The sequence below is a fragment of the Triturus cristatus genome, chromosome 8 (genome assembly GCF_964204655.1).
Source record: "Triturus cristatus chromosome 8, aTriCri1.1, whole genome shotgun sequence".
Lineage (NCBI taxonomy): Eukaryota > Metazoa > Chordata > Amphibia > Caudata > Salamandridae > Triturus > Triturus cristatus.
In genome coordinates this window covers 70,865,484-71,989,628 of record NC_140591.1, presented here as the reverse complement: position 1 = coordinate 71,989,628, position 1,124,145 = coordinate 70,865,484, and the positions used below count along the sequence as shown (strand labels likewise).

General features: G+C 46.6%; 2 protein-coding genes, 1 long non-coding RNA gene and 1 pseudogene across 7 annotated transcripts; 1 reads left to right on the top strand and 3 right to left on the bottom strand.

Moving 5' to 3' along the window:
• Window positions 1-209,608: 209,608 nt before the first annotated feature.
• On the bottom strand, window positions 209,609-326,632 carry LOC146801355 (stefin-C-like). 2 transcript variants are annotated; one of them, XM_085621015.1, is made up of 4 exons: window positions 326,500-326,632; window positions 292,884-292,963; window positions 214,029-214,130; window positions 209,609-209,877 (listed from the first exon to the last, which is right to left on the bottom strand). In XM_085621015.1, exons 1-4 carry the CDS (start codon window positions 326,615-326,617, stop codon window positions 209,749-209,751), a joined length of 429 nt encoding a protein of 142 aa, XP_085477141.1. In that variant the 5' UTR covers window positions 326,618-326,632; the 3' UTR covers window positions 209,609-209,748. The 2 variants fall into 2 exon arrangements, with proteins under 2 accessions (XP_085477141.1, XP_085477142.1); XM_085621016.1 differs by lacking the exons at window positions 292,884-292,963; window positions 326,500-326,632 and adding an exon at window positions 241,873-242,265.
• LOC146801356 (uncharacterized) lies at window positions 320,515-321,428 on the bottom strand (annotated as a pseudogene).
• Window positions 326,633-343,170: 16,538 nt separating the features above from the next.
• Window positions 343,171-806,713, top strand: LOC146801354 (uncharacterized). 3 transcript variants are annotated; one of them, XR_014967620.1, is made up of 5 exons: window positions 343,185-343,225; window positions 343,340-343,365; window positions 343,459-343,485; window positions 343,575-343,625; window positions 343,816-343,944. It is a non-coding gene; the product is annotated as an uncharacterized LOC146801354 (long non-coding RNA). The 3 variants fall into 3 exon arrangements; XR_014967618.1 differs by lacking the exons at window positions 343,340-343,365; window positions 343,459-343,485; window positions 343,575-343,625; window positions 343,816-343,944 and adding exons at window positions 446,764-446,903; window positions 734,557-734,623; window positions 806,560-806,713 and having other exon boundaries at window positions 343,171-343,225; XR_014967619.1 differs by lacking the exons at window positions 343,340-343,365; window positions 343,459-343,485; window positions 343,575-343,625; window positions 343,816-343,944 and adding exons at window positions 446,764-446,903; window positions 806,560-806,713 and having other exon boundaries at window positions 343,171-343,225.
• On the bottom strand, window positions 462,516-1,068,842 carry CASR (calcium sensing receptor). 2 transcript variants are annotated; one of them, XM_085621014.1, is made up of 7 exons: window positions 1,068,390-1,068,842; window positions 620,348-620,794; window positions 596,032-596,338; window positions 576,604-577,485; window positions 494,965-495,195; window positions 480,071-480,194; window positions 462,516-467,927 (listed from the first exon to the last, which is right to left on the bottom strand). In XM_085621014.1, exons 2-7 carry the CDS (start codon window positions 620,557-620,559, stop codon window positions 466,510-466,512), a joined length of 3,174 nt encoding a protein of 1,057 aa, XP_085477140.1. In that variant the 5' UTR covers window positions 620,560-620,794; window positions 1,068,390-1,068,842; the 3' UTR covers window positions 462,516-466,509. The 2 variants fall into 2 exon arrangements, with proteins under 2 accessions (XP_085477140.1, XP_085477139.1); XM_085621013.1 differs by lacking the exon at window positions 1,068,390-1,068,842 and adding an exon at window positions 691,611-691,910.
• Window positions 1,068,843-1,124,145: the final 55,303 nt, after the last annotated feature.

Here is a 1,124,145-nt window from a genome sequence, read left to right as displayed (position 1 = left end):
GTGCCACAGCCATCAAGCAGGTATTGCTCAGCAGCTTGCTGTTTACCCATAATAACATACTCCTGTCTTCCTTCTGTTAAATCAGAATCATTGCTGCCATTAGCTGCACGGGGTGTGGCATAACTGATCACTCTCTTACCCCCAAGATGTTGAAGACAAAATTAGACAGAGCCCCGGCGAAAGCCGGGAGTGCACATGAGAATGATGGATGCCCAAACGTCGGCGATCCCACGTACAAGACGTTGGCAGCCACACTATCAAAGCACTCCCGACGGTTTTACAAAGTTCTAACTGCAGTTCTGGACATTCAATCCACTCTTGAACCGAAACTGGACTCCTTATGTATCGACGTGGGCCTCCTCCTGGAGGACCACAAAAAATTGAAGGACCGTGTTTAAAATTCAGAAGCTAGACTGGCTTCCCTACGACCAACTGTGGTGGATTCTGACACATGTATTTGTGCCGTGCAGGAAGAGGTGGAGTATTTGCGTGGCCGAATAGAGGACAGGAGAAATATTGTGCAAATCTAAGGCCTCCCTGAGTAGGCGTAGGGCCCGAACATGGAGCTGCCCCTTAGGGACTGATTTGTTAACATTATTCTACAGGGCAAACAATTCACTGTTGTCTCAGTTTTGCGGGCCCATAGGGTACCTGGAAGACCTCCTCGCCTGGGCGCCCCATGGTAGCACGTTTATTTAACTACAGGGACAAAGATCATATTCTGCAGGTAACAAGAGCCAGGGGTCCCTGGAACGTCGAGAACACCCAAGTACACATTTATCTGGACTACACCCTGGAAGTCCAGCGGTGCAGATCTTCCTTCCTGGAGGTGAAGAAATGCCTTTGTGATCACGGCATCAAGTTCCCTGCCGCTCTCCGGCTGATGAACAAAGGCCCCACCTCCTTATGTACAACACCAGCGGAAGCTTGGTCTTGGCTTGTGCACAGGGGCCTTGCACCCACCACTGGGGGCAAAACGGACCCCTCCACCTTATGGCAAGCACAGCAGCAATGCAAATCCTGTACCAGATGTCGACCACGGGGCCCCACTAAGGAGCAAGCAGCCAAGGAGAGGGCTTGCGTGGTGGAGGACATGGAGAAGCATGCATCAGTCCCCTGTCCTTCGGTCTCTGAGGCAGGGAGTCGGCACAATGACTCGCCGACAATGTCTAACTCACAGATTGGTGTAGTGCTGGGTGGCGGTCCATCTGTCATGCCACAGTCATCTGAGGACTTAATGTGACCTACTCCTTTTAGGTTTGGAGAGTACTTAAATGGGTGGGCATACCTCTGTATTATTAGGCATGTATTTTTCACTGCATCTGTAGCTGTGGTGCAGGCGGCGGGCTGTGGTTACTGTGCTGAGGGCCTGCCGCTGCCATTGAATATTGCCCCCAACCCCTCCACCAACAAAGAACCACTGGTAAAGACTATTGTTTGAAATTGTTAGTATTGCATTACAGTGGCAATGGCTGGCCGCCCGTTGGCGAACCTGCCGGGGAGCGGGAGTTGGGTGTTTAAGTTGTTATGTTTCAATTATTCACAAAGCAAACTTTTCTTTAATCTTAGGGGGTATATCACGTACTGTGTGTTTGGAGGGACTGGACAGTTGCATGCAAGGTGGGCTGGTATAGCTGGAAGGGCTACATTTGCTTAAAATGTAATGGCCTTTACAATAAATAAACAGGGCTCATCATTTCTGTTATTAACCTGGAACATCAGGGACTCGCAGGTTCTCCCAAGTGTTACAGAGTGTACCAATACCTCCGCAGACATAAGATCCATATTGCACTACTACAGGGGACACACCTCGCGTCGCAAACTCTAGAATCTTTGCGCAGGCACTTGAGAGGGACACTAGTAGGGACTACATATTCTAGTTACGCTAGAAGAGCGTTGATTTGCGTGACTCCTGGGATGCCAATAGAGCTTCTATACACTCAAATGGATCCTGAGGGCGGTTATGTAGTGTTGGAGGGCCTGCTAGATGGTATTTCCATCCAGGACAATGAGGGCATTGCGTCAGGAGTCAGAGTAGAGTGGGATGCATTCAAGGTCGTGCTCAGTGGCTAAATGATCTAAGTGGGTTATGGTGCTAGCCTTACCCTCCGCAGGGAGCTCAATAACATGGAAACTGAGATACGCCGGTACGAGCAGTTATCTCCTACCGACCAGTCGGTTGTGGCTCCCCTGGCCCAGGTCAGATTAACGCATAGGACAACCCTAGAGAAACTGGGTGCCCTTGTTTACAGGGAACACTTAGACTGTATGCTGAGGACCACAAGGCGGGCAGACTGCCTTGCATGACTGCTTCGGTCCGACTCCCCTAGGAACCTGATTACGGCCATTAGGGATGACATGGGATATATTGTAAAAAACAGGGGAGCATCAACACTGCTTTTTACTCATATTACGCTTCCTTGTACAGAGCTCTCCAAGGGGACAATCCAGCCGCGATACAGTCCTTTTAAGAGGGCATCCCTCGCCCCCATGTCCTGACCTCGCAGCGTGGTGAGCTAGATTCTCCCATTACCGAAGCAGAAATAACTGACACCATTAAGCAGATGGCTGGAGGCAGGGCTTCTGGAGCGGACAGTTGGCCCTTGGAATTTTATTCCTCTTTTAGTACGCGATAAGTCTCCTACTTACACAGTCTCCTCTCCCTTCGATAGGCAGTGCTGGTGGTCTTGCCTAAACCAGACAGGCACCTATTACTTCTAGGATCCTACCGACCACTATACCTTTTGAATTTAGATGATAAGATTCTCGGCAGGGTGTTGGCCAACAGATTTATTGAGGGGACACAAACGTTTGTGCATCACAACCAGAACGGCTTTATACCCGGTAGAAACACCTTCATAAACCTACGTAGACTTTTTATGATAATGGACTGGGCACAGGCAACGGGTGTACACCCCTGGGGCACAACACTCAAAATCAATAAGGCTTTTGACACTCTGGGATGGCGCTATTTGAAGGAGGTACTCATTAAGTTTGGCATGGGCCCCAAGTTCCTTAACTGGATCTCATCGTACAACTCACCAGTGGTGCAAGTGAAAACTGAATCTACAGTCTCTGATCCCTTCAACATAGAGCTGGGCACCCGCCACGGTTGCCCCTTGACTCTGATTATTTTTGCACTAGCAATGGAACCACTTGTTTGTGCACTTCGACAGCCGTCAACGAGCTGGGGGAAAAGGGAATACAATCAGTGGCATATAATATCACTGTATGCAGACGACGCACTGATATATTTACATGGAGACGCAGTGATACTCCCATACTTTATGGCATTGCAAGAGTGGTTCTGGAGTGTATCGGGTCTAAAAGTAAACTGGAATAAATCCCTACAATTCCCGATGACTTTACTAACTACTGAACAGAGGAGGATACTCTGGCCATGCACCTCTCGTGGTCCTGTGACTCCTTCAAATATTTGGGAATCCGGGTATACCACTCACCTATCCATCTGTTGAACGGCTATTTGGGCAGAGCAATGGCCAGCGCCAGGTCTTCCTTAACATTCTGGACTGATTTGCCACTTTCCCCGATGGGTTGCAGAGTCATCTCCAAGATGCTAGTCCTACCCAGGTTGTTATATTGTTTCGCCGTTTCTAATTGCTTTAATATGGGGTAATGGTAGAAGGTGGGTTTCCCTTCCAAAATTGTACGCTTCTCTGAAGGAGGGAGGCTTGGGGGGCCTCGAATTACGAATATTATCACATGGTTGCACAGTTGCAATGGCCAATGCGCTGGATAGCCAGCCAAAATGTGACAGAAGTGGGATGCTGGCCGACTACAATATGCCCAACTAAGATATTGGAATGGTTAATGAGCGCAGTGAGTACAATCCAGAGGAAGGTAGGGAATATCCTAATGACTATTGCCGTATCATGCTGGGTCACTTACCTACAAAGAAAATGACCCTTTCCCTCTCACGCCCCTGAACAACCCTCTAGGTGATGCCTGGTTGCATAGACCAGAGTTCTAGACCTGAGGCAACCATTTGGACCAACGCAGGCTTCACGTCCTGGGGCAACCTGTTCTCCGACAAGATTCTTTGCACATTCGAGAATTTGATGGATGATCATGGAATTCCACCGGGCTCCTTCTCTTGGATGCCTCTCGTACCCGACACTTACATACATTTTGGGGTTGTACACACAATGAACCCAAAACATCCAGACTCCTCCAAACCATACTTGTACATGGCACTGACCTTCACGCGATCATAGTGTTATACAATTCTATACGCAAGGACAAGGCGATTCCCCTTAACGCGCTCAGAACTTTCTGGGACAGTGAACTTTGGACTAAGTTTACTGATAAACAATGGGATCAATGTTTGGGAGTGCCAAGATGCGTTTCCTTGAGTGCTAGGCCTAAATATACCCAATTTAATTATCTCCATCATACATACCTCACACCTCATAGACTTGCCTGGATGGATCAAGGCTCCTCGGACACCTGCCCCCGCCGTCATGATCTGGGGCTAATTTTAACCATATGGTACGGTCATGCCCACGCTTGTCATCCTACTGGACTGCAAAAGCTGATACTTTATCCGAGGCCACAGGCTATACTGTACCGATAGACGGTCTGCCCTTTCTTTTGGGGATAACCTCCCCAAGTCCTTTGTAAATTGCAACCCCCATATCCATACATGTTCAGTTTAGTCTCAGAAAGAAAGAAGAAAGCTCATGTGTTAAGGAGGCTAGTTATTGATCTAGATTTCTGTGTGATACAGATGAAACAAACAACAAACCTTACGCCACTACGAACATGATAACCATTTGCAATGCAATAAGTCCTGCATTTGCAAGATTATGAGCTATTGGCATTCTACATGACAATGCCTTTTATTCATGTGTTTAAAAAACCTACAATAATAAAAGGCATTGCCATTTACAATACCAATAGGTCAAAGTTTTGAAAATGCAAGACCTATTGCATTGCAAATGCTTGTTGTTTAATATTATTTCTTCCAATAATAGGGGGTTTCTAAAAGACCTCTAGGTATGAAAGGGTAAACCCCTTAGATGGTTAATATTAAAATAAGAGAAAGCAGCGCGGTGCAACGTGTGATCTTGCTTCTGTAAGCATGGGTGCCAGGTTGCTCCAAGCAGGCAGGCACCAGAACCGATCTATCTCATTGCTAGCGGGTGGCATACTGTAATGTATGTTTAAGCATGTAATTGTATGGATATGGACTGATTTAGACGCTCACTGTTTTGATTCTGTTTGTGACTATGCGAGTCATTTTAGGATGGTGAAAGGGAACTGATGAACACTGATGCACCCTGTGATCTCATGCACATACAACCCTTAGAAAAGACGCATGCATGCATTATATTATTTCAAGTACTCCCGGGGGTCTTTTTTTCGAAAGCAATGTATTAGTCTACTAAGGAGTGCAAGTGCTGCCTAAGTGCCCGGAGGAGGCCCGGGCCATGCTCTCTCGAGCGGTGTCTGAAGGGAGAGACGCAGTGAAGTTTACCATCCGCTGTGGGCTGGATACCGCCGACGCATTTGGAAGGACGATTTCCACGTCAGTAGTCCTTCGATGCTACGCCTGTTTGCGTTCGACTAGTTTTTCCAGGGATGTCCAGTCCACACTTTTGGACATGCCCTTTGATGGCCGTCGCCTTTTCGGCGACTAGGCAGACAACACGCTAGAGTGCTTTAAGGCCTCTAGGGCTACAGCCAGGTCCTTGGGCCTCTCCACCATCCGCCCTGCACAGTCTGCCTTTTGCCCCTTTTGTGGCTATGGAAGAGGTGCCCGCTATGTCCCACCCAGAGCCACAGGCCGGTGCATGCTGTTCAGCCCCAGCGCAGCCGGGGACATGGGAACCATCGCCGTGGTTCTGGGGACCAGCGAGCAGGCCAGTCCACCACAGCCCCCTCTGCAGCAGCCTCCAAACCCTCCTAGTCCAACCTTTCAGGGCCACCAAACGCCAGTGGGTGGCAGGATCCGCCATCACCTCCCCCACTGGCTCACCATCACGTCGGACTGGTGGGTTTTGCAAATAGTCCGAAGGTGTTTCTCCCTCCCCTTCGACACTACCCCTCCATCCATGCCACCCCAGTACCATTGCATGTCAGAGGATCACCTGGCTCTTCTCCAACAGGAAGTTTTGACACTCTTGGCAAAGGGAGCCACTGAGCACCTTCATGCTCCAGAAGTAGGTTGTGGTTGCTATTCCCACTCCTTGCTCGTGCCAAAGAAGGGCAAAGGCCTGCGTCCTATCTTGGATCTCAGGAACGTCAACCGCTTCCTCCGGAAGGAGTAGTTTAAAATGTTTACGCTTGCTCAGGTCTTGTCTGCCCTCAAGACTGGATGGTAGCCTTGGTCTTGCAGGACGCCCATTTTCACATCCCCGTCCTGCCGGTCCACAGGCACTACCTACGGTTCACGGTAGGCCACGAGCATTTTCAGTTTACCAAGCTCCCCTTTGGCCTTACAAGTGCCCCTCGGGTGTTCATGAAAGTGATGGCGGTGGTCGCAGCTCATTTGCGCAGATCAGGGGTTCCAGTCTTCCCCTTTCTCGGCTACTGGCTGTTGAAGGCAGGCTCATCCCAGGCTGTTGTTTCCCACCTCCAGACTATGGCCGACCTCCTGCATTCGCTGGGGTTCTCCATCAACGTGCCGAAGTCACACCTGACAGCTCTCTCAGAAGCTCCTCTTCCTCAGAGCGGTTCTGAACACAATGCAGTTTCGGGTCTATCCTCCTGAACAGCGAGTTCGGGATATTCGGGCTATGATCTTTCAGCCTCTATCCTGGGTTTCGGTCAGGATGACCCTCAGGCTGCTGGGTCTGATGGATCATGCCAGATGTCATATGCGGGCTCTGCAGTGGCACCTGAAGTTCCAGTGGGCCCAACATCAAGGGAATCTGTCCGATTGCGTCCAGATCTCGGAGGGCACTGCACACCAATTGCAGTGGTGGCTTACGAACCAGGATTGGATTGAAGGCAGATCCCTCTCCCATCCTCAACCAGTGATCACAGTAGCGATCAATGCATCAATCCTGGGATGGGGGGCCACATGGGGGAAGCAGAGATCAGAGGCCTCTGTTCTCCGGCGGAGTCCGGGCTCCACATCAACCTTCTGGAGCTTCGGGCGATTCGTCTTGCACTCAAGGCATTCCTTCCCTCTGTACCTTGCACTCAAGGCATTCCTTCCCTCTGTACGGGGAAGAGTAGTGCAGGTGTTCACGGACCACACCACCGCCATGTGGTACTGCAACAAACAAGGCGGGGTGGGTTCGTTGACCCAATGTCAGGAGGCCCTCCACCACTGGATATGGCTGGAACACCAGGTTCTCTGAACGCCAGGGCAGATGAACTCAGCCGCAGATGCATGATGGATCACAAATGGCGTCTTCACTCGGAGATGGTGCATGGTCTCTTTCAGCAGTGGGGAGAGTCTTGGTTAGATCTATTCACCACTGAAGAGAACGACGCAATGTCAACAGTTCTGCGCATTGGAATTTTCAAGGCGGCATCGCTAGGCAACGCTTTTTGTCATGAGTGGAGTTGCGGTTGTGAGAAGGTGGCCTGATATATGCTGTCCAATAGTTCTAGTGGGCACCTTGTATCAGTCCAAACAACCCCTTATGGTGAATGGTTAAAGACAAGCTTTATTGAAAGCTATCCTAGTGGTAGCTATGGAGAGCAGCCTTCATGCTAAGTCTTGAAGGAATGTAAAGCAGCTTGGTTTACCAGTCTATATTCTCTTGAATGATCAAATGAAAGGACAACCACACCAGGTATATATTCAAAATATATGTATTTAGGATAAAACACACCCCTCTAGTCTCTTTATGAGACTGGAGTTCAAAGTACTTAATTCACAAGTTAGCAATCAACAGTAATAGCACAAATACACGTTTGGGCCCTAGGGGCGTACCAAACTATATACCAAAAAAGTGGTATAAGAACCACAACTGAACTAGACACAAGGCCTAGAGCCTGTAGAATTGCTGGCACCCCATGGAACCACCCAAGGTAGTGACACAGGGGACCCACGAGGACTGTATGCAGTGTGTGAACACAACCGCGGGTTCCCGTTATCTTCTATGGGCAATGTCGCGGTTGAAAATTTAAAGATTAGGGACACTTAGAATAGAGTCAGGACCAAACCCTTTTGGACTTGAGAAGTTCTAGGGCTAGCACCCACGGGAGCACTGGAGTACTCGAGTTACCTCACCCAGGGAAGCCTGGTGCATAGGTGTCTTTTGGTGTCGAGTCGAGTCGTCGATTGCAATGGAAACCTGCAAAGAACTGCTGCTGTCGTGAAGAGGAGAAGTGTCCGAAGAGATCCAAGCCTGGATCTAGGATGGAAGGAACCTGAAAGCAGAGGGGAGAGAGACCGAGGGCAGGATGGACCAATGCCCACAGATGTCGGGTGCTTCAGGTGAGTTGATGGGTGTCTTGACTCTTCAACCACGAGGTCCAGGAGGCATCGACGAAGTCCACAAGCCGGATTCGAGCTGTCCCACGAAGTCTGTCGAGTGCTGCTGTGTCGGCGACCAGATTGGACCCAACAAGCCTTGGCAACGGCAAGTCACAGGAATTCAGAGAAAGGACTGCGGTGCAGACCAGCAAGGTCTGAGGGACTCACCCAGCGAGGGTAAGTCAGGGCACATCTGGAGCAACCAGGAAAGTCCAAGTAGAAGAGGAGTTGCCTTCATGGAGACCTACTAGCCAACGGGCTAGTGATCGAGAAGGAGCCTCGAGCGGTCGCACCTGAAACTGGCCCACGGTTCACTCGGCGAGTGGAGGCCAGCAATCTTCGGTGCAGGAGGTGCTCAAGGCTGGGGCAACTCAGAGCCCAAAGCATAACTTCGAGGAAGCCCAGGAAGATAGTGTTGCTGCAAAGTTCACGGTGTCCAGGGGTCACGGTTCCACATCAACCACGATAGCCACGGGCCTCAGCTTTGCTGTGGACTCAGGGTAGCCTCGGGGAAGTCTGGAAATCAACCTCTGGGGATTCAGAGACTTCGGCGTCCGGCAGGAGCTTCAGAATTGCAGACCGGTCAGTTGCTTCTTTGGTGCCTGCCAAGCAGGGGAGTCACTCCTTGACCCCAAGGGAGATTTCTTCCGTCTTCTAGTCGAGATAGAAAGTCGAAGGTCCAGGATATATGTTGCAGAGTTTCGTCCAGGGTAATCTAAAGTCGCAAGGACTGGGTTCCCATACTTATACTAAGTTTGGGGGTTGGACATACTCTAGGGACCCACCTATCGGATGGTTTGGAAAGAGGGGTGGTTACACCCATTTCCTTTGTTCAGTTTTGCGCCAGAGCAGGGGCAGGTAGCCCCTGCAACCGGTTTGAACTGGACTATGCACAGGGACACCAAGTGTACCCCCAGTGCAGGACTTCAAAGCACCAGAGAGTGCTCCCGCCCAGCCCCAATACACTGCCTGTCTGGGGAGGTGGTTACACCACTTTTCGACAGGAAACCTATTGTCCAGGCCTCCCCTGCTGGAGTTTCGGTCAGCAGCAGGAGGCCAGACCCGTGTCTGTGGCAGAGGCATCCATTTTGTGATGCCAGGGCTGTAGAAAGTCCTACCGGGTTAGACCAGTGTGAACATGCCTCTCCCACTAGAAGGGTGGAATGCTACCCCTGCCGCCAGAACAGGCGGGGGGGGGGGTAGTATTCCAAGATGTTTGACACCAAACATGACATGTTTTGATGCAGCCATTCCAAAGTTAGCATTTACTGCGAGGTTATAATGCACTTAAGAGTATATGGTACGGCTGTATCACAGAACAGTCATAAGGAAGTATTTCCGAAAGCTGCAGAGGGGCTCAGCTCATGCTTGGGCAACCTCTCACACAAAACCAAGCACTCTGCCTTCAGGATTGTCAAGGCCTTCCATAGGAGTGGCTTATAGGTTTACATGTGTCTGTATATATAGATGGATATAGGCAGCCTATACCACTGTAAGAGGTGCAAGAACACCCTTACCGAGGCTGCAGTAGCAGACCTGTGGTGTCATTTTGGAGTGCTTCCCAGGGGTGGCATAATACATGCTTCAGCCCCTGGTAGACCTCTGAGGTACCTATGCCCTAGGTACATAGTATACCATATACTAGGGGCTTAGAAGGCACTCCAGAATTCAATTAGATATGTACCTAATGTACATGCAAACCATTTTAGAGAGGAAGCAGCTAGGCTGTGGTCCTGATTAGCAGGGCCACAGCCAGACTAAGGTCGAAAAACAGTGAAACACCAGCAAAAGGTGGGGGTACCCATGTGAAGCAAATCTTACTCTCCTACAGCGGTCTTCTATACCCCTTTTCTCCTATACCACTTCTGCCCAGAATGCTGAAGGAGATCAAGCACAACCGGGCCCAAGTCATTCTTGTGGCTACGGATTGGGCACGGAGAGTCTGTTATCCCGAACTGCTCAACATGGCCATCGATCCTCCGATCAGCTTGCCTCTTCGGGAGGATCTTCTGTCGCAGCAGCAGGGGACGGTCCTCCACCTGAACCTGTCCAGCCTCCACTTTCTTGCGTGGAGATTGAGCGACAGCAGTTGAGGTCGTTTGACCTGCCTCCCGAAGTCTGCGATGTTATCTTGGCAGCCAGGTGTCCCTCCACTAAGACGGTATATGCCTGCAGATGGAACACATTTGTGGCATGGTGCACAGCAAAGGCTGTGAATCCCCTTTCCACCACTCTTTCTGAGGTTCTCTTGTTCCTCCTTTCTTTGGCCCAGCAGCGCTCTGCTCTGGGCACTCTCAAAGGCTAAAACAAAAACACATGAGCTCCACACTGTGTGGAGGAGGGAACAAGAAGCACGGGGTTTTAGGAGCTAGCAGCCTCCAACTATGAATGTTTAACCACAAAAGAGCTGCTCCTAAAGTGATAACTACTATATGGTTTGAGTTATATTGTGAGTGGGGACATCTCACAAAAAGTAACGGACTGGTCTCACACACCACCTGGTGCCATGCTTCATCATTGACCAGTCCTCGCCCTCTAAAACCTTGGTTTGATAGAGGGCGGGCATATACCTGACGACAGGGATGCACTTCTAAACTAAGTGGGGGCCCGTGTATGAGTGAGTGAGATTAAAAATCATTATAGTTATCCTCATTGTGTTTTTTTATGTGAAAGGTAACTATATGATGTTTAAAAGCAGGTGACGGTATGTGGGGGAATTAGTGTCCCCGAACCGTTGTGTTTAGAGGTCGACATGTTTCTGCCGTCTTGGCCCAGGAGGGTCCAGGGCATTCATCAGGACCAAAATATGTAAATGGGGGCTCCGTTCTTACCAAAAGTGGCAAGAGTGTACCACTGTGTGGGCGTGATCACTGTCACACTCCACAATTGGATGGCTCCTAGATTCAAGCCTGTAAAAGAAAATGTAGGGAGAGAAAAAATATATAACAACAGACCGTAGTAGTGGTGAATAACTAAACTCAATACATGCACTGATCCAGTTTCTGTGTGAGTGACTACTCATGTGACATGTGCCACTCAATTTGTGTACATGATGGGGATGCAAAGATGAGAGCACGTGTCTCACTGTTCTTACCCTAAAAACCAAAGTTACTCGCCCCATGGGAGGAGGGGAGGGGTAACCCCTGTTTGTCATTACCTGTGGAAAACACATATAGATCACAGCTGGCGTGAGAATTATGGTTTTTCAAGTACAAACACACAGAACATTCATCCTCAATTGTGCTAATTGCCCCAAAGTACTTTCATTCAATCCGATCTCATTCACACCCTTACTGCCTCAAGGAAAGTTTCCTGCGTGGATCCTAGGCGACTGCTCCCGTTCCTCCCCGGTGTAGGACTGGGTGGAGAGCCGTTGGGCTTTTATAGTCTGCTCACTTAAGCAAATTGGTTTTAAGTGGTACTAAGTGAAATCAGGTGCGTGGTTTCCTGTGTCCCTGGAGGGGAAGCCTGATTCATCTATGGCCATACTGTGGACATGCTCAGTGTGAATAAACCCGGAGCACTACTTCCTGTGTCCTGAAGCGCGAGTGCCTGGTTTCAAAATGGTGGAGTTACGCACATGCTCAGATTAGAGAAGTGAAGCGCGTGACGGAAATCACTGAGGAAAAGTGCGCGGTGGTCCGTGCCCTACGCGACAGTGCCTAGTTTTAAATTGGCAAAAGTACACGCATGCTCTTGTGTGCTATTGGTGCGTGACTGCCAAGGCACCCGATGTGGAAACGGGTGGGCAGACAATTACCGTGATGCAAGGTGAAATTCTACCTAGATTTTTTAGCTGCCCAGAGGGGCGAGATTTTGCAGAAGGGGCAGAAGTACACGTGTGCTCTGTGTGTGACTGGTGCGTGACTGCGAAGCACCCGGTGTGAGAAAGGGTGAGCGGCTGATTGCCCAGAACAAAGGGGGGGTATTCTACCCAGAGTCTAGAGCTGCCCAGATGGGCGATGTTGTGCGTGTACTAGCGCGGGCAGTTTTCGGTTGGACTTGCTCTGATGCACTTGTGCAAACAGGTATTCCAAAGGAAGATCATAATAAGAGTGATAAGGGTAAGGATGTCAAATGTTGGGTGTTAGCGCTGAGTGTCTGCGCTATCATTTCTATTCGATGCGTTAAGCCTGGGTGAGAGACGGTTCCAGCTGGGGGAGGATGACTTTGGAGGGCATGTGGCCTATTAGCCTCACGACTTCGGCTTAGTTCATAAGCCAGCTAAGTGTGATAATTGCAGGTAGACTCAGCCCATTTTAAGTAAACTCATTTAAGACAGGGCACTGCATGTACCGATGGTTTCACAGTGTCGTGTGATGGTATGCCAGGTACACTCCGTCTATGTCTTAGTGTGAATTAATCTACTGGTGGTTGTTAGAGGTTTCAACGCCTCATTTGGAGCCACGGTATTTCATCGTTGAGCCCTTTGTCCCAGGTTCGTAAACGGAACACCCAGCGTTGTTCTCTTACATGTTTAGTAAGGTCAAACTTTTGTTTTTTCATTACTTCCAGAATGGTCCATTTCAGGTCTGTGTCTCTTTATGGGTTTTTTCAGTGAAATGACGAGTCAGTTTGGTGTTGGTCTTTTTACACCGAATCGTGCTCCGATGTTCATTGATACGCAATTTGATTTTCCTGGTGGTCATGCCAACATATTTGAGGTCGCATGGGCAGTTCAAGAGGTATACGACGTTCTCCGTGTTGCAATTACTGAATTCTCGCTGTTGCCAAGGGATCCCCGTTCCTATGTCTACCTCCTTGGTATTAGAAGTGAGTGCGCAGGATGTACAGTTCCCACAGGAGAAGTGGCCGATGGGCCGTGGTTGGCTCCACAGGGATTGTTGTTCCTCTTCTCCGGTCGATGGTCTCTTTGCGTGTACTAGTTTGTCGCGCAGACTCCTGTTCCTTCTAAAGGCAAATAAAGGTGGCTGCCACTGGTTTCCAGCGCTATTGAGGATGTGCCAGTTTTTTCTCACTATTATTTGTACTTTGTTTGAGATCGGAGTTTATGTCATAACGCATACTGGTCTTTTGGTGTCTCCTTTTGTTATATCCTCTAGTAGTGACTCTCTTGGATTGTTCCTGGCACATTTCCTTGCTCGTCTCACCATTTTTCTCGGGTAGTGGCGTTCTAGAAGTTTATTTTCCAGTTGTTCAGCCTGCTCCTCAAAGGTTGTTGTATTCAAGCAGTTCCGTCGGATTCGGAGGAACTGACCTACCGGGAGGTTTTGTCTCAGGGTCCTAGGATGGTAGCTCTCATAGAGAAGTAAACTGTTTTTATCTGTGGTTTTGTTATGAAACTTTGTTGTGAATCCTTCTAGGGTTACGGTAATGTCTAGATCCAGAAAAATCGTGTGTGTGAATCTGAGATTGGTGTCCTTGGAATTGACCCATTGGACAAATTCTGTTGCCTCTTCCTTGGTTCCGTGCCATACAATCAGCACATCATCAATAAAGCTTTTCCACACCTTAAGGTGTTTCAGGAATGGATTATTAGGATTGTAAATGTGGTCTTCCTCCAATTGTTGGACATAGAGACATGCCATGCTTGGGGCAAAAGTGCTGCCCATTGAAGTACCGGTAATCTGGTGGTAGATGGTGTTTTCGAATTCGAAAAAATTCTCAGTTAGTGCTAATTCAGCACATTCCTTCACAAAATGTTGGGGAGTGATGAAATTCCACTCCATGTTTAGGATAATTTGTTCCACCACTTCCAAGGTTCGTCTCTGTGGTATGCTTGTGTATAAGGCCTCTATGTCCATTGTTATGAGAAGGTTCTCTGTAGGATCTATTTCCAGATCTCGGAGAATGCAAAGGACATCCTTGGTGTCCCTAAGGTAGGAATGTGATTTTTTGTCACTATCGGTCTGAGGAACCAATCGCAAAACTGCGAAAGAGGTTCCAGAACTGATCCAATCCCGGATACGATGGGTCTTCCGGGTGGGGGGTCCGGTTCTAGTGGATCTTAGGGAGCGTGTAGAATCTAGGCATCCTAGGTTCCTCATTAATAAGGAAACCCGCCTCCTGTCTAGTAATCCAATCATTGGTGAGGGCCTCCTCTACTATATTTTTGATTCTCGTCATGAGGGATGTGGTTGGATCAATTCTGTGTATGGCGTAACTAACTGTGTCTGAGAGGAGTCTTTTACACTCTCCTGGTCCATAATCACAATTGCTCCCCCTTTATCCGCCTTTATCCGCGTGTTTTATCACAAGATCGTGGTTGTTCTTCGGAGACCCATCGTAACCGGGATTGCATCAGTTCTGGAACCTCTTTCGCAGTTTTGCGATTAGTTCCTCAGACCGATTGTGAAAAAATCACATTCCTACCTTAGGGACACCAAGGATGTCCTTTGCATTCTCCGAGATCTGGAAATAGATCCTACAGAGAACCTTCTCATAACAATGGACATAGAGGCCTTATACACAAGAATACCACAGAGACGAACCTTGGAAGTGGTGGAACAAATTATCCTAAACATGGAGTGGAATTTCATCACTCCCCAACATTTTGTGATGGAATGTGCTGAATTAGCACTAACTGAGAATTTTATCGAATTCGAAAACAGCATCTACCACCAGATTACCGGTACTTCGATGGGCAGCACTTTTGCCCCAAGCATGGCATGTCTCTATGTCCAACAATTTGAGGAAGACCACATTTACAATCCTAGTAATCCATTCCTGAAACACCTTAAGGTGTGGAAAAGCTTTATTGATGATGTGCTGATTGTATGGCACGGAACCAAGGAAGAGGCAACAGAATTTGTCCAATGGATCAATTCCAAGGACACCAATCTCAGATTCACACGCACGATTGATGTGAACCACGCAATTTTTCTGGATCTAGACATTACCGTAACCCTAGAAGGATTCACAACAAAGGTTCATAACAAAACCACAAATAAAAACAGTTTACTTCTCTATGAGAGCTACCATCCTAGGGCCCTGAGACAAAACCTCCCGGTAGGTCAGTTCCTCCGAATCCGACGGAACTGCTCGAATACAACAACCTTTGAGGAGCAGGCTGAGCAACTGGAAAATAAACTTCTAGAACGCCAGTACCCGAGAAAAATGGTGAGACAAGCAAGGAAACGTGCAAGGAACAATCCAAGAGAGTCACTACTAGAGGATATAACAAAAGGAGATACCAAAAGACCAGTATGCGTTATGACATACACTCCGATCTCAAACAAAGTACAAATAATTGTGAGAAAAACTGGCACATCCTCAATAGCGCTGGAAACCAGTGGCAGCCACCTTTATTTGCTTTTAGAAGGAACAGGAGTCTGCGCGACGAACTAGTACACGCAAAGAGACCATCGACCGGAGAAGAGGAACAACAAACCCTGTGGAGCCAACCAAGGCCCGTCGGCCACTTCTCCTGTGGGAACTGTACATCCTGTGCACTCACTTCTAATACCAAGGAGGTAGACATAGGAACGGGGATCCTTTGGCAACTGCGAGAATTCAGTAATTGCAACACGGAGAACGTCGTATACCTCTTGAACTGCCCATGCGACCTCAAATACGTTGGCATGACCACCAGGACAATCAAAGTGCGTATCAATGAACATCGGAGCACGATTCGGTGTAAAAAGACCAACACCAAACTGACTCGTCATTTCACTGAAAAAACCCATAAAGACACAGACCTGAAATGGACCATTCTGGAAGTAATGAAAAAACGAAAGTTTGAGCTTACTAAAGCCCTACATGTAAGAGAACAACGCTGGGTGTTCCGTTTACGAACCCGGGACAAAGGGCTCAACGATGAAATACCATGGCTCCAAATGGGGCGTTGAAACCTCTATCAGCCACCAGTAGATTAATTCACACTAAGACATAGACAGAGTGTACCTGGTATACCATCACACGACACTGTGAAACCATCGGTACATGCAGTGCCCTGTCTTAAATGAGTTTACTTAAAATGAACTGAGTCTACCTGGAATTATCACACTTAGCTGGCTTTTGAACTAAGCCGAAGTCGTGAGGCTAATAGGCCACATGCCCTCCAAAGTCATCCTCCCCCAGCTGGAACCGTCTCTCACCCAGGCTTAACGCATGAATAGAAATGATAGCGCAGACACTCAGCGCTAATACCCAACATTTGACATCCTTACCCTTCTCACCCTTATTATGATCTTCCTTTGGAATACCTGTTTGCACAAGTGTATCAGAGCAAGTCCAACCGAAAACTGCCCGCTAGTACACGCATAACATCGCCCATCTGGGCAGCTCTAGACTCTGGGTTGAATACCCCCCCTTTGTTCTGGGCAATCAGCCGCTCACCCGTTCACACACCGGGTGCTTCGCAGTCACGCACCAGTCACACACAGAGCAGACGTGTACTTCTGCCCCTTCTGCAAAATCTCGCCCCTCTGGGCAGCTAACATATCTAGGTAGAATTTCACCTTGCATCACGGTAATTGGCTGCCCACCTGTTTCCACATCGGGTGCCTTGGCAGTCACGCACCAATAGCACACAAGAGCATGCGTGTACTTTTGCCAATTTAAAACTAGGCACTGTCGCGTAGGGCACTGACCACCGCGCACTTTTCCTCAGTGATTTCCATCACGCGCTTCACTGCTCTAATGTGAGCATGTGCGTAACTTCACCATTTTGAAACCAGGCACTCGCGCTTCAGGACACAGGAAGTAGTGCTCCGGGTTTATTCACACTGAGCATGTGCACAGTGCGGCCATGGATGAATCAGGCTTCCCCTCCAGGGACACAGGAAACCACACACCTGATTTCAATTAGCACCACTTAAAACCAATTTGCTTAAGTGAGCAGACTATAAAAGCACAACGGCTCTCCACCCAGTCCTACACCGGGGAGGAACGGGAGCAGTTGCCTAGTATCCACGCAGGAAACTTTCCTTGAGGCAGTAAGGGTGTGAATGAGATCGGATTGAATGAAAGTACTTTGGGGCAATTAGCACAATTGAGGATGAATGTTCTGTGTGTTTGTACTTGAAAACCCATAATTCTCACGCCAGCTGTGATCTATATGTTTTTTCCACAGGTTCTGACAAACAGGGGTTTCCCCTCCCCTCCTCCCATGGGGCCAGTAGCTTTGGTTTTTAGGGTAAGAACAGTGAGACACGTGCTCTCATCTTTGAATCCCCATCATGTAAAAATTGTAAAATTGTAAATTGATACTTGTATAGCGCACTACTCACCCGCAAGGGTCTCAAGGCGCTTGTACGAATACCGCTGTGGAACCCATCCTGGCTTTCCCTGTGAGGCGTCCACTCCTGGGCACCCCCAAGGTGGAGGCCAGGCATCCTTAGCGTTGTGGGGGCCATTGTGGAGATTAAGCAAGCTATTGCCCAGAGTTGCAGAGTGGGACTCCATGATTGGAATAGGCACCGAGGCAAGAATTATCAGGTCCGTGGAATTTTTGAGCCCAAGACCCGCCGAGGCGGGGAATTGAACCATGGCCCCGGGCTAGAACTCCGCATCAGGGTCTGCCGCTCTAATCATTGAGCCACACTTCTCCACTTGAGCCACATTTCTCCACAAATTGAGTGGCACATGTCATATGAGTAGTCACTCACACAGAAACTGGATCAGTGCATGTATTGAGTTCAGTTATTCGCCACTACTACGGTCTGTTGTTATATATTTTTTCTCTCCCTACATTTTCTTTTACAGGCTTGAATCTAGGAGCCATCCAATTGTGGAGTGTGACAGTGATAACGCCCACACAGTGGTACACTCTTGCCACTTTTGGTAAGAACGGAGCCCCCATTTACATATTTAGGTCCTGATGAATGCCCTGGACCCTCCTGGGCCAAGACGGCAGAAACATGTCGACCTCTAAACACAACGGTTAGGGGACACTAATTCCCCCACATACCGTCACCTGCTTTTAAACATCATATAGTTACCCTTCACATTAAAAAACACAATGAGGATAACTATACTGATTTTTAATCTCACTCACTCATACACGGGCCCCCACTTAGTTTAGTAGTGCATCCCTGTCGTCAGGTGTATGCCCGCCCTCTATCAAACCAAGGTTTAAGAGGGCGATGACTGGTCAATGATGAAGCATGGCACCAGGTGGTGTGTGAGACCAGTCCGTTACTTTTTGTGAGATGTCCCCACTCACAATATAACTCAAACCTTATAGTGGTTATCACTTTAGGAGCAGCTCTTTTATGGTCAAACACTCTCAAAGGCTACCTCTTTGCCATTTCTGCCTTCCTTAGGCTTCCTGATCAGCCTTCTCTTTTCAAGTCCCCTGTTGTAAATAGATTCCTTAAGGGCATTACTCATCTCTTTCCTCCTGTTCCCTTCGTAATTAACCCTGGGCGTAGTTCGCGAAGTAGCGCTTCGCGTAGCTACGCAAAGTGCACTACGCGTAGCACTTTGCGAACTGCGTAGTACCCTGTTCGCACTGTGGAAGATGCCGTTTTCAATGATTGCACAGTGCGGACAAGCATCCGGCACTGTGCAATCATTGAAAATGGCATCTTGCACAGTGCGAGCTGTAGTTTTCTGCCGCTCGAGTAGATTTTTACTCAAGCGGCAGCTTTCTCAATGCGGACTGGTAGTTTGTCATCACGAGCGGTCGCGAGCATATGCGACCACTCGCAATGAGAAACCTGACCTCCCCGCGTTGAGAATCTCGCTGGATGGTTTATTTTCCACGCTCGCGATCGGAAACTTGATGTTGCTGATCGCGAACGAGGAAAAAGTCTCGCCAGGATGTCATTTTGCTTTCTCGCGGTCGCCAACTTGACGTTGAGGACCGCGAGCAAGCAAAAAATGACCGCTGCACTACGCTACGCGTGTTTGCACTGTGCTACGTGCAATTTACGTAGTGCGAAGTAGCGCAAACTTCGCAAACTACACGAGCGTAGCGTAGTGCTTTGCCCAGGGTTATTCGTAATGCCTCAGTTGGACTTGCACTTGGTGCTTACTTATCTTATGTGCGCTACCTTTGAGCCACTGCATAACTGCCCTCTCCGGCTTCTTGCTTTGAAAACTGCCTTTCTGCTGGCTATCACCTCTGCACATAGGGTGAGTGAGCTACAAGCTCTGTCTTCCAAGCCTCCTTTTCTGGCTGTCCATCCGAACAAGGTCATCCTTAGATTTAGACCTTCCTTTCTTCCCAAGGTGGTTACTTCTTTTCACATTGGCCAAACCATCCCTTTGCCCACCTTCTTTCCGCCTCCGCATCCTTCAGAAGAGGAAGAGAGACTCCACTGGCTGGAACCAAAATGTGCGCTTTCCTTCTACTTGGATTGCACAAGACAATTCCGGGTGGACTACCAGCTCTTTGTTGGTTATGTGGGTGCTAAGAAAGGTCTGGCCATGCACAAACGAACCATCTCCAAGTGGGTCGTTCTGTGCATTAAAGCCTGCTACTCTTTGGCAAAGAAGGATACTCCTGTGGGGCTGCACGCCCATTCCACCAGGGCGACGGCAGCTACTACTGCTTTGGGACGAAGAGTCCCGCTGAATGACATCTGTCAGGCAGCTACGTGGGCATCGCTGCACACGTACACCAAACACTACTGCCAGGACAGCCAAGTCCGGAGAGACGGCTTCTTTGGCCATTCTGTTCTCCAGGACTTTTTGGTGTGAACTTAGTTAGCAGACCCACCACCGAAGTTGGAATTGCTGGTATATCTATTCTAAGGTAAGAAATATATAACTGAATGTTTCTTTCAGAAGAACAAGTTACTTACCTTCGGTAACGATATATCTGTAATAAACATAGGTTAGGTATAGATTCCTTACCGCCCCACCCATCCTCCCCGTTCTGCGAACTGACTTCTAGGGTTAAGGTCATCCTTTCAGGGCCCTAGTTTTGTGCACCAGTGGTCAGTGTCTTGCATGGCTCTGCGCGTCTGGCATGGAAAGTAGTGTACAGAACTAACGTTAACGCGCGAGGGTGGTGTCTATGTAGCTACCGCGACGTCATCCCTGCAACCACGACACCGGCGACGAAAGCTGAGTCAACTGATGCCAGCTTCCGACGCGCAGGGGTACTGCTGACGAAAAACTTTCCGGGTCCAGTCTGATGCCTAGGGGAGCTTCTAAGGTAAGGAATCTATAACTAACCTATGTTTCTTACAGATATATCATTACAGAAGGTAACTTGTTCATTAATGCAGTTTTCATTCATATGAAAGTCAGGTTAGGGAAAAGTCGAAGAAATTCTGTTGTTCATTTATTTCAGGCATTGATCGTTTAGTCATTTGTAAATGCTAGTTAAGCAAAAAGGATTAGACGGTGATCAAAGTTCCCACAGCCTCCACAGTATAAATGGGTATAATCTACAGAGAGCCCTAAATCCGCTAGTACAGACCCAAGTGATTCTACACAAATATTGGTAAGTAGAGATACCAATATTGAGCCCTGTTGCACACCACAGGTAGAATGGAGCGGTTTAAAGAGAGACTGTAATCTTTAAACAGCACTGGATTCATCTAATTGTAGTATTATGTTACTGAGTCTTTTTTTTAATTATGTGAGGATTTATGGGCCACTGTTTAAAAGGGCAAGTATAGGTCTAAAAAGGTTAGACAGCAGCTGTCTCTGACCTCAAAAGATCTAAGGACATCATCTACCACTGTTTCTGTGTTGTGCTCCAACTGGAAACCTGAGTGGAATCTGTCAGTGAAGCTGTTTTCATTCAGATAGTTCTTGAGTTGGCGTGCATCACATCATAAAGAAACAATTGATGGACGGAATGCTGACAATGCACACATTCACCCAGAGTCACAAGGATCTGGGTTAAATCCATCATTCCTTTGCTCACCACACCACCCCAGTTTGGACCCGGCCATATGGAAATCAGTCTTGACCCTGTTCCTTGTGGGAACAGTCCAGCCCAAACTGCCAAGCCAGGTTCTCCCTGGACCGGAAACGGGACCGGTTTCAGGGCATCACCCTTCATCAGCCAGGCTAGCTTGAATCCAGTGGTGTAGTGAGCACGGGACCCACGTCTGGGCATACCCTTCCCACTTAGGGCGACATATGCAAAATAAACAATTGATGGACGGAATGATAGACAATGCAAACATTCACCCCCAGTCAAAAAGATCTGGGTTAAATCCATCATTCTTTTGCTCACCACTCCACCCCAGTTTGGATCCAGCCATATGCAAATCAGTCTTGACCCTGTTCCTTGTGGGAACAATCCAGCCCGAATTGCCAAGCCAGGTCCTCCCTGGACCGGAAACAAGCATCATGGGACCAGTTTCAGGGCGTCACCCTTCATCAGCCAGGCTAGCTTGAATCCAGTGGTGTAGTGAGCACGGGACCCACGTCTGGACATACCCTTCCCACTTAGGGCGACATATCCAAAAGAAACAATTGATGGACGGAATGCTGGCATCACATAATGCCATAAGTTTCAGGAGAAACAGAAGTTTTGTGATTTATCCAAACTTCTTCAGGTAGCTTAGGTCCATCGTTGCTTTTCAAGCAGTGATTTAACATGTCCAACTTTCTCAAAAGGTTTGGATTAGAAACACTTTTCAAAGATGAAGTGATAACTGATAACCTCAAGCCAGTTAGGTATTAGAGCTTGACTGATTTATGTGCCAGTTTTGGTGGTATTGAGTCATCTGCATAGCTGGAAAGTGTTGTTAGATGTACTATGTCATTGAGAGACTCCTCTGTAACTAGTTTAAAGTTAGACCATGAAGTATTGGATTGCTTAGTTAAACTTATCATAGGTATCAAATGTAGAGGAACCCAATTTCTATCATAAAATATTTTTAGGTAAATACTTTGCAAAACCACCTAATTTTGTCTGCTGTAAATTAGTCTTTCCTGTTGGAGTATATGATTCATCCAGCATTAGGAAGAACTTTCTCATCTTTTTTTTCCGCTACCAGCAGTTAACTTAAAATGTCTGATTTGGCCAGAATGGCTTTTTTCTTGTAGGCTGAAGAGATTTTCCTTGATTTTTTTTAGATGTAGCCTATAAGGTTCTTTTTTATTCTTAAAATTTGTAGAGTACCAGTTTGCAGATTTTTATGCATATGTAGGAGGTTAAAAGGGATCACACCAATAGACTTCTCAGAACTCATCAAAAGTCAGAGAATCTGGTCTTGCCATAAGAAGGGCTAGGGTACCTTCTTAGATATGTGTAAGTTCTCGAAAGAATTCATTAAAGTCATGGTAGTTTAGGAAAGATAGGTGGTTTGGTCAGATACGTTTGGGAGCCCAGAGGAGTCTGAAGTCTTCCAGAAATGGTGGCGTGCTCATTTCAAGTTGACTTGCTTATAGTCCACATATTTGTCCATTAGTGCAGTGGATGATAGTTAATATGTAGCTGTTTTGAGAGTGGACCTACTTACCAAACCTCACCTACAATACCTCTTTCTACCATATCAAACATACGACCCACCATACCTAACTTGCAATGCCCACTATTCCTAACCTACCTCCCCCTTTACCAGGTGCACATCATACTCCAGTCCTGTGGTGGCAGTTCTGTGAAAAAGGGGCAATTTATGTTTATGTTGAATTTGACAATATTTAAGAAGACATAAAAACTTCCTTTTAAAGATTGAAATAGTCTTTTGCACTAGAACGCAAACATCCACAAAACATCCCAGAAACCAACGGGCAACAAGCATAACATTTTGCAAGTATAACAAAAAAACACTGTTTACCTCAAATGATTAACCCTAAACAATTTAAAATACACTTCTATCAACTTCAGCTCTTAAAAATACAAACACAATTGTAACACTCTTCCACCCTCCTCTTTCTATGAACTTTACATTACTGTACAACCACGAGAATTGTGCTATTAAACTAAACAAATGTATACCCAAGTAATACTTAAAAATACAACTTAATTTGCTTTCCATTCTCTTTGAAAGTCTTGAAATTCCATTTTAATATTTATACTTTAGTTTTCTAAATACTTATATGTATGTTTAAACTTCATACATAGTGCACAAGTAAACCAGAAATATAACCCAAGACCTTTCTCTTTCAGCATTTTTTCAATACAGTTACTGCTTACCACATAAGTAACAAGGCAGAATATTGACATTTAAGTGCTTGTTTTTTAGGTTGAGCCTAGGCAGCGCTTGCGCTGTCTCTTAGAGGCCTGTTGTATACACTTGGTGTGCTTACAGCCCGTCCATTACCTTTGTATTCGTCCCTTTGATTGTCCCTTAAAAATGCTTACTTGCTAGGGGTGAATCTTCAGCTTTTTCCCTCCTTTTTGTGTTTTGATTACTCCCATGCAGCACCGTCCAAGTACTGGTATCTGCTTTGGTGCTTATGTGTTAGTTTTGTGAGACTATTGTTTTCTTTGTTTCCTGCTCGTGTTTGCCGTTGCCTGTTTTTTTGTGTTCCTTGTCCTTTACGCTGTAAAGCCAGCATGTGCTTGCGATTTGTATTATAAATGAACTGTTTCTTATTTTCAAAGCTGTGTGGGTCTGCGTTTGGATTTTAGTTAATTTTTTTTAAAAACCTGAGTTTGCTTTAGATCGGACTTTCATCCATGCACTTACATCTCAGTCTGCTACTTCCCTTGCAAATACACTGTCCCTAGCCAGGCAGTCGCGGCTTCGTATCACTACATCCTTTAACTTTAAATCCTACCTGGCCACTTCTGCTCTTAATCTCCTCCCCTTTCTCCCCGGGTGTAATCTATCACTGTCCCCAGGCAGGCAGCCACAGCTACGCATCAATACAGCTTGTCTGTACACATTCTTGAACTTGAAATCCAACATAGCCGCTTCTGCTCTTAATCCCCACATTTTGCTGCTGGGCAAAATCTATCACTGGCTCTCACGTAAGCCCGTCCCTCCGCTTCAGGGAGCAAACTATGTTATGATTTACATCACAGTCCCTCTCCGCCCCACATCCCTGTGTAGCAATAGAGGTTCGAACCACTGTGAGAATATAACTGTTTTCTTGAAATAGTGGACAGGTCTTAGGGTTGCAACCTTTTTCAAACAAAAATATTGGACCATTTATACATACATTGGTGTTCTGGATGGACTGTCTACTGATATTATAACAACAAGTTGTGTACAATTCTTCTCCATTTCATGTTTGAACAAGGGGAGGGACCAGCAAGCAAAACACCAATCGCAGCACAGACAGGGTGAGATAGTTTCAGCCTATAACGCAAAAAGCGATTCGATCACGTGCCATCCAAAAATGAAGATGCTTCGGCCATTTTGGTGACTGGAGAAGTCCCATAACCTCAAAATTAAGACGCAATTAAATGGCAGCGAAACATTGGTCATACTCTTAAACAAAAATGCACATATCGGTGTTGGTCTCCCACTCTTAAACAGGCATAGCAGTCTTAGTGCTCGGTGTGAAGATGGTGCAGTACTGCTCTGCTTTCCATCTCTTTGCACAAGTAAGAAAACCTTCCCGCTCCCCCGCTTGGAGTGCGTCGCACTGTTTAATGTCATTCGCGTAAAACCGTTACAGATAGGGGAGGCAATGTTTGGTACAGTTGCATCAAGATATTGTCAGAGAGGGGTTCTGGGTTACTCAAGGGTTCATAGGAATGCCTACTGTGCATGCTTGGCAGGACAAGGGGCGGTTTACCATGCTATGAAAAAAGAGCTGTTATGCACCCTGCAGTGGCCACGTTAAACCACTTTTTCTTTCCATGTCATGCTGCACAGCAGCTGTACTGCTGTACAACATGGCCATTGACAAAGCCAATATAAGCACTCACAATCAGCGAGACATATTGGCTTTGCCAATTCTTGTCTTTTTATGATACATCAAAATAAAACCATTTGTTGCAGGAACACAAACACATTGGAATTTACTTTCTTTGCAGTGACATGAATAATCCCTACACTTCTAAGCAAGGTGTATTTTATTTGAAATAATTTATTTTAACATTTTTAGGCTTAGCAAACAACTATTATTCAGTAGCATTTGTGTCTTGCTCACATTAATACAAACATTATTTTCTAGAATCAAAAAAAAAACAACTCACAATTCCTTGGATTTTTCCCACTCATACCAGCAGTCTTTTCTTTATTCAGTGTAACAGTCTTAACCTAAGATGTGCAGCAGAAAATAATTTTAGGGGATTCTAGAGTTTAGGAGACTTTGGTCATCCACCCTTAGCAGCAGCCTTTTTGACTCATTTAGGAGTGGGTACCACCAGGTTTCCAGGAGCAGAGACTCCTTGGCCCTTCTGTTGGACAGGTTTGACTGACGGCACATCTGCCATAGCGCCACTGGACATGTCGAAGGTCTGCCTTATTTTTGATGTCCTTACCCATTGCCACCCTATTTAGGGCAGTCCTGCCAACATAAAGGTCACCTGCTTGGGGCAGCCAGGAAAAAACTAGTGGATCCAAAACACGAAACTACAGAAATTACCCAAATGCACTAATAGATGCAGTGATAGAAAACTCGCAGCACATCAGGGGCAGGGCTATCGATTTCTGTTCTTCAATAATTAAATCCTGCACTGGAGTTTGTTATTTAAACGAAATAGGCTGCTTTCTCTGCCATCAGTGCATCTAACCACCGACTGCTGCACTGATTACTTTAGATATTTGTTGTAATCTTGGTATGTTCCGTGATTGGGTTCGTATAGACTTTCCACCGGCTAAGAGGAGGAATTATTCCAGATTTTCCGAGCCGGTCAAAATTGTAAGTGTAGGAAGAAATGTTGTCCACTTGGAAAATGGACAAACGTTGGGAATGGACAGAGTGGTCAATTACAAATCTCCACAAACGGGGGAAGGAGTAGCCGTATCCTCGTCTACTAACTTTGACCTTGTTCGCAGATTGACAAGAAACATCAGACGTCCTTCATGGCACAAAGACTATAGTATTACTTAAAATGCTTCTATTCTGATGTTTGACCCCATTGTTGGTGCAGCAATCACATGTTAATTCAGCTGCGTTTTTCTCAACATGTTCTTTTTGTTTCGTTGTTTTTCCCTGCCCAGGGAGATGTGTTGTAATCTTGGTATGTTCCAATAATACCCCTCCCCCCATATCCTTCCCATTTGGTACTCCCCTGCCATTGTCCGAACAGTCTATTGCTGCCTGTCTGGTGTACTCTGTGACTGGAAGGCATGGACTGTGTTGGTGGTGAATAAATAAGTCACACTCTTACCTGTGTAGTTGACTTTATAATAATATCCCTCTCATGCAGCCAGGGACTTCTAACAATAGCGGGTGGTGCTCTGTCATTGGGTAGAGGCCATGGTCTCCCGTGACCAGGTGGGCCAGTAGTCCGCCATCCATTCTCTAATTTGCTTCCTAAATGTTATGTTTAAAACTCTTTTTTCCCTGTCCCACCCTTCCTGCTTGTTTCCATTGGAATGTCTGCATCCAAGCCAAACCCAAAAACCACTTCCAACGAGACTGAGGCTTCCATGGAGGTGTTAAAACATAACATAACTGCCGGAAATGCTGCAGAGCTGAAAATGATACAAGTACTTGCTAATATCTTTAAAGAGTTAGACAATGTTACTTGTTCACTTGTCTTTACTTACATTTTCTATTTATTTCTAAATATTGCTTCTGCATGATGAGGAATTGCAAATGCATATTTCCAAAAATATTTAATAAAAATTTGAAAGTGCAGACATTACCTAATTGTGAGTCTGGCGGTCCGCGGACTGCCAGACTCGCGATGGCGCGGCTGTGGCAGCCCAGCCACCGCCGTACCCGCGGTCCAGCTGCCCAGTTACGACTGAGGCGGTCGGATGCTGCAGCTGCTGGAGAACTGCTGTTCCCTGGCAGTAGCGCTGCAGTCAGAGGCCGCAATATGCTTGGTAGGACCTCAGCGGTCCCGCCAAACATATTATGAATTTCCTCGCCACCAGGGTTTTCATGGTGGTGGAACCGCATGGAAATCCTGGCGGCCCCCTTGTGCCTCTGTGCCCTGTGTATGCACAAAAGAGGGCACAACATGTGCTCGCCTGTGTGCAGGCCCACCAGTTCCTGTATGCCATGAATGTTACAGTCCATGCCGAGCAGGAACCTTGAGAGGCATTTCCATAGAGGTGCCTATTTCAAAGGCACTGCCGCCTTTGAAAGAGGCACCGCAGCGGGAACCGCCACGCTGCCTGCCAGATTACAAACAACTTGTAATTAGGGCAAGTGGGCGGCAGCGACTCTTAGTGGTGCGGGGGTGTGGCGGTGGCGGGCCCCGCACTACCTAAAGTCGGATTCGGGCCCTAAGTGTGCCTTTATGTTTTGGTAGGGCTTGAGCTTGCATACCCATAGTAAATCATATTTTGCATAAAGTCACATAGATTTTCAGTTGTATTGCACTCATGCATAACTGTAAAATGAAAATTAAATGCCAATTATATTTATGAAGCTATTGATTGCCTGGAGACGTCTTGGGGCTGCCTGTACATATGTATGTGGAAAACAGATGACCCTTAGTTATGAAGGGGGGACTGTAAAGATCCAGGGCAACTATTGGCTGAACAGCCACGTTTTAGTGCTTTTCTAAATTGGTGTAGATTTGTCATTTCCTTAAGTTTGAAAAGTATTCCATAGTTTGCCGTGCAGATGACACAGCTTCTGCCTCCCCAGAGGGATTTCCTGAACTCCTGAGAGCCTGCATCACTGCCTCACTGCTAGTCCTGGTCATAAGACAAGTCTCTCTTTTGAGGGAGATGCTGTCTGATGGCCGAGGGGCAGATTTTGGAATCTGGAGAGGTGGACTGGGTTCCCTGTTTATTTATCTGACTTAATGCTGTGACCCTTGGAACATCACTCTATCACTAGTGAAAGAAAAGGATGAAAGTCAGAGAAACTACAGAGCACAATCTAGTGGGAGACGGCCTGATATTACCCCGATCAATGCAAAATAAATTGTTGCTTTTCAACTTGTGCAGATGCTCTGGCAGCAATGAATCAACTTTAAGTGAGATGAAATCTAACCTTATAGGGGGAGATTTAAATGCCAGAATTTCGAATAGAGCTTCATTCAGAATTTGTAGTGAAGCGCAAGAGAAGGCATGGAATATGCTTGAACCTGAGTTGCCAAATTAAAAAATATGGATGAGAGAAATGATGCTGCTTTCCAAGTTTTTAAATCTATGAGCGGCTGGTTATCCTCAATAGAAGCGCAAATGGGCCCTATCCAGGGTGTTTTAATCATATTGGGCATTTATCGCGATCCACAGCGGGTTATATATTAATCTCACACAACCTATGTAGTGATGTGGAGAGATTAATGGTAATCCCAACTGATATGATCGCGTTTTATTACAAAACTGATCAAGTGCAGGCTGGAGGAATTTAAGAAAAATAGGTTTATTAATCAGATCAAAAAGTCAGAGTGGTGTCGTCCCCATGTGACACTTAAATTCTCTTACACACTAGACACCCTCCTACTCACACCTCAACCATGCACAAACTAAAACACTGAACCCAATTATCTGTGACAATGTTTCATTTTATTACTGTAGAAATGATATAAAAATACTATTAGAACAATAGGAAATATTAAAACAATGATATTACAATTGAAAACGGGGCCTTGTCTTTTCTGGTATACGCCATGCTGTTCATACATCAATACATATAGATTAAAAGCACATTAAATCATACAAATCACATAAAAATATACTTATTCAAATCTGGCATGTGACATCCAAATTTACAGGTAATACAAAAAAACATGTAGTTGTTTTTTTGTTTTGCCTGTTTTTTTATTACCTGTAATTTTTTTTTTTTTAAATAAGCATGTTTGCGGGCGTTCTGTTACGTAGATTACCTGTGTCCCTGCGCGCCCACACCCTCCTGCCTCGCCTCCAAACAATAGTACTTTTTAGGTCTCGGCTCGAAGGCTGCGCTTGCGCAGTCTCGAACCGAGATTTAATGACTTGGAGAAGAGGGTCTTGAACCCGCCCCTCTTCTCCCCTGTTCTCCATTGGCTGGCCTCTTGAACGCTGGCCAGCCATTGGAGAAGAGGTCCGTCATTCCGATTAGGCCCCGTCCTTTTCGGATTCGGGGGCGTGTTTTTTTCAAGAAGTCTAATTATCTCCTCCAGCCAATGGCAAGAGGAGAGTAAAGGAAAACACGCCCCCGAATTCGAAACCGCCACTGCGTTTCTCCGAGGCATTTCTGCTCTGCCTCGGAGAAAGGCAGTGGTGTGCTTGCCTTTTGCTCTGCCTTGTTTGGGTTGTCACATTATCTCAGTACGGTCTTGAGGGTACGCCAGCACTGCCGCTTTAAGAACGGTCCTGTTTTACCTCTGCCGAAGTTTGGAAACCATGGGTGAAAATCGAGCTGCTTTAAAGTATGCCCTCAAATATCGTCCACGCTGAGAACTGTAAAACCACAGAGCGTACATGGGCACTGAACATAGTACAGGCTTTGGGCATCCTGGATTAATGGCGCCTAGAACCCCAATACACTAACCGCCTTCCCCTTCCTGCTCCCAGGCCCTCCTGGCAAACAGGGAAGGGGCGAGCGGTTATAGAGGAACCTGGGGCTTGTCGTCCTCCTCGCACTTGAAGACGTTCTGTGGCATCACGCCGTCGCTACCCATGGGACTACAGCTCCCAGCGTGCGCTCGGGCCAGTGCTACGCAGGCGCTCTGGTGTTCGAAGGAGCGCGTCTGTTATGCTGCTTCGGCGAGGATAAAAAAAAAAGAACAGCAACTGGAGGGAGCGCGAGGCACACGGCGCGGGAGCGGCCGGGGGTGCAAGTAATCTATGTGTGTCCGCGCAGCCTTTGTGCGCCGCAACAATGTAACAAAGCACTGCCCGGGCGCGCTTTGGAGCGGACGACAAGCCTGGCTTATACATGGCTTCTCCGCTCCCCCGAAGCGGGCATCCTTGGGCGCCGCTGCGCCGTCTCCACCGCTCCAGGGCTCCACCGCTCCAGGGGCTGCGCAGGCCGTGGCGGTAGGGGCGGGGACGGGGGGAGGCTCTCCGTGCATGGCTCCCAGAACTGCAGGAAGAAGAGCGTTGCTCACGGGAGGGAATTTTTTTTCTTCCCTGCCCGCCATCTTTTGAAGGTGAAAATGAGAGGAGGGAAGGAGGGGTAGTAGGAGGGCTCTAGCTGGGGAAGCTTTGTGAATGTATGAGCTGGGCACGGAAGGGGTGGCCATGGGATGCGGTTGCCAGGCGGGCGAGGGGGTACCCTTGAACGTGTGACGGGAAAGGGGGTGTGGGGCGTGATGGTTCCAGAGTGGAAGGGACATATATCTCCTAGTGGGTGTTACCAAGAGACCAAGAGACCAGGTCTTCGCTGTGATGCTCGGCTGTGGGGGGAGCTTCAACTACCTGGCACCCTTTTTAGGTTTCACGTGCCTTAAACACTGTTAAATGATTTATTGCTAATCTCGTCACAGGTGCTGGAAGGTTTGTGGAAGCCACTGTGTGTGTATGTGTGGCTCTGTGAGTGTGGCTCTGTGTATGTGGCTCTGTGTGTGTGGCTGTGTGTCTGGCTCTATGCGTGGTGGCTCTGTCTGTGTGTGGGTAACTGTGTGTGTAGGTGGCTCTGTGGGTGGCTCTATTTGTGTGTGGGTTGCTCTGTGTGTGTGGGTGGCTCTGTGTTTGGGTGGCTGTGTGTGTGTGGCTCTGTGTGTGAGTGCAAATGCAATAGGTCTCGCATTGGAGAGTGATTAAGCTATTAACATTGTAAATAACAATGCCGTTTCTTTAAATGTTTTAAAAACAAAAACAAGAATAATGTCATGAGCAAGACAACAGCTCTAACTTTAACAATGCCGAGACCATTGCATTGTAAATGCTTGTTTTTCGGAGTTTTAGCTGAACCAGATTTTTCCCTATCCACATAAAAGGTTTCCGAGATGCAAAGGATCTTTTGAAAAGATGTTGCAAGGGACGCCTTGTGGGGTCAGGCTCGGTATTGTCTGCCTAACAACAGCCTGCTAGAAGTGAACACTCGATCTGTGCTTTAAAAACGAGGCTGGCCAACCATCCAGGGTGCGCCTGCGGCTACAAGCAGGGCTGATGACTCAGTCCCTGCCGGTTGCTGAGAATTGCTGTGCCCCTCAGCACAGGAATGCAGTCATGACACCAAGACCGCACCCTTCGGGCACAGCCGAGTGGAGCTGAAGTCTGAGCCTTACTTGCAAATGTCTCAGTGCCACTTGAATTCTGCGACCCGGTAGGGCCAAATTATGTGGCGTAATATGGCACATTTTTCAGTGGCAGCTCTCCGCTAAGGCGGAGGAGCGTCACCCCACTGCTTTTTAGCAGTGAAATAAAAGGAAAATAAAAATGAGTTGCGTTATTATGATTTTATTTTGTACTACTGCGGCAGCTTTGCGGGGCTGCTCTGCTCACAGAGCATATGGTGAACTACAATGGCTCTGTCGGGGAGCAACAACTGCTTTGTTGGAAAGATCAAATCAATAGAAATATGGAAACTTGTTCTTGTTTAAAGAATCCAGTAACAATGTAAGTGAAACAAATCAATGCGCGCAACAAAGTAAAGACGAGTATCAGAACCCCAAAGAGAGAAAGACTCAAAAACACTTGCAAGGCGGAGGAGCCAAGATGGCGACCGGGACGGCAGCGTAGACTCCCGGCTCCGTGAACCTCCGCATCCCGCCCGGATATCCTGCCTGAGATCCTTAACCTGTGCTACGTGGTCGTGTTTCTGAGGGAGAGGGGCTCCCGACTGTGTGACTCCGAGGTTTCTAGCTGCGGTATCGCCGGAGAAAACTGCATCTGAACTTTGCGGCCCGTGCGGCCCTGGAGCCGGGACATCGAGTGGACGTTGTGGCCGGGTGGCAGTGCGACAACAGCGGCCGGTGGTGACTGGGTGGAGTCGGCCCACCGGAGCGGTGCCGAACTCGGCCTATATTTCGGCGTGGCCACTTCTACTGCCCAGCGTAGCGGACCGAGTGCATGACCGAGGGTGCAAATCTTAGATCTTCCGGTGACTGCCCCTGCCTTGCTGGTGAGCTGCCCGGCCGCCGTCCGTATCCTGCCCCGATCATCGCGGGCCGCCCCCGGATTTCTACGGCAGCTGGTCCGGGGTGGGGACGACTGTTGCCCGTGACCACGGATGGTTTTTTTTGCCTGCCCCCGGAACCCGGTCACCCGCGACGTGGACATCGCGACGCTTGTCCAGGGGTCCCGGCCCCGGTGAGGGTCGGGCATACTTGGCGGCCATCTTGGGGCGATGAAGCCTACCATCCTGTCCGCTGGGCCGCAGCGGGCCTGTGAGCGTACGACTTTTGGGAGTGTGGCGGCGAGATCACAGAGAGCTGCTCTGGGGTACGGCGACCTCCTCGAGGCTCTTGGTACTCTTCACTCCTCCTTGGTTCATGGTTTCGTGGTCTTGGGGAGTAAGCTCGATGGGGTGGCGTCGGAGTTGGGGCAGTGGCGGCCCGCCTGTCCGCACTAACACAGAGATTACCCACACTGCGCGCAGGAGGACGCTGTGGCGGCCACCCCTGAGGTTAGTACACAACTGGACGCTCCGGCCAGTACGCTACAGTGTGTTCGGCCTTCTGAGGGCCTGATCTGTCCCGGAGGCGTCGGACCTGAGTGGGATGTGGTGGCCTCATCCCGTACATGCCCTCCTGCGACCCAGGGACAACTCCATCAACTAATGTCTGTTTTGGCTGCTTCTGCCTTCCTGAACCTTGCATGCAGTGCAGATCCTGGGGCAGCACTGGGAAGCCTGTTTCTTCACGCGGCGGACTGTGTTGATGCTCAGAGACTTCCACCCCACCTGGGTGCGTCGCTTCTCGGTCGTTGTTGGACATTCCTCTGCCTAGGAACATTGGGTATGGTGCTGGGTCGAGGGGTCGACATGGGCAGAATTCCAAAGAGTGGTCAGGGATGAGGCTGGCCCCTGGGGGGTGATCGCCTAGTGGACGGGCGGGCTTAGGGGTGGCGTGCTCTCCTTACATGGCTACTGGCACAATAGGTGCATAATGCTCCCCATCTTGGTTTGAGAAGATTGTTTTTTGTGCTGTTCCTTGTTCACTTTAGGGGAACCTTACCGTGCGGGAGGGAGAAGCCGGGGGTCTGTTATGAAGGCCCTCCTCCAGTTTATAAATACTTTCTCCACCCCCCCGTCTGGTGGGGGTCCTTTCCTACTTCCTTTTCCCTATTCTTCTATATTTCGGGTCTGGTTCCAGGGCGACAGGCACACTGCTGGGGGGGGGGGCCGTACTCATCTGCAGAGGTGCAGGGTGGGGGGTTAGGGGAGGGGATTCTGTATTCTTTCATCTCTTTTTCCATGGCCTCCTTTTTCTTCTCTGATTCTTTTTGTTTTTCTTTTTCTGGGATCAGCGTGATACACCTCCTTTTGCTATGCCTCGTTGCCGTTCCATGTGTTCACAACTTCCGGGGTGTTCTTGGGGAGTTCTGGCGGGGGACTGCGGGCGCAACTGTATATTATGTTCTTCCCCATCCTGATGTTCTTGTGTTTGCGCCACTGACCTAATAGATTGCTGTAAATCGCTAACGTTCATTACTCCTCATATCCGTGATCGTTGTTTTAAATTGCTTGTCACCTGATCCTTCTGCCTTGTTTCATCATAAAATGAAAACCTCTTTCTCCTGGTGCCCTACTTACGCTGTTCACAGTATTAGCAGTATGATCTTGCTCCCCGAAGTGCTACCTGTGTTTATACTCGTTGTTATGGCTCTGATTGCTTAGCGGCCGGCCCTGGGGGGTTGTAGGCCCATACTTGTTCTTATTGAACTGTCAATAAAGGTTTTCAAAAAAAAAAAAAAAAAAACACTTGCAAGAGAATTCTTATTATTGTTATTGAATTTTTTAATATTTTCATCAAATAACATGATATACATATGCTCGGGCGGTCCAAATAAAACAACATACAAAAGTGACAAGTGTTTCAAGGTGACATGAGTGCTCAGTGCAAGTGACGGAGTGCGTATATACAATTGTGAACCTATGTATTTACCCAGGCTCTAAGGGACACTGGGTTACCCCATTGTGTTTACCTGCTCACAGAGCATGGCAGGGGAGGAGTGGTAGCACCTTCCTAAGTTGGCAATGACAATTTGGCCTGCCCAAGATTTCCCCCTTTCAGGCTGCATTACAGCCTGCGTGAAGAACATACCCAGGATCCCAGTCAGGGTCTGAGCGCCGAACCACGTCGCTCAGACCAATCACAATGCTGCTAAGGTAGCGTTGTGATTGGCTGACTGGGAGCCTGTTGTGCTTCCTGTTCAGGCAGAGCAAGGGACTACGGAGGAGAGGCACAGAGAGGAAGCGTCAAGAAGGTACATTTTTCCTTTTATTTTTTAATACCTGCTTCTCCCCGTGTCCTCCCCCCCTCCTCCCCCGCCGGCCTACCTCTGAACCGTGCCAGCAGCTGCTGTTCATGATAGTATTACTTCCTAAATCACCAGAGTAGTAGCAGTTTAACACTCAAATAAAGCTATAAGCAACCGAAAGGAGACAAGTTGATCTTCGCAAAGTTCCTTCCACTGGGTGGCAATTCGTGTTGCTGCCTTTTTAGTAACTTTTGATCCATTTCAGCTAGAAAGAAAAGTTTTTTTTGTGGTTAAAATCTGCAGTTTATGAAGAGGATGGATTATATGACAAATGCAGGAACTCCATAATTATGTAAGAAACGCAGTGGCTGTAAAATCGCATAATTCTAGTGGCCCTGTCTATATGTTTTGTGTAAAGTGCTGCAAGATCACCTTGCCGGCAGAAGCAGAGTCAAGGCGGATACTAGGACAGTTGCCCCGAGCCAGTATTCTTCAGTTAATGCCTTCGTCCTCATCATAATATCTTTATTCCTTTTATATACATAATAAACCATATAAGAGCAACACAATATTAATACATATTTTAAAAAGAAATAAGTTCAATTTATACTACAAAAAACAATCATTAAATTAATAGAAATCGAGTGAAATCACATCATCAAACGAGAAGATTCCAAAAACAAGACTGTAATGAACTAAATACTTGAATATAGCCTTAGAGCCCGACGTATCGGGCTCTACCGGCCATTAAAGGCCAACTCCAGCATTAAAGGCCCAAGCCGAAGGGGAGCGGTTCTTTAACGGCCGGTAGAGCCCGCTAGGAGGGCTCTAAGGCTATTAGAACATACCGCCCCTAGAGGGGGGGAATGTTTTAATTGGTAAAAACAAAGTCTTCTCAGAGGCCGAGGGGGTTTAAATCCCCTCGGGCTCCCGGAGGCCTTTGTTCAAAGCATCAGTTGTGAAAGGAAAACAACATTGGAATGTTGCCCTCTGGGCTTCTTCCGGTCAGTAGAAGCCCAGAGCACTCCATTGACTACAATGGAGTGCTCATCATTCCAATGCTCTAATATAGCCTTAAAGCCCGCCGTAGCGGGCTATACCGGCTATTAAAGGCCCGCTGCAGCGTTAAAGGCCCGAGCCGAAGTCGAGGGACATTAACAAAGCAGCGGGACTTTAATTGCCGGTATAGCCCTGCTACGAAGGGCTATAAGGCTATTAGAACATTCTGCCACTAGAGGGTAGAATGTTCTAATAAATAAAGCCTTCAGGGAGCGTGAGGGGGTTGAAATCCCCTCGGGCTCCCTGAAGCCTTTGTTCACAGCCAGAGCTGTGAACAAAGAAACATTGGAATGTTGGAGCTCCGGGCTTCTACCAGCCATTATAAGCCCGGAGCACTCCATTGTTTTCAATGGAGCTTCCAACATTTCAATGCTCTTAGACTCTGTTAATAGCTCTGGACTACCTTCCACTCCATGTTTTTTCAACTGACTGTGCCACGGCAGAAAAGGGCCAACCTTATGCAATTCATTTATTAGGGACATTTCTATCCCGAACTACTACCAGTGAGAAGCTGTACAGACAGTTATTGGCTTAGTGAAATCATGTTCCATATTGTGTACCATTAATTTCTGTCGTTTTAAAACATACCTTCCCTTGCTTGTTGACACTTGCAACTGCATGTAAAACCTTTAAGATGGTTTCCCTTTTAGGTTTCGCCATGCTCATTTGGAAGCACAGCTGTGAGAGAATGTTCAAAGAGTGCGCATTCCTTACTTGTTGACAGGAATGGTGGACTCAGGGTCAAGCAGAGTGCGTGAGGCAGGAAGTGCACAAACATAACCCAAATGACTTTACAGAAGTAAATAAGTCGGCTTGATGACTCCTACAACACGTAGGTTCTTCGCCAACTCATCGCCAAACAAATGTAGTGAGGAGGAAACAAATGTAGTGAGGAGGTCCACGCAGGTAGTAGTAATTCAGTAAGATTTATTCAAGTAGTTGACAAGTAGTATAGTTCTAAATAACAAGTATTTAAGTTCTGAAGGAGAGCCCCAACAGGAACTGCCTGTCTGCTGCTCAGCCCATGGCCAACTGTCACTTCACGTCTTTGAATCCCAACATTCCGAGGCATCATCAGACTTCAACATTCTAATGAGTCAGAGCACAGGCACTGGCTGAGCAGGGGTGGTAAAATGGTGAGCAGTCTATATATCGACTTTTTAATATCGAGGGACATAAATATCGAGTCAAAAATATCGAATGTACAAAATATCGAAATAGATAATATCGATGTGAAAAATATCGTTTTTTTTTACTTAAATGTCGATGTAAGTAATATCGTTAGTAATAATATCGACATGTGAAAATATCGTCATTGTGTGTTTAGTAAATATTTTGAAGTTGTTTGTATAAATAGTTAAAATGTATATAATATGAGAAATATTTATATTGTTTTAGGGGCGGGATGTTGGGTTATAGGGGATAAGGGTGGGGAGTGTTTTAAAAAAGTTAATTTATTTTTTTAATATATTGTAAAATTTAATTAGTAAATTTTATTTAAAATGTGAAATGTATATTTAATTTTAGGGGCGGGATGTTGGTTTATAGGGGATAAGGGTGGGAAGTGTTTTAAAAATGTTTATATATTGTTTAATTAAAAAAAAAAATTTAGAAATTGTAAATTAAATGTAGAATTTTAAAAATAATTTTAGGAGCGGGATGTTGGTTTATAGGGGATAAGGGTGGGAAGTGTATTAAAAATGTTTATATATTGTTTAAATTTTAAAAAAAATTATTTAGAAATTGTAAATTAAATTTAGAATTTTAGAAATAATTTTAGGAGCGGGATGTTGGTTTATAGGGGATAAGGGTGGGAAGTGTTTTAAAAATGTTTATATATTGTTTAATTTAAAAAAAAATTAATTGAGAAATTGTAAATTAAATGTAGAATTTTAAAAATAATTTTAGGAGCGGGATGTTGGTTTATAGGGGATAAGGGTGGGAAGTGTATTAAAAATGTTTATATATTGTTTACATTTTAAAAAAATTTATTTAGAAATTGTAAATTAAATTTAGAATTTTAGAAATAATTTTAGGAGCGGGATGTTGGTTTATAGGGGATAAGGGTGGGAAGTGTTTTAAAAATGTTTATATATTGTTTAATTTAAAAAAAAAATTAATTGAGAAATTGTAAATTAAATGTAGAATTTTAAAAATAATTTTAGGAGCGGGATGTTGGTTTATAGGGGATAAGGGTGGGAAGTGTATTAAAAATGTTTATATATTGTTTACATTTTAAAAAAATTTATTTAGAAATTGTAAATTAAATTTAGAATTTTACAAAAAATTTTAGGAGTGGGATGTTGGTTTATAGGGGATAAGGGTGGGAAGTGTTTTAAAAATGTTTATATATTGTTTTAATCTTTTTTAAATTAATTTAGAAATTGTAAATTAAATTTAGAATTTTAGAAAAAATTTTAGGAGCGGGATGTTGGTTTATAGGGGATAAGGGTGGGAAGTGTTTTAAAAATGTTTATATATTTGTTAATTTTTTATTAAAAATATGTATAAATTGTAAATTAAATTTCGAAATTTACTAATATATTTCGGAGCGGGATGTTGGTTGATAGGGGATAAGGGTGGGAAGTGTTTTAAAAATGTTTATATATTTGTTAATTTAAACAAAAAAAATAATTTGAAATTGTAAAATAAATTAAGATTTTTACTAATAATTTTAGGAGTGGGATGTTGGTTAATAGGGGATAAGGGTGGGAAGTGTTTTAAAAATTGTTTATATATTTGTTAATTTTTTAATAAAATAATTTAGAAATTGTAACTTTAATTTAGAATTTTACAAATAATTTTAGGAGCGGAATGTTGGGTTATAGGGGATAAGGGTGGGAAGTTAATTTAAAATGTTTATATATTTTTTAATTAAAAAAAAAAAAAAATTAGAAAATGTAAATATATTTTAGAATTTAACAAATCCCATAATTAAATATAGATTTCAGTCAGGATAGTAAATTAATTAAGTTCACTGTCCTGCACTTATCTTAATTAAATATAGACTGGAGTGGGAATAGTAAATTAATTAAGTTCATTGTCCAGCATTTACTGTAATTTTATATAGTTTGGAGTGAGAATAGTAAATTAATTTAGTTCAGTGTCCAGCACTTATCTTAATTAAATATAGATTGGAGTGGGAATAGTAAATAAATTAAGTTCACTGTCCAGCACCTACTCTAATGTAATATAGGTTGGAGTGAGAATAGTAAATTAATTAAGTTCAGTGTCCAGCACTTATCTTAATTAAATATAGACTGGAGTGGGAATAGTAAATGAATTCAGTTCAGTGTCCAGCACATACTCTAATTAAATATAGGTTGGAGTGAGAATAGTACATTTATTAAGTTCAGTGTCCAGCACTTATCTTAATTTAATATAGACTGGAGTGGGAATAGTAAATTATTTTAGTTCAGTGTCCAGCACCTACCCTAATTTAATATAGGTTGGAGTGAGAATAGTAAATTAATTAAGTTCAGTGTCCAGCACTTATCTTAATTAAATATAGACTGGAGTGGGAATAGTAAATTATTTAAATTCATTGTCCAGCACCTACTGTAATTTAATATAGTTTGGAGTGAGAATAGTAAATTAATTAAGTTCAGTGTCCAGCACTTATATTAATTAAATATAGATTGGAGTGGGAATAGTAAATTAATTCAGTTCAGTGTCCAGTACATACTATAATTAAATATAGGTTGGAGTGAGAATAGGAAATTAATTAAGTTCAGTGTCCAGCACTTATTTTAATTTAATATAGAATGAAGTGGGAATAGTAAATTAATTTAGTTCAGTGTCCAGCACCTACCCTAATTTAATATAGGTTGGAGTGAGAATAGTAAATTAATTAAGTTCAGTGTCCAGCAGTTTTGTTAATTAAATATAGAGTGGAGTGGGAATAGTAAATTAATTAAGTTCAGTATCCAGCACCTACTCTAATTTAATATAGGTTGGAGTGAGAATAGTAAATTAATTATGTTCAGTGTCCAGCACTTATCTTATTTAAATATAGACTAGAGTGGGAATAGTAAATTATTTAAGTTCAGTTTCCAGCATCTACCCTAATTAAATATAGATTGGACTGAGAATAGTAAATTAATTAAGTTCAGTGTCCAGCACTTATCTTAATTAAATATAGATTGGAGTGGGAATAGTAAATTAATTAAGTTCTGTGTCCAGCACATACTGTAATAAAATATAGGTTGGAGTGAGAATAGTAAATTAATTCAGTTCAGTGTCCAGCACTTATCTTAATTAAATATAGACTGGAGTGGGAATAGTTAATTAATTAAGTTCAGTGTCCAGCACCTACTCTAATGTAATATAGGTTGGAGTGAGAATAGTAAATTAATTAAGTTCAGTGTCCAGCAGTTATCTTAATTAAATATAGACTGGAGTGGGAATAGTAAATTAATTAAGTTCAGTGTCCAGCACCTACTCTAATTAAATATAGGTTGGAGTGAGAATAGTAAATTTATTAAGTTCAGTGTCCAGCACTTATCTTAATTTAATATAGACTGGAGTGGGAATAGTAAATTATTTTAGTTCAGTGTCCAGCACCTACCCTAATGTAATATAGGTTGGAGTGAGAATAGTAAATTAATTAAGTTCAGTGTCCAGCACTTATCTTAATTAAATATAGACTGGAGTGGGAATAGTAAATTAATTAAGTTCATTGTCCAGCACCTACTGTAATTTAATATAGTTTGGAGTGAGAATAGTAAATTAATTAAGTTCTGTGTCCAGCACATACTCTCATTAAATATAGGTTGGAGTGAGAATAGTAAATTAATTAAGTTCAGTGTCCAGCACTTATCTTATTTAAATATAGACTGGAGTGGGAATAGTTAATTAATTAAGTTCAGTGTCCAGCACCTACTCTAATGTAAAATAGGTTGGAGTGAGAATAGTAAATTAATTAAGTTTAGTGTCCAGCACTTATCTTAATTAAATATAGACTGGAGTGGGAATAGTAAATTAATTTAGTTCAGTGTCCAGCACATACTCTAATTAAATATAGGTTGGAGTGAGAATAGTTAATGTATTAAGTTCAGTGTCCAGCATTTATCTTTATTTAATATAGACTGGAGAGGGAATACTAAATTAATTTAGTTCAGTGTCCAGCACATACTCTAATTTAATATAGGTTGGAGTGAGAATAGTAAATTAATTAAGTTCAGTATGTAGTGGGAGTAGTATGTTAATTAAGTTTGGTAAATAGCAAATATTAGAATTAAATATAGAGTTGAATAGGAACAGTTAAATTAATTGGATTTAATTTACACAAAGGTGCCGATTACGATCCGGTAGAAAAAATCCCCGTGCGACTCGTATCCGGTCTTTTTACCGTACGAATCGTACAAGTTCCGTACGAACTGGCAATCACGATTCGCATGGTAAAAAGTCCATACGAACCGCATTTGGAATCATTCCCCACACGTCCTCGGGTCGGAAAATGTGTCCGACACGTCCTCGGACGATTTACCGTACAAACGTGAAAAGTCAAGTCAGACCGAGGAATCACGATCTCACCCGTGCGTCCGAACTCACAACCGTATGGTAAATACACCGTCCGCACCGAACTCCCATTGCAACCATGGAGATATGTGCCCGCATACGCGCCAAACACTCCCCCCAGCACCCATACGTTCGAGTCGTACTCCCCGTTAATGTACACCCCCCCCCTGTATGTACACCCGTGTACGTGTCGAACCCCCACCCGTGTATGTACACCCCAGTACGTTCGAGTCGTACCCCCACCCCTGTACGTGTCACACCCCCGTGTACCCACACCCCAGTACGTTCGAGTCGTACCCCCACCCCTGTACGTGTCGTACCACCGTGTACCCACACCCCAGTACGTTCGAGTCGTACCCCCACCCCTGTACGTGTCGTACCACCGTGTACCCACACCCCAGTACGTTCGAGTCGTACCCCCACCCCTGTACGTGTCATACCACCGTGTACCCACACCCCAGTACGTTCGAGTCGTACCCCCACCCCGGGACGTGTCGTACCCCCGTGTACCCACACCCCAGTACGTTCGAGTCGTACCCCCACCCCTGTACGTGTCGTACCACCGTGTACCCACACCCCAGTACGTTCGAGTCGTACCCCCACCCCTGTACGTGTCGTACCACTGTGTACCCACACCCCAGTACGTTCGAGTCGTACCCTCACCCCTGTACGTGTCGTACCACCGTGTACCCACACCCCAGTACGTTTGAGTCGTACCCCCACCCCTGTACGTGTCGTACCCCGTGTACCTACACCCCAGTACGTTCGAGTCGTACCCCCACCCCTGTACGTGTCGTACCACCGTGTACCCACACCCCAGTACGTTCGAGTCATACCCCCACCCCTGTACGTGTCGTACCACCGTCTAAGTACACCCCAGTACGTTTGAGTCGTACCCCCACCCCTGTACATGTCGTACCACCGTCTAAGTGCACCCTAGTATGTTCGGGTCGTACCCCCACCCCTGTACGTGTCGTACCCCCGTGTACCTACACCCCAGTACGTTCGAGTCGTACCCCCACCCCTGTACGTGTCGTACCACCGTGTACCCACACCCCAGTACGTTCGAGTCGTACCCCCACCCCTGTACGTGTCACACCCCCGTGTACCTACACCCCAGTACGTTCGAGTCGTACCCCCACCCCTGTACGTGTCGTACCACCGTCTAAGTACACCCCAGTACGTTCGAGTCCTACCCCCACCCCTGTACGTGTCGTACCCCCGTGTACCTACACCCCAGTACGTTCGAGTCGTACCCCCACCCCTGTACGTGTCGTACCACCGTGTACCCACACCCCAGTACGTTCAAGTCGTACCCCCACCCCTGTACGTGTCACACCCCCGTGTACCTACACCCCAGTACGTTCGAGTCGTACCCCCACCCCTGTACGTGTCGTACCACCGTGTACCCACACCCCAGTACGTTCGAGTCGTACCCTCACCCCTGTACGTGTCGTACCACCATGTACCCACACCCCAGTACGTTTGAGTCGTACCCCCACCCCTGTACGTGTCGTACCCCCGTGTACCTACACCCCAGTATGTTCGAGTCGTACCCCCACCCCTGTACGTGTCACACCCCCGTGTACCTACACCCCAGTACGTTTGAGTCGTACCCCCACCCCTGTACGTGTCGTACCACCATGTACCCACACCCCAGTACGTTCGAGTCGTACCCCCACCCCTGTACGTGTCGTACCACCGTGTACCCACACCCCAGTACGTTCGAGTCGTACCCCCACCCCTGTACGTGTCACACCCCCGTGTACCTACACCCCAGTACGTTCGAGTCGTACCCCCACCCCTGTACGTGTCATACCACCGTCTAAGTACACCCCAGTACGTTCGAGTCGTACCCCCACCCCTGTACGTGTCGTACCACCGTGTACCCACACCCCAGTACGTTCGAGTCGTACCCCCACCCCTGTACGTGTCGTACCACCGTGTACCCACACCCCAGTACGTTCGAGTCGTACCCCCACCCCTGTACGTGTCACACCCCCGTGTACCTACACCCCAGTACGTTCGAGTCGTACCCCCACCCCTGTACGTGTCGTACCACCGTCTAAGTACAACCCAGTACGTTCGAGTCGCACCCCCACCACAACCTCCTAAGTACGGAGCGCACCCCATGCCCCAACATCACAACCGCATGTACGAGTCGTGCCAAGCCACACACAAGGACAGCACCGTACAACCAAATGGCCCATCTACACACCGTACACACGCTCAAAACGCACGTACACAACCAGGACAAAACAAAACAACACAAGAATACACCATTCGAATGACACAAAGCCACAAAACATGTCCAACAACCACTAAAATAACACATTCACTGACCTGCAACTGCCAAAAACAAACAGAGGCCCTAAACACCACCACTCCTTATAACACACCCACCCAAACTTCAAACACAGCCACACCCACCAATGGACCAATAAAAAGGGCCCACACACACAAACCATGAGCCTTTGCAACAGACTCACTGCTGCCAGACACCACAGACAACTTACAGCACCTTACTACAAGCTTCACCACACATTACACTTGCACATCTCCACACAACCACCTTCACAAACACACCCTCATCACATTCACACACACACCTGCACAACCACACCCACACACCCACAACCATCCACACACCCCCCCCCCACCATCCACACACACCCCCCACCATCCACACCCACACCCCTCACCATGCCCACTACCAAGAATCCAAAGTTCAGTAACCGAGAGTTGGAGGTTCTTGTCGATGAAATCCTCAGAGTCGAGCCACAGCTCTTTGGAACATTGGTCAGAAACACCAGCATGGCAGCTAAAACAGCCATGTGGCAGACCATCGTCGATGCTGTGAATGCTGTTGCGGACACCAGAAGGACCAGGCAGGAATGCCAGAACAGGTGGTACGATCTGCGGAGGAGGGTCCGAGCCAAGAGGCAGGAGGAACACGACCAGGCCAACGCCACCGGAGGAGGGCCCTCCCGCAGACCCGTACACTACCAGCCCTGGGAGGAGAGGGTGATGGCCATACTGCCGGTGGAGGCAGTCGAAGGATTAGAAGGACTCCGAGACCCGGGTGAGTACACAAACAACGCACCTCACATGGGGGGAACGGCATCCACAACCAAAATCACTAACAGGCACGCAACCACCCCAAGCCATCGCATGACTCAACCACACTCCATGAGCACGCACATGCCACTGCTGCCACCATGCCCCATGCACCCAGCTGGACAATGTCAAGTCACAGGCCACAGAAGACACCAACACATGACACGGTAACCCGGATGGCGGGAGGCTGGGCCCCAAAAATCACATAGTGCAACTCAGAAGCAGAAGACAATGCCCTCTGCCCATATGGCCTAGGACTTGCCAGCAAATGGCGGACGCCTTGCATCAACACATGGGGGTGAAGGCACTGTTTTGCACATGACAGCAGCTAATGAACAGCCAACATTGTGAAAGAGTGGCAGCACACACCACCACAGCAGCAGCGCACAGACATACATCACACCCAATGGGTGCCTGGAGATCAGAAACAAACTCACATCAACAAGCCAAGGGCCACTCAAAGATCTGCTAACAGTGTGTGCTCAGGAAGCTGGGCTGAGGTGACAGAGGGTGACACACAGAGGGAGGGAGAGGGGGACACAGAGGGAGGGAGAGGGGGACAGAGAGGGAGGGAGACGGACAGAGGGAGGAGGCTGACACACGGAGGGAGGGAGAGGGGGACAGAGAGGGAGGGAGAGGGGGACAGAGAGGGAGGGAGACACAGGGAGACGGACAGAGGGAGGAGGCTGACACACGGAGGGAGGGAAAGGGGGACAGAGAGGGAGGGAGACGGACAGAGGGAGGAGGCTGACACACGGAGGGAGGGAGAGGGGGACAGAGAGGGAGGGAGAGGGGGACAGAGAGGGAGGGAGACACAGGGAGACGGACAGAGGGAGGAGGCTGACACACGGAGGGAGGGAAAGGGGGACAGAGAGGGAGGGAGACGGACAGAGGGAGGAGGCTGACACACGGAGGGAGGGAGAGGGGGATGGAGAGGGAGGGAGAGGGGGACAGAGAGGGAGGGAGAGGGGGACAGAGAGGGAGCGAGACACAGGGAGAGCAAATCAGCCGTGTGGCGTGTGCGAATGTCTGCTCGTCAGCAGGTAGACTGCGTGCATGTAGACAAGGGTGGCCAGTCCCAGAACCCCCCCTCTTCCCCATGGCAAAACACAGGGCCATGTCACAACCTGTTCACGAGCACAACGACAGCTACCTGGATCATATAAGTGTGTGGATCCACTCCATGTGCACATGTACAGTGCTACACGGAAGGCGCCAATGCATGGCTCGCCACACCTGCCCACTCCACTGCTGACTGCAGTCACACTTGACGCAGCAAGTAAGACCGTGCCACACATAGTTAAAGGGGCCAAAGTGGTGCCCAAGGGACACACCCATGCACAAGTGCACTGTGAGTGGAATGCAAGACAGATCCTAATTCCAAGAGGAAAAGTGCCAACTTTGAAACTGATGAAACATGGATGTTGCATGGACCAAAATTAACATTGTCTCTCTCACACACAGGTCAACGTCGTGGTTCACCCCCTAACACTGGGGGGGAAGACTCACAGGACCCGGATCTGCAGGAGCCCGATCCCACCGGCAGCGACCACTCTCACCACTCTGTGGACGACCCCGACCGACCTGGCCCCTCTGGTGTCCAACCACCTGCAGCACCTGCGTCAGGTACAACTGTGCCAACCACCACCCCCACTCCTGCCACATCCCAGGAGACACCCAGGATCCCTGCCCCAACACCACAATGCAGCCAGGCTGGCCAGGAGGGACACGGTGTCCCGGGCACCCAGGAGGAGGCAGGCGACAACGCCAATGCCACCCCTCAGGGGTCCCGGAGACCCGATGTACCCACAAGGGCAGGCCAGGTGCAAGTGGGCAGGGGTGGTGGGAGTGGAGGACGGCGGAGGCGCGAGCCTGACCAGTTGGCTGGGGAACCGGTATTTGCCCATGTCCGAAACATCATGGACACATACCGGCAGGACACCACGGGCATGGCCCAGGTTGTGTCCACCCTCAATGAGATCAAGGGGACCCTCGATGAGATAAAGACCCAGCAGGCCCAGCAACATGCCTGTCTACTGCGACACCAACGGAGGATGGAGGACAGACAGGCTGAGCAAGTGACGGCGTTCCAGGGGATTCACGATACACTCCGTCGGATGGCCGACAACATGGCCTACCCTCCCTGTGCCAGAAGGCGGAGAACATCACCACCCACAGGGAGGGATCAGGAGGAGGAGGAGGAAACATCCGATGGAGCATCCCAGACGTCGTCACGGCCTGCTGCTGAGGGTCCCCGCAGGAGGCCGGGTCGTCCATGGAAAGGACCGTGAGGGTCGGCGCTACATCACCATCTCCCAGGACACCTGGCCTGGCACCTGGCCCACTGGAGCAACAGCATCACAGCATCAAGAGACATTCTCTGCCACATGGCTCTGCTGGTCACTGGCTGACCAATGTTGACAAAGACTGTGGCATGGACTCTGAGGATTTCAAATGGCAAGGACACCAACTCCCCTACTGAACTTTGGATTCCAAACTCCCGGAAAGCCCCTCACTTTGTCCCCCCCCCCCCAATAATAAATCACACTATGAAGAGTAGATGCCTGCTGGTTGCATTATTACCTAACATGTGTCTTGTAAAGTCTAAACATGCCTGAGTCATCTTTTGTCTTCAACCATCCACACCCTGGGGCCTGAGTCTGGCACAGGACACATGGGTCACAGTGTATTAGGCAAGACAGACATGGAGCACCATACACACCCGTGATGGGCCCAACCAGCTGAGGGGTTGGCCGAACAACCGTGCTGACAGACACATTGAGTACAGCAACAGTCATGCGCAGAGGTCAGGGATCCAGTCCAGTGTCCTGGGGGGCACCCAGGTATGTGTAGACAGATGGCAGAACCATGTCCTGCAAGCTTGCAAGCTTGAGTCCGGTAGATGCAGAGAATGGGGTCCTGGACAACGTTGGATGCATGGGGATGGCACATGTCACAATACCCACACAGTCATGGACATCATGCACAATACAGAGTCTAATCCCAGACAAACACCGTGGCAACACACCAGCATTGACTGAGAAGAGGCACCTTGGAGGCATAGGGACACCTTTATTAGTCATGTTTTCGGGATTGCAGAGGCAACTTGAAGTACACATGAACACATCATGTGGAGTAACATGTGGGTCCAACACTGGCACCCCCCTTCTGCAGCACAAATGCGTGTTCGCCATGGAACTGGCACACAAGCGTCGGCTAACAGCTAAACACCCACAGCTGCTCACGGAGAGCCTGCCATACACCATAGATCCGCTGATGTGGAAGTCCCACACCATGTCAAGCCAATGCTAACCGTATGTGTCCGAGGGCAGTGTCACACACATTGATGCCATCATCACAATCCCCTATCCCATCACTGATGACTGTCAACCAGGCAGACCATCTATTCAGGTGTACACAGCTGCATGTCGTGTCCCATGGTGATGCTACATGGCTGCAGAGGAACCAAACATCGACAGGGGCAGTGTGCATACATCGTGAACAACTGCCACACCCAATACACCCCTGATGCATCCCTTACCCTATGGAGACTTCCAAACGTGTCCGTGCCTGTAACGCTGAGTCAGCCCACGATGTCATGTCCATGAGGAATAGCAGTGCCACAACAATGCAAGCAGCAGACGTCATGCGCAAGTACCTGGGGAAGAGAGACACACAAGAAGTCAGCCACAAAATGCACAGCCACTTGCATGTGCATTTACTCGACACATGTATGGATGACAACATGCTAGGTCACAATTATGACTGGGGAAATACAACCATCACTGCCACCATCACTCCAGTGACACACCCACACACACCTCTGACTCACGTGCCATACATGCAGGTGGACACACACATCACAACACATGCCACACGGGGACCAATGCGTGCACACTCAGACACTGGTACTCACCACTAAGCAAAGAAGTCGCGTATGAGCCGAGTCCGGATGTCCTCTTGCGGCTCCACATCCTCCACATCACTAGCCCCATTGCCAAGCCCTTCGTCCTCCACGGGTGGATGGTCCTCGTCATGTTGATTCAGGATGAGTGGCACAGCTCTTTCAACTGCCATGTTGTGCAGCATGCAGCAGACCATGAAGATCTTGCAGACCTTCGCCGGGGCATATGGGAGTGCGCCGCCGGTCTTGTGTAGGCACCTGAATCGGCTCTTCAGCAGGCCAAACGTCCTCTCGATCACTCGCCTTGTCCGGCCATGGGCGGTGTTGTAGCGGAGCTGGGCCGGCGTGATGGGGTTGCGGAGAGGTGTGAGCAGCCAAGGCATGTTGGGATAGCCAGCGTCCCCTACATGGGAAGCACATGGACATCGTTAGAAGTGGTGAAGCGGTCGTGCTGGTAGGTTATGCAAATTACAGGACAGACAGACTGTACCCACCAACAACACATGCCCGTTCGTTGCGCAGCTGCATCATCATTTCAGGCATCCTGCTACGCCTCATGATGTAGGCATCGTGTGCTGATCCTGGGAAACGAGCAGAGACATGTGAAATCACCATGTTGGCCTGACACACCACAAGGGCATTAATGGAGTGGTAGTGCTTTCGATTGCGGTACGCCACCTCCCGTGCGTGTGGTGGTACCAAAGCTACATGTGTCCCATCTATGGACCCAATGACATGGGGCATCCCTCCCAGGGCATAGAATCCACGCTTGACCGCAGTCATCTGTTCAGGGGTTGGGAACTTGATGAAGTCATCCAGGTGAATCAACATGGCCTCTAAGAAATCATGCAGCACACGGCAGAACATGCTCTGGGACATGCCACCAACATGAGCTATGGTATTTTGAAAGGCACCCGCGGCAAGAAAATGTAGGGCAGCCATTACCTTCAGCTGGGGTGTCAGTGCCGTAGGATACCTGTGCTGCGGTTGCAGGTGTGGTGCCAGTCTCGCCGTCAACTCCAGAATCAACGGTTGGGTGAAGCGGTAGAGCCGGATGCTGTCATTTTCCTGCATGGCAGCCAAGTCCGGAATTGGTCTGGCAAGAGGCGGCGCTCTGCAGTAATTTGGAAGTGACAAGGAAGAGTGAGTGCACTACGACAACAAATCATATGTACTGAGCACATGTTAATCTGTCAATACACATATGCTACATAGGGAGTCAGGTATGTGCTACATGCCCAGGACACGTATGGATGCAAGGTGACACTCCTACCAAGATCCAGCTACACACGGAGATTGAGAACCTCCCCATGCCACGCCATGGGAATAGCTGTGTCCCAGTGCAAGTGAACAGCCAGACGCAAGACAGGAGTGACATACGCCCACACATCAGCAGCAGTAGGATGCCGATTGCAGAGACTGGTAGCGGAACACTGGAGCCACAGGTCACATGACATTACACTAGGACAGCCCACACACCTTGCCATGAAGGTGCACATGTCATGACTCACCACACATTCCTTGTGAGGATGCTGACATGTCCTTGTCACGCTACTCCGTGTCCCATGCATACATGTGCACCTCACATCCGATACCACATGTGGCATGGTGTGCGGAACAGTGTGCAATGACAATCTACACACAGACACATGTTGGTTGCTGCAACGGCTGCAGCTTTTGAGGGTGCTCCTACTTCAACCTGATGGGAAGCCCCCACACATAAATGACATAGTCACATTGTGCACCGTGGGTAGTGACAAGTCAGGTGTGATAACCCCTGTACCGGGCATCAGGGGACACTTCCGTGTGTTGGTGTCCGTGCCATGCCAGTGACGCTCACCCCAAGTGTGCAGTACGACATGCACACATGTCAAAGGAGTCAAGGGCATGCCTGGCACACATTGCACCATCACACAGTACATCTGTACACATCTCATCATACATCTGGTGCCTTCTCGACTCAGGAGTAATGTTCCACATCACAGGCCATCACACCTGTGCCCCACACATGTAGTAATGCACAGACGATGCCTTGATGTCAATTAATGGACAAGTATGTCCATCCATGGACAAGTATGTCCATCCATGGACAAGTATGTCCATCCATGGACAAGTATGTCTGCCCTATCCCTACCTGTGTGCCGCCTGTCACCACTGTGATGTGTGAAAACTGCTGTACTGCTGCGAAGAGGGCCTGTGTACGTTCCCATATCACTATGGGAGTGCTGCCGTATGTGTACCCATCGTGATGGCGAGCGTACAGGCATGTGTACGGCCCGTACCACTACGAGTAGGCATACGCAAGAACACCCATAGTGGTACGGGCCGTACACACGCATGTACGCTCACTATCACTAGGGGTGTCCTCGCGTATGCGTACTCGTTGTGGTACGGGCCGTACACACGCATGTACGCTCACTATCACTACGAGTACGCATACGCGAGCAGACCCATACTGATAGTGAGCGTAGATGCGTGTGTACGGCCCGTACCACTACGAGTACGCATACGCGAGGACACCCATAATGATAGTGAACGTAGGCACGCGTGTAGGGGCCGTTGCAATGCATTTGGGGTGCCCTAGGGCCCCGAAACGCACCGTACCTGTGTGTGACGCTGAAAATTACATAGGGGACAAGTATTAAGGCCTACATGCATGCTGGTTGTCATGGAGACCAAGTTCAAATTTCGAAATTGTTCTGGAAGGTGCACAGCAGATGTCAGTTGGAATACTTCTACTTTGTTGCAATGTGTTTGTGGGGCTGACATCATGCAGGAGAATGAAACCGATAGAGAACCCACAGACTGCTAGGTTTGAAGGGATTGGAGGAAACATAGGATGCAAATGTGAGTGACCAATCACTCTGTACTCCTGTGCATGAGATGGGCCAGCAAGGCAGATATAAGGCAGCCAGGTCCCATGAGGGAGCACTTGCCTGCACATCTCTGTATTCCACGACCCAGCTGCTGCTACTGATTCCCTGGAACCATGTCAAGGGCTGTGGAGAGGTCACAGCCATTCACCCTGGAGGAGAACATGGCTTTGGTGGATGTGATCCTCCCACGGTACCCCATGCTGTATGGGCGACCAGGTTATCAGGTGAGTGCAGTGTCCACTGCCACAGACTGTGTCCCTTTTTTGTGACTGTGACTTCTGCCATTGTGTCCAGGTGTGACACACATGCTATGTACTGTAGGGGGGGTCTCAGGGGGGGGAATGCCTGATGTCTCCCAGCAGTGCCCTGAGACAGGAGGGGTGGGTGCAGAGTCCTCCCAGCAGTGCCCTGAGACAGGAGGGGTGGGTGCCTAACACTCCCAGCAGTGCCCTGAGACAGGAGGGGTGGGTGCAGAGTCCTCCCAGCAGTGCCCTGAGACAGGAGGGGTGGGGGCCTATCACTCCCAGCAGTGCCCTGAGACAGGAGGGGTGGGGGCAGAGTCCTCCCAGCAGTGCCCTGAGACAGGAGGGGTGGGGGCAGAGTCCTCCCAGCAGTGCCCTGAGACAGGAGGGGTGGGTGCCTATCACTCCCAGCAGTGCCCTGAGACAGGAGGGGTGGGGGCAGAGTCCTCCCAGCAGTGCCCTGAGACAGGAGGGGTGGGGGCCTATCACTCCCAGCAGTGCCCTGAGACAGGAGGGGTGATTGTGTCGTTGCCCTCATTCCACCTGTGTACTTTCAATGGCACGTACTGCTGTTGCCCTTCCCCAGAGGATCATGTCCCTATGACAAAGGTGCAATGCGCTGGATGCATACTAGGCCTTGTTGAAAACAGCGAATGTGTTCTAATCTGTGTCCCTGTGACATGTGCCAGGTGTATTGATGTAGTGTCACTTGTCCATCCTCACAGGTAGACGCCTCTGCCAAGGAGCAGATATGGCTGGACGCCGTCAGCGCCGTGAGGAGTGCGGAAGGTCGGAGGCGGCGCATGTCCCAGGTGAGGAAACGCTGGCAGGATATCCGATGCTGGACGCGGAGGATCGCACGGGTCCTGCTGGGGGACTCACCTGAGAGCCACAAGAACCGCGGCCGCCGCCGTCTCTCCCACATCCAGAAACGTGTGCTGGCGGTGGTCTTTCCTGACCTGGACAGGCGTCTACAGGACATGCAGCAGCCGGAAGGGGGTAGGTACATGTGTGTGTTTGTTGTGTTTCACCAGCATTTGTAAGTGCAATGTTCCATGGATACACTTCCAGGGTTTATGGTGCTGTGCTGATCCTATCCCCCACAGACTTGCTGTGCTCTCCTGCCTCCCTTCCCCTCCTTGCAATGTGTTCCCTGGTCTGTGTGTAGTCGCTCCATCACAAGGTCATGTAGCCTGACACCTTCTCCAAGTGTACAATGCCTGCAGCATAATGTGTGGGGGTGGTGTGTAACAGGATTTGGGACCTTACCTGTGCCCTGTACAGTTCTGGACTTGTGGGTTCCATGTCAGTTGGCACTAATGCTGAGTCCAGACATGGGAGTTAGTCTCTCAAGTGTGAGGCCTTACAGTACGCATGTCCTATGTGGTGGCCTGTGACATGATGTGCATGAGTGTGCGTTACGCATAGTGCAGGGATGTTAGCGTGTGTTGCAGTCATTCCCATTCAGGAGCATGGAGTTGTGTGGCCACTACTGTCCCCAGGGGCATCTTTTCCTAGGTATCATGTGTGTAATCCGAATATGTCGACAATCTCTGTGTCTACAGCATAGGTTGTGCTCTGTGCCATTGTCCCCTGGCACCATGTATATTGACGTGCGATGTATTACAAGTGTCCACTGTACAGCCTGACCTGATTTTCCAAGTACATACTCACGGTGCCCATTGCCTGTGTGTCTTGTAGCAATCATCTGATGATGCCCATTTGTACATGATTCTTTGGACAGGCTCACCTTGGGTATTTGGTGTGCAACCTTGATTTCTTGCATCCCATGTGTATTTCACCCAGACTAAGAGATGTACGTGCTTCCTGTGTCTCCATAGATTTGTCTCATGTAGGGGGTGGGTGGTGCGGGCATGGCCTACATGTCAAGACCTGTCATCTCCTTGCTAGGACTGGCCAGTGTGTGATGTTTGCCTGGACATACACTCAAGGTGCAGTGTGCCAGTCAGGGTGGGCATGTTATCAGTATTACCTATGCTGCATGTGCCTCTTGTTCCTGCCTATGGTCCCTGCTCATCCCTATTTGCTGCCACGCTGTGTGGTGCTGATGCAGTGCTGGATTGTCCCCAGGGCCTTGCTCCTCAGTCAAAATTCCATTTCATCTCATTTGCTAGTGTGTCATGCTCTCCATAGTTATTCCATGGCATGGTGGGTCAAAAAACTGTGTCTTGCATGCCCTACATATGTACCTTGTTTTGTAAATGTAACTCTTCCTTTGTATCAGGCTATGCACTGTAACCTACGTAGATTTGACTCATGTGACATATGTATTCAGGTGTATGATTAATTTCTGTCTCTTCACCCTGCCCACAGCATCGTCGGGGGACACGGAGGGAGACATGGACACAGACGGCGCGGAGGGACGGAGCACCAGTGCCAGCGGTGACATCGGGGATGGCACTTCGAGTGGGACTGAGGCGGTGGAGAGTGAACCCGGGAACCTGTCGACTGGCACAACAGAGTATGAAGCCGACGGGTCTGAGGAGGATCACTCCGAGTGGGCGGTGGCTGCACCACCATCTGACAGCAGCCCTACATCTGGCACCGCCCCCTCCATTGCCATCAGCCGCCTCCCACGTGCTCGTGTCCCTTCCCAGCGTGCCCGGTCCCCACATGTCTCCTTCCTGCCAGGCACCGCACCCCCTGCCCCTGTCTCCACTGCTGCCGCCAATGCTGAGTCTGTGGACATCCAGCGGCAGTTGCAGATTGGTCAGACTGCGATCCTTAATGTCCTCCATGGCCACAGCCAGGTCCTCAACAACATGGAGGCATACTTGGAGGGCATTCATTCATCGCAGGTTGACCAACGCAACTTGCTGAGGTCCATAGACTCCACACTGACTGCAGCAGTGGGTATCCTGCAGCGCTACGTCCCACCCCCTACCCCTGCTCCTTCCACAATTCCCACTCCCATGCCTGTCCCACATACACACAGACGTAAGCATGCACCCACCACAACAGACACGGGCACCACACCAGAAGGGAAGGTCCACCGCACACCTCCTGACACGCACACACAGGGTGCAGTAGGCACACCCACTGGGTCGGGGGGCAAACGTGTGACACGCAGCCAGAGTGGGAGTCCGCATTCCACCCAATCCACTCCCTCCAAATCCCCTCCCCTCAGCTCTCCTGGCCACATCTCCCCCAAAGACTCCTTTATGGCCGCTCTGTCCCTGAGCCCCACAGTGACGCCACCACGCAAGCGGTCAAGGAAGTCCTCAGTCAGGGTGCTTGAGTCCCCCCCCCTGTCCACATCCTCCCCCAGTGGCGCTGCGACCCATCCCTCTGACCCCCCCCTCCTTGGGGCCTGTGGTTCCTTTGGGTGCAGGGGAGTCCCTGGAGGACCTTGCCAAGGTGTGCAGTGAGATCCTAGAATCCACCTTTGGCCCTGCCCCACCCCTGTGGTGGAGTCCTCCATCCCTGCACCCAATTCGCCTACCCTTTGCCCTCCTGTCCCTGCGGTGCCTGTTCCTTCCCCCCCACATGATGCCCTCACCCCTGTGGAAGATGACGACTCGTAACTGTGCAGGCAAGCTAGGGGACACGCATCCCACTGTGTCCCCCATCCAGCTCGGACTCCTGGACTGTCCTATGGCCTTTGTTATGATGGGACTTACGTCATACTAGTTTTTTGCTCATGCTGAATAAAGCTATTTATTTTTTGCCCTTGGAACACTCCTGCATTGCTGGTATTGCTGTTGGTGGGGCTGCTACATGGTTGTGGGTGTTGGTCATGTGTTGGGTGTGTGGGAAATGTAGTGGTGTGCTGCTCATGGGGGGACCCTGGGATCAGTGTGCCTCACACGGTGTTAGCTACCTTTCTCCATTAATGTTAGCAGTTGCTGCATGTTGCAATTGTCCCAAGGTGTTTTCCTTTCTCTGTGTACCCTGACTTCTTCCCTGCAGGGTGTTCCCAATATTTAGTGCAGAGATGTGAGTACATTAACTGGGTGTGTGACGGACTCCTTCACCTTGGCACATGCATGCTGAGCCATTCTCCAGCTGCATCATTCGTGGCATCCTTGGTAGTCATTGTACTTGTGTATGTGGACTATTGACATGACTTCATGTGTACATGTTTTCTTTTTGGCCCTATGCATGCGTATACTTCCATCCTCGCACACATGTGGTACATGTACTGCAGGGTCTTTGTGCACCTGACTGACATTTGTGGGCATGGTATATGTGACTACTCCACCCTTTGCGTTCCATGGGCACTGCTGGGAGGACTCTGCACCCACCCCTCCTGTGTCAGGGCACTGCTGGGAGGACTCTGCACCCACCCCTCCTGTCTCAGGGCACTGCTGGAAGGACTCTGCACCCACCCCTCCTGTCTCAGGGCACTGCTGGGAGTGTTAGGCACCCACCCCTCCTGTGTCTGGGCACTGCTGGGAGGACTCTGCACCCACCCCTCCTGTCTCAGGGCACTGCTGGGAGTGTTAGGCACCCACCCCTCCTGTCTCAGGGCACTGCTGGGAGGACTCTGCACCCACCCCTCCTGTCTCATGGCACTGCTGGGAGTGTTAGGCACCCACCCCTCCTGTCTCAGGGCACTGCTGGGAGGACTCTGCACCCACCCCTCCTGTCTCAGGGCACTGCTGGGAGTGTTAGGCACCCACCCCTCCTGTGTCTGGGCACTGCTGGGAGGACTCTGCACCCACCCCTCCTGTGTGTGAGCACTGCTGGGAGGACTCTGCACCCACCCCTCCTGTGTCAGGGCACTGCTGGGAGGACTCTGCACCCACCCCTCCTGTCTCAGGGCACTGCTGGGAGGACTCTGCACCCACCCCTCCTGTGTCAGGGCACTGCTGGGAGGACTCTGCACCCACCCTTCCTGTGTCAGGGCACTGCTGGGAGGACTCTGCACACACCCCTCCTGTCTCAGGGCACTGCTGGGAGGACTCTGCACACACCCCTCCTGTCTCAGGGCACTGCTGGGAGGACTCTGCACCCACCTCTCCAATTTCACAATATGTACGCTCATGACATACACGGATGTGGGTACGCTCCATGCATTCGAGGTGGGGGTACGTGTTGTACTTACACTGTTGGGGTGGGGCTATGCTCCATGCATTCGAGGTGAGGGTACGTGTCTTACTTACACTGTTGGGGTGGGGGTACGCTCCATACGTACGCGGGTGTGGGTACGGGTCGTACTTACACTGTTGGGGTGGGGGTACGCTCCATACGTACGCGGGTGGGTACGGGTCGTACTTACACTGTTGGGGTGGGGGTACGCTCCATACGTATGCGGGTGGGTACGGGTCGTACTTACACTGTTGGGGTGGGGGTACGCTCCATACGTACGCGGGTGGGTATGTGTTGTACTTACACTGTTGGGGTGGGGCTACGCTCCATGCATTCGAGGTGAGGGTACGTGCCTTACTTACACTGTTGGGGTGGGGGTACGCTCCATACGTACGCGGGTGTGGGTACGGGTCGTACTTACACTGTTGGGGTGGGGGTACGCTCCATACGTACGCGGGTGGGTACGGGTCGTACTTACACTGTTTGGGTGGGGGTACGCTCCATACGTACGCGGGTGGGTACGGGTCGTACTTACACTGTTGGGGTGGAGGTACGCTCCATACGTACGCGGGTGTGGGTACGGGTCGTACTTACACTGTTGAGGTGGGGGTACGCTCCATACGTACGCGGGTGTGGGTACGGGTCGTACTTACACTGTTGGGGTGGGGGTACACTCCATACGTACGCGGGTGTGGGTACGGGTCGTACTTACACTGTTGGGGTGGGGGTACGCTCCATACGTACGCGGGTGTGGGTACGGGTCGTACTTACACTGTTGGGGTGGGGGTACGCTCCATACGTACGCGGGTGTGGGTACGGGTCGTACTTACACTGTTGGGGTGGGGGTACGCTCCATACGTACGCGGGTGGGTACGGGTCGTACTTACACTGTTGGGGTGGGGGTACGCTCCATACGTACGCGGGTGGGTACAGGTCGTACTTACACTGTTGGGGTGGGGGTACACTCCATGCATACGGGTGGGGGTAGGGTCCGTACATATCCGTCCCCACGCTATGTGATGCTTGTGCGGGCCGTACCCAGGCCTTTGCCACGTGGGTACGAGCCGTCCCGCCATTGTTGGGGCGACGTGGGTGTGGGCGTAGTTCGACTCGTACCCACGCTCTTCAGGCGTGGGTACGGGACGTACCTGTCTGGTTGTGTTGCCTGTTTGCGTCGTGACGGACTTCCGTTGTGGCGGTCGCTGGCTTAGCTGGACACGCCCCCACCCCCTCGTAGTGACCAGGGCATGGGAGTCAGGTATGTCCAGGGCATGTGTGCTGTGTGACTTTGGTGGGGGGTTTGTGGCCTGCCCTGGTCCTGCCACCCCCACCCCACCCCACTTTCCCCCCTCCCTTAGTTGTTCTGACCTTCTGCGGCGTCTGCGTTGGAACCTGTATAGGAGGTCGAGTGCTATGAGGGCCGGGATGACTCGTAGGTTCGGGTCCATGTCTGTCCGTCGCGTACTGGTCCTCCTTGTTCGCGTCGTCCTGTCGCGTACTGGTCCTCCTTGTTCGCGTCGTCCTGTCTGTCCGTCGCGTACTGGTCCTCCTTGTTCGCGTCGTCCTGTCTGTCCGTCGCGTACTGGTAGTCCTGGTTCGCGTCGTCCTGTTTTCCCGGCAGTTTTTGGCTGCCGGAAAATATTCACCGTGCGGGATGACGTCGGTGCGAATCGTAATTCCTGGTTCGTGAATGGCAGGCTGCGTGCGTCCCGACGTCAGGTCGGCGCTTTCCCGGTTCGCATTTGTATGTTTATTTTGTTCGGTCGGGGTTTTTTACGATTCGTACGGAAATGGTGTTCCCGTGCAAATCGTAATTCCATGTTTGTATTTTTGTACGACCGGGTACGCGTCGGACGGAGAATATGCTCCGTCCGACGGTTCGTACCCGGTTTTTACAGGATCGTAATTGGCGCCAAAATCTGTAGATTTTAGTTTTGGTTGGATAAAAGATAGAAGTTATATCAGAATGCAAATTCCAATTTTTTTTTTTAAATAGTAGAAAGGAAAATAAGATTTATTTTACAGTTGTTGGAATGTATATTCATTAGAGAGAAAATTTTGTTGATTATTACGCATATTCTAATAATTAAATCATTGAAATAAACATGTAATAAAATAATTAAGATTTAACATTTGTATTATAGTTATAATTTTTTTATAATGGATATATATTTGTTTAATGTATATTTTGGACATGAATATATGAACACACAAAATAATAAAAAATAAAAAAATCAGATTTATATAGCTGTATAATATTTATAAATTTATATTGTGTACTCTCAATTTTTTTAGACTTTATTAGAATTTATAAGAAATTGTATGTTTTGAAATATATGACTAATATATTTTAATTATTAATATTTATATTACATATTTAATATTGAAATTGTTTACATTTTAGAATATGTATTTTTTAAAATTTTATTTGGTATGTTGTAGATACAATATATTAGTTATATCATGTTCATCTATTTATTTTGGTAATATATACTGTTTTATTGATATATTAATAAAAATATTTTATTTATTATATTTATTTTTATACGTTAAATAATTTTCACATTGATAAAAAAAATAGGTATATTTGAGTATTTTAATCTAATGTTTTACTAATTTTTAAAGTAATGTGTAATGTTAAATAAATAGTTAGGGCATTTATTGGTATTTTTTTAGTTGTTATGTTTGTTTGGGTCTTTTATTTTGTAACCGCTCGCTGTTGTTTTGGGTTATTTAGGTCGAATCCAGGTAGCGGTCGGGAGCTGTTTCGCGTTTGAGAAGGTAAGAGTTATTTTCTTTATTATTAAATAGTTTTAAGTGTTTTGTGGAACTAGTAATGTTGTAATAAGTGTGTATTGATTGATGTTTTAGAAGTTAGGGTGTTAGTAATAGTTTGTATACGGTTTTATAATTTACGTTGTGTTCCGTGTTTGTGGCTTTGTTAGTGTTTTGTTATTTCGGTGTGTTAAAGTTTGATAGTATTTGAATAACGTTTGTAGTGATGTTTTTAGGTGCGTTTTGTTTGTTTGTGGGTGGGTGGGAATGTTTGTTTCTCTTTTGTAGGTTTTACGGAGAAGATATTTTCGTCGGTTTCAAACACCTTATTTTTTTTAAAGGAAGTGTGTATTAGTTGTGTTTACTAATGTTTATTTTACACTTCCTTTATTGTTCGGGTTTCCAGGAGCGGTTATTTACCTTTTTAATATTTTTCGGGATTTTTATGGTTAATGGATAGTCGTTTATTTCCGTAGACGTTGTTTTCGATAAACAGTTGTATTTTTACATTTTATTGGGATTTTTTTTTGGATACCTATGGATTTTGAACTACCTGGATTTATTTGGAAGGAATGTTATTATCCCATTGGAGCAACTACACAGGTAAGTTCATTTAAATATTTTTATTGTTGGTGGCCAAACCTTATATGTTTAATATTGTTGTTGTGTACTTGGTTTGTTTAATTATGTTGTCTAAATATATGTCCATATAATTGATTTATATATTTTAGACCACATAATTAAATATGTGATATCATAAAGTGGTTTATTTATGTTGTGATAGTTGTTTTAGTAGAATTGTGGGTTAATATTTAGGAAAGGGTTTAGAAGAGAGTTTGAGCTATTATATTTAAGTACTCAAGTCCTCTTGTGGATGGGTATAGCTGTACCTGTTGTTGTAGGTAATTATACATTTGAGTAGTTTGTCTAGACTGTTTTGGTTTTAATTGTAGGACAGATTGTTGCATTCTTAATTCTTGGAAACTTTGTTCCTTTTGTATGGCAATTAGGAGTTTTTGTAGTGTTGGAGTTGTTCTCCCAGTAGAAGTTAGGAATGCATTATGCCAGCCTTCGACGGCGTTGTTAGTTTTGGCTTGTTGGTTGAGTGTACTTACATATACATTCCACCAAGGTATTTGGAACTTGGGCTGACGTCTATGGCCTGATCTGTGTAGTCTTCCCCACCCAGGTATCCTCAAAATAATCTAAGAGGGGAGATAACTTTACTTCATTTTGTTTGTAGAATGGACTTTCTAATAAAAGATTGTAATGTTCTGCAACATCTGTAGTTGGTACATAAGCTAGGGCTGTTAGAAGTTTTATTTGATGTGCAAAACTTATGTTAGTGGCATATTCTACACTTAGTGAAGATTTTTGTAAATGTCTCCATATACATTGGTTTAGATGGAAGTAACATCCTTGGATAGCTGTATGGGGGTACAGTTTGAGAATGGAATTTATCATGGCTTGCTCAAAGTCTATGATAATTCTTTGAGGGTAAAAATCATTTGATTCTTGTTTTAGTTTTCCTAGCATTTCATTATATGTTGTGTTTTGTTTGTTAGGTAATAGTGCACAAATTAAAGGTATGGAAGTGTTGTGATATTGACCGTGTATTGTGTAAAGCTGGTAGAATGGTTTTGGGCATATTGTAAAGGTGCCATGCATCATCCATGTTTGGCATTGTTGCAGTTTAGTTATATTGTTTGCAGTAGCAAACATTATGATTCTTTTTTCTGTGCTTTTGTTATCAAAAAAAATAAAAGGTTCATTATTGTGGGTGATACTTAATTCTGGTGGAATGATGATCTCTTGAAAAGTTTTAGGGGATGGTATAGTTGTCGTGGTTGCTTTTTTGGTCCTAGCAATAGTTCTTTTTATAGAAGTAATTGATGGTAATTGGCCTCTTGCTTCTTTGGGCACTCTAGGTAATAGTTCTTTTAGGATTACACTTGTAGCAGTTTGTGAACCAGTGCTTAATTCTTTGATATTTTCAAGGGTTGATCTGACTTCTATTTCAGAGAGATTGGGTGGATGGTTATGCTCTCTTGTATATAGTACAGTTGTTTCTCTTGTTGTTGCTCGTCCGTAGCATTTGTTAGAATAATATTTAGTACACTTCCAGTTCACTTTTCGGTCCGTCTGCTTTTCTTGGGTGTATGTGTAACCCATGTAACACAATAGGAATTTTCCTTTCTGCGAAGTTATAAATTGGGCTTCTTCTGTCATCGTGATGTGTTAGAAATCTGGAAAAAATGTATATTAAAATATATGCAATAGTACTTTATATATTTTAATGAAAATAGCAAAAAAGCATTATTTTTATATATACTTACCAAGTGTTTTTGGTTGTATTTGAATGAAGATGTTGTTTGTAGACAAAATGCTGTTTAGTTGATGTAGTCTCTGAAAGTTAAAGAAAATATATTGTTGTGGTTGGTTTAGTTTTTTAAGTGGGGTGGTATTGCTGTTTGGTATAGACTATATTTTTTTTGTTGAAACGTATTTTATTGTTTTACAAATCAACAACTCAAAAAACATTCCCCCGCCTTCACCTGTCCCGGAAGTACCACACATTTATAATCAAGACCAATTATTCAGGAGAATGAACAACCTTCCCACCCAGTTCTCTACCCCCCCCACCACATGTCAATGTACCCCCGTCCCCTACCCCTCTTACTATGTGCCCCTCCTCCCTAATAAATAAGATGCAGTAGCCTAACCTCTCCCTAAGCAAACAGAGCCTACCCTCATGCCCAGTGGTATAGACTATAGGTGTTAATTTATACAGGTTTTTAAAAATTTAATAAAGAGAACATGGATTTGTTTAGGGGTTTAGAATGTTTTGGGGTTTGAGTAGGATTTAATTAATATTTTATAAAGTATTTTGATAGTATACTTACTTTTTAGTGAGTCTTTTCTGGCAATCTTCAATATTTTCTTTCGCTGTTTGGAGTAATATCTGTAGTGGAAACATAAAAAGATGGAATATATAAGTTAGTTATTTATTTGAGTAAAGATAAATTAGTGTTTTAGTTTAATTTGGCAGTTTAGTTAGAAAAGAATATTTACTTACGTTTTTAGAATAGTAGTAGGATGTAGGTTTCTTCTGTTTTGTAGAGTTTCTTCTTCGTTCAATGCTTTGGTTTAAGGCACAGTAGAAGACTTGTTTTAATTGGTTTATATAGTGGTTTCAAATTGTTTCTTGAATGTTATTGGTTGTTTTCTGTATGTGGCCTTTCTATTGGATTGTTTGAATTTTTTTTAGTTAATTGGTTTCCTTTTATGGAAAATGCTAAGTAAGAGTATATTTAGTTTTAAAGGAGGAGAGTTTTAAATCATTATATATAAAAAGATTGTTTATAATGTGTAGTAATTTTATTTAAATGTGTTCGAAATGCCAATGTGATAATTATTTCAGTGGTTTTTTATTATGTTGTTTAATATTGAGATCGCTATAAATGTTATGTTTATGTTTAAGTAGAATCTCATTTGAAAATGTATGTTTTGGGAAAATATTGTCTTTATGTTGTTGAAAGTATTGGTTTTATTAGTATTAGAATTGTCGATATATTTTAAAAAAACGATATTATTGATGTCTATATTTTGGTTATCGATATTTGTGACATGTGTCATATTTATTAACTCATGTCGATATTTAGTACTGCGATATTTATGTGTGCGATATTTGTGTGATCGATATAATTGTATTACGATATTGTAGTGTCGATATTAGTGTAGTTTTTTAAATAAGTATACAATGTCGATATTTTTGATGTCGATATATTTGATGCGATATTTGTGTAGTTCGATAATGTGTCTGTCGATAATATGTCAGAGATCCTGGTAAAATACCTTACAATATATTTGCAGGATACCACACATTGGCAATGGTAGGCTACACCAGTCTCAGGTTTCGAGGCATAGTACTGGCAAGCAAACACCTAAAAGCTGATGTGACAAATGCTTGCAAATTGTCAAACCACTGGCAATCCCTTGGAGTAGCATCCGAAACTATTCTTTTTTGTCCACCGTGCCACTCTAAATCGAGGGCCTGATTTAGGATTTAGCAGTTGGACTGAAGGCAGACAGGATGGTGGAGAACTTTCCTGCGTATTCCATAGTTTGCCGTGCAGATGAAAAAGCTTCTGCCTCCCCAAAGGGATTTCCTGAACTCCTGAGAGCCTGCATCACTGCCTCACTGGTAGTCCTGGTCATAAGACAAGTCTCTCTTTTGAGGGAGATGCTGTCTGATGGCCAAGGGGCACATTTTGGAATCTGGAGATTTGGACTTGAATCTCTGTTTATTAATCTGACCTAATGCTGTGACCCTTGGAACATCACTCTATCACTAGTGAAAGAAAAGGATGAAAGTCAGAGAAACTACAGAGCATCATCTAGTGGGAGACAGACTGATATTACCCAGATCAATGCGAAATAATGTGTTGCTTTTCAACTTGTGCAGATGCTCTGGCAGCAATTAATCAACTTTAAGTGAGATGAAATCTAATATTATAGTGGGAGATTTTAATGCCAGAATTTCGAATAGAGCTTCATTCAGAATTTGTAGTGAAGAGTAAGAGAAGGCATGGAATATTCTTGAACCTGAGTTGCCAAATTAAAAAAATGGATGAGAGAAATTATGCTGCTTTCCAAGTTTTTCGATCTATGAGCGGCTGGTTGTTTTTTTCTTTTCATTTTTTTTTTCTTTTTTTTTTGTCCTCATCTCACCATATAGCGCCTGCAAAGATGAGCAGTAAGCCATCCTTCGAACCTAAACTCCCCCAGGCTTCTGCTATTGCATTAGCTGTAGGCCTAACCAGGCCAGCTTCTTTGTGAAGCTTGGTGTAATCATAGGACCTGGGAGTACTGGATCAGTTTCAAATCTCTACCCCATATTACGAGTGGTGACCAAAGGTTGAGATCAGTATCATCCAAATGACCTAGATCTAATCGGGCCACACTGAATGAAGCTCTCAGCCAATTCTCGTAGAGTGGGGGTAATGAATCCTTCCACAGCTTACAAATCTCCCTTCGGGCGATAAGAATTAGGTACAAAATCAAGCCTTTTTGTGTTGCTGACATCTAGTTCAACAAGTCATTATTAATACCAAAAATTACTACGAAGGGGTTCAATTTGATCTTAACTTTGAAGATAGTGCTGAGTGCACATTCCACTTTCTGCCAGAAGTGCTTTAACCTCCCACATTAAAAAAAAAAATGTAAATCATCAAAGCCCATCGTTCTCAGAAGTTCCCATAGAAAGACCCAACAGACACGGTCGAAGGCCTTAGCCGCGTCAAATGCTGCGACAGCCAAGGGCTCCGACCTTATACTGCTGGATCGATGCTACCAATTAACTGCAAAGTCTGCTCGTGGATGAATCTACCTGGGATAAAGCCCTTTTGATCCTTATTTATCAAATAAGGAACTAACTTGACCAATCTCCCAGCCAATATGCTCATAAAGATCTTATAGTCAGCATTAAGCAGGGAGATTGGCCTATATGAGTCAGCTTTGTGGGGATCTTTCCCTGGTTTTAGAACAAGAACAATCGTAGCTTCCTTCCAGGAGTTCGGGACTCTACCCTCAGGGCTATATATAGAATTAAATAGTTCGGACATCCCTGGAACGAATTCATTCTGAAGGATTTTGTATACTTCACCCGGAAGGGCGTCAGTCCCCGCAGCTTTATTGTTCTTAACCTTGCTGATATATAATTTTATTTCAGACTCTGTTATAGGGGCATCAAGAGAAACTCGACTGCCTTCAGTTAAAACAGGTAATTTTTTAAGCTGCAACCACTTTTAGATGTTCTCTGAGTTTGGTGTAGACTCCTCTCTGTATAAATCTGTAAACAGGGAAACAAGACATCACTGCATGTCCCCCCCATTTACCTGAGATCCCTCCACTCTCGTCGATAATTAATTCGCTAATGTTGTTTTTAGCTCGGTCTGCCCTTGCCTTCCAAGCTAAAAGAGCCCCCGCCTTTTCGCCATATTCAAAATGTTGCATATTATGAACGGACCACTGTGCCTTAATCTTTGTCTCTAGTTTTCCTCTATATACCTGCCGTAAGTGTTCAAGATCTTTATGAACTTGTGTCAGTTTTTCAATAGAAAACGGGGGGTTATTTGCCCTTTCGTCCTCCAATTTACTTATCTCGTTTTCCAAGTTTTTAAAATCTAATACCTCTTCCCTATTTTTGAGCAAATCAAACTATGAAGCTGACCCCGTAGGTTTGCTTTAAAAGCATCCCAGACAAAATCCAAGGAGGTAGAACCTAAATTTAGAGCAAAATAATCCACTGTAGAGGCTTCAAGGGTTTTAATTATCTCAGCGTTGGAAAGCATTGCCCTTTTCAAAGTCCATCTAGAACTGAGAGTTTGCCTTCCCCTTCATATAAAACAAAAATGGGGGCATGATCAGAGAGAATAGTAGGTAAGATGGAGATATCAAGAACATTCTCCAAGGCATGCCTATCAGTTAAAATATAGTCAATTCTCGAAGAATGACCATACTTTTTGCTGAAAAAAGTAAAACCTGTTTTGTCTCCCTGCTTTGCCCTCCAAACATCGGCCAACCCCAGATCATGCATCATATTGATCATTGCTCGACGAATATTTGGGGTTCCGACATGGTGGCTATAATTAGACCTATCCCGAGTGGGATTAAAAAGGACATTAAAATCACCTCCGATAATTATCGGGGTGGTAGTTTCTGTTAATTTAACCTGTATCTTATAAATGAACGCCGGATCGTCGAGATTTGGGCCATAGAATGATACTATGGTTAGCTCCTTCCCACCTATTTCGATCTGTGCAATTATCTATCTACCAGACTGATCTGAAGAGACTGATTTAATGTTCCCTCTAGCCCCTTCACTAATTAAAATTGCCACCCCCTTATTATGAACTACTTGTTCGGATGAACAAGATATCTCAACCCAACGGTATTTACTAAAAATAGCCCTACATTCCAAGAAACTCAAATGTGTCTCTTGAAGGTGGCAGACCTGAGCTGTGGATTGTTCGAGATATTTCATAACCAATCTTTGCCTCCGTGGGCATCTAAGTCCATTAACATTCCACAAGATAAAGTTGATTTTTCTATTCATTATGATTACCCCTTACCATAGCTTTATTCGAACGTTCTAAGTACAGCTTAATTTTTAACAAATTTCTTTGAGATTGAGGATGTTTTTTTGATTTTCCCCCCATGCGTCCCCACCCGTGCTCCCCCATCCACCCACAACCCTACCCTGCCCCTGCAGCCCTGCCTTACTACCCCAGGAAACCCTCCCGTCTCCTCTGAGCATGAGCTCTATGGGCAAGGTCCCCCTGACACTGCCGAAAGGAAAAAACACAAATTAGACAAATGGTAACCTAAACCCCTCTAAGAAACCCAGCGAGACTAAATTAATAGTAATGGTAGTTGCTACATAGGGGCTCCTCCCTCTTTTTCACTCCTTATTTTTCCAATAAGATCATCCACTTCCTCGATCTGACGTAAGTTATACATGTGATTGTTCCACATTATTCGGAGGAGGGCCGGGAACCGTAGTGGAACCTTAACCCCAAGTGAGTTTAAAATTGTCATTCTTTTACCTAGCTCCCATTGTCTTGTGGCCGTAATATGGGATATATCGGACCTAATGGAGAAGGAAACTGGGCTAGAATATGAGTCGCACTTAACCAAACCTGCTTTCAACGCTAGGGATAGGACTTTCTCTTTTAATGTCTATGTAAGGAAGTTCACCAAAATTGTCCTTGGTTTTGACCTTGTAGGGTTCCTCCTATATGGGTCCCGGTGTACTTGCTGTATATCCTGAGACAGGTCAAGATCTGAGACATCTTTAAGAATTGTTCCCTTTAGGAGGGAGATCACAAAGTCTTTTATGTCACCACCCTCCAAATCCTCCGGGACATTCAGGATTTTTAGGTTATTCTTCCTAGCATGGTTTTCAAGACGTTCTATATTATCTTTTAAGTCCCTATTTTGATGGACTAGTTTGTCCATCTCCACAGTAGAGCTATGTAGCGCTTCCTTCATCTTAGGGATTTCCATTTCCAGAATGTCAGTCCTCTGAGAGACCTCTTCAATTTTTTGCGCTAATACCTCACATGAAGATTTAATTGCAGCTTGTTTTGTCTCAGAGATGGAGAATCTTCTGCCAATATCTTCTTTCAAAGCCAGTAGTGGATCGGCTAATGCCCCTACTCCCTCATTCTTAGATGGACCTATACTGGATATTTCCGGTGGATGAGGCAAATCAGCGGCTAGCATCAGTGGTGCCATTGCTAAATCAGACTTTGCTGTTACTTTAACAGTTCCTGGCGCAACCTCTTGAGTTTCACAATTGTCTGGACTGCCTTGAGTTTCTATGGCCGAGTATCTATTCAATAAGCTAACCGAGGGGTGTATGGCCACCTGTCGGTCACCCGCAATAAGCACTTCTTTCTCTCCCTCAGACAGGATCGAAGGTGAGACTTTCTCTTGGGGTAAAGAAGTGTTCATGGAGTGAGCAGTCTGTTTACTGGGAGACGCCATGGTAATTTTTTTTATTTAACTCCCTGTCCAAAGGGTTAGGTAACACTTTATAGAATTACTTTAAATATGGAGTCACTCTAACCTTGGACAGCGGGTCTTTCTTTGCCCTCCCTCTCCCTCTTCCACCCTCTGAGGGAATATCCTCTGTGGTCGCTTTTTTCTTGCCCTGCCTGGCAGAGACTCTAACTTCAAGAGCTGGAGGAGCGACACTGGTAGAGTCGACAGAGTCAGAATCTATAGCCAACTTTGCTGCCCTATTCCGCAGAGTGTACCTACAAATTGTAGTTGTAGTTGTAAAGCCCTGCTGGGTAATAGCGCTACAAGAAGCATTACGGGGGAGACCACGTCCCCTGTTATCCATACACTCTTGGAGCCCTGCCCTTGAAAGGGTGATTTAAGCCAATTCCTCTAGGGCAGCCCGGCCTACGTATGTCCTGCTCCCAGCCTCCAAAGCAGTCCAAACTATATTCTCCTCCACAAGGCTAGGTTCCAAAGCTTCGACCCCAAGGAGTAGGAATATACACTCTCCTACCTCACCTCGGTTCACCCAGTTCACCTGACCTCTCCAGCTCCCGCTTCTCCACTCGCCATAGCCGAAATCGCAGGTTCTGGCTCTGCCGGGAGAGACCCGGAACTGAAGACCGGAGACGCGCCGCCTCCACTCTCGTGCCGCACCAACAAACCGAAGCAGCGGGCGCTCCGGAGGCACCACACCTCCCGGAACATCGGACACCATCCGAGGTAAGGAAGGTCTAGAAGCAATAGGCAATAAATAATAGGAACCCCCACTTTAAGATAAGAAAGAAAAAACTCTGAGTATAAATATAAAACGGGGGGCGGAGGATAGAGGGAACCCCACTAATACTTAAATTAGGCAGAACATCTGTTAAATCCGCTGGATCCGGGCATAACAAGCCTCGCCAAATTCCACGAGGAGTCTAGCGGCGTGTGTCAGGGGGAGCTCAGTCGCGGCCGTTAGCTTCCGGCCGCCATGTTTCCCAGCGCACTGCTGGTTATTTTCAATAGAAGCGCAAATGGGCACTATCCTGGATGTTTTAATCATAATGGGCATTTATCGTGATCCACAGTGGGTTATATATTAATCTCATACAACCTATATAATAATGTGGACAGATTAAGGGCAATCCCAACTGATATGGTCCCGTTTTATTACAAAGCTGAAAATGTGCAGGCCTGGAGGAATTTAAGAGAAATAGGTTTATTAATCAGATCAAAAAAACAAAGTTGTGTCCCCCATGTGACACTTAAATTCCCTTACGCACTAGACACCCTCCTACTCACACCTCAACCATGCACAAACTAAAATACTGAACCGAATTATATGTGACAATGTTTCATTTTATTGCTGTAGAAAGAGATAGAAAAATACTATTAGAGCAAAAAGAAATATTAAAACAATGATATTACAATTGAAAACGGGGCCTTGTCTTTTCTGGTATAAGCCACCGAATTCTAATATGTGTGTGCATGCTGTTCATACATCAATACATATAGATTAAAAACACATTAAATCATACAAATCACATAAAAATATACTTATTCAAATCTGGCATGTGACCACCCAAATTTACAGGTGATACGAAAAACATGTAGTTGTTTTCTTGTTTTGCCTGTTTTTGTATTACCTGTAATTTTTTTTATTTTAAATAAGCATGTTTGCGGGCGCTCTGTACCGTAGATTACCCGGGCCCCTGCGCGCCCACCCTTCTGCCCTGTTACAAGGGCCTGGCTAAGGCTCGAACATCACAGCCGGCGCTGCTGGTTTCCTACGTGCAAAAGGTGAGAGGTCTGAGAAGGACAACAGGAGAGGGGGGTGTAGTGTTTGGCGTGCGCAAGGCGTTCTAGCCTTCCGCGCTGTCGAGCCGCGCTAGCGCTGACGCGTGACGTCAGGCGCTAGCGCATTTAAATAAAGGGGCGTGGCCTCGGCGCAGCAGTCGGAGCCGCGCGGGTGTAAACGAAAGATCGGCTCCCGTGTATTATTTAGCGCTTACGCGCAGGCATGCAGATTAGGCTATCTAACACATTACACTGGCGACGAGGGGTCTACTGAGCCCTGTTGTGCTATCTGGTGCCCCACAGGGACCACTGTTGGCCTCCCATGCATACTGGGCCTGTGTGTGTGCAGCCCCCCTCGTGGAGACCCGGCTGAGCCTACTGTGAGGCCTGTTGGGGGACACTGCAAGTGCCCTGGACGTCCATCCAGCCATCGGAGGTGACGCTGTGTGCGCCCTGGGGCCACAATCCACAGCCTGAAAGGAGCATGTCTCGCCCAGGTGGCGCCCCACCTTCCCCACGAAGTGCCTGACGACGACCGCGCCCTCTCACGGGCCAGGCCTACGCCGAGCGTGATCGCCTCAACCCTGAAGTGCCTGAGGAGTCCCGCGGATGCCGTCTGGAGGTAGGCGCGCTCACCGGTAGGTGCAGCAGCGCGAGGAGAGTCAGCGCGCAACGCCCGGAGGAGGTGCACGCCTAGTGGCGTCGACGCAAAGGAGAGGAAGCCTGCTTCCACCGCGTGCTGCGCACGTGCCAAGATGGCGTCGATCCCCGCCATTGAGCCGTTTGTCGTCGACGGTGCCCCGTCGTCCCTTGCCCCGCGCTGGAAGGATTGGACAGATCGCCTGCAATTTTACTTCGAGGGGGCTGGCATCGCGAGGGAAAGGCGCAGAGCACTGCTGCTCCACCTAGGAGGCAAGGACATCCACCGCATCTACAAAACTCTCGTGGAAGCCACGCCGAAGACGTACCACACGCTGCTGAACGCGCTTAACGCCCACTTTGAGCCCATGGCGAACAGAGACTATGAAAGGTTCATCTTCCGCCAGGCCAAACAAGAGGCGGACGAGTCCCTGGATGCGTTCCATGGCAGGCTGAAGGAGTTGGCCAGCACGTGTGGATTCCGCGACGAACAGGAAGAGATCCGAGGGCAGATCATACAGGGGTGTTACTCGTCTAAGCTTCGCGTCACGGTCCTCCAGGAAGAAGGAAAGCCCCTGGCGGACATCCTCACCCTCGGACGGTCGAAGCAGCTATCGCAAGCGAGAGCCTCGCATATGGAGGCAGCCCTACATCGCCCGGTGAAGACGGAGCAAGTGCAAGTGGCGGAAGCGGTGAACGTAGTGCGGCCGAAGGGGAGGCAAGCCGGAGGGAAACGGCAGCCGGAGGCAAAGAAGAAAGACTGCGGGTACTGTGGCGGACAACCCCACCGCATGCAAGACTGCCCGGCCCGAGGGAAGAAGTGCGGCGCCTGCGGGTGGATGAACCACTTTGCGGCGGTGTGCCAGTCCACTAGAGCCAAGAAGGAGGCGGCCCATGCGGTACGCGAAGAGGCAGACAGTGAAGATATGGACGACGACACCGAAGAGTACCCAGTCCATTATGTGTTTGCAATCCATCAACCACAGAAAAAGAAGCGCAGACTTCCGAAATGTCGCATCCTAATCCAACAACAAGAGGTAAAGGCGACAATTGACACCGGGGCCTCCATCGAGCTGATGGCCGCCAATGTCTACCACCAACTGCGGGCAAAACCCCCGCTGAGAGAGGCGAAGATTCAGGTGTTCGCATACGGCCAGAAGACGCCCATTCCCCTCATCGGATGCTTCAAAACAGAGCTACGACATGGCGAGAGGAGCATCAACACCACCGTCTATGTCACGGAAGAGGGCAGCGGGATGCTGCTGAGCGGGCAATCGGCCGAAGAATTAAGACTGATCTCGTTTGCCATGGCAGTCCTGGAGGAAGAACTGGACACCATTCTGGAAGAATTTGGAGAAGTCTTTAACGGCATTGGGTGCCTGAAAGGAAAGGAAGTATCCTTACACATCGACCCGTCGGTCCAGCCAGTGGCGTTGAGGCACCGGCGGATTGCTTTCCACCTGCGGCAGAAGGTCGAGGAGGAGCTGGAGGCCCTGGAGAAACAAGGCATCATCGAAAAGGTCAGTGGGCCAACCCCGTGGGTATCCCTGATCGTCATCGCCAGGAAGCCGAAGCAGCCAGGGCAAGTCCGCATCTGTGTGGACATGCGCCTCCCTAACGCCGCGGTCAAAAGAGAGCGACACCTGACGCCCACCATTGATGACATCTTGGGAGAGCTGAACGGGGCCCGGTGGTTTTCAAAGATGGATCTACGGTCAGGCTACCACCAGCTACCACTTCATCCAGACTCGAGGTATATCACCACATTTTCCACCCATGTGGGCCTCAGACGGTATCGGCGCCTAAACTTCGGCATCTCAAGTGCCGCCGAGGTATTCCAAAATACCATTAGAGAGGTGCTCAGCGGGCTCCCTGGTGTGCTCAACGTGAGCGACGACCTGCTCATATACGCGTCAACCATAGAGGAACACCACCAGAGGTTGAGAGGGGTTCTCAAGAGGATTCAGGAGTCAGGTTTGACCCTGCATCGGGAGAAGTGTCAGTTCCTGCAGAACAAGATCAGTTTCTTTGGGTATACTTTCTCGGACCAAGGGGTGGCCCCAGACCCGGACAAGGTGAAGGATGTCCAAGATGCCCCAGCTCCGACGAACATCTCGGAGGCCCGGAGTTTCCTGGGCATGGTCAATTTCTGCGCCCGCTTCATTCCGGACCTCTCCAACCTCACCAAACCCCTCAGAGAGCTGACCAAGTCGTCCACCACGTGGCAGTGGGGCCTGGAACAGGAGCAGGCATTCCAAGCGACGAAGGCGGCCCTGTCTGCGGACACTACCCTCTCATACTTCGACCCGGCAAAGCCCACCAACGTGGCGGTCGATGCGAGCCCGTTTGGGCTGGGAGCGGTCCTGACGCAACTCCAGGACAACGAGGAGTGGGCCCCCATCGCCTACGCCAGCCGGTCCCTGACCGAGACAGAGCAGCGGTACTCGCAAATCGAGCGAGAAGCAATCGCCATCCACTGGGCATGCCGGTATTTTCACGTCTACGTGTATGGACATCATTTCACAGTGACAACCGATCACAAGCCACTCATTCCCCTATTCCAAGGGTCATCCTCGAAACCGCCGCCCCGGATTGAAAAATGGATACTCCAACTCCAAGGGTACGACTACCGGGTGGAGTACAAACCAGGGGCCACTAACCCGGCGGACTATCTGTCACGACACCCACGGAAAGCAACGACGGAGGAGAAGGAGGAGGCCGAGGATACAGAGGAGTACGTCCGGTACGTGACAGAGCGGTCACAACCCCTCCCAATGAGCCTGGCCGCAATAATAGAGGCCTCGGAAGGTGATGAGTGCATGAGAGCCGCAGCCGAGGCTGTCAGATCGGGGGATTGGAGGACAATCCAAGCCTCGCTCAACAGACGGACACCCCAAGCCAAGCTGACACTGGAATCGTTCTTGAAAGTGAGAAGTGAGCTGTCCGTTGACGCCCAAGGATGTCTTCTGCGGGGTCCGAGGCTGGTCATGCCTGCCAGCCTCGCTCAACAGGCGGTGGACCTCGCCCACAGGGGACATCAAGGAGTGGTAAAGACAAAGGGCAGGCTCCGAGCCAAAGTATGGTTCCCAGGTATGGATGCGATGGTGGAACAGACGGTGAGAACCTGCACGTGGTGCCAAGCCGCAGGACAGCCGGAACGCCCTCACCCGGTGGCGACCGAGGACAATCCTCAGAGACCGTGGGAGTGCGTGAGTGCCGACTTCGGACATCTCCCCGATGGACGGTACGCGTTGGTCATTATCGATGATTTCACCAAATACCCAGAGGTCGAAATCGTGGGGAGCCAGACAGCCACTGAAGTGATCGCGAAGTTCGAAAAAACCATCGCCACTCATGGCATATTCGGGGTGGTCAAGACCGACAATGGACCGCCTTTCCAAGGGCAGGAATTCGCTGAGTATCTCAAGGGCTGGGGGATCCATCACCGCAAAATAACACCCCGGTGGCTCCAAGCCAATGGAGAGGTGGAGAGGTTTATGAGGACTCTCAACAAAACCATTCGCATCGCCATGGCTGACGGATCTCCACTGGAGAGAGCGATCTACAGCTTCCTGCGGGAATACCGGTTGACCCCCCATGTCACGACCGAGGCAGCGCCAGGACCAGCCACCATGGGGAGAATCGTGAGTGACACGATCCTACACCACCCTACTTGGGTTCCGGCGCAAGCCACCAGCGAAAAGACCTTAGCCAATCGGATGCGCTCGAATGACCACGCCAGCCGGCGAAGGGGAGCCAAGGAGTCCACGATACAACAACAAGATCGAGTGTACGTGAAGGACCGCTACCCAGGCAGCAAGTTCAGACTTCCTTTTGAACCCCAACCATGGATTGTCACCCGCCGGACAGGCACGATGGTGACCGCTCAAAGAGGTGCTGAAACGGTCACGCGAGATGTGTCCTTCTTCAAAAAAGTCCATCCAGGAACACCCTCACGTCTCGGGACCGAGCCCGAGGGGCCGGATCCCGACCAACCGAGCGAGGATCAGGAGGTGGAGGACGGTCGGAGCGAGGAGAGTGGCTCCCAGTCCATCCCCGCCACCCCGGGGGGTAACTCGCCTGGCAGCTCCCCAGTCCGGGTAGAGCCGAACACCCCGAGGCGCAGAACCCCCGAGGTGGCCCCTTCCCGAGGCGGCCCATCCCGCTACAACCTGAGGAAGAACCCGGCACCCTCATCCCAGCTGGCGGACTATATGGTGTAACCTGTAAGGACTGGCAGACTGGTAATAGATGCATCGTTGGTTTTTATGTTTTGCTTAAAGTTTTAGAAAAGGTTGGAAGGAGTGTAGTGTTCGGCGTGCGCGAGGCGTTCTAGCCTTCCGCGCTGTCGAGCCGCGCTAGCGCTGACGCGTGACGTCAGGCGCTAGCGCATTTAAATAAAGGGGCGTGGCCTCGGCGCAGCAGTCGGAGCCGCGCGGGTGTAAACGAAAGATCGGCTCCCGTGTATTATTTAGCGCTTACGCGCAGGCATGCAGATTAGGCTATCTAACACATTACAGGGGGGAAGCGCCGTGATTTCCACTCGAAAGGATAATTGGTGATTAAACCGATAATACCTCATTTCCACGCCTGAGTAAGAGGAACAGAACTACCACACATCAGCACAGAGAGACACACCCTGCTCCTCGCCTCCAAACAATAGTACTTTTTTTTCGGAGTTTTAGCTGAACCAGATGTTTCCCCATCCACATAAAAGGTATCCGAGATGCAAAGGATCTTTTGAAAAGATGTTGCAAGGGACGCCTTGTGGGGTCAGGCTCGGTATTGTCTGCCTAACAACAGCCTGCTAGAAGTGAACACTCGATCTGTGCTTTAAAAACGAGGCTGGCCAACCATCCAGGGTGCGCCTGCGGCTACAAGCAGGGCTGATGACTCAAGTCCTTGCCGGTTGCTGAGAATTGCTGTGCCCCTCAGCACAGGAATGCAGTCATGACACCAAGACCGCACCCTTCAGGCACAGCCGAGTGGAGCTGAAGTCTGAGCCTTACTTGCAAATGTCTCAGTGCCACTTGGATTCTGCGACCCGGTAGGGCCAAATTATGTGGCGTAATATGGCACATTTTTCAGTGGCAGCTCTCCGCTAAGGCGGAGGAGCGTCACCCCACTGCTTTTTAGCAGTGAAATAAAAGGAAAATAAAAATGAGTTGCGTTATTATGATTTTATTTTGTATTACTGCGGCAGCTTTGGGGGCTGCTCTGCTCACAGAGCATATAGTGAACTACAATGGCTCTGTCGGGGAGCAACAACTGCTTTGCTGGAAAGATCAAATCAATAGAAATATGGAAACTTGTTCTTGCTTAAAGAATCCAGTAACAATGTAAGTGAAACAAAGCAATGCGCGCAACAAAGTAAAGACGAGTATCAGAACCCCAAAGAGAGAAAGACTCAAAAACACTTGCAAGAGAATTCTTATTATTGTTATTGAATTTTTTAATATTTTCATCAAATAACATGATATACATATGCTCGGGCGGTCCAAATAAAACAACATACAAAAGTGACAAGTGTTTCAAGGTGACATGAGTGCTCAGTGCAAGTGACGGAGTGCGTATATACAATTGTGAACCTATGTAATTACCCAGGCTCTAAGGGACACTGGGTTACCCCATTGTGTTTACCTGCTCACAGAGCATGGCAGGGGAGGAGTGGTAGCACCTTCCTAAGTTGGCAATGACAGTTTGGCCTGCCCAAGATTTCCCCCTTTCAGGCTGCATTACAGCCTGCGTGAAGAACATACCCAGGATCCCAGTCAGGGTCTGAGCGCCGAACCACGTCGCTCAGACCAATCACAACGCTGCTAAGGTAGCGTTGTGACTGGCTGACTGGGAGCCTGTTGTGCTTCCTGTTCAGGCAGAGCAAGGGACTACGGAGGAGAGGCACAGAGAGGAAGCGTCAAGAAGGTACATTTTTCCTTTTATTTTTTAATACCTGCTTCTCCCCGTGTCCTCCGCCCCCTCCTCCCCCGCCGGCTTACCTCTGAACCGTGCCAGCAGCTGCTGTTCATGATAGTATTACTTCCTTAATCACCCCATTAGTAGCAGTTTAACACTCAAATAAAGCAATAAGCAACCAAAAGGAGACAAGTTGATCTTCGCAAAGTTCCTTCCACTGGGTGGCAATTCGTGTTGCTGCCTTTTTAGTAACTTTTGATCCATTTCAGCTAGAAAGAAAAGTTTTTTTGTGGTTAAAATCTGCAGTTTATGAAGATGATGGGTTGTGTGACTAATGCAGGAACTCCATAATTATGTAAAAAACGCAGTGGCTGTAAAATCGCATAATTCTAGTGGCCCTGTCTATATGTTTTGTGTAAAGTGCTGCAAGATCACCTTGCCGGCAGAAGCAGAGTCAAGGCGGATACTAGGACAGTTGCCCCGAGCCAGTATTCTTCAGTTAATGCCTTCGTCATCATCATAATATCTTTATTCCTTTTATATACATATTAAACCATAAAAGAGCAACCACAATATTAGTACATATTTTAAAAAGAAATAAGTTCAATTTATACTACAAGAAACAATCATTAAGTTAATAGAAATCGAGTGAAATCACATCATCAAACGAGAAGATTCCAAAAACAAGACTGTAATGAACTAAATACTTAAATATAGCCTTAGAGCCCGACCTATCGGGCTCTACCAGCCATTAAAGGCCAACTCCAGCATTAAAGGCCCAAGCCCAAGGGGAGCGGTCCTTTAACGGTCGGTAGGGCCCGCTAGGAGGGCTCTAAGGCTATTAGAACATTCCGCCCCTAGAGCGGAATGTGTTAATTGGTAAAAACAAAGGCTTCTCAGAGCCCGAGGGGGTTTAAATCCCCTCGGGCTCCGGGAGGCCTTTGTTCACAGCATCAGCTGTGAAAGGAAAACAACATTGGAATGTTGCCCTCTGGGTTTCTGCCGGCCAGTAGAAGCCCGGAGCACTCCATTGTAGTCAATAGTCATTCCAATTCTCTAATTAATCTTGGACTCTGTTAATAGCTCTGGACTACCTTCCACTCCATGTTTTTTCAACTGACTGTGCCACTGCAGAAAAGGGCCAATCTTATGCAAATCATTTATTAGGGACATTCCTATCCCGAACTACTACCAGTGAGAAGCTGTACAGACAGTTATTGGCTTAGTGAAATCATGTTCCATATTGTGTAACAGTGATTTCTGTCGTTTTACAACATACCTTCCCTTGCTTGTTGACACTTGCAACTGCATGTAAAACCTTTAAGTTGGTTTCCCTTTTAGGTTTCGCCTCTGCAAAACATGTTGTTTACATACAGTGGACTTACACAACACTCATAGGTAACTATTTGTTAGCTTCAGCGTCGCTCTCATTTGCTTCGTTCCTTTTTTGTGGCAGCATATCGGTGTCATGTCCTCTTCTTGGGTTTGACCCTGCCCTGGAGCATGGACCAAATACTTGTGTCCATCCTTTGCTCCCATTTTTGGACCTACTTTTTTCTTTGTGTTCAAGCACTCCATATGAGTGGTTGTGTTTTCAGTCTGTGTCTCATATTCCTGTCCGTGTAGCTTCTCTTCCTTCCCACTTGTCTCCTTCCATTTTGCTTCTCCCTCCTAACTCCCTACCCAGTACTCTACGCCATTGCATGGCTACACCACTGCACTCTACTCTGTGCCACTGCACTCTAAGGCGCTGTACTGAATGCCATTCTACAACACTCTGTCACTGCACTCTACACCACTGTACTCTACGCCATTCTGTTCTTCTCTGCTCCACTCTACTCTACACCACTGCACTCTACACAGCCCTACCCCGCACTATTCTAATCTTTGCCACTGCACTCTGCTCTGAACCACTGCACTCTGCACCACTGCACTCTATGCCACGGCACTGCATGCCATTACACTCTACTCTGCACTCCATACCAGTGCACCCTACGCAACTGCACTTTATGCCACGGCACCCTACACCACTGCACTCTATGCTGACACTCTCTACGCCACTGCAGTGTACTCTGCGCCACTCTGCTCTATACCACTGCACTCTAAACAGAGGGCCTGATTTAGGATTTAGCAGTTGGACTGAAGGCAGACAGGATGGCGGAGAACTTTCCTGCTTTTACTCTGCTCACCAAATTTAGAGATATCAATCAACCCAGTGGACATCTCTATACATTGGCAGGTACTGCCGTCATGACGGTTCCTCTCACTGTAGTAAATGTTTAACGGACGGCTATGTTAAACACAATGGCTGGCCGCCAAACTATTCCAATGTTTTTTATATTTTTAAATCAAACTCCTAAGTTTGATTTTGAAAAAAAAAAAAAACTAATGACCCAATATCTGTTCTCTCCCATGGTATAGGGGTATTTTTTTTTATTTTTACAGACAGTAAACAAAACAATCCATCTGAATGCTCACTCTTAAAATTGCGGATGGATTACTTCCATGACAACTACTCTGTTGGGCCATCGAAGGAGGTTTAACACTAGTAAAGTAACATTGTCTCCCATGGCCTAGAACTTGTGGTCCTCCTGACTGAAAATCAGGTAGATAGATCTTGAGTTTGGCGGACAGGGTACTCTGTCAACTTTGCAACAGAGTACTTGTCTGCTAACCTCTAAATCTTCCCCACCTAATGCAAATCACTACTGGCCCGAATCCTCATGGGAACAGTCCATCCGAACTTTGGTCACTTTTTACATTCATCCTGCAGCTCACTGCATTTTTAGTTGGGAAATTTAGGATTGCCCCCTTTCTTCCCACCAATTCACACTGACTAAACTCAGCCCTGGTAAATACATGAAATTTCGAACAAATTATACAAAATTATGATAAATACAAATGTGACATTGAGCACAATATTTGAGTTTGGAACGTACCATTATCCCAGTTTTTGGCCACAATGATGCATGTTGCACTACAAAAATAAGGCAAAGAAGTGCTAAAAACTACAGACGCTTGTGTTTTGTCCATTTGCATTGTTTCCGTGCTCCCAAGTAGGATTCAAACAGATATGAAATTACACAACGTGGTGAAATCTTGAGAATTTTGCTATAAAAGTGTACCATGAATTGCCAGAAATTACACAGGCACAGGCCTAATGAAATCCCTTAGCCGGGCACTTCAATGTTTGGCAGATAGCGCTAGCTTTCTGTTGCGAGAGCACTTGTCCTCAATATATCACAAAGAAGTACAAAGAAATACATGTAGAGAGTAGCCTTTTGCCAGCCCTCTTCAGTCGTTGGATTTCATGCGTTATTTTAGGTTGAGGCTAGGCAGTGCGCATGCGCTGTCTGCAAGACCTGCTGTAATCAATAGAACAACTTTTTTTCCCGCCTGCTGCTTACCATACGTTGACTGCAGATTAATTTTCTTTGCTGCCTCCTAACTGGTTACCGCAGCCAATACCTCACTTCCGTTGAAGGGTCAGGAGCATCGGCCAAGTACAGTTTCCTTACGCTGTCTGTTGTTTAGAAGAACTCTTTTTCTTCTGCTGCCCTTCCCTGTAGTACAAGTCCAGCTCATGTCTTCCGTGCCCCTGTTCATCGCTACCTAATCTCCCCATGCGGTGCCCTCCTCCACCACCACCTCTCTTCGCTGTTTCTTTTTTTCGGTGCTCCTATCGACATGCCTGCAGCTGCACACTGCACTCACTGGTTGGTTAAATGGCTCTCGAATCTGCTCGTTTTGCCAATTTCTTAATGTGCAATGCCGTGATCAAGCACATCGTTTACACAAATGTTTTCTGGAGAAGAGTCTTAATATTGTACGGGCCACGGCTCGCTAGTGACGTACTTGAAATATTAAAGGCGCAACAAAACACAGCTTCAATACCCCAGAGTATGTTACAGACAACCCTTATCCCCAAAGTAGAAGCATAATGTTTCTATACCGTGTTTGAACGTGCCTGTCAGTGCGCACCATCCGTTTTATATCCAACACACAAAAATGCCTGCGCTCCTATCATTTTGGGAGTTTCGACTTTCCCTTTCTAACTGCAGTGACCTTCCAGTGCTGCCATAGCTGAGGCATCGGTTGCTAGAGTAGCAGAAGAAGGCTTTGGTAGGCTGGAGGCTTTGGTAGGCTGGAGCCTTTGCTATCCGCCGTGGCCCCAGTGGCTGGGCTCATTACAGTACCTGACCATTGTTTTCTCCGCTGCTGAGCTTCTTCAAAATAAGCATTCCATGGTCTCGTTCATTCACAATGTTTTAATCTGGTTGCTTGGTTGTTTCGTAGGTGTGTGAATAAGAAGCAAGGGTTACAACTTAAAACCCTTCAGATGTGTTTGGGGTAGGCGGGGCTGCGAGTGATTGAATGCCACTGGATGGTGGGTGCACAGTTACCGCAGTAACATAAAGAACTCTTATATAAACCGCACAAAGAAGCCTAAATGGTCAATACCATATTTTCACATAAGAGTATGGAGCAGCGTGAGCTCGATGGCTGCCAGGATCTCATTAAGTGTGTTTGTGGGGTGGGGGAGGCAACACAGACCATTCCTCTCCATTTGTGCAGTTGGAGGATCCAGCTTTATTTCCCGAGGCCTAGAGAAGATCGCTTTTTCCCAATTAATTCAAGAGTTGCAGTCGATAACAAGCGGCGAGTCATTACTGTGCTATGGGAAGCGCAATAATAGCTCAAGAGAAGATGGGAACTGGAAATAAATCCTTGGGTAACCGCTGTGCTTTCGGTCTCGGTATTCCATGTCAGCCATGAAATCGCTGCCTACATTCTACATGGTTCACTTCACCTTGCTTTTCCTAAGAGTGTATAGTTTTTCTGTAGTTCACTACTGTGATGAATTATCATGTGTAACTGTAAATGTAATTTTGCTTGAATTTACATCTCTGTTTTGAAGTGGGCAACGCAGGCTTCGCTTGGTTTGACCTCAATGACAAATACGAAGTGAAGAACTTGAGAAAACAGCCGAATGCTCTGTTATAAAACATCAAAAGGGAAACAAGCAGCTAAATTAAATAACTATTTATATTTGTATTCCGAAGTGAGCCTGTTCACTCTGCCCCATAAACCGTGTTATTCCCATCCAAATGGAGGCATGCAGAGGACTCTTCTACGCACCCTCAGCAATATTTTAAGAGACAGAGGGACAGTGCAAGGAGAATCCTGGGTCCAAAATAAAAGATTCGGTCTGTCAAGCGGTCCCATACTGAATCGCTATAATCTACTGGAGCGGCCATGTTTACACTGTGTTTTGACTCTAAAAAAGCTTTCTCTCTCTTTGCTAAATTCTTCATGCAATGCGTACGTGCTGGATTATAATTTGTTCAGGGGATTTAGAATTCTCTCAAAGCAGACAGAAAGCGGGCTTTATTGTCATTTTTAACATACAGCGCTTCACTCGTTCATCGCTCAGTGCATCTCTCATGCGTCATGCAACATATGACTCTTGTACAGCACATACTTTGAACTGAGTTGCCTCCAACAACCTGGGCTCAGGTTGCAGGTGGGGGTTTAGGACGGTGCACAATTGAGAGCTATAAAGTTGATGTTGAAGGCAGTATGAGTTTCTCACTGTGTCTATCAGTAGGACAAAAAAGCTTGCAAACAACATGCACTTCCAGTCCTTGGCTTCTGTACCGAGTGATAGTCGCATATGTGGCATAGGATCCTATCATAACATGGCTAAAAGACAATGCCATTGACAAAACCAATAGTTCTCTCATTGGCGAGAGCTATTGGCTATGCCTTCTAACAAACAGGACCATTAGTTGCTGCTGCTAATGTGTGGCTTGCCACAAACTTTGTTTATATCCTCACTATGTCACAAAATTCAACAACACACCACATAATTAAACTCCACTACATACCGCTCCACAACACAAAATACCATTCCAAATAATTACACTCCATAACACACAATCCCACCCCACATAATTTCATTACACTCAACATTACAGAATTACTATCCACATAATTCCATAACATACCAATCACATACTCAACAGCACACATTTCCACACCACACAATTATACAACTAACTAATCTGATCCAACCCACATATAAGTCCACTACACAACACATGCATACACTCCATAACACATAGGTAAAAGGCATTGCCATTTAAAATGCCAGCAGATCTAACTCAAACAAATGCGAGACCTATTGCATTTCCAATGCTTGTCATGCTTTGCCATTGCTTGGATGGACTGTCTGTCAAAGCCACGGCATCCCTTAGGACGGCTGCATGTCCCATTTGTGGCCCATTAGATGCTGGTGATGTGACATAGTCGGACGTGTGTTAAACTGCAGATACAACATGGCATGCAGCTTGAAATTGAGCTGTGTGTTCTTTGATGTATTTAATTTACTGAGCCAATAATATTGTTATTGCGGATTTACTGCTTCACTATTGGATTCCTAAGGCACAGCCCTGCTCACTAATCACCCTCGAGTGTTCATTTGTTTTACACTGATCGCACGCGCACGCGGAGTTACAGCTTCCGGGCCACATAGTAAAGATGGCAGGCTTTTGAAAATATTTTAAAAAAAATACAGACCCTTCATCAGAAGGATCTGCCATGCGATATTTTATGTGTATGCACTTCGAGCTCGGCACTTTCAAAGCAAAGGCTGACTTCTGTCTCAATTTCATAACACGGCTCTTTGGGGGTAGAGGCAGCACTGCTCATGAGTTCTGGTCATAAAAGTGACTACTGCAGCTACTACTAGCAATGCTAATGTAAAACTATTATAAGCATGATTATTAGTAGAAGCAGTAGTAGCAGTAATAGCAGGAGGGGTAACATGCCCTGGTATTAACAGACCCTTCATGGGTGTATTTTTATTCCATGCTGCTAGCTGAAAGCAGCAAGGATACACAATTTGGAGAATCAAATCTAGTAAGGTGGCTATGTTTACGCAAATAGTGCACTGTTCTCACCACAGCACGCGCGTGCGCTTCTCATTAAGTGCTAAGATATGTGAGCGAGAAGTCTGAAGATGCTTCATTAGCACACACTTTCATTTAGCCGACAAAAATATTATGTCCTCCCATACCTAAACTGGCATATTATATCTGAACCACCGCACATAACTATCAAGCCCACCTACAATAGTTACCTACCATAGTTACTATAAGTAACCTACATACAATACACGCTTGCCATACGTGTTATCATATCTAACCTATCATAGCTCATCTACCTACTATACCTAACTATCATACTTTTTACCATGGTTAATAACCTACCTAATCAACCATACTTACCTTGCATAACTATCATAACTTACCTAACTACTGAAATATTGAACCCTCACTAGCTACTGCCCACTGACCATCTCTAACCTAACTACCCTTCCTTACCTGTCGGTCTGCTTTTAAACTGAGACGTTTTAATTCAGTTGTTTCTATCCTCAGTGTCTGTAGAAGGTGTTTTCAGGGGCACACAAGGGGGGCACAGAAAAACTGATGTGGCAACGCACAATGTGCAATTATGAGAATTCATCAATAAATTCAAGAAAAAAGAATGCAAAAGGTTTCCAAATCCGATGAAAAATACAAAGCAATTTTTATAGCATATATAACTGTATATGTGTGTGTGTTACATACATAGATCGGATGTGCTGTAGAAATCTGTAGCATTATTTTATTAATCTTGCACCTAATGTTTAATCTTTCATTTATTGTTGCTTTAGTGGGGTCATCGCCTCAATGCTGTTATGTCAGAAGGTCCTGTGTCTGATGATGTCAAAAAGTAATGTGATGTCACTTCCTGTGATGCCATCAGCGGCTGAACGTTTGGAGGATGTCACTTCCGCAACCCTGCTATTTTGGTGAATCAACCCAACGGTTATGTCTTTGTATCTATAGCAATCGCTCAGGGTACTTCAGCCCTTGTGTCTTACTCGAGGAACCTCTAGTAACAGTCCTTAGAGTCCAAAGAACTGATTGAAGAGCGTGGAGTGACCATCTGTCTCCATAGAAATGGCATGGCTCCTCCCAAATACAAAAAAACAAGGGTCAGATGAAAAAAACTTTGCGCTGATGCAAAAAAAAAAAAACTGCAAATCCATTTCAATTGCTGCTGCTGCTGCTTGGGTAATAGCTACCCCTCTAGCATAATTAGAATAAAAAGAGGAGAAAGTGTCTCCTCAACGTCTGTGATGCAATCTAGAATGAGGCGTGCTATTTAAGTGGGTCTCCTGAATCAAACAGATATCTATATGGTGCCTACTTAGATAGGAATGGACAAGTCTGGTCCTTCTACAGTCATTCAGCCCACGGATGTTCCAAGTTAAAAATATAAAGCTTGTCATGCCCACCCGATGGTTATGTACATGGTGAATGGGACAGGCTCGAGTAGTCACAAGAGTGTGGTAGGTACTATGTGTGTTTTTTTGGGGGGCATTGCCCTCCCCAGCAGCTCCCAACTGAGGCTGACTAGTGCATGACAGATGCCGTCAGTGCATGAATAAATACCCAGTGCTCTCCTGTCTAACTTCCCAACTACGATATTCCCGCCCCAGGGTTATTGTGATTTGACGCGTGCAATCCATAACTGAACATCAGGAGACCTTCTTGTTTCTGCTTTGTACCATGCTGGCAAGACCTACCCTCAATTTTGATTCTTGCTTCTGTTCTGTCCCAGTAAAAAGAAATGTGAGCAGTACATTTTGGCTCCAAATATTATGGTTAAACAAAGAACAAGGGTAGATAACAGAATTATTACATTCATATACAAGCACTTATAGATTGCACTCATAGGTGCAAAAGTTTTCAACAATAATTCCAGTGGTAACAATTGTAGCAAACATATCCCTTGGGTAGTATAGTCTTCACCTCCATGTCCTCAATTGAACTGAAAAATCTTGATGCGGACTTCAGTTAGAATACATTTTCTTCCATGGCAGGACCGGAGGCTCTGATTATCCTAGTTCAAAGCTCAGCCGTGACACCAGAAGCAACATCCACAATAGGTTTGCAATAAAACGTTTAAAATATTGAATGAGGGGACCAATCTGTGGCCCTGACAATGTCTTCTAACCTAGAACCTAATAAATAAGCTTTGGAAACCATAGCTTCTCTGCATGACTGTGCTCCAAATTTACTGACATTAATTCCAGTCTCTGACATGATCCATTTTGCCACCTGGAAAGCGTAGCTAAGGTCACTTGTTTGTAGGGTTTTTGTAAGGCAACTGACCCTTGCTGTCTGAGCAAAGCCTTCTGGAGCAATATTCATATGCTGTTAAACATTTCTCAATACACGACTTTGGATCACCCAGAAAGGCAGAGTACGATATGCATCTGGAATATAAAAAGAGACTCCATCTGGGGAGAATACTCTAGATCTCGAAGCTTCTTTGTGCAACAGTTTCTGAAGTTCTGAATCTATAAAACTCTGTTCTTTACAGTAACAACTCATCTGTGTGGGAATTCAGTGTTTTCTTGGGGGTTCCATAAAATTCCAGTTTTACCCATTGAATTGTATCTGAGACACATCCGTATTGTGTTATTTTCTCACGAACTGCACAGAAACAATCTATCTCTGCTCCCCAAACCCACTTTGAAGATAAGGATTATTTATACCTGCTGATCTGAATCCTCTGTTGGCCTGGATTCTCCATGGTAACCAAATTTGCCGTATATGCCATGGCCCTTCTGGTTGTGAAGAAGGTGCCTCACCTGGAGCTGTCATACCAGCATCCACGTTTCTGTGTCCCAAATCCTCTTTGGAGACCTTGAAAGTATTGGCGGCCCAGCGACTGTCCCCAGTTTCATCTGACATGACCAAAAAATCCAGGTAAAAAATGTTTTTGGAGGAGTAATTGCACGTCGTCCAGCGCCATAAAGGTATTAACGAATTTCCCTAAATCTTTCACGAAACCGTCTCTGGAAAGAAGACCTTCCGCTATCGTACCAGTCTCTGCCAAGACTAGGTCAATGAGTTCTGGGACAATCCTCATTAAGGTCGATTGATGTCTCTTGGCCCAGATGGCAAATAGCCTGCTGGGTCTATCCTACTCATGTCATGCCTGCCAAGTTCTGTTAATGCACTTCTTTGGGTTCTAGAACTATTTTTTGAGGAAGGTCATCGTATTTGGCTTAATGTCAAGCATTTCTGCTTCCTTCCGGGAAAGGGATGGCCTCGGACATTCCACCCAAAGGCAGTTGTGGACTTCTTTCTCAAAACTTTCATATAACTGTATTGAACATAATCTGTTACTGCAGAAGATGGGACCCATTTGACGATCTCGGGTGGATTATATCGCTTGGGTCGAAAGATAACAGGTTTTCTCCAGTTTCTGATCTAAATAATTACAGGGTCTGCATCGTGTGTTCTTCTTCATGCCTCTGGTAGAAGCTCTTGCAGCAGGTCCGATTAGCTAGAATTGTTAGAATCATCTCTTTTAACCCGGTTCCAGGGCAATGTAGCCATGGTTCTGCAAGTAGTTTTGTGATGGTTTTCCCATGGTCTCTGAATATGGCCTCTCATTGGACTTAGCTTTGGTCTTTTTAGGTCTCGCGCCTAGCGTTGCAGTGCGCAGCAGTGCTCGCACAGCGAGAGACCTCTTGTAGGGGGTTTCAAAACTGATGTAGGAATCGCACACGCTCGTGCGTGTGCTTTTCCTTTTGGGACACGCTATTGGCCTTTGCGTGCGTCTTTATAACAAAGACAGCACGTAATTGGCCAAAGGTGGGCGCATTGCTCCGCCCATGGCCTATTGGTGTCGGTTACCCGCAGGCCCGACATCTGTTTTCAATTATCGTGCACAGAGGCGTGCGTGAAAATAGGAAACAGATGTCTTGGTGTGGCGCGTGCGTGCACCACTCGTTTTTATATTTCCCCAACTCCACGTGTACGTGCGCACAAACCACAACTAATCAAGACTCGCTTTTAAAAATATTTAGGTACGCTTTTGCCACGTCGTCTCGCCACGTCTCTTCCTTCTTGTTATACTGGATAGGACGTATCCACTAGGCAGCGCTGCTTCAAAGGGGAGCCGCCCAGCGGGACGTCATCGCCGGAGGAAGAAGGAGCTGTGCCATGATCGGCGGTTGCAGGACGTCGCCTAGCAACCAGGATGCATCTATGAGGCACTGCTGCTACACCGGTTTCCCCTTCACCCCCGCACCTGAGAGTCCAGACTTCCTATTGTCATCATTCCACTCACGCGCCAGGTTTCAGCCTCCTCATCCCCTCACACCTCAGCCTCCTCACTCCCCTTCACACCCTCACACATCAGGGTACCGTTTCGTACTCCCCCCTCACACATCAGGTTTCATTTTCCTCAGCTGGTCACGCCCCAGACTTCAGCCCCTCTTCTCCCACTCACATGGCTGCTCGTGTACTCTCACTCCTCAGGTTTCAGATGGTTTCTTTCACTCTTGATTCTTCAGCCACGTCACTCCCATCTGCTCGCTCCATATCATGCCTCGGGGTACCGTTCCTCACACCTCAGAGCCCAGCCTCCTCGTGCGCCCTTACTTCTTCCGGCCGGCCCCCTCCCTCCTTTCACCGTTCGCATGTCGGGCAGCCGTCCCTACATTTCACAGCTGACAGCTTGTCTCTCTTGCACACAGACTGCCGTCAGCTGAGTGAGCTCTCGTATTCATCTCCATCATGGCATCTCACGCCAGGGCCTATCCTACAGATGAGAGCGTCCCTGATTGATGGGCTGTCTGCCACATCATGGTAGCCTGGCGTGAGAGTGGCCACTGGCACCGAGGCGACGAGAGAGACATCCATCCACCTATCATCTGGTAATGTGTCTACAGTGACACCGTCCTTATAACCCCAAGCCATGGCGTGGGGAAGACCGGAACCACAGACCCCGGAGTGAAGGCTGCTGAGGTACCTCCTTGGGGCGATTCCAGCCCCAGAGGGCCACACCCCTCTCTCTTCTCACCACAGACTGACATGGAATACCCTGTCCCCTGCCCTCGGTATCCCAAGGCAGGCGAAACCTCTCACCGCTGAGGATCATAGCAGTCATTCTTGTATAGTGAAAGATGAGCCAATACGTCTAGTCGCTTGGATGATGTCACGATCTATCCATCCGGTGGAAGGGGTGACCGTAGGTCTCATCCATATCGCTTATCAAGTGAATGTTGTCATAATAGGGCACAATAGGTCTCGTGTTATGAATGGTGTAAATAGGTCTCAAGGAGTCAATGATGTCACAATAGATCTCGTCCAGTGAATCGTGCTACTCTAATTTTCCTCTGCTGAGTAATGATGCACCAGATCGTAACATGAAATGACGTTGCAATATGTTTCATCCAAAGAACGATCCTTAATTAGGTCTCGACTGTTGAATGACGTCATAGCGGGTCTCATTCAGTGAATTATGTTAGAATTGATTTCATCTGGTGGATGACGTCACAGGAGGGCTCACCAGTAAACTGTATTAAAATATTTTTCGCCAAGTGAATGATGTCATAGCAGTTCTCATGAAGGTAACGTTTTCACAATAGAGATCACCCAGGGAATGACGTCTCATGAAGTGGATTATCTCACAACACATCTCATGCCACGCTAGCTCTCACCAAGTGAATGATGTCACTGGAGTTTTCAAGAGGTCAGTAATGTTCACAGTATGTCTCACCGACAAACGATGCCACGATAGGTTCATTCAGTGAATGGGTCCCAGCTAATGACTGATGTTAAAATAACTTTTTAAGAAGAGGTGTGGCGCAGCGGCCAGGGTGCCTGACTCCGGTCTACGGGGTTCAATCACGGTTCGATCCCCGGCGCCGGCGGCAGGTTAGGTTACGTAGTTTCTCCTACTGCAGGCACGACATGCTTTCCTGTAACATTCATACTTTCTAATCAGCCCGGGACATTGGCGGCTGCTTCTTTGCATAGGTCTCGCATTTACGATAGTTTGAGCTATTGGCATTGTACATGATAATGCCAATAGCTTAAACACTCACAAATGCGAGACCTATTGCATTGTAAATGCTTGTTTACCTTTCTCATCTGAGTTTGCCTGGGTTGAGGCTGATGATGTACAGGGTTGGACTTCTTGGCGCTGCACATAGCGCTTTCATTGGTTTAAGGGCTGCCGCCAGGGTCCTTTGACAGATCGCTGCACCAGGTTGTGAAGGGCCTCTGCCAGACCATCTTCTAAATAGTACTCTACAGAGTCCTCCTCCTGGAATTGCTCATATTCGTCTGTGTTGGGTAACCCTGACACAAACTGAATTCAGTTTTTTTCATAACAAGTAGAGAACATAAACTTTCACAGGTGCACTGTCAACACGTTTGCGGCAGATTCTGGGGGCAGATTTACCAACATTTTCCATGTGTGCGCATGACCAAATTAACGCAAACCAGCACAAAATGTTTTTTTATTATTTACTTTCCAGAGCACAACTTGTTTGGTGCTGGGAATTGCCTAAAAGTAATGAAAAGTAGCGTGGGGAACTACTTTGCATTACTTAGCATCAAGGTTGCGTTACATGGGCATTCCCATGCAACCATCCATGTTTTTTTGTCACAGAACCCTGTCTACCAAAAATGTGAGACAGGAATTTGCAATCAAAATTAATGCAATTTGAAAGCAGGAGTTAAAAGAGGAAATTTTCATTTCTCCTTTCTTTTTCAACTTTACATTAGTGTTGCACTGCACAGCACACGTACAAAGTAGGAAACGTTTAAAAAGTTGTCTAGGCATGATATTTTGTACTGGAGGAGAAGACTTCCAGTACAAAACCTATGCTAGACTCACCCACACACCATTGCACTATGGCGCAAAAGTGTGTGCCTGGCGCGCGGCAGAAGAATTCTGCGCTAGGGGAGGGGGAGTAGAGTGCCACGCCTTTGTAGATATGGCACCTTCCTGCTCCCTGCCTGTCACGCAACGCAGCACAGCACCTCCCTGCCTGTCACGCAACGCAGCACAGCATTTTTGTTGGTAAATCTGGCCCAGAGAGTTCCATGTTTTACCATGCAAGACCCCAAAAACATGCAGGCCCCAGTAAAATGGATCATACGTTTAGAAAATGTTTGATATTTATTTGGCCTCCAACCCTTCTTTCTCATTTCTGACCTCTGTGCAAACAAACTATTTGTAACATGCACTGCTGCAAAATTTACTTAAACTTTGCAGTTCGTTTTGCACTGATACAAGCTTTCCGTGTTCATACAATGGACAGTGTGTACGTGCGTGGCTTGCATACCTTACCTGGCATTGTGCCCTACAAGAATGCAGTTTGTGGTGTTTTTCTGTTCTCCTAGGAGGCCTCGAAATACGCATTTCTGATTTTACACATTGAACCACGTGTAGGTGCTCTATTTGGCCCACCTTGTGTTTGCTTCTTAATTCGTGCAGGAAGTGATGCTCGGTCAGACCACTAAGCGTCCTTAAACGGTATTCACCAATCAGGGCTCTTGTGCCGATACGTCACATCTTCTGCAAGACCATGGGGGCATCCATCATCTCGTCTCCCCTGCTTACGCAGGGAAGGCACGCCTGAGATACATAGGTTTATACAGTGGCATTAGATAAAGATGGAGACAGGTAGCCATTATTCCTCCCATGGATTGCCTGGGAGAAAGAAGATGCTCAAATAATAGAATTAGATAAGGAGGACCAGCAACGAGTCACAATTCACACCATGGAGTGCACAGTAGCATGAGACAAAGACTACCAGCAGCCATCATTCACACCCAGAGTGCCTAAGATAAAATGCTTAACATAATAGCATGAGATAAAGATGGCTGACAGGCTGCCACGATTCCTATCCTGGGGTGCCTGAGGTAAAATGTTTTGCAATAGAATTAGATACAGATAGCCTGCAATGAGTCATAATAAAAGGTTTTGGAGTTATCGCATCAAGAATGCTCACTTCTATTAAGGACACGGAGGCGAGTATTATGCTTCTCTTTTTTTTTACTGAATTTTGAACACCAGGCAATGAAAATAGTGCCCAATATTAAAACTACATTTCCCCTTAAAATATCTGTTACATCTCCAGCCTGTCCTCCAATCACTGTCGGCTCATTCCACCTGCCTCTTTCTTTGCAAAATCTGAAATTATCGGTCCATCAACTAAACTGTAACTTTTATGAACAGACTCTCTAGTTTAACTTTGTTCCGCTTTCTTCTTGTTGTGTGCAATCCTTAACTGAACTTCAGGAGACCTTCTTTTTTCAGCTTTGCTTCATGCTGTTAAGACCTAGGGTCTGATTTAGATTTTGGCGATAATGGTTCCGCCCTCGCTTTTTCAACGGTTTTACCGCGCGCCTACTTGGCGGTCCGCCCGCTCGATTTCGATGTTGGCGGGTCCATGAAGAAAAGACTGTTCGAGTGCTGTCGACTCCACCAGGAATTCCCTCCAGCATCAATGGTGCCATAGGCTAAAGGAGATGTTTTAGGGAGTCCAGCCGGGATTACCGCAGGCTAAATCACGATGAGCCTTTCTGGATGGACATCTTTGGAGGGGACACCTCCATACATGACTTGGCAGAATCCAAGGAAATGAGGTATAAACTTACCTTTTTTTCTTTTTTCCACTTCCGTTTCAACCATGAACCCCATTGTCCAGGTCCGTCCTCTGCTGCCACAACCTGACCACGACGCTAATCAACTCTGTTATCGCCTGGATCAAAGGTAAGTGTTTTACACGTCTTACTATGAATTGTGTGTTAACATTCCCTTTAACCTGGTGTATTTGTACACTGCCCTTACATGCAATTTTGCTCTTTTGTGTAATGGATCAGTGTTCATTTTACAACTAATTGTAAAATGAACAAACCAGTATTGACACATTTTTTTTTATTTGTGGTACATGGAGGTGTACATTCAATAGTGTGTGTATGTTGTATGTGTGCTATGCTATATGTACAAAAAGGGGCATGACATTATCTGCATATATTTTAACAACAAACTGCATATATGTACAGTGACACATTATAAAAGTGGTACTTATCAGTCTCCCATCCACCAGAGGCTCATTTCATTAGGAAACCGCCGCTAGGACAAGGACAGCACAGCCAGGAAATATAAATCGATGCAAACCCGCTGGCTTGACGGTGGCGGAGTACTCTTAGCCAGCAATGGAGTCTGCCGTATCGATGGAGGTGTGCCGCTTACTCGATGGTAAAATGCTTGTAGATGGGGGCAGTGGTTCATCCAGCCCACATCTAGATATGGGGCAAGATTCCGTCAACTCAATGGAGTGCTTGTCACCTCCGCCGCGGAAGGACAACGGGAGTTCCGCCAAGATCTAAACCTGGGCCTTAGTCTCCATTTTTATTCTTGCTTCTGTTCTGTCCCTGTAAAAAAAAGTAAGAAGTACCTTTTGACTCCAAATATCAAATTTAAACAACACCAAGGGCAGGTAACAGAATGATTACATTCATATACCGGCAATTACAGATTGCACTCATAAGTGCAAATTTTTTCAACAACGATACCAGTAGTAATAATTTTATCAAAAACATCTCCTGGGTGGGATTGTCGTCACTTCTATGTCCTTAAAATTACTGAATTGTTTTTTTTGTGGAAATCTTTTTATTAAATATTCCAACAGGGTCTGGTGGTACAGTGATTAGGCAACATTTACATCATGTTTATATTGACATTACAGTTATCCTCAAGTAGCAGAATTACACACCTTATAGATAGACATCATTGGTTGCTGATTCAAGGGCAATAATACCCACACTGATGCGAGTACCCCCCCGCCCTTGATCCCAACCCATAGTTCACAATCCTCTATATTGCATCCATTTTCCCCAAATTTCTTCCCATTTCTTAGGGCAGCCCCTACCCTGAAGCACCACCTTTTCAGCACTGCAACACCAATCCATATCTTCTTTCCACTTCCCCACTCTCAGCACCAACTGTGCCCCCATTCTCTTGCTATATCCCGTTTGGTAACAATGCCCGCTGTCATAAGCCAAATACTGGCGTATTTGGGCCATTTTTCCTCCCCCTTAATGCACAAGATGTGCCATTTCGCCTCACATGGGACCTCAGGTTGCAGGAGTTCTGACATGACCCTCGTCTCTCTTACCCAGAAGTGCTGAATCAATGGGCATGACCATAGTATATGAAAGAAGGTACCAACTGTCCCCCATCCCATTACACACTGTTCCGAATCACTGCACTCAATCCAGTTTAAGAGCACTCTAGACGTGTAGTACGTTTGTAGGACACACAATTTTATCAGTCTGAATCGAGCCCTAATCACTACCTCCCTTGGGCTCTGTGTCGCTTCAGCCCAGTCGTCCTCCTCCAGTGTCCCTAAATCATTGTCCCTAAGTGCCCCCAAGTGGTCAGGTGAGTTGTTCATTATTTTCCTATAAATCAGCGAGACTGCTTTATCTGGCATGGGGTCCATAACAATCTGTCTTCCAGCGGGAAATACTCCAACAGCTGTTCCCCCTTCGGGACATGCTTCTTTAGGGCATGTGTTGTAAGTATGTAAAGAATTCCTTATCGGACATTTTGAATTCTGCTTTTAAATCTTCAATGCTGATCACGTTGGCTCTCCTCCACACATCCCCCAGATATTCAATCCCTATGGGCCACCATTTGCAGAATCCCTTCAGTAAACCCACCTCACGCAGAAGGTCTGTGTCCCAAAGCAGGGTTCATTCGGTCAGCTTGTCCTCCCCCCCAAGAAATTGACTGGCTTCCCTCCATATTAGCAGTGGCACCTCTGTGTGCATGGGTAGTGTTCGTGTTGCACGCCTACAGTACATTGCCGCCACATTGCCTCCTCTTCCCATGTGGTATTGATCAGCTCTAAAAGCAGGCTCTTCTCTTTCTGCATATTCCCACCCATTAATAGTTATAAGCTGCGCAGCCCAATAATATTTCTTGATATCTGGAACCGCCAGTCCCCCCTCATATACGCTTCGATGTAGTTTACGCAGTGCAATTCTGGCCTGCCCTCTGTTCCACAGCAGAAGCCGTAGTTCCAAGTCAATTTGCCTGAAAAACCTAGGCAGCACTTTGCACGGGGTATTTTGCAGCACATAGAGTAGCCTCGGGATGTCATCATCTTAAATAAGGGCGCTCGCCCCATCAGTGTCAGTGGAAGCTTTCGCCAATGTTGAACATCCCTGCGTAACCTATCTAGCTGGGGGAGCAGATTGTCTTCCAGGAATCTGGTTGTCCCATTGGTAATAGTTATGCCTAAGTACTTGAAGGTATCCTTAATCACCAAGGAATGTGCGCCCTAACATTTTTGGGCCATATGGCAAGGTCGCTAACCGGTGTCAGGTCCTACTAGCTGCGCCTCCCCTACAGGTGTGCGCATGCGCAGCCGGGCCCGGTAATTACCCGGTCCACGCCGTGAACTTCATTTACCCACTAAAGGAGGGCCCTTACTCTGCGCCATCCGGTGACGTCATGAGTATGCGCGCGCGGGGTGGCTACCAGCCTAAGGAAAGCGTGACTCCCCAACCCGCGCCCCTTTGAAGCACCAGTTACCTTGCCCCTGAAGTTCTAGGAGGGGCCAATGGCCCCTCCCCCTGGGCGGGCACCTCCGTAGGATGATGCCCGCCCCCTCAGACCTTCAAATAGTTGCTCACCGGTCATGACCTTACCGCATGCCCCTCATACCTAATAAATACGACGACCTAAGGGAGAAAATTCTAAAGGACAACTACACTGACTAAAAACACAGGTCATGTACAACATCATAAAGCTACTAGGGAAAGAAAAGGCCTAAACACGACTGCAACAGTTTACACATAATCCAAAATCCATCGCTACCTAGGGAGAAAAAAGGGCTACAAAAAGCATAGTCAAAACATAACTGCACAATACCATATTGATCACTACAATGGGAGAAAAAGTCCTAACAGAGCAACCTCATCAGAAACTAACATTTCATGACAATTACCCGCGCCCAAATGCCCGCTAGTTGGGCTAACAACACATCAACCACGTACTCCAGGGATGGTGGGTGGGGAAAAGTTATCTGCCCCGAGCGCCGGGGCACGTCCTATGTGGGGGAGCGTCCAGGGAACAAGGGGGTCACCTGGGCGCTCCCCACCGCTTTATCCCCCCCCCAGTGGCCCGCCCCCCTCCCTTCCGACCCGGATGTCGATTAACGACATCCGGGTCATCCAGGCAGCCAATCGGCGGTAGGGCGCGCCCCCTAGTGACGCGCCCCATCACCGAGTAGTCCGGGGGGAGGTCGCCGCACAGCCATGCAGGCGGGGGGGCCAAAAGCCCCCCCTTTCCACATGGTCAGTGACTGGCTACCGCCCTCCCCCTATGACCACACCACCCCCGGACACAGCACCCAGACGTGGTATCTTTGGAAGGCGGGGGGTCGCGAAACCCCCCGGCCGTATTTATTAAGTACAAAAACAATAAATTTCAAATTTGCATGATAAACGGTTATACAAAATTCAGCAGGACATTAGATACATAATTGTCAACAGGTGTGAGTGTCTATCCTTAACAAAGACTCTAATACAAATTGTTTCCTAACCGAATCTAACATCCTCCTCTGCAATTTTGTATACTAACATTTTTGGGCCATATGGCAAGGTCGCTAACCGGTGTCAGGTCCTACTAGCTGCGCCTCCCCTACAGGTGTGCGCATGCGCAGCCGGGCCCGGTAATTACCCGGTCCACGCCGTGAACTTCATTTACCCACTAAAGGAGGGCCCTTACTCTGCGCCATCCGGTGACGTCATGAGTATGCGCGCGCGGGGTGGCTACCAGCCTAAGGAAAGCGTGACTCCCCAACCCGCGCCCCTTTGAAGCACCAGTTACCTTGCCCCTGAAGTTCTAGGAGGGGCCAATGGCCCCTCCCCCTGGGCGGGCACCTCCGTAGGATGATGCCCGCCCCCTCAGACCTTCAAATAGTTGCTCACCGGTCATGACCTTACCGCCACGGGCCAGCATTGTTAACCGACGATCTGGCCTCCCCCTCTACCCAGACATAAACCAGGAGCGCGCCTATTTTTTTAAAAACCCCTCCAACCAGGCCCAGACATTATTAGACCACAGGACATTAGCTGCCTCGGTCAAGTGCACCCCGTCCCTCAAGTAAAAATGCTCGCCCCAGATACACCCATGTGGAATCGTCTGCAACTGGGGGGTCCGAAATAATTTGTCCAACTGTGTGTTGACCCTCCGTACCGAGTGATTCAATGCCCTGACCGAGACCCCCCCTCGCCACTGCCACCGAGGAATAAGTTGCGACCAAACTACTGTGGAACCCGGGCAAGCCCTGGCCACCCACCCCGCAGTGGAAATGATCTCCTCAATGAGCACGCGCCTCCCCAATTTTGCCAAATCATTCTCCCCCAGGTGAAGTATCACCACTGACGGGGGGGGCCGCTGCTGAGCTAAGATTCCCTGGAAGAAACTCCGAAACTGGCTAAGGCATAAACCCCCCCTCCCGAAGAATGAGATATCCAACCCCTTTTGCGCTGCGCTCATCCTACGGTCGCCTGAAAGAAAAACATGTTCCGCGCGCCTAACATAAGAATGGCCCACAATCCAAGTCACCAGCTTCTTGTGTCCTCCGTGCTGTGCCGATGTCGACCGTTGTCGCCCGGTGACGAGTTCCTCCCCTGCGTGACAGGTTTGAGAAACTGTAAACAAAAGAAACATACAGGGCGTGAGCACCATCATGTCACAACATGTCAATTCGTACATAACTCTTGTAACGTTCAGACGACCATCTTCCCAGTGTCTTCACACTCTCCACTGAGAGACCCCTCGCCACTGCCTCGGTTGCTGCCCCAATCCTAAACGAATGGGTGCCAAATTCCTTTGGATCGAACCCTGCCAGACTGACCGTTAGCTCCAAAACTCGCTTAAACTGGTACCTAGTCAATGGTGTACCATCGGCGTGACACAGCAGTGTGTCCCCCGCCGTGCACTCCCGCTGCCTACAGAAAGCCTCCACGTGGGAAACCGGGCAGCAGGGGTTGGCCCGCGCCCGATGGAGCACTATGGTGTGACCCCGAGAGTCCTGATCGGTTTTTGATTTCTGAATTGTTATTCGCATAACGTCTTCCTTGATCTCAACCCCGGCCCACTGTAGTCCCCCCACTTTATCAGTTTTTGACCCAGCAACTAACTCCCCCACCCTCAAAGCCCCATAAAAGGCCAGGGAAAATGCCGCCTTGAACAAGATAACCTCCCACTGGGAGCTACAAACCGTTTGCAGTGCCCCCAATAAAGCCGTCAGCCGTGCCAATCCAATGGGCCTTCTCCTATCGCCCCGGTAACCCTGTACACGGCGCCAACCCCTCAATGCCTTGCGCACCAGAAATGTGTTAGTGGGATCCCGCATACCCCTACTCTGCGCAAAGAAGGAGATTGCCGCCCTATGTCTGTTCGCAGTCGCAACTGAGCGCCCTTCCTTGTGCATTGATTCTAGGTAAGCTGCGAAGCTGTCCTCCTGCGCCCACCTAGCCTCCCATTCCCGCCCCAAGAAAGCCCGATAAGACAAAAACGCCCCTTCGTAAGCTGTCTTGGTCCTGGGGGCTAAGCTAGCGACCACGAGGTCCTGTAATCTGGGGCACCAATCTGCCAGAGTACTGCCGGGAATTGCGCCGGCTGGGGATCTGCCGCCGGAAGGTGTTCCCTGAAAACCTGCATTTTAAAGCGAGAAAGGGAGTCAGCTGCATTATTGAGGACGCCAGGGACATGCTTGGCTCTGAAAATTACATTCCATTTTAAGCATTGCAACACAATCTCCTTCAGTAAGCGGAGTATGAATGGACAGCGTGCCCCCTGCTGATTTATGCATTCCACCACCGTCATGTTATCCGACCAGAACACCACGGATTGGTTGCGCAAGTGTTCCGGCCAGACCATCAACGCTACCCATATCGGAAAAAGCTCGAGAAAGCCAATATTGGTAGTCAGACCCTGTGTCCTCCATTCCGCTGGCCACCGCTGGGCGACCCACCTGGTACCCAAAATGGCGCCGAAGCCGGTACTCCCAGCAGCGTCCGTCCATAGGCCCAATTCCGCCGATGTGGAGGGAGGACCCGGCCACACTACTCTGCCATTAAAATCCTCCAGAAATGCCATCCAAATGAGCATATCCTGGCGAACCTCAGATGACAACCTCGTGTGGTGGTGTTTCTCCCGTAGTCCTCTCATTGCTTGGGCAATAGAGCGTGAAAAAGGGCGTGCCATTGGGATAACCCGAAGCGCAAAATTCAATTGCCCCACCACCTCCTGTAGCTGTTGCAGTGTAACCTTGTCTTTGCGTAGGCATTGCCGTAGGGCTGCTCTGAAGCTACCTACCTTAGCCCTGGGTAACCTGAAGCATCCCTCCACGGAATCAATTTCGATACCGAGGAATTCCAAACAGGTGGACGGGCCCACCGTCTTCCCCGGGGCTAGCGGGACACCAAAAGCCCGCATGAGCGCGCAAAATTCCTGCAACGCCCAAGCACACTCCTGAGATCCCGCCGCACCCAAGAAAAGGAAATCGTCCAGATAATGCATCACCTGCCGATGCCCCGTCACCTCCCTCATGACCCATTCCAAAAATGAGCTAAACGCCTCAAAGTACGCACATGAGATAGAACAGCCCATGGGCATACATTTGTCCATATAAAACTTGCCATCGAAAGTGAAACCTAAAAGATGATGGTCCAGAGGATGAACAGGGAGGAGGCGAAAGGCAGATTCTATGTCTGATTTTGCCATCAATGCCCCTGGCCCCAGTGCCCGCAATAAATCCACTGCCTGGTCGAATGATGCGTACTTAACGCTACAAATTCCCTCATCAATCGCATCATTCAGTGACGCACCTCTCGGAGCCGACAGGTTGTGGATCAATCTGAACTCACCCTTCTCTTTTTTGGGTACCACCCCTAGTGGAGAACACACAAAATCGGGGACAGGCACCTCCTGGAAAGGGCCAGCTATTCTACCCAGGGCCAGTTCCTTGCTAATCTTAGCAGCCACCACTGCGGGGTTATGTTGCACCGACAGTTGGTTCCTGCAATGCGTGCTACCTGTGTAGCCCCCTGCCGGGATCCTAAAACCGTGAGAAAAACCTTCTTGCAGTAGAGTGGCCGCTGTGTGATTCGGGTACCTATTCAACCAAGGAATCATTGCCAAAACATCTATAGGGGTTACGATATCCCGAATATCGGCCCTACACTGGCTTCCCCCTCCCCCTCTGGCTGTGGTTGCCCTGCTTGGACCTGCAAGATGACTCGGGGTGGGAGGGATGACCGCAGATCGAACATGCATGTCTGAATTTACAGGTGCCCGGGGCCCTCGTGCAGGTACGCTTATTAAAGTCCCAACACACCCCTTTTCTCTCAAACCCCCCCCCCCCCCTACCCCTACCCGGGACCTCACTCCCCTGAGCCGCCCGAAAGGGGTGCTGAGGTCTGGGGAAGTACCCCCTGCCCGCAGTGGCAGACTGTAGTGGGGCAGAGCTCCCAGAGAACTGCCTATGCCATGACACAGAGTCCACCTTATCCCATGCCAATGACGCGTCAAATTCCCTAGCTTTCCTGAAATTGACGTCATACTCCTTCCAGGCATCCCCCGGGTACTGCTCGCTCCACCCCACGATTCTACTCTGGTAGCAAGCCAATGCCGCCTGCACATTAGGAGGCCGCTCGGCCATGATGGTCGTGAACACTGCAAAAGCCCTAACCCAGTTGAGCAAAGATTCTTCAACCCTAAACCTAGCACACTGTGCCCTCCACTCACTTGGAAGCATCCACTCCTTTAGTGTCTTTGCCTGGTCCATCTCCCTGTGATCCAGTAGTAATGAAAAAATGTAAACATATTTCCCCGCCCAAATGCATTCCTTCGTTGCCTGGGACACATGTTGTGCCAAATTCTCAGACCTAGAGGGCAATGACCCATCGCCCAAGAGGGGCAGTGCCACCTCCTTACCCTTTTCCTGCGCCGCGACCGGTTGACCACCATCTGCCGTTGGTTGGGCGGGGCTGGAACCTGTAAGTGAAGAAGAAGGGGGAACCGCAGCTCTATCCGCTGCCGCTGCTGCTTTAATCTTTTCAACCAACTGTGCTGCTTCAGCTGCATGATCTGACGACGCTGGTAAAACCCCCCCCTTTTTTAGCCAAGGTAATAAAGCCGCTATCTGAGATGCCAATTCAGGCGGGACCGAGTCTGGGCTATCTGGTGGGACTACGGGCCCCCCGGGAGGCATAGCCGGTGGGGCTGGCCTGATAGGCGATGGAGAGACTGGTACCGGCAGACCCGGCACTGGGATCGGTAGTATGGGCGGGGGGGTAAGCCCCCCAGGAGGTGGCGGCGGCGGCATGGCAGGAGCCAATGTAACGGGTGTCGGGACAGGTACCAAGGGTACTGAATCAGAAACCACGGGTGTGATTGAAACCGGTACCACTGGGGCTGGGGCACTGCGCCTTCGCTTCTTAGCCTTGGATGACTTGGGCGGGCTAACAAAATCCCCCCTGGACAAGGGTGCCTTCCGCTGCCGCGCGGGCCTGCCTGCAGACGCTGGGGGGTCAGTAAACCTTTCGTTCAAGCGCGCTTCCAATTCATCCACTTTACTCAATCTCTTATTGATGCTATTCATCTCCTGCATCATGGCCTGCAACATGGCCTCCATCCTGGACCCACCTTCACTACCCACTGGCCCCGCCATGACTTGGGTGCACCGCCCTACACTAATATCCTAATACAGGTGTCAGTACGCTTATTACCTTCACTAGATGGAGGATCTACAGGGGGCTGTAAGCACCATGCAACCGTAACCGCAACGCCCCGGCTTATCCGGTTTGTCAGGGGTGAGTAAACTCTAACGTAGACCCACCCGGCGGCTACCAGAAGCAATGTAATGCGAGCCCCCCGCTCTCCTCTTACCGATCGAATCCTGCGTACTCCCAGCCGGAATTGAAGGTACCTGCGACCACCACCGCTGGCCACCACTCGGGGCTTACCACAAGAAATTACAGGGACGTAGTAATAGCACCTGAAATAGAAAATGTATTAAATCCCGGTAGTTATGAAAAGTTACACACGTATGTACGAGCTCCACCTTTCTCCACTGCCCAGTCCACTGGCCTTGGCTGTTGCCCCTTGCGCGTGTTTCAGCCCCTTACTCTTTCAATATTAATGTTTACAACGAGTACTTAAAACTGTGCTCAGTAACACACTTATTTGCACCGATAATCGACCAATCCTTGCGTTTGTTAGGCACGGGGAGATTAAGTGAGTTGCTCAGAATCTCCAGAGGTCCTGTCTTCAAGTCGAGGCTAGGTAAAACCACTTCAATATATGGCTGAACGGGGTCCTTGTCAAGTAATGCGTGTTAAACCTCCCCCATCAAACACGACACCAATATATTGTTGCTCTCTTTCAGTTTCTCTTTTTTTCTATTTCCGGCATTAAATACAGCATGTGAACACCAGAATCAGGCCTGTTGGCTAAGCGCATGCACGTTTAAACGAGGGTGTGTAATCTAACACTCACCCTTGTACTGACCGGCGGCATCAATCTATGCATAAATCCGAAACGCAAATTCAAAATAGAAACGTAACACACTCAGCGCACGATCGCAGGAGGGGCGTACCACCGCCTCCCAGTACCTGCTACCTTCCTTGCACGCTGCCGACGCCGGATCAGACGCTCGGTTCCCCTCTCGTGGGACGCGGACCACAGAATGCCTCCGTCGCTTCCGGATCGCGAAATCGTGTCCCAGGATCACACGATGCCTCCTAGCAGACCCCACGAGGCCGTCCGGCGGTTCTTCTTGCTCCCGAAGCCGCTGCCTGCCGTCCGACGCGAGCGCGAATCCTTCACTACGAAGCGAACCTGCAGATTAAAACAAAACAAGCGAAAAGTTATCTGCCCCGAGCGCCGGGGCACGTCCTATGTGGGGGAGCGTCCAGGGAACAAGGGGGTCACCTGGGCGCTCCCCACCGCTTTATCCCCCCCCAGTGACCCGCCCCCCTCCCTTCCGACCCGGATGTCGATTAACGACATCCGGGTCATCCAGGCAGCCAATCGGCGGTAGGGCGCGCCCCCTAGTGACGCGCCCCACCACCGAGTAGTCCGGGGGGAGGTCGCCGCACAGCCATGCAGGCGGGGGGGCCAAAAGCCCCCCCTTTCCATTCCACCTGCCTCTTTCTTTGCAAAATCTGAAATTATCGGTCCATCAACTAAACTGTAACTTTTATGAACAGACTCTCTAGTTTAACTTTGTTCCGCTTTCTTCTTGTTGTGTGCAATCCTTAACTGAACTTCAGGAGACCTTCTTTTTTCAGCTTTGCTTCATGCTGTTAAGACCTAGGGTCTGATTTAGATTTTGGCGATAATGGTTCCGCCCTCGCTTTTTCAACGGTTTTACCGCGCGCCTACTTGGCGGTCCGCCCGCTCGATTTCGATGTTGGCGGGTCCATGAAGAAAAGACTGTTCGAGTGCTGTCGACTCCACCAGGAATTCCCTCCAGCATCAATGGTGCCATAGGCTAAAGGAGATGTTTTAGGGAGTCCAGCCGGGATTACCGCAGGCTAAATCACGATGAGCCTTTCTGGATGGACATCTTTGGAGGGGACACCTCCATACATGACTTGGCAGAATCCAAGGAAATGAGGTATAAACTTACCTTTTTTTCTTTTTTCCACTTCCGTTTCAACCATGAACCCCATTGTCCAGGTCCGTCCTCTGCTGCCACAACCTGACCACGACGCTAATCAACTCTGTTATCGCCTGGATCAAAGGTAAGTGTTTTACACGTCTTACTATGAATTGTGTGTTAACATTCCCTTTAACCTGGTGTATTTGTACACTGCCCTTACATGCAATTTTGCTCTTTTGTGTAATGGATCAGTGTTCATTTTACAACTAATTGTAAAATGAACAAACCAGTATTGACACATTTTTTTTTATTTGTGGTACATGGAGGTGTACATTCAATAGTGTGTGTATGTTGTATGTGTGCTATGCTATATGTACAAAAAGGGGCATGACATTATCTGCATATATTTTAACAACAAACTGCATATATGTACAGTGACACATTATAAAAGTGGTACTTATCAGTCTCCCATCCACCAGAGGCTCATTTCATTAGGAAACCGCCGCTAGGACAAGGACAGCACAGCCAGGAAATATAAATCGATGCAAACCCGCTGGCTTGACGGTGGCGGAGTACTCTTAGCCAGCAATGGAGTCTGCCGTATCGATGGAGGTGTGCCGCTTACTCGATGGTAAAATGCTTGTAGATGGGGGCAGTGGTTCATCCAGCCCACATCTAGATATGGGGCAAGATTCCGTCAACTCAATGGAGTTCTTGTCACCTCCGCCGCGGAAGGACAACGGGAGTTCCGCCAAGATCTAAACCTGGGCCTTAGTCTCCATTTTTATTCTTGCTTCTGTTCTGTCCCTGTAAAAAAAAAGTGAGAAGTACCTTTTGACTCCAAATATCAAATTTAAACAACACCAAGGGCAGGTAACAGAATTATTACATTCATATACCGGCAATTACAGATTGCACTCATAAGTGCAAATTTTTTCAACAACGATACCAGTAGTAATAATTTTATCAAAAACATCTCCTGGGTGGGATTGTCGTCACCTCCATGTCCTTAAAATTACTGAATTGTTTTTTTTGTGGAAATCTTTTTATTAAATATTCCAACAGGGTCTGGTGGTACAGTGATTAGGCAACATTTACATCATGTTTATATTGACATTACAGTTATCCTCAAGTAGCAGAATTACACACCTTATAGATAGACATCATTGGTTGCTGATTCAAGGGCAATAATACCCACACTGATGCGAGTACCCCCCCGCCCTTGATCCCAACCCATAGTTCACAATCCTCTATATTGCATCCATTTTCCCCAAATTTCTTCCCATTTCTTAGGGCAGCCCCTACCCTGAAGCACCACCTTTTCAGCACTGCAACACCAATCCATATCTTCTTTCCACTTCCCCACTCTCAGCACCAACTGTGCCCCCATTCTCTTGCTATATCCCGTTTGGTAACAATGCCCGCTGTCATAAGCCAAATACTGGCGTATTTGGGCCATTTTTCCTCCCCCTTAATGCACAAGATGTGCCATTTCGCCTCACATGGGACCTCAGGTTGCAGGAGTTCTGACATGACCCTCGTCTCTCTTACCCAGAAGTGCTGAATCAATGGGCATGACCATAGTATATGAAAGAAGGTACCAACTGTCCCCCATCCCATTACACACTGTTCCGAATCACTGCACTCAATCCAGTTTAAGAGCACTCTAGACGTGTAGTACGTTTGTAGGACACACAATTTTATCAGTCTGAATCGAGCCCTAATCACTACCTCCCTTGGGCTCTGTGTCGCTTCAGCCCAGTCGTCCTCCTCCAGTGTCCCTAAATCATTGTCCCTAAGTGCCCCCAAGTGGTCAGGTGAGTTGTTCATTATTTTCCTATAAATCAGCGAGACTGCTTTATCTGGCATGGGGTCCATAACAATCTGTCTTCCAGCGGGAAATACTCCAACAGCTGTTCCCCCTTCGGGACATGCTTCTTTAGGGCATGTGTTGTAAGTATGTAAAGAATTCCTTATCGGACATTTTGAATTCTGCTTTTAAATCTTCAATGCTGATCACGTTGGCTCTCCTCCACACATCCCCCAGATATTCAATCCCTATGGGCCACCATTTGCAGAATCCCTTCAGTAAACCCACCTCACGCAGAAGGTCTGTGTCCCAAAGCAGGGTTCATTCGGTCAGCTTGTCCTCCCCCCCAAGAAATTGACTGGCTTCCCTCCATATTAGCAGTGGCACCTCTGTGTGCATGGGTAGTGTTCGTGTTGCACGCCTACAGTACATTGCCGCCACATTGCCTCCTCTTCCCATGTGGTATTGATCAGCTCTAAAAGCAGGCTCTTCTCTTTCTGCATATTCCCACCCATTAATAGTTATAAGCTGCGCAGCCCAATAATATTTCTTGATATCTGGAACCGCCAGTCCCCCCTCATATACGCTTCGATGTAGTTTACGCAGTGCAATTCTGGCCTGCCCTCTGTTCCACAGCAGAAGCCGTAGTTCCAAGTCAATTTGCCTGAAAAACCTAGGCAGCACTTTGCACGGGGTATTTTGCAGCACATAGAGTAGCCTCGGGATGTCATCATCTTAAATAAGGGCGCTCGCCCCATCAGTGTCAGTGGAAGCTTTCGCCAATGTTGAACATCCCTGCGTAACCTATCTAGCTGGGGGAGCAGATTGTCTTCCAGGAATCTGGTTGTCCCATTGGTAATAGTTATGCCTAAGTACTTGAAGGTATCCTTAATCACCAAGGAATGTGCGCACGTCGGCAGGCACAGGGTTGTGCCAGCCAGAACAAACAGTAGAGACTTATTCCAGTTTATTCTATATCCAGAGTACCTTCCAAACATTTGGGATATGTGAATGGTCCGATTTATGGACGACCTGGGGATGGAGACATACAGCAGTATAGCATCTGCATATAATAATATTTTTTCCACTCCTTTCCCCTCCCCACCAATTCCCTGGATTATAGGGTCTATCCTAACCCATGCCGCCAGGGGTTCCAACGCCAGAGCGAATAAACATGGGCGAGAGCGGGCACCCCTGTCTCGTGCCTTTATGAAGCTGAATAGTCCTGTAGGAAAATGGGTCTAGCCAATCATTAAAATCACCATCAACAATAATATTAGGATTGGTAATGGAGGATAGCTTTAGTTTAATACTATGCCAAAAGTCCTGATCAGACTTAACCGGCCCGTAAGTGTTGAAAAAAGTGACCTGTTTATTATAGACAATGGCGTTAAGTAATACTCATCGTCCACACGTATCACATTCAGTTGATAGAATTTACATTTTTAAAGATTTGTGACATAAAATGGCAACACCACCCTTTGGGTTAACAGCAGGGGAAAAGAACACCCCACCCACCCACTGACGTTTAAGTTTAAGTGAGTCAGCATTGTTACAATGAGTTTCCTGTAAAAAAGTGATCTGACAATAAAGTTTCGATAAATGTGAAAGTACCTTTTGAGGTTTAACAGCATGACCCAAACCGTGAACGTTCCACGAGACAACATTAAACATGTTGATGAAAATAGACAAGGATACGGAACGATGATGATGAACTGCAAAAACAACAATGGAAGCAAAAACCCACAGTTTGTCAAAAAATGAATAACATGAAGGTACTACCAGATGAATAAATAAGAAAAACAGATAGAAACTCATGTAATTATATAAGTATGAAGAGGAAGATACAAAAGGGAAAAGAGAAAGGAAAGGAGAAAAGAGAGAAATAGTGAATAAGAGAAGAGTAAGGAAGAGAAAAAATTTAAAAAATCAAAGGGACAGATCAAGGACATGAAGCCAGATCTGAAGTGAAGAGAAAAAGAAATAAGAACCAGGCATGTCAGCACCCAGAAGCAAGAACAACTACAGAGGAAAAGAATAGAAATAGAATGGGGAACATCAGGCCATATAAAGCATATTAAGGAACAAAATTGAAGAGTACAGCAGTAAACGAGAAGCCATGCAATTTCATCAATATAGTAATTTAAGGATATTGCACATTTGTGTCCATAGGAATCTTGGTGAGGGTTTGCAGAAACAGTTTTAGTTTAGTTGGATCTTCAAACAAGCGAGAGACACCTTCGTAGGTAATTTTGCAGAGCTAGGGATGTATTATGCCAAAGCGTATGTTCAGTGATCTCAGTTGAGGACGAAGAGCTAGGAATTCTTTACATCTAGCATGGGTTGCATTTGAAATAGCCTGAAAAATGTAAATGTCTTGACCAGACCATACAAGGCGACGCTTCTCTCTGGCATATTTTAAGACACGCATAAGATCGGTGAATTCCAAGAAAAGCATTATAATATCACTGGAAGATTGAGGTTGGGGATAACCTAAACGAGGTGCCCGCTGAATATTAAGAGGAGCAGAAGACTGTAGGTGGAGAAGATCAAGTAAGAATTTTTTCAAGAAGGAAAGAAGGTCAGGGCCTTAAACATTCTCTGGTAAACCATATAGGTGAAGATTTTCCTTCTATTGCAATTTTCAAGGTCCTCAGTGTGGAGCTTGAGCTTGTGAATTCTTTGTTCCAGCATGGGCATGTTAGTAGTAATCTCCTGTAGGTGGCCCACGCGTTGTTCCAATTCAAGCATTTTACCTTCGATAGTGATCCAGCAGTCTTCAATTTGATGTAGTTTTTCATTGGTGGAGCTTGTGAACGGTTTAAGGGCACGCATTTCTTCTGGATCGGAGATGGAGGATCATTTTTGGCTCTTTTTGGTTTATTACCTGGGAAAGATGCTTTAGCGAGATTGAGAGGGTCGCTGGCCATCTTAATGATGTGCGTTGATCGATGAAAGAGCTTTTTATTAGTAGATAGTCTGCCCATATAATGAATGACTGGTGAGAGGTAATAGATCAGAATTACGAAGGAGTTTATACTCTATGGTGCAGAAAAGGCAATGAATTATATGTGACAGGCACACGTCTACTTAGCAGGATGTGGAGCAGAGAGGTTATAATAGTTCCCACTGGCTTGCAATCATGCAAAGAAACAGGGAGCAGCGGACCTCCTTAGAGAACGTCCCACATGTTTTGTAAAATATATCCACATCCTTTCAGGTTTAGTCACATAGATGAGCGCGAGCACCAATGCCATAATGTCATTAAGCTCAACAATAGTGCACCAAATATATGAGCTAGGGGCATTAGGCTCAAAGCAGGCTTGAGATAAAGTCCCATGTTGAGAAGTACTCAGGTAAAAAAGGACGAGCCGTAAAGCCAGCAGAGGCAGCAGTAGTTCAGAGTGACCAGCACTGGGGCACAAGTGGAGAATATTGGAGAAGAAAAGCGAATGCATGCTCACCCAGGCATCATGAACATCACTGGATCTCAAAAGATCGATACAAGTGGCGCACTGACAAAATGGCGACCGCTCGGATGTAAAGCGAAATCTTCATCGCGGCTGTAACGCTAGAAGGATGAGACAATAAGGTTTCCTGGGAGCCCACACGAGCGCCGCACCGTTAAATAACAGGAGACCAGCAAAAAAGAGCGCTGGGCATGGTCTCGAAACGGCCGGAAATTGATTCAGAAGCTCCATGAGGAAATCGAGCTTAATGGTCTGCCGCCATCTTGTCTTGGCGCGTAAGCCACGCCCCATGCAGTGGGTGTTAAAGACAAAAATATATCGTAGTAAAATATGCCATAAGAGTCTTGCATCTAAATGTGACAGTTAATGGATATACTTCAAGGATATCTCAGCGTAACCAACTCTCTGTACTTTGATGAGGTCCTTGTAATTTCTGACACTAACCATACAAGAGATGAGTATCTTAAATATATTTATGTTCATCACAACTTCTCTCTATGAGATTGCTAATTACCTCAAAGTTTGTCACTAGGCCCTTTATGGAAGAAGAGTTATAATTTCTACTTGACTCATGTCCCAATGTAAAGTAATTAGTAAACAAAAATATTCTCTAATTCATTACTTGGCAACTCTCAGTATAATAACTCTGAATACCTTACTCGTAATTGTAACACACGGCTTGTGCATCATAGTTCTGGCTTAAGAATCATTCCTGTTCCATCACAGGATGACCTCAGGTACAAATAAGAATTTTACAGTCTTTAGAAAAATTCAAGTTAAACTTTCATGATTAGTTCAAATTTGTTTTTCTTACAAGAATCAGCTTTGAAAATAGTTCTCTATATTTCAAATGTCCTTCAAACGACTCCAAAGAAAAGCAGCAGTTCCTTCCAAGGAAGTCTTAAATCTGCATTATAAAGTCCAGGCTTCAGTAACATAGCACCACCATTTTCTATCAAAGATACAGTGGGCTACACAGGAAGTTAGATTTGGTAATCTAAGAGGTCATGGCATCTCCAAATTCTGAGGCAGTTCATGATCTTCTGGGAAATAGTTCATCGACGGGGGCTGTCCCGTAGCTCATTCTACATGCATGACAAGCCTGTCTCAAGACAGTGCTGACGCCTGGCAAGATCTTTCCTTCACATATCTTTGTTTAGAGTATTGCTTCCCCTGCAGTCACCAAGTTTTAAGTAGTAAGCCATGTCTCCAGCCATGCTTCTTGACAATGTACCTGTGAGAATGAGTAAGCTGTGCAAATGCATGCCTCGGATAATCACTCTGTGTATGACCGGCACTTCATCCTCGCTGACAGGTTTAGTAATAAACTTAGTGTTACATTTTAAAGAGCTCAAAGCCACACATCTTTCCTGGGGTTAATTTAATATTTGAGTGTTCGAATGTTTCTGCTGGTAGAACATTTCTTTAGCCCCAAAACATTTGGAAATTCAAACATTTAAAGTTTACAATTGAAGGTGTTCAACTTGTTAATATCTCTCTTTTACTTATTTTAAGTTTGACAATTGCAAGCCATTTGTCAGACAAATTGATAACCACGCTTGTGATGAATGGCTGGAGTGAAAGATATGTTAATGTCTTCTACATCTTGGATGTACCCTTCCACATTTTCATCCAGTTCTTCTTTTTTGCTGGAACGTGGCTCTCTTTCCTCTGGATCCTAAAATATTTACTGGTGGTAGAAGTTAGTAATCAACCTGAAGAAGAGTATACAGGTGAACATAATGCTTCCTCTTCCATAGCTTGTTGGATGTTGGTATCTGGTAGCGGTCATTAACATAGCTCCTAGCAAGCCCTCACTACTCTCATCGCAGCAGAGAGGTGGGTAGATCACTGGTTAGAGTCATTTGGTAGCGAAAAGTGTATCTGATTCAAGCACTGATTGTGTGAGTAATCATTGTACATTATAATGAATAGCCTGAGCTTTTAAGGAAAGACCAGGATAGTCCAAGCCTAAGTCTGGATGGGGTTTATATAGAAATCTACAAATGTAGGGCCTTATTTAGAGATTGGAGGACGGGTCACGTGATTCTCCACCACAAATGTCGCAGATATCCAGTGCACTATATTTCAAATGCTTTATAGCCTATAGCAGTGGTTCCCAAACAGTGCACTGTGGCTCCCTGGGGAGCCGTCAAACCTAGCCAGGGGAGCCGTGCACCAAGCACTTTAATGCATTTAATGTTGATGGGGTTGTTGGCTTCAGTTAAACTAATTAGACTTAAACTCTTGATGTCGATGATTTGTAAGTGACATGCCTAAAGTTGTAAACGTAGTGCTTAATTGATTACATGTCGAGGGAGATGACCTCCATATTTCACTGGATCACCACATTCCAACACTCCCAAAGTAAGAGGAAGATGCCTGATTTATTTTGTTATTCGTTAATAGTTGCATTTTTTTCCAAATGCATTTTACACCAATGCAAGTTATCAGAAAAGTACAGTTGTCCTGTCTATTAAACACACTAAGTATTATTAAATATTGACATTTGTACTTGATTCATAGCTACTACCAGTACACATTTATTTCAGAATACATACATTTCCAGACAGGCTTGCTCTCTCCTTGAGCACAGGGAAGTAAAACACGATATACGGCATAATGCCAACATTTAGAACCTAGCAAGGAGGGATGTTTAAAAAACAGTCAGAGGAATTTGTTTTCCTTGCATTGATTTGGAGGCAATTTTAGGGAGGAGACAGCAAAAATAAAGCTGTATGTGGTTTACAAAATCGTAAGTCACCCTGCTGAGACAGGTGTGTTGGCACGTATGACATGGGTAGAAAGGGAAATGCATGCAAAAATTCTTCAAGCACAGAAACACTTTGGCAATGGGGCCTACATGCATAGGGGTGCTCTCTAGCACTGTACATTGGATAAAAAAGTTTGAGAGGGTACTATAAAAAAGTTTAACTAGGAATATTTTATGAGAGGCGCTGCCTTATTAATACAAAACATCCTGCGTATAGGATTATAATACCTTCATCAGCTTCATCCCAATTATTTTCAGGGAGAAAAATGTAAGTACTCCCGAGGCTGGGCTTACATCCACCCCCAAAAAAAGTAAAAGTGGGGAGCCACCGGCAATGGCCAATGGGTCAAGGGAGCCGTGGGTCGAAAAAGTTTGGGAATCACTGGCCTATAGGGTGAGATATCGCTCACCTTTTGATGGAGGTTCTCATCTGCAAACTCTAAATAAGGCCGATAGTCCTAAACTTTGGTTCCCAATTATTTATGACCAGGTGATCAGATGCCAGCTACCACTTTTTAATTCCTTACCACTCACTTAGGGGTTCTGTGTTTTACTCTTTTCCAGAAAGGCAATTAGTCGATCCTTGTTATAGATCCATTTCCCGACTCATTCACCAATGCTATTGGTAGGGAAGAGTTTGCTAGGGTGCTTGCAGACCTGTGTTACGGAGAGAGATTTATTGTAAGATGTCCAATACAGGTATGGGCACAAGTGAAAAATACTTGAATTTGCATTTTTTCAAGGAAGGGGCAGTCCGCTTAGTTTTTATTAAACTTGCTCTAGCCTTTGAACTTGTTAACAGGCCTATGACCTGGGAGGGACATTGGAGTGAAAGATCACCTGATTGCACTAGGCCAAGGCATGCAGGTCATTTGAGGGCTACTGTTCCCTATGGCTTTTAAAGTAAATGCCCAGTATTCTTTTAAGGCTGACAAAATTGTGTGCCAAGGTTGCATACTGACGTCTTTTTTTCACCCTTCCTATAAATCATGTAGAGGCAGAAGTGAGAGCAGTGCTCAGTGACAAAAGACGTCTACCTCGGTAATTGCTCGTGGACAATTTTGTTTTACTATCACACATGGACAGGGCCATCCAGCACTTTATAGTCCATTATGTAAAACACGTGGAGCGCCTGCGCATAAAGAATAATTGTGCAAAATTACTATTAACGCTAGAAAAACAAGCGATTGATGATCTCCAAAACTCAGTCTGATGAGCGGCAAATCATTTTTGCATTTGGGGTGGAATTTGAACCGAATTGTCCTTGGTCTGCATTGGTGCCCGACAGGTAGTATTGTGTAGCGGAGACGAATGGGGACAGTTTCAGCTTTGCAAAACATCATGTTGGACATCATTGAGAGGTAATGTGAAGGCATAGAAAGCCAAGACCACGCCCACTGTAATGCATGGGGCTGACATTTATAGTTATGTCAATTCTGGACTAACACAGATAAAGAAAAATACAATTATAGCGAAATAGTTGGGTATTCTCCAGCGAGACCTTGGTTTCTCCATCCATCAGGAGATTTCCTTAACTTATAGAGAACAAATAAGAATAGAGTCTGAGTCAGCGTCATCATCTGTTAAGAAATTTGTACACAAATTGGTCGCACACTGCTCGTCACACCAGCAAGTTGCCCCAAAGGACTGTGGTAAATGAAGTGGCGACGGCGGGTACGCCTATGCCACGATGTGTAAAGAGAACAGTATGTGTTGCATTTAGCCATCCCTGGACACGTGTTTCGAGGTAGTTGCCTCTCGTCAGCAGGGAGTAGGACAGTGTAAAGGGGTGCCGTGTGGACTGCCAAAATGTAATTAAAAACAGGTCAAGTACCTCTCATGGCGTGCAGGTGCAGATCCAAGGCTCGTCAGCCCGTTAGCTCAAGGGAGCCGTAATAATTTGTACACAAATTGGTCGCACACTGCTCGTCACACCAGCAAGTTGCCCCAAAGGACTGTGGTAAATGAAGTGGCGACTGCGGGTACGCCTATGCCACGATGTGTAAAGAGAACAGTATGTGTTGCATTTAGCCATCCCTGGACACGTGTTTCGAGGTAGTTGCCTCTCGTCAGCAGGGAGTAGGACAGTGTAAAGGGGTGCCTGCTGACGAGAGGCAACTACCTCGAAACACGTGTCCAGGGATGGCTAACGCAACACATACTGTTCTTTTTACACATCGTGGCATAGGCGTACCCGCCGTCGTCACTACATTTACCACAGTCCTTTGGGGCAACTTGCTGGTGTGACGAGCAGTGTGCGACCAACTTTTGCATAATTTATTACGGCTCCCTTGAGCCAACGGGCTGACGAGCCTTGGATCTGCACCTGCGCGCCATGAGAGGTACTTGACCTGTTTTAATTACATTTTGGCAGTCCACACGGCACTCCTTCACACTGACCTGCTCCCTGCTGACGAGAGGCAACTACCTCGAAACACGTGTCCAGGGATGGCTAACGCAACACATACTGTTCTTTTTACACATCGTGGCATAGGCGTACCCGCCGTCGCCACTACATTTACCACAGTCCTTTGGGGCAACTTGCTGGTGTGACGAGCAGTGTGCGACCAACTTTTGCATAATTTATTACGACTCCCTTGAGCCAACGGGCTGACGAGCCTTGGATCTGCACCTGCGCGCCATTAGAGGTACTTGACCTGTTTTAATTACATTTTGGCAGTCCACACGGCACCCCTTCACACTGACCTGCTCCCTGCTGACGAGAGGCAACTACCTCGAAACACGTGTCCAGGGATGGCTAACGCAACACATACTGTTCTTTTTACACATCGTGGCATAGGCGTACCCGCCGTCGCCACTACATTTACCACAGTCCTTTGGGGCAACTTGCTGGTGTGACGAGCAGTGTGCGACCAACTTTTGCATAATTTATTACGGCTCCCTTGAGCCAACGGGCTGACGAGCCTTGGATCTGCACCTGCGCGCCATGAGAGGTACTTGACCTGTTTTAATTACATTTTGGCAGTCCACACGGCACCCCTTCACACTGACCTGCTCCCTGCTGACGAGAGGCAACTACCTCGAAACACGTGTCCAGGGATGGCTAACGCAACACATACTGTTCTTTTTACACATCGTGGCATAGGCGTACCCGCCGTCGCCACTACATTTACCACAGTCCTTTCGGGCAACTTGCTGGTGTGAAGAGCAGTGTGCGACCAACTTTTGCATAATTTATTACGGCTCCCTTGAGCCAACGGGCTGACGAGCCTTGGATCTGCACCTGCGCGCCATGAGAGGTACTTGACCTGTTTTAATTACATTTTGGCAGTCCACACGGCACTCCTTCACACTGACCTGCTCCCTGCTGACGAGAGGCAACTACCTCGAAACACGTGTCCAGGGATGGCTAACGCAACATATACTGTTCTTTTTACACATCGTGGCATAGGCGTACCCGCCGTCGCCACTACATTTACCACAGTCCTTTGGGGCAACTTGCTGGTGTGACGAGCAGTGTGCGACCAACTTTTGCATAATTTATTACGACTCCCTTGAGCCAACGGGCTGACGAGCCTTGGATCTGCACCTGCGCGCCATTAGAGGTACTTGACCTGTTTTAATTACATTTTGGCAGTCCACACGGCACCCCTTCACACTGACCTGCTCCCTGCTGACGAGAGGCAACTACCTCGAAACACGTGTCCAGGGATGGCTAACGCAACACATACTGTTCTTTTTACACATCGTGGCATAGGCGTACCCGCCGTCGCCACTACATTTACCACAGTCCTTTGGGGCAACTTGCTGGTGTGACGAGCAGTGTGCGACCAACTTTTGCATAATTTATTACGGCTCCCTTGAGCCAACGGGCTGACGAGCCTTGGATCTGCACCTGCGCGCCATGAGAGGTACTTGACCTGTTTTAATTACATTTTGGCAGTCCACACGGCACCCCTTCACACTGACCTGCTCCCTGCTGACGAGAGGCAACTACCTCGAAACACGTGTCCAGGGATGGCTAACGCAACACATACTGTTCTTTTTACACATCGTGGCATAGGCGTACCCGCCGTCGCCACTACATTTACCACAGTCCTTTGGGGCAACTTGCTGGTGTGACGAGCAGTGTGCGACCAACTTTTGCATAATTTTATTACGGCTCCCTTGAGCCAACGGGCTGACGAGCCTTGGATCTGCACCTGCGCGCCATGAGAGGTACTTGACCTGTTTTAATGACATTTTGGCAGTCCACACAGCACCCCTTCACACTGACCTGCTCCCTGCTGACGAGAGGCAACTACCTCGAAACACGTGTCCAGGGATGGCTAACGCAACACATACTGTTCTTTTTACACATCGTGGCATAGGCGTACCCGCCGTCGCCACTACATTTACCACAGTCCTTTGGGGCAACTTGCTGGTGTGACGAGCAGTGTGCGACCAACTTTTGCATAATTTATTACGGCTCCCTTGAGCCAACGGGCTAACGAGCCTTGGATCTGCACCTGCGCGCCATGAGAGGTACTTGACCTGTTTTAATTACATTTTGGCAGTCCACACGGCACCCCTTCACACTGACCTGCTCCCTGCTGACGAGAGGCAACTACCTCGAAACACGTGTCCAGGGATGGCTAACGCAACACATACTGTTCTTTTTACACATCGTGGCATAGGCGTACCCGCCGTCGCCACTACATTTACCACAGTCCTTTGGGGCAACTTGCTGGTGTGACGAGCAGTGTGCGACCAACTTTTGCATAATTTATTACGGCTCCCTTGAGCCAACGGGCTGACGAGCCTTGGATCTGCACCTGCGCGCCATGAGAGGTACTTGACCTGTTTTAATGACATTTTGGCAGTCCACACGGCACCCCTTCACACTGACCTGCTCCCTGCTGACGAGAGGCAACTACCTCGAAACACGTGTCCAGGGATGGCTAACGCAACACATACTGTTCTTTTTACACATCGTGGCATAGGCGTACCCGCCGTCGCCACTACATTTACCACAGTCCTTTGGGGCAACTTGCTGGTGTGACGAGCAGTGTGCGACCAACTTTTGCATAATTTATTACGGCTCCCTTGAGCCAACGGGCTGACGAGCCTTGGATCTGCACCTGCGCGCCATGAGAGGTACTTGACCTGTTTTAATTACATTTTGGCAGTCCACACGGCACCCCTTCACACTGACCTGCTCCCTGCTGACGAGAGGCAACTACCTCGAAACACGTGTCCAGGGATGGCTAACGCAACACATACTGTTCTTTTTACACATCGTGGCATAGGCGTACCCGCCGTCGCCACTACATTTACCACAGTCCTTTGGGGCAACTTGCTGGTGTGACGAGCAGTGTGCGACCAACTTTTGCATAATTTATTACGACTCCCTTGAGCCAACGGGCTGACGAGCCTTGGATCTGCACCTGCGCGCCATGAGAGGTACTTGACCTGTTTTAATTACATTTTGGCAGTCCACACGGCACCCCTTCACACTGACCTGCTCCCTGCTGACGAGAGGCAACTACCTCGAAACACGTGTCCAGGGATGGCTAACGCAACACATACTGTTCTTTTTACACATCGTGGCATAGGCGTACCCGCCGTCGCCACTACATTTACCACAGTCCTTTGGGGCAACTTGCTGGTGTGACGAGCAGTGTGCGACCAACTTTTGCATAATTTATTACGGCTCCCTTGAGCCAACGGGCTGACGAGCCTTGGATCTGCACCTGCGCGCCATGAGAGGTACTTGACCTGTTTTAATTACATTTTGGCAGTCCACACGGCACCCCTTCACACTGACCTGCTCCCTGCTGACGAGAGGCAACTACCTCGAAACACGTGTCCAGGGATGGCTAACGCAACACATACTGTTCTTTTTACACATCGTGGCATAGGCGTACCCGCCGTCGCCACTACATTTACCACAGTCCTTTGGGGCAACTTGCTGGTGTGACGAGCAGTGTGCGACCAACTTTTGCATAATCTGTTAAGAAATTGTCCTTCTGAGGGCCACAGGTTCAGCCCTGTCCCCGTCACCCTCCAGGTTGTATATGAGATCTCAGAACAGGTGCCTGGACAACAGGGACTCGCTTTCAAATCTACGCTGATGACACCCAGATACATCACATACAACAGGAAGCTCCCTGTAGGAAGCACTTAACGATAGTACCAGGTCTATGGAACGGTGAGTGCACCTTGTGATGAGAGGGCGAGTTTATTTCCTGAATACAACTACACAAAGTTTAGATGCATAAATGCATATGCGATTGGGTGATACAGGCTGTATTAAGTCGTAAACGGTCTCAATCATGTATATCTCTGGATGCCAAAAGTTTGTTTTGTTTGAATGGAGAAAAAAAGTGAAATCCTTGTGTTTGGCAGACATGATCAGAATTGTGTCCCCTTTGAATTGCCTCAGAGCATGGAAATCCCTCCCCAAGAGGCAAAAACCCAGAGTGATGTATTCAGCGTTAGCATGGCCTTCACAGTCCGAATCAAAGCGGTGGCCAAAGGCATACATTTCACACTATCCCTGTTTGAAAAAAAGATTTCCCTCACTCCCTTGCTGGGTTGAGGTGGAGTTTACAAGCTATATGGTAATGGCAGAGTGGGACTGCTGTAAGGTAGTGTACACAGGGCTCCAAAACACAGACTGAATCATGCGGCTGCTGCAGAATTCCACTGCCAAACTGGGCCTAAACCTTGGAAAGAGAGAACATGTAAAACCATCTCTTCTCTGGTTACTGGTGAAAGAGAATGAAGTTCACAAGGCCTGATGTACGTAGAAGTGCTCACAAAATACTGGTCACAATTTGCAACCAGTATTTTTGTGTCCAATGTTTTATTTAGCGAACTGTCTTTCAAGGAAAACAGGATGCATTTAATAAAAAAAAAGGTGAAAATATATTTTAAGAGTAGTCAGTGGTCGAGTTGAGCACTATGTACTCGTAAAAATATTCCTTTCCAACATTTACAAAAGAGAACGGGCCCCTTGAGTTGTCCTCCCCTTTTCTGAATGGTTGACCACCTTCCTTGAGGTCCAAAGTTCTTTGGACAGTACACAAAGATTACTGGAAAAAAGCCTGAAGTACATGCGAAGCTGGCGTCTCCCAGTACGTGCCAACTAGAAACCTCTGGTCTACCGTACCACCTCAGATCACCCACACCACTTTCAAGAGACCGAAACATGTAGGAAGATTATTGGGAGTGCAAGGTCAAAACTCTGGAGCCCACCAAATCTAACCTTAGTGAAGAACCCAAGTATCTGTGCTCCAGAAACCCCCAAAATGAAAATATCAGGAAGAGCATTTGCAACAACCTCAGATCTGGTGGCAGTGCGTGAGGGACCTTGGACAAGGCCCACACCACACCGTAGGTTGGACTCCCCCTGCACCACGCACATGGACTGTACTCCAAATGAAAAGCGCGCTGAAGCAGCCACGGAGCGACCGGCAGTGCTTTATGAGTTGTGGCAGATCTGATCTTGAGGGAGATGCTGATCCACATTGCAAGGATTTGTATTATTATTTGGGGTGGGTGACTACCCACCACAAGGAGTAATCACAACCTCTGTCAGGGTGAACCCTCCAGGTTACTAAAGTAACCCAAGCTCAACCCCTGGTTACCTCTGGCACAGAGCAGACAGGGGGAACTCTATTGTCAGCTTGAACTATAATGTTTTTTGTGTCCTCTAAGAAGCATTATTCAGAAAAAATGCGTCCTTTATGTACTTATTCAAAACATGTGCCCATCTTTTCTACGAGCTTTTGTACAATTGGAGGCCTCCTTAGATCTTAATTGTGTGGTTCAATTCAACCTCGTAGTGTACCCCTAATGCTATGGAGTTGTCCTCAGGGAATTGGTCCCAATAGGCCATCAAAAAGTGTTTTTGAAACTGCTCTGGTGGAGATGACTCATACGACTTTTGGCTTTATGTAGTGGTGGTGCCTTGTTCTGATCTCCATCACGGGTGTAGGTGTTGGCTGCGGGCTCTCTTCCTTGCATTGCACCTACATCATTTTTTGAGGCCAATGCGGACTGTTACCACTGAGGACCAATGAGAAAATGGTCTCACTGGACGATCATGTTAGTTCTGAAGGTCTACAGCCCACCTGACCCCACCTTCCCTCGAGCACAGCATTACGCAAGACTTCTCTTATGATACTGAGCGGCTCTGGCCTTGCACGCGGACAAGCCCACACTGCCACTCATGCTCCCATAGGGTCAGCCTGTGAGCACAGCATTACGCAAGACTTCTCTTATGATACTGAGCGGCTCTGGCCTCGCACGTGGACAAGCCCACACTGCCACTCATGCTCCCATAGCGTCAGCCTGTGAGCACAGCATTACGCAAGACTTCTCTTATGATACTGAGCGGCTCTGGCCTCGCACGTGGACAAGCCCACACTGCCACTCATGCTCCCATAGGGTCAGCCTGTGAGCACAGCATTACGCAAGACTTCTCTTATGATACTGAGCGGCTCTGGCCTCGCACGTGGACAAGCCCACACTGCCACTCATGCTCCCATAGGGTCAGCCTGTGAGCACAGAATTACCAAAGACTTCTCTTATGATACTGGGCGGCTCTGGCCTCGCACGTGGACAAGCCAACACTGCCACTCATGCTCCCATAGGGTCAGCCTGTGAGCACAGCATTACGCAAGACTTCTCTTATGATACTGAGTGGCTCTGGCCTCGCACATGGACAAGCCCACACTGCCACTCATGCTCCCATAGGGTCAGCCTGTGAGCACAGCATTACGCAAGACTTCTCTTATGATACTGAGCGGCTCTGGCCTCGCACGTGGACAAGCCCACACTGCCACTCATGCTCCCATAGGGTCAGCCTGTGAGCACAGCATTACGCAAGACTTCTCTTATGATACTGAGCGGCTCTGGCCTCGCACGTGGACAAGCCCACACTGCCACTCATGCTCCCATAGGGTCAGCCTGTGAGCACAGCATTATGCAAGACTTCTCTTATGATACTGAGCGGCTCTGGCCTCGCACGTGGACAAGCCCACACTTCCACTCATGCTCCCATAGGGTCAGCCTGTGAGCACAGCATTACAAAAGACTTCTCTTATGATACTGGGCGACTCTGGCCTCGCAGGTGGACAAGCCCACACTGCCACTCATGCTCCCATAGGGTCAGCCTGTGAGCACAGCATTACGCAAGACTTCTCTTATGATACTGAGCGGCTCTGGCCTCGCACGTGGACAAGCCCACACTGCCACTCATGCTCCCTTTAGGGTCGGCCTGTGAGCACAGCATTACGCAAGACTTCTCTTATGATACTGAGTGGCTCTGGCCTCGCACGTGGACAAGCCAACACTGCCACTCATGCTCCCATAGGGTCAGCCTGTGAGCACAGCATTACGCAAGACTTCTCTTATAATACTGAGCGGCTCTGGCCTCGCACTTGGACAAGCCCACACTGCCACTCATGCTCCCATAGGGTCAGCCTGTGAGCACAGCATTACGCAAGACTTCTCTTATGATACTGAGCGGCTCTGGCCTCGCATGTGGACAAGCCCACACTGCCACTCATGCTCCCATAGGGTCAGCCTGTGAGCACAGCATTACGCAAGACATCTCTTATGATACTGAGTGGCTCTGGCCGCGCACGTGAAAAAGCCCACACTGCCACTCATGCTCCCATAGGGTCAGCCTGTGAGCACAGCCTTACGCAAGACTTCTCTTATGATACTGAGCGGCTCTGGCCTCGCACGTGGACAAGCCCACACTGCCACTCATGCTCCCATAGGGTCAGCCTGTGAGCACAGCCTTACACAAGACTTCTCTTATGATACTGAGCGGCTCTGGCCTCGCACGTGGACAAGCCCACACTGCCACTCATGCTCCCATAGGGTCAGCCTGTGAGCACAGCATTACGCAAGACTTCTCTTATAATACTGAGCGGCTCTGGCCTCGCACTTGGACAAGCCCACACTGCCACTCATGCTCCCATAGGGTCAGCCTGTGAGCACAGCATTACGCAAGACTTCTCTTATGATACTGAGCGGCTCTGGCCTCGCATGTGGACAAGCCCACACTGCCACTCATGCTCCCATAGGGTCAGCCTGTGAGCACAGCATTACGCAAGACTTCTCTTATGATACTGAGCGGCTCTGGCCTCGCACGTGGACAAGCCCACACTGCCACTCATGCTCCCATAGGGTCAGCCTGTAAGCACAGCCTTACGCAAGACTTCTCTTATGATACTGAGCGGCTCTGGCCTCGCACGTGGACAAGCCCACACTGCCACTCATGCTCCCATAAGGTCAGCCTGTGAGCACAGCATTACGCAAGACTTCTCTTATGATACTGAGCGGCTCTGGCCTCGCACGTGGACAAGCCCACACTGCCACTCATGCTCCCATAGGGTCAGCCTGTGAGCACAGCCTTACGCAAGACTTCTCTTATGATACTGAGCGGCTCTGGCCTCGCACGTGGACAAGCCCACACTGCCACTCATGCTCCCATAAGGTCAGCCTGTGAGCACAGCATTACGCAAGACTTCTCTTATGATACTGAGCGGCTCTGGCCTCGCACGTGGACAAGCCCACACTGCCACTCATGCTCCCATAGGGCCAGCCTGTGAGCACAGCCTTACGCAAGACTTCTCTTATGATACTGAGCGGCTCTGGCCTCGCACGTGGACAAGCCCACACTGCCACTCATGCTCCCATAGGGTCAGCCTGTGAGCACAGCATTACGCAAGACTTCTCTTATGATACTGAGCAGCTCTGGCCTCGCACATGGACAAGCCCACACTGCCACTCATGCTCCCATAGGGTCAGCCTGTGAGCACAGCATTACACAAGACTTCTCTTATGATACTGAGCGGCTCTGGCCTCGCACGTGGACAAGCCCACACTGCCACTCATGCTCTCATAGGGTCATCCTGTGAGCACAGCCTTACGCAAGACTTCTCTTATGATACTGAGCGGCTCTGGCCTCGCACGTGGACAAGCCCACACTGCCACTCATGCTCCCATAGGGTCACATTACGCAAGTCTTCTCTTATGATACTGAGCGGCTCTGGCCTCGCACGTGGACAAGCCCACACTGCCGCTCATGCTCCCATAGGGTCAGCCTGTGAGCACAGCATTACGCAAGACTTCTCTTATGATACTGAGCGGCTCTGGCCTCGCATGTGGACAAGCCCACACTGCCACTCATGCTCCCATAGGGTCAGCCTGTAAGCACAGCCTTACGCAAGACTTCTCTTATGATACTGAGCGGCTCTGGCCTCGCACGTGGACAAGCCCACACTGCCACTCATGCTCCCATAAGGTCAGCCTGTGAGCACAGCATTACGCAAGACTTCTCTTATGATACTGAGCGGCTCTGGCCTCGCACGTGGACAAGCCCACACTGCCACTCATGCTCCCATAGGGTCAGCCTGTGAGCACAGCCTTACGCAAGACTTCTCTTATGATACTGAGCGGCTCTGGCCTCGCACGTGGACAAGCCCACACTGCCACTCATGCTCCCATAAGGTCAGCCTGTGAGCACAGCATTACGCAAGACTTCTCTTATGATACTGAGCGGCTCTGGCCTCGCACGTGGACAAGCCCACACTGCCACTCATGCTCCCATAGGGTCAGCCTGTGAGCACAGCCTTACGCAAGACTTCTCTTATGATACTGAGCGACTCTGGCCTCGCACGTGGACAAGCCCACACTGCCACTCATGCTCCCATAGGGTCAGCCTGTGAGCACAGCATTACGCAAGACTTCTCTTATGATACTGAGCAGCTCTGGCCTCGCACATGGACAAGCCCACACTGCCACTCATGCTCCCATAGGGTCAGCCTGTGAGCACAGCATTACACAAGACTTCTCTTATGATACTGAGCGGCTCTGGCCTCGCACGTGGACAAGCCCACACTGCCACTCATGCTCTCATAGGGTCATCCTGTGAGCACAGCCTTACGCAAGACTTCTCTTATGATACTGAGCGGCTCTGGCCTCGCACGTGGACAAGCCCACACTGCCACTCATGCTCCCATAGGGTCACATTACGCAAGTCTTCTCTTATGATACTGAGCGGCTCTGGCCTCGCACGTGGACAAGCCCACACTGCCGCTCATGCTCCCATAGGGTCAGCCTGTGAGCACAGCATTACGCAAGACTTCTCTTATGATACTGAGCGGCTCTGGCCTCGCATGTGGACAAGCCCACACTGCCACTCATGCTCCCATAGGGTCAGCCTGTGAGCACAGCATTACGCAAGACTTCTCTTATGATACTGAGCGGCTCTGGCCTCGCACGTGGACAAGCCAACACTGCCACTCATGCTCCCATAGGGTCAGCCTGTGAGCACAGCATTACGCAAGACTTCTCTTATGATACTGAGCGGCTCTGGCCTCGCACGTGGACAAGCCCACACTGCCGCTCATGCTCCCATAGGGTCAGCCTGTGAGCACAGCATTACGCAAGACTTCTCTTATGATACTGAGCGGCTCTGGCCTTGCACGTGGACAAGCCCACACTACCACTCATACTCCCATAGGGTCAGCCTGTGAGCACAGCATTACGCAAGACTTCTCTTATGATACTGAGCGGCTCTGGCCTCGCATGTGGACAAGCCCACACTGCCACTCATGCTCCCATAGGGTCAGCCTGTGAGCACAGCATTACGCAAGACTTCTCTTATGATACTGAGCGGCTCTGGCCTCGCACGTGGACAAGCCAACACTGCCACTCATGCTCCCATAGGGTCAGCCTGTGAGCACAGCATTACGCAAGACTTCTCTTATGATACTGAGCGGCTCTGGCCTCGCACGTGGACAAGCCCACACTGCCGCTCATGCTCCCATAGGGTCAGCCTGTGAGCACAGCATTACGCACGACTTCTCTTATGATACTGAGCGGCTCTGGCCTTGCACGTGGACAAGCCCACACTACCACTCATACTCCCATAGGGTCAGCCTGTGAGCACAGCATTACGCAAGACTTCTCTTATGATACTGAGCGGCTCTGGCCTCGCACGTGGACAAGCCCACACTGCCACTCATGCTCCCATAGGGTCAGACTGTGAGCACAGCATTACGCAAGACTTCTCTTATGATACTGAGCGGCTCAGGCCTCGCATGTGGACAAGCCAGCACTGCCACTCATGCTCCCATAGGGTCAGCCTGTGAGCACAGCATTACGAAAGACTTCTCTTATGATACTGAGCGGCTCTGGCCTCGCACGTGGACAAGCCCACACTGCCACTCATGCTCCAATAGGGTCAGCCTGTGGGAACCTATAGAAGTATCACAGTAGTCCGGACAGAGTCTTGATTGGAGACGCCACAGCCTAGGGCTTAGAGCCATCCGTTCTCCCTCTTCACCTTCCAACTGTCATCACCCCAGAACATTCTAAAGAGTCTTCAATCGGAAGGTTCCATTATCTACAGGGGAGGGGGGTGATGGAAGATACCACACAGCACTAACCCTAGCTCCTCATGGCCACCAAGGGGATATAACCTTCTGTCAATACCACTCAATTTGGATCCTAGAAGAGAAGTGTGTACTGGTGTACGCATGCGAGCTATCTACAGTGTACAACGTGGTGCATGGCGTACACGGAAGAGAAGGGCGATCCACACAAGGGATGTGCAATCCAGCAACCAGCCATGGATAAAGCACCACCATCAACACTCCAGCGTCTTCCTAAACAAGATGACGAGTTCACACCTGGCTGGCTCTAGGGCTGTGCGACCGCCCCAGGCGCTGGCTTTGGGTGGGGACATTGGTTTGCAAGTATATCATTGTTTGGAAGGCACCTGCTGCCACCCTCCTGGCCTCCAGCAATTTTCAGGCAACACTAAAAATGTCAAGATAACTCCAGTGATTAATGTTCTTCCTCAAGAGAGATGGGAGGCTGAGCGTGAATAGGGCTTCTGCAAATAACGTGTACCATACAGATCACAAAGTGCATATTATGTAATAGGTCAGTGTGTTGCTGCTTTTGTCTGAAATATCCTTCTGTTACTTGTAGTTTATAAGTTAAAATCCTAGCATAGAACAGTGAGCTGTTAACTGCCATCAAAGAGCTGCATGCAAATTAGAAGGTATAGATTAGAGCATTATGATTTTTTTACGTCTTTCATTATACTAATGTTGGAAAAAGGGTTCAATTGGATAGAAATCAATTATGAAAATTAGGGAGAACCCCCAGCCATGGCATTACGTTTTAAATTCTGAGTTTGTGCTTCTCCAGACCAAGCACTATTAAATATACTGCTTACCGGTATGGATGACAGGTGACTCCTACACCTTGTAGTCCTCTGACTTACATAACATTTCCTATACCCTGGTTTACACAGGCACGATTGATTGTCTCTTTGTAAAGTGTGTGTGATGTAAAGTGCTCCGACACCCTACACGGGTATGAGTGGTGCTATAAAACGAATTAAATGCTTCTGAGAGAGAGAGTGGTTATTGAGGGGACACTGTTAAAGGGTGGTAGTGAGGAAATCCGTGGAGCGCCAACAAACATTGTCGCACTGGGCGGCAACAGCGCTAAAGTCGGCCCTAAGTTCACACCTGGACTGGCAGGTCCTGGTCGCCTGGATATTATGAGGAATTCAGACGGATCTTAAAAAAGACACCTTACTGTTCCTTCATTTGTTTTTGATGTATGTAGTGCAGCGTGGCTTCATGGCGCTAGAGACAAAACAAGACGCTTTCAAAGGGAGCACGAGTCTGGCTGTTTCGTCAAAGCCGTGAGGGCAACGGCAGTCTTCATTTCACCTGGTCCCGGTCCCGGACGCACGGACAACCGACCTGCCATCAGTACAGCAAACCTGCCCAGAGCCCAACTACAATTCCCAGGTTCCCCAGAGCGGCGCAGCAGCTGACGTCAGTGGCAGGCGTCACCTGCCTACATCTTGGCTGCACGCCTCCCGCAGCGCGGGACGCTTTCAAAGGGAGCACGAGTCTGGCTGTTTCGTCAAAGCCGTGAGGGCAACGGCAGTCTTCATTTCACCTGGTCCCGGTCCCGGACGCACGGACAACCGACCTGCCATCAGTACAGCAAACCTGCCCAGAGCCCAACTACAATTCCCAGGTTCCCCAGAGCGGCGCAGCAGGTGACGTCAGTGGCAGGCGTCACCTGCCTACATCTTGGCTGCACGCCTCCCGCAGCGCGGGACGCTTTCAAAGGGAGCACGAGTCTGGCTGTTTCGTCAAAGCCGTGAGGGCATTGGCAGTCTTCATTTCACCTGGTCCCGGTCCCGGACGCACGGACAACCGACCTGCCATCAGTACAGCAAACCTGCCCAGAGCCCAACTACAATTCCCAGGTTCCCCAGAGCGGCGCAGCAGGTGACGTCAGTGGCAGGCGTCACCTGCCTACATCTTGGCTGCACGCCTCCCGCAGCGCGGGACGCTTTCAAAGGGAGCACAAGTCTGGCTGTTTCGTCAAAGCCGTGAGGGCAACGACAGTCTTCATTTCACCTGGTCCCGGTCCCGGACGCACGGACAACCGACCTGCCATCAGTACAGCAAACCTGCCCAGAGCCCAACTACAATTCCCAGGTTCCCCAGAGCGGCGCAGCAGGTGATGTCAGTGGCAGGCGTCACCTGCCTACATCTTGGCTGCACGCCTCCCGCAGCGCGGGACGCTTTCAAAGGGAGCACGAGTCTGGCTGTTTCGTCAAAGCCGTGAGGGCAACGGCAGTCTTCATTTCACCTGGTCCCGGTCCCGGACGCACGGACAACCGACCTGCCATCAGTACAGCAAACCTGCCCAGAGCCCAACTACAATTCCCAGGTTCCCCAGAGCGGCGCAGCAGGTGACGTCAGTGGCAGGCGTCACCTGCCTACATCTTGGCTGCACGCCTCCCGCAGCGCGGGACGCTTTCAAAGGGAGCACGAGTCTGGCTGTTTCGTCAAAGCCGTGAGGGCAACGGCAGTCTTCATTTCACCTGGTCCCGGTCCCGGACGCACGGACAACCGACCTGCCATCAGTACAGCAAACCTGCCCAGAGCCCAACTACAATTCCCAGGTTCCCCAGAGCGGCGCAGCAGGTGACGTCAGTGGCAGGCGTCACCTGCCTACATCTTGGCTGCACGCCTCCCGCAGCGCGGGACGCTTTCAAAGGGAGCACGAGTCTGGCTGTTTCGTCAAAGCCGTGAGGGCATTGGCAGTCTTCATTTCACCTGGTCCCGGTCCCGGACGCACGGACAACCGACCTGCCATCAGTACAGCAAACCTGCCCAGAGCCCAACTACAATTCCCAGGTTCCCCAGAGCGGCGCAGCAGGTGACGTCAGTGGCAGGCGTCACCTGCCTACATCTTGGCTGCACGCCTCCCGCAGCGCGGGACGCGCGCGGGCAGCGCCCGGGCGAAGCCCGGGCCAATGGCGGGCCCGTCCTTGCCCGTCTGTGCCCGTATGAGACCAGACCGGGCACTTCCTCGTGGACTCGCTGTATCGTCTCCCTTAGCTGCAACAGAGGATTCCTGAAGGTAAATTCTATTGTATCGAGTCAAATAACTCTGGAGTTCAAACCCGAAGTCTTGCATTGTAGCAATTAGTTTGAAAACGGGTAAATAAGTCGTTAATCTCTTCCGTCCCTGTCAACCAGCAAGTCCCCAAAGTATGGGTAAAAGGAAAGCATTGAGCAATGACTTACATGAGGGCAAGGACATTAAGAAGCCCAAAAAGCAAAATCAAACACTTTTAACGTACTTGACTGGGGCTATGGGGGCATTAGAGAAACAAATCTCCGCAGGGGAACAATCTCTAGCAGCAGAGTCACTGATAACTGGAGAACTCGGAGAGACGGTTGATCAAGCTGCACCAATTCAAGACTCTGCTTCTAATGTGGATAATGCCATCGGATCTCTAGCCAATGGCTGTATTCAACATAATGTATGTGATATTACAGTACATAGCAATCATGGAGATACAATCCCCCTACAAACAAATAGGAAAATAAAGATAGTTAGGAAACACTCTGTAAAGACAGGAAAGGGCACAAGAGTTATGGGTAAATCAAGTTTACATAGTGAAAGGGATAGTAAAGCATCGAGCAGTGACCATGTTAACCAACATAGTTCATCCATTCCCCATACCTCTACAATAACTGCTCCAAAAACTGCTACAACAGCAAACGCTAGAAAACAACATGCTAAGGGGATTGATTTAGAGACCATACTTCTATCTATAAAAAATTTAGACAGTTTTGTGAGAGGTGCTGTTGAGTCATTGGGTGATAGACTGCATCGGATAGAGTCTTTTGTGGACAAATTTCCAGTTAACACCGATAATAAGGCCATGCTACCCCTTAGTTCAAAGCCAGAACAAACTAATAGCAAGGCGGAAGACATTAGGAATATACGAAGACCTCAGTCTCAACTAGGCATCCCCAGTGCTACCACCAGTTATGAAATTAACAACCTCCCTAGTACATCTAAGACGCAACAAACCCATACTACCATTTGTAACTCAGCTGCCAACAAATTAACACCATACGCCTCTAAACAATCAAATGTAAAACCACCACTTCCCGTATGCCTGGACCTCCCACCAGCCTGCACTCCATACACAGTGATTCTGGCAAACGTACCTCAACTAGGGCAGCAGGACCAAGAGACTTGTGAATCTCTAAGAAACAAAGCACTTCACTGGTTGGGGGACAGAATGGGAGACACTAGAACTTTGTTTGAAGAGTTTAAGATGGTACGCAGGATAGGATGGATTGGTAGAACTAGGAAACCTTTTATTGGTGACTGCCTGGTATTGACCTTTCGCTCGCCCTGGCTAGTAAAAAAGATCCTGGGGAGAGCGAGTAGTAATATCTTTGAAACAGGGATTAACATTCTTCCCCTAGGATTTTTCTATAGACCCCCCCTTGATCTAGCGAACCGGGCGAACCCGGGACACTGTCAGATTAACTCCAACTTAAATTACAGTGTTCCAGTATACAACCGCTTCAACGCACTTACCTCATTAGAGGACCTGGATTGACTACCCCAAAAGATAACGAATGATTTAGTGGCTCCACCTGGAAACCCGGACCCTAGCCCGATTAATTCACCCCAAAGGGCGACATTGGAGCCAGAGTACCCTTTAGAAGATCGAGATAACAATCCGCATAGTTATGCGCAGAATAAATCAATTCCTGTAGAAATTCCCGCTATCTATACAAATAGAAAGGAACCTATGACTTTTGGCCTATCCGACCCAGTCCTATCAGGATTAGACGCCCAGCTATCATCAATACCCTGGAAAAAAGAAGGGCAGATTAACATCACTTTTTGGAACATAGCGGGCTTACAATCTAAACTTCAGAACGATTTCTTCCTCGATTTTATCAAGAATGTGGATATACTTTGTCTCCAAGAGACTTGGTCTCAAAAAGAAGTTCACATTGATGGTTTTAAAACCTTTCACACTCCAGCCTGTCCTTCCAGTCATGGTAGATGAAAGGGAGGATTATGTATATTTGTCTCCAATTTGGTAGTAGCGGAAAAAATCACGCTCGAAACATCAGACTTCTATTACCAAATCCTTACCTTTTCAATAGACAGGAAGGATGTTATAACGCTTGTGAACCTCTATAATAACATCCCTAAAGAGAAAGAGACCGAAGTAATAGATCAAATCAGACAAATAGTGCATAACATCCACACTCTTGCCTCAGGGAACTCCCAGATTGTTTGGGGAGGTGACTTTAATATTAATTTGTGTCCTAACAACAACAACCAATTATGTGGTCTGAGTGACGAGGAAAATAGTAATTTAACCCATTTCTCCCACAACATCCTGGGTAGAGCATTGAATGAGACCATATTTATGCTTGACCTGTCCTTCGCCAATGAAATGGTAACCCCCTCAATTCCCTTTTTACCAACATATAATGGGAGAGGTGCTGGATCGGTAATAGACTATATTCTGGTCTCAAACAATATTGCCGGTAGGGTAAAACAATTTATAAAGCACAAGATTGCTATTAGTGACCATTTTCCACAAACAATAACATTGACAGGCAAAAGCCTTACTTTGCATAATAAAAGCAATTTGGAAAAACATCAATACATCTGCGCTAACTTGGCCATTGACAGCATGAATGGTTATTCTTTGAAATGGGAACTTGCAGACCCTGATTCGGTTACATCCTCTGTAGTGGTTGGCGCACTAGACCATATTTTGACCACCTTAAATGAGAATTCATCTCCCTCGCTGGTTTTGGAAAGTTTTAAACATATCACGACAAAAATAAAAACCTGTTTGTTCAGAGAGGCAAAAAGGGGTGATCAAAAGAAATTTAGATGGTTTGATACTAACTGCACGAAAGCCTATCGTGCACTTAAAAAAGCAATCCATAATAAGGAAAGGGATAAACAAGCAGTCCAACAAGCAAGAAAATTATATAACCAGGCTATTAAGAATAGAAAAAAGACAATGAAAAATTCTTTATGGAATTATTTACATAGGGCTAGCATTCAAAAAGATAGTAAAGCATTTTGGAAGGTAATTAGATCACCATTCCTTCTACCTGATAATTCTCCCTCCGTAGAGGTTATGATAGATGAATCCCAATGGGTGAGCCATTTTTCAAAAATGTTGGGCTCCCAGGAGATGAATTCAACTATGAACAGCCCAATGCTCCCTCATTCCGATTTTACTGATGTTCACTCAATTGACATATCTTTTACATTAAAGGAAGTGTTGGTAGCATTGAATGAAAGTAAAGGCTCCAAGGCCCCTGGACCCGACGGGGTCCCAGTCGATATCTATAAACACAATACAGACCTGTGGGCGCCGTTATTAACACGTGTTCTTAATGCAACCTCTTCACAGGGCCTAATTAAAAGTTGGACTGAATCAATCATGGTCCCGATCTATAAGAAAGGCAACAGACAGGATCCTTCCTGCTACAGACCAATTTCACTTTTAGATTAATTAGGAAAAGTAGCAGGAAGGATACTTCTCACGAGGCTGCAAACATGGGCCGTTGAAAAGAACATACTTTATGACCTACAGTTTGGTTTCAGGGAAGGCCGAGGGACAATTGATCAGGGCCTTAACCTTGCTATCCTGATGGGTAAATACACGAAGGCGAGGAGAGGCAAATTACACCTAGCATTCGTGGATCTCTCCTCGGCCTTCGATTGCGTTTCTCACAGGAAATTATGGACTATTCTAAAAGAAATGCAGGTAGAGGAATCTTTAATTGATTTCTTGAAAGCTTTGTATAGTAACGCCTCAGCGCGCGTTCGTTTTGGTTTATTGGGTGAATGTACATCGCCATTTAGGGTATATAGAGGGGTAAGACAGGGGTGCGTCCTGGCTCCCTTTCTTTTTACTCTATATACCAATGGACTTGAGAAGGCATTACTGGAAGGAACCCAGGACGTCCCCCAAGTGCATCAAAATTCAGTCACCAGACGCATACCAGCATTGCTTTATGCGGATGATGCCGTTATTTTAGCGAGGACACCATTGGCTCTCCAGAAGACATTGGAGTCCTACAATAGATTTATGCAAGACATTGACCTAAAGATAAATGTCTCTAAGACTTACGTGATGAATTGTGGCAAGAGTAACAAAAAGGGAAAGGAGATATACCTAAACGGGAGCAAATTGGCATCTACTCCCACTTATTCATACTTGGGGATTTTAATAGATGATAAGGGCTCCTGGACCCAAGCAATTACATCAAGGAAACTCCTTTTTATGAGAGCTACTTCTGCCCTTGTTAATTTTTCACAAAAATTAGGAAAAAGAGCTCCTTTGGAATTAATCAAAATATATAATGCAAAATGCATAAGTGTAGTTATGTATGGGGCAGGGATCTGGGGCCACTGCAATGTTTCTGAATTACAGAAAGTGGAAAATGCATTTTTTAGATATTTATTGGCCGTTCCGGGATCTACATCTACCTATGTCTGCCATGCTGAGTTAGGAGTCCCTCACCTAACGGATATCATAAAAATCCAACCCGCGATCCTCTGGCACCGTATCTGGAAATCGGACACTAACTATTTTAATCAGCTAGTGCTTCAGGACGCTCTTAAGTTGGACCATTGCTTTGATATAGAATGGATCAGATATGTGAGGGACTTCATGAAAGACATTGGTAAACCTGAGTATTTTAGTAATCCACTTTCTATGTTAACCGTTCCAAGAAAGGATTTAAAGAAATGTTGTTTGAACCATATGGAGAGATTAAGGTTCACGAGTGAAGCCCCAAAACCGACTGTCACCCATAATCTTATGATTTTATCCTCATTTGGTATGCAATTTTATCTCCAAAATATTGAAAACGGATATGACAGATTTGTGCTTACTAGATTTCGGTTAAACATTTTCCATAGGCTGGTGACTTTTCCAACTGTTAATAACTGGTCAAAAAATCTTCCAACCTGCCCATGCGATTCTGTTTCCGTACAATCAACAATCCATGTCATCTTATTTTGTAGATTTTATAAAAATTTAAGAAAGCAATGGTTAATTCCAATTTTAAAAATCTGGGGCCATCGGCAATGTCGTCCAGCATATATGGCTCTCCAATGTCTTGATAATGAATGTATAAATCTAAACATTATCGTCTTCTTAAAAAAAATCATTAAATGTCGAAACAGTATAGTTTTAGACTCTCTCAATGCCTCGCACGCTTAAGCATAACCGAAGATGGAGAAAGATGTAAATTATAGATGTTAAGACGGAGTATTGCACCTATTAGTTACCAAACGTTGCTTTGGGTTTATCCCCCAATGCATCCTAATACTGCAGATGGGGGCTATTTCTCTTTTTCTCTGTTTTAACCTGAAAATGATATGTAATCTTGTTCTTTTTAAATATTGCCATTTTTGCACATATTCTAAATAGTATTGTTCATATGAGAATCTTTTTAATGTATAAGTACTGAAATATTTTATTGTTTTTGCTTTTATGGATTGAAATTAACTTTCCGAATAAAGCTTATTTTGATTTGATTTGATTTGACAAAACAAGAAAGTCATACCCTTGCCTAACCTAGAAAAAAACATGAAGATCTCTGACAAGTGTGCGAACCTAGGTGTGTTCGTGTTTTATATCTCGAGAGAAGTGAAGAATTGTTCATAAGATATTGCCCACAAGGCACGGTATGCTAATTGAAGGGCTGAGGCAGCAATATTTCTATCAAGAGCAGTGATGTATGTTGCAGCGGGCGCCTGGAGCTGGCACTCCCTCTTACATTCTCTCCCTTGGTACATTCCCCCAGGCAGGGTGACGCAACACACGGGGAGGCTTCAGACAGTCTGCGGTGGCTGGGTGTGGCAGCTATATGTGCTAGCGCCTCAGGGCTTTGAATGCAAATGTATGTGTCTGATATGCTAACTAGGGTGCGGCCACAAAGTGTTACAACGGAAAGAATTGCCTTGGGGTATGTGGGGTACGTGACTTTCTAGGCATCCTCCAGGATTCTGTCTTTTCTGCTTGCCCTGTGCATACAGTAACAGGCTAATGCATAGACTCCACCAGCTCATGGGAACAGGGCAGAGCTCTCCAGGACAGAGCTCTCCAGGACAGAGCCCTCCAGGGCAGAGTTTATGATGAGCAGAACATGGCTTTAGCGGTGACCTCCAGACGGTGCCTGTAGGTGGTGATGCTAGACTTCTAGAAGAAATGTGTTCAGATGATTAGAATGGATGGACTGACCTCAGAGAGTTTTGAAGCCCTTCGAAAGGGCTAACCATCGGTCAACAAAACAGAAGCCATGGTCAATAGACGAAGCAGGAGATGGGTCTGCTAGGAGTGGAATAAAGGGATCACAGGTGTCTTCTATGAACCAACCTATGCTTTATTGAACCATGGAAAGATCAACAACAGTGAGGCATCTGCAATGCAAAGCTATCTGTCATGTCCACGCGGCAGGAGGTTGCCCTCTGTCATCCGGCTCCTTATTTGTCGGAACCCATCTCATGGCCTTTCCTTTGGCCAGTGCTGCCTGTGCACATGCACATCTCCCACAGATATAGACCAGTCTGCACTGTCCAGGCATCAAACCTAGCACAGAGGCTGAAGGGCTGGGGAAAAGGCCAGTTAGAGAAGGATGTACCATCCATTGGAACTGAAGGGATAGACCCGCTGCTGAAGAACCCACCAACTCTTCGATTGAGAAATAAACACAGATTGACAAGCTGTTAGAAATGGGGGTCTCTAGTTGGCAATGGCTGGCCACTGTCCAAGTAGGGACCCTTCTTCCTAAGTCAGAGTAAGCAGCCTACACCCTTTGACAACCCCTGCTCAACCCTGTGGTAACGTAGCACGAGCAGCTAGGCTTATCTCAGAGGCAGTGTGTGAAGCATTTATGACCATACACAGTAATATAATGAGGAACACTACAAATGGACACCACTCTAGTTATGAAAAATAGGTATTTTTATATAGACTTAATCACAAGACCAATAACAGTAAAAATCCACAATACTATAAAAATATAATTACTTTAGAAATGCTGCAAAGAAAAATAGTTCAGGATGCACAAAATGATGCTTAGTTCAAGGCAGTGGTATCTGCGACCCTTTTACTCACAAAGTATCTGGTTCCTGGAGCAAAGCAACAAAAATGTCGCTAAGGAGTTGTAGCGATAAATTTCCTCACGCTAACCAGCGATGCGTTGAATCCTTACCGCAAGGGAGGATGATGCGCTGGGTTGCGGGCAGGACAAAGCGACAAACTTCTTCACGCTAAGCCGGTGATGCGATGAAATCCTTGCCGCGAAGGGAGGATGATGCACCGAGCCTGTTGCGTGTGCGATCTTGCTGCGATGACGGAAATGGCGCTCCGCGAGGGAGCGACAATCCGGATGCGATGAAAATGGCGAACGCTCTGCGTCCGCGCTGCGATGATCCTGTTGCGATGATGTGGGGTTAGCGAGCGCTTTGGGGCCCGCTAACAAGCGATGCGACGATCTTCGGATAGCGGGCGTTTTCAGGCCCGCTGACAGGAGCTGCGATGATTTTCAAATAGCGGGCGTTTTCAGACCCGCTGACAAATGATGCGATCTTCTTCGGGGATAGCGAGCACTCGGCGACAGTGGAGCGGCGATTTTCCTCACGCTCACCAGCTGCAGCGGCTCGCTAATGGGGGTTAGCGACGATTTTCAGCGCTCTCTTCTCAGCAGTAGAACTAGAGGCCCTGGGACTCACAGGAGCCTCACCTGCAGATAGTAATCCTCGCTGGGAGGAAACAGGAGGCTGATGGTGGAGTCTGATGTGCCTGAGACTCCAGCAGGAGGCTAGCTCTCTTCTAGCCCTTGGGTGATTGCTGTAGCAAAAATAAAAGTCCAATCAAAGTTCTTTTCCTCTTCTCTGAAGTCCAGTAGTAACAGCTGCAGGCCAGTCCCAGAAACAGCACACAAGCACAAGGACAGTCCTTCTCCTGCAGATTCTTGTAGTCACACGGACAGAGGTTCTTCTTGTTATCCAGGAGCAATACAAATTGTAGGGGTTTGTGCACAAATATTTATACCCCCAAAGTCTTTGTTCTTAGGGGTCCCAAGTCTCTGAACCCAGCCAGAACCAGTTCTGCCCAGCCCTGGGGCACTTTGTTGATCAGGCTGCATCCTTCCTTTCAGAAAGAGGGGGTCTGCCTCAGACGCACAGTGGGAGGTGGAGCCAGCATTCACCTTGCCAGGCACAGCCCTATTCAAGTGCAGGAGCTACCCCTCCCCTCACACCAAGGCAGGTCGCTCTATTCAACCCAGGTCTGACTCAGCCTGCCCTGTCCCTCTAAAACCAGACAGCCAATACACATAATAGCAGAGCAAACTGGAAGGCTTAGGCAAGAAAGTACCTATACTCTAAAAGTGGTAGTTTCAAACACAGAATATAAAAATAACCTTCACTAAAAGATGTATTTTAATATTCTGAGCTCAGGCATACTAAATTCGTTTTTCTACCATGTTCTGTGGGTCAGTTAGGACTATAGAATGTAATAGCCCAGACCTCCCATTCTGGCCTATGGAGAACAGGTAGCCTTACAGTAGTGAAAAACGAAATTGGGTGTAGTTCACTACTAGGACATGCTACACACATCAGGGCATGTCCTACCTTACACATACAATGCGCCCTATCATAAGGGGGTTTACAGGATGCCAAGGGAAGGTTTAGGGGCTGGGAAGTGGGTGCACTTCACAGCCAAGATGGCAGTTCTGGACTGCACGCAGACACTGCAGTGGCAGGTCTGAGACACACTTTACAAGCCGCTTCTGTGGGTGGCACAAACCAGTGCTGCAGGCCCACCAGCAGCATTCGGTTTACCAGCCCTGGGCACACACAGGCCACGCTACTAGGGACTAACAGGTAAACCAAATAAGCCAATCATGGATGTACCAATTCATATGTCATCTTTACAAAGGGAGCATTCGCGCTGTGGCACTGAATGGCAGTGGCACGGCGCCCAGAGCATCTATAATCAGCAAAAACAGAGGAGACACAGCGAAAAATGGAAGGGAGACTCGCGCCAATGGTGCCAGGTCTAACACACGTCCCCTCCAGCTGAAATGTGGGGAGAACTACCCATCCCCTGGGAAGTTCTCTTCACTAAGGCGGAAAAATCTGGACAGACCGTCAGCATTGGCGTGCTCTGTACCAGGGCGATGTTCCACCGTAAAGTTCATACCCTGTAGGGAAATGGACCACCTTAACAGCTTGGGATTCTCACCCCTCATCTGCATCAACCATCTGAGGGGCCTGTTGTCTGTCTGAACCTGGAAGTGAGTCCCAAACAGGTATGGTCTCAGCTTCTTCAGCGACCAGACCACAGCAAATGCCTCACGCTCAATTGTACTCCACCTCTGTTCCCGGGGAAGTAACCTCCTACTGATGAAGGCTACAGGTTGGTCTAGTCCCTCCTCATTCATCTGTGACAGAACAGCCCCCACCCCATGCTCTGAAGCGTCTGTCTGGACAATTAATCCCTTAGCAAAGTTGGGCGCCTGGAGTACAGGTGCTCTACACATGGCAGTCTTGAGGGCATCAAAAGCTTTCTGACAGGTGTCAGTCCAGTTCACAATCTTTGGCTGCTTCTTGGAAGTCAGCTCAGTCAAGGGGGCAACAATGTTGCCATACCCCTTGACAAACCTCCTGTAATAACCCGTGAGTCCTAAGAAGGCACTCACCTGGGTCTGGGTCCTTGGGGGCTCCCAAGCCAGGATGGTTTCAATCTTGGGCTATAGAGAGGCCACCTAGCCACTCCCTACCTGGTGTCCTAAGTACACCACCGAACCCTGCCCAATCTGGCACTTACTGGCCTTGATTGTGAGGCCTGCTCTGCGCAGTTCCATCAACACTTTCCAGAGGTGGTGTAAGTGGTCCTCCCATGAGGAACTAAAGACTGTAATGTCATCCAGGTAGGCGTCACTGAAATCCTCCAGCCCAGCCAACACCTGGTTGACCAACCTCTGAAAGGTGGCAGGGGCATTCTTCATTCCAAAGGGCATCACACGGAACTGGTAGTGCCTATCTGGGGTGGAGAATGCTGACCTCTCCTTTGCCCCATCAGTTAAGGCAATCTGCCAGTACCCAGACGTTAGATCAAACGTGCTGAGGTACCGGGCAGCCCCTAACCGATCTATGAGCTCATCAGCTCTGGGGATGGGGTGCGCGTCGGTCCTTGTGACCGAATTGAGACCTCGGTAGTCCACACAGAACCTAAGTTCTGGAGTGTCACCAGGCGCTGCAGCCTTTGGTACCAAGACCACGGGGCTGGACCAAGGGCTGCTAGAGGACTCAATCACCCCCAGGGCAAACATTTTGGAGACCTCCTCCTTAATGCAGGCTCTTACCCGGTCAGTCACTCTGTAAGCCTTGTGCTTGACAGGAGGACTGTCCCCGGTGTCTACCTCATGGACGCACCAATCAGTGACCCCGGGTACCAGGGAAAACAAATCTGGAAATTGCCCCAAGAGCTGGTGGCAATCTCTCTGCTGCTCTGGGGTCAGTGTGGTGGAGAGGACCACACCCTCCACTGACCCATCCTTCTCTCCTGCACACAGGAGGTCAGGAAGAGGCTCACTCTCCTCCTCCTTCCCTGCATCTGTGGCAAGAAGCATGCCCACTTCAGACCTCTCAAAGTGGGGCTTTAGGCGATTCTCATGCAGGACCCGCAGGGGGTTCCTGGGAGATTTAAAGTCCACTAAATAGGTAACCTGACTTTTTCTCTCCACCACCTCAAATGGGCCGGTCCACTTATCTTGGAGCGCACAAGGCTCCACTGGTGCCAGTACCCAAACCTTCTGTCCAGGTTGAAACTCGACCAGAGTGGCATTCTGGTCGTGCCAACGTTTCATCTCCTCCTGGCTGGCTTCCAGATTTGCCTCAGCAATTTTTCTGAAACGCCGAGTCTGGTTCCTGAAGGCCAGGACATAGCTAAATACGTCCTGGGGAGGTTTCCTGGGAGATTGCTCCCAGCCTTCCTTGACCAGACTCAGAGGCCCTCTTGCCGGATGGCCATAGAGTAGTTCAAAGGGACTGAACCCTAAGGACTTCTGTGGCACTTCACGGTATGCAAACAACAGGCATGGCAAGAGGACGTCCCACTTACGCCTCAGGGGCTCTTTTAGGCCCATGATCATGCCCTTCAAGGTCCGGTTGAACCTCTCAGCCAGACCGTTACCCTGGGGGTGGTTAGGAGTGGTGAACTTGTAAGTCACCCCACACTCCTTCCACAGAGACTTCATATACTGGGAGATGAAGTTGGTCCCCCTGTCGCTCACCACCTCTCTGGGGAACCCCACATGGGAGAAGATCCCCCATCAGTGCCCGTCCCACCACGGGGGCCGTCACTGTCCTGAGCTGGATGGCTTCAGGGTACCGGGTGGCATGGTCCACCAAGATCAGGATGTACCTGTTGCCCATGGCTGTCTTGGGGTCCAGAGGCCCCACAATGTCAATGCCCACTCGCTCGAATGGGGTACTCACAAGTGGAAAGGGCTGGAGTGGGTCTTTGATCTTCCCCCCACTCTTCCCACTTCCCTGGCAAGTCTCACAGGTCCTACAATACGTATCTGAACTCTTGCGCATCTGGGGCCATTAAAAGTGGGTGACCAGCCTCTCAAAGGTCTTGGTCTGCCCCAATGGAATGTTATGAGCCAACCCCAGTAGGAAGGCTCTGAAGCACTCCGCTACCACCAGCACACGGGCTGACCCCGGCTCAGCAGCCTTAGGCTCGTTATACAGGAGATTGTTCTCCCAATAAATCAGATGTGAACCGGACATATCACCTGCTGCCTGGGCTGCAGCCTGTTGCCGCATACCCTCAAGAGAAGGGCAAATTCTCTGCTGTTCACAAAATTCCTCCCTGGTGGGCCCCCCTTCCTGCTGCCACTGGGTCAGCTCAGGCAGGTCCCCCAGGTCGGTACTCGGCTCCCCGGTAGGCTCCAGGGCATCCTCCTCAGGGTCTGCTCCCTCCTGGGCTGTGGGAACCAAGGGGGCCGGCTGCCCGCGCCCCCTGCCCCTTCTCTCTAAGGCAGGGACCTGGGCCATACTCTCAGGCTCCAGGTCTTTCTCAACACCCTCTTTGGCCGCCATGGACCGAGTGGTAGCACATGCCCACTCAGGCAGACCCAACATTTGCAAGTGAGCTCTCCTCTCCACCGTAGCCCACGGTGAGTTCTCTAAATCATTGCCCAACAGACAGTCCACAGGCATGGCGGGCCTCACAGCCACCTGAAGAGTTCCTGAGACCCCCCCCCCCCACTCAAAGGGAACCTGAGCCACCTCACATTGGCTCTCTGTGTTGTCTGCAGACACTACTGGGTAGAATGCATGGGGCACAACCTACTCTTTGGACACCAACCGGGAGCTGACAGCAGTTACACTGGCTCCTGTGTGCCTCAGAGCCTCCACTCTATGGCCATTGATGGTTACCCACTGCCTGTATTTTTTTTAGTGTTATCAGGCAGTGCAGGCTTAGGAACCATTTCAAAGTCTCCTAGTGAGACAAGGGTCAATTCTACGGGATCCCACCCACCTTGGGCACCCATCTCCTCTTCCCCCAGGGCTACACTAGCAAGCTGGCGGGGCAGTGCACGGGGTGGTGCAGGAGTATCCCTTTGGGGACACTGGGGATCAAAGTACCTGTGGCCCACCTGGCCACACTTAAAACAAGTAGGGGGCCCCCTAGGAACAGGCCTACCTGTTGGGGGCATTGGCTTCTTATCTTGGGGAGGCTGGGACACCACTGCCTGGTTCCCTTGGGAATTATCTTGGGGCCCTCGGTGGAACTCCCTTGGTTTACCCCTGTCCCCCCCACCTCTCTGCTGGGGACCCTGCCCACCTTTGGTGAAGTCTCCCACTGGACCCTTGCGAACCCGGGTGCTCACCCAGCGGTCCGCCTCCTCAGCAAGCTTCCTAGGGTTAGTCAGCTTGCAATCTATCAGATGCTGGCGTAGCTCAGGAAAACAGTTACTAGAAAAATGCTCCCATGCAATCAGGTCACACAGTTGCTCAAAAGTTTCTACTTTGCTGCCTTTTACCCAGCGCTCCATTGCTCTGCCAAAAAAAGACACATATTCAACCCACGTGGTACCCTCTATCTTCTTGCAGGTTATATATCTCTGCCTGTACATTTCAGGGGTCAAACCATAGCGGGTAATCAAAGCTTCCTTCATGTGGGCATAAATCATCCTACTTTCTGGGGGTAGGTCCAACAAGGTATCCCTCCCCTCACTCACAAAGCGGCTCCACAACCCCGCTCCCCAATCCTTCTCAGGGACCCGGTGGGACACCATAGCTAATTCATAAGCGGCAAACCATTGCCCAATATCCTCACTTTTATGAAAATCCTTAATAACCTCTTTAGGGATATACACTCTACTCTCAGTATGCACTACTGGTATGCTGCCACCAGAGGGGGAGATCTCAATACTCTTGGCCTTAATCTCCAACTCCCTCAAAATTCTCTCATGTTCAAATTTCATCTTCATTATCTCAACTTCCAACTTCTTATTCTCTAGGTCTCTCTGACCATCCAATTTAAGCTTAGCCATCTCCATATTATGCCGCCTATCTCTCTCCCTGTCCTCCATCTCTTCTGGAGTCAGGCCCCTTGAGGACACACTAGTGCCCGGGCTGGAAACTGCTTTATCCCCTACCAAATCTACAATTTCGTCCCGCTGCTCTCCTGCATTCTCTCCCCCCTCCACAGGCTCTTCCACATTCTTAGGGGCATCCCTGGCTTCTAACCAGGCCTTCAGCGCCTTGTAATACTCTTCCCTTCTAGTGAGACCTGTGATAGGGACTGTGAAGCGTTTGCAAAAATATTTGAGCTGCTTGGCATTGTAGGTATCTAATTTCTCTTCTTCCCAGGAGAGATCTTCAGAGGCATTGGATCTGGGCTTGCCCATTGTGGCAATAACTGGCAATAGCGATCAAAAATATAATCAAAAATCTCAAAAACGTACGTGGTTATGTTATGGTCTGCACTCACTAGTAGTGTACACTATAATTACTGTATGCAATCATAAATGCAAGTCCAGATCCTCACCGCTGACCACCAAAGTTAGAAATGGGGGTCTCTAGTTGGCAATGGCTCGCCACTGTCCAATTAGGGACCCTTCTTCCTAAGTCAGAGTAAGCAGCATACACCCTTTGACAACCCCTGCTCAACCCTGTGGTAACGTAGCACGAGCAGCTAGGCTTATCTCAGAGGCAGTGTGTGAAGCATTTATGACCATACACAGTAATATAATGAGGAAGTTTGAATCTGCAACCTTACCAAATGTGTGCAACCTGCTGCTGGTCGGGGGTTGGCATCCGTGCTCTCCTGGTCTCTTTGATGTCCTGCTGTTCCTTCGCTGGGCTGCCGCGCTGAAATCTCCGCAACATAACGTCTTCTTGCGGCCTGGACAGCGGAGCGTACTACAGCTCCCAGCTGCCCTAGCGAACCGCGACGCTACCTGCGCGCCCGGAGGCGCTGAAAAGGACGCTGATCCCATGTGAGAGCGGGAAGTTTGAATCTGCAACCTTACCAAACGTGTGCAACCTGCTGCTGGTCGGGGGTTGGCATCCGTGCTCTCCTGGTCTCTTTGATGTCCTGCTGTTCCTTCGCTGGGCTGCCGCGCTGAAATCTCCGCAACATAACGTCTTCTTGCGGCCTGGACAGCGGAGCGTACTACAGCTCCCAGCTGCCCTAGCGAACCGCGACGCTACCTGCGCGCCCGGAGGCGCTGAAAAGGACGCTGATTTCCCACGTCGCGGGACGCGCGCGGGCGGTCGCCGGGAGAAGCCCGGGACAAGGGTGGGACCGTCTGTGGCCGTCCGGGGCCGGAAGAGGCCGGGCTGGGCCATCCCTCTTGGCTGTCACAAGTAAGATATATCACAAGCCTAGTCACGTATTGTGCTGTAAACACTATATTGTGAACCTTGTAATCTTAGTGTGCACAGTACGCGTACATTTGCACCTTCCCACTGCTTGTGCTCACATCTAAAGTATGCCTGCCACACCGCCTATACAGCCATCTAAAGGCAAGATCGCACTAGGGGGAGGACCACGGAAAGGGACTCTTGATCACTTTCTGGCCAAAGCTGTTTCTAAGTTGGACAACGAAATAGCGGACACGGAACGTCGTCTGTCCCATGGTCTACTTTCTGATAAACGTTCCTCTCTGGGTACCATTCAGTTGATTTCGTCTCCTTCACCTGTAATACATAATCTGGTAAATACTTCTGCTTCAACTAGTGACCCGGGCATTCCGCTACTTCCTCAGGATCTGCCGCCAACAGCAGATTCTCAGAGGGACTTAATTATCATTAATACAGGTGCGAAGACTTCCCCACACCTCGCTATGGAAGGGGTCCTACCGAATACGCCTCCTAAAACGAAACCAAGGCCTATTAGGAAAATGAATCCCTCTAAACAACCCAGACTCGTGGCAACTCTGAAAAGAAAGAGGGGCGGTGCAGGAACAACAGGTAGCTGTTCTAAAGCATCGAGGTTATTTCCCAGTTCTTCAAAATGCAATGATACTACGCTACCTGCTGCCCCTGACCCCAGTGACCGTCTATTCCAGAGACTCGAACAACTTGTGAAGTCACTTCTCCTACCTCTCTCTGAGAGAATAAAAAGGCTAGCTGAGCAACTAGACACTTTAACAGCTGTAACTTCCTCAAACGGTTCCTTACTGAAGGATCTGGTTATTTTTCAAACAACTGTTGACCAGAGGAAACAACCAGTTATGCCTCTTGGAAGAGATGTACCACTGTCTAATGATACAAACATTCAGCCTTCGGCCACTTTACCTGTCTCCGAAACTGTGCCCATTTCCTTAGAAGAGAGGGAAAAAGTAATCCCGCAAAACATACTGGAAGGGAAAAAGACCAGAACTTCCGGGGAGCTAAACTCACGACAGTCTTCTGACAGAATGGACGAACATATTGACTTACCACCCGAATCTGCCCCATATGTTATTATACTTACGGGTGTGCCAAAATTAAGTCCAGGAAAGAAGGAGGGGTTTGTGGAACTTAAAAATAAAGTAATATATTGGTTATGCAAGAATAGACCTCTGCCCTCAGATCTTAACGGCGAGATTCTATTTGTGCGAAGGCTGACCTGGCTTGGGTGTAGGCCCAAAGATATAGAGGGAGACATTGTGACTATACATTTTAAAGATCAGAAAGCAGTCACTTTTATAGCGGATTGGTTTCTAGAAAGAGGTGTGGAAGGAATATCTACACGTGTTTTGAGTTATTTTTACCCTCAATCCCTTCTCACTCTTCAAGGAAATAGTCTTATTCGTAGGCCGCCTAGATATACAAGAACAGTTCTAGCGCCCCAACACCCAAGATCTATTAATACTGTTCCTTCGATTCAACATCCTAGAAACCCTAGTCGCTGGAATGTTCCTCCTTCTTTTTCGCCCTTTCCAGACAGGCCTTTTCTTCACCAACACCAGCACATACAAAGCTTACCTCAATATTCAACCTGGCCTATACCAGTCACAAACCGTTTTGAGGCACTTACAGATCTAGAAGACCCTGATTGACAGATAGAACCTAGCCTGGAGTTTGACTCACGTGGACCTCCTAATTCGACTGTTAATACCCATGCTGCCACCTCTTACCCTGGAACAGATATCGTTAATACTTGTAATATGGGTATCCCAAATTGTGTGGCTCTTATTGATCAGCCACAAGTCAGTGGTGACAAATTATACCCTGCGACTATTCCTAATTGTGACTGTCCAACATTTTCCAGTTCCCCTCTCCCCCAAATTTAAAAAAAAACTAGAGCTAAAAATAAAATTGCACCTTTTATGAGGGAAACAGGGGATGCTGATAACATCATTTCATGGAACGTCGCAGGCCTCTCTAACAAAATATCACATCAACCGTGGCTAGATATAGTTACATGCTACAGCTTTATCTGTCTCCAGGAAACGTGGGCTATAGACGAACTCCATATCCCAGGATACCAGACCTTCCATGCTCCTGCACAATTAACCTCTCAGGGGAGAAATAAAGGAGGTTTGAGCATATATGTTTCAATAACGCAGGGCATAAAGGTATTGAGACACACATTCACTGAGCATTATCAGATTTTAAATATCAGATGGGGGCGGGAAAGATTTCTAACCCTCATAAATTTTTATAATAATATCCCCAGTAGCAATCTAGAAAGCCAGATAGATGATCTTATGTCGAGTATCAATGCTATTAAGTCCCAGAAAAAGGGTGAGCCGGTGTTGATCTGGTTGGGCGACTTTAATTGTACGATTTGCCCACATGTTTCCAATGGCATTTGCGGCCTTGGTAAACATAAGGACGACAACCCTACTCATTTTGTTCATTCAAAACTGGGCGATACTCTTAATTACATGCTTTTCCATTTTAATCTGTCTTTTATTAATGAACTTTGCACCCCAAATACCCCCTTTAAACCAACTTTTCACGGGCGGGGATGCAATTCGACCATTGATTTTACCCTTATATCTCCACCAAGTGAAGGATTGGTCACCGCCTGGGAAACACTTAACGTTTTCTTTAGTGATCACTACCCAATTGCTTTCAATCTTAAAATTAGAATGATCCAGGAGATCCCTGTAGTCACACCCAAATACCATCCCAATATAAATCTAGCCACTAAAAATGGCTATTCCATAAAATGGGATAGGGTCAACCCTGTTGATCTTCTACATACCTTATTGGAAATTAGCCTACCCGATATACTCGCCTGCCTAACAGAAACAGAGGAGTCATCAGTACTTTTGACTCCCTTCTTAAAAATCCAATCTGAATTAAAAAAATTATTAACTAGAGAGCGTCAACCTAACATTAAAATTGGCCAGGGCTGGTTTGATAAAAATTGCACCAAAGCTCTTCAAGACCTAAAAAGGGCCCTGCATGAAACCATCAAATCACCTGATGAGATCAGCAAAGCCAGAAAACAGTACTATTTGGCCATAAAAATCAGGAAGCAGACTCTAAAGAAAGAGGCTTGGTTGGCCTTAATTGAAGCGTCCAAATCCAGGGACAATACAGCTTTCTGGAAAGCGGTCAACGCTCCCTATTTACAGCAAAACCAGACAGATGTTATAGACATGGCTATAAACGGGGAAATTTGGGTAGATCACTTTAAAAATCTATATGATAAATCAGAAAACCTTAATTACGGTTACCCCCTGATTGACGGGGTTATCATTCAACCACCCACAATTCAACCGATTACATTCCCAATAGGGATTTCCTTCAACTGCATGGAGATTACTAAAGCAATTAAAGACAGTCCCTCAGGTAAAGCACCCGGCCCTGACGGCGTCCCGATGGATGTCTACAAGGCAGAAACTGATCTTTGGGCTCCCCTGTTAACGAATGTTTTAAACAATTTTAATCGTCATGGGCTCCCACCATCCTGGTCTGAAGCTATAGTCGTCCCTATTTTTAAAAAAGGAGACAGAAATGCCCCAACCTGCTACCGCCCAATTTCACTTTTAGATGCCTTAATGAAGGTAGCAGCAAGGGCAATTCTAAATAGAATTCAACTCTGGGCAGAGGAAAATAATGTATTATCCCATTTACAGTATGGCTTCAGTCCAGGAAAAGGGACTATAGAACAGAGTTTAAATTTGGCCTTAGTTTTATCAAAATACACGCAGGCAAAAAAGGGAAATCTTTTTGTTACATTTGTGGACCTGAGTTCCGCATTCGACTGCGTGAACCATGAACTACTATGGTCCATATTATCGGAAATGGGCTTAGATTCCAACATTCTAGCATTTATAAGAACTCTGTATCGTGATGCAGGCGCTAGAGTCCGTTACGGAAACAAAGGCGAGTGTTCTGATAAATTCCCTATCAAGAGAGGGGTACGACAGGGGTGCATTTTAGCCCCCCTTCTCTTTACCCTATATATAAACTCTATTGGCCAACACTTAATAGAATCACAGCATGATTACCCAAAAATTTTAGGAGCTCCGACCCCAATACTCCTTTATGCTGATGATGCCGCCATTATGTCTCGGAACAAGATAGGCCTTCAGAGGGCTGTCCTGAAGTTTGCAACTTACATGAACGAACGAGGGTTAAAAGTAAATATTGCAAAAACATACACGATGGCTTGTGGTCCGGGAATAAAGAAATTGCCCTGTCCAATCTTTTTAGATAACAGCAGAATCGAGACCACGGACAATTTCTCCTACCTAGGAATACATTTCGACAGGAGGGGAAATTGGCACACAGCAATAAATGCTAGAAATTTGGCCCTCATCCGAGCTATTGGCGCGCTAAAACAGTTTTCAGCTAAATTAGGTGGCAGACCAGTGAAAGAGCTGATCGTTCTTTACAAGGCTAAATGTATCTCCACTGCCACCTATGGAGCCGGTCTCTGGGGTATTGAAAATGCACAACTATTACAAAAAACCGAAAATCAATTTTTGTGCTACCTATTAGGAGTTTCAAAATCCACATCGACCTATTTTATACACATTGAATTGGGACTGCTGTATATTCTAGATATCATTAAAATTGCGCCTATACTCTTGTGGCATAAGATTTGGGTTACTCCGGAGACCAAATTAAACAGAGACTTGATTACTGACTGTCTCAACCTCGACGGACTAACCAACATAAAATGGCTCACATATGTAAAAAATATGATGATTGACCTTGGCCACCCTGAGTTTTTTATGAATCCTTCTACCATGGAATTGGTCTCTAGGAAGACCCTAAGAGAGCTGGCTTTAAACTATCTTATAACTAAAAGATGGAATTTGGAAAAAACAAAAAATACAGTTCTCAATTACCAAAAAATAACCATGCAAGAAGGCCTCCAAAACTACTTACTAACTCAGCCTTCTTGTTATGCCCGAATGCTTCTCACTCGCCTTAGATTTGGAAATTTTTATCGTATGATTGCTTTCCCTCTCTGCAACTCTTGGTCGAATGAACTCCCACCTTGCCCTTGTGATGATACCTCTGCCCAATCCAACATTCATTGTGTTCTTTTTTGTAAATTTTATCAGTTGCCCAGGGGGGCTTTTCTGAAACCAATTTTAAAGTCCTGGGGTATACGTACTTGTAGACTGGCTATGATTAGGTTATTACAGCTGGACAATGAATGTACTATTATCGCATTAACGAGTTTTTTAAAGCTGGCTGTTAAGTTTCGGAGCTCAATGTACTAATCTTAATTTGTTCTTCTTTGTAATTCGATAAACTTTTTCATTAACAGGGGACTATACCGATTGACTTTGATTATGCATAAACAAACCATTCTTAAACCTTTTTATTTGTATATATATGTATGAATATTTTGATGTACGCTTTTATGATTTTAAACCTCAAAATCGAATAAAGCTTTCTTGATTGATTGATTGATTGAATATAATGAGGAACACTACAAATGGACACCACTCAAGTAGTTATGAAAAATAGGTATTTTTATATAGACTTAATCACAAGACCAATAACAGTAAAAATCCACAATACTATAAAAATATAATTACTTTAGAAATGCTGCAAAGAAAAATAGTTCAGGATGCACAAAATGATGCTTAGTTCAAGGCAGTGGTCTCTGCGACCCTTTTACTCACAAAGTATCTGGTTCCTGGAGCAAAGCAACAAAAATGTCGCTAAGGAGTAGTAGCGATAAATTTCCTCACGCTAACCAGCGATGCGTTGAATCCTTACCGCAAGCGAGGATGATGCGCTGGGTTGCGGGCAGGACAAAGCGACAAATTTCTTCACGCTAAGCCGGTGATGCGATGAAATCCTTGCCGCGAAGGGAGGATGATGCACCGAGCCTGTTGCGTGTGCGATCTTGCTGCGATGACGGAAATGGCGCTCCGCAAGGGAGCGACGATCCGGATGCGATACGAGGAAAATGGCGAACGCTCTGCGTCCGCGCTGCGATGATCCTGTTGCGATGATGTGGGGTTAGCGAGCGCTTTGGGGCCCGCTAACAAGCGATGCGACGATCTTCGGATAGCGGGCGTTTTCAGGCCCGCTGACAGGAGCTGCGATGATTTTCAAATAGCGGGCGTTTTCAGGCCCGCTGACAGGAGCTGCGTCGATTTTCGGATAGCGGGCATTTTCAGACCCGCTGACAAATGATGCGATCTTCTTCGGGGATAGCGAGCACTCGGCGACAGTGGAGCGGCGATTTTCCTCACGCTCACCAGCTGCAGCGGCTCGCTAACGGGGGTTAGCGATGATTTTCAGCGCTCTCTTCTCAGCAGTAGAACTAGAGGCCCTGGGACTCACAGGAGCCTCACCTGCAGATAGTAATCCTCGCTGGGAGAAAACAGGAGGCTGATGGTGGAGTCTGATGTGCCTGAGACTCCAGCAGGAGGCTAGCTCTCTTCTAGCCCTTGGGTGATTGCTGTAGCAAAAATAAAAGTCCAATCAAAGTTCTTTTCCTCTTCTCTGAAGTCCAGTAGTAACAGCTGCAGGCCAGTCCCAAAAACAGCACACAAGCACAAGGACAGTCCTTCTCCTGCAGATTCTTGTAGTCACACGGACAGAGGTTGTAGGGGTTTGTGCACAAATATTTATACCCCCAAAGTCTTTGTTCTTAGGGGTCCCAAGTCTCTGAACCCAGCCAGAACCATTTCTGCCCAGACCTGGGGCACTTTGTTGATCAGGTTGCATCCTTCCTTTCAGAAAGAGGGGGTCTGCTTCAGACGCACAGTGGGAGGTGGAGCCAGCATTCACCTTGCCAGGCACAGCCCTATTCAAGTGCAGGAGCTACCCCTCCCCTCACACCAAGGCAGGTCGCTCTATTCAACCCAGGTCTGACTCAGCCTGCCCTGTCCCTCTAAAACCAGACAGCCAATACACATAATAGCAGAGCAAACTGGAAGGCTTAGGCAAGAAAGTACCTATACTCTAAAAGTGGTAGTTTCAAACACAGAATATAAAAATAACCTTCACTAAAAGATGTATTTTAATATTCTGAGCTCAGGCATACTAAATTCGTTTTTCTACCATGTTCTGTGGGTCAGTTAGGACTATAGAATGTAATAGCCCAGACCTCCCATTCTGGCCTATGGAGAACAGGTAGCCTTACAGTAGTGAAAAACGAAATTGGGTGTAGTTCACTACTAGGACATGCTACACACATCAGGGCATGTCCTACCTTACACATACAATGCGCCCTATCATAAGGGGGTTTACAGGATGCCAAGGGAAGGTTTAGGGGCTGGGAAGTGGGTGCACTTCACAGCCAAGATGGCATTTCTGGACTGCACGCAGACACTGCAGTGGCAGGTCTGAGACACACTTTACAAGCCGCTTCTGTGGGTGGCACAAACCAGTGCTGCAGGCTCACCAGCAGCATTCGGTTTACCAGCCCTGGGCACACACAGGCCACGCTACTAGGGACTAACAGGTAAACCAAATAAGCCAATCATGGATGTACCAATTCATATGTCATCTTTACAAAGGGAGCATTCGCGCTGTGGCACTGAATGGCAGTGGCACGGCGCCCAGAGCATCTATAACCAGCAAAAACAGAGAAGACACAGCGAAAAATGGAAGGGAGACTCGCGCCAATGGTGCCAGGTCTAACACAAGCAAACTACTTTTTTAGTCTTCCTTTGTAACTTAGCATCTTTTTAAGATGGTGGTTTGAACATGTTTTTCACTAACAGAAGAAAATGCCTTGCACACGTTTATTTTTGGTAGATACTCTTGTTCTGTAGTCTGCGCTGTTAGTTAAATTTTTTTTACATTCATTTTTTTTGCAACATTTTCTCTTTATACCCCAAAACAGAAGCGGAAAGTGTCATATTTCACTACATATAAAACAGCACAGCATCATGATTGATAAATTCATATTATTAGATAAAAAAATTAAATCATTCGTAGGTCCAATGACTGTGAAGTTCAGTATGTAAATTGCACCATGCAAAGAATACAGTAAACATTGATTCAATACTTCCAAAAGCACTGTAACTTTATTCATTAAATACTTCCAGGATGCAAATACCTATGGGAGACATTGTTTACATCAAATGCGCTACAATGCATTCCATTACAACGCGGTCGTTACAACGAACGTGTTGTTACATCGTAAACCTTTACATTGCAAGTCGTTACAATGACTTGCTGTAGGGGGCAGAGGGTGTTGGCTTCCCAATCCAACTCCTTCCCTGCTGTTGCACAAACTGGAGTAGGAATAGTAAATTATACTATTCCTAAATCCAGTGCGCCCCCTACAGCAAGTCATTGTAACGACTTGCGATGTAATGGTTCGCATTGTAACAACACGTTTGTTGTAACGACCGCGTTGTATAGAATACGTTGTAGCGCATTCGATGTAAAGACATATATTCAATACCTATATAGGAGCATTAATCAACAGGTAGAAGAACACCACCAGATGTAGCAAACTATTCAATCCGCTCGCCGTGCTGCTTAACTATATTCCCCCAGAGGTCCCGCTGGACCTTAATCACTTGGCAAGGGGCTGCAGATCCGTGTCCCCTTCTTTCTTGCTTTTTTGCCTTTCTGTGCACAAACTGGAGTAGGTATAGTAAATTATACTATTCCTAAATCCAGTGTGCCCCCTACAGCAAGTCGTTGTAACGACTTGCGATGTAATGGTTCGCATTGTAACAACACGTTCGTTGTAACAACCGCGTTGTATGTACTACGTTGTAGCGCATTCGATCTAAAGACATATATTCAATACCTATACAGGAGCATTAATCAACAGGTAGAAGAACACCACCAGATGTAGCAAACTATTCAATCCTCTCGCCCTGCTGCTTAACTATATTCCCCTAGAGGTCCCGCTGGACCGTGATCACTTGGCAAGGGGCTACAGATCCGTGTCCCCTTCTTTCTTGCTTTTTTGCCTTTCTGTGCATACAAAGGAGCTTTCCAATAGATTGCTAATATTCGGGACAGCCATTGATGAAAGGAAGGGGGATTTGGTTAAGCCAGACTGAGGCAATGCACAGCCTAAATACCATCATGGCAAAAAAACAAAAATGATTGGTCAACATGAGGGACCACCTCGGTATGTATACCCAACAGAATGAGTTGGAGAGTTAGAGTAATTTTCCCTTTAAGTCTGGTGTCACAAAATTTGGCAAACTCTTCCTTTAGCACATCTAAAGAGGGGTAAACGGCAAAAATATGGATCAAATTTGCCCCTGTGAAATTGACACAGTGGACAGCTTGAGCCCTTAATTCCCCCTCATCTTGCAATTTTCTCGTGAGTATAGTACAGCTGAAAGTAAGCATCTCTGGTGCAAAATTGGAAGCAAGATTGTGTCCATGTAGCACATCGAACTGGCGGCCCCTTCCAGCTCTAGTTGTTTCGTGGCTGTACACACAGAAAGAGGAAAGGGATCGGAGATTGGAGATACTGCCCAGATTCTGTAGATTCTGTGGCATGTGGAGATATTTTTGCCAGCAGACACAAGCACCGAGGCCGAGCTCCACTAGCATAGAGACCTGGAGTGCAGGGCCGGCGCTAGGCATGGGCAGTGTGGCCAGCTGCCCATGGCCTCGCACTCAACCTACCAGCATGGGGCCCGCACCAATCGTGTGTCCTGTTGTTTCCCTGCCGATCAAACTGAAAGAAAGGGGTCTCCTTGCAATTAGGGCCCTTCCCCGGGCTCTCAGGGATGGTGTCAGGAGGCCTAGGGTAGGGAGACACTTCCTCTTGTCCCAATTGCAAGGGGACCATTCAGAGACACTGCAGGACGCCCATTGTCCAGCACTTTAGTGCCCTCACAGTGTTAACTCTCAGCTCCTAAGCAATTCCCACACCTTCAGCCCCATAGGAGCAGTAAAAGAGGTGCTTGTAGGGGCTGAGAGGAGGAGCCCTGGCACAGAAGGGGTCTGTACAAAGCAGCTTCCTGAGCTGTGTCACTTACATAAAATAGAGGGGCCTCGCACATTCACTTTTGTCCCCGGCCCTGCAAATCTTAGAACCGGCCCTGCTGGAGTGCTTTTGTGAAAGTTGTAGTTGCTCTATGAACGGCATTCTGGGTGACGCAAGCGAGCACCCACACCCTCAGTCGGTGTTTGCTGCAGTGGAGTATGCCAGCGAAAGGGTCAAAATCGGTCAGGGACGGGCGGACACCGCGGTCTTGGGCAGACACGTTTATGGAACAATATAGGAGGGAAGATACTGGAAGATCATGCATTTGGAGACTCTGAGACCCGAGGGCATGGTACTGCACTTAAGGAAAATTACTACTCAATAGGATGCTCGGTGAGCCCTTCACAGCTCACCATGGCAATCACAACCTCTAATTGCTGAAATGTTTGCTGCTGCAACACCGGGAGGCGCGGGGACTCTGATCAAAGAGACAGGACTGACTCAACAAAGCCCGGCAGCAGAAGAAGGTATGGTGGTTGGTGGGTCCCGCTGATATGGTATCTCTGGAGACCTCTGCAGATAATATCAGAAAGTCCACTCAAAAAGCTACAGAACAGTGCCCTGAGGACGCTATGATCGGTGATACGGAGCACATAATGGGGCGGGGAAAAGCAGTCTATGATTCCTGCAGATAGGGTGGTTACAGCTTGCTCAGCAGTTGTGAGTATGTCAGAAGCTGCTGCAGGAAACACAGTCATAGTTTCAAGGGGGTCTACCGTTACTGGGTTACAATGCCTCCTTTCCAGTTATGATGTGAGCCATCCAGAAAAGGGCAATGGAAGTTTACAACTCGCCTTTGGCTCCCCTGAACATGGGGACAATTTTTCGTCCCTTACAGAATATTCAGACTTCTCTAACATTAGTGGCAGGGCATTAGAGGAGGATTCAGCCTCTTGGGTTTGATAGGCTAGTTTAGTAGCACTTCTTGTGAGACAGCCACAACTGCAAGATGCTGGAAATCACAGAAAAAGCATAAAGAGACGAGTCATATAGGGGGCCTGGAAGTGAGTTCGATATGAATGCTGCCCAAAAGCTGCAGTGGGATTACTCAGCAGGTGTATTCCGATTAAAGAAATGAGCTGAAGCCGCCCGGGGGCAAGACTGAGATATTAGCTGTGAGCAGTCCTGGATGCGCAGAGGAACTCTCGCTAACGTTTATCTTTAATTCTCTAAAACAATTTCAAGAAGAGACCTGCAGTGATGGCCAGTGGGCCTGCCTGGCCTGAAAAAAGTTAGGAAGGTTAACAAAACCTGTTCTGAAACACGGGACAGGATTACCTCTGTAGAGGAGCAAACAGCAAGTTTAGAACTTGAAGCTTGATCTCTAAAAGGCCAGAAGGAAGCACATGAATCTCAATTGGTGGATATAATAGGGATGATGGAAGACTTTGAAAATATGCAGCGGAGGAACAATTTGAGATTTCTTGGATTAGCAGAAACTGTTGAGGGGAGCGATATATGGGCCTTTATGCTTGGTTGCTTGAAAGGAGCTCTTTCTGATCTTTCTCAGTGTTTTTGGGATAAGGAACTGCAGCGGGTACATCAATTTCCATTAATGTTAAAAAAGCAACGGGATAACTAGGCAGAGAAATCTAGAGCAATATTGGTGTACTTTGGAAACACTCTTCTTCAATAAGCGATTTTTAAAAAGGCGCGACCAGACATTGCCATGATGGGCATAATTTTTTGTCCAGCCTGACGTTTGTCACGCCACAGTGGAGAGGAGGTGGGGTTTCAGGCAACTCTTTGAGCGCTTTCAGGATCTTGGGGGTGAAGTTTTTTTGATGAACCCTGCTCGCTTGAAGGTCACTATAAAAGAAAAGACTCAAACATTAATGTCTGAGATAAAAAGTCAAGAATATTTATATGTGATTTCTTTTGGAGTTCCCACAGGTCTTGAATCCAATTGGACTGATCTGGTAAACCTAATGATAGTGTATTATTGTCAATGTGTGCCTAATTTTTCAATAATGGAGATTTTGTCTCAAGGGGCTTACCTCTTTCTTCTTGTCTGTAATGATATGTGAAAGGCTCTTTTGTTTTGTCCGTTTCTCTTTTCTCCTTAATTTTCGTTGTTGTAGGGATTCTTTTGCTCTGAGCTGGCTGAGAGGTGTGGGTAGTGGGAGTGGTATTGGGTGGCATCACGCAGGTCATCACCGACCTGACTGCTCCATTGTGGTGGTAGAGGATGGGGGGTGGGGAGTTGGGGATTTTGGGGACTTGGGGGGTAGGAATTGGGGGTCAATACAAGCGGAAGGCAGTGATTGATAGTTTTTTTAGGCATTTAGGGCACGTTTTGTATATAATGGGGTATGTAAGGGTGTTGTTACGTAGTGAGGCCTCTCCCTTTAAGCTTATATTATGAGTAAGATATGAATAGCTACAGTGAACATCTGCGGGCTGAATGATCACCTCAAAAGAGATAGGGTGGCTGTAGATCAACAGATATTACAGGCCGATATACTATGCCTAAAAGATACACCTTTTGAAGGGGCAAGACAAAATATACTTGAATCTTTGGGGTTTCCGTTAGTTTGCTGAACGACTCAAGGGACAAGGACACAGGTGTTGCTATTATGGCACGGAGAAAGTTTTGCAGTTGTAAGTGATCCAGGGCGTATAATCAGGGTAGTTTGGTAATTGCAGAGTGTCATTAACGCAATGGGACTTTTACTCTGTGGTCCATCTGTGGGCCTCTTGTGGATGATCCTGCTGTCTTGGATTGGTTGAATAATGAGCTTGTGCTTCCGCTGATGCCAATAATTATGTGTGGGGAATTTAGCATACATTTAGGGGCAGAGGGTCTCCTAGAGAACGGTACCAAGCCTTATCTGGACCGGAAGCCGAAAAGTGTTCAGGTCCATGTGTAATCTGGAAAGGGATCACAGCCTAGTTAATGTTTGGGATGATAAAAATGTATTGGATCCAGGATTTACTTATATTCTGCATTACATAGGTCACATGCATGTTTTTCTATCTCCCACTGTCTTCTTCAGGACTGTAGAATAGAAAAATGTCCTAGTGTAATGTTAGATCTTGGGACCAGATGTACGACCATTCCAAATTGCGACTCTCAATTGAGCACTCGCAATTGAGCACAAATTGCAAATCGCAATATGCGAGTCGCAATTTGGAATGTACAACAGTGTCAGAGACACTGATTGCGAATCCCAATCATGAATATTAATGAGCCACTCGCAATTTGCGACCCCATTGGGAATGGCTGGCCCTCCCAGTGATGCTGGCCTGCTGGACTCAACAGACTTACATGCCTTGAACTGCTTGTCAATAAAGCAGTTTTTTTCTTTTTAAACGCTGCGCCTTTTCCTTGAAGGAAAATGGGCTGCATTTAAAAAAATATATATATGAAACTTTTTCTTGTCATTTTTTCAGGGCCAGTAGTGGTCCCTGAGACTGCCTGCCCTTAAAAAATATTTTTAAAGGCAGTCACAAAGGGGAAGACCCTTTCCCATTTGCGACTCCATTACCACCCACTTGAAGAGGGCAGTAAATTGTGAGTGTTTTGCGACCACAATTGTGGTTGCCAAACATTCATACATGGCTAGAGACTCGCTGTTAGGAAGGCAATGCCCTTTCCTAATAGCGAGTCACAACACACTATTTTGAGAGTCGCAATTTTTTGCGAGTGGCAAAATAGTGTTTTTACAAGGCCATATAGATTTTTGTGTGCGCAAACGGGTTGCAAACCCGTTTGCGCACGCAAAAACTGGTCATACATCTGGTGGTTTTGAAAATGCAAGTAAAAGGAACGGTTGGGAGTGTTTCGAATTGAACATTTGAAAGTGCTCTGCTCTTGGATGATGAATATGTAAGGCATATAAGTGAGTGGATTCAGATTTTTATGGAGGACAATGCAGGGAGTGTTTCCCAGGGGATTATAAAGGTTGCTTTTAAAGTTGGTATCCTTGGGGAGACCCTTCGGTTCAGCTTGAGTTGGCAAAAACAAAACACCAAGGAAAAAAAACTGCTTGATGGGTCTGGGGCCCTGACGGCTGTGGAATCAAATTTAATGTTGCTGTAATGAAATGGGAGGAGGTTAAGGGTGCGCAACAGGGTGTAGCAATCTCTAAGGCAGCAATTTCTAACGTCTCTGCAAACAAGGCTGTGGCTAAATATCTAGCCGGTAAGCTAAAGTTTGTATAGCGAGCGAGTGGGTCACTTACTTACAATTCGTACCAGACAAAAATTTACAGGGGGATATAAGGGAAGTGAGAGATCCTATGTGTGATATGGTATCAGACCCTGAGAGTACACTGCAGCCTTTCGAGGGTATACTGAAGATGTGGTGTTTGGAGAGGGGGATATGCTGCAATTTCTGGAGCATGTGTCTTTTAAGACTCTTAATGAGGACTGGAAGCAGAAAAAGCATTTGATAGGGTCTTCTGGCATCACCTTTAGTTATAGGAAAGATCAGTATAGGGACTGGGTATATTAATGTAGTGAGAGCTTTATATATAAGCCCTATGGCATGGATTTCACTGATGGGTGGACAATATGGAACAATTATGATATGACGCTGGACAAGGCAGGGTTGTCCCTGTTCCTCATTACTTTTTGCCCTATTTATTGATCCCTTAATTCAGAGGCTAGTTAATATCCCGGTAATACCGCCAATACGCTCTCATGGAGGGGGTACTAAAATTCTCACATATGCTGATGATGTAGCAGTAGTTACAACAAATCCAAGGGACGCTTTAAAAGAGATTGAAAGGGAGGACGGTCTTTTTGGTAGCTTCTCTGGATATTCATTGAACAAAGATAAGGCCCAGGTGGTTATTAACGGTAACTTGCGCTTGATCGGGTGGCCGACAGTGCAGTGAATTTAGGAGTAAGTATAGTAGCAGAGGTTGATAACATTGTTGAAAACAATTTAGATCCTTTAATTGGAAAGGCCACAAAAGAGTTTGTGAGGATGAATAATTTACATTTGTCTATTATAAGCAGGAGTAACAATGTCAAAATGATTTTTTTTACCTAAGGTGCTATATCTCTTCTGAGCCATTCCTCCGGAAGTGCGGAACCACTGGTTGAAAATAATTGAGGATATGGTCTCGAATTTGTTTTTTCTGTAGGCATATGCCACAACTAGAAGGGCACTTACATTCATGACGCTACCTCATGAGAGATGGGGATGGGCTGTCCAGAACTTTAAGTTGTACTATTGGGCGGCATCACCTCCACAGATGGCTATTCATCTTGGGAGGATGATGATGGAGGTTATATAGAAAACTATGGTTCTCCCTCCTCTTTTGAGTTACTATTGGGGGAAGATGCCCTGGTGACAAACAGAGTTTAGTCAATTTAAAAAAGCCAGTTCCAAGTCCCTCTAGGGTGCGTTTAAAATATGGACTGCGGTTCAGAATAAATTGGGGATTGGTTGATTGAATTGTTACACCCCGCTGCACAAAAACCTCATTCTTCCTGATATTTTTTGGGATCCTTATGTGAGTCGTTGGAAGGGCTAGGGTCCCAGAAGATTAGATAATTTTTTTTCTTATGAGGGCATTTTCTCTTTTGAGGAATTCATGGCAGCCTTTAATGTTAGCTAAAAGGATTTTTTTAAATATCTATAAATTAGGAATTTCTTAGGTAGGAAGGGTCATGTGTCTTTTTTAGTTTGGAACTGGTGGATATGGTAACGGGGGGATGACTTGCTCGATAGGGCGAATATATGGCTCTCAGAATAATCTTATGAAAGATGATTTAGAAAAACATTCTGAGAGGTGGCAAGAGAAATGACATGCTGTAAATTCACCATTTTTGGATTCTCTCAACCTCGCCCAATCTGTTCTTCTTTTAGCTGATTTATAAGCACTGCACTGTTAGTTCCAATGACACACATACCAAAACGCGATGTCCCTGCTTTATTATATGTTTGTAGGAGATGACACAAATTCTCCAGTGGAAGTTAAGATGTTTTCCTGTATCTCTAGCAGAATGAGATACGGCAAGTGTTTTATTATTTAAATCGTGTTTGTGTTGAAGTCGTTGAGAGGCAATTAACACCAGAGTTATCATGAATACTGCAGAGAAGGGTGAATGTTATTCAGCCCTGCAGGCCTGATATTCATCCTCAGAAGGAAGATAATTGTGCAAGTAGAGATGTGTGCAGGCTTGCGCACTAAGATGGAGTGCACTTATTAATTTACTGAGGCTGGCTTCCAGAGACAACACTCCAAGGTATGGGTTTAGATCATTCCAACTTGGTCTGGAGGAAGAGTACTCCAACATGCTCTCACTAGTGTAGGATTAATAGTGATAGATAGGAGTCATATTAGGAATAATTAACATAGTTGAATTGTTTGTGTTTTTCACCATTCTAATAATGCTTGTAACAATGATGTGTCTCACTGTCTAATCATCTCAGTTCGTGTTTTACTCACAAGGATTAGATCTTTTCACTAAACATTTGAAAATGTTTTATTGTTTCTTTTCTTTGTAACACTTTAGGCATGCAAAAATGACAAACAAAAGGGCTAAATCTGTTTCCACTAACTCCTTGGGAATCAGAGTGGTCATGTTCGAGGTTCCTAACAGCATTTACAACTCTGGAGTTTCAGGAGTTTAGATGCAGTACTGTGAACTAGCCTAACCAACATTTACTGAGGATGTGAGTAGACCCAATCTCTATATTGTGAAGTATTTGTTGACCTAACACACAGTCCTACTAAATTCATAGGAACCGTATTACACTACAGGTGTTACCCAGGAATCAATCTGTGCCTCACGGATAGCTCAACTAAATCCAGAACATTGGACTGTGGCACCCGGACTCACTGCTCATCTCCACTTAGACTTTGCTTGATGACACATTGATGCTACCTGAACCGCGGTGAGGTGGTGAAGCAAAGCGACCAATGAAGCACTTGACTATATGGATTTGTTGAGGATGAAACTAGGTGAAACAAATAAAAGGTCAGTAACCCAAGGAACCGTGCAAACAGTAAATGTAGGCAAATTCTTCCACTGGAATCCACATGAGCCATTCTTTCCAATGTTCCATCGCAATGCACATATCGAAGAATAGATCAATTACATTTTTCCATATAGTTATCCATCTTGAGGCGTTATGTAATAGATGTCTAGCTGATAATACCAATATTCAGACTAAATTCATTCAAAATCCTTGTGATGAACTGTGCACCTTGGTCAGGAAGGTCATGTGGAGGTCCATTTCCTTTCTGAAGTAATCTCATGGCCAATTTTGGAGCTGAAAGTAATTTGATAGGACGGATGATATGAGCAGCCTCATTAATTTAATGCAAGGCAACTAGCAAAATGATGAATGCTGGGACTTTGGTAGCTCTGCGATAAAGTCCATATAGAGTCTGGCTGGCTTGCCATATTTTCGGTGGAGGTTGCAACAAGTCTGTAGGTTTTGAAAGGCGAGGTTTGCTTTGGTTTGCTTTGGTTTTCAATGTTCTCTGTCTCTACTTAATATTAAGCTACAAACAAAATGTTGGTTAAGCACTTAATTTGTCTATTTGATGCTGTGGTGGCTGGCTGCCACCAGCTGTGCAAACCATTGGTTGAGTCTCTTTTTCAGCCAAATCACGCAAGGCTAGAGGTCCTCTGTTGTTGAGCCAGAATGGCCCGCTCCACGGGTTCCTGGACATACTCTGAACACCTCTATCTCAGCCAGAAGATTTTCCTCACAGGCTAAAACCGGTATGCCCAACACACGGACATTCGCGCTGGTACAGTGTAATTTTGGCTTCACCTTTACACGTCACAAATACATAACATAATCATGCACTTAGTACATGTTTTTTGTGTGGTCGAACGACATCAATGTAAATGTTGCACTTGACATCATTTTTAAAGTGCACTCACTATAAGATTAGAGAATGTATTCATACTGGGTGCCTTAACCGTAATAAATGATATATTCTTTAGGGACTTGATGAATAAACCATCCTTACCTATTAAACATGTGTTTACTCTAGAAACGATAAATATTTATACAGTGTGAGCATCAATGTTTCATATATTGTAATTGAAATGTAGTTCTTAGCCATACTTACACCTACATATACACAATGTTACTACATACCACATGTAGTATGAGTCTAATGTACTGACATTTTACATTCATTTGTGTTTAAATGTACACACGTATATTAAAGCTGCACTATTGATTTAATAGTTTAAATTGACTTGACTAGGCCTGTTTTCCATTCTGCATAAAATACTGTTTTCCCTTTTCCGACATACATGACTTTTCTTTGCAGGTGCAATACCCATGGTTTGTTGGTTAAGAATAGACACAACACTGTACTAGCGATAGAGAGAGAGAGACATAGAGAGACAGAGCATGAGAGGAAGACCTTGACTGAAGAACATGGAGAGCTAGAGCTTTAACTCCGTCAGTGCCACGCCCTTTCCCCGCCCTGTGCCGGGCGTTACATTAGTGGGTGGGGTTCATGACGAGATAGTCTCGTCATGGGCACAGCGCAACCGTGCTCCATGACAAGACTATCTCGTCATGGGCACTGAAGAGGTTAATTGAGGAGCCTTATTCAGCATGTTTGCGACATGGACGATGTTGTTCCCATGTCCAGTGTGGGACATTTCGTAATTGTTGCAGCTTACAACGTGAGAATGGAAAAGGACAATGGAACCTCTAACGATGCATACAGAGGGGTGTTGCTCGAGACTATTTTGTTATAACCTAATGTTCACACTGCCTGGTCTCAGAATGATCCCAGAACATTTTCAGAACCTTTCCAGACCCTCACCACACTTTCCCTTGGACTTTGCTTCTCCTTGATTCTTTGATAAGTGTGGCTTAGGCTAACACTTATTCCCCTGATACACGAATTCAGTTGACCGAGCTTCTGAATTGACTCTCAGGTGGTAAAGAAAAGCTTCATCGGAGGATAAATGGTAGGAGGGTTAACCCAGAGTGCTGGATCAGCGCCACACTTGACTGCCTCCCGACCCTAGAGCTCAATATTAAGACGCTACTCGCCACACAGTCCTTAAAGGCAGCATTATCTTTAAAGGTGTTCTTTGCCTTGCTGACATCACTCTCCAAAGTTGGGATCTTAGTACACACATCTGTCACCACCTGCTCAGTTTGAATTACCTTACTAGACAAGCTCCTTAGATTGTCTTCATGTAACTTCAAAGCTGCCTCATTGGTAACCGACTTGTGTGCCATCTCTTCTCGCAACCATCAAATGCTATCTGGGTCCTCTCCAAGCCTTAGACTTGTGTCTTTCCATTTCTTCTTTGCCGTTATTGGGTTCAACCAAAAGTGTGAGTGAGACTTTTATTCTCCAGCAAGATGCAATCCATAATCATTAAAGGCTGGCGTCCTGAACACACATAAATGCATAAAGACTTCTCTCCTCCTTGGTCATTGATGAGTGAAGGCCCTCCCCATTGGACAGACACAATGGATGTGGCATCCATTATACCCCCCCTTACAGCCCACACACCAGGGCCATCACCTCACTTACGTCAGTCAAACCTCCTGCAGGTGACTTAGGGTCAAGCGAAAGCAAACTGCATCGCCAATTCTTCTGCAGTGCCTGATCAAGAAGTGTCCTCCTCCACTCCCCTCAAGCTGCAAAAGTCCAGTGCACCCGGGGTTGGCCCTGGTAGTCCTGAGGCCTCTGGTTCTTTTCTGTAGGTTTGTTGCACTGTACACACACACAGCTTTCTTAGGTGGTGGGACAGGGCTAGAGATCCGCTGTTGTTGAGCCAGAATGAGCCCGCTCAATTGGTTCCTGGACATGCTCTGAATAACCCACTGGGTCTAGGAAGTCTGCGATCCCGGACCCACTTTCATAACAGCACAGGTAGCCTGAGGTTCAGTGAAAGGGGGACCAGCATGAGAGCACTAGACCTTCACAGCCATCTAGGCTTGCCGCCAGCAATGCTCCTCTGATGGCCTTCTTCTAAATACTACAGTGAATAGCTAAAGACACCCTTGATAGCGAGCAATTTGTTTAAGAGCTTTGATCTGAAAGCAAGGGGAGAGGAGTTGACCTAACGGCTAGGTCGGTCGACCTGGGAACTGGGTTCGAGTCTCGGCAATGACGCTGAACATCCTGTGATTCTGGGCAAAATCACTTAATCTCCGCGTGCCTAACAAAAATGAATGTGTCCTCATGTAATGTAACTGATGCTATGTAAAGCACTCTGATAACCGATTCCTGTCATGTTTGCGCTATATAAAACTCTGTAAAATAAATAAAAAAAGGATTAATGAAGAATGCATCGTTCAGTGCCGCACCAAAAGGGTATTTCTTTCTTTTTCAATTTAGAGATAGACAAAAGGACCTAATTTTCTAATAAAGTGCCTAAAAACATTGTGAACTCAAAGAATTTCTTTATTTGTTTGATGTTCAGTGGAGTAGAACACTCCATGACTGGCGGAACTTTAGATGGATCCGTATTTATGCTTTGATCTGAAAGTCTGAATTCTAAGTCTTTAATTGAGGATTCCTTTTAAACACATTTTAGCCTCTGTATATAATGAATGTCATTGAAGTTTGAAGCAGGCTTCTTGCATGTGGTTTTGATATTCTTGAAATGTATTTACAGAAACAAAATGTCACCCAGATAGATAATTAAAAAGGTGTGCAAAAGATCCTGCAATATACAACTGACCAGGTGTTGAAAGATGGTGGGTGCTTTGTAAAGACCAGAAGGCATAACAAGATAGTCAAAATACTCATGGTGAGTATGAAATGCCATCTTCCCCTCATCACCTTGTGTGCAGATGGATTATGGGCCCCTCTCAGATGTAATTTGGAGAAGATCTTGGCCATCTTTATTTAATGCAGCAGGTCTGACATTATTGGTAGTGGGTAAAGATTCCATGTCATAAATATATATAACTGTCTATAATTGATGCAAGGTGGATGCTCCTCATTGGGCATGGGCATCAAAAGACAGAGGCCTATTTTGGAAAAATTAAATGTTCGATAAACACCTTTTATGGATGTTCAGCTACTAAGCCCTGAGCACGGCATCTGACTTGACTTCTGACAGGAGGTCGAAGGCATAGTCATGTCGGCAGCTGTCTTGGTTTTCATGTGGAACATCAGGCAGATTCTCAGTATTGCCTAATCCTGGGCATTCCAGGGGTTAGGTATGAGACAAGCCCATGCGGCGGAAGAAGCTCCGACGAGTGAAGACTGTGCAGCTTGGTCACGGGTGTGTGATGCCATGGCAAAACTGCGGCATCTATAGGACTCTTGCACTATATGTCGCAGATATCTAGAGTGCAATCACCCTAAGGCTTCATGGTATTCTTGAAAATTTACTATATAGTAATACATAATAAACAACAAGCTTATGGTGTAAAGTTAATTAGGATATAACCAGGTTTTTAAGCCTTTTCTAAACCTAAAAAAGATCATACTCCTGTCCCTTCTTTGCAACGCACAGATGACATGTCTGGAATTCCATATACCTAGCTTGGGTGACCATCACCAGAGTTAGGAATTTCCAGCAAAACAAGCCTCCCCGCGTAAGAGAAGATGGATCACAGGTTATAACCGTAAGAGACATACAGCAATGTATTGAAGAGCTGCTGTGACCAACCTGCTTAGTACTTACTTTGGATCATGAATTATCATCTCACAGACAACTTTCCATTTATCTCGGGAGAAGGGGATCCTACTCAGACTGCTCACTTTGGGCCCGATTCACAGAACTAACTTAAGACAAAATCCTAAACTTACTACCATTTTGGTATTCACAGAAGGCACTTACTCATTTTGGTATTCACAGAAGGCACTTACTCATTTCGGTATTCACAGAAGTTAGGAGTCCTAACTTTAGGACTCCTAAATGCCATCTGTGAATACCGAAAGTCTTAAAATTAGGATTTTTCTCCGTTTAGTAGTAGTATAGTTAGGACTCCTAACTTTAGGACTCCTAAACTGAGAAAAATCCTAATTTTAAGGCTTTCGGTATTCACAGATGGCATTTAGGAGTCCTAAACTTAGGAGTCCTAAACTTAGGACTACTAAATTGAGAAAAATCCTAATTTTAAGACTTTCGGTATTCACAGAAGGCATTTAGGAGTCCTAAAGTTAGGAGTCCTAACTATACTACTACTAAACTGAGAAAAATCCTAATTTTAAGGCTTTCGGTATTCACAGAAGGCATTTAGGAGTCCTAAAGTTAGGAGTCCTAAACTTAGGACTACTAAATTGAGAAAAATCCTAATTTTAAGACTTTCGGTATTCACAGAAGGCATTTAGGAGTCCTAAAGTTAGGAGTCCTAACTATACTACTACTAAACTGAGAAAAATCCTAATTTTAAGACTTTCGGTATTCACAGAAGTCATTTAGGAGTCCTAAAGTTAGGACTCCTAACTTCTGTGAATACCGAAATGAGTAAGTGCCTTCTGTGAATACCAAAATGAGTAAGTGCCTTCTGTGAATACCAAAATGGTAGTAAGTTTAGGATTTTGTCTTAAGTTAGTTCTGTGAATCGGGCCCAAAGTCTTGCCAATCTTAGTCCCAGTTACTACAGACCTAGGACCTCATTACCATCTTGGCGGGCAGGGTTACTCCCTCTCAAATGTGACGGATATCCCTTCTGCCAAATTACAATTCCATTATATCCTATGAAGCTTGTAATACAATGGATGGAATACTCCTCATCTTTGTGACGGAGTATTCGATCCACCAAGAACGTAATCAGACCCCCTAGTTACCTATTCCAGGCTCTTTCAACATTTGGTTTCAGAAGAAGGTTGGATTGATGAAGCAATAGCCACTGTCTTCAACAAGGACTGGGGACAAGACCTAAAGAAGTGGTATTTAACCTGGAGTCTGCAGAACCCAAGGGGTCTGTGGCACCTACTCTGGGGAGTCACATCTGTTTACAAAGTTTCATTGTAGTAGCAGATTAGTCAAAAGCAAAATCTAAAATTGGAAGGAATGCTCTGTGAATTTGAAGGATTTCAAAACTGGAGGCCTAAAATGAAGTTGGTATGCTTAGCTTGCTTCACGGGAGCAGCGCATGTACAGCAAACACAATCTGGTATGGACGATTGGTGGCCTCTATTGAAGCCCCAGATTCACTGACTAAACAAGAGAATGCATTAGGAGCATAAAAGGACAAAGTGATATGCTGGTCTTTCAGAAATAAAACCAAATTTTGAAAAGCACCAACTTTCCCATTAAAAATAAATAAGTCATATTTTTGTATTTTTTTTGTTTGTGTATTAAATTAAATGTCTCATCATTTGTGCATATGTCTGATGTGTATTTCTTTCTGTATTTGTGTGTATTGTTTCAAAGTTCAAATCATAGAAATTGCTTAGGCCGGGGTCCCTGGCTTCCGGCAGTGATTCACTGGAGGGCCACTGAAAGCAAAAGGTTAGGAGTGGCTGGTCTCCACCTCTGTGACTCTTGTAAAGAAAATCTGTCTCTTACAGAACACTCATTAAAGTAAGGTGACACCTTTCATTGGCAGAGCCACTGAAAGATGGGGTACTTTGTTTGCAAAGGCTACTAGTTATGGGGAGCTAATAATTCTCGACATTGAATGGCAACTTGAAGTGGAACTAGTGACCCTGGGGGGCGGTAATGGACGACTAGCTAGCTAGTATTTGGGGTTTTGGGGTCCATACACTGTATATTCACCAGCTATACACTTCATGTTTAGCACACAGAAGAGTAGTGGCCTGCCACCTGCTACAGTGATGTGACTTCACCTCACCTGTTCATCAGCTCACTAATAGCCAAGCCTTGTGGGATTGCACTTCAACATCATATCTGGTACCCTACACTACACACTACCTGCACTGTCGGCACTGCTTCCGGTGAAGACTGCAAGTACATACAACACACACCATCAGCACACTTCACACACACGCCTGAACACAGTACTGTTTGTATAATTTGTATAGAGTACTTTGTGCAGTTTTCCTCCCACCACTCTCTCATTCCTGCTGGGGTTGGCATCTCCGGGCACCAGAATCACTATGGTGGCACCTCATCATTGCTGTACAGCTCTAAACGTGAGTTAGGGACCCACAGCGCTTCCTTGGTTCACTATTCCAAACAAAGGGCAGTCGATTAAGGATACTGCTATCGAAACATGCCACCACCTGAGCAGCATAGCAGCCCATGCTGCAGTACCTACCTGCCACCATTTCACTAAGCCTGAGTGGAGTTCACGGAAGTTTCACGAAGTGACAAATAAAATCCGCTACGATACGCTGAGTTCTGCGAGCAGCGGAATGCACTACGGTCATGCCGTTCGAAGTGATTTTGTGCGCCGGGTGTTTGTGCTGCACTCTAAAATAATCGGAAATGGCACCATGCACAGCCCAAAAGGGCACAGCTTCTTTTCTGCTGCTCGAGTACATTTTCTACTCGAGCGGCAGCTTTTTCAACGCAAACGGAAGGTTTCTCAACATGAGTGGTTGCGACCTGCTCCAACCACTTGCATTCAGAAATCCGACCGCCTGTGTTGAGAAATCTCGCCAGGAGGTTGATTTTCCTCAATCGCCAACTAGACCATCGCAAGTGAGGAAAAATCTTGCCTGCAGTTGGATTTTCCTCGGTCGCGCTGGTCAACATCAGGTTGAGCTGAGTTTTTGCGAACTCTGCTTCCTCTGCGGAGTGCAGAAAACTAACCCTGGGCGTAGTTGGTGTAGCAGGGCTACGCGGAGATCCACAGAGTTGGGAACAAACTCTGTGGAACTCCACTCCGCCACCCGCCTCCACTCCCTTATTAACAATGAATTCTACACGCGTAGTTTTCTCAAGGATCACCCTCAGACGGCAAGGAAGAGGAGGAGGGCAGCCCGGAGACGCCGCAGTACAGCTAAGTGTTTTTTAATTTACTTTTAATTAATGTAGAATAAATTGTTAATAGGGGGGTTGGAGCCAGGGGCTGGCCAAATCCACTCCGCTGCGGAGTGTGCGGAGATTTGCCCACTCCACGGAATGCGAAGTAGGCAAATCTCTGTTCACTCCGCGGGCGGAGCAGAGTTCACCGCCCGCCCTTACAGAAAACTCTGCAAACTCCACAAACAGAGTGAAGTTCACAGCCCAGGGTTACATTTCACCTCCAGGCGGAAGTCACATGTCTTTACTTATTACCATCATTCCAACATCTAAAGTGTTGTTTACGTCATAAGAACGAACCCTGCTTCAATGCAGGGTTGGAAAATACACATGCATGGCACCTTGTCTTGGTGCATTGTTTAAGGAGTGGCACAGTTGTGCAATTGATTTACCCCTTCCCACCAGGAACATTGAGAAGCACCTGTATTTTAGGTAAACCCAGAAGACATGGCTTTTCCCATCCAGTATTCTCTCTTCTTTTCTCACCTGCAAAGCTGTGGCTGTCGCGTGAGGTGCTCTTTTCGTTCCTTTTGTACATGTCTGCTGCATGGGTTTTCCTGCCCTGCTATGCAATGTCCTTCAACACCGGTCCTTCTGGGGTGTTAGCTGTGGAAGTGACTGTCAGAGCTCCGACTCCAAGCAACAGAGGAGATTGTAAGAAAGGAACGTGTGTCCCGGCCTAAGTGTGTGTCCAGGACTTGTTGGGGCCTTAGCCCTGTCTTAGCTCAAACAACAAGCATTGGCAATGCAATAGGCATCGTCTCTGAAAGGCATACGTGCATCTTTTAGCTCTGCCAAAGCTTGTTGCTGACGCTTTTCAGCACTTACAAACATACAAATAAAGCATACAAGAATTTTGAATATCAGCTGATGCCATTGGTAACTATCCTGTGGGGGAGTTTCCCACTTACCGCCTGCCCCACGCGCACGAGAGTACTTGATCCTCCCAGAGGGCTTAAGGTCACACCCCAGTGACGTAGGCCGACGTAGGCTCCACCGAACCGCTCCCAACACAAGGCACACTTTACGACATTACTTCACTCACTCGTGGATTATTATTTGATTTGTTTTTCTTTTTGGGGGATGGGGGGAGGGGAGAGGGAATTGCAGGGCACTGCAATGACTCCGTGACCCGCTATTCCAGTGACACCACGACTATTGTATTAACGAAGTCACGATGCTATAGCAACTGTTTCCTTCCTGAGCTCCCCGATGTAACCTTTGATGACTTCTTCCAACTGCACTGTGGCTTCCTGGGACCGCGCCTTCTAAAATTCAATAAAGAAAGTTTGATAAAAAAGGAAAAAAATAGGTTGTCACTGATGCTGAGCAGAAGCTCCAAAACAGAAAAAAAAGAAAACGCAAAAGACCGGTCCCGTATATATGTATGTATGTATAAGGGATGTGTAGAAGCAACCTTAATATTTCAGCGGGAAAAAGGAAGGGAGCTGAAAAAAGGATAATGTCTAAGACAGTGCAAAAATTGTTAAGAGGTGGGTTTTGAGATCGTTGATAAATCGTACCAGTGAGGTGTAATTTAAAGAAAATTCACTTTAGATGATATGCATTGTACCCTTCACAATCGAAGGCCCTTAATTTTCAGTTCTTCAAGAAAGCCTTGGGGACATGCCGATTCAAGGAGGCATTTCAGACTGATCCTGACCCCACTCAAAACAGGACTACACCACATGGAAAGATGTGCAGAAACCACACGTCACATCTGTAAAAGTCCAAATGTTTTTTAAAGTCTGCAGCTAAATCTACATCTGATCGTAATATTTCATTACTGTTTCTGTCTACAAATGAACTTCCTTTTGCACACGCCTCTGCATGGATACCTGTCAGATTTGAAGTATGACTTTTTGAGGACTTTAATAAAAGGCTACTCTATCTCCTACAGATGGTTGTCTATAAACTTACATCAATACTATTGGAATTTAACATTACATTTGATGTGCCCAAGGCTATTATCTAATGTTGTAACATGTTTTAAATTGCTACTACATTTAATCGAAAAAATTAAAATATTTTAACAGGATATATTTTTCCTTTTTTTTAAAAAGTGGAATAAACTTTTACACAGTTCCCTATACTTTACTATAGGGAGCTCTCTCCCCACCAGGTGTGCGAAACATCAAATATGGTGATAAAGTCACAGTTAGTATGACTTTACGGTCATATGACATTTGTACTGACTTCACCCGGGTTGAGGACATGTAAGTGTACACTTTTGAGTAACTATACACTCGTATATGGTGAACAGCCAAAAATAGTAGGGTTACTCAAAAGTGTAAGAGTAAATGTACTTGTAGTAAATCTACATGTGCTGATTTACCTTTGTGAATAGGGCCCTCAGTGTACACCATTCCACGTCAGCCCTGTAGCAGCACATAGTACTCTTTTAAAAGTCTTTCTGTGAGGGAGTGTGGCCAAGATGGTGGACGGGTAGGACGTGCTTCCTGGTCTCCCGGTTCCCCCCTGCCGATTGCGCCTTACCGCTCTCCCTTCTCCATACACAGCAAATGGTCTCCAGGGCTTGGTGACCCTGCAGAGACAGCCGGGCTTCTGCTGAAATCGTCTGAATGTGCCGGGACCCACTGCACTAGGCTTTGGGCGGAGTTTGCGTAATTTTACTCCACAGAACTCCGCAAGGTGCCGGGACAAAACTCAGCCACGCTCCGCGGAGTTCTGCCAGTGGCAGAGTCTGTTAATTCGCGCTCACGAGCGGCAGATTTGCCAATGACAGCAGTCTTGACCTGTTGTGAGCACCCGCATTGGGAAATCTTGCCAGGAGGCGGTCTGGCACGAAATTGTTTCTCACGAGCGCTTGCCAACTTAATGTTGCTGCGCCGCTCGAGAGAAAAATCTCTGCTCTGCGTCACTTCACTGAGTTTTTCAGAACTGTGTGCGCAGTGGGCAAAACTCAACGAACTCCGCCAGTGGAGTGAATTCTTCACCCACCCCCTACTCTAAACAAGACCTTGAACCCCCGGTGGAGATGACTCAGGTGGCTTCCAAATTGGCTGCGCCCGAGTCGTAGCAATATTAATGGGGGCTGCGCAGCTGCTACGCCTGTACCTGTGACAACCCCGGCCGGTGGAGTCCTCCCACCATCCATCCATGGCCGCCCTCAAGTGTTCATAGGAGGTTAGGGGCCTCTTTGATGCGGCTGGCCCCCATAGGGCGGGAGCAGAGCCAGGCCCTGCGGTCAGCTGGAGGAGAAGTTGAGGAGAGGCAGGAGGCCACGTGCATAGCCTTGAACTGTGCCCAACTGGATCTGGGCACCCAGGACGTGACTGAGGACCCCCGCAGCATAAGCCGCATGCAAGTAAGCTGTTAGCAGCGCTACGCCCCGGGGTTTGCATCGAATGCACCCGCGCTTTCCACATTACATGGTGCCTGGACCCCTTCACTTCCAAGAGGCCTGCTTAGCCCTGCGGTTGGGCTACACAATTGCCAGGACCCTCGTTCTTCCCAGGTGGGGGCCTCGGAGGCGTCCCTGAAGAGAAGAGACTGGATCCTGAGGGTAACCCGGGCCCATGGCATAGCCGGTGTTAGGGCTAACCCTCCCACTTCAGAGCGGAGTGAGCAACTTGACTGGGGGAGCCACCTTGAGCGAGCAAGCTCTGGAGGGCCAACACAGGGTGGCATAACAATACCGACGGCTCAGGGAACAGGGGGGACCACCCAGGCTGCTGGGACCTCGGCGAGAGAGTCCTTGGAGAGAGTGGCGACGGATACAGAGACTTGGTCCCGGCGGGGGTGGGGACAGGGTCTCTCGGTCCTGTGTGCCTCAGAGGTGCCCCCAGCACTAGCCATCCACCATCTTGAGGATGAAGCGCAGAGGTGCGTGACTCATCGCACACAGCAGCTGGAGAGACCACATCACCCCGGAGGAGCAGCAGCACCGAGAGGGTCATCACAGAGTGAGGAGAACAGGTAAGCAGGATCATCACAGCAAGACCCCTGTGGAGACTGCGATTGTTTCCACGTGGCCCTGACGGGGGGTAGGGTGAAGCACACAGGCGTGGACTGGGCAGGGTTCTCGCTCTGGGGAAGCCGAGGCCTATTAACCCCGACTTCTTCCACGTCTAAGATCTGCAGTCTAAGATCACAGCCTGCCAGCCCAGCTGCATTTCCTGCATTTCCTGCGCTGCCCCTGTGATTCTCAATCTTTGCACCAAATTCCTTGGGGTCCATGAGTGAACATGGGGGAGACATGGGCAAAGAGAGAGCACACCCTCAAACACATGCCAAGGACACCCACTGGGACGCCGTCAGGGGACAGAGCACTGACCCTGGCCCTGGAGGCCCTCTCGGATGCAGAGGCTCCTGCGACACGTTCCTTCCTAGAAGCCTTATTTGCCTCCGTCAGGGATGACCTACAGACAGCCAAGAAGGATCTGTCTCAGGACCAGAAGGAAGTAGAGCGGGAGCTGGTGGAGGTGGGAGACAGGGATTCTGCGTTGGAAGCTCATGAGTCTAGCCATGATGAAGAGATAGAACAGCTACGTCATCCACCTTAGGGAGCAGCATATTGAGCCGCAAGCACATGCGGAAGACCTGTTAAACAGGCCACAGCACAAAAACATCTGCCCCAACCAATGCAGAAGGCACGAATGTTGGAGGGTATGTCAAAGAAATCTTCCTACAGATACTGGGAACTGTGCCGGAGGGGGGTATACAGCCCGACAGAGCATACAGAGCAGGCCCCCAGCGACCCAGGAATTCTCACCCAGCTGACATAATGGACTGTGTACATGACTTTCAGCTTAAAGGAAGCATTCTTCTCAAAGCCAGAGAGCAACATCCCTTGCAATTTAAGGGGCACCACCTGATGCTTTATTAGGACCTGTTGAAACCTTGTATTGTATATTTATAATACGGAGAGAGTAGAGAGTTTTAGTAAGCGCTAAAATGTATTACCAAGAAGAGAAAAAGAAAAAGACGTTCTTTGGAAAAGTTAAAAAGTGGTTTAGCAAGGATAAAGAGGTTAAAACGAGAGAGGGTGAGTTGCTACCTCCAGCGAAAACACCTGCATCCTTCATGGCTGCGAAATATGGATTACATACCTGTATATGGTTGGAGAACTGGGTTAGGTATACTAAAGAAGATGGTGTTCTAGCATTTCCAGAACATGGTTCATTTAATTTGGCAGTGTTGAGAAATTTACGGGAAAAGATGTTATGCTTAGACCCGAAGCCGAGACCTACACAGTTCGAGGCTTTAGTGGAATGGGAAGAGGAAGTTCATGACCGAGAAAAGCAAAGGTCTGGAGGGTATTACAGGTACATGTTTGGGAGGAGACATGATCGTGAAACACATCATGATCGAATGAAAAGATGGCGAGATGCTAGTATGACAGAGGGATTATATCCAATGAGAACAGTTGAAGTTTCTGCTCCTTCGACAGAAAGAGTTTCTGAGTCAGATATGAGAAGATATGGAGAGTATGAGGATGAGGTCTTAAATGACATGATTTACAAGAGACCACCTCCATATAGACCAGAACCAGATGAGAGTACACCAGTTGTTTCTCCGATAAGAGATACAGTTGAGAAAGAAAAAATGACGCCTGAATCAAGAGGTAGTAGTTCTTTCAGGGAGAGAGAGAATCGAGGTAGTGAGGAAAATGCTAGAAAATTAGCAAAGACGACAACAGAACTGACTGAGAAAATTAGGGAGTTAACGAAGAATCTGGAAGCTGTTACGGTGCCTGTAACAATAGGTCCAGTTATGCCTGTGTTTGATAAACAGAGAGCAGGTGAGAAAGGACTGGTAATTCCATATATTGCAAATGAATCGACAAATTCAGTTGGTCCTTCAGGAGATACAGATAAAAGAACAGGGACAAGTGACCTGAGACAAACCAGACATGACACATGTAGTGAACTATTGGATGTTAGTGAACCTAGTTGTTCAGGGATGCCGATTTTAGAACCGCAGAAAAAAGTGGTTCCAGTGAGAAAAACTGCTGAAATAACAGTTGATGATTTGAATGATTGGATGAAGGTTCTTCAGAAAAAGGACAAGGATTCACAAGTTATTGATGTGGTTAAGTTACGTATAGAATTAGAAGAGCTTGTGACAGGAACAGTTCCAACAGAAATCCTGAAGAGTCATCATGATGGTGAGCTAATGTTCATGTGCAAGAGCATAACATGGAGAGCAAGAAATACGCATGATAGACTAAGAGCAATAGCAAATGAGCAAGGAGTTGACATTGATAGAGTAAAGGCTTTGCAGAAAACGTACAGGATGGATTTCACAGAGAAAGATATAGAAAATTTGAATACTTCTGGTAGAACAGGACAGATTAAAGAAATGGTGGCATTATTGCGAAGATGGGGTGATGTAGAAAAGTGGAAGGATAGGTGGTATAAGAAAAGAGAGGAATCTGAGGATAGAACAACTTATTCAGCATTTCCAGTGAGAGAAAAGGAAAAACCAGTGGAGAATTATCCTATGAGAGAAATACCTGGAGGAGGATATGTACATGTTCCATGGACCAGACAGGATATTTTATCATTTACGAATGATTTCCCTCGATTGAGAGAAAAGCCCGTCGAGTGGTATAGGCAGGTAGATAGGTTTGTGAAATTGTCAAAAGTGCTGTGGGTTGACCTGAATAGTCTGTTTGATATAATTGTTCCAGCAGACTTGTGGACTGAGTATAAAATAGTTGTGAGTTGGCCTACTGAGGAATATCCAAGAGATCCAAGAACAGGGGCACCAGATCCAGAAGTAATGAGGAAGTATGATCAGGTGATGGTATACCTGAAGAGTAAAGTTCCTCCAAAAGAGACAGACTGGGTTAAGATAGATCGAACACAACAGGAGGCAAAAGAATCAGTTCATGCTTTTTACGAAAGGCTGATACTGGCTTTTAAACAATTCAGTGGAGATGAACACCTAGGTGACAAGGATTTGAGTCACTTTGTATACAGATTTGTATATGGTCTTAGACCTGAAATTGGTGAGAGAATTCGTGAACACACAGTGGATTGGCAGAGTAAAAAGGTAGATGAGATCCTGAGACATGCAAAATACTTCAGTGATGAAATTGAAGCAAAACAAAGAAAGCTGAAAGAGAAAGCAATGTGGGCACAAGTGAAAGTTGCAGAAAGACAGGAAGCACAGTTGGTGGAACAGGCAAATAATCCAGGAAATAATGGAGGAAATAGACCGAGATTTGCAGGAAAAGGAAGGGGAAGTCTTGAGGAAGCCAAAAAGAAGTTCCCTTGTCACAACTGTGGCCAACTGGGACATTGGAGATCTGAATGTCCTAATCCACCATTAGTGAATAATGAGGGTAAATCCTTAAATCAACAGGTGCAGAATGATGGGAATAACCAGCAGCAACAACAGCAGAAAGTTGTGAGGCAGCAGAGTCAAGAGCCAAAACCGCCCTTACCGCAGAATAGAGGGGTACAAAAGTACAATCAGGACTCAGGATTCTTCAATGATGAGCAGGTAAACAAACCGAGACGTACTAACAAAGTACAGCAGTACTTGTTAAAGAGTGAAGGGAGTGAGTCTGAGGGTGATTATTGACGGTGCCGAGGAGAGGAAGAAGAGTGCATACTTGGTGCAACTCTAGAAATAGACCAGGCAGGACCATTTGTGGATGGGAAAATAAATGAGGAGAGTGTTACTTTTTTGGTAGACACGGGTGCGACAAGATCAACTGTCAGGTCAACAGATGTTAGAAATCTTCCTCTCTCGGATGAAGCAATCCAAGTAGTTGGTATAGCCAATACACAAATCAGAACACGTCTTACTGAACCAGTAAGAGTACAGATAGGGAAATTTTCAGACATGCACAGATTTATTGTCTGTGACACGAGTCCAGTGAACCTGTTAGGTAGGGACCTATTGTGTAAAATGAATTGCACAATTTTTTGTACACCAGATGGAATAGCTTTTGAGACACCAGATGATGATGTTTTCTACCGAATGACTCTAGAAAATAGAGAAAGTGAGTTAATTGGTGCATTTGCTGTGTTTAATCCAGAGGATTTGCCTCAAGTGCTGAGAGACACAGTGAAAAGAGCAGTTTGGGATTTTACAGGAGAGGATGTGGGATTGATGAATAATGTAGATCCAGTGAAAATTGCAGTGAAAGAGGGAATTACATATCCTAACATTCCTCAGTACAAAATGACACCAGAAATAATTGAAGGGATAACTCCTATAATTGAGAAAATGATTCAGCAAGGAGTCCTAAGAGAACTACTGAGTAGTCCGTGTAATTCACCGATAATGGGACTGAAAAAGCCTAATGGCAAGTTCAGGATTGTGCAAGACCTGAGAAAAGTTAATCAAATTGTGGTGGCATGTTGTCCCATTGTGCCAAATCCATCAGTGATTTTGTATCAAATTCCACATGATGCTGAGTGGTATACAGTGATTGATTTGTGTCATGCGTTCTTTTCAATTCCATTGCATCATGACAGCCAGCCGATTTTTGCATTTAGGTTTGGCCAGCGTATTTTAGCATGGTGTCGTATCCCACAGGGGTATACGGAGAGTCCTTCGATATTCAATCAGTTATTGAAAAAATCGTTGGAAAGTCTGATCATGCCTGAGAGCTCAGTGCTAGTACAATATATTGATGACCTACTTGTGGCAGTTACAAGATGAGGCAGGAGAGGAAGAGAAACAAGATTGGGTTAAGGCAGGATGTGCTCCAAGGGAAACAGACCATGTTTGGGTCTACAGAGATGGCAGACCAGTAATGCCAAACTCAATTTTGTCGTCAATGGCAAGGATGTATCATGGCCAGGGACATCTGGGGAGGGACGCGATGGTAAGGTCCTTTAAACAAACCTGGTACAATGCAAAGTTTAGGACAATTGCGGAGAGCATCTGTCAAAGGTGTTTGATTTGTCAGCAATTTAACACAGGGAAAAAGACAGTGGTAAGTCTAGGGACAATTGGCAGAGAAGGAGGTCCTTTTACAAGAAAGCAGATTGATTTCATTGAAATGCCCCAAGTGAACAGACTGAGGTATGTTCTAGTGGTAGTCTGTTTGTTTTCAAGGTGGGTGGAAGCTTACCCGACTAGAAGAAATGATGGATTAACAGTGGCAAAATTACTGTTGAGGGAATTGATTCCTAGGTACGGGTTTCCAGTTACAGTTGAGTCTGACAGAGGTAGACACTTTCAAAATGAACTTATTGGTTTGATTTGTGAAGCATTGAAAATACAGCAGAAGCTACATTGTGCATACCGACCAGAGGCTTCTGGTGTGGTTGAGCAGATCAATGGCACAATCAAGAATAGAATTGGAAAGATGTGTTTAGCCACTGGCATGAAATGGCCAGATGTGTTACCTCTAGTCCTGATGACAATGAGATCTACTCCAGATAGAACTACAGGTTTGAGCCCGCATGAAATAATTATGGGACGTGCAATGCGCCATGCATTCGTGCCTGTAAATAAATTGGTGGCAATAACTGATGACATGATTTTGGATTACTGTAAAGGCCTGGCTGACGCAGTTCATTCTGTGTTTCACCAGATTGGAGAAGAAGCTACCACACTTGAGAAGAAGCAAGCCCATGATCTGAGTCCAGGTGACTGGGTGAGGATTAAGGTGCACAGAAGAAGAAATTGCTTGATTCCAAGGTGGGGAAGGCCGAGACAAGTCATTCTGACTACAACGACTGCAGTAAAGTGTGCTGGAGTGAAGCACTGGGTACATGCAAGTCATACTCTGAGAGTTCCAAGCCCGAGAGAGGGAACTGGTGAAGAGTATTATGAAGAGTCAGATTCCAGTGATGGTGAAGATCCTGAAGATACGGAATCAGTGAGAAAAGAAGCAGAAAGAGCTTCAAGAGATTCACTGCGAGTATCAGAGGGAAAATCGAGTTCTGTTGCAGAGCCTGAAGTTTCAAGTAGCAGTGGAAGTAAAAGAAAAGAAAAGAGAAAACACACAGAACCCACTCCTGAATCAGAAGAGGAGGAGATTGAAGAACCACTTGAGATTATTCTTGAAGAAACAGGGTCAGAAGAAGATAGAGAGGGACAGATTGCGGAAGACTCCCGAGGAGGTGTAGGGAACATTGATGAGGAGCTAGGTGAAGGGACAAGTAGACAGCAAGAAGACTGCGTGTCGGAGACCCGAGGAGGGACAGAAGTAGGGAAGTCTCAAACAGTGGTGAAAAAATCTGTGGAGAAAAGAAAAGCTACTGGGAAACGGAAACAAGAGGCACTTGAAACAGATGTTGAAGATGAACAAACAGAAGGTCGAGTTCTGAGAAAGAGAACTTCGATTGGAGAGAAGAGTGTTAAAGAATTGAGGCCGAAAAAGGTTGTGAAAGGAGATCGTTGGCCTAACAACCGAGTGAAAAGGGTGAGATACAGAGTAATAAGAGCAAATTCATCAAAAGCTGAACAAGTGAATGAAGTATCAAGCCAAACTTCGAGAGCTGAAGAAGAAGAATCAAAGAAATCAAAAGAACCAGTAGAAATAAAAAGAGTTAAAAGACCCAACCAAAAGTACAGATCACCGGAATGGTCTTATGTGACACTGTCTGAAGAAGGAAAAGGAGAAACAGTGACTCGAGATAATCCGGAAGTGGTCTTGAGAAAAGTGGTTGAGGAAGATACTGGTGAAATTCTGAAAGTACTTTTGACTGACATTGGAGAAGAGTCGAGTACTGAGGATTCCGACGTTGGAGATCTGATACAGTTTGATGTTGAAGAAATTGAAGTGAAGAATGACAAGTATCCAAACTGAGTGAAAGAAGGATTCACTTGGATTAAGTGAATGAGAGATCATTTGAATAAACTGAAAGCTGAAGAATTGCTGAAGAATTGAAGAAGTTCAAACAGTAGTGGAGTAGTAGAAGCTAAACTAAAATGGCTAACATAGAGGAAAATAGAAATAGATGTGCCTTTTTTAAGAGGTGGTGCAGAATGTGCTGCTGTTGTACTGGATTATTAATGCTTCTATGGGGTGTTTTAATTTTATTAGTAACTTTTAAGGTTGAATTTGGAATGGACACAGAAAACATGACTAATATAGAGAGGAATTCACAAAAAGTAGTTCCAATTAGAAGTAGTAGTTACATACACAAAGATAGGTCAATTAATAATTTTTCTAGTAATGTTTTTTCTAAACTGTTATATGAATATGTGAAGACAATGGAAGTAAGGGATTGCTATGTCTGCATGCAATTACCTGCATCCGTCTCAGAGGGTGTTACTTATCACCATTTGCCAGCTACATATGGTATTTCTTGTAGTATTTTAAGTAGTGTTTTTTATTTGTTAGGGAAAATAGATTATAAGATGTCTAACAGAGATAGTATTTTTGGGCACTTGCCAATGAACAAAGAGCTGAATCCAGCTAAAGAAGCTAACACTTTTGGTGAGATTTTTATTGAAGAAAAAGGACTAACATTAGATTACATTTTTAAGAATAATTTAACTTGCAGTTTGAAAGGAGAGGAGAAAGCTTTCCTGGATATGGTTGAGGAAAGGAGAGTGAACATGCATGAGAAAGGGGGAAAATATGAAGTGAGTGAGACAATTTGGGACATTGAGATGGGAAAAGAGTTGAAGAATGGGGCTAGTCCAACTTTGGCTCTAGACGCACCGCAGAAGGGTAAACTTTGTATTACCAGAAGGAAATCCCAATATGATACATATTTTGTGGGAACTAGTGAGTGCCATGATACATACTTCATTGCGACAGGTTGGGGTTTCAGAGGTGGAGAAGATACGATTTTTCCAGGAGTGTACTATGTTTGTGGGAACAAGGCTTATTACAAGTTGCCTGACCATTGGTATGGCACGTGTTATGTGGGCCTGGTTTTTCCTAAGATTTTTCATACAGATAAAATAAGAGATGTAGAAGATATTAACTTACTAACACGTTTTAAGAGAGAAACTTGGTCTGAAATTGTGGGTGATATTTTTGGGGTTTTGATTCCAGCAGTGGGAATTTCTTTAAATGCTTATGGAATTCGGAAACTGTCCACAGTGGTTGATCGCTTATCGACAAATACCGCAGGAGGGTTTCTTTTGGTGAATACGGAATTAAGTGCCGTACGTGCCATGTCTATGCAAAATCGACTTGCCCTTGATATTCTATTGGCCAAGGAGGGTGGAGTCTGTGGAATATTGAAAGTTCAACATTGTTGCACTTACATTCCTGACGAAAGTAAAAACCTGAAGGTCTATATCAAAAATATTACTGATTTACATGAAGAATTAGTACCACTTGAAGCTGGGAGTTTGTGGACTAAAATAGCTAATAAAATGATAGCTGTTAAGGATTTTATTGCAAAAATAGGTAGTGCAATTATAGGTAGAATATTGTTTCCCTTGTCTTGTATAATTGTTGCTTTACTGATACTAACAGCCTCATGCATCAACCCAAAATCCAGTCGGTAAAATACCGATTCGGTAATAGCTCCCGGTATTAAGTAAAAAATACCCAATCCCAATGCATCAACCCAAAAGCAGAAATCGCTATTTAAGGAATCCTTAAATAGCGATTCTTTAAATAGGGATTCCTTAAATACCGATTCCTTAAATAGTGATTGCATTTAAGGAATCCCAAAGTGAGATTCCTTAAATGCAATGCATCAAAGTTAAAAAATTAGCGATTTCGCTAATAGGGGGAGCAAATTACCATGAAGATGAACTGCATGGTAATTTGCAAAAACTTTGAAAAATGCACTTTTGTGCATTTTTCAAAGTTTCATGTTGCGCACACACATGCCCTTAGAGCATGTGTGTGTGCAACATATGTGCACATATCATTTTCAGGGGTGCAACAGGGTGTCCTTTTGACACCCTGGCACCCTTGAAAGTGCTCCCGCTACGAATCGCTAATACAGACTGGCTTTACATTCATTCCTATGGGCCTCCAAGCCCATAGGAATGAATGGGTAGGTATTCCTTATTACCGATTCGGTATTACCGATTCGGTAATAAGGAATATTAAGGAATCGCTATTTGAATAGCGATTCCTACATGCATAGCCTTTTGCTATTCCTTATTAGCGAATCCTTATTTTTCGCTAATAAGGAATCGCTAATGCTAATGTTGATGCATATGCCCTTAAGATTGGTGTGTGTGTGTTGTAAAAACAGGAGAGGGAAAGAGAAATTGAAAAATGAAAAGGAAAATAAGAATTTGAAAACCAGAAGAGATTGAACTAGAAGAATTGAGGGAGAGTGTTTATTTAGAGACAAAGAGAGATGATGAAAGAGTGACTGGTGTTTAATGTTGTCTAAAGGGAAGAGACATTTCTGATTTCCTAAAATGGGACTAAATTTTCACTAATTTTTTTTTTGGGTTTATTTGGTGATAAAATCACCAAAGGGGGGATTGCTGGAGCAGAGTTTTCTTTTAGAAAATTCTGGGGCTTTTGAAGCTCTGGCATGTCTATGCGTTTTATTAATTTATTAATATTTAACAATTAATTATTTGTCTTGTGCAAGTGTGTTTTACTAATCAACCCGTTTGTCCTAACACAAGAGAAAGTTACATGAGGGTTAGCTTATTTGTGCTGTTTTTGTATTTACAATAACGTGCAAGTTTTCATGTTTAAACGTTGCTGTGTGCTATTTATTTTGAGCACAAAACGCTGTCTGAATTAATGCATTTATGTCGCAAAGCTAGATATATGCATACACATAAGGGTATTAGTGGGGTTAACACTGTTTAATCATTATGCTGTAGTAACGTTGTTTTTATTTCTTTTAATTGAGATGGTCTATTGTGGCCTATGGAGGCCTAATCCATGATGGCTAATTTTGAGAGCCTGGCCTCGAGTGAATATTTCTGTGATGTGGCAAGAGAGACCCCTGCTGGAAAAAGGTCGAAGACAACTGACCATGGTCCTTCTATGAAATTTTCCATGAGGACGGCAGCAGCTTTGGGTGTTCTCCAAGAAAAGTGAAGGTGTCCTTGGCAATCTCGAAAGACAAAGGAGCCTTAGAGGGAAACTCTGAACTGTGGCTCGATGGCCGAGGGAAACCGGATTAAATGTGTTACATGTTTTATTTTCTTGGTTCCTGTTCCGTAGTTCACGTCTTGTGACTTTTCCTGAGCGGAGATTTCCAGATGTAGCAATGTTACATTTCTTCCTTCTCGTTCTGCTCAGTGATACAGTTTATTCAGCCAACTTTATGTGTGTTTCTATTGTATTTTTCACTATAAAAACTGTTAGTTTAGGGAGGGCTCTCCCCACTCTTTTGGCCACCTTCACGCGTTGCTGAGGATTGATGCTGAGGACTCTGTCTTGACAGACTTTACCGAGAGACTGGTCCTGACCCGTTCTGACACTTAGTTAGAATAGGTAACTATGAGAAATGATTTATTCTGATTTATTTGACTAATTTTAGATAAAGCAATATAACTTTTAAACATGGTGTTGAATATTCTTTCTTGTCAATTATTGAGTACATTTTGATCATTGTTGTATAGATTGTATAGAGTATAATTAAGGATAACCATCATAATTAGGTCCTATCGTCCTAGATATAGATGCAGGGTTTTCTTCCCACAGGTCTTATGCTGGTAGAGTATTTGAGCGTATGTTAGTGAAATGGGCCCTAGCGTATGATGAATGTATGTGCGTGTAACTGTGAAATTACTCTATCCGTGGTAGTGGGTTTATTTTAGGTACCCTGATCTCTATCAATTTCATGCTACAAAAGAGAAGATATTTCTGCCCCGTGACTGCATATCTTCATGACCAGGGTGTATCATACTCCTGGGCCATCCATTGCGAATAATCTTCCAATGGGATGACAAGCTGCACCAGATCCTATCCCTAGTGGAGGCCTGTCGCACACCGCACATCCAAGAGCTGGCAGAAGGTGATCGAGTGACTAGCCCCCAGGGAAAGAGACTTCGGAATTGTCTTCAGTGGCAGAGGGTCAAGGTCAAGGGGGCTTCGAGGGGACTCCAACCGGATCCAGAGACCATCTCCCAGCAGCGCAAAACAGTGCTCGAGAGGATGTCCAGAGAAGCAGACTCTCCAGAGCAGACATGAATACCAAGCCTGCCTCAGAATGCAGTTGGTAGCATGGAGGGGTGGGGTGGGGATGAAGGGGGTCGGGACGCGTAGGTGAGACACTTGTACCACAGTACGGACCCCTTCACCCAATTTTCCAGAGAGACATTTCTGGTATCGACCAGGTTTCAGGTCTTCTAGGCATCATGACTTTGTTCTTATTTAGTGTTATTGTTTTCCAGGGGGGATACTCAAACCATATTGAGATGCACTACACTTTCAGCTCCGATAGATACAAAATAGCTGGGGATGGTCCAGCATCCAGCGAGGAGTGGGGGGAGCCATTTACTGAGAGGCCCTTAGCTTTCCTTTTCTACCCTTGTCCATGAAGGTGATTACCCTCAATGTAAAGGGGCTTAACAACCCTGTTAAGTGCCAGGCCATCCTGTCATACCTGAAGGGGATGGAGGCAGACATTTGTCTGCTGTGGGAGATGCACCTAGTACCCGCTGAGTGGCATCGTATGTGCTTCCACGCTTTCCCATGCCAGTTTTTCTTTTAAGGCCCTTCTAAGGCAATAGGAGTGGCCATATTTGTGTTTCAATCGTTTTGAGGCAAGGTGGACTCTAAGCTCGCTGATATCAAGGGGTGCCTCACACATTTACTCTGGGTACCTTATATGCCCCTAAAGAAGGTCAAGAGCAATTCTTGAGGCAGGGAGTGGCGGAGGTGATGTTCTCTCAGGACAGACTGGTACTTCTGGGGGGGACCTCAATTTAGTATTCAGCAATAATTTAGACCGCTTGGCACAGCGCTTTGGCCACACAGGGGCCCTTTCCAGGAAGGGGGCCCAATGGTTGCAGGAGAAAGGACTGTGGGACCTATGGTAAGCACAGCACCCCCAGACACAAGGTTATACATTTTACTCACACGCCTATAAACATATACACGCCTGGATCACTTTCTGGATATAAGGGTGCTCCAACTCCTAACCTCAGCTACAAAGATAGAACCGCGTTCGCTGTCAGACCATGCAGCGGTGACCCTCATGTTAGCTTTCCCCCGTGTGTTGCACTTCCCATGCAGGGAGACTGAGGGAAACTTTACTACATAGACCAGACGTACTGTCAAAACGTACCCAAGCGATCACAGACTACTTAGCTGTTAATGACACAGATGACACCTCGATCCCCACCTTATGGGAAGCATTGAAGGCAGTCATTAGGGGGGAACTATTAGCCATATCGGCAGCAGATAACAAACTCCGCCGTGACAAGAGGGACCATCTCCATAAACAAGTACAGGAGCTAGAATGCATACACAAATGCACAGGTGCCCTGAGGATTTGGCAGCAGCTAGAAGCGATGCGAGTGCAACTAGCAAGGCTAGACAATGACTACGCCGAATATGCATTAATACAGTTTGACATTCCTTTAACATAGGAGGGGATAGATGCTGGAGGCTTCTGGGTAACAGACTACGGGCACAACAGCAGGCCAAGGGTGTGGACTCCCTGGTGACTAAAAACAGCACGGCAGTCGTGGAGGATGGCCCCATAGCATCTACTTTTCAGGATTTTTATGAGGACTTTTACTCAGAGGGATCCCTAGCTTCAGAGACCCCAGCCCTATACCTCCGAGACGCACGCACACCATACCTCATGTCAGAGTAGGCTGATAGTCTGGACCATCCGATCAGGAATGCCAGTCACTTAAATCACTGAGACCCGATGGTTTCCCGGCTCTTTTCTATAAAACATTCTGCTCCATTCTCGCCCCAATCCTGACCTGACTCTTATTTGATAACGGGACCCGGTACAATTCCACCCTCTATGCTGGATGCCTCCATTTTGGTAATTCCTAAACCTGGGAAAGACAAACAGCAATGCGGTTCATATCGCCCGAAATCTCTCCTTAAGGTGGACATTAAACTGCTCACTAGCATTCTGGCCAAGCATCTCAGGCCCCTTATGACTGTTCTTATAGACCCAGACCAGGTGGGCTTTGTGCCCCACAGGCAATGCACTGACAATACCAAGCTTCTCCTCTATCTGATTGACTAGGCCCTTACTGAATTTCTCACCCGAAAGGGCTTTTCTTCAGCGCCATGATATCCATCCGGATGAATGTCACGCTTTATAAATAAATAAATAAAATAAATAAATAAAATAAGGCCCAATGCTCCCCCAAGGAAATTATGCTTCTGGCCATAGACACGGAGAAGGCATTTAACTGAGTCCACTGGCCCTACCTCGAGGCGACGCTGTCTCACATTGGCTTTGGCAACCAGTTCAGCTCTTGGGTCCTTAGCAATTATAGCCAACGATAGGCGATTGTTCAGGCGAAAGACCAGATCTTGTCTCCCTTCCCAATGCGCAGAGGTACGCATCAAGGGTGCCACTCTCTCCTCTATTATTTCCTTTATGTATAGAATCTTTTGCCCTTCCAGCCTTCCTGGCCGAGGTGGAGAACTTTGGCGCAGCGGCAGGCTTCCGTTTTAATATGTCAAAGTCCCAAGCCCTCAACCTCTTGGTCCCCCAGGCAATGGAGGAGTGGCTAGCTTGCCAATATCCTGTCCAATGGGCAACCACATCCATCCACTATTTGGTGGTCCAACTAGCCTCCATCATGAATGATGCTCAATTGCATAAGACGGGACCTGGCCCAATGGAGGCAGTGCAGACTATCCTGGCTGGGGCGTGGGGCTGCCCTCAAAATGGCTTTCCTCTCCTAGATTCTATTTCTATTTTAAACCCTACCAATAGAAATTGCATCAGGGATGATGACAAAACTGCAAGAGTAGGTGAATCAGTTTGTCTGGGCAGAAGGGCGACTTAGGATGCAACGGGATCAGGGTTACAGATCTCCAAGGGTGGGAGGTCTAGGTATTCCTAACCTCCTCCACTACTATCAAGCGGCCCAGCTTAGGTGTGAGATGGAGTGAACCAAAGAGGAATTGGAGAAGCATTGGTTGTTTATGGATCATGGGGTTGCAGGATTGCATTTGTGGAAAGTCTTGTTTCTGCGTACGACGTAGCGAATGTAGGGCTTATACTCCTCGCCGATCACTAAGCCATGTTCGAGGTGTGGGATCGGGTAGCGACCCGTTAGGGCCTGTCTTAGTTTCCCTCCCCATTAACGCCGATCCTCGACTAAGCCACAGAGAGTTTCAGTTGTTGCAGAGCGCCGGATGTCGCTCTATCGGTCACCTTTTTGACAAGGAGGGTTTTCTCCCCTTTGACCTGGTAAGGGAGGACTACTCTCTGCCAGAGTCTGAGAAAATGCATTATCTACAAGTTAGACACTGGCTCCACCATCCGACAATGTGCCAGGGTGCTCATTAGGTCCTGCCCACATTTGAGGGTTGGCTAGTCATGAAAACGTCCGATAAGCGCCTCATTACGGAACTGTATGGAACATTCAAACAAGCTAACCCCGACTAAGAATGCAAGACAAAGGCAGAGGCAACCAGAATTGGGGCACCAACTGGCACAGAAAGAGTGGGAGGAGATTCATCATAGGTCACACCAAGCAGCTCATAATACAGCTAGCATCGAGACCACCACTAAAATGACGAGATACTGGTGTCTTACACCTGCGCGCCTTCACAGAGGCAACCCTTCCACAAGCCACCCTACCTGTGACGGCTGCGATTCACAATGGGTCGCAAACTGAAACCTACATCATTAATATTTATGAGGTAGGTTGATTTGAGACCCACTACGAATCGCAAGTATGAAATAGATATGGAATAGCTATTTCCAAATAGCGATTCAGATGGATCCTGGCCTTTGTACATCCGGCCCTTGGTGTGCAAGAAGTAAGCTACCAGGAGGGAAGAAGCTACGAGGAAGCATAATGAGGGCATTCAGCCTAGTCAGCATCCCTTGATTTGCGCCCACATGCATCACTGCAGACCGTGCCCTGCTTGTCATCGTGCACGTTTGAGTGTAGAATGCTAGTGGCGCATCTCTGGATGGTCCAGTGTGTCTAGAAAAGTTTGAACCCCTGCCTGGTATTTGAAGATTTCCTTCAGGCTATCCCCTTCAAGTGTGTCTTGCTATACAGCTATTCTTCCAATGTTAGTTGTTAGTATCTGGATTTCTATTGATCTTTTATTGGCTGGAATGAGGAACTGTTCTTTGAGAAGTGTGGCTCAATGATTAGAGCGGCAGACCCTGATGCAGAGGTCTAGCCCGGGACCAGGGTTCAATTCCCCGCCTTGGTGGGTCTTGGGCTCAAAAATTCCACGGACCTGATAATTCTCGCCTCGGTGCCATTCCAATCGTGGAGTCCCACTCTGCAACTCTGGGCAATAGCTTGCTTAATCTCCACAACGGCCCCCACAACGCTAAGGATGCCTGGCCTCCACCTTGGGGGTGCCCAGGAGTGGACGCCTCACAGGGAAAGCCAGGATGGGTTCCACAGCGGTATTCGTACAAGCGCCTTGAGACCCTTGCGGGTGAGTAGTGCCCTATACAAGTATCAATTTACATTTTTCTTATAGACGTTGGGCTTCTGTTTCATTCGCTTAGTGTGAATGGAGCTGTTCCTTATCTTATGATAACCCCCGTCCCACATTTGTCAATCAGGAAATCATTTATGGCTGGACATTCAGTTAGACACTCACTCACAAAAAATTCTCATCCTGCCAAATGGTTGGCCCAAAACACAGTCAAACGATGACCATCCCTGGATGACCAGCGATGGCCCATGATCGTATTAGCAAAATGAAGCCTGGATATTCCTGACTGCTTTCTTTTTATGGGGCATAACACGTGGGATCCAAGTAAAAGGGTGTAGAACCTAGCCAGTGCCTAAAGTGATTGTAACCATCCACTTGTGCTCCCTCGCTTTTCTGGTCCTCTGCTCAAAGTCATCCTTGAAGGCCGTATCTCAAAGAATCGGGCAGGAGGTGTGCCTCCATTCGGAGAGAGCATATACAGTTTTGGTCTCTTGCCTTATGCTGTAGCCTATTGTAAATCCTTAATAATTCAACTTCTTCCATCCCTTAAGTACTCTCGAAATTGCATCCTAACTCAGCCCTGGGCCAAGCACTATCTTTATCGAGCCCTTTACATCACATAATATGTCCTGTGCTTTTGCTCCAACAAGGTTACTTTAATGGGGGAATGTAATGTGGGGACTGAAAACTCGCACGCTATACATTCAGGTCCCATCTGTCTCAGCAAGGACTTCCTTGTTGACCTGAATTTATTCTCCTGGCTTATTGAAGCTCCTCACTTCCAAAGCCACACATTAGACATGAACTTCCTGACATGCTCTCTAATATCTTCCTCTCATTTCTTGTATGACCTGATCACTTCTTCATTAAGTCCAGTGACCACTTGTAAAGCTCAGTGATTGTTTTGTTAGATATCGGTTTAAAGCTCTTATAAGAGGGCTTGCTAACACTGACTGGTTCAAAGCCTCCAAAAGTAGCACCATCAGCTCCTGTTCAGATGCAGTCAGGCTTGATTACACACACATCCTGGACAAGATGAGCCCAGACAAATGGAAATGGATCCTGTGTTGAGGAAAACATACATTATGGCTCATTCATGAGCTCCCTTCCTTGATATCTGAGACCAGCTGCTGAATGCTCCTGGCATTGGAAATGCTCACCAGCCACTTTCACTTTGTACAAGAATAAGTTGAAGATCTATGAGGCCAAGCGTAAAGACGCTTAGAACGTTTCTTATTCTGCCTCGACTCTTATGGCCAAGCCAACAACATCCAAGAAGAAGTCTTTCACAGGCTGGAAGAATTATCTGGAGCTGGATTTAATAAGAACGAGGTCCCTTTATCTCAATCTTTGTTCTACTGATTGGGCTTCCTTTTGATGGATTAAGAGAATACAATTACCCATTCCATCTTTCATTAAAAGTTGCACTAACACAACACCCAAGCCCTCTCCATTTCATCCTCCTCTTAATTCCTGCCCATTGGTCTGGTGCTGACTTTTTGTTTCCTACCTGCTGCCTGATCGGTCTGAGGGGACCGCAACGCTTGTCTGGTGCTCCTGTGTACACCCGGTCACCAGCCCTCACAACACAAGGAGACTACATATCCCAGCATTCCCACTGAGGCGCACCATTACTCCCGTCATGCAGAAGCGCCAGGAGGCGCTTCAAAAGCCAGCACTGGCTCCCGCAGCGCGGAACGCGTGTGGGCGTGCCCGGGCCGTGCCCAGGAAAAGCCCGGGCCAAGGGCAGGTCCGTCCGAGCCTGTCAGAGACAGACAGAGGCTGGGCTGGGCTGCATCTCTAAGACTTGGGACTTGAGGTATTCTTAGACCCTCTTAAAGACTTTGCTGTGCAGATTTTATGTTTTGTATGCTTACCTGTGCTGCAATTTGAAAATGAGTAAACGTAAATACATCGCAGGGCAGGGGGTGGTGGGGACTTTAGATGCATTCATACTGAGAGCCTTATCAGCATTGATTCATGAGATAGAATTAACAGAGCGTAGGTTGTCACTAGAGCCACTGTCGTCCCAATTCAGAAGGCTATATCGAATAAAAGCCAAATGAAAGAGTTTGAACTAAGTAATTGTTGGTTAGAGCAGCTGGGCAGTACTTAAATTCGCCTGGAAAGTTTAATTTTCCTTTGAGGGGTGGCAGGGCAGTGAATGGGAGCCTGAGGCCGAACAGACAGAGACTTCTTGCTGCTGCTGGGGCTGGCTGTTGAATGTTGGCTATTAGCTGCTCTTACCAACAATTACTTGGTTCAAACTCTTTCATTTGGCTTTTATTCGATATAGCCTTCTGAAGGCCCTGCCTCCCATTTTTGGAGCATCTAGGAACTACACCATGGGCCCGATTCACAGAACAAACTTAAGACAAAATCCTAAACTTAGTACCATTTTGGTATTCACAGAATGCACTTACTACTTCTGGTATTCACAGAATGAACTTACTACTTTTGCGATTCACAGAATAAACGTACTACTTTTGCTATTCACAGAATGGATTTAAGACTACTAACTTTACGTCCGCACTCGGGCCGGAAATTCCGGCCCGGAGGCGGAGCTTCCGGCCCAGAGGCGGAGCTTCCGGGCCGGAGGCGGGGCTTCCGGGCCGGAGGCGGAGCTTCCGGGCCGGAGGTGGGGATTCCGGCCAGTGGCGGAGATTTAAAATCTCCACCTCTGGGCCGGAAGCTCCGCCTCCGGCCCGGAAGCCCCGCCTCCGGGCCGGAAGCTCCGCCTTTGGGCCGGAAGCTCCGCCTCCGGGCCGGAAGCTCCGGCCCGAGTGCGGACGTAAAGTTAGTAGTCTTAAATCCATTCTGTGAATACCAAAAGTAGTAAGTTTATTCTGTGAATCGCAAAAGTAGTAAGTTCATTCTGTGAATACCAGAAGTAGTAAGTGCATTCTGTGAATACCTAAATGGTACTAAGTTTAGGATTTTGGCTTAAGTTTGTTCTGTGAATCGGGCCCCATAACTCTACAAGTAGTTTAAACTTTCAAACCAACTTGCTCACCATTGTCCTGAAGATGTACCCCAATAATTGGGTTTGAAACGCCGTCGACCACCTCACAACATGAATTCCTTATAACTTATAAAAATCAATTATGGAATTCAACTGTATTGTGGTCAATGCGATGTCTTTTTAACCACTATCACTATTTCACACCACGCTTTTTATTATGTGAGCACTCAAAAAAATTGAATTTGTTTAAATAAATATCTGTCATCTTTTTGACCTACATGACCGTTTACGTACTTTGTCTTTTGCTCCCTACGGAATTGACTTCACTTCTTAGAAAACAAGTGCCCCTTCTTGGGTCACCTTTTCTTTAGGACCTTTTAGGCCATACCTGAACCATTGTCCCCAGGTTCGCATATCGGGGTACCCTTGTCTCCTAAAACTCCAATTTGAATACTGACATGATTAGAGATCAGTCCCAGAATCAGCCCCTCAATCAAAGATCCTTGACTCCTGCACCCCCTTTACTTAACCAGCTGAGGCTACGGCAACAATCTGGGGCACTAAATCTTGGAAGAAATCCGGGCCCTAATCCTCCCACCACGGTATCTATAACAACAGAAGGAACTGCATTGATACATGGGGCGGGAGTACCTGCATCTACGCATACTTCGGGCTATAATCAGGGTAACCAAATTAATATGAATTTGAACTTAGATCTCCCACACAAAGCCACACCATATACAATAGTTTTGGCTAATGTTCCGCCTTTTTCCCATATTGATGGTGAGCACTGGTCTACTCAAAGGAATAATCGTTGCATTTATTGTCTGGTAGAACTGGGATGACTGATGCTCTGTTTTCCGAATTCGAAAAGGGCACGGCGAATATCTTGGCTTGGCAAATCATTTAAGTCCCTGGTAGGAGTCTGCGTGGTCTTAACTTTCAGATCACCCAGATTAGTACAGTCTATTCTCAATGTTGCAGGGACTCAGTTTATCTCCCCCCATAACATAAGTATATTGCCTTTACGGTACTTTTATCAACCGTGCGTATTTCCTCGTGGATTTCCGGGAATTAGCCCTGTGAGGGAACTACCCCTAAGGAACCATTGCCCCAGATACTCTATCCCAGTTAGAAATCGCTTCAGCATCCTTAGTACATTAGATGAACTAGACTGACTCACTCCCCCTCGAAGCCTCCCTCCAGAAAATAATTGTGGTGATGAGATTTATAAAGATAACAATCCTGTAGCCCAAGACCAACAAACCCTTTATACTATGGAGGCTCAGGACATGGCCCCTGTGTACTTAAGTACCGAGGCTACTGGTGAACTTAGAAATATTGCCATGATAGAACAGCTTCCAATCAGCAAAGATTGTGGACTAGTGAGTTTATCAGATACACCATCCCAACATGTTATCATAGAGAAAGTATGTTGTGAAATAGTATCATGGAATATTGCTGGTCTTTTGTCTAAACAGTCGAATCCCCTTTTTGGTGAATTCATAACGTCATTTAATATCTTGTGCTTGCAAGAATCGTGGACAAAGGAACCAATCCATATTAAGACATTCCGCACTCTGGCTATTGAAGGGCTTAGCGGTAGAGCAACAGAGGGACTTGGAACGTATATATCAAATAGGCTGGAAACGAAAAAGTTAGAGCTTATTACCGGGGAACCTTATTACCGACTAATGTTAATCCATGTTCATTGTAATTATTGCATACTACTGGTAAATACTTACAATAACATACCTCTGGCCTTAGTGAGAGATGTCTTAATGCAATTACATAACAACCTGCAGTCTGTATATAGGAAAAATTACAGAGACATGAACTTGTGGCGTTGTGCCAGAGGAAGGTATTGGCAATACCCATTTCCGCCATTCCCCTTTGGGGGATTTGTACAATAACTTGATTTTTAGTATGAATGTGGGCTTTGTTAACGAATTAATCAACAAACCTGTACCTATGCCCCATACTTTCAACGGTAGGGGTTGTCATACTACCATAGATTATATTCAAATAGCCACGCTCGTAGATTGAATTCATTTCATGTGAGTGATAATTCTCTGAGCGACCATTACCCACTGTGTCTCTCAGTTTTAACACCAGCTAACAAGCTACACAGGCAGGATGTAACAGACCAGGTTTTATCAGACATCACCATTAATGAGATAAATGGCTATAACCTGCGATGGTCGAAAATGGACCACGTCGCTATTACCAGAAAAGTGATATGCAAGTGTAGCTCAGCCATCGACTTGTGTTTGGATGATGCAGTAACTCCAGCTGGCATTCTTTCATCTTTTGAGTTAATATTTGAGGCAGTAAGAGATTCACTATTTGTTACAATGAAAAACAAAAAAAACCCTTGTGGGTGGTTTGATTCAAGGTGTTCTTGGGCTTACTCTAATTTGAAAAGGGAACTACACAAGATTCCCAAAAATGTCGAAAATATAAGGAGGGTAAGAGGGGAATATAGAGTGGCCCTCAGGGAACGAAAAGTCACAGTGAGTAATGAGGCTTGGGAATCCCTCCATGAAGCATCCTTAAGGGGTGATAGTTCGGCTTTTTGGAGGGTACTAAAAACACCCTTTCTGAATTCTAGGGAGGGGCCATCTGTAGAGCTCGCTATTGCCGAGAACCAGTGGATTGACTACTTCTCGAGGGTGTACAGTACTGATGGAAATGTTGTTACCTCCTTCACGAGTACACCTAGGGAAACTGTTATTAATCCTGAGACCTTGTATTCCAATCTTAGGTTTACATTGGAGGAGGTAACCCGTGCTCTTGCTGCGAGCTCAGGGGGGAAGGCCCCAGGCCCAGATGGGGTCCCCATAGATCTCTTTAAATTCAACACTGAACTATGGGGACCAATTATCACCCAGGTTTTAAATGCTAGTTGCCTCGCCCCCTTTCCAACTACATGGGTGGAATCTACCATCGTTCCAATTTTTAAAAAAGGGGGATCATCAGGACCCGAAGTGTTATAGACCGATTTCTTTGTTAGATGCTCTGACTAAAGTGGCCAGACGCATAATACTGGAACGTCTAAGTGAATGGGCAGAGGAAAACAACATTCTGGCCGATATACAATATGGCTTTCGGGCTGGACTGGGGACAATGGAGCAGAGTCTAAATTTATGTATTTTAGTGGGAAAGTACACGCGAGTGAAAAAAGGTAGATTGTTCTTAGCCTTTGTAGATCTCACTGCCAACTTCAATTCTGTGAGACATGAGGATCTGTGGGCTATCCTAGATCAGCTAGGGGTAGATACACAAATGATCCATTTCCTCAGATGCCTATATTGTGATGCTAAGGCGCGAATATGCTTTGGCACAGGTGGAGAACGCACTGCCCCATTCCCCATTAGGAAGGGGGTCAGGCAAGTTTGTGTCCTGGCCCCCTTCCTTTTTAATCTTTATATTAATGGTTTATGTGAGGCATTAATTAAGGACAATCACGACTTCCCACAAATAGCTGCACGCCCCATTCCTGCACTTCTTTACGCAGATGATGCAGTTTTAATGTCCCGCACGCAAGTAGGTCTACAATGGGTTTTAAATAGTTTTACTAAGTTTATGGGCCAACTGTATCTCAAGGTGAATATCTCTAAGACTTATATTATGAGATGTGGGCCCGGGAGTCATAGATGTAGGGACATGTTCCTGGAGGGCCAGAAAATAGAGCATACTATAAGCTTTGCATACCTAGGAATATTGTCCGATTGTAATAATTCCTGGACACGAGCCATTATGACAAAAAAACTTATAATGGCTAGATCAACGATGGCCCTCGCAAACTTTGCGAGGAAACTAGGGAGAAGACATGCATCTCTGCAGCTATGTATGGAGCGGCAGTATGGGGTTTTGCGGACACTCAATCGCTCCAAATGGTGGAGAACATTTTTTTTAGATATATCCTAGCTGTTCCCAGTAGCACGTCTGCATATATCTGTCACTCAGAGCTAGGTTTGCCATTTATCTCAGACCTGATAAAAATGGAGCCAATTCTCCTATGGCACAGAATATGGTCTAAACCTGAGACTAAGCTAAATCAGGATGTTTTAGCAGACAGGAATTAAAAAAACAGGGACTACTTCATCTGGACTCTATTAGACTAGCAACCAAGAGTTTAAAGCCTACCGTCCAGTATAATCAACTGACTTTATCCTCTTTTAGTATCCAGTCTTATCTACTGTTTGTACCTGGTGGCTATGACAGGTTCTTATTAACCCGTTTTAGATGTAATATTTTCCACAGGCTAGTGAGCTTCCCAGGTATGAATGATTGGTCGTGAACATTAGGACTGTGTCCGTGTGACACCTGCTCGGATCAATCGCCAATGCATGTTGTTTTATTCTGCAGGTTTTACAGTAGCCTGAGGAAAGCTTGTGCTGCAGCTCCTGGACGATGTACACAGAGCCTGGAGGTTAGGCATGTTTTTAAAAAAAGTATTTAGCCACAGGAAAACTATTACTTTGTAACCACGGAGACTATCATGATTGTTTGTATGACGAAACTTTAACATAACTATGTACTGTTTATAATATCTTATGGTTTTAACGAATGAAATGTTTATATGCACTTTTATGATTGTCTCAAAAAACAATCAAATAAAGTCTCTTTTGATTTGATTTGATTTCCTGCCCATTATTGCTCATCTATTGGGGAAAATTATGCATCAGCTAAAGTGTGGTTTGCCACTTGACTTGTTTCAAACTCCTTAATCAAAGTGGTAGGTCCCCTTGTTGCTAAACCCTCAACTTATCTTTGAGCCCCAATTGAATGGGGGAGTTGTTATTCCCCACTTAAGGAAGACTGGCTGGACCCAAGGCCAACCTTCTACCTTTAGAAAGATATTTCTTATTTCTGTAACTTCACAATAAGTCAAACATCACTTGGTAGATCAGTTGAGATCATGCCAGGAGGAACAGAGCCATCTTGTTGATGCCCAGCCCACTGAGACCATAGGAGGAGGTCCAGAACTGTCTTGTCGATATCCAGTCCACTGAGATCATACCTGGAGGACCAGAGCCATCTTGTTGATGCCCAGCCCACTAAGACCATGGGGGAGGTCCAGAACTATCTTGATGATATCCAGTCCACTGAGATCATACCAGGAGGAACAGAACAATCTTAGTGAAGTCCAGCCCACTGATGCCATAAGGAGGTCCAGAACTGTCTTGATGATATCCAGTCCACTAAGATCATACCTGGAGGACCAGAGCCATCTTGTTGATGCCCAGCCCACTGAGACCATAGGAGGGGGTCCAGAACTGTCTTGATGATATCCAGTCCACTGAGATCATACCTGGAGGACCAGAGCCATCTTGTTGATGCCCAGCCCACTGAGACCATAGGAGGAGGTCCAGAACTGTCTTGATGATATCCAGTCCACTGAGATCATACCAGGAGGAACAGAACAATCTTAGTGAAGTCCAGCCCACTGATACCATAAGGAGGTCCAGAACTGTCTTGATGATATCCAGTCCACTGAGATCATACCTGGAGGACCAGAGCCATCTTGTTGATGCCCAGCCCACTAAGACCATAGGGGGAGGTCCAGAACTGTCTTGATGATATCCAGTCCACTGAGATCATACCAGGAGGAACAGAACAATCTTAGTGAAGTCCAGCCCACTGATACCATAAGGAGGTCCAGAACTGTCTTGATGATATCCAGTCCACTAAGATCATACCTGGAGGACCAGAGCCATCTTGTTGATGCCCAGCCTACTGAGACCATAGGAGGAGGTCCAGAACTGTCTTGATGATATCCAGTCCACTTAGATCATACCTGGAGGACCAGAGCCATCTTGTTGATGCCCAGCCCACTGAGACCATAGGAGGAGGTCCAGAACTGTCTTGATGATATCCAGTCCACTGAGATCATACCTGGAGGACCAGAGCCATCTTGTTGATGCCCAGCCCACTGAGACCATAGGAGGAGGTCCAGAACTGTCTTGATGATATCCAGTCCACCGAGATCATACCTGGAGGACCAGAGCCATCTTGTTGATGCCCAGCCCACTGAGACCATAGGAGGAGGTCCAGAACTGTCTTGATGATATCCAGTCCACCGAGATCATACCTGGAGGACCAGAGCCATCTTGTTGATGCCCAGCCCACTGAGACCATAGGAGGAGGTCCAGAACTGTCTTGATGATATCCAGTCCACCGAGATCATACCTGGAGGACCAGAGCCATCTTGTTGATGCCCAGCCCACTGAGACCATAGGAGGAGGTCCAGAACTGTCTTGATGATATCCAGTCCACTGAGATCATACCTGGAGGACCAGAGCCATCTTGTTGATGCCTCATCCAGTTTCTGTTCACGTCACAGCACTGAATCAGTTCTCATGGTCCTCAATGACCTCAGTCTAGTTTTGGACCATGGCGGAGTCAGTTCCCTGATTCTCTTAGACTTTTCTGTAGCATTTGATGTTCTGGAACATGACCTTCTCTTAAACAGACTGTGGGAAATTCATCTGAAGGGCAACATTTAGTTTGTTTACATAATCTCATACATAGTATTTATTTTCCTCCATTAAAATCTGCACCGTTGAAAATAAAAGTGTTTATCATGACTCTGTCCATAGCTTTTCAAAAGTTATGTTGCTCCTCTGACCAGGCTCATTCACGCCTTTGAACTCATCTGTACGCAGGTGACGCGCAGATTCTCATAGATGGGCCGGTGGGGTCTGGGTGTCTCCTTTGCAGGCTATTTGATGGAGTACATGAGCAGTGATGAAGCACTGCCTAAATCTGAAGAACAATCTGGTTATAAATCTCAGCTTTGGTGTTAGAGATCAACCTGTACATTGTTTACAAAGCTGCCTTGTGTGGGGGGCAATGGTGTTGCTGTCATCATACTCCAGTGCAGTGGCATAGAGGCCCAGGAGCTATGGGGGGCCATTTGGCCCCCAATTATAGCTGTAGGTAGGGGGTACATTTTCCTTGATTACTTTAGGACACACGGCACTCTCTACACCACAGGTGGGACTCCATATGTAATGCCTGCTTTACCTATTCTATTCAACAGTGAGACTGGATAGGAGTGGAGCCTACGCCCTGTAGAGTATCTTGATTTCAGAACTGTTCTCCAGACCAACAGAGGACGTTGTGTGGACATTCTGGCAATCACAGCTGTCGTGAATTTTATGAAGAAGGATCTTCATCTGTTGTGGTGAGTCATGACATGCCTAGAGAGGCCCACAGACATTTAGCTCCTCCATAGTTTTGAATACTTGTGACTGGAACCCATGCAAACTTCATTCAACCACTCTTTACCGTAAGCCTCATGCTGGAGAAGTCCACAGCCAGTCTGTGACCCAACACATGCCATGTGGTCCAGGCCTTCACTAGGTGGCTATTGGGTTGGTGTTTTGAGAACAAAGTCTGCCTCCAGTGGCTTTAGGTTCTGACCTTCAGAGAAACTAGCCACCTTTTTTTATATAAACCACATTTTGTTGATTGTGTAGAGAAAAACCAACAGCCTCTCTTTCAGCGCATGCAGTCAAATACAGCACCTGTGAAAAATCCACCATCTTTGCAACATAATATTAATTCCAGCTGAGAATCGCCCCACCACTTGTCCAAAATTTTCTTGTGTTTGTGGGGCACCCCTGCACTACATAAAGGTTCCTCCAGTTTTGCGCACCAGTCCATTGCCTTGCACCAGGCCAATAACGAGGTCAGTGCAGCTGAGTTCCTGGCCCAAGCAATATCTCTTTTGGCAATCTGTGTTCCAGGTCCAACCAATGAATGGTCCACCCCTACGCCCTCCCAAATCCTCCAAAAAGTCAAGGAGAGCAACATATAGTGATGTGTCAATGGGTTGCTCCAAAACCTGTGCAAGCAAGGGAAAGGAAAATGGCCAGCAAGTAATTCTCGATCACATTGCAGGACCAGACCATTCGAAAGCAGCCAGTACCCTCCTCACTGCAGCAGAAACTGGCATGGGATGTGCAGAAATTTCATTTGAATCACACAAAGCCAGGAGGAGATCGCCAGCTCCCTCGGACCCATAAGGGCTTCCCTTGACTTGCTGTCTTCTAGAAGGCCCACTCATTTTTTGGAAATAGCCCTCACTGGGGTAAGCAGGTCTGGTGAATTGATGACTAAAGATTAATAAATTCAAGAAATGCCTCCATGCCCCAGGTGTCCCATCAATAGGTGGGTTACCAGATGGCTGAACTTGGGGATCACCCTAATGTAGTCCCCATAGGACTTCAGGGCATGGCGAAGCTCAAGGAACTTATAAACTTGGGAGTGGTGAAGACTGAAGTCCGCGTGCAGTTCCTGAAAGGACCACATATGTGATCCCTGCTGTACATCCCCCTGTTAGGTTGAACCTGGACAGCGCATGCTCTGTTCTGCGAGCCATGCTGTATTGGAGTATGGACTTGAAGCCCCACCCCCTCTCCGCCCATATTTTTCATTGGCTTGTGTCATTTTCCTTTGTAAATGCTGGCCTCTGATTCGTTAATAGGCTTGTTAGTCCCTCCTTAGTACCGCCTTGTCTTCATTGTAACCTCCCATGTGGACTGGACGTTTTACTTCTGTTTCACGGTATGTTTTTTTTTTTTTTTTTTTTTTTTTTTTTTTTTGAGTTCAAAATGTTTTATTAGATTTTCCATAAGAATGAACAAATACAGACAATACAGAAAAAATTTATCACAAGCGAAAATACCTATATAAAATAAAACATTTCTAAAAGCAGTTCTAAATACAATAGTTAAAGATGTATATATAATCAATTAGAAGGAGGGGAGATAAACTAAAAAGAAGGGCGGGGAGGGAGCCATGAAAAATTGCATTGTCAACTTATTAGGAAAAAGGAGCTACATTCATCATATAAGGCGTTAAATAGAATGACTGTAAAACGGTGAATCAAGTATACATATACAATTATAAAGATAAGTATACATCTATGGGTAACCAAAACGAGTGAAACAAATTAGAATTGTGATTGATCCCTTTCAGGGATAATTGAGCACCTCTTCTTGTAAAAATGACCCATGACCACCAAGCATGAACCGATAAAGACGAAATATCCTTCCAGCAAAATGTAATGGACTTTAAAGCAGCTGATATTAGGAAGTTAAACAGTTTACCTTCTAATTCAGTTAAGTTATGCGTAAGATCAACAGCTTTACATATTAATATTTTGTAAGAAATAACATCATGAATATGAAATATTTGTTGAATAATATCCCAAACATCAGACCAAAATTTAAAAATTAATGGACATTCAAAAAGCATATGTCGTAGTGAACCAGGGAGTAATTTACAATGCCAACAAATGTCGTCTTGCATCAGCTTAGCACGAAATAAACGCATTGGGGTCCATAAACAATTAAATAAAATATAAGAATTGGTTTGGTAAAGTGAAACAGGCAGCCATCCTGAAATACTATTAAGCCAAACAGTCGTCCATGTATCGTTGGACAAAGAAAGGGAAAGCTCATCATTCCAAAATGTTGAAATAATATTTAGATTGTTTCCTATAGAATTAGATAATTTTTTATATAGAATAGAGACAGTATGTGATGACGTAGAGATAGTTCGAATATATAGTGCTAAATCTGCTTTAACATTAAATGGAATACCATGAGGGAAGGAGTCTAAAATTGAATTACATAACGATTCATATTTAATAAAATCAGATTGAGGTAAATTAAATTTCATTTGTAAAGCTTCAAAAGAAATAAAAACATTGTCAAAATAGATATCTTTAAGATAAAAGATACCAGCTTTAATCCAAGCATTCCAAAAAGTAACATTTCTATTCAATTTAATCACATTACTATGCCACAATGACATATCTTCAGTATGAGTCATAGGGATCAAAAAGATTGAATCCAGGTCATTAAAAATGAGTTTAGTGGATTTAATAATAACCGATTTATGCACATATATTGACCTATTGGACATTGTTAGCAAGGTGGTCAATGGAAAAGGATCCACAAGAGACTGCTCTATATGAAACCATGTAGGTTGGTTCTTTAAAGAGGAAGGAGAAAACCATATGGAACTTTGTTTCAGTATAAATGCTTTGTGATATAGAAAAAAGTCAGGCAAACCAAATCCAGCATTGCATTTAGGTACTTTTAATTTTTTATAACCAATACGAGTTGATTTATTATTCCAGAGAAATTTGGAGAGAAGTCTATCAATGTTTTTATAGAATTGTAAAGGAAATTGAATAGGAATCATAGCAAGTGTATAAAATTTTTTAGGAGCAATAGTCATTTTGATGGAGTCCATTCTACCCCACCAAGAGAGGTGAAGTGAAGACCATTTAGACGTTTTATCTTTAATATAATTCAGAATAAAATTACTATTTAATGTTAATGTTGCTTTTACGGAGGACGCAAATAGAATCCCAAGATATTTTAATTTATCTTTTTGCCACACAATATCAGCCATGGGTAACATATCAGGAGTACAAAAAATGTTTAAAGGGAAGAATTCAGTTTTATTAATATTAAGTTTATAACCAGAAACCATGGAATATTTTGTAATAATTTCTAATAGGGCAGGCATTGAGGATAGAGGTTCACTAATAAATAACAGCACATCATCAGCATAGGCTAAAGCTTTGATATTAATCTCCTTAATCTGAATACCTTTGATATTAACACAATTTCTTATATGAGTAAGGAAAGGTTCAATTCCAATGAGAAATAAAAGTGGAGAGAGGGGACAACCTTGTCTTGTGCCTCTAAAAAGAGAAAACTGACTAGATACTTGACCATTAATAAATAAACGAGCAGTAGGGGCATAATACAGAGCAGAAATCATGCGTATAAACGAAGCACCAAAATTAAATGATAATAAGGTTTGAAATAAAAATTGCCAATGGATTTTGTCGAAAGCTTTCTCTGCATCTAAAGCCAAAATTCCTGCGGGGGAACTTAAAGTGGAACTCTGTTCAATAATGTGTAATAAGGTTCTTGTGTTATTTGTAGAATATCTATTCTTCATAAAACCAGATTGATCAAGATGTATAATAGAATCCAATATAGGGGACAGTCTAGAAGCAAGTATTTTAGCATACAATTTACAATCTTGATTAATTAAGGAAATAGGGCGATAATTTGAAACAAGAGTGGGGTCTTTATCTGGTTTAGGAAGTACAATAATTAAAGCATCAGTAAAGGAACCTGAGATCGTTCCTGAAGAACCAAAAAAAGTAAAAAGTTGAAATAAATAAGGCAAAAGTTGGGACTGGAACTCTTTATAAAACTCAGCTGGGATACCATCTGGGCCAGGGGATTTTTTTTTTTTTATGGATTTAATAGCAGCTAAAATTTCCTCAGTAGTAATGGGTAAATCTAGCTTAAGCCTGTCCGAGTGTGAGATTTTGGGCAAATCACATGTATCTAAAAAAGAGTCCAGTATGGAAGGATCATGAGGATCAGGTTTATTATATAAAGTAGAGTAAAAATCCAAAAATTCCTTAACAATATCATTATGAGATATTGCAATGTTACCATTAGGGCCATGAATTGAGGTAATTTGTGTTCTATCTTTTTTTATACGTAAATAATTAGCTAAAAGCTTCCCAGATCTGTTGGCATTAAAACGGAACTTAGCCTTAGAATTAGAAATTTGGATGCCCGCTCTAGTACTAAGGATTGAGTTAAATTCATATCGAAGCTTTTGTAGCTTGACTTTAAATTGAGGATCATTTGATGAAATAAAAAGCCTTTCAAATTTCGCAATTTGTTTTTCCAAACACCTGATACGTGCGTTGAATGTTTTATTTTCATAGGCCATAATTGAAATAGTTACACCCCTAATGTAAGCTTTAAAGGCGTCCCATCTATTGACCATGGAAGTGGAACCTTCAGGATTGAGTAAAAAATAGTCCTGAATAGCATTTAAGATTTTAGGCTTATTATGTTCATTAAGAACAATTCCAGTATTCATACGCCATCTAGTTTGGTTTGCAAAAGTTGAAGTTAAATTCAGAACAAAAGAAATCAAGGCATGATCTGAGATATCAATATTACCAATCTTAGGAGTCTTAACAGATTGGACTAATTGTGTGGAGACTAAAAAATAATCAATTCTAGAATGCGAATTATGTGGATTAGAGAAAAATGTAAAACATTTTCCTGTGGGAAAGTGCAAACGCCAAATGTCCACTAACTTGGTGTTATGAATAAATGACTTAAAAGCATGAAAAACCTTAGGAGGGCGAAATTTAGTACTAGATATTCTATCCAATAATGGGTCAGCAATAACATTAAAGTCACCTCCAACAATTAAAGGAACTTTACCCAACTTTAGAACCTCGGTGGTAATATTAGACCAAAAAAGAGGGTCATCCGCAGTAGGACCATAAACATTGAGCAAAAATATGACTGAATCATGAATTTTAATTTTAGCTATAATAAATCTTCCATCTGCATCCGAAATTTTGCTTAAGACTTGGCAATGCAATTTTTTCGCAACAAAAATAGCCACCCCATTTTTTTTACCAATTGCAGGTGATGAAACAATAGTATCTACCCATTTCTTTTTCATATAGTTTAAGATGTTGTCATCTATATGAGTCTCTTGAAGAAAACAAATATCTGCCTTACAACTACCTAAATAATCTAAGATTTTTGTACGCTTAACTGGATGACGTAAACCTTTAACATTTAGTGAAACAACTTTAATATTGTGGATATTAGCCATAATGAAGAGAGAAGGAAGAAAAAGTCAAGAAGAGGAGAAAAAGAAAAGAAGGAGAACAATAATGAGAGAAAATAGTAGCTCCAGAACAAGTAAAAGGAGGTGAAAAAATTTAAAAAAGGAGAAAACGACAAACAGGGTACAAAAATATCAAAGATGAGACGCACATACGCTCAACAAGCATGACCTAACCGTTGGAGCCCAATGTAGTAATGGTTCATTAACCTGTCAGAAAACAAAAAGGAAGTTAGCTATAATCAGGTATTAGAGTCATGAGTATCCATGGATTGCTGTGAACGTTGATCCAAAAACTGACGCAAGTCCTCAGGACGTTGAAAAGATTTTGACAGATTGTCTTTCCAGATACGCATTGTTGAAGGGTCAAAAAGACCATATTTGAATCTAAGACTTCGCAGTTGAGGCCGAAGAGTAGAAAATTCCTTGCGGATTGAGACTGTTTCCTTGGCAAAGTCTTGATGAATAAAAATTTTATTCCCATTGACCATTAAGGAAGGAATCTCTCGTGCTGCCTTTCGAATCAAAACCAAATGATGATGTCTGAGGACTTTGAAAATCATTTGACGAGGCTTGGTATGTTGAGGATTGCGATGTGAAGGGATTCTATGGGCCTTGTCAATCTCAAATTTTTCTGGAAATTTAATTTGTAGAAGCCCAGGAATCAAATTTTCCAAATACAACCTACAGTTGCCACTCTCCACATCCTCTGGTAAATTAAAAATGCGTAAATTGTATTGTCTGTTACGATTTTCCATCTCTAGGAGCCGGGTAGACAAAGGAGATATTTTAGCTACAAGAGGAGTGAAAGTCTCAAGCTTAGCCTTATTATCGTGTATTTTAATTGCATTATCAGATATTTTCATTGACATACTCGCCATTTCCTTTCGAACATTTTTAATCTCTGAGGCAATAGCATCTGTGTTAACACGAAGCGCTTGAATTACCTCCAAAATTAAGGATAATGAAGGTTCTGTTGATTCTACCGCTTTTGATTTAATTGGCGGAGGTGAAACCTGCTGCTTTCTTTTAGGATGAATATTTTTATTATCCATGTTGATTTGGTAGCAAAAGTAGGATAATAATAATAACAATAAAATAAAATATCAAAATTGCAAAAATAGCAGCAACAACGCAGAAAAAATGAAGGAAAAGAATACTGCAGCAGTAAGAATATCCTTATTAAAGCTGGTGCAGCAGCTATAACAGGCTATGGGAGTGGCTAGGCCCAAGCCAGGCCCTTTCCTGAATGCTTGCTCCGCCCCCTGACAGACAAAGCTGGGAATACCTGAAGGGAGAGCTGGAGGCAGAGGCTGGACACTGGAAAACGCCTCAAACAGCGCCCAAATTCAAGGAAAAGCTCAGCAATCGACAGGTAAGATGCTCAGCACTCAAGCGACCTCATTTGCGGTAAAAAACTGACAGGAATCGTCGTTTTTAATGAAAAACGGGCGGAAAAACGCCGGAGCTCTCTACACGGCGGCCATCTTGTTTCGCGCGCTCGCGCGTCTCCGTTTCACGGTATGTTTTAATTACAGTCTGTAAGCACTATTTTCTTTAACTAATTTGTCTTACTGCAGGCACCACATTCTTTCCTGCAAGGGCGCCTGCTTTGCTTGTATCCTTTAACCTACACTATTAATGAGTTTCTACTACTGTAAGCACGACATACTTTCCTGCAACATTTAGCCGCCATGAGCACTTTCATTTTCCAAGCAGCCCAGTACAATGGCAGCTTCTACTTTGAAGTGAAATAGGGCTCGCATTTACAAGAGTTTGAGCTATTGGCATTGTAAATGACAGTGCCTTTTATTTATGTGTTTAATGTCAAAACAGACAAATAAAAGGCATTGTCATTTACAATGCCAATAGCTTAAACTCTCACAAATGCTTATCTAGAGATGCAATAGGGTCTTACCCGGCAAATCCCTTTAGGCGTGTTCCAACCATCTACTCCTCCAGAGGGGGGGGTGTCTGAAAGGTGATTTCCTATCCTGCCCAGTACAGCGCAGCGCCAACCTGCACACCAAGAATACTACCCTGGACGTCTCTGGCAGGGAGAAAGAAACAGGCAACCCGTATAGCATACCCATGATGGTATCCTAACCCATGAATGCCACCTCGGTCCAGAAAGTTGTGTCTGCTCAACCCGCGTGGAGTCAGTTGTTCAGAACCCCGAGTTGCCCAGTAATATGGCTGCAGGCCAGCAGTCGCCATACCCCCATCAAACGTGGACTGAGCGCATTTCCCAGAGGCAATGCACAGGACCTCGTGAGCCCAAAGGTGAGACTGTGTTATGGCTTGGACCACAGTAAACCACTGAGTAGAGATCACATGCGGAAACTTTTGGTGGCCAAACAGAAAGCACAGCAGCAGCATCATCATCTTGAAAAGAGCCACCCCACCGAGGATACTGAGGGGGCAGCCAGGCCGCCCTACCGAGGATACTGAGGGGACAGCCAGGCCACCCTACCGAGGATACTGAGGGGGCAGCCAGGCCACCCTACCGAGGATACTGAGGGGGCAGCCAGGCCACCCTACCAAGGATACTGAGGGGGCACCCAGGCCACCCTACCGAGGATACTGAGGGGACAGCCAGGCCACCCTACCGAGGATACTGAGGGGGCAGCCAGGCCACCCTACCGAGGATACTGAGGGGGCACCCAGGCCACCCTACCGAGGATACTGAGGGGGCAGCCAGGCCACCCTACCGAGGATACTGAGGGGGCAGCCAGGCCACCCTACCGAGGATACTGAGGGGGCTGCCAGGCCACCCTACCGAGGATACTGAGGGGACAGCCAGTCCACCCTACCGAGAATACTGAGGGGGCAGCCAGGCCACCCTACCGAGGATACTGAGGGGACAGCCAGGCCACCCTACCGAGGATACTGAGGGGACAGCCAGGCCACCCTACCGAGGATGCTGAGGGGGGAACTACGCCCACTTCTCAAGGTTTTGGCTGCCAGGGGGGCAAGATTAAGGGAGCGGGCGAGGGCTGGGAGCGAGAGTAGCCCTCTTACGTGATGTAGTAGAGGGTACCCGGTGAAGGAGGCCCAACATGTCAAGGGGTCAGTGTAAGTTAGCAACAGAAGTAAAGAGAAAGGTGCTCCGCAAGGTGCAATATTCATCTGTCTAAATGTTAAAACATTTCCAAGGGGCATTGACCATATTCAGCCCGCAATGGTCAGGAGGTTGGGCGAGGAAGCTAGTCAGCACCTCCATCTACAAGGGGATTCAGTGGTGAGTGTGACTTGTCCCTCAAGTAGGCCTGAGTGAGTTCTTCTCGGATTTATTACGGTGCAGTCTGTGCACAGTGGCCCCGGCAGGACTGCCCCTCCCCTCCAGGTGTGTCCCTGTCATCCCGCTGAGATATAGGTGCCATTGTATCCATATCTGAGGTACCTAACAAATCCAGGAAGGTAGTGTGCCAAGTCTGTGGGATCAAGGAAGTCCCTGGACCGGCCATCCATCGTAATCCACATGCTGGCCGGCTCATGGAGTCCGTATTTAATGTCCCAATTTTTAAGCTGCAGGCAGAGAGCTGGAAACGCCATAAACTGTGAGCGCAGAGCTCGAAACACTGATAATCTGACCTTGAAGTTGGGTGGCGATGGCTTTCTCAGTGATCTTTCTAATGAAAGGCTGGTGGGTGAGGTCTCAGTAGAGGTAAGGTTGTCAGATCCAGTGCTGGATTACATTTAGACCACATACCAATTATAAAACACATATATATTTATATAAATATGTACATTTATATTGTGGCACAGGCACACAATAGTCAATGCCCCACACATCTATAGTGTACTGGCATGAATAAATATCAGATACAAAATGGTAGAATGCGTTAAACAAACCATTATTTGTAAAATACATTTCTCTGGTTAGCCGGGGCGGCTTAGTGGACTAATGCATCCACTGCCGGGACCTGTGTTCGACCTCATGCTTACAGGTTCAATTCCTGGTCCACTCATCCTTTCTAAGGTTGATCAAATGAATACCATTGAGGTGGATAACAATAAACATCTGTTCTTCAGCACCAAGAGGTTGAACGTGTGCATTACACATACACATGTTATGTTACGCCACTCCACTCCAGCAGCATCTTCACTGAGCCAGGCTTACTATAAAGCAACCAACACCCGCACATGTCTCCTTCTATGAGAGAATGATGCCTAAGGTGAAAGGTGATTCTCTACTGACTTTACTGCATTTCTGAATGAAGAGCTGGTAGAAGGGGAATGGGATGTACCTCACATACTGAAGAGAGAGGGTGAGTGTGGTGTCACATACTGAAGAGAGAGGGGGAGTGTGGTGTCACATACTGAAGAGAGAGGGGGAGTGTGGTGTCACATACTGAAGAGAGAGGGTGAGTGTGGTGTCACACACTGAAGAGAGAGGGTGAGTGTGGTGTCACATACTGAAGAGAGAGGGTGAGTGTGGTGTCACACACTGAAGAGAGAGGGTGAGTGTGGTGTCACACACTGACACTGAAGAGAGAGGGGGAGTGTGGTGTCACATACTGAAGAGAGAGGGGGAGTGTGGTGTCACATACTGAAGAGAGAGGGGGAGTGTGGTGTCACATACTGAAGAGAGAGGGTGAGTGTGGTGTCACACACTGAAGAGAGAGGGTGAGTGTGGTGTCACATACTGAAGAGAGAGGGTGAGTGTGGTGTCACACACTGAAGAGAGAGGGTGAGTGTGGTGTCACACACTGACACTGAAGAGAGAGGGTGAGTGTGGTGTCACATACTGAAGATAGAGGGTGAGTGTGGTGTCACACACTGACACTGAAGAGAGAGGGTGAGTGTGGTGTCACACACTGAAGCGAGAGGGTGAGTGTGGTGTCAGATACTGAAGAGAGAGGGTGAGTGTGGTGTCACACACTGACACTGAAGAGAGAGGGTGAGTGTGGTGTCACATACTGAAGAGAGAGGGTGAGTGTGGTGTCACACACTGACACTGAAGAGAGAGGGTGAGTGTGGTGTCACACACTGAAGAGAGAGGGTGAGTGTGGTGTCACACACTGACACTGAAGAGAGAGGGTAAGTGTGGTGTCACATACTGAAGAGAGAGGGTGAGTGTGGTGTCACACACTGAAGAGAGAGGGTGAGTGTGGTGTCACATACTGAAGAGAGAGGGTGAGTGTGGTGTCACACACTGAAGAGAGAGGGTGAGTGTGGTGTCACACACTGACACTGAAGAGAGAGGGGGTGTGTGGTGTCACATACTGAAGAGAGAGGGGGAGTGTGGTGTCACATACTGAAGAGAGAGGGGGAGTGTGGTGTCACATACTGAAGAGAGAGGGTGAGTGTGGTGTCACACACTGAAGAGAGTGGGTGAGTGTGGTGTCACATACTGAAGAGAGAGGGTGAGTGTGGTGTCACACACTGAAGAGAGAGGGTGAGTGTGGTGTCACACACTGACACTGAAGAGAGAGGGTGAGTGTGGTGTCACATACTGAAGATAGAGGGTGAGTGTGGTGTCACACACTGACACTGAAGAGAGAGGGTGAGTGTGGTGTCACACACTGAAGAGAGAGGGTGAGTGTGGTGTCACATACTGAAGAGAGAGGGTGAGTGTGGTGTCACACACTGACACTGAAGAGAGAGGGTGGGTGTGGTGTCACATACTGAAGAGAGAGGGTGAGTGTGGTGTCACACACTGACACTGAAGAGAGAGGGTGAGTGTGGTGTCACACACTGACACTGAAGAGAGAGGGTGAGTGTGGTGTCACACACTGAAGAGAGAGGGTGAGTGTGGTGTCACACACTGACACTGAAGAGAGAGGGTGAGTGTGGTGTCACATACTGAAGAGAGAGGGTGAGTGTGGTGTCACACACTGACACTGAAGAGAGAGGGTGAGTGTGGTGTCACACACTGACACTGAAGAGAGAGGGTGAGTGTGGTGTCACACACTGAAGAGAGAGGGTGAATGTGGTGTCACATACTGAAGAGAGAGGGTGAGTGTGGTGTCACACACTGAAGAGAGAAGGTGAGTGTGGTGTCACATACTGAAGAGAGAGGGTGAGTGTGGTGCGAGGGGAATGCCCATTTACCTGGGTTGTACCCCTCCCAAATGCTGATGGGGCATGTGTAAATGTAATGCCCGTCCACCTAGGATGTACCCCTCCCAGATGCTGATGAGAAATAGGGCGGGGCGCGGCAGAAGGGGAATGCCGAATCACCTGCTAAGTACCTCTTAATATATCTTGGAACCTCAAGGTCCTCTCCCACCCCCAACAAGCACCAACCCCAGGAGCAGTATTTACATTGTGCTTACCAGTATATTAAGACTCATTTACTTTCTTCCAGAAGACCTGTTTTTCTGGGCAAATCCATGTAATATAATAAAATACCCTCCTCCTCCCGCTGCACCCCCTAAAGCACATTAACAGGACGATGCCCAAACGTGCCAAACTGATGTCTAGGGGCCCGATTCACAGAAGTAACTTAAGACAAAATCCTAAGCTTACTGCCATTTTGGTATTCACAGAAGGCACTTACTCATTTCGGTATTCACAGAAGTTAGGAGTCCTAACTTTAGGACTCCTAAATGCCTTCTGTGAATACCGAAAGTCTTAAAGTATTTAGGAGTCCTGAAGTTAGGAGTCCTAACTTTACTACTCCTAAACTGAGAAAAATCCTAACTTTAAGACTTTCGGTATTCACAGAAGGCATTTAGGAGTCCTAAAGTTAGAAGTTCTAACTTCTGTGAATACCAAAATGAGTAAGTGCCTTCTGTGAATACCAAAATGAGTAAGTGCCTTCTGTGAATACCAAAATGGTAGTAAGTTTAGGATTTTGTCTTAAGTTAGTTCTGTGAATCGGGCCCACGGATATTGTACTTTTTGTAATATTTTGAAGTGGAACCAAGAAAATCCCACCCTCATGTCTGCCACCCTAGGGTGGCTCAATGCCACCCACCAGAACTAAAACTCCAAGTGATCCTTTCCTATTTTGACAACATAATGCATTAATAATTAGTGCTGTGCGTATCATGGATACTGGTTTATATTCTTCTTGAGAGAATGAGGCTCTACTAGTGTTGAAGCCGACATTTCTACCCCTTGGACAACATATTACCCGAGTGCGTGACTCCGGTGGCAGTAGCTACTAAATTCAGACCTGATATTCTGTATTCTTAGCATATTTGAGTAAAGGGCCACATCTCATCTGCACACTAGACATACCATACCATAGTTACATCCAGGACATGCCATCTCTTGAATTTCCACTACTTCCCACATAATGCCACCAGCCAACAATGGAGTTTTCTAATAGATTTTCTCCTTTCACCCCTTCTCCCTGTTTGCAACTTCCCATACCTGGATCACACCTGTAGTAGGAGGGTAGATTGACGCCATACCACCATGCAGGAGGGTAGATTGACGCCATCCCACCATGTATATATCTGGGAGTTTTAAGTGTAGACGTGACTTTAGATATGGAGAGCCAAGATCCTGCCAGCAGCGGCCCAGGTGTAAGGCTTTCTAAGGACCCATTCAACATTTGTAGCAAAGGACAGCATACACATTTCTGGAGGGTTTAAACACACTTTGTAGGATTTCAGACGTACACAATGCAGGGTTTCAGACACACAATAGGTTTTTCAAGTTTCTTCACAAAGTATCTATCAAAGAGTGTACTTTTTATTTAATATTTGAATTACAAACACAAAGTAAAAAACTAAAAATATTCCTTTGTCTTCAGAGTGTTGTGGATCACGAGGTATGTGAGTGTCATGCCAGATGGACTGAACAGAGATAATGATTCAGAAGGAGGTGATGGGGTCTTTCAGGGTCTTTGACGGCTGACAGCCCTTCAAGGCAGGTGCTGCATGCTCGTGAGGAAGTGATACAAAAATCTTCACATGTACACATTTTTTGTCACCAACATCAACCTGTAAGGTTAGAGAGAAAGGCGACATATGAAAAGATATTGAAGTGGTGACATGACGTACACTGTTTAAAGCATACTTACAGCAAGCAGTAGCTCTCTTCCACCTCCAGCAGCAAGTGCTGGTAATAGAGCATTCCCCTTTGAATCTAAGCCCCACAGAATGTACAGCTATGTTATATCACTAGGCTTACGTACCTGGACCTGCATTTTATCACTGGCTCTTGGAGAACCCCATTCTTCGTTCAAAGGTGGAAGATGTACATTGATCTCACTACAAGGTCAAGGATTTGACTAGTTCCATGCGCTGCTAGGCATGATACTCTCAGTGGCGTGGGACAGGTGGCTTGGATGAGACCTCCTGCCCAACAATTGCACACAGTTGAAATAGAACCCCTTCCCTCCCTCCAACCATCCTTTTCTAATGGCTTGAATGGGAAAAGGTCTATAATGGGGGACTTATTGTGGACAAGCCTGACCGCAACCACCATTCAGCCCATAGTCACTCTCAGTTTAGTAGCAACAAGAAACGTGGGGTTTGCCATGGGAGTGTCATGCACTTGTGTAACTAGACAACATTGCACAAAGTCCTGCTATGCAGCTATCCCTGGAGACAGGTACGCCAATGGCCTTGCTTCCCCAGTACCAAACAAGCATATATCACAGAGCTGATCTCTAATATCAGACCTCCTAACCATAAGCTAAATGGCAGATACATTTCAGTGGGGCCTAACCTATCCCATTGTAAGTAAAGCAGTGGAGGCCCTAAAAGCAAATTTAAAAGTGGCATGGTTGGAGCGCCCCTGTGGGTGGCACGCTAAGCACCTGCATATATTGGTCCTGTTGAGATGCTAGTCCTGTTACCAGCGGAAACAGCCCTGGGGCGCAGTTAATTTAGGCGTAGAAAAATCAGGCCTAAATAGTATGATTCATTCTATTACTGATGTCATCGGGTGTTCATCAATAAGGATATCAGGTAGGTAGCTGTAGACATGGGCATATTTGTTGATCTTCATTAAAAAATAAGAGAAAGGGAATTCAGTGAATGATTGGGATAAGGGGGTAGGAAGAGGTGGCAGGCACAATTGAAAGGGCGAGAGATAAAATGGCAGGCATTAGTCATCTCAAGATGGCGCTAGTTGCAGATGTTGTGGCAGTCTATACGTGTTCAGATCGTATTTGATGCAAGAGAGCTTTGGTTCATACGGGTTCTTTACAGATCTTTAAGACATAGTCTACTTTCAGATCACCATAGGAGGAAGAGAAGGTTAGGGGCATCCTAAAATCAGGTCTGAGGCCTTTCTATCTTCTGGGATCCAGAGAATGGGGTTGCCAAGGCATGACGTTGTTTTACTGTAGATAATCTGTCATCTACCCAAGTTGTTTACCTGAGAAAGCTAGTTTGTGTGCTCTGAGAAGTCTCAGTTGAGAGGAGGTATTCTTTCTCTTGGTCGTTACGTGGAAGCTTGCGTTTCGCCTGTTGTCCAGTTTGATACTCAGCATTTGTAGTGATTGTGTGCTGTGTCTGGAAGGTGTAGTGCCATGTTACATATCAGGTTTTATTGGAATCTGGGTAAATGAGCAGGAATTCTGTTTTATGAGTCTTTAGTTTCTGTTTCTTGTGATTTGAATTTATTTGAGGAAGTGTTTGAGGTGTAAAGCTGAGCTTATGCAGCCAATCCATATGTATGTCTGGATACCACCAAAGTACTGATTTTAGGTAATTGGCTTGTCCCTGATTGCCATGTTTAATTTACCTGCAGTCCCTAGTATATGGTAGAAAGGGTACCCCGAGGCTTTAAGTTAAAACTCACTAGTGGACTGCAGCCCCCAGTGTGCCATCCTGTACAGAGACAGTGCAAACAGAGCTACCGGCCTACCATTTGTAACCCCCTGTTGCCGTTTTAAACTGCAAATTTGCCCTCTCAAAATAACCACTTTTGACAGGTCAAAACCTTCCTTTTAAATATTTCTACTCTCTGTGTGCCTCCCTTGAGAGCCTGAGTAAACTTTAGAAGTGTATTCCTGTAGTGGATTGAGACTTAGAGGACTAAAGTAAGAAGGTAAAATCTTTGAGCTGGACCAACGTAGGGCCCGATTCACAGAACTAAACTAAGACAAAATCGTAAACTTACTACTTTTGGTATTCACAGAAGGCATTCAGTAGTAGTAAAGTTAGGATTTTGTCTTAAGTCTGTCTTAAGTCTGTCCTAAGTTTGTCTTAAGTTTGTCTTAAGTCTGTCTTAAGTCTGTCCTAAGTTTGTCTTACGTCTGTCTTAAGTCTGTTTTAAGTCTGTCTTAAGTCTGTCCTACTACTTTTGGTATTCACAGAAGGCATTTAGTAGTATTAAAGTTAGGATTTTGTCTTAAGTTTGACTTAAGACAGACTTAAGACAGACTTAAGACAAACTTAAGACAAACTTAAGACAAACTTAGGACAAACTTAGGACAGACTTAAGACAGACTTAAGACAGACTTAAGACAAACTTAAGACAGACTTAAGACAAAATCCTAACTTTACTTCTACTAAATGCCTTCTGTGAATAGCAAAAGTAGTAAGTTTAGGATTTTGTCTTAAGTTAGTTCCGTGAATTGGGCCCCTTGTTCGTGTATTCGACCCAAGTCCTGACTTGGTGAAAGTCAAATTGCGACTAGGTCCTGGTCTATTGCAACCTTTAACGATCATTGGCAATTTATGCTTCTCGACCTCTTTTCCTTATTTAAAACTTTCAAAATCCATATCTCCAGATTCCATGTTGAAATGTATCATCTTGATGTTGTATTTTTTATTAGGCTTTACTCTATTATTCAGTTTGAGATTTTTGTCTTGCATTTCAACTTTATGTCTGTTTTGGACCTGCATAGATACTTTACACATTGCCCTAACTTAAGTCTGTCTGCTCTGTGCCATGGCTGCCAGAGGGGTTATGCTCGGATCAATTTAGTGATTTTGAGGGTTCACCCTGACAAGGATTGTGAATGTTACTTGAGGTGGGTAGTCACCCACCCCAAATAATAATCTAATTTCTTACAGTAATACTTAAACCATTTTAGTATATTTTAAATACAAAATCATACTGGATCGCACTGGATTTGAGTGTTCCACATAAGACGGCATGTTCTACCATATCAAAAGCTGCAGAAAACTCTAGAACAATGAGGAGGCAATAATATCCATTGCCCATTATACGCAGCTCTTCATCTGCTTTTAACATAGGTTGCTACCATCCCCAGTCCCGAAACCTGATTGGTGGATTTTTAGGCATTGTCATGAAGCATCAGTTCGTTGTACAGTAAATAGTTTTTCTTGGAGAGTGCGCATGCTTTAAGTGGGAGCCAGTGAAGGTTGGTCAGCATAAGGTGATGCTGTCAAACTTCGAGTGAGGAAGCACTACCCCCTGGTGGGTTAAGGATAGAAAGGGAGTTCTTCATGAAGAGTTTGGCAATAGATATGAGGAAGGTCCATGTCTTCTGCTGGAATATATGTTTCATTGGGACACTGGCTGCATGAATTTGAGCTACTTTTAGCTGTAGGGTATTACCCCTGGTAAAGGTAATATATAGGGCTTTGTTGTATCAAGGTGAGAGAAGTCTGACATTGTATCGTAAGGCTGACAATAATTTTGGTGCTGATGCTTTCAAATAGCAGAAATGTCTTCAGAAGTCAAAAAAGTGAACATCTATTTGCCGCTAACCTAATTTTAGTTGCAAATGAGAGATGTAACACAACTCAAAAATGACATGCACCTTGAGATTGATCTGAGTTTGCAGCTGTAATCAGGGGCCATCAGCCTTCAGCTTAAATTTAAAACTCTTGTCTTCAATGACACAAGTTGATGGACTCAGGAGACATACTTTAGGAAGAATACAAAAGGAAGTGAAGTCTGCTGTATTACCCCTTACTGTGGGTGTCTAAGAGTAGCGCACAAGAGTCGTGCCAGAGTTTGAGCCTATCCACACAGGATAATTAGTGAAGAATGAACCTAAATGTACATCATTTACGTAGTCAATGGTTATCCTTATATATGGCCTGGACCCTTCCTCTGGGATCTACCATTGGCACGCCTTCTCTAGCTACAGCTGTTACACAGTCGCATCATCCCAATGTCACACATCGAACGGCTCTGTGTGCCATGCCCATTTCTCTGGTTTTACCTTCACAATATAATTTGCTCCAGCGACAGTTTGGCTGATGAAAGAGACGGCTTTAAAGGTGCAGAAATTCATCCCCAGCTTCTTCTGTACTTCAGCCTTGACCTAAAAGAAGAAATAAAGGGAAACGTTCCTTGTAATTGCTGACATCTCATTGCTTCTAGAACTCAATGACTCATTCAGGATTACAACAGCGCCTCAATAGGAAGCAGTGAACCGGCCTATGTTCAACTCCCTGGTAGCGCTCATCGGTCGGGGACAGAAACACAAAAATGTACTGTCTTCTCCGTCTGGTGGACCAGTGGCAGCAGTTTCCTTGTAAGAAGGAACCTGGTTGGCAGTCCTGCATGAAGAACTCTTGCAGCGAGTAGGAAAATTACCGAAAGGCGTCTAATGTTAATAAGCAGCTCCATGTAACTTTTGCATGGCTACTCTTACATTAACTGCGAGGAAAGAATTAAATGAATATTAAAGTAGCAGGTTTCATGCATAAATTAGTTTGCAGCCCACTCCCAGGCCAGGCCACCCTGACCAATGCACTGGGGCATCCGAAGAAGGACCTTGAGGTCTGCTAAACAATGACTGCTGGAGTCTCCATCAATATGCATCTCACCCCCAGGCCACCACGCATGCATCACATCACTAGTCATCCGACGTCAAGACAGCACTATGTCCTGCTCAGCCAGTTTACATAGATGGTTGAGCAGGACATGCGCTATCCAAATCTGAGCACTCATTCATGCCTCCGTTTTGGGAATGTTGGTGTGTCTTGGTGTAGAGTCTATTGTCAGGTGGGCACCACTTTCTAAGAATGTCGATGTTGCTATGTGTGAGCAGAGCTCCAAGCGGCGCTATTCACAGGTAACAATATATATGTTATCTAGAGTTCTCCTGGATTTGTATCTACCTAGGATTCATATGCAGCCCTCCTGAGAGGCTCGAAGGCTCTATGTGCAGCCTCTATACGGAGTGATGCTCAGAGCCCCACCACTCCACAAATGCGGTCCTTGTTTGGGTCTTACAATCAGGTGACTCGCCTGTACGGAGCATCCTGTTAAATGGCTGCAAGGTCTACTCTTAGATTTCACATCTCTACTAAAGTCTGCTAACTTTACATAGAATAATTCAAGCATGTGAATCTATTAAAGATACCAGTACGGGTGCAAAAGGCAATCGACATTTTTGTGTTTACTCCACAGCGTTTCATGCAGTCTCTTGACCACTGACTTCCTGGTATGCAGAATCCAGACCTCTTTGAATTCTTCTGAAGAGCCATGGCTTCCTCCAGCCCTGGGGAGGGTTAGGCCTGCTTGTCAGAGTATCAAAGTATTTTAATTTTTCATGCGTTCCCCTTCAGACTCTCTGAACTTAAGGCAAAACGTACGATCTCAAACACACAATTGGACTCCATTTTTGCCACATTTTCTTGGTGGAGAACGCACAGCCGCTTGCTCAGAACCTTTGTGGCAATTTTGTGGTATTGCTTTCAAATTTCACCAGTTGCCACGAGTCACAAATGGATTTCAGTGAAAATTGATTGACATCATCTTCTCCTTGACAACTGACCTACCACTACCCGCAAGAACGTAGTTTACAGGTGCGTGAAAGAAACAAGACACAAGGCTGGCCATGCACTGAACTCTTGTATGTGACGTCATGCTGATGTCACATCCAGGTCAAGGAACCTAAAAATGTGAACTGATACAATGACATTACAGATCCTTCTTTAAATGAACATGTGTACAGATATGCACATTTGCTCTGTTTTCACCCTCCAGTTTTTAGGTCGAGCCAAGCGGCAGCGCGCATGCGCTGCTTGCTCTGCGAGGCATGCTGTATTAGAGTATGCACTTGAAGCTCCGATTACTCTCCGCCCATATTTTTCATTGGCTTGTCCTTTGTAAATGCTGGCTTCTGATACGGTAATAGGCTTGTTAGTCCCTCCTTAGTACCGCCTTGTCTTCATTTGTAACCTCTCATGAGGACTGGCCCTTTTACTTCTGTTGTTTCACGGTATGTTTTAATTACAGTCTGTAAGCACTATTTTCTTTAACTAATTTGTCTTACTGCAGGCACCACATGCTTTCCTGCAACTATTTTGGAAACACAGCATGCTTTAATTCTAGCTGCTGCGCGCCTTTATTTGCAACTTGTTCCTTTTCATCAGCATTTTTTATAGATTTTATTTTTTTTACACCGGGGCACGCTAGCGCTTTAACTGTGGCGGCCACCTCCCTTCCGTTTTTTTAGCAGATTCATACAATAATGGCGACTGCACGTGCTTTCTTTTAAAATAAAATTAGCGCAACTACAGCTGAGCTTTATCTTTTGCAGCCGCGTGCTTTTGCTGCCTGTTAATAGTTTATAGAGAAAGCACTCTTCCTTAAAGCTAGACCTTCCCTGGGGAAAGCAGCACCCGATCCCCAAACATTTTTGGTTCTGTCAAGATCGGGCACCGCGCTCGCCTGGAAAGGGCTTGCAGTAAGGGTTAGGGTTAAGATATGTGCACCTCAAAAAACTTTGTTTTAAAAAAAAATATATTTGTTAAACAGCAGGCCCGCCATTCCTGCCATTTTTATTTTGCGCACCTCTCTCTCTCTCTCTCTTTCCAAACATCTGCCCCATGAACGCGCAATGCGACAACCCCCGGCATGGCCGAGTCAAGTCGATAAACTCACTGGCGGCTGGCTACCAATGTCGAAAGTTGTTGTTTTGAGGAAGGGATAGAGTTGCCTCCGGTATTAGAAAGGGAACACTCAGTGAGGTGAGTGCACTTGGAAGTCCTACAGTTGTTTGGCTTGCCAGTGCCTCTGAGCGGGAATGGAAGGCGCCTTGTACGCTGCATTCTTCCCATGCCATGTGCACTGCATTCTTCCCGCGCCATGTGCACTGCATTCTTCCCGCCACTTGCGCACTGCATTCTTACCGTGGCTTGTGCACTGCATTCTTCCAGCTCCTTGCGCACTGCATCCTTCCCACGCCTTGTGCACTGCATTCTTCTGAAGCATTGTGCGCTGCATTCTTCCCGCACCTTGTGCGCTGCATTCTTCCTGCGCCTTGTGCACTGCATTTTTCCAGCTCCTTGCGCACTGCATCCTACCCGCGCCTTGTGCACTGCATTCTTCCGACGCCTTGTGCGCTGCATTCTTCCCGCACCTTGTGCACTGCATTCTTCCCGCGCCTTGTGCGCTGCATTCTTCCCGCGCCATGTGCAGTGCATTCTTCCCGCCCCTTGCACACTGAATTCTTCCCGCGCCTTGTGCACTGCATTCTTCCAGCTCCTTGCACACTGCATCCTTCCCGCACCTTGTGCACTGCATTCTTCCGACGCCTTGTGCGCTGCATTCTTCCCGCACCTTGTGCGCTGCATTCTTCCTGCGCCTTGTGCACTGCATTTTTCCAGCTCCTTGCGCACTGCATCCTTCCTGCGCATTGTGCACTGCATTCTTCCGACGCCTTGTGCGCTGCATTCTTCCCGCACCTTGTGCACTGCATTCTTCCCGCGCCTTGTGCGCTGCATTCTTCCCGCGCCATGTGCACTGCATTCTTCCCGCCCCTTGCGCACTGCATTCTACCCGCACCTTGTGCGCTGCATACTTTCTGTGTCATATGCGCTGCATACTTCCCGCGTCATGGGCGCTGCATTCCTCCTGCGTCATGTGCACTGCATTCCTCCCACGCCATGTGCGCTGCATTCTTCACGAGCCTTGTGCGCTGCATTCTTCCCGCCCTGTGTGCGCTGCATTCTTCCCGCACCTTGTGCACTGCATTCCTCCCACGCCATGTGCGCTGCATTCTTCACGAGCCTTGTGCGCTGCATTCTTCCTGCCCTGTGTGCGCTGCATTCTTCCCGTGCCTTGTGCACGGCATTCTTCCCGCGCCTTCTGCGCTGCATTCTTCCCGCGCCTTGTGCACTGTATTCTTCCGACGCCTTGTGCTCTGAATTCTTCCCACACCTTGTGCGCTGAATTCTTTCCATTCCTTGTGCGCTGAATTCTTCCGACGCCTTGTGCACTGCATTCTTCCAACGCCTTGTGCACTGCATTCTTCCGACGCCTTTGCTCTGAATTCTTCCCACACCTTGTGCGCTGAATTCTTTCCATTCCTTGTGCGCTGCATTCTTCCGACGACTTGTGCACTGCATTCTTCCGACGCCTTGTGCTCTGCATTCTTCCCACACCTTGTGCGCTGAATTCTTCCCACGCCTTGTGCGCTGAATTCTTCCTGCGCCTTGTGCACTGCATTCTTCCGACACCTTGTGCTCTGAATTCTTCCCACACCTTGTGCGCTGAATTCTTCCCATTCCTTGTGCACTGCATTGTTCCGACGCCTTGTGCACTGCATTCTTCCGACGCCTTGTGCTCTGCATTCTTCTCACACTTTGTGCGCTGAATTCTTCCCATTCCTTGTGCGCTGAATTCTTCCCATTCCTTGTGCGCTGCATTCTTCCCGCGCCTTGCGCACTGCATTCTTCCGACGCCTTGTGCTCTGAATTCTTCCCACACCTTGTGCGCTGAATTCTTTCCATTCCTTGTGCGCTGAATTCTTCCGACGCCTTGTGCACTGCATTCTTACAACGCCTTGTGCACTGCATTCTTCCGACGCCTTTGCTCTGAATTCTTCCCACACCTTGTGCGCTGAATTCTTTCCATTCCTTGTGCGCGGCATTCTACCGACGCCTTGTGCACTGCATTCTTCCGACGCCTTGTGCTCTGCATTCTTCCCACACCTTGTGCGCTGAATTCTTCCCACACCTTGTGCTCTGAATTCTTCCCACACCTTGTGCGCTGAATTCTTCCCATTCCTTGTGTGCTGCATTCTTCCGACGCCTTGTGCACTGCATTCTTCCGACGCCTTGTGCACTGCATTCTTCCGACGCCTTGTGCTCTGCATTCTTCTCACACCTTGTGCGCTGAATTCTTCCCATTCCTTGTGCGCTGAATTCTTCCCGTTCCTTGTGCGCTGCATTCTTCCCGCGCCTTGTGCACTGCATTCTTCTGACGCCTTGTGCTCTGAATTCTTCCCACGCCTTGTGCGCTGAATTCTTCCCATTCCTTGTGCGCTGCATTCTTCCCGCGCCTTGTGCACTGCATTCTTCTAACGCCTTGTGCTCTGAATTCCTACCACACCTTGTGCGCTGAATTCTTCCCATTCCTTGTGCGCTGCATTCTTCCGACGCCTTGTGCACTGCATTCTTCCGACGCCTTGTGCTCTGAATTCTTCCCACACCTTGTGCGCTGAATTCTTCCCATTCCTTGTGCGCTGCATTCTTCCCGCGCCTTGTGCACTGCATTCTTCTGACGCCTTGTGCTCTGAATTCTTCCCACGCCTTGTGCGCTGAATTCTTCCCATTCCTTGTGCGCTGCATTCTTCCCGCGCCTTGTGCACTGCATTCTTCTAACGCCTTGTGCTCTGAATTCCTACCACACCTTGTGCGCTGAATTCTTCCCATTCCTTGTGCGCTGCATTCTTCCGACGCCTTGTGCACTGCATTCTTCCGACGCCTTGTGCGCTGAATTCTTCCCACACCTTGTGCGCTGAATTCTTCCCGTTCCTTGTGCGCTGCATTCTTCCGACGCCTTGTGCACTGCATTCTTCTGACGCCTTGTGCTCTGAATTCTTCCCACGCCTTGTGCGCTGAATTCTTCCCATTCCTTGTGCGCTGCATTCTTCCCACACCTTGTGCGCTGCATTCTTCCCATTCCTTGTGCGCTGCATTCTTCCGACGCCTTGTGCGCTGCATTCTTTCCGCGCCTTGTGCGCTGCATTCTTCCCGCTGCATCTTCTGTCTTCAGTGGTTTGCCTCAGGCTGGTCTAGAATGATCTTGGAAGGTGAATGAGCTCAGCAAATCAAAACACACAGACGGGGCTTAAAGCACAGTGTTTGTTCAGAGTGAAGAACTAAGAACAGAGAACTCTTGAAAGCAGCGAAACAAAGCGTGTCAGTCTGTTAGAGCAGAACAAGGAATGACACACACCGTGCATTCATTTTCATTAACACAACTTTGCAAAGGCGGACTTAAAGTTTTGCTCTTACTATTAAACGGAAAGGCTCACACATCCCAGCATGCACTGGGCTATTGGGTGAAAGTGCTGCACTAGGGCCCATTGGAAACCATGGAAATCGACTTTAAAACATGTTTCAATAAATAAATGTCCTTAAGTGTTCTGGAGTCACCCCTATTCCTGGAATTGATAAAAGCTCGGACAGGACTCACATTCAGCCTTCAGCAGAGGGGAACAAAGGCTTCGACCTTGTTTTGTCCAGCTGGAAGGCGCTCAGCATCTGCATGGAGCAGTGTTTACCTGCCTGATTGCATGTTTGGGAGGACCTTGTCCCAGGCTTTCTCATTGGAAGGATTTAACCCCTTAATAAATGACACTTTTGCAGCACTATAAGAGGCAAGACCATGCATTGGTCTTTTTTCTTAACGTAGAACCTGGTTCACGCATGGAGTGTATGGCACACCAGAAGTTTGGTTCCCTATGAGAGATGAGTTGCAGTGAGGGCAGTCCACTATCGCGGCCACTTCTGTACCTGTTCTGCTTTGAAAGGGAAACCTATAACACTGTTGCCCTTGCTGCCCCTGTCTGTACGTATCCTGTGTATGAGGGAAGCTTGCACTGCTGCTGTCTGTTCTATATTTGTTCTAGGCATCAGGGAAGTTTGCACTGCTGCTGTCTGTTCTATATTTGTTCTAGGCATCAGGGAAGTTTGCACTGCTGCTGTCTGTTCTGTATTTGTTCAAATGTATGAAGGAAGCTTGCACTGCTGCTGTCTGTTCTGCTTTTGTTCTATATACAAGGGAAGCTTGCACTGCTTCTATATACGAGGGAAGCTTGACCTGCTGCAGTCTGTTCTATATTTGTTTTATGTATGAGGGAAGCTTGCACTGCTGCTGTCTGTTCTGTATTTGTTCTATCAGGGAAGTTTGCACTGCTGTTGTCTGTTATGTATTTGTTCTATGTATGAGGGAAGTCTGCACTACTGCTGTCTGTTCTGTATTTGTTCTATGTATGAGGACGTTTGCACTGCTGCTGTCTGTTCTGTATTTGTTCTATGTACGAGGGAAGCTTGCACTGCTTCTGTGTACGAGGGAAGCTTGCTCTGCTGCAGTCTGTTCTGTATTTGTTCTATGTATGAGGAAGCTTGCACTGCTGCTGTCCGTTCTGTATTTGTTCTATGTATGAGGAAGCTTGCACTGCTGCTGTCTGTTCTGTATTTGTTCTATGTACGAGGGAAGCTTGCACTGCTTCTGTGTACGAGGGAAGCTTGACCTGCTGCAGTCTGTTCTATATTTGTTTTATGTATGAGGGAAGCTTGCACTGCTGCTGTCTGTTCTGTATTTGTTCTATCAGGGAAGTTTGCACTGCTGTTGTCTGTTATGTATTTGTTCTATGTATGAGGGAAGTTTGCACTACTGCTGTCTGTTCTGTATTTGTTCTATGTATGAGGACGTTTGCACTGCTGCTGTCTGTTCTGTATTTGTTCTATGTACGAGGGAAGCTTGCACTGCTTCTGTGTACGAGGGAAGCTTGCTCTGCTGCAGTCTGTTCTGTATTTGTTCTATGTATGAGGAAGCTTGCTCTGCTGCTGTCCGTTCTGTATTTGTTCTATGTATGAGGGAAGCTTGCACTGCTGCTTCCTGTGCTGCATATGATCAGTGTATGATTCCACTTCCACTGCTTTTGTCTGTTCTGCCTCTGCACTCCCTGAAGCGCTCCCCACCCCCACAACATTAAAAGTGCTTGGTGGTGCTTCTGCCTCTTCTAGGAACATCACCAAGCTGAAAAAGCCCTCAAAGGGCATTATGGGGAGCTCCGTCAGAGAGCAGTGAATATTGAATGAGCTGCTCCTGCAACTCATTTATTATTATTTTTTTTTGTGTGCAATATTTCTGTGGGTGTCTGAGTGCCCACCCGAGGCACCAACATGTTTAACTTTAGTTGGGGACCACGGGGAGAGCCATCTTCCCAGCCAGCAGGAGCCGGCATGGTTTTTCTTAAGTGGTACGGCGGTGCCCATCTGGGGCACCCACAACCACATTTCTGTTGGGTTTGGGGGGAGCCCAAGACCCCAGAAGCCCTACCTGGCTCCGCTTGTGGGAGCCCGCTACTTTTTTAATTACATGTGGGTGCCCCGGTGCCCAACCAGAGCACCCACAATACAGGCTACTGTGGAGCTGCGGGTGGGGGTCACCCATCACTAAATACCATTGTGTTCTTTGAGTCAAGCTCCTCAAACCACTTCAGATGACATGAGTAGAGCTCTCATTTAGGAGGTGCTGGCCAACATCTGTGTTCCTCTGCTAGAGGCGAGAGTGGGGGGTGTCATACAGACCAGGCACATCTGCTTCCTCAGCTCTTCATTAGGGAAGAAGCAAAAATGGCAAAACCTGGGTTTCCCTTATTTTTGCCTATGAGGAACTTTTCGTGATATGGACTCAGAAACCCCATTCCTAGCGCATCTCTAAAAATAGATATTTATAGATTCTTTCACCCTGGTCCAAGCTGATTTTCCAAAGATATTGTGGGCCCGATTCACAGAACTAACTTAAGACAAAATCCTAAACTTACTACCATTTTGGTATTCACAGAAGGCACCTACTCATTTTGGTATTCACAGAAGGCACTTACTCATTTCGGTATTCACAGAAGTTAGGAGTCCTAACTTTAGGACTCCTAAATGCCTTCTGTGAATACCGAAAGTCTTAAAATTAGGATTTTTCTCAGTTTAGTAGTAGTATAGTTAGGACTCCTAACTTTAGGACTCCTAAATGCCTTCTGTGAATACCGAAAGTCTTAAAATTTGGATTTTTCTCAATTTAGTAGTCCTAAGTTTAGGACTCCTAAGTTTAGGACTCCTAAATGCCTTCTGTGAATACCGAAAGCCTTAAAATTAGGATTTTTCTCAGTTTAGGAGTCCTAAGGTTAGGACTCCTAACTTTACAACTACTAAACTGAGAAAAATCCTAATTTTAAGGCTTTCGGTATTCACAGAAGGCATTTAGGAGTCCTAAACTTAGGACTACTAAATTGAGAAAAATCCTAATTTTAAGACTTTCGGTATTCACAGAAGGCATTTAGGAGTCCTAAAGTTAGGAGTCCTAAATTTAGGGCTACTAAATTGAGAAAAATCCTAATTTTAAGACTTTCGGTATTCACAGAAGGCATTTAGGAGTCCTAAAGTTAGGAGTCCTAACTATACTACTACTAAACTGAGAAAAATCCTAATTTTAAGACTTTCGGTATTCACAGAAGGCATTTAGGAGTCCTAAAGTTAGGACTACTAAATTTAGGACTACTAAATTGAGAAAAATCCTAATTTTAAGACTTTCGGTATTCACAGAAGGCATTTAGGAGTCCTAAAGTTAGGAGTCCTAACTATACTACTACTAAACTGAGAAAAATCCTAATTTTAAGACTTTCGGTATTCACAGAAGGCATTTAGGAGTCCTAAAGTTAGGAGTCCTAAATTTAGGACTACTAAATTGAGAAAAATCCTAATTTTAAGACTTTCGGTATTCACAGAAGGCATTTAGGAGTCAGTCAGTCAGTCAATTATCTTTATTCGATTATTAAAAATCATAAAAGAACGAGCAAAAGTACATGTCACCATTTCATCAGATCACAAATTTTTACAAACAATCATTATAAAAAAAAACACTAAATTTTACAATAAAATGTGCATAAATATTTAAAAAAGATAAAAAGAAGGGTTTATTAAGATACAAGCTCATTTAAGTGAATGAGTAAAGAGAGAATTCATTTTTCAGAGATAAAGTGCCTGTGCCTTGTACGATGCTTGTTTAAACGTGCTCCTGCAACTAGAAAACTAGCAACTGAAAAAGCTACTTTTGTGTTAGGAAGAAGTTGCAAAAACAGCAGGGCTGGTTTTACCTGAATGAAGCCCTGATTACGTAAAATAGGGAACAAATATCTTTTTCTAATCTCAATATAATGACCGCAAAACATAATAAAGTGCATTGTGTCCTGCGTTGAAAAATGATCGCAGTCACATGGTTCAGCATCATCAGGTCTAGCCCAGGTTCTAAAATCGCCCAGAATAAAATGAATTAAATCAAAACGAAATCTTGTTAGGAGAAAACGGTGGTAAGGGTTTGTAACCGACAAAAGGTATGGTTCCATTCCTGGGGCAGAGGAAAGCATACAGTGTTTCCTTACCATGATTTTTTTCAGCTCTGTTTCTTCCCTCTCCAGACAATATAAGTTTGACAGAGTGTTTTTGACTGATTTTAAGTCTTCATGGGTTATTCCATCTGGAGATGAGAAAAGCTCCGGACGACCTGCTAGGGTAAGCTGGGTTTTCACATGTCTTACCCATGGAATGTTAAGGGCTCTATCCAGGGCTAAACAATCTTTTAAAATGATATGATTTAGAGTAAGCTCCTGGTTGAGCCAAGTTTTTAACCAGCCAATCACTGGAGCTAATTTTAGGGTGTCAGATATGTAGCCCAAACCTAACTCTGTAGGCAGTGAAAAGATCGGAGTTGATTGGGGAACAGAAAGCAGAGATCTCAAAAATTTATTTTCTACGTTCTGTATTTTGGCAGAGCTAGTATATCCCCAAATAGCAGAGCCATAGTGGGCGACTGACAAACATTTTGCTTTATAAACTTTGATGATACTTTCCATGGGGCGGGCGCCCAGTTTTTTAGCAAAACCTAGCAGCCCTGCGGCCGCTCTAGCGACAGCGCTGCTTTTAACCAAAAGCTGGGGGCCCCAGGTGCCCTTTTCATCGAAGGTCACGCCTAGGTATGGAAAAGAGGGGACTCTCTTAACCTCCTTCCCTGCGCAATAAAATGTTAGCGACTTTCTTTTCCTACCTGCGGATCCAGCAATCATTACATGTGATTTTTCTGTGTTAATTTTCATGTCCAAAGATGACATGAAAACTCGAAAGGAAGTAAGAAGTTTGTTCAACGCAACTCCGGAGCGTGCTAAAAGAACAGCATCGTCCGCGTACAGGAGGACGGGTATCTTTGTCTCACCTGCACGCGGGATGTCACTATGGGATTTTGACATTACTGCCTCAAGGTCATTTATGTATAAAGTGAAGAGGAGGGGGGCGAGTATACACCCTTGCCTAACCCCCCTCTCTGACCTGAAATGACAAGTGCATCTTCCTTCCCTAGTGACTCTAACTGAGGTCATAAGGTCCTTGTGTAGCTCAGCTAGGTATTCAACCAAAGGGGGGTCAAGTCCCACAGCCAAAAGGATCCCCCACAGCTTCGACCTATTGACCAGGTCAAAAGCTGAGGAGAGATCCATAAAGGCCATGTACAATGAACCCCCCTTGGCGATTACATATTTATTTAGGATTAATTCTAGGTTTAGGCACTGGTCTAAAGTTCCTCTATTGGCTCTAAAGCCGTATTGTGCATTAGATAAAATACCCTTACTTTCTAAAATCAAGGTCAATCTACCTAAGAGGACTCTCCCTAAGATTTTAACGCTCGAGTCAATAAGAGAGATTGGCCTATAGCAGGCCGGGTCTGTCCTTTGTCCTTTCTTGAAGATTGGCACAATGGTCGAATTTGCCCAGCTAGAGGGGAAAATAAATTCCCTTGTAGCATTAAAAATGTTAGTTAAAATTTTTGAGCTAAGTTCAGGAGCGCTCTTAAAAATGTCTGCAGGGACCCCATCTGGCCCCGGTGCCTTTTTACAGAGTGTGTCTTTAATTGCTTGTTTCACCTCTTCCTGAGTAAAAGGTGAGATGTGAGTTAGCGATTTTAGGAGAGGAGTTTCACGTTCTATAGTGGTGTGAGTATAACTATAGATGTTACTAAAATGTGTCACCCACTGTTCATCTGGAATAATACAATCAGCTCTCTGATTATCTAATCCCACAAAATATGGGTGATTTATAACTGCCCAAAATTTAGCGCTATCTTTCTGTGTCTCGGGCAGTAATAAATCATTCCAGGCCTCGTCTTTTATCTCAGATTTCCTCTTCCTAATAGCTAGATTGTACTGTTTCCTCAGTAGCGCTATCAGCGCTCTGTCTCTAGGTTTAAGTTTTAGGGCCTTAAGAAGGGTTGAATGGGCCCTAGAACAGTTTGTGTCAAACCATTTAGGGCCCTTTATTTTATTAAGTTTTGCCTTTACAGTCAGGTCTAAGTTGACTTGATGGCAAATAACACCAAAGGCCTCGACCATAGTGACACTGGGGTTTGTATTATCTAGACAGATAGCAATTTCACCGGCGACTTTGGCCAGAGTTTCCTGTAGGAAAGTTATTGGGGTAACTTGTTCCCATTTGAGCCTCCGATTTTGATCTCTTAGCACAAGATCTGTCGCACACAATGTGTCCATCTTCCTAGTTCCCAAGACGCCTTGAGCTAAAACCTCTAAAATCACAGGGTTGTGATCACTAAAAACAGAAGTTTCTACCTTATAAGCATCTATTTCAGGTAGAAATCTTAAAGAAACAAAAATATAATCAATGATTGAGCCTGAATCGTTACCCACATATGTCGGTAACCTCAGATCATTTGAACAGGTACATGATTCATAAAGATTGAGGGTAGCCAAGAGCAATTCCAAAGCCTCTCCGCTAGGTGTGTGTTCAAAATGAGGCGAGGAGGAATACAAAGAAAATTTCTCAGCTTCCCTCTGACAACCCGCCAAGCAGGGATGAATATTAAAATCTCCCATGAGGATCACCTCATACCCGTGACAACTATTTTCGATATAAGTGGATAAGAGGTCCTCAAGGGATAACAAGTGCTCGTTTAAAAATTGACTGGTCGGGGAATTATAAAAGTTGACAAGTAAAATAGGGTTACATTTTGGTGAAGTCAATTCAACCACTAAACAGTTTTTAGATTTAGACTTAATATGCCTAGGTTTACCTTTGATGTCAAGTGAAATATATATAGCCAACCCGCCCCTTGCTCTTCCTGCTTTACTTGGGTCTGCAGGTACAAAGAAGTGAGCATAGCCATCTAAGGCCAAACAATCTAGCGTTACCCAAGTTTCCTGAAAAGCAAGAATATCATAGTTCCTGATTTTGTCCAACCAGATCTTATCTTTGAATTTGGTTCTAAGCCCAGCGATGTTCCAACTCATGATTTTGCAGATCCTGACGCTTGCAAAGGACTGTGCTGACGAACCAAAAGCAAGATGTGTTCCCTCTACGTCATTTTTGTGACTTGGCAAAAGTAAGTCATTTTGATCCATAGAAGATAGTGGCATAAAGCGGTTAAACAGTTCCAGAGGCTGGGTATCAGGGTTAAGCATAGAAGGATGATGGCGATGAACTGATGCGTTATTCCTTGAAACTTGTCCCCATCTGCAATACGAATCCCAATTAGTGTTCCACCCTGGGGCAGTAGTCCTTGGGATAGATACATTCTGTTGTTCCCCATAAAAGTATTTCAAAGTAAGGGGGACCACAGTACCTTGTCTTCGTTGGGGAGGAAGGATATTTGCAAGGATGTTAGGAAGAACGTGTTGATTTGAAAAGCTCACAGCCACACAGTCACCTTTAAGTTTTTTTGGCCGATTCCCCAGCCAGGGAACCCTAGTTGCTGATCTGATTGCATTTGCAAGATGATGCTGACCCCCGGGAGCTAACCGCATATTACTAGTTAGCCAATGTAGGGCTTTGCTACACAGTGAATTAGAGCTTTCCGCCAAGCCTCTTTCCAGCGGGGGGACATTTGCGAGCACTAAAACCACGGGTGTGGCTTCAACTATGAATTGCAGGGGATCCGTAGTAAAAGTATGGGCTTGTGCTTGTGTTTGCGCTGGGGGAATTTTAGCTGGAGGGTTTGGGTTTATTGGGGGACATGGTAGTATAGGGCCATCACTGATAGCAGACAAGGTTGATGGCGATAAGTTCTCCCTAAGTAATTCACTTCCTTCTCCAACCCCCAAAGCACTTCCGGTGACAACTCCCCTAGAATTATTGCGCAAACCAGTAACTAACGTAGTTATATTTTCAATGCCACTTGCAACTATATTTTGAGAAGCACCCAGCTTCTTAACCTCAGCTTGCAGTTTGTCAATCTTAGATAAGAGAGGTTTAACAATAATGCTGATTTTAGTCTCGATAAGATCTGCAATTTTATCAAGAAGAGCTTCTTCAAGAAGACAAGTAGGGTGATCCTCAGCATGAGTCACTTGTATGCGTTTTGGGGTGATAGCCTTCTTCCGCTTTGTCCCTGAGCGTAGACCACCCCGCTTAGGGGGAACCTTTGTACAATATTGCTTATGTCTGGCTACATGACCTAGAGGAGATTGGTCAAGAGCAGAGGCCTGAGTCTGTGTATCTTGATCAAAATCATTTTCACTGTGGATATCTGCATTGCCCTCAGCGGGCAAACCCTCATAGGCCGGGGTTACCTTATCCGGAGAACCAGGTATAATTTGGGACGAGATATCAACAAACGTGGTTGCACTATCAGCATTTTGCGTAATGGTTTCATCTGTCAGAGTAATATCAAATGTGGGTGGGGACAGACAAAGCAGATCAGGGGATTGGCTCAACCCCAAGGACTCCCTCCTTTGCATATTAATTTTCTGTACAGTCTGAACAAGATAATTATTAATCTTGTTTAGTTGGGCTCCACCAAGTTTTTTAGGCATAGCTTATAATAATGTAACGTATATTTCAAACAAACGTAAATACAACTATAAATTAAGTCTTGTATAGGCTCGCCTTACTTCAGTAGTGATGATAGAGATGGCTCGTATAGCGTTTCTGGCCCAGCCCCTGCCTCCTCCTGCCGATGAGGGCCGTAGGGGGCCCGCCCTTTGCCCGGGCTTAGCCCGGCACACGCCCGCACGCGTCCCGCGTAGCGGGCCTTGCGCTGATTTTATGCGCCTCCTGGCGCCGTTGGTACGTGCGTGCTGTGCGCCGCCGCAAGTGCTGCCGGGATTCGTAATCCCGTTGTGCGGCGACGCGGTATCTGGCTGGCAATGACTCTTGGCGGTGGCGGCACAACCGTCTGCTCGGTGCGGTCTCCTGTTGATGGCGGCGTTAAGGTGAGCGTTAAGGTGAGCTCGGTTCCCCCCGCTCCGCCGGCCTTGCGCTGATTTTATGCGCCTCCTGGCGCCGTTGGTACGTGCGTGCTGTGCGCCGCCGCAAGTGCTGCCGGGATTCGTAATCCCGTTGTGCGGCGACGCGGTATCTGGCTGGCAATGACTCTTGGCGGTGGCGGCACAACCGTCTGCTCGGTGCGGTCTCCTGTTGATGGCGGCGTTAAGGTGAGCGTTAAGGTGAGCTCGGTTCCCCCCGCTCCGCCGGCCTTGCGCTGATTTTATGCGCCTCCTGGCGCCGTTGGTACGTGCGTGCTGTGCGCCGCCGCAAGTGCTGCCGGGATTCGTAGTCCCGTTGTGCGGCGACGCGGTATCTGGCTGGCAATGACTCTTGGCGGTGGCGGCACAACCGTCTGCTCGGTGCGGTCTCCTGTTGATGGCGGCGTTAAGGTGAGCGTTAAGGTGAGCTCGGTTCCCCCTACCCTTATTTAGGCATTATCCATGCTAACCAAATACAGGCATGGCCACCTACATCCGTTCATCTACGTCACAACGAGTTCTTGGAAAACCAAACTCTTAGGGCCCGATTCACAGAACTAACTTAAGACAAAATCCTAAACTTACTACCATTTTCGTATTCACAGAAGGCACTTACTCATTTTGGTATTCACAGAAGACAGTTACTCACTTCGGTATTCACAGAAGTTAGGAGTCCTAACTTTAGGACTCCTAAATGCCTTCTGTGAATACCGAAAGTCTTAAAATTAGGATTTTTCCCAGTTTAGGAGTCCTAAAGTTAGGACTCCTAACTTTACTACTACTAAACTGAGAAAAATCCTAATTTTAAGGCTTTCGGTATTTACACAAGGCATTTAGGAGTCCTAAAGTTAGGAGTCCTAACTATACTACTACTAAACTGAGAAAAATCCTAATTTTAAGACTTTCGGTATTCACAGAAGGCATTTAGGAGTCCTAAAGTTAGGACTCCTAACTTCTGTGAATACCGAAATGAGTAAGTGCCTTCTGTGAATACCAAAAGGAGTAAGTGCCTTCTGTGAATACCAAAATGGTAGTAAGTTTAGGATTTTGTCTTAAGTTAGTTCTGTGAATCGGGCCCTGTGTCTTTATTCGCGGTGTGCACAGTTGTAAAAATTAATTTTGTCTTGTTCTATGGAAAACTTTGCATCTTCACAAAGACTGCGATGATATTTTGCTTTCATATATTTGTATGAAAATTGGCATTTTCTGCGACAATTTAAATGGGATCTACAGACTTATACAACACTAACAAAGTGGTCCTGCATACAATATACTTTGCAGAAAACAATCACTCATTACGAGTGTTAGACCTGTCAGCCCTTTGGGTGGTCCCTCCTCATCATTATTTATTTTGTCCCACTTTTGCCTCAAACCCTGTTTGAATTTTTCCTTTTTGGGAACCACCAGACTTTTTCGTGTTGCTGCAGATTCAGGGAGCCATTTTACCTACCCCTGAAACTTCTGTCTGAGGGCCTGGAGCACAAAATGGTGGCCACCTGTGACATCACCAGCATCCACGGGAACCTACCAGCACCTTCCAGAACATTCCAGAAGATTCCAGAACTCTGTGACCGTTGGAGGCGGTTTAGAATGTTGGGAGGTTAAGACAGAGTGTTGGCAGTTGGAGCTGGCAGTTGGCACCTGACTGGTGAAGAGAGAGGAGCACAACAGTGAAGGAGGAAGGAGTGAAGCAGCAGGGGTGGAAACTTGTGCCTGGAGTGGGGTCCATAAACCCACCCTTGATACTTGTCCCTACTGATGGATCCCAGCCTATAGCCCTGTGTGGGAAGAAGACAGAAGAAACGTATCCTAAGGACCTGGACAGCAGGAACAGGCCTTAGAACCAAGAAAGCAGCAAGATCCTGACCTGGAAACTGGTTTCCCTGGAGTCCGGCGTCGAGTAGCCTGAGACCTGGAGCCCGAGGTGGAGAAGCGGCGCTGACTGAAGTAGCAGACGTCGTACCCGGAGCCGCCTGAGGTCGTGAGAGGGCGCCGACGGAGGTCGTGAGGAATACCAGAGGTCGAGGAGGGAGTGAACCGAGGTCGAGCGAGCGGCGTCATCGGAGGAGTGAAGTCCGCCCTCCGGAGTCGTCGGAGACCGAGGTAGAGGAGCACCGGAGGTCGGGAGTGAGGATCGCACTCCGGAGTCGCCCGGAACCTGTGTGGAGGAGCACCGGAGGTCGGGGGTGAGGATCGCACCTCGGAGTCGCCGGAAGTCGACATCGAGGCCAGGCCGGCTGACGTCATCGGAGCCGAGAGCGCCATCGGACCGGAGCCGCCCGAAGTCGACATCGTGAAGAGACTGCCCGACGCCGTCGAATCGGAGGTCGAGATCGAACCGAGGCCACCGACATCGGACCGGAACCGCCTACCGGCGTCGACAAAGAACTGACATTGTGCCGAGGCCGCCGAGACCGAACCGGAACCGCCTCACGGCGTCGACACGACTCCAGCGGCGTCGGAACATCAGAAAAAGGGCAGTAAGTGGAGTAGAGGGCGCCTAAGGCCCTGTGGAGACCTGAGAGACTGCTCTAAGGGGCTAGGGAGGTGCTGAAACCAACCTGACTGTGCCTGGGGTGAACTGGGACTAACCTAGAGAGGTTGTGTGGAGAGAGAAAGCCAGGGCACTGGTATTCCCCCCTTTGATCTACCTCAGCTTAGGCCTCAGCCTTGTCCCAGCCAGGGAGTAGCCCCCCCCCCCTCAAGCCTTCCACAACCCTACAAGCTGTGCCTGGGCCAAATCAGCCCTTAAGAATTGAAGTGTCATCTGATTACATGAGTGTTGCTGTATACTTTTAATTATTTATTGGGGATACTGTATTTATTGAGTTTTTACCTATTTATTGCTGCACTATATTTATAGGTCCACAGGACTTGTTGGTGTACAATATTTATTGGTACAGTATTTATTGCCTCAAAGTATTTAATTGTCTGTATATATTGCACTTGTATTTATGCCCTGTTATTTATGATCACCCCTATTTATTTCATCAAACAGCCAATATTTATTTGACCTGCACTAATTGAAACTTGTATATTGTGATTGACCTATTTATTTTTCCAATCAGCAACTAAGAGAAAAAGATAAAGAAGAATATTTTCATAATTTTTACGGTGTAGAGTCGTTTTTGGAACGGATGCACGCATGGTTATTGTATGGGTATATTGTATGCTTAGCACTGCGCCTGTTTCCTGACCACTCGAGCCAAGCTACCACAGTGTGTCCGGAAGACCACCACCACCCCTTCTAGTGTGGGAGTGGTTTTCCAACATAAATTGGTGTTCAGTGGTGGGATAGAGCTGTGCCTACATATACTCAACAATAACTGTGGGTAGTCCATAGGCCTACACCGGGAGTTTTCTCACAGCGGCCTTCCTAATTGTGGGTTTTTGTTTTTTCCAAATTTACTCTGGTGGTGGGAGGAGGTATTATTAAAGGTACCCCCCTGCATTGTTACTGCACAAAACCTGTCCTCTAACCTGAGTGGGCGAGATGGAGTTTGTACTAGAAAATCTAGAAACGTACACTGTGGCCCAACTCAGGGAGTTTTGCCAGCGGGAGGGGGTGTACTGTCCCCCAGGAGCAAAGAAGGGTGCACTCCAAACCAGCTTAAGGGCTTGGGGGGAGGCACGCAGGGAAAGCAAGGCTGAGGAGGAAGACAGGGATGGAGAGCCTGACCCCAAGGGGGCTGAGATGTACCAACCTGAGGTGGGGAACCTGTCAGCAGGGCCCAGGACACTTTCTAGGAAGGGCAGCACTGTCTCTAGTGGGGGCTTATCCGAAGTGGAGTTAGCAGATCGGAGGGAGAAAAGACAGCTCACATGGGACTTAGCAAAGCTGGAGAAGGAGAAGGAGGAACAGAGGATGGCTCATGAGACGGAGAAACAGAAGATGGCTCATGAGATAAGACTGAAAGAGATAGAGCTTCAGATCTTAAGAATTGGGGCACCAACTGTTCCTAATGGTGGCAGCAAAGACCAAGAAATCACCAGGGAATCCAAACCTTACCTGCCAAAGGACATAGTAGCTAGCTATGGGGCGGGTGACGACATCGCCAAGTGGCTAGCAGCCTATGAGGTCTCGTTGAGGGCCCATGGGGTTCCAGTGAAGTATTGGGGAGGAGGATTGTATAGGTACATGCCTCCAGCTGGTAGGGATGCTTTATTGGCCCTCGAAGAGGATGAGCAGACCCACTACCCCACCATGAAACTGGCGCTCATCAGAAAGTTTGGACTAACACCTGAAAAGTACAGACAGAAGTTCAGGGGTAGTCACAAACTGGGCACACAGAATTGGGTGGACTTCCTGGACTATGCAAAGAAGGCACTGGAAGGTTGGATTCAGGGCAGTGAAGTAAGGAACTACGAGGAGCTGTTTGACCTAGTACTGAAGGAACACCTACTCGAGAAATGTTTCCCTGAACTGCGGCAACACCTGGTGGATAGCAAGCTGACCAGTCCCCGGAAGCTTGCTGAGGAGGCGGACATTTGGGCTAGTACCCGGGTGTCCACAAGGGGGACTGGAGGGGATACTCAAAAGGCCAGACAGGGCGCCCCCCAGAAGAAAGAGGGAGGGGAAAAGAAAAAGGAGTTCTCCAAAGGCCCCCAAAATAACTTCCAAGGGAAGGGAACAGGATTCACCTCTAAGGCTAACCCACCCAGAAACCCTAATCCTGGCCAGAGTCAGCAGCCAAGGGTTGTCCATTGCTACGAGTGCGGTGGCGTTGGACACTATAAAGGAGATCCGAAGTGTCAGAAACGATCACCCCCTCCCACTGGAGGAAAGCCCCCCGGAGTAGCTAGTGTAGTGCTCGGGGAGGAGATGCCCTTAACTAAGGGAAGGGAGTGGGCGGGTGTCACTCTAGTGTCCCTGGGAGAACGGGAGATGGTTCCTAAGATCCAGGTGCCCGCAAATACCGCAAAGTATGGGCAGTGGATCACCATCAACGGCCAAAGAGGGGAGGCTCTGAGAGACACAGGAGCCAGTATGACTATGGTGCGTAGCCAGCTGGTGTCTCCAGAGCAGGTAATTCCCGATGTACTCCACCCAGCCGCGATGGCTGACGGCAGAACAGGTCACTATCCCGTGGCCGAGGTTCCCTTTGAATGGGGGGGGTTGCAGGTTCACTTCGAGTTGCCGTAAGCCCTGCCGTGCCAGTCGATTGTCTGCTGGGCAATGACATGGAGCACAACGCTTGGAAGGAGGTGGAATACCGGACTCACACCGAGATGCTGGGTACACCTGACTGGGCCTGTGTTAGCACAAGGTCCGCGACTACCCGAAGAGGGAGTTCATTCCGGCTGGAGCCTGGAACAAAGGCCCAGCCAGCTGCCAGTCAAGGGAAGAACCGAGGACAGGAGGAGCCTGCCTCGGCGTCTCCACCCCGTAGGACGGATAGGCCACCGGAGGTGGTGGGCCAGGAGTCTGCGGAGGGGGACGTTACCAACCTGGAGGACTTACCCATCCCGGCCGAGTGGCACGTGGAGGGAGGCCCGTCCAGGGAGGAATTCTGCCAGGGCCAGAGGGAGTGCCCTACCCTTGAGGGGCTGAGGCGACAGGCCGAAGCCCAGGCAGCAGGGAACGTTGAAGGGAACTACAGTGTTTACTGGGAGGATGGCCTCCTCTACAGTGAACCCAAGGCACCCCTACATGGATCGTCACGAGCCTTGGTAGTTCCTCAACGTTATCGAGCCTTCCTTTTGGAGTTGGCTCACGAGATACCATTGGCAGGACACCTGGGGCAAGACAAGACCTTCGCCCGTCTTGTCCCACACTTTTATTGGCCTCAGATGAAAGTGACGTCCGATACCTACTGCCGGACATGTGTGTCTTGCCAAGCCAGTGGGAAAACAGGGGTGAAGCTGAAAGCTCCCCTGGAACCACTTCCTGTCGTTAGCACCCCCTTTGAAAGGGTGGGCATCGACATTGTGGGTCCATTAGATCCACCAACTACAGCTGGTCACAGGTTTATCCTGGTTCTGGTGGATCATGCCACACGGTACCCAGAGGCAATACCTCTGAGGACCATAACAGCACCTGTTGTGGCTAGGGCCCTGATGGGAATCTTTACCCGAGTGGGTTTTCCCAAGGAGGTTGTGTCCGACAGGGGGACCAACTTCATGTCAGCGTATATGCGGGCAATGTGGAAGGAGTGTGGAGTGACCTACCGGTTCACGACTCCTTACCACCCCCAGACAAATGGTCTGGTGGAAAGGTTTAACAAAACCTTAAAAGGCATGATCAGAAGTCTGCCTGAAAGCCTGCGGAGGAAATGGGACGTCCTCCTACCCTGTTTACTCTTTTCATACAGGGAAGTGCCACAGAAGGGAGTGGGCTTCAGCCCCTTCGAGCTTCTGTATGGGCACCCTGTACGTGGACCTCTTAACCTGGTGAGAGACGGATGGGAAAGAACTCCCAGAAAGCTCCCCCAGGATGTGGTGAGCTACATGCTGGCCTTCCGGAGCCAAATGGCTAAGTTGTGGAAGCAAGCTTCTGACAACTTGGAAGCCAGCCAAGCAGTGATGAAGGCGTGGTATGACCACAACGCTCACCCGGTGGAGTTGGAGCCTGGCCAGAAGGTGTGGGTGATCGAACCAGGAGAGCTTAGTGCCCTCCAGGATCGCTGGTCAGGACCCTTTGAGGTGTTGGAAAAGAAGGGTAAGGCTACCTACTTGGTGGACCTGAAGACCCCTCGTCAGCCCCTGCGGGTGCTGCATGCCAACCGCCTCAAACCCCACCACGAGAGGCCCGAAGTCATCTTGATGATGGTGACTGACGGAGGAGAGGACGTGGAAAGCGAGCCTCTCCCTGATCTGTTTGCGTCTCAAGAGAAGGATGGGTCGGTGGAGGGAGTGATTCTCTCCCCATCTCTAACTCCTGAACAGCAGGAGGACTGTCGCCAGGTCCTGGGGCAGTACTCCTCGTTGTTCTCCCTTGTCCCGGGTAGGACTCACCTGTGCGTCCATGACGTGGACACAGGAGACAGCCCACCTGTGAAGTCCAAGATCTACCGGATGTCAGACAAGGTGAAGGCCAGCATTCATAGTGAAGTCACTAAGATGCTGGAGCTAGGAGTGATTGAACCTTCTAGCAGCCCCTGGTCTAGTCCGGTGGTGTTAGTACCGAAAGCTGCACCACCGGGTGCCCAACCAGAACTGAGGTTCTGTGTGGACTACCGGGGACTGAATTCAGTGACAAAAACTGATGCTCATCCGATCCCTAGGGCGGATGAATTGATTGACCGGCTGGGAGCTGCCCAATATCTAAGTACCTTTGACCTTACTTCAGGGTACTGGCAGATCTCGTTGACTGATGGAGCAAGGGAAAGGTCAGCCTTCTCCACGCCCAATGGCCACTACCAGTTCTGTGTGATGCCCTTTGGGCTCAAGAACGCACCTGCCACGTTTCAGCGCCTGGTAAACCAGATCCTCACCGGAATGGAGAGTTTCTCTGCTGCTTATCTGGATGACATAGCCGTCTTCAGTAACAGCTGGGAGGATCACTTGCGTCACCTGCAAGCTGTTCTCCAGGCCCTGAGACAAGCTGGATTGACGATCAAGGCCAGCAAGTGCCAGATCGGGCAGGGGTCGGTAGTGTACCTTGGGCACTTGGTGGGTAGGGGAGCGGTGCAACCCCTCCAGGCGAAGATCGAGGCCATCATGGCCTGGGAACCCCCCAAGACACAGACTGAGGTCCGAGCATTTTTGGGCCTCACGGGATACTACCGCCGCTTCGTGAAGGGGTACGGTACCATCGTAGCCCCCCTCACGGAGCTCACGTCCAAGAAACAACCTCGACGGGTAGTCTGGACGGAGGCTTGTCAGCAAGCCTTTGAGAGATTGAAGAAAGCCATGTGCGAGGCCCCGGTCTTAAGGGCCCCAGACTTTTCCAAGGAGTTCATTGTCCAGACAGATGCATCAGAACATGGCATTGGGGCAGTGTTATCGCAACTCAACGAAGAGGGTCTGGATCAACCCGTGGTCTTCCTATCCCGGAGACTACTTCCCAGGGAACAGAAGTGGAGTGCAATAGAGCGTGAAGCCTTTGCAGTGGTATGGGCTCTGAAGAAGTTGCGGCCATACCTGTTTGGCTCGCACTTCCTAGTTCAGACCGACCACAGACCCCTTCGTTGGCTGATGCAAATGAAGGGGGAGAATCCCAAGTTGTTGAGGTGGTCTATTTCCCTACAGGGGATGGACTTTCAGGTGGAACATCGGCCTGGAGTGGACCACGCCAATGCAGACGGTCTCTCAAGGTATTTCCGCCTTAGTGATGAGAACTCCCAAGGGGTTGGGTAGCTCTCCCCACTTTCAGCTGGGGGGGACGCGTGTTAGACCTGTCAGCCCTTTGGGTGGTCCCTCCTCATCATTATTTATTTTGTCCCACTTTTGCCTCAAACCCTGTTTGAATTTTTCCTTTTTGGGAACCACCAGACTTTTTCGTGTTGCTGCAGATTCAGGGAGCCATTTTACCTACCCCTGAAACTTCTGTCTGAGGGCCTGGAGCACAAAATGGTGGCCACCTGTGACATCACCAGCATCCACGGGAACCTACCAGCACCTTCCAGAACATTCCAGAAGATTCCAGAACTCTGTGACCGTTGGAGGCGGTTTAGAATGTTGGGAGGTTAAGACAGAGTGTTGGCAGTTGGAGCTGGCAGTTGGCACCTGACTGGTGAAGAGAGAGGAGCACAACAGTGAAGGAGGAAGGAGTGAAGCAGCAGGGGTGGAAACTTGTGCCTGGAGTGGGGTCCATAAACCCACCCTTGATACTTGTCCCTACTGATGGATCCCAGCCTATAGCCCTGTGTGGGAAGAAGACAGAAGAAACTTATCCTAAGGACCTGGACAGCAGGAACAGGCCTTAGAACCAAGAAAGCAGCAAGATCCTGACCTGGAAACTGGTTTCCCTGGAGTCCGGCGTCGAGTAGCCTGAGACCTGGAGCCCGAGGTGGAGAAGCGGCGCTGACTGAAGTAGCAGACGTCGTACCCGGAGCCGCCTGAGGTCGTGAGAGGGCGCCGACGGAGGTCGTGAGGAATACCAGAGGTCGAGGAGGGAGTGAACCGAGGTCGAGCGAGCGGCGTCATCGGAGGAGTGAAGTCCGCCCTCCGGAGTCGTCGGAGACCGAGGTAGAGGAGCACCGGAGGTCGGGAGTGAGGATCGCACTCCGGAGTCGCCCGGAACCTGTGTGGAGGAGCACCGGAGGTCGGGGGTGAGGATCGCACCCCGGAGTCGCCGGAAGTCGACATCGAGGCCAGGCCGGCTGACGTCATCGGAGCCGAGAGCGCCATCGGACCGGAGCCGCCCGAAGTCGACATCGTGAAGAGACTGCCCGACGCCGTCGAATCGGAGGTCGAGATCGAACCGAGGCCACCGACATCGGACCGGAACCGCCTACCGGCGTCGACAAAGAACTGACATTGTGCCGAGGCCGCCGAGACCGAACCGGAACCGCCTCACGGCGTCGACACGACTCCAGCGGCGTCGGAACATCAGAAAAAGGGCAGTAAGTGGAGTAGAGGGCGCCTAAGGCCCTGTGGAGACCTGAGAGACTGCTCTAAGGGGCTAGGGAGGTGCTGAAACCAACCTGACTGTGCCTGGGGTGAACTGGGACTAACCTAGAGAGGTTGTGTGGAGAGAGAAAGCCAGGGCACTGGTATTCCCCCCTTTGATCTACCTCAGCTTAGGCCTCAGCCTTGTCCCAGCCAGGGAGTAGCCCCCCCCCCCCCTCAAGCCTTCCACAACCCTACAAGCTGTGCCTGGGCCAAATCAGCCCTTAAGAATTGAAGTGTCATCTGATTACATGAGTGTTGCTGTATACTTTTAATTATTTATTGGGGATACTGTATTTATTGAGTTTTTACCTATTTATTGCTGCACTATATTTATAGGTCCACAGGACTTGTTGGTGTACAATATTTATTGGTACAGTATTTATTGCCTCAAAGTATTTAATTGTCTGTATATATTGCACTTGTATTTATGCCCTGTTATTTATGATCACCCCTATTTATTTCATCAAACAGCCAATATTTATTTGACCTGCACTAATTGAAACTTGTATATTGTGATTGACCTATTTATTTTTCCAATCAGCAACTAAGAGAAAAAGATAAAGAAGAATATTTTCATAATTTTTACGGTGTAGAGTCGTTTTTGGAACGGATGCACGCATGGTTATTGTATGGGTATATTGTATGCTTAGCACTGCGCCTGTTTCCTGACCACTCGAGCCAAGCTACCACAGTGTGTTCGGGGAGTCCACCACCACCCTGCGGAGTGGGAGTGGGCTGTTTCCAACAACGAGAGACCTTGTTTTCCTGGTAGATCCAGTAACTGGAGTCAGCAGCCCCCTCGGGCAACGAAAGTGTGCGGTATTAACACTTACTGTATTCCCTTGTGCAGCAATGCCACAGTTTTACCAGGGACAAATTCTCTAGGTAATAAAAAAAGACATTGTGCTGATAAAAAAAGCCTCCAAGATCATCTGCGGCGTACCCCAGGGATCCTCCTTCAGCCCGACACTGTTCAACATTTACATGGCCCCGCTCGCACACGTCGCCCGACAACACGACCTTAACATAATCTCCTACGCCGACGACACTCAACTGATCCTCTCCCTCAGCAAGGACCCCATCACCGCCAAAGCCAACCTCCACGAAGGAATGAAGACCGTCGCCGACTGAATGAAGATCAGCCGTCTGAAGCTGAACTCGGACAAGATGGAGGTCCTCATCCTCGGCTCCAACCCTTCAGCCTGGGATGACTCCTGGTGGCCGAGAGCACTGCGGGCAGCCCAGACACCCACCGACCACGCACGCAACCTGGGAATCATCCTCGACTCAACGCTCTCAATGACCAAGCAAGTCAACGCCGTCTCCTCCTCCTGCTTCAACACCCTGCGCATGCTCCGCAAGATCTACAGATGGATCCCAACAGATACAAGAAGAACAGTTACCCAGGCCCTCGTCAGCAGCAGACTCGACTACGGAAACGCCCTCTACGCGGGAGCCCCGACCAAGCTCATCAAACGACTACAACGCATCCAAAACGCCTCGGCGCGACTGATCCTCGACGAACCACGACACGGCCACATCACCCCCCACTTGAGAAACCTGCACTGGCTCCCCGTCAACAAGAGGATATCCTTCAAGCTCCTCATCCACGCACACAAGGCACTCCACAAGACCGGCCCAGCCTACCTCAACAGACGTCTCTCCTTCTACATCCCTAACCGCCAGCTACGCTCCGCCGACCTCTCACTAGCCACCGTCCCGCGCATCTGAAGAATTACCACCGGCGGGAGATCCTTCTCCCACCTCCCCGACAAAACATGGAACACCCTCCCGCTGAGCCTACGACAGACCCAAGACCTGCTGACCTTCAGGAGAACACTCAAGACCTGGCTGTTCGATCAGTAGCGGCCCCCCCCCAGCGCCTTGAGACCCTCGCGGGTATGTAGTGCGCTTTACAAATGATTGATTGACTGATTGATAAAAGACTGACATTATGGGGTAACATGCAGTAATCGAGTCGATAAAAGACTGTCATTATGCGGTAATCGTGTCGATAAAAGACTGACATTATAGGGTAACATGTGGTAATTGTGTGGTTAAAAGACTGACATTATGGGGTAACATGCGGTAATCGTGCTGATAAAAGACTGACATTATGAGGTAACATGCGGTAATCGTGCCGATAAAAGACAGGTATTTTGGGGTAACATGCGGTAATCGTGCTGATAAAAGACTGTCATTATGGGGTAACATGCGGTAATCGTGCCGATAAAAGACTGACATTATGGGGTAACATGCGGTAATCCTGTCGATAAAAGACTGACAATATGAGGTAACATGCGGTAATTGTGTCGATAAAAGACTGACATTTTGAGGGAACATGCGGTAATCGTGCCGATAAAATACAGACATTTTGGGGTAACATGCAGTAATCGTGTTGATAAAAGTCTGACATTATGGGGTAACATGCGGTAATCGTGCTGATAAAAGACTGTCATTATGGGGTAATATGCAGTAATCGTGCGGATAAAAGACTGACATTATGAGGTAACATGCGGTAATCCTGTTGATAAAAGACTGACATTATGAGGTAACATGCGGTAATCGTGCGGACCACTGATGTGTACATCATTCATTGGTGATGAACTTGTGATCAGCCGATACCTCTTTATCGGTGGCTTGAAACGGGCCACTAATGTTCCACAGTGCACTACATGCTGCATAAAAAACCTCAGCCAAAGGCAAAACTGCAGATACAAGTCCTCCGTACATTTGCCAGCGGCACAGGAGAGCTCTGAACAAAGTAAACTTGCAGAGAAAAATGCTCTGCACATGTCCAGCCTGGCAGAGTCCAAGTAGACTTACAAGTATCTCACTCTCTGGCGAAAAGTGACCTCGCAATGAGCAGAGCAGAACACTGTCCAGGCGAAGGCGAGGCATCACTGAGGGTGAAAAGGAGAAACTGTGCAAAACTTTGCTTTAGAAAGAAAACTTTGCACACCCCTAGCTAGTATTCAATGAAATTAAACAAAGGGGAGAGGATGTGACGTAACAAACAGCTGCCGACTTGGAACAGAGAACCGGGTTCGAGTCTCGGCGTGGGCTCAACATCCTGTGATTCTGGGCAAATCACCTAATCTCCCCGCGCCTACAAACTATGAACGTGTCCTTGTGTGACGTAACTGATGCTCAAGTAAAGCGCTGCAATACCTTCGGGTCGAGTTCTCTATATATGAAATTGCACACAATAAAGAAGTGAAATAAAAGTCACTGTTTGGCGTTTTACCTGGTTACAGTAGGTTTGTATTTCAGGTGTAGCTTTCTGCTCGTCTGAGAACCCTCCTGGCATATGAAACATGGCTGCGAATCTCGTCTCGGGCGGCGGGCCGAAGAGGTGCGCGGAAGTAGAGCAGGGAAGGCGCAGCTAGGAGAGACGGCTGGAGGTGCTGGGGTGTGGAAGGCGCAGCTAGGAGAGACGGCTGGGTGCTGGGGTGTGGAAGGCGCAGCTCTTATATTCCTGGACCGAACCCTTCCCTGCGCATTCCGGGCCTGGCACTCTCCCGGGGAGCTGTCCCCTCACGTTCCGACCTGCTGTCTGCTTTCTGGTGTCACTGGCTCCACCAGACCCCCAGGCACAGACCCACCTTTCTCGAAGGATTCCATCCAGGGAGTCAACCGGATTAACCTTTCAAGGGAGAGGCGTTCTTGCTCAATTCTGCTTTCCTAGAGGTTAGAGTTGCAACATTTGCCCCCCCCCCCCCCCACCCCCTGGGCAGTGTATGTTGATCATCACAACCCCACCAGAGGCCAAAAACAGCATTAGTCAGAGCTCTGAACCAGAACAAAAATGTTGTGGTTGTCGGCTTCGCTCCAAGCACCCTCTGAATCTGAGGAGAAAGGATGGATGGGGCCCCTGTAAACCCACAGCCGCCATTTTAGCAAGATATCATGGTGTAACCGCCATCTCAGCAAGCATGACGAGCACGCATGCGCTCGGAAGCCTTTTTGTTGACATGAGTGAGACACAGAGTGGGGCTGTGAGTTTGGAGGGGCACCCCATGTTCACTCTCCCTTAAGCGAGCATGAGTACTTTCCCCTCGCTGGGCTGTAGAGGGCTGACCGTGACGCAGCGTCACCGATTCTAGCAAGCAGGATGGGCCTTCGTACTTGTTGCTTTCTAGCGAGAGGGCCAGACGACATCTCTCAGCTTTTTAATTTTGCCAGACGACAACCCTCTCACCCAACTGTAGGCTGAGATTGATACATTTCAAATTCCTACACCGTCTATACCGCACCCCCGCACAACTATTCAAAATGGGACTCACCGAAGATGCACGTTGTCCGATATTCGCATCATCCCAGGCCACCTTTATACATCTGGCAGGGGATGTGTGAGGGTGGCAGAATACTTGGAGGGTGTCCTTTCAACTATACAGGCCCTAACTGGCCACTACGTGCCCGCAACCCCCTGGTGTCCCTCCTGGGTTACGTCAAAAATGCCCTGGCTTGCGATCACCGACTCATCGCCATGCCAAACATCTTATCCGACTCCTGGATGGGAGTTTGGGGGGGACGGCCATGCTTATTTTATCTTGGCATGGCCTTTGATACTGTGTCTCATGCCATCTTCCTCAGACGGTTATCATCTCTGGGTCTGGAAGAAACATCCTTGACCTCTTTAACATCTTCTCTAAAGGATCACACTTTTCAAGCCTTTTCTGCAAAAGCTAGATCTGAAACGCTGGCCGTAACCTCTGGTGTCCCTCGGGGTTCTGTGCTAAGGCCTCTGCTATTATCTACGTCCGCCCTTTCGCAGACGTAGTGGAGTGTTGTAATTTGACCCTTTTTGCTTACCCAGATGATACCCAGAGCATCTTTTCTTTGTCATCTGCGAAAGGATCCTGGACCATTCTGATCTTAACCTAGGCTTGAGTCGGGTGGCCACTTGGATGAGTGCTTACTCTCTCAAGCTTAACGGCGATAAGATGGAGGTCATGGTCCTGGGCAAGCGCACACAACTCTGGGGCCCCCAACACATGCCGAAATCCTTAGGACCTCCTCCTAACCTGTCCCCCAAGGTTAAGAACTTAGGTTTTGTTCTCAATTAAAAACTATTGATTAAACCTCCGGTGACTAAGGTTACTTCCACCTGTTTCACTGTAGTGAATGATGTGGAAGACCATCTGGATGAGTCCCCAATCAGGCCAAAGGACCATGATTCAAGCCCTAATCTTGTCTAAGATTGGATTATGGTAATATTTTATATTCGGGAATAGACCAGGCTTCCATCAGGCGTCTGCACATGGTCCAGAATTCAGCGGCCAGACTGGTGCGTCGACTCCCTAAGCACCCTTCAGTCTCACATCTCTTCCTTGAGCTGCATTGGCTTACATTCGCCAAACAATTTCAATTTAAGGCCCTTTATGTTATGTTTAAGGCCAAAGCTAGAATAGGTCCACGCCTCTAGTAATACCATGTATCCCTACACGTACTTTGAAATATTGAAACCTGGCCCTTTGCACTGTTCCCAAATTTTATTTGGCCCAGATGGGAGGACGCACGTTTGCTCCATTGGGCCTGAGGCTGCGGAACTCCCTTCCCAAATCCCTTCGGGGCCGCACTTCTCTGCTCGCTTTTTGCGAAGGTCTGAGGACATGGCTATATTAAGTCGTCAATCTGTTTTTTTGCCATGTTTAGCGCCGGGGAACCCTTTTTGGGTAGCTGCGCGCTTTATAAGATTATAAAATAAATACATGCTCCTCCTACTAGCTAAGCGGAGTTTGGCTATACACTGGTGCCGGCGTCCTGCCCCCTCCACAACCACCTGGCTCAAGACACAATATATTGTCAGGACATTAACAACATTTTGGGAATTGATGCCCGTACAATCACGCCCCAAATATATTTGGGAACCGTTCCTCAATTACCTGCGCCACAGGGATTGCACCTTACATTTGTCCCCAGATACTAGCCCCAGAGATAGTCTACACCCCTGACTGCAATGAGGGATCCTGGGAACTCACCACAGCTGACACAGTAGTATGCCTGGCCACCTTGCTTTCATCCTCTCTGTCACCCTGGAGGGTTACATATATGATCCATGGAGGATGGACGCGGTCTGTTGTTGATGCTGGATTGGGCGAATGTGGAGGGGATATTCTCCCTGGTTGACATCGTATCATGAGCCTGTGTGACGCCGTGCTCCCCTACTGATCACTTCCCCCTTCCCTCCTTTCTCCCTCCCTTCATAACTGTCATCGTTGTATTGCGTTTGTTTAAAGCTAAATGTCAAAAAAACCATAGTGTAAACTTTTTGACTTGTGTGGCAGTCACCTGACTGGGCCCTTCGCCCATTCTTGTGGTACATGAATGGCACGTTTGTAAGCTTGACTACTGGCTTCCGTTTTGTGTGTTACAAAATCCAGTGGCACCTAAGATGGAGGGCAAGAGTCGAGACAGCCAATGTGAATTGGGAGACTCTTTCAGAAATTTTAGGAGAAGAGACAGTGGGTCGCTTTGAAGTCAGGGAGTGTCCCCAAGCCCCTCCCTGATCCCTTGTTCTCTGGGAGGCCCCAAGCCCCTCCCTGATCCCTTGTTCTCTGAGGAGGCCCCAAGCCCCTCCCTGATCCCTTGTTCGTTGGGGAGGCCCCAAGCCCCTCCCTGATCCTTTGTTCTCTGGGGAGGCCCCAAACCCCTCCCTGATCCTTTGTTCTCTTGTTCGCTGGGGAGGCCCCAAGCCCCTCCCTGATCCTTTGTTCTCTGGGGAGGCCCCAAGCCCCTCCCTGATCCTTTGTTCTCTGGGGAGGCCCCAAGCCCCTCCCTGATCCTTTGTTCTCTGGGGAGGCCCCAAGCCCCTCCCTGATCCTTTGTTCTCTGGGGAGGCCACTACCCACGGGTTAGCTGGGATCTGAGTGGGGCAGTTCGCATATCTTCTGCATATCTTATGTTGACCTTCTCCTGGGAGGAGACTCCCGCTCCGCCCCACCTCCCGGCTCAAACCCTGGACCAGTCTGCATGGAATTCAGAATCTTCAAAACAAGTCACAGAACTGAACTACTGGAATACAAAAAGTCTGTCTGCAACTTGGATATAACCATGGGACGAACACCTCCAGCCAGTGGGCCAAGATTTCCAGACCAGAAGCCTGGGATTCCACACAACTGCAGACTGGGAGAATCCTTAGAGCGCTAAGGTTGGGGTAACAACTTCCAACTCCTGTTGCCAGGTTTGGACCAGTAATGCAAGGAAACTCAACAAGACTGCAGGAGAAGCGGCCTGGACCCTTCTTCGAGGTCGAGCTAACCGGTTATTAGTAGCGGTGCTGGAGATGCTCTTGCACCAGGAAGAAACAGCTGTGAAGGCGAGGAGACGTAAGGGATCCCAGCTAGATGGGTTGACACCACCGGTAGGGTATTGGTAGAAATCTGCACCGCTCTGTCCTGGGTGAGGCTCAGAGTCCCAGACATGTCCCCGGCACAGGGAAGTGCACCGCCATCTCAACAGAATGAGATCTGAAGAACCATTAGTACACGCAAGCACATCAACTCGGTTGGAGCAGATCCAACACCCAACACTTGGTGGTCTTGCTGAATACACACCATCGGAGCGGCTTGCCCCCGCTAAGAGCGACACCCGCAAGCACACAGAGCCTCCAATAAGCCAAATGGACTCTGCCAAGCAGGTACAGTGACACTGAACCCAGGCAAGAGGGGGAGAATGGAAGGCTACTATTGGGCCTAATGAGTCACTGTAAAGAGAAATTAAGCAACTGGAGCTACTTCTATTGCCCAAAAGATTCCCCGCTACAAGGAAAAAAGGTCACAGACACGTTTTACTGCCTGAAAATATCCACATGAACATCGTGGGTACTTTTAATATTAGAACAACATTAGTACCTGTAAGAGTTTCCTTCTGTGAATTATGCCAGTGTTTTGCCAGTTCTGTGAATAGCAATCAAGCACTTTTCTTTTTATAAACCAAAGTAATGGCTGGACAATGATTTGTTAACTTCTGTTTGATACTTATGGATGTCTGAGTCTCTAGCGCCACATCACTTCCCTGAGTAAGTCTTGGACTGCTCGACTTCGCTACCGTGACAGTAGACTGCTAAAGGGGTGTCCTTGGTGATCAGTTTTGGGTAAAATAATAGGATTCAGCCCTAAGACACCAGGTGAAATGACACCGATTCCCATGGACTGAGCCCAGTAACGCCTGACGGCTCCGGGACTCCTGAAGAAGTAGTCCCACAAAAGTCTTCTAGGGGCAGGTGGAGGAGATCTTGGTGGTAAGGCACTTCAGCGTTATTACCTCGTCTTGCTTTCGCCCCGCATTTTAGATTCTGACTCCCACCCCAGCAAACATGACCATCATGCATGTGCGCCGAAGCCTTTTCCTTGACTTGCGTGAGACCCAGAGTGAGGCTCTGAGGTCGGAGGGGCACGCCAAGTGGAGTCTATTGAAGGCTTACCCAGGCAAGTCCTCAGGCCTCCAGGCAAGCCCATCTATCAAAAGTGGATTTACACAGGGAATCGGTTAAAGAGATGTGTTGCTCTCCCTAATGGAGACTGGCACAAGGACTCTAGCTGAGGACCGCCACACTGGAGAGTTCCTTTGCACTAAGGATATTTCTTAGTTTTTGCCTGTAAGACAAAGTCATTTCTCACCATAAGGTCTTGCATGAAACTGAGAAATTCCAGGACATGTCCTATGGACTATCTTGTATACAACTATGAATCTAATCCTGAATTAGCACATCAGGTCAGCCTTGTGCATGACGCAGATGTTGAACAGTGACTGATACCCTACAGAAGGAGAGTTCTCGTGGACGCGTTACTTGCATCACTGTTGTCTCCCGTAGGTATCAGTGCTAAACCTGGCCTGGTGGGATTTGGGTAACTGTAGATTTTCTGTATGGATGGGAAGACACCTTAATTCACTGTATGGGCAACCATTGTGCCCATGTGAAGCATGGGATTGATCAAGTAGGCGGATGTGTGTGCCCGATGTCTGCTTCGGCCTGAATGTTCTGGTGAGGATGGGTCACTTGGAGTTAGAGGTAGAATACCAAGGCAAAGGATGCTCTTGTGAGGCTGCCGCTGTCAGCACAGATAAGTGAAAAAAAAAGTATAATAAACGCGCTCTGCTACCCTGAGGTGTCTAGGTGCGCAAGCTTCCAAAACTGGGCACTACCAGGTATGAGGCCAAGGGATATAGGCTCTTAGAGATTAAAAAGCCATGTTTTTAGTTTTTTCCTAAAGCAGAGAAGGTGAGGAATAAAGGGAGGCTGTTCCAGAGACGGGAGGTGCTGCCAGTGAAACTTCTCCCGCCCCATTTTACTTTTTTTACTCTGGGAACAACGATATTACAAGCTGTTTCTGAGCGAAGGGATCGTGGTGGAAGATACCATTGAAACCACAGCTTAAAAACTTGTTGGGCCTTCTCCATGGAGAGCCCTGAAAGCAATGCATAGGGCCTTAAACTGTATACGCTTCTCAATAGGTAACCAATGGAGAAGCGGAAGGGCAGCTGAGACTGATTCTCATTTGGGTATGCCTAAAAACAGGCGAGCAGCTGAGTTCTGTAGGATCTGCAGCTTATTTAGACTTTTTTTTCTTACACTTACAAAACGAGCATTTGCGTAGTCAATCTTCGACAGTATCAAGGCAGAGACTACTGTTTTTTTCCGGACCTTGAATGAAAGGAAAGATTTTCCATCAGAGTTTTATCGTAAAAAAGGAGGCAGACGTGATAGTATTCACATGCCCTTTGAAGGTTAACTGGTTATCAAACATAACTCCAAGACTTTTTACCTTTGTGACTGGCGGCGGAATTGTCCAAGTTCAGGTGGCCACCAGACTTGGGACCAGAAGGAAGTGTCCTTCCCAAAGAGCATCACCTCAGTCTTGCCTGAGTTCAGCTTTAAGCAATTTAGGGCCATCCATTTTCCAATCTCTTGCATCCAGTTGTAAAAGCGCTTTGCAGTCTCTGAGATATTAGATGATACGGACATCACTAGTTGTGTGTCGTCTGCATAGGTAACTGCTGTGAACCCAAATGATCTAATTAGCTTGGCCAAAGGGGCCACGTAGACGTTAAAAAGAGTCGGACTTAGAGACGAACCCTGGGGGACGCCGCAGGGGAGAGAGAAGGGTGGGGATTTGAAATTATCAGCTGCAACTAGCTGCATTCTGTCTGACATAAATGATTTGACTAAAGCAAGGGCTTTATACTTTACCCCAATATCCTCCAGTCTCTTCAGCAGGATTTGGTGGTTTACGGTGTCAAATGCCGCTGAGAGATCCAGTAGGCCCAGCACTGCACTGCCCCCTACACCCAGTGTCCATCTAATCTGTTCTGAGGCACTTATAAAAGCCAATTCAGTGCTATGACGGTACCTAAATCTGAATTGGCAAGGATCTAAATGACTCTGGTCCTCGATGAAAGCTGTGATCTGTGAGTTAAGAGCTTTCTCAATTATTTTCACTGGAAGGGGCAATCTGGAAATATGACGATAATTCCCCAGATCTAGAGGATTTAGGTTGGCTTTTTTGATTAAAGGCAGAATATGCACTATCTTCCTGATGCTAGGGAATTTTCCTGACCTAACCCTAAGATTAAAAATATCTGTATGGTAGTCTGAGATAGTGCCAGCCACTATATGCATGGTTTGTGGTGGGCATGGATCCTGTGGAGAGCCTGGTTTAGTTTGCAGGAGGATGGTTTTAATTTGGTCCTGGGAAAGTTCAGTAAAAGAGGTTAAATGGGATTAACATTCGTAATTTTTTTTTTTGCAAATCTGTTTTTATTGCTTTTTTTCAAAAGGTATAGTGAATAAAGAATACATGGTTCGGCAGGATACATTACACACAGAAGTATATAAACACATGCGAGTCACTGATCCGTGTCTGGCCTAGCCAGCTAGACATCCCCACAGTCAAGAAATGTACCAATTGCAACCTGCCCGGGAGTCGGGTGCATGTGCCTCAGCAGTTCCAGTGTCGTCTCTTAAAGAGGGGCAGCAGCCACCACATACCAGCCCCTAGCCATACATGCCAGTGTGAGCCACCCAAGCAACTTAGACATTGAGAACAAATAAATCACAAACAGGTCAAAAAGAGAAACTCAGAACAGTGGCAGCTTGAATAGTTGTACACAGAGTGTTCCACCCCCCTTGTCTCACCCACGACCCCCCCCCCCCTCCTGTCATCCCCGGGACCGCCCCCCCCCAACCCCAAGAATGCCGTCGTCTCCCTGTGGCCGCAGGCGCCCCTATCTACGGGTCAGAAGCATCAGGGGCTATGCTATCTCATCTACGGGGCAGCGGATCGCACGCTGTCACCCGCGCAGGCAGTTCCAGCTATCCCCTCGTGGTCCGTGTGTCCCTCCCCGTCTAAACGCCGGAGCTCAGCATGTAGTTGATCCCAGCGGTCCGCCATAGGTTCCCTCCGCAGTCCCAGGGTCTCCTCCCTGCGGATGGCCGTCCCCTCCGCCCTAGCCCACGCCTGGAATGAGGAGCTCCATGCCCATGTGTGTGGTGAGTCGTGTGCCTTCCACCTCCTGGTAATGAGGCGCTTTGCAACTACGAGCCCCAGGTCCATGAATCGGGACGTGGTGTAAAATGTGCTCGGGCCAGTCAAATGGGATGGTGCGGCCCACACTCCCCTGCAGCAGCCTATTGACATCTCTCCAGTAGGCGCTCAACCCAGGGCAGCTCCACAGCATGTGCAAGAACCCCGCCCCCAGCTCGCCGCACCTCGGGCAGAGTGCGTCATTGCAGCGAAAGTACCTGTTAATCAATTCAGGTGTGAGGTAGGCCCTGTGTACTATGAACAGCTGGATTTGGTGGAACCGCATATTTCTGGGGACACGCACCGGGCCTTTAAGGACCCTCTCCCACTCCTTATCCGCGAATGGCCGCCCCAGGTCCCGCTCCCACTTGACGCGGAGTGGGCCCAGATCAACCGCCGTGTGCTCCCGCAACGAAGCCGCGAACCAGCGGACCAGGTGCCCGGCCCTCCCCATGACGTGCAGGTATTGCACGGTCAGATGCTGGCGGGGCTCCGTAGTCATGTTCCCCCATTTAGAGGTCAACCTCGCCAGGAGCGAGCGGTGTGTAATAAACCCGCCGAGCGGGAGCCCGTCCTCCGACACCAAGGTCTCATACGGTATTAGCTCTCCGTCCCTGTATAGGTCCCCCAGCGTGTGCATGTCAGCCTCCCGCCAGCCCGCCAGTGCAGGGGCCGCAAGTACCCCACCGCCTCCGGGGGAGCCCTCCAGGGGTATTGCCGGCGCGTATGGAACAACCGCGCGAGTGAGGTACAGAGCCCTCCGAAAGCACCTATGTGCCACAGCTAATAGGAGCGGCAGCGGCCCCGTGACCGCAGCTAGGGGGTGAAAGAGTCCGGTCACACGTTCCAGCGAGTAGGGCGCCTCCGTCGTGGCTGTGTCGTCCCTGCCTCTATCAGCCAACCATCGTGCTACCCATTGCAGCTGGGCGGCCAGGTAGTAGTGCTCAAAACAAGGAGCTGCCAGCCCACCCCTGTCCGTTGGCAGATACAGTTTTGCGAGCGCAAGCCTGTGCCTCGCGGTTCCCCAAACAAAATCTCACAACATCCTAGTGAGTGTACCGAAAAAGGCGGTGGGGACATAAGTCGGTAGGTTAACGAAGAAGTACAGGAGGTGGGGGAGTATGACCATTTTGGCGAATGCCACCCTGCCCGTGGTCGTCAGAGGGAGCGTGCTCCAAAAGCGCACCTGCGACCTGAGCGCCATAACCGCCCTTCCCAGGTTGCCATCAAATAAGTCAGTCGGGCCGCAGTATATTTGCAGCCCCAGGTACCGAAAGGTGCCCTCCCGCCATTGAACCGGCGTGCCGTTCAGGTGGTAGCCCGGGTCCTCCGTCCCTACGCTAAAAGCGTAGAGGCAAGATTTGCCTGCATTTACACGGAGCCCCAAGATGGTGGCAAAGGTCTGCAACAACTGGGCCAACTGTTCCGGGATGCGCCCCACATCCTTGACGTATACCAGCAGGTCATCGGCATAGAGCGACACCTGATGAACAGCATCTCCCAGCGGTATACCATCTCCCCGGGTCGTCCGCATGGCCACCGCCAGGGGCTCCATCGCCAGGGCGAACAGCATCGGGGAGAGAGGGCATCCCTGCCGGGTGCCCCGGCCCACCGGCACCGCCTCCGAGACATAGGGGCCCAGCCTGACACGGACCGTGGGGTTCCTGTAGAGCAGGTCGACCATCCTGAGGAATTCCCCGTCCAATCCGTACTGCAACAATACCGTGGACAAGTAGCCCCATTCCAGGCAATCGAACGCCTTCTCCAAATCAAGGAGAAGGCACCCCGCTTTGGGCCACCCGTGCACGGCCTCGCCGGCCACCCGGAAGTATCTCCGAAGGTTCAATGACGTGGACCTCGCAGGGACAAACCCGTTTTGGTCCGGATGTACCAGATGAGGGACCACTGGCGCCAGCCGGTCCGCCAGTGCCTTTGCTAGGATTTTGTAATCCACGTTGAGCATTGCCAGGGGTCGGTAGGAGCTCAGGGATGTGCGGTCACGATCCGGCTTAGGCAGGGAAGCCAGGAACACCTCCTGCATGGAGGGGGGAAGCGACCCGTCCTCTAGCGCCTTGTTGTAGAGCGCTCGCAGCAGTGGCACCAGAGACTCGCGGTATGCCTTGTAGTACTCCGCGGGTAGTCCGTCCGGCCCCGGCGTTTTTCCCGACCCCATGGACTGTATCGCCTCCCCGATTTCCTCCAGGGAGAGGGGCCCACTGAGCGCTGCGTTATGGTCTCTGGAGGCCACGGGTAAGTGGACGGAAGCCATAAACTCCCCAAGGAGGTGCCGGGGACCCGCCCCCTTGGCCGTGTACAGTCGCCTGTAGTGATCCATGAAGGCCCGGTGTATTTCACGCTGCGTGTACACCACCACCCCGTCTTCCGTGCGGATCGCCCCGACCGGGTCCCGACGATCCTCCTGGCGGATTAACCAGGCCAGCAGTCGGCCCGCCCTGTCCGCTCTAGCATGTGTTCTGGCTGTATGCTCCGCATAATTGTGGCAACGGAGCCGCTCCAGGAGCGCCGCGTGTTTCCCACGGAGATCCTCCAGGCTACGGGAATGCCTACCCCCTCCTTCACCCTCCCTCTCATACTGCAAGAGCTCGTCCTCAAGACGCGCCAGAGAGTCGGAAAGGGTCTTACGTATGTTCCACTGGGCCCCCAGGCAGTGCCCTCGAACGGCCACCTTATGGGCGTCCCATTCCACCAAGGCGCTACCTGCCTTCCCCTCATTGGCGTCAAAGTATTCCAGCACAGCCGTGCCAAGAGAGGAGCGGAACTCCGGGTCCTCCAACGCGCTCGGCTGAAGTCGCCAGGTAGGCACCGGCGGGCGATCCGCCACCCAGCCAATCCTAAACCACAAAGGGTTATGGTCGGAGTGCGTCCGCCCCAGGTACTCCGACTGCTCGATAAGCGGGAGCAGGGACCGGGAGCCCACAATCCTATCCAACCGTACGTGCAGGTCATGAACTGCTGAATGGTAAGAGTATACCCTGTCCTGTGGGTGCAGTATGCGCCACAAGTCCTGCAGTGACCAGTGCGTGAGCCAGTCTCCCAGTGCCCGGGCGCCGGACTCTGCCACCGTGGCGCGGAGGGGAGGAAAGGATCTATCTAACTGGACATCCAACACCAGGTTGAAATCTCCTCCTAACATCCAGGGGAGCCCAGCATAAGGATGCAGAAGCTGCGTCAAGTGCACTAAAAAGGAGGCCTGATCTATGTTAGGCGCATATAGCGAGCCCAGCAACATCTCCTGCCCATTCAGCTTCCCTCGCACTAGCGTGTATCTGCCTTCCCTATCCACCACCACCTCTTTGCAATCGAAGGGGACGCCTGCCCGCACCCAGATCAGCGTGCCCCGCGCGTGCGCCGAGTAAGCAGTGCCATAAGTCCGTCCCCTCCAACGCCTGGAGAGTCTGCCCAGCTCCGTCTGGGTCATATGCGTCTGCTGTAGGAGGGCAATCCCAATGGAATACCGCTGTAGGTAGGAAAAGATGGAGTACCGCTTGGACGGCGTGTGCATGCCCCGTATGTTCCAGGTAACAATGTTGGTGTGCGCCATTGCGTAGCCAGTCGAGCAAGCCGGGCCGGGGGCAAAGCGTCCGCGCCAGGGGAGGGAGGTGGGCCGCAGTCCGGGGGGAGCATGTTAATGCGCTGCCATACAAACAGTGTAACTACCATGAACAATTTAACAAATGGGGCGTATTCCCAACGGGGCATCCGTCCAAACTTCTGAGATGCTAAGTAAGATTAGGCTATGGCGGGGTGGTGCCTGATGGGGTTCGTGTGGGTGCAACTACGCGTTGGTACCTGTTCCCTTCCCCTGTCGCCGCTGATAGAAGGAGGGGCAGTATCATGGCAAGGACCAAACGGCCGCGCAGGCCCAGCGCAAGGCGCGACGGGGGGGGGGGGCCCGCAGCCGCGACATCCAGAGGGGCGCGCCGTATGCCACCCGCCCCCACAAGGCCAGCTGCTCCCAGCGCGAGTCCCTTTCCCCCCCCAAACGGGTCCTAGGGTCCCAGGGCCACCCAACGCGGCGCCACTGCAAGCACGCGGCCCCATGGGATTAACATTCGTTATTGATGGTTTGGGAGTCGTTATGATCATCCAAAGGATTAGAATAAAAAAGATTACAGACAGACTTAACTCTATCTTGAAAAAAGAAGGCCAGTGAAATACAAAAAGTTTGATCCATTCCCTGAAACCCCTTTTCGGGAGGTTTAGATCGCTGTTTGACAGTTACAAAAAGTTCTTTTGTAGAGTTTTTGGCTGCTTCTATCTTCTGAGTGAAGTATTTGGATTTTTCTTTAAAAATCAAATTTTTATAGGAGGCTAAAATAAGCTTATAACTAATTTTTCCTGAGTCCTCATAATGATGCCTCCATTTTCTTTCCTGCCTGCGACATGCCTTTTTAAGCAGTCTTAGGCTTTCTGTGAACCAAGGTTCAGAGGGGATGTCCCGGTTTCTCCTACGGGGTTTGATCGGTGCAATTGTATCTGCGGCGCTCTCCAGTCAACCCTAAGATAGGTTAGCTGCTTTGTCGGGATCAGTTTTTAAGCAAGGCCGTGTTTCTGATAAGATAGCTTCTAGTCTATCTCCTTTATCAGATGCCAGTTACGTGAGAGCCTTGCTGGATCCATTTTGTTCTGAGGTGTCTTCAAATAGGCTACATTAATATTAAACATAACTGCTCTATGATCCAACCATAGCAAGGGTAGGACTGTTGGTGTGGATAAGTGCGGGCAGTCAGAAAAGATCCCATCAAGAAGGGGACCTGCCTGATGCGTTAGTTCATTTACCTGTTGTTCCATCCCGAGACTAAGCAGCATGTCTGTGAGACATGCCGCGTCCGTGTTCACAGAGTTTTCTAGGTGCATATTAAAATCACCTAAGTGAATTTCCTATAGGGGCTCGGCCTCTGCCACGGAAGAACCTGGATCGCACAAGAGCTCGGATGGTGCACACGGTCCATCCTGAGCCACTAGTGGGTGATTCCACTGGGGTAGGTGACATGGGTGGGGAACCTCATGCAATGGATGCCTACAATATCCCAGTAATGACTACTATTATTTTAGATCAAGGGCCAGCATAATATCAGGAGTGGGGTCCATAATGCCAAGAATACTCAGAATGCCACAAAAAAGCTGTATTACATCAGTCTGGGCAAGCATGCCCACAGACCGGCAAGAGTGGCCTCCATTATACCAGTGCTGGTCCCAATAATGCCAGAGATGACGTTTGTAAGCTCAGAGGGGTCGAGAGGGGAGGCAATTTAAAAACCATAGATGGAGATGCAAAAGCAAATAATTTGCTGTATGATGTGTATTCGCGCGGGCTGATCAGTGCTGTTTTTTTATCTGCATTTTATTCATACATTTAAGTTGTTGTTGATAATGGATTTTTGTTTTGTGTTCTTTTGTGGTTCCATGTGCTACCGAACAAAGATCAATGATTGATTGATTGATTGATTGAATGGCAGCTATGCAAGGATGTGCCTTTAAAGCCTATATCCACCCATGCTGCCATTTATGAGATGAGCAATTGCCCTCAACATCTCTTGGCCATTGCATTTTAAAAGTGAGATGGAAGAACCTGCACTAATTTATTTTATTTTTAGGTCTTAGGAAGCCAAAAGATATCTTGTGTTCAACCCGTAGATTCGCCACTTTTAGACATTGGCTTTTTTGGGTCAGCTCTTCAGCCAGTGTGAATCACATCCTGAACGGCTTGAATAGAAATGTAGGAGATGCATTGCTTCCACATTAGAAGCAGCTGGCAGTGACTATTTGGTGAACCCAGAAGCCATCATATTGGGGATGCTCGTCCTTTTGTTTTCCCCTCATGGCTACTAGCCCCTTTACATAGTCCTAAATTGAAAAAGAGGTAACCCAGTCACCCAAGGACCTGGGCTAGACAATTAATAAACTATAAAATGGTCCCGCCGGGGGTAGTGTAGCCCTTGACTACCACAGCAATGGTGTTATATTAGGGAAAGAGGAAAAACTACATACATTAGTAAATTTCTGTTTAGTGCATTTATTTATACATTTCTCATTTATGAATGTATTGTTCAATTCCCACAGTCTAATGTAGTACTTATACAAGGTGTTCCTAAAAAGTGACGGTGGAGTGATGGTGATATATATATATATATAGTGAATAAAAAGTGCATTTGTGCTATGTACAGCATATATACATGTGACTGATAGGGACAGTAGAATGTTTTGAATTCCACATCCGTGAAACGAGTGTTGACATCCACCATCAACATTCTTTAAAACCAAGTACACATATGTTATCTGTCAACATGAGCATTTAGAGCGGGTCATCATCAGGACGAAAATTATCTAAAATGGAGACACCTAAAAGTAAGAAAGGCTTATATCAATATATTTAAAAACTGGAATGTTGATACATTTATAACCAGGTAGCATAGGGAATGTATTACGCACCAAAGGAGTGGGGCGACAATTCCCTCAATCAAAGGAATATGAGACAGTTTGTTTTGAACCAAGTTCCAAGTGGACATTGGCATGCTGAAACAGAATAATATATGTTTTATACAAATGAGTGGACCCTCGTGAGGAGTTCGTAATGATGGGTAATGTAAACCTATGCAACCTACCCCAGAATATATGGCATTGGGAGTCCCATATGCATGGAAGTGTCACACTGTTTCAAAGGACAACTTCAAAATGGAGTTTGCGCATCTCGAAATAAAGTAAAAGGAGCAGGCTCTTAGAAACTGAGCAGCCGGCGCACTCGGGTCATAAGGAACGGCATAACCCACAGCCTGCCCTCATTTGCAACAAGAAGCAGAAACCATGAATGAAATATGGAAAACAAAATTTGATAACATCCTAAATAGGAAGGAAACATATTTATAGTATCCAAGAACAATGAATGGTAAAACTAAATATATGCAATGGAGGTGAATATTTGGCCTTCAGTCCGCCCTTCCTCGTCCATTCTCTCCATCCCAACTCGCTGCATTTCATCACTCTTCTTAAATTAACATTTTTGCCATTCTCCAAAATTACAGATTGACTCCTCACTCCAGTGATTCGCCTTAGAGTAGACAGTTTGTGCACCTCCTTCCACACACCAGAAGAAAATTCCCTTCACTCCTCTTCCGATCTGAAGACTCAAATCTGTTGCTATGCCTCAGAGCATACTTAATTTGCTTACTTTGCACTATTTCAGAAAGCTGGACCGAGCCCACCTTAAGTTCCCCAACTCTGTTCCTCCACCGTGGAGCCCTCTAGATGCACAGCATCCTCCCTTTAGCAGAAGCAAAGGAAGCACCTCTGTAGCTGAGTGTGGCATGGTCCTATAGTGCCACAGGATCTTCTGAAAGTCCTCTTTCAAATATAACCCACTTTGTCCTGCCTACTGCACATATATTGTAAGGTGCACACACTCACTGAACATTCTGATGAACCTTTCCACTAGCCCATTCTCAGGAGGATAGTACAATGCTGTTTTGTAGTGCTTCACCCCCATGTTGGGGCAACAATCTCTTACACACCTATGAAACAGATTGTGGACCATCGTAAGTCATAATTTCTTCAGGGTAACCTTCTCTCCTGAACCTTTCTGCACAAACGTTCACCACATTCACCGTCTTCACTTCACTTACTCACCTCGGGCCAGCTGGAATAATAATCAGTAAGTACAAGAGAGTGGTTTCCATTGGTTCCTGAGAAACCAAAAAGGACCACAGATATCTATGATCACTCTCTGCCAAGCATTGTCAGGCAGGTTTACCGGGACCACTGAGGAGTGAGGTAGACGTATCTGAATATTTGCTGGAAGTTCACAAGAGTTATCCGACCTTCTGCTGTGCACCATAGCCTATAAGGGGGAAAAACAAAGAACATTAGAAAGAGAAGAAAGACTACAAGGAGGAACTGGTAGAGAAAGGAAAAAGCATTTGCAATGCAATAGGTCTCGCATTTTGAGAGTTAAGAGCTATTGGCGTTGTAAATGACAATGTCTTTTACCTATGTGTTTTGGTTTGGTGTAGTGGAAGCATGAACAGAGACACAGCTGCAGCACTGCCTAAAGGACTTAGGATGAGGAATTACCACTGGTACCAGAGAAGCAGCTGTAGCACTGTCTAGAGATCTTAGAAGGAGGAATTACCACTGTGAACAGAGACGCAGCTGCAGAACTGCCTAAAGGACTTAGAGTGAGGAATTACCACTGGTACCAGAGAAGCAGCTGTAGCACTGTCTAGAGATCTTAAATGTAAATGTAAATGTTTTTGTACTTGTATAGCGCACAGCTACCCGCAGTGGGTTTCCCGGCGCTTGTACGAATACCGCAAGGGAACCCTTCCTGGTTTTCCTTGTGAAGTGTCCACTCCTGGGCACCCCCATGGTGAAACCAGGCATCCCTCTCGCTGTGGGGGCCGTTGTGGAGACTAAGCAAGCTATTGCCCAGAGTTGCAGCGTGGGACCCATGATTAGAACAGGCACTGAGGCGAGAATATCCGGTCAGAGGAATTTATGAGCCCGAGACCCGCCGAGGCAGGAATCGAACCCTGGTCCCTGGCCAGAGCTCTGCATCGAGGTCTGCCTGTTCTAACCATTGAGCCACACTTCTCCACCTTAGAAGGAGGAATTACCACTGTGACCAGAGACACAGCTGCAGCACTGCCTAAAGGACTTAGAATGAGGAATTACCACTGGTACCAGAGAAGCAGCTGTAGCACTGTCTAGAGATCTTAGACGGAGGAATTACCACTGTGACCAGAGACACAGCTGCAGCACTGTCTAGAGGATTTAGAATGAGGAATTACCACTGGTACCAGAGAAGCAGCTGTAGCACTGTCTAGAGATCTTAGAAGGAGGAATTACCACTGTGACCGGAGACACAGCTGCAGCACTGCCTAAAGGACTTAGAATGAGGAATTACCACTGGTACCAGAGAAGCAGCAGTAGCACTGTCTAGAGATCTTAGAAGGAGGAATTACCACTGTGACCAGAGACACAGCTGCAGCACTGCCTAAAGGACTTAGAATGAGGAATTACCACTGGTACCAGAGAAGCAGCTGTAGCACTGTCTAGAGATCTTAGAAGGAGGAATTACCACTGTGACCAGAGACAGAGCTGCAGCACTGCCTAGAGGATTTAGAATAGGGGAGACACCGACGGGCCTGGAGAAGCAGCTATCAGCACTGTCTAGAGGGCTATATGTATAAGTGAAGCACAAGGAAAGATGCGACTCTTCATCGGAGAATGGACTAGCACTTGTTTAAAGAGCGATAACTGTAATATTACGCACCAATATATCTTTATAAAATAAACCCACACAGGTCAGATTCAGGCCCCAGATGCAACAGTTCCAGTGCAGACTTAATTCACATGACGTGGAATTGCCACAATCAAAGGAAATACTGGGAAACAACAACAGTTAGAAGACTCCAGATAACTATAGGAAACATAATCTAACCAACCCCGACAGCACTGTCTTCTGCGTCTGTATGCAAGTCCCCTCTAAGAAATGACAATGTAACTTTGTCTCCTTGGGTCTAGTCCTAGCAAAGGGTTGGATAGTCATGCAATGGATGCACAAAGTAAGCCCAGAGATAGATAAATGGAAAGCAGATATGAGTGAATGGACATTAGAAGAAGAAAAAAACATGTTACAAGTACGAACAGAGGAGACATTCACATAAGATCTCGTTGCAAGGTCCCAACTGCTGGGAAAGTGCTTGGAAACAGATGGAGACAGTAGCGCACAAACATAAAACCCCAAGGAGACAATCACGAGAAAATAACCAGGAACCCTGGAGAAAGGAAGCAAATACAACTCTAACGAAATGTTGTTGTCAAATACTGAAAAATATTAATAGGATGTGTTTACCTGTATTGTTGCATGAAACAAATGACTGATATGCAGAGCAGACTCCATAAATTGGAGGAATCCATCAAGATGAGAAAAGCACAAAAATTTGTGCGAGACAAGCTGGATTACGAAAGAGGCCAAATTTATACTTTCGCTAAGAAATTCGACACTTTACGGCGACAAAAAATGAACATGGGAGGAAAAGATCAAACCCAGAGTCATTCAGAATTGAGCAGTGTTCCCAGCTCAGAGCTCGATACTGATGGTGACGAAGGTCCCAGTGTACGAATTGGCCCTGCACCTACGATAATTGAGGAATTTGTTTTTTTAGAGCAGGAGAGGAGATTCAACCTCCGACCCAGACCATCAATTCAACACGCAAAACCACCAAGAGGAAAAGGCAGAGGCAAAAGAGGAGGAAAAGCGCCAAACAACATAGAGGGCGGATCGCTTCCCAAGAACAGGCCGAAATGAATTCAGAGGACAAAATCTCTATCATCAATTTGACGAATATCACTCTAACCGATAAGGAGCTAAATATTTTGAGGCTTGGTCTATCCTTTTGTCCCATAGAGGAGTTTGATTATGTCAAAACCAGGGTTGATACCTTCAAGTTTATTAGATCTTTGAAATTAAAGAAACATTTTGCCAACAACGATAACTTCAAACAACTCACAAAGACAGTGTTGAGATCGCTGTGTTGACAGCGCTGGGATGCCCATGGGTAGCCATGCGCTATATAAGAAAGTATTCATTCATTCATTCATCTGTAGAAAATAATGAGCTAGTGGTTGATGATATGAACTTGATGCTGGACATGTTTCATCTGCAAGAACATTCTGACTCTAGTGAATTGGAAAATTCTCAGAATAACACTAATCAAGCAACTCTCATTGCAGAAGAAGAAGGCATTAATATCATGAGTAATGATCCCACTCCATTCAGACCCACTTCTAGATTTACACCAATGTCAGGAAGAGACGCAATAGACATTTATAACGATCAAGTAATTAATGATCTTAAGCAATTATGTACGAATACACTATCATCGCATAAAAAAATTCCACAATATCAACAGGATTATTTTGCTTTGGTTAGCAAATTGTCTAAGAACTCAGATTGTATTGTCTGTAATGCTGACAAGGGGGGTAATGTAGTTTTGTGGGGTAAACAGCAATATCTTCAAGAGGCTTATAAGCAATTGAACAATCGGTTGAATTATGTAAAAATATCTGAGTCTGTATTGTTGCATAGTCATGAATTATTCAATATTAAATTAGCGGAATGGCATTTACAAGGTCTGTTAAAAGATGAGGAATTGGCATTTTTGAAAATCAGTAATCCGGTCACTCCTGTATTATATCTAATTCCCAAAATCCATAAGGACCAAATAAATCCTCCAGGGAGACCAATAGTTTCGGCTATTAACAGTGCTTTAGCCAACACTTCAAAATTTGTTGACTCCTTCTTGTGTCCTTTAGCTAAATGTGTTCCGTCTTATATACAAGATGCGGGAGATTTTTTGAAACAAGTCTATGATCTACCATGGGAGGAGGATTTTGTGATGGCTTCTATTGACGTAACAACTCTTTACACTAGCATTAAACATTCAGATGGGCTAAATGCAATAAGACACTTCTTGGGCAATAGACCTGTCAAGTTTTGGGCTCATACTCAAATGTTGATCGACATGACGGCCTTCTGCCTCAAGAATAACTATTTCCTTTTTAATGGTGAATTGTTTCATCAAATATGCGGTACAGCGATGGGAACCTGCTTCGCCCCCAGCTTTGCGAATCTGCATATGGGCTGGTGGGAGGAGCAGGTGGTCCAAAAGTTGTATCCTGATGAATGGCAAAACAATGTTATGCAATGGAGTAGATTCATTGATGATTTATTTGTGGTATGGAAAGGCTCAGAGGAGTCTTTAAATGATTTTATTATGAGATTACAAAACAACAATCTAAATTTAAAATTCACAAGTACAATCAGTAACTCCACCATCAACTTTCTAGATTTGTCCATTTTTATTAAAGATGGCAAACTTGAAACAGCCCTATACCGCAAACCAACAGCAGGAAACACTTTGTTGCACGCCAAAAGTTTTCATCCTGAGAACTTAATTAAAAGTATTCCCTATGGTGAGAGTCTGAGAACAATTCGCAACTGTAGTAACCAAGAGAGTTGTGATGAAGAACTTTTGAGACTACAGACTCGATTTAAAGCAAGAGGGTACTCAGAACATTGCATTAAAGCAGCAATGCTGAAAGCAAAAAAGAGATCGAGGGAAGAAATTCTTTTTAACAAAAGCAACACCAAAAAGAAAAAGGAAAATTCTAACAACAGTGAATGCAGAATGATAACCACCTACAATGCCCAACATAAAAAAGTGAGAAGCATCATGTCTAAACACTGGTATCTAGTACGAAGTGACCCAGTTCTGAGTAAAATTGTCCAAAAAAGACCACAGCTGACATTTAGACGAGCTACTAGTTTTCAAACAAATGCTTGTCAGCAATGTTTTAAAAACTCCCCCCATTAAAACGGCTGCAACCATGTGGTTATCAAAAAGAGAATGTTTTGTAAAATGCATGAAATGCAAAGCTTGTGTACATGGCATTAATACTGCCAAATACACAACCGGTTTGTCTGATAAGGAGTTTAAGATCAGAGGACACTATACATGCAAGACTGACCATGCTGTATATGTGTTACAATGCCCCTGTGGACTAAGATACGTGGGCAGCACGATCTTACCTGTTCACAAACGGGTACTCAAACACCTGAGAGCCATTAAAAATGGCAACAAAGCCTACCCAGTAGCTCGACATTTCGAGCGATACCACCAGAAAAACATTACTGGGCTGTCGTATTTTGTAATTGACTCTGTAAAATTCAGCATTAGAGGAGGGAATCGGGAGAAAAAATTGAGGAAAATGGAATCCTCATATATAATTAAACTAAATTGCAAAGTACCAGCAGGTTTGAATATGGAGGAGGATCTCCATACACATCTGTAGATTTCTTAGAGTATGCAAGCTTCTTCCCTTTATAGTTTTTAACCATTTCTGTTTTTATTTATGCATGCGGTTGCATGACATGAATATTATGTTAATTTAAAACAGATTGTTTTTTACACAGGGTGGAACACATTAGAAGGGTCATACAAATTGTTCGACTGCCAATTAACTACCTTTATTATTAAGCCCACTTGGGCTTTATATCAAATGTTACTTACAGTCTTTATCCGTTTTGCGAAACAAAGTTCATAACTTTGAATATTTGTGCATGGGTGGAGACATTAACTATAAAAAAATTCTTTTCTCGTTTTTTCTTGTGGCATTCACATGATAACAAGAATAAATCAAATAGTATAAACGAGGACAATATGATGTATAACCTGTTTAAAATGCATTGTTAATTAATTTGTATTTTTGTAAGCGGTTATATTAATGCATTTAAATTAGTTTTGTGAAGACTACGAGTCTGTCTTCTAACACACTATTGTGGTAGTTTCAATCATGTGACATGACCCTTCTGTGTTCAAAATGGTGATGAACTTTATTGTAGACTGTTGGTGAACAAGCCTGCAGGTCAGGCGAAACGCGTCCAGCAGCTGACGATTAAAATTGTGTTATCTAGCAAGTCACGGCGTCGTCATCCTTTCACTAGGGTGAATTGAACTTTTGGAGATATTAACGGATTTTGCCTGGTATATCCGTACGGACGACGCGCCCTTCGTTCAGGAGCAGCGGCAGTTGGAGCTAGGCATTCAAAAATGTGCTCATATATAGATATATATATCTACATACACACATATATACATACACATAGACATATATATATACACACATGTCTATACAGATATACATACACACGCATACACACGTCTATACAGATATACACACACACGTCTATACACAAATACACACATATGTATACACACACTTCTATACAGATATACACACACACGTCTATGCAGATACACACACACATACACATCACAAGGCTATGTTTAAATGACATTAGCTATGGCAGGACCTCCACCCTGAGCCCCAATGCCCTCCTCCCTACTGTCTGCCCTCTGCTGGGAGCATGCACCCAGCTCCTCTAGCGCTGCTTGAAAGAAACAACTACAGTGCTTAAATAGTGTCATACTTCCGAAGCGCTTGTGGAAAGAAGAGCAGTTTCATTTGACTGAGGCTCTGCAGGACGAATTGACTTTTGACACAAAAACCGGGACACAAAAAGTAAGAGAAGCGTCGGCATAGTCCACTGAAAACCGGGACTGGCCAGGAAAATCCGGGAGGTCCAATCCCCAACATACAACGTAAAGTAATGTTATATAAAATGGTTAGAAAAAAGGAAAAAACACATTGGCGTTAGACATCAATTGCACACAAATTGTACTTTTCATGCTGTTGTAAACTGCGGTAGTCTACACACAACACTGCTATTGTCTAGATAATGGGTTCACTGTAGCGTAGCCTAGGACGGTCTTCCATGCAAGGCTTTGCAAGCCACCCTCTTGTAACCTGTAAACGGGGTGGGAAGGAGGGTATGACCCATCGCGGAATCCTGCCCAGAGCTACGCACGGCTAGGCCAAACGGAGGAGGTTTTTAAATCCCTCCACCATTGACTGCTTGTTTTTTTGTTGACGAATTGCAAGATTAGAGTTACAAAGGGGGCAGGAGGAGCCTCTGGATGAGGATTTAAAACCAACAAAGACCAGATAAAACGGACACACGCCATGCACTGTAGTGTATTCCTGGTTTTAGGAATGTTGAGCGATATTGGGCAGTCACCATGGTGTCACTGTTGGCACCAACAGTCCAGGTTCCAGGCTCATGGGTGGTACGTAACTTGCCACCGGATTGACGGTGCTTGAGGACTACAGTTGCCCCTGGCAAGAGGCACCTTGGGGCGGCATGGCGCCGGGTGCTGGAGTGCTCGTTCCATCGCTCCCGGCGTGCCTGGGTGCCTTGGATGTTGTGGGGTGGAGGTCAGGGCCGGACTGGAAACAGCAACCAGCCCTGGCAGATCGCTGCTCAACCGGCCCTGGGAGCACGGGGAGTAGGGGTGCTAGGAAGAAGTGCCGCTCCCGCTTTTGTTACACGGGCCGATATTGCAGCACTGCTTCAAAACCGACCCCCAGGGACAAAACTCCCCCCCCCCGCGCCCGGCACAAAACCGGCCCCCACCCTCCAGCCCCCTGGGAAAATGCCCAGTGCACACCACGGCCAGTCCGGCCCTGGTGGAGGCACCCAACCCGGGCAGACGGGGATCAGGTCTCTCTGCGGCTCCTTGAACATTAAGGCCCAGGGAGCCTGCAGCGTCGCACAATGGCGTGTGCTCCGGTACTCGCAGATGAATGAGTTTAGATGGTGTTCAGGGTCCGCCTGTTCGGCCACGGCGATACGCAGAATTTTGTTCAGCATTCGCATGAACCTTTCCACATCCCCGTTGGCCTGGGGCCACTGTGGGGTAATTCGGTGGTGTTGGATTCCGCGTTGGTTGAGAAACTCAGCAAACTGTGCTCCATGGAACAGTGTCCATTGTCAGTCCGTATCTCGGCTGGGAACCCGGAGGTTGCAAATACCTTCTCGAGGATGGGCACCACATGAGTGAGGCTGTTGTGAGGATAGTTTCTACTATCGGATATTTAGAGTAGGCGTCCACCAGGACGAGCGTGATTTTCTCCCCAGGGAAGCTCCCGAAATCCATGCTCAGTCTTGACCAGGTATTGGTGCAGGGTTCATTCCGGCAGTCTGGTCATCTGGCAGGCGTGGCATCTCTGCACCAAGTCTTGGACCATTGCCTCTAGCTCTGGAAACCAGACTTTTTCCCTCATTCTAGACTTCATCTTGGTGGTGCCCTGATGTCCGCCATGAGCTAGCCGTGTTACTTGCTGCCTTAATGTCTGTGGGATCACGAGGCGAGAACCTCGCAGCAGGATTCCATCTTGAGTGGCCCTCAGTTCGCTCCTCACCCTACTCATCTTGGTCAGCTCTTCTTTGTCTCACGAAACCCAGGCGTTCGCTCGCTGGAGGAAATCCCTCCACGATCCCTTCTGGAAGGCCTGGGGAGTTCTTGCATAGACTGGGTCCTGCTTAATTGCCTTCTTGATACAATCGAGAGTCATCGCCTGCGGGCACGCAGCTAGAGAGATCATCTGAATGTGTTGTTCCGAACCCTCCGGGCTGTTGTGTTCTTCCAGTGGCATGGGGTGTCAGGATAGGAAATCAGCAGGGTTCCTAGCTCCTGGGCAGTAAATTACCTCCATCTGGTAGTGTTGAAGCTGGATGGCCCATCTTTTAATCCTCAGTGGCAGGTGAGGGGCTGACCATCTGAAGAGGGGAACCAGTGACTGGTGGTCGGTCACTACAGTGAAGGGCTGGCCACTCAGGTATAAATGGAAGTGATTACATGCCCACTTGGTGGCGAGGGCATCACGCCTGATCTGGGCGTATCTTGCTTCGGTCGGGGTCAGTGATTTGCTGGTGAATGAGAGGGCTGCCCATTGTCCAGGCTCCTGTTCTTGGGCCAGTACAGCTCCGAGCCCCACAATGCTGGTATCCACCAGTAGTTTAGTGCGCTTCTCGGGGTCGAAATATGCCAGACTGGCTTCACCTAGGAGGGCACCTTTGGTGCTTTGGAATGCCCTTTCTTCACTTTCCCCCCATATCAATTTAGCATCTGCCTTTGTAAGGGCTCGTAGCGGTTTGGCAAGGGTCGTGAGGTCCGGGATTAACCTCCCGCAGTAGATGGTCATCCCGAGGAAACTCCTGACTTCTGAAGGTGTGGTGGGGGCAAGCGCGCTTTGTATTGCATGTGACTCCTGGGGGTCCACTTGGATGCCTTCCTGGTTGAAGATGTACCTGTAGAACTCCAACGAGGGTTGGAAGAACGAACACTTGTCCCGGTGTAGCGTCACGCCATGTTTCCAGAGGCGTCGTAGGGTATTTTTTAGCTGCTTATGGTGGTCTGCTGTGGTGGCAGAGTGGGTTAAGATATCGTCGCTGACATTTAAGACCTTCGGGTATGGCAGAGAGCATCTCAGTATGGTATTCTGGAAGACTTTGGCCGCAGACGATATTCCAAAGTTCAGCCGCTTGTATCGTCAAAGCCCCAGGTGCGTGCTGAATGTCATGATGTATCTGCTCTCCTCCGCCAGGGGTAGTTGGTGATACCCGGCGTTGAGGTCCAGTTTGGGGAACCAGCAAGATCCATTGACATCTGCGATTATCTCGTCCATCGCTGGTGTGGTGTGTCGTTCATGCTTGATAGCGTGGGTGGGTGGGCATCCTCATATCTCTGCATAGCCGTATCGTTCCCGGCTGCTTGGCCTTCTCTACGATCACCATTGGGGACACCCATGGTGTCGGACCTGAGACTTTCTCAATTACTCCTTGTTGTTCTAGTTTTCCGAGCTCCTTTTCCACCAGGAGTCTCAGGTGAAATGAGATACGTTGGTGTCGTAGTGCCATGGGGGTGACTGTCTTGTCAATGTGCAGCTTGATGGGTGGGCATTCAAGGCGGCCTAGTCCCTGGAATAGTTCGAGAAACTGGTCCAGGATGTCGTCTACCTGGTGTGCTTGGATGCTCCTTGCGAAGGACACTGGTCCTAAGTGTTCGGCGGTGTAACTGCCAATGATGGTAACGGCCTCCCGGCCTATGATGTGAATCTTCGTCGTGACCTCCTGTCCTTCTGATCTTACTGGTACGGACATCCTCTCTTTGAGGGGCAGCGGGGACTGGCTTCCTTAGGTGAAGATTTTGGTCTGAGATGGTGTGAAAGGCGGTCTGAGCTGGAGGTGGTGGTACTGCTGGATGCCCATCACATTGACCGAGGTCCCTGTGTCGATGATTGCTTTGACTTCAGATCCGGCGATCTTGACTACACATGTTGGTTGGGGCCTCCTGCGGGGTTTGAGTTCTTGCGTGAAGGAGATGATGAAAGTTTCTTCCTCGTCAGGGAATGAGTCTTCCGGCCCCTGGTACAGTCAGCTTGAAACTTTTGGCTTCTTCTCGTTGCATTGGGTTTGTGATTGGCAGTTGGCGCACTGCCCTTGATGGCTGTCTTTGGCTTCTGGTGTCCTTTCCTCATTTCTTTTTCCTGCAGACTACCACAAAGTGGTTGGGGATCCCACTGTTGGCACATGTTCGGCCTTGCACAGGGCACTCATTTGCAGTGTGAGCATCACACTTCGCGTTGGATTTTTTGGGCTTTTTTTTTCTGTAAGTGTCGTTCTTTGCTTTTGTGTGGAGGACAACGGCTCGCTCTACCTTCAAGTTCACTGGTCTTTCTTGGGCCCTCGTGAGGGCTTGGTCCATCTCGCTGGCTTGTGCTGCTGACAATTCATGGGTTCCGGACAGTATTAGGATGTTCTCTACACTGATTTCCGGCTAGTGTAGAATGAGGTCCCGGAGCACTTTGTCCCGGCATCCTTGGATGATTTGGGCCCTGATCTCCTTCGGCTGGTCACCTTCCGTACAGGTACTGGCCAGCTCATGCAGACGGGCGTAGAATGGCCCGATGGACTCGCCTTCACGTTGACGCGCCAAAGTCCAGGTTATGCTGTGGGTCAAAGTGAGCATTGAGCGCTGTTACAGCAGCATCATTGTCTGTAGCGATGCCCGTGTTAGGTAGATGCTTGAATAACTTGAAAACTTCATCGCCGGCGTAGTGGAGAAATAATGACCTTTTTACGGCTCCGTCAGTCTCTCTTGTGGCGGCAAAATAGTTGTTTAGTCTATCGATGCAAATCTTCCACCGTGGAGACTCTGTCGCCAGGTCTTCTAGCTCGCTGAATGGCGGCAGTGCCCCTGTGAGGGCATGTTGTACTGGGACCCTCTGCTGGGGCTGGGCCTGGTTTTCGTCGGCCAAGTTGCTGCGTCTGTGGCCCTTCTTTGCTTGGTTCCCCTTGTCTGTTTCCTTTCTTTTGCTTCTGTAGGACCGGGGCTCACCAGGCCCTATGGGGGTAGCGTGGCGCGAGCAGGTAGGCAACCAAAGGCTTACGTGTAAAGTGACCATACAGCACACACATCCACTGAGACAGGAAACGCACGCAATAGTTGACACCACACCAGTAGGTTGAATAAAACCAATCAGTTTTATCTAGATCAACATTAGGATCAAAAGCATTTCATTAGAAATCGATTAGGCAGTTCATTAACACATCAAACATGGCATGGAATCATAGCAAATCCATAGCGCTTTAACTATGTCAGTTTAACCTAGCGCTGCACATAACAATTCAATAGCGCGTTAAAACATGGCATTTACCATAGCGCTGCACATAGCAATTCAATAGCGCTTTAAAACATTGCTTTTACCATAGCGCTGCACTTAGCAATTCAATAGCGCTTTAAAACATTACATTACAGCATAGGGCTACACATAGCACATCAATAGCGCTCCAAAACATGGCATCTCCACATAGTGTTGCACATAGCAAGGCAATAGCGCTTTAAAACATGGCATTTGACATAGGCACATTCAACATGGCTGGTCATTGAAGCACTACCTGATAACTCACTGGAACATTAAACATTGCATTCTCTTGGAGCATTAAACCTTGTCAGCTCTTGGAACATTAAACCTTGCAAGCTCTGAGAGCATTAAACATTGCGAGCTCTTGGAGCATTAAACATTGCAAGCTATGACAGCGCTTCCCAATACCAGGAATCCAAGCGCTACCTCTAGCCCTTTCTTGGAGCCTTCCTTGTGGGTATTAACCCTGGTCCCTTCTTCCCGTGTGGCACCTAGTGAAGGGGGCTGTGGCCAAGTTCAGTCCCACTCCGTGGCATTGGGGGCCTCACGATAGATCTCCCCGGAGGAGGGGCGTGCTCCGGGCCGCGTGGGCCTCCCGCCCTCCTCCTTCAACGGGCCCCTACTCACCGGGGATCTTGCGGGTTCCTCCGCCTCGATGACTGCTGCTGCACCCGGGGCTCTCCTCAGTGCACGGGGAGACCCCCAGGCAGCAGCACCTCTTCCTGGCGCCAGCCCCTGTCCTCGGGGCACGGACCGGCGGGGTGGGCTCCCGCTCCGGCTCCTCCTGGCGGTGCAACCTTCTTGCGGGGCTCTCCCTTCCCCCATGGGAGCCCCGCCGACAACCCGCAGCACGTCAGCGGTCTCCGGGTTCCTGGCTTCACCCGGGCCCCCTCCTGGGACCCGGGACTTTACGGGACGTCCATGACTTGGGGGAGGCGGGGTAGGCTCCCGTCCTCCTCCTGGGGTCTCCACCAGCGCGGGGTGGGCTCCCGCCTGGCGCCTCGGCAGCCGCGGCGCTTCCAGTACGAGGCGGGACTTCCTGGGGGGCGTGCCAGCCAGCACAAATCGCTGCGCGGCTCCCCTGACGTCACGGGGGAGCCCGCGCAGCCCTCCGGGTCCGACGGCGGGGATTCTTTCTCCTTTCCACGGCGGCAATATGCGGGGTGGGCACCCGCTTAGTTACACAGCATGCCGAGCGCCGCCATTACGCGGGGTGGGCACCCGCTTTCAAGACACAGTACCCAGGCGGCAGAAACACGGGGTGGGCTCCCGCTGTTTCAAGTCAGCAAAAGGACCGCGATAACGCGGGGTTTTCAAATAAACCAGTTCTCCTCTCCTCCCAGCGCTATGGGGGCCGTGGATTTAGCGCTTCCCAGGCGCTAGGTAGCAGGCAGCTGGGATTACCACACTCACCAGCAGAGCACAGTCCATTCCAGGGTAGCACCCACCGGATATAGCGCTCTCCTTCCACAGGCAGCTTGTATATAGCGCTCTCTCTCCGCAGGGACTGCAGTCAGGGTCCCACGAGGCGCTTGCTGGTTCCTGCTCCTTTGGTGGAGGGTGTCTTGAGGAGGGGTTGAGTTGGTGGCTGAAGACGGACTAATTAGTCTCTGCAGGTCGTCCCTGGGTTCTCCTCCCGCCGGGCCAGATCAGTGGGTTAGTTCAGGATCCCTCACTCAGCTTAAAAGGCAGCACCTAAGCCCTGTCACTTCCAGCGGCATAGGTCCCTGACTAAGTGTAGGAAGGTGGAATCTGACTATATGGTTGCCCCCACTTTTTTCCTGGTGTTTGAGTGGTTTTTGACTAGTCTGGCTGGGATCCTGCTATTCAGGACCCCAGCCTATCTGCTTACTCCCTAAAATGATTGGTGTGCATATTAGATGCACTTGTGATTGGATACTGTGGTACCTTGTTAGCCCCTAGTATATGGTACCTTAGGTACCTAGGGCATTGGTACTTCACAGGCCTACCAGGGGCTGCAGCATGTATTATGCCACCCCTGGGAAGCATTCTCAATCTGACACCACAGGCCTGCTACTGCAGCCTGTGTGAGGTAGTGTTAGCACTCCTCACTGAGGTATAGGTTTCTATATCTCACCATACACACACATATGAACCTATCAGTCACCCCTATGGTAGGCCCTATCAATCCCAAGGGCAGGGTGCGTGGTTTACTATGTGAGGGGGTGCTTCTGCCTGAGCAGGACCCCTCTGCAGCTGGCAGAGTCTATTCTCTGCTGCTGTTTGTGGATGCGGTTAAACCATATACTCTTAAGTGCATTATAACCTCCCGGTTAATGCTAACTTTGGAATGACTGCATCAAAACATGTCGTGTTTGGTGTCAAACGTTTTGGAATCATACCCCCACACCAGTAACTGGTGTGGGAGTATGATCCCACCCTACTAGAGGGGACGACATGTACCCACTGTACCAAACGGTAGAAATCTTCTAGAGCCCTGGCATCACAGAATGGATGCCACCATCACAGACACCGGGCTGCCCTCCTGCTGCTGACCGAAACTCGCAGTGGAGGGAGCTCAACAAAGGGTTTCCTGTCACAGGGAGGTGTCACAACCTTCCAGACAGGATTTAGTGTATTGGAGCTGGGTGGGTGCACTCTTAGAGTGCCTTTGAAGTCCTGCACTGGGGGAGCAGTAGGCTCCTCTGTGCATATGCCAGCTCAAACCGGTTCAGGGGCCTCTGCCCCTGTCCTGGCGCGAAAACTGGACAAAGGGAAGTGGGTGTAACCACCCCTACCCTGGCCCTCCTAGAGGAGTGGCCATAGAGCTAGTCCCTCCCATCTTTACAGTATAAGATACCAAATATTGCCAATGCAATTCAGATTACACCTGGACGACGCTCTACAAAGAAGAATCCGGTCCCTTCAACGTTCTACTACCTTTAGAAGACCGAAGGATCTCCCTTGGAGCCAAGGAGTGGCTCCCCTGCTTTGCAGGCACCTTAAGGACTGAACAATGGTTGCAAACTTTCCCGCTCCCGCCAGAGCCCGAAGTCCCTGCGTCCCCTGAAGTCGATTTCCTGACCTCTCTACGGCCATTTTGAGTCCCCAGCGAAGCTGTGGCGTCTGGACCCCACGAGTGACGAGGAACGACAATACCAGGGAACCGTGCACTGATTTCGAGTGCAAGCTCTGAACGACGAACTACAAACCTGTGCTTTGGACCACTTAATGTCCAAGTCCTGAGCAGGTACTGAACCAAAGATCAGCGGCCTACCCCGTCCCGAGTGACCGTGGGCTGTTGCTGAAGTTTTCCTGCAAAGGCGTCTTTGCGGTTGCTTGCCCGTTGGCTAGTAGCCCTCCTGAAGACATCCTCGACTATTCCAAGGGCTGGCCTGGTTGCTCTGGGCCTACCCTCACTTACCCTTGCTGGGTAAGTCTCTCGGACCTTGCTGGTCTGAGCTATCCACCATCATCACTCTCCCCGAGACTTGCAGTTGCCAAGGGTTGTTGGCTCCAATCTGAGTGCCGACACCGCCAACAGCTGCAGACGTTGTGGGACCCTCCAACTCCAGCTGCTGGTCATCATCGATCCCTCCTGGACGGCGTGGGCGAAGAGACAAAACACCATCAGCGACGAAAGCAACGCGACAGTTGTGGTCATCTATCCTGAAGGCCACCGGTCACTGGCAAGTGACTCTGAACTCTGTCCCCTCAATTTCCAGGTCGCCTGCAACTCCAATCCATCGTTGGAACCGAACGGACACCTCTCTCGACGACACAAGCAGCAAGAACACCTCGATTCCCATTGAAATCAGCATCGCGACCCGACACCAAAGGACACCTGTGCACCCGGACTCCCTGGGTGAGGTAACTCTGGCATTACGGTGCCCAAGTGTGCATTGGCTATCGAAATACTTACCCTGTAAGTTGTGTGCTTGTTGTCCACTCAGAAGTGCCCTAAAACTTTAAAATACAAATCGCGACATTTTTGCATTGAAGTCTATGAGAAACTCGCGTGCGTGTTTAGACACTGCACGCGTCCCCTGTGGGCTAGTTACTTACCTGAAAACACTACAGCAGTGAAGCCCCAGCGATTCCCAAGGACCTGGGCCTCTTCATTTTGCTTGTCGAATTTGTTATACCATTTACTTAGTATATGGTCTGGTACGCCCCTAGGGCTACAGTGATTTATGTGCTTAATTTGTTGAGAAATGTTGATCTTTTAAATGTTTACCTGGGACTAATCTCATAAAGAGATTAGTAGAGTATATTTAGTAATAAATACATATATATTTCATATATATACCTGTGTGGTGTCTTTTCATTTGGTAATTCAAGAGATTATAAGGTAAAACAAGCTGCTTTACATTCCTCAGAGACTTAGCCTGAAGGCTGCTCTCCACAGCTACCACTAGGATAGCTTTCTTTTAAAAGGTTGTCTTTAAACCTATCTACCAAGAGTCGAATTGGACTGGTGCAAGGTGGCCACTAGAACTAGTGACCAGCATATGCCAGGCCAACTTCTCACATTGGTGGGCAGCGTGTGGGATTACAGCTTGCCATTGTTTAACCAGAAAATCTCAATTTAAATTACTAACTGAAAACCACTTAAGGTACTCAAGGTACATATAAAGTCAAGCTAGTATCAATAAGTTCTACTGAACTTAGAGCTGTGTGTAAAGGGATAAGCACACCCTTGCTACAGCTCAAGCTAGGTTTAGTAGGCCACAACTAGTGTAGGTAGTACAACACTGCACAACACTAGTATGCCTCACCAGGATGGAGCCAGTGGGTCCATCCCAGCTCAGTACAAAGACCTGGCCTACACTGACCTGAAGGCCTTATGCTTTGAAAGAGGACTGAGGGTGGGCAGGAGTCCCTCATCACAGCACCTGATAGATCTGCTAGTAGCAGATGACCTGAAACAAGCTCTAGGAGCAAATGGGTCTGGATCAGGGGGTGGGTCAAACATAGTCTCTGGGTCTGATGATGAAAATCAAGACGACCTGGAGTCTGTGATTGAAGGGCCAGACTTAGAAGAGTCTGAAAGGAACAGAGGAATTCTCTCTAAGAGAACTGACAGAGTGGGAGAGAGGCCTAGGTCCCTCTCAAGGGAATCTGACCATTCATACCACTCTGGAAGAGAATCTGTCCCACAGAAGAACTCCAACTTTCCCAGGGAGACCTCTTCTGAGAGAAGGTACAAGTTGCTACAGTATGAGGAAGCTAGGCTTGCTCTCAGAGCCAAGCAACTGGCCTTAGATAGGGAAGCCTTCGAGCTCCAAAGAGCTTCAAAGAAGGAGGGGTTAGATACCCCTGGTGGCAGCAACAGTGTCCCTAGAAACAGAGATTATACTCCTGACCATAGGAACCTGTCCAAGGTTGTTCCTCCCTACCAGAGTGGGGATGATATCCACAAATGGATAACTGCTATGGAGAGGGCCTGTAAAGTTCAACAGGTCCCCCAGAAACAGTGGGCAGCAATCTTGTGGCTCTCCTTTTCAGATAAAGGTAGAGACAAGCTCCTCACTGTTAGAGAAGAGGATGCTAATGACTATGAATCCCTGAAGAGTGCTTTGATAGATGGGTTTGGCTTAACCACTGAACAGTACAGGTTGAAGTTCAGGGATACCCAGAAAGCACAGACTCAGGATTGGGAGGACTTTGTAGATTGTGCTACCAAGGCTCTGGAGGGTTGGATTGTTGGTAGTAGAGTCACTGACTTTAAGGGATTGTATAATTTGATTATGAGAGAGCAGATCCTTAATAATTGTCAAAACCAACTCTTACACCAGTACCTGGTGGACTCTGATCTGACCTCTCCCCAAGAATTGGGAAAGAAGGCAGACAAATGGGTCCGAACCAGGGTTAGGCCCAGGAACCAAGGTGGTGACCAGAAGAAAGATTCCACTAAGCCCAAAGAGAAAGGTGGGGATGACAAAACAGAAAAGTCCTCTGAAGGGCCCCAAAAACCAAGGGCCCGATTCACAGAACAAACTTAAGACTAAATCCTAAACTTAGTACCATTCTGGTATTCACAGAATGCACTTAGTACTTCTGGTATTCACAGAATGAACTTACTACTTTTGCTATTCACAGAATGAACTTAGTACTTTTGCTATTCACAGAATGGATTTACGACTCCTAAACTTACGTCCGCACTCGGGCCGGAAATTCCGGCCCGGAGGCGGAGCTTCCGGCCCGGAGGCGGAGCTTCCGGCCCGGAGGCGGGGCTTCCGGCCCGGAGGCGGGGCTTCTGCTGATGAGGGGGTTCCTCTGGGCAGGGGCCCAGAGGTGGGGATTCCAGCCGATTTAGCTATGGCTGAAATCTCCACCTCCGGGCCGGAAGCTCCGCCTCCGGCCCGGAAGCTCCGCCTCCGGCCCGGAAGCCCCGCCTCCGGAGCTCCGCCTCCGGGCCGGAATTTCCGGCCCGAGTGCGGACGTAAGTTTAGGAATCCATTCTGTGAATAGCAAAAGTACTAAGTTCATTCTGTGAATAGCAAAAGTAGTAAGTTCATTCTGTGAATACCAGAAGTACTAGGTGCATTCTGTGAATACCAGAATGGTACTAAGTTTAGGATTTAGTCTTAAGTTTGTTCTGTGAATCGGGCCCCAAGTTCTGGGGGTGGGTCCCAAAATCCTTCCTCTTCCAATAAGAAACCATATTGCCATGTGTGCAAGCAACCTGGACACTGGAAAACTGACTCTAGCTGTCCACAGAATGGCAATAAAGAGAATGTTCCTCCCAAAGCAGCTCCAACACCTCCTGTTACTACCAGTAGTAATCCCCCAGGTGGTGGGAGTGCACCCAAAAACTTAGTTGGGCTCTCTTGGGGAACACAGGTGGACTCTGGCCTAACCAGGTCCTCTACACCAGCAACTCTAGTCTGTGATGGTGGCATGGGGTTTGCCAACTTTACCATGAGTCCCAATATCTTGGGCAGGTACAGACAAGAGCCTATGATCAATGGTCAGAAGGCTGTGGCCTACAGGGACACAGGGGCTAGTGTCACCATGGTGACAAGGAGACTAGTGCCCCTAGAACAGCTTTTACCTGAGTTTAGCTACCAGGTGACCAACATTGATGGAATTAGGACAGACCATCCCATGGCAGTAGTAAATCTCAGCTGGGGAGGGGTCACTGGCCCAAAGAGAGTGGCAGTGTCCCCAACCTTGCCTGCAGATTGTTTACTGGGGAATGATCTAGAGATCTCAGCCTGGGCTGAGGTAGACCACAATGCCCATTTAAGAATGTTAGGCATCCCTGAGAGAGTGGATGAGACCCTGAGGGCCTCACCTCCACCCCAGGAGAAAGTAAGGGGAGTGAAGCCTGAAACTATGGATCACTCTACCCAAACAGAGAGCATAGGGGGAGAGGAACAGTCCTCCCCCCACCAGACCAAGGGTGAGGGTCAAGTTTCTAAGGGAACTGATCCTGCCCCTTGTGAAGTAACTGCCCCAGAAGTGGACAGGCCTGGCCTGGTCACCTCTCTGATGGCAGGGGATCCTTCCAAGGTGGTACCCAGTCTGGAGCAGGTATCCTGCCCCTCTCTACCCTGCCTCAGTCAGCCCAGGGCTGCAGAGGTCAGGGAGGTCAGTGGACCCTTAATGGGCCCCTGCCCAGAGGAACCCCCTCATCAGCAGATTAGGGACACCCAGCAGAGTAGTTCTAGCCAGGTGAAAATTCCTCTACAACCTGAGGGACCCCCCTTACCCCTAGGTATAGGCACCCCTCAAATGGATGTTGTTGAACACAGGGAAACCTGGGGCCTAGTTGCCCCAAACCTTCCAGTGCCCTCCACTATTCCAACCAAAGGGATCCAACCCCCAGCTGTAGGCAGCCAGAGGTTGACCCTTAGGGCCAGATATGACACAGTCATGGGCAGAAAGGCTTCCATAGTGGCCAGTGATCTGAGGAGGTTGAGACCAACCCAAATAGGGCCTCACTTCCAGACTCAGACACCCCACCAGCCCACCTCTGACCCAAAAACCAATACAGGTAATTTCCCTAGACTTTGGAGAAACTCTAGAACCCCTTGGGGTAGAATTTCCCAAGTGGACCATGAGACAGGGAGCAACCATGCTAGTGCAGGTTCTTCCTTATATGGCCACTCAGGAAATAAAGGCTTATCTGGACAAGGTTAGCCTTATCTCCTTTCGTTTGGGGGGGGGGGGTTATGTAGGAAGGTGGAATCTGACTATATGGTTGCCCCCACTTTTTTCCTGGTGTTTGAGTGGTTTTTGACTAGTCTGGCTGGGATCCTGCTATTCAGGACCCCAGCCTATCTGCTTACTCCCTAAAATGATTGGTGTGCATATTAGATGCACTTGTGATTGGATACTGTGGTACCTTGTGAGCCCCTAGTATATGGTACCTTAGGTACCTAGGGCATTGGTACTTCACAGGCCTACCAGGGGCTGCAGCATGTATTATGCCACCCCTGGGAAGCATTCTCAATCTGACACCACAGGCCTGCTACTGCAGCCTGTGTGAGGTAGTGTTAGCACTCCTCACTGAGGTATAGGTTTCTATATCTCACCATACACACACATATGAACCTATCAGTCACCCCTATGGTAGGCCCTATCAATCCCAAGGGCAGGGTGCGTGGTTTACTATGTGAGGGGGTGCTTCTGCCTGAGCAGGACCCCTCTGCAGCTGGCAGAGTCTATTCTCTGCTGCTGTTTGTGGATGCGGTTAAACCATATACTCTTAAGTGCATTATAACCTCCCGGTTAATGCTAACTTTGGAATGACTGCATCAAAACATGTCGTGTTTGGTGTCAAACGTTTTGGAATCATACCCCCACACCAGTAACTGGTGTGGGAGTATGATCCCACCCTACTAGAGGGGACGACATGTACCCACTGTACCAAACGGTAGAAATCTTCTAGAGCCCTGGCATCACAGAATGGATGCCACCATCACAGACACCGGGCTGCCCTCCTGCTGCTGACCGAAACTCGCAGTGGAGGGAGCTCAACAAAGGGTTTCCTGTCACAGGGAGGTGTCACAACCTTCCAGACAGGATTTAGTGTATTGGAGCTGGGTGGGTGCACTCTTAGAGTGCCTTTGAAGTCCTGCACTGGGGGAGCAGTAGGCTCCTCTGTGCATATGCCAGCTCAAACCGGTTCAGGGGCCTCTGCCCCTGTCCTGGCGCGAAAACTGGACAAAGGGAAGTGGGTGTAACCACCCCTACCCTGGCCCTCCTAGAGGAGTGGCCATAGAGCTAGTCCCTCCCATCTTTACAGTATAAGATACCAAATATTGCCAATGCAATTCAGATTACACCTGGACGACGCTCTACAAAGAAGAATCCGGTCCCTTCAACGTTCTACTACCTTTAGAAGACCGAAGGATCTCCCTTGGAGCCAAGGAGTGGCTCCCCTGCTTTGCAGGCACCTTAAGGACTGAACAATGGTTGCAAACTTTCCCGCTCCCGCCAGAGCCCGAAGTCCCTGCGTCCCCTGAAGTCGATTTCCTGACCTCTCTACGGCCATTTTGAGTCCCCAGCGAAGCTGTGGCGTCTGGACCCCACGAGTGACGAGGAACGACAATACCAGGGAACCGTGCACTGATTTCGAGTGCAAGCTCTGAACGACGAACTACAAACCTGTGCTTTGGACCACTTAATGTCCAAGTCCTGAGCAGGTACTGAACCAAAGATCAGCGGCCTACCCCGTCCCGAGTGACCGTGGGCTGTTGCTGAAGTTTTCCTGCAAAGGCGTCTTTGCGGTTGCTTGCCCGTTGGCTAGTAGCCCTCCTGAAGACATCCTCGACTATTCCAAGGGCTGGCCTGGTTGCTCTGGGCCTACCCTCACTTACCCTTGCTGGGTAAGTCTCTCGGACCTTGCTGGTCTGAGCTATCCACCATCATCACTCTCCCCGAGACTTGCAGTTGCCAAGGGTTGTTGGCTCCAATCTGAGTGCCGACACCGCCAACAGCTGCAGACGTTGTGGGACCCTCCAACTCCAGCTGCTGGTCATCATCGATCCCTCCTGGACGGCGTGGGCGAAGAGACAAAACACCATCAGCGACGAAAGCAACGCGACAGTTGTGGTCATCTATCCTGAAGGCCACCGGTCACTGGCAAGTGACTCTGAACTCTGTCCCCTCAATTTCCAGGTCGCCTGCAACTCCAATCCATCGTTGGAACCGAACGGACACCTCTCTCGACGACACAAGCAGCAAGAACACCTCGATTCCCATTGAAATCAGCATCGCGACCCGACACCAAAGGACACCTGTGCACCCGGACTCCCTGGGTGAGGTAACTCTGGCATTACGGTGCCCAAGTGTGCATTGGCTATCGAAATACTTACCCTGTAAGTTGTGTGCTTGTTGTCCACTCAGAAGTGCCCTAAAACTTTAAAATACAAATCGCGACATTTTTGCATTGAAGTCTATGAGAAACTCGCGTGCGTGTTTAGACACTGCACGCGTCCCCTGTGGGCTAGTTACTTACCTGAAAACACTACAGCAGTGAAGCCCCAGCGATTCCCAAGGCCCTGGGCCTCTTCATTTTGCTTGTCGAATTTGTTATACCATTTACTTAGTATATGGTCTGGTACGCCCCTAGGGCTACAGTGATTTATGTGCTTAATTTGTTGAGAAATGTTGATCTTTTAAATGTTTACCTGGGACTAATCTCATAAAGAGATTAGTAGAGTATATTTAGTAATAAATACATATATATTTCATATATATACCTGTGTGGTGTCTTTTCATTTGGTAATTCAAGAGATTATAAGGTAAAACAAGCTGCTTTACATTCCTCAGAGACTTAGCCTGAAGGCTGCTCTCCACAGCTACCACTAGGATAGCTTTCTTTTAAAAGGTTGTCTTTAAACCTATCTACCAAGAGTCGAATTGGACTGGTGCAAGGTGGCCACTAGAACTAGTGACCAGCATATGCCAGGCCAACTTCTCACATTGGTGGGCAGCGTGTGGGATTACAGCTTGCCATTGTTTAACCAGAAAATCTCAATTTAAATTACTAACTGAAAACCACTTAAGGTACTCAAGGTACATATAAAGTCAAGCTAGTATCAATAAGTTCTACTGAACTTAGAGCTGTGTGTAAAGGGATAAGCACACCCTTGCTACAGCTCAAGCTAGGTTTAGTAGGCCACAACTAGTGTAGGTAGTACAACACTGCACAACACTAGTATGCCTCACCAGGATGGAGCCAGTGGGTCCATCCCAGCTCAGTACAAAGACCTGGCCTACACTGACCTGAAGGCCTTATGCTTTGAAAGAGGACTGAGGGTGGGCAGGAGTCCCTCATCACAGCACCTGATAGATCTGCTAGTAGCAGATGACCTGAAACAAGCTCTAGGAGCAAATGGGTCTGGATCAGGGGGTGGGTCAAACATAGTCTCTGGGTCTGATGATGAAAATCAAGACGACCTGGAGTCTGTGATTGAAGGGCCAGACTTAGAAGAGTCTGAAAGGAACAGAGGAATTCTCTCTAAGAGAACTGACAGAGTGGGAGAGAGGCCTAGGTCCCTCTCAAGGGAATCTGACCATTCATACCACTCTGGAAGAGAATCTGTCCCACAGAAGAACTCCAACTTTCCCAGGGAGACCTCTTCTGAGAGAAGGTACAAGTTGCTACAGTATGAGGAAGCTAGGCTTGCTCTCAGAGCCAAGCAACTGGCCTTAGATAGGGAAGCCTTCGAGCTCCAAAGAGCTTCAAAGAAGGAGGGGTTAGATACCCCTGGTGGCAGCAACAGTGTCCCTAGAAACAGAGATTATACTCCTGACCATAGGAACCTGTCCAAGGTTGTTCCTCCCTACCAGAGTGGGGATGATATCCACAAATGGATAACTGCTATGGAGAGGGCCTGTAAAGTTCAACAGGTCCCCCAGAAACAGTGGGCAGCAATCTTGTGGCTCTCCTTTTCAGATAAAGGTAGAGACAAGCTCCTCACTGTTAGAGAAGAGGATGCTAATGACTATGAATCCCTGAAGAGTGCTTTGATAGATGGGTTTGGCTTAACCACTGAACAGTACAGGTTGAAGTTCAGGGATACCCAGAAAGCACAGACTCAGGATTGGGAGGACTTTGTAGATTGTGCTACCAAGGCTCTGGAGGGTTGGATTGTTGGTAGTAGAGTCACTGACTTTAAGGGATTGTATAATTTGATTATGAGAGAGCAGATCCTTAATAATTGTCAAAACCAACTCTTACACCAGTACCTGGTGGACTCTGATCTGACCTCTCCCCAAGAATTGGGAAAGAAGGCAGACAAATGGGTCCGAACCAGGGTTAGGCCCAGGAACCAAGGTGGTGACCAGAAGAAAGATTCAACTAAGCCCAAAGAGAAAGGTGGGGATGACAAAACAGAAAAGTCCTCTGAAGGGCCCCAAAAACCAAGGGCCCGATTCACAGAACAAACTTAAGACTAAATCCTAAACTTAGTACCATTCTGGTATTCACAGAATGCACTTAGTACTTCTGGTATTCACAGAATGAACTTACTACTTTTGCTATTCACAGAATGAACTTAGTACTTTTGCTATTCACAGAATGGATTTACGACTCCTAAACTTACGTCCGCACTCGGGCCGGAAATTCCGGCCCGGAGGCGGAGCTTCCGGCCCGGAGGCGGAGCTTCCGGCCCGGAGGCGGGGCTTCCGGCCCGGAGGCGGGGCTTCTGCTGATGAGGGGGTTCCTCTGGGCAGGGGCCCAGAGGTGGGGATTCCAGCCGATTTAGCTATGGCTGAAATCTCCACCTCCGGGCCGGAAGCTCCGCCTCCGGCCCGGAAGCTCCGCCTCCGGCCCGGAAGCCCCGCCTCCGGAGCTCCGCCTCCGGGCCGGAATTTCCGGCCCGAGTGCGGACGTAAGTTTAGGAATCCATTCTGTGAATAGCAAAAGTACTAAGTTCATTCTGTGAATAGCAAAAGTAGTAAGTTCATTCTGTGAATACCAGAAGTACTAGGTGCATTCTGTGAATACCAGAATGGTACTAAGTTTAGGATTTAGTCTTAAGTTTGTTCTGTGAATCGGGCCCCAAGTTCTGGGGGTGGGTCCCAAAATCCTTCCTCTTCCAATAAGAAACCATATTGCCATGTGTGCAAGCAACCTGGACACTGGAAAACTGACTCTAGCTGTCCACAGAATGGCAATAAAGAGAATGTTCCTCCCAAAGCAGCTCCAACACCTCCTGTTACTACCAGTAGTAATCCCCCAGGTGGTGGGAGTGCACCCAAAAACTTAGTTGGGCTCTCTTGGGGAACACAGGTGGACTCTGGCCTAACCAGGTCCTCTACACCAGCAACTCTAGTCTGTGATGGTGGCATGGGGTTTGCCAACTTTACCATGAGTCCCAATATCTTGGGCAGGTACAGACAAGAGCCTATGATCAATGGTCAGAAGGCTGTGGCCTACAGGGACACAGGGGCTAGTGTCACCATGGTGACAAGGAGACTAGTGCCCCTAGAACAGCTTTTACCTGAGTTTAGCTACCAGGTGACCAACATTGATGGAATTAGGACAGACCATCCCATGGCAGTAGTAAATCTCAGCTGGGGAGGGGTCACTGGCCCAAAGAGAGTGGCAGTGTCCCCAACCTTGCCTGCAGATTGTTTACTGGGGAATGATCTAGAGATCTCAGCCTGGGCTGAGGTAGACCACAATGCCCATTTAAGAATGTTAGGCATCCCTGAGAGAGTGGATGAGACCCTGAGGGCCTCACCTCCACCCCAGGAGAAAGTAAGGGGAGTGAAGCCTGAAACTATGGATCACTCTACCCAAACAGAGAGCATAGGGGGAGAGGAACAGTCCTCCCCCCACCAGACCAAGGGTGAGGGTCAAGTTTCTAAGGGAACTGATCCTGCCCCTTGTGAAGTAACTGCCCCAGAAGTGGACAGGCCTGGCCTGGTCACCTCTCTGATGGCAGGGGATCCTTCCAAGGTGGTACCCAGTCTGGAGCAGGTATCCTGCCCCTCTCTACCCTGCCTCAGTCAGCCCAGGGCTGCAGAGGTCAGGGAGGTCAGTGGACCCTTAATGGGCCCCTGCCCAGAGGAACCCCCTCATCAGCAGATTAGGGACACCCAGCAGAGTAGTTCTAGCCAGGTGAAAATTCCTCTACAACCTGAGGGACCCCCCTTACCCCTAGGTATAGGCACCCCTCAAATGGATGTTGTTGAACACAGGGAAACCTGGGGCCTAGTTGCCCCAAACCTTCCAGTGCCCTCCACTATTCCAACCAAAGGGATCCAACCCCCAGCTGTAGGCAGCCAGAGGTTGACCCTTAGGGCCAGATATGACACAGTCATGGGCAGAAAGGCTTCCATAGTGGCCAGTGATCTGAGGAGGTTGAGACCAACCCAAATAGGGCCTCACTTCCAGACTCAGACACCCCACCAGCCCACCTCTGACCCAAAAACCAATACAGGTAATTTCCCTAGACTTTGGAGAAACTCTAGAACCCCTTGGGGTAGAATTTCCCAAGTGGACCATGAGACAGGGAGCAACCATGCTAGTGCAGGTTCTTCCTTATATGGCCACTCAGGAAATAAAGGCTTATCTGGACAAGGTTAGCCTTATCTCCTTTCGTTTGGGGGGGGGGTTATGTAGGAAGGTGGAATCTGACTATATGGTTGCCCCCACTTTTTTCCTGGTGTTTGAGTGGTTTTTGACTAGTCTGGCTGGGATCCTGCTATTCAGGACCCCAGCCTATCTGCTTACTCCCTAAAATGATTGGTGTGCATATTAGATGCACTTGTGATTGGATACTGTGGTACCTTGTGAGCCCCTAGTATATGGTACCTTAGGTACCTAGGGCATTGGTACTTCACAGGCCTACCAGGGGCTGCAGCATGTATTATGCCACCCCTGGGAAGCATTCTCAATCTGACACCACAGGCCTGCTACTGCAGCCTGTGTGAGGTAGTGTTAGCACTCCTCACTGAGGTATAGGTTTCTATATCTCACCATACACACACATATGAACCTATCAGTCACCCCTATGGTAGGCCCTATCAATCCCAAGGGCAGGGTGCGTGGTTTACTATGTGAGGGGGTGCTTCTGCCTGAGCAGGACCCCTCTGCAGCTGGCAGAGTCTATTCTCTGCTGCTGTTTGTGGATGCGGTTAAACCATATACTCTTAAGTGCATTATAACCTCCCGGTTAATGCTAACTTTGGAATGACTGCATCAAAACATGTCGTGTTTGGTGTCAAACGTTTTGGAATCATACCCCCACACCAGTAACTGGTGTGGGAGTATGATCCCACCCTACTAGAGGGGACGACATGTACCCACTGTACCAAACGGTAGAAATCTTCTAGAGCCCTGGCATCACAGAATGGATGCCACCAGCACAGACACCGGGCTGCCCTCCTGCTGCTGACCTAAACTCGCAGTGGAGGGAGCTCAACAAAGGGTTTCCTGTCACAGGGAGGTGTCACAACCTTCCAGACAGGATTTAGTGTATTGGAGCTGGGTGGATGCACTCTTAGAGTGCCTTTGAAGTCCTGCACTGGGGGAGCAGTAGGCTCCTCTGTGTATATGCCAGCTCAAACCGGTTCAGGGGCCTCTGCCCCTGTCCTGGCGTGAAAACTGGACAAAGGGAAGTGGGTGTAACCACCCCTACCCTGGCCCTCCTAGAGGAGTGGCCATAGAGCTAGTCCCTCCCATCTTTACAGTATAAGATACCAAATATTGCCAATGCAATTCAGATTACACCTGGACGACGCTCTACGAAGAAGAATCCGGTCCCTTCAACGTTCTACTACCTTTAGAAGACCGAAGGATCTCCCTTGGAGCCAAGGAGTGGCTCCCCTGCTTTGCAGGCACCTTAAGGACTGAACAACGGTTGCAAACTTTCCCGCTCCCGCCGGAGCCCGAAGTCCCTGCGTCCCCTAAAGTCGATTTCCTGACCTCTCTACGGCCATTTTGAGTCCCCAGCGAAGCTGTGGCGTCTGGACCCCACGAGTGACGAGGAACGACAATACCAGGGAACCGTGCACTGATTTCGAGTGCAAGCCCTGAACGACGAACTACAAACCTGTGCTTTGGACCACTTAATGTCCAAGTCCTGAGCAGGTACTGAACCAAAGATCAGCGGCCTACCCCGTCCCGAGTGACCGTGGGCTGTTGCTGAAGTTTTCCTGCAAAGGCGTCTTTGCGGTTGCTTGCCCGTTGGCTAGTAGCCCTCCTGAAGACATCCTCGACTATTCCAAGGGCTGGCCTGGTTGCTCTGGGCCTACCCTCACTTACCCTTGCTGGGTAAGTCTCTCGGACCTTGCTGGTCTGAGCTGTCCACCATCTTCACTCTCCCCGAGACTTGCAGTTGCCAAGGTTTGTTGGCTCCAATCCGAGTGCCGACACCGCCAACAGCTGCAGACGTCGTGGGACCCTCCAACTCCAGCTGCTGGTCATCATCGATCCCTCCTGGACGGCGTGGGCGAAGAGACAAAACACCATCAGTGACGAAAGCGACGCGACAGTTGTGGTCATCTATCCTGAAGGCCACCGGTCACTGGAAAGTGACTCTGAACTCTGTCCCCTCAATTTCCAGGTCGCCTGCAACTCCAATCCATCGTTGGAACCGAACGGACACCTCTCTCGACGACACAAGCAGCAAGAACACCTCGATTCCCATTGAAATCAGCATCGCGACCCGACACCAAAGGACACCTGTGCACCCGGACTCCCTGGGTGAGGTAACTCTGGCATTACGGTGCCCAAGTGTGCATTGGCTATCGAAATACTTACCCTGTAAGTTGTGTGCTTGTTGTCCACTCAGAAGTGCCCTAAAACTTTAAAATACAAATCGCGACATTTTTGCATTGAAGTCTATGAGAAACTCGCGTGCGTGTTTAGACACTGCACGCGTCCCCTGTGGGCTAGTTACTTACCTGAAAACACTACAGCAGTGAAGCCCCAGCGATTCCCAAGGCCCTAGGCCTCTTCATTTTGCTTGTCGAATTTGTTATACCATTTACTTAGTATATGGTCTGGTACGCCCCTAGGGCTACAGTGATTTATGTGCTTAATTTGTTGAGAAATGTTGATCTTTTAAATGTTTACCTGGGACTAATCTCATAAAGAGATTAGTAGAGTATATTTAGTAATAAATACATATATATTTCATATATATACCTGTGTGGTGTCTTTTCATTTGGTAATTCAAGAGATTATAAGGTAAAACAAGCTGCTTTACATTCCTCAGAGACTTAGCCTGAAGGCTGCTCTCCACAGCTACCACTAGGATAGCTTTCTTTTAAAAGGTTGTCTTTAAACCTATCTACCAAGAGTCGAATTGGACTGGTGCAAGGTGGCCACTAGAACTAGTGACCAGCATATGCCAGGCCAACTTCTCACACTAAGCCCTACCGCCTAAAACTCCTGCGGAGGTTCCTCCAGGTCAGCATCGCCCCAAGTATAGTTTTCCCTCGCCCTGTGGACAGTAGAGGGGTGTAGGTAAGCTCAGGGCCCAACACACAGGCCCATGTGGCGGTAACCCCTGGCAGCAGGTCCCCTCTCTCTCAGGTCCACCCTCTGACTGAGCACATGGCAGCCCAGCTCCGCCCTTTATACGCCCCTCACCCCACCTTCCAGACAGTGCCAGAAGCTTCTAGAAGCGTCTGGGGAAACTGGGTCTAACTGGCCTCGGGGGAGGGGTAGAGCACCCTGGGTGCCAGGCTTCCCTCCAAAAGCTGGGGTTGCTGGGAAATAACCACTAGACTGTTAACCCAGCTCAGTCAAACGGCGCAACCACACAGCTATGGCATCCATTTTAAGTTACATGTTTAAAATGGGGAAACTCAGTCTGCGTACACCATCACACAGCTTCAATCTTCGCATTTATTTAACAGGCGATTTCCCTTAAAAGCGAAAAATTTCAGGGAAAAAGGGCCAAGTCCAACAGCTTCCCTGAACACTTGCCTCAGATTCTGTCTGTTAGTGCTCATGTGCTGCTGCAGTGACTGCAACGTGTGTTTGCACCTTCTTTCTTTGTTTTGTTCCTTCTTCTTCCCCACTCCCTCTGTGTTTATTCACTTCCTTGCCTTCACCTGCCCGCCTTAGCCAGTCGACTTGCTGGTTAACTGGAAGCAGCATGGACGTGTGTGCTCCGGCAGGTTATTTTTTCGGGGCTAGCATGAAGGGACGCCTTCCTCTGCGCACACGTGGCCCAGCTCGCACAGCGTCTTGCTGAGCGAGGCAGTCTCACTCACCACTTATCCAATGTTGGGACTTATTCCGCTGTACTCGCTGAGGCTCATGGGGATGCGCAATGCTGCCCTGAGTGCAAGCGTCAAAGTTGGGGCCTCCAAGTGCCACTCGCAGCGTTGATGGTGTGTCACTGGAGTGGTCGGCAACAGCGCGGAACTAGGCAGGCTGATGGGGCCCGAATCGCGACCCTCTTGTCGCCAGTGTGGTGATGTGACCTTAGTGGCCAGGCATTTCAATGGGGACTCAATAATTAAGCAGCATACACACTGGTGGCTGGGTCGGGAGTTGAACCACGTGCAGTTCCTCCCCTTTTATTTAACCCCGCAAGCCACGCCTGGCCCACGGATGACGTGTTATAAGCATCCGGTTCTGGCACCGGATAACAAGACCGCCAACCTGTTACTCTTCAGAGCACAAAATACACTTGACATTTACACGCTACTACAAAAAACACAAGTCACTTTAAAACAAAAGCGGGCTGGTGCTGCGATGTCGTGGCTGGAGGGGAGGAGCATTAAAGAAAATAGTGCTCACCGCCATATAAAGTAGACCATGTAACACCACTAGTAAAAGATCCAGTCGTTATGGGAGGTAACAAATGCAGATAAAGCGGTACCAAGGAGGGACTAACAAGCCTAATAACCACTCGGAATCCAGCGTTTACGAAGGACAATGACACAAGACAAATAAAAATATAGGCGGTGAGTTGGCGGGGCTTCAAAGCCATACTCCACCACTACATGCCTCACAGCAGCGCATGCACTGCCCAGGCTCGACCTAAAAAGAACAAGGAAGAGGCAAACAAACATAAAAAAAGACTCTAAAGGTCTCTGTCTATGGGTACAAAGGGAAAGAGATAGAGGAAGTGTAGGAGAGTATTATCTACTTCTTATGGTTACCCCCACTTTTTGCTGATGTTTCACTGTTTTTGGACATTAGTCTGGCTGGGGCCCTGCGATCCAGGACCCTAGCCTAGCTGCTTCCTCTCTAAATTGATTCCCTGTACCTTAGGTACACTCCAGATTGGATTCTGGGGTACACTTATAAGTCCCTAGTATATGGTATACTATATACCCAGGGCATAGGTACCCCAGAGGCCTACCAGGGGCTGCAGCATGTATTATGCCACCCCTGGGAAGCCTTCCAAAATGATACCACAGGACTGCTACTGCAGCCTGAGTGAGGTGGTGCACGCACCTCTTACTGAGATACAGGTTCACTATATCTCACCCTATCACTGCACCTATAAACCTATCAGTCACCCCTATGGCAGGCCCTCTCAATCCTGAAGGCAGGGTGCTTGGTTTTATGTGAGAGGGTGCCCATGCATGAGCAGAGCCCCTCTTCAGCCTTCAGAATCTATTCTCCAGGGGTGTCTGTGATGCAGCCTGACCATATACTCTTAAGTACATTATAACCTCGCGGTAAATGCTAACTTTGGGATGGCTGCACGGAAACATGTCGTGTTTGGTGTCAAACACCTTGGAATCATACACCCACACCAGTAACCGGTGTGGGAGTATGATCCCACCCTTCTAGAGGGAGAGACACGACAGCACCGGTATACCAGGTACCAGCTAACAGAGCCCTGGCATCACAAAATGGATGCTGCCAGCCACGGACACAAGTCTGACCTCCTGCTGCTGATCGAAACTCTGGCAGGGGAGGCCTGGACAATAGGTTTCCTGTCACAGGGAGGTGTTATCACCTCCCAGACAGGCCTTAGTGGATTGGGTCTAGGTGGGTGCACTCCAAGAGTGCCTTGAATTCTGCACTGGGGGCACATTTGGTGTCCCTGTGCATAGTCCAGCTCAAACCGGTTGCAGGGGGTACCAGCCCCTGCTCTGGCGTGAAACTGGACAAAGGAAATGGGTGTAGCCACCCCTCTTTCCAAACCCTCCCATAGGTGGTTCACCTGAGTTAGTCCAACCCCTTCCTTGGATATAAAGTAGGAACCCCTGGCAACAGGACTTTAGATATCCCTGGACGAAACTCTGAAACTGAATCCTGGAACTTCGATGATCTACACGATGTAAGATGACTGAAGAATCTCCCATGGAGTAAAGGAGTTACTCCCCTGGTTGGCTGGCACCAAAAACACGCAACAGTTCGGTTTGCATCTTTGGCAACACAGGAGGTGGGTTCTAATGGTCTCTGAGGTCGATCTGTGCGCTCAGCAACTCTGAGGCCTGTATCCCTTGTGGAGATCGTGCAACCCGAACCCCTGGACACCGCGACGATTTGCAGAAGCATCAGCTTTGAGGCGACCTCTGCAGCTGAGCTTTGGGTCACTTGTAGCCCTGACCCCGAGCAGCATTTGCGCTGAAGATTGCCTACCTACACTCCATGAGTGTTCCGTGAGCTGGCCCTTTGTGTTTTCTCTCGAGGTCCCTTCGCGGTTCCTGGTCCGTTGACTGGTGGGTCCCTGTGAAGGCAACTCTAACTTTAATTGGGCTTCCCTGGTTGCTCCAGATGTGTCCTGACTCTCCATCACTTGGGGAGTCCTCAGGACTTTGCTGGTCCGCACCGAAGCATCTTTCCTCTACCTGCATGGGTTGCCGTTGCCAAGGCTTGTTGTGTCCAATCCAGGCACTGATTCTGCAGCACTCGACATCCTTTGTGGGGCAGCTCAAATCCAGCTCCTGGTCATCGTCGACACCTCCTGGTCCTCGTGACTGAAGAGTCAAGCTTCCCCTCTTCGCACCAAAAGCACCCGACATCGGTGGGCATTCGTCTATCGTGCCCCTGGTCACTGGCTAGTGACCCAGACTCTGTCCCCTCTGCTTTCAGGTTCTTCACATCTTTGATCCAGGCTTGGGTCTCTTCGGACACTTCTTCTCTTGCCGGCAGCAGCACTTTTCAGCATCTTGCCATTGAAATCGACGAAGACGCCCGACACCATTTGACACCTATGCACCCGGCTTTCCTGGGTGAGGTAACACGCGTACTCCGGTGCTCCCATGGGTGTTGGCCCTAGAACCATCTAAGTCCAAAAGGGTTTGTTCCTAGTCCACCTCTAAGTGTCCTTAACCTCTAAAATTCCAACCGCGACTTTCCCTATAGAAGCTAACGGAGCTCACGTCTGTGTTCTCACACTGCACACGTCCCCCGTGGGCCTCCTGTGTCACTACCTTGGGTGGTTCCTTGGGGTCCCAGCGATTCTACAGGCTCTAGGCCTTGTGTCTAGTCAAGTCGTGGTTCTTATACCACTTTCTTAATATATGGTTTGGTTCGCCCCTAAGGCCTAATGTATATTGTGCTAATTTACTATGATATTTTAATTGTAACATATGTGCTTTGACCTCTAGCCTCATAAAGAGACTAGCAGGATGTGTTTAGTAATAAATGCATATATTTTATATATATATACTTGGTGTGGTTCTCCTTTCATTTGGTCATTCAAGATATTATAAACTGGTAAAACAAGCTGCTTTACATTCCTCCAAGACTTAGCCTGAAGGCTGCTCTCCATAGCTACCACTAAGATAGTTTTCAAATAAGGTTGTCTTTAACCTATCATCAATAAGGGGTTGTTTGGACTGGTGCAAGGTGCCCACTATCACTAGTGGACAACATATACCAGGCCAACTTCTCACAGAAAGAAGCTGAGGGTGCAACCAAGACCGACATGCAGCACCGATCCCAAGAAAGCACTGTCCGAGCTTTGAGATCCTGGTGGCGCGTTGCAAAGAGCCCGTGCATCCCCCTGTGCACCACTGAGATGACAAGAAGGATCCAACAGCGGTTGTGCCTAGTGAGGTCATGGTCCCACCACTGCCCATGAGGGGGGGGGGGGCTTGGCTTAGCAGGACATCACAGGTGTGTTTTGGTGTGGCATTGGAGTGAAGTAAAGGGGGTGTGGCAGGACTGATTGGAACTAAGGGCAGAAAGGGAACCTCAAAAAATGGAAATGAATAGAGGGAGGAAGGGGTGAGAGCCTAGCAACAACTTACAAAGGTAAATGCTGGAAAAGTGATTGTGGAAAACAAATGGAGTTGCAAACATTGTTAAACTCAAAACAAGGAGGTCTGGCATATAAAAGAGAAGCGAAAAATACAGAAACCCCTGACAGGAAAGAAAGAGATGGCTTCGGCCAAAAGGGGCAAAAATTGAGAAAAGGTCACTCTGGTTATACTGACGGGTAGTAAGAGGAAAAGTGGACAGTGTAGCAAGGGGAAGAGAATGAAAAGAATAAAAAAATACCTAAATATCAAGTAAAGAGAAAAGACAGAGTGGTATAGAGAAAGAGGTCAGAGAAAATTCTACTTTTTAAATCAATTTTTTTTTTCTGAACTTCCAGAGGTTAGCCAAGTGGCATTTGGACCGCGGAGGTCCGCCGTCCAATGGTGTAGGTGGAGTCACAGACAGACAGACAAGAGAAACCCGCTGTGGGAGTGCAGGTGGTTGGCACAGGTATCCTCCCTGGAGGGATTCAAGGAATTGGCATTTCGAGAATAGGCGATGTCTGGGGCGGAGACCAAATGAAACCATTTCAGGCGCTCCAAGCAGAATGCTGCATGCCGGCTTCCAGTTCTACTGCTATTTGCAACTCCGACACGCCCTACACTCTTACCAAGAAGCACTAGAGGACATTCTTGAATATAGCTCCTTAGAAAGCAGGCTTCTTATGGGCCCCTTAGGTAAGGGAGAGGTATCACAGATCTACAAGTCCCTCGTGGTGCACTCTCCCACATCACTGAACTCTTTGAAGGAAAAAATAGGAGGCCTAGGTGGGGGAATTGGACGAAGAGGATTGGAGAGACGCCTGTATGGCCCTTTGACGATGCCCGCTAGACTCTGCTTCATACACTTTAGTATTAGAACCAAGCATATATGCCACCTTTCCGAATGTGGAGGATGGGCATTATTAATTGTCCTACCTGCCACAGGTGTAAGGACCATATGGGGGAATTTATTTCATGTTGTCTGGAATGACCCGGTTATACAGGCCTATTGGACTGCCATTATTAATGTAATTTCTGCCATAGTAGGCATGCAAATCGAGGTGCATCCATGAATTGTACTACTTGGTATATGGGCGGGTCCAGAGGATTGTAGAGAGCATTGGTGGGTCTGGGCCTGTTAATTGCCAAGAGGGATATAGCCCGACGCTGGACCTCCCCCACAGCCCTCTTGATGGAGGCCTGGACACGAGAAATGGACCGATGCCTCAAGATTGAAGAAACGATTTACGAGGCAAGGGGGTGTCCCCGCAAATATGATAAAATCTGGAAAACATTTTGGAACTATTATGGATTGGGACCCTAGTTGAAGCCTGAAGCAACATGCCAGATACTCAGGTAGAACATATAGCAACTCAGAACTGGGATTATGGGGTGGATATGGACTAATATGGTAACGTACTAATAATGTGCAAAGCAATTGTTTTGTTATTAAGCTATAAACTGACAATAACATTTTATATAATAAACATTTATTTACACATACCTTGTCCTTGGTTCCGAAGGACCTGGAACTGGAGGTCTGAGTTGCAGGGGAGAAGCAGACACTGGAGTAAAATAATGACCCTAGGCAAAGGAAGAGTAAGAAAGGAGCATTCTTTTACTTTAAAAGGGAACATTACTGACACTAAAATAAACTGTGGAACTTTGATTTGTTTAAAATATGAAGAAAACAGCAACCGCTAAAGAAATCCATTGTGTTAAGAAGTATATATGTACAAGAACTGTCGCTAACTAACGCAAGCGCTAGTTAGCGGCAGTTTTCTTAACGCGGCCTATCACCAAAAGTTGCCGCCCTGTTAGCAATGTATTTACAATACTTCGCTACATGGCGATAGTTTCAAGTAGCTGCGATGAAAACTGCCGGTAACACTAGCGTGAAGGAGAATACAAATTCTGACGTTAGAGGCAAAAACTGACGAAAGGCTCCTTAGCGGCAAAAAACTCACTTTAGTCAGCCCAATGTGACTTTTTTTTGCCTCTAGAGGCAAAAATAGCCTACAAGTTCACCCCCAATGAAAAATAGGAAATAAAATCAATGCAATGCAGAATGGAGCAGCCAGGGCTAAGTGCAGCACAGATCAACACCCTCCTAAACCCCCCAACAGCCAGGATGACCAGCCAGAGTCCCATTGGCAGAGGAAATTCAGGGCTACATGTACAAAAAGAGGCATATCGCTGTGCCAAACCAGTAATGCATCACTTTTCATTGCGCTCTCCTTGCAACACCATGGCATCCAAAACCTTGAAAGCGCGAACTGTCCCCGGGCCCGGAAACCACGCTGGGTGTGCGTCTGGGACCCGAAGTGGGATGCGGAGGTGCTGTGGAGTCGCTGGGCCGTGGCGGTAGACATTGAGTTGCGGCAATCGCCCTCACCAGGTGGTGACATCTGGCAGGTCACATGGAGACACATTGCTGTGTGAGAAGACCGCCTGGTGCCCCTTGGAACTGTGAATGGGAGAGGCGCTCCTGCACACCAACGAAGGGAGGTCTGCATTGCATACCACAATCCACCACTACTCCGGGGTGCACGGAGGAGATCATCTATGGTGTGCCGTGCCTCTCTGCATCACAGGCCATATGATGTTGCGCTGGCCGGACACTGTGAAAGGTGAGGCCCCTGTACCAAACTTGTGTGGCGGGAGCGCTGCAACTTTGCACCTACGGGTGCCCTGTTTCCACACCTGCATCAAGAGGTTCCCAGCAGACTTGGCCGCGACTGCTGTATCCAGGCTTGTGAAATCCCACCTGGCTGAGGCTCCTGCTGGCTGACTCACAGATTTGGAGAGAGTGCAGTATTGAACCCCGGTGTCAATGTCCAGGTGAGGAGAAGGTGGGACGTGTAGCGGAGGAGGCCTGTGGGCGAGTTGGGCCCAGGCCTAGCGCCTGTGGGTGACGCACACCGTGCCCTGAGCAATCCCTGCACTGTGGCTGACCTACATCACCGAGGGCACCGCACAAGAATGGTGGGGGACTCCACTAACTCTCTCAATTCACTGAGAATGGCCATTGGTGGCAATGGATGCCAGGGGCACGGGGGGCCTGTTCTGGCCCAGGCCCTCTGGTATGCAGCTTGATCGGCTGTTATTCGCTGGGGAACACAGAATCTGGTTGCCACTGTTAGATCGGAAGAGGTATCCCAGTGCTGCTGCTGCCTTTCCTTTCCCCCTGTTAGTTTGCATTTGGGTGTACGGAGGACTAACCCTTAGTGGACTTCCTCTTTCCACAGTGCTGTGCCGTCTGGTTGCTGCTGCTGCGGTCCCTATCTGCTGCTGCTGGTTCCTCTGACACAGAGGTCAGGTGTTTGAGTCCCTCCTCCACCCGCAGTCTACTGCCTGCGCCTCACCCCTGGTCGTCCATTGGTAGAGCATCACTGCACTGCAGCTTGACTGCCCTCCTATCCCTCTCGTCTGCTGCTCCTGTTCATCTTTCTGCTCTTTTCCGTTGCTTTCATACCTTTTACTTTATTTGCTAATCTTTGCTGTGTTTAGCTTTGTTTTTCCTGTGCTTTTTTGCAGTTCCTTTGTCCCTATCCTCTCCCTCATTGCTGCTGTGATCACCTGTGCCCCGCCCCCCTCCAGTGTCCTTTCCTGTGTCTCCCACCTTACAGCTGTTCAGCCCCCCTGCAGCACTACTTAATGGCAGATGCTGTGCGGCCATGCGCAGCGGGCATGCCACTGGTGTGCCGAAGGGAAGCCAAAGGCAATCCCGTCTGTGTCCGTCCGGTCCTTTACCATGCCCAGCACCAGGGACCCTGCCTCTCAGACACTCCACCGCTACGACGCCAGCACCCTCTTCGCCCTCAACCCTGGACGCCACACCGCCTGCCATCTAGCATCACCGAAGAATACCCTTGCACCCTGCGCCTGTCGACACTGCAAACGCACCTTCTGCCACATCAGCACACCAGCGCCTGTTGCCACCCAGCCGACCAACAGTGCACCGGACTGGCTCAACTCCATCCTCCTCAATGTGCAGGCCCTCCACAAATACGCCACAGACATCTGGGACCTCCTCAATGACACCTCTTCAGACACCGCATTCTTCACGGAAACCTGGACCAACCTCTACTCCGGACTGGACATCGCCTTCCCTGACGGTTACTAAATCACCCGCAAGGACCTCCACGACCATCCAGGAGGAGGCACTGCCATCATCTACAAAAGCACACTCCGACTGAACACATACTCTAATGACCCAACGGTGACCATGGAACACCTCCACTTCCAGGTCCAGACAAACCCCAACACCATCCTCTGCGGCACCCTCATCTACAGGCCCCCCGGGCCATGGACCCCCATTCAACGATGCCATTGTAGACCTCATTGCACCTCAGGCTCTTCCATCCAGTGACTGCATCCTACTCGGAGACCTCAAGTTCTACCTGGAAAACCCCAGTGACCAGAACACCACTCCCCTCCTGGGGAACCTCGCCAACGTTGAACTACAGCCACACCACAGGACTCTCCTGGACAAGACCATCATTGTATACATTACATCTTCAACATGCCCACTGTAAACCACCACCATCATCGTCCCCCCCCCTCGCAGCTGGCTCAAGGCTACCGAAGAACTTCTCGTCAACTCCCTTAGCACCACGACTCTGCCAACGCTTACAGACAACAACACCGCAAGGCGCAACCTCCACCTATGGATCTCCAATTGCTTCAACACCCTGGCACCCCTCAAGAAAAGGTCAGGGAAACAATACTCCAAGAAGGCCATCTGGTTCACTCCCGCCCTACACTAGTCCAGACGCACCCGCAGATGTCTCGAGAAGTGATGGAGCAACACAGTCACCCTTGCACCATGGTGCAAGGGTGCCTGCGTTGTCACATGGTAGCCATTGTGTTCCAGCATAGAGGAAAAAGACAGGGGGGCTTATTCATAAGGCTCTTCTGACAGTTTCAACCTGCCAGAGCGTCATTGTCTTGACGTACTTGTAGCGTGATTCTTGCACCACGTTGCGCTGTATTTGCAAAGTGAAGTATCTAGGCATATGAGTGACCTTGTGGAGCCCTGTGCCACATTATACCTGCATCAGGTATGATGTATGCAGGGTGGGAGTTCCCACGCTACAAAGCCTCATAGGAGTCCATCAGATTTCACTGCAACAATTGTAGGATGTCACTGCGTCAGTACCTTACGCCTGCCTTATTGCAGGCGTAAGGGTGACGCAGTGCCACAGGGATAGGCTGACCCCATGCGTTGCTGGGGTTGCATCATGCTTGTGACACAACTGCAGCAATGCATGAATTTAGCACTGACAGATATGTCAGGATTCCATACATATCTGTCATTAATCGCGACATGGAGCACCATACAGTAAATGCAGCGCATTCATGGTGTCGCAAGAAGGGCATAGTGAAAAGTGTGCAACGCTGTTTTGTCGCAGCGATGCAACACTTTTCATGAATGAGGTCCAGGAATACGCCCTATCTTATTGATGGTACTCATTCCTGTCCTGTAGTTTTGTCGCAGGGCAGCGCAGTAACATTCCTTGCAGTGCTGTCCCGTACCAAAACCTTCTGAAATGAGGCCCCAAGTGTTTACACCATTTTAAAGACCAGCTATTTTCTGGTCTTAAAAAACTGCCTCTAACTGCAGTTAGAGGCAGTTTTTTTTTCACCATACAAGGAATTACTTGTAAATATCGTGAAGTGGGGTTAGCGGCAGTTTTTGGACGGGAACGCCTACCTTGCATCTAATTTTCGTTAACTCGCTAACAGAAGTGGTGATCTTAAAAATGCACGTTTTCACCAGAATACTGCCGCTAACTGAGGTTTGCGGCAACTTGTATATACGGCGATAAAAAAAAAAGCTGCCGTAACGTCAAAAAATTGATGCTATGGCGGCGTTAACTCCTTGTACATATGCCCCATTGTCTCCACTCTCTACATGAAGTCCCTATGTGTGACTTGTCATTTCAAGCACATGCCACCCTCCCCCTCACGCACCCCTCCATTTCCTGGTCCATGCCCAGCCACCAGAAATCTACACACGCCTTCCAGACAGGCTTCCATGTACCTCATGCAGAGGAACCATCAATTGACCAGACAGATCAACCAGTATCTACAGCGTGTCCCCTCTTCTCTTTATGCCACACCTCCCTGTATTCCTCCAGACTATGAAACCCACCCAACTGCCTTAACCATCTTTCGCACAGCCTTTCTCTCACCTTCACCAACCCCTCGCCTTTGGATGACTCCTCCCTCTTGGCAGCCAAGATCCTGCTAGGAGCCAATGGTCGTCCTCCTCAAGATTCGCACCCTTTCCTGGTGAGAGAGGTGGACAGTCAGCACGTACATTCTTCACGCCCAGCACACACCTGGTGTCAGATGGGTGTGCCTGTAACCTGTGCCGCCACTTGGCTATGGGTAGTTTGAGTTTGTCAGCATCCTTCATGGCAAGCAAGTTTGTTAATGGCATATGGTCCATTCTCCCCTCAAATGAGACACCCCAAATGTAGGTTCGGAAATGGGGTGAATCTGTCCCTGGCTAAAAAAACATACACCAAAGCTAAACGTTCACATTGCTTCCGGTCCCTTTCATCTCAATAATATTTGTTTCCGTTTCCGGGACATGCATCATTCATTTCACACCCAAAACGCGCCGTTGAGTGATTACAGCCCTGGCTCTTCTACAGAGGCGGCGACAGGCTGCTGGAAAGAGACAATTATTGTGCATAAAGGGCGGTGTTTGCGCCGGGTACCCTGGCTGCTGTGCTGGGCCTGTCCTTGGATGCTCCAATTAATGTGAGTACAAGACAGGACAAGCTGTCGATGTTAGTGTATTCTCACTCCTAAATGTATGCAGTGTAACACCCTCTAGGGAATATTGTTTGCAGGTTCCAAACACGATTATATCAATTTCTCGGGTAAAGGGACATATCTGGGATGTAAATCTGACTTTTCGCACTGTAGTCTCTGGGTTCATTTGTTCCTCCAGTCTGTAGAGGTTTCTACCCCCCCCCCCCCCCGGCCCCCCTTCAAGCCCGTAAGCAACAGAGGGTTTCTTTTTCAGAGATCCATCGAAGCATATAAGGAGTTTGCTTTTTTCTCCCACCATTTCCCTCAAATGTATTTTAACAGTTTTGCAACATGTATCATTTTTTCATGGGCGCAATCTCAATTACGACCATTCTGTGTTGCAGGTCACAAACTGCGATTTTTTGCGACTCGCAAAATGGAATGTACTAAAGTGTCTCAGACACATTTAGCAATTCCCAATGGGGTCGCCACTGACCTGCCTTTTCAATATTCATGAGGCAGGTCGCAATTTGAGACTCATTGTGTACGGCTACAATCACAGGGAGGGCAGCATGCTGGGGGCAGCAGACCACCAAGTCTGTGATTGCTTTTTAAATAAAGCAATGTTTTATTTTCAAATGGAGCCTGATTTCCTTAAAGCAAAATGAGATGCGTTTATTCTTTCCATATTTTAAGGGTAAGGAGTGGTCCGTGGGACCACTGCCTGCTCTTAAAAAATATTGTTGCCACCAATCACAAAGAGGAAGGGGTCCCCAGGCGACCTGTTCCTGTTTACGAGTGGCTTACCGCCAATTTGAAATTGGAGGCAACTGCAATTGTTTTGCGAATACATTTGCAGTCGCAAAACATTCATACATCCCCTGCACCTCGCTATTAGGAGGGGGCACCCTAGGCACGCCCCTTCCTAATAGCGACTCGCAAACCCGATTTCGCGAATCGGTAATAGGTTACCAACTCGCAAAATAGGATTTGCACATGCTGCAACTATTTTTAGTGGTCGTAAACGGCCCAATTTCCTGTTTGCGACCCCTAAAAACGGTTGTACATCTGGCCTCAAATGTACAACAGATTTTTGTGGTTTCCGACCTGAAAAATGCTTTTACTTATGTACAAAACACAAATTACGATTTGGTAACAGGTTACCGAATCGCATTTTGAGTTTGCAATTCGGTATTTGGAAGAGGCGTGTTTAGGGCTTCTAAATACCTAATCTGAATGGGATGTGTGAATGTTTTACGACCAAATTATGGTCACAAAACATTCATATTCTACTCACTCCTTGAAGAAGGCGGTAACCTATTCCCAAATGGGAAGGGATCCCCAAGAGTCCCCTTCCTCTTGGAGAATAGGAAACAAATACTTTTTAAGAGCAGACAGTGGTCCTACGGACCACTGCCCACTCTTAAAAGATGAAACTTCAAGGTTTCATTTTTTTGCGTTTTAAACAGATTCCATTTCCTTTTAAGGAAAACGGGCTGTGTTTTAAAAAAAAAAAAGATTGCTTTATTTAAAAGCAACCACAGACATGGGGGTCTGCTGACACCAGCGGGCCACCATTCCTGTGATGACTGCAATTCCCAATTGGTTGCAAATTGCGACGTACCTCATTCATTTTCATGAGGTAAGTGTATTTACGACCCACCAGGAATCACGAATTAAACTCAAAAGAGTTTCATACATTTGAAATAGCGATTTCCTACGTGCAGTTCGCAGGAAATTGCAATTGGGAAATCTCTATTTCAAGTCTTCGTACATGTACCCCTGAGGTACCTGAGGTTTTGAACACCATCTTGTTTCTTGCTTACCACCTTTTGATTTATTAAATAAATCTCTAATTGCTTGCTGAAAATGCCACTGTTACCTTGTTGTGCGGTGCCCGCATTGTCTCCAGAGTATGGTGCACTTTAATAAATGTTTCAAAAAATGAAAATATTTTGAGGCGTTCTGGTGACAGGAGACACCCTTATGGGACACAGTGGGGAGGAAGTTGCCCTGTCTGTGTTGTTGAGGTCGATTGTGGGTAAAGACTGTACCTCGGAAGCAAGATACACAATGACCCTTTTGCCCTTGTGACAAGACAGAGGAGCTCTTTGACCACAGGATGTAGGGCATGCCCCGCATGTGACATGCTTGTTGCATCATGATGAAGATGTTAGACCCAATTGGGCACACAACTTACCACAGATGGGAAGGGTAACGTAGTGTCGGACAGTGGAGGGACAGCGCTGACTGAAAGAAGCTCTCCCATAAGTAAAGAAACAAATGTGATTGAGAGAGAATGCTAAGCCACCTATAGTCGAGCCTGTGGTGCTTGAACAATTGTTCGAATGGGGGTGCTGCCCTCAATGTTACATCACCGAAGTCCTAGGGATTGTGAAAAATCCAAGCGTCACTCAAAGAACAAGTGTAGCAAATGAGCCACGCCCATTCAGCAGGACAGTGGTGAGGGTGTGGTATGTAGTCGGTGGTGCATTGTGGAGCTCACTGTCGCAAATATATTACTAAAGCATGGTGTGGTAGTGCGCCGTCATTTACAGACAGCACATTTTCCATTAAAATGTCCACAAAATTCACACTGCTGTGATAAAACTATACAATGCACAAATGCTGACATGTTTTCAGCAAATATTTACCATTTGCATATCAGCAAATAAAATGTTTGATTTGTTTTGATCCTATTAAACTTGTTACTTCAGCAGCACCCCACCCCACACCTTCCACCACCTAGGATTGTAGTAGATAGGATATAGTAGACCTGGCTCTGCATCTCCTGTTCATGGCCACCAAGCACACATCAGAACCAGCAGGAGCCTCTCACCTTGGTCAGCAGCTTTAGTGAAAGCTATATTTGCGCCAGTACCAAGGTGCAGAGTCGGGCTCCAGTGAGGCTTTGCAGCCATCCTCGGGATCTGAAAGACATAGGCTGTCCTGTGGTTGTTGGTGATTGCTGGTTTAACTTCAGACGGCTAAAGACAGTAAACCTTCTGCATAACCCAAGTAAATGCAGCCACCAAAAACACTCCCGTCTTCCATCCCTGCACTGTGCATTAGTTAAGCTGCTCATGATTTACCACAGTGCCATCTACACTTGATCTCCACGTAAGATACAATCAAAGCTCTCGAGAGTTAGATCCACGCAGGCAGACTCTTTTTGGCCTGTGACCATGTGAGAGCCACATTAATGTCCCTGCACTGACTGCCTAAAAAAGAAAGATCTCAGTTCAAGACTCTGTGTAGTACATTAGGCAATCCCTTCTCGCACAAATCACTCTCTCTCATTGGCCATGCTTCCCAACCAATTAGTCTGCAGACCTAAGATCAGAGTTCTTGCATCCGCTCTCTGTCTACGCAGTCAGAAACAGAAGACGTGGAGGCAGAACAGAGTCCTGGAGATTTAGGCCCATATGTGCGAAGCTATTTAGCATTTCTTAACGGACCAAATTGGCTATTTCCGGCTGCTGTATGAATGGCTGAGAGACGGGGCTTTGAATGGATGACTGAGTTTATATGGTTCTGAACTATGGGGGTTTTCTAATTTGAGAGAACTGGGCCGAGCAGAAAACAGGTTTTTACGAGGTATTGTGATGGTCCCCCAAAGCACACCCATAATCCCACTAAAATTGGATATGGGAAGAAAAGGAATAGAGGACATAGCGAGGCTACGCCCTCTTCTATATTGGAGACGGATTATGGTGACCCCAGAATTGAGCCATTATGCTGCGGCACTGACGGACGTTATTAAATTCGACCGTTTCCATACTATCCCATGGTTAAGGGAGCTCCGGGGACTCCTTATAAAAATGAATTTGAATCATCTATGGGATACCAAAGACGTAACCTGCTTTCCTACGAAGGCAAAGCTGAAAGACCTATATTGGGAAATGGTATATTTTACAATGTTTAGTGACGTCACAAGTACAAGCCTAACATCTCGCTTCTTGGACATAAAAATGTACCCTTCTTGCGAAATTTTTTGGGATATCATTGAAAAACCCTTTGATAGAAAACTCTATTTTCAATTTCGCATAGGTACACTCCCGGTGAATGCGTTTAAGAAGCACTGGTCCCCAGTATGGGATGAACATTGCCACCACTGTAAAGAACAAATTGAGCACATTTCCCATCTTTTGTTCTGTTGCCCATTGTATTCGTCCCCCAGACGCAAATGGTTAAAACCTGTGTGCTCTAGTTTGGGAACCCGTAGCCAATCCGCAGCCCTAAGGATACTTGAAACAGATTGTTCCATATTGCTTGTGGTTGGGGTAGCAAAATTTTTGGCCTGGTCATGGTCAATTCGTACTCGTTCACTTATGGCAATCGTATCGTAATGAAATTATGTATATTCTCAATCTTGCACTCTCCCGTATGAATTATTGTATTTTATTTATAGAAAAATCTATATTTTAAGAAATTTGACAAATTGAAGTACTTGTATTTTTATTATGTATTTACTCGACATTCCATGTTTAATATGTATTTTTATATATAGTATTTATTGTATTAGGGATAGGGGAATGCTTTTATGACAAATGTCGAATAAAGCTTTAAAACTGAAACTGATGACTGAGGGCATGCATGTGTGAGCCTACTCATCCTAAAACTGGTTTAAAGTATTCAACCACCTAATCATTCATCCTTGCACTCAGTCAAAAATGAATCCATACAGTCATTCACCAATGTGCTCATCCTTTCATCCACTCAATCACTGACTCATACATCCATCAATGCACTCATTCTTTCACCAATGCATTCATGACTGCCTTCAGTCAAGCAGGCAAGAAGGAGGCCTCGCCATAATCCATAAAGACCTCTTGGTCCTGCACTCTAGGTAAGACAGATACACTCAGCTCCATGGAGCTGCTAAAATGCTGTTCCCCAAATCTGCAGCTCAGACCGCCAGCTTCCATCTCATCTACAGACCTTCCTGGCAGAAAAAGGCCTGCATTGAAACCCTTAAATCTCCTCTTCACCTCATCCACACGACAGCCAAACAAACCCCATTGTATCTTGCATCTAAGAATTTGAATTTGGATGTGAACCGCTCGAAGCTGTGGCGACTTCTCCTTTCTATGGGGATGGACGAAGGACTTGCGCACTGTTTCGAATCCCTTCATGAGAACATGAAAGCCAGAATAAGGTTTGGGTCCAACAGTGAAGAATCCAATGAGATGAATATCCTCCGCGGTGTGAGGAAAGGCTGTGTGTTGGCACCCTTACTGTTTACTTTATATATTAACGAGCTCAGCCCCTATCTAACCACCATTGCCTCCGATGTCCCCAAGGTGAACGGTGCTTCACTTACTACCTTGCTATATGCTGACGACGCAGTGCTGATGGCTGGTGCTCCGAAAGATCTGCGTCTGTTGGTGTCCTCCTTTATATAATTTATGGTTGGTCTTGAATCTTGAAACAAACATATATTATGACTCATGGCTCTAACCATTGCCAGAAAGAACCAGCATGTTTTCGTATCTTGGGTTCATCTTTGATTCAGCTGGTTCTTAGGCACCTAACATCACACATCGTAGGCTGAAGCTATCCAGGGTAGTTGGGTTACTTTTTAGTCTACTTCAGCCCCCAGTGGGGAGGGGACTTTCACCACTTTTGAAGATCTATGTGCCTCAGTGGGTCCCTGTTGCAACATACGGGGTTGAGACATGGGGTCTCACCAATGCAAAGCCAATCAGAGGGAGGAAAACCACTTCTGTAGAAAAGTTCTCTCTGCCCCCTTATCCTCGTCCCATTTCACCTGCCACGGAGTTGGGATTGACCCATATGGGCGACTGGATCAGAGTTCGTCCCCTACTCCTGTGGCGATCTATCTGGAGATCTAGGAAGGTGGCCTTTAATGGAGACATCATTAAGGACTGTTTAGAATGTGTAAAGGGCCTTAGCATACCATGGTTAGCGTATGTAAAGAAAACCTTTCCAGAGATTATGCTGTCTCACGCTTTTATGGAGTCTTGCTCCAGCTGGAGTTTAAATAAACAGTATGTGGAAACACTGATACTGACTCATGCCCGATCTCACAGACTTTCCGTTGAAATGCTGGAGTCATCCGTCGCAGCCTATCTGCATCTGAGCCTAGACAGCGCCCCCACTCAAGATCTGTTCAGTGCACCTGGGCTTAGGGAAAGGTGCCTTTTATTTCGTTTAACCATTAAGTACTTACTCTGCTTTTTTTATTTTTATTATACATTTATAAAGCGCCTGGTTACACCAACGGTGTGTCCCACTGGCCCCTCAAAAAACACCTTGGCACTTGCCTTGGTCCTGTTAACGGCAGATCCGGGCAAACAATGTTACATTTTGCCTTTTTTGTGGATTTTATAAAAAATATACCAAACAATTTATAGTACCTTTTACAAGGTCTCAGAATTGAATGCAGTGCAGCCCAGCTTTAAATTTGCTACAGCAATTGACAGACATCGAGTCTTGCCTTTATGTTGGCTCTTTTTTGAGAGCCGTTGTGCGGTCGCAAAGAACGATGCGCTCTGAGTAATGTATTAAATTCAATGGCTTGATATGTTTTTTATTTGCACTTGACCTACTGTATGTTGCTGCATTTTTTATATGATTTACTATTTCACAGTATTTTAAATTGTACCTGAATATGCATCTTTTTGTATATTACGTTTTTTACTGAGACTGTACTTTCATGAATGCATCTTGCACCCAAATAAAGTATTTTTTTGATTCTGAATTGCACTACATCTTAGCTACCACTTAATTGCCTGAGATGTCCCTCTCCCATTTTAGGATTACAAAACTGAATCTTAAAAATATTTCTGATACCAAGTAGAAATGAATCCTTTACCTTCAATGGTTTTGTAAGATATGATTTGCTATGACTTTAATTTCTAGATTGGATGTGAATAATTTTTAGGTTTCGCCTGCAATGAGTTTATGTGCATGGTTGTGTGAATGTGTTGTGTGAATGGGTGAGTGTGTGGGTGAATGTGATGGGTAGATGAATGAGTGTGTACATGGCCTGCTGATAGATGAATGCCTGAGATACTGGGGGCATGAATGTTTGACTGAGGGCATGCATGTGTGAATCTAGTCATTTGTTCATCCTGCCATTGGTTTAAGTATTCACTCCCCTAATCATGCATGCTCACACTCAGTCAAAAATTAATCCATACAATCATTCAGCAATGTGCTCATCCATTCATCCACACAGTCACTCACTCATGCATCCATCAATGCACTAAATATTTCACCCAATCATTCATCACTGCTTTCACTCATCCAAGCAAGAAGACGGCCTCGCAGTCATCCATAAAGTCCTCTTGGTCCTGTACTCTAGGCAACAAAGCAACACTCAACTCCATGGAGCTGCTAAAATGCCATTCCCCAACTCTACAACTCACACCGCCAACAGACCGCCAACTTCCTTCTCATCTACAGACCCCCAGCAGAACAAGGACTGCATTAATGAATTTGCAGATATCCTCACAACTTCCTCCAAACAACATGCCCACACAATCCTCTTGGGTGACTTCAACCATCCAAACAGCACAAGTTCGGAAAACACAAAAGACACCATCTTCAATGCTCTACGTGGCCTAGCATATCACATATCCAACACACTGTAAAGGCCAAATCCACGACCTTATCTTCTGAAAATAACCAACAATCTAATGCAAACCACTCATATTCCTGCACTTGACCGACCACGTTGCCACCGTGAGCACCAAAGAGTAGAATAAATCTTCAGATCCTTCAAAGGCTTTTTCATAGTAAATCTAACCCTTGAACTCATCTTAACTCTACGTTCGATGTTCAACACCCTTTTAAACAACTTCAATATTTTAGGGACAACTATGTCAACATACTGCTCAGTAGATTCGTAGAGTGCTTCTTGTCACCCGTGAGGGTATCCAGGAGCTGGCAGGATTCAATTGATTAGCTGAATAACCAGGTCTTCAGGGACTATTGGAACTCTGGAAGAGATGGGGAGGTCCGTAGATGGCAAGGCAGCTCGTTCCATGTCTTTGCTGCTAGTTAAGAGAAGCAGCGACCTTCACATCTGCTACGTCGGATGCGGGAGTGAGGGTTAGTGAAAAAGATGCGGAGTGGAGGTGTCTGCTGGGCTGATGTAATTTCAGGCGGTGGTTCAAGTTGGTGTGTCCACAGTTGTGTGGGGCCTTGATTTCAAGAGTCAGGAGCTTGAACTGGCATCTTTTTTGTACAGGGAGCCAGAGGAGATTCCTTAGGTAGGGGATAATCTAAGTGCATCTAGGGAGATTCAGGACAAGTCTGGCTGCAGCGTTCTGTGTTGTCCGTAGTGGTCGGAGAAGGTGAGCTGCAATCCCTGCGCAGAGAATGTTACCATAGTCTAGTCGGCTGGAGATGAGTGCCGGGGTAATGATGCATCAGCTTTGGGGTAGCCATTTGAATATCTTATGAAGGTGTTCTGAGGGACACCAGGATGTGTCCAATTGCAAACTTTTGTTTCCAAAAATCAGTACTTCTGTCTTGTCCGTGTTGAGCTTTAGGTAGTTATTCTTCGTCCAGTTGGTGACGTCTGTCATGTAGTTGAGGAAGTTGGTCTTGGTGCTGATAGTGTTTTCGGAGTTGGAGAGGATTTGTGTGTCATTGGCTATGATGTTGAGTCCATGGATTTTGGCGATGCTGGCCAAAGGTGTCATGTAAGTGTTGAAGAGGGTGGGACTGAGAACGATCCTTAGGGTAATCTACAGGTGATTTCCCTGGGTTCGGAGTTGTAGGGGTGAAAAAAGATATTTTGTGTTCTTCGGGTGAGGAAAGAGGCAATTCATCTGAAAGCAGCTCATTGAATGCCTATGTTGTGCAGTCTTGTAATGAGTATGTGGTGGGAGACTGTATTGAAGGCTGCAGAGAGGTCTAGGAGGATCAGAGCTGCAGTCTGCTTGGTCAAGTAGGGCTTACATGTTGTTGGCAGCCAGGATGAGGGCTGTCTCGGTGCTGTGGTTGCTGCAGAATCCGGATTGGGAGGAGTCGAGTAGGAGGTTCCATTCAAGATGTGAGGAGGATTTTTGGTTGATGGCTTTTTCTAATACCTTGTCTGGGAATGGGAGCAGGGCGATCAGTCAGTAGTTGCCAAGTTTGCTGGGGTCTACCGATGGTTTCTTTAGTAGGGTGTAAACATGCTTGTTTCCAGACCTCTGGGAAGGTACCGATGGCAATTGAGGTGTAGAAAAAGTTGGTAAGTATGTGGCTGATCCGGGTTTGCCTTGGTTCAAGATGTTGAGGGCATAGGCCAGTTGGAGCCCTAGAGTGGACTGAGTTCATGATGGAGTCAGTGTCCTGTGGTGTGAGCTGGCTCCATTTGGTTAGTCAGATGTCTATGGTAGTAGTGGGATCATTGTATTGCTTGAAGAAGTCCGAGGCCTTGGGCTGGGGGCTGGAGTTTCTGTAGATGTTGGCGATCTTGTCATGGAAGAAGTTGGCAAGGTTGTCGCAGAACTCCTATGAGTGGGTCATGTTGTTTGGTACTGCTGAGGGGTTGGACAATTATTTGGGGATGTTGAAGAGTTCTTTGCCAGTTCAAACAAGAAGTACAAACTGAAGCCTTCAGCACCCTGGTACCCTAAAGACCTTGCTGACAATAAACAATCCATCTGTAGGCAGGAAAGGAAATGTAAGAGAAACAGAACTCCACATAACTTCATGATACTGAAGTCCCTCTGTACAGCACACAGACAACATATTATATCAGGCAAAGCAAAATATGATGCAAACACAAGGAGAGGATGGCCGGAGCACTGAAAAGTTTCAGACACTAACCTCCAGTCACAGATCTGGGTTGAATCCATCATTGTTCTCTAGCTCACTTCACCACCCACTTCAGACCCAGCCATATACAAATCAGTCTTGACCCTGTGCCTCATGGGAATAGTCCAGCCCGAACTGCCAAACCAGGATCCCTGGACCACAAACAAGCATCCTAGGACTGGTTGCGGGGTAACACCCCCCATCAGCCAGGCTAGCTTGAATCCAGTTGCAAAGTGAGCAAGGCATCCACGTCTGGGCATACCCTGACAACTTAGGGGGAACAAAGCAAACAGAAGGAGGTAATGGATGAAGCGCTGAAACTTTTCAGACACTCACCCCCAGTCACAGATCTGGGTTGCATCCATTATCGTGTTTAGCTCACTTCGCCACCCCAGTTCAGACACAGCCATATGTAAATCAGTCTGACTCTGTGCCTCATGGGAACAGTACAGCCCAAATTGCCAAGCCAGGTCCTCCCTGGACTGGAAGCAAGCATCTGGGGACCGGTTTCGGGGTAACACTCCTGATCAGCCAAGCTAGCATGAATCCAGTGGCAAAGTGAGCAAGGGACCCACGTCTAGGCATACCCTGCCAACTTATTGCTAACAAAGCAAACACAATAAGATGATGGATGGAGCACTCTAACTTTTCAGACACTCACCCCAGTCACAGATCTGGGTTGAATCCAGCATCACTCTTTAGCTCCCTTCAACACCCCAGTTCAGACCCTGCCAGATGCAAATCAATCTTGACTCTGTGCCTCATGGGAACAGTTCAGTCTGAACTGCCAAGCCAGGTCCTCCCTGGACCAGAAAAAAGCATCCTGGGACTGGTTTCGGGGTAACATCCCTAATCATCCAGGCTAGCATAAATCTAGTGGCAAAATGAGCAAGAGACCCAGGTGTGGGAATACCTTGCCAACTTAGGGCAAACAAAGCAAACACAAGGAGATGATGGATGGAGCGCTGAAACTTTTCAGGCACTCACCCCCAGTCACAGATCTGGGTTGAATCCATCATCATTCTTTAGCTCACTTTGCCACTGCAGGTCAGACCCAGGCATATGCAAATCAGTCCTGACCCAGTTCCTCATGGGAACAGTCCAGACCGAACTGCCAAGCCAGATCTTCTCTGGACCGTAAACAAGCATCTTGGGACCTGTTTCCGGGTAACATCCCTCATCAGCAAGGCTAGCTTAAACCCAGTGGCAAAGTGAGCAAGGGACCCATGTCTGGGCATACCCTGCCCACTTAGGGCAAACAAAACAAACACAAGGAGATGATGGATGGAGCGCTGAAACCTTTTAGACACTCACCCCCAGTCACAGGTCTGGGTTGAATCCATCATCATTCTTTACTTACTTCACCACCCGGGTTCAGACCCAACCATGTGCACATCAGTCCTGACCCTATGCCTCATGGGAACAGTCCAGCCCGCACTACCAAGCCAGGTCCTCCCTTGACCGGAAACTAGCATCATGGGAACGGTTTTGGGGTAAAACCCCTCATCAGCCAGGCTAGCTTGAATTCAGTGGCAAAGTGAGCAAGGGACCCATGTTTGGGTACACCATGCCAAATTAGGGCAAACAAAGCAAACACAAGGAGATGATGGACAGAGCGCTGAAACTTTTCAGACACTCACCCCCAGTCACAGATCTGGGTTGAATCCATCATCATTCTTTAGCTCACTTCGCCACCTGAGTTCAGACCCAGACATATGCAAATCAGTCTTGACGCTGTTCCTCATGGGAACAGTCCAGACCAAACTGCCAAGTCAGGTCTTCCCTGGACCGTAAACATGCATCGAGGGACTGGCTTCCCGGTAATTTCCCTCATCAGCAAATTTAGCTTGAATCCAGTGGCAAAGTGAGCAAGGGACCCATGTCTGGATATACCATGCCAAATTAGGGCAAACAAAGCAAACACAAGGAAATGATGGACGGAGCGCTGAAACTTTTCCAACACTCACCCCCAGTCACAGATCTGATTGAATCCATCATCGTTCTTTTTCTCACTTTGCCACCGCAGTTCAGACCCAGCCATATGCAAATCAGTCTTGACGCTGTTCCTCATGAGAACAGTCCAGCCCGAACTGCCATGCCTAGTCTTCCCTTGACCAAAAACAAGCATTCTGGGACCGGTTTCGGGATAACACCCCTCTTCAGCCAGGCTAACTTGAATCCAGTGGCAAAGTGAGCAAGGGAACCACGTTTGGGCATACCCTGCCAACTTAGGGCAAAGAAAGAAAACACTAGGAGATGATGGATGGAGCACTGAACCTTTTCAGACATCCACCCCCAGTCACAGATCTGGGTTGAATCCATCATCGTTTTTTAGCTCAATTCGCCACTGCAGTTCAGACCCAGTCATATGCAAATCTGTCTCGACCTTGTTCCTCATGGGAACAGTCCAGCCCAAACTGCCAAGCCAGGTCTTCCCTGGACCGGAAACAAGCATCCTGGAACCTGTTTCACCAGCCAGGCTAGCTTGAATTCAGTGGCAAAGTGAACAAGGACCAATGCCTGCTAACTTAGGGCAAACAAAGCAAACACTAGGAGATGATGGATGGAGCACTGAAACTTTTCAAACACTCACCCCCAGTCACAGATCTGGGTTGAATTCATCATCGTTCTTAAGCTCACTTCCCCACCAAAGTTCAGACCCCGCCATACGCAATCAGTCTTGACCCTGTTCCTCATTGGAACAGTCCAGCTCGAACTGCCAACAGCGATTCTTGAAACAAGCATCCTGGGACCGGTTTCAGGGTAACACCCTTCGTCAGCCAGGCTAGCTTAAATCCAGTGGCAAAGTGAGCAAAGGACCCACGTCTAGGCATACCCTGGCCACTTGGGGCGAACATATTAAGCACAAGGAGATGATGGATGGAGCACTAAAACATTTCAGACATTCATCCCCAGTAACAGATCTGCGTTGAATCCATCATCATTCTCTAGCTCACTTCGCCACCCTAGTACAGACCCAGCCATATGCAAATCCGTCTTTACTCTCTTCCTTATGGGAACAGTCCATCCCGAACTGCCACACCAGGTCTTCCCTGGACTGGAAACAAGCGTTCTGGCACCGGTTTAGGGGTAAGCAAAGTATGATACCAACACCACCAATAAAACCACCAATACAAGCAGAACACTTTTCAACCCTCTGTCAGCCCCACCTATTCCTAACAACAAAGAAAAGTGCAAAGCCATCAACCTCTTCTTTAGGGAAAAATACTGAAGATCTGGAAGCACATTAACAACACCAAGCCTGCTTGATCTCTTACACCCAACCCTTCCCATTGAATCCCAGAATGGTCAAGTCTTCAAACCCTATTTGTCATAGATCTCAACAACATGCTTAACTCCCTCAGAGCCACTTAATATGAAGATGACGTCTTACACTTGTCCTGCATCAAAGCTCTCTTTGGGGATGCTCTCTCACCCCTACGCACCTTTTTTAAAGCCACCCTCACACAAGGCATCCTTCCAGAAGCTCTCAAGACATGCCAGAAGAAACTTACTCTAGACCCTTGTGACTTTGCCAACTATTGGCCCATCACTCACCTACCATTTATTGGCAAGTTCATTGAAAAATCAGTCTGTTCACCTCCAAAATCACATAAAGGCTAAACATCTATTGAATGACTACCAATCTAACCTCAGATCACACTGCAGCATGGAGACGGCTACTTTATTCATTGTATGTGGTGCCCTCTTGACCACAGATGAAGATGACCCCTGTCTCTGGATATTGCTGCATTTGACTAGGGGTAGGCGGAGTTTGCAGTGCCCCTACACGGATTTCCGCGGAGTTGCAGAAAAACTCTGTGGAATTCTGCTCTGCCCTAAATTCGGCTCTCAAACATTCCTTCAGCTCCACACTACAACTGTGATCACACCCATACGTACCTGAACACTCCTCAGGGGTGACTGCTCACCAGCATGATCTCTGTGCCTCGGGGAGAGTGGCTTCTTGGCACTCATAACTAGATGCTACCCTATCGAAGAGGTAGTGTTAAGTCCTCTGCCACGTCTTGATGGGTCTCATCATGTCGTGCGATGTTCCGTCACTCTAGCTGGAATGTCGCTGGCTTGTGCACTTCTCCAGCAGAGCCTGAAACTGAGGCATTTCCCAGAGGAGAGATGCCCCAGGGAAAGCGGCGGCTTGTGATACCCCCTGGAGAGCTGGTAAGATTTGTTTTGCATTGTTGTGGAGGTGACTTAGGGCACTCACCTTCGAGCTGTCTCCAGGGCTGGAAGCATTGTGCTCTCACTGCCTGTGCCTTGGGTCTGTTGGTCTGTGTCCTGGACGCCAGGGTGGTGGAAGGGGCAGGCTGTAGAAAGGGCAGATTGTTGAAGTCACCTGTCATTCAATGCCTACCACCAATGCTGCACGCTGTCATGCTCTAAACGTCCTGTTTGTTGAGATGACAGAATGGAGGCTGGAAAATAAGCTTTACGTCCACTCGCCAATATTTATTTCTTTACTCTGTGTCAGGACTGGGGGTGGGCGGTATGGGCAAACTCCGCCACGCAGTAGAATCAGAGTTTTTTGCTGAACTCCGCGTTCCCAGCCTAGCACGGAGTTGGCAAAACTCCGTAAACTCCTATGGCGGAGCAGAGCAGAATTCACCGCCCACCCTTACATTTGACACAGTCGACCCTCTCACCCCAGTACGCTTGTTGGAGTCTTGAATAGGATTCACTGACAATGTCCTTTACTAGTTCTTCTATTTTTCCAACAAACACCAGTTTTCTCATATTGTCAGCTCCAAATCCAAAAGATCCCTATCACCTGTGAGTCTCCTAGGGTTCCTATACTGTTTCCTGTCATCTTCAACCTCTACATTGAGCCACTCGGTTCTCTACTCACAGATAGCAGCATCAAGATTCACCAATTTGCTCATGGTACGCAACTCTACATAGAAAGTCTCCTCTGCTTTAGACATTGAACACCTCAAACACTACCTGCAAAATCTTAAACATCTACAGCAACTTTGTACACCAACCCAACCTGAGAGAACTTCTAGTCTACTCACTACCAACCAAGATGGGCACTTGACCAAATGGACAACCCTCCCCAGAAACAACACAGCGGCAATCAGGCGCACCATCCACTCAGGGGCCCCAACGGACCCATACCTCCCCCACATCTACAACCTGGTAACATCACCAATCAACACCACCCTGACCCACATCATCAACACCTCCATCACGACCGCCAACTTCTTAGATGAATGGTAACTTGCAGAAATCAACGCCCTCCTCAAGAAGCCCATAGCTGACACGAATCAACTAAGCAGCTTCCAACCCATTTCCCTGTTCCACTATGCAGCCAAAGTGATAGAGAAGGCCATTAACAAGTAACTCACAACCCACCTCAAACTTCACCATCTTCTAGACAACACACAGTTAGGATTCAGAAAGAACCGCAGTGCCAAAACAGCACTCATCGCAGGCACCAACGACATTCGAAACATCCTGGATCCAGAAGAAAAAACAGCCTTTATGCTGCTTGACCTCTCCGCAGCCTTTGACACTGTCTCCCACAACACCCTCATCAAAAGACTATGTGAGATTGGCATACAAGGATATGCTGTAAAATGTATCTGTTCCATCCTCACTGGAAGAACCCAAAGTGTCAGGCTGCCACCCTTCACATCAGAGACCAAGAAAATGATATGCAGTGTCGCACAGAGATTGTCACTCAGCCCCACTCTTTTCAACATATATTCATGACCCAGCTCGCCAACATCATCCGATCACAAGACATCACCATTGTAGGACCTGGGGTCACCGGGCCCTAAAGGCGTAGCGTGACTCGAGCGGTTGGGCACCCGAAGGCTTACGTGTGAAGCAACCATACAGCACACACATCCCCTGAAGCAGGAAGCGCACACAATAACTGACACCACACAGTATGTTCACTTAAAAATCAATCAGGTTTATCTAGTTCAAATGCAATTCATGAGATTCTTACTGGCAGTATCAGTATACCTGCAAAAGCATTTCATTACACTTTAAATTGGCAACATCTGACTACAATAAAACGGCAGGTTCCCAAGCATTGCATTATACTTTAAATTGGCAACACCTGACTACAATAAAACGGCAGGTTCAAAAGCATTGCATTATACTTTAAATTGGCAATACCTGGACGCAGTGACCAAGACAAGGTTAAACACAGCGCAGCAACTAAACGGCCTTTAAAATCCGACATAGGGGCCTAGCGCTGCACACAGCAGGTCACTAGCGTTTAGCATCAGGCTGCCAGAACATGGCACTGCAATTAGCAGGGTGATAGTACCCGGGCCCGGGCTCCCAGAACGTAGCGCTGCACACAGCAGGTTGATAGTGCTTAGAGTCCGGCTGCAGGGACAGAGCACTGCAAATAGTAACTTGATAGCCCCGTGAGCCAGGCAGTTCGTGTGGCGTCGTAATTCCTTGGCGCTTTACAGGGGAGGGGGGCCCTTTTCACGCAGCGCGGTCCCTGGAAGGCAGTCCAGGGTCTAACAGTCTCGGGCAAGGTTAGGGGGCAGTGGAGACTTCACTGGGGATCTCCCCGGGGGAGGGACGTGCTCCGGGCCTCGGGGGGCCTCCCGCCCGCCTCCCCGGAGATTACCTGCGTCGGATGCCTTCTGCCTCACCAGCGGTGGAGTTCGCGATGCTCTCTGGCCTCCCGGCGATATCCGGGTCGAGGGCCTTTCTCCTGCGGGCTTCCCCCGCTGAACTGATTGGCGCGGGGAGTGGGGAACCAAGCGCAGGGCTCCCGGACGGGCCAGACGTGGCCGGGGAGCTCCGCAGTGTTCGCTGAAGACCTCCAGGGAGAGGCCCGCGCCCGCAGCCACCAATGGCAGTGCGGTCTGCGGGGGGGCGCGGCCTGATCGTCCAATGGCGCTACGGCGGGGGCGGCGTTTGGCAGTCCGCCCCCGTCAGGTGACCTGAGCGCCTGGCTTCAGGCCTACACGGCCTTCGCTTCTTCCCGGCGGCCTTCCCCGCAATATGACCACGATACCTCGGCGGCGATGGCAGCAGCGGGGCCCCGGGCTTCTCCGCGGGCCCCGGTGGCGATGGGGGCAGACTTCGTGGCCCCTGGCTGTAGCGGTGAGTGCGCCTCGAATCCCCACGGCAGGGGGGGGGCTGAAATTAAGGGGCGACTTCGGCGACCAGCGCCTGGCACAGGACTGACTAGGGGGATCCCAGGCAAGGTCGGGGAGCGCAGGGGTCACAGCGCTAGTACCTGGTTGATCCCCCAGCAGTCCAGCAGTAGTTCTCAGCTTGGAAGTTTCAGCGTTCCGTTTCAGCACTTAAATGCGGTATTACGTTTCGCAGTCTTGGTGGCGCAGTTGGTTCTCGCGCCCTTAAAAGTTCTGTTCCTTGGGGGGGGGGGGGGGGTGAGTTGGTGACTAGTTCCCTCCTAGTCAGGCTTGGCAGGTCATTCCGGGGTCTCCCGATCGCTGGGCCAGATCAGTGGGTAGTACAGGATCCCTCATTCACTTAAAGGGCAGTGCCTAAACCCTGTCACCTTCAGAGGCATAAGTCCCTGTCTAGGCCCTACCGCCTGAAACTCCTGCGTGGGTTCCCCAGGTCTGCTTTACCCCAACTAACTAGAAAAAGTTCCCTCCCTCTGTTAAGTAGCCCTAGGTCAGGTGACCACCTCCTAAGGCAGCAAAAGTAAAACCCCACCCTTCTTCTAGAAGGTTCCAGCACATTCCAGGAGCTTCCCCACTCTAGGTATAGGACAAAAAAGGCGGGCTGGTGTCGCAACATTGTTGTGGGGTCCCAGCCAGCTCCTGGCAGCTAGGGTGCTACTAGAAAGACCACTCCGCAGTAGCAGGGGCCTGTGGCAGCCATCTTAGGGGAAGGGAGCACCTGCACCTTAACACTGATTGGCAATGAAAAGGCACCCGGAGACCTAAGTCCAACACAAAAATGAGGGTGGAAAAAATGAGGCACGATCAAAAATACAGGGGGAGACCACCCTAGGGCTGACAGGTCTAACAACCATCATCTCCTACGTCGAAGACACCCAACTCATCCTTCCCCTGACGGACAATATAAACACCACCAGAACCAACTTCACCAACTACATGACCATTGTAGGAGACTGGATGTGAACCAACTGCATGAAGCTAAACTCTGACAAGATGGAAACACTGGTCTTTTGGGAACAAGATAGGATTCATCCATGGGATTTCTCCTGGTGGCCATTCGAGCTAGGATCAATACTCACACCCACAGACCACTCAAGAAGTCTAGGGATCATCATAGATGATAAGCTCAACATGACGGCTCAAGTCAAGGCAACCTTCTACTTTCACATCCTATGCATGTTGCGAAAGACCTTGGAATGGTTGCCTCAGAACACCAAATGGACTGTCATGCAAACACTCATCACCAGCAGGCTGAACTAGGGCAACACTCGCCACGCTGGAATCTCCCAACATCTCCTACACAGATTCCAGACCATGCAGAATGCAGCTGTAAGACTCATGCCGGACCTCCCATGTAGCACCCTCATCACACTGCACCTCATGAAGCTTCACTGATTCCCAAAGTCACAAGTGGAGCTAATTCAAACATTTCACACACGCATACAAAGCCCTACACAAAAAAGGATCACAATACCTGAACAGCTGCAGACATTTTCACTAACCCACCAGACACCTACACTCTGCCTCACTCTCACTCGCACACACTTCCCGCATCCGCAAAAGTAAAACTGGAGGTCGCTCATTCTCTTACAGTGCACCCAAGAAATGGAACTACCTTCCTCAGGGCACACACTTACACACCTTGTCAAAGTGACTGGATACCCTCTCATTTGATTAGTGCGCTATTCAGATCAACATAACATAACAAGACATAACTAAACTAAACATAACTAAACTAAAGAAAACTAAATTTAACTAAACTCAACTAAACACAACTAAACATAATTTCCAGCGCCTATCTGAAGCTCAAACCAACCAAAACAGATTTCCTGCTATTTTACTGGAACAGCAAACAATAAACAGTACAAACCTAGCTCATTGACATGAACCTTGATGGCTACAACCTCACATTTCACTAAATGCCAAGCCACTTGGAATCACCCTAAACACCAACCTCACCATCAAGGAGCACATTGCAAAAAAAGCAAAGACAGACTGGTACCAACTCTCTCTTCTGAAAAAAGTGAATTCAGAACTGCTGTTGAAGCATTAGAAATGATCCTGTTTACAAGAAATGGATAACACACATACAGGTTGCCACAGGCAGGCAGAAAATGCGCACAGAGTCACACATACAGTAAAACATTCTGTCAAACACCTACAGACAAACGCAGAATCTCTCAATCTTACAGACCATAGAAAATCCAAGCGCAGGGCTCCCGGACGGGCCAGACGTGGCCGGGGAGCTCCGCAGTGTTCGCTGAAGACCTCCAGGGAGAGGCCCGCGCCCGCAGCCGCCAATGGCAGTGCGGTCTGCGGGGGGGCGCGGCCTGATCGTCCAATGGCGCTACGGCGGGGGCGGCGTTTGGCAGTCCGCCCCCGTCAGGTGACCTGAGCGCCTGGCTTCAGGCCTACACGGCCTTCGCTTCTTCCCGGCGGCCTTCCCCGCAATATGACCACGATACCTCGGCGGCGATGGCAGCAGCGGGGCCCCGGGCTTCTCCGCGGGCCCCGGTGGCGATGGGGGCAGACTTCGTGGCCCCTGGCTGTAGCGGTGAGTGCGCCTCGAATCCCCACGGCAGGGGGGGGGGCTGAAATTAAGGGGCGACTTCGGCGACCAGCGCCTGGCACAGGACTGACTAGGGGGATCCCAGGCAAGGTCGGGGAGCGCAGGGGTCACAGCGCTAGTACCTGGTTGATCCCCCAGCAGTCCAGCAGTAGTTCTCAGCTTGGAAGTTTCAGCATTCCGTTTCAGCACTTAAATGCGGTATTACGTTTCGCAGTCTTGGTGGCGCAGTTGGTTCTCGCGCCCTTAAAAGTTCTGTTCCTTGGGGGGGGGGGGGGGGGGGGGGTGAGTTGGTGACTAGTTCCCTCCTAGTCAGGCTTGGCAGGTCATTCCGGGGTCTCCCGATCGCTGGGCCAGATCAGTGGGTAGTACAGGATCCCTCATTCACTTAAAGGGCAGTGCCTAAACCCTGTCACCTTCAGAGGCATAAGTCCCTGTCTAGGCCCTACCGCCTAAAACTCCTGCGTGGGTTCCCCAGGTCTGCTTTACCCCAACTAACTAGAAAAAGTTCCCTCCCTCTGTTAAGTAGCCCTAGGTCAGGTGACCACCTCCTAAGGCAGCAAAAGTAAAACCCCACCCTTCTTCTAGAAGGTTCCAGCACATTCCAGGAGCTTCCCCACTCTAGGTATAGGACAAAAAAGGCGGGCTGGTGTCGCAACATTGTTGTGGGGTCCCAGCCAGCTCCTGGCAGCTAGGGTGCTACTAGAAAGACCACTCCGCAGTAGCAGGGGCCTGTGGCAGCCATCTTAGGGGAAGGGAGCACCTGCACCTTAACACTGATTGGCAATGAAAAGGCACCCGGAGACCTAAGTCCAACACAAAAATGAGGGTGGAAAAAATGAGGCACGATCAAAAATACAGGGGGAGACCACCCTAGGGCTGACAGGTCTAACAACCATCATCTCCTACGTCGAAGACACCCAACTCATCCTTCCCCTGACGGACAATATAAACACCACCAGAACCAACTTCACCAACTACATGACCATTGTAGGAGACTGGATGTGAACCAACTGCATGAAGCTAAACTCTGACAAGATGGAAACACTGGTCTTTTGGGAACAAGATAGGATTCATCCATGGGATTTCTCCTGGTGGCCATTCGAGCTAGGATCAATACTCACACCCACAGACCACTCAAGAAGTCTAGGGATCATCATAGATGATAAGCTCAACATGACGGCTCAAGTCAAGGCAACCTTCTACTTTCACATCCTATGCATGTTGCGAAAGACCTTGGAATGGTTGCCTCAGAACACCAAATGGACTGTCATGCAAACACTCATCACCAGCAGGCTGAACTAGGGCAACACTCGCCACGCTGGAATCTCCCAACATCTCCTACACAGATTCCAGACCATGCAGAATGCAGCTGTAAGACTCATGCCGGACCTCCCATGTAGCACCCTCATCACACTGCACCTCATGAAGCTTCACTGATTCCCAAAGTCACAAGTGGAGCTAATTCAAACATTTCACACACGCATACAAAGCCCATACACAAAAAAGGATCACAATACCTGAACAGCTGCAGACATTTTCACTAACCCACCAGACACCTACACTCTGCCTCACTCTCACTCGCACACACTTCCCGCATCCGCAAAAGTAAAACTGGAGGTCGCTCATTCTCTTACAGTGCACCCAAGAAATGGAACTACCTTCCTCAGGGCACACACTTACACACCTTGTCAAAGTGACTGGATACCCTCTCATTTGATTAGTGCGCTATTCAGATCAACATAACATAACAAGACATAACTAAACTAAACATAACTAAACTAAAGAAAACTAAATTTAACTAAACTCAACTAAAGACAACTAAACATAATTTCCAGCGCCTATCTGAAGCTCAAACCAACCAAAACAGATTTCCTGCTATTTTACTGGAACAGCAAACAATAAACAGTACAAACCTAGCTCATTGACATGAACCTTGATGGCTACAACCTCACATTTCACTAAATGCCAAGCCACTTGGAATCACCCTAAACACCAACCTCACCATCAAGGAGCACATTGCAAAAAAAGCAAAGACAGACTGGTACCAACTCTCTCTTCTGAAAAAAGTGAATTCAGAACTGCTGTTGAAGCATTAGAAATGATCCTGTTTACAAGAAATGGATAACACACATACAGGTTGCCACAGGCAGGCAGAAAATGCGCACAGAGTCACACATACAGTAAAACATTCTGTCAAACACCTACAGACAAACGCAGAATCTCTCAATCTTACAGACCATAGAAAATTATTTCCAAGACACACACAAATACAATATGAAGGTGTTTAAAACTATAACCATGTGAACCATTTCCACATTAGCATAATGAGAATATGTCTATTTTACCAAACCCACAAAGTGCATAAATGCCAGGTGGACCCAAGCACTGCGTGACACCTTCAGCCAGCCTGTGGTTTTTAGCCAACTCCTTTTGCATTATTATACTTTATTGGCGTTTATATTTCCATTCCAGTGGCGACACCTAAAGCGCATTTGGTAAGGTCCTACAATGTGATATTTGTAGAGCCATTCATACCTGTGGGAAAGTTGTTAAACACTTGTCTTTGTAGCAGGTTTCTGTGTGCCCCTCTGAGTTCATAGTTGAGAAGATGCTGTTTGTTGCTTGGCCTCTAGTGGGCGTGCTGGCTGAGTTTCTATTTTCCTTATGGCTGAATGACATCAGAATGGTAAAATAATGTTGGCTAAAAAGTGAAGATTGGGTAAAGGTGCCACACATCACTCTGTGGCCCCTTAGCTGATAACCAAACAAAGTAATGTCTGTTTGCAAAGGTAAATGGCCAAACAGTAGAGAGAGGTTTTGATCTCACATAAGTGAACTAGAATGATTCATTCAACAAATAGACTTCAGACTCATAGGACCTGATTCACAAAGAGCCTCAGCAGTTGTGGTGGGATCCCCGCACCTGAGGTGGGCCTCTGCACTCATGGTGGGAATTCCGCACTAATAGTGGGATCTCCGCACTCATGGTGGGATCTCTGCAATCATGGAGAGAGCTCCGCACTTGTGGTGGTATCGCAGCACTCGTAGTAGGATCTCTGCACTTGTGGTGGGATAGGGACTTCTGCACTCATGGAGGGATCTCTGCACTCATGGCGGGATCTTCCCACTCTTGTGGTGGGACCTCCACACTCGTGGCAGGATCTCTGCACTCGTAGTAGGATCGCCACACTCGTGGTGGGACCTCTGCACTCATGGTGGGGTCTCCACACTCGTAGTATGATCGCCGCACTCACCGGGACCCTCTAGGCTCGTGGTGGGATCTCCACACTCGTGGTAGTATCTCCGCACTTGTGATGGAATCTCAGCATTCGTAGTAGGATCCCCGCACTTGTGGTGGGATGTGGGACTTCTGCACTCATAGAGGGATCTCTGCACTCTTGGCGGGATCTTCCCACTCTTGTGGTGGGACCTCCGCACTCGTGGTGGGATCTCCGCACTCGTGGTGGGACCTCCGCAGTCGTAGCAGGATCTCTGCACTTGTAGTTGGATCGCCGCACTCGTGGTGGGACCTCTGCACTCATTGTGGGATCTCCACACTCGAAGTAGGTTCGCCGCACTCATGGTGGGACCTCTGAACTTGTGGTGGGACTTCTGCACTCATGGAGGGATATCCACACTTGTGGCGGGAACTTCGCACTCTTGTGGTAGGAGCTCCACACTTGTGGTGGGACCTCTGCACTCGTGGTGGGATCTCTGAACTCATATTAGGATCTCTGCACTCATGGCAGGATCTCTGCACTCATGGTGGGATCTCTGCACTCATGGCAGGATCTACGCACTTCTGGAGGGATCTCTGCACTGCAGTTTCTCATTGCGGAGATCCTGCTATGAGTGCGGAGATCCTGCCACGACTGTGGAGCCGCTGCCACGAGTGCAGAGGCTCTTTGTAAATTGGGCCCTGTGTGTTTTCCCAGTTTCTCCTTATATTTTTGTAATCGTCTGAAGTCACCTTTTATGGTTATATTGTCAGTCAGTAGAGTGTGCCTGTTATTGTTAAATGTGTTGTATGTGTTTCCAAAGCCTGGTGGTGAGACTCCACTGAAGCCTGTCAGTGAGTAACCCCACCCCGAACTGTGGGTGACTGTGATTTGAGGGACCCTGTACTGGTCTGCATAAACCTATGGTTGAGGGGGACGCCACTGAGATCTGTAGCTGAGTCAGAACCCACTCATTCCTAGATTAATGAGATGCCACTGAAATATATGACAAAGCAAGAATCCACTGATGTATGTGGACTAGTGAAACTGCATTGCAATCTATGCATGAGGAAAGTAGAGTGAGTGAGCTCTGAATTATATGTGTGTGTGAGGCTCACTGTACTGTTCGGCTGAGTGACCTTGTGGATGAGTGAGACTCCACAGAAGTCCAAAGGCCAGCAGGCTCTTCACCTTGGTATATGTCACGAGGACACCTTTGTTCCAGTCCTGGGACGTTCAGCTGGAGACCCCCTTGTCAAGTGTGTTGGTTCAATGGAAGCACCCAGGACTGTTACTCCCAGAACACATTACACCATCAAACTAAAGCCCAGGACTGGAAGTATAGCGCCTAGAGGGCATGAATCTGCAAAGAAAGAGAGGCTACTGTTCACAGTTGGTAAAGATTCATGCTATCCTGTTGCTGTCCTGACACTCTTTTCTTGTGCCTGATCTCACGGCAAGTTTTCTAAGACATTCCTCTGGAAAGAAGAGATGACTGGTTCAGGTTGAAATAATAATTCATACACTAAAGGACGCATAAATACACAGGATACCCATTTTTCTAAAAAAAGGCAGCGCCAATAAAAATGTTGAACATACAGATATATCTTGGATTAACCAGCTGCAAAGTTGCGAACTAAGCGAATCGCAAGCTTTAAAATAAACAAGCATTAGCATAGCCAATAGGTCTCGCCTTTGGGACCTTATAAGTATTTAGTTATGCAGCACAATATCTTTGGTGCAACAACATCAACTGGTGCATAGCTAAACACTTATAAGGTCCCAAAGGTGGCAGAGAGAGGTAGAGAGAGAGTTAGAGAGAGAGAGGTAGAGAGAGAGGTAGAGAGAGAGAGGTAGAGAGAGAGAGGTAGAGAGAGAGAGAGGTAGAGATAGAGATAGAGAGGTATAGAGAGAGGTAGAGAGATAGAGGTAGAGAGATAGAGGTAGAGAGAGAGGTAGAGAGAGAGGTAGAGAGAGAGAGGTAGAAAGAGAGGTAGAGAGAGAGGTAGAGAGATGGTAGGGAGAGCGATGGTAGGGAGAGAGATGGTAGGGAGAGAGATAGAGAGAGAGGTAGAGAGAGGTAGAGAGGTAGAGAGAGGTAGAGAGGTAGAGGTAGAGAGAGAGGTAGAGAGAGGTAGAGAGAGAGGTAGAGAGATGGTAGGGAGAGCGATGGTAGGGAGAGAGATGGTAGGGAGAGAGATAGAGAGAGAGGTAGAGAGAGGTAGAGAGGTAGAGAGAGGTAGAGAGGTAGAGAGAGGTAGAGAGGTAGAGGTAGGTAGAGAGAGAGGTAGAGAGATGGTAGGGAGAGCGATGGTAGGGAGAGAGATGGTAGGGAGAGAGATAGAGAGAGAGGTAGAGAGAGGTAGAGAGAGAGGTAGAGAGAGAGAGGTAGCGAGAGGTAGAGAGAGAGGTAGAGAGAGAGGTAGAGAGATGGTAGGGAGAGAGGTAGAGAGAGAGGTAGAGAGAGAGGTAGAGAGATGGTAGGGAGAGAGGTAGAGAGAGAGGTAGAGAGAGAGGTAGAGAGATGGTAGGGAGAGCGATGGTAGGGAGAGAGATGGTAGGGAGAGAGATAGAGAGAGAGGTAGAGAGAGGTAGAGGTAGAGAGAGAGGTAGAGAGAGAGAGGTAGAGAGAGAGGTAGAGAGAGAGGTAGAGAGAGAGGTAGAGAGAGAGGTAGAGAGAGAGGTAGAGAGAGAGGTAGAGAGATGGTAGGGAGAGCGATGGTAGGGAGAGAGATGGTAGGGAGAGAGATAGAGAGAGAGGTAGAGAGAGGTAGAGAGGTAGAGGTAGAGAGAGAGGTAGAGAGAGAGGTAGAGAGAGGTAGAGAGAGAGGTAGAGAGATGGTAGGGAGAGAGATAGAGAGAGAGGTAGACTTAAAAGCTTGAAATGTGACTTGAGAGATGGCATCCTTGGTCCTGTGCAGCTGCATGTAAAGGTTGCTCATTCAGGGTGCACTAGTGAAGAGAGAGGACAGCTAGATGGGCAGAGAGGCTTTGATGACCACTGCATAGAGAAGGATGCGGAGGCTGGGATATCTGGTGAGATACACGTGGCTCAACAATGTGACAAGCTGGTTTTAAGGTGCATTGTGATAAGTGTCGTCTGAAATAGAAGATGGCTGTTTAACCACTGCGCACATTAGGGGCGAGGTGACATGGAGAATTGTGTAGGCATCCAGGCTTCACATGCGCAAAGCAATAGAGGCAGATTGCAAACCCCTCCAAGAGGAGCTCGCATGGAGAACCTAGGTGAACCAGAGTTTAGGTGTACGTGACGTGCGAGAAGACGTGAGAATCTCAGCATTTTATTAAGGAAGCAGAAATATTATAGAAGCATTCAAACACCGAAACAACTAGACATGGTTGAAAAAGCTACCAGTTGTTAGTGAAGAGGACAGCAACAGCAAAGAAACTTCATAAGAACCTGAGAACACATTTTTATACAATGCATACCCCAGATGGGATGCTCTGGGATAAGGGTGGATAGGCCTCTAGCTTAAGAGAATTGGGCCTGGGGGTTGCATAAGAGACACTTTTCTTTGCTTGGGGGACCGGGCGGAAAGTCAAACCGTGAATTCACAAACAATGTTTGGATACACAGGGGTAGACTGGGTTGTTGAGAACTTGATGACTTGTCTACTGTGTAATTTGGGGAAAGGAATGTTGTATTAATTATACAAATAAATGTGCATGTCAAATTGTGTGTATTTTATTGTTAAGTTTCCATGAAAGTAAATCCGGCCTGAGATCGCAACCTTTTCCCAAAAACAATAACGTGCGTCTCGGGCTATGATCCAATGATGGTTTTACGGAGGCCATCAGCCTGGCCTCTCCATAAGTCTTTCTCGCACTTACAACTGCTGTTGCTGTCTGACCTGCTCTTTTCAGCGCCATTAGGGCTCAGTGGCCGCCATTTTGCTGTAGAAGAAGGCAGTTTCCTTAACTAAAAGTCCCCTAAAGTTTACAGGCCTTGGATACACGAACAATTTAATTAGGTGGCATTTGCTACATTCGTTCTCCTGATAAGGGAATGAGTCATGACATAAAAAAATGTAGAATGCTGTTTCTGACCTGTGCCTTCACTCCCTGCTGGCTCGAGGCAGCTGGGAAGCGGCGGCAACTGCCGGTAAGAATGTGTGCAAGAAATCTGGTAAAGTGTAGAAATGTGGCACCGCGGCAGAACTGGCTGACCTATCTGATGGGTCACCACAGGCTCCGGAGACTGCAAATTGGACTACACTACCGAGACACACGTGGGGTCAGTGGCAGCGCCAGGCGTGAGGTCTGTAAACAGAGCTCCTGCTCTGTCCCCCTGTTTGCCTTAGTGCAGATTTGAAGGAAACCAGCAGAGATGCCATCAGTGCACTGCTGTGTGTAAAACAAAAGATAAACAAGCATTTGCAATGCAATAGGTCTCGCATTTATACGAGTTTGAGCTATTGGCATTGTAAATGACAATGCCTTTTATTTATGTTTTGAAAACCCACACATAAATAAAAGTCATTGCCATTTACAGTGCCAATAGCTCAAGCTCAAATGCTTGTTATGGTGAGTTCATGTTTACTATGCGAGCAAAATAGAGAGTAAAGCATTCTGCACTTGCATTTTTACATGTAAATGTGTGTGTAAGCAAAATGTAAAACGAAAGCTAGCAAAGGCATTGAATTAACTTTAGACGTTGTTTTAGAAAAAAAGAAAGGATTAAAAAAAAAAAGGAATCTGCAGTGAAAGGAAACAGCAATCCTACAATAAACTGAAAGTAAGCCTCCTAATTAAGATAGTTATCAGTGTTGCCGTGGCACCCTTTCAGCTGAATGTGTTTGAAAAGCGTTCACACCTTGGTTTCGGAAGAAGACCGAATGATGCGCCAAGAAGTCTGGAGTGGTGTGAAACGTTTGAATAGTTTGTAGATGTGTGAAGGGGGCAGAGGCTGTGGGCTACCACTGAGCGGGCACACCTCTGGGGGGGCAGAGGACTGCGGGCTGAACTAAGCGTGTACACCACTTGGGTAAGAGGGGCAGAGGGCTGCAGGCTGTCACGGTATTGCATGTGGAACACCACTGGAGAAGGAGGACTGCAGGCTGGCACTGAACGTGCATGCCACTGGGGGCCGAGGGTTGCGGGTAGCACTGAAAGTGCACACTGCTGGGGGCAATGGGCTGCAGGCTGGCACTGAGCGTGCACACTGCTGGGGGTGGAGGCGGAGAGGGCTGCGGGCTGCCAGTGAGCTTCCACGCTGCTGTGGGACAGCGGGCTGCAGGCTGGCACTGAACGTGCATGCCGCTGGGGGCAGAGCGTTGCGGACTGGCACTGAACGTGCACACTGCTGGGGGAGCAGGGGGGGTGGAGGGGCCGAGGGCTGCAGGCAGGCTTCTACCTTTGAGAGCATACCACACTGGATTCCGAGGTGAAGTGGGGGATAGTAGTGGGGAGGGGATCGGGGGTGTAAACAGTATAACATCAGAGGTGGTCGACAAGTTAATAGAGGGAGTCAGAGCCGAGTGTTGAGAAGCCGGGCTTGCCTCAGAGAGTCCGTGCACCAAATGAACATTGAAAATATTCGGCATGTAAATCACGCAAACGATGTCATGCAAATATTAAATAATAACTAGTAGGGGGAAAGGAAAGGCAAGAACTAACCCGACTCTGAAGTTCGACTGCAGGTATGGGAACAGGTGTTTGTTCCACACTTGAAGCTGCATCCCGAAAGGACATTGTTAATAAATGTTAATGAGGCGCCAACAGATGCTGAACACATTGATTTACTCCGATCTGGTCAAACAACTATTTTAAGAGGGGGAGCAGAAGATATTTATTGTTCATTATTTCTGTAACATTTGAGTGTGGTTAATGCTACTTACATAGTGCAGGCAGATTTGTTCCCTGGCGGTGGGGGGAGACCCCTGGGGCGGCGGGAGGCAGTCAGCCAGAGCAGCAAATGCAGCAGAGGAGGAGTGAGTACTGAAGAGGCGTTGCCACCTCATTAAGGGGAAGGTTGCGTGTGTGCTATCTGGGGGGCGAGCGAAGCAGGAGGGGTAAAGCAAACAGTGCTTTAAGGAGCACGCCACGGCCTGCAAAACTAAACAAGTACTTGGGAAGAGGAAATCTGAAAAGAGAAATCTAAACACAGTGCAATGAGTAAGCTAAAAAGAAAAAAGATAAACACATCTTCTCGGCCGCTGCCCATTTTTAATCAGACACTTCAAATGTATTGTATTAGAAATAGATAACGCAAGACAATTTCCCCCACTTTTCAAGAGCCACAGCCCCACAATGTGTCCGCTTCTTACACTTCAGTCCAGTTAATTTATCACAATCTATTGATGAATGTCAGCTTTAGTGGTGTCATGTTAAGAAATCGGGCTAAAGCACTTATTCGGTGTTTTAGCTCATAATTTCGAACAGAAAATTGGCAAAGCAGGTTTGAGGAGCAGCGAGGCGTAGGACCAGCGTGCCAGTGGCATGATGTACCTCATTTAGACAAACCTGTGTCCACAAGCAGGGGTCACCAGGGGTCACCCAGAGAAGTCCGCAGAGAGGCAGAGTCTGGATGCCTGAGGGGAACCAGAGACAAAGTAAACAAGCAAGAAGGGAGTGACTCCCCTGACACGCACACCCCACGCTTTCAAGCCTGCCATTCGCGAATTGGGCCCACACAGTATTATGGTCGGGGTCCAAGGCTGCATTAACCCCCAAGAGCAGGTTTGAAACTAGTATTTCTCGTCAAAGTCGAAACGCTACCTACTGCCACATTCAAATCATCATAATTGTCTGCTTCTACTTTTTTAAAGCACCCACCACCAGCCAGAAATATTTTGGCGCTGCGAGTACATGGCGCAGGTGAACTCAGATGGAGTGGACGGGCATGGCAGTTTATTTACCATGTTCAATATTATATATTAAAAATCACAAAGTCATCACTTGCTCTTTTGCTCTACGATTAATACATTTAAAATACATAACCCCATTTTGTTTCTGTGCCCAGCTGTGTGCTCTGTTGGTGTGCAATGGATGTTATGCTTTGCATCAGGGTACACAGTGCGCTCGAGTGTAACATGAGGTTTATTTCGGCATTTCTCTTGTCACAGGTACTCAGCAAGCGCTGCGCTTTTTCCATCACGATCTATACAAGTAAGATGGCAGCTATAGCACCTTGACACACAACTGGATGGAATGTGAGCTCTATAAAAACAACTATTAAATGAGTAATTATAGAAAAAGTATCGTTCGGTTTTGCGAAGGCTCGAGATGTTGTTTCACTCAAACCAAGCTCCATATACAAAGCCTCCGCATGTTCTAATTTAGAGCTCGGCAAACGCCATTTTATCAGAAGCAGCTCTAAGTCTAAGGTCAGTCCGGGCACTTTAATTGAGAGAGGATTGGTGGCGGTTTCACACACAGAGCAGCCCCAGCGCTTGTTTTATACCGAGGACCCTCCCAACTCTAGTTAGTGAACCCTTTCAAGAAAGTGGCAGAGCATGGGCAGGAAACGTGCAGAGGGCAGATATCAATCAATTAATCTAGATAAGAGCGGGTTGGACAAAGAGGGCTCGATCGGTCCCAGGGCAGCAAGAGGGCACCTAGATAGGGAAGTGGTGGAGTGAATGCGCAGTGTCCTGCAGTGGGCGCCGCGCTGAGTCTTAAAGTTAAAAAAAGCTGAATATTTCCAAAGACGGACGGATAGGGCTAATGTCTGCTCCTTCTCTCGCAGCACTCCCGGTTCTTCCCCCGCCCTCTCGTGCTCCGGGGTGAGGTTACAGGCGAAGTGCCTGGAACAAGTCTAGATTACGGGGGAAAGCAGCGGCGCCGGCAGTGCTGCTTAAAGTATGTGGAGCAGACATCGCGCTGAAAACATTGCTGGGAAAAGGGAGCACCTGAGAGAGGGCACAGCGCCAGTTGCTATTTTTAATGCAGCGCCGAACAAAAGAAATGCACGCCTCATAATATAAAGCTCACCATGCTGGGATGCAACAAATGTGAACAACAACAAGGCGAGGAGGGAGTGGAGGGGGCCACGCCCCCAACCACGACCGGCTCTTACATTTGTCGGCAGGGTCTGACGTGTGCGTCAGGGAGGGGTAAAAAAAAAAGACGTAGACAACAACAAGCAAGAAGGGGGTGGCAAATGGTGTGCACTTTGATGTCCTCAGTGGCCGCGCGGCTCACTGAGGACATCAAAGCAAGTGATCAGGCAGTGCTTTTCAGGCTGCCAAATGGTGCGCGCGCCCAGCACACATGCACTGTATTTGGCGGCCTGAAAAGCCACTGTTTGCACTTCCAAAACTCCCTTACTATAAGTCTCGCCAGAGCAGCGCTAAAGCGCTGTCTCAGCCGAGACCTAAAAAGGGGTGGGGGAAGTGGGGGTGGAAAGGGGGAGATGGAAGCATCGGTGCCCCGTGAGCATAGGAAGTAGAGCGGAGAGGAGTGTGGGCAGAGAGGAGGGGCTGGGGAGAGAAAGGGTACAGTGAGGTGAGAGGACGGAGGGAGGGAGCAAGAGATTGGAATGAAGGATGCCGAGGGAGGCGGGGCTGGCAGAGTGAAGCCAAAAGGAATGAGGAGCAGAGTGGGGGCCAATACATGCGCGAAAGTTTGGCGGTGTGGGTGCACACGCATCTATGCATCTACCAGGGGTGTGCCTGGAAGTATGTATTCATCCGTCCACCTTGTATGAATGGATGGATGAGGGCGAAGGTTAAATATGTGCTGTGAGTACCTTGAGGGGTGAGCATGCGGCTGGTGTCCGGGTGCAGCTGCGTGAGTAAACCCTAAAAGTGATTTGGCAGTTTGTGGGTGAGTGTGCGCCTTTGTACGCGTGTATGCTGACATTCTGAAGGTGTTGTGTGCATTATCATGCATTGAAAGTGCCAGCGGTGTACTCCTTCAAGCGTTGTGCGTGCGCCTCTGAATGGTGTGTGCATGCCTTGAAAGTGTCCTTGTGCTCACTGAACTGCTGTATGTGTGTTTAAATGCGCGGCCACGAGCTTTGGGCATAACATAACAGATGTATTTGTAAAGCGCACGTTCACCCCACAACGGGGTATCTTGGCGCTGAAATAACAGAGGTATATTGTTACCCAACTCAATGGTAACATAAGATGTGTGTTCTCGTCTAGAAATGTACATGTGTGCGCCTCGCAGGTGGGTGTTTGTCTGTGAGCCCAGAATGTGTGAGTTTTGTGCAGCAGGAAAGTATTGATGCAGCCTGAATAGCAATGTGTCTGTGCGTGCACATAGAAGCGTTTGCAAGTGGCAGCTGGGTGCGCATCTGCCTCTAGAATTCCGTCTATAGCCAACATGAAAAGCGACGAGGCGGCGGCATCGTCCTCACAGATCACTGCTAGAGGTCAAAACGTGAACACACATTAACCTTCCTATCTGACACAAACACGAATTATGCTGGTGTCTAGATGCTCTTCTTAGCTTCACTGCAAAGTTTAATACACAGCAAAACCCAACAAGTGCGCAACCCAACAAGTGCGCTCAAAGCATGTGGTAAATGGTAGCAGAGATGTCCCTGAAATCAGGTATAAGCCAGCGGCAAGGGAACCAGTAATTACAGTTGGACATGGTTAAAACCGACCTGGAGACTGAAACCCCTACACAAAACTGCAAACGCACCCCAAAAAAGACTTCGGTAGTAAAGTGAAACATTGTAGAGCCTGGAGTCGCCCATGTGGGAGCAGCTTGTTAGACTACTGGATTAATGGCTTCAGCTTTGTGGTCGCCGGCCAGAAGGAGCGTGGTATGCAAGGCAAATGGGCACCGCTCTGCCTACTAAGCATGGGAGGTGTGAATGATGATAGCAGCCCCTTTGAAGCTTGTTTACTGAGAGGTAATAAATGAAGATGCGCAGGAGGGAGGAGCAGAGAGGCGAGCCAGATGGTCGCTGCAGGGAAGGATGCCTGCTTTGATAAGTTTTCAAAGTGCTGCTGAAGGCTGGCAGTTCGCGCGTGCACGATCGTGTGAAGGCAAGCGCTAGGCCAGCTAGCAGCACTTTGAAAACTCACATACAAAATGTCTCTCCGAGTCAGCGCATGCGCTGGGCTCAGCGAGACCTAAAAATAAGGGAATGATTTAACGTGTGGCGTATTGTATTCTGTCACAAACGTGACGGTTATTCTATCAGTCTTATTACAATACAAGCGCATTAGAATGTAATGCACTTGTAATAAGGTGGACCCCATATCTGTCTTATTACTAGTGCATTATACTATAATGTACTTGTAATAAGGTGGACAGCATATCGGTCATGTTTGGAACAGAGTATTGGTCTGCTAGACTCTAAATGAAGCCCTACATCCATCATCAAGGCTGAGATTATGTCCTGGTTGTCACTTATACATTGTGCAATAATACCCATAAAAATAGCTCCACAATTATTGAGCTCAGTTATTCTTACCACACCTACGGACAGTCGGACAGAACTGGTTTGCCCAACATTAGACATAAGGCGGCAAGTGAGAGGGCACTAGAACCGGCAAAGGCGTGGGAAACCTTAGTGGTGCTCCTAAAGATCCCGGACAGTGACGAAATTCCCATGATTGCAACTCCTGAAGTAGCAGAATAGGCAGTCTACCCCCATGCTCTGCGGATCATGGAGGTCCTATGTGCAACATGCAGGGCGACCCAGCCTATATGGTGGAATAGTTATTAAAGTTTTATTCTTGGTACATTTGAGATTATACATACCTGATAGGTCTATACATCTTGTACCCGGTAATTGTGATACCCAGTGGGATATCTGACAGGAAGTGACGGATGTCCCGTCTGCAGTATTAAGAGTGCAGTGATGTCAATGGCACTCCACAGCAGACTGAACGTCTGCCAGCTCTAAACAAGGAACGTGAACTGACTCGGAGGTTTCAGCTGTTTCTCTAGACAGAACATGTTTGAATGTTAAAGGTGCAGAACTCCTGCCAAAAAAAAGAGTTTTCCCTGATAAGAATAAAACATGTTTAAGGAACAAACATGGGCACCTTACTTTGAGCTGTAAAATTCTAAAGTGGTAATCGTCCTTCCAGCATTGCAATATGAAGCTTTGTTTTCACTGACAAAACCACTCGAAAGTCTGCATTTAATTGACTGTCAAAACAAAATGATTGTTCGGTGTGGGTTGAGAATTGAAATGCAAAGTTTGTACATATATCGCAGGCTGTGCTACTTTCACAGTGGAGTTTAATGTTCGGGCTTCAACGAACAAGTTGTCTACCACAAATAGATGATTCCTCAGCTTACTGAATCGTCAGGCCTGAAAAACTGAAACTGCATGAATAATGTGACTTAGAGATGCAGATACCCAAAAAACAACCACCAACAAAACAATTCAATTCACATAAAAAAGAGAGACATGCGCAGAAACAAAATGCGTTTATTGTGAGCAGATTGCCCATTAAATGCAATAAAGGGCATGAATGGAAAATGCAAACAAGCATTGGCCACGCAGCCGCGGCCGCGAAAGTGAGGCGGCCACGGCCGCGAATGACAAAAGCATTAAAATAAACAAGCTTTGGCTACGAGGCCGCGAAAGTGACGCTGCCGTGAAAGTGATCGCGATTCCGATCGCGTGCTGCGAGCGCCGCGGAGGAAAGACACATGGCGCTGCGCGCGTGCACGCTCACGTGCACTCAAGCTTTAGGCCACAGGCAGCACTTTAAAAAAACGTATACATAATGTCTCGGCCAGACCAGCGCATGCGCTGGATCAGGCGAGACCTAAAAAAACAATAGTATATCAGACCCTGCGTCTCAGAAGCACCAAAATCACGGAATCTGTATGGCGCCATCATGCCATCCAACATTTCAACATATTTCCCGGGCTGTTGAAAGGTGTTAGTGCAGATTACAGAAAATGTATAAGCAGAGCAGCAGTATTCAAAGTAAACGACGGTCGGCGGGACAACACCTGCACCCTGTCAAATGCTGGACTGGTTTGGACTGGTTCTGAGTGTAAGCATCTGAAAGACAAACATTGGCAAATGCAAGGCAGTGCCAAAATAAGTCACATTTTCCTTTGATTAAGGATTGAACAATTGCACAATGTACTGGTGATAATTCAAGACTGCACTTGCATCTGAAGCACGTCCAACCCCGAGGTGGAAGGACCAGTGAGCAAAGTCATGTTGTTTGAGATGACGACTTTGAGGTTCATAGAGAGCCTGGCAGGCAGCACCCCCTCCCCCATCAGGCTAGATGCCCCTCAGCTTCCCTGGTGGGCGACCCCCTTGACGGGGATGTCTTCAGAGCACCCGTCGGTGAGGCGGTTACCTTGCAGGCAGCAGAGCTTGCAGAGTGGGTGCCATGTTTTTGGCCATGCTCATGAGACTTTTTAGTTTTTCAAAAAGCCACTAGCAAGGCGAGAGCAGGTTATGTACCCCCTAGAAAAAAATCTATATACTTCTAAAAAGTTCACAAGACCTACACACCACTGTCAAGAGCTACACAGCACTGGCGGTGCTTCAAGAAGCAAGAATCACACTACTGTGAGTCAGGACTACTTTCCACCATATTTACCAGAAAGCACATTAGGAGAGTGAGACAGACGTGTGGCCTGATGTGACTCCCCCCCTCTAAAAATGACTTAAAGTCTTCCTTTGTACTTGTGTTTGTATTCTTTACAGGTGGTGTTGCGTAAACTGAGTCTCTGGCTCAGTTCCACAAGGTTTGCTTTCCCACCTTCGGCTGACACGAGAGAACTTAGTTCAATGCACCAACAATGAATGTGAAAGACAGGTTATTGTAGCTCCGCAGGGCCCTGCCCAGGACATAAATCAGGTGCTGTCAATGGTTTGGGTTACTAAAAGGGAGAGGTGGTAAGCCAAACGATTGTTCATTAATGATTTACACTCTAGAAACGGAATATGTATTACGACATCTTTATTTTAAAATAGTTATTTTAAAATGCTGGGATCCAGTGCACATACTATTGGTAACCTCACAGAAGATTAAAAAAAGCCCCTAAGCTTTTTAATAACAGTGAATACAGGGAAAAAGGATAACATCGCAATTTATAGCCCTTAAACCCTCACTGTGGTATCTCTAAGCGCAGGTGGTGCGTATACCTGCACAACAGGGTTTTCTGTCTGATTGGGATGGCTTGTCAGCTATTTCGAGCTCAAGGCCAAGAGCTAGAAGATTGCATCTGTGTGAGAACACAATCCTGGCACCAGTTCGTGAAGGTGGAATGGAATACTTCGTAAAACCCCGGGAGTGTTGCCGTAGGCTCCTCCAGTAGAGATGGAATCTGGTGCTGTGTTCATCTGGCTCTGCGAAACGCACCTGTGACCGGGGTGACGTTTCTCTACTGTCAAGTGGTTAAGTCGCAGTCCTTCCATACTGTGTCTTTGCTAAGGTGAAATTTCCAACATTACCTTAGGAATGTCTTGACATACAGAATCAGTCAGTGCATCTATAGGTTTGAAACAGTTCCTTTAGCGTGCAGATTGACAAAAGTCGAGTGCTCACAGCTGGTCGCTCCTAAACTACGATGTCGCTTTTATGGTACTGCTTCTCTGTATTCCACATTGCTTGTTTAACAAATGGAAGATGTCGTGGATAGACGTTGTTGTGGTGCAACATGGGCGCCCAAGTCAGTAGAAAATCCAGTCTTTTAAAGTCTCCTAGGTCTCAGACAAAAAAACACGATCTTTGCAGGGACAAACGATTTTGTTGTTCTTAAAGTTAAAATACCTATTTTGGAATGTAGGTTGTAACAAGCTCTTTTTAATTTGGCAATACGCATAATCTTTCAAGTCCATTTTTCTGCCAAGTCACAATTTCAAAAAAATCTTTTTCATGAGAAAAAGTTAAAGTAAAGCAATACCACAGCATTTCCATTTGTTTTTGGACTGTTAACATGTAGGGATAATATGACCTGAATCATTGCTTAGAAACATATGTATGTATCTTGAAGCCGTAAGACTTTACATTAAAATCACATCCAGTCAATTTGAAAAGACCATTCTGAATGCAGTCAAATTGAAAATGCTATTCTGAATTGCTTCAGTTTAATTACTACCAGTAATGCTTTCTTTCCATTGCTCATATCCTTGGACACAAAGAGTTTCAACAAAATGTACAGTGTAATCGAGTCTGTGAATGTTATGTTTAATTAGATTTCCATGAAGTTTCTGTGTTTTCTGGGTGTTGGAAAAAGCAGATCTGTAGTAGGCGATCTCTGTGTATAGTCATAATCTAGTGAATAGTCCAGCCCATGTGCGTGGATCCCGGAGCAATAAAAATAATCTCTTAAGTTGTCAAGCCATGCAGACCTCCATCTACACTTAAGAGAGAATTTCAAAGACAGATAATGCAGCCTATATCCACAGGCTACACTGTCCAGTACTTCAACTAGAAAAATTCCACCAACAACCACCAACAGCACTGCCTGCCCAGCTTTTTCCACAGAGAAAAACCTGCCTCTTCCAGCAAAAGCCTCTGGAATGATAGAGAGGAAGGAATGGACAGACAAGCCCCATAGGCTGCCATTATGTGGCTCAGAACAGGATACTGTGCCTTTAAGAAAACTTTCCAGGACTTTTCCAGTATCCCAGAATGCACAGCAGGTCCCTTTTACTTTCAGTTCTTTTTTCCGGCTCCTGCTAGCAGGACCCTGGAGCATTGAGCTCTCCCTTTTCAAGGGTTTATTGGTGATTTTTGTCAAATTTTCAAGTGTTTTAGTGTTGGGAACTTCCTTCTGTGGTGTCAACATGCCTGGCTTGTTTGACAAGTGCCCAGAGTGCGATAGGAAGAAGGCTAAGTCAGACCCACACAGGGTGTGTATCGGCTGCCTTCCCCAGTCCCATGTGCCGGAAGAGTGTGAGATCTGCCACTCGTTCTCAGCCAGGACCCTGAGAGAAAGAATGAAGATCAGGCTCCAAGTCCTGGAGGACAGAAGGCTGAAGGCACAAGGTTGGTCAGGAGGGGCTGATTCTGCCCATGCTGAGGCCTCTGGGGGGCTCCCCAGGGGCAGGAAGACCGGCAAACGCCCCCATTCTCCACCGGCGTCGATGACGTCGACTAAGGCGACGAGAGGGATGACTACGGTCTGTTCACCTTCTCCCCAGGGCTCTGAGGAGAAGCGACGTCGACGTTCAACGTCGAGGGAGCTGACCAGGCTGCCGTCGACGACTTCGGCATCGTCTGCGTCGACGCCCTCAACTTCGCCGTCGAGTCATCGACGTCGAGATCAGGCCCGGCGCTCACCGTCGAGGGGAGGTCGCCTGTCGCCGTCGGCGAAGAGGAGACGGTCGCCGTCGAGGCATTCGCGTCGAGGCACTCGCCGTCGAGGCACTCGCCGTCGAGGCGGCGTTCCCCATCGAGGCGGCGCTTGCCGTCGAGGCGGCGTTCGCCGTCGAGGCACCCGCCGTCGAGGCACTCGCCGTCGAGGCGGCGTTCGCCATCGAGGCGGCGTTCGCCATCGAGGCACCCGCCGTCGAGGCACTCGCCGTCGAGGAGGCGATCGACGTCAAGGAGGCGATCGACGTCAAGGAGGCGATCGACGTCAAGGAGGCGATCGACGTCGAAGAGGGATTCATCGACGTCGAAGAGGCGCAGGGGGCGCCCGGACACCAGGAGTCCCTCGACGGAGTCCCCGGGCTCGGGGTACTCAGTGGTGTATACGCCGCCTCCTCCTCCGCCACCGCCACTGCCGCCACCACCACCACCACCACCGCCGCCTCCTCCTCCTCCTCCTCCTCCTCCTCCACCTCCTCCTCCTCCTGCTATTCCACCTCGCAGGCCTTCTGGCCCACCAGCGGTTCCGACACGATCGGTCTCGTTGCCCAGGTATCCGACGCCGCCGCAGGGAACTCCTAGGCCGCGGCGCCAGGGTAAGCCACCGTCGCCGGGCCCGGCGAGGCCGGCGGACAGACCGAAGCCACGGAGATCGCGCTCCATCTCCAGACGGAGAGGGAGATCGCAGAGCCGTGGGCGTTCGTCGTCAACATCGAGGCGACGCCACAGGAGGCGCAGATCCAGATCACACACTCGATCATCTGCCAGGGACTTCTCACCGATGCTGTCGGACTCGCCCGGGACGAGGGTGTAGCCGGTTGACGATCTGGTCTCCTTCCAGGAGGTACTACTGAGGGGTGCAGCCAAGTTGGGAATCACGGTGACGCTACCGACACCTACGACGTCCGTGATATTCGAGACGCTGCACAAGAAGCACCTGTCTCGCCCCCTGCTGCCTCTCGTGCCAGGACTGGTGGAGCTCGCTATGGAGTTGTTCCTCACTCCGGCAGTGATGAAATCCGCCCCCTCCCGGCTCATGAAGAAGTATCGGGCCCCGGACTCGGACCCGACCTTTTTGAGGATGGACCCTAAGCCGGATTCAGTCATTGTGACGGCGGCGAGGAAGCAGCATGCTACCACCCCTTCATCGACAGTTCTGCCCGACAAGGAGAGCCGATGGCTAGATTCGGCGGGCAGGAAGGTCTGTGGGACGGCTGCTACCACCATGAAGGCGGCAAGTGCCGTGGCTCTGTTGGGGCGTTACGAACGTGCCCTCTGGGAGTCTTTCCAGCAGTACGTTGAGCTGCTGCCTCGCGACAAGAAGGAAGACTTCTTGGAGACTTTGCGCGAGGGGATGCTGGTCTCAAACCAGGTTATCAGTGCAGCAGCGGATGCGTCTCTGCTGGCGGCGCATGGGTACTGTCATGGCGTCCACCAACGACGTCACGCGTGGTTTCGCCTTACCTCGCTCAAGCCGGAGGCTCAACATAGAGTGGCCAATCTGCCTTTCTCGGGGGAAACCCTGTTCGGCCAGCATGCGGATGACGAAATGGCTCGCATGAAGATGGAGGCAGAGACCCTGACGGCTGTCGGGTTGGAGAAGCCAGAAAAGAAGAAGCGCCCGTTCCAGAGACGGTTCGGGTCTGCGGGCAGAGGGCGTGGGCAGGCCTCGGGACAGCAGCAACACCAGCAGCAGCAGTTCCGTAAACCCTTCCAGAAACGCCAGAAGGGTAGAGGGGGCCAGCAGTCCGCTACTGCTACCAAGGGCCCGGCCGGGTCTCGGCCCTGAGCGTCTACTTCCCCTGCAACCGTTACCCACTCCAGTGTGGGGAAGCATTCAATTTTTTCCGGCAGAGTGGAGAAAAATTACTCCGGACAAGTGGGTGCTGAATATTGTTTGCAATGGATACAGTCTTCGGTTCATCAGGCCGCCTCCAGCGATTCTGCCGGTAAGCTCGCGGTATCAACTGCGAGAGCTCCAGGCGGAGGCAGACATCCTGTTACGGAAAAAGGCGGTGGAAGACGTACCTCTGTCTCAAAGGGGAAGAGGTCTGTACTCTCGTTTCTTCCTGGTTCGCAAGAAGGACAAGAACGAGATCAGGCCCATTCTGGATTTGCGGCAAGCAAACAAATGGATTCGCAGAGAGAAGTTTTGCATGCTGTCGTTGCATCAGATTTACCCTCAGCTGCAACGGGGAGACTGGCTCTGTGCCATAGACCTACAGGACGCGTACTTCCATGTGCCCATTGCACGGAAACACAGGAAGTTCCTGCGATTCCAAGTCGGCACCAATCATTATCAATACACAGTACTGCCATTCGGGCTAAAGTCTGCTCCCAGGACCTTCTCGAAGTGCATGGCAGTGGTAGCGGCGCACCTGCGAAGGAACAAGGTATTTGTCTACCCGTACCTGGACGACTGGTTGATCAAGGCCTCATCTTTTTCGGAAGCGCAGGCGCACTTCCGGAGGACGTGCGCTCTCTTGAACAAGCTGGGGTTACACGTCAACATGTCCAAATCTGTCCCGACTCCGGTGCAGTGCATACAGTACTTGGGGGCCTCCATCGACACACGGTCAGCAAGCGTGTCTCCTTCGGAGGAGAGACGGTTATCGCTCTTTCGGAAGGCTCAGGACCTCATGGCCGCTCCATCGGCGACAGTGAGGAAGGTGTCTTCGCTGCTGGGGTCGATGGCCTCCTGTATCTTCCTCACTCCGCACGCACGGCTGCACATGAGACCACTGCAGGAGTGCTTGGAGGATCAGTGGGATCAGGGAACAGGTTCTTGGGACGACAAGATACGGCTGTCTCTACATGCTCTGCAGTCTCTGAGATGGTGGTGTTCGGCGGAGAATCTCCTCAGGGGGTTCCCTTCTACAAGGACATTCCCGAGACGAGTATCGTGACGGATGCGTCTCTCCAAGGCGGGGGAGCGCACTCCGTAGACTTACAGATACAAGGAAAGTGGTCCCCGGTGGAGTCGACGTACCACATCAATTTCCTGGAACTCAGAGCCGTTTACTTGGCATTGAAGGCCTTCCATCCGTCCTTCCAGACCAACTCGTTGCTGATACAGACGGACAATACAACCACGATGTATTACCTCAACAAGCAAGGGGGGTCGAGATCGCGCACTCTGTCGCAGGAGGCGCAGGCGATCTGGCGCTGGCTTCTGGCCCGGGGACTGATGATCACGGCCACGCATCTGCCGGGGATGCAGAATGTTCAGGCGGACGCACTTAGCAGGCTGCTTCAGGAGAACCACGAATGGGTCATAAACGACGAGGTACTAGGAGAAGTCTTCGCAAGGTGGGGAACTCCAGACGTAGATCTGTTCGCCACCGCCGAAAACAGCAAATGCCGAGACTTCGCATCCACGTACTACCAGAAGGGGACGCTGGGGAATGCGCTATGGATCGACTGGTCGGACAGCTTTCTGTACGCTTTTCCACCCATTCCCCTGATTCCGGCGGTGCTCATCAAACTGTCCAAGTCCGGGGCGCGGATGATCCTGATTGCCCCGGAATTGCCCAGGCAGTGGTGGTTCACGGACCTGCTTCACCGGTCTCTCCTTCCTCACATGCGGCTGCCGTGCAGGCCGGACCTTCTCACGAAGTTCGGGGGGCGGATGGTGCATCCCAACCTCTCGTCTTTGAGTTTGGCGGCATGGCTCCTGAGATAGTGCAATATGGTTATTTGAATCTACCAGAAGATTGTATGGACATACTGAAGGAGGCTAAAATTCCTTCCACTAGGGCTTCCTATGCTTACAAGTGGAAGAGATTCTGCATCTGGTGCAAATCCAAGAACTTTGACCCGACGACCTGTAAGGAAGATGTCATCCTTCCATATCTTTTACATTTGGCGCAGTCTGGCCTTAATTTCCACTCCATTAAGGTTCATCTGGCTGCTTTGACTGCTTACAGGAAATGCCCTTCACAGACTTCCTTCTTTCAGATCCCTGTGGTCAAGGATTTTTTGGAAGGTTTGAAGAAGGTGTTCCCTCCTGTCAGACTTCCCTCACCTTCCTGGGAATTGAATGTGGTGCTGTCCAGATTGATGAAGGAGCCTTTTGAGCTTATTCACAAGGCTTCGTTGCAGCACCTGTCCTGGAAGGCGGCGTTCCTAGTGGCCATTACATCGGCCCGCAGGGTGAGTGAACTTCAGGCGTTGTATTGCCGAGAACCTTATACTGTATTTCATGCTGCTAAGGTTTTTATGCGTACTCACCCTAAATTTCTTCCTAAGGTTATATCTGATTTTCATGTCAACCAGACCATAACTTTACCTACGTTTTTTCAGAATCCTCCTTCTCCAGCGGAAAGGTCCCTACATTCCCTGGACGTTAGCAGGGTGTTGAAGTTTTATCTTGATAAGACCAAAGATATTCGTAGGTCAGACCAATTGTTTATCAATTATGGATCAGTCAGGACCGGTCTTGCTACCTCCAAACAGTCCATCTCTCGGTGGATTGTGTCCTGTATAAAGTTGTGTTACCAAAAGGCTAATAAGACCTTAGGGGATAAACCTAAGGCTCATTCCACCAGGGGCAAAGCTGCCACGACTGCTTTGCTGCGTAATGTTCCGATTGCAGAAATCTGCAAGGCGGCCACTTGGAAGTCGATCCATACCTTTGCTGCGCATTACTGTCTGGACGCGGATGCCAGGGCAGATGCTCAGGTTGGGCAGGCTTCGCTGCGAAATTTGTTTGCACAGTAGTGGTATTATTTTGTAATCTTCTCCACCGCCGTTTTTGTGTGGGGATGGGCTTGCCATTCTATTCACTAGATTATGACTATACACAGAGATCCCCTACTACAGAAGGAGTAGTTTCTTTTCTGTATCTCCAGTTCTGTAGTAGGGGTATCTCTGTTATAGTCATAAGCGCCCGCCCTCCTCCCCGGTGGAGAGATGAATGTTAATATAAGGAATGCTACAGGTCTGGCGTGCTACGCCTTCAAAAAGAACTGAAAGTAAAAGGGACCTGCTGTGCATTCTGGGATACTGTAAAAGTCCTGGAAAGTTTTCTTAAAGGCACAGTATCCTGTTCTGAGCCACATAATGGCAGCCTATGGGGCTTGTCTGTCCATTCCTTCCTCTCTATCATTCCAGAGGCTTTTGCTGGAAGAGGCAGGTTTTTCTCTGTGGAAAAAGCTGGACAGGCAGTGCTGTTGGTGGTTGTTGGTGGAATTTTTCTAGTTGAAGTACTGGACAGTGTAGCCTGTGGATATAGGCTGCATTATCTGTCTTTGAAATTCTCTCTTAAGTGTAGATGCAGGTCTGCATGGCTTGACAATTTAAGAGATTATTTTTATTGCTCCGGGGTCCACGCACATGGGCGGGACTATTCACTAGATTATGACTATAACAGAGATACCCCTACTGCAGAACTGGAGTTACAGAAAAGAAACTACTCCATGTGCTTGACACATCAGCACTATTAAATAACAGAACGTTCTCTGAAAGTTTTCTGTTTATGTATGTGCAAGGCCTTGCAGTGTTCCTATTGTGTTTAATGTGTATAATTGTACCTTTCTCATGATCTAATGCTTTTGTGAAGTTCATAATAACCTCAATTATGAAAACAATACATTTCTTTGTAATTTACAACATGAAAACATGAACCTTCATTTTCAGAGGTAGCAAATACAGACACATTAATCAGCAATTTGTTGTACAGCATCAAAGTCCCATAGACCTGAAAAGGACACAGGAATAATTACAAATTTCAACTTATATGCCAGTCAACCTAAGGAACCATAAGATGTCACAACTGCACACATTGTAATAATGTGATTCCAGGCAATACACTGTTGCACCCCAATACAGGAGCCCAAATAACATTGAGGCATACTAGTGATTGCAATACGGACAATGTGATATATTGTATAAAGTGCCCTTGTGGAAAAATATACATTGGGAAAACTGAACGTAAAATTAAAATACGATTGACAGAACACAAAAGCCGGATCAGAACCAAAATATCACCTCAGCCATAGAATCACACTGGATAGAGGCTAATCACACCATTTCTCAATTAAGATTTCAGATCATCGAAAAAGTTACATCTGCACAGGGTGTTGACGACAATAAGAAATTGCTTCAACATGAGATATACTGGATAAAAACATTACAGACCATGATTCCAAAGGGGTTGAATGACAGATTAGATATGGGTTGCTTTTTGTAGGTATGCGCATGATTACTAACCCTATTACCTTGATACTACATTTGAAGAGAATCATGCATGTCACTCATATTAACACGCTTATCAACACACTAGTTAGCACCACGAGGCATGACATTTATATTTTCTTTATTTAAACATTATGCCGTTCGGCGGAATAAGATTTTGAGCTTTGGTCTTTTTCACAGTTTACATAGTTGTGGAACATTGTGATTCACTTCGCATATGAGATGTGGTTTGATTAATGCGTGTATAATTGAATAACATATTTAAATCTGGGTAGAATGGGCTTCCATACATGGGAAGCATGGGCACGGAGTGGATTATTCAGGTATCAGCTTTGAGTTTCATACAAGATGATTGTGAAATAGTTCAATATAACTTTTTGTAACATTTGGTCCATTCTTTTTTACCACTTCGTGACATAACCGTTATGGCCACGGAACGCTGAATAGGTTAGACTCAACAATTACGAGTGAATCCTTGTGATTACATAGCCCCCAGTAGAGGTGTATAGCGGCTTTTGGTATTTCCTGTAACAATATGTGGACAACAGTAAATTGGATTTTCATACATTGATTTAAGTATTGTACCATACCATCATGGCGGTTGCAGTTTCACGCTTCTGCCCTGCGTTTAGGTATTCTTCTTCGGTGATGTTACCAGGGAATACAATGGTTTCTTTACAAGATACAAGATAATATTATCATTATATATATCATTTTCACATTATATGTGCACATTATCATTTTTTGATACTACTTGTTTTTGATTCGTTTGGGGTTACCATACCAATCCAACATGGCGCTTTTTTCATGCCGAGCATTAGTAATGGTCCGTCGTTTTTGTTAATACAACACGTCTAGAGGTATATTCTCGCGAGTTTGTCTACCTGAGCATACCGGTTCACTGAGGAGACTGCATACGGCCCGCTACGGCGAATTATAAGGTAAATGCCAGGCTACATTGTTCATAAGTGTTATTAGTACAGGATGATTTAGTTAATGACAGGGGTAGATTGGATCTCGCAGACGCTGATTGTATGGTCGTTTTTGTGTTACAGATAATACGTACATCGTGTCCAGCAAGGTAAGGTTGTTGACACGCACCATCTTGGTGTGCATTTGTAGTAGGCAGTGTTTTGGAATTACGTGTATGTTTATTCATTTTATCTTGTTACAGACTGAACCGTATTCCACATATTTTGAGGTAAGGCAGAATTAGTTTGAAAGTGCTGTAAGCCGACAGCTGGGTATGTGTCATACAGAGAGTGACTTTATTCATTCATTTCATTGTAGTCAGCGAAAAACATTGATTGGCACACCCCAGTAGGAGTAGTACAACATCAGGTATGCTATCTCGTCTTAACATCACATACAAGCACTATGGGTGAAGGATTTCAACATCTTACATACACTATGAGTCACCATTACGATTCAACACAGGATCCACATATTAAACAGAATTAATAATAGCTACTGTGAGCCCCCTTGGACTTCTATTAGAGTATATTCATTTATGTTCAATTTTTATTTTCAGATGTTTCCCCTGAAGAAGGAACAGCTTTCAGTTCCGAAATGCATTGGGCATTCATAATGAATATTGTATAATTATGTACAATTGATATTGCATCTCTTATTTGTTTTAATCAAATATACCTTGTTTTCTCATTCAACAAAATGAGACTGTGTATATATATAAAAAAAATTGCAAATGCATGTGCTGCATATCTTCCTAATGCAGAATTTAAATTCAACAGAAAAATGATGAATACATTGATTTATGTTTGAATATTATAAGGATCATTTTTGTGGATTCAACCACCAGTGAACAGTGCTCAGCTAATCCTAGCCTTTGAGCTTGTTATTAACTGTAATACACCCCGCAAGAGCTGGCCACTCTTGCTAGCTGTAGCACCAATTTTAATACAAGAATTCTATCAGAATTTAAATACTGGTGTGCACCCCCTACCCGATATAACTTTCAGTTAATTTTTTTAGGCAGCATATTGCTCTTCTCTAGTGCACAATTAGAATTGAGTCACATCCAGGTATTTATAGCGGGCCAGTGCAGTGCAAGTTTCTCGCAGTGGGGCATTATGGTGTTCAGTGGGGGAGAGAATGTGGCGCTATGGTCAGAGCTGCTGAAGCGGAACTGGTGAACCAGGTTCCTCCTTAATGACCAGGCTCCCAGACCACTCTCCTGAGGGAGCACATTCCTGTGCTACACCTTAGAAGGCGCCGCAAGATCTTAAAAGCCCTGCTGTCTTAGCACCAGCAGGTGGACCCTAGCGGTGGCAAGTGTAGGTTAACCTTGAAGGCCTGTCCACCACTATCCATGAAGTTCACCTCCAGTCTTGGGGACAGACCTATGAAGCAGCACACCATAGAGTGGCAGTGACTTTGTCACTGAGGTCAAAGGACCCTTGAGCAGGGTGGTTCTAGGGCAGTGTGACCGCACTGGGCCCTAACTCCAGGTGGGGGCATCGTGTTTGTAAGTATATTATGGTTTTAAAAGCACTTGCTGCCTCCTTCCTGGCCTCCAACATTTTTGGGCAACAATAAAAATGTATTGATAACTCCAGTGATTAATGTTCTTAGTAGAGAGAGATGGTGTTTTGTCTAGTGGAGACTCATGAAAAGGAATGCAGATCACAAAGTGCACATAATGTGAATAGGTCAGTTGGTTACTGATTTTGTCGGAGAGACCCTATTGTTACTTGCAGTTAATAAGTTAAAATCCTAACATAGAACAGTGAGCTATTACCTGTCATGTAAGAGCTGCATGCAAACTCCAAGGTATAAATTAGAGGGTTATGTTTTTTTCCCCAGTCTTCGATTATCCTAATGTTGCAAAAAAGGGTTAATTTGGGTAGAAATCAATTCTGATTATTAAAGAGAACCCCTAACCATGGTATTATGTTTTTAATTCTGAGTTTGTGTTTCTGCAGACCAATCACTATTAAACTATGCTGCCTACTAGTATGGGTGTCATGTGACTCCTACACCTTGTAATCCTTTGTCTTATGGAACATTCCCTACACAGTGATTTGCAGACATATGAATGATTGTCTCTGTGTAATATGTGTGATGTACAGTGCTCTGATACCCTACACTGGTATTAGTGGTGCTGTAAATTTTCTGATACTTTATTATTTTGAAAGTTTTACACATGCTAACAGTCTCTGCAAAGATTTTTCCTTATTAGTACTAGTGGAACATACATCTGCAGCAATGAGAAAGGTGACCAGTCAACCTTTGCAAAGGGCCCTCCACTTCACAGCAGCACAAGTCACATTTTTTAGTAACTTTTGATGTGTTTAAGCTATAAAACAATTTATTAGTTAAAATCGTCAGATTATGCAGCAGATGATGTATTATGTGGCAAATATGGCCAAGCCATAGTTATGTGGAAAACATTTGCAAACTAGGATATTTTGCCATTCATGTTTGAACTCTCTCTCTAGGCATCTTGAAGCTGGAAAACTCCTGCATCCATCCCAAACTGGGTTTCGCCCCTCTCAAGGGACTGAAACAGCCTTACTGTCGCGGAAGACTCTAGAAGGATTCTTGATGCAGGTGGTTCTCTAGCCGTGATATTGTTAGATCTCAGCGCGGCATTTGATACGGTTAATCATCGTATCCTAATTCATCGACCTAAAGATCTGGGTGTAACAGGAACAGCCCTGAATAGGCTGGGACTCTTTCCTTGAGGGTAGATCCTTCCAGGTCTTCGAGGGCGAGGCCATTTCAAGCCCTAGGCCCCTTTATTGTGGCGTGCCTCAGGGGTCGTCCCTGAGTCCCACTTTCTTTATGGTTTACATGGCTTCTCTTGCAGACATTGTTCTACCCTTTGGGGTGCATATAATTACATATGCAGACGACACTCAATTAGTGGTGGCATTTAACTACAAAAGCAGTTCCCCTACTTGTCTTGGTCCATGCCTCGAGGAGGTGATGAGGTGGATGTGCCATTCCCATCTAAAACTGAACGGTGATAAGACCGAGCTTATGTTGCTCGGTAATCCCTTCCCCCTCGAGGTTTCCTCTATCTGTCCAGCATGTATGGGCCCTGTGCCTGTCCCCAAATCCGAAATAAAGAGTTTTGGTTTCTGGCTTGATTCTGAGCTTAGTTTTAAAACCCAAGCAAGGAAAGTTGTTGCATCCTACTTCGGTATTCTAAGACTGCTGCGTAAAGTGTTGCCTTTGCTACCCCCTCAAGCAAGAAAGCTTGTGGTCCAGGCACTTGTCTTAACCCGCCTGGACTATGGCAACAGTCTTTATCTCGGTGCTCCCTGTGCGGTCTTTAAGAAACTTCAAATCATGCAAAATTGTGCCGCAAGGATTCTTGAGGGTGCTCCACGCCGCCAGTCAGCCAAAGCTGCACTTAGGTCTTTACATTGGCATTCTATTCAGGAAAGAGTCCACTTTAAAGCCCTCTGCACCACCCATAAGATACTAGGGGGTGTGGGACCGGCTATCAATTCTTCCTTTGTCCAGCCCTACCAAGCCAACAGGTGGTTACGTTCAAATGACCTCCACCTGGCGTCTGTTCCCAGAATCACGAGGTCCAGAAGTGGCGGCCGACTCTTCTCTTACAACACCGCTAAACTCTGGAACTCCTTGCCGCTTCAAAGACGTAAGGAGCCAGACCACACCGTTTTCCGCAGGAGGCTCAAAACCTGGCTTTTCCCTAATTGATTGCCACAGCTTAGTGCGGTTTCTGCCATAGCGCTGGGATGCCTTCGGGTAACCATGCGCTTTATAAATGCTATTTCATTTCATTTAATTTCAACTGCTCTTGTGGAAAAGGGAGAAGTGCTGATGACAGAAATCCCATGGCTGGGAGACACCTGGCTTGCGATTCTACTTTTAAGGATATTTGGGACATTCCGTGATTGGAAATGTATCCCACTTTGTGAATGTATTTTAATGTTAATAACACATATTTAACCTTAAATAAACATGTGTATCTATTGGTTAAATTAAATAATGTAATAAGCTGTAACCGGTTAGTGAAATGGGAAATGAATACCAAAAATTGGGATATTTTGCTCTTTCTGCCACACCTCTCACTCCGCCCACTGACCCAATCCATTGGTTATTCCCGCCCTCTGATTGTCCTCCCACAGTTCCCCTACTTTTTTTCCCCCACTTCAACCACTGCCTGGCACTAACATGCATTAGAGACAACTGTGGGCTTTTACCACTGGGTCTCTTAGAGAATGACACCTCAGGTCCATACACGGGGGCTAAACACAGCACGTTTCTGGGTTCTCCGCACAACGTGTTTGCTATTTGACACCAGACTTCTGCAGCTTGTGTTGAGGAAATTAAACATCCCCTTGTGCTTGTATAAAACATAGCTGCCAAGTGGCATTGGCACCATGTCATGTCCATTCGTAGCTTTTATCCAACAACACTTTACATGCTGGAATGTTTAACCCCTTACTTAGATGGTCACAACACAACTCCCAGAATGCAAGGCGCTGTTAGCTTAAAATCCATGCCTGGCAGGCGGTGTCACCCGTGACGATAGAGCCATTTGGAGGCAATGGTGAATCTGTAATTTAGCAGACGTGTCTATACTCTTAGTAGATTGTAAATACCGCCAGTGTTGACACACTGAGGTCTGAGGCCTCTGTTTGGTATGAAGTAAGGCCCAGTCTGGTGGTTCAGGTCAGTCCTTGTGAGGGAAGCTGCTGGACTTGTTTTTCCCATGCACTTTGAAAGTATTTTCACCTTGATGCAAGAAGAAAGTTGGATTGTTTTACAAAACATGCTTGATTTTTGCATATTTCTGGACTGGTAATTGCTTTATTTTGCACTTTGAAAGTATTTGTACTTTTTCTTTTGCTTTACCAACTACAGTTTGTATAGATTGTCATTAGGTACTTGCTGATAAGGTTTGTTTTTATTCTACATGCAGTGTTATTTATGGTGTTGCTTGCACTTGTCTGTAATACGTGTACCTTAAATCTTGTATTTAGCATTGTTTACACTACAGAAATGATGAATTAAAACAGACAAACATCTGCATCAATGTTCTGAAGCATCCAAACAGTTTTCTTCCTCAGCCTTGTTTGCCTGCCTGTTTTGCAGTGCCTACTAATAAAGACATTATGATTGAAATTGCTTCCTCAGTTCACGTTATTATCATGCACAACCCTTGACAGTCGCTAGTGTGTGGCTGCAGATAATTCACCAGTCTATTTCTCTTGACTTTCGCAGGATACTGAGTTATAGCTTGTGTACTTCTCATGTATATTGTCAGTCGAGTTTTTATGGAATTGCAGGTTTGGGTTGGTCTTTCAAAGTTTCAAGGTATTGTCAATTCTATTTCAGACCCTTCATAGTTGTTCTTTGTTCTTCAGCCACAGGCAGTTCCTGAGACAATAGGATCGCTCCTTGGCATTGTTCTGATTGCTGCCTCAGTTAAATAATCTGCTTTTGACAGTATTGTTACAAATGACATAGCTTGTATGTTAAGAGTGTTTCCCATTTTATCATTAGAACTTAGAGAAAGACAATACAGAGGCATTTCATTTAAATGTTGGAGGTTTCAAACCAAAATATTCTAGATTTCTGGGTGGTAGGGCAAAGTGGTAGATGGTGGGGCGCGTCGCCGGGGGAGGGGGCCCCCCGCCATGTGCTTTGCAGGGGGGCCCCCTCAAGTTTCGTTACGCCACTGGGTGTAAAGCTGGAGACACAGTAGGCTCTGGAGTCCCTGGATTGGGACTTAGGATACCAGCATTGCTGTACTTTTCCTGGGGTAGTTCTTCCACAGTAGGAAGAGACTGAGAGGTTCCATTATTAAGGCACTTTGGTGTCAAAAAGAGATCTGTTAAAGGGAATAGGACACATGATGCTTTTAATGTGAGTTAGGGACACTTTGTTGTCGGTCTTTGAATCATGCAGCGGAAGCAGGTTTACAGTCCATGTACCTTCTATCACAATGTTGGACTTGGCCCTCTCTGCAGAGTCATCACTAGACATTTTGCTTTTCACCTCCATTTTTTGCTGATCTCCCTTTTTTTTATTCGCTTTAGGGCTCTGTGCACTATACCACTGCTAACCGGTGATAAAGTGCATGTTCTCTGTCCTTAAAACATGGTACAATTGGCTTATAACCGTTTGACACATTTAAGTTACTTGTGAGCCCCCATGAAAGTGGCACTACTTGTGCCCAGGGCCTGTAAATTAAATGTGACTAGTGCTATAGTACTGTTATGAAACTTAATTAAGGGGGGTAGACCCTGGGCAGCCCAGAGGGCAGGGTTCAGTGCATTTAAATAGTTGGACATATACCTTTAACTATTACACATACTGGTAGTGAAAAACCCTTAAATTCATTTTAACTACTTCAAGGTGTACCTCTACTGTCGGATAATATTGGAGCTACCTTATTGCATTTAATAAGCTGTAATTTCCAAAGGGGAACATGTAAATAGTTTGTGTTTGGTGTCTTTATGATTGTAATGGAAAATCCTATCTTAGGGTAAAGTTGGATTTTAAATTACAATTTTGAAAATGACACTTTTTGAAAGTTGATATGAAAAAGGGGGTTGGGCCCCTAACATCAAGCTAGAATGGGCCTCCTTGAACTATGTAAACAAACAAAGTATACAGTTGCCAAATTTTGGTATGTTGACATGTTATATAACTATGTGTGTTTTTAGCCCATGTCTTTGAGAAAACATGAAGAAAAAAAAATCCCTATTAACAATCTGTGGTGTATGGAGCAATTGACCACCAAACCATTTGTGGTGTTCATTATGTCTCCAGGAGAACTCTAGGTCTCAGTAGAGTATCTATTTAACTACAAACTGTGTAGGTCTGTATGTCTAAAAGCTCCCAGTGTTGGTACCCATAGCATCAAACTCTAAAACTTCACCCAAAAGTGAAATATATGTAAGAGAAATGCAGAAAATGCATCTACAACTATTTCAAAGCAGTGTGCAGCATATGTATTCTCCCTCTCTTCCTATTAGGAACACATTTAGCAAAGAGATATGTGTGTGTGTGCCCTGAAATGACTTCCATCGCAATAGAAGCTACTTGCACCTGGTTAGTAAACAGATTCAATAAACATGATATTCAGAAGTCAAATGGGGAAGAACCTTTTATCAGTCAAGCACTTAGCAAATCTATGTTAAATTGCGCTCCCTATTTAACAAGGTGGAGGTAACACTAATATTACGCTGGATGGTCTGGACATCCAAATTTGAAAGCATAAAACTGGTCTTTTGTGTGTATAATCAGCAATGACTAAAAGTCCAGAAAATCCGACTGCCCTATCTTAGGCGCCAATGTTGCTAAAACTGAGTCTCTGGCTCAGTTCTACAAGGTTTGTTTTCACGCCCACGGGTGACACGAGTGAGCTTAGTACCATGCACTAGCACTGGAGGTGAAAGACAAGTTATTGTAGCCCCGAAGAACCTCACCCAATAATAAAAGAAGGTGTTGTCAATGCTTTTGGTTACTGACAGGAAGCACCCTCAAGTTCACCAGAAACGGAATATGCATTTCAAGATATTTTTTTTTAAATAGTACTTTTAAAATGCCAGAACCTAGTGCACATAATATTAGTAATATCACAGAAAGATAATAAAAAGTAGCTAAACTTTTCAATAACAATCACTCTTCCCCAAACCCCTCATGTATGGAAATCTACCCACGAAGTGCGCCCCTCCAATTGTGGGACAACAAACAAATGATGGACGGAATGCTGACAATGCAGACATTCTCCCCCAGTCAAGAGATCTGGGTTAAATCCATCTTTCTTTTTCCCACTACGCCACCCCAGTTTAGACATGGCCATATGCAAATCAGTCTTGACCCTGTGCCTCATGGGAACAGTCCAGCCCGAACTGCCAAGCCATGTCTTCCCTGGACCGGAATCAAGCATCCTAGGACCGGTTTCTGGCTATCAGCCGTCATCAGCCAGGATAGCTTGGCTCCAGTGGCGTAGTGAGCACGGGTCCCACGTCTGGGAATACCCATCCCACTTAGGGCGAAAAGCGTTACAACAAACAAATGATGGACGGAATGCTGACAATGCAGACATTCTCCCCCAGTCAAGAGATCTGGGTTAAATCCATCTTTCTTTTGCCCACTACGCCACCCCAGTTTAGACATGGCCATATGCAAATCAGTCTTGACCCTGTGCCTCATGGGAACAGTCCAGCCCGAACTGCCAAGCCATGTCTTCCCTGGACCGGAATCAAGCATCCTAGGACCGGTTTCTGGCTATCAGCCGTCATCAGCCAGGATAGCTTGACTCCAGTGGCGTAGTGAGCACGGGTCCCACGTCTGGGAATACCCATCCCACTTAGGGGGAAAAGCGTTACAACAAACAAATGATGGACGGAATGCTGACAATGCAGACATTCTCCCCCAGTCAAGAGATCTGGGTTAAATCCATCTTTCTTTTGCCCACTACGCCACCCCAGTTTAGACATGGCCATATGCAAATCAGTCTTGACCCTGTGCCTCATGGGAACAGTCCAGCCCGAACTGCCAAGCCATGTCTTCCCTGGACCGGAATCAAGCATCCTAGGACCTGTTTCTGGCTATCAGCCGTCATCAGCCAGGATAGCTTGGCTCCAGTGGCGTAGTGAGCACGGGTCCCACGTCTGGGAATACCCATCCCACTTAGGGCGAAAAACGTTACAACAAACAAATGATGGACGCAATGCTGACAATGCAGACATTCTCCCCCAGTCAAGAGATCTGGGTTAAATCCATTTTTCTTTTGCCCACTACGCCACCCCAGTTTAGACATGGCCATATGCAAATCAGTCTTGACCCTGTGCCTCATGGGAACAGTCCAGCCCGAACTGCCAAGCCATGTCTTCCCTGGACCGGAATCAAGCATCCTAGGACCGGTTTCTGGCTATCAGCCGTCATCAGCCAGGATAGCTTGACTCCAGTGGCGTAGTGAGCACGGGTCCCACGTCTGGGAATACCCATCCCACTTAGGGCGAAAAGCGTTACAACAAACAAATGATGGACGGAATGCTGACAATGCAAACATTCTCCCCCAGTCAAGAGATCTGGGTTAAATCCATCTTTCTTTTGCCCACTACGCCACCCCAGTTTAGACATGGCCATATGCAAATCAGTCTTGACCCTGTGCCTCATGGGAACAGTCCAGCCCGAACTGCCAAGCCATGTCTTCCCTGGACCGGAATCAAGCATCCTAGGACCGGTTTCTGGCTATCAGCCGTCATCAGCCAGGATAGCTTGACTCCAGTGGCGTAGTGAGCACGGGTCCCACGTCTGGGAATACCCATCCCACTTAGGGCGGAAAGCGTTACAACAAACAAATGATGGACGGAATGCTGACAATGCAGACATTCTCCCCCAGTCAAGAGATCTGGGTTAAATCCATCTTTCTTTTGCCCACTACGCCACCCCAGTTTAGACATGGCCATATGCAAATCAGTCTTGACCCTGTGCCTCATGGGAACAGTCCAGCCCGAACTGCCAAGCCATGTCTTCCCTGGACCGGAATCAAGCATCCTAGGACGGGTTTCTGGCTATCAGCCGTCATCAGCCAGGATAGCTTGACTCCAGTGGCGTAGTGAGCACGGGTCCCACGTCTGGGAATACCCATCCCACTTAGGGCGAAAAGCGTTACAACAAACAAATGATGGACGGAATGCTGACAATGCAGACATTCTCCCCCAGTCAAGAGATCTGGGTTAAATCCATCTTTCTTTTGCCCACTACGCCACCCCAGTTTAGACATGGCCATATGCAAATCAGTCTTGACCCTGTGCCTCATGGGAATAGTCCAGCCCAAACTGCCAAGCCATGTCTTCCCTGGACAGGAATCAAGCATCCTAGGACCGGTTTCTGGCTATCAGCCGTCATCAGCCAGGATAGCTTGACTCCAGTGGCGTAGTGAGCACGGGTCCCACGTCTGGGAATACCCATCCCACTTAAGGCGAAAAGCGTTACAACAAACAAATGATGGACGGAATGTTGACAATGCAGACATTCTCCCCCAGTCAAGAGATCTGGGTTAAATCCATCTTTCTTTTGCCCACTACGCCACCCCAGTTTAGACATGGCCATATGCAAATCAGTCTTGACCCTGTGCCTCATGGGAACAGTCCAGCCCGAACTGCCAAGCCATGTCTTCCCTGGACCGGAATCAAGCATCCTAGGACCGCTTTCTGGCTATCAGCCGTCATCAGCCAGGATAGCTTGACTCCAGTGGCGTAGTGAGCACGGGTCCCACGTCTGGGAATACCCATCCCACTTAGGGCGAAAAGCGTTACAACAAACAAATGATGGACGGAATGCTGACAATGCAGACATTCTCGACCAGGCAAGAGATCTGGGTTAAATCCATCTTTCTTTTGCCCACTACGCCACCCCAGTTTAGACATGGCCATATGCAAATCAGTCTTGACCCTGTGCCTCATGGGAACAGTCCAGCCCGAACTGCCAAGCCATGTCTTCCCTGGACCGGAATCAAGCATCCTAGGACCGGTTTCTGGCTATCAGCCGTCATCAGCCAGGATAGCTTGACTCCAGTGGCGTAGTGAGCACGGGTCCCACGTCTGGGAATACCCATCCCACTTAGGGCGAAAAGCGTTACAACAAACAAATGATGGACGGAATGCTGACAATGCAGACATTCTCCCCCAGTCAAGAGATCTGGGTTAAATCCATCTTTCTTTTGCCCACTACGCCACCCCAGTTTAGACATGGCCATATGCAAATCAGTCTTGACCCTGTGCCTCATGGGAACAGTCCAGCCCGAACTGCCAAGCCATGTCTTCTAAACTGGGGTGGCGTAGTGGGCAAAAGAAAGATGGATTTAACCCAGATCTCTTGACTGGACAAAGCTGCTGGTCCGGATGGGATCCCAGGTGATTTGCTACGCATCAATCCCGAGGAATGGGGAAAACTCATCTCTGCATTATTGAATGCCAGCCTCAGTGGGGCCGCCCTGCCGACCTCCTGGAAGGGAGCTGAGGTCGTTCCCATTTTTAAAAAAGGATGTCGTAACGACCCAGCTAATTATCGCCCAATAAGCCTGCTAGATACCTCACAAAAAGTGGCAGGAAAAGTGGTTCTGGCAAGGATATTACAATGGGTAGAGGAAAAGGGCATTCTTTCGGACTTTCAGGCTGGTTTTAGATCAGGCACGGGGACAATAGAGCAATCCTTTCGCCTCTTAATGTTATACTGGAAGGTGGTTTTACTGGGCAAAGGCAGCTTTTATTGATTTACGGACTGCCTTTGACCTAGTTCCCCGTAGCCAATTATGGAGTGTGCTCAGCGAACAGGGTATCCCACCTTATTTGTTGAGTTTGTTGATAAATCTCCATTCGGAAAATTTTGCCCAGATCAGGTGGGGAAACCAGGGTCAAAAAACACCCCGCATTCCAGTAAATAGAGGGGTACGCCAGGGCTGTGTTCTTGCCCCCACTCTGTTTTCTTTGTATGTCAACGGAGTGGTGGAGCATCTGCTACAACATCCTGCAGATGCACCAACCCTGGCTGGCAGAAGAATCCCTACCCTTCTATTTGCGGATGATACCCTCCTGATTTCTAAAACCCCGGTGGGTTTGCAGAGTCTATTAACCAACTTCAAGTCTTTCTGTGATGTGAGAGGGTTAGTTATTAATACAGCTAAGACCAAGTTTTTGGTCCTTTACCCCCCGAAAAGGTTGGCTAAACCTCCATCTTTGGACTCTATTCCCCTGGATAGAGTTACAGAATTTGATTATCTTGGTATCCGCCTCTGCGATTCCATGAGCTGGAAGTGCCACCACCAAAAAATGTTGCTGACCCATAAGAGGGTGGCAGGCGCCTTGCTTAAGGAACATCGTGCTTCATCATTGAAACCTATTGCTCCTGTCCTTGATATATATAGGGCAAGGGGGGTTAGCGCAGCTCTTTATGGGGCGGAACTCTGGGGCGTCCATAAGGTTGACCATCTGTCTCGCTCAGAAAACAAATTCCACAAAGATCTTATGGGGCTTCCATATAGTACCCCAACTCTTCCATTGCTTTTGGACCTGGGCACCCGACCAATTAGCGATCAGGCTAGGCTCCGCCCACTTCTTTTATGGGCGCGCATATGGAACTATCTAGCTATGCGGAGGGCCTTAATGAGGTGCTGAGGTTAACAGGCTGGTCCAAGATCTTTTGGCTGAGGGAGGTTAAGCGTCTCCTTGTTTGCCTTGGCCTTGGCGAGGCCTGGTCCAATAGAACTGCACCACCTAAGTCTGAGCTAAAAAAGATTTATTGGAGCTGGGTGGCGGGTACCAGAAGCAGTAATGCCAATCTGTGCAGGTCCACTCTGGATTTTCTTTTGGTTAAAGAAATTTATTTTTGTGAACCTTACCTGGATGTTATCTCTAATCGTAAAGACAGGGCCCTATATTTTCAATTTAGAATAGGTTTACTCCCTGTAGGAGAATTAACTTCCAGGTTGAAAGTCCCCCCTCAAACAAATTCCCTCTGTCCATTTTGTGATAAGCGGTCTGAGTCTGTCCCTCACTTCTTGTTTGAATGTCCCGCCTATGCAGCCCCCCGGAGTAGGTGGTTAAAACCGCTTTGTAGAGAACTTGGTACCAGACATTGCATAGAAGCCTTACGAATATTAAAAAATGATTCAAGGCCCCTCTTTGCTTGTGGTTTAGCCAAGTTCTTAGGCTGGGCTTGGCGTATTAGGTCATCTAGGCTTTTGCTTGTTGTTTAATCTGTTTTTTAAACTTCTGTTTTTAGCTAATTTATTGGTGTTAGTAGTAGGATGAACTGTCTAAATATTTTTCTTTGCACTGCTTCCCTTTTATCTTTTTATTGTATAAATGCTGTTGCTATGCTTTTTAAGATATATTTATATCGAAATAAAGCCTCTTTGACTGACTGACAATAACAGTGAAAAAAGTTACAAATCATAACATCACAATTGAAAGCCCCTAAAGCCTCTCTGTGCTATCTATAAGTGCTATGCTATGCTACTTCTAGCAGATGAATACATAATTAGCCTGAGTTTTGGAGGTGGTGCGAATACCTGGGCAACAGGGTTTGTTATCTGTTTGGAATAGTTTGTCAGCTATTTCGAACACAAAGCCGAGAGCTTGGAGATTGCGTATGTGTGATCACACAATCCGGGCACCAGTTTGTGAAGGCAGAATGGAATGCTTCACAGAGCCCCTGGGGGTCTTGCCGTTGGCTTCTTCAGTTAAGATGGAATCCGATGCTCATCAGGACCTGTGATCTGTGTCTGCAACCTGGGTGAAGTTAAAGGTGTTTGGTTCTTATCCTTTGTTTTTTCTTCCTTTCAAAGAGGAGAGGTATTGTAATTGTAATTGCATTTATATAGCGCTTACTACCCCTGACAAGGAGTCACGTTACTCCGGAACCCATAAAGGATTAGTGTTGAATTAGTATACTGAAATATGAAAGTGATTTAAGTGGTAGATAGGTTAGTCAATTATTTGGATTCGGAAGGATAGCGAAAGGATAGAAGAGGGAAAAAAGGTTTGTATTTATATAGCGCTTGTTACCCCTGATGGGGTGTTGAAGCGCTTTTTTGGTGAGTAGCACGCTACTCCGGAACCCATAAAGGACTGGGGTTGAAAATTAGTGAAATATGAAAGTAATTTGAGTGGTGGATATGTTATTCAGTTATTTGGATAGAGAAGGGTAGCGGTGGGATAGAAGAGGGAAAAGAGGTTTGCATTTTTATAGCGCTTGCTACCCCTGATAGGGTGTTGAAGCTCTTTATTGGCGAGTAGCACGCTAATCTGTAACCCATAAAGGATTAGTGTTGAAAATTAGTATAGTGAAATATGAAAGTAATTTGAGTGGTGGATATGTTTTTAAGTTATTTGGATAGAGAAGGATAAATACAAATGTAAATCCAGTATTTGTAAAGCGCAAACAGCTACCCGAAGGCATCCCGGCGCTGGGGGCCGTCTGGAAGATTAAGCAAGCTATTGCCCAGAGTCACATGGTGCTGGGCTGGCCTGTCGCCGGGGATCAAACCGTGAGCCCCAGATTCCCGCGTCAGTCGCCCTGGCCGCGGCGCCACACCTCTTCCCTCTAGGAGCTAGGGTAGCGAAGGGATGGAAGAGGGAAAAAGGTTTGCATTTATATAGTGCTTGCTACCTCTGTTGAGGTGTTGAAGCACTTTTTTGGCGAGCAGCGCGCCACTCCGGAACCCAAAAAGGATTAGTGGTGAATTAGTATAGGAAAATATGAAATTTGAGGAGTGAACATGTTAGTCTGTTATTTTGATTGAAAAGGATAGTGGAGGGATAGAAGAGTGAAGGATTTAGACTTTTTTTTGGAGGCCATAGCAGTAAGGAGAGGTTTTGGGATGAGTAAAAAGGGATGTGGAGGGGAAGAGTCAGGGGGAAGAGTTTAGAAAGGTTTGCTTTGGGGGATCGGTATAGTAAAAGAGGTATCAGATGATACAAGGAGGGGTAGAGATTGGGAGAGTCTAGAAAGGGTTATTTTGGGGATCATAGTAGTGGTATGGGGTTTGGGATAATGAGAGAGTGGATGTAGAGGACATATTAGTAGAGGTATAGGGTGAGAAATAGGGTAGTGCATTGGAAAGAGTAGTAGAAAGAAGTTTGGGATGAGTCAGAAAGTTGGGGTAGAAGATATATTGAGAGAAGTATAGGGTGAGAAATAGGATAGTGCATTGAGCATGCTGAATTGGAAGAAAGTGATAAATATATAGATCCATAAGTACATGGAAAGTATATGGATGCATTAAGGAGGTAGGTATATGTTGATTAAAGATATTGATGGAGGTATAGGATGAGCAATAGGGTAGTGCATTGGATATGCTTTTTTAGGAGAAAATTAATAAATATATAGATCCAAGTACATGGAAGGTATATAGATGCACAAAGGAAGTAAAAAGATGCATTAGATAAACTCTGGTTTTCAACTGTTATTGTACTTGAAAAATGTATTTGTATTTATTTTTTTAACATCATAATTATTCTACATGTTTGTACAAAGCAATACACATAAATAGGTACATATCTATACTAAAAATAAATGCTTATATACATAGGGATATGTAGTAAATTTATTTTTGGGTATGGTGCTTATGTGGGGAAGAGCCAATTCTTGAGTAGTTTTCTGAAGATAAGGTGGTTGTTGGTGGATCTTTTGTTGGGGGTAAGGAGTGCCATAGTTTGGCTGCTTGAACAGAGATTGATGTGCCACCCATGTTTTTTTTCTTGTATCTTGGGATTTTGAGCCGAGATGCCCCTTTAGAGCGGAGGGTCCTTTGTTGAATGTGTTTGGTGATTTTATTTCTGATGAAGAGCGGTCGCATTCCATGTATTGCTTTGTGGGTGATACAAAGCAGCTTGAACGTGGATCTTCTGGCAACCAGGGCTTTCAAGGCAGGTGAGATGTGGTCTCTCGGTTTGATATGCAAGAGTAGTCTGGCAGTCTAGATCTGAATCCATTGTAGTCTTTTCATGGTTGTTAAAGGTGATCCGTGGTAGAGGCTATTGGCGTAAGCAAGTTTGGACAGAACAAGGGAGATGGTAGCTTGAACCTTGTGTAGAAACCCCAAATGGGGGAAAATTCGTTGCAGTGTTGTTATAGTGACAAAGCTTGATCTTGCTAGATTGTCCACTTGGGTATTCATCGACAGCTTGGAGTCCATGGTCATTCTGAGGTTTCTTACTTCCTTTGATACTTTAGGCAGCAATCCCTGTTTATCAGGCCAGGTGGCAAGCGGGTAATAATGTTTCCAATCGCCACACCTTAGTATTTCCATTTTAGAAGCATTGAATTTGAGATGGCTCCAAGCCATCCACTGATCCACGGCTCTGAGACAACTGAAGATTGGAGAGTTTTCAATGTCTTGGGGCATTTTAGTTGAAAGAGTATTTGTGTGTCATCTGCATAGTTATAGCACGTGAGGTGAAATTGATTGATCAGAACCGGTAATGACTTCATGTAGATGTTGAACAGCATGGGCGAGATGATAGAGCCCTGAGGGACCCCTGCTTTTGTGGAGTACGGTTTGGAAGAGAAAGGTGGGGTATGGATGACATTAGTTCTGTTTCGAAGGTAGGACACGATCCAGTCTAGAGCAGTCCCCTCTATGCCGGCTCCATAGAGTCTGTTTCAGAGTGTCATGGTCAACCGTGTCAAAGGCAGCCGAGAGGTCCAAGAGGAGTAGCGCAGAAACCCCGTTGCAGTCTACTGTGTTCTTCAGGTCATCCCAGATGGCAAGGAGGGCAGATTCTGTGCCTCTTCCCGGGAGGAATCCTGTTTGGAAGTCTGAAAGTATGGCATTCTCTTCAATGAATTGTGACATATGGGCGAACGCTGCTCTTTCTATCAGTTTGCCCAGAAAAGGTCCATTTGTAAAGGGTCTGTAGTTGTCAGGGTTCAGCGGGTCCAAGTTTGTTTTGTTCAGTAAAGGGCATATGTATGACTTTTTTAGTTCTTCTGGAAATATTTCAGTAGTTAAGGAATTGTTGATGATTCTTCTTACTGGAGTGGCAGCAGAGGTTGTTAAAAGAATTGTCTTGAAAGTTTTCGGTGGACAAGGGCTGCCGGCAGGCCTGCTTGCTTTGACCAGGTCGATAAATTCATTGTGTGAGTTGTTTTAGAAGGAACGGGAAGGCTGGGTTAGAGTATTCATGGATTGCTGTTTAGTAAAAGGGTTAGTGCTGGTGCTTTGTCTCTGTTTAAAGTATGAGTCAAACATGTCTGCTTTGTCCGTGTAATGTTTTGCCAGCTTGTCCGTAAAATCTTGAGCACCAGGATGAGTTCTTTCTAGGCAATTTGGTTTATGAAATAAATTCATTGAGTATTTTATAGAATTCTTTATTTGCACATTTAGCATTTTGAAATCTGTCTGAATAGTACCTTTTCTTAGCTTTTTTTATAGCTGACTTATATAATCTGTTAATTTTCTGTAGGTGAAGTTTGTCTTGTTTGGCGTTTGTTTTGAGCCAGGTACGTTGCAGCTTTCTAATTTGTTGTTTTATGTCTTTTATCTCTATATTTCTCCAAGGAGCTTTTTTTCTTTTGTTCTGTGTCATGATTTTGAGTGGTATCAGGGTGTCAAAAGCTTCCTGTAGCCACTCATATAGTTTGTGAACAGAATTTATTGTTTCCAGATCTGTACTGGATGTTAGTTGTGTTTCTAAGTGTTCCAAATTGAGTTTGTTCCATGGTCGATAGGTGGATGCATGTAAGGCAGTTTTAGATGAGTCGCTTAGTGGTGGTCTGACCATGTGACTGGAGTTATAGTTTGAAAGGTATTTAGTTCGGTATTAACAAAAATGACATCTAGGATATGTCCAGCGATAAGTGTGAGTTTGTGGACATGTAACACACAACAAGAAGCTACCCTGGCTAAGTGTCTGATTCTTTAAAAAAGTAGAGGCACGCCATGTTCATTACCTATGTGCTATTGGGCATCTCAAAACATTGTAAGGACTGTACTCACACACCACCTGGTGTCATGCTTCATCATCATCGGCAGGCCTCTCTTTCTAAAAACCACGTTTGATAGAGAGCGGGCCTTCACCTGGAGACAGGGAGGCACTTCTATAACTAAGTGGGGGCCATTACTAAAGAAGTAAGTGAGTGAGATTAAAAATTGATGCAGAAACTACAAAGAAAAATGTTATTGCCTAGAGTCTGCTCAATATTAAAAATAATGAAGTGGACTATGGGGATTAGTGCCCCATCAGTGTCGCCAACATGTTTCTGCCATTGCGGCAAGGAGGGTCCATGGCATTCGTCAGGGTGTGAAAGAAATGGGCTCCTATCTAGTCTAGAGACTAAGATGAATCCACTAAAGTAGGTTGACATTTTTCAGACTCTACTATGAGATTTCGACAACCTGTAAAGATAAAGGTAAATCACAGTGTCAGTGACGGTTGAACTAGCACTGGAATGGAGAGAATCAGACTGTAAACATGCAAAAGATACATTGAGATGCATGTGGTGGTGGACACACGTGTCACTGCAATCGCGGTGCTCAGGAAAAACAGAAATTTTGAGACTAAATCTTACGCTTTAATAGGGGTAGGGATATTTCATGGGAAGGGAGGATTGGAGGGACCCCTGTAGTCACACTCTGAAGACCGGTTTGGAGGAGATCAAAGAAAATTGCAAATAAAAGTTCAAATAAATGCAAATTGTTAAGGGCTTTATCACAGTCATTCATACATACTGGTTAGGGAGAAAGGCTCCAGACTTTAAAATCATGCATTCACACAACCCCTTACTGCCTCAAGGTGCGTCCCTCGCACTGCTCCTACATTCTGTCCTTACTGCTTCCACGCTGGTGAATGGATGGAGCATAGAACTTGGTTTAAATAGGCATCTGCATTGTAAATTAAACAATTAAGGTCAAGGCGGGCTTCGCTCTAAATGAGAAATTAGCTACATCTGTATTGCATGCTTAATGATGCTGTAATGTCCACAGGCTTCCGCTGTCACGAAGCCTGCCTGACCGGCGTGTCACAGGTAGAGACACTGGTTTGTCACTCACAGCCGGTATAGATACGAGATGGCAGGTGGATGCGATCGTGCGCATTCACCTGTGCAAAGCCGTCAGCTGCGGTCTTGGTCCTACGCATGCGCAATTCAGAGACAGGGAGCCGGGCGCTGTGTGCACCTGCGATGTGTCGAATTGCAAATCCTGGTTCTGCGCATGCATAGTTCAAAGACAGGGAACCTGTCATTGTGTGCGCCTGCGTAGTGTGGATGAAATCATACCCCCAGTCAAATAATTTTTAATAAAGTTGCAGGGTGCATGATTCGATGGCACACTGAGGGGCGTGGTGCGGATGAAGTCATATCACCAGTAAGAGGATGTTTAATAAAATTGCAGGGTGCACAACTTGATGGCACACTTAAAGGACAATGCCCAATGTGATCTCTCTTATGGCCAAAGGACAGTGCAAGGAGTGCATTTATGGGGCCCTGGTGCAGTATGTGCTTGTGTCGTGTGGGGAATGTTAACTCTCTCCCCTGTCTACATTAGTGGTCACTAGACAAAACGAATATTGAACACGTGCAGCAGCGTGGTTATGGCTGCTACAGGTGTACAGAAAAATGCAGCAAACAAGAGGGGATGTGGGGGGCTGCAATCCAATACAGCTGATGGTAAAAGATTAAGTACAGTTTCATAATCTGCAGGGTGCAAATAAAACGCAGTCAGGATAGCTTCTTGTTGTGTGTTACATGTCACTTGGAGGCGAGCTTACCCTGACTGCCCCATAGCCTCTTGTTCCCTCCCCTTTTTGAAGATTAGGGTTATTGTGCGTACATGGGTTTGTAGACAATCTGATCCATGATCAGTGGGTTTGTCAAACCAAATATTGAGGTCACCCAGAATGCATAGGTTGGAGTATATTGTTATCAGGTTTGAAACTGTGTATATAAGCGTGTCTGAGAATGTCGCCTTGCTAGGTGGAGGTCTGTAAAAGAGCAGGAAGTTACAGGAGGAAGAGGGTGTAGGATTACATCTGGTGAGGAGAGCCTCACAATTCTTTATGGAGATGTTGTCAACTTTAGTGATATGTAATGTTTGCCAGAACAGCTATACCACCTCCTTTTTGGCCTATACTATTTTGGGTGATCGTTTGATAGCCTAGAGGAACGGCTTCATGCAGGATGGAGCCATATCATCTCCCAACCATGATTCAGTTATGAATAGTATGTCCGGTTTTGCATCGGTGAGAAAGTCATAGATGTGTTGTTTGTTTTTAGAGAGCGATCAATCATTATTAGTAGACAGTTTAGAGAATGTGCTTTGGGTATTGTTAGACCTGTCAGCCCTAGGGTGGTCTCCCCCTGTATTTTTCATCGTGCCTCATTTTTTCCACCCTCATTTTTGTGTTGGACTTAGGTCTCAGGGCGCCTTTTCATTGCCAATCAGTGTTAAGGTGCAGGTGCTCCCTTCCCCTAAGATGGCTGCCACAGGCCCCTGCTACTACGGAGTGGCCTTTCTAGTAGCACCCTAGCTGCCAGGAGCTGGCTGGGACCCCACAACAATGTTGCAACACCAGCCCGCCTTTTTTTGTCCTATACCTAGAGTGGGGAAGCTCCTGGAATGTGCTGGAACCTTCTAGAAGAAGGGTGGGGTTTTACTTTTGCCGCCTTAGGAGGTGGTGACCTGACCTAGGGCTACTTAACAGAGGGAGGGAACTTTTTCTAGTTAGTTGGGGTAAAGCAGACCTGGGGAACCCACGCAGGAGTTTTAGGCGGTAGGGCCTAGACAGGGACTTATGCCTCTGAAGGTGACAGGGTTTAGGCACTGCCCTTTAAGTGAGTGAGGGATCCTGTACTACCTACTGATCTGGCCCAGCGATCGGGAGACCCCGGAATGACCTGCCAAGCCTGACTAGGAGGGAACTAGTCACCAACTCACCCCCCCCCCCCCCCCAAGGAACAGAACTTTTAGGGGCGCGAGAACCAACTGCGCCACCAAGACTGCGAAACGTAATACCGCATTTAAGTGCTGAAACGGAACGCTGAAACTTCCAAGCTGAGAACTACTGCTGGACTGCTGGGGGATCAACCAGGTACTAGCGCCGTGACCCCTGCGCTCCCCGACCTTGCCTGGGATCCCCCTAGTCAGTCCTGTGCCAGGCGCTGGTCGCCGAAGTCGCCCCTTAATTTCAGCCCCCCCCCCCCCGCCGTGGGGATTCGAGGCGCACTCACCGCTACAGCCCGGGGCCACGAAGTCTGCCCCCATCGCCACCGGGGCCCGCGGAGAAGCCCGGGGCCCCGCTGCTGCCATCGCCGCCGAGGTATCGTGGTCATACTGCGGGGAAGGCCGCCGGGAAGAAGCAAAGGCCGCGTAGGCCTGAAGCCAGGCGCTCAGGTCACCTGACGGGGGCGGACTGTCAAACGCCGCCCCCGCCGTAGCGCCATTGGACGATCAGGCCGCGCCCCCCGCAGACCGCACTGCCATTGGCGGCTGCGGGCGCGGGCCTCTACCGCCGTGAGGAGATCCCTGGAGGCATCAGCGAACACTGCGGAGCTCCCCGGCCACGGCTGGCCCGTCCGGGAGCCCCGCGCTTGGTTCCCCACTCCCCGCGCCAATCAGTTCAGCGGGGGAAGCCCGCAGGAGAAAGGCCCTCGACCCGGATATCGCCGGGAGGCCAGAGAGCACCGCGAACTCCCCCGCTGGTGAGGCAGAAGGCATCCGACGCAGGTAATCTCCGGGGAGGCGGGCGGGAGGCCCCACGAGGCCCGGAGCACGCCCCTCCCCCGGGGAGATCCCCAGTGAAGTCTCCACTGCCCCCTAACCTTGCCCGAGACTGTTAGACCCTGGACTGCCTTCCAGGGACCGCGCTGCGTGAAAAGGCCCCCCTCCCCTGTAAAGCGCCAAGGAATTACGACGCCACACGAACTGCCTGGTTCACGGGGCTATCAAGTTACTATTTGCAGTGCTCTGTCCCTGCAGCCGGACTCTAAGCACTATCAACCTGCTGCCTGTCTCCTTCCAGCTGCCTACCTGCCACCTGCTGACGCCTCCAGCCCGGCGCCCCAGCCGCTGCAGGGCCGCCCGCCTCGATCGCCGATCCAGCCCGGCGCCCCAGCCGCCGCAGGGCCGCCCGACGCCGATTTTCGCGCCGGTTTTTGCCGCGACCCCGCCCCCACGCCTGCTGATAGGACCACGCGCTCCCCGCCTCCCAGCTGACCCGCCCTCCCGGCTCCCTTCTTATGACGCCCCCTCAGCGACCGCGCAGCGGACGCGCGCAGCGGGAGCACCGAATGAGCGCCGAAGGTGCGCCAAAGGTAAGCCCGTCTACGCCCGTCCGCGCCTGGACCGCGCCCAGTGCCAGGACCCCTGGCCCCCGCCGGACCTACGACGCCGCCACCCTCATCGCACTCAACGACGGACGAGTCCCGGGATGCTACCGTGCCACCCCGAGACGCACCCACGGACCCTTCAGCTGCCGCACCTGCAAGTTCACCTGCATCCGGACCCGCCCCACACCAGCACCCGCCAAGCCGAACACCAGCAGCAACCACCTCAAGTGCATCCTGCTCAACACCCGCTCAGTCCACAGACACGCCATCGAACTCTGGAACCTCATCGACACCACTGCTCCTGACGTTGCCTTCCTCACGGAGACCTGGATGAACGCCTCTTCAGCGCCCGACATCGCCATCGCCATCCCAGAGGGCTACAAGATCACCCGGAGGGACCGCACCGCCAACCAGAGAGGAGGAGGCATCGCCATCATCCACAGGAACACCATCCGCATCACGACCTACACCGACGACATCCTGACTACCGCCGAACACCTACACTTCCGGATCCACACCGACCCGAAGACCACCCTCAGAGGCACCCTGATCTACCGACCCCCGGGACCACGCACACAATTCAGCGAAGACATCGCCGACTTCGTCAGCCCGCATGCCCTCCCCTCCGCTGACTACATCCTCCTGGGGGACCTCAACTTCCACCTGGAGAACAACAACGACCACAACACCACCACCCTGCTCGACAACCTCGCCAACCTCGGACTCAAGCAACTGGTGACCGCCCCCACCCACCTCGCCGGACACACACTCGACGCTGTCTTCTCCTCCAGCAAAGACATCGCCTTCAGCCACGCCATAGGACTCCACTGGACGGACCACAGCTGCGTCCACTTCACCTTCAAAAGAACGACGACCCACCACCACCAGCAACCGGTCGCCCGCAGAAGCTGGAGCAAGATCACAGCCGACCAGCTCGCCGCTTCCCTGAGCCAGCACCCTCCCGCCAGCTCAGCGAACCCCAGCCAGGCCGCCGACAACCTCACGAAGTGGATCAGCAACTGCGCGGACGAACTCGCCCCACTGAGGACCCCGCCCAGCAGACCCGGCAGCAAGAAGGCCCCATGGTTCACCGACGAACTCAAGAGCTCCAAGAAGAACTGCCGAGCCCTCGAGAAAGCCTGGAGAAGGGAGCCAACCCCGGACAACATGACCACCCTCAAGCTTGCCACCCGGAAGCATCACCAACTGATCCGCGACACCAAGAAAACTGCATTCAAGGACCGGTTGGATAACAACGCACACAACAGCAAGGAACTCTTCAACATCGTGAAAGAGCTCTCCAACCCCAACGCCGGAAACAACGACACCACCCCATCGCAAGAACTCTGCAACTCCCTCGCCTCCTACTTCCACAACAAGATCGCGGACATACACAACAGCTTCAACACCCTACCGACGAACGCCACGTCCAACCCGACCGAACCACCGCCCCCCACCTCCACCCGCCGCGCCTGGACCCCGATCTGCACCGAAGAAACCGTCCGCATGATGAACTCCATCCACTCCGGATCTCCGACCGACCCCTGCCCTCACCACGTCTTCAACAAAGCCGACGCCGTCATCGCACCCCACCTGCGGGACATCATCAACACCTCCTTCACCACCGCCACCTTCCCTGAGAGCTGGAAGCATGCCGAACTCAGCGCTCTACTCAAGAAACCAACAGCGGACCCCACCGAACTCAAGAATTACCGCCCCATCTCGCTGCTCCCGTTCCCAGCCAAAGTCATCGAGAAGACCGTCAACAAGCAACTGGCCGCCTTCCTCGAGACGAACGGATCCCTCGACCCCTCACAGTCTGGCTTCCGAGCCAACCACAGCACCGAGACCGCCCTCATCGCTGCCACCGATGACATCCGAACCCTGATGGACAACGGAGAAACAGCGGCCCTCATCCTCCTAGACCTCTCCGCGGCCTTCGACACCGTCTGCCACCGCACCCTAGTGCAGCGCCTCCGCAACGTCGGAATCCAGGAGAAGGCACTGGAATGGATCATCTCCTTCCTTGACGGAAGAACACAGAGAGTCCGTCTACCACCGTACAAGTCAGAGGCCACCAAAGTCATCTGCGGCGTCCCTCAAGGATCCTCGCTGAGCCCAACCCTCTTCAACATCTACATGAGCCCCCTCACGGCCATCGCACGCCAACACAACCTCAACATCATCTCCTACGCCGACGATACCCAGCTGATCCTCTCCCTGACCAACGACCCTGCCGCCGCCAGAGCCAACCTTCACGAAGGAATGAAAGAGGTAGCCGAGTGGATGTCGACCAGCCGCCTGAAGCTGAACTCGGACAAGACGGAAGTCCTCATCCTGGGATCCTCGCCCTCCGCCTGGGACGACTCCTGGTGGCCCCCCGCCCTGGGCACCGCACCCAAACCGACAGACCACGCACGCAACCTGGGCTTCATCCTGGACTCCTCCCTCTCCATGACCAAGCAAGTCAACGCCGTCTCCTCGTCATGCTTCAACACCCTGCGCATGCTACGGAAGATCTTCCGGTGGATCCCCACCGAGACCAGGAAGAATGTCACCCAGGCACTCGTCACCAGCCGACTGGACTACGGCAACGCCCTCTACGCCGGAACCACCGCCAAGCTCCAGAAGAGACTCCAACGGATCCAGAACGCCTCAGCCAGACTCATCCTCGACATCCCACGACACAGCCACATCTCCGGACACCTAAGAGACCTGCACTGGCTCCCGGTCAACAAGAGAATCACCTTCCGTCTCCTCACCCACGCACACAAAGCTCTTCACGACCAAGGCCCAAGCTACCTCAACAACCGCATCAACTTCTACGCTCCCAAACGACACCTCCGATCAGCCAGCCACGCCCTCGCCGCCGTCCCCCGCATCCGAAGAACGACAACAGGAGGAAGATCCTTCTCCTACCAGGCCGCCAAGACCTGGAACTCCCTCCCGACCGACCTGCGCCTGACCCAGGACCACCTCGCCTTCAGGAAGAAGCTCAAGACCTGGCTGTTCGGGCAGTAGCAGCAGCCCCCCCCCCCCCCCCCCCCAGCGCCTTGAGACCCTCCGGGTGAGTAGAGCGCTCTATAAATGCCTATGATTGATTGATTGATTGAGTGTGCAGCGCTACGTTCTGGGAGCCCGGGCCCGGGTACTATCACCCTGCTAATTGCAGTGCCATGTTCTGGCAGCCTGACGCTAAACGCTAGTGACCTGCTGTGTGCAGCGCTAGGCCCCTATGTCGGATTTTAAACGCCGTTTTGTTGCTGCGCTGTGTTTAACCTTGTCTTGGTCACTGCGTTCAGGTATTGCCAATTTAAAGTATAATGCAATGCTTTTGAACCTGCCGTTTTATTGTAGTCAGGTGTTGCCAATTTAAAGTATAATGCCATGCTTTTGAACCTGCCGTTTTATTGTAGTCAGGTGTTGCCAATTTAAAGTATAATGCCATGCTTTTGAACCTGCCGTTTTATTGTAGTCAGATGTTGCCAATTTAAAGTATAATGCCATGCTTTTGAACCTGCCGTTTTATTGTAGTCAGATGTTGCCAATTTAAAGTGTAATGAAATGCTTTTGCATGTATACTGATACTGCCAGTAAGAATCTCATGAATTGCATTTGAACTAGATAAACCTGATTGATTTTTAAGTGAACATACTGTGTGGTGTCAGTTATTGCGTGCGCTTCCTGCTTCAGGGGATGTGTGTGCTGTATGGTTGCTTCACACGTAAGCCTTCGGGTGCCCAACCGCTCGAGTCACGCTACGCCTTTAGGGCCCGGTGACCCCAGGTCCTACATTGTTGGCGAGCGGTGGGATAAGGACCTGTGACCATACAGCACCCTCCAGTGAAGCGGAGGGCGCCGCAATTAGACGCCTTTTGTGGTTAAGCTCTTCAACTGTTGATTACTGCATTGAGTGAATTCCACTGTCCAGACTGAGGGGGTAGAATCCCAGTAGCCGGAAATTGTCCCCCACATCCTAGGATTTTTTTTTTTCTTCTTCCTTAGTATCTAGGTCCCCGCCTGTCACGATGGAGTTCCGGTTAGCTGACCTCGAGGGGTACACTGTGAGGCAACTGAGGGAATTCGGGCAGGAGATGGGGGTGCCTGGGGTGCGGAAGGACAAAGGACCGGAACTCCTCACCGCCTTAAGGGCATGGGTAGAAGCCCACCCAGAGGGAAGAGGGGATGAGGGACAGGAGGCGCAGGATGCCCCTCAAGAGGAGAGCGCGCAAGAGGTACTAGACCTGATCAATGGGGATGTGTCCGAAAATGGGCCACCAGGGAGACGTTCTGGGGCCAGCAGTAGGGCAGGGTCCAGGAGAAGCGCGTCTCCAGAGGAATATGAGGACAGGAGGGAGGAGAGGCGGTTGAAGTGGGAGCTAGCCAAGTTAGAGCAGGAAAGAGAAAACAAGAGATGGGCAATGGAAGAAAAGAAGCGGGCGCACGAGCTTCAGCTTAAAGAGTTGGAGCTGCGCGCTCTCCAGTTGAATGCGTCCAATAGGGACAATGGTGGCAGCGTACCAAAGACTCCCCAGGAGTCAAAATTCTATTTGCCCAAAGACGTGATGGCCAGTTACACGAGGGGGGATGACATCGCCAAGTGGCTGGAGGCATACGAGGTGGCCTTGACAGCCCATGGGGTACCTGAGAGTAGCTGGGGGGGGTGGCCTGTATCGCTACATACCTCCCGATGTCAGGGACACCCTTTTGTATTTAGAAACTGCAGATCGGGTCAGGTATGCCCCCATGAAGGAAGCCCTGCTTAAGAAATTTGGCCTCAACCCCGAGAGGTATCGGCAGAAGTTCCGTGGCAGCCATAAGCTGTCCACGCAAACGTGGGTGGATTTTTTTGATTACGCCCGTAAGGCGCTAGATGGTTGGGTGCGTGGCAGCGAAGCACAGGATTACGAGGGCTTGTACAATCTTTTTTTACGGGAGCACCTCTTGGATAAGTGCTTTCCGGAGCTGCGCCAACATCTGGTGGACCGCAAGATAACGGACCCCCGTGAGCTTGCGGAGGAGGCAGATATTTGGGTGAGCACCCGGGTGTCTCACAAGGGCCCCGGGGGAGATGGCTCGAAAGGCGGACAGGGTTTCCCCCAGAAGAGAGAGGGGGGAGATAAAAAGGTGGAGTTCTCAAAAGGCCCCCAAAATAAGTTTTGGAAAGGAGTAGGAACCCCACCCCCGTCCAATTCCCCAAAACCCACTTACCCTGACAGGAGTCAGCAGCCAAGGATTGTGAGGTGCTAGGAATGTGGGGAGATTGGACACTACAAGGGAGATCCCAAGTGTCGCAAGCGACCCCCAGCCCCAACGGGCGGGAAGAGCCCCGGGGTAAGTAGTGTAGCGCTTGGGGTGGAGCTGCCCTTAGATAGGGAAGGGGAGTGGACAGGCCTGGCCCTGGTTTCACTCGGGGATAGAGAGATGGTTCCCGTAGTGTCCCTACCCCCGAATACTGCTAAATACCAGTAGAAGGTGAGAATTAACGGGGAGGGGGTGGAGGCTCTGAGGGACACAGGGGCCAGCATGACCACTGTCGTGAGGCGGCTGGTGTCCCCAGAGCAAGTAATCCCAGAGGAGTTCCATCCGGCCGTATTGGCTGACGGCAGTGTGAGTCACTATCCAGTGGCTCAAGTTCCCTTTGAGTGGGGAGGAGTCAAAGGCCTGCTGAGAATTGCGGTGAGCCCTGCCTTGCCTGTGGGGTGTTTGCTAGGGAACGACCTGGAGCACACCGAGTGGAGAGAAGTAGAATTTCGAGCTCATACAGAGATGCTGGGGTTACCAGGGTGGACTTGCGTAAGCACGCGGTCCATGGCTGCCCGGCATGGAACTCACCCTGGGTTGGAGCCTGGAATCATGGCCCAACCCAAAGCCAAACATGGAAGGAAGAAGGTGGTGGAGGACATGCCCCGTGAGATGGATGGGGAGGCCGCAGAGGTGCTCCCGGAGTCCGCGGAGGTAGATGTCGTTCCTGTGGAGGACTTGCCGACCCTTGCTGACTGGCATGTGGAAGGAGGACCTACCCGGGAGGAGTTTTGTCAGGCACAAAGTGTCAAGGCCGTTGATTCTCCACAGAGGCAGAAGATGCTTATTCCCAATTCCTTCCTCTCAGAACACACTGCGTTTAGCAGCAGCTCTAAGCAGGGGGAAAGGGGAGTTGGACAGAGAAGAGAAAGACACTCGAGCTGGTCCTGAAATCCCTGGTCTTCTGTTTTTCTGTCTTCAGAGATTCTAATGCACATAAGGGGAAATAAGCATTCAAGTACACTCAACAGTTCAGCTCATTACATATCTAACATTTCTTAACTGTCCTACCAGGTATTGCTAGAGTGTAGGCTCCTCTTCTGTAATGAGGTCTCTTAGTTCCTACTGTTCTGGAACTGGAGCTTCCTAGCACACATGGAAGACACTACATTAGGATCACAACTCTACTTTCAACCTTTCCTCTAATAACTGAGAAAGGGACTTCTCCTACCTTACTGGTAGCTCGACCTATCACTTAGGTTTACTCATAAAGTTCGGAATATTTGTCTAATAAATTGAAGTTTCACATAAGTCTCTCTTCTCTGAAATCTGGAACAGTTCTCGTTGACTTAGTGAAGGTAAATGGCTTCAGGGAAGTACGCGCAAGAAGGATCAAGGAAGGATAGAGAGGAAGGAAAGGAGAAGGGAAGAACGCTAGGAAGGTAGGGTACAGTGGTTAACGCGCTACTCCAAAGTTGCAGTCTCCTTAGCGCTGTGGCAGAGCAAATTCTTGGCTTACTTGACTATGAAGATTCTTGGGCTCACCAACGCTGTACTCTTGGAACTCCTGGAAGGCTGGAACAACTGGCCTCTGAAGAGACGAATTATTAATATCCCAACTAAGGATTGGACACTAGAATACTAACCCTTGAATGGGAAAGAATTCCTTCTGAGAAATAATGTCTTTGAATAAGCGCCGCTTCCACTGAATTACTTGAAAGGAAGCGCGCTTCGATTGCGAACTTCTCTACCTCAGATTCAAATTGAAGTGCGCCGTTGAGCGCGCTCGCGAGCCGCTTCATTCCGAAGCGCCTTCAAGACTAGAACGTCTCTTCTGGGGCCTCTGATACTTCGCGGGCAACGCGGCGGCCATCTTGAAAGGGTCTTTTTCACCGGGTTAACATTAACCCAATAATTTACAGTAGCCGGTTTAATTACCACTCTACGTTTCTTGGGATAACACTGCCCTATGGTAAGGGCACTCACCAGGTTCCTGACAGTACCCCCTCTCAATGACCGATTCATCGGTCTAGGTTTGAGAGGATTTTGCAAATGAAAGCGTTGAATTAAGTGGGAAGCATGCACATTTAAGGCCGGTTCCCAAGATCTCTCTTCAGGTCCATACCCCTTCCAGTCCACCAAGTAATATAGTTTCCCTCGAATCCTTCTTGAGTCTAAGATTTCTTTGACTTCATACTCAGTGTGTCCTTTGATTCTCACTGCAGGGGGAGGGGTACCCTTGCGAAGATAGGGGACTGCTGGCTTAAGGAGGGAAACATGAAATACACGGTGAATCTTTAATTGTGAAGGCAACTTTAGCTTAACTGTCACTGGCCCTAACACCTGTTCTATAGAGAAGGGACCAATATACCGTGGTTGAAATTTTCTATTCCCCTTCAATCGCAGGTGTCGAGAGGATAACCACACTGAATCTCCTACCTGATACTGAGGGGCCTTCTTTCTGTGTTTATCTGCTTGTCGCTTATAACTCTCCTTAGCCTTTAGAATATTAGACTCTGCAGATTTGTGAGCTCGGGATAGTTCTTTCAAATACTGATCTGCTGCCGGAACCCCAAACTCTTCTCTACAACTGAAGGGATTTGGATGTCTTCCAAAATTGAGGTAAAATGGAGTAAATCCAGTGGAGACATTCTTCGCATTGTTGTGCGCGAATTCTGCCATCCACAGCAGGTCTGACCATTCACCATCCCGAGCCAAAAGGAACAGGCGTAGGTATTGTTCCAATTCTTGATTGACTCGTTCCGTTTGACCATCAGTCTCGGGATGATAACTGGTAGAATGCCTGACTTCTGTCCCTAATCCCAGCATGAAAGCCTTCCAGAATCGAGAGACAAACTGAGGACCCCTGTCAGAAATCAAGATCTTAGGCACCCCATGAATCTTAACTATGTGTTCACTGAAAAGTTTGGCTATTTCTCTAGCTGTGGGAACCCCTTTGATAGGAATGAAATGACTCATTTTAGTAAAGGTGTCCACTACTACTAAAACGGTATCATACCCCCTACTCACTGGAAGGTCTACGATTAAATCCAATGTGACTGTGTGCCAGGGTTCTGTGGGAGTAGGTAGGGGTTGTAAAAATCCTTGGGGTGCTTGCCTACTGGTTTTCCCTCGAGCACAGATGTGACAGGATTCCACATAGCGTTTCACATGAGCCTTCATATTCGGCCACCAGAAGTATCGCTGGACTAAGTCAAGTGTCTTGGCCATGCCTTTATGCCCCGCTAATGGTTGATCATGACAGTCTTTCAAAGCTTGTTCTTGGATTGCTTTGGTTGGCAAATATAACGCACCTCGATGGTAAGGCAAGGAGTTGACAATCTCTCGGTCTGTTTCTTGATCTGCCCATTCGGACATTTCCTCTGTAGTCATTTGTCTTCCAATTTCTTCCTTATAGTTCGTGAAACTAAGTGTGCATACAATCTTGGATTCAGGAATAATTGGGCGTGATTCCACTGGATGTTCTGAGGCCTCTGTTTGAATTCGAGACAGAGCGTCCGCCTTGCCATTCTTACTGCCTGGGCGATAAGTAATCACAAAATCAAAGTCGGCAAAGTAAAGGGACCAGCGTAGTTGACGAGGAGTCAAGGTTCTGGCTGATTTCAAAAACTGAAGGTTTTTATGATCGGTGAAAACTGTGACCTTATGCTGGGCTCCTAATAAATAATGCCTCCATTCCACAAACGCATCCTTTACAGCCAGCAGCTCTTTCTCCGCAATAGTGTAATTCTGCTCTGCTGCATTCAACTTTCTAGACCTGAAAGCTACTGGATGTAGTTGTCCCGTAGATCGGTGTCTCTGAGACAGGATTCCACCTATGGCTTGGTCTGAGGCATCCGCTTCTACAAAGAAAGGTTCAGAAGGATCTGCATGAAGGAGAATTGGGGCCGATGTAAAACTGGTCTTGAGATAGACAAAGGCCTGTTCCGCCTCTTCTGTCCATTGAAATTTTTCTCCCTTTTTTAACAATCTTGTGATGGGGAGAATCTTTTGAGAAAATCCTTGAATGAATCGACGATAGAAGTTGGCAAACCCCAAAAATCGCTGGACCTCCTTGACGTCTGTGGGAGATGGCCATTCGACCACAGCCTGCACCTTCCTGGTGTCCATGGTAATTCCGTCTGGTGACAGTACAAACCCCAAAAACTCAACAGTGCGAACACTGAACGCACACTTCTCTAGTTTCACATAGAGCTGATGTTGTCGAAGTCTTTCGAGGACCAACTTCACATGCCTCACATGTTCTTGTGGAGTCTTAGAAAAAATCAAAATGTCATCCAAATAGATCACCGCTACCTTATCCAACAAATCTCCCATGGCATCATTAATAAAATGTTGAAAGGCTGCGGGAGCATTGCACAGCCCGAAGGGCATCACCTGATATTCGAAGAGCCCGTACTTGGTTCTGAAGGCTGTCTTCCACTCGTGACCCTCCTTCATTCGAATAAGATGGTAAGCTCCCCGAAGATCTAGTTTCGTGAATATCTGAGCCTCTTTGATCTGATCCAAAAGGACGGAAATCAAAGGTAACGGATAGCGGTTTTTAATTGTTGCTTTGTTGATGGCTCGATAATCGATGCAAGTCCTCAAAGACCCTTCCTTCTTTGGAATGAAAAACAATGGTGAGGAGACCGGAGACTGGGATGGTCTAATGAACCCGTTAGCTAAGTAACGATCCAAATAATCTTTCAAATACAAGTTCTCGGCCTCCGTTAATGCATAAATCCGACTGCAGGGCAAAACGGCCCCAGGTTCAAGGTCAATGGCACAATCGTAAGAGCGATGGGGGGGCAATCGTTCCGCTTCACATTCACTGAACACATCTCCAAATTCCTTGTATTCCTCCGGAACAAGTATGGACTCGACCACCCCAATAGGATCTCCTGTGTAAGACAACAAGGTGGCTGTGGAAGGTTCTAGACTCTCTTCATCTGAGGAGAAACAATGTTCGGCACAAAACACAGAAGTCATCTCAACAGTCCGATTCTCCCAGTCAATTGTCGGGTTGTGTGTGGTGAGCCACGGGATACCCAGAATGATCTGAAACTGTGGGGCGTCAATCAAGTTAAACTGAAGATGTTCTCGATGTCCATTTGATTGGACCAATTCTAACAACTCAGTGTGATGGGTGATGGGACCCGATGAAAGATTGGTCCCATCTACAGCTCGAACCAACTCCTTCTTTTCCTTTAACCTCGCTTGGATTCCCATCCTCTTCGCATACTTGATGTCACAGAAGTTCCCCGTAGCTCCGGAATCAATCATGATGGCTACTCCTGTGATTTCTTGTTCACGGAACTTCAACGTCATCTGTAGGATCAAATGCGGTGCTTGAGTTTGAAGGGTGTTCATTATGCAATGAGATTCTGGAACCTTCTCTTCACATTTCGCCATCTGAGCGGCTCCTCCTACAGATGGTTTTGAGAGTTTCCCGACACAACAGGTTTAGGTCTCTTTGGGCACTCTTTCACAAAATGTCCTGCTGCTCCACAGTACATACATAACTTCTTTGCTCTCCTCGACTCTTTTTCCTCTTTACTTAAGGGACCCCTCACTGTTCCTATCTGCATTGGTTCACTCTCCGATGTGGATCCATTAGTTTTACTCCCTTCAACTCTAGGTCTGTCAAAACGTGAAAAATTCCATTTGATATCTCTAGACTTCCTTTCTCCTTTTCTCTCCGTACAGCGAAAGTCGATTTCTAACACTAAGTCTACTAATTCTGTAAAATCTGTAGGTCGGTTTGGAATTTGTGCAAGTGTATCCTTTATCTCATCCCGTAAGCCTCGATAAAACAGTGCAGCCCTCTTCTCAGGTGGCCAATTAGTTTCCATTAACAATTTGTTGAATTGCGTTAAGTACGTGAGGAGATCTTTGGATCCTTGACGCAGTTCCAAAAGTTCATTGTCAGTGGCCTGGGAAATTCTTCTCCTGTCAAAGATACGAAGAAACTCTGTCTTGAAGCGTTCAAAATCATATAAAAAAGGATCATCTCGGGAAACCAGAGGCATAGCCCAATTGGCGGCATCCCCACTAAGGTAAGACAAAATGAAAGCCACTCGGGATTGAGCATCTGGAAATAGGGTTGAGCGACACATGAAATGAAGGGAACATTGCGTGAGGAACAATTGGGCCTTTTGAGGATCCCCACTAAACCTTTCAGGTGGTGCTAAAGGAATAAGGGGTGAAACTGAATGAACAACTTGGGCCACTGTGCGAGGGTTAGTTTCTGGCAAGGAACCCTTTACATCTGCTACAGAAGGAGGAGAGTCTGAAGGCATCATCTCACTAACTCTTTGGGATAGCATCATTGTTTCCTGTCGTGAAGCTACCATTTCTTGTTTAAGACTCTTATTCTCTGCGCTAAGGTGTCCCACATCCCGCTGAATTCTCTCTAACATGTCCCCTAACGCCTTCAAACTAAAACCCTCTGCCATTCTGCCTGGGTGGAGTGAAATCGTGGGCACTTCAATCTGTCAAGGCCGTTGATTCTCCACAGAGGCAGAAGATGCTTATTCCCAATTCCTTCCTCTCAGAACACACTGCGTTTAGCAGCTGCTCTAAGCAGGGGGAAAGGGGAGTTGGACAGAGAAGAGAAAGACACTCGAGCTGGTCCTGAAATCCCTGGTCTTCTGTTTTTCTGTCTTCAGAGATTCTAATGCACATAAGGGGAAATAAGCATTCAAGTACACTCAACAGTTCAGCTCATTACATATCTAACATTTCTTAACTGTCCTACCAGGTATTGCTAGAGTGTAGGCTCCTCTTCTGTAATGAGGTCTCTTAGTTCCTACTGTTCTGGAACTGGAGCTTCCTAGCACACATGGAAGACACTACATTAGGATCACAACTCTACTTTCAACCTTTCCTCTAATAACTGAGAAAGGGACTTCTCCTACCTTACTGGTAGCTCGACCTATCACTTAGGTTTACTCATAAAGTTCGGAATATTTGTCTAATAAATTGAAGTTTCACATAAGTCTCTCTTCTCTGAAATCTGGAACAGTTCTCGTTGACTTAGTGAAGGTAAATGGCTTCAGGGAAGTACGCGCAAGAAGGATCAAGGAAGGATAGAGAGGAAGGAAAGGAGAAGGGAAGAACGCTAGGAAGGTAGGGTACAGTGGTTAACGCGCTACTCCAAAGTTGCAGTCTCCTTAGCGCTGTGGCAGAGCAAATTCTTGGCTTACTTGACTATGAAGATTCTTGGGCTCACCAACGCTGTACTCTTGGAACTCCTGGAAGGCTGGAACAACTGGCCTCTGAAGAGACGAATTATTAATATCCCAACTAAGGATTGGACACTAGAATACTAACCCTTGAATGGGAAAGAATTCCTTCTGAGAAATAATGTCTTTGAATAAGCGCCGCTTCCACTGAATTACTTGAAAGGAAGCGCGCTTCGATTGCGAACTTCTCTACCTCAGATTCAAATTGAAGTGCGCCGTTGAGCGCGCTCGCGAGCCGCTTCATTCCGAAGCGCCTTCAAGACTAGAACGTCTCTTCTGGGGCCTCTGATACTTCGCGGGCAACGCGGCGGCCATCTTGAAAGGGTCTTTTTCACCGGGTTAACATTAACCCAATAATTTACAGTAGCCGGTTTAATTACCACTCTACGTTTCTTGGGATAACACTGCCCTATGGTAAGGGCACTCACCAGGTTCCTGACACAAAGGACCTGCCCCACTCTTGAAGGCATGCGGCGGCAGGCCGAAGCCCAAGTGGCCAGTCAGGAACTGGGAGGTTATCATGTGTATTGGGAGGATGGTCTCCTATACAGTGAGCCCAGGGTGCCGGTACATGGATCTTCGAGGGCCATAGTGGTCCCCCAATGTTACCGGGCCTTCCTGCTGGAGTTAGCGCACGAGATACCCTTAGCCGGACATCTGGGCCAGGACAAAACCTTTGCACGGTTAGTCCCCCATTTTTATTGGCCCAGGATGAGGATTGCCTCGGACACCTTTTGTAAGACCTGCAAGTCTTGTCAGGCCAGTGGCAAGACTGGGACTAAGTTGAAGGTCCCGTTGGAACCGCTCCCCGTGGTCGGGACCCCTTTTGAGAGGGTCGGTATCGATATTGTTGGGCCCTTGGACCCTCCGACCGCAGCGGGACACCGGTTCATCTTGGTTTTGGTGGACCACGCCACAAGGTACCCAGAGGCTATTCCTCTGAGGACCATCACTGTACCGGTAGTGGCGCGGGCACTGTTGGGAATTTTTACCCGAGTGGGATTCCCCAAGGTCGTGGTGTCGGACAGGGGCACGAATTTCATGTCAGCCTACATGCAGGCCATGTGGAAGGAGTGTGGAGTGACCCATCGGTTCTCCACCCCTTACCACCCCGAGACTAACGGACTTGTAGAGCGCTTCAACAAGACGTTGAAAGGAATGATCCGGAGCCTGCCTGAGGGCTTGAGGCGTAAGTGGGACGTCCTCCTCCCTTGCCTGCTGTTCTCCTACCGTGAGGTGCCGCAGAAGGGAGTCGGGTTCAGCCCTTTTGAGCTGCTCTATGGCCATCCCGTTAGGGGGCCCCTCAGCCTAGTGAAGGAGGGGTGGGAGAAGACTTCGCAGAAGCTTCCCCGTGATATTGTCAGCTACATGCTGGCATTCCGCAGCCAGATGGCCAAGCTGTGGAAGGCGGCCTCAGAGAATCTAGAGGCTAGCCAGGCCGTCATGAAGGAGTGGTACGACCGCAACGCTCGGACGTTAGAGTTGGACGCTGGACAGAAGGTGTGGGTCATGGAACCTGGGGAGCTTTGTGCCCTCCGGGACCGGTGGACTGGTCCGTACGAAATTGTGGCGCGACGAGGCCAGTCCACCTACGTAGTGGACCTGAAGACCCCCCGTCAGCCCCATCGGGTGCTCCACGTCAAACGCCTGAAGCCGCACCATGAGCGATCGGAGCTTGCTCTCCTCATGGTGACGGATGGGAGCGAGGAGGAAGAGAGTGAAGCTCTTCCTGACCTTCTTGCGGTCCAAGAGAAGGATGGTTCGGTAGAAGGTGTAGTCCTCTCCCCATCCTTGACCCCAGAGCAACAGAGAGACTGTCGCCATGTCCTGGGACAGTTCGCCTCGTTGTTCTCTCTCACGCCTGGAATCACTCATCTGTGTACCCATGATGTGGACACAGGGGACAGCCCCCCGGTGAAGAACAAGTCTTACCGGCTCTCTGACCGAGTGAAGGATAGCATCCAGCGTGAGGTGGCAAAGATGCTGCAGCTGGGGGTGATAGAACCTTCCAGCAGCCCGTGGGCTAGTCCCGTGGTGTTGGTGCCGAAAGCGGCCCCACCGGGTACGACGCCAGAACTTCGGTTCTGTGTGGACTACCGGGGGTTGAACTCTGTCACGAAGACAGATGCTCACCCCATCCCACGTGCAGACGAGCTGGTGGACCGGCTGGGAGCAGCCCGGTACCTCAGCACCATTGACCTGACATCCGGATATTGGCAGATTGCCATGGCCAATGGAGCAAGGGAGAAAACAGCATTCTCCACCCCCGAGGGCCACTACCAGTTCCGAGTGATGCCCTTTGGGCTCAAAAATGCTCCGGCCACATTCCAGCGGTTAGTGAATCAGGTACTATCTGGCCTGGAGTCCTTCTCAGCGGCATACCTGGATGACATAGCTGTCTTCAGTAGCACCTGGGAGGACCATCTGCAACACCTCCAGGAGGTATTGCAGGCGCTGCAACGCGCTGGCTTAACCATTAAAGCCAGCAAGTGCCAGATTGGACAGGGATCTGTCGTGTACCTGGGACACCTGGTGGGCGGAGGTAAGGTGCAACCCCTCCAGGCCAAAATAGAGACCATCATGGCCTGGGAGCCCCCCAAGACCCAAACTGCGGTCCGAGCTTTCCTCGGCCTCACTGGGTATTACCGCCGGTTTGTCAAGGGATATGGCACCATCGTAGCCCCCTTGACAGAATTGACGTCCAAGAAACAACCTCGCAAGGTCATATGGACAGCTGCTTGCCAGGAGGCATTTGAAACGCTGAACAAGCGATGTGAACCGCTCCAGTACTCGCAACCTCAGATTTCAGTAAAGAGTTCATTGTACAGACGGACGCATAGGTGCGGTGCTCTCGCAGCTCAACACAGAAGGCCAAGATCAACCTGTGGCCTTCATCTCCAGAAGACTCCTCCCTCGGGAACAGCGATGGAGCACCATCGAGCGGGAAGCCTTCGCGGTGGTCTGGGCTCTGAAGAAGTTGAGGCCATACCTCTTTGGATCTCACTTCCTGATTCAGACGGACCACCGCCCCCTTCGCTGGCTCATGCAGATGAGAGGCGAAAACCCCAAGTTGCTGAGGTGGTCCATTTCCCTACAGGGGATGGACTTTCGGGTGGAACATCGGCCCGGAGTTGACCACGCCAATGCTGACGGTCTCTCCCGGTTTTTCCGCCTTAGCGATGAGAACTCCCTAGAGGTTGGGTAGCTCTCCCCTCTTTCGGCTGGGGGGGACGCGTGTTAGACCTGTCAGCCCTAGGGTGGTCTCCCCCTGTATTTTTCATCGTGCCTCATTTTTTCCACCCTCATTTTTGTGTTGGACTTAGGTCTCCGGGTGCCTTTTCATTGCCAATCAGTGTTAAGGTGCAGGTGCTCCCTTCCCCTAAGATGGCTGCCACAGGCCCCTGCTACTGCGGAGTGGCCTTTCTAGTAGCACCCTAGCTGCCAGGAGCTGGCTGGGACCCCACAACAATGTTTCAACACCAGCCCGCCTTTTTTTGTCCTATACCTAGAGTGGGGAAGCTCCTGGAATGTGCTGGAACCTTCTAGAAGAAGGGTGGGGTTTTACTTTTGCCGCCTTAGGAGGTGGTGACCTGACCTAGGGCTACTTAACAGAGGGAGGGAACTTTTTCTAGTTAGTTGGGGTAAAGCAGACCTGGGGAACCCACGCAGGAGTTTTAGGCGGTAGGGCCTAGACAGGGACTTATGCCTCTGAAGGTGACAGGGTTTAGGCACTGCCCTTTAAGTGAGTGAGGGATCCTGTACTACCCACTGATCTGGCCCAGCGATCGGGAGACCCCGGAATGACCTGCCAAGCCTGATTAGGAGGGAACTAGTCACCAACTCACCCCCCCCCCCCCAAGGAACAGAACTTTTAAGGGCGAGAGAACCAACTGCGCCACCAAGACTGCGAAACGTAATACCGCATTTAAGTGCTGAAACGGAACGCTGAAACTTCCAAGCTGAGAACTACTGCTGGACTGCTGGGGGATCAACCAGGTACTAGCGCTGTGACCCCTGCGCTCCCCGACCTTGCCTGGGATCTCCCTAGTCAGTCCTGTGCCAGGCGCTGGTCGCCGAAGTCGCCCCTTAATTTCAGCCCCCCCCCTGCCGTGGGGATTCGAGGCGCACTCACCGCTACAGCCCGGGGCCACGAAGTCTGCCCCCATCGCCACCGGGGCCCGCGGAGAAGCCCGGGGCCCCGCTGCTGCCATCGCCGCCGAGGTATCGTGGTCATATTGCGGGGAAGGCCGCCGGGAAGAAGCGAAGGCCGCGTAGGCCTGAAGCCAGGCGCTCAGGTCACCTGACGGGGGCGGACTGCCAAACGCCGCCCCCGCCGTAGCGCCATTGGACAATCAGGCCGCGCCCCCCGCAGACCGCACTGCCATTGGCGGCTGCGGGCGCGGGCCTCTACCGCCGTGAGGAGATCCCTGGAGGCATCAGCGAACACTGCGGAGCTCCCCGGCCACGTCTGGCCCGTCCGGGAGCCCCGCGCTTGGTTCCCCACTCCCCGTGCCAATCAGTTCAGCGGGGGAAGCCCGCAGGAGAAAGGCCCTCGACCCGGATATCGCCGGGAGGCCAGAGAGCACCACGAACTCCCCCGCTGGTGAGGCAGAAGGCATCCAACGCAGGTAATCTCCGGGGAGGCGGGCGGGAGGCCCCACGAGGCCCGGAGCACGCCCCTCCCCCGGGGAGATCCCCAGTGAAGTCTCCACTGCCCCCTAACCTTGCCCGAGACTGTTAGACCCTGGACTGCCTTCCAGGGACCGCACTGCGTGAAAAGGCCCCCCTCCCCTGTAAAGCGCCAAGGAATTACGACGCCACACGAACTGCCTGGTTCACGGGGCTATCAAGTTACTATTTGCAGTGCTCTGTCCCTGCAGCCGGACTCTAAGCACTATCAACCTGCTGTTTGCAGCGCTACGTTCTGGGAGCCCGGGCCCGGGTACTATCACCCTGCTAATTGCAGTGCCATGTTCTGGCAGCCTGACGCTAAACGCTAGTGACCTGCTGTGTGCAGCGCTAGGCCCCTATGTCGGATTTTAAACGCCGTTTAGTTGCTGCGCTGTGTTTAACCTTGTCTTGGTCACTGCGTTCAGGTATTGCCAATTTAAAGTATAATGCCATGCTTTTGAACCTGCCGTTTTATTGTAGTCAGGTGTTGCCAATTTAAAGTATAATGCAATGCTTTTGAACCTGCCGTTTTATTGTAGTCATGTGTTGCCAATTTAAAGTATAATGCCATGCTTTTGAACCTGCCGTTTTATTGTAGTCAGGTGTTGCCAATTTAAAGTATAATGCCATGCTTTTGAACCTGCCCTTTTTATTGTAGTCAGGTGTTGCCAATTTAAAGTATAATGCCATGCTTTTGAACCTGCCGTTTTATTGTAGTCAGGTGTTGCCAATTTAAAGTATAATGCCATGCTTTTGAACCTGCCGTTTTATTGTAGTCAGATGTTGCCAATTTAAAGTGTAATGAAATGCTTTTGCATGTATACTGATACTGCCAGTAAGAATCTCATGAATTGCATTTGAACTAGATAAACCTGATTGATTTTTAAGTGAACATACTGTGTGGTGTCAGTTATTGCGTGCGCTTCCTGCTTCAGGGGATGTGTGTGCTGTATGGTTGCTTCACACGTAAGCCTTCGGGTGCCCAACCGCTCGAGTCACGCTACGCCTTTAGGGCCCGGTGACCCCAGGTCCTACAGGTATAGTGAGACTTTGTTTTGTAGTATTGTGTGGGTTAGTAGCAGGTGTGTTTTAGTGCTGGCATTAGCTGTAGCAGAATAGCAATCGTGTAGCTGTTCTGTAATGTGGTCCTCGTCCAGCAGGCTAAGAAGGTATATTGATGGGTCTGCGTGCGTAAGTGGTGGAAACTGTGTTTAAGAGTGAGGTGGTGTGCTGTGTTTTTTTTGTGGTGTAACATTGTTGTGGAGAAGACATGGAGAAGTGGAGTTGTGAGGTGTGGTACTTTGCTTATATTGTTTGCTTGTGTTTAGGGCTGAAGGTGTATGAGTCAGGGGTGGTGGTGCAGCAGGTGGATCATGAAGTAAGGTTCTAACTTGTCCAATGGATGAGAGGTGGTTGGAAGAGAGTTGCTGTGTTGCTGTCTGTCTGTTAGGTGTGGTGGAAAAGAGAAAGTTTTACATTGGAGTTTATTCCTTTGTGTAGTTTGAAAGGTGGGTTTTGTGACGGTAAGTATTATGAGGTGTTGTGCTTGAGAGATTTTGTTGTGCTGGTGTGCCTGATATGTTTTATTTTTGAGGAGTAGTTAAAGGAGATGCTGATTTAATTGTTTCATGAGATGGATATGTTTGTATAGTATTGTTTGCGAGTGGAAGTTATAAAGTAGGGGGGTGGTGATGTGTTTATGAGTAGAGTGTATGATGTGTGTAAGAGGGAATGAAGTAGAGGTAAGAGTGTTTGTCTTAGACCGGTTTGTTGCAAGAGTTAAAATGTGTGGTGCCGTGCAGTGTATGTGTTATTATGGTAGAAGGAAGAGGAGGGTGTTGGTTGGACAAATGATGGAAGGCCAAGTATGGGTTTCTTTGTGATAAAAAGGGGTCTGTTAGGAGTAATTAGAGCAGGGAGTGTGTGTCTGGATGGAATGTAGTTAATTATGGTGTGCAATAGGGTTAGTGATGTGTGGATTGGTTCATGGTATTGGATAGAGTTTTGTACTGTTTGTAGGTGATGGTGGAAATGTGTGGTAGGTGGGATAGAAGGGTGTATAGATGTGGTTTATGTGGTTTAGCAGTGTATGCTACTACGTTGATTTGTGCATAGGGTTTGTTTGTAGTAAGTTTGTGGTGTACATTTGGTGTGAGTTATTTACTCTGTTTGTGGATGGTGAAGGTTGACTACTACTGAATGGGAAAATCGGCAGCATTTCTGGCCCTAGTCCCGACCAGTCTCGAACAGGCTCAAACAGGCAACTGCCCTTGTCATCTCCGCCCTTAGCCTTGACGCCTGGGCTGAGATGCCCTAAACCTTGGCCTTTTACAGCCCCAGTAGTCAGGTGACCCCGTCAGCCAATGGGAATTCTAGCCCTAACATTATCCAATCACAACACTAGCCCTAAAATCTAGAACCAATAGGAGACCAGGTTTATTTTTGGTAAAGAGAAGGGGCATGTGGTGTGCTGGCACTTGTACATGTATTGTATACAGGTATATGCTTTTTAGGTCTCGCCTACGCAGCGCGCATGCGCTGAGAAGGAGAGACCTTTAGTCATCGGCACAGCTTTACGGCGAGCGGCTGGCGCCATATGTTATCAATTATCACGGCGCCAGCCGCTCGCTCCCGCAAGTGAATCGCGCAGGCCCCCTCCTCAGTCCCCCTGCTGCCGCACAAGGCGCGCGCGCTTGGGCTTGTTTTTTGACAGATGCGGTGATTGTTTTCTAAAATCCAAGCATTTCTTTTTCTCAGCAAAGGGCAAATCATCCAAAAATGTGGTGTTGTGTGAGCAGCGAAATAAAGGCAGATGGGCAAAAAAAAAGTCATGCTAGAGATATAAGACAATACTTTGATTACATGCCCCTCGTGCTCTTATTTTTTTTTTTTTTATGTTTTTATTGGTTTTAACATGTTTTTAATCCCCCCCTCCCGACAAGTAGACAGTTTGTATTTTTACATCATACATTTTTATGTTTATCACATTTATATAACTATTATAGGAGATCTTACAGGAAAAATTCCAGAGAAAAAATAATAATAATAAAAAGAAAATGAAAAAGAAATCAATAAAAAATAGATGAATGAAAAGAAATAAGGCAAAGATAGCATATACATGTTACGGCATTGATAGTAAATCATATTTGTAAATCTCGCCAAAGTGTAAGTGGAGTCCAGATATTCATACCCCTTTCCCGTCGCCTTCTGTTTTTCCGTTTGTAAATAGCTATCTCGATGTTGTGCAACGCTAAGAGCCTTGCTAGCCATTGTTGAAAGGTAGGCGGTATCGGGTCTAGCCAGGCCGACGCTAAACATAGCCTCCAGACGGCCATGGCCACAAATACTAGGTCATAGCCATCCTCAAGTTTTTCTGTATCACCAACCCCAAGTACCATTGCCTCTGGAGGTAAAACAACCTTTCTATGAAGGACAGAGGTTAAAAACCTTTCTATGTTTTGTATAAGAGGCATTAGCACTGGGCAGGTGGCAAACATATGGATAGAATCTGCTTTAAAAAGATTATATCTGGGGCAACAAGTCCCATTGCCAGTTCCCCATTTTGCAATCTTATTCGGTGTATAGTAGAGACAGAAAAAGGTTTTCGTGCTCTTAATATACAAATTAGTGTAGCTGGCTCAAGATGGCGGAAATCACTTACAATCGAGATGCACATACTTTTTATAGATCTCCAGGGCTGGCGTGTGTCTCCTACAACAAATGTAATATGCTAATTGCGCAGTTCAGTTGATACAGCCTTGTCAAACAAATGGACATATAAGCACTTTGACGCCTCGTTAGAGGTAGTAAGCTGTATAAAATGCAATTGCAATACAATATAGGTGTGCAGGGACCTACTAGGTGGCATTGAGTCACGGCAGGGATGTATTTAACCCGTTATTGCTCGGACTCCATAGGGGAAGTTAATCCCTCCACAGCTGGGTCCTGTCTGGGCACTAGAGGGGCTTGGAGCTTCTTACCTCTTTAATGGCTCTGCTTAATTACTCAAGGACAGTCGGCCTATCACTTACAGTGTCAACTGTGCCCCATGAAGTTTGCGACATTGTTGTTTTTTTTTGTCTACGTTTTCTCCTTGCAGAGCACAAAAGGCTAGGAAATGATGCCGTGGATATATTTGTTCTGCATTATCCTTCGGCCGTGTTGTGACTCCTTGGTTTTCCCTTGTTGCATTGTGCGTTTTTTGCTAACTTTTTATGAGCACACAATACATGTTATGGTGTAACAGACGAGGGCCAAGAAACCAAAGGGCACACCTAAAAATGCAGTGCTCTTTGTGGGAGCGGGGTGCATCGTGCACACCTTAGGGTGGTAATAATGTGTGACATTGGCAAGGACGTGCTGTATGCACAATATCCCCTTTCTGCCCCCCCCCAATCACCCCAACAAGGAGCTATTCCAGCAACCCATTGAAAACAAGCATTTGCAATGCAATAGGTCTCGCATTTACGCAAGTTTAAGCTATTGGCATTGTAAATGGCAATGCCTTTTATTTATGTTTCAAAAAACAAATCATAAAAAAACTGTCATTGTCATTTACAATGCCAATAGCTCAAACTTACGTAAATGCGAGACCTACTACATTGCAAATGCTTGTTCTCGTTTGTTTTCTTTCTTGTAAAGAGGAGAAGTATGTGGTGTGCTGCCACTTGTGTATATATTGTTCACCGGTGTATGGTTCTCCTCCTTTGTTTTCTTCTTTGGAAAGAGAAGGGGTGTGTGGTGTGCTGCCACTTGTGTATATATTGTTCACCGGTGTATGGTTCTCCTCCTTTGTTTTCTTCTTTGGAAAGAGAAGGGGTATGTGGTGTGCTGCAATTTGTGAGTATATTGTTGAATGGTTCTTCTCCTTTGTTTCTTCCTTGTAACCAAAAGAGGTATGTCGCGTGCTGCAATTTGTGTCCATATTGTTTACAGGTTTATGGGTCTTCTCCTTTGTTTACATCCTTTTAAAGAGGGGAGGTATGTGGTGTGCTGCAACTTGTGCATGTATTGTCTACAGGTGTATGCTTATTCTCCTTTGTTTATTTTCTTGTAAAGAGGAGAGGAGAGATATGTTGTGTGTTGTTAAGGTGTATGGTTCTTCTCCTCTGTTTTCTTCTTTGTAAAGAGAAGAGGTGAACAGTGTGTTGCCACTTGTGTATATATTGTTTACAGGTGTATGGTTCTTCTCATTTGTTTCCTTCATTTTAAAGATGAGAGGTTCATGGTTTGCTGCCACATATGTATGTATTGTTTACAGGTGTATGTTTCTTCTCGATTGTTGTCTTCCTTTTAAAAAGGAGAGGTATGTGGTGTGCTGCCATTTGTGAATGTGTTTGTTACATGTGTATAGTTCATCTCATTTGTATGGTGTGTGGTGTGTCGCACATGTAGCGACAATGCTATTTTCAGAGGGCGTTCCTACCTTTTGCATGTCGATATGAGGGAATCACTTTGCCTTTGCGCCCACGCTATATTAGGGTTGCCGACCCAGAGACAAATTTGCCCTTAGGTGCGGCACTAAAAGTTCCCTACTAAAAGGTGGAGCACTCTTAGTGCGCCCCCTGAGGGAAGCCCTTTAGAAGGGATAAAGGGGGTTCCATGGACCCCCAGACACCCCCGTGAAGGCGAGCTCAGTCACTCACTGCACCCACCTACAAGAAGATCTATAACAACTCTTAAAAGTGCAGGTGGGTTGGCGCCTGCACAAAGAAACACTGGGCGGCTTTGAAGCAGCCGCTCCATAGTTCACTGAATGCGCTGACCCTAGGGCAGGGAAAGCTCCCGGCTGCCCTGGGGGCAGCGCATTCATTGTGATATAGTGCACTGTCCCTGTTTGTACTTGGCCTAGTGATAAGTAACACAGGCCCTGGACTCCACCTCTTCTGCTACTCTCTGCCTCCGAACCTCCAAAAAAGACATTCTTAGGATGACCTGCATGAAGGCTGCGACTCCTGGCCCCCACCTCTTCTCCCACTCTCTCTGCCTTAAGTTCTCAACTTTTGAGCATTCCCTCTCCCCACAGCCAAGCCCCAACATTCAACCGACCTCATCACAGGAACTGCACGTAGAGAGAAGGGGAATCAACCAATTCATAAAATGCATTTGATAATTAATTAGTTCATTCATTCATTACTCCATTCAACTGTTGTGCTTGCAGGTGCTACTTATACAGGAAAGGAGAGGTTCCCTACCGGACTCAGGCTTCTGAAAGATTGTTTAGGCAGGGGCAGTGTCAGCCCCCTGTGAAGACCTGACCATCACTGTTGTTTGTACACTCCAAGAACAAGAAGTGTAACTCCATACTTGAAGCATGTAGTAGGTTGGTTTGAAGGGAGGGGCAGGTTTCTCCTGAAGACCTCCTTGTGTAACACGCCGCTGTGTGACCCACCCAGAGAGGCTTCAGGAAATCCGATCAATACTTACCACTATGAGAAGGGTGATGGTGGAATGTGCTGTAGTGAAGGATAGATCAGGATCCACGTAGTAGATGAAGTATATTTATTAGAAGTAAGATGGTACAGGATAAGAGTACAATCATTAAGTAAAAGTAAAGGAAATAATAACTAATAAAAACCCCACCAGGAGCAGGATGGTGCCAGCTCAGCCCTAACTCTCAACTGACCCCAGGGAGTCAGCCAGCATTCTATTGCACCCTGTGGATGGCAGCATTCCACTGGGCTGAGCAGGAGAGAATGGGAAGAAGGATGAAGTGCAGACACCACACATGCTGTGATAGTTCACATAGTGACGTGGTACTTTACACCACACATATTTCAATCCAAGGAACGCTAGCGCTTATTATGACATAAACCAGTACATGTTTGTCAAAGCCACAATACTGTGCCAGCTAAAGATCTTGTGACAGAGAGGACGTGACAGGGCGTCACGTGAAGTGCGAACCTCGTGCCCTCCTGACATGAGTCATCATTAACCCTTCAATCCTAGCACCAGACCTTCCTCTGGGTGCTCTGCATCTCATCTGATGTCTTGGAGACCGCTCCCTGCGTTGCCATGGTTACAGACGTTTGTTTATGGCACCCTTTCCTCTTGCTGGCTGCCATTCGTTGCTCCCACGTGACTGGGCACTTCCTCCGCGTGGCCTCGCAGTCATCTGACTCGGCTGCTTCCGGTGCTCAGGGCGCGCGCCCGAGGGTGAAAGGTTGTTGTTGCATCATGGATGCTTCATGCTTGGATGCCCTCTGTTTCTACCTGCATGTTTTTTCACAGACCTTCCGCTTGATTTAGAGGATGGAGGTGAGGGGAGCCAGCCAATACAATGCTTATCCAGCGTCTGCACCCCCAGAAGTAGAAAGACTGTACATGCGGCCTCACTCTGAGGAGCGGTAACAGGAGAGCTGCCAGCAGGTGTTTGATGCCCTGTGTGCCCTCCTCTCCATGTCTCTGCAGCATTCAGGCCCTCTTTACAAGTACCCCAGGATGAGGTCTTTACCATGTGAAGTAAATACCTCCCGTTCTGAGTTTTCAGCAGGAAAATGAGGCATAACAAGCAGAATCAGATTTTAAATTCCATGTTTTGCCATTTTCTAAGCCTTTTCTCCTGATAAATTTAGCCTACTTTGACCTGCTGGACTTTATCAGCAGAAAACTGCGAGGCGTTATGCTACGTTGACTTTGTAAATAGCCAACGCAGCCCATGAACTGGGATCCCTTTCACGGGCCTCGGGAAACCGGCTGGACAAACTATTATTTGCTAGTTTATGTTTTTGTTGGTCTTCGGTTGTGTGCGGTTAATAGTGAGTTTGTTCTCTGAGATATTTGTTCTCTGAGATATTTTGTATCGGTTAGTTTGAAAGTAAAGCTGCTTCATCTTGGAAGGTGTTTTTGGATACTTGTGTGTATGGGTGGGTGTGTTCTCTCCAGTGTTTCCTAGAATTGCATCACAATCCATGTCTTATGTTGTGATGTTGTTCCTGAGTATGCAGGAAATGTTGCATGATAGATTCATCTGTGTGTTGCTAGTCTGTATGATTGTTTGGTGTGGTGTGTGCCAGTACCGTTGATGTAGCCACGCCTTGTACTCACAGCTTTTTAGGTGTTGTGCACTTGGAGATGGAGGGGTTCATCTAGCCTGTGCTGTATGACTACCACCATTCATGGGTGAGATTGGAACACTGGTGTTTGGTGTTGTCTGGTATAGCAACATCTTATATAATGAGAGCTACTGCCAGTGAATGGAAAACATCCTGGGCTACTACGGGCACTGTAGTTACCCCATCAGACTTGGTCATCAGGTCACTTTTCTTAAGGTGGCACACTTCAACTTCACATGCAATCCCTCCCTTGCATGTGCGCACACATATAAACACACACATGTGCTTGCGCACACACACACACACACACACAAACCCACACACTCTCTCTCGTGTAAAGACACAGACATAAACACACATATTCACATACACAGACTGGCTGAAACCTTTTTGGAAGACCGTTCCCAGCAGGTCTGGTTACCTCCCTTCTCCTCAACTGCTAGGAATGTGGCTACTGGTGTTCTTCAAGGTTCTACCTTGAGCCCACTACTTTTTAATATCTATCTGACACCCCTCATTTACTTGGCAGAGGAGTTGGGGCGAAAGTAATCGCCTATGCCGATGACACCCAGCTTTTATTCACCTGGAATGATGGGGACCTGTCTACTTTTCAAGCGCAGAACTGCCTCTCTTCTGTGTTTCAGTGGCTAGCACGCGCCCAATTGAAATGTAACGAGGATAAGTCTGAGGTCCTGCTATACGGCGCCTTTCCACCGGGCTTTTATGAAGATCTGTGGCCAAATGACTTTCCTCATCCAAAGTCCGTGGGTGCCTCTGCTAAGAACCTAGGAATATGGTTTGGCACCGATCTCCGTTTTACGGTTCAAATTAGGAAACTCACCGGTGCTGGCTTTGGTATACTTAAATCTCTTAGAAGATTTATTTCTCTTCTTCCTAGCCAAGCAAAGGAAACAGTTGCCCGGGCACTCATTCTTTCCCGCTTAGACTATGCCAATGCTCTCTATTGTGGCATTCCTGGGTACCTGTTGAGTAAATTGCAAATAATTCAAAATGCCACCGTTAGACTTCTTTTTAACATCTCTAGAAGGTCCAATGTGAGGAAGCATCTGCGTGATCTGCATTGGCTTCCTGTGGCGCAAAGAGTGCAATTTAAAGCTCTTATGGTGGCCCATAGAGCACTGCATGGTCTGGGTCCTGCTTATATTAGGAAGAGGTTCAGCTTCTATGTCCCCAACCGAGCCTTACGCTCAGCCTCCCAACGCCTGATGATCATTCCTCGTTTCCGCAGATCTCGGCTGGGAGGTCAGTCCATTTCAGTCAAAACAGCGTCGGTTTGGAATTCGCTCCCTCTGACTATTCGGAGCATTCAGGAGCCCGGCCGTTTTAAGAAACAACTCAAAACTTTTCTTTTTAATTAATCTACTCAAACTCCCCGTCTCTCAGGCTCTCTGTGAACTGCTCGCGCCAGGATACTCTTGAGTAATTGAGCGCGCTATAAAACCTTTTATAACATAACATATAACATAACAGACCTACATGAAAGAACGCACACCTCCGGCCCCACAGCATTCAATAACGTTTTTACCTGTCCTGTGTTCCTTTCTGGCTTTTTCTCCATCACTTGACCCCGACTGGGGTCCTCCACTCAACTCCAGTTGCCACAACTCGTTGGCTGGCAGGCCCTGCGGACATCATACCAGTGTGACTGACAGTGCCAGGTCTACAATACAGCTATCTACCGTGTGTAACTGGCCGGTAAGTGTGAGCGCAGCCCTGCCATTGTCCTTTCAGAGTGGACATACACAACTCTGCTGAGGGCCAAGATTTCAGGCCCCGGCTCTCTGACGACCTCAGACTGACAGTTTAACAAAGGTAGAGCTTAAATGTTGATGCAAGAGACATAAACCTACCAAAACTAGTGAATGCACAACTAGGAGAATGTACAAAGAGCAAACAGTAACACTCTTGGATCTTCACGGTGGCAGACGTGGAACCCACAGGTTAATCATACCATGCTTGGCGAGGGTATTTCATCATCCGATATGAATATAGGTCATTCTATTACAGGTCTGGCTCTTCCTTCCAGGCGTGTTGTTCTTCTTGTGTGTGTATGTGCTGTATGCAGAGTGTACAACAGTCCTCTAACACCTCTCAGAGTGTGTTTGCTACATGTGTTGTATTTGTGCTGTATGAGTGAGAGAATTGTGTGATGTTCTTCCTGCTGCATCCACCAGCACTTTACTGTTCTCTGCATTAGGCAAAGCTGCGCTGCTGCTCTCCATGCTGTATCTTTATTGTCTCTGAAGCTGTGTATATTACTTTCATTACACACAAGAGAATACAATTTGCATTGCCAATGCTTATTTTAATGTATGATGTGAATGAAAGAGTGAACCCCTACAAAATATATAAGCAGAGTTTACTTTTGGTTTTGTGTGAACTAAGCACATTTTGAAATACGTTAGAGGACTTTGTGACATTTTGAAACATACTTGACGAGTGCTCTCTGTCAAGTACTTCACGTAAAAAGAGCCGATGCGGACCGGAACGTACTCAGTAACTTTAGGTCCATTTCCCTACTGCCTACCCCGCAAAGATCCTGGAGAAGTTGACAAATCAATCAATCAATCAAGACATTTATAAAGCGCGCTACTCACCCGTGAGGGTCTCAAGGCGCTGGTGGGGGGGGGGGGTGGTTCTGGGGGGGGATGCTGCTACTGCTCGAACATCCAGGTCTTGATTAGCCTCCTGAAGGTAAGTAGGTCTTCGGTTCACCGTAGGAGGATGGGGAGGGTGTTCCAGGACTTGGTGGCGAGGTGGGAGAATGATCTGCCGCCAACATCTTCCTTCATCGAGGCAAATGGTCTGCTACACTCAGTCGGGCTTCTGCTCTGGATATACCACAGAGACTGACTTACTGAAAGTGTCAGAGTTCTTCGGCGAAATGGTGGATTACAGCTTCTCTGCATGGTGGTTTTGTTAGACCTGTCGGCAGCGTTTGACATGGTGGCACATTCCACCTTGTTGAATAGGCTAAGCCGACTTGGCTTTCAGGGCACAGTTCTGTCGTGGATCAGATCCTTTCTGAATGAGAGCTCCCAGGGGGTTTTTCTCCTCCCTTTCTCTTCCAATTCCAAATCCCTGGTCTGTGGGGTCCACCAGGGCTTTGCACTTAGCTCGTTACTGTTCAACCTCTACCTAGCGCCCTTGGCCACTCTTGTTGAATCCTGGGGAGTGAGGAAGTCTCCTACGCAGACTACACGCAGCTGCTATTCTCCTTCTGAGATCACTGAGCAGCGGCCTTTCTTAAATTTGAAGACTGTCTAACGGATATAGTGAAATAGATGGATTCCATTTTTTTAAAAACTAAATACAAATAAAACAGAGGTTATTTCCTTCATCCGGAAGGCTTCTCTCCCTGCTAGCCTCTTGTGGCTGGCCGAACTGAATCCACCTCCGGTTCCGGCCTCTTCTGCCAGAAATTTGGGGATCTTGTTTGATTCCGATCCTTCCTCTGCCTCCTAGATCACGCCATTGATCTGCTTCTCGAAGCTCAGGTCAGCCAGGAAGATGATAGACTTACTTCCAACTGAGACCTGCAAACCGTAATCCACGCTCTTGTGACATTCCACTTGGATTACGCTAATAGTCTTTTTTTGGGTCTACCTGCCTATCTAATCCACAGGCTTCAGATCATACAGTGGCAGCTAGGCTGAACCGGCTGGCCCCTCTCCGTCATCATATTTCACTGCATCTGAGGCAGCTTCATTGGCTTCCTGTAGCATAAAGGATCTAGTTCAAAGCCCTGACCCTGGCGTTCAGCGCACTCGCAGACAATGGCCCTCGTTACCTGAGAGATAGACTCGTTCGGTACCAATATGAGGGATCGCTGGGATCGAATCACCTCCAACTTATGAGCATACCCAGGTTTTCTAAAGTCCAACAGGGTGGTAGATCCTTCTCAGTTTAGACTGTGAAACTCTGGAGCACCTTACCTATCAGCCTCTGCACGGCCGAGCCCAAGCACCACTTCTAGAAAGAACTAAGAACCTGGCACTTTGATCAAAACTAGATTTGACAGTCCGGTCCTGTACTCGGTCTCTGCTTGGAGCGCGGGGACGCTTCTTCTAAAGCAGCGGAGTGCGGTACAAATTTCAGTGATTGAATGATGGTTGGCCAGTTCTGTCATTTTACTCAACATCACTTTGCATTCTGGGGCTTTGAACCCATACAGAAAATCTTAAGGCAAAAATACAAGCCCCAAAATGCAACATGATATTGACTGAAATGGAAAGAATGCTTAATATGTCATTAGGCTAACGAAATGCTAAATAAAATTTAATTCCTGACTTTCTGCCTTATTTTCTTGAAAGTTGAACCGCCCTATTAGTGAGTGGGCAGAGGTATTCTCTCCAAAGCAAACAGGAGTATCTCAGTGCTAAATGGCTAACATTAACACTCTTTAGGGAAAAAATGCCCAGAACAACGCGAGCAGCAAAGACACCAGGAATGAATAAAACAAGCATTGGCATAGCCAATAGGCCTTATAAGTGTTCAGCCAGAGCTATCAGCTTTGCCAATGTTTTTAAGCTGTGTTATAGAGCATTCTACATTTAAAGGACAACCCATGTGCCAATAGACAAGACGAAAGGCCGCATGTCTTTGTTGTAGGTGTTTATTTATTGCAGGCTTTACACAGATTTGAAAGGGAGTGGGCCTTTTGTTTGTTAGGGTTTATGTAGCTTGGAAAGGGAGCATGTCAGCGTATTGTTTTGTTTTGTTGATTGGTTTTTAGTTGGCGAAAAGAGACACACTGCCAGCATGCAAGCTGATTTTAAAGCCTCACAGCTTGATGTCTATTTTCTGGAAGTGAGATGGGTGCGAGAAGGAGGGAGGGGTGGCAGGAGAGGACTAAAAGGTTTTGAGCAGGCCCATTTGGCATTAGTAGTTAATTTTGTCCCCCCAAAACATGTCATAATGCTAAAAAGCCAAACAGGTTTACAGAAGAACTCTTCTAAAATGAGCAAGGCCTGCAAATTAATTTAAAGGACACAACATTGTCAGCAGGTTCAAGGTCTGAGACTTCATATCATGAGAACAGAATGACCCCACTTGTGAAGTTGCCCAAAGCTCCCTTGAAAGAAAACCTCTCTCCAGCACCCTGCAAAAAATGGGAAGGAGACCAGACCGCCTCCCACCAGGAACCACTGCTGTGAAACACGACAAGGATGCATCAGTGTTTCATGGGCGGGCTGCCTGCCCCATACTTACAGCACAACCCAGAAAGGGTTGAAACCTGTCAACCACCCACATGGACATACATGCTAATGGCACCTGCATACTGTGCCGCGCAGCCCCATACATCTCTCAGCTCCTATAATGCATATTTAGTGTACAAAATGTAAGGAAGATCTGCCTTATGTAAACCCCCCCTTATTAACTTGGCAAAGGCATTTTAAATCATATGCCCACAGATTAGCATAATGGACCACTCTGCCCTCTATCCATACTCAGGACTAAAACAGGCAGGCTTCCTTTCCACTTCAATGCGGCTTCAGATCCGAAGGGTTGCGTATCCGAGGTTTAGTCCTATAGACACAGCGCTCACACAAACAGAAGGGACATGATTCTAATTCAACCACCTCCCGGGTAAATCTTTTGCATTCCCTTGGGACAATCGCATTTAAATACAAGCATTTGCAATGCAATAGGTCTCGCACTTGTGCGCGTTTCAGCTATTGGCATAGTAAATGACAATGTTTTTTATTTGTGTTTAGAAAACCTGCAAGCGCAGCACTGCTTGCAGGTTTTTTAAACACATACCTAAAAGGCATTATCATTTACAATTCCAATATCTTAAACTCTCGCAAATGCGAGACGTATGTGGCACCCGCGCTTTAGCTGTACATATTGTAAACTAAAGTGCGAGTCCCACGATTGTCACGATTTTTTGAAAGTTTTTTGTTTTCTTTTTATGTTCCCTTTGTGTCCGCAAGAAAACTACAATGGTAAAACCTGACATCCGTTGTACTGGGCTTTTGGCAGTAGTCTCCGTTAATTCTCGACATTTCTCCTGTTCCTTCCGCGCTCCTTAGAGCTGGATGGCTAGCCTGTGTGTGCGTGTGCTGTAGGAGAGGATGCCCAGGGAAGTAATCAGAGACTGGAGGTGAGAAACGGAATACCTTGCAGGCCGTGCGCATCTTGCAGGTTAAAGTTATACCCTTCTGACAAAGTGTTGTGGAGACGTGGACAGACAATCGTGGACGTAAAAAGATGAACCCAATGACAACAAGCATTTGCAATGCAATAGGTCTCGCATTACAAAATTTTTCAGTTATTGGCGTTGCATTATTATCAGCAACGCTAATAGCTCAAACTTTTACTAATGCGAGACCTATTGCATTGCAAATGCTTGTTTTATTAAAAGTGAAACATGCAAAGTAAAACCACTACATAATTTCAACGCCAGGCAGGTGAGCTGAAAGTCAGAGTTGAATACAGCTAAAGGTGAGGGGAGGGTAGTATAGGGGACAAAGCACACACGCTCAAACATTTAGGGGCTTCCGAGTCCCACCCCTGATGGGTCAACAGGCAAAGACTGCAGTCAGTAATATTGCTAGAAGGAGCCAATACTTAAATAGAAATATCTGCAAACAATGTCGTAATATAACTTCTCCATCCATATACATATTTTTCAATCAACATTGATAATAATTTATTTTTTCAATTAAAAATATTTTACATAGCATGTCCTTTGTTTAGTCACAGTCCCTGCAAACCTGTTGGTGGTTGATACCTCACTTATATTTCTTGCAGCAGAAGCATCTTCACTTCACCTTCAAGATGTAAAATAAGTGTGCATGTAAGCATGGGGAGTTGCACCGACCTATTAATGTTTATAACAGCCGCTTAAGGCATATCTGACCTCAACGCAACTGGTGCTATGTAAATCGCTCTGATACCCGATACCTACGGGTCAAGTTTGCGCTATATAAAACTCCGTAAAATAAAATAAAAAATAAACAAAAAAATGACTCCAGGGAGAAACATCAGACACACACGTTTTCACAGACTTTGGCCAGTTTTTGCAGTTATGTAAGTAGGGTTACATAAGTTACTATTTGCTTGCATATGTCATTCATATATTCGAAATTTCCATTGCAAAACAACAGGCCCTAATTGTGTACTATCGAAAGAGCTTAAATTGCATCAGAAAGAAATCACTCACATCTCACAGGAAGTGACGCCACTGCATTCACTCATTGGTTGGCGAATCCCCAGAATATTCCTGATCAGCGCCATTAGCCCTGCTCACTACGAGAAACATCTTCACTTCACCTTCAAGATGTAAAATAAGTGTGCATGTAAGCGTGGGGAGTTGCACCGACCTCTTAATGTTAATAACAGCCGCATAAGGCATACCTGACCCCTACGCAACTGGTGCTATGTAAATCGCTCTGATACCCGATACCTTCGGGTCAAGTTCGTGCTATATAAAACTCTGTAAAATAAACAGATGACTCCTGGGAGAAACATCAGAGACACACGTTTCCACAGACTTTGACCAGTTTTTGCAGTTATGTAAGTAGGGTTACATAGGTTACTATTTGCTTGCATATGTCATTCATATATTCGAAATTTCCATTGCAAAACAACGGGCCCTAATTGTGTTCTAGCGAAAGAGCTTAAGTTGCGTCAGAAAGAAATCACTCACATCTCACAGGAAGTGACGCCACTGCAGTCACTCAATGGTTGGCGAATCCACAGAATATTCCCAATCAGCCCCATTAGCTCTGCTCACTGCGGCCCTCCGGACCCCAAAGAGCATCCGCTTCCCGTGCGTTGTTGACCCTACGGAGCGGGTGGTTGAGGGCTACAGTGAATACAACTGAAATAAAACATCGCAGGCAGGCACGCCCCCTTAACTTGACTTAAATGTGTGCTTGCAATTCGATACACTGAGAACAATCGGAAAGTGTCCTGGCTGCGTTCCACCAAGGAAACGTTCCGAAGGTAACAACAAGCTGTTCCACTGTGAAGCACGTTCACAGACCAGAATCGGCTCGTGCCCAGACCAGAATCGGCTCGTGCCCAGGTCTGTCTCCCTTGGGAGTAAACACGGCAACAATAGTCTCGATGGCGGCAGCGCTTCGCGCTGCAACGCCAGCGAGACCTAAAAATAGGCACGACGTGTAACAAGAAATCGAAAAAACATTCATCAAAGAATATAAAAAGATAAATGCATGCGAAAGAAACCCCTGGGTACGCATGCCGCTGGACCAATCTGGCATGGGTGCACGACCTGTGATCAAGGGGTGAGGGGCTGTTTTTCACAAAGTAAACACAGTATATTTCCTCATTTCCCAACTCTCCGAGGTGAAGTGTTGCAGCCACTGCTCACAAGCACCCATTTGAGTAAGGAGAGCGGGCTGCCCACCCCTGAGGTCACCACCGCAGCCTGCTCTCCTGCGCGCTGGGAAAAAGGGGGCCTGGAATCAGTGGGGGAGTCTGGGTGCGGTGCCACTAGCTCTGAATATCTGGCATTCCAAAGACCCTTTCAGCTGCCAGGGTATGAGAAGAGGCAGCTCGCGTGTCCTGCGGGGTATTAACATACAATCCACAGCATGGCCTGCGGGAGAAGGGCATAGGGGGGATTGGAGGGAAATCAGATAAATGGGGAGGAGCAGGGACACAGAGCAATCAATTGACGGGGTTGATCAAGCGATGAGGGAGGGGGCATAGGGCAATGTGGTGGATGGCACGGAAAGCGATCGACAGGAGGCAGGCAATCCGGGAACAGAGGTCGTTGGATGATGGGTGGCGATACAGTTTGCCACTCGCGTGTCCAAGTGTTAAACCACACAGGCTGACAGGGGGTCTGGGCTCCACCATAAAGGGACGAGGCAGGCCACAAGTGTAAAGAAACACGGTATATGTGGCGTTAAGACCAGACCTGCTGACTTAGAAATTGGGGAACCAGGTTTGAGTCTCGGCCTCGGCTCAACATCCTGTTATTCTGCGCAAATCACTTAAAGTCCCTGTGCCTAAGAAATAGAAATAAATTAATACGACCTTGTGCGTAACATAACTGGTGCTAATGTGGTGTGCAATGTAGTTTGTGCTCATGTAAAGCTCTCCAAACCCTTCGAGTCCATTTCGCGCTATACAAAGCTGCCGAAAATAAATACAATTTATATGGCACTGGACCTCTGGTCACAGGGAGAGCTCAAGGCCAACCTCTGCCACACCTGTTCATGGCACGAGCACCTGCCAACCGATAAAAGTCTCTAATTTTGCTGTCATGGTTTTGGACATAACTCCAGTGAGGCTATGGGGAGCCAAGGGTCTGCAGTCGGACACACACAGTACCACCGGAGATAAAAGGCGCAGTCAGCGCCACTCCGCAATTAATCAGCAGTCCGCAACAACACCAGCTGTGTGATCGCTGTACCTGCTCATTGGCTGCTAAGAAGAGAGGTGGCTATTTCAGAACAAGGAAACGTCCCGAAGGTAACAACAAGCTTTTCCACTGTGAAGCGCATTCACAGACCAGAATCGGCTCGTGCCCAGACCAGAATCGGCTCGTGCCCAGGTCTGTCTCCCTTGGGAGCAAACACGGCAACAATAGTAGTCTCGTTGGCGGCAGCGCTTCGCGCTGCAACGCCAGCGAGACCTAATAAATGACAAGGATGCACGCGCTCACATCGGAAGCGTAACCTTTTTAGTAAAAATACAAGAAGCAATAGCGGTCTGCTTAGAAGAATAACAGCACTCGGAGAAGTAGCGGGACTGGATATGACAGGGTGTGCAGTCAAGGAGCCCTGCGCACAACAAGGCGGAATAAGAGGTGCAGCTGAGAATGACACCTGCGTGACGAAAGCACGGGACGTGTTGCTCTCTGGCGACAGGTCATAGCGAAAGCTGAGTTTGGCTTCAGTAAGTTCAAGCTTGCCTTGGTTAGGAGCCCATTACCTGAAACCTCGTTCATAAAGTCACTGGTGTTTCAAGTGTGGCCTCAGACCTAGTCACTGGCTCGGTCAGACGGAGAAGCTGTCTGAATCCCAGGCCGCATATTGCCTATCAGAACAGTCAGCCACGGAGTAATGGGTCAGCATCTCTGGACTCGTACCGGTGGAGCACCCCACCTACAGAAGGCTGGCATGTTTAGCAACTAAACACAGTGCAACATGTGCTCTGGCACAGAAACTAAGGAGCTGACACGATCCCAAGTCTCCGTCCTGACCCGACAGCCAATAAAAAGTTGACCATGCTTCCGAGCCAATCCTCAACATGGCAAGCTTCCTTTAGCTAGTGAACGGCTGATAAGTTTGTCTGGCCAATTGTATGAGAGGTGTTCCCTCCCTCCACACACGGAATACCATAGGTTTGCGCATATTTGTCATCGCTAGTTGAATGTTATTTTTTCTGTGTGATTGAGTGGGACTTTCAGTTGGGTCACCACCCTAGTACTACGAGTTACTTAGGGGCATATCAACAACAACCGGCGATAATTATCGCTAAGCACACTTAGCGCTAGGATAATTATTGCCGGCTAGCGTGGATTTTTATTGCTGAGATAGCGTGCTATTAGCAACGCTTATCTCAATAGCGATAAAAATCCTCACGCTAACAGGCTAACGTGAGATTATCGCTGGAAACCCAGCGATAATCTCACGTTATCTTGTTGATAGGGACAGGCAAACTTAGCCACGATATCCTCCTTCCATAGGATATCATGGCTAAGTCAGAAAAATACCAGACGTAAAAAAGCAGCGTTAACCGCGGTTAGCGCTGCTTTTTTTGTCTCTAACAGGGTTAGCGATATTCTTGATAATAGGAGAAATGTCGCTTAGCGACATTTCTCCTATTATTTTACTCTGGAACGCCCCCTTTGCATCTCATTAGAGATGCAAGGGGAAGCGTAGAGTGAAAGGGTGCTAACATGCAAATTTGCGTGTTAGCACCCTGTTGTTGATAGGGCGCTAGTTTTATCTCTGCTTTTTTGGCTTTTAAAGCCAAAAACGCAGAGATAAAGCCCTTGTTGATATGCCCCTTGAAAAGTACAGAAAGAGAATTTTTGTTTCTATCTCTTTACTTTTGATGCAATCTCGGCACCTCCGCTGGTGCCGCGATTGTAGCTAAATGAAGCAAATAGAAAAAAAGGGCAGGCGCATGCTTTTTTGTTTACTTTTCTATTACAATGACGGCACCCGTGCTTAGGCTTTGAACATCTTAAGCTAAAGCGGGGGTGCCGCGTTTGCTGTAAAAGTAAAGATTTTTTCAATTTCTGTGCCGTCATTATAAAAGAAAAGTAAATACATTTTTTAAAAAAAGGTTGGCGCCAGCTTCCGGGATCGAAAGGAAAACAAGCATTGAAAGCCTGCGTCATCGCGATCGCTCTGAAAGCGAAAGTGATCACGATGATGCACGAGTTTTCAAAGTGCTGCTGAAGGCTAGCGGTTCGCGCATGCACGGTCGCGTGAACGCAAGCGCTAGGCCAGCCAGCAGCACTTTGAAATCTCACATACAAAATGTCTCTCCAGCCAGCGCATGCGCTGGGCTCAGCGAGACCTAAAAAACATGTGTCATCTGAGCGCCTGCGTGTGACCCGTCTTGACATGGTACAGCACACACAGGTGCTGCAACACAAGGGATGCCGGTGCTTCAGCACTTTACATCCTTGACCCACACCTTGCCCCTCAGCAAGAAATAGGAGCCTACTGCAGAGTTAAGGGTAGGACTGTTTTTAATTCCTCCTCTCCGGTCCCCCCTTTGATGCAGCAGTAAGGTCATACCGTAGATCGAGGCGAGGTGCGGCAGCAGGTGTTGTTTTGGGGTCCAGGGCACGGAGCTCGGAGGTGGTGTAGCTTCTGGTGGCGGAAGAACCAGAGTTCTTGGCACTAGGCGCGGTCTAGGTGCAGTTGGGCGCAGATGGGCTTGCCTTCGGCGTGCTGGCGGCGCACCCGCTGAGTGCATCTGCTGTTCCATCCCCACAGCTTGATACATGATGCAGCAGACAAGGGGAGGGGAAATGATGAAGCTTTTATCTCTCTTACATCACCTGACGTATATAAGAATGAAACAGAAAACAAAAGGCAACACAAAAGATTGAGAGGGAATAGCACTCAAAGGAAAAGGAGGAAGACAGAACAGTCAACTTGAGATGCTTAAAGAAATAGACTGTCCGCTTTAAAAGAAGAGATAGACAAAAAAGTGAAAGAGAGAAACAAAAAAGGTAGGGAAAGATAAATTAAAACGTAAGAGATGAGCAAAGGAAGGCAAGAATATCAACAGGACAAACAAGAAACATAGCTGCAGCAAGAAAAAGATGGAGATAGAGCTTAGCAGCACAGGAAAACCCTCATGACAATTACAGCCTTATGTCCGTACTTAATTTGTGCCAGTGTTTGCCAGTGCTCAGCACCGGCACTTATGTCTTAACATATTTATCACAGTCCAACACATGGTTGCGCTGTTTATCTACTTTTAAACATCAGCAAATGGTTTAACAATTCTAACCATATTAAAAAAAATAATAATAATGCCAGCCTGTCAAGGCCATTTTAACAGATGTGGGTGGGCAGAAATAATCCAAAATGCCACAATTGCAGGAATGTGATAGGAACATGTGTAGCATCGTCAGTGGCCTGTGGCAGCGCTGGCAGAGACAGGGGGAGGCGAAGGCCGCAGAGGCTCCATGAGAAAAGCACTAGGTGGACCCACCATGTACCCTGCCCGAGAGTGCACCTGGAGGATGTGACGCACCCTGCCTGCTGCTGATCCAAGGGACCCTGCTGCAGCAGGAGGAGGGTGGCAGGTGCGCAGCGATGCCGGCTTCAGTGAGCTACATTTAAAAAGCAGGATGAAAGGCGTGCTCATTGTGCAGCCAAGACGCTTGTGGTCGTATACATCTACATTTAAATTATGCATCCTCTAAAGTCGTTATCAAGACAGCCAGTGGCATTGCACCTCATTTTAAGTTACCTGTGAAGGTCACGGACATTAGGGGTGCAGCACAGTGTTTCAGGTTCAGGGGACCGCATTCGTTTCAAAGCATAGTTACTAGGGCCCTCACTTGCGGTTTTATACCATGATTCATTGTTTTCACCTTATGTTTGAATTATTGGTGTCTCCTGGGTTTCTGTTCATAGAGGAGCCAAAGTCAGTCAAACTGCCCCATTATAATCATAATGCAGGACGCAGAGAAAGCAGAGATCCATAACCTACCTACTTGCTGTGAGGGGAACGGCTCGCAGAGGTGCTGCGGGGCTGAATATCCACGGAGTAACACCGCCGTGAGGGAAACGGCCAGTTCAAACTCCATATCCCAGCATTCCCCTTGGCAGCGCACGCTGATGACGACGCTATTCAGCGCCGGTCTGCTTTAAATCCGAGCAGGCGCTCACGCAGCGCGGGACGCTCATTACAGGACGCAGAGAAAGCAGAGATCCATAACCTACCTACTTGCTGTGAGGGGAACGGCTCGCAGAGGTGCTGCGGGGCTGAATATCCACGGAGTAACACCGCCGTGAGGGAAACGGCCTGTTCAAACTCCATATCCCAGCATTCCCCTTGGCAGCGCACGCTGATGACGACGCTATTCAGCGCCGGTCTGCTTTAAATCCGAGCAGGCGCTCACGCAGCGCGGGACGCGCGCGGGCAGCGCCCGGGCGAAGCCCGGGCCAAGGGCGGGCCCGTCCTTGCCCGTCTGTGCCCGTGTGAGACCGGACTGGACCACCCATCGTGGTTTTTCCTTATATCCTTACATCTTCCCATCACGATCTTCCCTCAAGGATTGGTGCTCATCCGCAGGTAATTGCCATCCATTCCTGTAACACTAACTGATCCGAACTTTTTTGATTACATCTACCAGACTGTGGGCAAAATAAACGCCCTTAGATATAGTTGAATATCTCTCTTTATCATGGGCAAAAGGAAAGCATTGAGCTGCGAACCAACAGAGGGAATGGACACAAAGAAGCCAAAAAAGCAATCTCTACTAACATATTTGACCGGGGCAATGGGGGCAATTGAAAAACAAATCTCCTCAGTAGAACAATCATTAGCAGCGGGTACTCTGGTGAATGAAGAAGTCAGTGAGGGGGACGATCAACTCACTCTCATTAACCCCATTATTTCGACTGTGAGTACAGATATTGCAATACCAGTTAATGGGTGTGTCCAAAATATTACAAATGACATAATAGTACACAACAACAGCGATCAAAACTTAGTACAACAAGATAAGGGGAAAAACTTGACTAAGAAACAGTTAGGGAAACAAGGTAAAGGCACAAAAGTGGTTAGTCAATCTAGGCCACATAGAGGTAAGGACATTTTTGGCAAGAAAAAAACCCAAGACAGGGCTAAAAACTCAACACAACTTCCTGATACATCCCATATAGCAACAAATAACCCCATACAACAACATAATAAGGGGACTGAACCGGAATGTATCCTCTCTTCCATTAAAATTCTTGATGCTTTCGTTAGAGAAGCTGTTGAGGCGATCGGTTCTAGACTAGATCAGATTGAGTCCCAGGTCGCGAAACTTCTTTCGCGTAAAGAAGATACACCTATCTCATCCCCCAGCTTAAGGTCCACTAGTAACAGCGCGAATTACACCAGGAAATCTCGAACCTCTCATCCCCATATTGACGCACCTGTAGAGACTCCCACAACTGAAAGTACCAAACAGCTTAGGGTAACAAAGACACCACATAATACAGTCATGCCGTCTCACACAGTCTCTAATAGTCACTCCTCTTCTGCTATTAATCCAACATCTGTAAAGGCGTCTCATCCTTTACATCTTGATCTTCCTCCAGCATGTACTCCTTATACAGTGATTTTGGGCAATGTTCCCCATCTAGGCCTAAACGATCAGGAGAGCAACGAATCATTAAGGAACAAAGCACTACATTGGTTGGGAGACAGAGTGGGTGACACTAACATCCTGTTCGAAGAGTTCAAGATGATACGCAGAATAGGATGGATAGGAAGATCAAGGAAATCCTTTATGGGCGACTGCCTGATACTGACTTTTAGATCCCCCTGGTTAGTTAGAAAAATTTTGGGGTCCGCGCCAAAAAATATATTCGACAAAGGGATTAAGATTCTTCCCCTAGGCTTTTTCTATTGCCCTCCCTCCGAACAAATGAATTCGGTTCATCATCAATTTTCGTTGAACCAAAAATTTAACATCCCTGTCCGTAATCGTTTTGGTGTACTCACCTCTCTAGACGATCAAGATTGACTCTCCCTAAAGCCATTAAATAGAGCTAGGAGTCTAGCTGGGAACTCCGACATCTGCTTGCTTCCCCATCCTCGAAGGAGCTCTCCTGAGATTGAGATTGATTTAGTAGCAACAGTCGCTGACACCGAAAGGCAGCCACGGCATAAGTCAATGCAGGAGGATATACCCGCTATAGCTTGCAATAATAAAATCAACCTGAATCCTACTTTAGAGGAAACAGAGGCCCCAAGACTAGCTGACCTTCCACTTATAATATCTAGGAAAGAGGAAGGTTATATTAATATCACATACTGGAATATATGGGGCCTATACTCAAAAATTCACAACGACCTTTTCACTGATTTTGTTAAAAACTCGGACATTTTATGTCTGCAGGAGACTTGGTCGGTAAGCGCAATTAATATCAATGGCTTCAAAACTTTCCATATTCCAGCCTCTCCCTCCCCTTATGGAAGACCAAAGGGAGGCCTATGTATATACTTATCCAATCTTGTGGTACTAAAAAAAGTCAAACTAGAATGTTCAAATTCTTATTTTCAAATACTCACCCTCACATTAGATAGGAAAGACGTTTTAATACTCGTCAATTTTTACAACAACATCCCAAAAGAGAACGAACTTAAAGTTATTGATCACCTCAGACAAGCTGTTCATGACATTCAGCTGGTCAACTCAGGTGACGCCCAAATCATCTGGGGAGGGGATTTTAACGTTAAGTTGTGCCCCAAAAATAATAATAGGATTTGTGGTATGACTGACGAGGACAATTATAATCTTACACACTTTCCTCATAATATTTTGGGGGGTGCTCTGAATGAATCTCTATTTATGCTGAACCTGAGATTCGCAAATGAACTAGTGATCCCTCCAACTGCATTCTTACCCACTTATAATGGGAGAGGAACAGGCTCTGTAATAGATTTTATTCTTGCATCAAATAATCTCGAAAACAGGGTAAAGCAATTTACCACCCATAAGATCGCTATTAGCGACCACTTCCCACAGACCGTAGATATCATGAGGAAAAGTTCCAATTCCCTCACTAAACGCAAAACGAATATATTCCGTCACAATTGTCCCAATCTTGCTATTGATAGTCTGAATGGTTTCTCTTTAAAATGGGAACTAGTAGACCCAGAAACCATTACTTCTTCAGTGGTGACTAAGGCCCTACCCCATATAATGTCCTGCTTGGAAGAGAATACCCCTTCATCGACTATCATAGACAGTTTTATTTCCATTACAACTACTATAAAAAACACACTGATTGTAAACAAGAAAAATACAGACCCTAAGAAAACAAAATGGTTCGATAAAACCTGCACAAATGCCCATCGCACCCTAAAAAGAGCCATCCATAATAGGGACAAAGACGGACTAGCAGTCCAGCAAGCAAGGAAAAGTTACAATCAGGCTATCGCGACCAGGAAAAAGGTATTAAAAGAATCATTGTGGGAGGATCTACATAGGGCAAGCAACCAGAATGATATAAAAAAATTCTGGAAAGTAATTAGGTCCCCGTTTCTTTCAACGGATAATCAACCATCAATAGAAATAGCTATTGACGAGGCCCAATGGGTGAATCACTTCACAAGAATTTTTGGCGACTCAGAGTCGCGAAATAGTTTTGCCTCAAATTCACCACCGCAATATGAAGTTCCTATCCCCCTTACCACTGAGTTATCTTTCTCACTTGAGGAAGTCCTAATTGCACTAAATGAAAGTAAAGGCTCCAAGGCCCCTGGTCCTGACGGGGTCCCGGTAGACATCTATAAATATAACACAGATCTCTGGGCACCAATATTAACCCGCGTTCTCAATGCTACCTCCTCTCAGGGCCTCATTAACAGTTGGACGGAATCCATCATGGTCCCTATTTACAAAAAGGGCAATAGACAGGATCCTTCCTGCTACAGACCAATCTCACTCCTGGATTCACTAGGAAAAGTAGCAGGAAGGATCCTTCTGACGCGGCTGCAAACCTGGGCTGCAGACAAGAACATACTGTCTGACTTACAGTTCGGTTTCAGAGAAGGCCTGGGGACAATAGACCAGGGACTTAATCTAGCCATTCTGTTGGGCAAATACACGAGGGCGAAGAGAGGGAAACTATACCTTGCGTTTGTTGACCTCTCTTCAGCCTTCGATTGTGTTGCTCACGATAAACTGTGGCATATTTTAAAGGAAATGAAAGTAGAGGAACCTTTAATAGATTTTTTAAAAGTCCTCTACAGCAATGCCTCAGCGAGAGTTCGATACGGAAAAGCGGGAGAATGTACTTCGTCATTTAAAGTACTTAGAGGGGTTAGACAGGGGTGCGTCCTGGCCCCATTCCTTTTCACTCTTTATACAAACGGCCTTGAGAAGGCTTTACTGGATGGAACCCAGGACGTCCCCCAGGTTCAGCAAATCTCGACCCCTAGACGTATACCAGCATTATTGTATGCTGACGACGCTGTGATCCTAGCTAGGACCCCCATAGCTCTCCAGAAGGCATTAGTATTGTATAACAAATATATGCAAGGCATCGACTTAAATATCAATATTTCAAAAACTTTTGTGATGAACTGTGGCAATGGTAGCAAAAAGAGTAAAGATATCTACCTAAATGGGAATAAATTGGCCAGTACACCTACTTACTCTTACTTGGGAATACTTATAGATGATAAGGGCACATGGAACCAAGCAATCATACAAAGAAAACTCCTTTTTACGAGAGCCACCACTGCCCTTGTCAATTTTTCACAAAAACTGGGGAAAAGACCACCATCAGAACTGATCAAAATCTATAAAGCAAAATGTATAAGCGTGGCAACATACGGGGCAGGGATCTGGGGACATAGGAATGTATTTGAATTGCAGAAAGTGGAAAACGCATTTCTAAGATATCTATTAGCAGTTCCAGCTTCAACTTCCACTTTCGTTTGCCATGCTGAGCTGGGAGTCCCTTACATCACGGACATTATAAAAATTCAACCCGTAACTTTATGGCACCGTATTTGGAAGTCAGAAACAAACCACTTTAATCAATTGGTGCTTCAAGATGTTCTCAAACTGGACCACTGCCTCGAAATTAAATGGATTAAGTATGTGAAGGATTTTATGACAGACATTGGTAATCCCGATTATTTTAACAATCCCTTTTCCATGACAGCTATTGCAAGGAAAGACTTTAAGAAACGTTGTATGAATCATATGGAGAGTTTGAGACTAACCAATGAAGCCACAAAACTATCAGTGAGCCATAACCTAATGATATCTACTTCACTAGGCATGCAATTATATCTTCAAAACACAGATAAAAGTTATGATAGATTTGTGCTCACTCGCTTCCGTCTAAATGTTTTCCATAGGCTGGTGACTTTTCCAACTGTCAATAACTGGTCTAACGAACTTTTACCCTGTCCATGTGATTCCATTTCTGTGCAATCAACAATTCATGTCATTTTATTTTGTAAATTTTATGATGAACACAGAAAGAGATGGTTGAAACCAATTTTTAAACTTTGGGGAATTCGTCAATGTCGACCAGCATTTTTGGCCCTACAATGTCTTGATAACAACAGTATAAATTACAATGTTGCCGTCTTTTTAAAACATTTGATTAAACACAGAAATAGTATTGTTCTAGATTCTTTGTGAATAGAGCAAATTTTTAGAAGAATAGCAGACATCAGTTACCAAACGTTGTTTTGGATTTATCCCCCAATGCATCCTAAAAAAGCAGTAGGGGGCATACGTTTCTTCTATTTTGCCCTAAAAAACTGTTAACTCATTTTTAGCACCTTTGTATATATGGACTTTTAAAGTTGTTAATATTGTATTATATATTTGCTGGGTGGATTCTCTTTATCGCCTTCACATGATATATAAATGTTTCCCAGTTAGGTTCTAGGTGAACAGATGGACAAACAGTATTATTGATATAAAGACATAGCTCCAAACGTTGTTTTGGTTTTATCCCCCAACTGCATCCTAATAACGCAGTAGGGGGCGCACATTACATTGTTTTTGGTCTCCAGTTTCACAAAATTTTTAACCAATTTAATAACAGGGCAGATAAATTTGAAATAACGACTTGTATATTTTCGAGCTGTAAAGTTGCTTTCGCTTTTTCCAATTTTGTACCGATAATTTCCTTGCACTACATCTTGTACATATAGGATTTTATAAACCTTTTTATGTGTATATGTATTCAGTATGATATGTTATAATGTATACGCTTTTATGGATTGAAATCAACTTTCCGAATAAAGCTTATTTTTGATTTGATTTAATGCGTGTGTTTATATAGCGCTCCATGCAGCGCTTCAGCTGTTTCTAGGCGCTGTAAATAACAAGTATTATGGTTAGCCCGTTTTATGGTACTCAGTTTACTGGCCTCAGAAGGATGGGACGCTGAATTGGCCCTGCCAGGATTCATGGTCATATCCTGCAGGTCCTGGCATTTAACTTACAATGCCATCCAAGCTGATGGTTTGAAGGAAGGAAGCCAGGCTATTGCACAGTAAATGTGGCCAGAAACCATGGCTGGCCATGGAGAAGCAGTAAAAGGAGCTGAGATGTTTTTAAATAGAGCATTGAGATGTTTCCTGTACACCTTCTATAATACTGGAACATTTGCAGTCAGTCTTCAACGCTGACGGCAAACTTCAGTGTCTTCGGGGGTTTATTCACAAGCCCCTTGCGCCGCTGGTGTGTCACTTTTTTTGACGCACCGGCGGCGCAGTGTGCCTGCCCATATTTACAAGGCCACGTCAAGCCAACCTGCGTGGCTATTAATGGCCTTCTAAATATGCCCTCCTTTCACACATTACTCTGTGTGAAAGGGGTGGTCCATGGGTGTGGCTGTGGGTGTTCCTACGCAAAATCCATGGAACCTGACGCATCCTCAGATTTACAAGGTTTTGTAAACCTGGGAACGTGCCCGAATCCTGCGCCTCACCAGGTGAGGCCTAAGAGAGGCGCAACGAGAAGTACTGTCGTTTCTGCAGCACACAAAGAAAGAGGAAAACACCTCTTGTGATTGTTTTTGTGCAAGAAAGTGTCCCTTTCTGCACAAAAACAATCACCTGCACTTCGCAGACACCCTTGTACCATGGTGCAGAGGTGCCTGCATTGGCGCTTAGCAGCCCATTGTGCGCCTGCATAGGGGAAAAGGACAGAAATGCATAACTTGTAGATACGGCGCATTTGCGCCCTTTTCTTTTGACGCACAGCAGTGCAGCAGGAAGGCTTGCTGTGCTGCTGAGCATCAAAATACTGTAAATAAGGCCCTCTGTTTTCACAAGCTGTTCGTAGTTTGGGCGTTGATTATCTGTTCACCTTAGCACAAACTCAGAGTTGTGTTTTATGTCTTCCACTTTCCCCTAACTCTCCTGCAAGATTGTCCTACTGCATATTGAACCTCGAAATATGATGACGTAAGAGCATCTTGGACAAAAGTGTGAGAACCAAAATATTGAAAGGTAAGTGCATCTAGAGGAAGTATATATTTACTATTCCTAACTCCACATATATGTACCTTGAAGATATATATATTGTCAAAGTACATATATGTGGGATTAGATATTGAAAATCGATTCTTACCTTTCAATATTTCAGTTTTGATATTTTGTTCTTGATATTTCCATACCATGATATTCTCTCGTCAATATTTAGGTGGCTTTCCTCCTGCAAGTAGGAAGTGTGGGTATGTGGAAGAAGCAGTGTGGGGGGGTGTGCATGCCCTACCGTTCCTGTCACTAGCAAGCCACAACGTCTTAGGCTGCAGTCCGCCTCCATCTCTCCCAGCTTACCCTCATGTCCTCGAGCTGGGTCAGGATGCTAGTTCTAAGGTAAGAGGCAGTGGCGTCTTGAAACTTTAGGGGGCCCCTGTGAGAAGGTGGCCTGATATATGCTGTCCACTAGTTCTAGTGGGCCCTTGTATCAGTCCAAACAACCCCTTATGGTGAATTGGTTAAAGACAGCCTTTATTGAAAGCTATCCTCAGATCTGGTACAACTGCGCCCTATTTTGTATTGGCGCAGGATATGGACAACCCCTGTCCTTTCTCACTATGTAGATGGTTTTTTAGATATCATAAGGTCTGATGCTTTCCATAAAATAGAATGGTTAAAGGCACTCAGGACATCTCTGTTTAAACTTGGTTTGCGCTCACTTCGGGACGATCCGGCGAGAGCCAGCTTTCCATCTAAAAGCACTTTAAAGAATATTTATTGGGAGTCGGTTGCTCGACGGAACTGGAACAGCTTGAGTGCTGGTTCCATGACTGCAGACTTTATGGAGGTTAAGATGTATCCTTGTCTGGAACCATATTGGGATATCATAACAAGGCCCTTGGAAAGAAAGCTCCTTTTCCAACTGAGAGTAGGTGCACTTCCCCTCAAATCTTTGACATCTAAGTGGGAAGGGGGTTCTTGTGACGGATGTCCTGTATGTGGCACAGATAAGGAAACCATTGGACACTTTTTATTTGTCTGCAAGTCTTACGCGGTCCCAAGGTCGGGTTGTCACCGATGTGTAAAAATCTGGGAACAACCAGTGGCATCGTGGCCCTGCGTATAATACGTACTAATACTTTGCCATGGATTACAGTAGCCACTGCAAAATATTTAGGCTGGGCGTGGACAATTAGACAGAGACTGCTAGTCGTCTGATTATTCTCATGATTAGGGAGAGACTGCTAGTCTTTTGATTATTCTCTCTTATGTTTTTTAAATATTTTTTAACTATTTACCGCCTAAGAAAAACATGTCATAGGGTCATGTATAAGATATGTGTATGCTTTGTATCTATTGTTCTCAATTTAATTCTTTTTTAACCATGTATGAAATTGCTATTGTAAAATGTTTTTTTGCTTTTATGAATAATATTCGAATAAAGCATACTTTGACTGACTGACAGACTGACAAAGCTATCCTAGTGGTAGCTGTGGAGAGCAGGCTTCAGGCTAAGTCTTGAAGGAATGTAAAGCAGCTTGGTTTACCAGTCTATAATCTCTTGAATGATCAAATGAAAAGACAACCACACCAGGTATATATTTAAAATATATGTATTTAGGATAAAACACACCCCTCTAGTCTCTTTATGAGACTGGAGTTCGAAGTACTTAATTTACTAGTTAGCAATTAACAGTAATAGCACAAATACACGTTTGGGCCCTAGGGGCGTACCATACCATATCCCAAAAAAGTGGTATAAGAACCACGACTGAACTAGACACAAGGCCTAGAGCCTGTAGAATCGCTGGGACCCCAAGGAACCACACAAGGTAGTGACACAGGGGACCCACAGGGGCCGTGTGCAGTGTGTAAACACAACCGCGGGTTCCCGTTAGCTTCTATGGGCAATGTCGCGGTTGGAAATTTAAAGATGAGGGACACTTAGAATCGAGTCAGGACCAAACACTTTTGGACTTAGGAAATTCTAGGGCTAGCACCCACGGGAGCACCTGAGTACTCGCGTTACCTCACCCAGGGAAGCCGGGTGCATAGGTGTCTTTTGGTGTTGGGTTGCATCGTCGATTTCAATGGAAGCTGGCGAAGAACTGCTGCTGCCGTGAAGAGGGTAAGTGTCCGAAGAGATCCAAGCCTGGATCTAGGATGTAAGGACCCTGAAAGCAGAGGGGACAGAGTCTGGGTCACTTGCCAGTGACCAGGGGCACGATGGACCAATGCCCCCAGATGTCGGGTGCTTCAGGTGAGTTGACGGGTGTCTTGACTCTTCAGCCACGAGGTCCAGGAGGTGGCGACGAAGTCCACGAGCCAATTGGAGCTATCCCACGAGGTCTGTCGAGTGCTGCGGTGTCGGCAACCAGATTGGACCCATCAAGCCTTGGCAACGGCAAGTCTCGTGGAAAGAGAAGAAGGACGTCGGTGCAGACCAGCAAGGTCTGAGGGACTCACCCAGTGAGGGTAAGTTGGGGCACGTCTGGAGCAACCAGTAAAGCCCAATTAGAAAAGGAGTTGCCTTCGTGGGGACCTACTAGCCAACGGGCTAGCGATAGTGAAGGAGCCTCGAGCGGTCACACTTGAAACTGGCCCACGGGTCACTCGTGGAGTGGAGGCCAGCAATCTTCGGTGCAGGAGGTGCTCAAGGCTGGGGCTACTCAGAGCCCAAAGCACAACTTCGAGGAAGACCAAGAAGATAGTGTTGCTGCAAAAGTTCACGGTGTCCAGGGGTCACGGTTCCACGTCACCCACGATAGCCACGGGCCTCAGCTTTGCTGTGAACTCAGGGTAGCCTTGGGGAAGTCTGGAAATCCAGCTCTGGTGATGCAAAGACTTCGGCGTCCGGTGAGAGCTTCAGCAATGCCGACCAGTCAGTTGCTTCTTTGGTGCTTGCCAAGCAGGGGAGTCACTCCTTGATCCCAAGGGAGATTTCTTCCGTCTTCTAGTCGAAATAGAAAGTCAAAGGTCCAGGATATATGTTGCAGAGGTTCGTCCAGGGTGATCTAAAGTCGCAAGGACTGGATTCCCATACTTATACAAAGTTTGGGGGTTGGACATACTCTAGGGACCCACCTATGGGAGGGTTTGGAAGAAGGGGTGGTTACACCCATTTCCTTTTTCCAGTTTCGCGCCAGAGCAGGGGCAGGTAGCCCCTGCAACCGGTTTGAACTGGACTATGCACAGGGACACCAAGTGTGCCCCCAGTGCAGGACTTCAAAGCACCAGAGAGTGCTCCCGTCCAGCCCCAATACACATCTGCCTGTCTGGGGAGATGGTTACACCTCCCTGGGACAGGAAAGCTATTGTCCAGGCCTCCCTAGCCGGAGTTTCGGTCAGCAGCAGGAGGCCAGACCCGTGTCTGTGGCAGAGGCATCCATTTTGTGATGCCAAGGCTCAAGAAAGTCCTACCGGGCTAGACCAGTGTGAACATGTCTCTCCCTCTAGAAGTGTGGAATGCTACCCCTGCCGCCAGAACTGGCAGGGGGGGGGGGTAGTATTCCAAAGCGTTTGACACCAAACACAACATGTTTCCGTGCAGCCATCCCAAAGTTAGCATTTACCGCGAGGTTATAATGCACTTAAGAGTATATGGTCAGGCTGCACCACAAACAGCATCAGAGGAGGTACTCCGAACGCTGCAGATGGGCTCTGCTCATGCAGGGGCACCCTCTCATATAAAAACCAAGCTCTCTGCCTTCAGGATTGTTAAGGCCTGCCATAGGAGTGACTTATAAGTTTTATATATGTGTGCAATGAAAGTGATATAGGTAGCCTATACCACTGTAAGGGGTGCAAGCACCACCTTACCCAGGCTGCAGTATCAGACCTGTGGTGCCATTTTGGAGTGCTTCCCAGGGGTGGCGTAATACATGCTTCAGCCCCTGGTAGGCCTCTGAGGTACCTATGCCCTAGGTACATAGTATACCATATACTAGGGGCTTATAAGGCACTCCAGAATCCTATTAGATATGTACCTTATGTACATGCAAACCATTTTAGAGAGGAAGCAGCTAGGCTGTGGACCTGATTAGCAGGGCCACTGTCAGACTAAGGTAAAAAAAACTGTGAAACACCAGCAAAAAGTGGGGGTACCCATGTGAAGCAGATCCTACTCTCCTACAGCCCACCTGCATAGTAAATGGAGGGGCCTCCCAAGCTCCGGGCCCTGTCAGGGGCGCTAAAGCCTGGGGCCGTGGACAGTGACAGAGGGGACCCCTGGGACTCAGGGCCACCTGCACCGCGGGGACTGTGGGGGCCATTTTTATGCTACTGCTTGACCCCACTGTCACAGGTTTGCCCCCCAGTGGTTCCACTCAGCCGTTCATCCTTTTGAGGTTGATAAAATGAGTACCATTGAGACTTTGGATGCAGTACACATCTGCTACACTGCCCTAAGAAATGCCAGGAGAGCATCTGCTTTAAAATACACGTTAGGTTATATTTTAAGAGCAACAAGCCTTAGATTTCAGGGGGCATTCCTCTCAAAGTTCCAAAAATGAGGTATGGATGAAAAAACCGAACTAGCATGCAGTTCCTGCGACAGTTCGTTTATCAGAGCCAACGCAAGGACTGGGCCCACTCTAGAAGGATGAAGAAATAGTCTAGTTCCTTCCAAAAGGGTGGGCAGGTCTGCTATTGTAGCCACAATAACACTCCATGATGTTGGCACAATGGGCAGTCACCGAGCGTGGCCTACACATGGAGCAGTCTGTGCTAGGTGTATGAGAATGATCATGTGGTATGTAAGATTGTCTTATATGTCACTCTACAAGAGAATGAAGATAAGCACAATACATACTATAATGATAGACTCAAATTGAGGACAATACTGAGTCTTTCTTAAACAAAGCATCACTGGCAAGGTAGTTCACCTGGAGGGCACCAAAGCACCAACTAGCAGAAGGTATTCAAATGCCAAGGGTCTCGTCCAGTCTGGAGTTAACTGGTCGCCCTACTGCAAGGGAAGACAAAAGACCTCTTCGATGGCTTGCATTCGAAGAGAGTTAGAGACATCTTGGTTGTTGCTTGGTGACTTCAATCGCAGGATGTTCGTGAGTGCGCTGCAAGGAGGACTTCCATGTGTTGTGGGCAATTCTTCTCCTCTGAAACCATCTCAAGAGGAAAGCAACCCAGAAGCTTCCAACCTTTAGAAGGACTCCCAGGGGGTTCCTGGTTAATCAGGATCTAGGCAGGGTAAAACCACATGGGCAAGAAGGCAGAGGTCCAGGCAACTTGGGAAGATAGACTGTTTGGGTACTGACTGGACAGAGGGACTTTTCTAGGCTACCTCACATATCTTGTAGACTAGACCCAGGCACAGAAACTGAAGGGCATGAGGTAACTATGGGATCTACTATAAGTCTTTGATTTGAACCATAGTACTTATCAACAGCTGTAGCTGACACCAGAAAAGGGCCAATGACCTTATTTTGCATCCGCTCTTTCAAAGCAAGCAACTCATATATTTCTGATTCATCATGGTGAAAGAGGAAGTCATGATATGCCAGACGTATCCACCAGATTACCACACAACTTCTGTTGGTCCATCATAGACCATTGACCAGCTTCAGAAAGAACAAGAAATCCTTGCCATACAGATGATGGCTCTTCAGGTCAATTTTGTCATTGACCATAAATGGTGGAAGCACGGTTTATGGGCGAGCAGCAGCAGTGTCAGATCCATCCATCATGAGTGCACGAGAAGCAAGGGAGGGATACCTAAGGGGAATGCTGACAATGAGGACCGGTCCAGGGCGACAGACACAGAAGGGACAAGTGGCGGCTCCTCCACTAAGGCGGAGTAGCGTCGCCTCACTGCTTTTTAGCAGTGAAATAAAGGTAAAATAAAATGATAACTCAACGTTATTATCATTTTATTTGTTCGTGGTGTGGCAGCTTTGCGGAGCGGGGCTCCTCCAATGACAGAGGAGCAGGAGTGGTTTGCCCACTCCAAGTGCGCATGAATGTTTGGCTGGCCATCTTGGACCGACCATACATTCATGCTCACTTTGCATCTTCTCCAGCCGGGCTGCACTACAACCTGGGTGGACAACATTCCCAGGCTCCCATTCCCTGGCGGAGTGTCGCACCACGGCGCTCAGACCAATCACAATGCTGCATTGCAGCATTGCAGCATTGTGATTGGTCAGGGGAGCCTGGGTGCTTCCTGTTCCGTTCCCGACACCAGGAGAGATGTGGCATAAGGTAAGTACTTTTGTCTTTTTTATTTTAGACTCCCCCACCACTCCCCCTTCCCCCCGTCGCCGCTCCAGGTCTGTGCCGGCCACCACTGGTACCCACACTGAGTACACACAAGACAGTCAAGATAAGTCCTGCACACAAGGGGATGTAAGGCTGGTTGTACCCAGATCCCTGGTGGTAGGACTTTTGGAACCACCATGCATGGATCTTTGGGGGTTGTACAAACAAGACTCAGACTATCACTAAGTGCATTGGTTCTAACGATGAGCAGTACGAGTGATGGCTACAGCGGCATCGCGTTTTATGTGTCAAACTACAGGAGCAGCAGAGAAAACAAACCTTTTCATGACAGGGATTCCCATTGGTGAAGTTGTGCGTTCACAGACAGCGGGTCAGAGTACCTGGTTATTCTGGGTGCGGAGTGTGGGTTTTTCCCGAAGAGCAGGATGGAGAATGGTCTTCGCCTTCGTAGTGTAGTGAGTGAGAGCATCCAGAAAAGGAAAGCTTCTTGGTTGGATATTCTGGGGTTTGGTGGTTCAGGGCTTTGAAAGGGAGGCAGGCAATCCTTATGGTGCAGCGTGCCCCTGTCTCTGCTCTTGGAGACAAGCCATTCTGCACATGCACATCCTTGCCTGGTGATTGACATCTGCCAACAGGGTCGGCTCCTCCATTGGAGAGGAGGAGCGTCAACCCGCTTAAATGCGCCGAGATGAAAAATAAAATGGCAATTCATCATTAACTAGCGGCAGGACGAGGGCGAGGCCACTGCTGAATGACAGCAACAGGGACTGGGAGGAAGGTGAGTTGTTTTTGTCGGTCCGTCTTGCGACAGCTAGGCAGACATGCGCACTTTGAAACATCTAGCCCAGCTGTCATAAGACAGCTGGGTTAGAGCAACTGCAGGCCTCCATAGCACTGTGAAGAGCAGAGACAGGCCACTCCCTCCAATCAGGACGCTATTCTCATGCTGGTGAGAGCAGCGCCCTGATTCAAGAGAGTTTCCTGGTGGCCGGGCTGCAGCGCGAGGTCTGGTGCAGGAGGGCCAGTTGTCAGGTGAGTGTTTCTTTTAATATAGTTTAAGTTTATCTTTGCACGCACCAGCTTTGTTTGATTTTTTTTATTTTATCTGAGCGTGTGCGTGTACCCCTCTTCCCAATGATGCCAGCTGCCACTTTCAGCCAGTGCAGGTATTTCACCAAAACCCCAGTGCTATTCTCATGGACACAATGCCATCATCTGATCACTCTGCTCTGTTTCGCCTGCGGCGCCATCTTGCCTACAGCACTATGCATTCTGCAATTCTGAAACTTCACCTTCCACAGTGCAAAGTGCTGTCGCCAGGACTGGCTGAAGGTGTCACATGTGATATGTCGCCAGGAGCTAGGCACCCCTTCTAATCGATAAAGACATAACATTTGACTCTGGTGATGGCAACAGTGCAATGTGATTACATAACTTTGAGGGGAAAAAACTCCAGGCAGCAGTATGCTAATAAACAGTGATTTGTGACAGACATAAACTGCTGTAAAGCTAGCAAAAAAAATGAGAAAAGAAAACGTAGAGTTGCGTTAGTAACGTCATTGGTCACCGTCAAACATGGCTGCCAATAAGCCCCGAATCATTTGTGAATTCTTCACCAAGCCCTGGATTTTTACCTGAAAGTACTCTTCATTCTGTCTTTTTTTCTCATTATTCTTATAAAAGGGTAAACTCAAACCTCAGCCCCAGATTGCTGTTCTCTGCACAACCAGGAAAGACTGGGGGTGTCATGTGTGATATCACAAGACCATTTGCAGCTATTGGCTAATTAGTGCTCACGCTGTGGGCAGCCACTGCGATGCCCCGTCCCTCCATCCATTTTGCTTCTTGCGGGAGCAGAAGTGAACTGAGGGTACAATTGAGCTGAGCGAGGGGTTCTCTAGCCTCCGTGCACAGCGTCCCTTTGTATCCCTGGGCGTAACCATAGGAGCATAAGAATGTTTTGTTTGCCCCCAGAGCCCCCTTTCCTGATGCAAGTTGAACTCCATGCAACCAATTCACATGGCAAAGCGCTGTAAACATTCAAAGTGCTTTGCATGATAACCAGGGCCCCTTCCTTAAGGGGAAAAAGGGCTGCAGAGGTGAGCTCGCCACCGGAGTCCCTCTGCATTTCAAAGGGTACATTCATGTGAAAATGAACCTCAAAAAGCTGAATGACTGAGTTCACATGACACAAACATGTGTAAAGCTCGGGGCTGACAGGTCAAGCTTACAGTAGAAAGTAGTATCTTAAACACGTCACTGAATAAACATGCTAACAAAAACGTTTAGGCAGCTTGTAGGCTGATTTTGATTGTAAACTCTAAATTTATTGGCGAGTAGCACGTTACTCCGGAACCCATAAAGGATTATTGTTGAAAATTAGTGAAATATTAAAGTATTTTGAGTGGTGGATATATTTTTCATTTACTTGGATAGAGAAGGGTAGTGGAGGGATAGAATAGGGAAGAAGGTTTGCATTTATATAGTGCTTGCTACCTCTGATGAGGTGTTGAAGCGCTTTTTGGCGAGTAGCACACTACTCTGGAACCCATAAAGGATTAGTGGTGAATTAGTAAAGTGAAATATGAAATTTGAGAAGTGAACATGTTAGTCTGTTATTTTGATTGAAAAGGATAGTGGAGGGATAGACGAGTGAAGGATTTTGACTTTTTTTTGTGGGGGTCATAGCAGTAGGAAGAGGCGTTGGGATGAGTAAAACATGGTTGTTCATATTTGTTATGTCAATATATATATTCATAGTGCCATATTCACAGCCAACAGTTACAAGGTGCTTTGGACCTCGACTGCAGCATGCATTACCTATCTAACCGGGTCCCCCTGCACCGTCCTCAGACCGGGTTGTTTGAACAGTGCTCAATTCGACTTTTGGTGCACAGATATGGACAATAAAACATTCTAGATGTTATTCTTCCTGCTTGCACTAGAGGGCAGTGTTGTATCACATGAATCCCTCAAATGTGCTATCACTTTCGGTGTCCGTCCAAAGTGTAAAAGAACTTCAGGCTGCCTACCTGCCTAGTCGAGGGAACGCGAATCCTCCCTGCCGCCGCCGCAACAGCTGACTCTACGAGCGGCCGCAGTGTGCAGAGGGGAGAGGAGGAAACAACTACATTCCCCAGGCTCCTTCGCGGCGGAAGCCCGCCAACACCATCAACGCCAGCGCCTGGAGGCGCATATATTCTCGGTCCACCCCGGCAGAGCGGGTGTCTGTCCAAAGTGTAAAAGAACTTCAGGCTGCCTACCTGCCTAGTCGAGGGAACGCGAATCCTCCCTGCCGCCGCCGCAACAGCTGACTCTACGAGCGGCCGCAGTGTGCAGAGGGGAGAGGAGGAAACAACTACATTCCCCAGGCTCCTTCGCGGCGGAAGCCCGCCAACACCATCAACGCCAGCGCCTGGAGGCGCATATATTCTCGGTCCACCCCGGCAGAGCGGGTGTCCGTCCAAAGTGTAAAAGAACTTCAGGCTGCCTACCTGCCTAGTCGAGGGAACGCGAATCCTCCCTGCCGCCGCCGCAACAGCTGACTCTACGAGCGGCCGCAGTGTGCAGAGGGGAGAGGAGGAAACAACTACATTCCCCAGGCTCCTTCGCGGCGGAAGCCCGCCAACACCATCCACGCCAGCGCCTGGAGGCGCATATATTCTCGGTCCACCCCGGCAGAGCGGGTGTCCGTCCAAAGTGTAAAAGAACTTCAGGCTGCCTACCTGCCTAGTCGAGGGAACGCGAATCCTCCCTGCCGCCGCCGCAACAGCTGACTCTACGAGCGGCCGCAGTGTGCAGAGGGGAGAGGAGGAAACAACTACATTCCCCAGGCTCCTTCGCGACGGAACCCCGCCAACACCATCAACGCCAGCGCCTGGAGGCGCATATATTCTCGGTCCACCCCCGCGACGCGGGACGCGCGCGGACGCAGCCGGGCTAAGCCCGGGCAAAGGGCGGGCCCTCTTAGGCCCTCAGAGGCCTGAGGAGACTGGACTGGGCCAGGGACGCTGGTCGTTTTGCTGTGCATACATCGGACATCGTAAGCACACTATTGTTATTAGTTACTATTATTTGGACAGTTATTCAACAGTGTTATATGTAGATGTGGGCAAATTTGACATATACAACAGACATTGGTGTCCCCCATCCATCGATTTAAAAGGAATTCTATTGCTTAACCATTATTATTGTTATGGTAATTACTTAAACAGGCACAAAATTTTGTTATTATCCATTCGTGTTTAATTACCCAGATCATACTGATATGATGTCACGCGAAACTAGAAGTAGTAAAGCTGTGTCAGGTAGTTCTAAACTAACTGGAACCTTAGATGATTTTATAGTTCGTACAAATACATTAATAGACCAGGGTATTGTCCTTATGGAGAGGAGAGTCTCCCAAGATCTTGCCCTAGCTAAAAGGTCTTCTATGGGCCACATTGCTACAGCTCGCACCCCAATACGAACCCCTGAGAATATCCCAATCAATTCTAACATACTACATATTAATGCAGAGGTTCATGGTACTACCATGGCACTCTCTGATACTCAAGGTTGTAGTATTCCTGATTCACGGGATTTGGCAATTATAGAAAGCACCTCGCTAGCTCCTCAGTTAGAAAGCCAGATAGCTAACAATAATATCTCAAGAAAAGGGATAAGGGAGGGAGCAATCCCTAAAAAAAGCACAGGTAGGCGATTCAATAAAAAACATCCCGCTACCAAAATTACAAAGGCTGCAAAGACAGGAAAGTGCAAAGAAAATAATACATCTAATGTAAGAGCGACAAGGGAAAGCCAGGGCCAAGAACCTGGGAAAGGAGGGGTTGTCCCTAAGACATTACCTATGAACATTGTAGATGACAGTTTTTTAGACAACTCCCTAGCTGACATTCTTTCTGTTAATCTATCAGCTGACAGTATAGGTACAAATATAGGGAACGAAAATCTCCTTATACCGACCTTGTCAAAAATACTTAAGACTTTGCTCGTTCCTATAGAAGAAAGATTAGTTGGGATAGAAAAACTACTTATAGAACTGAGGAAAGAGAAAAAAGATGAATACACTAGCAAGCAAAAAATGGTAACTCAAGTACCAGCCCCTGTTAGCAATGTACAGGTATTAAAAAAACTTGATAATGACATAGAAAAGGAAAGGAATTCAGCCCTTAAGGTCCCTAACACCAATCCTATCATCATTGATGTAGGTGATAATAGTGCAAAGTCCATTATGACACGTGGAACAACAGTTAAAAAATCGGCTCCTAGTAGCACACCTACACACAATGACGACAACACGTATACAGAAAAGCACAGGAATATTAATTTACCTCCTGAAGCGTGTGATTATGTAGTCATTTTAACTGGGGTTCCGGAATTAGGCCAATCAGTCCTAGAACCGTATGAGGCGCTCAAAAACAAAGTGTCATATTGGCTGAATAATAATCATCCATTACCACCGACAATAAGAAGCAATATCTTAATGGTAGAGAGGGTCCCCTGGGTAGGTTATAATAGGAAAAAAATACAAGGGGACTGTGTGATTGTATCATTTGAAGACCCTCGGTCAGTAGGACATATCTGTTTGGGAGTCCCAAGGAATAACGGTTCATTGATTGTAGCAAGACCCCTGGCCTATTTTTATCCACCAACGGAACACCAAGATAATGCATGGAGCTGGTTAAGGGACACAAATCAAGATAGGGGTGGAATTGGGTGCGAATTATTTAGGAATTCAAATCCTAAAAGATGGGAAAGGGAGGGGGACGATGGTTGGACCATAATACAACGTAGGGCCGGGAGGCCCCAACATGCCAATTCACAGTATCACAGAGAATGGATGGGCCCACAGTACGCTCAACCCTTAATCTCTTGTTACAATAGGTTCAGCGGACTGGAGGCCATTGATTGACTCCCAGTACACGGGGAAGGACATAAATCTATACCCTGTCCATTCGCCCCACCCGTTATTTTACCCGCGCCTCCAACAAGTCCTCTTAGGACACCCGATTACCCAAATGGTTCATCTCAATTACCATCAACTGGTACACAGGGGGAATATACCATACCCCAAAAAAAACCCATGGAAGCTCTAGAATTAACACCCAAAGTGGAACAAACAAAGCACCAAGAGGCAAATGATCATAATAGTAATGGGTTAGGAATACCGATGAGATTAAGTAAATCCTCATCGGTTATTAGTTGCAACTCAAATCAAGGCCTTTTTATGGCCAAGATTATTTCATGGAACGTTGCAGGAGTGGGTTCAAAAATTAGTGATCCCGAATGGAACCTTTACATAAACTCCTTTGAAATATGTGTTCTACAAGAAACATGGGCTACGACACCTATGCATAGGGTTGGATATAGAACTTATCAGTTGGAAGCAGTTCCATCAGTAAGAGGCCGTGCATCAGGAGGGCTAATAATATGGGTTAGTGTGTCCATTAACATAGCCATACAGCAATTAAGAATTGATTCTCTAGATATACTTGGTTTGAAAATGGTTACCATCGATAATCGGATGATCCATCTCCTCAATGTATATAATCGACCATGCCCATCATACAAGGAGTCACCATGTATTGACAAATTAGAATCAATACTGGATACTCTGGACCCGGAAGCAAGCACGATTATATGTGGGGACATGAACTGCAACTTTGAACCCATTGTTGGAATGAATAATTTGTATGAGGACGAAGATAATGCTAATGGCATACCATCCTTATCTAGTAATGGGACAGTCGTAGGTACTACCCTAGCTTTCCAAATCACAAGGGTACTGGTAAGCCATGGACTGAGGGCATGCAATGGGCGTTTTCCTTCTGATAGTCCCAAGGCACCTACTTTCACGAGACGCCATTGCCAAAGTATAATCGATTATGTTATTATTTCCATGGACTTATGGGCATATACAAAAGATTTGATGGTCAAAGATAGATTTGATAGTGATCACAATTCCCTGGAAGTTAGTCTTGTAAAGAGCTTAATAATGGGACCGGAAGTTGAAGAGGGAGGACATCAACCAGTCCCAGATAATGTTATATTAAGCAATAATTGTCGGTCCGTTAAATGGGCATACATCCTGGGACATGAAGACCTAGTGGCAAATATTTACAATTGCCTTACTAATGTATTTGACACCTATAATCTCTCCGAAAGCGAACCCGGTCAATTTCTTAAATTACATAAAGAGTTCTTTAAAGAATTATTAGAACTTATGACTAGAAGACCAAAAAAAGGAACAGGTGCTGTGAAGCTGCAGCCTATAGGTAAACCATGGTTTAACAAAGAATGCCGAACAGCAAAATCAGCTTTGATAGATTCGGTCAAAACTAAAAATTCTATGGCAATTAAAGAAAGTAGAAAATCATACAACAAAGTGCTGGCCAATGCAAAGTGTTCATGGGACGAGGAATTGTGGTCCTGTATGCTGATGGCAGCTAAAATGAAGGACCAAAAGTTATTTTGGGAAACAGTGGCTAAGGGTAACCAAAGGGAGAAAGGCTCAAGAGAGGTATGTCTTGATGAAGCAACCTGGATAGACCATTTTACGAACCTGTATGCCGCCCAAGGGACTGATAATGCAGTGCAGGAAGATCTTGCCCTGTTGTCCGCAGAGGCTGAATCTACACATATAGTTTTTGATCTAGAGGAAACAGAATTAGCTATTAATTCTGTCAAATATGGGAAAGCTCCTGGGCTGGACAAAGTACCAGGTGACCTGTTCAAGCATGAACTAGATGTCTGGGTTCCTTACCTTAATCGTTTGTGCAACATTGTTGCGGCTGGGGAGACAATTCCGGACACATGGAACGGGGCGGAAATTATTACTATTTTTAAAAAGGGCGATAGAAGCAATCCTGCTAACTATCGTCCCATAAGTCTTTTAGATATTACCCAAAAAATTTATGCTAGGCATATATTAAACCGTATAAATACCTGGTTGGAAGAAGAACAAATTTTAACGAAATATCAAGCAGGTTTCAGAGTAAAAACAGGAACCACTGACCAAGTCCTAAGGCTCTGTTGTTTGTATTGGAAATATGTCGTTCTTCGCAAAGGTCACTTATATGTGGCATTCGTAGATCTACGGGCCGCATTTGACCTTATACCGCGAGAACTTTTGTGGGAATCATTGAAATCCCAGGGGATCCCGCTAGGCCTACTAAAATTGGTTATTGGATTACATATGGACAATTATGCTAAGGTGAGGTGGGGACCTACTGGGGAACTTACAAAAGCTATTCCTATAAAAAGAGGAGTATGCCAGGGGTGTGTACTGGCGCCAACCCTATTCTCCCTGTTTGTTAACGATATACCATCTTACATGGAGTGTAGTGACAACGACGCACCAAGATTAGGGGGCGAACGGGTTTCTTCCCTTTTGTTCGCAGACGACACCATTCTTATTTCCCAAACACCACGGGGCCTTCAAAATTTATTAAATAGATTCCAGTCGTATTGTTCCTTGAAGGGCCTAGAAATCAATACTAAAAAAACGAAATACATGGCACTGAGCCCACACAGGAATTTTAAGAAAAATTTAATGTTAAATGGACGGAAGCTTGAGTATGTGCAGAATTTTATATATTTAGGTGTCTCTATAGACTCTTCCTTAGCATGGAGACCGCAGCTAGAAAAGAATAAGATTATCTTCAAACAAAACTGTCTACCAATTCTTAAGAGACACAAAGAATGCTTGAATAAGGCTGTGACCCCTGCCTTAGAGATCTTTAAGTACAAAGTCCAACTAGCGGTATTATATGGGGCGGAATTATGGGGTCCTGCATGCAGAAATACATTTGAAAGCCTTGAGAACAAGTTTCTTAGGGGCTTGATAAAAATATCTACAAATACCCCATTAACATTTTTTGGATCTAAACCTGAAACGAACAGATCAACATGCAATATTAAGACCATTATTGCTGTGGGTTAGATTGTGGACGACTCCAGAATTACTTAATTACAAGAAAGGCCTGAAAGAAGTCATGGATCTCGATAGCTGTAACAAAGTTTATTGGTTCAAGCATGTAAGAAATTGGTTAGGCATGATCGGATTAGCCCATTTTTGGAATAATCCTGAGGCAATGAATCCGTGCTCCAAGAAAATTGTTAAACTATCCTTTTGGTCATATGTGAGTCATGAGTCAGTATACGCAAGAATTCATGGACCACTAACTGAAAACTTTTTATTGTTTAAGGATGTAGCATCCTTTGAACCATTTCTAGACGAGATCCACCCGCCTTTATCAAAAACCTTGTACCTAAAATTTAGATATGGTACTCTTAGAACGAAGGCCTTTGAAAAAAGCTGGACGAAATCAGGAAGTGATCTCTGTATTTCATGTACCCATGGTACTAAGGAAGATGATTTACACATACTTCTATTTTGCTCCAGCTACGTAATACCAAGGAAAAAGTGGATAGTACCACTTTGTCATAATATAGGTTCTAGATCCTACAAGGAGGCAGGCAGAATTTTAAAAACCGATACCAGCCAGGTGATAGTTTTTGGAGTTAGTAGATTTCTTCTCGCTGCTAACTTTATTAGAATAAAGTTGGGTCTACATTTTTAAAGAAAAAGGAAAATGAGGAAATACATCACTAGATATTTAAAAAAAAAAAAAAAAACATGATATCAAAACATTCAATTGTTGTTTTATTATCCAACTAGGAGCATGTGGTTGTTGCTTTTAATGAATTTTTTTATATAAAAATGTCCTAGCGGTTACCGATTTAATACTATTTTATAATTTTTAAATTATATTTATTATTAATTGTATTTTTAACTTTGTAAAATTTACGCCCGGGCGAAATGTGTTTGATAAAGATTCATGGAATTAGATATTGTGTACGCGGATGGATATATACGAATAGGTTAGCTTATTTGACCCTTTTTACTCTTTTCGTTTTTTGACCTAGCAAATGTTAAAATGTAAGAATAACAAATGTTTTTTTTGTTCTTTTATGATGCTAATGCGTCGAAATAAAGATTCAAATGAACAAATGAACAGCTATCACTTTCATAGTTCTCCTGGAGTCAGTGCCGGTCAACCTATACTGTATGCTGAGTGAGAAATCGCAACTCTGCAGTCTTGGAATTAACATAAGCACGAAATCCGAATTGTATTTATTCTTCTCTTCGCTTAATATGAAAACATAGTTCCACAGGCAGAAATCCCCCTTCTCCACTTCCCCTGAAAAATCCCAGTGTTGAGAATTTTTCCTGCTCACTGCACCATAAAGCCTACTTGGAAATAGATTAAAAACTCAGTGGGGCATATCACAAGGATTTATCTCTGAGTCATCGGCACTTTATCGCAGCCAAAGTGGCGATAGATTTACCTCCCCTTTCACAAGCTGGTGCTAACAGCCCACAGCACCAGTTTATCCGCGATAGCAGCCGCAAAAAACATCGCCACAGAGGAACACCGCAACTATCGCTAATGAGATGCAGAGTGGGCGTTCCCGTGCAAAAAGCCGCGACCACACCACACCTCAACATTCTTGACGACCAGACAGATCGGTGACAAAAACACAAAACAGTCGATAAGGCGCGTTAGCACCAGGAAATCTACACCTGCTCTGACCTGGTGTTTTGTGGTGTCGGACGGCAGCCAGCACCACAAAAGAGAGACCAGCCCAGGGCCACATCGCAAGGGCAACAGATGCCATGGAGCCACCCCTCATGCGGCCCGGACACCCAAGAGAGCCACAACACCCACCAACACCACCCCCCGGACCACCCCTCCCTGGCACCTCCCCAACAAAGACATGCCACATCAGCTACACAAAAACATGTACAAATTATTCTGCATGATGTCGCACAATCACAATAGTTGAAATGCATGTGTCATCACAGAAATGAGCATCACACATTCACTTTCGAAGAAACAAATAAAACTTTATTAACATGAACACCGAAATGAAATGAAGACACATGGCGGCTCCCCTCGGGACAGTCCGTAGGTCACAGCCTGCAAGAAAAAGAACACGATGAGAAGGTGTGTCCTGCGCACATCAAAGGACAGAGAGAGCGAAGGAGAGAGAGAGAGAGAGGAAGAGAGGGAGAGACAAACAGAGAGAAGAAGAGAGAGAGATAAGAAGTTAGAGAGTGAGGGAGAGAGAGAGAATAAGGGAGAGAGAGAGAGAGAGAGAGAGAAGAAGGGAGCGAGAGAGAGAGAGAGAGGGAGAGAGAGCAAGAGAGAGAGAGAAGAAGGGAGAGAGAGAGGGAGAGAGAGAGAGAGAGAAGGGAGAGAGAGGGGGAGAGAGAGAGAAAGAGAGAGAGAGAGAAGAAGGGAGAGAGAGAGAGAGGGAGAGAGAGGAAGAAAGAGAGAGAGGGAGGGAGAGAGAGAGAGAGAGAAGAAGAGAGAGAGAGAGAGGGAGAGAGAGAGAAGAGCACAGGGCTTGCCACCATGACACGTGGGCTCTGGGCGGGGTTCAGTCTCCATAGCCGGACATGGAAGTGAGTGATGCGTGTGTCCCAGCTGTAGTGTCCACGAGACCCAGTACAAAAAATGCAATGTAGCACCCTCTGACTGGCATCCCACAGGATGAGCATCATTGAAGCAAGGGTAATCACTGCCCCTACATTCATCCACACATGCGTACATGACTGATAAAAGACGCGACACAGCAGTGCGTCAATGGATGTTTATTGCACATCCAGTGCAGTTATGCAGATGGAGCGGTTCAGGGCAATGCACACCACACTACACAATATGGGCCCGTGGAGGGCCAGCCAGAGTCCATCCGGGGATGACAAGTCCTGCTGAAGGGAAGGGTACAGTCAGCAGCCTGGTCACTGTGTCATTGGTCATCAATCCGGAAGTGGCAGTCCATGTCGCTGTCCAAGGTGAGTGCACCGGAGTGTGTCGTGGGTCAGTGTAAGGTCATGAGGCCATGTGCGGGACCAAGCAGAAACAGGCCAGGTGGCAGTAAAAAATGCTAGTGCCTGGTCCTTCTGACCACAGTCCATCTGTGTCCTTTTCCCCGGGTGTGTGCCCTGCGCCACCTGTGGTTATTGCAGAACCGGCTGCCGCACTGTGTGCCACTGACACATCAGGGGCCTGAGTGGATCCGGCTGCCGCACTGGGTGGCACTGACACCCAGGGGGCGGGGATGTGGATGGTGTGGGGGCAGCAGCATTCATCTGCGCCGCGCCTTGTGGCGGCAATGCCATGGTGGAGGTCAGTAGGGCATGATAGATCCCAGCTACATTTCGATGATGTGCACCGGTGGCTGCCATCCTTTCCGCCTCCCTAGGCACCATGTCCTCCATGAGCCTCCGTATGTGTGCCAGCTCATGACTGGCATTGCTGGAGCCACTCTGAGCGGACAGGTGTTCTTCTCTCCACGTCATGACTCCAGCGATATCAGTCAGGGCTCGTTGGAGACCATGGGGCGGACATAGACACCCAAGGATGGCATCCAGTTTGGCAGCCATGATGCCGAAGCCCACCCGCACCTGCTCAGCCGTCTCCATCTGGCACTCCAGCACATGGCGTTGGAAGGCCATGTGTTGTTCTTGGAGGTCTTGGGAGGGTGCCGGGGCTGTGGGTGCCTCCTGCTGGGTGGTTTGGGTGGTGGGTGGGGTCTCATCGATGTAGGTGGGCTGCCCTGAGCCTGGAGGTGAGTGGCGGATGAGGTCAATGATGTCTTGGATGTCGATGCTGGCGTTGTCCTCCTCGTCATCCGTGAAGAGTGGCTGGCACTGCTCTGCAGGAGGTGTTGACGGGGCCTCTGTGATGTGAAAGGGAGATGGTGTATTACAATGTGTCCACATGTGTGTAGACGCATGGTACAGGTTGACGTTCAGACAGCATGGCATTGTACATTGTGACAGTCTGTAGATCTGGGCGATGATCCAGAGTCATTGTGGGTGTGCACTGTGCTCTGCTTGATTGTGCATGTGTGCCATCGTGGCCACCTCTACCCGTTCCCCCAGTACCTGGGGGTCACTCACCCTGTTGTGGTTGTGTTTTGTCCTGTCGAACAGTGTCCAGCCCCCCGACTCCAGCCACAGCCTCCATGCTGATGACTGTTGACACCAGCTCCTCCATGTCACCCAGCTCCACCTGTGGAGCTAAGCCCCCACCTCCAGTCTGCATTGTTGCCTTCTGGTTGGTGGAGAGTTTCTCCTTGGTCTTCCGCTTGATGTCATTCCATCGCCTCTTGACCTCGTCCATTGTCCTCTTGTGCTCTCCGACGGCATTCACCTTGTCGACGATGTCCCGCCATATTGCAGTTTTGGTGCCCAGTGACACGTTGGAAGTGATGAAGAGTTGTTGATGGTGTTCCATCACCTCCATGACTATGATCCTGTTCGCCTGTGGACTGAACTTTGTCTTCCTCGTCTTCTTGTCCTTGCCCTTCCCTGTCCCCGTGGTCCCAGGCTGGTCATCCGGGGTGCTTGTGGGGTTGCGCTCGTCCTCTGCGCCTGCTCCGGCTGCCTCCATGATGCTTGGGTGTAGGTCAGTTTGTGTGTGGGTGTTTTGTCTGCTTTTATGGGGATTTTTCCCTCCCACCAGGTGTGTGTTGCAGGCCTGGCGCTGCTTATCGCTGATTTCCACATCGCGCTTTGGCCCATCGCAGGTTTTTTGGTGTTGTGATTTGCAGTTGTGGTTCATGCAGGTAAGCGCAGTGGGGCAGGGCTGGGGTGAGGGGGTGGATGTGATAAACAAGGGAATAGTGAAAATTAAATAAATAAAACCACTTACCTTGCGCTCGCAGCATCACCGAGTCAAGGATGCGGTGGGCGTAAGGTAAGTGGTTTTATTAATTTGATTTTCACTATCCCGTCATTTGTCACTTCCAGACCCCCACCCCGCCCCACCACGCTTACCTGCACGAGCCACCACTGGTGGTTTGTGTTTTTATCTCCATCGAGGTGGTTTTATCGCAGACATTGTCCATGGTTTCGGCAGACTATCGCAAGCTACCGCCTTGTTGTGAATCCCACGTTGTCACAGGGTTATTTTCCTGGTATGGGCTGCGATATTGGAAGTTGCGTTACGTTACTCTTGCAGTAGTTATCACACGTTCTTGTGAATATACCCCAGTAAGTTTTAGAAGGGCAGAGACAATATTTAAACAAGGCCCATAGGTTTCACTTGGTGATGGTCTCCACACTGTGTCCGGCAAGTCCCAGATGAACAACCCTTTACACGCTCAACTCACTAGATAATTTGGTCACTTGGTAAATATGCCGCAATAGTTTTGTCAACGCACACACACACAAATCCACCATTCCAGAGTGTGGCGCGTGATCAGTGCAGGGCTTAATTTGTAAACAAAAAAATGGGGCCTCCGCAGCCTTCACGTCCCGCAGTCCCTGCCAGCGCTGCCAAATGCCAGAACGGTGCCACAGCTTCACCATCACATTCCTGGAAATGTGACAATCTGGATTGTTCCTGTGAACCCACAGCTGTTTGAATGAGCATGAATTTCTGGCATTAAAAAAAAAATCTTTATTGAATTGTTAAATCGTTTGCTGGAGTATAAAAGTTGACAAGCAGCACCACCAAGTGGTGAACTGGGGTAAATAGGTGCCGTCTTAACCGCAAACACAAGCACAACTTAAACTGATGATAAGGCAAAGATAATATTGTTGGTGGATGTCTTTTTCACTTTTGTGACCAATCGGATTCGGCCCCTTAATCTATGGATAAAGATGCCATATTTTCGATAGGGAAATGTGCGCCTTCAGATATACAGACTCTCTCTCACACACACACACATTTTCTGAGTTCAGTAGGAAAATGTACGGGAGAAGAATGAATACAGTTCCTGCCACTGACCTAGGAGAACATGCAAGAATGAAGTCACTGGGGCAGACACCAATTTTGGTGAGTGGGGTGCGCTGCAGTGTTTTCTACATCTGTCTTGACCTTTACTTTGTGTGCGCGAAAAAGAGATGCAAGGGCGCATGTGTGCTAGAACAGAGTGCCCCAAGATTAGCCTGCGACAGCTGTAGAAGCAAGATTCAGGCACCTGCAGCAACCAATGGAGTGCCCTTCGGCGCCTAAATAACAGCCCCATGTTGTCTAGGCGCTGAACAGTCTCAGAAAGGCAGTGCTGGAGTAAGCAGAAATCCAGCACGTTCACAGGTCTGGTACTAATGCATTTTGGAGTGCAGCTAGAACAGGGGTGTTTTTGTCCTGATCTGTGTTGTCCAAAACACTTGGGGGCAGATTTCCAAGCCCCTTGCGCCTCCTTGCATCGCCATTGCGTCATTTTTGTTGATGGAACGGAGGCGCAAACAAAGCGGCCAATTTATAAAGTGACTCATCCAGGGAGATGCGTAACATTGTAATGCCCTGCGTCACATTATACCAGCGCCAGGTATAATGTATGTAGGCTAGGGGTTCCCACGCAAAAAGCCTTGTAGAAGTGACGTAGTAAAATTTACATCATTTCACTTCGTCACTCAACGCCTTCACTGCGTCAAAATCCCTACGCCTGCTCAGACCAGGCGTAAGGAATGACGCAGGGCTTTTTGTATGGGACTCACCTATCTGTTGTGGCGCAGTGTTGGAGTTGCATCAGTTTCATGAGCAACTCCAGCGATATGTCACTTTTGTGCCAACAGATGTGTCCGTATTTCGGACACATCTGTTAATCCTTGTGCCATGGAGCACCGTTTGGGCATCAATGGTGATAAAAGGACATTTGGCACTGGCGCAAGGAAACTGATGCATCTATGCAGATGAGTCAGTTCCTTGTAAATCTGCCCCTTGTTGTTTATCTTTTGAGCAGTATGTGTATGTAATCTGGGCTACTGGAATTATGCAGTAATGATGGGCCAAGTTATATGACATGGTTGAATACATTATGTAGCATGAGAAGTTATATTATGAGGTACAATGTGGCACATTCTTTTGCAATATAATTTCACTGTTTCGTCATTTCAGCATATATTAATACTATCTAAACAAAGATTTCATTTATTGGTATCACTTTAATACCTGACTTCAGGAATATATCTCTTTGCAACGACTTGCGATGTAATGGTTTGCGTTGTAACAATGTGGTCGTTGTCACTACTGCGTTGTAATGGCATGCAATCTAAAGCATGCATTGTAAATGCTGTTTTCTGACTTCAGCAATCAGAAACCAAAGGGCAGCTTTTTAATCTTGTAAGGGGTCTGCCTGTGTGTGGCATCAGGTGTAGTGCAATCACCTGTGACTGGCTCATGACCTCACACGATCCTCTGTCCTGTAGTTTCTTGTCTAGCTATGCTTCTCCTGAGAAGACCCTGCTGCAGGATGGGTGTACCAGGAAAGAAGGGAGAGCCCGCAGCTGGGACCGGACATGACCGATGAAAGGAGGGCCATGGAAACCTGTGAGCAAGGTGATATGCAGTGTGTTACGCCTGTAAGACTGACAATAGGGCCTAGTAGCCCTACGATGAATTGGCCTCTATGTAAAGTCCTCCAACCTGCACAGTTTGTCATTATGTACAATAATCTTGACTTTCGATTTGTTAGGGATTTTCAAGAGCTTAGTCTATGCAATATAAGAATGTCCCTGGTGGTCATCTGGTCACCTGTGTCAGCAGTGTGACATACGACGCATTCTTTCTGGCTTCCTAAATCGCATGCCTCACTTTCTGCTTTTCTAAAATGGATTCAATCCCCCATCTTCTGAATCCACTCGTTGAACTGCTTGCCCACCTAGCAGAGGTGCTTCAACAGTCTCAGACACAGGAGTGGGACAGCGTTCATTGAACCCCGCACTCTGTTGGTGACAGTGTCTGCTGCGCTTCCTCTGAAGACAAAGGCCCAACGCCCGCCCGGCTGAAGTGCGAGCAGCCCTTCTGCATGTGGAGACATCATCTGGCATTACTATCGCTTTAACGCCAGTGTCCCCTTTCCCCTGTATGTCACAGGGTGTATGAATATATTTAATATTCAAGTATGGATGGTGTTTTCTTACTGTTTGAAGTTTGCTTTAACCTCAGTCTACTTATTAAGTTTCATTTCTCTAGTAGGCCTAGCAGTGATTTTATTCAGAGCAGGACATTCGCACATTTTCTGCTGTAATTCCATAGTAGCAGTTCTACAGTAAACCTAAGCCTTGCTTTTGATGTTGGCAACCGAATATCCGATTTTAAGAAATTCTTGATGTCTGCAGAGTGCTCATGTGTTGTATCTCAGTTTCATGGACGCCTCTCCTCTCCCTCGTCCTGCCATCTGCTCATTAGATACGTTTTGTTGAAAGTAACACGTTTCTCTTGCATGTTTGCGCTCAAAGGTTTGTACAGAGCAAGACCCCTCTATGCATTTTAGCATCACATGCGCCAGCTGGCACTTGTGGGCGAGAGCTGGAGTCGGTTGGAATGACGATCGTCTCCTGACTCTTTGCTTCGCCGCTCTCTATTCTTGCATTGACCGCATGTCCGGCTTCTGGCTTTCCGGCGAGTTGCTTTTCATTTCATGTGCTGGAACAGAAGACTTATTTCTAGAGCTTTCAAAAGGTCATACATATGTTCAGAGTAGATTTTACAGCTAGCCACAGAAACAAGATGATACGTTGATGGATAATACAACTGAGTATTTCTTTTGTTAAAAAGAATCATTTTGGGAGGGCGTGGCCAAGATGGTGGGGTGAGCGGACGCTTCCTCCCGTAGCTCCTCCGGCCCGGCCAAGCTAAAGCCTTTTTGTTATGCTTTTCTCCCCCCGCTGAGGCTCAGCGCGGGAGAGGAGCGTGGCGGAACATCAGGGGCACACATTGGTGCTGTTTTGGTCCGGATCGCCCCGGGGGAACCCCCCCAAAAGTTCGTCTGAGATCAGGGGACGACGGCGGTGAGCCCGAGGGGCGGAGCGTATTGGAGAGCTGTCCGGGCGCCTCGGTTGGGCCTGGTGCTGAAAGCTGCGGTCTGGAGGGGATCTGGCCCGCCGCTCGACGGTGACTGAAGGAGCCTGGCGGGAAGGGGCCCGACGGTGTGGAGGGCTTGGGACGGGTGCCCCGGCACTCGGACTGGTGGCGGCGACACCTGGCACTGCGGAGGCCCTGACCCCTAGCCGAGGTACGGCGGACTCCTTGTTGGGGCCGGATCATCTGGCCCCCTGTGCGTGACTAACGGGGGCCGGTGGTGGAACTTATTTCACGGCGGGGCACCTCGGAGGCCCCGGGGGTGTCGCCGGGCCTAGTCGGTGTGGCTTGCTCCGCCCGGCCGCCATTTTGTCCCCGAAGGAGCAGTGGTGGCGACCTCCGCTGAGCCCTGGATGCTGGCTGCACACGACCTCCCGATATTGCTGTCTTGACTACCGGAGGGATGAGCTGTTGGGACCCCCTCGCTGCGGCCCCCTTGGTTGTCTCACGCTAGCTCTTGCGGCTGACGGTGACCGGGCTCGGCCGCCATTTTGTCACCTGTGACGCAGCGACCTCACTTGTGGGGGATCCCCCGGCCCGAGTGCTTGCCGGCGGCTGAGCATCTCTGGGGCGCCTGGATCGGGGCCCGACTGCGGAGCTGACGATGGCTGGGAAAGGAGGCCCGAAGAAAGGGGACCGTACTCTGCCGGACATGCTTGGCAGGGCCCAGCACTTGCGGGACAGGACACAGCCCTCGCCGGGGCCCTCCCGGGCTCCGGCGGATGTGACTGGAGGGGAGCCACCCGTCACGAGGGCCTTCATGGAGGAACTGTTTAGCTCCCTCAGGGAGGACTTCCAGACACTGAAGCGGGAGGTGGCCAGCGAGGTCCGAGAAGTGCGCAGAGAGGTGGAGGGCCTAGGTGAGCGTGTGGAGGCGGTGGAGACGGAGGGCCAACAGCGAGCGGAGGAGATAGTCCACCTCCAGCAGGACGTTCTTCGCCTCCGGGAACAGTGTGTGGAGCTCCAGGCCCACTCTGAGGACCTCGAGAACAGATCTCGGAGGAACAACATCCGAGTGCGTGGCGTGCCGACTGCGGATGAGGGGTCCGATCTGGGGGGCTATCTGCGGGCCCTGTTCCGAGAAATCCTGGGGGAGGCCGCGGGCTTTCCCATCAGCATCGACAGGGCGCATAGGGTTGGCCGCCAGCGCCAGCCATCGGCACCCCCACCGGACATTCTGGCCTTCCTGCCCGACTTTCCACTAAAGGAGCGTATCATGGCTGAAGCCCGCAGGAAACAGCCCCTGACCTTTCGGGATCGGCCGGTGGCGCTGTACCAGGACCTCTCTGCCATCACTCTACAGAAACGCAGGTCCTTTAGGATTGCCACTGACTTTTTGCGCGAGCATGAGACGCCGTACTCTTGGGGTCACCCCTTCCGCTTGATTTTTCGGTGGAACGGGGTATTGCATCAGCTACGCTCCTTGCAAGACATTTGTGGTGTCCTGGGGCTCACGGCAGCGGAGGAAGAGGGAGCTACGCCGTCGTGGAGGTCCTCGGAGGGACGGAATCGGCGGAGGTCATCGAGGCGGCGCTCAGCGACCAGTGCAGGGCTCCCGGACTCCCCTACCATTAGGGCGGACATGGCAGACGCCCTGAGGGCGGCGGCCGGGGACTCGATCGGCTCCTCTAGCGTGGCCTTGACGGCCTAACATACACTCCGGGGGGAGATGTCTTTAGCTTCTTAACATGCTTGGCACGGGGCGGGGGGGTTGGGGGGGAGCGGGCGGAGGTGAGTGGCTGGACGTCCACTTTGCTATTTTCTACGGACTTGCCCGTTTTGGGGCTTGACTGAGACTATGGGGTGTTTGAGTTTGGGGATGGCTAGTTGCCAAGGTTGTGTTTTGGGTGGGGGAGGGGGTTGTTTTGGGGTTGGGAAGGTCCCGTCCGATGTTGTCTTTGCCCGCTTTGTCTTGGCTTGTCCCGCGCTGCGGCCCCGCGCGCCCCACCCGCTGATTCCCTACCCATTGCATGGCGCTCCCGATCCCTGCGAGGAATGCCGGGCCTAAAGGTAGTGACCCTTAATGTTCAGGGTCTGAATAACCCGGTGAAGCGCAGGGCGATCCTGTCGTTGCTGGAGGGGACGCAGGCGGACATTTGCCTTTTGCAGGAGACACACTTATTGCCCCGAGACTGCCACAGGATGCGCTCTGCTAAGTTCCCCACCCAGTTCTTTTCCTCGGCAGCGAACAAGACGGCAGGGGTAGCCATTCTCCTAGCGAGCTCCTTTCGGGGGGAGGTGTTGCATAAGTGTGCTGAACAGAAGGGGAGGCTCCTTGCGTATCGCATGAGCCTGGGAGGCATAGCATTTACGGTTGGCTCCGTTTATAGCCCAAACGAGCACCAGGAGCGCTTCCTAGACTCCGCGCTGGTGGATGTCACTGCTTCCCCGGACCGACACGTTATCTTGGGCGGAGACCTCAACATTGTCTTTGACTCTGGGATGGACAGATCGGCGCAGCGCTTCCCGCAGACGGGGGAACTGTCCCAGGCTGGGAAGGCCCGAATTGCGGACATGGACTTGCATGATCTCTGGCGCTCCCTGCACCCCACGGATAGGGACTACTCTTTCTTCTCGCACGCACACCGCACTTACTCACGGCTGGACTACCTCCTGGTGAGTGGACCGATGCGTGCCGCTGCCACGGCGGCGGACATCGGGGTCCTGACCCTGTCTGACCACTCTCCAGTTATCGGCGTTTTCCAGTGGCCGGCGGCCTCCCCCTCTCGGGGGGTGTGGCGCCTCCGGGACACACTTCTACACAAAAAATCGGTGGTGCAACGCATCGGGGAGGTCATACAGGACTATCTCACTCACAATAGCAACACTGACACCTCGCAGGCGACACAGTGGGCGGCATTGAAGGCCGTCCTACGGGGGGAATTCATCTCTATCTCTGCAGCCGAGAATAAGGAGCGACAACTGAAGAGGGATGAGTTGACGGCTCAAGTTCGGGAGCTTGAGCAGGTCCACCGCCGTACGGGAGCGCCGAGGGTCTGGAGGCAGTTGAAGGCAGCGAGGAAGCTCCTCTCGGCTCTGGATCTTGATAGGGCGGAGTACGCCGCCTTACGTTTGAAACATGCCTACTACACTGGGGGGGACAGATGTGGCAAGCTCCTAGCACACCGGCTCCGGGTCGCGCAACAGCGCAGCGTCGTGAAAGAATTGGTGGGCGCGGACGGGGGGGTTGTCTCCGGGGACGCGGAAGTAGCGGAGTCTTTCCGCGGCTTCTACGAGGCGCTGTATGCTGAGGAGCCCTCCCCGCCACGGGAGACCGATAGCTATTTGGAGTCGGTGACCCTCCCGGTACTGGACCCGGCTCAGGCTGACCACCTGGAGCGGGACATCCATGTGGAGGAAGTGATTTCAGCTATTGCGCGGCTGAAACATGGCAAGGCCCCGGGCCCGGACGGGTTCACGTCGCTATTCTACAAGACTTTTTGCACGGCCGTGGCCCCTGTCCTTACGCGGCTGTTTAACTCTTTCTCCGCACCGGGAGCCATCCCTCCGGATCTCCTGAGGGCGACGGTCGCGGTAATCCCGAAGCCTGGGAAGGACCGGGCCCTTTGCGGCTCATACCGGCCCATCTCTCTCCTAAATGTCGACCTCAAGTTGTACACGGGGATTCTCGCAGCCAGGCTGGGTCCACACCTCCCCGACCTGGTGGAGGCGGACCAGGCTGGTTTTGTGCCCGGTAGACAGACGGTTGACAACACCAAGAGGGTGACACATGTTCTGGAGAAGGCCTCAAGGATCTCGGGGGAGCGGATGTTGTTGTCCGTTGATGCAGAGAAGGCCTTCGACAGAGTTCACTGGCCGTATCTTGAGCGGGTCCTTAAGAAACTGGGAATCGGCGATAAGTTCCGCACCATGGTATTTAATTGCTATAAGCATCCTTCAGCGTCGGTGCGGGTAAACGGGTGTAGCTCTGGTAGCTTTGCCATCGAGCGCGGCACGCGGCAGGGCTGCCCTCTCTCGCCGCTCCTGTTTGCCCTCTACATGGAGCCGTTTGCTCAGAGGATTCGTGACAATCCGGATGCTGTCGGGGTCCGGATGGGCCAGTACGTCCACACCGTCAGTCTCTATGCGGACGATGTCCTGCTGACTTTGGACGACCCTAGGAGGTCGCTGCCTACTTGCCTCCGAGAGTTGGACGCCTTCGCGGGGGTGGCCGGCTTCAAAATGAATATGAGCAAGTCGATGGCACTGGACGTGTCCCTGGCTGCGGAAACCAGGAGGGATCTTCAACGGCTCTTCCCCATGCAGTGGTCCTCGTCCACGGTGCCGTATCTGGGGATTCTGCTGGCGCCTACACTGTCGGAGATGGTTACGGCCAATTATGCCTCCCTCAGCAGGAAGATCAAGGACGAGCTTGGCCGCTGGAACAAGGGCCTGCTGTCCTGGCTGGGGCGAATCGCGGCGGTCAAAATGACGGTGCTGCCCCAGATACTATATCTTTTCCGGGCCCTTCCACTCCAACCCCCGGTGGGCTGGATACGACAAATGCAGGCTGACATCTCCCGCTTTGTCTGGCAGGGCCGCAGGCCACGCATGAAGAGGGTCCTCTCCACGCTTGCTCCGGAAGCGGGGGGTCTCGGCATTCCGGACCTCCGTAAGTACTTTCAGGCGGCACAGCTCCGCTATCTGGTGGAGTGGAGCAGGTGGGAGTCCGACAAACATTGGCTCTTCCAAGACCAGGCAGTGGCGGGCCGCACCTTACAAGAGGTTCCATTCCTGCGCCGCGCGCACCGCCCCGCTAATCTTTACGCTTCCTTTGTTACGCGGGTCCCCCTGCGTGTGTGGGACGCGGTCTGTGAGGCCCGGGGCCTTACCACCTTCCCTTCGCCGCTCACGCCCATTGCGGGCAACCCGGACTTCTCCCCTGGGATGGAGCCGGGGGTTTTCTCCCACTGGGTGCAGGCGGGCTGCAGGGCACTCTTCCAGATCTATGGCCCGGAAGGAGTGGTTCCTTTTCAGCAACTCCGCCAGGAGTTCGGCCTGACGGAGCTGGACAGATTGCGCTACATGCAAGTTCGGCATTGGGCCCTCCAGCCTCAGGTGCGTGCCGCCGCTGCCCGTCCAATTACACCGTATGAGCGGTGGTTGGCTACTCGGACCTCCGACGCTAAACTGATCACTGATCTGTACAAACACCTACAACCCCCGCCGTTTCACTACTACAATCCGGGGAGGGAGCGTTGGCACAGGGAATTGGGTAGGACACTCAGCCACAAGGAATGGGACAAAATTGCGTATCGGGCGCGGCACTCTGCATACCACACGGGCCTTACGGAAACCTTCACTAAAGTGTCCACATACTGGTACTACACCCCGTACAGACTGTATGAAATGCATAGACACACTGACAAGGGGTGCTGGCGGAGCTGCGGGCAGGAAGGTACCCTTACACACATCCTATGGGATTGCCCAGTGCTGACCGCCTACTGGAAGGAAGTTCTGGACGAGGTGGATGAGCACTTTGGCATAGAGCTGCCGCGCCTCCCGGCGTATGTCCTGCTGGGCCTCCCCAATGACCTAATGTACCCACTGAAGTCCCGCAGGGGTAGGCAGATTGCGATAGCGCTGGGGTCTGCGGTTCAGAACATTCTGATCCACTGGCGCACATCCACCGCCCCCTCCATCACCGGTTGGTTGCACAGACTCTGGCATGTGCTGGGGATGGAGAAGCTGTCGCTTACGGTTGCGGGGGAGATAGACCAATTTGAGGAGCTATGGCAACCCTTTCTAGCGCTGCTGTCCACTGAATTCCGGGAGCTCACCTGCCCGAGGTATCTTAGGCTTCTCAGGCTGCGGCCGCCGGTGACCCCGGCGGACTAGCTTACATGTGAGATGGGGACCCCCGGCGGGGGGGGGGGGGGCTGTGCGGGGCTTCCTGGTTGGGGCTACTTTGCTGCGGGACCATAGGACGGGGGGAGGGGGGAGTGTTGTTGTTTTTGTACTGGGAGGATGGGGGATGGGAGGGGGGGGACTGTGTTCTGTTGAGGGGTTGATTGGGGGGGGTTTTATTGCTCTGCTTTTGGGTGTCGGATACGCGCGTGGGATTCCACAGCTTGTAATTCTAGCGTTCATTTACTGTGTTCTTCCCTCTGAGCCAACGCTTCACCTATTGCCAACCCTCTGGAGATGCATCCCTTCTTCTTTGACTGTATTCCACGTATCCTGCCTCCTGTCCCCCTCCCCCATGGTTTGTTTTGTCTCAATAAAAACGTTTTAAACATAAAAAGAATCATTTTGGGGGGAAAGTAAAAGATATAATTTTAGGGTTTTGATCAACAGTTCTCTGTATGCCTTGCAAAGTATCTGACTCCAAGCTGCCGTCATGAAGTTATTCAAACATAGGATTACTGTGGAGGCTTAAAATGACCAGCATGTTGAGGAGGGTTCCAGAACTTTTCACTGCGTCACATTCACCAATGCATGCCTAGCACTGGAGTCTTTGTTCCAGAGCAACATCCCTGCTTACCGGCTTCCCTTGCTGAGCTTCCCTCTGTAGGCTTTTGTTTTCTGCTTGATTACCTCTGAAGCAATCTTCAAATGTTTCTGCTTATGCATCCCCCATTGCAACTCATATATTCATTTATATGAGCGTACATTTGTCAATTGTAAATGCACACTGAGTTTAGTATTATTTGCACACGAATATTGTTTCATCTTCATTTCATAGTTCAGCATTTGTTTAATATAATTCAAACAGTCAGTAATGTTTCATATTGTTTAATGTTTGTGTTAGCAATTATTTACATATGAAATTCAAATTGTCAAATTGTCAAAAAAGTTCAATTGAAACAAAAAGTAGGTGATGGCGCTTGTTGATGTTTTTGGTAACATTCAATAAGGAATCCATTTATTTCAAAAACATTCTAAAAATAGTATTACAACTAAATACAAACAAGTGTTAAGGAGAGAGGAATCTTCACACTTTCAGGTTCCTTAGGGCAGGGAGCTTGGACTTTTGCAGACACAAGTTGTAAACACCTTTTTGAAAGGCGCCAGCAGGCACCTTGGGGCTGCCAGGCGGGCCTTATCGTCTTGATCTCCTCAAATGGAACTATTTCTCCATTGTTCATAAGGCATGTGGGCCACCTAAGAAACTCATAAAAGCTCCTTTTTGTGCTAAGATAGTTTATCTCGAGGGACAAAGGGAGAGGTTGGAGAACAATGACTGGTCCCATCTTTACTATGGAGGGAAACAAATACTGTAATAATGTCGCATTTCTTTCCAGTCTTCTGTTTATGCGCCTCTGTTGTTAGCACTATTCGGTTTCTTTTTATAGTTACCACTATACAGGTTATATGCACTAGCATAGAATTTTGATTTTAATAAACGTATTTTAGTGTGTATTCCTCAGTATGTATATTCATAGTAAAAGAAGCATTGAAATCTACCTGCAAATATGTCTGTGAGTCTCACAGGACCTATAGTTGCCTAAAACACATGATCCTCATGTAATGCACAAGTAGGTTGTGGGTTACAGTCCAACAGGCTCTCTGTCGCAATTTGGTATGTTGACAGCCAGCCTGATTTATATTATGCTGCTAAGCATACTCTGGCGCAGCGGCAACGGAATATGCTTACCGCCAATAGAATGGTCAAGAGTTAAGAGAAAAATCACTACAAGCAATGGGTGCTTCCTACAGAGTTAGGTTGGATATCTCAAAGGAGACAGCCAATAGACAGTGGGAACTGGGTAACAGAATGGATGAGTTAAAGAAACTGGGTCATCCGTAGAAATTGAGGTTTCCAGCTTTTCTAAAGGTAATGTGGCAAAATAAAATGCATAATTTCTCAGACCTGGCTGAGGTGGACAAATGTATCCAGGAAGTGAAACTAGGGAATACAAGTAATAGATAGGAGAGAGGTGGCGGGAGGAGGTGATAGTAATATAGGTAATATGGTTATTCTTCAGCATAAGCTCAATTGGCAGCAGGGATGCCTATAAAATATATTTTTTGGGGAGGGTTTCCATGGGAGGGTGCACTAGTGGCGGGGAGCATAGGGAAAAAATTGTAAAAGATTTTTGTCCTCAAGTCAGTAAAGGAGTGCCTGTAATAAATTATCAAAAACAAGGTCCGCAGGGATATCAAATGAGGAACTTGATGAAGTATGAATAAGAAAGATCGGACGATCCTTCGTTGGAATGTGAATGGGTTGTGGGTCAAAAGAAGGCAGAGAATTAGAGCGCAATATTTAAAAGATCAGACCGCTCAAATAATTATGCTTCAGGAGACTCATCTTCTGAGACAAGAATGTAGGGAATTGTTTTCTAAACTAAGATGGATTGGAAAGTGGGGGGCTTATTTACAAGCCCCTTGCGCCACTTTTGTGTAATTTTTCCCATGTTAAAAATGACGCAAAAGTGGCGCAAGGGCCTTGTAAATAAGCCCCTGGGTATCAAGCTCATTGTACTAAAGGGATACTAATAATACTAAAGGCGAACTCAGGGACTGAGCTCCTTAGATACAGAGCAGATGAGGGTGGGTGTTGGATAATTGCCGAGATCAAAATAGCTCCCGTGACATATACATTAGCGAGCTACTACGGCCCAAATATAGATGATGTAACACCTCTGACCAAGCTCTTCTCTAACCTGGTTGATTTTCAATACCCCATTATTCTTGGTGGGGATTTTAATGTCCTACCGAATAATGATCTTGATAGGCCTTCAGCTAGGACTCAAGTTACCTCCCCTAAGATGATGGCATACTTACTAGATATGATGGAGAATTTTAATTTGTGTCAAGAGTAAACGCAGGGGTTATTCCTTCCATAGTAAGAAGAACGGGCACTTCTCAAGAATAGATTACCTTTTCATGGACAAGAAAGAAGTGGAGTTGGTAGTCGGGATAAACCATCTGCCTATTCATATTTCAGATCATGCGGCATTGTTATTAAAAATTGAGAGAAGAGACACCCATACAATCGTTAGGTGGACGATGAACAGAAGGATTATGCTCCAGCCCGAGATAATAGAGAAGGTGCGTAGTAACACTGAGGATTTTTTCTCATGGAACCTGGGGTCAGCCGCCGTGCACACGGTATGGAATGCCTATAAGGCATGGTTAAGAGGTATTGTTAAATATCTAACAGTATACTGGGTCAGGGAAGAGAAAATTACTTTAATAAAATAGAGGAGGAGATAAGCAAAATGGAAAACCTATTAAAAGATAACAAAGGCTTGGAAAGAGAAAGAAAGGAGTGGGTAAATAAGCTTGAAGGTTTACGGTTGAAGTTTAGAACCAAATTGGAGGATAAAGTAAATCAACAGTGGGAGGTGAGCAGATCTAGAGATATTATACAAGGGGAATGCTGTGGAAAGCTTCTGGCTCGGAATTCAAGGTTGGACAGAAATCAAAATTTTATAGGGAAGATTCTAGAAGAGGAGTCTGGGCTCATAGTCGAGGAGAGCGAAAAAATCAGAGCTGCGTTTACTAACTTCTTTCAAGAGCTATATACAGAAGACCTAGAGGTAACCGAGCAAGAAATACAAGGTTGGCTCTTAAGTAAGCTGCTTCCTAAACTTACAGAATCTCAAGCCCTCTACTTAGGACAAGAAATAGATGGTATTGAAATCCTGGACATTTTGAAAAAGGAGAAAAATGAGAAAGCTGCAGGCCCAGACGGGATTCCTATCAAAATGTATTCTGTACTATAGGCAGAGATGATCCTGGTGTGGGTCAAACTATTCAATTCTATCCTGATAGATTGGGGCCCTATCCCGTTGACATGGAACACAGCAGTAATCTCCTTAATCTTGAAGCCAGGCAAGAACCCGACACATTGCCTATCATTCGCCCAATATCATTACTTAATAATGATTATAAGATCTTCTCTGGGGTTCTGGTTGCACGTTTAAGTAAGGTTGTGGGGCTGCTGATTTATCAAGATCAAAAAGGTTTTCTCCCTGGGAGATATATGAATGAGCTTAACTATTCCTTGATAGGTTCCATAGATTTAGCCATAATGCATAATGCCCCCCTCGCAATTGTCACATTAGATGCTGCAAAAGCATTTGATCGTGTCAAGTGGCGTTATTTAAAGGCTACATTAGAACATTTTGATTTGAGCGAAAATATGATAGACACTATTTTTTAAATTTACAGAGCTCCAACAGCAGATTCTAGTTAATGATAGTCTGTCTCCCCATGTGCGAATTGTGAGAGGTAAAAGACAGGGCTGTCCTTTGTCTCCTGTATTATTTGATCTCTACATAGAGCCTTTCGCTCAAAGTTTGAGGTTAAACGAAGATATTAAATCCTTTGAAATTAGGGCATACTCTAGGAAGATCTCGCTTCACGCTGATGACCTTATGGTTTATACCTCAGACGTAGTGTCAACTGTACCACACCTTATGGCGGAAGTGAGGGAATTTGGTAAACTGGTGGGATATGTGGCAAATGAAGAAAAAACTGAATTAATGATGTGAAAACAAGATAGTGGAGAAAAAAAATGCGTGGAGGAATTGAGATATCTGGGGATTAAAATAATTAAAGACCTTGGGAAGATAGCGGCTGTTAATTTGGAAAGAGTAGGAAAGGAGATAGATGTATTATTAAAAAGATGGCAGAACCTTCCATTTACGATCTACGGACGGATTATTTTGGTGAAAATGTCCATCTTGCCAAAACTCATCTTTCTCTTTGATAATATTCCGTTGCAGTCCGAAAAAAAAACACTCCTGAAGCTGGAGGGGAAGATTTCCTCTTTCATATGGGCTAGTAGAGGAATATGCCTCTCATGGAAAAAGCTGAGATGGAAAGCGGGTTTGAGAGGCATGGGTCTTCCCGACCGCCAGATCTATTGTTGGGCGTTTCAACTTAAAAACAATAAAATGCTCCTACAAAGACCTGATGAATCTCTAACAGGAGTTATGTTTAAATCCATGCTGGTGGGCTTGCCCGAGGTGGACTTCTCTTATAAATATGGGGTTCCAAATTTTTTCAAAAAAGTCAGATTAACTCAGATTACAATGCCTCCAGTCAGCGGTAAGAAACAGGGGTGTAACACAGGCCCGCATCCCCTGCAGTGCGGGGGTCCCCCGAGCTGCAGGGGGCCCCCTCAGCGCTGGACTCACGCTGGAGAGCTCCAGATTATACCCGGAGCGGGGGGCCATCTGTGTACCTTGCAGGGGGGGGCCCCTTCAACTTTCGTTACGCCACTGGTAAGAACTAGGTATGAGATAAGATCAATCCTAGTTGTACCTTATTACAGCAGACTGTCTCCCATATGGGATTCCCCAGGTACACCGGAATGTCTATCAGATAGCCTAGCAAGACCACTGAATAAGCCAGATGGTAGGCAGTGGGGTCAACTGATAAATGGCAGACAAAAGCTAACTTGGAGTTACTGGTATGACAGGACAAAAGCGGCAATATCCAGATTTAAGATCCACCAGATCAATTCCTGGCTCAAGAGTCAGCATGGGTTAGATAGAGTCTCGAAGCAAATGGAGCTGGAACTTCAGATCACAACGGCAAGTAAAAAAGAGGTGGCACTTCGGTATCAATTTCTTCTGGATGCAGAACTGGCGGTAATGAAATCACCCAATAGTGTGTGGGATAGATGCTTGCCGAAAGCGGAGCTGGCAGATTTTATGGCACGTATGTCGCGCTACACTTTACTTAGTGGTTAAACCTGCTGCTTTAAAGAAAAATCACTTTTTTTTACCTTTGATAGAATCTATTGGACCCCAAAGAGGCTGAGGAAGATAGAAGGAGGCACAGATTCAAAGTGCAAGCGATGTGGCAGTGGAGATGCGGACGATGTGCACATGTTTGCCAACTATTCAAAATTGGGAGTATTCTGGTCAGCAGTGGGTAAGACCATTTCACGCTCCGTGGGTGTCAACATAGAGGTTAATTATGTTCGGGATATCCCAGCAGGTTAAAGATAAGTAATTTCTGCAAGTGAACTGCCATTATTTGATTTTTTTACTTAATAATACTGGCAAGAAGAGAAATCTGTAAACTTTGGGCTCAATCGGAGCCCCCCCTCCTGGCAGGGTTGGAAGAACTCTGTAGGTTTTTTCAAGGAAATGGATAAAAGTAGTTTCAGGTTTTGGAACTTGCTAAAATATTGAAGATTTCTCTGTCCAATGATTACACCCTCTCATTTCATTAACTGGGAGAGCAGTGCAAATTTCTAAACAACCAAGTAGTTCTGATTGACCGGTAGCCGATTACAGGCACTCACGAAGGGGGTATCGACTGGTGTTAATCGTTGGTGACAAAAAAAAAAATATATATATATATATAGTGGTCAACCCGCCAAATTTAAATACGGGTGCCAATAGTTTTGCAACGTCAGAGATTACTCTGTTTCTGCCTTGGCCAAACTTCTTTGACTTCTTTGACCGGGCGGTAAGGGGCAGTAAAAGATGTAAAATGGCCCCTCTGCATGGGAGATGACTTCCACGGTGAGGGAGGTATTGTTCTTTTTTATTTTCAAAACAAAAGCTCACTTTGGGGTTTTGTCTTTGAAAATAAAAAAAGTTTTGAAATTTACCATACAGCTTCATTATGTTTCACAGGGCTATACGGCAAAGTTCCAATATATTTACAGGAACTACCTTAAAGGTGGTTCCAGTGAATGGTAGAAACGTCTGTCAGGCTGATGGACATTTCTAAATTTGGCAGATGGGTACTCTGTCAGAGCAATGGTGTAATTTACCTTGTCACCCTGACCCAAATATGAAATCAGCCCCATGGTCTGCACTGCAAGAGGGTGTAGGGATCCCAATCACTGGACGCATTCTGGATATGCTCCAGAAAATTAATCACCTCTTCTTTACACATTACATACCACTCTTTTGCACCCCTCTCTTTTTTGATGTTAGTGGTTCAAAGAGATGGGCGGCTTCTTTAGATGGGGCGAGCTGCAACCTGGGAGTTCTTCCACTCTTCTGTGGCCTACCTCCCTTTTTGTTCTTTGGTGTTTTATTTTTGTTCACAGGGTTTTCTCCTTATCTCCCATTTTTTAAATTACCAAAGGGGTGCCTTGCCATCCTATCACCACCCTGCTTCTTCTTTGTCCCCTGTTTTTTCCCCTTCATTAACTGCGGCACACACAAAGCAGTGGTGTGGTGCGAGGCCTTGCCCTTCCCAGGCATGCTAGAGCCACTGCACAGAGACAAACTGTGACACTGGAGAAACATTAGCCAGGCACCTTTGAGCATAAAGAATTTACATTTTGACTAAATAAAACTAGTTGCCCGATAATATTAATGTAGCTACATTCATATGAACATTTTACACATACACCAACATGTGAAGCCAGAGATGGCCAGTCTACATAAACTCACTCCTCAAACTAGTGGGGCTGTTAGAATCGCTGTGCGTACCTGTTCACCACCTTGGCCTTTGGGGGTTGCTGTGTCCTTGCCGTTGCAGATCGTCTCTCCCTCCCGCCGTCGCACCGGTGACAGTGAGGAGTAAAAGTGGCCTGACCATTTATTTATCTAATTTGCTGGAGATATTATCATCAAGTTCGGTGGCCTCATGTAGCTACTATCAAATTACTCTAATCCGGGTGTCCCCCAAGGTGGAAATTATTATTATCAACATGTATAACAACATTGAGAAGGGCTCAGTAAATGGTATGATATATACCCTTATTAAGGAACTAAGGGCCCTAGTAGACAAATCTTTAAGGGATTCAATCATCATCTGGGGAGGCGATTTCAACCACCACCTGTGTAAACAGTATTTGAGTGGGTGTGGCGATCAGGAAAATTATAAATCTGAATATCAACCCCACTTTGACCACTATAGCGGGGGCGATTCATTTAACGACATGATGGCCACATTCGATCTGCGTTTTGTCAACTTGCTCTGTAGGCCCATGGTGGAGTTTAGCTCAACGTACGTGGGGAGAGGGTCTAGTACGCTGATTGATTTTATTACCGTCACAAATTCTCACTCACGCTGGCTATCAGATTTTGCTACACACACAATCGGGGTGAGCGACCATCTCCCACTTAGTTTCTGTATTCAGCTCCCCTGCAAAATAGATCGTCCTTCGGTAGAGAAATTAGCCTGGACAACAAATTGCACCTTAAGCAGTTTGAACGGGTACGCCCTTAGATGGTCACAGATCAACCCAGAGGCTACTAATAGAAATATCATCAAACAGGCGTTAACCTCTATTAATGTATGCCTCCAGGACGAAGTATCACAAATAGATGTCCTGGACTCTTTTGCAAACATTACTAAGACTATTAAAGAGGTCCTACAACGTCCTTTTAAAGAGGGGAAAGTAAGTAGTAAAGGGTGGTTTGACTCCGCCTGTACTAAGGCTCACACTCTCTTAAAGTATGCTTTAAGAAAAAACCCAAGAAACCAAACTGAAATTAGGCTTCTCAGACATGAATATAATCAGGCCAGAAAGTCACGTAAACGCGAAATTAAGAATGATGCGTGGCTAAGTCTATACAACGCGTCCTTGGAAAGGGACTGCTCTGCCCTTTGGTTAGCTGTCAAGGCTCCATTTTTTTCATCAGGTGAAATTGTCAGAATGGAAGTGACAATCACAGAAGATGCATGGATAGATTTCTTTGCCGAGGTCTACAACCCAGGAGGGAAAGATAAACTGGTAGAGTTGGAGACTGTTACCCAGGAACAAAACGAGGGTAACTTCACACCGATCAACTTAGCTGTTACTGTTAATTAAATTTCTGACGCCATCACCCAGAGCAGGGGCAACAAAGCGCCAGGCATAGACGGCGTCCCTATAGATCTTTTTAAATATGAGCCTGAGCTCTGGTCACCCCTACTCATGCGTGTATTGGAAGCTAGTTGCGAGCGGGGCTTTATTGATACCTGGGCAGACTCTATAATCATACCTATATTCAAAAAAGGGGACCGAGAAAAACCCTCCAGTTATCGCCCTATATCCCTACTGGATTCTTTTATGAAAATCACTGGGCGTGTTATTCTGAATCGCCTACAACAATGGGCTATAGAGGCTAACATTTTATCCCCGGTACAATATGGCTTTCGTGAGGGATGTGGCACCTTGGAACAGGTCCTTAACTTTACCTTAATCTCAGGAAAATACACCCAGGCCAAAGAAGTCAAACTCTTTGTAGTGTTTGTAGATTTAAGCGCTGCTTTCGATTGTGTTATTCACAATCGCTTATGGCAGATCCTGAGGGACTTGAAGGTGGACGAAGTACTTATCTCCTTTTTAAGACAACTGTACGTTGGGGCCAGGGCGAAAGTTAGATACGGCACCAATGGTGAATGCTCCAAGCCTTTTCATGTAAAAAGGGGAGTGAGACAAGGGTGCGTACTCGCCCCATTTCTGTTCAATCTGTACATTAATGACCTAGAAAAGGAGCTAGTTGCTGTGGTACGCGACTCTCCCCAGGTTAACCAGCATCAAATCGCGTCCCTTTTATATGCAGACGATGCAGTGATCATGTCTCGGACTCAAAGAGGTCTTCAAACTGCTCTGGACACCTACTTAAACTTTATGGATAACAGGGGGCTAAAACTTAACGTATCCAAATTATTTGTAATGACCTGTGGCAGATCAAAGAAAAAAGAGTGTCGTTTGTTTGTTGGGAAGGAGAAACTTGCCTCAACTAAAACTTTCTCATACCTGGGTGTAGTCCTTGAAGAAACAGGGTCCTGGGGGCCTGCCATTAGAAATAGGACTTTGATATTTAAGAAAGCCACTGCTGCACTTATGTCCTTTTCGAAAAAACTGGGGAAGAGACCATCCACGATTCTCTTAAAAAATCTATCAGGCACAGTGTATCAGTACTGCTATATATGGGGCAGGTATCTGGGGGATTCATAACTCTTCCTCAATACAAAAGGTAGAGAATGCATTTCTGAGATTTATTCTGTCAACCCCGGTTAGCTCCCCTGTTTTTAATTGTCATGCAGAGCTGGGTGTGCGTTATGTGAGTGACCTGATTAGTATCCAACCAGTTCTGCTCTGGCACAGAATTTGGACATCACCGGACCTAATGTTAAACAGAAATATTATCAAAGATTGTATGGGGCTGGATAGGGCCCTCAGGATACCCTGGCTGAAGTACATTTGCAATTTTACTAGGGACCTCGGAAGACCTGAGTTTTATCACCAACCCGAGTCAATGTGCAGGATTACCAGAAAGGACCTGAAGGAGTTGTGCTGGGATCACGTTGAATCTCTTAGACTAGGTGTAGAACTAAATAAGAACCTGGTTATGCAACATCAATGTACCCTAGTCTCTTATACTATCCAGCCTTATCTAATCTGGTGTCAGGAGGGCTTTGACTGTTATCTATTAACTAGACTTAGGTTCGACATCTTCTTCCGTCTAGTTACTTTTCCCGCTGTAAATGACTGGGCTAGAAATCTTTGTAACTGCCCGTGCGATAACTTGTCTTCCCAATCCTCTCTGCATGTAATTTGTTTTTGTAAATTTTATTCGTTGGAACGATCAAAATGGATCAAGCCACTCTTAAAAAAACATAGTTCATGGAGACAATGCCGGCCTGCTTTATTGTTTTTAGTCTCTCTAAATGATGAATACTGTGTATCAATTATGCTGGGCTTTTAAAAAAGTATTTTAAGGAAAAGGAAAAGTTTAATTAATTTTTAGGATACTTCGCATGTTTTTACAATAACTGCTTTGTGTTTTATCTTTGTCTTTGTAATGAACTTGTTGCTTTTATGACTTCATGAATTTTGAACTCGAATAAAGTATTAACTAACTAACTAACTAGTGGGGCTGCACTCTGGAAGGAATATAGCCTTTTACTAAAAACACAAGAGGTTTGATTGCAACTATGAAAGTCCTCTTGGTCAGACTAGGCAACAAAGAGCCTGCTGACAGACAACATATTTGTGGTTATAGGCATAAACCAAATGGTTGCTCTACAATAGCCTAGTGGAATCGAGAATGTGGGTCGGTCATTGCTCCTGGTTTCACGGAAGCTTTCCCGTATGCTGTCCAGGCTGTCCATTTCCCTAGCGGTTGTAGATGCAGAATTTAAATCATTCTACTCCTATGTGTTTCTTTGTAATTGATTTTAGATTATATTTGGATTTACAGTAATGTTATTCATTTCCAATAAAGCCACTTTTCTGCACCCCGGAGCTGTCCCACACTCTTTCTTACCTAGAGGGAGTATTGGTTTGGTGTTTTACCAGCGAGCAGGCTGTTGGTTTAGCGGGACGCCCTCTCGTTCAGGAGCTACGCGGTGTGCCTGCAGCTTTGGTCGTCGCATGGAACTGCAATGCGTCTCCCCCCTGGTACAGCAGATTTCCACATGGAGGTTACCGTTACCTGGGGAGAGAGGAGGCAAGATTGAATTGCCTGAGAAGGGGTACAAAAAGTGGCTTGATCTTCCGGACAACAGCGGTGGTGTGGGGTTCATCAGCCACATAGTGGGACATCACATGGTGTTGTGCAATACCCCATCACGGTATGGGACTGCTCTGAGGACTCTATCTACCAGCATGCCGTGTTCGGGGAGGAGTAGAGCGAGGTGCCGCCGTATCATCGAGGCGGGGGGAGGGGCAAGTGATCAGCTGATTGGATGAGGTCGCCATTTAAAGATCTTTCGAGCTGACCCCCAGAAATGGAATGAGAACATGAAAATGGGCACTGAGGAAAGCTATTAAGGGCTGAAACGCGTCTGCCAGCGTTTCATGGACTCGTAATGACAGCGCTTTTTCACCAATGAAGCCACTTTTCCGCACCCCGGAGCTGTCCCACACTCTTTCTTACCTAGAGGGAGTATTGGTTTGGTGTTTTACCAGCGAGCAGGCTGCGTGTTTAGCGGGACGCCCTCTCGTTCAGGAGCTTCGCGGTGTGCCTGCAGCTTTGGTCGTCGCATGGAACTGCAACGCGTCGCCCCCCCTGGTACAGCAGATTTCCACATGGAGGTTACCGTTACCTGGGGAGAGAGAAGGCAAGATTGAATTGCCTGAGAAGGGGTAAAAAAAGTGCCTTGATCTTCCGGAGAACTGCGGTGGTGGGGGGTTCATCAGCCACATAGTGGGACATCACATGGTGTTGTGCAATACCCCATCACGGTATGGGACTGCTCTGAGGACTCCATCTACGAGCATGCCGTGTTCTGGGAGGAGTAGAGCGAGGTGCCGCCGTATCATCGAGGCGGGGGGAGGGGCAAGTGATCAGCTGATTGGATGAGGTCGCCATTTAAAGATCTTTCGAGCTGACCCCCAGAGATGGAATGAGAACATGAAAACGGGCACTGAGGAAAGCTATTAAGGGCTGAAACGCGTCTGCCAGCATTTCATGGACTCGTAATGCCAGCGCTTTTTCACCAATAAATCCACTTTTCCGCACCCCGGAGCTTTCCCACACTCTTTCTTACCTAGAGGGAGTATTGGTTTGGTGTTTTACCAGCGAGCAGGCTGCTGGTTTAGCGGGACGCCCTCTCGTTCAGGAGCTACGCGGTGTGCCTGCAGCTTTGGTCGTCGCATGGAACTGCAACGCGTCGTCCCCCCTGGTACAGCGGATTTCCACATGGAGGTTACCGTTACCTGGGGAGAGAGGAGGCAAGATTGAATTGCCTGAGAAGGGGTACAAAAAGTGGCTTGATCTTCCGGACAACTGCGGTGGTGTGGGGTTCATCAGCCACATAGTGGGACATCACATACTGTTGTGCAATACCGCATCACGGTATGGGACTGCTCTAAGGACTCCATCTACCAGCATGCCGTGTTCTGGGAGGAGTAGCACGAGGTGCTGCCGTATCATCGAGGCGGGGGAGGGGCAAGTGATCAGCTGATTGGATGAGGTCACCATTTAAAGATCTTTCGAGCTGACCCCCAGAGATGGAATGAGAACATGAAAACGGGCACTGAGGAAAACTATTAAGGGCTGAAACGCGTCTACCAGCGTTTCATGGACTCGTAATGCCAGAGCTTTTTCACCAATAAAGCCACTTTTCTGCACCCCGGAGCTGTCTCACACTCTTTCTTACCTAGAGGGAGTATTGGTTTGGTGTTTTACCAGCGAGCAGGCTGCTGGTTTAGCGGGACGCCCTCTCGTTCAGGAGCTACGCAGTGTGCCTGCAGCTTTGGTCGTCGCATGGAACTGCAATGCGTCGCCCCCCCTGGAACAGCAGATTTCCACATGGAGGTTACCGTTACCTGGGGAGAGAGGAGGCACGATTGAATTGCCTGAGAAGGGGTACAAAAAGTGGCTTGATCTTCCGGACAACTGCGGTGGTGTGGGGTTCATCAGCCACATAGTGGGACATCACATGGTGTTGTGCAATACCATCACGGTATGGGACTACTCTGAGGACTCCATCTACCAGCATGCCGTGTTCTGGGAGGAGTAGCGCGAGGTGCCGCCGTATCATCGAGGCGGGGTGAGGGGCAAGTGATCAGCTGATTGGATGAGGTCGCCATTTAAAGATCTTTCAAGCTGACCCCCAGAGATGGAATGAGAACATGAAAACGGGCACTGAGGAAAGCTATTAAGGACTGAAACGCGTCTGCCAGCGTTTCATGGACTCGTAATGCCAGCGCTTTTTCACCAATAAAGCCACTTTTCTGCACCCGGAGCTGTCCAACACTCTTTCTTACCGAGAGGGAGTATTGGTTTGGTGTTTTACCAGTGAGCAGGCTGCTGGTTTAGCGGGACGCCCTCTCGTTCAGGAGCTACGCGGTGTGCCTGCAGCTCTGGTCGTCACATGGAACTGCAACGCGTCGCCCCCCCTGGTACAGCAGATTTCCACATGGAGGTTACCGTTACCTGTGGAGAGAGGAGGCAAGATTGAATTGCCTGAGAAGGGGTACAAAAAGGGGCTTGATCTTCCGGACAACTGCGGTGGTGTGGGGTTCATGAGCCACATAGTGGGACATCACATGGTGTTGTGCAATACCCCATCACGGTATGGGACTGCTCTGAGGACTCCATCTACCAGCATGCCGTGTTCTGGGAGGAGTAGCGCGAGGTGCCGCCGTATCATCGAGGCGGGGGGAGGGGCAAGTGATCAGCTGATTGGATGAGGTCGCCATTTAAAGATCTTTCGAGCTGACCCCCAGAGATGGAATGAGAACATGAAAATGGGCACTGAGGAAAGCTATTAAGGGCTGAAACGCGTCTGCCAGCATTTCATGGAAACTCGTAATGCCAGCGCTTTTTCACCAATAAAGCCACTTTTCTGCACCCCGGAGCTGTCCCACACTCTTTCTTACCTAGAGGGAGTATTGGTTTGGTGTTTTACCAGCGAGCAGGCTGTTGGTTTAGCGGGACGCCCTCTTGTTCAGGAGCTACGCGGTGTGCCTGCAGCTTTGGTCGTCGCATGGAACTGCAACGCGTCGCCCCCCCTGGTACAGCAGATTTCCACATGGAGGTTACCGTTACCTGTGGAGAGAGGAGGCAAGATTGAATTGCCTGAGAAGGGGTACAAAAAGTGGCTTGATCTTCCGGACAACTGCGGTGGTGTGGGGTTCATGAGCCACATAGTGGGACATCACATGGTGTTGTGCAATACCCCATCACGGTATGGGACTGCTCTGAGGACTCCATCTACCAGCATGCCGTGTTCTGGGAGGAGTAGCGCGAGGTGCCGCCGTATCATCGAGGCGGGGGGAGGGGCAAGTGATCAGCTGATTGGATGAGGTCGCCATTTAAAGATCTTTTGAGCTGACCCCCAGAGATGGAATGAGAACATGAAAACGGGCACTGAGGAAAGCTATTAAGGGCTGAAACGCGCCTGCCAGCGTTTCATGGACTCGTAATGCCAGCTCTTTTTCACCAATAAAGCCACTTTTCTGCACCCCGGAGCTGTCCCACACTCTTTCTTACCTAGAGGGAGTATTGATTTGGTGTTTTACCAGCGAGCAGGCTGCTGGTTTAGCGGGACGCCCTCTCATTCAGGAGCTACGCGGTGTGCCTGCAGCTTTGGTCGTCGCATGGAACTGCAACGCGTCGCCCCCCCTGGTACAGCAGATTTCCACATGGAGGTTACCGTTACTTGGGGAGAGAGGAGGCAAGATTGAATTGCCTGAGAAGGGGTACGAAAAGTGGCTTGATCTTCCAGACAACTGCGGTGGTGTGGGGTTCATCAGCCACATAGTGGGACATCACATGGTGTTGTGCAATACCCCATCACGGTATGGGACTGCTCTGAGGACTCCATCTACCAGCATGCCGTGTTCTGGGAGGAGTAGCGCGAGGTGCCGCCGTATCATCGAGGCGGGGGAGGGGCAAGTGATCAGCTGATTGGATGAGGTCGCTATTTAAAGATCTTTCGAGCTGACCCCCAGAGATGGAATGAGAACATGAAAACGGGCACTGAGGAAAGCTATTAAGGGATGAAACTCGTCTGCCAGCGTTTCATAGACTCGTAATGCCAGCGCTTTTTTACCAATAAAGCCACTTTTCTGCACCCCAGAGCTGTCCCACACTCTTTCTTACCTAGAGGGAGTATTGGTTTGATATATATATATATATATATATATATATATATATATATATATATATATATATATATTCACTTAAAAAACCATAGGTTTCACACATGTTATAGTTAGCTGGACATTTCACTCGTAAAAAACCAATGAAATTCCCCCGTTATAGTTAGTGCTGGCAACTATAACTCACACGACCGCAATCCTCTGCTGATGACGTCAGATATTACATCACTGTATTTAGACACTTATTTACCCATGTCTTCTTCCATTAATTTTTAGCTATACATATATTACAAATATTTATTTTTCCGAAAGACACATATGTCATCAGTGATGTAATATCTGACGTCATCAGCAGAGGATTGCGGTCGTGTGAGTTATAGTTGCCAGCACTAACTATAACGGGGGAATTTCATTGGTTTTTTTACGAGTGAAATGTCCAGCTATCTATAACATGTGTGAAACCTATGGTTTTTTAAGTGAATTTGCAAGGTTTTTTAAATGCTAATTCGTAACTATAACGTGTGTGAAACCTATGGTTTTTTCAGTGAATTTGTACGGTTTTTTAAATGCTAAGTTATGTTTTTTTTTTTGGTTTTTTTTTCAGGTTTTTCAAACAAAACAAATGATTATTTTTTTTTTTAAACACGGTTCGCAGTTCGTGCCGTGCGCGCAGGGTGCGCGCACCTCGCAATTTTTTATAAAAAAAAATTGTTTTGTTTTTTCCCTTGGGGTCCTTCTGTGACCCCCTGGCCAAGGTTAGGGGGTCAGGAACTGTCCACTCTGTCACATTCTCCACCTTTGTTTTTCACCCTCTCAGACTGCGAGAGACAAAATGGCGGCCGACACTTCCTGGTTTCGACCGATTCGAATGTTTACCGACATCTAACAACCAATCAGAATTGAGCTCGCGCACGGCAGGGTGCGCGCACAATGCGCGCACGGTGCGCGCGTATAGATATTGATATGCTTTTAAATGCTATTTGCTCAGGAAATACTGAACAGATTTACACCAGACCTGCAAAAGGCACTTCCTTGACCTTATGGCTACCTCTCTGCCAAATTTCAAGTAATTCTGTTCAGCCGTTCGGGCTGTAGCTGTGTCTAAAGGTCCTATGGAAAAATGCATGGGGAAAACGCGTTTTGGGACCCCCCTTTTTTCTCAGCCCCTACTTGACGAATCACCCCGAGACTGTCAGGGTAGGAGCTGAACGGAGCGCCCCATTAGTTTTGAAAATTTCGTGAGGATTCGTCAACCGGCGCCAAAGTTATTCAAAATAGAATTTTGAGATTTCCTATGGAAGCTAGGTTGTAACTATAACTATCTACTGGCAACCGCCAGTAGATAATATATATATATATATATATATATTCACTGAAAAAACCATAGGTTTCACACAAGTTATAGTTAGCTGTACATTTCACTCGTAAAAAACCAATGAAATTCCACGTTATAGTTAGTGCAGGCAACTATAACTCACGCGACCGCAATCCTCTGCTAATGACATATGTGTCTTTATGAAAAAAAAATATTTGTAATATATGTATAGCTAAAATTTAATGGAAGAAGACATGGGCAAATAAGCGTCTAAATACAGTATTAGCATCAGCAGAGGATTGCGGTCGCGTGAGTTATAGTTGCTTGCACTAACTATAACGTGGAATTTCATTGGTTTTTTACGAGTGAAATGTACAGCTAATTATAACTTGTGTGAAACCTATGGTTTTTTCAGTGAATTTGCAAGGTTTTTTAAATGCTAATTCCTAACTATAACGTGTGTGAAACCTATGGTTTTTTCAGTGAATTTGTACGTTTTTGTAAATGCTAAGTTACTTTACACCGTTCGTGCCGTGCGCGCCCACTTCACGCAGTTCGTTCCGTGCACGCACGGTGGGCACGCGGTGCGCTACGCGCACCGCGTGCCCACGTTACGCTGGATGGGCCATGTACGCACGATGCCCTTCGCGCACCGTCCGCACACGGAGGACATATTATGCGCTTCGTTGTGAAAGGTTATCTATTAAATGTTCGCTAGTTCAATATGACATGCACAAAAGGTGCCCGACGGGCACCTTTTGCACACGGGGGGGGGGGGGAAATATGGATTTTGTTTTTTTTTAATTTATTGTTTGCCGTACGCGTACGGTAAGCGCATTCGGCGTTTTTTCAAAAAACAAAAAAAAATTAATTTTTGGCCTTTGATGGCCTTCTGGGACACCATAAAAAGGGTAGGTGGATAGGAACTGTCTAGCCTGCCCCTTTGCATGATATCCAACTTTGTTTTTCCTCCCCCCCCTCAGAGTGCGAGAGAGAAAATGGCGGCCGACACTTCCTGGTTTTGACCGATTCGAATGTTTACTAAGATCTAACAGCCAATCAGAATCGCGCTCGCGCACGGCACCGTACGCGTACGGTAAGCTTACGGTGCGCGCTCGGAGCGCGCTTACAGATATATATATTGATTTAAATGCTATTTTCTCAGGAACTACTGAACAGATTTACACCAGACCTACAAAAGGCACTTCCTTGACCTGAGGTCTACCTCTCTGCCAAATTACAAGTAATTCTGTTCAGCCGTTCGGGCTGTAGATGTGTCTAAATGTCCTATGGAAAAATGCATGGGGAAAACGCGTTTTGGGACCCCCCTTTTTTCTCAGCCCCCACTTGACGAATCCCCCCGAGACTTTCAGGGTATGAGCGGAGCGTAGCGCCCCATTAGTTTTGAAAATTTTGCGAGGATTCGACGACCGGCGCCAAAGTTATTCCAAATAGAATGTTGCGGATTTCCTATGGAAACAGGGTCCTAACTATAACTACCTACTGGCGACCGCCAGTAGGTAATATATATATATATATATATTCACTTACAAAACCATAGGTTTCACACAGGTTATAGTTAGGTGGACATTTCACTAGTAAAAAACCAATGAAATTCCCCCGTTATAGTTAGTTCAGATAACTATAACTCGTGCGCCCGCAATCCACTGCTCATGACGTCACATATTACATCACTCATGACATGGTCAGTGGCATCACTCATGACATCACTGATGACATCATCCTTGTGATAGAGTGGCGGTCGCGCGAGTTATAGTTATCTGAACTAACTATAACGGGGGAATTTCATAGGTTTTTTACGAGTGAAATGTCCACCTAACTATAACCTGTGTGAAACCTATGGTTTTTTAAGTGAATTTGCAAGGTTTTTTAAATGCTAATTCCTAACTATAACGTGTGTGAAACCTATGGTTTTTTAAGTGAATTTGTACGGTTTTTTAAATGCTAAGTTATGTATTTATTAATATGTATATATTTTTTAAGGTTTTTCACCGTGCGCGCACCGTGCACGCACGGTGCGCTTCGCGCAGGTGCGAGCATATAGATATTTATATGCTTTTAAATGCTATTTTCTCAGGAAATACTGAACAGATTGACACCAGACCTGCAAAAGTTACTTCCCTGACCTGAGGACTACCTCTCTGCCAAATTTCAAGTAATTCTGTTCAGCCGTTCGGGCTGTACCTTCGACTAAAGGTCCTATTGAAAAATGCATGGGGAAAAAGTGTTTTGGGACCCCCCTTTTTTCTCGGCCCCCGCTTGACGAATCACCCCGAGACTTTCAGGGTAGGAGCTGAGCGGAGCGCCCCATTAGTTTTGAAAATTTCGCGAAGATTCGTCAACCGGCGCCAAAGTTATTCAAAATAGAATTTTGAGATTTCCTATGGCAACACGGTCCTAACTATAACTATCTACTGGCGACTGCCAGTAGATAATATACATATATATATATATATATATATATATATATATATATATATATATATATATATATATATATATATATAGTGGTCAACCCGCCACATTTAAATACAGGTGACAATAGTTTGGCAACGTCAGAGATTACTCTGTTTCTGCCTTGGCCAAACTTCTTTGACGGGGCGGAAAGGGGCGGTAAAAGATGTAAAATGGCCCCTCTGCATGGGAGATCACTTTCACGGTCAGGGAGGCATTGTTCTTTTTTATTTTCAAAGCAAAAGCTCACTTTGGGGTTTTGTTTTTAAAGATAAAAAAAGTTTTGAAACGTTACCATACAGCTCCATCTTGTTTCACAGGGCTATATGGCAAAGTTCCAATATATTCACAGGAACTACCTTAAAGGTGGTTCCAGTGAATGGTAGAAACGTCTGTCAGGCTGATGGACATTTCTAAATTTGGCAGACGGGTACTCTTTCAGGGCAATGGAGTAAATTACCTTGCCACCCTGACCCAAATATGATCTCAGCCCCATGGTCTGCACTGCAAGAGGGTGTAGGGATCCCAATCACGGAACGCATTCTGGATAAGTTCCAGAAAATGAATCACCTCTTCTTTACACATTACATACCACTCTTTTGCACCCCTCTCTTTTTTGATGTTAGTGGTTCAAAGAGATGGGCGGCTTCTTTAGATGGGGCGAGCTGCAACCTGGAAGTTCTTCCACTCTTCTGTGGCCTACCTCCCTTTTTGTTCTTTGGTGTTTTATTTTTGTTCACAGGGTTTTCTCCTTATCTCCCATTTTTTAAATTACCAAAGGGGTGCCTTCCCATCCTATCACCACCCTGCTTCTTCTTTGTCCCCTGTTGTTTCCCCTTCATTAACTGTGGCACACACAAAGCAGTGGTGTGGTGCGAGGCCATACCCTTCCCAGGCATGCTAGAGCCACTGCACAGAGACAAACGGTGACACTGGAGAAACATTAGCCAGGCACCTTTGAGCATAAAGAATTTACATTTTGACTAAATAAAACTAGTTGCCCGATAATATTAATGTAGCTACATTCATATGAACATTTTACACATAGACCAACATGTAAAGCCAGAGATGGACAGTCTACATAAACTCACTCCTCAAACTAGTGTGGCTGCACTCTGGTAGGAATATACCCTTTTAACTAAAACAAGAGGTTTGAGTGCAACTATGAAAGTCCTCTTGATCAGACTAGGTAACAAAGGGCCCGATTCACAGAACTAACTTGAGACAAAATCCTAAACTTACTACCATTTTGGTATTCACAGAAGGAACTTACTCATTTCTGTATTCACAGAAGTTAGGAGTGCTAACTTTAGGACTCCTAAATGCCTTCTGTGAATACCGAAAGGCTTAAAGTTAGGATTTTTCTCAGTTTAGGAGTAGTAAAGTTAGGACTCCTAACTTTAGGACTCCTAAATGCCTTCTGTGAATACCAAAAGTCTTAAAGTTAGGATTATTTTCAGTTTAGAAGCAGTAAAGTTAGGACTCCTAACTTTAAGACTCCTAAATGCCTTCTGTGAATACCAAAAGTCTTAAAATGAGGATTTTTCTCAGTTTAGGAGTCCTAAAGTTAGGATTCCTAACTCTACTACTCCTAAACTGAGAAAAATCCTAACTTTAAGACTTTCGGTAGTCACAGAAGGCATTTAGGAGTCCTAAAGCTAGGAGTCCTAACTTCTGTGAATATCGAAATGAGTAAGTGCCTTCTGTGAATACCAAAATGGTAGTAAGTTTAGGATTTTGTCTTAAGTTAGTTCTGTGAATCGGGCCCAAAGAGCCTGCAGGCAGACAACATATTTGTGGTTAAGGGCATAAACCAAATGGTTGCTCTACAATAGCCTAGTGGAATCGAGAATGTGGGTCGGCCATTGCTCCTGGTTTCACGGAAGCCTTCCCGTATGTTGTCCAGGCTGTCCATTTCCCTAGTGGTTGTAGATGCAGAATTGAACTCCTATGTGTTCCTTTGTAATTGATTTTAGATAATATTCAGATTTACAGTAACGTTATTAATTTCAAATACATTTGAGTTCAACATATGGATTATGGAAGCAAGTCAGAAAGATGATGTGAAATTGAATTACATGCAATTTCCTCTTTTCTCAAATGCCACGCCAAAATTATTTCCTGAGAAGGCATTTCCTTTCCCCGTCACATTCCATATGTTTTTTCTACTGTGATGTTGAGCAGCAGGGAGAAGGCTGGACTGACCCAAAAACAGAAAGTGAAGCAAGAAATAGCATGATAACCAAGACAGTGTTTTTTTTTTATTTTCATGAATGTAAGATTACAAAAGATACATGTTGATAAAATAAACACAGCAGCATTTCTCAGACTTGTACGTTTTCAGTCGTGGGCGCCATTTTACTTATTCTTTTACTGCTATGATTTTTCTGTGGTTCCCGTTATTTTTTTCACAAAATGTGTTCTTGAAGAGGAAGAAAATGGACAAAATGGAGTGTACTGTAAGGCACAAAATGAATGACACTGTTGTCCCAGCAACGAGACTGAGGACTCCTCAAAATGGCGCTGTATACTCACGAAGGTGCACAAAATTATAATCCCATGGAGAAGTTTTAGAGTTCTACAATTTCATGTGATTGTAAAGTTTTGAGTTTTGGTTTTCCAATTATGTGACTTGAAAAATTATGTTTTTTTCAGAAAACTTCTGCAAAAATCGATTTGCAGTTTTTTCCGGAGTAAAAGTGAAAAAAAAGCTTCAAGAACATGTCAAATTTGCACAGCTCACTTTTCTGGGCAGCTTAGTGATGTGTTTTCAAACACCTTGTCTATTTCGCAAAGAAGGAGAAATAAAAAAAATAATAGTAAGTGCTCGTCCGAGACAAAGTAGGGTTTTCAGGGTCTCCGAGGTTTGATCATGCAAAATCCTTTGCAAAATAGTTTTCCTGAAAAATGTGCTGGAAAAATATCTGCAAAATCTTTAGTTTGAAGGAAATTTCACCTTCCAGGTGTTTTGTGAAGGCAATAATGGTTGCAGCTTTTTGATATTGTAGTTTGTCACCTTGAAATTATAATATTGCCATCACTAATAGTTGTGTAAATATCAGCATTTCTCTAGCTATCCGAGGAACCCTAGAACTTGTCTCCACTTGCCTTTAAGAGGTGGAGCATTTATTTTTGTCCAAAAAGAGGATGGGTTGAATTTAACTAGTAAAGCAGACAAATGTCACTCACAGTAAGTTTTTCTAAAAACAACTGCAATTGCAGCAAGAAAGCCAGTTCTTTCAAGAAACAGATCACCCAGACACTGGTGCATGAACTGGCAGAGACTGCACCAGTGACAATCCCAAGTTAGTTCAAAGACATGCACATAAAAGCTCCTCCCACTCCAGGACGGTTCCCCCCGCTAGATTTTTTGGTTGATTCCAGGCACCCTGTTTCAGGGAGGTCTTGAATGAAGTACCAGCTCCAGGAAGTTACCACCAGTGGTACCTATTGTTTATGGGGATGCAGATTTAGAAATCTGTCAGCAAAGTTGTGCAATGTTCACAATTCTTTCACTTCATTGAGTTGTGATCCACACATACATTGCCCGCACATCATCTTTTCTGCCGCAGAAAGGTTTTTGCTTCAGAATTCCATGCTAAAAGTGTATTTTTGTGAGTGTTCACTCCTGCAAAATCTAGTTTTCAAAGGCTCTCCCCCTGCTTCTTTTATTTGACACTTTGCAAACTTTGTTTAAAGAAATATGTGTTATATATACACATATATATGTGTTTATCTATATATGGTTTATATTTTTGAACTCTACATTTTTCACTCTTTATTTTAGTACTCTGTATTTTTACATTGTACCCTAAAATATGTGGTGGTCAGAGTAGCTGGCTTGGTATTTTCTGCCCCCTACCCTGGTACAAGGGCACATTTTACTACTTGTAACGACAACTGGTAACTGATGGTGATGCCATAAAGCCCATCACGCATGCCTCGACTTAGACTTCTTTTTTATTCCCTTCCAGTTGCAAGTAAAATACCCCTATGCCCGTGGCCAGGTTTGTCTTTTGTTATGTTGTTGTGTTGCCCATTCCCCTCTGCTTGGCATAGTTTCCTGTTTTCTACCCTTTCCCATACTGCATTGCTCTCCTGTGAATGTGATAATCTGTCTTCTTACTTTATATAGACAGGTTGCCTTAACAGATTGGGTGTGGGATGAGATATGTGGCTGCTCTTGGACATTGTGGGAAAGTCTAGTGCGGGTCACTGTGAACTGCACAGCAAGGCCTGTGGGTGTGAGCCTGCAACACCCTCTTGCTGTGTGTGTCTGCAGATGCATCCCTTTCTGTGCAACACCCTCCCAACAATGTGCATGTGTACAGCATTCATGGCACTAGCCACAGAGCAGTTATCTAGCACAGCATATCACTACTTATCAGAACACCCTGGCATAAATCCCTTCTAGTTTTTTCTCTTCCCAACAGAGTTCAAAGTATTTCTGTTTCTGACAAGCATGAACAGAGATCATGTTACTCTTTTTGTTTACTTCTCTGCATTATTACTGTCCTGGCCTGTAAATGGGAGGTGGGAGCAGCCATCTTAGGTAGATTACAAAGAATCTGTCTCAAGTTAAATTTTCTGGTAACTTGTGCACCCAATTTCTTCAGTAGACCTTTTGGTGGCAGCTGTTGTATATGGATTCCATCTCGGTCACTAAACTGTGGACCTCCGGCTCGAACACTATGGCCTTCTGTGGCTCTGCAGCGTCTGGTAGTAGACAAAGTGGGTGTGTTTTCTTTAGGTTTCCTCAGTGAACCATGTACATAAGACACTTTTCTGGATTCCTAGAGACCTGAAAACGCCATGGTTAGTTTGTGTATTGAAAAAGAGGGTTTAAATTAATTCCACACTCCCCCATTCCACCCTTGCTGTTTTTGTAAGACATGTTGAGTGATTGCAGGAAATACAATTACTACTGTGCACTAGGGAATTGATTGGCATTTGCTGTGTTTTTCCTCATACATCCTTTCTGTGGCTTGCTGTTACCTCATCTTTAATTCAGAAATACAAGGTCGGCTACTTCACACTGACGAGTTCCGAAGAGAGGACAAATCGTCTGATATTCCTGAGTGAGAGTTCTTTGTGGAGCAAATTAGACAGATACACACAAGCTAAAACACTATTCAAACAAGAGCGAGAACAAAAAATGTGCATTTCTCAAGGAAGAATTGCCTGCATACAACTTTACTACTTTGTGCCTGTACAAACAAGAGAGAGAAAATGAGAACAGTCTTAAAGGTTAACTAAAAAACTACTTTTCTTTCAAAAACAGTAGTGTAAATGGCTCCGCTTCTCAAGAAGCGTATGTGCATACACAGAAGTCGTTGGCCATAAGAAGGTACTAGAGTCCTTTTGGGTCCTTAGTGATTGTGAGATGCCAACCTGCATCTTCCCTGTCCACCCTCATGAAGTAAGTGTGAAATGGCTGAAACGTCCACACATAATATATTTTTTGTCCACTTATACTGAAGCAACACATTGCAGCCAAGACCTTCCCAAGAACACGGATACCATGCGTTAAACTACTAAGTCATGCGGCTGGCGGTCCTCCTCCAGTTTCTGCAAGATCCATAGAGATCACTTCTAGACCATGCTGGCTCTGAGCTTTGAATACAAAATGACCAATACGTTGAAGAGCACTTGAGTAGTTTCAGAGTATCTAAGGAAAGTGCTCCAGCCCATAGTAAGCATGCTTAAATGTTTCAAGACTTCATAAATACGATATACAGGTCTATGTTTCTAAGAATATGCACTCTCGACAGTCGCACTACAAGGGCGTCTCATCTTTGCAACTACAGGGCTAGCAGTAAGGTAAGACTGGGTAAGGAAATTGCAAGTTGCAAGTTCCTCCTAGGTGGAGATGGTAGTCGGCTCAAAGAAGTTTTTGTTTTTTGTGAATGTTCAGTACAAGACATGTCCCCATGTATCGGAATGGACTGATGGATGACATGAAGCAACATTACTCAACCGATAAGTCATGGTCCTGCAGCTCTAATCTGTTTGGCAGGGATTCTTACTTGAACAAAACAGGACAACAATAGTGCCCTTCAGCCTGTTTGGCATGGTTCTGCAGGCTTCATCTGTGCTTGGGCATGCAGGACACAGACACTCCTTCAGTGGTTTCAACATGCTTTGTGGCACAGTCCAACCAGAGGTCTTTGACCTCTCTGTTTGTGAACTTCACCCTTTCTTTAAAGTCTATTATCACAGTTTTGCAAGTCTTGTTAAGAGTTTATTGCATTTTCTGTGATAGTACTGCCAACATAATTCTTTGAATTTGATGTCTGAACAGAGGTCTCATCAACTGTGTGTTGCGTTTCAATCTTGGTGTGGATGACAGATTCCTGCGACCCTGACACGTCCTTGTTGGAGGCTGTCTTGAAGCTGGACTCGCTCCCTGCATCGCTGTTTTGCAGAGGTAGAAGAGCTCGATGCCTGAGCAGGCTGTCATCGCTGTGCTTGCCTTCCAGGGAATTCCTCCTGTTGGGTATTTTGTTGCTGACGGCATTCTGCTGAGGCTCCTCGAAACCCAGGGACAAAGTGACTGTTCCGCTGCCAAAGCTCACTTTGTGCTTGCATGGTCTCTGCTTCTCGTTGCAGGAAAATGGCTCATCTTGGTTGCTCTTACTGCTAATAGAGGATGACGGGGTCGAGCCGGATGAACCGCCAAGACTATTGGATCTCTTGTGAGACACATTGCTGCGTCTCAACGTGGCCCTGGCTGCCACCTTGAATGCATGGGCCGCCGTGCTGCACCGGACCTCTTCAATGGTGTTCCTTGAGGGTTTGAATAATATGATGTAGATTTTGTTGAAGAAAATGCAGGCCAATAGCCCAAAGCTGGAAGCTAGGATTGCGATGACTTCAACTGCAGAGACAAATTTTCCATAGGTGCTGGCATATGCAGGAATGAAGGAAATCCAGACGATGAAGAAGATGAGCATGCTGAAGGTGATGAATTTGGCTTCATTGAAGTTTTCTGGAAGTTTCCTGGACTTGAAGGCAAAGAAGAAGCAGACTGCAGCCAGCAGGCAAGTGTAGCCAATTAGAAAGCCCAACGCCATCAAGGATCCCTCATTGCAGGTGATAAATATGATCTCATCTTCCATCTCGTGATTTCGATAGCTCGAAGGAGGTGTGGTGTAAAGCCAAATCACACAGATGATGATCTGCACGAAGGTGCACAGGAACACCAACAGGAACTGGAGGTTGAGGCCCCACCATTTGCGGTGGAAACTGGTGGGAATTTTAGCCTCAAAGACAAGAAGGACCCGATTGGTCTTCACCAGGATGCATGAGATGCAGAGCACAAAGCTTATCCCGAAGGTCGGCTGGCGCAAGCGGCACGTCCAATCCTGAGGCTCCCCTATGAAGAAAAGAGAGCTGGTGAAGCAGCAGATCAGGGAGAAGAGGAGGAGGTATGAGAGCTCTCTGTTGGTGGCCTTGACAATAGGGGTGTTGCGAAACTTGATAAAAACTCCCAGGACAAAGGATGTCAGAACAATTCCCAAGACTGCGAAGAGAGTAAGGGCAATGCCGAAAGGCTCCGTCCAGGAGAGGAACTCGATTTGCTTCGCAATGCAGGATGTGTGGTTTTCATTGGACCAGAAATTATCTGGGCATTTTTCACAATCACTCGAATCTGTAAGGATAACATTTAAAGAACACAATTAGTCAAATGAATAACATAAATCAACATTTTGTAATTTTAATAGCAAGCAGTGTGTTTTGAAACTTGTTCTACAGATATATGATATGCATGGCAATGTACAATAAAATACTTTTGCACTATGTTTTTCACTTCTCTTTGGAATGGATGTGGTAGATGATCTGGTGACCTAGGTTGGTCTGGGGTAGATGTTATGGAGCAAACAAATGGTTTCATCATCCCACCAGCATCTCTGACCTCTCAACAACATCAGCTCTTCCATTTTCTACAGGATTACTCTGGTCAGGGGCATTAAGCACTCAAGAATCTATTATGGTCAACCCTCTTAAATATGTTTTGAGGAGAATTATTCCTAAACAGAAGCAGCTATACTAGACTTCCTGTGGCTCTAGCCTCATCAACCTTCATTGGATCTTAACTCAACAACTATATCTTCTGGAGGAAGTAATCGCAAATAGAATTTTAGAAAAGGAATGGAATAAAGACCCTTTACGGAGCAACAGATGCCGCTGTGATGAATGTATCTGTAGTACTGACATATACAGGTGGATGCTACACCTATTTCCTAATTCACATATCCATTATTACTCATCCCACATCTCCTCCTACTGCTGTGTTCTCCAAATAAACACTTAATTGACCCTTCTCTCTTCTATCCCTCCATTATCGTTTTTAACCAAACTCACAGACTCTAATGTCCACCACTCAAATTAATTTCATATTTCCCTATATTAATTCACCAGTAATCATTTTTGGGTTCCGGAGTAGCGTGCTACTCGCCAAAAAGAGCTTTGATGCCTCGTTAGGGGCAGTAAGTGCTATATAAATGCAATTACCATTACAGTTCCTGGAGAGAACCACCATTTTCCTAAGCTGCATATGTGGCAGGGGGAAACAGAAGGAAAATATAGGTGGAGTCCCAGTATCCAGTCAAGGATTGACAGTCTGGGTGACCAAAACTCCTGGATTAGCCCAGACTGTCGAGGTTTTTCAAGAACTGTCCCGGGCGTCCCAACACATTTAAAAAAACAAAAAACAAACATGTCCTGGTTTTTGAGAGCGTATAGGTTGAATACGCACAATTTCACAGGGCTAAGCATTCTCAAGTTTAAACCAACTAGGGTGACCAGGCGTCCCGGATTTTCCGGGACCGTCCCTGTTTTTCCAAAAGCTTTACCGACAGATTTCGATGAAATTGGCTTATGTCACCCCTACGTGAAACCTCAGAGTCGGACTTAAGTGACTGATAATAAACCGTTGACCATCAAGTGGATTGAGACTTGTTGTGTATACTCCGGGATGCGACGGAAGGCCAGTGCGATGCCCCACATAACAGCAATGTTAAAATATGGTTGGGCTGCTCTCTGCATGTCTGTACACACTCCAATGTTTGAACTGTTGCCTTACTCAATGCCAATGTATGTTGATTTGTGTGGAAAATTTTCAATAAAAAGATTTTCAAAAAAATTGGCTTATGTCCCGGTTTTTTGAGAGGGTAAACTAAAAACAGTGAGAGACACTTTTTTGGGTGTTCCAAAGCAGGGCTAGTTAGCAGCTGTTATGAGTAAGCAATTTAATTAACAAGTATGATGCTGGTTTTAAAAATTGCATTTTATTTAGTTTCTTAGTGCCTCTTCTGTGTTTCTATGAGGATGAGAGCTGTCATTCTTTGCTACTTTATTGATGTAAAATTGTAGTCCTTCCTCTATTTTTGCAAAATGTCCCAGTTTTTGGGTCACACGATCTAGTCACCCTAAAACTGCCCCCCCTCATCGCAGGAGAGACAGAGTTTCCTTGATTAGTATCTCTTGTGCTTCCGCTGTCAATCACGCAGCACAGTATGAGTTAATGAGGGGTCAATCAGCACCTACAAAGCCCATCATCCAAGGGATAACAAGCTGGCGTTTGCCACAAAGCATGGCGGGAGGGTCTTTAAATGTCATGCAACAGAGTTTGTGTATATTGTAATTGTGAGTTTTTTGTGTATAGCTATACAGCATGTAGTCCTACTTCTATGTCAGTGACAGTCTCGGTTTTATGTTCTAAAAATCAGGTCACCCTACCGACAGTCCCTCACCTCATTTCCATCATGGGACAACCCACATATTCTTTGACCTAAAAATGATCCAGGAAGGTTCTGGATATGCTAGCCATTCTAAATGACTGCTTAAGAGCCAATCAGATCGACCAGGACAGCCGATTGGCTGGCTAGAAGCAGATGAGGCTGACAGGCACAAATTTTGATTCTATGTCGGGACTGGAGGCTCCGATTATGCTTCTCTTTTCTTTACTTAGAAAAACTCAGCAGCCAATCAGATTACAGTAAGAGAAAAAACAAACTACAATACCCATGAATACAGTGGGTATCACCTGACAACCATAGAGAGTCCCTCTATAAAAGGTGCATTAGAGAATACCACATACTCTTTCTTTGCTGCTCCACAGCCAGTTAAGTGCTTTCCCATTCTTATTACATTGTTCATGTTTTTCATGCACTGTATTATTGCGTATTGCTGCCTGTGATGTTACTTGATGTTACCTTGCTTTGCCGCGTGGCGCTGATATCACTTTGCTCTTGTGTTAATTGATATTTGCCTTTCCAGGTTTCTCCTTCTGTTTGGGGAGCGTGTGTCACCTCCCTGGTTCGGGCGCATATGGCCCGTGCGCTTTCTTTTAAATTGTGGAGCGGGAGAGCGGGACTAGAGGACAGCGCGTCGGTGTATCGCTCTGTCCTCTTTTCATTGCTAACTAGGCGACCATTACCGCGCATGCGCGGCGGCCATTTTGTTTGTTTATACAGCGGATTTTGACGTTTTACTTGAATTTTGAGCACGGGAGCAGCGCTTTTGATGCTCGTTTTGCCCACAGCCTAATTTATGCCCCCATTGATGCCCAAACTACCATTTCAGGATTTGGGCTGTATAATTGTTGCATAGGCTCTGCCTAGAGTGGTTCTTTCTTGGCAAGCCCTCCCTCCACGTTTAATTTACATTACTACACAGTTCCTTGGTATCTGTGTTTATTGGCTTGCTTGGGGTTATTTCCGCTCCCCCCTTATTTTGCCTTTTGGCATTCTATTTGAGTACTGTTTTTTCCTTCCTCCGGTGGGCATTATTTCACTTCAGTGTTACTATGGCTGACTATTTTGAGGAGGAGGAATATTATTATGAGGAAGGGGCCTCTGGGTCCGTGGCACTTGATGTGGGTGTTCAACAGTCGGTTAATAAAGCGCTGGTCCGCGCTATTATGTTCTTATGCTGTCCAACAGGGCTGGTTGCTGGGTCCTTTTGCGAAGGCTCCGAACCCACACAAATCTGATTTTGCGAAATTGGCCAAGGCTCTCTCCAATGACCATTCTTACGTTCATTCTTCAAAAACTGCGGCGAGCTCTCCTTCTCACCAGGCGGATGATGGGGATACGTCTTCTGGCCCGTCATCTGACCGTGACGATTCACCTCCTCCTGCAAAAAAGGCTCGTAAGGAGCACTTTGTTGATGCACCCTCGCATCCTCAACTTCTGACTTTTGAACCTAAGGACATTGTACATCCTAATTCTTCTGCTTGGCTCCCGTCCACAGAGGTTGCAGAATATGTTCAGGCGCATATTCGCCAACCTTTTGATAAAGATGTACGGACGTGTCTGCGTTCTGAATGTCTGTGACCTGATCTTGCCGATAAATTGGCTGACACGCCAGAAGTAGATCCGTCCATGATGACATATCTGAAGAAATATGCTAAGGATCCCAAAAAGGGTATTGATAAAGCATGGCGTTCTTGCCAGGACAAGTTATTAGACTTGCTGGGTCCCCTTACCAAAATTTTGGATTTGGGATTTAGGGCTAAGGAATCCTCTTCTGCTATCGCCACTGATGAACTGATTGAGTGGGCTCAGAGAGCCGTTTGTATTTTGGGCAACGCCAATTGTGCCATGTCTTGTGAATGTAGACGTTCAATTCTTTTAAAGTTGGATCCGAAATTAGCGGAATTGTCATCTTCCGAATCTGTCCCTTTAGCTCAGGGTTTATTATTTGGTCAACCTTTTCTTAAAGAATTGACCACATTTGTTGCCACTTTCAGCGGTCTGGACAAAGCTCAGTCCTCCCTTCGGCGAGCTTTCCGTCTGGTGTTTGGTCGGGCCGGACGATATAGAGGATGATCGTTCGGCCGCGGAAATAGTCAGGGTTCCAAGCGTGGATCTCAGTCCCACCGTGGAGGGTATCAAGACTCCGGATATAATAATACCTCCATATTTCTATCCCAGTCCCAGAGCCCGCAACAGGTTCCGGAAGGGACGTTACGATAACAATCAAGGGGGACATCACGATTCCTCAGCTTCAGGTGAGCTTACTAACAGCTTCGGAGGTTGTGTTGGGGAAGGATTCAATTTTTTCTTCCCAATTGGAGACACATCTCGAACGATGCTTGGATGTTAGACACCGTGATGGGTTACAAGATAGAGTTCTTCAGTTTTCCCAACCAGTCTCATCCTCCATCTTCTCTAGTTTTTTCCTTCAAGATCAAGCTGGTATTTTCGCGGAAATAGATTCTCTACGGCACAAAGGAGCCATTGTTCGGACCTCCCGTCATCCTCACGGTTTCTCTAGCAATGTCTTTCTGGTTCAGAAGAAAGGGGGCGGATCCAGACTGGTTCTCAATCTCAAAGACTTCAATGGCTGGGTCGTTTATCGTCATTTCATGATGGATGGTATCCATCTTCTTCGAGATCTTCAGGAAGGGGACTGGATGGTCCGTCTGGACCTGAAGGATGTGTATCTGTCAATTCCCATTTGCGGTCCTCATCGTCGATTTCTCCAGTTCCAATGGCAGGGAGCCTAGTTCGAGTACAAAGTTCTCCCTTTCGGCCTCTCGTCAGCACCTTGGTGCTTCACAAAACTTCTGAGGCCTGTCGTGGAGTCTCTCAGAGCCAGGGGTATTCGTCTGATCATTTACTTGGACGACATTCTTCTCATGGCTCGTTGTCCTCGTCTACTCATGACTCATTTGGAATGGTCAATACATCTTTTGCAATGGCTCGGGTTTCTAGTGAATCCACAGAAGTCAGTGTTCATCCCGTCTCAATCAATAGAATTCCTGGGTTTTCTGGTCAATTCTCTCAGTTGCCAGCTCCTCTTACCCAATCAAAAGATCATATCCATCTAAAGGGAATTGAGATTGATTTTACACAAACGATTGTGTCAATGAGATCGGTAGGCCGGATAGTTGGCCTTCTAGCTTCATCAATTCAGGCAATATTCCCGGGTCCTCTCAATTACCGAGCACTTCAGCGACTCAAAATCCGCCATCTCCAGAAAGGCCTCAAATATTCAGATCAGATTCCTCTTTCGGAGGAGGCGAGGTGGGAGATGTTGTGGTGGTTGGAACACATGGAGTCTTGGAATGGTCGAGCCCTATTCGGGGCGACTCCGGAAGTGGTGATAGAGTCCGATGCCAGTCGGTGGGGATGGCGAGCCCGTTGCGGTTCGCTAACCACGGGTGGCCGGTGGTCCCAGGACGAATTATCTCTCCATATCAATTGTCTGGAACGTCTGGCAGGATCCTTAGCGATTCGTTGTCTTTCACCCCGCATGACGAATTATTGCATGCTTCTCCGCATGGACAATGTGTCAGCGGTTCGATATGTCAACAAATTAGGGGGCCGCGGTCCAAGATCCTGGCAGAGATTGCCAAAGGATTTCTGGCACTTTTGTCTTCAGAGACAAATCTCAGTGATTGCGGAATATCTTCCGGGGTGCAACAATCTGATTGCCGATTGGAACTCTCGTCATCTCAGAGGCTTCAGCGATTGGAGACTTCATCCTCGTGTGTTCAGGACTCTCACTCGGGTTTGGGGTCCGTGTCAGATAGATCTTTTTGCCTCTCGTCTCAACAGGCAACTTCCTCTGTTTTTCAGTTGGCGCCCAGATCCGGAGGCTCTGGCCACGGATGCATTTCTGCAGGACTGGCCGTCTCATCTGTATTATGCCTTTCCCCCGTTTGTGATGATCCCCAGAGTCTTGGTTCACACGATTCGGAATTGATTCTGATCACTCCTCTTTGGAGGGCTCAGGCTTGGTTCCCGGTTCTTCTGGAGATGATTTGTGCAGTGCCGCTCCTTCTTCCCCAGCGTTGGGACCTGTTGCTGGACCCTCTAGGCAACCCGCATCCACTGATAGAATCAGGTCAACTTCTTCTTGTGGCCTGGCGGGCTTCGGGGATTGCTGGAAAATCCCAGGCCTTTCGCGAGACGCTACCAAATTTATCAGCGAGGCTTGGTCTCCCAACACATACAAACCTTATTCCGCAGCCTGGAAACGATGGTGTAGTTGGTGCGATCAACAGGAGGTGGATCCCGCTTCAGCAGATATCTCTTTAATTGTGAATTTTCTTGCATCTATTGCTTCTTCCGGTCTTGTTTATAGAACGGTTAATAATTTTCGTTCTGCCATTTTGTCTGGCCATATTACGATCAATGACAAACCTGCAGGTGAGCATCCCTGGGTTTGCAAATTACTCAGGGGTATTAGGTTGGTAAAACCGCCTTGCCCTAAATATGTTGATTTGTGGGATGTTTCTACTGTTTTATAATTCTTAGAAGCCTGGCCATCCAATAGTAATCTGTCCCGCAAACAGCTTTCGGCCTAAATATGTTGATTTGTGGGATGTTTCTACTGTTTTACAATTCTTAGAAGCCTGGCCATCCAATAGTAATCTGTCCCGCAAACAGCTTTCGGCCAAATTAGCTGTTGTTATGTTTGGTGTCTTGTAAACGCGTTTCGGATATCCGTGCTCTGCATCTGGCAGGTCATAGATTTTCACCTGAAGGTGGTACTTTTGCCATCTCCAGACGCACTAAGGGGCATATCAACAAGGGCTTTATCTCTGCTTTTTTGGCTTTAAAAGCCAAAAAAGCAGAGATAAAACTAGCACCCTATCAACAACAGGGTGCTAACACGCAAATTTGCATGTTAGCACCCTTTTACTCTACGCTTCCCCTTGCATCTCTAATGAGATGCAAAGGGGGCGTTCCAGAGTAAAATAATAGGAGAAATGTCGCTAAGCGACATTTCTCCTATTATCAAGATTGTCGCTAACCCTGTTAGAGACAAAAAAAGCAGCGCTAACCGCGGTTAACGCTGCTTTTTTACGTCTGCTAATTTTCAGACTTAGCCATGATATCCTATGGAAGGAGGATATCATGGCTAAGTTTGCCTGTCCCTATCAACAAGGTAACGTGTGATTATCGCTGGGTTTCCAGTGATAATCTCACGTTAGCCTGTTAGCGTGTAGATTTTTATCGCTATTGAGATAAGCGTTGCTAATAGTACGCTATCTCAGCGATAAAAATTCACGCTAGCCGGCGATAATTATCCTCACGCTAAGAGCGCTGAGCGATAATTATCGCCGGTTGTTGTTGATATGCCCCTAGGTGTAATACTACTTCTATTACTTACCCGAGTTTTCCTAACAATCCTAAACTTTGTGTAGTTCAATGTATTAAGGATTATGAGGTAAGTACTGCTCAATTTCGACAGGATACACAGGGTCAGTTGTTGATTTCTTTACAAAAACCTTTTCGACCTGTCACCCCTGCTACCCTGGCACGATGGGTGAGCTGGCTCATGGGTGAGGCTGGAATTGATGTTACAAAATTTGGTGCACACTCGGCTCGTGGAGCTATGGCTTCCATGGCTTTCTCTTTGGGAGTTGGTTTAATGGATATTATGAAAGCCGCTGATTGGTCAACTGATTCTATGTTTAAAACTTTTTATTACAAACCAATTGTGGATATTGCATCTGTGGTGGTGGCACAGCTTTGAACAAGCATAATCGGAGCCTCCGGTCCTGACATAGAATTCAAAATTTGCGAACATATGTGACAAGAATTTTCAATCCTAAGTAAGGCGTGTTACTCTGTCTCCATGGACTGTCTTATGGTTACCTGCAGGTTCCTGTTTTTTCTGATGATGCGTGCATCCAGCCTTCTGTTTCCATCCTGTTGATCTGCTGTTCAAGGATCGAGCTGCTTTAATTTCCAAGTTCTTCACAAGTTTGACTGTTCTTCAAGCTACCTGTTCTGTTTTACAAAGAAAGAGGATGTGGTATTCTCTAATGGACCTTTTATAGAGAGACTCTCTATGGTTGTCAGGTGATACCCACTGTATTCATGGGTATTGTAGTTTGTTTTTTCTCTTACTGTAATCTGATTGGCTGCTGAGTTTTTCTAAGTAAAGAAAAGAGAAGCATAATCCTCGCCTCTGTGTCCTTAATAGAATTGAAAATTCTTGTCACGTATGTTCGCAAATTTTGAATTTTGCATTAGGTTGCTACCCAGAGCGGCTGAAATAACCTGGTGATTGGGTGCCCTTTGACCTGGCAGCATAAACGTGTTTTGCTGTTCTGATTAACCAGGTGGCAGCCAGCCAGAAGGGCTGATATACCATGACACGGTTTGCATCCCAGGAGGGTGTAAGGAGCCCCCTTTCCCTTTTCTATTAATATTCTTCTAAGAGCGTGCCGGTCGTCTATTTGGGCTCCTCTCACACTGTATGTGGTGGGATCCCACAAATAACTGGACTCCCTGTTTTAGACATTAGTTGTGCAACAAAAATGTGATGGATTCAAATTGTTTATTAAACATGTAGTGATTTTTTTTTTAAACACGAACAATGTAGCAGGGTTTGCATTTTGGACACAGACATATCTGTTTGTGGCCCACAGGGGTATCATAGTGTATTCTTAAGAAGAGTACTTTTTATTCAATAGTATGACTCTATAATTGAGCAATCACATGGGGTTTAATGGCTCACCTCCTCGTTTCTTTATATGCTGGGTGGCCCAGGTCGTATCCATTCGGAGTTGTTAGGCTGCATGTATTGCAGTGTCTGGTCTATTTAGTCTGTCCTATAGATAGATCCCCAATAGTTTTTCCACTCACCCTCATCCACTTTCTGTACTTTTAGGGCTACCCCTAGTTTTGTAGGAGCTCTTTTCCGCGGCTCTACATCAGTTCTTACTGGCCTGCTATTCTACCATAGTTGGGTGCTCCCGGCTACCCCAAAGTCTGGCAATATTAGAAGACCCATAAGACAGACTTTTTTTTATATATGTGAATAAAACATCTTCATTCAATAACCCAATATTGATAGATTTGATCATCTGCTCACTGGCATCTGGTGAGTTCTGACTACTGACAAGAATGTGACCAGTCTGGGACATGCCCAGATGATATGATTAAAAGTACCCAGCTATCCACAATCCTCTACACTGAGATCATTGCCAACTTTTGCAAATGGTATGAGTTAAAGCTGGGTTTAATCAGTGCTTAATTTGTAACAGCATAAGTGCGGGTGCCTGTGCCCTTTACTACTGAATGTTTTGGTGGGAACACCAAGGCTGGGTTGTCTTGATTCCACCCCCCACCAGACACTCTCTGCCTCTTTATCTCACTCTTGAAGGTTCTTTTTCATGCCAGATTTCTTCTTGTGTCACTGTTTTTATTATCATTCTCCTCCAACGCCTTTTTCCTGTTTGTGTTTTACTCTCTCTTGCTTATGGTCAAAGAAAACATATAAGTGCTGATTCCCAAAAATGAGTGCAGGTGGCTCCCACCTGCAACCACAAGCTCAAATTAAGCACTGGGTGCAATAGATTTGGTGAGGTATTGTAAGAAATTGAGTTACTACTTGACTGGGGGTGGGGAGGGGGTGAGACCGGGCCTAGCAGCAACCACAATCCTTGTCAGGGGAACGCACAGTAAAACCCCAAATGAACCTTTGTTCAACTCCTTGGTAGCTTGGCACAGAGCAGTCAGGCTTAACTTAAAGGTAACGTGTAAAGTATTGGTGCAACACTTCAAACAGTAAAACAGTGAAAACAGCTCACAGAAAGATCCCACACCAGGTTAGAATAATAGTGCAAACTATAATGAATAAAACGACCAAAATGACAAAAATGCAATCAATAGAACCGGAGTTATACATTTTTAAACAATAAAGTGTAAAATAGCACATAAAAGCATAAAGCACCAACGGCGGCTATCTGCTCGCGCTGAAACAGGTAAAAGTCAAAAGTTCAGGCTGATCATGATGGAGCATGTGCTGGATGCAGCAGATTACTCCCACTGAAGTTTTACCTACTCTTTCTCGCACCATGGGGCTTAATTTGACACTAGCTCTTCATGTGCAACTTTTCACACAATTTTTCTTTTCTTCATTTCCTAATTTTAAACACTGGATTTATCTTTTTCATGGTCAAGAAAGTCAGCGAAGATGACCAACGTGAGCAAACTGGTGAGTACCTACCAGCAGCTCCCTTGGCGACGCTTGTGTGAGGTACTTTCTGACCTTTCCCATATTTTTTCTTTTCTTTTGTACACATTATGAAATAAGGGTACAATTGGCGTGGCTTGATAAACAATAAATAAAAGTAACAATTGTATTTGGACATGTAGGACTGGACGCAACTGGTATTTGTTATAAACCAGTGTTAGGTTGGAGATATGAGTATCCCACCACCAGGATTACAGTAAAGATGTTCAGGTCTATTCAGTGGTCTGTTTCTAAGGCAATGTTATCATGTTTTAAGAAGAGAGAACAAGCACTTTAGCACTGGTTAGCAGCGGTAAGGTGTGCAGAGTCCCGAGGCCAGCAAAAACGAATTCAGCAAAAGAGTGGAGGGCAAAGTCAAACAATTTGTGGATGACCCTGCAGAGAGGGCCAGGTCCACCAGGCATCTTAATCTGAACCAGTCTCATCCCACCAGCTGCCTGTCTGGGACACTGCAATGCTTCTTTCCACTCAGTCTTTGAACACGTCCCACGTCTACTTCCCACACTGCTCTGAGCTTGCTAGGAGCATGTCATATTGGTGATCTGCCTTTTATAAATGATATTAGTGATGAATCTATGACATTATTCCGCCGCCTTTTTCCCCGCTTGGAATCACAACGCGGTCGTTACAACGACCGCGTTGTGATTCCGCATACCATTACTCCGCAAGTCGGAACAACGACTTGCGGAGGTGGGGGCGCTGGATGTTGGAATAGTATTATTTACTATTCCAACTCCAGTCTGTGCGGAAATTAGGGAAGGTGTTGGATTTTAAATCCAACACCTCCCCCCTCCGCAAGTCGTTCTTCCGACTTGCGGAGTAATGGTATGCAGAATCACAAAGCGGTCGTTCTAACGACCGCGTTGTGATTCCAAGCGGGGAAAAAGTTTTGCGGTAAACGTTGTTTACCATTAGTGATACAACTTTTTAAATTAATTCATTGGATTGAAAATGTTGACCCAATAGATTTCATCCACTGGGAAGTCCTCTGGGCCTCCCATTTATTTTAGCGGGTGTATGCCATTACCGAAGGGGGCTGGCCAAACGGCAATCAGTCTTGGCCCTGAACTAAATGGAGCAGGATAAAAGAACTGGTAAACCTTGTCCCCTGTTCCATGCAGACCATAAAATGTGTTTTAGGCCTGACCTGTTACTCAAATCAGTGTTCGACTCTAATCATGAAAAAAGTGGAAGGCTGGGCAGAGATATACATCTTGGCCAATGGCAGGCATTTACTATTTTTTCTATTTGATCATTCCCTTGGTGGAAAAGGGACACAGCGAGATTGAAATCTACATGTTTGTGTGCATTCCCAAACTTCCAAGGCAAACCATGCCCTGGAACGTCCACTTCCCTCCTCCTGAGTGGGATTTATTACTATGAATTTCTCTGGACTTGTGGTAGAGAAATCCACAGTAGTAAATATTTTTACACCTGCCTGGAACCCTTTGTAAATCCCTGGCAGGCGTAAAAGGGTGTATATTCAGCTTTAAACTTACGTTATGGCCAAAAATGTATTTGTGAATTGCTCCATTGCGTTAGTTAAGGGAAGGTTGCCTAGCGCACTTGCGTATACTGTGCACAGACACTTTCACCTTTAATGGATTCCTATATGCGGATGAATAAGTCGGGTATACTGACCAGACGTGTGGTACATAGCATATTATCTAAGGTACAAAGAATACAATTATGGGTATAAGCCAAATGAATTAATGCATGTGCTACCCTGAATGTAGGCTATACACTGATGCACATGGATGGTGTCTATCTGCAACCTGTGTATATTACCTGTTTCGTTGCTGTACTCGCCATCTGGGCAGGCGACGCACTCGAAGCAGCAGGTGGGTTCCCCTTCGATGATCCCTTTGCGCGTGCCCTCCTGGCAGTCTCTGCTGCAGTTTGAGAATGGTACCTGGAAAGAGAGAAGTCTCTGTAACGTCTGAGGATACAGCTTATCAGTTTAGTACAGTGTTGGAGGTAGAACCTCCTGAACAGGCAAAGGCAGAGATTGGGCAGGAGGCATCTCTTTACTGAAGACCATCCGTTATTCTAGTGTCTGAGGGATACCCAAGCTGGGCAGAAAGAGCGTGAGACTGGGAAAGAGACCATGTCTGACCATAAAGACCATCAGCAGTTTAAGCTCCTGAGGGATACCCAGCCGGGGCAGGTAGAGCATGGGCCTAGGATGGAGACCATGTCTGATCATGAAGACCATCAGCTCTTCTAGTGCCTGTGAGATACCCAGCCGGGGCAGGTAGAGCATGGGCCTAGGATGGAGACCATGTCTGATCATGAAGACCATCAGCTCTTCTAGTGCCTGTGAGATACCCAGCTGGGGCAGGTAGAGCATGGACCTAGGATGGAGACCAAGTCTGATCATGAAGACCATCAGCTGTTCTAACTCCTGAGGGATACCCAGCCGGGGCAGGTAGAGCATGGGCCTAGGATGGAGACCAAGTCTGATCATGAAGACCAACAGCTGTTCTAGCTTCTGAGGGATACCCAGCCGGGGCAGGTAGATCATGGCTATAAATACCAAGATTGGGGAGTGTAGAGGTAAAGCCATCCACGGGCATAGGAGGTGGATATGTCCTCCATACAGAATCAGTTACAAAACAAAAGGATCCACCTCCGGGGGGAAAAGAGGGGGTGAAGAAGAACCTGGGTTCAGATATCTTGGGTGGTGGAAGGTGTGTATCCTACTGTGGTTGGACACACACTGTGTTTGTTTAAATACCCCTCACACACCAGAATGGCCCTATGTGTGATGCAAGAGGGAGGGTCTGAAGTGAATGTAGGTGGGTGTATTAAAAAGGACCTGGCCTCGTTAGACGTAGAAACTTTAATAGGTCAGGGGAGGCTGGTGCTGTTAAAAAAGTGGTGCGGAGATGTCCTACTAGGAGTATCCGCACATTACGTAGGACATCTTCGCACTACATTATCAGTGCTCCTGCGTAGTCGCAGGTCGTAGCATGCCCCGTCCCGCAGCAGGGCGGGAAGACCCCCATGATGAAGCATGACACCAAGGGCCATTCTGGTGTGTGAGGGGTATTTAAACAAGCACAGTGTGTTAACAGATATCTGAACCCAGGTTCTTCCAGGTAGATCATGGGCCTAGGATGGAGATCATGTCTGATCATGAGCACCATCAGCTCTTCTAGTGCCTAAGGGATACCATGTCTGGGTTGGGAGGGCATGCATGGATCTCATTTAGGAGTCACCAGGGGTTGCAACTGCGACCCTTGGTTGGCCTCCAGTAATCCCTAGCACTGTGCTTGACCCCTGGCCGCAGAGGAAAAACCTAACCCTGCAAAACAATTATTTGCTGTTGCAAGAGGAGAGAAGGCCAGTAAATGGCTGTCTCAGTGTCTCGTGCTGCCCCATAGCATGTGAAGGGAGCGAGAAAGACAGGAGAGGGAAGGGATTAGAGAGGAAAAACTTCAAGGAGAAATGAGGGGGAAATACTGAAAAGGAAGAGGAGGAAGAGAATACAACAAAGAGACAAGACGTGTGCGAGATTAAGAGGCAAAAGCAGGGATGTGTATACGAGAGGGAAAGACATCAGAGAAGTGACGGATGTGACAGAAATACCGACAGGTGTGAAAGAGAATGATAGAGGTGAGAATGGTAGGTGATAAACACATAGAAGACAAAGAGACAGCTAAGGGTTGGAGAGATGCGAAGACCACTGAGAAGGGATTACAGTCTGAGAAATGTGCTTTAGATACATGTGAGAAAGAGATAGCTACGAGAGATAGAAAGAGAGGATGAGGCAGGCATGAGAAACGAAATAAAGGGACAGATAATGATAGACCACTGAGAAGCAGAGAAAGGTAGGTGACACTCTTAAGAAAGATACAACTCCGCGTTGGACAGGTTTAAAATAAGTAATAAAGAGGCAGCTGAGAGAGAGTCGGGAGAGAGGTGCAACAGGTGGGAGACTACTGAGAAAGAGTGTTTAGAGAAAAGGAGAGGCAGAGAGTCGAGAGATTCAAGAAAGACAATGAAAGAGACTGCTCAGAGAGAAGCCAAGATGGATGTGAGAGAGAGGCGCAATAAAGAGATACTTCAGAAAGACAGCTAAGAAGTGAGGAGGTAGACAGGTGAGAAAAAGACAGCTGAAAAAAAGGGTGAAATTGAGGGAATGCTGATAAAGTGGACAGAGCCTGGTTGTAGAGAGCAGTTATACAGTTTAGAGAGAAACACAGAGCCAGGTTACAAAAAACAGCAAGGAAAGAGGTAGGGAGCACGAAAGGTGAGACATGAATGTGATATTGAATGTGCAGGCTATAGCATCTCACCTGTGAATAAAAATGTGCCGGCTATAGCTGCTCGCCTGTGAATGAAACTGAAGGCTATGACATCTCACCTGTGAATGAAGCGTCAGCGTACATAGATACCACCAGTCTTCGGGCTAAATAATTGAGACCACGATCAGAATGACGTTGCCTTAAGAGTGCAGCCAGCGGTACAATAGCAATAGAATAGAGGACTGGGGAGAGTGGGCACCCCTGTCTCGTCCCCATGCTGATCACTTTAGGGTCCAATATTATGCCACTGACAAGCAGCCGAGCTGTGGGGAGTGTCTACAGAAGTGCGATCCACTTTAGGAAGGTTGGGCTGAAACCACGGTGCTGTAATAGTTTAAATATGAATGGCTGTTCCAATGAGATGAAGGCCCTTGTGACATCTTAAAACAAGCATTTGCAATGCAATAGGTCTCGCATTCACGCGAGTTTGAGCTATTGCATTGTAAATGACAATGCCTTTTATTTATGCTTTGGGTTTAAAACATAAATAAAAAGTGCAGTACCGCAAGTTGTTCCTAGAGGTCCCTACTGAGCAAGGCACCAGCACTGCTTGTCTAGGTGCAGCACCACAAGCTGCTCCTAGAGGTCCCTAGTGAGCATCATAAACTTTGAAGCTATGGTAAATCCACCCTACCCATAATGCATTGCATGCAAGACAGTACCACGAGTACATTCAATATATACAATTAGAAGCTTTGAAATGTGACAAAAGAATTATTACATTCATTCCGGATTAGGTTGTACTCTATGTGGAGCTGATGATGGGAAGTTTATAGAAGGTCTAATATAAATGTGAGATGTTCTAGTGAGTAAAGTAACCACTGTCAACCATGTTTAGTTCCAAGTGAGTGTCCGGTCTGAAGGCCATTAAGAAAATAGTGCTTTGAGGCTGTAATTAAAACCTAGTGCTTAACAACACATGTAATAGGGGGTGTCCTTATGGGAGGTTACTAAAAGGGACAGGGCGGTACTGCAAAGCCTAATGACAAATGGAAGCCAGCATTTACAAAGGACAGGGACAGGAGCCATTTAAAAAGATGGGCGGGAAGTAGCCAGAGCTTTATGCACATATCCTGAATACAGCCTGTCTCGAAGAGAAAGCGCAAGCGCTGCCTAGGCGAGACCTAAAAATGCCACAGCTGGTAGCTGTGGATCAAGGGTATGTAGCAAAGACAAAAGGGTGCAAAAGTTGTAGGAGGTTGGAATGCTTTGGGCGAAGCCCGACTGGTCAGGGTGGACTATGGTAGTGGGTAGTGGCAGTAACCTTGCCGCATGTATGCACACCAGGGGGCAGATTTACAAGCCCCTTGCGACACATTTCCGCTGCCGTTGCGTCATTTCTGTGACGCAGCGGCGGCGTAAATCATCCGCCATGTTGCACCGTATTTACAACGTGACGCATATAGGGAGATGCGTCATGTTGTAAACCACTGCGCCACATGAAACCTGCGTCAGGTTTCATGTGGGCGTTCCAGCGCAGGGTGGGTGTTCCCTCGCAGGTACGCCTCGTAAAAGTGACGCAGTGAAATCTAGAAGATTTCACTGAGTCACTTTTACGGCCATGCTGCGTCAAAACCCTGCGCCTGCTTGAAGCAGGCGTAAGGACTGACGCAGCATGTTCGGCATAGGGCACCCCCGAGCCTTGCTGGAGCCGCGTCGCGCTTGCGACGTGACTCCAGCAATGCGCCGCATTTCCGTTGGGGGATGCGACACGCATCTGCCCATTCATGCGCCACGGCGCGCCGCGCTGCATTGTTAATGCTTAGAAAACCAAAAAGGGGGTTCTGGCTCGTATGGCAGCAAGGCCAAACCAATTATAATGAAAGAACAAAATACAAGCCAATGCTGCGTGTAAATTTACCTACAATTCCCGTGACCTGAATGAAACAAGAACACTGACAACCAATTATTTCGTTGGATTTAATCCTATGAAAATTGTTTTTAGTTCACGTTCAAAAACATTTAAAACTGATACAGTACATATTCATTACACCACATATACAAAACTTAACTTGAAAATGACATTACTGAAAACATTTAGACACCACTGTGTTCATTCGCCCATAGGGCCAACATTCATACCGTTCATACTACTCATGCATCCACACTAACATATAACATACAACAGAAATCTACAATTTGATAATCTTTACACATAGGCCATCAAACCGCTACTGTACATAATGATGGGGCTTAATGCTGTTTTTTTAAGATTGACCGTAGAAAAGACAAGGTCTACGCGTTTCGAATCCCTTAGTTGGCAGGGATTCTCATCAGGACCGACATAGGACTGCAAACAAAGCAGAAAAGAAAGATTTTACTAAGCTGACCCACTTTGTAAGTGCACAACCGCATGGTCAACGGGGGAGTCTTACCTTAGTCTAAGGAACGGAGAACTCAGCCACAACTCTAAAGAAAAAAGGAAGGAGAGCCAACTTGGTTACCTATTTCTGTGAAATCAACACTAGAACACCACCTGGTTAGTAATGGACACACCCATACAACATAGAGACAATACAACCACGTAGTCTAGTTGTTAATAAAGAGGCTTACGGGTGTGTGGAGTTGTGTCTGGTTAACTGAAGGTGGTTCTGTCTAAAATCAGAAGCAACTACGGGCTTTTTTTCAGGCGTTGATTGATTCAAAACGATATCTGAAAGCAAGAGCAACAAGGATTCAAGGCGCGTCCTATCGCCTACAAAGATCGGATCCGAAATATTTTGAAAAAGGTTTTAGAGCGCTTACCTCCGCGGTGGAAGACAATGGAGGAACGTGATGCTGCTCGGTCAGCTGATGTCCCGAGCTGGGGCTTGCACGGCGTGAGATTCGCCGGCCGTTTTAAGGTTCGGTAACGATCAAATTCTCTGCAAGAGAATGGGAGGCTGCATCAGGTGACTAATACCAGGAGAAAGTCCTACGGAGTTAGTACGGTCTATTTGGTGTTGTTACCTGGAGAGCCGGCGTTGTCCGTGTCTCTGTATCTCTGGGAGTAAATCACCCGTTAGGTAGCTGTACTCCTATTGGGGCATTTTTACCCATGTGCAAAAGGGCGGGATCACGAAGGCTTCTGGGAGTCGTAGTCAGACCAACGATGTTGGGAGAATCGGTAGTTAGAGATGGATTGTCAGTTTGCCGCGGCGCCAAAATTAGCGCGTGAATTTGGGGGAGAGCGTTGGTCGGACTGTGTCAAGTGCACACTGGAACGTGTGCTGACTTGTTGTCAATATGCATTCACTGCACATATGACTGGAATGTATTCTGATAGGGGCGGAAAGCGAGGTGGGAAGCGCTGGTTGGACAGAAACCTGTCAAATAGTAAATATGAAGAGTCCGCTAAGTGGAAGATCAACTACACATATGCTATTGAATGTGTCTCATCTGTGGTATAAGAACGAGATTTAGCTCAGTGGCTGACTGGATGCCACTCATAAGTTGTATATCTCGGAGAGTTCATTCAATCCGTCTACCGACGTGTTAAATTTGATAATGAGCATGGCTTCTCTCTGTAGCAGTTTGGTGTCCAAGTCTCCACCTCTCTGGTCTTGTTCAACTTTTGATATCACTGACCATTTGAAATCCATTTCTGTATGTTTTTGCGTCACCCAATGATTCACTAAGGGGGCATTCAGAACATTTTTGCGAATCCGAGACTTATGTTGCTGGATTCGGAACCTTATCTCCTGATTGGTCTTGCCAATATAAAGTTTGTTGCATGGGCAGCTGATGCCATAGACTACGAACTTGGATTTACAATTGGTGAAACTCTCATGTTTCCAATGGATTCCATTGTGGGTAAATAGATATCCTTCAATGGTTGAGTCGCAGCAAATACAGGTACCGCATCTGTGATGTCCTTTTATGGGCGGTAGGCACAACAAATTTCTTAAATCAGTGCTTTTGGTCTTAGGTAGAGCGGCTCGCACTACGTGGTTGGCTATGTTTTTATCTTTCCTGAATGCAAATAGCGGTCTCTCATTGAATGTGTTGTCCAGGTTTTTGATCAGATGCCAATTTTGATTAATAGTTTTCTTAAACCAATTAGATGTTGGATTGAATGTCGAGACGCAAACCATTCTCTCTGTTTGCGATTTTTCACGTCTTTCCAGTAATGTTTCTCTTGGTGTCCACCATGCTCTTTTGATAGCTCTTTTCAAAAGTTTTTTCGGGTAACCTCTGGCCAGAAGGTTCTCCTTGAGCTTCTCTGCATGTAAAAAATATTCGTCTTTGAATGAGCAATTCCTGCGAATGCGCAGGAATTGCCCATAGGGCAAGTTCTCTCGTAGGCTACGTGGATGGTTGCTGGAGTAATGTAGCGCTCGATTGCGGTCAGTTTCTTTCTTGTATAACGTCGTCATTAGGCATCCATTCGTAGGGTAAACCTCAACGTCCAGGAAAGGCATTTTGATTTTGGAACAGTTCATACTGAATTTTATATCCGGAGTCCTGTTGTTAAGCCAATTGACAAAGGATTGTAGCTTTTGCTCATCACCTGACCATACCATGAAAACATCGTCGATGTATCGGACCCAGTTACTGATACAATCGGCGAATGGGTTGTTGCTATGGACAAATTTGTCTTCGTATTTAGACATATAGAGGACCGCTAGCTCGGGGGCGAATGGACAGCCCATCGCCACGCCTTTGATTTGGAAATAAAAGTCCTCTCTGAAGCAAAAATAGTTGTTCTTTAAAGCAAACGTGGCTAGCTCCATAATGAACTCTGTCGGGATTTTTTCAGGTTTGGGTCTGCTGTCTAGGAATGTTTTAATCACCAATTGTAAATCCAAGTTCGTAGTCTATGGCATCAGCTGCCCATGCAACAAACTTTATATTGGCAAGACCAATCAGGAGATAAGGTTCCGAATCCAGCAACATAAGTCTCGGATTCGCAAAAATGTTCTGAATGCCCCCTTAGTGAATCATTGGGTGACGCAAAAACATACAGAAATGGATTTCAAATGGTCAGTGATATCAAAAGTTGAACAAGACCAGAGAGGTGGAGACTTGGACACCAAACTGCTACAGAGAGAAGCCATGCTCATTATCAAATTTAACACGTCGGTAGACGGATTGAATGAACTCTCCGAGATATACAACTTATGAGTGGCATCCAGTCAGCCACTGAGCTAAATCTCGTTCTTATACCACAGATGAGACACATTCAATAGCATATGTGTAGTTGATCTTCCACTTAGCGGACTCTTCATATTTACTATTTGACAGGTTTCTGTCCAACCAGCGCTTCCCACCTCGCTTTCCGCCCCTATCAGAATACATTCCAGTCATATGTGCAGTGAATGCATATTGACAACAAGTCAGCACACGTTCCAGTGTGCACTTGACACAGTCCGACCAACGCTCTCCCCCAAATTCACGCGCTAATTTTGGCGCCGCGGCAAACTGACAATCCATCTCTAACTACCGATTCTCCCAACATCGTTGGTCTGACTACGACTCCCAGAAGCCTTCGTGATCCCGCCCTTTTGCACATGGGTAAAAATGCCCCAATAGGAGTACAGCTACCTAACGGGTGATTTACTCCCAGAGATACAGAGACACGGACAACGCCGGCTCTCCAGGTAACAACACCAAATAGACCGTACTAACTCCGTAGGACTTTCTCCTGGTATTAGTCACCTGATGCAGCCTCCCATTCTCTTGCAGAGAATTTGATCGTTACCGAACCTTAAAACGGCCGGCGAATCTCACGCCGTGCAAGCCCCAGCTCGGGACATCAGCTGACCGAGCAGCATCACGTTCCTCCATTGTCTTCCACCGCGGAGGTAAGCGCTCTAAAACCTTTTTCAAAATATTTCGGATCCGATCTTTGTAGGCGATAGGACGCGCCTTGAATCCTTGTTGCTCTTGCTTTCAGATATCGTTTTGAATCAATCAACGCCTGAAAAAAAGCCCGTAGTTGCTTCTGATTTTAGACAGAACCACCTTCAGTTAACCAGACACAACTCCACACACCCGTAAGCCTCTTTATTAACAACTAGACTACGTGGTTGTATTGTCTCTATGTTGTATGGGTGTGTCCATTACTAACCAGGTGGTGTTCTAGTGTTGATTTCACAGAAATAGGTAACCAAGTTGGCTCTCCTTCCTTTTTTCTTTAGAGTTGTGGCTGAGTTCTCCGTTCCTTAGACTAAGGTAAGACTCCCCCGTTGACCATGCGGTTGTGCACTTACAAAGTGGGTCAGCTTAGTAAAATCTTTCTTTTCTGCTTTGTTTGCAGTCCTATGTCGGTCCTGATGAGAATCCCTGCCAACTAAGGGATTCGAAACGCGTAGACCTTGTCTTTTCTACGGTCAATCTTAAAAAAACAGCATTAAGCCCCATCATTATGTACAGTAGCGGTTTGATGGCCTATGTGTAAAGATTATCAAATTGTAGATTTCTGTTGTATGTTATATGTTAGTGTGGATGCATGAGTAGTATGAACGGTATGAATGTTGGCCCTATGGGCGAATGAACACAGTGGTGTCTAAATGTTTTCAGTAATGTCATTTTCAAGTTAAGTTTTGTATATGTGGTGTAATGAATATGTACTGTATCAGTTTTAAATGTTTTTGAACGTGAACTAAAAACAATTTTCATAGGATTAAATCCAACGAAATAATTGGTTGTCAGTGTTCTTGTTTCATTCAGGTCACGGGAATTGTAGGTAAATTTACACGCAGCATTGGCTTGTATTTTGTTCTTTCTTGCATTGTTAATGCGGCGCATCAGTGGTGGCGCACGGGTGGTTTTGCGGGTCGCAAGTGTTCTGGCGCATCCCTGCTGATTTGCAGAGATGCGCCAGACCTTGTAAGTCTGCCCCCAGGATTTTATTATCTTGTGTTAATCATAGAAAGGGGCCAATAAGAATCACACAGGTTGCACGGTTTAATAGGTTTTAAGATCGTAACTATCAGGACTTCAGGTACAGAGGGCACTAAATTACCTGTCTGCCTCGCATCTTCGTACGTACGCTACCAAGGGCAGGTCCAGTACATCAGCATATTCCTTATCAAACTGAGCTGTCAGGCCATCCAACCTAGCAGCTTTATCCTCTGCCATGGTGCAGCTAGCTAGGATGACATCCTCTGCCATGAAATATTACCTATGTCCACTCTCCAGCCACATTATTTGGATGGCCTTGAAATAGGCGTTGAGCTTATCTAGTGGGATAACACTGGTGGAGGCATAAAGGGCAGAGTGGTAACGCAGAATCACTTGGGTGATAGCCACAGAAGAGTGAAACGGGTCCCCCTCTGTGTTTAATAATTCTGTTACATCCGAATTGCTCCAGTTCTTTTTTAGTAGAGCTGCCAAGGTCTTAATCACTCAGGGACATATTCACAAGCCCCTATTGCCACAGTAATGTCTCTTGTTTCGTCGTTCCTGTGGCGATACCGGCTTCACCTAATTTACAAGGCAGCGTTATGCCACTTTATGTGCCTTAACTCCGCCTTGTGAATAAGGCCCCCTTTCACACTATACTTAGTGTGAAAGGGGTGGGCAATGCATGTTGCGGTGGGCATTTTACTGCAACACCCATTGATTTTGATGCTGCCCCATATTTATAAGGCAGTGCCAAAATTAAGACCAGGGAAAACCTGGTCTTAACCGGGCGCAATAAGGTTAAATGCTTTATACCTCCTAGTTTTTGCTGTTTTTGTGTGAGCTGCATTGTGAAGCACACTTAAAAACAGCAAAACGCCATGCATAATTGTTTATGTGCAAGAAGGTGTCCGTTTCTGCACATAAACAATCATTTAAAAAATGACGACTTGCAACTTCTATGTGTGCTGCACAAAGCAGCACACATGGAAGTTCCAAATCGCCATTTAAGATTGTTTATGTGTAGGAAGTGACATCTTCCTGCACATAATCAATAATTCCCCACAACACAGGCACCTTTGCACTATGATTTCCATATTAAAGCCACACCCCAAATCACTGTAGCATGTACCAAGGCCACAATCTGATCCCACAAAGTATCAAAGAACTCAGGGGAGTCCACACAGGGACCATAAGCACATGCAAGGGAAACCTTCATGCCCCATATTAGGCCATGGGCGAGGACATAACGTCCGTCAGTATCACAAAGTACTTCATGCATCTGCCACTGGACCCCCTGCCATATAAGAATCGCTGTTTCCCATGCATAGGAAAGTAAATAGACACATAGCTCGCCCATATCTAGCCCGCTTGCAGGCAGGGCTGGGTATGCCTCGTGAGATGGAGTTCCTGCAGCATCACAGCCGCCACTGCCTGTCTGCGGAGGCAGGCAAGCATTTGCTGAAGTTTATAGGAGTCTTTCGGATCACGCACATTTCAGGATATGAGAGCAATATCGCTCATGGCGGGTATCTCTGTGGCATGCCCTAAATGTCAGATCTCTCAGACTCTACACCCTGTGGGTGCACCACGAGGAGTCTAGTAGAGCACACCAAAATGATCACTAAATTGTGTAGTCGATAACAGTATGTGGGAATAGGCAAACAACAAAAGAAAACCCAACTTCCTCTCCCTTCCCCTCACACTTAAATTACCCCAAACAGTTGTATCCCATCCACAGGACAAGAAGAGCAAAACCGAACCTGGGGTGCCATAGTAAGGTGGGCAATCTCCCTATCCTCTGAGCAGGTAGGTGACCAGACGTAACAATGTCATTGGGCTGTAGAGCATGAGTATCAGTCATTGTCGTAGAGGCCACTGTTTGTATCATTGGTATCATGGTAACTTGCAGCCGTCAATCCGCGGGTGTGTCTGCAGCAAAACATCATGGCCAACTTGGGGTCCATAAAGTAGGGAGTTTTTCCATTCTGAAGGACCCAGAGTCGAGCTGGATACAGAAGGGCATAAGTGAGATTCATCTTCATAAGTAGCCGTAAAGCAGGAATAAACTATCTGCGAGCAAATTGCACTACTAGGGCGAGGTCAGAATAAAACTCGAGTTTGTTCCATTGATATTGAATCTCGCCTTTCTCCCGGGCTAAGGGCAGTATCATGTCACTGTCCCTCAAGTGTAATATGTGAGCAAAGATAGGCAGGGGTCCATATCCCAGTGGACGAGCTCCTGGACAGTGGTGGCTGCCAACCCCGAGAGTGGTTGGGCGGGAAAATTAGTCGTTTGGACTTCCCGGGCTAAGGGCAGTATCATGTCACTGTCCCTCAAGTGTAATATGTGAGCAAAGATAGGCAGGGGTCCATATCCCAGTGGACGAGCTCCTGGACAGTGGTGGCTGGCAACTCCGAGAGTGGTTGGGCGGGCAAATTAGTCGTTTGGACTCCAGTGTAGGATCCAGCCAAGTCCCTTAACCAATCCTGGCACTACTCTCATGCTGTTAACCAGCATGAGAGAAGCGCCAGGATTGAGGGAGCAGCCTTTCTCGAAGCCCCCAAGCGAGTGCTTGCTCTCAACTCAGCTGTCCCACACATCTGGGTTGAGAGGTTTAAAGTGCGTATGTCTGGCTGGCAGACGCAGACAGCCGGGCAAAAAGACATGCACACTTTCAACTAGTGCACAGGCAGCCCACCACTCCTTGCTGTTGCTGCCACACAGCAGGCTCTGACCAGTCCTGATACTCAGTTCGGGGCGGATGGATTAAAAATGTAATAAGTTAACTCTATTAAAATTTTGGTTTTCATCTCTGAGGCATTTTAGGTCATGGAGCGACGCTCCTCCGCTGTAACCAAGGCGCTGCCCTGCTCCACGGAGAATAGGGTGATTAATCGGTCCTCAAAAAGGGTGCAAAGGAGGGTCTCAACATAATCCTCAACATTGGACATGGCGGTGGAATCAGGTATACCGAAGATTCTAATATTGTTTTTCCTCAAGCCTGACTCTAGGTCCATTCTCTTGGCTTTTATAAGGGAAAGAAAGTTTTCCATCTGCAGGAGCCATTCGATATTCACCAGAGCTCTATCTTCTGAGTGGGACACCTGCTGTTCTAGTTGAGACACTCTGTCATCATTTTTATCAAGTCGGTTGCCCAAGAGATCCAATTTGTTAGTGAGTGTATCAGTTTGAAAGTCAATTGTTTGTAAGCTGTTGCGGACATCAGTTAGAAGGTCTTTGATGGCCAGGCCCTCATCACAGTCATCACAAATTCCAGCAGCTATGTATTCATCATTATCGTTTACACTGGGTTGTTTAGGGGATGCTTTTTGTCAAACACCAGTTTAGGTTGGTGTCTGTCCATCTTTCCCATTGCAAGTGAGCCAATGGGAGGCAGGTTTTCAAGCTCCTAGAAGCTCTTGCCCCAGCTCTCACAAAGCAGGCAACACCACCGAGCAAATTCAAGTCTCACTTTTCGCCAGTCCCCCGGGGGAACACCCGCAGGCCGAGGTGCAGATGGCGATATGGGGGTCACCAATATGGACACATCTCTCCGGTAGTTGCTGGTACTTCTCAGCAGTCACATACCAAGTGTAGTCAAGGTGTGCTCAGGGCCACCAGTGATACCTGCTGGTGCTGGGATAGTTCCAGGAAGATGTTATGTTATGTTATACTTTATTTGTATAGCGCACATAAACCAAAAAGGTTTCTTGGTGCCTGGGTAAAGAAAGGCAACATCTAACCAGGATTTTATCAATATGCTGTGGTACCATTAAGAGGTTCATTTGGGCCGATCTGAGATTGCGCTTTGGAGTATAGCACTGGATTCTCGAGGATATAAACTTATGGCTTTTTTTGTGAAGGGATATAAAAATAATGCAAGCTGTTTGGAAGATTGTTGGTCGAGCTACCAGAAGCCAGTGCAGTTGGTTAAATATGACAGTGCCTGGGTTGTTGAAATCTCAGTCATGTCTTTTGATAGCAGCAAGGCAGAAGTCTCAGATCCACAGGCCCGCGGTCCAATCCTCGGGCCCTGGGTGCGGCACAGTCTCAGCAGATCTTCACACAGGAGAGGGGGCAGAGGAGTATCACTTAATGTCTGCACTACGAGCCACCCTGCTTGGGCATCCCAGGGGGTAGTAGCCGCACAGGTCTTATCGCCAGGCAGCAGCAGTGGTTTCGCAATCAGGCGTGGAAAGGAGACAGAGCAGTTTTTTCTTAGCTGGTCCCGAGGCAGCTCTCTGCAAGACCGTAATCCTGTGTGCCTGAGACTTGGACCTCCTGAGGCACGGGCACCGCTGTCCCTTGCCGCCAGCAGATGGGGCGGCGGATAGAAGCGCCCACACCCCCAACAGCGGGCAATGTAGTCCTACTAGCACGGCCGCAGCTGCAGCAATAGCAGGCTTTCCCTTACCTGACCTCTCGGCACACCGCCTCCCATGATCGGTGCAGGCCCATGGCGCGCGGCATCACAGGAGGCCCCGTCTTCCATGGCCGGCAGCGGTTCTCTTTCAGTGCTGCATACTCGCTCCAGCATTGCTTCGGGCACTCTAAAAGAGAGTGACTGTCGCTGAACTGTCTTGATGTCAGCCCAGCCGTATAGAAACTGGCAGATATTTCACTGTGCCGGCAGAGCCTCACAGAGTGGTGCGGCTGACCCATTCTCCCGAGTGTCCCCCTCCACATATGGTGTGCTGACGTCAGTGCAGGTCACAGTACCGCTCAAAAGGGGTGTGGTAGAATGTGAGCCCTTGACCAGGGTGGAGACAGGCGTGAAGAAAATAATGAGGATCTCAGTGAGACAATGCACTCTGTGAGAATGCCAGCAGGTTTGACAACGTGGAAATGTGGGTCTAAAGATCAGGGTAAGGCGAACAAAGGAGGCTTTCAAAGATCTAAGGTCTACCCACCCACATTCATGGTGTGTTAGGATAGACAAGTGCTTGGGTAGAAAAGTATGTCTATGAAGCTCAGCCTTGTACAATTAGTTAATTATATTAAGGGGATAAGTCGTTAGATCTCCCCCAGGGATGTTTTCAACGTAAATAAAGACACTTACACCTGGAGTATATGAGGAAAAAGGGGTCATGGGGTTTTTAAAGTTTGAGCTTAGCCTGTGTAGCTGCGTGATTGAATGATCCATTGTCCTACTGATATTGCGATGTGCATTTATCCGCGATTGCATGTTAAAGAACGTAGCACAGGCGTGCTAGGTGTTACAGTGGCAGAATTAAAGTTTGTTAATGAATGTCAGCACCTCTCTCCAGTCTGGTAAAGTATAAACCTCCAACCTAAAAACAATTTCCAGTGTCTGAATGTTTTATACTGTCTGCCAAGCGGCAGTCGTGGGCGCCACAGTCGTGCCCCATGATGGCACACAAGATGATCCCTATGGCTTGGCCTTGGTGCATAAATTCATTAGATGTTTGAATACTTATATAGAAAATTTAGGCCACATCTAAGGTGCCCACTTGGCATGCCTGACCATACATAAAGCGGTTGTCTGGCACGCCAGGGTGAACAAGGGCCGCGCGCCCACCCACCTCAGTGGAGAAGCCGCTCCAGAGGATCTTGTCCTCGCGGATGAACAGCCTTTCTCCTTTCTTGGCGTAAACGTTGTAATGGCCAATTTCCTCAAAGACAATGGAGCCATCTTCGGGGGACTGATGCCAGTTGATTATTGAGTAGTTTCCAATTAAGTCTCCAAACTCGTCAAAGTCCACTCGTTCCCCCATGTTGTTGGTGAAGTTCAGGTGCCGGAGATGCTTCAAGACCTGTAGAGAAGTAGATTTAAGGGAGATAAGAAGACAGGATAAGCAGGGATTCACTTTCAGGATTTCATTTCCATCTTCGTCAAATTTTCCATTACAGTTTTTACAATTGAAATGTTTTAGAACCTTTGCATGTATTTGAAAAATGTATGCTTTTACAAAAAATCTGTAGCACAAAGTTCAAAAATGTGAGACAGACTTGTGAGAGCTCCACAGGAATTTCAAGAAGAAGCAGAGAGCATCTCTCAAATTACCCCAGGCCGAGTTGGAATAAAGGTGTGGGACACCCTTGGGCTCACACTCCAAATGTCATAAATATACCCCATCCACAAATGCCTCTAATACTTAACAGGAATGTAGGAGTGAGGATCGGGAGGGATCGAGAGGGATCCAAGTGGTCACTGTGCTGCCTATCTCTTTCGTCAGAGACTGAAGTGAGGATCCTCCCCGCCGTGCAGCTATCGATTCTGGGAGCTCTAGTATCGCTCAGACAGGGAAAAGTCATCCATCACAGGTTGGGCCCTAAGAGTCCACACAGGGTCCGATTGGCCTATAAGCAGGGCCACTGGAATTATGCAATTGTGCAGCGGTGGCGATTTTCGCATACTTATAGGTTTGCTGCAGTTGCCACATAATCCATCATCTGCAGCATAATTTGCAGATTTAAACAAAAAAATAAAGTTTCTTGCTCAAATGGTTCAACCGTTACTAAAAATTGCAGCAACACGTGGTGCTGCACGCTGAAAGGCCCTGTGCAAAGGTGGACCGATCACCTTTATGTTGCTTACTGCTATATTTGGGTATTAAAATGGCACTAATGATGTGCAGCCAATGCACAGACAGTGTTACCAAGTTTAAAAATGACAAAATAGTAAAGTAGTACTATTACAAAATATGCCACCTTGTGCTGCATAATTTTCCTTTTTTGATGCAGCATTTACTCAATCCACCTGTATAATTTGGCCCTCTCCACCTGCATAATTCGAGGAGCTCTGCCTATAAGGCAGGCTGATGGGCTGGTCGGACAGATCAGTGTGTGGGCCGGATTTTTAGCAGTTGTGGGCCGGTTTCACTGTTTATTCTGTGATATCACCACTTTTTTACCTAACTACTTCGCTAACGAAGGGCACTTTTATTTTGGTGCTCGGGTCTATTTTTTTTGTCCCTGTCCGACCCTGAGTCCACGAAGAAATGAAGAATTACCTGGGTGATCCTGAACACTGTGCCCGACTTCCCCAGTGAGTGACCTCTCATGCTGGCACAGTTTCACTCTGATAGCTTCCTGCTCTCAGCAGGTGACGTCACCAGGTGAAACATACCGGCATGCAGATTGACTGCACGCCTTGTAATTCCATAGAATCCCTAACAGGAGTCACCATCTCTACCAGAATTTAGCCCCGGTTCATTTGGAGGGCATACATCTCGATAAACTTATTTAAACTCCTTTTTAGGTCTCGCCTGAGCCAGCGCATGCGCTGGACTGGCGAGACATTTAGTGAGTGGACTTCAGAAATCCAACCACAAGCTTTTGCTTGTGGCCTAAAGCTTGCAGTTACGCGTGCGGGCGTGCGCACAGCCACCAACTGGCTGCGCCATCTGGCTTTCCTCTCTCGCTCGCGGGCACCCTTACACTCGCGGGACGCTGCAAATGCTTTCACATTTGCCGCGCGCGCACACAACTCCCGGGCTTAGTGCTTTCATCTGATATTGTCAGATTACATTACATTAGGCCACGCCCGCTTGCCTGTCCTGCATAATTATAGCGCAAACTTGAACCAAGGGCATTATAGCGCTTCACACAGAAATCAGCTCCCCTTACACAACAGTTTTTAAGCATAGTGTAACAAAGCTATTTGCACGGAATAATAAGATGTTGCGCCTGAGCTGAGATTCTAACCTAGTTACCCAGCTCTAATATCCACAGCCCTAGCCGCAACAGGTGTGATATTAGGAGATTTGTCATGAGAACAAGCACTCCCTGAGCTGTGAATACGTAGTGCTTTCACCTGATATTGTCCGATTAAATTACATTAGGCCACACCGGCTTGCCTGTCCCGCATAATCATAGCACAAACTTGAACCAAGGGCATTATAGTGCTTCACACGGAAATCAGCTCCCCTTACACAACTGTTTTTAAGCACAGTGTAACAAAGCGATTTGCACAGAATCACAAGATGTTACGCCTGAGCCGAGATTCTAACCTAGTTACTCAGTTCTAACATCCGCAGCCCTAGCCGCAACAGGTGTGATATTAGGAGATTTGTCATAAGAAGAAGCACTCCCTGTGCTGTGAATACGTAGTGCTTTCACCTGATATTGTCCGATTACGTTACATTAGGCCACACCCGCTTGCCTGACCCGCATAATTATAGCGCAAACTTGAACCAAGGGCATTATAGCACTTCACACGGAAATCAGCTCCCCATACACAACAGTTTTTAAGCACAGTGTAACAAAGCGATTTGCACGGAATCACAAGATGCTACGCCTGAGCCGAGATTCTAACCTAGTTACCCAGTTCTAACATCCGCAGCCCTAGCCGCAACGCGTGTGATATTAAGAGATTTGTCATAAGAAGAAGCACTCCCTGAGCTGTGAATACGTAGTGCTTTCACCTGATATTGTCCGATTACATTACATTAGGCCACACCCGCTTGCCTGTCCCGCATAATCATAGCGCCAACTTGAACCAAGGGCATTATAGCGCTTCACACGGAAATCAGCTCCCCTTACACAACAGTTTTTAAGCACAGTGTAACAAAGCGATTTGCACGGAATCACAAGATGCTGCGCCTGAGCCAAGATTCTAACCTAGTTACTCAGTTCTAAGATCCGCAGCCCTAGCCGCAATGGGTGTGATATTAGGAGATTTGTCATAAGAAGAAGCACTCCCAGAGCTGTGAATACGTAGTGCTTTCACCTGATATTGTCCGATTACGTTACATTAGGCCACACCCCCTTGCCTGTCCCGCATAATTATAGCGCAAACTTGAACCAAGGGCATTATAGCGCTTCACACGGAAATCAGCTCCCCTTACAGAACAGTTTTTAAGCACAGTGTAACCAAAGCGATTTGCACGGAATCACAAGATGCTGCGCCTGAGCCGAGTTTCTAACCTAGTTACCCAGTTCTAACATCCGCAGCCCTAGCCGCAACGGGAGTGATATTAGGAGATTTGTCATAAGAAGAAGCACTCCCTGAGCTGTGAATACGTAGTGCTTTCACCTGATATTGTCCGATTACATTACATTAGGCCACACCCGCTTGTCTGTCCCGCATAATTATAGCACAAACTTGAACCAAGGGCATTATAACGCTTCACACGGAAATCAGCTCCCCATACACAACAGTTTTTACCACAGTGTAACGAACTCAGCGCCACCACAGCATCACTCAGCACCACCAAAGCCTCACTCAGCACCCCCACAGCATCACTCAGCACCACCACAGCATCACTCAGGGTCACCACAGCATCACTCAGCACCACAACAGCACCACTCAGCGCCACCACAGCATCACTCAGCACCACCACAGCATCACTCAGGGTCACCACAGCATCACTCAGCACCACCACAGCATCACTCAGCACCACCACAGCATCACTCAGCACCACAACAGCATCACTCAGGGCCACCACAGCATCACTCAGCACCACAACAGCACCACTCAGCGCCACCACAGCATCACTCAGCACCACCACAGCATCACTCAGCACCACCACAGCATCACTCAGGGTCACCACAGCATCACTCAGCACCACATCAGTATCACTCAGTATCGCCTTTGCACTAGTACAGCACCACCTCAGCATCCCTCAGCACCACCTCAGCCTGCTCTCGGAATCTGGCATCTGTTGATTCTCCCTTAGCGTCTGGCTGCTGCTCGTGTTATAATACAGGTACTAGTTCCCGACCTTCACCCTCTGATTGTTTATGCCCCCTCAAAAAAAAGTTTTAACAAACAACCATTGGAATAGGCAGAAACAAGTTGCCAGCATTGCAAGAAAAAAAGAAAACTGAGGACATTTTTTATTGTAAATACTTTTTTTAATATGGTCGTTCAGTTGTACATAATGCCTTCTTGGTCATATATAAGGTAACAAAAATGCTTCTGACACTTTTTTATTAAAACTTTTTAGCAAGCTGCACAGCAGCCACACTTCTCTACAGCACAGCTTAAAGACATTGGCAAAGTCAATAGCTCTGGCTAAACACTAATAAGGCCCCAAAAGCGAGACCTATTGGCTATGCCAATGCTTGTTACACTAGAGGAAATGCTGTTGCAGCCTATAGAACCTTTGCACCTGCGTGATGGACCGTGTCCGTCTTGGGCAGGACTGCGGCCATTACGTGCTTAGAGGAAAGTGAGGGGGTGAGCAGCTGTTCTCCAGAGGTGCTCGGACAGCGCTCCTTCTACACATGAACGTCTGCCTCACAGATTCTGAGAGACATTTACCAGTTCTTCTCTCCGGGAAAAGTGCTGTGCAGGATGCGGGCATGCAGCTGAGGTGAGGGCTGAATAAGAATGAACTTATCAAGCAGAAGATTTGAATTCGATCACATTAGGCCACGCCCTTAGTAACATAAGCCACATGGGGCTCTCACTTCTAAAGCCGCGCCACAATTACAGCTCCCCGCCTTTTCCGTCCCACGTGAAGCACTTCAAGGGACCATGGCTGCTGCTTGTAATCAAACACATTAGTTCGAAATGCTCACCTAGGATAATGCGAATGTAATTTGTTCCGCCTCACTTGTATATATTGAAAAGAAGAATAACACAGACCTGGGAACAAGGATGTTTAATTTTTTTACAAGGTCTTTGTATCTGGTCGTAAACTTTATTTAGAAAATAAATAAAAGGGTGCAATAAAAATATCTATTCGGCACTCTGCCAAATAAAAGCAAATCACAATGACATTGTGCAAAACAGACCCAGTTTGTGACTATGAGCTTGGCACCCACAGAAAGAGAGGTCATATTTATTCAAATCATATAGCTTTTAACTTTTTTCTAAAATGGGGGTGAATATTATAAGGAGCAATCGACCCACCCCTAATGCAGTAAACAAACGCTACCCTTATCATTGCATTATGACTCTTCTCCCATCCCCTCCACCTCCCCTTTACTCATCCCAAACCCCCTCCTACCGCTATGAACTCCATAAAAAAAACAATAAAACTTTCTCAACCCTCGCCTCCTCTATTCCTCCATTAGTCCTTTTCAATCGAAATAACAGACTATAATGTCCACCACTCAAATTAATTTCATATTTCCCTATACGAATTCCCTACTAATCCTACTTGACTTCTGGAGTAGCGTGCTGCCCACCGAAAAGCGCTTCAACACCTCATCAAGAGTTGCAAGCGCTATATAAATGCAAACCCTTCCCTCTTCTATCCCTCTACTATACTTTTTCAATCCAAATAACAGACTAACATGTCCACAGCACAAATCAATTAACTTCATATTTCCCCACACCAATTCACCACAAATCCTTTTTGTGTTTTGGGTTCCGGAATAGTGTGCTACTTGCTGAAAAGCGATACAACACCTAATCAGGGGTAGCAAGCACTATATAAATGCAAACCATCCCTCTTCCATCCCTCCACTATCCTTTTCAATCCAAATAACAGACTAACGTCCACCACTCAAAGATTTTTTTTTCCCTAGACTAACTCACCACTTATCCTTTTTGTGTTCTGTAGTACTGTGCTACTCATCTCAAAGCACTTCAACACCTCATCCCGGGTAGCAAACGCTATATAAATGCAACCCTTTTTCTCTTCTATCCCTCCACTATACCCTTTTCAATTCAAATAACAGACTAACATATCCACCACTCAAATTAATTAGATATCTCACTATACTGATTCAACACTAATTCTTGTTGGGGTCAGGAGTAGTGCGCTACTCACTTCAAATCGCTCCACCACCCCATCAGGGTAGCATGCGCTATATAAATGCAAACGCTTCCCTCTTCTATCCCTCCAGTATCCTTTGCAATTCAAATGGCAGACTAACATATCCACCACTCAAATTCATTTCATATCTCACTATCCTAATTCACCACCATTTCTTTTTTGGGTTCCGGAGTAGCGTGCTACTCGCCAAAAAAGTGCTTTGACGCCTCGTCAGGGATAGTAAACGCTATATAAATGCACTTTCTATAACAATTACAATCCCTTCAAAATCGGAAATTACAGATAGTTGTAGTCGCTGTCACTTGACGCCAGGTGGCGAGAGAGACCAAAAGATAAAAGGAGATGGCCCTAAACCACGAGATTGCAAATTGTACCTGTTGAGGTCAATTTAAAAAGGGCGCAGGAAAAGTGATAGAAATGTTTCATGCACTTATTAGAGAGTTGCTATATTGTCGGCTCTAAGGTTCGACCTGCATTTTTTCATGAAAGGTGTCACAGCAGGCCGTAAATAACACCATAAGACCTGTTTCCATCGAGTTACATAGAAAGTGTTAATGGCAAAAACACCAGCAGCTCCATGCATGCTTGGGGAGTTTATGCGCTCCTTTTTTTGCGTTCTGGGACTTATATTCCTGTTTATCCCATTATAAAATAAGGACTACAACTCCCAGCAGGCTAGCCGAGAGTATGTATTGGCTGCTCGTGGACGGCCATTGCACATTGGGGACATCTAAAGTTGACTTGTCGGCTAGACGGGTACAGGACGCAACTGACCTGCCAACTTGTCCCAGAAACCCTTTCCCCAACCCCACGCCGCTGCCATGAGGAATGACAGCCTAACCCCTTGGCCTGAAGATGCCACCACAGGAAATCACTTTTCAGAGCAGTAAGTGACTTCAGAAGAAGTGTTGGTGAGCTTCTCTGTTGATGGAGCCCCACAGTTTCAATCTGCAGGTTCCCCCAAAGCAGCAGCAGCAGTTGTTTGTGTGAAATACACAGGCTGTGTTTTTTCAGGAGTCCACCTCTTTTTTTTTATATATCCAAATTTTATTGAATTTCCACACACACAAACAAATCAGCAAAATCACGGGTAGTAGATATTCAGTTACATCATCAATGTCTATATGACCCCGGTTCTGCACTCCGTGGGGCGTACAACCACAGAAAGAGTTAGAGTATCATTCGCTTTCTTCTACAGCGCCCATCCATTTACCCCACACCCTCCGGTATTTCTTGGGGCATCCGCGTGCCGCGTATAGAGCTTTCTCTTGTATCGCGCACCAGTCCACTCCCTTGCGCCACTTTCCCAGGGCTGGTGGATCGGGACAAATCCGTGCTGCCGGTATGTCGCGCTTGGCAACTATCATAGCTGTGTTAAAGAAGGTCTTGTCGTTCCGGGACCCTTCTAGCCCATCTGATATCCCCAGTAGTGAGTGGCGTTGATCGTGAGGAACTGTCCACCCCAAGACCTCCGTAAGTTCCTCTTCAATGGCTCCCCAAAAATTTGCCAGCCGGGGACAGGTCCAGACCATGTGGAAAAAATGTGCTGGGGCCTGGCCGCACTTAGCGCAAGACGCGTCAGAGCGCAAACCCGCTCGCTGAAGGCGTACCAGAGTGAGGTAAGTGGTGTGCAAATAGTATAATTGGATTAGTCTAAGTTTGGCGGAGGCGGTAATTGTTTTGGGCGCCATGAGCACATCGCGCCAGTCCATTTCGTCCAGGGGCCCCACCCAGTCTGTCCATTGTTCCTTCAGTTTGTCCAAAGAGGTGGGAGTATTGTTAATTAAGGTGCGGTATATACGGGAAATGCCCCCCCCTGCCCAAGTCCCCCAATAACGTCTAGGCCTCCGTGGGGCTGTATTCCGGGAGCCGAGTGTCCTCTGTGATGTGTGTGTGGAGGGCGTGTCTTAACTGTAAATATTTGTAGAATTGGGATGGGTGTAGGGAATACCGGTTGCGCATATCTTGGAAGGAAAGCATGTGGCCCCTCGCCCAGACGTCCCCAAGCTGTGTTATGCCTTTGAGGTCCCAGGATCTGAACCTGGGCAGACCACTCAACTCCCGGAGCCAAGCCCCATGCCAGAGGGGGGTGCATTGGGTCAATTTGCCAGTCCAGCCGGTATGGCGCAGTGAAGCCCGCCAAGCCAGGAATACAGAATGCGTCACGTCTGGCAGCCGGATCGGGACGGGTCCCCCGTACAACATGGCTTATACTTTAGAAAATCCCAGTTCACACAGCTCCAGCCAGTAGGCCGGGTCAGACCATCCCCCGTTGAACCAATCGTGGACCACCAGCAAACGTGTGGCTATATAGTAGAGGTACAGGTGCGTCATGCTCATGCCCCCGTCAAAGGAAGGAATCCTGCATGTGAAGATAGCCAGACGCGGCCTCCCGCCTCCCCATAAAAATCGGGTAAGTAAGCCGCCCAACTCCTTAAAGCAGGATCTGGGGAAACAGAACGGGGTGTTCTGGAGGACGTAGAGGAAACTAGGGAGGATCAGCATTTTAAACAAGCCGACCCGGCCTAGAGGGTTCAAGTCTAGTGTCCTCCATTTCTGAAGGTCTTCTTTGGCCTTTTTGACCAGTGGGGTCACATTGAGGGACCAGCCCAGTTCCGGGAGCAGGGTAATCCATATTCTCAGATATTTAAAGGAATTGTGTCGGATCGGAATATTGGACTGCCAATCATAACAATCCCTTGACAGGTGAAGAGGGACCAGTACTGATTTCCCGGGGATCAGCCTAAGACCTGACGCTTGCCCAAACGCCTGCAACAACCGGAGACAGTGCGGTCCCGAGGAAGCGGGCTCGGCCAGAAAGACCAGGACGTCGTCCGCATAAAGCGCAATCTTGTCCGTGTCGGCGTTCGGCCACTCCCATCCTTTAACATGGACGTCAGTCCGCACCAGGGCCCCAGGGGTTCCATTGCCAGAGCAAACAACAGGGGTGAAAGGGGAAAACCCTGCCACGTGCCCCTAGCAATGGGAAAGGCCTCGGACAGGACGCCGTTCACTAGCACCCGTGCCCGCGGCTGCACATACAGCACTCGGACCACAGCCCGGATCTGGGGCCCGAATCCCATCTCCGTCAACACGTCTTGGAGAAATGCCCAGTCCACCGAATCAAAAGCTTTTTCGAAATCTATAAGGAGGAGGGCCAAATAAAGGGTGAGTACGTGTCGGTGAACCAGAGCCAGGTGCACCCTCCGGAGGCAATGACGGGTCGCGCGTGTGGGCATAAAGCCAAATTGGTCCGGGTGGACCAACGTGGGCAGGTGCGGGTTTAGCCGCTGGGCCAGGATGGTGGCATAAAGTTTGATCTCTGTATTGAGGAGGGCTATGGGCTGGTAATCTGCGCAGTGATGGGAGGGGAGCTGGGATTTCGGAAGGACCACATTAGTGGCAATGTCTGTCTCCGACGGGAAGGAGCCCTGATCAAGGACCTCTTGAAAAAGACCAGCCAAGTGTGGCACTAGTGTGTCACGGTAAGCCGCGTAGTATTCTTGGGGAAGACCTTCTGGTTCCGGAGTCTTAGCCGGGGACATAAGAGAAATGGCTTCCTCAATTTCTTTCTTAGAGATGGGGCGGTCCAGGTCTTTCTGGGCTGCCGTCTCCAACCGGGGGAGACTGACGCGACTCCTTCCGACGAGACCACAGAGCGATGATTCAGGAGTTTGTGCAGCATACAGGCGCCGATAATAGCTAGCAAACAAGTGTGCCATCGCTGAAGGGGCATTGCGTACCGTTCCCTGGTCGTCCACCGCTTCCGGAATAATACGGTTCGCCCTGGGAAACGTGGCCAGCCTGTGCAAAATCATGCCATTTTTGTCTCCCCAGCCATAAATTCTTGCCACCGAGGACCTCCATAGGAGCTTGGCCGCTTCTAAAGATAGTTGTCTAATTTCGGACCGGATAAGGGCTAGTTGTCGGCTTTGGGCGGCGTCGTTGAGCAGAGAAGGGGATTGTTCCAAACGAAGCACCTGCGCTTCTTTCGCAGTGATTTCCCGATGTTGCTCTTGCCTCTGCTTCTTGAGTTGCCCCTTCGCGAAGCCCCGAATGGTTGCCTTCCAAGCCTCCCATAGGGTCCCCGGGGAGGATACGGAGCCCTTGTTGGTGAGGAAATATTGTTCAGGCTCATTCCCTACTGTCTTTTTGAAATCTTCATCTTGGAGGAACCATGCATTCATCCTCCACGTTTGGTGGGCTGAGGGGGGAGGAGTCCCTGTACTGAGGAGCACCGGGGAGTGGTCTGAAATTCCCCAGGGTAGGATACGAGTGTCTACAACTGTTGAGCAGTCAGCTGCAGGGAGAAAGATCATGTCTATGCGTGCCTGCGTTTGGTGGGCTGCGGAGGTGTGAGTAAAGTGGGTGGCCCATGGGTGCCACGTGCGCCACACATCACAGAGGCCCAATGACTCAGACCAAGACCGCAATTGTTTTGCTTGCGTGATGTGGACAGCGGAGGGAGGGCCTGTTGTGTCTAGTGCTGGGCTGGACACCGCGTTGAAATCACAGCCCACAACCATGATGCTTAAGGGGAGAGTGGTGAGGAGGGCGGAGGTCTGTGTCAGTGTAGGGGTAAGCATAGAGGGAGGCGAATATATAGACACAAGATGGAGCGGGGAGCCGGCCAGGGAACCACATACCATCACATACGTGCCTTGAGGGTCGTGGATCACCCGGGACAGAACGAAGGGTAGGTTGTGTCTCATGAGGATGGCCACCCCTCGGGAACCCCTGGAGAAGCCGGAGTGCCATACTCTGTCGTACCCGTACCGGGCAAGAAAGGGGCAGCAGTTACCCGGAAGATGAGTCTCCTGGAGAAGAAGGATGTCAATGTGGAGGCGTTGCACATAGCGCAGGACCGCGGTGCGCTTCAGCCTGTCCAGGAGACCGTTAACGTTCCAGGACAGAACGTGGAGGGAAGCCCCGGTCATGGTGTCGTCAGTCATGGTGGGTGGTGTCTGGGACGAGGCTGCGCTGCCCCATTGGGTGGTGTGGGTGAGAGCAGGGGCCGATATGTGTGCGGTTGGTCGCGTGCGTTAAGAGATAGTACAGTCTTTGCAGATGATTTGTTGGATTTGATTTCGAAGGGACAGGGCATTCTAGGCTTTGGCACTGATGACTGTGAAGGCATGGCCTCTCACAAGTGCACACCACACATGCACAAGCATAGACGAGCTAGATCATAGGGGCTTGACAGGAATAAACACCAAAATAAGGAAGACATGTAGACAGAAGGACTGTGGATAGCCTTGCGACCGAAATAGAGACCCTTCAACCGGACGCTTTTTTGAAGGGAAACCAGTGAAGTCTGATCATATGAGAGGTAATGTGAGCTTACAGAGGTCGATTAGGCAGGCTAGTTCTGGGTGAATTTACGTCTCTTCTGCAGTGCTTAATTTGAGCCAGTGGTTTTCGTGCTCAGCACCGGCACTTAATTGTCAACACCGGCACTTATGACAGCCAGCCACATGGTGGCGCTGTTTATATAATTTTGTAATTAACACAACAGCAGTTGTTTAATAATTCTATATGCATTAAAAATTACTAATACCTGCCACCCAAGCTAAATATATAGCTTGGGCGGCAGGTATTAGTCATTTTTAATGTATAAAAAGTCTGAATTATCATTAGTAGAGCGATGGGTGGTGCAAGCTGCAGTGGTCTCCCAACAAGGGCCCTGGCGCTTACTTCTTTAAAAATTAAGTACGTCTCTTCAGTAAGCGTCCAGGCAGGTCTACGAAGCGGGAATTACAGTATCCTGGATATGATGAGAGATTGAGTGAAGGGTTTTCTAGCTGCGTGAGGGAGAAAACGAAGAATTTTCTTGGTCACTTTCATCATTGAAAAGCAAGTAGATGTAAGTTTGTTGACATGAGTTTCGAAATTTAGCTGATGGTCAAAAATCATGCCTAAGTTGTGAGCTGAAGGAGGGACGGGTACAGGGACCGGATCGAGGGATTTCTCAATACAAACACATCCGTCTTGTCAGTGTTGAACCTGGGGAACCGGTGCCCACCAACTGGGCCCGAGTTTTGTAATTGGTTTTGAAGAGACTCCAGGTCACTATCAAGCTAAGATTGCCCAGTATGTTCTCGGCACAGCCAAAAAACTTGGGGATATGAGACACTATGGGCTCGGCCAGAGGGGTCACTCAGATGTTCAAAAATGTGAGGCTCAGGAGGTGGGGAGGGGGGCTGCAGAACCCAGGAACTGTTCCTGAAACCATAGCAGAAAGGGTGCAGAGAGACGGCCTGTGTGTAGATCTCAAGAAATGAAGCTAGTCCAGCATGGCCCAGGCCTCTGACCGAATTACCCCACAGCCAGTGCAAAAGGAGGGGATGGGGATCATGTCCATGGCTGCAGAGGGGCCCAGTAAGACCAGGGCCCCTGCTCCTCCAGAGGCAAGAGGCTTTCGACTGCCATTACATGCTGAGACAGCAAAACTTCACATGTGGGTACCCTGACTGAAAAGGTTCAGAAATGTGCGTTTTTCAATTACTTGGAAAGTTGGCCATTGACAAAGCTTTCCATGATCTCAGGTCTTGTGCCAGAACTGAAAAAGAAGTTACAGAAAGCCATAAGGATGGGAGGCAGAGAGGGTACAGGCCTTACCAACTCTCCTGGGGCAAGGGTCTGGGGAGAGCCTGCACACATGGACTGGAGCCTGATGCCAACTGCCTCCTGACTCCTTGGAGCGAAAGAAGCCAGGCAGGGTCCTAGCTCCCAGGTTTCCCATGTCCATGCATGGATAGCTGGTCCAGTCCTGTAGTGTAGTTCCTATATCCCTGATAGGCATTGATATACGACTGAGGTCAGTATGTCTCTATCGAGTACATTAAACTTAATTACTTGCGTGTGCCAGCTAACTCAGAGGTCACTAGAAACTTCTCGAATAAACAAGAAGGAATTTGTTTCTGACAACCGCATAAACATGACAACTTTGTTTCCCTTAGAATCGGAACAATCTCAGAATCGTGGAAACAATAGATAACAGTTTCACTCAGTCAATCGTGCATGCTGCGTTTCTACAGAGTTACACAGAAATAGATAGACGGGCGTTTCAATAAAAAGGGGTTATTGAACAGTCTTATTTCTCGGGCAAGAGATATGAACTGCTACAATTGTAAGACAGAATGTGAAGTATAATACGTACAGCGTTAGCAGTAAGATAAAATAATACTGCAATAGCATGGTTTATAGCTATGACAGATATTCATAAAAATACATACATAAATAACACAGGCTAAAATGTTAATACTCATCTGATGCTTCTAGCTAGTTCTACCACAGTGTACCTAACCTAAGTGTAGTACTAGGTAAGAAATAGGTGCTGTTTGTCTATAGTCTAGTTTAGCTATAGTTGCCAAGATTTGCCAAAAGTCCCTCTTGGTTCTAGTCCGCTCCATACCTTAGAATGAGTGAGGTTGGAATCTCTTTCCGAGTCTCAATCTCTAACACCCCGCAAGGGGAGTCAGAAACACTGGAGCTGGATTCTCTGTGAGGAGGATGACAGTGTCTGGTCAGTGCATCAGGCGGGGACTTGACTTCCTTCCGAACTTGCCGGGGCGAGCCGAACCGTGGTTTGCCATGGTAAGTGAAGGTATATTTATACCTTGAAGGTGTTTAGGAATGCCAGTATTGACGTAAAAGTCGGGCAGAAGAACGTCATGAATGAACCCCTAAGGAATAGATGTTCATGCATAATAAATGAGTTCTTGGAGAAATCAATATCCAAGCAAGGGGAGTCCTAAAGGCTTAAGAGTCTGGTTTTCCAAGAACTCGTTGTGACGTAGATGAACGGATGTAGGTGGCCATGCCTGTATTTGGTTAGCATGGATAATGCCTAAATAAGGGTAGGATTTCTATGCCTAAATATGGGCAATGCGAATTGTGCCTATATAAGGACATAAATCGGGAAACCTATATACGGTATCTAAATCGACACACAACAGCCCAGGGTTTTCTTTGCATTCTGAGCATTGTAGCACTGGTTTTCTTAATGGGACAAATCAGCCTGCAAGTCCCAGAACACAAAGAAAAAAAACTGGAGCGGGTAGTCACGCCTGGACCTGGGAAACTTGGCAGAGCTGCATGAGTTACCCATAATACCAGAGATAAACTCAGAGCACCGCATGGATTTGGGAAGAATGTCAATTGGGAACGAATTGAGTGGATGAACAATTGTCTCCTCTCCTGGGAGAAATCCAGAAGTCGGGAGCCTGACTGCAGAGGAGGAGGGACCGACTGAGACGCTGAGGTAGGATGGGCCAGACTATTAAAGAGCGCGAAGACTTCTTTGGCAGGACTTTTAGCTGAAGTGAGAGGCCTGTATCATTTGTATCAGGTTTTATGAATTTAGCTCTCTTTCCTAGTTCTCAGTTCAGCTGTTCCTGGTTGCAACTTGAGGTCGCCTTAATCCAGCCTGAACTTGGCCATTAACCCACAATATTCTCTATATGAAGTGTCCCATGTTATTGCTAATATAACTGCTCTCAGCAAAGTGCTCAGCTGCAGCTTGAGCGTAATTAAAAAACACAAAATAAGTGTGAGTGACAGGAAAGAGAGTAGCCAGAAAATTAAAATATCCCTATTTCAAACCAAAGCTCTTATGGCACCAAGCAAACAAAGCAAGTCATCACGGCCCTCCCCAGAAGAGCTCTATTGTCTCATTCAACAAAGCATCTATCCATTCATCCTTAAATCCACCTGCTGATATCCACAAGTTCATCTTTATATTCTGCCATTCGTTAATTCTTTAATCTATCAATCTTTCACCATTCTGTCCATCCACCCATCCATAATCAAACCTATGCATCCACATCCAAGCCTATCCATCCATCCATCCACCCATCCATATCCAAACCTATGCATCCACATCCAAGCCTATCCATCCATCCATCCACCCATCCATATCCAAACCTATGCATCCATTTCCAAGCCTATCCATCAGCCATCTACCCTTCACTCATCCATCTCTCATACCACCCTTTCACTGATCTGTCGATCCTTTCTGTAATCCATTTATCCAACCATCCATCCATTCATTCATACTTGCACTCCACCCACCCTCCCTTTCACTCATCCATCCATCCATCCTTTCACTAAGCCATCCAATCACCCATCCTTTCACTCATCCTTCCACCCGACCACACATCCATCCATCAATTTACCCTTTCACTCATCAATCCATCCGCTCTTTCTTTCATCCATGCTCTCCCTCATCCATTCAGACACCCTTTCATCCTTCCATCCACCCTCATTTTCACTCATCCATCCATTTCTTTCATGCATCTGTCCTTTCTCTCATCCATCCATCCTTTCACTTCATCCATCCACCCACCCTTTCACTTCATTATCTTTCCATTCTCCCTTTCATTCATCCCATCTATCAATCCATCCTCTCTCTCTTTCACTCAGCCATCTATCCTTTCACTCACGCATCCATCATCCTTCCACCCTGTCACTCATCCATCCATCCATTCATCCACCCACCCTCCTTTTCACTCATCCATCCATTCTTTCATTCTTCCATCTACCCTTTCACTAATCCATGCATTCTCTCACTCATCCATCCATTCATCTATCCGTCCTCCATTTCACTCATCCATCCATTCTTTCACTCATCCACCTTCATCCATCCACCCTTCCACTAATCCATGCATTCTCTCACTCATCCATCCTTTAAGTCATTCAGCCATCCATCTACCCATCAACCATCCTTTCGCTCACCCATCCATCCACCGGCTTGCACACCCATCCATCCACCTTTCACTCACCCTTCCATCCTTTCACGCCCTTTGTTTGCTGAGTTGCAGACAGAAGAGGCCCACCAAGAACCCTACCCTGCTGTAGCTGCTAAGGTTGGGGGTTCACAACGCCCCTGACAGCCACGGCGTAGGAAGGGGGTGCGGTGGGTGCGGGCCGCCCCGGGTGTCATCACTGAGGGGGGTGGGGGGTGACAAAATGGTGAAGAGCGTATGGAAAAGGAAGAGGAGGGGGTGTTTCTTTCCACCGAAGTCTGTCTCTGCAGTTTGTACTTTAGGGGGGGGCGACAAGAAATATTCCGCACCGGGTACCACCTGACCTTGCTACGCCACTGCCTGCCAGCACTTAGTGCTGCAGGAAGCTGTGTTTATTGGCCGCGGCTCTGATCATGGAGAGGCTGGTGACAAATTTGAAACCTGGATATGTGAGATCTGACTTTTATTGTAAATCAAATCTCAGAGCAATTGAGGCCATTTCCAGACCATCTGTAGACTTTCAGGCACATCTGTAATTGGCACTTGCTTTCCTGTAATCGAGGTAATGAGGTCGGTGATGGCTGTGATGCAGCCACAAGTGATGTATGTAGGGAGGGGGCGCGGATATCCAGCCCCCCCCCCAATCCCGCCATTTGTGAGGAAATAGCTACCGAGAGCAAGTTTGTGGTTTCACAGGAAGGATGTTAAGGGGGGGAAGGGGGAGGTAACGGCAGCAGAACTACCCAGATCATTTAAATTAATTCCCCAATCACTTATAAGAACAACAATCTCATTAGCTAGGATGATCTCTCTCTAACCTTTTCTCTCTGTGGCTCCTAATGTGATTTCTTGCTTTTGAAAAAGCCCTGAAGCCAGTTCTTTTCACTGCTGCATTCATCATGTAGATAAATGCTGGGCCCGCGCCCGGGGACTTGTGGGAAAAGGAGACGCTTGTCTGTTTGTAGCTTCCTATTGACTTTTAAAGGACTAGCAGGCTCTTATGGTGTGTTCACAAACAGGGTTGCTGAATACCAAGGCTGTCTTGTCTTGATTACACCTCATGCCTCTTTCTTCGATTTCCCTGATCGCCCTCTCAGTAGCGGCTCCTCCACCAAGGCGGAGGGGCGTTGTCCCACTGCTTTTAAGAAGTTTAACTAAGGAACAATAAAATGATAATAACGTGATGTTATCATTTATTGTATGCATCTGCTTTGCAGGCGCAGGCGGGCGAGGCTGCTCTGCTCTCAGAGCAGGGTGGGGGAGTAAGGGTTTGCCCACTCCTAAGAGCGCAATGACGCTTTGACCGCCTCTCAGGCCGGCCAAACCGTCATGTGCACTTTGATGTTCTCCATGCAGGCTGCATTACAACCTGCATGGAGAACATGCTGAGGCCCCTCCCTTGTCACAACTTTTGATGGTAACTTTCTTATTATCTGCAAGGGAGGTGAGGCATGTTAATTCTTCCTTGTCCAGATAATATCTGGGTTTGGGATTGAAGCGAGTTGCTGAGTCAAGACGTTTAAGCACTACTTGTTCGAAAACTGCAACTTCTGGGCCTATCTGGTCCAGAGAGGGGATAAAGGTAGATGGAATAGATAAGCCGGTTTTAGTTGAAGGAACTGCAGAGATATTAGATTCATTAGCAAAATATTTCTTTCATCTAATTTTGCGGAAAAATGCCAATATATCTGTATAAAGTTCAAATTTGTTGGTTTGAGAATGGGGGACATACGACAGACCTTTAGATAGCAAGCTCAGGCATGCTGGGTCTAAGGATTCTGAGGATAAATTGAAGCTAGGGATAGTATCTTTTATCTCCAATATTGTCTGCTTCTGGTCTCTAGCAGATGCTGATTGTCTATTGGTTGATAATTCCCTCTCGTTTGAGGTTGAACGAGAACTCGTTGTCGTCCCCTGATATTTTGTGTTATTAGAACGTGTAGGTCTTGATGGTTCATGGTAGTAGTTGTTACTTTCTCCTTCTGAATCAGTAGTATCTGAGAAAGTTCTTACTTTTGATGTGGTCTAGCATTGTAGTCATTAGATTGCTGACTACTGGTAGTAATTTTCATTCAGATAAGGATAAGTTTTTTCTGCAGAGTAATAGCGTAGATATTTTTTTAATTTATCTGTTTTTCTTTTATTCGGGTAATCCGAGAAGGGTAGTAATTCCTTGTCTGCTTCTTCCAATTTTTTCATAGCTTCCTCTAGTGGGATAGTTTTCGGATTTTTTCTTCTAGTTCGAATAATTCATTTTTTAGAGAAGCAAGCAGTTCTTTAGCTGTTTCTATTATCAATATCATTAAATCTCGTGAGCATCTGTTGGCTATCATGCTCCACTTCTAATGAAAGCAAAATTCTTAACCAGAGGGTATCCCCACAGATTAATACCAGAGGCATACAAACGAGCCAGATTTTATGACAGGGATTATCAGTTAAAACCCAAGAGCCCTAAAAAATCCGAGCAAATAGTATGCATCACTAAACATTCAACCATGAACAACCAGGTGAAGCAGATAATCAATGCCGATTGGCATATACTAAACAGTGATCAAGAACAATCTCTTAAACTGAAAAAAACCCTATTCGCACACAGACGAAACAAAAACATCAAAGACTTAATAGTCCATTCACGTCTGGACTCAAATGTACCCTTCGTACAAAAAACCATTGATGGAAAAACACCAATTTAAGGCACTTTTAAATGTCTCCATCCAAACTGTAAAGCATGTGAGAATGCTATAGAAGGACATATTCTAAACCATAATTCAGGCAAAAACAATGTGTAACTGTAAAACTGACAATGTAGTATATTTAATTGTCTGTCCCTGCAACCTTGGTTATGTTGGTAAAACATCCAGAGCCATAGTCACACGATTATCTGAATACCGCTCTGCTATCCGTACTACCAAATTAAATGCCCCCATGGTAAAACATTTTCACAAATTAAAACATTCTCCTAATGATATCAGATGACATGTCCTGGAGAAAATAAAGAACCTGGATGTATCCAGAAATGAGGAAATCTGGAAACAACGTGAAGTTTACTGGATATTCTTTTTAAATAAATACAAACAAGGATTAAATAAGGATTTGCCTTGGGAGAATGCACATATTTTTATTTTTTTTGGTTACCTGTAATTTCTTTTTTTTAAATTCTTTTTATTAAACATCATCGACATCACACATCACTTTATCACATGAGCAGGAAACAATACAACTTCCACATTTCCATTAGTGGGTCACAGAGAATAAATACACAATGAGCAATATTCGAGTGTTAGGGGGTTACAAGAGTCTCATCTTCAATCAGGGGTGCTGGTGGAGTGCAAATATTACCTCTATAGGAGTTCCAAGTTCCCCACACCCTACTCCATTTCTTGGGACACCCTCTGGCCACATAGACCGATTTTTCCCGGAACATGCACCAATCTAAGCCTTCCTTCCATCCTCCTATTGTTGGCGATTGGTGGGCCCCCCAACGTTGTGCTATATTCCTTTTTGCAATCATGAGAGCCAGGGTTGCCCATTGCTTAGTGTAAGAGGTGAGGTCCGTTGGTTCCCAGATATTAAGGAGGCACCTACGTGCCTCTGGCTGTAAATCTACTGTGAGAACCTCACGAAGAGTGCGGTGTAGCGCCTGCCAGTAAGTTTGTATGTGTGCGCATTCCCATATGATGTGGATAAAAGTGCCCACCCCACCACACCCCCGTCTGCATTCTTCACTATCAGCTCTGCCCATACGGACCAATCCTGGCCCGGTAATGTAGATCCTGTGTAGAATTTTAAGTTGCACTAAACGTAGCCTGGCCTGGACCACCTCTTGCCAGTCCTCCTCATCCAATTCTAGGCCATCTCTGATCCATTTTTCTTTGAGGGACTGGAGTGGGTCATCCATATTGTTTATAAGCTTTTTGTAAATCAGAGAGATGGTTTGTCCAGGAAGGTGGCCATCGAGTATTCTATCTTCCAAAGGGGAGGCGTCAGGGAGGGGGGGCTTATTAGTGAGGTGAGCGAGGAGAGCGTGGCGAACCTGAAGGTATCTATAACGTTCCGTGACTGCCAGGCCATATTGCTGTTGGAGGGAGGTGAAAGGAAGGATTTCACCCTTATGCCAGAGGTCTTTAATCTGGGAAATTCCGATAAGGTCCCATTTATCAAACCCTTTAGTTTGCCATAGGTGTCCCAATTTCTCAGAATTCCAGAGGGGAGTAGCCGGGGTGAGTGTACGGTCCCATCCCAGGTGTTTATTAATTTGATGCCATATATGTACTGAGTGTGTGGTTGGACCTGTGAGGGGGTATTTACAGGGCTTAGAATAAAGCGCTCTACTATAGTCTCCTCCAGGGAGGAGCCATCGGTCCATGGCATACCCTGGGTCGTCCGGGCGACCATACATCGCCTGATTTATAGCAGCGAGGTGGGCCACCCAATAATATTTTTTTATATCTGGGAGACTGATGCCTCGGTCATACTGTTTAGAGTGAGCTTGACAAAAGTGAGCTGGGGTTTTCCGTCCCATAAAATAATTCTTTGAAGATTTTCAATTTCGTTGAAATACGATTTGGGAACCGGGCCCATGGAGCTCTGGAGGGCATAAAGGAAGTGGGGTAGAACCATCATTTTGAAAAGAATAGCTTTACCCAGCAGCGAGAGGGGCAGGGATTGCCAATGCTTGATATCTCTTTTCAATCTTTGAATTGGCGGTAGGAGGTTGTGGGTGAAGCGGAGTGTGGAGATTAATGTGATAAAGATGCTGAGATAGCGAAAACTGTCTTGAGCTTTCTGGATCAGGCAGTCCCTTGGGAGGACAGATGGCTCACCCTGCAAAACATAAATCACGGATTTGGACCAGTTTATGGTAAACCCGGAGTACCTGCCAAACACAACTAGGATGTCCAGCAGGCATGTGAGAGAAGCTCTCGGGGAGGTCAATTATAGCAGAATGTCGTCCGCATGTAATGATATCCTTTCCTCCCAATCAGGTGACCAGCGCATACCGCGAATCACAGGGTCTCTGCGAATCCATGCCGCCAGAGGCTCCAGAGCTAAGGCGAATAGGAGCGGCGATAAGGGACGCCCCTGTCGCGAACCATGGCTAAGGTGAAATGTTGTTGACTTACGGTTATTTACGACCACTTGAGCCATGGGCATTGAATAAAGGAGCCGGACCCAGCTCACGAATTGGGGGCCGAACCCCAGTTTGCCTAGCACAGCAAAGAGATACGGCCATTCCACCATGTGAAACGGCATGGTGGCGCCTAGAGATACCAGTACCGCCGGCTCTAAAATAGTTGCAGCTCTGGCCAATACACCATGCAATCTGCGGGGGTTTAGAGCAGTGTTACGGTGGGGCATGAAGCCTGATTGGTCAGGGTGTACTAGGTAGTAAATCACTTTCACCAGCCGTATTGCCAACATTTTAGATAGTATCTTGGGCTCCGCTTTGAGCAGTGATATCGGTCTATAAGATGTACAATGTGTTTTTGGCTTACCTTCTTTGTGGATGACCACAATATTGGCTATCCTTTGATCTATGGGTAGTGCCCCTCTACTATCCAGGAACATGGAGAGAAGGCATGGGGCTAACTTGTCCGGTCCCAGCTTGTATAAATACCATTAGGGCCCGAGGCTTTCCCAGAATGTACCGCCCTTATCGCCTGTGCTACCTCATCATTAGTGAAGTCAGACTCAAGATATTCACGATTCTCGTCCGTTAGGGTGGGGAGTGCTATATCTTGGAGCAAGGCCTTATTTTCGTCTTCCATATACTGCCCTTCTGTACGGTACACTTCCTGATAATATTTTGCAAACCGGTCTGCAATACATTGCAGGTCCGTGATGGGAACAGCACCATCCTCGCTTAGCTCAGGCACGAGACATGCAGCCCATTCCCTCTTATCCAGCCATGCAATCAAATTTCCTGCCTTATCGCCTTGTTCGTAAATTCTGCTCTGCGTTTCCCTCCCCTGCGCCCTAGCCCTGTCTGTTGCTATGCCTTTGAACTCGTCTTGTTTTAAGGTCAAGAGATGCAACTTCCCAGGTGTCACTGCAAGCTCCAATTCTGCCTCTAGTTGAAGCACTTGGTCTTCCGCCCTCTCCAAGTCTTTTTGCCTGTCTTTTTTGTGGCCCGCAATGAGGGATATGGCTTCCCCACGGATGACCGTTTTATAGGCTTCCCATAACGTTTGGGCAGAGTCTACAGTTCCCTCATTTTCTCGGACGTAGTGGTCTGTGGCCTGAGTTATTTTCCCCCGAATCTCAAGGTCACCTAAATACCACGGATTAATGGGAGCGATTCTCCCGGCTGCCATTTGGCCCAGGACCACGTGCATCCAGATCGGAGAGTGGTCTGAGATGCCTCTGCCCAAATGACGGACCTCTCGTATATCGCGTGCCTGCGTCGCTGGGACCAGGATATAGTCAATCTGAGACAGGCTGCCATGGGCGTTGGATAAGAAGGTGTATTGGGCCCTATCAGGGTTATGCGTTCTCCATCCGTCCACCAAGCCCATGCCCTCAAGGAAGTCTGGTAGCCACCGCTGCACAGGTCTTATGTCTCGCGGGGATGGCGATCTTGCATTCCGGACACCACTGCATTAAAATCGCCGCCCATCATAAAGAGGCCTTGTGGAAAGGACAAAAGTACTGCGCCATGATCCTTGAATGCATCGCCTATATATCTACCCCGGTTATCAGGCAAATGGATTGGACGGTGAAGGGGAACGAGTTTTAACTAAAGTACCCACTCCTCGTGACCCAGATGTAAAGCCAGCGTGCGCCACCAACTTATACCCTCCCCTATTCATTGCTTGGCATGTGTTCCCAATCAAATGCGTTTCTTGCAACAGTATAACGTCTGTAGTCTGCTTTTTGATGTATTGAAGGACCATGCTACGCCTGACCCTGTCGCCAAGCCCATTGACTCATCTCCAGCTGAGGACTCTAACCCCTACATCCAACTGCGTACCCATCTGAGCTAACATGAGTAAATTGCTCCTGCACTGCATTACAGCTCTGCGTAGTCGATCGAACAAATCCTACATGGATTCCTAAACTTAGCAACAAGAACATTCCCTCCCAACCACCCCCTTCCCTGCGCCCCTGCACTCCGGGCTCCAAACTGCCCATATTCAAACTGACAGAGTGCCTGTCACCCCACAAGGTAACTAAAGGTCGAAAAGTGGGATACGTGGCGCCCTCCCCCTACCCCCATTTCACTGAAAATACAACCGTACAGTCCCTGATATGCACTCAGTATGACACATTACAATATATTTGAGAAGGGTCCATGGCAAATGAGAATATCACTTGACGGGTCCCCATGTCCGGCCCTACTCCCCAACTAAGCAAATCAGCATAGAGGCCCAAAGCAACGCCGCCCCCGCTCCCCGGATCCCAACCCCCACCTACCATACCCCCTACTTCATATGAAGCACTGATCAGCGACTCTCCAACCAGTCCGCCGCAGAGTCTGGGTGTTCGAAGAACCAGGCCCTGCCATCCGCCCCCACTCGGAGCCTGGCCGGGAAAAGCATGGCGTATTTGTATCCTTTGTCCCTCAGTGCCTTTTTGATCCCCAAAAAGGAGCGTCTCTGCTTCTGAACTATCTGAGTGTTCGCATTTTTGTACTTCAAGGGAGGTCCTGCTCTTGCGTGCTGGAGTATTACTTTGCGGTCTGGGAAATTGAGGACCCTGGCCAGGATCGGTTGAGTGGGGGCCGCCGGCTTCGGCCAGCCCCCGGGAACTCTGTGGGCCCTCTCGACAACAAAGAATTTTCCCAGTCCTTTGGGTTGCAGGTGGTTGGGGATAAGATCTTCCATGAAGAGATCTGTGGCCTGCCCCTCTGATTTTTCTGGAACACCTAGGATTCGCACATTGTTCCGCCTCAGGCGTCCTTCATAATCATCCAGCTTGGTTTCTGCGATTTTCCCGAAGGTTTGCAAGTTTTTGACGTCCAATTGAAGGTGGGAGGTATCTTCCACTAGGCTTGCAGCAGTGAGTTCGACTTGTGTTTCATTATTCTTATTCATGTCTGCCTGGAGAAGGTTGACCTCCATGGTTATGGCGTCCATCTTCTGTTCTAGGGAGGTCTTGATCCCGGCAATCGCTGCCAGGAGGTCTTTGAGGGTAGGTTCTGGCTCTATGTCCTCTGATATCTCACTCCCCTTGCCCGCAGGGGAGGGATCAGGCGTCGATGGTTTGGGGTGTGGGTACCTGTCCAATTTGTTCTGTTGTACCGGTTTTTTCCCCCTAGTTGACAACATTATATCCCACTACCGCGCCACAGGCATGAGTGGTACACCAACCGGGTAAGTCAGTAATCACCCAAAGGCGGTTCTGTAATCAGGAAGAGAGTAAGCAAGGGTTGATAGCGTCAATGCACAGGCCTTGTGCTCTCTTAATGTCTGGTTGGGCCCACCCACACCCTCGACGAGGCCAGAAGGTCAGAATCCAGGGCCCGGCACTCCTTAGCAAGAGCAACGATGGGAGTCAGACAAGAGGCGTCATCACCAGAGCGCACCGAAAGGGCACAGTACAATCACCATCCCAGTATCTGCGCCAGGGAAACAAGCTGCTTTCTGCGCACCCCCAAGAGCTGTGTGCACACCATAGCACAGTGGGCGGCGCTGGGAAAGTTATTGTGCCTCTGGGCAGTGTGCGCTAACTTTGCGTAGTTTTCATGGGTGGGTGCTCGCCTCGTAATCCGGCTGGACGGGCCGGCCGACGATCGTGGGCCTAATGTGGTGGGCCATGTCTCACCTGTGCCAACAGGAGGGCTGTCGACCTTGTTTTCCCCCGCAGCTTTCCGTCTCAGTTGGCCGTTGTAGTATTTGGGCCTCAGGCCCACATGCTGGTGAAAGGATACACACAGACACTGGAGTTGTAGTTGGATAACTGGCCCAGAGCACGTGCGCTCGCCCCCTTTTTTGCCAGTGTCACCTGACTGGTGACACCTGTGGTGGGTGGGTGTTCAGTGTGTGTTATAGCATGCTGGAACACTAGACTGCTGATCGGAGGATCACTACATCCCTCCCAAACTTTAATAAAGGTCAAAACACAAAGAGTCCGAACCTGTGGGAGAGAACACAAATTACAAAGAAAAATATAAGTCCGTGATAATGACTTCCACGTAGTCTCTTCGCTGATGGTCAACTGCCGGCGAGGGTATCCTTGCAGCCGGGACCACTCTGTCTCCTTGGCACGATGTCCGGGTGGTCTGTGGATGTGCTCGTTTGGACTTGCACTGTGGAAGTGTGCTTTACAGTCTCCTTGCTCCTGTACAGCCGTCAGTGAAAAGTGTAGATGGAATGATGGTGGACCATTGGTGTTTTACTTTCCGCTGTATAGTCCTGGTAGAGGTGTTTCCTCCAACTGGTGGTTGTCTTCTAACAGGATTCACAGTTGCAGGATATCCCTCTCACGGATACCCCTCTCTCGTGGGTGTCCCCTCTCACTGGACGACCCGGAAGCCCTTTGCTGCCAGGCTTCCACTGGATGGGTGGACTGCCGCCTTGTCGCTCCAACCGTGTTGGAGGAGTCGCTACGGGTCCTCTCTCCGTGTCCGAAGCTCCACCTGAAAAGGGTGTTGTTGGCACTTGGTCCTTCACGCGCTACCTCTGTTCTCCCAGGATCTCCAGAGCAAGCTTCAACGGTCCATCTCTCATTTAGGGACCCACTGCCACCAGTGTCCCTGAGGCCTCTGCCCCTTGGATATCCACGGTCTTATGTCCGTTCCATCCCAGAGGTGGTTGTTACCAACGAACCGGCCTGCTCGCCTCTGTCGTCCCCGGGTGACCTTTGGGGTTGCACATAGACGTGTACTCCCAGTGGTGCTGATGTTTTCCAGGTACTGAGTTCGGATGTCCATGCACCTTTTCACTTTCCTCTTCGGGTGTTTCCCTTCTGGTGTGTGTTGTGTTGATCTGTCACGCACACCTCTTTGCTCTTCTCCTTTCCTTCTTCTTTCGTCGTGGCGTCATGCCACTCAGGATCTGTCTTTCTTTTTCCTTTCTTTGCGACGCGGTCCGGTCTTCTCGCCTTCTTGCTCGTCCTTACCAGGCTTCTCCGTGTAGCGTGCACTCTACACGTTTCCCTCTGGTCTTGTCCCAGAACTGGGACACTGTCTTCTTTTCACTCTGTGACTGGACCGGTTGCCGAGACCTTCTTTCTCACGATTACTTCTGATCTCAAAGTGATGTTGTTGGACCTCTCGTCCGTCTCTTTCTGGTCCTCTTCGCGGACCTCTCCTGGGGTCCTCTTCATTGACATCCCCTCGGTCTTCCTCTTCACTCTCGCTCTGACCTCTTGTAGGTCAGTATCCTCCTTGCGCCCATCTGGTGGGTCGGCTTCTTCTTTGCGACCCTCTGGCTGGTCGGCTCCGTCCTCCTTGCGACCGTCTGACAGGTCGGCTTCTCCCTTGCGACCATCTGGCTGGTCGGCTTCTTCCTTGCGACCATCTGACTGGTCGGCTTCTCCCTTGAGACCAACTGGCTGGTCGGCTTCTTCCTTGCGACCATCTGGTTGGTCGGCTTCTCCCTTGCGACCAACTGGCTGGCCGGCTTCTTCGTTGCGACCATCTGGCTGGTCGGCATCTTCCTTGCGACCATCTGGCTGATCGACATCTTCCTTGCGACCATCTGGCTGGTCGGCGTCTTTCTTGCGACCATCTGGCTGGTCGGCGTCTTCCTTGCGACCATCTGGCTGGTCGGCTTCTTCCTCCTTCTGCGGGTCTTCGTGCTTCTGGTGGTTGTGCAACCACTTCTTCTCTCACAATGCTTCGTCACGCTTCTGACTGCGCCCTTTAGTTGCTTCGTTGGATGCCCTTACTGCACCTTTCCTTCAGTCCTCCATTCCAGGAGCTGTAGCCATAATTCCTGTGCTGCTGCGCGCTTGCTTGGTGCTGGGTTCCTAAATCAGCCTTGTCTTTCTGGTGGTGCTCCTGTCTCTTCCTTACTGCTGCAGCGACAGCCTGTGGCCACCAGTCATCGCTGCACTCTCTCCCAGGTTGACTTCAGTGCTTCTGGAGGGCTGCGCTCTTCTTCCCTTCTTCGGGTTCCAGTTCGCTGTCCTCGTCTGTCTTGGCTAACGTACCCCCAACTTCCTCTGTGGGGAGCTCCTGCACTCCTGGAGCGTTCCTGCGTCACTCTGGCATGGCAAGTCTCTTGCGCACTCTTTGTTTCGCCCACCATCCGAATATGTTTGTCCCGGTATGCAGAACATGTGCGCTAACTCACTATCGGTTGTGTGTTGTAATGGCTATCTCTGCGGTGCATCCCTTGTTGCCACCTAAGTGTATGCATTTGCCCTGTTTGTCCACTCTCTCCTGCCTTTCGGAGGCTCGCTGCCCTTTGTTAGTCCGCTGCAATAGTGCTTGTGCTCTTTACCTCCCCAGCACGTTTGGGCTGTTGCAGCTCCCTCTGTGCTGCCTTATTTTCTTCCTGGCACACTGTTGCCTTCCAGCACACTAGAACATGTCTTTTTTCGTTTTGTTTATGGCATGTAACCTTGCTGGCAGTCTTCTATTTAGTGGGCGCAATGGTGCACTTTGGCCACTAGATGGCAGTGTTGCTTTCCCATTCAAAATCCTGTATGCTCGGCAGCTTCTGCAGGCTTTGTGTGCTTTCCCTTTCGGGCATACCATGCACCGGGCACATTGAGGCCTGCCCCCGGACTCCTGCCAGTCTCACATTCAATACCCCATGAGCGGGCACATCCTCGGACGGCCGCCCTGCAGCAGGACCCCCTCTACCTTTGCGGTGAGTCTTTTGCTACTTTCGGTTTTCCCGGGCCGTGCAGGGGGCGTCTCTTCCCCTATGCGGGGTGGGCACCCGCTGACCACGCACTGCCTGTAGGCTGCTCTCCCCTGACCGCACCAATGCCCACTGCTGCTTCCCGGGACACACAGAGGCGGCCAGGCGCCACACAAGGACTCCAGCCTCACTACGGTGAGTGTCACTTTTACTTATAACGTCTTCCCGCCCCTCGCAGCAGGCCTTTGCTTTACACGGCTGCGCAGGGGGGGTTGCTGGTTCGCTTCGTTACCTCACCCCACCGCCACCGGCTCTCTCCTCATGGCGTGCGGGGTGGGAGAGGTTCATGTTGCACCCGGGGCTGCTCGCTTGGGTTGTTTGGCCTTGGGCACAGTCCACTCTTCCCTGCAGGGTGCAGAGGAGTGGGTTGCTCCTCCACTCTCCATCTGCCTCCCAACGGGCTCGCTTTACTGCCCCTCATTTTTACGGGCTTTCCTTCTGCCCACTCGCCACTTACTTCCTGCAGACTGCGGCAGTGGCTGGCATCCTGGTAGTCCGGCCCCGCCTGTTCTTTCTTCTTCCTGCTGCTGTCGCCTTTTCGCAGGTGGAGCTCTACCGACGCGGGGTGGGCTCCCGCTCGGCTTACTTCACACCCCGAGGGCTCTTTCTCACACCCTTCGAAAGTCCGGCGTGTCTGGCGCTTGGTTGCTTGGGGGGGTGCAGTCAGCAGCAGGCACTACGGGGTTGGGGTGGGCACCCAACTTCGTCGCCTTCACCCCGGGGCACGTTGCACGCCCCGCGGGTCTTCACAGCGGTGCGGGGTGGGCTCCCGGTCACCGTCTTCACGCCTGGGCTCTTCACATGCCCTGCAGGCGATTAGCCATCCCTTGCTAATCCTCAGGGGGTGCCCCTTGGATGGGCATCTCTCCCCCTCACCACCTTCCAAAAGGCAGCTGCACATGCGGGATTCACCCGATCATCGCCATTGTAGTATTTGAACCTCAGGCCCACATGCTGGTGAAAGGATACACACAGACACTGGAGTTGTAGTTAGATAACTGGCCCAGAGCACGTGCGCTCGGCCCCTTTTATTGCCAGGGTCACCTGACCGGTGACACCTGTGGTGGGTGGGTGTTCAGTGTGTGCTACAGCATGCTGGAACACTAGACTGTTGATTGGAGAATCACTACAGCCGTCTCCCTGGTCTTGTGATATGCCTCCGCAGGCTGCACCATGATGAGGGAGGGGAGGCGGGAACTCCCGAACACCTTCGGTCGATGATGCCACAGTAATGCGTTGTCAGCCGAGGGATCGGGGGCCATTCACTGTCTGTCGCTCCACTTGGAGCCCCAGCATCCGCTCGCCCACCGGGCCTCGGTCAATGAAACACCTGTTCCGGGTCTCCAGGCAACGCTGCAGGTCGATCACAGTCGGGACACACACCATATACCACCCGGTCACGGACTGTCAGCATAGGTGCCAAAAGAAGGAGGTTCGCTCCCCACCTTCACAATCACGTGAGGTCCCGGCTTCTGCACCTCGCCCGGGCCTTGTCCCGGTCTCGTCTCGGTCGCGGCCAGATCTCCGCCGTCTATCGGCACCCAGGGTCCGACGTTGCGGGATATCACACCGGACATCTTCCTAACAAGGGAAAGCACGATTGCGCCATGGATCTTGGTGTCGGATAGATGGGGGAATGAGAGGCTCGGCAGAGCTCCGCTAAGCGGCGGCCATCGCGCTCCGCGGCTTAGGCACACACCGCGGGAGAATGCAATTTTGTTCAATAATTTTTTAACAGAGTCTGTTTTCCTCCTTCAGTGGTATATAATCTCCATTCCAGACAGGAGGACGGTTGGGGAAGGTTCGTAAGAAGCCACACCAGAGCAAAACTCCCAAGAAGGTGTGAACGCTCGTCCCCTAGTCTATGGAGCAACTTTCTCCTTAACTTTAGGAAATTTCCAGGAGCGATCTTAAATTTGACAGAACAGAGAGCAGGGCCATTTTGACCTTGCTCGCCCGGATATACACTGTGGGTAATATCCCCCAGATCACATTCACGCACACTTCACTTTCTAGCTGGTCCTGAGGAAGCGCCACGGATCCGGTTGGACCGCAGGGGCGTGAAACATGTCGACCACATTGACCACATTGTAGTTACCTTTTGGGACATTAAGCCCACCAAGGTAACACCCAACCTACGGGTTTTTTAGCCTGTCAAGGGTGCCAACCCCCCTTTTCTATTAAATAATATCCTTTGAGCAACCCTTAGACATTTTTAATATATCACGTCACACACACTACTGCACCACTATATTTTTAGGACCCATACCACACACCCGCATGCACCAGACGACGTTTTCTCTAAAAAGATCTCCGCTAAAGTGATCCTTCGGGGGACCCGTAGGGCATTGCAGCGCCGGCCCGACCAGGAGCAAAACGCCCGATGATGAAGCATGACACCTCTCGGGGTGTGTGAGGGCAACAAGAGAAAAGCTCTGCTTTCCCTCTCGACCCTTGGGTCTCATATAGCCTAGGACCCTCTTTACATACATTTTTCTGTTTCCTTTCTCCTCTACTCCTTTGGAACAGTGTCTCCTCATTTGATTGACATAGATGATATACGGAGTACAGACACTGGACCATAACAAGCTCCTGGTCCCCCCCGTCTTTTTTACTATATAGATATAATCCACATAAACTGAAGCTTACATGAAACTTATGGACAATATCATTTTGTCCCCCGCTCTCTAGATCAACCGTCGGGTTCTTTCACCCACTGATCATGTAACGCCGAGGCGATCTGTTTTTTCAAATACACTTTATCGGGATACAGGAGTCTTTTTCCCCGCTCCCCTTGGCAGTAGTCCGCTCTCTAGATCCATCGTCCTGCTACACCTAGAGATCATGTGACATCCAGTCGGCTTTTAAAAAGTTTCATTGGTATGCAGCAGGTTTCCCATTATGGCGGATCCTTACATCCGTTAACTTCATCTGTATCAGGTAAGAGGACTTCGCTCTTTGTCGCCCACATCCTCTCCCCTCTCGTTAAGACAGACAATTTTATCTGTTTTTCTCGCAAAGTAACGATATATCGTAACCCCAACTCTGACATTTTTTTTTTAATGTTTAGAACGTCACGGACATCTCAGTCATTTTACGTTTGGCACATCCGGGGCCATCTCTACATTCCAAAGGTGTCTGGCCAGATCGTTTAATACCCAAAATTCATAGCCTTTTAAAAAAACAAGCCCAGATAAGGTATATTCACCCCCTGTTAATTCTTAGCTCATTTCTCAATCAATCTTCAGAGATAGTACACGATTTTCCAACGACATTAGTCTCACTCAGACTGTTTTGTCTTTGCAGAGTGGTGCTACTACCTTTTCGCTATTTTGCTCCATCAGGAATTTTCAGTCTCCGCCTGAATTGATTTCGGACATTATACTCGGGTGACTCACTTTACAAATCAAATCAAATCAAAATCAGGTGTTTGTTAAGCGCGACTACTCACCTGTAAGGGTCTCAAGGCGCTGGGGGTGTGGGGCGGGGGCGGTTCGCAGGTTCTTGTCCATCAAGGAGGGGGTCTGTCGAAGAGCCAGGTTTTGAGGTTGCTTGCGAAGACGGGGAGCGAGTACGGGCTTTCCGAGAAGCATACTAAAGTTACTACACAAGGTATTGATGTCATTTTACATCCTTATGTTAGTAATTACCCCACTTGTTCCTTTTTGCGCAACGGTAAACCGTACACTACTATCTGAGATTCACTCTCCCTACATAGAGTAGTGTTGACTGCCTTTTGACAGCCTACCTTGGATATAATTTTCTTCAAGTCACAAGCATCGACTTAGACATTTATCATAGAAGAAAGGAATCAACTTATAGTGTTTGACTTTTTGCTCACTAGTAATTAAATTCAAATGTGAATCTAACGGTATAAGAAATGGACTGTCCAGATATCGATAATTAGTGGGCATTTTCCAACCAGTAAATACCCTTTAGGCTCAAACTCCTTGTAACACACTATCTATGTTACAAGCACAGATTTATACACTTATATAATTATAAAGAAATTATCATTTACTGTCATAGCTTCAGTCAGTATCATTACGAATTAATGTAATCGAAGTGTGAATAAATTAGCACACAAAGTAGACTGCCTTGATATCCATATCTAGATTTCACCCTCCATAAGCATTTCAAATATGTTTTCCCTGTCTCCATCTCACAGGTTCAAGCTACTTTCATATCTATATATAGGTCGGCTGTGATCAGCACATCTCCAGACCTTCATTCAAAGTTGATACTGCTGTCATACCCAGCAAGCCTTATCCACTGTTGTCGTAATCTTCGCTACCTAGCTATCCTTAGTCACATCTATTCATCTGCTTCATCAATGTCCTCCTATCCCTTATCTTTCTCTCTGTTTGATTCCTCACCTTTATCGGCATACATTATTTCTCTAGACTTTCTTTCATCACGGGTGTCTAACACCATCCTACATACATCTATGGTGATGGTACACATTTGGAGGTTGTATCCTTTGGTTCTTTATCTCTCCTTGAGTTTTACTTCTGGCAACTACTATTAGAATGTAATATTTGAGATATCTTTGAACTCAGTGTGTTTGAAGAATTGTGTTTTATAGAATTTTTATTGTCCTATAGGTAAGATATGTGGCCCTCCGGATGAAGGTGCTATTAGTGCCGAAACGCGCGTTGGGAAGATCCATCTTTTAGCCACTCTATATCAATTGTTCAAGTTTTTTCCTCTGTATTGTTTTCATTCTGTTCACATAATTGTATTTATGTTCTGTTTGTTTCGAACTAATTTGTGGGTTTTGTGACATTTGTGTTATTACTGTATTTTTCTGAAATCATGTTGCATCAAAACCATGTATTTTTCACAATATCATTTGAACAAAAATTCCTTTTTTTAATTATAAATGAATAAAATATATTTCCAATATGTTTTAATGTAGTTGAATTACATTCACACTGAGTTCTCTTTATTATGTTGTCTGTGTTTATGATTGTTTGAATCAGTTTAACTTGTGACTGCCTAGGATTTTTTTCGATTGAAAATGCTGAGGCCCCCAGCTCCCGTCTGAGCGCCGAGCCACGGTGCTCAGACCAATCACAGAGCTGCATTGCAGCATTTTGACTTGTCAGGGGAGCCTGGATGCTCACCAATCACAATGCTGCATTGCAACGTTGTGATTGGTCAGATGAGCCTGGCAGTGCTTCCTGGTTCAGTCGAGTCCAATGGAGGAGAGACAAAGGACACGGCGATACGGTAAGTGTTTTTATTTTTTATTTTTTTACATCCCTCCCACTCCCCCACCCCACCACCCACGGCTGCCATTGCTATCCTTTATTTCATGAATATAAAGGCTGTCTGGATCTTCATTTCACCTCATGCCTCTTTCTTCCACCTCCCTACACATGCTATCTCTTTTTCACATGAATACTGAGGCTGCCTAGGCTTGATTCCACCTATTGCTTCTTTCTTCCACCACCCGACACTTCCTGTTTCTTTATCTCAATTTTATAGGTTCTACTCTTGTCGCTGTCTTCCTTTTTCTCTTCCTCCCTTTTTGTTCCTTTTCTGCTTTTCTCTCTATTGGTCTGGGTCAAAGCCTCATCATGGAAAAGCAGTCCTTGTCTCCAACAATGATTGTTGGTTCCATAACCTGAGCAAATTAAGCACTGCTTCAAGATCCAGGGCCAGAGGTACTATGCATTTTACCGGGTTAAAAATAGACTATCGGGCCATTTGCATCCAGTAAAATGCATTTTCCTATGTACAAACCCTATTTTGCAAGTCGGTAACCTATTACTGACTCACAATATAGGATTTGTGAGTCGCTATTAGGGAGGGGTGTGCCAAGGGCATCCCTTTCTGATAGCGGTCCGACAGACCACTGCCCACTGTAAATAAAATTAAACAACATTTTTCATTTTTATTTTTGAAATCCATTCTATTTTCCTTTAAGGAAAACATGCGGCATTTAAAAAATAAAAGCTGCTTTATTTAAAAAGCAGTCACAGACTTGGTGATCTGCTGACCAGAGCAGGCCAGCATCCCTGTAAGTGCCAGACTTTCCCATTGAACCGTAAATTGTGACCTGCCTCCCATCAGCAGGCTCCGAACTCAGGACAGGTGCTTTAATCCACAGTGAGGACAGGAACGTGCTTGTTACACAACAACTACCAAGGAATCTGGAGCACTATATATATATTTATATATATACAACCTTTTACATTCTAGTATCAATTATAAACGAGGAGACACCGGTGCATAGAGGCCTGTGGCACTTGCTCGTGTTCTCGTATTTTATGCTTTGTCCCTGATGTTTATGTAGCACATGCTGTTTTATTGATTACAACTGTTCAGAGTACACATGTGAATGCGGACGATATATTCCGCATCATGATGATAGGATCCACTTGGATAGCGATTTTGCCTTTGTACTCATAGACGTTTATGAAATTACCTAAATTAGTCTTTCTTTGTCTAATGTGTTGTTTAAAGTAGATGTATATACTAGATTTACATTTTGTTTTGTGCATCATACTGAACACGTTAATACGGTTCGTATCAGGGATTGATAAAGTTTTATTGAAAATTTCTATTGATGAAGAGTATCAATATTGCACAATACAGCCAATTGGGTTTGTCGAATATGATAATATTCATGCAAATAATATTTACGGAAGCAATGTATATAAGAAAGCAGTTTGCATATGCAAGAGTACATCATATATGCTAAGAATTATGTTTGCTTTTGACCATTCCAAGATGTCCGACATAGAAACATGGTTGGTCCTTTTTCACTGTTTGCATTATAGAATAAGTTGTCTCGTGATTGGGTGTAACATTTCACGTGATCAAGGTTTTCTGAACCGAAACGCGTTGTGGAATAAATGGTGGTACTATCATTCTCCCGGAGTTCTGCGATTTTCTGAGAGCGCGCTTACCAAAGTGTGACGGTGTGGATATATCTATATATATCTATCTATCTATATATATATTCACTGAAAAAACCATAGGTTTCACACACGTTATAGTCAGGAATTAGCATTTAAAAAACCTTGCAAATTCACTTAAAAAACCATAGGTTTCACACAAGTTATAGTTAGCTGTACATTTCACTCGTAAAAAACCAATGAAATTCCACGTTATAGTTAGATCAGGTAACTATAACTTGCGCGCCCACAATAAACTGCTGATGACGTCACATATTACATCACTCATGACATGGTCAGTGACATCACTCATGACATCAATGATGACATCTGAAATGACACATTGTGGATTGCGGTCGCGCAAGTTATAGTTACCTGATCTAACTATAACGTGGAATTTCATTGGTTTTTTACGAGTGAAATGTACAGCTAACTATACCTTCTGTGAAACCTATGGTTTTTTAAGTGAATTTGCAAGGTTTTTTAAATGCTAATTCCTAACTATAACGTGTGTGAAACCTATGGTTTTTTCAGTGAATTTGTACGGTTTTTTAAATGCTAAGTTATGTATTTATTTTTAATTTTTTTTTCTGGTTTTTCACCGTGCACACACCCTGCGCGCACGGTGAGCTTCGCGCACCGCGCGCGCGCTGTGGGCACTCGATGCGCTTTGCGCACCGAGCGCCCACGTTGCCCATTTCGTGCCGTGCACGCCTCGCCATTTTTTAGAAAATATCAATTGTTTTTTTCTCCCTTGGGGGTCCTTACATTTATATATTAAATGTGATTCTTAATTCTTTTTATTTTTTTTTACCGTATGCGTACGGTAAGCTTACCGTACGCGCACTCCGCGATTTTTAAAAAAAATTATTACATTTATTTTTCGTACTTTTTGGTCCTTCGTGGACCCCCTGACAAACGCTAGGGGGTCTGCAACTCTCTTCGCTGCCCCCTTTTCACGTTATCCACCTTTGTTTTTCAGAGCGAGAGACAGAAAATGGCGGCCAACACTTTCTGATTTCGACCGATTCGAAGGTTTACAGTCATGTAACGACCAATCAGAATTGAGCTCGCGCACGGCACCGTACGCGTACGGTAAGCTTACCGTAAGCGCACGGAGCACGCTTACAGATATATATATTGATTTAAATGCTATTTTCTCAGGACCTACTGAACAGATTTACACCAGACCTGCAAAAGGCACGTCCCTGACCTGAGGACTACCTCTCTGCCCAATTTCAAGTAATTCTGTTCAGCCGTTCGGGCTGTAGCTCGGACTAAAGGTCCTATGGGAAAATGCATGGGGAAAACGTGTTTTGGGACCCCCCTTTTTTCTCAGCCCCCGCTTGACGAATCCCCCCGAGACTTTCAGGGTAGGAGCGGAGCGTAGCGCCCCACCTATTTTGAAAAATTCGCGAGGATTCGTCAACCGGCGCCAAAGTTATTCCAAATAGAATGTTGCGGATTTCCTATGGAAACACGGTCCTGACTATACCTATCTACTGGCGACCGCCAGTAGATAATATATGTATATATATATATATTATCTACTGGCGGTCGCCAGTAGATAATTATAGTTAGGACCGTGTTTCCATAGGAAATCTCAAAATTCTATTTTGAATAACTTTGGCGCCGGTTGACAAAACCTCGCAAACTTTTCAAAACTAATGGGGCGCTCCGCTCAGCTCCTACCCTGAAAGTCTCGAGGGGATTCGTCAAGCGGGGGCCGAGAAAAAAGGGGGGTCCCAAAACGCATTTTCCCCATGCATTTTCCCATAGGACCTTTAGTCGAAGGTACAGCCCGAACGGCTGAACAGAATTACTTGAAATTTGGCAAAGAAGTAGTCCTCAGGTCAGGGATGTGCCTTTTGCATATATGGAGTCAATCTGTTCAGTAGTTCCTGAGAAAATTGCAGTTAAAGAACATAAATATCTATAGCCGCGCACCGTGCGCGCACCCTAACGTGCGCGAGCGTAATTCTGATTGGTGGTTACATGTCAGTCAACGTTCGAATCGGTCGAAATCAGGAAGTGTCAGCCGCCATTTTATTTGTTTTGAGTGCGAGAGTGAAAAAGGAAGGTGGCGAACGTGAAAAGGGGGCAGGGTAGAGAGTTCCTGACCCCCTAGCCTTTGTCAGGGGGTCCCTGAAGGACACCGAAGGCAGAAAAAATCATTTGAATTGTTTTTTTTTTAAATCGCCGGCTGCGCGTACGGTGAAAAACCCCCCCAAAAATGTTTTTAATACGTAGCTTATTGTAAAATAAATATATCAAAAATATAATAATAAATACATAACTTAGCATTTAAAAAACCGTACAAATTCACTGAAAAAACCATAGGTTTCACACACGTTATAGTTAGGAATTAGCATTTAAAAAACCTTGCAATTTCACTTAAAAAACCATAGGTTTCACACATGTTATAGTTAGCTGGACATTTCACTCGTAAAAAACCAATGAAATTCCCCCGTTATAGTTAGTTCAGATAACTATAACTCACGCGACCACCACTCTATCAAAAGGATGATGTCATCAGTGATGTTATGAGTGATGCCACTGACCATGTCATGAGTGATGTAATATGTGACGTCATCAGCAGTGGATTGCGGTCGCGCGAATTATAGTTATCTGAACTAACTATAACGGGGGAATTTCATTGGTTTTTTACGAGTGAAATGTCCACCTAACTATAACATGTGTGAAACCTATGGATTTTTAAGTAAATATATATATATATATACAAACACACACACACACACATATATATATATATATATAATGCCCTGCACCACCGCCATTACGCGCTTCGAACTACAGGAGGCCTTGATCTCATGACCCACATGTGGAGTACCTTCACCTTTTTAACCCCTTCACCGCGGCAGGAATTCCGCCGCGGCGCTGGGGGGGGGTTTGGGGGCAGCGCGGTGGTGCGTTGCTCGTGACGGAACCGCTCCGTCACGAGCCACGGTTGAGCTGTGCTCATGACGGAGTGGTTCCGTCACGTCTCCGCCCACTGCGCTAATCGCCCGCACAGGCGGGGAATTAGCGCCGCGTGGGCGGAGCGGCCGCCAACGGCCGTAGCATGACGGAACCACTCCGTCATGAGCACAGCGCAACCGTGGCTCATGACGGAGTGGTTCCGTCATGAGCGGGGAAGGGGTTAAAGTGCAAGTGCCAAACGCATGACTGATTTGAGAGGTAATCATAGACATAAACAAACAGTCAGTCACAATCTGTGTATTCATCCTATTAGTCCTGTTTAAAATCACTGTATAAATACACAATAATTTCAAGGAACACAGTCATCAGATAAAAACAGTATAGATATATATTTATGAATATATAAATATTTAAAAGGCATCGCATCACTAAAATTCACTGACTATAGAAAAATACATCATTCTAAAATCAAGTCAAAATCAGTTAATTGAGCTCCTGCGCCTCTATTCAATACAAAAAAACTGATGTTGTTTGTTTTAAATTTGTCTGCAGTTATCAAGAAAGGAAATAAAGTAAAACTTTTGGCTTACAAGGATAGTAGTACCGTGGATGTGAAGGGGTTGATTGGAAATAGGAAATCCGCAAAATTCTATTTGGAATAACTTTGGCGTGATTGACGAATCTTCGCGAAAAGTTCAAAACTTTTGGCCAGCTCCGGTCCGCTCCTATCCTGAAAGTTTCACGGCGATTCGTCAAGCGGGGGCCAAGAAAAAAGGGGGGTCCCAAAACACGTTTTCCCCATGCAATTTCCCATAGGACCTTTAGCCGCAGCAACAGCCCGAACTGCTGAATGGAATTACACCAAATTTGGCAAAGAGGTAGTCCTTAGTTCAGACTCGTGCCTTTTGCTTAAATGGTGTAAATCCGTTCAGTAGTTCCAGAGAAAATGACAGTTAAAAGTACATATATATCTATGGCCTCGGAGGATCTGCGCACCCTGAGCGCACCCTCCCGATCACGAGCTGAATTTTAATCGGCTGCCAACACTCTGAATCAGGAAGTGTTGGCAGCCATCTTGTGCCTCGGTAGAGCCGAGGCACAAGAAACCCCCCCAAAAATGTCGCAAAACGGGAAAAGGGGGCAGGGTAGAAACACCCTGACCCCCTAGGGATCCTGGCGATAGAAAAAAGAATTCAGCGCGGACTCCCGCGCTAAATATGCTAATTTGCCCCCAGGGGGGCCAAATCCCGGGGGCATAATGAAAGAATAGTGTGTGGGGGGGTCCCAATCCCCCCCACACTGCCCCGGGGACCCCCGGGGCTTTAACATAATATAGGCGGGGGGCTCATGGCCCCCCTGCAGACCCGGGGACCGCCACCCCCGGGGCTTCTTTAAAATGGGTGGGGGGGCTCTCAGGCCCCCCCAGCCCCGGGGACTGCCACCCTCCAGGGCTTGAAAACATTTGGTGTGGGGGGGGCTCTCAGGCCACCCCCCGGGGCAACTTCAAAATGTGGGAGGCGGGCCCCCCTCCTGGAGCCCTGTATAGGCCCTGTGGACCCCAACCCCCAGGGCCGGCTCCTGCAGTGTCCCAGGGTGCCCACCCCCGGGACACTGTAGTTTGCAATGACAGGGCGGGAGCCTCGTGGCTCCCGCCCTGTCATTACAAACTGCTTTGCTTCATTGAAGCGAGAGCAGGGAAACCTGCTCTCGCTTCAATGAAGCAAAGCAGATTGCTTTTCCACATGGTGAGCAGCATGTTAGCTGCTCCCCATGTGGAAAAGCAATGCCGGCTCCCGCAGGACACAGGGAGCCGGCTGGGACTGTGGGGGGATTGGGGACCCCTCATGGCCCCCAACGAAGAGGGCCAGCCCCAGGGGATGGGCTATTAGTAGCCCGGGAGGGGGGCCACTCCTAAAAAAATAAATTAAAAAATGCCAAAAAAACAAACGGGGGATGGGGTCCCCGGGGCCATACGTGGCCACAGGAGGGGGGCAAGGCAGCCCCCCTCCAAAATATTTTTTTTTTTTTAAAAAGGACCATGCCCCGGAAGATGGGGTCCCCCGGGCAAATTATGGCCTCAGGAGGGGGGCCACGTGGCCCCCTTCCCGATTTTTTTGTTTTTAAAACAAATTGGGGGCAGGCCCTGGGGGATGGGGTCCCCAGGGCCAATAAATTAGAAAAAGAAGGGGGGCTACACAAAGCCCCTTCTGAAAAAAAAAAGAAAAAAGAAACGGGATCGGGCCGGAGGCCATGCCCCCTCCTTGCACCACTCTGCAAACGCGCCCCCTGACGCGTTTGAAGAGGGTGAACTAATTCCCATTGAATACTGGGGGTCCCTGGGGGCCAACTAGCCCACCAGGAACCTCCAGTATGCGCCAGGGGGCTGCTTTGCAGAGAGGTGTAATGAGGCCATGCCCCTTTTTACACCTCTCTGCAACGCAGCTCCGTAGCGCTTACTGGAGGTACCTGGTGGGCTAGTTGGCCGCCAGGGGACCTCATGATTCAAGGGGACCTAATCCCTAACTTAAAACGCGCCACGGGGTGCGTTTGCACAGTGGTGAAGGTTGGGGGCAGGGCCTGAGGTGATATGTGTGCAAATATGCACTGTGGCACGTTTTAAGTTGGGGAATTCATTCCTCTTCAATCCAGAGGTCCCCTAGGGGCCAACTAGCCCACCAGGTACCTCCACTAAGCACCACGGAGCTGCGTTGCGGAGTGTTGTAAAAAGGGGCGTGGCCTCTGAACACCTCTCTGCAATGCAGCTCCCTGGCGCATACTGGAGGTACCTGGTGGGCTAGCTGGCAGCCAGGGGTCCTCAGGATTCAAGATGACTTAATCCCCCAACTTAAAACACGCCATGGGGCGCATTTGCACAGTGGTGAAGGTAAGTGGCGGGCCTGAGGTGATATGTGTACAAACACGCCCTGTGGCCCGTTTTAAGTTGGGGAATTAATTCCTCTTCAATCCAGAGGTCCCCTAGGGGCCAACTAGCCCACCTGGTACCTCCAGTAAGCGCCACGGAGCTGCGTTGCAGAGTGTTGTAAAAAGGGGCGTGGCCTCTGAACACCTCTCTGCAACGCAGCTCCCTGGCGCATACTGGAAGTACCTGGTGGGCTAGTTGGCCCCCAGGGGACCGCAGGATTGAAGAGGAATTAATTACCCACCTTAAAACGCGCCACAGGGCGTGTTTGCACACGTCACCTCAGGCCCCGCCCCCTTCCTTCACCATTGTGCAAATATTCCTCTAAAATCAGCCGAACTACGAATTCCGATTTACTCACCTGTTATCAGGAGAGAACCCAGTGCTGCATCTTTTAGCCCTGCACTGACCCTGAAAAGTAATTCTAAGCGTACTTACCAGTAACTTGTATTTCCTTCCATAGGAATCCATTGTGTGGTTTTCAGCAGAAAAGTTTCTAAGTGTCTATTTTCACAAACTAAAAATACTCCTAAAAGATCGTCTGTATTACTTAAACACATTCTTTCAACTGTTCAAAAGTCATCAGTTAGCAAAGTGTGAGGAACACCTTCCTCATCAAAGATTCTCTCCAAAACAGCAATAGTAGTCCTGGTCGTCATGTCTCTCATGAATTTAATTATCAACCACCTCGAATGAATATCCACTATAACGGCAGCAAACCTTATTTCACTAGACAATTCAGACAAAGGGCCTATGAAATTCAAACAAATAGTGCTCTAGGTTTTCCCAGGATCATCGAGCTGACCTGTAGCACCCTGATTGCCAACCCTCAATCTTTTCCCACTCTGTTTACAAAAAACACAACCTTCTACCCAACTTTTTACGTGGTAATCCATCCCAGGCCACCAGAATTCTTTCATTCTCCTGCTGGTCATCCCCTTCCCTAAGTGTCCTGCATGAGCTATACCAAATATGTGCTACCTCAAACCAACAGGTGGCACAAAATGATCGCCTCTCATAATCACATCCAGTCCACTCATCGACAATTCATCCAACACCTTCCAAAAGGGCCTAGCTGCCACAGACACAGTTCTTTCTCTCAGAGCTCCCTTTTTGATCATCACAAGTGACCAAGTAAATGCACCCAGACCACAATCCAACACATCATGAACCAACGCAACAGCCTCTTCTAGATCTAGACTCTTCACAGTGGTCTTGTCCACAGTTTCCCAGCGCAAAGAGATGCGCGACAGACAGTCTGCTTGTGAATTCTTCTACCCATGTATAAATTCCACGTCATAAAGGTATTCTTGTAATCTGGCTGCGAAACGGGCCAACCGTGCAGATCCTTTGCCAGCACCACCTGCAGATAAGATCTTGATCAAAGGTTTATGATCTGTTCTCAATACAAATCTCATGCCCCACAAATACACACAAAAATATTCTGCATCCCACGCCGCAGCTAGAGCCTCCCGTTCGATCACGGAATACTTCCCCTCAGCTTGCGTAAGGGTACACAAAGCAAACGCCAGAGTCTTTTCAGCTCCAATTTGCTTTTGTGATAAAACAACACCAATCCCTGTGGCACTAGAATCAACAGTTAAAAATGACTTACATTTGGTATTAAATGAAGTTAGAATAACTGCATTAAATATTTAATCTTTGATGTTCTCGAAAGAAACTTGTTGTTCCTTCTCCCACGTATATTTGTTGCTCTTGCATAAAAGCTTCCTTAAGTTTTCAGTTTTATCGGGAAAACCTATTACAAATTTAGAATAATATTCTACGAAATATAAGAAAGATCTTAACTGGTCTTTATCTTTGGGACAAGGAGCAGATCTTATCGCCTCCAATAAATTGCGCTTGGGTGCTATTACTTCATTAGATATATAATAGCCCAAATATTCCACTCGTTCAGTTAAAAACCACATATATCTCTGTTTACTGTCAAACCCACCTCCTCAAGCTTCCTTAACACCTGTCTTAAAATAGTGTTGTGCTGTTCTACTGTCTTCCCTGAGACCAAAATGTTGTCTTGAAAATAAACAACACCACCTAAACCTTCAAATATGCTTGCCTTCATCCTCTGAAACACACTCGCTGCTGACACTAAGCCGAACCACATACAAGTATATTGGTAAGTACCCTCAGAGGTGATGAAAGCAGTCAACAATTTAGAATGAGGGTGCAATTTGATCTGATGGTAAGTACATCTCAGATCAATCTTAGAGAAGTACTTCCCACCACCAACCGATTGCTAAAGCTCATTGATGTTCAAAAGAGGAAAAGTGTCAGTCACTATAACACAATTAAGTGATCTCAAGGCGACGCAAAATCTGAAGCGGCCATCAGACTTTTGCTTTATGACCACCAGAGAAATCCATGACGAAGCTTCCACTGTTTCTATAACTCCCTTCTTCAACATGTCTTCCAATAGATCTTTGAGCTTATCTCTCACAGAGATCGGGACCTTCCTGAGCTTGTGTTGCACTGGGATAGCATAATGCTTAAGAATGATTTTATGAGTATATCCCTTTACATAACCCAGCCAGTCTTCAAAGACTCTGTGCGCTTGGCATAAGATGTCCTCTAGCTGAACCTCATCCACCATCATGACCTGACAAGGTGACCTCGGATTTATTACAATGTTACGGTCACACTGGTGCATCCAACCAAGCATGGGCAGACCTTCTTTAGCAATGTAGACTATACGTTTGGTACTTCTTGTCCCAAAACATATGGAACCGGCCACGAACCCCACAATGTCTGTGGATTAACCTTGGTAGCCAACTGGATTGATGTTTTTGGACTGCAAAGAGACATTTTCCCACAATTTCTTAAACAACGATGCAGGGGTTATGGTGAACAGGGACCCTGAATCGACCATGAGTTCTACCTCTTACCCACACACATTAAATACAGCTGTCGACCTCGTAAATCTCTTTGCATCCTCACCACCTCTTGAAGTTGCACCATTCAGGGTCTGGTCCACCACTAATATTCTATCTCTGCTCATTTGTTCATTTTCACACTGTTGCACCACATTGACCTTAGGTTTATTTTTGTCAGCTGTATAACCTTGTTTACACATGCGTGCATAATGGTCCTTGTGCCCAGACTTCCCACAAACTTGATCTACGGTAAAGCAATGCTTCGAATATGCTGTATGGCACTGACTCCCACACTGCATACATTCTCTCACTTTGCTCCTAGATGCCGTGCCAAACATTCCCTTAGAGTTTTTCTTTGAAACTACACTGACTTCCCCATCTTCTTCCTTGAAAGAACATTCTAAATTGGCATCTTCAATATTAGTCTTTCCTCTTCTCCCCAACTCCTTGATGCACTTTTGGGATTCTTCGATGACTTTAGCCATGTCTGCCGCTTCCTTCAATGAAGGATCTTTGACAGCCCAAGGTCTCTCCTGAATTTCCCCCTCTCGACATTGTACTATTAATTGGTCCCAAATCAGTTCCTCAGTCGTGACACCAAAATGACATTTCACAGATAGTTCCCGCAACCTGGCAACAAACTCATCTATTGATTCATTTTCCGCTTGAGGTTGAGTATAAAATGTATATCTTGCCATTACTAGATTAACCTCTTTAGCAAATCTAGTTTCTAGTCCTTTTATTGCTTCTTTATAGACATCATCCATAGGTTGACCACTTGGACCAAGAGCTAGAGGTAAATATTTAAAAATGCATTGGCCTTTAGTGCCTAAAGCACTAAGCAACAATGTCTTCTTCCTTGCTGGTGAAAAGTTATGACCATCTAAAGTGGTAATATAATCATCCAATATTTCTACCCAATCTTCCCATGCTATTTTCGGTGTGCCAGGATGCGCTAAAAACATAGGCGGCATCATTATACTGGTTTGCATGGCCATGATGTCCCCAAGTTGTCTAAACGTAGTTAACTCACTAGTGCCATTCAATAAAAAAAAATTAAATGGAAGTAATAGCTGGGCAGACAGAGTTTGCAGGTAAGTGTTACCCAAAACCTCATGTTACCTTATGGTGTGCAGGCCACCGTAGATAAGCCTGCACAGACTATAGCCAACAAGCGAAGGTCCTTGACAGGTGTGCCGATCACCATTTAAGATACATGCTTGCACGAAACAGGCAAAAGCAGGAACTTAACGATGAGTGGATGCGGAGATTCACGTACAAGGGAGTTGCTCCAAATGCAAGATGGTGACATGTAGACATTGCAGCTAACAAACGTAGCAGCGTCACCAAGCGACGTGGACTGAAAACAACCCCCTGCGTTCCAGTGATGTGGACATTGCTGACGTGAACAAACTGAACGATTCTCCTGTCACAAACCCAGGACGAGACTCCAATAGTACTCCAGGTCAAAGCACCATAAGACAAGTACCTTTCGTCGAATAACAGAGCAGCTGATCACCTTCTCAGACGAAGCAAAAATCCAACAGCAAGGACACTTCGCTAAAACATCATGTCTCCTTCGTGGAGACTCCGGGACAATATCGGAACACGAACCACCAGGTTGTGTTTCCCTAGGTTCGTGTTGAAGATCGATGCTGAAAATGTTGTGATGATGGTTTGTCAAAGAACCACAGGACAGGAATTAGGTTCGACAAGAAGAATTACTGGTGAAACACAACCTGGCGCCAGACCACTTCGAAGAGCCGGTTTAACAAAAATGAGGTAACCTTGTGTCCCTCAGAACCTGGGTAAGTATAAAAAAGAAGAGCCAGCAGCAACTGACTCAAATCGAGTGTCGTAAGCCTTATATTCTGAATAGGAATACAAACAGGTAAGATTCCATCATAACACTTAACTTACAGTCAATGTGTAAAGTATTTGTGCAACACTTCAAATAGTAACACAGTGAAAACACACCACAAAAGGAGCCCACAACAGATTTAGAAACACAGTGCAAACTTTAATAAATATAACAAGACCAGAAAAACAAAAATCCAATCAGTAGAACCGGAGTTATTCATTTTTACAGATTTCAGTGAAAATAGTGCCAAAAAGCACAACGCGTCAACTATGTTTATCTAGCCACGCCATACTGGGACAAAGTGACAAGTTTAGGCTGACCGCAATGGAGTGCGGACTGTCTACGTGGACCCAGTTAGGCCCGCTGAACAAAGTACCTTTAAATCTGGATGGGCGGGCGTTGTGAGGATCCAAGACGAAGATTGCGATGCGTTGGTTCTGAGATGCAGCGAGGCTGCAATGCAATGTCTTAACTGCTCTGTCTGAGTTTTTTACTTCCAGGACATGTAAAACTCAAAAGTATATGTCCTACTTTTTAAATACACTGCACCCTGTCCTCTGGGCTCTGGGCTGTGCCAGACCTACACTAAGGGTAGCTTATATGAACTAAACAGGAAAGTTTGGGCCAGGCAAAAGGTTTATTTTGCCGGGTCGAAATAGGAGTTTAAGCTGCACACACAGGCTCTGCAATGGCAGACCTGGGGCATGTTTAAAGGTCTGCGTAAGTGGGTGGCACAATCACTGCTGCAGGCCCACTAGTAGCATTTAATTTACAGGCTGCCCTGGGCACATATAGTACCACTTTACTGGGGATTTATAAGTAAATTTAATATGCCATTTGGGTATAAGCCAATATTACCATGTTTAGAGGAGAGGACATGCACTTTAGCACTGGTTAGCATTGGTAAAGTGCTCAGAGTCCTGAGGCCAGCAAAAACGAGGTGAAAAAAATGGAGTAGGAAGGCAAAAAGTTGGGGGAAGACCACCCTATGGCTGACTGAGTCAACAAGGGCCACAATATCCACAGCATGTTCTCCCAAAACATTGCAAAGCTGAACTGTGCACAGATTATGTCACTGGTTTTGAAAAAGGTACTCCTTTCTTACAGATCTTGCCACTGGCCACACAAGGTCTACATTCATTTACTACTTCCTCAGCTGTCCAGTCCGTCTTGGCTACCAACAAACACTCCTCACTCTGTGGTTCATGTCCCACGTCTGCCACAGTAATGATATCAGGTCCAAGATGGCTTCCTGGCAGAATGTTCTGATTGCCCAGTTACTCCCATCTTTCACAACACCATTCAGCTTTCAGTATCTTGTAATAATTTAGTAATTTCTGTGCACAGGACCACACTTCACATACTCATGAACAAATCAGAAGTTCCTGCCGCCCACAAAGCTCCTACTGCAGGTCATTGTCAGCGTAGGTTTGATCACAAACTCATTGACGATGGGTTTCTACTTGATTCACGAAATGCACTTTACTTCGTTTTGCCAGTAGGTGTCTCCTAACCATTTGAGTGAGTAGAGCTACTGTGGTGCCATCTTTCTTGCTAGCAGGAATGAGTCAACAATTGCCATCCTGTTCAAGAGCAGCAGCAGCAGACCTGCGAACTAAGAAATAACTGCCTGAAAGGCTCGTCTGCCCCAGTCTCCTGCCCCCATCGGGGTCGAAGCCAATGACTGGTGCAGATGTGCGCAACGTCCTAGGGTGTTGTAACACCTTTTCATGGACATCGGCTGCTTACAGCATCCAAATGTGAGCTGGAAACCCACTCTTTGCAGTAGCTTTCGGCTTCCCTTACCTGCCACCGTGTGATTCCGGCTCCTCACTGGGTGACCGTTTGAAGAGAGCCGAAATCGTGACACAAGGTGGCGCCATGTGAGTTGGCAGGCCTGCACCTGTGCCTTGGTGTCTGCAGCAGTGCATGGAAGTTGGCTGGCCTGCAGCAGTGCATTAGAGTTGACAGGCCTGCCACAGGGCTGGGAGATGGCCGGCCCGCAGCCTTGCATGGGAGTTGGCAGGCCTGCAGTAGGGTATGGGAGTTGACAGGCCTGCAGCGTTTCATGGGAGTTGGCAGGCCTGCAGCAGTGCATGAGAGTTGGCAGGCCTGCAGCAGTGCATGGGAGTTGACAGGCCTGCAGCAGTGCATGGGAGTTGGCACGCCTGCAGCAGTGCATGGAAGTTATTATGATATGGTTTTATCAAGCAGAAACAGATATCAAAAATGGGCTTCCTGACACTGACAGACCAAATAACTAAAAGGGGTTCCTAATAAAGTATCTAAACATGTCAAAAATATCTAAAAATATCTTAAAATTCTCTAGAGAATATTTGAAAACAAGGAGTTAAATATTACCTAAAAAGATGTGTTTTCAGTTGTTGCCTAAAGCTTAACAGATTGTTATTGGACCTGAGCTGTACAGGAAGGGAGCCCCCTAACTTGGCGCTGAGGAAGACAAATGTTCTGCCTTCCCATCTTGGTCTCCTTATTCTTGGAACTTCTGGAAGAGATAGATTGTTCGATCTTAGTACTTTTGTGGCTGTATGGGGGGTGATAAGATGTTGTAAGGCAGGCGGCCTGGATGTGTATTTCAACATATGTGTCCTTGAACTCTATGCATCTCTTGATTGGTAGTCAATGCAGTTGTCCGAGAGCCTGTTGTGCTGAGTTCCTCTTGGGGATGTCCAAGAGTACTCGGGCTCCCACATTTTGTATTAGCTGTAATTTCTTTTATTACATAGGCTGGACTGCCCAGGTATAGGGAGTTTCCGTAATCACGACATGAATGCATCAATCCTTGAACAACCATGCTACCACACTCTAGTGGCCTCCATCTACGCGTCTTTCTCAGCGATATGAGCAGGCCAAAACAGGCCCGCTATCTTTTTGGCTTAGGAGTTCATTGTCAAATCTTTGTCTAGTATGACTCCTAGGTTCTTTACCTCGTCTTTGGGAGTAGGGGATCCACCCACACATGCGGGCCATGTGATTTGACCCCAAAGCGATGGGTTATTGCCCACCATCAACACATCTGTTTTGTCTTCAATGAGCTTAAGGCAGCTGGCTGCCATCCAATTGGCCACATGTTCTAGACAGGTGTTACGTCTCCTAGAGGTGGAATTAATGTCTGGAGACATAGAGATGATGATTTGGGTGTCGTCAGCTTACATCACCAAGGTGAAGCCATGCGCACTAATGATGTCGGAGAGTGGTTTGACATAAATAATAAAGAGCGTGGGGCTCAGCCCAGATCCCTGTGGCACTCTACATTCCACTTTCAGAATTTCTGACAAAAAAGAGCCTTCACTGACTTGAAAGCTTCTGTTTGTTTAAAAAGCAGTTAGCAACCCTGTAATTCCCATTCCTTTCATCCTATCTCTCAGGACTGAATGGCAGACGGAGTCCAATGCTGCGGTCAAATCTAGAGGAATGAGTGCTGCCGACCCTCCTTGATCTATGGTCATTCTCATGTCTTCAGTAGCCAGCCATAAGGCTGTCCCCGTACTGCATCCGGGGCGGAAGCCAGTTTGCGTTTGATGTAGCTGGTTATTGCTGTCCAGGAACTTTGAAAGGGAACCATTCTGCCATTTCTCTAAGATCTTACTTATTCCGGGCAATAACAAAACGGGCTTGTAATTTTCCAATTTGTCTCGGTCCAGAGATGCCGTTTTTTAGGAGTGGCCTTATAATTGCATGCGTCCAGGATTCTGGAACACAACCCTCCTCAAGGGAGGAATTGTAAATGACCGTTCAGGATGATAGTATGGCATCTCCTTCTTTCAGCAAGATGTTAACTGGGGCTGGGTCTAGCGGAGATCCTGATTTGATAGTGCTTGCAACCCGCAAGATGTCACTAATGCTCATCTTTTGAAAGGACGAGAGTTCTACTGATGATTGGCTGGCAGTTATTGCAAGTTTTGGAGCGTCTAAATAGTCTGGCGGCACCTCTGAGGAGTCGTAGATATTCGCTTTCTCCAGAAAAAAGTGGACACGCTTTTCACATAGCTCATTCAAGGGAGAGGGACAAGAACCCATCACACTGGGTTTTAGGAATGAATTTACGATGTTATATACCTCTCCTGAGGGATATGGTGCCTGTTTGACCTTCTCCGCAAAGTCCTTTAATCTGGCCAGATGATATTGTTTTATAATGGCTTTGTAGACAAGTTTGTTTCCCTCATCATATTGACATCTCCATTTTCTTTCCCGTCTCTTACATTCTTTTTTAGCTCTTTTAGCTCTACAGAGAACCAGCCCACCTTTACTCTTGCGCGAGGAGATCTACTGGAGTGCTTAGGTAGCACCTCTTCTAGTGTGGACTCATTCCCTAAAAGCTAGATAGGAGGCACATTTAGTTACCTGCCCTAGAGTACGGAATAGTAACAAACTGGAGAAGGTGAATGTGGTGAAAGTTTAAGTGAGAAGACTAAACTTTCACTATCTGCAATCTGCGTAGAATATAACCTACAGTTCAGGTGATTTTTTAATATAATCGTAACTCCCCCTCCTTTCTTCCCAAAACAATCATTTCTGGCAATAGCGTATCCCGGGGTAAGGGCGACAGCAATGTTAGGACCACTGTCCTCATGCAGCCATGTTTGTGTGAGAAAAAGAGCTTCAGGGCTCCTTTCTTCTAATAATGTATATATTTCCATTTTGTGTTTAGGAAGTGATCTGCAATTAACTCAGAACATTTGCCATTCTGACTCTCCTTGTTTGGGGTCCATCGTGCAGAAGTTACTGGGAGTCATCAGGCCTGCTGCAGTGCATGAGAGTCGGCAGGCCTGATGCAGTGCAAGGGAGTTGACAGGCCTGCAGCAGGTCATGGGAGTTGGCTGTCCTGGTGCAGTGCATGGTAGTCGGCAGGCCTGCAGCAGGGATGGGAGTTGGCAGGCCTACAGTAGTGCATGGGAGTCGGCAGGCCTGCTGCAGTGCATGGGAGTCGGCAGGCCTGTAGCAGTGCATGGAGTCGGCAGGCCTGTAGCAGTGCATGGAGTCGGCAGGCCTGCAGCAGGGCATGGGAGTCGGCAGGCCTGATGTAGTGCATGGTAGTCGGCAGACCTGCAGCAGGGCATGGGAATCGGCAGGCCGGCAGCTGTGCCTGGGAATCGGCAGGCCTTCAGCAGTTACTGAGAGTCGGCAGGCCTGCAGAAGGGCATGGGAGTCGGCGGGCCTGATGCAGTGCATGGTAGTCGGCAGACCTGCAGCAGGGAATGGGAGTCGGCAGGCCGGCAGCTGTGCCTGGGAATTGGCAGGCCTTCAGCAGTTACTGGGGGTCGGCAGGCCTTCAGCAGTGCATGGGAGTCGGCAGCCCTGCTGCAGTATATGAACAATTATGTTTTTTGTGTCTTCTTACTGCTAGAGCGTCATGCGATTCTGAAATTTGTAGGGGTGCATCATATTCACCGTTAGTCAGCACCCGCATATTAATCGATGTATGTTTAGAAGTGCCATAGAAATGTATTGATGTAATTGTTTAACATAGAGGTGATTAAAACGTAATAATGACTTTGTGAAAAATCAATGTTGAAGGTTATTGTGAATGTATTTAGTAAAATGCACAATGATTAGCTTTCGTACAATGCAATGTAGTAGGTTAACTTGCGCCATGTTAAAGTTATACGTGTAGATTTCTTAATTACGCACATGAGAATAATGAATTAATGCTTAGAGTGTGACTTAATAGTGTGTTTAATTTTGTAGAGGCCTGATCGCATATACGTTAGAAGAGAAGGCCTGTTCATTTTCTTATGTTAGCTAATGTTGTAGGCCGAAAATGATTCCCTTGGTAAAGGCTTTGGGTTGCAGGGAAATGTAAAATCTTAAAGATGTGAAATGGTTTTTCGCGTTCCCATGTTTCTGTTGCAGGTGCAAGGACATTTAGCTCGTTAGAGAGACTAGGTCTTTGTTTTAGGAGTTAGGATGCTGTGAGAAGCCAACAGGGGAGTGCATTGGAATGTGGAGATGTTACTTCCAGCGAAGAAGGTGCCTGGGACCCAAGGTCAAGCTAACCGTCGTTGGACGCCAGACAAATTCATGGAAAACTACCGAGAGAAGACCTGGCTGAAGAGGTGTGCCGAAGGGCGTGTTCTGTGATTTGGGGATTTTGTATTAGGGACAGTGCCCCGTGGGTTGAGCAGATGAGGTTTAGACGGGAAGCTAGAAGGAGCATCTTAGATCGAGCTCTGACCAAGTGAATGTACTTCTGAGGAAGTCTTCACTTCTGACACCTTTTTCTTATTCTCTTGCCTGGGATGGTAATGCTAAGTAGGGATGTCATCCTAGAGTTAGTGTAGGGACAGATTAACGCTTTTTCCTTCCTTGACTAATGATTCCTAATTTAGATATTGGCCTAACAATTGCCTTTTTGATGATTTTACACTCAGTGATTCTTTTTGTCTTAAGTCGAATTAGAATCCTGCTTAGGCTTGCTTTTGTGTTAGTGCCCATTTACCTTCTACACCTTGTATTGAGGTGTTTGTATGTTCAGTTGTTTTTGGTTGTAATAAAATCGTACAAATTTTAGATTCGGAGTCAGTGGTCCTTTCCAAATGAAATCTAATTGTGGCAGATATATTTTGCTAATTGTATTCATCCCCTCCACGCTATTTGGCAGATAAAAAGATCCTGGCGACCTGTGAGGATTCTTGGAGATAAACAGGTAGGCAAGAATCCGGTCCTATCATTACCATTGTGCTTTAGTCTCAACACATTTTCCAGCATTGTTTTAAACTCCCCAAACATTTTTATAATCGTCTGAAGTTTCACAGGTGTGTAATGTGGTCTCAAATCCCAGTGCCTGATCCGCTCTGAGGCTTCCAGAGCAGAGGCTCCCCCCAGATGATCGCCTTTGTTCGGTTTCATCCAGTTTCAGTATTATTATATCTACTGTGGTCCTTACTCGCATGCCCGTCGTGGGCAGTAGCTCACCCGGGGTGAGAGTAATGCCTCTCTAAAATGTGGGGCAGGTCTTCATTCTGCTGGGCCATTCTGAAGCAAATGTATGCTCTGCGGTATATTTATAGCAGCGGGGGGGGGGGTGTCACCCCCTTCAGTTCACATCCATGGAGAATAACATGAGAGGTCAAATATGCATATTTTCAGGTTAATCGGTGCTTGCTACTGGTTGCATTTCCACTTAGAAATGCACACATCCCAAAAGAAGCACATGCAAACTGTACACATGGAAGTATGACACTGTGCATAGACTTTGGCTGCGTGTGTTGTGCAAACACCAGTTTTCATGGTTGTGTACAGAGGGGATGGGTGGCCTTGTTAACTTTACTGTGCAGCACCACTGTGACAGTCAAGGCATGCGGTCAGTAGACGACCATTGTTGTAGAGTTTTCAGAGGACAATTGATGAACTCTAAAGTTGGACTCCAGTGTCTGGCTCATGGTATGCACCCTATACATGCTGTGAGGAGGTGACCCCCCTGGTGCTCCCCTGGTCATGACTGCTCACTTCAGAAGACATAGGGGGGACAACATGTCCTGGGAACTAAGCATGCACACATGAGGCTGAAACACACCTGCCATTTTAACACTGAGGTGGAAGTGACAAAACCCTGGTGCACGCCATTTGGAAGCAAATGAGTATTCCAGTAAGTGGTGCAACCTCAAAATAACTCTCCTCAAAATCTAGATGCACTGCACATTTTTGTTTCTGTGTTTCCATATATTTACTATTTTATTAATCACAAAATGTATTTGTGAACATACTAATGACCTTTCTATTTGGTTACAGAAAAAACATGTAATGACCGCATATATTCACCCAAAAGAGAAACAAGCAGGTGTTAGTGGTTTTTCTGAAAGGCTTGAGAACTAAGTAGGGGCGTGGGCGGAACTCGTGGAGCTTCACTTTGTGGAATTCCGCAGAGCTCCATAAAAACTCAACAAGATTCCGCAGAGTTCCACGAGTGGGCGTAATCGACATGTTGTGCTGATTTTTAGCACCGGGAGGTTGTTTCATGCTGCAAAATCAGGTGAGCAGCACCACGTGGCACGCCAGAGGGCGCTGCTTCTTTGCTGCCGCTCGAGTAGATTTTCTGCTCGAGTAGATTTTCTACTCGAGCAGCAGCTTTCTCACTACGAATGCCTGTGACTACCCATGACCGCCTGTGTTGAGAAAATCTCGTCAGGTGCTGCCCACGCACATGATAATCACAATAGGGGATGCCAATTTGCACTTGCCAATTTAACTTTGGTGAGCCACGCGCAGGATAAAACTCTGCCATGCGGTGGTGAGCCGAGTTATGTTGGAAATCCGCGTTGCAAGAGTTTTGCCACCCCGCGATCTCCGCAGGCTGAACGGAATCTATTGCCCGCTCTTAGAACTAAGGAGTTTCATGTGGTGCGGAAGTCACTGATCAGCCTTAACCCTTCGACCCCGCTACCATTGCTTATAGATTAATAAATGAATGAGTGCCAGCTCAGCCGAGGCGAGTTGCTTCGAAGCACTAACGCAGCATCGGGTCTTTGACTGGCTAGAGTATCATTTCTTAATAAACGCCTCCTGTGGTGACCAGTGCAGGGCTGGGCTAGGCGGGGGCTAGTACTGCTCGGCCAGTTTACGTCCGGCTGTGGTAGCACAGTGTTCCCAGGTCCAGTGATTGTCCACTTTCCTCACCTACCCAGAGCTTTCTTTGAATTTCATAGTATAGCAATAACCAGGGCTCGGTGGGCTCCATAGCCCTTTGGACCTGGGTGTCTTTGTACCGCCGGGTCTCTTTGTACCAGAGCAATGCCCTGGGTGGATGAAGTTGGGATATAATGTAAATGGTGCATTGGTACCTTCTATTAAATGAAAATGCTGGCCAGAGCACCGTGACCGCGCCCCCACCTCGCAGCAGTGTCAAGTAAATGAAAATGTTCACAGTCTCTCTTGAATCACTGCTGCCCTGCAGTGTGACTGACAAACAAATGGTGTCGACCTGCTCAACGCGCTTGTTCATTTATTGAGAAAGTGCTTATGCATCCAAAGGCATCTTGGCGCTAGAAGTGCGAGGGAGGGGGGTCCATGTCCCAGAATCACAGAGGAAATATTCCCCACATGCTATGAGTTGTGTGCGTCGAGGCCGGGAGAGGGGCCATTTCAAGCTTATTAGGGTTTGCCTAGACAGTGCATGTGCTGTCCTTGCAAGTGCATTGTTCCATAAAAAAACACAAGCATTGGCAAAGCCAATAGGTCTTGCCTGTGCAAGAGCTATTCGGTACAAAAGGGGGTGGTGATGGACGGAGCATCAGAACCAATCAAACACTCACACCCAGTCAACAGATGTGGGTTTGATCCATCACCGTTCTTTAGCCCACTCTGCCACCCCAGTTCAGACATGCAAATCAGTCTGACCCTGTGCCTCATGGGAACAGTCCAGCCCGAACTGCCAAGCCATGCCTTCCCTGGACCGGAAACAAGCTTCCTAGGACCGGTTTCTGGCATTTCAGCCGTCTTCAGCCAGGCGTGCTTGAATCCAGTGGCAAAGTGAGCAAGGGACTCACGCCTGAGCATACCCTGCCAACTTATGGCGAACAAAGCGGTACAAAAGGGGGTGGTGATGGACGGAGCATCAGAACCAATCAAACACTCACACCCAGTCAACAGATCTGGGTTTGATCCGTCACTGTTCTTTAGCCCACTCTGGTGGCTATTGGCTTTTACAATTTCTTTTATCTGTGTAACTTTGTTTTTAAACAAAGACAACTTCCCTCTTTTACAATTATTTAGCGTGAACAGTGCGATGTTTGGATTGTCATCAGTGATCTTGAAACCATTCGAAGTGGTATTGTTTGTAGCTCGCAGCATGACTGTAATAAAAATGCGGTTAATTGATTTTACGAGGGATTTGTTTTGGCTTCAAATGAGACGTAAAATAACATATGTTGCGAGCTGTAAAACTGTCCGAAGGGTTTTGGCTCCGGGGATGAAGCGGAGAGATGTGATTACGGGCAGAGCGGCGGACTTTGGAACTGGGAATGTAGGTTTGAGTCTTGGCGTCGGCTGGACACCCTGTGATTCTGGGCACATCACTTAATCTCCCGTACATAAAATATGGATGTGACAAAACAAACCGAACAGCTCTGAAAATGATTTAGATCCATCCCAACAGTGTGCACGGGAGAGGAGCGCGCGGAAGCCTCATGGTATGCGAGGGTCGTATGTTTTATGTTTGCCCGAGGCTTCCAGTGCCGTGTCAGAGGTGGCAAGTGTGCCCACCGGGTTGGTAGCTTCATGCTCTACTGGGGGTTGGGTGGAGCAATTAGCATTCCGGAAGGGATGGGGATATTTCATGGATATACTTTCCCATTGTGGTGTTTACCGTTACCACATTGTGCCCGCACTGCAAACGTGTGTGTACATTTCAAAGTAAATATTGTTGCACCGCAAATGAAACATGGTCACCCCAAGACTGAGAGGCCATGTTCAATGGAGACAGACACGCAATGTCACATGAAAACGAAACCTTTGCAATCCAAATCTTAATCCACCGAGAGGAGCACCCCCCGGAGTTCTGCTAGAACAACATGCCATGGCAACACAACGCGCTCCGGCAGCAGAGCCCCAGACACGGCAATCAATCGACAATTGAATGGAACCATCAACAGCATGATCCGAACAGGTGTAATAAACACTCACAACAGTTTGCTGCCGGGTCATTAACAATGGTAAACCTCCTAACGCCCTACTTATTGGGTATGGTACGTTCCGTGATTGTATTGCAGAGTGATAGTATTTATTAAACATTTAATCATGCATTACTCATTTATTCATACAAATGGCAACTAAGGAAAGGCTGTTTCGTTTAATGTACGGTAAGCATGCACTTCCCCTCCCCCTATTTTTTTGTAATCACTCTTCGTTGAGGCACCGGAAGTGCCCTCAGCCTTCAATTGCTTTTACGCAGTGGGTAGCACGCGCTTTGCGGCTCCCCGCGGCCCCCACAGGGGGCTACTAAGAGGGAAGCCCTCAAGTGCCATCGGGGCACACCACACCCCCCCTTATGGGCAGGGACTCAGGGAGGAGTCCCCACCCAGATTTGTTGCGGCACGGAAGGCGAGCGTCACTTCCTGTGCGCGAGGACAGGGGGAGGTGTATATAGGCCTCCCCCACCATCTGGACGTCCTCTTTTGCGCGCTGGACACGCCGTCTGGTCGGTCATCTCCCGCCGTCCTGCCTCGCGCTGAACTTCACGTCTTTTGAGGGAGCTGCAAGTGAGGGTGAGTTGTCTGTCCACCCCCATGCCTCTTCGGTGCAGGTTCTGCCTGGCTTTTGCTGGACTTGTGGTGCCTCTGGGGGGGGGCAGATTTGGGAGCCCCCCAAGTACTTGGTAGGGCTCCCTGGTTCTGTGGCGCGGTGCGGTGTAGTCTGCGGGAGTCGGCGGGTAGCCGTGGGTTTGGCATCCTTGGTGTGCGTTTATTTGTTCGGTCCCCGTTTCAATTCCCTGGTCTTTGGCCGCTGATGCAGCCGTGCCAGGGTGCGCTGCGTTGCGGGGTCGGGAACGGATCCACGGATGGGGGTGTTCGCCGCCCAGGTGTGCAGCTTTGTTCGGTGCGGCTTGGACCGGGCGCTGGCCTTTATGAGGAACACCTGCTGGCACCATTTAGTAACAGATACAGATATACACTGGGGGGCATTCCACTGCAACCAAGGGCAGGTTTCAGGTCACTTCAGTTAAGACATATTCACCCGCTCTTTAGCCAGGGCAGCAGGCGGGTGGTGTAGTTGTCATCTAACAAGCGTGTGGTGGTGCTAAATAGTCCGGTAAACGCTTCGTTTGAGCCAAATGGTGACAGGGTATTATTGACCATTTGGCATTCTAATACTTAGGAAAGGGCAGGTATTTGCTCTGAATGTTCCCATATGGTTCCCACAGACTTGTCTGCCCCCTTGTTTATCCGTCTACGGGTTAGAACCTGAGACTTGAACGGGCATCTTCTGCCCCGGTGTCCCAAACACGTTGATAGTCAACGCTGGGGTAGATGTACCATGAAGATCCTGATTACTACTTGGGTTTTCCCTAAGTTTTGGGGTCAAACTAGATGGGAGCATTAAGTCTACAGTCCTTATGAAGCATCCAGCTTTCCTTCAATCCAAGCATGGGCAGTTAGTGATAGATAAGTTTCAGAGTGTGGGTAACAGACACCAGCTCTTCACCAACATCGTGCCCCGGAGGCACACGCGCTGCACGTACACAGAGCTTCAACCACAAGGGTGCCAAGCAGCATAAACCAGTAAATTGGTTTAAGAGGTGTGTCTCTGGCCTTACAGCTGTGTGAAGCCAACTCCATTTAGAGGTACGCCCAGGTGAAAATTGGGTGCATCTTAAGGTTCTCATGACCAATGCAGCTTGTGGTATCTCCCAGCGGGTCCACTGGAAGTGTACTGCAGCTAGCATGAAACAGGGAACCTGGGATCCGACACTTTTACCGCGCTTGGTGGGGATGCGGGCAGCCAACATAGTGTGCTCCTGTCCCAATAATTGGGGTAACAAGGTGTCAGGCACAATGGGCTACTATGGCACGTCCAGTGTTCAACTAAAACTAAACTTTAACGGAGCAGATAATTTTCCCCGCCGGGTATGCTCCGGGCTGGCATTGGGTCCACCCCCCCCCCCCCCCCCCCCCATTTGGGAATATTCTAGGATGGGGTAAAGTAGGACTTAGTCAATCTTCAATCTTAGGCACCATATTACAGACAGTGCGCACTGCCTAAATCAGACAGATTCTCTAAGCTGGTATGCCTAAGGGGTACCACCTCAGAGGGAACTGAGCGTGCAAAATTCCCACAAGGAATAAGGGATACATGGCAAGGGGAGGAGGGCCCCTTGCTCATTGTCACACACTTCTAGTTATGAACACTCCTGTGCGCCACGATTTAGCATGCATAGGGACTGTTCTAAGGTTAAGTATAATCCTTCTCGCCATAATAGCCAAAGTAGGCAGGCGGGTTGGGGGAGGGGTCACCTAGCAAGTGGGCTGCTGTCCCATAGATGGGGCACGCAGGTGTTCAGACACACACGGTGCTAGAAGGGCGGCGGCTGGTGAGATTAGCAAACAGATGGGGCAATGTGTGCCATAGTGTTTGAATTCTTTCCGCCCACAGTTGGCACGGGGTGGAGTCATGTGTGGCAGTGGAACTTTCATGCAGAAGGGTGAATAGTTACTTGCACAAGTCACAGGCCAAAGCTGATTCAGGCTAACGTCAAGGGCTATCGTGAGATAGATGGGGTTCATTTATCACCGGTAGGGATGTATCCCTTTCTTCTAGATTTGCTGGAGGCTCTAGAGAGGAGAGGTTGCAGGTAAGACCATAGCTGTTTTGGTGGGGGGCTCTGGTGGCGACGGTGGCCACCTCCAGAGCTGTGGCGGAATTACAGGGCGATCTGGAAGCAAATGGGTTCAGAAGGGTACCTCTGCGCGGCACCATAGGGGGTGCCAGAGCCAAAGCCCAGGAACCTCATGGGAGGTTCCTGGAGAAGCGTGTCGGCGCCCCGTTAGTCCTTCAGGCGGTTGCGGGTCTGAACAACCGGGGGCTTACCTCCCTACACTCCTCCCTGAAAGGGGCGTGAGTAATAAGGGACCTTGTGTCATGTGATCCGGGAAGAGGATCACCAGAAGGGGCAGCACAGATGGGGTTCTCCCCAGTCCTGCTTGGCTCATCAGGCGGGCAGGCAGCCCACACGGTTGCCTGCCCTTGGATCGCCCGTAAGATAACCCACCAGATTACATAACTGTGTATGTAATAAACCTGCAGCAGTTTTACCCAAACAAAAAAATGTCTGGTGTGTTTATTTATTAGCATGCATGCTACGTGTGGTGGGGTGGGGAGTGTTGACAATGATGGTGCTATGGCTGTCCGTGGTGGTCCCTGTGTTTGCAGCTCCGATGCGGCCGAATCAAAGGGCGGGGGATGGGGCGATGTGCTGGCGGGATTTTTTGTATTTGCCGCCCCTCGGTGGCCAATTGAAGAGTGGGGGGGGGGATTGCCGTCCCGAGAACGGCAGGTTAGAGCGGAGGAGGGGGGGGTGAGGCTGCCGCCCCCAAAACTTGTGCCACCCGGGGCGGATCGCTCCCCCCCCTCCCTTGCTATGGCACTGCTTTTGCGTGGGTCAATATGGCAGCGAAAATGTTAAATTCAGTGCATCGTGCCAGAATTATTCTTTTATTTAATTATTGTTGAACCATGTCCATACACCTATATCTGTATGTACGCTGCATTAACACTCCTGTGGATGGGGGGAGGGCTTAAACTATACCTTCTTCTGCAATGTTTTACCTACCCAACTGTGTGCCAACTTGGGCCTCTTCCTTTCACTCTCAAGGTACCCGAGGCTCTCTTTCCGCATGCCCCTGCCGTGTGCCTGTATTAGAAGTGGAAATTGTGGCACACTGAACATCAGTGCCAGTTTCTTCTGTTAACTTGCAAACATGCAAAACTAGACGCAATTGTTGTGATTTTGTTGTATACATGGTGACCTGCTCTGAACCCAGGCTGGCATGTATAGCGTTTAGGGCCTTCGAGTAGGCCTGGGCTAAAATTTTGTTCCGTTCGCGGAAATTGCAAAAATTTGACATTTTCGCGTTCCGCGGAAAGCACGAAAATGTCAAAATTTCCTCATTCCGCAGCTTGGCGATAATTTGTTTCTTGCTCGCGCTGTAAAATAATACATTCTCGCGAGCGTGATCGCCTTACCTGAATCCCTGCGTTCGCCGACAAGTTTTCTTGATCCGGTCGCATTCTCCATGAGATGTTGTATTGTTTTTAGCCATTTGTGCTGTCTCGCGACAGTTCGCGCCCGCAGTGACGTCATGCGTCGCGCAATCACGTCTTTCTTCTCGCGATCATGCACCGTGAGACAACTGAAAACAAGATGGCCGCGCCCGCGAGCAACCACATGGGTAAGTTGCCGAGCCGCAACCATGCAGAAAATCTCGCGAACATGCGGGAAAAAAACTTCCGCATCTTCGCGATATTTCCGCGTGTTTGCGATAATTTTTAACATTTTCGTGATAATTTGCGATTTCGCAAATTCCGCCCACCCCTACCTTCGAGGAGCAAGACATGCACTGAGCCTTTTCTGCATAAAGTTCTTCAATGCATTAATTGCAAACCAGACCAGAAGTATTGTGCTTTACTTGAGCACTAGTTACATTAAATATACTTTTATTTTAGGCACGGTAATATGAAGTGATTTGTTCAGACTCACAGGATGGTGAGTCGATGCTGAGACTTGAACCTGGTTCATCAGCTCTAAAGTAGGCGGCTCTGGCCATAATGTCACTTTCTCTCCCCTGTGAGCTTTACGCCGATGTTGCATGCCGATAAGCGAATAGACAAGCCTTGGCATAGCCAATAGGTCTTGCCTTTGGGGCCTTATAAGTGTTTAGCCAGAGCTATTGACTTTGCCAATGTCTTTAAGCTGTGCTGTAGAGAAGTGTGGCTGCTGTGCAGTTTGCTAAAAAGTTTTCATAAAAAAGTGTCAGAAGCATTTTTGTTACCTTATATTTGACCAAGAAGGCATTATGTACAACTGAACGACCATATTCAAAAAAGTTTTTACAATAAAAAATGTCCTCAGTTTTCTTTTGTTCTTGCAATGCTGGCAACTTGTTTCTGCCTATTCCAATGGTTGTTTGTTAAAGCTTTTTTTCAGGGGGCATAAACAATCGGAGGGTGAAGGTCGGGAACTAGTACCTGTATTATAACACTAGCAGCGGCCAGACGCTAAGGGAGAATCAACAGATGCCAGATTCTGAGAGCAGGCTGAATGATACTCAGGTCTTGCTGAGTGATGATGATGTGGTGGTGTACTAGTGCAAAGGCGATGCTGAGTGATACTGATGTGGTGCTGAGTGATGCTGTGGTGGGGTTGAGTGATGCTGTGGTGGTGCTGAGTGATACTGTTGTGGCGCTGAGTGATGCTGTGGTGGCCCTGAGTGATGCTGTGGTGGCCCTGAGTGATGCTGTGGTGGCCCTGAGTGATGCTGTGGTGGCCCTGAGTGATGCTGTGGTGACCCTGAGTGATGCTGTGGTGACCCTGAGTGATGCTGTGGTGACCCTGAGTGATGCTGTGGTGACCCTGAGTGATGCTGTGGTGGTGCTGAGTGAGGCTGTGGTGGTGCTGATTGATGCTGTGGTGGCACTGAGTTTGTTACACTGTGCTTAAAAACTGTTGTGTAAGGGGAGCTGATTTCCGTGTGAAGCGCTATAATGCCCTTGGTTCAAGTTTGCGCTATAATTATGCGGGACAGGCAAGCGGGTGTGGCCTAATGTAATGTAATCGGACAATATCAGGTGAAAGCACTGTGTATTCACTGTTCAGGGAGTGCTTCTTCTTATGACAAATCTCCTAATATCACACCCGTTGTGGCTAGGGCTGTGGATATTAGAACTGGGTAACTAGGTTAGAATCTCGGCTCAGGTGCAGCATCTTGTGATTCCGTGCAAATCGCTTTGTTACACTGGGCTTAAAAAGTAAAACTGTTGTGTAAGGGGAGCTGATTTCCGTGTGAAGCACTATAATGCCCTTGGTTCAAGTTTGCGCTATAATTATGCGGGACAGGCAAGCGGGTGTGGCACAATGTAATGTAATCGGACAATATCAGGTGAAAGCACTAATCCCGGGAGTTGTGTGCGCGCGCGCTAAAAGGAAATAAAAAAATAAGCGCGCGTGCCTCGCGCTAAAAGTAAAACAAAAAAGTGTCGGCAAAAGTGAAAGCGTTTCCCTTGTGAGAGTGAGCCGCGCCAGGAGCGATAATTGCTAACACATGGCGCCAAAGCTCCCTCCCGCAAGGGAATCGCCAAACGTGCACGCATTGCAGTTGAAAGGGATGCAACGCATGCACGTTTTTAGGGCGAAAAGTGAAGCGATTCCAAAAGGTCTTTTTCCTTTGCAGCGCATGCGCGCTGCATAGACGAGACCTAATAAGATGCCTGGGACCCATTGCTAGGGCCGAGTATGGAATAATATATACTTTTCCAGTTCAACTGAATGCTGTAACTAGAGCTCGGTTTGAAATTACGCTGTGGCTGTAAGAAAGAAAGGCACATGGAATGCTTATGAATGTACTCGGTGGTTCCATATCGCGTGCACTCTGTATGGGGGTATTGACTGCTTCGCAACAAAACTACACTGCTATCACGCAAGCACCAAACATTATATTTTATACATTTTCTCAACTGTTTATGACTGCGTGTCGAGTGCCGTATCTCGCATCATGAAATATTGAGCTAGGGGTGGGATTCTCACCTGGTTCCTTAATTATGATGGCGGCAACTCTCGCCGTTGGGCCACATCAGCGATGTAAACTCATTTGCAGCGACCACATGCCTTTTCAGCACCAACATGCAAAATTACAAAAGCAAATGACCAGGAAGTACTAATATTGCTCAGGAGCGGGGGAATTAGAACCTATGCCCAGCTGGGGCCGTTTTTCCAAAACGGTGGCAGCAGGAAATGCTGAAACAAGGCAATACTTCAGATTGTACCACCCTAAACCCCATGAACCCTGCTCAACTGCTAACCAACGAAGAGAGGTTTGAACACCAATATAATACAGAAGGTTGGTGAGATGTGCATTCGCAAGGGCGGTTCAAAGATAAAGAAAAGTAGCTCCAGAAAAAAACGCAGTGGATGGACCCAGATACGTGGGCCATGCTCCAGAGCAGGGAAAAGCAGACAAAAAAGGGACACCAGCAAGTGCAGACCCTATAGAAGCAGGCAAATGAGAGGGACAAGCTGCCAACTAATTGTAAGCAATGGGCAGACTGTTAGCCCACTGTATGTAAACAAAATGACTTGCAGAGACAGCACATGCGCTGTCTAGGTGAGACTGTAGAAACTTAAATAGGGCTTATAACCTGCCCGTTACCTACCATTGGTTGGATTGAGGGTCACTCTCATTTTGTTGATTTTCATCAGTACCCTCCTCTGGTTTCACTTTATCATTCCCTGTCAGTCCATCCAGTGGAGTGTGGACCAAGTACAGCTTCCTGCCCATGGTCTGGGTCCTTCCACTGGCCGCAGGCTTCCAGGGGTACTTTTATTTAAATTGTGAGTTGTTGTAGTTCACAGGAGTGCATATGTTTGCAGTCCTGTGTTGCTTGCTCCCTTGCACCCTTCTTCCTGCTGCTTTCCCTGTATCCCTCCCATCATCCTCTTGCTTTCCTCCATACCCCATCCCTCATGTTTCATGCCCGTACCACCCTCGGTCATTTTTGCATGCTATGTTAATACTTCTGCTCCTCTATGCCCCACACTGCTCCCGGTTTCTGGCAGTCTGCGGTATTGCTGCTGGCAGGGGAGTAAGACCTTTGCCCACAGCCCTCACGGGATCACCACAGTAACCCACCGGTGGGAGCGGACTACTCTTCAGTCGAGGCAGATGTTGTATTAGCATACTCCTGCTGGACATGGGCTGCGTGGGGAACGTCCTCCAAGTTGGTGAGCACACATTCCGTGCCACCGGCTATAACTGGCCTTCCTTAGCGATCCTCTATATTGAACAGCTTTAAATTCCCTAAGTGACACACAACATAAACAAAGCTCATTCTTTGGGTTCTGGTTAGCCATAAATCACAAATATTCGACAACATATCGCTCGCTACTCTTCCCTGATTCACCATTTTAAAAGCAAAATCATTCTTCTCATCCAAAAAGTTAGTCTCAAACTGAAGTAGACTCCCCTATAGAACCTAATTATTTCCTAATCTCGCCAACCAAAAAATCTCAGTTTCCAATCTAATCTAATCCACGGGCCCAAATCTGCCAAATCATTATCATTTATTATATGTGCAGTTTTATATAAGGGAAGCTCGACCCGAAGGTGTTGTAGCTCTTTACATGAGCACCAGCTACATAACACAAGGTCACATTCATTTCTTCAGGCAGTGAGTTGCGCAGGATCACAGGATGTTCAGCCGATGCTGGGACTCGAACCTGATGGTAGCTTTGGGTTTAACACCACATCCTCTCACACCATGTCCTAATCTATCTGCCATCCAGCTCTTAACCTAATTATTTCCACCAACCCTTACTCCATTTGGTTGGAAAAATAAAGAGTGCTCCCAGATCCATCGGGCCCCTGACAACCACCTGTCTGTCCCCAAATAATCAACCATGCCCTCCTAGCTCCTCATCAACACCTCCTCTACTCTTATCTAGCCCCGGCCACTCTGGGTGGTTGACCCAGGGCTTAATTAGTAAACAGGTAAGAGGCAGGGCCCTTCTCTGGAGGCCACTGCATCTTCACCCCTCAGTTTCCCTGCCCGTGCTTCCAATGACAGTCCCTATCCAACTACTAACCACTGCACTCGTACAAGTGTGACAATTCAGACTATTACAACAGCCCAAAGGTAAAGGAACACTGTGGGTGCTGGTAATATCCTATTATCATGTATACTGACTGATTAAACTGCTGTTGTTCTGCCCTTCTCAAAATTAGACAACAGTGTCACCTTGTGGCAGACTATCATAAGAGCTGCTGCTGAGAATTAAGTGCTGGTGCCGAGCACCGGAAACCACCGGCTCAAATTAAGCACTGGATTGACCCTACACTTGCTTCCCTTACCCCAGTCCTCAGCTAGCGCCCCAGTACCTTGGATTTCTCTTCCACACCAAGCCAGCCCTGTTCCCTCCTTTCCAGACGTCATTGAAAACTTTCAGCACATTCCATTCTTTCATCTTACGCTGGGACCTGGCCACCCTCCCTCATTTATATCCTTCTGCTTCCCTATAAGCTCATTGGAAGGGGAAAATGAAACAGTTAAATGTATCAGCAGAAATGGCTCCAGGATGTGTGAAGTAACTGAGTCGTACAGGTGCAACTCCATAATAAGTCCTTTATTACCTGAGGAGCGCTGGTGGACATTAGCATCTCCAAGTCCACCCAGTAACGTTCTGCCCCACAACACTCCGTGGAACCAGAACATACAATTGAACAGGAACATTCTGTATAAGACACGGGCATGCAAAGAGGCAACCTGGTTGCCAAGCAACACAGCAATGTGTTTTTAAATTATATTCTTTACATGTGTTCACCTCCATTGTGCAAAAGGTTTAATATCTGAAACTTTTACGGTCAGGGGGCTAGCCTTTTGACAAGGGTGTGGGAATATGCTAGAATGAGCCGGCCTCTTGATAAGTGTTTTTGCTCTGAACAGGAACATAATGACATAAGGTTTGGGGAGGCGTTTATTAATGATGCACATCCCTGCTGGGTTAGTTTGCGTGAAGGTGATTCCACATTGCCAGAACTGCGATCTGTTTATTGGGCTGTACTTTCTGTGACCTTCAGGTGTGCAGCTTCAAAGGATGGCATGGGCTTGGAAATGACCAGTTCTCCTCTTTAGAATGGAGGGACATTTACACCAGATCACCTTCCGCTACACAATGTCAAACCATACAAGGCTCACAGAGCACTCAATGCCACTTTACTCCACTCTATGCCACTCCACTCTACGCCACTCCACTCTAGGGCGCTCCACTCTACACCACTCCAGTTTAAGACACACTACTCCTCTCTATGACACTACACCACTCTACGACACTCTACTCTATGGCACTTTACACTACTCCACTCTATGCCACTTTATTCCACTCTGACATTCTATGCCACTCCACTGTGACACTCTACTCCACTCTATGACACTCCACTCTATGACACTCCACTCCACGCTATGCTACTCTATGCCACTTTACACCACTCTATGCCACTTTGCTCGGTGACACTCCACAACACTGTACTCCATTCTATGCCACTTCACTCTACTCTACTCCACTCTACTGCACTCTATGCCACTTTACTCCATTTCACTACACTCTTCGCCGCTCCACACCTCCCCAGTAACAAAAGCCACTGCAGCCCTCACGGTGTGGGGGATGGCCCTAGCTCCAGGGGCCCCCTCTACCACTGTCAGACCTTTGGCCTGAGAGCTTTGGTCTGGGTCCGGAGCGTGGGGGGCCCCTGCATGGACTTTGAAGGGGGGCCCCTCAGGTTTCATTATGCCACTGTCTATGCAGCTCTACTCTAGTCCACTGTACGCTACTTCACTCTGACACTCTATGACACTCCACTCTACAACACTGCACTCCATTCTATGACACTCCATGCCACTTTACTCCACTCTACGAGACTCTACTCTACAACACTCCACAATACTGTACTCCATTCTACGCCACTCCACTCTATGACATTCTGCTCTATGCCAGTTCACAACAATCTGGTCCACTCTACGCCATGCCACGCCACTCTAGGACACGCCACTCTAGGACACTCCACTCTAGGACACTCCACTCTAGGACACTCCACTCTAGGACACTCTACTCTGTGCTACTCCAACCTGTGTCACTCCACTCTACTACACTCCAAACGACCCCACTCAACGCCACTCTACTCCATGCCAATATACTCTGACACTCCACTCTACGACACTCTACTCCACTGTGTGCCACTCTATTCCACTCTGTACCAATCTATTCTACTCTGTGACACTCTACTCCACTCTTTGACACTTTACTCCAATTCATGCCATTCCACTCTACTTCACTCTATGCCACTCCACTCTACAACACTCTACTCCACTCTACGACACTCTACTTCACTCTATTCCACTCCACTCTACGCCACTCCACTCTAGGGCGCTCCACTCTACACCACTCCAGTTTAGGACACTCTACTCCTCTCTATGACACTACACCACTCTACGACACTCTACTCTATGGCACTTTACACTACTCCACTCTATGCCACTTTATTCCTCTCTGACATTCCATGCCACTCCACTGTGACACTCTATTCCACTCTATGACACTCCACTCTATGACACTCCACTCCACTCTATGCTACTCTACGCCACTTTACACCACTCCATGCCACTCCGTGACACTCCACAACACTGTACTCCATTCTATGCCACTTCACTCTACTTTACTCTACTCCACTCTAGTGCACTCTATGCCACTTTACTCCATTTCACTACACTCTTCACCACTCCACACCTCCCCAGTAACAAAAGCCACTGCAGCCCTCACGGTGTGGGGGATGGCCCTAGCTCCAGGGGCCTCCTCTACCACTGTCAGACCTTTGGCCTGAGAGCTTTGGTCTGGGTCTGGAATGTGGGGAGCCCCTGCATGGACTTTGAAGGGGGTCCCTCAGGTTTCATTATGCCACTGTCTATGCAGCTCTACTCTAGTCCACTGTACGCTTCTTCACTCTGACACTCTATGACACTCCACTCTACAACACTGCACTTCATTCTATGACACTCCATGCCACTTTACTCCACTCTACGAGACTCTACTCTACAACACTCCACAATACTGTACTCCACAATACTGTACTCCATTCTACGCCACTCCACTCTATGACATTCTACTCTATGCCAGTTCACAACAATCTGCTCCACTCCACGCCACTCTAGGACACTCCACTCTAGGACACTCTACTCGGTGCTACTCCAACCTGTGTCACTCCACTCTACTACACTCCAAACGACCCCACTCCACTCAACGCCACTCTACTCCATGCCAATATACTCTGACACTCCACTCTACGACACTCTACTCCACTGTGTGCCACTCTATTCCACTCTGTGCCAATCTACTCTACTCCGTGACACTCTACTCCACTCTTTGCCACTTTACTCCAATTCATGCCATTCCACTCTACTTCACTCAATGCCACTCCACTCTAAAACACTCTACTCCACTCTACGACACTCTACTTCACTCTATTCCACTCCACTCTAAGACACTCCATTCCATGCCACTCTCCTCCATGCCATCAGCTTTTAGTCATAGTGAACAACAGCTATTCTTATGAGCAACATGGCTAAAACACATTGGTAAAGCCAGTAGCTCTCGTACAGGCGAGACCTATTGGCTATGCCAATGCATGTTCTGAATGGGACCACCATTATCTGAAATCATCAGAGGCAATGACATCATTGGTGATGCCCTTAACTGGGTGGTCGCTCAGTCACCATGCCTATTGGATCTAGGACCACCAGCAGGTTGTCCTCGATGGAGCGGATTGGTCAGCAGCTCAGTGAAATGGGCGAAAGGGACAGCCGCCATTTTGTAGAAGATGCCTTATAATTAGGGCTTCCGGTTTTCCGTTTTTACGGATTTCTACATATAAATACAGACGGAAATCTATATTTCCTTTGTCTGTATTTATATCTAGAAACGGCAAAATACTGAAAAATGTTGCCACACTGCCGTGCTCGAATCCAGCCACGCCCCCTTCCTACTGCTGGAAATTCCTTCCCAGGCGCGCACACAGCCGCACCCGAGTACTTCACAGGTCTTTTGAAAGACCATTTACTTGTTAAGGAGGCTTTATTGTTCTTTCACCCCATACATTTCACGTGGCAGCGTGAGAGCTTCGGACCGACATAGCTGTGCATCTGATTCACGCTCAGCACCAGGCGTCTAAAGTTAGGAGGAGGAGACAGAAGAAAGGTGCTATTATGGGGCACAACACTGGATGTAGCCTGCAGGATAAACTTTTGCACCCCAGCGGGGTCAACTCAGTCTTTCATCATTCCAGGGTCGCTAAAAAAATAATACCACCGCCGCCGTCACTCCTGCACACAGAGATCAAGGACAAAGGAGGGCCCTCCGAGGGGGCAGACCCCGGGCACAGACAGGGAACCACGCACACAGGCCCGCTTTAAAAACAGACACAGGAAACAACACGCAGGCCTGCGCTTAAAGCAGACTGTCAGAGAGTCTTGTCCACGGGACTGCTCCTAAAGCAGGCACAATCATCATGGGAACTACGCAATAGCAACCGCACAATCACAAATGTCTGCCCTGCTGATTTAGGTGTTTTTGAGGCAATACTAAAGGCCCACCGTTTCCTCCAAATAATCGTACTGCTATTGAGGAAGCCATAGGTTGAATCTGTTAAAGAGGTCAAGCCCAGCTCTTCGAACAGGAGCATAAAAGGAATGGTTCAGGCGGTCACAAAAATCTTGCAATGGCCTACCTTTTGTAAAATTGTTAGCATTAGTCAGAGGTGCAACTAGAGACAAATTTTGGGGGGGGGGGGGCTGAGCAAAAATTTCGGGGGGGGCTGAACTTTAAGCAATAGGCAGAGTGGAGCTGCAGGGGTTCTTAGAAGGGGTGAAACAACAGCGAAGCCTCATTAACATGCAAATGGTCTTTTAAAGACCTGAGAAGTGCTCGGGTGCGGCTGCTTTTTTGCCCGGGAAGGTGTCTCATCCCGGGCTGCCACACACGACGGGGGGGGGGGCTGAAGCCCTGTGAGTCCAATGGGTGTTGCGCGCCTGGCATTAGTCAAAGCAGATCTGACAAGTCGGAAAAGAGAAGAAGGGTGGGTGGAAGCGTGTTTATTTCCTGGTCTCAGGAAACTTCCTATTTTGGCTGAACATCTTTTTTTGTACCTTTTTATAAGGACTCAACATTTATCTTTAAAAACGGTGTTTCTAGTCTCTTATTTTCCATCAGTCACCTTGTAATTAGCAGAGCATCCCAGGATGTGTTGTGTGATTGTGGCCTGGACATACAGTTGGCCAACTTCTCATCCCTGAAAGATTTTATGGATCCAGTGAAGGGTTTGTAGGCTTAGCAACAAGAAATAGTAAAGGCAAGCGCAGGTTTAAGTAGGTTTGTAACATGAGGTTGTACCACTTCTTCCCGTTTCCTAGGGAGGGCTAGTTTCAATACAGGAAAAGAAGAAACAGTTGTTGTAGGAGGTAATTTTTGCTAGGTAAGGGAAAAATGCTTAAAAATGTGAAATGAACTAATTCACTTGAAGGCAGATTTCTAGCTGGCTTTAGATGGAAATACAGAAGCGCTGGCATATGTTTACTCCTGATAAGTGCTTGTACTCTATCCTAAAGTGCTTTTATAGCAGAACTGAGAAGCACAGGTACTCTCCTTTTGAAATTACTCAGTACCGGACCATTTATAGCACTGCTAAAGCCACAACAAATCACTAGTTTAAGTGAGCGCATGTATGCATTGTTAATTTAAAAAAATGTGGAAAAATACTAGCTGTAGCGTCGTCTTTTACTTGTGGCAAAAATAAATGTGGATAAATACAGAAAAAGTGCCCAAAAAATAAATATGGATAAATACAGACGGAAATGGCAAAAGAATAAATACCATAAAACCGGGAGCCCTACTTATAATGTAAATGACGGCATCATTCCCGCAGTCCACAGGATATCACAGGAGAGGCCTGTGCCAAAGCTGGAAGTAGTCCAGCCGCCAGCAGGCTTCAGCTCAGACCGGGGAGAGGAGGGCGCCTCTTTGCAGCCAAGGCCCTTTAAACTGCTCAGCCTGCCTGGCCCCTAATTGAAATGCAGCCGCAGGCCCCGGCTGACGCCGGGCTCACCGTGGACACGCCCGCTCCTTTCCTCACAAGCTGACCTCCGTGTCACGGCGCGCGCACCCGCCCACACCTGCAGGCGCTGCTATTAATAGGCGCTAGGGCACCTACGCCGACCTTATTAACTTAAAAATAGTTACAGTTCTGCATAGGCCGGTGAATAAGGCTGCAATGGGGGAAAGAACGGAGTGTACGACGGATGCATTGTGTAGCGATTTATGGAAGTCTCTCTTCACAGGAGGCCACAGAACGTCAGCGCTTTACAGGCAGACCCTGCCACATGTCACACAGGACACTTTCCACCCTAAGATCTTGCGTCTTTGAAACACTGCTGCTTTCTGTGGCCCTTCAACCATCACAGCATCTCTGATCTGAGAGCGTGGCTTCCTTTTCTTCTCGTAGTGCCTGACTCCAGGCAGCCTGTAACTTGACGCAACGGGAACAGAACTGCACACACAAGCACAGGCAACGCCAACAGGTGTCGTTTGTGACGTGGGGTTATCGTTTATGGAAAAGAATAAAATGAAGATAGCCTCCTATGTGCACACACATATGGCGAGCACCCTGAAATGTGTTTTACCCCCATAAATAACAGTTAGAAGGAGGTGTAGCCTAGTGGTTAGAGCTGACCACCTTGGGACACGAGGAACCAGATTTGAAAATTATCCTCAGCTCAATATTGACGGCAAATCACTTAATGTATCCGTGCCCCCCCACCCCCCAACTATTAAAAATGGGCATTACAAAAGTATTTCACCTTGAGTGCACAAGTCCAATCCAATTTGGCCGAACATATGGTGGCGGTCTTGAAGTTTTAAAAAACATTTAAAGATTACTATTAGTGAATAGAGTGCCTATTGGTGGATGGCTGATGAAGAGTGGGGGGACAAGTAGGTGCTGAAGGACAACCAACTTTTAGAATATAGGGGGGGCACAAAACGGTGTGTGAGAGTGAAGAGCGAGAGTGGGAGAGAAAATAGACCCATATGCATTGCAAAGCAAGGCTCTGACGTCATCCAAGAAAAACACGGTTAGTTTGAAATGTTCCTTGGGAAGAACAAATGCAGGAATAGGACGATAAGTCGTGAAGAGCAGACAGCCGCGACAGACAAGAAAGCCGCCAAATCACCAATCAATTAATAATCTGTTTATTTCCCTTGAAATAGCTTTAAAAACATTATATAACACCAATTTACAAATTCGTAAAATGCAAATTACTCTCCTTAAGCAGATCTCAATTGAACAGCCATTAATAACAAGAATTTTCGATGCATCAGGTCTTGCATGTGCGAACGTTTAACTATTGGCATTGTAAATGACAATGCCATTCATTCATCTGTTTTTTTATAGCAAAACATGTATTAAAGGCATTGTCTTTTTTTTAATGCCAATAGCTCCAACTCCCGCAAATGCGAGACCACTCTAATGGTGGCCGCGCCCATTTCTTTAGACTCTGCTTGCCGTATGCAGGTTACAGCGAGCAGCATCTAAAGAAAGGGACGTGGCCAACATTAAAGTGAAAGCACATATGGTGCGTTTCCACCCAAAGCAAAAAAAATGTAAATATAATTTCAAAGGTTCTGTAGCGCAGCCGCTAAAGTCAAAGCGGCCCGCACTGTTAATTAAATAAATAAATAAGCGCGGCCGCTAAAGTGAAAGCGGCCCCCGCTCCAAATTAAATAATTAAATAAGCATGCCCGCTAAACTGAAAGCGGCCCGCGCTGTAAATTAAATAATTAAATAAGCGCGCCCGCTAAAGTGAAAGCGGCCCCCGCTGCAAATTAAATAATTAAATAAGCGCGCCCGCTAAACTGAAAGCGGCCTGCGCTGTAAATTAAATAATTAAATAAGTGCGGCCGCTATAGTTAGAACGGACCGTGCTATAATTTAAAAACAAAAAAATATAAAAGCAGGCCGCCTGCTGCGCTGTCGTATGTGGTATCGGGGAAGATCATTAAAGAAAATAGTGCTCATCGACTTATAAAGCAGACCGTTTAACAACCCAAGTAAAAAGTCCAGTCGCTATGGGAGGTTACAAATGCAAACAAGGCGGTACCAAGGCGAGACCACTGAGCCTATTCACAAATGAAAAGCAACGATTTTGCAAGGACAGTAACAGGAGCCAATTGAAAAGATGCACTGCCCGGGCTCGACCTAAAAAGAGCTTGGTAAGGCTGGTGCCAACGTCCTGGGATGTTTTCACAGCCCTCAATGGACGTTGGCAGTTCAAAGTCTCGGAATACGAGCTGAAAACCACTATTTATTGTGGTTTTCAGCTCGTTTTCCCTGCCTTTGTGTGACATCGGCACCTCACCGGGTGCCCGTGTTGGGAGCCAATATCGTGTGTCACACGGTGGCACCGTGTGAGCTGGCACGTACGGTTCTGCAAGAAAGGCTCTGCAGCAAGTAGGCGCTTGAAATAGGCGAAAACAAATCCTATGAGTTCTATTTACCCATAAGAAATAAATAGAGCAGACTTTGTATAGGAGCCCTGAATATTAACAGTGTTATCTTACGGATTTTTGTATTTTATTAACCATTTTATGGTGATTGAAGCATGCAAGATACCAAACAATATTAGTTTGTAGTTTAAGAGATCTTAAATGGGTTCACATATAAGCATGGCCAATGGTTTTTAGCAATGTTGCACAGCATGCACGATGCTGGGCAGCATGCACGATGCTGTGCAGCATGGCTAAAGAAGAATAAAAATTGCCTCAGATGCAACTCACTGCTTCATTTTATAGCAGCACACACCACGTATGCCCATGCCTACAAAATGACATGGGCACTTCTTTTCATTTAGCGATAATACGAGTTCGATCAATGAATAAAAAACAATAGTCTAAATTGTTTTTTAAAGTTATGTAGGGAAAAGCAACAAAGGGGTGCGGAAACTGGCTGAAGTGGGCGATACCCTGCTCGCTAAGTTACAGGTGGTCCAGAATACCGCGGCAGGGCTAATCTTGAACCGACCTGCAGGCCCCCCTTCCTCCCCTCTGCTGAGGGACCTGCACTGGCTGCCGGTGAAGAAGCGGTCCTTTTTCAAAGTCTGTTGCCTCTCTTATAACGCCTTGAGAGGCAAAGGCCCACGCTATCTTCAAAGAAAACCCGCAACTTACGTACCTGGCTGAAAACGTGGATCAAGTACACAAGCCCTTCTGTGTGCGCCTCGTATACATCAAACTCGCACGGGGGGCAAGGCCTTTTCTTATCTTGCCCCAGGGTACTGGAATAAGTTACCCTTAGCACTCCGTGAGATCCCAACATATAGTAAATTCAGGAAACAAATAAAAGCCTTTTTGTATTAATCTCATATGGTGGCCTCCCGGTCAAGAGCGCCGAGATGCCCCCGGGTGATACGTGCGCTATAGCAAATGGCATTAACATAACATTACATAACAAACAACAGAGGGGGCTGGGGGACAGAAGCAACACAGGGGCACCGGTGGGAGGAAGGAACTGAGGAGGCGAAGGAAGCCACACAGAGATCAGGTGAGGAAAGCAAGGAGGGCACGGGTGAAGGGTAGAGAAAAGGATGAGAGAGCAACTTGGAGCACTGGGTGGAGACAACAAAAGTGCAAGCCCATCATAGAGGGGCAATACGGAGCATGGAGGGAGAAGAGAAGCACCATAGGGAGACAGTTGGAAAACACATGCACTCTCGTGGAATGCTTAAGAAAAAAGAAAATTTTAGTTCCCTAAAACTAAGCAGTGGAAGGACACAAGTAAATTGGGAAAAATGGTTGAGAGGAGGGACAGGCACAAGATGGACAAGGCAAGCCATTTATTATGAACCAGACAAATGAGAGTGACAGTAAAGCCAATCAATGATAAGTAATGGGCGGGCCACAAGTCCCTCTATATTCTTGGTAAGCCCAACGTCTGTCGTTTGCAACCAGACAGGTTCTCAGTCTGGTAGGACTGACATAACTAGGAAATTGACCAGATTTCAGAGATTTTATAATCTCTGCCAACAATCACCCAGTTGTAGTTTTTTAAAACTTTATATTGTGGACGTTTAAATGATCTAATTCTTATCCCTAAAGAAATGGAGTGCTTGGGCATCGGCGATGTAACCTGGTGCCTAAGGTGCAGTACATAGACCTTGGAAACTAGGGGTTTAATCCTAGCTTTGGCACTTGATCAAACATGGTGGGAGCCTGGGAAAATCACTCTATTTTGCTAATTATAAAATGTTGATGTAAAACCATTACAAGCTCAGTGTATTGTCCCATTCATCACCTTCCACGTGTAATACTGATTTACCGTACCACATAGTTGCTAGTTACAGGGATTCTGGCAGCAATGCGTACTAACAAATAAAGAATAACATAAAGAAAATATATAAAATTGAGCCGGCACATACAAACATACCAAGTGGAAAAAAGACATAAAACGTGGCTTGTTGCGGTAAGCATGGTGTGGGTTACATCGAAAAGTGCATGACTGGTAGAAGTGCATACTTGAGGCCTGGGTTGTATAATGGGTTAGCTCTGAAGACAGCAGTATCATAACACAATGATGGGGACAGAGACAAGTGTCGGCATTATTAAGCTACACATGCATTCTTCAGGTGCCTTGAAGGGGGAAGAAAAGAGACAGGAGATGGGGGACAGATAAGACTGGGTAGTGATTTAGTTAAATAGAATTAGTTATCCTCTGAAGAGGTTGGATTTGTGTTCCTTGGTCCTCAAATCAAATCAGGTGTTTGTTAAGCGTGACTACTCACCCGTAAGGGTCTCAAGGCGCTGGGTGTTTGGGGGGGGGGGGGGTTCGCAGGTTCCAGTCCATCAAGGAGGGTGTCTATCGAAGAGCCAGGTTTTGAGGTTGCTTGCGAAGACGGGGAGCAATGTTATCTGTCTGAGGTGGAGCGGAAGGTCGTTCCAGGCTCTGGCCGCGAGGAAGGAGAATGAGCGGCCTCCCGATCTGGTCTTTCTGGTGCGGGGGACCACGGCGTAGGAGAGCTGGGCTGATTGTAGGGTCCTTTTGGGTGCATGGAATTTGAGTCGGCTATTCAGGTATGCTGGTCCGGTGTCATGGAGGGCCTTGTGAGCGTGGGTTAGCATCTTGAAGGTGTCTCTAGCTTCGTTGGGGAGCCAGTGAAGTGTTCGCAGGTGCTGGGAGATGTGGCAGTGTCTTGGCAGGTTGAGGACCAGTCTTGCGGCGGCTTTTTGGATGTTCTGTAGCTTGCGGGTGATTGTTTATTCCGGCATAGAGTGCATTGCCGTAGTCGAGCCTGCTGGTGACCAGGGCGTGAGTGACGGTCTTTACAGGTTTCCCATTAGCTCCAGGACTGGTGTCTTTGGGCCAGAAATTATTTGCTCCAGTGTTTTTGAAGCTGATAATTCCAGTTAGGGAGACACTGGTAAAGCAGCAGGCAACTTGCAATGAGGACCCTTGTACTGTAAGGCTGTGGCCAGTAACACAAATGTCAACAAGGCATCCACCACAGTGTGCACTTGAAAACGCACCCCAACCATTTCTCCATCGATGACGCAAGAAGAGCACTGATCACAATGTCTGCAAAGCACAACAGGCACATTTTAGATTCATTTACTGAAATTGAACTCAGCAAAAACCTGCATACCAATATCATTTGTTTGCCCTTTGATAGTGAGTTTTAAACCCCGGATAAGAGCTGCAGGAAGATAATACTGTGTGCACAGGCCCAAAGGAAAGTTTCTATTTGTTGTGTTGAAAGCATCCCCAGCCGAATGGAAGACTGGCTTTTACACCTCAACTTGGACAGCGACAGAATTACGAGGAGGACTCAGTGCCTGTAGTTGTCAAATTGTATTCGAGATATAGAAGGACTTGCGAACTGGCTGTTAAAATACAATAAGTTTAGCAACTCCTAAATTAATGTAAAAACGATGTAAAATAATGCATATTTATTATTTAACTTAAATATATTCTAATTAAATAAGAAATATGTACTGCAACATTTTCTAATTGTCTTAGATATTTTACCTATTTTAAAGAATTACTTTTACTTTAACATTATTTCATATAGGTTCCTCCGTTATATTCTATTAACTAGTGTTGCAGTACCAGTGGTTGGCCATGTGTAGTGCTGAACTTCCAAAAATAGTGTAAACTACTGCTAAGGTGCTGTTTGTGAATACCAAAAAGTAGTAAATGCACTCAAGAGTGTAAACTTACTCAAAAGTGCACTTTGTGTATCAGGCCTATAATATCTACATTTTGGCAATAAAGAAAGAGTTTTGCAGTATTTACTAGTTTTTGGTAAAAAAAAGAGGAAACTATCAGCAAATGAGTGTTGGAATGTATGCCATCCAGAAATTCTAAAACAACTTTTGTTTTTTTTAGATAAGGGCTCCTCATATGTTGACGACGGCCTCGACTCACATGAGCAAAATAACCCAGAGATCTGACTGTACTCCATCAGTGTGATGTCTGGTCAAGAGTGAGTGAAAGGTAAAATGTGCAACATCAGCACAGCAGGAGTTATGCAGACATCTGAAACAGACGCCAGCAAAAAGAATCCGCCCACCCCACGTGCGCATGTCTGCCGGGCTGCGACAAATATATAGAAGCTGCTGTGGTGATTACAGATGTGGAACTATTATAAAGACTACGGGCCTGATTCACAGAGGTAAACTTACGCTTTTGTGTAAGTTTATGACTGTTGGTATTCACAAAGGGATTAACGAGCAGTATCTTTATGAGTGCGGAGTCTCTGCGCATAAAAAGACCTATCTTGTTATGTGCGGAGACGCCGCACTGGTAAAGATACTGCTCATAAATCCCTTTGTGTATAGCAAACAAATGTAAACCTACAAAAAAGCGTAAGTTTAGCTCTGTGAATCCAGCCCTGCCAAGAACCACGCATCAGGTGTTAGCCTAACGCATTTTAAAGTGGCGGTCCGCATCACCGCCATAAGAGACAGCTAGTGTGATACCGGCTGGCTAAATTGTGTTGGATTATTGGCAAATCAAATGAAACATTCTTTTTCTTGTTGCGGCGCCCACCGCAGGCAGAGAGTGTGGGCAGGTATTCTGTGGTCCACGCTGCACCTCATAGGCTGTGCACTCTCCGTTTGCTAGCCAGGCTGAGAAGGGTCATCAGGGCGCGTGACTGATAACAGACAGGAAGGTTTTTAATTTTGCAAAATCCTACCGGAAAACAACGTGCAGCGGGTTCCATAACAATCGAAACTGTTGCCAACCAGAGCGAGACACTCCTTAGGAGTGGAGAGCTTCCTGTGACTGTTCATCCCAAAGGCTTAAGAAATGTGGCAGCTCAAGACATGTAAACAAGGTTACCGGCTGAAGCGCTAAGCTTTAAGACTTCCAGGCACTTGTGAAATGACAGCAGGCGGCAGGTTAGTCTCCGCTGTTCCCTTTTGATATCAGCGGCATGGGCTTAACTGTATTAGGTTAACACAAGTGCAATGACATGAATGTGTACGATGTGCTCAGTGATAATTTCTTTACCTTTATTTGTATATATATATATAATATATATATATATATACGCTCCAAATTTCCACCAAAAGCCTATTTCCGAACTCACGGCGGGTGCACCAGAAAACGGGGATGGAACCCGCTTGTTACATAACAACCAAAGCTCGATGGGTGCACTCACAGGACGTGTCAAAATTCTTCGCAGACGCGTTTCAGCGTTATGCTTTCCTCAGTGCGATAAAAACATTTGACACACAGGCACACTATTTAAATTATCCAATGATTTAATTGGTGCGTTCATGGCCAATGGGAGGGCAGCATCCTCCCCAGGACCACCATTGGAGAGCCGGCAATTTTGAAAATCGTTGGCTTTAATGCTTAATGAGTACAATTATTGAATGCACCTAGATGTTAGGCACCCCCAATTAATCCAGCCAAAACTCGATGTTGCTCCAAGCTGCCATTTCAACAGTTCAATGTGCCACAAACGTCCTTGGCCTGCCGCCGGTTTTGATACACAGTGTACTGCGGGTGTTCGTCAAATGGCTGGACAACCCTGAATTTGAATAATTCACGACCTTCCATATATATATATATATTTACCTTTCTTTACCCTTCTATATGTACTGAATTTCCTCCGTCTGCGGCTATGGTTCTATATCAAACGATTCATTTGCTCTTTGCAATGGAGCATTGCAAACATTTTTTAAACTTGTACGTGCAGTCATGCAAAATTTCTGCCTGTGTTTCTTGCTGGAGGGATTCTTGTAAGAGATGTTGCACATCATGTCCCCATGTTTCAGTGGTTCAATAGTACGCCTCCTACATGTATAGTGCCAAAAGTGATCAGTTGAATCATGGCTCACAAAAAATTTGAGAGCTCTATGCCACACATTCTCATTGTGTTTGTGTCCCTTAAAAATCACATCCTTTTGTATCTGGCCTTCGATGATGGATCCTTCTATTCTAACGTTTGCCCATCTTGACATCAGTCGTGAACTAGAGGGCATCCACAAAAGTGCAGTGCTAGCTTCGGCCAGAAGTAGGACCATCTGTTGGAGCCTCGGGATGGTATCTTTTTATCAATACTCCGGACCAACCGCAGTATTGTTCTGTGGCATGGCCAATCGTCCTGCACTCTCCCTCTTAAGACTACTACCTCTTACTACTCCCCGCGTCTACTGAAGCAGATGTGGGCGCCACTCCTTCTTCCACATCACAGCAAAAACCTGAAAACCTCCGGACCATCACCTCAGTTCCGGAATAACGAATGGCCCTCAAGACAGGGCTGTTCGAATAAGCCTCCGGGGCCTGCAAGCACCTGAATACACTTTCGGGTGATTAGCAGCGCTTTATAAATCCTGATTGATTGGCTATTAAGGTGATGTCATAACACCCTACTGGGTGGTCTATCGGGCAATCCTACAAGACCATGAATGTGTGCGTCTTGTTAAATCCACACATCTCCTAATACAACAAGGGATTTAGACATCTTTTTTAAGAGGATTTCCCCCAGTGTAACCAGTATGCAATCTGTAAAGGAACTGAATGCCCCATCCATCAAATGTGTATATAGAGTGAAAGGTATGCATGGATGTAAAATGTAGAATGGGCTGCTTGTGGCTAGTCATTCTGTTAAATGCATCCAAAAATTCAGTAACTTTATTGTGGGAGTTACCCACTGGTTTGCATTACCCTATTTCAAGGACAGAGGCACCTGCAATGCCAGCCCCCTTCACAGCCACTCTTCTAAATTGTCTGCAGGGTGAGAATGGTTTAAACACATGACAGAGGCCTGAGGAATACTATAGCATATTTGGGCCAAAGCACCATAGACCTTTTATGATACTTGTAAGATGATCCTTTTACCCCACACATAGCCTTTCAACAGTAAATTACCACTTAAGATGATGGGCAGAATGTCTGTCTACAAGTTGGTGATGCTGCCCAAGCATCACTTCCCTAGGGGTATGTTTACATATCTATATACAATCTGTATACGTGATCATGTTTATATATCAAGATACCGTCTTTATACAGGATCATGTTTACAAATCTAGAGATAGTCTGTATAAAGGATTATATTTAAAAATCTAGATACAGTCTCTAGAGGACTATGTTTACAAATCTAGAAACAGCCTGTATACAGGATCATGTTTGCAAATCTAGATACAGTCTCTATACAGGATTATGTTTGCAAATCTAGATACAGTCAGTATACAGGCTTTTGTTTACAAATCTAGATACAAGATGTATTATCATTTGTAAACAAATGCCGGGGCCGATTCACAGAACTAACTTAAGACAAAATCCTAAACTTACTACTTTTGGTATTCATAGAAGTTAGGATTTTAAGACAAAACTTAAGACAGACTTAGGACAGACTTAAGACAGACTTAAGACAGACTTAAGACAGACTTAAGACAGACTTAAGACAGACTTAAGACAGACTTAAGACAGACTTAAGACAGACTTAAGACAGACTTAAGACAGACTTAAGACAGACTTAAGACAGACTTAAGACAGACTTAAGACAGACTTAAGACAGACTTAAGACAGACTTAAGACAGACTTAAGACAGACTTAAGACAGACTTAAGACAAACTTAAGACAAAATCCTAACTTAAGTCTGTCTTAAGTCTGTCTTAAGTCTGTCTTAAGTCTGTCTTAAGTCTGTCTTAAGTCTGTCTTAAGTCTGTCTTAAGTCTGTCTTAAGTCTGTCTTAAGTCTGTCTTAAGTCTGTCTTAAGTCTGTCTTAAGTCTGTCTTAAGTCTGTCTTAAGTCTGTCTTAAGTTTGTCTTGAGACAAACTTAAGACAAAGTCCTAACTTCTGTGAATACCAAAAGTAGTAAGTTTAGGATTTTGTCTTAAGTTAGTTCTGTGAATCGGGCCCTCTATGTTTAGTGATTGGGAGAGCTTACAAAAGACGTATCAGGTTGGGCAGTCCCACCACTTTGAGAACAGTAATTTTGCCCATCATTTTAGGTGAAAATTGGCATTAAACTCATCAGTGGTGAAGAATTTCTCAACCGCCCTCAAAATCTAACGAATAGAGGTAAGGGGATGGTTAAAAGCAAACAACACATCTTGGGTATACCACTATAAAGCTGATCATATCTCACCATCCTATGGTCCAACATTCATGTATTTGCCTAAATAAGACAGAAAAGGCTGTGATTCACAAGATAAACCTTGTAATGTATTAGAGAAAATGCTGTCTCCTGCCCCTGAATAGCGGGAAGGGTCATGCAGTCGTAGGATGGCCGCAATAGGTCGGTCTGATAGTGTTGCCATTTCTTTAGGTTCAAAGGCCTGACAAAGGTTTCAATGTTCTAACACAGCATCCATTATAGGCCATTGTATGACACAGAAGTTAAAATGTAGTTAAATCCACATTGTTTAAGATTATATACTCCTTTAAACTTTGTATGATTTGCCTAGAGCAGCAGTTCTCAACCTGTGGTTCACAGACCCCAGGTGTCCATAACACCTCCTCAGAGGTTCGGCAACTGTTTAGAAAATTAAATATTATTAGCAATTTAATAAAATATATATGTATACCAGAAAAGACTCTCTTTAACAGTAAATCTATAGAAGTAATTTGATGTGGCCACTTACCTGCCATGCCTCAACTTTCATGATGTCTACGCATGACCCATTGGTGAAGAGCCCCTTGCCTGGGACACAGGTGTGGATTTCCTGTAGGGCATGTGCAATGGAGTAGACTGCTAGATACACATTGTAGGATATCCGTAGGTGGATGAAGTCTAAGAAAGGGGTCTCCACACTGGTAAGGTTCTCCTCTCCTGTACATGGCGGTCTGAATCCCACAGTGTTGTTTCCACCTCTCGTCCCTTCATCTGGGCTCTTTGGAGGAGAGGTTGGAGCCTGAGAGTTCTTGGTAGTCTCTGGGAGGTAGCAGTTGAATGTTTCCTCCCAGAACTCCCTTACAAACCCATTGCCAGGGGATCTTTTCGGATGCACCTTCTGGAGGAACTCTCGTAAACCAGGGATCTGTCCTGCCCTTAGAGCGAAACCTATGGTGCCACCAATCACGTGGAAGAACTCTGGCATGGCTATCAAGGAGGAGCTTGCCCATGCCTCGCTCGCTAGCCATGTCCTTCCAGTAATATTGCGCCGCACTATCTCCTTGAGAAGAGGCTCTAAATCGGGGCCACTGGAAAAGACAACAATAACCTTAGCTTTAGAGTTCTCTATGACATCCACCACATGCTGAATGTCCTCCTCCTCTGAGTACTGAGAAATGAGCTCACTGAAGTTAATACAGATATCTCGCTCTTCTGCTTCTTCCCTGAACTTCTCAATCCCTGGTCGGCCATAGTCATCATCTGCCGCGATCGTGCCGACCCAGTTCCAACGGAAATACTCAATGATGTCAGCCATGGCTGTGGCCTGGTGTTCATCATTTGGAATAGTGCGCAGAAAGGACTTGTATTGGTTCTTGTTGCTGAGAAGTCGGCTCGAGGATGCATAACTGACCTGTGGGAAGAATGAAAAAAAAAAGACAAAACCATTGATAAGCTTTGATCAGCTCAAGAAATAACTTCAAATACAAGAGGTAGAAAACAGTAGAGGAAGAAAAAGTACAGGTCTGAACAAGGACACAATATTTCAAAATTGCAGGGGTGATTCTCAAAGGTAACTTACACTTTTGTGTAAGTGTACACTTTTGAGCAAGTGTACTACTTTTAGGTATTCATAAACTCCCGTTGTAAGTTACTGCTAAGAAAATGAAACAGCAGTAAGCCCAGCTCTTTCCTCAGTAGATAGTGCTGCAGGGATGCACGTCAGGGGAGGAGGGCACGCAGTCTGTTTTACTGGGGGGAGGGGTGTGCCTGGGCTGCACTGAATTAATTCCCAAATAACTGTGATTTTGTGAAGTTTTAGGGTTGTCTAACCTGCATCCAGCAGTGCATGTTGTTATGTTGTGTGTATTTGTAAAGCCCTGTCTTTTTGTAGATTGATTAATGAAAAATTCAGGTGTTCAGCTTCTTGTGTAATTCAAGAAGAGTGGAGGAGGCTCTGATGTGGAGTGAGTGGCCGTTCCATGCTCTAGGAGTGATGTGAGAGAATGCCTATCCTCCTGATCGGGTTCTGTGTATGCCTGGGGTGTGTGCGAGGAAGAGTCCTGCAGGGCGGAAGTGTCTGGATGGTTGATGGAAAGAGATGCAACTGTTAAGGTAGGTGGGGCCTAAATTGTTTGGTGCCTTCAATGTGTGTTGAGTAGTTTGAAATGAGCACATTGAGTGGAGCTCCCTGAGGTCTAGCATACGTTGAGGTCTGTTTGGGAGGTTGAGGATGAGTCTGGCTACCGAGTTCTGGATGGCGTGTAGTCTTTTAGTGAGTTTCTTGGTGATCCCGGCATAGAGGGTGTTCCTGTAGTCCAACTAGCTGAAGACACGGGTGTGAGTGACAGTTTTTCTAGCATTGCTTCAAGGCCATTTGAAGATATTCCTCAGCATCCACAGGGTGTATGAGCAGGATGCAGTGACGTGGCTGACTTGTGCCGTCGTGTCCAGTTTGCTCTTGATGATTACTCCAAGGTTCCTGCAGTGGGTGCTGGGTGTGGTGGTGGGTCCAAGTTCAGCTGACCACCAGTTGAAGTCCCATGGTGAGGTGTTCTTGACAAAGATCACTACTTCTGTCTTGTCGGTGTTGAGTTGAGACAGTCAGCTTTCATACAGTTAACGACTTCGGTCATGCGGGAGGTGAACTTGTTTCTTGTGTTGAGGTCTTGTATGAACGGGGGAGTATGAGTTGGATGTCATTGGCATAGGAGAGGATGTTGATGTCATGTACATGAATGTCATTGGCCAGAAGGATCATGTATGCTTTTGAGAAGGTAGTGCTGAGCGAGAAACCTTGAGGAACTCTCCGGGTGACTTTGCAAGCTTTTGAGAAGTGAAGCGCCAGGCTGCCGGCTTGTGTTCGATCTGTTAGGAAGTAGCATATCCAGCAGAGAGCGGGTCCTAGGATGCCAATCTCGGGCAGGTGTCTGATGAGGATTGGATGAGAGACCGTGTCAAAGGCTGCAAAGAGGTCCAGGAGAATGGGGCTGCCTTGTCTTCTTTGTCAAGGATCATGCAGATGTCGTCTGTAGTGGTAGTCAGTGCTGTTTCTGTACTGTGGTTGGTGGTGAATCTCGACTGCGTGGCACGAGGAGCTGGTGATTCCTGAGATGGTTTGAGGCAACAGTTGATTAGTTTCCCTAAGACCTTCACCGGGTAGTGTAGGAGGAAGATAGGTCTGTAGTTGCAAAGTGTGTTGGGGTCCACGGATGGTTTCATGAGCAAGGGCATGATGGTGGCATGTTTCCAGGTGTCACACTGTGGCTGAGTTTATGGAGTGATTGAGGATGAGTGCTTTGCTGATCAGTAGGAGTCCTCTGGTGAAGGCGTGTGCGGGCAAGGGTCATACGGGGTCCCTGTGTGGATGGTCTTCATGGTACAGTGATTTTGATAGCAGTGATGGTTGGCTACGAGGTCAGGGTTTGTTCTAGGGCTAAAATGGGAAGTTGAGTTGCTACGGTGACTGGATCTGGTTAAGGGTAAAAGCTGCTATATATACAGGTGATTTTGTTACAGAAGAATTCTAGGAGCCACTTGCAAAGGTCTTGTGAGGGAGTGGTGTTGCTAGAGGTGGCAGGAGGCATTGATGTGATCTGCAAGAACTGTGTTTTGTGTTCCGTATCTGCTGATGGTGGTGTCTTAGGGCTGATTTGAAGATGTCTGTATCTGTTGTTCTTTGACTTGTTCTCCATTTGTGCTCCAGTTTCTTACAGTGGCGTTATCTTAGCCTGAGTTCCTCTGTGTACCAATTGACCTGTGGTCGAGCACTTGGTTTTAGGTTGGAGACGAGCCAGGTCGTCAACACATGCAGTTGGTTATCCAGCTGTTGAGGTTCTTGATGGCTTTTGGCAAGTTGCAGGTGTGCTCGGGCCAGTGTGCAGAGAGGGGAGAAGCCCGCTTCTCTTTGGTGATGCTTTTCCACCTGCAGTGGGTGGTTCCGGTGGTGCTAGGTGTGCGGTGGTTCAGAATGTGCATGCTGAATCTCACAAGAGGATGTCTGGCCAAGTCATAGTTGCTGGCTTTTTTACTGTGATGCTGCTGAATGAGGAAAAGATTTGGTCCAATAGGTGTCAGCCAGTGTGGGTGGATTCTGTAATGTGCTGGATGAGGCCAAAGTTTCCAAGATTTTCTAGCTGGGAGATAGTGAAAGTTAAGGTTGCCGAGGAGGCTGAAGGTGCCGAGAAGGCTGAAGGTGCTGGAATGGATGCTCAGTAGTGCGACAAGGTCTGTGATGTTACTGGCAAAATTGGCATGGGGTCCTGGTGGTCTATATATAAGTGTTCTGCCCAAGGAGAGATGGTTGTTATGTGCTTCTTGAACATGAGGTGTAACATGAGGAAATCAGTGCTGGAACACTCATTTCTGAAATGATTTTGCATCCCATTGGGGACACAAAATGGTTTTACCTGCAATCCTGGAGTAGTTGTGTATTCCGTAATTAAATGCACCCACTGTATCACAGGGGTTAGCGCTTTTGGTTGGAAACTGACTGTATGGAGATTACGCCTGACGTTGTAATGTGGGCCTAACTTTATGTAAGCGTTGGCTGAGACATTGAAAGTGGCATGATATGCGTGATGTAAAACACTAGAGGTGGTGAATGAGACAATAACAGTAACATTGCACGCAGAAAGTATAATAAATATAGTACAGATATACAGGAGTTAATGTTGGATGAAACACTGACAGTGACAATACATGATAGAAGTATAATACAAGTCATACTTATACACAAGAGGTGTTGGTGCATGAGACATTAACAGTGACATTACATGCTAGAAGTCATACATATAAACAAGAGGTGTTAGTGCATGAGACATTGACAGTGACATTATATGCTGGACGACATACCTATGCAAAAGAGGTGATGGTGCATGAGACATTAACTGTGACATCACATGCTAGAAGTCATACTTATACAAAAGGGGTGATGTTGCATGAGACATTAACCGTGACATTACATGCTAGAAGTATAATACAAGTCATACATACACACAAGAGGTGATGGTTCATAAGAAATTAACAGTGACATTACATGCTGGAAGACATTCCTATACACAAGAGGTGATGGTGCATGAGACATTAACTGTGACATAACATGCTCAAAGTTATACATATACACAAGAGGTGTTGGTGCATGAGACACTAACAGTGACATTACATGTAAGAAGTCATACATATACACAAGAGGTGATGGTGCATGAGCCATTAACAGTGACATTACATGCTAGAAGTTACACATATACACAAGAGGTGTTGGTGCATGAGACATTAACAGTGACATTACATGCTAGAATTCATACATATAAACAAGAGGTGTTAGTGCATGAGACATTAACAGTGACATTATATGCTGGACGACATACCTATGAAAAAGAGGTGTTGGTGCATGAGACATTAACAGTGACATTACATGCTAGAATTCATACATATACAAAAGAGGTGATGGTGAATGAGACATTGACAGTGACATTACATGCTAGAAATCTTACATACACACAAGAGGTGTTGGTTCATGAGACATTAACAGTGACATTATATGCTGGACGACATACCTATGAAAAAGAGGTGTTGGTGCATGAGACATTAACAGTGACATTACATGCTAGAATTCATACATATACAAAAGAGGTGATGGTGAATGAGACATTGACAGTGACATTACATGCTAGAAATCTTACATACACACAAGAGGTGTTGGTTCATGAGACATTAACAGTGACATTACATGCTAGAAGTTTAATACGAGTTACACGTATGCACAAAAGGTGTTGGTGCATGAGCCATTAACAGTGACATTACGTGCTATAAGTTATACATATACACAAGAGGTGATAGTGCATGAGACATTAACAGTGACATTACATATGAGAAGTGTGACACGGGTAGTAAATATATACAAGGGGTTGTGAACGAGATTCATAATATACACAATGAATTTTCCTGTCATAGTAACATCATGAACATAATTAATATAAATAAATACGATTAAATCAGAGTAATCTTGCCGTGGAATAATATGTTTATTGAAAAAATAAGCCGATATACGGAGGAAAAACATACAGAGGGAGTTATGGCACTCACAAGAGGGTGATTGCCTAAAAGCAGATGCAGGCGAGATTACTCTCATTTAATGGTATTTATTTATATTAATTATGTTCATAGATGTTACTATGACAGGAAAATTCATTGTATATATCATGAATAGTCAAGTGCTTATATAAGCACCAAACTCAGGCATTAGTGTAACTATAGAAATACCATTACAAAATGGCGCTTGTATTTTTATGAGCACCATCCCTCTTTTATTTCTATGTCCACAACAATAACGCTTAAAAAACATGCTGCCGCCGAGTGTCAATTGTAATCACTGACGAAGGATTAGTTCCGAAACGCGTTTGTTTGCTGCACGTTCTAAATAAATGAAATTTGCTGCAACCCGACCCCGTGAGTGCTGGTTTCCTTGCGAGAAGGAGGAATCGGTAGCTAGAATTTATCGCGGAGCATCGCCGCGACGAAGCACCCGCCTCAAGAGTGAAGCGCTGTTTACGGTGCATGGGAGCAGGATATATATATATATATATTACCTACTGGCGGTCGCCAGTAGGTAGTTATAGTTAGGACCTATTATCCATAGGAAATCTGCAACATTCTATTTGGAATAACTTTGGCGCCGGTTGACAAATCTTCGCAAAATTTACAAAACTCGTGGCCCGCTCCGGTCTGCTCCTATGCTGAAAGTCTTGGGGTGATTCGTCAAGCGAGGGCCGAGAAAAAAGGGGGGTCCCAAAACGTGTTTTCCCTATGCAATTTTCCATAGGGATCGTTAGTCGCAGCTACAGCCCGAACTGCTTAACGGAATTACACCAAATTTGGCAGAAAGGTAGACCTTGGTTCAGAGTCGTGCCTTTTGCTTAAATGGTGTAAATCCGTTCAGTAGTTCCTGGGAAAATCAAAAGTAAAATCACATATATATCTGGGCGGAGCCTAACCACACATCTCATCGTGAGATCTGATTGGCTGTCAGCACTTCATCCAAGAAGTGTTGGCAGCCATCTTGGGACCAATGTACATGATAGCACCTCATTAAAAAGCATTGCAGTTAATAGAAGGTTTTAATACTTTAGTTACATTATAAATCATTTGTTGATGGTACCATAGTCATTTTAGGAATTGTGGTATGTTCTAAGCTGATTTTACCATGTGAAAAAGCCTTCTGCTTGGATACCATGTTTGAGAGAAAACTATTTTCTCATGCTTTTCCCACAGAGGTTTGGAAGATGATCTATAAGCTAAACTGAGAGCATATTTTCTGTAAATTCACATTATCTTTCTCAGTCTTGTGAGAATGAAGTCTGACATTCTCAGTAAAACATGTACATCTAACAAGGGCAGAGACTGTCAGTTGATTCCTTTGTGTTCTACTGCAGCTTCCCAGAGTGTTCCAAAGAACAACTAGAGCGCTAACAGTCCTACTTATGATAAACGTATGGCACACCTGAAGCCATCTTGATTGGAATAAAGTGGTAACTCTTAAAACATTTAATTTAAAAGGAACAAAATGAAGGGGTAAATTTTGCCATAGAAAGTATGATTAGTGCTGCAGAAAGAAAAATTAGCGGTACAAAAGGGGGTTCTTTAGCCCACTCTGCCACCCCAGTTCAGACATGGCCATATGCAAATCAGTCTGATCCTGTGCCTCATGGGAACAGTCCAGCCCGAACTTGGCACTTCGGGCTGGACTGTTCCCATGAGGCACAGGGTCAAGACTGATTTGCATATGGCTGGGTTCAAACTGGAATGGCATGGTGAGCAAAAAAACGATTGATTTAGACCTAGATCTCTGTACTGGGTTGAATGTATGACATTGTTCTGCATTCTGTCCATCAATTGTTGTTTTTGCATTTGTCACCCCGAGTGGGACGGGTATGCTCAGACGTGAGTCCCGTGCTCTCCATGCCACTGGAATCAAGCTATCCTGTCTGAAGAGGGGTGAAACCCCGAAACCGGTCCTAGGATGCTTGTTTCCAGTCCAGGGAGGACCTGGCTTGGCAGTTCTGGCTGGACTGTTCCCATGAGGCACAGGGTCAAGACTGATTTGCATATGGCTGGGTTCAAACTGGAATGGCATGGTGAGCAAAAAAACGATGGATTTAGACCCAGATCTCTGTACTGGGGTGAATGTATGACATTGTTCTGCATTCTGTCCATCAATTGTTGTTTTTGTGAAAGAAAAATTAGGGCACATTTTGAGTGACTTCTCAAATCCTCTTCTACTATTTCATTAAAAAATTCTGTCATGCAGACTGAAACATGCACTTTCAATACCAGCAGCAGACTTCCCTGGTGAGCAGTAGCTTGACTACAGTGATCTAATAAGCAACTAGAGTTCTAACATTCCGAATGTATGGCAAATGTGTGACACATCTGAATGCCTTCTTGATGCAATCAAAGTAAAAAACCTGAAAGTATTTCCTACTGAGGAGACTGTAGTAAATGAGGAAATTAGGAAACTTCATAACAAATAAGTCTCCCAAGATGGCCACCAGAGATAAAAGAGCCCAAATGTAGCACAAATATCACCCAGATGTAGCCCAAGTATAGCCCAATGACAGAATGTCCCAGAGTGTTCTAAAGAACAACTAGAGCGCTAACAGTCTTACTTATGACAAAAGTATGGCACACCTGAAGCCATCATGACTGGAATAAAGTGGTAACACTTAAAACATTTCATTTGCAAAGGAACAAAATGAGGGGGTTCATTTTGCCATAGAAATTATGATTAGTGCTGCAGAAAGAAAAATTAGGGCACATTTTGACTTCTCAAATCCTCTTCTATTTCATAAAAAAATTCTGACATGCAGACTGAAACATGCACTTTGAATACCAGCCGCAGACTTCCCTGGTGAGCAGTAGCTTTACTACAGTGATCTAATGAGCAACTAGAGTGCTGCTGATGGAGCGGGTAGTACAACATTTTGTATACCCCCTCCATTCTGCATGAATATACTAATTATATAATCTATTAATCATAATATTATTAAATGAGTTTTGCATGTTTCCTAATCAACATTATTAATATACAAAATATATGTGGGATCTGCAATTTGCATGGCTACATAATCTTTATGACTAAAATCCGTACGCATACTAACAGTAGTATATGTATTAAATATAATATTGCATGATATATGTGGCTTTTGTAACGTTTTCGTAATGTTGCTCGAGAAGGAAGACCTAAAGGCGTATATGAATGCTTTAAATGTCGCTATACGCTAGATAAATACATACACATAGAGGGATTAGTAAGGGATTAACATTAGATTCATTATTTCTATGTATTAATTACTCTTTTGTGTTTGTTTCGCCTAAGTTATCCTTTGGGTCTAAAATCCAATATGGCCGCTGACACAACACGAGGTGATGGCCACTGTTCCACGAGGTTTGGAGTGGAGTGCGCCTGTGCGACAAAACGTCCCTGTGGCCTCGTCCTGACATGTGCCTTAGTGTTCCAGAGCAAGGTCACGGTGGGATCACAGCCAAACTGAAAAACAAAGGACTCTTAACAAAGAACTAGAACGGACTGACTTTGTGATGTCATCTTTGAACTGTACCAAGTTCCCAAAGACTCTGCCGGACGATCTCAACCAACCAATCAGGACTGCCCAAATTTTACAAATCGTATCTTCTTTACCCCATTTTTATTATAAATTGCATGGTAGAATAGAGAGGAAAAAAAACTCCATCCGATCAATCGCTTGCTACCCTTTCCTTTACACGACGAAGACAACGGTAACACTATGCGATGCTACTGCCTTCGGTGACTATTGCGTTCCTGAATCTTTGACGGACCGAATGCTGCCCATTAATCCGATGAACTGCGAATTTTCTTAAATCCATGGGCATTGATAGATGCTTGCACGTCTCTGGTCCTTGACCATTCTTTGGGACGGTAGCGTGCTGCACGAAGGACTTTGATTTGCTATTGACTGAATGACCGCCAATTTGATTATGCCAGACCAATGATTTAGAGGACGCCCGATATCCAGATTAGGTAAATATGGTGTTCTGTGATTTACATGAAAATTAATTTTCTAAATGCAAGCTTAACCTTTTACGATAAAATAGATAAACAATTATTGATTAACAAGCAAATGCGTTTGTGATTTATTGAGGGAGGTAAGATCGAAATCTTGAAATGTGTTTTAGCTGGTTCTAAATCACCATCAACCAATCCAACTAATTTGATCCATCGATCACGTGGGAGGAGTGCCTTGATGTTTAAGATTGAGATCTGCAGGAGAAAGGGTATTAATGTATAAAGATGTAATATAACTTTTCTTCCTATAGGTAATAAGGTATTCCTTTCATGTCCAGTGCTTGAACCGCTCATCTCTCCTGTATGTGCAGACCAGTGTGAAGCGACGTGTGAATGTTGGTGTTATGGGCCCCACCAATGACTGCATGTGTGAAAGCGTTAGTGTGATGTCTGGTCTGTGACGAAGGGAGGATATCGGTACGGGTCTCGTCCTTTTTCCCCATTACCTAGGTTCCCGTGCTGCTTCACTACCATTCAGAATTTATGGCAAATGTGTGACACATCTGAATGCCTTCTTGATGAAACCAAAGTAAACAAGCATTGAAAATGCAGTAGGTCTCGCCCTCGTTTAAGTTAAAGCAATTCTGTTTGTAATTAGGTGGCTTTTTAGATTTGCTTGTATTAGTGTTTTTCAAACTTTCATGTACATAACAGGCATATGTATGCATATATGTATATGTATGCATGCATTTATATTTGTATTTATATAGATATGCAGATTATATATATGTATGTATATATACACATACATATATATAAACGAATATGCATATATATGCATATATATATGTGCCTATGTGTGCATGTAGAGAGAGGTAGAGAGAGGTAGAGGTGTAGAGGTAGAGGCGTAGAGGTAGAGAGGTAGAGGTAGAGAGGTGGAGAGGTAGAGAGCATTAGAGAGAGGTAGAGAGAGGTAGAGAGGTAGAGAGTAGAGAGTGAGTAATAGAGAGTAGAGAGTGAGTAGTAGAAAGTAGTAGAGAGTAGTAGAGAGAGTAGCAGAGAGTGAGTAGTAGAGAGTAGTAGAGTGAGTAGTAGAGAGTGAGTAGAGAGTGAGTATTAGAGAGTGAGTAGTAGAGAGTGAGTAGTAGAGAGAAGTAGAGAGTGAGTAGTAGAGTGAGTAGTAGAGAGTAGTAGAGAGTGAGTAGTAGAGAGTGAGTAGTAGAGAGTAGTAGAGAGTGAGTAGCGGAGAGAGAGTATTAGAGAGTAGTAAAGAGTGAGTAGTAGAGTAGTAGAGAGAGAGTAGTAGAGAGTGAGTAGTAGAGAGTGAGTAGTAGAGTGAGTAGTAGAGTGAATAGTAGAGAGTGAGTAGTAGAGAGTAGTAGAGAGTAGTAGAGCGAGAGTAGTAGAGAATGAGTAGTAAAGAGTAGTAGAGAGTGAGTAGTAGAGAGAGAGTAGTAGAGAGTGAGTAGTAGAGAGTAGTAGAGAGTGAGTAGTAGAGAGTAGTAGAGAGTGAGTAGTAGAGAGTGAGTAGTAGAGAGAGTAGTAGAGAGTAGTAGAGAGTGAGTAGAAGAGACTGAGTAGTAGAGAGTAGTTGAGTAGTAGAGAGTAGTAGAGAGTGAGTAGTAGACTGAGTAGTAGAGAGTAGTAGAGAGTGAGTAGTAGAGTGAGTACTAGAGAGTAGTAGAGAGCGAGTAGTAGAGAGCAAGTAGTAGAGAGTGTGTAGTAGAGAGTGAGTAGTAGAGAGCTGTAGAGAGTGAGTATTAGAGAGAGTAGTAGAAAGTGAGAAATAGAGAGAGTAAGAGAGAGTAGTAGAGTAGTAGAGAGTGAGTAGTAGAGTGAGTAGGAGAGAGTAGTTGAGAGCGAGTAGTAGAGAGTGAGTAGTGGAGAGTGAGCAATAGAGAGTAGTAGAGAGTGAGTAGTAGAGAGTGAGTAGTAGAGAGTAGGAGAAAGTAAGTAGAGAGAAAGTAGTAGAGAGAGAGTAGTAGAGAGTGATTAGCAGAGAGTAGTAGAGTGAGTAGTAGAAAGTGAGTAGTAGAGAGAGAGTAGTAGAGAGAGAGTAGTAGAGAGTAGTAGAGAGTGAGTAGTAGAGAGTGAGTAGTAGAGAGTAGTAGCGAGTGAGTAGTAGAGAGTGAGTAGTGGAGAGTAGTAGAGAGTGAGTAGTAGAGAGTGAATAGTAGAGAGTAGTAGAGTAATAGAGAGTGAGTAGTAGAGAGTAGTAGAAGGTAGTAGAGAGTGAGTAGTAGAGAGTAGTAGAAGGTAGAAGAGAGTGAGTAGTAGAGTAGTAGAGAGTGAGTGGTAGAGAGTAGTAGAGAGTAGTAGAGTGAGTAGTAGAGAGTAGTAGAGAGTGAGTAGTAGAGAGTGAATAGTAGAGAGTAGTAGAGAGTGAGTAGTAGAGAGAGAGTAGTAGAGAGTGGGTAGTAGAGAGTAGTAGAGTGAGTAGTAGAGAGTAGTAGAGAGAGAGTAGTAGTAGAGAGTGAGTAGTAGAGAGTAGTAGAGAGTGAGTAGTAGAGAGTAGTAGAGTAGTAGAGAGTGAGTAGTAGAGAGTGAGTAGTAGAGAGTAGGAGAGAGTAAGTAGAGAGAAAGTAGTAGAGAGAGAGTAGTAGAGAGTGATTAGTAGAGAGTAGCAGAGTGAGTAGTAGAGAGTGAGTAGTAGAGAGTGAGTAGTAGAGAGTGAGTAGTAGAGAGAAGTAGAGAGTGAGTAGTAGAGAGTGAGTAGTGGAGAGTAGTAGCGAGTGAGTAGTAGAGAGTGAGTAGTAGAGTGAGTAGTAGAGTGAATAGTAGAGAATGAGTAGTAGAGAATAGTAGAGAGTAGTAGAGCGAGAGTAGTAGAGAATGAGTAGTAAAGAGTAGTAGAGAGTGAGTAATAGAGAGAGAGTAGTAGAGAATGAGTAGTAGAGAGTAGTAGAGAGTGAGTAGTAGAGAGTAGTAGAGAGTGAGTACTAGAGAGTGAGTAGTAGTAGAGAGTAGTAGAGAGTGAGTAGTAGAGAGTAGTAGAGAGTGAGTACTAGAGAGTGAGTAGTAGTAGAGAGTGAGTAGTAGAGTGAGTAGTAGAGTGAATAGTAGAGAGTGAGTAGTAGAGAGTAGTAAAGAGTAGTAGAGAGTGAGTAGTAGAGAGAGAGTAGTAGAGAGTGAGTAGTAGAGAGTAGTAGAGAGTGAGTAGTAGAGAGTAGTAGAGAGTGAGTAGTAGAGAGTGAGTAGTAGAGAGAGTAGTAGAGAGTAGTAGAGAGTGAGTAGAAGAGACTGAGTAGTAGAGAGTAGTTGAGTAGTAGAGAGTAGTAGAGAGTGAGTAGTAGACTGAGTAGTAGAGAGTAGTAGAGAGTGAGTAGTAGAGTGAGTACTAGAGAGTAGTAGAGAGCGAGTAGTAGAGAGCAAGTAGTAGAGAGTGTGTAGTAGAGAGTGAGTAGTAGAGAGCTGTAGAGAGTGAGTATTAGAGAGAGTAGTAGAAAGTGAGAAATAGAGAGAGTAAGAGAGAGTAGTAGAGTAGTAGAGAGTGAGTAGTAGAGTGAGTAGGAGAGAGTAGTTGAGAGCGAGTAGTAGAGAGTGAGTAGTGGAGAGTGAGCAATAGAGAGTAGTAGAGAGTGAGTAGTAGAGAGTGAGTAGTAGAGAGTAGGAGAAAGTAAGTAGAGAGAAAGTAGTAGAGAGAGAGTAGTAGAGAGTGATTAGCAGAGAGTAGTAGAGTGAGTAGTAGAAAGTGAGTAGTAGAGAGAGAGTAGTAGAGAGAGAGTAGTAGAGAGTAGTAGAGAGTGAGTAGTAGAGAGTGAGTAGTAGAGAGTAGTAGCGAGTGAGTAGTAGAGAGTGAGTAGTGGAGAGTAGTAGAGAGTGAGTAGTAGAGAGTGAATAGTAGAGAGTAGTAGAGTAATAGAGAGTGAGTAGTAGAGAGTAGTAGAAGGTAGTAGAGAGTGAGTAGTAGAGAGTAGTAGAAGGTAGAAGAGAGTGAGTAGTAGAGTAGTAGAGAGTGAGTGGTAGAGAGTAGTAGAGAGTAGTAGAGTGAGTAGTAGAGAGTAGTAGAGAGTGAGTAGTAGAGAGTGAATAGTAGAGAGTAGTAGAGAGTGAGTAGTAGAGAGAGAGTAGTAGAGAGTGGGTAGTAGAGAGTAGTAGAGTGAGTAGTAGAGAGTAGTAGAGAGAGAGTAGTAGTAGAGAGTGAGTAGTAGAGAGTAGTAGAGAGTGAGTAGTAGAGAGTAGTAGAGTAGTAGAGAGTGAGTAGTAGAGAGTGAGTAGTAGAGAGTAGGAGAGAGTAAGTAGAGAGAAAGTAGTAGAGAGAGAGTAGTAGAGAGTGATTAGTAGAGAGTAGCAGAGTGAGTAGTAGAGAGTGAGTAGTAGAGAGTGAGTAGTAGAGAGTGAGTAGTAGAGAGAAGTAGAGAGTGAGTAGTAGAGAGTGAGTAGTGGAGAGTAGTAGCGAGTGAGTAGTAGAGAGTGAGTAGTAGAGTGAGTAGTAGAGTGAATAGTAGAGAATGAGTAGTAGAGAATAGTAGAGAGTAGTAGAGCGAGAGTAGTAGAGAATGAGTAGTAAAGAGTAGTAGAGAGTGAGTAATAGAGAGAGAGTAGTAGAGAATGAGTAGTAGAGAGTAGTAGAGAGTGAGTAGTAGAGAGTAGTAGAGAGTGAGTACTAGAGAGTGAGTAGTAGTAGAGAGTAGTAGAGAGTGAGTAGTAGAGACTGAGTAGTAGAGAGAAGTTGAGTAGTAGAGAGTGAGTAGTAGAAAGTAGTAGAGAGTGAGTAGTAGACTGAGTAGTAGAGAGTAGTAGAGAGTGAGTAGTAGAGTGAGTACTAGAGAGTAGTAGAGAGCGAGTAGTAGAGAGCAAGTAGTAGAGAGTGTGTAGTAGAGAGTGAGTAGTAGAGAGCTGTAGAGAGTGAGTATTAGAGAGAGTCGTAGAAAGTGAGAAGTAGAGAGAGTAAGAGAGATTAGTAGAGTAGTAGAGAGTGAATAGTAGAGTGAGTAGGAGAGAGTAGTTGAGAGCGAGTAGTAGAGAGTGAGTAGTGGAGAGTGAGCAGTAGAGAGTAGTAGAGAGTGAGTAGTAGAGAGTAGGAGAGAGTAAGTAGAGAGAAAGTAGTAGAGAGAGAGTAGTAGAGAGTAGTAGAGAGTGATTAGTAGAAAGTAGTAGAGTGAGTAGTAGAGAGTGAGTAGTAGAGAGAGAGTAGTAGAGAGTGAGTAGTAGAGTAGTAGAGAGTGAGTGGTAGAGAGTAGTAGAGAGTGAGTAGTAGAGTAGTAGAGAGTGAGTGGTAGAGTAGTAGAGAGTAGTAGAGTGAGTAGTAGAGAGTGAGTAGTAGAGAGTGAATTGTAGAGAGTAGTAGAGAGAGAGTAGTAGAGAGTAGTAGAGAGTGAGTAGTAGAGAGTGAGTAGTAGAGAGTAGTAGCGAGAGTGTAGTAGAGAGTGAGTAGTAGAGAGTAGTAGAGAGTGAGTAGTAGAGAGTAGTAGAGTAGTAGAGAGTGAGTAGTAGAAGGTAGTAGAGTGTGAGTAGTAGAGTAGTAGAGAGTGAGTGGTAGAGAGTAGTAGAGAGTAGTAGAGTGAGTAGTAGAGAGTAGTAGAGAATGAGTAGTGGAGAGTGAATAGTAGAGAGTAGTAGAGAGTGAGTAGTAGAGAGAGAGTAGTAGAGCGTAGGTAGTAGAGAGTGAGTAGTAGAGAGTGAGTAGTAGAGAGTAGTAGAGTGGTAGAGAGTGAGTAGTAGAGAGTAGTAGAGAGTGAGTAGTAGAGAGTGAGTAGTAGAGAGTAGTAGAGAGTGAGTAGTAGACAGTAGTCAGTCAGTGTCAGTCAGTGTCAGTCAGTCAGTCAGTGTCAGTGTCAGTCAGTTAGTCAGTGTCAGTCAATCAGTGTCAGTCAGTGTCAGTCAATCAGTGTCAGTGAGTGTCAGTCAGTCAGTGTCAGTCAATCAGTGTCAGTCATAGTCAGTCAGTCAGTTTCAGTCAATCAGTGTCAGTCAGTGTCAGTGTCAGTCAGTGTCAGTCAATCAGTGTCAGTCAGTGTCAAATAGTCAGTGTCAGTCAGTCAGTGTCAGCTAGAGCAGCTCTGCTGACCTAGTTCTCTGGCTCTAAAGCAGCTCTGCTGACCTGGTTCTCTCCCTCTAAAACAGCTCTGCCGACCTGGTTTCTCTGGCTTTACAGCAGGTCTGCTGACCTGGTTCTTGGGCTACAGAGTAGCTCTGCTGATCTGGTTCTCTGGTTCTAATGCAGCTCTGCTGCCCCAGTGGTTCTATGGCTCTAAAGCAGTTCTGCTGACATGGTTCTCTGGCTCTAGAGCAGCTCTGCTGACCTGGTTCTCTCCCTCTAGAGCTGCTATGCTGACTTGGTTCTCTCCCTCTAAAGCAGCTCTACTGACCTGGTTTCTCTGGCTCTAGAGCAGCTCTGCTGACGTGGTTCTTTGGCTCTAGAGCAGCTCTGCTGACCTGGTTCTTAGGCTCTAGAGCAGCTGTGCTGACCTAGTTCTCTGGCTCTAACGCTGCTCTGCTGACCTGGTTCTATGGCTCTAAAGCAGCTCTGCTGACTTGGTTCTCTGGCTCTAGAGCAGCTCTGCTGATCTGCTTCTCTCCCTCTAAAGCAGCTCTGCTGACCTGGTTTCTCTGGCTCTACAGCAGCTCTGCTGATCTGGTTTTCTGGCTCTAGAGCAGCTGTGCTGACCTGGTTCTCTGGCTCTGCAACAGCTCTTCTGACTGTGTTCTCAGGCTCTAAAGCAGCTCTGCTGACCCAGTTCTATGGCTCTAAAGCAGTTCTGCTGACCTGGTTCTCTGGCTCTAGAGCAGCTCTGCTGACCTGGTTCTCTGGCTCTAGAGCAGCTCTGCTGTCCTGGTTCTCTGGCTCTAAAGCAGTTCTGCTGACCTGGGACTTTCCCTCTAAAGCAGCTCTGCTGACCTGGTTTCTCTGGCTCTACAGCAGCTCTGCTGACCTGGTTCGCTGGCTCTAGAGCAGCTCTGCTGACCTAGTTCTTAGGCTCTAGAGCAGCTCTGCTGACCTGGTCCCTTCGCTTTAAAGCAGCTCTGCTGACCTGGTTCTCTTCCTCTAAAGCAGCTCTGCTGACCTGGTTCTCTCGCTCTAAAGCAGCTCTACTGACCTGGTGTCTCTGGCTCTACAGCAGCTCTGCTGACCTTGTTCTCTGGCTCTAGAGCAGCTCTGCTGACCCGGTTCTTAGGCTCTAGAGCAGCTCTGCTGACCTGGTTCTCTGGCTCTAAAGCAGCTCTGCTGACCTGGTTCTCTGGCTCTAGAGCAGCTCTGCTGACCTGGTTCTGTGGCTCTAAAGCAGCTCTGCTGACCTGGTTCTCTCCCTCTAAATCAGCTCTACTGACCTGGTTCTCTGCCTCTAGAGCAGCTCTACTGACCTGCTTCTATGGCTCTAAAGCAGCTCTGCTGACCTGGTTCTCTGGCTCTAGAGCAGCTCTGCTGACCTGGTTCTCTGGCTCTAAAGCAGCTCTGCTGACCTGGTTCTCTCCCTCTAAAGCAGCTCTGCTGACCTGGTTTCTCTGGCTCTAAAGCAGCTCTGCTGACCTGGTTCTCTGGCTCTAAAGCAGCTCTGCTGACCTGGTTCTCTGGCTCTAATGCAGCTCTGCTGACCTGGTTCTCTAGCTTTAAAGCAGCTATGCTGACCTGGTTCTCTGGCTCTAGAGCAACTCTGCTGGCCTGGTTCTCTGGCTCTAAAGCAGCTCTACTGACCTGGTGGTTCTCTCCCTCTAAATCAGCTCTACTGACCTGGTTCTCTGCCTCTAGAGCAGCTCTGATGACCTGGTTCTCTCCCTCTAAATCAGCTCTACTGACCTGTTTCTCTGCCTCTAGAGCAGCTCTGCTGACCTGCTTCTATGGCTCTAAAGCAGCTCTGCTGACCTGGTTCTCTGGCTCTAGAGCAGCTCTGCTGACCTGGTTCTCTGGCTCTAAAGCAGCTCTGCTGACCTGGTTCTCTCCCTCTAAAGCAGCTTTGCTGACCTGGTTTCTCTGGCTCTAAAGCAGCTCTGCTGACCTCGTTCTCTGGCTCTAAAGCAGCTCTGCTGACCTGGTTCTCTGGCTCTAATGGAGCTCTGCTGACCTGGTTTTCTGGCTCTAAAGCAGCTCTGCTGACCTGGTTCTCTCCCACTAAAGAGCTCTGATGACCTGGTTCTCTGGCTCTAAGGCAGTTCTGCTGACCTGTTTCTCTGGCTCTAGATCAGCTCTGCTGACCTGGTTCTCTGGCTCTAAAGCAGTTCTGCTGACCTGGGTTTCTCCCTCTAAAGCAGCTCTGCTGACCTACTTCTTAGGCTCTAGAGCAGCTCTGCTGACCAGGTTATCTGGCTCTACAACGGCTCTGCTGACCTGGTTTCTCTGGCTCTGCAGCAGCTCGGCTGACCTGATCCTCTGCACTCACGATGCACGCACCCGACTTCGCTAAAATATTTGTAAAAAGAATATAAGTTTATTATAAGTACAAATATATTATTTTTATGAATATCTTAGATAATCTATTGCCCTAATACATATATTAACCCGTTCTGTGCTCATGACGAGCTCAGCTCGTCATGAGTCACAGTGGAGCTGTGCTCATGACGAGCTGAGCTCGTCATAACTGCAGCAGCCTGCCCATGCACGATTAATTCCCCGCCTGTGCGGGAGAATTAACCAGTGGGTGGGGTCGTGACGAGCTCAGCTCGTCATAAGCACAGCGCCACTGTCAGTCATGACGAGCTGAGCTCGTCACGAGGACAGCGGTGCCGCGGCCCCCCCTCCCACCACGCACAGTGGGGGAATTAGCCCAGCAGGGAAGGGGTTGAAGAGACGTACATATCATTTTGGAACATACAATTTTTTTGCGGGAGTCGTGCACCAATGACGCCCCAGCAGGTACCGTAATGCACATGTGTCACAAATGCGCGGGAGCAGGAGTCGCAGACTGGTCGCATACCAATCGCGCACATCACGTAATATTAAATGTATATGATGTAACTGAAAAACACGCAGCCATCGCACACCATACGCGGATCCTTCACGACTTTTCTAAAATGGCGGCTAGAATGCGCGCACCCACCGTGATGTGTACGCTTTGAGTGCGCGACTCCGAAAAAAACGTGGATGTTTTTTTTTAAAGAAAATAATATAAATGTATTAAAATAAAAAATGAAAACGAGAAAATTAATCAATATTTCAGTTTGAATTTTTAAAAAAGAAGCCTTAATTATACATTTGTATCCTCCTTACGTTGTTTGGGTACACTTATCTTTACCTTTACTGACAGGGTTTTTACGATTTTTTTATTTACCCTTGATACCTACCTCTGGTGCTCTTTGGTTGATGGTTTATTTGTTTGTTTGTTTGTTTCTTTATTTTTATGTATGTGGTCCTCCTAGTAATCTCTTTTCACCTTCACTTCAATATTCCATAATCTTTACCCTTTCAGTGAGCATTTATCTTAACTGAGAGTTTTACTTGAATCCTTCTCGATTTTTTTATCCAATCTTTTTAATGTCCCTAATTAATTACCCCGAGATGTTTTTACCCTGTGGAACTGGATTTCTGAGATTTATGGTCAGTACCACAGCCCCACAATTTGCTCCTTTTGAATTTTGGAAGGTAAAACATTGAAAACTCTGAATTAGATGTGTTTACAACACTAGGCAAATGTGTCACCTGCAATATTGGTATCTACTGGGTGTCACACATACCTCACATAATCTGGCCAACTACAGATTGGGCCCTTTTCTGGATACTGAAAGGTGTGGAATAGAAAGTCAGTCATATGTTTACGGAGCTGGCATCCGCGTAGTAGAGATGATGGATAGGGTAATGGTACTGGTTAGCTACTAGTTAAGCAAACTAGTTTTCTTCATGCAAAATAAACTATGGGGACTCTCTAGGAACATGGTACCCTGTTGGTCCATACCATTTCTTTGCTCACGTCTGCATGCTACGGATGAACTTGACTCACTGACTTAGGTGACTCTTCACCCTATGAAAAAGGAACCATACATTACCTGCGGTATATAGAATAGTCCCAAGAGGTTGGCCACTGCCGTGGACACCCCTGATCCGGTGGCCCCCACCACCGCAATGGTGGAAGGGATGTGCTCCGAGCAGTTACAGAACTCATCCAAGTTCAGAGAGTCAATCTTGTTCTGAGCGACAAAGCTCAGGGTGGCCTCCAGGGCTTTGGACACGGTGTTGCAGGTGTCGAATATCCGGTAGCCCAGGGTCAGGTTGGGAAGAAGCGTTGTGGTGTTGTTTATCTCCTCGATGGCAAAGATCATAGCTTGGAGCCAGCGGAAACCTCGGAAGTTATACCTGGAAAACAGGAGGCAGACATCACAGCTGTCAATACAAGAAGTGACATACTACGGACACTTGTTAGTCAGCACTCACTCTGCGTAGAGACATATTTCATATCGTTTTATCCTAGTCTCTCAAATACACCCCCATTATTTATTTAATAACAATGTAAGTGAAAGATGCCAATAAAACTTTTTAGCTTCAGAGTCCTTGTTACAATGAACCCCACGGGGGATTATTAAATGTGGAGGACTTATGGATGACGCAGATACCTTTTTATAAACTTGGATACCCTGATCCTTTTAACCTTCTCTTTTGCTCTGGGAGGATGGAGGCAGAATCCCAGCTCTCCCTCCTATGGTAAAAGCAACACCAGTGGATGGACCAGGAGTCAAAATGTAGATTCTGACGTGTGCCATTGTGACCACGATGGCTGCTACCACACGCGTTTTTTAAAAGCCTTTCTTCGTCGTTTTATCGACAACAATAACAGATTAGCGTTGCCAACAATGGGTCACACTGAGTTACCTGTAGCTTTACAACCACAAGCGGTTTTAGAGCTCAAACATATTTGTTAATATACAGACCACGGAGGTCATGTGGTCACAATGACTACAAAGCAAGGCTATTGAATACATGTGATGCCTCTAAACTGAATGAAAATATGTAAATGGACATCAATTAAGGGTAACTAGGGGCAACTCTCATCCGTGGCTTGCCCTCTGGCACCGCAATCACTGTCCTTGGTACAGGAACAGAAAGCAAGAATGCCCCTCGGGAACCCGTTTTACTATCTGTAACTTCTACCTCTCGCTCCTTCCGTAGCCACTCAGCAGCAAATAGGAGTTTCCTAATGTCAGTCAGATAATACAATATGTTTATTTAAACCTTTAACGCAACAAAATTCGTACACCTTGAATGTTATACATGCTTTCAAAATCAATAAATCCATTTAAAATGTCTTAAAAAATATTTTTATGCTTATAAATCCCTTCCTATTACACAAGTTGCATCACATACCTCATATCCATTAGGAATTCTGCAGGATGCAGTCGCTCTAAAACTCCACAATTATTAACAAAAATCTTTTTTCATGCCCGCAATACCCACAACCAATCTATCAGCATGTGTAGAGAGCTACATCTTACATTAAAATATGTTAATGGATGAAGGATAAGACAACAGATCCACATAGTCATGTGATCCTGGGTCAAAGGGTAAATGATGTCATGCGCACGTGTGTAATGAGCAGCCGCACTCCTTTCCATTATTCTTGGTGTGTTTTTAAGTTGACATTTATGATCACCTCCTTGTGGAATCTCAAACCTCAACGGGATCTTTATTCTCTTTTTTTTATATATAAAGTATATTCACAAAGAACCACCGTCTCGTGGCGGAGGCCCCGCACTCGCGGGGGAGTCTGCATACTTGGGCGGAACCTTCACAATGAGAATTCTCATTGCGGAGAAACCACCCAGAGAGCGACAACTCCCCCACGACTGCAGGGCCTCCGCCACGAGGGCGGACACTCCCTCACGACTGCAGGGCCTCTGCCACGAGTGCGGAGACTCCTCTACGACTGCAGGGCCTCTGTCACGGATGCAGACACTCCCTCATGACTGCGGTGCCTCCGCCACGGATGCAGACACTCCCTCATGACTGCGGGGCCTCCGCCACGAGTGCGGACACTCCCTCACGACTGCGGGGCCTCCACAACGAGTGCGTACACTCCCTCACGACTGCGGGGCCTCTGCAACGAGTGCGGACACTCCCTCACGACTGCAGGGCCTCCGCCACGAGTACAGAAACTCCCTCATGACTGCGGGGCCTCTGCCACGAGTGCGGACACTCCCTCACGACTGCAGGGCCTCTGTCACGAGTGCACAGACTCCTCATGACTGCGGGGTCTCTGCCACGAGTGCGGACACTCCCTCATGACTGCGGGGCCTCCGCAACGAGTGCGGACACTCCCTCACGACTGCGGGGCCTCCGCGACGAGTGCGGACACTCCCTCACGACTGCAGGGCCTCCGCCATGAGTACAGAAACTCCCTCATGACTGCGGGGCCTCTGCCACGAGTGCGGACACTCCCTCACGACTGCAGGGCCTCTGTCACGAGTGCACAGACTCCTCATGACTGCGGGGTCTCTGCCACGAGTGCGGACACTCCCTCATGACTGCGGGGCCTCCGCAACGAGTGCGGACACTCCCTCACGACTGCGGGGCCTCCCCAGCTATCTTCAGGTCAGGACCAAGCCTCTCAGATCCCTCCCTCATCCTCATGACCTACAGCTGCCTCCCCAGCTATCTTCAGGTCAGGGCCAAGCCTCTCAGATCCCTCCCTGATCCTCATGACCTACAGCTGCCTCCCCAGCTATCTTCAGGTCAGGGCTAAGCCTCTCAGATCCCTCCCTCATCCTCATGACCTACAGCTGCCTCCCCATCTTTCTTCAGGTTAGGGCCAAGCCTCTCAGATCCCTCCCTGATCCTCATGACCTACAGCTGCCTCCCCATCTATCTTCAGGTCAGGGCCAAGCCTCTCAGATCCCTCCCTGATCCTCATGACCTACAGCTGCCTCCCCAGCTATCTTCAGGTCAGGGCCAAGCCTCTCAGATCCCTCCCTGATCCTCATGACCTACAGCTGCCTCCCCAGCTATCTTCAGGTCAGGGCCAAGCCTCTCAGATCCCTTCCTGACCTCATGACCTACAGCTGCCCCCCCAGCTATCTTCAGGTCAGGGCCAAGCCTCTCAGATCCCTCCCTGATCCTCCTGACCTACAGCTGCCCCCCCAGCTATCTTCAGGTCAGGACCAATCCTCTCAGATCCCTTCCTGACCTCATGACCTACAGCTGCCTCCCCAGCTATCTTCAGGTCAGGGCCAAGCCTCCCAGGACCCCCAGAGGCTCAGGGCTCCATATCACCTCCTGGTGAACCTCTCAATGGACCTCGCTTTACTCCGCCAGCCTTCACTGAATCAAGGCAGCTAGATTTCCTAATCCCTTCTCCTCATTATTTAAAGCTCGATACAGGAACGCTATAAACTCCCCAACAGAGAGCGCTGCAAAGATGCATCAATGAAGAACCCTCTGTAAGTAATTCATACCATGTATGCAGAGGATGTCATCCTGCACAGCTGCAAGAGCTGAGTGTGCCCTGAGGTCTGGGCGGAATCCACACTGGCATGGGCTAGGTATTGTGAAGCCAGGGAAGAAACACATTTTCCATTTATGAGACAGCCCCGGTAAGCCCACACTGAGGCAGAGGTTGGAATAAACAGATAGGTTGGAGGATAAGTTTTTCAGCTGTCCATGAATGGATTTAATCTATACAATATTTGGGATTGTATTCAGAATGAAGATAGATTTACTTCTGAAGAGTCTACGGTCATGGCAATGTCCTTTTTTGTGTGAGCGCACGGTGGTCAGGTAAGAGGTGCCGTGAGCAGATCGAAGGGAGGTGTTGCGGGATTCATTGACAAAGGAGGCCCAGAATTCAAGAAAGGCAGAAAGAGCGGTGAGTGGAGGGCATCAATGAAGCATTGGGATGAGGTGTGTGGATGGGGCAGGGAGGAGGTTTGAGGATAGGTATTCTGCTATAGAGGGCTGGAAGGTGGTATTATGAAAATGAAGGAAGGACTAAGGTAGAATGTCCCACCTCTTCCTTCTAGTCTCTTCCACATGCTTGAGAAAGACTTCAGGGCTGGAGATGTTTTGGAAAAATAGTATGGGATTTGAGATGAACTATACTTCTGGTAGGAAAAAACAGTCTCTATTATTAGGTTGTGCTAAAAGTCTGTAAAGGAGAATGGAATGATTGGTAAAAAGGGCAGATATGAACGTAGGGTGGCATGAACAGGTAAGAGAGTGTTTTCTAGTATTTGAGGAGGCATCATGACACAGGCCCGGGTTCTGCAGGTATGTGTTTATGCCGTCGCATGTTTCATTGATAAGGCTTTTACCTGGAGTGCAGAGTATTAGACTGTTTGGGAGCATATGATAGGCAGGGAGAACTGTGAACGAGGCTCTCTAAAGCAAAGACCCTCCCTTCGCAGACGTCTCCGAGCCCTCCGTTCAGTAGAAGAAGCGTGATAGAGCGCTACATCATTTGCAGAAGGTTGAGTCTAATAGGTACCCGTATGTAGGGCCGGACTGGCCATTCTGACACTCTGGCATTCCCCCAGTGGGTTGCTGTCTTGTGGCCCACCTTTAGAGCAGGATGGGATGTCATTACCCCAGATTGCCTCTATGGCCCCATTCTAGTCGCAGCCACCCAGACTGTGGGGCCGGTTTGAACAATTTTTCCAGGATTGCTTTTAATTTCCAGGCTAGCCCTGCTGGTTTGGAGTCGAGGCAGAGAAGGGTGTTACACTCACTTCAGACTTGTAATCTGAGTGCACCTGAGTTTACAAGACCAGCTCTTATGAATATTGTGTTAGAGGATACAATGATTCTAAGTCATTCAAAACACAATTAATTGATTTTCAATTTGTGAATTTATCTCAGTCACAGGTAATAACCCTGGGCTGCAGGTCAAGTGATCAACTTTTAAATGGCCTGTGCCTTTACTGTCAGGGACCAGCCATGCACTAATCAGTCTGGGCCCCACCAGGCATGGTTTAAACTGCACCATTAGGCCAGGCCTCCTCTGAATGGCCACACAAGCAACCCATGGTCTCAGCCAGACTGGGCCTCATCAGGGAGGAGCCCCTTGGGTCCAAGGGCACAGCAGACTAAGATGCACATCTGTGCACACCCTTTAACTAAAGGATGCCCACTTAGAAGGCACAAGAAGTGATGGCTGGAATACCCGAATGAAGTCCATTCATTGATAATTACGATGGGACCGTATTATTCATAGGTGCTGCGCCGCCATGTGTCGCGGTGCACCTTTAAATAGGTGCACCGGGTGCAAATAAGGACAGTACGTACTAATATAGATAATGCACTGCCCCCCCAGGGCAGCCACAAGCTCACACCTGCCCTAATAAAAGGTGGAGCAGTTGCTTCAAGCAGCCAATCTGCCTTTCTAAGAGCAGTCAGCACCTGTCCTCCACTTCAAAGTGTGGACAGAGATCCCCTTGCAGGGGGCTACAGGAGTGACTGCACGCACCCGAAGGGTGATGTCTGAGGGGGGTCAATGGGACACCTTTACCTGTTTGGATCGATCGTCACTGTGAGGCGCGCTGACTGTGCACCACCACTTTGTGGCGCACAGTCAGTGCACCCCCTGCCAATCTCTTTGCCTCTGCACCTGTGTCCATTGCACCTTGGAGACACTTTGGGACCTAGCCCTGGAACCATCTGATCAGCATGTGTTGATTGATTGAGTTTGATTTTGTAAAGGAAGCTATTACCCAATGTGGGGTTCTGGCACCAACCAGAGAAAACAGGGCTTCCAGTTAAGAATCATAGCATTTGGAAACAAATAGTTTTTAAACTTTTTACGAATTACTAGAAATATGCTTTACTTAAGAAGCTCTGCAGTAGACTATTCCAAATGTAGGGCCCCAGATGGAACAAGGAGCCTCCTCCTGTTCTGCACTTCTGGATCTTTGGAAACACAAAAAGGTTTCCAGTAGAGGTAAGGGGGAGGCAAGCTGGTTTGTAGATCACCAGTTTACTCTGGCTCTAGGAAGAGCCTCTACCGTGGAATACTAAAAGCAAAGCCATTTAAAAACAATGCTCTTATTGACATAGAGCCAGAAAGAAGATACCATTCTGGAGCAGACTGTGATCGCGAAAAAGCAAACGGGCCGCCACATTTTATACAATATGAAGTTGTCCAAACAGGGTATGGAGGCCCAAGAAATAGAGAGAGACAGAGGCATGGATTACCTGGTCGATTTGATTCACGGGGCAAGTTTTGGACTGGGTCACCTCTTTTTTGACAGACATAAGTCAACAAGTTTGGATTCCTTCTTTCTCCTCAAAACCACGCAAATTGACAGTGAAAGTTCCTCAGGGCTCTGCCCCAAGCCCAACTTTATTCAATATCTGTCTCATTCCCCTTGCCCAGATACCTGAAGCCCTTGGGGCAAAAGTTATATCTTACGTTGATGGCACGCAGCTGCTGTTCTCTTATGGCAAGGGAGAGAATATGTTAGGATTAGGGATAAAAACATGGCTAAATGCAGATTTCCACTGGATCACACTGCAGTAAATCAAGTACAATGTGGACAAAGCAGAAATTCTTTTTTTTGGCAATATTCCTCCAGAATTCTGACAGACTTTCTGCCCCGAAGATGCTGCCCCTCCACCCCAGCAGGGAGACATAGTCAAGAATCTAGGGGTCAAATTTGATGACTACTTGTCCTTTAAGCTTCAAATTAGGTCGGCGACCGGCACTTGTTTCGGTATAATACGCTCCTTAAAAAAGTTATTACACTATCGACCCTTTACGGCAAACAAATTGTTATTCAGGCCTTGATAACCTCCAGGTTGGACTGCGGTAATGTCCTCTATTATGGGCTACCGGATAATCTGTTGGACAGGTGTCAGGTAGCCCAAAATGCAACAGCTTGCCTTCTTCTGAACTTGCCAGTCGGAACGCGGATGTCTCCTCATCTACGTGCTCTCTACTGGCTTCCTATCAGGAAAAGAATCGTGTTCAAGGCTCTAGTACTAGTACACGGGGCTATTTACCAGATTGGTGTGGTCTGTCTTAGAACCAGGGTGAGCTTTCCAGGCTCAATCAAGACACCTGAGGTCTGCTAACAAATTACTAGCAGTGACTCCCAGAATTCGATGTGTCAGAGCAGGAGGAAGGTCACTCAACTACCTAGGCTCAGCAGCATGGAATCTGCTCCCCCTGGAGCTCCGTGCATTGGGTGACGTTGCAGTGTTTTAAAAAAGGCTGAAAATCCTGCATTTTGTGCAGGAATAAATGCAAACTGTTCCACCTTTTTCTAACTGTGCTAAAATGCCGGGTAACTCCTAGGAGTAGCTGTGCGTGATACAAGTTGCTTTCATAATCATCATCATCATGTTGCAATAGTTAATTAGGGGTATACGTAAGAAAAATCTGTTTTGCCAATCCTTAATAGTGACTTTTAGCGAATCGCTATTAAGGACTTGCAAAATGGAATGTATGTAGGAATCGCAATAACAATTGTGATTCCTTAGTATTCCTTAATTGCGAGTCGCAAATTGTGATTCGCAATCAAGAAATACCTTCCCATTCATTCCTATGGGTCTAGAGGCCCATCGGAGTAAATGGGCAGACATTCTCAGTTTGTGAGTACCCATTAGGTACTCGCAAATTGCGAATGCAATTTCAAGAGTGCAAGGGTGTCAAAAGGACACCCTGTTGCACCCCTGAAATATGTATGTGTGCACATGTGGTGCACATACATGCCCTAAGGGCATGTATGTATGCCATATGGCACTTTGAAAGATGCTAAAAAGTGAATTTTTCAGAGAAATCTCAAATTACAACCAACTTGAAGTTGGTGGTAATTTGCGATTTCTTAGGCCAAAATCGCACAACCTGGATGCTTCCTGCATTGCATTTGAGGAATCACAATTTGCGATTCCTTAAATGCATTTGCAAAATAAGGAATCGCAAAAGGCTTTTTCCCGTTCGTAAACGGGCCATTTCTGAGAATCGCCCGTTTGCGAACGGGAATATGGCTTCATACATATGCCCCAAAGTGCATTAACCCACTGAGTTATCTGGCTGAACACATAAGCCCACTAAATCCCTCCAGTGGATGCACTGAACATAACGGAAGCAGCTGCCTTTGCAGAGTTCAAAGCACCTCTGGGAGGCGAAGCACAGCTGAGAGGTTTGACCCCAGGGGCCTGCCTGTGTTTCAGTAGCAGGGGTGAGGGAAGGCTGGCCAGCTGCACGCCGCAGGCCACTCTGGCCGCTGCTAGAGGTCCCTGGTGTGCTGAGACCCTCTGTGCACACTCCCAGCTGTTCAGTGTGGGAACCATATAAATCAGAGGTTCTTAACATGTGGCCTGCACCGCGGGCCTCTGGGGGTCCACAACGCCTACTCAGGGGATCCATGACTGTTTGGAAAATTAAATAATATCAACAACTTACTAAAATATAAGTACCTAAAAAGGAACACTGAAAAGCTTGCTCTGTAAATGGGAGCAGCACAAGTACAGCGATCAGAATCCTGCATCGCCGATTGGTGGTCTCAATTGAAGCACTGGTACGCGCGGACAAAAAGAAAACGCTCATAAGGAGATAAAACGTCATGCTGGAGCTTGCCATAAAACCACATTTTGAAATTCTCCAAACTTCCCATTAAAATGTAGATTTTTTTGTATAGCTTTTTGTTTGTGAATTAAATAAAGTATTTTATAATTTTTTGTATTTTGTTCACTATTTTCCTGTGTTTTGTGTGGCGTTTCAAATCATAGAAATTGCTTAGACTGTGGTCCCGGGTTTCCGGTGATGATTTAGTGGAGTCCATAGGAATCAAAAGTTTAAGACCCACTTATATAAAAAAATGGCCTCCTCTTCCTTTTACTGTCAGCACACCTTCCGACATCTTGAGCCGGTTGCAAGAAGTCTAAGTAGACGTGCTTTGATGGACAGAGTGACGAATAGGTCAATCTAGCAGTGCCCAAAGGTCAGTGGTATGGGCTGTGTTTTTGGCTTTTTGTGAGTCTGTTTTATGATCTGGTGGGCTGGTTTTTACTGTTGATTTTTCTGATATTACCACAAATATTGCCTACAGCAAGCACCAACGCAGACAGTCTTTCATACCTCCTAAAATAACTAAACTGCGTGTCTTTCTAAGTTTAAAACTGTCCTGCTTTGCAAATGTGGGGCACTTTTTAGCCATCTGATTCACTAATTAGATCACTTTTAATTTGGTGCCTGGGGCCAGTTGTCTGTCCCAGTCCTACCCTGGGTGCTCCCTATACCAGCTCTCACGCATCACTCTAGCTCAATGCAGCAGAAGCTTCCCCGTCCTTCCCCCCACTCAGCCACAGTTTAAGAACTATAGTGTGGAAAGTTTTCATTACAGAAGGAACGTTTGCACACTTCCTAGTTGTTTATCTTTACGGTGTGCACTGGGCTACCCGGCTCTTCTTTATTTACATGCATACTTTTACTCTTGCTGCAAGTTGGTGCTGAAAAGGCCTGGTCCCAGTACTTAATTTGTGCCAGGGCCCTCGTCAGGAGGCCACCCCAGCTTGCACCACCCATTGCCACTGTAGCCACTGCCAATGACAGTGCTTACAAACTACTAGGTATCCCACTGCTGCAATGTAGTATCCTGGTGTTATGGATTGCCTCTCCCACGTTCCCCTGTCCCTGGCTGCTCAGCCTGTGTGAGTGTTCTGAGTGGAATGTTTGGTGTGTGGACGATGTGTGGAATGCTTGGGTGACTGGATGAGGAGGGACAGTTGATTGGATGAGGAGGGACAGTTGATGGATGGGGCTGAGCAGCTCGCAGGCTGCTCCTGGTGGGGTTGATGTGGCATTATACTTGGATTTGTTCTACCTGTTTACCTGCCTACCTGCTACCTGAATAAACCTACGTTGACTTAATATCTCCAACGTGGCCCCTGATTACTACACTTATTTTTTGGCGACGAGTTGAGGACGTCCCCACGCTCTACAGTGGTACAAGTGGACATAGAAAACTGTAAGATGCCTCCTTCATCATGCTGGGAAGGAGCCACTACTTGGAGAAGTCGGAGATTAGTTATATTCCCCTTGTGATGTAGTTTTTCCCTATTTACTGTTGCTGTAATTTTATGTTTATAGTTAAATGCTGTTTTTATCTTTTATTCTTTGTTTACGTTACATCATTCTTCTGTTCATTAGGGAAGAGGTATGTCATATCCTGGTGTTATGGATTGCCTCTCCCATGTTTCCCTGTCCCTGGCTGCTCAGCCTGTGTGAGTGTTCTGAGTGGAATGTTTGGTGTGTGGACTATGTGTGGAATGCTTGGGTGACTGGATGAGGAGGGACAGTTGATTGGATGAGGAGGGACAGTTGATGGATGGGGCTGAGCAGCTCGCAGGCTGCTCCCGGTGGGGTTGCTGTGGCATTATACTTGGATTTGTTCTACCTGTTTACCTGCCTACCTTCTACCTGAATAAACCTACGTTGACTTAATATCTCCAGCATGGCCCCTCTTTACTACATACAAACGTGACAAATCAGAGTGTTCGTGGCCCCCAAAAGCTGTAAGAATGGCTTGGGAGGCAGGTATTCGTTGTTTTAAAGTCTTTTTGCTTAATAAACAACTGTTGCTGTGGTCCTCTCTGTATTGTGCAAACAGTGCCACCATGTGGTAGCTGTCTTAAGTCCCGGTGCTGTCAGTTAAGTGCTGGTGCCGAGCACCGGAAACCACCGGCTCAAATTTAGCACTGTCTGGTCCTTTTCTCGCTTAATACTATGAAACTTTTTTGCGCCGGTAATGACCAAAAAAAACAACCTTGTGTAATGTAATCTGGTGCTTATGTAAAGCACTCTGATGTCTTTGGGCCACGTTTGTGCGATTAAGCCTGCTAAAAATAAATAAATACCTTGTATAGCTTTTTCATTATGTAATTCAGCACTGATGAGGGAAAAGACAGCAAACTACACTGGCTTAAAAATAGTTGTGAAAGTTCTGTTCTCACACTACTGCCCAAATCACGTAGAACTTCATGAACTTGGCCTCATTCACAAAGGGCTTCTGCACTCGTGGGGGAAGCCCCGCTGTCGTGGGCGAGTCACCACACTTAAGGGCAGAATCTCGCAATGAGAATTCTCATAATATATCGACGTGAATTTTGCAACAGAAAAACTGTATCCACTATATCTAAATTTTGGCTGGCAAGAGGTCGACATAACGACTGCTGGAATTGGGAAAGATTTACTCTGGGACCCCATGAATTGGTACATGTGGCAGCAGCAGAAAGTGGGTGGAGTCACAAGGGGCAGAATCATAAAAAGCGAAGTCTGACATTCAACTTATACATCTATTTTTTTTAAAAACTCTGATGTAAAGAAACTGGCAACAAGGACAAAAATAGGTCCTGGCTTACGTAATTGGTCACAAACAGTCTGCATTTTAAAATATCTTACAAGGGTTCATTTCATGTTATATAGCAAAACCTCGCCCGATATGCTATCCTGGTGCTCAGTGCACCAGCTGCACTGGCTGTTATAGGCCCAGCAATTTTCAGGTGATGAATATAACAATGGTAAGATAAATGTGGCAGTGAGATCTGTCTTCCTTCTAGTTCAGTTTCGATTAGCTAATTACAGGTACCTTGCGGTGTTACCCTGCGAGTCCAGTGCGACTATGAGTTTGATCCCTCAAAATGAGGCTTTCGCTCAATGACCGTCTAATATGTGCAGCTCAACACCCACAGATGGCGGCGAGGCAGTGGTACATTGGTTCACACAGATAAAGTCAAATTGAAACTCTTCACATCATCATTGAGGGCAGAGTTAGACAGAAATTTCTTAATCAGCAGGAGATACTCAAGAGCCCGGCATGAGATGCATGCCGGGATGACTGGATGACGTCAGAGTGGGTTCCAATTGAGAGGACCTGGAAGGCAAAGGTGGTGGAACCTGGATACTGCCAAAGTGGCTCGAGAAAGACGAAAGGACCTGATTTAGATCTTGGCGGACGGGTAACTCCATCACAATTTTGATGGATATCCCGTTCGCCGAAATAATAAATTTCATAGGATATAATGGGATTTATATTTCGGCGGACGGGATATCCGTCCCCGTTGTGACTGAGTAACCTGTCCGCCGAGATTTAAATCTGGCCCTGGTCTTGGCCGAGATCGAACAGGTATGGGCAGAGATCGGATGAGGTATCAGTGTGCTTAGGGATGTTGTATAAAGTTCTATTGACAAAGTTTAAGATGGTTTCCCTTGGGGAGAAGGAATTCTGAGGCAGGGCGGCTAGTAAACTATTATAGCGGCAATAAGATTTGCTAGGAATCAATGAGTAGCAATAGCTTTGGTGTTAACAACATATTCAATGCACATAGAAGGGCTAAACAGAACACCAAGGTTTCTAGCAGAGGAGGAGAAAATCTAATTGCTAGGGAGAAAGTGGCTTGAATCAGGTAAAGGGATGGGTATGTCTGAAGGAAGAAAGTACAGGAGCTTTGTCTTAGATGAGTTCAACATGAGGGACCATTGAAAAATCCAGGTTCGAATGGCAGTAATGGAGGGATGAGAAGGTTGGAAATTACAAGATTCACATGCCATCCGTGTGCAGATGATAATCAGGAAGTCATATCACCAGGAGTTGATGTAGACTCAAAAGGAGAGGGCAGATGATAAAGCCCTAAGGGACACCAAGAGGTAACTAACTCAGTGGACATAACTTAGAGTCTCAAGCTGCTGAGAAGGAGTCGCACGAGAGATAAAAGGAAAACCGAGTTAAGGCTGAACTGGTGGTTCTCACGGCATTAAGCGAGGAGAAAATGCTGGATAAGCAGCAGTATCAAATGCGACAGATTAATCAAGTGTAATCAGGATCAACAAGCAGTGATTGTGATAGTTGATGTGGTGATGTTGGTTACGTGAGATGGATCCATTTCTGTTGTGTGCAGAGCACGGAAGGTAGACTGGAGGGGATTGAGCAGGTTATGAGAGGAAGGAGACCAGGTAAGGGGTCCGGAGATGAGATGTTCTAGTATTTTAGGGATAGAAGGAACCAGGAGTACAGGACAGCCATTTAAAGGTGAGGAATCGTTTCTGTGGTTTGGTTTAGTGAAGGTAGGACCGCTGCATATTTGAAGCATTCTGGTTAGGTGCCGGATATAAGGGAGAGAAGAGAGAACTAGAACCTTGTAGGAAAGGGGATGGGTGATAAGTTCAGTGGATGAAGTGGTGTTGAATTACGAGACGAGAGACGAGTGATTTTGAGAGGTCATAGATAGGTGTATCAAGAGGAGGTAGAGGAGTGAGCGGCAAGGACGGTGCTTCTATGGCGGTAGTAACTTTTGAGAAGAAGTTGTAAGCAAAATTAATTAGCTGAGAAAGAAGAATGTGTGATAGTTGTGCATGGCAGAAAACGTAGACTGTTCATTGTGCTTGGAAGGCATGGGTGAGGAAGAAGTGAGGCGATAAAGTTTTGGAAGCGTGCTACTTTGGCTTTTTCCCAGCCAAAGATAATATACCCTAAGCTTGTTTTGCACGAATAACCCCAGACTGACTTACTTCATCAAGCTACATATGAGGCTCAGTGGCAGATGTCTTCTTACACAGACATGATTAATCCTCATGGAACCTTCTTTGTTTTAAGACTGACGGTCATCTTCCTTAGTCTCCAGCGAGGCCCGCTAATAATCCTATTTGGTCATACCTACACCTAAAAATGTTTCCCAAAGCCACATTTACCCTCTTTCCTAGATATGTTGCTGTTCCACAGATTGACAAACACCACAAAATAAAATAATTCATAATTTCAACCCTAAGGGTTGGAAATGTAAGCAGGATGTTGTGTGGTGCGAGGCTCTCCATGGACATTTATTCCATCCACTTTCAATGTGGACAAAGAGTGCTTAGAGAAATAAGATGTTTATTTATCTGCTGCTCCTTCTGGTGTAGACCTTAATTTGGACAGCTGAAGGATGTGGGAATGACACAGCATGAGAACAGAAGACCCACAGACAGTAGGACACAGGATCACTCCCAACATTTCCTGTACAGAGGGATGAGAATCAATGCAAGACTCGCCTTTTTGTTATTATAACTGCATTGCACTAGAAGTGTAAAACAAAAGTGCAGGGGTTTCTTGGGCTTAGTTCTTGCAAATGAGCTAAATCCAGATGTATGATGGAAAACTGAACTTTGAAATGGAGCAGGATTTGCCGGGGTGGGGGGTTGGTTACACTCACTGCTCAGTACTAACATGCAGATATTAAGAGCAAGCTTTTTTGCCCCTCGGCCCCAGTGTCAACATGTAAAGTTACACACAGTTCAACTACTTCCTTACAGCAAAATCATACTTAATGGGGAGTCTTCAAGCTCGAATACCGAACGTATGCAGACTGCATCCAACTTTAACTAAAACTCAAGTTCAAAGCATGTTTATTTCACACTCATTCCATGAAACCTTTAAACTCAAGGGAAATTAAGCAGGGAACATCCAGGTGACTACAAGCCTGCATGCTAGTGAAAGATTGGTGCAAGGCCCAGTGCAAGGACCCTTTTTCACCTGAGGGGAAGTGATGTTTTGCTGCCATCTACCTCAGCCCAGACTCCTTTGCACCCCGCTTCTGACTTCTAAGTGACTGACTAATTTTGCCATACATCTACGCAGGAATCAACAAATCCCTGCTACGCAAACTCCAGACCATCCAGAACACCTCAGCCAGACTCATCCTTGGCATCCCATGGCACAAGCACATCACACAACACCTATGAGACCTCCAATGGCTCCCCGTCAGGAAGAGAGTAACCTTCAAGCTACTCACCCACGCCTACAAATCCCTCCACAACAGCGGACCCAAATACCTCAACAAAAGAGTCTCCTTCCACGTACCCAAAAGGAAGCTCTGCTCCTCTGACCTCACCCTAGCAGAAACCCTGCGCATCCACAGAACCAGAGCGGGTGGAAGAGTCTTCTCCTACATCGCAGCCAAAGCCTGGCACAAGCTCCTAGTCAGCATCAGATGCCCCCTACTCTGCACACCTTCAGGAAGAGCCTCAAGACTTGGCTCTTTGGCTGATCCTGAGCTGCACCCCAGTCCCCACCCTAGCGCCTTGAGACCTTTACGGGTGAGTAGCGTGCTTTAAGGCCCCTGATTGATTGATTGATTGATTGATTGCCATATGGTAAAACTACACTGGTTGAGTGAGGAGGAAATAGTTGGACAAATTGCAATAATTCCAAATCCCTCCTCATTTCAAACATGCCTGCACCAATAATATCTGTACAGATGACCCTAGAGTGTGTGACACTTACTACTTATGTTATTTGTTTGATGCCAGAGGGCACCTGCTGCTCGGCCAGTTATTGCATTGCTCATGTGACGGCAAGTCATCATGTCCACTACTATCTGAGGCTAGAGTCTGTAAGATTGATATGAGCTCATAGATCTGTTGGTTGCCTGAACCTTTATGGTCTCTGTCATCCGAGTGGCAACTCTTGTGTATGAGCCTGTCTGCTTTGAGGATTGGCTCTGCTGTCTACTAATTGAGAGTGTGACATATGTGTAACCTTTCTATTTACCATTCTGTGCTTTTCAAGAAAGTTCTCAGTCCCACTATAAGACTGAAAATCAACTTGGAAGAAGGATAAGATCATTATATGAAAGCAGTTGGAGAAGAGAAGCGAAAAAAGGACATTATATACAATCGTGAAAAATGGTATGGAGTCTTGTCAAAATATACACAGAGTGGGCCCGATTCACAGAACTAACTTCAGACAAAATCCTAAACTTACTACCATTCTGGTATTCACAGAAGGCACTTACTCATTTCGGTATTCACAGAAGTTAGGAGTCCTAACTTTAGGACTCCTAAATGCCTTCTGTGAAAACCGAAAGTCTTAAAGTTAGGATTTTTCTCAGTTTAGGAGTCCTAAAGTTAGTAGTCCTAACTTTACTACTACTAAACTGGGAAAAATCCTAATTTTAAGACTTTCAGTATTCACAGAAGGCATTTAGGAGTCCTAAAGTTAGGAGTCCTAACTTCACTACTCCTAAACTGAGAAAAATCCTAACTTTAAGACTTTCGGTATTCACAGAAGGTATTTAGGAGTCCTAAAGTTAGGACTCCTAACTTCTGTGAATACCGAAATGAGTAAGTGTCTTCTGTGAATACCAAAATGAGTAAGTGCCTTCTGTGAATACCAAAATGGTAGTAAGTTTAGGATTTTGTCTTAAGTTAGTTCTGTGAATGGGGCCCAATGTATTTCATCTGCTGTAAAACCTAAGGATTCTTGGAACAGTTTAGAGAAAATATACTGGAAAATCTTCAGATTTGCCTCTGTTTTTGCCAACATTTCTTGGGTGATGAATCCCTAACAGCTTAAAGAAAGGCCAGACTTATTTGGCACATCATGAACACGATGGGTTATTTCATGAGAGCGCCTCCATAATTTTTTGTAAGCCTGATTTTCATGCCAAGGCCTTTAAACTTTGAAGCAAATGTCAATTTCAAAAGAAAAGCCAAGAAAAATAGAGAGTAAAAAATAGTATGGTAAAAATAGAATAAATAAGATTATTATGACCAGGGTGGTGCCATTGTTTTGCAAATGTTATCTTGCTCTATTGGGCGATCTCTGCTATGTGGTGCTGTGCAAGAGTAATGAGAGCTGTGTCTGTGTGTTTTTGCCAATTTATGATGACTTACCCTCACTCTCTTGCCATCTGCCATGCAATGGCAGGGCTGTCCCAGCTAGGGGGCACAGCTGCAACACGCTGCAACTGGCAGAAGATATGTGGAGGCAACCGATTGGATTCACCATTCCTCTGTCTGTTGTAGTGTCAGTGGCGTAACACAGGCCCCCACAGCCCCTGCGGTGCGGGGGGGTAAGTTCCAGGGGGCCCCCTCAGCACAGTACTCTGCCCAGAGAGCTCCTTAATGAGTCCGGAGGGAGCCCCTCCCTTACCGGGGACCCCCTCAAGTTTCATTACGCCAGTGTGTAGTGTGGCAATGGGTGAGGCAACATTCATGCTGTGACCTGCCCTGATGTACCATGCTTCCTTACCGGTAATGCCGGCAGGGATATCAGAGGTGCTGGCGGGTGAGGGCTGGAAACTGATGGTACTGGACACATTGGGATCAAGGTGATGGACTGCTAAGAGAAAGTGAAGTGAAGGTATGCTCAAATCCACCTCTTTCTCTATCTTGTTTGGCTACTCATGAAAAACAGACAACTGTGGCTTTCATACCTGCATTTCTCATGAATGATTCACACTCCTGAGTTATTTTGGTTTTCTCTTTGGGTGTCCTTTCCCGGCTACTCTGCAGACACAGTATTTCTGTGGTGGTTTCCCTCACAGCAGTGTAGTCTCCAGTGTGGAGCGCTCGCAACAAAGGCACAAAGAGGTGTGAGGTTTTGAATCGGTTCACATCAGCCTTTCTGAAAGTTTGATCAAGGAAGACAAAAGGCTCGGCCTCACCTAAGGGATCCCCATCAAGACGCACTGCAGGATCTGCGGCTCACCCCTCATTTCTATCCAATACAAGAGGGCAGTGCTTTAGGAATTCCTATCAGAAGCCTCCGCCAGCAAAACTTCACTGAATGTCAGTGTCTGGATCTCACCCGCCATCCACAGGGATGCAGGTCATACATGTCCACTCTCTGGGGAAGATGTACTTGTGTGTAAAACCAGAGACATCCTAAATGGATCCCACTTTGCTTTTTACTTAATACTCGCATTCCAGCATTTTCAGAATCTCCTTTCAAGGTTTACGCACAGCCATTATTTTAAGCTTCCAACCCCTGAGTTGATTAGATGTTCTAACTGAAGCTTCGGTTTAGTGCTTGCATACCATTGGACAGCCTGTTCCCCAAATCTAGTGTCTATCAAAGATACTGAACTTCACAGGCAATTAAAGTTTCTTCTGTTGTTTTGGTCTTGAGTCCTTTAACCTCAAACTGCATGCTGTCTCATAGAGTGTCCTCTCCAATCATAAAATCTGGCATGAAAAACTGATCTTTTACTAACAATTTCTGACTGCCGCCTCTCCTTTCTCCCTCAAATCTCCCTCATCCTTCCCGTCCTCTGCATGCCTTTTCTCCCTGGCCACAGCCTTCTATAGGTCACTTGCCTGTTAGCCTTAATCTCTGTAAATGCACTTGTGCAATTTGCCCACAATTCATTTAAAAGATCACAGCCCCTCCTATTTTAAAGGCAACCTACCAAACAACTGCGCTATCCCTCCCCACACCAATGATAACACCGAACTACTATTAATGTAACCTACCACAAAGGAACTGGAGTGAAATCAAGAAATGATTTGCTTGAGCACATACAACTAATCTCATAAAACACAGCAGTAACAAAACACTTTACTAACTATTAACCTTGGGTTCTAAAGCAGCGTACGGCCCAGCGTAAAGAATTCCAGTGCCTCTTCAGGGGTAGTAAGATCTTTACAAATGCAATTACAATTTCAATTACAGGCTCTCCAACTGCATGTAATTTGTATCTAATGTCAACATCTCATATTGGTATGTCCACTTGATCTATGAACCTAAATCAATATAAACTGCTTGAGACAGTGAGTTATCACAACAATAAAGAAATTGAGAGGTAACCTACAGTATGGTACAATCCCCCTAGGGCAGTGGTTCCTAACCTTTTAACTTCTTTGGATCCCCCTCCTAAATCACTAGTAGAAATGGAGGACACCAGTATAAGCAATTACTATGATGTGAACCTCAAAATAATACATAGAAATAAATAAACAAGTATGCTTTAACCCCTTGCATGCCCGCCCCTTTCCCCGCCCAGTGCCGCGCCTTCCATTAGCGGGCGGAGTTCATGACGAGCCGGACTCGTCATGGGCACAGCGCCACCGCAGCCCATGACGAGTCCAGCTCGTCATGGGCACTGAAGGGGTTAAAGAAATTACAAAATATTTTATTTAATTGACAAACATAGAAAACATAAAAATAATTATTTGGAAGGTTGGAGCTTTTAAAAATGTGGACTCATTTTTTCAAAGACAAAGAGATATACTAGACTCCAGAATAGCACAGTGTCTGTTTTTTACTCCTAACACATGCACAGTCTGATTCCCAAAGTTTACGTTTTTTGATATTCACAAGCTACGAGTTAATAGTAAGTTTATGACCTTGGAGACTATGTAGTCGGGGCAGAGAACTCCGTACATACAAATGTAGGCCCTTTGTGTAAATGTAAAAAAAAATGTAGATTCAGAAACTATGAGTTAATAGTGAGTTTACAACTGCGGAGACACCGCAGTCAAGATGAAGAATGCCATAAATTAAATGCTCGGCCTGCCCTATCTTTTAATGCACATAGTTTTCCACCCAAACTGCTAAGTCTCCACAGTCGTAACTTACTATTAAGTCATAGTTTGTAAATACCAAAAAAACGTAAACTTACATAAAAATGTACGTTTACCTTTGTAAATCAGGCCCGCTGTCTTTTTGTCTGTGCATTCCAGTGCTTCATTTAAGGCCACCAATCATCCATACTAGATTCTGTTTGTTGTACTTGTGCTGCTCCCACGAATCAAGATAAAGACACTAACTATGGGGCCAATTCACAGAACTAATATGAGATAAAATCCTAAACTTACTACTTTTGGTATTCACAGAAGACATTTAGTAGTAGTAAAGTTAGGACTCCTACCTTTACTACTACTAAACTGAGACAAAATCCTAACTTTACGACTTTTGGTATTCACTAAAGGCATTTAGTAGTAGTAAAGTTAGGAGTCCTAACTTTACTACTACTAAATGCCTTCTGTGAAAACCAAAAGTAGTAAGTTAGGATTTTATCTCAGATTAGTTCTGTGAATCGGTCCCTTACTTTTTATCCTTCAGTTTAAAATTTGTTGACATTTAAAGAATTTTTTATAATTTTCAGCTTTATATTTCACAATTTATATTTGCATATGCTTTATTCATCTCTGGATATTATTTGATTTTCTGAACAGTCGCCGACCTCTAAGTAGGCATCCTGGACCCTAGGTTAGGGATGTTAGACCTGACATCCTTGGCATGATATTCCCCCAGACTTTTTGCCTTCACCCTCCTATTTTTACTGACATTGTTTTTGTTGTCTAACCCTGTTGACCAGGGGTAAGTTAATTGTGCTCTCTCCCTTAAACATGATAAAATTGGTATACCCCTAGTTGCCACATTTAATTTAGTTATAGGTCCCTACTTGTACCCAAGGCCTGTAAAAGCAAATGCTACAAGTCGTAAGCAGCACTCATTGTGCCACTTACTCAGGTTGACTGTAAAAGATGTCTTAGGCCTACCATTTCCTTTTTAAAACTTACAAGCCACCCCTTAGGAAGGCCCTATAGGCTCATAAAGTAGGGTGCATGGTATTTATAAAGTAGGACATGTGTAGGTATACTTTACACCTCCTTACGTTTTTACTTCTCAAGTCATTTTTCACTGTTGTAAGGCTATCTCTCCCATAGACTAACACTAGATTACCTTATTACACTCAATAAGTGATAACTTCAGTCTGGGAACAGATAGAGAAATGTTTCTTCCATTCCTTTGAATTATAATTGAAAATCCTCTGTAAAGGTAAAATCGGATTCTCAGTTACTATTTTGAAAATGCCACTTTTAGAAATATGATCAAAATCTTTAGTAAGATGATCTAATCATTTAACCATTATGGATTTTTCTCATTAATATTTTCATTAACATATTACACAAAAAAAGAAGGACAACACTTCACAATTTACACAAATTCCCAATTTAAACACAAACAAGTGAAAACAATAAATACAATTGGGACACAATTCATAAATGATTTCACAAAATAACAATTTGATGTATTGGAAACAACCAAACTTAAGCACATTCAAATAAATTAAACTGCTGCCAGTCAGCAACAAAGAATTGCTAAGGTAACCCTATAGAACTAACTCAGGGTACCATCCAACGGGGATATTTTCAATTCCAGCAAAAGAGAATGAACAAAGTTTAACACTAATTTATTCAGGTGCTTTATAATTTATAAAGCTTGCTGATCCCCTGTTGGTCCATTTCAATTTAGCAGCCAGTGGACGTGAGCAGAGCTGGAATCTAAGCAGTCATGCACTTCAGAACTATTGCTTCTGAGCGCGTTCTTTGTGCCTGAAGAATTAACCACCTTGGCGTCTAAAATAATTGTCACCGGTCGAGTTAGCTGTTAAAATGGGCACAAATGTCTGCTAAATTGAAATAGAGGTTAAGCCGTGGCTGCTTTCAGCAGAAAAACAAATCCAGTGCAGCACCGGCATTGAAATGAAGGCACAGAATCTTGTCCTTCTATACAACAACTCCTGCCATATTTAACGCACCTTGAACGCTGCCGACATTTTCATGAATAAGTCTACTACGTGAATTTATTAGACGTGGGCGGTAAATTCCGTTCCGCTCGCGGAATTTGGGTAATTTCGCATTCTGCGGAGACCGCGGAATTACCAAAAATTCCACGATCCGCGGCTTCGTGGAATTTTTTGCTTGTTCGCGCTTTCAAAATGCGTGTTTGCGAGATATTTCTCCACAAGCACGCTAACAGCATTCGCGAACAGGAAAAAAGCATCGCGAACGGGCGGAACAAGCAATTCCGCGTGTTCGAGGAACTTTTGCGTGCTCGCGGAGATTTTTCACCGTTTTGCTGAGCTTTGCGTAGCGCAACTACGCAAATTCCGCCCACACCTAGAATTTATTGGGCCTTCAAAATAGTTGATGAGCATATTTTTGAGCTGATAAACAGAACCCAGTCAGAGCCCTGAAGAGAAGCCCTTTAATTGAAAAGGGCTTCGAAACGTGTTGGCATCATTTGGACCAATAGGGGATCAGCTAGCTTTATAAATTATATAGCAACTGAAAAAGTTAGTGTTAAACTTTGTTCATTCTCTTTTGCTGGAATTGAAAATATCCCCGTTGGATGGTACCCTGAGTTAATTCTATAGGGTTACCTTAGCAATTCTTTGTTGCTGACTGGCAGCAGTTTAATTTATTTGAATGTGCTTAAGTTTGGTTGTTTCCAATACATCAAATTGCTATTTTGTGAAATCATTTATGAATTGTGTCCCAATTGTATTTGTTGTTTTCACTTGTTTGTGTTTAAATTGTGAATTTCTGTAAATTGTGAAGTGATGTCTTTCTTTTTTTGTATAATATGTTAATGAAATAATTAATGAGAAAAACCCATAATGATTAAATGATTAGATCATCTTACTAAAGATTTTGATCGTAGTCTGTTAAACAGTTAACAGCACATTAAATGGACAGCTAGGTACTTCTTTTTCTTATATATTTACTGGCCCAATCTACCTGTGTGGTACAAGGCCCACCCCTTTTGCTTATTTTTAACTTTTAGAAATATGGCATTTTTCTGCATACGCCAAATGTACTTTCTTCCAGTGCCTAGGGTCAAATGATTGTGAATGACTGTCCTGGTGCGCGTTGAATATTCTTCTCAGATATGGGGAGAAACAGGGCTAAGGTGTGGAGGGAGTGATTCTTCCTGTCAGGATGTCTGGGGGAAAGGTGTACACTGCCCTGATTACGCTTCAAAGGACCCTGCCTGCAGCACACACAAAGCAATCTGACACTAGACCTGCCCTTGTCACCCTAAATAGTTAGGAGTCAAACCCAGGGGAAGAACTGACCAGAGCCAGTTTGGATTTTCCCCTACACAAAGGCTGGCACTGGGTATAAACTGGGCACCTTAAGAATCTTTCATCAGAACACTCCTGGACCTGTTGCAGATTCAGTAGAAGGACTGCCCTGCTGTCCAAAGAAGGAAGACCAGACCAGCTTGCCTTGAATCCAGGATCCCCAAAAAAGACTCTGTGGGTCATCCTGTTTGAGCAACAGGGACACAACAAGATTCCAGAGGCCTCCATGCAACTGCCCCGCTAATCAGAACCACCTTGACCTGCCCGAACCGTGCTTCCTGCCTCTGCTGGTGTGGGTCCTGATCACCAGGAGTTTCCCCACAGGTCCTGGACCCTTGGCTGGCACCATAGTGTACTCTCTCTGCCTCATAGCTACAGAAAACTGCACTCCAGGTGCAAATCCAGATGTTTTAGACTCTTTGCGAGCAGGCTTGGTCAACACGTCTCCTGCCAGCACAAAGTTTTGATGGCAACATGCCAAACAGCGACCATCCATGTCGATCACCAATATGATGCTCCAGTGATGACTGTTCCTCGAGCCATCGAACTCGCCAATGCAAAACTTCAGTTGAGGCTCCTTGTGTGGACTTTGAGAAGGTAAACTCTTATTTATCTGTTATTTACACCTTTATTCAAGCAGCGCTCGATCACGGTCAGCCAAACCTGTGACTGTGAACTGGGCCAACGACCCAGATAACCGTGAGTGGCGCTTTGTGCTTCGGGGTGCTATTTTTACCTGAAACTTTACAAATTCATAACTCCGGTTCTACTGATTAGATTTTTGTTTTTTTGGTGCCATTTTATTTTTTAAGTTTTACTCTATTTTTAAATTTGTTTGGGATTTTTCCTTGTGTTGTGTTTATGCTTTATTACTTTTTGAGTGCAGCATAAATACTTTAAAACATTGCCTCTAAGTTAAGCCTGGCTGCTTTTCTGCCAAACTAACAGAGGATTAAGCATCTTTGTAATTTGTGACTTTTGTGGTTCACCCAGACAAGGATTACATTTGAGTAGGGCTCTCACCCTCCTCAACTAATAACCTAATGTTTTACTGAGAACTACTGGCCTATTGGCTAATGAGGAACATTTCACTGATTTCTGAAATAAACAAGCTTGGTGGAAGTTTGTTGAAGCTTATTCCAGAGCTTGCGAGCCTGAATTAAGTTAATCTGCCTCTTTAATTGAAATGGCACTTTGGAACTTCCTACGGGCCATGGCCACCGGCTATCAGACAATATCTGGTAAAATACAGATGGATTTTCTCTCTTAAATACAAAGTAGCTTCCAAATTATTGGTGATTAAATCATAGAGGAAAACATAATTTGGAACACAAACCACCTCCTTGACTATTACACATTAAATGATCTAACAGGTGGCAAAACATAACTGTGCCTTTTTCATTTTCCGCTTAGACCCTTGATTACGAGCTGGTTGGTACAATCTGGAGGTAAGCTTTCGTGTTTTTTCCTCTCGGTGTGTTTATCCCTTTTCTGAGCTTCACAGGTCAGAATTAGAATACAAGCAGTATCAATTGTATCAGTTGGATTAAACTTGCATGTTTCCCATCTTTCCAGACTGTTTTTCCTTCTCAAATACCTTCAGGTAACACCTAGAGAAATTTGCATCTAAAAATACAGACTTGAGTGAAATTTCTGCTCACCTGGAGTGCCAGTTTGGACAGCTCAATATTTACCGCGGCACTCGGAATGCAGTATACGCAAACCCTTACATGAAGTTGTTCGTCTTACCTTATGCACTCCACGGATTCTGGCCTCGATTTCAGATCCTGGTCTTTAGCAGCCACTCCAAAATGTATGGGGAAGAGGCCTCCGAGGATGATGTCTCCTTTCTTCTGTGCTCTTTGATTTGGACCGTAGGCGGTTGTGTTCCATGCCGCAAAACCCAGGAGGACCAAGCAGCAGCAGAACAGATTCATCATTTCACGCACAGGTGGCACCATCAAGGTATTGACGAAACCGGGGGGGAAGAAGGCAGAGTCTCGGTGACAAGCATGAGCTTCCTCTCCCTCTGATGGATTGTGGCGGAATTGGGGGACATGTCTACAGATCAATGAACATTGCTGGAAGTGGCAAAGGGATCTCCTCAGCGCCTTTCGCCATCACAAGCGGGACGCTTCAACAAACGCCTTGCTCTTTTGATCCTGGTTGCAATGCTGATTCCATCTTTGAGGCTTCCTGAAATATAAAGAGAAGAACAGTCATTCTTCTGAAAAAAGTGCCCCTCATTGTGCCCAATCCATCTAATGTTCTTTTGATGGACTAAAACAGGATACGTACAAATCAATCAAAAGCATTTGACATCAACTAAAGGACTAAAGGGACACCTCTTTTATTGCGCCTTTGTATGTAGAATTAGCAAGTACCCTCTTTGGACAACACCCAGACTATGTTGAGCACTCTCTCTAAGGGCGATATTGTAAAAAGTGGTGCACAGGCTTGTTTAGCCTCTTCAGTGCCCATGACGAGATAGTCTCGTCATGGAGCACGGTTGCGCTGTGCCCATGACGAGACTATCTCGTCATGAACCCCGCCCGCTAATGTAACGCCCGGCACAGGGCGGGGAAAGGGCGTGGCACTGAAGGGGATAAACCATTGGTGCGGATGTTAACAGTAAGCTCAGACTATGCGGCTCCACTGTACTGGATCAGTTGCCACACATTGTGCATCACAGGCTTTCACATTTTTGGCCTATTAATTAGCATGTTGAGAGCAGGACAGCCAATCATGTTTCTTAGAAGGCAGTCCATAACAACATGTAAAGGCCCTTGACTGGCAGTGTCTCACAACAGACAACAAACTGGAAGTGACATCAAAAGCAAGAGGGTGATAGCTCTCCTCATTCAGGTGCTCCAAAATGTCTGTCCTAAATATATTGAAATACAGTATTTGTAAAGTGCACAATTACCCGAGGGTGTCAAGGCGCTGGGGGCTGTTGGGAAGATTAAGTGAGCTATTGCCCAGAGTCACATGGTGCTGGGCTAACCTGCTGCTGGCGCCGGAACCGTGAACCCCGCGGTCCGGTGTCAGACACCCTGGCCGCTGCGCCACACCTCGTCCACAGACTATAGCTTTATTAATGACCCTGTATCTACATAATTGTTCCCCTGAGAGCTACTCATTTCTCAGTGGATTTTCTTGAGGTATCTCCAAGTGAATCAAGGGATATGAATGTATGGAATTGTAAATTAAATCTCTGTTGCACAGAATTGCCATTCAGTATGGTATTCTGTAAAATTCAGATATCTGGTATTTATACTGCTTGCCTATTTCTAAACTCATAGTTTGTGTACTTTCCAAACATCTGCTTGCCTTAGTAGTCAAATCAAATTTCCTAATAATTCCCCATATTGTTATGGAAATGTTGATCAATTGACACCGACGACCTATCCTGAATTTAAAATGTTCTCTTGCCAACTGGCCTTCATTTCACATAAAAACCAAACAGGACTGAATTGAAGGCAAAGTAGACTTCATTACAGACCCTCTTTCATTTCAGCAGAACTGGTGAGAAGCCACTGGGAGCGATGAGAAGCTGCCTCTGGTAAGAATGAGGAGTGACACTAAGGGGAAAGTGGGAGAGATTGGAATAATGAACAAGAGGGAGATGTGACATAAATAAAGAACGACACACAGGGAAAAGAGTAAGCCTGGGTGGTGAATTGCGCTCCGTACAGAGTTTGTGGAGTTTTTAACTCTGTGCTCTGTGGCGCTTGCGCAGTTCTTAAAAACTCCACTCCGTGTAGCAGAGCAGAGTTTTTTGCTCGCTCGCGCTCACCAGCGGTAATTTGGCAAGCGTGAGCAAGGGAAATACAACGCAAGACCACTTCCCAGCGAGATTTCTCAACACTGGCGGTTGCGGATGGTTGCTTCCTCTCGCGTTGAGAAACCTTCTGTTCGCGATGAGGAAGATGTCGCTCCAGTAGAACTTCTACTCAAATGGCAGAAAGAAGCAGTACCCTCTTGCACTGTACGAGATACTGTTCGCGTGGGGCAAACACCCAGCACTAAAAATCTGTGCGAATGGCGCAAGGTAACCCACTCCACCGCTCGCGGAACTCCGCGTAGTTTGGCAAAGTTTTTTTGTCACTTAGTTTCATATTTCTCTGCTCTCTGTGTAATAATAATAATAAGTGTATTGACGAGTTCTTAAAAACATTTCAATGTTACATTAAATAAAAAATAGAATTAAAACAATGTCAGGTTGAACCTGAAAAATAAATGGCAAAATTTCGCCTTTAGGGTGTATTCACTTTGCAAATAGCTGTTTACAATGCTGTAAAGGGTCGGGTGGAAAAGCAAAAAGCAAAAGCATTTTGCCGATGCTGTGCAAAGATGCAATGACCCAAACTCTGCTTGCGGTTGCATCATTCTGCTGGAGCGTACATAAATTGCCTCGCACGCGTGTTCTAGCGCGGTGTTTCCCAAACTGTGGTCCTCGGACCCCCGGGGTCCCTGACACATTCCTAGGGGGTCCGCAGGCAGCAGTTTTGAAAGCACTGCAAAGCATCTGGTTTAATTAGCAGTTTTCAAAGAACAATAAAAGTGTCAAGATAACACCAGTGATTAATGTCCCTGCTGGAGAGAGATGAGGGTTTTGTCCAGTGGCAGCTTTGACTTAACTAATGTAGCGCAGAGGGTTAATGTGCCTACTGCAAAGAACGTGTACCATGCATTTTAAAAAACAGTATTTTATATGCATAGGTCAGTGGGTTACTGCTTTTGTCAGAGAGATTCTTTTGTTACTGTGCAGTTCATAAGTGACAATCGTAATCTAGCACAGTGACCTATAAACTGCCATCAAACAGCTGCTTGCAAACTGCAAGGTACAAGTTAGTGACTTATGTTTTTTCCCAGTCTTTCATTATCCTGATGCTGCTAAAAAGGTTTATTTGGGTGGAAATACATTTTTATTGTTAAAGTCAATGCTAACCACTGTGTTATGTTCTTAATCCTGAGTTTGTGCTTCTCCAGACCAAGCACTCTTTAAAAATGCCTACCAGTATGAATGACATGTGAATTCTACACCTTGTAGTCCCCTTTGCCTTATGTAACATTTTCTATACACTGATTTACACGTATGATTCACTGTCTCTATATGTGTGTGATGTAAAGTGCTCTGACATCCTACAATGGTATGAGAGATGCTATATAAAATGAAATACAGCTGACAGAGGGGCTATGGGGAGATGAGAAGCACTGTTGGAGGGTGATAGTGGGGGAATCATTGAAGACCCCCCAGAAAGATTGTCGAATTCTGGTTCATAGTCAGGTCTTCATTTACTATTCTTTAAAAGCTAGTAAAATTCAATATATAATGATAAATGTGTTGTAGACTGCACCATTGTTTCCTAAATGTTTTGGGGGGAGAGCCTCCCAAAGCCCCCTTTGTAGTGGTCATGCTCACTCACTGCACTCGGTGTGCACCGTACGGGGACTGGTCTGAAATCATTTGCCAGGGCTGCTTTGGATTTCCAGTCTGGCCCTGGCAGGAGCAGGAGCCTCGTACTGCGAAATAAAACCAACCATTGAAAAGTTAGTCACGGAGATGCAGCACCAACCTTCCCAATAACTTTTTTTGTTTTCTTGCAAATGCTTTCAATATAAAATACAACAGAAGTGGCGGAGAGTGTCGTTAGCCTCCTTGGCTTAACAACACACTCCGCCACTTCAGAAACGCAGGTCTGCACCATATTTACAAGAATATGGTGCAGCCCAGCGTTTCTCCTGCGCTGGCACTACACTTAACAGGGGAATATTGTTTATGTACAGAAAGGTCCCCCTTCCTGCACATAAAAAAATCTTGAAATGTCGTTTTGTCACTTCTATGTGTGCTGCTTAATGCAGCGCATATGGAAGTTGCAAAATGTCATTTTTATTTTTTTAAAGATTGTTGATGTACAGGAAGGGTCACCTTCCTGAACATAAATAATCAAGGCGTTTTGCAAAAACGAGGAGAAATGAAGCATTTGTCCTTGTTTCGCCAAGTTAAGACCAGGTTTTCCCTGGTCTTAATTTTGTCGCTGCCTCCCATTTACGCCGCCTTTGTAAATAGGGGGCGCGTCAAAATCAATGGGTGTTGCAGGGGAAACGCCCACCGCAACACCCACTGCCCACCCCTTTCACGCTACGCATTGGTTGAAAGGGGGTCTTATTTACAAGGCAGCGTTAAGCCACGTTAAGTGGCTTAACGCTGCCTTGTAAATAAGGCAACGCCCCTATCGCCACGGGAACGTCTCAAAAAGTGATGTTCCCATGGTGATAGGGGCTTGTAAACATGCACCTAAAATCATTAGTAATTTGAGCATTTGTTTTGTGTGTACACATGTGTTAATTTTTTTCGAATTACTGTTTTAATGTTTGAAATGTAAATCCTACAAATTGCTTGGGGGTCCCCGGCTTCCAGTGGAGACTCAATGGGGGTCCTCAGGAGTCAAAAGTTTGGGAACCACTGATCTAGCGGAATAATGCAGGTGACATGTGATTTGCTCTTTTGTTTACTGATCTGCAATGGTGGATGCCACTTGGCTCTCTAAATAAAACAATGAAGATTTTTTTTCTACGTGAAAGCACAAGACTGAAACTAGGTGAGGACAAGCAGTGTACGGGGGAGAGCAACACAAGGTGGGACGAGAAACACATGTTGGAAAGAACACAGAGAGCAGGGGGTGAAGCTAACCAGAGAACTGAACAACCTCCAGTCTGTACTGTAAGGAAGGCAGTAATGTAGCCTTCACGACTTCAGAAGGTAACTTACATCTAAGTAATTTACACTTTTGGGTAAGTTTACTACTTTATGACAATTCACAAAATCGGACCCTAAATTTACTCCAAAGTGTAACTTACACTTGGATTGTGTGAGTAGCAAAAAAGCAGTAAACTTACTCAAAAGTGTAAACTACTCGAAAGTGAAAGTTACCTTTGTGAACCAGGCCCAGTGTGTGGTTAATCTTTCACTAGCCATCTCTCCTTCCCTGCTCTTTTTATTTTGAATATTTCCACCTTCGATTTGGGGTATTTATTTTCAGATCGTTCTGGATACAGTATTTGGCAGGCCAGCTAAAGAGAGTTCTAGGTCAGCTAGGAACTCTTACTGTGCTACTGTATGTGTCTCATTTTCATGTCTCTTTTCATGAACACAAGTCTTGACCTCGCGCCCTAGTCTGGGATCTTATGTGGCCTTTACTGAAAATTAAAGATTACACTTGAGGACACAAGAAATGCATTCTGGGGAAAAGACATGTTGACATTTTTTAACCGCGAGCTCGCACGACATATGCCAAGCTGATATTTAAATGGTATTTGGGAACATTTATGGCTCCTGCTATGGCATTCTCTCCTTGCTCCCTGAATGTGCTTTTGGTTGCCAAGGCCACGTGGAGGCATTTCAGGATATAGTGATGGGTTTTATGTCCTTTTTATTAGGTCTCGCCTACCAATGCGTTTACGCAATCGCTATGCGAGACTCTAGTAAGAGGGGCATTTTAAAGTGCTCCCAAAAGTGGATTGCATGGCGAGCACGCGCACAATCACGTGCATCGTGCCGCCATGCAATCCGTTTGGGGAAGCGCTTCGGTCTGTTAGCTGGCTGGCCACGGGCATGCGGTTACGCGCACAATGACGAGCAGAGGCGCCATATGGCTTTCCTCTCTCGTCATGGTGCGCGCACATCTCACACCACTCTCCAGCTAGCCTGCTTTCACTTTTGCGCCTGAGTCTTGCCTGCTCAGCTTCAATGCTCCTCCCCCTCCCCCACCACAGAGCTCGTCACGCTGCCGCGCGTCTTTTTGTTGCTTGTTTTCTTATGTGTGGCTGGCCAGAAACTTCTTTACAAACATCCATTACTCCTTGTTGTGAACACAGTTTCCACATGGTTTCGCCTGCACAGACCTTCCAGCACTTGGGTATTATATATCCTTAAATGCCGATCTTGATTAATCCGTAGGGTAGAATCGACTTTCTGTGTGCTGTCGTGTGTACTTTTACTTTTACGTCTATTGCCTGTTCCAGTTTGGTTTTTTGATCACGGTGTCATTTTTTTTTTAAACATTGGTTGCTTCATGAATGCGCAGTTTTTTCATGCCGTGTTTGCAACTTAGTGGGCCCGATTTCCAATTGAAATGTTGTATATTTGTATCAGGCGCCAAACTCAGCAGTGGCTGGACTTCGTTATGGAACCTCACACCGAAAATCCCTTCCGTTCCATAAAGGTTACGCCGGACCTATTGAACATGGCAGCCGCAGTACAGCTTGCCAGAGGATGTAAACAAAACAATACTGAAAATGGTTTGGTTCTTCAGGGACAGGTTGTGGCGTAACGGCTAGAGCTGCTGACTTTGGAGCTTGGGGAAGCAGGCAGCAGTCTCGGAGTCGGCTCACCTTTCTGTGATTCTGGGCAAGTCACTAATCCCCATACTTTCAAAAAATAATATGAACGATGTTTTTAATGTAAGTGGTACCTATGTAAAGCGTTCCAATACCTTCAGGGTAGAGTTTGCAGAATGTGGAATTGCAAAAAAATTATATCTAAAAAACTTGACAGGCATGCAGTTGCCTCTTGGCTCAGCTTTCGTTTCAGGGCACTTAAATCCAGGCAGTGGAGCTAGTGTGGCGTGCTCGTGCTTTCATAATAAGCATATGCAACTACAGGATGTCGGTTCGAAGGGATCTGTTGAGGGCTGTGAAAGGGGCACATGGCAGCTACCATTCCCACCAGACTCACTTCGTTCTGCCTCTCTCCTGCCCTTGTTGTTTTCACACCTCCTCCTCTGTTGCTTCGCTGGTTGTCCCCCATCCTTCCCCGTGTGCTTCCACTGCCCATGCTCGCCTTAAAAACAAAAATTAAAAAAAAGCATGTGCAATGCAATAGCTTTCGCATTGCTGAAAGTAAGCTCGCATTATTATTAGCAACGCCAATAGCTCACACTTTCAGCAATGCGAGACCTATTGCATTTCAAATGCTTGTCACTATAGGCGTCTGCTCTGAGATCTGAGCTTGTAGGATCCTGGTTTTCTTGCCCTGCTCTTTGAGCCTGCACAGATTGCCAACTTTAGTGACAGTTCTGCAGAGTTTGTGAAGTCTTTGTCATTTTTCATGCTTGAATCCTTCCACATTCAAGTAGATTCTCCCTAATGTTATAAATCACGTAACTTACCTCGAAGGAGAAGAATGGAAACTTTAATTAAAAGAGGCTAATGACTGAAACAAAAGAAGGCTCATTGTACTTTAAAAAAAAACTCATAAGCCGCTGTGTCACCTTCAAGAAACAGATTTTTTGTACTGTTTGGAAAAGAATACTTTTTGGGCCAATTACTTTAGCCCCATTAATGCCATGAGTGCCCTTTGGAGCACTCTGTGAAAACGGTGATGTTTTATTCCGTTTATTCTGCTTTAAAATGCAACGCCTGGCTCAATCTATTTTTTTGCCCCATGTAAAGCTCGCCATGGAAAACTCCTCCCTCCCCCCTCTGGTTTTAGAAACAAGCTTAATAGCGGCTATTTTTCTTTCTTGTCTGTTGCATTCGTCTCTCAAGAATTAAAAAAACAAGCATTTGCAATGCAATAGGTCTCGCATTACTGAAAGTTTGAGCTATTGGCGTTGCATTATTATTAGAAAACGGCAAAAGCTCAAACTTTTAGTAATGCAAGATCTATTGCATTGCAAATGCTTGTTTTTTATTGCCATCGGCACATAGATGTAGAGCAAAGTGCAGGCTACACAGCATCAAGTACAGCAAGAATAATTTACAAATACAAAAAGAACTCACGTTTGGATAGAAACCCTGTACTCTTCCGGTGCATGTCTTCAAGCCATTTTATATATATCCTAACAACAGCGAAACATGTAGAACCGGTAGGTTTCATAAGTTACTCCATTGGTGGTTTAGCAGTGCGCCAATAGTTCGAGTCTATGATACTCCTGGGCTTACGTGGATTCACCTAGTGAACCCAGTGATTGACATCAACAGCATTTGATGTATATGATACTGTCCACCCTTTTTTGTGTTGCTGCACCTATTCCTACACACACCATATGCCAATTCAGCAGCATAATGCACCTCACCCCCTAAACTCTGGACCCCAAAAGGATTGGTGGTGGATTAGTATAGAAAAATAGGAGTTGATGTGAGTGGTGGACATGTGAGTCTGTTAGTTGGATTGAATAAGATAATGTAGGGATAGAAGAGGGAAGAGTCTAGCAAGTGTTATTTGGGAGACCATAGCAGTGAGATGAGGTTTGGGATGAGTAAACAGGAGAGATGGAGTAGGGAAGAGTCTGTAGAAAGGGATTAAGGAGATAGTATAGTAGTAAAAAGAGGTTTGGGATGAGTCAAGGGAGGGATACATGAGGGAAGAATTTAGAAAGGGCTGTTTGGGAGATTATAGTATTGAAATGAGGTTTGTGGTGAGCTGGGGAGTAAAGAGTCTAGAAAGGGTTAGTTTGGAGATGATAGTAGTAAATTGAACATTTGATGATAGCCATGTTTCCACAAGAGGCAGGATGGAGTGGAAATTGTGGAAGTAGAGGCTGGGTGGGGTTCTGCTTTGGCAACAGAATCCCCCAATACCAGTTGTCAAGTGCAAACAGAGCCATTAGGCCTTGCTTAGTAAGATCAAAACAAGGCACGTTTGCCCTACAGCACTGATCGCCGCCATGTGGAATGGGGCACTTACCACGTAACTTAATAGAGTCATGGTTATAAGGAACAGGGCACAACTCTGTGTTCCTGACCATGGAAAGTGGATAAACTGTCAGGTCCCAGTTGCTTTTTTCTTTTTCAGGTTGTAAATTGCTAAGTCTTATTGGCTGAGACAAAGTTAGAAAAACTAGGGGTTCGCTATAAATAAGCACCTTAACATACTTTAATATTTTAGACTAGGTAGTATGAGAAAGGTAATAATATCCCTACAAGGGTTCTTACGTCTTTGTTAGACTGATCCTCAATGCACAGCCACGGCTGCCGTGACTTTCACATGGCCGAGCGATGGTGCAGGCCAGAAATAGATGTCTAAGACATCCACGGACAGGAGAGAGATATCCTATTTCTTCTTTTCCAGCTTGGGGAAGTGACTATTTCCACATTTAACACTTGACTGATTCAATGTTGTCCCTTATCAGTTGCATGACTGTGGCACCAAGCCCCTCCGCCACTCATTTAACCCCTTCAGCGCGGCGCGGATTACCGCGCCGTGCTGAAGGTTCTATTGAGCGGGCGGGCCGTGACGGAGCGGTTCCGTCATACGCACAGCGCGACCGACGCGCATGACGGAACCGCTCCGTCATGCGCATCGAAAGGGTTAAACACACATGCCTCTGGAAACACTATCAGGGCAGAGCGATGGCTTTCCAGGATGCCACCGATCTATCTGTTCCATTACCTACCTTACTGCAATTTTGAAAGCATTTAAAATTTGTTGAATAAGAATCTACACCCTCCTTTCAACATCTAAAACAGGTTATTCTGAAGATGGCCATGCTCCATGACACAACACCTGGTTCACAAAAAAACACGGCCCTAAACACGCAGCATTCATGGCCTTAGACAGAACAAGGCTCAGGCACGGAGCTCCATAACCAGACTCAAGGAGAGCAGTTACGGGGCACACGTTGAACAACCAGACATGGCTAGGAACACAAACAACAGTACCCTGACCAAGGGTACAAAATCGTATTTACAGCGACATGGCGCAAGCTGAACAACCAAGCTCGTATAACAGGGCCACTGCCCATTCTGCTTAACCAGACAAAGAAAGACGTGTGCTCACAGCCATGCTGCATAACCAGGCTCAGAAAAAGAGGGGCCCTGATCGAAGATGCATAACATAGGCTCACATACAATCAATCATTAATCCATACTTTAAAAACAGAAATCTATATGATAGTGCCTGAGCTATCCATGCCACACACCATTGCTTAGCTGCATAGAACACGGGGTGGGTGCCGCCGAGCTCTTTGCCAGGGCCGGTTTCCAGCCGTTTTTGTTACAGGGCCGATTTTGCTGCAAAAACGGCCCTGTAACAAAAACGGCCCACAGGGGCCCAAATCCGGCGCCACACCGGGGGATTGCCCGGTGCCCGCTACGGCCAGTCCGGCCCTGCTCTCCATACATTTCACACGCCCAGTGGTGCCATGATGTTGCACAGCAGTGGAGAACCAACAATTGATTCCTGCAGGGTGGCATAACACCCCACCCAGTCTAATGGAGGCACATGTTCCTAAACATAGGAAAATAAAAGATGATTTCTTCTGTACAAATAATTGCATTTCCCCATTTGCTTGCATTTTATGAACACATTTAATAATGGAATAAACTACTGAAGGTGTGCGAAACCTTGCTTTCTTGGGGTGCTGAGGAGAGGACAACGTCAGTCACAATTTACCACGGATCTCTTCCAGTTACGGTGGTTTTCCTTTAGCCTCCTTTCTATAAGGAGCAGGGAATTACCTTGTAGCAGGTCTGCATAACAAGACTGAGGGTGTGTTGTTGCCGTGCAACCCCTCCAGCGGAGGGCGGGGGAGGTCCCTATCAGACATGCAGTTACAGCTGTGCTTCGGTAAGGAGGTACAGTATGAAAACATGATCACACATAGAAATGTGAAAAGAACATTTTTATTTCAATAGAAACTTTTGAAAATCACTTTAATATTTTTTGGCTAACGAGGCAACCATGCAATTGCTTTTTAAAAAGTGTAATGCAATAAAATGTTGTTCTAACATTGCTGTGTGCCAAAATGCTTACAAAAGGTTCTTTAAAACAATAGGGTTAATAGATCAATGGAACTCTACTCACACAGCCGAGTTTTCAGTCACCGCAGCCCCGATTTAAAGGCGCAGGCAGATATTAAAGGGGCGGGCAAACATTAAAGGCGTAGGCAAAGATAAGCGGGTCGGGGAGAGGAAGAAATCAACACAACATTCAAACGAGTTCTCCATTTAAACAAAAGAGTTCTCATGAACAACAGATAAAGATTGTAAGTGGAATAAAACATTAAAGGGGCGGGCAAACTTTAAAGGCGCAGGCAAAGATAAGCGGGTCGGGCAGAGGAAGAAATCAACACAACATTCAAACGAGTTCTCCATTTAAACAAAAGAGTTTTCATGAACAACAGGTAGAGATTGTAAGAGGAACAAAACTGTGCTTGGCCGATGCTCCACAGCCTGTAACGGAAGTGACCTATCGGCTGAGTGACGGAGTAAGGAGGCAGCAAAGAAGGGTGATGCGGGAGGGAGCCTATGGTAAGCAGCGGGTGGGAATAAAGGGGCAGATTTATGAGCCCCTTGCGCCACTTTTGCGTCACTTTTCCCATGTTAAAAGTGACGCAAAAGTGGCGCAAGGGGCTCATAAATCTGCCCCAAAGTGGTTTTGAAGATTACAAAAGGTCTTGCAGACAGCGCATGCTCGCTGCCTAGGCTCGGCCTAAAAACATGCAACGAAACCCTAATGACACAATTCCACGTGACTGCTGATGTTGTGCGTACTGTGTTAAAAAGAGATAATGTCACAATTTATTGTACACATCATAATGCTATGCTTTGTTTGTTATGCACTTATGTGATGAATAGGATCGGTGCCATAATCCAGTGTTTTGGATGGAAATTTCCTATTTCTACAAACTTAAATATAAACAACTTTAAAAAATGGACAATTCCGTTCTCTTCGGGGTTTCGGGTCGATAGTTCTGCATTGTGCGATTCTGGAGGCTTGCTGTATGCCCCACTTGTTTGGAAGTTCACCACCTGCCACTGTATTGAACAGTCAAAGCCATATTTCTGGGCAAATATCTCAATTTTTGAAGACACGATGTCCATAGAGGCAGCATATCATGAAGGCAGGGGCTTAACACAAGCCCCTGTGGTGAAGGAGGGCCCCAAGACTCCTGGGGGCCCCCAGCCCTTAAAGAGGGCCCCATTCAGCCAAATATCAATGAATATCTGTGAGATATGGTAGACTCAGTGGGGCCTCATCAGATTCTGCAGGGGAGGGGCACATAATTTTGTATTACACCACTTTATGATATGGTAGACTCAGGGGGGCCTCGTCACATTCTGCAGGGGGGGCACATCATTTTGTATTACACCACTTTATGATATGGTAGACCCAGGGGGGCATTGTCACATTCTGCAGGGGGGGGCACATCATTTTGTATTACACCACTTTATAATATGGTATAATCAGGGGGGCCCCTTAATATTCTGCAGGGGGCCCCACATCATTTAGTATTCACCACTTCATGATATGGTACACTCAGGGGGCCCTCGTCACATTCTGCAGGGGGCCACTTTATTTTGGGTTCCACCAATGCATGAAGGCTTAGAATGTATGCAAGTACATCACACTTGTTCCTAAAATCAATAGTCTTAATGCACTCGGACTTTACAACCTTTCACTGATAAAAGTCCAAGAAGCTGAACCATTACCCTTATCTTTATTATCATATGCAGACAGAGGTGAGTGCAATTAAAAAGGGGAAAGTAAATAACACAGATTGTTAGAGACCGGTGATCACTGGCGGCTCAAGTGGAAGCATCAGCAGGTGTCAGATGAAAGTTGAGTGAATCAAAGAGGGAGTGTGCACGCAGTCCTAACAGCGAGCAAAACATTATACTGTCCTCGGACAGATGGGCGCCAGCGCCAGCACAATGTGTTTTTATTTGCCTGTCTCGCCTGCCAGGCAATGCAAGCTATCCGGCTGCGAAAGACCTTTAAGAAGGCATGCCACAAACTTACTGTGAGTTTAACACCCGCCCATTGCTTACCATTGGTCAGCTTTATTGTCACTTTCGTTTGTTTGCTTCCTGTGTTTGCCCCTCCTTTGAAACATGACCTCCTTACCTTCCTTTTGATTGACTGTTTACTTTTAGGGATGTACTTTTTTAGTTTTGGTTAAGCACTACATGAGATGTCATGTGTTTTTCAGCTCTCGCCCTCATGTGCTCCCCCCCCACAGTGCTCTGTGTTGCTCTCTCTGTCTCTCGTGTGCTGCTTGATCTCTCTCTCAATCATGTGCTATCCCCACACCCCACGATGCTCTGTACCTCTTGTGCTTCTACCCCACCCTTTGTGTTGCTCTCCTATATGTGCTGCTCTCTCTCATCCTTCTTCCTTACAAAATTATCCTGCCCGTGCAATCCGTGTTGTTCTCCTCTATTGACTCCCCACTCCGTGAACCTTTTTTCAAAATTTTGCTCGTTTAAATTAAAAATCGTAATTTGTTTTATTTACCAATCCAAGCAGCGTCTGCAATCTTGGAGCAGTAACTTAAAAATGCAAAGCAAGTGGCGCCTGCATCATTCTGCTGACGTGCACATGCGTGGTGTCATGTCATATGCATGCACACACATCATCATGCATATATGTGCTAGCAGCAGCTAGGTTATTGCGACTTTTTCAACAAGCATTTTGCTTTTTCCGCGAAAACTGCACAGCATCAGAAAAAACTATTGACAAAGACAATAGGTCAGTAAGACAAGGTCTATTGGCTTTCCTAATGTTTGTCTTTTATCGGGTCTCTTGAGACACCCTCAGCTGCTGCTACACAGTAGTGACCAGAAACAGGATCTCATTGCTCTGGGCAATAGGGTCTTTTTAGCACGCCCCTTTGTTTTTAGGGCTCGCGCCTGCGTTGCAGTGCATAGCACTGCTCGCGCAGCGAGAGCCCTTTTGTATGGGGTTTTGAAAGCTGACCACACGCTCGAGCGTGTGATCAGCTTTCGCCGTCAGGCATTGGCTTTCGCGTGTTTTTTTTTTACAAAAAAAGGCACGCGATTGGGCAAAGGCGGGCGCATGTCCCGCCTTTGCCACACCCATTCCAGACAGTGGCTAGCACGCGTAGCAGCGCACGGCAGCCCGCATTCGCCTTGCTGTCGCTGCCGCTCTCCCCCCCTCTGTGGTGCGCACGCACCACTAGTTGTTGACAATAGCGATGCGATCGCTTTGAGTGCCGCTTGTTTTCTTTACTTTTGGTATAATCGCGGCACCCGCGCTTTATTTTTGATGTTATAAGTAAAGCGCGGGTGCCGTGATTATATCAAAAGTAAAGAATTAGAAAAAAAACATCTATTTCTTTACTTTTGCTATAATCGCGGCACCCGCGCTTTACTTTTAACATTAAAAGTAAAGAGCGGGTGCCGCGATTATACCAAAAGTAAAGAAATATATATTTTTTTCTATTTCTTCACTTTTGGTATAATCGCGGCACCCGAGCATTACTTTTAATGTTATAAGTAAAGCACGGGTGCCGTGATTATGCCAAAAGTGAAGAAATAGAAAAAAAAATCTATTTCTTTACTTTTGGTATAATCGCGGCACCTGCGCTTTACTTTTAACATTAAAAGTAAAGCGTCGGCTGCAGCCATGCAAATCCTAGCATGTCACGTAGCCTGTAAATCAGTCACCCCTTCCTATTTATTGCCTTGCTCTCTAAACGAGAGTAAGAAAATGATGAGAGAATTGAAGTAAATGCCTAAATCTATTCAACCACTTACTTTTTTGGTATGCAGGAAGAACCAGGTCTGGTGTGATAGTCATCCAACTTGTCCCCAACTGGAGATGGGAGGATGCAGCATGGATTAATACCGGCAGGTCTCTAAGCGCTGATGCAAACACTCTTGGCGCCCCAGGACACCATGTGTAACATGGTCCCAGACACTTGTGTCACATTACAGAAGGGGCGCAGGATTGTGTATGGGCGTCTACACTAGAAGGTGATATAATAATCAAGGGAATGGCATGTGAGGTTGCAGGTTTCGCAAGGCAAGCTAACAGGCAGCTAAACTTATGACCTTCATTATGTATCCTAGTTAAATATGAAGAATAATCTTAGCATCTAAAGATTTAGAGTTTGTCATAATATTTAGATTTCATTGAGCAAAGCTCTTCTAGCTTATCCAGGTGTGTAGGAAGTAGCATGCTAAGTCTCGCAGGGCAGTCTCTAACTTTAGGGCCTCTCTAGTAACCGTCCGTCTAACCTCCACTGTTATCTTGATACACTGGCCTCTCGTGACAACTTTAAATGTTTCCCATTCTATTAGGGCAGTAGAAACTGTCCCATTATTATTTCAAAAAAATGTTGTTACATGCTCAAGTGTCAAATCATCCCGCCCCATGTCCATTAAAGGTAGGTGGGGCAGGGCCCCATGTCCATTAAAGGTAGGTGGGGCAGGGCCCCATGTCCATTAAAGGTAGGTGGGGCAGGGCCCCATGTCCATTAAAGGTAGGTGGGGCAGGGCCCCAGGTCCATTAAAGGTAGGTGGGGCAGGGCCCCATGTCCATTAAAGGTAGGTGGGGCAGGGCCCCATGTCCATTAAAGGTAGGTGGGGCAGGGCCCCATGTCCATTAAAGGTAGGTGGGGCAGGAGAGTTTGTTGTTCTAAAGAGTGGTCTGTGGTACTAAAACGTTTGGGTATCAGTGGTGTGGGTCATTTTGGGTTTACTGGGCCGGCATAGAAAGGGACAACATTGCATTCGCTGCTTCTGATAAGGCGCGTGCATGTTCTGTTCACCTGCACAGTCTTTCGAAGTCTCCTCACTTTTACACAGCTAGTAAAGCTGCCTGGTTCACCATCACCACTGAGAAGCTTTTTTGTGCATTCTAAGATCACCGTCACTGTGTAGTGACATCGTTTTCTCTCTAGTGGAACCCATTCAAGATGGAAAAAGTAGGCAGGCCTATTTGCAGCAATTTTATATTTTCATGATATTTTATATGCACACTTTTATATGCACACTCCCATTGTGCAGGAAAAGTAATGGCAAAAGATTGCGACACTTGGGGATTTAGGAAAGTGTTGAAGATTCCCCTCTTCAAAGAACACCGCAGCACATTGCATTAGCAGTCCACTTTTCAGCTTCCACTGTAGCTTGTCTTTGACCCTGTACAGCTCTCAGTCCACTTCTCAGCTTCCACTGTAGCTTGTCTTTGACCATGTACAGCTCTCTGCTGCCTTTTGGCTAAGTCCAGTTACAGCGCTCTACTCTCCTACCCCGCAAAGTCCTTGAAAAAGCTATCCACCACCAACTCATGGAACACCTGGGGCCCTATTATGTATACTTTAAAACAGGTGCGCCCAGCGCAAACAGGGAATGTGCGCCCTATTACATAGAATGCACTGCCTCCATGGCAGCTGTGAACCCACACTGCCCTGGGGCATCGCATTCAGGTGAAAAAGGCATTGGCTTTGAAGTAGCCACTCCATGTTTTACTGTGAGGTCTGCAACCCCTGCAACCCTCCTGCACTTTTAAAGGGGAATAGAGATCCCCTTACAGGTGGATGCAGTGAGCGACTGCACCCACCTCCAAGGGGATGTCTGGGGGTGGTCCATAGGACCCCCTTTCATCCCTCCAGAGGGCTTCTATCAGGAGGCAAACTGGCAGTGTGCCATCTTTTAGGTGGCAAAAGCACAGGGTCAAGACTGATTTGCATATGGCTGGGTCCAAACTGGAATGGCATTGTGAGCAAAAAAACGATGGATTTAGGCCCAGATCTCTGTACTGGGGTGAATGTATGACATTGTTCTGCATTCTGTCCATCAATAGTTCTTTTTGCATTTATCACCCCGAGTGGGACGGGTATGCTCAGACGTGAGTCCTGTGCTCTCCATGCCACTGGAATCAAGCTATCCTGGCTGAAGAGGGGTGAAACTCTGAAACCGGTCCTAGGATGCTTGTTTCCAGTCCAGGGAGGACTTGGCCAGGCAGTTTGGGCTGGACTGTTCCCATTGGGCACAGGGTCAAGACTGATTTGCATATGGCTGGGTCCAAACTGGAATGGCATCGTGAGCAAAAAACGATGGATTTAGGCCCAGATCTCTGTACTGGGGTGAATGTTTGACATTGTTCTGCATTCTGTCCACCAATAGTTCTTTTAGCATATTTTGGGTGGTGCACTGTCAGTGTGCCACCTGACAGCTTCTTTGCCTCTACGCCATGTCTATAATACGGCACAGGGGCAAAGAGATTCCCTCATTTGCATGGGACCACGCCCCCATGCAAATGAAGGAACACCCTCTTGAGAAAGTGCTGGCGCTGTATGTGCGCCAGTGCTTTCAGTATTACAGAAGGGGCCACACAAGCGTCTGCGGCCCCGTCTGTAATACCAAGGTGCCCCTGGGATGAGCAAAGTAGGCACAAATGCCCATTTCGCCCCAGGGGCACTTTGTGTAATACAGCCCCGTGAAAACAACAATCTTCTGGACACCTCCCAGTCAGGATTCTGCACCAACCACAGCACCAAAAAGGCCCTTAGCGCCACCACCAATGACATCACAACCCTACTGGACGGACTGGGTAGAATTGGCTGCACTGAACCTCTTCCACCTCTCAGCAGTATATGACACCGTATCCCCCCCACCCTCACCTAGAAATTTCACCACATTGAAATACATGGAGAGGCCCTCAAATGTATCGCCTCCTTCCTCGCCGGCAGAACCCAGAGGATCCTCCTTACACTTGGGAACCTAAGAACATGATCTGCGGCACCCCCCAAGGCTCGTCCCTCAGTCTCACACTATTCAACACCTACATGACCCCCCTGGCCAACATCATTAGAACACATGAACTAAGCATTGTATCCTACGCTGACAACACCCAACTTATCCTCTCGCTAACTGAAGACCCGTCCACCATGAGGACCAACTTCCGCAGGTGCATGCAAGCGTTGCCGACTGGATGAAAGACAACTGCCTGAAACTCAACACAGACAAAACGGAAGTTCTGATCTTCAGGAACAACTCTTACCCGTGGAATGAATCCTGGGGACCTGGACTAGGACACTCACCCACTCCTACAGACCATGCCCGCAAACTCTGCATCATCCTCGACAGCAAGCTCACCATGAAAAGCTAGATCAACACAGTCTTCTCCGCCTGCTTTCCACTCTTTGCATGCTCCGTAAGATTTTCAAGTAGCTCCCAGTCAACGACAGACGAATTGTCACCCTAGCCCCAGTCACCATCTGACTGGATGACTGCAACACACTCTATGCAGGAATCACCTCACACCTCCTAAAGCAACTGCAAGCCATACAGAACTCACCTGCCTGACTCATCCTCAACATCCCGAAGCAGACCCACATTACCCCCACCTCAGAAAACTCCACCGACTCCCCATCCAGAGGAGAGGCCATTGCAAGATACTCACCCACACCTACAAAGCCCTTCACAACCTTGGACCAGCATACATCAGCCCCTGGCTGAACTCCCACCATCTTTCCAGACACCTACGCTCCTCCCCCTCACCCTCGTACACACCCCTCTCATCCGCCGAAGTAACAGCGGAGGACACTTCTCCTACCTCATGGTGAAGTCATGGAACGGCCTCCCCCTTCACCTTGAGACCTCACCCACCCTGTCTGAATTCAGGAAAGGACTCAAGATCTGGCTGTTTGACTACAGCTCCTATGCAGCTGGGGTCTCAGCGCCTGGATACCCTCACAGGTGATTAGCCATGCTCTACAAGTCTCGTTTGATTGATTGATTGATGAATTGATACACATTTGCAGAGTTACTAATTTTTCCACAGAATTGATCAAAAAGTTGCAAAAAAAGTTTGCAACTTTGCACACCTCTTGTCCTCTTCAAGAGCACCTTTCCTTTGCATTTCTGTTTGTAATTTAATCACATTGTATTTAAAAAAAAAAAAAAATGCAGAACCAGCTAGATTTTTTCATTTGAACAAAAGTATGGGCTGTGCAGTTCCATTTTGTGCTGCGCTGCCCACATGTCTGGGGAAATGATCAGGATGGAAAGAGTTTGAAAAAGTAATGATGACATTTTGCTGCTGATGGGCTCCGCATCCACTTTGAAATAAGCCGCACTGGGCCGTTCTTTGCACATCATAGCACACCTCTGCCACCGCTAAGCTCTGTAAATAGCCAATGTTACTATTACCCAATTTATAGTACTCAGTTTACTGCCCTCCTGGAGGACAGAAGGCTGAGGTTGGTTTTTGCTGGGTATCAAACTCGCGCCCTGCCAATCACCGCTTTGTTTGAGCAGCAGAGGCTCAGTTCATTAAGCTATGCCTTAGGTTATAGAGTTTATATTGTGCTGCAGGGAAAGACCAAACAGACAAAAGCCAGAGTAAATGGCTTCCCTCCTCTGATGTTTTTGAAACACCTTTTGCCATGCCATTAAATGAGAACCCAATGTCTGAGAGTAGAGAGTCCTCCCTCTGGAAGAAAAACTCAGTGGCCATCAGTGCCCTGGTGCATGGCAAAGTGTATGGGCTGCAGAGGAAATAGTGGCTTATATTGTGACTCAGTGCCATTTCTTACGATGACTCTTTCTAGTGCAATCTACACTCCACAGATACGCGACAGCCCAGCACACTCTCCTCACGTTCGTAAACACTCTAACAACATTCTATGGGCAGGTAAGTTATGAAGGGTTTGCCTGTGTCTACCTGGATGTTATACAGTTATGTAACATACATTCATGCATAACCCCCCTCCCTCACTAACACTTCCACTCTAACACCCATTGGTTGTGCCGCTGATTGCATCATAATTCCCTTACACTGATTGGCCATGTTACACTCACATAAGACGGACCTGCTACAGGTGTATCGCCCAGTAGTGTAGGGGTCCACAGCAACAAACCACCCATCATCATTTGAGCATGCATGGAAAGACAAAAGATGTACCACATACCCGTGGTCACTGGAGTACTTTATTTAGGGCACCACTAGCACCATACTATGACCGCTTCTTGACCTCTCCCAACGACATACATATAAGCGATGATTGTAACCATCACAGCAGGTCTCCTGATCAGATCTCCCTTCACCCTATGACTGCTCAGGACCACCAACATGAAGCAAAATCTCAGAATGGACGACCCTGTGTGGTAATTAGATATGTGGACTATGGTCATAGGAAATACCATAAAGGGATCAGCAGAGACGACCAAAGATGTTAGCGTACAGAAAACCATAAAACTGTGCGTCTCTCTCTCACACTTCATCATCCATCACACTGCTAGGCGCTCCATCCTATAACACGATATCCACACCTTGGTGGTCCTTACACACAACATGGAAACACTTCAACATAGGATCAAAACAAAGACAGCATCCTTCCAACCACACATGCTACATGGTATAGTGTGCTACCCATGTTGGCAAGTGCTTCAATGCCTTACTTAGGGGCAGTACGCCTACATATATGTTATAATACAATACAATTTAGTCATGTGAGGTATATCAGTGTGATATATGCTGACAATAAAACTGAACAATGAGATAAATACATTTCTAACAGGCAATAGGTTTGTTGGTTCAGTGGACTCATGCAAGAACTGTAGTGATATGTGTTTGACAAAAAAGACAGTAGTTGGAATACTGACTTGTCCACTCAGCTTCCATCCTTTTTAAAATTAATACAGTTGGATAACAATAAATATTTGTTATCTGTTGATAGCGCCAATAGGCCTAAATAAGGGCGAGTATGGGCTCTATTAATGGTATTCTATCATTCTGTTTTTTCTGTTGTGTTTGCTACTTACTTTAAGGGTTTGGTGGAAGAGGAAATGCGGTAATAAACACAAGGTTCGATGACATGATGCTGTTCACACATGCCAATCGGAATTTTGGATACATTGCAGCAGTGCATGGTAACCGCCTGTGATCTGTTCGGATGACATAATATGATAAAAATATAGCTCTGTATATGGTGACCTGGAAACTGGCCTTGCTGGAAGGAAGTTTAGAGTTTGGCTAATATTAAGTGTGGGTGGGTGGAACTCGCAGAATTTCTCTCCATGGACTTCCGTGGAGTTAACTGAAAACTCTTTCCACAGAGCTCCGCGAACAGGCCGAAATCAGAACATCGAGCTGCTCGAACTGATGTTTAGTGCCGGGAGCTAGTTGTGCATTACAAAATCAGCATGAACGACACCATGTGGAATGCTAGAGGGTGCTACCTCTTTGCTGCAGCTCGAGTAGAGTTTCTACTCGAGCGGCAGCTTTCTCACCGCGAACGGTCCCGACCGCCTGCATTGAGAAAATCTCTTTGGGTGCCCTCCTAGTACCTGAGAATCGCACAAGGGGACACCAATTCTCACTTGCACTTGCCAGCTTACAAGATCACTGCCGACCAGCTCGCAATCTCCCTGAGCATGAACCCTCCCACCAGCGCAACGAACCCAAGCCAGGCGGCCACCAACCTCGCGAAGTGGATCAGCAACTGCGCAGACGACCTCGCCCCTCTGAAGACCCCGCCTAGCAGACCCGCGAGCAAGAAAGCCCCATGGTTCACCGACGAACTCAAGAGCTCCAAGAAGAACTGCCGAGCCCTCGAGAGAACATGGCGCAGAGACCCGACACCAGACAACATGACCACCCTCAAGCTCGCCACCCGAAAACACCACCAACTCATCCACGCCACCAAGAAAACCGCATTCAAGGAACGACTGGACAACAACGCACACAACAGCAAGGAACTCTTCACCATCGTCAAAGAGCTCTCCAACCCCAACGCCGGAAACAACGACATCACCCCTTCGCAAGACCTCTGCAACTCCCTCGCCTCCTACTTCCACAACAAGATCGCGGACATACACAACAGCTTCAGCACACAACCGATGCACAAGGCCGACGCTGTCATCGCACCCCACCTGCGGGACATCATCAACTCCTCCTTCGACACCGCCACCTTCCCGGAGAGCTGGAAGCACGCCGAACTCACAGCTCTACTAAAGAAGCCATCAGCCGACCCCACCGACATCAAGAACTACCGCCCCATCTCGCTGCTCCCGTTTCCTGCAAAAGTCATCGAGAAGACCGTCAACAAGCAGCTGGCCGCCTTCCTCGAGACGAACGGTTCCCTCGACCTCTCGCAGTCTGGCTTCCGGGCCAACCACAGCACCGAGACCGCCCTGATCGCAGCCACCGATGACATCCGAGCACTGCTTGACAACGGAGAAACAGCAGCCCTCATCCTCCCAGACCTCTCCGCGGCCTTCGACACTGTCTGCCACCGTACACTAGTGCAGCGTCTCAGCAACGTCGGAATCCAGGAAAAAGCATTGGATTGGATCACCTCCTTCCTCGCAGGAAGGACACAGAGAGTCCACCTCCCCCCGTTCAGATCTGAAGCCACTGAAGTCATCTGCGGCGTTCCTCAAGGCTCTTCGCTCAGTCCAACCCTCTTCAACGTCTACATGAGCCCTCTCGCAGACATCGCACGCCAGCACAACCTCAACATCATCTCCTACGCCGACGACACCCAGCTGATTCTCTCCCTCACCAACGACCCCGCCACCGCCAGAGCCAACCTTCACGAAGGGATGAAAGAGGTAGCCGAATGGATGAAGAACAGCCGCCTGAAACTGAACTCGGACAAGACGGAAGTCCTCATCCTGGGATCCTCACCCTCCGCCTGGGACGACTCCTGGTGGCCCCCCGCCCTAGGCAGCGCACCCAAACCAACAGACCACGCACGCAACCTGGGCTTCATCCTGGACTCCTCCCTCTCCATGACCAGACAAGTCAACGCCGTCTCCTCGTCGTGCTTCAACATCCTGCGCATGCTACGTAAGATCTTCCGGTGGATCCCCACCGAGACCAGGAAGACGGTCACCCAGGCCCTCGTCACCAGCCGTCTGGACTACGGCAACTCCCTCTACGCCGGAACCACCGCCAAACTCCAGAAGAGACTCCAGCGGATCCAGACCGCCTCAGCACGACTCATCCTGGACATCCCCCGTCGCGGCCACATCTCCGGACACCTGAGAGACCTGCACTGGCTCCCAGTCAACAAGAGAATCACCTTCCGACTCCTCACCCACGCACACAAAGCCCTACACAACCAAGGCCCAGGATACCTCAACAGCCGCCTCAACTTCTACGCTCCCAAACGCCAGCTTCGATCGACCGGCATCCGAAGAGCCACCACAGGGGGACGGTCCTTCTCCTACCTCGCCGCCAAGACATGGAACTCCCTCCGGACCCACCTCCGCCTGACCCAGGACCACCTCGCCTTCAGGAAGCAGCTCAAGACCTGGCTGTTCGAGCAGTAGCGGACCCCCCTCCCCCAGCGCCTTGAGACCCTCTGGGTGAGTAGTGCGCTATATAAATGCTTGATTGATTGATTGATTGAGCTTACCATGTGCGAGTGTGTGGCAGAAACAAAAATCCACCACTCAGCGGTTGGCGTAGTTTGGTTGGACCTCCGCATTACAAGCATAATGCGGAGTGGCCAGAAATCTACAAACTCCTCTGGTGGAGCAGAACTTATCGTCCACCCCGATGGAAAGTAATGAAGATAAAATAAGTCCATACAATGAGACAGGTTTGATGGCTCAGTGGACTAATGCACATACTCCACCGATATGTTGTTTGAATCGGTGACCTGTGGGTTGATTCCTAGTAAGTCCTCTCAGCCTTTCATCGGTTAAAATGAGTACCATTGATGTGGGTAACATCAACATAGGTTATAGGTCAATAGCGCCAAGAAACCTGCATCCGGGTGAACAAGCGCTCAACCAACGCGGCTGTTATGTTCCATCCTGGCTATTGTATGGTGCAAGAGGGTATTCTTTAGTTTTCAGTATCTGATGGTAGCAAAGGTTTGACGTTTGTGTCCAACATAAGGTTTTAATGAGTCTATTCTTACATTTTTTATTTAAATTTACGGTGTGACTTGATGTCGGTACCTTCACTATGTGTTAAAGATTTGCCACTGAAATTTTGAATTTTGCTAACATAACTTCATGAAACTGAAATAAATGTAAATATATCCCAAAGAAACGCTAACTAAGTGGCTAATGCACACGTTAAAACATCCTGATGCACGCTGATCGTATGGACGTCTCCAAAAATGCCAGTTTTCAGACTCTGAAGGTGCGAACACTGAAAGGGGACTGAGTGGAAGGAGATGGGTTCTGTGGTGGTTTCCACTCGGGGTGAAGGTGGCATTTATTTCGTTGTGCGCGCTGCATCGCATTTTGCGATGCAGCGCGCGCAAAGGAATTTTTTTATTTATTTTAATGTGTACTTACCTCCGTCCATCCATATTACGGTGTTTACATTTCCCCACTCTGCCCCTCCCCCGCTCCGCCTCACTGCCCCACCGAACTCCCTCCACGGACCGCTACTGTATATTTACAAGGGGATAGCGGCACCAGAGCGTCACTTTTAGCGATGTTCTGGTGGCCAGAACACCACTTTTAGCAATGTTATGATGGCGCTATGCCTAGCCACGGCCGGTGCAGGTAAGAACGGGGGGGAGGAGGGGGGGTCGATAGACGACAACAAGGGAAAATAAAATCATTTAAAAAAAGAAAACCACTTACCTCGCTGCATCACTGAGTGAGCAGTGCAGCGAGCACAAGATAAGTGTTTTTCTTTTTTTTTTCCCTCGTCGTCATCTGTCAACAGCCACACACCCACCCTACTGCTCTTACCTGCACCAGCCGCGACTGGCTATGCCCTTCTCCATATCTACAAAGCTTCACTAAGCCACTTTAAGTGGCTTAACGCCGCCTTGTAAACACGGTCCCATTACACGCATCACTTTGCGTGAAAGGGGAGTGCAATGTTGCTGTGGGCGTTCTACTGCAACACCCATTCATTTTTGACGCTGCCCCAGATTTACAAGGATCTGTAAATCTGATGCAGTGCCAAACACTAACGCCATGCTATAGCAGACGTTAGAATGGCACAACAAGGAGAAATACTGTTATTTCTCCTTGTTTTAGCTTTTTCTATGTGTGCTACAGAATGTAGCATACATAGAAAGAGTAAAATGCCATTAATGATTGTTTACGTGCAGGAAGGGACACCTTCCTGTACATAAACAATCATTAAATAATTACGATTTTCTATTTCTATGTGTGCTGTGGAATGCAGCACACATAGAAGTTACAAATCACCATTATTGCGACACCTTCCTGCACATGAACACTCATTCCCTGCAGTGCGGGCGTCTTCCCACTACGGTGCAAGGGTGCCTACGTTGGAGCTGTTAGTAATATCTTTCACTTGCCTCACAACCTCACACAGTTCACTGCCCTTTTCCCTCTCCACCCTCTTGGGCACAGCAATGATGGTTTTTACATTGTTATTGTATATTGTGATCTCAAAAATCTGCAATAGATGTTCAGTGTGATTAAATAACACTTGAACATTTTTCAAATCTTTCTATTTATTTGTTATTGTTTTCTTATATTGCCTTTGATTGATATATTTGTACTGGGACCACCTTGTTCCATATTGTCTTACACCCAGGTCCCAGTGATTTTGGGTGTACACTTTTCTACAACTACATTGGAGCTAGGCAGCTAATTTTAGCGCCAGCACTAGGCAAAACACAGGGGTGTGCAGTATTGTTATAAAGTGTAAGTGTTGTAAATATGCCCCTAAGTTTAAGCACACATGTTGTTGTTACAAAAGAGAAATAACATGAAATAGCATTTTGTTTGTCTAGTTGTACAGAAGAATTATAAACCTTCACTTTTTCAACAGGAGGATGCGACTTCCTTTCTTTGAAATTACTGTTGGGAAGAAATGGATTTCCTTACAACACAGCAATGAGCCCACATTTCATGTAATAATAAGACTAACCTAGATTCCAAATTGATCACAACAGATTCTAAATACAATACCCACATCTTTTATGTTTCTTTAAAGGTACATATTGCTTTGATAACGGCTGTATTTGTGGACACACAACAAACACAAGACGTAAAGGGCCACATGTATCATTATTGATATAACGAATACCTAATTGCGTTTCTCTGTGAATCTAAATTAGGTAATCGCTATTCCTAATGTATGAGACTCCATGAGTTTCAATAAGCGATTCCTAGTGTGCCGCAAATCTACCTACCTCATGAATATTAATGAGGTAGGTTGTAACTTGCGACCCTTCAGGAATCGATAAAATCACAGGGATGGTGACCTGCTGGGGTCAGCAGACCACTATCTCCGTAATTGCTTCTAAATAAAATAATCATTTGTTTTAAAATGCAGCCTATTTTCCTTAAAGAAAAATGGGTTGTGTTTAAAAAAGAAAAATGAAAAGTTTTCTTTTTTCATTTTTTAGGAGCAGGCTGTGGTCCCAGGAACCACTGCCTGCTCTGAAAAAATATTTCTGCTACCATTCACAAATGGGAAGAGGTCCTTAGGGGACCCCTTCCCATTTGCGAATGGGTTGCCACCTACTTGAAGTAGATTGTAAAATGCAAATGTTTTTCAACCGCATTTGGGTCGCAAAACATTTTTACATACCTCTGCGATTCGGTATTAGGAAGGGATGCCCTAAACACGCCCTTGTCTAATGCCGAATTGGTATGTATCTGTAATTCTAAATTGCGATTCGGTAACATGTTACCGAATCACAAATTGGAATTCATACATACCAAAATGCCTTTTACTGGTCGTAAACAGCCCGATTCTGTGAATCTGGCCATTTGCGACCGGTAAAATGCATGATACATTTGGCCCATATTGATTAGCAAACAATCATATACATGATGGTTTCACAAGCAGACATGCATCAACTGCGGCTGCTGTTAAGAAACCCGCAAACACCAAAAGACATTTGTTTTTTACTAACATGAGTGAAATACAGAAGTAACTAATTCAAACATAGGTAGGTAGGGTAACCATTAGAGAGGTGTGTGTGTATGTGTGTTTCTGAAGGTAAAATCACCCACAATGTCACTTTATAATACCACGATAAAATATCTATTGCTGTGATGATTAAAAAAAAAGCAGAAGTGTGTTACATATGAACGTCTTTGCATAATAAAGCATTATTTACGCGGTCGTGTGTGTGTCTCAATATGAAATCATTAGCACGGCTGCTTGCAGCTCCTTCACATCTTGTGAGATCTGAAGGACAACAATGAAGTGTCATTAAGTATTACTTGGGATTCTGCTATTCCTGTATTAAAACTAGTCTTTAATTTCTTTACCATAGGTGACTTGTGAGAATCCTGAAGCCTGAAGCCTATTATAATGAAATGAGGTCAGAACTCAACTGTAATAACTTAGTATAGCTGAGTCCTGACTGTCAGAGCCAGCAGTTGAGGAGAAAGGCAGGTCAGGTCACAGAGCTTAATTAAATCTGCTCCATTTTCTACCTTACAGTGACAACCAGAAAGGAGATATGTATGGCAGCATGTTTATTTTTTGCACTCGTTAGGTGATTATAGAAAAGTTAGAGTCTTTCTGCACACTTCTACAAATTCTGAGCTACTGCAGGTTTTTTTGTTTTAAAAAAGTACTTGTATTAAACTGATTCAAATATCTTTTTACAACAGATATCTAACATTCTTTTTTTAAATGTTTAATTTTGCACTAGATATTCTATTTTGATTCTTCTTTTTTGCAAACATGCTCTCTCTTCCATACGGAAGAGCTTCACAGCAAGAATGTGAGTGGTTTGTGGGGAAGGGGATGGTGTGACCTTGTATTACACATTAGTCTGTGTGTGCATTCAGCCCCCCATGATACAATAAGTAGCCACAGCACATTATCTGCCCCACCCACCTCCTGTGTAGCTCACCCAACCCTCCCTTCTCAATATTGTATGTTTTTTATTCTCGTAGATTCTGGTGGCTGCAATTTGCCATGAGCCTCTCCTTTCTTTATAATGTGCTTTCATACACTTTTTTTTTTATTAACTGCTCTAAGATGAGCGTCCACCCTCATGAAATGATACAATAAAACAAACGAAAAAAGGCCGCCACAACTTCATGACGCATGCATGCGTTGTGAAACATTTGCTCACATACATCATCGTGCTGGCGTCAGCCATGTTGGCTTTTTTTTTATTTATTCCAATGGTGTTCATCATCATCAGCAGCAGCAACTTCTGGCAAAGCTAAAGGTCGACTTTCAAAGGCGAGGCCTACTGGCTTTGCCAATGTTTGTTTAGATTGTTTCTGGATCAGCAAATGGTCTTTAGCACTTTAAAATGAAACGAGAAAGGAACATTCATGAAATCTACCACTCCCCTAAGAAAGCAATTTCATCAAAAATTATATGGTAATTTGGGAGTAGGAAAATGGGTCTGGCAATAGTACGTAAATATTTGAGGCAGAAAGGGAAGCAATGTATATTTCCCAAAGCATCTATCTAAAGTAAGGCTAGTAAAAATGCTCTAAATCAGTGGGGGCTTATTTATGAGCCCTTGCGCCTGTTTTGCGCCGCCGTTGCGTCAATTTTCATGAACCTGCGGTGGCGTAAAACATGCGCCACATTGTGACATATTTACAAGGTGACGCATCTAGGCAGATGCGTCACCTTGTAAAGCCCTGCGCTACATTATACCTGCGTCAGGTATTAATATATGCAGGGTGGGCGTTCTGACGCAAGTAAGCCTCGTAGAAATGACGGCATGAAATCTATGAGATTTCACTATGACACTTCTATGTCGCCAATGCATCAAAACCTTACGCCTGCCTCATGGCAGGCACAGGGGTGGCGCAGGCCCTTTCACATGGGGCTTGCCCCATGTGAAAGGAAAATTGCTGGAGTTGCGTCAGGCTTCCGACACAGCTCCAGCAATGCGCCACTTTTTGCGCCGACAACTGACGTATCTGGCATTCCTTGCCACATGATGCGTCATACTGTAATTATGATGCATCATTGGTGCCGCAAGGAGGGCACACTGAGAAGTGGCGCATCGCTGCTTTCATGCAGCGATGCGCCACTTCTCATAAATGAGGCCCGTGGTATTTAACCTGTGGTCCTTGGACACCTGGGGGTCTGTGAGGCCTGTTCAGGGGTCAGCCAACTGTTTTGCAAAATTAAATAATATTAATAAGAATCAATTAAAATTAATAAAGTATGTACAAATAAGAAATCAACATTGAAAATGTGAGAACCTTTTCCATATTTGTTTGTGAATTATACAACAAATTTCCATATTTATGTATTTATGTTAGACGTACTTATTTTTGTTTATTGTTTTGAAGTCTAAATCATAGCAATTGCGAAGTAGGGGGGTCCCGGGCTTCCAATATTGAGTCAGTGAGGGGGGAGGGGGGAGGACCTCTGATTCCAGTAATGGTTCATTGGGGGTCCACAGAAGTCTAAAGGTTAAGAACCGTTTCTCTAAATGCACTCACACTTTCACACACATACACACACACATACACACGCATTCATACATATATCTGGTATGGGTAAGTAAAGCTCATGTGCTTGCTTGTTAAGGGCATTATTGTGCTATAGTGGAGGGGTGTCCCTCTCTTAGTGTGCATACGAAAGTGTGCATATCCTCAAATCATGTATTTGCTGAGGGTTCATGGCCTCATCATGGCCAACTTAAGAAATGCTATTACATATAGGCGAAAAATGGGCATGGAGGAATTAATATCTCATTTTTATTTTGTCATAGGGAACATTTAATTACCCTATCTTTGGATTTCAATCCTATACAAATGTATTTATCGAAATTCTTCCAAAACACACATATGCTATGGGACCGATCTTTGGGAGCAAAAATCATGTATAACATTCAAAAGTACAAGGACATACCATAAAACATATATAAACAACAACACAACAATTGTGACAAAATCTTTACGTTGTCAAAACCCACTGATATTTATATAGCCAGTGTTCACTCATTAATTCTGAGCGATACACTTAGAGGTAGTCTTCTGAGCACATAGAGGGAGAAGCCTCTTTTCCCTTTATTTTATTGTGCCCCTCAGTAGTTTAAATCACACTTCTTTGTATTTTTATACGGACTCCTCAGACGGATGTCGACGCGGACGCGTTTCGGCCTTTATATTCTTTTGGCCTCCTCAGGACATGGGCAATGGAACCAAGATTTACTATCTGGTCTAGGAGACGGAATACCCAACCGCTAGGTCATGGAAACCCAAGTCGTATCTAAACCCGGGTGCCTCTCTCACCAATGGGAACTGCAAAAAGACTGTCCCTCTTATTCCTCATCTGCGAACTTCTATTCCTTTTAAAGTCAGAAAATCAATATCCTCGGTCCTCCACCTCAACGGTCGGCGTTCAGTAGGACTTGATTTATTTGGGGTGGGGTATTTGTGGGGATATGTGTTGCTGTCGGTATTTGGTCCAGGAGTGTGGAGTCTGGTTTTCTTTGGAGGGTGTGTGATGTTGAAAGTAAAACATGTTTTTTTGATCCGGGGTAGGGCTCTTGAGTCTATTGCTTTGGAACATGAGGCATGGTGTGTGTGACGGGCGGTGTGGGGGAGGTCTTTGCCCAGTCAGTGTTAGGATAGCATGTGTAGCTAATTCATGGTAAGGCATGGTGGCAATGGGGCAAAGAGAGCAGGTGATGCAGCCCAGTCAAGATGACGCTGGTCTTGGCCATAGGGGGAAGTCATCCATTCAAACCCTAGAACTGAGCTGTTCCAATGCAGCATTTCTATCTAAAAGCTGGGGAATTATAATGGAGTGATTGGACATGAGGGGTCTAACCCGGGCAGCACTTTGAAGCCAGACTCAATGCCATCTGGTTCAGGCAGTACAGCTGCACAGTGTATATCCATTTCTTCAGTATAGTTCTTCTCTGTGACTTCATAGATTTTTCTGTCTTTATTGGGTTAGATCAGCACATTATCCCATTTCAATGACTCTCAATCATTCTTACACATCATCAAACACATTCACATGCACATGCAGCCTCATTTAATAGTCCACTAAGTTTTTAAATGACAAACATCCACCCTGGCATGCTCACATCCTCACATCCTCCGATCAAATACTTTGTTAGCCCCCCCCCCTCCCCTTCTTGGGGATAAGGGGTGGTACCTCGTCTGCATTAGCAGCACACTTATGGAACTGTCCAACCTCTACTTCTAATAGTTACACTAAACCAACCCCTTGGGTGTCTATAAACTTCTGAAGACTCAACTCTTCTTCACTTCCTACTCTCAATAGTTTGTTGTCTATTACTACCCTTAGTCTTCTGGTGACCCTATTGGTTTAGGGTAATGTCCTATGCCATTAAACTCTAGGGGTAGGTTGAATGCACTGTAAAGTCTAACTACCTAAACTAAAGTAACTAAACTAAACTAAACTAACTAAACTAAACTGCACCAGTCTAATCAGAAATAATCAGAATCTATCTGAATGATGTGAAAGATGCAAGACCTGGGCACTGTGGATGTGGAATTGTCACACTTTGGTGACTGCAGACAGCAGGTCACAGGAGAGTTGTCCCAGGAGAGTTATCCTCATATAACCTGTCCCCATGGCTTTTTGATGCTGGTGCTTAGCTCCCTGGAGACGCGTTGTAAGCTAGTAGTGCAGTCAGGATAAGCAGCGGATAAATGGGATTAGAAGAGCTGCTTATAAGGAGCCACAGTTGTTAATCCTTAGCTAATGGGCCCTTGAGGGCAGCTCCTGCCTCACTGCCTGTGGTCACTGAGATGTTTACTGTATGCTGTGTGGCAGGCATGTCTCTGGTCTGGTTAAAAAGGAATTGATGTGATTGATAAGCCTTACAGTCGTGGTGCATTAGGAGTGGCGTCTGGGGGCCTTGTACCACTGCGAGGACATCTTCAGACTTCCATGAAGGAGGCAGGAAAGGAGAGGTACCTGGGAGCTCATCGCCAACGAAGAAAGAGCAGGCTCTGCAGGTACATCATTCTGAAAAATGCATCTATCAAGCAATAGGACAGCATGCAATCGATGAGCAGCAAGCACTCATTCATCAGCTGAATAGCTGTAGGTTCAATAGAGCTGAATATGCTGCTTTGCTTCCACTCCAGAGCACTCCGATGTACAGAAAGTCTTACAAACTGGACGCCTATGGCTGGGTCAGCATAAAGCAGAAATGTCTATCCTAAGTTCATGAGGGCTGGATCCATGCCACCTTTAAAGATATCCATAGAAGATACATTTAAATACAGTGGGGCCTAGGAAAAACCTTCATTATGTATTGCATTTAGTAGTACCCCAATACTAGTACTAATGTACATCAAAATGCTATTCACTAACCTACCTGGGGAGGTCTCTGCCTCCAACTCTCCTCTTTACTCTGCACAGCGATCGGTGCACACATACACCTAGGTTTTAGTAGTAAATGTGGGGGGTTGACAGGGGGAGAGGCTGGAAAATGGAGAACATTTATTGCTAAATGGGAGGGTTTTAGGAAACAGTCGGGAGGGGTTAATGGATGGATAGCAAGGGTTTTGGGAAGGAACATGCACCCACCCGCAAAAGAGGAAGCCCATTCCTATTCACAACCTGCACTCCTGAACTTACTACTGCCAAAAAGAACCCTAAACAATAATAAATGTACTCCAGATCAAACCGAGAGTAAATCTAGCACCACACATGGCTAATCACTGGTAGTGCAATACCCTCCCATTGAAGATAATGGAGGCAAGGACTTAAAATAACACCTCTTTGGAAATATATTACATTAATTTGACTTCTTAAAAACATATGTTTAATTAGATCTTAAAAAGCTATGCATAACTAAAAATAATTATAAATTTATTGTAAAATATTTTATCCTTAAAAAAAATGTAATCTGTATATAACTTTTAATATTTTTAATATATTTTAATAAATACAAATTGACATACACTTTAGGTAGATTTAAAAAAAAAATATTTACAAAATAATTTTTATTTAATATATTTAAATTAATGTTTCATTCAAAACTAAATTAACAGTGTAAGGGCATATTTAAAATGTTGTTCTACATTTGAAATAAATATATACAATGAACTTATATTATTATTTATCACTAAAATATTTTAACCATTGTTAAATAATAAGTGTAATAAACTTTTTACAGTTCACCTATACTTTACCACTGGGAGATATCTGCCACGGTAGTGGTGATCTCTGCCCATGCTTGAAAAGTTACAAGTAGAACTTTACACTGAAACTAGGCTCAACCTATGAAATCAAAGGGTGGACACATGTAAGCCTACTCTTTGTAAGTTTACACCAGTTAAGACTGAGGGGAGCACAAATTGTGGACTACATGTACCATGATGCAAAGGAGAAAACTTTTCATGACCTCCTCTATCATTTAGCAAACGTTCCTAATGTTCCTTTTTGTAAAAATTGCATTCCGTCCCATTGATTACACTTCATCCGGCCCAAGCCGGAGAGTACGGCCTGGGTGCGGAAAATACGTCCCAAGCAGGAGATTCCCACTCGACTGCAGATGTAAAGATATGACTCGTATGTGACCTCTGTGAATTCCAAAAGTAGTAAAGTTAGACTTTTTCTCAGTTTGCCTTTCTGAATCGACCCCATTATTTTTTGCTCCATTTTGCATGTATTATTTCCCCCATTTTAAGGTATCATCTCTGTTGCCTCCATCAAGAAGACATTAATAACATTGAGGGCAATGTGTGGGCAGTCACAATTCGCACAAATTTCAAAATGCAAACCAATAGCAAAATGGGCAAAAACTGTATTTTCCCCCAATTTTGCATTAACACAGAGGTAAACCAACCCGGCTGATCTCCCTGCTCTAATTAGGCCACTCTGTTCAGGGCAGACCTGTGACTTGAGCATAAGTAATGACTTCTGCTGTGGCGTTCAGCGGAACAGTGGAGTAGTGTACAGGGTCAAAGTCAAAGATATAGTCAAAGAGTGATTGGAGCGATAACTGGGTTCTGCAAATGAATTGGACTTCTACTGCCCTGTGAATGGATGTTCTTTGAAGAGGTGTGTCCTGAGCTCTGGGGCAGCCATGATAGATGCCTTACCGTATCCTGAAGGATAGGCCTCTTGCCTTGTTTTTTTCTTTTTTGTACTTCTTCTCCTCCAGTCTGATGGTGTTCTGACTGCTGGTGTACCAAGAGCCACCAGAGCTGGTGGGCTTGCCAGCCAGGAGGGGCAGCCATTGTGATGGCTTTGTAGACGATGCTGCAGATGAGTCCTCTAACGGGGAAGGTGATGGGGATCATATTTCCTCAGGCCCTTGATGAGGTGCGCTGCAGCATGCAGGATGCCACTAGGTGGCGCTAGAGTGGAGTCTTGGAGGCCATGCAGGAGCAGGGCTTTGCCACCATGTCTATGATAAGGTATGAGGGATTCAACATCTAATCTGACATCACTTTTTTGAGAGAAATAGTGCACTTTCTTTACTAGAGAGAGCTGGTACCAGGTCATCTTGATTTTTGGGTGATGTGTTTTTTGATGGTGAGATTGGTGCCTGGGTGAATCTGACTTACTTGACTATTATGCGAGAATTCAGGTTCAAAAGCGTCCAGGTTCATCTCGTTGAACCAGGTTTGGACTAAAGGTTGCGTGTTGCTCTTGACAACTACCAGAAATCCTGTTGTGGTGGGACTCAGCTCTGAAAACAGGTATGGCCAATGGCAAAGTGTGTTGGCGCTGCACCTCAACATGTGTGCTCTGTGAAGAGCGCTTCTCACATACAGCTCCTCCTATGTGACTGGTGATCCCCAAAAACCCAAAGCAGAGAAAACACATGACTGTCCAGGACAGGAGGAGGGGCTGAAGGTGCGTGGAGTGACATTCGCCTTTCTACACGGTCTCTCCAGATAGTTTTGCTCTCATGGGCCTGGATTACATTCTCATTGTGACTCTGGGCACTGAGAAGCTGCTGGAACAGTTCCCAGTGCACCTGCCTGTTAAGGTGGCGAAAGACTGACTAAACCCAGCAGTTCCAAAGGACATGTTTAATTCCTCAATTAAACCGTAGTCATATAGGGCAAGAAGTGGACCAGCGGCACAAAAGTTAAATGTTGAAAAACACTACTTTTGACATTAGCTAAGACACCTGCAACTAAAACTTTGAAGACCACAAAACCTGGGTGCATAATGTACAAAACTGGGACATGATTAATACTTCGATTATTATGCCTCTGCAATGACTGGATACAAAGCAGTCTTTCACTGCAGAGGCTGTGATACCGCTAGCCAATGGTAAAATCCTACTTGCCAATAAAAATGCCTTTTTCACAGGTTCATTTAGAAAACAGCTACAGAAATCCTGCATGCATATATGTCAATTAATATAGTTTTTTGCTAAATATGCTGTAAAAATTACTTTAGTAAAAGTTGCTTTTCTTCACCTGAGAGCCAGAGTGGTAATAAATTCAGTTCTGCCAGGCTCTCCCTTCGTCAGTGTCAATAATTCACTCTTTTATGAGATTTGAAGCAAAAGGCCTAGGCTGCCAGCAGCCTCCTGGAAGAAAGTGATGAATTCATTACAGTCCATCCGCCATCCGCCCCTCATTGGCTTGAAGTTAGCATTTTGCAGATCCCTGTGTGAGGAAGGCCTTTGATGGTGGCCTGCTCCCAGCCAAGCTTGCTTCATTCACATCAGGAGGGGACCTGGCCTCAGAGAGAGGCAGAGTTAGTTTTCAAGGTGAATATCCTGAATATGTCTCTTTACACTGCAAGCAAATACCAAGCGGTAGGTTACAATGCGGACGTTACATCGTCCGCGTTGTTACCACGCATGGCTTTACATCGCAAGTCGTTTCTATGCGCGCTGGATTTAGGAATAGTATAAATTACTAGTTCTACTCCAGTTAGCGCAACAGCAGGGAATGTGTTGGATTTAAAAATCCAACACATTCCCTGGTGTTGCGCGCCATCTAGCGCAAGTCGTTGAAACGACTTGTGATGTAATGCCATGCGTGGTAACAACGCGGACGATGTAATGTCCACGTTGTAACCTACCCGCGTGGTATTACCCGCGTTGAAACCACTGTTTCCCGAATATCCTCCTGTTAAATAAGACACCCGCTGTGTGCGAATTTAGAGCTTTCTCACAGATTTGCCATCTTGAAAGAACCCCAGAGCTGGGTTTCCAGGCATTGTTTGCAGGAAAACAGGAAGTACAGAAAACAACTGGTCTGGCCTGTTGTCCACTGTATGAAACCTGTGTGAGTTCTGTTCAAGGGTCCGACCAGATGGGCTGTTGTACTCTGATGAGCAAGGGTCTCTTGGAAGAAGAATCTTCAGACCAGCTTGGACCAGATCTTCTGCAATGCTTGTTTGCAGAGAATGGGTGAGCCCGCATCCAGCTGCTGACTGTGGACTCCTACAGGGAGAGCCTCCCTGCTTGGGAGTTTTAGGACAAAGAACATGTTTCAGCATCTACAAAATGTGTGACTGGACTTTTTGGCTGTGGCCCTCGAGCACATGACATTCCTAATTTTTTTCCATCAATATCTTGCGCCCCTCAGGAAGCGCGCCTTGCTTTTGGAAGTATTTTAATGTACCAGCCTGTAAGGTAACTGACCAATGACCATGTCCCTGCCTGCAAGTCTTGTGTAAAAGAGTGCAGTTGATTATTGCCCTTTTTGGCTCAAGAGTGGCCTCTGGTGGCTGCTATTGGTAATGCACATTGACTAACATTGACGTTTACACACAAGTAAATAATCTTTTATTAATAATCCAGAATCTCAAAGTGGACACACTTTTGGAGAGCAAAAGGGACGATTTCTCTGTTTGAAAATTCTGTAAGCAGTTGCAGAGTTGTCATGTATTCCATATCCATACGTCCAAGCCGGGTTTTCTACATTGAGTATTGCTGTCTTGTTTATCCTTGGATACATTCAGTACAACATAGTGCACGAGAAGCTGGGAGATTCTGGAAATTTTAAGAGCTCTCTAAGAGCTGAAGTTTGAATAATAAAAGAAACTTGTTGTTAATAGAGTGCTTCACACCCCACATGTCATTTCTGAGTACTGTGTATAAAAAGTGGTAGGCTTACTCAAATTAAAGGCACTGAAAGAACTGACACTGGAAGGATGGAAAGCTGAAACAGCCATGCTGGGATTTGAACTTTTGGCCTGCAGTTCTCTGAATATTTCAGATTCAAGCATTCAACTCACTGGACCTTTCTACCCATTTAGATATGATATAACACAGTCTTATTTGCACGTCAACAATGTGGAAAGGGGATTTTGCCACTCCTTTGACCAATCCCACCCTATCATGCAATCTCGTTGAAGGTTTAATAGACGCATTCAGGATCCTTGCTGCTCACAGCATCTCCAACAGCTGATTCTGGGCAGGGTTTTTTTAGATAGTTTTGTTTTCCTGACAGATTCTCAATAGGCTGTTTGTAAGCCAAACTCTCTTTGAAAAGAGATGAAAAGTTAGTATGTACAGGCGCTGGAAGTAGGGCTGCTGGGGGTCCTGATGCACCCCCAGATTAATCATGCTGGAGATCAAAAGGAAAAAAAGTAATAAATATGCTTTTAATTTTGGTTGTATCTTGTCACATTCAGGAGGTGTCCAAAGACAGAGGCCAAATGTCAGGCTGTTTCTCTTGACAAATTGCTGCTTCTTCTTTTCAGATTGTGATTGGTGTTTACTTTTCTTTCTTTACCTGCCAAGTTGGAGCATTTTGTAAAAGAATGATCTGAAAATCTTACTGGTGCACTGAGAGTGAACAGACAAGCAGTAGACCATCAGTTTTTTTCTAGCACACAAGATAGGCTAAACACCAGTAAATGAACTGTACAAATGTCAAAAAATATATCAGCAAATAGAAAAGCAAAAATGTAATTCTGGAATTGTGTAATTCTGCAGATTGGTAAAAACAAAGATTTTAGTAGGATCAAAGCACCCTTAGACACTTAGGGCCCGAATTTAAAGTTTGGTGGGAGGGTTACTCTGTCACGAGTTTGGCGGATATCCTATCAGTCATATTACAAGTGCCTGTGGATATAAGGCACTTGTGAAACTGCTGACAGGACATCCGCCATGTTTGTGATGGAGCAACCCATACACGGAACTCCTAATCAGGCCCGTAGTGATGTGCAAATGATACATATTTTCTGAGACCCAATTTTCACACATCATTGTATGTGTGCTATGGGTTCATCAGTAAAAATGCATGTTAGTGTAGATTTTGTGGCCATTCCAATAGAACACATGCTTTCTGAAAGTGATCGATTTGCGGCTGTATGCTTTAAAATGCACCACCGGCTACACAGCACACCCTTACCACTCCTGCTGAACGGGCGTGGCTCATTTGCTGCACTAGTTGTTTGTGGGACGCTTGGATTTTTCAGGAAACAGCATTTACAATGCATGCTTTAGATCGGATGCCATTACAACGCGGTTGTTACAACGACCGCGTTGTTACAACGCGAACCATTACATCGCAAGTCGTTACAATGACTTGCTGTAGGGGGTAGAAGATGTTGGATTTACAATCCAACACCTTCCCTGCTGTTGCACAAACTGGAGTAGGAATAGTAATTTATACCATTCTGAAGTCCAGCGCGCCCCTACAGCATGTCGTTGTAACGACTTGCGATGTAATGGTTTGTGTTGTAACAACACGATCGTTGTAACAACCGCATTGTAATGGCATGCGATCTAAAGGATGCGTTGTAAAGAGCTATATTCGGATTTTTCACAATCCCTATGACTTCAGTGATGTACCTTTGATGGCAGCACCCTTACACTGAAGATTGTTCCAGCACTGCTGCGAGTTGGTTAGCTTTTGTACTACACACGTCACTTATTTCTTTGAATGAGAAGAGTCCAGAATGAACTGATTCATCTGAAGTCCTATTACATGATTATTCAAATTTCCAAAGTGTGGGAAATGTTCTACTTCATTGGATCTGCTTCAGTTTTGTCGAAATATTAAAACAATCCAGTGAAATATGAGGGGAAAAGGAAGATATGGCTACTATTTAATTCCCCTCCGGGACAATGCTGAGAAAACAAAGTATTTTAAGTTCATAGATGTGTTTGAAACATTAGAAAACGTGATTAAATATCTTGCACGGTATGGCTACATGGATCATTCGCAAATACAAGTAGTTAGTGGAAGTGGAAAGTTCCAAATGAGTTACTGAGTGAGTGACTGCATTTTTTATATATCTGACACATTTGAAGTACTGATCATCTGAAGAGGGGGTGGGAAGAGCACACAGGGACAGGGGCCTGCAGCTGTGGCGGTATAGTTGCCTGTGTCTTTGTTTTTTTTAGAGCTAGCATCCATTTCAACCCTTGCACCACAAACTGATTGCCTCCTTATTTCTTTATTTGTTCGTGGATTTCTTTATTATTTAGCAGTTTATAGGGTGGCCCTGCACCATCAGGTTTTTGCTGTGGTTCAATAAACTGTAAAGGAGCAGTTACCAAGATATGAACAGTGATAGTCAATACATTGGGAACACTGACCATGCAGAGTAACCTTGGGGAAATATATCCACTCTGGTTGTAGGCCCTTTCCTGAAAGACCTTGAGGTGCAGTTCTTAGATCTGATGATTTCCAGGATGTTGTTGTGTCACCGTGGGGGTTTGCTTCCATGCCTGAGATGTTTTGCATTCAGTTTTTTTCAGGTGTTAAGTATGGTTGCTCCTGGGAACTCTGTGACCCCCTGAGATGTTGAGAAAGTTTGGCAGATGAGGGGATCTGTTAGTGGGAATGGTTTTAAAGTGAAACTGCAAATCTTGACCTTACTCCTATATTCTGTGCGAGGTCAATGGAACGCCTTAAGAATGGGTGAAATGCAGTTACATTTCTGGTGGGTGACATCATTCTCGCCTTCATAGTGGCGTGTGAGGATCTGCATCTTAAGAGCAGGTGGACTATAAAGCAATCCAGTGGTACTCATTTCATGGACCCCTTGGACCTCTGCTTGGAGGTTGCAAGCTTGTGACTTGTAGGTTTCACAGGGATTTAAAACCAGTGTCATATCCAGCGTATTCAGTGCTTGAAATGGAAAAATAGAAATGCAGGTTCTCTGTAGCAGAGCACCTGCTTGTTTCTGAGAAGTGCCGGTACTCTCCAATGAAAAGTATAGCACTTCTGTTGAGAAGTGCCGGTACTCTCCCTCCCAAATTAAAAAAGTGCTGGTACTCCGTACCGGACAGTACCGGCCCATTTAAAGCACTGAACGTATTCCTGTGATTGGAGGGGTAGTAGAATACGGGCCACTGTTTGCAGATGGAACTTGTGACGTGCAGGTCTCATGTCACTCCCCACAGCAGGTTTATTAACCCTCTGTGCTAAAGTTATTACATGTATTCTAGCCATCGCGGACAAAAAAAGGTTTAGAAAGGCTTTGAGAGTGTTTGTGTCGATGGCAGCCTAGTGTCATTGCATGGATGTGAGTAGTCATGCACTAAAGGGGTGCAGACAGCAGTGATGGGTCAAACATGAAGCCCAAGAAGTTTGCAAAGGGGCTGTTGTTTATCATTGTTTTTGAACTCACATTCATCGAGCATTGTGACAAGACCTGGGAATGAGAGGAGAACAAAAGATGGAACGCAAAGAGTAAGTTAAAACATATAAAACCTTTAAAAAACAATGTGAGATGAACCTTGGGATCACTTGTGATGACTGAAGTTGAAGCTTCTAATGGGGGGAAACATCCTTCACAAGAAGGTTTTTACCTCGTTGTGCCTTTACCACGCATTTTTTAGCACGCATGTTTTTACCACGGATATGCATTTACAGCGCATGCCAATACCACGCATTTAAGGTAAGTTGAGGGTGTGTGGGGGGTCTCCCCCACAAATCCATTGTTTTCAAATCTAAAAACAAGGTGTGGTATTGGCATGCGTTGTAAATGTAAAAACATGCGTGCTAAAAAATGTGAGGCAAAGGCATGCAATGTAGGGCAGGGCAATGTAACCCAGGGCTGAGTAATGAGATTATGGCTCACTGCTGACATCAGGCCAAGCAGTTGCATCTGTCAAAGCCAATTAATGCGTTCATCCTTCCAAGGTTTATAAATCCAGCACAATTACATTGAAAAATACCTATGACTCCTGTGTGCAATGCTTAGAAATGGCAAACCTTTAGAAGTAAGTGATGGAAAAAATACATGTTTCTATCGCAATAATGTTTCCTTAACTGGAGACCACACCCCCAGAATGAGAAAGTGAAGAAGGGAACAGAAGAGACCAACTTTAAAGTAAGATCACAATACTAGTAACCAGGAGTGTGTGGGGGTCTTGGGTATTCCCTATGGAGCCCATTGTCGTTTTCCCTATGTTAGCATAACTATGCACGATGTAGGCTGCTTTTGCTTTGCACACGTTACAAATTATCATTTTTGGGCCACACTGTCATTATACAAACAGGCTGGACATATTTTCGTATCTTTGCTCCTCTGCTGGGACTCAGTTGATCTCATACAAGGTCAAACAACACTCTTCCCTGTTATTCTTTGTGGCCGGACACTAACGCCTAGACATAATAGAGAAAATCCAGCTACTGTTTTTGAACATACCATTTTTATCATATAACCTGGGACTTGTCGTTTTGAAAACACAGAGGGATAACATGCCTGCAGAGCTAAGGTCCAGAGACGAGAGTGTTGTGCCAGCTGAGATGTAGAACAGATACCTATGTATGCCAGGTATCGGGTTCGCCACTAATCCCAGAGATCTATAATATATCACTTTGTTTCTATAGTGACGGTAGGCTCAGGCAGATCTCTCGGTCAATATGATATGACTTTTTAGTGTGTATTGTCTCTTAATCATGCTAATTACATTGTTGACCTACATAAGCTCACCAATTGAAGTGCCGTTGCTGCATAATAGAGAAAGTTAGTTTCAATTTATTTATTTATTTGAAAGGTTTTATAGAGCGCGAACAAGACCCTTGCGGGTATCAGAGCGCTTAACAGTCAATAGAGTTTTTATACATAAAACAAAGGGACATTGTAACATCTATACAGAAAAACATGTTGCAAAACAAAGTGATCAGGTACAGCGGGACTCTATCCCCTTGAATCAGGGAACAATAAGCTGGAATGTCCAAAACTTCGATGGACCCTTGTCATAGTCCGGGTAATGGGAACACTATATAAGATCACAAGCCGTCTTTGGCCCGTACTCAAGTGAATTTGGCCAGGGGAATTTACTTCCTTTTTGAAGGAGGCAATAGAGGGGTTAAGTCTGGTTTCAGGTGGTATTATATATAAATATAATATAAATATTGTAACCGTTCTTCTTGCCTCCTTTCTTACTTATTGTGGATATATATGAGTGAGAGAACAAAAGGTGGCGACCTGCTACTGCGGTCTTTGAGAGGGTCCAGAGTGTTGTGTTCTGGGGTGCAAATCACTTGTCTCTCCGGAAAGGTTCGGTGGGCAAGTGAGGCACTATTAGCAAGTCGGGTTTGAGCCCATAGGTACTGATGTGGTATGGTGACTACGTACCTACATACTGATGTTCTGTGGTCCGAAGCATAGTTCTGTTTCTGAGCATAATCCCTGGAACATGGCACCACCAACACTTGGTCTGGTACTTATTCACTGGTCTCCTCAGTAGTGCTGGTGTGTGTCCACAGTACCCTTACACCTACCACAGGAGACATCTGTGGTACTCGGGATTAACCCTCGACAGTGTTTAGGAAGCGCCTAATTCTGTACGTTTTTCAAGCTTGAGAGTTGAAAGGGATGAACCCCATTTTTGTGTTGCACTTTATTTCCATACTGTTGAGGTCTCCAACCTTTTCTGTAATGAGAGCTACTTCTGCTCAAGGGAAGTCTGCCCTGTAACTGTGAAATAGGGACTATACTATTGAGGAAAATAAAAATCTATGAGGCCTATGTGTCCCCATGTACCCCCCCCCAAACGCTTATATGCACATACATGTAACCTATGTATTTCCCCTCCATGGCCTTTCTATCATGATGCTTATGCTATAACGTGGCCTGCCATCATCCAGTCTCCCATGAGAGAAACGACAAATCTGTATTGAGGCCTACACGTTTTTCATCATGTTTTCCTGCATTTTCATGAAGCCCATGTTTATGGCTCAGCCAGAGCCGAAAAGAGGTTTCATGCCTCAGAACGCTCTGAAAGCTACAGCTACGTATCCTTGGCCTTGCACACTTGGGCCTCAGCCAAAGGGGCCCCGACCGAGGTGCCGAGACAGTATTGAGCACGGTTATCTGCTTACTCTTACTGAAACCACATTCTTGCCTGGTGAAGGAGGAATGAACGCGACCCATCTGCAAGGAGGGAGCCCAGCCTTACTGTCTCTCTTTGTGAGATTGCAAAGCTCACGTCAGTAAAAAGCCCATAGCCCCCATGTAAGGCCTCTGCAGTAAATGAAGTAAATGAAGAAATAGATGCCACATCGGCTCTTGGTGATGAGCAACCTGTGTCACAAATCAGTCCCTGCTCCAGACATGGGATATCAGATAATACAAGATGTGCTGGTCGTCCTGACACTGAAGGCCTCACTCACTGAAGGCCTCACTTCCAGACTTGTCCGGTTGCATAGCAACCCTCCCCACGTCAGTTACACGTCATGCTCGAGTTGAGCACAAGTAAGGCAAAGTTCCAGTACAATTCCAGCAGATCACGCAACCCCCTCCAGGTATCCACCCACACATGACAAATTACCCATTATCATCAAGTGGACGCCCACATGGACGCCCACCTTCACGCCTACTTACACGCCCACATGCTCTTATCTCATTCTCTCTTGCTCTTTTGCTTACGTACAATTGAGAAATGTATATATACTGTACTCTGTGAATAATGTTTTGAGAATATTGAGAATACTTTTGAGTCCCTTTCCAGATCCTTTTTGGTGATGGTAATATTCTCCCTTTGACTCGAGTTATTGGAATAAAGCCCTTTATGAACCTGATACCACAGACTCAGCCTCTTGCTTTATGCATGATCTTATTTATATACTAAAAATTCTGAGAGCGTAATATTTTATTTACCACATAATGGCGCCCGAACAGGGACATCTCTTTCCCCACACGCCGGAGATGAAGGTCCAGTTTTGCCCCCTTCCATAGCCGTGACGGACTTCAAGCGCGCACGTCGCGGGTCTTCCCGCCAACTCCCTCAGGCCAACGAAGGGGACAGACTGCGACCAGGCATCCATACGAGGCGGTGAGGAACGCAGATTGTCCTACCCAGAGCCCACCTGCGAGAGAGCTGTGTCCGAGGTATACAGAGGCCCACCAGATTCCGAAGTTCCGAAGTATCCAAGTCACGAGTCGAGTCGAGTCCAGTCCAGTTTGGTCTAGTCCAGTTCAGTTCCGAGGCCTTCCGTTCCGTGCTACCCGGTGAGTACCGTTGCTGGGGAGGCAGTTAGACGTGCACATTAGGTTGTGCCGGTCAAGACGGGTTTGGGTACACAAATCCGGTCTGCACTGTTTCAGCAGTGTATCTGTACTGTTTAGCAGTATATCTAGTATGTCTTGCATATAATTTAGTATTCTCTAGTGTTAGTATTATGTCAGTAACTAGTTTCCTATTAGTTATCATCGTTCGTTAAATGTTAAATGTTAAATGTTTTAATATGTTTTAAAAATTGTGGTATGAATGAGTGTTCATTATTGTGTTTATTGTAATTTATTGTGTTCAAAATCAAGTAGCAAAGTTTAAAGATGCCGTTCTTTTCAAAATTAAGACAGATCAAAACTAGAAAAGGGGTACTCGAGGAAGCTGTTCCCATTCCACCTAGGGACACTCCAGGGTACTTTTTGTATCATAAACATGGCCTAGATGCCGTATTATATCTCGATTTGTGGGTGGACTACACCAAGGATTTAGCAGAGAATCAGAGATGGCCCGCTGTTGGGACATGGGATGCAGTTGCATCATGAGAGTAGAAGAAGCATTATGGAAAAAGAAAGCCAGACAGTCACAGAAAAATGCCATTGAATTATGGCGTAAAGAATGGCATAGACGCACAGAGAAAGCGCTCAGAAAAGAAGAGAAAAGTAGGGAGGATTCAGACAAAGTCCGAGAAAACGTATTAGTTGAGGAAGGTATCCGAGTAAAAGCAGAACAAGTAGACAGACAACGAAACACTCTTATGAAAGAGAAAATGTAGACCAGCTCGGAAGGATGCCATTGAGTTTTGGCGCAAGGAGTCACATAGGAGGACAGAGTAAGTGTTTCACAAAGCAGAGAGAAGTAGACTGGAGTCTGGAAAAGCCAAGGAAAAGATGTTACAGGAGGAAGTGGAGCAGGTAAAATGAGCGCAGGCTGACAGAGGAAGAAATACTGACGTTGCTGGTATTTATCCCGTCCTTTCAGAGGACCTAGCAAGAGTGGCCCCAGTAGAAAGACCAGTTAGAGTGCCACCGCAAGTACCACGATACATATAATAATGATATAGTAGCCCAAAGGTTCTTGAGCCTCCCACCAAACGAACAGCGCATAGCTGGTGTTTTCATGGTCCAACATTTGATTACGTTGTTAAAAGGGACTTGAGAGGGGTGTAGCTAGGGTAATAGCAACACCTGTGATTTGATGACACCCCTAATGTACAAAGTGTTAACGAAAAAATAATTAGTGAAAAGTTTAGCTTGAAAAAAGAATTGTGGGTATTTCGAATTTGCAAATTGTTCAAGAATACAGGTTTGTGTTCTTGGTGGTCCAGTGAGCCAATGTGCTGGGTCAAGACGGTAAGATTATGACCCCCTGAGAGCAAATTGTATATAAAAATAATTTTTCAATTGGGCGAATTATTGCAGTTTTTATGGAATTGAGTAGTCTTTTTGTCTTTGACAGCTTCAGAGTGAGGAGAAGGTGGGGGCTGTGTAGAGCAGAATGTGATACAGAAATCGGAGACAGATTCTGACCTTGTAGCCAGTGTAGGTGGGGGCCGGTGAGAGGAGCGGAACAGAGGCACTGCTTAGAAAGCTTCTCTGACATCGCATCTGTGTAATGCCTGCAGCCGGAGAGCCTTGGGGGCCAGGAGTAGGAAAAACAAAAAAGATGGCTGGCAGCCCAGGCTCAGGCCGCGCTGAGGGGCTATTTTTAGCTTCTCTGATAAGACAGGGCAGCTGAGAAATGTAAGTCGAGAAAGATTCCCTTGGTCTATTCTGTGCTAAACCAGTGCCCCGGGGAAATGTCTATGGAGAAGATTTGTTTTATTTTTTAGCAATTGTTATATTGCTTCTGGCCAGAAAGTAAAATGTTGCTCTTGCTTGGAATTTTAAGGGCTATATGCCTATATAAAAACGATTTTCAAATTCAGACATTTTTTAATTGTGGCCACAAGCTGCCACCAGTTGCATTGGATAAATGATCCAGTGGTTAAAAGTCTGTGAGGAGAGATGAGAGGTGCGTCTTCGTCTGGGACATTAGGGTACATTGTGTTGACGAAGATGCATAGCTCATTTTTATGAAAAAAAAACAAACAGGTTCGTGTGTTCTTCGTTTTTGATTATTCTTGCTGATTCTGTGTGTCAGACTTGACACGGTGATTTCAGATGGGGGTGTATAGGGCAGGTAAATCAGTTATTGATTATAAGCCTGACAAATTAAGCAGGCCAGAATGTTCGCCTCTGAGCTGTAGGTACAGAAATTGGGCGTCACTGCTCATTTATATATGTTAACGCAATTTGTTTATGCTTTCTGTGCTTGGTATACTGATGGCTTGGCATATGTATTTTGTATATGTTTTGTTTTTGTGTTGTATTGACCAGTCTGTTTAGCGTTTAATACAAAGTTCTCCTGTGCAGTACAGAGATAGTCGTGACGACGGCGATCTTTGCACAGCGCTTGGCTGGAACTTGTTCACAATTACTAAATTTCACAGACATGATATTACCTTTATCATGCTGTCAAAATAGCAGACAACACGTTATCAGTGTATGTCTAATTGGTGTTGGAGATGAATGAAATAAAAGAAAACGTTATGCAAGACTAAAATATTTTTCACATGACTGCCTTTCTCTTATAGACAGGCAGCCTCGGTCATATGTTTCCAGATTGGACATTAAGGAACCATTATGATCTATGCACTCGCATCTTACCTCTTGAAAGGCCTGTTTTAGATAAGGACTGCCACCCCAGAGTGACAAATGAGGCTCGGTATTTAGGGTAATGAGAAAATATCTGACAGGATTTCCTTTTTAAAGTTTGCTTTAGTAAGCTCATTCTTGTAAGTGGTGGCCCCAAAAGTTGACTTGTTTTTAAATTAGGCTGTTTATTGTATAGGTGGAAATTATTGCAAAATGACTGATTTCTTTAGCAGATGAATTATTAATTATCAACATTAACAACTGTTCTTAAACTTGGTTTTCCGAATATTTAGGTAATTTAGCATTCCTATTAGGGTCTCCTAGCATTAATATTGACTTCAGGTTGGTGTAGGTTCATGTAATAGGGACATTTGCATATGAGATGTCATTTGGCCAGCTTATGAGCTAACACAATGAGGTTTGTACATTAATTTGAAGGATTTCTCGCCGTTTCAAATACGCTGTGTATCTCCTATAATTTTGCTTACGCCCAGTAGCTACACACAGGGATTAATAGTGTTGACAAGACACAGGGTTTGATAGTGTTTGACAGCAGTGAAATCTGTTTCAGATTTCCTCCTGTCAAAAAGGGGGGGAAGGAGGAGAATATTGGCTTTCTGCTGGCCCCTGAGGAGGTTCGCTTCCCGCTAGCCCCTTAAGAAATTAAGCCCCTTAGAAATTAGCCCCCTTAGAAATTAAGCCGAGGAAATAGGTATGGTGCTTTCCCCTTTTTCTCATGTTTTATTGTGATCTTTCAGGGGAATTAGTCCAAGCCCCTAATACAGCTTCTACTAAAGTCCTCCCTTGGACACAAGAACACACTGTGGCATTTGAAGAATTAAAGAGGGCTTTATGTCAAGCACCAGTTTTAGCAAACCCTGATTACAACAAATCGTTTATGCTTTTTGTGACAGAGCGGGATGGAACAGCACTATCTGTCCTAACACAAGATCATGCAGGAAAACACGAGCCCTGTGCTTATTTTTCTAGTACATTAGACCCAGTAGCACAGGCTTTGCCTGCGTGCCTAAAATCAGTTGCAGCAACGGCCTTAGCCATAAGACAAAGTGACTCGATAGTGCTGGGCCACCCTCTGACAGTACAAGTACCACACGCAGTAGAGGTTCTCTTGAACCGGACACAAACACAACACCTGACTGTAGCTAGACTGACAGGCTATGAGCCAACGTTATTTCAACCACACATAGAGATCAGACGATGCAACATACTGAATCCTGCTACCCTTTTGCCCTCCAGTACAGAAAGCGTTTCACCACACGACTGTGTTGAAGTAATACATACCGTGACTAAACCAAGACAAGACTTGACAGACGTTACACTCCCAGACCCCGACCTAACACTATAAGTTGACGGCTCATGCATGAGGACAGGGGCGGGAGAATTAGTGGCAGCATATGCAGTGACTACTGATACTGTAATAATAGAGACTAAAAGAATAGACATATTGTCAGCACAAGCAGCAGAGCTCATCGCCCTGACACAAGCGTGCATAAGAGCTAAGCACCTGAGAGTAAACATTTACACCGATTCTGTGGCGAGAAAGAGGTTTCTTGACCTCTCATGGGGCCAAGATACAGCATGGCCCCCTTATTCAAGCCCTACTGGAAGCAATACATTTACCAACAGCCATAGCTATCCTAAAATGTAAAGCACATACTAGAGCCACAGATACCATTTCCCAAGGCAATGATCTGGCAGACCGAACAGCTAAACAGACAGCTCAGACCCCACTAGACATGACAAAATCACAGATACTATCACTGTCCAAAGCCATGACAGTTAGGGATCCTTCCAAGGATGTACAAGACATACAGACACATGCTACTGTGGACGAATTAAAGAAATGGTCGGAACAAGGAGGGGTACTGACTGATCAGGGTTGGATGAATAAGGGCAAATCCACATGGTTTCTTCCTGATTCGATGGTACAAGTGATTATAAATACCGCACATAGTCCTGCACACTTAGGAGAGAAAGCAATGATAGATAGCTTACAGAATATATGGTTCAACAAGCACCTGCGTGCAGCAGCGAAACAAAAGGTCAGAACATGTATGATCTGTTGCCAATTCAATCCAGGTAAAGGCATTCCGATGGAACAAGGTGGATTCCATCCACCTGACCACCCTTTTGAAGTGCTCCAAATGGATTATATCCAAATAAACAGATGTAGAGGTTACAAATATGTCCTGGTACTAATGAAGCAGGTGTCCCTTCTGTTAGGGTATACCTGGAAATTCCATTGTGTGCGACATCCTGAAGCAGCAGGCCTTGTAGAAAGACATAATCAGACATTAAAAATTTGCGCAGACAAAGGTGTAGATTGGATGGTAGCCCTGCCGGTTGCCCTCTTTTACATGCGAATGGTAGCCCATTCTAGAACAGGCTTATCTCCCTATGAAGTGGTCTTTGGTAGACCACCAAATATGTGGGGCACTCCAATGCCTAAAAGATTACTGATGTTGATAGTAACATGCTGACAGATTACCTGGCTTCCTTGATGTCTGCACTACTCTCTTGTTGTTCGCAGGTTGCTGCCGCCTTCCCTGACAACACCCAGGTCAAAGAACACTCCATCGCTAATAAGGAACTTTGATAGATCAAGCCCTCTTGAGCCGAGGTGGAAGGCGCCGAAGCCGTTAAAGTCGAGGGACGGAAAGGATGGTTGCACCTTCACCACTCTTTTACAAAGGAAAGACTTTGAACACCATTTTCTAGAGGAGACTCCCCAGAAGTTTCCACAAAGCTAAACTTAGATCTAAAAAGTCAGAACCCGTTTGATCAATTAAGTCCACTAGGTGGTGAAGCGGTTGAACATGTATTCTGGCTTGCATAAGATCTTGGACAATAACATTGATAAAAAGAGCAAGATAAAGATAAAAAGCAAATACTGTAAAATATTACGTGGTAGATGTATAGTGACTGTAATTTTTCTATCTCTTCTGTGCATCACGATAATATGTATCAGCTTAATACTACATGCTATTTTTCCTCCTATTGCCTCACTCTTATACTCCTCCACTAATGATACCATAAAGCACACATTTAGTGATCTGCCATCCTATGAGCTATCATATCGACTTGCCTTACGCAACAATACCTTTATTCAGATGCTGCACCATTCACATCAGACTAGCAATGCTACAGACTGCTGGGTCTGTGGCCGATTTCCCCCGTATCAGAAGGTAAAGGGAGTGTTGCCTCTTTTTCATTTTCCGTTCTCCCATGATGGTTCTTGCGGAGCATGGTTTGCCTTAAATGACATCCATCAACGGTGATGCCAAAGAATACAAAGCAATAACAAGGCTCCACAAGATTGCCCAAAACATACATCAAGACCCAGGCACGTGGACATGGTCCGGTTGGCTCTGGGGATTAATATCGGCTTGGGGATGGAAAGTGTTGACCGTCTGTGGGTTGATACTATTAATGATATTCAGTTGTTGCCTATGTCTGCAGTGTGGCCCGGCCATTTGTGGCCTGTGTGCTACTGCATGTGTTCCACATCCCTATTTACAAAGCATTGAAAATGGAAAAATAATGCTGCAAGAACAGATCGACTGTCTCATGAAAATAGACGTTACATAGGGGGTTCACTAGGGTACAAGGAGGGAATGAGGAAAATAAAAATCTATGAGGCCTATGTGTCCCCATGTGCCCCCCCCCAAACGCTTATATGCACATACATGTAACCTATGTATTTCCCCTCCATGGCCTTTCTATCATGATGCTTATGCTATAACGTGGCCTGCCATCATCCAGTCTCCCATGAGAGAAACGACAAATCTGTATTGAGGCCTACACGTTTTTCATCATGTTTTCCTGCATTTTCATGAAGCCCATGTTTATGGCTCAGCCAGAGCCGAAAAGAGGTTTCATGCCTCAGAACGCTCTGAAAGCTACAGCTACGTATCCTTGGCCTTGCACACTTGGGCCTCAGCCAAAGGGGCCCCGACCGAGGTGCCGAGACAGTATTGAGCACGGTTATCTGCTTACTCTTACTGAAACCACATTCTTGCCTGGTGAAGGAGGAATGAACGCGACCCATCTGCAAGGAGGGAGCCCAGCCTTACTGTCTCTCTTTGTGAGATTGCAAAGCTCACGTCAGTAAAAAGCCCATAGCCCCCATGTAAGGCCTCTGCAGTAAATGAAGTAAATGAAGAAATAGATGCCACATCGGCTCTTGGTGATGAGCAACCTGTGTCACAAATCAGTCCCTGCTCCAGACATGGGATATCAGATAATACAAGATGTGCTGGTCGTCCTGACACTGAAGGCCTCACTCACTGAAGGCCTCACTTCCAGACTTGTCCGGTTGCATAGCAACCCTCCCCACGTCAGTTAAACGTCATGCTCGAGTTGAGCACAAGTAAGGCAAAGTTCCAGTACAATTCCAGCAGATCACGCAACCCCCTCCAGGTATCCACCCACACATGACAAATTACCCATTATCATCAAGTGGACGCCCACATGGACGCCCACCTTCACGCCTACTTACACGCCCACATGCTCTTATCTCATTCTCTCTTGCTCTTTTGCTTACGTACAATTGAGAAATGTATATATACTGTACTCTGTGAATAATGTTTTGAGAATATTGAGAATACTTTTGAGTCCCTTTCCAGATCCTTTTTGGTGATGGTAATATTCTCCCTTTGACTCGAGTTATTGGAATAAAGCCCTTTATGAACCTGATACCACAGACTCAGCCTCTTGCTTTATGCATGATCTTATTTATATACTAAAAATTCTGAGAGCGTAATATTTTATTTACCACACTATGACCAATGACCAACCTATGCAGGATTATCAGGAGTTACCCCTCAAGTATTCCAAGTGCGAGTAACAGCAGAAATGCCGGGAAAAGGTTCATTATCATAAAATGCCTCCACCTGACTTATGAAGTAACATTCAAATCTTGACATGCCCTACGGCACAAAGGACATACGTACAGCAGTAGGTCTGCCCAGCTGAGCTTGAATTATCATTCATCAGTTTCTTAAAATGCACATTTTTCTTTCAAATACCACTTTCCACGGTGGGCGAACAAACTCACTTTTCCGGGAAAAAAAACCATTTTTGAAAACAAAAACTGCCTTTAAAATATCTGTTTTCAGATTTTAGGAAATGCACAGTCCCAAAACATCAGCTTGTCATTTTCATCAAGTACTCCCATGTAAAAATGCCTCATATGGACAGACTACTTTGAATACCCAGGTATTACAGTCATATGTCATGGATGCTCACCACAGCACCATGGATGCCTGTATTACGCCAGTAATACCCACCGTTATACTACGGCCACAGTTGTGCCAAGGCTGGAAACCATAAGGGTCAGGGCAGAGACCATATATCAGTCATGACCGTTATTATGCCAGGAATAGGTTAATGTAAGCCAGTCATGCTCCTAGTATGTAAATGATGGCTCCCAATATACCACAACTAAACCAAAAATACCCCATATAGTCAAGGATAAACATTGTTATGCCATTGGAACTATTATGCCAGGAACAAGCACAATTATGTCAAAGATAACACCCATATGATGGGGGCTAGCATACACATTTGGTGGTCCTTGACACCAGGCGTAGCTTTCAGGAAGCAATAGTGTTTATTATGGACGCACATAAATGCTGATGAGTTTCTTAATCTTCTCTGGTCTGGATCATGCCCTCTTCTCCTTAGGTCTCCTTAGGTCTTGAGCTGATCATGCACCCAGCTGACGCATTTTCACTCTGACTCCTGCAGTCCCGCACTTTGGTGGGTCAGCACTGATTACTGCTCAGGCTACTGCTGCCACGCTTCTTTGATGGTCCACTGTTCACACACATGTTGTGTCTGATATAGCAGGGACTACAACACGGTCAATCTCCTTGTGGCTTAGTTATATTGAGATTGGATACAGACAGTCATGTGGCAGGCCCTATAGGCTGATGCAGCGTGTGTCTGAGTGTTAGTATGAGTTACTGCCAAAGGTTCGGCTGCCTGTCACTCTGAGGATCTTAAAATAAGCAGTGCAGCCTTTTTCAATAGGCATCTACCCTCTGAATTCGATACTAGGCTTGACTTCACCTCTGAGAGCTACTTTGAAGGTTCTGGCGAGCTGCCAGTAGCTCCCGAGCCACTCGTTGGAGACCCGAATAAGGCAGTGCCGCAAACTATTGTTTTTTCTGAATTGCAGATTTGCTGTCCATGCACATGCAACCTGGTCTTCCTAATGCAGGTGGTCCTTTTATGTTTGTGGTGGAAGCAGATGCTGCTTACCGCTTTGAAGTCTTTTATTCTTGGGTCAAATATCCAACTCTTGATGGTAATTCAAACACATTTCATAAATACAACACTCCGGCGGCACCAAATCTATATACAGCTTATGAGCTCATCGAAATACCTTTGTCTTACTGCGAACTCCATAATGGGTTCCTTGGCGCCCTTCCACATGTACCTACACCTGCAGCTTTAGCTAGATATACACCGTACCCTGATATGGCTAATCAGAATCTTGTCCAAACATGAGCCTTATACCATGATCTAGTTGCTTTATACAGACGGACACTTAACTCAGTTTGTTTTGCGCACCTGTTGGCTCAGCCAGCAAGGGTTGGCCTGCAAGGACAAGGCCAGTTGCCTGCAGTGCCTGCAATAAGTCCCGTAGTTGTTCATTCAGTTATGGGCAAACAACCCACTAATTGTGAGGAAATTCCATTTTGGATCTCCCCAAAAAATCACCCAAATGCAAGCTGTGTTTCCCCTTACTGGACCACAAGAGGAACACAGTATTTTGATGATGGGCATGCCCAATGGGATGGGTACCGATATTGGAGACTGCAACACCTGGGGGATCGTTTTTGCCGCTGTCTATACTAGTTGTCATGGCACTCCCTCGATGTCAGTTTTGCTCAACGTACTCAAACAGATACAGAATGGTTGTACGATAGAACAACGCAGGGAGATAGGTTGCAAGCCTTAACCACGCATTTTTTAGCACACATTTTCTTTAGTGTTTAGAGACCCCCACACACCCCTAACTTCACCTAAATGTGTGATAAAGGCATCTCTTGTTCAAACATACAGATTATAAAAACATGCGTGCTTAAAAATGTGTTGTAAAGTCACAACGTGGTAAAATCCTCGTTGTAAAGACTGTTTCCCATACAGAACAAACACAGTGCGCTGCTGCCCTTGATTTGGGGATAAAACTAGTGGAAAACGTTCCCGTTGTATCTGCAGTGATTCCGTCTAATGTTAAAGGTGAAGCAGCATCTCTGGCTATACGCCAGTGGTTCACAGCAGTTGCACAAGCCGACCATGAATGTGAGTTGCTCCTAATTATTGCTGATGTGTACACATCCTTAGGATGCAATAATTTGGGAACCAGCCCTTTAAAACCACCTCTAGGCAAACCTGAGACAGACAAGGAAGCCAATCAACCCGTGAGTTTGTTTAAAAACCATGAGATAAATCTAAACAACTGCAAAAAGGTAAACCTCGCGGCGGTTCTCCACCCCCACACTCCTCTGCGAGTCGGTACAATTTTCGTGATCGCACTAAAATCAAGATTTCAGACAGGTATCAGGTTCCTGATACATGCTCTCCTCGTTCCTTTCAGGAATCGACTCACCAGCAGTATGACAGAGGAGGGCGATCTGAACGTAGACAAGAAGAGTATGTGAAACCGAGGAGGGAGATACAATGCTCGTCTGACCTCCACAATATAAAGCCCCTTTTCAGAAAAAGAAAGCTGCGGCTATATCTGCTAACCATGCCACAGACAATGAGAACCCTTCTCCTGAACAGGAGCTGGGCGGTGACACTCCTCGACAGCGTGGCAGAAGTCACCATAGCGTGCCTGAATCTCCAGCAGTTTCTGGTAGCGAGAGCAACTCATACATGTGTTACACTTGAGACTCCAGATAGGAGCGTAGCACCGTCTGACAGATTGTAGAATCTAGACATTCAAATCGAGGGTGACACACAGCGCACCATTAAAGAAATATTCTGGGAAAACATAACTGTGTCTTATGACATCCTTCTTGTGGAGGTCGATGGCCCCCAGAGTTTGTACAAACATCCTCACAGGTACAAAGACCCTCACAGGGCGAGGATGATATACATCCTTCCTTTTCTACCCTTGTCCCTGGACATGTCAAACAAGCTTATGCAGTAGAATGAGGTCTTGCACTCGCCCCTGCGTTATACAGCTAACATATGGAAGTGCCTAGCACTGTTGCAAATAGGAATTTGTAACATTTATCGAGAAGTACGACTGAGACCTGCTACATACAGTTGTACGTTCCCAGGCATAATTCTGGAAAGCACCGCGGGGGTATTTGCGAGCCGCCGTCGTTGCCTCCCACTTCACCAGCTCCATCCCCCTAGTTGACCCCCTCCCTTAGCCCCGGGCACATTGTTCTCCCAGTCCCGGATCTGTTTCCCTTCCCCTCTCTGGATTTCTTTGGATGGTTGGGGTCCCCCACTGGAGGAGCACGTGTCGTCATTTTCGATCGCGGGTTGCCTTGCGGGTGTGGTTTTATGTTGTTGTGTTGTATAAAACGAAACCGTATTGTGGGCTCAGAGTCATGTGGCCTACGTTGTTGATACCTCCTCTTTATCGTCTCTGCAAAGTCAGGTGCCTTATTGTATGTATGTCATTTGCTTCTGTCACTTTAGCGGCCGGCCGGAAGGTTGTAGGCCCATACTTGTATATACTTGAGATTGCAATAAACGGTTTAAAAAAAAAATAAATAAATAATAATTCTGGAAAGCTTTGTGACTGCCTGGACATTTTAACTCCACACCCTTCCATGGTTAAAAGGTCCAAGGGCAGATTTACAGGTTTTTAAGACCCTCGTAGCTGCTGGAAAACTGGATACCCTCCAGAGGAGCAGTGAAGGAAGTTCATGGCGAAGACTAATTTAATCTTGATACTCAATATTGCCATCTATTGTAGCATGTTGATTGCAGACTGCACACATTTTGGACCATCTAGATGAAATCATAAACATTATTCAAATTTAAGAGTCATTACAGAAGGCAAAAATGTAGTTAGTTTGTCAAATTCAATTCAACATCAAACATATATCAAATAATGCACATTGCAAGAGGTATCAACCTAAGGACACCACCAATGCAAGTAAATAGCCAGAACCAAATTATAGTGCAACAAATGATTAGAATAACCAAAAGTCAAGGAAAGTCCAAGTGTAAATCATTAAGGAGGCTTGAGTGGAGTCTGCACAGTTCAGAATGCAAGGAAAGCAAATAGTAAAACAAGAAATATGATACTTCAAATATGAAACATTTGGGAATATCTACTCTCATGTACAGGTACGAAAGGAAGGAAATTCCAGTGCCTTTGTGTATCATAACAAACAACAATGAAAGGCTCTTTCTCTCTCGAGCCTGGGCAAAAGGCTTTGAATATTACAACATAAGAGAACATCCCGGACACAGCTTCCTCGTGAGGAGGCAAATTACTACAATTGTATTTTATCAAAAAGGAGACACTATGAAAAGAGCATCGATTTCACTTATTTTTCTAAAACGATAAAACACACACAGAGACTAGAACGTGGCAACGCTCATTCATTGTAAAGAAAATTGCATATTTTTCTAAATGGATGTCAAAGCAAGCTGGCTGCATCTGTAGATTCCTTCAGATGCAGAAATGCACAGCATGTGCATCACAGTGCAGGGTCCCCTCACACACAGAACATGTACATTAGAGGCAGCAGTGCAAGCTTCCTTCAGATGTAGAAACGCAAAGCATATGCATCACAGTTCAGGGTCTCCTCCCACACAAAACAGGTACATCAGAGGCAGCAATGCAAGCTTCCTTCAGATGCAGAAATGCATAGAATATGCATCACAGTGCAGGGTTCCCTCACACATAAAACATGTACATCAGAGGCAGCAGTGCTAGCTTCCTTCAGTTGCTGAAATGCAGCAGCGGTCCGTGGAGGGAGTTCCCTGGGGCGGAAAGGCGGGGCAGGGGAGGGGCAGGGTGGGGGTACTAAACACCAGAATATGGATAATTGGAGGTAAGTAAACAATTAAATAAATAAAACGAATTTCGTAGCGCGCGCTGCACCGCATTTAGTACCCCCCACCCTGCCCCTCCCCCGCCCCGCCTTTCCGCCCCACGGAACACCCTCCACGGACCGCTGCTGCTGAAATGTACAGCATATGCATAACAGTGAAGGGGCCCCTCACACACAGAATATGTACATCAGAGGCAGCAGTGAAAGCTTCCTTCAGATGCAGAAATGTTCATCATATGCATCACAGCACAAGGTCCCCTCACACACAGAACATGCACATCAGAGGCAGCAGTGCAAGCTTCCTTCAGATGCATAAATGCAAATCATATGCAGCACAGTGCAAGGTCCCCTCACACACAAAACATGTACATTAGAGGCAGCAGGATAAGCTTCCTTCAGATGCAGAAATGCGCAGCATATGCATCACAGTGCAGGGTCCCTTTACCCACAAAACATGCACAACAGAGGCAGCAGTGTAAGCTTCCTTCAGATGCAGAATTGCACAATGTGAGAAGTCGGGTCAGTATATGGTGCTCACTTATGTAAGTGTAGCACCCTGCACTAACCAGGGCGACCCTTATGGTGATTTTAAGGGTTTAGATAACCAACTCACACAGGCTGCATTGGCAGGCCTGTCGCCAGTGTTTGGAGGGTCCCTTATGGGTGGCATAACATTTGCTGCAGCCCATGGGGGACCCTTGGTGTACCTAGGCCCTAGGTACCTTAGTACAATATACTAAGGACTTACTAGGGTACAACAGCAGCCAATTAGGAATGTACCGAGGCACTCACCATAGCCGATTTAGGGAGGAAGCACAGTGACTGGGGTCCTGATTAGCAGGATCTCAGTCAGGCTAGTCCGAAAACAGTAGAACACCAACAAAAAGTGGGGGTAGCCATGAAAGCAGCTCCTACTTTCTTACACACAGCATATGCATCACAGTGCAAGCTTCTGTGACATTACAGACAGCATTTAAAGAACAGGTGGAGCACATGTAACAACAGTGCAAGCTTCCCTCACAAACAGAACATGTACATTAAAGCAGTGTATGCTTCACTCAGATGAAGAAATGGCACTGCACATGCTGCAAGAGTAGGCTTTCCTCACATACACACACAACACATGTACATTACAGACAACAGCGATACATCCTTCTCTCATATGCACTGCAGCTCCAAGACGCAGAGCTGTCTTCAGATGCACAGCCGGTGCAGCACGTGTTTGGGGAATATTGGAAGTAAGGGGTCTTCCTTAGTGAAAGGTGCTTGGAGATGAATTCACAGAAGCCAGGTATTAGTCTTTGGATAAAACTTTGAGTACCTACTAATGGAATATTTTTTCAGCAGATATTTTAGTCTCTCATTGTTGAAGTGCAAAGCAGATGTTGGTTGTTGCCTTTACTCAATGTGTTGTGTGATTGGTATGTGAGTGTCTGTGTCATGTAGACCTGTGTGTGATTGTGGGGACTGTCAGTAAGGGGTGCTGGGTGAGGCTCTTCACCACAGATATCAGCATCTCTTTCTCCCCACATCTGACAAAGGTGATCATCAACTTCCAGTCAAAAAATATAGCCTCTCACAGGTTTTCAAAGTAGCTCTGATCGCCCCAATATATAAAAAAATACAACGCTGATCGTGAACACCTAGACAACGTCCGGCCGTTGTCCAATCATCTCCTAATGACAAAGATCCTGGAAATCTGCTAAATGAATCATCTGAAGATCTACATGTAAGCGAGGAGCCTGCTTGACCCCCGCAGTCTGGATTCAGCCCTGGTTGCGGCACGGAGTCCGCAATGCTGCACAAATCGAGGATGCGGCCAGCGTCTTCTTAGGCAAAGGACGAATCCTCCTGCCTGGTCGTTTTGGGTCTGTCACTGCATTTGACGTAGATAGCCATGCTTCCCTGTTAAGAATCCTGAAGGGATGGATGGGTCTAGCGGGAGCATCGCCGTCCTGGCCTGATCATACCTTACCAGCTGCTCACAACAACAGAAAATGGGACCAGACATCTCACCCTACGGTAACAGCCCTCTGCGTAGCATACGCGAAATACACCTGGCCTTCCAAGAGCAGCTGTGCCAAAATGGAGATCTCACCTTCACTGTATCAATGACTCTGAACTGGCTGCCCATAGTGGCCAGAAGCCAATTTAAGCTGTCTTTAAGCCAGCTTGTATTATCCACAAGGCTCTACGCACAGGAATTTTCTACACACTCATCATGTAGGATCCAGGAACTTGGAAGCTCGGATTCTCTAAAGCTTGAAACACCTCTCTTTAAAAAGTCCTGCACCTTAAACCACCACTTCTTGGGCAGTGCCCCCAAGAGTTGGACATCTGGTCCCCCAGCCGTAAGAACTAACCCCTCACACTACATCTTCAAGCGGGAACTTAGCACCACAGGCCTCCACCTCCAATCAGGGTCCTCCTTTAGCATGACAAGTCAAGGGGCGATGTGCCTATTACTTGTATCTCACAGCCCCTCCCTTCTGGGTTGTATGTGTACTTTAAGCATATGTAGAGTGATCTGATACCCTGGTGGGTCTGGTTCGCACTAAATAAAACTGCTAAAATATATGTAGCTGCTCTTCATGACCATATAGTCAAGTGGCCCCTTTGTGACGTGCGGCGGTGTCCTGATTACATTCTGCTGGGCGTATCTTATATGTTTAAAAAATGAACCAGTTAAGCCAGTCATAAAAGATGGCTGACCTCGCGGCTGATGCCTGGTCTGACTGCCCAGATCTGGTAATTCCCAGCATCTAGTCAATCAATCAATTGGATTTATATAGCGCGGCTAATCCCCCGAGAGGGTATCCAGGCCCTTGAGGGTCACGATGGTCCAGGTGACTCAGTTGAACGGCCGGGTCTTGAGTGCTAGTGACGTCAGTTAGTTGGTATAAAGAAGGTTACGTGAAACAAGGCCACCAGTTTAAGCCTTGGCTGTCATCTAAACCCGCATCGTGACTTAGACTGTCGACACGTCTCGGTCTTTCCTCCAAGAGCCCTCAGCATGCTGAGACTCAGGCTTCCCCATTTCCGGCTGTGTCTGCTCACAAGTTCGAGCATGCTTATCGGTGTTGGCTGAAAAACCAGAACTGGCTGTCACTCACGTGACATGAGGGCCAGCTGGCAGCGATGATGTGTGTCCTTTTCAAGCACATCCAGGTGTGTCTTGGGGTCCCAGAGTCTCAACCAGAGGCGCGCCAGATACTTGCTGGCATCGAATCAAGTCGTGGCCTGGGGGGGGGGGGGAGGGGGGGGTGCTGTCTTCTTCCCTCAATGAGGGTGGGTCAGCGGCATGGCAGATCCACAGGGGCACCTTGATTTTAGAGGACATGTGGATATTCAACCTGATGGCCCCTATGAGGAGGAGGAGGACTAGGTGTAATGAACACTGCAGGTAAGTAAGCTGGACATTACTGCCACCCGCCTCTCCTCCATAAACAAACCAACTCACCTAATCTCGCCTGTATCCTCTTTACCCGGCACCTTCTCCTCATTGTACCCGCCCACCCTTCCTTTTGTCTTCTTGTACACAGAGCAGGCTCAGCCTAACTCACTCACTCTCATTCCGTCACTGTTCTTTTATGTGACACACAAAACAGAGTAAACTCATTGGTGGTCGGAGAGCCCTGTGTGTGGTCTGAGCTTCCTCTGCAAGGAATGCTCCTGCAGTGAGGGTTTCCTGGCAGGGCCTCTCCTGGACAGACCTTCCTCGCCCCTTTTGTGACTAGCAAGCTGCCAACCCTCACATGAGGCTGAGAGCTGGCAGAGAGAACCACAGCAGGGCTGACCTCAGCGCACAACAGGCGGCCACGCCCTGTGGTGTCTGCCCCTCCGCCTGAGCCTGGTCACAACCGGTGGCAGGGCTCCAGCTGAACCTCAGAGCCTCTGCTGAGCTTCCTAAAGGGCCTCCTCACCAGGGGGCTGCCCCGCCAGCCGTGTAACAATGTGTTTGAAACATGTCTGCCTCCAAAGCAGTTTCCTGATAACAGACATGTATTAATTTCCCAATGAATGGTGTTTCTTTTATCAAACTCAGAAGGATAAAAACCTGAGTGGACCTGCGGGATTTGAACCTTTGACTACAAGGTTTGACGCAGTCCCTTCCCATGGATGCATCAGTCCACTAAGCCACCAACAGGAGGGGATGTGTGGCTATGGTACCTTTAGGAAGATAAGGTGATGTGTACCCTTAGGAAGACAAGTGATGTGGTACCCTGGGGAAGACAAGTCGATGTGATACCCTTAGGCAGACATGTGGTTGTGTTACCTTAGGGAGACAAGTGGATGTGGTACCCTTAGGGAGACAACTGGATATGGTACCCTAAGGAAGACAAGTGTCTGTGGTACCCTTAGGGAGTCAAGTGGATGTGGTCCCCTTAGGGAGACAAGTGGATGTGGTACCCTTATGGAGACAAGTGGATGTGGTACCCTGAGGAAGACAAGTGTATGTGGTACCCTTAGGGAGACAAGTGTATGTGGTACCCTAAGAAAGACAAGTGTCTGTGGTACCCTTGGGGAGTCAAGTGGATGCGGTACCCATAGGGAGACAAGTGGATGTGTTACCCTTAGGGAGACAAGTGGATGTGGTACCTTTAGGCAGACACGTGGCTGTGGTACCCTTAGAGAGACAAGTGGATGTGGTACCCTCAGGGAAACAAGTGGATGTGATGTGGTACCCTTAGGGAGACAAGTGGATGTGGTACCATGAGGAAGACAAGTGGATGTGGTACCCTTAGGGAGACAAGTGTATGTGGTACCCTAAGAAAGACAAGTGTCTGTGGTACCCTTGGGGAGTCAAGTGGATGTGGTACCCTTAGGGAGACAAGTGGATGTGTTACCCTTAGGGAGACAAGTGGATGTGGTACCTTTAGGCAGACATGTGGCTGTGGTACCCTTAGAGAGACAAGTGGATGTGGTACCCTCAGGGAAACAAGTGGATGTGATGTGGTACCCTTAGGGAGACAAGTGGATGTGGTAACCTTAGGAAGACAAGCAGATGTGGTACCCTTAGGAAGGCAAGTGGAAGTGGTAGTCTTAGGAAGGCAAGTGGATGTGGTACACTTAGGAATACAAGGGGATGTGGTACCCTTAGTAAGGCAAGTGGATGTGGTACCCTTAGGAAGACAAGTGGATGAGGTACCCTTAGGAAGGCAAGTGGATGTGGTACCCTTAGGAAGATAAGGGGATGTGGTACCCTTAGGAAGGCAAGTGGATGTGGTACCCTTAGGAAGACAAGTGGATGAGGTAGGAAGGCAAGTGGATGTGGTACCATTAGGAAGGCAAGTGGATGTGGTTCTCTTAGGAAGACAAGTGGATGTGGTACCCTTGGGAAGACAAGTGGATGTGGTACCCTTAGGAAGGCAAGTGGATGTGGTACCCTTAGGAAGACAAGTGGATGTAGTACCCTTAGGAAGACAAGTGGATGTGGTACCCTCAGGAAGATAAGGGGATGAGGTACCCTTTGGACGGCAAGTGGATGTGGTACCCTTACAAAGACAAGTGGATGTAGTACCCTTAGGAGGACAAGTGGATGTGGTACCATTAGGAAGGCAAGTGGATGTGGTACTCTTAGGAAGACAAGTGGATGTAGTACCCTTAGGAAGACAAGTGGATGTGGTACCCTTAGGAAGACAAGTGGATGTAGTACCCTTAGGGAGACAACTGGATATGGTACCCTAAGGAAGACAAGTGTCTGTGGTACCCTTGGGGAGTCAAGTGGATGTGGTCCCCTTAGGGAGACAAGTGGATGTGGTACCCTTAGGGAGACAACTGGATATGGTACCCTAAGGAAGACAAGTGTCTGTGGTACCCTTAGGGAGTCAAGTGGATGTGGTACCCTTAGGGAGACAAGTGGATGTGTTACCCTTAGGGAGACAAGTGGATGTGGTACCTTTAGGCAGACACGTGGCTGTGGTACCCTTAGAGAGACAAGTGGATGTGGTACCCTCAGGGAAACAAGTGGATGTGATGTGGTACCCTTAGGGAGACAAGTGGATGTGGTACCCTGAGGAAGACAAGTGGATGTGGTACCCTTAGGGAGACAAGTGTATGTGGTACCCTAAGAAAGACAAGTGTCTGTGGTACCCTTGGGGAGTCAAGTGGATGTGGTACCCTTAGGGAGACAAGTGGATGTGTTACCCTTAGGGAGACAAGTGGATGTGGTACCTTTAGGCAGACACGTGGCTGTGGTACCCTTAGAGAGACAAGTGGATGTGGTACCCTCAGGGAAACAAGTGGATGTGATGTGGTACCCTTAGGGAGACAAGTGGATGTGGTACCCTGAGGAAGACAAGTGGATGTGGTACCCTTAGGGAGACAAGTGTATGGGGTACCCTAAGAAAGACAAGTGTCTGTGGTACCCTTGGGGAGTCAAGTGGATGTGGTACCCTTAGGGAGACAAGTGGATGTGTTACCCTTAGGGAGACAAGTGGATGTGGTACCTTTAGGCAGACACGTGGCTGTGGTACCCTTAGAGAGACAAGTGGATGTGGTACCCTCAGGGAAACAAGTGGATGTGATGTGGTACCCTTAGGGAGACAAGTGGATGTGGTAACCTTAGGAAGACAAGCAGATGTGGTACCCTTAGGAAGGCAAGTGGAAGTGGTAGTCTTAGGAAGGCAAGTGGATGTGGTACCCTTAGGAATACAAGTGGATGTGGTACCCTTAGGAAGGCAAGTGGATGTGGTACCCTTAGGAAGACAAGTGGATGAGGTACCCTTAGGAAGGCAAGTGGATGTGGTACCCTTAGGAAGACAAGGGGATGTGGTACCCTTAGGAAGGCAAGTGGATGTGGTACCCTTAGGAAGACAAGTGGATGAGGTAGGAAGGCAAGTGGATGTGGTACCATTAGGAAGGCAAGTGGATGTGGTACCCTTAGGAAGGCAAGTGGATGTGGTACCCTTAGGAAGACAAGTGGATGTAGTACCCTTAGGAAGACAAGTGGATGTGGTACCCTCAGGAAGACAAGGGGATGAGGTACCCTTTGGAATGCAAGTGGATGTGGTACCCTTACAAAGACAAGTGGATGTAGTACCCTTAGGAGGACAAGTGGATGTGGTACCATTAGGAAGGCAAGTGGATGTGGTACCCTTAGGAAGACAAGTGGATGTAGTACCCTTAGGAAGACAAGTGGATGTGGTACCCTCAGGAAGACAAGGGGATGAGGTACCCTTTGGAATGCAAGTGGATGTGGTACCCTTACAAAGACAAGTGGATGTAGTACCCTTAGGAGGACAAGTGGATGTGGTACCATTAGGAAGGCAAGTGGATGTGGTACTCTTAGGAAGACAAGTGGATGTAGTACCCTTAGGAAGACAAGTGGATGTGGTACCCTTAGGAAGACAAGTGGATGTAGTACCCTTAGGAAGACAAGTGGATGTGGTACCCTCAGGAAGACAAGGGGATGAGGTACCCTTTGGAATGCAAGTGAATGTGGTACCCTTACAAAGACAAGTGGATGTAGTACCCTTAGGAGGACAAGTGGATGTGGTACCCTTTGGAATGCAAGTGGATGTGGTACTCTTATGAAGACAAGTGGATATGGTACCCTTACAAAGACAAGTGGATGTAGTATCCTTAGGAGGACATGTGGATGTGGTACCCTTAGGAAGGCAAGTGGATGTGGTACCCTTAGGAAGACAAGTGGATGTGGTACCCTCAGGAAGACAAGGGGATGTGGTACCCTCAGGAAGGCAAGTGGATGTGGTACCCTTAGGAAGGCAAGTGGATGTGGTACTCTTAGGAAGGCAAGTGGATGTGGTACCCTCAGGAAGACAAGGGGATGTAGTACCCTTAGGAAGACAAGTGGATGTGGTACCCTTAGGAAGACAAGTGGATGTAGTACCCTTAGGAAGACAAGTGGATGTGGTACCCTCAGGAAGACAAGGGGATGAGGTACCCTTTGGAATGCAAGTGGATGTAGTACCCTTAGGAAGACAAGTGGATGTGGTACCCTTAGGAGGACAAGTGGATGTGGTACCCTTTGGAATGCAAGTGGATGTGGTACTCTTATGAAGACAAGTGGATATGGTACCCTTACAAAGACAAGTGGATGTAGTATCCTTAGGAGGACAAGTGGATGTGGTACCCTTAGGAAGACAAGGGGATGTGGTACCCTTAGGAAGGCAACTGGATGTAGTACCCTTAGGAAGACAAGGGGATGTGGTACCCTTAAGAAGGCAAGTGCCAGAGCCCATGGTGTGAACACATATTTCTCCCTAAGGGGCCCTCTGAGAGGCGCAGAACTGCCCTCGCTGTCCACGTCCTACGGGTGCTGAATGCCAGTCATGAAGGTCACTCCATGGGCATCTGTGTACTTGACTAGAGTCTGCGGTGCTCTGTGACGAGAGGCCGGCCACAGGCCATAATCAGAGTGGCGGACGTACGGAGAGGTGAGGCCATGTTAAGAAAGAATCCCTCAGAACTTCTCTACTCCCGTGCAGCTCGTCCATGACATCAAGTGAGACGTCACGGGGGTTTTAGGGGGGCTCGTCCAACATAACATTGCAGACATGAACCCGGCAACAGTGTGGAGTTTTCCAAGTGACTTCATAGACAAATCATTGACTTTTTGCCGTCTTTTGGAGTCCGTCGATTGAAAAGAACCTGACTGTTGACAGCTCCCCGCTTGGCATTGTGGGCTTTAACACCCTGTCACTACCTCACACAATCCAGGTAAACAAACATGCCACTGTCTGCCACCTTCACCCGGAAGAGAGCGCAGCTTTCAGACACACTGCTAGGATCCCGCCTGGCTGAGCCTGACTCAGCATCCCACCCAGGGGGCTAATGCCACCATCCTTTCCTAGTTACAACATCCTATAGTGCCGAGTCCCCTTCCCTGCCCCTTCACAGCGCTTCTTCATCCTGGCAGCGTTGAGTCGGGAGGGGAAGTACATGGACCGAAGAGATAGCGACCAGCATGGAGAGACAGCTGACAGACTCGGAGGGAAAGGTGTGTTCCAGATCTTGCAGGTACTTCAAAAGGTAGAAATTTGGGCAAAGTGGGACGTGGCACTGAGTTCCAGCAGAGGTGTGCGCGTGCTGGCATCTTTCTCCGTCATCATCATCATCGGCATGAACGTCATCAGTCACAGTAACATTATTGTTTGTTCAAGAAACAACCACATCTCGATTGCTTCCAGGAAGCGCCCCAAAAATGTAGAACTAGATACCCCCAGCGTTCTGCACAAACCCCCTCATTCAACAAGGACCTGCGGCCACTAACCCCCCAAAGATGTCTCCAGGTGTGAGTGATCACGGGGTCTTCTGTCCGCGAGGAGTCTGGTACTCAAAACTCCTAACCACTCTAATACTCATATGTCAGTTCTTCTGTCTCCCCTTCCTCTGTCCCTCGTTTTCCTTTCCTCTCCTTCCCCTCTCTCTTTACACTATAAAATGGTTCAATTAATCATATTCCATATGGTACACGAATCTTCCTGTTTTCTCACTTTCCTTTACTGCACATAGTTGTAATTAATAGTTTTCCTAATGAATAATTCGTATTTCTTTTTTGTTTTCTTTTATGATGTATTCTAGTAAGTCACTCCATTATTTTGTGCCTAAATTATATTCTTGGTACCTCTTTACTTCTTCAATAAAAATGATTTAACAAAAAAAAACTCCTAACCAGGCCGGGACAATTTCTATTTCTTTATATTTTGTCTGGTCCACTTCTAATAGTAAACAAATATGTCATAGTTTTGAAAAGTTTCTCTAATGCTGATCTTGCCTCCATATTTTGTGTCACTAAAGCGCTTTGACATTCCTTGAGTCTGGTTTGCGCCCTGTAAAACCATTAAATAGTAATGAGATTTTTCTTCCAACAATTTTAGGATGAATGAATATAAAATTTATGAAGTGCTAACTTTGCCCAAGGGCGTCAAGGCGCTAAACAGCAGAACAACATGCAAGCAGAAAAGGCACACTCAGACCAACATCTAAGGGAACAGCGAGGTCTTTAACACCTTTCGAAAAACAGTGCGTGATCGTTGTTCAGCAATTTCGTCAGGGAGAGAGTTCCACAATTTGGCTGCAGCAATTGAAAAGGATCCCCCGCCCCATCTCATCCTTTTAAACCTAGGAACCGTAAGACGATGCTTACTTGCTGACCTGAGAATCCAAGTAGGGACATAGTGATGAAATAGGGCTTTAATGTCATCGGGACCCAGGCCATAATAAGCATTATGAGTGAGGCAGAGGGTTTTTAACATGATCCTGCGATCCATCGGGAGCCAGTGCAGAGAAAGAAGAGAGGCCGAGACTGAGTGATGTTTGGGCAAGTCAAGCACCAGCCTGGCAGCAGCATTCTGCACCAGCTGCTGGCGCCGCAGCTGTCCCTTGTTAATGCCCAGATAAAGGACATTGCAATAATCCAATCTGGACAGTATTAGAGCAATGACAACTTGTTTGCGTGCCGTGAGTGAAAGAAACTGCGAGATCTTCCTAATAAGCCTTATTAGCCCGAAACAGGTAGCCACCGTCCTGCTAATTTGTAGATTCAGGGACAGAGAATTGTCCAAAAAGACTCCCAAATTCTTTCCCCGGGAGACGGGGCTTGGGCAAGTGAATGGTTAGTGTCTTTTATATTATTGGTATAACGCATTATAATTATCAAAATTTGAGAAAACTAATCTGGAACGAAAAAACCAAAGCTAGTCATGACCTTTGGACAAAAATCTATTATGCTAGCAATCGAGCAAATTCAAGGGAGTTCTGGAGAATGATAAACAGTCTACTAAGACCGGACAAAACTGTTGTAGCATCTGTATTAACCGAGACTGAATGGGTTAACTTTCTGGTAAACCATCTAAATCCGGACTGGAAATTAAATAATAGCGAAAATAACCTTAAAAGGAAGGAAATATCAAATCCAGAACAGGACTATGAAATTGAAATAACGCAAGAACAAGTGTCTAAGTTAACAAAAAAACAAAAAGACGGGGCAGCAGGTCCAAATGGTATCCCGTTTGCCCTGTACAAGGAGGAACCAGCCCTATGGGCAGAACCTCTAACCAAGGCCTTTAAGGAAGTACTGCGGATAGGGGCAATACCAGAATCCCGGAGAGGGCCACTAAGATCCCCCATCTTTAAAAAGGGAAATTGGGCCCTGCCTGAGAACTACCGTCTAATAACACTACAAGATACAGACGCTAAATTGTTCGCGGGGATTCTGTTGTCAAGTTTATCTGACTGGGTAAAGGACAATCACATTCTACCGCCAAATCAAACAGGTTTTATTAAAGGCCTAGGAACAGCTACCAATATTTTGGCCCTATCTGTATTAATGGACAAAGCAATTTCAACAAAACAACCTTTGTACCTATGCTTTGTCGACTTTAAATCGACTTTCGATTGAGTGGATAGAGAACGACTGTGAGAAAAGTTACAAAAGCAAGGGATCCCACCCCTACTATTAAAGGCGATTTGTCTCTTACATACTTATACTTGGGTCAGAGTGTGGATGGGGGATGGTCGGACACTAACTAACGAAATACCAACAACAGGAGGTCTAAAGCAAGGGTGCGTACTGGCCCCATTACTTTTTAACCTGTTCTTAGCAGACTTAACGGATGCACTGAATGATATAAACGCCCATCCACCTAAACTTGCTGACAAACATATATCAAATTTACTATATGCGGATGATGTTGTACTTTTAAGTAATACAAAAGTGGGCTTACAACGGCTAATAGTGCGAATATTTGAGTATTCAAAAGAAAATAGGATGGTAATAAATTAAACAAAATCTGAAGTTATGGTGATTACAAAAAACTCAAGACTGAAACACAAATCCAAATGGTTTCTGGGAAAGGTGCAATTAGAACAAGTAGAAATTTATAGATATTTGGGTGTCTTATTTAACGATAACGGAAATTTCCTACCTCAAAACTTAATATTTATAAGAAAGCAAATGCTTTGACAGCTGCATTTAGGACTATCCAAAACTCAATTAGCGACCTAACTTATCGCCCCTTCCTAAAGGTGATATCAGCTAAATTGCTACCTTCTCTAACATACGGTAGTGAGGCTTTAAATGGAAAAGACGCAGTTATCATCAACAATACTGTCTCAGAAACCTTTAAAACACCTTTTCACCTGCCTAATAATGCATCACAAGCACAAGTTAGGCTGGAATTAAATAATCAGCAGTATGCAAGAAAAGGACAAGCAATTAAAGTATGGAACAGAATAAAAAAACGACCAAGACAATCTAATGTCCCAGTTACTATGGGAAGAAATCAGTGAAAATGGAAAATCATCGGCCTGGAAATATCTAGACGAGCCACTGGATGAATTTGAGGTTAGGTCGATTTGGGATACTCCCATAACTCAGGAATCTTTTAAGAAAACTATTAATAAAATAACAGATCACTTATCGTTGATAGGAGACAAAGACATATTTGTAAGAAGAAAACATGCATGGCCCATAATAAATGGTTTCTCAAAAAAAGAAGGTGCAGCAATACTTGGACACGCCATGGTCGCTAAAAAATAAACAAACTTTTATTAAAGCACGATTTGGTGTATTACCGGGATTAAGCCATTTACCGCCTTGGAAAAAACTAGAAAAGGACACATTATGTAGCCTGTGTAAATCTGGGGAGGAAAATATTATCCATGTATTGTGTCTCTGTCCTGAATTGAAAAACAAAAGAGTGACTATACTAAAGAGACTATTTAACGACCGAGGAGTAAGAACGTGTAGACAGGCCTTGATACTGTGTTTTTCCAGACGATATACTCATGAATTCTGCTTTGGTAAACATTTTTAATGAAAGTATGGAAAAAATTAGATGAGCATAAAACAGAAAACTAATAGTTATCATAGTTTGTAAATCCTTAATGTAATGAATTTTATCATATATATTTCATTCAAAAGATGTACATAATTTAAAGATTTGTTGTTTTATAAATTGTATATAAGGGACTATTACATGAATTTGTATCATTGTAAGATTTTAATTAATCAAACAATAAAGGATACTCATAATTACTCATTATAATTATCAATGCAAATGATATTAGCATTAATATTTCTATTGTAAATAATATTGTTGTATTCCCATAATAATCAAACCTATTATTATTTTACTATATTATTTTAGTTGTGATTGTTGCCTTCTTTTTATTAAAGGAATTTTAGACGGCTCACAGTGTTCAGTATCACCAGAGTTATTTGCATTTTCATCATTTTAATTATGACTATTTTTGATTTTTTTTTCGTTTTATTAACAACAGTAGAGTTCATATTATTAATGTAATTATTCTTATGAAAGTTGCATCATTGATATACCTATTACTGTTTTTTTATTATCATAAGCATTATTAACATATATAACATTATATTGACATTATTAATATGGTGGACATTATTGTTTACAAATAATGGTGCTACTGTTGTGCATCCAGCCGGCCTGAGCTTCATTGTTCCTGTGCATTTTTCCTTGGTGTTGTGCCTAAAACAGACGCGTCGGGCACTCTTTGAGGGTCAGAGGTCACCTCGCCGCCCCACCTGAATCCTTCGCCTTCTACAGTGAGTGAGTACTCGGTGATTCCCGTCCACCAGACACTGCTGCCACCAAGTGCAAAACCGAATGTAATGAAGCAAGTGTGTGCTCAAACTAGTCCTGCAAATAAATAAATCAATAGCTTCATAAATAAACACCCCGCCGCCCCCCCCCCCCAATAAAACCCAGCAATGTTAGAGTAGTGCGTTGCATCCTTTTTGTAGTGTGTGTAAGGGTTTTTAAATCCCATTTTATATATAAATATCGAGATGTCAGATGTGCCCCTTTCAGTGCATTCAATATTTTGGCAGAAAAGGAAACTGAGAGACGCATACGGTGGAGGTGATGTGCCCAAGGTAAACCGGTGTGACACAGCGGGGATTCGGGGAAGCAGGGACTTTATCTCAGATCTGCTGTTACACGGAGTCACATCTCGGTATCGGCAAATGACTGTTCCATCCGACTGCGCAAATGAAAAGAATTCCTGCAGAGATCTTCGCATTACAGTAAAACGCTGGGATAGCTCCGTCTGTTGAGCGCTTGTGGCAGAGTGCGTTAAACAAGAAGAGACGCTAATATTTGAGTGGCAGACTATATAAATGGCAAATATAATGATGTCACTCTTAAGGAGAAATGTGCCATGCGCCTAGTTACCAACGTTTACTGACACATTTAAAAAACACATATCACCAAGATTATTTTTTGCTATTTTCCAATTGTTTGTATTTTTTTTGTCTCTGTTGTATTTCGTTCATTACCTCTCGTCTTCCTCGTGTCAGACCAGCCTCCCGTGTGACTCCTCAGCAGGTGTTCCTGAAGAAATGGCGGGAGTCGGTCGCGCCCGGTCCCCAGCCCCGGACGCGTGGACTCAGCCTGGCTCCGTCCCGCTCTCACCCTCCAGCGCATCTCCCGTGCCGCCGATGACGAGCCTGCCGCCTCACCGCCTCATCTCTCTGTTTTCCCATCATTGCGGCCAAACGATTCCCTAATCGGATTACTTCCTGGCCGGGGTCCCACCCCTCGCAGAGGGCGCTGCGCTCGGGCCCTTTATCGCTTCCTCGCATTGCTGTGATTGTGGCTTTTAGAGAGCCTCAAAGTGCTCAGACACACCTTAATATCAACGGCCGAACCACTCAGAGCTCAACCGACGTTTTATTGTGAGCAGAGACAGCCTCTGCTGTCTGTGGGCGGAGGGTGGCACCCTGGGAAGGGCACCTGCTTCCGGCACAGGTGCCCTCGCGGCAGAGGTGCCCTCCCCAGCAGCGGTGCAGTGATAGAAATCCCGCCAGGCCTGTCCTGATGAATGCCACTAGACAGAAACATGTCGACCATAACCATGTAGGAGCACTTACTCTCCTATGCATTGACCACGTTATTTCTAATCATCACCTAGGTACTCATAACAGCAAAGGGTACTAGAGATGCCCAGGTGATATTTAACTCACTGTTAGCTCACCTTTCCACTCCCTTAACTGGCTCCTATCCATATAGAACTCAGGTGAACAAGGAGGCTCGAGGGTGATGACACCTGGACAGGTGTGTGAGGGTTTTCCTTCAATTTGTTGAACTGCCTGTTCTAACACATAGCATTGGACTTTTTCCTGGGGCACCACAGGCATTGGACAATCTCCAAGGTGACCCCAGTTGTAAAATCCTTTCACACCAGGGTTTCTGATTTGTGTATATGCTCTCATAGCTTGGGTGTCAGTAACATGTGCACCTGGTTATCTTGTTCAGGAACAACCAGCTCCTCATTATTGCCCTCTCTGGGAACACCCCAAGAACCATCACCATCCCCCCCACCCCCTCACCCCCGCAGATAAACGAAGAACTGTTATCATGATCAATTTTACTTCCATCCTTCTTCAACTCAGGCCCTTTGCATATTGTTACTCACCATTCCTTGGCACATACCATCATCTCATAGTCTTTGATTTCGCTCACACCACATGGTCATCCAGGCAGGAAGGAGCGTAACTTTCCCCGTAAGAAATAGAAGTGTCGCGGATTCCGGTGTTGTAATGTAAGCCCAACCCATTGTTTGCAGGGAATCTTGAACCTCAGAACTATTGTCTAAAGTCCATTGAATTCCAGTCTGAGATTTGTTCTTCCAGTTTACACATTTGCTCGTGGATGATACAGAGAAGTTCTTAATCTAAGCAGTACTCAAAAGACTCTTATAATGGAAAAAGTCGGTTGCACACCATTATCCACAATTAAAACAGGGAACCCTTCCCTCGTGCAAATACAACGTTCACAATGTTCTCAGTCGTGGACCCTTGAACAAAATGCAGCTCAAACAATTTGGAGTAGTAATCTGTGACAGAAATAACGTAAAGCATTTTAAAAAGTATGTAGTTAGGCCGTATAATATTCAGCCTAGTATGTGCCAGGACATATTAGGGTTTATAAAAGGGTGCAGGGGTCCCTCGTGCGACTGTTCGGATTTATCAGCGAAACGTAAGCAGGAACTCTACATCCACATGCATTCGGCCATCTGACAGCTTCTCTGGGTCTCTGTTTGGATAAAGTCTCAGCCAAATGACCCGGATATGCTAAGCCGAGCCACCTATGTCTCAATAACAGAAGTGGAAGAAAGATGAATTCTGAATACAAGCCCTCTTCAAGGGCATCTGATCTTTTACTATCAACAAGGGCTCTAAGATTGCCCTCATAGACTAGTGTTTCCCTTCTCCATCCTTGCTTGAACAAGTGAATAACCACAGACAGTACTTTATTTACAGACAACTCTTTTAACAAAACCGTTTCTCTAATGCATTTTCTGTGCTTTCCTTCAAGTTCACACTGGCTACAATACCATCCTGCCACTCGCCATTCTCTGCACCATTCGCATCATCTTGCAGTAACCTTGATAGACAATCAGCAAACACATTTACCTTGATAGACAATCAGCAGACACATTTATCTTGATAGACAATCAGCAGACACATTTACCTTGATAGACAATCAGCAGACACAAGTACCTTGATAGACAATCAGCAGACACATGTACCTTGATAGATAATCAGCAGACACATTTACCTTGATAGACAATCAGCAGACACAAGTACCTTGATAGACAATCAGCAGACACAAGTACCTTGATAGACAATCAGCCGACACATTTACCTTGATAGACAATCAGCAATACAATTACCTTGATAGACAATCAGCAAACACATTTACCTTGGTAGACAATCAGCAATACATTTACCTTGATAGACAATCAGCAAACACATTTTCCTTGGTAGACAATCAGCAGACACAGTTACCTTGATAGACAATCAGCAGAAACATGTACCTTGATAGACAATCAGCAGACACATTTACCTTGATAGACAATCAGCAGACACAAGTACCTTGATAGACAATCAGTAGACACAAGTACCTTGATAGACAATTAGCAGACACATTTACCTTGATAGACAATCAGCAATACATTTACCTTGATAGACAATCAGCAGACACTTTTACCTTGATAGCCAATCAGCAATACATTTACCTTGATAGACATTCAGCAAACACATTTACCTTGATAGACAATCAGCAATACATGTAACCTTGATAGACAATCAGCAAACACATTTACCTTGATAGACAACCAGCAGACACATTTACCTTGATAGACAATCAGCAGACACATTTACCTTGATAGACAATCAGCAAACACATTTACCTTGATAGACAATCAGAAGGCACATGTACCTTGCTAGACAATCAGCAGACACATGTACCTTGATAGACAATCAGCAAACACATGTACCTTGATAGACAATCAGCAGGCACATTTACCTTGATAGACAATCAGCAGACACATTTTTGTGACCCAGACACTGCAAACTGAAACGTATTAACCTGAGACACAGGTCTCATTAATCGAGAGAATAATGCATCTGCCTCTCACCAGCACATTGTTTTTACGAGGGACTTGTGATCAGTTTGTAGAATGAAACAATTACTCTGTATAAATATCAGAAACTTCTTTATGGCCCAGGAGCAGACTAAAGTCGGTTTAACGACGGTACAACGCAGGTAATTACTTCGCTTGCCTTTGAATCGCATTTTTTAGCGTGCATGTTTTTACTACGAATATGCATATTAAACGCATGCCAATACCATGCATTGTTTTTAAATTTGAAAACAGTGTATTTGTGGGGGGAGACCCCCCAACTTACCTTAAATGCGTGGTATTGGCATGCATTGTAAATGCATATTCGCGGTAAAAATATGCGTGCTAAAAAATGTGTGGTAAAGTCACAACGAGGTAAAAACCTCGTTGTAAAGGCTGTTTCCCACTAAAGTCAGCTTTGTAATTACTGCATAATTGGGTCCAATGGGTCTTACATATCTTGAGACAAACGCTTTAGTCCTTGTGATGCCTCTGCACACGGGGGTTAGCACCGCTCCTGTCCCACACTGACTAGCATCAACCATTAGTATGCACTGCAACGAGGGATTAAATCACTGCGGAGCAGTGGCGGAGGCAATTCTAGTTTTAATATCCTGGAAGAAACGTTGCCACTCATCATTCCACTGGAATGTTCTTCTTCAGGATAGTTTTAGAGGCTCCGACCTATCTGCAAAAATGTGAATAAGCCCGGCACAATGTTCATACATGGCAAAGAAGGATAAGCAGTTTCTTGTTAGTTGGTACAGGCTTCATGGCCTTTACTAAGGCTGGTTTGTGGAGAATACCTGTGTCAAATATGGCACGCCCAAGGTGCACAGCCAGTTTTTCCTATATATGCATCTGTCCCGCTTTGAAGGCAACCTTTTGTCTCTCAGAATCTCGAGAGCCTTCATCAGCACCTCATCATGACCGCACACAAGGACATCATCCTGGAATGAGGTGCAGCCTCTGACGTTCCCAAACAAAATGTGCATGAGTGGAGTGGAGTTTTGCAGAGTAGAGTGGCGTAGAATGGAGTAGATCAACGTGGATAGTTGTGTCCTAAAGTGGAGTAGGGTGTTGTAGAGAGGAGTGGAATAAAGTGGAGTAGAGTGGAGTGTCGTAGAGTGGAGTGTCACAGAGTAAAGTGTTGTGGAGTGAAGTAGAGTGTTGTAGAGCGGAGTGGAGGACAGTGTCATAGAGCAGAGTGGCATACAGTGGGGTAGAATGGAGTGAAATAGAGTGGAGTGGCATAGAGTGGTGTAGTAGAGTGGAGTCGTGTATCAGAGTAAAGTGGAGTAAAGTTGCATGGAGTGGTACAGAGAGAGTTGCATAGAGTGGCATAGAGTGTTGTAGAGTGGCATAGACTTGTAGAGTGGAGTGGAATAGAGTGGAACAGTGTGTTGTAGAATGGAGGGGTTACATAGTTTTGACGAGTGGAGCGGCGTAGTGTGTCGCAAGGTGAAGTAGAGAAGAGTGGAGTGGCATAGCATAGAATGGAGTAAAGTGTCATAGAGTAGAGCAGTGTAGAGTGGAAGGTAGAGAGTGGTGTGGAGTAAAGTGAAGGGACGTCAAGTGGAGAGGTGTAGAGTGGAGGGGCGTGTCACAGAGTAGAGTGGAGTGGCATTGAGTGGAGTAGCAATACCAGCTGTCTGTAGACCTAGGTTAGCAATAGAGAAAGTGTTAGCAGGTCTTGTGGTCACTTTCCTAAGGTAATTGAAGAACGTGTGCGAAATATACCAAGTGAGTTGATGGAGAGGTATAGCATATCTCTAAGTTAGGAGTCATGAATGTTGTTTGCACTTGTATTCTGTACTGTCTTGTAGCACTATCGGTGACTCTACAGTAGGTTTCGTGTCTCTAAAATGCTGGTAGGGCTGGGGCAAAATAAGTTATATGTAGGAAGGGTCTACTGGAGTTGACTGACTAAGCTCCAACCCTACAAGCATTTCAGAGATACCAGCACATTGTGAAAAATTGTCTGGATTTCTATAAAGGTCAGTCCACCTGTAGCAAAGGTCTGTACTAAAGACAAAGCAAAACCAAAGGGGATGATGGACGGAGTGTTGAACATTGCAGGCACTCACCCCAGTCAACTGATCTGTGTTTAATCCATCATCATTCTTTAGCTCACTCCGCCACCCCAGTTCAGACATGGTCATATGCAAATCAGTCTGACCTTGTGCCTCATGGGAACAGTCCAGCCCGAACTGCCAAGCCATGCCTTCCGTGGACTGGAAACAAGCATCCTGGGACCGGTTTCTGGCTAGTCAGCCGTCATCAGCCAGGCTAGCTTGCATCTAGTGTCAAAGTGAGCAAGGGACCCACGTCTGGGCATACCCTGCCAACTTAGGGCGAACAAAGCAAAACCAAAGGGAATGATGGACGGAGTGTTGAACATTGCAAGCACTCACCCCCAGTCAACTGATCTGTGTTTAATCCATCATCATTCTTTAGCTCACTCCGCCACCCCAGTTCAGACATGGTCATATGCAAATCAGTCTGACCTTGTGCCTCATGGGAACAGTCCAGCCCAAACTGCCAAGCCATGCCTTCCGTGGACTGGAAACAAGCATCCTGGGACCGGTTTCTTTGGGAACACCCTTCATCAGCCAGGCTAGCTTGAATCTAGTGTCAAAGTGAGCAAAGGACCCACCTCTGGGCATACCCTGCCAACTTAGGGCGAACAAAGAAAAACCAAAGGGGATGATGGACGGAGTGTTGAACATTGCAAGCACTCACCCCCAGTCAACTGATCTGGATTTAATCCCTCATCATTCTTTTTAATTCACTCCGCCACCCCAGTTCAGACATGGTCATATGCAAATCAGTCTCACCTTGTGCCTCATGGGAACAGTTCAGCCCGAACTGCCAAGCCATGCCTTCCCTGGACCAGAAACAAGCATCCTGGAACCGGTTTCAGGCTAATCAGCCTCCATCAGCCAGGGTAGCTTGAATCCAGTGTCAAAGTGAGCAAGGGACCCATGTCTGGGCATACCCTGCCAATTTAGGGCAAACAAAGCAAAACCAAAGAGAATGATGGACGGAGTGTTGAACACTGCAAGCACTCACCCCCAGTCAACTGATCTGGGTTTAATCCATTATCATTCTTTAGCTCACTCTGCCACCCCAGTTCAGACATGGCCATATGCAAATCAGTCTGACCTTGTGCCTCATGGGAACAGACCAGCCTGAACTGCCAAGTCATGTCTTCCCTGGACCGGAAACAAGCATCCTGGGACCGGTTTCTGGCTAATTAGCCGTCATCAGCCAGGCTAGCTTGAATCCAGTGGCAAAGTGAGCAAGGGACCCACGTCTGGGCATACCCTGCCAACTTAGGGTGAACAAAGCAAAACCAAAGGGGATGATGGACTGCCAACTTAGGGTGAACAAAGCAAAACCAAAGGGGATGATGGACAGAGTGTTGAACATTGCAAGCACTCACCCCCAGTCAACTGATCTGGGTTTAATCCATCATCATTCTTTAGCTCACTCCGCCACCCCAGTTCAGACATGGCCATATGCAAATCAGTCTAACCCTGTGCCTCATGGGAATAGTCCAGCCCTAACTGCCAAGCCATGTCTTCCCTGCACAGGAAACAAGCATCCTGGGACCTTTTTTCTGGCTAATCAGCCGTCATCAGCCAGGCTAGCTTGAATCCAGTGGCAAAGTGAGCAAGAGACCCACGTCTGGGCATACCCTGCCAACTTAGGGCGTACAAAGCAAAACCAAAGGGGATGATAGACGGAGTGTTGAACAATGCAAGCACTCACCCCCAGTCAACTGATCTAACTGACCCTAAGTTGGCAGGGTATGCCCAGACATGGGCTGATGACGGCTTATTAGCCAGAAACTGGTCCCAGGATGCTTGTTTCCGGTCCAGGGAAGACATGGCTGGGCAGTTAGGGCTGGAATGTTCCCATGAGGCACAGGGTCAGACTGATTTGCATATGGCCATGTCTGAACTGGGGTGGCGGAGTGAGCTAAAGAATGATGGTGGATTAAACCCAGATCACTTGACTGGGGGTGAGTGCTTGCATTGTTCAACACTCCGGCCATCATCCCCTTTGGTTTTGCTCTGTACTAAAGACAGCCATAATTTGGTTAGTGTGCCCCTTGTTCTTCTGAGCACCAGTGCACCCAACACACCTCTGTGGTTACAGGTCTCTCACTTCCTATCTGCAGTCCTAATCTCCTTCCTTCCTTTCACTCTCTCTCCTACCTCAAATCAGGGGCGTAACACAGGCCCCCGCATCCCCCGCAGCGCGGGGGGGCCCAAGCTGCAGGGGGCCCCCTCAGCACTGTACTCACGCCGGAGAGCTCCGGATTAAATCTGGAGTGGGGGCCCCTCTGTGTACCTTGCAGGGGGGCCCCTTCAATTTTCGTTACGCCACTGCCCCAAATGCTTCCACTCTCTCCTTCCCATCATCTCTCTCACCATCCTTATGTTCTTCCTGCCTTTTTTCTCCTTCCTTCTGCACCTCCAAAGCTTAGCTCCATTTCGTTCTGTTTGCCCTATCATTTTTTGTGTACTCTTGCACTATGTTCAAATCTCCCCTCTCCCTTTCTCCATCTTATTTCTACCTCTCGTGCCCCATTCTCTTTGTTCCTTAATTGGTGTCCTTCATATTTTTTCTCTTTTCCTCTTCAGTCCCTTCTAATTTTTTCCAATCTCTCATGCCAATATATTTTCTTTTCCTTTTCTGTCCTTTCCCATCTCACTTTTCATTTTTCTATGTGCCCTTCCTATTTATACATTTTTCCCTGTAAACTCAAATTTCTACTCTACATTGCTATTTATCTTTCCTATCGCTTTCCTCCCTTTTGCTTCCCACTTCTTTTATTTCCATTACATCAGATCATCCTATGTTTTTTCCATTCTTCTCCCATCCTCTCTATCCTTGTATCTTATACTTTTTCCTTCTAATTCGTTTGCTATCTTTCCAATATGCCATATTTCTCTTGCTATCTCTGCTCTTCCTTTATGCTATCTCATGCGTATCGCCTTGGTCTCTTTTGTCGCCCTCACCATTCCTTCTCTACTTTTTATCCCCACCCTCCCTTCTTTATCACCTTTCCAACTGTCCTCTTACTTACAGCACCTCGTGACCTCTTTCTTGCTGCAGGTATCTCCTTCATACTTTCTTGTTGTTTTCCTTTTGTTTCCCACCACTGCTGCCTTTTCCCCTCCTATATCATTCTTCATACTTTACTTTGCTTTCTCCTTTCCTTCTAAAAAAAAATAATATTTTTTCCCACAAGTTTAGAAACCACTGCATACCACTCGGTGCCCTTACATACTCTGCAGTGATTGAAAGCTTTAATCACTACAGAATATGCAAAGGCAACTAATGGGATTTGGCCATTCTATTTTCTCAGGCAAAATGGATCCTCATGTCCATTTTTGGACTAGGAAAACAGCAGCAAATACCCATCTCAAAATTCCACGGAATCTGGTGGCATTTTAATGTATTACTGCATTATTTTGTGGAATCAAATGCTGTGAATTCAGCCCACCTCTGCTTACTAGCATGTGTCCCATACACCCACAGAAGCAGATCCATAGGTCAAGCCTTCTCATACATCGCTCCTAAAGTGTGGCACAACCTCCCAGTTCTAATTAGAGCCTGTTCCTCTCTTCTTGAATTAGGCAAGAAGTTGATGTTCTGGCTGCCTATTCTGAGAGTAGCCTCACATACCTGTGAAGCGCCTGGATACCCTAACAGGTGACAGTGTGCTATACAAATAGATATAACATAATATACTATAACATTTCATAACATACCATAACATAACATAACATAACATGGGGTCTGTGTCCTGCTCTCTCTTGTGCCCCCAGCACCAAAGCTGCTGAAAATACCAGGAGATGATACATAAAAAACAAACACTGCACCTTGTCACACACATTAACTGGGTCCACTACTTTTCACTGCAAATCAGTACTTAGTTAAAATGTTTAAATCTGACTTTGTATGTATGTATGGTTTGATATCTAAATATACATGAATACATATCTATGTACAATGCAAGATTTATACATTCAAAATAAACATGTAAATGTGCGTGGGTATATCTAGATAGATAGATAGACATATACAGACACTGGTATGACTGGTATTGTATTGTCCCTGCGATACAACCATTTGAAAAATCACCTAATGTTGTACTTTATTCCCCTTAACAGAACATACTTTAAACAGTTAATGTACACAGAACACACTTTGAAATATGCTCGAGAGCTGCCTTAATGACCCAACTGATAATTTAATTAATCAAAGACAGTAAGGCCATTTTAAAATAAATACAGACAATTTCATATACAGTTCTACTAAATAATTATGTTAAGGCCTTTGCAGAATATTAACAAGTGAACAGAGGGCCAGTATTTTTTTCTTGGAAATGTGACAACCTTACTGACCTCTATCCCAGTTTGTTCTGTGCTGACCCTTCCCCTCTCAGAGGAGCAGTGCCCTGTGCAGGGCACTCTCTCTGAGGGGGCTCCATCCCTATTCACTCTTATAAGGTGCCTGCCATGCTGGGATTGAAGAGAAACAAACTTTTATTCTGTTTCTATTGACTTCTGGGTGAGTCAGCTCTGAACATGCTGCACACTGCAAGCTGCTTTAGAGAGACACACAGCACTGCGCATACAAGTTGACGGGGCCCTCTTCATGTACAGAAGATTGAGACCCCCTTGCACCGCAGGGGCTGCAGGGATGTTCATTACGACCCTTGTTCTTTCCCAAGTCTATCTGGTGATACGCACTTTTAAGCTACATCTTACTGAACACCTGAGCTACGTGCACTGTGGAAACCAAATCATTGATTTTTTAAAGTGAGTGACAGTTAGCCATATATTTCCTATTTGTGGCATGTAGGTCAACGCACAGCCTTGCCTCCCCATTTTTTACTGGTGACCACCAATGGTGAAAGCCACAAGGATGACTTTATACATTCGATCACAGAGCATAATTCCTTCAAAATATCACTTACCTCCTGCCCTGCGAAAATGGGACTACTCTGCACAATGTGCTTCCCAGGTCTGGTATTGGGCATAAGCATAATTACATTGTGGAAGTATTTTAACTTGCCCATTCTTCCGTCAAATACATCTTTGAATTTCTCAACAATCACATAAGTAGAATTAGCCAGCTCAGCGAATGACACATGAGGTCAAACTTCATATGAAAGGCCTTCAGATGTTGCATTCCTAGAATATTGTCTCCATTGTGTGCCACACAAATCTTACCATATGTGCTACTCCCCATGTAAGTTATTTTAGCCCAGAAAAGCATATGTGCTACCCCTTTGCAATTTATTTTTGCCCAAAAGAACATTTAATATGGTGCATTCTTTCATAATTACCTGGCTTGATGTTGCTCTCTAATTTTCATCAGACCAATCATTCAGAAACAATGCTCTAGCAATGATAGTCATTGTAGAACCTGAGTCCACTGTACATTCAGCATTCCTATTCTGAATATTAAGTATCCAAATTGGCTTGTCATCTTCCTTGCACTGAACTATAAATATTAAATTGTCCATATCATCCTTAGTGACCAAAATACCTGTTGCATGTATTCCTTCTTGTTGGTTTAGTAACCTTAAAGAAGCATTGTTCAATGATTTAGCATTTGCAATCATCCAAGTCAGAGTAGGGTTGCCACATGTCAAAAGCATTTCTTGGATGTTTTTTGTAAAGCAGGGAAATATCACTTGATCATTTGGTCCAAAAAGTTCCTGTACTAACAACTTGCTGCCATGATTCACAAGCCAGTAACATCTTGTTCCATTGATTCATGGGCGTTTTCTCCAAGGTCACAAAATGGTTCTCCAACCTATATAACAGCCTCCATATAAATGTTTAACATGACTGTTTGGTCTTCTGGGACATGTTGTGGCAATGGTAAAAAAATATTTTGCCATTCACTTAGCAGACAGTGAAATAGAATGGCAACGTTTCTCTCTGATGTGAATTTCTTCCATTCAATGGCAGCAATATGATTGCTTAAATTCCTGAACCAACACTTCCAGTTTTTCATGGGTTCTCCTGTAGACTCAAGAAGCACAGAGGAGCTTTACAACCATGTAAATGTTCCATTCTATTCTTAGGAGTGATTCCCACCCACCCTTCAGACAAATTCCTGCAAAACTAGACATTGCAATCAAGAGGAAGAACACAATACAAAATTCTGGACAGCAATTAACAGTAGTTTAGACCAGAACAATTGAAGAAACACATAGATGAATGCACACTGTTACTACACCAGATAAAATAGCTAATTTAGTGAGCTCCTTCCAAGGACACTTCCAAATTAATTACTGACATCATTGTGGAAGCCTACACAGCTGTACATCATAGTGTGCACACAATCTCGGTGCAGTTGAAATAGATGTGTGCATCGCAGAATGCTAGCATGAGCACAAACTTAAGCTATCTTAACTGTGTATTTAATATGATGTGCGCATCACAGCGGGCGCCAACCACAAAAACTGTGACATTTACAATCCTGTGCATCATAGTTTGTCTATACCATAGGCTGATAAGGGACTATAAATGCTCAATACACAGTTACAGTACCATGAATGTTGTAGGCTGTGCTCACATACTCCGCTGTACATTCAGTGGCCCGCACAAGCTGTGTCTGAAGAACTCCAGTGGAGGTTGACACGCTGCTGTGAAGGTGAGGACAATGCTGAAGCTCAAAATGGCCACCGTTGCACAATCGAGGCTTGGAACACAAGCCGCCATAGATGTCAGGCAGTTGAACGCACATCTATTGAGGTTGTGGCCTTGTATTTCATGCGTCACCATCACACTCAATTCTCCCAGGAAGGCATGGTTGTCACGGCAGGCCGCATGATGCACCCTTACAGACTTGCACACAGCCAGGGTATCATGTCTGCTCCAGATGGGCCAAAGACACACATTGGCCAAGCTGTTCTGCATAACACACAGCGAAGAATAAGCAACGTCAAGCTGCTCTGGTACAGCCCACAGAAGTCTAATCTCCAGTGCTGCTACACCACCTTCACCCCACCATTCGGGTGCATGGTGGTGGACCCCATTTGGATACCTGTAATACTGTACCCTTCGCCAATGAAAAAACCACAGTAGACTGGGTAAGTGATAAGTTATGTATTAGGGATCATACCAGTGCAGCAGCAACAAGGAACATACTTTACCTGCTGCAGCTACCATGAAGAATGACAACAAACACAAGATGCCACTTGCCCTAGAACCTATAGAAGGTGCACATGCCAAGATTCTGGGACATCACTGCACACTTACACGAGAAACCAATGCGCCTCAGATAAGATGAACAGCAACCAGCAAGACAAGCAGTGTTTGGGCAGAAAGTCAGGCAATGCTTAGATAAGATGAACAGCAACCAGCAAGACAAGCAGTGTTTGGGCAGCAAGTCAGGCAATGCTCAGATAAGATGAACAGCAACCAGCAAGACAAGCATTGTTTGGGCAGCAAGTCAGGCAATGCTCAGATAAGATGAACAGCAACCAGCAAGACAAGCAGTGTTTGGGCAGCAAGTCAGGCAATGCTTAGATAAGATGAACAGCAACCAGCAAGACAAGCAGTGTTTGGGCAGCAAGTCGGGCAATGCTCAGATAAGATGAACAGCAACCAGCAAGACAAGCATTGTTTGGGCAGCAAGTCAGGCAATGCTCAGATAAGATGAACAGCAACCAGCAAGACAAGCAGTGTTTGGGCAGCAAGTCAGGCAATGCTCAGATAAGATGAACAGCAACCAGCAAGACAAGCAGTGTTTGGGCAGCAAGTCAGGCAATGCTCAGATAAGATGAACAGCAACCAGCAAGACAAGCAGTGTTTGGGCAGCAAGTCAGGCAATGCTTAGATAAGAAGAACAGCAACCAGCAAGACAAGCAGTGTTTGGGCAGAAAGCCAGGCAATGCTTAGATAAGATGAACAGCAACCAGCAAGACAAGCAGTGTTTAGGCAGCAAGCCAAGCAATGCTCAGATAAGATGAGCAGCAACCAGCAAGACAAGCAGTGTTTGGGCAGCAAGTCAGGCAATGCTTAGATAAGAAGAACAGCAACCAGCAAGACAAGCAGTGTTTGGGCAGCAAGTCAGACAATGCTCAGATAAGATGAGCAGCAACCAGCAAGACAAGCAGTGTTGGGGCAGCAAGCCAGGCAATGCTTAGATAAGATGAACAGCAACCAGCAAGACAAGCAGTGTTGGGGCAGCAAGCCAGGCAATGTTTAGATAAGATGAACAGCAACCAGCAAGACAAGCAGTGTTTGGGCAGCAAGCCAGGCAATGCTTAGATAAGAAGAACAGCAACCAGCAAGACAAGCAGTGTTTGGGCAGCAAGTCAGGCAATGCTTAGATAAGATGAACAGCAACCAGCAAGACAAGCAGTGTTTGGGCAGCAAGCCAAGCAATGCTTAGATAAGATGAACAGCAACCAGCAAGACAAGCAGTGTTTGGGCAGCAAGCCAGGAAATGCTTAGATAAGATGAACAGCAACCAGCAAGACAAGCAGTGTTTGGGCAGCAAGCCAAGCAATGCTTAGCTAAGATGAACAGCAACCAGCAAGACAAGCAGTGTTTGGGCAGCAAGCCAAGCAATGCTTAGATAAGAAGGCAGGCAGCACTTGTACAGTAAGACAAACAATATTCTGGGCCTTACTTAGGGTTTGGTGGACAGGATATTCCATCAAAAACATGGAGGGTATGCTATACAGTTTATTACAGTTCCAAAGGCAATAATGCACTTGTAATCTTGCGGACTTAACATCCGGCACATTTGTGACTCGGTATACCATCCGTCAAACTCTAAATAGGGCCCTTAGATGGCAAAAGAAAAGAAAATGCTTAAACAATGAGACAAGCAGCCCTTAGGCAAAAAAGACAAATGCAGTATAGCAAGCCAGGCAAGCACCGCTTACTACAGTGTGCTGTGGTCAGCAGTGTGAACACACATTTGTTCAGTCATTGTTTGTCTTCAAGAGAGAGAACCATCTTTGGAAGAAGACACAGTGGTTTTTTTTGCCTGCCAAAGCTCAGTTACTGGAAATGAGCTGCCCGTCGGTTCTGGGGTTGCAGCCATTGGCAGTTCTAGTAAGCCAATGACAAATCAAAACAGGAAAGGGCAACCAGTATTGATATTTGAAGCTCAGGTCACCACACCACAAATGAGCGAGACCACAAAATGGCAGACTCACTCCACCAAAAAGTGATCTCTCATCCGCTCCGAGCAGTGAAAACAGAAAGAAGCTAAGCTACTGCTAACTGGTAGCCCCGGGGACTCGGTGAGAGCACCCCTCATACATGCGATGAATGCAATACTTTTCTGATGGAAAGGGAAATCATGAAATACCAGCTTAAACCATGGTGACCAAGCAGGGCTAGACTACGCAGCGAAATCAGCCCTCGCAATAAGGTTTAAACCAGCCTCTCAATCAGACAGGGGCCCCGTGCACAGTGTGCCAGTACAACCAATCTATACCCGACTGATGAGTCCTAATAAAGGCAAAGCCAGTCTTGGTTGCTTCTGGTCAGGTTCAGGAAGGACCTGGGCTGGCAGTTTGGGGTGGACTCATCCTATTGGAACAGGGTCAAGACTGATTTGCACATGGCTGGTTCCAAACTGAGGTGGCTTGGTGTGTAAAATAACTATGGGTTGGAATGCGGCCCGAGTGATTACCGGTGGCTGAGATTCATTCAATCATTCTATCCATCACTTTTGAGTATACTTCAGTGCGATGCCCTAAGTGGGACCGGTATGGCCAGACATAGGTCCGGGCACAGTGTGCCGCTGGAGCCAAGCTATGATGAGCCCTAACAAGGGCGAAACCGGTATTGTGTTGCTTGTATTCAGGCTCAGGAAGGATCTGGCCTGGCAGTTCGGGCTGGACCTGCTTCTATTGGTCAAGACTGATTTGTACATGGCTGGGTCCAAACTGAAGTGGCATGGTGTGCAGAATAGCGATGGACTGGGACGCGGCCTGAGTAATTACCAGTGGCTGAGATTAATTCACGCATTCAATTCATCACTTTTTTGAATATTTCACTTTTTTGTATAATTCAGCCACTCATTTCTGTAGGCTGCTGCAGCCATGCTTTTTAAAGGACAAGGGAAACCCAATATGCAATTGGTCAGGGACCTTGGGTATGTATACAATTTCTAAAGACAGAGGTCCCTAGACAGCTTCTGAACATTGTCAATAAATATAGACTAAATAGGTTCTATAGTCTTTGTCCAGCCGGACAGAATTTAATATTCAAATAAGTACATAGAGAACCATTTAAACACAATTCAAGCGGGACACAACCTGAGTCCTACTACCACAATTTGGACAGACAACAATTAAAGGAAAAAATTCAGGCAAGGAAGGAAAGTCTGTGAACTTTAAAAATGTAGTAGACTTAAATCACAAAGAGACACCATTGCTGGAGAAACTGTACAATAAATTAACATGCATATGGTGTACAAATCGTCGACGGGGTTTCGATCCCTATGTCAAAATAACGGGATCATCTTCAGGACATTTGATCATTTCTGCCTGTATACTTTGTGCTCAAGACAGTACATAATTCTGGTCGGAGAACAGTTAGTAACAATTCACAAATTGAGGGTGCGTAGTCATAAAGCAATGTAGGATAATTCTACTGCTTGCGAGCCGCGGCTGGATAACCGATGGACTTACTTCAGGGGCCGGGTTCCTCATATGAATCCAGCCAATAACTCTTAGCTCACGTAATGGTTGGCGGTGTAGTTAATGGGCGACCGAGGTAATATCGGTGCCGGACCTTGATGCGGGGTCCTGGTGCACGGTAGCTTGAATCGCAAGTAGGATTCCACCTTTCACTGATTTTTCTTTTCAGCTCAAATCCAGTTGTATCTATTTTAACCTCTCAACCTCTCTCTACCCACTTTCATCCTATGGATTTTTGGAGGGCAGGGCAAGATATATTTCAGTTATTTTTGGGTTCCACTGTTTCTGAAAGTTTAATTTATGAATCAATATTATTATGCAATATGCATTCTCGAATTAACAGAAAAAGGGTGATAAAATTAAATTTTCTCTGAACAGGCGCCCCAAAATATGTCTTGCCTGGGGCACTAAAAATCACTAATGTCACACTGGACAAGAAGACAGTGAGAGACAGAATAGGGGTGTGTGTGTGTCTGTGTGTGTGTGTGTGAGAGAGAGAGATTGGTGAAGGGAGTGACATAAACAAAAATATGCAGATATGCATGTGGAGGATTTCGGAAAGATGCGAGGAGATAAGTGGCTAATAATGAAAAACTGCAAAGGAAAATGGTGTGATGGGGAGAAAAAAAATGTAACCATTTTCAATTAAAAATATTCTCCACAAAATAATGTTTACTGCTCTTTGATCTGAAACTGTTAACAAGCATTGGCAACGCAAACAGGTCTGGCTTGTTTGAGGCGTATTCACTGTTGTGCGATATAGCGTGCTACGGTGACAAAAAAAAAATCACACAAAAGGAACTCTGATTCCAATCACTGCTCTGATTCACTTGAAATGTCATACATTTGACAGTAGAATCTCATTCACCCATTGAAACCATAGAAATGTCAAACACACCACTCTAAAAACTTGGAAGCTATGGCGCGACACCACCAGCATGTCTCCCTGTAGCATGTGTCATCAACGCCTTCCTTCTGTTGGCTCAGATAGAAGTGCCCATTTCATGGCCAAAGACTGTAGGCACTACAGGAGCCGCCATCACCCTTTGTATCTGCACTCTGCACTACATAGAGTTCTTATGATTATATGCACTTACCATATATATAAATATATATATATATATATGTATATATATATTCACTGAGAAAACCACAGGTTTCAGGGGCGTTATAGTTAGTTGGACATTTCACTCGTACAAAACCATAGAAATCCCCCCGTTATAGTTAGTTCAGCTAACTATAACTCGCGCGCCCGGAATGCACTGCTGATGACGTCACATATTACATCACTCATGACATCACTCATGACATCTCAAATGACATCACTGATGACATCACTGATGACATCATCCTTGTGATAGAGTGGCAGACCTCCTCTCACCCTAATATAACATTTGATACACACACTCAAAAATACAAACTAACATTTTCAAAACCAATACCAGTTACAACACACCTATTCAGTAATTCCAAGATCTACACACACATCGACTCATTCACCAACAGTCCCTATACAGTCACTCATACATGTACTCACTCATCATATGTACTCATACACCTATACATCCTGTTACACACAACCACTCATCCATAGAGTTACTCACACACATAGCCACACATGCAAACAAAGTATCAAACATCCATTTACTTGAATATACAGTTGTACACACACTACCACACCTACTTCTACAGAAACTTACACATACTTACTCTCTTAAACAATCACTTATAGAAACACCTACTTATTTGTACAGGAACTCTTCCAATCTCTCACTCTCACATGTACTCACATATATACACCAATACTCACATATACTAGTTTAAAACATATGTAGTTACTCATAAAGACACTATTGAGACAGTCATTCACTCACTAACACACCCATAAACACAATCATCCACCTGTACAGTCCTGCACACATGCTATCTTCAACACATACAAACAGTGAGTCACTCATTCATGCATCTATGCACTAAGTAATACCCCCCACCGAACCATACAGACACTCAGACACTCATACTGATACTCAAAAAACCAACTAATAACCCATATAGACACTCATGTAGCTAATCACCAACACATGTAGCCACTTATACACAAAGTGATAGACTGATACAGATATTTACATATTTAAACATTACTCACTAACCCATGTATTCACTAAGATACACTTAGTCAGTTATACAATCAATTTTACAAAAAACAAATCATCCATTTAGACACTTAAATACCCATTTATTCTTCCATCGACCTTGAGATATACATATATAAAACATATTTAATTTTCAGAAAAACACACATTCACTGGATGATGTCATCAGTGATGTCATTTGAGATGTCATCAGTGATGTCATGAGTGATGTCACTGACCATGTCATGAGTGATGTAATATGTGACGTCATCAGCCGTGCATTGTGGCCGCGCGAGTAATAGTTAGCTGAACTAACTATAACGGGGGAATTTCTATGGTTTTGTACGAGTGAAATGTCCAACTAACTATAACACCCCTGAAACCTATGTTTTTTTCAGTGAATTTCTAAGGTTTTTTAAATGCTAATTTCTAACTGTAACGTGCCTGAAACCTATGTTTTTTTCAGTGAATATATATATATTTATTATACAATGGGTCACTGAACACCCCAGGCTTTTCTCCAGCTTATCAACCTCATCCCTAAGAGGAGCCAGCGCCCTAGAAATAGCCAGAGAGAGGGCTTGGTCCACTGCTGGAGGGAGAAGCTGGGGGGCCATTCCTCCTCCACTTCCTGGTAGGAGGAGTAAAAATGGTCTTCTGGAGAAGACATGATAGCAGAGGGTGTGAGCACAGAACAAATGCCCTTAAAACCTTTAAGGCAGCCCCCTCGCCGGTGCTCCAACAGCTGGGCTTTCCCCGAAGCTGTTATAAGAATAGACTGAGGCGCAATATCAATTACCACCACCAGGCGGCGCTAGTCACTAACGTGGCTGTGTGGGGAAATCACCGCGTAGCAGTGTCAAAATTAGGCGAGGGTTGGTCGGGAATCAAGCGGACACTAAAGGAGTGACCGGATTCCCAAACGCGCGTAAAGACCAGCGGGAGCGCTCGACGGAGCTGCCTCGCTCGGACCAGACGCGCCTGACAGGATCTCACTGCGTGCAGAGCGCACAGTGGGAGAAACTGCGAGGGGGAGAACGCTCTTTGGCAAGATCCTGCTGCGCAGGGAATATGAAACAATACCAAGGCAATAATGCTAATAACGTGCACAAGAAACTGCTATACAAACGGCTGCAACGTCAGATTAAGCCAAGAATGTAAGGAATGCACTTAACTGACGAGCAGTGAAGAAAGAGGAAGCGGAAGGGACGTCACAATATTATATACAATGGATTGTGATACGATTGGACTATAGTTGCCTTGGAGACTATCCCCCCTAATGGTTCATGGGTTGTGTAGTCTTTTGTGTAATGATTGTTGTGTTACGTTTTCTTTGAACTGCTATGCAAATAAAGTGAGGAAAGATATGCATAATCCTCGCCTCCGTCCTGCCATAGAATTCATTAAACTTTATTAGATCTGATTTAGAAACATAGATCATAAAAGTGTACATAAAAACAGTAAATCCTCTTTCCTAATACAATACACTGAGAATTAATTAAAACCAGTAGGTAAAAACGGGTGTTACAAAGCCCGGTTCAGAGCTACTTCAGGTTAACAGAATCATAAAGTTCAATGTTTCGCAAGATCAATCTCATGTACTTCGTGCAAAATATCCAATAAGGGGTCCAAGTAAGATGTAACGCTCCAATACCTGACCAGTCTGCACTATATAAAACTGCAGAAAAACTAAAAATAAAAAGTGTTTTGCACACTTCTGTCATTGGGCTATATGTGGGCTACATCTGGGTGATATTTGTGCTACATTTGGGCTCTTTTTTTCTGGTGGCCATCTTGGGAGACTTATTTGTTATGAAGTTTCCTAATTTCCTTATTTACTGCAGTCTCCTCAGTAGGAAATGCTTTCAGTTTTTTACTTTGATTCCATCAAGAAGGCATTCAGATGTGTCACACATTTGCCATAAATTCAGAATGTTAGCACTCTAGTTGTTCATTAGATCACTGTAGTAAAGCTACTGCTCACCAGGGAGTTAACTGGAAGTCTACTGCTGGTATTGAAAGTGATTGTTTCTGTCTGCATGTCAGAATTTTCTAATGAAATGAGGATTTGAGATTTCACTTAAAACATGCCCTACATTTTCTTTCTGCAGCACTAACCATACTTTCTATGGCAAAATGAACCCCCTCATTTTGTTCCTTTTTAAATTAAATGTTTTAAGTGTTACCAGTCTATTCCAATCAAGATGGCTTCAGGTGTGCCATCATTTTGTCATAAGTAAGACTGTTAGCGCTCTAGTTGTTCTTTAGAACACTCTGGGAAGCTGCAGTAGAACACAAAGGCATCAACTGACAAGCTGCTCCTGTTGAAATATAACAGGAAGATATTTGAGATCACACTTGAAACATGTCCTAATTTTTCTTTCTACAGCACTAACCATAATTTCTATTACAAAATGAACCCCATAATTTTGTTCCTTTTTAAATTAAATGTTTTAAGTGTTACCAGTTTATTCCAATCAAGATTGCTTCAGGTGTGCCATCATTTTGTCATAAGTAAGACTGTTAGCGCTCTAGTTGTTCTTTAGAACACTCTGGGAAGCTGCAGTAGAACACAAAGGCATCAACTGACAGGCTGCTCCTGTTGAAATATAACAGGAAGATATTTGAGATCACACTTGAAACATGTCCTAATTTTTCTTTCTACAGCACTAACCATAATTTCTATGACAAAATGAACCCCCTCATTGTGTTCCTTTTTAAATAAAATGTTTTAAGTGTTACCAGTTTATTCCAATCAAGATGGCTTCAGGTGTGCCATAAATTTGTCATAAGTAAGGCTGTTAGCGCTCTAGTTGTTCTTTAGAACTCTCTGGGAAGCTGCAGTAGAACACAAAGGAATCAACTGACAGTCTCTGCCCTTGTTGGATGTACATGATTTACTTAGAATGACAGACTTCATTCTCACATGACTCAGAAAGATAATATGAATTTACAGAAAATATGCTCTCATTTTAGCTTCAGTTTTCTCTCAAACATGATTCATGCTATCCCAGCAGAAGGTTTTTCACAGGGTAAAATCACCTTAGAACACACCACAATTCCTTAAATTAGTATGGTACCATCAACAAATGAATTCTAATGTAACTAAAGTCTGTTATCACCATTTATAGTTCTCCTTTTGGTAACCCTCCAAATCTTCGATTCACTACAATGCATTTCAATGGGGTACTATCATGTATATTGGTCCCAAATTGGCTGCCAGCAATTCCAGGATGAAGTGCTGACAGCCAATCAGATCTCACGATGAGATGTGTCATTAGGCTCCACCCAGATATTGAAACTTTTTCTTTTTCTAATTTCTCATGAACTACTGAACGGATTTACACCATTTAACAAAAAGGGATCTTTCTGAACTAAGGGCTACCTTTCAAGATAGGAGCTGACCGGAGCGCCCCACGAGTTTTGAAAGTTTCGTGAAGATTCGTCAACCGACGCCAAAGTTATTGGGAAAAGAATGTTATGATTTTCCTATGGATAATAGGTCCTAACTATAACTACCTACTGGCGACCGCCAGTAGGTAATATATATATATATATATATTTCTATCTACACCGCTGAAGTGCAGGTCTGTGGTGTGAAAGACTAAGAGACGCTCAGGGAGCTTCGTGTCCGGTTGGTTGGCTGAAACTACAAGGATTGAGGAGGAGCCCACTGTGGATTTTAATTAATCTGGGGGGCACAACGGCAAAACCACTACGGATGAAAAACGAGTAGAACTTCATTTACCATGATGCAACTGCTGCATGCGCTCAGGGGGGCAGGATATTTAAACTTCACAGCTGTGCTGAAATTCATGGCTGCTGTTCCTCCGATGCCTGAGTCAGTGATTAAGGGAGACAAGGCTTCAGAAACGCGTATGGACAAACTAAGGCAAAGAGACTCTGTTGTTTGTAAGGATCTCGCCTTTGAAGCCACCAATAAAACGATAATACAACACAAAGTGTGAGGCCCTCGATTGGGAGTGTTACATATGGATATATATATATAACATAGGTTTCAGGGGCGTTATAGTTAGCTGGACATTTCCCTCATACAAATCCCTAGAAATTCCCCTGTTATAGTTAGTTCAGCTAACTATAACTCGCGCCCCCGCATTGCACTGCTGATGACGTCACATATTACATCACTCATGACATGGTCAGTGACATCACTGATGACATCATCCAGTGAGTATGTGTTTCTGTACAGTTTTAATATGTTTAATATATATATGGAAAGGTCTGTTGAAGAATGAGTGGGTGTACAAGTGTGTGAATGGATGATTTTCTAGGCGCGTAACTGACTCTATAAGTGAGTCATTAAATGTATCTTACTGCAGACTAGTGACTAAACTGTTTGAATGTCTGTATGTGTCTGTGTGTTGGTGTATAAGTGGCTGCATGGTTTTGTGAATAGCTATATGAGTGTCTATATGGGTTATTGATTGGTTGTCGGAGTATCTGTATGGGTGCCTGAGTGTTTGTGTGGGTAGGGTGTGTGTGACTATGCATAGATGTGTGAGTGGGTGATTCTATGGGTGCATGGTTTTAAGAGTGCATCTATGATGGACGGTATGGTTGGGTGAGTGTATGTATGGGTGTGTTAGGGATTGAATGTATATCTCAGTGGTACATGTGTGACTAACTACACATGTGAAAGGCAGTATATATGTGTGTAAGAGTATATAAGTGGGTATATATGAGAGTGTGTGATTGTGAGAGTGGCTGTATGGATGAGTGTGTGCTTGTATCAATGATTGTATAAGAGCGTAAGAATGTGGTACTATTTTTATGAGTAAGTGAACTTGAGTGTGTTTAACTGTATAGGTGTGTAAATTGGACTGTGTTTAATTATTTGCACGACTGACTAGGTGTGTCAGTACCTCAATGGATGATTGGCGGTGTGTGAGTGTCTAGATAGGTGTATGAATGCATATGATAGTCTTGTACGGAGTGACTGTAAGTATGAATGACTGTACAGGTGATTGAGTGGAGGTGTATGTAGACCTAAGAGTTAATGAGTGGGTATGTAGTTATTGGTATTGGAGTATCTATGGTTTTCAAAATGGCCGTCTGAAATTTTGAGTCGGTGTATCAAAGGTTATATTAGGGTGTGAGAAGATGCACTAATTTATCACATGGATGTCGTCATCAGTGATGTCATCAGTGATGTCATTTGAGATGTCATCAGTGATGTCATCAGTGATGTCACTGACCATGTCATGAGTGATGTAATATGTGACGTCATCAGCAGTGCATTGCGGGGGCGCGAGTTATAGTTAGCTGAACTAACTATAACAGGGGAATTTCTAGGGTTTTGTACGAGAGAAATGTCCAGCTAACTATAACGTTCCATGAAACCCATGGTTTTTTCAGTGAATTTCAATGGTTTTTTAAATGCTAATTTCTAACTATTACATCCCTATTAAGTCCCCTTGAATCCTGAAGGTCCCTGGTGGCCAAGTAGCCCACCAGGTACATCCAGTAAGCGCCACAGACCTGCGTTTCAGAGAGGTGTGCTGAGGCCACGCCCCTTTTAACACCACGCTGCAAACGCGGCTTCTGGCGCACTGCTGCTCAAAGGATGAAGTCCACTTGTGTCTTGAGGTCCTCAGGACACAAGAGGACCTCATCTCCCCACTAGCAGTGCACCAGAAGCCTCATTTGCAGAGTGGTGTAAAAAGGGGCATGGCCTCGCAGCACCTCTCTGCAACGCAGCCCTGTGGCATTTACAAGAGGTACCTGGTAGACTAGTTGGCCGCCAGGGATCCTCAGGATTGAAGGGGAATTAAACCCCCAACTTTAAACACGCCACAGGGGGCATTTGCACTGTGGTGCAGGGAGGGGGACGGGCCTGATGTGACAAGTGTGCAAACGCCCCCTAAAGCGCATTTTAAGTTGGGTGATTTCATCTCCTTGAATCCTGAGGGTCCCTGAGGGCAAACTAGCCTACCAGCTACCTCCAGTAAGCGCCACAGAGCTGTGTTGCAGAGTGGTGTAAAAAGGGGGTGTGGCCTTGGACCATCGCTCTGCAACACAGCTCCCTGGCACTTACTGGAGGTACCTGGTGGGCTAGTTGGCCCCCAAGGACCCTTAGGTTTGAAGGGGACTTTATCCTCCAACTTAAAATGCGGCACAGGGCACTTTTGCACACTTTTCAAGGCAACCCCCCCTCCCTGCACCACTGTGCAAATGCACCCCCGGGTGCGTTGCAAATTGGGGGATTAAATCCCCTTGAGTCCTGAGGGTCCCTGGGGTCCAACTAGCCCACCAGGTTACTCCAGTAAGCGCCAAAGAGCTGCGTTGCAGAGAGGTGTAAAAAGGGGCATGGCCTCGGACCACCTCTCAGCAAGGCAGCCCTGTGGCACATACTGGAGGTACCTGGTGGGCTAGTTGGCCCCCAGGGCCCCCGGTATTGAGGGGGAATTAATTCCCCAACTTAAAACGCACCACAGGGCGTGTTTGCAGAGTGTTGCTGGGAGGGGGCGGGGCCTCCGGCATGATGCTGGTCTTTTAAAAATAATTTTTTTTTGAAGGGGTACTGTGTTGCCCCTCTTCTTTTTCCTTTTTTGGGGCCCCATCCCCCAGGGCCTGACCACTTTTTAAAAAAAATTTAAAAATCTAAACGGGAAGGGGGCCGCGTGGGCCCCCCTCCCGTGGCCAATGCCCCCACGGTGCCGCCGGCTCCCCGCCTCCTGCGGGAGCCAGCATTGCTTTTCCACACGGAGAGCGGCTGACATGCAGCTCCCCATGTGGAAAAGCAATCTGCTTTGGATTTTGGAAGTGAGAGCACTAATACTGCTCTCGCTTCCAAAATCCAAACCAGAGTTTGCAATGACATGGCGGGAGCCGCATGGCTCTTGCCCTGTCATTGCAAACAGCAGTGTTCCGGGGGTGGACACCAGGAGGGGGGCCGCGCGGCCCCACTCCCAACTAGTGCACAGCCCCGGGGAGGTGGCAGTCCCCGGGGCGTGTGGGGGGGCTCGAGCCCCCCACACAGGTTAATTTAATCAAAAAAGAAGCCCCGGGGGTGGCTGTCCCCGGGACTGCAGGGGCGCCATGTGCCCCCGCGAATATTTGACAAAAGCCCAGGGGGTGGCAGTCCCCGGGGCTTGGTGGGGCCTTGGAGGCCCCCCTACACAATAAACAAGCCCCGGGGGCTGTCAGTCCCCGGGGCTGCGGGAGGGCCACGTGCCCTCCCGCATATTATCAACATAGCCCTGGGGAGGTGGCGCTTCCCGGGGCTGCAGGGGCCCCCCCTAATATTTTATGGCAATGCCCCCTGGACCTGGCCCACCCAGGGGCCTCAATTAAATGAAGCACGAATTTTGCCAAAATGTTTAAAAAAAGAAAATGTTTTTTTGGGCCCTGGGGGTCCTTGTGGGACCCCCTGAGCAGGCGTAGAGGGTCAGGGTGTTTCTACCCTGCCCCCTTTACTTGTTTTTTATCGTTGTTTCACTGTTTTCTTGAGACTCGGTTCTACCGAGCCACAAGATGGCTGCCAACACTTCTTGGTTTGGAGTGTTGGCAGCCAATCACAGTGAAGCTCGTGCCCGGGAGGATTTGCGAATCCACCGCGTCCCTATATATCGAAACTTTTTCTTTTTCAAATTTCTCAGAAACTACTGAATGGATTTACACCATTCAACAGAAAGGGCTCTTTCTGAAACAAGACCTACCTTTTTCCCAAATTTGGTGTAATTCCGTTCAGCAGTTCGGGCTGTAGCTGTGTCTAAAGTTTCCTATGGAAAATTACATGTAGGAAAACACTTTATGGGACCCCCCCTTTTTTCTCGGCCCCCGCTTATCGAGTCACCCCGAAACTTTCAAGACTGGAGCTGACCGGAGCGGGCCACTAGTTTTGACATTTTCGTGAAGATTCATCAACCGGCGCCAAAGATATTGAGGAAACAAAAAATGCTTTTCCTTTGGAAACCAGGTCCTAACTATAACTACCTACTGGCGACCGCCAGCAGGTAATATATACACACATATATACATATATAGAGAGAGACAGAACAACTTAAAAAAATATTACAAGTGGGCAAGGAGATACTATTCCCCTGTGCAGTGTACAATACACTTGAAGACTGGCGTATAAAGGCTTCATTTCAAAGACGCCTACCGAGACTTGCCGATTGGGGACAGGCTCATTGAGGATATTGTGAGAGTGCGCCCTGTTACAAATTCTTACTGATGTGACCCGTAATTAGTTGTAGAAGGGTCCAAAGACCAGTGGCACGGTTTATTACAAGAATCGATATTTTAATTATGATATTTTGTTTGTAGCATGTTGCAAAGCAACCAACATGAACACTTAGTTGAATAGAATTAATCATGAAAAAGCCCAGAATGCCTTGAACTGTATATTAAGGCATGACACGTAGAACTGTTAATGAGCTACAAAAAGACTTGCTGTTGCTGTTGAAACACGTCTAGGATTCAGATGCTGCTTCTTCAATAAAGAATCCTGCCAATTGGAGTCTCCGGGTGTGCAGCGTTTCTCTTTTGTGAAATATATATATATATATATATATATATATATATATATATATATATATATATATATATATATATATATATATATATATATTCACTGAAAAACCAAAGGTTAAAGTACCATTAGAGTTAGGTTAATTTCTTAGTGACAACATTAATGTTTTGAACTAAGAAAACCACAGAAATGTACTAGTTATAGTTAGCATTTCATTCAAAAAGGTTCAGCACCGTTCTAAAATAGTCCAGAAATATTCAATGAAATGTTCAAGACGTCAGTCATTTTCTTGAGAAGATTCTCTTTTTTATTATTTTGCAGACACATGGAAATGAAGAGTCATATTCACATTAGACATGAAGGATCTTAGCCGACGCGTTTCGTCTCTTACAAGGAGACTTCTTCAGGGCTTTCTTATAACATTAGTCTGGTTCAGACTGCGAATTATTTGTGAATAGAGCCTGTAATCCAGATTTTCATGCAATTCATGGACAATCCAACAATTCAGTATCTTTCTTATAATGCGGTTTCTATGGCCTCTACCCTCATTCTATGTGCATTAGTTATAGTTAGCAGCGCTGATTATAACTTGTGCCCCGCCATGCACAGCTTATGACCTCACATATGACATCACTCATGAAATGTTGTAGGACATCATTGTTGACATCACTGATGGCATCTCAAATGACATCATTGATGACATCACTAACGACATTATCCAAGCTTCAGTTTCCTGCATATTGCTGGATAAATTGCTATGGCTTTACATGTAGCAATGTTCACATTAACAATCAACCACAGATGTATGGGAACCCCTCAATGAGTACGGTGTTCTATCTGTATGCAACTATTCTGAGAAAGCCAAATTAATAAAAGCCAATTTCAAAACAAATGCTCTACTACGGACAGCTTTTTTCTGTATCAAATCCCTGACACACAATAAACCTACATTAAGAAATAAAGTTGATATCAGTAGGGAACTGAGTACTGTAAACAGTGTTTAGTCTTTGGAGAGAGTTCATTCTATACCACACTGTTTGTGATCAGAGAAACTCTCATAAGGAATACACCACAAAGTATTCAAAAGAATCTACTAAGAACAGTGTACGTTCCCTGCAACAGTTGTCAAAAAAGACACTATTTGCTGGAAAATAACCAAGATCTGGAGGTGCTAAAGATCATACTACCTGCACCCTTCATACTGTGGTGAACACTTTACAGATGGCCCTTTGTCTGAAGCAAAACTAGCACTTGTATATAGGCTAGTACCTGGTGCACATACTCTTCCATGTTAAGTATGAATGTTTATGTTGACACAATTCTCTCTAATAACTCGACTGCTTACAGAAGTTACTACATACTACGTAGAATCTGTCTCCTGTTGCAAACGTGTTCTACAGAACCAAAAAGTTGTATGGAGCATAATAAGTACAAGTCAGCTGTCACTTGCACACAGAGTTACTCTTGAATGCAAACATTTATAACATGTTCAATGTCTCTACACAGCTATGGTGCATTAGAACCAAATGAATTTTGTAAACGCTTACACCCATTAGCTGCACCCAAGCAGTACAAAATTATGTAGAATTAAATATGGTAGTTACTCGCCAGTATGTAAACTGTACAACAAACTTGCACACTCATTGGATGATGGCATCAATGATGTTAAAGAACATGTCATGAGTGATGTCATATGTGAGGTCATAAGCAGTGCATAACAGGGGTGCAATTTATAGGTAGCGAGGCTAACTGTAACTGATGAATTTCTGTGGCTTCTCTAGTTCAAAATGCTAATATTGTCACTGAGAGATTCACTTAACTAAAACTTTACTTTAACCTTTGCCTTTTTTCCAGTGAATTTCTAGGTTTTTTTTACATAAAGTAAGACTTAATTACCATACATAAATGCAACCCTAACCCTAACCCAGAGAAACTGGCCCTTCTGTTGAGACCTCTCTCGAGAATGTTCAGTGTGCCTAGTAGGAACTGCTCTCTCCTTTCAGACCCCTCTCTCAGGTGACGGTTGTGAATAGTAGGATGTGGGAAGGGACTGGCGTTTCCTTTCAGACCCTTCTCTCACATGATGAGTGTGCGTAGTAGGGTGTGGGGAGGGACTGGTCTCTCTGGTGAGACCTCTCTCTGTAATAATGGATGTCCCTAGTAGGGTGTGAAGAGGGACTGGCGTCTCCTTTCAGTCCTCTCTCTCAGATGACGGGTGTGCATAGTACGATGTAGGGAGGGACTTCCCTCTCTTTTCAGATCTCTCTCTCTCTCAGATGAGGGTAGTGTGTAGTAGGGTGTTGAGGTACTGGCCTCTCTAGTGAGACCTCTCTCTGTAATGATTGGTGGGCATAGAAGGATGCGCAGAGTGACACTCCTCTCCTTTCAGACCTGTCTGTCAGATGGCAAGTGTGCATAGTAGGGTGTGTGGAGGGACTGGCCTCTGGGTTGAGACCTGTCTCTGTAATGATGGGTGTGTGTGTATTAGGGTCTGGAGAGGAACTAGCCTCTCCTTCCAGACCTCTCACTCAGTTAACAGATGTGTGTAGTAGGGTGTGAGGAGGGTGTGGCTTCTCCTTTAGAACTCTCTCTCAGACGACGGGTAAACGTAGTAGGGTATGGGGAGGGACTGGGCTCTCCTTTCAGACTTCCCATTCAGATGATGGGTGTGCATAGTACGGTGTGGGGAGTGAGTGCCCTCTCCTTTTAAACCTGTCTCTCAGACTATGGGTGTGATTAGTAGGGTGTGGGGAAGGACTGAGCTCTCCTTTCAGACCTGTCTCTCAGATGGTGTGTGCTTAGTGGGGTGTGTGGAGGGACTGGCCTCTCCGGTGAGACCTCTCTCTGTCATGATAGGTGTGCGTAGTAGGGTATGGGGAGGTACAGGGCTCTCCTTTCAGACCTCTATCTCAGATGATGGGTTTGTGTAGTAGGGTATGGGGAGGGACTGGACTCTCCTTTCAGACCTCTATCTCAGATGATGGGTGTGTGTGTAGTAGGGTGTTTGGATGAGCCTAAATTCTCAACTCATCTCAAATCATTGAGCATAAATAGTAGAGTCTGATAAACACAATCTCCAGTAAGACTCATTTATACAAGTCAAGTCAAGTCAAATGATCTATATTCGGATATATTAAAAGACATCCATAAAAGTACATGTAAATCACAACAATCATCCCTATAAACAATAAAAACAGCATTTGTTAGCTATAACATATGCAACGGGGCAACCGTTGGTGCAAATATGCAATGTGCAAATAATACAGAGGTAGTACAGACTTATCAGACCGTGTTCATTGTTGCTCGAGATCAAACAACAAATTAAAAGAAACGACTGGCTCTAAAAGACTCATTTATACAGTAACTAGTGTGCATAGCAGAGTGTATTCAAACATCACCTAATCCTTCCTACTTTTCACGATCATGCAAGAAAGATTTAACCTTCTAATCATCACAGTACATATTTTATGCACACTTCCTCCCAAAAACAAGGACCACAATATGCATTCTTATTGAGAATTGAGAACTCATCTACTACTTTTTACTATTCACAATCCTGTGAGAGACCACAAGATCGAAAAGTTAGTTAAAAATGATATACATCTATTATCTTCACAGTAGTTGTCCGTTAGACACCTACTCTCTAAATCTAGGGGGACAGTATACCTTTCTGCTGCCCCCTTATTTAGCTTTTTTACTTCATTTCTACCACACCTCCAATTTTTCACAGGAAACAGCAATGGCAACCATTTTATTTCTAACATTCCAACATTAAGCCAATCAGAGTACTCACGAGACTCGCAAGAACGTGACGGCTCATGGGAAAAATGGGCCTCTCAGCCAACATGGCTCCATTTTTGATTTTGCGCTCTCTCAGGACACAGTAATTGAGTTGGTCTCAGGCAATTGGTTCCCCCAGCCTTTACAGGCTCAGAGAATGGGTGCGGCTCCCCCTCTCCCTCCCCCTTTTGAAGTTAAGTTCAACCCGGGGATCAGATTCCTTGGCCTATTAAGGCTCAGGAAGGGGGTCATGTGCCCGCCCTCCCCTCTTCTATGGATTCACAGGGTCTATTAGGACTCGAGGAGGGAGGGCACGTGCGCCCTCCCCTTATTAATGGAATTCGCTTCAGGGGATGTGGTCTCCAGAGCCTATTAAGGATCGGGAAGGGGGGCCGTGTGCCCCTCTCTGTATTTTAAATAATGCTCCAGGGTATGGTATCCCTGTGACCTCCCAGAGGCTCATGGAGGGAGGCCATGACTCCATCCCACAAAGGAATATTTTGCTCCCTCTCTCGGGCCCTGGCCCTCCCAGGGGTGTGGAGGCATGTGATAGTAGCATGGGAGCCCACACATTTTAAAAATATTGCTGTGGATTCTCAGTCCCGCTGCAAATTTGCATTATAAAAAAAGGTTTTGGCCCCAGGTGGGGTCCCACCACCAGGCCTCGGGGTCAGAGCAGACCTGCTCTGGCAACGTATGTGTTTTGTTAACCTTTTTTTAGGACTTAGGACAAAGTCTCAAGTCCTAAGATGGCAGTGGCCCCATCCTTGTTGATGTGATGGCAGTCAGGCAGATTTCAGTATGAGATCTGTCGGCCTGTGAATCCACTGCAGCGTGAAATATAAAAGATTTTAACCTTAATTGTTTAAAAACTACTAAATGGATATACTCCAAATTACAAAACACACTCATTCTGGACCCAATTTCTAGCTTTCTGTCAAATTTTGAGTAAATTAATTCAGGCATTTGGCCTGTAGCTGTGTCTAAAGTTTGTATGGAAAAAATGATTAGGGAAAACACATTTTGGTACCCCCCCTTCTTTTTTCTAGGCCCTTGCTTGACAGATCAGCCCCAAAACATTCCAGGAAGGAGTTGAGGTGGAAGAACATTTTTGGGGGAAACTTTCCTGAATATTTTTTGACCAACGCCAAAGTTGCTAGTAAACCAAAATAAAATGCTTTCCCTATGAAAACATGGTCCTAACTATAACTAGTTACTATGCTATACAACACCACACCACTCCACTGTACAACACTTCAATCTGTGCCAGTCCACTGTACATCACTCCAGGCTACACTACCCCACTCAATACCAATCCACTGTATGCTACTCAACTATATGCTATTCCACTCTACATCACTCCCCTATACGCTATTCCACCGTATGCCACTCCTCAGTATGCAACTCCACCATACGTAACTCGTGTACTCTCCTCCACTCTATATAACTCCTCTCTACAAAACTCTACTACACTCTATGCCACTCTACTAGACTCTACTCTTCTATCCCTGTACACTCCAATGTCCAATTTTATGCTCAACTCTATTGTACAACACTTTATCCCACTCTACAACAGTTACCAACACTGTACAACACATCTCTCCACACCACTGTATGAGACACCAGTTTCCTTGACTCTACGCTATGCCACTACACTCTACACTAATCCACTATAACCTACCCCACTCTACACTACTGCCCTGTACATCACTCCACTCTATGCTGTTCCACTCCATACCACTCCACTCTTTTACACTCCAATGTACGGTATTCCACTGCACGGTAATCTACTCTTCGCCCCTACCATGTATATGACATCATTCTACGACACTCTATTGCACGATACTCTCTTTCACTCTATAAAAGTCTAGCACACTATATGGCACTCTTTGACACTCTACTCCACTCTATCCCCACAGAATCCAGTATTCAACTCTATACTCCACTCAATGCCTGTACACTGTATTGTACAACACTCTATTTGATACTCTATAACACAGCACCCCACTCTGCTGTACGAGACCCCACTCCAATGTATAACAGTTTATTACTTTCGCTACACCACTATACTACACTTCATACCACTCTGCTCTACTACATGCCAATACACTCTATTATACTTTACTCCACATTATGTTATGCCACTCCACTCGAACCCACTGTACCAGATGTCACCTGAATCTATGCTACTGTACAGCAATTCACTCTACATGGCTCCACTGTTTGGTACACTACTGTACTCTATGCAACTCCCGTCTGTAACACTCTACTACACTGTATGCCACTCTCCAACACTTTACTCCTGTGTGTTCCCCTACATTCTACTCTACAACACTGCACTATACAGTATGCCACTGTAAAACATTCTACTCCACTCTATGCCGCTCTACGATACTCTAGTCCACTACATGACACTGTATGCAGCTCTTTTTATGCAAGTACACCCCACTTTACTCCACTCTATGACACAGTATTCCACTCTACCTCATTACTCAACTGTACGCCAATCCACTCCACGTCACTCTATGCCATTGTGCTCTATAGCACGGTATGCCAATCCACTCTACCAAACTCTATAACACTGTACTGTACTGTACACCGCTCCAATCTACAAAATTCAACTAGACTGTATGCCACTCTACTCTACTGTAGTCTTCAACACTTTCAAACACCGTACGACATGCTACTACACTCTACTGTACAACACTGTACTTATATTTATAACACTTTACTCAACTGTATGCTACGCTATTCTACTCTACTGCATTCCATGCCACTATAGTCAACAACATGCCACTCCACTGTATGATACTTGACTCCACTCTAAGCTACCCCACTCCAGTGTACTCCACTATACTCAATCTACTACACTTTATCCCACTTTACCATACTCCGCTCTACACCACTGTACTATACTGTATGACACTCAACGACATGCCACTACACTCCTGTCTATGATACGCCATTCCACTGTATGACACAGTACTTTACTCTACAACACTCTGCTTTACTGTACTCTACGACACTCCACTCTACTCTCCGACATTCTTCTTCATCCTACTCCCCTCTAAAACACTCTACTCCATTCTATGACAGTCTATGACACACTACTATTGTACAACATGCTGGAACACAGTGCAACTCGCTACTTCAGTCTACGATGCTTTACTCCACTATATGAGACTAGGGGTGGGCGGAATTTGCGTAGTTGCGCTACGCAAAGCTCCGCAAAACTGTAAAAAATCTTCGCGAGCATGCAGAAATGCCGCGAACACGCGGAATTGCTTTTTCGCGATGCTTTTTTCCTGTTTGCGAAAGCTGTTTGCGTTCTCAGGGGGTAATATCTCGCAAACACGCATTTTGAGAACGCGAACAAGCAAAAAATTACGCGAAGCCGCGGAACACAGAATTTTGCCCAATTTCGCGTTCTCCGCGGAACGCAAATTTACCCAAATTCAGCAAAGTCCACAAGCGGAACGGAATTTACCGCCCAGGCCTATATGAGACACCATGCCACTACACTATTTAACACGGAAGTACACTGTATGATACACCACTCCACTCTACTCTGCTCCATTCTATTCCACTCTACAGCACTCTACAACAAAATACTTTACAACCTTCTCCTCCACTGTAATGTACTATGCTCTACTCAACGACACTGGACTCTATGATTTATAACACATTTTTATAAAAAATTAAAAAAACATTGAAATTCAATGAGAAAAACAAAGGTTAAAGCTTAGTTATAGTTAGGAAAACTTTGTTCCATATACAAACCAAACAAACTACACAAACAATAAAAATGTGAAAGTTATAATTATAGTTTTCATTTACAATTTATCCACCACCTTCAAACTATTATAAGTAGTGGAGCTCGTTACACACTCTTTTCAGCTTGCTAACAAGACAACACTAACTATAAATGACTACTCTACCATGCACTGTGTTCTCACAACTAATGACACTATACTGTATAACAATACAGTGTATGAGACTCTCCGACACTCTACTGTGCGACACTGCACTTGACAACACTGAACTGTAAGACACTCTACTTCATTGAACTCTATGCCACTACACTCTCCAACAATATTTTACATTCCATGCCACTCTATAAAGGACTCCACTGTATAACACTCAACTCTTCTATTTGACACGCCACTCTACTGTGCAGCACACCACTCCACTGTTCGACACAACACTCCATTGTACAACACACCACGCTACTGTACAATACTCTACTCCACTATACAACACAACACACCACTCCACTGTATAATACTTTACTACACTGTACACTACGTCAATCCACTCCACTCCAATTCATATTACCATACTCCACTCAACCAACACTAGATTCCATGACAGTCTCCTTCACTTCTCAACACTCCAATGAATGACATGCCACACTACGATTTGAAACACATTTTTATCAAAAAAATAAAAACCACTAACATACAATGAAGTAACAAAGGTTAAAACCAATTTATAGTTAAAACTACTTTATTTATTATATCTATAGAAACTCAACTTAAAACACACAGACATTAAAAATTGTAAAGTTATAATTATAACTTCAATTTATAATTTACACACCACCTTCAAATGACTATATGTCACGCACCTCCGAACACTCTTGCCACCTCACTCGCATTCTACAATAACTATAACTCATGCCTTTTCCCTGCAATAGTTATACCCTTACGTATTACATCACTTATAGCATGTGAATCATGGCAATCATAACACCACTTATAACTTCTCAAATGACCTAATTTGTCACAACACAGTGCATGGTAGAGTGGCGAGTAATAGTTTTCTTTTTGTAATATGTTTATTGAATTTTAAAGGAACAAGGGAAATAATACAAACAATGAAAAAGAGACATTGGGGCCGATTCACAGAACTAACTTAAGACAAAATCCTAAACTTACTACTTTTGGTATTCACAGAAGTTAGGATTTTGTCTTAAGTTTGTCTTAAGACAAACTTAAGACAGACTTAAGATAGACTTAAGACAGACTTAAGACAAACTTAAGACAAAATCCTAACTTAAGTCTGTCTTAAGTCTGTCTTAAGTCTGTCTTAAGTCTGTCTTAAGTCTGTCTCAAGTCTGTCTTAAGTCTGTCTTAAGTCTGTCTTAAGTTTGTCTTAAGACAAACTGAAGACAAAATCCTAACTTCTGTGATTACCAAAAGTAGTAAGTTTAGGATTTTGTCTTAAGTTAGTTCTGTGAATCGGGCCCAGAGACATAGTCCAAGTGGTGACAACCATATGCAGCAGTTCATGATCATACGTCATAGATACATACTATGAAATAAGAAAGAAATGAGAAAGCAGACAGGAATTCAGACACAAGAGTGGTCCCGCCAACCGAACGAGCCGTGGCCCCTTATCTGACATGTCTCTACCCAGGAGGGAAGGTGCATGAGAGATTGAGTGTTCAGCGTCAAAAGTAAGGTTAACATTGCGCAGTAGGGTCCTGGTTATTGCGGACTGCCCCCATCAGAGAAGCGGTGTCTTCATGATCAGAGGTCATCAGAGTGGGTTTCCTGGTCATGTATAGGGCCCAGAGGTTTTTGGGTCTGTTGCGGGGTGGTAATAACTCGCTGTAGTTTTCTGTTTGAGTGCAGCAGTACAGCATATCCCTAGACCACTGCGCCAAGGTAGGTGTCGGGCCTCTGAGCTAGCAGAGAGCCAAGCATCTCTTCGCTAGAAGAAATGCCATGTCCACAAGACATCTGTGTTTCTTAGGAAGTGGTTGGGAATAGCCCAGTAGGGCAAGGACTGGGTCAGGGGATATTGTCATGTCCGTAAAGCGGTTAATTTCCATTAATACATCACCCCAGAAGCGGGCAACCCCCGGGCAGAACCAGGCCACGTGAAGGAAGTCAGCTATAGACTCTCCACATCTTTCGCACTGAGATCCCTCGCGTAGTCCATAGCGGTGTAACCGTTCTGGTGTATGGTAAACCCTGTTAAGGAATTTAAAGTGAACTAATCTATGGCGTCCGTTGAGCGAGATTCGCTTGGTACTCAAGCAGCAGTAGAGCCACTTATCATCCACCAGGTCCATCTGTAAGTCCCGCTGCCATGCCAGACGTGGTTTTGTGTATGCACCGTCTCTGACAGATAGTGTGGAAACGATAAATTCCAGATACTAATTTCTCTGGGGGTTCCGTCATATCCTCTCCAAGTAAATCCCTCAGAGCGTGTCTAACTCTATGGAATTGGAATTGCACAAGGGGTGTCCGAGCGGTATCACCCTCAGCTATGTCCTCCCAGGAACGTGCAGTGCCGTCCGTTAAGAGGTCTCCTATGGTATGTATGTTTAGCATCTGCAATGCGAGTATGACTCCTCTGCCCCTGCACGGTGCAAGCCAACAACACCAGTCCAGGCGGGCCAATGGAGCATACAGAATATTACCAGCATGAGCGTCCAGTATATAATGCCAAGCGTGTGTGACCGAATTAAGAGAGTCCATTATGCCAGTGTGCCTGTCCCGAGGCAAGAACAGCAAGGCAGGCAAAGGCTTGGGATCAGCGACTATGGTCTCAATCAGTATGTGTGGTATGTCAGGGGGTCCGTGTATCCAGTGATATGCATGTGTGCATTGAGCAGTTCTATAGTATAATTCCAAGTCCGGAGCACCAAGGCCCCCCATCGTATATGGCAACGTCAATATCTTCCAGGCAACGCGTGGCTGTCTGCCCGCCCACACCAGACACACCATTAGGGACTGTAGGCGCCGAAAGAATGTTTTGGACAGGACCATGGGAATATTCATAAAGAGGAAGAGAAAACGTGGAAGAACAATTATTTTCAAGAGGGATACTCTGCCCATCAATGAAAGCGAAAGACTGATCCATCTATCGACATCATCATCCAGCTTGGAGATAGCCACTCCATAATTTTCCCTCAGAACAACTTCCGAGTCGGTATGTAACTGGATACCTAAGTATCGTACCGCCTCTGTGGTCCATTGCAGGGGATATTCTGTCTCAAATCGAGCTGTGGCCGGGGTGAGGGGAAACATGATGGACTTGTTCCAGTTGACCTTTATGCCTGAAAGGGAACCGAAGAGAACCACCTCGCGCAGAACCGAAGAAAGGTTGGTCTCAGGCTCTCTAACGTAGATAAGCGTGTCGTCCACGTACGTAGATACGATTAGATGGTAATTTGGGAATCGTATGCCCTTGTGCCCGTGGTATTCACGTAGTGCACAAGCTAGAGGTTCTGCCGTCAGGGCATACAATATTGGAGAGAGAGGGCAGTCCTGCCTCGTGCCCTTGCAACGTATAGTGTCGCAAGGAGTTGCAGGAAAACCGGCCCCACTCCCATGTGGCCCAGGACATGGTGCATGAAAGGCCACTTGACAGAGTCGAAGGCCTTTTCCATGTCTAAAAATACCGCAACAGCTGAGACATCTGAGCGGGTATGCTGTAAAGCAGCAAAAACAGTGCGCAGATTATAGGTCAAGTTCCGGCTAGGTACAAAGCCAGCCTTCTCCGGTGCCACCAAAGTGATGACCAGTGGGCTGAGGCAATTGGCGAGTAGCTTCGCAAAGATTTTAGCGTCTACATTCATAAGGGACACCGGTCGGTACGAAGCGCACTCCTCCGGCGGCTTCCCCGGTTTGAGTATGGCTACCAGAATCGGATCTCGCATAGTCTGAGGCATCCTTCCTGAGGTGCATATATCCTCAAACAGTGTGAGTAGGTGGGGGATTAGGAGGTCCTGGAACGCCTTATTGAAGGCCATGGTGAGACCATCACTTCCCGGTGCGCTACCTGCTCTCATCTCCGAGAGGGCAAGTATCACTTCTCGCTCGATCGGGCGCATCAGGAACTCGCGGTGCCAGTTGGATAGCCATGGGAGTTTAATATGGGTCAGGTAGTCTAATATGCGTTCGTCTGAGCTGTGGCCATGGGAGGAGTAGAGTTCTGTGTAGTATTTCCGAAATTGTTCCGCTACCTGATCCTCCGTGAGCGGGGGCTCTTCTTGTTGCGGCTTTATGTCTGGAATCCTGGTTCTGTCCCTGCGCTGCTTAAGGAGCTGTGCCAGAACCTTCCCCGGCTGCTCGCCCTCGCTATAGTTTCGGGCGGTGGCATATTTCCCGAGGTGTTTTATTTCTGCGTCAGCTTCCTCGTGATATTCTCGGAGAGTCTGCGCTAGTTCCAGGGTGAGCTCTGCGCTCTGGTCCATCTCACGGGAGGACTCGAGGTCCTTCAATTTGCGCTCCAGAGCCGTCAGCCTATTGCGTTTTGACTTAAGAACCCCCTCATGTTTGGAGATAGTCACCCCCCTAATATATGTATTAAAAGCCTCCCAGACAGTCAGAAAGAAGTCCACAGATCCAACGTTTGTCACGAAAAAATGTCTCGACGGACATGGCAAGTTCCTCCTTGAAAACAGTGTCAAGGAGGGAGTATGGGGGCAGCGCCATAAAAATGGGGGGATACGTTTCTTAGGGGAAGCCAGTGTAAGAAGTAGTGGCAAATGATTGGAGTAAGTGCGGGGGAGAATCGTACATGCTCAAATATGCTGAAACAAGTGCTGTGAAGCGAACCAGTAGTCTATTCTCGTGTGTATATTGTGATGTGCAGAGTAGTGCATGTATCCACCCTGTCGAGTGTGTCTGTGTCGCCATACATCACACATGTCCAACTTCATCAGGGACGTCTCTACCACCCTGGCTGAGGTCAAGGGGCATCTATCTGGACCGTCAGACCTATCCAGAGCAGGGTGTCTGGTAAAATTAAAGTCCCCACCCCACAAGATATGGTCCAGAGCATGTGGTTGGGACAAAGTCGTTAAGTTAGTGTAGAAGTCAGGATGGTCATAGTTAGGGCCATAGACATTTAAAAGGAAAAGTTATAGCCCCTTCCCCCAACACTTAGATAGGACAAATCTACCCTCTCTGTCCGTCTCTAAGGGCGTCAAAGTTATCGCCGTCTTCGGGTTCACCCACGTCATGACCCCCCTAGCATGTGAAGTGAAGCCCGCGGCATGGATATTGCCCATCAGTCCTTTAGTGCATAAAATGGGACTATCCGGGTGAAGGTGGGTCTCCTGCAGGAGGGCCACATCGACGCTGTACCTGTAAAGGTAGCTTAAAATTTCACGGACTTTACGATAGTCGTTAAGGCTGCGCACGTTCCAAGTAAGCAAGACCAGCGAGTCTAGAGTGCTATCAGAATGTGTGTCTGTCATATATGATAATGCAGTTGAGAGGAAACAAGGAAATTCTAATCTGGACCATGTCACGCCAAAGCAGCACAACATGTGCTAATACCACAAAAAATACATCCAAAAACATTCCCAACATGAAACCATGCCCCACTCGTGTCCAGACACAAACGTAGCAGCCAGAACTTTGCAGCAGCAATCCCACAATAATGCAGCACATGACAGCAATCCGCATGAGTGAGCGTTGCAGCAATTCACAAGTCAAACCCTCCCCACCCCCCTCCCATGCCTGCCCAACCCCAACTAGGCCGCGATACCATCCCTCCCTCACAAATAAAAAACCCACCCATTCCCAAACAACAAAACACATCCCAGGTGTAATTCACGCAGGGGTGGATGTAGATCACCCAGAAATAAGGGGTGTGTGACATATAAGGGCCATACTCCGCACCCCGCTATTAAGAAAACTCGCAGCTGTGAGTAGTGTAGAAGAGCATAGCTCCCCAGGGCCCTAAGGGGTGTGAATGTGTCGTAGGGCTCCGCTCAAACCAACCCAGAAATAACACACATCAAGAAAAGTATATCAGATCAGTCATAACCCCCATTCTCATGTCAAGGGAAAGCTAAAACAAAATGTTTGAGAGAATCTGCAATGCATCCCCCATATCGCAAGGAAGCAGACCCCCCGCACCCCCCGCCATGGAAGTAAGGCGGCCAAGCAGCATGCGAGGCAGCAGAAGGGCCAACCCATAACGAGTCCATGCATCTCCCTGTAAGCACAATGCAAACAAAAATAGATCCCCCTCTCCCAAAAACATCAAGCTATACTCAACAAAAAATGTCAACAGTTCATGTCGCCATATGTTAGTCAATCCTGCTCATCCATGGGGCCCCCTGAAGCCTCATCCAGGAGGAGTCGTTCCGGGTGCGATCGTTTCTCCTTCATCCAATCCTTCAACACTTTTTGTAAGGCCTTCGGGTCAGTGAATATATGCGAGCGGCCCTGCCGGTTCGCCCTCAGTTTTGCAGGATATAACATGGCGTAGTCTGCCCCAAGTTCGCGGAGTTGTCTCTTCATGGGAGCAAACAAGCGCCTCACCTCCTGAACTTTAACAGTGGAGTCTACGACTCGGAGTAATGAATATTACCGGTAAGAAACCGGTCATTACCGCCTGGTCAGACCTCCCCGTCACAGTCATTAACACATGAATCGTAGCGGTTGTTTCTCGCGGGCTAGTTTAAGTGCGACATCCCGATCCCTGTAGTTTAGTAGTTTCGCTATGATTGGCCTGGGGGATGCGCCCAGCGCTGGTCTTTGGCCAAGAGAGCGATGTGCCCTTTCAAGAGTGGCGAGTAATAGTTAAAGTTCTCTGGTTAGCAAACTGAAAAAAGTGTGTTACGAGGTGCGCCACTGATAATAATTTGAAGGTGGTGGGTGAATTGTAGATGAAATATATACCTATAACTTTAGAATTTTAAAAGTTTGTGTAGTTTAAGTTTCATTTGTGTACAGAAAATAAAGTTTTCCTAACTACAATTTTTTTAATTTGTAATTGACTATATACATGTATGTAGTCAATGAAAAAACAAAGGTTAATGCTTAGTTATTGCTTGGAAAACTTTATTTAATCTTTCTGTGCAACCACAACTTAAACGACACACACATTAGAAATTCTGAATTTCAAATTTATGTTCCACCTTCAAATTACTAGAACTCGTGCACCTCAATATACAGTGTTGACAGCTCGCTAGCCACACAACATTAGACCCTTGCATCCATCAGACAGCTAGGAGCCGTCCAACGCTGTGGTAGATGTGGGCGTAGGACGGCTCCAAGCCCTCCTAGCACTCACCCACAGAGGAAGCACTGGCGCTCTCCCGTGGGCCGCCCTTCTAGGTCCCCCCACCAGGAACGGCAGTGGAAGCACTCCCGCTGCCCCCAGACCCCACCCTAGGCAATCTGATGACATCAGAGCATAAGGCGCACGCTGATGTGCTCAAAACTCTTGGCTTCCAGCGCGTTTGGAGGAAGGTAGGTTTTTTCCCTCCGGGGAGGGTTTGGGGCAGGCAAAGAGGCATCGGGGAAAGGAAAGGGTTTTCCCTTCCCCAATATCTCTTTGCAGTGCATTCCTGCTGCACGATCGCGCATGGGGCCACAATCATGCAGGAGGAATGCCTCCTAGACCACCAGGGTTTGTTTTATGAAGCTGTCGCTTGTTTATGTTGTTTCGGGGAGCGGCCTTTTGGGGGGTATGTTTTGGCTGTTTCATCCCCCACTAGGGGCAGATTGGCCATATATTTGTAGGCCCAATTGCCCCTAAGTGGGCAAGAAACCACTAGACCACCATGGATTTTTTTTATTAAGCAAGTTTGTTGTTTTGAGGAGCGGCCCCTTGGGCAAGGGTCATTCTCCTTTTGGGGGTATATGTTTTGGCCATTTCTGCCCCCTTGGGGGCCGAATGGCCATATATTTTTAGGCCTATCTGTCCCCAAGGGGGGCAGAAAACCACTAAACACCAGAATATTATTTACATGAATGTCGGGTAGCTGCACCTTAGGCTAGTGTCAATTCTTTTAACTGGGGAAATGTATTTTGGCAGTTTCTGCCCTCCTTGAAGGTAAATCGGCTATATTTTTAGGCCGATCTATGCCTAAGGAGGTCAGAAGGCCACTAGACGCCAGGGAAATTATTTCAGGGAGCGGCCCATTAGGCAAGGGTTGCTCTCCTTTACCGGGGGCATGCAATTTGGCCGTTTCTGCCCCTTCGGGGCAGATGGGCCATATTTTTAGGGCCATCTGGCCCCCAGGGAAGGTTTCTATGTGTGTGTGTGTGTGAACAGGAGTTCGGCTGATGGTCTATGTATGCTGGCGTTAGGCTGGCTGTGTGTGTACTGGCTTTTGGCTGGCGGTGTGTGTGGAGTTGCACTCGGCTGACGGTGTGTGTAGATTGACACTTGTCTGGGGATGAGTGTAGACTGGCGCTTGCTTGGCAGTGTCTGTGGACTGGCACTTGCCTGGCGGTGTGTGTGGACTGACGCTTGGCTGGTGATGTGTGTGAACTGGCATCTGGCTGCCAGTGTGTGTTGACTGGCATCTGACTGGCGATGTGTGTGGCTGGCATTTGGATGGTGATGGGCAAACTTCATGGTGTTTTATCATGTTAACTGTTTCATTTCTTATCATCATTTGCATTTTTGATTGAAATGTTTTATTTTTCCCTTTTATTCTAGTGCAAAGCTTTTGATTTTCTTTGCTGTGACTCCTGCTTGTGGTTTCAGCACTGGTAGAGCTACAGTTTGTGTAGTTGCATGTATTTGTTAAGAAAAACCTTTTTGTGCTGTTTACTCTAAATGAGTATCATTGCCTTGCATGAATGCGTTTTTTGTAAATGGTGTAATAATATTAGCAGGATATTCAGCTTCTGTTTTATTGTGTGTGAAATTCTCCTTGGATTTGTGCATGATGTGTATTGTGTTGTCTTGTGTGCAATTTTCTTTTGTTTTTCCTTTCTAGTGGAATATCGCTGGTGCTGCTGTGTCTGTGCAGAGTAGGTTCAAGTGAGTCTGGCTGTGCCTGGCAAGTGAGTGCTATTGTTTTACAGTATATAGGCCTTTGTGTGATTTGCATTAATTGACTTTTCCTTTCCTGAAGCCTCCTTGTGGCTGAGCAGGAGTCTCAATCGATTCATCAAATTTACCCTGCCTCGCTGGAGGAAGAAACACCCTTCCCAAATCTGTCGTGACCAGGGCTCCATTCAGATTACCCTTCAATGAGGCCAGAGTCTTTGTGAACTCCCTCTGATGTGATGCTAGTCCACATGGCAGGACACAAAACTGAAAATTCATTCCAAAAACTCTGAATCTTAGATAACTCTGAGATGCTAAATGAATCAGGATATACAGAGACGCAGGGAGGTCAGAACGATTCCAGGAGACACTAATAGTAGGATGGATTGCAAAGTTACCATTTTAAATCCCTTGTTGAGGAGGTCCTGATTTTTTTTCCAAACTCCAAAACTTCACAGGACAACAAGGAGTCGGGGTTGCTACTGCTAAGAAAAAATTGGACGGTTCTATCAAACATCCAATTTGATCCACTTTCCGAACGAGTTGGAGGACCATGCATCTGACACATCCTTTTGGCACTCCTTCAAGAAATGTTGAATCCTTCATCCACCTTGTTGAGATAGTCATGACTCTGAAGTAGCTGGAGGGATGGAAGCAAGTGGAGGCTGCCGCTAGGCTTTATCCATGAGGGGAGCACCCCAGCCGTGTCCTCTGCCATGAATGGGCTGACCAGATCCTCTCGTAGAAGACTGCTGCCCGAAAGCTCCACGATAACCAAACCTCTCCCTCTTCCTGGAGGTCATACTGGGCCTAGCAACTTGAGGTCCTCTGCTGATTTCTTAACTAAGTCCTCCAGTTGAGGACCAAGCAACTTGTTTCTGTAACACACAAGGTGACTCCTGAGAGACTTTCGGGTGTTACCCACCCTCCTTGACCTCATCTTGTTCACATGACTGTGTCTTCTGGCTGCTACCGCTGACCCAGAGCTGGAAGCAGCTGTGCATAAAGTCTCATAAGAAATGTCCGATAGAAACCTAACTTGTTGTTTCATTAATGCTAATCGGGAAGTTCCATCTTCCACTTGCTGAAGCACTCTGCCAATGCATGAAAATCCTAATGAAACGTATATTTTGCATACGTTTCTGCCCTTAAAGCAAAGTTGGAGACTAAGTAAACTCTTTTAATAGATCCCTCGGCTGCATCAGGAGGGGCCGCTTCTTCTGAAATGATGCTACCACTCAAGGCCCTCTGGCCATCCCTGAGTCCGCCTTGATACCTCAGGAGAGCTCTTTCTGATCCGGCCATCACTGAGTCCACCTTGATACCTCAGGAGGACTCTTTCTGATCCGGCTGTCACTGAGTCCACCTTGATACCTCAGGAGGACTCTTTCTGATTCGGCCGTCACTGAGTCCACCGTGATACCTCAGGGGGACTCTTTCTGATCCGGCCATCACTGAGTCCACCTTGATCCCTCAGGGGGACACTTTCTGATCCGGCCATCACTGAGTCCACCTTGATACCTCAGGGGGACTCTTTCTGATCCGGCCATCACTGAGTCCACCTTGATCCCTCAGGGGGACTCTTTCTGATCCGGCCATCACTGAGTCCACCTTGATACCTCAGGGGGACTCTTTCTAGATCCAGCCATCACTGAGTCTACCTTGATACCACAGGGGGACTCTTTCTGATCCGGCCATCACTGAGTCCACTGTGATACCTCAGGGGGACTCTTTCTGATCCGGCCATCACTGAGTCCACCTTGATACCTCAGGAGGACTCTTTCTGATCCGGTCATCACTGAGTCCACCTTGATACCTCAGGGAGACTCTTTCTGATCCGGCCATCTCTGAGTCCACCTTGATACCTAGGGGGACTCTTTCTGATCCGGCCATCACTGAGTCCGCCTTGATACCTCAGGGGGACTCTTTCTGATCTGGCCATCACTGAGTCCACCTTGATACCTCGGGGGGACTCTTTCTGATCCGGCCATCACTGAGTCCACCTTGATACCTCAGGGGGAACTCTTTCTGATCCGGCCATCCCTGAGTCCACCTTGATACCTCAGGGGGACTCTTTCTGATCCGGCCATCACTGAGTCCACCTTGATACCTCAGGGGGACTCTTTCTGATCCGGCCATCACTGAGTCCACCTTGATACCTCAGGGGGACTCTTTCTGATCCGGCCATCCCTGAGTCCACCTTGATACCTCAGGGGGACTCTTTCTGATCCGGCCATCACTGAGTCCACCTTGATACCTCAGGGGGACTCTTTCTGATCCAGCCATCCCTGAGTTCACCTTGATACCTCAGGGCGACTCTTTCTGATCCGGCCATCACTGAGTCCACCTTGATACCTCAGGGGGAATTCTTTCTGATCCGGCCATCCCTGAGTCCACCTTGATACCTCAGGGGGACTCTTTCTGATCCGGCCATCCCTGAGTCCACCTTGATACCTCAGGGGGACTCTTTCTGATCCGGCCATCACTGAGTCCACCTTGATACCTCAGGGGGACTCTTTCTGATCCAGCCATCCCTGAGTTCACCTTGATACCTCAAGGGGACTCTTTCTGATCTGGCCATCCCTGGGTCCACCTAGATACCTCAGGGGGACTCTTTCTGATCCGGCCATCACTGAGTCCACCTTGATACCTCAGGGGGACTCTTTCTGATCCAGCCATCCCTGAGTTCACCTTGATACCTCAAGGGGACTCTTTCTGATCTGGCCATCCCTGGGTCCACCTAGATACCTCAGGGGGACTCTTTCTGATTCGGCCATCACTGAGTCCACCGTGATACCTCAGGGGGACTCTTTCTGAAACTTTTCACGCGGACAGCACTTTGAAAGGAATCTCGGAAAACTAGGCCAGCCGGTGTATGACCATTCTCTAGACAGAAGTCCAGGGATAGCTTTATAGATCGGGAGACAATCTGGACGCTTCTGTCTATAATGGGAGCGAATATCCTCAACGTCCTTCTCAGAAGTGGTAGGCAATGAGAGATTCTCCTCCAAGAGGTTCAGAACCTCCTTAACTCTGCTCCTTGAAGGCATCTTCCTCTTATTTCACTTCCTCGTCAATGTCTCTGTCCATATCATGAATAATTTTAGCATTTTTGGAAGAAGGAGGGGATTCTCTTGCAGCAAAAGCAGCTGCCATTGCTGCAGAGTTTTCAGTACTATTTCCCTTAGCAGTGAATTTAAGCACCTTCATAGCAGCAACAGAAGACTGGCACCACCACTCTCCATGTGTCACAATTGAGAGGCAGCTGGCTTTATTTCGCTCTTGCATCCCTATTGCCAAGCAACAGGAGATGGAGAAATGTTGTGTTGCTGGTCAGCTGCTCACGCGACACGGCCCAAGTAGAGTTAACGCGTCTACTCGCTTAGCGGAGGAGCAGAAAGACTTGCCTGAAACACCATCAATCCTAAACGGCCTATGTTATAAAGGAAGGCCACAGGAGCGGGCTTGCCGGTAAGCAAATAAATAAAATAAAATACAATGAAATAAAATAAATAAAAGCCAAAACCAAATTCACCAGTAGGTTTCGACCTTTGCTCGACGAGCCAGCAAAAGAAACAAGACGTTTCTCTATTGTGACCCTTAATGTATCAGGTGACAGATGCTGTCACAACGCCAGGAATTGGAGGGGCCAATAGAAAGGTTTGTTTTATAGGTGAAGACTTAGGGCCTGATTCACAGAACTAACTTAAGACAAAATCCTAAACTTACTACCATTTTGGTATTCACAGGAGGCACTTACTCATTTTGGTATTCACAGGAGGCACTTACTCATTTCGGTATTCACAGAAGTTAGGAGTCCTAACTTTACTACTCCTAAAATGAGAAAAATCCTAATTTTAAGACTTTCGGTATTCACGAAAAGCATTTAGGAGTGCTAAAGTTAGGAGTCCTAACTTTACTACCCCTAAACTGAGAAAAATCTGAACTTGAAGACTTTCGGTATTCACAGAAGGCATTTAGGACTCCTAACTTCTGTGAATACCGAAATGAGTAAGTGTCTTCTGTGAATACCAAAATGGTAGTAAGTTTAGGATTTTGTCTTAAGTTAGTTCTGTGAATCGGGCCCTTAGATCAGTGCCGGACGGAGCAGCAGCTCCGCCTGTGAGGACCGTGACGAAGAAGACAGGTGAGGAAGGTCACTGGAGTTTTACATTCCTCTTACCATATGTCTAATAGATAGAAGTGAGTTTTTCGATATAACCAAAGTGTGTAAATGAGTTTACTTTCTTTCATACATTGGTATGTTTAGAGTTTGGTGGCAACAATAATAATCAAAATGATACCGTATTTATATATATTGCTTCATTACCTGTTTTGTGACTTCTAAGCATTGTGAACATCAGATCATTTCCAAAATTATTGGTTCTTAATGTATTGATCCTGGCATGCGAGAAGGCCAAGTCCCACCAGCAGGTTGTAAAACTCATGACCTGCAGAACGCTGCCAGCGCCATTGATTTCTGGACTCATTGAAAAGTCCCAAGTTAAACTCATTGGAAACCCCGGATCTAACGATAGGTTATTGGAGGGGAATTCTACCGGTGGGCTCTCTGAATTCAGCACTCTCAAGAGAAATCGGTGAGCTATTGAAGGATTTTCCAATGCCATCCAGCTCTGAACCATGCTCCAAGGAAAGAAAGCCCAGCTGGGTGAGAAATGGTTAACATTGTTTCTTGAAACTCCATGCAAAACACAGTAAAATACAATTCGACAACAGACTTCAGTACCTGCTGACAAGTAGCGGTACTAGACTGTCTTGTGTGCCTCATAAACAAGCGATGCGCCAAAAAACAGAGAAAAACACTAGAAACAGAAAAACACGTATTTGGCATCAGGGGCCGTGAACTTGGAGAAACCTCCATGGAGCCATCCTCGCCTGCAGAGACCGGCATCCCTGGCCACGGAAACTGCCGCGGGAGAGCAACAAACAAGGGACCCGGCATGTGGGTGGTAATCTCACTTCTGGCGTCAACAACAGGACTGCAAACCAGCAGCGGAGGGTGCCGAGGAGAGAGTCGTCCGACCCACGCACGCGGATGGCGGGAAGAGAGTTCAACAAAAACAGAGAACCACAGGGGCCAATTATGGAATCCTAAAAGGGACCCACAGCAGAGGACTTGTTTTCACCCACGCCTCCCAGGGACTGGCCTGCAACCACGCTATGAGACCGCTGTAACCAGAGCCCCGCCATCTCTCCCCAGCTAGACAGGGACTCAGTCCTTCTGATAACTGGTGACCACTGGACGGCCCACAGAGCAGAGGCCAGGGTGTGTGCCTGAAAGCTTAAGCCCACTTCAGTGTCGGACACCAGAGCGAGGCTTGCAACGCAATAGGCGCAGACAGGGCTTTAAGTGGGCCGGGTCCCACCGGGTCTGAGCACCGGCAGTTTTTTAAGGGGGCCTCGAAACTGGTCTCTATTGTGCCCTGGCACAGGCGGTCGTTTTCCTCGGATTGCAGTGGCAGCAGTGCCTGCTGTGCGCTGCTCACTTCTCACTAGGGGAGAAGTTAGGGCATGACCTCAGGCGCGCAACACCCATTGGGCTCACCGGGCTTCAGCCCCCCCGTCATGTGCGTCAGCCCGGCTGAGATAGCCTCGCGGGCTGGCGTCTGTCTAATTGCAGCCGCACCCGAGTATTTAACAGGTCTTTAAAAGACCATTTACTCGTTAATGAGGCTTTTGTTGTGTTTTCACCCCTTCTTACAGCCACTCTGCCTATGGCTGGAAGACTTAGCCCCCCCTAAATCTTTTTCAGCCCCCCCCCCGAAATCTTTTTCAGCCCCCCCCCCGAAATGTTGCTCTAGTTGCCCGCCTGCATGACCTCATGCCAGGTGAGCGTTGTAGGGGAAGGGAAATCCTTTAAAGAGAGCTGTTTTCTCTCTGCATTTCCCTTCTCATTTTGAAACTCAGGAGCAGCAACATTGTCGTGGTCTCACCAGGGCTTTAAGTGGAAGCTTTTTCAATATTATATACAAGCCATAGTTGCTGCTTATTTATCTTATGCAACTAACAACCATTGATAAAGCCAATAGTCCTGACTTGTTGTAGGCATGATGTTACTTGTTGTATCATATATCTGGATGCAATGACAGAAACAGCGAAATACAAGTCGGGCGGCACACTGTGCTCAGCATAGATTTTGTAGATTGTGTGTTAAGCCACGCCCTTAATTACATTGGCCACGCCCCTGTGAGAGACCCTCCAGTTTTTTCATCCCACTTTAAGTCCTGGGCACAGACATCTGAGTTGGTGGACGAGCCGAGGGTCAGCACTGCAAGCCTCAGCAGTCAGAGCTCGAACCCCAGTTTACCAGCTGATGTTCAAGGCTGGGAAGAGAGAAAGTAATTTGAAATATGGTGCAACCTAAGCTTCTTGCTTTTAACACAATTTTGCTGTTCCAAGCTAAGTGTATTTGCTTGGAATAGCAACATTGTGTTAAACAATCTGGGCTTGTTTGCAAAGCTATTGAATGCAGAAATAACATTATTTCATATGATTCTTAACTAAATCACACATTTGCAGTAAAGCAATTACCGAGTATGTTTTATTAGTGCAGAATGATCCGACAGATTCTAAATCACCGTTTTACTTTCATTGTGGATATATATCTGCATCGACCTGCTGACAGCTTGTTTTATTGGTCGGGAAGCATGCAGAATTGCCGGGTGCTTAATTTGAGCCGGTGGTGTCCGGTGCTCGGCACCGGCACTTAGGACAGTCTGTCTCATGGTGGGGCTGCTCATCTAATTTAGAGATCGAGCAGAACAACGTTTTTTGAATACAATATACATTTAAAAATACTAAAACCTGCCTCCCTCGTCACTCCTTTAGCTCTGTGGACCTGGAATAATCTGAACAGTCGAACTTGCAGGGGAGAGAGATGGTTAGTAGTTGTTTTGGCAGCAATGACAAGGCGAAGGCTGGTGCAAGCTGCAGTGGCCTCCTGGTCGGACCCCCGGCACTTAATATTTTACAAATTAAGCACTGCTTTTGATGCACATTATTCTGTTTTATGAGTTCTTGTATATAGTTTGAAGTTATAGAATTAGGGTCAGTCTTTGCCCTCTCGTGTTCGCTCACGGCAGTAGCAGTTAAGACATTTTTATATTGGGGCATTTCTCAATACAATATGGACTGGACTGTTGCCCATAACCTATTTCTGCTGTTGCTCATGCATTCATGACTGTGACGGGGAGGTCTGACCAGGAGGTAATGACCGGTTTCTTACCGGTAGTATTCATTACTCCGAGTCGTAGACCTCCCCTTCACAGTCCTGGTTCATGTGTTAATGACTGTGACGGGGTGGTCGGACCAGGAGGTAATGACCGGTTTCTTACCGGTAGTATTCATTACTCCGAGTCGTACACCTCCCCGTCACAGTCCTGGTTCATGCGTTAATGACTGTGACGGGGTGGTCGGACCAGGAGGTAATGACCGGTTACTTACCGGTAATAGTCATTACTCCGAGTCATAGACCTCCCCGTCACAGTCCTGATTCATGTGTTAATGACTGTGACGGGGAGGTCGGACCAGGAGGTAAGACATTCTTATACTGGGGCATGTCTCAATACAGCATCGACTGGACTGCCACCCATGACATATTTCTGCTGTTTTAGGCCTTGTTTGGAAGAGGATCCGCTTCCATTGCTGGTGTGATGTATTTGCATCTAAATGCGGTTTACTCCTATACATATGCAAATGACTCCAGGAGAAGTTGTTTTGGGAATGGTGATTGGCGCTCATTCGTCAGGCTCTATACATTATACCTGGGGTAGGTACGCCTATTCTTGGGCCTTCTGAATATGCCTGCCTGACATTTCCATGGTGTTTAGAATGCCCATCGGGAGTTGTTTGTAATCAGTGTAGGATTCTGGTCAAAAGTGACTGACTTCAAGGGACGCTGACACACCTCACTGCGCTGTACTCAACAGACACTCACACCTCACTGCACGGCACTCAACGGACACTGCCAGACCTTACTACACTGCATTCAATGGACATTGACACACCCCACTGCACTGCACTCAACGGACACTGGCACAACCACTGCACTGCATTCACCCGACACTGACACACCTCACTGCACTGCGCTCAATGGATTCTGACACACCCCACTGTACTGCAATCAATGGACACTGACACACCTCACTGCACTGAATTCAACAGACACTGACACAAATCACTGTACTGCATTCAACGGGCACTGACACACCTCACTGTACTGCACTCAACGGACACTCACACCTCACTGCACTGCACTCAACAGACACTCACACACCCCACTGCACATCATTCAATGGACACTAACACACCTCACTGCATTGCCCCCAATGGTCACTGACACATCTCACTAAACTGCATTCAACAGACACTGGCACAACTCATTGCACTGCATTCAATGGACACTGACACACCTCACTGCACTGCCCTCATCGGACACTGACACACCTCACTACACTTCATTTAACAGACACTGACACACCTCACTGCACTGCCCCCCAACGAACACTGACACATCTAGCTGCAATGCCCCCAACGGACACTGACACACCTCACTGCACTGCACTCAACTGACACCGACACACCTCCATATACTGCACTCAACGGACCCCGAAACCAGTCCCAGGTTCCTTGTTTCTGGTACAGGGAGGACCTAGCTTGGCACTCAGGGCTGGACTGTCCCCATGAGGAGCAAGGTCAAGACGGATTTGCATATGGCTGGGTCTGAAAAGGTGTGGCATGGTGAGCAAAAGAACGATGGATTTAACCCAGATCTCTTGACTGGGGGTGAATGTTTGATTTATTCCGCATTTCGTCCATTATTTGTGTGTCTTTTGGCATCTTGTATATACGCCGCATTTCTGCCCTTTTCTTTTGACGCAATGCAGCACGGCAAGGAGGCGTGCTGAGCTGCCGTGTGTCAATTATATTGTAAATGAGGCCAACAGTGTATAGTATTTGTATAGGTTTGTAAAGTACAGATTTGTTACTCTCTTGTTCTCCAAACCTCACGTTTTCGCTCTATGTAACCACCCATTCTGAATATGTCCGGCGTCTCAGACATGTTTTGTTTGTCTGCTTCTCATGGAACGCTGTTAGTGTGGACCGGCAGCGTAACATCAGCCCCTGCAGCCCCCACGGTGTGGTGGGCGGTGAGCTCAAGGAGGGCTCCCTCAATGCAGTACACTGACTGGGTCTAGGACCAGAGTGGTGGGGGGCCCTCCATATACTTCACAGCCCCCCCCCCCAAGTTTCGTTATGCCACTGACGCAAATTTAAGGGGGCAGATTTACAAGCCCCTAGCACCGCCGTGGCATCACATTTGTGATGCTCCGGAGGCGCTGTACGCGGGCCCATATTTACAAGGCCACGCAAATCCCCTTTGCATAGTTTTACACGGCCTTGTAAATACGGCCCTCTTTCGTGCAGTATTCTGTGTTAAAGGGGCGTGTCATGGGTGTTGCTGTGGGTGTTCCCGCACGAAACACCCATGGCTTTTTGACACTGCCCCAGATTTACAAGGATTGGGAACTTTGAGGCAGTGCCAAAAACAAACGCCGTTCAAGGGCAGGCGTTAAAGTGGTGCAACAAGGACACATACTTTTATTTCTCCTCGTTGTTTGCTCTTTCTGTATGTGCTGCATTCTGCATTATAGAAGGAGCGAAACACCATTAATGATTGTTTTTGTTGAGGAAGGTGTTCCTTCTTGCACAAACACAATCATCCCTGCAACGCAGGCACACTTACACCAAGATGTAACGGTGCCTGAGTTGGCACACAGCTGCTGTTTTAGTGCCGGCGCAGTGAAGTGCACAGGGGTGCACCTAATATGGTGCATCCCTGCATTTTGCATATGACGCAGCTCGGCGCCGCAAAATTGCAGGCAGCACTGCCTTGTGCCATTTCATTGTAAATATCCCCCTAGATTCAGAATCTGGTTATTCACTGCTATAACGGAGAAACAGTGCAAAAGAAAAGGTATTTCCCAATGTTGCCGCGCCGTAAGGGGTTGAGTCCATTTACCCTACGTCTCCACACCTTGTGCAGGACTTCTGAGACCCGAGCGAGGCAGAGGAATGGCAGCTGGCCATCTTCTCCCTCTGTCAGAAGTGGAAGGGTATGGGCACCACTCTTTCTTTGCCATCCTCTACATCACCTGCCTCTGCTGACCCACACTCACAGTGAAAGACATCCCACACTGATGTGCGACTCTCACAGAACCACTGTCAGCGCAGTGCTGGATCTCCACTCTCAAAGAGACAAAGTGAGGGGAGGCAATGACAAGATGATGATTTCACTGCATTCTGGCCACTCTAACACACCACCGTGCTGCGGACTACTAATTCACCACCTACCCACGCTGTCCCTTTCACTGTGGACACTAACCACACTGCACTGTTTCTTAGCACTTTTTATCCACCAAACATCACTGAATCCTATAGATACTAACCACGTAAACTATATTGTGTGCCAAGAATAATGATTCATCACATGTCCATGGATGTCAAGTACAAATCGCCCCTGGCCTTGGAGGTGGTAAAATCAGTGCCAGAATCAAAAGGGCAGCTCTTCCTTATGGGCATCGGTTGAGGATTCACGTTCCTTGCTTTTTGTTATGTTTAGGTTGAGTCTAGTGGCAGCGCGCATGCGCTGCTCGCTCTGCGAGGCATGCACTAGTTGAGTATACTGTGTAAACCTCACCCACTCTCCGCCCATACTTCTCATTGGCCGGTGTCATTGTCCTTGGTAAATGCTGGCTTTCGATTCATTATGAGGCTTGTTTGAGTGTTTTTTTTTTTTTTTTTTATTTTTTTTTATTGGCATTTCAAGTTTATACAACCAAATACAACCAGAACATACAGGTCACCGTACAACAGCATCCATCGTCCAAGTTTTAATATCCCAGTAGGATTCGGATGAGTCCCCACGCACCCCGTCATTTGCCTCATGTATCAGCAGCACTCCACCCTCCTACTGCGATTGCAAGTATTGTGTCAGGTACACCCAATAGTCTTTTGGCTGTGATCTGGCAGGGAGTTCTTCTTCATATACCTTCAGTGTGTCTCTACAATGCGTTAGATCCACAAGCCAGTCTTTAAGTTTCGGGACCTGTCTGCCATTCCAACAGAGCGAGACCCTCCTCTTGGCCATTAGCAACGCTATAACACAGAATCTGCGCTTCAGGGCTCTAAAGTCAGGAAGTAAACCCAGCAGGCAGGCTTTCGCCTCACATCGCACCTCACCTCCCACCATGGTTCCCAGCAGCTTCGTCACTTGCATCCAATATTCCCCTATCGCCCCACATGCCCATGCCAAATGTATAAAATCCGCTCCCTCCGCCCCGCAGCGCCCACATCTAGAATCCTCACGCAGCCCATAACTGTGTAATCTGGCGGGCGTGTAGTATGTTTGGTGTAAGTACTTGAAGTGTAGGATGCGGAGATTGCCATTAGGCGTCAGCATGCCCGTCAGTGCACAGGCAGCAGTCCATTCCTCCTCCGTGAGTGGAGTATCTAGGCAGCTATTCCATTGTTCCATGGAGGCCCTAGTGTCCGCTGCTATATCTGTTTGAATTTTCGTGTACAGTGTTGACACCAGATGTCTGGCCGCAGGTGTGGTGATTAACCACTGTAAGGCCGTCAATTCCGGTGGTTCCACCGGGTACGTTGGGTACAGCTGCTTCACCGCCAATTGGAGCCGGTGATAGTTAAATCGGAACAGCGCAGACATGTTGCTAATGAACGTCAGCTGATCTAGTGTTTTGAAAGTACCGGCTTCGTAAAGGTCTCCCAGGGTGTCGATGCCCACTTGTCGCAGAATCTCCAACCCCTTCTCCTCTTGTGTGACAGAGAGTCCTGGGTGCCATTGAAGCCGGAGCGCCGGAGCATACAACGGTAGTTTGTTAGCCTTCTGCCCCATAGTGTGCCATGCTTTATTCGTAGCGTCTATGGTGTTAATGTCGTTTTTGTGTAGGGGAGGCCTGCGATGAGTTATAACTGCTTCTAGGGGGATCGGCGAAGCGTCCCCCTCTTCAATTGCCGTATGGGTGAGGAACGGGATTTTATGGTACCAGAAGTGGGCATATTGCGCTTGCGCACAGAGGTAGTAAAGGAGAAAGTCGGGCACTCCGAATCCCCCCCGACTGTACGGCAACGTAAGCGTGCGCAGTTTGATCCTTGCTGTTTTTCCCGCCCAAATGAGCCGGAGGATCATCGATGTGATGCGTCTAAACACCTCGGCAGGAGGGTGGATGGGGATGTTATTGAACAGGTAAAGGAGTTTAGGTAGCACCACCATCTTAGTGATAGCGATGCGATCCGCCAATGACAGTGGCAATTGGATCCACCTCCCCACCTTTTCCTCCAATGCGTCAATCGTCCTCCCATAATTAGTTCGGAGCACAACGTCGGGGTCCCTATGATACCACACACCCAAATATTTGATCGGGTCAATTCTCCACTCCAACGGGTAATCCATTGTGTGTGGCCGCGTGCTGTCCGTCAGTGGGATAATCAGGGACTTGGCCCAGTTTATACTGATACCAGAGTGGCGTGCGAATTTGATATATTCACGCAACAACGGATTGAGGTTGTCCTCTGGATCCCTCACATATAGCAACATATCGTCGGCGTATAGCGATATATGCAGCGGCCGCTGCGGAAACTGCAGAGCCGAGTGGTGGTGACCCTGTCGGATTTTGCATGCCAGGGGCTCTAGCGCCAGTGCGAACAGGAGGGGGGACAGAGGACATCCCTGCCTCGTCCCCCTCTGAATAGCAATGGGGTCTGAAGTATATTTGTTTATCCGGACCCGCGCCACCGGAGCGTCGTACAGTAATTGTATCCACTGGAGGAATCTGAGCGGGAACCCCATCCGTCGCAGCACCGCATGCAAATATGGCCACTCCAGTGAGTCAAAGGCTTTGGCCGCGTCCAGGAAGACCGCCGCCGCCTTCGTCTCGGGTGTTAGGTAGTGCGAGAGCGCGAACAGAGTACGAGTGTTGTGCGCAGTGGAACGCGATGGTATGAACCCAGACTGGTCGGGTAGGACAAGCTTGGGCATCAAGGGGTTCACCGGGTAGCAAGTAATTTGGCTAGAATCTTGTTATCCACATTGATGAGGGACAGTGGTCTATATGAATCACAGAGCTCTGGATCTTTTTGTGGTTTGAGCAGCGCCAGTAATAGTGCTTCACGTAGAGTCGGCGGCAGATGCTGCTGCTCGTGCGCGTTGCCGTACATCGCCACCAGACGAGGGGCTATTTGATCCACGAAAGCCTTGTAGAACTCACACGTGAATCCATCCGGGCCCGGGGCCTTACCATTCGGCAATGAGCGAATCACCTCTGTGACCTCCTCCACCGTTATGGGCAACGACAGATATTCCCTGTGCGCGTCCGATAGCCACGCTATCGCCACATCGTCCAGGTAGTCTACAATTTCGGCCGTGTCAGCCGTTGGTCGGGAGGCGTACATTGCTCCACAGCTATCTACAAATTCCCCCAGTATATTGTGTACCCCGTGTTTCACCTGTCCCTGCTGATTGCGGATCGTCTGTATGTTTTGCGGGGCGCGTCCCGCACATATGTTGGCTGCCAAGTGTCTTCCCGGCCTGCCGCCCTCTCCGTACGCCCTCGCTATCCGCCGTTTCGCGGTATACTTTAGTTCATCATCAACCAGACTCTGGAATTCAGAGAGCGTTTTTCTAATGTCTCCTAGGGTGTGAGCGTGCTGTGTGTCAATGTAATCCCGTTCCAACTGCCGTAGCCTCTCCTCCTTCGCCCGTATTTGTTGACGTATGTCCTTAAGGATCCCGGCATTCGTGCCTATGCAGACGCCGCGTATGGTTGCCTTAAAGGCCTCCCATAGTATGCCCGGGTCGTCTGTAGTAGGCTCATTGTCAGTAAAATAATCCTGTATCGCCTGCCCAATAGTGTCTGCGTACACAGGATCTAGTAGCGCCTTCGCATTAAACCTCCAGCTAAAGGGAGGTGGTGTATAGTTTGGGAGTGCCAGGGCAAGAAGTACCGGGCTGTGATCCGATAGCGTGCGGGGCAAGTGTCGGACCTCGCGCGTCCACAAGGCGATATCCCCAGTCACCAGCCAGTAGTCTAAGCGAGACCAGCTACCATGGGTCGCAGTCACGTGCGTGGCTTCGCGGTCCGTTGGGTGCCTATTTCTCCAGATATCAGTAAGTCCCCTGTCTATTATTACGTCCCGTAGGACGCGCAGTGCGCGCCTATGTGGTTCCGTTGTCGTTCCGGACCTATCTATGTCGTCACAAAGCGCTATGTTGTGGTCCCCTCCCCAGATCACGTGGGGGGCCTGGAGATCACGCAGTTTACCCCATAGCGAGTGATAGAATTGTGGGTCGTCCACATTAGGACCATAAGTATTGACAATCGCCAGTCTTTGCCCTCGTAGGAAGCCCATTAAAATTACGAAGCGCCCTGTGTCGTCAGCCTCGACTTTATCTATCACGTAGTTTAGCCCTTTTCGAACCAATACCATTACCCCCCGCGCATATGATGAGTATGAGGAGTGGTGTACCGATTCAGCCCATCTTCTCCCCACAGTGATTGGGCGCGTCGGCGCGCAGTGTGTTTCCTGCAGGAGTGCGATGTCTACGCGCAGCCTATCTAGGTATGCTAGTGTGTGCCTAATTTTCTTGGGATTACCAAGCCCTCTCACATTCCATGTAAGGAGTCGGATACATTCATCTCCTAACCGTTGCTCAGCCATGGGTCATGTGTGGTGGCGATGAATTCTGCAGCACGCTGGTGGTGAGTGCGCCCCACCCTCCAATTCGACATAGAGAGAACTCAGTATTCCTGTCTAATAGCACTCGGATTTCAGCGATGCGTCTCATGCACAGTGACCAACTTGGTAACTTCCCAGCCCCAACCCCCTTCCCCCCACCCACTTTAGCATCCCAACCATGCCAAAGACATTCCCCATAAATTGCAACAAACATTAACTTAACTGTGTTCGGGGATCGCCCACTTTGGGGGGCCACCTAGAGCACATCTCTCCATCCAATTCAATGGATGTGGACAAGGGAAGATTTTCGTGTGAGGTCTATCGGCCTCATGTCTAGACGTGTGTTCCCACGGTCTGCCACCCCTCCCCTCCAGCAGCCTCAGCAAATGCCCGCCAAGCAACAGACCCTGCCCACCAAGGTACCAGCCCGCACCCAGCCCCTTCGCAACTGACTCAGTGGCTCAGGCCTCAATTAATGTCCCTGGGTGCCAGTAACCCAGCCAGCAAGTGCGTTAACATTGTCCTCATCCCCTGGGCCGCAACCAATAGCAGTACACAATGGCAGTAGTTGTCCCCAAGCAGGCCCCAGTTAGTTAGCACAGTACCTTCTCTGTAGTTCCGAATCAAAAGCCATCGTGGGCCCACCCGGGCGAGTTCATCAGAATGGTTGACCGGTACCTGCTTTGGCCCGAGCCCGGGCTGTCGCAATCAGGAGACCCACTCGTAAAACCCCCTCCAGGGTAGGGGGGTCACCCGCGTCGGCACACACCTACATCCCACGCCGCGGTCCCAACAGCAGCTCGTGTTGGGCAGCATCAAGGTCGCAGTCCGAGCGGTTCTCCGCGGCCAGCCTTCAGTCAACGTCCGCCTCCTGCTCGTTCCTCTGTCGCTCTTTGTGCCGGGCTCCAATTTTTTTAAGTAGTTCGTGGACCGCCTGCGGCGTGTGACACAGCGTCGCCTGGCCCCCATATGTGACACGCAGTCGGGCCGGGTAGAGCATAGCGTAGTCCACACCAAGATCGCGGAGTTTCTTTTTAGCCGGGTTGAATTCCTTACGTGCCAGCTGGACTGCCATAGTAAAGTCCGGGTAGAATTCTAACGTGTTGCCCTGGTATGCGACTTTTTTCTTTTCTCTCGCTATTCTGAGGATGGCATCACGATCTCTGTAGTTCAATACTCTGGCGACTATTGGTCGCGGGGGCGCTCCAGGCTTCGGCCTCGGGGCTAGCGATCTGTGCGCTCTTTCGATCAGGAATACTGGGGATAGGTGATCCGCTCCTATGACATTCCGTATCATCTCTTCAACATAAGTTTCCATCCTACCTATGTTGGTGGACTCCGGGACCCCCGTTATACGCACATTATTGCGCCTCGATCGCGCCTCCAAGTCCTCCGTCTTGGCCCGCAACGTCTCCAACAACTTCGCAGCCTCCGCGCATTGCTTGGCCGTGGTCAGCGAGGCATCCTCCATGGCCCCGATCCGTGTCTCCGCCTCCGTCAGCCTCTCACCGTGCCCATCCAGTTTGGCCGCCATGTTATCCACGCGCAGCGTAATAGTGTCCAGTTTTTCATGGATGTCGTGCAGACTTTGCTGGATGGCCCGTAAAGCCCCCTCCATGCCGAGGGGTGCCGCCTCCTCGGCATCAGTGGCGGTGTCCGGCGGCGCAGTGACGCTTTTGGCCTGCTTTTTGGCTTCAAAGTGGAGCTTAGCTTGCGTCTTGTCTGGCTTCCCCATTTCGTGGCGGTGCCCCTCTTCGCCCCCGATGAATCCGCCCGCAGGGCCACCCAGCCGCGGTGTCTTTCGCCCGGCAGCAATGTAATTCGGGGAGCGGGGCCCGACTCGGGTAGGCGCGCCTACTCCACCACTCCACACATCAGATGCGCCGCCGCAGGTCTCAGCGTGGGCCGCAGCTCATGCGCCCCATGTGCGCAGTATTCACACAGTTTCTGGATTATGTGATAGGCCTCTCCGTGTGGGCAGAGGTAGTCGCTCTCGCACTCTCGGTCCGCCGACCTGGGGTCCTCCAGCCTCCCCGCTTCCCAACGATCAATCAGGCCAGCAGCATCCTTGCAGTCTCGCTATTTCGTCGTTGTGCCAAGCATGATGTGTCTGTATGTCATCACCGGCCTCCGCTGCACTCACCCTCTTCTCATGCCAGCGGAGCGCTCAGCTCGGTGCCACGGGTCAGCGCCATCTTGTCGTCAGGCTCCAGCCTCGGCCCCCATTCCGCGCCAAATCGCTGGTCATGCCGCATATCACACTGGGGTCCTCCTGCCCACAGCCACAGTCTCAGCGGCGATGGCAGCACCCGCCGGCTCCGATTCCGCAGGCACAGCCCGTCGCGACCTCTCCCAGGCTCGGCGCGCTATCTTCTACCTGGGCGCCGCCATTTTGTCAGCCGTCGGACGCACCCGCATCGGAACAATCAACTTCACTTTTTGCGAGGAAATTGGCAGCTCTCGTCTTCGCCAGACGCGCCACAGGTCATTATGAGGCTTGTTAGTCCCTCCTTGTTACCGCCTTGTCTCCATTTGTTACAGCCCATGAGGACTCGATCTTTTACTGTGTCAGGAGGTTTCATTACCAGTTCCGAGAACTATTTACTTCATTAAGGGACACAGGACGCACGGTTTGCCAGCTTTGGTAAGGGCGGCCGCTTCCTAACCTAATTTGCATTTCGTTTTCTGTTTTTATTTTATTTCAAACTTTACTATGGAGCGCGGCGCCCGCTTCAGGGACACCGCGCTCAGTTTATTATTTTTTTTATTTGTTTTTTAATACTGAGCGCAGTGCCCGCTTCAGGGACACCACGCTTGGTTTATTTTTTTACTTTTAAAAATGTAATCCTGAGCGCGGCGCCCGCTTCAGGGACACCGCACTCTTTCTTTCTTTTTTATTTTAACTTTAATGAGCGCGGCTCCCACTTCACAGATACCGAGCTCTGCCATGCAATAGGTGTTGCATTTGGTATTGTAAATGACATTGCCTTTTAATTTTTTATAAAAGGCATTGCCATTTACAATGCCAATAGCTCCAAAACTCGCAGTTGCGAGACGTATTGCATTGTAAATGCTTGTTTTAATTACACTAATACTGAATATTATTAGTGTAATAAAACTTGGAGTACAGTTAGCTGGAATGTGACCCTCCCTGGCAGCTGAAGTAAGTTAAAAAATGCCTTTAAATGGAGGGTCGCCCCAATAACTAAATAGCCCCTAGATCTGGAAAAATAAAATGGTAATAAAGTTAATTTATTCCCATTTTATTTTTCAAAACCCCGTCCCGAACCGAGTGTCAGTATGAAAGGGGAAGGGGGGGGGGTTCTGGTTTGTGCTGCTGCCAGTCAGGTAGCAGCAGAAAGCAGTGATGGGCAGGGCACTTTAAGTTTAAAGTGCAGATGTCTCTTTGGCCAGCTGTCTTGCGGCAGCCAACCAGACATGCACAGTTCAAACTTCTCTAATCCAGCTGTTTATGACAGCTGGGTTAGAGACAGCATAGGGCTCCAATGTCCACAAGAGGGTCAAAGGAAGCTGCTCCCTCCAATCCTGGTTCTTTTTTCAAGATGCATGAAAGCAGCTCCAGGATTGGTTACTGCAGTTTCCTGGTCCTGCGTTGGAGCCTGCCTGCCTGCCTGGAGAAGACGGGAGCGAGGAGGACGTCGCACCAGGATTGAATGTATGTGGAATTATTTATTTATTTATAACTTTTACTTTCCCTCCTGCCTCACCGCCCTCCTTATATGCCAGCCACCACTGTTTAAATGTAGTTTGTGTACGTGCTAGTGGATGAGAGTGTTTATGTGAGAGAGAGTTTATGTACTTGTATGTGTAAGTATGTGTGTGTGAGTGAAAGTAGAAGGCAAATGGTAAGTGATGTCACTTCCGCTATCCATAGCCTTTTGGTGAATAGACATTCATGCACACGCCACTGCTTCATATTAATAACACCCCTCTACAATCCAAAGCATACTAGGGACACTAATTGACCACCCGTCACTGACACTAATCACACTGCATACCATCCTGGAAGCAATAACCCACCACACTCCACTGCATTTTAGGGCCACTAACCTATCTACCTACATGAATTCGTAGTGGCTGTAACCTACAATGCTTCAGTGATCAATATGGTAACTACCCCAGCACACTGCACTCTGTCCTAGTGAAACGAACTTCCTGAACTTCTTGACTGATTAAAAAACTGTGAACTGTTTACCGGATTGAGAAAATGGGAGGATGCATATAAGAGCAGAGCCCACATTAGATTAAAATAGTGAAAGAGCAAGCAAGCGAAAATAAGTAACAGAGAGCGAAAACAAGGAAGTAAGAAAGATAAAGATGACAAAGTGCAAGCGTGGGAGATATATGTGTATAGAAAGAAAGATAGAAAGAAAGTAAGAGGAAAAACAGCCAGATTATGAAAAAAGAGGGAGTCGGTGAAAGCAAAAGAGGCAGCAAGCTGGTATGACAAGACCTACCTTAAGAGAAAGAAAACAAGTGGGAGTCCTCCTGGACCTGTCAGCCGCCTTCGACACGGTCTGCCACCGCACACTACGCACACGCCTCCACGACGCCGGGATCCAAGAGAGGGCCATGGACTGGACCACCTCCTTCCTCTCCGGCAGAACACAGAGCGTCCGCCTCCCCCCCTTCCGCTCCGAAGCCACCGAGATCATCTGTGGCGCACCCCAGGGTTCATCCCTGAGCCCAACGCTGTTTAACATCTACATGGCACTGCTCGCCCACGTCGCCCGATTGCAAGACCTCAACATCATCTCCTATGCCGATGACACCCAGCGGATCCTCTCCCTCACCAAGGACCCCCACACTGCCAATACCAACCTCCACGAAGGAATGAAGGCCGTCGCCAATGGATGAGGAACAGCTGACTGAAGCTGAACTCGGACAAAACGGAGGTCCTCATCCTCGGATCGACCCATTTGGCTTGGGATGACTCCTGGTGGCTGACCGCACTGAGAATAGCTCCAACACCGACCGACCACGCACACAACCTCGACTCCACCCTCTCCATGACTAAGCAGGTCAACGCCGTCTCTTCCTCCTGGTTCACCACCCTCCACATGCTCCGCAAGATCTCAAGTGGCTCCCCACCGAAACGAGAATAAGGTCACCCAGGCCCTCATCAGCAGCAGGTTGGACTACGGAAATGCCCTCTACGCAGGAGCCTCGGCCAAACTCCTGAAACGGCTTCAACGCATCCAGAATGCCTCTGCATGCCTGATCCTCGACATCCCTCGCTGCAGCCACATCACACCCCACCTGAGAGACCTGCACTGGCTCCCCATCAACAAGAGGATAACCTTCAAGCTCCTCACCCATGCACACAAGGCACTCCACGACACTGGACCAGTGTACCTCAACAGACGACTCAGCCTCTACACCACCACCCGCCAACTCTGCTCCGCCGACCTCGCCCTCACCACAGTCCCCCGCATCCGAAGAGCGACCGCCGGCAGCAGATCGTTCTCCCACCTCGCCGCAAAGACCTGGAACACCCTCCCCATCCACCTACGGCAGACCCAACACCTGCTGACCTTCAGAAGGGGCCTCAAGACCTGGCTTTTCGAGCAGTAGCAGCATTCCCCACCCCCCAGCGCCTTGAGACCCTGACGGGTAAGTAGTGCGCTTTACAAATGCTATGATTGATTGATTGATTGATTGAATAGCAGTAGAAAAAAAGAAAAAAGGATACTGAAACAAAAAATAGAGTAAGGAAAAGCAAGCCCAATAGATAGAAAAACAGAAGATGAGAGAAAAAGAGAAGGTGCGGTAAAGTAACTTTAGAGAAAACAAGACAGAAAAATAATAAACAAGCATTGGCATAGCCAATAGGTCTTGCCTGTGGGACCTTATAAGTGTTTAGTTATCCAGCACAATATCCTTGGTGCAACAACATCAAGTGTTGCATGGCTAAACACTTATAAGGTCCCAAAGGCGAGACCTATTGACTATGCCAATGCTTGTTTTGAGTGAGTGGCTCGTGCTGGTATGCCACTGTGAGGTAGAGATGCTGCGAGTGCTTTTACAGGAGCCCCTGTGACATTGCACCTCTTCAAAATGTATCTTGGGTCTAGTGTAATTCTAGCCCCTATTCCCGTCTTCTCGCACCCAATGCATCCTTAAAAGTCCCATGTACAGCCGGGGTTGACACTCCAATTATGTGGTGGTGGTGGTGACCGTGGTGGTGGATGTGGTGGTGATGGTGGACGTGGTGGTGGTGGATGTGGTGGTGGACATGGACGTGGTGGTGGATGTGGTGGTGGATGTGGTGGTGGTGGACATGGTGGTGGATGTGATGGTGGTGGACGTGGTGGTGGTGGACGTGGTGGTGGTGGTGGATGTGGTGGTGGTGGACGTGAAGGTGGACATGGTGGTGGTGGATGTGGTGGTGGTGGATGTGGTGGTGGTGGTGGACATGGAGGTGGTGGTGGTGGAAGTGGTGGTGATGGACGTGGTGGTGGTGGTGGACGTGGTGGTGGTAGTGGTGGTGGATGTGGTGGTGGTGGACGTGGTGGTGCTGTTGGACATGGTGGTGGTGGATGTGGTGGTGGTGGATGTGGAGGTGGTGGTGGTGGATGTGGTGGTGGTGGACGCGGTGGTGGATGCGGTGGACGTGGTGGTGGTGGACATGGTGGTGGTGGACATGGTGATGGTGGACGTGGTGGTGGTGGAGGACATGGGGGTGGTGGACATGGTGGTGGTGGAGGACGTGGTGGTGGTGGATGTAGTGGTGGTGGATGTGGTGATGGTGGATGTGGTGGTGGATGTGGTGGTGGTGGATGTGGTGGACGTGGTGGTGGATGTGGTAGTGGTGGACATGGTGGTGGACGTGGTGGTGGACGTGGTGGTAGATGTGGTGGTAGACATGGTGGTGGGGGACGTGGTGGTGGTGGACGTGGTGAAGGAGGACATGGTGGTGGACGTGATGGTGGTGGATGTGGTGGTGGTGGACGTGGTGGTGGTGGACGTGGTGGTGGTGGTGGACGTGGTGGTGGTGGACTTGGTGGTGGTGGATGTGGTGGTGGTGGTGGACATGGTGGTGGTGGATGTGGTGGTGGTAGTGGATGTGATGGTGGACATGGTAGTGGATGTGGTGGTGGACGTGGTGGTAGACATGGATGTGGTGGTGGTGGTGAACGTGGTGGTGGATGTGGTGGTGGTGGACGTGGTAGTGGACGTGGTGGTGGTAGACGTGGTGCTGGTGGTGGACCTGGTGGTGGTGGTGGATGTGGTGGTGGTGGATGTGGTGGTGGTGGATGTGGTGGTGGTGGATGTGCTGGTGGTGGACATGGTGGTGGACATGGTGGTGGTGGTGGTGGTGGACGTGGTGGTGGGCGTGGTGGTGGTGGTGGTGGTGGACATGGTGGTGTGGTGGACGTGGTGGTGGACATGGTGGTGGTGGTGGACGTGGTGGTTTAGGTGGATGTGCTGGTAGACCTGGTGGACATGGTGGTGGTGGTGGTGGACGTGGTGGTGGATGACTATTGGGTAGGAGGGTGCTGGCAGAATGTGGATGGAGAGGAGAATCTCGTAGGGGGCACATGGGAGAGCAGAAAGAGGCCGAATATTAGATACAAAAAACGGCGAGTAGATAGAACACGAAACAGATTTAATGGGTGTTCCCTTCTTATAGCGCATGTGAATGTTCTTAGGCACCCCGTTTTTAGTAAATGGGGGACCATGGGGAGAATAATTGATTAATCATGCATGATCATCGCGTGCGGAAGCTGGTGTTGTTCAAGTCACGGCGTTGGCTTACCAATGTGTGATTCTGGGCAAATTAGTTAATTTCCCGTACCTTCTAAAAGGTAATGTGTTCCTGTGTGAATGTGCTCTTGTGTAATGTAACTGGGTGTCTTGTAAAGGTCTCTACTACTCTTGAGTTCAGTTTGCGCTGTATGAATTTGCAAAACAAACAGCCAGCAGACCTTGTAGAGCAAGAGCCTATTATATCTGTTCATGTAGCGCACGCACAGCAATGAGGGCTCTGTACAGCCCAGTACTGCACACTACACAACAAAGAAATATCTGTTCATGTAGTGCACGCACACACAGCAATGAGGGCTCTGTACAGCCCAGTACTGCACACTACACAACAAACAAATATCCGTTCATGTAGCGCATGCACAGCAATGAGGGCTCTGTACAGCCCAGTACTGCATTTAAAATGTAAAGCGCAATGCTCTGTTAATAAAATAAAATACGTCGTACCTGCAGTGAGAGTGGCTCACAAAGAAAGGAAACAAGCCACGGCATTGCTCTGGTTGACGTTTGGGAGGTGGGAGAGGTGTTCTGTGCAGAAAGGCATTACGGCACTCTAGTAAATAAATAAATAAAATAAGCGCGGTACAGCAAAAGTGAAAGCAACCACGTTTGGAGCTGAAAGTGCACGCTGTGCTTAATGAGCCTTGACGAGGGAGGAAAGCCGTGCTCGCTCCCGCGGACCCTAGGCCAGGGCAGAGAGAAGGCGGGACATGCACCCACCTTTGGCCAATTGCGTGCTGTCTTTCTTTAAAAGACGCATGCAAAGGCCAATAGCGGGTGAAGAAAACAAAAGCACACACACCAGCGTGTGTTCCAAAGTTTAAAGCCCTTACTAAATGTCTATCAGAGGAGCGCATGCGCGCTGGCTCAGGCAAGACATAAAAAGAGAGAACAAGGGAAAAAAACGATCTCACAATAATGAGAGAAAAGCTTGACAGAGAAATTCAAAATGACAAAGGGAGAAAAATTCATGGTGGTAGAGGACTGAGAAGACAGGGATAAGGAAAAGGGTTGAAAGAGACGGATACAGTGAGAGTAGACAAATGAGAAAAACAGAAAACTAAACAAAAGAGATCAGGGGTATGAGTGCTAAAAGGGGAGAGAGAGCAAGCTAGAAGAGTAAACAAGAGAAGGGGTCTGGTTTCTTGGCAGGGGAAAGTTCTGGAATTAGCTGGGTTACTTTGTGTGCGTTGCCCACTTTAAATGTTTCATAGCTTAAGTAGCTTGACCCTGAGTCACAAAGAGAGACTGTAGAAGGTAATTTATGATGAAATCTGTTCTCTTAAGACAAGTCTTTCTTCACCATTGTGGATAGTACAAATAAACGCTGTACAAAACTAAGGATGCATTATTTTTCATTAATGGTGGTGACCCATACCAATGGATGGTAGGTCTTTTGCCAGTGATTCTTTTCCTCAAGAAGGGTAAAGCAATCACTGTGTGCAATGATGCAATGTCTCGAAGTACAACTACGCGGAAGTAAGGTTAGGACCAGCGGCGGTCGGTGCAGATAAACATGGTGAGACGTCGTTGGGGTGGGATGTCGACAGACGACGGAATAGGATTTATTTGATTTTCACTATTCCATCATCTGTCGACTTCCTCCCCCTCCTGCCCCCCCCTCACTGTGCTTACCTGCACTGACCCCCGCTGGTTAGGGCAACTTTCTTGAACACACTACATTCCTTTCAGAATTCATTTTTGAACTCTCTCCTGTACTAAAAAATGTCTGATGAAGAGACTCTCTCTTACAGCGAAGATTACATCAACAAACTGATACAGCGCCAGGTGAGTTCTGGTTTCCTGAACACTTCCATTCAATTGGTCAATGCAACACTAAATGAGAAAATAAATAAACTAGAGAAACTGGAAAGGAAACTAATCAGAACAAGACTTCACAGTCACCTTTTGACCAATTATCTGCAGTCTAACATCATACCGATAGGCTTGCAAGTTAAACAAGCATTTACAATGCAATGGTCTCGGCATTGTTAAAGTTAGAGCTGTTGGCATTGCTCATGACATTATTCTTGTTTATGTTTTTGTTTTTAAAACATTTAAAGAAACGGCATTGTTATTTACAATGTCAATAGCTTAATCACTCTCCAATGCTAGACCTATTGCATTTGCACCCACACACAGAGCCACACACACAAAGCCACCCACACACAGAGCCACCCACACATACAGAGCCACTCACATAGAGCAACCTGTGTCCAAACAAAGCCCAACAACATAAAACAACCTAGTTCATGACCAGTTGTTCCTCACACCAGGTCAAAGGCTGAAAACTGCAAAAGGGACCGTGCAGGCCGCCATTTTCTTTGGAATCGTTTAAACGGAAAGGTTAAGGTGGGAAACCAGAAGCAAAACATCAAATCAGTCCTAATTCCTGCATAACAGTGATACCTGACGCATGAGAAACAATGTACCCCGAGAGCCCTTCGGCAAAACGAGAAGTCAGGAGATTCTGAGGCTCAAGGGCAGTCCGTAATGTGAATAATAAAATGGAATGTATGGGTTCTTTGCATTTTATTTCTATCCACCACAATCATCTCCTTACACGACGACATCCTGTTAAATAACTGCACAGGTTGTGCAAAATGTTTTCGCACGTAGAGGGGAGATATGACTTACCCCCTTGGTAATGCACATTTGCATAGAGCCTCCTCGTGGGATTGGACATGCATGTGTTTTATGTCACAGACACACCCAAAGTCATCGCTTGATGAAAGCAGCGAGATTTCATCCCAAACCGGCGCCATTGGGGGTAGAGCCGTCACGGGAATAAATGGCTCGCTTTGAGGGTTCCTTTTTGGAGCTGCTTAATCGCCGATTCCAATTCCAAGGCCGAAATAGACCCCGGCCAGGTGCATCGAAATACATAACGGAACGAAGGCCCGTTCTGCCACCTCGTGGCTTTTACGGTGTGATTATTAGTTCCGCTATCTTGAGCGGGAGCGCGTCGCCGAGTTCGGCGAGCGCGCATTCGGTGCATAAACCCCGAAGTGAGCCTTCTAACCTCGGCCTCAAAGTCACCATTCCCCATAGTATGGGCCACGCAGCCCCTACGCCGGCCACGCCCCACGCTCTCGGAGGCCAGGAGCCGAGGGGCCTTGAAGAAGGGCTGAGACGAGACCGGCGGCTGACTAACCCGTCCAGAATACTTTAAGAGAGAACGGCCATATTTAATTTTGTTGCACCGGAAATACAATAAAACCTAGCCTTGTTGGTGAATTTCGGCCTCTGTAAATCAGATCGCGCAATGCACCAGCAGCAGGCGCTCGCCGACTTGGTAACCATGTTTCTCCGAGGTCAAGCAGAAATGCCTCGGAGAAACGCAGCAAATTTTCGTATTCGGGGGCGTGTTTTTCTTTCTCTCCTCTTGCCATTGGCTGGAATGTTTACATTCCAGAGGAGAGAAAGAAAGTAAAAAACACACCCCCGAATCCGAAAAAGACGGGGCTTAAATAGACAGACGCCCCTCTCCTCCAATGGCTGGCCTCCGTTTAGGAAGTCAGCCAATGGAGAAGAGGGGCGGGTTCAAGCCCTGTACTAAAAAACGTTAAATCTCGCGAGCGAGACTGCGCAAGCGCAGCCTTCGCTAGCCGAGACCTAAAAAGGACCGGCTATCTTTGTGGAAGGCCCCAGATTTAGGGAGACTTTTAGCTTTATTGCCAACAATTGTTCCGCCACTGGCTGGTCCTTGGAATTGACAACACACTGAAGTATGTGAATAAATTGCTGAAAGAGATTGCCGACCTCAAAAGAGAGATCTTGGATGAACATCAGAAAGGCCTTAAATAAATTGGAAAAAACTCTCCATGATTTCGATACCATTACCCAGTCCTGTAGTCTAGACAAACTAGCCAAAGACATCAGGTTGTATGATAAAAAGGTCACCTATCTCTACATACACAAGAATTACTACAAGCAAGACACCCAGGATAGATACACCTGCAAATGAAAGCCTTTTGCCTGAAATACACTAACTTTTCCAAATCCTCTGGGGGCAGTGGTTCGGATAGCGAGAATTACCAACCTAGCACCGGTACTGGATTACGGGCCAGGGCTCTGGTTATCCAGAACAGCAGCCCAGGTTTTTTTTTAGGGGGTTGACAATGGATCCGTGGGTCCAGACCAGAATAGGAACAGGGGTAGAGGCGGGACCAAGGTTGGAATAGGGGGAGGAACAGATGTCGCAGGGCAATGCGGTTCTTCCCAGAGGAAAGTCATGGGGACATACAGACAAGTGAGCAACACTACAGGTGGTAGATAGTGTAGGCACACTCGAACCAACAAAAGTAATCCTGTGATTCATCTCTCGGATTATACCCTGACCCCTGGCAATTCACAAATACTGTCTAAAGGCCTATCGTTTGTCCCAACTATATCTCCAAATTCATTCAACATAAAGATGGAACTTCATCAGTTCTATAGGAAGGTGAGGCTCGGGCATTGTTTCAACAAAGTTCTAGTCACTAATGTAAACACCCATACGCGCCTTTGAGCACCATCAACCTTTACACCATCCTCACACCTATGTCACACAAAATCTCGACATTTGAGCAGGTTCTCCTCCGCGATGTCACAAATCTGATATCTAAGAAGGAATACATAAGTTACAACATTAGTAAGGATGAGCGTTACTCCCTCAAAATGCTTATGCAGAACAAGAAGATTGTGATCAAAGCTGCAGACAAGGGGGGAGTCATTGTTGTGCAGAACCACACTGACTACAAAGGAGAAATCCTATTTAAGCTGGGTGTGCATGAACACTACCTCAAACTAAGGGGTAACCCCACTAGTGAGGTAGCTGTCCTAATAAAAGGATCCAATGATGAGCGACTGTTGGAAGGTTATATCAGTGAACAGGAGCATGACTTCCTAAAGAAAAAATGCCCCAGGAGGCCAACTATTTACACTTTACCCAAGATACATAAAAACTTGAGACATCCCCCTGGGCGCCCTAAAATCTTAGGGTGTCGGTCTATGCTTAAGCCACTGTGTAAGTATATCGACCTATTGCTAAAACCATGGGTCCAGTCCACACGATCATACATCAGAGACAAAATGGAGGTCATTAAATTGATTGAGGATTATCCCTTTGTCTCATCAGAACAATTACTTGTGACTGTGGACATTCCCTCGCTCTATACGAATATCCCACTGGAACTGGCCCTTGAAATTATTAGACAGGTCTTTGACTGTAGAGAGCACCCCATGTGAGTCCCTATGGAGGTCATAATTAAAAAAAAAATCATGTTCCAAGGGGACTACTATTTCCAAACCAAAGGGGTGGCAATAGGGGCTACCTCTGCCCCGGATCTCTATATGGATGAATATGAAGCAACACTCATTTATGGAGACAGCAATCCATTCTCTTCCAATATTACCCTGTGGAAGAGGTATATTGATGGCGTTTTGCTCATCTGGATAGGGAGCGTACTTGGGCTTGAGCGTTTCCATGAGTGGCTCAATGAGAGGTCAGATGGTATAACATTTTCGCTTTCACACAGCAAACAGGAGATCCCTTTCTTAGACCGCTCTGTCAGAGCAGATGAAGAAAAACTCTACAACACACTTTATAGAAAAGAGACTGTACACAATACTCTGTTAAGATACTGAAGTCAACACCCCAGAAACTTATGGGATAAACTTCCCTATGGGCAATTCCTGAGAATAAGGAGAAACTGACAGCATAGGGAGGATTATTTTAAGGAATCTGACGTCCGAGTTAAAAGACTACAGGAGTAGGGCCACCCTCAGAGGATACTCAGGTGCTCATATAAGAGAGTGTGGTATTGCAGCCAAAACAAAAAACTGATGCTTCCCAGCAAAGAGTGATGTGTGTCATGACTTTCTGCCCTAAGAGTAATGCTATCACACAGATCAGCAGCAGCGCTGGGGATTGGTTGTGGATGACCCGGGACTCATGGTGAAGCCCCTGTATGCCTTCAAAAAATGCAAAAGTGGAAGAGATCATGTAGTCAGTGCCCTCCTGAAATCACCCACCAACACAGACTTACAATTTCACTAGAACGTGCCACTGTTGCTGAGCCATTTCAGCTGTGGACATTGTAAATCCTGCACCCTCACACTCACCGTCAATGACTTTTCCTACACCAACCTCATCTTTGTCATCAAAAGCCACACAAACTTCAACAGCACAGACCTGATCTATGCCATCCAATGCCCCTGCGACCAATGGTGCGTAGGTCAGACACGGCAAAAAGTTCAAGTGAGAATCCTGCAGCATTGTAGCAGGATTCAGTGCAAAGTCCAGGGGGCCCTTTCGGCCGAGCACTTCAGAAAACGCTCAACCGCCCAGTGGAAAGCCTTAGATGGTTTGCAATTGAAAATATCTTGCCCAACCCAAGGGGTGGAGACATTTCAAATGCCATTAACATGCAAGAGTGTAAATGGGTCCATTTATTAGACACTATGACTAACGGGCTGGATAAATTTGAAGATGTTGCCAAAAAGGTACCCACACTAAGTATTGGCTAAGGTTACAATTTTTTTTTTACAGAGTTTTATATAGCGCAAACTTGACCCGAATCGGGTATCAGAGCGCTTTACATAGCACCAATTGCATTCCATGTGGACACATTCATTTTTGTTAGGCACAGGGAGATGAATTGATTTGGTCAGGATCACACGATGATCAGCGTCATTGCCAAGACTCGAACCCAGTTCCCCAGATTCGCCCTAGCTGTTAGGCCATCTCCCTTCCCCTATTGATACTGATACAACTCATTAGATGAACTAGGTCCTCGGTTCACCTTCTGCATATAATTTCTTCATTGCAGATTTGAGGGCCTTTTTGCACCACCCGCGCCCAAGATAGATTGTGCGGGTTTAATTATGCCCCAGTTGAAAATGAAACTTTTATGTCAAACCACTCTTGTGTTAATCATGTATGCGAAGCACTAAACCTGTTTAAAATGCCTTTGTTTAATTTATCCATGTAGGTCATATTATCATTCTAATTGATTGTACTTGTTCTACAATTTTGAAACAAACCCCCTCTTTTCGCTGTCTTAATCACAAAAATTGTATTATTGCTGAGTATGTCGCTTATGAGAGTTTACCTGCTGAATGTGAAGGGATATCTTACTCAACACAGAGAGATATACCATCATCTTACATGTACATTGAAGTACTTTATTATTCAAAGGAATCCCTGTGTGAACGTACTTGTATACATTTTATTATGACCCAACTGAATGCGAGATACTCTGCCGATGTATGCCACACAGTATCCATTGAGACTCTGGGCCCGATTCCCAAATTAATCTGAGACAAAATCCTAAATTTATGACTTTCAGTATTCACAAAGGGCATTTAGGAGTTGTGAAGTTAGGAATCCTAACTTTATTACTCCTAAATGCCCTTTGTGAATATCGAAAGTCGTAAAATTAGGATTTTGTCTCAGTTAAACTTAAGTTTTGGTCTCAAAATGCTAACTTTACGACTTTTGGTATTCAAAAAGGGCATTTAGGAGTAGTAAAGTTAGGAATCCTAACTTTACTACTCCTAAATGCCCTTTGTGAATAACAAAAGTCGTAAAGTTAGGATTTTGTCTCACATCAATTTTGTGAATCGGGTCCACTATTCTTATAGCTGCCAGGCATGTTGCATCATGAATACATTTCACCGATGCGCACTTCTATTGTTTTATTTCAGAGGCGGCTTGGTTTTCCTTTCGACAATGCAACTGTTTTGAGGCACTACAATGTTTCTTCAGTTAATGTGGCCGCATTCACCCGCGTGATATCCTTGAGACCTGCTGTGTTAGATGTGCAGACGTGCACGCTCATGCAACGTGGGATATTACCGTAATCCTTTATCTAGTGGCTGCCGTCTGGAGTCTGGTCGCTCACAGTTGAAGTGTCAGACCGGTTCGGCGAGCGATGAGTAAAGACACGGTTTTCCTGCCCGCATAACTAGCCTCATCTTTGGCTTTTTTTCCACAGCTCATTATTTCACTATTTTGAATGAAAAACCCCCCTTACTGGGAAAGTTTTTCATTTGTAAATAAAGTATTTTATTAAAACTTAAGTGTTCCACTTACATTCAAGTATGGACACTTACCAGTGCCCTTTCCCTCGTTGTTTCCGCAGCCCAGTCGGTATCATTTATTGTGTTGAAGGGCTCCTTTTCATGTCTAGGAATTTCATTTATTGAATCCAATGAGAACTTATTTAACTGCTCGCCTCATTGTTAGATCAATGTTAAGGGACCTTAATTGATCAGTTCAATTAGTTTTGTTTATAACCCATCAAAGACGAGCATGCCCTCCATAGGAATCCCATGTACGGTCCATTTGCATACAACTCAAGTTGAGTTTGTGAGTGAAACCCAAGTGGCTCCATGAAAACACACCAGCTAAAGTACATGTAATCAATCCATGTCCTTACTACACAGTTTGTCCCTACGCTACGTCCTGATAAAGACCCTTTCGGATGGTTTCAAGATGCCACTAATTCCTGGGTCGAAACCTCGATGATATCTATTGTATGCACTAAAGCAGTAATCCCCCTTGGACTTTTAAGATATTTCTAGAAGCCTGGTGTGTTGAGGATTTGGTCCTTCCTTGTTGGGCAGACAGCTTGCAAGCTGCTCCAGCACTGCATTTTGTTGTATTTTATCTGTACAGTCACTTCATACTTCACATGGTCACTCTGCACAATCACTTTGATCACACTGTTCTCACTGCCTGGAGGAGCCCTAATTCTACTGTACATAGATATCTGCATGTTCTCTCGATAAAAGATTACATGCATTTTGTAATCAAGTGTTTCTCACTGGTTGTGTTTTCTGTTCGTTTGTGTTGTTGATTTGTTCTTCATTTGACCACTAATTCATTGTAGTCTTATATGGTAATTGTTCACGGACAGGATTTTTGTTGTTTATACTGAACAAACAACATTAGAAAGGTTAAGTTGCACCCTCAAAGAACCTAAAAAAAAAAAGGAGTCAGAAGGTACATTTTTCATTGCAAGTGGTGAAGTTGAAGGGTTTGCATAACACAATATTGCACAATAGATATGTTTGATAAAGTACCAGTATTTTTGTTGCATGTCTGATAAAGCATGTGTGTGTGCACATCTTTTGAACAAAAAAGCCCTACAACCAGCATGCTATCGTTACAGCAATTTGAAAAGGTTGATTAGTGACTAGCACAGTGCCTTAATGAAAGGTTAAATCAAAGGAACAGGTTTCACAGAAGTATTATTCAAACACATGTTACTAAATGACTATTAACCATTCGCTGTCTGACTAATTACAACAACAACCACTTAATGAAGTAGTTTCAAGAAGCTACTGTGCTCAGTGCTCAAGTGTACACACTATGGGGCCTATTCACAAACTGCATTTTGTAGTATGTTTAGTAGTACTACAGTAGAACTCATCATGCACTGCTAAATATTATTCACAAACCTACGTGCAGAGGTATGTGCCTCCATCCCTCCTATCTCTTATGTGCGGAGATATCTGGCGCTTCTGTGGTATGCACACATGTACACCTATGTATATACCAAGCAAGTGTAGACAGACGTCTACTTTTTTATATGCTTTTCACAATGAATACAGGCTACGGCCTACATCGTAAATTAATGTTAATACGAGGATATATTATTAAATATAGCTCAGAATGTGCTGTCTATAATGAAGCCTCACTTCATTATATATAACTCTTTGAATTAAATATTTTGGTTTAATAAATAAAACTTTATGGCAGTAAGAAACACATTTACCTGTGATGAGTAGTAACAATAAAAAGGGGCTCTATACCTCTCCTAAGTATAAAAACCCATCCTACTAGAATGTGTCTGTACTGTTCTATTGTAATTAATTAAGTGATATGACCATTTTTTAAATGTCACACATTCATTGCAAATATATGGCTAACATTTTGAGGCAGTGGCATTTGTTCTTCCTTCTTCTGTTTATTTTTGTGGCAATGTTGTTTTAAAAAGAAAACAATGCTCAATTGGCTTTACTATTGCTTGTTTCATGGTGAAACTAGTCGATCCAGTAAATGTTTAAAGTCTTTTTTCAAAGAGCAGATTTTCCATATTCCAGAATATCTTTGTAAATGATTATAGCTGAAAGCTGAGTAACAAGTGTGTAATACTTTGACTGCGGAAGTCCTGGTCTTTAAGTGTAACAATTATTAACGGATGAGCTATTCCCTATGTCCGCTTCATTAAGCAGATCTGAAACAGGGTACCCATGAGGCTCAGTATAACAGTGACATCTGCTTGGGCCTAATTTTATTTGGTTATTTGATATGTGAGGTATGGCACAATGATGAAACAATGATAAAATCAAATTGTTTTTGTGGTGTCCCAGAAAAGGCAGACATCAGTAGCACAGTAATTCACTGTAGAAGGTTTTTTTAATCTATACTTGTTTTAGTCAGAGCAATGTTAAAAAGTTTGCCTTCAGACATATGGACTTGTGGGATCAAAAATGAAACCATTTTTTTATGAAAAGGTTACATTTGCCACCTCATTTTCGATCACATTGACCTACTAACACTATTTTTGTTGTGTGAGTGGTGTCTTCCTCTTTTATTCCTTATGGTTTCTGAGACGTCTAGCTACAGAAACCTTTGGCCTAATTCTCAAAGGCATTTACAACTGTGAATTTCTTTTGGTGCTGCACAGATCTCTGCCTATGCTTCTTCTATCCCTTGTGTTCTTAGTTCTCTGCCAAGAGTGCCTCGAACTACACACACATGTAGTCCTACATTTTGGGTGTAAAAAGGTGAGTGGAAAGGGGAAGAGGAAGGAAAATGAGGAATGTCAACTAAAAAATAAGAGAAGGAAAGTGAAAATGAAGGCGAGACACAGGGAGGGCCATGTAAATACAAAACATTACCTACAAAAGAGTAAGTCCCATGTAATTCACTAAAGTTACATCCACATCTACTCCAGTTGTAATGAAGGTCAAACAGGCTCAAATCTACTTCTTCCAAGCTATCGGGTACATCTCACACCACATGTGACCCATCACAAGTACTACAGACAAAGAATTGCACTGCCAGTACCTAGACTTGCATATAAAATAATTATTAAATTAAAGGAAAAATGGGCATATAACTTTAGACATTGCATTCACCCAGATACACCCCATTTTACAAGTGTTAACCAAATACTACAAAATAAAGTAAATGAAATAAGAAAATGAAATTAATCTAGGAAATGCTCACCTCACTGTATACATTGCAAAGACCTGTACAAATAACATTATAATAATGTACACATGACAGATGCACATGCTTAAAAAATTACAAATATACAAATTGTTAATGAAATTTTCAAAAACACAACTCAGCTCACATCTAACTCTACTCCACACATAAAGAAACATCATGTCAACAGACAATGGCACACACACACACACACACACACTCACAACCACACACTGACACACACACACACACACACACACACACACACACACACTCTGTCTCACATACAAACACACACTCACTCACTAATGTGAACATCTGGCAGCATAGGGAGAAGAGGGCAGCCCAAGGTGTATACTCTGTTTATGTGCTCCCAAATAATAATGTTTATTTAATTATGTTCCATGGGTGATGGCTGTTTCCCAAGTCTTTTCAGTTCAGAGTTCTACATAGCATAGGTCAGGATCTCCACCTTACACTATATACACCTGCCATCGACACACTTATGCTTTAAATTTGCAAGAAAAGTTACTAGAAGTACATTTATGCTGATAATTTGAGTTATATATGCCAAAATCCCCTCTTGTATGGGAGCAGGGAAACACGCTCCTACTACTAAGCACACATTACTGCTCTGAATAACTTAATTGTTTTTAGGCAGACATTTACACCTAGGCATACAAGTAAATTAAAGTGTGTAGAAATTTCGACCTGTAGATTTACCTTTGTGAATAGGGCCATTGTGTTTTTCACTTTGAATTCCATTCCATTAATGTTATCTACCACCATTTATAAGGCAGATTCCTTTTTTTAATATAGCTCTGAAGGTGTTGTCTTCAACAAATAGCGCAGTATTTTTGTCTGCATATTTGATACTTTTTTTTAGCTCTTGCCAGACTCTTCTACAGATTATGGTGAGCTCTTTGCAAAGGCCCTGCAATACCTCACTAAGACAGAGAACCCAACAATATGGTGGAGCCTAGAGTTTACAAGAGGTCCTACTTACTTTGTTCTAGCAATATTTCCCACACACGCCAGCTGAATGGGTATATTTCAGAATTAAGATTTCTGCAGTTAAATGGGGCTCAATCGCTGAGAACAACACAGCTTCCTCCAAGAACCTGATTCACAAAGAGCCTCCGTACTCGTGGCGGAGGTCCCGCAATTGTGAGGGAGACTCCGCGCTCAGGGCAGGAGCTCCAAAATGTGAATTCTCATGGCGGCGATTCGCCCTGAGTGCGGAGATTCCCCCACTACTGCGGTACCTTCACCATGGGTGCAAAGACCCTTTGTGAATCAGACCCCATGTGTTTGCCACATTCTCATGTTCATCATCTGTTATCTTTATACCAAGACTAACAAACGGCTAATCACTGAAATTTAGATCATGCTGTGAAGTGAATTATTAACGTGTTACAATTCTTCTTCACCATACTACACACCATTATAAAGATATAAAACTAATTGTTTGTTAATATTGCAGTGTACAGGAAAGCTGATTGAAAGGTTCGCTGTTACTATTATAACTCAGATGGTAGTTGTGGGGTGGTAATACTGCTCCTGGTATATTTCACAGTAGTGGTACTGCAAATCCAGAGTTATAGCATTACTCCAGTATGACAACTAAACTCTTATAGTCTGTCATGGAACAGGGAATGTTGTGGGAATGCGGTATCACCAGACGCTATCATGCCTTGGGACTCACAATAATGATTTGTTCATAAAGTTCAGTTTTTGCAAAAATTGATATTAAGACCATATTTGTCATCTGGGTCCATCTTTCTCCCTCTGTTTCTGTCTGGTGAACACTTTGTACATAACATACTTATTTCAATTCCCCGCCACCTGTGTTATCGTACATTGTCGTAAACACACTTTTCTCTCGACTCAGTCATAGAACCAATAGCAACATAAATCAGCATCTTGTTTAGCTCCTAGGCTCTGAGTCTGAAAATAGTTTGCTCATTTAAGTGGTGTTTAGTTCTGTAAAAAAACACTGTATAATTCCAAATTAAGATAATTGGTGTATGTGAAAATGTGTGATCATGAAGTGCATTCAATAGCGGACTATTTGTTAGCAAAGAAAATTTTACTTAATCGTAAATTTAGGATTAGGGATAGGACAGGGAATAGTTCAAATGAGGCCTTCATGCAGTAATAAGCAAAAACTCACAAACCTATAAAATTGTAGGTATTCACACACCTCTTGAATGTAGTTTACCCTCTAGCAATGTACTTCTGTGAAAGACAGAGGTATGTGCCTTTCCAGGATTGCAACAAAAGGAAGGTAAGACCTCATAAGTAATGTGTTTCTGGGGGAAGGATTTCTCTACAAGGAGTAATAATATGATGTTTGTGGCTATATTATTTAAATAGGATGTCTGCGATACCAAGTGATTTGCTCACACAGATTTTCCAGATACTGGAAAATCTGAGATTTTGAGTACTTTTGGGAGTCTGCAAAGTCATTGTTTTCATGTACTAGTCCTGGCATTTCTTTTGAATCCCTTAAAAATTTGAAATCTACTCCGAAGATAGGTGTAATCTTACAGGAGTCGATTTCAGATATTCAGACGGGAGCCGTCAACTTTTGTGAATTGTGTAATTTCGGAATACTCTGGTGTAAATGTGAACTTAGTATTAACCTAGTTTTCCTTGATTGTATCTCAATTATTTATTTAATTTTTAGCAGATGCCTGCCGGGAAAGCAGGATTGGTATGTGAGACAGAGTACTCTCACAAACCATTTATTGCTAGATGCCTCATGAGTTTTACAATACTTATAAAAACATCTGAACTAGTGATCTGCTGTTCATAAAAGTGCAATTATAATCATTAATAATGCAACTGGTACATCCTGATGTTGCGCAACCCTTTTATGTGTCTATAATATATCCTTGAATGCCTCAGCTTTCGTCCAGATGGATTATTTCAGCTCAAATTATTAAAATGGATATAGTTCTTTCTTTTCACCTCCCTATACTACAAGGTGTTTCACTTTTCACATCTTGACTCAGCAATTTTCACATCCATGTTTCTCCTAAAGTTATGTCTGTGCCTTTTTTAGCAAACACTGATGGGTTTTTTGAAATATTCTTCCTTTTATATGTCTGCAGTTTTTAAGGTAGCACTGTCTGACTAACTGGTTCCATTGCAGCGATGCCCGGACTTCAGTGCTGCTCCAGCTTGCCCACCTTGTACTCTGAGGAGGCCAAGTAGCCACTCCTGAGACCCAGGGGGAAAGCAGAATTGGAAAAGACACACGTCACTGCGTAGCACCCTCTTTTGGACCTGCTATGAATTTGTCTCATGCATTCGAGTCCTTTTAGATTTGGGTAATGCTCTGAAGCTCTGTATACAAATGGTTCACCTTGAATAATATCGGATGCAGTTTATATCTTCAGTAAACAAAACCAAGTATGTGGTCTAAAGCGTTGGAATGGGGGACTGCTACTCCAATAACTTTGGTTCTATAGAATGAGTCATAAAGCAATATCACCTTTGAAGATATGTTCAAGTCCATAAAACGTAGATGGCGGTACTCCTACAACAATCTGTTCTACTGCAGAAATTCAGGTGATACCACGAAGAGAATTTTCCAGAGATGACTGTAGCACATTTCGGTCTTCAAACTGAGCAAGCTGTGAGCAGACAAAAAACAACCATTGGAAGCAAGGTTCTCCTGGATAAGTGCCTTGATGTAATACAGTTTTAAAATGGCTGCCACATACTAGGTCACATTTGCTCTCATTTAAAATGTGAGTTTAACTACAAGGGTGTAGCCAGAAAATGAAAGTACACCCCACTTTTAACCAAAGCTCTAAGGCACCGAGCAAGTGAAGCAAGTCATATCGACCCTCCCTAGAAAAGCTTGCTTGTCTCTTCCATCCAAACATCTATCCATTTATCTTTTCATCCTTCTATCCCCCTGCTCATAATCACCATTTCACCTGCACATTCTTTCAAGTATTTTTATCCAACATTCAGTCTGTCACCATTCCGTTCATCTATCCGTCTTCCCATCCATAAATCTATCAATCTATCTTCAAACCTGTCCATCAAACATACCCATCCTTTCACTCAGTCATCCATCCTTTCACTTATTCATCCCTCCTTTCATCCATCCATCCTTTCAGTCATCCATCCATCTATCCTTTTTCTCATCCTACCACCCTTTTACTCACCCATCCATCCATTCATCCATCCATCCATCCATCCGTCCATCCACAGACTCACTCACTCACCTTCCCACCCATTTGCGTTAATTATGAGCCTTTGTCTGCCAAGTTGCAGGTTTGAAGAAGCCCATCAAAAACCTCACCTTTGTTGTAGCTGCTAAAACGGGGGGGGGGGGGGGGGTTGAAGATGCCCCTGTGTCACTATGTGGATGTCATTTTGGTTTGGGGAGTATACACCAGACACTCACCATTTTGACTTTCATCTTAGAGCTAAAGAGTATTACTTTAATCTGCATTCAATATTTCGTATGTGAAATCAATATCCAAGGGATGAATTTTCTGAATGACTAAATATAAGAAACCATAAATGCCTACATCCATTTACCTTGATTGGCCCTGTGATGAACCCTCTCCTGTTCTGACCTCAAGTAATGCGTACTGTTCCTGTCAAGATCTCATGTTTGCAAATTTCTTTAAACTCTTTGGCAGCCCAACAACCTGACGTCGGTAGAAAGTATATGAATGTGACGAGGTATTACACTCCTTCATCTTGCTTGCTAAATTGCCATATACTCACAAAACCAGCTCCCAATTCAGAGTTTATACGAGAAACTATAATGTGTATGTGTGATCAAACATAAATATCTGTATGTAATGGAGCTTGTAGAGCATAAACCTGGATGGAAAGCAATAGAACACAGAACATTTACAGGAATTTCTTGATACGATTCGCTATAATACACAAGTGGAGACATATTCGTGAGTGAGGTTTTCATTCATGGGTTGATCTGAAAGAATTGTTGTTTCAGATCCAGGGGACATTATTTTTCACTTTTTTGTCTACAGTCTAGTAAAGCCTCGATGTCTAATGTGGCGCATGCCAGCTGAGGTACCTATTTCCTTGACCAAGAAGACAGGTGTGTAATTTCCTGTGTCCTTGTAAGTAATGCAACTAGTCTTGAAAATAGTGTAGGCTTAGAATAGGAGCGATTGTAGTTCTTGCTGAGTTGGAGTGATGTGGCCAACATTTTCAGGTCTACGATATGATGTACGGCAACATGTGGGATGTATCTATGGGTGGTCAGCCTGGTGTCCAGAAGACTGAAGAGCAGGCAGTTGCCTCCCACCGGGGGCAAGAGGACTAGGGCTGGTATTGCTTGTCTGGTGCTGATTTCAGGAAGAAATATTTTTGCTTTCTTATTAAAGAGCTCTGATACCTTGATTCCTTGGACCTAGAGAGGTCGTTGTTGAGGGTTAATACAAGTGATTTTGTTTTGGGTATCAGCTGGTGTGTGAAACCACCCAGGTTAATTTAGGAGAGGCAGTCTTGAATTTGTGTTTGGAAACAGTTGTTCATTTGTGCGGGTGGGTGTTGGTGGGCCGCACTGGCACTTTTTCTCAGGGAGTTAGTCCTGCTTCTCAGTCTAAATAAAAAAGTAGGTTCCTGGATTTGTGTCCCTATCCTGAGGGATGCCCACCCAGGACCAAACACTAATGTGGGCATCAGGGTGGGTGGGTGGTATGTTCCCAGTAAACAAAGGTGACACAGCACGGTCTGGCCCTTCCCGGTTGGCTTTTTCATTTCAGCTGAGGGGGGCGACAACAGTATGAGCAGAGCAATTTAGCGGTGCTATGTACTGGCTTGTAGTGCTGACTGGTAGTAGTCTGTGCCTCTAACCCTTGCCATGTGCTGTTGCTGCCCCTTCCCAAGTCCACCCACTAGCATATACCTGCTGGTTCCACCCTAACCAGGTGCAGGCTACTGTAAGCCCATCACTGATGCAGCCTGGTGGCTGGACAGGTCATAAACATGAAGACCACTTGTCCATTGCATCATGGACAACCGTCAGAGCCATGTGTGGAGCAGATGGAAGACCTCTCATTAGTGGCACAGATACTTTTTTTGTATTTCTTTCAAGGGTTGTATGTATAATCTTGCTGGCTATGCATGTCTCCTTTCCATATATGACTGGTGAAATATCTGAAACAATTTATGAGACTGCTTTTGATCCAGTCACAATGCATCCTCATGGGTGGTTATAGGAAGTTGGCTGAAGTCAGGATCTTCGGCCTACCCCCGCTGTGCACGGCTGAGGGCTGGGCATGGTTGAGGTTCTATTAACGTAAAGTAATTAAAATTACGTTTAAAAAAACATAGAAGTTCACTGAAAAAATCAAAGGTTACAGGGACGTTATAGTTAAGAAATAGAATTTTAAAAAAACATATAAATTCACTTAAAAAACCAAAGGTTACAGGGACGTTATAGTTAGGCTTACATTTTAAATGTACTCGCGGACTCGCCATGCACAGTTAATTACCCCAGATATCACAACACTCATGACATCTTTGATAACACCATTGATAATATCCGTATAACATGTGCAATAACTTTATTGATGAGAAAACTCTTCATTGTTATTATTACTTGATATAACTATAACTATACAAGGTGAATTTCTATGATTTTGTACGTTTAAAATGTGGGCCTAACTATAACGTCCCTGTACCCTTTGTTTTTTTCAGTGAAAAAAAAATATATATTTATTTTTATATATATATATTACCTACTGGCAGTCGCCAGTAGGTAGTTATAGTTAGGACCTCATTTCTATTTAAATAGCGTTTTTTCTTTTGCCAATATCTTTGGCGCCATGACACTAATCTTCGCGGACTTTTCAAAACTAGTGGCCCGCTTCGGTCCTGTCTTGAAAAAAGGGGGGGTCCCAGAATGCATTTTCCCCATGTTAGTTTCCATAGGAAACTATAGACAAAGCTACAGCCCGAACTGCTGAACGGAATTACACCAAATTTGGCAAAAAGTAAGGTCTTGGCTCAGAAAGAGCCCTTTTTTTTAAATGGTGTAAATCCGTTCAGTAGTTCCTGAGAAATTAGAAAAATAAAAATATCGATATCTGAGCACCGAGGAAGAGTCGCGACTCCTCCCGGGCACGAGCTTCACTCTGATTGGCTGCCAACACTCTAAACCAGAATGTGTTGGCAACCATCTTGTGACTCGGTAAACGAGTCACAAGAAAAGAGTAAAAAGAAGGTGAAAAACAAGAAAGGGGGCAGGGTAGAAAGACCCTGACCCCCTAGGCCGGCTCAGGGCCAAAAAAACCATTTTATTTTACAACAAATCAGCAGAATTCGTGCTGAGTGCACGAATCCTGCCAAAATGTTTTAAAAAACTGAAGCTCGGGCTCTAGCGCTTCATTACTAAAAAAGGCCAGGTCCCAGTGGCAATATAAAATTAGGATGTGGGGGCCCGCGGGGGTCCCAACAGCCCCGGGGATGGCCACTTCCCCGGGGCTTATTAATTTGAATGCGAGGGGCAGCCCCAGGGACGGCACCTCCCCGGGGCTTCCTTAATAAATGCGTGGGGGGTCCCAACCCCCCCACGCTGCCCCGGGGACCCCCACTTCCCCGGGGCATTTATGTTTTGGACAGGGGGGCCTCATGGGCCCCCCAAGCCCCATGGACCGCCACCTCCCCGGGGCTATCAATAATAATTAGTGTGCACTGCCCCGGTGATCACCACCTCCCTGGGGCACTTAATATCCAAATTCAGGGGTTTGTTACAGACTCCCGGCCTGGGGACCACCACCTCCCTGGGGCTTTGAAAATGGAGGGAGGGGGGCCCTTGATGGCCCTGGGGACCACCACCCCCCAGTGCCAGCACCTGCAATGTCCCGGGGTGCCCACCCCCGGGACATTGCTGTTTGCTATGACAGGGCGGGAGCACGGCTCCCGCCCTATCATAGCAAATTCTGCTTTGCTTCCTTCAAGCGAGAGCAGGAAAACCTGCTCTCACTTCAATGAAGCAAAGCAGGATTGCGTTTGAGCAATGAGAGCTGCATGTCAGCAGCTCCCCTTGATCAAAAGCAATGCCGGCTCCCGCAGAAGGCAGTGAGCCGGCCAGACCCCGGGGCATGGGGTCTCCGGGGCCAGAAGTGGCCTGGGAAGGGGGCCACGCGGCCCCCCTCCCCAATAAATTAAATGTGGTTTTTTTTTAAACAGAAAGGCCAGCCCCGGGTGATGGGGTACCCGGGGCCACAATAGGCATGAGGAGATAGGCCACGCGGCTCCCTTCCCCCCAAAAAATTAAAGACTGCCAGGCCCCAGGGGATGGGGTCCCTGGGCCCACAATTGGCCTGAGGAGGGGGGCCACGCGGCCCCCCTCCCAAAAATAAATAAATAAATAAAAAGGCTGCCAAGCCCCAGGGGATGGGTCCCCGGGCCACAATTGGCCTGAGGAGGGGGGCCCCGCGCCCCCCCCAAAAAATTAAAAAAATAAAAAGGCTGCCAGGACCCAGGGGATGGGGTCCCTGGGGCCAATTATGGCCTCAGGAGGGGGGCCACGCAGCCCCCTCCTTTAAAAAAGTATTTAACGTGGCCATGCCCCAGGGGATGGGGTCCCCGGGGCCAAAATTGGCCTCAGGAGGGGGACCACACGGCCCCCTTCCCATTTAAAAAAAAAAGAAAGTTTACAACAACAGGTCAGGCCCTAGGGGCTGGGGTCCCCAGGGCCCCAAATATTGTAAAAGAAGGGCGGGGGGTCACACAGCCCCCTTCTAAAAAAATAAAATTAAAAAAAAGCAGCCCCCTCCCTGCAGCACTCTGCAAATGCGCCCCCTGGCATGTTCTAAGTTTGGTTATTAAGTCCCCTTCATTCCTGAGGGTCCCTGGGGGCCAACTAGCCCACCAGGTACCTCCAGTATGCGCCACAGAGCTGCGTTGCAGAGAGGTGGTCCGAGGTCACTCCCCTTTTTACATCACTCTGCAAACATGCCTCTTGACCCACTGGTGGTTGGGCGATGAGGTCCTCTTGTGTCCTGAGAACCAAAGCACACAAGTGGACCTCATCGCCCCACCAGCAGTGCACCAAGAGCTGTGTTTGCAGAGTGGTGTAGAAAGGGGGCGTGGCCTCGGACCACCTCTCTGCAACGCAGCTCTGTGGGACATACTGTAGGTACCTGGTGGGCTAGTTGGCCCCCAGGGCCCCTCAAGAATAAAGGGGACTTAATACCCCAACTTAGAATGTGCCAGGAGGTGCGTTTGCAGAGTGGTGGGGAAAGGGGGCGTGGCCTTTGTCCACCTCTCAGCAATCCCACTGTGTGGGGCTTACTGGAGGTACTTCATCAGTCTTTCAAACTCTGACTTACGTGGGACACGGATTTCCCTTATTAAGGGGCCAAACGGGACAATTAGGACCCTGACTGTGTAGGTTCCCGTGATATATATCGATATGCACAACGTTTTGAGGCTGGAGATATCGACTCCCACCTGACTTGTCAGGGATTTATATCAGCTTACTCTGGACTTATGTCTGAGGGATTAATTTCTCTAAAGAAACTCATTGGTAAAATGAGAATATCTTTCATTATATATTCCATGCCCTGATGAAGTTCCCCCAAGGGAACGAAACGCGTTGGCTGATGTCCATGTTTTAAGGAATTTTTCTACAAATAAAGGAAACTGCAGGACTAATTTGACGACTGTGACTCCTTCCCTGGTGCACCTTCCTCTTATCAACAGAATCTGTCTTGCTGAATGCTAGTTGAGCTTAACTGCGGCAAGCTCAGGAAGTGGATGCACAGGACACATTACTCTCATATGAGGGATTGAGGTGCCGAACCTTGGGTCAGCCGCGGTTAAGAGTTTTTCCCTAGTGTATGTAGGTGTTTTCACTGTATTCTAAGTGTCTTTTAGCATAGCAATGGCTTTTGGCCTGGTTAGTCAGAGTCAGTTACCACCAGTACCCTTCAGCAAAAAGTTGAGGGCACAGGATGACTTTGCAACAAGGTCTCTTTCTGCTCCTCTGTCGGTTCTTTGTGCACATCTCTTGCTTCTTTGTGCACCTTTCTTTGTCTTTCTGGACTACCGTTGCCTCTTTCTGCATTTCTGTTGCTTCTTTCTGCGCCTTTCTTCCTCATTCTGCACATGTCCTACCTCTGTAGGCATAGTTAGAAATTAGCATTTAAAAAACCTTTGAAATTCACTGAAAAAACCACAGGTTGCAGAGACGTTATAGTTAGAAATTAGCATTTAAAAAACCTTTGGAATTCACTGAAAAAAACACAGGTTTCAGGGACGTTATAGTTAGAAATTAGCATTTAAAAAGCCTTAGACATTCACTGAAAAAAACACAGGTTTTAGGGACGTTATAGTTAAAAATTAGCATTTAAAAAAACCTTAGAAATTCACTAACAAAACCCACAGGTGTCAGGGACGTTATAGTTAGTTGGACATTTCACTCGTACAGAACAAGTGAAATTCGGCCGTTATAGTTAGTTCAGCTAACTATAACTCGCACCCCTGCAATGCAATGCTGATGACGTCACTCATGACATTTTCAGTGACATCACTGATGACATCTCAAACAACATCACTGATGACATTATCCACGTGCTAATCTGCTGCACCTCCTCACATCCTAATATAACCTTTGATACACCCACTCTAAAATACAGACTGCCATTCTTAAAACCATAGAAACTCCAACACCAATAACTACATACCCACTCACTGATTCTTGGGTCTAGACACCCATCCACTCACTCACCCATACAGTCACTCATACTTTTGGTCACTCATCAGTACAGGACTACAATATGCACTCATACACCTGTATAGACACTCACACACTGCCACTCATCCATAGAGTTACACACCTAGTCAGTCATGCAAAGAGCTATACAGTTATACACACACCACCTCACTTACTCATACAGATACTAACACATACTTACGCTCTTATACAATCACTGATACAAGCACACATTCATCCATACAGTGACTCTCACAATCACTCACTCTCACATATAGTCATTTGTGTACTCCAACACTCACATATACTCCCTTTTGGTTTTGTAAGAGTGAAATGTCCAACTAACTATAACGTCCCTGAAACCTATGGTTTTTTCAGTGAATTTCAAAGGTTTTTTAAATGCTAATTTCCCATATATAACATCCCTGAAACCATGTTTTTTTCAGTGAATATATATTCTTGAATACATTTATTTTTTAAGATTAACAGTGAAATAGAGTGAAAATTTATATATATATATATATATATATATATATATATATATATATATATATATATATAAAACCAACAATTTAAATATTCAAATAATCCTGAAAAATAGTTTTATTTAATACTCTACACTAGATATAGAAATAATGTGCACATATTTAAAAACAAATATTTTAATAATTTAAACAGTTTACAAAAATAATATTAACAAAAACAAAACATAAATGAAAAATGATATACACATACAGACAAAATTATTATTCAAACTAATATAATACAAAACGGAACACATTCAAAATTATATAAACATCCAAAGAAACAAAACATTTAAAAAGAAATAAAATGTAACAACAATATTAAAAGCAATATAAATCCACAGTAACTACCAAGGGAAAAATGTTGGAGTTCGGAGGGGGTTAATTTACTATTTCAACTGCAATTTAAGCATCAGTAGAAAGGTGCTGGACTTCGGGGGAGTTAGATTTGCTACTCAGGGGCTCTTGTTATCCCGTAAGATCCCACAGCAGCCAAGTGGGCTTCATCCCCCAACCAACAGCGCACCAGGAGGAGCATTTTCAGAGAGGTGGAGAAAGGGGACATGGCCTCCGGCGAGTTGTCGCCTTTTTTTTTGCTAACATGCAGCTCCCTGGATCTCAAAGCAATTTGTGTTTCCCTGCTCACATGACAGTGGGCAGGGAAACAGACATGCTCCGCTTTCAACAAGCGAGAGCATTTTCTGCTCTTGCTTGCTGAAAGCGGAGACCTGTTTGCTATAGCTTGGTGGGAGCGGTGCTCCCACCAATCCATAGCAACCTGCAATGTCCTGGGGGTGGGCACCCTGGGACATTGCTGAAGCTGGCCCTGGGGGGTGGCAGTCGCCAGGGCTATGTATGGCTCTTTCTTCTTTTAGGGCCTGCCCCGGGGAGGTGGTGGTCCCCGGGGCTGAGAATGGCCTCCCATTTTAGAGTTTGGCCCCTGGGGAGGTGGTGGTCCCCGGGGCCCAGGGGGTCTGTGAGGCCCCCCAAGCCTAACATAAAGAGCCCCGGGGAGGTAGTGATCCCTGGCGCAGGGGCGTCCATGAGGCTCCTCATATTATCGTAATTAGCCCCGGGGAGGTGGCGGTGCCCAGGGTTTTGATAAGCCATAAGAGGGGGTCCTGTGCCCCCCTATATTTATGCTATGCCCCCGGGACCTGGGCCACCCAGGGGTTATTTAAAAACAAGTGCGGGAGCCCCAGAGGGATTCCAACGTCTCAGGCCAAAAAGAAAAAATCAGCAAAAAATGCTGCAATCACGCCAGGCAGAATTTAACCTTATGAACTGGGGAGCACATCCCCGAGGCTGTGTTCATAAAGGGGAGGGGGGTTGCGTGGCCCCATCCCTGAGGCTGCAGAAGCCCAACTCCCGTGGCTGAAACTTAAAAAAATGGGGAAGGTAAGTGCAGCCCCCTCTTCCCGAGCCTCAAAAGGCCCTGGGGAGCCCCCCACCCCTGTGATCGATTCAATTAAGGGAGGGGTGCATATTATGTCACTGGGAGCACACTCCTGGGACATACTAGTTTTCCTGCCCACAGCAGGGTGGGCAGGGAAACCTGTGTTTGCTCTCGCCTGGAGGAGCATTTTTGAAGTTCCTGCCAAGCAGGAGCAAACACCAAGTCTGCTCCCAGCAGGTGGGAGCTTTGAAAATGCTTCCACCCACTGTGAGCAGACTTTTAATCTGTTTCCCTGCCCGCACTGAAGTGGGCAGGGAAACAGATCAAAATATTGTTCCTGCCTGAGAGCTGTATGTGGGGAGCCGACTGGAGCTGCAGGGGACTTTGGACTCCCCCCTCTGAAGCCCCTAATGAGAATATGGTGGGTCGCCTGGGTGGGCACAAGGGCACCCACCTTTAGCAGTGAAGTGCCCCTCTACCCTGGGGGATGGGGTCCCGGGGGCTGAATGTGACTCGAGGAGAGGGGCTGTGTGTCCTTATAACATTACCTTTTAGAAAGTTGACCCTTTGGTGAGGCCTTCTTTGATGCCAACATTGCTGCAGGAAAAAAATTAATTCGATGGTGACACAAAATGCTTTATCTTCCATTAAGTAGTCAATTTCCACAAAGTGTTCTGATTGATTCCCACATGTAAAACACCATTGCCTTCGGTTGAATCAAAAGCAGCATTCCAAGAAGTGAGCGGTGTTCATGGGCACAGCTCATGGCCTAGGAGCACCTCTGCCAGCAGATAAAGCCTTATGTCCACTCAAAGACCGTTGTCATGGCCTACAAACCATAGTGAAAAATGGACCACCTCAGTGCAAAAATGGGCTTTAAGGAGAGGGACACTGGATGGAGGATGCAGCCAAAGGCCATGCACTGTAACTGGAATGCATTGGTCAAGGTCTTCCACCGTTGCACACTGGGTTCTAGTGGATGGCGACTGGGCACGAGGCATGGCAAGTGCAAAGCAGAATGGGTAGCTATTGTGCATGGTGAAAGGCTGTGTGCAGCAGATTCTGTAGCTAAATGACTGTACACGGTGCACAAAATTCATTGTCTATACCCACAGCCCACTGCTCCCCTCAAAAGGCCATGTGTAGTGGGTTCTGGCGGTAGAGCACCGGGCTGTAATGTATAAAACCCCTAAAGCTTCCCAAGGACGGAGTCCATCGGGCATGATGTTCACAGGTTTGGTTACAGCCTTTGGCTAGGCCCTATTCTCAGGCAAATAGGGTAGTAAGCCCAATGACTGTCTTGGATGGCCCAGTGTCACCTAGGTTTTGTGTCTGTCTTTCGGACAGATCCTGCACTCGCTGTCTTTTCTTGCTGAGTCCTTTGGGCATGCCATTCATCTGTTACCAGTGTACGCATGATGCAAGTAATGGGTTTCAGTCAGACCATGTGCCCATGCTATAAACTTACCATCCCCTCTCCAGGGCACACTGGGCATGGTATCAGTCCCTGCAGGCCCTATGCTCAGCACTTGGCCTCCATGGCTTTGTGGGCTTGACATTTCAGCGTGCCCAGCTTACTCTGGGTGTAAAGACCAGGCACTCTGGCATGGCCTGCACTGATCAGCCCTTTCCTTGGGTTTCAGTTGACATGCCCTTGCACAGTGGGCTCTTGGTGCAGGCTTTGTCAAGAGTCAATACACCCTTCCCCATAGAAGCTTTAATGATGGCAATGAGTATATGATATGCAATGTCATCAGTGACGTTATTGGTGCAGTCATTTGTGATGTCATGTGCAATACATTTGCAGAGTCATAGTTGCATAGCTGACTACAACTTTTTTCCAGGGGTTTGAATATTTTGAAGCAAAACCATAACATCCCTTTTAATTATGTTTTAGGGTAATTTTTATAACCCATATGTGTTTTGTGGTCTGAGTAGGCCATGAGAGCAGGTTGTTCACAATAAGCTCTGAGAAGAGGGGGTTTGGTGTAGTGATCCCCAGAGAACCACGTCTAACGCCTAGTTCACGCTGCCCACATCTGAAGGCCATATGCACTTAGGTCTTACTTCACCATGGACCAAAGTATATTTTTAACAACCCCTAAAAACACTGAAAACACTTTGTTAAAGGGAAACTATAGTTCTTTATTCAGATAAAAAACGCAATTGTTCTGAGAAAATAGAAATTATCAAAAAGTGTCAGCTGAAGGGACATTTTGGTTACAATCTAAAAACTAAAAAAAAAAAAACTAAAATTCATCAGCCATTGTGAACAAGTTAAAGCAATTCCCCCCTCATCAGCCACTGCACTACTCATAACTTCACACATGATGTGACAAGTGGCACAGAACACTTCACATGATGGTAGACTGCCATGATGACATCACAAATGTCAGCATCAGTGAGGTCATGGAGACACTGGGTGCACTGTCTGGTCAACAGTCAGTCTATGTGCTCAGAATGCACTCTGCATAGCCAATGGAAGACCACACTGGAGTATGCGTAGAGGATGTTGAATGCCTGTCCTAAGTATAGAGCTGTCCCCTAGAGCTCACTGGGCATGCTCAAAGAAAGCGCCCAATGCTCTCTGTGGAAAGGGGTCTGGCATGTGGGGCGTGGTTTAAGAGTGGCTGTGGACCCAAAAATGACTGGTAAGATGGAAGAGTATGTCCAATGGGTGCGGTAGGGGTAGGAGAGCTGAGTGCACGACATTCATTCCCACAAGGTGTGGGCAGAGGCTAGAGCATGTACTCTGACCTTGTTGGCCAAACACCAACGTGGGCGAGTATCTCAGCACAGTTTCCTACTCAACACAGGGCCCGTGTCAGGGACGTTCCTGCACCCAGAGCCTACTGGAAATATCTCTTTTGCCAATCCCATAATCTCAAGTCCTAGACATGCTTGTGCTACTTACATGCCAATATTCTTTATTAGAACATTGGAATCTTAAGCGCTCCATTGAAAACAATGACGTGCTCCAGGTTTCTAATGGCCAATAGAAGCCCGGAACATAATGATTTTGGCTGGATAGTGTGTACGGCATGAACACTTTCGAAAGCTGTATGTAGTTAAAGTTGTTCTTTATGGATAAACTTGGCAAATTGGACCTCAGAAGATCATGGACACCAATTCAACAAAATACCAGGGGTAACGGAAGTGACACCACACGCCATTTGACCTTTACTTTGACTCACACACACATTCCTACACATACCAACACATTCACACATTCCCGCACACATAAACAGACTCTTATCCACAAGGAAGCATACAGCATACATTTAACAGCATTTTTTACTTACCTTAGCTTCCAAATAGGGTCATATTCCAGCTAATGCAATTTGGAATGCAATCCCAGGAATGGTAGACTACTTCCCTTGTAGGCCACCATCCCTGAGATTGTAGCCAATTGCAGGGAACGGACATTTGTGACCTGCTTAATGGATATTAAATAGGAAGGTAGTTCTGCAACCCGCTGTGATTCATTAATTTGAGACTGGACCTATTTGTACATAGGCTAGTGTGCAAAATAAAATACTGGTCACATCAATGTGGTGCGTAATTTGTGACTGCTTTTTGCAGCCAGGAGGTTAGTACATCTGGCCCACTGTCCAGTGGCGGCTAGTTTACAAAAAATGGTAGGGCACAAAGGCATACAACTCAACATTTTTTGGGGAACTCCACCGGTGCAGCACTTCAGTTTGATGTCAACAAGCAGGAAAGGGAAGACTTCCTTCCTGGTTGTGGAGCGCAACTCCAATCAATCCTCGTGCTGTGAAAGCAGCTTCAGGATTGCCAGAGCAGGCTCACCCAGTTCTCATTTTGAGGCTGGGGGACTGTGCCAGCAATCACCAGGCTGTTTCACAGTCTTTGGATTGCTGGATCTACAGTGCACGTGTCGGGCTGGCCGTCGCAAGACGGCCGGCAAATCCGTGATGCACACTGAAGGCCAGTGCTGTAAGCCTGCATTTGCAGGATTCAGCCCCACCCCCACTCTCGCGCTGTACACATTGACATGCCGTTTTATTAGGTCTCGTGAGCCAAAGGCTCGAAGAGACATTTTATATCTGGGCTTTTCAAAGTGCTGCCGTGGCCTAAAGCTACAGTGCACGTGAACGTGCACGCGCGCAGCGCCATGTGTCTTTCCTCCGTAGCGATCGTAATCACGATCACTTTCACTTTCGCGGGCTCCTCTGTTGCTGGCATTCCCCCCTCCCTTCTCGCCCAGCTCTTCTTGTTTCATGTGCCCTGACAAATGCCGTCGGGAAGACTTATACGCCACATACCCTTCTATATTCTTAGTATTACTGGCCCTAGGGGCCGCTCGCATCCCGTCCCGGCTGCACTCTTATTATGCAGATTAACCGCGGCTTTAATGCGCCCCCACCTGGTCCATTACTGTTATGGAAATCCCGGCCCGTGCTCATCTTGTGATAACGCCATCGTCCTCGGGGACACCGTCGACCGCTCCGACCCATCCTGCGGCGCGTTATCTGGCCACCCTCCCATGAGACCGGGACACAATCTTTTGCTTCCTGGCGATCTCTTCCGATCCACCGCGTTGACTCGAGGTGCCTCTGTTGCAAGCCTGCTGCCTGCAGCCTCGTCGGCCCTTACAGCCCCGGGACATGGCTTGATAGCGCCAAACACCACCGTTCTGGCTCCAGGTGCTAGTGCCGTCCTGCCTATGTTCGTCGCCTCCTCGCCAGCGTCCCTGCTTCTTTTCCAGCGCGTCAACTTCTTTCACGTTCATTCTCCTCCCCCGTGGATGTTGGATTTACAGTGCTATGAAGTGGCCACAAAACTGGTAGCAAGTGGGCTATAAAAATCAGGTTCTTGCAAACTTCAATTCTGTTGTAAGAATAGGATTTACACACGGGCTCCAGTGTACATTGTGGTAGTTTTGTTAGGTAAAATATGGTATTCAAGGAAAACGAAAGCCCTTTGAAGTATTTTAAACAACCAGGCATAAGTGTGCCGCGCTTTATGTACGAGTTGCAGCTTCAGAGCTGCATCTCACTGTGCTTTTCCATCACCAGCGGCACATCACAGCAGTCTGCGAGCCCCACAGTAAAAATGTTGTTCCTGCTTACAATTCACATGCTTTACTTGATCTTGCATTCCCTATAAGTGTTTGCTTCTTCCAGGATGTTACTTTTTTTTCCAAGCAGTATATTACACTTATCTCCCCTCCTCATAACCTAATTTCCATTGACTCGTTCTCCAGCACCGAGAGGTCATACCAATGGCAACAGGCTATGCAAATATGATCACTCCACTTCAAATAAAAAAGTACAAAAACATTTTAAACGCCAACAGCTCTAACTTTAAGAAATGCGAGACCTATTTCATTGCAAATGCTTGTATACATAAGCGGTCAGTCAGGAAAGTGGGGCGGGGTGGGCTGCAGCCTCGTGCATTCTGTGGAAGGCAAGGGATGTAGTGCATTGTACTACAGCATTTGTATAGTGCCCCTATGTGGCTTGCCTACATCTCGCTCTCAGCTGCCTCCAGGAATGCAAATATTGAGATATTAATCTCAGACAATAATGCCGCATTATCCTTTCCGAAACGTTTGTGTTGAGGTTCAGTTAATTAAGTCTGCAATTTAAACAGGTATTGCCTGATTGATTTTAAAACATCAGCAGTTTTTAAAATTCGCTGTACCCCATATATGCGACCTAAAAGCCTCCCATGGAGTACCACAGTGTTCCACAGACCCTACATTCAACTCAAAATAATCCACAATTGTCATTCGAATTTCTTTAGTGAAAACCACATACTATAGTGCCTGATGGAGAAAGAGAGGCACTATGACAACAGTTCCTTAAGAGAGTGGGCAGCTCCAGCACCACTGGGGAGTAACTTAATAGTGAGTTATTATAAGAGTCTTGTATAGCGCTCAGCTACCCGCACAGGGTTTCTTGGCGCTTTGGCAACAGGTCGGGTCTGGCAATTACAAAGGAATCAGACCATCCACACTGCTACACGAAACACTGCTGCACGCCGCACACTACTGCACGCCGCACACTGCTGCACGCCGCACACTGCTGCACGCCGCACACTGCTGCACGCCTCACACTGCTGCACGTCTCACACTGCTGCACGCCTCACACTGCTGCATGCCGCTGCACGCCACACACTGCTGCACGCCTCACACTGCTGCATGCCACACACTGCCACACACTGCTGCACGCCGCACACTGCTGCACGCCGCACACTGCTGCACGCCGCACACTGCTGCACGCCACACACTGCTACACAAAACATTGCTGCACGCCACACACTGCTGCACGGCACACACTGATGCAACCGGCACACTGCTGCACGCCACACACTGCTGCACACTGCTGCATTACTCACTGCTGCATGCTGCACGAAACTGCTGCACGCAGCACACTGCTGCACGCCGCACACTGCTGCACGCCGCTGCACGCCACAGTGCTGCATGCCTCACACTGCTACACGAAACACTGCTGCACGCAGCACACTGCTGCACGCAGCACACTGCTGCACGCCGCACACTGCTGCACGTCACAGTGCTGCATGCCACACACTGCTACACGAAACACTGCTGCACGCCGCACACTGCTGCACGCTGCACACTGCTTTTATGCGAGTTTATGCTAGTGACATTGTAAATGACAATGCCTTTTATTTGTTTTAAAACCAAAACATAAATAAAAGGCATTGTAATTTTACAATGCCAATAGCTCAAACTCTTATAAATGCGAGACCTATTGCATTGCAAATGCTTGTTTATTTGTGTTTGCTGCGCTCCACTCCTGAGGCTTGGCAAGCAGTGGTCTCTTTAGTATGTGCCACTGGTCACTTAAGGTAGAAACTCTGCAATTTAGCCATCAGTCAGCTAAATGACAGAGAAACATTTCTTTTTATCAGGTGGCCGCCTAAATGTGCATTTTTTTTAAACTACGCATAGAATTTGACATATTGCTGTACATCTACTGTGTGAAAAATACTCGGCACAGGATTAGTTTGTTAGTAGATAAGCATAAGGTACAAGAAATCTAATCATAAGGTCATTATCATAAAACTATATGGCCAGACCAATTTGCCCGCGTGCGCCTTGTGCTCAAACGAAAAGCTACAACCTAAGATTAAGCATGAGCAGGCCACGCCAGCCGTCACCCACAGGGGGCACCATCCCCTCTCTAAACCGGGGCCTGTCAGGTACTTCCGGTCTTCTGCCTCTCCCGTCTCCTCGGGAGTCACGTGACCTCCCTCGTGTTCACACCCCTCAGGCGCACGTGCTCGGGGACAGCATGGCCGCCCGGCTGCCTCCACAGCCCTGACGCTCCTCTCTCTGCCTTGGAAATGGGGGCTCTGAACGCGCCCCCTGTGAAGGTGATCTTTCAGAAGAGAGCACGAAAACAGCGCGGTCACACGCCAGTGAGCCTCCCGCAGCTCACCTTCCGCGGCCAGGCCCCATCACCGGGGCGACGGTGTGACTTTTGGAGGCTGCATGCCTCATTTAGCCCCAGTAATAGCCTAATTGAGCTGGAAAAATGCAAGAGCAGGAGCGTGATTAGAAACATGAAAAAGTGCAGCTCAGAAGTGCTGGTTACAGGCTTTGGGAAAAGCGGCGAGAGGCCACGATGAGACAGATAAAAACGAAGGCCCGCAGCACCCTGGCATGGGGGCACCACCCTGCTGCCACGGGCATGCCCTGCAGGGGGCACTGGGCAATGTCCCAAGGTGGGCTGCAGAGGCGGCAACAGGTGCAAACTGTTGCATGGCAGTGGTTTCATACCAAGTATGAACTTTGACCCTGAGATGTAGGCGAGGGAACACTTGTCGATATTTAAGGCTGCAGACTGCTTGAGGCTGAAATGCAGTCCTGCCAAGTGGCCCCATCTCACGAGGGTTACCGTGGCCAGTCCTGGTTTTACGACAAGCAGCACTAAAGCCTTCTGTGATTTCTAGAATTGGCCTACATGTCCCAGCATGCTTGGCGTTGGGATAAAAATCAGACAGGTTGAAATTCTTCCACGTGACCTAGCGCCAATGACACCTATGGAAAAGCTTACAATCAAATTAGGGCCACAGACACTTGAATGAAAATGTAAAAAGTGAATGGCAGGGGCCAGTGAGAGCCCTTCGAGAGGACGCGGGGTTTGTACCAACCGACCTCGGTGGTAAACTACTCCAGCCCTTAAAACTGATGCATCCAGATGTACAGCCTAAAAGAACATGAAAATAAAATAGTCCAGGCTGTGTCTCTAAAAGGCTTAGCGAGTTAAGGGAGAGTCTGTTCCTCGTCACAAAAGACGGACGTGTGAGTGAGTCCCCCAGCCCTACCTGCCTTTCGGGGATACACGCCTCCAGTGAAATCTGCAAATTTCCTCATGAACCAGTACACCTCCGGATGCCTGTGATCTGTGGGTGGTAATTACTTTTTTTTCTGTGCACTTGTGATTTTAATACCACATAGCAACCTCGAGCGTTAAGTCATACAGTGTCGTTGTTCACTATTGTGGGCTCACAGGTGATTCCGTAATTTGTTCTGCAGAAATAGAAAGCTGCTCAGTAACAGCATTAAAGGGAAATGAGAATTTGTTATGGGTGACATATGCATCACGCGCGCTGTCATGTGAGAACATAAACTGTGCCGCCTGAATTATGCAGTGGATAACTAAATTATGTGGCAGTGTTCACTAAATTATGTGACAATGCTAATTATACAACACAATGCAGCACTTTCTCTGCTAATAGTATTTATTGGAAATTTTAACACACGTTAATACTGGTAAGGAAACATTTTAACTGGTTAGTACCAATTTAACACTTAAATTCCGCATTCAGCAACTGAACAGTGACGAGGAGTTAGAAAAGTAAATGTGACCGTCCGCCATGCCCATTGCTGCCCTGAGGGCGCATTTCAGAGCAAGAAACATGAACGAGCTGCCACTGGAACTAAATTCAGCGAGCGGTGGCCATGCTTACCTACACACCATGCCACAGGGGCCGGAGGAAAGGTGTGTGAGGGAGCAGATCCAGGCAGCAGGGCGCACACGCTGAGGAGCTACATACACTCACATACAAAAGGCATCAGCGTCAAAACTCTTTATTCGGCTCTACGCCATAAAAGGGCATATAAAACCTTCATCCGCCATGCTAAAACACAGTATATACACAAATAAATTAAATAGAGGTAACAATCCGGGATAATTGATGCGCGCGCCCCCATAAATGCCTTCAGACAATGCACACAGAGTCAGATTTACACATTTTAAGCAAACAACACTGCCTTACAATGAAAGGTAGTTGGACCAGTTAATGTATGCAGCAATATGCAGTGTCTGGTTTTCCTGTGTCCCCACCGGGCACATTTAGCAGCTGTGGGGGTGGGAAACAAAGGGTGCAGGACAAATACAACTGACACACTGGCCCATCTCCCCAATCTAGAGATGCTGCTGGTACCACACTAGGGGCCCGATTCACAGAACTAACTTAAGACAAAATCCTAAACTTACTACTTTTGGTATTCACAGAAGTTAGGATTTTGTCTTAAGTTTGTCTTAAGACAAACTTAAGACAGACTTAAGACAGACTTAAGACAAACTTAAGACAAACTTAAGACAGACTTAAGACAAACTTAAGACAGACTTAAGACAGATTTAAGACAGACTTAAGTTAGGATTTTGTCTTAAGTTTGTCTTAAGTCTGTCTTAAGTCTGTCTTAAGTCTGTCTTAAGTTTGTCATAAGTCTGTCTTAAGTTTGTCTTAAGTTTGTCTTAAGTCTGTCTTAAGTCTGTCCTAAGTCTGTCTTAAAACAAATTTAAGACAAAATCCTAACTTATGTGAATACCAAAAGTAGTAAGATTAGGATTTTGTCTTAAATTAGTTCTGTGAATCGGCCCAATCCTATGGACCCCATTTCTACTCAGCATTTGATGAATTGAACCACTGAGAGAGCCCTAAAATAGATGAATTTCAACATTTCAGGCACTGTTGTACATTTCCGCCTCTTCTAAGAAGGTAAATGCAGCCTCACTGTATCCTATATTAAACGCAGGCCAGACAGGAAGCAGCGCATCATCTGTAGACTTCCTGTTACATGAATTGTTTCATGACTTCCTGTCATGTGACTTGGCGGGTTTCCTCTGAGTGCTGTGCACGCTCTCTTATGATCCCTTATGAGTGTCCAAGGTGATCATAGCGCCTCTAGCCAGATCTAAAAATGGAGCTCTGGGGCTGAGGAAAGTAAAAGAGTGAGTATAATTCCGTCTACCGCTAAACTTTATGAAATTACAAAAGTCATGCAAGCTTAAATCCCGGCTTTGGCTCCACACCCTGTGATTCTGGGCAAATCACTTAAAATCGCCCTGTGCCAGTGCAGAAGGGTCTGTGTGCCACTTTTTGGTGTCTTCAGCGCATACTCCAACTTGAAAAATCTGCAAGTTAATGCAAGTCGTGTTGACAGCAGAGCTACGAATCACCTGGCAGTAATTGCCTCTTTTGTGTTTCTGGACATGTAAAGCACTGTAATGCCCTCGGGTCAACTTGGCGCTATATGAAACTGCAAAAATAAAGAGAAAGTTCAGGTCTATTTGAACCACCTGATTACCTGCCCTTCTGTTTGGCAGCTGCCTCTGCACCACGCAGACCCATTAACAATATGAAAATGGATGTAATGGGTTAGAGATGACAGACTTGTGTTGAATAGCCTGGCTTGAGGGACTGTGGTTAACAGCTCATTTTATATGAATGAAAATACAGGAAGTTGTTGGTTAACGGAAACTCGCGGGCGGTTAGTCGGAGCAGCTTCGTTACATCCAACAGGTTACTATTCGGTCATGAAACAAACAGATCCCTTCCCCCCACTGGGCTGTGCCTGTGGGAAGTCATTGCGCTACGCCTTGTGTGGAATGAGGGTGCCAAAAATAGCTCGGTCAGAAAGGTCACTCATTTACACGGGGTGACAGAGCTGAGTGTATGCCAGGCCTCACGTTGGACGCAAGTGGTAACCATGCCAATGTGCACTGAAAGGAACACAGATCCTCCTGAACCTGGCACCATTCGATGGCAGCCGCTACGCTGCATATCACAAGCGGTGGCGGCCATGTTTTCTGCATCATGAGGTGGGCGGGCCCAAGTGCTGGTGACATAGTGTCCAGCCAGAAAGGTTTATGTTGGCCACCGATTAAAGCTACTATAAGCAGGGCCACTGGAATTATGTAGCAGGAGTGGGCCAAATTATGTGGCAAGGTTGAGTAAATTATGCGGCGTAATGCAGCACATTTTTTATAGATTTACTTTGTACTATTTCCACTTGATAACACTGTCTGGGCATTGGGTGCACCTCATTAGTACCAGTTTAATACCCAAATATAGCAATAAGCTGCTGAAAGATGACCAGGCAAAAGGTCGTTCTCTGCACGGCAATATTATTATTATTATTTAGGAATTTATAAAGCGCAAACTATCGCCAATTACAGGCATCCTGGCGCTGACAGAGTCTGAGGGAGGAAAGGGGAGGTAGAACAGAGGGGCTGATAGGCTAACCCGGGAAGAGCCAAGTTTTAACCTTTTTTCGTCAATGTGTCTGATCTCGGTGGGAAGGGTGTTCCAGAGTCTAGCGGCGGTAACCTCAAAAGATCTCCCTCCGGATCTGACCTTCTTGAATCTGGGAGTGACCACCAGTTTGGCATCCGAGGAACGGAGTTGTCTAGTAGGGACATACCACATAAACATAGATTGTACAGGGGCTGGGCCAAAACTATGGAGGGCCCTAAAAACAATACAGAGGGCCTTGAATTGCACTCTCTGTCTAAGAGGGAGCCAGTGTAATTGTGCCAAGGCGGATGGCCCATGGGATCTCCTCGGGAGCCCCAAAGCTAGTTTTGCAGCTGCAGATTGGACTCTTTGGAGCCTGTCTAATAGATACTCCGGGGCCCCTAACAGGAGGGCATTGCAATAGTCCAGCCTACTTAAGATAGTGCATCTAACTATTTGAGCGCGCGCCTGGGTAGGCAGCAGGGGCAGGACTTTTATTAAAGAGCGCAGAATGGCATAGCAGCAGGCAGAGGTTTTCTGGACATGTGTCTCCATGCTGAGCTTGTAATCAAGCATGACCCCCAAGTTGCGGACCGAATTTGCAGGCTGTACAAAAGAAGCTGTTTCCAGGGGCCAGAAGTTGCTAGGAAACAAACAGGGGGTCCTCGAGCCACTATTAAAAAGCACCTCGGTTTTCCCTGCATTAAACTGAAGTGAATTGTTCTTCAGCCACCTTGATGTCTCACGCAGGCAGTTATGTAAGGTCTCTATGGAGATAGAGTCCTCTCCTTCCAGAGAAAGGATCATCTGCGTGTCATCAGCGTAATTCATGTTTTTTTTAGTAACTTTTGAACCATTTGAGCTAGAAACCAAATTGTTGCCTTGTTAGAATCTGACAATTATGCTGCAGATGATAGATTATGTGACAAATAGTCCAATCTATATTTATGCAAAAATAACCATGGCCGCACAATCGCATAATTCCAGTGGCCCTGACTAAATGCAAACTGTGGATGTTGAGTAAGTTTCAATGAGAAAATGTCAGTGGGTACTTCCACAATCCCACCCAGTGGCAGTGCCGTAAGTGGGCAGGTACTGCCCAGTACTGAGTACCAGCACTTCTTTAATTTTAAAGGGACAGCACTGCTACAATACATTAAATGGGAGAGTACCAGCACTTCTCAGAAGCAGCAGGTACTCTGTAGAGTGAGTACCAGCACTTCTAGATTTCTTTTGAGTTGTAATTGTTTTATTAAAATGTTCAAAGGAAAAAAGGTTATGCTGCAGCAGGTCAACAAGGCTTATTGCACAAAGAGCTGCAGCAGAACTGCCAACTTGCGGATGCACATCCACAGCTTTCAGTTTGTCAGAAAGTGCTTTTCAAAGTTTTGGTGTGTTGTAGTGCTCTCCAGGCTTATAGCCTCCCTCTGCCTTTGGGAGACCAAACCATATCTCTAGGGAATAGAAAATCCCCTCTGAGGTATACAAACGTCTTGCACAAATACCGAGGCACAACCAAAAATTAGTCCAAATCTGTATCACAGGCATTGACCACCATAGTAGAAACAAGGAAGTCCATAAGTCGATTTCAATCTCCCTCTGTATATCCTTTATTCATTATGAACAATTCCAATATAAGAGAAACAGGCAGCCGACACGTGTTTCGTCTGAATGGACTTTCTCAAGGCTAGAAACACTAGAAGAGCACGTCGTATTTTCCGAACCAACTTTTTTGAAAAGCAATCACAATTGTGTAAATATTAAAAACCTGTAGTATTGGGAATGGGTGAACAGCCGCTGTCTCAATTTTACGTGACCAAGCCTTGATAAGCCTGTATCAAGGACCCACTCCGACAGTGTCCTCCTCTGAAACACCTCCGAAGCACCACACCACACAAAGTTTGAATGCAGCTGTTGCTGGTCGAAACCTGCACCAACTCATTGGGGTAATTTCATTTAAAAAGAGCATTGATAAAGAGACGTACTCATTAGAGGTTATTTAAAGGAAACTTCAAGGACCAGAGGGCTGTGCGGGCCACGCCCACTGTGGCAAGATACATTTAAATGAAGGACTTTGAATTGTCTCAGATGTAATTGAAACGCCATTGAGAAAGGGAAAGAATCCTGAAACGCGTTTGGCATAAAGACCTGTGGTTGGGAAGGGTCGATTGTGCATGTCTGCAGCCGGCAGTAAACTATGGAGCAAGATTCACCTGTGTGGCACTTCCTTCTTTGGTGCAACCTTTGTTTAGGAAATTACATTAAACAAGTCCCCAGCACACGTCCAACAGTAAATTACAGAAAAAATAAGTGCATATTATTAAGCATAATATTTCTTCAAACATATGTAGGTTTTCTCTTGTTATTTTATTCTTGTATGTCTTCAGACTGGAAGACTTCTCTGGACAAATGCAGCCGACAAGTATTTCGTCGCCAAGGGACAATAACCCGCGACTTTTTCAAGGCTCTGTCTTTAATGTAAACAATTGATAATTTGTGGTTATAATTCCGTCCCACGAGGGATTCTATATATTCCAAACCAAAGGTAAAGGTCAGAAGGTCCAAAATGGCAAGTCGTAATTCAAGTAAATGTAAATGTAAATGTTGTAAACTTGTAAAGCGCACAGCTACCCCAGCAACGGGGCGTCCCGGCGCTGTAGACCACTAGGGAACCCGTCCTGGCTATCCCTTTGAGATGGTCCCTTTCTGGGTATCTCCAAGGTGAAACCAGGCATCCCTGGCATCTGTGGGGGGCCGTTGTAGAGATGAGGCAAGCTTAATGCCCAGAGTTGCCGAGTGTGTTCCTGGTTAGAGTAGGTACCGAGGCAAGAATTATCGAGTCTGTTTTGACCCTGGTCCACGACCCTGCCGCGTCTGGAATTGAACCCTGGTCCCTGGCCGATTCTCTGCTTACGGGTCTGCCGTCTCTAACTAGTGAGCCACACCTCTCCACTCCAAGTGAAATCTTAGTTACGAGAATCCAGAGTAACGGATCTCAGGCGGCATCAGAGTGTCAATATATATATATATATATATATATATATATATATATATATATATATATATATATATATATATATATATATATATATATATATATATATATATATATATTACCTACTGGCGGTCGCCAGTAGGTAGTTATAGTTAGGACCACGTTTCCATAGGAAATCCGCAACATTCTATTTTGAATAACTTTGGCGCCGGTCGACGAATCCTCGCGAATTTTTCAAAATAGGTGGGGCGCTACGCTCCGCTCCTACCCTGAAAGTCTCGGGGGGATTCGTCAAGCGGGGGCTGAGATAAAAGGGGGGTCCCAAAACGCGTTTTTCCCATGCATTTTTCCATAGGACCTTTAGACAGGGCTACAGCCCGAACGGCTGAACAGAATTACTAGAAATTTGGCAGAGAGGTAGTCCTCAGGTCAAGGAAGTGCCTTTTGTAGGTTTGGTGTAAATCTGTTCAGTAGATTCTGAGAAAATAGCCTTTAAATCAATATATATATCTGAGCCAGCTTACGGTGCGCTTACGGTACGTTTACCGTACGCGTACGGTGGCGTGCGCGAGCGCGATTCTGATTGGCTCTTAGATCTTAGTAAACATTCGAATCGGCCGAAACCAGGAAGCTGCGGCCGCCATTTTCTCTCTCGCACTGAGAGCGATTTTTAAAATTTAAAGCCCAAAAACATGTAAAGGGGCTGTTTAGACAGCTCCCACACACATAGGCATGTTGAGGGAGTCCCCAAAGATCCTCCAAGGCCAAAAACGGAATTTTTATTTTTTCGGTAATTTCGCCGATTACGCTTATCGTACGCGTACGGTAAAAAATAATAAAAAAAAAAAACATCATCCACACTCTCTGCACCCCGTGTGCAATTGGTTGCCGATGGCCACCAATTGTGCATGGTTTATCACTGCTGAAAAAAACTAAAATTTAAAAAAAAAAAAAAAAAAAAAAAAATTATCCACACTCTCTCCACCCCGTGTGCAAATGGTGCCCGAAGGGCACCATATGTGCATGGCTTATAAAATATACGAAAAATTAAAATATTACCTTTCAAAACGAAGTGCATCATATGTCCTCCATGTGCGCACGGTGCGCGAAGTGCATCGTGCGTACATGGCCCATCTAGCGTAACGTGGGCACGCGGTGCGCGTAGCGCACCGCGTGCCCACCGTGCGTGCATGGCACTAACTGCGTAAAGTGGGCGCGCGGTGCGCGAAGCGCACCGCGTGCTCACTGTGCGCGCACGGTGCGCGAAGCGCACCGTGCGCGCACAGAACGAACTGCGTTAAGTGGGCGCGCACGCCACGAATGGCGTAAAGTAACTTAGCATTTAAAAAACCGTACAAATTCACTGAAAAAACCATAGGTTTCACACACGTTATAGTTAGGAATTAGCATTTAAAGAACCTTGCAAATTCACTGAAAAAACCATAGGTTTCACACATGTTATAGTTAGCGGAAATTTTACTGATAAAAAAACCAATGAAATTCCCCCGTTATAGTTACTGCAGGCAACTATAACTCACGCGACCGCAATCTTCTGCTGATGACATATGTGTCTTTATGAAAAAAAAATATTTGTAATATATGTATAGCTAAAAATGTATGGAAGAAGACATGGGCAAATAAGTGTCTAAATACAGTATTAGCATCAGCAGAGGATTGCGGTCGCGTGAGTTATAGTTGCCTGCAGTAACTATAACGGGGGAATATCATTGGTTTTTTATCAGTAAAATTTCCGCTAACTATAACATGTGTGAAACCTATGGTTTTTTCAGTGAATATATATATATATATTATCTACTGGCGGTCGCCAGTAGATAGTTATAGTTAGGACCGAGTTCCCATAGGAAATCTAAAAATTCTATTTTGAATAACTTTGGCGCCGGTTGACTTATCTTTGTGAAATTTTCAAAACTAATGGGGCGCTCCGCTCAGCTCCTACCCTGAAAGTCTCGGGGTGATTCGTCAAGCGGGGGCTGAGAAAAAAAGAGGGTCCCAAAACACGTTTTCCCCATGCATTTTCCCATAGGACCTTTAGTCGAAGGTACAGCCCGAACGGCTGAACAGAATTACTTGAAATTTGGCAAAGAGGTAGTCCTCAGGTCAGGCATGTGCCTTTTTGCATATATGGTGTAAATCCGTTCAGTAGTTCCTGAGAAAATCAAAAGTAAAATCACATATATATCTGGGCGGAGCCTAACCACACATCTCATCGTGAGATCTGATTGGCTGTCAGCACTTCATCCAAGAAGTGTTGGCAGCCATCTTGGGACCAATATACATGATAGCACCTCATTAAAAAGCCTTGCAGTTAATAGAAGGTTTTAAGACTTTAGTTACATTATAAATCATTTGTTGATGGTACCATACTCATTTTAGGAATTGTGGTGTGTTCTAAGGTGATTTTACCATGTGAAAAAGCCTTCTGCTGTGATATCATGAATCATGTTTGAGAGGAAACTATTTTCTCATGCTTTTCCCACAGAGGTTTGGAAGGTGATCTATAAGCTAAACTGAGAGCATATTTTCTGTAAATTCACATTATCTTTCTCAGACATGGGAGAATGAAGTCTGACATTCTCAGTAACACATGTACATCCAACAAGGGCAGAGACTGTCAGTTGATTCCTTTGTGTTCTACTGCAGCTTCCCAGAGTGTTCTAAAGAACAACTAGAGCGCTAACAGTCCTACTTATGACAAAAGTATGGCACACCTGAAGCCATCTTGGTTGGAATAAAGTGGTAACTCTTAAAACATTTAATTTAAAAAGGAACAAAATGAGGGGGTTCATTTTGCCATAGAAAGTATGATTAGTGCTGCAGAAAGAAAAATTAGGGCACATTTTGAGTGACTTCTCAAATCCTCTTCTATTTCATTAAAAAATTCTGACATGCAGACTGAAACATGCACTTTCAATACCACCAGCAGACTTCCCTGGTGAGCAGTAGCTTTACTACAGTGATCTAATAAGCAACTAGAGTGCTAACATTCTGAATTTATGGCAAATGTGTGACACATCTGAATGCCTTCTTGATGGAATCAAAGTAGAAAACTGAACGTTTTTCCTACTGAGGAGACTGTAGTAAATGAGGAAATTAGGAAACATCATAACAAATAAGTCTCCCAAAATGGCCACCAGAGACAAAAGAACCCAAATGTAGCCCAAATATCACCCAGATGTAGCCCAAGTATAGCCCAATGACAGAATGTCCCAGAGTGTACTAACGAACAACTAGAGCGCTAACAGTCTTACTTATGACAAAAGTATGGCACACCTGAAGCCATCTTGATTGGAATAAAGTGGTAACACTTAAAACATTTAATTTACAAAGGAACAAACTGAGGGGGTTCATTTTGCCATAGCAATTATGATTAGTGCTGCAGAAAGAAAAATTAGGGCACATTTTGACTTCTCAAATCCTCTTCTATTTCATAAAAGAATTGTGACATGCAGACTGAAACATGCACTTTGAATACCAGCAGCAGACTTCCCTGGTGAGCAGTAGCTTTACTACAGTGATCTAATGAGCAACTAGAGTGCTAACATTCAGAATTTATGGCAAATGTGTGACACATCTGAATGCCTTCTTGATGGAACCAAACTAAAAAACTGAAAGTATTTCCTACTGAGGAGACTGCAGTAAATGAGGAAATTAGTAAACTTCATAACAAATAAATCTCCCAAGATGGCCACCAGAGACAAAAGAGCCCAAATGTAGCCCAAATATCACCCAGATGTAGCCCAAGTATAGCCCAATGACAGAATGTCCCAGAGTGTTCTAACAAACAACTAGAGCGCTAACAGTCTTACTTATGACAAAAGTATGGCACACCTGAAGCCATCTTGATTGGAATAAAGTGGTAACACTTAAAACATTTAATTTACAATGGAACAAAATGAGGGGGTTCATTTTTCCATAGAAATTATGAATAGTTCTGCAGAAAGAAAAATTAGGGCACATTTTGACTTCTCAAATTCTCATCTATTTCATAAAAATATTCTGACATGCAGACTGAAACATACACTTTTAATACCAGCAGCAGACTTCCGTGGTGAGCAGTAGCTTTACTACAGTGATCTAATGAGCAACTGGAGTGCTAACATGCAGAATTTATGGCAAATGTGTGACATATCTGAATACCTTCTTGATGGAATCAAAGTAAAAAACTGAAAGCATTTCCTACTGAGGAGACTGCAGTAAATGAGGAAATTAGGAAACTTCATAACAAATAAATCTCCCAAGATGGCCACCAGAGACAAAAGAGCCCAAATGCAGCACAAATATCACCCAGATGTAGCCCACATGTAGCCCAATGACAGAAGTGTGCAAAACACTTATTTTTTGTGCATTTGCAGTTTTATATAGTGCAGACTTGTCAGGTAATGGAGTGCTTTACATGAGCATTGGTTACATCACACAAGATCAAATTCATTTTGGTTGTAGACATGGGGAGATTAAGTGATTTGACCAGAATCACAGAATGTTGAGCTGAAGCAGAAACTCCAACCACGTTCCCCCGTTGCAAAGTCTGCAGCTCTGGAAGTAACACCACTTCCTCTCCTCTAGGTGCAACATTTAATAAAGTGGTCAACTGGATAAAAAAACATAAAGATTACAAATAATTTAAAAGTTCTTTGTCGCTATTTGAAAACTCTGAAAATATGTCCTCATTTTAGTTTTTTAGAGCACTAACCATAATTTTGATGCAAATAAGACCCTCTCATATATGTAATTTCTAAAGGAAATACTCTAGGTATTACAGTTTTGATTACATCAAGATGACGTCAGGCGTTCCACACTTTTGTAATAAATATAGAATGTTAGCAATCTAGTTGTTCATTGGGATACTGTTGAGAGGCAGAGGCCAGGGGCACGGACTCTGAAAATTGAAGGCAGGTAGGAGAGTGCAGAGGCAACAATTTGACCACACTCGGCAGGCAGGAAGGGCAGTGGCAGCACAACAGACTATGGAGGGCAGTGGAAAGGGGGGCAGGGGCAACAAACCAACAATACAGGACTGGCAAGAGAGGCTGTGGCAATATAATAGACTATTGTGGGCAGAAGGAAGAGGCAGTGGTAGTACAACCATACATGCCAACAGACCCGTTTCAGCCAGGAAACGTCCAATGTTTTAAGCTCAAATGGGCTTTACTTGATCTGTCTCCTGTCTACAATCTCCTCTTTTTTAATGTAACTCAAAGGGGAAAATCAATACCCCAGTTTTTTTTCAAAATCTCCCTCTTACCAAGTTCAAAATGTTTGCAAGTATGGTACATTGGATCATGGTAGGCAGGAGGAATTGGGGTAGGGACATGGACTCGGATAACAGAGGACAGGAGGGACATGGAGAGGTGCACAAAACTGACCCTACAGGGCAGGCATCAGGGAGTGCAGCACAACAATCCATGGAAAGCAATAGGGATGGGACAGGACCATGCACAAGGACAACAGAGAACAGAGGGGAAAGAGGCAATGGTAGCTAGCTGACCATAATGGACAGACAGGAGAGAAAGCTGCAGCATAACAGACCATAAAGGGCAGGAGGGACGGATCAGGGGCATTACAATGGAACAGGCAAGCCAGGAGGGAGGGAATAGGGGTCTGCACATGGAACCAGAGGGCTGGGGGCAAGGGGGCAGGGCAGGAGCAACAAGATGACCATGGAGGTCAGGCAGGATGGGCACTAGAAACAAGACACACCATGGAGAGCAACAATGAGACTATGATGTCATACACACAGACCATGGAGGGAAGGTGGGAGGGGGTCAGGGGCAGCTAGCTTACCACACAGGGAAGGTGGGAGGGGCCATGGCAGCACAGAAGACCATGCATGGCAAGCAGGAGGGTTAGTGGCAGCACAATGGCTATGATGGGCAAGAAGGAGGGTGCAGGGGCATGCACATAGGACCATGGAGGATAGAAGGGAGGGTCAGGACCTGGGCACAGACAAGAGAGTTCAGGGGAAGGAGCCTCACAACAGACCGCACGGGGCAGGCAGGAGGAGCAGTTGCAGCACAACTGACCAGGGAGGGCAGAAGGGTGTGGCAGTAAAATGGACCATGGAGGACAGGAGGAAAGGGATAGGGGCATGGCATGTGGACAGGCAGGGTGGAGGTGGCAGGGATAGGTTACAGTCATCTGACAATGCTAGGCAGGTGGGAGGGAAGTGGCAGCTCAACAGAACACTCATGAGTAGATAGGAGTGGCAGGTCCATGGAACATGGTGGGCAAAAAGGATGGAGCAGGGGCATGCACAAAGACATCGGAGGGCAGGGGGAAGGAGAATAGGGGCAGCAAGCTAAGCACAGAGGCTAAGCAGGAGGTCAATGATGGGCCATAGAATTGGGCAATGGAGGGCAGGAGGAGTGGACTGGTACATCATGCTAAATGGAGGGCAGTGGCAGCACATCAGACCATGCATGGCAGGAGGGAGGAGGCTAGTCCATGGATTCAGACAACAGAGGATAGGGAGGAGGTGGATGGGGCAGCAAGCTAACTGTTCAGAGAAGGTGGGTATTAGGAACTTTATTGTTTTTAAAATGTGTGTCTGTGCGAAATACTTAAAATATGAACAAGTATGCAGCATAATCTCACTTTTATTCAGGAAGAAGAGGACGTTTGTGACTGTGACTCCGGGCTCACTTGGCAGAAACACCCCCTGACCCTCCACCCCCATCGCAAAATGTAATGTCCGTGAAAAGGGTAGGTGGACGCAGTGTTATATAGAACATAGTCCTGAGGGCACAATTGAAAATGAAAACTAGATATAGTATATGGTATAAACTATGCACCAAAAAGTGTGATATAAGATGAACCGGGGCGTGAAATATAATATTCAATACATTGTGCGCAATGACAGATTCATTGGAGAGCGCGAGATAGCACAGGCACTAGCTCGTGCTATGCGATATGCGCCTTGGAGTGTAATATGCACAGGGCAGTGTTGTGTAACCTAACTAGTCTCTAAAGTTGTAATATAAAATATGTGCTTGGGAGTGTAACGTTGCATATGCACTGTGACAAAGATATGGATCCCAGATTGTAATATGTATGGCATAGCGCTGTGCATTATAACATAGGCATCGAGGAAGGCACGTTAGCTGGGGCAATATAACCCGTACGAAGGCAAGTGTGGCACGACATATTTACGGGGTGGTGTTACAGTGCACATGGGCTAGAGAGTGTCATAGCATACGCACTAGCTGGTGGAATACAACACAGAGGTGTGAGGCACTCGACGGGCACTGGTGGGTGTAACACAGCATTAGGCTCAGCCAGGAGCACGCTGTGACTCTCAAGTGAGGTTCGTCTCCTTTCCAGGGAGTAAAATAAAAAGTATTACACATCCGGCGGTGGATGTGTGTTTTATTAACCGTGAGGGGGGTTTCTTGCATAGTTAGGTCGAATTTTAGTTGAATCCCCTTTGAATGGCTTGGTGTGCGTGTATATTAAATGTGCCCGTCAATAGCTACCCATGTTTGTATAAATAAACGACAAGTGTGTCTACTTGGAGAGTACCCACCGGTGGGGGCGCCGAGATTAGGCACGGTAGGGCGTCAGACACGTCAGAACTTCACTAGCGGTGTAAATACATTCCATGTGGATTTATTCTATGTATAGTTGCCTTTTAATGATTATCACGCAAATAGTCATGGTGATAGGTACATACGGTTTGTCCAGCATGTCCTAAGTGTTTCTATAAATATATATTTTTTTAAATAATAAAAAACAAAGGCCGGCCCCGGGGGATGGGGTCCCCGGGGCCATAAGTGGCCTGAGGAGGGGGGCAACGCAGCCCCCTCCTAAAGAATTTAAAACAAAAAAATGAGGGTGCAGGCCCTGGGGGATGGGGTCCCCAGGGCCAGTAAATTAGAAAAAGAAGGGGGGCCACACAGCCCTCCTTCTTAAAAAAATAAAATAAATAAAAGACCGGCATCGCGCCGGAGGCCACGCCCCTTCCTAGCAGCACTCTGCAAACGCACCCCCTGGCCAGTTGTAAGTTGGGGAATTAATTCCCCTTCAATACTGAGGGTCCCTGAGGGCCAACTAGCCCAACAGGTATATCCAATATGCGCCAGGGAGCTGCGTTGAAGGACAGGTGTTCTGAGGCCACGCCCCTTTTTACACCTCTATGCAACGCAGCTCTGTGGCGCTTACTGGAGGTACCTAGTGGGCTAGTTTGACCCTAGGGACCCTTAGGATTCAAGGGGACTTAATCACTCAACTTAGAACGGCCACAGGGCGCGTTTACACAGTGGTGAAGGGAGGGGACGGGGCCTGAGGTGACATGTGCAAACACGCTCTGTGGCACGTTTTAAGTTGGGGAAATAATTCCCTTTCAATCCTGAGGGACCCTGGGGGCCAACTAGCCCACCAGAGGCTTCCAGTAAGCGCCACTGCTCTGCGTTGCAGAGAGGTGGTGCAGGCCGTGCCCCTTTTCACACCTCTCTGCAATGGCGCTTACTGGACATACCTAGTGGGCTATTTTGCCCCTAGGTATCCTCAGGATTCAAGGGGACTTAATCTCCCAACTAAAAACGGCCACAGGGCGTGTTTACACAGTGGTGAAGGGAGGGGACGGGGCCTGAGTTAACGTGTGCAAACAAGCCCTGTGGCGCGTTTTAAGTTGGGGAAATAATTCTCCTTCAATCCTGAGGGACCCTGGGGGCCAACTAGCCCACCAGGTGCTTCCAGTAAGCGCCACTGCGCTGCGTTACAGAGAGGTGGTCTAGGCCGTGCCCCTTTTTACATCTCTCTGCAACGCAGCTCTGTGGCGCTTACTGGAGGTACCTAGTGGTCTAGTTGGACACTAGGGACCCTCAGGATTCAAGAGGACTTAATCTCCCAACTTAAAACGGCCACAGGGCGTGTTTACACAGTGGGGAAGTGAGGGGACGGGGCCTGAGGTGACTTGTGCAAACACGCCCTGTGGCGCGTTTTAAGAGGTAGTTTTAATCACCTTCCCTATTATATACTAGGGGCTTACAGAGGAGGTCATGCTGATCACAGGGGGACCCCAACGCATAGTGTTCCCTAGTGTATATAGGTGTTTTCACTGTATTCTGAGTGTCTTTTAACATAGCACTGGCTCTAGGACTGGTTAGTCAGACTCAGTTAACACCAGTATCCGTCTGAAAAAGTTGAGGGTACAGGATGATTTTGCAACAAGGCTTCTTTCTGTTCTTCTGTTTGTTCTTTCTGCACGTTATCCTTCTTCCTGCACTTTTCTTCGTCTTTGAGGACTTCTGTTGCTTCTTTCTGCATTTCTTTTTTTTCTTTCTGTGCGTTTTTTCTTCTTTCTTCACATGTCCTATCTCTGTAGCCATAGTTAGAAATTAGCATTTAAAAAACCTTTGAAATTCACTGAAAAAACCATAGGTTTCAGGCACGTTATAGTTAGGAATTAGCATTTAAAAACCCTTAGAAATTCACTGAAAAAACCATAGGTTTCAGGGACGTTATAGTTAGCTGGACTTTTCACTCGTACAAACACCATTGAAATTCCCCCGTTATAGTTAGTTCAGCTAACTATAACTCGTGCACCCGCAATGCACTGCTGATGACGTCACATATTACATCACTCATGACATGGTCAGTGACATCACTCATGACATCACTGATGACATCTCAAATGACATCACTGACGACATCACTGATGACATCATCCAGTGAATGTGTGTTTTTCTGAAAATTACATATGTTTTATATATGTATATCTCAAGGTCGATGGAAGAATAAATGGGTATATAAGTGTCTAAATGGATGATTTGTTTTTGAAAAATTGATTGTATAACTGACTGATTAAGTGTATCTTAGTGAATACATGGCTTAGTTAGTAATGTTTAAATGTGTAAATATCTGTATCAGTCTCTCACTTTGTGTATAAGTGGCTGCATGGGTTGGTGAGTAGCTACATGAGTGTCTATATAGGTTATTAGTTGGTTTTTTGAGTATCAGTATGAGTGTCTGAGTGTCTGTATGGTTCGGTGGGGGGTATTACGTAGTGCATAAGTGCATGAATGAGTGACTCACTGTTTGTATGTGTTGAAGACAGCATGTGTGCAGGACTGTATGGATGGATGAGTGTGTGCATGGGTGTGTTAGTGAGTGAATGACTGTCTCAATAGTGTCTTTATGAGTAACTACATATTTTTTAAACTAGTATATCTGACTATTGGTGTATATAAGTGAGTATATGTGAGAGTGAGAGATTGAAAGAGTTCCTGTATGAATAAGTATGTGTTTCTATAAGTGATTGTTTAAAAGACTAAGTATGTGTAAGTTTCTGTAGAAGTAAGTGTGGTGGTGTGTGTATAACTGTATATGCAAGTAAATGGATGTTTGATTCTTTATTAGCATGAGTGACTATGTGTGTGAGTAACTCTATGGATGAGTGGCATTGTGTAACAGGGTGTATAGGTCATATGAGTACATATGATGAGTGAGTACATGTATGAGTGACTGTATAGGACTGTTGGTGAATGAGTGGATGTGTATGTGGATCTTAGAATTACTGAATAGGTTGTTGTAACTGATATTGGTATGTCCATTGTTTTGAAAATTTTAGTTTCTATTTTTGAATGTGTGTATCAAAGGTTATATTAGGGGGAGAGGAGGTCTGCCACTCTATCACAAAGATGATGTCATCAGTGATGTCATTTGATATGTCATCAGTGATGTCATGAGTGATGTCACTGACCATGTCATGAGTGATGTAATATGTGACGTCATCAGCAGTGCATTGCGGGCGCGCGAGTTGTAGTTAGCTGAACTAACTATAACGGGGGAATTTCAATGGTTTTGTACGAGTGAAAAGTCCAGCTAACTATAACGCCTCTGAAACATATGGTTTTTTCAGTGAATATATATATATATACACACACACATATATATATATTTTTTTTTCCAACACTTCTAATGTAATGTTATCTGATGTTGTTTATTACTTTTCTATTACTGTTTCAGTATAGCCTTTCTCTATATTTTTTTTTTCTTTGGTCCTCAGATAACAATGCATAGGAGCAATCGAATGCCACGTTGTGTCCAATCTTTGGTGTCATCGCAGCCTAAGAGGAAGATGGGAGTGTGCACTGTGTTCTTATGATGTTATGAACGTTCTTTGTTTTATGATGTATTAACATTCTTTCACGGGCTGCATATCTGGGCAGCAAATAAAAGTATTTGCATAATGTTAGTCTCTGTCTGTCTTTAATTAAATCAAAATTCTCTCTGCATATTAATTGGAGAATCGTCAATATCCCCCCAAAGGGCAACCGATCACATACATGTGCCCCAAAACCCACATGTGGCACTTCACCTGGAAACTCAGGTTCTTCCTTCTGGACTAGATTACATCCCTGACCCATCATCCTTCCGACCAGAGTATTCCGAAACAGTCTCAGAGGTGTGGGCACTTTGAACATCAAATAAATAAATATATTCAGAATGCATTCAAGTAGGGATACTGGCGACATAAACACATACTTGCCAACAATCTCTTATGAAAAAGAAATAGGTCTTTCCAGGTTTACTGCACTCATGAGCTAAATAAAGGATACTGCAATAGATGGCACAAGACTTTGGACCTGCCAATGACATCACAGGAAACCACATGATAGGAAATAGGTTGCAAATCTGAGGAAATTATTATATGACTTTTGACCCACATGATATAACCATGAAAAATGCTATCTATTGATTTTATGTATTTACTTTTAAGTTTTAGAGAGAGCGCTGTTGTCTGGTAAAACTCAAGCAATCCGGTTTACAAGGCTCTTCTTAACTTAAGATAACAAGTCATGGAACCCAAATCAAAGGGTGGGAGTTCCAAAGGGAGGCCATCTTGGAAGTGAAACCACAACCACATTGGAGAGATTTCTTGATCCTGGGCATGCACAGTAGGGACGCATGAGCAGAACACACAAAACACCAGTGAGAAGCTGTTGTAGAAAGAAAGGTCTATCACAAAGGACCATAGTGAAACAGAACTTAAATAGATTAGCTTTGATCACATTCGGCCAGTGATTGTAGCAGAAGCAACCAGACCACTGCCATATTCGGGAACCTGTCTGGCCACAGCTTTCCCAAAGCACTAGGGTGACTAAGATAAATCCAGTCTGTGGTGTTTACAAGTATGCGAAAGCTGCTGCATCTGCTTTTAATATGAAATCTCGCCTGCCATAAATGGTTGTAACGTGCCCTTCACCATACCAGCCACTCCTGGTAATAGTCATTTTTAGAGAACATTGAATTAGTAATTAACTGTTGTCGTGGTCATCTCTAAATTAGCCAGACAGCGCCAGCTTGTGACACACCATCACAAGTGTCGGTGTTGACAATTAAGTGCTGGTGCTTAGCACCGGAAACCACCTGCTCAAATAAAGTACTGTAGTAAACACAGATAGTGAAATGTTCAAAGTCTCATGTTCCTTATCGGGACCCTCTTAAAAGTCTCATGAAGGTTGCAGGAACAAGCTCTGCCTCAAAAAACATAACTCCCCCTTTTTAACAAAATCTTTCTTCGGAAATTTGTGATAAGTTCGTGGCTTTTTGTGTCTTTTTATTAAAGAAGTTACCTCCATGATGTTACATCACTGTTTTTTAATCATTAAAGGTAATTGTTATTGTTGGGGGAATAGAGGAGAAGTTCTTGGCATGTAGAGCTGTAGATTCACATGCTGTGCAAACTCCTGCCATCTAGTGCTGGGTCCGGATGTTGGCAAGTTGTTTTTCTTCGAAGAAGTCTTTTCCAGTCACGAGGTATGGTGACTCCTCCTTTCGGTGATAGTGCGCATAGGCATCGACTCCATTGTTAGATTGTTTGCCGTCATAGGGTGAGAATGGACTTAGTAGTGTATAAAGAGATGACCATGCGTATGTATGTAATAAGTACTGAATTAAAGAATTATAACTGCAACAGGTATTGGTATCCGGGGAGGCGGGTGGTCGCATGTGACTCTACAGCTCCACATGCCAAGAACAGATGTCTACTGGTAAGTAAAATTTTCCGTTCGAGGCAAGTGAGCTGTAGATCACATGCTGTGCTCCCAAAGCGGTGGTTAGCCTGTAGCTGTTGCAGTTGTCTGAAATTATGTTTTGAGTACTGCTTGGCCTACATTAGCCTGTTGTCTGGCCAGCACTTCTATACAGTCCTGTTCAGCAAATGTTTGTGGAGTAGACCATGTTGCAGCTTTGCAGATGTCTGCAATGGGAATGTTGCCTAAAAAGGCCATAGTAGCCCCTAATGAGCTCTAGGGGGTGTAGGTAAAGTGATTTTCGCTTTAGCATAACAGGTCTGGATACATATCACAATCAACCTTGCAATGCTGGATTTTGAAATTGCATTACATTTGTTCGGTGGAGCAAAGGCAACAATTAGTTGCGTGGTTTTACTAAATGGTTTTGTCCTTTCAATATAATCAAGTAATGCTCTTCTTATGTCCATTGTGTGAAGAGCTCTTTCTGCCACTGAATCTGGTTGTGGGAAGAATACTGGCAACTCTACAGATTGGTACAAACGAAAGGCAGAAACTACCTTTGGTATGAATTTTGGGTTGGCACGAAGAACCACTTTGTCATTGTGTAAGGAAAAAATGGTTCTTCTATTGTGAATGCCTGTAGCTCACCAACTCTCCTCAGCGATGTAATGGCTACGAGAAAAGCAACTTCCCATGTGAGAAACTGTAGCTCACATTTGTGTAATAGTTCAAATGGTGGACCCATTAACCTGTTAAGGACAATATTCAAGTTCCATGCTGGTGGAAGTCTTGGTGGAATCACTCTTTTTAGTCCTTCCATGAATGCTTTAATAACAAGGACTCTGAAAAGTGGGAGTTGCTGTCTGTTCTGCAGAAATGCAGCAATGGTAGCCAGATGTAACCTTATGGATGTAAACACTAAATTTGAGCGTTGTAAATGTAGTAAGTAACAGATGATGTTTTGTACTTAAGCATCAAGTGGGTTAATGTGGTTGTTATTGCAGTATATAAAAACCGCTTCCACTTGGCTACATAGCAAGCCCTAGTGGTAGGGCTCCTGACCTCTTTAATGATGTTCAGACAGCCTGGTGAGAGATTCAGATAACCAAACTCTATGACCTCAGGAGCTAGATTGCAAGGTTGAGCTCCTTTGAATTGGGATGCCTTATGTCCTAATGGCTCTGAGTGAGGAGACTGGGCGTGAGGTGCAGCTTTTGATTTGTGGCACTAACAACAGTTCTAGTAAGGTTGTGAACCATGGCTGTCGAGCCCATGTAGGAGCAACCAGGATCAGAGTCAGTGATGCTTGCCTGAGCTTCCGAACCAATAACGGAAGGAGTGGGAGAGGCGGAAAAGTATAAGCAAACATCCCTGACCAGTTCATCCATAGTGCATTGCCTTTGGTTTGTGGGTGGGGATACCTGGCGGAGAAGTTTGGGCATTTTGCATTGAGGTGGGTCTCAAACAGATTTATTTCCGGAAACCCCCATATTTGGGAGAATGGAAGTAGAACTTGAGGATGAAGTTCCCACTCGTGGATCTGTTGCTTTTGCCTACTGAGCAGGTCTGCTATTTGATTGCTTTCCCCTGGTAGGTGTTCTGCCATGAGATAGATCTTTTGAGGAATGGCCCTCCTCCAAAGGGTCTGTGCGAGATGTGACAGTTGGAGAGAGTGTGTCACCCCTGATTTGTACATAGTACCTTGCTGTACGAATCAAGACAGCTTTGCCTATGAGGTGGGTCTGAAAAGCTTTCAGTGCCAGGAAAATTGCTAGCAGTTCCAGGTAATTGATATGCAGGTGCGTCTGCTTCTGACTCCACAGTCCTTGAACGGTTAGAGTCTGGAGATGTGCTACCCAACCTGTTAGCGATGCGTCTGCTCTTAAGATCGCCTGTGGAATCGGGTCTAAGAATGGCCGCCCTTTGGACAAGTTGTGTGGATTCCACCACTGCAGAGAGCGATGGGTGCGGCCGTCCACCAACACTAGATCTCTCAGTTGACCCTCTGACTGATTCCACTGACGAGCTAAGCAGTCTTGAAGGGGGCGCATTTTAAGCCTTGCATGTGGGACTATCGTGATGCAGGACACCATCATCCCTAGCAATTGCATGAACACTCTTGGCTTGAAATCGGGATACTAGGGTTTGAATATTGTGTATTCCGGCTGCAGTTGGAAATGCTAGAGCTTAATGATTATCTACAGTGGCCCCAAAGTATGTCTGAGACATGGAGGGCTGTAGATGTGATTTGGTTAGATTGACTGTGAATCCTAGACTGTGTAACAGTTGTAGTGTAACCTGTGTGTGCTGGAGACATTTTTGATGGGAGCTGGCTTTGATGAGCCAGTTGTCCAGATACGGGAAGACATGTATGTTGTGTCTCTGCAGATGAGCTGCGACTACTGCCAGACATTTTGTAAACACTCTGGGAGAAGTAGTGACTCCGAAGGGAAGCACTTTGAACTAGTAGTGATGAACCGCTACCACAAACCTTAGGTATTTGTGACGAGCATGATGGATTGGGATATGGAAGTATGCGTCCTTTAAGTCCAGAGTAGATATAAAGTTGCCCTGTTGCAGCAGTGGAAGCACTTGTTGCAGAGTGACCATATGGAAATGGCCGGAATGAATTTAGAGATTTAAGTCTCTGAGGTCTAATATGAGTCTGAGTGATCCATCTTTCTTGGGAATCAAGAAATAAAGGGAATAGACGCCTGTCCCTTGATATTTTAATGGGACAGGCTCTATTGCTCCTTTTTCCAGAAGAGGTTGAACCTCTTGTTTTAAGAGGTGAAAGTGTTCTGGAGACATTTTGTGTGCTCTTGGTGAAATGTTTGGAGGGTAGTTGGTAAGCTCCAGGCATTAACTAGATTGGATAATTTGTAACACCCATTTGTGTGACGTGATGGTATTCCAGACTGGGAGAAATTGAGTTAGACGCCCCCCCTACAGGAGTGGAATGATCGGGGGTAGCGCAAAAGAGTCACTATTTGGTATTTGCGGGGGAAGTGCGTGTTGAGTTGCCTCTACCCCTTCCTTTCCCGTTGTTTCCTCTAAACCTACCTCTAAAATAACCTCTCAAGGAGGGTGATTGACTGGTGCCCTTGTAAGAGGAGGAGGGATTTTCTGTTGACATACTCTTGGAGCCCGCTTTATAATAGGAGCGACAAAAGGAACCCCTACCTGAAGCTGATTGCAAAGGCCCCATGGACTTAGCGACCTCAGTGTCTTTTTTCACCTTCTCCAGCGAGGTGTCAACTGCTGGACCAAAGAGGTGTTCCTTATCGAATGGTTGGTTGAGAATAGAAGCTTGCACCTCAGGTTTGAAACCTGAAACTCTCAACCAAGCATGTCTGCATAATATTACGCTGGTGTTAACAGCTCGCGCCGCTGTGTCTGCTATTTCTAAGGCGCATCTAATTAACGTATTAGTGATGAGCTTACCCTCTTCAATAAGGTCATTAGCGTTAGACTCTAGGCGTAATTATTCTGGCACTCACAGGGTCTTTAATAAATGTGTCTGCATGCTTAAGCATTCCTTTTAGCATTGGTAGTGATTGAGTGGCTCGAATAGGAAATTCTCTTTATGTAACTCCACCCCGTGATAATGAGCAGCCCTGTTAAGAAGCTCAATGTATCCTATGTTGTCGTCAAGTGGTGATGGTCTTGATGGATACAGACCAGGGTCATTATCCGTATTGCCATCAGTATCATGTTGTTCCCATGGGTCAGGATCCCTTGGCCTACACTCCTCGTTCTCCCCATCCCCTTCATCCTGCGGGTCAGGTGATGGTGGTGATGGTGAGTTTGTGGGTGTAATGAGCAGATTTGGATCAGTGGGTGGAGAAGATGAAATGTAAGGTGGGGAAGGGTTAGTGCCCACATTTTCCTTCTTCAAAGGTATGTGGTAATCCTCCTGTAGACCCATTTTCTGTTTCTCAGGCAATTCGGTAAATTTATATCCAGTATCAGGATTTTTTACCAGCTATTTTTGTTTCGGATACGAAGGTGGAACGTCGGACCGAAGTTGCTTGGAGAAGAGTCTTTTCTTTACTCGCCGTTTTCGGCGTCGAAAGTTTTGGTCCTAAGTTTTCGCCTCCGAAGATTTAATCTTGGATAACAACGGGACTGTTACCAGGTCAGGCCAGAATTTCGACGCCGAAGATTTCGGTTCGGTGCCGGTATGGGGCCAACTCGAGCCCGAGCCCAAAGGCTTGTCATTGTTTATCGGCACCGGGCCCGAAGGCAGGGTGCTTGAAACTTTCTTTCGGTGCGACCTTGGCCCGAGGGCAGAGGAGCGACTGGAGCCTTTTTGTGTATCAAGTGGCTGGGGAGGGAAGTTTTGGTACTCACGATACGTTGACCTGATGTGATTTAGTCTTCAACATCGGAGTCGGCTTCAGACACGGAAATGTGTTCTTCCTCTACTTCAGCTTCTGCTTCTGGCGCGTTGGAGTTTTCATGATCGGAGTCTTCCCTGAAATAATCTACTGTGGAGCTGCCTTGTTGATGCATTTCGTGACGTCGAGCCTGACGGCCACGGAGCGTCTGCTTTGACCGAAATGATCGACACGCGTCGCAGTTCTTCTGGCCGTGATCTGGAGATAGACAAAAATTGCACACTTTGTGCAAGTCGGTGCGCGGAAACTTAGCGCGACACCCAGGACACAACTTAAATGGAGTCCGTTCCATTGACTGCTATCAGGACTGACGCGGGTAGGTCCGACGCCCCTCCACAAGTATCCCGATCGAAGGTCTTCGAATTGAAACTATACGTGGAGAATGGGAAACGCTTTCGAGAGACAATACCGTCGAGAAGAGTGGATTGCGCACAGAGGGGAACCCAAGAAACGGTGTCGAACCGAAGCGCAGAAATTCACGTCCGAACCCGATGGCAGGAAAAAACAATCTAACAATGGAGTTGTTGCCCATGTGCACTATCACCAAAAGGAAGAGTCACCATACCTCATGACTGGAAAATACTTCTTCGAAGAGAAACAACTTGCAAACATCTGGAACCAACACTAGATGGCAGAAGTGTGCACAGCATGTGATCTACAGCTCACATGCCTCGAACATACGTTTGATATGCCTTGGGTTCAGTGAAATTGCACATTTCTCTCCCCACATTGTAGTAAAGTGCTTCCCAAAATCGACTTTTGTGCTAGGAGCACTGTGGAGTGAGGATCTGCAATATCTTTGCATATTCAGAATCCCTAAGGTCTCCACTAGGTGTTCCAATGGTGGGGTGTCCTGCAGATATAGGCAGGGTCCTTATAAAATATGCTTTATAAGCCCAGCCACATAGGTTTACATGACAAGAAGTTAATAACTAATATTTCCCACCAGGAGAATCATAAAAATATAATTGAAGAACTTACTAGAAAGGTAATGTTAAATTCAACAGTATGCCATTGTTGAATTTATCCTAAAATGTACAGACAAGAAGTCATAAGACTTTCTTGTCTGTAAGCCAAAATTCAGCTTTAAATTGCTCTATCCTGATTGGCCAGAGTTAAGTGGAATAGCCAGGCTGCTTTGAAAAGGTGATACGTAGCCCCTGAGTTTAAGGAGCCATTCTTGGAGGAGAGAGTTTTGCTTGAGAGGAATGCCAGGGGGAGGGGTTGTAAACAATAATCTTCAATAGAAGGAGTAGACAGGCAGGAGATAATAGTTTCATTTACACCCCTACTCTTTGAACCCAGCCACAGGGCAGGCCAAGGAAGGAATGAGCAGATGTCAGCGGAGGGCGAATATGGAGCTAAGCCATCCTGGAGGTTTGTTTAGCCAGCTTTTACATCTCTGCTGGGACTTCAGCCATATTGAATTTTGGAGAAATAGTGCTTTCTGGGCGACCATTGTTCAACACTTTGGAGGAAATGGTCATGCTCTAGCGTGTCGTCCTGCACCTCAATGGACAGGAGTGCCCTCATGTGTGACCCCCGAAAACACTGAATAAGTATCCGAGAGAGGCTGAGCCTCTCAGCTCTGCTGCGTGAAACTGAGAGAAGAAGGATTGCCAAGCTGGAAACTTGATGTGCACCATCAGGCCCTGCACTCTGAAAAGACTGTGCCTGCTGCATTATCTGGAATAGACCAGCACCGTCAGGGAACACACAGCCGGGGTAGGTGCAGAGGGGCGCATTACACCGCTAATAAGTGAGTATTGACCCACGAGAGACTGCCTACAAGATATAGGGCAAGAGGCACGATCACTGTTATCCCTCGCTGAGTACCATTAAACCTTAGGTCACGAGTGAGCAATTAGCTCTGTTTGGTTACCGTCAGACCCGTATTGACTCAGGTGAGTGAATCTTACATTAGCGTTGAGATGTTAAACAATGGCACACAGCCTCTGTCTGCAAGCATATAAGTGTGCACGCAAGGGTAACTAGCTTCAGTTAAGTTTTGATCCTGATTGGGGACACAAGCAGTTTCACAGCAGGGGCGCCATTCAGGAATGAATGTTAATAAGATTAGCTGTGATTTTACAACAGAGCACCTGAGACCATATGATTACTGTCGCCTGTGGCATCATGCTAAAAACACAGTCCATGGTTGTATCCTTAGGTGTTGTGCACAATGGTGGTGCTAGATGTGTGTTCTTCTTCCTTTTTAAAATATACTGTCACCGTGAACCGCAAAATGGGGTATGAAAGGAATTTAGTCAATAAGCATAAATACAATATGCAATACTGAATTTAGACCTACGTTGGCCAGAATCAAAATAAGATAATTATAAAAATTACACGCCTTGTCTGTCACTTTTGTCTTTCAGGTCAGTTTGAAAAACAAGGTAGAATCATGCTTTTTGTTTTATGGTGTGACTGATTACTATAATTCTTTTAACACATTAATGGATTAGTCATGCAGTAGTGTAGGTTGCTTTTTTCTGGTCCTGACCTATTACCAACAGACCCTTTGTGGGCTAGAGTAGGCAAGAAACATGTTGACCACACATTTTATAAACGAATCACAACTGCTCCTTAGGACCATTGTATCCCTTACGAGAACCACTATTTTTAATTAGGGTAGCGATCTTTACTAGTAAAGTTTACTCAAACCTAGCATCACTAGTCCTATTTTAAGTCACTCTTTTCTCCACACTACACACGTTTCACACCCCACATACCCACACTTCAAAAAATCTTCAGCAAAGAGCCCTTTCACGGCTTCCCATCGGGCATTGCAGCGCCAGCCCAATGAGGAGCATGCCCAGATGATGAAGCATGACACCTTTGGGGTTTGTTGGGGCACTTGCTCCTATAGGAGCGTCTTCTACTGACCTGAAATACTACTAGTACTTTACCTTTGTCTAAGGACCTGCACACTCCTATATTTAAGCATTATCTGGAACAACAGAATTTTGGATGTACCTTGCATCACGAGAAATAAAGAGTGGACGCCAATGCTGGAAACTTGATGTTCATCAGGCCCTGCATTCTGGCTGACTGCACCTGCTGCATTATCCGGAACTACAGCTCTTTGGGTGTACCTTGTTTCAAGAGGAATAAAGAGTGGGCTCCCTGCAAGTTTCAGGTGAACAGCGCTCCCCTGCATCAACCTCACCAAGAGTCCCCTGCCTGGTGTGTATCCAGTGGACTTTCAAGGGTGTTGTCCAGGTACATTGTCGGAATTGTGGTTCCAACCTTTCAAGGACCATCATGGAGATTCAGAATCCAGACCCTTGGATTGTGTTTTGGACACTTTGGACCCTCAAGAGGATCTTCAAGAAGACGTTCCAGAAGTTTGGGAAAGTTTGGTGAACTTTTGTGGAAAAGCTCCAGAGGGTGACCGGACTCTCACATAAAGGCAATCTGATGAATCCTCACTGAATCTGGCCTGCTGGAGGAGGCTGCAAGACGTCTGGTGAGAAAACCTCCAGAAAAGTTCCAAAGTCTGAAGGTAAAACCTTGACCGGGGCCTCCCGCTTAGTGTATCCAACGAGAGCTCCATCGCAGGCAGCCTCAAACTTTGACTTTGTTTCGGTCAGAGGTGGCCAAATGTCCAGAAGTGGCACTATTGTTTTCTAAGCACTAGAAATTGATTAATCTTTAACAATTCATATGTCGGGTTCCCTAAAGTGGATTTGTTTTGTTTTGGTGTCATTTTAAAGATTAAAATCATTCCTATTTTTATAAATTGGTGTTGGATTTTTATTGTGTGTTGTTTCTTAATTATTTACTGAATTGGTGTTTTTAAATGCTTTACATACCTGTCTCTGACGTTAAGCCTTACTGCTCGCAAGCTACCAAGGGTTGAGAATAGGAATAATTTTCTGAGACCTATTCTGAGCCCTAGACTGTGTCAGTGGCCATATTGGCAGTGTCGGATGCATATCTGCCACTACTAATAATCCACTTTCCAATAGGGAGCTCGCACTACGAGACAATCTGTTCCCTCTCGATAGAGCCAGTTTCTGAGCCAGGTAGCGAGGAGGGTTGTGGTGGAGGGCTTTGTACGTCCTGCAGGCTATTTTGAGATGGATCCTAGATTCATAAAGTAGTCAGTTCAGGAAATGGAGGACAGGGGTGATGTAATCCTTTTTCTGTGTGCCGGTGTTGAGACATGCAGCCTCATTGAAGGTAGCCCTCAGAGGGGCTGGTTTTACTTTCGGTAGGCTCACGAGAGTAGCCTTCCCATAGGCAAGTTTGGAGATTACGAGCGCTTGAACCGCTATTTTGAGATCTGACTTGGGCAAGTAGAGTTTCAGTTTCCTTAAGGCGTGGAGCTGGTAATATAGCGATGGTTACTCGTTTGGCAACTTGTCCCAAAATGTCATGTTTACAGGTTGTCACAAAAGTCTTCCAGCCAGTTCTGAAAAGCTAAATCTTGTAATATTCGGGCAAAGATGCATTCACTGCAGCTTCTTAAACAGAGGACATTAAGAACTGAGTATCTCTGTCTAATAGCTCATTCATATTAATGTTACTGTTCATTCACTTTACAATGTAATTGGAGCTCTCTGCCCCCATCCTAATAAGTTCATCAACACAATCCCAAAGCAATTATTTGTTCTGCTGCATGAGGGTGTGCGTGGTTTGTGCAATGTTCTCATCTGTGTTGTTTTGGTAGCTTATGGTGTCAGCTGGAACACCTTTTACTTGTTTACAGTAGAAGCAGATAGGAAAACATTCAACAACACATGCCACATTGTGGGCTCCCAAGAGCCTCAGTGAGATGAATTATTAAACTGATCATTCTTTTCCCTCTTTCAGTTGTGATTGGAGAGCTCCCCTGAGCATTCCCTGCCGGGAGATGAGATTGAAGGGGAGTGGGAGGGGGGAGCGGGGTAGTGAATAAAGAGACACCTGGTTGGAACAGTCAGTGGTGGTTCAGAGTCAGCCTGCTGCAATTCAGAACAGTGGTACTCAGAATGCTGGAGCAGGCACATTGACCCACAGTACTGTGGGAAACGGCATTTACAACGCGGATGGAACCATGTGTTCCGTTACCACGCTTGCCTTCACCACATATAGGCCTTTACCACGCTAGATTCAGAGCGGGATAGGCAGGGAGAATGGAAGGAACACGAAGGATCGGGACAGGAAGATCGGGACAGGAAGTATGCAAGGATCGGGACAGGAAAGATCGGGAGAGGAAGGATCGGGACAGGAACGATCGAGATGTGGCTTTATAAGTAGGGCTGGGAGCAGTTTTTAGGGCTGGGGTTCGGTTTTAGGGCTCAGCTCGGGGGCTGGGATGTTTTTAGGTCTCGCCTGAGCCAGTGCATGCGCTGCCCTGCTAGACATTTAGTAAGTGGATTTTGAAAGTGCTAACACAGGCTTTTTCTGGCCTCAAGCTTGCGGTTACACGTGCGTGCACGCACGCAGCCGCCATCTGTCTTTCCACTGTCACGGGTCATTAAGTGCATCGCAATCACTTTCACGTTCGCGGCTGCGCGGCCGCATCACTTTCACAGCCACGCGGCCAATGCTTGTTGCTTCTTGTGTTTGGATGCACAGCGTTCCTTTTGAGGTTATTTCCCCGAGAACACCGGTGCTGGCTATTTCATATCTAAACCGCGGAGCGAAACGCAGGTTCTCGGAGAGCAGGAGTCAAGTTGTCGGTTCAATCTCTTTGACTGCAGACTCACTGTCATGTGCCGAAGCTTTAATTAACTTTTTGTTCCCAGTGCGACTTCCAAGCAACAGATATAAAATGATGATAGGAGCTTTTCAAGGCTGTGGCAATACACGACACAATTATTAAAATGACATGCAATCAGCTTCAATGTAGGAATACAGAGCTCACAGAGTCGTTTTCTTTCCTGCCATGCAGGGAGCTGAAACATAATTCGGGGAACATGATGCATACATTCAAATGAGGCTACACAAGTAATTTTATATTTTGAACAGAGGGTGTAAATGGTATTGTTGATATCAAACATGTAGAAACCAGAAGCGAATTCACTGGTGAGAGTCGTGCATGAGGAAACAACTAACTACAGATGTTTTCACTACTCCCTTAAATTTGTGGATAGGAACAAAGCAAGCATGTATTAGCTTTCAGCAAGAGAGAAAAAAGGAACATTTAGACTGAAGCACAGTCCAGTGACGGCCACGCTATTAACAAACCCAGTCAACGGAATTCAATCAGATACATCAGGTAGAGAAAATGGCATCTGTCACATGTGGATCTGAATAAAGCAATCTTGAAATTGTATGCCACGATCGAATTGAGAAGAGGGGGAAGTGGCTAGCAGGGCAAAACATCCCTATGGGTATTATTGCTTCTATGGACAACGAAGAGCACACTCTTTGAAACACAAAGATTAGAGGAAGATATAAAAATACTAAACATGATAGTGTTAATTAACAAAAAACGACATCAAAATGATTATTGAAAAGACCTAAATTTAGCTAAAAATAATCGTACAAGGAGTGGAAATAACTTAACCACTATCCAACCAAAATATTCAACAGAAATCACAAAATAATGCGGACAAAGTAAGAAAGGAAAATCATTTAATTACAAATTCAGAGAGTGAACTGGCTTGCAAAAATATATCTGCCCTTGCTTGTCGTCAAATATTAATTTGCTCGCCTGCAAGTAATGCTCCTGAACTAAATTCACAGTTTACAAGTGTGAGTACATTTCTCTTTATGTGAATCCACAGATTGGGAAATCCTCCATATTCATATTTGAGCTGAAAAGGCATGCTGATCGCGAGGATCTGTCTCAATGGCACCTTTGTGCTTATTCGGGTGTTTAATTCCACAGGTTGTATTGAACTGTATCATGTCAGAGTTGGTGCAGCTGAAAGTGCAATATTCATAGAACTGATATCTTGTAGAAAAATGCCCTCTGAGCCACCACACAAGTGCTTAAAATGTGTGGTGCAACCACTGGAGTGGGGAGTTTTGCTGGAGAATGTTGTTACAGGTTTATTGAACAAGGCAATACGTTCGTGTATGGGCAATCCAAACACAATGAGTGCTGACATGACCTAACCTGGCTGCCAGGCTAGTTACCCAACAAGCATTATGACTACCTAACAACTGATGCAGAACTTCAATGGCTTTAAATAAGGGATTCCCTGCATCTGGAGGCCATAGTCCAAGAGAATATAGGGGCATATTAACAAGTCAGGTGATAAAATTGTCGCCGCTTTAGAGGCAGAAAACTGCCGCTAAAACGGCGATAATGGGCTTGATAATATGCTCTATGGAATTCCAATTGAAGCTCATGTTAGATGTCCTTCCCATCAGCCGCAGCTGGCCACCGATGGTAGAAGCATCACAAAGCCTCTCCTCCTGGGCCGATTTACTTGTTTGGCGGAAAGGATCAAAGCCACTGCACCAGCCGTAACTCTAGCTGTAAACCATAAAACACTGTGCATACCAGGAACAGCATGCACAATAAGTAAGTCATAATTAAGGTTGAGCAGTAGGGTGGGGTTTGATGTGACCTTCAGAGCTGGTAGGGGGCAGAACTGTGCATACCGCCCTTAGAGCCCACCCCCAGAAGCGAGTTCATTGCAAGGAGGGGCTAGAGGGAGTCAATTTGCTAAATTTGCAAAATTCCCAGTTCCCTGTGTCTCCCTTTTCACTCTACCAGAGAAATAGGGGGCGGGGTCAGTGGCTTGAAAGTGCTATGATATGACACTGCCTACTCTCTATATTTCACCGTGTGCGATGCAGACAGCAGCAGTCTGCATGTGTTACCCCTCAAGATAGCAGAACATGTTTGAAGCAAGCCACAACCGTGTTAAAGCCATTTATGCTCATTTTGCAGGGACAGAAATACATTTTCCAGATTGCCTGCAAATAGACATGAAGGTCATTATAAAAGGCTCCTGTCTACTGTGATTGTGTGACCACAGACATGAAAGCGTGCCGCTTCTAGCAGATGCCTGCCCCAGCCTCATGGCAGTGGGGGCCAAGAATGCATTATGCTGCAGCAGCTCCCCAGAGAGGACTACACCTTAGCAAATGCAAGCTGTTATGTTGACTCTATAAGGCGATGGATGTTCAGCCTATGTGTTTGAGAAATCAATGTTCATAGACTGGGAACACAATAAACAAGCATTTGCAATGCAATAGGTCTCGCATTTACGCTAGTTTACGCTATTAGTATTGTAAATGACAATGCCTTTTATTTATGTTTTAAAAACCAAAATATAAATAGAAGGCATTGCCATTTACAATGCCAATAGCTCAAACTCGCGTAAATGCGAGACCTATTGCATTGCAAATGCTTGTTAGGGCTGGGCTCGGGATCATTTTTAGGTCTGAGGGAAGGGTTTTTGGGCACATCTGTTTTTAGGGCTGGGGGCCGATTTTAGGGCTCAGGGAGGTGGCTGGGATGTAATCTTTAACACGCATATGTCTTTACCAACCATGCCTTTACAATGAAATTTGTTGTAAAGGCATACATGGTAAAGGCATGCATAGTAAAGATGTAGTTGTAGTAAAGACCGCATCGTTAAGGCATGCAATATACTCGGATGTGTGGTTCAGTTATACAACCCGGTACTGTACATCCATGTTACCATGCTGCACAGATTCCACAGTTGTAAACTGTGTCTCTACTTTTCTTAATCAGAGACAGAAAACTGATTTCCTTCCCGAACGAGGTAGCACAGCTTAGGTCACCGGCATGAGATGTTATTAATACCGCTCTGCATGCTTTGAAGACCATGACTGCGTGTTACCTGGAGTCTTATTGCAAGATGTTGGCTTCACTGCAAGCTATCAATCTGAAGGAGAGAGTAACCCCATCTTATGCGCAGTGCTTAATTTTAACCGGTGGTTTCCAGTGCTCGGCACTGGCACTTAATTGTCAACACCAGCACTTGTGGCAGTTTGCCACAAGGTGGCGCTGTCTGAGATGACCACAACAACAGTCAATTGTTCATTCAGGAAACATTAAAAATGACTTCTTCTAGCTTTGGGGGCCTGGAATAGTCCGAAATGTCACTTGTAGGATTCTGATGTTCAATAGTTTTGCTGTTACGATCTTTGGCAGAACACCAGGGGCAATGTGTGGTGCAAGCCTCAGTGACCTCTTGAGAGAGCCCAGGCACTTTTATTGTGCCAAATTAAGTACTGCATTTGTGGAACTTGGATTGACCATGAGACCGTCCCTGTAGGTGTCCACGTGTATGTCACTGGTGGTAATGGGCTGAATTGCTGAGTGGGGTATTGGCACTATATATGCTACAGTGCAATACAGCACTATACCAGTGCCAGTCAGTGAGATAGCGGTATATTATCAAGCACGGTGTTAAAATTATCGCCGCTTTAGCGGCAGAAAACTGCCGCTAAAGCGGAGATAATGGGCTTGAAAATATACCGCAGAGAATTCCAATAGAAGCCCATGTTGACACCAGAACATGGGCTTCTATAGGAATTCTCAAGGGCATATTATCAAGCCCATTAAAAAATGTTAACGCCGTTTCTTGATAATATGCCCCTTAGTGCTGCCAAGTAGGCTATGCAGTTCACTTCATCTGGTGCAGCTCTCCTGTCAGGGTGCTGCAGATGAAGTTTGCAGGAGACGCCATCTTGAGCTTCCTCCCTTCGCTCCAGCACCATCCACCCGTTCGCCGACCGCAGCACCTGGCTATGCTATTTTCGGTCAGCCTGCAGTTGGAAGCTGTGCCTGCGCAGGGAGGCCCTGCAGACCGGAAGTGTGGCTCTGGAGCAGCACAGGGGGGTGCTCTTGAAAGAAGGCGTCCCTGTTAACTGCTCGCTGTGGGGCTATGGTGAGGCCAGGGGACGGATTTCCACACTGTTCTCTGAAACACGCTTCCTGGCTCAGATAAGTTCACTCCTTGCACGCTCCACCTGCCGATGCACTTAAAGAAATATCGACTTCAAGATGGCTTGGAGGAGTCAAGAAAGAAAGGGGATGCAGCAGGGCGGCCATCTTTTCTAACCTAGTCCACTCACACTCAACCCGTTTAACTCGGGGGCGCTAGAGGGCGCACGGCGAAATGGCTGCCCTTTGAGTCAGCTCCGCCGGACGGGACAAACAAATGGCGCGAGAGGCATGATCTGCGGAGTGCTGCAGCCCGCAAACATCACGGAACAGGTCGGAAGGTGGGCTCCACAGATGGAGCGAGTGGGAGATGGCAGAGCGTCCGACTAGCCCCAGAAAACCGAAATTCTCCACACGGCGTTGGGCGCGAGCAACGGCTCACAAGATGGCGGCGCCCGGGAGGTCTGAACCGAGCCGCTACTGATGGACGCCGCGACTGTCTGACCGGAGGCTGGCCAAGTACACGCATAGGGCGCTGCGTGCCTCTGAATGCGGAGACATGCCGTGGAAGCTCCGGTGAGTTGGATGGAAACGCAGCGACGCAAAATTGACCCTGACTGCCTCTGCGAGTCTTATGCTGGGACTGCTGCCAGTACTTCACGGAGGAACACACTCGTTGTGTGTGGGGGTAGTGAGACGCCCGCATGTATACCTACCTGAGGCGGCGGTGAAAGCTGGCTGTCTGGATCCGGCACGACCGCATGGCTGGGGGCAACCGGCGGTGGAGGCTGAGGCCGATCTGATGCACCGGGTCTATGGTGGAGGCTCGACTGGGGTCTTTGAATCGCGAGGCTGCCACTACACGGGACCACCACTGCTGCCGTTGTCGTGCGCTGATGGCCGCCATTGGGGATGCCCGATGACAGGCGGGCGGCCGGGTCCTTACGACGCCGCTGAAACGCAGACGGCCACGTGCAGTTACTCCGCAGATAACGTATGCCGGGTGTCAGTCTGAACCTGGTGGAGCTGGGTGGCACCGGCTGACAACGAGTGGTGGAACACGACGAAAAACTGAGGTGCAGGAGAAGGGGGACGTGCTGAAATCCGCGCACGCTGTTCTGCCAGGCTGATACACACCACGCCTGCGGAGCGGACAGAGCAGCCAAATACTTCTACGAGCGTGACCTTCGGTGGCCGGCGAGGGACCAGGACGCGATGGGGAAGCCGGACAAATCGCAAACTAAGCTGGCATTTGAAACTAAGCGTCAGCCCAAAGGCGCTACACCGCCACAAGACGAAGCAATGGACGTCGGGGAGCTGCCACCTTCGGGCATGGCGGAGGCGCTGAGGGCCATCCAGCAAAGTCTGCACGACATCCACGGTAAACTGGACACCATCACGCTGCGGGTCGACAACATGGCGACCAAACTGGATGGGCACGGCGAGCGACTGACGGAGGCGGAGACCCGGCTTGGAGCGGTAGAGGACGCCTCACAAAACACGGCTCAAAGATGCGCGGAGGCGGAAAGGCTGCTGGAGGCGTTAAAAAACAAGACGGAGGATTTGGAAGCGAGATCGAGGCGAAACAACGTTAGAATAACGGGGGTCCCGGAGTCCACCAACACTGGACGGATGGAATCTTATGTTGAGGGGCTGATTAAGGACGTTGTGGGCGCAGAGCACTTGTCTCCACTGTTCCTGATTGAGCGCGCGCACAGGTCACTGGCCCCGAGGCCGAAGCCAGGGGCTCCCCCGCGCCCTATAGTCGCCAGAGTCCTCAACTACAGGGACCGCGATGCAATCCTCCGCATAGTAAGAGAGAAACAACAGGTCACGCACCAAGGTAATACACTGGCCTTCTACCCGGACTTCACGTTCGCAGTCCAACAGGCGAGGAAGGAATTTAATCCGGTCAAAAAGAAACTGCGTGACCTGGGGATTGTTTATGCCATGCTCTATCCCGCCCGGCTGCGCATAACACATGGAGGGCGGGTGACGCTGTGCCACTCGCCTCGCGAGGCGCATGAACTCCTCAAACAACTTGGAACCAAGCGCAAAGAGAAACAAAGGGTTGATAAGGGTGCAGACACGGACTGACGTGTTACAAGGTGAACCACAAGAAGACCGGTGAGGATGCTCCACACAACCTGGTGAAACTGCGACCCTGTCGAGGTATGTGGGGTCTGGCAAGGACACAACTGAGACACTCGGACTGGTGGAGACGGTGAGTGCGCCCACTGCGAGCGAGTATATTTGGGTTTGTGCCAGAATGGTGACTGTTACCTTTACTGCTCTTGCAGCTCTGCGGAGCTGTGCGCTGACTCCTGTCTGTGGGACTCCGGAGTGACAATGCCATACAGCGATAGAGCCCACATAATGATGAACTTGACCACTGTGTGATGTGATGCCATATACGTCGCGGGCCTAGGAGGGGCTCAGATAACTGGATAACAAGAACAATGGTCCCTGACAGTCTGAGCTGGAGCGGGGCCCCGAGGGTCAGACATTGGAGGGGTAATAAGCGAAGGACTGTGTACTGCCCACTGAATAGCAAGATAATGCTGATGCGTAGTGGGGGTGATGATTCGTAAGGGCTGTTGCACTGGGTAAGGGAAAGGGTCGTTGAAATGCCTACATTAACATGGGAGCTGCTGAGCTCCGGACCATAATATAATCCCGTCCCCATCCATTAAGTTGGATGGAATGGTGCGCTCTAGGCGGTCCCCCCGAATAGGGTGATCCCCGAATTCAGTTAATTTGATGTTTGATGTTAAATTTGGGGTGTGTCTTTGGCATGGTTGGGGTGCTAAAGTGGGTGGGGGGACACGGGTTGTGGTTGAGATGTTGAACTGTTGGTCACTGCGCATGAGATGCATCGCTGAAATCCAAGTACCATTGCTGGGGACTAATGGGGCCCTTGCCCGCTGCGCCAGCTGCTGGGAGCATTCACTGAAAGTGGGGGCGACTGGTGCACACAGGTTGATACGGCTTGATGGCTGAGAACAGGATAGGTGAAGGGTATCTTCGACTGCTAACGTGGAATGTGCGGGGGCTAGGCAACCCCAAGAAAATAAGGCAAACGCTAGCTTACCTAGACAGGCAACGCATAGACATTGCACTAATACAAGAGACGCACTGCGCACCGGCGCGCCGAATAAATGTGGGACGAAGATGGGCTGAATCGGTACACCATTCATCCTACTCCTCCTACGCACGGGGGGTGTTAGTGCTGATCAGAAAGGGGCTGAACTATATGATAGACAAGGTGGAGACGGATGCAATGGGGAGATTTGTCCTACTGACTGGGGTCCTGCGGGGACAGAGACTAGCTGTAGTAAATGTATACGGGCCTAACGTGGATGATCCACAGTTCTACCACTTACTGTGGGGTAAACTGCGTGAATTGCAGGCGCCTCACGTGATTTGGGGTGGGGACTTTAACCTTGCGCTCTCGGAGGATGTCGATAGATCCGGAACGACGACGGAGCCACATAGGCGAGCATTACGTGTCCTACATGACATAATGGTTGATAGAGCACTCACTGACATCTGGAGAAGTAGACACCCGGGAGAGTTGGAGGCCACACACGTAGCTACATCACACGGCAGTTGGTCCCGCATAGATTACTGGCTGGTGTCGGGGGACATAGCATTGTGGACACGGGAAGTTAGGCACTTACCCAGAACACTCTCAGATCACAGCCCGGTGCTCCTCTCTCTGGAGCTCCCGAACTACACGCCGCCTCCATTCAGTTGGAGATTTAATGCCAAAGCGCTGATGGATCCTGTCTATGCAGATACCATTGGGAGTGCGATACAGGATTTTTTTGACAACAATGCGACTCCTACGACCGACCCGGGAGTACTATGGGAGGCTTGCAAGGCCACCATACGAGGGGTCTGCATCAGCACTAACGCAGGTATTCTAAAGGACATCCGACAGCAGATACGAGCCAGGGAAGACAAGTTGAGACTCCTCGAACGGGAATATGAGAGCACGCAGAATGTTCAGATACTAGGGGACATTAGGAAAACACTGTCCGAATTCCAGAGCTTAGCGGACGACGAAATTAAATACACAACTAAAAGACAAGTGGCGAGGGCATACGGGGAGGGCGGCAGACCGGGCAGGCGCCTAGCGACTGCCATCTGCGAGGGCCGGGCCCCACAAAACATACAGGTGATTCGTGGGCGCCAAGGGGAGCGGCACTATGGTGAACAAGCAATACTGGGTGAATTTGTGGCTGCCTACGGTGAACTCTATGCATCCCAGCCAATGGCCAATGAGACCGAAATCGCGGACTACCTCGAAGACGTGGCGATAGCGTGGCTGTCAGACTCACACCGCGAATACCTCTCCCAGCCTATCACGGTTGAGGAGGTCACTGAGGTTATTAAATCGCAGCCGAATGGCAAGACGCCGGGCCCAGATGGATTCACTGGCGAATTTTATAAGGCGTTTGCTGACCAACTAGCCCCACATTTGGTGGAAATGTATGGCAATGCTCATGAGCAACAACATTTACCGCCAACCCTGCGAGAGGCGCTACTATTGGCGCTACCCAAGCCACAAAAGGACCCGGAACTTTGCGACTCTTACAGGCCGCTGTCCCTTATAAATGTGGACAACAAAATATTGGCAAAACTGCTTGCGGCCAGGCTTAATCCGCTCATGCCCAGATTGGTCCTGCCTGACCAATCTGGATTCATACCGGAACGCTCCACGGCACACAACACGCGAACATTATTTGCACTCGCGCACTATTTAACACCTGAGACGAAGGCGGCGGCGGTCTTTTTGGACGCGGCCAAAGCCTTTGACTCTCTGGAATGGACTTATATGAGCAAGGTGCTGAGGAGGATGGGCTTCCCGCCCATGTTCCTCCAATGGATCAACTTATTATATGACGCACCTGTGGCACGGGTTAAGGTGAATAAATATATCTCAAGCCCCATAGACATTCGGAGAGGGACGAGGCAGGGTTGCCCCCTGTCCCCCCTCCTGTTCGCGCTGGCGCTGGAGCCCCTTGCGTGCAAAATATGACAGGGGCACCATTACTCGGCCCTGCAGTTCCCGCAACGGCCACTACACATATCACTGTACGCAGACGATATGCTACTCTTTGTGAGGGACCCACAGGCCAATCTGAATCGGCTATTGAGGGAATATATCAAATTCGCGCGGCAATCCGGGGTCATTATAAACTGGGCCAAGTCCATGATCATTCCACTGACCGACAGCACGCAACCACACCCAATGGACTATCCCCTTGAATGGAAGATGGACCCGATAAAATATTTGGGTGTGTGGTACCATATGGACCCGGAAGTCGTGATCCGGACTAACTACGGGACGGTGATTGACGCACTAGACGCGAAGGTGGGGAGGTGGATCCAGCTGCCACTGTCGGTGGCTGACCGAATCGCTATTGTTAAAATGGTGGTGCTGCCGAAACTACTCTATCTCTTCACTAACATCCCAATTCATCCTCCAGCGGAGGTGTTCCGACGGATCACCTCGCTGGTCCTCCGCCTTATCTGGGCGGGAAAGACGGCTAGGGTAGAGATGCGGACATTGACGCTGCCTTACAGTAGGGGGGGGTACGGGGTTCCTGACTTCTGTCTATACTATCTCTGCGCACAAGCACAGTATGCACATTTTTGGTATCACAAGGTCCCGTTTCTCACCCACACAGCAATTGAGGAGGGGGATGCTGTGCCGGTTCCACTGGAGGCGATTATCACCCATCGCAGGCCCCCTTTGCACATGAACGACATAAACACTATCGATGCTACAAACAAAGCGTGGCATACAATGGGCAGAAAAGCTAATAAATTGCCACTGTATGCCCCGGCACTCCGGCTTCAGTGGCACCCGGCTATATCGGTCACGCAAGAAAAAGTGGGACTGGAACTGCTGCGCCAAGTGGGCATTGACACCATGGGGGACTTGTACGAAGATGGGACCTTTAAAACGCTAGACAACCTGACATTTATTAGTAACATGACTGCATTATTTCGCTTTAATTATCACAGACTGCAGAGGGCTATGAAGCAGCTATACCCAACGTACCCGCTGGAACCCCCGGGGCTAACCGCACTGAAGTGGCTGATCACCACACCTGCGAGAAAACATTTGGTGTCCACACTGTACACGAAGATGCAGGAGGACATAGCGGCAGCCACGACTGCTTCCATGGAGAAGTGGAATGGCTGTCTGGACACTCCGCTAACGGAGGATGAATGGACTACCGCCTGTACTCTAACGGGCATGCTGACACCTAACGGCAATCTCCGCATTCTGCATTTCAAATACTTACACCAAACATACTACACACCGGCTAGGCTGCACCGCTATGGGCTGCGGGAGGACTCTAGATGCGAGCGCTGTGGGGCAGACGGGGCAGATTTCATGCACCTAGCCTGGTCATGTGAGGCAGTTGGAGAATACTGGGTGCAGGTGACGCAGAAGATTGGGGCTATGGTAGGCGGGGAAGTGCGATGCGAGGTCAAAACCTGTTTGCTGGGGCTACTGCCTGACTTTCGAGCCCTGAAACGCAGATTCTGTATGATTGCGCTACTAATGGCTAGAAGGAGGGTCTCGATATGTTGGAATGGCAGGCGCAGCCCGAAGCCCACAGACTGGCTCACGGACTTAACATATTGTAGAGATACCCTGAAGACCTATGAAGAAGAACTTCCAGCTAGATCGCAACCCAGAGACTACTGGGTGTATCTAACCCAATATTTGCAATTGCAGCAACAGACTTAATAAGTGACACGCACATGTGATAAATGGCGGTGGGTATGGGAGACTCCTGCTTAGGAAATGTATAGACAAAATTGGATGAAGGATGCTGTTGTGACGTGACCGCAATGTTATGATTGTTTTTTTGTTTGTATACAATTACAAATGCCAATAAACAAAAAAAAAATAAAAAATTTAACCCGTTTAACTCACAAGGGTGAGAGTTTACTTGGCCTTGCCATGATTCAAATGTGTGACTACAACAGCAGCAAGCGCTCAACCCACTGAGTTCTCCAGCGATAATTAGCGATAACTGCTATACTATGTTATCAACCCAGTTCCTAAGAGGATGACAGCTCGCTGCTCGTGAATCATTCACATGTTAACTCTTTGACGTACCGTATATTCCGCAAACCATAGATAAGATGCCGCTCCTTCAATCACCCTATATGTGGGAGCTAGCAGTTAGCAGCTGACGAGTTTTGCTCCAGCCTCGCTGACATACCTTAGCTACACACGGCTTCAGAAGCCGCCCTGAACTTAGCCTGGAGGATCACGGTGAAGGTGCCGGAGGCGACCTCTCAGCCTGGAGGATCACGGTGAAGGTGGTGAAGGTGCCAGTGATAGAGCGTCACGTTATTCTGAAATTTTGTAGGGGTGCATCATATTCACTGTTAGTCCGCACCCACATATTAATCAACGTAGTTTAAGTGTGCCATAGAAATGTATCATTAGAATTGTTTAACATAGGTGTGATTAGAAATTTAACCATGCTTTTCATGAAGAGTAATGCTGCAGATCATTGCAAATGTATTTTAGTAAATGCAGAATGTTTGATTTTCACGTAATGCAATGTGTTAGTTAAAACGTGTGCCATTTTAAAATTGCACGTGCAGTTTGCTTATTCACGTATACAAGAGTAATGAATTAATGCTTAAAGTGTGATTTAGGTGTGTTTAACAGTGTAAAGGCCTGATCGCATATATGTAAAGAGAAAGGCCTGTTCATTTTCTTATGTTAGCTCAACGTTGTAGGCCAAAAATGACTTCCCTTGGTAAAGGCTTTGGATTTTGGGAGAATGGAAAATCTTAGAGAAGAGAAAAGTTTTTCGTTCCCATGTTTCTGTTGCAGGTGCAAGGACACTTAGCTTGTTAGAGAGACTAAGTCTTTGTTTTAGGAGTTAGGATGGTACGAGAAGCCAATAGGGGAGTACACTGGAATGTGAGGATGATACTTTCGGCAGAGAAGGTGCCTGGGACCCAAGGTCAAGTTAACCGTCGTTGGATGAGAGACAAGTTTCGCTGGAAAAGTACTGGGAGAAGACCTGGCTGAAGAGGTGTGCCGGAGGGCGTGTTCTATGTTTTTGGGATTTTGTAATAGGGACAGTGCCCCGAGGGTTGAGCAGTTGAGGCTTAGATGGAAAGCCAGAAGGAGCATCTTAGAACGAGCTCTCGACAAAGTGAATGTACTTCTAAGAAAGTCTTCACTTCTGACACCTTTTGTTCTCTTGCCTGGGAAGGGAAATGCTAAGTAGGGATGTCACCTTAGAGATAGAGTAGGGAAAGGCTAACTTTGTTTTCTTTTAGGCTAATGGTTTCAGATATAGAGATTGGACTAACTATTGTTTTATTGATGCTTTTAGAATTGATTATCCTTTTTATTCTGAGTCGTATGAGACTCTTGCGTAGAATTTCCTTTGTATTAGTGCCCATTTATTTTCTTCACCTTGTATTGAGGTGCTTATATGTGCATTTATTCCTGGTTGTAATAAAATCTTAAAAATTTAGATTCGGAGTCAGTGGTCCTTTGGAACGAAAATTTAATTTGGTTATTTATGTATTGAGATAGGAATTTTCTCCCCTCTACACTATTTAGCAGATAAAAAAATCCTGCCGACCTGAGAGGATTCTTGGAGAGAACCAGGTAGGCAAGAATCCGGTCCTATCACCAGAGATGGCCTTTCAGCCAGGAGGATCACGGTGAAGGTGGTGAAGGTGCCAGAGATGGCCTCTCAGCCAGGAGGATCATGGTGAAGTGCCGGAGATGGCCTCCTACGATGGCCCAGTGAGGACACATGTTGTGGCATCGTAGAGGTATCTAATGCACTAGTCTCTCAGCTTAACTGGCAGTATGTCTTCCTGGGGCTGATCACGCAAAGTGCCCCAGGGGCACAACAAGAGTGTGCACCCGCCTTGTGTGCCCCCGGGGCACTTTGGTATTAGAGAAGGGGCCGCAGTTCATGTCAGGAAAGCAGAAATTAGTCTGTCGGGCTACTGAATCCTAAATGAGTGAGACACAGTCCAGTTAATTTAGTATTCAATATCTCAGTGGCTCCTGAGGCAACCACTGCAGAGCAAGAACATGTTATTACTCCTACGTAATCTTACACTACTGCAGGCCTCAAACTGTATGTGGCCTAAGCGTTACACTACGCGTTACACTACGCCTGACCACATGGTGGTGGGCAGCAAGGACAGGCTCCTTTGTGCATAGCCTTTGGGACTAAAGTCGAGTGCTTGGGGTTATATAAGGGATGATCAGCGGACTGGTGGATAGGAGGCGGAAAGCAACACAAGGGTGGGCGGAAGCAATACAGGGATGGGGGAAGCAACACAAGGGTGGGCGGAAGCAATACAGGGATGGGGGAAGCAACACAAGGGTGGGCGGAAGCGACACAGGGATGAAGGGAAGCAACACAAGGGTGGGCGGAAGCAATACAGGGATGGGGGAAGCAACACAAGGGTGGGCGGAAGCAACACAGGGATGAAGGGAAGCAACACAAGGGTGGGCGGAAGCAACACAGGGTTGGGGGGAAGCAACACAAGGGTGGGCGGAAGCAACACAGGGTTGGGGGAAGCAACACAAGGGTGGGCGGAAGCAATACAGGGATGGGGGAAGCAACACAAGGGTGGGCGGAAGCAACACAAGGATGAAGAAAAGCAACACAAGGGTGGGCGGAAGCAACACAGGGTTGGGGGAAGCAACACAAGGGTGGGCGGAAGCAACACAGGGATGAAGGGAAGCAACACAAGGGTGGGCGGAAGCAACACAGGGTTGGGGGAAGCAACACAAGGGTGGGCGGAAGCAACACAGGGTTGGGGGAAGCAACACAAGGGTGGGCGGAAGCAACAAGGAGGGTGGGCAGGTGTGGAGAAGCAAAACAGAGCACTGGCAGGGGAGAAGCAACACAGAGGGTGCACACAGAGAAAGAGCAATGTCGAGTGGCACAATGGGTGAAAAAGAGAGAGAGAGAGAGAGAGCGAGAGAGAGAGAGCAATTCGGAAATGGATGCTAGAAACACAGGGGAGAGATAGCAACACATAGCGAAAAGCACACGAGGGCAAGCGTATCACAGAGGGTTTTAGGGAAGAAGCACTCTGAGAGAGCACCATGGAGCATTGCAGAGAGGGGAAGAGTAGTACATGTGGAACATAGCTGGAAAACACATGCTCTCTCTTGGAGTGGTGAAGCATAATGAAAAAAGCAGTGCATAAAAAGCAAGCAGTGAAAGCCCAGAAGCTTGCCAATGAATTGGATGCCAAAGGGGCAATGCTCTACGGGAGGAACAAACACATGATTGACAAGCTGAGACACGAATAAGAAGCAGACAAAAGAGAATGACATTAAAGTCTATCAGCCGTAACCAATGGGTGGGCTCCAAGCTCCTGTATGTTCTTGGTAAGCCCACAATATGTCTTTAAACCTAACAAAGGGGCAGGGAGGGGAGTGTCTGGTGGTGAATTAAAGAGGCCTGAGGTGGAATCAAGACTATACAACCTCGATATTCGTCACACTGGCATTTCAGAGCTACGGTGAGCTTTGGGCCCCAGCAGTTCTTGTGATAGTTTTGCCATTTAGATGTATGTTTACAATTGCCAGCCTGCTTTCTAGGGGCATTTTTCAACCCAAACATAGTTATTAGTATGTACCTAAAACTGAAGAATTAAGGTACATTTGTGATCACACATTAAACTATGTTGTGATTTAGAAATGTTAACTTTGATGACACCCATCCTGGGGTCAAGAGAAGGTTCGTTTTGGAGGCTGGGTCAAAATATTAGGACGCCCCAAAGAGGTGAATGTTTCTTTTCTGGACTACAAGGATTTCCAGATATATTTCACTTAATAGATGAACAGATGAAACTTGGTGCCACTGAATGCTGAAGTGTGATGGAAAATCATATGCTAATCAATGTCACAAATCAGATCAAAAGACATTAAATAAGGGCTCCGGCTGCTCTGGGTTATTACTTTTCTTGTGTCAACATCTCCTATTTGAGAAGAAGTGACACAACCACAGACCAACCTAGCAGTGTGACATTCAGAGCGCGCTCACCGCAGTCCTGGCATTCGCTGCTTTTCTTTCGGCTTTCCTTCATCCTGGAAAAGCTCCTTCTTTTCACTGTATCTCCTGTTAGGCCGCTATTTAACACTTTTAAACACTTGACATCGCAGAAACCTAACTTTACAAAGTGCATTGTTGTAGTGTTTGTGCGTGTCTGTGTGGTTGAGACTACTCACTCAATGTAAGTCGTGCATATTTGCAGTGTAAGACACAAACATATAGAAATTGAGGGGCAGATTTACAAGAAAGTGACGCATCTGTACAGATGCGTCACTTTTCCTGCGCCACCCTTAGAAACCCTTGCGCCACCATAGATGCGCCGTATTTACAATACGGCACACCATGGCGCAAGGATTGACAGATGCGTCAGAAATTCTGACGCATCTGTTGGCGGAAAAGTCACGGGCTTTACAACGCGCCGCATCTCCCTAGATGCGTCACGTTGTAAATAGGCCGCATTGTTTGTGCCGCTGTTGCGTCAAAAAAGTGACGCAACTGCAGCGCAAAAGTCACGCAAGGGGCTTGTAAATCTGCCCCTCAGTGATTTGCCCAGAATCACACAGTTCTCCGTAATCTGCCGCAATGCACCAGAATCTGGGATTAGAAAACAGTTCTTTAGTCCAGAAGATAGACAACGAAGACACTGACCCAAAACTGCTCTCGAAATTTATAAATTATAATATGATATGTTGTAGCAATAGACGTTTCTCTGAGTTTTTTCCCCCAAACATCTGCGTGGACGTGTCTTCCTCCATCTTGCCCGCCTGACTCAATATCTACTTGCACATAAAATGCACTGGTAAAAATAATTGTTTAGATGCTTAGTGGAGTTATATAAAGACAATATGATATAGCTCCTACAAAAACCCGCACACTTTTAGGAGCAAAAAGACAGCACAAATCAATGGCTCTAATTTAATAAAGGGGAAAGAAAAGTTTGAGACACTGTTTAAAAATATACTATTTACTGTGACTGTGGGCATGGCCAGTTCTCTTTATTTTGTGGCACGCTTATTTGGGCATTTTTCATACTGGGTGCACAGTGTTTTAGATGGCAATGTTCTTCCAGTCAGTACTTTTGGGGTGTTTTTGGTGCCCCTATTTCTTCTAGAATTGCATTGTGATGGGCATAACGTGCGCTGTTTATAATATTTCAGATGGACCCAGTTGTGCTGTTTGGGTGCAAAGCATCCAGGTACCAGAAGAAGTCTTACTTCTGATGGGCATAAAGAGATTTATGAGATGCAGAGGGCTGCCGTATCTGACACATTTAAAAATTGTGGTATTGGTTGAATACAAACGATCTTTAATGAGACGTCCCTTTAAAACAGACAATCATAGTTTGTGTGACACACTCATAACTTTGATGCCCATTGGTTTATTCTGCTGATTTATTTCCACCCAGGACTAGCATGATGACACATCACAAATGAGCAGACACAATTTACCTACACGTGTATCCTATTTAACCTCATACTTAGGAATAAGTTCTTCGGTTTCACAATGCACCACAAGAAGCCATGTTCTCACAAATGCCCTGGTGCGATCGCAGCATGCTACAGTGGGGGCTTTCACCAAAAGTGAGCTGTCACCAATAGTCAGCACCCTCTTGTTGTTCAGGTGTGACCAAAGACCTGCTTGTTCTTAAGTCTTTGGTCCTGGCCAATCTCACTTGCCTAGTATTTGTGTTCCTGTGTCTTCTCGCCCCAGTGCTAGGGACCTTCTGTGAGTTGCAGTGCCCTTGTCAGTGACCCTGTATACCTGAATCCTCATGTCCCAGTGTGAGTGCTCCAGTGCCAGCCTTCCCATATCAGTGCCAGTCACAATCTGCCTTTCAGTCTCCCCGGATGAGCGTCCACATGTTAATACCGCCTGTATCAGTGTTGTGCGCGCAGGAGTCCCTTTGCCCTTTTCTGATTGGCTATATCGCATTGCCAGTAACCTCACCTGAATGCCTGTGCCATCGGTCCAGTGTCACCCTTCTGATGTCACTGTCCCCATGGAAATTTAACTGTTCCAGTGCCAGTGTCTCACAGTAACTGTGACTGTGTGCCACTGGACCCGAAGGCCGTCCCAATGTCCATCCCTGTATCCCAGTCTAAGCTGTCCATAGCCCCATGTTCCTGTGTCAATGTATGTATTCAGGACTCGGGGGCATATTTACAATATTTTGGCGTCGGGCAGCTCCGCAAGCCTTCTATCTGCGCTGCCCTATGTCAAAAGTAAAGGGCATGAATGCACCGTATCTACAAGACACAGTGCATTCCTATCCTTTTTGCCAGTACCGGTGCCCAAACAGCAGCCGAGCGCCAATGCAAGCGCACTGGCACCATGGTGCAAGGGTGCCTGTGTTGTTGGCATGATTGTTTTTGTGCAAGAAGGGGCACCCAGATATATCAGGTCTTCTTAAATTGGTTTGCCTGCCTTCATCATGTGTGGGCATATGTGGAAGTTGTGTGGCGATGTGAACATTATTTACACACGAAAAAGTACATTGTGATGTATAAGGTGGTGACTCTCCTTTGGGAAGGCTGGCTTTTAACAACCTGGAAAGTCTCCTTCCAAGGCAAACATCCCCAAAACCCACTCTCCCTGCTGAGCTGGGGTAGGCCACAAGCCCATTGCTTTGCTCTATGTCGTGTGTCAGAAAATTGGTAGCAGAAATATCATCAGACAGAAATATTGGGCCAGATGTACAAACATTAGGAATACCAGTATTCTCATGTATGAAACTCATTGAGTTTAATTTCAGGATTTCAAATCGACCTACTTCATGAACATTAATGAGGTAGGTCACAGTTAGCAACCCATTACGAATCCCTGCCATCACTGATACGGTGGCCTGCTGAGGTCAGCAGACCACCATGCCTGCAACTGCTATTTAACAAAGCAAACTTTTTTTAAATGCAGCCCATTTTTCTTAAAGGAAAACAGTATGCATTTTAAACGAAAAAAAAATTCAACGTGGAGGATTCATTTTTCAAGAGCAGGCAGTGGTCCCTAGGACTGCTGCCGTCTCTTACATTTAAAAAAAATATTCCTTCTCAAAGGAGAAGGAGTCCCTTCCTCTTTGTGAACGGGTTACAACCAGTTTTGCAGTGATAAAGTATTACTGTTTTGTGGCTGGAATTTGGTCACAAGACAGTAATACATACTGTTCAGATTTCGTATTTGGAAGGGAAGCCCTAAACATGCCGCTTCCAAATAACGAATCTTGAATACAAAATGGTATTTGGTAACAAGTTACCAAATTACATTTGTACATTTAAAAAGCATTTTTCTGGTTGCAAACGGCCCTATTCTGCAAATCGGGCCGTTTGCAACCGGAAAAATGCTTTGTACATCTGGCCCATTGTGTCTTAAATACTGTTTACAAAGATATGGTGTCATTTGGTGTAGATTTTATATTATAAACTCCAGTGAGATGATATTTTGGTAAACCATACTTCGTCTCACAGTATTTTGGTGACGATATTCTGGTACTATCCCGCCTGAGCGGAACCCACCCACCCCCACCCCCATCTTCCAGTATTATTGCTGGTCTTCCAGGAAGTGGCAGCAAAGGCAAGATTCGGTTTGTTCTACAATCCACAAACCACCGGGATTAGTCGACGATACTGCTTTGACCTGTGACACTTGGCTTTGTATCCAGGAAAACTGGACAATGACCGGGAAATGCACATCAGCCAAAATTAAAGAGAAAAAAAGAGCTTATCTGTCTACAGGAGTAGTTAGATGATGAAAAAGGTTGTTCGATTTGATAGGCTGTGGCGTGCTACTGGGGTTTCACTCTGGTCTGGTGTGTGAATGAATACAGTCAAGTTGAGCGTCTCCTGCAATCGGGGACGTCCCCCTGTGCACAGCGGAGAGACCCTTGCGGGTTTAGTGGTTCAATGGTCTGTACATCATGGTTTGATGTGTGATGAAAAATAGTCGGAAACAATGTTTCAACTATTGGTTGGTTGATATTTTAATCATATCACAACGGATTAATCCATGGGTATTCAAAGCATCAATCCATGGTTAAGGAGAACCTTGCCCAATGCATTTCGGTCCAATCTGGACCTTCGTCAGGGGACATGTCTACAAGAAAGTTTGAAGCAAAGAATCAGGAGGAAACCAAAAAACAACAACTTATATCAATTGTTTCATTGTAGTGAGCAAACGTAAAAGAACCAGAATGTCATGCAAAATATAAATACAATGTGAATCCATATAGAGAGCGTGTGAACCACGAGGAGCTATGCAATTAGATAGAAAAAACAGTGGTATATCATTAGGTGTGTGAGTGCCAAAAAAAAGAAAAGGCCCGAGCCAAAATAAAGCCAATCTCATAACGATGAGTAAACAGAAAAAGTTGTGATCCTATAAATTGCAAATATGTATAAAAAGTTAACCACGCAAAGAACGCAGTGCAATATTTTCCATGCGAGTGAAAATGAAAAGGTAATGTCAAAAAAACGGGCTGTATACTATGAAGTTACCCGTGTAGATAGCAAACGAGTGTTTTAAATGGCGAAAGATCACCAAGAAACGAAATAAATGCGATTCCTTAAAACAAGTGCACTCGCCGAGCAAAGGTTAGTTAAGTATTGGGGTGAGAGAAGCTGGAGTTACGAAGTGACAAGCATAAAGATTATAGGTGGTACTCACATTGAAGGGCATGCAGTCAATGCTTTCCAAGTTCACCATATTGTGAAACGGGGACCGAGAGCGTCCTCGTTTAATCAACCCAACGTGACGTGAGAAGTAGAAAGAGGACTAATGTTAGAAGGAACGGTGAACGCCTTGGAGACCGTTACAGCAACTGAAGGAAGAGATGTTCACAATCTTCTACTCCAAAGGGAGAATCACTGGATCAAGCTCCTGAATTCCACGAAGCCTCATGGACTCAACGATCGCATGGAATTTTTATGCTATCTGTAATTGTCATTTTTCAAAAAACCACTCTTGAGAGCTCCTTGTTCACTTTCTAATTCGTCTCACTTTTACATCACTTTAAAAGATTTTTACTTTTTCACTTCTAAATATTGAGTGCCTCTACTTTATCTATCCTTTGTCACTCCTTTTCATTCTACACTCATTCACAGTATGGTTTTATTTCATTTTCACTCATTTACATCGCAAATTCCTGTCGATCATACCTTTGATATTTTGTTGTGATATATTTTACATGAAAATATTTCGTTGCCCAGTTTTCCATCTTTCGATTATCTTCGCTATAATTCGTTGTTCTCCTCATATTTGATATTTAGACTGCCACTGGTGTATTTCACCCTTTCCATTCACATGTTTTACTTTATGTATTAGTTTTCATATCATCTTTTATTGTACAGACTTCACTTAACATGGCGTTCACCGTTCCTTCTAACATTAGTCCTCTTTCTACTTCTCACGACACGTTGGGTTGATTAAACGAGGATGCTCCCGGTCCCCGTTTCACAATATGGCGAACTTGGAAAGCATTGACTGCATGCCGTTCAATATGAGTACCACCTATAATCTTTATGCTTGTCACTTCGTAACTCCGCTTGTCTCACCCCAAAACTTAACTAACCTTTGCTCGGCGAGTGCACTTGTTTTAAGGAATCGCGTTTATTTAGTTTCTTGGTGATCTTTTGCCATTTAAAACACTTGTTTCCTATCTACACGAGTAACTTCATAGTATACAGCCCGTTTTTTTGACATTACCTTTTTATTTTCACTCGCATGGAAAATATTGCACTGCGTTCTTTGCGTGGTTAACTTTTTATACATATTTGCAATTTGTAGGATCACAACTTTTTCTGTTTACTCATCGTTATGAGATTGGCTTTATTTTGGCTCGGGCCTTTTGTTTTTTTTGGCATTCACACACCTAATGATATACCACTGTTTTTTCTATCTAATTGCATAGCTCCTCGTGGTTCACACGCTCTCTATATGGATTCGCATTGTATTTATATTTTGCATGACATTCTGGTTCTTTTACTTTTGCTCACTACAATGAAACAATTGATATAAGTTGTCGTTTTTTGGTTTCCTCCTGATTCTTTGCTTCAAACTTTCTTGTAGACATGTCCCCTGACGAAGGTCCAGATTGGACCGAAATGCATTGGGTAAGGTTCACCTTAACCATGGATTGATGCTTTGAATACCCATGGATTAATCCGTTGTGATATGATTAAAATATCAACCGACCAATAGTTAAAACATTGTTTCCGACTATTTTTCATCACACATCAAACCATGATGTACTGACCATTGAACTACTAAACCCGCAAGGGTCTCTACGTTGTTCACAGGGGGACGCCCCCTATTGCAGGAGATGCTCAACTTGACTACAGGAGTAGTTAGCCCATGCCTGTCAGAAGAAGCCAACTAGATTTGAGAAATACCCGCACAATACCCAGCTGACTGGAGAATCTGTGGGATGTTCCAGTGGCCAAGGTCGCATAGTAGCCCAGATGACCAGGAGAAAAAAATAAAAGAATTTTGATATACTGGTTGTTGAGCTGATATTTCACCTGCCTTCGACAAGCAGAGGAACATTTCAAGGCACACACTATCATGACTGTAGGGCCTATAGGAAATGAGGTGGGATAGACACTGAGCCGCAAACACATGAGTTATTACAATTCATATACATAGAAGGGCAGAGGAGGAGAGCTGTGATCTGGTTTTACAAAGCACTAGCAAGCATGACCAGAGCTAATCTAAATGACCAAGAAGCAAAATGGGAAATGGACTTGGATAGGACCTCAACAATAGAGAATGGGGACACATATTGCCTTAAATAAGCACTGTTTAATTTCCTACTTTCACACTTACTTTACTCCCAAAACTACACATGGGATATCCAAGACAACAACCTTGACATGTTCTAAATGCTTGCAGACACTTGATTTTATTATATGGTATAAAGTTGTCCTGAACTTAAACAATATTCAAACGGCTTAATGGAGGAGCTCGAGATGGGATACCCATCATGTCCACCAAACTCTAAACGGGACCCTTATTCACTACAATGCAGTAATTTGTAATCATGATGGGTTCAGCACACCTCTCCACACTGTTTAGCCACCTACTCAAACTAATACCAGACTCCTTGAAAATCATCTATCCGTCCACCCTCTCCAAGTATGCCGCAAGGAACTTGAAGCATAAACTCATTAGAGACCTCCCAGAATGACTCATTGCTGACCAATCCCACCGCTCAAGTGGTACACTGACAACAGAGCTCTTATTCCTTTACCCATGACACACCCTTCCGGATAGAACTGTTCTCAGACAAACTAAATATCATACAGAAACAAATCAATGACCTCGCCCTCCCCCGGTGCACAGCAACCCTCTCTATCTTCATTCAAAAGAATGGCAAACATCAGATTCAAGGAATGGATGAAAACCTAAATCAGCTTGACCAGCCATTCACACTCATAACCGATCTCTAAATCCGCTACCTGCCCCCCACGTAAATTTATCCCTCCCCTACTGGACTATGTGCTGCTAACCCCCCTTCAGCACTCCAACCGAGACTAATCAAACTTCAGCCATCCCTGCGCGGACCACGCACAACACAAAGCTTGATAGAGGATCCAGCAATATCTCCCTCCAACTAGCATCTTCACGCTTCAACCCTCCCCGCTCCAACCATGCACAGTACAAGGTCTGGCAGCTGATTCGGCTTTTACTCTCCCTGAGACCTCAACCCACACTCTGGGGAGCCCTCAAATGACACAAGGGCTCTCCAAGGGATTCTCTCCCTTCACATACTTTCACCCCATCTTTCTTCCCCAAACAGATGATCTAAACAACATTTACTCCTCCACCCAATCACCCTTTCATTATGAAAATCGACCACTTTCTCCACTCGACTGCCTTCACCCTAAACCTCACCACTACCCTAGCTTTCCTCAATAAGAATACACAAATACGCCTATTATATGATTTACAACCACCAAAAACAACACATCTACTTCTGTCCCATACTCCCTCCTGATCTGTTCTCAAGCACCACAGAGTCCAGGTTCACGTTTGATATGTGTCCACTGAAGCTCCCCCCCACCTCCCAGCCAACAGAGTCCAGCTGTGCAATGACTGCTGAGCTAGGAAAACACCTCAATCAAAGTCTCCAACTTAAACCCACGAATTTGAAACTAGACTCACTAAATGAAGAGGTTCGGGGACTTCACTCAAATCACATGCACGCCGATGCCGGGTTTTCCCTCTGGATAGATGCCATCGTCAACCAGCTCAAATCACCACACCATGATTCTTCTTCTAGACAAAGGATCAAAATTAGACCCTGCCTGAATCTGAAGCAATGACTGAACAGGGCCAGGGGCTAGCTCACAATGAAGGACATCAAAGGGCTCCTTGAAGAAAATGAACTAAATGTAAGGCCAAATTTCTCACTCCATAATGAAAATCATCATCTCTCAAAAAAAGGTCTATTTCTGAGAATAAGAAATGGATTAAATGGGAGAAACTGATTGAAATCTAAACTCTATCTTTGGGCAACATCAACAGCACAGAGATCTCTCCTAAATGTGTCCTGCACAACTGCAGATCTACGGCGGGAACATCACCGAGATCTCTGGTGTAATCCCCTCAAACAACCGTGAGATCATATTCCTAACAGAGACAGGAGTGAATGAATTCTATGTGCTCTTGACATGCGAGTCCCTCCAGCTGTCTCCATCACCTGCAAGGACAGAACAGATGAAATAGGCAAAGGGGATGCTGTAATTCAAAAGATTGAAATAAAACATGAAACAGCCCTGGTTACCGTTCAATCATCAATGTTTTATTGACTCTATCAATTTAAGAATAATTGACCAATGGGCCATTAAACCTTCGTCGGATTTATCCCTCACCTGCCAACAATAAATCTTAATTGAAAACTGATTGAAATCATCACTGACGTTCTTGCCACATCCCACAAAGACATTTTCCTCAGAGACGAAAGTGAAGTTTGCACATTACTATCAATAGCCTTTCTAAGTCACATAAGTCTTTTCTAAGGGCCCGATTCACAGAAATAACTTAAGACAAAATCCTAAACTTACTACTTTTGGTATTCACAGAAGGCATTTAGTAGTAGTAAAGTTAGGATTTTGTCTTAAGTTTGACTTAAGACAGACTTAAGACAAACTTTAGACAAATTTAGGACAGACTTAAGACAGACTTAAGACAAACTTAGGACAGACTTAAGACAGACTTAAGACAGACTTAAGACAAACTTAGGACAGACTTAAGACAGACTTAAGACAAAATCCTAACTTTACTACTACTAAATGCCTTCTGTGAATACCAAAAGTAGTAAGTTTAGGATTTTGTCTTAAGTTAGTTCTGTGAATCGGGCCCTCAGTTTCTAAATCACATAAGTCACATAATCTAATTCAACTCTGCTCAGCTCCCAAGAGACAGTCCATATTTTCAGTCTGTATCTGTAAATCTGATTGGGCCCTGGGCTTCCATCTAATTATAGAGTCAAATAGCTGGACCTAATCTATAAAAGAAAAACATATAAATTAGTTTTCCACCTGCCAAAACTTATATGTTTGTCTAATAATAACTGGAGGGTCAAAAAAGGGATCTATTGTGCTTTAGCTTTGTGGTTTCATGTGTCTCACGGATATTATCTCCCTGTGGCAGCAGCGTATCTGCTCCCAGGTGGTGCGTCTCCAACCTTTTCTTTACTACAACCTACTTATGGTCAATGAACATCATCCCAAGCTGCTATGGTCATTAGTGTTGTAAGAGTGACCACATCAGACACAATTACATTGGTGGCCTCCCCATGCAAGATTACCAGCAGGGACGCCAGCAGTCATGTGAATAATCAATTTGGAATGCCTCTACATGGGTAACACATACCAGCCACAGCTGCAATGCCGCTGGCACCTAGGGAATCGTATTAGTAATGCATATTTTCCATGCTGCACTATTTAGCACTCAAATATCAGCATTAAATATGTTTTGAAAAAACAAGCATTTTTCTCCAAACATCAGGTTATGAGTTCTAGAAATACACACTGTTTAATTTTGGTACATTTTCAACCAAGCAATATCTTCTAATTGAGTAGGCTGAGTGGTACAATGGGGAGCTACTTGGAGGCAGCTGGAGAGCTAACAGTAGCTCGTGAGCTTCTGGTTGGAGAAGCCTTGATTAGAGCTACACGTGTTGCCAGATATTCTATGCCACATGGAATATCTTCAAGTTGTGTTGCTTTCCCAAGTTTGATCTTCCTGGGGCTCCCCAGAACCTTCTCATTGGTCCATTGATTACTTTCCTCCCTATATATTTATCTTCTTGCCCAAGCACAACACCATAATGCTCCATCCCTTGCGCAGGGGAAATTGTGTGCTGACTGCTCCTCCGCTATATGACAACCACATTAGTAACCATCTCATTACAATAATCATCATAAATCAAGAAAGGATCTGTGTTCAATTCAAAAAGGTTTCTTTTCTCTGACTTTTTGTTGAAATAGGTTAAAACTAAGCATTAAAAATAGCTTCCTCAGTCAGGTCCAATACATTTCTGGCCAGGGCTTTTATGGGCAGTTGTCATAAGAGTCTGTTTGCAAAAAGCGGCAACGAATGGAGCATGGCTTTTTGTGAACCGAATGGAATTTTGCGAAGCGACCTATGTATTAATAAGTCACGTTGCAAAAGAACCCTTCAGAGCAGTTTGCAGAATAAGCTCATTAATGAATAGTATTAGTCATGTCACAATTCGCAAGTCCCTATGATAGGCTACAAACACATCACCTTGATGGTGGCCTGCAAGGGACAGACGACCACCATCCCTGTGTTGCAATTGGAGAACCTTGTGTTTCCTTAAAGAAGCCCATATTTCTTCCATGAACTGGTGGTGCTTTAAAAACATAACATCTTTGCATTTGGTGGAACCTCTGTGGGAGTGTGCGTTGGCCCTGTGGACCACAACCTATTCCCCTCAAAGTTGCCAACACAATTCCCAATGGGGAAGGAATCTAATTGGGAATCAGATACCACCTCCTTTGAGACTCTGGTAACTGTTCAGTGGTTTGGGACTGGACTTATAGTCACAAACCACTGATTCAGTGCAAACTGAGGTGTGGAAGGAACACCACTTTTCGAGGACATGCCCTTCTGTATAAACATATAGAAACCAGAAAAAACAAACTCAAAATCCTTTTAGCCTTTAGGAAGACATTAAATTACATGTACTTGGAAAATCTACTCAGTCATTGCTCGCTGGTTTATACTACTGCCTAGCATTGTTCAAGTTAATTAGTTATATGATGGCCTTTATTGTGTGGCCCTATTGCAGGGGCACATATGCTAAAGATTTGCCTGTGTGGGGTAAAAAATAATCACTGCTTTGCTTCCTCAACTGCTCTTTTGGACATTTGCCCAGTTTACCTGTGAGTACTACTATTATTATCAGGGGATGGGTGAAACCCATTGAGTTTCACTCTGTGGAATTCTGCGGAGTCACCAAAAAACTCGGCGAGATTCTGCAAAGTTCCTCCAATGCGTGGAAAATATGAGGCTCTACCTGGTAGCTCGAGCAGCGCTGAACATTATTGTGAACAGCACCATGCGCTGTGCAAGACCGCACGGCCATTTGAGTTGATTTTGCTGTGTCTCGAGTAGAAAATCCACTCGAGTGGCAGCAAATCTACTCAAATGTCAGCCCTCTGACCACGACGGCTCATGAACGCTCGCGACTGCCGGTGTTAAAAATGTTTGCATATTTTGGAGCCTTGCGGGAGAAAAATTTCACCATGCGGCGAATGGTGGAATTTGGCCAGAACTCCGCTTTAAAGAGTAATGGGAATGGATAAAATTCTGCCAATTCCATGGGTGGAACTGAATAATTAACCCTCCCTAATTATTTTGAGAATTTGCTCTGGTTCTTTTCTAGTTAAATCGGTCAGCGAATGTGGTCATATAATTTCTCTCCCACCTGAGCCTTACTGTTTTGTTTGACTGCTAAACTACATATTTATCTGGCTTTATATAGAATGAGGCGATCGCCACAAAAGAGTAACTCTCACTTGTGGTGAATATGTTTCATTTCTACCATCGGGTCCCTCAATTCCAGTTGGCCACAGACTCAAAATTGAGTATTCCATGATATAGGTTTCCAAGGATGAGAGATAAATTGTTCAAGGTGGCAGGCTTATATTTCTGGAATTAGCTCCCTCAATATGTTTATAAAGAAATTTTAGCCTAAGGTGAAGTCAAGGTTTGACTCCTATTATGCCTACATCCAGTGGCGTTGCCCTACTGCTCTCGGAGCAGTGTACAAGCAAAAATAGAATGATAATAACAGTTATTTCTGTCATGATCAGTTTATTTTTAGTATCAGCCAGGTTGGGCAGGGCGGGACGGGGCTGGTCTCCTGTGACGGCTGGGACGAGGAGTGGTTGCTGCATTCCAAAGTGGCATGACTGCTTGGCCAGCCCTGTCTGGCAGGCCAAACAGTCATGCGCACTTCGTATGTTCCCTACTAGGCTGCGTTATACAGCCTGGTGGGGAACATGCCCAGCCTTCCATTCCCCATCTGAGTGCCAAGCCACGTCGCTTTTGATTGGCTTAGGGGAGGGAACCTGTATGCTTCCTGGTTCCGGCCACAGAGAGACGACGAGGGATGAGAGAGGCGAGGAGGCTAAGGACTTGAGACACGGTGAAGAGGTAAGTGTTTTTTAAAAAACATTTTGTACCCCGTGACCTCCCCCCGACACACTCGTTCCCTGCCAGCTGCTACTGCCTACATCTGCTTATGAGACTTGATAAATTTGAAATAATGTAGTCTGTTCTCAAAGGTAACCTTGAATCTACAGGTGTTTACTCTTACACTTTTCAGTAACTTTACTATTTCTCTCCATTCATTATTTACAAAGTGTAAAGTTACTCAAAAGTGTAGATTTTTATGTGTCTACCTCCTGAATCAGGATTAAGTAAAATATCATATACGACTGTAAGGCTACTACTAGTAGCGACTTTACAGACTTATTTAATGCTCGCACAATTAGTGAAGGCCTCGTCCCTCTGTCCAGAGATCTCACCATGGAAAAGGATAGGGAAATTCTGAAAAGTTAATTCAAGTTAAAAAATATATATATATATATATTTGCAAGTTAAATGATAATGTAAAATAATGTTGATGTGTATTTTAAATGTAGAATAATTTGTGAAAAAAAATGCAACCACACTATACTTTTCAGATAAAAAATGTAAATGAAACATGTTAAATTAATTGAAAATTATGTTGAAGATTTATGTAAAGATATACCACCCACCTGCATGAAATGTTTATATTTATTTATTAAGTATTAAATATTACTGAACGTTTTGTGTAGAATCCATTCAAAGTCATTTCATTTATTTTTATCAAGTTACACTTATTTAAATTTTTTTAAAGGTATTCAAATACTGGGATTGTGGGCCACAAGCTAAGCCGCAGGTCTACATCATTGACCCATCTTAGCTGAACCCCCTACACCTGCGCGACTCCTGCGCCGCGGCCATTGCTCAGTCCTGCTCCACACTGGCAGCTCACGCCAAGGCCTCCTGCACCCCAGTGAGGAGGAAGTAGGAAAATATTATGGATAATGAGCAACCTGAACTTATAGGGTCAGTATCACAAGTATTCTGCTAGTGACACTGGCCTCTTAAACCAGGGTATAAATGAATAACAAGCGAGATTGTGAACACATGCTGACTATGGTTGCAACATGTATCAATGCAACACAAAACAACAATAAAGTGCTGAACACTTTCGATGAAGAGTTGGCGATATGCTTGTGTTAAGACGTGCTACCTCCTTGACAGCTGCGGCTCGTGCAGGTAAGAGCGGTGGGGCCAGGTTGGGAGGGGGTTTCGACAGACGGCAAGAAAATAAAATAAATAAATAAATTTCCCTCCATCCCTCCGACCCGGCCCCAAAGCCCCTCCGCTCTTACCTCATGAGCCACGGCTGCTCCCTGACAAATACACTACATGGACAAGCTGCCCAAATATAAAAGTGGAGTAACACAGCACTAGGGGCATGATTCACAGAGGTAAACTTGCACTCTGGTGTAAGTTTACAATTGTTTGCTATTCACAAAGGGGTTTACGAGTAGTAGCTTTATGAGTGCGGAATCTCCGCACATAACAGATAGGAGAGTCCCAGCTTTTAATGTGACGAGACTCCGCAGTCGTGAAGATACTATTCATAAATCTCTTTGTGAATAGCAAACAATCGTAAACTTACACAGACGTGTACGTTTATCTTCCTGAATGGTGGACAGGTACTCACGATCTCACAGACACTTGCACAGATACACCTGATAAAACATGTCTAGATTTAATTTGTCCAAATTTGTGTTTAACTTTAAAAAACACAAGATGCTAGGCAGAAGAAAACAAGGTGCAAGAACATTCAGTGGAGAGCAATGGGAGAACAATAAGGTCAGTAGAGGCAATGCAATCAATTAAGATATCCCAGCTATCAGAGCAGGTGTCTATGCTGAGCATGGTGGGAGATAATGTGGGATATTTTGGCTGAAATGAGTCTGTGGAACTCAGGAACACTAATAAGAGTCATGTCAACAATTTGTATTTTTTTATTGCTAGCATTACTTTCAAATATGCAGCACAACTGGCCCTTGCCGGTGCATGACCACCATACGTTTAAATAGAATCTCTCACTCTTTCTCACTCTGCCTTTTCTTCTCCTGCTTAGCTTCCCTATCTTTCTCTCCTACTGTCTCTCTCCTTGTTTCCTGAACATTTACACTTTCTGGTCCTTTTGTCCCATTTTAGTTCTGTCACTCATACAATTGTGGGTTGTAAAGGGAGATTTCTTTGCAACTATGAAGGCCTTTAAGTGCCTCTACCAATGGCCCCTCAGCATGTCCGACAGCATCACAGCATACAGAAATACATACATTTAATGGCAAAGGCAAAACTACAAGACCCTGGATGCAAAGAAGTATTGATTAAAACACTTGTAAAGAGTTAAGGATTCACAAGTAATACTGTGCTAATCAGTACTTACAAAAAGGGTAAGGAATGTGATGTCCACTTGGAAGCCATGCTCTGTCAGGCCATCAGAGCAAGGTTCCTATAAATGGAGTCAACAGAGACACTGCCAATAAAAAGCTTCCGCCTGCTGAACTCTAAATAGAAAAACAGCACTTGATGGACAGAATGCAGAACAATGTCATACAATCACCACAGTACAGAGATCTGGGCATAAATCCATCGTTTTTTTGCTCACCGTGCCATTCCAGTTTGAACTCAGCCATATGCAAATCAGTCTTGACCCTGTGCCTCATGGGAACAGTCCAGCCCGAACTGCCAAGCCAGGTCATCCCTGGACTGGAACCAAGCATCCTAGGACCGGTTTCGGGGTTTCACCCCTCTTCAGCCAGGATAGCTTGATTCCAGTGGCATGGAGAGCACGGGACTCACGTCTGAGCATATCCGTCCCACTCGGGGTGACAAATGCAAAAACAGCAGTTTGACCCATGAGGCACAGGGTCAGACTGATTTGTATATGGCCATGTCTGAACTGGGGTGGTGGAGTGAGCTAAAGAGTGATGATGGATTAAACCTAGATCAGTTGACTGGGGGCGAGTGTTTGATTTGCTCAAACGCTCCGTCCATCATCCCCTTTTGTATCGCTTTGTTCGCCCTAAGTTGGCAGGGCATGCCCAGACGTGGGTCCCTTGCTCACTTTGCCACTGGATTTAAGATAGCCTGGCTGATGAGGGTTATGAACCCGAAACCGGTCCCAGGATGCTTGTTTCCGGTCCAGGGAAGACATGGCTTGGCAGTTCGGGCTGGACTATTCCCATGAGGCACAGGGTCAGACTGATTTGCATATGGCCATGTCTGAACTAGGGTGGTGGAGTGAGCTAAAGAATGATGATGGATTAAACCCAGATCAGTTGACTGGGGGTGAGTGTTTGATTTGCTCAAACGCTCCATCCAGCATCCCCTTTGGTATCGCTTTGTTCGTCCTAAGTTAGCAGCTTATACCCAGACGTGGGTCCGTTGCTCACTTTGCCACTGGATTCAAGATAGCCTGGCTGATGAGAGTTATGAACCCGAAACGGGTCCCAGAATGCTTGTTTCCGGTCCAGGGAAGACACGGCTTGGCAGTTGGGGCTGGACTGTTCACATGAGGCACAGGGTCAGACTGATTTGTATATGGCCATGTTTGAACTGGGGTGGTGGAGTGAGCTAAAGAATAATGACGGATTAAACCCAGATCAGTTGACTGGGGGTGAGTGTTTGATTTGCTCAAACGCTCTGTCCATCATCCCCTTTGGTATTGCTTTGTTCGCCCTAAGTTGGCAGGGTATGCCCAGACGTGGGTCCCTTGCTCACTTTGGCACTGGATTCAAGATATCCTGACTGATGAGGGTTATGAACCCGAAACCGGTCCCAGGGTGCTTGTTTCCGGTCCAGGGAAGACATTGCTTGGCAGTTCGGGCTGGACTGTTCCCATGAGGCACAGGGTCAGACTGATTTGCATATGGCCATGTCTGAACTGGGGTGGTGGAGTGAGCTAAAGAATGATGATGGATTAAACCCAGATCAGTTGACTGGGGTTGAGTGTTTGATTTGGTCAAACGCTCCGTCCATCATCCCCTTTGGTATCGCCGAGCTCTAAATAGGGCACATGGGTCTGGAGTTTCGCGGACAGGGTACTCTGACCCTTTTGTGATGGAGAACTTGTCTGTCAAACTTTACGTTGGGCCTTCTGACTTCCAACAGAATTCAAAAAATAATTTGCTAAATCAGGGCCTCGTTTCAAGCTCCGAAGGACAGATGAAAGATTCACATCCAGGAGGGTGCAGAGAAAATGCCTCGTGCACTCTGGTGTTGAAAGGTCCATATACGTAAAGGATTTTCTCCCCAAAGTTATTTTCGTCACCATCGTGTGAGGGAAAAACTGTGTAATAGCGATTCTTTCAACCTGGCCTGGCATGGTTGAATTGATGCCACCATATTTGGGTAGCGGAAATGTATTCTGAGATTATATTATATCACCAGCAACATCATTGCTAAAGTTTCAGACCTGCCCAGAGATTTCTGCTACTACATCAGCTACACGAGTCTGGCAGCTGCAGAAAGAAGGGCATCAATTACATGATGGTCTTTCTTGGTGACAAGAGCGCCTAAAATGATTGTGGAGCAGTCACCATAAATCAGACTTCTGGTCCACCCTCATTTCCATTTTTAGCGGCGACAACACTGCCTGATTATTGAGAGTGAGGGGTAAAAGGTCCCGATCCCTTACTGGCCATATATTGAGCAAAGGTCACTCTTTTTTGGGGTGCTTGCCCTTGACAGGGGGAAACCCCTAACTCCCTAATGTAGATGAGGTTTGAGAAAAGGTTTGTCAGGCCAAGATTTGTTTCCAATATTATTTTATGGAAGAATTCCAATCACACATTGGTTCATTTGGTAGTTTTTATAATGGTGTCACAATATTCGTGATAGTGAGAAGAAGAACAGCCAACACGTGTTTCACCCCTTTACATGGCCATCCGGCCTGGGGCTTCCTCAGGGCGTTTTAATGGGGTTGAAAAGTAGGTCAGGTCGTCCTTTTCAAATAGAAATTCATGCGATTCTCTGAAATTTCAGCGTAATGCCAATACGAGTCGTCACAGTCATCCACATCGACTGACCTCACCTACTTTTTCAACCCCATTAAAACGCCCGGAGGAAGCCCCAGGCCGGATGGCCATGTAAAGGGGTGAAACACGTGTTGACTGTTCTTCTACTCACTATCGCGAATATAGTGACACCATTATAAAAACTACCAAACAAACCAATGTGTGATTGGAATTCTTCCATAAAAAATTATAGGAAACAAATCTTGCCCTGACAAACCTTTTCTCAAACAACACTGCCTGATGATGGACTACAATCCTGACCACATTGGGTAGATTTCCCTTGACTCTAATGTAGTCCAGGTATACCACCTCGCCATTCAGAGCGGGAATATCGACTGGTGGTGGCCCACGAATCTCCACTGAACTTCTCCAGGAGGATTCAGGCTTGAGATGTAACAGGGATAGAATCAAACATTCGAGACACAGGGCTTTAGGTGGGATCACTTTCGCTTTCCCTACGTAGAGCAGGTACAAGAAATATATAATATGATGCATTATTATCAAAGTCTTTATTTACAGGCAGCCTAAGGCATAGCATAAGTAAACCAATGACAGCAAGCAATAGAATAAATGCAACTGATATGAGCGAGTAAACAAGAAATATTATGAACAGATGCAACTTAATACTTTGAATAAATGATCTTCTTAATAAGTCCTGGCTGATGTCAATTTGCATGGAAAGGTTTGCGAATGTGAGGGTTGCACAACCATAGTCCCAGACCTGAGTGCCAAGGGTGGACAGCCTGGACCTGCCTGCAAGGACAGTTTATATATCTGAGAAGCCAGGGTGTTCTCAACCTCAAAACCATATGAGGACACTTTTCAAACACTATAGCCACTAGGGTATATGAATATAAAAACTAAAAGCACCCTATCAAAGCTCACAACGATTATAAAACATATCATCATACAATAATAATCATAAATTAGAGAAATAAGTAACAATTGTCATCCTATAGACTCAATGAAGACCTTACGCCTCAAAAGAATGACAGGAAGCTGCGTGATAAGACGCGCACAAGTACATACAATACAATAATACACAAGACAAGCAGGGGGGACTACAGAGACTAGCCTTCTGCTGGCATCTCAGTAGGATGGTGGACCACCAAGAAGGGGAGGAGGGTGGATGCCCACTGCCACCCTCCTCCACATGAGGTCTACGGCCATGACCAATGTGAATATTAACATCAGCTCCAATTATTATTTTCTAACTTCAGTTCTGAGGTTACTTCAATATTTTGCAAAATGAGAGCTATTCTTATAAATGTTTGAGTGGGTGGGTGACAAACATTAGGACAGCTGAAACATGTGTTCCATATACAAGTGAAAAAAAGTTCTGAAGCTATTTTAATCTACAAAATGTTCCTTTGCTGCATTGTTTTCCAGATTTGATTTAAAAGTTTACACATTTGGCAACATAATTTTCTAATAGGGAGTGGAATATTATGTAAAAACGAATTCTTATGTAAAGCTATAATAGAAAAACTAAAATCCACACCAGCTGTGCAGTTTAACCCTCCTTTTCAATACAAAGCCTTAGAAGTTGGAAAATGAATCGAATTAACAATTACTGGGCATTTGCGAGGAAACCATGCTTCAGTAACTGGCAGTAATTCAATTTTATTGTCATTTAGCAGGTCAAAGAGGCGCCCTGAATGTTTCACTGGAGGCCTCGGATTTAGCAGAGAAATTGATATCACATCATTTTAATATAGGTCTGTTGTAAATGTAGCCATAGTTTGGAAAGTGCATATAATACATTTAATTTCCACTGTTTGTGGCAGTGACATGATTTTCTTTTTGCAAAGCATTTAACGATTGTTCCAAAGATCTGAATGGCCACAGCTGCAATCAGACTGTTTCAGATGGAAGCAGCTTATGCCCTTGGATAATGGCCTTTGAGGAAGCCTGGGCGAGGATGCTATGTAGCTCACGAAGGGTCTCATTTATATCTTGGCGGGCGGGTTACCCCGTCATGACGATGACGGATATCCCGTCCACCGAAATATAAATCCCATAGGGTATAGTGCGCCATGGTGACGGAGTAACCCATCTGCCAAGATGTAAATCAGTTCTCAGGAAGGTCATTTCATGGATCCGCTGGCAAATCATGTCTCTCCTAAGTGACAGGTGGACGGCAATATCCATCCCTGAAGAGTGAATGAATAAATATATTAAAAATTCTAGTGTGTGAACCAGTACTCAAAGCACCTCCTGGCACTCAAAGTTACTTTAGTCTTAGTTTAGCTTGAGGGAGTGGTGGCTGCTAGCCAAGACGTATGGAAGATATGCATCAGCTGTGAAACGAGCAATGATCTTGGTGCCAGGAGAGTCCTCATTTTTTAGCCAAAACATCTCACTCAGGATCCTCACTGCAAGCGCGCTGCAGCTCAGGTGGGTGTGAGTTATCAGAAGGTCAGCAGACAAGTCCCCAATGGCGGTGGCAGGGCACGACAAAGAAGAGGGTTGCGGCATTGCTGCAACAGGATGGGAAAATAAAGTGTAAGCATTTCTTTCAGAAGGAGACTGAACAGCTTCACGATCCATGGTCCTGTATCCTCTTGACAGAGACAATACGCTCCTCGCCGGCGTCCCAGAACACTCCAATAAAGTTCCTTCACACTGCTGCCTCAGGAAGGAATCTCAACCAACCCCAAAGAACTTCTCTTCTTCACACTAGCAGCCAGTGTCACCCTGAGAATCATATGCATCATTTACAAAGGGGTACATTCAAGAATCCCAGCATGTCTGGCAAGCCTGATGAAGATCTCTGGTGGTGGTAACACATGCAGAAACCTCATCAGACTGGAAGAAGACGAGATGCCAAAACTTTTGTTCCTGCACCTCTGTGATCTGGAATTCCCCGCGCTTCTTCACTCCTCCTCTGCTTGGACGGAAGTGTTGACCCTCCTCTTCATGCAACACCCCATTTTGGTGTCACACATCGGACGATGCTCTCCTGCTGGTAGCCACCTTGTCCTGTCTGCATCCTCTTGCTTATCACCCTCCTCTGCAACCACCCTGCTAGCTTGTAGCTAGGGCCGCTGGAATTAGGGGAAAGGGAGGCACCAAATTATGCAGCAAGGTTGACTATACAGCAAGGAAAGGTATGTGGCAAAGTGGCACATTTTGAATAGTATTACTTCATACACATGATAATTCTGTCTGGGCACCTAGTTAGTACCAGTAAAACACACAAACACAGCAATAATAAGCAAATGAAAAATGAACAGTTAACCTTTTATGAAGGCAGGGCCTTCCACTGTGTGTGAACATGTTGCCATGTTTTTAGTACCTTTTGATCAGTTTGAACAAGAAACAACATTTCTTGTTGTTAAAATACATGGCTCATGCAGCAGATGATGGATTATGTGGCAAATACGGTAAGTCCATAATTATGTGAAACAAGCTGCAACGACAGAATCGCATAATTCCAGTGGGCCTGCCTTTAGCCCACAAGAAACGCAGCAAAATGGCCAATCCAGCCCTGTAGGTAGTTCGACAGTTAGGTGTTAAATAGGGTCCCAAGCAAACAAACAATCATACAGAGAGAAGGTTAAGATGAGTTGCACAAAGCAGACAGAAAAGGGCTTGAAAACACATCCACGTGATACATGAGGCAACAGTGAGTGAGACTCAAACTGTGGCCTTATCTAGAGGGAAGGGAAGCTATAGTGAATCCTATGCTGAACATTGAAATAAAAAAGATTAAGAATGGTCATCAATCAATCATATCGAATGTATAGAGCATGTCTATTCCCCCTTGAGGATACCCAGGCACTGAGAGCAAGCTACTAAGGGGCTCGGTTGAACAGCCAGGTCTTGAGTCCTTTCCTGAATTACAGAAGAGAGCATGAGGTCCATAGGTGAAGAGGAGGGCTGTTACAGGATCTTGTTGGAGCATCATCTGCTCTTGCTTCAGTGGATGAGGGTGTGTGTGTGAGGAAGAGGGAGGTGGAGCAGAGATGCCTGGAGGGTTGGTGGAAGTTCAGGCGGTGGTTGGTTGATGTATGCTGGTCCTAGAGAAGGGCCTTGTAGGTGTGGACCAGCATCTTGAATTGACATATTTTCTGAGTGGGGGGTCAGTGAAGCTTATTGAAGTGGGGGTGGTGTTGGTTCATTTAGGGAGGTCGAGGATGAGTCTGGCCGCTGAGTTCTGTATGGTCTGTAGTCTCTTGAGGCAGTGCGTGGTGATTCCTACTTAGAGTGCGTTGCCATTGTCCAGCCAGATGGTGACAAGGGCTTGCGTGACGGTTCGTATGGTGTTGATGGGGAAACATTTGAAGAACGTACCGAGTATGTTGAGAGTGAGGAAGAAGGCGGAAGAGACTGCGTTGATCTGGATTTTCATGGTGAGCTTGCTGTCCAGGATGATGCCAAGGTTGCGTGCCTGGTCTGTCGGAGTGGGCGCTGATCCTAGTTCTGATGGTCAACAGGAGTCGTTCCAAGGGTGTGTTAGCCAGTTGTTTTTCATCCATTTGGCGCTGCTCGTCATGCACCTGTGGAAGTTGGCCTTCGTGGTGGAGGGGTCTTCTGAGAGCGAGAGTATTAGCTAGGTATCGTCTGCACAGGATATGATGTTCATTCCGTGGGTTCTGATGATGTTGGCCCAGGGTGAGCCGTTAATGGTCCCCGTGCCAAAACTGGGAATTGCGAGCTCTGTGACTCGACCTTGTTGAACTTGTCTTCTCAAAAGAAAGACATTAGTCCTACAAACAAACAGATTCCTACTTTCAGCTTATTATCATGAAGTGTTAGTCAGTGAATAAGTGTGCGGTCATTGCTTCGGCTGTTCCTTGATTCTGCAATGAATGTCATCGAAAAACCAGTACAAGGGTGTCGGATCCGGGGTCATGAGGTTGGTAGAGTATCACCAATGCTTGCAGGAACATCCCAGGAAGTGATGCTTACCTTAGAACTGCCCCCCCACCCTAGCACTCGCCTCCCATCCTTACTTGAGGATTATGCTAGAACATTGGCCCTACTGCCCAGTATATAGTTAAGGAATCTGGGCCTTATGTACTGAGAATGCGTTCCATAACGGTGGTTGCTATTTTTCCACCAGATTGTACCAAATGTCTTGGTATTATGTGAACTGACCTTCTCACTAATAGGACGATTCACACAATATCGGTAGGCTCAAATGTAACCTTCCTCATGAATATGAAAGATGTAGGACACAGATTGTAGCCCAGTAAGATTTGCTGCCATTACAGACAGGGATGGTGGCCTGTTGGGGCCAGTAGACCACCATGTCTGCAATTGCTTTTAAGTTGAGCAATCATTTTATTTTAAGTGAAGCCAGTTTTCCTTAACAGGATGCGTTTAAATTTTTTTTTTTAAATGATAAGTTTCATAAACTTTTTTAGCAGTATGCAGTGGTCGCAGGGATGCGTGATGTCAGCGTTGCTCTTCAACCTAATCATTGACTGGGTGATGCGACACACAACGGGAGACCAAGCCAGAGGCATCAGATGGATGCTGTTCACTCTGGTGGAGGACTTTGACTATGCAAGCCTTGATCTCTCACACAATGCAACATATGCACAAAAAGACATCTTGCCTCAACATCTATGCACAGCATGTGGACCTGAAGTCAACACAAAGAAGTTAGAAGTCATGCTACTCAGCATCGCAAACCCTTCATCAATGAAGGTGGAAGGAGAGGACCTAGCCGTGACTGAAGAGTTCACCTGCTAGGCAGTATTATCAGACCTGATGCAGGAGCAGGCAGCAACATCAAGAGAAGACTGAACAAGGCCAGGAATGCCTTCAGGATGCTGAACTGTGTGTGGAGGTCATCTCAGTACAGCACCAACACCAAACTGAGGCTTTACCAGAGCTGCATTCTGTCCACACTTATATGGGTCAGACTGCTAGCGGATGATGACAACAAGCAACCTCACCAAATTGTCAGCCTTCCACACCAGTAATCTTAGAAGAATCTTGTGTAGTTTCTAACTGCGAACCATCTCCAACCAGGAACTGCTCACCAGATGCAGGCAAGAGAACATGGACCCCATTATTATGAGAAGAATATGAAGATGGATAGGACAGAGCATCAGAAAAGAAGAAGACTCCATCACAAGAACATCGCTAGAATGGACCCTAGAAGGCAAACGAGCGGCAGTCCAAAGAGCACCTGGAGGTGAACTACGGAAACAGAGATGAAGACCCTGAACCACAGCTGGGGCATCGTACCGAAACATGCCCAGACAGACGGAAGAGGAGGTCAGTCAGCATAATGGGCAGTAAATATGTCAGTAAGGGGTCCCAGGGACCACTGCCTACTCCAAACATGCTTTTGTCAACATTCACAAAGGACAAAGTGGGCCTTTTGGAAGCACTTCTCGTTTGTGAATGGGTTATCACCTCCTTTGCGGTATCAGTAGCCAATCAATGGTTTGCAACCACAATGATAGAATACCTTAAGGAATCACAAATTGGAAGAGAGACCCTAAACTCGCCCCTTACCATTGGCAAATTGGTATTTACTTGGAAACCTATTTAGCAGTATGGTAAAGCTATTTTGCTGTCGCAAATGCTCCTATTTTGTGAGTCGGAGCATTTGTGACAGCTAAAAAGCTTTGTGCATAAGGTTGTTCTAACCTTTCTTTTCTTCGGAAGAAAAAAAAAGCAAATTATTCTATTTAAACCAACCAGTTCTGGTCAAAATGATAGGTTATTCTGATTGCATCTTGGAAACGTCTTTTTTCACCTTAACAGTTGATTCGTGTCTATTAGTGTCTAATGGTTGTAATATTATGTTTGTTTATTCAGTAAGAGTTTTACAATGGGTAACCACACACAAGTAGTGTAAGCCCACAAAACTAAACACTGCTGGTAAAAATCATCAGGTTAGAAGCCATTCATTACCATCAATGTATATCACATTAACCCCTGCAGAACTGCAATATTGTCAATATTGTCTACAATTTACCACAAGCAACTTTAGCTGTCCAGGTTAACCTCACAAATGAAGCAATATTTAAGTGCCCTGCTATCTCTGCATAGATGATGTCTGAAGAGAATATGTTGACTATGTCAGCAAGCTCACTGGTGACATCACCAATGACATCATTTATATTAATGATAACATCACATTAGGCTGGCAGGTCTGTAGGACACCTCCCTTCTGTGAGCCTTCGCTCCTTCACCTTTCCACCACCTTTCCATTTCTTCTTCCCCTTCCTGCTCTGCAGCTGTACGGCTATGTTTACATTCTATTAAAGGAGGACATCCGGTAAATGACGTCACAACACATCTCGAAACCGGAGCTGACATCATCAAATAAAGCAAGATTCTAGAACCCCCATTGTTGCGATTGTGAGTAAAGAGAATGTTATGATGACATCGAGGATTTAGTAGAGTAAAGTTGTCTTTATTGAATGAAGAAGCAGTACGTTGTAACAACCGGTCAGTCTCACGTCCAGGATCAACTGTGCACTTCCACTTGCCTGCTCCACGTTCCATATTCTATGGAACGTGAAACCTGCACGAGGAAGCATGCCATAAAACAACCTGTACATATCATAACATAACACATCCCCTTTTCTCAGTAAACCAAAATAAGCACAAAGCAATATATATAAGAAAGCACTTAAGATGATAAAAAAAAAGAAAAGAAAAAAAATACATATAATACCAGAAACAAGAGTAAACTAATACAACACATAGCATTACAGGTTGCATAAATTACAATGGAAAATTCTCCGAAATGTAATCTTTTAACCAAACCGGCGGTCTTCTCTCCCGCTTATGATGGGTGAGATCAGAAGTGGGAGTAACACCATTAGTATGCACATTAGGAGAACCAGAGGCCTGTAGCGAGGTGCTAGAAGCATCATTGTGTTCACATGTGGACAAATTTATATCAGTATGTTCATTAGAATTTACATTTACGTTGTCATCAACACTGACTTTGTCCATGCAATCCTCTAGATCGAATAGAGGAGGAACGTCACTTGTGCAAGTAGAAGGTGCAGTACATTTAGCAATTCTCTTGAGATTCCACACCTTACCATCTGACAGACGAACCGCATTATTCAAGAGTTCAATTACCTGTAAAGGTTAAAAAAACTTGCTAACCTCTTTTGCAACTTTGCCAGGTTTTTTAACTCTGACCCACTGCCCAATCATTATATCAGATTGTCTAGTATTGTGTTTAGAGTCATACCAATCCTTCCTTTTAGATTGAAGAGTGACAGCTTTCTCCCTGACAACATCTTCAGCCCAATGCACAATGTTGTGTTTGAATAACCAACCAGGTGTACATTTTGTAGTGGGATTCCTGCCACGCATTAAAACAAAAGGTGGATACCCTGTGGCTTCACAAATTGACACCCTATAAGCCCAAACCATTTTCAGAACCTGTGATTCCCAATCACCCTGTTTAGCAGCCATTTGAATAGTGTTTTTGATAACTCTGTTGAAACGCTCAACCATTTCGTTACTGTTAGGGTTGTAAAGTGCTGTAGTTTTGTGTTTTATGCATAGTTTATCAAAATATTCTATGGCTCTGTTTGATGTAAATTGAACACCATTATCACTAAGCAGAACAGAAGGAATACCTTCAGATTGAAATGACTTGTCGAGAAATTTAAGAACCGACTCAGTGTCGGCTCTAGAAACTACCTTAACTATGGGCCATCTAGAGAACAAATCCATTAACACCAGGATGAATTTTTGTTCACTACCAACAGGGCCCATGATGTCTATTGCAGGATGTTCCCAAGGAGAGCTGGGTCAAGACATCACACCTAAAGGAGGATTACACACAACCAGAGGCTTATCTGCCACTTTGCATCGATCACAATTGCGAACAAATAGCTCAATTTCTGCGTCCATGTTAGGCCACCAAAATGAAGCTTTGACGGTTTGCTTAGTACGAACAATGCCAAAGTGACCTTCATGACACAGAGCTACAATAGGAGAACGTAAACTTTTGGGTGGAATGACTCTTTCCCCTCTCCATATATTATCCCCCCGGACACTTAACTTGAATCTGACTTCCCAATAGGGTTTTAAAGGATGATTATTGCCCAATTTCCTGAGCCATGATTGAGTGAGATGAGATGTGACATCGCACAATTCACTATCTTTTAAATATTCCTCATCCCATTTTTTTTTCAGAAATACCATTGTTACCATAATCGTGAACAAATGCAATCTGATAAGAGTTCCAGGTTTCATCTTCACATTCATCAAGTTTTTTGGGCATTCTAGATAAAAAATCAGCCATGTAATTTTTCTTTCCCGGAATGTGTTCTATTTTATAACAATAGCCCTGAAGCCTGATTGCTAACCTGGCAACTCTAGCTGACGTATTTATGGTACTTTCTATTGTAAGGACTTTGAGCAGAGGTTTATGATCACTGCGCAACGTGAAATGTTTTCCCCACACAAAAGCTCTGAAATGATCGTTGGCCCAAACACACACTAACGTTTCTTTTTCAATCACTGAGTATTTTTCCTCCGTAGGTGACAAAGATCTAGAGGCATATGCTATTATATGTTCATCACCCTTATCATCAGTCTGTGAAAGGACAGCGCCTAACCCTTTAATGCTAGCATCGGTAGTTATTATGCTGTTGGCTTCAGGGTTGAAACTTTTCAACGAAGCAACATTGGAAATACAATCTTTTATATCCTCAAAATCCTGTTGACACTCCAAGGACCAATCAAATTTGTTTCTGCTCTTCAACAATTGTCTGATATTGTAAGTTCTAGCAGAGACATTTTGGATATATTTAGAGCAGAACTCGGCAAGACTAATGAATGATCTTACGTCGTCCTTGCAATTTGCAGCTGGGGCTGACCTAATGGAGTCAACAAGGTTGGGTTTGGGTCTAATTCCCTTGTTGTCGATTATGTGACCTAAATAGGAAACATTATCACTTGCAAACGTGCATTTGGAGTATTCTATGGTCAAACCTTTAGCGTCCGAAATAGACAACAGCTCTTGTAAGGTTTTATCATAGTCAGCTTTATCTTTTTCAAATATTAAGATGTCGTCCTGAAAAAAATTGGTGTTTTTAATATTAGAAAATAAGTGGTGCATTAAGCGCTTAAAAACAGCAGCAGCGGACGCTAAACCGAAAAGCATCCTTTTAAATTGGAAACACCCTTGCGGAGTAACAAAAGTGGTAAGCTTTTTGCTATCTTTGTGAAGTGGAATCTGGTGGAGTGGTGTGGCTCACTGGTTAGAGGCAGCAGACCCGGAAGCAGAGAACGGCCGGGGACCAGGGTTCAATTCCTGACGCGGCAGGGTCGTGGACCAGGGCCAGCGGACTCGATAATTCTCGCCTCGGTGCCTACTCTAACCAGGGATCACACTCGGCAACTCTGGGCATTAGCTTGCCTCATCTCCACAACAGCCCCCCACATTCGCCGGGGATGCCTGGTTTCACCTTGGAGATACCCAGGAGGGACCATCTCACAGGGATAGCCAGGACGGGTTCCCCAGCGGTCTACAGCGCCACGATGCCTCAGGGCAGCAGTGCGCTTTACAAGAACACATACATTTACATGGTACGCAGCAGATAGATCAACTGTTGAGAACACTTTTGCACCATCTAATAAGGCTAACATTTCATTTATTTTGGGCAAGGGAAACTGATCAATGACTATGTTCTCATTTAGAAGGCGTAAATCAACACATAATCTCAATTTTCTGTTGCTGCGTTTAACAACGACTTAGGGAGACACCCATTCAGAACTATCTACGGGTTCAATAATGTCAGCCGAAATTAGTCTATCTAGTTCCTTAGCTACATTGTCCTTTAAGAAAATGGGAACATTCCTGACTTTGTGTATCTTAGGAATTGCGTTTTCTTTTTAGATGATTTTATGTTCAAACCCCTTAAGTTTGCCTATATCTTTTTTGAAAACAGAAGGAAATTTTTTTAACAGTTTTTCACCCATTTTGGTGCCATCATCCATTACTAAAACTTGCTCGTCGGAGTTTGGATCTAAGACTATGTGTAAATTCTTTTGATCTTTCCATCCGAGAACAGATGGACCCTTTTTTTAAATATACAATTTTCCATAAGCGTGGCGATTTTTTAATTCAAATTTAAACCAACGATAACCAAGTATGTCAATCTTTTCTCCCCCGTATCCCTCAGGGTCTATGTCAGAAGCAAATAATTTTGAACCCGCCTTGCTAGTAAACTGTTTCTGCCACACCTCCTCGTTCACAATTGAATAGGGTGAGCCAGAATCAGCATACACTTTAACACGCACACGACCTATGTGAATCCAACACTCAGGTCTGTTTTCAATTATAAGGCATCCATCTCTAATGTTTAGCATTAATTTCCTTTTAACAGCCCCAGAACATTCAGAAACTGGATCATCATTGCTGCTTAAATCACTATCTGAATCATGTTCCTCCTGAATACATTCAATAGCATCCGTTTTTCTCCTGCAGGATTTTGTGTGGTGGCCATAAATTCCACATGCACTACATCTAGCTTTCCTAGCGGGACAGGATTTCGCAAACGCTAAATGTTCTAAACTACCACACCTGTAACATTTGGGAGGTTCAGTATTAAATCTATACTTGTTTCCTCCATCTATTTTAGTTTTGACAAAAACATTTTTTTAGAACTGGATTTGATTTTAGCTACAGTTTCTTTTACTGCCTCATCTGTTTTCAAAGCATTTGCACATCTGCTGGAGGTCTCAGCTTGCGGACGATAGCCAGAATGTCATTAAGACATGATTCGCCATTTATCCACAAGCGCTCTTGAATAGCAGGGTTAGAAGCGTGCATAACAACTTGGTCACGTACTAAATCTTCCAACAATGCTCCAAAAGCACAATTGAGAACTGGTCCCTTTAAAGCCCTCACATACATACACCGCGGAACATTGGATACAATTTAATAGGGTTCTGCCCACATACAGGGCATCACAGCCCACGCAGTCCTTCAAGACTCTGTGTCCTTTTCCCTTGTTTTACCATCAATGAAAAACAATCAGCACAATGAAGACAGCATGTTTCCAAAGTAATACCCACTTTTATACACTTAATTACCTGTCCAAATGTGTCATTTGTTAATCATTGCATCGTTCCTCCCACTGCACATCACTGCATCTTTGGCAATCCTCCCCTCGGTGGAATGTCCCTTGGAGACAGGTGCAGGCAGCGTGGAGTACTGACGGTGCTGGTTTATGGCAGGAGCAGCTCAGGTGAAGTGAGGTCGGGGTAATCACGGGCGCCTGCGTACACGGACGCGGGCCGGGTTTAGGGCAGTGCGACTGGTGTGGCCGCACTGGGCGCTGACCTCTGGAGGGGGCGCTGACCTTAGGGAGGGGGGCGCTATGTTTAGTAATAACTTATGATTGGAGAGATGAGGGGCACTTTTGCCCAGTGGTAGTGAGAGAATCCGAGGAGGCGGTCATGGGGTGTGTGGGCGTCACAAATTACTTTTGCATGTGGCGTCACTAACTCAACTGCCGACATACAAAGTTCTTCGATACAGTGGAAAAGAGACTCACTTGCAAGCCTCAAAGTATATAGTGATTGGCTAAATTGCACTGATTACGTTTACATCTTGATGCACCGGCACTTTTACTTGGCATAATTCTCTGCTCCTAACAAGTCATCTTAGGGTCATGACCTGGGTGCCGTCTTCCTCTCACGCTGCATTATTAGTGAACCCCCTGTTAACGAACTGTACATTTTGGTGCTTCCGCACATGGTGCATAAATCAACAAGATAGATGGATTTTATGTGGTTTTAATGTAATGTTCTTATCTTTAATTGTGAGTTTTAATTAACTGAGCAATAAACTTACTACTATTTCTGGGCGTCACGGACGGTACTAGTTTATTGCAAGAGCAGTGCAGGTAAAGTGAGGCCGTGGTGAGCCCGTGTTGCCTGCTTATTGAGCCCGATTCACAAGGCAATTTAATCATCTGAAGTTACCTTTTCCAATTTACAAAAGGTAGATTTCCACACCTAAAAAGATTTCAATTCTACTGCCATAGGAAGGGAATGAAGGGGGAACAGGACTTTTAGGAAATAAGGGCCACATGCATCAAAGGAAAAATTGGTTGCAAATGGGCAGATCCTTTGCGACCGGTATTTTTGCATTTGGGATGCATCATCCCAAATGTAAAAATCGCAATTTAAGTAATTGCAAAAATTACTTAATTGCGATTGCATTTAGGGAATCGCAAATTATTTTATGTATGTAATATAATGTAATGTAATGTAATGTTATATTACATGTATTTCATAACAAGTAACGCATCATAGCACATAACATGACACATGACGTATAAAATGCCATAACATATAAGCTATTATACATAATTTGAAATTTCAGGTCAATTTTGGGGTGCAAATACATGCAGCGCTGAAAAAACCAAGAAAATCTACCAAGCACCAAATATCAAGCATTTGCAATGCAATCGGTCTCGCATTTACACGAGTTTAAGCTATTGGCATTGTAAATGACAATGCGTTTTATTTATGTTTCAAAAGCCAAAACATAAATAAAAGGCATTGTCATTTACAATGCCAATAGCTCAAGCTCTGGTAAATGCGACACCTGTTGCATTTCGGCAGGAGGGTAGCAGAGTCAGGAGAAGACCTTTCCACATGCCTCAGAGATGGACCTGCGCCCTGCCTTGACGTATACAACATAGAAACTATTCTCCACTCTTGTGCCCCGTGCTAAACAAAAGCATACAATACCACACGTCTCTTTGCTAATATATGTTTATATGGGCATGCATGGAGGAAGCCAAAAAAAAGCATTTTGCCTGACAAGCAGCAGAAAATGTTATGACAACATGTCAGTTTCAAAATTCGAAGTACAGAGACATCTGCAGCTAATGTTACTGGACAGAATGTGTAATAATCCTGCGTGTCAAGTAGGCGGCTGTAATTACCGCTTGAAAGATGGCATAACGCGGCGAATCAGTTCCCGGCCAAGAAAGCATTCCCATGCTGACAACGGCCCCCCCCGGATCACAAACAGGTAATATTCATTTGTCATAATCATCACTCGATAAACACTGGAGTAGCGCCATCTAGGGGCCCAAATGCCCCGGGTACCATGGAGGCTCGCCGAAATGCAGTGTGCTCCTCGGCATAAATGAGCAGAACTGAGTGAGGCGGCCGCCCTTACCGCCGCATGGACCTTTGGCTGCAATTGTGGACAAGAAAATCCAGGGCAGGGAAGCATTGTCCTGGCGGTACAGCATCTGCAGTGAATGCACATCATGAAAATTGACAACGTGAAAATTGCTCCGACAACAAATAAAACATACCCTTTCGACAATAACTACCACAAAGTCATAGACATACGCTTGAGTTGCCGCCAAGCGCCGCTGCAGATTCCCCCTAATTGCACCTCGCGTGTGAGGCGGCCGCCATTACTGCGAACAAGCACATCACGTTGAATTGCATGCACAAGAAGATAAAACGTTAAAAAATGTAAAACTCGGACAATAAAATAAACGCTTACAATAACAAACTGCCCCGAAGCCATAATGACAATTTGCTTGCGTTCGACCATTCTCACCACACGCTGCAATTGACCACCCATACCCTGTCCTGAATGGGCTTGGGGCTCGTGCATGAAACCAGACCAATGCTAGCCAGATGGCGGTGTGTTCCGTGCTCTCAACGCGCAATTTTTAAACATTTTAGAACATCAGATTAAAACCAAGTGCTGCGGGTAGCCTCACGGAAACGCTGCCCTGAACTGACTCAAGACTCGTGTAAAAGACCAGAACAATGTTCGCCGACTTCAATCAATCAATCAATCAATCTTGCGGTGTGTTCGTGCTTCCGCTATGCAACATTTAAACATCTTTAAACCTTTAAGAACTCTTTGAAACCTGGAATTTCAGCCCAAGCGCTGCAGGTAAACTCGCAAACATTGCCCTGACTTACTCGTGTGCAGAACCAACACAAGCACGTTCTGCTTTCACTTTCGTCCGTTGTGAAAGCTTTCTTGTCTTTAGGGGGCCATGTGTTTGAAACACATGGCCCCATAAAGATAAGAAAGCTTTCACGATGCACTGAAGTCAGACGAGCCCGTCCAAATGGGACGGCTCAGAAAGCTGAACAAAAACGTCACAAACACCTCTTTTCCAATGACTGCCCACCGTTTAGCATAAACGGTGACGCCGGCCAATGGAAAAGAGGGGCGGGGCTTCATGCCCTTTACAGAAAATACCCCAAATCATTAAATCTCATCAGCGAGACAGCGCATGTGCGCAGCCCACGCCAGACGAGACCTAAAAACCAGTCACTTGTTAAAGAAATAAGGGAAACCCTACCTTCCTCATTCTATTGCTTTAGCAAACAGAGAATGGACCATTTTACATAAAAAATTAATTATGCACCAGGGCATAAGCGGAGAAAACGGATTTGGGAACCATACAGCACAACAGGTGTTGCCTACAATTACTTCAAGTTAATCGTAGGGATTCTAACAAATAAATTCCAATCAACAAGTTTAGATAAATACAAAATTGCACAATTTGTGTTTCAGAAGTAATAAAGAATTAGAATAAACGTGTGATTCCTCAAGCACAGACCCATAGATTTATTTTAGGCACTTCTTGTTCTGTACCACCTCGGGCGCTTGCTTCTGAACTGACTACAAGGTGACAGTGTGCTTCAATAAAACCCACATAAATAACAAATAAATAAATAAGTACATAATGAATGAATGAATAAATACATAAATAAATAAATGGACAAAGGCTAAGAAGAAGCAGATATACTCAGGAAAAGAGCTCTGATAGCCACATCTCTTTGCTGCAAGGTCTCCTTTTCTTTCCCCAAGGCAGTGCCAGCTTCACTCTCCTCCAGGCAATCTCTGGTCCTCTCTCTTCCTAGCAGGCCATGATCCCCTCTCCTCCCACCAATTCCAGGGTCCTCTCTTCTACCCCCTCCACTCCCAGTTCTTCAAATAGTTCCTGGCTCACCACATTCTGCATCTGCCACAGGTTCCTCACCTTCTCTCGTCTCTCCAGCCCACAATCTTTCTCCTCCCCCAACACATTTGTAGTTATTGTCCACTGGCTCTCCCCTCTCGTTCCCTCTCTCGGTTGCCTCACAAGCTGGTCTGAGAAAGGTTGTGTGTCGACAGCCATCTTGGCCCCACTTTCCACTGAGCACCACCTATGAAAACACTCCAACCCATAAAATGTTCTCTTCTAGAATACACTACTAATTTCCATTACCAGTTTGGTCCCTGACAAACATCTACCTTGCACTTAGGCAGCAACACTCAGCATTGCCCGAGGCTCACACATCTCACACCTGCTGACCCTTCCAGAGTGTGGGCACCAGGATGTTCCGACAACCTAACTCGTTGAGCTGCATCACATAACCAGACTTGTGCAGCCTGCATCATCCTTATAGTGAGACTGGCTTCTTAAATGCCACATTCATCAATAAACGGATCACCAACACACAACCACATACCATGACATGACAAAAGAGCCCCCTCCCTCTCAATACACTTCTTTAGGACTTGGGGTACCTCTACCGAGGTGAGTTCTAAGGCCTACATCTAAGCTCCGTTACAAGGATGTTCGGAGACCGATATGAAATGAGATTTTACCATTTGAGTGCTGTAGTGATCACTAGGTAGCAACATGAAGTTTGAGGACATATTTATTGAAGATGTCTTCACGCAGTATAACATAACGTGCATTTGTAAAGTGCACGTTCACTCAAGGGTACCTTGGCGCTGAATAACAGATGTTTATTGTTACCCAACTCAATGCTGCTCATTTTATTGACCTCAGAAGGATGAAAGGCTGAGTGGACCCACCAGGATTTGAACCTGTGACCATGAGGTTGAGCAAAGAATCCTACAGGGGATGCATTAGTCCACGAAGCCACCAGACCCAGCAAGATGTCCTGGTTAACGGAATACAGAGAGGGTAGTGTTCCAGGTCACAGCATGGGATACTACTCAGCGCCATGGAACATTTAATGCCACCACATCACCTCCTCTTTACAAAACAGTAAATGTAAAACAAATAATCTAGAACTTAGGTAAAGTTCCACAAAAGGGATGAAAATTAACAACTGAAGTGAATACACACAATTATGGGAAAGACAAGTGACTAGTACAATTAACAGCTCAGCATGAACTCCTTCTAACATTTTTTCGGTCCCCACTTGGCACAAACATCCGTTCCCACCATTTCCCTGAATTTTGCATCCTTCACCTGTCCCACAATGACAACCACATCATGTCCACTTTGTGTCATCACGGTTACTCTATCGTCCCTCCCTCGCTTTCCTTCATTACATTTGAGGCACCCCTGCCTCATCAGACCAATCACACACTATTTTAGACCACAAAAATCCCCTCCCCCTCCACGCCGCCTGACAGTAGTCAAGCATCTTAACCAACCCAGATGCCAGTAGTGCGGGAGGGACTATGAATGAAAGCGAGAGAGTAGGACTCGGCGTAATGCCATTACTGGTAAGTAATGTAAGCATTCCACCTCCTTCCACGTCAGCTCACGTGTGAGACGTTCCACCGGCAACCACCTGATAACCATGTGACTTCATGTGGTCATTACTAGGGCCATCCCCGCCTGCCACGCCCACCACTGTAACCACTGCTTTTCAATCCCATGCACCACCTCTTATGTACTTCAATCACCGCAGCACTTCAAACGTTAAGCACGGTGAGTGCAGTTCGCGCACTCTGACCCCTGCAAGTTTTATTATATGTAGAGCACATTGCATAAATGTCTGAGTCTTTGAAGATCGTCCTGCAGGGATGCGACCCTATATTGTACTCACATACAGCTGCGGCAGCGCATCACTGGGTACCCACAGCCTCATCACTAAATCTGTAGTGGTCTCCAGGCGACCAATGTGAAGTCTCCAGAGATATGTATTGAAGATGTCTTCAGCCCGGGCTTAGGGTCAACGACTCTCAGGGGATTCTGAGAGCACGGGCTTTCATGACCCAGCCTGGCACTCTACTCAGAGGCACATATAAGATGTATGTAACTGTGTGTTAGTTCTATAGTGCAATCCTAGACAAAAGGCAGCAGAGCACTGTACATTGTCAAAGGCAAGCTCAAAGTCAATGAGTAAGAGGAGAGGAAGCCGGCTTGGTTCATAGATGGTCAATGCATTGTGAAGTTGTTTTCGAAGAGATGAGCCTTCAACTCTTTTCTTAGTCGAGCAGCATTTTAGGTGTTCCTAATGGATACAGGGATGTTGTTCCAGATCCTGGGTGCATAGGTGGTGCTGTCTTGTTTTTTCTTTTTTACTCTTCTTAGCCTGGAGTCTGATGGTGTCTTGGCTGCAGGTGTGCCAAGTACCACCTGAGATGGTGAGCGTGTCTGCAGGATAAGCTGTAGTGCTGGTTGTGATGACTTTGTAAATGATGCAACTGGTTTTGGAGATGGTGCAGGCTGGAGTTCAATGGTGTTCCATCAGAATGGGGTGATGTGAACATATTTCTTCAGGCCCTGGATGAGATGTGCCGCGGCACATCAGATGTCCGTACAGGGTGTCTGAGTAGCACCTAGGAGGCTATAGAGTAGGACCTTGCCACAATACAGATGTGAGAGTACAAGGGCTTCGACAGTAGTCATGGAACACTTGATGCCACCAAAGTGTTTCCAGTCCATAAGCAACAAGTCCTTTGTGATGCCATTTGTCACACCTTAATGCCACTCGTAGGCCATCTGTGGTGACCCTTCTGGACCTATGATGGGCAACTGGTACTGAAGTTACATGGCAAAGAACAGCATAGGTACAGAAATAACTCTGCACAGAAAACCGTTCTTAATATTATTATTTCATCAAATGAGTGTTGCGGACAGTTTAATACATCTGGCACTCCTAAGTGCATCAGCCAGTCCCTTACATTCCAAACCCCCATACACAGCACCGACGACAAATGTGTAGCCATTGACAGCAGATTGCAGTGTGTTTGGTGTGAGAGAATTCAAATTGGAATGGGTACATCTGCATGCTTGGGCGTCCGTGTCATGGGAAAGACACTATGAAACAAAAGGTTCTTGCAAACATGACATTGGTTATGTGCAAGATTCCCCGGCTATCCGAACCATGTTCATGAGTAGCTCATACAGCGCTCTCAACATTAGAAGGGCCATGAGTGAGCAGCCCATCCACTACAGGTTTATTCTTTGCACCTTGGACCTTGTAGTCCTAATTTCATAGTGGGACAAAAAGGGACATCTGCACCACCGCAGATGCCAGGAGTTCAACCTGTGAAGCAACCTTGTGAAGGATAGGTTGTCACGGGTAGTCACTTACACTGCGATTGCATCAGAAACCACATTGCAGAGAAATTAAAGTCCACCCATCAAAAGGACATCAGAGTGTGATACAAGTCCAACTCTGTAGCCACATTCTTTCTTGGAACGTCTGGTCTGACCTCTGGCAGCACAAACACAATTATTGAGGTTAGGTGAAGTGACAGAGTACATGCTACCAACTGGCTAAGGAAAATGCTTGTGTGTCATAGAAGAGCAGATTATGTCAATTACTTCTACACCTATAACTCGTCCCACTTACAACAACCATCAAAGGAAATTTTGATGGTGTTATGCCAAAGGTGCAGAGTATATTACTAAAAAGTGCTGTGAACCATCTTTCATACCACTGATGCAAAATGCATTTTATTTCCAATTGTTGAAAAGGCTTTGATCACATGCAGTCTTAAAAACTCGAAAAGCAACTTCCATTGCTGGCCTTTTGGATGGCAACCCTCTCGCCAGACATTGCCTTCTTCATGGAAACATGGACAGACCCCACCTCTGCCTCAGACATCGCTATCGCCATCCCCAACAGATACAAGATCCAAAGGCAGGACCGCTCCAACCACCCAGAAGGAGGACTCACCATTGCGCACAAGAACTCCCTCCGACTCACCACCTCCAGCATAAACGACTCCTCGTCCCCCACGGAACACCTCCATTTCCAGATCCAGCATAAACGACTCCTCGTCCCAGACCCATAACAACCCTACACGGCACCCTTGCCTACAGACCTCCCAGACCACGAACTGTGCACACCACAACCATCACCAGCCTCATTGCACCCCACGCCATCACCTCCATGGACTATATACTGTTTGGAGACCTTAATTTCCACCTCGACAACCTCAGCGACCCCAACTTCATTGCCCTCCTGGACAACTTTGCCAACATCGGACTGAAACAGCTCGTCACCACCTCTACCCAAAAGGCGGGACACACCCTCAACCTCATCTACGCAGGAGAGAACAACATTCACTTCAGCCACACCACGCAACCCCCGTGGACGGACCACCACTGCGTACACTTCTCTTTTGACAAAGCCACCGTTCACAAACCTGCACCACGCCCTCCATGAAGGAACTGGAGCAAGGTCACCGAGGAGCACCTCAACTTCACCCTCAACCATGATCCCCCCACATTAAGCCCGACGTCAACTTTGCAGCCAATGAACTACAGAGATGGATCCCCACCAGGCAGACAAGCTCGCCCCCCTCCGCAACCCTGACAGACAGCGACCCATGAAAGCCTCCTGGTTCACCACTGACCTCCAAGAATCTAGACACACCTGCAGACATCTTGAGAAATTACAGAGAAACAGCAAAACCTCGGAAGATTGGACCCCCTACAAGAACGCCATGACAGAATACCATCAATGCATCAGATCCACCAAAAGGACCTTCATCCAGAACAAAATCCTTGCCAACTCCAGCAACTCAAAGGAACTCTTCAGAATCATTCAGGAATTCACTAAACCCCCAGCAGAGCCTTGGATGTCACATCCTCCCAGTACCTCTGCAACAAACTTGGCTCCTACTTCCACCTGAAAATCAAGTCCCTCTACGACAACTTCAACGAACAGACACCAGTCACCGAAACCACTCGTTTCTCCAGCAACGCCAGCCATCCTACAATCTTCGCCTGGACCCTGGTCCCCACCAAAGACACAGCCGCGATCATGAAGAGTATCCACTCCGGAGCCCCCATGGATGCCTGCCGGCCGCACATCTTCCACAGAGCCGCCGCCGCCATAGCACCTGGGCTACGACGCACCATCAATGCCGCATTTGAATCCAGCACATTCCGCGACAGCTGGAAATGCGCAGAAGTCAAGCCCCTCCTCAAGAAGCCCTCTGCAGACCTGACAGACCTAAAAAACTACAGACCCATCTCTCTCCTCCCCTTCGCGGCTAAAGTCATCCAGCTAACAAACTTCTTCAAAGACAACTCCATCTTCGTTCCTTCCCAATCCGGATTCAGCAGCAACCACAGGACCGATACCACCCTCCTTTCCACCAAAGACGACATCCGCACTCTCCTTGACCAGGGCCACGCCGCGGCCCTCTTCCTACTTGACCTCTCTGCAGCCTTCGTCACCATCTCCCACCGCACCCTCCCTGCCAGACTCCACAACACTGGCATACAGGGAACCATCCTCGACAGGATCCACTCCTTACTCACTGGCCGAACCCAAAGAATCAGACTCCCGACTTTCCTCTCCAAACCCACAGAGATCAACTGTGGAGTCCCCCAAGGATCATCGCACAGCTTCCAGGAAGGAATGAAAGACGTTGCATCCTGGATGAGCAGCAGCTGTCTGAAGCTCAGCATCATAATCGACTCCTCCCTCAGCATGACCCAACTGATCAATGCCTTCTCCTCCATTTGCTACAACACCTTCTGCATCCTCTGCAAGACCTTCAAGTGGATCCCCTCCAAATCCAAATAGATCATCACCCACACTCTCATAAGAAGCAGACCGGACTACGGAAACACCCTCTACGCCGGAATCAACAAAACCCTGCTCTGCAAACTCCAGACCATCCAGAACACCACGGCCAGACTCGTCCTCGGCATCCCACGACATGAACACATCACCCAGCACCTTCGAGACCTCCACTGGCTCCTCGTCGAGAAGAGAGTAACCTTCAAGCCACTCACACACGCCTTCAAATCCCTCCACAACACCGGACCCCAATACCTCAATGAAAGAGTCTCCTTCTACATACCCAAGAGACACCTCCACTCAGTCAACCCCGCCCTCGCCAAACGCCCTCTCATCCGCAGTCATCCTCACCCTCGCCAAACCCCCTCGTATCCACAGAGCCAGAGCGGGTGGAAGAGCTTTCTCCTACATCACGGCAAAGACCTGGAACAAGCTCCCGCTCAACATCAGATGTTCCCCCACTCTGCACATCTTCAGGAAGAGATTTAACACCTGGCTCTTCAGTTGAGTCTGAGCTGCACGTCCCCTTCAGCGCCTTGAGACCCTCACAAGTGAGTAGCACGCTTCAAAAATCCCTGATTGATTGATTGATTGTTTGAACAGATGTCTAGCCTGCTGTAATGTTCAAACATGGCAGAGTCTATTTACTTTGGAGACCTGCTGTGGATTTGGTTATGGTGTGATGCAAGATTGACACCACCTCCCCCAGATTTTCCAGGACAAGACACCACAAGAGCTTACCAGATGCCGCTGGAACCATGCTTTCCAAGTTTCAAACCACTTTCTGAGGGAGAACCCATTTCAAGGTGCCCTGCACTTTGAAATCAAAATAGAACTCTTCCCTCAGACAGCTATTATCTTCTCTGGGATCATGTGCAATATTGCACTCAATGCCACAAGGGCTCCAGTCCCCACCACTTCAGGTTTGGAGATCTGAACATGACTCCCTCTTTTGGTCAGAGCACAGGGAAGAAATCACATTGTGTCCTTTGCAATGCTTTTTAAATTAAACAGTTAGATTCACATGGATTGTACCAGTTGTAAGTCAGCTGCTACGTGCCAGCTGAATCAAAATGCTAGCCTCACACCAGGGCCTGTGGAGAGGCAACCACTGCATTTCTGGCCATTCACAGGAAGGGCAGGCTTGCAATCAGAGTCACTGACTCGTCCAGCCACAGCATGCCCAGCTCTTCTTTGCACCCCAGTCCGATCGTTCCAAGATTTAGAGCCAATCCTCATGCAGAGGTTTCGGATCTGACTTTCCGACTTCCTTTACCTTCATTGATTCTCGCTGCATTGCTTTCACTGTGACTCCCTCACATACCGAAGTGGTTATGAACGAAGGTAAGGCCTGTGATGTAGGTGGCTCCATTTGGTTCACATTCACCTTTCAGGTACATTCCTGTCCCAGTCTTGATTTGAGAATGCTTAACCCAAACTTACAATAATTCTTTGAATTTTCATGTTATCGGGAAGCCAAAACAATAAAGTGTCAAGGCCCAAAGCAATGAACATAAAGCTTAACTTTTTTCTGTTATTAAATGTGAGACACAGAAGTCTAACCCACGCTTGGGAGATCATTGTTTTTCATGTGACAGAGATCTTGTGCCCATAAAGGAAAACCACATGAACAATGCCAAATATCTCCAATGCAGATACCAGTTAACTCCCCATTGTTTTGTGATATTTCCAAAGAGGAAAACCACATTTCACAACTTTTAGACATTCCCTGAATGAAAGTCCCACTACTGATGTTTTTGAGATTTCCCTAAGATGGAAGTCACATTTGTAATTAAAAAAAAGAAAATGGTCAGCTTTATTTTATTTAATTTTAGTATGTACACAGTATTAGGCAGGTGTCATGATACTATTCTGATAGCATCAGTAGGGTAACACAATATGAAGACAAGGCGAGCTGTGACATCATCTCAAACAAGCAGACTCATCACATTTGAATGAGAAACATGCATAACAAAGCCTGTGCGGACATTCATGCGGTCAGGTTGGAACAAGCTCATTAGCAAACTCTTCCACGAAGGACGTTACATACATTTGTCAATAGCATGTCAATTCTGACACTGCTGCTGGGTTTTCCTCCAAGCATCTCTGTTCTTTTTATTTGTGTACTGAATGCAGTGCTTAATTTGAGCCAGTGGTTACGGGTGCTCGGCATTGGCACTTAATTACCAGCACCAAATCCAATGACAGTCCACCACATGGTGGTGCTGTCTGTCTAACTTGGAGATGAGCACAATAACAGTGTTTAATAAGTTAATATACATTAAAAAAGAAGAATACCTGCTGCTCATGCCAACATTATAGCTTTGAGTGTCCTGGAATAGGCTGAATTGTCACACTTTTAGGAGTGCAATGGTCTGTAGTTGTGTTGGTTCTGTCATTGGCAGCGCGGGCAGGGGCAATGGGTGGTGCAGGCTGCAGGGGCCTCCTGAGAAGGGCCCTGGCACTTTTACAAATTAAGGACTGAACAAAAGGGACCCAAGTTCTATCAAATTTGTAGTTTCGGTCATGCATGGTAGCGAAAGCTTCTCCATTGTGTAAATGGTCCAAATTGTACCTCACCATAGATCACTCGTAAGAATTGCGGGCAACCTCCACACTCGGGGCAGCTTCAATCTAGCAAGATGAGTAATTCGTTTTCCTGAGTGAGTATGTAAGGGATCTATGGACTCCTCGCCAGGGTCACCCAACAAGATCATCAGAGGCTGAAGTGGCAATGATACACCAGTGAGAGAGCTTATGTGAGACACAATTTCCTGCTCGATGGCTTGAACAAGACCACCACATGTGCTACAGTGTGCCACTTTCTCGCCCACCTTTCCAGCACCTACCAGAACTTTCAAACATTGCTTTCCGTGGGAGAGCGGTACCATCGGGCAACCAGTTTATACGCATTTCCTCTGTGTTGTGTACAAATAGAAGATCTGGCTTCTCTGTTCCAGATAGTCAGCCAGGATGCCCCAAAGATCTGAATTCTCAAGTCTCCTTCCCAGCACACCATGTATTTATATTTCAATTGTGGGTTAAATTTCAAAATTCATTGGTAAAGCCGCGTTATACCTCTTTTCCTCACTCTATTAGTGATTAAGGCTTTTAAGCGCAAATTTTCTTTCTTCACTTTATCTAGTATTTCAAGAGTACCAACCCAATGTAGGAGTTTGGATAACTAGTACTTGTCTCAGTGTGTTAGATCTAGCCTTCTTTTCAAATCTTCTCTACCGCATAGATTTCCATCTTGACAAAGTTCTCTTAAGAGTGGCGGCTGAGATCTTAACACCATTGATAGATACCTGAGTCTATTTGACCAGGTGAACAATCCGGCATTTACACATTCAGAGTAAAATATTAGATATGAGAGGAAGTTATTTTCTTCCTTATTATTTGGTGACATTTATCTAATAGAATGACTATCGCTTGTAAATGTGACCTACAGTCATCTCTAGCCCTGGTTGGAAGCCATAGAAGACACAGTGATGGGAAGGGTCAGAAATATTGCTGGACCTGTAGCCAAGTTTGATGTTCCGGACAGTAGTTCCAATCTAATGCCGGGCACAGTTGGCCAGCTTGGGTGTCTGCAATGCCCAGTCCACCCTCTGACAGGGGGCAGTACAATCATATGTGAGATCCGCGGTCATCTGTTTGTATTTGTGATACAGTTGGTATGGGATTTTTAGTAGAAGTGTCTGGATCACATAAAGCAGGCGAGGCAGGAAATTCATTTTTAGACTTGTCACCCGCCTCAACCAAGACATTTCTAGCTTCCCCCAGGGACAGAGATCTTCATATAGTATTTTTAAAAAGGAGGAATGGCATTTCCACAAAGGTCCTTGGTGCATTTGTTTAATCTGTGCATAATATATGAAGGTTTTAGATCGCGCTCATAGAAGATGTACATACCAAACGTATTACCAAAAGACCTATACCAAATGTTAACAAAGCATTGTAAACTAATGAAACACATTACAAAAAAAACTGTGAATATCCTGGGGTACGCGGTCCATGGGTATATGGCATTCATGGGTTCTTTAATGCAAAAAACAAACTTTAATGTGTCCAAGGACTTAGTGGTCTTGCATAGGAGCACAAAGAGAAAGCCCATTCTGATTTCCAATATTATTACGCAAAATCTTACAGTATTCCATTACATTGGCATTGAATTTGACTTCAGAATAAAACGAAAGCCACTTAAGATTTTAAGGAGATCCTGCCTGATTACGATGAGCCGCAGTATTTGTAGTTTCATCGAGAACAACTGTGGGGTACACACAGTGCTTAATTTGAGCCGGTGATTCCCAGTGCTCGACACCGGCACTTTATTGTCAACACAGGCACTTGTGGCAGCTGCCACATGGTGGGGCTGTTTGTGAAATTCAAAGATGAGCAGAACAACACTTGTTTACTTGTACAATATGTATTAAAAACAAACAATACCTGCTGCTCAAGCCATACTTATAGCATTGGGAGCCCCGAACAGTTTGAATTGTAACACTTGTAGCAGTGCAATGGCTTGTAGTTCTGTAGGTACTGTCATTGGCAGTGCTGCCATTTGCAAAGGGTGGTGCAAGTGGCAGTGGCCTCCTGACCTGGACCCTGGCACCCATTTCTTTTTACAAAATAAGCACTGGGTACATAATTCCTCCTACGAAAACGTTTTACAACTCAGAAAGAATAAAGCTTGTCACTTATGATACTAGCATCTGAGGAACTTGAAAAAGAATAGAGCCTTGGCTGCTGGCAGCAATGGTAGTGCCGCTCACCGGCGGTAATGGATCCTGCGACCTGACCCCGGCGACTCAATGAACTGCAGCGGTGGGTGCCGGAGTGGTTTCTGCAATTATGTGAGTTCCAGCAGAAAAACCGAACACTGTCAAACCCAGGCAAAAACTTTGATTTTCCCAGCCTGGTGGAAAGAACATCTGGATTTTATTAAAGATACGGAGGCTAAGATTATGCAAATCTCCTTTATTGCCAGCTCGCAGCTGCAACAATTGAAGAATAAAGAACTTCAACAACATTCTGATAAGCTATAAGTCCCCCACACGCAGTCTTCTCCCTTCTTTGACATTGCGAACAAGATAGCTTCTATGAACTTTAACTTCCAAACAAAAACTCCATCAATGGAAAACTTCGTACTCTGAAAGAAAAAAACTGCAGATTTTGAGATAAAGGAACTTTGACTCCACTCTTAACGTGGAGGGATAATCTTAGCCTTCAATAAAATCCAGAATTTCCACCCACCAGGCTGTGAAAAATCTACGTTTTATGGCATGACACAGAGGCTAACATTATGCAAGTTTAAAGTGCATTTAACACATTTTCAATTGCACTTGCAACAGTCTAAAATAACAACTTTTATACATATTTTCATAGTACCAATCTGCAGCCCTAAAGATATCTTACAGGCCTCCCCCGAAGTAAAAGTTGGAAGCTGAAGCACCCCTAAGAGAGTGTGCTCCAAACATAGCGATAGCCACACCGGCTTCTTTCATTGCCTCCTTCACCCATATTGCTAAGGTGGGGAAAGAAACAGCTCTATGATGCCATCCATGGGATATTAGCATTTGTTCTGTATTTCCTCTCATACTCCATCAAGCATTTCACCACACAGAGGGGCATATTATCAAGCCAGGCGATAAAATTATCGCCGCTTTAGCAGCAGAAAACTGCCGCTAAAACGGCGATAATGGGCTTGATAATATGCTCTATGGAATTCCGATTGAAGCCCATGTTAGATGTGAAGGACGTCTAACATGGGTTTCAATTGGAATTCCATAGAGCATATTATCAAGCCCATTATCGCCATTTTAGCGGCAGTTTTAAACCGCTAAAGCGGTGATAATTTTATCGCCTGGCTTGATAATATGCCCCAAAGTCTCTCATTCCATGTAATGAAAGGATAGAAAACAGAACTCAACATGGTGTTTGTTCTCCCTTTAAAATAAAAGCAAACCCCTTCAGGTTGATAGGCCTTGCTGGTGATATCCAATGCCTTCACACCTGAAGTCCGTCTAAACCCTACCAGGCAAACTTAGACAGTAAGCTTATGAGAGATACATTTCAGGGATAGGCCAGAATTCTCACCACAATTTACTACGAGCTATAGAACATCCCATAATGCTGTTCATTTCGCAGCAGATGGGTTTAGCAATAGTCTCTGACCCACAGATATTCCATCCACTAAACAATGACCCGCTGCTATAGCCAATCTGTGAGCATTAACTGTTCTATAGGAAAGTCCTGACACAAACAATTCTGATAAGTAATTACCCATATGTACTAAATCACTTGAAAGAGGATTGTAATTCCGTCGAAGACACCAACAAACCCATTTCTCCTAAGCCAGTCTATATGCTTTCCTTGTGCCAGGTGCCCATGACTCTGATATGAGTTTGAAAGCATCTGACGAAAGGCCTGGGATCTGACCCTGTCTCCTGAAATCCTCTAGGACATCAGCATCAGAACATCTCTGCTCTATAAGAGGATGTGGCTCTCTTTCTGGACCTATCATTATTTCCATGAATGTCAGAATTAAGATTGGTAAATCTATGCTCATTTCTAGCAAGATTGGAAACTAGGCCTGTGACCTCCAAAGAGGTGTTATCACTACTGTGATCTCTTTGTTCCTGCGATCATGTGGAAGTAGTCTTGGTAGCATGGGAAGGTGCTAGACCCTTGCAGTTTTGAAGGAAGGCATCCACTTCCCAGGCCTGAGGATCCGGCCTACAACTAAAAGGTTTGGACAGCTGTGTGTTCAGTTTGTCTCCAAAGAGATCCACCTGAAGGGCCCCCATTTCGTCTGAATACTGAGGAAAATATCCTGTTCTGGCTTTGAGTCTTTGGAGTGCCCGGTAATACAGGGGACCTGGATAAATTGCTTGGATCGTCGAAGACAGAAGACTCATCTTCATGACCCCGTTGGCGGCATTGGCGGAGTCGTATGGGGCCCAGATCGTATCCTACGCCGACGACACCCAGCTCCTCTTCTCGTGTAAGAGAGGAGGAGACTTTGACGGGGAGAGTATCCGGGATTGCCTTGGGGCTGTTTTCCAATGGTTCCAACTGAACAGCCTCAAGTGCAATTCCGATAAGTCTGAGGTACTCTTCTTTGGGTGCGACACAGAGCCAGACTGGCAGGCCTGGTGGCCGATTAATATGTTTCCTCCGACTTGCTCCTCCCAAGTCGCCAAGAATCTGGGGGTCAAGATGGATAAGGGGCTAACATTGAAATCCCAGATCCTCGGGGTGTCGGGCACCTGCTTCGGCATCCTTAGGATGCTGCGGAAGTTCCTTCCCCTGCTGTCTGAGGATCATAGGAAACTGACAGTGCAGGCTCTGATCGGGTCCAGGTTGGATTATTCTAACATTATTTACCTGGGCCTGCCAGAGTATTTGCTGCAGCGGCTCCAAGTGGTGCAGAACGCTGCTGCGAGAGCAATCTTTGGATTAAATAGATGGGCCAGTGCATCGGGCCTGTTGAAAACCTTGCATTGGCTCCCTATCTGGAAACGGATCGCCTTCAAGGCTCTGACTCTGGCCTACAAAGCTCTCCACGCGGTGGGAGCAAAGTATCTTCAAAAGAGACTGGTCTTCTATCAGCCGACCCGGTCTTTGAGGTCGGAATCCCTGTTTTTGGCAATTGTTCCGCGTGTGAAGAGAGCTCGTCTGGGAGGCCGCTCCTTTGGACTACTGGCGCCACAGTTGTGGAACTCTCTGCCGTTCACTCTGCGGGGAGCTACCAGCCTATTAGCTTTTAGAAAATGCCTTAAAACCTGGCTGTTTACCCAGTAACCTGTTTTTCCTGCATGTATTTGTCTGGCATTCTGTCCTTTTTTTTTTTAACGGTGTTATGTTATTGTGTTGCAGCCCTCCTTTTCCAAAAAGCGTCGGGACACTCTTTTTGAGTAGCCGTGCGCTATACAAAAGAATAAATAACATAACATAACATAACTCAGGATCCTTGCTAATGCCTCAAGGGGAACTCCTTCTTCCCTAAAAATGTCCTCAATTCCTTGCAAAGCTTCCTCAGCTTCTCCCCAGGTCATTTTAATTCTGCCTGTATTGTGTTTATGACAAAACCCTAGAGCTGCGTCTCCTGGCTCGGTACTAGGCAAGATGTATTTCTTGTTTAGAACAAACCCCAGGTGTTCTAATAAGTTTATGGTAAGGTCTAAATACCATGAAACCACCTCTCTGGACTGAGCCATTATTAGAATATTGTCCAGGTATATAAATAGTCTCACCCCCCTTGCCCTGAGCCTACCCGCTACAAGACGAAGAACCTTGGTGAAACACCAAGGGGCTGAGGAAAGTCTGAAAGGGAGACTGCAAAAGTGCTAAAGTTTGTCCATCCAAGTAAATTGAAGATATTTTGATGTGTGAGCCAAATTGGGACGTCAGATATGCGTCTTTTAGATATGTTAGCCAATCCCCTTTTCGCAGTACATCCCTTAAAAGGTGTACTCTTTCCATTCTGAAATAATGACCACCCATTCATTCAACTATTTTAGATTTATCACTGGCCTCAGCCCTTTGTCTGTCTCCTCCGGTAGAAAAATATTCCTGACAAAACCTGACTCTGCTCCCTCTGGAATTGTCCCTTTGGTCAATAAATCCTCTACCTCCTGAGATACTCAGATCGAATCCTCCTGTGAACAAAATCTTTTCTCGAGGAATCTTCATTTGCAATTGGTGCACTTACAAATCTGATCTTGTATCCCATGACTGTGTTCAAGACCTAAGAATCCTGAGTCACTAAATTCCAATTTCTGCAAAATTGGGCCAGTCTGCCTCTCACCATTATAGGGTTATCTGAAGGGTCTCACATAGCCCTGCCCTCTTGAAAAACCTCTCTGTTTTCAATCACCTCTGAAGCCTCTACAATGAAATTTCTGTTTCTGAGGGTAAAAGGTGGAATGCGTGGCGCAACTTAAATGTGAGAACCTTGCGCCACGCTCCAAGTAGGGTCTTGATGAAGCTTGGCCATGGTTCTCCTTCCTTACTGGCCAATTCAACCAGTTTAGGGCCGATTTTAAGTAAAATGATTTTTCTACTTTCATTGTAGAATGCTTTATTCGCATTCCCTAGGAGACAGATGGTTCTCTGCGCCCATTGACACAGCTCCTTAGCGTCAATGAGGGTGTCTTTAAGATAAGCTACCTCAGACATCTCAACCATCTTTGTCAATGAGCCAGTAATGTCAAGAAGGTGGTATTGGCAGGACTTTAGGCATTTCTCCAGACCTTTTCTAAGGTCCTTTCCACCTTTGGTGATGAACGCCACCACCTTCGCGTCTATCTCTGGGGTTGAAGCGACCTTATCCGGAAGGGAGGGGCGTGGCCACTCAGACCCTAGGCGAGACCTGACCTCTTTCAGAATTTCCTTCCGAAGTCAAAAGGAAAGGTACTCAGCAATGTGTTGAGATGGAGACCACTCTGGAGACAAGTGATGTTTGATGAGGAGAGGGTCAAACATGCTTTCGCCGAAGGGATCCTGAATGCCCATTTTAGAGCTAGAGGCCTTCGATGCCTCGTCATTCATTCCCACATTTCTCACCTCTAGCTCCTCAATATCCGTGTCAAAATCAGGAGAATAAGAGAGGTTGAGTTTGTCTTCCAAACCTTCATCGCTATCGAAGGGAATGAGAGTTCCTTGGCCATCTGTAGTGCCAGTGCACCGCTCGTGTCACTGCCTATGTGTGATGTCATTTTATTTGAGGCTTTGGACTTTTTTACTTCTTTAGGCAGGCTTTCCCCTGCACCCCTTTTTCTCTGGGCCTTAACTGCCCCATCAGCCCCTTCAGGGTGTCCTGTCCCAGCAACTGGCCATCCTTCCTAGAGAGGACTTCCAATCTTTTATTAATTATCATCCAGTGACATTATCCAGGGCTTTATTTATAAGTCTCTCCAACCTATCCTCTATAGTGTTTCCTACAGGTTCAAGGGACATGGTCAATAAGGAAGTAATTATCAAATTACTAGGGCTTTGAGAAAAGACAGCTGTACCCAAAGTTGGTTGGATTACACCGGCCAGAATTCCATTAGACTGCCTGATGGACTGAAATGGCCACTCCAGTATGTTTGCCAGATTATCCCAAGGTGATAAAATGGATACCGGCACACACAGAGCATGCTTGGCTATCTTCTAAGGGCACTTACTTCACTTTTGATGTCCTGTTTCTATGTTTATGCTGCCATTCTCTCCTTTTTTTACTTTATTTTGTTGATTTGAACGCTAAGAGTTGCACTGCTGAATTTATTTCGAGTAAGCCGCCAGCTGCTGAGGAAGTGAGGGCTGCCGGTAGCTTCTACGGGGAGAGAGGTACTCTGTATCCAGGCCGTGCTGGTAACCCAGCAACCACGACGCAAGGGGTCAGTCACCTCCCGTACACGGTCGGCCTGGCAAGGTGTGTCCCTTGTGAGCCGGTATTCAAGAGAAACCACTTCAATGGAGGGTCTACCTCAAGGTGCTCCCGTTACTATGGCAACCAGAGCGCGGTTCGGCTTTTTCAAAGAGCCGTCCACCTGAGAAAAAGGAGCACAGGACCCGCTTTTTGAAAGAAAGCCAGCCCGATGGTAAAGCATATTTTTGAGATTTAAAGAGACGAAAGAAACACAAAAGTATGCCGGGTAAGGAGGTAGGAGAGTCTCCTGACCGGTCCTAATAAAAAAAATTAAAAAAATACAACTCTGGGGAGAAAAATCAGTAAGAGAAAGATATTAATCAAATAACAGTGATTAAGGCAGCGATGAAAAGAAACTATAGGTTACTCTTCCCTACAGGGGGGGGAGGAGGGGGTAAGGTGCAATTAAAAAGCATATAGAATATTACAGTAGAAAGGACTGTACTTATCTAGTGAGCAGCAGCTGCAAAGAAGGGAGAATACTGCATGTGGGGGAACTTTATATCTTATTCTATATTCTTCAAATGTTGCTGCTGTGAGCTGGCAATAAAGGAGATTTGCATAATGTTAGCCTCTCTGTCATGCCATAAAAATCAGAAAATCACCAAAGTGTGGGTGCCAGTGCTAAATGCAAAAGGGTGAAGGCCCACAAATGAGAGTAAGTACAAAAAGTTAGCTTGTTCTGCAAGCCCAATCGCCCACGACATGCCTCATTCAGCTGGATCAGATGTTCCACCGCAACTCACTTGTTGCAGTTAGAATCCTCCCTCAGTGTCCTCTGCACGCGCGATTCGCACATTACAAACAATAACATAGCATGATGACCCGCTACAGTTGCAAGCGAGGCAAGAATCTCAACAATAATATAGGGTGCTGTTTGCAGCCCCCCCAGTATCTGAGCTGAGACAGTGCGTGCAGGGCCAGGTCGAGTCTCGGGAATAAGCGGGGAGGACAGCGCATGTGATTTTTAAAAAAATATTTAAATGGAGCCCCAAGATATAGGTAGCGTACATATGAGCCATCTGATTAAAAGTTGTCAGGTATCTAACAGGCTTATACGGGCGGACCACTAGTGTGGTTTATACGGTTTTTAGTTCCACTTACATCTATGGGGGATTCAAGACTTAAATGATGGGTTTAGTAATATGTTGGTATAATAACACATATGCATGTTCTTGGGCAGCATACACTGTGCCATGTGGTGATTAAGCCTGTTACAACGTGGGCACGTGTGCATTACCAGAGCACAGGCACTCTGAATATAGTGCTGTTATGCTCTTTATTGCTCAAAGCGCTGCAACTCCTGTGTCCCGGCAGCGTTAGAGCCTAACTCAATGGGTCTGGTGTGTGAGTCACAGGCAGCGACAGTGTTGAGAGGGACCCAGGGTCAAAAGAGGACCATGGTTGTCATAGACACAGTCATTCCAGCCTGGGCCCTGCTGTTTACCTTGTCTGGCTCACCGCTTCCTCTCATGTCACGGTGCATCCGACCCTCTTTCCTTATCCTTAGGATGCAAAGGGTGACATTTCTGATATTTATATGTTTCCCTCGTCTTCATTGCTTGATTTTGCTCGCGAGAAAGTGTCACTCATAGTCGTTGAATGTCACTCATAGTTACACTGAAATTATGAAAATGTCCCACATTGCAGTCTGAAACCTTGTCAGCTAGGTATCTTGGATTGAGAATTTATGTCTAAGGTAACTTGGAGTGAGACAATCTTTCCTGTTTTACCGGTTACCCATGAAGATAGAAAGGAGTTTAATGTGCAGAACATGCCCTGTATATGTGTAAAATATGTATTTGCCAGGAAGGTAAAACCTGATCTAACCCTTTGATAACTGAACATTCTACGCGTATGGTTCCATTATGAATGCCTTCATAAAGCGGACCTTTGAGCTGCGAAACATATGTCGGCAGAATTCATCTTCTGGAAATCCTTGTATGCAATAGATACTATTGTTAAATATATTATTGCTTATTATTGATGTAGTATAGATGGATTTTCACATACAAAAGTATGCAAAAAGCTGCAAAACAACCTAATTATTTTTGATGGTGTCTCACAATTGTCCACATTTAGGAGTTTTGCTTTTTTTAAATCGGTTGTGGGTATAACGAGCCGTATGAATTGCACTTTTCTGAGATCGGCTTTAAGAGCCAAAGGGTTATTGGCAAGTGTTAAAAATTTAATTTGGAAATATTTTCAGTGTTCTAAGCACCTGTGCTGCACTGTTATAAAACTGATTGTATCAAAAGAAGCGTTTTGATAGTGGATTTTTACAAGTGTTTTTTTGACCTACAAAATCAAAATAAAATATGAAATGTTTGATGTTATTGTCCCTTGAGTAGGATGCGTTCAGAAATCATATAAAATAGAAAATAGCTACAGAAGCGCAAAAACACTATTAACGATATCACTCTCCTCCTTATATGTCAGGGAGAGTAGGAAATAACTAACAAAAAAGCAACTTGTTGATCCCGTTCTCTCATATATATGTGTCTTAATGTAGTCGGCAACATTTTTTATTACTTGTATTGTGAAATGTTTTGTATTTTTAGGTATTTGTGTTCAGTTGCGTTTTGTACTCGATTTTGCCCCCTTTATGTGAACTGAAAGCAGCAAATTCTACCTAAATCTACAACTCTCTCCTAAAACTCCCAACTGCTGTGGTTGATGCAGTCAAGAGCTGGTAGACATTGCCAATCTATCCCTGACCCTCTTTTTGATGCCAACGCATTGTCTCCTTGCATGTGAGGGTTACCGCACTAGAGCAGCCGCGGCCGCTGCAGGTAAGAGCGGTAGGGCCGGCTGCAGGGAGAGACGACCACAAGGGAAAATTAAATAAATAATTCATTTTCCCTCATGGTCGTCTCTCGAAATCCCTCCCAGCCGGCCCCACCGCTCTTACCTGCAGCGGCCGCGGCTGCACTAGAGAGAGTCAAGTTTGCAGCGTTCATGTCATCCTGTTAGTCTCTCTGGCATAGGTGTGACATACCTAGCCTTGAGCTGGCTCAAGCTGCGTAGCTGGCTCTTTTTTGGTTCATCTTTGATGACAATGAATGTGGGCTTCCAAACGGATCTACATTTATTCATTCAATCTTTTGTGCTAAGGCTGTTTGGCCATAGTAGTGTCTTCCTAGCGGGGTACACGCTAATGACTGTGCCACACGTGGAGCTTTGTATCACACGTCTTTATTTGTTAGTGTGTAACTGCATATTCAACATTCTAAATCAACCTTCACTGCAATGCACTCTAGCCATTATGTCATAGCTCTACACAGTTCATCAGGAGCAAAAGGGTTCAGTCATTGCTAATTCGCAAGACACTGCAGTCCCCAAAGTGACTCCCCACTGATTCTGACACTTGATGGTGGCAGCAGCTAATCCGTTCCCATTTCAAGGCCTTACATCTCTTTGGTATTATAGCACAACAACAACTTTAACTGACTCTGCGGCACAGGAGACCAGCAAAACCCTGAGATGCCTTAAAATTTGAAATGCCAGGCAAATAATCCATGCTAAATCCAGATCTGGACTCCTTGTTGCCTTGAGCCCTTCTTTGTTGCATTGTTTTTAAATAGACTTGCAAGGTACCTGCCCCATTGCAGCATGTCTCTGAGCTGTAGGAGAGCATGGTTGTAGGTATATATGGCTACAGTGTTTTTCAAAGAAGAGACCGCAATGAGTGAGTGAGTTATAGGCAAATGGAAACTAGAAAAGGGTAATTGCAGAAAAGTAATCATGTAAAAGACTAATAATTGGATACAATTCAATAACATGCAATAAATATATATTCTATCATGTTAGGTTGACAAAGCTAAATAAATTCACTGCATAATACGCATTACATTTATGCACTAGAGACGCACAGGAAGCCATGAATCACCTTCTGCCTCTCTCTGAATCTGCTAGGCATTGAGTCGACGCAGTGCCTTTACAAAGTGAGCACTACAACGACTGCGACATTAACACGCGTTCCTTTAGCACGCAAGTCGTTACAAAAGCTTGCTTCAGGGAATGGGGTATTGGGCTGGTGTTCGATTTTAAGTACAACTCCTTCCCTACTGATACACAGACTGGAGTTGGAATATTGATTTATACTATTCCAAAGTCCAGCGCTTGCTTCCCTAAATCAAGTCGTTGTTAAGACTTGCGTGCTAAAGCAACGTGTGGTAATGACGCAGTCGTTGTTTAGACTACGTTGTTAAGCCACGCATGCTTAAGGCATGCGTGGTTCTGTCATAAAACCGTGCATTACAGAGGGTGCAGGGATTTTCAATGAAAAGGAGACTCTTCACTCTGGCTGAGTCCCAGGAGAACCAGAGACAGCCCCTTGTATTGTATAATAGAGTCTGAGACAAGGACCCGAAGGACTGGCTGTACCAGCAAGGCTAAAAGTAAGAAGTAGCAGGTGGATGATGGGAGTATCAGAGGCAATGTGAAGTGGGAGGAGGAAGCACTGCGAAAGAGGGATACGGGTACCAGGAACACATGAACATGGACACCCGAGTGGGTACCAGGCACACAAGAAAAATGGAAACAAACTAGGTTAGGAATTAAACTCCCCAAACTGAAAGAATTCAGCCTCAAGCTCTGTATCACAAGTACTCTAACACATTGAAAGAGTTTATGAAAGGGGCACTGTAGGAGGTTGGCTTAGTATATGGTGAACACCTATTTAAGTGATGCACCTTGCACTCATCTAGGCAACCTTTATGGTGATTTTAGTGGTCTTTGATAACCATAGAAAGCTCTCAAAGTGGTAGCTGTGGGGAGCAGCCTTCAGGCTTATCTTGTAGGAGTGTTAAGCAGCTTGTTTTACCAGAAATAATCATATTGTGTAGGTTAAAGGAAAGGAACCATACAATGTTGTGTTAAAAATATGTAAAATTATTACACAACGCTCACTAACGCATTTTGGGACCAGCAAGGTCCAAGGGACTCACCACACGCAGGAGTCAGATCAGACCCCAAGCAAGCTAGGAGGCCCACTGGAGCAGAAGATGATCCTCAGGAGGACCCATAGGCCGAAGTCTCAGGAGTCGCATGAGGACCTTGAGAGGCTCACTAAGAAGGAAGGCCCACGGAGTAGAGGATGTGGTGAGGACTTGGCAGGAAGAGATGCTGGAGGCTGGAGATACTTGTAGCCCAAAGATTTAGGGAGTGCAGAGCCAACAAGCTTTATCAATGGCAAGTCAATGAGGTGCACAAGGGTTTGGTCCTAGCGATCAGACAAGAGATACTGGCCTCAAAATTCAAGAGAACACAGGTCAGGCCTCGAGGGAGTTGCAGAACCACTATCTGTGTTGCTGAGTCTTTCGAAGTCCGTGGGACGTCAGGAGCATCAGACCAGTCAGCTGTGTTGCGGTACCTGCAGATTCAGGGTAATAACTCCCTCACTCAGAGAGAGATTACTTTGGGTGTCCTTGATTCCCACAGGTCTGGTGAAGATCCTGGAAGAAGCACAGACACAGACGATGAAGAAGTCTTGCAGAACAGCAAGACCAGGAGCAGCAGGGGTCTTCCTTGGTGCAGTCTCGGTTCCAGACGAACTTCAAGTGTCCAGATAGTCAAAGACTGACATGGTTTCAAGCTTGAGTCTTGTCCCACGATGAATCTGAAGACCCACTCACAGGTAAGCCCTTAAGTACCCCAGGGAAAGGGTTGGAATGACTCAGGGGTCCATCCCAGAGGAGGGGCTGGACAGAGGAGAGGATACTTCCAAGTCTTTGTCCAGTTTCACACAACAGAGTAGAAACCAAGGGCTCCCTGACCTGGCCCAAACTGCAGTATGCAAGGAGAGTACCAAAAGTGCCCTTAAAAGTCTTGTGTAGCTGGCTATTGCCCTCCATCCCAGCCCAATACACTAACTCCTGCCTAGGAGGTGGTCACATGTCCCTGCAACAGGAAACCAATCAACCTTTCCCTGCTTGAGCTTGGCTCAGCAGCAGGAGGGGCAGAATTGTGTCTTTGGTCGGCAGTAGCACTAGCTTGCTGTCAGACCCTGAAAGGCTGTTACAAGTAGTATGGGGGATACCCCAAGGAAGCTACCCCAGTACATGGGGTCATACTTCTAACACTGGAATCGATGTTGGGGTATGATTCCAACATGTTGAATACCAAACATGACCATGTTCGGTGCAGCCACTATGTAGTTAGACATCTTGTAATGACTGATGTCCACTATATGTATAAACATGGATGACTGCACTTATAAATCCTGGACAATTAACTCTGTTTTTTTTTAGGGATGTCCTGCTCATGCATAGATACCCTCACACTTATAACCAAGCACCCTACCCTCAGGACTGAAGAGCCTGCCATATGGGTGACTTATACGTTTTAAGTGTAGTTACCCCAGATAGAAAGAAATGTATATCTGTCATGAGTGGTGCAAGCACCAACAATTTAAGTGGACCCCCATCGGTGGCACAAAACATGCTGCAGCCCATGGTAGATCCCTGGTGTACCTATGCGCTGGGTACCTCAGTACCATATACTAGGGACTTACTAGCGTACACCAGTAGCCAATTGTGGATGTAAAGAAGTACTTACCATGGTCAATTTAAGGAGAAAGCACAGTGACTGGGGTCCTGATTAGAAGGATCCCAGTCAGACTAGTCCTAAACATACTGACACCAAGCAAAAACTTGAGGGTAGCCATGCAGATCCTACTTTCCTACAGTCACTAATCATGTTTGCTCAGAGAGCGCAAGAATTTGAGGTTAAAAAATGGTAGCATAACACCACCTTAACTGGCTCAGTAGGTAGAGGATTGTAAGAGCTGATCCCCCACACATGCACACGGTTTTGGCCAGCAAGTTGCAATACCCACCCCCCTGGGGAAAACCATCACCTTTCAAACCACATCACCCACTAACTCAAAGCAAATGGTGGCTGACTCATCCCGCCTCTCCCCCAATAGACCATTCCTTGGGTAAGCCCACATTGGCAGTTCTAACTCTTTCTACATCACACCCAAAGAGGCCAATAATTGCCAAACGCCACAGTATGTAAATCGTGATTAATGTAACACAATTAGTGCTGGTCATCTGCACCACACACAACTCACACATAAGGCTTTCCACTGAGGCAAGCCTGAAAAACGATGCCCCGGTGCTTACTGGCAAAGCCTTACTCAACAAGAACATCAGTACCTGAGTCTCTGATGACTGTACAGGATTCATTACTCGTCACTCTTGCATCGTCCGAGTATCTCCCTTTGGAGTCAGAAGACTCCCAACAGAGGATCCTCCGTCTGAAGGCCATGCGACAACACTCGAGGGACACCCAGCACTATTACTCATTACCAAGACCACTAAAACCTCACTCTTAGAGTGGGTCTCACCTTCACCATTTCTTGATATGGTCATCATGTTTACCAGAATTTTGTGATTATTAGCCCTTTGATATGACTAATATGCTAACATGCATAAGATAAAGGGAAAAACTAATTTGATTAAGTGAATGGTAATTTGGAAAATGAGGGAGTTATTAAGTCACCAAGAAGCTCTCACGCAAGGAAGCCATGAGTAATTAGTAGTAATTAGTAGTGATTAAAGCTAGAACATCAAGCGCAGGCTCTCGATAATCACTTCCTGATTACAAACAAAGGTCCTGCACTGGAAAAACATTGTATAATTATCCTAAGAGGAAGTGAAGGGGTAATTAGAAGAAAGGGTCTGGGTGGCATGTACATTGTAAAGTGTGCTCACAGAAGACACATAAGTAGTAAGCTGAAAGCACACTTGATTTCCCTTTCTGAGGAGAAACAGAAACAAAAGACAAACTGCACTGAAACCGGTCTCACATCGACTACCACGGTCCCATGGATCCACTACAGTTTGTCGCCCACCCAGAGCAAGGTGCAGGAAAATCCATGCTTGCAATCTAGGATGATAGCCTCAATGCAGCTGCCAGGCAGATATGACTGTTATTATTGTTAGACATCAGCATGGATGCAACCAAAAAACCCTCAATTAAACCTGTATCACCAATTTCAAGTAGCAGGAAACTCCCATCCCTAGCACATGCCTCTCCAACAGATGTTAAACCTGTACACAGCCCTCCCCTGAACATCACTGATGATCTCAATCTTCTCTGCTAGTGCTACACCATTAACAACCAACTATAACTTCATAACACCAACAAATCAATCAATCAATCAATCATGAAATTTATATCGCGCACTACTCACCCGGAAGGGTCTCAAGGCGCTTGGGGGAGGGGGGCTGCTACTGCTCGAACAGCCAGGTCTTGAGCTGTCTCCTGAAGGCGAGGTGGTCCTGGGTCAGTCGCAGGTGGACAGGCAGGGAGTTCCATGTCTTAGCCGCCAGGTAGGAGAAGGATCTTCCCCCGGCGGTGGTCCTCTGGATGCGGGGGACGACGGCGAGGGCGAGGTTCGCGGATCGTAGCTGGCGGGTGGGCGTGTAGAAGGTCAGTCGGTCGTTGAGGTATCTTGGGCCCAGGTCGTGGAGGGATTTGTGTGCGTGGGTGAGGAGTCTGAACGTGATCCTCTTGTTGACAGGGAGCCAGTGCAGGTCTCTTAGGTGGCTCGAGATGTGGCTGCGTCAGGGGACGTCCAGGATGAGTCGGGCGGAGGCGTTCTGGATACGTTGAAGTCTTTTCTGAAGCTTGGCTGTTGTACCGGCGTAGAGGGTGTTTCCGTAGTCAAGTCTGCTGGTGACGAGGGCCTGGGTGACCGTCTTCCTGGTCTCGGTCGGGATCCATCGGAAGATCTTGCGGAGCATGCGAAGGTTATGGAAGCAGGCTGAGGAGACGGCGTTGACTTGTCTGGTCATCGAAAGGGAGGAGTCCAGGATGACGCCCAAGTTGCGTGCGTGGTCCGTTGGTTTGGGTGCGGTGCCTAGTGTCGGGGGCCACCAGGAGTCGTCCCATGCGGAGGGCGATGGTCCCAGGATGAGGACTTCTGTCTTGTCCGTGTTCAACTTCAGGCGGCTGATGTTCATCCATTTGGCGACGTCTTTCATCCCTTCGTGGAGACTGGCTTTGGCGGTGTCGGGGTCTCTGGTGAGGGAGAGGTGCAGCTGGGTGTCATCGGCGTAGGAAATGATGTTGAGGTTGTGTTGGCGTGCGATGGCAGCGAGGGGTTTCATGTAGATGTTGAAGAGAGTGGGGCTGAGCGATGATCCTTGTGGGACGCCGCAGATGACTTCGGTAGCCTCAGAGCGGAACGGAGGGAGGCGTACTCTCTGTGTTCTGCCGGAGAGGTAGGAGATGATCCATTCCAGGGCCTTCCCTTGGATGCCTGTGTTGTTGAGGCGTTGGACTAGGGTGCGGTGGCAGACAGTGTCAAATGCTACGGAGAGGTCTAGGAGGATGAGTGCCGCTGTTTCGCCGTTGTCGAGCATGGCTCGGATGTCGTCGGTGGCTGCGATGAGGGCGGTCTCGGTGCTGTGGTTGGCTCTGAATCCGGACTGCGAAGGGTCGAGGGATCCGTTCGTCTCGAGGAAGGCGGCCAGTTGCTTGTTGACGATCTTCTCGATGACCTTGGCAGGGAAGGGAAGGAGCGAGATGGGGCGGAAGTTCTTGAGGTCGGTCGGGTCAGCTGTAGGTTTCTTCAGCAGTGCGCTGAGCTCGGCGTGCTTCCAGCTCTCCGGGAAGGTGGCTGTGTCGAAGGAGGTGTTGATGATGTCTCGGAGGTGGGGTGCGATGGTAGAGGCGGCCTTGTTGAAGACATGGTGGGGGCACGAATCAGTCGGAGATCCGGAGTGGATGGTGTTCATCATGCGTGTCGTGTCTTCGGGGGTCACCTCGGTCCATGTCTGGAGAGTGGCGGCGGTGTGCGTAGGTTCGACCGATGGGTGCGGGGGTGGAACGCCGAAGCTGTTGTGGATGTCGGCGATCTTGCGGTGGAAGTACGAGGCGAGGGAGTCGCAGAGGTCCTGCGTGGGAGTGATGTCGTTGTAGCCGGTGCTGGGGTTGGAGAACTCCTTGACGATGTTGAAGAGCTCCTTGCTGTCATGGGTGTTCTTGTCCAGTCGTTCCTTCAGGGATTTCTTCTTGGTGGTGCGGATGAGCTGGTGGTGTTTGCGGGTGGCGAGTTTGAGGGCAGTCATGTTGTCGGCGGTCTTGTCGAGGAGCCAGGCCTTCTCGAGGGTGCGGCAGGCCTTCTTGGAGTCCTTGAGTTCGTCAGTGAACCAGGGGGCCTTCTTGCTTCTGGGTCTGGTGAGTGGGTTCTTCATTGGGGCGAGGTCGTCTGCACAGGAGGTCAGCCACTGCGTGAGGTTGAGGGCAGCTGTGTTAGGGTCCGTTGTCCTGACTGGTGGGTTCTGGCTGAGGGAGGTGGTGAGCTGGTCGACGGTGATCTTGCTCCAGTTTCTGTGGGGAACCTGCTTCGGGTGGTGGTGGATCGTGTTCTTTTTGAAGCTGAAGTGGACGCAGCTGTGGTCAGTCCAGTGAAGTCCGGTGGAGTGGCTGAAGGTGATGTGCTTGCTGGATGTGAAGAGGGGGTCGAGCGTGTGGCCGGCGTAGTGGGTGGGAGTGTTGACCAGTTGCTGGAGTCCGAGGTTGGCGAGGTTGTCCAGCAGGGCGGTGGTGTTGTGGTCGTTGTTGTTCTCCAGGTGGAAGTTGAGGTCCCCGAGTAGGATGTAGTCGGCGGAGGGGAGGGCGTGAGGGCTGATGAAGTCTGTGATGTCTTCGCAGAACTGTGTGCGTGGTCCAGGGGGTCTGTAGATGAGGGTGCCTCTGAGGGTAGTCTTGGGGTCGGTGTGAATCTGGAAGTGCAGGTATTCGGCGGCGTTGAATGTGTCGATGGAGTCAGTCGAGATGTGGATGGTGCTTTTGTGAACGATGGCGATGCCCCCTCCGGTCTGGTTGACGCGATCCTTCCTGATGATCTTGTAGCCGTCTGAGATGGCTATGACGATGTTGGGTGCTGAGGAGGCGTTCATCCAGGTTTCCGTGAGGAAGGCAACGTCAGGAGATGCGGTGTCGAGGAGGTTCCAGAGTTCCACGGCGTGTCGGTGGACGGAGCGGGTGTTGAGCAGGATGCACTTGAGGTGGTTGGTGTTGTCCGTCTTGGTGGGCGCGGAGCCGGTTCGGAGGCAGGAGAAGTTGCAGGATCGGCAGGCGAAGGGTCCATGGGTGCGTCGCGGGGATGCTTGGTAGCACCCGGGGGCTCGGCCGGTGTTGAGTGCGATGATTGTGGCGGCATCATAGGTCCTGCGGGGGGGCTGACGGGCGCGGGGGCCAGGGGGTCTGGCGCTGGGCGCGGTCCAGGCGCGGACGGGCGCAGACGGGCTTACCTTTGGCGCACCTTCGGCGCTCAATCGGCGCTCCCGCTGCGCGCATCCGCTGCGCGGTCGCTCAGGGGGCGTCATAAGTAGGAGCCGGGAGGGAGGGTCAGCCGGGAGGCGGGAGGCGGGAGGACCAATGGGTGAGGAGGGGAGGCGGGGCTACGGGGCAGCGGCAGCGGGAAAGCACGGAGGTGACCGGGGCAGCGGGGCCGGTGAACAGGTGAGGAGCGGGGGCAGAGGCGGCAGGCTGCGAGCGGAAGGCGGACCTGAGGAAGATGCGGAGGGCAGCAGCGGAGAAGAGGTGAGCGGTGATCTGCAGCGGTCAGGACGCGGTCAAGAAGCAGGTAAGGCAGCAGGCAGGCGAGCGGCCAGAGCAGCGTGGAGGAAGCGACCGCCTGTGGGGGCAAACACTTCTTGGCTGATAACACCCAACTCACGGTCTGCATCACCAACAGGCACTCCTACACCACTGACACCCAACTCTACCTCAGCATCACTAAATAAAAAAGCAACTCTCTAGCCAATTGCACCCAGCTGTAAATCTGCATCCCCAACATGCAGTCCAACACCACTGACACCCACCTCTACTTCAGCCTCACTAAAATCCACAATTCTGGCCTACGGTACCCACTCTAACTCTGCATCACCAACAAGCACTCCTACACCACTGACACCCAACTTAATTCATCATCACTAAAAAACAGAATTCTGGCCTACGGTACCCAACTCTAACTCTTCATCATCAGCAAGCATTCCTACACCACTGAGACCCAACTCTACCTCAGCATCACTAAAAAAACACAACTCTCTTGCCTACGGGACCTAAGTCTAACTCTGTTTCACCAACAACCATTCCTATACCACTGAGACCCAACTCTACCTCAGCATCACTAAAAATCAACTCTCTGGCCAACTGCACCCAACCCTGACTCTTCGTCTTCAACAAGCATTCCTACATCACTGACACCCATCACTATCTCAGTAGCACTAAAAAAAGCACCCAAAAATAACTCTGCATCACCAACAAGCACTCCCTGGCCAGTGTTATCCAACGCTACCTCTGAATCACTAACAAGTACTCCTATATCAATGACACCCAACTCCAAACCTGCATCACTTAAAATTGATCCTATATTGATGACATCAAACTCTACTGCTGCATCGCTTATGTTTCCTGACCAGTGGTAGTGAACTCTGACTCTTCATCAGCAAGAAGCACTCCTACACCAATGGTACCCAACTCTACCTCTGCATTACCAGCAAGCAATCCTGTGATGTTGACTCCAAGCTCTCCCTCTACATTACCCAACAAGCACTCCCTGGCCAATTGCACCCTGCTCTAACTCTGTATCAACAACAAGGCCTCTCACCCCAATGACACTGACCTCTACCTCTACAGCACTAACAAGCAAAATAAATACAACGTCCTAGAATCCTGTATATCCTCCATAAAACCATGGGCGACACTGAGCTGCATAAACATCTATTGTTCACAATCCAAAGTAATGTACCTCAGTCTAAATGCAAATTCAAACTCTATAGCTGAACAGCCTTACTTATCCTGGAGCAGAGAATCCTCTTCACCATTAATGTTAAAAAAACAAAAACTGTATTTCCCTCTTAAATAACTCTTGGCCAAAATTGATTTGTGATCCTCATGTTCCATTAATAGCTCTAATTGCTCCAATGTATCTTCCCTTTCCTCACCCAGGTGACCATCCATAATAACTGTTAACTATTATTAGCTCCAGTGGAGGGCTTCAACCCATTGTAGCCCAGCATCATATGCCATGAACTGGCCAGTCTCCGTGTGGTTCTGAAAACAGCAGCAATACTCCTGCGAGCGCACCTTTTCCATTGATGAAAAGGATGCGCTATATTTGAGCTACTGCTAATACTAAAACGTCTTTACGTTGTCTTCCATCTTGTTTTATGTCATGTGATATTATTGTTGATTTCACTTCTAAAATGGACTTTGATAGTTTCATATAAGTCAGCCCAGAAAGTTCTCAGAGAAAGTCTCCTGAATGTACTACCCCAAGCACAAACATTGCTTAACGTTGTATCAGTCGAGCTGTATATCCAAGACAGTGAGATTGATTGAACCACAATGTTTTGGCGGTGGAAAAATCACCCAAAGTATTAGATGTAGAAATGTTCTCTTTAGACTCCTTCCTGTTTGTTTAAACTTAGTGAATCATGTGTTCTCACCAAATGTATGAACTCCATTGTCTGAAGCCTTTATATGAGTGTGCACTTCTCTCACAACCGGCTGAGAGACACTACTCTCATTCTTAAAAGGTGAATCTATGTCGGATTCCCTACTGAACTGTACTGAGCTCTTTTACTTATGATTTATGTTATGTTATGTTATTTTGATTTATAAAATCACCCCGGGAGGGGTATCTCGGCACAACCAAGAGGCAAAGGCAACATTAGCAGATAAATCAGAACAAAGTTGTCTTAAGTACTTTCCTGAAGAGAAAGTGATCTGAATAAGTTCGAATATGATGTGGCAATTTGTTCCACTAGTGGGGAGCCAAGTGAAAAAAAGACCTGCCACCTGAGTGGGCCGTTTAGACGCAAGAAACAATTAACAGTGCTTTATCACTAGATCTAAGGAGTCTGGGAGGGCAGTAGTTCCTAAGCTTTGAAGCTAGGTAAAAAGGGCCTTTTCCGGCCAGGGCTCTATGTGTAAGGCAACACATTTTTAAAATGATTCTCCTCCGAACCAGAAGCCAATGTAAAGAACGCAGGAGGGGAGCAGATGCAGCCCCTTATGGCAAATTGCAAATGAGGCGAGCTGCTATGTTCTGCACCACTGTAATTTTGATAATAATGTCTCATTTGCCAAAGCCAACAGTAAGTTAAAATTATCCAAACGGCTAATTAAAAGTAACTGAACCACTGTTCCCCTTGCTTGGGAGGAAAGGAAAGGCTATTCTCAGTAAGTGAAAACAGGAGCCTGTGGTGGATATCACATGCTCTTTTATGTTATGTTATGTTATGTTAGGTATTCTTGTAAAGCGCACAGCTGCCCCAGCGAAGAGGCATCCCGGCGCTAGCAGCAGTGTCGGCAGGGAGCTGGGGCTAGACCGTGGGGAACAGGTAGGTCTTGACGGCCCTACGAAAGGGTAGCAGACAGTCTAGGCAGCGGATCTGAATAGGGAGAGAGTTCCACAGTTTAGCGGCCAGTTACCGAAAGGACCGGCCCCCCGCTCTGAGGGGGCTTACCCGGGGGACCGTTGCCAAAAATTGCTCAGCAGAGCGTAGCTGGCAGGTGGGAACATAAGGAACCAGTAGATTAGACAAAATCTCAGGGGATGAAAACTTTAGAATTTTGAAGGGCAGGCATAGTGCTTGAATTCTATCCCTTTTAACATGGGTAGCCAGTGTAGGCGACGCAAAGCACCTGTCGTGGAACAGGTTCTGGGGAGCCTCAGCAGGACTCGGGCGGCTGCATTCTGGACTCGCTGGAGGCGAGTCACTTCCGCCTTGTTGGCGCCTAACATGAGTGCGTTGGAGTAGTCTAATCTGGATAAGATAGTCGCTTGGACTATCAACTGGTGGGTGGGAGGGTCAAAGAAACCCAACATGGGCCTCAGGCCCCGGAGAAGACCAAAGCAGGTACCAGCAACCTTCTTGGTGTGCTCCTGGAATCCAAGAGTGGAGTCAAACCAAATCCCTAGATTTTTCACTACTGACTTAGGGGTGGGGGTGCTGCCCAAGGACGCCGGCTACCATTACGTGCTCCAGAGCCCCTTATCTTTCCCCACCAACAGCACTTCTGACTTATTGGCGTTAAGTTGGAGGCAGTTGGCGGTCATCCAGTGCGCGACCGCTGCAAGGCCGCTCCGAAACTGTGAGGCGCCCCGCATAGGTTCATCAGAGAGGGCCACCACTAGCTGCGTGTCGTCAGCATACTAAACCATGGTCAAACCAAGGTCCTTCGCCACCGCCGCCAGGGGTTGAACATAAAGGTTAAACAGAACAGGGCTCAATGCTTGATGGAATGAGCGTGGGAGAGAAAGGGGGGGCAGTGACCTGGAATGTTCTGTCAGATAGAAAAGATCTAAACCAATCCAGGGCAAGACCTACCACCCCCTCCTCCTCTAGACGACGCAAGAGGATCAGATGGGAGACCGTATCATAAGTGGCACTAAGATCGAGTAATATCAAGGCCACAGTTTGTCCCTCGTCCAGAATGGTCTGTAGGTGTTCACTCTCAGCTACAAATGTGGTCTCGGTGCTATGACCAGGGCAGAAACTATTCTGGGACCGATCCAGGGCACCGGTGTTGTTCAGAAAGCCAAAAAAGAATGTTATTCGTGTGAGACTCAGCAATTTTAGCAACCCAAAGCAAAAGAGATATGGGTCGGAAGTTTTCCGGCTTAGTCGGGTCCAGTGAGGGTTTTTTAGCAATGGGACCACCCAAGCTTGTTTCCACGACGAAGGCACCACGACTGAGGTGAAGGAAGAATTGATGACCTGACACAAGGGCGTAAGTAGTACAGGTACGGGGTCCCTAAATTGGGTAGACCTCATGGGACCCATGGGGGAGTCTGATTTAACCTTCTCGCTCAATGTGAGAAACTCGTCCTGGGGCATAGAGGTGATTACTGCCTCGGTAACAGTGGTTCAAGGAGCCGATGGAGCCAAGGGATCGATAGGGGATATAGGGAAGGGTTTATAGATGGCTTCTACCTTCTTAACAAAGAAGGTGGCCAGATCCTCACATTGCTGACCCGATGTGATCACCGGAGTGGAAGGATTTTTCCTATTTTTGAGGTCGTCGAGTATTTTAAAAATGCTTCTTACAGGGTTTTTGCTGGACTTAATCTCATTAGTGAAGTAAGCCGCTCGAGCCATATGTGTGGCCTTGTGGTATCGCTTGATTGCGTCCTGGTACAACTTTTTAGCCCCAAGGACGTATTCCCTTCTCCAGACCCGTTCTAACTTTTTACAGGCACTACGCAAAGCGGCCAGAGAGTCGTTATGTAAAAGGTTGGTCAAGGAAGACTCACAAGTTCTTAACCATCCATTTGGTTGTGGAATCAATGCCAAGTTCTGTAGTCCACCGATCAGCAGCCCACAGTTGTTGGGCCTTGCCAAACAGCATAATCTCTGTTTTTTCACTCTTCAGCGGGAGACAGTTTTCTGTTGTACAGGTGGCAATTGCTGTTATCTCAGCTACGAAGCTTTCTTTTGCCTTGGTCAAATCTTTATCAAGGGTTTGATAAACTGTGTGTCATCCTCATACGATATTATTTCAAAGCCAAAGTTTCTTCCAATCTTGGCGCGGGGTGCAACATACATGTTGAAAAGCAAGTGGCTGAAACAGGAGCCCTGGGGTACCCCTTTATCCAGCATCATAATGCAAGACTTAAAGGAACCAAAAATAATAGTTTGGGTTCTATTGGACAGGAAATTGCCAAGCCAATTTAGCGCTGTCCCATCAATGCCAATTTCTTGTAATCTAAAGAGTAATCTGGTATGAGACACCGTATCGAAAGCTGCCGACAAGTCAAGCAGCACTTGCATAGATGGTATATTAGTTTCTAAGGAATCTCTAATGTGGTCAATGACCACTACCAAGTGTTTTGTGAAGGTCTAAAACCCGATTGAGTTGGGTCCAAGATGTTGTTGACCTCAAGGTACTCTAAGAGTTGTTTGTTTATTAATCCTTCCAGAAGCTTACCCAATGAGATTGGGCGATACTTAGAAAGATTCAAAGGTGTTAGATTAGCTTTTTATGGATCGTTTTACCTGAGCCGCCTTCAAAGTAGCTGGGATTTTTCTAGTATTAACAGAATGATTGAATAAAGAAGGATTGGCAGGGGCCTACTGATTGGAGAGAGCAGTGGAAATCTTGGAAGGACAAATATCTAAAGGAGATCTTGATTTGGCTGAAGCAAGAGCCAACTGAATTTCCTCCAGAGTTTGGTAAGCCACTGGAGGGGGAAAGAAAACAATTGTCTCCTCAAAGTGGATGGGGAAGTTCTGATAGATTTTATTAACTTTTTCTTCAAAATGATTGGCTATATGCTTTGCTGCTAATGTACTAATTGAATATTTTGTATTTTGAATTTAATACTTACATAAAGCATTCAAAAAGATCTATTGTCTATCATTCAAATGAGAATGTTTCAGAAGTGTTATGTGGGCCTGATTTGATTCTAAAGTGACAGTTCCAATAAGGTGTAGGATGGATTAAGCCACGCCCTATTTACAACACTAAGTTAGCATAAACGAGATCATTGTTAGCAAGCAAGCTTGTCGTTTCTGCTGCGCTGCACACGACACTGTTGTTATGTGTTATTCATTTTAGAAATGCTGACTCGAATTTGCCTTACAGGATAACAAACTGTTGTTTCACATTCTTAACCGTGAAATGTGCCCTTGGTCTGTACATCATGCAAAGAACGAGTCTGGGTCACTAGAAGGTACAGAGTGTTGTGTTTACATTGATCGTACCACTTGTTAGACATATCATGCATACAGCTGCCACTATCTGAAGGACAAGCGTCTTTAATATTGCAGAACAGTTTGGTTTTAGATTCATTCGAACAGAAGAGCTGATGCATGCGAGAGCTGATCCTTTGATGTGATTCTACTAAGCTGATCTATACGGTATGGGGTCCCCCCTGTTAGCCTAAGAAACCTTCTAATAGTCTAATAATAATAATGTATTAGATTCTAGTGAAAAGAGTGTGGCTGTATACCACTGTCATTATTAGTATGATTGCTCCTTTCATTTTGTATGGTATTGTAATAATGCTTATGGTTCTGATCTGTACTGTTAGTCTGCTAGTGTTAGCCAAAGTACTGCATCTTAGGACGCGAGGTTTATAAAATAAACTCTTTAAACTTTACCGTGTCTGTATTATTATGTTGTGGACTAACAAATAGATACGAACAGGTATTTCGGATTCCCACCACTCCTGAGAAATATCTAAGTCGCTTGTTCTGGTTTGTCTATACATTGGGACCGCCTAGCTAGATCTAGGCTAACGAATGGGATACTAAGGTAGTCGGATAAGGGGTTCTGGGTTCTGAGGGGAGTTTTCTGGTACACCACAATTCTCTGAGGTCCTGGTCTCCTGCGCATAGTTCTGTGCAAAAGCAGAATCCCTGCAACATGGCGCCCTAAGTGGGGCCTTATGATCTGAGACGCTTTAGTAGTACTTGAGTTTAGTCCACAACTACCCTCACTCTCGTTTCCGGAAAACAAGAGTGACGGTTTAACCTACCTAGGTTTTGACTAAAGGTTCTATCAAGCTTGAAAATTAAAAAGGTTATAATTTTTGAGCCCAAGTGCTACTGTAAATATCGTTGTTTCTCTTTAGGGTGTCCTTATGGCGTTTAATATTCCCGCTCATAGTAGGGTTCCTCTGCGCGCTCATTTGAGGGCTTATGGGGTACCTGATGACGGGATGGCTGTGGTCTTTGTGGTCAGTGCTGATACCACCTACCCGTATGAGTTGTTTTACTCATGGGTGACCTTTGAGGAGGTGGATACGGATGATAATTTGTTCCACAACTATACAGCCTCGCCTGTGCCTGCGGCCTATGCCCCATATAGGACACTAGAAATTCCTATTTCTGCCTGGCAGCATACAATTTGGTTTAATGGCGCCCTCCCCCATGAGGTCGTATCGGCGAGAATGGGCCCGTTGTCAATTGCAGGGGCCACTTGGCCGGTACTGGCCGGATATACTCCACACCCACGCTACCTGACGGTGGGAGTGGGTGATTTACGAACGCTACACACAGCCCTGATTACGGTCCATAGGGCTTTAGTGCAATATGTGTCATGCACAGTTCAGGTGGGAGCACCTGCGGTTGCTGGGCACGGGACGGATCACCATCACGCGGTGGTGATTAGCCCTGTTATGGTTAATGCGGTTGTCGGCAAGCTCCCCCTCAGTAAGGATGAATTTCCTTACTGGCTTGCGCAAAAATTTGATCAATTAGAAGCCGTGTTTCCAAACACTACACCTGTGGATAAACACAGGATACTCACCATTACTTTGCCGAAGGACCTGGTCCCTAAACTTGTTGATTGTGACAATTGGGGCAAGGTCTTTGCTGCGACCTATTCGAAGTGCTACGGCACTCCGTCTATGTCTGTACTACCCTCCGTCATTAAGAAAGTCCAAGAAAGTCATGGTGCGGAGGCAGCAATAGAGTTAGGATTAAGGCTTGTCGACAGTTTCGATGTGGTTTGTTCCATGGTAATGGGCAACCTCAAAGGAGATGCCATGCAGTTCCAAGTTGGTAATATGCTGGAACTTGTGGCTGATGCCGATAAACCAAGGGAGTTCGCAAAAATTATTGCGAAAGCCTATAGGATGGTTGGACGTAGTGCCTTGGGCGTGAAACCCACCATCAAAATTCCTGATGTAGTGCAGCAAACTAAGACGAAAAGCCCAACTTTCCTAAACAAAGTTGGCGAGCCAAAAAACAAGAGAAGCAGCAACAGAAACAGGTTTCTCGTCCTGCCTCACCCGTACAGTCGTATAGTGAAAGCACTTATGATTTGCGCGATCGTACTCGTATTAAGTCACCTGATAGATTTCAGGTTTCTGAACAACGCTCTCCTCGTTCTTCACAGGAAACATCGTCTTCGCACACTGGTGGTGGAGAGCGTGGGAGAGGACGGGGTGCTCAAGGTCGAGACCAGCCCCGCCAGACTGACGGTAAAGGCAAGCAGGAAGACACTACCAGACCACATCCACCGTTTCAGAAAAAGAAAGTTGCTGCTATCTCAGCGAGATATGCCTCAGATGGTCAGGACACAGCTTCGGAACCTGACATGGGCACTAACGCTGCTAGACAGCGAGGCGGAGGTTACAGTAGTGCGGGAAGCATTGCGTCCATTTCTGGAGGCGACAGCAACTGACATTTATGTGACAGTTGAAACTGCTGATACTCGCGTAGCTCCCCCAGAAAGATTATTTGAAATAGTCCTTAATATTGAGGGTGACATACAACGCAAAATTAAAGTGTTTTTTTGGGATAATCTTACCACCACCTATGATATGCTTTTGGCGGAGACAGATTGGCCTCCGGCTTTCATTTTGGACGCTCCAAGGTCGTACCGCCTAGATTTGGATTACCGGCATTTAAACTCGCATTGCCGGACATGTGCGGTACAAAATACTCATAGTTCGGCTCTCGTTGATAGTCTTGTGAGAAAACGTTTCAAAACTACGCTCGACTTATCAAATGGCTTTTATTGCCATAACTTGGCCCCTCTTAGTTATGAGTGGACAGCATTCACCTCTGGTGGCAAACAAAAATTGTTCAAACGGCTCCCGATGGGCTATAAAAACAGCCCTGGAGTTTTTGCCGCTCGCGTGGTCTCTCTCTTGGAGATGGTAGACTCGGAGGCATACTCGTATGTTGATGACATTTACCTCACTGACGACGAGTTGCTTCCACACCTTGCTCGTGTAGATAACATAGTGACTATGTTTGCCGACTTCGGTTACAAGTTTAACTTTAAGAAGTCCCACATTGCTGAGTTTACAGTGTTGTTCTTGGGGTATGAACTCAATAATGAGGGTCGAGGCTTGGCACCGCAATTCCTTGAGAAATGCGCACGCCTTCGTATCCCTACGACACTGAAAAAACTCCAATCCCTGCTGGGTTTTCTGAATTTCGGTCGATCCTACATTCCTGATTATGCTCAGCGTATCAAGACGCTTTATGCCTTGATACAACCAACTTTTACCAGATCTTGCTGGCTTCCAGAGCACTCATTGGCATTGTATACTTTGCAAACTGATCTTCTTACAGCTAAATATTTAAAGACTCGTGACAACCACACCAACCTGGTCATTAGAATTATTCCAGGCGCGGAAGGTTTCACGTACTTAACGTTCAATGAGGGCGACACAGTCCCCATTGCTTACAAATCTCATCTGTACACTTCGGCTGAGCTGCGATTTTCCACTGTTGAAAAAGTCTTAACGGCAGTTCAGATGGCGATCCTGAAAGAACGAGCGCTATCACAGGGAAAGCGCATGCTGGTGGTAACACCGTTTCCTGCTCTCGAAGTAGTCACTAAAGCTAGTGTACCAAATTCTAAGGCTTTGCATCCAAGGTGGATACAATGGGCGACCTCCTTAGCTTCGCCTGACGTCGAATACATCTTTGACGTGGCGTTGCAGACTCAAGAGAGTTTGGAGTATGAATTTGTTCATCCTGCTCCTCTGTCATTGCGCCCCATCGAGGAATACCATTGTGTCATATACACTGACGGGTCGGCGCAACCCGCAACTGGATCGAGGCACGCTTATTCAGCGGCTTGCGCAATTGTAGTAGGTACTTTCGTAAATGGTGAGTTCCAATCTGATGCAGTGCATACGCAGTCATTGGGTGATTGTACCGCGCAGTTGGCGGAGCTTCGTGCTCTAGTGCTTGCACTTGAGTTTGCTGATCACAGGGTCACTACTCTTATAGTGAGTGATTCTTACTATTGTGTTCAATCATACAACGACAATTTGCTTTTTTGGATTATGAATGGTTTTAGTGATTCCAAAGGTGGCACAGTAAAGCATAAAACGCTTTGGGCTCGAGTGGCAGAACTTAAAGGGAGTCTGCCACTTGTGAATGTAATTCACACTCTTGGTCACCAACGAGTTGGTGTCCATGCTGTCGGTAACAGTTTGGCTGACGAGGCAGCTAAAACAGCAGTGGCGACATATTTAGTAGCAGCAGTTACAAGATCAAAATCTAAGATAGATGATGACATCTTAGCAGCTATTGCTGCTTCAGAGACAGGGACGAACTTCCCTAGAGGTTTCCCTTCTCGATACCATTATCACTTAAGTCCTGATAACGTCCCGTTAGTGAGGATTAACGACGTTGGTGATAGATTGATTCCCAACGCGGACTGCAGACCAAATTTAATAACGGCTGCCCACGAAGGTGTTGCGTCTGCGCATGCTGGAGTGTCAGCAACTGTGTCTCTTTTACAGCAACGTTACTGGTGGTACGGTTTGTATAAACAAGCGCGGGCTTATGTACTTAGTTGTGACATTTGCCAGCAGATTAAACCTTCTTCTGTTGAGCGTCCACCTCCAACGCAGCTGCATATCTCTAATCAACCACTTGCGTGTGTTTATTTAGATCATTGCGGTCCTTTTACCTCTGATACTGCGTACAAGTACATCTTGGTTGCAGTGGATTCGTGCACACGTTTTCTGTGGGTGTGGCCACAAAGGACTGCTGATGCCAGGACTGTCATCAAAGCATTGCGTGTCTTTATAGGGAGTTTTGCGTGTGGTACCCTTCACTCTGATCAGGGCCCGGCGCTCGCCTCTAAGGCGTACAAAGAGGCAATGAGAAGTTTGGGGGTCCAAGTCAAATTTTCGTCTCCATACCGGCCTGAGGGCAATAGTGTTGTGGAACGGATGAACCGTGACCTAAAGCAATCGTTGACAGCCAAGGTGTTAGGTACAGGCCGGAACTGGCTTGCCCACTTGTATGACGTCCAACGTGCACTTAATAACCTCCCTAGAAGGTCTCTGGGTGGGTGGACCCCGTACATGATGCTCTTTGGAGTGAGAATGTTTGTTCCGGACCTTGACGGTCTAGACATGGCGGCGGCTGCCGCGCCTTTTGACCTAGATGACCACTGTGCTGTATTGCAGAATCTACAAGAAGCAAGAGACACTCTAGCGAAGGAACACGTGCCCTCTACATCTGAAGAAGCGCTCCTGATTCCGGTAGTCGGCCGGCTGCCTCGAGTTGGAGACCTGGTCCGTGAGAAGGTGGAGAACAAGAAGGAGTTTGGCCCCTCTTATCGTGCACCAGTCCCGGTGCTTGGAGTATTGGGTACACATACAGTTGTTTTACCCCCACTTCCTGGTCGCAAGGGTAACAGGTACATTTCAATTGAGAATGTCAAGCTACACAGGGTGGCCGATTCTCCATAGTATGACACCTTCGGTTTCCTGCCCTTCGATGCTGAGAAACTCTGTTGTGATGCCACCCTCTATCATCGTGCCTGAGGTTTCCATTGAGATGCTTACAGTTACTGATACGCCTGTACCACCTACTGCTGGTGGTTTGCCTGATGATCCTGAGTATGCTTATCCTGCTGAAGTCCCTTTGCCCCTATTACATACAACAACACTTACCCAGTCCCATTCTTCCTTTGAAACTGAATCATTGACTTCCACTGCCCCTTCCAAAATTTCTATATTTTTTGCCTGGTTCAAGAGACATTTTTTGGTTGCACCTTGGACTTACATCTGGTTGGTGCTGATTTGTATTTTTTTATTCATGACAATTGGCTTTGTGGTAGTGTTTTTTAGACTTATCAATGAACAATACCTGAATGAGCGTTCTACGATTCAATTAATTGATGGAACTTTGGCCCCCCATTCCTCATCACACATCATGAAAAGAGACCAGACGTTTGTGAACATCACCGCCTGGCCTGTACGTGATGGGATTGCTTGGGATGCAGTGAACTTTCAAATTCATGGTCCCACCGAAGTTATTAATGTGCCAACTGTTTTTCGTGTTTCTATGGGTGATGTAGTTAAACAAAACATCCGCTCAGATGATTGGGATGTACAAGCAATAGAAGCACTGTTTTCTGGTTTTAAAATATTATGCTGCATTTGATGCTGAAGATCTGTATTTAAATACTGCAAACTACGATGAGCAATTTTGTTTTCAACATTATGGCACACATTTCCTACACAGAGCAAATACTTTTCGAAATTTTGTTAATTTCACTCAATGGGAACATTGTCCTGTCCCTATGCCCGGCAGCTCTGCCACTTTATTGAAAAAATTCACATGCTTTTCGTATTTTAGTGTGTCAAACCCTGATTCTTTTTATTTTAAGGTGGCGGTAGAACCCACTTCTAAGGTCAGACTGACACACACAAAATTATTATATTCCAAATCCTTTATGGATGAATTGGCTATTGGAGGTTATGACGTATGGAAAGCTACTATCGATCTTAAATCGGTTTGGGGAACTAAACCGTGGCAGGTACAAGGAACAGAAGCTTTGCATCGTGACTGTCTTATCCCAAACCATATCTTATTTTTAAATTCGGCTATTTTTCAGACCACCTGTTTTGGATTGGCTGTATCTAAAAAATTAATTTCCCCCTCGATCCCTGATCTGGGTGCTTATCCTGGTTGGGAAAATCACTTAGATCTGTCCCTTACTATGTTGCAGTCCCTTGTTTCCAATGGCACCTTCAATATTTCAACATTGAATCCTGAGGGTTGGTTGGTATGGCAAACAAGCTCAGATTCCTGTCAACGTCGGTTTCTGGATTTAGCTCCAGGGTATTCACAACTTAGGGTTGATCCTCGTTTCACATCTGCACACACGGTGACTACCTACTCTGTAGGTACGTTATGTCAGTCATGGCTGCAACATTCCACGTTAACTTCAGTTAAGCTTCATTTATCACGCTTAAATGAAAAAATAGATTTGAATGATTTTATTAAGGGTCCTGCAAATGGCAGGTCTAAACGTTGGGCTTATGCTATTTACAATGAAATTTGGATATTGTCGCAAATTGAAGCTGCTTCTAGATTACGTGCTATTGACCAGGCCAATATGGAAAAAGTATTAGCTGTGATAGATAATAGTATTAATACTTTGTCTTCCAGAATTTATACATTGGATAATATTGTTTCTTCTGTCGTAGACATTGTGCAAGATGATGTATCTGTGTTGTATCATGGTCAAAATCAGTTGCGTTCAATTATGCAGTTTGCATGGACATTGCAAACGTTAAAGGCAGGGAAAGTCCCTTGGGATTACATGAATATTTCATCATTGTTCTTTCCTTTTAATTTGACAGAAAAACAGCAGTTCATGTCCATGAAAGATGCAACTTATGCATTGCTGCACATTGAAAAATTAGAACCTTTACCTTTTTCTGTAGCTGAGTTGAATTCAGCCGTGTGGCTTATCCACGGATTAGTCACTTTACCTTTTAGTTTGTTCAAATTTAGTTCGTGCATGAAGCATTATGCCATTGGCAGATATGAACAACTTGGTGATGCGTTCCTGCACGAAGTTTGGTCACTTCCGTTCACTTACAGATGCGTTAGGGATGGCAAGGAGGTTTACTTAAAAGGTGAAGAATGCACTTCCGCTCCTGATCACTCTGTGGTTTGTAGACATATACAATTACATGGCGCTTGCAATATACATGCTCCTAATTTAGCTTGTGTCCTAAAGGGGATTCCTATGCCAGTTATACCGTCTTCTTTTAAGCTGCTTGCCAACGGTAGTTATTTGCTTTTAAATAGTGAAGCTTGCTGTGGGATGCTTGTGGGTATTCCTTACATAGTCACTGTTTCGCAAAAAGTAGTTTGCTGTAATAACGTCCTTTTTCCACCCCTGCAAGTCCGACTCGATATATCCATCTGGCCAGCGATTCCAACCTTGAACGCAGAGTTCAATAGGATGAGCAGAATAAGGGCTCTTTTGTCTAAAAAAGAGGTTGCGTTGACTTCATCCCGTGAAACATTTCTTCTTAATGTGGCGAACACATGCACTGAGGTACAGGCTCTTTTAAATACCGACCTCCCACTCCATTTTGGAACATTGATTCAAACTTTCTTTAATGCTTCGTCTACGACTGGCCTTGTTCATTTTTTTAAAATTGTGGGCTCGGGCCTCGTGACATCTTTCCAGACTGTTTTTGGTGTGATCCCCGCATTTTTACATTCTATTTTTTCGAGTATCTTCGGAGGGTTCCCCTTGCTCCTCGCTTTGGTGGCTGGGATCCTCTTATTGATTTGCGCACTTAAGTATGGCTGCACACCGGGAGTTGCAAGACAGCGTGCTGCGCTTGCTCCATCTTCGTAGCCGGATGCTTGATTACTACGGCACCTTACCATTGGCGGTATTAAGCATCAAGTATGGTTTGTCTTTCCGGTTTCCCTTTTTTACGTGTGTGCAACCTGTCTTTCATTGCCTAGATTGTCCCTTCCAATGGGCCCTGGACTTGTGCCTGTCAAACTTGGCGTCACCTGACCCATATTTTGATGAACTAATGTGTCCCTTAGTGGCTCATGAATTGGATTGTTCTGGTGTCGGGTTTATGGCTTTGGGTGCTGCACACGGAGTCCTTGGTAACTGGGATATCGGAGAGGCGGCTATTGAATTCCTTGAAAGGAGTTATATCGAGGAGACTGACAGTTGTCCTATCATGGTGCTGGATGCTCCGATACTTGATAAACATGTGTGTTCCTTTCCCTTGTTAAATTGGATGGCGGATACTTTTGCGGAACGCTCCAATGATTTTCTCTTGGAAGCTGTTGCAACTTACGGTGCTTATACCTTTATGGATTGACTGATTGACATTGTCACTCCAGAGTGCATCCAGGGTGCATCCAGGGCTTTTAATTTTCTACGAAAGTTTTGCTGATTTTTTAACACATCGTTTTTCATTTTTTAAACAATTTTTTTTTTCCTTTTTATTCTCGGACTTTACACTTACCTTATATGGACTTATAGTTCATGCCCTTGGCTCTGTTCTGAATCACTTGAACTCTGCGTTCTTGATAAGTGTATCCCTATTGGTTCGTGCTCCGATCATGGGGGGGTGTAGGATGGATTAAGCCACGCCCTATTTACAACACTAAGTTAGCATAAACGAGATCATTGTTAGCAAGCAGGCTTGTCGTTTCTGCTGCTCTTTTCACGACACTGTTGTTATGTGTTATTCATTTTAGAAATGCTGACTCGACTTTGCCTTACAGGATAACAAACTGTTGTTTCACATTCTTTACCGTGAAATGTGCCCTTGGTCTGTACATCATGCAAAGAACGAGTCTGGGTCACTAGAAGGTACAGAGTGTTGTGTTTAGATTGATCGTACCACTTGTTAGACATATCATGCATACAGCTGCCAATATCTGAAGGACAAGCGTCTTTAATATTGCAGAACAGTTTGGTTTTAGATTCATTCGAACAGAAGAGCTGATGCATGCGAGAACTGATCCTTTGATGTGATTCTACTAAGCTGATCTATACGGTATGGGGTCCCCCCTGTTAGCCTAAGAGACCTTCTAATAGTCTAATAATAATAATGTATTAGATTCTAGTGAAAAGAGTGTGGCTGCATACCACTGTCATTTTTAGTATTATTGCTCCTTTCATTTTGTATGGTATTGTAATAATGCTTATGGTTCTGATCTGTACTGTTAGTCTGCTAGTGTTAGCCAAAGTACTGCATCTTAGGACGCGAGGTTTATAAAATAAACTCTTTAAACTTTACCGTGTCTGTATTATTATGTTGTGGACTAACAAATAGATACGAACAGGTATTTCGGATTCCCACCACTCCTGAGAAATATCTAAGTCGCTTGTTCTGGTTTGTCTATACATTGGGACCGCCTAGCTAGATCTAGGCTAACGAATGGGATACTAAGCTAGTCGGATAAGGGGTTCTGGGTTCTGAGTGGAGTTTTCTGGTACACCACAATTCTCTGAGGTCCTGGTCTCCTGCGCATAGTTCTGTGCAAAAGCAGAATCCCTGCAACAAAGGGAGCATCAAAGTCCGAGCCACAGCGACTACACTGCTCCGGAAACTGGTAAGGGCTCTACACGCGACACTCCTAACTAGGTGGTGTATCATTAGAGCCTAAACAGCCAAGTTGTAGGTAGTAAACGATTTGCAATTTTTTTGAGCCTGCAAAGTTTTTTGTACCTTGCCCAGATTCACTGGGTTTCCACGCTGTGAAAGGTTGGAACATGTAGGGCAGGTCTTTATGTAAATGTAACCTGCTACTGCCATGTTTCACTAATCATGCTGTCATTGGCCACAGAGTGTTCCCGTCTCTAATGTTGATGAGATGCGAAGTTGTGAGTTAAAATGCTCGGCCGACAACTGTTTATATTTCTGTCACTCATGAAGGCCATTCTCGTGAACTCAAGTAAGGTACACTACCAGAAGATTTTAACATCTTAATCAAGGTAAGTATACTTATATGTACTGTGACAATATTTATATTTCTTCAAAATACGTAAATGTGGAGCTAAGAATAGTAACTCTATTATCACAATAATATGGTAGTCAATGTTTTTGTTACAATATTTTTGCAGGTTGATATTTTTATCCTTGATATTCTGAGGTACAACCCTCACTATAACACCTGCTTGTATTCTTTGTGAGAATTTTGTCATGTGATCAATACTAGAAGTTTGTGAATGTTATGGTACAAATTTGGGGTTCGTCTTCGCTCCGCCACCGAATTCATGGGATCCCTAAGTCAGTTGTCTCTGTGATTCATAGACTATTCATTTTTGTTTTCTCCATAAGCCCTTTCATCTCTAACCAAACCAAGAGGGGATGTTTTCGTCGACAGAGTGCGGGTGTATTGGTCGAGATTAATCGCCTGCGCTCAGCCAGATCCAGTGGCCGGAGCCGGGCTGGTCCTCCACACAACCATCCAGGGTTCCAAGGCGAGATTGAGGGTTCTCCGGTGGGAGTTTGGATGGGGAGGAGCCTGGAGTTTGCATGGCCATTCAGGTCAGATAGTTCAGTACAATAACATTTTGAGGTCTGGTTATGTTTATTATCTACATTAGGTAATTTTAAATTATTTAATTAGCAAATCAGTCATAAGGGCTGGGGATGATATAATGAAATGGCTGGACAAGAACGGAGGGGGTACCAGGAAATAGGAGGTAGACGTGTGCGTGAAGTCCACAGTATTAGCTTAGGGGGGTCCTGAGGGACAGCAGGGGTTGCCTATGTTCCCATTGCAGATGCTCCTACTAGATGAATGAATTGATTGCAGTTCACTGGTTCAGCTGCTGGAGACTATCGGCGAGCCTCATGAGGCTTTGACCGGCAGTGATCCGATAGCAAGGCGGCCAGTAGACTAGTGTTAGTCTACGCTCCTTCCTCCCCCCAAGTAGCTGTTGGGAAAAGAACTGTCACACTCAGGCTTTCCCATTTTAGTCTCTTGTCCAACCTCCTCTAAAGGGATGATCTGTGGCCAAATTCAGCAGGCTACCTGAGTGTTTGCCTTGGTTCTTATTGAGGATGTAAAAAGGAGAATGGGAGCTATCGAGTTGACTCCCGTAGAGTGACTCCTACCATCTTAGGTACCACCAGGATGGTTAGGACATTTACAGATACATAGCAAATTAGCACTGACATATTGAATTAGGCATTTGAGAGATAGGGTATGAGCTTGTGCCCTCATCAAGATCATCTCATCAGAGGAGATGATCTTGCATCATCTCCACTGTTCTTTTTTTGGAAAAATGATGTCCCTGTAGAAACAGAAAAAATGAAGTAGAAATAGTAGATGTTCTGAATTTTCGGATTCCTCTGTAGAAAGTCCTGGTGTGCACCACTGGTTGCACCTGGGAATGCTGAAGTGCCTGCTGATTGGCTGAATGATGGGATTCTGGCAGGGACAGCAATCGCAGTGTCTGGCAGCATGGCGAATGGAGGCTTGGCTGACAGCAGTGTGATAGGGACGAGCGGCTGACACGGCAACCCCCCATCTGCCACCTTTAGTACGATCTCAAATGTTACTCCACCAACCCGAAGCGCACACTCAGAGTGGTTTAGCATGCGACAAGGATAACCTGGTATTGACTGTTGGAAGAACAGCTAGGTACTCTGAACGCATTCCCTGACCTGATAGATTGTTGGCTCCTTCTACTAGCAGCATGGACAACAATGATTCCTGGCACCTTTCTCACATTAAGCATGAAGACATGCTACCTTGAGTGATGGTAGGAAGTGAGGCACACAAGTAATCGATAGGTTGAATTCAATAGTATCAACAATTGTAATATTGTTTTGGGTGCAGCTGAGGAAATCCCTCTGTCCGTAAGGGATCAAGACAAAATGATTATGAAGCGCCAGGATAGATTACCTGGCGTCCCGCAGGTGCACTCCCAGTAGAATCATCCATCATTTAGGAGCGCTTAAGGGGATCCGACTGCTCTGTACATGTTTTGATCTCTGTAGACTGGAAATGGCCTTATGTGCAACGTGCCAGCAACAGAAGCTCCATTTCAGGACTTGTTGCTATTGGTGCTCATCGAGCTGCTCTTAAAACCTCAGAGTTTCTTTCTCTCCTGGTTAAAATGATTGATAAAGTTGTCACTTCTAACACGTGTGTTTCTGATCTTCTTTCTAATCGTGTGTCTGTTACCTTGGGTCCAATTTCTGATCAGCCTGCTTTCCTTTTCAGCTCTACCTCACTGGCGAAGGTGGCGAGAAGGAACTTACTGTGTAAATTTAATTCTGCGGTGATTGACACTGGTGATAGTGTCTATTTGTATGTCCACATTGAAAATGAAACTTCGGTTTTGTGTTGAACAAAAATAAATGCTCTCTAACTAGGGGTAAGGCGGAAAATTACGATCTGCCGGCAGAGGTCATGGAGTTTTGCCCACTCCTCGTTCCACTTTGGACACAGAGTTCCTGCAAAACTCCGCCAACCGCAGTGTGGCAGAGTTTTTTCTCACATGCGGCTCGCCAGTGTTAAATTGGGGAGCGAGAATTTGCATCCTCTAGCACGATTTTCGGGTGCTAGAATGCCTCCCGGTAAGATTTCTCAACACGGGCGGTCGCAGCAGGTCGTGACCATTCGCATTGAGAAAGCTGTCACTCAAGTAGAAAATCTACTTGAGGGGCTGAAAGAAGCAGCACCCTCTGGCATGCCACATGCTGCCGTGTGCCTGGTTTTACAGTGCAGAACAAGCTCCTGGAACTAAAACTCAGCGTGAGCAGCCCAGCATGCAGAATTCCGCCCGCCCACGGAAGTCCACAGAATCTCACAGAGTTTGTATGTAACTCCATGGAATTTTGCAAAGTGAAACTCCGTGAGTTCCACCCACCCCAACTTCCAGGGCAAGAGCTCAAACCATGTATGATATTTTAAGACATCTTCCTTTTCTTTTGTGTCTCAACATACCAGTCACGCAGGCTGTATTTTAAATGCTGACCCTGTCAAAATCAGATCATATTTAACCAAATGAAGAAGCAAAAGCAGGAATGTGCTGGGTCATCTCCTCAAAAATATTTAGTATTCGTAAGTGTTGGACCCATCACTTTCTGGTTAGCTGAAGTGATGCTCTCAGCCAGACAGAGCCTATTGCTCCCATCAAGGGCAGATGATTACACTTGTTGCATAACCTGTGCTCACCCTTGCATAGCCTGGCACTGAGCAGTCAGGCTTTCCTCAGAGGCAATGTGTGAAGCAAATGCACAGCAGTCACACACAACATAAATACTCTGAACGTCACAAAAGATACTTCACACAGGATGTATGTAAACAAGGTACATATTCAACACATATTCAATCATTATCATCATATACTTTTGGGAATAAAACACATTTGGAAATATTACTAGCAGTACAAGGCCCACTCAAATTCTTATGGTATCAATAGTATGCACACTGTGGACAATTCCTAATTTACCACCACCCCTCCCCCAAGAGAGAAAGAGCACCCTCATGCTATCCACCCTAGGCCCACCCTAGCAATACTGATAATGCAGTCCCACACGGTTATGTGGGACACTCTGGGTCACAACGATGTGAAAGATATGCACATAGTATGAAACAACAACACTTTTTAGCAGCACCGTGGGCTGATAACAGGTGGGTAGCCCAATGTAAAATGTATTATATTTTTGGCATGAAATCAACATATAAAGCAGCACCGCCAGCCAGTGTTGTGAATTGCAGGCGATCCGCTAACTATCAGTCCCACTCACACACACTCTGTCTGCACCGCTACACGAAGTGACAGGTACCAGCCCAGTCCTTACAGAACGCTCTTTCACACATATGCACTCAGCACCCTAATGTAGTGCTACTGGTACCCAGCAGGTCAATAGATCACACCCTACAGCCTCCGTGGCCCCAGCATTCCTCCACCCTCTGGTTCAACCTGATTGTCCTATACTCTCAGTTGGAAGATAACCAGTCACACCTCCCGGATACTAGGCCACACGCGGCCAAAGTCACACTTAGCCTGGATCCTAGGTGTTATAAAGATGGTAGAGTAGCTGCCTTCAAAGTGCTAAAACCAATCCTAGCCCATCCATCTCATGGTGTTGCACGTCAGTTGGGCTGGTACAATTCATGCTGCAGGCACCATATTTTCCCTCCATTGCACAACAATAATGTCACACCAGTGCCATTTGTTGGTAAAGGTATTAGGACAATCCTAGCTGCCCACCCTCTGTTTTGTTCATGCGCCATTCAGTTTCATTGAGAGGCCTCAATGTGCTGTTATATGCGCATGTCCTGGGAGTGGTGCGTATGTTTTCTGACAGGAAGGAGGCCTATCCCTGTGTACGGTCTGATGCTGTTATTGTAGCCAATATACTTCTATGAGACTTTGTATCAAGATTTGGAATCCTCAACATGATGGAAGTTGGCAAAGTAACTCAGTGTGTCCTAGGTACTTCCCAGCCTATCCGAAGCTTTGGCAATATTATCACGAATTTCTGAGAAAAGATTAAAGTTTCAATCGAACTCTGAAAAACAAAATGTGGAGAGGCAGGACTAACCCTTAGCATTACTGTCAATTCAGGACACCACTAAGCAAACAGCCCATATGTGCTCTCATGCACCCACTGATTCCAATGGGGGCGTGCCAGTGACGCCAATGTCTTTTTGAATGAAGGAGCAGTGCAATGACTGATACCAGCCTGACACTTCATCCCTGAATGTGACCATTACACCACCATTGTTACACTTGCCCATTTGACTACTACCCTCCCCCTTCAGCAGAGCCTGTCTTCTTTTGCATGTGGACTCATTTGGGAAGTTGCAAAGAGCAGAGTGTTCATGGGGGAGACTGACTGCAACGTATCTATCCCTAAGCACACTTCACAATTTCCCTTTGTAGTATTTACCTACATTGCGATTCAGAGAAGGGTCTTTCCCTCTCATGCATACTTCACCTGCAGTGGTGGCTCTGCTCAAACTAGGAATCTCTACATTTGAGGCAATAAGGCTTACTAGAGACTGGTTTGAATCTTGCGTCCCTGCATATGTTGTGCACATCTTTGGACATTTTGCTACACAACCTCCTGCCCTGCTTAGGAGACAGAATAGAGGCCTTTCAGAAGCTGCTCACTTCTTTTCCATTCTGATGCCCAGCTATGGAATGGACATTTCCAGCTATAAGATTAATCGAGCCACTAAGGTATTGGAGGAGGATGATAATTCAGCTGCTAATGACTTTAAGCTGATGGTCACTCAGCTGGTGGCTCAGCAAACTTTTATTTTATAAAACAGATGATGTATCTATATCCCCCATGTATCCCCCATGTCTCTACAGAGATTCCTGAACAAACTGAGATGATATGCAAAAGTGTCAGAAATGTACACATGAGATGTGTACAGCAGCGTATCTCATTACTGGAGAGTTGCAATGATTTTTCATTTTTGGTTGTCAGCCAGTTTGGAGTTTTCCCACTTTACCTGTCCTCATTGAGTCAAAGATGCCGTGCCCTGAGTCTCAAAGGAACGCAGGCCCACAAACTGGGCTGGTGCTCCACAGCGGGTGGAGATAGCAGCAAGGTGACGGCTATTATTTCAGTGAGGGAGATCAAGCTGTTTGATTTGACCAAACAAAGTGTAATGGCTCAAAATTGTAGTTTGTAAAAGGAGTATTAACGTATATAAACACATATGCCAGTGCACACAAGACACGGCCAGGTAGACTCCTACACATGTAATGAGGGCCTGATAGATCAGCCACTGTCAGGGCACCATCACACACCACATGCGCACCCCACTGCAAGAACCTGCAATGCATGCATTTTTCTAATGCCCTTTCCCTCTGCTTAGTACCACACCACAACTGTTGCCAGAGTCCTGGACCGGACGCCTGCCCTGTGGATCCCTGCCGGCCCTAGCAGGCGCTTTGCAACTCATGCATGCAGCCTGGGCCTCGGTGGCAAGGAAGGAATGGGGCAGGCTGCAGACATCATCGGTGCGAGTAACCGAGCAATCATTTAGTGATGACCGTAGAAGGTAGGTAAGACTGCCTGTGGTGAAAAACAAGTGGACATGCCAACCACTGACAACAACCGACACAGATTAAGCACTGATCCAAACATCATGCAAGAAACTCGGCAGGTGTCAATGCCATTTGCATTAGCACGTGCCTTAGTTGCACAGGTACTAATTCAAGTTTCTCAAAAATATAGTTCAGCGGTGTTATGCCAGAATTTTTTTTAAATATCATCCGAAAAAAGTATTGTAGCCCCAATACTGACCACACAATATTGTGAAGGTGAGTAGATAGATGGAAGTAAACATTTCCTATTTGTACCTTCATATACATGTGACTACACCTATAAATACCTGGACATACATCCTGCATCTTCCCTTTCTCTTTCAGGAACATGGGCGGGCATGTTATTGTGGCAGCAAATACATATCAAGGGGATGGACAGTAAGTCTAACAGCAAAGCAGGATTCTGCATCCCTGCACCCATGGTGCTTGTATGTGGAAGATGCGGCCAAAAAGAAGGCTGTGCAATTTCACAACAGTCACTGGTCCAAAGGGGCATCAAAATCTTCAGTCCGCAAAGTGGGTATTTGTAGAGCCCATGTTCAAGCTTAATGGTCTCTTGGCGCTATTGACAGATAACAGATGCTGTCTGTTACCCAGCGCAATGACACGGATTATGACAACCTAATATGGACCAAAGGGGGTGATTTAGAGTTTGAAGGACAGGGCACTCTGTAGCACAAGAAGCACGCGCACCCTTGCTGCAAAGAGGGGTCTACATGTGGGTGCTTATTGTGAGTCTGAATGCGACAGAGATCCTGCTTCAGATAAGAGGAGGGCGGGGCAGGGAGGGCCCTGGTGAAAGAGGCAGAGGAGACAGCCTGCTACTCAGGGCCACGGCGATCATTAGTGCAGCAGGTGCCGTGGCACCGGAGCGTGAGGGGCTCCTTACACTTCAAGTATGGGGAGTAGTGTTTGTTGATCTATTTCTGTTTTTGTTTGATGCATTTATTCTTTTATAAGTCTCACATTTAGTGTGGGTTATGAGCTACATACAAAGTACCCCTGAAATGACCTCATAAGCCCTGCCCCCTGCCCTCGGCCTTGTCCCTCCCACTACCCCGATCCTAGCCATAAAGGGGGGGGTCGGACTTCAAAAGATTTTGCTTAGGGGGGCTCAGAGCAAGAATGTTTGAAGACCTGTGACCTGCGCTCATTGGATGAAGTACTGGGGGCCAGTTCAGGCTGTCAACATTCAGAAGTTGATAAATTGGGTACTGTTTAATTGGGTAATAGTAGCAGCTGTTTTTTTACAGTTTTTTTTTTTTAACTAGCATTTTTTTAGAACTTCACTGTCGCTGAGCAGATCAGGAATTTGCTGCCGCTGAATGCAAGGCTCCGTTTGCAATTATGGATTGTAGCAGATTTGTCAGCCAGGCAGTTGTAATGTTTATTTAGGATTTTTTACATTTTCCATGAAACCTGATTTCCATACATACGATAGCATAATAAAAGCACCGCTTCTATACATTGAGAATCATCAAATATTTCATGTTTCAAAAGTGCAGGTGCACACATTAAAACTACTGCGTAAGATTAAAGTTCATCAACTTTCCCACTTGTTGCGTCACTCCTTAAAATGACCAAATATTAAATTAAACACATCGCTCCCAACTAGTAATGCCTTCCTCCATTCGTAGCAGCCTTCTCTTATGCATCCAGGCCCTGGATACATAATTGCATATAAGGGATATCAGTTGATTTGCATGAACTTAAGTCTTCCTTTGTCAATCTTGTATTCATCAATATTAATATAGGTTTAAGCCAGAAATGTCTTTTAAAAAGATGAGTAAAAAGAAAAACCAGTGTGTCTTCCCAGTGGCCCATATTACACACACATCCTTATGCACCACAACACTCGGGCCATGTGCGAGACCCACGGAAGCCTTCGGGCAGCCTCACTGCCAAAGAGAGGCCGTTCCCCCAACCTCAAGCGCCTGGAAGGTGGGCAGCATGCATCATGATCTGGGCGCTTTCTTAGCACTTTGGCACCTTGTGTCGCTTTGTGGCTAAATCTCGGGTAAATATAAGCAAATTGTTCCACAAACTTCTCGGTGCCACCAAAGAGCGCCAATGCTTCTTTGACACGTGTCATTCTCACAATGGAAGTTGACATTTCTAGACAGTCATCTCCATTTTTTTCTCTTTTTGCAATTTAGTTCAAAAGTAGTCCGCAGATTATGCAGCAACATGTCTCACTGCATCTTCTGCATCGGACAGGGAACGGACTAATTACCAGACTCTTGGGTCACTGGTGTTAATGACCTCCAGATCAGGGAATGCATGTCAAGTGCAACTCCTAGCAGTTTTTACTAGTAAACGTAGGACTACAAGTACCAGAATTCAAAGCAAAAACTAGCATTTAACACATGGCTCAACCTAATATCTTAATCTAGGTGAGGATAGTACTCACGCTCTCCTGGGCCTTGGTGGGCGGAAGGGTGGCAGGGGCTCCAGGCATCCTCTGCTATGGGCTGTCTGGCGTTTATTTTGTAATCATACCGTAGGAAATAGATAGACTGCTGATGCTGAACAATAAGCGCTGGTGCCCACCACCGACATCCACTACAACAGATTACGCATTGAGGCAAACTGGTAAAAATATTTGCAATAATTATTATCTTGGTCATAAAGGTTCTTATTCACGCTGCACAAGAATATGACTCTGCCGTATTCTTCCAGACGTTATGCCGAGATTTATCAAGGTTTTGGGTCATCTTTGCACCACACAGGGCGATGCAGGGCGACACAAAAAAGAATGAGATGTACCGTGCCACACAGCGACACCCAGCCTGGTCCTGCCTGACTTGGTGTAACGCAAGGCAGTTCCTGCACAAAAACAATCCTGCCTGTGATGCAGGCACCCTTGCGCCATGGCTCAAGGGTGCCAGGCTGCACGGAGTGCACCGGTCCAGGCGAGGACAGGAGTGTGCCATATCTTTGTAAATACGGCACATTACTGCCCTCTTCCTGTCAAGCACAGCAGCGTAGCAAGTTGTGTTGCTGTGTTGTAATAATAAATCTGGGCCTTAGTATTTTTAATATTGTCTCACAAAAATATTGTAAGCACATATTGGCTACCACAATATTACGAAGCTAAATAGAAGTTAAATATATATATGGGTAAAATTAGATGTACTATTCATAACTTCACATATATCTGACAACATATGTAAACATCTGGACGTTACTTGCATCATCACTTTCTTTTGCCTCTGTGTGTGGGCGTGTGTGTGTTTGTGAGTGACTGATGGGCGTTGATGCACGTGCTTCATATACATACTCACTCGTGTGCGTCAGAGTGAAGTTTGCGCATCTGTGATATACCCTTGCCTTGCATATATCAGGTGGTAGAGAGTGCCGTTTAGCATTACTAAACCTTTCAAACGGGTGATGTAAAACTAACAGTAAAGCAGGATTATGCCCCCCGCCCCCACCTCTAGGCCTCTAGAAGGCTTGTCCAAAGAGGGTGAAGGATGGGCCCTAGGGTTCAAGGTGCACAGGGTGGCATGGCTGTGCACAGGGAGCATGCCAGGCACTCCGAGTGCCCGGGTATCCTTTCCGTGTGTGCAGCCCTGTGTTTAGGACAAAGAATGGACAGGTACAGCCATGACAGACTCGCAGGGCCCTTTCCACGAAGGTAAACTGTGCCTCTTTAGCCTCTCGAAAGGTTTTCGTGGCAGGCGTAAATCCATGCACTACTTCGGATGTCTGTGCCACGAGTGCAGAGACATCCGCAGGAGGTGATTCCACTCAAGAGGAGAGACGTGGGCACTGCAAGGCTTGGCTGGCATTGGAAGTTTGGGAATGCCCACGCACTTGTCCTGTTCTAGGCGTTCCCAAGGTCTTCTCTGACCGGTCCCATCGCCCCCAGCCTTGATAGGGATGTAGGAGATGAGCTTTGTCCACAGGGGGGGAAAACCTGTGAAGGAAAAAAGCGCATTTGCAAGGGAGGCTCCATCCTCCATGTGCATCATTCTTTGTTATGGAGAACTCCATATAAGAGGAACGGGAGCGTTTATGAAACGGTGCATGACATTCCCCGGGGTAGAGCTGGAGACGTGCGCCTGGTGCAGCTTCGCAGGCTCCTGCCTGGGAATGTTTGTGAATACCAAAAGGAGTCCACTGCAGCCGGGCAAGACTTGCTGTGAGCAGAGGTCCTTCTTTCTTGGTGCATAGGGCCGTCTATGTGTTTCTGTGACTCTCCTGTGTCGAGCTCTGCTGCTCTGAGTCTCCCCTGTGACCTGGGGTGTGGTTGACCTTTGACACTTAGGATGTAGCAGAGGAGGGCAGTGCACAGGGACAGCTGAAGCACTGGTGCCAGGTTGCCAGTGCCCCAGGAGCAGTGTATGCACACTCTCCATGTCTAGGCACCTGTGCTTCGTGGCTCTGACGCACCCAGGTGTGTAACTCCTCAAGCTCGGGTCACCCACTGTGTGCCCACAGCTCTGAGGTCATGGTCTGCTCCCGCTCAGCATTGGCACCGCATCAGCAGGTCCAGGAGGGCGCAGCCATGCTAGGGCCCTTCAGGAACCAAAACTCATCATAGAAGGGACTCCCTGAAACATGGAAAGAGAGCACAAAACATGACAGCTGTGCTTCCAGGTGTTTAAGGCTGTACCTGGGCCCTTACACGGCACAGAGGGGGGTATTTCTTTCAATCCGAATCTCATTCTCGCTTCAGTGTTCATCTTTCTGGTCTCGGTCTCCTGGGCCTGGATTCTGGGAATGGGGAGAGCCAGCCCTGACAGCGAAAGAACTGTTCTTAACCCCACAGCTGCGTATCTTGGAGATACATGCAGGTATCCAGTTGGATATGTCCTGGTAGAGGTCATATTTTTAAGGCGCAAATGATAAAACATGTCTCCTTTCTTCCCTTGCCCGGCCTTGACAACCACCCCCCGCACACCCCCAGGAAAAGTAGCAAGTCTCTGAGTCCTCCCCCACTGACCCTTTGACCAGTGGGATACAGCTTTATTACCCAGGGGTGTCTCAGGCAATGTAAGACTCTTTGGGCCCGATTCACAGAACTAACTTAAGACAAAATCCTAAACTTACTACCATTTTGATATTCCCAGAAGGCACTTACTCATTTTTGGATTCACAGAAGGCACTTACTCATTTTGGTATTCACAGAAGTTAGGAGTCCTAACTTTAGGACTCCTAAATGCCTTCTGTGAATACCGAAAGTCTTAAAATTAGGATTTTTCCCAGTTTAGTAGTAGTAAAGTTAGGACTCCTAACTTTAGGACTCCTAAATGCCTTCTGTGAATACCGAAAGTCTTAAAGTTAGGATTTTTCTCAGTTTAGGAGTAGTAAAGTTAGGACTCCTAATTTAAGGACTCCTAAACTGAGAAAAATACTAACTTTAAGACTTTCAGTATTCACAGAAGGCATTTAGGAGTCCTAAAGTCGGGACTCCTAACTTCTGTGAATACCAAAATGAGTAAGTGCCTTCTGTGAATACCAAAATGGTAGTAAGTTTAGGATTTTGTCTTAAGTTAGTTCTGTGAATCGGGCCCTTCGAGTGTTAAGTGCCTGCAGGGTTTGACAGCCAGCAGGGGGAGCCATAGGCTCACACTGTGCTGTTGCAGCTTCGCACTCTTCCAACCAAGCCACACTCCATTTTCACTCAGAAGGTGGCCTGCATGATTGGGCTGGGCTCATGGACTCTTAGGCTCGGCTCAATCCATCCCCCACCTGCCTACTTCCATGCTGCCGCTGCTATAAATCGACATACAGAGTCAAAGTAGAGAAAGGACTCAGCTGGGCAGTGTGCAGGAGGGGTGTGTAGGGCCGCCACTGTGAGACCAGAGCAACGCATTGCATGCCAAAGACGGAGGTATCAATCCTGCTGCGAGCAGAGCAGTCAAAGTGAATGCAGCTCAACCCCGCCCCGACAGCTCCTCATTGGCTCCATTGAGGCTGACACAAGACTCAACTTGCCAGAAGGTTAGGTTGTCATTTGTGCGTCAGGCTGAGCTGCAGAGCACTGGCTTGTATTTTCCAAGGGTTGCATACATCCCGACATTGGAAAACCAGAAAGATTTTTAAAAACATAATAACGTTTTTTTTCCCCCTATTGTCTTGCACTGAAGTGGGGGCAATTTCATGTTGGGGGGAAGGTAAATTAAAGCAAATTTTGCTTAAAAAATCAGGAGTATCTGCCTGAATGGATTCTGTTGGCATGTATGTGATTGTTGCACGTGAACTCTCCGCTCACCGCTTCAGGAGCGTTGTAATTTGTGGCAGCCAAGAGGATTTGTACAAAACATGACTTCATTCCCAACTCCGCAGGTAGTAGCAATGGTTGAAAAGCCATACACCTCTGCCTAAACCTTTATGGCATGTATGCAGTGCTTCATTTGTAAATAAGTTTGTGCCAGGGCCCTCATCAGGAGAGTTCTACAGCTTTCAACACCCATTGCCCTGCCAGTGCTGCCATGAACAGTACCAACACAACTACTAACCATCACAGCCCCACAAATGGGACCATTCAGAATATTCCAGGCCCCCAAAGCTATAACAATGGCGTGTGCAGCAGGTATTAGTCATGTTCATGTATACTAAATCAATAAGCAATTGTTGTTGCACTTATTTGTAAATTAGACAAACAGAGCCACCATGTGGCAGACTGTCATAAGTGCTGGTGGTGACAATTAAGTGCCTGTGCTGAGCGCAGGAAAACACCTGCTCAAATTAAGCACTGTATGTATGTGTGTTGTAGATGTAACTACCTGCCATGGGTGGGTTGGTGCATCAGTTAGGAAAAGGTACCCCCTTAAAAGTACTATTTTAGGTCAGGGATCAGGGGGAGAAAAACACTGTAAACAAAGACTGATAAGTATCCCTCTTGACCTCTATTTCTTTTACGTAACAATTGATTTCGTGTGGGTTCACATGAAAAGGAGACAGACAATTGTATATGGGCATTTCAACTCATGTGTTTATTTTTTATTTTTTATATGAATTATTTTTAAGATATTTACTTGCTCATATACATTTTTCTATTTACATACATTCTATACAAATATCATCTTATTCCTAAACACACCTTATACAGTGATATTTTGAATTACTGTGCTTATTTCATATTATCAACAATATACTTGAAGATATAAGCGAATACTCATTATAAAAAACCTCTCTCCTGTGATTTGAGAGAAATCCCCACAGCAATCACTCCTCTGTTCATACCACATGCATTTCACTATCATACAACACATTCACACTACACCCCAGATATGCACCATCGATGTTGCTGGACTAGCCAGAGCTGGGCTAATTACTCAACCCTTAGATTATGGTGCCAATTGCTAGGGTGTGACACTCTGTCTTGGTCGACGCACGTTTCGGTGGATCTAATTTCTTTCCTTGCCACCTTCTTCAGGACCTTTTTGTTTGCGAATTTATCGCGGGCAAAGATGAGGGGATTAATGTTCTGTATTCTAGTATTGTGCACATAGTCAGAGTTTTCCCCACAGTCGATGTTGCTGATGGCGTTCTTCTCCTTAGCAATGTAATCAATACTTTGTAAGACCGTGTTGCGATCCTAAGAGTCAGTTGCACATTTCCTCATGTGTTTGTTTGGTTCGTATTTTCGCTTTGCTTTTTCCAAGCCTTTCTCGTAGTGTTGGTGGCTCACTAGCCCCTAGGGGCTACTCATGGAGCTGTGAAATCTCCACAGGCGTTTGTTAAGGAACAACGTGGTATTGGTCTATTCCGTTTGTCTTTTAGTCGCGTAGTACGGTGAACGGGTTGGCTGATATCAATCTTCTTTAGTACTCTGTCGGCAATTTCATATTCTCCTTCAGTAACACGCTACGCAGACTTCGGCCTCCCGAGTTGGTGCATCAGGACTTCTTTTTGGATTGCTGAGCGTCATGCAGTCCATCTGTGCAGCGTTCTGCTCCTCGGGTGGACGCAGTACTGCAGCTGTCGCTAGCTCTGCCTGTGCCTTCCACCTTCTGGGCCTGATGACTGCTCCAGGGCACCAGTAGCGAGGAGAAGTACCCCAACTATGAGTTTCCTGGTGTCTCCGGACAGTCACTAACTCCAAACCTGATAGCTTTGTGCCCAGGGACACTGGATCCAAACTTGGATGAGACGCTGCTGTGCAGCTACCGGTTACTGTGCCCGGCACCCCCCCCGCCTGCCTACTGCAGCATAGGGATAGTTATAAAAGCTTCCCCAGATGAAGTCAAACCTGCACTGCCCCCCTGCTGCCCCTCGTCCCCCTCACTGCAGCCGAGAGAAAATATCCCTCGCCACACGTATCGCCAGTTCTACGCAGGCGTTAAATGTGTGCACACTTGGGTGCATTTTTCCACCCGGACAGCAGAATTAGACCCAGTATTCCCAAGTTCTCATGTTATTCCACATTCCTGGGGAAATAACTTGCAATCCCAGGGTATAGAAGTGGAGATAAAAGCTGGAATATGTCATACCTGCCCTGTGGTATACCCACATGAAGGAACTTGTAGTGAGCCCCTCTGTGTTTTATTTACTGGGCATGCGTGGGAGTGCGCGGAGGCTTGTGAGGAGGGATCTCGCTCTGCGCATTCACTCCTTTGCTGAACCTAAACATGGACTATGGTACCACCAGTAGCTCCATCTCTGAGGAAGGCTTTGAGAACAGCTGCCAATGCTTGTTATATAACTGAAAGTGCTTCCTCGTGGACTGTCTAGTTATTGAATGTGGTGGTGAGGACGGAAAGAATGAGAGAACACATCAATGGTTAGCAGAATGGATGGATGAGTGGTTCAGTGCGTGGTGGATTCTGAATGGTGGGGCAAGGTAAGTGCATAGATTAAAAGCTGCAGAGAAGGATTTATTGGTGCCTGTGCACATGAGTGATCATCTATTCATTTATCCATGTACTGACTCATCCACCCATCCATCCATCATGTCTTTATCACACTCATTGACTCACCCATCCCCACAAGTTTGCCAATCAATATGAGATAAGCTTTGGATTATAAAAAGTGAGGCCTATTGGATTTGCTAATGCTCATTTTAAAGAGCTTCATTTTAGAGGCGGCATGGCTGCAGTTTTACCAGGGAACCAACCATGGTCCTGAGGTAGACCTCCGCAGGGCGTTATTTACTATAAGCATCATCTGTTTGTGGGGTTACAAAGTGCGGCCACTTTGCACAGGAAGTAGATGTGTCATCAAACCTCTCAAGATGGAAATTAGGATCATAAGAGAATACTTTATGGAGTGTAGCATGAGCTCACTGGTATTTCAGCAGTAGATATAGGCCCCTGGTAATGCCACCCCTAGTTATTTATTTATTTATTTATGGGGTTTGCAAAGCACTGCATGCCACTGTCAATAGGGACGCCTTCCTTTTTAGGTCGAGTGTGAGACCGGCCTCACGGCGTTGCCCTCTCCATCATCCAGCCAACCTGCAACCACCCTCAAGACACGACATCTCCGACTCCGGCCGCCCCAGCCACCCCCGATCCACGGGCCGGCCAGAGGCCTGACAGACTCAACACCCTACCACGCATGCCCAACCGAGGGAGCGGGAACCCTCGAGCCAGACCCAGAGGCGCCAGCCCAGTCACACCTCGGGTCGCCTTCCCCGGGAGGACTCAATCGGCCACCAGGCCCCTGGGGAGCAGGCGCCTCCCCTACCGAGCGTCTGGGGTCCCTCCCAGACCCACCTGAAAAGACCAAAGAAGTGAGCGGCAGGAAATCCCGCCGAACCCCCTCCGTCACCCCAGTCCCCCCTCTGCGAGCACTCCGGACTTCAAAGAACCAGCGGAGTATAACAAGGGGTGCCGGAGAAACAAGGACAGAGAAGACCTGGAACCATCTGAGCCTGCTGACGCTGTCGCGGCTCCTGAATGCTGAAGTCACCTGGGCCTGCTGAGTGACTCGCGGCCTCTTGCTATTGAACCATCTGAGCCCTGCGGACGAGGTCGCGGCTCCCGAACACTGAACCACCTAGGCCTGCTGAGTGACTCGCGGCCCCCAGCTATTGAACCATCTGAGCCCTGCTGACGAGGTCGCGGCTCCCGAACACTGAACCTCCTAGGCCTGCTGAGTGACTCGCGGCCCCCAGCTATTGAACCATCTGAGCCCTGCTGACGGAATCGCGGCTCCCGAACTCCGACCACCTGTGCCTGCTGAGAGACTCGCGGCACTCCCCTTGAGGACGACTCGGTAAGAGATCGCCCAGAGATAGGACACCCTCCAGCTCGAGGATTGTGAGCTTCCGCAGGGTATTTCGCAGAGACACTATCTTGAAAGACTGTCCCGCTACCCCCGTTCCCCACGACTGATTTGTGGTACGTTGTGCCACTGCTGTACTACTTGCCTTTTGGATCATAAAGATCCCTTGAAATCATCGATAAAAGAACCTATCGTCCTACAAAGAATACGTGTGGTGTCACTCTGTTCGTAGTGCATCTCAGGGTGTGCGCGCCTGGTTCGGCTTACTTGGGAGAGGTGGGTCAAAGGGGTGGGCAAGACGTGTATCGAACCCCCCTCCGGCGAACGCCTTTCCAACATTTGGTGGCAGCAACGGGATCCGAGCCGACACCGAAAGAGAGCGTGCAGTGAACGACTGACGCACTACCAAACAGAGATGGAAGGAGAAACCTTCCTGGGTGCCGCAGGTACCGAAGTAAGCTCACCGTTCCGAGAGGATCAATTGGACTATTACACGCATAGAGAATTAAAACAGTTTTGCAAAGACCTTGGCATCGCTACCACCGGACTAAGCACAAAGGAAGACTTCCAGAAAGTACTGAAAGCCTGGGTCGAGACGGGGGCGCCCCCGACCCAAACGGAAGGGGATTCTACCCATGAACCACCAAGCATCCCGGCAAGAAACAACGGGCCAGAGGGGAACCTGTCCCCCGAGGAACTAGCGGACCGAGAGAGAAGCCGAAACCACGAACTGGAACTGGCAAAACTAAAAATCGAGGGAGAGATAAAACTGGCAGAGAAGAAGTTAGCCGTCGAGCAGTTACGGCTACAAGGGGAACTCGAAGAGAAGAGACTCCAAAGGGAGCACGACGAAAAGAAACTCCAGCTAGAACATGAACGCGGCCTGAAGGAGATTGAGTGGCGGGCTAGAAACGAAAAGTCACAGCCACCCGGGAATCCACCGTCCGCTCCCACCGGGGAAACCAAAGTTCACATCCCCAAGGATGTGGTAAAGGAGTATTATAAGAACGATGATATCCAGCAGTGGTTTAAGGCCTACGAAGTCGCCATGACCTCTCACCGAGTCCCGCAAAAGGATTGGGGGGCTGGCCTATGGGGCCGGTTCTTAAGCGAAGGAAGAGACACTCTGCTAGATCTGCCCTCCACGGTCATGAACACCTACAGCCACATGAAGGAAGCCCTCGTGGGCCGGTACGGACTCACCCCCGAAATGTACCGACAACGGTTCCGAGATTGCAAGAAGATACCGGGCACCACGTGGGTAGAATACGTGAACTTTTACAGCCGAGCCTTGGACGGGTGGATCAAGGGCAGCAAGGTCTCCACCTTCGAAGAACTGTTCGATCTGATTGCCTGGGAACATTTAGCGGCCAATTGCTTTATAGAACTGCGCCAGCATCTCCTGGACAGTAAACTCACCGACCCTCGGAAGCTGGCCGCTGAGGCTGATCGTTGGGTGAACACCCGGGCCACCCGGGGCCCCGTGGGGGACTACGGCCGCCACAGTCAGGGTCCCCCCCGCCAGAGGGGCGGAGGGAACCACGGCCGACCCAGAGACTTCCCCGGGGGGTCCTCAACCAGCCCCCCCAGCAGCCCACCAGCGGCGGGTTCGGCACAGTCCCCAGCAAGCACCGGAGCCCCAGGACGACCAGGTCCACGAGCTAGGATCACCTGCTTCCGCTGCCAGCAGCCCGGACACTACGCCAATGACCCACAGTGTCCCCAGTATCAGCGAACCACAACGACCAACCCCACGGCCCGGCAGATGGGCTCCGTGGCTCTGGGGGAAGAGATGGAAGACTCCGAGGAATGGGAACCGGCGGCCATGGCCCTGGTCTCCCTTGGTGATCGAGAAATGGTCCCCGGGACACCCTTGCCCGCCAACACAGAAAAATACCGACAGCGGGTGACCATCAACGGCCACCGAGTCGAGGGCCTTCGCGACACCGGGGCGAGTGTCACCGCGGTCCACCGCAGCCTAATTTCAGAAGACCAGATCCTAACCGGGGCCCTCTGTCCGGTCGTATCCTCCGACAATTCTGAGAGCCTCTGCCAGATGGCGCTGGTGCCCTTCGAGTGGGGAGGGGTCTCCGGAGAACTGAAGGTAGCGGTCCGGACATCGCAGCCCGTAGACTGCCTCCTGGGCAACGACCTGGAGAGCTCCCCGTGGGGGCAAGTAGAACGAAGAGCCCACCTGGAGATGATGGGCCTACCAGAATGGGTCTGCGCCACCACGCGCTCCATGACCGCCCGAGTGCCTCCCTCCAAGGGCGGTGAAGCCCTCTTACCGAACACTATCCCCGAGAGCCGGGACCCCCTCCCAGGAGCAGACAACCCTCCTTCCGAGGGAGAAGGAGACACTAACCCAGGGGAAGGATCGGAACCTTCCGCCCCAGAGGCCCCGACGGAACTCGAAGAACTGCCCGAGTTGGCCCAGTGGCGCTGCGAAGGGGGGCCCTCCCGCGAAGAGTTCTGCCAGGAACAGACCACCTGCCCCTCCCTCGAGGGACTTAGACAACAAGCCGAAGCCCAGGCCGCCGGTGACCGAACCGGAACCCATTGGGTCTATTGGGACAATGGCCTCCTATACAGCGAGCACAAATCCGCCGAGCTAGGCGCAGCACGAGTACTGGTGGTACCCCTGCGGTTCCGGAGCCTCCTCCTGGGCCTGGCCCACGATGTACCCTTGGCAGGACACTTCGGCCAAGACAAGACATACCAGCGATTGGTGACCCACTTCTATTGGCCCAAGATGCGAGCGAATGTAGAAGCACACTGCAAGTCCTGCCTCACGTGCCAGGGCAGTGGGAAGAGTGGCGGAAAACGCAAAGCTCCCTTACAACCGTTCCCCGTTGTGAGTACCCCATTCGAGCGGGTCGGCATCGACCTCGTGGGACCCCTGGATCCGAAGACCGCCCAGGGCCACAGATTCATCCTTGTCCTGGTGGACCATGCCACCCGCTACCCCGAGGCCATCCCCCTCCGCACCGTGACGGCTCCCGTGGTGGGCCGGGCTCTCATGGGGATCTTCTCCCGTGTCGGATTTTCCCACGAGGTTGTGAGTGATCGCGGCACTAACTTTATATCCCGCTACATGAAGTCCCTGTGGCAGCAGTGCGGAGTCACGTATAAGTTCACGACCCCCTACCACCCCCAGGGCAACGGCCTAGTGGAACGCTTCAACCGAACCCTGAAGGGAATGATCCTGGGCCTCGAAGAGCCCCTGCGCCGGAAATGGGACGTCCTCCTCCCTTGCCTCCTGTTCGCATACCGAGAAGTCCCCCAAAAGTCTCTGGGGTTCAGCCCCTTCGAACTGCTGTACGGACATCCCGTCCGAGGGCCCCTGAGCCTGGTCAAAGAGGGCGGGGAGACGAGCCCCCGGGGGACACCCCCTGATGTGTTCCGCTACATCCTGGCGCTCCGCAACCAGACGAGGAAGTTTAGAGAACTTGCAGAGGCTAACCTCGAGGCCAGCCAAGAAGAAATAAAGCGCTGGTATGACCAGAACACAACCCTGGTCGAGTTCCAGCCGGGCCAGCAGGTTTGGGTCATGGCTCCGGTGAAACCCTGCGCCCTACAAGACAAATGGACTGGTCCCTTCAAGGTGGTCGAGCGGAAGAGCCAGGTCACGTATCTGGTCGACGTGCAGTCCCCACGGAACCCCCTCCGGGTCCTCCACGTGAACCGTCTCAAGCCCCACTTTGTAAGGACGGAATTAAGTTTGCTACTGGCCACTGATGATGGGGCGGAAGAAGACACCGAACCCCTGCCCGATCTCCTGTGCACGAAAGACCTGGACGGTTCCGTGGAGGGAGTGAAACTGTCGACCACCCTCACTCCCCAGCAGGCCGACGACTGCCGCCAGCTGCTCAGACAATTCGCAGACCTCTTCTCTCTCATTCCAAGGGTTACCGACTGGTGTGTCCACGACGTGGACACTGGCGACAGCCCGCCTGTGAGACACCGAGCCTACCGGGTGCCTGACCGGGTCCGCACCTGCATCAAGACCGAGGTACAGAAGATGCTCACCCTGGGAGTAATCGAACCCTCCGACAGCCCCTGGGCCAGCCCGGTGGTTCTGGTCCCGAAGGCGGCTTCCCCGGGGGTCGCCCCCGAACTAAGATTCTGTGTGGACTATCGGGGGCTCAATGCGGTCACCCGCGCAGACGCTCACCCTATTCCCCGAGCCGACGAGCTCATCGACCGCCTGGGGGCCGCCCGGTTCCTCAGCACTTTCGACCTGACCTGCGGATACTGGCAGATTGCTCTCACGGAAGGAGCGAAAGAGCGCTCTGCCTTCTCTACGCCAGATGGCCACTACCGCTTCAGGGTCATGCCGTTCGGGATGAGAAACGCCCCAGCCACGTTCCAGCGGTTGGTGAACAAGGTCCTGGCCGGACTCGAGGAGTTCAGCGCAGCGTACCTTGACGACATCGCTGTATTCAGCTCTCAATGGCACGAGCATCTCCAGCACCTCCGACAAGTGCTAATGGCCCTGCGCCAAGCCGGACTAACCGTGAAGGCCAGCAAATGCCAGCTCGGGCAAGGCTCCGTGGTCTACCTGGGGCATCAGGTGGGCAGCGGCCAGGTCGCCCCTCTCCAGCCGAAGATCGACGCCATCAAGTCCTGGGAGCCCCCCACCACGCAGACAGAGGTTCGGGCCTTCCTGGGCCTTACGGGGTACTACCGGAGGTTCATTAAAAATGATGGTAGTATCGCAGGGCCCCTCACAGAGTTGACCTCCAAAAAGCTTCCGCAGAAGGTGCAGTGGACCACCCCGTGCCAGCAGGCGTTCGACGCCTTGAAAACCGCCATGTGCACCGCTCCCGTACTCAAGGCCCCCGACTACTCCCAAGAGTTTGTGGTCCAGACCGACGCATCCGAACACGGCATCGGGGCCGTGCTCTCGCAGTTCGACGACAAGGGCATTGATCAGCCCATAGCCTTCATCAGCCGAAGGCTACTGCCGAGAGAGCAGCGTTGGAGTACTATAGAGCGAGAGACCTTTGCCGTAGTCTGGGCCCTCAAGAAACTGCGGCCCTACTTGTTCGGAACCCATTTTCGAGTACAGACGGACCACCGGCCCTTGCAGTGGCTAATGCGGATGAGGGGGGAGAACCCCAAGCTACAACGATGGTCCATCTCTCTCCAAGGGATGGATTTCACTGTCGAACATCGCCCCGGGACGGATCATGCCAACGCCGACGGCCTGTCCCGGTTCTTCCGCTTCGGCGAGGAGAACCCCCCAGTGGATGGGTAGTTCTCCATGCCTTTCAGCTGGGGGGGACGCGTGTGAGACCGGCCTCACGGCGTTGCCCTCTCCATCATCCAGCCAACCTGCAACCACCCTCAAGACACGACATCTCCGACTCCGGCCGCCCCAGCCACCCCCGATCCACGGGCCGGCCAGAGGCCTGACAGACTCAACACCCTACCACGCATGCCCAACCGAGGGAGCGGGAACCCTCGAGCCAGACCCAGAGGCGCCAGCCCAGTCACACCTCGGGTCGCCTTCCCCGGGAGGACTCAATCGGCCACCAGGCCCCTGGGGAGCAGGCGCCTCCCCTACCGAGCGTCTGGGGTCCCTCCCAGACCCACCTGAAAAGACCAAAGAAGTGAGCGGCAGGAAATCCCGCCGAACCCCCTCCGTCACCCCAGTCCCCCCTCTGCGAGCACTCCGGACTTCAAAGAACCAGCGGAGTATAACAAGGGGTGCCGGAGAAACAAGGACAGAGAAGACCTGGAACCATCTGAGCCTGCTGACGCTGTCGCGGCTCCTGAACGCTGAAGTCACCTGGGCCTGCTGAGTGACTCGCGGCCTCTTGCTATTGAACCATCTGAGCCCTGCGGACGAGGTCGCGGCTCCCGAACACTGAACCACCTAGGCCTGCTGAGTGACTCGCGGCCCCCAGCTATTGAACCATCTGAGCCCTGCTGACGAGGTCGCGGCTCCCGAACACTGAACCTCCTAGGCCTGCTGAGTGACTCGCGGCCCCCAGCTATTGAACCATCTGAGCCCTGCTGACGGAATCGCGGCTCCCGAACTCCGACCACCTGTGCCTGCTGAGAGACTCGAGGCGCTCCCCTTGAGGACGACTCGGTAAGAGATCGCCCAGAGATACGACACCCTCCAGCTCGAGGATTGTGAGCTTCCGCAGGGTATTTCGCAGAGACACTATCTTGAAAGACTGTCCCGCTACCCCCGTTCCCCACGACTGATTTGTGGTACGTTGTGCCACTGCTGTACTACTTGCCTTTTGGATCATAAAGATCCCTTGAAATCATCGATAAAAGAACCTATCGTCCTACAAAGAATACGTGTGGTGTCACTCTGTTCGTAGTGCATCTCAGGGTGTGCGCGCCTGGTTCGGCTTACTTGGGAGAGGTGGGTCAAAGGGGTGGGCAAGACGTGTATCGAACCCCCCTCCGGCGAACGCCTTTCGAGCCTAGAGCCAGCGCGCATGCGCTACTCTGCAAGAGTTTTTTTGTATTTTACGGAGTTTTATATAGCACGAACTTGACCCGAAGGTATCTGGTATCTGAGCACTTTACATAGCACCAACTGTGTTACATGAGGTCACATTAATTTTTGTTAAGCATGGGAGATTAAGTGATTTACCCAGAATCACAGGATGTTCAGCGTCATTGCCGAGACCCGAACCCGTTCGCCAGATTCGAGGTCGACCGTCCTAGCCGTCAGGCCAACTCTTCTCCTCTACTTATTGTAGAGGAGTAGGGAATAGAAGCCCCGCCCACTCTCCACCCGTATTTGCCATTGGCTTGTGTCATTGTCCGTCCTAAATGCTGGCTTCTGATTCAACAATTGGCTTGCTAGTCCCTCCTTAGTACCGCCTTAACTTCATTTGTAATAAACCCTATATAATGCCTATGTCTCTCCCCTGGCCATGATTTTGAGGAAATGGGGTTTCAACATCTGGTCATACACTGACGATACACAGTTGCTGATTCTGTTTGAGGAGAAACACAGGCCTACCAAAAGCTACTTGAACAACTGCCTTTCAGAAACCACTGAATGGATGTCATCGCATTGCCTGAAATAAAATTTTGACAAATCAGAGATACTGCTTTTTGGTAATGCGCATTCAATCTGGGTCTCAGCTTGGTGGCCCCAGTCATTGGGCACTGCTCCTTTGCCTAAACGTGTTGTAAAAAATCTGGGATTCCTGATAGATAATACGCTAAACATGCAAGATCAAGTCCGATCTCTGTGTGGTAAATGTTTTGCCATACTAAAACTACTCAGGAGACTTTTTCTGTGGATCTCTTTGAATTGGAGGAAAACTATTATACATGCCCTGCTGACCAGCAATCTGGACTATGGGAATGCGCTTTATGTTGGCATGGCTGACTACCTTTTTTCCAGTCTCCAAGTTATTCAGAATGCTGCAGCCAAACTGGTTCGCAACAAGACCAAGTATAGCTCAGCTTCGGCCTGTTTGAAAGAACTTCATTGGTTGCCTATGAGATAGAGAGCTAAGTTTAAACTACTATGCTATGCACACAGAGCATTACTTAAACTTGGCCCTAGAATCCTGCAGAATAAATTGGACTTTTATGTCCCCGCGCACGACCTTAGGTCGGGCAACCATGGACTAGCCAAAACCATATGCATAAAAAAAGTTAGAGCGGGAGGTTGCTTCTTTACTTAATTGACAGCTACCCAATGGAACAAACTCGCGCTAGAGCTTCGTATTACCGAGGATCATGTGAGATTCAGCAAGAAGCTGAAGAAATGTTTTTTTTTCAGGACTCAAGTTTCGATGTCCATGATTTATTGCACTAGACCAGATACCTTGGGCCCGATTCACAGAACAAACTTAAGACTAAATCCTAAACTTAGTACCATTCTGGTATTCACAGAATGCACCTAGTACTTCTGGTATTCACAGAATGAACTTACTACTTTTGCTATTCACAGAATGAACTTAGTACTTTTGCTATTCACAGAATGGATTTACGACTCCTAAACTTACGTCCGCACTCGGGCCGGAAATTCCGGCCCGGAGGCGGAGCTTCCGGCCCGGAGGCGGGGCTTCCGGCCCGGAGGCGGAGCTTCCGGGCCGGAGGCGGAGCTTCCGGCCCGGAGGTGGAGATTTCAGCCATAGCTAAATCGGCCGGAATCCCCACCTCCGGCCCGGAAGCTCCGTGTAATATCCCTGTTAGTATTTCTTCTTTATTTATTGTTCCTTGTATGACGCTTGTATTCTAGAATGTGTGTGTGATGTCATTCTAGCCTACTCGTTCATCGAGACAGTACGGCCTCTCTGCGGGTCCGTTATTTAGAGACTTTATTCCTTTAAATAAAGGATTACTTGGAAGGTGACTCTTGAGTTGTTTGTCTACCGCCACATAATTTGGTACCAGGAGTGGGGTAGAATCATCAAAACAACTCTCGTCCTTCAAGTTAAGTTTCGCTGGATTCTCCGTTGCTGTTTCATCATCGCTTCTTTGAAGAAACAATCTACTTGTTTCCGTTCACTAAAGGACTCGTGAGGACCCGCAGAGAAAGGTTGGATTTCATTTTATTTATTCACTTGCTTGCTTGCTGTTCAAGGATTGCTGCGAGGCCCAACCGTCTTTGTATCTCGAGAAGAGCTACATTGTTTCCAGCGCGAGCACTGCCGTGAGCGAGCTCCTTCACGCGCTACATTGTATCTGACACGAGAGCTGATGTCTGTGCTTACTCACCTCCTAGCAACAATCCTCTCATTGTTCTCTGGAAGAGTTTCTCGCGCTCCATCATAAGTGCTACATTCTTTCCATGCAAGCCACTGTCTTTGTTGCTGTATCCTAGCAACTAACCACACACTGAATCCTGACTATAGGAACGTTCCTTAATGGATTTTCTGCATTCTAAAAGGCCTTTATCTTCATTTTAATTGTTTTTCTTCATTGTTTAAAGCTTTTATCTTCCAAAGCATCTCTACAGGTACATTAGAGATATTAGGAGTACTTCTATTTATAATTTAAAGGGGAAACATCCGGATTTCTTCATTTCAAGGATTCTACAAAGACTTGCACTCCTTTTCTCTGTTATTTTGCGTTATCATGTCTGCTTCAGACGCTGCCTTACATCCTCCTCCTTTTTTGCAAAGACCTGGCAAACCAGAAATTCTATGGAAACAATGGTTTCATATTTTTGAAAATTATTTAGTTGCCATCGATGGGAAAGAATTTTCTCCGGAAAGAAAGCAAGCTCTACTTTACAATCATCTTGGGATCGCAGCGCAGAAAGTTTTTGACAACTTACCTCCGTTTCCTAGACCCTCTGGCGATGGCACCTGGAATATTTATATTGAAGCTACTAACAAGCTTAAAAGACAATATTCAGATGAACCCAACGTTCTTTTGGAGAGACACAGTTTTTTCAAGAGGAAACAAACCAGTGAGGAATCAGTCGAAGAGTATATAGCGGCGCTGAGAGTTCTTGCTTCTACCTGTGAATTTGAAAATTATACTGATGTCTCCATCAGAGACCAATTTGTTTTTAACTGTTTTTCAAAAAAAATGCAAGAACGTCTTTTAACCTGTCGTAATCCTTCATTATCTGAAGTTGTTGACATTGGAAAAAGCATTGAGCGTTCTATTATTTCTTCACAGGCATTATCAGGTCAAGAAGGTCATTCTCCCATTTCATATGTTTCAGACAATTCAGAACTCTCCACTGTAGCGGCTATTAAAGTTAACAAAGACCCTAAGAAATTCTTTTGCTTTCGCTGTGGCGACAAAAATCACATTGCAAATTTTCCTTCTTGTCCAGCTTTAAATAGAAAGTGTGGCAAATGCAGGAGAACTGGTCATTTTCAGGAGTTTTGTAAATCCCGTCGTTCTTTTCCAGTTGTAAAAATTCACAATGTTGAAGTACAGAATTCACCTTCTAAATCCTCTGTCTCTGATTGTAATAATATGTTTTCTAACCTTCTTTTGTCCATTGATGAACCCATTGATTCTTTTGAAATTGAACGTCCCCTTTGCCAAGCTTCTATTAATGACAAATTATTACAAGTTATGGCTGACTCGGGGGCACCCATCACTGTATTAGCCGACACTACCTTCTATGACACCTGGGGTCATTCCATCAAACTTAAAGCTCCCGATATTTCTCCAAAAGCTTTTGGTGAAAAGGATATTGACTTACTTGGTTATTTTGTTGGTTCTTTACAAATTCTTGGACGTTCTACAGACACGAAAATATATGTTGCAGTCAGAGGCAGAAACTTGGTTGGTTGGAGGGATTTAGCCAAATTAGGCATAATTCTGAAGCCTGGACACAAAAATCCTATTGTTTTAGGAGATCTTCCAATTCTGTCAATTGATGCTTGTGTAGAAAATGCATGTACCATTGATACTCTTAAAAAAGAATTTCCTTCTGTTTTTTCTGACAGAATTGGTAACATTAAAGGTTTTGAGCATGCTATTAGACTAAAGGATAATGCTATACCTGTTTCACACAGGGTGAGACCCGTTCCTATCAGTGTTCGCAGTGATTTAAAAAAAGAATTGGAGAAACATTGTGCTGAGGGTGTTATTACTACAACTGACTCCTCTGAATGGGTTTCTCCCATTGTTCTTGCTAAAAAAAAAAATGGCAATCTTCGTCTCTGTGTGGACCTCAGATCATTAAATCGTAACATCATTGTTGATTGTCATCCTCTTCCCCATATTCAACAAATGCTTTCTAATATTGGCCATGCTAAATTTTTCTCCACAATAGACTTACATTCGGCATATCACCAGATACCATTACATCTTGAATCCCAAGAACTTACTACTTTTGTTACCCCTTTTGGTGCGTATAAATATTTAAGGCTGCCTTTTGGTTTAGCCTCAGCTGCCGCTGTTTTTCAGAAAGCTATGGACGTTCTTTTTAAAGATGTTAAGAATGTCCAGGCTTTTCAGGATGATATCCTTGTTTTTACTGAGACTAGAGATTCACATTTAGATACTCTACACAAAGTTTTTTCCATTCTGTCTGCTAGGGGCATTACTGTTCAACCTGAAAAATGCGAAATTCTAGCGGAGCAAATTGATTATTTAGGTCATAACATCACATCAGAGGGTATCAAACCTAAATTCAGTAATGTGGAGGCTATTATTAAAGCTCCACCTCCACCTGACAAGGATGCTTTGAGATCTTTCCTAGGTCTTTGTGAATATTACGCTCGTTTTGTACCTGATTATACTCAATGTATCCAACCTTTGAGATCTCTCCTTAAAAAAGGCTCTTCTTTTGTCTGGTCGGAGGACGTAAACACAGCTTTCACAAATATTAAGGAATTGGTTGTTAATGCCCCTGCCCTTAGTCCCTATATTCATGGTCTCCATTGTACAGTCACCGTGGATGCAAGTCTTAATGGTCTTGGTGCGGTTTTCGGTCAGCAAGGTTCTGGCAAAGATCACACTGTTGCTTTCGCATCTAGATCTTTGTCTGATGCTGAATCACGGTACAGTACAATAGAAAGAGAGGCTTTAGCCTGTGTTTGGGCTGTTTCCAAATTTAAAACTTATCTTTGGGGTTGTCCATTTTCTCTGTATACTGACCACAAACCCTTGGTCTACCTTTTACAAGGTGATGGTCTTGGCAAAGCCTCTGCTCGTCTTGTACGTATCCTCTCTAAATTGCAGGAATATAACTTTACCATAAAGTACATACAGGGCGGAAAGAATTTCAGAGCAGATTGTCTTTCTCGTCTCCCTTTACCTTCAATGGATGATTTTGTTGATGATTTTGACTGTGTAGTAGCATCTATTGATGTGTCTTCCACTTCAAATGGAACTATTTCGGAAAAAGATTGGATTGAGGCTTCTTCCACTGACCAGACTCTTAAAAAAATTGCTAATTTTATCATTAAAGGGTGGCCTCCTATTCGCAATGTCTCCAAGGATTTAATATCTTATGCTCAGGTTGCTTCTGAGTTGTCTTTGGAAAATGACATTTGCACTAGGAATGGTTGTTTTATTCCTCCAATTTCGCTTAGAAATAAGATTATTTCTATTGCGCATGCAGGTCACTTTGGGGTAACTGCCACCTGTAAGAAACTCAGAGAAAATTATTGGTGGCCTTCTCTTAATGCTCAGGTGTCCTCGTTTATAGATGTGTGTCCTCAGTGTGTGATTTCGGACAAACATTGGAAGACTACACAAAACCCTCTTCGTCCGGTACCTCTACCGGAAAATCCTTGGTCCAAGATAGCTTTGGATTTTGCTGGTCCTTTTAACCTTTTACCAAGCACTTCAAGGTTTTTGTTGGTGTTGATTGATTATTTTTCTAAATGGATATATTTTTCATTTGTGGAGTCTGCTTCAACTCATTCTGTTTTAAAATTTCTCAAAGCTGTTTTTTCACTTGAAGGCCCACCTAAAGAACTTGTCACGGATAATGGTACACATTTTGTTTCTATTGCAATGAAAGAGTTTTTGAAGTCTATGGATGTTAAACACATTCAGGTAGCTTTGTATAGTCCGTCTGCAAATGGTCTTGTTGAAAGAGCTAATCGCTTCATTAAGGAGGGTATACAGACTGCTCTTTCTTCTGGTTTAGATGTTAATCTCTTTCTTAAGGAAAAGGTTAATGCTTATCACATTTCCCCTCACTCAACTACTGGTTTTACTCCGTTTGAGTTGTTGAGGGGCAGGAAATGTCGCACTTTGCTTTTGCCTTCTTGGCTTGAGAGGTTTTCTTCTTTTTCTGACAATTTCAATTCTTCAGGTGAGGGTAGTTCCTTAAGTCATAATGTCACTTTAGCACAAAGCAAGCAGAAGTCTCATTTTGACTCTCGGAAACATTTTCAGAGTAAAGAATTTACACCGGATTCTTGGGTGTTGATTAGGAAACCTTACGGGGTTAAAAAAGGGGAATCTTGTTTTACCTCTCCTCACAAAATTAGGAAGGTTGGTATTAGTTCTTGTCTTCTTCAGGATGGGAGGTGGTGGAATAAGAGCAGACTCGTTCCCATTTCAGAAATACAAGCCAAGATTCATGTTCAAACGGATGTTACCTCTGATTATGATGATTATATTTTATTTGAATCTCCAGCTGTTACTTCCAATGTGTCCATTGAATCTCCTGTAATATCTTCCAATGTTTCCAATTCTCTTTCTCAAGATGAAACAAACACCACTTCTGATTATCTTCCTCAGAACGGTACCGATAGTGTTAGCTCACTGTCTAATTCTCTCTGCTGCAATACCACCTTAGCCACCAGGAGAATTTGTAAATTACCTGCTCATTTTAAGGATTTTGTTATGTCATGATTTATATAGTTTAAGGAGATATTTGTTTTTTGTATTTCACATGTGTTATATTATTTTGTGTTATGTTTCTTGCTTACTGTTTTATATTTTGTTTTTAGTTTTGTTAAGGAAAGGAAGATGTGTAATATCCCTGTTAGTATTTCTTCTTTATTTATTGTTCCTTGTATGACGCTTGTATTCTAGAATGTGTGTGTGATGTCATTCTAGCCTACTCGTTCATCGAGACAGTACGGCCTCTCTGCGGGTCCGTTATTTAGAGACTTTATTCCTTTAAATAAAGGATTACTTGGAAGGTGACTCTTGAGTTGTTTGTCTACCGCCACACTCCGCCTCCGGGCCGGAAGCCCCGCCTCCGGGCCGGAAGCCCCGCCTCCGGGCCGGAAGCTCCGCCTCCGGGCCGGAATTTCCGGCCCGAGTGCGGACGTAAGTTTAGGAGTCGTAAATCCATTCTGTGAATAGCAAAAGTACTAAGTTCATTCTGTGAATAGCAAAAGTAGTAAGTTCATTCTGTGAATACCAGAAGTACTAAGTGCATTCTGTGAATACCAGAATGGTACTAAGTTTAGGATTTAGTCTTAAGTTTGTTCTGTGAATCGGGCCCCTTATGTCATATGTCACAATCCCCTCTAACAGGTTTCTGCTTCTTCTAGCGCCGTGATGTCCCTTGGGATGAATGTCGTGCTTTATAAATACAAATACAAATTTGTCACCTCCTATGGCTACTGGCTCCTTTACTTCCGTTATAACACGGTACTTGTTATTTAGAGTGTGAGCGCTCTTTTCTTTAATGAGGTTCTCCTACTGCAGGCACGACATGCTTTGGTGCCTTCTTTTCCCCCATCCTGCCCTCCCTCCCGTTGTCCGTGTCCTTATCCCCTCCCCACACCCGCCATCCCGTTGTCCATGCCTTCTCTCCCCGCTCGCTCTCCTGTTGTCTTTGCCTTCTCACCCCCGCCCGCCCTCCCGCCCTCTGGTTGTCCGTGCCTTCTTCCCCCACCTCCCGCCCTCCCTCCCGTTGTCCGTGATGCCTACCATTTACAATGCAATAGGTCTTGTGTAAATGTGAGACCTATTGCATTGCAAATGCTTGTTGCAAATCTGTTACCATCTCCTTTGAGGAGTCAGTAATATTTTAATGGCTCACACCCACAATTGTGGGTGTAACTAACCCTGGGCGTAGTTTGCGTAGTCGCGCTACGCTACACTATGCGAAGTGCACTTCGCACTACGCAAGCTACGCGAGCTGCGTAGTGCGGTAGGGAAAATGCTGTTCGCACTGATTGCACAGTGCTGGATGCTTGTTCTCACTGTGCAATCATTGCAAACGGTATCTTGCACAGTGCAAGCGGTCATTTTCTGCTGCTCGAGTAGATTTGTACTCGAGCGGCAGTTTTCTCAATGTGGACTGGTAGTTTCTCATCGCGAGCAGTCGCGAGCATACGCGATCACTCGCAATGAGAAACCTGACCTCTCCGCGTTGAGAATCTCGCCGGGAGGTTTATTTTTCACGTTCGGGATCGGCAACTTGATGTTGCTGATCGCAAACGAGGAAAAAGTCTCGCCGGGATGTAATTTTGCTCGTTCGCGGTCGCCAACTTGACGTTGAGGACCGCGAACAAGCAAAAAATGCCCGCTATGCTACGCTGTGCATTTTTGCACTGTGATACGTGCAATTTGCGTAGTGCGAAGTAGCGCAAACTACGCGAGCGTAGCCTAGTACTACGCCGAGGGTTAGGTGTAACCACCGATACACATCACACTGAATCACAATTAGCCCTTTCCTAAATGTGATTCTGTAGGGGGCGTTAAATCCATTTTGCGAGTCAGAAGTTTTTTTCTGGAAATTGGTTTAATAAATACTAAAAAGCCACTGTGCAGTCACAAACTCTATGATTTTGTGAATCGACAGTTTTGCAACCGCAACATGGCTTGGTACAAACAGACCCAACTACCTCGCTGGGGAAATATTCAGAAAACAGGTCATGTGCAGTGAGTCGCAGGGTCATTACAAATTACTGCCTGTGTACCATCGCGCCCTATCGACATGCATAATTGTTAATTAAGTCGGCACAATATCATCTCCATTACCTATCTGAAAGACATGCAAATTAACGCAAACAAATATATGTTCACACAACGAATCTGCAGTCCTTTTGGTGAATTTACATTCAGAACGAGTGTGCATAGACTCCAGGAAATGTACTTGTGACCTGCTAAATTCCCATTCTGAACAACTATCAGCCACATCTGATGTATTTTCACAAGGTGCGTCCATTCAGAAAAACACATTTGCGTTTGCAGAATTGAGAATTATTGTCAATTAGTAAATTTTCAACGCAACATGTAAAAGAAGATATATCTCTTCAGGAAGAATCTATTTTTACTAATACACATACAAAGTTAATCTGACTAGGATTCCTATTCGGACTGCACCCTACATGATACATTTACATATCTAGAGCCTGTCACCCAATGTCAATGACAACAGATAATTGAAAATACCAAAGTTTTCAATGGGAGTAAAGCTGGCTAAGTATGCTGACTTCAGCAACTAAAATCAAGAAAGCGTTTCAAAGGTACTGAAGAACATCACCTAAGATGCCACTTTACAAAACTGTGTCTCAGAACTTTGGTGGTTATAAAGATATCATTAGATATTTACAGCATTTTCTTTTGTGTACTTTGTTGGTCTCCTTACTGTCGCCTCTCATGTATATAGACTTTAAAAGTAGTAAAAGTCCCAGCCGTCATTCCATTGCTATCAGCAAAGTCACATGCAGGAGAGCCATGCAGATAGATGGCAGGCATTACCCACACAGACAGAGGTTCAGCAAGTTATGTTGTTCATATATCACATTCACTGCTTGATAGCAGAACCCAGGTGTGATGTAAATGCTAACCTTTTAAAGGTCAAAACTCAAACAAGCTCGACAAGTAGACCATATCAGATGAACATTTATAGACTGTCAAATTCATCACCCTACCTGTAACTGACTATGGGGTTGATTCCGATGTCATTCGAAGGGCTCCGAATCAGATTGGGTTTGCCGAATCCAAACCGGAACCCTTGTTTTTGACCAAATCGTACACACTTCCCAACGACTGATTAAGATGCCTGAAAAACGGTAGGGCTGTCCGAATCGGTTCCGAAAGGCATTTGGACAGGTTACGTCTCTGGCAGCCGAATTGTATAGCTCTATGGACTCAGTTTCCGAGCAAGCGAGTACGATGACCGATTTGGACAGCCGTTCCGATTCGGTTTTTCCTGGACGAATCAGGTTGTTGCAATCTTTTTTGGGGGGCTCGTAGCAGGCCGCCCTTCACCCAAGGCCCTCCTAATCAGGCCTGTGGGGGTACCCATGGGTCCCCTCTTCCCAACCATGCACAGAGTGGAATGCACCATGGGGTGCCGGCCACAGGGTGGAAGGTTTTCCCCAGCCACCTCTTTCTTCAATGGAGGCCTGTATTCTAGTTCGGAAAACAGGCTCCCATTGAAGTCAATGGGAGTCCCGCCGAATCGCATCCGGAAGCATCCGGATACATCCAAATCGCTTGGTCGGACTACCCTGATCCGAGTAGTCCAGAAAGCATTTTGGAACCGATTCGGTAGGAATGCTTTCCAGAAGCCATCGGAATCGATCCCTACGTTTTAGATATGAGGCGTCTTGTTTCACTGAGTTTCATAACTGATCCATGGGGTGGTAAAAAAACACTGAGCACCAAACATTTTAGCAAAGTATTAGAAAGAATAATGATCGTGTGCAAATACTTGTCTTTGGAAATCATATAGGCTCTAATCACATCCCGTTTCAGGTGCAAGTACCCAGGTCAGGGGGGTGTCGGTTTTTTAGGGTGGAGAAGCTTGAAACACAGTGTGTATATCCAAACATGCCAATATGTGAACATTCACAAACCTTTCTAAAGCACATTCCCTTAGCTGTGATTAAGGAAGTATTCCTTTTAGGGGCATGAATTCCTATTCACAGTGGGAAGGAAAAGAGGCCCCAAAATTGGTGGGTATATCAGGGTATCAGGTGCAAATACAGTTTTGTTAACCTTTTCCACATTCATGAGTGTACACGACTCCATGTATGCATTGATGTCCAAGCAGATGAGTACAGCTTGATACTGCAACCATCGTAGCTTTCCAAGAGCAATTCTACAATTTTTAAAAAAAATTCCTAATTTCACTCCAAATGTAGAAGCAAGCTTGTGGTTTTAAATCTACATTTTCATTTGAAATTGATGCCAAGCAGTACTTTCAATACTACTTCCCAAAATTCTGAAAATAATAATAAAAAATTATGATAATGCTAAAAACTAATAATAATTTAATTCAATTCAATTAAAAAAATCTTCATTTCGGCCATTATGGCCATAAAAGCAAACAGAAGAAAATACAGCACAATTTGTACATATGATTCTTGCAGAGATAAAGAGCGCGTGCATTGCAATATTTAAAAAAGGAGTTCTAAATATAAATATAAAAGGTGTTGATTCGGAATTGATATTTTTAAAACATTTAAAAAGGTAATTAAAAAGCATTGATACATTTTGTTTGCGTAAAAAAACTAAAATTATCCAATAGACCCAGCTTTTAATATAGATGACCGTACACACCACATAGAAAATAAATAACGAGTAACTGAGCACACTATGGGCAGACTAGAATCATATTTTAGGGTCCTATAGGCCTCCGCGCAATACTTTGTGCCAAGATTCCAGCACACCTGTTGTAGCCATTGGTATCTAGCCTTCTTGTGTGCCGGGCAGACAAGTAGAACATGTTGGTCGGTCTCCAGATTATCTGCACAGACTGGACAGCCCTGAGTCAAAGTATTTCCCCATTTACTTGTAAATGCGCTCAGTGGTAATACGCCGTGCCTAAATTGTAGGTACAGTTTTTTTGTAAGGGGGGGCTGTATGACATCAAGAACAGGTTCTAACTTGTATTGGTCTTATGACTCGAAAAAAGATAGGGTCAGTGCGCCTGTGTCGGAATTGGCCTTTATCTGATTAAGTTTAAATTCTCTAAAGATCTTGGACAAGGCCTTCTTGGGAGTTATCATGTAATTTGCTTCAGTGTTAACCCATAGGTCTCCCATCCTCATAGCAGCCAAGATGTTTTTATTATAGGACAGCCAAGGGATTTTGTCAACTCTCTGTAGATTTACGACCTCTTTTAGGTCTTGTCTACAAAACTCAAGTTCTGGAGTACTCCAGATACGTCTCCAATAGAGAAGAGGCCTAAGGGCAACTTCCTCCGCAATTGGGGTAACCCCAAGGTCCATGCGAAGCGGCATCAATGGTGTACTTTTAGGGAGACCTAAAAGCTGCATAATAAGAGAGTTCTCATTCTTAGATAAGTGATCACACGGCCGATGGCCCCAGATTTCTGCCCCATATAAGGACGCTCCCCTATCCTGGGCCTTGTAAATTTCCATTGCTGGACCAACCATTTTGTGTGTACACTTCCCAGACATCTTTGCTATCCCCCCAGCTGTATGTGCCAGCTTTAGGCTGGCCTTCTTGATTTGTGCGGTCCACTCCATTTTATCGGTGAGTGTTAGGCCTAAGTAGTCAAAAACAGACACTTTCTCTAATTGTTTCCCATCTAAATGAGGGTTTGGTTGCGTGGTGTTACCTCTGTTAAAAACCATATATTTTATCTTTAGTGAATTGATTTACAAACCCCTGTTTTTACAAAATAGATGGAAGATATCCAAGGCCCTCTGTATTCCCATTGGGGACTTGGATAGTAGGAGGGTATCATCGGCGAACATCAGGACCGGAACCCTGTTGTTCGTCAACCTAGGGGCATCTATGTCCCTCCCAGCATTCAGAGCCTCCACCAGACCATTAATAAATAAGCAAAAGCAGGTCGGGCCAGGACTCATCCTTGTCTTACCCCTCTATCTATCGGAATGGGGTCAGTAAGCTCACCATTTTTACCGTACCTGACTTGGGCGTAATTGTTTTCGTGTAGCCGTTTCATCTGATAACAGAGATAAGGGGGAATCCCCAAGTCTAGTAAAATGGACAACAATTTGTCCCTCTGGACCAGGTCGAAGGCCGATTTTAGGTCCACAAAGATCAGATAGAGGCTGCCTCCCTCCAAAAGCACTGTCTTCCAATACAGAAGTTGCAGCCTGAGTATCTGATCTATTGTGGACATCTTGGCTCTAAAACCTGCTTGGTAGGGACTGAGTATAGAACGCTCCTCCATCCAGCTCTCCATTCGATCCAATAGCACTCTTGCGTATATTTTTTGAGCAACATCTATGAGGCTTATTGGACGATAGTTGGCGGGGAGGAGTGGTGAGCCCTTTTTATCAATTGGAATAATCTCCGCCCCCAGCCATGACGGGGGAATCGACATTCCATGTAAGATGGCATTAAACAGGGTCCATAGGTAGGGGGGCCAAATATTAGGTTCACTGCATAATAGGTCACCCGTAATCTTATCTAGACCGGGCGCCTTTGAGGGGGATACCCTTCTCCGTGCTACCATTATTTCTAGCAGGGAAATTTCAATGACGGCGACATTATGGGGCTGCAGGGAGATGCACTCATTGATGGCTTGACACTCATCTTCCTCTACCCTTGTATAGAGGACTTCAAAATGGATCTTCCAGATTTCTGCCCCCAAATTTGGTTCTATTGCCGACTTGCCCTCGGTGAAGCCAGTGTTAACTAGATTTCAAAAGGACCGCATGTCCCTGGAACATAGGGCAAATCTCAAACTTTCCCATTTGTCTACCTTCCACCGTTTTGTGCCATATTAATTATATTTTTATGAGCTATCCGTTTGTCTTTTATCGTGGGACGATCTTTGTTTTTAATAGCTGAGATTAGTGCTTTCTTAGCCCTCCGGCAGTCACCATTATACCAAGGATGGCTCGTAGTTTTTACTAGAGAGAAAAAAAACTTTGCCAAGTCACCCACTAAACCTTGATGGTTCTTCCGAATTTCTGTTCGGGCTATATCGCAGGCAACATTATGACTGAATTGATCAGCGGCCTCTAAATAAGGGATGATGGTTTCGTAAAGAGATGTTATCTTTTCCTGCGAGTTACAGAGGGCTCCCCATTTTACACTCCTCCTACAGTTGGATAAAAGTGGCCTAGATCTAATTGGATATTGATTTGCATGGATAATCATAGGACAGAACTATACCATCTCTAAAGTTAAGGCATTATGGTCGCTTTCATGACGGGGAATGACCTTAAAATCAATCGCCCGGTGCCAGGTTTTGGTATCCAACAGTATATAATCCAAAATGGAGGAACAACCTGGTCTGTTGTAGGTATGGTTAGCCGGGGAGTCAGATTTGGTGCACCCATTACAAGCCCTATTAGAAAGAGTCAGTGTGAGGGTATTCATTTGGAGTACCAATGGGGTCCAAGCCCGGGGGGCTGGTGCATTCGGTTCTGGTGTAGCCCAATATTGATCTTCCTCATTGGGCTCACCTCCGATTAAGTCTTTCAGGGGTTCATATTGACAATTGAAATCTCCAGCAAGAACTATTGGGGTATTATCTGGAATAGTGTGCAAAAAACTGGACAATTGTTCGAGGGTTGACGACTCCTGGCCGTAGCTGACTGGGCGGGAATAGACATCAATTAGGGCTACTCTGATCTTAGCGGAAAAGGTCAGAATGACACAAAGTATATCCCGTGAAGATATCTCAACCTGTTTTGCACTGCAACCCAGATGCATGGCAATCCATGTACAGAGTCCTCCCGGAGGTCTACCCCTGCCTCCGATGGTGGTTGCTAGGCATAAGGTCGCATAGCCTAGTCAATGGGTGCCCTCCCTTGCCCTGGTGTCTTGGAGCAATCAGATGTCATTTGCATGTATGAGGGCTCCCCACTCTGGATTTTCTAGTTTAGATGCAAGATTCGCAATATTCCACAATAGGACATGAAATTTGGATAGATTTCTGGGTGGCTGGTTTGAGCTATCAATAGCTACTACAGCCGGCTTAAGGCCATTCCTGTTCCCGTCAGACTTAGTGGGTATGATTACTTTGGTTGTATGAGAGTGCCCCTCCATCCCCTCATTTTGGGCACCTTCCTCCCGACAGCCTTCCCTAATCCCTGAGTTGGTTTCTGTCTAGGGCTAACAGAAATCTTATGCAGTATCCTCCCATTCGGGTGGTTTCCCCAATGATCCCTCTGCAAACTTGGCTCTGATTTGAGTGGCTGAAATTATTTTAGTCAATCAACTTGTTCTAGAGGCTAATAATTATCCTAAGGGGTCTATTATGTTGTAGGGCGGATCGCCACCGCCTGCATTGCGGTGGTGATCCACCCTACATCATACCCCACCCGCCACCCATTTCCCCCTGCCATATTAGTATGGCGGGGGGACCCCGGTGGACGGAAAGACAATCCACCGGTTTTCCGCCGGCCGACCAGTCGACCGGGTGGAAAAGGGGCTGGGTGTGGTGGCGATGTCTGCTAGACACCACTATCCATATTAGCATGGGCAGCGGTGCAGGGCTTTCCATGGCGGAGACCCCGCCGTGGAAAGCCATGCGGATTTTGCTTTCGGGTGCCCGTTACGGGCCCCCAGGGTATTGAGGGGTGGGGGGTGCACATGGGTGGTACCTATGGTACCCCCCTACATTGTCACAAATAAGGTGGCAGGCACTGCGCGGTGACTGTCACCTTGTGCATGAGAATGCACAACGTGTATTCCCAGCATGCAATGCCCGCCACAAGGCTGGGAATAGAGGATGCCACCGCCACGGTGGCGGTGGCATTCTAATTTCCTGTGCGGGACTGCTGCACGACTGGCGGCCGGTCCCTGCATCGCTAGGGTGGCGGGCGGACTGGAGTCCGCCCGCCATCCTAATATACCCCTAAGAATATATGTATGTATAATAGCAACAGTGTTGATTATGATAATGCAAAAACTACTACTAATACCAATACTACTATTCAGCCACGGTCCGTGCAGGTAACAGCGGTGGGGCCGTGGGACCGTGTAAGGGGGGATTTCAAGGGACAGTGAAGAGGGAAAATTAACTATTTATTAAATTTCCCCTCTGCATCGTCCCTCGAAATCCCCCCTTACAAGGCCCCACCGCTGTTACTTGCACAGACAGTGCCGGCTACTAATAATCATATTAATAATAGTAAATAGTATGGTGATGAAAATAATGATAACAATAACGATAATAGTGATAGCAATAAATAAAAATAAAACTAGTACTAAGCATATTCATAGTAATGATAACAGTGGTGATGATGATGATACCGCTAAAACCACTACTGTTAGCGCTACTCCTAATAATGATATTATTAATACTAACTACTAATGATGATGACAATAAAAAATAATAACTAAAAATAAAACTGATACTAAGAATACTCATAGTGACAATAACAGTGATGATTGTGAAGAAGGTACTTCTAAAACGACTGCGATTACCACCACCACGACTAATAATTATATTAATAATAATAACTAGCAGTGATGATGAAAATAATGACAATAATGATGAATAGTAAATAAAAATAAAAATAATACTAAGAATATTCATAAGTAACAATACCAGTTGTGATTATGAAACTGCTAAAATTCCTACTACTAATAGAGCTCGACCAGCGTTACTAATAATGACAATTATAATAAAACATATGCACGTGCCAGCAAACCCGCAGCGAGCGAGCATGATAATAACACAGGAAGGGAACAGAATCTACAGAACATGAGGGGAAGATCACTTCAAAGAGTCATATGAACAATAATGTAATATTCATTGGAAATGCAATAAATTGAGAAAACAATAAATGAATATCCCTAAAAAACACAAATATGAGCACAGTTATGAAAAGGCGATAGTTAGTACTCAGCTCACACAACAATGCATATAGTTCTACCTTTTTTAAGATATTGGCAAAGTGAAAAGAGATGTTATCAAGGGGCGAATGTGTCTTGTTGTCTCTGAATGCAGCGTGAGGTTTGCGCACAAGCAGCATCCGCTCAGGACCATGTGAACACCCGGGGGCACAGCTGGCGTTTATGTGCCACACTCTCAGTACTGCAGATGCAGCTGGGGCAATGAGCTGCATGCGGGGGGAGGGGACCATCACACCCACAGCCTCTCAAGAGAGGACCATCAGTGTGCTCATAGGCGTAGCAGACAGGGACAGTAGTAGGCTCCCATAGGGATGAAGGTGCACCGCTCCTACTCACGGAATGCGATGGGGTCGCAGAATGAACGTTCCACTAAGGGGTCCAGAGGCAACCTGTAGCCTCAGCTCGAGACACGACATACACAACCTGACATGCTGAAGTGCAGCTAAGTGTCTTAAAATTCTGGAATGGCATCGTAATGTCCAAACTGTTGTGTACAGCCACTTTAATTACGCCTGGTGCCATGGGATATGGCATACACCTCTGATTCCCTGGGCTTTCGCCCTCTGATATTCGTGTCTAATGGCTGCCGGCCTATATGGTTGTAGGCAAATTAGCTGTGTATTGCGCCAGGTGCGACCCTTCTAAAATTAATAAAACGTTGTTTATATAAGTATCTTAAAATGGTTTTTACCTTTTTCACTTAATGTTCCCATTCAAATGGTGTTGCACATCTATGGTGGTACAAGTACACACAAGGCAGAATAGACCGCATCAGCGCATTGAGTACATCAAAACCCCCCACATGTGCATCTGTGAGTCACAGTTTTCTCCTCTTAGGGATGTGAATCCACGCCAGTCCCAGCCAATCCTGATGCTGCTTTCATGGGAGCAGCTTCGGGATTGGCCAGATCGTCCTCTGTTTGCGCTCCCGGTTAGACTGGGAGCCTGTGCATGTCTTTCCAACCCTGCACTGCAGCATGGGTTGGAGAAAGCTTCAGTGCGCATGGCGGTTCGGCCGTCCTGAGACAACCGGCCAAACCGCCATGCGCACTGTCTGAGAGAAGTGCAGCCCCTCCCCCTAGTACCTGTCATCCCCTGGCCCCACCCCCAAGTATCAGCTCTGGGAGCAAAAATAAAACGTTAATAAAGAAGGGTTTATTATCGTTTTGTTTTTTATTTTTTTGACTGCTGTCGGGGGGAGGGTGACGCTTCTCCGCCATCGCGGAGGAGCCGGCGGTGTGTGGTACGCTGTAATCTTTGCTGAGGTAACCGCACTTCTCATGGGAAGTGGCGTTTTCTTGCTTTCATTGCCTTGCTGTCTCCACTCCCAACTCTCTCTTGATTTTCTAACTCTCCGTTGACTGTGGCCCCCTCCTCTCCTTATATCCTCCATTCTGCCCCCTCTTGGCCATTCAACCCTCTATCGACCGTTGTGACATCACACTGGGCCTGGCGGGCATTTCATGACGCTTCTCCTCATAGCAGCCTATCCGGCTGATCCGTGGTTACTTTGTTGCACTGAAGTCGCGCCCCCTTCCCTCGCCTCATCCGCCTCCCAGCCCCACCCCATCCAAGAAGAAACTAGAAACACCTTAACGCAAGCATCACACAACCAAGGCCTGGGGGACACGCGTCCTGAAGAAGCGCCCGGTACAATTAAAGCCAATGTTATTCATTACTTGTGTCCTTTATTTTGTTTTTTCAGTGACACGTTAATAACTATAATATGCAGCCAAAATAAAATAAATCTTATTTTGTATTAAAATTCTTAGATCTGTCTTCTTTGCTAATGTCTGTATTAAAATTGTAAATGTTTCTTCAGTTCTTTCAGAAGGTGGATGGCGTCCAAGAGCCGGGTTTATGCACCCGGCTGAGAGGTGCAAAGAGGAAATTCACCATCATTAATTGTTCAGCCTAATTCACAGAATCAGCATTTGTTGCATTTCAAAATGGTGAATAGCGTTTAGGGTGCAGCAAATCCACCAGGATTGCTCGTTGTCTCCAACTTATATTTAGGGTGAAGGTTGCGACAGCTGTGATGGTCACACAACATGCAGTGAACACCCACAGACATGTTAGTTTGCGTGCGGTAACAAACATTTAGTAGGTATCACCCAAGTCTATAAGAAACAGTAATTAAGTCCATTAAATTCCAGTATCAGGTACATTTCTAGGGTGGAGATGATAATGGGCCGTGGTTATATTTCATGGAGATGTAAGGGAAGGGATTCCTGCACAGGGGGAAATACTTGTGAAAGTGCACGTGCCTGCAGTGTTTATTCACGCGGAGCCCATCTAATAGAAGACCTGCAGACGTACATGCAGCATGTTTGCGCATGTAACCCCAGCTGTGCTCCTTGCCCCCCCCCCCCAGAGGCCCCGCAGAGCGAGTCAAAGGCATCAGAGGGGAAAGCCCGGGCTCTTTCTTTCTGCTCCACAAGATGTACATTTGACTGCAGTAACTCCTCGTTTGACAACATCACAAGCGCTCAGCTGTCAGTTGTGGACCCCGTAGCTTTAAATGAGATTTAAAAAAGTGTGTGGGGAGCAGGGCGTCTCATAAGGGGTCTGGACTAGCTTACTAAGGGTGTGAACTCCAATTCAGTGCTTTGAAAGCAGGCTGCCTGATCTGCATTTAGGGGCTGCTTAACGAGTTTTCTGCTGTTGTATCCAGACTTATCACACAACAACAGACAACACCTAAAACCAGCCAGACCCAGTTGCTTTGTGAGTCTATTAGCAGTGAGTACCAACAATGATTTTGTTGTAAATCATTAGAATTGGTAACACATGGTACACATATGACCATTACTGTGTCGCCCCGGAGAGCGGCCAAGCATTGAATGAGCATGTACTCTGAACACAGTCCTGGCTCACTGCTGCCCTCAGCTCCAGAGCTCTCAGTTGTGCCCCATTATAATGACCATCACACAACCAGAACTTACCCGGACCTCTCAATGCTGCTCAGCTGACGTGCACCACACAAGCAGGGGACAACTTACCCGGACCTCTCAATGCTGCTCAGCTGACGTGCACCACACAAGCAGGGGACAACTTACCCGGACCTCTCAATGCTGCTCAGCTAACATGCACCATACAAGCAGGGGAGAACTTACCCGGACCTCTCAATGCTGCTCAGCTGACGTGCACCACACAAGCAGGGGACAACTTACCCGGACCTCTCAATGCTGCTCAGCTGACGTGCACCACACAAACAGGGGAGAACTTACCCGGACCTCTCAATGCTGCTCAGCTGACGTGCACCACACAAGCAGGGGACAACTTACCCGGACCTCTCAATGCTGCTCAGCTGACGTGTGCCACTCAAGCAGTGGAGAACTTACCCGGACCTCTCAATGCTGCTCAGCTAACGTGCACCATACAAGCAGGCGAGAACTTACCCGGACCTCTCAATGCTGCTAAGCTGATGTGTACCACTCAAGCAGTGGAGAACTTACCCGGACCTCTCAATGCTGCTCATCTGACATGCACCACACAAGCAGGGGAGAACTTACCCGGACCTCTCAATGCTGCTCAGCTGATGTGCACCATACAAGCAGGGGAGAACTTACCCGGACCTCTCAATGCTGCTCAGTTGACATGCACCACACAAACAGGGGAGCACTTTCCCGGACCTCTCAATGCTGCTCAGCTGACGTGCACCACACAAGCAGGGGAGAACTTACCCGGACCTCTCAATGCTGCTCAGCTGACATGCACCACACAAGCAGGGGAGAACTTACCCAGACCTCTCAATGCTGCTCAGCTAACGTGTACCGTACAAGCAGGGGAGAACTTACCCGGACCTCTCAATGCTGCTCAGCTGATGTGTACCATACAAGCAGCGGAGAACTTACCCGGACCTCTCAATGCTGCTCAGCTGACGTGCACCACACAAGCAGGGGAGAACTTACCCGGACCTCTCAATGCTGCTCAGCTGACATGCACCAAACAAGCAGGGGAGAACGTACCCAGACCTCTCAATGCTGCTCAGCTGACGTGCACCACACAAGCAGGGGACAACTTACCCGGACCTCTCAATGCTGCTCAGCTGACGTGCACCATACAAGCAGGCGAGAACTTACCCGGACCTCTCAATGCTGCTCAGCTAACGTGCACCATACAAGCAGGCGAGAACTTACCCGGACCTCTCAATGCTGCTCAGCTGATGTGTACCACTCAAGCAGTGGAGAACTTACCCGGACCTCTCAATGCTGCTCATCTGACATGCACCACACAAGCAGGGGAGAACTTACCCGGACCTCTCAATGCTGCTCAGCTGATGTGCACCATACAAGCAGGGGAGAACTTACCCGGACCTCTCAATGCTGCTCAGTTGACATGCACCACACAAACAGGGGAGAACTTACCCGGACCTCTCAATGCTGCTCAGCTGACGTGCACCACACAAGCAGGGGAGAACTTACCCGGACCTCTCAATGCTGCTCAGCTGACGTGCACCACACAAGCAGGGGAGAACTTACCCAGACCTTTCAATGCTGCTCAGCTGACGTGCACCAAACAAGCAGGGGAATACGTACCCAGACCTCTCAATGCTGCTCAGCTGACGTGCACCACACAAGCAGGGGACAACTTACCCGGACCTCTCAATGCTGCTCAGCTGACGTGTGCCACTCAAGCAGTGGAGAACTTACCCGGACCTCTCAATGCTGCTCAGCTAACGTGCACCATACAAGCAGGCGAGAACTTACCCGGACCTCTCAATGCTGCTCAGCTGATGTGTACCACTCAAGCAGTGGAGAACTTACCCGGACCTCTCAATGCTGCTCATCTGACATGCACCACACAAGCAGGGGAGAACTTACCCGGACCTCTCAATGCTGCTCAGCTGAAGTGCACCATACAAGCAGGGGAGAACTTACCCGGACCTCTCAATGCTGCTCAGCTGACGTGTGCCACTCAAGCAGTGGAGAACTTACCCGGACCTCTCAATGCTGCTCAGCTAACGTGCACCATACAAGCAGGCGAGAACTTACCCGGACCTCTCAATGCTGCTCAGCTGATGTGTACCACTCAAGCAGTGGAGAACGTACCCGGACCTCTCAATGCTGCTCATCTGACATGCACCACACAAGCAGGGGAGAACTTACCCGGACCTCTCAATGCTGCTCAGCTGAAGTGCACCATACAAGCAGGGGAGAACTTACCCGGACCTCTCAATGCTGCTCAGTTGACATGCACCACGCAAACAGGGGAGAACTTACCCGGACCTCTCAATGCTGCTCAGCTGATGTGCACCATACAAGCAGGGGAGAACTTACCCGGACCTCTCAATGCTGCTCAGCTAACGTGCACCATACAAGCAGGCGAGAACTTACCCGGACCTCTCAATGCTGCTCAGCTGATGTGTACCACTCAAGCAGTGGAGAACTTACCCGGACCTCTCAATGCTGCTCAGCTGACGTGTGCCACTCAAGCAGCGGAGATCTTACCCAGACCTCTCAATGCTGCTCAGCTGACGTGCACCACACAAGCAGGGGAGAACGTACCCAGACCTCTCAATGTTGCTCAGCTGACGTGCACCACACAAGCAGGGGACAACTTACCCGGACCTCTCAATGCTGCTCAGCTGACGTGCACCAAACAAGCAGGGGAGAACTTACCCGGACCTCTCAATGCTGCTCAGCTGACGTGCACCACACAAGCAGGGGAGAACTTACCCGGACCATTCAATGCTGCTCAGCTGACGTGCACCAAACAAGCAGGGGAGAACGTACCCAGACCTCTCAATGCTGCTCAGCTGACGTGCACCACACAAGCAGGGGACAACTTACCCGGACCTCTCAATGCTGCTCAGCTGACGTGTGCCACTCAAGCAGTGGAGAACTTACCCGGACCTCTCAATGCTGCTCAGCTAACGTGCACCATACAAGCAGGCGAGAACTTACCCGGACCTCTCAATGCTGCTCAGCTGATGTGTACCACTCAAGCAGTGGAGAACTTACCCGGACCTCTCAATGCTGCTCATCTGACATGCACCACACAAGCAGGGGAGAACTTACCCGGACCTCTCAATGCTGCTCAGCTGATGTGCACCATACAAGCAGGGGAGAACTTACCCGGACCTCTCAATGCTGCTCAGTTGACATGCACCACACAAACAGGGGAGCACTTACCCGGACCTCTCAATGCTCCTCAGCTGACGTGCACCACACAAGCAGAGGAGAACTTACCCGGACCTCTCAATGCTGCTCAGCTGACATGCACCACACAAGCAGGGGCGAACTTACCCAGACCTCTCAATGCTGCTCAGCTAACGTGTACCGTACAAGCAGGGGAGAACTTACCCGGACCTCTCAATGCTGCTCAGCTGATGTGTACCATACAAGCAGCGGAGAACTTACCCGGACCTCTCAATGCTGCTCAGCTGACGTGCACCACACAAGCAGGGGAGAACTTACCCGGACCTCTCAATGCTGCTCAGCTGACATGCACCAAACAAGCAGGGGAGAACGTACCCAGACCTCTCAATGCTGCTCAGCTGACGTGCACCACACAAGCAGGGGACACCTTACCCGGACCTCTCAATGCTGCTCAGCTGACGTGTGCCACTCAAGCAGTGGAGAACTTACCCGGACCTCTCAATGCTGCTCAGCTAACGTGCACCATACAAGCAGGCGAGAACTTACCCGGACCTCTCAATGCTGCTCAGCTGATGTGTACCACTCAAGCAGTGGAGAACTTACCCGGACCTCTCAATGCTGCTCATCTGACATGCACCACACAAGCAGGGGAGAACTTACCCGGACCTCTCAATGCTGCTCAGCTGATGTGCACCATACAAGTAGGGGAGAACTTACCCGGACCTCTCAATGCTGCTCAGTTGACATGCACCACACAAACAGGGGAGAACTTACCCGGACCTCTCAATGCTGCTCAGCTGACGTGCACCACACAAGCAGGGGAGAACTTACCCGGACCTCTCAATGCTGCTCAGCTGACGTGCACCACACAAGCAGGGGAGAACTTACCCAGACCTTTCAATGCTGCTCAGCTGACGTGCACCAAAAAAGCAGGGGAGAACGTACCCAGACCTCTCAATGCTGCTCAGCTGACGTGCACCACACAAGCAGGGGACAACTTACCCGGACCTCTCAATGCTGCTCAGCTGACGTGTGCCACTCAAGCAGTGGAGAACTTACCCGGACCTCTCAATGCTGCTCAGCTAACGTGCACCATACAAGCAGGCGAGAACTTACCCGGACCTCTCAATGCTGCTCAGCTGATGTGTACCACTCAAGCAGTGGAGAACTTACCCGGACCTCTCAATGCTGCTCATCTGACATGCACCACACAAGCAGGGGAGAACTTACCCGGACCTCTCAATGCTGCTCAGCTGAAGTGCACCATACAAGCAGGGGAGAACTTACCCGGACCTCTCAATGCTGCTCAGTTGACATGCACCACACAAACAGGGGAGAACTTACCCGGACCTCTCAATGCTGCTCAGCTGATGTGCACCATACAAGCAGGGGAGAACTTACCCGGACCTCTCAATGCTGCTCAGCTGACGTGTGCCACTCAAGCAGCGGAGAACTTACCCGGACCTCTCAATGCTGCTCCGCTGACGTGTACCATACAAGCAGGGGAGAACTTACCTGGACCTCTCAATGCTACTCAGCTGACGTGCACGATACAAGCAGGCGAACCCAATAGCTCAGCCCTTTAGAGCTGAAACCTCTTGGCTTCACCAATATTTCATAAAGTAAATATAATTACAACACAAAATTGCACTGATAAAGTTTACAAATGTTACCAAATTCAAAATCTTTCTAGTCTTGGTTAAAATTGTAATTAGGCCGGAGTAATACAAGTTTTTTGGGTAATTTAGCATTTTTCGTTTCCTGTGAAATTACACCAAATTATGCAATTACACCCACTTGCGTATATATGAATAATTTGGCACACATATCCTACTGCAAGAGCACATAAACAACGAACTTAAACTCCTCTTGAGTTTAGCCCTACTGCTTTAGCACAAAACAGATCCTCAGGTCTATTTTGGATGCAAGTGTGCATTTTGCACTAACAAAAAGTACTAAATACTGGGCTTGCATTTTCGCCGAGCTCTGTGAAATTTTATGTAAATTTACTGTAATTTCTTGAAATTACTTTTCAGCTACTCACTCCGACCCCTAGAGTCAGAACCCTGTTCAGATGGCCACGGGGCAAGCAGGGGTTACTCAGCCGCACCGTGTGGATTGAGGCCTTTTACTCCTGATGTCCCAGGGCCCGACCTACTCTGGATCGTGAGCAACTGGGCCAAGTGCCCCTTCTGCACTTGACTGTCAGTGGTAGTGCGGGTCCCTGGGTGGTATTCCCCCCCCCCAAGAGCGAGTCTCGCAGGCCTTGGCACTCTGACATACCAGGCAGACGTCTTGCAGAGCTTCTCCCCCTGGCACAGCTCCGCTGGTTGCTTGACCAGCGACAATTTATGGGGCCTCGAGCTCTCTCCTTATTTCCAGACACCAAATGGGATTTAGGGTCTGAGTCTTTGAAGAGTATATTGGGGTCTCCCTCCTTTTGAAGAGCCCTCCCTTCTGCTCTAGAATCTATTCTGTCACCTGGCTCAACTCCAGATCTGATTTGCCCCACAACACAGGCCGTGAGAGTGACTTGAAGTTGACACCTAGTTGCCAGCCACAGTGATGTGTGCATCAAAAGGTTACCCCAGGGCCTCAGCCCTACTCTTTATGATTCTCTTATCAGCCCCATCTCCTTCCTAGATGTACCCAGGCCACTTCCCCGTGACCTCTCTCAGAGTCAAAGAGCACCTATGAAGTGTACTGAGGAGCCCGGCTCTCCCTTCCTCCAATGTGTCCCACCCAGTAAATGGGAATGCAGCAATGCACAGATCTGTATGCGGGATTCCTCAATCTCCTCTCCCCACCTTCCTCCAGTCAGCCCTGGGTCTCTCTAAATGGAACCCAGAGTCTTCATTTCACAGGCACACATACACCCGGCACAGGCATATATCATGCACGCACCTCACAACACTGTACAGCGCTGCACCCTTTATGTATTATACCATTTACAGGCACACATACACCCGGCACATGCATATATCATGCACGCACTACTCAGTGCTGCACCCTTTATGTATTGTATAATTCGCAGGCGCTCATACACCCAGCAAATGCATATCTCATGCACGCACTGCACTGCGCTGCACCCTTCATGTATCATACCATTTAGAGGTACACATGCACCCGGCACATGCATATCTCATGCACGCACTGCGCAGCGCTGCACCCTTCATGTATTATACCATTTACAGGCACACATGCACCCGACACAGGCATATATCATGCACGCACTGCACAGCACTGCACAGCGCTGCACCCTTTAGGTATTGTATCATTTACAGGCACACATACACCCCGAACATGCATATCTCATGCACGCACTGCACAGCACTGCACCCTACATGTATTATGCCATTTACAGGCACACATGCACCCGGCACAGGCATATATCATGCACACACTGCACAGACTGCACAGCGCTGCACTCTTTATGTATTAAACCATTTACAGGCACACATACACCCGGCACATTCATATATCATGAACGCACTACACAACGCTGCACCCTTTATGTATTGTATAATTCACAGGCGCACATACACCCAGGATATGCATATATCATGCATGCACTGCACAGCGCTGCACCCTTTATGTATTGTATAATTCACAGACGCACATACACTCAGCACATGCATATATCATGCACACACTGCACAGCGCTGCACCCTTTATGTATTGTATAATTCATAGGTGTACATACACCCAGCACATGCATATATCATGCATGCACTGCAGAGTGATGCACGCTTTATGTATTGTGCAAATTACAGGCACACATACACCCAGCACATGCATATATCATGCACAAACTGCACAGCACTGCACCCTTTATGTATTGTATACTTCACCAGCACACATACACACAGCACATGCATATATCATGCACGCACGGCACAGCGCTGCACACTTTCTGTATTGTATAATTCACATGCACACATACACCAAGCAAATGCATATATCACCCTTTATGTATTGTACCATTTACAGGCACACATACACCCAGCACATGCATATATGATTCACGCACTGCACAGCGCTGCACCCTTTATGTATTGAATAATTCACAGGTGCACATACACCCAGCACATGCATATATCATGCATGCATTGCACAATGCTGCACCCTTTATGTATTATACCACTTACAGGCACACATACACCCAGCACATGCATATATCATGCAAACACTACACAGCGCTGCACCCTTTATGTATTGTATAATTCACAGGCACACATACACCAGCAAATACATATATCATGCACGCACTGCACAGCGCTGCACCCATTATGTATTGTACCATTTACAGGCACTCATGCACCCAGCATATGTATATATCGTGCAAGCACTGCACAGCGCTGCACCCTTTATGTATTGTACCATTTACCGGCACACATACACCCAGCACATGCATATATCATGCACGCACTGCACATCGCTACACCCTTTAAGTATTGTATAATACACAGGTGCACATACACCCAGCACATGCATATAGCATGCATGCACTGCACAGCGGCACCATTTATGTATTGTACCATTCACAGGCAAACATACACCCAGAACATGCATATGTCATGCACGCACTGCACAGATCTGCACCCTTTATGTATTGAATAATTTAAAGACGCACATACACCCAGCGCACGCATATATCATGCACGCACTGCACAGCCCTGCACCCTTTATGTATTGTACCATTTAGAGGCACTCATACACCCAGCACATGTAGATATATATCATACATGCACTGTACAGCGCTGCAACCTTTATGTATTGTACCATTTAGCAGCACATATACACCCAGCACATGCATATATCATGTACGCACTGCACAGCGCTGCGCCCTTTATGTATTGTACCATTTACAGGCACTCATACACCCAGCACATGTATATATCATGCACACACTGCACAGCGCTGCGCCCTTTATGTATTGTACCATTTACAGGCACTCATACACCCAGCACATGTATATATCATGCACACACTGCACAGCGCTGCACCCTTTATGTATTGTACCATTTACCGGCATACATACACCCAGCACATGCATATATCATGCACGCACTGCACAGCGCTGCACCATTTATGTATTGAATAATTCACAGGCGCACATACACCCAGCACATGCATATATCATGCACGCACTGCACAGCGCTGCACCCTTTATGTATTGTATAATTCACAGGTGCAGATACATCCAGCACATGCATATGTCATGCAAACATTGCACAGTGCTGCACCCTTTATGTATTGTATCCTTCACAGGCACACATACACCCAGCACATGCATATTATAAACATGCAGAGCACAGCGCTGCATTATCTCTATATTGCACCATTCACAGCCACACATACACCCAGCACGTGCATATTATAAACATGCAGTGCACAGCGCTGCATTATCTCTATATTGCACCATTCACAGGCACACATAAACCCAGCAATACACACCAAACCGATGTAGGTCGAGGGTGAGTTAAGCACGCAGCAGCGGAGCCTGTAGGCTGCACTTCAGTGACAGGTAAAAAAGAACCTGTTCACTCCCACTGATCACTGCACCGTACGCTGCCACCAACACGCTCGTGGTGCTTAGCTCCTGGTTGAGGCAGGAGCCTTTCAACACTATGAGGTTAGTGCTTTTGGGCACTCCTGCTGCTTCACAAAGACCCCACCCTGAACCCAGGCCTTTGTCGTTGCATACATACATGATCCTAGTTCACCCGTGACAACAAAAATCAACATTGGGGATCCCAACGTCATCACAGTTAGGGCACTCAGGGAGGGATGTATGTCCATCACCATGCATGGGACTTTGCCGTCCCCACACCTCGCCTTTACTTACACAGTAACATATTGTAAAACCATTGTCGAAGCCACCAGGTCCCAAAGGCCTGCGGTTTCTTTTGCGCTGCACAGTCTCTGAAGGTTGAACATGTCCTGCAGCATAGTTTGGCATCTCATGGGCTAGACTTAGCTGAAATGAGAAAAGCATGTTCTAAACAGGAGACCCCAAAATATCTTTCGCCCTGGGGCCATAAAACACCAAAGATGGCATTGACCTTTTGTCTGCCTGCATGCCATCACTTCTGGTCTGATCCAGTTCAAACCTCTATGGCCTCTCTTCAAAAATAGAAGCTGTGCCCCAGCATCCCACACTTCGATATTACAAGCCTTTTCATCACCACTTTGGATTCCAGCAGGTTTTCAGCCTAATATATTTTGTTTTCCAGCTTTCCAGACCAACTGGAATGCTCTTTTATGGGGCCATCATCACAGAAATGCAACTTCTCATTTTTAGATGCTTTGTACAGTGAATGCACTCCCATAATCTGGGACTCTGTCCTCCCATCTCTCCACCTTCTCATCTCTCCGCCCTCCCCTCGCTCCACCCTCCCTTCTCTCCACACTCCCTTTTCTCCACCCTCCCATCTCTCCACCCTCCCATCTCTCCACCATCCAATCTCTCCACACTCCCTTCTCTCCACCCTCCTATGTCTCTGCCGTCCCATCTCTCCAAGTTCCAATCTCTCCACACTCCCTTCTCTTCGCCCTCCCTTCTCTCTGCCATCCCTTCTCTCCACCCTCCCATCTCTCCACACTCCCTTCTCGCCTACCTCCCAGCTCTCCTCCTTGCCATCTCTCCACCCTCCCATCTCTCCACACTCCCTTCTCTCTGCCCTCCCTTCTCTCCACCCTCCCATCTCTCCACCCTCCCTTCTCTCCACCCTCCCATCTCTCCACCCTCCCTTCTCTCCACCCTCCCATCTCTCCTCCTTGCCATCTCTCCACCCTCCCATCTCTCCACACTTCCCTCCTTCCGACCTCCCAGCTCTCCACCCTCCCATCTCTCCACCCTCCCTTCTCTCCGCCCTCCCATCTCTCCACACTCCCTTCTCTGCACCCTCTCATCTCTACTCCCTCCCACCTCTCCACCCTCCCTTCTCTCCACCCTCCCATCTCTCCACACTCCCTTCTCTCCGACCTCCCATCTCTCCACCCTCCCTTCTCTCCACCCTCCCATCTCTCCACCCTCCCTTCTCTCCACCCTCCCATCTCTCCTCCTTGCCATCTCTCCACCCTCCCATCTCTCCACCCTCCCTTCTCTCCGCCCTCCCATCTCTCCACACTCCCTTCTCGGCACCCTCTCATCTCTACTCCCTCCCACCTCTCCACCCTCCCTTCTCTCCACCCTCCCATCTCTCCACACTCCCTTCTCTCCGACCTCCCATCTCTCCACCCTCCCTTCTCTCCACCCTCCCATCTCTCCGCCCTCCCATCTCTCCACACTCCCTTCTCTCCACCCTCCCATCTCTCCACCCTCCCTTCTCTCCACCCTCCCATCTCTCCTCCTTGCCATCTCTCCACCCTCCCATCTCTCCACACTTCCCTCCTTCCGACCTCCCAGCTCTCCACCCTCCCATCTCTCCACCCTCCCTTCTCTCCGCCCTCCCATCTCTCCACACTCCCTTCTCTGCACCCTCTCATCTCTACTCCCTCCCACCTCTCCACCCTCCCTTCTCTCCACCCTCCCATCTCTCCACACTCCCTTCTCTCCGACCTCCCATCTCTCCACCCTCCCTTCTCTCCACCCTCCCATCTCTCCACCCTCCCTTCTCTCCACCCTCCCATCTCTCCTCCTTGCCATCTCTCCACCCTCCCATCTCTCCACCCTCCCTTCTCTCCGCCCTCCCATCTCTCCACACTCCCTTCTCGGCACCCTCTCATCTCTACTCCCTCCCACCTCTCCACCCTCCCTTCTCTCCACCCTCCCATCTCTCCACACTCCCTTCTCTCCGACCTCCCATCTCTCCACCCTCCCTTCTCTCCACCCTCCCATCTCTCCACCCTCCCTTCTCTCCACCCTCCCATCTCTCCTCCTTGCCATCTCTCCACCCTCCCATCTCTCCACCCTCCCTTCTCTCCGCCCTCCCATCTCTCCACACTCCCTTCTCGGCACCCTCTCATCTCTACTCCCTCCCACCTCTCCACCCTCCCTTCTCTCCACCCTCCCATCTCTCCACACTCCCTTCTCTCCGACCTCCCATCTCTCCACCCTCCCTTCTCTCCACCCTCCCATCTCTCCGCCCTCCCATCTCTCCACACTCCCTTCTCTCCACCCTCCCATCTCTCCACCCTCCCTTCTCTCCACCCTCCCATCTCTCCTCCTTGCCATCTCTCCACCCTCCCATCTCTCCACACTTCCCTCCTTCCGACCTCCCAGCTCTCCACCCTCCCATCTCTCCACCCTCCCTTCTCTCCGCCCTCCCATCTCTCCACACTCCCTTCTCTGCACCCTCTCATCTCTACTCCCTCCCACCTCTCCACCCTCCCTTCTCTCCACCCTCCCATCTCTCCACACTCCCTTCTCTCCGACCTCCCATCTCTCCACCCTCCCTTCTCTCCACCCTCCCATCTCTCCACCCTCCCTTCTCTCCACCCTCCCATCTCTCCTCCTTGCCATCTCTCCACCCTCCCATCTCTCCACCCTCCCTTCTCTCCGCCCTCCCATCTCTCCACACTCCCTTCTCGGCACCCTCTCATCTCTACTCCCTCCCACCTCTCCACCCTCCCTTCTCTCCACCCTCCCATCTCTCCACACTCCCTTCTCTCCGACCTCCCATCTCTCCACCCTCCCTTCTCTCCACCCTCCCATCTCTCCACCCTCCCTTCTCTCCACCCTCCCATCTCTCCTCCTTGCCATCTCTCCACCCTCCCATCTCTCCACCCTCCCTTCTCTCCGCCCTCCCATCTCTCCACACTCCCTTCTCGGCACCCTCTCATCTCTACTCCCTCCCACCTCTCCACCCTCCCTTCTCTCCACCCTCCCATCTCTCCACACTCCCTTCTCTCCGACCTCCCATCTCTCCACCCTCCCTTCTCTCCACCCTCCCATCTCTCCGCCCTCCCATCTCTCCACACTCCCTTCTCTCCACCCTCCCATCTCTCCACCCTCCCTTCTCTCCACCCTCCCATCTCTCCTCCTTGCCATCTCTCCACCCTCCCATCTCTCCACACTTCCCTCCTTCCGACCTCCCAGCTCTCCACCCTCCCATCTCTCCACCCTCCCTTCTCTCCGCCCTCCCATCTCTCCACACTCCCTTCTCTGCACCCTCTCATCTCTACTCCCTCCCACCTCTCCACCCTCCCTTCTCTCCACCCTCCCATCTCTCCACACTCCCTTCTCTCCGACCTCCCATCTCTCCACCCTCCCTTCTCTCCACCCTCCCATCTCTCCACCCTCCCTTCTCTCCACCCTCCCATCTCTCCTCCTTGCCATCTCTCCACCCTCCCATCTCTCCACCCTCCCTTCTCTCCGCCCTCCCATCTCTCCACACTCCCTTCTCGGCACCCTCTCATCTCTACTCCCTCCCACCTCTCCACCCTCCCTTCTCTCCACCCTCCCATCTCTCCACACTCCCTTCTCTCCGACCTCCCATCTCTCCACCCTCCCTTCTCTCCACCCTCCCATCTCTCCTCCTTGCCAACTCTCCCCCCTCCCATCTCTCCACACTCCCTTCTGTCCGACCTCCCATCTCTCCACCCTCCCTTCTCTCCACCCTCCCATCTCTCCTCCTTGCCAACTCTCCCCCCTCCCATCTCTCCACCCTCCCTTCTCTCCACCCTCCCATCTCTCCACACTCCCTTCTCTCCGACCTCCCATCTCTCCACCCTCCCTTCTCTCCACCCTCCCATCTCTCCTCCTTGCCAACTCTCCCCCCTCCCATCTCTCCACACTCCCTTCTGTCCGACCTCCCAGCTCTCCACCCTAATCCTTCCATCAGTGCCTGTAAACACCTCTTATTCACAGATGTCTCCCCATCATCTGCACATGTTCTCCCTCTGTGCTTCTTCCGAGCCCTGCTTCGTTATTTTTGTTTGCAGCCCTTCGGTAGCTCCTCCTTTTTGTGACTCCCACATTCAGATGAAAGTTGCTTTACTGCTTTTAAATACCTCACATAAAACGTGGCTGTTTCTCTTGTCCTCTGTATTATTATCATCAGTAGTAGTATTTGGAGTAGTAGTAACAGCAGTAGTAGTGGTAGTAGCAGTGGTAGCAGTATTAATAGCAGTAGCGGTGGTAGTAGCAGTGGTAGCAGTATTAATAGCAGTAGTAGTGGTAGTAGCAGTGGTAGCAGTATTAACAGCAGTAGCAGTGGTAGCAGTATTAATAGCAGTAGTAGTAGTAGTAGCAGTGGTAGCAGTATTAACAGCAGTAGTAGTGGTAGTAGCAGTGGTAGCAGTAATAACAGCAGTAGCGGTGGTAGTAGCAGTGGTAGCAGTATTAATAACAGTAGCTGTGTTAGTAGCAGTGGTAGCAGCATTAACAGCAGTAGCGGTGTTAGTAGCAGTGGTAGCAGTATTAACAGCAGTAGCGGTGGTAGTAGCAGTGGTAGCAGTATTAACAGCAGTAGCGGTGGTAGTAGCAGTGGTAGCAGTATTAACAGCAGTAGCGGTGGTAGTAGCAGTGGTAGCAGTATTAACAGCAGTAGCGGTGGTAGTAGCAGTGGTAGCAGTATTAACAGCAGTAGCGGTGGTAGTATCAGTGGTAGCAGTATTAACAGCAGTAGCAGTGGTAGTAGCAGTGGTAGCAGTATTAACAGCAGTAGCAGTGGTAGTAGCTGTGGTAGCAGTATTAACAGCAGTAGCAGTGGTAGTAGCAGTGGTAGCAGTATTAACAGCAGTAGCGGTGGTAGTAGCAGTGGTAGCAGTATTAATAGCAGTAGTAGTGGTAGTAGCAGTGGTAGCAGTATTAACAGCAGTAGTGGTGGTAGTAGCAGTGGTAGCAGTATTAACAGCAGTAGCGGTGGTAGTAGCAGTGGTAGTAGTATTAATAGCAGTAGTAGCAGTGGTAGCAGTATTAACAGCAGTAGCAGTGGTAGTAGCAGTGGTAGTAGTATTAATAGCAGTAGTAGTGGTAGTAGCAGTGGTAGCAGTATTAACAGCAGTAGCAGTGGTAGCAGTATTAACAGCAGTAGCGGTGGTAGTAGCAGTGGTAGTAGTATTAATAGCAGTAGTAGTGGTAGTAGCAGTGGTAGCAGTATTAACAGCAGTAGCAGTGGTAGCAGTATTAACAGCAGTAGCGGTGGTAGTAGCAGTGGTAGCAGTATTAACAGCAGTAGCGGTGGTAGTAGCAGTGGTAGCAGTATTAACAGCAGTAGCAGTGGTAGTAGCAGTGGTAGCAGCATTAACAGCAGTAGCGGTGGTAGCAGTATTAATAGCAGTAGCGGTGGTAGTAGCAGTGGTAGCAGTATTAACAGCAGTAGCAGTGGTAGTAGCAGTGGTAGTAGTATTAATAGCAGTAGTAGTGGTAGTAGCAGTGGTAGCAGTATTAACAGCAGTAGCAGTGGTAGCAGTATTAATAGCAGTAGTAGTGGTAGTAGCAGTGGTAGCAGTATTAACAGCAGTAGCGGTGGTAGTAGCAGTGGTAGCAGTATTAACAGCAGTAGCGGTGGTAGTAGCAGTGGTAGCAGTATTAACAGCAGTAGCAGTGGTAGTAGCAGTGGTAGCAGCATTAACAGCAGTAGCGGTGGTAGTAGCAGTGGTAGCAGTATTAACAGCAGTAGCGGTGGTAGTAGCAGTGGTAGCAGTATTAACAGCAGTAGCGGTGGTAGTAGCAGTGGTAGCAGTATTAACAGCAGTAGCGGTGGTAGTAGCAGTGGTAGCAGTATTAATAGCAGTAGCGGTGGTAGTAGCAGTGGTAGCAGTATTAATAGCAGTAGTAGTGGTAGTAGCAGTGGTAGCACTAGTAGTATTAGTAGTAGTATCGTAGTGGTATATATGTCCGTCCAGTTTCCTGATCACCAGGGAGAGAGTTTCAAAGTCTTGCCATGAGGTGCCAGCAGCAGCGGGCGCCTAGCCATGGCATTCTTCACTCGAGGCACATTAACAAAAGGAGCCGGATGACCTCAAAGAGGGAATCTCTCGTAGGTCCCCTTTTGTATATGCTTTTGCGGTCTCTTTTTTAAGCGTCCAAGCGCCTCTCGAGACTTCTATGCGCTACACAAAATCACAAAAACTATATGAGGAGACCAGGGGATCACTCAGAGTGCACAAAGGAAAAGAGTGACCTGCTAAATATCATTACTCACTCCACACATTCCAGTGCTTTTACATCCTCATAACTTTACTTTGATGCGACCTTTACCCCCTCTCGTCATTACTTCCACAGCACTGGAGTGCGACTCCATCTCCAGCCGGAGCACATTTGGGGGCGACCCAAGGGAATAGTAATTGTAGTAACAGTGCCTAGAATACAATGAGAGAAGTAAAGCTGTGGGAAAGTAAATGGTATGCCAGAGTAATGGCGAGAGGGAGTAAAGGTCATATTGAAGTAATATTTTTGGGAAGTAAAGGTAATGACGAAGCAATAGTGCGGTCAAGTGAACGTGCAGAAGCAATGACATATAGAAGCAAAGGGAAAACGATGACGTGGGGAAGTGAAGGTCATACCAAAATAAAGATGAGGGTCAGGCAGTGTGCTGAAGTGCTGGTGTGCGGAAGTGACTGTCATGATAAATTCATGGTTGCTGAGGTGAAGATCACGGAGAATAAATGATGTGGGTATTTAATGGTCTTGTTGAAGTAGTGGTGTCTGAAATCTAAGGTCACACCAAAAGTAAGTATGTCAGAGTACTGGTCCGAGGTCATGTCAGTCTCCCGGTGTGAGGAAGGAAATGCCGCTGCCCACGTCCCACGCAGGGGGACATCAGCAGGGCAGCTCTCTAGTGGCCACCCGTCGGAGCCTCCCCCCCCCCCCCTGTTCCACCTCTCTCGAGAGGCCGCGCCTTGGGGAGGGGAGGCCCCAATGGGCATACGCTGGGGGAGGCGGGCTGCTGGGCTAGGCGGGGCCAGGCCCTATTTATGCCTCCCGCCACCGCAGATCGCCCTCTGCTTCCTGTGGTACACCCCTGGCCGCGCGAGATCTCACCCTTTCCGCTTACCCTGCGCAGCGTAGGCAGTGCGCAACTGGAATGTTATAATGTTTTTTCTTGTGTTGCAGGCGGAGTTACAGGGCGATCTGGAGGCAGAAGGGTACAGTAAGGGTACCTCTGCGACAGTCGGTACAGTAAGGGTACCCCTGTCCGGCACAGTAAGGGTGCCCGAGCCAAGGTCCAGGAGCCGAAGGAGGTTCTGGGAAGACCGCGACGGCGCCCCGTTAGTCCTTCGGGCGGTTGGGGGGCCTGACCAACAGGGGGTGTGCCATAACACGCTCCGCCCCCGTTAAAAGGGGCGGGAGTATTAGACAGATCACGTGATCCAAAGGAGGATCTGAAAAATGTGCCGCACCGCCGGGCATCGACCCACCGTGCGTGCTGGCTCGCAAGGCGGGCGGAGCAGCGAGGGGCTGCTTGCCCTGGATCGCCCGTAAGATAACCCACTCTATCGTCATACTTATGTTGTATGAAAATAAACCTGCAGCAGTTCTTCACCCATAACTAATGTGTCAGTGTAATCTTTGGGTGATGTCTGTGCATACCTGTTGAGTGGAGCGGATGGCGGTGTGGTCACTATGTGTCAAAGCACTGATCTGAGGAAGTAAAAGCCAGGTCAGGTTGCAGTTTGCTGACCTTAACACCAAGGGTAACCTACATGTTTCATTCCAAGGAGAAGAAGTATGCAAACTTCTGCCGGGTAAGTAACAGTTTATTATTTGGTTAATAAAACACAAGCATTCGACAATATATCTCAGTCCTAAAATAAAGAAACTACAAACGCATTCATCACTTATGCTGGATGGGGTCATGTGTTTTATGGCGCAGCCTGCCTCCTTTGAATTGAGTTTGTAACATTTATTCATGTGCAAACCCTGGGTTCCCTCTTAGAAACATCGAAGTACATGGGGCGCAGGACAATGTCATAGATGGGGTGCCGGATTGTCCAGTTTACTGCTTGGCACATGGGACTGAGATACCGCGGTTCTTGAGAGCAGCGCGTGCTCACTGGAATCAAAATATGATTTCTAGAATATTGAAACCATTCTCTCAGCTCGTTCTAATTATAAATGACTCCACAGAGGTCTGTAAAGACAGGCTCAAGAATTCATCCTGTTTCTCTAGAAGTCGCCCTGCAGCCGGCGGTGCTCCGTAGAGCTGATACGGGTTTCAGGCTCTCACATTCCTTCTAATGGCTTTATTAGTCTTTGTATAGGGCGAGTTATGCTTCCAGACTTGTAACTATAGTGAATCAGGTGACTGGACGTGAATTTGAATAGGCCCCTCAGCGTGTCCGTCACTGTCCCACGTCATCGGTGAGGTCCCCACCAGGATCCATCATGGTTTCCGCTGCAGCCGGGATCAATCGGCCAACTACGGAACCCCATGTAAAGGAACAGGACTTCTTCAGGACAAACCACCTGACAGCCTCAGCCCTAGGGAGTGTTGTATCATGGCTAGTGTGTGGAGTGTGAGTGAATAAAAGGTCTACGTGGCACAATTGTGACCCGAAAGGCTGTTCAGGCACCAGTGCTTAATTTGTAAAAGAATAAATGCCAGGGTCCAAAGTTTTTTTCACAAGCCAGTGCCTTGTGCTATCAAAGCTCAGGTGCCAAATTCCACTTCATGTCTCTGTCCTCCTCCCCAGACACTCCCTGCCACAAAAATGAGTCCCCGTGGGCCCCACAGGCTCAAATTAAGCACTACCTGACACCTACAAATGAGGCTGAGAGAAAAGGGTTATACCAGCTGGAAGAGCTATGTTTGTTCTTCTACGAAGAGAAAACAGTCTGAAATGTGAATTGAGGAATGTAGGAAACTGGCTCTGTATATACTATACCAAAGTAAGGTATAGTGTGCACAGAGTCCAGTGACTACCAGAGGCTTACAGAGGCTAACGTAGATAATACTAAAAGCCCTATTTCTGGTATGGTGGTCGAGCAGTTAGACTTACCAGAGAGCTGTATTGAGGATTTATTGTACACACTCAGGCAAGAAATGATAGCACACACTCAAAGACTGAATCCAGGCTAATTGTTTTGTGAAAAAGTTATTATTTGGTTATTTTATTTCTAGAACCAACAAAATACTCAGTTGTAGGCCAAGAAAGTAGAAAGACTCTTAAAAATGCAGTAGTAATAGTTTTACAAGGCAGTAGGAGTGCTTTACAGTCTTGGAGATACTTTTGTATTGTCAATCAGAAACAGTGACACTGGGTACTTGAAAAAGGTAGACAGTTGTATGTAATAGCTAGTAGGAAATACAACCTTAAGGAAGGAAAACAGTGTAATGTGTTAGCAAGTGAGTACACACCTGTCTTTTGCTGTCTTCAAGGGTTAAGACCAACACTGGGCAAGGATCAGTTTAAGGTAGGTACTGCACCACCAGCGGCACTGGGGCGGCCAGGTGCAGAGGTCCCTGTGCCCAATGTTAGTCAGTGGAGACTGGGGGCACCAGAAGGGGTGCGGGATTCAGAATCTACACCGTGGCGGGCAGTTCCGACAATTATATTTACCCTGGCGATCAGCGGAGAGCAATGGATATGAATGGGAGTCAGTAGACCGCCAACACCGTTACTGTTGCGGTCGTCATCACAAAGTCACTGTAAATTGAAGGGAGGCACTGCCAACCCAGTAGTCGCAGCCGTGGAGATGGAGATAGTCTGGGGATGGAGGAGTTCTGCAGACATCAGACCACCAGGGAGAGGCTGTGGTCGGGCAGGCGGGGCAAGAGGAGGCCGAAAGGGCCACTTGCATGAGGGTACAGGGTCTCGGAAACGGAACTGTGATCCCTCTAGTTTGTGGAGGCCATCCAGATGCGTGCTTTCTTCTTGCAGGACAGAGTCGCATCTAAACATACGTTGGTCCTCTACCACTGCGGTCTTGGGGTTCTTTTGCCGTAGTGAGTTGCATCAACAGAAGCTTAGGTCCTCAACTACTGAGGTTCTTGTACCAGTGGACGCCGTGGATAAGCGCCTCTAGCCCAAGGGGAGGTTCTTGGTGTTTTGGTGAAGGCTAAAGGTCTCTGGGGTTTCTTGGAGGCTTTGCAGGGTTTCTGGAAGGAGAGCAGGTCCAGTTGTTGAACCGGTTACAGTTGGCGGAGTTCTCTCTGAAACAATTTATTCGCTAGTCTGGCAGCGGTCTTCTTCCGTCTTTTTCTTTGGCCCGTTGAATCTGAGGATCAAGGTACAGGGGTGCCACTAAATACTGAATTTACGGGTGTCAAAAGTACTGGCAGATGGTAGCCAAGAGACTACTTGCCTTTAGGGTGACTTCGCCCTTAGAATGCCCTCTTCCTTTGGTGAGGGGGCAACCCCCTAACCTGATTGGGTAGAATTCTTCTGTTCAGGATGGAGGATTTCCTAAGCAGTGTGTCACCTCTGTCCAGGGCACCTTAGGGGTGGTCCTGACAGAGAGAGGACAAACCTCTCCTGACTACTAATTTTCCCGCCTATCTTGCCTCGCAAAGTGGGGCTTCATCAAGGGGGCAGCCATCTCAACTAGGTGGAGAGGCCCTGTCTAGCATTACAGAGGTCAGGAAGCCTTTGTGGCTCACCGCCCTGAATGCTGTTCGTACTTGGGGGTAGGTGTGAATCACCTCCACCCCAAGCAGCCTTTGTCCTTGTCCCACAGGAGCACAAGGGCTCCCACCTGAGGGGGAAGAAACATGCCTGTGTGTCGCAGGCTGGTGCAGACCAGTCAGTTGGACACAAGGGAGCTGGTTTTTTATCAGGGGGCATCTCTAAGATGCCCTTTGAGTGCATTTTGTAATAAATACAACACTGGCATCAGTGTGGGCTAATTATGCTGAGAAGTTTGATTCCAAACTCCTTAGCATTCAGTAAATCCTTCATGGAGCTGTGGACTTTGTAATGACAAACTCCCAGCCCATGTACTCAATATGGCTTCACTGCACTTACAATGTCTGTGGATGGCACAGACACTGTAGGGGCACATTGCTCATGCAGGTATGCCCTCACCTGTGGTATAGTGCTCCCTGACTTAAAACTGTGAGGCCTGTCAGAGGTGTGACTTACCCATGCCACAGGCAGTGGTTGGTGGGCATGGCACACAGGGATGTGGGGCATGTCGACTCTTAAGTTGTGTCTGCACCAAAACACACAGTCTGCAATGGCAGTGTGTATGTGTTTGGTGAAGGGTCTCTGAGTGTGGCACAATACATGTTGCAGCCCTTAGAGACCCTCTCTGGTCACCAGGCCCTTGGTACCACTGGTACCTTTTACAAGGGACTTACATGTGAACCAGAGGTGTGCCAATTTTGGAAAAAAGGTACCATTTTGGGAAAGAATACAGGCGCTGGGAACCTGATTGACAGGGACCCAGGGCACATTAAGTCAAAGTGCAACAGAAATCTGGCAAAAAGTGGGTGGGGGTGGTTACTTCAACAGAAACCCACCTTCCAACAAGAGAGGAATCAAATTCCAATGCTATGCTGCTAGGAAGAGGAAAGAGCGTCCTTCAAGATGGGTCCACTTATGGTGGGCAAGGCAAGATCATGTTGGCAGTGGCATGATGCAGGGTATTTGAAGAAATATACAGGAGGAAGTTCCATCTCAGATATGTAGGTCCAACATTAAAGGGATTCGAAGAGAAAAACTTTGACTATGGGAAGTTAATACAAATTCTTAAGGTGGGCAGGTATGGAGGTGTGGGGGGGGGGGGAACCCAGATGAGGCAGGTGGTAGGATTCTGGTCATAATAGAGGTGGTGTGAGAAATACACAGAATGTCAATGTAGAGCGAGTTTGCCATAATCTGGGTGAGAGAAGGCCAGGAAGGCGGTTTTACTAAATGAAAGAATAATAATGAGAATCATTTGATGGAAGCATGAGGCAACTACTTAACCAATGTTGCTGAAGAAAACTCCATGATTTTTTGTAGAAGAAACAGTAGTCGAAGTAGAAGCAACTTCATTGGGCAACCAAAGAAAGCAGCAGATGGAAGTATGAACCAAAAAGATAAGGACTTCTGCTTTCTCGCTACTGAGATGAAGGCAATTTCTTGCCATCCAGTTAGCCACAGATATTTAACAATATTGGCACATTCCTTGGGCAATCTTGATATTGTCATTGATGAAGACGACAATTTGAGTATTGTCTACATAGGACGTCAACTCGAAGCCAAAAGATCTAATGAGAGATTGAAGCGGACTGATGCAAAAGTTGAAGAGTAGAGCTAAAGAAAGACCCCTGTGTGACCTCATGTTCAACTTGGACGGGCAAGGAGCAGAAGGGGGGAAGATGATTAGTCTGAGTTTTATCTAAAAGCAAGGAGTGGAGCGAAGAGAGGACTTGTTTACAGATACAGTTAGTGAGAAGGCCAAAGATGAGAGCAGCAAGAGAGACCATGTTGAAGGTCCCAGAGAGACTCCAGTAGAATCAGGTGGTGGAACCCCTCTGATCCAAAAGTGCAGCCTAATTCAGAAGAGCAGGGGGAGTGCATGCAAAATAGTAGCCGATATTGTGAGTAGTAGAGGTAGAGTAGATCTTAGATCTTAGTCACTTTCTCCTGAAAACAGGAAGAATTCAGGAGATAATTCCCGAGAAGCGGAGGCATGGTTATTGCCAGGAAGAGGAATGCAGAGTTCTTTAACAATGCAGACGACTGTGCAAGAAGGGTTGATAGCAGACTCTCTTCTGGACAAGTAGTGAGTAGAGTAAGCTGAGCCTACTATTTTTAATAGCTGATTTATACATTTGTTTATCAGCAAGGCTATAATGTTTCTTCCAGTTGTGCTCAAGCATTTTATAGAGGTCTTTGGCCATGTGCGTTATGTAAAATTCCCTCATTATTAAGTGGGGATCAAACAGTGGTACAAATTCCAAATGTGGACAAAATCGAAAGATTAAAACAATTGAAAAAGAAAAATATAAGAACTCAATTACACGCACAAGTATTGTTAGAACATCTAAAAAACAATACTATTCCAGTAGGGCTCCAAGTGAGAAATATTCCAGTTATTTTCATCACAGATAAAACCTACCTGGGTAGATTTGGCGGTGTGGGAACAAAATGCTCAAGAGATTGGATGGCATTATCAATAGAAACTGCCTTGAGATTGAATGATGAAGAACTTAAAGAAATAGAGGCATTAGAATAAGAGATTCTAGGAGACAACACCATCAAAGATGCTAAGACATTATTAGAATCTGTTGAAAAAACAATTGCTGACTTTAAAATTCACACGACAAATCAAAAAACTACTAAAGTTGCTAGGGACATAAAAAACTTCAAATTGGAAGAAATGTATCCCTATTTGAAAGAGGATTTTTATCAAAACAATAATCCAAGTTCATTAAATCTCCAGTATAGAGGGAGATCACGAAGTAGATTTATTACTTTTTCTGATACTTCGTCTGATTCAGATCAAGGGTCATACAGTGGCTATCGCCCTTACCCCCAATACCCAAGATCCCAACCTTTTTTTGGCAGAGGCAGGTATCGAAACAGAGGGGGTGGAACAGGATGGCGAGGTTACACAACCCTCAAGTGGGTCAGTACCCACCACAGGGCCAGTACCAGACCTCAGATCAATATCAAAATCAGGACTCAGAACCATTCCGAACCAGAAAGAAAACGTACAGACGGTAAATAGAAATACTACGTATCTGCCAGCAATACCAGAAACCATACCGATCTATAATTTATCTAATTACATTCCAACTGAAACAGAATTATCAGTGTTATATAAAGGACTATCCTTTGTACCCACTGTTCTACAAAATCCTGTTGATACAAAAACGGAGGTATTACACTTCTTGAGAAAAGTCAGATTAAAAGCTTTCTTTTCAGAAAAAGAAATGAGAGAACAGATCAATGTAAGTGGGCTGAGAAATAAATCAGTCTTTATTCCAGAAAGTGTTCTTCTACCAGCAGAAATACTGGTGTTTGAAGAGCAGGTCTTAAGAGAACTAGACGCCTTCCAAAAGAAGAAGATTTTCTATAATACCAATTGTAGTAAGCAAGAAATGCAAGCCTTAAAAGATCTATCAGAGAATCCGGCAATAACAATCAAGCCGGCTGACAAAGGGGGAGGAATTGTACTTTGGGATACAAATAAATATGACGAAGAGGTTATACGGCAGTTGTCTAATCCTTTACATTATAGATTATTAGAATCCAACCCAACGTTTGAACTAAAATCTGAAATCTTAGAGATTACCAAAGAAGGGTTAGAAGAAGGTTGGCTATGTCAAAACGAGTTTAATTGTCTTAACAGTGACAAAATCAAAGTACCGAATATATATGTTTTGCCAGGGGGTACATAAATCCATGACAAATCCACCAGGAAGGCCTATTGTGTCTGCATGTGGTTCTATTTTAGAACCCCTAGCAAAATATATTGACACCTTTTTAATTACTCTGGTAAAGGAGACACCATCTTTTGTCAGAGATACAATGGATTTAATATCTAAAATAGAGGGCTTGCCGTATGATAAAGAAAAACAATTTTTGGTATCATTTGATATTGAATCATTGTACACCAACATACCCCAAGATGAGGCATTGGCAGTAATGAAATACACATTAGACCAATGAGATCGTCCCCATCAGGTCCCTACTGACTTTATAATATCACTAGCCTACCTGTGTTTAAAAAATAATTTCTTTAACTTTAAAGAGAGCTTGTATTTACAAGTTTCCGGAGTGGCAATGGGCTGTAGCTTCTCACCAGAAATAGCTAATTTAGTTATGGCCAAATTCGAGAAGAAATGGATATATGGCGACACCAACCCCTTTAAAAACTATATCGGGTTTTGGTGTCGTTATATAGATGACATATTTATGATCTGGAATGGAGAGGAAATTCAACTGATAGATTTTCACAACTGGCTTAATTCAAGGACTGTGAAGTTTAATTTTACCATATCTAGAGATCGGGCAAAAATAAATTTCCTGGATGTATTTGTTCAACAAGAAAAAGACCAGCTAGGGGTAAGTCTATATACAAAAACTACAGATCGAAACACCCTTCTACATTTTGCTAGCAGTCATCCTCGCACGTTGAAAGAAAATTTGCCATATGGGCAATTTCTTCGTGTGAGGAGGAACTGTACCAACAAAGAGGATTACTTTGCTAATGCTGAGAATCTGAAAGACAAACTAATCACACGGGGATACCCTAAGAAACTGGTGAAAGGTGTTCTAAAAAGAGCTTGGTACACACCGAGAGAAACTTTGCTGATCCCTAAACAAAAAGATGAGAATATTCCTTTAACATGTGTTGTTACATATGATCCTAAAGCGAATAGAGTTAAAAAAATCATTCAAAAGAATTGGAAGTTAATAGAACATCTAGGAATTGACAAACCACTTTTTGCCTTTAAAAAAGGAAAGAATATCCGACAACAGCTGGTGAGAGCAGCTAGACATACTGAGACAGCGAAAAAAGATTTGAGAAATTTACTTAGTTTACCACCAGTGGTGGGCCATTTTCGGTGTCAGAATTGTTTGGCATGCAATTTAACAGAAAATTCGAAACAGTTAAATATTAATGGTCAGATACACCACCAAAGAGTTTTTTCGAATTGTAACACAAAGAATGCAATATATTGTATAAAGTGCCCATGTAATAAATATTACATAGGTCAAACGACCCAAATTCTGAAAAAACGAATCCTACAACACAAGTCAAGGATCAAATGTAAAGTCCAAGGGGCTCCATTGGTTCACCATTATCAAAATCTAAATCATTCTGAAAATGACTTAAAGTGGTCTGTGTTATGTGTGATCGGAAATGTGCGAAGGGAAGAGCTGCAAATCAAATTGAACAGATTGGAGGCTAGATTAATTGAGAAGTATCATACCGCGACAATGGGTCTTAATGACAAAGATGAGATTTGGGCATTATTACAATGATCTGTTTGTCATTTTACTAAATTGAAAGCTTTGAGACAAAAAAATATAGACTCTAAAGAGATTGGGCTGTATAGTATTTACTATTGTACATAAAGGTTCTATGGATGACAAGATTGTAAGGAGTGACGTGTTACTAGTGGGTTATAAGGTACGACCACCACTTAGTTTTTTCTTTATTAACCTTTTTTTCTTCAATATCTGTTTTTCATACTTTTTAATATGTGTGGTTGTGTACTACAGACACACTTAGTCTACAGATAAGATTGTGAGGCCATAAGATACTACACCCATTATTAACTTTTCCACTATCTTTATTTAACAAGCCATCAATAGTCCTCTTTTTGTGGGTCTTAAAAATATGTCTCTCTATAGAGCCGATGACTCGTTCCTCTGTTTTTAGATTAAATACCTCATTAAATATATCCATAAGAGTAGAATGTACGATATCAAAATTAATTAGATAACACCCCTTTTTTTAAACAACATAGTCGATGTATAGCAAAATCGGCTTCATACTACATGGCGATTTTAACCATGGTAGCAGTCTTTTCTCTGTGTCGATTAGAATACAATTAGTCCTTCTTCAATGTTGAGGACCCTTAGTGACGTATTTAGTCTCACTTCCGTATCGCGGGCCTTTGAACGAGTAGAGTACGCGGGCGTTTGAAAAAGTAGAATACGCGGAGTTAGAAGAGAAGAAGACCAGGTCTGAGTAGAGTGACAACATAAGGTACAATATGCGATATCACAGACTTAAAACAGAAATAGTATTAGAACATGAGAAGTAATTTTTCCTGTCGTGGTTTATTTATGCATTTTTTCTCTTAGTACGTTGTGACAATGTCTGAAGAAATTGGTCGGTTACACGAGGATACTTAAAAGATTGTTGAGAGCGATTTAAAAAGACACAAGTACATATAAGGTACGAACGGAAGTGTAGTTAGGGTGAATACACCATAGAGATCGAAACAATATGAAAAAATATTTAAATATTGAGGTATAGTTTCTTATGTGTGCCCACTAGAAAGAAACTAGAAGGTGACTATAAGGAGAAGTGGCTGAGGATATACTCCCGATACTCCGTGCTGGTTATGCAATCCGCCCCTTACTAAGAAGTTATAAAAGTGACCATTTGATTGGAGAAAAGTATGGAATAAGTCTTTTCAGATGTTTGATATAATAAGATCTGGTGTAATGAATAACGGTTCATTTATTGAATCAAGCACCATAGTTAGGCCAATAAATACATATCTTTTGTTTGTTGAGAAAGATTAGGTTTCAGTATGTAGATTATTGGTAGAATTTTGCTTTTATTTTAACTTAGTTTAAAACACATTTTATATATCTTTATTAGAAAACACACAACTGTGTTTATTAAAAAATTCACATTCGGGTGGTTTGTATCTATATATTATTTTGATTCATGATACGTCACTCCAGAGAGAGAAAAATATTAAGGCATTGTGCCTAGTAAAGATGCATTGTGTTTGGTGTTCCTAAGAGTGTGTATATATGTAAATATCAGCAGTTATGTTGTATATATGGACTAAAACGTGTATTTGGTTTATAGGTTGAATTCCGTAATTGCATATTCAACTGCCCTAGTCCTGAAGAGGCCTGAAATATTGAAGGCTGAAACGCGTCGACAGTTAATTTGGAGACACCCATATGAAGTTAAATGTGACCAAACAGATAAAGAACACTCAATAGGTATATGGTGGAAGAAATAGACCGTTGGGTTTCTTTAAAAGAGTGATCTTCATTTCAGGAATGCTGGTGTGAAAAATTATTGCAGGCATCCTTATTGATTAGTAGGGCAAAGAGAAAGTTGTAAATTGTAATTTAGAGGTATAAATATGTGTATATATGTATTATTTCTATCAAATGAATGTGAAGTGAAACGTATAATAAATATATATATATAAAAAAATACTTTTTTGATACACACTAGTCGGTATACTTTTGTTGCCGGATTACCTTTGATTCTGGATTGAAATATAATAAATAGATTTGTCAACGAAAATAAGGTATTTAGGGAGAGATAATTAAACTATCTCTTCATTTAATTATATTTAGATCTACCCCAAGGCATTATTTACTTTATATTTTTGGCCATGCAGAGGTCAGCATTTTACAGTGAGGCACAGTGAAATTTAAGACAAGAGCAAGTTGCAGGGATTTTGCTCTGCAGCAGAACTATGCTTAGGGCCTTAGAAGATCAGTACATAGGGACTGAGTCATCACACCACCTCAGCATCTATGAGCCCAAGTCTGACGAGCTGTAGTGCCTCACGTGCCTTCCTAACCTTTACAGAGAAACAAGTGAGTGGACACCCCAGGTCACAACACTCTCAATCCTCTCCGGGATCACTGTAACAGGACACACCCTTTCACTCTCTCACTCATACTTGTCCACACTAAGATAAACAAGCAAAACAAAGAAAGTTTATAATATTTAATCTATCATGCTCTAAGGTGCGGTATTTGTGCCACAATTAGTAAACAAATGCATTTCAAAAATATTGCTAGAATGCTTAACAGACCATATGCTATAAAAAACCCTGTAGTGTTCTAAAACAGATTAGCCTAACCCCCCCTTCCTAATGAGACTAAACTATTATATACCAAATATCACTGGGATTTTTGGTGGACCCAGCACCTTAGCATACATAGTTGGAAGGTCTACATCTCAACTGGTGCAGCAATCTTATCTCAAGACCTTCGTTTCCAGATTGTGTTTTAAAAACTCCTGTCCTCAGTTAAATGACAAGACATCTTTTGACTCTACTCGTCCGCCTGCATGAGAACAATTACGCCAGAATCAGATGGGGGGCTCAGGGTGAGGTCACTGATTCATTCCCTGTCGAGCGTGGGGTTCGACAGGGGTGTGTCTTGGCCCCTACTCTATTTTCACTTTACATAAATGGAATAGTTGAACATCTTTGTAGCTCCCCCACAGATGCTCCTATTTTGGCTGGTGCGCGCGTGCCTGTTTTCATGTTCGCGGACGACACCCTTATTGTTTCGCGGACCCCGAGTGGCTTGCAGAAGGCGGTAAATGCCTTTGGAGAGTTCTGTGTACGACGTGGTCTGGAGATTAATACCACAAAAACTAAGTTCATGTCTTTGAACTTGTTCAAACCCTATAAGGGTAGAATTCTCTTAAATGGTACTCCTCTTGAGCAGGTTGATTCCTTTGTATATCTTGGAATCTCGCTCCAGGCTAATATGGGATGGAATTGTCATATGGATATGGCCACATTAAAATTTCACCATCTTGCAGGGGCCCTATTCTCTAAACACAAGTCCTCCCTAACTAGGCCTGTTACTCCTGCCTTGGAGGTCTACAATATGAAAGTAATCAATACTGCCCTTTATGGAGTAGAACTCTGGGGCTTTAACAACTTGAACCATTTTGTTAAAGCGGAGAATAAGTTCTTACGTAACTTAGTTGGTGTTCCCCAAAGTACCCCGATCATTCCGCTCTTGTTGGATTTGGGCAGGAAAAGTATCGAAGATATAGCAAGGCTGCGACCATTATTATACTGGAGACGCATTTGGTCCACTCCCGAACTTCTACATTATGCACAGGGACTGAAGGACGTGATGTTGGCCGACAAATTTCATAAAATTAAGTGGCTCAAGGGGCTCAGGTCTCTTTTATCAAAGCTGGACCTGAGCATCTTGTGGGACAAACCAGATTCTTCAATTTTCCCATCTAAAAAACTAATGAAAGACAAATATTGGGAAATGGTTCAGACAGAATCCAACAGAGCCAATATGCACACGAATTTAACTGGTCGGTTCTTAGACTATAAATCACGCCCATTGTGTGAAGCTTATTGGGATATTATCGAGAGGCCATTAGACCGTAAGTTATATTTTCAATTTAGGATAGGTACTCTCACGGTCAAAGCATTCACTAATAAATGGTCCTCTACAATGGATGAGACATGTCATAATTGTCTGGATATGATTGAATCAGTAGCACATGTATTCTTTGCTTGTCCCCTTTATGCAGCCCCGCGTCGCAAGTGGCTTAGACCTATCTGTCTAAAATTAGCTTCAAGTAGACATATAGAAGCATTAAGGATATTGGGGTCTGATTGCTCGCCATGTTTGGCGGTGGCTGTAGCCAAATTTTTAAGTTGGGCTTGGATAATACGTACCCGGACTTCTATCCAACTTACTAGTTGCTAGTAAACCTCTTGAATTTGCTATGCTGTTTTAATCTTTTTTAAAGAGGGAAATACATTTTATGTAAATTTAGTAATTGAAAATGTATATTAATTCTTTTATTGACAGTAATTAATTGGATTTAATGGTTGTTTTATATAACAAAGAGGATTGTTATGTGATATTTATTTTGTTTGTGTCTAATATGTTTTATGTGCTTTTAAGATTTACTGTCGAATAAAGCTTTTTGATGATGATGACAAGACATGTTTCTCATAAACAGCAGCTGCATTCTCATGTTATGTCTAGGTACAGGTGCCCAGGAAAAGTACAGAAAACAAAAACATCTCAGGTTCTGTGTGAAAATACAGTGTGGCACAAAAGCAAAAGTGTTTATATAGTAACATGTGCGAAGGAAACGTGCCTACAACGTGCAGAATTAGGCTGGCATAGGCAAAACAACAATGGGCCACACAGGAAACACATGACAAGCAAAAAGACTTCAGCGGATTGATAGCATCGAGGGCAGAGACAATCCAGGTATTGCTGATGTCTAAGACGGAGACAATGTCGAAGGAGTGTGCTCAAGGGATGCGAGTCAGCGCGGGGGCGTAACACAGGCCCCCGCATCCCCTGTGGTGCGGGGGGCCCCGAGCTTCAGGGGGCCCCCTCAGCACAGTAGTCGGGCCTGCGAGCTCCGTATTCATTCTGGAGCGGGGCCCCCCCATGTACTTTGCAGGGGGGCCCCCTCAACTTTTGTTACGCCAGCGAGTCAGCGTTGAGGTGACCTTCAAACATTTCTGGAAGGAATTGTGGTAGAGTGACTCGAAGGATTAGTTTTGTTCTTAAGGGGAATGTATGAGAACAGGACGCAGAAATGTTCCCATAAGTGGAATGGGGAGGATGTCTGAAGTTTACGAAGTTTTGAATATAGGATCCAGAGTATGACCCTCTAAGAACGGGCACTGATGAGGTAGGAGGTATCAGATGGTCCAAGACCTCTAAAGAAATATTAAGATCACCATGGATCTGGGAATCAGTAAATGAGATAGGGTCATATTAAAGTTTGTGTGAGGCCCTGGGGGGCCACTGGGTGAGGCAGGAAGGTGGTACTGCCCACCCCACTAACAGAAGTGGAATGGTTGAGTTTGAGGGTAAAAAGACCTCAGCGGCGTGAAAGGATTCAGTTTTTATAAAAGTGCAAGAGAACATGGTGTGGAAAATAAAAGCAAGGCCACTGCTGGTGTTCAGAGGATGGTTATGGCACCGTGACTGCACACGATGGGCAAGGAGCTATAAGGGTCAGGTGACTCCCACAACCAGGTTTTATCAGGAGTCCGATTTGTGGTAGTTAATGAAGTCATACATCTTGAGTTGGTGCATGGACATTGATTTGATGTTGAGGGAAAAGCATTCGACGATGAAAGGCACAGGATGATCCAGCGGCGCGATAGTTGTCCCTGGAGACTGAAGCAAGGGGAAGAAGCCCCCAGTGGTAAAGCTGCAGAAGCAGCAAGGAAAATTGCCTGGAGTCATATTAGTGGAGAAAGTTGGATAGAGGCTTACATTACTCGGGGGAGTGAGGGATTTGAGGACAGCGTCCAGAATAAGTGAGGCGTAGGGAAGTATTGGAGCTAGGATTCCAGGGTTGGTTGCACTCCGTGTGCGAGCAGGTGCAGATGGACTTGCCTTTGGTGTGCCATCACAGCGGTACAAGCACATCCACTGTGCCGAATTACAGTGATATCCCTGCACTACAGATGTTAAAGTGACATTGGCAGAGAGCACGGATGGACCCTTCTTTCTGAGTTGGCACCTGCATCGGAAAAGCAACTATAACAATGACAAACGCGACTTTCCAAGGATATAAAATGACGATTCTTACAGATTTTGGAGGGGCTCAGCACAAGAGACAGGGGCTTGAGGAGGCCCATGAAATCTTTGTAGATGCTGCAGCAGAGACCTCAGATAGGCACCCAGCAAAACTAAGGGAGACTCTTGAAGGGAGAGCTCATATGTTTACTGACCCCGGGGGCGGTGCAATGCCATTTGGGTCCCATTAGGTGCATGGTACTTAATCCTTGAGCCTAAGATGAAGTGTTTTGCGACTTCTTGTAAATACTTGTTGAGCTTTCAAGACCTTGTGTATATACTATAGTATATATACTTCCTTGTGGGCTTACTGCTTTCCATTGGCTTGTTTCAGTGTCCTTTAAAAATCCTTGCTTGCTAGTGGTCAGTCTTTCCGATTTGTCCCACTTCTTCAATCCGTGGAGCAGTTGCAACTACTTGTACTCTTCCACTTGTCTCATTGTAGCATCAGTTTAAGGACTACTTTTCTCTTTTTCTATGAGCATTCTCTATGAGCGCTCGATGTTTTCAGTTGCTCTGAGCTCAGACTTCTGTTTATTTAAGCAGGCCTGTCATTCTCGTCTCCTCGCATCTGCAGCGCCCAACTCCCCCCTGTGCCTGCAGAGGTACTTATTTCCCTTGTGCGATCCCCTCCTTCCCGACCCTGCTCTACCCAAGTTCTTAGTAAGCGCTGGTGAGTCTGATCATCACCAGCTTACCGTCCACTTAACTCCACGAAGTATCCTCCCGGCCCGCTCCTCCGATTGGCCGGTGCCTGCGCCTCTACTTCCTGACTTCCGCAGTCGGGCATCGAGACATGACATCCTCTTTGACCACTAGGTCCTGTAGTCAGGCACAAGTCAGGCGTGCTATTTAATATGTAAACACATTACCCCCAGGTCCCTCCGTCCTCGTCCCATTCCTCACAAGTGGAGATTACTATCTCCGCGACAGAAAAAAAGAACAGGAGCATGCTGGGATACCTAACCCACTCCCTCCCGCCGGGAGTACATAAGCGGTACCTGCCCAGCATGCAGCCTGTTCTTTTTTTCTGTCTTCCGACGGAATAGGACATGTTGCTGACTTACCTGTGATTTCTTCGATGGATGTCTCGTGGGGCTGCTGGGCTGTCCTCGACGTCCTCTTCCGCGTCTCCTGGCCTGCCGGGCTTGCTGGGAGTCGCGTTGATTGGCGCCCGGCCCTTTGCGGCTGGGGTGCCGGATGTCCGGATTTCTTCCGGGTTCCAGCGCGCGTCTTCCTACGGCTTGGCCTGGCTGGAAGACACGCTGCTGTGGCTGATATGGGAGTCCAGGGGCTGCGCCGGGCGGTGCTCCTGGTCTCCCTTGGTGAGCTGCTCGCCTCCTTTCCTTCCTGTTGCCCCTGCTGTTCCTGATGTTGGTGCAGGGGCGGTACTTGATGGGGGTCGGTGTCTGACCGGTGGCTACAGCTCTCTTCCTCGCCCGGCGCTGGTGTCTTGGAGGGCGCCTGGGCTGGGTCTTGGGGGCAGGGCGCTTTTGGTGTGCTCTTCCTGCCCCTGTGGTGAGTACCGCATAGCGGTTCCGCTTTTCTTCACTCCATGTTCCTCTGGCTCTGTGGTCTGTGCTTTGCCTGCTGGGTCTGGCTGTGCGCGGTGGGCTGCTTCGGCGGTCTTAGCTGGGGACCTGCTTGGCTGCTTCGGTGGTTGCTCACCTTGCTTGCTGCTGGCGCTTTCTACTAAAAACTGGGACCTGGCATCCTCTGGTCTCTCCATCTGCTGGGTGATTCCTGTTGGGGTTTGTCCGTGCTGGCTTGTGACGCTCCCTGTTCCTGCTTGCTGGGTTGGGGGCGTTGCGTGGCTTTCTGCGCTGTGTCTTTGCCTTGCTTCCCGGTGCTGCGGGGAGGGGGGGGCCTTCCTCCTCCGGTTGTGGGTTCCCTGTCCTACTTGTTTTCCGCTTGCTCGTCGCTTGTTGCTGGATGGCGTCTGGGCGAGGGGTTGGGGGACAGTCTCTGTTTGGTGGTGTTGGCCTGTCCCCCTGGTGGGTGCCGCATTTCTTCTTCCCTGTGCTGCGCTCTTCTGCTGTAATGGCCTGCGGCCTTGGCTCCCTGTTTTTCACTGCTGGGGGTGTGCCGGGGCTGGCGGGTGCTGTGGCCGTCCGCCCGTTCCCAGGTGCACGGTTCTGCTCTCCTGGGCTTTTATGTTTTTGGGTGGGGTTCGGCCTGGTTCGTTCCTCTGGCCTGTGGGCTTCCGGCCTTCCTGCCCTGTGTGCTTCTGTTCCCCCTGGTTGGTGCCTGGTTGGAAGTCTGCCTTGGTTGTCTGTTGCCCAGCTTCTGCCGCCTTCTGCCTGTCCGCCCTGGTGGTTCCTGCCTGTTCTTGTGGTTTCGGGCCTAGTGCGTGCCTATCAGGGTGCCTGCCTGCGGATCCTGGTGCTGGGCGCTTCTTGCGCCCTTCCAGGGGTGTTAGTATGGCCCGTGCTCGGGGTGCCTTGTTTCTTTCTGCCCCTCTGTGCCTGGCCGGTGCTCTGGGCTTCGCTGTGTGGGGTGTCCTGGCCTGTGGCCTTTCCTCCCTGCTGGCGCCTGGTCATGTCTTGGTGTTGCGGCTGGGTGCGCCGGTGCCCTTGCGTTCGCTCCTCTCCTGCCCTCCGGCGTGCCCTCCTGCCTGGGTTGGTGGGCTCCTTCTCTGGCGGGTTCCCTGTGGGTGAGGTTCGTGCTGGTTGTGGGTCGGGGTGTTCCCCCGTCTGCGGCCCCTCTGCTCTTGCGCTTGGCCCCTGCTTGTGTTTGGCTGGGTTGATTCTTGCGTCCTGCGTCGGGGTCCTTGGTGCTTCCGGCCTCCCTGTTTCTTGGGTTCCGAGGGGGGGGGGGGCTGTTGTGCCCTCCCTCTGACCCGGTGGGTCTTGGTTGGCTGTTGGCTCCGGGGCTGTCCTGGTGGGGCCCCTGGTGGGCTTTCTGGCTGGTGTTGCTGCTTGCCTCTGGCCTCTTGCCTGGTGCTGTGTTGTGTTGCGCTGGGTTGGCTGGTGGGGTTGGGTTTCCTGTTGTGGTTTCCTTTTCCCCTCATGTCTCTTCTTTGTGGCTTGGGGTCGTTTGCCTCTAGCTGCCGCTCCTTTTGCCTCCTGTGGTGGCTGGGTGTGGTGGGTCTTCCTTGGCTTCTACCTGGGTGGATCCTTGGTTTCTTGGGTGCGCTGCTTCTGTGCCCCTCCCTGTTTGTGGGTTCGGGATGCCCTGTGCCCTTCTTTCCTGCTTATGGGTGCCGCTCCCGGTGTCCTCCTCGCCGTGCCTTCTCTGGGGCTTGGCCGGTGGTTTTGTTGGTGGGGCTGCCGGTTGTGGTCTGGTGTCGGCCTCCCCTGGTGTGTGGGCCGCGTTGCTGCGTCCCCGCTTCCCTTTTTCGGCCTTGTGCTGGTGGTTGGCTTTGCCTGGGCTGTGGGTTTGCCCCTGTGGGCCTGTCCTTGGGCTTGTGCATTTCCCGCTCCCGTGCGGCCTGCTTCGGCCTGTGGTGTCTCTGGCCGTTGCTCTTGCTGGCTCTGCGTGGTTTGTTCTTCCCTTTTTGGGTATGTTCCCGCTCCCCCCGGGGGTCGTGCACCTTTGGTTTCTGTGGGCTCCTCTCCTTTGGTTTGGGGGTGCCTGGGGTGTTCTGGGGTGCTGCTGGGGCCTCCGCTCTGCCTCTGTGGCGTTTGCTCCCTTACGGTCCTTGTTTTTGGCTTCCTTTGCGGGGTCCCTTCCTGGGTCCCTGCCTGGGTTCTTCCCTGGCTGCTCGTTCTCTGGTGCTTTTGGGCCTCTTTTTGACCTCTTGCTGGCCGGTGGTTCTGGCCCTGTTGGTCTGGGTGCCGGGTTGGTCCTGTGTACTTTCCTGTGCTGCTCCTTTGCGCCTGGCTGGTGAGCTGTGACCTTTGTGTTGGTTGCCGGTTGTGGTTTGCAGGTCTCCCTCTCTGTTCCCCGGCTGCTTCTCCTCTCTGGGTTGCTAGGCTTGCTTTAGTGCCGGTCCCTGGGCCCCTTCTTGGTTGGGGTTTTTGGGGTTGGGTCGGTTGGCCCTTTGCCTCTCCTTTCGGGTTCTGTTGCTCCGTTTTGGGGTCCTCCGGGCTGGCTGGCTTGTGCGTTGTCCGGTTGGCTTCTTGAGTCTTCTGGGCTGCGTGCATTGTTGGGCTGTTGGCCTCCTTGTTCACTTCCTGTTTTGCCCTTCTTGGGGTTCGCCTTGGGTGGTTCCTTGGTGTCCTCCTGCCTGTGGGTCGGCTCTTGGTTGGTGGGGGTTCCTCCTTCCCGGCTCTGGGGTTGTTTCCCCGGTTCTGTGTTCGGCCCTTGGTTGTTCTCTCCTGGCTGTTCGCTGGCCGTGTGTGGAGTCTGCTTTGGGTGGCGCTTGTTGCTCTCCCTGGCCTTGCTTGGGTGGGTTCCTGGGTTTGTGTCCTTGTGTCTCCTGCTTGTGGTTGCCTCGGTCCTGGCCTCTGGCTGGTTCCTGTGCCCGGGTTTTCTTCTCCCGGTGTGGCGGCCTTGGCTGCGGCCATCCGGTGTCTCTGCTGGGGTTGACGGCTTGTCTTTCCTGCCTTTTGGCCTGGGCCTTCTGTGGGTTTCTGTGCCACCGGTTCCTTTTGCCGCGGTTGTCGGCTGTTGGTCGGTGGGGGGGGAGGGGCCTTGTCTGGCTGACTTGGCCCCTTTCTTCCTGGTTGTTGCTCTGGGTCGGTGCCTGTTCTCTTGTCTGGTTCCTTCCTCTTCAGTCTTTGCGGCTCTGCGGGTGGCTTCCCCTGGTGTGTTGGGGTTGGTCCTGTGGTTGGCCGTGTTCGGTGTTTCTCTGAGTTTGGCGTGCCTCTTCGTTCTCCTCTTCCTTCCCCTCGCCTCTTGATGTGGCTTTTGTGGGTTGGTCCGGCTGTGGGTCGCCTTCTTCCCTGTTCTGGGGGGTTCGCTCTCTGTCTTGACCTGCTGTATTCCTTTCTGGGCCTTTGGCCTGTCTCCCTGTGCAGCCTGCTCTCGTGCGCTCTTGAGCGTTGGGCCGGCATGTGCTGTTTTGTCCCTGTTGGGGCAGCTGCTTGGTGGTGCCTGGGGTTGTGGGCTTCTCCCTTGGTGGTTTTCCTCCCGGGTTGTTTGCCCTTCCTGGCTGGGTTGCTCCATTGGGGCGCTTCGGCTTCTCCGGGGCTCCTTTTCCCTGGTGGTTCAGGGGGTGATTTCTGCCCCTCTGGGGGTTCCCTTGGGTCTTGCTTCTGGGTACGGGGCCTCCTCCGGGCTTGCCTGAGGGGTCTTGTGTTTGTTTGCGGTCCTTTCTTTCTCATCCCCTGCTTGTTTTGGGGTCTCGGCTCTGTCGGCTTGGTTGGGGGCGTGGCTGGTTGTGTGCTCCTGCCTGCGTTTTTTTTGTGGGCTCCCTTCTGCTTCTGTTGGGTGCCGTTTTTCTCGGTCTGGTGACCCTGGCTTTGGTGGGGTTCCGGAAGGCCGGGTGCTCTGCTTTGGTATTCTCCACTTGTGAGGAATGGGACGAGGACGGAGGGACCTGGGGGTAATGTCCTAGTACTTACCGGTAATCTTCATTACTCCTGGTCCCGTAGTCCTCGTCCCATTCCTTACTTCCCTCCCTCCCTCCCTGGCGGCCGGCCTTCCGGTTGTTAGCTTGGTATTTTCAGGCTGCATGCTGGGCTGGTACCGCTTATGTACTCCCGGCGGGAGGGAGTGGGTTAGGTATCCCAGCATGCTCCTGTTCTTTTTTTCTGTCGCGGAGATAGTAATCTCCACTTGTGAGGAATGGGATAAGGACTACGGGACCAGGAGTAATGAAGTTTACCAGTAAGTAATAGGACATTCTGCTACTGTAGGGCGGGTCTTGCTAAAATCACGGGGCTCGGTGCAAAGATCCCTGGTTGCCCTCACCTTGTGATGGCCCTCGAACTTGACTGTTCGTTCTGTAGCCCACATGCAACAGTAAACAGGCAGACGCAGCAAATTCACCTCTAAATACTAGATGCAAAGATTTGGTTCTGCTTTCACATAGTTGAAAATCTGCTTTCTTTCAAGTAGTTTAAATGCTGCATGCCGAAATATCAAGAAAATTAAAACTTAGATCAAATATAGGCAGCTGCAGTTGTGCAGGTAACAGCGGCGGGGCCTTGGTGGGGGAGAGGGGGGGGGGGGATTTCGAGGGAAGATGCAGAGGGAAAATTAAATAAATAACTAATTTTCCCTCTGCATCGTCTGTCGGAATCCCCCCTCACCCGGCCCCATCGCTGTTACCTGCATGGACCGCAGCTGAATATAGGAATGGTACGGGTTAGCGAGCAAGTCGGGAGTTAAAGAAATGGAGGTTGAGACACGCCTCCATGTCCTTCTAAAAAGACCGGTGTGCCTTAGCCAGGACTGCTGATGAGCTGCAGACAGGAGTGTTCTGACGCGGCGCTGAGCGGGAGTTTTATTGAGAACGGAGACCCCAGCCTTTCATGAACCGCACGGATACCTCATGTGTGTCCTTTCAAAGCGTCTGCCATGTCACTCATCCGCAGGGACAGCAGAGAGAGGACAGGGCTTTTGAGCGCGGGTGAAAATGTTACTCAAATACTTAGTCAGGGCTAATAGAATAGAAACTGTGTACGACCCGGCGCGGAGCTACAAGCACACGGACACACAGAGACATGCACTATCCGGAAACGTGCTCGCCATGAGCTGCAGATAACACGGACAGTGTTTGCTTTCATCGGCTGTCAGAAAGTGAGAGCGGATACAGCGAACCGCCCGCTGCAGGGGCGGACATTTTACAGGGGAAGTGACGTCTTTCAATATTTTCTTTGGCATTAGTGTTACTGTGCAGTTATCCTTACTAACCAGTTAGTGATCACCCATAGGTATATTGCTGCAAATAAATACCATGCATGTTATATGCGAGAGGGAATGTTAATTTATATATATTTTCTAGTTCTTTTGCATTTTCATCCATTGACAGCTCCAATTCCAGTGCTTGACATGAACATGTTAAAGTGCAGGAACTATCTGTCTCAGAGTACCTGTCTGCTGTCCTCTGCCACTAAAGTGCTGCATCCCTCCTGAGAAGTGCTGGTAGGTGTGCTGGTACTCTCTCTTTCAAATTAAAGGTGTGCTGGTACTCTCTCTTTCAAATTAAAGGTGTGCTGGTACACTCTCTTTCAAATTAAAGGTGTGCTGGTACACTCTCTTTCATTTTAAAGGTGTGCTGGTACTCTCTCTTTCAAATTAAAGGTGTGCTGGTACACTCTCTTTCATATTAAAGGTGTGCTGGTACACTCTCTTTCAAATGAAAGGTGTGCTGGTACACTCTCTTTCAAATTAAAGGTGTGCTGGTACACTCTCTTTCAAATTAAAGGTGTGCTGGTACACTCTCTTTCAAATTAAAGGTGTGCTGGTACTCTCTCTTTCAAATTAAAGGTGTGCTGGTACACTCTCTTTCATATTAAAGGTGTGCTGGTACACTCTCTTTCAAATGAAAGGTGTGCTGGTACACTCTCTTTCAAATTAAAGGTGTGCTGGTACACTCTCTTTCAAATTAAAGGTGTGCTGGTACACTCTCTTTCAAATTAAAGGTGTGCTGGTACTCTCTCTTTCATATTAAAGGTGTGCTGGTACACTCTCTTTCATTTTAAAGGTGTGCTGGTACTCTCTCTTTCAAATTAAAGGTGTGCTGGTACTCTCTCTTTCAAATTAAAGGTGTGCTGGTACTCTCTCTTTCAAATTAAAGGTGTGCTGGTGCACTCTCTTTCAAATTAAAGGTGTGCTGGTACACTCTCTTTCATATTAAAGGTGTGCTGGTACTCTCTCTTTCAAATTAAAGGTGTGCTGGTACTCTCTCTGTGTGCTGGTACTCTCTCTTTCATATTAAAGGTGTGCTGGTACACTCTCTTTCAAATTAAAGGTGTGCTGGTACACTCTCTTTCAAATTAAAGGTGTGCTGGTACTCTCTCTGTGTGCTGGTACTCTCTCTTTCAAATTAAAGGTGTGCTGGTACACTCTCTTTCAAATTAAAGGTGTGCTGGTACACTCTCTTTCAAATTAAAGGTGTGCTGGTACACTCTCTTTCATATTAAAGGTGTGCTGGTACACTCTCTTTCATATTAAAGGTGTGCTGGTACTCTCTCTTTCAAATTAAAGGTGTGCTGGTACTCTCTCTTTCATATTAAAGGTGTGCTGGTACACTCTCTTTCAAATTAAAGGTGTGCTGGTACACTCTCTTTCAAATTAAAGGTGTGCTGGTACACTCTCTTTCATATTAAAGGTGTGCTGGTACTCTCTCTTTCAAATTAAAGGTGTGCTGGCACACTCTCTTTCAAATTAAAGGTGTGCTGGTACACTCTCTTTCAAATTAAAGGTGTGCCGGTACTCTCTCTTTCAAATTAAAGGTGTGCTGGTACACTCTCTTTCAAATTAAAGGTGTGCTGGTACTCTCTCTTTCAAATTAAAGGTGTGCTGGTACACTCTCTTTCATATTAAAGGTGTGCTGGTACTCTCTCTTTCAAATTAAAGGTGTGCTGGTACACTCTCTTTCAAATTAAAGGTGTGCTGGTACACTCTCTTTCAAATTAAAGGTGTGCCGGTACTCTCTCTTTCATATTAAAGGTGTGCTGGTACACTCTCTTTCAAATTAAAGGTGTGCTGGTACTCTCTCTTTCAAATTAAAGGTGTGCTGGTACACTCTCTTTCAAATTAAAGGTGTGCTGGTACACTCTCTTTCAAATTAAAGGTGTGCTGTACACTCTCTTTCAAATTAAAGGTGTGCTGGTACTCTCTCTTTCAAATTAAAGGTGTGCTGGTACACTCTCTTTCAAATTAAAGGTGTGCTGTTACACTCTCTTTCATATTAAAGGTGTGCTGGTACACTCTCTTTCAAATTAAAGGTGTGCTGGTACACTCTCTTTCATATTAAAGGTGTGCTGGTACTCTCTCTTTCAAATTAAAGGTGTGCTGGTACTCTCTCTTTCAAATTAAAGGTGTGCTGGTACTCTCTCTGTGTGCTGGTACTCTCTCTTTCATATTAAAGGTGTGCTGGTACACTCTCTTTCAAATTAAAGGTGTGCTGGTACACTCTCTTTCAAATTAAAGGTGTGCTGGTACTCTCTCTGTGTGCTGGTACTCTCTCTTTCAAATTAAAGGTGTGCTGGTACACTCTCTTTCAAATTAAAGGTGTGCTGGTACACTCTCTTTCAAATTAAAGGTGTGCTGGTACACTCTCTTTCATATTAAAGGTGTGCTGGTACACTCTCTTTCAAATTAAAGGTGTGCTGGTACTCTCTCTTTCAAATTAAAGGTGTGCTGGTACTCTTTCTTTCAAATTAAAGGTGTGCTGGTACACTCTCTTTCAAATTAAAGGTGTGCTGGTACACTCTCTTTCATATTAAAGGTGTGCTGGTACACTCTCTTTCAAATTAAAGGTGTGCTGGTACTCTCTCTTTCAAATTAAAGGTGTGCTGGTACACTCTCTTTCATATTAAAGGTGTGCTGGTACACTCTCTTTCATATTAAAGGTGTGCTGGTACACTCTCTTTCAAATGAAAGGTGTGCTGGTACACTCTCTTTCAAATTAAAGGTGTGCCGGTACACTCTCTTTCAAATTAAAGGTGTGCTGGTACTCTCTCTTTCATATTAAAGGTGTGCTGGTACACTCTCTTTCATTTTAAAGGTGTGCTGGTACTCTCTCTTTCAAATTAAAGGTGTGCTGGTACACTCTCTTTCAAATTAAAGGTGTGCTGGTACTCTCTCTTTCAAATTAAAGGTGTGCTGGTACACTCTCTTTCAAATTAAAGGTGTGCTGGTACACTCTCTTTCAAATTAAAGGTGTGCTGGTACACTCTCTTTCATATTAAAGGTGTGCTGTTACACTCTCTTTCAAATTAAAGGTGTGCTGGTACACTCTCTTTCAAATTAAAGGTGTGCTGGTACACTCTCTTTCAAATTAAAGGTGTGCTGGTACACTCTCTTTCATATTAAAGGTGTGCTGGTACTCTCTCTTTCAAATTAAAGGTGTGCTGGTACTCTCTCTTTCAAATTAAAGGTGTGCTGGTACTCTTTCTTTCAAATTAAAGGTGTGCTAGTACACTCTCTTTCAAATTAAAGGTGTGCTGGTACACTCTCTTTCATATTAAAGGTGTGCTGGTACACTCTCTTTCAAATTAAAGGTGTGCTGGTACTCTCTCTTTCAAATTAAAGGTGTGCTGGTACACTCTCTTTCATATTAAAGGTGTGCTGGTACACTCTCTTTCATATTAAAGGTGTGCTGGTACACTCTCTTTCAAATGAAAGGTGTGCTGGTACACTCTCTTTCAAATTAAAGGTGTGCTGGTACACTCTCTTTCAAATTAAAGGTGTGCTGGTACTCCCTCTTTCATATTAAAGGTGTGCTGGTACACTCTCTTTCATTTTAAAGGTGTGCTGGTACTCTCTCTTTCAAATTAAAGGTGTGCTGGTACACTCTCTTTCAAATTAAAGGTGTGCTGGTACTCTCTCTTTCATATTAAAGGTGTGCTGGTACACTCTCTTTCATATTAAAGGTGTGCTGGTACACTCTCTTTCAAATTAAAGGTGTGCTGGTACACTCTCTTTCAAATTAAAGGTGTGCTGGTACACTCTCTTTCATATTAAAGGTGTGCTGGTACTCTCTCTTTCAAATTAAAGGTGCGCTGGTACTCTCTCTTTCATATTAAAGGTGTGCTGGTACACTCTCTTTCATATTAAAGGTGTGCTGGTACACTCTCTTTCAAATTAAAGGTGTGCTGGTACACTCTCTTTCAAATTAAAGGTGTGCTGGTACTCTCTCTTTCAAATTAAAGGTGTGCTGGTACTCTCTCTTTCATATTAAAGGTGTGCTGGTACACTCTCTTTCATATTAAAGGTGTGCTGGTACACTCTCTTTCAAATTAAAGGTGTGCTGGTACTCTCTCTTTCATATTAAAGGTGTGCTGGTACACTCTCTTTCATATTAAAGGTGTGCTGGTACACTCTCTTTCAAATTAAAGATGTGCTGGTACACTCTCTTTCAAATTAAAGGTGTGCTGGTACTCTCTCTTTCAAATTAAAGGTGTGCTGATACTCTCTCTTTCATATTAAAGGTGTGCTGGTACACTCTCTTTCAAATTAAAGGTGTGCTGGTACACTCTATTTCAAATTAAAGGTGTGCTGGTACTCTCTCTTTCATATTAAAGGTGTGCTGGTACACTCTCTTTCATATTAAAGGTGCGCTGGTACACTCTCTTTCAAATTAAAGGTGCGCTGGTACACTCTCTTTCAAATTAAAGGTGCGCTGGTACACTCTCTTTCAAATTAAAGGTGCGCTGGTACACTCTCTTTCAAATTAAAGGTGTGCTGGTACACTCTCTTTCAAATTAAAGGTGTGCTGGTACTCTCTCTTTCAAATTAAAGGTGTGCTGGTACACTCTCTTTCATATTAAAGGTGTACTGGTACACTCTCTTTCAAATTAAAGGTGTGCTGGTACTCTCTCTTTCAAATTAAAGGTGTGCTGGTACACTCTCTTTCAAATTAAAGGTGTGCTGGTACTCGCTCTTTCATATTAAATGTGTACTGGTACACTCTCTTTCAAATTAAAGGTGTGCTGGTACTCTCTCTTTCAAATTAAAGGTGTGCTGGTACACTCTCTTTCAAATTAAAGGTGTGCTGGTACACTCTCTTTCATATTAAAGGTGTGCTGGTACTCTCTCTTTCAAATTAAAGGTGTGCTGGTACTCTCTCTTTCATATAAAAGGTGTGCTGGTACACTCTCTTTCATATTAAAGGTGTGCTGGTACACTCTCTTTCAAATTAAAGGTGTGCTGGTACTCTCTCTTTCATATTAAAGGTGTGCTGGTACACTCTCTTTCATATTAAAGGTGTGCTGGTACACTCTCTTTCAAATTAAAGATGTGCTGGTACACTCTCTTTCAAATTAAAGGTGTGCTGGTACTCTCTCTTTCAAATTAAAGGTGTGCTGATACTCTCTCTTTCATATTAAAGGTGTGCTGGTACACTCTCTTTCAAATTAAAGGTGTGCTGGTACACTCTCTTTCAAATTAAAGGTGTGCTGGTACTCTCTCTTTCATATTAAAGGTGTGCTGGTACACTCTCTTTCATATTAAAGGTGCGCTGGTACACTCTCTTTCAAATTAAAGGTGCGCTGGTACACTCTCTTTCAAATTAAAGGTGCGCTGGTACACTCTCTTTCAAATTAAAGGTGCGCTGGTACACTCTCTTTCAAATTAAAGGTGTGCTGGTACACTCTCTTTCAAATTAAAGGTGTGCTGGTACTCTCTCTTTCAAATTAAAGGTGTGCTGGTACACTCTCTTTCATATTAAAGGTGTACTGGTACACTCTCTTTCAAATTAAAGGTGTGCTGGTACTCTCTCTTTCAAATTAAAGGTGTGCTGGTACACTCTCTTTCAAATTAAAGGTGTGCTGGTACTCGCTCTTTCATATTAAAGGTGTACTGGTACACTCTCTTTCAAATTAAAGGTGTGCTGGTACTCTCTCTTTCAAATTAAAGGTGTGCTGGTACACTCTCTTTCAAATTAAAGGTGTGCTGGTACACTCTCTTTCATATTAAAGGTGTACTGGTACACTCTCTTTAAAATTAAAGGTGTGCTGGTACTCTCTCTTTCAAATTACACTCTCTTTCAAATTAAAGGTGTGCTGGTACACTCTCTTTCAAATTAAAGGTGTGCTGGTACACTCTCTTTCAAATTAAAGGTGTGCTGGTACTCTCTCTTTCAAATTAAAGGTGTGCTGGTACTCTCTCTTTCAAATTAAAGGTGTGCTGGTACACTCTCTTTCATTTTAAAGGTGTGCTGGTACACTCTCTTTCAAATTAAATGTGTGCACTCTCTTTCAAATTAAAGGTGTGCTGGTACTCTTTCTTTCAAATTAAAGGTGTGCTGGTACACTCTCTTTCAAATTAAAAGTGTGCTGGTACTCTCTCTTTCAAATTAAAGGTGTGCTGGTACACTCTCTTTCAAATTAAAGGTGTGCTGGTACACTCTCTTTCAAATTAAAGGTGTGCTGGTACTCTCTCTTTCAAATTAAAGGTGTGCTGGTACTCTCTCTTTCAAATTAAAGGTGTGCTGGTACACTCTCTTTCATTTTAAAGGTGTGCTGGTACACTCTCTTTCAAATTAAAGGTGTGCACTCTCTTTCAAATTAAAGGTGTGCTGGTACTCTTTCTTTCAAATTAAAGGTGTGCTGGTACACTCTCTTTCAAATTAAAAGTGTGCTGGTACTCTCTCTTTCAAATTAAAGGTGTGCTGGTACACTCTCTTTCAAATTAAAGGTGTGCTGGTACACTCTCTTTCAAATTAAAGGTGTGCTGGTACTCTCTCTTTCATATTAAAGGTGTGCTGGTACACTCTCTTTCAAATTAAAGGTGTGCTGGTACTCTCTCTTTCAAATTAAAGGTGTGCTGGTACTCTCTCTTTCATATTACAGGTGTGCTGGTACACTCTCTTTCAAATTAAAGGTGTGCTGGTACTCTCTCTTTCAAATTAAAGGTGTGCTGGTACACTCTCTTTCAAATTAAAGGTGTGCTGGTACTCTCTCTTTCAAATTAAAGGTGTGCTGGTACACTCTCTTTCAAATTAAAGGTGTGCTGGTACTCTCTCTTTCATATTAAAGGTGTGCTGGTACACTCTCTTTCAAATTAAAGGTGTGCAGGTACACTCTCTTTCAAATTAAAGGTGTGCCGGTACTCTCTCTTTCAAATTAAAGGTGTGCCGGTACTCTCTCTTTCATATTAAAGGTGTGCCGGTACTCTCTCTTTCAAATTAAAGGTGCGCTGGTACACTCTCTTTCAAATTAAAGGTGTGCTGGTACACTCTCTTTCAAATTAAAGGTGTGCTGGTACTCTCTCTTTCAAATTAAAGGTGTGCCGGTACTCTCTCTTTCAAATTAAAGGTGTGCCGGTACTCTCTCTTTCATATTAAAGGTGTGCTGGTACACTCTCTTTCAAATTAAAGGTGTGCTGGTACACTCTCTTTCAAATTAAAGGTGTGCTGGTACTCTCTCTTTCAAATTAAAGGTGTGCTGGTACTCTCTCTTTCAAATTAAAGGTGTGCTGGTACACTCTCTTTCAAATTAAAGGTGTGCTGGTACTCTTTCTTTCAAATTAAAGGTGTGCTGGTACACTCTCTTTCAAATTAAAAGTGTGCTGGTACTCTCTCTTTCAAATTAAAGGTGTGCTGGTACACTCTCTTTCAAATTAAAGGTGTGCTGGTACACTCTCTTTCAAATTAAAGGTGTGCTGGTACACTCTCTTTCATATTAAAGGTGTGCTGGTACACTCTCTTTCAAATTAAAGGTGTGCTGGTACACTCTATTTCAAATTAAAGGTGTGCTGGTACTCTCTCTTTCAAATTAAAGGTGTGCTGGTACACTCTCTTTCAAATTAAAGGTGTGCTGGTACACTCTCTTTCAAATTAAAGGTGTGCTGTACACTCTCTTTCAAATTAAAGGTGTGCTGGTACACTCTCTTTCAAATTAAAGGTGTGTTCAAATTAAAGGTGTGCTGGTACACTCTCTTTCAAATTAAAGGTGTGCTGGTACACTCTCTTTCAAATTAAAGGTGTGCTGGTACTTTCTCTTTCAAATTAAAGGTGTGCTGGTACACTCTCTTTCAAATTAAAGGTGTGCTGGTACACTCTCTTTCAAATTAAAGGTGTGCTGGTACACTCTTTTTCAAATTAAAGGTGTGCTGGTACTCTCTCTTTCAAATTAAAGGTGTGCTGGTACACTCTCTTTCAAATTAAAGGTGTGCTGGTACTCTCTCTTTCAAATTAAAGGTGTGCTGGTACTCTCTCTTTCAAATTAAAGGTGTGCTGGTACACTCTCTTTCAAATTAAAGGTGTGCTGGTACACTCTCTTTCAAATTAAAGGTGTGCTGGTACACTCTCTTTCAAATTAAAGGTGTGCTGGTACACTCTCTTTCAAATTAAAGGTGTGCTGGTACTCAGTGCCAGTACCACCACATTTAAAAGACTGCCCTTTCTTTAAGACCATGACGGGGGCAGGGCCGGACTGGGAACCAAAACCGGCCCTAGCAAAGTGCTCGGCTGGCCCCTAATTGTTTGCCAGGGTTTTTGTAACAGGGGCCGTTATTGCAGCTATGCTGCAAAAACAGCCCTGTAACAAAAATGGCCCTCGAGGGGCCCAAAACCGGCCCCCACCCTGTCGGCCCACCAGGGAAATGCCGGTTGCCCGCTACGGCCAGTCCGGCCCTGCTCGGTTGGCTTGAATGCAGTCCTCTGGGACTAGTACTCTCATTGCATCCCTTGATAAAACTCCAAACACAGAGCCTCCTAGAGAATGGAGTATTACAAATCGAAAGGGGTACCCGTGCGTCTCATGGTGAAGCTAGAACAAGCCGCTCTAATTCAGTAGAGAGCTTGCATATAGTAACGAACGCCACGTGACTTAGTCAATCATTAGTCTGGTAATAAAATTGAGTTTATAAATCTTTTACATATCAAGCTTTGCCCCTCATTATGATGGTGCCGGACTTACTTCGGTGATGCCGCGAGGACCAAAGTCTCCAAACCTGCCTGGTATCCGACACCAAATTCTGGCAATTAAATTTTTACCAAAATGGGGATTAAATGCAGGGACCTGGCAACACTGGGGCCTTTTCTGTGCAGTTTTTTGCGGATTCCAGGGAGAAAACCACTGATTTTCAGGTGGAAAGTGTCTGTGTGAGGTCACAGAGGGAGTGAGGGGATTCCAGTTTCTGAGACCTCTCAACTAGGCACCTGCAGAGGGTTTTCAGGTCGAATGGGACGAGAGATTCTTGTCTAGTCTGACTCTTAGTGCACCTAAAAGAGAGTGTCACTCTTTACTCCAACTTACACCAAATGAAAGGCAGCCTTGGCTACCCTGGAGGACCTGGGAGATCAGGGTTCTGTCATTTATTTAGGGGTGAGTGCCTGGACACAGCTCAACCTGTTCTAACATTAGAAGGGATCCAAGTGCGAGCCTTTCCTTACCCACTCATTTACTAAAACTCAGATAGAATCCATAAAATGCACTTGATTAGCAAATGCATTCATTTTGTGGACATGTTACTGATGAGGTTTGCACGTGTACAATTCACTAAGGGTGAGGAGGCCCCATGATGGTGAAGAGAAATGGACACCTGGTACTCCATCAGGTAGCATGCTGATAATGATTCCTGTCTGGGCGCATCTGCGTCCGGTACAATACACAAACCTTCAGGTGCACTAGGAAATCAATCAGTTTTTATCTGCATCAATTCAAATGTGATATCATAAAATAACAGACCTTTCATTCGTGGTGACGTCACCAAAAAACAGGCAATTAATGGTACCATAATGTCATAACTAAGATATAATTGTGTGTTAAATTTAGTTTATAAAAATATTTCCCCATGAGAGTTAACAATAGAAAATCTATACCCAATGGAGCGATATTTTGTAAACAGTAAGTAGGGCAATATTTAGGTCGGATGAGATTTTGGCAAGGGAGATTCAACTATCCCCCCTCTCTTCCGCCATCACTCAGTTGCACCCAGTCTATATAGAATGGCCAGAAACTTGCACGCCTATAAAACTCACCTAGGCATAAATGCTCCAGGAGGTTGAGTAGAGCTCTTTAATGGGGGTCATCAGAACCAACCCCCAAGTGAGAGGGCTGACAAAGTAGGCTCAGAATTATTATCTTTCCACATGTCCTCCACAAAGAGATCAAACAGTATCAACCTCCAAATACAAAGGAGCAAAGTTGTCACACCCCCTGCAGGCCACCCCCGCTACACATCTGCTTTCAGGGCCAAACCCAGCCAGCAGCCGACAGACTAACACTTAGAGATGTAGAAAGAGTCCACACAGTACAGCCATCCCCATCTCCTCTCCCACTGGGCACCAGTGGGAAGGCAACAGGTCTGCGTTGGTACCTCCTTGCCATCTTCCTCAGACTTCCTAAGCCCCTCTGGTCCCAGACTGAACCAGAAACAGACAGGCACCCGCCCCGCCTGCTCATCACCTCAGAAGAGCTCCATGTCACTACTGCAAGTGGGGATCTGTGTCAAGCAATCAGGTCAACGCAGGCAATGCGATTTCATCCTAATATATAAAATGGAGTACCAGGCCCATGACAAGGGCACTCACTCCCCAGGAAATTATAAACTGATGTAACCCCAGACTTGGAAAGTTGCTGGTTTTGTTTGCTCTCTCCGTGTTACATGAGTTAGGCTAGGTTGCTTTTTCTACCTTTCTAGAGGCTCGAAAACTATCTAATTCATTGCACGTAGGTATAAGGAACTGTGTGTGTCTGGTTAACACTGTTTCAACTTTCTCCATGAGGACCGTTTCATGGCCCGGTGAAGGTGACACCTCATGGGAGTAACCAGGGGGTGCAGTTGGTAAATTACTGTGTCTTTGGCTTCTTACCATTGGTTATCTCTCCTGTCTGGGTCTCTTCCTAGTTAATTACCAACTAGTTAGAATTTTGAATTAGGTTAATTCCAAACAGTGTGTGCCAACGTGATGCTGCTGTGTGAAGCTACCTCTATGGCTAAGGAATGTATTATACATGTGAGGGTGGCTCACTGTTAGAAATTGCATTTTTTGCAGGGTTATCCCCAAACTCTTTTCTTCTTCCTCCTATTTTTACCTGAATTGTCTTTGTAGGTTTAAGGACTCTGGGGACTTTACCACTGCTAATTGTGTTATGGATTGGTGTTTCCATGATTGGCATATTTGATTTACTGGTAAGTCCCTAGTAAAGTGCACTGAGAGTGCCACGGCCTGTAAATCAAATGCTACTAGTGGGCCTGCAGCACTAATTGTGCCACCCACATGAGTAGCCCTGAAAAGGTAACTCAGACCTGCCACTGCAGAGTCTGTGCACAGTTTGGAAAGCCATGTCGACCTGGCAAGTGCAACCACTTGTCAGGCCCCAACCCTCCCTCTTCTTACATGTCATTCACCCCTAAGGTAGGCCCAAGGTACACCTGTGGGCAGGGTGCAGTGTATGTGAAAGGTAGGACATGCCCTGGTGAGTGTGGCATGTCCTGATAGTGAAATACTGCCAATTTCGTTTTTCACTATTTAAAGGCTATCCGTTCTCATAGGATAGAATGGGGAGTTTGCTGATAAGATCTTATAAGCATAACTACTCCTAGGAACAAGGTAGGAAAATAAAGATTAGCATGCCTGAGCTCAGAATGTTAAAATGCATCTTTTAGTGTGGATGATTTTTACATTCTGTGTTTGAAAATACCACTTTTAGAAAGTATTGTCTTGCTTAGCCATTTAGTGTGCCTCTGCTAGGATGTGTATTGACTGTCTGGGTTTGGAGTGACAGGAGCTGGGGATGTGCTGAGGCTCAAGAGAATCTGGATGAGTCAGGGCTGCGCTGAATCGACCTGGGCTGCATTTAGAGTAGGGGGAGATTTCCTTTCACCTGAATGGGCCTGGTCTGCCTTCCACAATGCTGTCTCCACTTCCTGCCAGGAAGCTGGGCCAGAGAGGACAGAACTTGGACTATTCACAGACACTCTCTGCCTTAGAGAACAAAGGGATTGTGAGTATAAGTATTGGGGCCCAGACCTCAGAACTTTAGAACTCGCTGGAATCAAGAAACCTTCCAAGAAGAAGAGCTGGAAGAGCTGCCAAGAGTACTGCTCCTTTGCTGAGTTGTTGCTTTATTGGGTTGGCCTGCAGTTGCTGCTTCTGCCTTGGGCAGTGAAAGGACTGGAATGAACTCTCTTTTACTTGTGCTGAGTATCTCCAAGGGCTTGAAGTAGAGCTTGCCTACTGTTCTGAAGTCTCAGGGACAGCAAAGACTTCACCAACCTCTTGGTACGGCTTCTGGAATTGCTGTTTCAGTTGCCACAGAGAAGGGAAACGCAACCGACTCCGTCGCTGGCTCTGTGTCCTGACAGCACTGCAGAAGGCACCGTCCGCATCTTCAACCACAACCCTTGTCTCACTGATGACCGGCGCCACCGAGCCGCTGCTTGCACCGTGACCTGTTGGCAACGCACTCCGCACCGCCTCGGTTCACTTCACCATCCTGGTCTCACTGACGCCGTCGCTGCTGCAGACTTCAACACCATTGTGGCTGGGGGCATGCTCGTAAGTCTCACGATGCACTGCCTCGGCCCACACAGCAGTCTGGGCTAACCGATGCCAGCTCCTACTAACCAGCTCTGTCGCTTGCACCGCAACCTGCCAGCACTCCATCGAGCACCCCCTCGCCCAGCACCGTAAGCCTTGGTCTCACCAACGCCATCTGGACGATTGTCACCGAGCAGTTGCCTGCACCGCATCGAGAGGGCACCACACCCTGCACCGCTTCCATTTTGCTACGCAGCCGCGATGGTTACCACGACCGGCTGGCACCAGCCGCAACGAGAAAGGTACTGTTACCGAGTCTGTCCACGCTATTGCTGGCCTGTACCGATGAGGTTGGCTGGAACTGTTAGAATCTGTTGTTTTCAGCATCGCAGTGGCCTCAGATGGAGCTATTGACTCGTACGAACTGTGTTTTTGAGGTATTTCTGCAATTTTAAGGATAGTTCGTAAAGTATATATTTTTACGTACTGTATGTTGGATTTTCTAATCGTTTTGGTCTTGTTTCGGATACATAAAAATATAGGATTTTTTTCAATACTGGTGTGGTGTCCTTTTGTAGTGCTTTCACTGTATTGCTGTTGGTTATGTGCAAATGTTTTATACACTGACTCTGAGATAAGCCTCACTGCTCGTGCAAAACTATCAAGGAGGTGGCAGGGGTTATTTTAGGAGTGTAAATCCCATACCCTGACTAGAAGAATCCGGGTCTGGTGGCTCAGTGGACTAATGCATCCACTATAGGACCCTGTTTTCGACCTCATGGTCACAGGTACAAATCCAAGCGGGTCCACTCAGCCTTTCACCCATCTGAGCTCGATAAAATGAGTACTGTTAGGTAACAATAAATATCTGTTATTCAGTGCCAAGATCCCTCAGGGAGAATGCGCGTTTTACAAATACACATGTTATGTCCTGACTTGGACAAATGTGCAATCCATTGCCAACCAGAGACCCCCATTTCTAACACTCACATACTAGATAAATCCTCTGGAAAAGATGAAGCCTCACTTCTGTTTAAAACAAGAGGGACCAGTGCAGAACTTTCTCGGTCATGTTGGTTAGCTCATACTAAAATCATGAGACGTGTAGAACTTTAGAGGAGGGTCAATGTGTTTCACTATCTACATATTTCTGACAGGTGCATCAGGACCTGAGGACCACTTCATTTGTAATCAATAATTCCAGGCGCTTTTTGATCCTCCGTCACGACAAGGTGGATGACGCATCAAAACTCAACCTAGGGAAGTCATCAGGCACTTCATCCTGAAACTCCTCCAGAAGGAGCATTACCAGTTCCACCAGCCCCATCTCCAGCTAACCAGCCCCTCCTCTCACTCTTTCTGGCTGGCTGGAAACAGCCGCCATAGATTACCTGGAAGGATTTTAGAGTCGTGGTAGTGTAGTTTACTGTAGTAGTGTTGAGAAAACAATGCCTGTAAACTTAAGGACTAGAACACAGGGGACAAAAGAGACATGTTTCTATGTCTGTTGCAATTACTTTCAGACCCAGAAACCAAAAGGACATGCCTCACATAAAGCCCGGGTCTTATTAGATGCAGAGGTGTACGGTACAGAGTTGAGACAAACAATCCACACCATGACCAATCACTTAAACTCGGTGGGCCCGATTCACAGAACTAACTTAAGACAAAATCCTAAACTTACTACCATTTTCGTATTCGCAGAAGGCACTTGCTCATTTTGATATTCACAGAAGAGACTTACTCACTTCGGTATTCACAGAAGTTAGGAGTCCTAACTTTAGGACTCCTAAATGCCTTCTGTGAATACCGAAAGTCTTAAAATTAGGATTTTTCTCATTTTAGGAGTCCTAAAGTTAGGACTCCTAACTTTACTACTCCTAAACTGAGAAAAATCCTAATTTTAAGGCTTTCGGAGTCCTAAAGTTAGGACTCCTAACTTCTGTGAATACCGAAATGAGTAAGTGCCTTCTGTGAATACCAAAATGAGTAAGTGCCTTCTGCGAATACCAAAATGGTAGTAAGTCTTAAGTTAGTTCTGTGAATCGGGCCCATTGTCATTACCAGTGCTGCTTCTTTGGTGCGCTATTTTTGTTCCAGGTATTAATGCTGGTTTCACCTGTGCTCCTTAAACTCATATTTTTATTTCTCCACTATATGGTTCTGCCTTTACCCTCTATCGTTGAATTGTTCTTTCTCTTTGTACCATTTCTTACTTGCCCACCATTCTGTATACTTTAATTTTATACTTGTTTTTAACATTGTGCCATTTCTTCCTCTGTCGTCCTCTTCATCAAGGCACTTATCTTTCTGTCTGTGCGTTAAAAAGCCTTGGAATGTGTCCATACATTTTCCTGAGGCAAGCTCGTATTCCTGAACCAGACTGCATGTCCCAGTGTGTTGTAATTGTACAGCTCTTCAATCCCTGGCGGCACAGCACCCAGGATAAGGGGCTGCCTGGCTAAACACCTATAAGGTCCAAAAAGCGAGACCTATTGGCTATGCCAATGCTTGTTTACCTATGCATTCCATCACCTTGAACAACATCCCTGAATCCCTCAGGACCGCGCCAGTGCTGCTCTCCTTTAGGAAAGATTTGCAGATGCACCTCTCGAAAGAACACTACATCACAATGCATTGGGAGTCGACCAATCAGCTTCCTCCTCTCTTACTCGTTGACTTTACATTTGACTTTGACCAGGTACAGCGCTGCCTTTTGGCTAAATTCACTCTATAGAAATACCATATGCATACATACATTCTTCCATACATTCCACCTCACCTTGCTTTCTTACTGAGATAAGAAAATTATATGTGGTCTTGGGCCACATCACAGAACTTTATGCTGTGAAAAAAGGGCAATCCATTTGCACCACTTTTGCTGCCCTTGTAAAATAGAAAGAAGCAAATCTAAAAGATTTTGCTTTCTTATCGTCACAGAAAGCTCACTATACGTCACAGAAAGCTCACTATACGCTACAGAAAGCTCACTATACGTCACAGAAAGCTCACTATACGCCACAGAAAGCTCACTATACGCTACAGAAAGCTCACTATACGTCACAGAAAGCTCACTATACGCCACAGAAAGCTCACTATACGCTACAGAAAGCTCACTATACGCCACAGAAAGCTCACTATACGTCACAGAAAGCTCACTATACGCCACAGAAAGCTCACTATACGCTACAGAAAGCTCACTATACGCTACAGAAAGCTCACTATACGCCACAGAAAGCTCACTATACGCTACAGAAAGCTCACTATACGCCACAGAAAGCTCACTATACGCTACAGAAAGCTCACTAGACGCCACAGAAAGCTCACTATACGCCACAGAAAGCTCACTATACGCCACAGAAAGCTCACTAAACGTCACAGAAAGCTCACTATACGCCACAGAAAGCTCACTATACGTTACAGAAACATTTTTTTGCACTAGCGAAAAAATTGAGGAAAAGGATGATAAAACTAAGAGCAACAAATGTATTGCTTCCATAGATCATTCTGTGGGTAATGGAGCGTTTTCATAACTTATGACTTAAAAATAAAGCCAAACAGTATTGCACTGTTCGTGACACTATAGTAATAAAAAATCAACAAACCGAGTTTGCCTGGAACACATACAAACATTTCAGTTTGGATCAGTAGCAACAACGTATTTAATTTACATAATATTACGTAAACAGCAAATGTTGCATATTCACTTTAGGTAACAAAGTATACACAAATCTTGTTAGACACAAACATTGTATGAAATGTGCTTTTGTTAAACTAGTGCAATATTTCTGTGAGAATCCCCTAGACAATTCTCGCAGGTTAGATTTTACACATTAATAAATGTCAGCGCTCTGTAATCTCTTTTTCTCTTGCATTAGACTTATGAGAGGAGTAGCTGGGTTTCAGTGGTACATTTTAAAAATGTATAAAAAATGGTTGTATTTATGCAAAGCCTTTAATTGCCCTCTTATGACCTGTTGTCGAATATGCACCTTAACCAAAGATTACATTCTAATCGGATTACCCTGCTGTGAAAGTCTCCAGCTGCTTTGTGCAGCATCCTTCCAACACGTGGTTTTATAGTTGTTTAACAATCCAGGTTGCCAGGCTGACGTCAATTGTTTGCACACACCTTGAATAGAAGTGTTTGAATGGGTGAAATCACCTGTGTCTGTCTGATGATCTGTCCGCCTGTTCTATGATATGCTCTGTTTGCACCGGTGTCTGGGGGCAGGGCACATTGTACATTCTATAGTGCTCTACGTATCCTTTAACACACTGCTTGATCTTTGGAATTTTTGAAATGAATGTCTTTGAGGTGTTTTTTTCAGCCCCTTCCACCTTAAATAGTAACACTAGAGTGGATTTACACTGTCAGCCATGATGCACTTTGTTGTGGATGATAGATCAGTCTTGGAACACACACTTCTCTTTCAAGGTTTTGACTCATTTCTGCACAGACTCAATTTTCACTGGACACAGACCTGGCAAAAGGGACTTTTCTTCCAGTCTGCACAGATTGGTGGCAAACAAACAATACTGGGCCTGCACCATTGATGTGTCATATAATCCCGTTATAAATAAGAAACGCTGAGGTTCACCATCAGTAAATAAAGCCAAAGTCTGTAGCACAAGTATTTTCACTAACATGATCCACTAATCTCCAAGGACACAGTGACCCAAGGAGGCACACATTGTGATGTTCAATGCTTGTTTGTATGTTATGTATGGCGTGCTAAATCTGTGTCTGAATCCTTGAAATCCATCAGGAATGTGGAAAGCGGTGCACGGGCAATTGTGCCACATTGAGCCTGGATTGCTGTACATGTGCGATGAATGCACTAAACAGGAGATGTAATGCTGCTAGATTCAATATCTACCAGTGGCGGCTGGTGGGCTTTAAAAGTGATGGGGAGTAATGAAATATTCCAGTACTTTCATAGTGTACCAAGCAAGCCTTACTCTGCCCAGGGGCGTCTGGGATTCTCATCCCCAGGAGCACCCTCAGGCACTGGTGGAATAGCAGCGGATTTTATATCAGTATTTCCCTATCAACTGGCTAAAGTGCCATATGCATCACTGACGCAAACCTATATATGCAATATGGCCTATTAATTTTTTTTAATCCATTCTGTCCCTTTCAAGTAGATTCTCAGCTAAATGGCACAGCTGGATATCTACATTGCAGCCAACAGTGTGAAGGTTATACAGCTTTCACAATCACAGGAGCTTGACAGCAGAGGAAGGCAAAACATACAGGTTTATACAGGAATGTGTCTGCCAATTTAGATGTATCTTACAGAATAACCTAGTGGACAGGTTACATGAATCTTACACACTTAGGCCTCAGACAGCAGTGCAGAGAGAATGGTAAACAAATTAATCGGTGTAGATAGGCCATGGAATATCAGCTGTACCAATAATTATCCTCTTGAACAAAGTAACCTCAATCACCAATTAGCAGCCTAAACTCAGCATGAATTATCATTGGGAAAAATTAGCTTTAAATGTATATTAAAATTGATTTCCAAAATAGAAGCCTGCCCACTCGTCATAACATAAAATATTTTCCTTCTGGATACGCTCAGTACCCCAAGTGGAAGTTGGGTATTTTCATGATAAACCTGTATTTTTATCCTGAAATCAAATATCTTAATTTTTGGAAAATACATGTATGGACCCTAAACATTCGCTTGTCGTTTTCACCAGCAATGCCCACAGTACATTAAGGATAGCAATGCCTGAACTAGCCACAATGTTGTCATAAATGGCAACAGAGAACCAAGGCTGGGCCACTGCCAGGGCAAGTATAGCCAGAATTTGCCAACTCGTAATATGGTGTGTCAAGGAAGAGCCATTATCATGTCAGGGAAATTATCCAGCAGGACTACAGTATGTCAGTGATGGGCACCAGCATGCCAAGGGTAGCCCAAATACTGCTGTGCACACCCACAACTTATAAAGGAGGTTCCAGAATCATGCCCAGGATAGCCGTGATGTCATACAGAATGCTGGTGATTTGACAAGAATGGGCTATGATTATGCTATGTCCCCCTCATATGCATTCACATGTGCAAACTCACACAGAAGCACTGGAAGGACCATCGCTCCTCGCAGAGTAGGCCGGTAGCCCCAGCCCTCCTGGTTTATGATGCCAAAGCTGTTAGCACGGCTCTTTATGGAGCAGAGCTATGGGGATTCGACAAGGTCGATGATCTCTGCAAATTCGAGTATAAGTTCCTCAGGAATCTGGTGAGGCTACCCCAAAACCTTCTCCTTACCCCCTTAATGCTCGACATGGAAAAGCCGTCGATCTGCGACACCGCTAGGCTGCGTCCACTGCTCCTTTGGGCCCACATTAGGCAGACACCCGAACTTTTTAGCTCTGCTCAAGCCCTTACTGAGGTCACACGGATCAATACTGGAATACGCCATCATAATAGGTTGGATCACAAATGTCAGGAAAATGATGTCAGCCCTGGGGCTCCAAGTGCATTGGGATAGGCAGGAACCACCAAGCAAAGATGCGCTGAAACGTTTGCACTGGGAACGGGTGAACTGTGAAGAAATCTGCCAACCCAACGTGGGTAGATTAACAGCAGAATGTTATTTACATGAGCAGACTTGATGTCTAGAGCCCTTTTTAGACACAATGCAGGTCCCAAGGGACGGGATGTTGTACATCCATTTTAGGTTCAGCATACTCCCTGTTTGCGAGACAACTACGAAATGGCACCCACCGAACCAGGCACCAAAGGATTGCCCATGTTGCAAGACCCCGATAGAAAGTGTAGCCCACGTCATGTTTCCTTGCTCGGCATATAACATCCCGAGGACCAAGTGGCTAAAACTGATCTGCGGGGAAACGGGCACACGGGACCATCAGGCTGCCCTGCGCATTCTTAGGTCTGATTCCAGACCTTTTTTTGCGTGCTGCGTGGCAAAGTTCCTCAGCCATGAATGGCAAACTAGACGGAAAGCCCTGTCAGGAGTGGCTCATCTCCCTACTGAATGAAGCTAAGATAAAACTGACGCAGGGCTTTAAGGGCATCCACTTAAGCTTCAAAACTACATTTTAGCACACACACTTTACGGATGTATGACGTTACAACGCATGCTGTTACAACGCATGCTGTTACAACAAAACTGTTACAACGCGAGTACATTGACAACACAGGACATTACAACGCAAGTCTTTACATCGACTTGCACTAGATGGCGTGCTAACATTAAAAAAGTGTAATTTACTATTCCAACTCCAGTCCACGTAACAGTAGGGAAGGTGTTGGGATAGTAAACTACACTATTTTTAATGTTAGCACGCCATCTAGTGCAAGTCGATGTAGAGACTTGCGTTGTAATGTCCTGCGTTGTCAATGCACTCGCGTTGTAACAGTTTCGTTGTAATGGTAGTGCGTTGTAAAAGTTGCGTTGTAAAGGTTGTTCCCCACACTTTACATTTTAACCATCCGCGTTGTTATCTTAAGGAGGGCTAGAGCCATTTTAATTGCGTCTGTTTGGGGGTTTTGATTTGAGCCCATAACAAGGTTTTTATTAACCATGCTGCTCCTTCCCTCTTGCTTTTATCGTGTTTAATGTATGTTTTTATTGATGTAATGTATATTAACTTTTTTAATTAGCTGATGCCGACAACTGCGCCTCTCACAGAGGGTGCAACAGTGTATCTCTATGGATTGCCTGTGTACATCACTTTTAATCATGTTGCTGTATTATATGCTTATCATGTATTTCTTTGATAAAATGTCTTCTATCGTTTTTATGACAATAGTTGTTGAAATAAGGCATTTACAACAACAAAAACAAGCATCCAAAAATCACACAGGCACAGGAAAACATATATAAACATAGACACACAGCAACTTCCTCTCTCCTAACTTATGTTTTTAGGTCCAGCCATCCTTCCTAGGTGGAGACCTAGAGGTGGGAACAACATGACAGCTGGTGAAGGCGGGCACTCTCACGACTGGCGCTTTCATAGGTCGCTGGTTTCTCTGCCAACCAACCGACGAGGGAGGGATCATGGGAGGTTTTTAGATGCGAGAAGGCTGGTGCTCGCTCCCATCCTTCTTCATACAAGGAGGAAGGCTTATATATTTGCACACCACATGATGAGGAGGGCAGAGACTAAGCAGCCGCCGTCTACATGTGAGTGATTTATTGGTAACCAAAGTGACCACATAGCGCCTACAACCATTATCACTGCTACTTGCACCCGAACCTTGAAAACTGGTTCCATGAACAATAAACATTCCATAGTATATAGTAGTAATCCTGAAACTGCGGTACAAAGAAATCTTCTCTTAGTGAATTCCTTAACTATAGCACTGCCTGAGAAGTTTGGAGGGTAAACTCAAACATTTATTTTTTTGCACAATGTCATTTGCATTTCTTAGATTGACTTAATTTTCTTCAAGATATGTCAAAGGTGAACTTTGCCCTTTCATATTTAACTAAAGACGTTCTAAACTGGGTAGCACTGTGATTTTAAATCAAAGTCCTTGGTTATGAAATTGGAATCAACTTCTCCCTCAGGTTCAAGTCATTTATTCTAAGCGACACACATCCCAATCCGGTCAGCCTGGATTGTTAACCCTCAAACAAGGTGACAAGGAACCTGCTTGCATTAACAGCTGGTCTCAGAAGCAGCCTAGACCAAGGAGGCACAGGCTGCCCCACTTTGTCAAGGACTCAGGGCAGAGTTATTGGACACATTGGTCCTGTTAGTAAATTGACTTGCTCCATCCACAGATTTATTGGACTTAAAACCTCAGACAGATGCACAACAACAGTCTCATAAGGATTTGAGGCAAGGGCATACCCATCGCTCCCGGATTCCTGAATCCACAGAAACCCCTAATGATGCTTATTGGCGGCACTCAAAATCACTTGCGAAGGAAGAGAAATAAAGACAGACAGAAGGACGATGGCAGGACTCCAGTTTTGTTGCGGAAAGATGGGTCACTGTGGTCCAGTGTGACTACAGCTGTTGGGGCGTCGCTGAGTAACCAACTGAGGGATGAGCTATATAATACGGGCATTGTCTTTTATTGATAAGGCTCATTACTTTTTACAAGTGCTATTGACTACTCTAGGAGGCCCAATTACTGTTTTATACATTTCAGGCAGAAGAATAGTTTCCTATCACACTGAAAGCAAATCCTCAGGACATTCAAGGCTTCGATGGAGCAGCATTGATAGCAACACACCGGCTTCGTATAGCACTCAAAGCAATCACTTGGAACAGCTGTGATTTGATTTAAGTGAATCACCTTCATATGCCATGAATTTTGGAACAACATGGCTAAAGCAAGATAATCCTCAAATAGACTGGTAAACTCAGTCTTTCACACTTTGATCACTTCATAGCAAGGAACATTGCTCTCAGGTTTGGAGTGGTCTTACCACACATGCTTCCAAGGTCAAGCCTTGCCCTCTATAGCTTACCATTCCAGTAATATCTCAGAAATTGATAGGAACAGTACAGTCTATGGTGGGGAACTGCCAGCATTCAAAGAAGCTTTCTCTCCCTGGAGACATTATCTGAAAAGGGCAGATCATAAGATCCCAGTGTGAACAGACCATAAGAACTGGTGTTTTACTTCCATGAAGCGTGGCAATTCCGGTCATGCACAATGGACTCTATTCTTTCCAAGATTCAGCTATGTATTTACTAACAGGCCAGAAACCTGACATGGCAAGGCAGATGCCCTCTCACAACAAGCTAGTCTCCTATCTACCATCCACAAACTAATGGACAGATGGAGTGTTTGTATCAGTCCATAGAAAAATATATGAGGTGTTTTTTAATGGCTCATCAGAATGCCTTGCACCGATGAATTACATATGAAGAAGTTGTGCATAATAACTTCCTACATTCTAGGTTGAGAAGATCTCCCTTTTATACTCTTATGGATTTCACCCGCAGATGTGACCATTGAAGATTACTTCCTCACCCGCCCCCTCAGTGACATTTCTTCTTTAGCCAGTTCACACTATTCCAAGGGCTGCATTTCAACGTCTTCTGTATACCAGCCATTCACAATACAAATATTATGCAGATCGTCACAGGCGTCAAGCCCCTTCACTCCAGAAAAGGGACAGGGTTTGATTAAGTACCCACACACCTAACCATTCCCAGGTCCCATGCCAAGTTTACACCTCATTTTTAACAGGGAAAGTTTGTACTTCAGCAGTTCTATTGTCATTCCCTGCACACTACCATATCCATCAATAATGCATGTCTCTTGGCTTACAGCTGTGACCTCAGATACAGTAAACAACCCAACTCCAGTTTTAAGAGACAAATGACCATACACGAGGTGGAGGCTACTGTAGACTCACATATTCATTGAGGTCAATTGCAATGTCTGGTAGCTTGTGGACTATGGTATATCTGAGAGATTAGGGGAACCGGAAGAATCTGTCCATGCTCCCTGACTGATGATAAAGTTTCATAGGCACTTTCCTTTGAAGCCTGGTCCAAACACCGGGTTCTAGGGGTGAGGAACTGTCAGGATTCAGGTTTAGCACAGACAGCTGATCAGGCAAAGGGCTTGCCCAGGCTGCAGATAGAGGAGAATAGATCAGTTGACACTATACACTGAAAAGAAGCACAAACAGGTACATTCATCAGCTATTTTTGCGAGTGCAAACGGTGCGATTCGCAAAAATCGGCTGTTTGCACCCGCAAAAAGGGCTTCTACGATGCATCAACCTGTCAGCCTCTCGCAATTTGAGAAATCAGAAATTATTGAGATTTCTTAAATTGCAATTGCATTTAAGGAATTGCAAATTGCGATTCCTTAAATGCAATGCATGATGGAATCGCAAATTGCGATTTTGCTAATAGGGGGCGCAAATTACCATCAATTTGAACTCGATGGTAATTTGAAAAAACCTAAAGTGCATTATTCAAAGTTGTAGGTTACACACACACATGCCCTTGGGGCATGTGTGTGCACAACATGTGTGCACAGATCAATTTCAGGGGTGCAACAGGGTGTTGTTTTGACACCCTTGCACCCTTGAAATTGCATGCGCAATTTGCGAGTACCTATTGGTACTCGCAAATTGCGCATGCAATCTCCCATTCATTCCTTTATTGCGACCCGCAATTTGCGAGTCGCAATTAAGAAATGTTTGGGAATCGCTAATTTTATAGCGACTCCTACATGCATTGGCTTCTGCAATTCCTTAATTGCGTTTCCTTAATAATAAAAAATTAAGGAATCGCAAAAGCCTACATTGATGCATGTACCTGTAAATAGCTAACTGACTTATGTTCTTACACACTCACCTTCTGGTTACAGGTGCACGTCCGGGGCATAAGGAGTAGAGCCAGTTTTTAAGACCACTCTGACATGGAGTCCATGTTTGACAATGTGTTTTTAGTTGTTAATGTTCTCTTCTTCATACCAGTCCGCACCGGTTTATCTGATGTTACCCCGTGCCTTCCCCAGTCTATGACGAGTCCATTCCAAGAGAGAGATCCAGTCCAGTGTTTCTCACTTCCTTTTCCTGTTTTCTCGTTATTCCTACAGCAGGCGTGTTATTCACCTTTCTCATGTGTGTAGGTATTCAGGGATGGCAGAGGCTTTCAGTGAGTCCCTGGCATGACTCTCCCCCTTTGCCTAGCTTTAGAAATGCATCCACTCACTGAGTAAGGCTGTCCTGATCCCAGTTTTGAACCATGTCTGCAGTGGGTGTAGGATCAAAAAAAGTTCCCTCATGCTCATGTAGTAAACACAGAGCTCTGATCCAAGATCTTCCTGTCACTGGCAGTCCAGCTTCAGGTCTAAGGTGATCTGAAACACCTGCTGTAGATGAGCCTTCCTCAAAAGAGCAGTTATCTGGCATCAGAAGAGCATCACAAGAGATCAATAAGTAGTACACGTCTATCGCATACTCTGCTCAAAGCGCCTCTCAGGGCAGTGTTTCCATTTGCCAAAAAGGATAATGAGAAAAAGTGCATCTTAAGCAGATGCTGAAGCCTCAGATATTTAGTTTATTTATAAGTAAAGCAAGGAGAGTGTTCCAGGGATTACCAGGCAGTCTCCAGAATCTTTCCCTTTCCTACGCATACACAAAAAGGTTGGAGCATCTCTTGCATCCAATGATCTTAGCTGCCATTAAGATTGAATAAATATGATTTTCCTACATAAATATCCCAAGGCAGTACAGAAAGGGTACTGTGCACCATTCACAAACATTTAACAGTGATCATATTTCACATTTTAAGCCACTAAAGCCTTCCAAGAGGCAGAGGCATCCTTTTAGGTTTACAGTCAGCCATACCCAAAAATTGTTTGTAGCCTGCAGTCTATGCAAGAGTTTTTCAGCCATATCCAAGAATTGTTTGTAGCCTGCAGTCTATGCAAGAGTTTTTCAGCCATATCCAAGAATTGTTTGTAGCCTGCAGTCTATGCAAGAGTTTTTCAGCCATATCCAAGAATTGTGTTTGTAGCCTGCAGTCTATGCAGGAGTTTTTCAGCCATATCCAAGAATTGTTTGTAGCCTGCAGTTTATGCAGGAGTTTTTCAGCCATATCCAAGAGTTGTTTGTAGACTGCAGTCTATGCAGGAGTTTTTCAGCCATATCCAAGAGTTGTTTGTAGCCTGCAGTCTATGCAGGAGTTTTTCAGCCATATCCAGGAATTGTTTGTAGCCTGCAGTCTATGCAGGAGTTTTTAAGACATATCCAGGAATTGCTTGTAACCTGCTGTCTAAGCGGGAGTTTTGGTAATCCCTAGATAGATGGGCATTTTGAGAAGAACCATCAACTTCTGCAAGTAGTTGGCCGTGAGCATAGTATGGATGTACGAGTCCTTGCTGCTGTGTCACTGATAGAGCAGGTTCAATTTAAATGTTATGTATTATGTGGAAAAATATATAGGGACACCACAGTGCAACCTTGGAATCTAACAGCTGTGGTTCATCACTGGGGCAGTGTCATTGCATGTTTCACTCTTTAAATTTACAGACCACATGCATGTTTATGGAAGCAGCACCAAGAAGAAAACACCATTCCTAAAATGAAGTTTCACTGATGTCATACAGGGTCTTTAATTGTGCTTTTTTAGACCCATTAGATCTCGGCAACCCTGGAATGACTTTTCAACAATATTTTTGGACGTTTAGAGCATCATAAACACTACAGATTTGGTAAAGGCAAGTGCTGTGTGACTATATTCAGCTGAGCACAAATGTAGGACACTTCTAGGGACTCAATGGATCATACTGATAAATCTGCTACCATCTCATTATGCATATAAAAAGTCTATAAACATGATTTTAGCCCTGAAGAAGCTCCACAAATATTAATAGCAGTGAAACATGTTGACTCTCATTTGCAAGACGTACACATGTCCTTTTGATTTTAAAGGTTCTGGCACGCAAAGAAACAATTAATATGAGTGTATTATAGTTTCAAGCTCTGTATGTGCATGCACTATAGGCTCTTCCATGACACCAACATCAAATTTGAGGAAGATATCAGATTGTTACTCCAGCTTAAGGCTGCCCACCCCCAACCTTGGCTGAGGCAGGGACAGTGTTAGGAGGTAGCTTGAGGGACAGGCTCCTCCCATTGACCCTGAGTGATTGAAGGATCCGCCAATGATGAGAGACCTGGGATACATCTGAGGATGTTCAGGACTTCACATATGGTGTTCTCGTGGGTGTCTCCTTTCTGTTTACACTTCTAATGATATGTGGGACTGACGTCTTCTAGATGACAAGTATCTGCACAAACAGCTTAGGGAGGGAGCACCACAGATATTCATTCCCTGGTTAATCCAAGGAGATGATCCTACCTACTGACAAGGCTAACACTTCAGGTTTTGTTTTTAATCTGAAATACAAAAACGGAATGCCCTGATGGACTGGGAGTTTGATGTGTGGAGGTCATTTGCACTCCTTTCTGTTCAGGATTGGCAGGATTTTACGGGAGCTCCCCAACAGGAAAACATGTATTGGAAGGCCTTTCCTGGAGCTCCTGGGCAGCAAAAATGTATGTAGAATGGACCGCCCTAAATTTGATGGGCCTTCCCATGCACACTGACCAGCAGCCCGGAGGTGGACAGACCACCAGTGAAAGAATATCCATTGCAGAGCCAGCTGCGACTCTGGTGACGGACACCGGGTGCTCCGCCCACCTGTAAATGAGGAGCGCAAATGTGAGTTTGGTGGGATGGGACCATTGGGGATTTAGGGTGAGGCTTTGACTCCACCAAACACCCAATGACACCCTCTGTATTTGCAGGCGAAAGATTGAACTGCTACGGATTGGAGATGGATGCATGAGCAGGCAAAGTGACAGAATCAAGAACCAATACGCTGGCTGAAATAAGACAATTTAGTAGACATGTGACAGGTTTATTCTCAGCAAATCTCTAGAAGGCCAAATGCCATATCTATGAAATATTATAAAATTATGGGATGTTTGTTGAACCTAAATTAGACTGCAATAGCTAAGATGTGGATAGAGCACTAAAGTGGCTGTCACAAGATCCAGGGAGGCATACTCACTGGTGTCCTAAAATGAGTGCTTAATTTAAAAAAAACACACGTGCCGTGGCCCTCGTCAGGAAGCAACTACTGCACCATCCATGTCCTGGTGCTTCCAAGAAGGCAGATGTCCTAAGATCAGTCATAGAAACCCTTTTAAGTTGTAATGCATGCAATAGGTAAACATGTATCTTCTTGGCATTTCTAAGTGCAATCATCATCCTTGCAATTTTGCGTGAATCAAAATGGAGCTTTGACTGTCCAGCGTCTGATTCCCTGTTATTATGTGCATGTGAGCGGGTCACTGGTCAATCCTCAATAGCCTTTGTCGCCTGTTGCATCGTGGCTAGCTGCTGGTGAGACGAGGTGGTTGAACACTTTGTGCCTGCCGATCAAGGTATGCAGGGTAGTTAGTGCCTCGCCATGGTAATGCAGGATTTTATGGTGCAGGGGTGGAGAATCATGGTGAACCCAGATGGAGCAGTGCAGTGGCATGCCCATGTATGGTCCCGCCACACCCCCTACAGTGTGGCATCCACAGGTGAGGTGTGCAGTGGCCGCCTAAAGAGACAACCGGGGTGTTTTGATGAGGAGGGGCCTAAATGCCATGGGACAACCCCATAGGAGATCAGCCTTGCTCCGAGGCAAGATGGGCAACTTCAGTTTAGCTGCAGCAGCCGGCCTACCGGCACCCCCAGATTCATGGGCACATCAAGTCATCAGGTCTCTGCAATGCTGATTAAGGGGGGCCGCCGCCAGCCATCTCCAGGAGAGCAGCATCTGGGCCCCACAGGGGCTTGGTCAGTTTTCTGTCAGGCTGGCGTGGGCCAAGCCAGACTCTGTCACCAGCCTCTCCCCCACCAGGAAAGCCTCCTGGGCCAACAGCCCACATTCATCAGACGGGTCATCAGAGCCTCGGGTGTGTCAATGCTAGAGACTTCTCTGTGTGTCCCTTGGTAGGCCCAGCGTCGATCAGGACCCATTCATCAGCCCCACCAGCCCACCGTCAATAGATTACAGGCATCAGGTGAACAGGCTGCCGCAACGGACCATTCTGTGTAACAAAGCCTATGGCAACCTCGCTACACCGCTGCGAAGCGGCCAGACTGTCTTAACCTACACAAGCACAATCAGCACAAAAACATTTCTTATATTGCTTCATTGGCCCCAAGTTAATGCCAGGATCGAATTTTGAGTCTTGTGCACCCTAAAGCATTCTGTATGAAATGCCCAGTGCACACCTCACTACACCCCAGCCAGATCCCTCTGCTCAAGGTTTGTCCACAAGTATTTAGGAGGATAGAACATGAAGGAAGATCTCTAGACTCTGGAATGCCCTCAGTGAGAGCCTGAGAGCTGAACCCAACTACGCGGTTCATGAAACTTCCAAAAAACAAACTATTCCGATTGCCTTTAATGGACCTCAAGGATGACAGGTGTCAAGATCAAACAATTTTAGACATGGTAAGGCACACATTTCTCTGGGTTCTTAACTACTGCCATAAAGTTGTGTTCCTCCAATCATCTTCAAGCACTGAAATGTGCCTGAAATTTAGCCCTCATAACAATAGTCTAATAAATGAAAAATGCTATCTAGTTGAGCTCTTAGTTTGGGTCATTGTTGCGTGTAGCGCCGCATGGATGTACAGATAACCAGGATACTATTTTCATAGAAGTAAGTTAATAAATGAAGGAGCAAAAGATGGAGCCCATCCACCAGCCTCCTGCCCCCTGGGATCCATCTCTCCAGCTGATCCTCAGTCAGAGCTCTAGAAGGGGAACACAGGCTCTGGCAAGAGGGACAAATGCACAACCCCATTTGACAGAAAACACTCTACAGTAAAACAAATAATATATTTGCAATACAATGGATGTAAATAGAGATTGCAATATCTCCCTCCTTAACAAACAAAACATTGAAAACAAAGAAAGGCAATAAAACAATTACTTATCAAAATCACGCATGCATTCTGGTTTCTTAAAATGTGACCATATTGTGTGAACTCATGGTCTCTCCACACGCTGTTATTCCTTTCACTCTCAGGTTCTCTTTGTTGTTGGACCAAACTTGCGGAATAATTCAACAGTAACTCAACAAATGATGATGCATCATGACCAACTTGAACCTAAGCATACATTTCCACAGATGTTCTACCACCTTCAGCTTGGAAAGTCTCACAAACAGATTCCTCACTCTTTCAAAAGTGTCTCCATTCTGTCAGAGACCAACTTTAAGCCATTATCAATGGCGAGTTCAATAGGCAGAGCTTCCAACATGAATGATTTATCTAAAAAGGCCACTTGCATACTCATTTCCTCCCAAAAAATCATAGTATACCCACTTTGAAAAATAGTAGGTGAGCACAATAAGGTAACGCATCTACCTCGGTAAATATGTTAATGGTCCAGCAAAATCTAAAGCAACATGCACATTTAAGAAACAGAACAGGTGCGAGAGGGACATCCATTAATTTCCAATGTTTGTTTGACAACACAAAATTTCACACGAATTAACAGTGTTGTCAACCAATTTGTCTATTTTCGAGGTGGATGTAGCACCTAAATGACGCAAAAAAAGATCCGACATCAGGGATCAGAGAACCTAGCTAGATGGGAAGGGAGGGGTCTACTTAGTGAGTAAGACGCACCTCAAATAGAGAAAAGAAAATACTTTTCTTGAGTCCCCTCACTCACCAAAGGTTTCCCCTAGGTGACATGCTTCATCATTGGGGCCATCCCAAGCATCTACTGCTTGGGGCGTGCTGCGACTTGCGACAGTTACGTAGGAGCACTATTTAGCGAAGACTATGCTGTCCGCCGATGGGATCCAATAGGTCAATTTGACGGGGGCAAGCCGAGTCAAGGTTATTTAGGCTCCTCCACCCCGGCAGACTATGAGGCAAATTTTGATTAACTACTAAATACTACGCGTTCAATCTAACCGTATGTAATTGATTTACGCTGACACTAATGTGCGCGTTTATTTTTCCTTTTTACTTTATCACCTTATTATAGGTCTTTGCACGGAGTGGTACACATGGGGCTGGTCCCCATGCGGTCCTGAAGAAGAGGTTTAGGGGATAACCTCGAAACATGTTGGCTTTCAATATTAGTGACTATTAGCACATTATTACCTAATTCCTCCCTTTTATTAACCTCCCTTTTTATCCTTTACCAACTAGGAGCACGAATAAACTCATTTACGCTCACTAGCTAGGTAATTTTTAATTTAAACCCACACCACTCCCCTCTCACTGCACTACACATAGTCTTCACTAAATAGTGCTCCTACGTAACTGTAGCAAGTCGCAGCACGCCCCAAGCAGTAGATGCTTGGGATGGCCCCAATGATGAAGCATGTCACCTAGGGGAATCCTTTGGTGAGTGAGGGGACTCAAGAAAAGTATTTTCTTTTCTCTATTTGAGGTGCGTCTTACTCACTAAGTAGCCCCCTCCCTTCCCATCTAGCTAGGTTCTCTGATCCCTGATGTCGGATCTTTTTTTCCGTTATTAGTACCTAGGAGGACAAACCTAGCCATATCCTCCTCTCCCCTCTCCTTATTTCACACCTAAATGACCTCAGTGTGCTAGCATAACAACTCTAGATCTGAAACTTGTAGGTGGAACGTATTTGGAACTCCTCAACAACACACTATTTTCAAGTGTTTACTCAGGAGACGCATGAAACAAATATAATACATCTCCTTTAAGATGTTTAATGGCCGGCCAACCATCTTGTACATATTGGAAGACATTATTTTTTAGATTTCAATCATTCTCTCATTCTTCTTGCTAGTCAATTTCTATTTCTGAAATACCACTCTGTCAATGTTTAACCACATCAACCATAGCAAATATAACTTCATCATCAGATAAACACTCATCATCATTGATGGTAGCCTAGACAAGCAATTTGCCCGCACATTTGCACCTCAGGCTATATAGCGTACTTCAAAGTTATATTCTTGTAATTTTTACATAATGTCAATTAACCTCAAAGTAGCGGACCCACCGCCATTTTCTCCTAATAGATAAGTTCATGGCTTGTGATCAGTACACAAAATGAATTGCGTCCCCCATAGATACACTTTAAATTCAATGCCCGAAGCACACACCAAAGTTCCCTTTCAATAGCGTCATATCTTTGTTCGACCTCTTTGATTGCAGTAGCATTTTCTGAACCCCCAACGTTTTGACAGAGAACAGCATTAATTCCAACAGCACTGGCATCAACTGTTATGGTGCATTTATGCCCTGCGATAAATGTTTCTAATGCTGCACATTAAATACAATAATTCTAATATTTTCCAATAACCTTCCTTTGAGCAGGAAGAGTAGTCAATAACTGACTTCAGCTGAACCTCACGTAGATGTGGAGTGTCGCTCAGCACTCTGATCAAATCTTCTATGGGTTTAATTCTCCCAGATGGGATCTTGTAACCCAAATAGTCATCTGATCCAGTTAAAAACGTAAATTTTTCTTGTGACAAAGGTATCCCATGATCTTTGAAAATGTGAAGCACCTTATCTAAAATGCAATTATGTTGATTTACATTTTGTGCATAAAAAGGAATCTCATCTTGGAATACCTGTATGCCAAGGATGTCCTGTAACAAATAATTCAGCATGTTTTGGAAAACACAAACCACAAACGCAAAACAGTAGTCTCAAATACATGTATGCACAGAGTGGCCGTATTAATGTAGTTAACAACTGGGAATTCTGTTCCAATGCCTCTTGATGGTACACAGACTTCAAATCAATGGTGCGGAAGCATTTAGCACCTCTGATGAATGTTAACAATTCTCAACCTCGAGGTAATGGATGGCAGTCAGCATGTTTGCTCTTATTTAAGGACATAAGGTCTACTCACAGACGAATTAGCTCACCCTTTTTTTGCAATAACCAAGGCACTCACCCACTCAGAAGCTTTCACCTGTTCAATTACATCATACTACAAAGTTCACCTAGATGTTTTCTCGCATCATCTCTCATATTAAGTGCCACATTATGCACTTTATGGGAAATGGGAATGGCATTGAATTTCAAAATTATTTTGTGCTCAAATCCTTTGACCAGCCCACTTTGTTTACAAAACACATTTTTATATTTCCTCAAAATATTGACAAGATCCTCAGGCTTTTGTTGAGGTGTCTTAGTAGCAGGTTTCAATACAATCCCTAACTTGTCCTGATATATCAATCCCATGATAAACATATATTTTGTAAAAAAAAATAACCCTTCCTGAAAAGTTTATGGTGTCCTGAAAACAGTGTTTCTATTTCGTTGTCACAATATGCCGCCGCTTTGATATGACTTTTTTTAAAAAACGTGTTAACCCACTAAAGAGGATTCAGCTATCATTGTGACAGGCGATACAGAATCAGCCATAATACTTAATTCTATTCTTTCAATAAGCACATTACAAAAGCCTCTCTCACAATCCACCTGCAGTGTTAAAATTAAATTTTAAACTTTGACACTGTGGGCCAGATTCACAGAACTAACTTAAGACAAAATCCTAAGCTTACTACCATTTTGGTATTCACAGAAGGCACTTACTCATTTTGGTATTCACAGAAGACACTTACTTATTTCGGTATTCACAGAAGTTAGGAGTCCTAACTTTAGGACTCCTAAATGCCTTCTGTGAATACCGAAAGTCTTAAAGTTAGGGTTTTTCTCAGTTTAGGAGTAGTAACGTTAGGAGTCCTAACTTTAGGACTCCTAAATGCCTTCTGTGAATACCGAAAGTCTTAAAGTTAGGATTTTTCTCAGTTTAGGAGTAGTAAAGTTAGGACTCCTAACTTTAGGACTCCTAAATGCCTTCTGTGAATACAAAAAGTCTTAAAGTTAGGATTTTTCTCAGTTTAGGAGTCCTAAATTTAGGAGTCCTAACTTTACTACTCCTAAACTGAGAAAAATCCTAACTTTAAGACTTTCGATATTCACAGAAGGCATTTAGGAGTCCTAAAGTTAGGAGTCCTAACTTCTGTGAATATGGACATGAGTAAGTGCCTTCTGTGAATACCAAAATGAGTAAGTGCCTTCTGTGAATACCAAAATGGTAGTAAGTTTAGGATTTTGTCTTAAGTTAGTTCTGTGAATCGGGCCCTAGAGTCTTTGCTATGCACATTATTAACTTTCACTGACCCACCCATGCTTCCACAACTTGTTTCTATTTGCATTTTTATCTTTAGCTGAACAGTTGCTATTATTTCCAAAATTCGTAGTGGACCAACATCTAAAGCTAGTTGTAGTGTGTGAGACTAATTTGATATTCTTAAGATTTCCATCCTGTGCGTTCTTACAGCATTCACAGCTTTGCCATCAGATTCAGTTCCTTTGTCTTAAATTGCTCGTACAGATTCTGCTGAACGCTCTATACCTTTAGCAATCTTAAAGATCTCCTCGAGCGTAGGGTTAGCACAGCACAATAGCTGTCATTGCACTTTTTTTTAAAGGCACAATTTAAAACTATTTGATATCTTATGTATTGATCAAAATTATTCTCAAATTTGCAAGCGCTTGCTAAAATTCTCAGTGAAGTAATATACTGTTCAGCGTTCTCACATACAGATTGTGAACGTGAATAAAAGTTAGAGCGTTTCTGAAAAATGAGTTGAAAGTCTCTTTTATCTCTCAAAATAAACATTCCATATTTACTTTTCGTCTTCAGTTGGTCGCAATTCAGGAAAGTGGTCAAAGAAAGTTCTGCCCTTCAGTTCCCAAACAGTTCAATATTAACGCAAGTTTTCTAGGTGGGGAATATTTGACGGTGTCAATAGCTGCTAAATAATTCTGGATAGCATAGAACCAATGTTCTCATTTAGATAGGTGGGTAGAGTCATCTTGCTCGAGCGTTTGCATTTGATATATGGCGACAACTCTTTTGTTGAATAATATGTACTTTTGACAATAGTGTCATGGGGAACTTATGGGCATATGTTTATAAGCATTCTTGTGGCAGGTAACAGCCCGATTCGCGGAATCTGATTCCAACTACAAAAATGCTTTATGATATGTGCAAAACACGGATTGCGATGCAGTACCATTTTACCAAATCACAATTTTTGCTTAGCGATTCGGTATTTGGAAGGGGTGTTTTTACGGCGTCATTTCCAAACAGCGAATCACAGTGGTATATATGAATGTTTTGCTACCGAATCACGGTTGCAAAATGTTAATTTTTTACCAACACCTCAAGGGTGGTAACCATCCACAAAAGAGATGGGATACCCATGGGACTTCTTCCTCCTTCTGAATGTTGAAATAATTATTTTTTAGGAGTAGGCAGTGGTTCCACAGACAACTGCTTACTCTAAAAAAAATTACTTTAAAGTTTAATTTTCTTTTTTTAAACGCATCCCATTTTCCTTTAAGGAAAATGGGCTACATTTTTAAAAAAAGTGCTTTATTAAAAAGCAATCACAGACATGGCGGTCTGCAGACCTCAGCAGGCCGCCATCCCTGTGATGACAGCGATTTCTAATGGATCACAAAATGCAACATACCTCATTAATATTCTTGAAGTAGATCAATTGTGAACCCATTAGGAATCGCTAAATGAAATTCAGTGGTTTCATACATTAGGAATTGCGATTTCCTAATTGCGATTTGCAAAGAATCACAATTAGGAAATCACAATCCCTATGACTCTTAAACACTTATCACTCAGGCTTGGCAAAATGTGTGGATTAGTGCCAAGAAGTGTCCAGTGAGTACATTTTAAAACACTTGGAACAAAGTCTTACCACAGTGCAAGATCCACATTTCTTGAACACTCCTTACAGACGTACAAAATGCATAGAATAACTGAATTTTGCCACTCACACACTACATATACAAGCAAATCAATGCGATCATCAAAGGTCTTCAAGCTGCAAAGTCACAGAAAATCAAAATGGCCTCGACGAATGTACGCACATTAAACTGAGTCAAAGTCACCACAACTGTACCTGACCTTAGACCCAAAATGGCTGCAACACAATTTTGTTGTTACCCATGATTACTACCGACTTCTCTATTTTTTCGTGATAATCATTCAGATGTGTGTGACAAGTGTAAACTACTTAAGTCATAACCGTAGGATGCAAGCTCCATATTGGGCGCCAAATGTTGTAATTAGTTGAGCTGCTAGACCTTCTTGAATCCATTAAAAAAATGGCTAAAAGAAAAACTATTTTTGGTCTCAGAAACCCCACATTGCCATAGTAACCCCTGTAAAGGTGATTTCTCAGGGGTAGGTTTGCTTGGTAGGATGATCAACATAAGTGCTGCACTCAGCCAGATTCAGATGAAATGTACAGCACAACGTTATCAACACCTGTCCAGGTAAGTTTACAGCACATATCAGAAGGCGGCTAGCAGTTTTTGCCTCACAGCTGACAGTCAGCTTCAAAATAGAACCTGCAACACCTTCAGAATATAACCTGTTCTGCTCCACATTGAACCTACTCCTGGTTGTACAGAAACACACCTCTACATCCTTCCTTCCTTCCTTGACAAAACAACAAACAGACAACACTGACAAAAAATGTGAGTGACACCAACCACAGACAAATGGAAAGGATCTTGGCTAACACATACCTAAAAAAGTCAATGAGTCTGGCATTGAATGCAAACTTCTTGCCTTTGAGAAAGAAATAAACAAACAAAGAGAGAAGGAAAGAAAGAAGAAAATAAGGAAAGAAAGAAGAATAGAAGAAAGGAAAGGAATAAGGAAATAAATAAATATGGAAGGCAAGTAAGAAGGTAGACAAGAAGCAATAGGGAAAGAAAGAAAGAAATGCAAAAAAAATAAAGACAAAGAAAGAAAGATGGAGTGCAAAAGCATGAAAGAAAAAAGATGGAAAGAAGGGTGGAAGGAAAGAAAGGAAAAAGAAGGAAAGAAAAGAAGAAAGAAGGGAAGAAAGGAGGAAGAAAGAAAGAAGAAATGAAAGAGAGAACAAAAGAAAGAAATAAAGAAGCAAACAAACAAAGGAGGAAAGAAAGAATATAGAAGGAAGGAAGGAGAGAAAGAAAACAAGTAAAATGAGGATTACAAGATTACTTAATGCTGAACAGGTTCAAATGGACACAATCTGGTGTGTTGTGAAACTGCAGCAGTTGGAAAAGTAAAACACTCCAAAAGGAATTTACAACGGCACTGGCAAGAGATGAGATTCGTTAAAGATTGAATGTACCCTGTGCCCCCATCGGAAGCATCTGCCATCACATTGGGCTCTAAATACAAACCAACTCTAAATTAATTGTAAAGTCAAAACAAAAACACCAGCACTGAAGGGAACTAGCATGTTTGCAGAGGTGCTCTCTGTGAAAGAGCAAAATGGAGACACTCAAAGTGAAGTTAACAAGTGGCTTAAGTAGGCTGACCCACTACCCCATGCTATATTCTGTAGTGGGTGGAAGCAAAAGGTGAATGACACAGCAACAGACCAATGGATGAAGAGAGGTGCCTAAAACCCCTATATGTAATCATATTATACATATTTTAGTCAAATGAAAAGGTCTTGGCTAACCATAGACCTAAAAAAGACAACAAGAACAAACAACACATGCACTACAGCCAACAATAAACAATGCAGACTCTCAGACACCACATTCCCCCCTTTTGGCAAAGGGAAACAACATAAACAGAATCTATTTATTGATGTTCAAGTAATCTACAAGATTTCTTGGAAAGTCTTGTAGACTTTCTAACAGCGTAACATTTTCCATTCAAACAGTCTATCCTCTGTGATCCAACATACCATTAGTCGTCAATTGCATTTCTGCCTTGGTACATGTCATCAGTCAAACAATCAATCAATCAGGGGTTTATATAGCGTGCTACTCAACCGTGAGGGTCTCAAGGCACTGTGGGAGGGAGCGGCTCTGGATCAGTCAAAGAGCCAGGTCTTGAAGTCCTTCCTGAACGTGTGCAGGGTGGGGGAGTGTCTGATGTTCACAGGGAGCTCGTTCCAGGTCTTGGCCGCGATATAGGAGAAAGCTCTCCTGGCAGTTCTGTTTCTGCAGATGCGGGGGACCTCAGCCAGGGGGAGGTCGGCAAGCGGAGGTTCCTCTTGGGTACGTGGAAGGATACTCTCTTGTTGAGGTATTTGGTTCTGATGTTGTTGAGGGATTTATAGGCGTGGGTGAGGAGTTTGAAGGTGACCTTCTTCTCGACGGGGAGCCAGTGGAGGCCTCGTAGGTGTTGGGTCATGTGTTCATGGCGCGGTGTCCCGAGGACGAGTCTGGCTGCGGCGTTCTGGATGGTGTGGAGATTGCGTAGAAGAGTTCTGTTGATTACGGCATAGAGGGTGTTGCCGTAGTCCAGTCTGCTGGTTAGGAGTGCGTGGGTGACGGTCATTCTGCAGTCGGGGGTTCCATTTGAAGGTCTTACGGAGGATGCGAAGGCAGTTAAAACTAGTGGAAGCGACAGAGTTGATCTGGCGGTTCATGGAGAGGGAGGAGTCGAGGATGATGCAGAGGTTCCGAGCGTGGTCTGTAGGGGTGGGTGGGTTCCCGAGGGCAGAGAGCCACCAGGTGTTGTCCCAGGAGGAGGTGCAGGGTCTGAGGATGAGGACCTTAGTCTTCTCTGAGTTGAGCTTCAGGCAGCTGTCTTTCATCCATGCTGCCACGTTCTTCATGTCTTCCTGGAAGCAGAGTCTGGTGTCTTCGGGATTCTTCGTGAGTGAGAGGAGGAGCTGGGTGTCATCGGCGTAGGATACGATGCTGAGCCCATGCTGTTTGACGATGGCGGCGAGGGAGGCCATGTAGATGTTGAAGAGCGTGGGGCTGAGTGATGATCCCTGGGGTACTCCGCAGTTGATTTCCGTGGGTTCGGAGAGAAAGGGAGGGAGTTGAATCCTTTGGGTTCTGCCGGAGAGGAAGGATTGGATCCAGTTGAGGGCGGCTCCTTGTATCCCCGCGTCGTGAAGTCTGGCTGCGAGCGTGCAATGTGAAACAGTGTCGAAGGCTGCGGAGAGGTCTAGGAGGATGAGGGCCGCAGTGTGTCCCTGGTCGAGTAGTAAGCGGATGTCGTCAGTGCCGGCGAGGTGGGCGGCCTCAGTGCTGTGGTTGCTGCGGAATCCAGACTGGAAGGCATCTAGGACGGAGTTCTCTATGATGAAGGCGGTCAGCTGGGCATTTATGAGTGTCTCGGTGACTTTAGCCGCGAAGGGGAGGAGAGAGATGGACTGGTAGTTTTTCAGGTCCGTTGGGTTGGCCGTAGGTTTCTTGAGGAGGGGTTTCGCCTCTGCCCATTTCCAGTCATCTGGGAAGATGCCGGATCTGAGGGAGGCGTTGATGGTCCGTCCTAGATCAGGCGCGATGGCGGCAGCGGCCCTGTGGAATATGTGCGGTGGGCAGGGGTCCATGGGGGCTTCTGAGTGTGTTTTCTTCATGGTCGCGATAATGAGTTCAACGGTAACGGGATCCCAGGTCGTGATGGTCGGCTTATCGGCCGCAGTGGGTAGTGAGGTGGTGTCCGGCGCTGGTTCGCTGAAGTTGTCGTAGAGGACCTTGATCTTCAGATGGAAGTAGGAGCTGAGCTTGTCGCAGAGTTCCTGGGAAGTCGTGATATTCGTGGCTTCGCTGGTGGGTTTTGAGAACTGCTTTATGTCGTTGAACAGTTTCTTGGCATTGGTCACGTTGGTCTGGACTTTGTCTCCTGTGAAGGTCCTTTTGGTGTCTCTTATGCGCTGGTGGTATTCCTTCAGGGCGCTCCGAGGTTCCGCGGTTTTTTGGTTTCGACAGGTTTTCTCTAGGCGTCTGCAGGAGCGTCTGACTTCTTGAAAATCTGTGTTGAACCAGGCGGCCTTCAGAGAGCGTTGTTTGGCGGGGTGGCGGAGGAGTGCGAGCATGTCGGCGCAGCAGGAGATCCAGCGGTAAAATTCTCTGGCTGCGGTGTTGGTGTTGGTCGTGGCGCTGGGGGGGTTTTGACGGAGGGTGGTGTTGAGGTGTTCCTCAGTGACCTTGCTCCAGTTTCGTCGTGGCGGGCGCGGGTCGGGCTTTGGTGTGGTGGTGGTGTTGAAGGTGAAGTGGACGCAGTGGTGGTCCGTCCAGAGGGGCTGGGTGGTGTGGCTGAAGCGGATGTTAGTTCCTCCCGCGAAGATGGGGTTGAGGGTGTGACCTGCTCTGTGGGTGGGCGTGTTGATGAACTGCTTCAGTCCTAGGTTGGCAAGGCTGTCGAGCAGGGTGGTGGAGTCGGGGTCGTTGCAGTTGTCGAGGTGGAAGTTCAGGTCTCCGAGTAGAATGTAGTCCGTGGAGATGATAGCGTAGGGTGCGGTGAGCTCGGCGATGGGGGTTGCGAGCTGGGTGCGAGGTCCTGGTGGTCTGTGGAGGAGGGTGCCTCATAGCATGGTCCTGGGGCTGGTCTGGATCTGGAAGTGGAGGTGTTCTGTGTTGGAGTGGGGGTCACTTGTGCTGCTTGTGGAGAGTCGGAGGGGGGTCTTGTGTGCAATGGCGAGTCCTCCTCCTGGGCAGTGCGGGCGGTCCTTTCTCTGGATCTTGTAGCCGTCGGGGATGGCAGTGGCGATGTCGGGCCGGAGGTATCATTGGTCCAGGTTTCGGGGAAGAAGGCGACGTCGGGCGAGAGGGTGTTGATCAGGTCCCAGATTTCTATGGCATGTCGGTGCAGAGGAGGATGAAAGTCAGGGTTTTGGCAGTGCATGCATCAGGCGGGCCTTCGGCGGTAGTGAGATCTTTGTCGATGGTGAAGGATCTGCGGCAGGGTCTGCACGAGAACTGCACATGAGTGGTGTTCGGCGAGGATCTTGCGCAGTCGTTGTGTCTGGCGGCATTGAGTGCGTGGAGGGTGGTTGAGTCGTAGTGGTGGGGCCTAGGGGAACCAGGGTTCCTGGCGCTGTTCGCGGTTGGGTCACGGACGGGCACAGACGTTGGTGCGCCAGTGGCTCGCCCGCTGCGTGCATCCGCTGCACGTATCCATTGCGTGCGTCCGTTGCGCAGCCATTAAGTAGGGGAGGGGGCGGGACGTGCAGCAGGGAGGTGGGAGCGGGGGCACAGGGTGGCAGAGGAATTCGGCAGGAACGGGAGGGAAGCTAAATGGCAGGCAGCACAAAAGGTAATACGCAAAACAACAGTCAGCAGGGGCGCACAATACAGAGTGAAATTAAGATAACAATATACAGACACAATATGCCAAAAGCACAGAATGAAAAATGCGATAAATATACAAGGGACAATACCAGCACGACAGGGGCAAAAAAGTACCGGGCACCAGCGAGGTGTACGAGGCAAGGCAAGGCGCAATCTCGAACCCTGCTTGGCGGGGTCAGCGGCAGAGCAAGGCACTGCGGAGCTGCTGGGGGAGAGCAGCTCTCAGACCGAGAGTAGATTTTCGGTACTAGCATAATGTGTTGGGACTTCTAATGTTTTACACAAAAAAACATTTCTAGTCATCGACCATTCCTCGTTTTGTACAGGAATCATTGTACCATGTGCATAAGCCATCATCAGCAGTGCAGGATGAAATGGACTTTCAGACTTTCTTGCTTGATATTGTTTGACAGGAATCAGGTCACCAGCCTGGTGTTCCTGTTGTTTGTACACTCCTTCCTTTATTTGCATGCTCTTCAAGTTTTTTTTTTTTGTAAACACACACAGCTAGTAATATGTTGTTCTGTAATCCTTGCAAAAACAATAACTGACCAGTCCCAGGAAAGAAAGCAGTTCAGACACATCTTTTGCAGGTGACACTTTTATAGGATCTGGTTATGTGCCCACACTTTTCAGCATTCAATGTTAGCCCAGCTTCTGCCAATCATCTATACACTTGTCCTAAAGCACAATCATGTTCCTCTTGCGATTTACCAAAACCAGAATATTGTCACCCTAATTCACAGAGATCTTGATGGGCCTCATAATGTTTTTCACGTTTTCCTAGAAGGTTTCTGGCACAGAATATATGGCAAATTATGACCTTTTATATCTGAACAAGCACAAATGTGTGGGGAAAGTTGTAATACATCCAATTCCAACCAGTGATATCCTTTATGTGTGGCGCTTCAGCCACCTCATCACACAGCACACCTTTTCTGCAACAGACACGACTGGCACTTCATCAGCATGCCCGCTGTCGGCGATGCGGGGGGCTGCATTACTGATGCGGTCGCTGCCTTTCCTGGAAGCACCCATGACAGCTACATCAACCCTCAGCCACCTCTTGCCCATCCCTTGATTGCTATGGAGTTTAGTGACATGCGGTTAGTTTGTAAGTAACAAAATCTCATATTAAGGCCACATGTTCATCCTATTGACTTGTAAGTTTACCACAATTGCACCCTGGTAATGCAAGGACTAATTGTTCTGAACTCCACTGCCCATGTACAGGTAAAACACACTTCAACACCAAGAAATCACATCCAGGCTGATGACGTAAGAAATAAACTCACACACCAAGCCTTCTTTTCTGCCTTCACTATGTCAACTAATTATATGAGGAGGAAAGAGTTTAAAGGCAAAGACTCAGCATCTTTGGCCTGTCCAGGGACGCTGCCAGGGCCAGATATCGCTTCTCATCTAATCTGATCCTGACATGGCTGCAGACTGGGAGCAGGAGCTTGAGCCACCGGCATAAGGCTCCCTTGCTCTCCTTGCCCATGTCAGACTACTGTCCATGCTCCATTTCATGGCCACTGGAACCTCCCAGAGGGTCAGCTTTGCAGCTTATGCATCTCACAGGCAAGTCAATATCAGTACATCCCCAGGGGAGGGTATCAGTTTGTTGCTGTGCCACCGTCACTGGAGGGACTTGTGGCAAGAGAGTTCCAGGCCTTTGCCTCCTTTCCTTAGGTGTCATTTATTGCACCCATGTGACACGTCAGCCACCTCACCACACAGCACACCTTTTCCGCACCAGACAACAATGGACCTCCATCAATGCCATTGGCTGCTTCATGGATGTGCACACTGCCTTTCCTAGAAGCACACAGGACAGCGTCCTCCGTCAGTCACCTCTTGCATGTTGGTTGGTTGGTTGGTGGGGATTTGGTGATGTGGCTTATAGGTAAGTAATAGCATCTCACACGGGGGTATTGTGTGCATCCAGGAATGGGCTCTCAAACATACTTACTACCGCACTACAGATACACCTGACTCTCACTCCCGCTGTATGTATGTATATATGATGCAGTACATTCAAAAGAGAACCACAATTTGAAATCAAAAATATCTATTATTATTACAGGGGATGTCTGGTGGGCTGTCTCTCTCCATCTTCTCACACCCTTCAGACGTGCAGACACACTCCCTCAACAGAGGTACTATAGGGCACACACACACACACACATGCCTTCAGTGAATGCACTTTTGGTATCCTGAAGACGCAATTCAGATATTTGGACTTTTCGGGAGTAGGGTTCTGGTGTACTCCTCAGCAGCTGGGCACACGATAGTAGTTGCCAGTTCTGTGTTGCACAACATTGCCTAAAATGGGTCTCATATACAGACGTCACTCCTTATCAAAGGCCACATCCGGGGATCAGTGGTGGAGCACAGTGCAGAGGGCAGGGTGTGCAGGGTCAACTCATTCACACAGTTATCGTGTGAGCCGATAGTTTGGTGGCTCCAGTTATGTGGTTGGACCTTGTTTAGTTCATGATGAGTTGTCCTCCATTTCTTATTACATTCACGTTGCACTTTCACACTCATTCTATCACTTTTACCTTTGAATGCTGAAGTTAAATCAATCACATACTATGCTCAAATATTTCAACATATACTTAAGACCTAAAATAGGAGGTCTTCAAACTGGGGTCCGGTCCGCGTCGCCCGTGGGGTGGCGGATGGGGGGGCTGAATTGATCTCAGGGGAGCACCAGGTTCTAGCCAAGCGGACAAGTTACTGTGCCCAAGACACATTTCATGAAGAAACAGTGCTGAGGTTTTAGTGAAAGTGAACAGTGGGGCAGTGAGCCACCCTGTAATGGGCCATCAGAAATGCTCCTGACATGTCCACCAGGTGTCCAGGCCGTTCACGCTCTGGACACTTTTACACATTGAGGGAGTTCGGTCTGCCACTAGCATGTTGGCCATCACTGCATGCCCAAAATGGACAACTAAGCATAACTGCGGAGTTTGAATGGTTGAATATGTTCAGAGTTTCCAATTTCATAGAATTACTGTTAGAAAACACCTTTGTCATTCTGTGGTCCTGATGAGTTTCGTTTTTTGCACATGGGGAGGGGGGGGGGGGGTGGTTGACTATTTCTTTAATTGTCAGTGCATCACGTCACATTCCACTTCCTCTATCATAAATTTTCTTCCTTCAACTTTTCAAGCATTTTCCTAATGTGGGGACCTCCTCTACGAATGCAGAGGTCTCTGCCCCAAAAGCGTAAACGTGACCCCGATTCATGAGCAGACCTCTGCCTATCGCTACAAACATGCAGGAGAAAAAAAGTTCAATTTTCTGGTCATTCTGAGACATCCCATCACCATAACATCCTCATCTGTCCGGCTGCATCTTTGCCAGTCGGAGACCCCAATATGGCTGCGGAACTAGGGGAAAAGGCCTCTCGAGACACTGGTGAAGAACTTAATATCATTTCCGGTGGGGCCCTCGGACATTACCCTCGGGTTATGCTTTGTGATATGCTTTCAAATGTTTAATTCATGTATGTCAAATTAATCATCTCTGTTTTGTGGCTTTAGGTTGGAGTGCTTATCACATTTTTAACCACAGCTTTAACCTCGACTTATGTAACGCTCCACTTTTGCCAACATATGTGTATGCAAGGCGATATTCTGTAACTTGCTCTATCTATCCAACATGCTATGATAACTTTTTTTTAAATCCATAAAACAGCTACAACATTTTTGATAGGTGAACTCATTCTTTTGCTAACATTATTTCCTACTCAGTTTTATTTTAAGCCCCTACCTCTATTGTTTTCTATGGGAGGGTGTTGCGGTATCAGTGATTGGCCACGTCTGACGCTGGCCTTTCTCCAGCTCTGAGCTGGAGCACTTTACTCCTGTTTTGGGTCCCTTTTTGGCTGGTGTAACTTTAGAAGAGCAGTTTGTGAATAGAAGTGATTCCACTCTTTTGTGAGTGGGTGCATGCCTCTCCCTAAACTCCTCCCTACCCCCATCTAAACCCATCCTCACTCCTCCCTAATGCCTCTCATTTAGTAGTAAGTTTGCCCCTTTTCCCAGGCACTTCATTGGTCCTTCCTGGATTTACTGTAAAGAAGTGAACTTACATGTGTGAAGATCTCCTTAAAAAGAGAAGAATGGCGGAGGTTGAAATGAGTGAATTGCTTTGTTGTATGTTAGTGATTTGCACTTGGACGGCAGGACAGCCAAACACACATGCGCACCTACGAGTGCACTTTACTCCTCCCTGACATGCACAGCCCCGCCCTATACTTCTGTATTGGGCTCAGACAGCATAAATGAAGTGATAATAACATTGCGTTATTATCCTTTTAATTATTTCTGCTGGCACGGGCGGTGGGGCGACGCTCCTCTGCCATTACGGAAGAGCCGCCCCGTTGCTGCGTTCAGCCTCTGCGTTGCGGCTCGTGGTGCCCGGCTTCAGGCTGGCCACCGAGGGTGGCAGAGGCTCTGTATGTAATGCTGCTAAGCTTTGGAATGACCTCCCTCTCTCCATCAAGGCTCGGCCGAATCGCTTGGCCTTTAGGAAATCTCTGAAAACCTGGCTGTTTTCCACCATCTAAGCGTTCTGCTTTCCCTTTACTAATCCTTCGGTTCTTCCCTGCCGTTCTGCCGGCGCCAAGATGCCGCCGGGCATTCGTGCGCTCTACAAAATGTTTTAGCATAACATAGCATAACTGCTAAACATACTACAAAATGCGGTTTGTGAGCAGGCTGTTGGGTTTTCAGGAGCTGTTGCACTCACATCAATTAAATAAACCACATGGTGTGATGGGACATTTATTCAAAGTATGCAGGATGTGTGTGACCCCTTTGCTATCAGAGCCTCAGCAGTCATGGTCTCATGCGACTGCTATTGTTTCATAGCACCTTCCCTCCCCACGCCTCCACCTTATTCTTCATCTCTTCAGGAGATCATTTTTACTAGTACATAGATATAACAATGTCCTGATAGAGAAGTGCAGGGAAACAGAATCCGAGAACTTATACAAATAGCAAAGATGAATTTCACTAAATAATTGCCAGCGCCAACTTGAATCAAAATTGAGCAAACCGCGAGATGGCAAAGCCCATGCCTGGCACAGGTGAAAACCACCAAAACACAACAAAGTCAAGGTGACATTGGCATAATGAAGCAACCATAAACTCACACATAAGACTACATTTGCGAAGACCATGTGCCAACATGCAGCACCATGCATAGGCATGAGCACACAAATTTGATCACATCCAGCATTCACCTAAACACAAAAGACAAATAATTGCAAATATCAAAATACAATGGGCCCGATTCACAGAACTAATTTAAGACAAAATCCTAAACTTACTACCATTTTGGTATTCACAGAAGGCACTTACTCATTTCGGTATTCACAGAAGTTAGGAGTCCTAATCCTAATCCAATCACATAATCGAATTCCCTAAATCACACCATAGTTAGACCCAACAGCCGCATGTCATGATAAACCCAACACCCTGGACAAACAGCCATTTGATCGTCCCACAATCCCTTGTCATAATTGCCACCGACCTTCCAACCACTGCAAAAACTCCAGATGTGGTGACATCCTACTAACACCTGCCACACAACTGCAAAGGGCAATTGGACATTGTACATTATATGCAAACAAGGAAGGAAGAACTAAGGTGTGGATGTTGCCTATGTTAACATGTCAAGTGATTAGATTGTGTGTAGATTGTTACGATTTTGTGATGTGTATTCTGTACAGTCTACCTTTATAAAACTAGTAAAAACACATTAAAAAAAACTGGACCTCTGACAATTTATAAAGGAACAGGCCAAGCATAAAACCTCCCAAGCTTTAGGAAGTACAGCACAACAAGCTTGAATGAAGCAGATGGGGGCAGCCAAAAATCCAACAGAATACACACACACAACACACACATGCATGCGCGCACACACAAAACACACAGACCCACACACACATTGAGTTACTCAGAATAAAATCAAAATCACATGGAAGAAAGCTGTCAGACACCCCTGTAGAACACAATCGCTTCACCTTTGCACCTCCCACCCACTTTCAACAGACTGCCATCCACGAATGAGGAGGACCCTTTCCACCGCGACCCAGCATGGATGGAGATTTCGTGGAGGACCCTTTCCACAGCGGCCCAGCATGGATGGAGATTTCGTGGAGGACCCTTTCCACAGCGACCCAGCATGGATGGAGGTTTCGTGGAGGACCCTTTCCACAGCGGACCAGCATGGATGGAGATTTCGTGGAGGACCCTTTCCACCGCGGCCCAGCATGGATGGAGATTTCGTGGAGGACCCTTTCCACAGCGGCCCAGCATGGATGTAGATTTCGTAGAGGACCCTTTCCACAGCGACCCAGCATGGATGGAGGTTTCGTGGAGGACCCTTTCCACAGCGGCCCAGCATGGATGGAGATTTTGTGGAGGACCCTTTCCACCGCGGCCCAGCATGGATGGAGATTTCGTGGAGGACCCTTTCCACAGCGGCCCAGCATGGATGGAGATTTCGTGGAGGACCCTTTCCACAGCGACCCAGCATGGATGGAGGTTTCGTGGAGGAACCTTTCCACAGCGGCCCAGCATGGATGGAGATTTCGTGGAGGACCCTTTCCACAGCGGCCCAGCATGGATGGAGATTTCGTGGAGGACCCTTTCCACCGCGGCCCAGCATGGATGGAGATTTCGTGGAGGACCCTTTCCACAGCGGCCCAGCATGGATGGAGATTTCGTGGAGGACCCTTTCCACAGCGACCCAGCATGGATGGAGGTTTCGTGGAGGACCCTTTCCACAGCGGCCCAGCATGGATGGAGATTTCGTGGAGGACCCTTTCCACAGCGGCCCAGCATGGATGGAGGTTTCGTGGAGGAGCCTTTCCACAGCGGCCCAGCATGGATGGAGATTTCGTGGAGGACCCTTTCCACAGCGGCCCAGCATGGATGGAGGTTTCGTGGAGGACCCTTTCCACAGCAGCCCAGCATGGATGGAGGTTTCGTGGAGGACCCTTTCCACAGCGGCCCAGCATGGATGGGGGTGCCATCGCCCAAGTCTCCAAAAGCACCAGAACCATAGAGAGGCCTCGGAAGAAAGCTGAGAGAGCCAATTAAATCTCAGAGCAATGAAGTCCTAGCTCCAAGGAGGATGCTGACAGAAGCCAGATCTCTTCATGGATGAGCACACCAGTGTGTGGCTTGAAGGGGTACCTCAAACTTCTGATAGCCAAAGACTGTCATCACATATCCACTGGATGCAGTCAGAAAGTAAGACTCCTACAAAAGATGACACATGATACCAGGCCAGCAAGCAGGGACCAGTGAGTGATTGCAACCCTAAATACAGACTCCGTGCGTCCAACGGACCAACACTCTGGATCAACGAGGTCAGTGGTGAATGGTGCACATGTGGTGCAATAGAAAACTGCCTTTAAATCTGAACCCTTGGTTTGTATACTTCTTGACACCTTCTATAGAAACTAAAACAATCAAACATGACTGAGGTGGAGCGACACGATTAAAAGAAGAGTGCTCGCTGTTCCACTCCCCCGTCATTCACAGTCAGCAGTGACGTTATAGCTGCAAAACCTAGAAACCACCAAAATTCGCCAATAATTGTTCAGTAAACTAAGTATAACACATGCCCCCATCATGCAGTGCTCATGAGCTCGAAATGACTTGTGATGACATGTTAAAGGTCATCAGCCATGACATTAATGGGTGCATAATTCATGACATCACTGATGAAATCATCCAAACGTACTGCAACTTTATTCACTTTGCATCATGAAACGCATTGGTAAATAAATGAATATTTATTGCGTATGTTACCTTTCAAAGTATTATACCTAATGATGCTCTCATTATTAAACTAAGAATTACTAAGGGCCTTATTACGATGAGGCCCGGAAAGCCTCTGACCACAGGTCGGAGGCTGTCCGAGTCTCATTGCGGTTTCAATCCCGACCACCTAATTACAATCTAGGCAGTCGGAATTGAAACTAGCCCGTCATTCCGGTTGGATTCCGATGGGGTCCAGTTGGAGACCAGCCCATAATGCCCATGGACAACGTTTTGCCGTAGGGATTACGATGCTCGGGTTCCGACAGACTTTCCATGCCAGGCTTTCTGACATGGAAAGCCTGTCGGAAAGTGAGTTAGCAGGGCCCCCTTCTCTTTGCGGCCCCCGGTTGGGGTTGAGGTGCCTGCCACACGGTGCAGGGATTAACACATCTCCCGTTTCTCTATGGGAGCTTGTGCTATGGCTGGTTTATGGCAACAGCACAAGCTTCCATAGAGAAATGGGAGTTTGCGTCCGCACCATGCGCGGTTGCATTGTAATTTCGGTTTCGGGACCTCTGACCGGAGGTCGGTCAGTCCCAAGACCGCGACAGTGTCGGTCGGAGGCCACTCCGACCGACATCATAATTGAGCCCTTAATTTGTATAAAAGTACATCATGTTATAATTGCGTAACCTCTACTACAGAAACGTTCCTCTCCTTTGTATGATAATGCATCCACAATCATATAAAAAAGAACTTTATATTCACAGAAACATTATTCCCTCATACAACAATTGTTATAAAATACTAATCAAGAAGCAATATACCGCTACACGTCCACCACATCCTGAAACAATTAGCATGACAAAGCACACACCCGCTATATAAAGTGAAACACCCAATACTAAACTACAACAAACCGACCACGATATAAACACGCTCATGTAACATAACCACACGCTCAGTGGCATGCGAGAAAACATCTATTATTAAACATAATAACGCAATATACACATTTACACTTGGTAAAAGGAGAAACAAGCATGAACAGATATACCATACTACACCATATTACTCTCTAACATATACTAACATGCACACCATCATACAAACACAAATGTAATGGCATACCCTAAGCACCCACTTGAGTATTCAATTAAAAACAGTACATTTACATTTGTAACCAGTACTTATAGGCATATAATTACTATTATTTAGGAAGAAACTCATCATATCACAGAATACTATACATATAAAAAATGAATGCAATTGAATGTTTTGAGCACTTAAAAACTGTAACAAAAATATTTTTCCGCAACATTCCCAGTTAAATATTCTATTTATATTCTATAGTATTGGAAAAAAAACAGGTTTAACATGAAAGTATGCTTAGGTTTAGTTATAACAACGTAACAATCTGTTTGAAAAAACAATGACATTCCCTTTCAAAAAGACACTGTCAAGTATATTTATGGCTACAAAATAAAACCTATAAAGGTCTGTTAAACTGGCTACCCATAACTTGTGCCAAATCCTGCTCTGCTTATGATGTCACATATCACATCACTTGTAACATTGCAAATTACATAAATGATGATATCTTGGATGGCGGCTAAGATGACATCATTGATGACGTGCTTGGTTACATCATAAATATTACCACTACCCTTTTTACTTCCCATTATGAAATGTATAACAAAGTACAATAATATTTACCAACCACACCAGACCCATAGGGGCATATTATCAAGCCAGGCGATAAAATTATCGCCGCCTTATCGGCAGAAAACTACCGCTAAAGCGGCGATAATGGGCTTGATAATATGCTCTATGGAATTCCAATTGAAGCCCATGTTAGGTGTGAAGGACGTCTAACATGGGTTTCAATTGGAATTCCATAGAGCATATTATCAAGCCCATTATCGCCGTTTTAGCGGCAGTTTTCTGCCGCTAAAGCGGCGATAATTTTATCGCCTGGCTTGATAATATGCCCAATACTGCTGAAATCTCAGGCCAGATATATGAACATTAGGAACTGAGATTTCCAATATATGATCCTTACCAAATAGCTATTTGGAATCGCAATTCCTATTATAATAAAGTGTTAAATATAATTAACAATTTCTAGTGGGTCGCAAGTCGACCTACCTCATGAATATTAACGAGGTAGGTCACAATTTGAGACCCACTAGGAATCATGACCATCACAGTGAGGGTGGCCCGCTGGGTTCAGCACTCCACCATGTCTGTGATTTCTTTTTAATCAAGCAGAATTTTGTTTTTAAATGCCGCCCACTTCACTTAAAGGAAATGAGACCGCATCAACAAAAAGAAAAGGCTCTTACTTTTTTTGTTTGTTTATGATGAGGCATTGGGTGATTTCTTTTTAATCACAAGGGGTGAAGGGTCCCTAAAGAATGGGTTACCACTACATGGAGCATATCAACGAGGGCTTTATCTCTGCTTTTTTGGCTTTAAAAGCCAAAAAAGCAGAGATAAAACTAGCGCCCTATCAACAACAGGGTGCTAACATGCAAATTTGCATGTTAGCACCCTTTTACTCTACGCTTCCCCTTGCATCTCTAATGAGATGCAAAGGGGGCGTTCCAGAGTAAAATAATAGGAGAAATGTCGCTAAGCGACATTTCTCCTATTATCAAGAATGTCGCTAACCCTGTTAGAGACAAAAAAAGCAGCGCTAACCGCGGTTAACGCTGCTTTTTTACATCTGGTATTTTTCTGACTTAGCCATGATATCCTATGGAAGGAGGATATCATGGCTAAGTTTGTGAGTCCCTATCAACAATCTAACGTGAGATTATCGCTGGGTTTCCACCGATAATCTCACGTTAGCCTGTTAGCGTGAGGATTTTTATCGCTATTGAGATAAGCGTTACTAATAGCACGCTATCTCAGCGATAAAAATTCACGCTAGCCGGCGATAATTATCCTAGCGCTAAGTGCGCTTAGAGATAATTATCGCCGGTTGTTGTTGATATGCCCCAAAGTTTGTAGTCGATACGTTTTTTAAATTAGTATTAGATATCACCTTGTTTGTGGCAATACATGGGAAATACTTTTGGATTCTTTCTGTAAAGTTCATTTGTTCAATGATTGAAAACAGAGCCACAGTCGCCAGCAGCACTATTTCTTGGTAGCCGGGAACCATGCATGAACCCAAGAGAACGCTGTGCGCCCAACATCAAACACGGGGTGGACAGCAAGAAAGTACATTAGTGTCAGAGTAGAAGCTGTGCCTATCGGATACACGTTGCATTAACTGAATGAACATGGCTCTCCCACTGAACCTCTATACTCACCTCCACCATATACCATTATCAATAGAATGAGGCAAACATACAGGGCCTATTCACAAATGCATTTTTGAGTACCTAAAGTAGTGCTCCTCTGGTACTCTTTTACAAACTCTTTCATGCTTTCGTGAATTAGGAATAAAGTAGGAATATTGAGCGAATATTCATATATGGTTAAGTACCTATAGACAGCCGTGGTCCTCTTTGCACTTTTACTAACAGGAAGTTAGGCGTTGCGGAGCCGATTTACGAAGGCAAGTGAGAGTATGTAAAGGAGAACTTTGAGAGTGATCTTTTAAATTGGTGCATCACGAATATTGAGACCACAAGTGAATCAATCAAGGGTAACTTCTTACAGGGGTGTCCTGGGCTCATTGATCCCCCATACACCCCAAAGGTGTCTGAAACAATTGTAATTGCATATATGTAGCACTTACTACAACTAACAAGGTGTTGAAGTCCTTTACGCCGGGCTGCTCCGGAACCCATTAGAGGTTAGTCCAGTGTTATTGGTTATTGTATGTTATTGGGATTAATATTGTGCTCTCAGGGAAACCTTCACATGCATTTACTTACGTTTGTCATACATCAAGATAATGTGACTTGGTTGTAATAATTAGTAGGGGCTATGTGAGTTCATGTAGATGGTTGGTGGGATTAATAAATGAGCTAGAAGGTATATAGAAGGCTAATAACAAACTAAGTACATAGTTTGGTATTCTCTTTGAAGGGGCGTTTGGGCAGTTCGCAGAAATACAGTAAGAGTTTAGGCAATCACATGTGTGACAGAGTAGGTTGCATTCAGCAAAAGGTGCGCAACTATAGGAAGTAGGACAGTGTCAGTGAAGGAACAAGAGGCGTGAAAATCAGACGTTTCGATAGAAAGTCGCTTTTTAGGCAGGGTTTTAGGAGTGCGGAGAAGGCCTTTCAGCTGAGGATGCAATCTAAGGATGCAACTCTGTAGAAAGAAACAGCAATAGTTGAATGTGATGTAATGCACCACTACATACGTTTGAGTGGCACTTGATTCAAGTGAACAGTATATACAATGCTCAAATACCGCTGCAGCAAGCACAGCGGTAGGAGTGTAGGGTAGAACAGTATATACACTGCTCAAGCACGGCGGCAGGAGTGTAGAGTAGAACAGTATACACACTGCTCAAGCACGGTGGCAGGAGTGTAGAGTAGAACAGTATATCCACTGCTCAAGCACGGCGGCAGGAGTGTAGAGTAGAACAGTATACACTGCTCAAGCACGGCGGCAGGAGTGTAGAGTGGAACAGTATACACTGCTCAAGCATGGCGGCAGGAGTGTAGAGTAGAACAGTATATACACTGCTCAAGCATGGCAGCAGGAGTGTAGAGTAGTACAGTATATACTGCTCAAGCACAGCGGCAGGAGTGTAGAGTAGAACAGTATACACACTGCTCAAGCACAGCGGCAGGAGTGTAGAGTAGAACAGTATACACTGCTCAAGCACGGCGGTAGGAGTGTAGAGTAGAACAGTATATCCACTGCTCAAGCACGGCGGCAGGAGTGTAGAGTAGAACAGTATACACTGCTCAAGCACGGCGGTAGGAGTGTAGAGTAGAACAGTATATCCACTGCTCAAGCACAGCGGCAGGAGTGTAGAGTAGAACAGTATATCCACTGCTCAAGCACAGCGGCAGGAGTGAAGAGTAGAACAGTATATCCACTGCTCAAGCACGGCGGTAAGAGTGTAGAGTAGAACAGTATATCCACTGCTCAAGCACGGCGGCAGGAGTGTAGAGTGGAACAGTATACACTGCTCAAGCATGGCGGCAGGAGTGTAGAGTAGAACAGTATATACACTGCTCAAGCATGGCGGCAGGAGTGTAGAGTAGAACAGTATACACTGCTCAAGCACGGCGGTAGGAGTGTAGAGTAGAACAGTATATACACTGCTCAAGCATGGCGGCAGGAGTGTAGAGTAGAACAGTATACACTGCTCAAGCACGGCGGTAGGAGTGTAGAGTAGCACAGTATACACTGCTCAAGCACAGCAGCAGGACTGTAGAGTAGAACAGTATACACTGCTCAAGCACAGCCGTAGGAGTGTAGAGTAGAACAGTATACACTGCTCAAGCACGGCGTTAGGAGTGTAGAGTAGAACAGTATACACTGCTCAAGCACGGCAGTAGGAGTGTAGAGTAGAACAGTATATACACTGCTCAAGCACAGCGGCAGGAGTGTAGAGTATAACAGTATACACTGCTCAAGCACAGCGGCAGGAGTGTAGAGTAGAACAGTATACACTGCTCAAGCATGGCGGCAGGAGTGTAGAGTAGAAGAGTATACACTGCTCAAGCATGGCGGCAGGAGTGTAGAGTAGAACAGTATCCACTGCTCAAGCACAGCGGCAGGAGTGTAGAGCAGAACAGTATATCCAAAGCTCAAGCACGGCGTCAGGAGTGTAGAGTAGAACAGTATACACTGCTCAAGCACTGCGTCAGGAGTGTAGAGTGGAACAGTATATCCACTGCTCAAGCACGGTGGCAGGAGTGTAGAGTAGAACAGTATATCCACTGCTCAAGCACGGCGGCAGGAGTGTAGAGTAGAACAGTAAATCCACTGCTCAAGCACGGCGGCAGGAGTGTAGAATAGAACAGTATACACTGCTCAAGCATGGCGGCAGGAGTGTAGAGTAGAACAGTATCCACTGCTCAAGCACACCGGCGGGAGTGTAGAGTAGAACAGTATATCCAAAGCTGAAGCACGGCGGCAGGAGTGTAGAGTAGAACAGTATACACTGCTCAAGCACGGCGGCAGGAGTGTAGAGCAGAACAGTATATCCAAAGCTCAAGCACGGCGTCAGGAGTGTAGAGTAGAACAGTATACACTGCTCAAGCACTGCGTCAGGAGTGTAGAGTGGAACAGTATATCCACTGCTCAAGCACGGTGGCAGGAGTGTAGAGTAGAACAGTATATCCACTGCTCAAGCACGGCGGCAGGAGTGTAGAGTAGAACAGTAAATCCACTGCTCAAGCACGGCGGCAGGAGTGTAGAATAGAACAGTATACACTGCTCAAGCATGGCGGCAGGAGTGTAGAGTAGAACAGTATCCACTGCTCAAGCACACCGGCGGGAGTGTAGAGTAGAACAGTATATCCAAAGCTGAAGCACGGCGGCAGGAGTGTAGAGTAGAACAGTATACACTGCTCAAGCACGGCGTTAGGAGTGTAGAGTAGAACAGTATATCCACTGCTCAAGCACGGTGGCAGGAGTGTAGAGTAGAACAGTATATCCAAAGCTCAAGCACGGCGGCAGGAGTGTAGAGTAGAACAGTATACACTGCTCAAGCACGGCGTTAGGAGTGTAGAGAAGAACAGTATATACACTGCTCAAGCACGGCGGCAGGAGTGTAGAGTAGAACAGTATATCCACTGCTCAAGCACAGCGGTAGGAGAGTAGAGTAGAACAGTATATCCACTGCTCAAGCACGGCGGCAGGGGTGTAGAGTAGAACAGTATATCCACTGCTCAAGCACGGCGGCAGGGGTGTAGAGTAGAACAGTATACACTGCTCAAGCACAGCGGCAGGAGTGTAGAGTAGAACAGTATATCCACTGCCCAAGCACAACGGCAGGAGTGTAGAGTAGACAGTATATCCACTGCTGAAGCACAGCGGTAGGCATGTAGAGTAAGGACTAGATGCGTATATTGGGAAATAGCAATCAATTTAGACTTGAAAAGCAGTGACCTGTGATCGTAAACGTGAAAAAATGAAGAGGTGAGTAATGTGTTCGCACTTAAGGTCTGGCTCAGAGTATTAAAGGGGGTCCATTTGGATGCCCCTGGCTCAGCTTGGCACAAGATGAGGAGAGAAGAGACCTCCCAGACAATGGAAATGTATTTCTGCATTCCTGAGGTTGGGGGGTGGTGATGCAGACACAGATGGAGGGGAGGGGGCAGGACCACCTTTAGAAATTCCTTCTTGCCTTTGTAAGCGAGGGGCTGCAGATTCATTCTTCCTGAGCACTTCCCTCTTTCCCCCACCGGCGACCCCCCGAACGCTGGGGTGACGGTGGAAGTTGAGTTTCTGGGAGGAAGTGACGCTTCTACAGTTAAGGTTTCATATAAATAGGTTAACAGCACAGATGGATCCTGGAGAGCCCTCGAGATATACCCCACTCCTTTCAGGCTCTGCCAAGCACACCTGGTCATTCCAGGGCATGGGTGGGTTGGGCTCACCCTCCACTAGAACATTTAGGAAAGATGGAGACAAAAATAGGATAGTTCATATAACTTAATTCCTCATTCCACGTTCCAAAATAACCTTTCAGGAAAATGTTCATGTATGTTATGAATGCACGGGTGTGGTGCAATAAAAGTTCCACAGATCTCACCATCTTGGTGTGCAGACAGCACAGCCCTACAGATCAGACACCCTCAGACAGGGGTGCTCCCTGTCAGTCTACAGAGACCTACCAGGGTCCAACATCAGGAGCTTTATGCCACTTGTACAGGCGCGGGCCTTCGCCTCCCGTTAGAATAATGGCATATAAAGCTGAATAAATAAAGAGGATGTCATTCCTCGTGAGTCATAAAATAAAATTGATTTGTCAATAATAATCACCATGATTCCAGGGCTGGTCCTGTGTTGAAAAAAATGTCCTCACTCAATACATCCCTTGTGTTTTGGGACAGTTCTAGGATGTAATGCCTTCTATGCATGTGTGTATGTGTGTGGTATTTCTATAGCAAGAACAGTATCGGAGGCAAAGCATGGCTGACCTGTGCCTTCCATTCTGGAAACCTGCAGCACATTTGGGACCAGCCATCCTCTCACAGATGGCTTCTCAGACCTCTTCAGAGAGAGGGAGCCGGCGATTCACTGGCAACATGTGGGCTGGGGGCAAAGGTCACTTGAGTGCTCTACAACTGTCAGCAGGGCACTTGGAGCCCAATGTAAGACTCCCATGGTGAGTGGAGCATTTTTTTCATTTTAAAAACAAAAATGCCGTTTCGGGATTTTCTTTTTGAAAATATAAAAAAGAAAATGTTTGGTGCATGACTGCGTAATGCTGACGCAGCCCTGCACTGAACAGCAAACTGCATGGGCAGGAAGTACCGTGACGGCGGATCCTCTCAATGCATCATAAATGACCACCTGCTCGGCAGTCATTTATGAATTTGGTGAGCCGTCCATCCACCATAGGGGCGGAGTCATTTACTCAGTCCGCCTGCTGTAGTGACAAGTCGTCCGCCAAATTTAAATCAGCCGCATAGTTATTTAAAGTTATGCAAACTGTGAGGAAGTGCGGATCCCAAACATAAACACAAGCGCTTCTTTGCAAACATGTCAGGCAATGAGACATCTAAAGTAAGTCAAAGAGCTCAAATAATATTGTATGAACATATTCTGCAAAGACCCTTTGAAGGTCAGAGCTGCAGAGGCCGCATGGCAATTCTAATCCAATTTCAAGATTTCTGCAACCCTTTTTATTCAACTGAGTTATTAGTTTCAGTGTAAAACATATATATTTTCTATTTCAAAATGAAGTCCAAAATGTGTTATGAGTAGCGGGACTCCAATAGTGTAAGTCATACGAGATGTTGGGGCTTAGCCAGAGTTTGGCAGATGGGGAACTCTGTCACAATGTGCCGGATGTCTGACTTATTACACGTGCATTATAGCAACAACCCTCCACGCACTGTGGACAGGACATCCGCCACTCTTAGCAGTGGGCCCTGCCAGGCAAATTCTAAATACTGCCTTGTATTTTCAAATTGTACCGTTCGGCGTCATTATTACTGAGAGATGTTCCCTCTCTTAGATATACACGACTTATACCGAAGAACCCACAATGTTAACATTAAGATACACAAACAAGCGAATGTTATCATTTACAGTGCAATACAGACGGTGTTTTTTTTTACATTTTGTGAATACATTATGTAAACAACATAAGACCCGCTGTCCACCTCTGGGACCTACTGCAGTGTTCCGCAGGTCTTCGATATCCTGAAATCCCGAATGGCCAATGCAGAAAAAGCTATGTCTGCCAGTGTTTATTATCACTGTTTTGTCGAAAACAATTGGAAACAGAAAATCAATATTCGGTTACTATCTGCTGGAAGGGGGCGTGTCATTGTTTGCACTGGCCAGCATTCTGGAGTAAAGTATTAGTTGCTCAGAGGAACTATGAACTGGTGTGATAAAAATGTGTCCTTTTTGCTTTTTTATGAATATATAGGAAAAACAATTGTCCTGTAGAAGGCCTTTTGATTGTTGAAACAACATTATTGATCATACAAACTATACCTTCCCTAAACATTATTGAATATATTAACAAAAAACGGTTTCCCCTTATGTTGAAACGCATATCCCCAAGAAAGACTCGAGGGGGATTCTGTGATATATATCCATGTTGCGTCATGCATAGTAATGGCCCTCTTCAAAGCACAGTACAACAGTTTCAAGTTGGCCTGTCAACGTAGCATGGTTTGGCAGTGCCAATCCAGTTTTAAAAGCCCTGGCAATGCCATCAGTGGTAATCAAAAAGGATAAGACTGACTGGTTTTGGCAATGCTTGTTGATTTATTGCTCACATATCAGCAGTAAACACACCCGCTGGAAAACAATTTTGCTTTATGCACGCCCATATAAGATGTCCTCGGTGATGCCATCAGTGATGTCACTGTCAATATCATGAGTGATGTAATATGTGAGGTCTTAAGCAGTGCATTGCTGCGGCGTACGTTATAGTTCGCTCAGGTAACTATACCTGCTGAATTTCACTGGTTTGATACGAGTGAAATCTTAGCCTAACTATAATGTCCCTGTAACCTTTGTTATTTTCAATGAATTTCTAAGGTTTTTTTAATTCTATTTTCTAACTATAACATCCCTGTAACCTTTGGTTTTAAAGTGAATTTCTATGTTTTTCTAACTACTAGTTGCATTTGCAGAGTAATCGAGAAAGGGGGCATGGCCTTCAAAGACCTCTCAGCAATGCCACTGTGTGGGACTTACTGGAGGTATCAGGAGGGGTAGCTGGCTCCCAAGGACCGTCACCAGCCAAGGGGAGTTCATTCCTCAACCAGTTGTGCGCCAGGACACGCGTCTCTAGAGTGGTGGAGGAAAGGGGCATGGCCTCTGACAACCTCTCACCAATCCAGCTGAGTTGGACTTACTGGAGGTAATAGGAGGCGTAGTTGGCCCCCCAGGGACCCTCAAGAGCCAAGGGAACTTCATCCCCCAAACAGTAGTGCACCAGGAGGTACGTTTGCCGAGTGGTGGAGAAAGGGGTCGTGGCCTCTGAAGACCTCTCAGCAGTTCCGAAGTGTGGGACTTAGTGGAAGTAACATGAGAGGTACTTGGCCCCCAAGGACCCTCAGGACTAAAGTGGACTTCATTCCCCAACCAGTAATGTGCCAGGCAGCATTTTTGCAGAGTGCTGGAGAAAGGGGGTGTGGCCTTCAAAGCCCTCTCATCAATCCAGCTGTGTGGGACTTACTGGAGGTAATAGAAGGGGTTCCTGGCCCACAAGGACCCCCAACCCCCCTTGGGACTTCATTCCCCAACCAGTAGTGCAACAGGAGGTGCATTTACAGAATTGTGCATATAGGGGGCAGGGCCTCCGATCATCTCCCAGCAGACCCCCAGTGTGGGCCTTACCAAAGGCAACAGGAGGGGTTGTTGGCCCCCAAGGACCCACTGCACCCAACGGGACTTCGTTCCCCAACCAGTTGTGCGACAGGAGGAGCGTTTGCAGAGTGTTGCTGAAAGAGGGAGGGACCTCCCGCGATTTGCCGGTCCTGTTTTATTTTTTAAGTGTATTTAATAGGGAGGGGCTGTTTGGCCCCCCTTCCCTGGGCAGATACCGACCCTGGGAACCCCATCTCCTGGGGCCAGGCCTTTTTGGATGGGGAGGTGGGGCCACGTGGCACCACCGGCCCTGGGGACACCATCCCCAGGGGCTTGGCTTCTATTGTGGGTGCCCTGGTCCCAGCCAGGGTACCTACTCACCACTGATGGGGACTGTGGGGAGGCTCAAGATCATTCTGGTCCCTTCCGGCTCCCCGCCTTCTGCGGGGGGGCGGGGGGGGGAGGGTGGTATTGCTTTTACAGAAAGGGAGATGTTGAACATGCAGCTCCCTCTCTCTTAAAGCAATTTTGCTCTGCTTCCAGCAAGCAAGAGCATTTTTAATGCTCTCGCTAGCTGGAAACAAAGTGCTTGCTACAGCTTGATGGGAGCGGTAAAGCTCCCCCAAGCATTAGCAAACAACTATGTTCTAGGGGTGGGCGCACCAGGACATAGCAGGAGCCTGCCCTGGGGGGTGGCGGTCCCCAAGGCCATCAATGGCTCCACAAGGGTCCCTCCTCCATTGTACCACACAGCCCCGGCGAGGTGGTGGTCCCAGAGGCTGCAGTGGTGCCCCATTGGCCCCCTGCATTAATTTCATTTTAGCCCCGGGGAGGTGGTGTTCCCAGGGGCTGTGCCACCCCCCTCATTAAGGTTATATTTAGCCTTGGGGAGGTGGCGCTCCTCTGGCCTGTGGGGAGGCCACATGCCCCCCCTACATTATTTGCACATTTGCACTGGGATGGTGGCAGTCCCAGGGCACAGAAGTTATGAGCAGGCAACTTCTGCATAAATTATAAACAATGCCCCGAGGAGGTGTGTTTTTTAATGCTTTTTTTGGTCCTGTGGGGTCTGTGGGACCCCCCCCTCCAGGAGGCTTAGGTGGTCAGGGTATTTCTACCCTGTCCCCTTTTCTTTTTTCATCGGTTTTTCTGGTACTGGGCTCAAGATGGCTGCCAACACTTCCTGGTTTTAAGTGTTGGCAGATAATCAGATTTCAGCACAATGTCGGAAGGGGGTGCGGAACCTCCACGTCCCTATATGTATAAATTTGGATTTCGGTGAATATCTCTAAAACTACTTAACGGATTTACACCAAATCACAAAAAGGCACTTCCCTGGACCAACATCTACGTTCCTGCCAAATTTGGTGTAATTCCGTTTCGCAGTTCCGGATGAAGCTGTGTCTAATAGTCCTATGGGAATTAACATAGAGAAAACACATTTTGGGACCCCCCCTTTTTTTCTCAGCCCTTACTTGCCAGATCACCACGAAACTTTCAAGACAGCAGCTGAAGTGAGCATTGTATTAGTTTTGAAGATGTTGTCATACGGTGCCAATGTTATTGGCAAATGAAAAAACTTTTTCACACACTCAAACCCCCATGCACGTAGACATGGAGTCAGGCATAGTAAATCTGAATTCCCGATATGCACTTTCCTTTAGATATTCTGTCTACAACATTCTTGTATGTCAATGTTTATGGGCTCAATAGTCAGTAGTACAACCATCCTAAGATAGAAGGACCCCCACCCCCAATACGGACCTCGCATTTTAAGGGTTTGTGACTGGCCAGCGTGATGCCAGCTGCTCTCGCACAAGAAGCTTTCACTTGTCAACATTGTTAATATCTAAAGCCAAGAGAGTGTCAATCTGTAACACACATGAGCGTCTTAGAGAGATGACACCTGAGATTAGCTCTAAACGCAGTTGTTTATCCTAACTCTAAATATTGACAAACGCATGCAGAATGTGTCCAAACATGTATAAAACTCACATCACAGCCAACAATGCTATAGACATACCTCACAAAAGGCTGATGAAAATTGTGATTTGTGCTCTAATCTGCCAGCGCAAATGTCACTTTATACTTCCCGGACTGTGCAAATGTCAATGCAGGTTTGCACAGCTGAGTTCAATTTATCCAGTCCAGAAATGTCACTGGAAATTAAACCTGTGCCCACTCAACAGTATCAAGACGTTCTTTCTGTCTGATACACCCTAATCCTGTCTCACAGCTTAAAATATTCACAAAAAGGACTAATTTTTTGAGAACACAAAAAGTCTTGTCTCAGGAAGAATCTCCTCTTTTTATCCCTCTGGTTATCCTTTTTACTGCCCCTTTTGCAGCATACTTTTTAAAGGGACTGTAATGAGTATGCACTACAGAAACATCAACAATTTGTCAGAAATATGTCATTTCCTAAAAGATTTGTGATGTCAATCAGGGATGAAAGGGTCCTAGAAAAGGTGTTAATGCTAGCCCCATATTATAGCTAATTGCAAGCGTGTCCCTCTCTATGTTACACCCACACCTTGGCCCTCATTTATGAAAGCTGTTGCATCACTGTGATAAAACTGCGAGGCAACAGTTTTCACTGCACCCGCCGTTGCGACACAATGGATGCGCCCTATTTAATGTACGGTGCTCCATGTCGCAAGGATTGACAAATACATCAAAAATCCGGACGTATCTGTCAGCACAAATGTCAAGCATTGATGGAGTTGTGTCGCTAGCATGACGCAACTCCAGCATTGCATGAGGTAGGCCTGTGCCTATGGCACTGCCTCACATGTATGCCTGCCATGAGGCAGGCGTAAGGTTTTGGCGCAGTGGCGTTATAGAAGTGTCACAGTGAAATCTAATAGACTTCACTGCGTCACTTCTATAACCCTTTGTTACGTAGGAACACCCACCCTGCATACATTATACCTGATGCAGGTATGATGTGGCGCAGGGCTTTACAAGGTGACTCATCTTCCTAGATGCATCACCTTGTAAATATGGCTCAGCGTGGCGCATTGTTTACACCGCTGCTGTGTCATGAAAAGTGATGCAACGGCAGCACAAAAGTGTTGCAAGGCCTTCATAAATAAGGCCCCTAGCGCTTACCAGGGGTGGCTCATAGCACAGTCTGCCAGCATTATGCGTCATGCTGTGATACGCATGCAGCTGGGTATTACCGTGGCCTAAAGCACACTGTGGTTCCACTGAACTTCTGGAGGGGTGCTCCGCAGCCAGCAAAGTCCACCAGACCAGAGGGAAGGGTGGAGTTCTGTTTCAGATGAAAGATGTCAAACTTGGGCTTCTTCCTCACATGCTTAGTTGACACCAGTTTCAACTGGCCTTTTGCAGTCTGGCAGATGGGCCATCTTGGCACTGTGAGATGGGCCATCTTGGCACTGCGAGATGGGCCATCTTGGCACTACGAGATGGGCCATCTTGGCACAGCGAGATGGGCCAACTTGGCACTGCCAGGTGGGCCATCTTGACACTGCAAGATGGGCCATCTTGGCACTGTGAGATGGGCCATCTTGGCACTGCGAGATGGGCCATCTTGGCACTGCCAAGTGGGCCATCTTGGCACTTCCAGGTGGGCCATCTTGAAAGGTCCAGGGTGTAGGCTGTGCTTTGGGCCTGAGGGCTGTGCCAGTGCTAGGGCCAGACTGGGAACCAAATCCAGCCCTGGAAAACTGCTCAGCCGCCCCCCCCTGGGGGGGGGGGGAGCGGGTTTAGGCCGAGCTGTTTGCTAGGGCCGGTTTCGGACGATTTTGTGAATAGGGGCCGATATTGCCAGCCCCCAGTAGCAAAAACAGCCCCCCTGGAGCCCAAAATCAGCCCCCATCCTGGCGGCCCACATTGGGAATTTCATGAGGGCTTCCAGTGCATCCAGTACCTGTCTTCCATCGCGCATTTGCGTCTCCATTCTGTTTACTTCCTGAACGCGCAGTTGTTCACGCGGTTTCTCAGAACTTGTCCTCTCTTGGTGACTACGTGGACATGGCTCTTCACCTCTCAGTAATTCAGAGAGGAAGAGTGTGTCTACAAAGTTCATAAGCTATCATTCTGAGCTTTATTGAGTGATGGGAAGTTTGTAAGTGTTCTGAAAGTATATTGAATTCTTGTGGTGTTCCTTTCCATATGACCAGAACATCATCAATAGATATCTTCATTTTTCCATATTTTTCCACTATAATCTAGATGTTTTAAAAAATGCTTGTGTCCCAGTTCCACTGGTTGGCAGAAGTTGTGGACAGGGAGGATAGATCTGGTTAGAGTCAGGTGGTATGAACAGTGCGGCCACAAGAAAGAAAGCCACCTAGATGAAAGCATAATCCAGTGGCAGACAGATGTGGATGTCTAGTGCATCCACTGTGGCAGCCTCCCCTGTGAGTGTAAACACCCAACACCATGCCAGGGATGGCCACCACCTCACCCACTGCTTGTGCAACAGCCACTGAAAAAGTCCCCATAAATAAGATCAGGTCATGCCCTCCAACAACCACTGTCACAAATGTCCCACTGCTTGCTTCCTTTTTGATAGCGTGATGTTAAATGCATTCTTTCCTACTCCATCCCAAACTCATGCACTCAGTTTATGAGCTCACGCATGCAGCTCCTATACCATAAGTGCCTCTGTTGTGTCAGTGTGTAAGGATGCCTTCATGTGTGTTGCCTGTGAGAGTGTACATTTGTGTCTGTGTGTGTTTTTCATACGTATCTGTTGGTCTGTGCGTATGAATATATATCTATGATTGCTGGACTGTGTAACTACGTACTAGTATGTCTGCTGATCTTAGTGCCAGTGTGTTGAATGGGCTGAGTGCAGGGACACATGGATCTCTTTTGACCTGTGTAAACAGGTGTCTGAGATTTGTTGGGGTGTAGTGTGAGTGCCAATGTCTGTATTGGTTTTTGTGCATGTTTGTCTGTTAACAAGTGTAAATTGGTCTCTCTATATCTGTTGGCCTGTGACTATATATGGCTTTAGGAATGTTGGTTTGTGTGCATGTAATCTCTGTGCTGGAATTGCAAAAATCAAAAAAGCAACACTTACTGTCTTTGAAGTGCTTTTATGTCTCATCTGTGATAGTGTATGCGCTGCATAAATTCTCGCTTGCGAAGGATATTGTTTACAATAAACGGCTTGGAGCCCACCCATTGCATACCATTCTTTGGCTTCATTGTCAATCATCTTTGCTAACTCCTAATTTGCCAGTGTGTGCCAGACGTCACTTTCTTGTCTTTCTGTGGAGCATGGACTAAGCACGGATTGATTCAACTTAAATAGTGTCCGGCCTCTTATCGTGCTGTGATTGGGATATGCGTTTTAGGACACTTCCTCTGTTTCCAGTTCTTGTGCTGTTTTCTCCATTCGTTGTGGTTTCAAACACATTTTTGGACAGTGTTTTTCTACGCCTGCATCTTTTGGATTACTTTTGGCGTACAACTGAAATAAAATTAAATTTTTCTTGGATTGGATTAACCCGTGACAATGTACAAATACCACACAAACAACACATTTACACCTTCATGATGTTTGCCACTGCATGTTTATTTTCGTTGCCTTTCAGCCTTTGATCCCCTTTTGCCTCTAAGCTTTCCACTCTACATCACTCTATGCCACTGTATGCCTCTCCACAACACTCCACTTCATGCCACTGTATGCCAGTGTACGTCAATCTACTCTATGCCACTCTCTCTGCTCTACTTTGTGCCACTCTACGCCACTCCACTCCACTCCACTCAATTCTATGACAAACCGCTCTACTCTACTCCACTTTACTCTATTCCACTGTACTCTGTGCTACTCCACTCTGTGCCACTCCATGCTACTCTATGCCATTCCATTTTATGCCACTCTATGCCACTGTACTCCATTCCACTACTCTATGGCACTCCAGGCCACACTATACCACTGAATGCCACTCCACGCAACTCCACTCCATGCCACTCCACTTCACTCTAAGCCACTCTACTCTGCACCACTCTACTCTACACCACTTCAGGTCACACTACACCACTCCATGCCACTCTTCTCTTTGCCACTCTGCACCACTTCACTCCACTCTATGCCACTGTATACTACCCAATGTGACTACAACCTACGCCATTCAACTCCACTCCACTCTAGGCCACTTCACTCTAAGCCTCTCCATTGTATGCCACACCAATCTACACCACTTCACTGTATGCCACGCCACTCCAGGCCCCTCTACACTCCTCTACTCTATACCACGCTACACCACTCCACTCTACTCTGCACCAATCCACTCCACTCGATGTCACACCACTCCATGCCACTCCATTCTATGAAACTCCACTTCAGTCTGCGCCACAATACCCCATGCCACTTCATGCCTCCCCACTCTTTGCTCTCTGTGCCACTCTACCCTATGCCACTCTATGCCACACCACTCTATGCCATACCACTCTACACCACTCCACTCTAATTCACACCACTCTACTCTACACTTCTCTACTCTTCACCACTCTACACTACTCTATGCCACTCTAGTCTATTCAACGCCACTCTGTGCCACTCTCCTCTATGCCACTCTCTTATATACCACTGTACTCTACTGCACTTTTCTCTGCGCCATTCTACTCTATACCACCCTACTCTACTCTACTCTACTCTACGCCATGCCACTAACTTTTACTCATGCTTTACGGCAGTCTTGCTGCTGTACAACATGGCTAAAATGCAGGGACAAAGCCAATAGCTCTCGCATAAGGGCGACCTTATGACTTTGCCAATGCTTGTTTAGTGTGTCCCTTGCTGCTCCCTCCTCCTATTGCCATGGACCATTATCACAGTAAGATCTTTTCTATTTCTCCATTTGTCTTTTATGAGGCTGTCCTTCCCCCTGTTTGTTTTTATCTCTAACTTGTTGGCAATGTTTGTTTGTCCAAACATACAGTCATCAGAGGGAGGCTACATTTGTTTTAGCTGTGTTTAACTTGTTCCAGATAGGTAACAATGTTGGTTCTCTACCAAGCTCATTTTGAAATGTTGATTATGTTGTCAGACGCGCAGATCTTGTCGAAGCAGCTTTGTGACCTGCACCCCATGGAGTATGTTGCTGCTGCACGTGCCCAAAGTAAGAATAACGATAAAGACAGATTTAGTTTCTATTACCGCAGCCCCCCTAAATCATTATTCATTCATTTCAGACATGCCCTATAGCTCGAACCCCCTAGACATGGTCTTGCTCAGCAGTATCTGGGAACATGTGCTCTGCTCCCTCCCTCGACCCCAACCCTCCACCCCCACCCTGTGGGCCATGACAGGCAGCTGTTTCCAGTGGGTACTAGTGAAGGCCCTGGCATGGCATGTGTCCCTGTGAGAAGGCAGCCTGGGTGCAGTGTTATCGCAAAGAAAATCTTAACAAAAATAACACAGGGCGGATTCACAAAGAAAGCAGTGAATCTACAGCCATTGGGGCCCGATTCACAAAAGTGTTTAAGAGTTCAGGAAGTAAGGACCCGATTCACATAACTAACTTAAGACAAAATCCTAAACTTACTACCATTTTGGTATTCGCAGAAGGCACTTACTCATTTTGGTATTCACAGAAGGCACTTACTCATGTCCATATACACATGAAGTTAGGACTCCTAACTTTAGGACTCCTAAATGCCTTCTGTGAATATCGAAAGTCTTAAAGTTAGGATTTTTCTCAGTTTAGGAGTAGTAAAGTTAGGACTCCTAACTTTAGGACTCCTGAGAAGAATCCTAATTTTAAGACTTTTGGTATTCACAGAAGGCATTTAGGAGTCCTAAAGTTAGGACTCCTAACTTCTGTGAATACCAAAATGGTAGTAAGTTTAGAATTTTGTCTTGTTAGTTCTGTGAATCGGGCCCATAGACTCCCGTAGTACTCTTTTACGTGCTCTTACATGTCTGCGTGATCATCCCATAAACATCCAACTCCCTAACAATTGAAATGTGCGAAGAGGGCAGAGTCCTTTCAGCTTGTACGAATTGTGAGGTCATTCCTATTAAATTCTCATTGTATTTTTATTTTAGATGTGTTGTGGTTCATTCACAAAAGCATTTAGAGAACCTAAACCGGGGCGCTCACCAATGTGCTGTTACATTCCCTGGTGAATCGGCCCCATAGGGGCTTCACTACATCCAAGTGCAGATTTATTGCTTTCTGGAATTCCCAAAAATGGTCAGAAATCCGCATGACGCTGTGCAAGGTGCAGGCTTTCACGAGGATTCTGTGGACCTCATGGGATCTTTTAATCGGGATCCCATTAGAGCTGTGCAGAGTTCCCTGTGGTGAAGGCCTCCACAGAGGGCAAATACATATATTTTATGACTTTTTTCTCCATTGCAGCAAATATATTTTTCCGTCTGGAGAAAATTGTTCTCGTGCACCTCCTCTAAATCTGGGGGTGGATTAGTCCCCTTCCCACCTTGGAATGGGATTCAAACCAGCAGAGTGCTGGAGAAAAAATCCAAACATTTACAGAAAGGAAAGGGAAATTTGAGGATTTTGTGAACGTAGGGGCTTATTTACAAGCCCCTTGCGCTGCATCACTTTTTGTGACACACCGGCGGCGCATTTTTCTGCCCCATATTTACAAGGACAGGAAAAGCCATGAAGGGTGGCTTTTCCTGTCCTTGTAAATATGGCTCCTTTACACGCAGCACTTTGCATGAAAGGGGCGTGACATGGGTGTTGCTGTGGGTGTTCTCACACAACACCCATGGAACCTGACACATTTCCACATTTACGAGAAATCGTAAACCTGGAAATGCGTCTGAATGGTACACCTCCCCAGGGTAGGCGTGGGGAGGCACACCAAGGAGAAATGTATTCATTTTTCCTCATTTTTTTCCTCTTTCAATGCGTGCTGCGTTGCGCAGCACACATTGAACAAGGAAATCACCTCTTGTGTCCGTTCCTGCACATAAACAATCATTTTAAAAATGATGTTTTGCAACTTCTATGTGCGCTAATGCAGCAGACACAGACGTTTCAAAATGCCATTTCCGATTGTTTATCTACAGGAAGGGCCACCTTCCTGCTCATAAACAATCATCCCTGTGACGCAGGCATCCTTGCACCATGGTTAGACGCAGGCATCCTTGCACCATGGTGCAAGGTTGCCTGCGTTGGCGCATGGCAGCTAATTGTGCGCCGACGCAGGGGAGAGCAAAGGGATCCGTCATATCGTTGTAGATATGACGCATCCCTGTCCTTCGGAATGAACGCAACGTGGCGCAGCCAAATGGCTTGCGGCACCCCGCTGCGTTAATTCTTTGTAAATAAGGCCCGTAGTTCTTAGTGGACATTCCCAAACCCCTGTGGCTAACCACGCCTTGGAATATATCGGAGCAGCCATATTCCCACCGCTTGAGTGGGATTTACATGTGGATAGAATTCCTTACTTATCGTGGAGGGCTCCGTGAATGGTCTAAACCTGCCAGGAATCCCCTTGTGAATTGATGCCAAGCATAAGTTTACAATTTCTGTGGGAAACATAAGTTTAAATTAGAAATTATCTTTTGAAATCAGACAGACAGTGTCTGGAACCAAGTTCACAAGGCACATTTTCTTGTTGTTTTAGATAGGTGTAAAATTGGACCGATTGTCAGTGTCTAAAACAGTAGGTTCCTGAACCCCTCCACCACCCTCCCCCCCAAGGCTTGCCCGCCCCTCCCTCTACCCCCTCCACCCTTCTTTTATTCTGTTGTATTCTGTGCGGCATTTATAGAGCGCGTAGGTACCCGTGGGCGTCCCAGCGCTGTCAGATCAGGAAATCCTGGAGTAGGCCCTGACTGTTTTTGGTCTATTTTCGGTCTGATCTTTTCCGCCTGTCTTTATTTTTCTCTTTCCCAGCGCAGCTTGTCTTTTTTCGGCTCTGCTTTTCCACCTTTCCCGATGAGTATATTGCGATGTGTTTGTTTTTTTGGAGGTGTATTTCTGCCAGTTATTGATTCAGAGTGTCCCTTTACCAGCCAGTCCTCTTCTGCTCCTATAACTCACACTTTGCCCTCAGCTCTGGCCCTCAATGCCTCACACTGCCCCATCTCTGACTTCCCTGTATCCAGGTTTAGCTTTCTAGCTGTAACAACCCGCATTACACCGATAAGCCCCTGAGTGACACTTGAAAGTGCTTGATGAAGGTTCGTTGACAGCCGTCTTTGCATGATGAAGTTACTCCTAAAGATTCTATTCCATTAAATTGTGGCATTATTCGCAGCTTTTGGATGAGGTCACCGAAGTGGGCGTGTCCTTGCAGATAAATGCATACCCGACGCTAAGGCTGCTGGGGGAATTAACAAAGTATTGACTATCGAGGAGAAATCTTACTTTCTCCAGGAGAAACAGCTTTACAAGCTGCCTTAAACAAGCATGCCATTCCCATAAATACTTTACCACGCAAGGCCTTTACCACGCAATCCTTCACTACGCATATGCCTTTACCACGTATATGCCTTTATCATGCAAGACCTTTATCATGCAATCCTTCACCACGCATATGCTTTTACCACGTATTTGCCTTTATCACGCAAGTCCTTTACCACGCAATCCTTCACCACGCATATGCCTTTACCACGTATATGCCTTTATCACGCAAGGCCTTTACCACGCAATCCTTCACCACGTATATGCCTTTACCACGTATATGCCTTTATCACGCAAGGCCTTTACCATGCAATCCTTCACCACGCATATGCTTTTTACCACGTATATGCCTTTATCACGCAAGGCCTTAACCACGCAATCCTTCACCACGTATATGCCTTTACCACGTATATGCCTTTATCACGCAAGGCCTTTACCATGCAATCCTTCACCACGCATATGCTTTTTACCACGTATATGCCTTTATCACGCAAGGCCTTAACCACGCAATCCTTCACCACGCATATGCCTTTACCACGTATATGCCTTTACCATGCAAGGCCTTTACCACGCAATCCTTCACCACGTATATGCCTTTACCACGAATATGCCTTTCTCATGCAAGGCCTTTACCACGCAATCCTTCACCACGCATATGCCTTTACCACGTATATGCCTTTACCATGCAAGGCCTTTACCATGCAATCCTTTATCACGCGATCCATTACCGCGCATATTCCTTCACCATGCATGCCTTTTCAACGCATGGTAAGTATATTTACGTAAGTGTGGTACGTGTATTTTGGAGGTTTAAGAGTGGGAACGGGTGTGGGGTAATAAGGGTTTTTTTAGGGTTTAAGGGTGGGTATGGGTATAGGTTGGTAAGGGAATTTTTAGGGTTTAAGGCTGGGTAGAGTTCTAGGGAGTTAAGAGTATATTTAGGGTTTAAGGTTGGGCAGGGATAAAGGGTGGCAAGGGTAATTTTATTGATATGGGGTGGTTAAGAGTATAGGGCGGTATGGATATATTTAGGGTTTACAGGTGGGGAAGAGTATTGGTGGTAAGGGTATTTTTAGGGTTTAGGTGTGGGTAGGGGTATAGGGTGGTAAGGCTTTTTTAGGAGTTAGGGGTTGGTAAGGGTATAGGTGATAAGGGTATTGTTGTACTATGGGGTTGGGTAGGGGTAAAGCGTTGTAGAAAGGTGGATTTGAGGAGGTTTCCCCCCAAAAAAATACATAAAACGAATTTGATCATATATACATACATATATATACATTTATACATAGATATGTATATATATACACATATATATAGGTGGGGTAAACTTACCTTATCAATACTTGCCTTGTGTGGTAAAGGCATATGTGTGGTAAAGGCCTGCGTTGTATAGTCATACAACCTCTCTGCTGCATGTACAGTGTGCTCATTACTTTTTTTGCATCCACTGCAATTTGTTTATATTTCTCATGCTTTTCCTGTCTCTTGTCATATGTCTCTTGGCTCCCACTTGTCTCTTGTCTTTCACAGGTCTCCAGTTTCCGGCCTCTCACTCGCCTCCTGTCTCTTATGCGTCTTTTCCCTCTATCTCTGTTGTGTATTCTGTTTCTCCTGTGTCTGTCTCTCACATATGTATCTGGTATCTCACCGCTCACCAGCCTCTTATCCCACACACACCTCCTGCCTCACAAACATCTACTGTCTCTGTTTTGCACACACCTCCTGTCACTCTCTTTCAAGGTTGATGCCAGACTTTTCAGAGCTGCAAACAAATGAATATTTTGCCTTATGGGCAATCCCTTTCCATTCCAATGAGGCTATGTTTGTCGCCCTTTGACTGCAATCTTGTGCCCTCTTGTGGCTATTTGTGGCAGCATACAAAAAAGTGATGGATGGAATGCTTGACTTTACTCAGCTGTTGGTAATCATGTTGGCATTTCACATACCATGCCAATTCAGTTTGGACCCAGCCATATGCAAATAAGTCTTAACCCTGCTTCAATGGGAGCTGTCAAACTGACGTGCCAAGACAGGCCCTATCTGAACAGGAACACAGGCAACCCAGGACTAGCTTGGCACTGATAAGGGATCACCAGCCAGATATAGATTGGTTCCAGTGACACAGTGTGCACGGGACCCACGTTTGGGCACACCCGTCCCACGTAGGGCAACACAATGAAATCTACAAAAGAGTGATGGAGGGATGCTTGAATTAATCTCAGTTACTGGTAATTACTTTGGGCACAACGCAGTCTATTGTTATTTTGCTCACCGTGCCACCTCAGTTCGGACCCAGCCATATGCAGATTAATCTTGGCCCTGCTCCAATGGGCACAGTCCAGCCCGAACTGCCAACTTGTTCAGGGAGTATCTGCCTGTATATATCTATTAGTCTGTTGATAGGTGCCTACATTCTTGGTGGGTTAGTGTGTCTGCTTGTCTGTGTTGAAGGATTCATATTTGCCGGTTAGCCTGTGCAAATTGGTGAATGTGTTTGTGTGAATCTGAGACCGTAAATGTCTTTAAGAATGTTTGTGTGTTTGTTCTCTCTGTGCCTGAACAGTCAACAAACGCCACGCCTACTTGTCTTCTAAAAGATTTTTTGCCTGTGTCCCTTGCTGGCCATTGCCATGGGCACTTCTCATTGTCAGATCTGTGTTGGTTCTACCTTGTAACTGTCCTCCTTTATTTAGCCTGTCCGTTTCCTCTGTTTGTTTTCGTCTTTAACTTGTTGCCAATTCTTTGTTTCCCCAATCATACATTCATTAGAGGGAATATACATTTATTTAAGCTTTGTTTATCTTGTTTCAGATAGATAACGAAGTTGGCTCCTTCATGGCTTAATTATGCAATGTCGATTTATGTTGGCACGGTGTTAGTCAGATGTGCAGGGCTTGTAGAAACACCTTTGTGACCTGAACACTTTGGTTTGAAGCTACTCACTCAATATGTGGCTTCTGCGCATGCCCGAAGTAAGGAACATTATTCAGACGTGCTTCATTTTGGTTTGCACAGCAGCACCCCTAAACCCTTGCTCGTTCATTTCAGACATGCCCTATTGCCCAAACCTTTGCTAGCGGTTTATTTACTATTCCAACTCCAGCCGTGCAATATTTTGAGGAAAGTTATACGTTCCCAAGTATTTTTAGGAAGGGATGAAAGGGAGTAAATGTGAATGGCAGAAAGTGCTGCCCTCAGGGCGCAGCTCAGGGCAAGAACTAGGAATACCTCAAACGACGTCCCAGATTTACAGTCGTTCATGCCGAGCAGCGCTGCGTGAAAAACTGCAGCGCTGCGTCAAGCGACGGATTGAAGATAGCCCAGCACTATACTAAGCTAATGATGTCATCAGCGGCACTTGTACTAAATCTTGCACTGTTCTCCTTCACACAGAGCCTCACGCTGGGGCCCAAAGGAGACCCCGCACTGTGTAATGTAAGATTTAGGATCGCAGATATGTCGGATGTATGCTTCAGAGTAAAGAACATACCTACTGCATGTAGGTATATCCGGAGATAGACCGCTGGACCCCTCGCGTGTGCCTGCATTTCTCTGGCATTAATCTTTGGGGTACAGCCAGATCACACGATTTTAATAAATCTGGCTTTGCACCAAACCCTAAGGTTTGGCAGCACCCGCCCCAGGGACGCTCCCTGCATACATGATCAGGCCGATGGTACACATGGGTGTGAGTGCAGTGTGAGGTTCAGGTTGAGCACAACATTGCTCTTGTATGTGAAATCCGACCCACTGCTGCTGTTTGTAGTGCTTTGCGATGCCTCGCGGCGCCCTACTTTGCTTTGCACCGCATGAGCGCCAGTCCAATCCCTTAGTAAATTCGTCCCGATGTGTTCTCATTTTCAAGCTCCCCTCTGTATCTCACATGTCCTGCAGACTGACCCTTGTCGCCTTGTACGACTTCCCCAGTCGGCCATTCTTGTTCAATGACCCTAAACACATGGGGCCAGGTTCACAGTTAACACACTTTTGTCTGGTGCTATGTCATGTCTTTGGTAGTATGTTAAGGCAGTGCTGGTGCAAAAACATTTTACCACCATATTATTAGAGCAGGTTTCTGGAGGTGGTAAAGTGTGTCAAGCAGGTTTGTGTATACTTGTTGTGTAGCATTTTATTGTGGTGAGGATGTGTTCTGTGGTTTGTGCTAACACATGTGCTTCATGAATGCAATGTTACATTGTTGTATTGCATGGTGGTTGTTGTGCAGCATTCTGTGTTTTGTTGTGCCCTGTTATGCATTGTATTGTTGTAGTGCTTTTTGGATGTTACTGTGTTGTGTTTCACTTTACATATGTCAACAAATGCTGCTTCATTGTCAGCCAAAAGCAGTCTGTGCCTTTAAAGTTTCTATGTCAAGCAACCATTTAGCGCTGTGAAGGATGGTAAAAAGCGCTGCTCCAGTCTTCGACTAGTCCCAGGATGCTTGTTTCCATCCAGGAAGGACCTGGCCTGACAGTGCGAGCTGCATGGTTCCAATGGGGAGCAAGGTCAAGACTCATTTGCATATGAGCAAAACAACGATGGATTTAACTCAGATCTGTGACTGTGGGTGAATGTTTGACAATGTTCTGCATTCCGTCAATCATCATATTGTGTTGCCTCAACTATTGAACACATCAAAGGCCACTTGTATCAAAAATCCATTTCGCATTCCTTCAATAGCGAATTTTAAGTAATCGCTTTCTAAGGAATGCAAAATGATACGCAAGAACATAGCGGTTACCTAATACTAGTCCCCTAAGATTCGCAATCACAATTACGGAATCGCTATTAAGTGATACTACGCCATGAGTTCCTATGGGCTGCATGGCTCATAGGTATGAATGGTTCTGCAATAGCTAATTTGTGGTTACTTGATTGGTAATCGCAAATTAGGTTATGCACACCCAAGGGTGCTCAAGCACCTAAACAAAATGTGCGCATGTGCGCGCTACATGGCACTTTGAAAAATGCATTTTTCAAGATTTGCACATAGTGACTTGGAGTCGACGGTAATAGCATTTCCTAAATGCACAGTTTGCTTAGAGAAAATGCTTGGTACATGTGCTAAGGGAATCACAAATTGTGATTCCCTATTTGTAGTCTCAGTTTTAGGTAATCACAATTTTTACGATGACCTAAAATTGCAACTACAAAGCCTTTTATACTTCTTAAAAGGCCATTTTGCAGTTGCAAACAGGCGAAACTACCGATTCGCAACGTTTTAGAAAACTAAATTGTTTGATACATGTGGCCCCAGGCCAGGTCTTAAAGTAGCGCTTGACGTGTTTACTTTGTGGACAAAGCCCTGAATCTCTCTCTCCATGGGTGCTCCGCTGCCAGTCCTGCCATCTCCTGCCACCACATCAGGCCACACCCAAACAGGTATTTTGTCCCTTGGTTGTTTTTTTAATCTTAAATTCTTAAGCACTGTATTTAATGTTCTTGTTTTGGCTTTTATCTATTACTGCAATGGCACAAGCCGTACTTGTTTTCAAAGACTCGTGTGTATATAGCCTCGTATAGCCTTGTATGTATCCTCTCGTTTCTATATAGCCTCGTATAGCCTTGTATATATCCTCTCGTTTCTATATAGCCTCGTATAGCCTTGTATATATCCTCTCGTTTGTATATAGCCTGATGAAGTGATCTTCGCGCTCTGAAGTTTGGAAATAAAGATTTTTGTAAGCTAAATTAAGGTATCGATTAGTTACTATCTGCACATGATTGATGCACACACAAAGGTGGACAAAAAACACATAGAGAAATGGTTAAGCTCGTGTCCTGCTATAGTGGGATAAGATGAAACAATTGCTAATTTTCCAGAACTTTTTAAAAAAGTATTCAGCAGCAACGAAATAAAAAAATTCACATTTGTCCCCAATAATACTTAGATTTTTCTAATTTGAATCACCACAACCTGCATAATTAATGTATCCACTAAATTTAGAAAACAAAATAAAAACAGTGAAATAGGTTCGCAGAATCCTCATTTTTTAAACATTAAGATGTCCTTTTACTACTTCCGGAAAGTTATTCCTCATCCTGTGATTAAATTTTGAAGTTTTCACCCCAAGTCGGATATGTGAATAGAGCTCGAACTTCGGTCAGTTTCTGAACTTTGTTATAAACCTGTCACCTGTCTCTCTCCCGTCCCTTCCATGACCTTTCACTTCCCCCTCAATCTCTCTTCACTCCCTCCTCTCCACCTCTCTCTGCCTTCCCCTTTCGCCACCTGTCTCTTCACTCCCTTATCTCTGCCTTCTCTTTTAGCCGCCTGTCTCTTCCCTCCCGTCCCTCACTCCTCGACTTTAGCTCGGGCGCTCTCTCTCCCCCTCTCCCTTCTACCTCTCTCTTTGCCCTCCCCTTCATCAGTCTGCCAGTTTCCTTTCTCCTCGCCTCTTTCTCTCTGTCCTCCCTTGTTACAATCTTACTCTTCTATCCCCTGTCTGCTCTCTCCATCTTTCTCTTCGCTCTATCTCTTACTCTCCCAAACCACTGCTTGTATCTCTTCCACCTCTTTTCCATCTCCCCTTTCCCTCGCCCTTTTCACTGTCGTTCACTTCCCCCCTTCCTCTCTCTTCCTTCTTCAAGTCATTGTCTTCCTTATGGTTCCCTCTCCCCCAATTACTTCTCCATCCGCTCCCTTCCCTCCTTCCTCTCTCTTCATCGTCTTCCTTTTCTTTCCCTCTCTCCCTTTCTTCTCCATAGTCACTTCTCCATCCGTTCTCTTCCCTCCTTCCTCTCTCTTCAGTGTCTTACTTTTCTTTCCCTCTCTCCCTTTCTTCTCTTCAGTTACTTGTCCATCCCTTCCCTTGCCTCTTTCCTCTCTCTTCAGTGTCTTACTTTTCTTTCCCTCTCTCCCTTTCTTCTCTTCAGTCACTTCTCCATCCGCTCTCTTCCCTCCTTCCTCTCTCTTCAGTGTCTTACTTTTCTTTCCCTCTCTCCCTCTCTTCTCTTCAGTTACTTGTCCATCCCTTCCCTTGCCTCTTTCCTCTCTTTTCAGTGTCTTTCTTTTCTTTCCCTTTCCCTTCTCCCAAGTTTCAGTTGCTTCTCCATCCCTTTCCTTCCTTTGCCTCCTTGTTTCTCCCCTTCTATAATTCTCGTCTTTTGTTCCTTGCACCTCCTCTTCATCTCTCTTCCCTCTTCTCCCTCTCCCTCTTTACCTTCAGCATCTTCCTATCCTGACTCTGTTTGCTCTGTTTCTTTTCCTCACTTCCTCCATCCCTTTCATCCTCTCATCGCTTCTTCCTATCACGCCCCATCACCCTCCTACCACCAGTACACACCTCCATCTCTCTTCCTCTCTCCCCCTTACTTAATTTCCCTTTACCTCTAGCATCTCCCCTCCTTGTTTCCTCTTTTAGCCCACCCTCTCTCTCCTCACCCCCCCCCTCCTCCTTCTCACCATCACAGTTCTCCCTTACCTGAAGCCGCAGAAGGTGAGGTGCCACGGGGCTCAGCGGCGAGAGGTGCCCAGGATCAAAGGCCCGCCCGGTGGATGCCGTGCTCACGCCGCCTGCGCAGGGAGCGCCTCCCTGGGGTCCCTGGCGTCTAGGCGCTCACCTCCAAGGACAGCACCGCACTCCCGAATGTCAACCTCTGTATCATTTCCGTCCACAGAGCGGGTTTCCACGACGCACCTTAGCGCCTCGGCGGAGCCTCTCGTCTCTAGGCGCTCACATCCAGAGACAGTTCCAATCCTGCGGACCCGCGCTGTGTCCTTTCCTCCCACGGAGGGGGCGTCAGCTCGGCACCTGCCGCTCCTTGAGGGGTGCCCCGGGGTCTCCCAGCTCCCTTCCACAGACCCTACGGGGAGGTTGGTCTCTTCTCGATGTCTCCCTAGCCCCCACCGCCCCCCAGGGAGGCTGAAATCCGGTCCGGAGCCTGGAGCCAAGCGGACAGAGAGGAAGAGAGAGAGGGAGGGGGGCAGCAGGGGGAGGGCGAGGGAGAACAGGGGGAGGGAGCGGGGAGAGGGAGAGAGAGGGAGGGAGCGCTAATGAATCTGATAAAAGATTAACCTGGACACTTTATGTTCAACACCAAGCGCCCCGGCCCTTTACTCCAGCCTCACACCTCACTCCTCTCACGCACTCTCCCCCGAATCCCTTCTACATCCTCCCTTCCATCCGGTACACCCCCTGCTCCCCAATCCTTCAACACTGCACCCCCTTCTCGCGCCCTTTCCTGTCCCTTTATTGCTTTCCCTCATTTCCCAACTTTCTCACACGTTCTGAATCCTCCTCTCCCCCCTCTTTAGTTTGTCTCTGTATTTTACTATGTTTTCCATGGTGCCTTTTCCTCTCCCTGTCCATTCCCTCGCCTTCCCTCCATTTTATGATCCCTCCTTTCCCACCATATTCTGCCTGTCACTCCCCTGTCTTTCTCTTCCGTGTGTCCTTCTCTGTCCTCACTCACTCCCCAGCTTCACCGCTTCCTGTTCTCTTCCTGAATTACCCCCGTTCCTTCTTGCTGTCCTTTCCTCGCTGCCTCTTTACCTCTCTTTCTTTACATGGTTCTTCCCCCCTCTCTGTATATACTATACAAAACGCTATGCCTCTCTTTCTCCGTTTCTCTTTCTCTGTCTCCCTATCAGGTCGCTCTAACCTGTCTTTACCTCCAGGGCCGGCTTTAGCGCCTGTGGCGCCCTGTGCCACAATCTTTTTTGGCTCCCCACCCCACCCATGACCTCCTCCTCGGATTTCATTACTACCACCGGGCGAAAGTGCCCCTCATCTCTCCTTAGCCCCTCTCTCACATACATTTCATTTGTTTTGAAGCGGTGATGAAGGCTGGCTTTACTAACCCACTCAGCTATCCACATCAAATACAGATCTGTTCTTCGCAGCAGGCAGATTAACCCTCTGCGCTACTTTACAGCGAGACAAAACTGCCACTTCCCATTTCTCTCTCTCTTGCAGGAACTTTAATCACACGAGTTACTTTGACATTTTCATTGCTGCCTGAAAACTGGACGCACGAGGAACTCTGCAGCAGGTGCTTTTAAATTGTAAATTATTCCTAAACCCAGCCTCCCCCCACAGGTTAGTTCCCCCCGCCAGGCCAGCACCTAATACGGCTGCACTGGTCACACCACCCTAAAGCCGGCCCTGTTTAGCTCTGCTTCCAGTGAGGACCGTCAGCATTTTGAACAGGTGCAGCACCGAGGCTGGGATACACAGAACAGGTGCAGCACCGAGGCTGAGATACACAGAACAGGTGCAGCACCGATGCTGGGATACACAGAACAGGGTCAGCACCGAGGCTGGGATACACAGAACAGGTGCAGCACTAAGGATGGGATACACAGAACAGGTACAGCACCGAGGCTGGGATACTCAGAACAGGTGCAGCACAGAGGCTGGGCTTTCACAGAACAGGTGCAGCACTGCGGTTGGGGTTTCACAGAACAGGTGCAGCACCGAGGCCGAGATACACAGAACAGGTGCAGCACAGGGGCTGGGGTTTCACAGAACAGGTGCAGCACCGAGGCTGGGATACTCGGAACAGGTGCAGCACAGAGGCTGGGGTTTCACAGAACAGGTGCAGTACCAAGGCTGGGGTTTCACAAAACAGGTGCAGCACCGAGGCTGGACTTTCACAGAACTTGTGCAGCACTGAGGTTGGGGTTTCACAGAACAGGTGCAGCACTGAGGTTGGGGTTTCACAAAACAGGTGCAGCACCGAGGCTGGACTTTCACAGAACTTGTGCAGCACTGAGGTTGGGGTTTCAAAGAACAGGTGCAGCACCGAGGCTGGACTTTCACAGAACTTGTGCAGCACTGAGGTTGGGGTTTCACAGAACAGGTGCAGCACCGAGGCTGGGGTTTCAAAGAACAGGTGCAGCAGCGAGGCTGGGGTTTCACAGAACTTGTGCAGCACTGAGGTTGGGGTTTCAAAGAACAGGTGCAGCAGCGAGGCTGGGGTTTCACAGAACAGGTGCAGCACAGAGGCTGGGGTTTCACAGAACAGGTGCAGCACCAAGTCTGGGGTTTCACAGAACAGGTGCAGCACAGAGGCTGGGCTTTCACAGAACAGGTGCAGCACAGAGGCTGGGCTTTCACAGAACAGGTGCAGCACAGAGGCTGGTGTTTCACAGAACAGGTGCGGCACAGAGGCTGAGGTTTCACAGAACAGGTGCAGCACAGAGGCTGAGGTTTCACAGAACAGGTGCAGCACAGAGGCTGGGATACACAGAACAGGTGCAGCACCGAGGCTGGGGGTTCGCTGAACAGGTGCAGCACGGAGGCTGGGGTTTTGCTGAACAGGTGCAGCACCGAGGCTGGGATACACAGAACAGGTGCAGCACAGAGGCTGGGATACACAGAACAGGGGCAGCACTGAGGTTGGGGGTTTCAAAGAACAGGTGCAGCACTTAGGTTGGGGTTTCAAAGAACAGGTGCAGCACCGAGGCTGGGATACACAGAACAGGTGCAGCACTGAGGTTGGGGTTTCAAAGAACAGGTGCAGCACCGAGGTTGGGATACACAGAACAGGTGCAGCACCGAGGCTGGGATACACAGAACCGGTGCAGCACTGAGGTTGGGGTTTCAAAGAACAGGTGCAGCACAGAGGCTGGTGTTTCGCAGAACTGGTGCAGCACAGAGGCTGAGGTTTCACAGAACAGGTGCAGCACAGAGGCTGAGGTTTCACAGAGCAGGTGCAGCACAGAGGCTGGTGTTTCACAGAACTGGTGCAGCACAGAGGGTGAGGTTTCACAGAACAGGTGCAGCACAGAGGCTGAGGTTTCACAGAACAGGTGCAGCACCGATGCTGGGGTTTCACAGCACCTTGTGCATTTAAAAAGTGGTTCTATTTCGAAGAGGCTGTCACCTGTGTGCCAGTCCAAAGCAGAGTCACAGTAACTGGTCTTCGTGGCAAACCAAAGAATCAGCACAAGCCACAGGTCTTAGAGCGACAGTCGTAGGACTTCCAGGATGGTGATATGGAACATTCCCGCAGTGAGAATCGTGACAGAACTTGCATATTCTCTCACTCATGCACCTGAGCATTACTCTCTGTGCGTTAAACACTCACTCAGGTGATCTGTCTGTAACCTACATGTTACTCATGCCTTAACTGTGCATGTTCTGAGAGCGACGAAAGCTTGTGCTAGTCTCTCCTGCTGAAATTGTTCTGCAGAAAATTATGGAAGACTGTACTTGCTGCCTTCTATGAGAGGGAAGCTTGCTATGCTAATATTAAACCTGTACTGTGAGGAAGCAAAGCTTGCACTTCTGCTGCTGTCTAAGCTGGATCTCTTCTGTGATGGGGAAAGCTTGCACTGCTGCTGCCCAAGCTGTACCTGTCCTCTGAAGGAGGGAAGGTTGCGCTGCTGCCCCCAACTGTAACTATCCTCTGAAGGAGGAAGGCTTGAGCTACTGCCCCAACTGTAACTATCCGCTGAAGGAGGGAAGCTTGCACTGCCCCAGCCGTACCTGTCCTCTGAAGGATGGAAGCTCGTGCTGCTTCTGCCAAAGCTGTACCTGCCTCTGAAAGAAGGAAGCTCATACTGCTGCTGCCCAAGCTGAACCTGTCCTCTGAAGGAGGGAAGCTTGCACGGCTGCTGCCCAAGCTGAACCTGTCCTCTGAAGGATGGAAGCTTGCACTGCTGCTGCCCAAGCTGAACCTGTCCTCTGAAAGAGGGGAGCTTGCACTGCTGCTGCCCAAGCTGAACCTGTCCTCTGAAGGAAGGAAGCTTGCGCTGCTGATGCCTCATATGCACCTGTCCTCTAAAGGAGGGAAGCTCGCACTGCTGCTGCCCAAGCTGAACCTGTCCTCTGAAGGAGGGAAGCTCGCGCTGCTGCTGCCCAAGCTGTACCTATCCTTTGAAGGAGAGAAGCTTATGCTGCTGCTGCCCAAGCTGAACCTGTCATCTGAAAGAGGGAATGTTGCACTTCCCCAGCTGTACTTGTCCTCTGAAGGAGGGAAGCTTGTGCTGCTTCTGCCAAAGCTGTACCTGCCTCTGGAAGAGGATCCCTCATACTGCTGCTGCCCAAGCTGAACCTGTCCTCTGAAAGAGTGAAGCTTGAGTTGCTTCTGCCTCATCTGTACCTGTTGTCTGAAGGAGGGAAGCTCGTGCTGCTGTTGCCCAAGTTGTACCTATACTCTAAAGGAAGGAAGCTCGCACTGCTGCTGCCGAAGCTGTACCTGTCTGTTGGAAGGCGGACCCCGAGGAGTCGGTGCGACCACCAAGGGGGGGCCCTCACACTGCACGAAGTAGCCGAGCGCTGCCGAGAAGTCTCCTGAGAGATCCTTCTCCTATCACGTACTAGCACAGTAACACCACCACACAGGACTCAAGGAGGTTGTCTTGTGACAAGCAATTCTTTATCAGCAATAAAAAGGTTACGAGGTCAATATTTACACGAAGGGATCGAGGGATCCACCAAAAGTCTCAGTGTCTCTTTGGAAGGGTCGGGGTAGCGGGACAGTCTTTGGCAGGAATGCGGTACGAGGGTACCTGGGGCCCAGTTCTTATCCTCAAGCTGGAGGACCTCCGGATCTCGGATGGGTCGAGCCACGACGGCGTCAGCAGGGCTCCGGCGTACAGTTCGTGGAGAGCCGCGATCCAATCAGCAGGGCTCTCAAGATGGTTTCTGCTCAGCTCGAGCCGCGACGTCGTCAGCAGGGCTCCGAGGGAGGTTTCAGCGAGGTTGGGCCGCGACGGCGTCAGCAGGGCTCCGATGTTCCAGGTGGTTCAGAAAGGGTTCACAGGAAGGAGCCGCGACGCAGTCAGCAGGGCTCGTGATGGTTCCGACAAGAGTTCTTCTCCGTAGGGTCAGCCGCGATTCAATCAGCAGGGCTCTCGACTCCGGGATACAACTGCCGAGCTGTGGTGGGGTCGCCCCAGATATAGGTCTGGAGCCCTTTGATGTCCGGACCTATGCGCCCGAGGGGGCGGAGTGGCCGGGTGGAGGTGGCCAGACGCCCAGCAGGAGAGGCGCCAGGCCCATGGGAGTTGCAGGGCGATCACACCTCGAGAGGGGAGGACAGTTGGGGGTCCCATCGATACTGTCCTCCGCCGGGGGCGATGAATGGTTCCTGCGGCACCCCCTGGCTAGTTCGTGGTGCCTCGATGTCGGGGCTTCGCTGGGGTCGAGGCCGGGTTGAGCGGGGTCGCGCCGGCTGGTGCACGGTGTGACGTGGATGCCAACAAGATGGCGGAGCCACGAGGAGTATGCGTCCACGTGCAGCTCCGGGTGAAGGGCCTTGGTGCAGTTCAGACGGGTGGCCCGTGACGGCCGGGGCGGGGAACGGGCACAATCCAGGGGGTTAAGGACCACGCCACGAGGCCGGGTCCAACAGGCGTCCCCCCCAGCCGAAGGCATGGAGAGTCACCCATCTCCTTGGGGATTCTCCTCGTCAAGGCGGAAGAAGCGGGACAGGCCGTCGGCGTTGGCGTGGTCATTGCCGGGCCGGTGTTCGACGTCGAAGTCCATCCCTTGTAGCGAGATGGACCACCGCAGCAGCTTGGGGTTCTCGCCCCGCATTTGCATTAGCCATTGCAAGGGCCGGTGGTCGGTCTGGACCCGGAAGTGGGTGCCAAAGAGGTAGGGCCGGAGCTTCTTGAGGGCCCACACCACAGCGAAGGCCTCACGCTCAATAGTGCTCCAGCGTTGCTCTCGGGGCAGTAGTCGTCGGCTGATGAAGGCCACTGGTCGGTCGAGCCCCTTTTCGTCGGCTTGGGATAGGACGGCCCCGATCCCATACTCGGAGGCGTCCGTCTGTACCACGAACTCCTTCTGGTAGTCCGGGGCCTGCAGCACCGGAGCAGTACACATGGCTGTCTTTAGGGTGTCGAAGGCTGTTTGGCAGCGGGGTGTCCAGTGTACCTTCTTGGGCTGCTTTTTGGACGTCAACTCTGTGAGGGGGCCAACAATGCTCCCATAGTCCCGGATAAACCGCCGGTAGTATCCGGTGAGGCCCAGGAAGGCCCGGACAGCGGTCTGGGTAGTGGGGGGTTCCCAGGTCTGGATGGCATCTATCTTTGCTTGGAGGGGGGCCACCTGCCCGCTCCCCACTTGATGGCCCAGGTAGGTCACGGATCCGTGGCCGATTTGGCATTTGCTGGCCTTGATTGTGAGCCCGGCCCGCTGAAGGGCGGCCAGGACGGCCTTCAGGTGGAGAAGGTGCTCGGCCCAGTGGTTGCTGTACACGGCAATGTCATCTAAGTAGGCCGCGCTGAAGGCCTCAAGCCCGGCCAAAACCTTGTTCACCAGTCTTTGGAAGGTGGCCGGGGCGTTCTTCATTCCGAAGGGCATCACCCGAAAGTGGTAATACCCATCCGGGGTCGAAAAGGCGGATCTTTCTTGGGCGCCGGGGGTGAGCTGGATTTGCCAGTACCCGGCGGTGAGGTCCAGCGTGCTCAAGTAGCGAGCGGCCCCTAGGCGGTCGATGAGTTCGTCGGCCCGGGGTATCGGGTGTGCGTCTGTCTTGGTTACTGCATTCAGGGCTCGGTAGTCCACGCAGAATCGCAACTCCGGGGGGTGACCGGGAGCTGCGGTCTTGGGCACCAGGACGACAGGGCTGGCCCACGGGCTGTCGGAAGGCTCGATGACCCCCAGGGCCAGCATCTTCGCTACTTCGGCCTGGATGCAGGCCCGCACTCGGTCAGGCACCCGGTAGGCTCTGTGTCGTATGGGGGGGGCTCCCCCCGGTGTCGACGTCGTGGACGCACCAGTGGGTCACCCCCGGGGTGAGAGAGAAGAGGGCTGCGTAGTCCCGCAGTAATTGCTGGCAGTCGTTGCGCTGTTCCGGGGTCAGGGACGAGGCGAGTTGGACCCCTTCGATCGATCCATCGTGAATGTTGGATTGCAAGAGGTCGGGCAAGGGCTCGGAGTCGTCCTCGCCCCCTTCGTCAGTCGCCAGCAGCAGGCTCAGTTCGGTCCGGGCGAAGTGGGGTTTTAGCCTGTTAGCATGTAGGACCCGGAGGGGGTTCCGGGGGGACTCCAGATCGACCAGGTAGGTGACGGGACTTTTCTTCTCCACCACCTTGAAGGGCCCGGTCCACTTGTCCTGGAGGGCGCCGGGTTCGACCGGGGCCATGACCCATACTTTCTGTCCTGGCTCGAATTCTATAGTAGAGGTGTTGCGATCGTACCACCGCTTCATGTCCTCCTGGCTGGCATCGAGGTTGGCTTCGGCCATGGCTCGGAACCTGCGGGTCTGGTTTCGGAGGGTCAGGAGGTATCGGTAGACGTCAGGAGGGGCTCCTCGGGGCTTCATCTCCCAGCCCTCCTTGACCAGGCTGAGCGGTCCGCGGACCGGGTGTCCATACAATAGTTCAAACGGGCTGAACCCCAGGGACTTCTGCGGGACCTCCCGATAGGCAAACAGGAGGCAGGGCAGCAGGACATCCCATTTCCGCCTGAGGGGTTCTTCCAGGCCCTGGATCATCCCTTTTAATGTTCGGTTGAACCGCTCAACCAGTCCGTTCCCCTGAGGGTGATAGGGGGTCGTGAACTTGTATTTGACCCCGCACTGTTGCCACAGAGACCGCATGTACCTGGAGATAAAGTTCGTGCCGCGGTCGCTCACCACTTCGCTGGGGAATCCCACTCGGGAGAAGATCCCCATCAAGGCCCGGCCTACCACAGGGGCCGTTATAGTTCTTAGCGGGACCGCCTCCGGGTACCTGGTGGCGTGGTCCACGAGGACCAGGATGAAGCGGTGGCCCAGGGCGGTTTGGGGGTCCAGGGGTCCCACAATATCGATTCCGACCCGTTCGAACGGGGTGCTGACGGCTGGAAAGGGCTGGAGGGGGGCCTTGACCCGACCCCCCGTCTTTCCGCTGGCTTGGCAGGTCTGGCAGGACCGGCAGTGGTTGTCCACATCTCTCCGCATCCGGGGCCAGTAGAAGTGGGTCACCAGACGACTGTACGTTTTGTCTTGCCCCAAGTGTCCGGCGAGGGGCACATCATGGGCCAGGTTGAGAAGGAACTCCCGGAAGCGGAGGGGGACCACCAACACGCGGCTGGCCCCGAGTTCTGCTACTTTCTGTTCACTGTACAACAGGCCCTCGGTCCAGTAGATCCAGTGGGTGCCGGTCTGGTCACCGTTGGCTTGCGCGGTCGCCTGTTGTCGGACCCCCTCGAGAGAGGGACAGGACTGTTGTTCTTGCTGGAACTGCTCTCGGGTGGGGCCCCCTTCGTGTCGCCATTGTGTCAGCTCTGGGAGGGCGCTCGGAGAAGCCATCTCTTCGGGGGAGGATTCGCTGGGTCCAGGATCGGTGTCCGCCTCCTCCTCGCCGCTGGTGGGAGGGGGTGTGAGCCCCTCGGGCTGGGCGGTCCCGGAGGTCGAGGATGAGCGGGGGGCCTGGGTGGTCATGGACCGGGTGATGGCGCAGGCCCAATCAGCCAGTCCCAACATTCGGAGGTGCTCTCGTCGCTCTACTTGAGCCCAGGGGGAACTTTCCAAGTCGTTCCCCAGGAGGCAGTCGACTGGGGCGTCGTCGCGCACTGTCACCTTCAGCAGGCCCGTCACCCCTCCCCACTCGAAGGGGACCAGGGCCATCTGGCATAGGCTTTCACTGTTGTCGGCCGTCCGTACGGGGCACAGCACATTCGGTAGAATCTGCTCAGGGGTCACCAGGTGGCAGCGGACAGCGGTGATACTGGCGCCTGTGTCACGAAGGGCTTCGGCCCGTTGTCCATTGACCGTGACCTGCTGCCGGTACTTCTGGGTGTTGGTTGGGATGGGGGTGCAGGGTACCATCTCTCGGCTACCCAGGCAGACCAGGGACATGGCTGCCGGCTCCCACTCAGTGTTCTCTCGGTCGAGGGCCTCCTCTTCCTCTTCTCCTCCCCCCAAGGCGGCGGCTGTCAGCTGCCGGGGCGGGTGCCCGCCGGCCCCGTTTCTTCGGTTCAGAGGGCAGGCCGGATCGCTGGCAAAGTGTCCGGTTTGTTGGCAGCCGTAGCAGGTCACTGGTGGCCGTGGTCCGGGTCGGGCCGGGCCCACCTTTCGGGCTAGGCTCGGGGAGAGATGTGGCTGCGGTGGCCCTCGAGGGGGGCTCCTGGGGGCCCCGGCGGGAGGGTCTCGGTTCCTGTTCGGCCCTCCCCCCCCACCGCGCTGGCGGGGGGGTCCGTTGGGGTTCCTCTGGTACTCCCCCATTGAGTTCCGGGGGACCCGGGAGTTGACCCATCGATCGGCCTTGACGGCAAGTTTTCGCGGGTCGGTCATTTTGCTGTCGAGGAGGTGCTGTCTCAGTTCCACGAAGCAATTGTTGGAAAGGTGTTCCCACACGATGAGGTCGACCAGCTGCCCGTAGGTGGTTACTTTGCTCCCTTTGATCCACCCTTCTAGGGCCCGACTGAAAAAGTCCACATATTCCACCCATGTGGTACCCGGGATTTTCTTGCAGTCTCTGAACCGCTGGCGGTACATTTCCGCTGTTAGCCCGTAGCGGGTGAGCAGGGCCTCCTTCATGTGATCGTAGGAGGTCATCACCTCCTCCGGTAGCTGGAGCAGCGTGTCCCGCCCCTCACTCAGGAACCGCCCCCACAGGCCCGCGCCCCAGTCCTTTCGGGGCACCCGATGAGAGGTCATGGCCACCTCGTAGGCCTTGAACCATTGTTGGATGTCGTCATTCTTGTAATACTCCTTGACGACCTCTTTCGGGATATGTACCTTGGCCTCGGAAGGCGGTAGAGTGTCTCTAGTACTGGGGGTGTCGGTCCCCCCGTTCTTGGCCTTGATCTCGAGCTCCTTGAGACTGCGCTCGTGCTCAAGAGTTAGTTTCTTTTCCTCCAACTCCCGGTGTCGTCTCTTCTCCTCTATCTCTTCTTGAAGGCGCAGCTGCTCTAGGGCCAGTTTCTTTTCTGCCAGCTGGAGTTCACCGTCCAGCCGCAGTCGGGCGAGCTCTAGCTCGTGGCTCCGGACCTTTTCCCGCTCTCGTATTTCTTCTTCGGATAGGCCGGTTTCTAGGCTCTTTCTTCCTCCGGTTGCCGGAGTCCGTGCGGTTGCTGCGGTCTCAGTCAGGGGCAAGGGCCCTTCTTCCTGGGAGGGGCCTGCCCCGGCCTCCAACCATGCCCTCAGAGCTTTCTGCATCTCCTCTTTGGTACCTAGGCTGGTGGTTGCAATGCCTTTGTCTTTGCAGAACTGTTTCAATTCTTTGTGCGTATATTCTTCCAGCCGTTCGGGCTGGAACTCCATTGTCGCGTTGTTTTCCTGGCTGCTCATGATGCTGTTCGTTTGGATGGGTAGCTAGTGGGTACTGGCTGGTACGTACTGCGTTCGGCTCGGATCCCGTCGCTGGCCACCAAATGTTGGAAGGCGGACCCCGAGGAGTCGGTGCGACCACCAAGGGGGGGCCCTCACACTGCACGAAGTAGCCGAGCGCTGCCAAGAAGTCTCCTGAGAGATCCTTCTCCTATCACGTACTAGCACAGTAACACCACCACACAGGACTCAAGGAGGTTGTCTTGTGACAAGCAATTCTTTATCAGCAATAAAAAGGTTACGAGGTCAATATTTACACGAAGGGATCGAGGGATCCACCAAAAGTCTCAGTGTCTCTTTGGAAGGGTCGGGGTAGCGGGACAGTCTTTGGCAGGAATGCGGTACGAGGGTACCTGAGGCCCAGTTCTTATCCTCAAGCTGGAGGACCTCCGGATCTCGGATGGGTCGAGCCGCGACGGCGTCAGCAGGGCTCCGGCGTACAGTTCGTGGAGAGCCGCGATCCAATCAGCAGGGCTCTCAAGATGGTTTCTGCTCAGCTCGAGCCGCGACGTCGTCAGCAGGGCTCCGAGGGAGGTTTCAGCGAGGTTGGGCCGCGACGGCGTCAGCAGGGCTCCGATGTTCCAGGTGGTTCAGAAAGGGTTCACAGGAAGGAGCCGCGACGCAGTCAGCAGGGCTCGTGATGGTTCCGACAAGAGTTCTTCTCCGTAGGGTCAGCCGCGATTCAATCAGCAGGGCTCTCGACTCCGGGATACAACTGCCGAGCTGTGGTGGGGTCGCCCCAGATATAGGTCTGGAGCCCTTTGATGTCCGGACCTATGCGCCCGAGGGGGCGGAGTGGCCGGGTGGAGGTGGCCAGACGCCCAGCAGGAGAGGCGCCAGGCCCATGGGAGTTGCAGGGCGATCACACCTCGAGAGGGGAGGACAGTTGGGGGTCCCATCGATACTGTCCTCCACCGGGGGCGATGAATGGTTCCTGCGGCACCCCCTGGCTAGTTCGTGGTGCCTCGATGTCGGGGCTTCGCTGGGGTCGAGGCCGGGTTGAGCGGGGTCGCGCCGGCTGGTGCACGGTGTGACGTGGATGCCAACAAGATGGCGGAGCCACGAGGAGTATGCGTCCACGTGCAGCTCCGGGTGAAGGGCCTTGGTGCAGTTCAGACGGGTGGCCCGTGACGGCCGGGGCGGGGAACGGGCACAATCCAGGGGGTTAAGGACCACGCCACGAGGCCGGGTCCAACACTGTCCTTTGAAGGAAGGAAGATCGCGCTGCTGCTGCCCAAGATGTACCTGTCCTCTGAAGGAGGGAAGCTTGCACTGCTTTTGCCAAAGCTGTACCTATCTTCTGAAGGAGAGAAGCTTGATCTACTGCTGCCTCAGCAGGACCAGTCCTCTGAAGGAGGAAAGCTCGACCTACTACTGCCTCAGCTGTACCTGTCCTCTGAAGGAGGGAATTTTGCGCTGCTGTTGCCCAAGCTGTACCTGTCCTCTGAAGGAGGGATGCTCATGCTGCTACTGCTAAATCTGTAACTAGGGGTGGGCGGAATTAGCGGAAGTGCCCTTTGCCAAATATCGCGAAATGGCACAAAATCTCAGCGATCACGCGATATTTCGCGTGATCGCGGAGAGTAGTGCTTCCGGTCGGGGTTTCATTTTTGTTACAGGAGCATCGTGCCAGAATGATTCCTGCCCTGCATATTTACCCAAGAAGATGCCACCGTTTTGTGCAATACCTCTACTCGAGTACTTTCTACTGGCTAATCAGTAAGTGCTAACTTTGCCACGGCGCCGACGGCCCTGGGGTCCCTCGAGTCAGCTGTCCATCATAGTGGGGGAAAGGGCGGGAAGACGCTGCCCACCGCTGGTGTGTGGGGCGGGGCTTCCATGCAGTTCACATGCCTCTTGTTTATAAAGGGCCAGAGACCGATCAGAGCAGCAGACGAGGAGCCAGAACCTCCTGGTGTCAGGAACTACAAGGGGATTGCGCATGAGAAAGTCATGGCTGCACAGAGCTCCACCAAAGATCACAGGTAATTTTTGACGGTAGATATGGGGAGAAAAGCACACCTGCCCAGCCTCGACCTAGCTCCCGAATGTTTTGTGCTGATTAATGCGTTACTGAATTTGAGTTTCAACTCGGGCCCCTGCTTTATTTATATCTGTAAGTGCTTCCTGTTGAGGTTTAATTTTTGTGACAGGAAAGGAAGGACTCAAGGCGACAATTTCCGTTCCCTCGCGGAAATTGCGACAATTCGACATTTTCGCGTTCCGCAAAAATGTCGAATTGTCGCAATTTCCGCGAGCGGAACGGAAATTGTCGCCCACCCCTATCTGTATGTCGGGATGTCAGCAGCACAAGGTAATTAGGCGAGCCACTAACCTGTGAAAACAGCCAGCAGGGACGACAGCAGCGGAGAGAGGCCTTCCTATTCGCCCTGATACTGCCTCCCACCCAGGGATGGTCACTGGTATGGAAGGAAGCACCGTGGGGAACAGGGAAGAGAGAGCAAATCAGGAAATAGCGGATGTGAGTGTCGGGCGAAAGTTCCCGTTCCACACGGCTGGGAGTAACTGCGGAGGAATTAAAACATAAGCATAAGTATCTTGTAGGGAATGAACATGACCAAGACAGTACAGTATCAGTAGTGGGGGATCCTACTACTCACAAGTCTGTCGTGTGGGTACGCTATGGCGTAGTGGGTTCCACTCCTCCCCGTGGCTGCTCTGCGCCACAAATGTCTGGGATGAGAGTCAAGGTAATGTACTTTGGAAATACGATGGCTTCGTACCAATGTGAAAGCGAACAGCGTGTACTCCGCTTTGTAGGGAAGCTAGGCAAAGTAACAGGTATGTGAGCGTCTGAAAAGGGCGTTGTTTAACACGCACTTAGCGCCCCTTACCTGTCACCGTTGGCTGTAGTCGAGTCCGTGTCCGTGAGTAAAGCTTGGGATGGTTCCGTATACCGAAGCGGGTAGGAAAGCGTCCGCCTTCGGAATACCTTGGTCACGCTTCCGACAGCTCCAGCGGGAAGGAAAGCGTCCGCGCTGCGGCAGGGGCGTGTGTGTAGATGGCGGGAATTGCGGCTGGTCCTAGCGGGAAGGCAAGCGTCCGCGGTAAGCTGAGGTCCCAATGGTGACACTGGCTCTGTGGCGGCTTGTAGCGGGAAGGCAAGCGTCCGCGGTCCTCTGGGAATCCTAGGCGAAGGTAAACCACAACGAAGCCTCGATGCAGTCTTCTGGTTCCGGTCGGATTGTCAAGCACTCACCTTGTTTCAAGGTGGAGCTTATATAGGGGCGGGTTCTTTCCTGGTTCCCGCTCTTTTCCCGGCCCTGCCCCACGGTGTTATGGGAGTTGTAGTGCGTGTGTGTGTGCACTGCTCCCGTCCTTTTCTTTTGGTTGGAAGGGCCTGATACGCGTGAGGGAACTCTCGTCCATGCCTGTCTCCCTGGATAATCGCTACAGAACCCCCTCTCAAGGACCACCGACTCGGCGGGCGACCAGGTTTACCAGGATTGTTTCTATGGAACTGGTCTAGCAATTCAGGGCATCGGAGATTCTGTATGGGTTCCCAGGTCCTGTCTTCCACCCCATACCCCTTCCATTCAACCAGATATTGCACTCTCCCTCTCACCAATCTGGAATCTAATAGTTGGTGGACCTCAAACTCTTCTTGGCCATCAATATCTATGGGTGGAGGTTTATCTGGCAACCTCATGGTAGTGGGGCAGGGTTGGAGCAAGGACACGTGAAACACAGGGTGTATGTGCCATGCCTCGGGTAAAGTCAATCTCATAGCAACGGGATTTATTACTTTCTCAATATAGTAGGGACCGATGTATTTGGGTTTTAGTTTTCCCACTCCCTTTAAGTGTAAGTTTTTTGTGGCCAACCATACCCTGTCCCCTACTTGATACTCAGGTTCTCTTGTTCTCTTCGTGTCAGCATAGCGTTTTTGTGCTGCTTGAGCTGCGACGAGATGCTGTTTGGCATCTAGTAAAACCGCCTTCAGGTGTTCATGATGTTCCTTTATACTGGGAAGGTTGGTGGTAACAGGCCATTCAAAAGGTAGCATGTTCGGATGGTATCCATAGAGACAAAAGAAAGGGGAGCATCCCAATGTTGCATGGTCCGCATTGTTGTATGCGAACTCCGCCATCCACATTAATGTTACCCAATTTGCTGTGTTTTGTATAGAAAAACACCGGAGATACTGTTCTAGAGTCTGGTTGAGGCGCTCCGTCTTCCCATCTGTTTGGGGATGGTAACTGGAAGAAAGGCGCGCTTCTATTCCCTTTGTTGTGCATAAGGCCTTCCAGAAGCGGGAGGTAAATTGAGTTCCTCTGTCTGTGATGAAGACGCTTGGTATACCATGAGGTCTCACTACATGCTGTAGGATCAAAAGAGCTAGTGCTGAGGATGTAGGCAATCCTGTCAACGGTACAAAGTGGCCCATCTTAGTCAAATGGTCCACTATTACTAGTATTGTTGTGTATCCTTGACAGGGGGGCATTTCCACAATGAAATCCATTGAAACTGTATGCCATGGTCTAGGAGGTATAGGGATTGCTTGAAGTAGTCCAGCGGGTTTTTCATGTCTCGCTTTTCCTTGGGCGCACACCGAACAGTTCTGGACATATTCCTTGGTATCTTCCTTCAGTGATTTCCACCAGAAGGCTCTTTCCACACAGGCGATTGTTTTACTGATTCCTAGATGTCCTCCAAGGCTGGAATCGTATGCCCATTGCAATACTTGGCGCTGCAGGTCAGGGATGGGTACGTATAAGGCATGGAAGTGGTAGAGTAATCCAAGGTTCATGGTTCTATGGTTTGGGTTTTCCTCAATCCATTCTTGCTCGTTTACGTCTCTTACTGCGGTTCTGATTTTGTCTACGAAGTTGGTTTTGGTTAGTAGGGCTATGGACTGTTGCCGGAACACGCCTTCCGCCAATATCGAAGGGATCTCGGAGACGTCCATAGGTGTGTCACTCTCTGTGTTCAGACTTCGTGAAAGGGCATCTGCCTTGCCGTTTTGCGGCCTTGGCCGGTATTTTATTACAAGTCATAATCGGCAAAAAAGAGAGTCCAACGCAACTGACGGGGTGTGAGGGCCTTGGCGGTTTTCAAGAACAGCAGATTTTTGTGATCTGTGTAAATTTCGACTGTATGATGGGCCCCTAGTAGATAATCCCTCCATTCCTCGCACGCCCTCTTTATCGCCAGCAACTCCTTGTCTGTGATAGAATAATTTACCTCACTGGGGGTGAGTTTTTTCGAGAAATACGCCACAGGATTTATTTGTCCGGTTTGGGGATGTCTTTGGGATAACACCCCTCCAAGTGCGTAATGGGATGCGTCGGTTTCGACTATGAAGGGGAGTTGCGGGTCTGGGTGTCTCAGTATTGGGGCTTGTGTGAATCGTGTCTTGAGAAGTTGGAAAGCCTTTTCTGCCTCTTCGGTCCAGTCGACTGGCGTATTTTTTCTCAACAGACTTGAAATGGGATGTATTATTTTTGAGAAATCTTTAATGAACCGACGGTAGTAATTTGCAAACCCCAAAAAGCTTTGTACTGCTTTTACGTGTTGGGGGGTTTGCCACTGGGTAATGGCCTCGATCTTTCCCGTTTCCATTTGGAATCCCTGGGCGTTGATGACGTACCCTAAAAAGGCTACCTCTTGCACATGGAAAAAGCATTTCTCCAATTTTGCGTAGAGCTCGTGAAGACGCAGTCTATTTAGGACGGTTTTCACGTGTTTCACATGATCTTGAAGACTAGCGGAATAAATGAGTATATCATCTATGTAGACCACACATATGGTATCCAGCAATCCCCTCAGCACTTCGTCCATGAAATATTGGAAGGCTGCCGGGGCGTTGCAGAGCCCAAAGGGCATTACCTTATACTCGAAGAGTCCGAACTTCGTTCGGAAGGCTGTTTTCCTTTCATCCCCACTTTTGACTCTCACTAAATGATATGCGCCTCGGAGATCTAACTTTGTGAAGTAACGAGCTCCCTTGAGCTGGTCCAGTAAAACAGGAATCAAAGGTATCGGGTATCTGTTCTTTACTGTTATACTATTGATCGCTCGGTAATCTATGCAGGGTCTTAGCTCGTCGCAGTCCTTCTTCGGTATAAAAAAAAGTGGGGAAGAAGCAGGTGAAGAGGACGGGACAATGAATCCGGAGGCCAGATTCTCCTTCAAGTAATTTTGTAGATACAGTGTCTCGGGTTCGGTTAGTGCATATACTCTGCTACAAGGGATGTGTGCTCCTGGTATCAAGTCGATACGACAATCGTATACTCTGTGGGGAGGAAGCCGTGTAGCCTTTTGTTTATCGAAGAGAGAACGATATTCTTCATACTCCTGTGGCAATGTGGTGTTGACGAGGATCATCTCTTGTGTGTTGGCTATAGCAAGCAGGCATGCTTGAGTATCGGGGGAGCTGGTCCCCGAGAAAGGGTCTTTACGACAGTTCTTGGAGCAGTACTCTGAATCCAGGGTCACTGTTCTATCCCCCCATCTCGCTGTGGGATCATGGAGGGTCAACCATGGCATACCAAGGATGAGGCGGAATTGAGGTGCATCTATTAAATCGAACTGTATATACTCGTGGTGCCAGGCGTTAAAACGCATCAATAGAGGCACCGTATGGGATGTCACTGGGCCTGAGGTCAGCGCAGATCCGTCGACCACCTTCACGAATTCTGGTCTTTCCTTTTTCTCCCATGGCACTCCGATGCTCTTGGCATATCCTTGATCCATGTAATTTCCCGTAGCACCCGAATCCAATAGGGCATCCACCTCTAGAGGTTCGTTTGCGGAGACCCACAAGGTAACGTTTACACAGAGATGCGCCACCGATGGCTGCAAGGTATTCGCTAAGACGGAAGAGATCAAATTTCGTCGTTCACCCGACCCAGCGATCTCCTTCTGGCTCGGGCTCTTCAGTTTTCCGAAGGGTCTTGTATTCCCATCACGGATGGTTGTCTGGAAGAAGACGCCCGTTCGGGTAGCTGGGCTCTGGCTCTACATTCCCGAACGAAGTGTCCTCCTTTCCCACAATAAAGACACAATTTCATCTTGCGTCTTTTTTCCTTCTCTTCAGTGGTGAGGGGCCCTCTAATGCCTCCTATCTGCATGGGTTCAGTCCCTTCCACCGCTTTATGCGGTTCATCCGTGCTTGCTTTGGGTTTTGGGTACCACCCTCGAGGATCACTTTTACCCTTATCTCCTTTTCTTTCCTGCAACCGATGGTCCAATTGGACGGTGAGGTCGATCATGTCTTCACAGGTGGCAGGAAGCTGTACTACCTGTGCCAGTACGTCCTTTAGTTCCCCTCTCAGACCCTGATAGAACAGAGTGGTCCGTTTCTCTGGCGGCCAATCTGTTTCCACTATCAATCTATTAAAGGAAGTGATGTAGGACAATAAATCCTGCGATCCTTGCCGCAGGGTCAGCAATTCTCTGTCCAGGGACAACATGTGCGATTTGCGATCGAACAGTTTCCTCAGTGCCACACAAAAGTCAGGGAAGGAATGCAGCGTTGGATCGTTTCGTTCCATTAACGGTATAGTCCAACTGGCAGCATTGCCTCCCATGTATGACATCATGAACGCCGTTTTAGCAACATCCGTTTGGAAGACTGAGGGTTTGCATAGGAAATGGAGTCGGCATTGATTTAGGAAGGTTTCAAATTTCTTCGGGTCTCCGTGGAAGCGCTCTGGAGGTGCCAGGGGAATCCCAGTGTTTTGTATTACGTGCACTGTAGGGTTCGTGCCGGAGGAGGTAGAGGAGACAGGAGGTACCACAAAAAACCCACCCTCACTTGTTGGGGTTGTCACCGGGGTGGGGGCTACCGCCCCTGGTGGAGGAAGGGTAGCCTCACGAATATAGGATCCTGTCCCGGGGCCCCTACGTGACAGTCCTGCTACCTCCCTTCGTAAGGTATTCATGTCTTTTCTTAGGTCTTGGTTTTCTACCCTTGAGGTATGTACTTCCTGCTGGAGTGCCGCAAGAGTCTCCAGCAAAGAGGACAAAACCACATTGGTGTCCATCGTCCAGGCCGGTCCTTTTAACTTGGGCTTGACAATCTGTCGGGATGTCAGCAGCACAAGGTAATTAGGCGAGCCACTAACCTGTGAAAACAGCCAGCAGGGACGACACCCAGGGATGGTCACTGGTATGGAAGGAAGCACCGTGGGGAACAGGGAAGAGAGAGCAAATCAGGAAATAGCGGATGTGAGTGTCGGGCGAAAGTTCCCGTTCCACACGGCTGGGAGTAACTGCGGAGGAATTAAAACATAAGCATAAGTATCTTGTAGGGAATGAACATGACCAAGACAGTACAGTATCAGTAGTGGGGGATCCTACTGCTCACAAGTCTGTCGTGTGGGTACGCTATGGCGTAGTGGGTTCCACTCCTCCCCGTGGCTGCTCTGCGCCACAAATGTCTGGGATGAGAGTCAAGGTAATGTACTTTGGAAATACGATGGCTTCGTACCAATGTGAAAGCGAACAGAGTGTACTCTGCTTTGTAGGGAAGCTAGGCAAAGTAACAGGTATGTGAGCGTCTGAAAAGGGCGTTGTTTAACACGCACTTAGCGCCCCTTACCTGTCACCGTTGGCTGTAGTCGAGTCCGTGTCCGTGAGTAAAGCTTGGGATGGTTCCGTATACCGAAGCGGGTAGGAAAGCGTCCGCCTTCGGAATACCTTGGTCACGCTTCCGACAGCTCCAGCGGGAAGGAAAGCGTCCGCGCTGCGGCAGGGGCGTGTGTGTAGATGGCGGGAATTGCGGCTGGTCCTAGCGGGAAGGCAAGCGTCCGCGGTAGGCTGAGGTCCCAATGGTGACACTGGCTCTGTGGCGGCTCGTAGCGGGAAGGCAAGCGTCCGCGGTCCTCTGGGAATCCTAGGCGAAGGTAAACCACAACGAAGCCTCGATGCAGTCTTCTGGTTCCGGTCGGATTGTCAAGCACTCACCTTGTTTCAAGGTGGAGCTTATATAGGGGCGGGTTCTTTCCTGGTTCCCGCTCTTTTCCCGGCCCTGCCCCGCGGTGTTATGGGAGTTGTAGTGCGTGTGTGTGTGCACTGCTCCTGTCCTTTTCTTTTGGTTGGAAGGGCCTGATACGCGTGAGGGAACTTTCGTCCATGCCTGTCTCCCTGGATAATCGCTACACTGTAACTGTCTTCTCAAAGAGGGAAGCTCTCGCTGCTGCGGTAGCTTTACCTGTCCTCTGAAGAAGGGAAGCTTGCGCTGCCTCAGCTGCACCTGTCCTCTGAAGGAGGGATGCTCGTGCTGCCGCTGCCTCCGCTGTACCTGTCCTCTGGAGGAAGGCAGCTCACACTGCTGCTGCCCAAGCTGAACCTGCCCTCTGAAGGAGGGAAGCTCGCGCTGCCCAAGCTGTACCTGTCCTCTGAAAGAGGGAAGCTTGCACTGCTGCTGCCCAAGCTGAACCTGCCCTTTGAAGGAGGGAAGCTCGCGCTGCCCAAGCTGTACCTGTCCTCTGAAGGAGGGAAGCTCAACCTACTGCTCCCTCTGCTGTACCTGTCCTCTGAAGGAGGGAAGCTCGCGCTGCTGTTGCCCAGCTGTACCTGTCCTCTGAAGGAGGGATGCTCATGTTGCTACTGCTCAAGCTGTAACTGTCTTCTAAAAGAGGGTAGCTCTCGCTGCTGTGGGAGCTTTACCTGTCCTCTGAAGAAGGGAAGCTTGCTCTGCCTCAGCTGCACCTGTCCTCTGAAGGAGGGATGCTCATGCTGCTGCTGCCCAAGCTGAACCTGCCCTCTGAAGGAGGGAAACTCGTGCTGCCCAAGCTGTACCTATCCTCTGAAGGAGAGAAGCTCGCACTGCTGTTGCCTCATCCTTACCTGTCCTCTGATGGAGGGAAGGTTGCACTGCTGCTGCCCAAGCTGTACCCGTCCTCTAAAGGAGGGAAGCTTGCGTTGCTGCTGCCCAAGCTGTACCTGTCTTGTGATGGAGGGAAGCTTGCACTGCTGCTGCCCAAGCTGTACCTGCCTCTGAAAGAGGGATGCTCATGCTGCTACTGCTCAAGCTGTAACTGTATTCTCAAAGAGGGAAGCTCTCGCTGCTGCGGGAGCTTTACCTGTCCTCTGAAGAAGGGAAGCTTGCGCTGCCTTATCTGCACCTGTCCTGTGAAGGAGGGATGCTCATGCTGCTGCTGCCTCCGCTGTACCTGTCCTCTGAAGGAAGGCAGCTCGCACTTCTGCCGGTCAAGCTGAACCTGCCCTCTGAAGGAGGGAAGCTCACGCTGCTCAAGCTGTACCTGTCCTCTGAAGGAGAGAAGCTTGCACTGCTGTTGCCTCATCCTTACCTGTCCTCTGATGGCAGGAAGGTTGCACTGCTGCTGCCAAAGCTGTACCTGTCTCTGAAAGAGGGAAGCTCATACTGCTGCTGCCCAAGCTGAACCTGTCCTCTGAAGGAGGGAAGCTCGCGCTGCTGCCCAAGCTGTACCCGTCCTCTGAAGGAGGGAAGCTTGCACTGCTGCTGCCCAAGCTGAATCTGTCCTCTGAAGGAAGGAAGCTAGAGCTGCTGATGCCTCATATGCACTTGTCCTCTAAAGGAGGGAAGCTCGCGCTGCCCAAGCTGCACCCGTCCTCTGAAGGAGAGAAGCTTGCACTGCTGTTGCCTCTTCCTTACCTGTCCTCTGATGGAGGGAAGGTTGCACTGCTGCTCCCAAAGCTCTACCTGCCTCTGAAAGAGGGAAGCTCATACTGCTGCTGCCCAAGCTGAACCTGTCCTCTGAAGGTGGGAAGCTCGCGCTGCTGCTGCCCAAGCTGTACCCGTCCTCTGAAGGAGGGAAGCTCGCGCTGCTGCTGCTCAAGCTGTACCCGTCCTCTGAAGAAGGGAAGCTTGCGCTGCCTCAGCTGCACCTGTCCTCTGAAGGAGGGATGCTCATGCTGCTGCTGCCTCCGCTGTACCTGTCCTCTGAAGGAAGGCAGCTCGCACTGCTGCTGCCCAAGGTGAACCTGTCCTCTGAAAGAGGGAAGCTCGTACTGCCCAAGCTGTACCTGTCCTTTGAAGGAGAGAAGCTTGCATTGCTGTTGCCTCATCCTTACCTGACCTCGCTGGGGCCATTACTCGGATACAAGAATAGTCTAGTCAGACAGGCACCAGTGATGACAGCACAGAGTTGGCACAGATGCGGAGGACAATGGAGACCATGGAGCAGATGCAGGCTGCAAGGATGGCTGCCACGGCTGGACACCAGCGAGATGTAGCTGGGATCTTCCATGCCCTGCAGTTCATCATCTTGCCATTGCTGCCACTGAGCCAGTCCCAGATAACTGCAGCGGGAACTTTGACACACATATCTCCGACCCCTGATGTGTCAGTGGCACACAGTGATGCAGCCATTAGACCGCCACACACACTGGACTCACCGGACACAGAAGAAGTATCAGAGGAGTAAGAAGTGGATGGTAATTACTGTGTGAGAAAGGAGGCAGTAGCATCCACTGCCGCCATATTGCATGTCCCTGCCTGGTTCTGCCCTATGCATCATGCCCTGGGACAATACCTTCCACTGACCCCCGGAACACTCTGCAACATTCACCCGGACCCCGACACGGACTGCCATATCTTCACTGCTGGACAATTACACAGCAATCCTGCTGTGGACTGCACTCCCCCTCTTCCAAATCACTTTTCAATCCCCAAAGGACTCTGGTTGGCCCACCACTGGGCTGACATGTTATGTGGGCTTGGATGGCCATGTACAGCTCCAGCTCCGTCATTCACCAGAATATGAATAAAACATTCTAAATCACACAGATGTGTCATGACTATGTTCACTCACGTATGAAAGTATGGCTGGATGTAGGGACAATTATTGCACAAGAAGGTACACCCTGGTGAAGTACATCAATGCGCATGTTTATCCTTGAGACATATGGCCAATTGGATGACTGTGGAGGTGAGTACTAGCTGTGTCCCCATTGCACATTAACAACAATCTCACAACCCCCAACGTAGGCACACGTCCATGTATTGAATAGGGCTGTGTGAGGGAATGACCAAATCGGTAGCAGGCCAGAAGTGGTGTCCTACATCACATGTGACAACAGAACTTCACGTCGCATACCTGCTCACACACATCTGTGTGGACACATTCTGTTCGGATTTATGACATCGCTCCACATGGCCAGAGGTTGGACACCATACTCACATTGCTGAAGATACGTAAGTGCACAGGTCGGCCAGCAACTATCCCAAAACAATGTCTGGCTCACAGAGGTGGAGCTGCCAAAAGGGACCCACCCCCATTGTACATGCGTCAGTCAGTTCCTCCTTGTGTAGGGACGATGCTCATTGTGGCGCACGAGTGGTCAATCTAATCAACACTCATCACAGTTAGACACCAGTGGAGCTGCGTAGACTTTATTGTCATGTGCATGTCAGTATGGACAAGGCAACGGCCACAACAGGCAGGGACATGCTTAAGACACTTACATGTAGCATGGGAACATGTCGAGGTGCAGGAAATGGGGAGGCAAAAATGAAAAACAATCAACACGGATGGCAACGGTCTCAGCCCACCTTGCCTTGCTGGACGAGGCATGTGTTGTTTGGCGTCTGCCCATTGCCCCGTGTGAGGGGGTACAACTCACAGCCCATGGGGTCTGCATAGTGCTCTGCCACTGGACTGCGCCAACTGTCTGCTCTGCTGACAGTGACCAGGTGAAAGGGTCCGACAAGTTCACATGTCATGCTACATTGCCATGTGTGTACTCTCCCCCCAGCAGTGTGTCCGAATTGGTAACGTTGCAAAACGACGCCATGCTGCTCTGACCATGGAACTGCATCACCTTGCACAGGTGTGTGTACACATGCGTAGTTCCACACACATGCATTCAGAGTCCAGACGAAGGCAGACATGTCCTCTGTTGTGGTGGGATATGTAAGCATTCACCACGATGCAACAAGGTGTTGGGACCTGTGCTGTGGTTGACAATCCGATGTGGCTGCAGGAACGTAGTTACTCGTCCATGAATGCCAGCGCAGCTTCATGTGCAATGTGTTCCAATAGTACGTCGTTGTCGCGTTCAAGGAATACCAGGGTGAGCCAATCCATTAACTGGTCCGGGCAGATGTGCTCAGTCCACCCCGTTTCCCCAATCAGCAACACAGCCCAATAGGGAAATGCCTCGATGTGGTCACTGCACACGAGGAGTTGTGCAATCTCCCATGCGCATCTGCCAGCACATACGCCAAAGATCAGTGCATCCCATGCACGGCTATCCCGGTGACACTCCTGTTCGTGGGCAAACAGGGGGCGCACTGTCAGGTCATAATCTAATTCAGCTACCGTTGCGTTGAATAGGCAGACCTCCATGGGCCACTCGAATGTGCATGAACCACAGTGGAACCAGGGCTGGACACAAGTGATGTAGGCAAGACGGAAACTCATATGGAAACTGATTCGCAACACTGCCATTGGCAGGGATCCCAACAGATGCAGCATTCGTGCACTGTACAGTTCCACGTGACAGGGGTTGTGCATGTGCCCGGGAATGCCTGCCATTGTGTTTGTTGCTCTTGTGGCACCGGCACTCCTCAGACCGGCGGAAGTTCGGTGGACGATATGCCACAGCTCTGGGCAATGAGTCGTATGTGTGTGCAACGTTTGGACGTATGGATAGTTTTTAACCAATGTGTCAAGGGCATCCTTTGCAGGTGTAGGCCATGCAGGGACAAGTGTGTGTGGGGTGTGGGCACGTTGGTGTTTCATTGGTGCAGTTCGTGCTGTGGGAGTCGTTGGAGGCTGGTATGGAATCTCACGCATGGTGTGCGAGCCGTATTCAGGAGCAAGGTCGGGGGTTAGGTTGGCCTTCGGCCTTGTGTGTTGAGACAAAGGAGCTTTCATTCCTGATTTTCGTCTGACTACTTCTTGCATTTCTTAATTGTGATGTGGCCTTCGCGCTGACTTTGATGCCAGGCCTGTGATTTGGGGTGCACAGATTTCGAGATACACGCAGCTGTTGGCATGTTTGCACGAGCCAAGGGCCCGATTGGCCTTGCGCTCCTTGTTCAGTCTCTCTCTCTCTTTCTCTCTCTTTCTTTCTCTCTCTCTCTCTCTTTCTCTCTCTCCCTGTCCTTTGATGAGTGCCTGACAAACCTTCTTCTCATGGATATTGTCTTGCAGGCTGTGTGTCACAGATTGTCCAGGGATGCCCCGCCATGACTCTTCAAAATAGTTGTTTGGTGACAAATTAGAATGTGACTTTTTGTTTGGTCTTTCAATGGTGAATGTGTGAATTAGAATTTAATTGCTCACATGTATGTAGATTGTTGCAATTATGCGACATCAGGCGGGTGATTTTTTTCATGTTTTCGTGCCGTTGATGTGCTGTGTCTTGGTCCGGGGGAGGTGGGGGGTGCCCGGGTGGGGCCCGGGGTGGGTGGGGTGGTCCTGAGGGCGGTGGCGTTGGGTGTTGTGGCCCTCCTGGGTGTCCGGCACGTATGTTCAGTGGCTCCATGGTATCCGTTGTTCTTCAGGTGTGGGTCTGGGCTGGGCTCTCTTTTGTGGTGCAGGCTGTCGTCTGACTTTGCACCAGGTCTGAGCAGGTGTTAGTTTCCTGGTGCTAATGCGCCTTATCGCATGTTTTGTAATCTTAGCGCCAATCTGGCTGGTCATTGAGAATGTTGAGGAGTGGTGTTGTTGTGGCTTTTTGCACGGGAACGCCTACTCTGCATCTCATTAGCGATAGTTGCTGGGGTCATCTGTGGCGATGTTTTTTGCGACTGCTATCGCAGGTAAACTGGTGTTATGGGCTGTTAACACCAGCTTGTGAATGGGGCGATAAATTTATCGCAACTTTGGCTACGATAAAGTGCCGTTAACTCTGTGATAGCTCCTTGAGAATATGCCCCTTTATATCTTGTTGTGACACTTCAGTTTAATACAATTTAAAAAAAGAAGTTGGTGCCAGGCCCAGCCAGTCACAGCCTGCCAGGTCTGAAGGTCGAGCAGAGAGGTCATTATTGCCCAGGCCACATGCTTTTTGAGGGCCCCATGTTTGTGCTGCAAAATGTTTATACATATTTGAAAGAAAAGCTTCCCTTCTTATTGATGACAAGGTAACTACCACTGCTAACACTATTAGACACCAGATGCTGGGCATGCCATGTTTTCTCTTTCCTTACATAACATATTTTTAAATTTTGAAACAGGCCCTCATCCTGTGATGGTCCGCACTTCAATTTGATGGCTCAGGCCCTACTAAAACATTGAGACATGTCTTGTTTCAGCTGGACAACTGTGAGACTCAGAGCCGGACTAATAACCCAAACCAGCCCTTGCAATTTTAACGCACTAGCCCCGTACTGCTTTTGTTACTGGGGGCCGATATAGCAGCACCGCTTCTAGTAACAAAAATGGCCCGACGCTGCAAAATCGGCCCTACCCTTCCAGCCTTCTGGGGAAATGCCTGATGCCCGCTATGGCCAGTCCGGCCCTGGTGAGGCTCTGTATGCAAGTCTCCAAGCCTCCCTGATGAACCAGCAGGACAAAGATCAGAGAGGAGCTGTCAGAGCTGTTTTCAGCCTCAAAACACATATAAATCTGCACAAAATGTCATGTGGGGCTCATTCAAAAGTAGAAAGCTCATCCGAAGGCATGCGGGCTCTCTCATCTACTTAACATATCAACTGGATTGATGGAAAACATTATTACAGAAAACACAGTGCTGGACAAAGTAAGAATTTCCGTCATACGTGTATTGTATGCGTACGTATACAAAATGGTGTAAAATATGTGAATGCATAGTGCAGACAGCGCAGTGCTCACATGGTGATCGTTTGTACTATAATTAACACACAGACACTATGCAATCCCCAAAGGTTGTATGATCTCATTGACCTAGAAAGGCATACGGAAGTTCCAATTAATTCGCAACACCCTCTTATTAGTTTTAGGAGATTTGTCAATGTTTCAACAGCAAAGTATATGAGGGATCTCCTCAGGAGGGTATCCTTTAACTACCATACCACCTTTGTGTGAGTTGGATATTCTCAACCGTCTATCTCCATCAATTAGCTCAAAGAGTCTTGTGGTACTGATGACGCCGAATTCTTATCTACCTTACCATCACCAAGAATGCTCTCAGGTCGCCAGGATCTTTTTATTTGCTAAATAGTGTAGAGGGGAGGAAATCAAATTTTAACACATAATCAATATTTGAATTTATTCTCTGAAAGGACCACTGACTCCAAATCTAAATTTTTAGGAATTTATTACGACCAAACATAACTGCACGTACAAACACCTCAATACAAGGTGAAGAAAATAAATGGGCACTAATACAAACGAAATTCTACGCAGGAGTCTCATCCGACTCAGAATGAGAAGAATAATCAATTTCAGTAACATCAGATATGCGATAATTACTCCAGTCTCTATATTTGAAGTCAATAGCCTAAAAGAAAATCAGTTAGTCTATCCCTACTCTATCTCTGAGGTGACATCCCTACTTAGCATTTTCCCTCTCAGGCAAGAGAGTAAAAAGGTGTCAGCAGTGAAGACTTCCTTAGAAGCGCATTCACTTTGTCAGAGCTCATTCTAAGATGCTCCGTCTAGCTTCCCATCTAAGCCTCAACTGCTCAACCCTTGGGCACTGTCCCTAATTCAAAATCCCAAAAACATAGAACACGCCCTCCGGCACACCTCTTCAGCCAGGTCTTCTTCCAGTACTTTTCCAGCGAAACTTGTATCCCATCCAGCGACGGTTAGCTTGACCTTGGGTCCCAGGCACCTTCTCTGCCGAAAGTATCATCCCTAAATTCCGGTGTACTCCCATATTGGCTTCTCGTACCATCCTAACTCCTAAAACAAAGACCTAGGGGCATATGTATCAAACGATTTTGTATTCGCAAACGCTGCGAATCGCAAAAAAACAGCGTTTGCGAATACAAAATCGCAAAATGAGATGTATGAGGCATTTCAGCCTCGCATTCTTAAGGAATCGCTAATTTTGCGATTTCTTAAGTTTGCGTAAGCATTTAAGAAATCGCAAACTGCGATTTCTTAAATGCTATGTAACACGCACCCAAGTTGTGCGATTTCTCCTTAAGAAATCGCAAATTACCACCAACTTCAAGTTGGTGGTAATTTGCGATTTCTTTGAAAAATGCACTTTTTTGCATTTTTCAAAGTGCCATGTGGCGCACATACATGCCCTTAGGGCATGTATGTGCGCCATATGCGCACACATGCTGATTTCAGGGGTGCATCTGGGTGTCATCATGACACCCTTGCACCTTTGAAAATATTCTCAATTTGCGATTAGCAAATAGCGATTCGCAAATTGAGAAGGACTTCCCATTCATTGCTATGGGCCTCCTGGCCCATAGGAATGAATGGGAAGGTATTCCTTAATTGCGATTTCGCAATTTGCTAATCGCAATTAAGCAATTTTAAGAATTCGCAAAATTTGTGCGATTTTTTAGATACATCCCGTTTTGCAATTCTCAAATAGCGATTCTCAAAAAATCGCTATTTGAGAATCGCAAATGGAGATGTTGATACATATGCCCCTAAGTCTCTCTAACGAGCTAAGTGTCCTTGCACCTGCAACAGAAACATGAGAACGAAGAACTTTCCACTTCTCTAAGATTTTCTAACATCCTGAAACCCAAAGCCTTACCAAGGGAAATCATTTTCGGCCTACAGCATTTAGCTAACATAAAAAAATTAACAGGCCTTTCTCTTTAAACGTACATGCGATCAGGCCTTTATACAGTTTAAACACACACTTCTAGAATTCACACTATAAGCCTTGATTTTCATTACACTTCATATATGCGTAAGCAAACTACACGTGCAGACTTTAATATGGTGCACGTTTAAACCTAATGCATCACATTACATGAAAAACAATCATTATGCGTTAACTAAAGTGCATTTGCAGTATACTACGACATTGCTCTTAATGAAAGGCAAGGTTACATTTCTAATCACACTATTATAAGCAGATTTGAGTGATACATTTCTAAGTCACACATTACTATAAGTCGGTTAACATCTATGGGTGCGGACAAACAGTGAATATGATGCACCCCTACAATTTTCTGAATAACGTGGCGCTCTATCAGTACAAAAAATTCCACACTGTCGTAAACACGGTCCAAACCGTCTGGTAAATTGGTGAGTAATCCAGTGCTAGTGCGGGAGAACCCAGTGCTCCTCATACATCCTGCTGCTGCATTGGCCGATACAGAATGAGTCTCAAGACGTAGACATTATCTGCTGTGCTTCTCGGGACACTGAAATCTGATTGAAGATCACTTGTGTAGCTTTCAAGGAATGAATGACTTTGCCTCAATCTGCCGTTCATCTGAACTCATTCTATATGTTCCCTCCAAGGATCTTCGAAGAAAAAAGAGTTCCTTCTCAAAGGTCCATGAGGACGATAACCCTTTTCAGTATAAATGGAAATGGAGCCCTCTGCCCCACTCCCCAGTTTCAGTTGACTTTTGAAGGGCAGGTTTTGTAAGATCACAATCAAGAGACCCAGGAGAGATCGGGTTGCATAGTGTGCACTCTTGAAACGTTGTAGGGAGTCAGTAGTGTGCAACGACTAATGGAGAGCCAGCACCTGTGTTGAAAATGGGCAATTAGTAAGTGCCCATAACACACTTAAGTGCACATGTTGTGGTGGTGAATCTCACCAGATGCACAAAGCCAATCACACAGGTAATGCCATCTACTCTTCCTGGTCAGGTTCCTGCCCCCAACAGGACCCCGAACGACAGGATCTGAAATGGCCCATAACATCGGTTACAGCAAGACTAGGCACACCAACGACCATGAGTTTGGCACACTAGAAGCCAAGTAACAATGCCAGCGTACAAGTTGTGTGGTCTTGATACATCCCACAACCAAGGTGTGTGACATTCTGATTATATGCCATCTGCTCAAGACAGTCATTCTGCATTGGTATGTTTCCATAAAACAAGAAACCGGTGGCATTGACTAGTTATGACTCCATTGGTATCAGACTTTAGTCGTTCCTGGTTCACTTATAAGACCAGACAATGGAAGTCCTCCCTCACAAGACAGGGCGTGGACATGCTCTACTCATTCTTGGTATTCCTGTACCTCTCTAGGTACACACCATTACATTTCTGGATTCTCAAAATGGCGGCATGCTTTTGTGATGCGAGTGAAAACACTCAAGCAGGTTCAGCACGCTCTCCACGAGCTAGACTGAGACCGCCACAGAATTTCACATGGGGAGGCGGGACAATCCCCGGCCGAGGTCAGGATGGAGCAGAACCGGAGTATCTAGAGGTGAAACACTACCAACAGTGACCTAATTCATTTTGAGCCGCTGCTGCTAAAGTATTTTGGAGGAAGGAGGTAAGTTACCCCTTGACACAGGTAGTTCATGTTTGCTTCAAGTGGAGGCACTTCTTGGCGTGCATCGGTTCCCTGTGTTGGGTCCAGCCCAGGTCCATCCCAGCATCTGCAACGTATAGATACGGAGACACCATCAGAAGCAGAGGCAGCCAGTGATCATCCCTTCCCCTTGTCCATCACCCTTCTTATCCAGAAATAAAAATGGTGGACACCACTCTAAAAAGGTGAGTAGAACATTCTACGCTGAAGCAGGCATCAGTCCCTGGACCACAAAGGAAAGAGCAGACTCAAGAGAAAGATACCTTTGTCCACAGACTGGCATCTGATGGAGCTTCACTTCATTGTAAGACAGACTCAGTTCCAAGAAGTTTCATTAAAGATTGTCGAAGTCATTATGTAGCTCACCGTAGTCATTAGTGTGGCCACGAGGCACTGTCATCTTGCCTTTGAAAAACATGCACGGTCATTCTCATACAGAAGGGAAGGGTGTTGGTTAGTGAGGCCTCTATGTAAGGCGAGGAGTGAATAATGTGAGGATCAGAGAAGAGCTGCAGCAGGCTTGGGTCAGCTCAACCTACGGAACGCGACTGCAGTGTTGAGTGGAGTGGGAGTAGGGATGAGGTATCACCCATAAGCAGGAGGCACAACGGGTAAATGTGTGCGGTTAGCTGGCTTGACATGGGTGCAGGGATGCAGGGGTGCGCAGGTGCGTAGGGGCGAGCGATGTGAATGTGGAGGGGTCATGCGTGAGGATCAAAGTTCAGTTCTGATTGTGGTGGAACAAGCAGAACGTGCAGCTAAGAAGGTGAGTGGGAAGAAGGTGGCATGGAATGCAACAAGATAGATCACAGCCAGCAGTTTTCCTTTGCCTGAGGTGGAGTTGGAAGTAGAGAGGAAGACAGATGAGGTGAGTGAGGTAAGGGATGAGTGTGAGTGAGAGGGGAGAGCATATTAGAAGCTTGTTGGGTAGGTAAGGGATAGGACATGAGAGAATGGGAGAGGAAGAGAGAACAGCAGAGTTGTCCTATAGTGGAAGAGGGGGAGTGGAGAGAGTGGAAGATAATGAAGCTTTAGGTCACTAGATTCAAACCTGGAATAGCAGTTTTTAGGGGCCCCGGATCCAAACAATAGTTTCAGTATTGTTTGTTTACTTTTTTAAGTGTTCACTGACTTTTTACAGCTCTTCAATGTCTCTGAGATACATGTTTGAACCAATCATCAGTGCCCATAAATCAATTAAAGGCCAATCAGAGATCCAGGAGAGATTGCATGTTGCCGATTGGTCTAATGTAGAGACTCGCTGGTAGAAAACACACACTCAATTTAAGGGACTCCTGCAATGCTTGAACTGTGGTTATGCATCTAATTCTTTCAGTGAACATAGCTCTGTCATATCCAGACAATTCAAAGTGAGTAATAACACAAACTAGAAGGGTTAGAATAAGAGATCTAAATATTTCTCTAGACTCTCTCATTAATGTCAGTTGAACAAAGTCATGGTAGTAGCAGTAACAGGCTATGACTCATCACAACAAGTGATATCTATGTGTGTGGGTGTACATGTGACAATACTTGTGTAGCACAAACCTAGCTAGGACGCAACAGAGTGCTGAACAAAAACAAGAGCCCAAAGAACAATACAATCATTTGCAAGAGGCAGGCTACTGCAAGGTCTAACTTGTTAGGGGAAGTGCTCCTTGACTAGATGTGTCTCTATTCCTTTCTGAATCTCAAGAAGATTGGAAAAGCTCTGATGTTAGTGGGGATAATGTTACAGATCCTGGCTGCTGAGATGGAGATGGCCTGTCTTTTGCTTATTTTTTTCTTGCAACCTTTTGTTTCCTGGCCTAACTCCAGGTGTGATGTATTCCGACACACATGGGTGTTTTCTTTTTTGGGCCCTCCTGTACACCAGTAGTTCCTTGGCTAAGTATGTTATGACATTTTTCTCAAACCCTTGTAGATGATGCTGCTGGCCTTAAATATAATATTGTGTGCCAGTGCATTTCTGTTAGAAATGGGGACAATGGTTTGCACCTTTGTCCAAGTAGGGACCCTTCTTCCTAGTCACGGTAAGGGGGATACATTTCTAAAATAACCCATGCTCCCCATTGGTAGCTTGGCACATCAGACAGGCTTATCTCAGAGGCAGTGTGTAAAGCGTTTATTCACACATACAGTAATACAGTGAAAACAATACAAATGAACACCACACCAGTTCAGGAAAATAAGTAATCTTTATCTAAACCAAACAAGACCAAAATGACAATACTCCACAACACAGTAATAAAAATATGACTTTTAGAAGGTGAAAACAGTTCTGTTAACAGCAAACTATAGATGCAACACATTCAACACACAGTACCTTGCATACGTCACAACCATAAACAAATACCGCACGAAAGGTGATGTGTCGGTTCCTTGCGCACAGGGAAGGTGATGCATTGGTTCCTTACTCCAGGGGAGGTAATGCTTCGGTTCCTTATTGCCACGCAGGGGAGGTGATGCGTCGGTTCCTTTCTGAAGGGGAGGTGATTTGTTGGTTTCTTACTGCGGCCCCGTTTTCCTTGTAGATTTGACACCCTGATACACAGCACACAGCAATGTATTTGTCCTCTCCTTGGCAGAAACAGCCACTGCAGACAAACCCCAAACAGCACACAGCAAAGGAGCAGTACTTATCCTTGAGTTTTCCCAGCTCTTCTCCTTGACAGAGGTTCCTCTTGAGTCCAGAAGTATTCTTAAGTTCTGGGGTCTGGGCCCCAATATTTATGGAGCATTTCTCTTTGTCCTCTGGTGGCAGAGAGGCTCTGTGCTCAGTCAAAACCAGTTCTGTCCTCTATGGTCCAGCTTCCTGTCAAGAGATGGAGACAGTATTGTTTAAGACAGACCAGGCCCATGCAGGTGCAAGGAAATCTCCTACCCCTACTCTAATTTCAGCCCAGGTCTATTCAGCCCAGCCCTGACTCATCCAGGAAAGACAGGACACACCTCAACCCCCCCCCCCCCCCCCAGTGGCTGTCTAGAGTGAATGCATAGCCTAGCTCCTGTCGCTCCAAAGCCAGCCAGTCAATCCACAAACTATCAGAGGCACACAGGATGGCTGAGGGAGAAAATACACACTTTCTAAAAGTGGTGTTTTTAAACACACAATATAAAAATCATCTTCACTAAAATATGTATCTTTATATTCTAGTTCAGGCAAACTAAACTCTATTTCTCTATCTTGTCCCAATGGAAAATTCTACTTATAAGATGTTAACTCCCAGTCTATCCTATGGGACAGTTTGCCTTTCAATAGTGAAAAAACGAAATTCACTGTATTTCACTAACAGAACATGTCACACACATAAGTACATGTCCTGCCTTTCACATACACTGCACCCTGCCCACAGGGGTACCTTGGACCTACCTTAGGGGTGACTCACATGTAATAAAAGGGAAGGTTAGGGCCTGGCAAGTGGGTGCACTTGCCAGGTCAACATGGGAGTGGAGACTGGGTGCAGACACTGCAGTAGCAGGTCAGAGAGCCCTTTGGAAGGCTGCATGTGTGGGTGGCAGAATCAGTGCTGCAGGCCCACCAGCAGCATTTGAATTAAAGACCCTGGGCACACACAGTGCACTGTATGAAGGACGTATTAGTAAGTCTAATAATGCAATCATGGTAATGCAAATCCATCAACACAATTTGCAGGGAGAGCATATGCACTTTAGCACTTATCAGCAGTGGTAAAGTGCCCAAAGTCATAAAACCAACACAAACAGGGTCAAGATCAGGAGGTAAAAAAGCAAAAAGTCTGGTGATAAACCTGCTGAAAAAGCCAACACTAATAATTTTACTCAGCGTTGTCGTTATGTGGTCAGTTTTTGGAACTTGTGATGAGATGCTGTAGTGTGTAGGATGCCTTTCAGGGGTGCCAATGTGGAATAAGGGAGACTGTTATGTAGGCTGGTAGGGTGTTGCTCCACTCAAGTGGGAGAGGACCATGGCTGCCACTGTTGTTCTGAAACTGGTTTCTGAAAGGAAGGCTTTCACTTTCTTCAGGAGGGAGAGCTGGGACCATGCTGCCTTGGTTATCCTGGGGACGTATTCTTGGAACTTGAGGTCTGCTTTGAGGGTGAATCTCAGGGATTTAGCATCACGTGTCTAGGTTGATGTCCGAAAGCAAGGTTTGAATATGTGGTTGGTAAGTAAGAGGAATTCAGCTTTGTTGAGTCAAGCTCCATGCTGGTAGGAACCTAGCATCCAGTTCTGGATTAATTTTAGACAAGATTTAAATGGCTTAACATCATTGGCTGAGAGATGATTTTTAGCTAGAATTGAGCATTAACTCCATATAGATGACTCTTCAAGATGTCCATGAGTAGACGTCCAAGGGATTCCCCAAAGAGGTTGAAGATGAATGGGAGAGTATTGAACCCAGTGATAGTCCACAGCAGTTGAGGTGTCCCTGGGTTGTTGGGGTTCCAGTTTCTATAAGCTACTTGCATCAGACAAGGCAGGAGGTGACCCTTTGCAAAATTGTGTGTCAAATCAGAGTTCACCCCTTAATCCCCCAGAGAGATGGGTAAAATATTCAGCAATATAATTATATTCTCTGCTGGGGATAAATTATAAATTAATTTAAGGTGTCCCATCTATTAGTGACCGGTACTTCGTTTATATGTATAAAAGTTAAAACACTTATGTCTTTTTACTCATCACTGGTTTGCAAAACACTTGGATGCTTCATAACAAAGTGCTTACACTGTATGTGCAATTCATGGAATTTGTTATCCACTAAATTATTACCGACAATGAATACAAAATAAGCTATGATTGATTATTCAAAAGTCAATTTTTAATTTTTTTAAATGAACATATTTACAAGAATCAATTATAATTATATAGGATAGTCCTCGTGAAACTTGCTATCAGGGAGCATTTAGTTTATTCATAGAGTCATGGAGACTGATTACGACTTTGGTGGTCCTCATGCAGAGCTCCACGCTAGCGCTCTGCGGGAGGACCGCCAAAGCTGTCCTCACACATCCTGCCGGATTACAACTGAAAACCTTAGCGGGCGGATGTGCTACGGTGGTTCCATGGCAGTGCCTCTCTAAGGCTCATAGGAGAGCCTTAGAAAGGCAACGTCATGGGACTGCAGCAGTACGTTCCTGCACGGGAAGGAATGCACCATGTTGTGCATTCTTTCCTGTGTAGGAACTGGGGGTGCAAAAATACAGGGGGGGCACAACCCCCTGCATGCTCCCCCATGGACGGAGGCACAAGGGGGCCCTGTTAAGGCCCCAATTGCTGCCTCACCGCCACACTTTTCATGGCGGTCTCACCGCCAGGAAAAGGATGGCAGTGAGGTAACTTGGAGTATTTTCGTCAGTGCCGCCGTGGCATTTTGCAGCCTCTGACCGCTGCGCAACTGCTGCAGGATCACGGATTCCCGGTGATTTCAGCGGTCCTGTGGTGGTCCAGCCCCCAAAGGCGTAGTGCGGCAGGTGGACCGCCAGTCTGGCGGTCCATGGACCAGCACCATGACTACAACAGTTCAGTGGACCGCCATAGTTGTAATTAGGCCCGAAATGTTATTGTCTCCTATTCATTAACTGTATTCACAATTTATCCAATTTTACCTTCTGGTAATTGACTCATATATGTCAACTCATTTCTAACTTTGGGTGTATTTAGTAGGCCTCCTCAGGACAGGTACACAAGCCAATAATCAAAGCTTTAACATTCATGGATGTTTTATGTATGAAAGCCAATCATTTCAGTAGCCTCTTGCTAATTTGAGTCTTTACACCTATATAAGGATCAGACTTTATTTTGCTGTACATACATTAAATATATGATTTATGACAGACTACAGATGGCGCGAAACATTGTTCAAAGTACACTGTGTCCCTCCAGTGTTCATTGTACCTGCTCCAAGATGCCAAAGTAATGGATCGAAAAGGAAAACACGCGGGAGATACTTAGGGTTTTGATTGTTACATTAAACATTGAAAGTGCCTCAGGTGCCATTCCTGAGGTATGCACTTAACTATTGGCAGGACCATGTCTTGCACTTCCAAATGCTCCGTTTAATGGAGTCATACATTATTTCATAAAAGTGCTTATCAATGTCCATCGGGCTTTATCCTCTCAACTGAGGTGTAGATTCTGCTCTCGAGGTCTATAAAATCCTCCCCAGGATAATACAAACAATGATGAAATGATTCTTTAGGCAAACTCCCCTTTTGGATTATCAAATATTTTTGATACTTGGATGTTAAAAACAGAAAGTAATTTTTGCAGGAGAAAATAACCCACGTAACGTAATTTTGTACATAATTTTTTAAATAAATATCTCCTCCATAAACTTTTGTATGGGAAGTTTTAAGAATATGCCAAGCTTTGCCCCAGGCTGAAATTGTGGAAAAATATATGTAAATTATAAATAAATAAATATAAACAATATATAGGACATAATGCACTTGTAATGGGCGGAAGGGACATTCGTCACGTTTGTGACAGAGTAACCTGGCCGACGAACTCTGAGGGCCTGATTACGAATTTGGCAGTGCGGCGACGTGTCCACCGCACCACCAAACCTGTGGTCAAGCCGCCCACCAGATTACGAGTTATTCTCCTGTCTGGTAGGCTTTTACTTTTACGTTCCCGCAGCGATGTTCTGAAAATGGGCATCACAATGGGAACGCCAAAAACAGTTCCTGCACGGCATGAACTGTAAAGTCCATGCAGTGCAGGAACAGTGGCGCATGCACACAGGGGGGCACATGTTGTGCCCCCTGCATGCATGCCAGGTCACAGAGGCAAAAGGAGGCCCTGTAGGGCCCATTTTGATTCCTCTATGCCATGATTTTCATCGCAGTGGAACCTCCATGAAAACCCTGGCTGAGAGGAAACTTGTAATATAGTTTGCGGGACCGCGGCGATCCCGCCCAGCATATTATTGCCTCTACACTGCCACAACACTGCTAGGGAACCGCCATTCCCTGATGGCTGCGGCGGGGCAATGGCGGTCCGACCGCCCTAATTGTAATAGGGCGGTTGGGAGACCCCTGCTGCTGTGCCCCCGCAAGTCTGTCGGTCCGTGGACCGCCAGACTCGTAATCAAGCCCTAAACCAGGCCCTGAGTGCTTTATTTGTAGATACTATAGTTCGGAATCAGTGAATTTAGGTTTGTGTACATGCCAGTAAACCCGATTCAGGCAGAACACTCCCGATCTTGAAGCCAAACGTCTTTATTTTGGTTGTCTCCCGCCTGGAATTGCCTCTGCCTCAATAGAAAGCTATGGGGAAAAATACCCTCTCCCATTATTTTTATATCTCTCACTTTCCTCTTCTAAAATATTGGCATGTACGGGCGCGCCCCTCTCCGTCTCTGAGCTGTCCTGTCTGAAAATAAAGCGCCAACTCAGAGAAATATTGATTTACGCGCTGCAAAGGCCCCGGCATGATTTTTGCATTGACTGTGACATTAAAATACTGGTCATGCTGGTATAAAACCGGCCAGGTGGCAACCTTACATACACATGAAACATACTTACGCGGTCCCACGTATGACTCACTTGCCAGATCGCAGTCGGTGTGTGTGTAATGCATATTGATTTTTAATCCCCTCTGTATTTACTGGTTGCTATACTTTTACTAAGACAAGTAACAAAGGGGCATATTATCAAGGACGGCGTTAAAATTATCGCTGGTTTAGGGGCAGAAAACTGCTGCTAAAGCAGCGATAATGGGCTTGATAATATGCCCTGGAGAATTCCAATAGAAGCCCATGTTGACACCATGTTGAAACCGCGGATAATTTTTAACAACGTCCCTGATAATATGCCCCAACATGTTTCTAAATTTTACCGTTTTCATCTGAATACACGCTAATTCTGTTTCTTCCGAAATGTTCGAAGCTCTCCTCTTTCGCACTTTTTTGTTTGCGGAGGGATATTTTAGCATCACTTAACTTCCGCCTGTGAAACCCCTCCACGAAACGAGGGCCTTTAGCAGACGGTGGTTGAGGGGGTGCAGACCCACACAGTGAGACACAACCTTTTGCACTATAATTAGCGTGGAATATGCTGTGGGGCCGCCGCCTTCGACATTCCTGGAACTCTGAAAGCACATGACCACAGCAGGCCTGTGCGTTTGGGAAAAATCTCATCTGTAGACGCTAAACATATGCAATCTGCCCCAGGCTGCTGGTAGTTAAAGCGGCAGGGCTCGACATTTCACACGTTATGGGGGCCAGCTTCAGGGAGCTTTTATGCGGCGGGGTCAGAAGCTGTGAGACCAGGAAGCAGAAACAAAAGCCACGTCACAGTACGTGCTTACGCTCTCTGCGTTATACGGAGAGCAACAATTATGCGGCTTGGGAGCACCAAATTATGCGGCAGGCTTGACTAAATTAGGCAGCAAGAAAAGGCACATTTTGCGTAATAATAGTAAAATATTTTGAAATTTTTACACTTTGTAAATCTGAGCAAATAATTCGGCTCATTAGTACAGTTTAATGAATAAATACAGAAATAGGCAAATGAAAGTTGACCAGATAACTTTTGTGAAGGCTCTTCCACTGCGTGTGCATGCACGCTGCCACGTTTTTAGTAACTTTTAATCAGATCTGTGCAGTAAACCCTGCACTTAATCTTGTGTCATCCATTTACCACCCAAAGGAAGCGCTCCGACACTCCCAGGGGCCTGGTTTTGCTACATAAAAGTATAACAAAATAAAATAAATAACATTCCTCTACGAAATATAGGGGTGCGTGCTTCCATTTTCAACCAATAAAATACACTAACTTCTGTCTTTTGGAAGAATAGCATTATGGGTTTTTTTCTTGGATAAAAACACTCTGCAGAGTGTTTCCACATACTCATAAACAGAGGTGGGTGAAATGGCCCAAAAAAGATTCGAATCTCCAAGCCAAAATATGTATTTTTGTTTCAGTTATAGAGCGAAATCAGAGTTGCTCGATGGGCTTAAAAAATAAGCCAAAAAATGTCTAACACATTTGCTTTTATGATGAGGACTGCCAAGAACCAAACAATGTGCAGTGCTTAATTTGTAAAAATATAAGCGCTCGTGTCCTCTTTAGGAGGCCACTTTCTCTTGCACTGGCCATTGCCCTTGACAGCGCTGCCAACTGTATTAACAACACAACTAGTAACCATGACACTCCTATAAGTGTGACAATTCTGACTTTTCCAAGCCCCAAAAGCACGAAAATGGCTTAGGCAGCAGGCATTAGTCATTTTAAATGTATACTGAATTAATCAACGACTGCTGTTATGCTTTGTCTCTAAATGAGACAAACACCGCCACCATGTGGCAGACTGTCATAAGTGCCGGTGTTGAGTCCCAGAGCCCAGCACCAGAAACCACCAGCTCAAATTAAGCACTGAATGTAATTACGCCAATGGTAATTGCATTGAGATAATCACAGTGCCTGGGTCTTGACAGAGCTGAACCGTTCCTATAGTGCTTGGTTCTCACACTGAGGAATGCACTCACTTTTCACATTTCTCATGGCGAGAACTCATAACTCCATGCACTGCATCACATTTCACCTTTGATCTGTTTTTATTTTCTCTGTGGCAGACAGACGCAATACCGAGAAAAATGCGCAAAAATGCCTCTGCATCCGCAGACGGGTATGAGGAATAAAAAACACCCCAGTTCTAGAGCATCTGAGTTTGTGGGTGGTCACCACATTCTTCATGTCTACCACTCACAATAACTTTCCCCGACCCCTAATTTAATACTGTGGACAATCGTGAGTTATCTGTAGTGGTAAGGGCCTAATGTAGCGTTTGATGGACAAGATTTACTCCATCTGGGCGACAGAGTCAAGGACTCCATCGCTCTGAGGGACTACCCACCCGCCAAATTTAGAGATGTTCACCAGCCCAGTGAAAAATCTCTTGCACTGGTCGGAGGCACCGCCACTGTGGTTCCTGTCAATGCATTGAAAGTTTGATGGACGACTCTATCAACATGACGCTGACGTGCGGCACACTACCAACATTTCTATTTTTTATTTTCAAAACAAAATCCCAAATTAAATTTTTATTTAGAAAATATAAAAAACGATCACCCCTTTCAACGTGGTAGTTGTCTTCCATACATAGGAGTCATTTTGCAGTCTTCACTGCACCTTACCGCCAGGATTTACGTGGCGGTGACAGACAGTGACAGCTTACCATTTGTTAGACTACCCTTAATAGTAGTCTCTGCTATGAACCTCCTGAAGGTCCGTCTGACTTTGAATGAGGCGGGCAGACCTTCAGTTGGTATGGAGGGTACGCCGTCGTCTTTGCGATGGAGTGCCCTCTTCGCCAAACTCAAAATCGGGCCCTTAGTTACAAGGAACTGCAAGTGATCTGCCACACTTCTGTGTTGTCCATTGTATTTAATTATATTCACAGCTATAAGAATCCACAGATACTGGTTGCACCAATCACAGCCTCAGCTTTTATGCCCAGCAGGTAGATCATTTTCTAAATTCTGGTGCCGCCTCCTTTGTCGTCTCTAGACTGAAAAATAGCCTTCCAGGAAACCAAAGTGTAGATACAACATTAATGCTTTCCAGGAAAAGTTTGCAGACTTACTTCCCCAAAAACATCATGCTATCTAAGGCTTTCTTTGTTTATTGGTCTGTCTGTCATACGACAGGTATGTACATGTATGTTGAGTGGAAGGTGAATGCCACGTATGCATCATTTATTTCAATAAAGGCAACGCATTCTGCTAATTGCTATTTTTTGGACTTTTTAATGCTTTGCGTACTGCGTATTACTTATGACATTGCTTCTTATTGGCGAGATAAACACCATTTCATACTTATACAATGTATTCAATGGTGTGAAAATAATCGCAAAAAAAAGTTGCCAAAACTGGTAAATGAGTACTATTGGCCGGAGACCAATCACAGAGCCACAACAAAGCCCCTTCTACTCACCGCTGCCATATTTGTTTTCCTTTTTATTCATAGTATTTCTATATCGCTCAGCGAGCGATAAAGACCGCCGAGCGCTTCACAGTCAAACGTTACTTAGGAAGCGCAACTCACCTCCTGCGTTGCAGTGAGAGCGCTCCTTTCGCCCATCTGTCCATTGCTTATTGTCGGGTGATGGGTGCCAGGCCTTCTCATTCTACGCCCAGACTACTGATCACCAACCCAGAAGAAATCTGCTAAACTCCATTGACTCACCACTGAAGCCGTGCTCAGTTAATTTGTGCCGGTGGTTTCCGGTGCTCAGCATCAGCACTTAATTGCTATCACCGACTCTAGTGACAGTCCATCAACATGGTGGCAATGTCTTTTTAATTTTGAGATGAGCACAACAACCATGTTTATCAAGTGAATATACATAGAAAATGAATAGAACCAGCATCGCATGCCCCTATTATAGCTTTGTGGGGCCTGAAATAGTCTGAATTGTCCCACCTGTAGGAGTGCGATTATTAAGCGTCATGTTAGTTCTGCCTCTGAAAGGGTGTGGGTGGTGCACGCTGCCGTGGCTGTCCGAGGAGGGCCCTGGCTCTTCATTTTTCACACAAATTAAGCACTGCGCTAAAGGAAAGAGCAATACAACGCCAGCAGGTAGCTCTCTATTAATTCAAACCTGGTCCATCCAATATGCAAATGGCAGATTCATTCCCCCTTCCCCTCCTGCGTGCTCTCCACCATATTGCCCTTATCCACTACACCTTCTGACCCTCGGTAGCTAGGTGTATGAAATCCACCTAGACACATCCATTGTGCCACCTTCCCAAGAAAGCGGTCTAGCATGGCCGGGGTGAGACGAGTGGCCGACACTGCTCTGTTTCTTCCCTTCCATGCCTGAGGCAAGGATGTATGTGTTTCCGCTTCGATCATCCTTCAGAGCGGATGTCTTCAACTTTCCTGTAATAAGAGACACTTATGTTCAATGAAAGTCATCCTGAGCTACTAATATTATTACAGATGCAATAGGCTCATATCAGACAGGATTACATTAGTGGTCTCCACTTGCACGATTGCCATCACTGGCCACCTCGGTGCATCAGGCAGTTGCCAGCAGTGATGTAAAAATGCCTTGTCAATGTGGAATGCCAAGTTCATGATATCAGTGATAAGTCTCCTCAGCACCAAATGATAAATTGCTCAAATGTCAGCTTAAAATATATTTTGGGAGTTCACTAATCTTCTCAAAATATGAGTTCTTAAAATACACACATTTTCGTCTCAAATACACGCTCTTCAATTCTGATATACTTGTATTAATTCAGCCAACAGGGAAGCTTCTAATTCAGTGAGCAGGGTCCAGGATGCACACAGTAGAGCCACTTCACTCCCTTTGTAGATTTGGTTCACAGCTTTTCAGCATCTGAGGAAATTCACCTGGAGCACGGGAGACAATATCCTTCTTGTATCTAGAGGAGGAAAAGTCTATAGAAACACCATCGAATCACATGATAATCGCATGTTTTCAACCTCCCCATTTCCTCAGATGATGCAACCCTCAGGGGAAATGAGTGCAGCCACTGTTGAAATGCACAGTTCTGAAAGGAGAGACAACATCTGCAACATCTGGTTCCTTAGTTTGAATTTCATTCCAAATCATGTTTAAGGGTCTTCAGAACCTCTCGCCGCTCTGAGTCCGGACACACTGTTGAAGAAAGCACAGATCACTGTATCCCTTCGGGGCTGACCACTGTTTATTATGTAAAAGAAAAGAAGTGCAGTGGCCAAAAGTTCATCAGAGGCACCACCACTGGTGCTGACCAATGCCAAGTCTTGATTCCACCTCATGCCTCGTTCTTCAAGCTCCCTACACTTCTTTATCTCATGAATACTAAGGCTGCCAAGTCTTGATTCCACCTCAAGCTCCCTACACTTCCTGTTTGCCTCATGAATACCAAAGCTACCTAGGGTCGATTCCACCTCATGCCTCTTTCTTCAACCACCCTACACTTCTTTATCTCATGAATACTAAGGCTGCCTAGTCTTGATTTCATCTCATGCCTCTTTCTTCAACCACCCTACACTTCTTTATCTCATGAATACTAAGGCTGCCTAGTCTTGATTTCATCTCATGCCTCTTTCTTCAACCACCCTACACTTCTTTATCTCATGAATACTAAGGCTGCCTAGTCTTGATTTCATCTCATGCCTCTTTCTTCAACCACCCTACACTTCTTTATCTCATGAATACTAAGGCTGCTTAGTCTTGATTTCATCTCATGCCTCTTTCTTCAACCACCCTACACTTCTTTATCTCATGAATACTAAGGCTGCCTGGTCTTGATTTCATCTCCTGCCTCTTTCTTCTACCACCCTACACTTCCTGTTCCTTTATTCCACTCTCCAAGGTTCCTTTTCGAATCTACATTCTCACTTTACCACGGTTCTCTTCCTCCTCCTTCTCCCTTCCCTCCCTTGCACTTGGTCAAAGTCTGATATTGAAAAATAAGCCCGGTCTAGAAAAGTGAGTGCTGGTACGGAGCACCTACAAACACCGGCACAAATGAATTCACTGGTGTTGGAGGTCAGTCAGCTTTAAGGAGACACTCCTAATATACACCTGAGAGTGAACAAGAATGAAGATATAAAACTAGAGGGACGTTACGGCTTGATGTCATATCTCAGGTGACTTATCATTCATTGAAACATTCACTGCCTGCCCCCAGTGCCATGACGTGGCTGCAATTGGACATCAACAATTAAATCAATACAACTTAAAAGAACCTTATTCTGTTGTAATTAAGGATATTTCCTTGGTAGAATGGATTGAGAAACACCAACCATATAGCAGTGACTCCAACTCCACGAAAAAAAAAGATTGTTTGAGGTGTGCAAGGCAAGTAACGTGCCCATCATAGAAGCCACCAAGCGCGTTGGAAACCCTATAGCATGGATACTAACAGCATCTGTTTTCAGTATTTTCTACTTAGGACACCTAATGGCAAATAACAATGTTAAAGACTACAACATTGTCTGAAATTTTGAAGAAAACTATCAATATTACAGAAACTTTGAGGTTAACAATCAAGAACCTGATGACAAAAGTGCTTTACTAACTGGTTTACGAAAGTGTGTTTTGAATAAAAAGTGCATCGAACTGCCCTCAGTTGGAAACCTTTTTGCCTTTACTTGCAGTGATGCTGCAAAGTGAAATGTATGCTGCTTGGCGCAGGAGTGTGACTAGAACCGACAATGTTTAAGGAAAGTAAGAATCTTATGATCAAGTTGCAGTAGGGGTGTGACTAGAACTGACACTGTTTAAGGTAGTCAATAATTTTATGATCAAGTGTAAGATATAGCTCCGCCAGATAGCTTCCGTTGTTCCATACAAATCGGTCCACCCTTTTTACTGGTTCCTCCAGCGTAGAAAAGACCCATCCATTAATATTTATAAGTTGGGAGGCCCAGTAATATTTCCTGATATCTGGGACTGCCAGTCCTCCCTCATATACTCCTTTCTGGAGCTTCTTGAGTGCAATCCTAGGACTGTCACCCCCCCATAATAACTTACGCTGTTCAGATTTGACTACTCAAAAGATCGTCTCCTGTATCCGATATGGGGTATTCTGGGCTGCTTAGAGTAAGAGTGGGAGTGAAATCATTTTAAAAAGGACAGCTCTGCCCATAAGAGAGACAGGCAGCCCTCTCCAGTGTGCCACATCGTCCCGTAGTCTGTCAAGTTGCACCAGCAGATTTAATTGCGTGAACTCGTCCTCTGACTTTGTTATCCAAATACCCAGGTATTTGAACCTATCCTTCCACACTAGCTCCGAACATACTGACGTTAAGACTGGGGGATCTCCCATCAGAGAGAATACTAGGGATTTATCCCAGTTGATGCAATACCCCGAGTACGAGCCAAAAGACGGTATTATATGAATAAGCCTGGGGAATGTTTGTCGGGGACTGTGGGCGTAGATAAGGATATCATCCGCATACAGGGATATGCGTTCCTCCCAGACCCGCCCCTACGTCAATGCCTCTCACCAGCGGGTCTCCTCTTATCCAGGCAGCCAACAGTTCCAATGCTAACGCAAATAGCATCGGTGACAGTGGGCACCCTTGTCGCGTGCCCCTATGGAGCACAAAGGCTCTGGATATAGTCCCGATGACACCGACTTGCGCCATCGGAGCGGTGTACTGTAGCCGTATCCACTTCTGTAGACTTGGGCCAAGGCCTACCTTATCCAATACAGCGAATAGATATGTCCATTCAATGCTGTTGAATGCCATCCTCACATCCAGTGAGAGGAGGGCCGCAGGGACGTCTGGTTGCATTTGGGTCATATGCATTATTCCATAGAGGCGTCGCAAGTTAAGCCTAGTACTCCTATGCGGCATAAAGCCAGATTGATCTGGATGAATCAGGGATTGTATGACCGGGCTCAACCGATTCGCGATGATCTTACCAATACTTTAGCTTCAAAATTCAGAAGAGAGATAGGTCTGTAGGAGCTACAGAGGTCATGGGCTTTGCCTTTTTTGAGGAGGACCACTATTGTCGCCATTCTCACGTCCTCGGGGAGCTGACCCTCGTCTCTTGCCCCTAGGAACATATTAAGCAGGTGAGGGGCGAGCTGATCTCCCACACATTTAAACATCTCTGTGGGGAGCCCATTTGGATTGCAAGTCCCGCATGGCACTTTCTACTTCTTCTACATTAAAGTCAGATTCCATCGCCTCTCTCTCTTCTGTCCTTTTTAAAAATAAATTACCAAAAGTAAAATGTCTGTATTTATTTATTATTAATTAGCAATTGTTAAAAGTTATGTATAGAATTAATTTACATTGATTTTGCTTTTTAAAGTTACATTTATTTTTAAATTGATAAAATATTTAAAAAATAATACTGATCTAGAATTTATATGCTCGCTTTTAACATTTAACATTTAAATACATTTATATTTATTTTTATGAAGTCAAATTAAATTAATTTATTTTTAATAGTATTTGATATGGGATGTTACTTTAAGTTACTTTAAGTTAAGTTAAGTCTCTTCCCTTCTTTCCCCCTATTTTCTGGGGGAGGGTGTTGCAGTACTAGTGGTTACTTATTCCAGGTCTGAACTGGAGAACATTTACTACTCCCTTGGCTACTTTTTAGCTGTAGAAACTTTAGAAGTGCAGTTTGTGAATAAGAATGTACGTACACTATGTGGATGGGTACATGCCCCTTCCTAAAACTCCTATTATCCCCATTAATCTCTCCTGACTCCTCTCTAAACCCCTCCAATTTTGTACTAGGTATTCCCAATTTTTCAGCCACTCTCTCCATTCCGCCCACATTTACAACTAAAATGTATGTGTGCGGAGATCTGTGCAGTTGGGGTGGACATCTCCATGCAGAACAGATAGGAGAGATGGTGGCGGAGAACTCCGCTTGTAAGTTACTTCATTTTGTGCAGCATTTTCTTATGCATGAGTGGTGCGATTGTAGCACTGCGAAACGTATTACAAAATGCAGTTTGTGAATAGGAACGTTTAGTTTTCAAAACTGATATGGATCTTTTATGACCCTACTCTGTGCTTGTGGGGATGCTGGCAGATGTATGAGAGACTGCTGCTGGGTAGCTTAACTGTAAAACTTCCACTGTCTTTAACACATTGCATTAATCTTGTTCACCCATCTTCATAGTAAGGCACACATCAGATAACTCAGGGGTAGAAGGTAAGTGCAAGTGATATTTAATTCAAAAGTTTAAGAGAAAAAGTGTTTCTATATACATCAATAGTGGTGGGATAGGTGATTAGAAAAGTTGAGTGCATTGTGTGAGGGTGGGTGAAAGTGTGCCAGGTAAAATGCTCATGGGTGATAGGTTGCAATGTGCACTAATGTGGGAGCAGGGTCACCGCCGTGCCTGGCTGTGCAATACTTGGCCCACCTTAGGTCAACATCCTGGTTGCGGAGTGGAAGCGGGTGGGTTTGTAGAAGGTACGGGTGGGCTGTTGGTAGGCTTTGTGGCATGGGTGAGCCTTGTAGGTTGCCATGGTTCACCAGCTGACTGAGGCACAATACTTGGCCTTGCAGTTGGGCAAAGGCACCTCTGTGATATGGATTGTATCATCTGCATGGCCAGGGAATGGTGCATTGCATCACCTTGTCCAACACACTGAGATGTCTGTGGTGGAAAAAACACCAACACTTGGAGACATTCCTCAACGTTCTTTAAGACATGGGTCGGTCTCTCAATCAACCTTAGAACCTGTTCCTCGAGGGGTTCAGAGATGCACAGGGTTTTCCCTTTTGATGAATATCCCTCTAACAAAGAGGAATGTTGCTGGAAAACAATGGATTGGATATGCCCATGCCAATTCCCCCTTACATGTGTATAACTCTGGCAATGCCAGCAGGTTGTCCACTATGTTGAGGGTTACCATCTGGGAGGTTGCTGGAGGGTGTTTGTGAAATAGGGAGAAGTCCTCCTCACCGGGGTTTCTTCTCCATGAACAGATTGAGAAAAGAGATGGAATGGAATCATCGCTGGTAGGTAGGAAAGAGGTGCCGCAGTGTAGGGGGTGCGAGATCCCAGTGTAGCTGAGACAACTCAGCTGTTTCCTGGGGACCCACAATCTGCAGGAATGAGACTTCTGGCTGACTTTGATGTCTTTCTTGAGATGTTCTCCAACAATCTCCTCATCCGCTCCAGATGTGTAGCCCACAAACATGGCATCTTCTTAGAGGTTAGAGTTTTCTCCTGGGACGCGGGGTGCCATCTTCTGCTTGTAGAGGGTATGGTGTCATCATTAGTCTCTTGGTCCACCGGAGCTAAAAGAAAATTGTAATATAATTAGTATGCTTGAATTTACAGGTTGTGTAGTTGCTGAAACCGGAGATGTTATGCAATAACTATAAGCAGGAAATGACACTTTAGCATTGGTAATTGACACATTAACTGATTATCCAATGTTTGATGTTGGTTTTTGTATGACCTTAGAGATAATGTATAATAGCCTTTTCTGTTTCTGCCACACAGGCGTCCATTGTGGACATACCTCTAAACTTCAGCTGCTGAACAAACGCCCTAAAGAAAAAGTGGTGCACGTGTCCCTCGAAGATAAACTTCACAACTGTTAGAACTGTGACTGATGACACCAATGGTATCATGGCTAGGGGTGGGCGGAATTTGCGAAATCCACTTTCGCAAATTATCGCGAAAATGTGAAAAATTATCGCAAACACGCGGAAATATCGCCAAGCTGCGGAAGTTTTTTTCCTGCATGTTCGCGAGATTTTCTGCATGGTTGCGGCTCGCCAACTTACCCATGTGGTTGCTAGCGGGCGTGGCCATCTTGTTTTCAGTTGTCTCGCGGGTGCATGATCGCGAGAAGAAAGACGTGATCGCACGACGCATGACGTCACTGCGGGCGCGAACTGTCGCGAGACAGCGCAAATGGCTAAAAACAATACAACATCTCATGGAGAACGCGACCGGATCAAGAAAACTTGTCGGCGAACGCAGGGATTCAGGTAAGGCAATCGCGCGCGCGCGAGAATGTATTATTTTACAGCGCGAGCAAGAAACAAATTATCGCCAAGCTGCGGAATGCGGAAATTTTGACATTTTCGCGCACTCCGCGGAACACGAAAATGTCATATTATCGCAATTTCCGCGATCGGAACAAAATTTTCGCCCGGGCCTAATCATGGCTGAAGAAAGTGCAGTAGATATAAGGCATGTTACTTTCAAATAGAGAAGATGTTTGCTGGATAGTCATTTGTTAGAATAAGTTGCAAATGGATCTAGATGGTAATACATGTTTTGTGGTCACAAACTTACCCGACTAGGGATGGTAGAGGGCCTCACCACTGCTTGCCAGATGTTCCCTGATGTGATCTGATGGGTGGGACGTAGTGATGACTCCAGGAACCATTGCATCATTCAAGCTGCAGAGATGGACATGTACAGAATGTGGACACATCGCTACACAGATAGTATGATTGTGTAGTAAGATGGTAATAACGAACAGGACAGTGAGCACTCACATAAACATCTCCCGTGCCACAGCTACAGGGGTGCTGTTTTTAGGTCTCGCCTGACCCAGCGCATGCGCTGGTCTGGCGAGACTTATTGAGAGGGCTCCAAAAAGTGCTACCAGGCCAGCCTGGAGCTACAGTGCATGTGCGCGGGCGCGCGCGCTGCGCTTTACCGCGATTACTTTCACTTTAGCGGCCACATGGCCGCTTTGATGTTTGATCGTGATCGCGATCACTTTTACTTTCGCGGCCGCTTTGCATAGCCAATAGTTCTCACTTTTGGGACCTTATAAGTATTTAGTTATGCAACTGTTTTATGGCTAAACACTTATAAGGTCCCAAAGGCGAGACCTATTGGCTATGCCAATGCTTGTTATTTATAGGTGCACACTACCGTCAAGTGAGAGAGTTTTAGGTCCTGCAACAAAGCACATATCACAGAATGATTTATGGCCAATATTTACACGAGTCAGAGGGGGAGACAATAGACGTATACTTGCCAATGACACAGCACAATGGAAGACTGTATTTAGTGGGGATGAATGTAACGCGCGTAATTCCAACAAAATTATGCCGATTTCACATGCTAACGGGAAGAATAAGTCGGCATTTAGCACGAGTGTGTTTCTAAAATGATGCCTTTTGCATTAAGAAGTAAATGCAACAGAGCGCGAATAGCAGCACGAGTTTCTCCCAACTTACTCCTGGCATTTACGGCTATTTCCTTAGCACAAAATGCATCCTAGCATCCACATTGGTCGCGATGATGCATTTTCTGGTAAGAAAATAGCGCTAAATACAAAGCAACAGGAACAGTGGCAAGAACTTCCACTCATGCTTGCTAAATCCATTGTATCTCTACTCCCCCCAACCCCCAAATTTAGCAAGCGGCTGTAATTGTGTAATTATCGGTAATTCTGCATCAAAGATGAATGAGAAATACTGCAATGACTGATTCCTCCAGCATAATTACAAATTGCTGTGAGGCCTAGTTTTTAGTGTCCATAGAGTCAAGGAAAATGAAGAAAAAGACCTTTATTGTCGATAACCAAAAAGTAGAGAGCACTCTTCAATATCCATATTTGGGCATAGTATTTGATGACAAATGCTCATGGAAACGTGCCATTGAGTCTAGGAAACTCACCTTTATAAGAACCACAGCTGCATTGGTTAACTTTGCAAACAAGTTAGGCAGGAGGCCAACGGTTGAACTCCTGGAGATTTACAGGGCAAAATGTATAGCTAGTGTTATCTATGGGGCTGGCCTTTGGGGTTATGCAAAAGTCGAGGAAGTTCAAAGGGTGGAGAATAGTTTTTTGAGATTTCTCCTGGCTGTCCCGCGGGCTACATTGACCTACGCCTGCCATTTAGAGTTACAGACCTGATTAGGATTCAACCCCTTCTCTTATGGCATCGCATCTGGACATCGAAAGCTACTACCTTTTCTCAGGGGTTCATTAAGGACTGCATAGCCTTAGACCATGCACATAAGATTGGTTGGATCTCCTATATAAAGAGATTCCTCGATGACTTGGGTATGGCTCGCTTTTTTCACTCCCCTTTGACAATAGCTGAATTACCGAGGAAACAACTTAAAAAGATGTGTATGGCTCATTTAGAATCCCTGAGAATGACTAATGAGTTCGTCAAGCCGACTGTACAACACGCGCTGTTGGTCCAAATGACCCTGTCAATTCAGCCCTATTTAACTTTCAAATGCACGGATTTTGAGAGACTCCTTTTAACAAAATTTAGACTTAACATCTTTCATCATTTGGTCACTTTCCCAAAGTCCAGTACATGGGAAAATTCACTCCAACTTTGCCCTTGTGATGAGAGTTCCTCTCAATCTACGATTCATACAGTATTGTTCTGTAAATTTTATCATGATTTCCGGAAATGTTGGCTTGGCCCGATTTTGAAGATCTGGGGTCTCCACAGATGTCACCCCGCCTTTTTGGCCCTCCAATTTTTGGACACTGAGCTATCTGCCAAATTGGTAGCCACTTTTTTGAAATTAGTCCTGAGGCATAGGCAGAATTTGTAGATTTCACCTATTTTACTTACCTCAACAACTGAAACTCTGTTGATGATTATTATTATTATTTTTTTTTTAATTCTTGAATAAAGGAAAGGCTTACTAGAGGTGCTTTTGCACTTTGGTTAGTTTTTTCTTTGTATATTTTTTGGCTGTATCTAATATGTATTGCTACATTGTTTTTATTCATTTTTTTACAGACTGAATTGCTTTGTACTTTTATGGTTGTCTGCCTTCAGCCGAATAAAGTTTTTTTTTTTTTTAGTGTGACAAGGTGAGAGACATTACAAACATGAATTCACCCCTTTGAAAATGCATATAACACTGAATATAGGGTGAACCTTATGTTGTGGAATAATGTGTTAAATCTGCTGACACTTATGCAGAATATAATATGCTTATAGAGGGTGCATTGATGTGGCGGAAGGCTCACCAACCTCTGCCATCCATCTGTTTTCTGTGGCAAGATCCATATGTGGGTTGGAGGAGGAGACAAGGTGGTGGGTTATGGTGGTGGCGGCAGATGGCGGATTATCTATTGAGTACATTTGGGATCCACAATATACATCAGTGACAGAGCTGAGGTACAACAGAGGCACATCCATTTCTTGAGTACGCTAGTGATATTGGTAGCAGTGTGGCATGGGAGTAGGTGGGTGGGATGTGTCTTATGCATGGCCTGGTTGTCACCCTGCCACAGCAGAGTGTGTGAAGATCCCTATAATGTATTCACATTCTAAGGGTGGGGTAAAGTCCTCTGTGGATTTTTCAGGTGTACTTTGGGATCCACTAAAGAGGGCTGAGCCTGCTTCCGTGTTGAGACACAGATGAAAATGACAGAGGGACCATTAGAGCTTGCTGTTCCTGGACATTGGATCCGCCACACCAATAGGGAACAACTCATCACATCTAGAGATGACTGCTGTTTGCCGTGGGGCTCTTCACACAGGTAACTCCTGCTGCCATGTTCAGAAACCTTGGGCCCAATTCACAGAACTAACTTAAGACAACATCCTAAACTTACTACCATTTTGGTATTCACAGAAGGCACTTACTCATTTTGGTATTCACTGAAGGCACTTACTCATTTCGGTATTCACAGAAGTTAGGAGTCCTAACTTTAGGACTCCTAAAAGCCTTCTGTGAATACCGAAAGTCTTAAAGTTAGGATTTTTCTCAGTTTAGGAGTAGCAAAGTTAGGACTCCTAACTTCTGTGAATACCGAAATGAGTAAGTGCCTTCAGTGAATAGCAAAATGAGTAAGTGCCTTCTGTGAATACCAAAATGGTAGTAAGTTTAGGATTTTGTCTTAAGTTAGTTCTGTGAATCGGGCCCCTTCATTCTATTGCAGAACTGAATAAATGTATTATTCTAACTATAGTCATAGAATATTTTAGGGTAGTGTTTGATAGTATATAGGGGTATGTTGAGTTTCTCCACAGGGAAATTTCACAATGTTGTGATTTTGGCACAGCCTACCTATTTTCAAAGACTTCAAGTCCACCTAGGGTCTGAATTCAATCAATCATTTGCTTTATTTCAATAACTGGTATCATAAAAGCATCAGGCAACATTTTAAAAGAAATTAAAAAGAATGCAAATTAACAAGCGATACAAGTGTAATCCGAAGAATGTGCTCAGCTGGAACAGAAACATGTAAGTACACTAATGCACCACAAAGGATACAACAGTTATCAGGAACTGTAAGATAGAAGGTTTTAAAAGTTAATTGATGAAATCATAAATAATTACAATAGTAACAGCTAAAAAGTACAATCATAATAGACCAGCCCAATAGGGATCTCACAGGAAAAGTAGAGTGTGGAACCCGCTGTGCATACCCAATAGATAGACTTATTTGGGCCCTCATTCGGGGTGCAGGTAAGCTTGTATAAAGTGGGGCTTTAATAGTGAATGGGCATTCATCTTGGGCTGCAGTAATTTCTCAACAACTCCTAAGATGTGGTATTAAACCACCCCACGCAAGGCTTTTTGCCTAACTAAGTAAGCGTGGCAAAGGAACTTGGCCACCCGGCAAGCAAAGGAGGCTTTTGCATCAGACTTCAGAATGCGCAGAGCAGCCCGATGGTCGAGCGTGCCCAGTTGTCTGCAGATTGGTTTTAGCCATTTAGACCTTGAAGCTTTATATGCTGGACAAACAAACATAACATGGGCAAAGCACTGCAACTGGGCTATGCAACAAGGGCAGTCTTCTGTTGTTTGTTTAGGAACATACCATTTTATGGTTAATGCACGAACAGGAAGCGTGCCAAGCCTAAAATGAATATACAGCGCCCTGTCTCATGGTACCTGGATTATATTGTTTGTTATCCAAATACCCAGGTATTTGAACCTATCCTTCCACACTAGCTCCGAACATACTGACGTTAAGACTGGGGGATCTCCCATCAGAGAGAATACTAGGGATTTATCCCAGTTGATGCAATACCCCGAGTACGAGCCAAAAGACGGTATTATATGAATAAGCCTGGGGAATGTTTGTCGGGGACTGTGGGCGTAGATAAGGATATCATCCGCATACAGGGAGATGCGTTCCTCCCAGCCCCCCCCCCTACGTCAATGCCTCTCACCAGCGGGTCTCCTCTTATCCAGGCAGCCAACAGTTCCAATGCTAACGCAAATAGCATCGGTGACAGTGGGCACCCTTGTCGCGTGCCCCTATGGAGCGCAAAGGCTCTGGATATAGTCCCGATGACACCGACTTGCGCCATCGGAGCGGTGTACTGTAGCCGTATCCACTTCTGTAGACTTGGGCCAAGGCCTACCTTATCCAATACAGCGAATAGATATGTCCATTCAATGCTGTTGAATGCCATCCTCACATCCAGTGAGAGGAGGGCCGCAGGGACGTCTGGTTGCATTTGGGTCATATGCATTATTCCATAGAGGCGTCGCAAGTTAAGCCTAGTACTCCTATGCGGCATAAAGCCAGATTGATCTGGATGAATCAGGGATTGTATGACCGGGCTCAACCGATTCGCGATGATCTTACCAATACTTTAGCTTCAAAATTCAGAAGAGAGATAGGTCTGTAGGAGCTACAGAGGTCATGGGCTTTGCCTTTTTTGAGGAGGACCACTATTGTCGCCATTCTCACGTCCTCGGGGAGCTGACCCTCGTCTCTTGCCCCTAGGAACATATTAAGCAGGTGAGGGGCGAGCTGATCTCCCACACATTTAAACATCTCTGTGGGGAGCCCATTTGGATTGCAAGTCCCGCATGGCACTTTCTACTTCTTCTACATTAAAGTAAGATTCCATCGCCTCTCTCTCTTCTGTCCTTTTTAAAAATAAATTACCAAAAGTAAAATGTCTGTATTTATTTATTATTAATTAGCAATTGTTAAAAGTTATGTATAGAATTAATTTACATTGATTTTGCTTTTTAAAGTTACATTTATTTTTAAATTGATAAAATATTTAAAAAATAATACTGATCTAGAATTTATATGCTCGCTTTTAACATTTAACATTTAAATACATTTATATTTATTTTTATGAAGTCAAATTAAATTAATTTATTTTTAATAGTATTTGATATGGGATGTTACTTTAAGTTACTTTAAGTTAAGTTAAGTCTCTTCCCTTCTTTCCCCCTATTTTCTGGGGGAGGGTGTTGCAGTACTAGTGGTTACTTATTCCAGGTCTGAACTGGAGAACATTTACTACTCCCTTGGCTACTTTTTAGCTGTAGAAACTTTAGAAGTGCAGTTTGTGAATAAGAATGTACGTACACTATGTGGATGGGTACATGCCCCTTCCTAAAACTCCTATTATCCCCATTAATCTCTCCTGACTCCTCTCTAAACCCCTCCAATTTTGTACAAGGTATTCCCAATTTTTCAGCCACTCTCTCCATTCCGCCCACATTTACAACTAAAATGTATGTGTGCGGAGATCTGTGCAGTTGGGGTGGACATCTCCATGCAGAACAGATAGGAGAGATGGTGGCGGAGAACTCCGCTTGTAAGTTACTTCATTTTGTGCAGCATTTTCTTATGCATGAGTGGTGCGATTGTAGCACTGCGAAACGTATTACAAAATGCAGTTTGTGAATAGGAACGTTTAGTTTTCAAAACTGATATGGATCTTTTATGACCCTACTCTGTGCTTGTGGGGATGCTGGCAGATGTATGAGAGACTGCTGCTGGGTAGCTTAACTGTAAAACTTCCACTGTCTTTAACACATTGCATTAATCTTGTTCACCCATCTTCATAGTAAGGCACACATCAGATAACTCAGGGGTAGAAGGTAAGTGCAAGTGATATTTAATTCAAAAGTTTAAGAGAAAAAGTGTTTCTATATACATCAATAGTGGTGGGATAGGTGATTAGAAAAGTTGAGTGCATTGTGTGAGGGTGGGTGAAAGTGTGCCAGGTAAAATGCTCATGGGTGATAGGTTGCAATGTGCACTAATGTGGGAGCAGGGTCACCGCCGTGCCTGGCTGTGCAATACTTGGCCCACCTTAGGTCAACATCCTGGTTGCGGAGTGGAAGCGGGTGGGTTTGTAGAAGGTACGGGTGGGCTGTTGGTAGGCTTTGTGGCATGGGTGAGCCTTGTAGGTTGCCATGGTTCACCAGCTGACTGAGGCACAATA

Coding starts and splice junctions, on each gene's coding strand:
- LOC146801355 (XM_085621015.1), bottom strand. CDS start 326,617: ATGTGTTCAGCATCTGTTGGCGCCTCATTAACATTTATTAACAATGTC. Junction 214,131..292,883: donor CCTTCGGAACCAAGGACAAG/GTATGTGTAAAT, acceptor TTCTTCTTTTAG/GTCAAGGCTGAAGTACAGAA. Junction 209,878..214,028: donor GAGCAAATTATATTGTGAAG/GTAAAACCAGAG, acceptor CTAACCTTACAG/GTTGATGTTGGTGACAAAAA.
- CASR (XM_085621014.1), bottom strand. CDS start 620,559: ATGGTGCCACCTGTGCGTGAAATGATGAATCTGTTCTGCTGCTGCTTG. Junction 577,486..596,031: donor GACTATTCTATATACCGCAG/GTAATGTATGGT, acceptor TTCTTCCCACAG/GTCAGTTATGCATCCTCGAG. Junction 480,195..494,964: donor GGAGCGGCTTCTCCACTGAG/GTGGGTGGGCGC, acceptor CTCTCTTTCCAG/GTACCATTCTCAAACTGCAG.